This window comes from Pelodiscus sinensis, chromosome 3 (assembly GCF_052426305.1).
Source record: "Pelodiscus sinensis isolate ZL-2025 chromosome 3, ASM5242630v1, whole genome shotgun sequence".
Taxonomy (NCBI): domain Eukaryota; kingdom Metazoa; phylum Chordata; order Testudines; family Trionychidae; genus Pelodiscus; species Pelodiscus sinensis.
In genome coordinates, this window is record NC_143054.1 from 158,016,944 (window position 1) to 159,170,376 (window position 1,153,433).

The window sequence follows — 1,153,433 nt, forward strand, 5'->3', positions numbered from 1 at the left end:
AATAAACGTGTTAGCTTTGAATAGCTCTTCCTGGTTGTGAAACATAAATATGGATCTTAACCTGTGACCAGTGTACCCTGTAAGCTGACAATTTGGCCGCTCAGAAGAGATTCCAAAGGTGCCCAGCTGATTAGCAGAGCACCCACAAGTACATTTTGTTTCTAATGGTGCTGCACATTTGCACATGCCTTGGTCCACATAGAAAATGTTATTCCACACATAGATGGAAAAATGTGCACATAGATAGAAAAGATTACAGGGAACATTGCCTGTAACCCTTCTTCACATGAGGTTACCATATGAAAATACTGGTGTGAAGAAGATTTATTTGTGTAACAAAGTGCTGCAGAATTGGGTCTTAACTATGGTAGCACAAAAGCACAAATTAAGGGTTTGTCTATGAAGTGGGGTAATGCACATCATAGGGGTATGGTTAGCCCATTAGTGTGCTTGGCCCATGCAGACCCTGCAGGTTTATGCTAAAGTTTCCATTGTGCACTTTACTGTATAGTACAGCCCTTTTAAATATTTTGAAATAGTTCTTTCCTCCCCACACCACCATTTCAACCCTCCAGCTAGAGGTTCACCTAGTTGCCATCCTTGCAGCTGTTTAACACTTCAGCGCCTTTGGCCTTGTCCACTCTGGAGAGAGACATAGTAGCTGAATGACTCAGATTTCAGCTATCAGTGGCCAGATGCTGATGTAGATTCATTGGTGCAATCTCCCAAGTGTAGTCAGGCAGAGCAACAATTTGTTCTGGTGCAACCACTCTTCTTTTATGCAGGGGTGAGCTCCATTGGTGCAAAGTGCAGAAATTCTGCTTGTCTACACAAGGGCTACATCTAGATTGCATCCCTTTTTCATAAAAGGGATGCAAGTTAGACGTATCGCAATTGCTAATGAAGCGGGGATTTAAATCTCCCCCGCTTCATTAGGATAAAAATGGCTGCCGCTATTTTTTGGCACGGAGCTTTGCCAGAAAAAAGCGCCAGACTAGACGCGGGCTCTAGGACTATTTCACTGGCCTGTAAACTTCTGGGTTTGGGCTTCATTGGTCTGTCTTTCATTCCTCTTGTTCTTATGGTGAAACCCTCTATTAGCTTCCCCTTTTCCATCTTCCTCTCCGTATCAGAGGAAGACTACTCTGTGTCTTATCAGATCCCATGGTCTCAATGTCACATTACTTCTTCCCTTCCCACTTCCTCCCTCTCCCACTTCAAACAAAATAAAAATAAAACAGAGGGACCCGTGAATTTTTCATTTACAGAAACACACACTTAACCAAAAATCAATGTGGTTAGACTGGGTGTTTGAAGTAATATGCTTAGATTGTATCACTTTCTAACCTTTCCTTTCCCCTTCCCTTTAGGGGGACAGGTCTGACTATAACTGCTTTCATATTAGTTTCAAATATGTATCTAGCTGTTAAACCATATGATACATTCCTACTTCTGAATAATTTCCTGGTAAATGCATTTAGATGGATTTTTAAATGAGATCCTCTATCTAGTTCGTAAATCTCAGGGGGGAGGAGAAGAACCACCTCTTCCTTAGTATTTTGAACAGAGTTAAGTACACCGTAGGTGTTTCCATGCTATTATTTGTTAGAGTTAGGTGAATGGAAAGTAGTGGCTCTTAAGTCTTTCAAGATGCTGCATACGCTCTCACTCCCACTACAGCCTTCATTTCTGAGACAGTTCAGTGTAGAGTGGTTGCTAAACTACATTCTTAATTTGCAGTCTACTAAATTAGACTAAATTACTGACACACATAACCTAGATAACTGTCATTTCGTAACAAGCTATGAGTATTTGTAAATCAAGTATGCGTGACAGAAAAGACACTATTTACAAATGAAATCCTGTGGCAGAGGAGGCTACACCAGAATACCCCTGTAGGGCAAAGCGTTGTGCCACAGATACCCTTCCCCATCTCTCAATCCAGACATTTTGGCTGCTTGCTTGGCACAGGGAAGCCTACAATCTAAATTCAGCAACATTTTCTAAACACTTCAGTAACAAAATAACAAAACTCAGAATCTGGCTGTCTACATCTTTTAATAAAGAAACAAAGTTCAAAGGCAAGGACTAAATAGTAGTACTTGATGGCCGACACTTCAGGTTTGGGCTGACACAAGTACTTTCTCTTCAATCCTAGCCATAGGTGCTGGAAACAAGGATGCTAGAGATGCTGCTACACTCTCTGGCTACGTCTAGATTGCATCCCTTTTTCGTAAAAGGGATGCAAATTAGACGTATCGCAATTGCTAATGAAGCAGGGATTTAAATCTCTCCCGCTTCATTAGCATAAAAATGGCTGCCACTTTTTTTTTGGCACGGAGCTTTGCCAGAAAAATGTGCCAGTCTAGATGCGGATCTTTCGGAAAATAAAGTCTTTTCCGAAAGATGCCTTATCCCTTTTAAAATAAGGGATAAGGGATCTTTCGGAAAAGGCTTTATTTTCCAAAAGATCCGCGTCTAGACTGGCGCTTTTTTCCGGCAAAGCTCCGTGCCGAAAAAAAAGTGGCAGCCATTTTTATGCTAAAGAAGCGGGGGAGATTTAAATCCCCGCTTCATTAGCAATTGCGATACATCTAATTTGCATCCCTTTTACGAAAAAGGGATGCAATCTGGTCATAGCCCCTGGCTTGAAGTGTTCTCCAGCATATACAGGGTTTACAGTTTGGTTCAATGGCTCTCAGTGCCCCCACTGCACCAATTATTCCAGCACCACTGATCCCAACTTCACTCAGATCTGCTACCGAGAAGAGGAAGATATGTTTTCTTAACTGGTCTACTGGATTCTGATTGGTCAGTGTTTGCTCCTGGCCCTTCTGTGCCTCTGGAGGACTGTTTTGCAGGTAGCCCAGTCCAACTGGGTTTTCCTTGAGCAGGGGGTTTCAGGGTGCTCATAATTCCAAGGGCAGAGAAGGCCATTACAGACCCTTTTAGATCATGCCTGAAAGGCAAACACGTTTTTCTATCTTGTTCATGATCAGTGGTAATATAACACTGAAGTTTGAGACCACAGAAATGCTGGTTTATTGAAACCTACTATAAACCTAAACTAAATATTTCATAGGAATGCTTAATAAAAAGGAGCAAAGTGGTGACTAGGTATTTTTGCAAAACCTTAGTTATATTTTGGCGGGATAAAGCCTAGAGAAATGATGCTTTTGATCCAGACCCCATTTTATCTGAACTCCCAAAATTCATGGGAGACGATTGCTGAGAAATTGTTCCAGTTTGAAGCCATGTCTATTTAATATGCACAGAATTCTCAACTTCAGAATGATTTGCAAATTGCACTTGATTGTGCTGCAGCTGAAGCAATTTTCATGAAGCTGTTCAGTCATTGACTAGATCTGAAGTAAATTAGGTCCTTTTGTATTTGACTTTTTAATGAGCTGATGGTTAATAATAATGTAGTTTGAGTAATTCATAACACCAAACAATCCCAAAAAGGGGAAAGAAAGGAAGAACTTACTTTTGGGTTGATCCTGCTTTGGGCAGGGGGTTGGACTCGCTGACCTCCTGAGGCCTCTTCCAGTCCTAGGATTCTATGATTCTTATGAACCTGAACCACAGTGCAGAACGAGATTAAAAAACTAGGAATTGCAGGATTTTAGCTCAGATTCATTGCTAGAAACAGTTTCTATTTAACAGGATTTCCCTCAAAATCCTGAAGGGTAACAGTTCTATCCATTCACCACTCATTCCTTGCCCTGAAGGTTTCCCATGAGGGGGTGAGCCAATGGAGCTGCTACTCCCATCAGGTGAGGAACAAGTACAGTGAATTTTGTAGGGCATGCACCAGGAGAGCACAGCTTAATAGTCCCAATATAGAAAAGCCTAGGGATTCATACATTCATAGTTCTCATCTGTTGATTTCTCCATCTTTCCCCACCTCACACACATTACCAGAGCTCATGGGGCTATGGGTGGGAGAGGGCAGTTTAACCCTTTCCTTGCAAAATCCTGATGTGCTGTCAAAGTTAGCGATATGAACAATGTGGCTTAAACAATTTCCAAATTTTCATTAGCGGACTCTTTATCTGGCACAGTTTCCCAGCAGGAGTTACAGAGCCAATAACCTACTTATGGCAGAGCTTGACAAATGTATGAGTGGGATTGTGTGATGGACATGCTCACAGTGGTAGGGGACAGGCAGCTCAGATGGTCCCTTATGCTGTGTCTAGACTACATCCCTCTGTTGACAGAGGGATGTAAATGAGGCACTTTGAAAGTGCAAATGAAGCGGGGATTTAAATATCCTGCACTTCATTTGCATAATCGTGTCATGGCGCTCTTTCGAAAAAGTGCTATTTCAAAAGTAAAACTGCGGTCTAGATGTGGGTTTTTTGAAAACAGCAAGCTTTACAGGAAAACCTGGTTTACAGGATAAGAACATAAGAACATAAGAATGTCGGTACTGGGTCAAACTAAAGGTCCATCTAGCCCAGTAGTCTGTCTGCCAACGCCAGGTGCCCTGGAGGAGGTGGACCGAAGACAATGATCAAGCAATTTGTCTCGTGCCATCTGTCTCCAGCCTCTGACAAACAGAGGCCAGGGACACCATTCCTACCCCCTGGCTATCAGTCTTTTACGGACCTAACCTCCATGAATGTATCTAGCTTCTCTTTAAACTCTGTTATAGTTCTAGCTTTCACAACCTCCTCTGGCCAGGAGTTCCACAGGTTGACTACACGCTGTGTGAAGAAGAACTTTCACTTGTTAGTTTTAAATCTGCTACCCATTAATTTCATTTGGCGTCCTCTAGTCCTTATATTATGGGCCCACGAATGAATAACTTTTCTTTATTCACCCTCTCCACACCACTCATGATTTATATACCTCTATCATATCCCCCCTCAGTCTCCTCTTTTCTAAACTGAAAAGTCCCAGTCGCTTTAGCCTCTCCTCATATGGGACCTGTTCCAAACCCCTGATTATTTTAGTTGCCCTTTTCTGAACCCTTTCCAAGGTCAAAATATCTTTTTTGAGGTGAGTAGACCACATCTGTACACAGTACTCAAGATGTGGGCGTACCATAGTTTTATACAATGGCAGTAAGATATTCTATGTCTTATTTTCTATCCCTTTCTTAATAATTGCTAACATTCTGTTTGCCTTTTTCACCGCCTCAGCACACTGTGTGAATGTTTTCAGAGAACTATCCACGATAACTCCAAAATCTCTTTCCTGATTTGTCGTAGCCAAATTAGCCCCCATCATATTATATGTATAGTTGGGGTTGTTTTTTCCAATGTGCATTATTTTATAAAATACAGGACTATGTAGCACTTTAAAGACTAACAAGATGGTTTATTAGATGATGAGCTTTCGTCGGCCAGACCCACTTCCTCAGATCAAATAGTGGAAGAAAATAGTCACAGCCAAAGAATACAATTAAAAAAAATTAACACATATGAAAAGGACAAATCACATTACTTTATACTTATCCACATTAAACTTCATTTGCCATTTTGTTGTCCAATCACTCAGTTTTGTGAGATCTTTTTGAAGTTCTTTATAGTCTGCTTCTGTCTTGACTAAACAGTTTAGTATCATTTGCAAACTTTACTACCTCACTGCTTGCCCCTTTCTCTAGGTCATTTATGAATAAGTTGAATAGGATTGGTCCTAGGACTGACCCTCGGGGGACATCACTAGTTACCCTCTCCATTCTGAAAATTTACCATTTATTCCTACCCTTTGTTTCCTGTCTTTTAACCAGTTCTCAATCCACGAAAGGACCTTCCCTCTTATCCCATGACAATGTAATTTACACAAGAGCCTTTGGTGAGAGACTTTGTCAAAGGCTTTCTGAAAATCTAAGTACTGTAAAATCCTGACTATAATGCGCACCTATGCATAATGCACATTTACCTTTTAAACATGAGAATTCTGGCATAAACTGAACTCCTAGCTATAATGCCCACCCCGACTTTGCCGTATTTTGTCTTACCTTTTTGTGTTGCTGGGTAATCACGTGTGAGCGCACGAGTATACAGTGCACTGTGTTTCCATGCATACTTTGGGATGCCATGAGTTGTCTGTGATCTTACCTACTGCTGAAAAACTTAAAGTTGTTAGCTATGCTGAGGCTCATGGCAACAGAGCTGCCAGCCGTGAATTTGATGGCATAGCAGAGTCTAACATTTGCCTTTGGAGACGGCAGAAAGACTGCCTGCAAGCGCTGCCTCGGATGAAGATGGCTGAGCGAGGTAAAAGCGCTGCATATCCTGAGTTGAAGGCCAAGCTGGTTGAATGGATTGCTGAGCGTAGACCGCAAGGCGGTGGTGTTAGCATTGCAGAGGTTAGAATGAAGGCTTTGACCATTGCCAAAACATGCACTAACACAGCCGGGTTTAAAGCTTCGCATGGCTGGGGCGAAGTTGCCTCCTTATATTGTGTTCAAGCGCAAGACAATGCCAAAGAATGTTCATCGGTTCATGAATCGCCATGGCCTATCGGTCCAATGCTGAACCAGAATCGCACAGAAGCTACCCATGGACTCAGACACCAAGGTACTACAGTTCCAAAAGTTTATCATAAAACTACGCAAGCAGCACTGCTACAACCTTTCATTAATTGGTAACGCAGATCAGACACCATTAAATTTTGATAATCCCTACAACAGAACGCTTGAAGTAAAAGGTGCCAAGACCATCTCCATTGCTACCACAGGCCATGAAAAGTCTGGGTTTACCATAATGCTTGCTTGCATGGCTGACGGAATGAAGCTGCCTCCTTATATTGTGTTCAAGTGCAAGACAATGCCAAAGAATGTTATATATCTGAACACCGTTCATGTGTGTGTTCACCCTAAAGGCTGGATTGACAAAGCTTTAATGCTTGATTGGCTATAGACGGTTTGGGCGAAGCGGCCAGGTGGACTTATGAGAAAGCGGTTTCTAATAGTTTTGGATGCATTTTGGTGTCATCGTATACCATCCATCAAGAAAAGGCTTCAGCAGGACAAAACGACTTGGCAGTTATTCCTGGTGGAATGACCAAAATGTTGCAGCCGCTTGACATGACAGTTAACAAGCCAATGAAAGATGCACTACGCAGGAAATGGAACTCCTGGTTGTTGGAAGGTGAACATACATTTACTGCAGGTGGACATATGCAAACACCGATGCTGCAAAATGTTACCCAGTGGATAGGGAATGTCTGGGTTGAACTTGATCCTGCTATCATAAGGAAGAGGTTTCTGAAATGCAGCATCTCTAATGCTATGGATGGCAGTGAGGATGATGCCCTGTGGATGGATCTGAGCGACAATGAATCGTCTGAGGGCGAATTACCAGTATGCGAAGATGACGACGATTTGTATTACCTGAATGAAGATGTCAAGGGCTATACCCTGGAAGATATTGTTCGTCTGTTCGAGGAAGATTCTAACAAACGCGAATTCAAGGACTTCGAAGATGAGTAGATCAATTAACATATGGTATTTGCTTGTTTGCGCTGCAGTGTTGATTTCATTTGTTTAACTTACCTTTTTGAAACTGTGTATATAGTTGCTTGTCGATGCTAATAAAAATCAACTTAACCTCTGGTGTCCAGCGATTAATTAAGTGCCGTGGAACCGCCAAATGAAAATTTTGAAAAAAAAACTCCTATGGATAATGCGCACCTGACTTTGATGTTAAAAAAACGTTTAAAAAAGTGTGCACTATACTCGCGACTTTACAGTATACTATATCTTCTGGATCCCCCTTGTCCACATGTTTGTTAACCCCTTCAAAGAACTCTAATAGATTAGTAAGACATGATTTCCCTTTGCAGAAACCATGTTGACTTTTGCCCAACAAATTATGTTCTTCTACGTGCCTCACAATTTTATTCTTAAGTATTGTTTTAACTAATATGCCCGGTACTGATGTTAGACTTACTGGTCTGTAATTGCTGCGATCACCTCTAGAGCCCTTTTTAAATATTGGTGTCACGTTAGCTATCTTCCAGTCAGTAGGTACGGAAGCCGATTTAAGGGATAGATTACAAACCACAGTTAACAGTTCTGCAATTTCCCATTTGAGTTCTCTTAGAACCCTTGGGTGAATGCCATCCGGTCCCGGTGATTTGTTCACGTTAAGTTTTTCTATTTGTTCAAAACCTCCTCTAATGACACTTCCATCCAGGACAGTTCCTCAGATTAATCTCCCACAAAGGACGGTGCAGGTTTGGGAATCTCCCCAACATCCTCAGCCGTGAAGACTGATGCAAAGAAATCATTTAGCTTCTCCGCAATGGCTTTATCATCCTTGATTGCTCCTTTTGTATCTCGATTGTCTAGGGGACCCACTGGTTTTTTAGCAGGCTTCCTGCTTCTAATGTACTTTAAAACCATTTTGCTATTGTTTTTTGAGTTTTTAGCTAGCTGTTCCTCAAAATCTTTTTTTGCTTTTCTTATTACAGTTTTACACTTAATTTGACAGTGTTTATGTTCCTTTCTATTTATTTCACTGGGATTGGACCTCCATTTCTTGAAAGATGCTTTTTTGTCCCTCACTGCTTCTTTTACATGGTGGTTAAGCCACGGTGACTCTCTTACTATGTTTTTTAATTTGGGGTATACATTTAAGTTGGGCCTCTATAATGACCTCTTTAAGTTTCCATGCAGCTTGCAGAGATTTGGCTCTCATCACTGTGCCTTTTAATTTCTGTTTAACTAACATCCTCATTTTTGTGTAATTTCCCTTTTTGAAATTAAATGCCAGAGTGCTGGACTGTTAAGGTGTTCTTCTCACCACAGGAATGTTAAATGTTATTACGGTATATTATGGTCACTATTCCCAAGTGGTCCTGTAATAGTTACCTCCTGGACCTGATCCTGCGTTCCACTCAGGACTAAATCGAGAATTGCCTCTCCCCTTGTGGGTTCCTGTACTAGCTGCTCCAAGAAGCAGTCATTTAAAGTATTGAGAAATTGTATTTCTGCATCTCTTCCTGAGGTGACATGTACCCAGTCAATATGCGGATAATTGAAATCCCCCATTATTATAGAGTTTTTTATTTTGGTAGCCTCTCCAATCTCCCTTAATATTTCAATGTCATTATCACTGTCCTGGACAGATGATCGATAATATATCTTTACTGCTATATTCTTATTATTGGAGCATGGAATTACTATCCATAGTGATTCTATTGAACATATTGATTCATTTAAGATTTTTATTTCATTTGATTCTACATTATCTTTCACATATAATGACACTCCGCCACCCACATGGCCCGTTCTATCCTTCCGATATATTTTATATCCCAGTATGATTGTGTCCCACAGATTTTCCTCATTCCACCAAGTTTCTGTGTTGCCTATTATGTCAATCTCCTCCTTTAATACAAGGTATTCTAGTTCACCAATCTTATTAGTCAAACTTCTAGCATTTGTGTAGAAGCACTTTAAAAATTTGCCACTGTTTGCCCTTTCCTGATGTATTAGATTCCTTTGTATGTGGTGGTTTGTCTGCTCTGGCCCCTTGTTTGTCCTCTCCCCTTCTCTCTTTCTCACTACAGCCTAGAGAATCTCTATCAATGGATTCTCCACTAAGAGAAGTCTCCGTCCGATTTACGTGCTTCTCCGCACCAATCGGCTTTCCCCCATCTCCTATTTTAAAAACTGCTCTACGGCCTTTTTAATGTTCAGTGCCAGCAGTCTGGTTCCACCCTGGTTTAGGTGAATCCCATCCTTCCTGTATAGGCTCCCCCTCTCCCAAAAGTGTCCCCAGTTCCTAATAAATCTAAACCCCTCTTCCCTACACCATTGTGTCAAGTATCAGAGGGGTAGCCGTGTTAGTCTGAATCTGCAAAAGCGGCGAGGAGTCCTGTGGCACCTTATAGACTAACTGAAGTGTAGGAGCATAAGCTTTCGTGGGCAAAGACCCACTTCGTCAGATGCATGTAGTGGAAATTTCCAGAGGCAGATATAAATATGCAGGCCAGGATCAGTCTGGAGATGACGGGGTGGATCTAATCAAGGAGGATGAGGCCCACTTCTAGCAGCTGATCTGGAGGTGTGAATTCCAAGAGAACAGAAGCTGCTTTTGTAGTTAGCTAGCCATTCACAGTCTTTGTTTAATCCAGAGTTGATTGTGTCAAACTTGAAGATGAACTGTAGCTCAGCAGTTTCTCTTTGAAGTCTGGTCCTGAAGTTTTTTTGCTGCAAGATGGCTACCTTTAGATCTGCAATTGTGTGTCCAGGAAGATTGAAGTGTTCTCCTACAGGTTTTGTATGTTGCCATTCTGATATCTAGCCCTGCGCGCGGAACTGGAAGCATTTCTGAGAATCCCCCGCGGCATTTGCAATTCCGAAGTGTCTCATTAGCATCCCTTTTCCGGAAAGGGGTGCCAATGTAGACACAGCCCTCATGTATTTCCCTGCCATTGCAGGGGCCTCAGGCATTGGTTCACCTCACTTGCTCCTTTTCTTTGCATGTGGTATACTGTAGTTACAGCTGAGTGACTGGATGGGCTGGTGGCTTGTCTTATACAGAAGATCAGACAAGAAGATCTGGTGGTCCCTTCTGGCTTTTAGCTCTATGGTTTCTCTATTTTGGGAGTGCACACTCAGGCTTAGCCTCCTGCTCTTACCTAAATCTTGAGAAGCCTGTTTGAGGGTATGTCTACACTACCCTCCTAATTCGAACTAGGAGGGTAATGTAGGCATACCGCACTTGCAAATGAAGCCCGGGATTTGAATTTCCCGGGCTTCATTTGCATGAAGCCGACCGGCGCCATTTTTAAATGCCGGCAGTTCGAACCCCGTGCCGCGCGGCTACACGCGGCACGGAGTAGCTAGTTCGGATTATGCTTCCTAATCCGAACTAGCTGTACTCCTCGTGGAATGAGGAGTACAGCTAGTTCGGATTAGGAAGTCTAATCCGAACTAGCTACTCCGTGCCGCGTGTAGCCGCGCGGCACAGGGTTCGAACTGCCGGCATTTAAAAATGGCGCCGGCCGGCTTCATGCAAATGAAGCCCGGGAAATTCAAATCCCGGGCTTCATTTGCAAGTGCGGTATGCCTACATTACCCTCCTAGTTCGAATTAGGAGGGTAGTGTAGACATACCCTGAGAGAGCAAGGGGAGGGATGTTGGCAGAGAAGGAATGGAGAATGTCCAAAATTTGTTACATAAAATAATGGCTCTCTGCTTCACTGTTCAAGTCCAAAATATGGATAACCAACAAGGAATTTACCTTCTCTTGTAGGACGTGATCTAGTGCTCTTTTAAGTCAATGAAAGTCTGTCCTCTCTCCAGCCTATTATTTCCAATGGGAAACTAAACAGAGAGACTAAGACAGAAATAATTCCTTTACATGCAGTTCTCAGGGACAGGTGGTTCATGTCACAGATGGACACTGAACATGTCAGATTCATGACTTTCCCTGTCACCCAAGGACATGGTAGAGGTTAAAACCAAATGTTATCCTCTTTACAGACCCCCACCTCGGCTCCAAATCTCCTCTGTTTATTCCACCATTCAGCATCTCCCCAGCTGGACTTAATTATTAATTAGGCCTGGTCTAGCCTCCAGGGGCAAGAGGGTTGGCTGGCTGAGGTCTCTGACTGCCATTAACCTTTGGTCATCTGATCTGTCTGGGATAGACACCCTGTGCCAGTATTCAATGAAGTTGAAATTTGCTTTCTTCAAATATAATGAAATATTTGATATTTTCAGTCTCAGTGAATGTTCCTGTCGGTAAACTTATTTGCAAGGCTATCTGCAGAAAATAAGTACGGAAAGGGAGCAAAGGTATGCTGTCTCACTCTGCTGGTGGCTGGCCCACAGCTAGAGGTTGATGAGCCTGCTGCAGTGGTTAGCACAGCTGGATTTTTTTGCTCAGATAATAGAGGTCTGTGCATTTAAATCAAGAAGTCCAAGGTTCAGCCCCCAAACTGCCAGTGACTTACCCAAGAGCATGGCTTTACAAGTTGCCACTGAAATCTGGCTAATCATGGAGATACTATGGCAGCACATACAACTTACAAGGACAGGATCATTCTATGAAAGAATTGTGGCTGCAAAGACAGCAGGCTGCAGTAGTTAATGGAAGACAGGAATACAGACAGTTGGGTGAGCAGGTTCCTATTCCCTGAAAAGGCTGCCAGAGACTGCTGCCCAGCAATTAAATCAGGCAGGCATGTGGGACTCATTAAGAGCCAGACTGCAGCAGCTGGCTAGTGGGACATCAGTAGCCATTTAGGGCCTGCTGGTCCATTTTAAAAGTTTCACCTCAGTCAAGGAGCAGAGCTACAGGTTTTCCCCCAGATGCCAGGGAGACGGTATTGTGGGAGTGGTTGGGGAAGTAGCCCAGGGAGAGGCTGCTATATGGTGGTAATAAGGGCAAGAGGGCCCTGGGCTGGTACCCAGAGTAAGTGGATGGGACCAGGTTCCTCCCAACTCTCCCCATGCCTAGTGGGCCGCCACCAGGGAAAAGGGGACTTCTGGATCATGGAAGGGTTTTTTCCTCCAAGCTAATGACTGGCCTAGGATGAAAATGGCTCATTAAACAGGGAACCCTCACCTCTGAGAGAAACAAGAGGCTATGGAAGGGTCACTGCAAGCTTCTGAGACATCCTAAAATCTGCCAGAAAGTGCACGGGGTTCGAACTAGCCGGGATTTAAAAATGGCAGCGCCCGGCTTATGCAAATGAAGCCCGGGAAATTCAAATCCCGGGCTTCATTTGCAAGTGCGGTATGCCTACATTACCCTCCTAGTTCGAACTAGCAGGGTAGTGTAGACATACCCTCCGGGGGCACTACCAGAGCTTCACCACAGTATATGCAGAAAAATAGCTCTAAGTCAATATTGTTCTGAGGACTGATTAAAATGCAATCTAAAGCAGTCTCCTCTAATGCATGGTATGGGAAATACTCCAATCATATGCTGCTTTGTGCTATTTCATAGCTACATTTTAGTTCAATAATTTGAAGGCGCTAGCCCATAATAAATATACTGGGATGGATTCTGATATTACCCCTGTCTAAATCAAATACCTGCATTGATGTCAGCATTATATCAATGCAAAACTGGTATAGATTAGACAAGATTCTGGCTCAATGTTTCCTTTTAAAAGGACTAAATAATATTCTATTGCAAAATAGTATTTCTTTGTGCAGTTATCAGTGAAAATTGTTTTTGACATTCTTGTGAGTCATGGTATTTTGTTATTGACTGTTCAGCTATTTCAAGTTGACACGTGTCATTATTCTCATCCCAGGATATGATGAGTTAAGATCATATTTAGCTCTTCCATTTCTCCAGTAATCTCCTCACATTATATTTCATTGATCTTCCAGTCAACAATTGCTTCAGAGATCTGAGCGACAAGTAGCATGTCTCCAGGAAACAAAGTAAGATAGGTGCATTGGGAGAGAAGAGGATGAAACAGCTGACACTTATTATTGCTGAGCTTCTTGTGTCTCTCAAATGAAAGTGGGAACCATTCTAAAGCAAGCCATTAAACCTTGACTCTGCCGTTACTGATGAATACCTGGGATAACAGGAAAAAAATAGGAATGAAAAAAGAATGAGGAATGAAAATAAGACAGAACAAGGAAAGCACCAGAACATATATGAAATAGGATTTTTATTAAGGAAATACAAAGCTTACAGAGGGCACATTTTTTGATGCATCACAATAACTGTTTCTAGCCTTTCTTTGTAGTAATTAGTGTCCTGACACCCCAGAAAGAACCGAGGGGCTGACCCACTGTGGGGGGTTTCAGGGTGCGATCACCCCCTCTTGCCCCAAGAGGGGGGGTCAGCGAACCCTTGTGCCCCCTTTTTGTGCCCAGTTGGCCTCGGGGCCCCCAACGGGGAACTCCCGGTAATGGGTGCGATCACCCCCTCCCAGGAGGAAGGGGGGGTCTGCGAACCCGGCGACAGTCACCCGCCTATGCGGGGTGGGGCAGCCGGCCCCTAGTTCAGCGTTTCCCCTTGCGGGGTCGTGACTTACAACGGCTCGCCGCTCAAGCCGCGGGGAGTAGTATACTCCCTTCAGGGAGGGAGGGGGACCCGGTCCCGCCCTCTCTCCGGGTCCCAGCCCGGGGCCCTAGGCGCCGGGGCTTGCTAATGCCCCGACGCGGTGGACGAGGGAGCTAATCCCTCCAAAACTCGTCCACCCAAGGTCGCCAAAAGCGCCCTGCCCCGGACTCCTTCCTCCCCCCGGGCGGCGCCCGCCAATCGGGCCCGCCGCATTCACACCTACCCTGGTTCGGGGTCTCGTGGTGTCTCACTTCCTGATGTAGCCTCAGGGGATCACTCTGTGGCGCTGTTCTGCCTCCGTGCGTCCCGCTCCTGTTGGGCGCGACGCGGTGGGGTACGCCCCCCCGTCTGCCGAGGGGCTGAGGGACCGCCAGGGGCAGTGGCTGTCCCGAAGACCCCGGGCCCAGCGCCGGGCTGGCAGCCGTGGGGTATGCCGGCCGGGCTCCGTCCTGCCTCCGGCTCGGCTCCTGTGCTCCTGCCGGGAGCCTGTTCCCTTCTCCGCCGGCGGCCAGCCCTTTTGAGCTGGCCCGCCGTATCCGCCGCTCCCGGGGACCCTGCCCCTTCCGGGCACGCCGGCGTGCAGCGTCCCGCCGCCCAGCTGATCCGTCCCCCCCCCGCCCCCGCCGTCTGGGGACGCGGGGAAGGAGTCGGCACGGTGCAGCCGGCGCAGGCGTGGGGGGAGTTCCCCCGCCCGCCGCCGCCGCCCGCTCGAGCTGGGGGAACGCCGGAGAGCCGGTTCCCCGGCGTCAGTCTCCTGGGGACCGGGGTTCTGGCCGCCCCGCCCCCCGACCAGTGACAGGCTGTCACACCCACCAAGAATAAACAATTGAATCAACTGATTCTATACAGTATTTTGTAGTATAAAAGCGTATCAGGTAAGATCTTGTATGAAAGCTGGTGACACACTGGTGATTAATAACATTGTGGAATGTATGTATTAACACTATATAAGGAATTATGGATACTTACTGATAGTACACAAGACAGAACTATGTAGCACTTTAAAGACTAACAAGATGGTTTATTAGGTGATGAGCTTTTGTGGGCCAGACCCACTTCCTCAGATCAATTAGTACAGTATATGTTAAAGTCTACAACCAAACAAAGGAACAACATGACCTCCCTCTAAGCCTGATGGAGAGACCACTACATTCCTATTGATGGGAGGACCCATGCTGGCTTCTCCTCCTTTGCTAAAAGCAGAGGGGTGAGACAAGAAGGATAAGAGGTGGCCCTTCAGCTCAGTGAAGAGGGAGCCAGGTATGTCTAGCCTGCTGCAGAACTCTGGGCTTGCTGCCATGCAATATGGAGGAGACACTGTGGAGAGGACTTTCTGGGACTGCTCTTTACCATTTACCCAGAAGAGACTGAGACTCAGACTACGGAGGCATGCCAATGGAGAGTGGCAGGCGTTAGTCTAGGGGAACCAAATATTACTCCAGTTCTGCTGCCAAGATGTTAATCAGTATGTTTTTGGGATCCCTGCTGACCTGGTGGTGGGATCATCTGCCACTGTTAGGGCCTTGAGCTGAAACAGTAGGCTGGGCCCAAGATCTGTTGCTGCCAACCCCAACCTTGGGCTGGTGGCGGCCACTCATTGCAAGCTGGACTGGGCCTTGTTTGTAGCTTGCAGCAGACAAGAGGCAGTGGGGCCTGACTGTGTTTGCTGTCTGCTCCATCCCACAGGCTGAAGCTAGAGATGGTTTGTTGCTCTGCCCTGTCCAGAGGGTCCAAGCCTTCCGACTGTGTTTGCTGTCTGCCAGAGCCAAGAGTCTAGGGAAAAGTCTTTTTACTTGGTCACACCCAGAGGGCCAGGGCCTTTTGATGACTAGTTAAGGATGGTATTGCTGCCTGCCTAGGGTTGCCAGATGGTTCCAGAAAAAATACCCAACAGCAACAAAAAACCACACCAGGAAAAAGTTTGTTGAGAGTTGCTGTGTCCTCCCCACCCTCAAAAAAAAAAAACAAAAAAAAAACCAAACACCATGGCCCCTTTAAAAACTGCGTGTGAGGCTTTTTGGCCCTAAAAGGCTGCCAGTGGCCGCCCGCCATCTTGCCTCCCTGCGCCGGGCCGGACAGCTCCACTGTGGAACTTGGTGAGCACTATGGTTGCCAGAATGCCTCCGTATTGAGCTGGACAGCCTGGGATTTTCACCTCCTGCCCGGGAAAAATCAGAAAGTACCAGATATTGTAGGTGTCCGGTATTTTCTGAATTTTTTTTACCAGACGGGAGGAGAAAATACCAAACTGTCTGGTTCAATACCGTCCACCTGGAAACCCTATGCCTGACAGTTGCCTCTATCTGGGCCTGACTGGGAGACACCACTACACACTCAGACAGGGAAGAGGGTTCTGTCCTGCTGCCTACAGTTTAGTTAGTGGCTGACCCTCCTGTTATCTTGTAAGTGAAGAGGTGTGATGCCATGTGCCTGTAAAAGTCAACTCGCAGAGGTCACCGGATACTGAAACACTCGTGCCAACACACTGTCATACAATATGTCTCAAAGGTGTCATGTAAGGTATCATATGTGAACTGATGGCACACTCTTACTGAATACTGTGTGTTGTGTTTACAGTACAGAGTTATGTGTACTGGAAATACATTTGATTTGGAGGGCTGATTTAATAAATGAGTTTGGCTCAGACAAAGGAATATAGATTCACCTATCTGGGTCAAGCTTTATAAGCTAAAGGACAATGTTTATATATAAGGTAAACAAAGCCATCAAGTTAAACAAGCGGGGGGAATAGACAGTTTAAGGATCACTTGGGGGACAGAATATGCATCACAGAAAGCCTTCCTATTCTTGATTATACAATGGACTTTGATTAATGAAAGAAGAGCAGAAACTTTTTATTGGCTTGTCACTAAGGGGAGACAGGGCTTTCATGATCCTATGCAAGTTGGATCCTAGTTCAGTGGTTCTCAACCAAGGTCATGAGTACCCATGGTAATATGCAGAGGTCTTCCAGAGGATACATCTACTCATTCAGATATTTACCTAGTTCTACAGTAGGCTACATAAAAAGCACTAATAAGATTGGTACAAACAAATTAATTGTTTATATTGCTCTATATACAGTACCATACACTGAAATATAAGTACAGTACAATGTTTATATTCCATTTTTTATAATTATATAGTTAAAAATGAGTAAGCAATGTTTCATCAACAGCGTGCTAGGGCATTTCTGGACTTTTATGTCTGATTTTGTAAGCAACTAGCAAGGTGCAACTTGGAGGTGTACAATACAAATCAGACTCTTGAAAGGAGTATAGAAATCTGGAAAGATTGAGAGCCATTGCCATAGTCTGAAGGGCTGGGGATGCTGGTAACCTAATGTGAGTAGAAAATTGCTTAGGCCAAGATTTTTAACTTGCTTAAACCAAGTTTTTTAGTCACTAGACAGCATTTTGGTTTTATTTATAACTAGACCTTTAATCTTGTTTAGTGTCACTTCCATTTCTGTTCTTTTGTTAATAAAGTTATTCTTACTTTATTACAAAATCATATCAGTGCTGCATATTGGTTAAAGACTCACTCTTCACTTCATACTGATGTGTTCTGTCTCTTTGAAAACACACACTTTATTTCTACGACTGTCTAGTGAGAGAGGGTATGTCTACACTCCAGCGCTAATTTGAACTAACTTAGTTCGAATTAGTTAATTCGAACTAAGCTAATTCGAATTATTCATAGATTCATAGACTTTAAGGTCAGAAGGGACCATTATGATCATCTAGTCTGACCCCCTGCACAGTGCAGGCCACAGAATCTCAACCACCCCTCTTAGCGCAGCTACACTTAAAAACTAGTTCGAATTAGCGTTTTGCTAATTTGAACTAGCATGTCTACACAGAGTGGACCCTGAACAGAGGTTAAGGATGGCCGGAAGCAGTGCTGGCAGGGCATCAGATGAGGACTTAGAGCATGGAGCTGCTGTCTCAGGCTAGCCGAGGGCTGTGCTTAAAGGGACCCGACCCCCACCCCGGACAGACAGTTCTCAGGGTTCCCCGCTTGCAAAGCAGTCCTGGCTTGGAGTGCCCTGAGTGTCCACATGTGGAACATCACAGTACTCGGCCATCACCCCGGCTGCACTTGCCACAGGCTGCCATCCGGGGGGAGGGGACAATCGGGGGGCTGCAGGAGAGCTTCCACCCCGAGAAGCCCGCAGAGACAGCCCAGTCCTCCTCATCGGGGGCGCGTACCCCATTCCTCCCTCACCTCCTTCCACTTACCCTTCCCTAATCCCCCTTTCTGATGTACAAAATAAAGAAAACGTGTGTTCAAAAATAGAATCTTTCTTTATTGAACAAAACTGGGGGAGACTGGGAAAAAGAGGTGGGAGAGGGGAAGAGAGAGGCTGGGAGAGGGGAGGGCAACTAAAATGATCAGGGGTTTGGAACAGGTCCCATATGAAGAGAGGCTAAAGAGACTGGGACTTTTCAGCTTAGAGAAGAGGAGACGGAGGGGGGATATGATAGAGGTCTATAAAAGCAAGAGTGGTGTGGAGAGGGTGCATAAAGAAAAGTTATTCATTAGTTCCCATAATAGAAGGACTAGAGGACACCAAAGGAAAGGAATGGGTAGCAGGCTTCAAACTAGTAACAGAAAGTTGTTCTTCACAAAGCAAAGAGTCAACCTGTGGAACTCCTTGCTGCAGGAGGCTGTGAAGGCTAGAACTAGAACAGAGTTTAAAGAGAAGTTAGATCAAGTCATGGAGGTTGGGTACATGGAGTGGTATTAGCCAGGGGGTAGAAATGGTGTCCCTGCCCAAAGTTTGTGGAAGGCTGGAGATGGATGGAACGAGACAAATGGCTTGGTCACTGTCTTTGGTCCATCCCCTCCAGGGTACCTAGGGGTGGCTGCTGTCGGCAGACAGGCTACTGGACTAGATGGACCTTTGGTCTGACCCAGTACGGCCATTCTAAGCTCAGGGCTCAGGGTCGGGGGTCTCAGTGGACCACCCTGATTTTCATGCAAACCTGCTCCTGGGTGGCCAGGCTGGCAACTCTCCTGCCCTAGACGGCCTCTTTCCTGTGCCTAGTGTGGAGTTCCACGATGTCTGCACTAGACCAGGCGTGTGCCCGCCTCTTGCGGTCCTGGCCAGGCTCCCGAGAGCCGCCAGCCTGGTCCCGGGAAGAGGCGGAGGGCTGGAGGGCATCGGGTGGCTGGCTCATGGCGTGCCAGGTGCAGGGTCTGCTGGCTGGGTGCTGGCAGGCTTGCACCTGGCACGGACACCGTAGCCAGCCCGTGCCCCTTTAAGGGCTCCGGGGCCGGGAGGGGGGCATACAAGTTTCCCTGGTGGTGCCCAGAGTGGCCACCAGGGAAATCTGGGGAGGGCTAGCCTCCCACTAGTTCGAACTAAGGGGCTACACAGCCCTTAATTCGAACTAGTAAGTTCGAACTAGGCTTAGTCCTCGTGAGATGAGGTTTACCTAGTTCGAACTAAGCGCTCCGCTAGTTCGAATTAAGTTCAAACTAGCGGAGCGCTAGTGTAGCGCCTATGAAAGTTAATTCGAACTAATGTCCGTTAGTTCGAATTAACTTTGTAGTGTAGACATACCGAGACTGACTTCCAGAGACAGCTCTGGGAAACTAGGAAACTGGAAAAAGGCAAATGTAGTGCCCATCTTCAAAAAAGGGAAGAAGGATGATCCAGGGAACTATAGGCCGGTCAGTCTTACCTCGGTTCCTGGAAAAATCATGGAAGGGATCCTTAAGGAATCCATATTGAGGCACTTGGATGAGAGGAAAGTGATTAGGAATAGTCAGCATGGATTCACAAAGGGCAAGTCGTGCCTGACCAATCTTATTAGCTTCTATGATGAGGTAACTGGCTCGGTGGACATGGGGAAGACAGTGGATTTTATATACCTTGACTTTAGCAAGGCTTTTGATACGGGCTCCCACAATATTCTTGCCAGCAAGTTAAGGGATTGTGGATTGGATAAATGGACGGTAAGATGGCTAGAAGGCCGGGCACAGCGGGTAGTGATCAATGGCTCGATGTCAGGATGGCGGTCGGTTTCTAGCGGAGTGCCCCAAGGTTCAGTTCTAGGACCGGTTTTGTTCAATATCTTTATTAATGATCTGGATGAGGGGATGAATTGCACCCTCAGCAAGTTTGCGGATGACACTAAGCTGGGGGGAGAGGTAGATACGCTTAAGGGCAGAGACAGGGTACAGAATGACTTAGACAAATTGGAGGATTGGGCCACGAGAAATCTGATGAGGTTCAACAAGGACAAGTGTAGAGTCCTGCACTTGGGACGGAAGAATCCCAAGCATAGTTACAAGCTGGGGACCAACCGGTTAAGTAGTAGTTCTGCAGAAAAGGACCTGGGGGTTACAGTGAATGAGAAGCTGGATATGAGTCAGCAGTGTGCCCTTGTACCCAAGAAGGCTAATGGCATATTAGGTTGCATTGAGAGGAGCATTGCCAGCAGATCCAGAGATGTCATCATTCCCCTTTATTCGGCTTTGGTGAGGCCGCATCTGGAGTATTGTGTCCAGTTCTGGGCCCCCCACTACAAAAAGGATGTGGACGCATTGGAGAGGGTCCAGCGGAGGGCAACCAAAATGATTAGGGGGCTGGAGCATATGACTTATGAGGAGAGGCTGAGGGACTTGGGTCTGTTTAGTCTACAGAAGCGAAGAGTGAGGGGGGATTTGATAGCAGCCTTCAACTTCCTGAAGGGAGGTTCCAAAGAGGCTGGAGAGAGGCTGTTCTCAGTAGTGACAGATGGCAGAACAAGGAGCAATGGTCTCAAGTTGTGGTGGGAGAGGTCCAGGTTGGATATTAGGAAAAACTATTTCACTAGGAGGGTAGTGAAGCACTGAAATGGGTTACCTAGGGAACTAGTGGAGTCTCCATCCCTAGAGGTGTTTAAGTCTCGGCTTGACAAAGCCCTGGCCGGGTTGATTTAGTTGGAATTGGTCCTGCCTAGAGCAGGAGGCTGGACTTGATGACCTTCTGAGGTCTCTTCCAGTTCTATGATTCTATGAGTCTATGATAGTTACTTGCAAAGCAAATTTACACTGGCAATCTTGAAGGGTATGTCTACACTACAGCACTATTTTGAATTAACTTAATTCTAATTATGCTAATTCAAAATAACACATCTACACACAAAAACTACTTCAAAATAGCATTTTGCTATTTCAAAATAGCGTGTCCACACTGAGGGGACTCTGAATCGGAGTTAAAGCTGGCCGGAACCAGTTCCGGCAGGGCACCAGGTCAGGACCTGCTGTGTGGGGCTGCTGCCTGTGGCTATCTGAGGTCCGTGCTTAAAGGGACCCTACCTCCCCTCCCTCCCCCGGGCAACCAGTTTTCCGGTGTATCTACTTGCTTGTCTTCCTTGATGAGGGACAGCAAAGCATTTGTGTCTCGGAGTGCTCTGATTGCCCTCACTCGGGACACCCTACCACTCTGCAACATAGAGACAGAGCTACCCTTGGCACTCTGGTGCATCTTGTGGATGCGCTGCCATCAGCCTGGCTGCACTTTCTGCAGGCTGCCATCCGGGAGGTCCATTGGGGGGCTGTCAGTATCCAGGGGGCCCTGCGGGACAGTGTCCGCACTCAGGAGCACTAACAGTCTCTGTGGTCTGCCCCACTTGGGGCTTGTGCCTCATTCTTTCCTCACGTCTTTCCACTTACCCCTCCCTAGCCCCCCTTCCTGATGTCAAATAAAATACACGTATTTTCAAAAATAAAAACTCTGTTTATTTAACACAACTCGAGTGGGGGAGGATGAACCTCTGGGGCGACTGGGGAAAGGAGGTGGGAGAGGGCAGGAGAGAGGGTGGGAGGGGGGAGGGGGGAGGGAGAAAACTGGGAGGAGGGAGCTGGAAGGGGGAAGCAAGAGGAAGAAAGGGAGGGGAAGCTCAAAGGTCAGGGGTGGGGGTCTCGCTGGGCCACATGTCTCTCTGCACGGTAGGTGCGGGGGCCTCGGCGTCCCCGGGGGGATGGGGAGGAGGGTGTGGAGGTTGAGGTGGGGGGTATGGAGATTGAGGAGGAGGGTGAGGAGGTTGAGGAGGGAGAGGTGGGAGAGCGAAAAGGAGTGGGAGGAGGAGCAGGAGCTGGGGAGGCAGCAGGCACGGGAGCGGCACAAGGCAGCACGCTCTGCACCAGGGTCTGCAGATGGGCACAGATGGCACGACCCTGGGCAAGCAGCTCCCACCAGAACTCCTATTCTTCCTGCGCCTGCTGCTCCATGATCTGGTTCTGGTCTCGCAGGTCCACCAGGTGCTGCTCGTGGTACCCCTGCAGTGTTGCGGTGGTCCTGCAGAGCTCTCAGGTGTGGGAGCATGTCCCGGGTGGGGTGGTGCACTGCCAGCCAGGTGGCGATCGGTGTGTCCAGGTTGTGGGGCGATTCTGCCCCATCACACGGGGGTGTGTGAAGGGCGGGCTTCCTGTTGTGTCCCGCCCCGGGGTCAGGAGCATGTCAGGTCTCTTCACACACATGTGTACCTATCAGGCCACGGCCTCTGGGTGTCGCAGCTGGAGCCACTTGCCCAAGGGTGGCATGGCACGTGCTCTCATGGCATGTGCTCACTGCCCCCTATAGTGGTGTGGGCTGTCCTGCCCCCCAGGATGTGGTTGAGGGCAGGGAAGTAGGGGCAGGTGTCAACCCTTGCTGCGGCACCACCCCTGGTGTATGCCTGCCACAGCTCCTTCACTTCAAGGCGCACCTGCTCCTGTGTGCGCCTGTGGCCCTTTCTGGCCATGGTGGCTACTATGCAGCCATAAACAGCCACGTTCCTCCACCTAGTGTGGAGATCATGGAACATTGGGGGCCTCCCCCCAAACCTCAAGGAGGTCCACAATCTCTGCACTAGTCCATGAGGGCGCGCGCTGTCTACGGCCCCTGGCTGGCCCCTGAGTGCTGGCGGACTGGGCAGGGGACGGCTGGCTGCCACTGGCTGCCATTGTGCAGCCACTGGGTGAGGGGCTGCAGCTGCTGGCAGGCCTGGCTCTGGCACGTGCTCAGTGGCCAAAGTCTACTCCTTTAAGGGCCCCGGGGCTGGGGGAGAGGGGAGGAGTTTTCTTGGTTGTGCCCAGAGTGGCAACCAGGAGAAACTGGGAAGGGCTGGAGGCCAGCTAATTCGAATTAAGTGTCTACACAGCACTTATTTTGAATTAGCTACCTCGAATTTGGCGTTACTCCTCGTAGAATGAAGTTTACAAATTCAAAATAAGAAGCAATAATAAAGGAAAAAAAGTCCTTATTTGTCTTACAGCAATGCCTAGAAACTCTTATGTAGATTGTGTCCCCATTGTGCTACCATGGTTGCAACAAGCAGAGTAAACTACGGAAATCATTACAGACCTTCTGCAATCAGCTCAGACCTTTTCAGAAATATTTTCTAAAGTATTATGAAAGAGTTACTAGTATATCAAGGATCTACATTTAAAATATGAGTTATGTACTAGCATGGCCATTTTCATAAGACTATTTTAAAAATAATAGTTCAAAATGCTGCATCTTATAATAATGGTTTTTTATATGGGATTTTGGCCGCACTAAATTAGGGCTTAGGTTAGGGTGCATGATTGAATCTGCAAACTGGAATTTTAGGGTGTTTGTATTCCAAAGTGTTCCAAATTGAGATTTTTATTGCTTGTTGGAACAAAGAAAAGAATAGCCAGTTTCATTAGTTTCTGTTAATTTGGGCACTCTTGAATTAAATGCAGAGTAGCAGATTTACACAAATCCTATTTTTTGGCAGATGACCTTTAAACAAAGATTACTAAAACTGTGTGCAAGCTGCAAAACACACATTCTGAATAAGCATATTCGTAATGTAATGTGTTCTTATGTTTTGATGCTAAAAACTTCTAAAAAAATCATTAATTCTTTCAGAATGCTCAGGCCAGCATGCTAGTCACTACTGTTCTATATTATCACACCAGAGATCCAGGTTTGATTTATTGCACCAATTTGCTGTTCATTGGTCAGCCATCGGGAGTGCAGTTGTGATAACACTTTATATCCAACGAGAGAGTAAAAGAGGAAGTACTGTTCACTCAGTAGCCTCCTCTCCATCTGATTAGGGGAACTGATGAAGAACAGCATAATCAGCTTTGCTCAGTCATCTCTGGCAGGAAGTATGGTGCCTTTGGTCACAGTTAGGGCTCTACCAAATTCACATCTACTTTTGGTCAAGTTCATTGTCAGGATTTTAAAAATAATAAACTTCATGATTTAAATCTGAAATTTCATGGCACTGTAATTGCAGGGATCCTAACCCATAAAGGAGTTTGAGGGAGGGGTTATGCTGCTGCTACCATAACTTTTCTCCTGCTGGTGGTGGCAGTGCTCCCTTCAGAGCTGGGCAGCTGGAGTGCAGAAGCTCCTGGCTGTGGCCTAGCTCTGAAGGCAGAGCTGTCACCAGTAGCAGCACAGAAGGATGATGGCATTGTATGGTATTGCCACACTTCTGCAGAGCTGGGCCCTCAGTCATTAGCTGCCACTCTCCAGCCACCTAGCTCTGAATGCATCAGCACAGAAGTAAGGGTGACACGGGTATGGGATTGACACCTGTACTTCTGTGCTGCTGCTGGCAGGGTGCTGCCTTCAGAGCTGAGTGCCTGGCCAACAGCTCTTGCCAGAGCTATCCTGGGGGTGGGGGGGGGGGGGAGGGTGGAACTTTGGGCAACCCCCATGAGTGCACCAGCTATAGAGCCTGGGGCAATCCCACCCACTACAGGCCCCTGCCACCCCATCCTCAAGCCCCATCTCTGCCACCAAGATATGCAGGGCAGTGATTATGGGAGCCTGGCATGGGACAGCAACAGGGGTTCTCCCCCACCACTCACCATGGCAGCAAAAACCGAAGCAACCTGGCAGCCTGCTCTGTTCTGCCCCACTGCACCTCCCTCCCAGCCTTCTGCACATGGCTTCTCCCAAACAGTGGGAAGCGGAGCACCCTGGAGCTGAGACACTCTGCTTCCTGCTGCCACTGAGAAGCTGCAGTCCAGGAGAGGACATCAGGGTGGAGTGGAGCAGGATGCAGGGCCACTCCGGTTCCCGCCACCATGATGAGTGCAGGGGTGGGAGTGAACCCTGCTGCTGCTATGCCAGGCCTCTGCCCCCAGGTAATCCTGCTGGTCATATCCATAGGATAGTTAGGGGGCTGCTGCAGGTCCTCCAAAAGAGTAAGTCCTGGGGAAGCTGCTCCAAACCAGCCTATGGATGGGATGGTTCTGGCTGCTGTTCTCCAACTATCCAGCTCAGAAGGCAATGCAGAACTAAGAGCAGCAATACCATGAGCACTCTACAATAACCTTGTGACCTCCTGTAGTTCCCTTCTGGGTTAGGATGCCCAATTTGGGAAACTCTGGTCTCCCCTGTATAGGATAAAAGCACACAAGACCAGATTTCATGGTCCATGATGCATTTTTCATGGCCATTAATTTGGTTATGATCCTAGCATTGGCATCTGGTAGCCTAGGTGGGGGAAGGAATTACCTTTCCAAACCACCAAGCATGGCTCTGCCCCCAGAATGTCTAAGGTAGGTGTAGTGGGGGCAGAGTGTTGCTGCCTCCAGGGCCCACCCTCCTGGTGGGCTGGAGCTGTGCCACTTGCCCTCATCCCTTGCCCCATACTCTGGGGCTGGAGAGGCTGGGGCTGTGTGGTGCACCCTCCTCCTTCCCCTAGTGCTCCAGTGCTGGACCACGCAGCACACTGTCCTCCCTCCCCCAGTGCTCTGGGGCTGGAGAAGTTGGGGCCATGCAGTGCACCCTCCTCCCTCCCCTGGTGCTTTGGGACTGGAGAGGATGGGCCATGCAGCACACCCTCCTTCCTATCCTTATGCTCCAGGGCTGGGGAGAACACGTGCCCATCTACTCTCCTCCCTTCCCTATGGTTGGGGGGTGGGGTGCACTGCCCTGCTTCCCCGAACAGAGGCAGGGAAGGGGTGGGGTCATAGCAGAAGGAGTGGGGCTAGAGGTGGCCATGGGCCCTAGTCATGGTTTAGGGCACAGGCTTTCTAAGGGGCATGGTTATTAGAGATTTTAGAGTTGGAAGACAATTCAGAGGGAGGGGAAAAAACCACAATACCATTAAAATCTGCTGAAGTCTTTTTTTTAATGCTGAACTTGGCCCAGAGCCTTCATTTCAAAGTTTAGACAAATTAGTATCTCAAGCAAGTTACCTTATTAGTATGGCTAGAACAGCAGGATTTGTAATGGCTGTCTGGGGAAAAAAACCTTCTCTTGTGTTACTTATACAGATAGTCCCCACAGAAGGTTAATTATTTTGTCACTGTGTTAAAGCTCCAAGAATATTTATTACTGGTCTGGACTTTATTCTGCTTGCATTTGATAAATGTGATCAAGTTTCGATCACTTGTACCTAAGCTACCATTAATTTTTAGAATTGGACTGGAAGCCATTGGAAGGGCCAGAGTACTTGCTTGACATGCGTTGTTTAGGTCACTGTGTACAAGGGGTGGGCAGCCATATTTTTTGAGCATCTGAAGTCTTTATATTAATTCCACTTCAGATATAATGAATTTCAGTAGTGCCATTTGGCAACGACAAATGAATGGCTCCCTGATGCCAGGTTCTGATCTGTGAGAGGTGTGGAGAGTCCTAGGGAGATGGAGATAAGAAAGATATTTTTAATCCTTGATTCTCCTGTTTGACTGATCGCCGAGTTTGGATGAACAGGCCTCCAGAGCTGTATAACACTTTGAACGGGGCTGTATGCCTTGAGTGGAAAGTGGGAAACAACTGATTTTTGACAGCAGTGGGAAATAACCAACCATGGACCACATGCGATTTCACAAGGTTAGCCCTTGGCACCTGTACCTTTGGAAGTAAAGGTAAATAAAGCTGTGGCGACCCACCAGGGGCTAACCCTGGTGAACCGCTGTCTTATTGCACACCGCTGTTCTTGACAGTGTTTCTCCCCCACTGCTGACAAAAATTATTTTGGCCTGGCCCATGTCAGCTAACCATAAATCTCAGGACCAGTTCTAGGGGGCAGTTAAGTAGGGCAGTCACCCTGGCTACTGACTTTAAGTGGGAACTATATCGCTATGCCATTTAGCTTCTTCTCTGCCCTCTTTTTTCCACATGGCCAACTAACGTGCAATATATATATTTGAGATGACTAACAGGAAAAACATTATTACTGGAGGTATATGACTGTGGTGTAGTCTCCAAAGAGAAGTGGTGGAAACCTTATTGCTTTGGTCATGGGCCCTGAGCAAATAAATGATGATGGTGGTAATAATAAGTTTGACAATATACTAGAATACATACTGTGGGGAACAATCTTGCAGTTACAGGGAGCCTGAATGAGATCTAATATCTTGTATGGTTCTTTGTCACAGTAATGTATGTATTTGCAGAATTGCTTCAGAAAAAAATGTTTTCCCTAGGTTTTCTATGAGGCATCAGCTGTTCGTTAATCAGTGCTAAAGTGGATGATAAATATTCAGGTGTTGGAGGAAACGTGACACAATACAAAGTATGAGGGTTTCTTTTAAACAAAGACCTATTGTTCTGTAATCTATTTACAGCCTCTGTTCAAAATGTGGTGTTATTAATAAACCCTTTAATTTCTAAAGACTGCTACATTTCAGGGGGAAATGGCTTTCAGATACAAAAGGATGAAAAGGTCAAAGTATTGCAATGCAAAATTTTACTGCAGCCCAGCATAATTGTAAAGCCCATTATCATTTCCAGAGACTTGCCCTACTTAATGAAATCATCAAATCACAAGTACTTTGCTGAGATTCTGTATTCTAAAACATTGCTTCTAGCTAGCCATTTTTGGCTTGTCTATTAATTACTGGCCTTGGCATTCTAGTAAGTACTGTTCCTATGAGTCAAAAGTGTACATTGGTTAAAAATAAAACCTCCTCATTTTGAAGAATGGAAATTATATATCTGTAAATACTTGACAGAGAGGGAAGTCTACATTTAGCTTGGTTTTAACGTAATTTTGCCCTCTGTGCACTGGGGATGAATTTTTGGTTTCTGCCAGGTGACCCCGGGCAAATGACTAAACAGCTCAATTACTTAGGCCTTGTCTACACTAACGCCCATCATCAAATAGCATAGCTGAAGTTAACATACTTACCATAGCGTCCTGTGTGTGTTAAGGTTGGTGGGGACTGGTCTCTGCTCGAGGCTGGCTATTCTTCTCATCCTCATGGAAGTACCTGCATCAACAGGAGAACACCTGGCAGATAGATGCAATTTAAAAAAATCTAAGCCGACATGATAAATTAATGGCTGGTGGATTAATTTCTGCAATTCCATCCTTGGAGTAGTGGAGGCACACTACACCCCAGTTTCCTTTTCTGTAAATGGATGGATGCAGTGTTAGGAACAGTAGTTTTCTCAGGTTCTCTAAGATGCATTGGATTTGTATAGCACCTTTCTGCCTTGTATTTCAAAGTACTTTTAAAACAAGCTCTTCTCAGAGGATCCAGGGTATCTTCTCTAGAAAAAGTTTTGATACTACCTGCCATTTATACAAAACTGATCCTTTCCAAAGTGAGGGAAATGCTCTTGAAGCACCTTTGAAAAATGAGAGAATTGTGGCAGGGATGGCTCAGTGGTAGTACCCCAAGAAGGGATAATATTTCATAAGGTTGAGAGAAGCAAAGATTGAGCCAGAGACAGTAGAACTTCATAATCAGGAACACCATAGTTACGCTTTGACCATCAACTACCCACCTTATTTGGAACTGGAAGTATGGAATAAGTCAGTAGCAGAGATTAAAAAATAAACAAGAAAACCCCCAGCAACTATAGTACAGATCTGTCCTAAACATACACTACTGAAAAAAGAAAAGCAACATCCTTTCTTCTTCAGAGTAAAGATTCAAAGCTGTATTAAGTCAGTGGTCAGATGTAAACTGTTGAAAAAGCCATAACCTCTTGTTCAGAGTTATGAACATTTCAAAGTTATCAACATCCCCCATTCCCTGAAGTTGAGCTTCCACTATGTTATCCAGACTCCAAAATGTGGTTAACTAGTTACCAGATAAGAAGTACTCTGCCAGATGGCAATTAGGATGCTTGCTTTTTACATATTGATTAAAGAAAATATCCATTTCAGCTATAAAATATAGCTAGAGCTGCAACTCCTTCCCAATAGCCATATGCTAAGCTATCACCCTCTCCACATTTAAATAGCTCCTAAAAACAACTTCTGTTATCTTGCCTATAAGAAATGTTCTCCCCCCCCCCATTAAAAACCTATTTGCCAGAACTGAGTAATTCCATGATCTTCTTAATGTCACCTAACTCTACCACCCTTCTTGTTTGTTACCCTTACTCATTGTATTGGGCTAGGTCCTAAATCAATTCTTTCTGCTTTATTCCACCCCTTATAAAGAAGCTCACTTTGAGTTAGACTACTGGTTAATTGAGGCTCAGATCCTGGGTCAGATTTTGAAACACAGCAAAGTGTCTCAGGAGCAGTATTAGATCATGTCTACATTAGGAAAGTATTTTGAAATTACTAAATTCGACAACTCCCAATTTAACAAATTCGAAATACCATGTTCACATTGGCTACGTCTACACTGGCCCCTTTTCCGGAAGGGGCATGTTAATTTCAGCTATCGTAATAGGGAAATCCGCGGGGGATTTAAATATCCCCCGCGGCATTTAAATAAAAATGTCTGCCGCTTTTTTCCGGCTTTTAGAAAAGCCGGAAAAGAGCGTCTACACTGGCCCCGATCCTCCGGAAAAAGCGCCCTTTTCCAGAGGATCTTATTCCTACTTCAAAGATTCCTACTTCAAAGTAGGAATAAGATCCTCCGGAAAAGGGAACTTTTTCCGTAGGATCGGGGCCAGTGTAGACGCTCTTTTCCGGCTTTTCTAAAAGCCGGAAAAAAGCGGCGGACATTTTTATTTAAATGCCGCGGGGGATATTTAAATCCCCCGCGGATTTCCCTATTACGATAGCTGAAATTAACATGCCCCTTCCGGAAAAGGGGCCAGTGTAGACGTAGCCATTATGAGGAAGTCCCAAAATTAGTCTGAAGCACTCGCTGTTAGTGTGGAGATGCTACCTCTGACTCAGAGCTCCAGGAATCACTGGGGAGTAATTAGTTCAAATAACTCTGGGGAGTAATTCTTTTGAAATAGCCGCACTGGAGCATCCACACTGTTATTTCAAAATAACTATTTTGGAATTAGTGTTACTCCTGATGAAAAGCAGGAGTACAGATTTTGAATCCCATGGCCCCTTATTTTGAAATAACAGGCATGGTAGTATGGCCGCTCCACTTACAAATGTAACCTGGTGGTGGGTTAGTTTGAAATAAAGTCCTAGTTTGAACCGGGGTTTAATGGCAATGGGGAGAGAGGGACTTATCTCCGCAAACATTCATCTCCTCTTAGAACAAAACTTAGACCTGGGCCTTGCAAAGGCTGTTGCAAGTCCTTAAACAGAAGCATGTGCATTTATGCAAGATGGGGACCTTTAACATGATCTGCATAGGCATATTCTTCTTCCACTTGCCTCACAAACAATTCACATCAGAAATACTCAGGAGGCAGAGGTGACAGAAAATGTTACAGCTTTCCATCATGCTTTATTATTATAATTTATCCTCACTGGATTATTTATCCCTCCTTATTTCAGGATCGTCTTTGCAATCCTCTTATCTAGGAGGGAATGAACCTTGTTTTGGGGGATCATTTTAAAGCAGTTTTTAAAATAACTCCTGCGGGGCTGGTGGATTTTGCTGCGTGTGTAAGGGAGACATTTAAAGCCTCACTTACGGTTTGGTTTTATTAACATTCCTCAGGCAGCAATGAGATTGCCACGGCCTGAGCTAGCCCTGAAGTGGGGAGACACACGGGGCGGGATGTGTGCGTGGGCAGATAAGGGGCTAGAGGAGCAGCAGTGAAGGGGGCAGGATCCGCAATTCGCACGTGGCTCCCTGTGGATTTATGAGAACTCCAGAGCGCTGCACCAGGTGGCGGGGATGTTTGTGGCCATGATGCGAGTCCAGGGCCCCCTCTCGGCTCGTGCTGCTGCCGGGTGCGAGGAGCAGGGCTGCGGAGGAGGGGAGGAGATCCCAGGATTCTCGCATCGCCTCCTCAGCCAGTAGCAGGTGGAGGGTTTCATTCAAAGCTGCCGCTGCGGAGCGAGTGCTGGGCTTCGCCTGCTCCTGCTGCGCCTCCAGGCTGGGATGATAACGGGACCTGGGGGGGTTCAGAGCAAAGCTGCGGAGCGGGAGGCGAAGGCAGCGCCAGGGGCATCGCTCGCACGCCGGATCGGGGAGAGCAGAGGATCCCACACTGATCGGCGGCTTCTTCACCCACCTTCCATCACTTGACTCTGGGCTCCGGGTCCGCTCTACGCCTTTGGTGCTCCCCTGGGGGTCCCGCCAGATCGCTGAGCGGTTCCGCCTTTTAGGAAGGGCCCGAAATTGGGGACGGGGGACGGGCGGGGAGAAGGGGAACTCTCCACTCCCCGCCTGCTTTGGCTCCCGCTTACTTTCCCGAGGTCCGATCCCCGCTCTCCCAAGCCGGGCGCCGCCTGTGTTTAGCAGGACGGAGAGTCTCCCCTTTCTGCTGTTTCTCCGGGGAGAACCTTTCCCGTCTCGGTACCAGGGTCTCTTCTAGGCAGCGGAGCGGGGGTCTCTCCTCATAGGTGTTGTCAGATAGCGAAGAGTCACCCTCGCCTTCAATTTCGAGGGCTGCCTCTCCCGTGGGGCGCTGGGGTCCTCTCTGTCTGATTGGGGGGGTGGGGCTAGGCAGGGGGTCTCCCCTCATCATGGCCTTCACCTTCGCTGCCTTTTGCTACATGCTGTCCCTGGTGCTGTGCGCGGCCCTCATCTTCTTCGCCATCTGGCACGTGAGTATCCCACAGGCCCTTCCCCGCCGGCAGCTGCCCCGGGCCCCAAAGCCCTTTCACCTACTCCGCCCCTGGAGATCGGACACGTCCAAGAGGCAGGCCTGCCTCAGCTGCTGGCTGGGAGCGCGGGAAACGGTTCCGACCCACAGCTCCGGTCACCCCGCTGCGATTAGTCACGTAGCTACAACCAGAGAAACTCGGCGGGGACGGCTGGAAATGAGTCCAGACGAAAGGACAGAGGCAAGGGATGCGCGCGGGTGTGGTGGGTGGGAGGCAGGGGGCTGTGACTTGGCTGTAGGTAGAGGGTCAGTCAGCGGGACCCTCGGGCTGAGGAACGCGGGGATTTACAGTGCCCCCTGCTCCCCTTCTGGTGTCCGGGAACTTTGTTGCTTTGCGCGCGGGGCACTGGCGTGACTTAGCCTCCGGAAGCGCTGGGAGTTGCGGAGGCTGCAAAACAGCAGCAGGGTGGCTGACGGTGACTAGCGCATACTTTGCGGAGCAGGGAAGTTAAATCTCGGGTCTGGTCTGCACTCGCTGCCCCCCAGCCGCCCCTGCCCTTCACTGTACAGGGTGGGAGTAAGTGGGACCCTCTGGCTGAAGCTAAGGGTCAATTATAAAGAACACCGGATTTTGTGCCAGAGCAGGTGTGTGAACCGTTGCTTCTTATCCACATTCCCACATGGCTAAAGGGGCAACCGCAGGAAAAAGTTGCTCCTCTCGCTGTGTTTGTATAAAACAAGCTCTTAGGAAGCCAAAGGCTAATGAAAATATCCTCAAGATTTTTAAAAAATAAATTACAATCTCAGACCTTTGGCAAGCATGTTCACTGCACACTTGGCCCCATCCTGTAAAGTGCTGAGCACTCTCCGGGTACATCTACACTGCAGGACTTAACTCCAAATAAACTAGCAAATTCAGCTACCTCAGTTGGGTATCTTATTTTGAAATTGAAATTGGAAGCATCTACCCAGCGCTTATTTTGAAATAGAGCACTCTTCCTCCCTCTTCCCTTACTCCTGGTACAATGACGGTTACAGGAGTCCAAGTAAGAAGCCCTCCAGCTTGACAGTATTTTGACACTATTTGGAAATAACTGCCTGCTGTATAGATGTGAACCAAGTTATTTCAGAATAGTGCTAGTTGTTTTGAAATAGTGTGTCAGTGTAGACTTACCTTCCATGCCCGTTGACTTTTATGGAAATCAAGTGCACTCAATGCCTCTGTGTGTGCTTGGGTGGGCTCCCCCTGATCCTGCAAATACTCGAGAACTCTGAAGTATTAATTGCTGTCATTGTCCAGATTCCAGAAATAGGGGGGAAGCATAATTAATGAAGAGTAAATTAGATTGTTTTGATTTTTTAAACTTTTAATAACCTAATATGTCTCTAGCTACGCAGAAGAGGAAATATGTTAAATTTTTAAAATTTAATTTGAGATTGCCCCTTACTCTTACTTTAGTTTTCCCACAGTTATGGATATGGAACCCCATTTCCTGTTCTGTGTAGTTGTGATAAATAGATGGGGGCAGGTTGAAGGAAATATGCACCTTTGCTATGTGTGAATTGTCCCTATATATAATTTACCAATCAATTTAAAATCGTTACATGTTTAAGAATCCTTTGGAATGAAGATGTGTTTTATTAATAGTTTCCTTAATGACATAAAAAGAACTATACTGGGACCAGATAGCATAAAGCAAAACTACTTAAAAAAAGCGAGAAAGCACTATACAGAGCTTGTAAAACAGATGGAGCAGGATAAAGGGACTTAGGATTTATTATTAATGAAACATGGGAAGGAGAAAGCTGTTAATGTAGGTCTCCATAAGTGTTCCAGAAATATTAAGTGACAAGAGAAACACTTCTGTATAGTGAAACAATTTTTAAAACCTAATTGTTTTAGGCTAATAAAGATGCAGTAACCAGATATTTGTGTGTTAATGCAATTGTAAAAGTTTTATGATAAGTACTATTTCTATAGAGACATAGAACACCTTCTGGGTCAAATTATTCTGATGAACTGGTGTAAATCAGTGGAACCACTCAATTTTCTCTAGTGTAATAGAACTGAAATTGACCCAGTCTTTTCCTGTAGAATGATAATAAATTAATACTACATAACTAAGCAGTTGATGAACAATAGAAAAATAGATTAAATCCCACACCAACTTTTAAATGTGCCTTCAGTATATGCATAAAGCCCCCAACTGTTCTTTTATTATTCTCATAGGCTACGTCTAGACTGGCATGATTTTCCGGAAATGCTTTTAATGGAAAAGTTTTCTGTTAAAAGCATTTTTGGAACAGAGCGTCTAGATTGGCACGGACGCTTTTCCGCAAAAGCACTTTTTATGGAAAAGTATCCGTGCCAATCTAGACGCGCTTTTCCGCAAAAAAGCCCCGATAGCCATTTTCGTGATCGGGGCTTTTTTGCAGAAAACAAATCTGGGCTGTCTACACTGGCCCTTTTGCGCAAAAGTTTCGCGCAAAAGGACTTTTGCCCGAACAGGAGCAGCATAGTATTTCCACAAGAACACTGATAATCTTACATGAGATCGTCAGTGCTTTTGCGGAAATTCAAGCGTAGACAGCTGGCAAGTTTTTCCGGAAAAGTGGCTGATTTTCCGGAAAAACTGGCCAGTCTAGACACAGCCATAGCGAAAACAGTAATACTCAATTTCCCATGAGATTTCACTGGAAGATGAAGATATATACAGTAATTCCTCATTTAACACAGTAGATACGTTTCAGAAAACGATCGTGCTAAGTGAAAACGTGTTATGCGGGGTCAATTTTCCCATTGAAAATAATGGAAAAGGTGGGGGTTATATTTCAAGTGCATGTGCGCTTGTAGCTCCAGCCTGCATTTGTTAGCAGCTGGGACCGGGACATAAGGTTGGGGGAGAAAGGGGACTGTTTTATAGTAGGAAGGGGAGGTTTTTGGCTCTGGGGAAGGGAAGGACAGGGGTGAGGCTTGCAGCCGTCAGCTGAGTTTCCCCAGCTGTCCGGTCACCGGCAGCTGTGCGGGGCTTAACCTGCCTCTGGAGGTTCACCGCTCGCCGCGCCATTCCCTGGCGACCCCCTCTGGCTGGATGCCTCGCTCCCTCTCCTCTGCCCCCCGCTTGCAGCTGGTGGCTGGGATTCCCCAGCTCGCTGGTCACCGGCAGCTGCGCGGGGCTTCGTCTGCCTCCTTACAAAGTGGCAGAGGTTTGCCGCTCGCCGCGCAGTTCCCTGGTGACCCCCTCTAGCCGGGGAACGGTGTGACGAGCGGAGAACCTTCGGAGTCCGGGTAAGCCCCACGCAGCTGCCGGTGACCGGCCAGCTGGGGAAACCCAGCCGCCAGCTGCAAGTGGGGAGCGGAGGAGAGGGAGCAAAGCATCTGGCCAGAGGGGGTTGCCGGCAAACAGCACGGTGAGTGGAGAACCTCTGCCACTTTGCAGGGAAAGCCTCGTGTAGCTGCCGGCCACCGGCCGGCCCTAGGGAAAATCGTGTTATTGCGGGGACAGGTCGTGTTGTTTGAAAAATGTTCCCCCCCAAAAATTGTGCTATCGCGAAAACGTGTTAAGTAGGCCCGTGTTAAGCGAGGAATTACTGTACTCAATATATTTAATCTTTTATTCTAAATATTTCGGTGCAGAAACCTTTTCATTCTTTGGACGTGTCTACACAGCACCCTTACCTTGAAATAAGCTACGCAATTTGCGCTACGCAAATTGTGTAGCTTATTTTGAGGTAATTTCAAAATAAAGCACTGTTCTAAAATGTCCCTTAATTCTCGTGCAATGCGGCTTACAAGGATGTCGGAATAGTGAGCCTATTTTGATATAACGGGCTTGTTCTTAAGATGGGGAATAGTTATTTTGGGATATCTCCAGTGTAGATGTAGCCTCTGACCAGAAATGGACTTTGGTTCTTATATCAGAATGTTCATTGTTGATAAATGCAGAGTAATACTCACTGGAAAACATAATCCCGACTATGCATATAAAACGATGGGTTCTAAATTAGCTTTTACCACCCAAGAAAGATCTTGGAGTCACTGTTGATCATGCTCTGAAAACATCCATTTAATGTGCAGCAACAGTAAAAAAAAAGCAAACAGAATGTGAGAATATATGAATCCATGGTACGTCCACATCTTGCGTGCAGATGTGGTTTCCTCATCTCAAAAAATATATATTGGAATTGGAAAAGGTTCAGAAAAGGGCAACAAAATGATTAGGGATGTAGAACAGCTTCACTATGAGAAAAAATTGATAAGACTTGGACTTTTCAGCTTCGAAAAGAGACAACTAAGGGGGGATATGATAGAGATCTATGGAATTAAGACTAGTGTGGAATAAGTAAACAAAGAAGCGTTATTTACTTCTTCTAACACAAGAACTAGGAGTCACCAAATGAAATTAATGAGCAGCAGGTTTAAAACAAAAGGAAGTATTTATACACACGTTGCATAGTCAACCTGTGGAACTCTTTGCCAGAAGATGTTGTGAAGGCCAAGACTATAACAGGATTCAAAAAAGAATTCAATAAATTCATGGAGGATAGATCCATCAATGGCTATTAATCAAGATGGGCATAGATGATGTCCATAGCCACTGTTTGCCAGATTATTTTGCTTATTCCCTCTGAGGCACCTGGCATTGTTAAGAGGAAGGATACTGGGCTAGATGGTCTGACCCATTATGACTATTCTTATGTTTGCTTGTTATATTTATAAGGGAGAGATAATGTATTCCAAATGGATTCTCAACAGAGGATCTGTTTAACCATTAAAATGACTTGATTGTGAGTCTCCATATGCAATTTGGCTACTATGACTAAACTGAAGATTGATCCAATACTCAAATACTCAATAACTTTTGAAAGATTTTGGGAGACTTACATTATTTTAAGGAGCCAGAACAAAATCCCATATTCAAACTTGGTGGTGCTCAGAGCCAGAAATGAAATTTTAGGCTTCAGCAAGTTTCTAGAATGAATCCATAATGACTAAGAATAAACGAACACTTCTCATGTTCATCTTGTACTTCATGCTAAAAAAATTGGAACTGCTATAATTGCCTAATGATTATTATAGTTTGAACCTCTAAATATTAATCTGGGCCTCTCTGATCCGGCAATATTTGAGGTCTGGCAGGACTACGGATATTGCTGGACTAAGAGCCCCCAGCTGGCCAGGTTCAGGAGCACAGGCTGGATCAGCAGTGTGGAGAGCAGGCCGGGCTGGGGCTGGCGGCAGTGGGACTAGTACAGTGGGTAATGCAGCCCCAGCCAGGACTGGCAGCACAGCCTAGTGGCAGGGGCTGGCATCAGGGAGCAGGGCTGACAGCTGGGAGGGGAGCCTTGACCTCCCCAGTCCGGCAAACTCTGTGGGTAAGGGCAATTCTGAGGGTGCCAGACCAGGGAGGACCAATCTGTAACTAAAAGTTCTGTGGAAACATTAATACTTGCAGCATCCTAGTGAAGGGAAATCTTAAAGTTATATAACATTTAAAATACATTATTTAAAGCACGTGTAAATCAAAATCTAGATGCAATGTAGATTTCAGGAACTCTTAATTGTCTGGAAGGGTCAATACTATCAGACCTTATGTAGGAAAGAGTGCAGTGTCCCTACAATACTCCCAATACCTGCTGGCCTAGTTAAATGACCCATTCATTCAAACAAATCTTGTGTACAATTTACAGTAGTGATACTGTTGTTTATCACTTTTAGAATTTCACTGATGCTAAATTAGTGATAGGAAATTACTGAAAAATTACAGTGTCTATGCATTCCATAATGCTAAGACTTAATTCCAGGCGTCGATTGCATGGCACTGCCTATCACCACACCTGTCAGAATTATTTTTATATTGAATAACACAGCACTAAAGCATTCTTTATTATGGACACTCTGTCCTACTCTGATGGAAAAGTACCAGAAAAGGTGAAAGAGGATGATGACTTCTTTATACATTGTTTCAACCATTTTATAGAATTTAATACAAAATTCCTACTATAGGATGGTTAAATATAGTGTATAGCAGTGGTCCCCAACTTTTTGGGGCTGCCGGGTGCCCAGGGGCAGGGTCGCCCATATGCCGCATGCCCAGGGCTGGAACAGCCCATGAGCTGCATGCCCAGACCCAGCGCTGCTCCTGTGCCACGCGTCCAGGAGCCAGCAGCGCCCATGCGCCATGCGCCTGGGCCCAGCGCTGCTCTTGTGCCGTGTGCCCAGGGGAGGGGAAGTCTATACGCTGTGCTCCCGGGGCCCGCACAGCCCATTCACCGTGCACCTGGAGGCGGGGCTGCCCATGTGCTGCACGTCCGGGGCTGGTGCCGCCACTGTGCCGCGCTCCTGGGGGTGGGGGCGGGGCCGGCCCCGATCAGTCGGTGGGTGCACAGAAATGGCCCAGTGGGCGCCATGGCGCCCGTGGGCACTGTGCTGGGGACCACTGGAAAGGTTAGCATTTTCTATGAAGGTCTGTTGATATTTTGAGTAAGTTTTACAGACCCCCTAGTGGCTTAGTCCTTTTCAAATTCTGTATGTCTTTTTCATAGGGTTAACCTACCTAAGTCCTAAGGCATTTCCAAAAGCTTTTAAAGATCTCTTATTGGGCCAGACTGTGGTCCATTTGCTTACATTTTGTTGTACCTTACACTTTTGAATAGTTACTTTGAATTCAGTGGGACTTCACATGGAGAAAGTACTGCTCAGTGTGATTAAGGGTATGGAAATTAGTTCCATAGCTAATAAAAGTCAGATGTAACAAATTACAAAAATAATTCTAAATATTAAAATATGATAAGCTGATATGTCTACACTGACTCTGAAAGGGTATGTCAAGTTAGCACAATTGTGTTAGCCTGCACCTTCATAGGATTTTTTCAATTATGTTATCATGTATAAAGCCATGTTAGTTGGCTGTTTTAGAATACGTCTAGACTTCAAGGCTATTTCGGGATACCAGAGGTATCATGAAATAGCTACCCCACGTCCAAGGGACGCATCCGCTATTTCTAAATAGTTTTCAAAATAACGGACTCGCTATTTCGGCAACCCTTTAAACCTCATTCCACAAGGAATGTCTCGAAATAGTGCTTTATTTTGAAATTTGGTACTGTGTAGATGTGACAAATTTTGAAATAGCCTATTTCAAAATAAAATTGAATTAGGATCTGCAATTTGCATAGCGCAAATTGCACATCTTATTTCAATTTTAGAGTACAGTCTAGATGTACCTTTAGTCAGGAGTTAGCCTGCATTTTAATGGGGCTTTTCAGTCATGTTAACCCTAATTTGATTGCGATAACTCAACTGAAAATCTCACTAATGCCCATCAAGGTATACTCCATGCGATTGTAAAACATTGCAAAAATGTAGCAAGTGAGAATATATCCCTCTATTTTGAATTACTAGCTGAAATAGCCTCTGTATGTAGATAGTTGGCCAAATTCTTCTCTCAGCTGCACTCTTGCAACTCAGCTGACTTCAGTAGACTTGTATGGTGTAACTGAAATGAGAATTTGGTCCGTTTGCTGTATAATTCTGTAGATTTATCTGATTTTTGTCATTAACCCAAGAAAAGAACAAGATCATCCTATTCATTCAAAAATCAAAGCTCACTCTATGTCCTCCTTCTCAGCTCTCATTGCTGCTCCTTTTAAGCAGCTTTCCAACTCTCCAAATCAGAATTTCTCTTGGTCCTTACACTACTACCCTGAACTAGGATTCTGCTGGAAGGTTAGTATTTATCTAAACTATGTTAAGTCTTTCTGAGTTTCCACCAGGACTTGAGGCACTACATTCATTCCTGATGTAACTCCATTGATTTCAAAGTGAAGTTACAGCTGGACTAAATATGAACCAAGGTGCCTAAATTGATATTTATTCCCAGTCATTGGAAATGCGACTCCCTTATTAAAAAGTCCTAGAGTCTTAACACTCACGCAGATTACCTGTAAACACCATACTTGGACATCCTGAAGTGAAGCCATTCCTTTTCATATGTTTTAAGATGAGAGTCCATGCTTATGCTTTTAGGTTTGTCACATTAAAAGCTGAGGGTATGTCTACACTACAAAGTTAATTCAAACTAACGGATGTTAGTTTGAATTAACTGTGATAGGTGCTACACTAGCGCTCCGCTAGTTGGAACTTAATTCGAACTAGCGGAGGGCTTAGTTCGAACTAGGTAAACCTCATTGTACGAGGACTAAGCCTAGTTCGAACTTACTAGTTCGAATTAAGGGGTGTGTAGCCCCTTAATTCGAACTAGTGGGAGGCTAGCCCTCCCCAGCTTTCCCTGGTGGCCACTTTGGCCAACACCAGGGAAACTCTATTGCCCCCCTCCCGGCCCCGGAGCCCTTAAAGGGACACGGGCTGGCTACGATGCCCGTGCCAGGTGCAAGCCTGCCAGCACCCAGCCAGCAGACCCTGCACCTGGCACGGCTCAAGCCAGCCATCCGATGCCCCCCAGCCCTCCCCCTCTTCCCGGGACCAGGCTGGTGTCTCACGGGAGCTTGCCCAGGACCGCAAGAGGCGGGCTGGTCCAGTGCAGACATCGTGGACCTCGTCCACAACCTCCACACTAAGCACAGGAAAGTGGTCATCTAGGGCAGGAGAGCTGCCAGCCTGGCCACCCAGGAGCAGATTTGCATGAAAATCAAGGTGGTCCACTGAGACCCCCGACCCTGAGCCCTGAGCTTACAATGGCCGTCCTGGGTCAGACCAAAGGTCCATCTAGCCCAGTAGCCTGTCTGCCGACAGCGGCCAACCCTAGATACCCTGGAGGGGATGGACTAAAGACAGTGACCAAGCCATTTGTCTCGTGCCATCCATCTCCAGCCTTCCACAAACTTCGGGCAGGGATACCACTCTTACCCCCTGGCTAATAGCACTCCATGGACCCAACCTCCATGACTTGATCTCACTTCTCTTTAAACTCTGTTCTAGTTGTAGCCTTCACAGCCTCCTGCAGCAAGGAGTTCCACAGGTTGACTCTTTGCTTTGTGAAGAAGAACTTTCTGTTATTAGTTTGAAGGCTGCTACCCATTCCTTTCCTTTGGTGTCCTCTAGTCCTTCTATTATGGGAACTACTGAAGAACTTTTCTGTATGCACCCTCTCCACCCCACTCATGCTTTTATAGACCTCTATCATATCCCCCCTCCATCTCCTCTTTTCTAAGCTGAAAAGTCCCAGTCTCTTTAGCCTCTCTTCATATGGGACCTGTTCCAAACCCCTCATCATTGTAGTTGCCCTCCCCTCTCCAACCCTCTCTTTTCCCCTCTCCCACCTCCTTTTCCCAGTCTCCCCCAGTTTTGTTCAATAAAGAGAGATTCTATTTTTGAACACAATTGTCCTTTATTTTGTACATCAGGAAGGGGGGCTAGGGAGGAGTAAGTGGAAGGAGGTGAGGGAGGAATGGGGTACGAGCCCCCGATGGGGAGGACTGGGCTGGCTCTGCGGGCTTCTGGGGGTGGAACCTCTCCTGCAGCCCCCCAATTGCCCCCTCGCCCCAGATGGCAGCCTACAGCAAGTGCAGCCGGTCTGATCGCCGAGTGCTGTGATGTGCCCAGTGTGGGTACTCTGGGCAATCCAAGCCAGGACTGCTTTGCAAGCAGGGCACCCCTGAGGACTGTCTGTTCGGGGTGGGGGTCGGGTCCCTTTAAGCACAGCCCTCGGCTAGTCTGAGACAGCAGCTCCACGCTCTAAGTCCTCATCTGATGCCCTGCCAGCACTGCTTCCGGCCATCCTTAACCCCGGTTCAGGGTCCACTCTGTGTGGACATGCTAGTTCGAATTAGCAAAACGCTAATTTGAACTAGTTTTTTAGTCTGGATGCGTTAGTTCGAATTAGCTTAGTTCGAATTAACTAATTCGAACTAAGTTGGTTTGAATTAGCGCTGTAGTGTAGACATACCCTATGTTATCAATGTAGAGAATGGCTCTTCCTAAATGTCTGATTTTGTTTATAGTATGACTTAGTAACAATTCATAAATACAGAGTACTGTACTATTAAAATTAATTGCATACAATTTTGAGATCACAAAACTATGTTTCTTTGAAGTTAATGGAATGTGTCCTGTGAATGCATAACAGTATTTCACAGCTCTCAGTAATAAATAAGAATATATTAGGAATACAATTTTAATGGTCAGAACCATTTTTTCATAATGTGGGATACACAGGTATAAAGCGAGCAGGGTTTGTATAAAGAATGACACATAATCACCTAAACTTATGTAGTATTTTGCTACAATCTTAGGTGGAAACAGGCCTTTGCTCAGTTCTCTGGCATGGCAAAAGTAACAAATCAACGGCAGTTACCTACTGTAGCATGGAGTAGGAGAATAAGACTCCAGAGCAAGATAATCCACGTAAATAGAGGGTGAAAATTCCATTCACATTTTTATTAGTCTGACTTAACTGCAAATTTATATTTGGTTTTATATTTGTGATTTATCCTCCTGCCCCCATTGTGCCCAGAGATTGTTGGGGAGGAGGAGTGATTAATCTTGGCACAGTGATATGGGCTAAAGGTGGCATTTCAGTTTTAACTGATGATAGGGAGAGTTAATAACAAAGAGGTATAATGAGGATTCATGTATTCCTTGCCTAACTCTTGTGGTGTCTCACTGTGTGATTACCGGGCAGGTCATTTATACCTTTATATGTCTCCAATTCCTATCTGCAAAATGTGGATAATGTTATTAAATTGTCAGTAGTGTTGTGTGTGGTCTTGGCCAATTTATATCTCCAAAATGCTTTGAGATCTTCTATAGAAAGGGGCTCTATACATATAATTTTTGTTTATGAATTACTGTAATTGCTTGCTGCTATAGATTTAATTTTATTGGAATTCAATTTTTAGTGGTTTATACTGGGTTTGACAAAGGCATGTGAGTGTTAGCTGCTCAGTTTTCATTGAACTCAATGGCTTTTAGACATCTCTCTTAAACTCCTTTAAAAATGACAGCCTTAATTTCCTCAACCTGCATAAGCTTAATTTTGGAGATGAATGAAAAGAGCGTAACAGGATCTCTTTGGGTGTGTCTACACAGCAGGGCTAAAGTTGAATTAAGCTATGCAACTTCAGCTACGTCAATTGCGTATCTTAAGTCAAAATAGCTTAATTTGGCTTTTGGCACTGTCTACATAGCAGGAAGTTGAAGGAAGAACACTCTTCCTTCAGCCGCCCTTAAAACTTCCCTTACTCCTCGTAAAATGAGGATTACCATGAGTTGGACGTTATTTCGAAATAAAGGCTTGCTGTGTGGATGTGCACTCTGTTATTTCGGAATAACACTGCTGTGTAGATATACCCTTAAATTTCTGTGCTGAAGGGCAAGTCAGTAGTTCATTGCCGGTAATCAACGTACTTTAATACCAGGCCATATAGGGCAAGCCAGTATTTTTAACATGTAATGCCTCACCGATTTCCATAGCCATGGCTTGGAGGGTAGATGTTTTAACTGGAAACTTCCAAAATGACTTGTGAACACACTTGGCCCTGAGTCTCTGCTGTGTTGAGGTTGCCAGTCATCTTGATTCAAATTATTTGCAATGCCTTAGAGTATGTGTTAGAATGAAAGTAATTTTCTTAAGGGCTAGTCTTGAATTTACCTCCAATTACATACGGTTAATAACATCCCTTAATGATTGATCTGAATATACTTTATGATTATTTGGAGTTAAGGCAGGGTCAAGACAGGGTTGAGACCTATGTACAGAAAAGTCATGCTGCCACTGCCTGTTTTGTGTCCGTTTGAAGATTCCCCCCCCTCCCCTTCAGTGGCTGAGCTTCTTGCTCCCTGCTGATTTCCTAAACTCTCCAGTTCCAGGAATGAGCCTGAGATTGAAAACAGAATTCCACCTTCTGCCATGGTTCTATAAAGGCAGATTCCCACCAGGCTGACCATGTTGCATTTTAATAATCAGCTAATAACGACCTTTGCAAAAGTTTGTCCTATTAATGCTGACTTTAGCAGCCACAACAATGTCAGTGTAATAGACAAATGAATTTTGTATCCTGAAACATTTATTTACTTTATCTGAAATTATCTGACTTGTTTCAAAATTAAAAATAGTAAAATATTGTGTTGGATCCAGAAAAAAAGCCAATATGTATATTTGAACTGTGCACATCAAGATTATTGTGGGGAGAGATTCTAAATTGTGAGTGGGTGACCATCTTGAGTTCATATATAGATCCAGATGCTTCCCAAGACACAGCCATTTCATCATCAATGAGCCATGAATTATTGTGTGGAGTCTTATGTGCATTTTTATGGGAGTCGCATAGAACTGTTACAATGTAATTTGAGCACTGGCCAATACTGTATGTGAACTTATGTTGGCTTTAGCAAGAAAATCTGCTTATTGCTGGTATTTTTTCCCCTTAATTGGTTTAATATTTTTTTAAAAAGCACAAACAATATGCTTATTATTACAGTGTTTCCTAATAAGCAGGGCAATAAAACTGCCATGTTTTATTGGGCCATTAACACACACCTCAGATGGGATGGAAAGAATGAAGTTATAGGCACCTATTTGTATAAATGTATATCTTTAGTCACACAAGATATATGTTAATCCACCACTAGATTGTCTCAGTTCAATTGTAACATGGATCTCTTGTTTGACAGTTGATTTTTCTCTTAAATTTAAAGATTCTTTTTATCAGATATCTTTCTAATGGGGAAACTGCCATTGTTGTGCCTGTTCAATGGACAATGAATATTTATGCCCTAAGGAGCATGAGAGTCTGCGGAGAGTCTTGATCATAGTCCACTAGATATAGGGTTGTCCATTTTCCTGAATGGATGGCTGGGACACCATTTGTGGCAATGATTCCTGGTCCATCCATTTGGGAAAGTTGCAAACTTGTACTGGGGCATCCACAAGGATTGTCAATTCCTTGCTCCTCTTCCTTCCCCAACTTTTCTGACAGCACAGCTCATTTATGAGCAACATTGCCACTGACAACCAGCATGATCTCCATCTTTTCCAGACTGACCTTCAGCCAGGTCATTCTTATTCAAGTCTCTTGTCTTGGCCAGCAGTGCTATGCAGGTTTGTGGAAAAGAGGATATACCTTGTACAGCTTCAGAGTTAGAGCTAGCCTGGAATTTTGTGACTAAATGGGGGGAGAGAGAAAGAGAAGCCAGCTATATTTCAGCCGTTATGTGCCACACCTGATCATAGTGATACTAAAGATGTATTTATGGCTTTCCCTTTGGCTTCCCTGCCCTGTCTCATGTATTTATAATACCACAAAGGCAGTTGTTCATTCAGCACTTTTACAGTATGGTTACCCAGAAAGGCTAGCTCCTTTCTAATATTTTATGAATTACAGTGCCCTTTTAATAGAAGAACTTTTATCAGTTACATCCCTAAAGCACAGTCCTGCTTCATGTAGTACAGTTCAAATGAGTTTATACTATTAGAAATGAATATTATAAACTGCCTCCCACCCACATTTTGGTTTGATGTTTTACATTTGGATTTTCTATACACACACTGAAACAATGGGCAACAAAGAGGCTGCCTTTGTTCTGGTAGAGCAGCATACAGCTCAGGAGATCAGCATCTCATTTTACTGTAATCCCTGGTAATTTTGTATTAACTTCTGTTGATGTGGCAATGGAGTGTTTTTTAAGGGTTAATTAATAGCAGCAGCAAACAGAAAATGGTAGTCATCCCACTGAAAAAGGTGCATGACACTCCTGTTAACAGTATAATTGTTGGGAATCTAATAATTTTTACTGAATAGGAAAATATTAGACAGCAGGCAGTGTTATCTTGTGGCTAAACAGGGAACCAGGATGCCTGGGTTTTGTTTTAAACTCCCCCACTGATTCTCCTCTGTTACCTGAGTGGATCACTTAATCTCTGGGTGCCTTTTTCTATAATGAATATCATACTTATCTACTGCTGCCAGATTTGCCCAATACTCTGGGGTACGCTCATTTATTAGGGTTACTCTTATGGGGCTGGGAGGGGGGAGGTTAATAATTCTATCAGTATGCTGCTTGTGCTTACTTGTGGTCTCATATAGAGCTGAATTCTCCCTGCTGCCAATTCCCCCTCCCACTGGAGCTCTTCTGCAGGAACTATGTTCCTCAGGATGGGGTTAATCCCACCTTAGAAACACATGGACACTCACACCCACTAACAGAGCACATCTGAGAGGACTGAGTAATCTGCACTCACAAGCTGACCCCTCATGTGTCCCTGGACTAAGCAGGCTGGGTTTAACATCAGTGCCACATTGCACCCTCATATGCCATTGGACTCAGTGGGCTGGATGGCACTTTAAGCTGCCATCCTCATATGTCCCCAGGTTGAGCACCTCCCTATCCCTATCCCCACTTTCACACCACAATCATTCGCTGGTAAACCACATAATGAGCAAACCCCACAGGTTTTTCACTACAGGGATCTTTAGCTTGGGTACAAGAAGCATTGCAGAGTGAATGGAGAAGCTAAAACCTGAAGAAGGATGAGCGAGCAAAAGGAAAAGAGAGAAGCAACCATCTTAACAATGAAAGCTATTTATTTCTGTGTAGTGAATATATATATATATATATATATGGGGAGCCAAACACAAAAAACAGTTACAATATTAAATCTAACAGTTACAATATTAAATCTAAATTGAAACTGATTACAAATGTTAGAGCTAGCTAACCATATAACAGTTTACATAGGGCAGGGTCAGGAGACTATGCTTAGAGAGAGGTGGGTGGGGAGAGAAAGACTGCACCACTCCATGGAGCTTGTACTGATCCGTGTTCCCAGATGGTGATGGGAGCCAGGGGTCCAGAGGGCAGGAGACAAGTAGAGGAGAGCCTGCAGCATGATCAGACAGGAGATGAAGTCTCAGTGGAACTAATGCAGTTTAAATCCAGGTATCAGAACAGTTTTTCTTGGGCAAGGGTAGGAGTTTTTGTAGGGATAGGACAATGGTTCCAGGAGAACGCTGGATTTTTTTTTATCGGTAAACAGAGGTGAGACAATAGAGACTGATCACACCTGGCTATTGATGATGTTCCTTGAACAGCTCACAATGCAACTAGGCAGTTTCAGTATTTTGGAGGTCAATAGGATCCATTACTAGAATTGGTCTGATAATGGCTAATTTGGGTGTGAGCAGGCCTGGGTTCATTAGCATCTGGAGCAGAGATTTCCCATCAGGCAGTGCTTCTCTGCTTTCGGTATCCCATAGTTCAGTCTGGTTCCTGCTTTGGAAGAGCTAGTCTCTATTCTGTATGCTAATGGAGATATCTCTGTATTCTATCTTCCATGCAGATGAAGCTGGGGTGTTTCTTTAATTCTATCTCCTTTCTCTGGAGGAGTTTAGGTGGGTCTTCTCCAGCCTTTTCATTGCTTTGTCTTTACATAAGAACATAAGAACATAAGAACGGCCGTACTGGGTCAGACCAAAGGTCCTTCTAGCCCAGTATCCTGTCTACCGACAGTGGCCAGCACCAGGTGCCCCAGAGAGGGTGGACCGAAGACAGTGATTGAGCGATTTGTCTCCTTCCATCTGTCTCCAGCCTCTGAAAAACAGAGGCCAAAGACACCATTTTATCCCCTGGCTAATAGCCTTTTATGGACCTAACCTCCATGAAATTATCTAGCTTCTCTTTAAACTCTATTATAGTCCTAGCCTTCACAGCCTCCTCTGGCAAGGAGTTCCACAGGTTGACTACACGCTGTGTGAAGAAGAACTTTCTTTTATTCGTTTTAAATCTGCTACCCATTAATTTCATTTGGTGTCCTCTAGTTCTTCTATTTAGGGAACTAATAAATAACTTTTCTTTATCGGCCCTCTCCACACCACTCATGATTTTATATACCTCTATCATATCCCCCCTCAGTCTCCTCTTTTCTAAACTGAAAAGTTCCAGTCGCTTTAACCTCTCCTCATATGGGACCCGTTCCAAACCCCTAATAATTTTAGTTGCCCTTTTCTGAACCCTTTCCAAGGCCAAAATATCTTTTCTGAGGTAAGGAGACCACATCTGTACACAGTATTCAAGATGTGGGCGTACCATAGTTTTATACAGAGGCAGTAAGATATTCTGTGTCTTATTTTCTATCCCTTTCCTAATAATTCCTAGCAACCTATTTGCCTTTTTGACTGCTGCTGCACACTGAGTGGAAGTTTTCAGAGAACTGTCCACGATAACTCCAAGATCCCTTTCCTGATTTGTCATAGCCAAATTAGCCCCCATCATACTGTACATATAGTTGGGGTTATTTTTCCCAATGTGCATTACTTTACACTTATCCACATTAAATTTCATTTGCCATTTTGCTGCCCAATCACTGAGTTTGGTGAGATCTTCTTGGAGTCCCTCACAGTCTGCTTCTGTCTTGACTATCCTAAACAGTTTGGTATCATCCGCAAACTTTACTACCTCACTGCTTACCCCTTTCTCCAGATCATTTATGAATAAGTTGAAAAGGATTGGTCCCAGGACTGACCCTTGGGGTACACCACTAGTTACCCCTCTCCAATCTGAAAATTTACCATTTATTCCTACCCTTTGTTTCCTGTCTTTTAACCAGTTCGCAATCCAAGAAAGGACCTTCCCTCTTATCCCATGGCCATGTAATTTACACAAGAGACTTTGGTGAGGGACCTTGTCAAAGGCTTTCTGAAAATCCAAGTATACTATATCTACTGGATCCCCCTTATCCGTATGCTTGTTAACCCCTTCAAAGAACTCTAATAGATTAGTAAGACAGGATTCAAGCAGAGGCCCCCGAGGGAGGGGATTGGTTTTCCATGAGTGTCAGTCCCTGGCTCCCCAAGAGCACAGGGCTGACAGGTGGCTATGGTCTGGTTCCTTAAGAACACAGAGCTGGTAGGTAACACTATTTCACATGGGGATCTGAGGGCTTCTGAATATTTTGCAGCATTGGCAATCCCAAGCATTCAAACATAATGACTCAGCCCCCCAAAATCATAACTGGATTTCAAAAAAATCATTACAAAATAAAGTTAGGAAGTTATTTGCTTCTGTTTTTGGAGATTTTAGGTTACTCTCTGGTCCCATTTTCAAGCTTTATTTTGCAATGGGTAGGGCTAGAAACTTACTTTATGAAAAAAAGAAACCAAACTGAAAATCTCACCTAATCAGCTGAATCCAGGATCCGGCTCTTTAAGAAAAATACTAAATATTGTGAGACTTGTGACAACTTGGAAAGAAATGGAGACAATTGGCAACACTAAGTTTGCACAGTCCTTTTTTATTCTTTAATGTTAGATACTCTGTAAATGTCAAGTATTGCTATATGGGCCAGCTGTTTAAATGCTGTAAAGTTCAATTTCCTATCGATTTAAATGCCAACCATCTTCATGCTGTGAGTCACTCTTTAAGTGTATGAATGTTTAAAGTCAATGTTCTGTCTTGCTATTATGTTTTCAAATTAATAGTTCTGGCTCAGTAGTGTAGGTTCATAGCTAATGTCATCATTCATGATATTTTCCCTCCATTTAATAAAATATTAAAGAAAACATATTGGTCACAAATTGACAACCCAGAAGACTAAAGCCCTTCTATACATTCATAGAATGAGTAGAAATAGACAGAAATGTTGAAAATTCTACCAAGATCATGTACTTCAATTTTCTATTTGCCATTAGTAACTCAGTTATTAACATATCCTCAGAGATGCCATTTCTGTTTAGATATGAGTTCAAGGCCAATCTCATTCCTTAACCTAAACCAGTGGTCTCCAACCTTTTTAACTGCAAGATCACTTTTTCAATTTAAGTACAATGTAAGATCTACCTCAAACCCAAACACGCTTCCCCACTTCCTTCCTGCCCTTTCTTTGAAGCCCTGCCCTGCTTCACCCCTTCTCTGAGGCCTCACCCTGCTCATTCCACCCCTCTTCCTCTCCCATCCTCACTTTCACCAGGCTGGGGTAGGGGGTTGGGGTGCAGGCTCTGGTCTTGGGCCACAGTGTTTGGAATGTAGGAGGGGCTCTGGGCTTAGCCCAGGGTGGGAGATAGGTCCAAGAGGGGTGTCAGGGTGCAAGCTCTGGGAAAGAGTTTGGGTGCAAGGGGTCTCACATCTGGGGCAGGAGGTTTGGTGCAGGGGGGTATTCAGGACAGGGACAGGGACAGGGAGGGGTTCAGGAAGCAGGCTCAGGCTGGGCACTGTTTAACAGAGACAGCTTCTGGGTGGTGAAGCAGTGGGATTAAGGCAGGCTTACTCCTGCCTAGACCCTACTCCAAGCCTGAATGCAGCTGGCATGTACAGCAATGGCTCCATGTGCTGCCCCTCATCTACAGGCACTGAGCCCTCAGATTCTACTGGTCATGGTTCCCCAATGCTGATTAATGGGAGCTGTAGGAGCAGTGTCTGCAGGCAAGGACAGCAAGTGGAAACCCCCTGCTCTTCCTTTCTCAGGGGCTGCAGGGACATGCCAGCCACTTTCAGGAGCAGCAGTTACCACAGGGCTAATTACTCCAGCCATGACAGGTTAGGTATTTGAGAACTCTCTACTCAAAGACTTAAATTTAAGTGAAAGAGAGAAATGAAAATTATGAAATGCACAGACCAGTCAAACCCCAAAATAACCCACTTTGCAAGCGGTAAAAATAGTAACATCAACAACCCACTTATGTGTTGGGTCGGGAGAGGAGAGTGAAGGACAGTGTGTGTTTGTGAGAATGACAGAGACACACTCAATGTGTGAGAGTGACAGAGATTTGCATTGCCAAACTCCCTCCACCCCCTTCTCTCTGTGTGGAGATCAGGTGCAGAAGTGAGGGAGTAGGGATACCTTGACATCAGCACCCTCCCCCTTTTCTCCATCCCACACCTTGCACAGCAAGCAGGAGCCTCCAACAAGAGGCAGCTCCAAGGCAGAGGACAGGAGCAGCATGACAGTGGGTGGAAGGGCATGTCAGGTGCCAGTGCTTGATAGCTTCCTGGCCAAACCAGTCAGAATCACCTATTAGAGGCTCCAAAATCTACCAGTAGATCTCGAAATCTGTTTCATAAAAACATAAGAGCCTGGAGGAATAGAATAGGAAGATGCTTTTAAGACCAGTATACCTGCCACTTCTGAGGTTAACTTTACTTTATCGTCTTTTTTTACCACCTAATCCATTTCTTCTTATTTACATGTACGCTTTGCTTTGACTTCCCTTCTCCCAAAACCACAGATGCAACCACTGCTGGAGCAAACATGTGTTTTCCTTCTTTTGGTGATATCTACACCCAACTCTGCCTGCCATGTGGATGGAGAGGAAAAAAATGGAAAGATCTTGGAACTTTCCCCTGAATTGCCACTTTCCTGCTACTCATCTCTATTTAAAGTCCCTGGAGTAAACCATTCTCTGTCTTTCTTACCCTGGCTCCTGCTGGGGTCCATTGGCTCCTGCTGTACTGCAAATGGCAGAGCCTACAGGGGGAGGAAAAAGCACAGATGCTCCAGCACTTCCTTCTGGGGCCCCACAACAGGTTCTTTTCCTCCACTTTGGGAGGATTACAAAGCACCAGAAGGTTGAATGGGGTGTGTGGAAGAGAGCACCTGGGCAGGAAGGAATCTGGGAATAGAGGAAGTGTGAGGGGGAAACATTTATTTTCTGCTCTGTTTATACAGAATGAGACTTTAATTTGTAAAACTCCCCAGTTCAGAGTTTTTTTCAATTACTCAGAAGTGTTGACATTTCAATTTCTCCTCAGCTCTGTGCCAAGGAGAGTAAAGGGAAAAGATCTCTCTATTCAGCAATTGTTCTTGGTTCTGGCTCTGCTAGCCTCCCACTCTCTCTACCCTGTACTCCTCTCCCGTGCCTCTTACATTTACTATGTTAATGAGCCAATTTGCTCATTACTCCTCCCCAGTCCATTCTAATCCACTACTTAGGACCCATCATGTTTACCCAGCACCCTTCAGGGGAATTAATAGGTATTTAAATGTCCAGGGTGCATAGTAGCCCTTAGCAAGGAGGGGAGAGCAGGCATATATGTGCATGAGCAAGTGAGAGGGAAAGGAGGAGGGGATAGTAAGCATCAACATTCTTGCTGTTGGAGATGGGAATAGAAGAGGTGAAGGTGGAGAAGAGGAGGCTGCATGAATCTGAATTTATGTGAATTCTCTTGGGGGAAGCTTTTGTAATGAGTCCTGTGTGGCTAGGGTAGGGGAACCTGCCTGAATGTGTGAATGGATGTGTGGTTGGGGGAGGCAGCCCACGAGAGTGAGTGGATTCCTGCCCACTTTGAGGTGCTTGTGTATTTTGCTGGAATTTAGTGGCAGGCAATAGCAGATGTGTGAGACAGTGGGAATGGGAGCACAAGGCAGAGGAAAGGAGTGGAAAGAGAGCAAAGCCAGTCTCAGGGAAAATGGCACCCTGGGTGGACTTGTATTTTTGTGACACCTTGCTTCCACTGCCTCCCCAACCATTGTTCCCTTGCTTCTCTCCTTCTCTTCCATCAGTTGTCCTGAGCTCCCTCATGTCCACCCTGCTCCATGCCTCTTTACCACAGCTCTCCCTAGAAGACTATCGGGCCCTGAGCAGTCGCCCACCTATAAGGAGCAGCCATGGGAGCAAGATGGAAATGTTAAGGGATGGAGGAAAAGAACTCAGCACAAGAAAACATGAGGAAGGGATGTGTGGGAGGAGAGAGAACAATTTTCATAATATAGAAATAGTATTGAGGAAATAATAGACTGAAAAGACAGGCACAAGATAAGGGAACAAAAAAAGTGAAGGAAAAGATAAATGCAAGGAAAACAAAGTCCCTTTAAAGTGTTCACTTAATAGAAAATATAAACATCAAAACAAAATCAGTAACAAAACAAAAGAAGCTTTTTAAAAAGAAAATGGATGGGATAAAATGGGCTGTGAGGGTGAGATTAGAAAGGATCAGCAATGACTAACTGACTGTCTCTTTCCCATGATTTTTGTCTTTCTTATCTTCTGGTCTCTCTCCTCCCTCCCAGTTGTTCCTGTAAATATTTTTTTTGGTTGTACCTAGGTCAGTATCTTATTCCATTTGTTTACCCTTTGCTTGAAGTGATTCTGTAGAAGATTCCCATTTACTCTTAGCTTTGGGATTATTATGTTTCTTGGCTTTTGAACCCTTTTATAGAAAATGTTCCATTTTTTTCTAAGGAAGAAAAGACAGCATGGACTTTATGGATTTGTTTTTTCCCCTTGATGTAATTGATATATACTGTGTGACAGAAAAAAAGAAACAAAAAAAAGTTATGGTGTAACCCATACACCTAGGCTATATCTACACTGGCGGCTTCTTGAGCAAGAACATCTTGCACAAGGGTTCTTGTGCAAGAAAACGTCCACACTGCCATGTGCGAGCTGTGCTTTTGCGCAAGAGTGCCCATGGCAGTGTGAACGCTCTCTTGCGCAAGAAAGCTCAGATGGCCATTTTAGCCATAGGGCTTTCTTGCGCAAGTAATCCCTGCCGCGCGTCCACACTGCCCTCTTGTGCAAGAGCTCCTGCACAAGAGGGCTTATGCCTGTTAAAAAAGAGCGTAGCTCTTGCGCAAGAAGCCCTCTCTTACCACGCCGTACTGTAAATTTCCTTGAGCAAGAGTGGGCGGGCAGGGTGGACATGCGGCAGATTCTTGCACAAGAACTGTCTACACTTGTGCAAGAAGCTGCAAGTGTAGACATAGCCGTAGTGAGCAATGCAAGTGGTACATAGACCACAGCAACAGTTAAGACCAAGAGACCTCTACAGTATTGGGTGGGAGCCAGCTGGCTTTTTAGCTCAGAGGGTAGAGGCTCCTGTACTCAGCTCCAAAGGTCTTAGGTTCAAATCTGCCTGGTGGCGGTTACAATGGCATTGCACAGGAGCATATTGCCCAAATAAACAGTTCATGATCTTGAATGTAGAGAGAAAACAGAGGCAGAAGAACATTTCCTTTCATGACTGAAGATAGGCCAGTTACAGGGTTTTCACTCAGAATGAAACTGAGAACCATGTGGCTGGTGGTATGAACACTTGGAATATGTGCACTTTGGGAAAATTTCCTTCTTGTCTCAGAAAAATGGAAAAGCCTGATTTCCACTGAAATGTGGATGGCAGAGTACCTATTTAGTGCTATAGGCAGAGGAAGCCCTCCACTGTTGCTTACACTTGTCACAGCTGTACTTGCTGGAGGATGGCTCACCTCATTGCTTATGTACGCTGAGCTGTTAGCCCAGCTAGGCCCTTGCCCCAAGCTCTGGCCAGCTCTGATAACACACAGCTCCGTCTACATGAGCAACACAGTATGCAGTCCTAGTATAAACCTATGCTCAGAAATGTGAGTAATAAATTTCAGTTTATTTCCTGGCTGCAACCTCATGATCTGGGCTTGAGGTGTAAAACAAGGAATAACAGAGGGCATTGCAGCTCCCTCTCTTACAGTAAAAACAAACAGGAGCCTTCCTTCTCTGCTTGTCTTGCTATCTTGGATAAATAGCAGTTCCCTGCAGCTCCGTCCTGTCCTTAGTTGGGGTGGGGACAGCTCTCCCTTCTGGGCCAAGTTAATGGACCCACTGCATGGGTAATGCTCAGAAAAGTTAATACTGCTACCACGTGACAGTGGTCAGTGTTCTTTGATACCAGTGGCTTCTCTCAGATGCCAGAGCTGCAAAGTTCTAATCTAAATTTTTCTAGACGTTGGGGTTGTTGGGTTCTGGTTTTCTGGTATGGTCCACTATAGAAATTAGAGCCAGCTTCAAAGTTTGGAGTTTGATTTGAACTTCCCATAATTCAAATGATTAGAAGTATGGGTATTTGGTTCAGGCCCATCTTTATTATGGGCTTCTCATGCAGGAGGAGAGAAGAGAAACTAGTTGGAGAAATCATTGTTGAATAACACAAGAACAAGTTCTCTGTTCACTGAGCATAAGACAGTCACTGGGAATTCAACATAGCATATATTGTGGCATTCAAACATCAGAATGAACAAGTCATGGCTTTCCTGATGTGTAATGTTAGTGTGCTGTCACATGCCCACTCAATAGCTGCCTATGAACCCTTTAAAAAAAGTTGTCACATTAGGGAGGTGTTTGACTCGTGGTACAATGTGACTTTCTACAACAAACTAATGACTCTCCTTTACTGCATGTAGTTATGAGGGTTATTAATAACAGCAACAATAATAATAACTGTGACAATATGATGAAGCCCCTCCAGGAAAGAAAAATCAGACAGTTTGGGCTTCAGAAATCCCTCCTCTGCTTGAGATTTGTTTTTAAATGTATTCTGACTGTAGCTATAACAAGTAAAATCATCAGCCTGTTTAGGAACAAGCTCAGACAACCGCATTAGTAACATCTTTTCAACACAGCTTGCTTGTTTTAATCTCCATAATGAACGCCAGTTTATCAGAGCATAGCTGATTTCCCCAGCTGAATTTCACTTGGTACTGTGTGAAAGTTCATGAGTGAATTTAAAGCTATGGTGGTAGCATAAAGAATTTCTGAACCTCTCTGTTTGATTTTGGTGAATAGCTGGATCCTCTTTCTCCCCTTCTCTAGAAGAGAAGGTTGAAATCTTCCAATATTGACAGCCATCTGGGTAAACAAGGAACATATTTCAATGACTGGGGCTGAGGAGGTGGCATGTATATGTCAATCCCATATCTGCCAGTGAAACCTCTTCTTTTAATGTCATTGGAGAAAGATGATTTTTAAAAATCCTTTTCACAACAGTTGCAAAAATCTGTCAACTGTTGCTTGTCAAGTCAGCCATCTGGCAACATCATGTTCTCAACCATCTTGTGACGCTGGAAAGCTCCCAATGGCTTGGTCACAACCAATGACAGGAAGTGCATATGGATTCCTTTAACTCCCAGAATGTGTTTGCTTTTTCCAGGCATTGCTGGCAGTGTTACAATAATAATATTTAATAACTTACATTGAGACATGGTCCTTCCAGGTAACAGTTGTTATCTTGAAGGATACTACTGCATTCCTTAAAATAAACATCCTTAGACATTTCCAAGACTTGGATTATCAACCCTAACCCTAAACCTAACCCTAAGCCTGAATTCTTCATTCTCAGATTTATAGATGGATTCTTTGAAGTGACTGCTACATAATTAGCCTTAGGCGTTTGCTTGTCCACTTGCTTGGAAATCTGACTCTGTTGTAGTGGAGGCTGCTTGTCATATACTTATATTACCATGCAAACATGTCTGCATGGAGAAATTTGCCATGATAACAATACCACTGTTATAATGGCATGGCTTTCTGAGAGGGCACTCTTATTCCAGGATACAGGATGGTGTATAAATACCACCAAATTCTCCCGAGTAGACAAGCTGTTAAAATCATATTTGCAGGGTCAAGACTGTATTGCGAGTATGTGTCTTTAATTAGTCATACTGTGATACCATGTAAAAGACATACATTAGATTAAATCACTGAGAAAGTAAAATGAGATTTTCGTGCCTGTTGAGTTAGCTAAAGTTAGCACTAGTTGGTGCCTAAGAGGCTAAAATCATGTTTGGCAGTAGGACTAAATCTGATACTCTCCTTTCCTTAATACAACCAGACAACAAACCTAGAATTTAATTCCAAGGAAAAGATTAAGTGGCTAGGTTTAGATTGGATCCAACAGATATTGTGCGTTCTTATACCATGGATGCATTTGACCTTCTGTTCAGAAAGATGTTTTTAAGTGGTGGCAGATGCATTAGGAAGTTCAACTCAGATGGAGCAAGAAAGTGCCATACACTTATTGATGTAAAATCTGACAAACAGCTTAAAGAACCTAAGATTTAAAATAGCCATTTCTCACTCTTATGGCATTGCGTAGAATATACAACTAACATTCATGTTAGCTATGGAGGTTGTACTTTATTGCATTTTATTGTAGTCCATTACTATTAGTCTCTTCTGCAGTGTAGTGTTCTGCAGGCATTAGTCTGCTTTAGGCATAGATGTTCTTATTCCTCAAACATTTTTACATTTCTATAAAAACAAGTAGTCCTGTGGCACTTTAGAGACTAACAAATATATATATATATATATATATATATATATATAGTATCATGAGCTCTTGTGGGTAAAACACACGAAAGCTCATAGTACTGTATATTTTTGTTAGTTTCTAAAGTGCCACAGGGCTATTCATTGTTTTTAAAGTTACAAACTAACACAGCTACCCCTCTTACTTTTCTACGTACTTCCAGGCTCATTCTCTTGCCCTTGCCCTCCCCCAATAATCTATAGGTTACTGCTATGCTTTTCCCCACTAATATTCTATGAGTCACTTATACTCAGCACCAAATGCATTAACCAATTTAGATGTGTGGCCAGGATGCTATGAGAAGAGATATACCCCACAAACACATAAAATACACACATTTCCAGAGGAACAGCTTTTAAATGATCCAGTCTAGAGTTGGGCCAAAATTGAAACTGTTAATCTATAGTCCTTTGACTTTCTAGATACGGAGGTTCAGATTCAAATCCCTCGATCTGAGGTTTCTGTAAAATCTTGGTCTTCAGTCAAAGTTGGAAGGAAGTCTCTCTTTTCTGTTTGTTTGAGATCCAAATATAGTTTCCAAGTGTTTTGGCAAAATTTCCACTCAAGATCACACAAATTCCGCAAGATCAGTTGATCTCATGAGAAAAGATTGTGAGACTTCTGTGCCATTACTACCTACATCGAACTCTGTCTTCACTGACAAAAAAGATGTGTTTTTTACTGTGGGATAGCTAATCCATATTAGTTACAGCTATCAAACTGTAAAATCCTAGTGAGAGCAAACACTTGCAGTTCTTACTGGGAGGCAGCTAGGTGAGATTAGCTCTATACTCCTCCCCCCTCCTCCCCGCCCCCTGTCAAACTGGTGCTTGACAGTACTTAGTTTATAATTCTGTTTTTCCACTGGGATTTTAATGCACTTTAGCTATTCCACAAAAATGTACTTTTTTGGGGGTAGAGATGAAAACCCTGAATCTGAACTTTGAACTACAGCTTATGTCTGATTCTGATTAGGATCTTCACACTATCTCTGTGGCCCAGGTACAATTCTGACTAGAGCTTGTTGGCTTTGTTTGAGTTTCAAAAGTAAAAGAATTTGGAAATTTTACTAATTTTTCTCTCTCCTGCTTTTTGATCATCTCTGGACTCATCATTGAACTCTATCAAATAAAAAATTTAAATGTTGAAATATGTGTACTGCTAATTCTATTACATTAGTGCCTATTTTTGGATCATAGCCCCCTTGTGAGAGGCATTGCACAAAACAAAATAAGATGAAACAGGGGGTGAATAAGTACAACAAACATAATTGGTCAGCATGACAGGCTGCAGTCATTGCATACCTGCTGCCTAACAGGAAAATAAAAAAGAAATCTGCTCTAGTTTTGATTAGCATCTTGAACTCTGTGCACTAACTTCTTTAACCCTCCAATCCTAAAAAAAAAATGGGGAAAAATACATTGTGCATTTAAGAAGCTTATCGTAAGTTAATTTAAAAGTGAAAAAATCCCTCTTTTTAAAATCAAGTCAGATTATAGTTGATAATAATTTGTACTTGCATTTGATAGAGTCTTCCATCTGAGGATCTCAGAACACTTTAAAAGTTACATTAATTAAGTCTCACTTTAACCTCCTATGAATGCATTAAGTACTATGCCCATTTGACAGGTAAGTAAACAGAAACACAGAGACGGAGAATCCTTAACATTCAGCAAAGTCAGAGTTGAAGTCAAACAGAATATCAGGTTACTTGTTCAAATCCCTAAAGAGGGATTGGCAAAGCTGAGATGAGTCTTCACTCCCAGGGCACTTGTCTAGCTCTAGATTACATAGTGAAGCATGTAGTCATAGAGAGATGTGATTTAGTTGTTAAACATGGGGCTACGCCTGAAGAGGCCCGAATTCTGTTTCCTCTTCTGCCAATGATTTGGATCACTCAGCAAATAATGCGATTTCACTGTGTCTTGTTTTCCCCAAGGAATGTGGGACCAATACTTTCTCCTCCTTTGCAAAGAACCTTGGTGAAAGGTGATGTTTAACTGCAACACATTGTTTTTATTATTATTGAAGAAATAAAGATCACATGGTCTTGACTTCCTATAGGACTGAGACATCTATAAAACAGTGCTAGGAATATAGGGCAAGGCTATATTTTGACTCCTTTGTGGCAGTGAGTTCATAGCCACAAAATTTTATATCTTGCAGCATCCACAAAGCCTGCATAATAACATGTTATTCATTTTGAGGTCTCTTGAAATCTAGACACACTTAGTATGTGACAGATCTTATGCATTAATCTGACATGCACATAGAGCTGGTTCGATCGTTCTTTAGTGCTATCCCAGAAAGGACTTACCAAGTTTCACATTTCTATTTGTACCTGGAGATTGACAAATCAATGTCCAGTAGCATTTTGACAACATTCATTGTATTAATAAAAACCTTCAAGTGGTGTTCATTATGAGTCATCTTGACTCAGACATTTTTTATGAATAGGTCCAAAGAATTTAGGGATAATGTGAGACAGAAGTTTGACATTTAAAGATCACCAGGAAAGATATGTGAAAAGGTAAAAATGAGGAGAGGCTATGTCTGAACATTTGTGGGCACAATGTGGGTTACCACTATCACCCACCCACCCACTTTAAGTAATAACTCTAGCTCCGCTATATTTGACTACTGAATATTGTACTTCAGTCAAGATGGGCAGCTCCCATACCAAACATCTGGATGCACAGTTTAACACCATGATTAGATTTGAAACAGGAACATTAAAATCAATGTCTGTTCAGTGGTTGCCTACTCTGGCACATATACATCCTTTCTCCAAAATCTTGAAAGACACTCATAAGAATGGTCATAGTAGGTCTATCTAGCCCAGTATCCTGTCTTGGGATGGTGGCCAGTGCCAACAACCCCAGAGGGAATGAATGGAATAGGTAATTATCAAGTGATCCATCCCTTGTCACCCATTCCCAGCTTCTGATAAACCAAAGCTAGGGACAGTATTCCTGCCCATCCTGGCTAATAGCCATTGATGAACCTAACCTCCATTAATTTTTCTAATTCCTTTTTGAACCCTGTAATAGTCCTGACCTTCACAACATCCTCTGGCAAAGAGTTCCACAGGTTGACTGTGCATTGTATGAAGCAATACTTCCTTTAATTTGTTTAAAACCTGCTGCCTATTAATTTCATTTGGTGATGCCTAGTTCTTATGTTATGAAGAGTAAATAGCACTTCCTTATCTACTTTCTCTATAGCACTAATGATTTTATATATCGCTATCATATTCCCCCATTAGTTGTCTCATTTCCAAGCAGAAAAGCCCCAGTTTTATTAATCTTTCCTCATAGGGAAGCCATTCCATACTCCTAATAGTTTTTGTTGCCCTTTTCTGAATCTTCTCCATTCCAATACAGGCAGTCCCCGAGTTACGCGGATCCGACTTACGTCAGATCCGCAGATACGAACGGGGATTTTCCGCCCCGGAGGACTGGAGCGGCGGGACGCCTGGTCCTGCCACCCGCCTCCTCCAGGGCGAGAAAAGCTGTTCCCCGTCTCCCTAGTCTGCTGCGGGAGCCAGCAGACCAGGGAGACGGGGACCAAAGCGGCGCAGGACCCGGGGCCGGACCCGCGGCCGCTTCCAGATCAGCTGGAAGCGCCGCGGGTCCGGCCCCGGGTCCTGCGCCGCTTTGCTCAGCGTCTCTCTGGTCTGCAGACCAGGGAGACGCTGAACAAAGCCGCGCAGGACCCGGGGCCGGACCCCCGGCGCTTCCAGCTGATCTGGAAGCGCTGCGGGTCCGGCCCGGGTCCTGCGCCGCTTTGCTCAGCGTCTCTCTGGTCTGCAGACCAGGGAGACGCTGAACAAAGCCGCGCAGGACCCGGGGCCGGACCCCCGGTGCTTCCAGCTGATCTGGAAGCGCTGCGGGTCCGGCCCCGGGTCCTGCGCCGCTTTGCTCAGCGTCTCTCTGGTCTGCAGACCAGGGAGACGCTGAGCAAAGCCGCGCAGGACCCGGCCGGACCCATGGCGCTTCCAGCTGATCTGGAAGCTGCCGCGGGTCTGGCCCCGGATCCTCCGCCGCTTTGCTCCACGTCTCTCTGGTCTGCTGGGGGGATGCAGCTAGTGCCCCCCTCAGCAGACCAGGGAGATGTGGAGCAAAGCCCGGGGCCTGTGGTAGAGCAGGTGGGGCGCTGCCGGTTGGTCCCACAGCACCGCTCCTTGGCGCTACTGGACCAACCCAGCAGCACCCCAGCTACTCTGCCCCAGGCGTCCTGATTCAGCCACTGCTGATCAGTTTCAGCAGTGGCTGAATCAGGATGCCTGGGGCAGAGCAGCTGGGGTGCTGCTGGGTTGGTCCAGTAGCGCCGAGGAGCGGCCGTGCTACTGGACCAACCCAGCAGCACCCGAGCTGCTCTGCCCCAGGCGTCCCCAAGTTAGTCGCTGCTGAAACTGACCAGCGGCTGACTACAGAAAGCCCGAGGCAGAGTTGCTCTGCCCCAGGCTTCCTGGAATCAGCTGCTGATCAGTTTCAGCAGCAGCTGACTTGGGGACGCCTGGGGTTCTTAAGTTGAATCTGTATGTAAGTCAGAACTGGTGTCCAGATTCAGCGGCTGAATCTGGATGCCAGTTCCGACTTACATACAGATTCAACTTAAGAACAAACCTACAGTCCCTATCTTGTACGTAACCCGGGGACTGCCTGTATATCTTTTTTGGGATGGGGAAACCACATCTGCACATAGTATTAAAGATATGAGCATACCATGGACTTATATAGTGGGGGTTGAGGTTGGCGGGAGAGGCTTTGCTCAGCGTTCCTTCACTTATGGAGATAAGGTTGAAATATATGCGGAGTAGGGCCTTCTCAGCCTTTGCCCCTAGGCTATGAAATTCTCTCCCCTGGGACATTCACCTGGCACCAAGGTTTTGACACCAGGCAAAGGCCATCCTTTTTACCTGTGCTTTTATTGGTGTTTAGCTGTGTGTGTGTGTGTCCCTCCTCTTGAGGTCTTTTAGCAGGTTTTATGCCCTCCCCTTTGGAGTCCTATACTTTACTTTATATAATATTTATTTATTGTGTTTTTTAAAGTTTTGTAAGATGCCTCGAATATTTTTAAATAGAGAGGCGGGGTAAAAATATTTTAAATAAATAAAAAAATAAATTACATAGAGGTAGTATGATACTTTCTAACTTATTATCTGTCAATTTTTTAATGAGTCCCAACATTCTGTTTACTTTTTTGACTGTCACTGCAGCTTGAGTGGATGTTTTCAGCAAACTATCCACAATGACTCCAAGATCTCTTTCTTGAGTGGTAATAGCTACTTTAGTCCCCATCATTCTATATGTGTATTTGGGATTATGTTTTCCAATGGGCACTACATGGCATTTATCAACATTAAATTTAATCTGCCATTTTGTTGCTCAGTCATTCAGTTTTGAGAGATCCTTTAGTAGCTTTTCACAATCCGCCCAGGACTTAACTATCTTGAGTTGTTTTGTACCATCTGCAAATTTTGCATCATCTGCAAATTTTGCCACCTCATTTTTTACCTCTTTTTCTAGATAATTTATTAATATGTTAACTAGCACTGGTCCCAGAGACTCCTGGGGGACACCGCTATTTACCTCTTTCCATTCTGAAAACTGACTATTCATTCCTACCTTTTGTTTCCTATCTTTTAACCAGATACCAGTCCATGAGAAAAGCTATCCTCTCATCCTATGGCAGCTTACTATGCTTAAGAGCCTTTAGTGAGGGTATTGTCAAAGCTTTCTGGATCCCCCTTGTCCACGTGTTTGTTGACTCCCCCTCAAAGAATTCTAATAAATTGGTGAGGCATGATTTCCCTGTACAGAAACCATGTTGATTCTTCTCCAATAAATTCGGTTCATCTGACAATTCTGTTCTTTACTATAGTTTCAACCAATTTGCTCAGTACTGAAGTCAGACTTACCTGTCTGCAATTGCAAGGATCACTTCTGGAGCCCTTTTTAAAAATTGATGTCACATCAGCTATCTTCCAGTCATTTGATACAGAAGCTAATTTAAATGCTGTCTTACAGACTACAGTTAGTAGTTCTGTACTTTCACATTTGAGTTCTCTTAGAACTTTTGGGTGAATGCCATTTTGTTGCTCAGTCATTCAGTTTTGAGAGATCCTTTTGTAGCTTTACAAGGCATAAGGGATCTATCAGAAAAGGCTTTCTTTAGCGAAAGATCAGCTTCTAGACTGTTGCTTTTCTCCGAAAAAGCTCTGTGCCAAAAAAAAGTGGTGGCCATTTTATGCTAATGAAGCGTGAGATATTTAAAAAGAATGTGTTTGATCTCCTTTCCCTTCCTGCATTTTAGTTGGCTGTTCATCAAAGCAAACATTTTAGATTATAGTTGCTTGGGGAACCTAGGAGTTACACAAGAGGATATTTCTTAAAAATAAGATTTTTCTTTCTTTTTTTTAAACTTGAAATGTTTAATGAAAAGGATTTTGGTATGGAATAAAGATAAAGAAATATTTAAGCATGAAACTCTCTAGCATGAGAGGCAGACTCCTGAAAATTTTGAATGATCAACTCCAGGAAACAGCTGCCTGTCATTTACTAATGGAAGAAAGAAAAGCTTTTCATAATAACAGGAAGTCAAGAGGGCTTATTTCCAGTGAAATCATACTTGCCACCACAAAGATTGTCCTGAATTATTTTGCTTTATGTCCTGTACTTGCTTCAGTGATCATGCAAGTCCAATTTCCAAAGGGGGTCTAAGACTCACTTAAATATTATTGAGATGCAAATGTACCCTGCTATAGTAACTTTGAACAGTAGGCAAGTTGTAGCTGAGACTGTAAAGAGAAAAACAAGGAACTAAGCTGCTTGAGATTATACTGAGAAGTTGGTTAGTATTCCCATCTGGCAAATGGGGAAATGCTGTTACAACACAGCAGTAGCTTTATATTGGTAAAGGCTGGCAGTTAAAAAGAACCAAATTAGGGAATATTTTTAAAGATTAAGGCTTGATTTTTTTGGATGGCCTGATAATATAATGCAAATGGCGTTGCATACTTCAACCACCAGAACAAAATGCACAGCAAACACATATATATATTTTGGTGAGCTTTGAAATGAATAGTCTAACTTGATGCCTGCAACTTCATCCAAAAGAGTTACACTAAGCATGAATTTTGCCTGTCTTCGTACATGTTTTGAAATGAATCCAATGTGCTACAGAAAGACCCATGAATCATGTACATCCCAGTGCTTCAGCTCTAAAACCACAGGTTTCTACCACTTTATCCAAGGAAGTGATAGCCTTGAGGTGCTAGTGATCTGCTCCTTAACTGACACACATGATTACACCATGCCTGCACAAACAGGGCCTGGTTTGGGTCTTTTAGATTTTGTACTACCATTCCTTTGAATCTGAATTTTGGTGTTAAAATAAGATGTCAGGTTTCTGTTTAACAAGAGAAAAGAAATCACAGATACCAAATGCCATGCAGATATTTCTGTATGATTGTCCATGAATGTACAGCTTTTATGCCATCTCTGTGAGATAAATTAAATGTGGGAAGTTAATAGTCACTCCAGAAGCATTTATGAAGACACGACAGCTATTCAGAGAATTAAGCTTCATACCTGCCATTTGTAAATTCTGGCAGCATGACTTTGATGTGAGAGAAGAGATTAAAGCTATGTCAAATCTCACAGCTCAAACAGCCTCTAATCAAATGGGAGCCTCCGAGAATCAATGAAGTTGGTAGCTTATGAGCAGCTTTACTTATCTCTCAGGCTCCAGCTTGGTTCATAGCAGCTCATTTCCCTGCCTTCTGAAGAGCCTGAAGATGAAATTCCTGCTTCGTTTTCTTGCCAGGGACTCTTGTTGTTTTTCAGGACTCAGTAGCAAATGTAGAACTGAACAAACTCCCTTTGGAGCCAGTAACTTAGTAAGTCATCATCAGCCCTATGTCTCCCTCCCACGCCTCTCTTGAAGTGATATTCAAGAGAAATCAAAGTATATAGGCCATACATTCAGGATAAATATTTTATCCTAGGAAGCGATAACGCTGAGAGGGTTAGGCGTCGTCATGGATAATCTGCTGGATTTGAGTTCTCAATGAGACCATGTGGCCAAAAGGACTAATGTGATCCTTGGATGAATTAACAGGGAAATCTTGAGAAGGAGTAGGGAGGATATATTATCTCTTATTTGGCATAGATCTGACCACTGCTGGAATTTTGCATCCACTTCTGGTCCCTACAGCTCAGAAAGGATGGCATTCAGAGAAATAAATTGGAAAGGCTTCTGAGAATGATTAGAGAAGTGGAAAACATGCCTTATTGGTGGGACACTCAAGGAGTTCATTCTGTTTAGTTTTAACAAAGATAAGATTAAGGAGTGATTGGACCCCTGCACCTACATGGGAAACAAATATTTGATAATTGCCTTGCAATAGCAGACAAAAGTAGGAGAAGATCCAATGGCTAGAAGTTGATGCTAGTCAAATTAAGACTGAAAATAAAGGTTTTTTTTTTAACAGCAAGGGTAATTTACAATTGGAATAATTTACCCAGGGTCATGATGGATTCTCCATTGCTGATAACTTTTAACCCCAGTATGGATGTTTTTCTAACAGATATGCTCTAGTTCAAGAATGAATTATTTTGGTAAGTCCTATGACCTTTGTTACTCTGGAGATCAGATGAGAGGATCACTGTGATCCTTTCTGGCCTTAAAAGCTTATGAAATATTTATCTGATTTTTCTCCTCTTTTTACCTAAGTTACATTTATTACTATGTGCCACAGCACTAGTGTCTTTGGTTCTATCATGAAGGTCTTCTCTGTTGTCCCTAAATCTTGGTGGGGTAAGATTAATAATGACATGACAAAGTCGATGCATGAGATTAGTGCAGCAGAATTTGATAGAGAGGTGAGGAATTTAAGGTTTGATTGGTTTTGTTTTTTTTAAAAGGAGGCTGATTTGCTTTTGTTTTCATTGGTAGGCAGTGATGCTGGCTGACATGGTTCCAGCTCATGCCAAGGCCCCAAGCCTCAGCAGACATTGACAAAGGCTTAGCTGGAAACCATTCTGGTTCACTTGTGTGTTAGCATTGTTAAAATAGGTTGTTGGAGTTATAAGAATGTGCTTAATGTTTTGGCATTATGGAATGTTGATAGGATGATGCATGTGTTAATCCTACTAATTGTATCTGTATCTCATGTTGTAACTCATGTAGGGTTTAAATGTTTGCTTTGTAACTATAAACATATTTGCTAAGAATGTACATTGCCTACAGTTGGGAGAAGCATTGTCAAATATGAAATGCTAATTTACCGTAAGAGGAGTTTTCTCCTGCCCAGCAAAGGAAGGTTTACAGATATCAGACAAGCTACTGTGGTCAAAAGACTTTGCTGATTGCTTTCTGCACACATTGGAAGAGGATAAATGCAAAAGCCCTTGTTCCATCAAAGCTTGAATGTTGCAGGAAGGGTAAAAAAAAATCCTGTTAAGGAGAAACTGTTATCCCTATGCTGCTTGAACTCTGAAGGCCAAAGATTTCTAAGCATAAGTTATGAATCTCCAGCTGTTTAGCTTGGGTTAGATCTGAAGGACACACAGGCCGTGTCCAGATTCAGGGTTTTTTTCGGGAAAAGTAGCCTTTTCCCGAAAAAACTTCCCCTGTGTCCAGACTCAAGCCGCGTTCTTTCGAAATTATTTCGAAAGAACGCGGCTTTTCTTTCGATGGCGGTAAACCTCATTTCACGAGGAAGAACGCCTTCTTTCGAAAGTTCCTCTTTCGAAAGAAGGCGTTCTTCAATGTAAAGAGGCCGTCTTCGAAAGAGAGCATCCAGACTCGCTGGGTGCTCTCTTTCGAAAAAGCGGATTTCTCTTTTGAAAGATCCGCCTGCAGTCTAGACGCGATCTTTTGAAAGAGGATCTTTCGAAAGATGCTTTCGAAAGAGCCTCTTTCGAAAGAAGCCTGCAGTCTAGACATAGCCACAGAGCTTGCATATTATTGCAGCTACTCTTCTCTTTCAGAGCTTAAGATTGTATCTCATATGTGTGTGTATGTTTTCCTGCTTCAAACTTGTCACTAGCTCTCATTTCTCTTTCCTAGTTAGCCAATCGTTTAACAAAGTACAGATTAATTAAAAGTGTTATCTTTAGAGCCTGGTGTGGATACAAGATTGTAATCAATAAAAATGATCTGCAGATATAGAGCAGATATTAGCAAATTTGCAGGGGTCTAGTTGTCTTTAGTTTGTGAAATGAATATAGTTGACCTGGGGTAAATGACGGGGTCTTTGAGACCAGGAGTAATCTGAATATTGTGATTTTTGGTATAAGTGACCATCTGTGAGAGGCAGGCTTACCGAAGTGGCAAGATACACTGAAGTACCCAAGGGGACTCTCTGCTTCTCCCTTTTAAGGTTGTTACAATGCCTGAGGAGTTTACACTTGTTAGTTGGTTGTAGTAAGTACCCAGGGTCATAATTAAGGCTGAGAATCTGTCACAGAAGTTGTGGAACTCACAGATGTTGTGACTTCTGCAATGGCCTATGTAGGTGATCCTAGGGCTGCCTGACCAGTGGGGGTGAGTAAAGTGGCCTAAGGGACTGGGGGTGGCCGGAGGCAATCAGCCCCCACTACAAGAGCAGAGACCAGCCATGGGCACCCAGGACCTCCCAAGCAGCAGTGCCCTAAAAACTCCTGACAGCAGCACCCTAGGAGCAGCTAAGATTTAGTCAGAAGTATTTATAGTAAAAGTCACAGACAAGTTGGGGCCATGATTTTTTTTTTTATTGTTCGTGACCTGTCTGTGACTTTTACTAAAAATACCAGTGGCTAAATCTTAGCCTTACTCATGAGCCAATCCAGGCTGCGTGACCGTAGCTTTCAGAAGAGAAAGCCAATGGAACCTACCTTGAAACACCAAGAGTTAATTCTTTTATGAAATAAAGTTTGAAGTGGAGATTTAGTTCTAGCACTGCGTGGGCCTGTTATTAATCCTCACTCTCATGCAGTGATGTTAACGCACTGGCTTTGTGTGTGGGAATGTTGATGTCTAGTGCCTGGCTCACAGAGAAAATGCACTTACTGCTAGCATTAGTTAAGGGATTATTGCCAGTGGTTGCTAGGGGTTGCTGCTGCTGCTGGATACTGTTATCTTTTTGTGCGAGTCATAAAACTAAAGGTTAGACCACTTGAGGTCATTAAGAAATCTCATGGGATGTATGGGGTTTTGATTTTGTGTTTTGGTCAAATTGAAAATCTGGTAATTTTACAATCTGCCAACCTAAATCCTTCACTCCCTGTGGTTTCAATTGGATAGGCTATTCTTCACTTCCTGCTGTAAACTGTTTACACACTGTGTCTATTTGCTGCTAGACAGCTGCTGTGTCCCACCCGAAAGATAGGGAACATTACTGATCCATACTGTAAAGCACTTCGGGTTCCCCACTGAGGTGCAACTGCATGCAGAATTTGGCACACATTGCATAGATTAAAGACCATCACTTTACGACAGTGTGTACAACTCTGATGCCCAGGAAGATAGAAATCTGGGTAAAAACTGCCCTCAATTGTTGTTCTGTTATCTTGGAATGCAACATAACCCAGGGACTTGAGCAGCAGGCTAGAAGTCAGGCGCACCTGTGTTCTAATAGTGGCTCTGGTATGGATTTCTTGTGTAGTGTGGGCAAGTCACTGAATTTCTCTGAGTCCCCTCCCCATTCCCCATAAAGTGGTTATCTCAGAGAGCTGCTATGAGGATTAACTAATGTCTGTAAAGTGCTTCTAATTTATAAAGTGCAGTAGTATAGGTAGGTAAATCAACATAATTTAATACCAGACTTCCAGTACAATTGAAAGCTTGATTCTAAGTTTGCTGTATTTAGGAGTGTAACCTTTGTAAACAGTTTTCTGCTGTTCCGTTGTGTCATAGAATTAGATTCGTGAAGCTGAAAATGGAATTGCACTGCAGTTTGTAGCAAAACAATCCTGAAATCTTATCAGCCCCAGACTGAAAACTAGATTCCCATAATAAGCGCTAGGAAAGGAAGTGACTACAATCCTGGATGCCTGCCTAATGTTCAGAGAAGATAGAGGAACAATTTCCTCTTTAGGGAGTGATACTTGCAGAGTTTTACTGGTCTAATTATTTTCAGAAATGGGCAAAAGTTCAGATCTAGAGTTAAACTTTGTTGCTTGGGCCTCCTTCTGCATATTTTGTGACCCTCTCCAATAATACTCTCGGTTTTTAGTGTATTTTTTTTTCTTTTAAATGTCTCCTAAACAGTAGCAGCTAACTTTGGCCCGTGGCCTGGAGAAACTTGATGATTTGAGAATTGATGCTGACGAGATAGCCTCTGTCCAGCTCTGGGTATCTGGAACAGTGAGTCAGCCAGTATCTTCAAGCCTGTCTGGCTGTGCTTCAGGAAGTGACTTTTGTTATATAATTGTTATGATCTTGTTTTCTCTAAACTGCAATTTAAAATTTCTAAGGAATTTCTAAGCAGCTTGTGGTACAGCTGCTCTTTGTGAGGGGGTGTGGATCTGTGTTTTGGAGTAGAAGGATCTGAGTTCTATTACCTAGAAGCTCTTAGTGGTTGCAGTATGCAGCACATTGAGAACAAAGATTCTAGAAGGTCATGAATTGGTTACAATATAATTAATCCCCTTTTGTTTTCAGTTTAAAGTGTTTTTTCTGGAAAATTTTTTTTTAAATTTAAAAATAACTTGTTTTATTAAGAAAATACAATACATGGCATGATAATGCATTGATCTGTGTGTATATGCAAAGTTGCCTGTAGAAGTAAATCTAGAAGATACACACAGTAAAGAAACAGGCATGCACACAAGCTCTGAAGAACATGCACATAAGAACATACTGATGAATTGCATGCTTATCACATACATTTCAAGCTGTTAGTGGGTAACAGTTTTTAAAGAGCTGAAACACTAAAATGGGAAGAAAACAAAAATCTGTATCAGAATACACTTCAGACCACAAGGAAGTATTCAAAAGTTAAAAAATACAAAAACAAGAAAAAAGGATGAAGTTGAGTATGTACACTGCAAATGTTGTGGCCCAATTATTAAATGTAAATATTTATAAACTAATAGTTGTGAATTGTTTATTAAAATGAAAAGTTTATTTGGCGATTAGGGATGTATTGTTTTTTTAAACTCAGAGGGCTGCGTCTAGACTGGCAAGTTTTTGCGGAAAATCATGCCAGTCTAGACGTAGCCAGAGGTGTTTTGAGTTCTGTTGAGTTTTGCAGCAAACCATATTGAATTCCATTTAATCAAAGCACTAATCTACTAAATATTTTTTTCCTGTCCTTCTGTCCACCAAAAGAAACCTTTATATTTATCAAGAAAAATTATTAGTATTTTCCACCAGTTTTCACCTGTTTTTGTTGTAATAAACACTAATAAATTTCCAGGAAAAATTAACCAACCAACATGGAGGGCCTTAAATATCATTTGAAACAAGAGCTAAAAACTAGTTCTTCCTATATTTACCAGTCAGCTTCTGAGTTCAGGCTCACTAGATACCAAACATTTAGCAATATTGCTAAAGATATTAGCAATGTTATGAGGCAGTTGAAAAAGAGACAGTGAAACCTAAACTCGTGTTGCTGGGCAAAACATTTTTTTCAGTTTACATCCCAGCTGCAGCTCATCTCTTGCCTGCACCTGCAATTAGTTATCAAACATCTTTGGGAGAAACTACACTGAGATACACACATGAATCTCTGAGTAGAGACTTAAATGGAAGTTGTTAGCATTCAGTGGAAGAGAGTTTATATCAAGAACTTTTTTTGGCCAGTATCAATGTTATGCCATTGTAAACTTTCTGCCAGGCTGAGTAAATACTAGACCGGGTGGGTGTGTCTATGCAAATTGAGGTCAGCCCCTGAAGTCTCTTTGCACCACTTGCCACAGTTCACCACCAGATGTCAGGGTAGAGTTTACACCATTTTAAAACTACATTGTTAGGTCAGTTCAGGTTTGCAACAAAATATACTGGCCTCTTAAGTCTAGAGAGGGACTAGTGAACCCTGTGCAGGAATACTGGTATGAACAAAGGGTCAAGAAATGGCCAAAGTCAGAGATGAGGAAGCATTCCAAGGCATTAGTAGTGGGTGGAGAAAAAAACCCGCAGGAGACTGTCCCAATAAGGGTCTGTAATGAAGGAGACTGGATAGGCTTCCTTTTTCTGCTAGCCAGTGAGGAAGAGCGCTTTGAAGGAAGGCAATATATTTGCCGTCTTCTCTCTCAGAATAGGGAAGATCCAGAGGTGAGTATGAACTTTGGTGGTGTGGTGATGGACTTTATTTTGAGGACCTCATGGACAGTTCTGTTATTTAACGAGCCCCACATGGGGGGATAGGGTGGGGTGGATAGGAAGTGTGTTAGCCATGAGAGAGAGTGTGGAGATCTTAAAGTATCCTAAAGATGGAAACTAGAGGCAGATTGTTGTGGAGACCTCACTGGTTGGACAACTGCCTTGGTTCAGGGTCCCACATTGTAGTTTGATGAGAGCTGAGTTCAAGCCTTACATGCAGCTAAATGTCCCCTCCTCATCTCAAGTCTTTCATCATCTCACATCTCAGTTACTGCAACATCCTTTTCTCTGGCCTTGATGAATGCAATCTTGTCCCACTCGTTTCTGTGCCCAGTGCTGCTGCAAATATTATCTTCCTAGCTTTTCACTTTGACTCTTTCACTATTGAGATGTCAACACCTGCCGCTGATTGGCTAGTGATACCTGGCTCCATCACCACTTGTTAAGTTTTCAAATGAGTACCTTTTATGTTTTCTCCCATCCTGGCCCTCACATTAGTGAGGCATTCCCCATAAAGGTCCACAAAGCTATCTTTATGTCCTCCAGATGACTCCTTAAAACTCTTATTTACCATGGCACTTACAAAAAACTGGACATCAGTGAGGCTGCTGGTGACCATTACCTGTTCTGCGTTGTTCTCAAAATAGTTCAGCATGGACAGATGTTCACCACGTTATTTAGCGCTAATTTGGCACTAACACTAATTAGGTCAGGGCTGTGGCACATTGGGATCACCCAGAAGTACACATCGCTGCTATCTACTGTCCCTGGTCTGTGGATTAATAGATTTGTCATCTCAGTGTTTTATTTTTAGACTTTTCTAAGGTGCCTTTGAATTATAACCTTCAAGCCCAAGAGTTATCAATGCAGCACCTTTCACCAGCAACAAATTCACCTTAAAGAACATTCTCAACAGATGTCCTACTCAGAAATTAGTCATGCTCAGTTTAATAACGAAAAGGCAAATGCCTGCCCTCAAGTCAAACATATGCTTGTGAGGGTTCAGTGGTCAAAAATTAGAATGGCTTCCCTAAAACACAAGAGATCTGGATTCCTTCCTGCTGCTGCCAGGTGACATTTTCAGTTAGATTGATGTCTAAAGAAATAGATGAAGAATGAAAATCAGCGAATGCTTCTGTGTATTCAAAGCTGTCATTGTCTGGAGAAATGTGCATGTGGGTGGTGGTGGGAATTCAGGCACATCTATAAATATCTTCCAAATTGTTGCTTCTCTGAAACAGGTAATGCCAGCACAGAATCTGTAAACTATGCAGCATTAGAATATTTAAATTGGGGAAAATTCTGTCCTGACTTACAGTTGGTGTTAAAGACCTTACATGGAGAGAAAGTCATCACAGAGTGTGGCTAGTATATTTATAAATCAAGGGAACTTTTATTCTATTTTGTTAGCTGCATAGTTTAGAATGAGGTCATAAACACAAAGAGCCATGCTTTAAGCAGCAATTAAAGAATCCCCTAACCAGGAAGTTCCTACCTTTATTAAGCTTCTTCCTGCAACAAGTTGTGGTCCTGTCAAGTAACTGTGGAGAATGAGGACCTCTATAAACACTCCGTAGGTAGTACCAATACTTACCTTTTCTTTTATCCACAGAGCAAGTACAGGATGGGCAATGACAGTACGGGCTTCCTGCCATGCTGTGCCCAACCAATATTACTCAATTCAGACCTTGAAGATCTCTTTTAGGAGTGAGAGGATAGTTTAGTTTTCGTGCCTATTCACTCTCATCGTAGGCTATGTCTATACTGCTGAGAAAAATCAGAAAATGATATCTTTTTCCACTTTTTTTCTGAAAGAGGCTTTTCTGAAATTTGGCCCATCTACATAGGGCCAAACTTTGGAAAAACCTCCTGTTTTGGAACTTCCCTTATTCCTCTCACCAAGAGGAATACAGGGATGCTGAAAGAACATGTCCACTTTTTGGGTAACTGTTCTGAAAAAGCAGACGTGTTCCTTAGACGTGGCAGAGCTTTTCCAGGATACCTATGGTATCCCGGAAAAGCTCTACAGTTTAGACATAGCCCTAGTGAAAGGATTTAAATATTACCGACTATGAGGGGGGTTAGGAGCTTTTGTTTTGTGATGTGGACACCAATCAACTAGTAACTACACCTCTAGCTTATTTCACAGAAGTCACTGAACAAATATCCAACGGTTTTTATTCTCTGTCTATCAAGCTGTGCACAGAATTCATATTTATCAGTGTGCAGAAATTGCTCATCCATGGAAGATCAAACTACATTTTCAGAACCTCTCCAGGGATTTAGCTTAGTGACTAGTGATTTCTGAAAAAAAAGATTATTTTAGGTCCTTAGATGAGGTGGAGGAGATAATTCTATAAGTATCGATGGCACTGCGTATTACACTTTTAGAGAGACAAGATGGGTGAGAATGGGCAGTGGGTAAACTTCTGCCTGAGGCCCTGCCCCTTCCATGTCCACCAGAGCCCAGCCCCATGTGGCTGCTAACCCCTGCCTGAGGCTAGTGCCCCCCTGAGTGTCAGAAGGGTAGGCAACACAGCCCCAGCACCTCCCTGGTCATGAAGTGCTGGTCAGTATGGCCCCAGCACCTCGGTCCTGATGCACTGGGGAGCTAGTCATTGTGGTGCCAGAACCCCTGCCCCTGGAATGCTGGGGGCACTGAGCAGTGCAGCCCCAGCCTTTCCAATCCTGGAGCATGAGGAAGATGGGCAACATGGTCCCAGCCTTCCTGGCCCTGGAGTGGAAGGAGGCCTGGCAGCAATAGGAGGGAACCTGGGGCAGAATGTGGGCAGGCCTCACTAGGCTTTTTTGGGGGGGCTCAGCTTCCCTGTGCCTCTGAGACCTGCTACACATGTGTTTGAGGTAATATCTGTTTCTGGACCAATATCTGGGGGTGAGAGGAACATGTTTTTGTGCTTACATATTGTTCTTCAGGTGTGGGAAATAAGGATGTTAAGAGGTAGGTAGCTGACTAATTGTGTAGTCACAGGGGCGGCCCTGGGTGCCACCTTTGACGGCGCCCAATGATGATATCACAGAGCGCGCGAGGTGCCCGATGCTGATGTCACCTCACTGACGGCCCATTGACGGCTGTGCAGGTGGGGGTGCTGATCGCGCGTTCCGCCTGGGGCACCAGCTGCCATAGCCTGTCTCGGGCCGCTCCTGTGTAGTCAATACAATTTGTATTCCTACTTTGAAGTAGGAATAAGAGCCTCCGGAAAAGGGCACTTTTTCCGGAGGATCGGGGCCAGTGTAGACGCTCTTTTCCGGCTTTTTTAAAAGCCGGAAAAAAGCGGCGGACATTTTTATTTAAATGCCGCGGGGGATATTTAAATCCCCCGCGGATTTCCCTACGACGACTGGTGAAATTTACATGCCCCTTCCGGAAAAGGGGCCAGTGTAGACGTAGCCCGTGAGTTTTGGAAAATGGTGTTGTATTAAAATAAGGAAAAGTCTAAAGGCATCTTGATTTAATTGGGATTAGGGGATTATTTCACTAATTTGAACATTAAGGAGTTAACCATGAAATCAAATTAGAAATGAAAAAGACCTGTTAAGTCACTTAAATCATATACCCACACATCTCACTTTAGCCAGAAAAAGTTTGATCCATAAAGGAAGGATTCTCAAATTTTAATGCAGTATAGACTAGACTAGGTCAACATTTTTCCATTATTTTCTTTATTTAGTTTCCTTACAGCTTTTTCAAATAATAGGAATATTTTAATGAATAAAGAGTTTTGTTCACAATTTTCCATTTTTTATATAAAAAGTGTTCATTCTGAATTTTAAAAACTGGTTTAGTTTTCAAAAATAGATAGTTTTGTTTGCCTACCACCTTTCTTTCTCCTCTCCCCTATCTTTTATTTACCACTAGACAAGTGGAATATAGGAGAAAGGTAGGAACCAAACAATGTCCTCCTCATCCCTCGGAAGACAAAAATTGAAAATGGTAATTGTTTTTATTTTTGAAAACTGAAATAAAACATTTTTATTCACTGAAAAGTCTATGAAAATATTTGAAAAAAACAAACACTTTGTTTCCTAAATTTTTCAGGGAATATATACTTTTTTAAAAACAGCTTCAGGGTAGCCCCTACTTTGCTGAGAGACTGGCTCACTTTCCACCTAGTCACAAAGGTTCAGAACCAAGCAAGTCACAGAGTCCCAAAGTCTAGAAGTCCAGGGTCTTGGTGTGGATGGCCTTTTGCCTGCAATGACACTACCAGGAAGAATGAAAACCTGCATGTCAGCACCTTTGAAACACAAGCCTAGGAATTTAAACTCATAACTTTGTTAGACACTAAAAATCATGGACTTAATAAAGAAACTGGGTTTATAATTATAATAACCTATAAGCCATTACATCTCATGTGTCCTAAGTTTGCAAAAGCGTTACATGCCCATTTCACCTAAAGTGGTCTCTTACAAAATCTTAGGCTAAACAATTAGTTCCACCTTGTGTTTAGCTGCGACCCCATGAGTACCTTTCCCACTAGGGATGTAAGCGACTAGTCGAGTACTCAACTACCTGATAAGGCTAAGTTTATTGGGTAGTCGAGTTGAGTACTCGGCCCCTCATTTGTCCCTCCACTTGCAGCCTCTCTATGAGAGGCAGCAATGGGTGGGGAGGAAACAGGAGCCGGTGCTGGGGGAAGTCGGCTTAAAAGCCGGTTCCCCCCAGCACTGTCTCCAGGGTGCTGCTTGCCCACACCCCTCCCCCATGCTGTCACCTCTATTAGAGGCAGCAGTGGGAGCGAAGGGGAGGGGAGGCTGCTCCAGCAGCAGCCCCTGTTTGCAGCAACTTGGGCTGGCTGTGGATGGGGCAGCTACCGAGCAGCCTCTGCCCACTGCCAGCCTGGGCCACCGCGAACAGGGGCTGCTGGACCCAGCATGAGCTGGGGCCAAACAATCCCAGCTTGCACTGATCCAGTACTGATCAAAGTAGGAATAAGAGCCTCCGGAAAAGGGCACTTTTTCCGGAGGATCGGGGCCAGTGTAGACGCTCTTTTCCGGCTTTTTTAAAAGCCGGAAAAAAGCGGCGGACATTTTTATTTAAATGCCGCGGGGGATATTTAAATCCCCCGCGGATTTCCCTACGACGACTGGTGAAATTTACATGCCCCTTCCGGAAAAGGGGCCAGTGTAGACGTAGCCTCAATGTTAGGATTCTGATTGATTTGCATTTGTCTCTGGAGAAATGAATTAATTTCAATACCAATGTCCTGTTATATCATGATTTATCACTGTACAGAGATTTATGTGGCTTAAATAACTTTGGGTACATCTACATTGTGGCAATATTTTGGGATACTTCTAGTATCCCAAAATAGCTATTCTGTGTCTTTTAAACAAGCCTATTATTTCGAAATAGCTTTCCTAGTTTGCCTGCCAGTCGCTCCCACCAGCCGCCCTCCTGGCCCCCCACCGGTCACTCCTGCCGATCACAATGGGTCTGGCTCCAGGCCAAACTAGTGACTTCAGCTCTTAGCTACCACCACCTAGGCTGGCCAAAAGATTCCAGCTTCTACTGGAATAACAAAGAGACTCCTTATGGAATCTGTTTTAGGTCTATCCTTAGAACAGGTGGGAAAGGAGATAGGTTAAACCAGTTTTACAGCTCATACCTGGAGGGTATGTAGCTGGCTGGCTCAAGTTCCCCCCCAACTCAGTCCACTTGAATCTGGAAGGGGGAGGCTTGTCCATCTGAGACTCTTTGGAATGACAGTGACTCTCCTGAAAGCACTGGTGATCATATTTTAAAATTCCTACATTTAGGGTTAACATGGTTTGTGACCCTACTACAGCAAAATTAGTTACTATACACAACATTCCATTCCAACAATTGACCATCCATCAAGCCTATAGCACTGGCTCAACTGAATTTACATAACCACACCCCTGATTCCTTCCCCATTCCAGCATGAGTTGTATTTACATATCAACAGTTAATTATCTTGCAGGGCTAAACAATTGAGTGAGCATAACCACACCCAGGGCTGCTCTCCCCCTTCAGCTGGCTGCATTGAAAACAGTGGTTTCAGACCCTGCTTACATATATAAAACATAAAAGGCCAAAATCATTAGTTAGATTTGGCATGAATTTAACTAAAGTTAGTAAAACTAAATATTATAACTACTAATAAAGAAAAAAGCCTGGATTCATTGCTGTCATTATAATGTTTGAAAAAATTCTTTTGCAGATAATCGCCTTTGATGAGCTAAGGACAGACTTCAAGAGCCCAATAGACCAGTGCAATCCAGTTCATGCAGTGAGTACAGCCCTGAAGTTTGCCAACCATTAGATATTGAATGGAAGATGTGCTGATCTGTCAATGGAAAATATGCAAATGTAGTTAGGAATCCCTTATGGATGTAGTTGTAGTCTGTGAGGCTATGTCTACACTATGCGCTTATTTGAAATAATAACTCCTGAAATAGCTATTTCAAAATAGCACATCCACATTAAAAATCCCCATCGAAATAGCACAGATTTATATTGAAATAGTGCATCCACACTGATTGGAGGCTGAATCACATTTAGAGCCCCTGAGAAGCACTCCTGGCAGGGCATCAGGATAGCAGTCATTTCCTGTAGCTGCTTCCTGAGGCTATCTGAGATTCGTGCTTAAAGGGGCTCCCTTGTACACCTGTGTCTCCAACTCTTCTCTATTGCCTACCTCCTCAAGGGACAGCAAACTCTCACCATGTGTTCTGGTTGCCCTTGTGGATGCCACAACTCTCTCACCATGGAGCCAGACCCGCTGCAAAGCACTCACCGGCTGTTAGACTTCATGCTGCAACTCCTGCTGCATTCTATGCAGGCTGCCCTCATGGCACTACAGGACCACAACAACCAGCTCAGAATGGGGCACCTCCTCGCTCTAGCCCAGGTGCTCCTTGTGCCCCACAGTCCCTTCCAGCCTCCTCTGTACATTGTGCACTGCCACTTCTGATGCCGGGGCACCAGTTCCAACTGGTGGGACCACATTGTCATGGAGTGGTGGGACAACCAGAAATGGCTCCAGATTTTCCACTTGCAGAAGGACACCTTCCTGGAGCTCTGTGAGTGTCTCGCCCTGCCCTCCGGTGACAGGACACCTGAATGCAATGTGCCATCCCCCTCCAAAAGTGTGTTGCCATCACCCTCTGGAAGCTTGCTATAGCAGAGAGCTACCACTCTGTGGGGAACCAGTTTAGTGTGGGGGGATGGACCGTCAGGGCCATGCTTTGCAAGTGTGACTCTCTTGCTATTGTCCTAGGAGGATGGTGAACTACTGGAATGGAGTGTCTAGGGACGGGGGTGGAATCTCCATTCCCAAAGGTTTTTCAGTCCCGGCTTCACAAAGCTCTATTGGGGATGGGGTAGTTGGGGTTGCTCCTGCTGCAGGAAGGGGGTTTGGGTTTTAGGAATTCCCGAGGGCTCTGGCAACCCTGTGATTCTGTTTCTATGATTTCTATGATTCTACAGGTGGTGAAGGCCATCAACACCATTCTGCTGTTCAGGGTCATCACTGTGGGCAACATGGAGCTCGTCATCACTGGCTTTGCTGCCATGGGCTTCCCCAACTGTGCAGGGGAGCGGAGGGGGAGAGGCGGGGGGGGGGGGCGCGGAATTGACAGCATCCACATCCCCATCTTTGCCCTGACCACTGTTCCTCAGACTATCAATAGAAAGAGGGTACTTTTCCACGGTGCTGCTGGCCCTCATGGACCACCAGGGCCAGTTCACAGACATTTACATTGGCTGGTCGGGGAAGGAGCACAACGTTTGCATGTTCAGGAACTCCAGCCTGTTCCAAAAGATGCACGCCAGCACATTTTTCCCTGACCACACCATCAGGGTCGGGGAGTTGGACATGTCTATCTGCATTGTGGGCGATGCAGCTTATCTCTTGCTCCCCTGGCTAATGAAGCCCTACATGGGATGCCTGGACCCCACGAAAAAATGCTTCAGCACCAGGCTCTGCAGGTGCTGCATCATTGTGAAGGGTGCTTTCAGCCAACTTAAGGGGAAGTTCCGGAGCCTCCTCACCCACCTGGACCTCAATAACTGGAATATCTCCCAGGTGGTAGCGATCTGCTGTATGCTCCACAACCTCTGTGAAAATAAGGGGGAAACTTTCCTGCCAGGTTGGGGGGCAAAGGCTGAGTGACTCGCCAGGGCTTTGAGCAGCCACATGCCGCTTCCATCCGGCAAGCCCATCACGGGGCTGTGCTCATCCAAGAGGCCCTGAGGGAGAGTTTCAGCCAAGGCCAGCCATGGGACTCTCCCCAGGCCTCTGCATTGCCCCGTGTACCTTTCTTTCCCTATCCCTCCTGTCCTCCCCTTCCAGGTAAAATAAACCAAAGTTTTTGTTTGAAAGAATAAACTCAGTAATTTTTATTTGGGGAATATATAACTGGGGAGGGACTAGTGAAAGAACCTAGGAGGGGATCAGGGATGGGACTGGGAGTGGTCCCTGCCTTAGGTGTGTTGAGACACCTTGGCTGCCCAAGAGGTCCCACCACGTTGTGTGCATGGCCCTCAGCAGCCCCGGGTGGGGAGGAGGGCTAGGAGAAGCCAGGGGTGTGGGTACTGGAGGGATTGGAAAGGAGTGGGTTCTGGGAGTTGGGGGGAGCATGTGTGGAGGGAGGGCGGGCTGCTGGACCACTCAATTTCCAATGCTTAGTAATTTCAAAATAACACACTTGCTGTGTGGACGCTCACCTTGTTATTTCAAAATAACATGAGTTATTTGAAAATAACTCTGTAGTGTACACATGCCCTAAGAGCAGCTGCTATTCACTCTTGATTTAGCAATTCATCTTAGTCTGATGCTCTCAGGGTGGATCTTTATTGAGGTAGTTCCCTTTCTAGCAGAAGTGGCATGAGAGCATTTAGAGATGCAGAAAAAAGCTGAAATGTGATTCATTTTGAAGCACACTTTTCCCCTTTAAAATCCTTTTCTTTCTCTGCAACCCCATTTTCCTCAGAATTTGCATCAGTGTAGTTGTAGTGGTGTCAGCTCCAGGATTTTAGGCAGACAAGATGGGTGAAGTAGTATCTTTTATTAGACCAAATGCTGTTGGTGAGAGCTCTAAAGTTTGTTGGCTCACTCACTAACAGGAGGGCGTCAGTCAGGGATGCAACTATCATCTTTCTGCCTATAGGCAGCAACTTAAATTCTGTCCTACACTAAGGCAGAATAACCTACGGAAGTCAATGAGGTTCCACCTGTTTACAATGGGGGGTGGGGGGGGGCGGAGAGAGAGAAAAGGGGGCAATTGCCTTGGGGCCTGGAAATTCTAGAGGGGACAGTGCCCCTGGCTGATATTACTGCAGAAGCCAGAGCCCCAGGCCCTTTAAATCACTGCCAGAGCACAGAGTGGTGCACTCTGGGCAGCTCTAAGGGTTGGGGGGCCCACTGTGACATGCCCCCAGCGGCAATGAGAGCTGTCTTCCCTTGCCAGGCCCTTTCCACCTGAGGCCCTGCCCTTTCTGGAAGCTTGGAGCCACACCCCCCCACACATACACCTTGCCCAGGGGCCCAGCATGGCCATCTTGCTTCCCTGCTTACAGTAAAGGATAATTTGACTCAGAGGCTGCATGCTCTGCTATACTCCATCAGTCAAGTATAGAGGAACCTGGGCCAAATTAAACTTAAATGTAGATTGGAAGAAAGGGGTACATCTTCTTTGAAAGTGTGTGTGATAAAGTCGATAGGGACAGAAACAGTTGTATAGATTACATACTGGATCAATGGCAAAAATTTGGCACTTCTGTGACTGCAAAACAAGTGTAACTTAAAAGCAATGGCATGTATCAGGAGTAAGGGACAGCTTCCTTCTCCCCTTATTTTAACATATTCCTGACCTATTTCCAACATTCCTGGTGCCAAATTCCATCTGGCGTAGGCAGGTGGAAATTCTGCTCTCAGCTGAGCCAGTGTTAAACAGAGTGATTCCATTTGAAAAAACAATTGGGTTCAGTGAAGTTAACTTATGACACCTGTTATACCATCATTGAATATGGAGTCTCCTAAGAAGCTTTGTACCACAGAATCATCAAGCCAGTCTTAAGTTAATATATATGTTTATGTAAGTATTTGTAGCTGTTAATCTACTAAAATAAATCCACCCCAATAGTAACTGGAAATGATAGGAAACGATCTCAAGTATCTTGCAGCTTTTCCTATAAAGGTTACATGTAGACCTATTTATCCATGTATCTTAATTCTCCTCATCTTGTGATACAAGCACACTTTCTGTGCCTATCTCTGCATCGTGTTTCAGTAATTTGTTTTGTTTCTGAGCTCGTATGGTGCCCTAGAGAGACAAATTGCTTTTGGTTTAGAATGCTAATGTAATTGGCTTCCAGGATAAGAAAGTCAATGTCTGTCCCTGTTAGTGATTCAATTAATTAATTAATCAATCCCAGAATGATCAGTAGTTTTCATTTACCCTGAACAAACATGCCACAGAAAACTGTACATTATTCTGTAATCAGTAGCATCATTTTGACTTTCATCTAGCAGGCTTTCTGCAATACTTCAAACAATATTCTCATGGTACTTTCTTCTGTTCAGAGTAGATGTTAATGGGCATTATGGTAGCACACACAGAGAGATTTTTATGAGACTAGTCATTTGCTCTTCTGTCATACACCTGATGTTTTTCCTTCTTCCCCTATTGGGTATCAGTTGGTACCCACATTTCCATCTATCTAACTGTATGGACTCCAGAATCAGACTGTTTTAATGTCTTGTACTAATCTGTTTAGTCTCACAGCACAGGTAAGGAAGTATTTATTATCATTCCCATTTTACAGAAAGGAAGCTGAGAGACAGAGAGGTTAATCAGGAAGACTATTGGTAGAGCTGAGACTTGAACTCAGGTCACCCCAACTTCCATTGTAATGTCTATACCACTACCTCTTCCAGAAGACCAGGCATGTTAACTCCAGTCTTTCAATAAGAACTATGTTGGCAGAACCTTACCTCCACAGGGACCTCCCATTGAAGTCAATGATGCTCTGTGCAGGTGTAAGAGTACACCCACATGGGCCTCATAGCACCACAGTCTAAGAAGCTTCTTGTCATGAAGGTGCCATGCAGAGGGAAAATATTACTTTTGTACCTTACATTATCTCCCCAGTTTGAAACCTTTTTTTTAGGAGAAATATAATCCTCACAAAATGGAATCAGTTTAAAATAGTTTGAAAAACACAGAAGGGCCTAGAGAATTGGCTTCACACATTGGTTCATCTCATTATTTGTTTCAGAAAGGTGACTGTCCATAGTAGCTTTTGTAATGTCTAGAGAAAAAAGCTTAACACCCCTCCGAAGAACATAAGGTACACACCAATCTACTTCTCTAATCTATTGTAAGAAGAGGCGTAAAACTTAATTTGCTTTTGAATTGCTCACATCATTTGGCAGAGTGCAACAGGTTCTGTCTTGTGCTAACCTCAGTAAATATAGAATAATTCCATTGATTGCCATGGTGTAACTGTGGGTGTAGCCCTGGTTGTAACCAAGAGCAAAATCTTGCTCTGTGGCTCAAGTAACGTGTCTATGCAGAGTGGAACTTGCTAGTTAAATTCTCATCTATGATCCATTTAACAGAAAGCCTGCTGAAGCTTTTGTTTTGATTTTCCTAGCATCGGCTGAGCCTGCAATGTCCTTGATCCTCAAGTGTCTCAAGAGGCAGTGTCTCTCAGTTCATGCACATATGTCTTCTATTTTAAAAGAATATTTCTAGCATATTACAAATACACTGCAGTAACCCGAACTATAAAAGCTTCACATTGATAGAGCGTCTTGGTACTTCTGTCATTGCCTGTATAACACATGTTCTCAATTTGGAACTGCTACTGAAGTGAGTGGGAATTGGAAAGTGTGTACCTCAGCTTCTCTGGACCAGTTCAGCATTACTGTAAGAAGGCACTGGCTTCAGAATTGTTGCCCTGCTAACTTTAAGGCTCAGTTCTGTCTCTGGTTTGTTTTCTCATATGTTATTGGAATAATAATTATCTGCCTCACAATGGTGTTAAGATAACTGAGTGATACTACCATTTTAAAGTAATATATATATAGAAATATTATTAGGCCAAATTCATCCCTGATGTAATTCTGATATCTGAATGTAAGCCAGGGATGATTTGGGCTCATTATATTTGTGATATACTTTCTTTAATTCATGACACAATATAACCTTTTTTTCTCACCTCTTTTTGACAGCGAGAGAGACTAAGAAACATTGAGCGCATCTGCTTTCTTCTGAGAAAGGTGAGCATAAACCAACACAGAAGCTATGATGTTGATGGGAATTAACTCTCAGGTGGATGCTCTGGTATGTCCATTTATTCATCTGACTGAACCTACCATCTTCACCCATGAAATCTGAGACTCCAATGCAGAAATTGGAATCCACATTGCTTCCAACTCTGGGGGTGCTCCAGGGCTGCAGCACCCATGGAAAAAAAAAATAGTGGGTGCTAAGCTCCCACTAGTGGGTCTCTCCTTCCCCCTAAATATCCCCCGGCAGGAGTGGGCCCTGCTGATCAGCTCAACCACGTTTTCCCCCACACACATTAAAAGCAGCTCCCTCCTGCTCCTGCCCACCAGGACAGTGACAGAATGTGCCACAGGGAGGGGCTGGCACAGCAGGAGGACAAACCACAGGTACCATGGAGTGGGGAGAGCGTGGTAGCCCCAGAGCTGAGTACGGAGGTCATGGAACCTGCCCTTTAGATTGTGTCCCCTCACTATGGGGAAGCATTAGTTAAATTAGGGAACCCTGGGGAAAGGGGCAGGGCAAAGGTCTGAGTGGGGGGGGGGGTCAGGTACTCTTCAGAAAATCTAGAAGTCAGTGCCTACGGGAATCAGTGTTACCTTTAACAAACAAAGTGAAGGTAACAAGAAGGGGCTCCCATCAGCCAGGATTTTCTGACAAGAACTGAACATTTCCAAACACTGTCAGGTTCAGATTTAATAGCTTGCTTGTTGACAGTGATGAATGGTTTCTGGAGGTGTGACTTGTGACAGTTATGGCCACACGCCCTGTGCTGCAATCGAGATCTGAGGTTTGTAACAATTGCTGGGCAGTCATTTACTCATTGTTTGATAAATGGAGTGTTTTATTTGTATGAGTTCAACCTTCTGAGTTTCTTACAGGCTGACTCAGAATTATGAGATGATAGAGGCTGGCCCCCTGATGGCACGGAGTAGAGGGTACTCTTCTCTTTGCAGTACTTGCACAATAGTGGGTTGCACATTCCAGTGTAATTTGAGTGGAATTTTTAAAGCACTGAATGTCGGCCTGATTCTGCTCCCATCAAAGTCAAATCCATTCATTTCATTGGATGCAAAATTAGGCCAACACTGAACATGTTTGGTCCCCTTAGGCTGGGCTTTTCAGTGTAAGCTATGCTCATCTTGGGAATAGCACCAGTGACCATTAGGACCAAAATCACAAAGCCCCAACACCTGTGGTAAAGGAACAAGACCACAGGGCTTTTAACATTGAAGCAGACTAGACGCTAGCTTAGACATCATGACATGCCTTTAGTCAATATATGCAAGCTGCTTACATCTTGTCTTTAAAAGCTCTTCTGCCTCTCAACAGACCAAGGAAGAAGATCTGGCCTTGCAAAAACGGTTTTAATAAGTGTGCCTATGCACTTCGTTATAGAATTGAATGCAGCAGCATGACAATTAGCAAAACATTCCAGCCCTTAGATGATATCAGAATGGCCAGACTGGAAAGTATTTGTTGCTGCATTGTATCCATCCTTAATAGTTTATCAACAGTGTTTAAATACAATGGGCCAAATTTATTCTGTGCTGCAACTTCAGTGATGTCAGTAGCATTAGACTGGGGGGAATTTGGCTCAGTGGCCAAATTCTGTCATGAGATACATTCTTACAACTATTGACTTCATTGTGAGTTAGATGTGTTTGGAGAGCAGACTGTGGCACGGTTTCCCAGGATATTGCAGATAGGAACTGAGCTCAGAGGACAGATTAGTAGAAGGGAAATGTGGTGGGACTTAACTCAAGCTGCAGCTACAATCCCAAGCTATTCTACTCTAACATAGTCAGGTCCCTGTAAATTGCTCTCTTTACCATTGTATCTGAGCTCCTAATACTGCCTGTAATTGCCGAGAAGGTGGATGTTTCTGCTACAGTGATCATCATAAAATAGCTAATGCTATAGACTACACATGGCTATGTTCAGAGCAGCTGGAAACTCCATTTTAGTATGTGATATTGGCAGTGCTAAGTGCTGGCTCAACCTGATCCCAGGGCCTGAGTATGTTATAAATGAATGTATTTGCAATAGGTAGGGAGCCTACTTTATAAAAACTTTTGTTGAAAAACTTAATTTATACCAGTTTAGACTGATCATGGAGCAATTGAGAGCACATTGCTAACAGAAACCATGCATAATCACTTGCATTAGGCATCTGACAAGGAGAGAAAATATTAATCCATACTAGCTAACCAACATAAAAAATCAGTACTTTTCCAGAAGCCATTTTGCTGATTCAGCAGTCAGCTAATTTTTCAGCTGTGTCCCAGTTTCTCTGACAGCAAACAACAAGTGGGTGGCAAATATATTAATATATGAGAGTCCCCAGGGGAGTCCTTGCCCATAGGAAAGTTTAATTTTTATTGAGCTTCATTGCTAACAGCAAAGATGATGCCTTTTGGCTAATTACTGATACTGCATACACAAGGGATCAGACTTCTAACTCACTTAAATTGTTTGTTAATGCTGCTTCTTCTCCTTGTTCTTTGGGGATATATTTGTTTTAATTGGGAGATGCAATATAGGAAGAGGAAGGAGGAGTAACTACAGAGATGTGCAGTCTTTTCAAGTCCAATATTCACTAACAATAGCTTTTGTGTACATAGCAGTTTTGGAGCATTCAGGGCTAATGGCACAGATTTGGAGAAGTAATTAAAATACTGAGTGTTTTATGGACATAGGAAAAGGTAAGGGAATACCTTACCATGATTACCATAATGTTGCTCTCCCTGTGGCTGTGGGTAATCTCTCTGTGCTTGTTTCCCTTTCTATAAACTGGGGAAATACAGTGTTGGGGTAGGCTAACATTTTCAAAGCACTATACAAACATAGAACTAGGAGTCTTATTGTTAATGCCACTAGAATTGAATTCTTGATTTTTGGCTATAAACCTCTGTTTTAAAGGGATTTATAAGTGAGCATATAAGTTGCATATATTGAGCCCCAATGGATGAATTGGATGGCTGGTTTGTCAGAATTATCTTAGAAATTCTTATTTTTAAGGTAGTGATGATCATTAGCAGAGTTTGAACATAGCTTGTATGTTTGGGTTTGGGTATACTGGAGGATGTGATATAATGTGTCTGAGTTTTCAAGCAGGGTGGGGTTGATAAGCAGGGATGTCACTACAACCAGCACATTCACAGACATCACTATCTGATGTTAATTACTTGTGGAAAATATTTTCATACCATGAAAACAGTATCTTCATCAGGGAGTATGGAAAAGCAGATGGCATGTATGTGATGTTCTGGCTTGCATATATGTGTATCACTGCCCTCTGCTGGATATACCAAGACCTGCTCAATTTTTCTGCAAGACAATAAGGCTTTGATTACAAAGAGGCTGTGAGCTTTGTTCAGTTTTGAGTGTTCTCTTGCATCACAATGTAAATGCCTTAAGTATATTATTTCCTGAATCCAATTTTAAAACAGGGTTCCCAGTGCAATATTGAAATTCTTCTTTATCTCAGAGGCCTATTTTTGGAGCTCTATAATATGGTCTTCCAGTTATGTGTGGTTTAGCTGGAAATCATACACTCTTGTGTATGTGCATGTCCATAGATGTATTCCACAAGCTGATATGCTTTAAGTATGTGCTAGTGATGTTGATTGCCATGGAGGCTGGTTATGCTACGCTATGCTAGATCCTCTCCCCCAGCCTCCCCAATTTGTCACCAATTTTGCAGTTCTGTTGGCAATGCCCGATGGTGTTTTAACCATCTTTTTTTGCAGTGGTGGTGTTATCATGTTGGTCCCAGGATATTAAAGAGAGTGCCTTTTTCAGCTCTGAACAGCTCTGCGTAGCTCAAAAGCGTATCTCTTTTCACCAGCAGAATTGGGAGCAGTAAAAGATATTACCTTACACACGACGTCTCATGGCCCATTTGCTATTGGTGCCATGGATGGAGCTGAAACGGTGTTAGCAATACTGGGAAATTGTCAATGAAAATGCCTAGTGAGACACAGCCACAGTCCTAGCAATAGACAGAAGAGCTGGGTAGTTTTCCTTAGCAATCTGGGTGCAGAGTAGTGCTTGGAAGCATGTGTCAGACTTGAAGCAAGCTATTCTATATTACTGTGGCATGTCAAGAACTTAGTCTTGCATCATCCCTGGGAAGGTGGAAGAAACAGGAATTGAACTGCCAGAAGACACAGCAGACAGGGTGTCCCTAGCAGTTTTGGTGCCCTGTGCAATCCAAGCACCTGCACGTACACCCCACTCTCAGCTGTGGGGCCATGGAAGGAGGAGCCGTGGGGGGCAGGCCCAGAGCTGACAGGGGCAGAGCAAGAAGGCAGCAGGGGCTAGGTTTGCCTCCTTACTCACTGGTGGTAGTGGGAAGTGGAGTGCTTTGGCCCAGGCCGCTCTGCTCCCTTGGATCCCAGTCACATGACTTGGAGAAGAGGGGGGGTGGGGGAACGGTGGAACGATCACCCTCCCTCACCAGCAGCAGGAAGGGCATGGGGCCAGGTCGCTCTGCTTCCTACTGCCGCTGGTAAGTGCAGGGGTGGGCCTACAGTGGCACAGCTGCAGCTACATGGCTGTAGTGTGGATACTTCCTACGCTGATGATTTTTCCATTGATGTAGTTAATCCACATCGCAAAGAGGCAGTATCTACCTCAACAGAAGAATTCGTCCATCAGTCTAGGGGTGTCTTTGCTGCAGGTAACCACAACACTCAGGACATATCATTTTTCTCAGCCCTGGGGACATACAGTAGTTGTTAGAAATATTTTTAAAGTGTAGAACAGCTTTAGTTGCAAAGCTGGGAATAGAAACTGTACCCCTACCTTTAGTAGCACTATAAATCATTTTCAGCACTGATTAAAGTTGAATCGTTCCTAATTTAGACAAGGATTAATGGGGAAAGTAAACATTGCATTGCATACTGTAAAGATAGGTCTGCTTTAGAGACAGAATTTTGCATTGCCTTCACTGCCAGGTTTGTAAGACCAGGTGCTATCTCCTGCTCTAGCAAATAGTAAACATTTCCTTCTTGCAGCTTAGGTGCCTCTGTTATCACAAAGGGAGACTGAACTGTTGACCAGTGAAAATCAGGTAAATTGAGTCTGTGACAGTAGCAGAATTTGCTGTTGTACAGTATTTCACAAAGCAGCATAGGATGCATTTTGCATTTTGATAAATTGTTCCTATGATAAAGACCATAATGTGAATCACTTCCATTGATAGAGAGTATAACAAAGATGGAGATATGCACTTTGTCCATTCTTGTTCGAGTCCAAAGACTGCATCCTTATTAGTGGCTTCTTGATGACTGCTATATTTCTTGGCATGGCTAATGCTTTTCTCTTTCATACCTCATGAATATCATGACACCGCTGAGTCTGATTCACCATCTGGGCAGCGGGAAACCATGCAGGAGGCTTCTCCTGATGTGTGATTGGTAGCAGAAACTCACATCAAGAGGCAATGTAAATGAGTTATGAAGAATAACCAATGCTTGCATAAACTGTGCTGGAGATATTTGGGCAATCATTCCATTCACATTTTAATAGCTTAAGGATCCTTAAAAGGCAATACAGGTAGAAGCTTCTGTTCTAGCAGACACTGCGGCATATAACATGATATAAATCAGCATTATAATTTAAATTTTTTAAAATATTTATCATCTCATATTATTTTCCTGGGTATCATTTGCCTCTAACTTTGCAATACAGTTGTAAGATGGTTCTAGTTAAAGATGCTCATGAATTACAAAACCTGATCTGAATAGCTATGGACACAGGGAAATGTGGATTCATTTTGGAAATCCGTGCCCACCTTCTTTCTCTAGGAGTGCATCTACACTGCACCGTTATTTTGAGATAACTAGTGTTATTTCAAAATAACAATGCAAGCGTCTACACAGCCATTCTGTTACTTCAAAATAACAGATGGCTTATTCCGAAATCTGTAAGCCTCATTCTATGAGGAAAAACACCTTTTCTGAAATAGCTATTTCAAAATAAGGCATGCGTAGCCACGCCGCTTCTGCTATTTCGAAATAGCTCCTCACCAGGGCCATTCTAAGTTATTCTTCCCCAGTGCCTCCTGGGGCTCTAAATTGAAATAGCACATCTACATTAGGGAAGCCTGCCTCGGACTAATTTTGAGGCTTCCCTGCAGTGTAGACGTGCTATTTCAAAATAAGCTATTTCGGAATCACTGTTCCACAATTGCTTATTTTGAAATAAGTGTGCAGTGTAGATGTACCCTATGATGTAGCATGCTGACAGTCACTCCAAAATTTCGGGTAACTTTGAATCCCTCTCTGAACTTGATAGCCTGGACCCATCTCTGTTTATTGTGCTGATTTGAGAGAAATGTTCACATTGAACTCCAAAACCATGAATATGCCTGCTTTAAGATTTTGTAACAAACTTGAAGCTCAGATCTATTAAGGGATCTTTCTATTTATGATTTTGGTTCAGGCCATTGTTTGAAGGAGGTTTCAGTCATAAAACTTCTGTAAAGTTCAGGCTGTGTTTGGATCTGATTTCAGCATCATCTCTACTTTTTAATGAGAATTAGTCCTAGAAATGGTTTTATACCATTTTAAACCTCAGTAATCCTGATTCCTTTACAGGCTTGGATTGGTCTTAAATATATACCCTATTACTGAGACCACAAAGACTTTTTTATTTGATTACCTGAAAAAATATCCCAATAAAATTGATTGAGAGGTATGTGTATGTGTGGAGAGTCTTATTCACTGAGTTGCTCACTTGAGCATTTAGTTACCAACCCTGGGTTGATTGAAGGAATAACAGAATCTTCTACCTATCTTGCAGCCTATAAAAATGCTGGGTAAATATACTGTAGGGCAGTGGTTACCAACCTTTTTTATACTATAGACTGGCAAACCCATTCTAGGGATGTAAGCAACTAGTCGACTATCCACTAAACATAAGTTTATCAAATAGTCAAGTAGTGACTCAATTAGTAACCCCCCCCCCCCCCTTGTTGCTTCTATCAGAGGCAACAAGGCAGGGGAGCAGGAGCTGGTGCTTTGGCAAGCTAGCTTAAAAGCGGGTTCCCCCCAGCACTGTCTCCATGGCGGGGCAGGGGAGGCAGAGGCATAGTGGGGGCCTGGACGTGAGCCAGGAATCAGGTGAGCTGCCAGGATCTTAATACATTTAAAAAGCAGAAGCACAGTGGGGAGAAGCTGGGAATCAGCGTTCTCAACTCACTCCCGGTATCCCCCACTGCACTTCAGCCTTTTAGATGTATTAAAGCTCTTAATATGTTTAAAAGGTAGAGTCACAATGAGGTTAGCTCCAGGGCCAGGAGCTAACCCCGCTGAAGCTCTGCAGTTTCCCTCCTTATCAACTAGTCAATGGAAATTCCATTGACTAGTCGATTAGTTGATTAAACACAATTTAACATCTCTAACCCATTCATAAACTTGGGGCGGAGTGATTGCTCATGTCCATTCCATGTAGGTGTGTGCCCACTGTGTCACTGAAAGTTTTTCCCTTAGCAGCACTTATTGGGCCTGCAGGGGAACCCCCCTGGAGCGGGGCTGCTATATCAGCTCATATAATACCCCTGCTGGCCCTCCAATCAGTCAGTTCCTTCTTATCGCCTATTGGAAAGGCCTTGCTCTTGCTCTTGCAAGTGCAACTTAGCAGTTCTCACCTGTTGTGTTGTTAATTAGTTTCTGGTTAATCATTCTTATCCCCTGTAAATAGTTCTTCGTTAGTGAAGATAATTGGCTTTTGGCTGGGGGCTTTGCATCCCCAGCGCTGGCAGTGGCACATGCCTGGGTCCCAAGCCTTCAAGCCCTGTGTTAAGTGCCAGAAACCTATGCCCTGTGGGGAAACCCACAAAGCCTGCCTGAAGTGCCTCGGTGAGGCTCACCTGTTTGATTGCTGTAAAATTTGCAGGGGGTTCAAGTTGTGCACCAGGCGTGAGTGGGAGTCCCACCTGAAGATTTTCCTTATGGAGGCAGCTCTCCATCTGGCACCACTGTATGACCTGGCACCAGCAACCCAGAGCACCCTGGCTTCCGTGTGTGAGGCACTCAGCCATTCATGTGCTTCTCCAGCACTACGGAGACCTCAGCACCAGTCTCGGTCTCTGGTGCTGAGGCAGGTCTCTGTTGAGGCACTTGCCGGTAGTGCGCCCTCAGTCGGGGCACATGGCACCATCAAGGCACCTGGACCCTCTAGGTTGGGTTGGCACTAGCCTAGCCAATGCCAGGATCCCAGCCCGGAGGGGGAGCTTCTGGAGCTCTTAACACTGAACACCTCTGAGGCTGCCAAAAACCTTATTGAACTGGTCTCGTGTCTGGCCTCAGCCTCTGGCGTGGCGAGGGACCAGGACTCCAGATGGTCCTGTACCAACACCCCAGCACTGGGTAATTCAGTGCATGGAGTCCCAGCACTGGGCCAAGAGTTATGAAGGTGTGACTGAGGACAGCATACTGGTTACCACTTGTCTTTTCCTGAACCGCTTACCCCCTTTCTGTCGTGCCTGGGGTCCATTACATTGGATAGTTAGGTCCTAAGGATGGTAGGAAGTGGTTACGCCGTCCCATACTCTTCACCTCCCTCTTCCCACTCCCCTGCTCCATCCGTCTTCAGGGACCCCTCTTACAAGACTCTCCAACAGGAGGAGGTGCAGCAGCTCCTAAATCTCGAAGCAGTCAAAGTGGTCCCCTTGGAGTTCGGGGACAAGGGCTTGTACTCCTGGTATTTCCTGGCCCCCAAGGGGAAGGGTGGTTTTTGGCCCATCTTGGACCTCAGGGACCTCAATGCCTTCATCACCAAAACCAAGTTCAATATGGTGATGCTGACATCGATCATTCCCTCTGTCAGCCTCGGAGACTGGACACTGCTCTTGATTTAAATGACATAATTCCATATATTTGTTTCCCGTCACCACAGGAGGTTCCTGCATTTTACTAAGGGCTGGGACCATCCCCAGTTTATGGCCCTCCCCTTCGGTCTCTCCACAGCCCCCCTCTGGAAGTGCGATGTCCAAGTATTTCCATACTTGGACAATTGGCTAGCACAGGGCTCATCCCCAGACCAGGTGCTGTCTCATATTTCTTTGGTCCAGAACCTGTTTTTAAACCTAGGCCTCCTCCTGAATGTGGCCAAGTCCACCCTAATGCTCATGCAGGTAATAAAGTTTGTGGGCGCCTGCCTGGACTCAACACTTGCCACAGTCTCTCTGCCTAGGTCCTGGCTTCTGACAATGAGAAGAGAGTCTGTCCTAGCCTTGTGGGTGTCTCCCATGACCACGGCCAGAAACTATATGCACCTTCTAGCACTTATGGCCACCTGCACATACGTGGTGCAGCACATCAGACTTCGCCTCTGTCTACTGCAGCTGTAGTTGGACCAGGTGCAGAACCCATCATTCTACATTTGGGACAGAGTGATGACAGTCCTTCCCAGCATCCTCTGCTCCTTGGACTGGTGGCTTCAGGAGGAGGTGGTCTGTGCAGGAGTCCCATTCTCCCGGCCTCCGCCATCCCTCTGGTTGGTGATGGACACATCCATGGAGAGCCCATGTCGGCAACATGAGGATGCGAGGCATGTGGTCTTGGGAGGAACTCTCCCTTCATATCAACATCAGGGAGTTGTGGGCAGACCGCCCTGTGTGCCAGCTGTTTCTCCCCTGCCTCAGGGGCAGGATGGTTCTCATCCTGTTGGACAATACAATGAGGGTATTCTCCATAAACCAGCAGGGGGTACTCATTCCCCTCCCCTGTGTCTAGAAGCCTTCCGGTTCTGGGATCTGTGTATCAACGAGGGTATATACCCGATAGCCTCCTACTTTCCTGGGACCCAGAACGCTGGTGGACCAGTTGAACCAGGCCTTCACAAGCCACAAATGGACTTTTAGGGTACATTGAGACTACAGGCTTTTGTTGACAGAGGCTTTGTTGACAAAGAGAGTTTAGACTACATGCAGTTTTATCAACAAAGCAAGCCACTTTGTCGACATGAGAATGTAGATGCAAAGGACAGTGTAGCTGCAATAACACCTTCTGTCGACAAAAGGCATTATTCCTCATAGAATGAGGTTTACCGCCGTCGACAAAACTGCCGAGTTCTGTCGACATTATGTCGACAGAACTTGGCAGTAGTGTAGACACAGGTATAGTTTTGTCTATAGTCTAGACACACCCTGTAGTCTAGACACACTCTTAGGGTGGATGCGACCCTCCAAATTTTCTGCAAGTGGGAGTTTCCTCACCTGGACCTGTTTGCAACCCAGCAGAACAGAAAATGTCCATGGTTCCACTCCTTCACAGGGCTCATTTGCGAGTGTCGGGGGTGCCCTCCTCACCCTTTGGCCCGAGGGTCTGTTGTACACATTCTCCCCATTTCCCCTGGAGGCCAATTGCCCTCCCTCTGTATCCAGACATGATAACACAGGATTTCCCCACCCGAACCTGCAGTCACTGCACCTCATGGCCTGGAAGCTCCATAGCTGATGATATTGGAGCTGCAATGTTCAGAACGTGTGCAGGAGATTGTACTAGAGAGTAGGAAGCCTTCCACTAGAACCACCCACTTGGCCAAATGGCGTTTGGCCAAATGGAATCTGGGCTACTCAGAAGTGGATTTCTCCCATGGATGCCCAGGTCCCGTTGGTTCTGGACTATCTCTGCATCCAGGAGCTGTCCTCCTCATCCACCTGGCAGCTATCTCCGTTTTTCACCCGGGCTTCCAGGATAAGATGCTTTTTACAGACCCCCATGGTCCACCAATTTTTGAAGGGGCTGGACAGGCTTTTATCTGTTTCACTGTGGGACCTTTACTTGGTTCTGACCAAGCTTATTGGGCCCCCTTTCAAACCTTTGGCAACATGTTCTCTACTACACCTGTTCTGAAAGGTGTCATTCCGGGTGGCTATCATGTCGGCCAGGTATATGTTAGAGCTCAGGGCACTTACTTCAGACCCTCCTTACACAGGTTTTTTTTTTTTCAGGATAAAGTCGAGCTACCCTCACCTGCCTTTTTGCATAAGCTAGTGTCTCAGATCCATGTCTCAGGACATTTTTCTCCTAGGGTATGTCTATTCTAGCCAATCTAGTTTGGACTAGGTTGTCTAATGTAGTCATTTGAACTTGCAAACGAAGCCTGGGATTTAAATATCCCGGACTTCATTTGCATGTTCCCGGGCGCCGCCGTTTTTAAATGCCCGGTAGTTCAAACTACCTGCCCGTGGCTACACGTGTCACGGGCTAGGTAGTTCGAACTAAAGCTCCTAATTCGAACTACCATTACTTCTCCTGCAATGACTACCATTACTTCTCCTGCACAGGGAGTGTTATGAGCTGTCTGGGGTGCCAGCCCCTTCTTTGACGGCCCATTACAAGAGAGGATCACACCTCCAGATCAGCTGCTAGAAGTGGGCCTCACCCTCCCTGACTGAATTAACCTCGTTATCTCTAGCCTTATTCTGGCCTGGAATATTTCCACTACATGCATCTGACGAAGTGGGTCTTTGCCCACGAAAGCTTATTCTCCAATACATCTGTTAGTCTATAAGGTACCACAGGACTCTTTGTTGCTTTTGCAGATCCAGACTAACACGGCTACCCCTCTGATCTTTGAGATGTGTTGCTCATGTCCATTTCAATTCCTGTGCACCTCCCCTTCATCGGAGTACTCTGGTAAGACAGAACCAAGAGGTTGGAGGGCCAGCAGTGGTATATATATGCTGACATAGCGGTGCCACTCCAGGGATCTCCCCAGCTGGCCCAGAGGGTATGTTTAAAGGAAAAACTACCAACAATGCATGCATGCACATCCATCTGGAATGGACATGAGCAGGGCTCAACAAATCATGTAATCTACTCACCCGTAGCGAGTAGATTACAAGCTGGCACAGCCGGTACCGTGCGATCTACGTATGCGCAGCTCGCAGAACCATGCAGCTGGCGAGCGGGGCTCACCGCCACTTAGTGAGCCCTGGACATGAGCAACACATCTTGAAGAACCAGTTTTGGAAGGTAAGTGACTGTTTTTTCCCTTCCATTTTTACTTCCATTATTTATGTACATATGGTAAGGACCACTGATTGTTGGGAAGGGGACAAAGGGAGCCAAAAGAACCAATGGGGATAGAGTATTGAAATGTGAATTGTATAAGATACCTTGCCTGTTTTCTTTGTGTGGGAGAATTAAACCAGGAGTTAGGAGACAAAGAGTGATCTAAATCCATGCAGGATTACCGTGCCTCCAAGGAATTCAGGGCATGGAAGTGGACTGAACCAGGAAAGGATTGTGAGTAAATAAAGGGGAAAGTGTATCCAGTTGTGATCAGGGTATTTTTCTTTATTTTTGTGGTTTGGTTTCAACTGCTCTGTGTGAATCTATGCCTCCCCTCCCCCAATCACTATCTCAGAGTTGTTCTCAGAGATTTTTTTAAAATTTGTTTCTTAGTTGCTCAGTGTCAGGGGTTGACCACTCCCCTTCCTCTTAGCCCCACAGGATTGTGGGGCAGGGCTGGTCCGCGTTAAGTTTACGGAGGGACCCTCCCCGACCCTCTGGCCGTTTGCTCTAGGCCTAAAGGGTGTAGTAGGGTAACTAAGCTAATTCGAACTAACGCATCTAGAACTAAAAACTAGTTCGAATTAGCGTTTGGCTAATTTGAACTAGCATGTCCACATTAAGTGGACCCTGAACCGGGGTTAAGGATGGCAGGGCATCAGATGAGGACTTAGAGCGTGGAGCTGCTGTCTCAGGCTAGCCGAGGGCTGTGCTTAAAGGGACCCGACCCCCACCCCGGACAGACAGTTCTCAGGGGTGCCCCGCTTGCAAAGCAGTCCTGGCTTGGAGTGCCCTGAGTGCCCACACTGGGCACATCACAGCACTCGGCCATCAGACTGGCTGCACTTGCCGCAGGCTGCCATCTGAGGAGAGGGGACAATTGGGGGGCTGCAGGAGAGCTTCCAACCCCAGAAGCCTGCAGAGCCAGCCCAGTCCTCCCCATCAGGGGCTCATACCTGATTCCTCCCTCACCTCATTCCACTTACCCTTCCCTAGCCCCCCTTCCTGATGTACAAAATAAAGAAAACGTGTGGTCAACAATAGACTCTCTCTTTATTGAACAAAACTGGGGGAGACTGGGAAAAGGAGGTGGGAGAGGGAAAGAGAGAGGGTGGGAGAGGGGAGGGCAACTAAAATGATCAGAGGTTTGGAACAGGTCCCATATGAAGAGAGGCTAAAGAGACTGGGACTTTTCAGTTTAGAAAAGAGGAGACTGAGGGGGGATAGGATAGAGGTCTATAAAAGCAGGAGTGGGGTGGAGAGGGTGCATAAAGAAAAGTTCTTCATTAGTTCCCATAATAGAAGGACTAGAGGACACCAAAGGAAAGGAATGGGTAGCAGGCTTCAAACTAGTAACAGAAAGTTGTTCTTCACAAAGCAAAGAGTCAACCTGTGGAACTCCTTGCTGCAGGAGGTTGTGAAGACTAGAACTAGAACAGAGTTTAAAGAGAAGTGAGATAAAGTGATGGAGGTTGGGTCCATGGAGTGGTATTAGCCTGGGGGTAGGAGTGGTGTCCCTGCCTAAAGTTTGTGGAAGGCTGGAGAGGGATTGCACGAGACAAATGGCTTGGTCACTGTCTTTAGTCCATCCCCTCCAGGGTCCCTAGGTTTGGCCGCTGTCGGCAGACAGGCTACTGGACTAGATGGACCTTTGGTCTGACCCAGTACGGCCATTGTAAGCTCAGGGCTCAGGGTCGAGGGTCTCAGTGGACCACCTTGATTTTCATGCAGACCTGCTCCTGGGTGGCCAGGCTGGCAGCTCTCCTGCCCTAGATGGCCGCTTTCCTGTGCCTAGTGTGGAGGTCGTGGACAAGGTCCACGATGTCCGCACTAGACCAGGCGGGTGCCCGCCTCTTGCGGTCCCGGGCAAGCTCCCGGGAGCCGCCAGCCTGGTCCCGGGAAGAGGCGGAGGGCTGGAGGGCATCGGGTGGCTGGCTCGAGCCGTGCCAGGTGCAGGGTCTGCTAGCTGGCTGCTGGCAGGCTTGCACCTGGCACGGGCATCGTAGCCAGCCCGTACCCCTTTAAGGAGTCTGGGGCCAGGATGGGGGCAATAGAGTTTCCCTGGTTTTGGCCAGAGTGGCCACCAGGGAAAGCTGGGGAGGACTAGCCTCCCACTAGTTCGAATTAAGGAGCTACACACCCCTTAATTCAAACTAGTAAGTTCGAACTAGGCGTTAGTCCTCGTAGAATGAGGTTTACCTAGTTCGAACTAAGCGCTCCGCTAGTTCGAATTAAGTTTGAACTAGCGGAGTGCTAGTGTAGCGCCTATCAAAGTTAATTCGAACTAACATCTGTTAGTTCGAATTAACTTTGTAGTGTAGACATACTCGTAGCGTTCTCCTATATCGGGGTGGCCCCGGTATGACCAAAAACCTCCTGCTTATGCCCTGGGGCCAGCCAAGTTCCCAGTCCCTGTTCCCCCAAAGTCTAGCTCCCACCAGTCTGAGAGTCCTGCCATGGTCGGATCATCTCCCGCTACCCGGGCATGATGGAGGGATGTCTGGGACCTCCTGTACTCCCAGGCATCTTCACTTCCCCAGGGTCAGAGGGTCACACCTTCCAGGCCCCTCCCTTATAGGCTGCTTCGGCTCCGTGGGATCCCCTTTGGCTCCGCGGGGCTAGTCGCCGTCACAGCCCGGCACCCTGCTAGGGAAAGGGGGCTAGATACCTCCTCCAGTCATGGGGTTTCTCCGGACTTCAGGCAGCTTCCGCTTGCTTCCTGGCTGGTATCTCTTTGCCAAGCCTCTGCGGCCCGGAGCCCCGCCAGTCCAGGCTCAGGGCTCCCTGCCACCGCTTCCCGCTTGCCCCCTGCTGCCTTGGGGATGGAGGGAGACGCTCCTCGGCTCAACCGCCGTGAGCCCCTTTCCGTGGTCTGGCGGCGTCCTCTTTGGCCTCCCGCTCCGCCCCTCCGCGTCCTCTGCCTCGCTCTCCACCCTTCGGGTGTGCTGGTGCTGTGCTTAAAAGTGACCGCTGGCTTGCCGCGCATGCGCGGCAGCACAGTCGGCGCTCACCTGGCTCCCTGCTTGCAGCGCAAGCTGTTAGCGTGCCTGGACCCGGCACGGGTGACGGGCTTGGCTCGTCACACACCTTCCCCTCTAAGTCTCGGTTTAGGTTTCATTTCCCTCTCCTTCCATTGTCCTAGAAAAGAAATCAGCATTGTTATGATTTCTACCTGGTCGGTGAGCTACCTCAAATTCATAAGGTTGCAAGGCTAGATACCATCGCATTATTTGGGGGTTCGTTTCTTTCATTGAGTTCCACCATCTCAATGGGGCGTGGTCCGTAACTAGAAGGAAGGGAGCTCCCAGGAGGTAATATCGTTGCGCTTCGACTGCCCATCTCACGGCTAGAGCTTCTTTTTCAATAGTCGCATATTGGCGTTCTCTAGGAAACAACTTATGGCTTAAATAAAGTATGGGTGTTCTACCCTTTGTTCTTCCTGCGACAGGACTGCGCCAAGGCCCACCTCCGAGGCATCAGTCTGTAAAATAAAGGGTTTAGAAAAATCGGGTTGTGCTAATACCGGAGGCTGGGAGAGTCGGAGTTTAAGCATCTCAAATGCTCGTTCGCAGGGTTCGGACCAACTGACTTTTCGTGGTTGGTTATTTCTTGTCAGATCCGTTAGCAGGGCTGCTATCGTTGCAAAATGGGGGACAAATCTCCTGTAATAGCTAGCTAGCCCTAGAAATTGGCGGACTTGCTTCTTCGTAGAAGGGGCTTTGTATTCTTGTAAGGCCTGTACCTTTCCAACTAGAGGTTTTACTCCCCCCACCCACTGTGTACCCTAGGTAAGTTACCTTGTTTTGCTCTATTGGCCGTCAAACCCGGATTGGCCGTCAAACCCGCTTTTCCTAGCTCCCCTAGTACTGCTTCTACCTGTCGCAAATGATCGGCCCAAGAGCAACTATAGATAATATCATCAATATAAGCAGCTGCATACTCCTGGTGATTTTGCAGCACTTTGTCCATTATCTTTGAAAAGTGGCTGCGGCCCCATGCAATCCAAAAGGCATCGTGATAAACTGAAAGAGGCCAAAGGGAGTCGAAAAAGCTGTTTTTTCGCGGGATGCTGGAGTGAGCGGGATTTGCCAGTACCCTTTAGTGAGGTCTAAAGTAGATAGATACCTGGCTTGCCCTAGCCGTTCCAACAGGGTATCTACTCGCGGCATTGGGTACGCGTCAAACCTCGAGATCACATTGATTTTGCGGAAGTCTATACAAAAGCAGAGCGTTCCATTGGGTTTAGGCACCAGGACTATGAGACTCTGCCATTCACTCTTGGACTCTTCTACGATGCCTAGTTTTAACATGGCTTGGAGCTCTTGCTTAACGGGATCCCACATCTTGTAGGGTAAGGGTCGGGCCCTTTCTGGCCTGATCTGGTGGCTATATGGTGGCTCGTTAATGTCGTCCTCCCCGGTAGGGATGACAGAACATGAGCGTAACGTCTCACCAACTGCTGAACTTCTGTTCTTTGTTTATTGTTTAAATTGGCGCCCATAACCACGGTATCATTTCCCCCCGCCCCTCCAGGGTCTGGCCCTAATTCTATTTGGTGAGTCGGAGGCATAATCAATAAGGCCTCCCATGGATGCCATTTTTAAAATAAATTTACATGATATACCATGGTATCCTTCCTTCGTCCCGACAGTCTAACTTTGTAGTCTACGGGGCCTATCCCCTTTACCACCTCATATGGACCCTGCCAGCGTGCAAATAACTTTGACTCTCTTATGGGGAGCAGGAGGAGTACCCTGTCACCGGGGTTAAACTCGCGCATCTTTGCTGTTTGATTATAATGTTGCACTTGTCTGGCCTGGGCTTCCAGTAGGTTAGCTTTAGCGAACTCTCCGAGTTGCTGCAACTTCTCGCGCAGCTCTATAATACAGGCTACAGACCCAAGGGCATTGGATCCCTGGTCTTCCCAGGTTTCCTTGAGCAGGTCCAAGATCCCCCGGGGTCTCCTACCTTATAATAGTTCAAACGGTGCAAACCCTGTGGAAGCTTGGGACACCTTGCAGACTGTGAATAGCAGGGCGGGTAACAGGCGATCCCATTCCTATGGTTTTTCAGCCACGAATCGCCTCAACATCGCCTTCAGTGTCTGGTTGAATTGTTCTACCAACCCATCAGTCTGAGGGTGGTAGATGGATGTGTGCAGCGCGGTTACTTTGAACAGCCTGCACAGCTCCTTCATCAAATTCGAGGTCAGGTTGGTCCCCTGATCGGTTAAAATTTCCGAAGGAATCCCTACCCTCAAAAATATTTTGACTAGCTTTTCAGCCAGCGTGGAGGCTAAAGTATTCTTTAGTGGTACCGTCTCTGGGTAGCGGGTGGCGTAATCAACCACTACCATAATATACTGGGCACCCCTCTTTGATCTCTCAAATGGTCTGACTAAATCTAGCCCTATGCATGAGAAAGGGACCTCCACAACGGGTATGGGCACCACAGGCACCTTAGGGGCCGGCCGTAGGTTGGCGCGCTGACAGTCAGGGCAGGATTCACAAAACTCCCAAACCTCCCGGTAGATTCCTGGCCAAAAGAATCTCTGGGTAATCCGCTGCTCCATTTTTTCCCGGCTTAAGTGCCCGGCCCACGGATTGGAGTGCGCCAGATCTAAGACCTTCTGTCGATAGCTACGGGGTACCAGTAGTTGCCTCCTCTGCCCCTCTCCTTCAATGCCCTCAACTACCCGATACAGGAGGTCATTTCCTACCTCAAAATATGGTCCTTGGGGTCCCCTTGGATCAAGGGCCCGGTCCTCCGGTGGCCCGAGGGCTTGCTCCCAGGCCCGACTGAGCGTGGGATCCTCCCGCTGCTCCTGTAAGAAATCTTTCCCTCCTAATTCTTCTAACCCTGGGGCAGGCTTGCTTATTGCCTTGCCCTAGGCCCCGACCTGTGGGGCCTCCTTTGCTGTCCCCTCTTTCACGCTGTGCTCCTCGGGTTGGCTCCACTCTTTCAGTATCCGGCGGAACCGGGCCAGTCCCTCCCCAATATGGCGGGGTACACTAGGTCCGGAACTAAGGCCACTCGGCAGTAACTCTCTCCCTGTTGGTTCCGCACCCGCACCCTGGTCGTGGGGTAGGACCTAACATCCCCATGAATACACTGCATTTGTACCGGGGGCCCATCCACCCGGGCCTTGGGAACCAAACTGGCCCGGAGCAGCGTCTGGCTGCATGCCGAATCGACCAGCGCAATAACCTCTACGCCATTGAGCACAATCATGGCTGTAATGCGTCGGGGCCTCGGGGGGTCTTCGCCCGGCCCTTCTGCCAGCACCTCTCCATATGAACAGTCCATAAAGGGGCAATCTGTTCTAAAATGGCCCTCCTGGCCACACTCAAAGCAAATGTTCCGGGGGGGAGTTGGAGCCTTCTGGTTCTGTTCTTCGCCCCTTTGCTCTCTTTGTTCGTCCCCATTCCCAGGGCGGGGGAGCCAACCCTTGGCCTAAGCTGGCCCTCCGGCTAGGTATGGGCCGAAACGGGGAGCTGCTTCTCTGCTCGCCCCTACCCCGGGGCTGCGGAGCCCTCGGCTCTCTTTCAGGTCCGTCCCTCGCTGCCCTCCCCCCTGGCTCTTTTTCTCCAGGGCCCTCCACGGCCACATAGTCTTCCATTAGGGTTACCGCATCTGCCAGGGCTTTGGGGCGGTGGTGCCGGACCCATCTTTGCGTCCTCACAGGGAGGATTTTCAAGAACTGTTCTAGTACTATTACCTCCGCTACGTGGGCCCCCGAGCGCTTGTCTGGCTCAAGCCACCGCCATCCCAGGTTCCTCAGCTTCTGGTCCACGGTTTTGGGGCGGGCCCCTGGTGGGAATTGTTCCACCCTAAACCGCTGGCGATACGTCTCGGGGTTAATACCCATCTGGTCAAGAATGGCTTCCTTAACTTTATAATAATTAAGTGCTTCTCGGTCTGGAAGCCCCCGATAAGCCGCCTGGGCCGGGCCAGTGAGCTATGGGGCCAGCAGCGTGGCCCAATGCTCCTCTGGCCAGCGGGCCGCCGTGGCCACGCGCTCGAACATGAGTAAAAAAGCTTCAGGGTCATCCCCGGGCTCCATCTTGGCCAGCCTCATGGGCAGCTGTGGGAAATCGGTCTCCTCCTCCGGCCCGCCCGTGGCCATGGGACCTCCTAGGTTTTCTCGGGCGACCCACTTCTGGAACCACCGGTCCTGCTGGGCCTGGTGGTGTTCCATTAACTTTCTGACTACCTTGCCGTTGTTGTTCTTGCTACTGCGTTGCTAATTGCTGCAGCATTTGAGTCTGTTGCTGATGGTTTTGGCGTTGCTGCTCCGCCAACCACTCTAACAACTGTTTTGCCTCCATTTCTCCTTTATCACTATCTATTACTCATGCTCCCCTCTGCCGGGGTGTGGGTCTGTGCCTACATTCTCCACCATCTGTCAAGGGTCGACCACCACGCTCCCTCTTAGCCCCGCAGGACTGTGGGGCAGGGCGGGCCCACGTTAAGTTCACGGAGGGGCCCTCCCCGACCATCTGGCCGTTTGCTCTAGGCCTAAAGGGCATAGTAGGGTTCTCCTATATTGGGGTGGCCTCGGTATGACCAGAACCCTCCTGCTTATGCCCTGGGGCCAGCCAAGTTCCCAGTCCCCGTTCCCCCAAAGTCTAGCTCCCTCCAGTCCGAGAGTCCTGTCGCGGTTGGATCATCTCCCACCCCCCCGGGCGTGATGGAGGGATGTCTAGGACCTCCCGTACTCCCGGGCGTCTTCACTTCCCCAGGGTCAGAGGGTCACACCGTCCGGGCCCCTCCCTTATAGGCTGCTTCGGCGCCGTGGGATCCCCTTTGGCTCCGCGGAGCTAGTCGCCGTCACGGCCCGGCACCCTGCTAGGGAAAGGGGGCTAGATACCTCCTCCAGTCATGGGGTTTCTCCGGACTTCAGGCGGCTTCTGCTTGCTTCCTGGCTGGTATCTCTTTGCCGAGCCTTTGCGGCCTGGAGCCCTGCCGGTCCGGGCTCGGGCTCCCTGCCACTGCTTCCCGCTTGCCCCCTGCTGCCGTGGGGACGGAGGGAGATGCTCTTTGGCTCGACCGCCGTGAGCCATCTGCTGTGATCCAGCGGCATCCTCTTCGGCCTCCTGCTCCGCCCCTCCGTGTCTTCTGCCTCGCTTTCCACCCTTCGGGTGTGCCCGCCCCCAGGTGTGCCGGTACCGTGCTTAAAAGCGGCCGCCGGCTAGCTGCGTATGCGCGGCAGCACAGCTGGCGCTCACCCGGCTCCCTGCTTGTGGCGCGAGCTGTTAGCGTGCCTGGACCCAGCACGGGTGACAAGCTCGGCCCATCACACTCTGTAACACCTAGCAATCAAGTATGCTTTATCAAGTATATAGTTTGTTTTGTTAATAAAAATCACTTTTTTACGGTAATGATTTGATTCCGGTGTCCTGGAAAGAAACAGGAGGTCTATCTGTGTGCATGCCTCAGACTAAGAGGTCAGCCACTAGAGACTGTAGTTGTTTTCTCTTTGTTTTCAAGCTCTCTTGTGATAATGGAGCTTGGGGGTACCTCTCTGGAAGTAGTCCAAGTGCTTTCTTCCTTGGTTCAAGAAGAAAGGTTTTTTTTTTTTTTTTTATTTCACTTGGTGGTGGCAGCTTTTTGTTTATTTCTCAGAGCCAGTGTATCTGTGACTCTGTGGGGTTTTGTAAGCAGATCTAGAGGCAAGGTATTTAAGGCCTTTGCAGGACCCCACCTTCTGCACTCAGAGTGCTAGAGTGGGGAACAGTCCTGACAGTTCCCAATGCAATGGCAGGCAGAGATAGGCCCTTTAAAATGCAATCCACACAACCCAGCACACTAGGCAGGTGCCCACCTAAGCTAGCTAATGGGAGATGCTGGGAAGAGTGGTGTATTCAAAGCTCTACCCCACGTGTGGGGGTAGGCACATAAGGCCAGATGAACAGAGGTACCTAGCTCTGCTAGTGATCAGTGAGCAGGGAACGTTATGTGTTCTTCTGCCTGCTGCACGTGCAGGCCTGATCTGGCAGGCATGCTTGGAAGCTGCCTGTCTCCAAACAAAACAGCCATACAAGAGACCCTGCCTGTAGCTTACTAGTTTGGGTATTTGCCCAGGATGTGTGATACCTCAGCTTCGTTTCTTCTCTGCCCTGAGGGACAGAAAGGATTAAACAGAGCTCTCGGGTGAGTGCTCTAACCACTGCACTTTGGGATAATGTGATGTGGGACTCTCTGTATTGAAATTGTTCCATTTGAATTAAATAAAGGAGCCAGAGAGAGTGCCAGACTAACAATACAGCCCAATGATAAGATCACTCCCCTGAGAGGTGGCAGAGCAGTGTTGAAATTCATTCTCATTAGGGCTGTCAGTCTTGATGAGACATATTCTTGGAGGTTTCATCACATAATACAATCTTTTATTAAAGATTCACCTCTAGTTCCTGGAGATTCCAGGGCAATCTAAGAAAGTTGGAGACCCTGATTCTCATCAGAGGGAAGAGGAACTTGAACTGTGTGTCTCCCACATCCCTAACCACTGGGCTTATGAGTATACAAAAGGGCCTTCCTTTCTTATGTGGAGTTTGGTGGCCTCCAAGCACAACTACTAGATCAGGTCCCAAAAGCAAGTTAGACAGAGAAACAGTCCCAGTCCAGGCAAGTGACACCCATCTGGGTTCTTAGGGTGAGGTAGCTGTGCATGTCCTCCGAGGCAGAAACATAGGCAGCAGATGAGTTTCAGCACCTACAGGATTAGGTACAGCTAAGCAGGAGATTTGTGGATAACTGTGTTATCTAAAAAATGAACATAGGCACCCAAGTAGAGCCAGATGAAACTGATTGGGCAACAAAACGGCAAATGAAATTTAATGTTGATAAGTGTAAAGTAATGCCCATTGGAAAAAATAATCCCAACCTTACATACAAAATGATGGGGTCTAATTTAGCTTGAGGTATACAGGATCTATCGGAAAAGGCTTTCTTTAGCGAAAGATCAGCCTCTAGACTGTCGCTTTTCTCTGACAAAGTTCCATGCTAAAAAAAAGCGATGGCCATTTTTATGCTAATGAAGCGCAGGATATTTAAATATCCGCTTCGTTAGCAATTTTGACCTGCCTAATCTGCATCCCTCTGCCGGCAGAGGGGTGCAGTCTAGACATACCCAAGGGCTGTCTATGTGTGCTGTAAAAAGACTGTTTCTGGAGAATGCTGTATCCTGAGCTGCTATGGTACTTGGTAATTAGATCATGATTGTCCATGATTGGAAATTTCATCATTGATCACCAGTATAATTCTAAACTGATTTTTAAAACATTTGTGCTTTTGTAAATTTCTTAATGATAGCCTGCCAGATCTCTCTGAGATGCTTTCTTTTTATTTTCTCAGCAATTTTGAGCTTTCAGTTTACTGATTTTTCTGAAATCATGGAAAAATTTGGGGCAAGAACTTTCCATTTATGTGCCTTATGATTATATCAGCTTTCTGTTACCATGCAGAAAGCTGCATCCTTTTTAGTTTATAAAGCCCAACTACAAATGTTTGCTTCTTTTTGGGGATTTAATAACTCAGGGATAGGATAATGGAGTATGGAGCTTCTCATCTTCAGTACACCCATTTAATTCCAACCTAGCATTCTACTGACTTAAAATTATTACAGTCTGATTGATGGCTCGTGGGTGTGAAATTACGTGGTTGTTTTCAGTGTTTAGATACTTTGATGATGTGTGCTAAACAACCCCCCTGGACTATGAATGTGTGAGAGATCTCATCCAAGTTTTAGTGATCAGGATTCCACAAAACCACCACCACCACCATTAGTCCTTTTGTGGACTGAATCAGCAGACTCTAAGGTCTGAATGTAGGCACAGAAAGTACAGTATCCTCTTGCCCCTAGCAGTATTGGTCAGCTGTTCAGCAGATCAACAGGGCAGTGTCAAGAAGCTTGCGGTTCCACTATGCATACTCTGCATGTTCTGTCAAAAAAGCATTTCTGTCTCCAGGGCTGGCAATCCAGTCTCTTTACTTACACCGTAAAACCAGTATTTCTCTAGGCCTCAAGGATAGTTCTAATACAATTTTAAAAATACTTATAATGGGGTATAACTTTGTTATTCATACACCATTGAATATAGGATTTCAAGTAGGTTAAAAATATGATTGTAGAAAAGTTGGAGGTAGTTCACGGAAATGATGTCTTATGCCTAATTTATTTTTAGACTGTTTCTGTAGAGAAGCTCTTGTTATTCAGAGAATAAATGGTATAATTTGCAGTTTACATAAACAGCAGGCCTGTCACCAATTTGCACAACTTGGGAAAAGAGGTTTCCTACCTCTGGAGGGAGCATTATCTCCCTGAGATATCTGGAAAGTATTTTGGACTCTGCAGGTTTATGCATCTACATAAACTCCATTTTCATTATAGTGCTCTTTGTGTAATCCATATTTCTGGCCAAATCTTTCGGAGTGGAAGCCGCAATATTGGTATACTCCATAGTGTAAATTCAAGGTTGATCTAGGGTATGATCCAGATCCAACCTGTCCTGTAGTTCATGGGCAGTGAGAGGATTGTTTTCAGAGAGGATTGTTTTGCTGTGGGTCAATATTGAGAGAGGGACAGTTTCCACACTTGGGAATTAAGATTAATCAAATTCATGAGCAATGGGAAAACTTGTTCCAGAACCACTTCCCATACATATGGGCCAAATCTAGAATTGGCATAAGCTGTTGTAGCTGAGTTGAAGTCAGTGGACCTGAATTAGCTTCCAAGAGGTCTGATTTTTGACTCTTTATATTTATAGTTTGACACTGGCATGATTATGTGCTCTTTCTTTGTATTTCAGATTGTAACTATGCCCTTTACTCATCTCTGCACAGCAAGCCAGGGTGTGAAAGAGCACTGCACCAGCTTGCCATGCAATAACTCATTGTGTGGATAGATTTACAGCACAGTGCAAGAGAGGTAGCTGTGTTAGTCTGATCTTGGTAAAATGAAAAAAGCAGTCATATAGCACTTTAAAGACTAACAAGATGGTTTATTAGGTGGTGAGCTTTCGTGGGGCAGATTTAAAGATCTGAAGAAGTGGATCTGCCCCACGAAAGCTCACCACCTAATAAACCATCTTGTTAGTCTTTAAAATGCTACATGACTGCTTTTTTTTTGTTTTAGCACAGTGCAAGTCCCAGAATACGACTTAATGTACAGTGCTTTCAAGCACCAATACGCTAAGACTGTATGCAGCATCTTTCCTGTGCTGTAACAGTGTCCACACAGTAAGTTCTACACAGCAAGCTGGGGCACCATACCATCATCCCTCGGCTTGCTGTGCAGTAATTTGCCATGCAGACAAACCCTCCATCTCTTAGCTATATAGCTCTTACAGCTGTCACTGACTACTAGTGGCAGGTTTAGGGGATGGCGCACCTAATGACTAAAGTAAGTTCATAGACTTTTTGGAAGCTGGTCTTTACATATTTTTTTTCTGAATACCAAATAATGTAAACAAGTCCGTCAAACTAAAATTAATTGAAACTGCAGCAGTTCTTGTCAACTCTTTCTTAGCCTGTATACTGCATTTGCGTTGTACTGAACAGCATTGGAATGGGAGAAGTGAAAAAGACATAAGGATGCATTGATTGAAAAAAGAAAGGGATGAGTGTAAAGGAAGAGCTCTAACTGATAAAACAGAGAGAAAGTGCATCCTCCCATTTTATATCGGCGGTTTGTCTTTGCTACTTAACTCCACTGCAGAAGAGGGAGACATGGGAGATGAGGAACAAGGAGTATCTTTCTATTTCTTTTTAGGTATTTATGTGGTCTCATTACTATAGTATCTCTGCAGTTCAGTCTTTAATGCATTTTTTTCTTACAACATCTTTGTGAGCTAGGGCGGCACCATTGTCCCCACTTTGTAGATGGAAAACTGAGGCAGAGATTAACATAAGAATTGCCATACTGGATCAGGTCTCTGATCAGTTCAGTTCACATCTTGTCACCAACAATCTGTGCATTCTCCATGAAGGTCTCATCCTTTATTCTCTAATAAAGTGTTTCAGCTCTGGCTGAGCAACTCTTTGTGGTCAGAAACCAGGTTGTTGTATTGGGTACTGTGGCTTTTAACCCCCTGAATAATGTCTAGACACTGTGGCCGTGTCCAGACTCAGGGTTTTTTTCGGGAAAAGTAGCCTTTTCCCGAAAAAACTTCCCCTGCGTCCAGACTCAAGCCGCGTTTTTTCGAAATTATTTCGAAAGAACGCAGCTTTTCTTTCGATGGCGGTAAACCTCATTTCACGAGGAAGAACGCCTTCTTTCGAAAGTTCCTCTTTCGAAAGAAGGCGTTCTTCAATGTAAAGAGGCCGTCTTCGAAAGAGAGCATCCAGACTCGCTGGGTGCTCTCTTTCGAAAAAGCGGATTTTTCTTTCGAAAGATCCGCCTGCAGTCTAGACACGATCTTTCGAAAGAGGCTCTTTCGAAAGATGCTTTCGAAAGAGCCTCTTTCGAAAGAAGCCTGCAGTCTAGACATAGCCCGTTTCTTAGACTAGCAATTCAGGAACATTCCCAGGGAACATCCTTGTCTAGCATCTCTCTATCGGGGAATTGGGATCCAATGTTGCAACTACCATAGACCCCAACAACAGTTTGGACCCCCTCAAATCTCTCTGGCAGCCTAAATAGTTTGAAATTCTGCTCCCCATTGACTTAAATGGGGCCAGGATTTCACTCTGTGTGTTGGTTCACATTTTTGCAAACTCTCTGAAGACTCTTCCCTTCGAAAGAAGCTCTGACCAATTGAGCTGGTGAAACTGACAGCAGGTGCGGTGAATGCATATGCAATCCGATGGTGTGTCCCCATTCAAGTCTATCACATTTTGATACCTGGTCTTCTCTCCAGATTTTCCAAGGGGCTTTCTCCCTCTTCAGCATGTAAAGTGAAATCCACTAGGTGGCAAGGAAGGAGCAGGAAAGAGATTGGTGTAGAGAAAAAGTAGGAATCTTTTTCTGTCACCTGCCTGTGCCCATCTCCTTGATGCCTAACATCACTGGAGTGTCTTCAAGCCACTTCAGCACGTCTTGACTTTTCAATTGGAAAAACTTGGTCTGCCTAGTCCAAACACTCTTATTTAAAGTGAAGTAATATTTGTCATAGCACAACTTTACTCTGATCATCAGTGCACAATAGAGGAAACCACACCCCCTCTATTGCAGCTTCACCAACACCAAGACACAGTAAATGTGCCATAGTTGGCAATTGACAGAGAGGCAAGATAGACGGAATTCCACCATCTCTGAAACCAACCTCCAGTGCTACATAGCAGCTTCCTCTGGAAAACAACAGAACCAGGTGCTGTAAACTAGAATCATAGAATTATAGGACTGGAAGGGACCTCGAGAGGTCATCGAGTCCAGCCCCTTGCCCTCAAGGCAGGACCAAGCTCCGTCTACACCATCCCTGACAGATGTCTATCTAACCTGTTCTTAAATATCTCCAGAGAGGGAGATTCCACCACCTCCCTTGGCAATTGATTCCAATATTTGACCACCCTGACAGTTAGGAATTTTTTCCTAATGTCCAATCTAAACCTCCCTTGCTGCACTTTAAGCCCATTACTCCTTGTCCTGTCCTCAGAAACCAAGAGGAACAAATTTTCTCCTTCCTCCTTGTGACACCCTTTTAGATATTTGAAAACCGCTATCATGTCCCCCCTTAATCTTCTTTTTTCCAAACTAAACAAGCCCAGTTCATGAAGCCTGGCTTCATAGGTCATGTTCTCTAGACCTTTAATCATTCTTGTCACTCTTCTCTGTACCCTTTCCAATTTCTCCACATCTTTCTTGAAATGTGGCGCCCAGAACTGGACACAGTACTCCAGCTGAGGCCTAACTAGTGCAGAGTAGAGCGGCAGAATGACTTCACGAGTTTTGCTGACAACACACCTGTTGATACAACCTAGAATCATATTTGCTTTTTTTGCAACAGCATCACACTGTTGACTCATATTCAACTTGTGGTCCACTATGACCCCTAGATCCCTTTCCGCCATGCTCCTTCCTAGACAGTCGCTTCCCATCTTGTATGTATGGAACTGATTGTTTCTTCCTAAGTGGAGCACTTTGCATTTCTCTTTATTAAACTTCATCCTGTTTACCTCTGACCATTTCTCTAACTTGCTAAGGTCATTTTGAATTATGTCCCTATCCTCCAAAGAAGTTGCAACTCCACCCAGTTTGGTATCATCTGCAAACTTAATAAGCGTACTCTCTATCCCAATATCTACATCATTGATGAAGATATTGAACAGTACGGGTCCCAAAACAGACCCTTGCAGAACTCCACTTGTTATCCCTTTCCAGCAGGATTTAGCACCGTTAACAACAACTCTCTGACTATGGTTATCCAGCCAATTATGCACCCACCTTATCGTGGCCCTATCTAGTTATATTTGCCTAGTTTATCAATAAGAATATTATGCGAGACCGTATCAAATGCCTTACTAAAGTCTAGGTATATGACATCCACCGCTTCTCCCTTATCCACAAGGCTCATTATCCTATCAAAGAAAGCTATCAGATTAGTTTGGCATGACTTGTTCTTCACAAACCCATGCTGGCTATTCCCTATCACTTTATTACCTTCCAAGTGTTTGCATATGATTTCCTTAATTACCTGCTCCATTATCTTCCCTGGGACAGACGTTAAACTGACCGGTCTGTAGTTTCCTGGGTTGTTCTTATTCCCCTTTTTTATTTGCCCTTTTCCAGTCTTCTGGAATCTCCCCTGTCTTCCATGATTTTTCAGAGATCATAGCTAAAGGCTCAGATACCTCCTCTATCAGCTCCTTGAGTATCCTGGGATGCATTTCATCAGGACCTGGTGACCTGCTGACATCTAACTTTCCTAAGTGATTTTTAACTTGTTCTTTGTGTATCCTATCTTCTAAACTTACCCTCTCTCTGCTTGTATTCACTACGTTAGGCACACCTCCAGACTTCTCGGTGAATACCGAAACAAAGAAGTCATTAAGCATCTCCGCCATTTCCAAGTTTCCTGTTACTGCTTCTCCCTCCTCACTAAGCAGTGGGCCTACCCACCCTGTCCTTGGTCTTCCTCTTGCTTTTAATGTATTTATAAAAGGTCTTCTTGTTTTCCCTTTATGCCTGTAGCTAGTTTGATCTCATTTTGTGCCTTTGCCTTTCTAATCTTGCCCCTGCATTCCCGTGTTGCTTGCCTATATTCATCCTTTGTTAGTTGTCCTAGTTTCCATTTTTTATATGACTCCTTTTTTATTTTGAGATCATGCAAGATCTCCTTGTTAAGCCAAGCTGGTCTTTTGCCATATTTTCTATCTTTCCTACACAGCGGAATTGTTTGCTTTTGGGCCCTTAACAACGTCCCTTTGAAATACTTCCAACTCTCCTCAGTTGTTTTTCCCTTCAGTCTTGCTTCCCATGGGACCTTACCTACAAGTTCTCTGAGTTTATCAAAATCTGCCTTCCTGAAATCAATTACCTCAATTGTGCTGGTCTCCCTTCTACCTTTCCTTAAGATCATGAACTCTATTATTTCATGATCACTGTCCCCCATACTGTCTTCCACTTTCAAGTTCTCAACTAGTTCCTCCCTATTTGTTAAAATCAAATCCAGAACAGCTTCTCTTCTGGTAGCTTTTTCAACCTTCTGAAACAGAAAGTTGTCTCCAATGCAGTCCAGAAACTTATTGGATAGCCTGTGCCCCACTGTGTTAGTTTCCCAACATATGTCTGGATAACTAGATAGGTCCATCTGCCAGAAACACCCTAGTGGTCCATAACTGTGGCTACAATGTGGGTGGTGGACTTAGAGGAGAAGTTGCATGGTACCTTCAGGGCAGAGGAGGATTTTAGCTTTCCCACTCCTGTACATGTCCCACAGGTGAAGCCTATTCTCTCATAATTGCCCCACCCCACTTACAAGGAAGGTCTTGCCCCATCACAGGACTGGTAATTTACATAGTGTGGGTGTGACGGACCTGGACGGGTCTGAGCACCGCCGAGGGCATCTGCTTAGGGTAAATTGCTCAAAACCAGGGCTAACTTACAGCCCTTGACTGGAGCCCTTTCCCAAATAGGCCACAAACCAGTCACCCAGAGTGCTTCAGCTGCCAATCTGGCCAGCAGGAAGCCTCACGAGCAAAATCCCTCAGACACTCCAGCTCTCCTTGTGCCACAATCGGCCCCGGGCCTACACACAGGTGTGGGGTTATAGAATCCAATCTCATCAACCCCAAACAGATCCTCCCAGTCCCAAAGAACCAGCCACAGTTCCTGGTCAGTTTATATTTTGGATCTTACCCACAAGAGCATGCTAGGCCAGTCCTTTAGAATCTAAAATCTAAAGGTTTATTAATAAAAGAAAGAAAAGGTTGAGAGTAAGGTTGTTAAGGCGAATACATTACATATATCAGTCACTAAGTTCTTGATGTAGGCTCTTAGCAGAGATGTTACAAACTGCTAGTTTAAAAATCTTGTGTGGACATCCTATGTCAGGATGGGTCAGCAATCCTTCCCGGCTCTCTGTCATAGCAAGGCTGCATCTGGGACCAGTAGCAAGGTTGAAGACAAGATGGAGACCACCTCATAGCATTTTATATTCATTCCTGGTGTCTCCCAAGCTGGAGTGGGTCACATGGTTAAGTGATCTGTCTGTGTTTCACATGCCAGCAGCCATTATGCCCTGGCTGGTTTTCAGGTTTCCAGACTCCTGGTGTGTATTGGCCACCCTGAGAGCCATTGTTCCTGGAGCTGTGCTAATTAGCATAGCGATTCACTGGACATTCCTTCCTCATGACAGGCCGTCCAGGCCTATTGCTCGATCTCAGGCAGAGAACATTCACAGTACCAGCACAGAGTCCATATTCACAACTCCCCATATAAACATCATACAAATATGTGGGTAATATATATAGAATCTGTAGAGCATAAGCTTTCATTTGACACCTCGCATGGCCCACTTTGTACTGAATTTGGGGCAAACACTCCCCCTCCGTGGGCTCAGCAGTGATCTGGCTGCTCACTTTAACGTCAAATAACATGACAGTGGGACACTGATGCCATCCAGGAATATCCTTCTCTGCCTCTGTAAATGGTATCCCTGTGTCTGAGTTAACTGCAACCAGTTCACTTGTGTTTTGAAGCATTTTTATAAAGACAATGGGAACAAAAAAATCTGCCTCATTGTAACATTTATTTCAGGTAAGACAGAAAAAAAACCCTAAATCTAAGGGTATGTCTAAACTACAGGCTTTTGTCGACAAAACCCTCAGTCGAAAAAGAGCGTCTAGACTACAGCCAGTTCTGTCGACAAAGCAAGCTGCTTTTTTGACAGAGTCTAGATGCTCTCTCTTGAAAAAGCACAGTGTGGATGCAATAGTGCCTTTTTTCAACATAACCTTGTCGAAAAAAGGTGTTATTCCTCATAGAATGAGGTTTACCGCCGTTGACAAAACTGCCGCGTTCGGCGGTAGTGTAGACACAGGTATAGTTTTGTCGACAAAAGTCCACTTTTGTCGACAAAACCCTGTAGTCTAGACACACCCTAAATGATTAATCTGTTTGAAGCGGAAGTGTCAGAGGCTTTGAAGGAAGGTACTTTTGAGACTAACTCTAAAGTTTTTAAATAACAGTTAGCTTCAATACATGAAAAATATTTTTTCTTTTTTTCCTGTCCATTGGACAGAAGTCATTGCTTGACTGAAACGAAGGAAGAAATAAATAGGCCAGTTTTGTAAAATTGTATTTTGTCATATATTGTAGGTCAAATCAAATGGATAAGTGGTCTATTATCTGTTGTGAGCTCAAGTTAAAATAGTCAAGTGATCACCAGAACTTTAAACGAATGGGTAGGACGTGCCTCTCCTTATCTGGGAAAGTGACCCTCAGATGGGATAGAGTTTAAAAGTGCAGAAAGAACATATAGCACATAGATACACAGAGAAAGCCCAGCCCTTTTTTGCAGGCAATACATTCATCACTGAAATTGATTTATGCATGCACCTTGCCAGCACAAATCAAACCATTTTCAGTGAAATGTTGCAAGTTGCTGAGTTCTGCATTTTCTAAAGGTTTTAGAAAATAATGATTTTTATTTTTAGGCATTGTTACCTTAGGGCATCTGAGTGCTTAACAAAATATAATGAAAAGCTACATCCTGCTTGTGCCTGCATAGGTGTACAAGGAAGAGAGAGATCACAAAAGGCTAGGTTATGGGGGTCTTGGGGCTCTGGCTGTGGGGACAGCAGAGCAGAGGATCTTGGAAATCTGGCCAAAGGGGGAGTGGGTGGAAAGGGCGGCACTGTGGCTAGCCTCCCCAAAGCAGGACTTCACCTGCCACCCATGGTAATTACCACAAACCTTAATAAGGAGCAGCCCACAACTGTGAGACTCAGTCACAATTCTGCTTCAGTTTCCCCCTTGCTTCTGGGAGGAAGCTGTACCAGTTGTATACCTAGACTGACTTACTTGCCCCTCCACTCTGGTTCAGCTGTGCTGTCTGGCATGCTGGGGTTGGGAATGGAAAGGAAGCCAAAGTTTGGCCCATTCCCTGTCCACTTGTGCAGGAGAGGAGTGGCAATCCCACAACTACTGCTCTCACCAGGCACACAGATCAGTGCAGGTTGGAGGGGGAGAGAAGGAGAGATGACTCATGTTTCCTTGGTCCTCTTCAGACACATTAGGCAGCTCATAAGTGAGCCCCAAGTCATTGTGGAGGCAGTAGTGATCATGATGCAGATATTTTAAAAGCTAGGTGCTTTGAAAACACTTTCCCTCTTAGAATCAAATGCATTTTATAGACACTAATGATTTCAGACTCACAATAGATTTTGAGTAGGAGAGAAGTAACTCTATTTTGCAGTTGGGGAAGTTGAGGCATAGAGAAGTTTAGTAGTTTGCTTATGATCACACAGGAAACTAGTTGCTGACACAGGAATATAATCCAAATCGCCTGGGTCTTAACCATAAAATCATGTTTTCTGCTTATGAGCTGGGAGAGATGAAATTCTTTCATGTCTTGTATGGATCCAGGGACAGGTGTGTATTGTTAACATGGCAAGATGGCCAATATGGCATGTTCTGTAAAGATCACCTATTAAACAATTCTGTTTGGCTTTTCTTCATCCTTGTTCTTTAAATGTATGTTGCAAGAATAAAGGTGCTAAACAAAATACAGATCTTAATAGAGTCTGAGACCTGTAATTCCATCCCCATCCAGATGGGAGGCATCTCCAGGTAGAAGGGCAGGGCAGCAGATACCAGGTTGGGAAGATAATCAGTTAAGATCACATAATTTGTCCCTTTTTGGAAGGATGGAGGTTAACAATTATTTTATTAATAAACACCTATTTTATACTCATGCTTTATAGGTATAATAAAGTAAATGTTATATTCCTCAAAAATTGAGGCTTACAGGGTTTTGCAAAAGAGGGTTTTTTTCCAAGACGGGGCCAAATAGCAGCAAAACCTCTTCTGCAAAAAGAATTGGAAGAAGCTACGCAAATCATATGCTCGTCTTTGCATATCTTCTTCCGAAAAAACCTAGCAGTGTAGCTGTAGCGCCAGTGACCTACACACCAGCACTTCATTTATAATGAAAGTGGTGCCTAGGTTCAAGCAATTTTTTTTCTTTAACAACTGCTCAGCCCTGGCAATTTTTGGCACAAGTTTAAGCACTGCTGCACATCCCTGCTCTACCATGTCCCATCAGTGCCTCAACTTGTCATCTGCATACTTACTTCATGCCTCTGTTGTGACTTGAAGGGAGTCGTCAGTGTCTGGCTCAAATGTGCAATTCATAGATGTGATGTAGTGTTGGTACCTTGCTGATTGCTAGGCTTGGGCTGTGGGTGACCCCCACTGGCTGCTGTCTGTACCACGGCCCAGCAGAATAGCTGATGGGACAGGGAGGTAACCTGTTTGACCAGTTACCTCCCAGGGAGAGGAACAAAGGAAGGAAGGCGGGATGCAGCCCCTGGCTGGGGGACAAGGCTGGAAGTTGGGCAGTTTCTGCCTGGAATCATGGAGGGAGCAAGCTGAGCAAGGGGGCTGGGATTTAAGGGCTCAGTCTCCCCCATCTCAAGGGGGGTTGAGGCATCACAGGCCTAGCCTTGTAACCAGATTACATCTATGCTGTGCTGTATCCTGGAAAAGCAATAAACTCTCTCTATTCTACTGGCTGGTGGAGTCTGTTCGTGCCACAACTGAGGTGCAGGAGGTGGGGGAACCCCGACGCGTCGCCACAATATAATTTGGATGAGCATCCAGATCTAGAGCCACTTGTTTTCTCTTTTGTCATCTGGCACTGTGAAAAGCTTTACCTCTTCACGTGTTCTTCATTTCTAATTCAAGATAATATTAATCACTCCACTGCTAATGTCTGTAGGTCCTTCAAACTATGGCTTTAGTGTCTGCTTCCTTTCATACTCATCATACAGCAAGTCACAGTGGAGCCTTTTAAATATGTCTCCATGCAGTGTCAAAATATCAGTGATAACAGAGCAATATAGGAACAAAATTACAACAAAAATGTTAGCAACCACGCTGCTTCTAATGGCCTCCTGAGAACAGATTCCTAAACAGTTCTCAGAAACATAATTACACACCTCATTCTCTGATGAGCTGCATACAAATTACTGACAAACTCTGAATCACTAACCTAGCCTATCCGTTTTATTTTGGGCAAGAAAATAAGTTTACATGTTATCAAAAAAAAAATTTAGATTTTCTTCCCATTGAGATCAAAGGTAATTTAAGTGGAGTGAGGATCAGGCTTTTAATCCCTCAAAGTAGAGGCTCTATGCAACTGTGTGAAATAAGTAAAATAGGTAAAGTGGACTGAGTTAACATCTCTTCCTGTTAAATGTAGTGGAAAGCTGTTACAGATCCTGCTTAAAGTTTCCATTGGGCTTTTGCTCCATTGGGCTTTTGCTCCATCAGATTCACTGCATTTGATGCATGTTGGTGCCTTTCTTGTGAGCACATTACTTGATGTTCATCAAACTGATAACCTCAGGCATTTCCCTGGGATGTGGCCTGAAGGCCCTTCCAGTTCTTTGCAGGTGTCTGAACTTTGTTTTACTGATCCCGGAGGTCCTTCATCAGTAGGAACTTGTCTATGAAATGAGATGATGGTTTCCCAAATCCTAATGAATGGATGTGGTACTATTTGTCACTCTCGCTGCCAATCTCAGATGTAAATCCTGACATGGGCTCAATATGGACTTTGTAAGCATGCAACACAGATACCCCAGTCAAACCTGTTCCTAGAGCCATCCACTGTTTGATCTGGCCTTGTGCCCTACTATCTCTCCAGGGCTGTGTCTAGACTGGCCACTTTTTCCGGAAAAGCAACTGCTTTTCCGGAAAAACTTGTCAGCTGTCTATACTGGACGCTTGAATTTCCGCAAAAGCACTGACTATCTCATGTAAGGTTGTCAGTGCTTTTGCGGAAATACTATGCTGCTTCCGTTCGGGCAAAAGTCTTTTTCTGAAAAACTTTTGCGCAAAAGGGCCACTGTAGACAGCAGAGATTTGTTTTCCGCAAAAAAGCCCCGATTGCGAAAATGGCGATCAGGGCTTTTTTGCAGAAAAGTGCGTCTAGATTGGCCACGGAGGCTTTTCCGCAAAAAGTGCTTTTGCGGAAAATCGTCCTGCCAATCTAGACGCTCTTTTCCGAAAAAGCTTTTAACGGAAAACTTTTCCGTTAAAAGCATTTCCGGAAAATCATGCCAGTCTAGACATAGTCCAGGTGGAGAGGAGCTTGTAGCAACAATGTACTCTCATTTACACAAGTATCCTCTTTCATTTGTTGTCCTTACATATACAGCCTTGCCCGTATATACTCCTCTCCAGTTCATCTGATGAAATGGTTATTACTTATGAAAGATTATGCCTTAATAAATCTGGACTCCTCATTGTTTTTGCAGATACTGACTGACATGGCTACCCCTCTGAAACTTATGTACTCCTGTAGCCTTCCCTGACAGACTTTCAACAGACTTCAATAGTAGAAATTATTGTAAACAGTGGGGAGAACTAAGCCTATAACAGCCTAGTTCTGCCACATGACTCATGCTGAATATTGTTATTTATTATGTGTATTGTGGTAGTGCCTAAAGTCTCCAGTCATAGACTAGGGCTACATTGTGTGGCATTGTATTAACACTTAACAACAATACAGTCCCTGCCTCAAGGAGTTTACTACTCTAACAGTTCCACTGAAATAAATGACACATAAACACTATCCCCATTTTATAGATGGGAAAACTGAGGCAAAGAGAAATTAAAAGACTTGCCCAACAACAGTCAGTTCTAAATACTAGATCTGGTACTTTGTTACATATGGAGCCAGAATACATTACGGCTGTGTCTACGCTGCACCCCTTTTCCGGAAAAGGGATGCAGATGAGACAAGTCGGAATTGCAAATGAAGCGGGGGATTTAAATATCCCCCGCTTCATTTGTATAAACATGGCTGTCGCTTTTTTCCGGCTCGGGGCTTTGCCGGAGAAAAGCGCCAGTCTAGACGGGATCTTTCGGAAAATAAAGCCTTTTCCGAAAGATCCCTTATTCCTCTTAAAATCAGGAATAAGGGATCTTTCGGAAAAGGCTTTATTTTCCGAAAGATCCCATCTAGACTGGCGCTTTTCTCCGGCAAAGCCCCGAGCTGGAAAAAAGCGGCAGCCATGTTTATACAAATGAAGCGGCGGATATTAAATCCCCCGCTTCATTTGCAATTCCGACTTGTCTCATCTGCATCCCTTTTCCGGAAAAGGGGTGCAGTGTAGACACAGCCTATAAGAAGATCTGTTATGTTTTTAGTATCCTTCATTCCATTGCTTAATATTTGTGTTGTGCAATGTCCTGTGTTTCCATATGACCCAGAAATGAAATTCCCCTTGCAATGTATTAACTCAGATGCCTCTATGTGACAGCACAGAGAGTTTCTTGAAGCATAGCCTTATGCTTCTTGTCCTCATTACTAGCTACAGCTAGAGACATTGGAGTGAGAAAATGTTATCTGTCATAATTTACTTATGTATATGAATTCTGCACATATATCATAATATAGACTAGTTTGCAATTCATGTATGAATGCATCATTGCTCTCTACTGGATAAACTGTAAGACTTCCCATATGTATAGGTAGGTTCTGTACTCGATACTGGAGTTCGCCAGATGAGGGTTGTTCTTTTGGGAGCCAAAAGATCAATTTTCCATGCCACATTTTAGCTGATAACCATATATGCCTGTTTATTATCACAAATACGATAATATATGTCTAGATCCTTGAGGAAAAATAGTTCTGAATTACATAAAAGGTTTTGTTCTTGATTTTAATAACATCCTAGGCTTTTCTCAAATGCACATTGTGTGAAATAAACAGCATATTGAGATACAGTCTTGTGTCATAGCAGGGCTTACTATGCCACTGAGTTTCTGAGAGATGCTTATTAAATGCCAGAGGGTAGAGCTTTGGAGATACAACAGGCTTGGGGTTTAACAGAGGGGAAATGGAATGAAATGAAGCAAATGAAAATTCAGACTGAAGAGCAGGAACGTGCTCCTAATGATGAGATCTTATTAGGCTATGGAGCAGCCTCCTAACTAAAGTGGTAGAAGCTGTGCCTCTTAGCTCATTTACAGTGAGTAGGAGAGACACTGACAGATGTGAGTGTCTGAGGAGAGGAATTTGCACTTGAATAAAATATTTGATACTGTTGCAAATGCTAAAATGTAATGTGTGTGTACAGTGTGGTGTGTTTATACACAATTCATCTAGTATCTTGATGCCCGTGACAGAGTGAGCAAGCAATTCCAGATGTGTGCCCATTACAGGTCAACATGCACACTTCAAGTGCTTCTATTTTTCTGAATAATCCAGTTCATTTTCTTGCATTAGTTTGCATTGAATTCTTCCAGCTCAGTCTGTAGCTTGCAATTAGCACAATTTAATAGCTGTTAAATAGGGTAATCACTTGTTGTTGTTCTCTCAAAGGTTTTAATCTGGCAGCTGAGCTTTCTCAATAAACCCATGCTCACAATGAGTGAGCGCTAGTAAGATGGACTGTAAAGCAAAATTAAATAAACTCTTGGTGCTGAAAACCATGGATTCCTCTTCCCCTCCCTCCGTCCATTGTCATGAATGCAGACAAATTCCACCACTCCACTTTAGTACCCCAGCCAATGGGTGCTGCAGTTACCCACACCTGCAGACGCACAGGTAAATAAAGCAGCAGTGGCCTACCAAGAGTTAGCCCTGGCATACCAGATCCGCCTGCGGGCTGGTATTTGTCCACCGCTGTTTTAGATTTTACCTGCCACTCTGTGGGGCTGCATATCTGTGCCTGAATGCAGAATGTAGCTGTTAGGTTGTTGCACAGCTACTGTCCATAACTCTATCATCTTGGCACCTGGAATTTTCCTAGAATTGCATATGGTATTGTCTATATAAGAGTCACAGAGATTTGAGACTGACTCAGGGACTAGATTATTCAAGACCAATTAGCGATGGAATAAGGAGGCTTCCTTCCCGAGGTCGCTAGTTTAGATTAGCAGCAAATCAGTTGTACCCTAATGTGATTACAGGTGACCCCCACATTAACGACCTAATTGGTTCCTGGAGAACCGTTGGTAAGTCGAGCCATCATAAGTTGAACCCTTATTTCCCATAGGCGCAATGTTATAAATGGTGGTTCCGTTCCTGGAAATCCATTTCATACCCTAAAAATACCAAAATTCACTACGGAAATGGAGGAAAAGTAAACTAAATAGTTCAAATAATGCACAAAAATAACTAAAAAGTGAAGACAGATGTGGTGGAGATGTGTGCAGTTCAAGCAGACTGGTGAGTCTGACTGACTTTATACATTTCCTGTGTTGGGATGATGCGTGAAGTCTGCGTTGTACACTGTCATAAGTGTGAACTGCGGACATAAATTGAGGTTTTTTTAGGAGTTATCTCGCATGAAAAAAATGGTTGTAAATGTGTGGGGTTGTAAGTTGGGGGTCTCCTGTATCTTTGGACAGCTGCTGTGTGTGTGGTTCTTTAGCACTCTCAGCCTAATCCTAAAGAACAGGTCACCCGTATCAAAAAATGACCACCATAATTGGCTGTCTCAGCAGAGATGGGAAGGATTGCATGGGCTTGGATTTTGAACCAACCTTTTTCTTTCAGGAGCCCAGTACAGTGGCCACTAAAGTTGAAAGTCTACATTCAGATAATTGGATATTGGCCTAGACCCTAGGATGGTTCCTCCAGGTTAGTGCTGAATCACTGTTATGGTTCAGCACCATCTGTACCTTTGACCTATTTTTCCATTTCCCTCTGGGCACCCTATCAATGCACCTTCACTCCTCTTGGGACAGAATCGCCTGACTCAGTTGTACACTGGTTCTCCAGGCTATAGCAGACTGTGTACCTAACATGATTAGGCTGCAGGCCTGACTGTTTGCACACTTCCATGGATCTCCTAAGGGAGCTGTGACCAGTATGTGATCCAATGACTCAGATCAGCTTCTTTAAAACAAAATATTATTGATATACATCAAAAAGAATGTAGCATTTAGAGAAAAGGTTAAAACAACAAACAGCGTACATGCCTTTGTTTTACCTAAAGGTTAGGCATGTCTAACTTTTCCAAAACTCTGCAGTCTCAGGCTAGGTCTACATTGCAAAGAGAAGTCAAAAAAAGATACCAAATTGCAACATGCGTGTTTTTTTCTGTTTTTCTTTCAAGAGAGGCTTTTCCAAAATTTGGCCCATCTACATGGTGCCAAATTTCGGAAAAACCTCCTCTTAAGGCACATACCTTCTTCCTTGTAGAATGAGGATTACAGGGATGGCGAAACAACGCATCCACTTTTTTGGAAATTCTTCTGAAAAAGTGGACGCATTCCTTGGATGAGGCATAGCTTTTCCAGGATACCTCTGGAATCCCGGAAAAGATCTACACTCTAGACATAGCCTCAGGTAGCAATGTTCTCCCTCTTCCCTTCCTATCCCCCTACTAGGGACACCAACCAGCCTATTGATTAGAGCAGTGTTTCTCAACCTTTTTTTATTAAGTATCCCTTTTTTTAAAAAATTATAAGTATCTCTTATATAATATAAGTACTCCCAGTACCTACAGTTTTCAGACACACAATTTTTTTTCCTACCATTACAACACATTTGTTTAAACAACTTAATTGTAGCTAGGTGGGTGATGAAATTTTTGAATATAAAAAGTTACAAAAATAATAAAGCACTGTAAAACTTGAAACAAAAATTCAGTTTTCTCCAAATTTCAGTTGTGTTGACATACCCCCCAGACATCTCTCAAGTACCCCTGAGGGTACTCGTACTCTGGTTGAGAATCACTGGATTAGAGCACCGTGAACGTCAAACTTCAAAGGAATTCATACCTGCTGTATTTATGTATTACTCAGTGGGTTATCTACAGCCATTATGTGCCTTGCTGTGGGTGGGCTTCTGACGTAGAGTTAACCTTTTGGAACTGGGGAGCAAAGAACAATTAACTATACAGAGGTACCCATAATAATAATTCAAATAATACAGATATCTCCCACGTTCTTCACAGACACATTCTCTAAGAAGTGATGATGGGGAATTTACCCTGTTCTAGCCCTGGCAATCCTGATCTCTAGATAAAAAGAGGACTTTGATATCCAGTGGCCAAACCCTGGCCCTGCCTTATGCTCGTGTGGTCAGTTTCCATCCAGATCTACCAGTTATGTACATTTTACTGATAGTGAACCACTTAATAAGACTAACCCCTCCCCCTCCCCCAAATTTATTAGGAATAGGTGTATAGGAATAGATTCTTAAGTCACCCACTTTAAAAGCTGGAGTGTTTAGACAGCTATATGTCCTCCGTTACATACTTTTTATCTACAATTTGTGACAGTGATAAATTTTCCTTGGTGGAAGGGTTACAGCTATACTATATATCAAATTCTAGAGGGAGGAAAAAAAGAAGAAATGATAAATAACCCGAGTCTGGAATCAAACTGTATAGTTGTGCCATGATTTGTCATCTGCCCGGGATAGAGAGCTTTGAGGGTACTATAATTGAAGCTACTGGCACCAGATATCTCTAAGAGCACATCTACTCAGCAGAGCTAAAGCCAAAATAAGCTATGCAACTTGAGCTATGTCAGTTGTGTAGCTTAAGTCAAAATAGTTTATTTCTGCTTTTTGCGCAGCAAGAAGCCCAAGAAAGAGCACTCTTCCTCCAACTTTCCTTACTCCTTGTAAAATGAGGGTTACAAGAGTCAGTGGAAGAAGTCCTTCAGCTCGACATTATTTTGATAGTGCATTGAAATAATTGCTTGTGTGTAGACATGGAGTATGTTATTTCAGAGTAACAGCAGTTATTCTGAAATAATTCTGCTGTGTAGACATAGCCCAAATGTGTTATATCTTATGGCAGAAGAACCAAAGATAAATAAGATTTTTGTGACTGTGACAGTAAGGGTATGTCTAAACTACATGGCTCCGTTGACGGAGCCATGTAGATTAGTTTACACAAAAAAGGGAAATGAAGCTGCGATTTAAATAAATGCCGCTTCATTTAAATCAAAATGGCTGCCGGGCTGTGCCGATCAGCTGATTTTCGGCACAGCGCAGCAGTCTAGATGGGGATCTGCCAGCCACAAAACCCTTTGTCAGCAGATCCTGTAAGCCTTGTTTCACGAGGCATAAAGGATCTGCCGACGAAAGGTTCTGGGGTTGGCAGATCCCCGTCTAGACTGCCGCACTGTGCCGACAATCAGCTGATCGGCACAGCCCGGCAGCCATTTTGATTTAAATGAAGCGGCGATTATTTAAATTGCAGCTTCATTTCCCTTTGCTGTCCTGCCTAATCTACATGGCTCTGTCGACAGAGCCATGTAGTCTAGACACACCCTCTAAGATTTTTTAAAAAAAGGTAAGGATCCCTTATTATACAGTGATGTAGCTAAAAAGAAGAGTCTCTGTGGCAGTTGATAGATTATACTGAACTAGTACCAACAAAACTCAAAATGCCTTTTTGTGGTGCAGCCTGACCTTAACTGAGGTGGCTCCATGACACTGCAAGATGAAGCCAAAATGACTACAAAGTTTTTGGTCTGGTGAGAAATGATTGCTGTTGACAAATTTTTATGGCTGTAAAAAAGAGCACCTGAGAAAATGAGAGAAAAAGACCAGCTGAGAAGGGGGGAAAGCAGTAAAAATAATGGCATGACTCTATGGTCTTGGCTACAGTAGCATTTCTTACCATTTGATTTTCCTGTTGCTATTATTCAATTCCACCAGTATGGATGGCAGGAGCATTTCTAATGTCCACTCAGGTTGTGTCTCATGAGAAATGACCCACTTCTTGGGACCAAAGTAAGGTTCTTTCTAAGCTTCATGGCAGCCCTGAGCCGTTGGGTGGGGCTCATTAAACAGCTGCAGGGTTGTGCTACTGCGCAGCTTAGAGGGAACCTTGTTCCAAAGAGCACTGGCACTTGGAGCCATGTTGTTAGGAGATAATTTTCAAGGTTCTCGTCTCACAAGAATCTGCTTTCTAATATGTGCACGAGTATCCTAGGGTATGTCTACACTACAGCACTAATTCGAACTAACTTAATACGAATTAGTTATTTGAACTAAGCTAATTCGAAATAGTGCATCTAGACCTAAAAACTAGTTTGAATAACATTTTGCTAATTCGAACTAGCATGTCCACATTGAGTGGACCCTGAACCGAGGTTAAGGATGGCCGGAAGCAGTGCCGGCAGGGCATCAGATTAGGAGCTGCTGTCTCAGGCTAGCTGAGAGCTGTGCTTAAAGGGACCCGACCCCCATCCCGGACAGACAGTTCTCAGGGGTTCCCCGCTTGCAAAGCAGTCCTGTCTTGGATTCCCCTGAGTGCCCACACTCGGCACATCACAACACTCGGCCATCAGCCCGGCTGCACTTGCCGCAGGCTGCCATCCAGGGTGGGGGGGCATCAATCGGGGGGCTGCAGGAGAGCTTCCACCCTGAGGAGCCCGCAGAGCCACCCCAGTCCTTCCCATCGGGTGCTCTACACCATTCCTCCCTCACCTCCTTCCACTTACCCTTCCCTAGCCCCCCTTCCTGATGTACAAAATGAAGGACATGTGTGTTCAAAAATAGAAACTCTCTTTATTGAACAAAACTCTGGGAGACTGGGAAAAGGAGGTGGGAGAGGGGAAGAGAGAGGGTGGGAGAGGGGAGGGCAACTAAAATGATCAGAGGTTTGGAACAGGTCCCATATGAAGAGAGGCTAAAGAGACTGGGTCGTTTCAGCTTAGAAAAGAGGAGACTGAGGGGGGATATGATAGAGGTCTGTAAAAGCACGAATGGTGTGGAGAGGGTGCATAAAGAAAAGTTCTTCATTAGTTCCCATAATAGAAGGACTAGAGGACACCAAATAAAATGAATGGGTAGCAGGCTTCAAACTAATAACAGAAAGTTCTTCTTCACAAAGCAAATAGTCAACCTGTGGAACTCCTTGCTGCAGGAGGCTGTGAAGGCTAGAACTAGAACAGAGTTTAAAGAGAAGTTAGATAAATTCATGGTGGCTGGGTCCATGGAGTGCTATTAACCAGGGGATAGAAATGGTGTCCCTGGCTTCTGTTTTGGAAGGCTGGAGATGGATGGCACGAGACAAATGGCTTGGTCATTGTCTTCAGTCCATCCCCTCCGGGGTAGCTGGTGTTGGCCGCTGTTGGCAGACAGGCTACTGGGCTAGATGGACCTTTGGTCTGACCCAGTATGGCCATTCTCAGCTCAGGGCTGAGGGTTGGGGGTCTCACTGGACCACCTTGATTTTCATGCACACGTGCTCCTGGGTGGCCAGGCTGGCAGCTCTCCTGCCCTAGACGGCCACTTTCCTGTGCCTAGTGCGGAGGTCGTGGATGAGGTCCATGATGTCCGCACTAGACCAGGCGGGCGCCCACCTCTTGCGGCCCCGGGCAGGCTCCTGGGAGCCGCCAGCCTGGTCCCGGGAAGAGGTGGAGGGCTGAGTGGCAGCGGGTGGCTGGCTCATGTCGTGTCAGGTGCAGGGTCTGGTGGCTGGGTGCTGGCAGGCTTGTACCTGGCACGGGCACCGTAGCCAGACCGTGCCCCTTTAAGGGCTCCGGGGCCAGGAGGGGGGCAGACAAGTTTCCCTGGTGGTGCCCAGAGTGGCCACCAGGGAAAGCTGGGGAGGGCTAGCCTCCCACTAGTTCGAATTAAGTGGCTACACAGCCCTTAATTCGAACTACTTAATTCGTACTAGGCGTTAGTCCTCGTAGAATGAGGTTTACCTAGTTCGAATTAAGCGCTCCGCTAGTTCGAATTAAGTTCGAACTAGCGGTTTGCCTGTGTAGCACCTATCAAAGTTAATTCGAACTAATGTCTGTTAGTTCGAATTATTTTGTAGTGTAGACATACCCCAAATGATTTAATCCTATTATAATGTGTATAGAAAATCAAAAGAGTTGAAAACACTCTTCTGTTTTTTTCAAAAGCACTCAAAATTCCAAACAAAAGTGAAACTTCAGTACTAGATCGCCACATAATTTGACCCAATTAATTTGCTAATCTTTATGGTGCCACAGAGCTCCTCCTTGTTTTTCCTCTCGGTTTTTCCATGGTCAGATTTGTAGATGTGTTTGATTTCCTGTAAAGCTGTTTTAAACTATAAATATCACACAGGTGCTTTTCTGATACACCTGTTCTTTTCTGCTTTTTTTCCCTTTAGCTAGTGCTGCCTGAGTATTCTATCCATAGCCTTTTCTGCATCATGTTCTTGTGTGCTCAGCAATGGCTAACCCTGGGGCTGAATGTTCCTCTGGTTTTCTATCACTTTTGGAGGTAAGGCTGTCTTCTGTGTACCAAACTACTGTCTCATTTGCCCAATCAACATGCATTCATATGGCACCAGATAATGAGAACACAGCAGTAATGGAAAAGATGGATTTCTTTCTCCAGTCTCCCTTTCTGTACCAATAGTTGCATTGGAAGATGAAACTCAGTTCTGCCGTGGTTTCATACTTTTAAGCTTGAAAGGACCTCATACTTTAAGGCTTTGTCTACACTGCAGGGTTTTTGCGCAAGAAACTTTTTATGGAAGAGATCTTCCGTAAAAACTACTTGTGCAAAAACACGACCACACCTCAAAAGCGGATCGCAAAAGCTATGTGTTTTTGCACATGAGATTGTCCACACTTCATGGACGCTCTTGCACAAGAAAGCTCTGATTGCCAGTAACAGAATCACCATCAGTGCACCTGTACTTTTTCTGATAGACTCTTTTTGTGGAAGAAACCCCCTGCGGAAGGTACACACCTGTATTTTGTGCAAGAGCTGTAGTGCAAAAAGGAGTTATTCCTCATGGGGAGAAGAATAACTCTACCGGCAACAGCCCTCTGTCCTGTCAATTTACTGTATTTTTTTTGCACAAAAACGTACTTGAGATGTGCACGCTCTGCCGGTTTTTGCACAAAAATGGCCATTTTTGCACAAAAATCTTGTAGTGTAGACATAGCCTAACAGTCAGTCTAGAGAAAGAAGAAAACATGAGGCATTCAGGTTCCAGTGAAGAGGATGGAATGGATATAAAAGTTTCTACAAACCTGAATATTAAAACAAATATTCTGGCACTTTAGAGGGCAAAAAGGAATATAGTTTTTGAAATCTTAATTAAGTTAGCTGGCTAACAAGGTATGAGAATTTGGAAATGAAACCGATGAGAATCTGAAAGTGAATCTGACACTAGGCACCGTATAGACACAAAGCAAGCTCTTTAAAATCAGGATTGCCATCTAGAGGTATTGAATGGGCATAGAGATAGAACTACCCTTTTAATTCTTCTGTCAGGGTTCTGGATCATTGATGGGCAGCATCTGAGGGGTGTTTCCTCTTCCACTATCTGTACAATAGGCCAGATTCTTTGATCTACATTTTGAGCTGTTTTAGCTTTGCACAGTGGCTGGATTCTGGCTCTAGGTGTCTTCGGGTGCACTTTCTGTTGGTGTAGAGCTGGTAGAGGCAGCCTCCTCCACTTCATCACAGTGGGAAGGAGGGAGCATTTCAGGAGTGAGACTACACATCACCCTTACCTTGAAATAAAGTGCTATTCCGACAAGTCCCTTAACCCTCTTGGGACAAGAGTTACAGGGACACCGAAATAGCACACCCATTATTTTGAAATATATTTTGAAATAATGGTCTCATTTAAATATGCAGAATTGCTATTTCGGGATACTTCCGGTATCCCGAAATAGCCCCGCTGTGTAGACATAGCCCAGGAGTCAGACATGATGGAGTGGAGCTGCTCTATGCCTGATCTTCCATGGGTAAGGTCACTGAGCAACATTAAGAGTCAGTTACTTCAAGTAAAGCTTATCTTCAGCAGCTGTAATTTATGCTAAAGCCAGACAATGTAATGATCAGGGAACTGCAGCCAGCTCTCTGGTAGCCAAGTCCACAGTGCATCCTAGCAAAGAATCAGCCCTCCAGCTATCCTGAAAATAACTAAGAGACTTCAATTTCCATTGCAGTCAGTATGGCACCTTTCACTAGGACTACATTCCATACAATTTTTAAAAGACATACATGATTTTTATCTTGTCAGGGTCTCTTTATGTCTGTAAGGCTACAGAATGTAGCAGAGACCCACCGCAGTGTAGTAGTGCGCAAAGCAATGTTATGATGAAGAAGATAATTAGGAGTATCTTGGCTTGGAGCTAAAGAGCAGTAGCTCTCTTGTGGTATTTTCTACAAAAGCTCAGTAGTAATGACGAGTGGAGTGGCGCAGTGTATTATTCCTCCTGAGCTTACAGTGACAATCTAATTCTCAGAAAGCTTGTAGTTGTGAATGTGCTTTCTCTGAAGTGAGGTCTAACTACATGAAAGCTAATAGTATTTCTAACACCGTTTTCACAGTGAGGAACACTGAAGTGTCACAAAAACAGGTGTCTGACAAGTGCAAAAAATATATTTAATGTGCAAGGCTAAAGTGTTTGTGGATGGCGAATGTTTACAGCCATGTTTGAGGGGAAGTGCAGTAGAACTTCAGAGATGTGCATGTGTGCTATTACTTATATATTAAGCCTACAGTAAGGATCAGGTCCCATTATGCTCATCCAGTACATAAACATAGGAAAACATAAGCCCAATGAAGTCAATGGAGCCGGAATTTCACCTGTGGTCCCTTATGAAGAATGTACAGTCTAAATAAAGATGAGTGAGTGTGACAAATGCTAGAAGGGAAGGAGGGAGAGAGGACTTATTGAGAAGTTAAACATCTGGTTCAGCAGACTTCTATGTATGAGTTTTGCATCATTTAAAAGGGTGGGTGTATTGGTTTTTAGATAAACACGTAAATATAATCAATTTCTGAGCTCATCAATATCTATATAATAACTATTTATCTATATTTTAACATTAATAATCTACTTCATCTAAGGATTTCAGAGCATTTAACTAGAATTGATCAGGTACCAGACTATTTGTTGTTTTTTAACTAATTTTTAGTGACCTAAGGGTATGTCTACACTACAGCGTTATTTCGAAATATCTTATTTCAAAATAACACGTCTAGACACAAAATGCATTTTGAAATAACTTTTTGCTATTTTGAAATAGGGCATCCACTCTGATTGGATGCTGAATCCCATTTAAGGCCAGCCGGAACTGGTTCTGGCAGGGCATCAGGTCAGATGTTACCTTGTGGCCAGGATGGCCAGCAGGGCACCCTAGGAAGGACTGGAGGCCCCCTATCTCAAAATAGCAATTTCAAAATTGGCGCTATTCCTCGTGGAATGAGGTTTACCAATTTTGAAATAAGCCCTCCACTATTTAATTTCGATTTAATTTCGAAATAGCAGTTGGTTTCTGTAGACATTAGGAAAGTTATTTTGAAATAATAGCTGTTATTTCAAAATAACTTTGCTATGTAGTCTATACTGCATCCTTCTGTCAGCAGAGGGATGCAGATTAGGCAGGTCGCAATTGCAAAAGAGGCAGGAACTTAAATATCTGTGCCTAATTTGCATAAAAATGTCTGCCGCGTTTTGCCGACTCAGCACTTTGTCAGCAAAAAGCGGCAGTCTAAAGGGGGATCTGTTGAGAAAGAAAGCCTTTTTTAACAGATCCTGTGAACCTCCTTGCAGGAGGCATAAGGGATCTGTCGGAAAAGACTTTCTATCTCGACAGATTCCCCTCTAGACTGCCGCTTTTTGTCGATAAAGTGCTGAGTCCGCAAAACGCGGTGGACATTTTTATGCAAATTAGGCACGGGATATTTAAATCCATGCCTCATTTGCAATGTCGACCTGCCTAATCTGCATCTCTCTGCTGACAGAGGGATGCAGTCTAGATATACCCTAAGGGTGTGTCTAGACTACATGCCTCCGTCGACGGAGGCATGTAGATTAGCCAGATCGGAAGAGGGAAATGAAGCCGCGATTAAAATAATCGCGGCTTCATTTAAATTTAAATGGCTGCCCCAATCTGCCGATCAGCTGTTTGTCGGCAGATCGGGGCAGTCTGGACGCGATGCGCCGACAAAGAAGCCTTTCTTGATCGACACAGGTATGCCTCGTGAAACCAGGTTTACCTGTGTCGATCAAGAAAGGCTTCTTTGTCGGCGCATCGCGTCCAGACTGCCCCGATCTGCCGACAAACAGCTGATCGGCAGATCGGGGCAGCCATTTAAATTTAAATGAAGCCGCGATTATTTTAATCGCGGCTTCATTTCCCTCTTCCGATCTGGCTAATCTACATGCCTCCATCGACGGAGGCATGTAGTCTAGACACACCCTAAGAGTGCAGCCACCAACTCTTACTGGTGGCTGCTCTGACAATTTTTCCTAAATATTTAATTAATTTTAGGAAAAACAAATGAAAATACACACACACACACACACACACACACACACACACACGTCAAAATCATTGTAATTTATTTATGTAGAGTTTTTTGCAGACTCAGTAATAAAAATAACATACAGTTGTCTCTATTCTTTGTGGACCTAAAGAGAATATAAACATAAAAGGTACTTTGCATGTTCTTATCCTTTTTGTTGTTTCAGGGTTTTTTTTGTTTGTTTTTTGTGTTTTTTTAGATTTGCTAGTTAGGAAGTCCTTCTGTGAGAAATGATATTTTATGTATGTTAATATCATTTTTTCATAGCAACAAACTTGCTCACTAGCTGGGAGGCAGCAAAAATTATATTAATCAAAATAAACATCACTTTTTGCAACAGAGTTATTCAGCCGTGGCAAGCTAAGGAGCACAAACCAAGGCCTGGATGGGGAGGTGGGGTATGGAGAGATGAGGGGATGGATATGGGGCTGAGCAAGGTAGTGGGGCTCAGATGCAGTGCAGACCATGGGTGAGGGGCCAGGGCTGGCAGTGGGGTGCCAGGAGAGAGGGGGTAGTGGTGAGCTTGCAGCTAAAGCCCTGCAATCAGAACTTTGCAGCTGCTGATTGGACAATGTGGGGACCAGGAACAAAATAAGTATGGGGTGGTAGGCACAGGGGAAGCATCCACTCCTGCAGGACTGGGGCTGGAGCCCATGGCCCTGCTACTAGAGCCTGAAACCATGCAGCCAGAGGATGGATCCCACTGCCCACCATCCCAGGGCAGAAACCTGAGACTTATTGCCTCCCAGGAAAGTGATAAACTCACACTGGCTGCCTGCTACTACTGCATTTGTGGTTCCAGAGAGGGACAGGGTCCAGCCCCTGCTGACAGCCCGAGGGGAGGAGTCGCTACTCCAGGGGTGGCCAACCCGTTAGAGACAAAGAGCCAAAATAGCTATGGATAGAGTGCAAAGAGCCACGTATTACATATTTTTATGTATCTAGATAGATAGCTAGATATAGTACACAAAATGTAGTGATAAAAATAACATTACAGGACATTTCGGACAAAAACAATAAAAAAGTCTCTAGTTGCTTAAAAAATTCACAGCCAGTCCATAGATCTTCAGAGGACTTAACAAGAAACAAACATCAAATAAAAAAAAACCCTTTTAAAAATACAGTAATATTTTCACACTAAAAAAAGTATCTCCACCATGTATTTTATATTTAACACTACTGTCCTACTAAGTCCTGTGAATTTTTTAAAATTAAAATGAACTGAGAAGTAAATTAGCACATTTTGAAGTGCCTGATTCACTCCAGCTTATTGATCTCTGGTATGGTTTCCTCATTTTTTTTACTTATGAAGATTATGGCTTTTTTATAGTTCTAAAAATTCAGGTCTGTCCCAGACTGCAAATATGAGAGGTTCAAAAACGATAAGGGAGAGACTCATATCTCAGAATAATTGCTTCAGCCTGGCAAACAATAGCCTTTGAATTTTCTTTAAAGAAACACAGTGGCTACATCTACACTGGCCCCTTTTTCGGAAGGGGCATGCTAATTTTGAATGTGGGAATAGGGAAATCCGCGGGGGATTTAAATATCCCCCGCGGATTTAAATAAACATGTCCGCCGCTTTTTGAATAAGGAATAAGAGATCCTCCGGAATAGGGCTTTATTCCAGAGGATCGGGCCAGTCTAGATGCTTTTTATCCGGCTTTTCCCCAAGCCGGAAAAAAAGCGGCGGACATGTTTATTTAAATCCGCGGGGATATTTAAATCCCCCGCGGATTTTCCTATTCCCACTTTCAAAATTAGCATGCCCCTTCCGAAAAAGGGGCCTGTGTAGACGTAGCCAGTGTGAACCAGGTACATGCTGATTCTTTTTTTGCTCTGGAATTTAAATGACATTTGCATTGGCTGCCTTATTCTGTATCCACAAAGACTTTGAGTTTAAGGTGCTTCAGTTCCCTCCACTCCCTCAGAGCCAGGCACCCCCCCATCTAACCCAATCCCCCTTTGTCCCCCCCAACCCTCCCTCCGTTTTAACCTAAGGCCTGGGGCTCACTTGCCAGGGTCTCACTGCCGCTGCCACCATGCTCTTCTCCCTCCAGGCTGTGGGGCGCGTGCGCAGAGTGGCCGGCCATGAGCAGTCCGGGCATGCAGCTCAGAGCTAGCAAAAGCCGCATTTCCTTGAGCAAAGAGCCACATGCGGCTCAAGAGCCATGGGTTGGCCACCTCTGCGCTACTCCATCCCTCCCAACCACTACCCAAGAGACTGTGGGTGCACAATAATCTCCTGATGCATGCAATTGGAAAAACATTGCACCAGACAATACTGCCACTCATAACATATTCGTATTGGAGAGCAAGTCACATAAAGAGGATGGAATGTATTGTTCTAAAGTTAATAGGACATAGGAAGTCCACAAGAATTAATTGCTACATATGCCCATGTCATAAGTTTCAAAGGAAGATCTAAGATCTCAATACTGAACTTAACAGTGCATTCTGATGTCATGGAAAGTGATGGGTTTTTTTCTAGGTTCTGGCTGATGATCTGGAGTACAAGGACCTGCGATATGTAAAAAATTGATCTAAAATATTAGTGTCACTCCAGATGTTTTCTCTTGCTCTTTCAGGTATTTCCATTGCCCAGCAGATAGTTCAGAGCTCGCATATGATCCACCTGCAGTCATGAATGCGGACACCCTCAGTTACTGTCAGAAAGAAGCATGGTGTAAACTAGCTTTTTATCTCCTTTCCTTCTTCTACTATCTTTATTGGTAAGCGTGACCATTCCCATATAGAAGTGGCATAGAGCTGTTTTTCATGTAAACATTAAGCTTGTGCTACGGAGCAACAAGAACAGGCCTCATTCCCATTGCCTTGAGTAACCATTTTAATCCATGAATCAGGACAACATCTGTTCAGAACAGCACTTAGGCATGTGTTTAAAACCCATTGAGATGATAGGGCTTAAAGTTAAGCATGTACTTAAATGCTTTCCTGAAGGGGGTTCCAATGCATCCCCAAAATTTCCAAGACAATTTCATTCAGCCTTGAGTTAAAGAGCTACCTCTGTTAGGAAATTTTTATTCTTTTATCTTTTGGATAGTCTCTTTAGATGGGTGTTACTTTATATTGGTATCATAGCAAATGAGTTACCTCAGTTGTTAATAATATACAATATTAGGGTCAAATCTGCCCTGTGGTGTATAAGTTGATTTTTACCTAACACTCAAAAGATCACTAGAAAGAGGGTCTACTTGCAGCTCATTAATCTGAAATTAATGCCCATTCACTAGAGCAGCTGACCAGTTAGCATGCATGTTGTGGTTTGCAGCAGTTACTGCTGCCCTGTGGCCTATCCTGAGCCAGCTTACCTTGCATTTTACAGATAGTTCTACTGCTAACCATACAAGGTCTCAGCCAAAAGTCTCTGTAAATCAAGGGAAAGACTCCTGGTCTATAGAAAGCTTCACCCCATAAGTCCCTCTCTACACTGTCACATTTACTAAGGGCAGAGATGGACAGACAAATGGATAGATGCACATTTTAAAAATATATAGATAGATATTTCATTGCATGAAGATTTTTTCTCTTAAGAAACTGTTTTCTCTTCAGGGACTGGCTGGCAGAAATTTCCAAAAACAAATACGCTAGTAGAGTAGTGATAGAAATATATCCGTGTTCATCTGGTGTAGCTGAAACAAAAAACAGGACTATGTAGCACTTTAAAGACTAACAAGATGGTTTATTAGGTGATGATCTTTTGTGGGCCAGACCCACTTCCTCAGATCAAATAGTGGAAGAAAATTGTCACAACCATATATACCAAAGGATACAATTTAAAAAATGAACACATATGAAAAGGACAAATCAAATTTCAGAACAGAAGGGCGATGGGGGGGGGGGAGGTAAATGTCTGTGAGCTAATGATATTAGAGGTGATAATTGGGGAAGCTATCTTTGTAATGGATAAGATAATTAGAGTCTTTATTCAAACTTAGGTGTAAAGTGTCGAATTTAAGCATGAATGACAGTTCAGAGGATTCTCTTTCAAGTGTAGTCTTAAAAGACCTTTGAAGCAGGATGCAGGTAATCAAGTCGTTGAGATAATGTCCTTTCTGGTTGAAATGGCAAGAAACTGTTTTTTCTTTGTGATCCTGTCTAATATCTGTTTTGTGGGCATTGATCCTTTGGTGAAGTGTCTGAGACGTTTGTCCAATGTACATAGCTGACAGACACTTTCGGCACATGGTAGCATAAATTATATTTCTGGATGCGCAGGAATATGTGTTCTTGATCTTCTAACTCACTTTATACCTAAGTTTGAATAAAGAGTCTAATTATCTTACCCATTACAAAAATAGCTTCCCTAATTATCACCTCTAATATCATTAGCTCACAGACATTTACCTCCCCCCCCATTCCCCTTCTGTTCTGAAATGTGATTTGTCCTTTTCATATGTGTTCATTTTTTTAATTGTATCCTTTGGTATATATGGTTGTGACAATTTTCTTTCACTATTTGATCTGATGAAGTGGGTCCGGCCCACGAAAGCTCATCACCTAATAAACCATCTTGTTAGTCTTTAAAGTGCTACAAAGTTTTGTTTCAGCTAGTAGAGTAGTTTTGTTTTCTTAACTTTACAGACTCAGACATCAGAATATACATTATTAAACTTATATACAGCTTGTGGGATGATGGAAACTAATTAATGAATTCATAGCATCTCAAGAACTTTCTGATACTAATCTTGAATCCGCCATAATTCAGTTGCTATAGAAAGGTGGAAGGAATGTGAGGCAGTCTAGCAGCAAAAGAAGATGTAGGCCATTAGAGTCAGATATTGGGAATGGAGGGTAAAGATTATAAAAATCAAAGTGCTCTCTGCATACTTCAAAAGGACCCTTTCATGTTGTCTTTCTCTTTTTCGTTCAGCATGATCTACACTTTAGTGAGCTCTTAACTCAAAAATCATCATTAAGGACTGGGAACAACAAAGGATGGTGAGCAGTGACAAGTCAGCCTACAGTGATGCTTGATGAAAAGAATAGCAAGGAGAAGAAAGCTTTGAACCCAAGCACTAATACAGTGTATGAAAGAGATACAGTCAGAATAATGACCAACTGTGGATCTGGAGTACCATGGAGACTAGGCTGAGTAAACAATGTTTATCTTCTGTTTCTCTGTATACCTTGATCTATGGCTTTAAACAGGCAAAAAAATTATCACACATAGAGGCAAAGTCAAAGAACTATGATGGGAGATGCTGCTTAGTGAATCTGGTTCATCACAAACTGCTAGTTCACAAGGAACAAAGTGTCTCGACTGTTTTGTACTGAAGCAGTGAAGGGGGAGAATCATCATCCTCAGAATGGTGGCTAAGGATGCTGCTCAGACACATGTTAAATATACCGCTTTCTGAGCATGAACTTTGGTCAGAATCAAGGTGGGATTGATGTCCGTTATCCATGGGTGTTCATGTGACTCTAAGGAAAAAGACTTATTGTATCTGCCAATTAAGTGATTTTAATACTTTTTTCCACCTGTGACAAAGAAATTAATAACTTGCACCAGCAGTGCAATCATTTCAAAAATCCTGTGCCTGTGGTTGAATAGCCAGTGGTATATATTTTTATAGTCCTTCTGTGATGCTACAGTTTATGGTACAGTTTTATCTAAAAATGCATTAAGTTATGACCTAATTCTGTCAACCATTCATTAGCATAGTATTCCTCTTACTGGGGAAAAATTGTTGAAAATTACAATATTATGGAATGGTGTAACATGAATATTCTACACACCAGAATGTTGTATGCAAAATATTGTACCTGTAAAAGACCAGGTTATTTTAGTCTGTAATTTTGTCATGCTATTTCATGTGTGTTGTCCAGTTTAATCTGAAATTAATGGGCTATTTAATGCTTGGTTTCCCACATATTGGACAAGTGTTGTGAAAAATTGTCAATACTTTTAAAAATTATTTAATGCAAAGATTTTTTACTTAATCTTAGAATACAGGTTGATATAGATGGACTGTGTATGCTTATGAATAACTAAATATATGTGTGCGTGCACACAATCCACCTATATATGTTGAATATAATATAAAGGTAACTTTACAACCTATGAGTAAGGTGCTGGGCTTCTGGAAAGTGTTTTATACACTGACTACTGTATTAAAAAACAAAAAGTAATGTAAACAGTAATTTAATTTCTCATCTCATTGAGAAGTCCAGTCTTGTACTTCTTAAATGCAAACTGCAATATAATACAGATATATTCTAACTGCACAATTCCAAAGAGTATGTTGCAATAAAGAAAATTAATTGGCACAAATAGTATTTGGCCAAATCCTGTTGGCTTTACTCACACCTAACCCTTACTCTCACAAGGAGTCCCCTTAACTTTAGCAGGGTTGCAGGATAGGCCATTTGTCTTTACTCAAGGTGCAAAACTTTCACTGAAGTCAAAGGGTGAATTGTTTGACTATGGGACCAGGGTCTGTCCTTCACTAAATTTGCTTTGAACTGTTCCAGAAATGCAAAGCATACTTAAAGCTGGCTTAAGTAGCTAGCTGAGGTTTTCCTTAATAGCAGGGGAAATTGAGTGGCATAGGACTGGTTACATCAGCCTTGCGCCACCCTGCTTGTAGCCATAAGCATAAGAGTTTTAAGGTGGAAGGTGTGAGGTCAGTGGGATTTGAGGAAAGATCCCTCAGGCTCACAGCATCTTTAGGATCAGCCTCCAAAGAAGCAAGAACCACATGGCAGCAAACCATCCCCATTTATTAACTAGTGATGCTGAAATAGTGGCAGGTGATATTCTTACCTCTTCAAATGTATACTAGATCTTCGTGATTTTCTTGTCAGGGTGATTTTGAACCCATAGAGTTTATCAAATGGTACAGTAAGTAGAAGAGATTGTTTTGTTTTTAAAGTAAAATAACTTTGTTTTATGTCTTGTTACTGTAAACAGTCCAGAAACTTAATCTGAATTCCTTTGTATTGTGACTGGGTGACCTAACATCAGAACCAATGTAACCAGAGCTGGGGGCTGTCTCATAAAGGGTAAAGAACAAAAAAAATGTTTTGCAAAACTTATTATCTTTTCTTATGTCTGTATTTGCCAGCTTTACTTGAAGAGGGCAATCATGAGTGGAGCAAGAGACAAGAGAGCTGTGTTCTGTCCTTAACTCTGCAATTGACTTGCTGTGAGCCCTGGTCAATACCTTTGATAGCCTGGAATCAAATCCGAGTAAGGGGAATGTGCAGCAGGCCTGATTAGGAAGCAACTGTGATTCAGAATCACAATCTGGTTCCTGCTGCTTCTTTGCTTCAAGAGGGCATTAATCTGGGCCAGCCTTTTGCTGTCTCATCATGGGGGGGCAGGGCATAAACTCTGACTACTCTCTGGCCACCTTTACCTCTGCTTACCCTCTCTGCCCAGCTGCATGGAAAGGTAAATAACTGAATACTGGCTTCCCTCCCATTGCACTCACTCTGGTGATGAAGGTGGCCCACTTAGGGTATGTCTACACAGCAGGGTTAAAGTCAAATCAAGCTACGCAACTTCAGCTAAGTCAATGGCATAGCTTAAGTCAAAATACCTTAAGTCGGCTTTCGACACCATCTATACATCAGGAAGTCGAAGGAAGAACACTCCTCCGACTTCTCTTACTCCTCGTAAAATGAGGGTTACCATGAGTTGGAGCTTAACATTGTTTCGAAGTAAAGGCTTGTAGTATAGACATGCACTATGTTATTTCGGAATAATGTCAGTTATGCTGAAATAACGCTGCTGTGCAGATGTGCCATAAGGGAAACAAAAGATTTTTCTTATGCCCCTTTATTCTTCTGAATGGGTATATAGATCAACACATGATTGAACCATTAATATTTCAGTGCCTCTGCGTCACTATCTGTAAATTGGGAATAGCTATCTTATGACAGCGCTTAGAGCTTTTTGGATGAAAGATGCTTTAGAAGCAGAAGGTTCAGACATAATTTGTTATTTGTTTATGGGACATGAATATTTCTATAGGGGGGAAGTAGGTGATGGAAATGAACTAATTATGATGAAAACAAACCTGAAGGAGGTGCCTGTCCATGGAGTCTACCTAGATAATTTGAACTCACTGAGATCTCCAAGTAGTGGGCTCACTAGAATGGTCATATAGTACCCTGGTCTTATGGCTGCTTTTTCATGCACCCATGTTTAGTTGAAAAGGCAGCTCTTGGGAAGGAATTTTCTAGTCTCCAGCCTTACACTATTCTATTTTTAATCATAGTAATAGCAATGATGTTGAATAAAATTGTCACTGTCCTCACTGTTTTGGTCTCAAATACAAGAAATTAATGCTGATAGCAAAGTGCAATGACTCCAACTAATCAACTGTCATTACTTATGTCTATTTTGTCCATTTCCTTGGGCCTAACCTGCTCATACAAAGCCTATGTAGCTGGAAAAGGAATTCTCCAGGCTCCCAAAGTCACACAGAAACTATACTAACCCTGAGGCTGCCATAAACCAGCACCAATACTGGAGACAGGAATGACTACTAGTGAATCAGCATAGCCAGTAACAAACCATTACTCCTGCTTCCTTCTCCTCCTTTGCATTTTAATGCAGGAATGTGAGACTAGAATCCAATATACAGAGATGTGCACTTCCTTCACAGAGCCCAGAAATCTTACTTCCACTCTCTGGCCACATCTGGTTTCTCCACTTCTAGGGACCATTTCCTTTTTTGCCCAGAATACCTAATCTAAAATCCATTGAAGTCAATGGAGGTTTTTCCTTTGCCTTTAGTGGACTTAGTGCATAGATGGCTGTAGAACTGCGGGAGTATCCCCACTTCAAAGCTCTTCCTGTGTTACTGTGTCCTACCTGTGGAGGACTGAACTTTGCATCAGTGATCTGACCCATATTACTGCTCTGGTGAGTTACTCAGTCACTTGTTATTTGTGAAAATGTTTGTATGTATTATAGTTTGTGTTCCACAACTAAACACCAAGAATACTTTAGAATATTCATACACTGCAAGTACATGTCGAACCTCTCTAATCCAGCACCCTTGGGACCTGAGCGGTGCCTAACCAGAGAAGTTGCTGAACCATGGGAGGTTGATATTGTCTAGGAGCATTATTAACACTTCCACTGCTTAGTGGCTCTTCAAAGACATTTAGGGGTAAATTAGAGCTAAATAACAGCACAGAACATTGAGAGCCACTCTAACTAGCTGTAAACAGACTTTATGGGTGTCACAGAGTGTGGGGGAATCACTGGGTCTTGCACCTCCTTCCGCAGCCAGACTTGACTTTCAGCCAGCAAGTAGAACAGAAGGTTTATTCATTGACAGGGACACAGTATAGCACAGACTAGTTAACACAGGAACCAGGAGCAGCCAGTACAATCCAATTTGGGGAGAAGGGACCCCACAGTCAGCACCCTGGGCCCCCTCTCTGCATCCTCTGCCTGCCAAGAGTAACTCACACACCCAGCAACAGGTCCCAGCCCTGCAGGCAGCCCTACCCCTTCCTTTGTTCAGATTCCCTGACAAGGTGTCACCTGGTTGCTCCCCCCACCTAGGCTCAGATTACAAGACAGCCCCAGCTACTGTGTACATGCTAAGATAGGGCAGCCCGGGACAGCTTCCCCTCAGTGAAAGCCACACCCAACATTCACATCCACAACTGGGTACCAGTGCAGTGTCCAGGGAAACTGAGGCACACACACAGGGTTACAACAAAGCAGTACAGACAATAGGAATCACATTCAGTATAACAAAGCAAACACAGCGAACACAATCCCCACTCTGTCACAATGGGACCACAGGAAATTTGGCCATGCTCCTGGTAAGGGAACATCCAGCTAACTAAAATCATGTGGAACCACAGATGCTGCCGGACTAGAGAGAGCTGGACTACAGAGGTTCTACCTGTAGTAGATTGGAGTTTTTTTTACAGTTAAACTGCAGGTGGGTGGGTAATTAAGTTTTCTCCAAATATTATGCACAGATAGCCTGATCCTGTGAGCTGCTGGGCATCCTCAACTATCAATGAATTCTTTAGGGAGATGGGGTGTTTGGCATTTTTTTAGGATTAGGCCTACTATCCATAGCTACTTTAGGAAGGCAGAGGAAGAGACAGAGGGGGTCTCAGAGTACTGTGGCATTAGGATGTATTTTCTGTTAGTTGGAAGGCAACAGCAAATGGAATATGGTCAACTAATAAGAGATAAAAAAGCTAATACATTAGTTTAAAAAACCCAACTGTTTAAAGGTATTTTACTTCTGTGCATTGAAACTAATGTAAACATTTGTAGTAACACCATATACATCAGGGGTGGGCAAAAGGGCCTCCACGGGCTGGATTCGGCCTGCCAAACGGGTTGATCCGGCCCATGGAGGCCCTGCTGCTTCCTCGCCCTCTGGCCAATTAGGGCCTGGGGATGGGGGAAGCGCAAGAAGTTTCCTCTGCCCTGCCAGAAGCACGTAGCACTTTAAAGTGCTGTGCGCTCCTGGCAGAGTGGGAGGAGACTTCACACGCTTTCCTGCCCCCAAGCCCTGATTGGCCTGGGAGCAGGAGAAGAGGTACTTCAATGTGCCGCATGCAGGGCTGGAGGAGGCTTCGCACGCTCCCCCGCCCCCAGGCCAATCAAAGCTTGGGGACGGGAGAGCACATGAAGCTTCCTCCGCCCTGCCCCACCCTGCACTCCTCTCGCCTTGCCAGGAGCACGTGGCACTTCAAAGTGCTACGTTCTTTTGTGAGGGCGGAGGAAAGTTTTTGTGCTTCTCCTACCCCTAGACCCTAATTGGCCTCAGGGTGGGTGGGCGTGCAAAGCCTCTTCCTGCCCTGCCAGGGGCATGAGTGCTGAGTGGGAAGTGGGGGAGGAGAGGCTCCTCCACCTCTAGACAAATCATGGTCTGGGGGTGGGGAAGCCCAGAAGCATCCTGGCCCTGCCCCTGCTGTTTTAGGCCCTGTCCAAAAATTATTACCCACCACCCCTGATATACATTCTTGAATCAGCTAGTTAAACATCTTATGGGTAAGGTAGGGCCAAATTCTGATATCCTGTATAAGGCCAGGGTTAACAGAGTTTTCTGCAGGAGAAGAGATACTGGCATCATGGTAAGAGGAACAACCCCATCTGGATAACAATATTTTGAGTTGTGGCTTTAATCTGGTTAAGTATAAATGTACAGCTATTAATCCACGGATGCATAAGAGTAACATCATGACTTTAATACATGGCTCTCACAAAATCCATTATGATTTCTGGGAATGCTGCTTCAAAAATGTATCCCGATTATACAATAGAGAGACAGTGGAGTAATTCATACACCAGTGCAAAATGTATGTAAAATGCTACCAAGCTAACATTTTCCACTCTCTCCTGAAATAAAGTTTGAACACCACTTTTCACAGATGTAAAGAAATCTACACAAAGTAAAAGTTTGGTTAAAAGTAAGCTGCATTGGTTAAAAACTCCGCAGTGCAGATCAGAGAGAAGCATTTTGACTATAGTTGTCTATTATTGTACAATATAATTTCTGTTTCTTTTGCAGTGTTATTGAAAACTCCACAGAGGATGGGGGGAAATGTGGAGTTAAAAGTAAACATTCACTTTAAAAATACAATGTTAATTTATTGAAATGAGTATTTAAAACTCATCTAGTTACTTTAAAATATATGTCCAATATATTTTTACATAAACCTTAACTGGTTCTTTGATTGCGAGTTAGACAATCCAGCAAATGGAACAGATGCTTTTACAAAGCACTATGGAAGATGCTTTCCAATTGTGGCATTTCCATTTGGCATTGCTGGTCTCCCAGCCTGACAGAGCCCAACGTAATAATGCCCTTGCCCTGCATATCTATAATAACAGTGCCCCAGTGACATGAGAAAAGACAAGTGTGGTTGTGCCTTCCTAGCTGCCAAGCAACATCTTGACATATACTCCTGAACAAATTATATCCACTTAGTCACTTTGAATCACTTGCTCTTTCAGAGGGGACTTCATATACAAGAACTTGTAGTAGCCATGTGCAGCTTATGATGTTAAATTATCCTGACTTTATAACTCCTCCCTGATCATCATACTGAAGCGAATCCTATGCCAAAGGCAATTTTCACTGGCCTACTTATTCTTGTATTTCTTGGGCTGGAAAGGAGATTTGTTTCTTCCTCAATCAACCTCAATACATTATGTTCAAAGTCTCCATCTCCCTCCCCATGCCTTGTAAATTTTAGTACACATTAAAGTGACCGATAGCACTAAATACAGTTCTCTGAAAATACTCAATTTGGACCTTCAGTGTCCCTGAAATTTCTGTCCTAAATGGACTTATGAGGCAGTTAGAGGGGTACTAATGAATGATGAAGTTATATAAAATAACCAAAATCCAGAATGAGTTAACTCAAAGTTGCTTTTTCAGTTATTTCATCTTCTACGCTGAGAGTGATATTTTCAAAACACCTAAGTAATATAGTAGCCTAATTTCCAATTTCAAAAGACTTGTACATATAGTTGCCTAAGTTACATGGAAAGTCACTTTTGAAATTTTACCCTGAAATTGTGGCGAGGAGTCCTGTGGTACCTTATAGACTAACTGAAGTGTTGGAGCATAAGCTTTCGTGGGCAAAGACCCACTTCGTCAGATGCATGCATCTGATGAAGTGGGTCTTTGCCCACAGAAGCTTATGCTCCAACACTTCAGTTAGTCTATAAGGTCCACAGGACTCCTCGCCGCTTTTGCAGAGTCAGACTAACACAGCTACCCCTTTGATACTTAATACCCTGAAATTAGTGTACATATTTATTTAGGGTGACCATATTTCCCCATGCCAAATATGGGACACCAAGTGGGGAGGGCTGCTGGTGCTTGGGTCTTCAGCCCTGCAGCGGGGATGGCAGAATGCAGGGCTTCAGCCCTTCTGTGGGGGGTAAGGGGAGTGCTTGGGGCTCTGGATGAGCACTCACAAAATCTGAGTTCAGTTCCTGTCTGTGCACAAGTTTCCTGTTTGACCTTGGTCAGGTCACTTAGTCCTCCATTTTACAGATTGTGAATTGAGACATTAATACTTTTCTCCCACCTTTGTCTGTCTTGTAACTTTATATTATAAGGACTTCTGGGCTATGATTGTATTTTACCATGTTTTTTAATAGTGTCTAGCATAGTGGGTCCCATAGTGTGAAAGGGTTAGCTGAATGTTTCTGTAATAAAAATCATTCAGAATATTTTTCCATAGGTGGGAACAATCTGAATTCAATGGAGTTAGTCATGATTTACTCACAGCAATGTGACTGAGATCAGCTAATCAACTTTTTGGGTTGCTGTTATATGAAGCCAGAGCAGCAAATTTAAAGATGACAGATGGTGGTGTAATTTACTGATTCAGGGTCATGCTCTAATGTAGCAGAAAAAGCACCTAACAAAAAGAGTAAGAATAAATAGAGAGCGATTATATTATCCTACACCCTCTTATACCCTTCTGTTGCCTTTTTTCTTAATCCTTTATCTACCTTCTAAAATCATGTAATTACACTTAAACTAACATTCCAATATTAAAGTTAGGGCTGGGCTACACACAGACTCACACTGAAATACTTGCTGCAGAGATGTATTTATGAAAGACTGATTTGGAGACGCTCCCTCATCATGGATAGCACTGTAAGCCTACATTGCAACAGCAAGCCTGTTATTTTGGGCTTGCTAGTCCGACGTCCCTGTAACCTCATTCCATTCAGAATAACGGGTTGTTTTGAAATTTGGCGTTGTGTAAATAGTGCCAAATTACAAAATAAGCTATTTTGAAATAAGATTGAAATAAGACACACAAACTGAGGATACGTCTAGACGACAGGCTTTTGTTGACAGAAGTTTTGTCGACATATACTGTCGACAAAGCTTCTGTCGACAAAGAGCGTCTAGACTACATCCAGTTCTGTCGACAAAGCAAGCTGCTTTGTCGACATGGCAGTGTAGACGCAAAGGACAGTTTAGATGCAGTAATGCCTTCTGTCGACAGAACTCTGTCGACAAAAGGCGTTATTCCTCGTAAAATGAGGTTTACCAGTGTCGACAAAACTACTGAGTTCTGTTGACGTTATGTCGACAGAACTCAGCGGTAGTGTAGATGCAAGTTTAGTTTTGTCGACAAAAGTCCCCTTTTGTCGACAAAACCTTGTAGTTTAGACACACCCAGAGGGTATGTCTACACTACCCCGCTAGTTTGAACTAGCGGGGTAATGTAGGCATACCGCACTTGCAAATGAAGCCCGGGATTTGAATTTCCCGGGCTTCATTTGCATAAGCGGGGAGCCGCCATTTTTAAAACCCCGCTGGTTCGAACCCCGTGCAGCGCAGCTACACGGGGCACGAACTAGGTAGTTCGAACTAGGCTTCCTAGTTCGAACTACCGTTACTCCTCGTTACTACCTAGTTCGTGCCCCGTGTAGCCGCGCTGCACGGCGTTCGAACCAGCGGGGTTTTAAAAATGGCGGCTCCCCGCTTATGCAAATGAAGCCCGGGAAATTCAAATCCCGGGCTTCATTTGCAAGTGCGGTATGCCTACATTACCCTCCTAGTTCGAACTAGGAGGGTAGTGTAGACATACCCAGAGTGTCTTATTTCAACCTATGGTGCAATGTAGACGCACCTTGCTTGTGGGAGTTTGGAGATGTGCTAAGCAGGGGTTGGGAACTGCACATGACTGTGTGGCAGCAGCACATTCTAGACGTTTTCCAGTTTTCTTTTATTAAAGTTTTATTCTTTTCTAATTCATTGGTTTGTTATTTAATTAACCCCCTGATCACTACATGGTGCCAGAAGTGCTGAATGAGAAGGAAAGGGCAATTTTGCTGAAGTTAACTCCTCTATTTCCAACTAAAAGCTGAGACAAAGAGGCATTGGAGAAGTACATGGAGTACCAGGCACAGAGGCTTTTCCTAGTATTTGGTGAGCACAATGCTAGCTTGACTAACTTAAGGGGGAAAGGGGCCAAAAATGGATGTGGTACATTCTCCTTCCACGCTGCATTTGACAGGCAATGTTGCAGGAAACTGGAAAACATTCTGACAGAGATTTGATTGTATGTAGCAGTCATAGACCCACCATAGGAACATAAAGGAATGAGACCCTTAGAGACAATTTTGTATAGGCATACAAAAGAATGATAACCCCATACAACCGTGTCACAGAATTAAGGAAACCTAGTAAAACCGCTGTCTCTCGTGAGTTGACATTGTTTTAGCAAGAGTGATGGAAACTCTCTAAAAGTGGGGGGAGGGCACCGACACCCAAACTGTGGCCCTGCTCCCTTATCCCATTCTTTCTCTTTCCTCTAAAGCCCCCCCTCCAGCCCATACCTCGTTCCCCATTCCTGTGCCTCCTCTTTTAAAAATGATGTGGCCTTGCCTCCTTAAGCTGCCCTGTTCTGGCATCTCTGGTTTGTGATCAAAGACAGAATCATTTGTGGCATTAAAAATGATGTGTTGAGAGAGACTATTCCATGAAGATTTAATTTTAGAAATCTTTCCAAACATGCAAGGCAACAGGAACTGTGAAAACATAAGCCAAAGAGCTGAATTTGCCAGAGGTGATCTATGTACTAAGTACTAAAAATATAGCCAGAATAGGTCAAATCAGAATGTGAAACCACTGCTAGGGGGAAAACTGGGTACAGAAAGTTATGTTAAAGGTGCTGATCACAGCAAGGCACCAAATAATGTGTTGCCTTTGGGAAACACTGCCATAAATGTAGGGAAGAGATCATTTTGCAAAATGCTGCAGAACCCAAATGCAGAAAAGGCAAGTGCATTTAGTTAAAGACAGTCTGGTTGAGAAAGCGGCGAGGAGTCCTATGGCACCTTATACTAACCGAAGTGTTGGAGCATAAGCTTTCGTGGGCAAAGAGAAAGTGGACAAAGATGAAATGCATCTGACAAAGTGGGTCTTTGCCCATGAAAACTTATGCTCCAACATTTTGGTTAGTCTATAAGGAGCCAAATGACTCCTTGCTGCTTTTGCAGATTCAGACTACCATGGCTACCCCTCTGGTTGAGAAGTTTTTCATAGATATACTGAGATCTAGCAAGCCTGATTAGAAGGACTGGATTCTGCCTATGACAATGAATGGAACCATTATCGCTCTGAAACTGGACACAGGTGCTCAGGTGAATATTCTGTCTGAACAAGATTATGAGAAGCTGAAAACAAGTCCAAAAGTGGACCAACAAAACCAAAAGTAAATGGGTTACTGTGGAACAAATGAAGGGAAGGTGCACTTGTTTGTGCCAACCAACTACAGGCCATTCCAGTGCTCAAGGAGGTGACACCAATTTTAGGTCTTGTTGCATGTGAGTAACTCAGTCTGGTAAAATGGGTGCTCTCGCTGCAAGATCATACTGAACCTGGCTATAAGGCACTCTTGGGACTATCATGACCTGTTTCAAAGGTTGGGTTGCTTGCAGGATGAACATACAATCCAGATAAACAAGCAGGGCCCTCCACTTATCCATCCACGTAACAGGTGTAATTTGTACTGCATGACAAACTCAAGGCTGAGCTTACAAGGATGGAAGCAATGCAAGTACAGTATTAGAAAAAATTGAGGCATCAACAGAATGAGAGAGCTCCCTAATAATCTTAGGGAACAATAAAGGCCAGATATACAAATGCTTAGATCCCAGAGACCTCTTTGGGCTTTAAAAAGAACATTTCAAACTACCAATCAAATAAGAGATTATGACACAATTTGCAAAATGCTCAGTATTTCAGTAAATTGGATGCATCCTCAGGGTTTTGGCAGCTAAAATTAACTGAAGAAAGCTCAAAGCTATGCATATTCAATCCCCCATTTGGAAGATACAGATTTGTACGCTTACCCTTCAGCATAGCTTCAGCACCAAAAGTGTATGAAAAAAGCAGACAGCAGATCTATGAACATATTAATGGTGTTGACACCTCAGTAGTTATCATCTGTGGCTCAACAAGAGAGCAGCATGATCATAGACTTCAGGAGGTCATGGATGCAACTAGAGCTGCAAGCCTCAAACCAAATAGGGAGAAAGATGATTTTGGGCAGGTATGGGCAATAATTTTTGGTGGGGGGCTACTCCAAGATGTTGGAAAGTGGTCAAGGGCTGCACTTTTCTGTGGAGGAGATGCAGGGTCTAGGGTGGAGGTTAGATGCAGAAGGGTGCACGGAGGAAGGGACTGGGGTGCAGGAGGGAGTTTGGGTAAAAGAGGGGGTTGTGACCTGGGTCAGGGAATTGGGGTGTAGGGTCAGGGAAGGAGTATGGGTGCAGAAGAGGATTCTGGCCTGGGGGAGGAGTGTAGAAAGGGGTACAGGGTCTGGGAGGGAGTTGTGACCTGGGGCAGGGAGTTGCAGAGGGTTTGGATGGTGATGTGAGGGAGGGAGTTGTGATGCGGGAGGGGCAGGGGTGTGTGATGGGGCACCTCAGTCCGCACTATAGAAGAGACTGTGGGCTGGGCCCAGCTGGCTGAAAGAGCCCCTCCCCCACAGCCCGGCCAAGCATGCTCACAGGTGAGCTTGAGAATAAAAGGCCCTGAGGCAGCTCAGTTGGGGCTGATAGCATAAGGGGAAGAACCTGCCAAGAGAGCGCCAGAGCTGGAGGAGCAGATACAGCCTGTCCCTATGCAGTAGCTGCAGCGACAGCCACGGCCCATGAGGCAGTCTGGCGGTACGGCGAAGGGGAGATGCTGGGGTGATAGGAAGTGGCCCAGAGTGGGGAATTGCCCCTGAGCACTCAGCGTGTTGCGGTGGGGTTGTCTGCTGAGCAAGCAGTGGACTGAGCCACTGCCAACAGGGCCCCTGGGCTGGGACTCGGTGGAAGGGGCCTGGGTCCCCCAACCTCCTCCCCTCGGCAGCGCTCCTGGGCAGAGGTAGTGTCCCCTAGACCTGTGGACTAGGCCTCAGGGCTGTATTTACCCTGGTAGAGGGGAGTGTTACAAGGACTCGGGCTGCTGAGCAGTTTTTACCCCTGTAGAGGGGAGTGCTATAAGGACCATATTTACTACTTTAGAGGGGAACTGGTATTTGGCCTCAGGCTGCGGAGTGTATTAACCCCTATAGAGCAGACCATTATTTGGGACTTTGGCAGTTGGCCAGTATACATCCTGGTAAAGGGGAACTGAGCCTTGGGCTCTGGCCATTGGGCCATATGGACTCTGATAAATGGGCCTGTGGGGAAGGCTTTGACCATGCTATCCTGCTCGAGGGGAGTGCACCCCTCAACAGGGTGATAGAGGCAGGCTCTGGCTGGTGGTTGCTTACCTTAGCCAGCAGCCCTACAGCACCCCCAAGGAAGCTGGGCTCCCTGGGTATGTCTACACTACAGCACTAATTCGAACTAACTTAATTCGAATTTGTTAATTCGAACTAAGCTAATTCGAACTAGTGCATCTAGACCTAAAAACTAGTTCAAATTAGTGTTTTGCTAATTCAAAATAGCATGTCCACATTGAGTGGACCCTGAACCGAGGTTAAGGATGGCCGGAAGCTGTGCCGACAGGGCATCAGATTAGGACTTAGAGCGTGGAGCTGCTGTCTCAGGCTAGCCGAGGGCTGTGATTAAAGGGTCCCGACCTCCACCCCAGACAGACAGTACTCAGGGGTTCCTTGCTCGCTTGTCTAACTCGATGAGGGACAGCAAAGCAGTCCTGGCTTGGAGTGCCCTGAATGCCCACACTCGGCACATCACAGCATTCGGCCATCAGCCCAGCTGCACTTGCCGCAGGCTGCCATCTGGGGGGGGGTCAATCGAGGGGCTGCAGGAGAGCTTCCACCCTGAGGAGCCCACAGAGCCACCCCAGTCCTCCCCATCGGGGGCTCGTACTCCATTCCTCCCTCACCTCCTTCCCCTTACTCCTCCCTAGCCCCCCTTCCTGATGTACAAAATAAAGGACATGTGTGCTCAAAAATAGAAACTCTCTTTATTGAACAAAACTCTGGGAGACTGGGAAAAGGAGGTGGGAGAGGGGAAGAGAGAGGGTGGGAGAGGGGAGGGCAACTAAAATGATCAGGGGTTTGGAACAGGTCCCGTATGAAGAGAGGCTAAAGAGACGGGGACTTTTCAGCTTAGATAAGAGGAGATGGAGGGGGCATATGATAGAGGTCTATAAAAGCATGAGTGGGGTAGAGAGGGTGCATAAAGAAAAGTTCTTCATTAGTTCCCATAATAGAAGGACTAGAGGACACCAAATGAAATGAAAGGATAGCATGCTTCAAACTAATAACAGAAAGTTCTTCTTCACAAAGTAAATAGTCAACCGGTGGAACTCCTTGCTGCAGGAGGCTGTGAAGGCTAGAACTAGAACAGAGTTTAAAGAGAAGTTAGATAAATTCATGGAGGCTGGGTCCATGGAGTGCTATTAGCCAGGGGATAGAAATGGTGTCCCTGGCCTCTGTTTTGGAAGGCTGGAGGTGGATGGCACGAGACAAATGTCTTGGTCACTGTCTTCGGTCCATCCCCTCCAGGATCCCTAGGGTTGGCCGCTGTCGGCAGACAGGCTACTGGGCTAGATGGACCTTTGGTCTGACCCAGTATGGCCTTTCTAAGATCAGGGCTGAGGGTCGGGGGGTCTCACTGGACCACCTTGATTTTCATGCACACCTGCTCCTGGGTGGCCAGGCTGGCAGCTACCTGCCCTAGATGGCTACTTTCCTGTGCCTAGTGCGGAGGTCGTGGATGAGGTCCACGATGTCCGCACTAGACCAGGCGGGTGCCCGCCTCTTGCGGCCCCGGGCAGGCTCCTGGGAGCCGCCAGCCTTGTCCCGGGAAGAGGTGGAGGGCTGGGTGGAAGCGGGTGGCTGGCTCGTGCCGTGTCAGGTGCAGGGTCTGCTGGCTGGGTGCTGGCAGGCTTGCACCTGGCACGGGCATCACAGCCAGACCGTGCCCCTTTAAGGGCTCCGGGGCCAGGAGGGGGGCAGACGAGTTTCCTTGGTGGTGCCCAGAGTGGTCACCAGGGAAAGCTGGGGAGGGCTAGCCTCCCACTAGTTCGAATTAAGTGACTACACAGCCCTTAATTCGAACTACTTAATTCGAACTAGGCGTTAGTCCTCGTAGAATGAGGTTTACCTAGTTCGAATTAAGCGCTCCGCTAGTTCGAATTAAGTTCGAACTAGCGGTTTGTATGTGTAGCGCCTATCAAAGTTAATTCGAACTAATGACTGTTAGTTCGAATTAACTTTGTAGTGTAGACATACCCCCAGCCTGCTGCAGCCCCAGATCACTTTAAACTGCAGGCTTGTTCCCTCCATCTGGCTCTCTGCTTGGAAAGGGAAAGAGGCTTGTACTACCCTCAACTCCCAGGCCAATCTCAGTTTCTATTGGTTGTCTGGTTCCAGCCTATGGGAGTGGAGGATTGGGCTGGGGGAGAGGGAATCATACAAGCCTCCTCCTGCCTGCAGAGCAGAGAGATGCACTGACTACGCTTTAAACAACAGCAATTGTGTGCCTGAGGGTCCTGGCATGGTGGTCCACAGGCTGGATCATGTGGCTTGGTGGGCTGCATCCAGCCCCCAGGCCATATTTTGACCAGCCCTGTTTTAGGGGTTACAGGACTGACTGTTGTTAGCACCATTATTTCCAATGGAGGTGTAAAACTGGAGGTGCAGAAGTTTTCAACCATTGAAATGATGCCATGTCCCCAGGCAAAGACAGATGCTTATCTGTTCCTGGGAATGGATAATTGTTTGGAAAATTCATACCTAATCTACCACTTGTGGTGTTTGGAGTACAGACAGGAGGAATCATGGGAAAGTTTAAAACAACTGATAGAATTTCTACACTGATTCTTCTGTGCCTCAAAGGTCTATTACAATTTCAGCAGCTGCTTCACAATCTGGTTTAGGAACAATGATTTTTACATAAATATGAGGATTATTGGCAACAGTGGCATGTGTAGCCAAATCAGTAAGTGAGGCAGAAACCAGTTATACACAGATGGAGAAGGAGCTTTTAGGACTATTGTTTTCCTGTGAGATTCAATCAGTGTAGGCATGATAGAGCACTTAGCTAAATAATGCAATTGTAAGTGATCTAACTACTGACTGATTGTACATTAAGGAATTATGATAAATCTGTGAAAGCAGGATGTGGTTGTAACCAACATGCCTGATAAATTCATGTGCTCTACAGATGCACTTTCCAAAACAGTAGCTCACATGAAAGTAGAGAAGATCTCGAGACAGAGATGCAAGCCTATGTAGATTTGATTGTAAAATCAATTCCCAGTGCTACCAGGAAACTGCAACAAATGAGGAAACAGAAAGAGAAGAATTACTGTGGATCCTTGAAGTGGTACTTAAAGGGTGACCTGAAGAAATAAGCAGTTACTATCTAAGTGTAAGGGTGCATCTACACTGCAGTGATTGCTCGAAATAAGCTTCTCAATTTGGTGCAAAATTTGGTGCTGTTTACGCAGTGCCAAATTTCAAAATAGACTGCTATTCTGACAAGTCCCTTAATCCTTGTGGAATGAGGTTATCGGGACGTCAAATAGCACACCCATTATTTTGATTGCATTTTGAAATAACAGGCATCTTGTAAAGACACAGAGAATGTTATTTTGGGATACTGGGTGTATCCTGAAATAGCACCACAGTCTAGACGTACCCTAAGAGACTATTGGGTCTAAAGACATGAACTTACTGTGATAGATGGGATGATTTTCAAGGGAAGTTATGTTGTAATTCTAATGAGCCTCCAAAAAGAAATGCTGCATAAGACACATTAGGGTCATTTAGGAATTGAGAAATGCGAATGACAAACACAAGAAGGGTGCTGTATTGGCAATCACAACATTGCTAATGTAGTAAGAAACTGCTTTTTCTGCTTGAAATATGAACCATGCCAACAGGCAGAACCACTGAGCCCTCATTCAGTTTGACAAATAAGAAGGTAGGCAGTGATTTTATATATCTGGAAATCAGGATTATTTAAGAGACCATTATTCTGTGCTTCCAGCAATTTGCACATTGCACAGTATTAAGTCAGTGATAGCCAGAACGAAAAGAATCTTCTCTAGGCATGGAATTCCAGATGAAGTCTTCAGCAATTATGGGCCTAAATTTTCTAATGCTGATTTTAGGCAATTTGCCATAGATGGGGATTTTCATCACAACATCAAGCCCAAATTACCCCCCCCCCCCAGTCAAATGGACATGTGGAAAGGTCTAGATGGACAGTAGAGGCTTTTTTTTGACACTGGTGATTTGTATGAGGCTTTATTGGTTTACTAAAGTACATCTCTGTAAAAGGGGTTTTTCTCCAGATCAGCTGTTAATAAAGGTCAGATCTAATATACCAATTACTGATATCCTGCAGAAATCTCAACAGTGCAATCATATGGAACAAAAAATCAGAAATGGAAGTAGAAATATTATTTTGGCAAAAGAACCCATGATTTCCAGTCTCTTAACCCAGGTGATGGAGTACCTGAGGAATCACACCACCAATATTTGGAAGGATAGACACCGACTCTGTGGGTGCTCCAAGAGTGAAGCACACACTGGAAAAATGGGTGAAGTGGAACTTCATTTCAAAATGGCAAATGAAATTTAATGTGGTTAAGTGTAAAGTAATGCACAGTGGGAAAAATAACCCCAACAATGCGTACAGTATGATAGGGGCTAATTTGGCTATAACAAATCAGGAAAGATCTTGGAGTTATCGTGGATAGTTTTCTGAAAACGTCCACACAGTGTGAAGCGGTGGTCAAAAGGAAAATAGGATGTTAGGAATTAAGAAAGGGATATAAAATAAGACAAAGAATATCTTACTGCCCCTGTATAAAGCTATGGTACGCCCACATCTTGAATACTGTGTACAGATGTGGTCTCCTCACCTCAAAAGATGTGTTGGCTTTGGAAAGGGTTCAGAAAAGGGCAACTAAAATGATTAGGAGTTTGGAAGGGGTCCCATATGAAGAGCGGTTAAAACGACTGCGACTTTTCACTTCAGAAAAGAGGAGACTGAGGGGGGAATATGATAGAGGTCTATAAAATCATGAGTGGTGTGGAGAGGTTGAATAAAGAAAAGTTATTTATTAGTTCCCATAATAGAAGAACTAGAGGACACCAAATGAAGTTAATGGGTAGCAGGTTTAAAACTAATAAAAGAAAGTTCTTCTTCACACAGTGTGTTGTCAACCTGTGGAACTCCTTTCCAAGAGGAGGCTGTGAAGGCTAGGATTATCTCAAAGTATAAAGAGAAGCTAGATAATTTCATGGAGGTTAGGTTCATAAAAGGCTATTAGCTAGGGGATAGAAATGGTGTCCCTGGCCTCTGTCTGTCAGAGGCTGGAGATGGATGGCAGGAGACAAATCGCTTGATCATTGTCTTCGGTCCACCCTCTCTGGGGCACCTGGTGCTGGCCACTGTTGGCAGACAGGATACTGGGCTAGAGGGACCTTTGGTCTGACCCAGTGCGGCTGTTCTTATGTTCTTAACTGGGACTGAGCCAGGAGTGGAGTTGCAGGAGGGGCAAGGAGTTATGCCAAGGTGGAGGGACAGAGTGCAGCTAAGCAGTGCTCCCTCCCCACTCTTGGGAGGGAGGAGCGGACCTAGGTTCTACCATACATCACAAAAAGTCCCTCCATGTCTCCTGGGGGGCACAGTTTGGGAATCAGCGCTGTAGGCAGTGGGATCTGTTGGGACCCAGTGCCCTGATGATCACCCACTAACTGCCTCATCTACTCCAGAGTTCTCTGCAAGAAGTGATGTGAGTAATACCAAGAGATGGATTTTCTGTGACTGCTCTTTCTCTTTTGCTATATTACAGTGATTTGTGATTCAGTTTGTTTTGCTAATCCTCTTTATAGTATAACTGGTCAGAGAAGATGTAGTGGATTGTGTGCTCCTTGGGGTCCTTGTTTTAATGCCGATGTCACCACTGCAGCTGATTAAGAGGCAGAACCCCCTCAGACCACTGCACAGTAGATAAAATCCCCTGACAGATCAGGCTGAACTTCACTGTTAATTTCCATGCTTCTAAATAATAATGTTCCTTGGTATGCATAGATGGGTGCACATGCACAGAGTACCCACCTTGAAGTTTTATAAATGTGTTGCCTGTTTCTACAACAAATAGATGGCAATGACTCTTCTAGCATCTCCATGCAGCTGCCACTTATATGCAACAAGCCCCCAAGCCATGGAATTATTTATGAAATTATCGTCTGAGAGAAGAAACTGGTGTTCAGGCACAGCAGTGGCTTTCTAACAGGTTCATTTGAAATCTGCTTTTGGGAAGCATCACTGGAGGGTCCTTGGAAAGCTGCTGCTCAGTTATTACCAGCTCCTACCACCTGCTACTGTTTGAGTCTTTTTCCTGAAAGCTGAAGGGTCTGCTCTAAAGGATGCTCTTTTTCTGATTGCTTGGTGTTTAAGAGCTAAACCCAGGGTAGTGGTGTCTGCAGGAAATGAAACATTTCATCTGATCAATCAACTCTTGCATCTAATGTAATAACCTTAAATCATTACTAAAAATGCACCCTGTGGGTTTGTGAAAGAGTCTGATGCTCCAGGGTATCTGCTTTGTGCTTGCCTTCCCAGGGAAGCTGAAAGGCCTTTACCTTGGATACTTCGCTTTAATGCAAGCTTTTAATATGCCAATAAACTGTTCCAAGAATGCAAAATGAATTTTCTAATACCTGTTGCCCTTAAACAGAAACAAAATCTACACTTCAAGCACATAAGGGGTGCTGGATTTTAATGGGCCTCTTTTCAATTAGGGTGGAAAACCAGTAACAATGATTTTTCTAATCTTCAAGGGATTTCTTTCCATTTCAAACTCCCTTCTGATGCACAATGACACTTAGCTTGACCTCAAGAAAACTCAGAATGTCTCCTCGGGGGTCCTTACTTTTCTTCCTTAGAAGTGAGCTACTCTTGTTATACTCAGCACAGTGCTCTGATACATCAGATAATTAGACTTCCCAATGTTTTAAGTGTAAATTGAATATTATACATATAAAATAGGAGCAGAATTTCCAAAGAAACATGTTTGAATCCTGGGAAATGCAGTAAAATATTATCAGACTATACAAGCCCCTATAGCATCCCATTTTATTGTAGGTCCAGATCTTACAGGCTAGTCATGGGCTTTCACTTTGTACCCCCTTTCCTCTGAAAGGGGGTACAAAGCTAAGAACCTGTGATGTATCTTATTTTCTCTGTATAGCATTTTACCACAAGTTCATTACCGATGCAATCTGGCAGCCATTTTGTTCTCCAAGCATAATACAGATTTTCCTGGGACCCAGATATTGTGCTCTCTAACAGGTACTTCTCTTTAGTTCTTGTCTTTGTGTTCTTTAAGGGGATGTCTACACTACAAGAGTATTTTGAAATAAGTTGTTTTGGAATAATAACTCCCAAAATATCTTTCAAAATAGCACAACCACACTACAAGGAAGCCTTGAAATTAGTCCAAGGCAGCCTCCCCTAATGTGTATGTGCAACCTCAGTTTGGAGCCCCAGGAAGCACTGGGGAAAAATTACTTTGCATGGCAGGAGGAGCTATTTTGAAATAGCAGCAGTGGAGCTATTTCTAGCTACGCTACTGCCATTTTGAAATAGCAGTTTCAAAATAAGTATTATTCTTCATGAAATGATGGTTTATTTTGAAATAAGCCCATTATTTTAAAATTTCAAAATAAATGTGCTTGCTGTGTGGACAGTTGGCATGTCTACACTACAGTGTTATGACCTAAGGATCCTACCTTGATTGTGCTCTGCAGTGTTCCCTTTAATTTGTTCGGGGTGGTAAGCTTCCAGATGGTGATAGAACCCACTTTTCCAGGGGAATGGCGGGCTGCAGATGGGTGTTGCGTCCCAGGAGGGCAGTGGTAAACCAGGCACATAGCTCCAAAAAGGTGGCTTTTCACATGTGGAAGTTTTGGAGCCACTGCTGGTAATCCCACCATTCCATGACCAGCTGGTCCCACCAATCAGAACTGGTGTCCAGCCTCCAGAGATGCCTCTCCACTGGGCGGTGTGGTTGCCAGAGTGGAGCAGCTGCAGCTATGGAGAGGGTCCCCAGAATTAGCTCAGGATATAGGTACTGCAGGACCAGGAAAGCAGCTGGCAAAAACTGCAGCATAGCCCTGTGAGGCCATTGCATACCCAGGGGCAGCTCTGGCTCCATGGCGCAAAGGAAAAAGTTGCATCCAAAAAAACAGGGCAACCACAGCAGGCACTGAGAACTTTGCTGTCCCTCAAAGGTAGCAGGTATGCAACAGAAGCAGAGAAATGGCTGTCTGGGGAGGGTCCCTTTATGCATGTGTCTCTGCAAGGCTCAGAATCAACTAGTGACCAAAAGCCCTAGTCTGGGTGGCCTGTTACATGAGAGTCCAATGAGTCTGCTCACTTTTGAAAAAGCACATCACTTTTCAATGAGCTTTTGCATGTGGGCGTGCTCTTTTGCAAGAAGTGTTTTCAGAAGATCCCTTCTGAAAAAAAGCTTCTTGTGAAAGAAGCCTGTAGTCTAGACATAGCCTCAGTGAAGGTTTAACCAGCAGGCTGCATCTGGTAAAGCATAGTTGCCTAGAAAGATGATAGTACTGTAACAAGAAAAATATGTCTGTAGCAATACCAGATACAACCTGTTGATATGGGATGATGTGATTAAAACCTGAACCCTTAATCAGCAGCCACTACACTCTGGCCACCCACATCTGAAGGCAGTAGTGCAGAAGTAAGGGAGGCTTAGTATGATGTGCTGCTGCTGGTGGGCACAACTTTCAGAGGGTATGTCTACACTACAGCACTAATTCGAACTAACTTAATTCGAATTAGTTAATTCGAACTAAGTTAATTCGAGCTAGTGCATCTAGACCTAAAAACTAGTTCGAATTAGCATTTTGCTAATTCGAACTAGCATGTCCACATTGAGTGGACCCTGAACCGGGGTTAAGGATGGCCGGAAGCAGTGCCGGCAGGGCATCAGATTAAGACTTAGAGCGTGGAGCTGCTGTCTCAGGCTAGCCGAGGGCTGTGCTTAAAGGGACCCAACCCCCACCCTGGACAGACAATTCTCAGGGGTTCCCCGCTTGCAAAGCAGTCCTGGCTTGGCGTGCCCTGGGTGCTCACACTGGGCACATCGCAGCACTCGGCCATCAGCCCGACTGCACTTGCTGCAGGCTGCCATCCGGGGGGGGGGCAATCTGGAGGCTGCAGGAGATCTTCCACCCTGAGGAGCCCGCAGAGTCACCCCAGTCCTCCCCATAGGGGGCTCGTACCCCATTTCTCCCTCACTTCCTTCCACTTACCCCTCACTAGCCCCCCTTCCTGATGTACAAAATAATGGACACGTGTGTTCAAAAATAGAAACTCTCTTTATTGAACAAAACTCGGGGAGACTGGGAAAAGGAGGTGGGAGAAAGGAAGAGAGAGGAGGGCAACTAAAATGATCAGGGGTTTGGAACAGGTCCCATATGAAGAGAGGCTAAAGAGACTGGGACTTTTCAGCTTAGAAAAGAGGAGACTGAGGGAGGATAGGATAGAGGTCTATAAAAGCTCGAGTGGTGTGGAGAAGGTGCATAAAGAAAAGTTCTTCATTAGTTCCCATAATAGAAGGACTAGAGGACACCAAATGAAATGAATGGGTAGCAGGCTTCAAACTAATAACAGAAAGTTCTTCTTCACAAAGCAAATAGTCAACCTGTGGAACTCCTTGCTGCTGGAGGCTGTGAAGGCTAGAAATAGAACAGAGTTTAAAGAGAAGTTAGATAAAGTCATGGAGGTTGGGTCCATGGAGCGGTATTAGCCAGGGGATAGAAATGGTGTCCCTGGTCTCTGTTTTGGAAGGCTGGAGATGGATGGCACGAGTCAAATGTCTTGGTCATTGTCTTTGGTCCATCCCCTCCGGGGTAGCTGATGTTGGCTACTGTCAGCAGACAGGCTACTGGGCTAGATGGATCTTTGGTCTTACCCAGTACGGCCGTTCTTATGTTTTTCTGTTCTAAGCTCAGGGCTCAGGGTCGGGGGTCTCACTGGACCACCTTGATTTTCATGCAAACCTGCTTCTGGGTGGCCAGGCTGGCAGCTATCCTGCCCTAGACGGCCACTTTCCTGTGCCTAGTGCGGAGGTCGTGGATGTTGGAGGCTTCCCTCCAAACCTGGATGAGGTCCACGATGTCCGCACTAAACCAGGCGGGTGCCCGCCTTTTGTGGCCCCGGGCAGGCTCCTGGGAGCCGCCAGCCTGGTCCCGGGAAGAGGCGGAGGGCTGGGTGGCAGCGGGTGGCTGGCTTGTGCTGTGCCAGGTGCAGGGTGTGCTGGCTGGGTGCTGGCAGGCTTGCACCTGGCATGGGCACCGTAGCCAGACCTTGCCCCTTTAAGGACTCCGGGGCCAGGAGGGGGGCAGAAGAGTTTCCCTGGTGGTGCCCAGAGTGGCCACCAGGGAAAGCTGGGGAGGGCTAGCCTCCCACTAGTTCGAATTAAGTGGCTACACACCCCTTAATTCGAACTACTTAATTCGAACTAGGCATTAGTCCTCATAGAATGAGGTTTACCTAGTTCGAATTAAGTGCTCCACTAATTCGAATTAAGTTCAAACTAGCGGTTTGCCTGTGTAGCGCATATGAAAGTTAATTCGAACTAACGGCTGTTAGTTCGAATTAACTTTGTAGTGTAGACATACCCAGAGCTAGTTAACAAGCAGTATCTGCTTTCCAACCACCCTGCTCTAAAGTCACCACAGAAGAAAGGGCAGTGATACTGCAACACATCCCACCCCTCAGCAACTCTCTTGTACCAGGACCCCCAATTTGATAAAAGCTGGTTTCTCCCATAAAATCTCTAGTGTCGACTAAAAACACACAATTCCAAACTTCAAGTGTGGGGAGAGACCAGATTTCACTGTACGTTTTTTGTATGGCCATTAACTTGGTAGGGCCCCATCTATAAGATGGTCCAGGGAGCTGCACTAGTTGACTAAGCTAATTAAATTAAGCTACTGGTGCAAGTTAGCATTTAGTCCAAACTGCAGGCCTGGTCTGCACACAAAGTTGCACCTGTTTAACTAAAAGAGTGTTTTTAAACGGTAATAAGGGCTACTCCAGATTTTGTTGGAATAGTAATTAGTCACACAGTAGTTGTCTACACAGCATCAAATTTCTAAATAACCCGCTATTCTGAAACATCCCTTACTCTTTGTGGAATGAGGTTTACAGGGACATCAGAATAATGAGCCCATTATATTTCGAAACAACAGGCTATCTGTGAAGATGTGGGATAGCTATTTTGGGATATTGTGATATCCTGAAAGTGGTGTAGTGTAGATATATCCTGTGTGACCTTGATGAGTTACTTCAGCTCTGAGTGTCTCAGTTTTCTCCTTGTAAAATTGGGATGCTAATAACAAGATAACCTTTTTTTAGGTGTGTCACCCGTTCTCCCAAAGTTCACCCCGAGTTCAGGTGGGAAGTCGTCCCGTATTGGGGGATTCCCCTTTCAAACTGGACGGTCTCCGCGTATAGCTCGTTTGCTAGGCGTATTCGAGCGCACCTATATCCAAGGGGCCGGGAAGGGGGCTCGGGCCCTCCCTCTCTCCAAGCCCTGACCCATGGCCCTAAGACGGGGACTCTTATCCCTCGTCAGTGGAGAGGGCTGAGACCCCCAAACCCTCCACTCGCAGGGTCCTCGGCCCTGTCCTGGGTCCCTTCTTCCTGGCCGACTCTCAGTCCGCTCCCCAGCGTGGGGATAAACTCACCCCAGGTTGCCCCTTGCGGGGAATGTAGGGCAGCGAGGGTCTCCCTGCGTCCTGCCTCCTTGGCCGGGTGGTGGGTCCCTCCGGTGTCTTGGCACTCTCCCCCCTCCATCCGGGGTCGCGGCCCTTTTGAATGTGCTGTGGGTCGGCGTCCCCAGCCGGCACCGCCCGCATGCACTCGGCCCCTCCCTCCTGGGAGTCCCGGCCGGTGCTTCCGCTGACGTCACTGGGAGGCGCCGGCCCAGGTCGTGGATCGCCCGCCGCGGCGGTGCTTGGCACGCTTCCGGAGCTCTCGGCGGCGGGTCGGCTGCCCCCTGATGCTCTCTCCGGCCGTCCAACCTCCCCCTTGGCGTTCACCCCAGTGCGGGGCAGGGCGAGTGAGCCGCCTGCCCCGTCACAAGGTGCTATTAAATTGTCAGAAGAAAACTTAATATAAAAATTCACATACTGGACAGATTAAAAATAAGGGATTTTTATGTCCTTGTATGAAAGTTCTTTTGGTAGCAAAAGCCTCTGAAATGGTGGTATGTAACTACTTTGTTTTAAGGAATTTTAAATTCTCATATGCATGAAAGTACTCCCTACAAAGTCTGTTAAACTTTCCTTCTGTTTGAAGGAAATCTAATGTGTTTTGTTAGCAATCAAAGCAGTTCATAGACCTATAGGATCTCATAGACTGTGACATGTTGTGTAGGAGTATTTCAGGTCTGACTGAGTGATAATTATCAGGAATGAGCAGGAGTTGAAAGGCAACTATGGAAATTATCTAGTTTTATTTAAATTCACAATGTGAAGAAAAAAAAGCTAAGTTCAGTTTGTCTATAGAATGACTGTGTACCCATAATTCTCTGATTTAGGCCAACAAAGTTAATACTGCTGAGAATCTATTTGAAGATGAAACCTTGCATAACTAATGTGGTGTTTGACAAGCTATATCACAAAGTACCATAAAGCAATTTGTGTAGGCAAAGTAACACAGTGGGTTGATTTCTGACTGAGGAACAATTTGTAACAGTAGATCAGAAATGCATTCATTTCCATGTGTAGATTAATTAGTAATATTTTATTCTAGACAAGTTGGTAACACAGTGATATATTAATTCTGTTAAAGATATGCATCCCAAGAGATGAATGTAGAAAGCAAAACCATAAAGAAGTTCAGCTACTAAAAATGAGGAGGAAACCAAAGTAGTAATAGATTATCATTTTTTGGCTTCTAAATATCTTATTTTTATTAAACACTAAAATGTTTACATATACAACTTTGCAAGGTGAAAAAAGAGATGCAATCTATTTGACTGATGGCGTTTCTATTTAAACTGCTGTTGTCAGTCAGGTGGGGTTATCTCGATGGGTTCCTGCTTCATCATTGATAACCAGAAGGCTGCTTGTGTGTGTGCTGATGTATGCCATATTGACTTATTCAGCAGATCCTGATAGAGCTCTCAAAGACCACAATTCAGATAAGGATCGAAGGTGTCTGGCCAGGTTTTCGTGTTTAGCGGAGTTCAGAAATAGTGTCAGACACTACACACATGTACTCGTAACAATGGCCTCAGCTCAACCAGTGGGAAACTCCCACTGCCCCCTGGCTGGACAAAGACTTCTCTGCAAGACACCCCTTTATATACAGGTACTACAAATTGCACATCACTCCTAATGTGTCAAGTTGCCACCCTCTGATATTTATTACATACCACCTGTCACCCTGTACCTCATGGCTTGCTTAGATCATCTCTATCCTTCATGCTGTCATTTTAGACCCTTTCCTGAACCTGGGTCTGTATCTATGGGGAGTGTGGGTACCAAGGTCTTTTTTTAATGAACTGATGGTACCGTGTGCTTTCAACTTATGCCCAGTACCAATTACTGTTCTATACCCAGGCCTATTACCAATTAGTGTTTTGCACTCAGTCCTGTTTGTGCCAAGTTCTGTGAGCAGGGGCCTGCCTCTTCCTCACAGCTTAACTTTGCTTGATATTAGCCAAGTGTTGTCCATTGTTTGCTAGGCCTCAGGCTTCAAACCAGGCCTATTGCTACATAGGCTTACATTTCAGGCCCTCATCTTACTACATTCCCCCACTTTGTTTTTCATGGAGGATGTTTATCCATCATCCCATAAATGCATAATACATGGGCTGAAGGTGACTCAGTGGGCTAAACACTATTATGTGGGCACCTTACTTTACCGTTCACACATTCATGCCCCATCTGTCTACACTGCACTGTTATTTTGCGGTATCAGCATTATTTCAAAATAAGGCTAATGCGAGCCTCTACACAGCCATTCCTTTATTTCAAAATAACAGATGGCTTATTCTGAAATCTATAAACCTCATTCTATGAGGAATAATACCTATTCTAAAATAGCTATTTCAAAATAAGGCATGTGTAGATGCTCCACTGCTGCTATTTCAAAAAAAACCCTCACCAGAGCCATTCTAAGTTATTCTTCCCCAGGATCTCCTGGGGCTCTAAATTGAAATAGCACCTCTGCATTAGGGAAGCCTGCCTCAGACTAATTTTGAGACTTCCCTGCAGTGTAGTGTAGATGTGCTATTTCAGAATAACTATTCCAGAATAGCTTATTTTGAAATAAGCATGCAGTGTAGATGTACCCATACTCTGCACGTTCCCTTGTACGACTGGACAGTTTTTATTGGCCTGTTGTATTTAGTCCCTTATGGTTGACCTGGAAATGTTAGTCCCAGGACAATGATTGAGGAATGTATTTTTATGATAGAGCCTTAAAAGCAATCCAAAATAATATCTACGAATGGATATAAAATATATTTGTAGCCTGTATGGGTATATAGTATATATGCATACATGACACACCATTATGAAAACTCATTTTCCAATTTGGCTTTTGTGATTTGGCTCTTGTTGTACTGCAGATAGCAATTACTACCTGTATCATTATTGGTAGTGGGGGTGAGTGTTTTGGAATACTGGGATAGAATTTGTTACGGTGTGTCCCACCAGATTATGTATATAAAAGTCAAACAAATTTGGAGTACTGACATGACAAATGAGGCCCCAATATATAATTGTCTTTAATTTACTTCTCAGTCCATTCATGTTATAGGTTACACTCACTGCTGATTGTCACTCTCTGGGATATGCTTTACTGGGCAGGAAACAAGAATGGTTAGCATCTCTGTTACACTGGTTGCAGTGCTTTTTGATACACTGGTAGTTGACATAGAGCCAGTTGTTTCTTATGGATGCTGTCTTTCAGGCAACGTAATGAATGGACGTAATCAATTTATAAATTATTGCTGTGTCAGGATTTAGCATTGGTATCCAGACACTGAACGAAATTGTTTTGAAGGACACGTACCTCAGTTAGGTTGCAGTGTCACTGACCCAAATAATGACTGGTTCTAATTAGGGATGTTAAAGACTAGTTGACTACCCAACAAGCAAATGCTTATAGGATAGTCTTTTGACTAGTTGATTTCCCCCCCACCCCCACCCTTGCTGCCTCTGGGGGTGTGCGTGCGTGCATGTGTGTGTGTGTGAAGGAGTATTTCAAAGTGGCAGTACCGCACAACTGTGTGGCACTGCTGCTTTGAAATCCCAAGGCAGCATTTCAAAGGGGCACAGCCTATCTGTGGATCAGCTGTGCGGCAGCTGCCCCTTTAAAATGCCACCTCCACATGTTTCAAAGGGGCAGCCATGGAGCCTGAGGCCAGCTGGGGACTCCGCAGCTGATCCCAGACTTTGCACAGCATTTACCCAGAACCCGGGGGCAGTTGGGGAGTCCCCAGCTGACCGGATTCTGCTGCCACCAGAGGCAGAGTTTTAAAGGGGCAGCCACCGTGGAGCCTGGGGTTAGCTCTGTATGCACAGATGACCCTGGGCTTCCCGCAGCATTTCCCAGAGCCCAGGCTGCATTTCCCAGAACCTGAGTGGGTTCCGGGCGGGTTCCAGGCAGTGCCGCATGGAGTCCGGGGTCAGCTGACCCCAGGCTCCAAGTGGCATGCAGCATAGCATGGAGCCGGGGGTCAGCAGGGGACTCTGACTCCCCTGCTGACCCTGGGCTCCATGGCTTTGATATGCACAAGATTCCCTGCTGGGGACTCTACACATTTCAAAGCAGGCACCCACATGCAGCCCAGAGTCAGCAGGACTTTCTGCTGACCCTGGGCTGTACATAGTTCTGCATTTCTCCTTTGAAATGTACAAGTGCCTATCGACTAGTCAACTGGTCGATGGAAACTCCATCGACCAGTCAATTAACCATATTTTAACATCATTAGTTCTAACAGAAAATTAGAGAATTTGTTTACCAATTTGTAGTTACCTAGTAACTTAATTTTTTTTAAACAATTCGTTGTCCTCTTTTCCATGTTGCATTTTGCTATCTAATTGGTGGTGGGTTTTTTACCTGTGTGGTAGTTAAACAGTTTAGCAAAGTTATGCACATGGTATACTACAATAATGCAATACAGTAATACAGTTGGCTTTACACAGTAGCTAAGCTTAAGTTAACGAACAGTAATTTCTAGCTGACCACCAACTTAATTGTCCATATATGGTAGACTGAGGTCTATTTGACCAGTCTTGCATATAAAGCAGTGGTCAGCAACCAGTAGATCGGGATCTATCGGTAGATCTTGGAGCCTCTGACAGGTGATCTTGACTATCAAGTGCTGGCACTCCAGCTGTCCCTCCTCTTCCTGCTACACATCTCCTGCCCTTTGCCTTGGAGCTGCCTCCCTCCACTCATAGGAGTAGGGTTACTTGCAGATTCAGACTAACACGGCTAACCCTCTGATACTTGCCATGCATTATATTGGCAGTCTTCAATGTGAAGAGTGGTTTTTTCTTTTCTTGGCAAATTCTTTTTATATTTAGTTTAATACTGGAAGGTTGGATTCGCATATCTGGTGTGGCATTCAGTCAACTTCTGTACTTTGTTGCTGCGTAATTCGAGAACCCAGTTTCTCACAAGTAAATGCTAGCGAAGGGTAACAACTGACGAATTACACGTCTTGATAAAGTTGAATATTTTTTACATAAGCCTCCCCAAAATGTAATCAGAGAAACTTCTTTAAATTTTTGTATTAATTGGCCATCTGAAGTGATATCAATCAGGTTTTCATAATCTTGCAGGTGATTGCACCACCGAGTGACTGCGCTTGCAGCGCTGAGTAGTGACCTCATCGTCCCCACTCTCTGGCTAAGCTGGCATTACACAGGGACACTTATTGTGGCAAACACAAATGAAAATTGTTCAATTAAATGCTTAAATTAATTTAAAAAATGTTATTGTAATGGAATTCTCACCGAACCCCTATTTTCACTTTGTAGAACCCTGAGTTCCACAGAACACCATTTGGGAAACACCAAATTAGACCAAAATAAATGTTTAAATACAGGTCTGCACAAATTCTTTGAGGATCTTAAACTTTCATAATGCTTTGTTGTGCTTAGCAGTCCAAAGTGGAAACCTGTCAAAATTGTTTGGTTAACTTTATGAATAAATGGTTTTTTGAATATTATTGCTATGCCACTTCTAAAATTATACGTAAGTAATATAGCTTATAAAAACCTAAAGAAGAAATTAACATTTTGTTAATATTACCTTAACCTTAATAGTTAGGTTTTCCTTACATTTTTAATTTAAAAATGCAAAACAAAACTGTGGTTAGAAAATACTACTTGTTTGCAATTGCATTATTTGTTTAGGCAGAATAGATGTACATATCTAAATCCTGCTGGAAAGGGATAACAAGTGGAGTTCCTCAAGGGTCTGTTTTGGGACCCGTACTGTTCACTATCTTCATCAATGATGTAGATATTGGGATAGAGAGTACGCTTATTAAGTTTGCAGATGATACCAAACTGGGTGGGGTTGCAACTTCTTTGGAGGATAGGGACATAATTCAAAATGACCTTAGCAAGTTAGAGAAATGGTCAGAGGTAAACAGGATGAGGTTTAATAAAGAGAAATGCAAAGTGCTCCACTTAGGAAGGAACAATCAGTTCCATACATACAAGATGGGAAGCGACTGTCTAGGAAGGAGCATGGCAGAAAGGGATCTAGGGGTCATAGTGGACCACAAGTTGAATATGAGTCAACAGTGTGATGCTGTTGCAAAAAAAGCAAACATGATTCTAGGTTGTATCAACAGGTGTGTTGTAAGCAAAACTCCTGAAGTCATTCTGCCGCTCTACTCTGCACTAGTTAGGCCTCAGCTGGAGTACTGTGTCCAGTTCTGGGCGCCACATTTCAAGAAAGATGTGAAGAAATTGGAAAGGGTACAGAGAAGAGCGACAAGAATGATTAAAGGTTTAGAGAACATGACCTATGAAGCCAGGCTTCATGAACTGGGCTTGTTTAGTTTGGAAAAAAGAAGATTAAGGGGGGACATGATAGTGGTTTTCAAATATCTAAAAGGGTGTCACAAGGAGGAAGGAGAAAATTTGTTCCTCTTGGTTTCTGAGGACAGGACAAGGAGTAATGGGCTTAAAGTGCAGCAGGGGAGGTTTAGATTGGACATTAGGAAAAAATTCCTAACTGTCAGGGTGGTCAAATATTGGAATAAATTGCCAAGGGAGGTGGTGGAATCTCCCTCTCTGGAGATATTTAAGAACAGGTTAGCTAGACATCTGTCAGGGATGGTGTAGACGGAGCTTGGTCCTGCCTTGAGGGCAGGGGGCTGGACTCGATGACCTCTTGAGGTTCCTTCCAGTATTCTATGATTCTATTCTATGATTCTATGAAATAATGCTGAAATTCTCACTTTCTTAAAAAGCAGGACATTGAAAGAAATGTTAGTTTTTTCTTCCTTAATTGTAACTGATTTTTGAATTGTTTTTAATCCTCTAATTTCCTTAAATATTGGAGCATTGTGACATCAGTGATTCCATTCAACTTATATTTCTTGTGTTCAACATGCTCCCGCTCCTGTCTATAATTGAAGGTAAATTCTGTTCAGTTGTCCTTTTTATTACCTGCTGTACAATCAAAGAGGACCCAGGTTTTATGTAACTGTGATGGGGCATCCTCGCCCCGTCCCTTATCCGCGGCCGGGAGGCTCGCCCATGCGCCGCCTGCTCCCACACCGCGCAGGCGTCGCTCCGGGCTGATGTCAACAAGGGTGACGTCAGGGAGGCCCCGGGGTGAGTGGAGGGGGCGACCAACGGCCCCACCTCCGGGGAAGGAGGCGGGGTGCGCAATGTCCTGGGATGGGACGCGGGGCACCAGCGTTGGGCAGGGCCAGAGCAAGTCCTTGAGTCGACCCCAGCCCATGATAGGCTGGTCAGAGCGGCGGCGGCCATTTAAAAAGAGCACGCTGGTCCAGACCGGGAGAGATTTGTCCGACCCTGGTAGGAGGGCCCGGGCAGGAGCGGAAGCCCCAAACCAGAGAAGAAACAAGCTGCACTTGCCAGGAGCCGTTGCGGCTCCCCTAGCAATCTGCTCCGCAAAGGGGAAGGTAGGCGCCCGGGCGGAAGAGCTTTCTCGGGGGAAGGGAAGTAGCCCAGGGCAGAACCCGGTGTGGTTGGCGGGTCAGTGTGTTTAGGCTACTCGCCCCACTGACCGGACTGGATCCTCACAGGGATCCGAGTCCTTAGGGCCCTGGGCTGTGGCCCGTAAGTGAGGGCGGGTCCGGGCCCCCCCTTCTCCCTTCCGCGGTACCCCTCTTGCCGTACCGAGAGGACCGCAGTGGTGCTAAAACCAGGGTTTTGGAGGGCAAGACTGACGTAGGAAAGGGGGATGGTATGGCCGGTGATGAGCACCCGAGACGGACTGTAGGCGGCCCCGTGTGGGACGGAGTGAAGACAGTCGAATAGGGGCACTGAGGCATGGTGCGGGGGAGGCGGTGACAGGGATGCCTCATGACAGAAACATTTCTCCATCCCCGCCCCCCATATCTCAAAGAACACTAGGGTGGTTTAACATCCTCAGAAAAGTTTATTGGGCAGAAAGTTAAGTTGTGCTAAGTGTGATCTATGGTGATGGTAATAGTCACAGACTGCTATAATGTGGATTAGTGCTTTCTTAAACATTAATGGAAGATATTTTGAGGAAAGTTGGTGGTGGTCACAGCTGAGTCCTTCTGACTACTATCATAGCGTCAGCTTCAGATTTAATACTGGCATGATGGTGTTTTATTTTATTCTGATACGATACAAAAGCCATTTTTAAGGCTTAGGCAAGATAATGTCCAAGGCAAGCAATCATTTAAAAAAAATTGTCAGTAAAGTTTGAGATCTGTCAAAATCTTGTCTTGTTTAAAACTAAAAAAAAAAAAAGTTAGAAACATTTGCTAACAAAAAAAATGTGGATTTGTGTTTGCCAATATTTCCAAAGGCAGGCAAGGCTGTATTATACAGCATATCTCTCCCACATCTTGTTTTTCTGAAAGTGCCATTCAAAGTTATAATTCTGTGGGTTTCTTCAGCATGAGCAAAAATACTTTGTTGAAAGTTAGCCCATTTTACCATAAAAGTATGTTGAAAATGGGGCTGATTTTGAGTCCTTTGATGGAAAGGGGCATCATTTGAACACTAGACTGGGTGCCAGAATACTGTATCATGAACTATAATCTCGTAGGGTACGTCTACACTACAACATTAATTCGAACTAAGCTAATTCGAACTAACGGATCTAGATTAAAAAACTAGTTCGAATTAGCGTTTTGCTAATTCGAACTAGCATGTCCACATTAAGTGGACCCTGAACCAGGCTTAAGGATGGCCGGAAGCAGTGCCAGCAGGGCATCAGATGAGGACTTAGAGCGTGGAGATGCTGTCTCAGGCTAGCCGAGGGCTGCGCTTAAAGGGTCCCGACCCCCACCCCGGACAGACAGTTCTCAGGGGTGCCCCGCTTGCAAAGCAGTCCTGGCTTGGAGTGCCCGGAGTACCCACACTGGGCACATCACACCACTCGGCCATCAGCCCGGCTGCACTTGCCGCAGGCTGCTATCTGGGGAGAGAGGGCAATCGGGGGGCTGAAGGAGAGGTTCCAACCCAAAAGACCGCAGAGCCAGCCCAGTCCTCCCCATCGAGGGCTCGTGCCCCATTCCTCCCTCACCTCCTTCCACTTACCCTGCCCTAGCCCCTTTTCTTGATGTACAAAATAAAGGACAATTGTGTTCAAAAATGGAATCTGTCTTTATTGAACAAAACTGGGGGAGACTGGGAAAAGGAGGTGGGAGAGAGGAAGAGAGAGGCTGGGAGAGGGGAGGGCAACTAAAATGATCAGGGGTTGGGAACAGGTCCCATATGAAGAGAGGCTAAAGAGACTGGGACTTTTCAGCTTAGAAAAGAGGAGACGGAGGGGGGACAGGATAGAGGTCTCTAAAAGCAGGAGTTGGGTGGAGAGGGGCACACCAGAGACTTTAGTCCTCTGTGTGGAAGCTCTCCTGCAGGGCCTCCTGGATACGGACAGCCCTCTGATGGGCCTCCCAGCTGGCAGCCGTGTGGGGCTGCGTGTACAGGCCGGCCAAGTGCTTGGCCTTTGCCATCCAGACTGGCAGAATGGTGGGCTTCATGTGCATGTCCCGTTGCTGCAGAGCCGGGACAAGCCACTCACAGAGCTCCATGAAGGTATCTATCTTCATCCTAAAGTTCTGGGTCCATTGTTGGTCTCCCCAGCTCCAGGATGATGTGGTGACACCAGCAGCGACTGGTGGGCAGATGCAGCAGGGCATGCTGGCATCCAGGAGCTGCAGCTACTCCTCCACATATCCCAGGAGGTTCCGGATGATGGCCTGGAGGTTGGGCTGCAGCAGATGCTACGAGCCAGCCTCCAGAAAGTGCTGCCAGGATTTCAGCAACACATCCAAAAGAAGCACCAGAGTTTCCAGAGGCAGCTCCAGCTCCATGATGCAGAGTGCTGTGGTGTCCCAAGTGAGGGCAACCAGAGCATACAGAGAAAAAAATGCTTTGCTGTCCCTCAGGAAGGTAGGCAAGCAAGCAGGGATACCTGAGAAATGGCTGTCCAGGGTGGTCCCTTTAAGCACAGGCCTCAGCCTTACGCAGCAGCCACACAAAGTAACTCTGACCTGATGCCCTGCCAGAACCGGTTTCAGCTGGCCTTAAATGCAATTCAGTGTCCAATCAGTATGGACACACTATTTCAAAATGCATTTTGTGTGTAGATGTGTTATTTTGAAATAAGATTTCAAAATTAGATACAGTAATTCTTCATTTAACACGTGCCTGCTTAACATGTTTTCACGATAGCATGATTTTTTTAGGGAACGTTTTTTGAATTATATGACCATCCCCGGAATAACATGATTTCCCCAGTTGGCCCATCACCAGCGGCTGCGCGGGGCTTCCCCTGCCTCCCTGCAAAGCGGTGGAGGGTTTGCTGCTCGCTGCGCCGTTCCCCGCTGACTCCCCCTCGCCAGATGCCTTGTCCCCTCTCCTCTGCTCCTGCTTGCAGGCTGGCAGCTAGGTTTCTCCAGCTGTCCCATAGCTGGCAGCTGTGCGGGGCTTTCCCCGCCTCCCTGCAAAGCGGCAGAGGGTTCGCAGCTCACCGCATCATTCACCGCCGAACCCACCATCGCCGGACGCAGTGCAGGTCCTGGCAGACATTATAGGGGCATACTCCCAACCCAATCCCCTTTCCCTTCCCCACTCCTCCCCTTTTCCGGAGCCAAACACCCCTGCTCCTTGCTGTAACTCTTTCTCCCCCAACCTTATGTCCCGGTCCCAACAGACACCACCGCTTGAAACGCAATCCCCACCTTTTCCATTATTTTCAATGGGAAAATTGACCTTGCATAACACGTTTTCACTTAACATGATCATTTTCTGAAACATATCTATAGGCTGTGTCTACACTGGGCCACTTATTCCGGAAAATCAGCCGCTTTTCCGGAATAAGCTGCGAGCTGTCTACACTGGCCCTTGAATTTCCGGAAAAGCAACGATGCTCTACTGTACAAAATCAGCCGCTATTCCGGAAAAACTATTCTGCTCCCGCTCGTGCATAAGTCCTTATTCCGGAACACTGTTCCGGAAAAGGGCCAGTGTAGACAGCCCAGTAGTTTTTTCCGGAAAAAAGCCCCGCTCGCGAAAATGACGATCGGGGCTCTTTTCCGGAAAAGTGCGTCTACATTGGCCACAGATGCTTTTCTGGAAAAAGGGCTTTTCCGGAAAAGCAGCCTGCCAATGTAGACGCTCCTTTTCCGGAAAAACTTAAAACAGAATAGTATTCCGTTTTAAGCAGTTCCGGAAATTCATGCCAGTGTAGACACAGCCATAGTGTTAAATGAGGAATTACTGTACAGGCAGTCCCCGGGTTACGTACAAGATAGGGTCTGTAGGTTTGTTCTTAAGTTGAATCTGTATGTAAGTTGGAGCTGGCATCCAGATTCAGCCACTGCTGAAACTGACCAGCAGCTGACTACAGGAAGCCAGAGGCAGAGTTGCTCTGCCCCGGGCTTCTTGGAATCAGCCGCTGATCAGTTTCAACAGGCTGAATCTGGACGCCAGTTCTTACATACAGATTCAACTTAAGAACCCCAGGTGTCCCCAAGTCAGCTGCTGCTGAAACTGATCAGCGGCTGATTCCAGGAAGCCTGGGGCAGAGCAACTCTGCCTCGGGCTTTCTGTAGTCAGCGCTGGTCAGTTTCAGCAGCGGCTGACTTGGGGACGCCTGGGGCAGAGCAGCTTGGGTGCTGCTGGGTTGCTCCAGTAGCGCCCAGAGCGGCACTACGGGACCAACCGGCAGCACCCCAGCTGCTGTACCACAGGCGTCCGGAGCAAAGCCGCGGGGCATGGGAGCAGCTGGACAGCCCAGACGCGCTGCGGCTGTCCTGCTGCCCGCGTGCTCCGCGGCTTTGCTCCCCGTCTCCCTGGTCTGCTGGTCTCCAGCAGACCAGGGAGATGGGGAGCAAAGCCGCGGAACACGCCGGCAGCGGGACAGCCGCGGCGCGTCTGGGCTGTCTGCTGCCCGCGTGCTCCCCGGCTTTGCTCCCCGTCTCCCTGGTCTGGGGAGATGGGGAGCAAAGCCGTGGAGCACGCGGGCAGCGGACAGCCCAGACGCGCCGCGGCTGTCCCGCTGCCGGTGTCCTCACAGGCTTTGCTTCCTGTCTCCCTGGTCTGCTGGTCTCCAGCAGACCAGGGAGACGGGCAGCAAACCCTATTCATAACTGCGGATCCGACATAAGTCGGATCCGCGTAACTCGGGGACTGCCTGTATTTCAAAATAGTAATAGAGATGTAACCATGTTAGTCTAGTCTTGCTGAAACAAGACAGGACTATGCAGCACTTTAAAGACTAACAGGATGGTTTATTAGGTCATTCCAATTTTCTTCCACAATTTGATCTGAGGAAGTGGGTCTGGCCTACGAAAGCTCATCATCTAATAAACCATCTTGTTAGTCTTTAAAGTGCGGCATAGTCCTGTCCTGTATTTCAAAATATCGCTGTAGTGTAGATGTACCCATAGATAACAAAGAGTCTCTACCCAAAAGAGCATACAATAGAATTGTTTGACTGTGTATGATCATAAAACCAATGTGTTTTCCCACAAGCATTGGATGGTGCTTTTTGAAATGTAATAATGGGGTGAAATTAGTATTTACAAAAGTGAGAGACTGATAGACGGTGGTCCAATTGCAGGACTGTGCTCTGGGGAGGAAGCTTGCACAACAGCCTAATCACTCATCGTAATAGTCCAGTGCTGAGCTTTTTTCTGTGGTGAGGCTGTCATTCATGTTATGTTTTTCATGTAAATAAGCAGCCACTTAAATTATCAAACTCACATGCACTTGTAGCCTCCTCTTAAAGCCCTTTACTGAACATATCTTCAGAAATAAAAAGCTAGTGCCTTCTTCTGCTGTGCTAACAGGGATAGATATAAATTAAACACATAGCAATAAGGTACTATTTCTGATGAGTGATATAATGGTTCTCAAATTGTTGTTCATGATCCACTTAAAGGTGGCTGGAGCTGCTTTATTTACAATGATGAAATAAATCTACAAGTGATAGGTGCCAGTGGTACTCATTCTCACATTATTTAGAGGATCGAGATGCTCTTTCTTTATGATTAAAGTAAATAATACAGGCTCTCCTTAGCATGGTATATCGCAGCTTTATGTCTTTCTTTGTCAAGAGTTTCCTTAGTTATATTAAACTGGGACTCAAACTTGTACACTCACACATACTGGCGAGCTAGCAAATGTACAGGATGACAGAACTAAGCTGCAATATGACCCAGAGAGACTGGAGGAGTGATTTACAAACACATAAATATCAGTTAGGCAGCTAACTGCTCTTTGTGCCTTCAAAAATTTCCCTATAGAGCAGCAGGGGTTGAAAAGAAAAGACAACACAGAAAGGTTCTGAATTAATAAAATATGAATTTTTACACCCAGAGGCAGGAAATAAATAGCAGAGATTGAAAATGGGAGGCCATAACCAAGCAGCCAGATCCATCATATTAAATCAATATTATATTCTTATTGTGGCCTCATTTAAATTATTGCTATTCCATGTAACCAAGCAAATCATTGCTCCCATGAAGCAGTGTGATCGGGAGCTGAGGGTGAGGAAAAAATCTACCAAATCTACCAATCTCTGCTTTAAGAAGTGAAGATCAGTGTAAAAGGATTTATTTGAGTGCCAATGATAAAGCAACTGCATTCTATCCATGAACAAGGAATTTCAATAACCTGGTCAAACATCCCCAAAATAAGCAGCAGTCCTTTTTTTGATCACTTGCATGATGTAAGTTTTTCCAAACTGTACTAGTTATAGAATCGGACAATCATAGCCTGGCACTTGTTTTGTGACAATCTCTATAAATAAGAACCACAAATGCAGTTTTGATTTCATGTTGTCGTCTTTCCTGTGCTTGCCTTGTTCCAAGTAGCTGTGTCTAACTTTTTGACTCTATGGAACTGGCTGCAAAGTAGTGTCTCATATGCTATAATTCTTTGTCCTGTCAAAATCAAGTAAACTCCTTTGGTGTCTCCAGGTACTAACAGCTTGCCATGTAGGATTTAGGCGGGGAAACAAAACTGGCATATTGTTTCCCTTTTGTGAAATGTGAGGCTATTTTTAAAATATTTGTTAAACTCCACTGCTGATTAAAAGTGTAGGATTTATTGCCCTGGAAACTGAAATCCTCTGCCTAGCCACAGAAAAGATTGTGGCTGCTTAAGCATGTTTTGTATGGAACTTACCATCTGTACTCCCATTCAGTCCAGACTGTCTCTTCTGAAACTGCCAATAAAATAACAGATAGAGGAGAGAGGTATTCTTTTTTGCTTCTCCTTCCTCCCCCACCACATACACGCACACACTAAATTCCACTTGGTAGTAAAATTTAATCTCAGAATAAACTCAGTCAGTATTTCTTGGTTTACAGATGATTCACGAGCAGTTTATTGTATGTAAACCATTTCTATTTGAAGTTTAAATGACTTGGCTTAGCTTTGCTTGTACAGAGTCCGGTAGCATTCTGTTCTTTGGTTGCATGGCTGTTGTCAGAAACAAGTATTCAGTACAAATGCTACTATTTTGAACTGCATGTTCCAAACTTGCTTTACATGTGTGTTCTCTAACGGTATGTCTAGACTACATTCTTTTTGTCGACAGAGAGATGTAGATTAGGCACATTAAAATTGCTAATGAAGCCGGGATTTAAATATCCCGTGCTTCATTAGCATAAACATGCCCGCCACTTTTTGAAATGGAGTTTTTTTTTTAAAAAAAGGCAGTCTAGACACGGATCTGTTGAAAATAAACCTTTTTTCGACAGATCCTCTATTCCTCAAAAAATGAGGTTTACAGAATCTGTCAAAAAAGGGTTTATTTTTGACAGATCCATGTCTAGATTGCCATCTTTTTTTTAAAAAAAACCCTCTGTTTTGGAAAAAGGCGGCATCCATGTTTATGCTAATGATGTGGGGGATATTTGAATCCCAGCTTCATTAGCAATTTCGATGTGCCTAATCTACATCTCTCTGTCGACAGAGGGATGAAGTCTAGACATAGCCTAAGGGCTTTTCTATATTTGAAAATATACTGAAATAGCCATTTGGGAATAATTCTCTGGTATATCTCCCAGAGATGTGAAAGGTGTTGCTTAACAGGTGATGCTTACCACTTCTGGTTAACCACTGGGGGCTGGAGCCATGCCCTGCCTGCCACAGGCAGGTGGCTGCTTCAGCCCTGCAGGTGCTCTCTGTGGGCAAGGGCTGCTCCAGACAGCAAGCCTGAGTGCTGCAGACAGGGTGGAGCATCCCCATCCATGGTGGCATAGGCATGATTTTTGGGTGAGACCTGACTTGTATATTAACCAGGGGGCGTGGCTGAAACTTTTGGACTGGAGGAATCTATTTGATGAGACTGTAAGGAACCACTTATCTCTGAAACTAATGTTTTTGATGGTGCTATGAGACTGGAGTAACCCAGAAAGCTTTCTTATGATTTCTTTTTAGCCAGTGTTGCAAGACAGAAGTTATTTTTATGACTGGTTTGGCATAGTTTATGGGTAATAACTATCAGCATTTTGGGATAGATTTGCACACTCCAGCCTGGCCACAGCGGGTGGGGTATGTGTGTCCTTAACCGGTTAACCAATTTTGGCTTTTATTTTGGCATAAGAATTTCCATGTGGGGTTTATACCAAAATAACTATTCTGGCATGGCTATTTTGGTAAATTTTCTAGTGTAGGCATGTCAGAAAACATTCATTGAATGAGTGACTGTCATAGGAAGTAGATCCATTAGCAATAATAGCCCAGATTAAATGAAAAAGTAAAATATAGCTCAAATTCTTCTGTACGTAGGGTTTTCTGAAATCCTGACTAGAAGGACCTTATTTTAAGATGAGTGCCTTTTGAAAATAAACTTACCATCACAGAGCTCTGAAGTTCATGGCTTTTCACGTGTCTATAAATAAATATATAAGTAAATATTACATGGAAACAACAGATGTATGCTCTAATAAGTTTTAGCTCTGCGTTACAATGTTATGATCAGGCACTAAAGCAAAATTATAAACATCTCTAATTTAGTATTCAATATTAATGACTAAGTCCAACCTGTGAGACAGATGAGACAGTTCAAGTTTATATTTATGTTCCTATAAAATTATATTGAGTTTCCAATGATATTATTTGCTCTGAAAGAGGGTATTATTATTTCACAAGTTTGTACCTAAACTCTTGATTGGGATTAATTTCCAAGTGCTTTTAACCCTTTGAAAAGATAAAGGTTTGTAAATAGTCTTAAGAAAATTAAAGTATTAATTTACTTTTAATACTACTTCTGTGAATAATATTTGATAAGAAAACGATATTTGAAAACACTTCACCACATCAATAACCACTCAGTTTTTATTTTCCTATGCAGTATCTTGGGCAGAGTTGGAGGGGAAATATGCTGGTTTGACTCCATAATTTGTTAATTAATGACAGTCCTGGTGTAGCAAAGGGAAAGATTGGCTTCCCTGCTGCTTTTAGTGCTGCTCAGGAACACCCTGCAGTTTATTTCATACTGAGTCTCCAGCACAGTGTTGTTGTATCTGACCTAATCACTGAATTGTAGCATCTAAATCTTTACACCTTCCATTCTTCCAAAACAAAACTGCCTGAGGAAACAGCCATTAAAATACTACTAGAAATAGCAGGTGATAGGTTCTGAGACTTGTGAACTGCTCTGAGACGGAAAGATGACAGAGTTTTACTTGAGTTTTCTATTTGATTTTATTAACAAACGTATGTGTCTACCAACCAAAGTAACAGTGATTCTATTTTGAAAATATAACTTTTTTAGGGGAAAAGGGTTGACTAAAGAAACTTTTCAACTGCGTACTCTAGATGTGGGCTTTCTGGTTCAAATATTCTCAAACTTTGTGGTTTTGAAATCTCAACATACATTTTATATTTGATCCTATTTTTTGTTTGTTCTGATTGATATTATGTGTTGGGCATACAAAGCCACTCATTCATTTAATTATTTTTTTCTATCAGACATGCCAGCGGCTGCATCTAGACTGGCATGATTTTGCGCAAATACTTTTAACGGAAAAGTTTTTCCGTTAAAAGTATTTGCACAAGAGTGCGTCTACACTGGCACAAATGCTTTTGCGCAAAAGACATCTTTTGTGCAAAAGCATCTGTGCCAGTGTAGACCCTCTCTTGCGCAAGAAAGCTCCGATGGCCATTTTAGCCATCGGGCTTTCTTGCACAAGAAAGCTCCGATGGCCATTTTAGCCATCGGGCTTTCTTGTGCAAAAAATCAATTTGTCTGTCTACACTGGCCCTCTTGCACAAGAATACTTTGGCCTCAAACTTTGTTCCACAAATTTTAAACTAAGCCCCTGAAATAATATTTAAGGATGTAAATTAATGGCTGGACTTTCATTGACTTCAATTGCAGATTATAAGTGCTCAAAATCTGAGAGAATTTGGCCACTTATTATAGTGGCTATCATATATCAAGCACCTAGTCCAATATTCTGACTACCCAATCCACTCACTGGTCTAGCCATGAGACCTATCTCTGAAATAACTGATTCTAAAATTAAAAGCTAGATTTAAAATATGATTACATCCTTTAATTCTTATTTTTATAATTGATTTATTTTAATATTTTATCCTTTAATAATCAATTAACATTGTGAAGAATAGTTGCTTTTTATATGGTAAACTGTTTGTTACAGTGAGACTGTTTTTCAGGATAAAATATGATGTGATCTTGTTTTAATTATTTTTAATCTGTCTTCTTCCTTTCATTATTTATCACTCTATCAATCTGAGCTCTGTGTTGCCATGGACTTTAATCTACATCTCCCTAGGATAGTTAAACCACCTGAGACAATAGCAATGCACACAGTGAATACTAATGCAGATACAGTACTTCATATTCCAGATTAAATGACTACAGTTCCAGCAGGGGGACTGGAAGAAAACATTTAAATGTTGCATGAGCTTGACAGCTCTTATAAACTGCAAATCAAATCAAAAGAAACATGTTCACAAAATGTGAGGGTTTTTTGCATAACTAGGAAATGCTCAACAAAAGGGAAAGCTTCATAGTGCCCAGAACTCACTCCCTACTGGGAGCACTGGGCTGAGTGGAGCAGGACAAGCCTGGGTGCCCTGACGAGCAGTAAGTCGGACGGAGCAAGGTAAACCCTCACCTAACTCCCTCAACTGGCGGAGCGGGGCAAATGATGACCCAACTCCCCACTGGGAGCACCAGCCAGGAAGGGGCAAGCCCCCCACACCTTGAACCCACTCAGAACACTGGGGCAGGAGGCAAGCAGAGAATGCTCCTATTCTGCCAAACCTGCATCCTGTTGGGAGCACTGGTGGGCAGGGCAGGGCAAGCCCCCGATCCCTCTTACCAGTGGTGGCAAGCCCAAGTGCTGGGCGGGGAGTGTGAGACATAGATATTTATCTATCTCTCTCTTCCCCATGGCCAGCTGGAGCAGGGGAAGAGGTAGCCTTATCAGTGCCCACCCATCTGAAGTCAGGGCCCACTCACTTGTCCCATCCTGGCTATACCACTGTTTGATGGTGGCTTGTGTTACCAGAAAATGCATTTCTAACTATATAGGCTAGGGCATAACAGCAAATTCATCCTGAGAAGCAGGCAATTATTCAGCTCATGGAAGTGAAATAATCATATCAGGTACACTTCAGATTGCTGGCCCTGCTCACGTCAGCTTCTAATTAGACCTGTTCTGTGGTACAGAATAAATTATAATTACAAGCACTGCAGTAGCTTGTTGCTATCACAACTGAAGTCAGATCACTATGCATCCACTATTTCATTAAAAATGCACATACAACTCAGATTAAAATAACATTATGGCTGAGAAGCAAACCTACAGGAGATGCTGTTTTCCAGTTGGTTCTCTTGTACATTTATCTCACTCTAGTTTTATTAGGATAGTGCAGCAGGGTTGGCCCATCTTATTTAGAAGTTGGGCAGTATTAGAATATATTCAGCTGATTCTCTGCAGAAATACTTTTCTGTTGGACTAGAATGGGCAGGGCTACCCACCAACTTGCTCTGGACAAAAGGGTAAGCAGTGAGGTGCCCAGTTTGCAGAGGATACAAACTTACTCAAGATAAATCCAAAGCAGACTGAGGGTATGTCTACACTACAAAGTTAATTCGAACTAACGGACGTTAGTTCGACTTAAGTTTGATAGGCGCTACACTAGAGCTCCGCTAGTTCGAACTTAATTCGAACTAGCGGAGCGCTTAGTTCGAACTAGGTAAACCTCATTCCACGAGGATTAAGCCTAGTTCAAACTTACTAGTTCGAATTAAGGGCTGTGTAGCCCCTTAATTCGAACTAGTGTGAGGCTAGCCCTCCCCAGCTTTCCCTGGTGGCCACTCTGGCCAACACCAGGGAAACTCTATTGCCCCCCTCCTGGCCCCGGACCCCTTAAAAGGGCACGGTCTGGCTACGATACCCGTGCCAGGTGCAAGCCTGCCAGCACCCAGCCAGCAGACCCTGCACCTGGCACGGCTTGAGCCAGCCATCCGATGCCCCCCAGCCCTCCCCCTCTTCCCAGGACCAGGCTGGCGGCTCCCGGGAGTTTGCCCAGGACCGCAAGAGGCAGGCACCCGCCTGTTCCAGTGCAGACATCGTGGACCTTGTCCACGATCTCCGCACTAGGCACAGGAAAGTAGCCCTCTAGGGCAGGAGAGCTGCCAGCCTGGCCACCCAGGAGCAGGTTTGCATGAAAATCAAGGTGGTCCACTGAGACCCCCGACCCTGAGCCCTGAGCTTACAATGGCCGTACTGGGTAAGATCAAAGGTAGGGTAAGACCTTTAAAGTAGGAATAAGAGATCCTCCGGAAAAGGGCTTTTTTCCGGAGAATCGGGGCCAGTGTAGACGCTCTTTTCCGGCTTTTCTACAAGCCGGAAAAAAGCGGCGGACATTTTTATTTAAATGCCGCGGGGGATATTTAAATCCCCCGCGGATTTCCCTATTACGACCTGGAAAATTAGCATGCCCCTTTCGGAAAAGGGGCCAGTGTAGACGTAGCCAATTAGTTTAAGGCAGACTTCCCTAATATGGATGTGCTACCTGGATTTAGAGCCCTAGGAGGCACTGGTGAGAAATTAGTTTGCATGGCCCTGAGGAGGAGCTATTCTGAAATAGCAGCAGTGGAGAGTCCATACTACTGCAATTTCAAAATAGCTATTTTGGAATAGACATTATTCCTCGTGGAATGAGGTTTACAGAAGTCAGAATAAACTGTCGGTTATTCTGAATTTATTTCGAAATAATGGAAATGCTGTATAGGCACTCGCATTGTTAGTTCAGAATAATTGCCATTATTCCGAAACAATTCTGCTGTGTAAATGCACCCTAAAGGTATATGTCCTCTTGGCAAAGGTGATTTAGGTAATAATATATCTGGTCTTTATCATCTCTAATTATTGTGATCAAACAAGTTGTCATTCTGCATCTTATTCTAGCACCATGTTCTCTCTGCCTTTTCAGTCCTATAGAGCCAACTTTAAATTATGACTTAAGTCACAAATGGAATTGCAAGTCCCTTATTTTTTTCTCCACATAATCAGTAACTTTTCTTCAAGATGATTCCAGCCATGAAATATTGGAAATGTTTGTTGCGGGCCAGTAGATAGAAGTGATTATGAGAGTACAGAAAGCTTGCAAGGTGCTTACCTGTACTAAATGTGCCAGGGTCTAGTAAGAGTTACTGTAATACAGTTAATAATAGTTGTGAGTTTCTTATCCATAGACACTGACATGTACATTTCTCTTCAGATTACTGTTAGCAGAGCTAAATAACATAAATGGGCAAACTGAAACTCCCAGTTAACTGAAGTTTGGTTGTGGCTGTACTGAGCTAGCAATCTCTTTCCATATAATCCAGCCAGTGCTCCTACATTCCCAAACCCTGAAAGCAACCCCTTCCATATCCAGTGTTAGAAAGCAAGTTAGCATTCTCTGTTCATCTTAACATGCAGCTAGTTTCACCAGCTCTAGTAAGTCTGGTTCTGTGAAGGTTTTGAGCAAAAGGGCCAGTATAGACAGCTCAGATTTGTTTTCCGCAAAAAAGCCCCGATTGTGAAAATGGCGATCGTAGCTTTTTTGCGGAAAAGCGCGTCTAGATTGGCACGGACACTTTTCTGCAAAAAGTGCTTTTGCGGAAAAGCGTCCGTGCCAATTTAGATGCTCTGTTCCGAAAATGCTTTTAACGGAAAACTTTTCTGTTAAAAGCATTTCCGGAAAATCATGCCAATCTAGACGCAGCCTCAGTTGTTTGATTGACTCCATGAAATTGGTAGTTTTAGTTAGCCCAACCTACGCTACCGGGCCAGTAGCATAGCTAAGAATAGAATCCTGGTCTCTTGAGTCTCTCCATTAGGCAACACAGCTGCAGCACAAAATAGCATCTTAACTAGCTAGCTGTTATTGGTATCCTCAGCAGAGAGTAAGTACGGAATGACCATGGGGACGGAAGCTTCCTTCAATCTTGATGTGTAAGATTCCTTACTACCATCACCCACCTACTGTGTGCCTATGTTAATGACTCACACTACACCTGTTTTGTGTGTAACATCTTTGGGGTTTAGAGAGCATGGCTTCTTTACATATTTGTCCTAAAGTTGAGGAAATGCTGATTATCCCAGAAAGAGAAAGTGATATTTGGTGTTGAGGTGTGAAGAGAGTGAGTGACAGAGGCTATATGCCTGGAATTTACTGTAGAAAGAAGGGCTACAGTAAGCAGGCCCTCACATAGCAAATGGGTGAGAACCTATCAGAGGCAAAGGAAAGACAGAAGGGCTGATGGGGTATCCCAGGACAGGAACCAGGAGGAGCACTGTGCCCAAGAGGAACCCCCAAAAAGGGCAGACAAATAAGAGCTAGGCCCAGTATCACTGATGTTCAGAACTGTATAGGGCCATGAAAACTGAAGCTTGAAATTTTGCATTGGAAATAAAGAGGCAGGCTATAGCTAGTTGTGACAGGCTATTTGCCCTGCACTGGCCCTTTATGGGCAAGACCCCAGCCCTGAGTGAGGGCTGAGACCAAAGTCCCAGCTGAGCCAGTTCTGGGTAATGAGGGCCCAGCTGGGGCTATATAAAGGACTCCTGGAGGGAGAATTACTGCTGCTCTGGAGAGAAAGCAGTAGAGACCTGGCTGCCAGGTAAGCAGGAAGTTTCCTGGAGGTAGAGCAGGGCTGGGGAAGCTCTGGCCAAGCAAGCTTCCAGGCTGCGGGGCCTGAAACAGCTAAGTTAGGCAAAGGCAGCAGGTCCACACTCCTTTGCCAGTGACGAGTAGCCATTACAGACTGTAGTTTGCCCCTGAGGCAGGGGCTAGATGAATGAAGACTGACAGTGGGTCACTGAGGCAACGTGAGTACAGAGGAACTGGGTTTTTCCCTGGGAGAAGAATTGGGTGCCCCTTGAGAAGGGAGGACCCTGGAGTATGCAGTTGGATAAACAATACCTCCCTATCCCAGAAGGGGATGCAGAGAGACTGGAGTGGGCACTGCCGGAGGGCAGTATCCTGAAGACGACGCTGTGGTCGAAGAGGAACATGGGGAGACACCAGTTAGAGGGAGGCATCCAGCAAGTCAACAAGCTAATTCCCAGAGCAACCAGCTGGAGGAGCCATGGTGGTAAGTCTGCCCTGTTACACTAGTTCAGAGTGGCAACCTCCCAACTTTGTGGGCTTGCAGAGTGGCAGAAGAGGACACCAGATGAGTTTGCTAGGTAAAGGTGACTGGCACTGAAGAGGACCAGGAACACACAAAACTTACCACCAGATTGAAACTTTGCCTGGGATTCCTGAACTCTGAGTGAAGATGCATTGCTACATTCTTCCCTTTCAGATTGGGGTACTCTTCCCCTTGTTTTTCTCCATGTATCCCTCTGACTAAATAGCACCATGTCCTATATTCAATGCAGTATTCCAGTGTATGTTCACTTGGGGTATTTTGAACAGGTGCTACTAAGTGGAAGAGGTTTTCACAGCTGCTTTCCTTCATATGCCTTTTCTTGGGCACAGATGCCTGCAGAGCAGATTCCATTTTTGGTCATGAGGGCATTAAGGGTACATATGGATAAATGGAGGACTTCAGTCTGTAGTGGTGATATTTCACGAGAGCCTGAATTCACATTGTCAACTTGAAGACTAAAAAAATTACTACTATGAATACAATTTATGGGATTAGATTAGAGTTGACTGCTACAGAATAAGAAGGATGCAGTTCATATGAGCTTGAAGGAGTGATCAACTGCCACATACCTCATGAACAGGATTAAAACTGTCTGAGATCAAGAAGGTGTGTGTGAGAACTTATTTCAAAAACTTGTCAAAAATACAAGGATGTCTAGTGTTTCTTGCAGTGGTAAGACCACTCTCTATGGGTATGTCTACACTACCCCGCTAGTTCGAACTAGCAGGGTAATGTAGGCATACCGCACTTGCAAATGAAGCCCGGGATTTGAATTTCCCGGGCTTCATTTGCATAAGCCGGGCGCCGCCATTTTTAAATCCCGGCTAGTTCGAACCCCGTACCGCGCGGCTACACGCGGCACGGAGTAGCTAGTTCGGATTAGGCTTCTAATCCGAACTAGCTGTACTCCTCGTGGAATGAGGAGTACAGCTAGTTCGGAATAGAAGCCTAATCCGAACTAGCTACTCCGTGCCGCGTGTAGCCGCGCGGCACGGGGTTCGAACTAGCCGGGATTTAAAAATGGCGGCGCCCGGCTTATGCAAATAAAGCCCGGGAAATTCAAATCCCGGGCTTCATTTACAAGTGCGGTATGCCTACATTACCCTCCTAGTTCGAATTAGGAGGGTAGTGTAGACATACCCTAGCTAGCTGTTTAAGATAGCGAAGGGGAGAAATTAATCTTTTCACTGCCAGAGGAACTTCAGAATTCGGATTGTTTCTCTACTCAAAGCCTTACTACATTTATACCATAAATGAGTTGTCCAGACATTAAGGTGATGGATTATAAAATATGAATAGATAAATGCCTTTTTAAGGGCAAAGGGACATTAAGATCATCTCAACTAAATTTTTCAAAAAGCTAAGTGCCATTTTCAAAAGTCACTGATATCCTGTCTAACACAAAATATGACAGACATATAATTGATATTTAATAGATTCCAAGGTCAAAAGGACCTTTGTGATCAAAAGGTGAGATTAGATGTATAAAATAGGCTATACAACATCTCCAAAATAATTCAGAAACTACAGCTTTTAGAAAAATATCCAGTCTTGGTTAAAAAAATATCTCCAGTCTGGAGAATCATCCTCCATTACCCTTGGTAAATTGCTCCCAATTAGAAATTATTCACTGCTTTAAACATACACCTCATTTCCACTCTGAATTTTCCAGATTCAACTCTGTCACTGGTTTGTATTAGATCTTTTTCTCCTAGGTTAAACAGCTCATTATCAAATATTTGTTCCTCATCTAGGTGATGGAGATTTTATGTTCTCTTCCAGGTCACTAATAATGTTAAATAGCATCATGCCAAGCACTGATCCCTGCAGGATCTCTCTAGAAACACACCAACCTGTTCAGTGATGTCTCCCCATTTACTGGCAATGTTTTTAGACCGATCGGTCAAACAGGTTTTAATCCCATAAATACATCATGTTAATTGGATATCATTCTAGTTTAATTAAAATGGGGTGTTGTATCAAGTCCAATGCTTTACAGAACCCATATCTACTATATCACTCTCTATTGCCTTTATAAACCATAATTGTTGCATGAAAAAAATCAATTTAAACAGGATTTAATTTTCCATAAATCCTGCTATCATCAATTATATTACTTTCCTTTAGTTCTTTATTAATTGAGTGCTGTATCATTATTTTGTCTGGGATTGATGTCTATAATCTTGGTCAACCCTTTCCCCTTTTAAAAATATTGATACAAGAGTAGTTTTCTTCTGGAACTTCCCCAATATTCTAGAGTTATTGAGTGTCAACATTAATGTTCCAGCAAATTCCTCAGCCAGCTTTTCTAAAATTCTTGGATGGAAGTTATCTGGATCTGCTGTGTAATAATTGTAATTCACAATGCTTGAAGCCCAGACCTCATCTATGAGCTGAGAGCAGCTGTTCTCAGTTCTGTTGCAGGCAATGTACTTGGAACCAGGTCATGTGCCTCTGACCACTGGGCTTAGATGTCCCCAGGACTGGGGCTGCCCCAAGACTGTGGGCATGCCCCTGTGCCATGTGCAGGACTGCTGAGTGTGTGGGGATGTCCCCTGCCTCCTTCTAGAGGTGGCTAGTGTACACCCAGGAGCATGGCGGGCCTCTCTAGACACCCTGTGGCCAATAGCACAAGGGTCCTCTGTCACAGCCTGCTGAGGCCATGTGCCCAGGAGTGGCATGGCACATGTTCCCATATGCACAGGTTGTTGTATGATCTGCGCCCAGCAAGGGCCAAGTGTGGAGTGCCTAGCTCTCCCCCAATCCGGCCATCCCTTCCCCCTGCCACATGAAGGGAAAGTGATAGCACTCACGTGATGATCCTTCTGTGGCCTCAGATGACACCTAGAACACATCCACAGGGAGGCTTTGGGGCTCCTGGGTCAGCTGTGTGCTGAGGCTGGCTTGGTCACGGTCCTCCTTCTCATTGCTGCCAACCCACAGCGAAGATGATGTTGGGCGTCTCCACCCCGAAGTCTATAACTGGGGCGAGGGAAGGGACTGTCCTGCCCCTAGGATGCAGTTAAGCTCCTTAAAATAAGGGCAGGAGTGAGGCTCCCCAACTTGGCCCTGGCGTACTCTTGTTGGAGCTCCTTAACCTTCATCTGCACCTGTTCTTGGATGTCGATGTGGCCTTTGAATGTCAGGTTGTCTGCCATCCAGCCATACACGTCCACATTCCTGTGTCTGGTGCAGAGATCCTGGAGGTTTGTCTTGTCTCTCTTCCCCTCCCCACCCCAAACCTCAATAAGGTCCAGGACCTCTGCACCAGACCAGGAAAGCGCACATTACTTGTGGCCCCCAGCAGGCTCCTGGGAGCTGTCTGAATGCTCCTGGGAAACAGTGGAGGGCTGGGTGGCACCAGCAGTCTGGCTCATCGCAGCCTAAATGCAGTCAGGGAAGCTGCAGGGTGGTTCTGGGATGTCAGGCCTGCAGCAAGCCACAAACCCTGTCTGCAGCTTTAAGGGCTCCAGGGAAGGGGCGAGGGATAGAGTTTTTCTGTGTGTGGACAGAGTGACCAGCAGGGCACCTGGGAAGGGCTGGAGGCCCCTGATTTCGAAATAGCCCCTATTCCCTATCTACACAGCCCCTATTCCAAAATAGCTATTATGGAATAGGCACTATTCCTCGTCGAATGAGATTTACAGAACTCAAAATAAGGTGGCCATAATTTTGAAATTATTTCAAAATTGCAGTTTTGTTGTGTAGACACTTGTAAAGTTATTTTGAAATAATGGCCGTTTGAATTTCCGCAAGAACACTGACAATCTCATGTAAGATCGTCAGTGTTTTTGCGGAAATACTGTGCTGCTCCCGTTCAGGCAAAAGCCCTCTTGCGCAAATCATTTGCGCAAGAGGGCCAGTGTAAACAGCACAGTACTGTTTTCCACAAAAAAGCCCCGATTGCGAAAATGGCGATCGGGGCTTTTTTGCAGAAAACCGCGTCTAGATTGGCAACAGACGCTTTTCCGCAAAAAGTGCTTTTGCGGAAAAGCATCCTGCCAATCTAGACGTGCTTTTCTGAAAATGCTTTTAACGGAAAACTTTTCAGTTAAAAGCATTTTCGGAAAATCATGCCAGTGTAGACATAGCCCCAGGTGAGTTGGTCAGCACGGCAAAATAACTGTATATTAGAGTTATGAGACTTGCTTCTAGGAATACACTGATCGAGCTTATAGAAGGCTGTGAGACAAATAAACCCTAAGGACACACTGTGGTCCCAGATGGGCAGCATCCTAGCAAAGACAGTGGTATGCATCATGGCTCTAGGCTGAGTCACGCAGCTGTTTTAGGAGGACAGATGAATAGGTCTACAAACAGTTAAAAAATTACTTAAATCCTGCAAAATTGGGTTGAATGCCCATGTAGAAGATGATTAAACACCTACTAAACTAGTGTCTGATTGGCAGGTCAAAACTGGAAGGCGTTTTAGGAATAGTAAATGAGGTCCAGACATTTTGGCTGGATTCAGAGGCATACTGTTCATACTGTTTTTTGCAATTTCAGGTGTTGTTGGATTATATTATCTATAACAGCCTGGACTGGAATTTCTGTATAGTCTTTGGCACATCTAAATTCTCATGCTGGGGCTCTTGATGTATAGCTGGATCGGGGTGGCCAACCCAAGGCTCTCAAACTGTATGCAGCTCTTTGATTAAGAACATGCGGCTCCTGCAGCTTCTGAGCCATGCCCCAGCGCCTGCTCTTGGCTGGCTGCTTTGCGCGCAGTGCCCCAGTGCCTGGAGGGAGAAATGTGTGGCAGCGGCAGCAGCTCTGGGACCCAGGCATTAGGTTAGAGTGGGGGGGGTGTGTGTGTGCACCTGGCTTGGAATGGGAAGGGGGAGAGATTGGGTTAGAGCGGGGGAGGAGGGGAGCTGAAGCACCTTAAACTCAAAGTCTTTGTGGATGCAGAATAAGGCAGCCAACACAAATGTCATTTAAATTCCAGGGCAAAAAAAGAATCAGCATGTACCTGGTTTACACTGTTTCTTTACAGAAAATTCAAAGGCTATTGTTTGCCAGGCTGAAGCAATTACTCTGATATGAGTCTCTCCCTTCTTGTTTTTGAACCTCTCATATTTGCAGTCTGGGAGAGACCTGAATTTTTAGAACTATAAAAAAGTCATAATCTTCATAAGGTTTAAAAAAAAATGAGGAAACCATACCAGAGATCAACAAGCTGGAGTGAAACAGTCACTTCAAATTGTGCTAATTTACTACTCCGTTCAGTTTAATTTTAAAAAAACTCACAGTACATAATAGGGCAGTAGTGTTAAATTTAAAATACATGGTGGGGATGCTTTTTTAATGTGAAAATATTACTATATTTTTAAAGGGTTTTTTTTAGATTTGATTGTTCCTTGTCAAGTCCTCTGAAGATCTGTGGACTGGCTATGAATGTTTTAAGTGACTAGAGACTTTTTTTATTGTTTTTGTCCAAAATGTCCTGTAAAGTTGTTATCACTACATTTTGTGTACTACATCCATTGGGGTTTTTTTGTGACGGTACTGCCCGGTACGCAGTATTGGCACCTCCAGTCAGAGCTCAGCAGCTTTTCACCTGGAGTACCTGAACCTTTTTTTTTACAAAAAAAGCACTGACTATGTCTATCTTTCTATATATGGATATATAAAAATGAATATATAATACGTGGCTCTTTGCACTCTATCCACCTCTATTTTAGCTCTACATTTCTAAGGGTATGTGTACACTACCCCGCTAGTTCGAACTAGTGGGGTAGTGTAGACATACCCTAACTGATTGGCCACTCCTAAGCTAGATGTTTGCTAATATAGAAAGCCAATAGAGGTGTTGATTTTAACGTTCCCATGGTGATTCTCAGAGGGTGATTCAGCTGCCAGTCCTCAAATTGGATACAGCAGTTTCTTGTCCACTCCAAAGCACAGTTCTCTGAAACTGAGTACAGTAAGGCCAAGACCAATGTTCATAGTTCCAGGTAAGTTTATCTCCAGCTTATTCCCTCTAACTTTGAATAATGTTGACACAAACCTTCACTTTCAAGACTATTTTCTTGAGGTGGTCATGAAAGTGAAAGGTCAGTGTGAAGTCAAGAGTGACACCAAGATGTTATCTTTGCGTCCTAATGCATAGTTGCACCACAAAACTCAACAGTTACTGTCTTGTGCATTCTATTGTCATGGTGGAAAACAGACTACTTCTTGGGTCAGATTTGGGTTTACTCTTTAGTTATAGTCTATGCATGATACTGAAAGATCTTTCTCAAACTCCCTCTTCTGGCCTTCAAACAAACTCCCAACATTCCCAAGGTCTCCATGAGAAGCAAGCTTCCTTGTGGTAAGCTTCTCCAGGGCTTGTCTATACTATGGAGAAGATTGACACTGCTTTAGTCAATCTTCTGGGGTTCAAATTAGAGGAACTAATGAAGACCCACTAATTTGAACCGAGAGGTGGTTCCCGTTGGCGCTGGTAGTCCCGCTCCTCACGAGGAGTAAGGGAAGTCAACGGGAGATACATCAACTCCTACTACGTAATTAAGGTAGCTGGAGTTGTATATCTTAAGTCAACTTTCCCCTTAGTGTAGACCAGGCATCACAGACAAGGACCTACCAGCGTAAAGTGACATCTGAACCTCCCATAATAGATGAGAAACATGCAGACATATTTCCAATGATACAATGATTTAATATCCTGAAAAAAAAAATCTTTGAAGATCCATGAGTCCTAAACTTGTCTAGCACAACAGTGATATAGCTTAGCCAGGACACTAAGTGCACTAATAACTATTTGGGCAAAATGAGACCATAATTATGCTCTTGAATGAACATGCACATAAAAGATAAACACCGTATTGTTCATGTGTGAACATGTTTCTCCCCATATCTGACCTCTCAGTCTTCATCCGCAAAGGAAACCTGAGCAACATTTTCAAAAGATGATGCTTGGAGATAAAATTCATAACTTTTCTAGACACTAAAAATGATGGCTCTAATAAAGGTACTAAATGCAGAGTTCATTATAACAATCTTAATTCAAATTTGGGCATGTCTACACAGCATGTATTTTGAAATAAAACACTATTCCTCTGACTTCCCTTATTCCTAATGCAATGAGGTTTACAGAAGTTGGAGTAAGAAGCCCGTTATTTCAAATTGATTTGAAACTTATTGCTCTGTGTAGACGTGCAATATGTTATTTCCGAATAACTGATATTATTCCCAAATAACACTGCTGTATAGACATACCCCTCCCTTTTTTTCTCTCTTGTGACTGCAGAGGTATTAACTGGCCACATCACTTAGACTGGTCCCTTGAAATATGTGTTAACTACTTATGCTAAACTTTCTGTTCCACCTTTTTATTTAATTATGATATTCTGAATAAATTTCTTGGGCTTGAAGAAGAGTTCTGTGTAGTTTGAAAGCTTGTCTCTTTCACCAATAGAAGTTGGTCCAATGAAAAAGATTACCTCACCCTTCTTGTCTCTCTAAACACAAAACATTCTTTTAAAAAAAATGTATCATCCCCTTTAGGTCTTAGATTCAACCACTACTAGGCATAAATAATCAACGTTACATATTTTTGTCAACTCATCATTCTTATAATGAAAAGGGAAAACAGCCATAGGCAAATAGATTTTTTTTTTATGGGTGCTGTAGTTTTAACTGGCATTTATGAGATGTTTTTACAAACTGAATTCCTGTACATTAGCTTGAAGCCTTTCTTAGCATTACATGTAATTTATAATTAAGTAATGATGACAGATGTGAAGGGCATTTCCTGGAAGTTAATGACTGACTAGAGGAGCCAAAGGCTATAGACAAGGAACCAATGGGCAAGCAGCAATACTTCACTGTTGATTTAAAAGAAAAAATCTTTTACTAACAATATATATTAGGTCCCAGTCCATTACAAGTTCCTTTTTACCAATTATATTCTTCTTCCACTCATCATATTCCTTAAGCTTTGTGTTTATTCTTTCTTGATGATCCAAGAGCAACTCCGGCAGTATTTTAAAATGAAAGCTGTAGGTTTTATTCGGGTCACTTTTAAATCAACAAAGGGTATGTCTACAATAGAGATTTTTTTTTGTTTTTTGTTTTTGAAAAATAGCCATTTTTCTGAAAAACCTGCAATTACATCCACACTGCAATCGCGTTTTCGAAAGAAAATCAAAAGAACAGAGGGGTTTTTCTACAAGGAAGAAGCCTTTTTCCAAAAGTTCTTTCAGAAAAAGATGTATGTGGATGGGGAAGAGTGTTTTCTTTCGAATGAAGAGGCCTCCAGGAAATAACACAGGTGCCCTGGTGGATACTCCATTCAAAGTAATCACAACTTTATAGTTCCTGTCTCTTGGCCCCTCTTAAAGCTGCAGGCCTCCTGGACAAGCCTTGTGGCAGGAAGCTGGCCTGGGAGCAGCACCCTGATAGTGTGGCTCTCCCTGCCACTGGCATTGCCAACATATCCCAGCTTCAAGCCCTCAGACCCTCCTGGCCCTCATAGGGAGCAGCCCCAAAGCTCCCAGGACCCACCTAGGGGGACCAAGAGGCAGGCACCCTCCTGGTCCAGAGCAGAGATCTTGCTCCTCCTTGAGCTGTGGGGCAAGGAGGAGACACTCCAGGATCTCTGCTCCAAGTGGCGGAATGCCAACATTTATGGCTGGATGGCCGAGTCCCTGGTGGAGCGCGAAAACCCACCCCGGACCTTGGAACAGATCCAGAGTAAGGTCAAATAGCTCTGCCAGGAATACATGAGGGCCAGAGAGCACAGCTCGTGATCCAGGGCAGGATCCCACACCTGCCTATACTACCAGGAGCTGCACCAAATCCTGGGGGTAGGGAAGCAGCTTCCCCAACCATTGTGGTGGACTCTGGCCTAGACACGCCCATCGTCACCCGGCTGGAGGTCACTGCAGAGGAGGAGGACCAGGGACAGCAGGAGGAGGAGGAGGCAGATGACAGGGCCACCATCACACTCTCCTTAGAGCTGGTTCCCATGAGCCTGGATGTCTCACAGGTCGCCTCTGATGCTGGGGAAGTATCTTCAGGTGAGTGCTCTCAGTTTGTCACACAAACATAGGGTGGTGGAGGCAGGTGCAGATGGGGAGGGGTGCGAGCATTGCTTGAACTGGACATTGTGCTGCAGTCCATTCACATGGAACCACGGGCAGCGGACTCAGCAGGCAGCCCCTGAGCATGCCCGGGATCCTGGTCCCAGGGTCAGGGGAGGCCACATACATGTCTGACCCTGGGGGTGTGGATGTGGGACACAACATGCCCTTTCAACACCTGCCATGGCTGGAAGTAGGCTAACTACAAGGATGCAGACACGACCCCAGACACATGGAGGGGTGCTGCACACAGCACACGGACATGCCTGCATATGCAAGGCACCACCCACTCCCCCGGGCAGCTCTGCAAAGTGCAGGTGTGTGTGGGCTCCAGGGAGGGCCAGGATGCTCCCGTCTCCTTTGCTGCCTATGGGGGGATCCCACTGTGGCTGGACACTTCCCTTGCCTGTTTGTCTGTGGGCTGGTGTGTGTGTGTGTGGGGGGGGGGGGGGGAAGTAGCCAGCATGGTCCCCTGGGCAACTTAGGGTCCCTATGAGACAGGGCTTGTTGTGCAGGCTACACATGGCCTTACTCCTGGGACATCCCCCTCCTCTGGCCTGACGATGGTTGGTCACTGCTCACAGAGGAGGGCACGGCCTCAGGGACAGTGTCTGCATGGATGACTGACCACCTCTCCCTCTTTGAGTTCTCCATAGATGGACCATTTGGGACTGAGAGTGAGCCACACCAACCAAGCCAGCTGCCAGAGCCCAGGGGACCCAAAAGCATGCTAGAGTCAATGAAGACCCGATGCAGCAGCATGTCAGTGTACTAAGCAACATGCAGAAGACCCTAGTGCAGATCTGAGAGGACGCAGTGTGGTGGAACTGTGTGTGGGACCAGTGTGATAGCATGTGTGTCATCATGAGGGAAATGATGGCGCACACGGCTGCTGTCGCTGCTCCTGCCTACTATCCTCATGCCCTCCCTGCTATGACCTTTTCTGCCATAGCCCCTCCCTGCTATGCCCATGAGCACCTCAGCCTGATGGGCCTGTCAGATGGCAGCTGTCCATGGCTGCTCAAAAAGTCTCCTGTTGCAACAGGCGTCTGCCCCCATACTCTGGGAGGAAATACTCCTCCTTCCTCTCCACAACATTGTGGAGAACACAACATGCTGACACCACCTGGGGGATGTTGTGCTCCCCCACGTCCAGGCAGGTCAGGGGTCCAGGTGGCCGGTATAAGGCTTCATTAGCCACGGCATTGGGGGTAGGCCACTTCCCTCATGATACAAAATGGCATCTGCACATCCCCAACTGCAAAGTCCTGGTGGGGGAAGAATGTGCTTGTCTCCAGATTCTCATAGAGGCTGGAGTTCCGAAAAAGCCAGGCATAGTGTACCCTACCTGACCACCTGACAAAAATGTCTCTGAACTGTCCATGGTGGTTGACCAGGGCCTGCAGCACCTTAGAAAAGTAGCCCTTGTGGTTGATGTATTGGGCCGCTCTATGTTGAGGTGCACGGACCAGGATGTAGGTCCCATCAATTTCTCCACTGCAGTTCAGGAACCCCAAGGCAACAAATCTGTCCATGATCAGGTCCATGTCTCCAAGGTGGATGACCCTCCACAGCAGGATGGAGTTGATGGCCCTCACAACCTGCAGAAAGAGAGAAATTCACAAAACACAGAGGCTACGTCTACACTACATCCCTTTTTCATAAAAGGGATGTAAATTAGATGTATCGCAATTGCTAATGAAGCGAGGATTTAAATCTCCCCCGCGTCATTAGCATAAAAATGGCTGCCACTTTTTTCCGGCACGGAGCTTTGCTGGAAAAAAGCACCAGTCTAGATGCTGATCTTGCGGAAAATAAAGCCTTTTCCGAAAGATCCCTTATTTCAAAGAGGGATAAGGGATTTTAAAGTGTCGAACTTTAGCATGAATAACAGTTCAGAGGATTCTCTTTCAACTGCACTTGAAAGAGAATCCTCTGAACTGTTATTCATACTAAAATTCGACACTTTACGCCAGGGTCTCAACAAAGACTCTAGTTATCTTACCCATTACAAAGATAGCTTCCCCAATTATCACCTCTAATATCATTAGCTCACAGACATTTACCTTCCCCTCCTCCCCCCGCATCTCCCTTCTGTTCTGAAATTTGATTTGTCCTTTTCATATGTGTTCATTTTTTTAATTGTATCCTTTGGTATATATGGTTGTGACTATTTTCTTCCACTATTTGATCTGAGGAAGTGAGTCTGGCCCACGAAAGCTCATCATCTTATAAACCATCTTGTTAGTCTTTAAAGTGCTACATAGTCCTGTATTTTGTTCCATACCTAAAGTAATTCCTGCACATGGCAAGGTCAGCAATAGCCTTGTCAGTTTATTTTAGCAGAATCTGATTTTTTTTTTTGCTTTGGAACTTGGGGCAAAATGTCATCTTGAATAAGGTAGGAACTTTTAATGTAGGAATAAGTGATGTTTGAAAATCATAGGGATCCTCTGTGCATGGCAGTTTTACTGACAGTTGCCATATTTAGTGGTGATTTTTTTTGCTGTACAGCATGTGTTATATTTTGTCTATTTTCCAAATTCTAATAGGAAATGGCCTCTCTGCTGAACTGCTAATATAGTTGGCAATCAGTGCTATTCTAGTAGTAATTTTTGATGATGTGGACAACTGTGAACTGGCTCAGGAGCCAACAAGTCAGTTTTACACTTGTGAGAACACAGGTCAATGAAGTATCACTAAAGCATAATTACAAGAAATTCATTGCTATGGAAAGCTGTGCAAAATAGAACCATTAATGTTTATCTAGTCACAGATTTCGTTCTCAGAAAATGAGCAGAGTTTTAATAACATAGTGGTGATTGCTCAGTTACATCTGTCATATGTGAGTGTTTGGAGAATTAAGAGACCTGAAATTCTGTGTTGCATTTTATTAGTACTTTGTTTTATGTCTCATAAACTATTTCAATATGTTATCCTATTTTTTAACTTTGTTCTGTTCAAAATTACAAGCTTTTTTATATGAAGGAGGCTGTGGAATTTTTATATGTGAGATTTGTTTATTGAAAAAGATCCTTAATATTTAATTAATTAATATTTAATTCTGCTCTTGTAATATGGCAACTAAACTGGCAGTTGTTAGAAGGGAAGCGAATATCCTTTTTAGACAATTCACACCGGGGGCTTATATGGGATGTAAGTGGCATTTATGCCTTGTGTTGGCCCCTCTGTGCAGGGATGAATTTCACCTTATGCTATCTGGGAGTTAGAGAAATGACCTACTCTCTAGTTATTTGCTGTGTCCCTCCTGTTGAGGGTGGGATGTGGAGGAATCGCCAGTGGTTGGAATAGGAAAAATATCTTGCAACAAAGCTATTGAGCAGTCTCAATTCAATTGATAGTTGCTATTCAATATAAAGTATTTTCTATACTGAAAAGGCATTGTTTTGTTTTTCTCCAGGGAAAAATAAATCACTTACTGTAGTTCAAAATACCATAGTTTTCATTTTTTCTGTTTCTGCAAAAGTGGTGAGGAGTCCTGTTTCTGGATGGTGCAGTTATTTTTTCTTTGACACAGATGATAGACTGTGGCTATGTGACATACATGATGTGACTGAAACACTATCATTGGCAGATAATTCTGAAACTATAGAAAATGATGGTGATCTTGAAGGTGGATAGTCTTCAGAATCCTGTAAATTGAGGATGGATTCTCTTACAAAATAAGTCAATGCAGTTATTTAATTATTTACCATACTGCTCATTTAGTATTACTCATTGCATTCAGTGACATTCAGTACTACTTTAAAGGTGAAATTGTAAAAGGAAGATCTGCCTATTGCATCTATTTTTTTTATCATAACTGCATCAGAAATGATAGTACAATACAGCAGTGTTTCTCAAAGTGGTCCATGAAACCATTTTGAGAAACCTGTTAACTGGCCACACTGGTTTGTTTACTTACTGGCACAGTGGCCACAGAGCCTCAAGACTCCTATTGGCTCCGGTTCACTGTCTGCAGCCACAAGATGCAGCGGCCCAGCCAACACTGCTTCCTGTGGCTCCCCTTAGCTGCAAATGATGAATCAGAGCCAATAGGAGCTGAGGGGCTCCATGGCTGCAACGCCAATAAGAAACAAACCAGCACGGCCAGTTAACAGTTTCTCAAAGTGGTTTCTTGGACCACTTTGAGAAACACTGTCATAGAGTAACAACTATATTTTTTGCTCAATTATGAGAACTCAAGAATAGTCCAGAAGGAAGACAGACAGTCCTTAAGAAAGAACTATGAAATAAAAAAATTACCGAACTGAAGATCCTGCATGTTTAGACATATTTCTTTTATTATCTTCAATGCAACTTTCTCCTGATAAGGAACACTTCTCATGACGTTGTTTCATTTGGGCAACTTCATTGCATTTCTTTGTTGCACTGTTTGCATTTTACACACATGCCTGTCTTAACCATAGGTAGAAGAATTTCATTAAAATATTCCCGAACTGGGTCTCTTTTACGGCTTGTTGTCATTATAGATTTTCCCTTTTAATGAGAGAATGGTATGGTAGATCTCAAATCAATGAAGGCTACACTAAGACCAACCTCAAGACTTCTGGAATATGCTGCTCAATTTCACTTTTGTTTCTATTGCCTGTCCCTCCCTTTTCACATTTATCTCCAGACTTCTTCTTCTTGTCCAGATCTATTCCACCCCCAACAAATCTTCTATTCACTGAACCTTTTGAAACTTCGCACTTTTAGAGAGTGGTAAGGAATTTACTATACATGCAAATTTGCAGAGACAATAGTGTTGAGATTATTTTCTCTATTATCTATTTATTTCAAAACTATTTTACTGTCACAAATACAGAGTTTGAGAACTGCAAAACTAAGCATCTGTGACGGTATCTTCTAGACCATTGGCTAGATAGAAAGGTTAACTTAAATAATCTATACAGAAGCCTCTGGGGTCCCTAATCCATGAGCTTTGTCCCCACCTCCCACATCGGCAACCCTGGGCATATCTGTTTGCTCTGGTTAATAGTAATCTCACGGGCTCAGTCACCAAAATACTGTAGTAACATTTAATTTTCCTTAGGGCTCATCTAGACTACATTCCTCATTACTTGCAATTTTCAAAAAGAGGCTTGATAGCTATCTGTCTTGGATGGTTTAGACAGAACAAATCTGACATTTTAGGGGTTAGATTAGATGGTTCTTATGGTCCCTTTTAATGCTATGGTTCTTTGATTCTATGTTGCACAAATGTCCAGGGATGCTGAATATCCCCACTGTTCAGTGCCTCAGATTTTCATCTTATCCAAAAGATAGTAGTCACAAAATCACAGGCCCATTGATACTATGCTGTGACACTTGTTCAATACCAATTTGTGGGGCAGCAGTGAATCACTAACTCCACCTCCTGCTCCAAAATGTTCTTGGCAGTACATTGTACTGACTAAGCTATCTATTCTGTGTCCAAGAAGAGGGTGCTATGGTTTTAGGCAGAATGCTTTATTTCAACTGTATTGTTAGAACTTTTGGAGAACATCTATGCTGTGTTTTAAAACCTGCAGCAGTAAGTCTCAGAGTCTGGGTCTAATGACATTTGGCTCTGAAGCTCACCTCCCTTCCCTGGACTTCAGAGCTTGACCTCCAGATTGGGGTGCAAAGTATACACAGCTGGGTTTAGGACTGTAGTGGGAACCGCATAAGCATTAGTCTGTTGACCCAAGCTCTCAGACTTGGCCTGCAGGTTTTAAAACGCAGCGTAGACATACCCTTATTAAGCTCCTCAGAATTAGTCCTTTCATACTGTTCACATACACACTATACACACACACACACACATCTTTGGAAGCTCTGGAATCTGGAAAATGGAAATGAGTTCCCACTTCCTTAATGTGACATTTGTTCTTGATTTCATCCAGTCAGACCTGTTTTTAATATGAATGTCTCTGCAAACTTAATATTTTATTTGGATTAAGCATTTCAGATTAACAAATCAAAGATTAGTCACTATTAAAATCTTTGGGATACCCACATGAGGATAAACCAAGTATGGATTAACTAGATCTGAGCTGACTTATTTTCTTTCAGGTTTTCAGCAGTCTGGAAGTTTAGATAAGATATTCTTAAAATATACAGTTTTAGTTCTTTTTTAATTATGAAAGAAGTCTGCAGTTAATGAGCCACTACTCAGAGGATATAAACTGTATTCTAAGGTGACCAAGATAGCTTTTAACCAGAATAACTTGAACATATTGGTTAGGAATTCAGTTTTTTAAATAATAAATAGTATTGATATCTTAACATTCCCTGGTTGAAGTGCAATGAATATATCTGGCTACAGTATATTGTAAGCAATTTGCCTTCATGTCTTTTGAAACTTCCAATGAAATCACACAAGCCTTATTAACAGTGTGCCTTACAATTTCTAATCCTGGCTCATTCGCTGAAACTGTTTAGAACTTTTAAAATGTCCTCCTGTGGCAACTAGGCAGAAAGTAATATATAAAAGTTGGTTCAAGATGTAACTCTAGTTCATCCTCTAAGTAAAAATGACTACACTATAATCAAATTCAAGATAATTGTGGGAGAGATTTTACCAAAAGTCATTCAGGAGTTCCAGAGAAACTTAAGAACAAAGTGCTGAGCTGCTACCAAAATTAGATGGCCATTTTAATATAGGGTACAAAATGTGGATATTCTTTTCAAAAAGGTGCTATAAGTGATTCTTAGAATTCAACAACAAGCTTCAACAGAGAAACTGGCAGAAATGATATAGAAAAACACACATTAACATGTTGGGCACAAACCAGCACAGCTTTTGTAAAGGAAAGTCCCTTCTCTCTATTGGGTATTTCATTATGTAAATACAAGAGAGCACCTTGGCCCCTCTGCCTAGGAACCAGACATGCTGGTCAGTTCTGGGGGCTGCCTGAAATAAGCACTGCCTGGCTGGTGCCTGAATCCCCTACCCCCTCTTGCACCAGGTAAGAACCTGCTTCCACACTCCAAACCCTTCAGTCCAAGCCCAGAATCTCTTCCCACACCCCAGGGTCCCCTGCCCCAGCCTCAGCCTGAAGTCCTCTCCTGCAACCTGAACCCTTCATTTCTAGCCTTAGCCTGGAGCCCCAGCTAGATGACTTACCCCTTCCTATACCCCTGCCCAAACCCTTTGAAAGTGAGTGAGGATGGTGGCGAGTGCACTATTGAAGAGGCCTCAGAAAAGGAGTGGGGAAGGGGGGGGGGCCCTTCTTTGAGATTACAAAGTTAGCAACACTTTTCCATTTAGGGGTTTCCCATAGTGTCAGGTGTACTACACTTAGGAGAATCCCATCTGCTACAAGTTTAGAAACTGATCTGGTGCTGTCATGGAAAGGAAGTAGTCAAAGGGCAAGAGTTAAGCACAATTTATTAGAAACTGGTTTATAGGCATAAAAGGAGGCACCAGGTTAAGAGTGGGGTGCCCGGAGTGGTGCGTGGCAATGGAAGCTGGGGGAGCCAATGTCCTCAGGAGAAAGGGGCCAAACTGCCATGACCTGGGGAAGGATGGGATAGCAGAAGTGGAATGGGACGGTATGGTGGGCACAACTGACAGCATGAAAGCTGCCAGCCTCACCCCCTTTTGGGACTATCCTATGCAGGCTCCCTGGGGAAGAGGACAGCTGGGGGTGGAGCCGCAGCATAGGCGCCGCACTGTCCCCTGGCAGCCGCAGTGAGACTCTGTGGCGGGGATGCGACGCACGCGCCCGATTGAGATTGGCGCGAGGGCTGGGCGTTCGTTGGGTTAACGGACGCACCTGCTGCGCCGTTCTGTAGGAGGGAGCCGGAGGGGAACTTGGTGAGCTCGTCGGGCGATGCCGCTGCAGTTGGGGGAGGTTGAAGCCACCCCCCCGGAGGACTGGTGAGGACCAGGGAGAGACCACCTCCGCCCTCCCCCCATCCCTCGCCGGAATGGCGACCCGGGGGAGGTGTTTGCGCGGAGAAACTCTTCTGTAGCCAGGGGTGGGGACAGCTGGGCGAGCTCCTCTCTCTCTCGGCCTGGGGCCGCGGGAACAGCAGGCGCTCTCGCGGCAGGAGAAAGCGGGGAAACGCCGCAGGCATGCTATGAAGGTGCACGGGGGGCCGCAGTTACAGCAAAGCGGGGCCCGCTGAAGGCGCTCGTTTGAGAAGCGGAGATTGGAGCCTCGGCCCTCTGCGGGGCGGAGGGCGACGGGCTGTAGCCGCTCTCGCGTGTGAGCCCGACGAGCTCGCTGGCCCAGACACCTACCCAATAAACTCCAGGATTTCTGAATTGCAGCTTGTTAGTCAGAGGGAACTTCCCTCCAGTGCAGTCAGCGAGTCAGCTTGGGTCAACTCTTGGCTTTATTCGGTTAAGCTGTAAGTGTCCACAGTAGCACAGGGGCTATGAAACGGAGATGAGTTGAGAGAGATTGAAACTGGGCTCCCTGAAAACATTTGTGGGCAAATCTTTTTAAACCTAGTGATTATTTTATTGGGGTTAGGAGACACTTTTTTTCAAGTGAAAAGTCCTTAACAATTCATCAAACATTGAAGATGCCTCGCCTTGTAATTGCTCAGACAGATCTGCAAGAGATGTATCCTAGCCCCTGTCTGATCTTCATACAGATTTGCTCTGTTTTAATGAAAAAGGAATGATTCTTATGGGAATTCTGTGAAATTGTTGTAAGTTTGAGTACACAACAGAATAACCCTTAGGAGTAGGTGGAATTTTGTTCCGCTTGTGGAGCATTTTCTCCAGATGAGTACTGGACTCTCATCTGATCTCTTAGATGTGATTAGGGGTGGCAGGTTTGCAAAAAAATTGGTAGTGCCCAGAATGCCTAGAGACCTCATCTGTCCCCTCCACTCAAGTTTCCCTGCCCATCTGCCTAAGCCTGTAAGGCATTTTGGTTGGGGAAGAGTGCAGGCCCTGGGAGGAGTTTGGGTGCTGGGTAATGGACTGGGCTCTGGACTGGAGCAGGCGGTTGGGGGACAGGAAGGGTGGCAGGCTCTGGGAGGGAGTTTGGGGGCGGGAGGGAGTTTGGAGACAGTAAAAGGGAGGTATAGTGGTGGGCGGGGAGACTGCAGGGACACATGCTGGCAAGTGGGTGAAAGCTGCTTTAATTCTGCTGTGCTTACCGCAGACCCACCCAGAGCGGTAGGTTGGGCTGGAGGACATACAGGGATTTGTGCACAGGGTGGCATGGAGCGCAGGCAGGCAGCGGCAAGTTTTGGTGGAGCCCACACATGGGCCAGGAAATAGGGCTGCCTAAGGACACAATGCTTACATACCGGAACTCTGTCATGTGGCTAAGAATCTAGTTTAGTGTGCCTGCAAGGCTGGGTCAGAGCAAATTGAGAACTACTCCCAAATGCTGCATGATTTTACCATTATTGTTAGAGAGAGACAACATTAACTAATGCTCAGAGTAGTGGTAGAAATGTAGCCGTGTTAGTCTGGTGCAGCTGAAACAAAAAACAGGACTGTGTAGCACTTTAAAGACTAACAAGATGGTTTAATAGGTGATGAGCTTTCGTGGGCCAGACCCACTTCCTCAGATCAAATAGTGGAAGAAAATTGTCACAACCATATATACCAAAGGATACAATTTAAAAAAATGAACACCTATGAAAAGGACAAATCAAATTTCAGAACAGAAGGGGGATGGAGGGGGGCGAAGGGGGGAACGTAAATGTCTGTGAGCTAATGATATTAGAGGTGATAATTGGGGAAGCTATCTTTGTAATGGGTAAGAAAATTAGCGTCTTTATACAAATTTGCGTGTAAAGAGTCGAATTTAAGCATGAATGACAGTTCAGAGGATTCTCTTTGAAGTGAAGTCTTAAAAGGTATTTGAAGCAGGATGCAGGTAATCAAGTCGTTGAGACAATGTCCTTTCTGGTTGAAATGGCAAGAAACTGTTTTTTCTTTGTGATCCTGTCTGATATATGTTTTATGGGCATTGATCCTGTGGCGAAGTGTCTGAGACATTTGTCCAATGTACATAGTGGATGGACACTTTTGGCACATGATTGCATAAATTATATTTCTGGATGCGCAGGAATATGTGTTCTTGATCTTATAACTCACTTGGTTGGGTCCAATAATGGTATCAGCAGAGTGAATATGTGGACAAAGCTCTATACACCAACATCCCACATGAAGACGGATTACAAGCAATTAGAAACACTATGCCAGAGGACACCACTGCCAATCTGAGAGCAGACCTATGTAACTGTTCTCACCCACAATTATTTCCAGTTTGAGAACAACTTATTCCTCCAGATCAGCGGCACAGCCATGGGTACATGCATGGCCCCACAGTATGCTAATATCTTTATGGCTGACCTAAAACGTTTCCTCAACTCCCATCCTCTTTTACCCCTTCTCTACTTATGCTACATCGATGACATCTTTAGGATCAATGCCCACAAAACATATATCAGACAGGATCACAAAGAAAAAACAGTTTCTTGCCATTTCAACCAGAAAGGACATTGTCTCAACGACTTGATTACCTGCATCCTGCTTCAAATACCTTTTAAGACTTCACTTCAAAGAGAATCCTCTGAACTGTCATTCATGCTTAAATTCGACACTTGACACACAAATTTGAATAAAGACACTAATTATCTTACCCATTACAAAGATAGCTTCCCCAATTATCACCTCTAATATCATTAGCTCCCAAACATTTACCTCCCCCCCTTCGCCCCCTTCATCCCCCTTCTGTTCTGAAATGATTTGTTTTTTTCATATGTGTTCATTTTTTTTAATTGTATCCTTTGGTATATATGGTTGTGACAATTTTCTTCCACTATTTGATCTGAGGAAGTGGGTCTGGCCCACGAAAACTCATCACATATTAAACCATCTTGTTAGTCTTTAAAGTGCTACACAGTCCTGTTTTTTGTTAATGCTCAGAGGTTATGGGAGTTTAAGAAATTTGAATAAGGCTCTGTGTCTGTTTCAGAGGTCATGGGAGTCATAGATTCCATGACTTTCCATGACTTCTGTGGTGCTTGGTGCAGCTGGCTCCAGGGATGCCTGAGCAGATTAGTAACCCCAGTTCCAGCTTCACTGGTCACTGCTGGGGCAGTTTGGGTGTGGAAGGGGACTCAGGACTGGGTCAGAGGTTTGGTGTGTGGGATAATGCTTACCTTGGGAGAGGACTCCCCGGAAACAACTGGCATGTCCTTGTAGCTCTTAGGGGGAGGGAGGGCTGGGAGCTTCTCCATGCGCTACTCCTGATGTGAACTCCTCCCCTACAGCTCCCATTGTGGTTTCCTGGCAAATAGGAGCTGTGAAGCTGGATCTTGTGGCAGCCAGCTTGTGTGGAGGAGCTCCCTTGACTTTCCCTTCTCTAGAAACTGCAGTGACATGCCAGCCAATTCCAGGGAACTGCACAGAGCTGGGTAGGGAGTAGGGTTGTTAACATGCATTTGTGTAAATATGTAATTCTCACTTTTTTTTAGCAGTTACATGTTTACACATGGGGGAGCAGGTGGGAGCTGGTGCTCATTGAGAGCTTGCTTTTAAGCCAACTTATGCCTGATAAAGAGGCAGCAGTGTGGGGAGCTGGCTTGAAAGCTGCTTACAGCATGTACCAGCTCTCACCTGCCTCCCCCACCCCCAATGCTGCTGCTTCTGTCGGAGCACCAGCTTCCTGCTGTTGTTTCTGTGGAAGCTGGGGGAAAGTGGGCAGATGGCCCTGTGGAAGCTGGCATGTGTGAGGAGCTGGCTTGAAAGCTGCTTTCTGCATGTACAGTCTTCTGCCTGCCCCTCCACGCACTACTGCCTCTCTGTCAGGCATTAGCACAGGGGACAGGTGGCTCCATGGGAGCTGGTGCTTATGGGGCATTGGCTTTTAAGCTGTCTTACCCCCCGGACACTGGCTCCTCCTTGCCCTCCCCACTCATGCTGCTGCCTCTGTGGGAAGCAGCAAAGGTGGGGAGGGAGGGGGACAGGCAGCTCCTCAGAGCTGGCACATGTAGAGAGCTGGCTTAAAAGCTGGCTCTTTGCCTGAATTGGCTCCTGCCTGTCTCCCCACTCTACTAATACCTCTGTATCAGTGTAGCTGGGGGGGAGGGGGAGAGCAGGCAGCTCCACAGGAGCTGAGCTGGTATGCGCAGGGAACCATTCCTGGCTTATTGGTTAATAATGTAAACAACAACATGCTAACATCCCTAGTTGGGAGCCCTTTCCCGCTAGTACTCCAGCACTCGAGCACCAGTGGGGGTTCTTGGCTCTGAGCTGCTGCCTGGCCACCCAGCAGTCGGAGTCCTTGACACCCCCCCCTTCTAGAGTACCCATTGACCTCCTGATCTAAGTTTATTTATAGGTATATAGTATAGGTTAGTGTTTCTTAATCTTTTTTTTATAAAGTGCCCCTTTAAAATTTTGTGTGTGTGTAAAAAGTACAAAAATAATAAAGCACTGTAAAACTGAAAGCAAAAATTCAGTTTTCTCCAAATTTCAGTTGTGTTAACATACCCCCCAGACTTCTCTCAAGTACCCCCGAGGGTATTCGTACGACTGGTTGAGAAACACTGGAATAGGTCATGGGCTATGAATTTTTGTTTACTTCCTGTGACCTATTTGTGACTAATTTTTTAGTAAAAATACCCATGAATAAAAATTGTAGACTTACTTTTGAGTTGGACCTTGCATGGATACAAAATTTACATCAGCATCTATATCTGCAAAACTGAGGCATGGATATTTGCATTGATACCCACAAATTTGCAGGGTTTTAGTTACAAAATTGTATTTGTAGACACTAGGGTTGTAAAACTGTGTTTAAAAAGCTAACTGTGTAACAGATAAAAATAAGCTTTATATTGCAGAGCCTGCGATGAAGCCTCCCCACTGCAACTGGCTTTTAAGCTGGCTCCCCCCAGCACCATCTCCAATAGCAAAGGGGCGTGGCAGCAGCCCCTTTCTAGGGGTGGAGGCCTGAGCTCCCGGACCCAGTGCAAGCCAGAACTGAGCTGGGCTGCCTGTCTGCCTGGCTCCTAGTACACTTTAAATGCAGAGCTGAAGCAGGGGTAGGCCCCGGACCTGGCATGAGCCAAGACTGAGCTGGGCTGCTGGCCAGCCTGATAAAAAATTTACTGGAAAGTGCATGGGGGTGGGGAAGTGTGCAGTCTATGGCATTAATTGACTACCCTGTTACATCCTGGCTAAGTCTACACTGGCATGATCTTGCACAAGAACTCTTTTGCGGAAGAGTTCTTGTTCAAAAACTCTTCCAGAAGAGAGCCTCTACACTGTCATGTGTGTTTGCACAAGAGATGTGCTTTTGCGCAAGAGCATCCATGCCTTTTTTAAACGTAACTTTTATAATAATCTATATTCCAGACATTTAAAAAGAAGCCTAGTTTATAATTAAACTTATTCATAAGAAAAATGGAGACAGAAGCCCAGCAGCAGAGTGGGGGCTATCCTGTTTATTGTGTCATGTGTAACATGTATGATTACCTGCCCTGTGGGCGGGTGGCGTATGTGTGCACCTGTTGCAAGGAGCTCCTGACCCTCAGAGACCGAGTTCGGGCTTTGGAGGCCAGGGTGGCTGAACTGGAGGAGCTAAGGGAGGCAGAGAGCTATGTTGATGAGACTTTCTGGGACACTGTGTTACTGTCCCACTTCCAGTCTGAGAGCCCCAGCTCTTCACAGCTGAGGATGTTAGGGCGATTCCCAAATCTGCACCGTTCTTTGTGGGTGATGAATCTGAGGAGCTGTCCTGGATTGAAGTGTCATTAGAGGAGGTTTTGGAACAAATAGAAAAACTTAATGTTAAAAAATCACCGGGACCAGATGGCATTCATCCAAGGGTTCTAAAAGAACTCAAATGGGAAATTGCTGAACTATTATCTGTGGTTTGTAATCTATCCCTTAAATCAGCTTCTGTACCTAATGACTGGAAGGTAGCCAACATGACACCAATATTTAAAAAGGGCTCTAGGGGTGATCCTGGCAATTTTATTCTTTACTATTGTTTCGACTAATTTGCCCGGTACTGAAGTTAGACTTACCAGTCTGTAATTGTCAGGCACATAGAAGAACATGTTGACTTTTGTCCAACAAATTATTGTTTCTCTAAAGGGAAATCATGTCTTACTAATGTATTAGAGTTCTTTGAAGGGGTTAACAAACATGCAGATAAGGGGGATCCAGTAGATATAGTATACTTAAATTTTCAGAAAGCCTTTGACAAGGTCCCTCACCAAAGGCTCTTGTGTAAGTTACATTGTCATGGGATAAGAGGGAAGGTCCTTGCTTGGATTGAGAACTGGTTAAAAGACAGGAAACAAAGGGTAGGAATAAATGGAAAATTTTCAGAATGGAGAGGGGCAACTAGTGGTGTCCCCCAAGGGTCAGTCCTGGGACCAATCCTGTTCAACTTATTAATAAATGATTTATAGAAAGGGGTAAGCAGCGAGGTGGTAAAGTTTGCGGATGATACTAAACTGTTTAAGATAGTCAAGACAGAAGCAGACTGTGAAGAACTTCAAAAAGATCTCACCAAACTGAGTGATTGGGCAACAAAATGGTAAATTAAATTTAATGTGGATAAGTGTAAAGTAATTCACATTGGAAAAAATAACCCCAACTATACGTACAGTATGATGGGGGCTAATTTGGCTACAACAAATCAGGAAAGAGATCTTGGAGTTATCGTGGATAGTTCTCTGAAAACTTCCACACAGTGTGCAGCGGCGGTCAAAAAGGCAAATAGGATGTTAGGAATTATTAAGAAAGGGATAGAAAATAAGACACAGAATATCTTACTGCCCCTGTATAAAACTATGGTACGCCCACATCTTGAATACTGTGTATGGATGTGGTCTCCTCACCTCAAAAAAGATATTTTGGCCTTGGAAAGGGTTCAGAAAAGGGCAACTAAAATGATTAGGGGTTTGGAATGGGTTCCATATGAAGAGAGGTTAAAGCGACTGGGACTTTTCACTTTAGAAAAGAGGAGACTAAGGGGGGATATGATAGAGGTATATAAAATCATGAGTGGTGTGGAGAGGGTGAATAAAGAAAAGTTATTTATTAGTTCCCATAATAGAAGAACTAGAGGACACCAAATGAAATTAATGGGTAGCAGGTTTAAAACTAATAAAAGAAAGTTCTTCTTCACACGGTGTGTAGTCAACCTGTGGAACTTCTTGTCAGAGGAGGCTGGGAAGGCTAGGACTATAACAGAGTTTAAAGAGAAGCTAGATAATTTCATGGAGGTCAGGTCCATAAAAGGCTATTAGCCAGGGGATAGAAATGGTGTCCCTGGCTTCTGTTTGTCAGAGCCTGGAGAAGGATGGCAGGAGACAAATCACTTGAACATTGTCTTCGGTCCACCCTCTCTGGGGCACCTGGTGTTGGCCACTGTCGGCAGACAGGCTACTGGGCTAGATGGACCTTTGGTCTGACCCAGTAATGGCCATTCTTATGTTCTTGTGTTATGCCGGTGTAGACGCTCTCTTGTGCAAGAAAGCTCTGATGGCCATTTTAACCATAGGGCTTTCTTGCACAAGAAATTCATGTTGCCTGTCTACACTGGCCTCTTGTGCAAGAACAGTTGCACAAGATGGCTTATTCCTGAGTGGAAGCATCAGAGTTCTTGCGCAAAAAGCACTGATTTCATACATTAGAACGTCAGTGTACTTGTGTAAGAACTCGCGGCTAGTGCAGACAGGATCACACCAATGTAGACACAGCCCCCTAGTGTACAGAGTGGTTTAGTTTAACCAAAGTTAAAAAAAAAAAGAAAAGAACCTAATAGCATCTAACCAAACATTCCCTATTGCACTTTCATTTCTTTTGTTCCAAAGTTTACGTTTTCTTTTCTTAAACATGGATATTTCTGGGAAATCTATGCCTTACTTCTGTTCAGGCTATTTCTCTCCCAGCTGTTGCTCTGACTCTCACACAAAGGAAAACTGAAACAGGCAAAACTTGTTTAATTAAAAACAAATCTACTCACTTCCCATTGGCTCTCCTGGATCCCTGCCAACCCTTTCTGGATACCCACTGCTTTGGGTTTAACCCTTTAGTTACTTAATGCTAGGATGTTTAGAAAAGGGTAGTATCCCTTCCATCCATCACAGTAACTAAAGTCATTCTGCACGTGGATATAAAACATTAGAGGGAACACTGTTGTTAATCCAGAGTAATTCTATGCTGATTTAAATGTGGTCTGGTATGAGTTGTGTGGTCAGTACTGACTCCAAAGTTGCAAAATGCTAAGCAACATCTAAAGGTGGTGAATACCCACAACTTCCACTGAAATCAATGGGATTTGAGGATGCTGAACCTCTTGATCAGATCAGATAATGTCATTGTTCCTGAAGAGATTCTTTTTATGGGTTTGTAGTTTTGAGGCATTAGTTGGGGGAGGAGGGGAAGAAATGGAGAAGAGGCTTGTCTAAAAGGCAGAGACGTGGCAATATTCTAGTGTGATGTTCGACAATTTAAGAGTGAAATTTGCTTTTACTCCAGAGTGAATAGGATTTGTGCTTCTATGTACCTGGGTTTAAAGACTTAATTTACTGTTTTTATGGTTAAAAAGGAGAATGATTGATTTGTGTATGAAGATATTTTAGCTGGTTATTTAGTGCTGAATTCAGTAAAAAATGTTTTCAAAGTTTCTCAACCTTGAAGTAATGCATATGCTGCACATGATACATAAATACATGGCTATTAATTATACATTTTTTGTCATAGATTTATTTTCCCTTAAATATTCCTGCAATAATTTTTATTTAGTTTTACTGCTACCTATATTATTATTATTAATGGATTAAATGTATACTCATTTATTTATTGTAAATAAATGACTAACATAGTAGAAAAGAGTTTAATTGCTTCATATTAGTTCCAGTAAAAGGCCTGAAGACCATTCAAAACTGTTTTTAAGCTGCCATTGGGAAACTGGACTATCTGTTCCAACGTTTTAATAAATTAGGGCAAAAAACTTGTGACTGACTTCTAATTTTTAAGCCCATACTCTGATAATATTTGTTTTCCCTTTATATATAATAGGACAACTCCATTATGAAATCAAAATAGAGGCCTAATCACAGTTCAGTGATTCATATCAGGTAACTGTTTTTCATCATTAGGACCAAAGATACTTAACCCAGATGGATGATCAGAGCAGGTTGGCAAAAACAAAATTGGTGTCTCGTCTCCAGCTGCGACCAGAGAAGACAGAAGTACCACATATGGTTGAAGGAAAGTACATTATGTGTGACCAAGCTGCCAACATTGAAGATGATAACAGTTTACTGGTGAGAAATCAGTGTTTTCTGTAGTCTCCTGATTTTGCTTTTGGGCCTGTGATTCTGCCATTAAGGTGAAGATAAATGTGAAGGAGAATTGGTAGCATCCCTCCATCAGCCCCAAAGTTAACACAGCCTGAAACTATTACATTTTGCACTTTCCACTCAGCAGAAGCTTCATTCTTTAGGGCAGTGGTTCTCAAACTTTTTGGCCCGTGGCCCATCCCACTCAACATAGACTTTTCCATGGACCACCAGCCAACTGCTGTGACCCTGTATCTCTCCCCCCTCCCCGGCCCTTTAAGAGGTTAAAACCCAGTCCTGGGTGAGGGCCGGAGCCATGGAGCAAAGAGCTGCAGCAGATAGCTGCCAATTAGGGCCCAGGTGAAGGCAGTATAAATACAGACTCCTGTAGAGGAGAGAGACTTACTCTTGCTCTGGCTCAGAAACAGGAAGGACCTAAATGCTAGGGAAGCTAGAAGCTTCCTGATTTAGAGCAGGGCTGGGGAAAGTCAGGCAGAGCTGGGAATCTCTGGCCAGGCAAGCTCCCAGTCTGCAGGGCCTGAAGCAAGTCCTCAGGGTACTAGTGCTCCAGGGAGGTGTTGTGTGATTCATTTTTAGATCCAAGGGAAATCAGGACACTCCAGAGAGACTTAACCACTTATTTTTTTATTGCAAGCTTTAGCAGTTAACACAGTTTTTTAAATTTTACAAGCCTTAAAAACAATTACTATACAATGTAAACCTTATATACTATACATTCTAAAGAAATTAATACAGCACAAAGCAATGCAAAAACAATGAATAGAAGATTATTATAAAACAATAATTAAGTCTAGGGTACTTACACTTCACCCGTATGCTGCTTACAGTACCAGGCAGAAGATCATGGTTCCTTTGATTCCCACCCGTTGGAATACCATGCACTGGGGTTGCTGGTGTAAAGGGTCTATTACTTCTAGTCACAATGGGCAGGACCTGTGGGTCAGTCCTGCTCTCTCCCTCCCATCGATTCTTCTTACTAAGTCCATTTTATAGCAAAGTGAGACTTGGTCATTCTAATGATATCTACCAATCAACTGCATATTGTGTAAAATACCTATTATGTCCATATTTGGGATACATCCTGCTATTCAGGGCTGTTGCCAAAAACTATATACTTGATTGACAGTTCTATGGCTGTGTCTGTGGTTTTTGCTCATCAGAAATAATATGTACTAGTACCAAGTTTCTCCCAATGTTCTTGGTGTGGTTTCACTATACCATACTCCCTACACATGATTGTTTAAAGCATTCCTGGCTCTCGAAGCTTCCCCCCTCGGTCTGGCCTGTGTGTGTATTAAGAATATTGACTAACGAGTAATTTACTAGTTGAGCAGTTGATGGAATTTCCTTTGACTACTCAACTAGTTGATAGGCACTTCCACATTCCTCCTTTGAAATGTATAAAAGACCCCATTGGGGCTCTTGTACATTTCACAGGAGCAATGTGGAACTCTGCGTGCAGTCCGGGGCCAGCAAGAAGTCCAGCTGACTCCGGGCTCCATGAGGGGGCTTACCCTTTGAAATGCACAAGAGCTCTTGTGCATTTGTGGAGTCCAGAGTCAGTGGGACTTCTCGCTGGACCCAGGCTCCATGTGGCGTGCCAACTTTGAAATGTACAAGAGTCCCCAGTGGGGGATCTTGTGCATTTCAAAGTGGAAGCGCCCTCATGGAGCCCGGAGTCAGCAGGGGACTCCCCCGCTAACTCCAGGCTCCATGCTGTGCTGCTGCTTTGAAATGCCGCACTGGAGCCCAGGATCAGGTAGAGAGTCCCCAGCTGATCCTGGGCTCTGCTTGACATTTCAAAATGGCAACGCCAAATGGAGCCTGGGATCAGGTGGGGACTCCCCAGCTGACTCTGGGTTTCATAGAAATGTTGCAGGGAGCCTGGGGTCATCTAGGGAGTCCCCAGCCTACTCCAGGCTCCATGTGGCACTGCTGCTTTGAAACGCAATGGTGGCGTTTCAAAGAGGCAGTGCCACACAGAGCCCATGATCAGCTATGTAACGCTGCCCCTTTTTGAAATGCTGCCATGGAGTTTAAAAGTGGCATCGCCGCATGGAGCCCGGATACAGGCTCCATGCAATGCCGCCACTTTGAAGTTTCCTTTCTTTTCCCCCCTTTGCTGCCTCCATCTGAGTATGTCTACACTACAGCTTTATTTCAAAATAGTTAATTTAAAATAAGTTATTTCAAAATAACACGTCTACACACAAAACGCATTTCAAAATAGTGAGTCCACACTGAGTGGACACTGAATCGCATTTAAGGCTGGCTGGAACCAGCTCAGTCAGGGCATCAGGTCAGGAGTGTCTTTGTGTGGCTGCTGCCTGAGGCTATCTGAGGCTTGTGCATAAAGGGACCCTCTCTCCCCCATGGGCAGCCTGTTCTCAGGTTTCCCTGCCTACCTCACTGAGGGACAGCAAAGCATTTGGTCTCTGTGTGCTCTGGTTGCCCTCACTCAGAACACCATAGCACTCTGCAACATGGAGCAAGAGCTGCCCCTGGGCACTCTGGTGTTTCTTGTGGATGCGTTGCTACTAGCCTGGCTGCACTTTCTCGGGCTACCATCCGGGAGGTCCATTGGGGGGCTGTCAGTATCCAGGAGGACCTGCGGGAGAGCTTCCACCCTGAGGAGCACTAAGAGTCTCTCTGGTCTGCCCCACTGGGGGCTTGTGCCTTATTCCTTCCTCATGACCTCCCACTTACTCCCCCTCCCTCCAACCCCCCTTCCTAATGTAAAATAAAAAACACGTTTTTTCATAAATACAAACTCTCTTTATTTAACTAAACTGGGGGAGGGGATGAAACTCTGGGGAAACTGGGGAAAGGAGGTGGGAGAGGGGAGGGGGAAACCTGGGAGGAGGGAGCTGGAAGGGGAAAGCAAGGGGAAGAAGGGGGAGGGGAAGCTCAGTGGTGGGAGTCTCACCGGGCCAACTGTCTCCCAGTACAGTGGATGCGGGGGCCTCGGCGTCCTCGGGGGGATGGGGAAGAGGGTGTGGTGGTTGAGGAGGGTATGGCGGGTGAAGTGGGAGGAGGAGTGGTAGCTGGGGAGGCAGTAGGTGCTGGAGTGGCAGGAGGTAGCACGTTCTGCACCAGGGCCTGCAGGTGTTGGCAGATGGCACGGCACTGGGTAAGCTGCTCCCGCCGGAGCTCCAGGTCTTCTTGCACCCAGTTCTGGAGGGTGTGGTGCAGGGTTCGCGGCACCCCCAGGTGCTACTGTCGGTACCCCTGCACTGTTAGGGTGGTCCTGCGGAGTCCTCGAGTGCGGTACCATGTCCTGGACGGGGTGGTGCACCCTGCACGCACAGCTGGTGTGGCTGTGGAGGAACAAGAGAAGTGGTCAGTTATCCCTGGGGGGACAGTGGGTGAAGCCCAGCCCCCCTCTGCAAGGTGAGGATGACCATGCCCTGCACCATCAGAGCCGATGTGCTTGCACAGAGGCTATGATCGGAATGTCCAGCTATCCCCGAGAGTGGGAACTGCCCCGAGACTGCATCCATGCCCCTGTGCTGTGTATAGTGCGGCTGAGGTGGGGGGAGATGTCCCCTGCCTCTGTGTAGAATGGCCTTGTGGAGGGAAGACCTGCTTTGTCCCACCCCAAGATCAGGAGCATGTCGTGTCTCTTCACACATGCGTGTGGCTAACAGGCCAACACCCCTGTGTGGCAGCCAGTTGGAGCCACCTGCCCAGAGGTGGCAGAGCACGTGCTTGCACGTGCACAGGTTGCTGTGTGATCCATGGTGAGCAAGGCCCACATGCGCAGTCCCTGGTCTCCCTCCCTGCCCCGCCCCCCCAGTTAGGGGACAGTGATGGCACTCAGATGTTGTTGCCTCCCCAGATTACCCTGGTGACTCGGCTGCTGGGACGACTTGGGAGTCCTAGCGGCATGGCATGCTCCATCTCAGCTCCTGCAGCTCCTGGCACTCCTCCTCCATGTCCTGGTCAGGGCCCTCTGCTCCCTGATTGCTGCCCCCCAGGGTGGCAAGGACCATTCCGCCCCCCAGGATGTGGTCCAGGGCATCAAAATAGGGACAGGTGTCTGTCCCTGTTGGGGAGCTGCCATGTGTGTCCCTGGCTTATGTCTGCTGTAGTTCTTTTATTTTCATGCGCACCTGCTCTTGGGTGTGCATGTGGCCTTTTGTTAGACATCTGCACTTTGGGCAAGACAGCCATCGTTAATCCGGTCAAGGCAGGGCTGGACAATGCAAAAATTATTATTCTGGTCAAGATGGGGTTGTCCAGGCTCCCCTATAGGAGGCAGCCAGGATAGGCAAAAGCAGCAGGTCCACAACCCCTTGCCAGTGATGAGTGGCCACTTGAGACTGCAGTTTGCCCTTGTGGCAGGGGCTAGATGAAGACTGACAGTGGGTCAGTGAGGCAAGGTGGGTATAGGGGGATTGAGAGCCTCCAGAGGGGGAGGAGTCCAGAGTGTGGGGGCACTGCAGTTGGGCAGTATCCAGGTAAGAGGGTGCCATAGTCTGTGAGAGTTGTGGACCCTGATTTAGGGTGGTGGAGAATAACAGTAACAGTGGGTGAGACACCAGCCAGAAGGCGGTACTCCAGTGCCAAAAATGCTAATTCTTTGACCAGCAGGAGTTGCACTTGGTGGTGAGTCTGCTCTATGACACTGCCCATGATGAAAAAATGGGTGCTGGAGAGGGTGCGGGTGTGGGGTCTTGCTGGAAGGTAGGGTGGAGGAGCAGTCTGGGTTAGGGATCTGGCTGGATGGTTGGGTGCAGGATAGATGTAAAATTCTGTTTATTTGGTTAACCAGTTAAACATTATGTATAAGTGGTTAACTGATTAAAGGGGGGGCACTCCAGATGAGCTGGGCTGGAGTGCCCTCTCTGCCCTCACCACAGTTACATGTAAGCTCCCCCACCCCTGTGCACTCTGCCTCTATATCAGAGGTAGCAGTGCAGGGGGGCAGGCAGAAACTGGTGTTCATGGGAAGGTGGAGCCTCCTGACCCTACCACACTGCTGTCTCTGTATCAGTAGTGCGGATGGGCGGCTGGTGAGGGGGAAAGGAGGCTTCATAGGAGCTGGTACGCAGCAGCTTATAAGCTGGCTCTCCATGTGCACTGGCTCCCATGGAGCTGTCTCCCCTTTCTTCTCTCCATTGCTCAGGCCAACGATGGTTGAGAAAGAACTGGAGGGTTCAGACCATGCATACATGGTTCTGACCGGCATGGCATGCTCTGAAAATTTCAGCAGTTACACATTTACAAAAAACTCATTTTAACATCCCTAATTGAAGCATTGATGATTCTTTTGATTTAATGAACTTTGCTGTCTTTTTAAGTTTTGGTAATCAATACAATAATGTTGGAAATTTGTATCTTGATTTTTGACAAAATTTTTGTTACAGCAGAACCTTTGAGGCAAATCTTTACCCCTTATTATCGCCATTGTTTGTTAAATTATTACTTTTATAGACTATTCTACAGATAGTTTTATTCCCATACTATGAAAAATAATGAACACTGAACTTCATTTGTCAAATACCTTTCCATGAAGAAACAGTCTCCCACAATATCTTCAACAGCACAGATGTTTTCACGAGTTAGCATGAGATACCTCTGGCACCGTACAGATTGTGGCCTTGTCCAGCACGTCCTTTGGCCCTGAGACGAAAGGGTCCAGGCCACATACTAAGTTGGTACAGTTGAAGACTTTGGCATTCACAGCACCGTTGAACACATCAGCACCAGTGGCTATGCTGAGGACTTACAGCACCGACAAAGACTTCGGCACAATAGCTCCATTGAGGGTGTAGGCACTAATGGCTCCATAGAGGACATGGGCATTGATGGTAACCTTGGTGCTATCAACTTACCAGTGGCCATTGGCATTGGTACCGACCGTTCTAGCAGCAGCACTGCACATCCCCATCCTCAGCACTCCGGCACTGATTCCTTTGGCACTGATGATGTTTATGCACCATGCTGATCTTGTGATAACTTAAGTCACCATGAATAGCCCCACCCATGCCATATCCTGGCCATTGTCCCTACTGGAGTCAATGGAGCTCTTACATAACGCAACACAGCATTCAGTTCAGCTCTCATAAACAAGGCAGCTGTTACACTCCTTGCACAGCTTTGCCCATATGCCAGCCAGAAGTAGTTGAGGAGCAGCTGTTGGGAATAATTCTTGGACACACTGGGTGCAGGTGAAAACAAGCAGAAGATTTATTGAACACACAGCGCTGGTGGAGTGTGGACCAGGGGGTTAGCTGGAGAGCACTAACTTAACCAAAACATACATTAGATTATATAGGTAGCAGATGGACGGAAGAGAAGTGATTTGATAGGTTTAGCAGCGCAAGTGAGATATGCACATAAGCCAGTGGTCTACAACAGTTACACAGCATCTCCGCCCATTGCCAATTTAACATGTTATTACTAATACAGGTAGTTATTCCTAACAAGCTAAATAAGCCAACATAAACAAAGGCGTGTTGATGGTCATTTTGTTGGCTGGAAATATAATGCGTCTCCTGTGGGGGGCGGTATTGCCTTGGCGCGATCTTTGGGATCCAAGCTTATTTTCTAGGAACAAAGCAGATAATGAAAAACAATCCCATGCAGTTGTTTGGTTGTTTGGTACTGGCTTTATCAAAGTGAGGCCCTTTTGGAATGTGGTTGGCAGGGGAACGAGGGTCACTGCTGTACTGTATGCTTCTCAGGCTTGGCCTGATACTTTCAGATTTGAGATTGTCAGTTCTCAGCAAGATACCATGGGCTGCCTCAATTTACCCTACACAGTTTTCGGAGGAACCGGCCCCGGACACCTCTCCCCAAAACAATTCCCCATCCTTGCTGGATGTAGCAGTTATGCCACCACCACTATCAGTGGCTGATGATTTTACCCACTTCTCTGAGCTGTTCAGGTGAGTAGCAGTGGAACTTAAATTGCCACTGAAGAAGTATTTGAGCTTCATTATGAAGTAATGGACATCCTGCAGGCTACACCCTCTGCCAAGGTAGCACTTCCCATCAACTAAGCTTTTATGGATCTGGCCAATACAGTCTGGCAGACCCTTGAATCTGTACCTCCCACCTGCAAGGGGGCTAACAGGAAATATTACATTCCAGTGAAGGGCTCTGAGTTTCTCTCTTCTCAACTTACACCTAATTCACTCGTGGTGGAAGTCGGACTCGCACTCAGCATGCAAAACAGCAGCATTTCTGCACTACTTCAGTTGACAAGGACAGTAAGAAGCTAGAACTCTTTGGCCGAAAAGCCTATACCTTGTTCATTCTGCAATTAGGTTTTCAAACTATTCAGCCTGGTTGGCCAAATACTATTTTAGAAACTATATCAAAGCTAATGGAATTTGTGAACAACATACTGGAGGCAGAGGCCACAGTTCAGAGCTATAGTCTCTGAGGGACAGGTGTGATGTAGTGGGGGTACTTGCTGGGATGTGGTGACCCCTGCTGTCTGGAGCAAGACCCAGCAGGGAAAGCCTCACTAGGCAGAGGTAATGCCAAACTTGTTGAACCAGTGGCCAGACACCCCCCATGGAGAGGAACAAAGGAAGGTGGAATGCTGCCCTGGCTGGGGGGGGGGGGGGGGGCAGGGCTGGAAGAGGGTTAGTGAGTTCCTGGCTGGAAGGCAGGGAATAAGGAGCTGGGGAGGGGGCTGGGACTCCCCTATCTCAAGGGGGGGCACTGAGGCCTCTTAGCCCCAGTTCCTGTAACCAGATTACATCTGTGCTGCCTGTGCTGGAGGAGCAATAAACCACCCTCAATTCTACTGGCTGGTGCAGTCTGTTTGTGCCATTTCGGGGTGCAGGAGACGGGGAACCCCCAACGCGCCGTCACAACAGGTCATCTCCTATACTGCCTTACAGCAGCACGATCAACTCTGAAACCACAGTTGTTATGCGATGCACCTCCTGATTTTAACCAACTATCTTTCCATGCAACATCAAGTCCATGGTGGAGGACTTGCCATCTGATGGCAAAAAATTGTTTGCCGATAAGACAAATGGGGTGCTTAACACAATGAAGCGTTCATACTCCACATTACACACTCTTGGCACCCACACACCAGCTAGTAGAAGATACTAATACGATTGTCAGCCTTACCAGTGACCCTGTTATCTGTTGTATATTCAACAAAGAGCTGATGATAACCAGCCCAGAAATAGCTTTTACCCTTGTAGAAGAAAATGAGCCTTCACTCTGTGTTGTGTTTAAGCAACAAGTAGCCAGAGGCAGTTTATTCGAGCTATATTGCAAGGGAAGACATCCATAAGCGGATCTTCAAATACAAAACAATTAAAAGCCAATATATATATCTTTCTGTTACATATAACATTAAACAATTACTTCCCTGCCCATTCAGTTCCCATCGGACACTGTCTTATCTCAAGGTTCTCACTGAGGTAAGCATTCCACTCTTATCAATGTGAGAGAGACAGAAAGGCGAACACAGCGTCTCTTCTGGCTCTCGCGTTAGCAGGAGTCAGAGTGACCCAGACTCTTGCTCTGCTACTGACAAACCCTGAAATGGCCACCCAAATCCCCTTTCCCTTAGTCCTGCTTCCACACCCTCAACGCCAGTGCAAACCATCAGGATTGGTGCTTCAACAACCTGCACTGAACAAGCACATTTCAAGGCTTGGTCAAGGGCTTCAAACACCCCAAAGGTTCTAGTGCCAGTCTTGACTGACCACATTTTCAAAGACTCTCCGCCCATATTACCACCATTGGGTGGCTATTGCCTCGGATAGATGGGTTCTAGACATCATCCTGTCTCGTTACACTATCTCTTTCTTCTCCTGACTACCTACCCAGCCTCCCCCCATCCTTTCTCAGGGACCTTTCCCATGAGAGACAATTTCACTCCACCTGCTTGATCAGGAAGCCATCGAACTGGTCCTATTCCAACACAGGGGAAAAGGGTCCTGCTCCTGCTATTTTCCAACTCAAAAGAAATTAGGAGATTGGAGTCCCATACTTGATCTGCACAGACTGAACAGATTTGTCAAGTTGAAGCATTTCTGCATGGTCACACTCTCCATTATTCTCGCATTGCCACAAGGGGACTGGTTGGCAGCCTTCGACCTTCAGGGTCACTATTTTCATGTCCTAATCCAACTTTCCCAGAGGAGATTCCTGAGATTTGCACTAGGCATACCACAGGATTATAGTGAAGGATATGGAAATGCCCATAGTAATCCTGGGAGACCCAGTTTACCCCTTACAGCTCTGGCTCATGAGACCTTATACTGGCACCCAGACAGCAGTAAGGAACATTTTAACAGGCTGAGCTCATGCTGCATGGTAGTGAAGTGTGCCTTTGGTAGACTGAAGGAGAGATAGAGGCATCTCTATGGCAGACTAGAATTTATAGAAGAGAATATTTCCATGGTTATAGCAATGCACTGCATTTTGTGTAATTTGTGTGAATCTAAGGGTGAAATGTTTCCTCAAGATGGAGCACTGAGGCACAATGCTTGGCTGCAGTGTTTGAGCAGCCAGACATTCAAGCTGTCAGAGGAGCCCACAGGACTGCTTTTACCATCATGAAGGATTTGAGGAAGCACTTAGATTTCAGTGCCCCTCATTGTCAAACTCTTCCACCACAGCATCTGCTTGGGGCATTATAGGCAACTTCTTGGAGGCCAATAAATGTGGAAAATAAGTCTCACAGTGACCACAGTACGTTTTTATTGACAGTAAAGGAGGGGGAAAAAAAACATCCCCCATGGAGGTGGAAATTGTAGCTAAAATGGAGTGTTTTTTGTGACTTTTGTCATGTTGCAGTGTGTTCTCTATCGCAGTTTTGTCACCAAAAGGCAGTTTTTGGCGACAAAACTTGGTTATTATCCACAAATATATGGACTATACTAATATAGTGGACTGGAGTTCCTAAGATGCGGGCACCAGCAGCAGTCTTATGCATCCCTTTTCTGCCGACAAACTCCATGACCTAACCACGAGGCTATCCTGCCACCAAGGAGACCTGGCCACAATTATTTTTAAAAGTTTTCATATGCATAAGCATCTTGCTTTCGCAAAAGTTTTTAATAGAGGTAGTTAGGTCATCAGTTCGAATAATAGAACACTAAAACTGGAAGGGATCTTAGGAAGGCATCGAGTCCAGTCCCCTGCCCTTACGGTAGGACCAAGCACCATCTAGACCATCCCTGATAGATGTCTGTTGAACCTGCTCTTAAATATCTCCGGAGATAGAGATTCCACAGCCTCCCTAGGCAATTTATTCCAGTGTTTAACTAGCCTGACTGAAAGTTTTTCCTAATGCTCAACCTAAACCTCCCTCGCTGCAGTGTAAGCCCACTGCTTCTTGTCCTATCCTCAGAGGCCAAGAAAACAATTTGTCTCCCTCCTCCTTGTGACACCCTTTTAGATACTTAAAAACTGCTTTCATGTCCCCTCTGTCTTCTCCTTTCAAACTAAACAAGCCCAATTTTTCCAGTCTTCACTCATAGCTCATGTTCTCTAGACCTTTAATTATTCTTGTTGCTCTTCGCTGGACTTTCTCAAATTTCTCCACATCTTTCTTTAAATGTGGTGCCCAGAACTGGACACAATATTCTGCACTGATTAGGCCTCAATTAGAATAAAGCGGAAGAATGACTTCTCGTGTCTTGCTCACAATGCTCCTGTTAATGCATCCCAGAATCAGGTTTGCTTTTTTTTTTGCAACAGCGTCACACTGTTGACTCATATTTAGCTTGTAGTCCACTATGACCCCTAGCTCCCTTTCTGCAGTATTCCTTCCTAGACAGTCACTTCCCATTCTGTATGTGTGAAACTGATTGAAGTACTTTGCATTTGTCCTTATTAAACTTAATCCTATTTATCTAATAAAGTTTCTCCAGTTTGTCCAGATAATTTTGAATTATGACCCTATTCTCCAAAGCAGTTGTAACCCCTCCCAGTTTGGTATTATCCGTAAACTTAATAAGCGTATTGTCTATGCCGATATCTAAATCGTTGATGAAGATATTGAACGGACCCGGTCCCAAAAGAGACCCCTGCGGAACCCCACAATCCTTCCAGCAGGATTGACAACTGTTAATAACTACTCTCTGAGAACAATTATCCAGCCACTTATGCACCCACCTTATCGTAGCCCCATCTAAGTTGTATTTACCTAGTTTATTTTATTGATAAGATAAGAATTAGTACTTTTGAAAATCATCTCTTAAGTGATTTCTTCAGTTGACTTCAGAAATATTATTTGGCAATCAATATGTACTAACATTAATGTATTTCTGCTTTCTTTTTCTTCCTCAGCCATCTTCAGTAGATAAGAGTCCTACAGCACTCCGTACGGCAGTTTACAGAGGAGACAAAGAAAGGAAATGTAAAGCAATAATAAAGCAAGGAAATATGGGTATTGAATACATGTATGTAAGATTTTTTTTTCATTCTGTACTTCCTGTTTCTTAATTTGAAGCAGAGATGGCCCCCAGTAGAATACCAAATCTGGAAAGTGTGTGTTTACATTCAGATTTAAGTTTCACAACTCAGGCCCACCTCTACAATAAGGAGACACTGTAATTTACAGTGATGTAAATCCAGAGGAACTCTATTGAAGTCAACAGTTATTCTGGATTTACAGTACTGCAGAAGATCAAAATCTGGCCTACAGAATATCTGGGAAGGTAGAGAAAGAAGAAAGTCTGTGGTCATGTCTACACTGCAAACAACCCCTGTGGTATGGGGTTAGCTGGCTTATGCTGTGGGGCTAAAATTAGCAGTGTGGATGTTCAGGCTTGGACTGGAGCACAGTCTTCGAGACCCATGCTTCACCCAAAAATCTTCATTGCAATTTCATAGTCCACAAGCTCAAGTCAGCTGACTCAGGCCAGCAACACCCATACTGTAGGTCTCTTATTTCAGGTCTGTTAGATATATTATGTGTGAGAGAACAGTCCTTCACACCCGATTCTGAGATGTGTTTAAAGCCTTGGCTAAGATTAATTTTTTACATTTGTTTTTCGCGTATAACTTGCTTAGATTTATGACTTAAATGATTCGCTCCTGATACAAGGAACTTGCTATTTACTACTCTGTCTTTTTCTTCCTTTTATGTGAATTAGAACATATTTCATACTGCTCTTAAAAACACCTTTACACTTATGCTGGTTTGCAGAAGGATCCTCTCCAAAGTTTAGCATACTGTGGGTACTACTGGAAACAAATGACATTTTCCCCCCAAGAGTCAGTGTTTAGTTTAATTTACCGGTTTTTATATCAGAAGTTTAATTCTTAGAGCTCAGTGACTTAGTAATACTAAATTGTTTAATGTGAGTTTATATATTTTACCTAATATATAGATGCTCACTGTTTCTAAAGGGTTAAAGGATTGATGTTTCTTGTTTGATTTCCTCTTTCCCTGCTACTTTAAATGTCACATTCTTCTTTGGTGGTGTCCCTGTGGGTGCTCCACTTGAGGTGTCAGGCTCATCCCGGCGCGCAGGTCAGAGAGTCGTCAGCTGTGGTCCAGCTGGTCTGCTCATGTGTGGGGCGAGTGCTGCTCACGCTGTTTGCTAGTTTGCGCTGAGTCTGGCTTCCCACCAGTTCCTCCTTACCGTTCAACGGTCTCAGGTGGAGCAACTCCCTTCTCCTCAACTGTTAACCAAGATCTCTGTATCTCTGTAAATAGTTAGTTAGTCAGCCATTACTAATTAGGTATTTAGTTAGTTAGTTAGAGTTCTCTGAATATTTCTCCGTTTAAAAAAAAAAAAAACCCCAAAACCGCTTTTCGTCAGTTTCAAAATACCAGCTTCCTCCGGCTTCAAGAAGTGCTCTGAGTGCCATGATGCCATGACAGCGTCTGATGGGCACTCACTCTGTATCAAATATCTGGGCGAGGGACATGTACCCCACAAATGCCCATACTGCCAAAAACTGACTAGCAGAGCCAGACAGGACCACGAGTTGCGGCTGAAGCTGCTTCTCTACAGCAAGGCACTTCAGCCGCAAGACGGGCAATCACAACTAATTAACCCACCGACCCTAAAGACCCCGACTGTGCCATCTAAGAGTAGGGACAAGAAATCGACCGGGCACCATCATCAAAAACAGTGACATGCAAAGAGCCGTAGTATCTCTGAGCCCAGCCCCACCTCTAGCAGGGAGTCGGGTTGGGCAATGACGGTGCCACTAAGATCTGAATCGGCACCGGTGCTGACTGTCCGGCACCTTCACATACCTGCTGTAGTGGGTACTTCAGACCAGGCGTTCCTGACATCAGCACCAGCAGCAGTGGCACCGGCTTTTGCAATGTTGGCCCCGAGCTCTTCGGTGCCAGCTGTTGCAGCACTGTCCCAGACCATGCCAGCTCCATCTGCTGCCATGCTGGCTATTGTGGTGCCACAGATCCCGGCACTGTAGACTTCAGCACCGGTCACCTCAGTGCCAGCTGCTACAGCACCGAGCACAGCACCGATTGCTTTGGGGCAAGCTCAGTGCCCCTTCACCCCGGCACTGTCACCGGTGCTGAGCTCCTTCTCAACAAGCTCTTTGCCAGCACACAGCATTTGAAATTAACAAGCACAGGAGCGGTAGTGTCTCAGCTCCCAGGGCTGCACCGTGCCGGCTCCCAGATTACTCACTGGCACCGCAGCAACTCACATCAATTAATGCTGTATGCAGGAGCTGACCATTCAGCAGGCACAGGGTTTCAGTTTTCACCAAGCCCTGAGCAATTAGCTCCCTATTCACACAGATCACCTTCTTCTGCTTTCTCTGAGCCACATAGACATGATACTCATGCTGTCAATATTTCGAGAAGATGCTACCAACGATACTCACCATCGCCGCGTCACTACCGCAGACGTTGTCAATCACCTTCGTACACCAGACGCAGATATTGCTTACATGCGCATCTTCATCCTGATATCATCACAAGTACAGACGACGACACTCACCAAGATATTCATCATCTTATTATTATCGTGATCATCAGTGCCACCATAGTGACTATCATAATGAGCGACGATACTCTTTTGGACATTCTTCTTCCCGATCTCCACGGCGCTACCAGTATCGTTCTCACAACAGCTGCAAGGTCCCTACGCCACCAGGCATTTCTACTCAACCCACGACACCATCTGGAAATGTGCCTCTCCCTCAAGTGCACCCAAAACCAGCACAACTAGTGATACCAGAACAGCTGCAAGTGCAGGAACAATCCCCAGTGGACCACTCTGTTGCTTCTTCCTCTCTGGATGATGCAGTGTTCCCTGGCGATTCCTCTCCATTAGATGACGCTCGTCAGTTTCAAGAGCTTTTTAAAAGGGTGGCAGAATCACAGGACCTACAGGTAGCACAGGTTCAACAAAAACAACGCAAGCTGTTGAAGAACCTTCAAAAATCTCAAAAATCTAAAATGGCATTGCCTTTTGATGATGCAATCCTAGAAATTGCCAATGATATATGGCAGACATTGGCTTCTTCTCAGCCCACTCATAAGAAGGCGGACAAGAAATATTTCGTTTCCCCAAAGGGTATAGAATTTTTGTTCATGCACCCTCAACCGAACTCGTTAGTCATGGAGGCAGCCCAGCAAAAATCAAAGACACCACAACATAGGAATGCTGCTGCTGATAAAAAATCTAAGCGTTTAGATCTTTTTGGATGTAAAGTTTATTCTTCAGTCACACTTATACTGAGAATGGCAAACTATATTGCTCACCTGTCTAACCATGGTTTTGATAATTATGCAAAGATGATAGCAGTCTTAGAGAACTTGCCTGACAAAAACCAGCAGCTCTTAAAATCCGTTATCCAGGAAGGCTATACGGCCTCAACAACGGCATTACAAATTGCCCTGGATATCACCGATGCAGCAGCAAGGGCCGCAGCTACAGCAGTGGTTATGAGGTGGTCTTTGTGGCTACAAATGGCATCTGTACCGAAAGATTTACAATCTAAGGTGGAAGACCTGCCTTTTGATAGACAGAGTCTATTTGCAGAGAAAACAGACCAAGTTCTGCACTCGGGCAAGGATTCTAGAGCTACCCTGAAAACGTTAGGGATGTATATGCCTCCATATCGTCGCAAACGGTATACACCCTACTTTAGGCAGAGACCCTGCTGGCATGGTGCGCCCAGGTTCAGACAACAGGACCACCCACAACAGCAACAACAATGCCCCAGATCACTTCAACAAAAACGAAGACTGCAGACCGGATGAAACCCTAATACCCGAAAAACAGACAGCAAGTTTGATGGGCTGATCAAGGGACTGAGAACCATCCCTTTAACATACGACCCGGGAACACAGAAATTATTCCATCATCGATTGAGACCATACCAGCACAGATGGTTTACTATCACCACAGACCACTGGGTCCAGGAGATAGTAACATCAGGATACTCCATCCCTTTTTCTTTCCCATCCCCCCCCCCCACACCTCCAACCACGTCCCTTTTCAGGGACCCATCTCACGAGAATCTCCTAATGCAGGAGGTTCTCCGTCTCATAGAGATTGGTGCGGTGGAAGCAGTACCCCATCAGTTTTGGGGTAAGGGGGATTCTACTCCCGTTATTTTCTTACCGAGAAATATTTCCTGGACCGTCGCAATCTCAGTTGGTATCTCAGGAAGCAGAAATTCAAGATGGTAACTCTAACTTCTATATTTCCAGCTCTGAACAAAGACAACTCGTTCACGTCACTCGATCTGTAAGATGCGTATTTCCATGTGACGATACACCCTGTGGAAGAAAACATTGTCCTTACTGTGCGTTTGTAAGCAACAAGTAGCCAGAGGCAGTTTTATTACGAGCTGCAGCAAGGGAAAAACTGGTTCGGATGGGGGGAAGGGAGCCCCCCCCTCCAAGGCAGATCTTCGAATACAAACAAGCAATTATAAAGCAGTTTATATACTATCCATTAGATATAATAACAATAACAATTAGTCTCCTTCCCATTACAAACACCAATGGCTAATAGTTAATTTAGTTCTACCCAGATGCTCCTTATTTCAAGGTCCCTTCTAGAGTCAGCATTTTATCCTTATCTCCATATGGAGGCGAGAGGCAAAGACAGCGTCTAATTACAGATCTCGCGTTGTCAGGCCACAGACTTAGGTTGACTCTTGCTCTCTTGTTAACAAGACCAAGATGGCTGCACACATTTCCTTATTTCCTTTTCCTGCCTCCACAGTCCCCCCTTTTGTGCTTACAGCACAACTTCCTTTCTAAACCTTTATTTTTATTAAACATTACATAATTAGTACAAACATAAAAGCTATTTCTATTACTACCTCTTTTACAACAACAATTAAATATGAAACTTTTAATAAGCAAAAGCAATATAATCATTAATATCCTTAATATAATTTTATAATGGGGCTGTTTTATAATTTTAGTAACATAACACAAGGTATCATAATTAGTACACTAGAGAGAATGTGCTATGGATTAAATGGATATTTAGAGATTTCTTTGAACCTCTGGTAAGAGTGAAAGCAGATTTTGGAATCGGTCGGGTACTAAGGTAATCCAATTAAAGGGTATTTGGAATTTAAGGGTTAATTGCATCTAAAAACCAATTAGGGAGGGCAGTACATGCTGATGGTACCCGTCCGTAAGCACAGAGTCCAGATCAAAGGGAGAAACCCAAACCACTCCCACAAGTTTCTCCTTGGCAATATACAATACTTCGCTTCTTTCACCAAGGTCAGTTCTTAATGTCCTTTTGTAGTCAGAAATCTTTGGGCTTTGGCGGTGTCAGAGGAGCGGACTTTTCCTCTTTTTTTTTTCTTGAAACAGTCGTGGTTCAGCATTATGCAGGGGAGAGGTTACCAGCACATTACCCTGAAATATTTTGGTTCTTCTGGTGTCCAGCAGGTGGGAAAGCAGGACCAGAAGGAGAGAGAGGCTTATCAGCAGTTGGGGTAGGATTATTTCGAGATGGAGCGATCTTTTTGCAGTGAGAAGCATTGACCAAAAGTCAGTTCTTGCCACTTCACAGCGGTGTTGGTGGTTAGCAAAACTTGGTAAAGGTCTTTTTAGAGTGGTCTTTCGCTGATGGACATAAGAGTCTCTATTCTCTGAGCTAAAAGCCAGCTGGCTCCTTTGGAACTAAGATTATTTCCTAGGAATAAAGCAAACCGTAAAAACAATCCCGCACGGTTGTTTGGTTGTTTGGTACTGGCCTTATCAAAGTGAGGCCCTTTGGAATGTGGTTGCCAGGGGAACCAGAGTTACAGTAACTGCTGTAGTGTATGCTTCTTAGGCTGGCCTAATGATTTGAGATTTGAGTTTGTCAGTTCTCAGCAAGATACCATGGACTGCCTTAGTTTCCTTTATAGTTCCTTTCTCTTGACTTTGGGGTTCTCCTTAACCCGCCAGGTTAAATACAATAGATTCAGGGGTTTTAATTTACTCTGGAAGAGCCGGTACAGCACCAGCACTATTATGAATGTTATAATCGAAACTTCCCACATAATTTGGCAAACACTATTCAACTCCATCCCTAAGGGTATGTCTACACTACAAAGTTAGTTCGAACTAACGGACGTTAGTTCAAACTAACTTTCATAGGCACTACACTAGCGCTCTGTTAGTTCGAATTTAATTAAGGATTAAGCCTAGTTCGAACTAGCTAGTTCGAATTAAGGGGTGTGTAGCCCCTTAATTCGAACTAGTGGGAGGCTAGCCCTCCCCAGGTTTCCCTGGTGGCCACTCTGGCCAACACCAGGGAAACTCTACTGCCCCCCTCCCGGCCCCGGAGCTAAATATTTCATTTGTGTGGCCATTAAAGCAAAACCAATCTGGGGGGGGAGGGAGCTGATACCCGTCTTCCATCCTTTTGTTCACGTGATGCACTCCTTGCTTTCTTCCAGTTCCTTTTTTGTTCACCTGTGGAGACATTGTTAACATTCTCCTAGCCTAAACAATTACCAAACTATTATCCTTTTACTAAATTTTTAAGTTGCCAATTGACTAAGTTTAGAGTTGCCAATTGATTGGGCCTAATTATTAATTGTGTTGGTTTAAATTCATGCTTCTGCTTTACTTAAATTATCCTTCATTAAAAAACTATTTTTATACACAACAACATTTGCATTACATATTACAATTAAGACACACAAGACAAACTTGGACAGAAGAAAAATTTATTATGTCATGACACAGAACCATGGTTGTTTGTTGTTGTTGTTGTTTTTCTTCAGCTGGCACCAACACTTTCTGATGATTTGAAAGACAAGAAAACATTTCTACCCCTGTTGGGGTGGTACATTATAACTTAAAATACTTTTTTTTTTACAGATGTTCTTTGTTAATTTGATCAGCCTGTTGTTACCTAATGGTATGCTTTTATTTTTCACACCAACTTCAGAGGGTTTGAGTGAATTACTTGTTTAATTATTAAGTTAAAGGTGGCATGCCTTGATTTCCTTCTTGTACCATAGATCAGGCTTAATGTGTGAAGCTATAATGCTTTTCCTTAGCACAGGATGTTGGTTGGCCAGTTACCGTTCCAGCAAGCAAAAAGCTTTTATTTTCCTGAAAAGAATTATATTCAATGTTACAGGCTCATTCAAAGGGGTGGGACAGCAGGCCCTACACGCCTCCTGAGCAGACAGGCAGTCTGCACCCACACACAATGTTGGATCTGAAAGCAAGCCAAAAGTGTTATCAACTCAGCCTTGAACAGAGACACAATGAAGTTTCATGGCTTGGATTCTTAAAACAATGATTTGTTTTCTTAAAGAGTAAATTTAACCTTAAGGATTGAATGTATAAATTTCATTTTTTTATACAGTTAACCAGTTAAGTGTCAATAGAATTTCTTATTTTCCTTTAGCAGATTTAACACAGTGTCTGTAGCCAGATGTTTACATTTGATTGTTTCTTTGCCTAGATGGTTTGCGCGCTGCTTAAGAAAGAGGCTACAAAGAAACGAGGTGTCATTTTTAAAGCAATAGAAATGTAGCCGTGTTAGTCTGGTGTAGCTGAAGCAAAATGCAGGACTATGTAGCACTTTAAAGACTAACAAGATGGTTTATTAGATGATGAGCTTTCGTGGGCCAGACCCACTTCCTCAGATCAAATAGTGAAAGAAAATAGTCACAACCATATATACCAAAGGATACAATTAAAAAAAAGAGTGAACACATGGGCTACGTCTAGACTGGCCCCTTCTTCGGAAGAGGCATGCTAATTTCTAACTTTGGAATAGGGAAATCCGCGGGGGATTTAAATATCCCCCGCGGGATTTAAATAAACATGGCCGCCGCTTTTTTTCCGGCTTGGGGAAGAGCTGGAAAAGAGCATCCAGACTGGCGCGATCCTCCGGAATAAAGCCCTTTTCCGGAGGATCTCTTATTCCTACTTGTAAGCAGTTGATCTATGCTGCTGACTCTGGGGTGGGTCACTTGCCCATGCTCTGTAAGGAGATTTATGTTGCAGAATGTGTCTCCTTGTTAGGGCAGATTTAGCTTCTAGTGATTACATCTTCAAATTCAATTTCTACCGGTAGACTTTAGGGTGGCTTTTAGGTTACCTCCTCCCATGCCCTCAAGCCAGTTATAACAGCTTGTGAGGGAAAGGTTTTAACTGGTTTTTTTTTTCTGGATGGCCCCCACTTGTGCATTGTGAAACATCCTTGGGTTGCCTGCGATTCCAGCCGGAGAGGCTGTAGTTATCTATTTGCTAACAAGGGCTTGAGAATCTCCTGAAGTTGCTTGGCAGCCCTTTCCTGCTGCTGCGTTTTGTTCTGTGTATATGTTTCCAACCAAAATGCCTAGGGCCAATATGGCTTGATGGTCAGCAGGCATTCCTTCCTTGAGAATTTGGAGGAATACTTCCCATAAGCTGTTAATTCTATTTCAAAACTCGGTGTTTTGCTTTGGATGGGGCAGATTTGTTACTAGAGCCCGTTTTTCCATAGGGAAGAGCTGATCCTTTTAAGTTATCTTTCGTGCCTCCTCTCTATCTATAATGATGTATAGCCCATATGGGGCTGGGCATAGAGAGGAGTAGAGGAGTGATGTTGGGCCAAATTCCCCCCGAAATTTGGGAGAGGTGGCACAGTTGATACGGGTGCGCCAGCTGAGAAATCCTTTCCTCTCACTCCTAGTGCATTCTTTTGGCACAGAGGCACTGCTGCTTGTAAGTTACATTTCTAACTGTTGGGAGGATTTTTGCTCTTCTGAGCTTCAATCTCATTCCTCAGGGCTTTAATTTCTTTCTTTGACAATTTGTCAAATGCTTACAGGTCTTTGGACCATGATGCACGTACATGTAGTATGCAGGGGTGCCTTTCGGCGGTGTGGGGGTATGCTTAGTTAGACTGATCCCTATCCATTTTAGTCATTCAGGGGTGTATCCTGTCCATTCTCCGTCTGTTCAGTGGCTTATAGGAAACTAAATCTACACACTTCAAAGAAGGGGTCTGCTGGGTCTAGAGTGTCAGACCTTATCAGCAGCTCATGAAATAAGGGGAGTTGTCACTCCCTCACATATCCGCTCGGTTTTGAGGTTCGTCTGACCCCCCTTGCATTCAGAACTCCCTTGTAGGAGAGCCCTGGTGCGGCTGGAATCAGCATACTTCTCAGAGACCTGGGCAGCGGCATTCACACTCCGCTCATTACATTCACACTCAGCGTGCTTTTCACACAAAAATTTTCCCACTTGTAGATGCATTTCTCTTTATGGACTTCGTCCATATTTGGGGTGGCAAACAACACATTTCCCCCCAGAACCTCAGCAGTTCCCAGCACTGCATAAACCTAGGTGCCTTATGTCCATACGCAATACAATTTTCTTCCCATTCCCGGGGCGGCATAACAACTAACCATAACAACGAACTCTACTCGGGGGTAACAAAACAACCTCCCCAGAATCGCTTTGCATCTGACCTTGTTGCAGATTCAAGAAGTTCAGATGGCGTGAGCCCACAAGAAGCAGACGACCTTACAGGCAGTCCTCTTCTACTCCCCAGTAGAGATTTCAAAAGGTCTTTTACCTCTCGTTTGGTGCCCTGGGAGTGAAGGGGGATGGTCTGCAGCTGCTATCACTGTCTTCAATCGGGCATTGCCATCCGAGTCACGGCACCAAATTGTGGAAGAAAACATTGTCCTTATTCTGTGTTTGTAAGCAAAAGGTAGCCAGAGGCAGTTTTATTACGAGCTGCAGCAAGGGAAAAACTGGTTCGGGGGGGGGGGGGGGGGGGGGGGGCGGCGGGAGGTGGAGGTCCCCCCCCAGGCAGATCTTCGAATACAAGCAATTATGAAGCAGTTTATATACTATCCATTAGATATAATGTTGTTGTTGTTGTTCGTCCATCGTATTCGAAGAGGACCTTGACATCTAACGGGTTATGGACTGTTCATGGTGTGTCCGCAAATGGCTGATAAGGCCGATACGGGCACGGAATGTTCTACCACATGTCGGGCAGACATGTGTGGGCACCACTGTTGCAGCTTTTGCAACTCTGGCTTTACGGAGTGCTCGCTTCTCTTGTGCTATGGTTGTCCTTCTGGCTTCAGATGTTTGACAGCCTTGGTAGATCAGCGTGTGCCATGTTGATCGGTCTTGTGCCAGGGTCTCCCAGGAGGTCGTGTCAATATCCAGGGACTTGAGAGAGGCTTTAAGCGTATCTTTGTATCGCTTCTTTTGTCCCCCGTGCGATCGCTTCCCTTGAAACAGCTCACCATAGAATCATAGAATCATAGAATAATAGGACTGGAAGGGACCTCGAGAGGTCATCGAGTCCAGCCCCCCGCCCTCAAGGCAGGATCAAGCTCCGTCTACACCATCCCTGACAGATGTCTATCTAACCTGTTCTTAAATATCTCCAGAGAGGGAGATTCCACCACCTCCCTTGGCAATTTATTCCAATATTTGACCACCCTGACAGTTAGGAATTTTTTCCTAATGTCCAATCTAAACCTCCCCTGCTGCACTTTAAGCCCATTACTCCTTGTCCTGTCCTCAGAAACCAAGAGGAACAAATTTTTGCCTTCCTCCTTGTGACACCCTTTTAGATATTTGAAAACCGCTATCATGTCCCCCCTTAATCTTCTTTTTTCCAAACTAAACAAGCCCAGTTCGTGAAGCCTGGCTTCATAGGTCATGTTCTCTAAACCTTTAATCATTCTTGTCGCTCTTCTCTGTACCCTTTCCAATTTCTCCACATCTTTCTTGAAATGTGGCGCCCAGAACTGGACACAGTACTCCAGCTGAGGCCTAACTAGTGCAGAGTAGAGCGGCAGAATGACTTCACGAGTTTTGCTTACAACACACCATAGAAGAGCTGTTTAGGGATGCGATGATCTGGCATCCTTGCAACATGGCCTGCCCAGCGTGTCTGAGCTTTCATCAGCAGGGTGTAAACTGATGGCAGACCTACTCTAGAAAGGACTTCTGTGTCTGGCACCTTATCCTGCCACCGGATCCTCAGAAGTCTACGGAGGCAAATCGTGTGGAAGTGGTTCAGTTGCCTAGCGTGCCTCCTGTATACAGTCCAAGTCTCACTGGCGTACATCAGGGTAGTTAATACTACTGCTCGATAGACTTTAAGCTTTGTAGCAAGGCTTATTCCACGGCGGTCCCACACTTTGGTCAACAGTCTGCCGAATGCAGAGCTTGCCTTGGCGACTCTGCAGTTGACCTCGATGTCAATTGTCACTGAGCGGGAGAGGGTGCTGCCAAGATATGTAAATTGGTCCACTGCTTGCAGCTTTTGTCCCTTCACTATGATGGTGGGCACTTGATGCTGAGCTTTTGGAGCTGGCTGGTGCATCACTTCGGTTTTCTTTGTGTTGATGAGAAGGCCGAAGTTGTCGCATGCTGCTGCAAATTTGTCCATGCTGGCTTGCATTTCCTGCTCTGATCCAGCATTCAGGGCGCAGTCATCAGCAAAAAGGAGATCTCGTAACACAGTCTCCTTTATCTTGGTGACAGCCTGGAGTCTTCGCAGGTTAAACAGTTTCCCATCGGTCCTGTATCTCAGTCTGATTCCCAGGGAACTGTTCTGAAAGGCGTCTGACAGCATGGCTGAAAACATTATGCTGAACAGGGTCGGTGCCAGCACACACCCTTGCTTGACGCCGTTTGTGACGGGAAAGGCCTCTGAAGCTTCTCCATCATCCAAAACACGAGCCGTCATGCCATCGTGGAACTGACGTACCATCAAGATGAATCTGTCAGGGCACCCAAACTTCGACATGATGCGCCACAGACCTTCGCGACTGACAGTGCCAAAAGCCTTGGTGAGATCCACGAAGGTGGTGTACAGTTCACGATTCTGCTCTTGACACTTCTCTTGAAGCTGTCGGGCTGCGAAGATCATATCCACCGTGCCACGCTCTTTGCAGAAGCCGCACTGTGTCTCGGGTAATAAACCCTGTTCCAGGTGGTTAATCAGACGATTCAGCAACACTCGTGCAAGGATCTTACCTGCGATGGAAAGCAGTGATATTCCTCTATGATTATCGCAAACTTGTCGATTTCCTTTCCTCTTGTAGAGGTGTACGATAGATGCGTCTTTCAGTTCCTGAGGAATAGATCCTTGATTCCAGAAGGACTGGAACAGCTGAGTGAGTTTGTTGACAAGCACTGCACCACCACCCTTATAGACTTCCGCTGGAATCGCATCAGATCCTGGGGCCTTGCCACTGGACAGCTGGCTAATGGCCTGTAAGGTTTCAGTCTCTGATGGTGAGACATCCTGGCTGTGGTTGATATCCACCTGGGGCATTCTATCTATCGCCTCGTTATTGATGGAAGATGGGCGGTTCAGTACGGATTGGAAGTGCTCAGCCCAACGCTGTAAAATCAGAGCCTTCTCAGTAATGAGAGTTGCACCATCTGAGTCCAGTAGAGGGGAACTCCCTGAGGGCTGAGGTCCATACAAGGATCTAAGGGCTTCATAGAACCGTTTGGCATCGTTTCTATCAGAAAACTTCTGGATTTCATCTGCTTTGGCACTCAACCAGGAGTCCTGCATATTACGAAGCTTGTTCTGTACGATCCTGCGAATGTTGTTGAAGGCATTTTTCTTAGCTGTTGACGATGGGCCATTCTGGTGAGCACGGTGAAGGCGATGCTTTTCAGCAAGTATGGCCTTGATCTCTTCATCGTTTTCATCAAACCAGTCCTGCTGTTTCCTGTGTGAGGGTCCAAGAACCTTTAGTGCAGAAGAGTGCACAATATCCCGGAAGCGTTCCCAGTCCTTCTCAGCATTTTCCTCTAATTGCAGCTCTAAAAGTTGGTTGCCAAGATCTTCTGCTAGTAAAGTTGCTGTGTTGGGGTTCTTCAGTCTACTGACATTGATCTTTTTCATCACAGCTTTGTTTCCCTGCGGATGTTTCTTTGGCTTGATGTGAAAGCTTAATTTGGAGATGATAAGTCTGTGGTCAGTCCAACAGTCAGCACTCGGCATGGCCTTGGTCACCCTTACATCCTGTCTGTCTTTCCTCCGCACAATGACATAATCAATGAGATGCCAGTGCTTAGAGCGTGGGTGCATCCAGGACGTCTTTTTGCGAGTGGGCAGGCGGAAGATGGTATTGGTGATGATCAAATCATGAGCCGCACATGTCTTCAGTAATAGTAGGCCATTGCTGTTACATTTACCGATTCCATTTTTTCCAATGACGCCATCCCAGGCAGTGTGATCAGATCCTACTCTCGCGTTGAAATCGCCAAGTAGAATCAGCCTGTCAGTGCGCTTCACGGATGAGAGTAGGGCATCGAGATCTTCATAAAACTTGTCCTTTACTTCATCCGGATTCGTCATTGTGGGCGCGTAAGCGCTGATCAGTGTGGCTTGCTTTCCTCTCGGTAGTGGAAGATGCAGTGTCATGAGTCGGTCATTCACGCCCTTGGGAAGACTGGCAAGTTTGCGGACGAGATGATTCTTAACCGCAAAGCCAACTCCAGATTCACGACGTTCGTCACTGCTGCATCCACGCCAGAAGAATGTGTAACCACCTCCTGTTTCCATGAGCTGACCTTCATTTGCTAGACGAGTTTCACACAGTGCCGCAATATCGATGTTAAATCTTGTGAGCTCTCTGGCGACCAGGGCTGTTCTTCTTTCTGGTCGGTCTGCTGAAGGGTTGTCCTGAAGCGTGCGTACGTTCCATGTGCCAATAGTGAGTGGTGTCACCTTGCATTTTGTTCGAAATTTTATTGTTCGACCGCATGAGATGGGATCCCCTCCAGCCGCGGTAAGCTGGCCAGGGTTCTATGAAGCAAACAATGTTTAGGGCACCTTTTCTAGCCCCTTCCTCTTACTACGGAGGTGAGCAGTGCAATCCTAAAGAGGGCTGCTCAGTCACTCAGGTAGACGCCGAATCCAGCTGTTGCTTCCACCAGCAAGAAGACGACCATTAGACCTGAGCCGCCTGTGTGCAGGTCCGCGGCTACAGCTCCCAGTGTATCCACACCTGCTGCTTCGTCGCTCGCCCGTCGCCACAGGACTTAGGAGATGTCGAGATGTCAAGACTTGCGCGTGAATTGGATTAAAGTGAGGGAGAGGTGCACATAGTCAGCCTCACTCTCTCTTCCCAGATTCCATCTTACTCCAATGGCAGGACTAATGTCGAGACGGTTGGAGATGGGCTGGGCGCAGTGGTTGACCAGGGCATCTTTCATGTCTTTGGGGTGTATGGGGTGTTCAGGGAGGGGTAGCACCTCCGATGTACGGGCATGTCGTGTCCTTTTAGGGCAGCTCGTCCACCTTTGGTCCCCACTTGTCACTCAACTCTCACCTGTGGCTCCTAGTAGCTGTAGCATGTGCAGCGGCCACACCCCGGGCAACAGCTTCGACAGGCTGGCTAAACCAGGTTGAGAGTAGCCGTCGGGTCATCGACCTTCGGTGAGATAGTGACTTGTCTATCCCGAGCATGTGAAGACAGACTCCGGCGGATCGAGCGGATGAGACCTACTAGAATAGGACCAACGGTCATGAAGGTGGTTTCTGCAAGCGATGTGGTATGCTAAGATATAATGTAAGCAGGGGCTGAACTGCTGCTTGCTGTCAGCCAGCTAAAAGGAGGGGTGGGTGTGCCCACTACAGTTGTTTAGCTCTGCAAGGTAATTAACTGTTAACTGTTGACATGTAAATACTGCTCAGGAGAGAATCTGAGGTGTGGCTATGTAAAAATCCCATTCAGCCAGGGCTGATGGAAGGTCAGTGTTGGAATGGAATGTGGAGAATTCTATATAATTTGGGACTGTTGTGGGGGTAATTAATCATGCTACCCCTAAATGTGGGAACTGTAAAACATGCCATCAGTGCTTGCAGGAGAGACACCACCATCATGGTAAGAGGTCTCAGAAGAACAAGCCTCCCCCCTTCCAGAGTTGAGTGAACAGAGCTGGGGGAAAGGGTTAAAAGGTTTGAGTCAGCCTGCTTCACACCTGCCAGGTGTGAGCTATAAGACTGGCCCAGCCTGTACCTTTCCCCCTTTGTTTTAAGGACAGACCTTAAGCAGACTCCCTGAAGAGTCTTTTCTTTTGCTAGTCCAGTGAAAGCTGGATTCATTTGCTAGTCCAGCTGGTGGCTAATGAGTTGGAATCACTGAGAGCTGAAATCACTGGTTTGGCTGAGTGCTAGACCTATTGCAGCCAGTGAAGTGGTGGCAACCAGCGGTGTGGTGTGGAGCGGCGACAGGTGATGAGCGGTGACCAGTGGCGTGGAGTGGCGGCAGGTGAGGGGTGGCCATCAGCGGCGTGGTGTGGAGCAGTGGCAGGTGAGAAGCGGCCATCAGCGGCGTGGCGTGGAGTGGCGGCAGGCGAGGAGCAGTGACCAGCGGCGTGGCGTGGAGCAGTGGCAGGCGAGGAGCGGCCATCAGCAGCGTGGCGTGGAGCGGTGGCAGGTGTCCAGCGGAGTGTCCAGAGGTGTGGAATGAGACAGCTGGTGGAGCGTGGTGGAGTTTCGTATAAGGTGCCCCCTATCTATCCCCCCACCCCCATTTCTACCCAGGTTGGGAGGTGAAACCCTGCGGTGAACTTTGGGACTCTGGGTGGCATGGACCAGGGACAGAGACTTTTGGGGTGTCGGACTGTTTTGGACTTCAGGCGATTCTTGGCTGGGGTGGGGGTTTGGCTCATGTTTGGGGTTATGAACTGTTTGTGGTGTTTTCCCCAAGTTAATGCCGTATGACTTCTTTTTCTGTTTCATTAAATGTTTCTTTCCTACACTCAGACTCAGTGATTGCGAGTGGGGAAGCATTGCCTCTCAGAGGCGCCCAGGGGTGTGTGAATTTCCCAGATTACTGGGTGGGGGCTTGAGCCAGTTCTATGTATGATGGCCCCAAGATATTGAACCTAGCCCTGGTTACTGCCAGGCCTACCCGGCAGAACGGTTACAATAATAACAATAACAATTAGTCTCCTTCCCATTACAACCACCAATGGCTAACAGTTATTTTAGTTCTACCCAGATGCTCCTTATTTCAAGGTCCCTGCTAGAGTCAGCATTTTATCCTTATTTCCATATGGAGGCGAGAGGCAAAGACAGCGTCTAATTACAGATCTCGCGTTGTCAGGCCACAGACTTAGCTTGGCTCTTGCTCTCTTGTTAACAAGACCAAGATGACTGCACACAAATTTCCTTATTTCCTTTTCCTGCCTCCACAACCCGGCACACAAACGTTTCCTGAGGTTTGTCGTAGGCACACAGCATTTTCAGTACAAAGTCTTTCCGTTTGGCCTCTCCTCCGCACCCAGAGTTTTCTCAAAGACCCTCGCGGTGGTGGCGGCATATCTTCATCATTAAGGCATTATGATCTTCCCATATCTAGACAATTGCCTTATCAAGGCTCAAGTCACGAGACACTTATTCATGGACCTGGGCCTTGTATTGAATGTTCTGAAGTCCTCGCTCGTACTTCAAAGATCCCTCATGTTCATTGGGGCATGATTAGATTCTGCAACGGCCCAGGCCTATCTTCCTCCAGAAAGGTTTCACAGAATTCAGGACCTCACACAGACTCTGTCCCTCAGCCCAAGAGTGTCAATACTTACCTGCCTCCAACTCTTGGGACACTTGGCAGTGACAACGTATGTAGTACAGCACGCCAGACTACGCCTCAGGTGTCTGCAGCATTGGCTGCTCTCCATATATTGTCTGGGCAATTGAGACATACACAGGTTAGTAACATTGCCATAGACAATTAAATGATCCCTGGCAAGGTGGAATTCTCCAACCAACATGCTCTCCGAGGTTCCTTTCCACCGTCTGCATCCCACTGTCCAGGTTACTTCAGACGCTTCCCTCCTAGGATGGGGAGTCCATTGCGAGGGTGAATTCGCTCAAGGCCAATGGAATGCTGTGGAAGCCCTGCAGCACATCAATCTACTAGAACTCAGGGCAGTGTTCAATGCATGCAAGACATTCCTTCCCAGGATCTGTTATCAGATGGTTCAGGTCTTCTCCGATCAAGGGACCCAATCAAGATCCCTATGTGCAGAAGCCACAAAGCTATGGAATTGGAGTGTCAGTCACAAAATCACTCTCATAGCAACGTACCTACCGGGCAAAGACAATTCCATTGCAGATGCCTTGAGCAGATACATGTTTTCCCAGCATGAGTGGGAACTCAACCACAAAGTGTTTTTTCCATATTCCAACTCTGGGGACACCCCAGTATAGACTTATTTGCCACACATCACAACGCCAAATGTCCCAGATACTGTTCCAGAGCCAGTCTGGGCCAGTCTGCATCTCTGGGGGATGCATTCCTGATAAGCTGGACTCATCATCATCTTCTCTATGCCTTCCCTCCTGTTGCATTTCTCCCGAGAGTACTGGAGAAGATAATCGACGAAAAGGCCACGGTGAGACTAATAGCCCAGTTCTGGCCCAGACAGACCTGGCTCACTCTTCTGCTGCAAATGTCTCGACAACCACCATACCCGTTACCCAAACGACCAGATTTGCTCATGCAGCCAGGGATGTTCATGACCGAATGCACCTCATGGCATGGTTCCTAGCTAGTTCCATAGCACAGAAGCACTTTGCTCACAAGACATGAAACAAATATTTACTTTATAGCAGACATGACTCCACACGAAAGACTTACCTTTACAAGTGGCATCCATTCCATTCCTGGTGTATGGCCAATGGTTTTGATGTGATGTCCACTCCAATTCACTGCATTCTGGATTATGCCCTTCATCTACACCGCTCTAAACTGGGTCTTTCATCTATTAAAGTCCACCTTTCAGCGATTTCTGCATTTAGACAATCAATTGAAGGCTTTTCAATTATTTTCACCTGATGACTTACCGTTTCCTTAAGAGTTTAATGAACTTACACCCTCTGCACAGGAAACTGCCTATTTTGTGGGATCTAGAGTTTGTTTTGGACACACTTATATATCCACCCTTGAGTCTCTAGCCACATGTGACATTCAGAGTCTCACTATGAAAGTGGTATTCCTTCTAGCCATAATGTCGGATAGACGAGTTGGAGAATTGGCAGCTCTTTTGGCCACTCCTCCATATACCCTGTTCACCAACCAAGGGGTAATACTACGGGCTCACCCAAAATTTCTGCTGAAAGTGAATTCGGAATTCCATATCAATTAACCGATAATACTCTCCATTTTCTCTCCCAAACCACATGCAACGGCACATGAAGCCCGTATATATACCTTAAACACACGCAGGGTGCTCGCTTTTTATCTGGATCGGACTCGATCATTTCGACGATCCCAGTAGCTTTTCCTGTGCTCTGACGGAAGATGCAAAGGCCAACCGTTGTCTTTGCAGCAAATATGTAAAATAATCATAAAGGCTGTGTCTACATTGGCACCCTTTTCCGGAAAAGGGATGCTAATGAGACCAGTCGGAATTGCAAATGCCGCGGGGGATTTAAATATCCCCCGCGGCATTTGCATGAACATGGCTGCCGCTTTTTTCTGGCTCGGGGTTTTGCCGGAGAAAAGCGCCAGTCTAGACAGGATCTTGTGGAAAATAAACCCTTTTCCGCAAGATCCCTTATTCCCTTGAAAGTAGGAATAAGGGATCTTGCGGAAAAGGGTTTATTTTCCGCAAGATCCTGTCTAGACTGGCGCTTTTCTCCGGCAAAACCCCGAGCTGGAAAAAGCGGCAGTCATGTTCATGCAAATGCCGCGGGGGATATTTAAATCCCCCGCGGCATTTGCAATTCCAACTGGTCTCATTAGCATCCCTTTTCCGGAAAAGGGTGCCAACGTAGACACATCCAAAATGTATTACCACTTGCTATACTTTACGGAATAAGTCCATACCAACACCTATTATGGCTCATTCCACTAAAGCAGCGGTCACTTCTCTAGCCTTTCTCAAAGGAGTCTCAATCCAAGACATTCGCTGTACGGCGACATGGTCTTCGGACATGACTTTTGCTAAGCATTATGCCAACAACACGATTGCTCGAGAATCAGCACTGGCCTCTGCGGTGCTGTCCACAGCAGACAGATCTTAATTCCGATCCTTCCTCCGCAGATGAGGCTACTGCTCTGTACTCACCGCAAGTGGAGCACGCACAGGGACACCACCAAAGAAGAAGAGGAAGTTACTCACCCTGTGCAATAAAGACGTTTCTTCAAGGTGTATGTCCCCGTGGGTGCTCCACGACCCGCCCTACTCCCCTCTTTGGAGTTTATCTATGTGTTTTTCAGAAGTGATCCGGTTCGGAGGAACTGGTGGGAAGCCGGACTCAGCGCAAGCTAGTAAACAGCATGAGCAGCACGTGCCCCATGCATGCACGGTCAGGCTGGATCATGTCTCATGACTCTCTGACCTGCGGTGCTGGGATGAGCCCGACACCTCAAGTGGAGCACCCACGGGGACATACACCTCGAAGAAACGTCGTTACTGCACAGGGTGAGTAACTTCCTCTTCCCTTCATAGAGAATTACCTTTTAATTTCATGCTAGGAGGAGTTGAGCCTTAATTATAAATGTGAAAAATTGCATAAATGTTTTCTTCTTGTTAACTATTCTTTTCTCTATTTAAATATTAAAATATTTATTTAGAAAAGTTTTCTTCAGTTCTAGACTCTCAAGAAAAGAAAGGGAGAGTCCTGAAATGTCTCAGTGTGAGAGAATTATATTCTCAGAGTTGAAGCGTGACCCTGGAAAAAAACTTTCTATGATTCTTGTTCATGAAGGAGTTCAGCATGTTACTGGCATATCAGCTTCTTTTACCATAGATAGAGAAGGTAAGTATGATAAAATTAAGCTTAAAATGTGCTTTGTATAATTACTATGGTGAAAATAAAAAATTGCCTCCTGTGCATTTGTGACAAGAGGGCTACAAATCACGGGTACTTCTATTTCAAGTGCAGTCACATTCGAACTTGCTCTATTATTAAATTTAAGCTATTTAAGTCTGGATGTGCTGTTAGTATTTGGCATAATATATTGGTTGTAAAGCACTTGTCCTGTATACAAGGAGTGAAATATTAATATTCATTCTGCCTCTGCACAAATTTTTGTAATGGAATTGGATTAAGTTTTTACTTATTTATTAGGAGTATGATACATCTTGGAATTATCAAGTAATGGACCTATTTCTTTGAGTGTTTGCGTATGTGTATTCTTCTTCGAGTGGCCCCATGGGTGCTCCACTCCAGGTGTCGGGTCCCATCCCGGCGCCGCGAATCGGAGAGCTATCAGAGCTGTGGTCCGCCGGACCGCGCATGAGTGGCTGCCCGAGGCAGTGTTCATGCCTTTGAAGTATTGCACGCGGTCCGGCTTGCTCAGTTCCTCTCAGCCGCTCTCGGTCGTGGACGAGAGCTCCTGCTTGTCAGTTTCACTTCACAACGGCTTTTTCAAAGAAGCCTTCATATTTGTAAATAGTTCAGAGCCTGATTAGTTATTTAGTTCTTGTTGGTTTCTAGTTTAAAAAAAAAGAGAAAACAGAAGAAGAAAGAAGGAAAGTTTCCCTCAGACTGCGACTATCTGTTTAAAAAAAAAAAAAAAAAAGAGGGGAAACGGACTGGATCTCACAGCCAGTTAAAGAGACAAGCGGAGGAGAGACTACTCAATTTCTCCCTCCTCCTTAATTCACCATGCCGGGATCCCCCGGTTTTAAAAAATGCTCCGTCTGCTGGGACCTTATGCCGGTATCGGACGGTCATGATTCTTGTGTGAGGTGCCTGGGTGAGACGCATGTCCCCCAGAAGTGCACTCACTGCAGCAAGTTAACGGCGAGGGCTCATAGGGATCGAGACTTGCACCTCAAACTCATCCTTTATGGCAAGGTGCTGGAGTCCGATGCCGTACCTGCCTCTGGCATAGCAGCTCAGAAACAGCAGGCAACGTCTCCTGGGACGACCATTAGTAAAAAATCTAAGCCATTCCCAGCGCAATCCCTCCCTGCCACCACCAAAGTCAAATGCCCTGACAAATCATCAGGGGTACCTGCCCCAGGGCATCAACGGGCTCCTAGGATGAGGAGATCGCCTGAGCCAGGACTGCAAGTGACAGCGGCACCGGCTCTGGCAATAGTGCATAAGCCGACATCAGCGGGAGCGCGCAAGCCGGCACCGCCAACGGTTGCGCTAGCTGGCCCCCCGGTGCCGAGCCAGCAAACGTCCCAAGTGGCACCGCAGGCATGCTCTGATCTGCCGGCACCGGGCTTATCCTCGGCACCGCCAACACTGCCCCCATGTGGCTCTCCATCGGCACCACAGCCAGGTTCAGCACCGAGCTCTCCACCAGCAGCTGAAATTGACAAGGCTTCTTTGCCTTGTAAAGCTGCAGGGAAAGAAATCTACAGGGCTTTGTCACCATCGCCTACCTTCTCCCTGGGACCGTCTCCTTCTCCACCCAGATACCGATGGCACCGGGACTATAGCCTCTCGCCTTCTTACCAGCTACTTAAAAGACCCTCACGGGGGGACACAGTTTATATAGAATCAAGACGCTCTCTATCGCGTTCTCGCTCCCCCAGGAGGTCACCAAGGCACAGATCACCGAGACGGTCACCATGTCGGGTCTACTACATCCGCAGTTCAAGATCTTCCAGATATTCTTTGCCAGTGCGGTCAGACCACTGCTATGGCTGCTACTGCAGGGATGATTATGACCGCCCCCACCCTGGCCATGCTACCCTATCCTATAGAGGCTCTTCATGTACTTGTCCATTACCCAATGCGCACTTACCTGACCATCCACAACAATTGTTTTCTTCGCCTCCTTCAGAAAACTTAACCATCCATCAGGATCATTCGGAACCAGAAGAGGGCCAATTGTCCGATGCAGAAGATCCTCAACCACACATTCCCCCAGCCGACTGTTCCTCCTCTTCTCCAGATGAGGCAGTGATTCCAGAAGATGCCCCTCCCTTGGATGACCTGAAGCAGTTCCAGGATCTGTTCAAGAGAGTCGCGAACACACAGGAGAGACAATTAATGGATGTACCAGTAAAGAAACATTGTCTTTTAAAAAATCTACGGCAACAACAGTGGGCAAAGATCGCCCTTCCTATTGATGAGGCCATCATGGAAGTGGCAAACGAAATATGGCAGACCCCTACATCGGCTGCCCCGACTAGTAAGAGAGTTGATAGAAAATATTTTGTACCTGCTAAAGGACTAGATTTCCTTTTCAACCATCCTCAACCCAATTCCCTTGTTGTTGATGTGGTACAACGTAGAGCTTAAAGCTCCCCAATATAAAAATACATTCCAAGACAAGGATAATAAAAAATTGGACGTTTTTGGAAGAAAGGTTTACTCCTCGGCTACGTTATTGTTACGAATCGCAAACTATATGGCCCACCTTTCTAATCACAATTTTGATAATTACTCGAAATTTACAGAGCTACTACAATATCTCCCTGATGCCAAGAAACCCTTGCTAAAGGCCATAGTCCAAGAGGGATATATAGCCCGTAATACTACTTTGCAGATGGCCATGGATGTGGCCGACACAGCTGCACAGGCCACGGCTACGGGGGTCGCAATGAGACGGTCTTCCTGGTTATCATCTGCAGGAGCCCCACGGGAGCTTCAAAATAAAGTTGAAGACCTACCCTTTGATAAGCAAAAGCTCTTTGCTAGTAACACCGACGAAGTTCTCAATTCTGACAAAGACTCACGTACCACTTTACGTACCTTGGGAATGTACACACCTCCTTATAAGCGTAAGCGCTACTATCCTTACCAACGAAGATACGATTATGCGTTCAATAAGAATCAACCGCGTACCCAAGACAATCAGCGTTTCTGACAGCGTCCTCAATGTAAGAGATCTCAACCGAACCATTCGTCCAGTCAACCTGCTCAAAAGCAGCAGATTTGACTTTTCTGTCGAGGATGCAAGCACGACTCCCACGTTCAACGTACCACAAAATTCTTTACATCTGTTTCACCATCGCTTAAAACAGTACCATCTTCACTGGTCCAATATCACCGCGGACAAGTGGGTACTGGAAGTGGTACAATCTGGTCTCTCCATCCCCTTTCTATCCATTCCCCCTACCACCCCTCCTACCCCCTCTCACAAGCATTTGCTGAAGCAAGAAGTTCAGCACCTTCTGAATATCAGCGCAATAGAGAGGGTACCAAGTCAGTTTCGGGGGAAAGGATTTTATTCCCGGTACTTCCTTAGCCCGAAGAAGACAGGAGGATGGAGACCCATTTTGGACCTATGCAGGTTAAACCACTATCTCAGGAAATACTGTTTCAAGATGGTGACCCTAAATGCCATCATCCCATCGTTGAACAAGGGGGACTGGTTTGCAGTCCTCGACCTGCAAGATGCCTACTTCCACATAGCAATCCATGTGGCACACAGGCGTTTTCTCCGTTTCCAGCTAGGCTGAGAACATTTCCAATACAGAGTACTATCTTTCGGTTTGGCATGCACACCCAGAGTTTTCACGAAAACCTTAGTGGTAGTGGCTGCCCACTTGTGCAGACTGGGAGTGACAATTTTCCCATACTTGGATGATTGCCTCATAAGAGGCCTAACGTATTCAGAAGCCGAACACATGGTGACAACAGCCTCTTGGGTCTTTCACTCTCTGAGTCTCCTCATAAACATGCAGAAATCCTCGCCAGAACCGACACAAGATCTGATTTTCATAGGGGCAAGGCTCGACTCGAAAACAGCGCGTGCTTGCTTACCTGCTGAACGTTTTGCCACCATTCGAGATCTTATTCACACGTTGACACATGCCCCAACGATTCTAGTCAGAGTGTCGTTACAACTACTAGGACACATGGCTGCCTTGACAACTGTTGTCCAAAACGCAAGGTTACATTTTCGCTGCCTCCAACACTGGCTGGCTACAGTATATACTCCAGTAAGAGACAGCATTCACAAGGTGGTGGTGATACCACCACATGTACGACAATCCCTGCAATGATGGACCAAGCCGACCAATCTTACGGTGGGCATTCCCTTTCACTGCCCACAACCGTCGAAGCAAATAACAACGGATGCGTCCCTTACTGGCTGGGGAGCGCATATGGACGACATGACGGTTCAAGTTCGCTGGTCTACGCAGGAAATGCTCTTACACATCAACATTCTTGAGTTAAGAGCAGTGCGTCACGCATGTCAGCATTTTCAGTCCCATACAAGGAATACGACCATCAGAATCCTTACGGACAATATTGCCACCATGTACTATGTGAACAGACAGGGAGGAGCTCGATCCCGATCCCTCTGTATAGAGGCGATGCGCTTGTGGAAATGGTGTATCCGTATCAATACCATCCTGACAACCACCTACTTGCCAGGTGTCCAGAATACTGTTGCGGACTCACTCAGCAGGCTGTTTCCCCACGACCATGAATGGGAACTTCGCACGGACATTCTGCATTATATTTTCACCCAATGGGGGTTCCCCTCGATAGACCTGTTTGCTACGGCGGCCAACGCCAAGTGCCCCAATTATTGCTCCAGGGCAGGGATCGGACGTCACTCCTTAGGAGATGCTTTTCTTCGCAATTGGGGAATGTCATTACTATACGCCTTTCCCCCGATTGTCCTAGTTCCCAAAATCCTGGAAAAGATCATTATGGAAAGGGCTCGAGTAATCCTCATAGCTCCAACTTGGCCACGGCAGCCTTGGTATTCAATACTCCACCAGATGTCCATCAGGACACCGTACACCCTTCCTCTGCTTCCAAACCTCTTGACTCAAGACAACGGCTCCCTTTGTCATCAGAAACCCAAGACCTTACATCTCACAGCATGGATGCTCGCTGGTTCAACCCGGTCGAATGCTCATGCTCACAGATAGTCAAACAAGTATTAGTACACAGCAGAAAAGAGTCTACTCGAAGGACCTACCTCGCCAACTGGACCAGATTTGAAGCGTGGTGTGGCAGTGATGTCAGGGACGCTCATGTGACAAAAATATCCCAGATACTTGATTACATTTTGCACCTCCACGACATGGGTCTTGCAATAGCCTCGCTGTGAGTGCATCTAGCAGCAATTAGTGCTTTTCATCAGGGTTAGGATGGGTTTTCTGTATTTGCTCATCCCATCACAAGGAGGTTCCTAAAAGGACTTACAAACCTCAACCCATCACGGCGACCACCACCACCTTCCTGGAATTTAGACTTTGTTCTGGATTCCCTGACACGCTCCCCCTTTGAAGCCTTAGCTACGATACCATTACAGCTTCTGACCACAAAATTGCTTTTTCTGCTTGCCATTATATCAACCCGCAGAGTGAGTGAAATAGCTGCGTTCATGTCGTCACCTCCTTACACGATTTTTACTAAGGAGTCAGTGACTTTGAGATCTCATCCAGCATTTGTTCCAAAAGTTTGTTCGGATTTCCACATAAACGAGCCAGTTGTTCTTCCCTGTTTCTATCCCAAGCCTCATGCTTCAAGGGAAGACGCAGTGCTGCACACACTCGATGTGAGGAGGGCATTAGCTTTTTATATTGAAAGAACCTGACACTTTAGGAAATCGGACCGTCTAATAGTGTCGTTAGCGGATCAAACCAAGGGACAACCCATCACTTCCCAACGGATTGCGAGATTAATAGTCTCGTGTATTACAACCTGCTACTCCATACGTAACAAACCTCTTGTGTGCTCTCCTAAGGCCCATTCTATGAGAGCAGTAGCCACGACTACAGCTTTTCTTAGAGGTGTTCCATTTCGAGACATTTGTCGAGCAGCAACATGATCCTCTCATTCTACCTTTATGAGGCATTATGGTGTAGTAAACCAATTTGCTACCGATTCCTTTGTGGCTACGGCAGTTCTTTCGCATATCCAAAAACATTAATTCCGGAGTGCTCAAGTGTTCGAGTACTGCTCCGAAGTCACCTGGAGTGGAGCATCCACGGGGCCACTCTAAGAAGAAGAAGTTACTCACCCTGTGAAGTAACGATTGTTCTTCGAGATGTGCCCCATGGGTGCTCCACGACCTGCCCTTGCTCCCCGCTCTGGAATTTTTCATTCTTCTTGTTTCAGGGAGCGGCTGAGAGGAATTGAGCAAGCCGGACTGCACGCAACACTTCAAAGGCGCGAACGCCGCCTCGGGCAGCCACGCATGCATGGTCCGGCGGACCACGGCTCTGATACCTGGAGTGGAGCACCCATGGGGCACATCTCGAAGAACAATCGTTACTTCACAGGGTGAGTAACTTCTTCTTTCGCTTCAGGAGTGTATGCCCCTATTGTACTTAACAGAGCGTTCTGTAGAGCATGTGCCCTGTACCTTCTGGCAAGTATTTGAAGGGTGGAGCAGCCACAGCCCTCTTTAATTCTTTCTCATTGTCAGTGACTATAAATTAGTTTTCCTCTGTCCTGTCATAGTCTTTTTCTCTCATCTTGAGAAGTTTGTTTGTAAATAAGTAGTAGTATCATTTTTAGCAATACCCCTCTTGCGGGGTATCTGTCTCTAACACTGACTGCTGCACCTTCTGCTTATTGTGGTTGTGGGAAGTTCGCTTTAGGAGAAAGATTTGACATTTGTTGTGCCTTTAAAAAGAGGACAATAAGACCATCTTCTGATTCAAGACTTCCTGATATATAGTAAGATTTCAAACAGCTCCTTCCAAAAGTGCTCACCTTCATTCATGCTCTCAAAAACATGAGAAAGTGGGAACTATTTGTCATGAGAGACTGGAAGTGCTATCCATCTCTGGGTTCTTTCACAAATAACTAACACCTGAAAGTTGCTCTAAACCAAAAAGCCGCTTTTTGTGTCTTAAGCAAAGACAATAGCCTAAAAATCTTCTTCAGGCTCTACTCAATACGAAGGGTAGTGTGACATCTTTGGTCTGATACTTTCTAGTACCATCTCAGATCTTAGTATCATCAGCACTGGTACTAACCACCACCCGTCAGTTGAGTCTGGCACTGTCTGACCTCTCACAGACTTATGATCCAGCAACTCTCCATGGCTCCTGGATTGTTAAGCACTGACTACAGCTGAGGCTTATGCGGTTGCTGGAGATGTTTGTCCCATTTCTTTGGTGCCTGGTCCCAAGTTACTTTGTACCATTAGGTCTTACACAGTGGTTGTTGGATGGATCTTTCCATTTGTTTCTTTCTCCTCTTTCCCATTATCCTCCCCTCTTCAGGGACCATTCTCACAAGGAGCTCCTTCTCCAGGAGGCTCAATTTATCATGCAGGTGGGAATTATAGAAGAGTTTGCTCAATATCAAAGAGGAATGGAATTCCATTCCTACAATTTTTTAATTCTGAAAGCACGGGGAGATTTCAGAACAATTTTAGACCTGCATCATCTCAAATGATATCTAAAATAGATAGTTTTGTGGGGCCGCACTGGCTTTCATTATCTCTTCTCTGGAAACTGATATTCCACCTTAAACTTAAAGGTGGTGAGATTCCAAGGCGACAGAAGAAATTTCAGGTTCCCATTGTCTTATTACCCGTTCTTAGGGCTGCTCTTTGCCTTGTCAACAGTGCCTGGCTTTTTTTTTTTTTTACACAGAATGTTTTATGGTGGTAGTTGCATTCCTGAGAAGGTTAGGAATCCAAGTCTCTCTGTGCCTGGGTGACTGACTTGTTTGAAGCCATTTCAGGATTCAGTTATTATCCCGTGTAACTTTCATCCATTCAGCTTTCAAGGCACTGGGTCTGTTGATCAGAAAAAGTATTTCCTCTCACCTTTAAAGAGGATAGAATTTATTGGGGTAGTGTTAGAGTCTAGCCAAGGTGCTGCTTTCCTTCATAAGAATATCAGAATGACCACACTGGGTCAGACTATAGGTCTTTCTAGCCTTGTACCCTGTCTTTTAACAGTGGTGCCCCAGAGGGAATGAACAGAACAGATAATTTTCAAGTGATCAGTCCCCTAGTGCCCATTCCCAGCCCTGACGAATAGAGGCTAGGGACAACATTCATGCCCATCCTGGCTTATAGCATTAATGGACCTGTCTTCCATGAATTTTTCTAGTTCTTTTTGAACCCTGTTATAGTTTTGGTCTTCACAGTATCCTGTCAGTGAATTCTACAGATCGTGCATTGTATGAAGAAGTGCTTCCTTTTATTTGTTTTAAACCTACTACCTATTAATTTCATTTGCTGACCTCTAGTTCTTGTGTTATGGGGGGGAGTAAATAACTTTTCCCTACTTTTCTCTGCACCAGTTGTGATTTTTATGGATCTGTCATCTCCCCTTAGTTGTGTCTCTCTTCTAAGCTGAAAAGTCCCAGTCTTATTAATTTCTCCTCATATGGTAGTTGTTCCATATCCCTAATAATTTTTGTTGCCCATTTCTGAACTTTTCCCAATGCCAAGATATCCTTTTTGAGATGAGGCAACCATATCTGCACACAGAATTTCAATTGTAGGTGTATGTGAACGAGTTCGTCCCTCAGAGTCAACTATGAACTAATCTTATCACAGAGAGTTAAGCATGAGCAGCCACCACCAAGGCCGGTGGCCCTTTTATTACGCACGTTCGTGCTTACACCCGAGCCGGATCTGGCGGTCGGCGGAGTAGGGGGGTTCGGGCCCGCCCCCTCTCCGAACCCCGGCCCAGGGCCCTAAAGGCAGGGACCCACGGTCCCTCCCTAGCGGATGGGGGAATGCCCCAAAACACACCCGCTCACGGGCTCCACGACCCCGCCCTGGGCCGCTTCCTACTCCACCAGGCCTCCCGGCCCGTCTCCCTTGACATCTCTTGCCTCACCTCTCCCTCCTTCTCTCCTCCTCCAGCTCCGTCCACCGCGCTCCCCTTCACCGTGCCGACCCCGGGTTTAAATCCCCCGCCGGCTCCGTTCCCCCTCCGCGTCACTTCCCCGGCGACGCCTCCCAGCCACCCTTCCCCCGTGACATCATCCCCCTGCGCCTCACCGGCCCCTCCCTCTTGGGCCCTGCCGGTCAGCACCTTCTGCCTCCCGACGCTCCCCGCGCCGGCTGCCGGCGCGTTCCTGCAGCCCGCCGCGGCGGGCTGGGCCGTGCTCTCCACCCCCCGGTGTGTCCGCCCGGCGCCTCCCAGCGCACTCTCAGTGCGGGGCGGGAGTGCCCCGTCACAGTGTACCATGAATTTATATAGAGGTTGAGTATTTTTTTCTTATTATGTATCCCTTTTTGAGTGATTCCCCGTATTGTTTGCTTTTATGACTGCTTCTGCATATTAGTCAGAGAACTATCCACAATGACCCCAATATCTCTCTCTTGAGTGGTAACTGCTAATTTAGAACCCATCATTCTTCTTTGAGTGATATCCCCATGGGTGCTTCACTTTTGTGTTGGGTTGTCCCAGGGCCACAGATCAGAGTTTTTCATAGATGTAGCTAGGTGGGCCACGCATGCATGGTAGGCACCTTATGGTGTTTGCACCTGGCCCGACCCTCCTCAGTTATTTCACTATCACCCTTGTTCACAGATGGAGCTCAGCTTCCCTCTTCAGTGTTACCTCCAATGGCCCACTGGTTGTTTTCAGGCTTCCTGCTTCTGATACACTTAATTCTTCTTCAAGTGCTTGCTAATGTCCATTCCACTCTAAGTGTGCACACGCCACATGCGCGGATTGCCAGCGAGTTTTCCCTCAGTGGTACCCGTTGGGTCAGCTGGGGAGCCCCCTGGAGTGGTGCCACTATAGCGGTGCATATATATCCCCACTGGTCCTCCACCCCCTCACTTCCTTCTTATTTCCCATGACGGTTGTTGGAGCTCTCCTCTAACTTGTCCACAAGCGATCCAGTGGTATCTGCAATTCTTGTAGAATAGTTTGCACCTAGTTGTTTCCCTTTGTTTTTTTTCTCTCCAAGTTGTTGTTCCTGTTAGATAGTTAGATAACTCATTGGGTAGGGGCTTGCCTGTTGTATCCCCTTCCCCTCCTGTTAGCAGGGCATGCCAGGGCATTATGGCTTCAAGCCCTGAGCTGACTGTTTGAAGCCTATGCCCTGTGGTGACCTTCACAAGTTGTGTTTAAAGAGCTTGTGTGAGGCCCACCTTCCTGCCAACTGCAGAATTTGTTGCAATTTTAAGCCCCCGATTCAGTGCAAATGAGACTCGTGCTTGAAGATACTCCTCATGGAGTCCACGCTCTGCCTGGCACTGGCAGAAAACGCAGCACCGGAGTCCGATAGCACACCACCGTCGGCGCTGGAGGCACCAACTTTGTCAGGGGCATTGTCTGCCTTGAGATGTCCGGCGGCGCAGCACCGGTTGCAGTCACTAGTACCCCGCAAGAAGAAGAGGGTGGAGAGGGGCAGATCCCGGCCCGTGCCCACGATGTGCCCCAGTTAGGGCACCATGTTGCGCCCGCTCTGGCCAGGAGGGCTGATACTCCTGGGCCTGAACGTGGCCAGTCGAGCGCCCCCAAGGCCGGTCTCACTGTGGGGGAGGCCATACTGATGGACAGGCCCTCCATGTCTGACACCTTCGACGTAGTGCGGGACCTTATTGAGCTCACAGCAGACTCAGAACCATCACCACAAGAGTGTAGGGTTCGCTTGAGGGTGTACACCCATCTCCCAGCAATGGACTGGGACAGACTGGTGTTACACCCTGCACCGACATCCCACCCAGTGGCAGCCTCCTTGGTGCTTACCTCAACACTGGCACCACTGGGGTTATCAGCACACATGATCCCTTGCTTTAAAGCGTTGAGGGAAAGTTCGGCGTCTTGTGCCCTGATTCCCGTGGGCCAACCCTCAGTAACAGGCCACTTGATGCTGCCTTTTCCGGTGTGACACCGGGGTAAACCAGCGTCCATGTCCAGACCAGTGTCCATGGCCAGGCATGTGGTGGGTTGCCATTCCCTGGGCTCATTTTCTGCCCCTCCCTGGTCAGGATCCGACTACTCTTCAGGCTCTGAGGTGGAGTCTGTGCGGTCCAGAATGCCCTTCTCCCACTGTGGTTCACAGCGCCGCTCCGACTGCTGGCGCCAGTTTTATTCCGGCACCATGACCCTCAGGACAGCCTCCTGGGCATATTGCAGTCTTGGCCACCACAGTGGCAGCCCTTGGAATAGTGGCTGTTTTGGACCCCATGGGCATACCATCAGGCCCAGGGGAGTGCCCCCTCCACGGCGGGCTTGTCGTGCCTGGGCATTGGGGCTCCACCAGTGGGCAATGCCTCTGTCCAGTGTCCAGGAACCGCAGGCTTCCGTGGTGTGGAGCAATTCCTCCCAGCCTCATCACTGGGGGGGGGGGGGAACCATTGGCCCCCAGCTCAATCTTCTCCATCTTTGGCATTGGAGCAGCCTATCGAGCAGGAGGACCTGACCATCTGGGGATACTCATCTTTCTCCCCAGATGAGGTGCTTGGCCTTTCCTCTTTCTTGATGCCAGCCATGGACTCCTGTGTCCACCAGGAGCTCCTGCGGAGGCTGGCCCAGAGTTTGGGCATCCAGCTTGAACAGGTCTCGGAAGACTCTGATCCAACAGTGGACATCCTCAATGCTGAACCCCCATCCCAGGTGGTCCTGTCTTTGAACAAAGTGGTGGACAAGGTGACTAAAATCCTTTGGCAAGCCCCAGCATCAATTCCTCCTATGGACAAAAGAGCGGAGAGGAGGTATTTTGTCCCACAGGCGGGACACGAGCACCTGTTCTCACACCGTCCTCCGGGGTCCATAGTGGTGCAGGTGGCAAACCACCGGGAGGACAGGGTCAGCCAGCCCTGACCCCCAAGAACAAAGAGGCCAAGTGATCCGACCTGCTGGGTCGTAAGGCCTACGTGTCTGGTGGTCTCCTGGTCAGGATTGCCAACCAGTACATTCTCCTGAGCAGGTATGCTTTTAATACAAGTTCGGGGAACTGCTTCCTCAGGATTTGAGACAGGAATTCAAGGCCCTTTCTGAGGAAGGAAAGGTGGTGTCCCGAGCTGTGCTGCAGGTGGCCCTGGATTCGGCTGATGATGCGGCTCGTACCATGGCGACAGGCTTGATGCTGCACAGAGGAGCCTGGATTCAGGTTTCTGGCATCCCACTGGAGGTCCAGACCACCATCCAAGACCTCCCTTTCAAAGTGGGGGAGGGGGCTGTTTTTGGACCATACGAACACAAGCCTTCATGGTCTAAAGGACACCAGGGCAACCCTTAAGTCCCTAGGTATACACGCCCCTGCACTCCAGAGGCACTCCATCCTAGGACCCCACCTTGCCTCTTCCAGCAGGGTAGGTAGGACTTCTCCAGATGGAGGGGCCATTATAGTAATAATTGCAACAGAGGTGGCCACAGGGCCCGAGGCAGAACCTTTGAAGGTGCAATTGAGGACAGTGCCCCAGTCTCAGACAGCAGTCCATTCACTGATTGGCTCTTCCCCTTCAACTGTGCCTGGTCCCATCTTACCACAGACCGTTGGGTTCTGTACATGGTGAGGAGGGGATATCTCATCACCTTCCAGTCCTTCCCCCATTCCAATTCCCCTCCCCTGTCTCTCTTCAGGGACCCCTCTCACAAGCATCTTCTCAGATTGAAGGTGCAAAAGCTCCAGAATTTGGGAGCAGTGGAGGAGGTACCTGCGGACCTCAGGAGCAGAAATTTTTATTTCTGCTACTTCTTGGTCCTGAAAGCCAGGGGCAACTTTCATCTTATCCAGGACCTAAGAGACTTGAATACCTTCATCGTGAAGTTGAAATTCAAGATGGTTACCCTAGCCTCCATTATCTCTTCCCTAGATACGTGAGACTGGTACGCTGCCCCCAATCTCAAGGACGCTTATTTTTACATTTCTATCACTCCTGTACACAGGCGCTTCCTGTGTGGCTGGGATTGCTATCAATTCATGGCACTTCATTTTGGTCTTTCCACTGCCTCCAGGGTTTTCACAAAGTATATGGCAGTGGGTGGTCGCTTTCCTCAGGAAGCGGTGGGTTCGGGTCTACCTGTACCTGGACGACTGGCTCGTAAGAGGCTCATCCCGGTTCCAAGTGTCCAACCATATTGCCTTAGGGAAATGTTCCTCACGCTGGGCCTCATGTTGAACAAGGCAAAGTCCACCCTAGTTCCCACTCAGGTGATAGAGTTTGTGGGGGTGCTGTTGGATGTGACAAAGGGCAGAGCCTCCCTGTCCCTGGCTCGCTTCGTGACCTTGAGGGATGCCATTCTGAGGCTGCAGTTGTTCCCCACCATGATGGCCTACTGTTGCATGAGGCTGTTGGGCCTGATGGCGGCCTGTACCAATGTGGGGAGGCATGCCAGGTTTAGGATGAGACCCTTTCAACTGTGGCTGCACTGGGTCCACAACCCAGCCTTCCAGCATATGGACCCAGTGGTGACAGTGCCCGCAGACATGCTTAAATCCCTCGACTAGAGGCTGTACGAGGGCGTGGTTCAAGAGGGGATACCATTTCTCACCCCCTCCACATCCATTCAGCTGGTGACAGATGCCTGGGATATGTGTGGAGACACTCACCTTGGGAAGTTCCAAACACAAGGTATGTAAGGCCCTGAGGATTTTGCTTTTCACCTCAATGTCAGAGAGTTGAGGGCTATATGCTTAGCTTGCGGCATTTTTCTACCACAGCTTGGAAACAGGTGCGTTTCGGTTCTGACCGACAACACAGCTGTGATGTTTTATATAAACAGACAGAGTGGTGCTCACTCCTATCCCCCTGTGCAGGCAGGCTCTCCTCTTCTGGGGCTACGTTTACGCTGGCAGCTTCTTGCACAAGAACTTTTTTTTCGGAAGAGTTCTTCTGCAAAAACTCTTCCAGAAGAGAACGTCTACACTGGAATGTGCTTTTGCGCAAAAGATGTGTTTTTGCGCAAGAGCATCCATGCCAGTGTAGACGCTCTCTTGCACAAGAAAGCTCTGATGGCCATTTTAACCATAGGGCTTTCTTGCGCAAGAAATTCATGTTGCCTGTCTACACTGGCCTCTTGCGCAAGAACAGTTGCGCAAGAGGGCTTATTCCTGAGCGGGAGCATCATAGTTCTTGTGCAAGAAGCCCTGATTTCATACAGTAGAACAACAGTTTACTTGCACAAGAACACACGGCCAGTGTAGACAGGCAGCAAGTTTTTGTGCAAGAGCAGCCGCTTTGGCGCAAGATCGCGCCAGTGTAGATACAGCCTGGGAGTTTTGCGTAACTCACAAAATTCTCCTGGTGGCCCCCTATCTCCCGGGGACTCAGAATAAGTTGGCAGACTGCCTCAGCAGGTCCTTCCAGGGTCACAAATGGTCTCTGAGAACAGTAGATGTTACCCTCTCCAGCTGGGGCTTTCCCCACCTGTACCTGTTCACTTCCCGCACCATCAGGAAATGTCCCCGGTTCTGCTCTGTGTTCGCCCATGGCCAGGGGTCTCTAGGGGATGCATTGTCGAATCCCTGGCCTCGGGGCCTACTATACACCTTTCCCCCTTTTCCATTGATCCCCAGAGTGATCTGCAGGATCCAAGAATTCCTGGCATTGGTGATCCTGATAGCCCTGGCCTGGCTGCAGCAGCATTGGTTCCTGGACCTCCTTGCCCTGTTGGTGAAACGGCCCTTGGCCCTCCCCTTGTTGCTGGACCTAATCTCACAGGAGTTTGGCAGGCTCAGGCACCTGAACCTCAGCTCCCTGCACCTCAAGGCCTGGAAGCTCGATGGCTGACGGCCTTTGAGAGACAGTGCTTGGAGCAGGTTCAGGCTCCTCTTGGAAAGCCGGAACCTTCAACCACATCTTCCTACCTAGCAAAGTGGAAGCAGTTTGCGATCTGGTCAGGTGGTAAGGGATTCCCTCCTACGGAAGCACCAGTCCCAGTTATCCTGGATCACTTCCTGGGGCTTAGGCTTCAGGGCTTGGCTCCCTCCTTGGTGCGCATGCACCTAGAAGCCATCTCGACTTTCCACTCTGGCTCAGGAGGAGGGACTCTCTTCTCGGACCCCATGGTACATTGCTTCCTCAGGGGTCTGGACAGGGTTTTTCACCAGGTATGAGAGCTAGTGCCCCCCTGGAACCAGAACTTGGTGCTATTGAAGTTCATGGGCCCCCCATTTTAGCTGCTAGTTACGTGCTCCCTCCTACACCTCTCCTGGAAGGCCTTCCTGGTGGCCATTACCTCAGCCAGGTGAATATCAGAACTTAGAGCCCCAGTTGTAGACCCCCCATATTTTTTCAGGATAAGGTCGGACTGTGCCCCCACCTGGCATTTTTGCCTAAGGTGGTGTCTTACTTCCATGTTCACCAGGATATATTTCTCCTGGTGTTTTATCCCAAACCTCATAACTCAGGGAGAGACCAGGCTGTTCACACACTGCATGTGAGGCGTGCATTAACTTTTTATTTAGAATGGACCAAACCCTTCGTTAAATCCCCCCAGTTGTTTGTAGCATTAACGGATAGGATAGAGGGCCAACCAGTGTTCTGGATTTCAGAACCATCTTGTTCTGGATTTCAGACTGTATTAAGGAGTGCTACCAGATGGCGAGGGTTCCAGCCCCGCCCATTACGGAGCACTCCACAAGGACGCAGGCCTCCTTCACAGCATTTGTGGCCCAGGTGCCCATTGTGGAAATCTTGCTTCCTGGTCCTCAGAGCTTGCTTCCTGGTCCTCAGTCCATACGTTTGCAGACCACTGCACTATTGCACAGCATGCCAGGGAAGATGCTGCTGTAGGTAGGGCTGTGCTTCAGTCAGCTATTAGGTAGGCTTCACCTTCGCTTCCGGGAGGGGCTAGTTTTGGAGTCACCTAAGTGGAATAGACATGAGCAAGCACTCGAAGAAGAAAAAATGGTTACTTACCTCGTAACTGTTGTTCTTTAAGATGTGTTGCTCATGTCCATTCTGCATCCCACCCACCTCCCCTGCATCTGAGTGTTCCGGCAAGAAGGAACTGAGGGTGTTATATGTGGCGCCACTATAGCAGGGCATATGCCAGCGGGCTCCCCGGCTGGCCCAACAAGTACCATGGAAGGAAAACTCTCCAGTAATCCATGCACACGATGTGCGCACACCTAAGTGGACTGGACATGACCGATACATCTCAAAGAACAACAGTTATGAGGTAAATAACCATTTTATATATTTTTTGCTGTTCTTGAATTTTGGTTAGCTGTTTTTCAAATTCTTCTTTGACCTTCTTCCTAATTGTGTTTTTACACTTTGACAGAGTTTATGCTCCTTTCTATTTTCCTCACTAGGATTAACTTGAATTTTTTTTAACAATGCTGTGAGGGAGTGAGAGCAGAACCTGGCAGTACAGGGGCTAAACAAGGCCTTTTTGCCCAATTAGCCACTCCCTGTTTTACTTGCAGCCAATGCCAGACCTGGAGGGAGAATAAAAGGAGGGAACCTAGCTCAGTTAGGGGCTGACCAGCAAGAGGCAGGAGCTGGTTCTGCCATCCGCAGGACCTGAGCCAGAGCTATCTGCTGAGTCGGCTGCAGGACGCAAACCTCCAACCCCTCCTCCTGGCATGAAGGAAACCTCCATTGAGGAGGGGGAAATTAGCCTCTTTGGGCCATGCCCCAAACTAAAGGAACAGACTCTGGTAAGCGGCCGGAAGTCCTACACCCCGGATCCCCAGCTAACACCAGGACCTAACCTCTAGGACACCCCGCTGCCCGGGAGACCCGGCCACAAATGCTTATTTGCCTCTCGCTGCTTCTTTTACTTTGTTTTTAGCCACAGTGTCACTTTTTTGGTTCTTTTACTATATATTGTTTGATTTGGAGAATACATTTAAGTTGAGCCTATGTTATAGTGTCTTTAAAAATCCATGCAGTTTACAGGAAATCACTTTTGGCACTATGTCGTTTGAACTGTTTTTTTAACATGCTCATTTGTGTGTAGTCCTTCTTTCTGAAATTAAATGCTAGAATCACAGAATATTTGAACTGGAAGGGACCTCAAGAGATCAAGTCCAGTCCCTACCCTCATGGCAAGATGAAACATGGTTTATATCATCCATGATAGATATCTGTCTAACTTGCTCTTAAATATCTCCGGTGATGGATATTTCACATCCTCCCTAGGCAGTTTAATCCAGCGTTTAGCCACCCAGACAGGAGTTTTTCCTAATGTCCAACCTAAACCTCCTTTGCTTCAGTTTAAGCCCATTGCTTCTTGGCCTATCATCAGAGGCTATAGAGAACAATTTTCTCCCTTCTTCCCTGTGACACCCTTTTAGATACCTGAAAACCACTATCATGTCCTCTGTCGGTCTTCTATTTTCCAAGCTAAACAAGCCCAATTCCTTCAGCCTGGCCTCATAGCTCATATTTTCTAGACTTTTAATCATTTTTGTTGCTCTTCATGACCTTCTCCAATTTTTCAGGGATTTAAGGACTGGTAAAAGCCAGCTGAAAGGAAGGGCAGTATGGCAGACTTTTTTTGTAAGCAAAATGCATGGAAATTGTGAGTGTTAAGCATCTTGCCGAATTGCGCCTCTGGTAACGGTATGCTATGATTCTGTGTTTCAGCAAGGCACTGAAGCACGTTTTATTTTAAACATGCTTACATCTGATTAGATGTGCTAAAAGTCTTTGCTTTTAGGGATACACTTAAGCATATGTTGAAGTGGTTTGCTGAATGTGGTGCCTAAAGAAGGAGGTGCTGAGTTCCTTTTCTCTGAAATTGAAAGTTTATCCTTAAAGGCCCATTCATGTTCTTTTAAAGTCACAGCTCTCATTGATTACAACTAGAATCAAACCTGAAAGAAAGTTAAAACAAAGAGCAAAATATAAAAGACAAGTAACACTCATATTTTACCTTCCATAGTTTTGAACAAAAAAAATGTTCAGACACTTTAATACTGACTGATCCATTGTAACATCAAAAGAAATGTAATGTGGATTTCCACTGCATTCATAGCATGAAGTAGAAGAGTATTTATTATGTTTCCTTTTTAAAATCTTTTTTTGACTGTGAACTTGTTACAGATATAATGTATTTTATATGTACAAAAATCTAAGTCATTAGAATGTTCTTTGAAAAATATTGCTTAATTGTTGCAAATGGGAATGTATATTAACTGTACAATTGTAAATTTTATTCAGGAAAACAAGTGAAGCTTCATGATCTTCTGTCATCTGCATAATACTTGTTACTATTTGTTTGTTATAGATGATGATAAAGAGACTGAAATCCAAACAGTTGCTTCAGAACCAAGTTGCCATACTAAGATCTGTAAACAGAAAGTTGGAACATCACATAATAAACCTATTAGGGCAAAGGCTTGCTCTTATGATACAGTAGGTATGTAAATCTTAGTATCACAGAGAAATTAAGTTCTTAGTTAAGCCATTGAAGACAATGGTGTTACTCCAGATGCAAACTGATGTAACTGAGAAATATTTGTGTCAGTGTCTTTTTGCAAGCAGCTATATATTTTGGTTAAAAACTCTGTGGGATAATTCTAGTCAAGATGTCATTTTAATTCTGAAAGACATCAGAGTCTTATAGCTTTTCCTGCAAATTTCCTTTGTTTTCCTTTTTTCACACTTTGTCTCACACTGGAAGTGAATTTGCACATAGGGTTAAAAATTTTTGAGTTCCCAGATATTAAAAACATTATTCAGATGACTGTCTAGGTTTTTATGCTGGTTTTTAGCATCCTGACAACTCAGATTTAAAACTTCAGTTGAGGCATGTATTGGAGTCTTCATTGCAGTGATCTACTCCAGTCCCATCTGGATTAGCAGTTTTCAGCTGAGAGTCTGTGTGTCTTTCAGGGAGCTGCAGAGCCCTGTTGCTGATATCTGGTGCTCTGAGCTCTGACATCCTCCCTGTGAGGATCAATCAGGGAGTGGTGTGGGGACTGAAGTCCCAAGCCCTGATGCCCCCTTGTCAGGCTGAAGCTGGGAGTGGTGCAGGACTGAAGTTACAAGCTCACACCCTGTGCAGCCCAGAGGTGAAGCCCTGAGCTCCCTGCCCCGAAGCCAGGAGCATCAGGGCTGAAACCCAGATGGAGGCAGGAATCTTGAACCCATGGCAGAGTTGAAGGGGCACAAGAGAGTTGTTCCCCCCCAACTGTAGTGCTTTTCCCAGAGTGTAGCAGACCTGGAACAGTTCTATTCTCCATCTCTTCTTCCTCCCAGCCATCCTCAATGGAGATGGGGATAGAATGAAAGTTTATGCTATATCACACATTAATGACCTCCAAATTCTATCTGTGAGGTAATGAGACAGGAAGAAAGCTGGACTGACAATTCTGAAAGAGGGGTTGGAAAGAATCACACAGCACAGCACTGGGAAGGATAGGCAGCTTGAGGTGCTCAGATGTGACACTGTTTCTTAGAAGGAGGTGCAAGTGATGCTGCTGTGGAAGAGTGAGGTCCCTTCTTTTGAATCCTTGATCTCCTTTGAATGTCAGAAGCTTATGAGGGGTTGTATTGGAACAGCCTAAGTCACAATCATGTAAGAAACCCAATAAACTATCTTGTTGCAAGGATGTAAATTCCTAGTGACTATTGTGTAGCTGTCAATATCCTCAGAGAGTAGAAGGAGGAATCTGTTTCATAACTGAATAGTTTGGGTCCTTCAAAAGTAAGATCTTTTATATATTCTGCACCTCTCTTGGGAGACCAAATGAGCTCAGAGTGATCATGGCCGTGGCTAGGTATCTAGAAACTGTATTTATGGCATCTAAGGAAGTTTGGAGAAAGGATCATAGCTGTCAGCTGACCCTCTGAAATGAGACCCTGAAAGCATTCCTGATGATGCAGTAGCAAATTGTAGAGAGTGAACTTAGAATGTGTTGTAGTCAAGGTTTGCCAATAAGAACTGGGACAGGGGGCACATGGTTTAGCTTTTCCTGTCTACAATATCTAACCACTTGGATTCCTCATAGGCAGAAGAAGAAATGGTAATGTTTATTCATTTGCCACATTCGCAACCGAAGAATTGTGGGATGCAACACAAAAAGGCCCATATCCTTAGAGAGGAAATGCTACTTTTTATCTTGCTTAGAGATGGGTTCAACAGTGCTAGGTATTTGCCAGACTTTACTGAGACATGATATCAGGGCCTGAAGGGTGAGTCAAAGAGACTCAAATGTAGGTCCAATTAGAGCTGGGAGGGGTTGAAACTGCTTTGGAAGGATAGCGTCATAATTCAAAAAGACTGGGACAAAATGGAGAAATGGTCTAAAGCAGGGGTGGCCAACCTATTTAACAAAGAGAGTCAAAACAGTGGTAGAAAAAATGTGAAGAGCTGCACCAGAATTGTCAAGCTCCTCAGAACAGAAAGAAAACAGAATTGTCAAGCAAAAACAACAACAAAAATGTTTTTAAAGGAAGTTGCCCATTTAAGATGGCTGCCATCTTGGGCGCCATTTTTAAAATCCCACAGCTCTGACCCAGTAAGCACAGGGAATCTGGAGGCCGGGATGGATGGGGGGAGCCGACGGGGGGTGGAGGCCATTGGGGGGGCGCAGGAGCGGCTTCGAGAGTTGCACTTTTGGGGGGCAAGAGCCACATGCGGTTTGCGAGCTGTGGGTTGGCCACAGTTGGTCTAAAGTAAATAGGATAGAGTTTAATAAGGACAAATGCAAAGTACTCGTCTTAGGAAGGAACAATCCGTTTGACACACACAGAATGGGAAGTGACTGTCTAGGAAGGAGTGCTGCAGAAAGGGATGTGGGGGTCATAGCAGCACTTCTTTGGTTCTCTTACTATTTATTTTTTAATTTGAAGAATACATTTAAATTGAGCCTATATTATAGTGTCTTTAAACATCCATGCAGCTTAGAGGAAATCACTTTTGGCAGTGTGTCTTTTAACTTCTGTTTAAAGAACTTGCTCATTTTTGTGTAGTCCTCCTTTCTGAAATTTAATACTAGAATCATAGAATACTTGAACTGGAAGGGACCACAAGAGATCATCAAGTCCAGTTCTCTGCCCTCAGGGCAGGACCAAGCACAGTCTATATCATCCTTGATAGATGTCTGTCTAACCTGCTCTTAAATATCTCCAGAGATGGAAAGTCCACAACCTCTCTAGGCAGATTGTTCCAGTGTTTAACCACCTGAACAGTTAGGAAGTATTTCCTAATATCCAACCTATGCCTCTCGTATCTTGCTCTCTCACTCCTGTTAATGCATCCCAGAAGCATGTTTGCTTTTTTTTGCAACAGCACCACACTGTTAATTCATATTTAGCTTGTGGTCCACTATGACCCCTAATTCCCTTGCAGCAGTATTCCTTCCTAGACAATCAGTTCCCATTCTATGTGTGTGAAACTGATTGTTCCTTCCTAAGTGGAGTACTTTGCATTTGTCTTTATTAAACTTGATCTTGTTTATCTCAGACAAGTTCTCTAGTTTGTCCAGATCATTTTGAATTATGACCCTATCCTCCAAAGCACTTGCAACCCCTCCCAGCTTGGTATCATCCACAAATTTAATAATCATACTCTCTATGCTGTCATCTAAGCCATTGATGTAGATATTCAACAGAACTGGTCTCAAACAGACCCCTGTGGAACCCCACTTGTTATGCCCTTACAGCATGATTGTGACAGTTAATAACTACTCCCTGAGGGTATGTCCACACTAGTTTGTTAATTCAAGCTAGGTAGGCAAATCAGGCAACTCCTCATGGAATGAGGTGTAACAGTTAATCCGAACTAAGGACTTAGTTTGGATTAACTTTAAACTGCCGTGTGTAGCTGCGGGCAGTTCGTTCGAACTAAGGGGGATTTAAAAATGGCAGCCAGACGGGAACATGCAAATAAAGCCTGGGGTATTTAAATCCCAGGCTTCATTTGCAACTCCGGTTGCCTGATTTGCCTACCTAGCTCAAATTAATGAGCTATTATAGACATACCCTGAGACTGGTTATCCAGCCAGCTATCACACGCCTTACAGTAGCCCCATCTAAGCTGTATTTCCATAAGTTTATTGATAAAGTCATGCTAGACTTATGTCAAATGCCTTACTAAAGTCTAGGTATACTATGCCTACCGCTTCTCCCTTATCTGTAAGGCTTGATATCCTATCAAAGAAAACGATCAGATTGGCTTGAAGATTTGTTCTTTACAAATCCATGTTGGCTGTTACCCATTTTCAGTGTCCTCGAGCTCTGTACAGTAAGGAGAGCATGCAAGTACTTTCTTCCCCCAATTCTGGGCAAGTCAGTGTGCGTACTCACAGACAATACTGTTTGCATGTTTTACATAAACCACCAAGATGGGGTCAAGTCATATCATCTATGCAAAGAAGCTGTGGCCCTGTGGTACTGGTGCATTTACCATCATGTCACCATATGAGCCGTATATCTCCCAGGCAAGCAAAATGCCATCGTAGATCAATTAAGATGAATATTTTTTCAGAAATACAAGTGGGAGATATATCCCCAAGCCCTACATTCCATTTTCCAGAAGTGGGGCTTTGTGGAAATAGATTTATTCACTACATTCCACAATGCAAAGGACCCCAAATATTGCTCCAGAGTGGGACTAGGCAAGAGTTGCATGGGAGATGCCATGATGATCAGCTGGTCTCATAGTCTGTTATATGCCTTCCTGCCCTTTCCCCCTTCTCCACAAAGTCATACAAAAAACAAAACAGGACAGGGCCAGGGTCATGCTGATAGCACCCACATGGCTCAGGCAGACCTGGTTTCCTTACCGATCTCAGTTGTCAGGTGCTCTTCCGATTCCTCTTCCCGGGGTGCCAGACATACTGTCTCAGGTTCAGGGTCTCATTCTTCATCCCGATGTCCACAAACTCCATCTCAAGGCTTGGCTCCTCCAAGAGTGATTACATAGGACCTCACATCTTTGGACGAAGTTCGTACTCTAATCATGAACTGTTGTAAGGAAAGTACAAGGAATATCTATTTGCAGAAATAGCACTGTTTCCCTAAGGGGGCTGCCCACAGAGCACTTCAGCCTTGTACAACACAGCTGCTCACTGTCTTGGAATATCTTCTCTCCTTGAAGAAACAAAATTTATCAAATTCATTGATAAAGGTCCACTTAGCAGCTATTTCTAGTGAGCATGATAATGTTGAGGTCACACTATTTATTTCTTTTCATCTGACCACCAAAAATTCTTCAAGGGTCTCAAGGTTTCCCCTCCCCCCAATAAAGCTCATAAAGTGCCATTTTGGGATCTCAACCTTGTCCTTAACACCTTAACCTGCTCTCCATTTGAGACCATGGCAGCACCTTCACACCTTTCCATAAAAGTTGCCTTCCTGATCGCCATTACAACAGTCAGAAGGGTCAGTGAGTTGGCCTCCCTCATGGCTGATCTGCCGTTTATGATTTTTCACAACGACAAAGTTGTGCTAAGACCACATCTGAAATTTCTACCAAAGATAGTTTCAGAGTTCCACCTCAATTAATCCATATACTTACCTGTTTTCCCCCAGAAACCTCATCCTGACACCAATGCTGCCTGACTCCACTCCTTGAATGTACGGTGAGCAATTGCGTTTCACCTAGACAGAGCAAAACAATTTACATGTTCTTCTAGGCTGATCATTTCTATAGTGGATGTCTCCATAGGTCAGGTGATTTTGAAACAGAGGCTTTCAAAATGGCTAAATAAATTGTATTAAAACTTATGACATCTGTAAGGTATCAAGCTCTCCAAACTTTGACTCTAAAGCCCACCTACTCTGTGGACACTGCTTTGTAGTTACTTATAGTGAAGCATCCCCAGGGATAGCACTTGAAGAAGAAAAGGAAGTTACCCTGTGCAGTAATGATGTTTTTTCAAGATGTGTCCCCTTGTAGGTGCTCCATGACCCACCCTCCTCCCCTCTTGTCCTGAATATCTATTTACTCAGGCATAGAGAAGGAACTCAGGAGGGTTGGGCCGTGCATGTAAGGCACACCATGATGCACCTACTGTGCATGCGCAACCCAACAGACTACTACTGTTGAAATCTCAGATCTGCAGCACTGGGATGACCCGAAACTTACAGTAGAGTATCCACAGGGGGACACATCTTGAAGAACTTTTGTACTGTACTTTCTTTTTCTTGGGCATCCTCAATACACCTATCTTCTCTAAATCATCTTTACTTTGTTCTTATCTTATTTTGGCCTGTGTTTGTGCACTTCATTGTTAATATCAATTGTATTGAATTATCTGGCCACCATTAACCTTTTTAGTGAAGATTGGAAGAAACTATAGCATTACATACTGCAGTACTTTTGAGGTAATCAGTTGTTAGATCTTTTTCATTAAGTAGTAAACATGTATTTCCCTTTTTTTGATCCTAGTATGTTTGAAAACCCTCCTCTTATTTCTACATGCGTATGCTGTTTTGTTTCCTTTTTGCAATTTGTCTGTTTTCATTTTTTGTAAGATATCTTTTTGATTTCCAGTCAATTAAAAGGCTCTTGATGGAGTCCTGGCATCTTCTGGTGTGTCTAAACTACACTCCTCTGCCGACAGAGGAATGTAGATTAGGCACATCGCTACTGCAAATGAAGTAGGGATTTAAATATCCCATGCTTAATTTGAATAAAAATGGATGCTGCTTTTTGCCGCTGCGGCACTTTGCCAGCAAAAAGCGGCAGTCTAGACGGGGATTGGTTGACACTGATCCCTTATGCCTTGTGCAATTAGGCTTACAGGATCGGTTGGAAAAGACTTTCCTTGTCGACCGATCCCCCATCTAGACTTCTGCTTTTTGCCAGCAAAGTGCTGCGTTGGCAAAAAGCGGCAGCCATTTTTATTCAAATGAAGCACGGGATATTTAAATCCCTGCTTCATTTGCAATAGCGACATGTCTAATCTACATCCCTCTGTCAGCAGAGGGGTGTAGTTTAGACACACCCTTCCTGTCCTTCCTTGGCATCAGGATAGTTTTGATTTGTGCCTTTAATACTTTCTCCTTGATAAACTGCCAACTCTCCTGAACTCCTTTGTCCCTTGGATTTTCTTCTTATGGGACCTCACCTCCCAGTTCTCCAAGTTATAGTCTGTTTTGAAATCCATTTTCTTTATTCTATTCTTACTCTTTCTCTTTATAGAATAAAAATTCTATGACCTCATGATCATTTCACCCAAATTTTGACTTCCAACTTCATATTCACTATCAATTACTCTATTCTGATCAAAATCAAGTCTAAAATTACTGTCCCACCAGGTTACTTCCTCCATTTTCTGAAACAAAAAGTTGTCCACTGTACATTCCAGATATTTGGAAATGATTTTGTGTTGTCATACTACTTTTCCAACAAATATCTGGGTAGGTAAAATTACCCATTACTACCAAACCTTGGGTTTTGGATATTTTTTTGTTCTAGAAATGCCTCATCCAGTTCCTCGTCCTGATTTATTGGTGTATGGCTGACACCTGCCATGAAACCACCTGTATTTTTTTACCCTTACATTTCTGACAGACACATTCATCTACCATTCTACATCCAATGAGGATAGGGTTACCAATTTTGATTAGGCATATTTCTAGAGGTTTTATCAGATGACATAATCTTTAATTAAAGATTATTTTCAGGGCCTCCAAGATCAGGATATGGCTCAGGCAACAGAGGTACATGGAGTGCCTTAACAGTGGGGAAAGTTACTCCATTTATGACAATATCATTTGGTTAGAATAGCATTCTGCCCAGGAAGGTAAACTCTCAATCAGCTGGAAATCCTGATGCCACAAACTTTTCCAGTGCAACCCATACTGGAATTTATAATTTGGCCTCAATGGTTGAAAAGAATCTGAGTAACAGTGGAGTAATGCCAATTTGCAGTTTATGTACTTTTATACTCTTGAAGAGGACAAACTAAGGGCATGTGAATCCCATCATAATCCAAGGCACATTTAGTGAACTCTGTCTCCAAGTCAGCAACTACTTAGGGACATTGTTCATGCACAGTACCTTTGGGAAGATCACATACCTGATTGCCTCGGAAATCTGGGCATCCCCCCTTCCCCCCAACAGTCAACTTGCCAACATCAAATTGGTAATCAAAGGCAATGTCAGGAGTGGCCAGCTTCTAGAGCAAACCACTTCTGGACCAGTCTGACTGTCTTCATGTGTGTGTCATGATGCTTGAAATTAAGGATAGTCTACTCACAGAGGTCTAGAAATGTTGATTCTTCATAGGAAATATTTGGTGCATGGCAATGTAATCTAGGGAAGTTAAAATGACTGTTTGGTTAAATCATAGAATCATAGGACTGGAAGGGACCTCGAGAGGTCATCGAGTCCAGCCCCCCGCCCCCAAGGCAGGACCAAGCTCCGTCTACACCATCCCTAACAGATGTCTATCTAACCTGTTCTTAAATATCTCCAGAGAGGGAGATTCCACCACCTCCCTTGGCAATTTATTCCAATATTTGACCACCCTGACAGTTAGGAATTTTTTCCTAATGTCCAATCTAAACCTCCCTTGCTGCACTTTAAGCCCATTACTCCTTGTCCTGTCCTCAGAAACCAAGAGGAACAAATTTTTTCCTTCCTCCTTGTGACACCCTTTTAGATATATGAAAACTGCTATCATGTCCCCCCTTAATCTTCTCTTTTCCAAACTAAACAAGCCCAGTTCATGAAGCCTGGCTTCATAGGTCATGTTCTCTAGACCTTTAATCATTCTTGTCGCTCTTCTCTGTACCCTTTCCAATTTCTCCACATCTTTCTTGAAATGTGGCGCCCAGAACTGGACACAGCTGAGGCCTAACTAGTGCAGAGTAGAGCGGCAGAATGACTTCACGAGTTTTGCTTACAACACACCTGTTGATACAACCTGGAATCATGTTTGCTTTTTTTGCAACAGCATCACATTGTTGACTCATATTCAACTTGTGGTCCACTATGACCCCTAGATCCCTTTCCGCCATGCTCCTTCCTAGACAGTCGCTTCCCATCTTGTATGTATGGAACTGATTGTTCCTTCCTAAGTGGAGCACTTTGCATTTCTCTTTATTAAACTTCATCCTGTTTACCTCTGACCATTTCTCTAACTTGCTAAGGTCATTTTGAATTATGTCCCTATCCTCCAAAGAAGTCGCAACCCCACCCAGTTTGGTATCATCTGCAAACTTAATAAGCGTACTCTCTATCCCAATATCTACATCATTGATGAAGATATTGAACAGTACGGCTCCCAAAACAGACCCTTGCGGAACTCCACTTGTTATCCCTTTCCAGCAGGATTTAGTACCGTTAACAACAACTCTCTGACTATGGTTATCCAGCCAATTATGCACCCACCTTATCGTGGCCCTATCTAAGTTATATTTGCCTAGTTTATCAATAAGAATATCATGCGAGACCATATCAAATGCCTTACTAAAGTCTAGGTATATGACATCCACCGCTTCTCCTTTATCCACAAGGCTCGTTATCCTATCAAAGAAAGCTATCAGATTAGTTTGGCATGACTTGTTTTTCACAAACCCATGCTGGCTATTCCCTATCACTTTATTACCTTCCAAGCGTTTGCATATGATTTCCTTAATTACCTGCTCCATTATCTTCCCTGGGACAGACGTTAAACTGACCGGTCTGTAGTTTCCTGGGTTGTTCTTATTCCCCTTTTTATAGATGAGCGTAATATTTGCCCTTTTCCAGTCTTCTGGAATCTCCCCTGTCTTCCGTGATTTTTCAAAGATCATAGCTAAAGGCTCAGATACCTCCTCTATCAGCTCCTTGAGTATCCTGGGATGCATTTCATCAGGACCTGGTGACTTGCTGACATCTAACTTTCCTAAGTGATTTTTAACTTGTTCTTTGTGTATCTTATCTTCTAAACTTACCCTCTCTCTGCTTGTATTCACTACGTTAGGCACACCTCCAGACTTCTCGGTGAATACCGAAACAAAGAAGTCATTGAGCATCTCCGCCATTTCCAAGTTTCCTGTTACTGCTTCTCCCTCCTCACTGAGCAGTGGGCCTACCCTGTCCTTGGTCTTCCTCTTGCTTTTAATGTATTTATAAAAGGTCTTCTTGTTTCCCTTAATGCCTGTAGCTAGTTTGATCTCATTTTGTGCCTTTGCCTTTCTAATCTTGCCCCTGCATTCCCGTGTTGCTTGCCTATATTCATCCTTTGTTATTTATCCTAGTTTCCATTTTTTTATATGACTCCTTTTTTATTTTGAGATCATGCAAGATCTCCTTGTTAAGCCAAGCTGGTCTTTTGCCATATTTTCTATCTTTCCTACACAGCGGAATTGTTTGCTTTTGGGCCCTTAACAACGTCCCTTTGAGATACTTCCAACTCTCCTCAGTTGTTTTTCCCTTCAGTCTTGCTTCCCATGGGACCTTACCTACAAGTTCTCTGAGCTTATCAAAATCTGCCTTCCTGAAATCCATTACCTCAATTGTGCTGGTCTCCCTTCTACCTTTCCTTAAGATCATGAACTCTATTATTTCATGATCACTGTCCCTCATACTGTCTTCCACTTTCAAGTTCTCAACTAGTTCCTCCCTATTTGTTAAAATCAAATCCAGAACAGCTTCTCCTCTGGTAGCTTTTTCAACTTTCTGAAACAGAAAGTTGCTTCCAATGCAGTCCAGAAACTTATTGGATAGCCTGTGCCCCGCTGTGTTAGTTTCCCAACATATGTCTGGATAGTTGAAGTCCCCCATCACCACCAAATCTTGGGCTTTGGATAGTTTTGTTAATTGTTTAAAAAAGGCCTCATCCACCTCTTCCACTGGCTAGGTGGCCTGTAGTAGACTCCTAGCATGACATCACCCTCATTTTTTACTCCTTTTAGCTTAACCCAGAGACTCTCTACACAGCTATCTCCTACGTTCATATCCACTTCAGTCCAATTGTGTACATTTTTAATATACAAGGCAACCCCTCCTCCCTTTTTTCCCTGTCTGTCCTTCCTGAGCAAGCCGTACCCTTCCATACCAACATTCCAATCATGCGTCCCATCCCACCAGGTTTCTGTAATACCAATGATATCATAGTTGTATGTATTTGTTAGCAATTCCAGTTCTTCCTGCTTATTACCCATACTTCTTGCATTTGATAATGCTTAGTCAGTTAGCCATCTTGACTCAAGTCCTACTGCTAAGCTTGCCACCCAGCCCCACTGCAGGATCCTACCATGGGGTCCTGATGCATTAGGAGTCCTGCTGCCTAGTCTGTCTGGGGCTGCTCTAGCCTGGCACAGCTGACTACTGCCAGAGTTCACTATCAAGTGCCAGTTAACTAGTAAGCATAGAGGTAAGCCTCATGCTTACTAGTTGCTATCCCTAATGTGATTTCAACAGTTTGTGCTTGTAGCCCTGCTCCAGAAGCACCAGTTTGCGTAGAGGCATCAGCAGCTATCCTGTGAGTTGTGAGCAGCATCAGGCAGTTGTAGTCTGCTGCCTCTTCCTTAACTTTCGGTTGGTTAGATGCCTTTGGTTGCTCAGAAAATGCTGCCAAAATGTTCACCAGCATCTCATAGATGCTCTGCTCATTTCCTGACACAATAGTGAAACTGCAAGTAGAACAAGTTCTTCAAATAGTAACTCCTCCTATGTGGCTGGCTCTCATTGTCAAAGAGAATGCAGACTCAAAAGTCATTTCAGTTGGATGTGTTAGTGGGCTGTGTCAAATTCCTATCAAGTACGATGGGATAAATAATCAAGCTTTCCCACAATGCACCACAAACAAGGGACTAGAGTGACGACAACAAAGATAGTCACTTGGCAACATAGGATCATCTGTTTGTCTCAGGTCTGCATAGTGCATTATGAAGACACAATTGTGAAGTCCTTATTTAGAAAGCTTAGGGTGAATATTGAGTGTAGATTGTCAAGCATGAGCTTACAGATACCAAGCCTGTGTGCTTTAGTCCCACAGAACTGTGTTTATTACAGTGTGGACATAGCCTAAGAAACCTCTTCCCACTTGGATCCTCACCTCTTCCAGGCTGGCGGCCTGGCAGGAATAAGCCATACTGTTCTTGGGGCACCTCTGGTATTTTCACCATGGGAATTAAAAAACAAAAGTATAGTCGGAATAGGAAAATGTGGACTTCAGCACTCCTCCTCTATCTTCTTTTTCTTCTTTCCCCACCTTTGTTTTACTTCTGTAGGCTCTACACTTTAGTTAAAGATGGCAGCTGTTGTCTTATATGTGGAAATAGATGAGCCTGAGCTCTGACCTTTTTGCCCTTCTAATGATGCTTAGACTGGGGTGGAGCTGAGGTTGGCTTGTCCTAGTCAACAGGAAGGAAGACTAACTCCCCACAAAGTGGGCTCATATCCATTGAGAAGAAGGGAGTGAGGAGGCAGGTTGTTTTTTTTCTAAGTCTTTCTGCACTGCTCAAGTCTCAATTGCAATTTCCTTTCACTACCCCAGGTAGTGTCAGCTGAGCTGAGCACCACAATGACAGTAAATTTAGTCTTTCTTAACTTTCATGGGCTATATATTAACATTAGTTTATTCAGCTTTGAGAATAATAACTAAAGACTGAGTAACAGGTTGACCAAGACAATGAAAAGCTACACATTAATTTGAAATATGTACCTTGCTTGGGTATGTCTTAAAAATTGATATTTTCATTCTTTAAACACCAGAACCAATTGATGATGATGTGATTAAGCATATTTTGAGGCTGAGGGGCAAACTTGGCTGGCAAACCATATTACCACCACATGGATTCAGAGCTGAAGAGATGAAGGCAACTAAAATTCAGAAGATTGCGCTAGAGGTAATTTTTCTTTATTTTTCTATTGAATTTTGCCTTGTGTGAATGAGGATTGAATATAATTTGGTTAAAATAGTTCTTCAAGTGATTGCTTATGTCCATTCCATGTAGGTGTATGCACCCTGCATGCATATGTCATTGGAAGTTTTTTCCTTAGCAGTACCTGTTGGGCCAGCAGGGGAGCCCCTTGAAGTGGCACCACTATATTGGCTAATATATTCCCCTGCTGGCCCTCCACCACCTCAGTTCCTTCTTAGTGCTTGTGACAGTTATTGAAACATGTTTTTGCTCTTGCTCTGCAAGCGCCTTTTAGCAGTTTTCTCTTTTCATTCAGTTAGTTAAAGTTTCACAGTTAATTGTTCTTATCTAGTTGTTAATAGTTGTTAAACATACTATGTCTGGTTGAGGTTCTTACTATTCAAGAAGGTTGTTGGTAAATTGGAGAGGTTTCAGAGAGGAGCCATGAAAATTATTATAGGCTTAGTAAACTTTCTTATGGTGCTAGACTCAAGGAGCTTAATCTACTTAGCTTTGCAAAGAGAAGAGTAAGAGGTGACTTTAATACAATATATCAGTATCTACATGGGGAACAAATATTTGAAAATAGGCTGTTCAATCTTGCAGAAAAAGATAAAACATGATCCAGTGGTTGGAAGTTGAATCTTGACATATGTGACGAGGAAATAAAGTGTAAATTTTTAACAGTGTTAGTAATTACCCATTGGTACAATCTTCTGAGAACTGTATTGGATTCTCCATCATTGACAATTTTAAAATCAAGATTGGATGTTTTTCTGAAAGCTGTCCTCTAAAAAATATTTTGAGGAACTTCTATGGCCTGTGTTATACAGGAACATAAGTTAGACTTTCAAAATGGTCCCTGGCTTTGGAATCTGTGAACATTTAAAATTCTCTTGTGATGGAATAGAAGAATAATTGGATGTGATGCAATAATATGTTATTTTCCAGCTAATTCTGATGCCGTTATTTACCATTCTATTTTTAGTCAGTCTGTTTGAATTTCTCTAGGTATGGTAAGCTACATAATCAGTTTGTAATTATGAAAAATAAATGGTGCAGTAATTGTATGTGTCCTTTGCTAACAGAGACCTTTAATACTGAAAGATAGTGGAGAATATGTATATTGTCTCCGGAGAAACAGGAACAACCCTAAGGCTCCCTATAATCCGTATGATCTTCAAGTTGTCTCTGCAAATACGGCTAGACATAATAAAGAATATTGGACTGTTACTGCTTCATTTGTGTCCAAGGTACCTATATAATAATTTCAGAATTTACATTCATAGCAGTATTTGTAACTCTGGATTTCTCAAACTTTTCTGTAGCATGTGTCCACTTTGCCTCCCATTTTTGATCTGACAACATCCTATTGGCAATTACAGTATTTGTGTATGTAAATCACACTTTGTGGCACTAGGAAGTCTCCAATGACTTGGCCACTCATAGAGATTGATGGATTTGCTATTGGCTGCAAGTTAACAGAGCTGGGTCATTTTTCTCAGGCAGAAGAGACTTCTGCTTTTAGATAGTGTTCTGGGGTTTGGTCCATGCTGTTGTGTCAACCCATTGAAGGGCTTCACATTACACTTACATGAAAAAGTAGTATTGAGGCAGTGTTTAGGATGAATTTTTCAAAATTGATCAGCATTTGCCTGTATCTGCTCCCCTTGAAGTGTGTGATAAAGCTCCCATTGATTTCGGTGGAAGCAGAATTAAGCAAACACTGAGCATTTTAAAAAAATCTCACTGAATATATTTTTAGTAGCCTTTTAGTGTGACTTACTGCTGGAAATAAAGAGGGGAGCCCATTGCCGTGTGTTCAGTTAGATATCCGTCCATGTTTGGCTAAACCCTATAAGAAAAAGAACACTTCAATAATTGATGAGTCTATTTCCATAGTGCTGAACTTGTGGGGAAACCTGGGTTGTTCTCCATTAGCTTGAAAGGTTTCCTGTAGCACAAATACTGGAATCTTGTAGTTTGGAAAGATTAAACTGAATGACCTAATAGGTACAACTACATTTTAGTCATAAGTATTTTTAGTAAAAGTCATGCATGAGTCATGGACAATAAACAAAAATTCACACCCCGTGACCTATACATGACTTCTTCTATATTCCATTGATTAAATATTATGTGGGGGCATGGCCCAAGAGGGTGATGGGTGATGGGGTGGTGGCAGGCAGGTGTGTGTGCTCAAGGACCCACTTGGATGCTGGTGATGTAGGTTGGCAGGACTGGCAGGCTCCTTACTTGGCACCAAGTCTCTCTGGAAGCTACAACATTCCCCTTGCTCAGCTCCTAGGTAGAGGTGTGGTCAGGTGCGCTGCACTTTTCCTCCACCCCGAGCACCAGGTCTGCAGCTCCCATTGGCTAGAACTATGGCCAGTGGGAACTGAAGTGTGTCACTGCTTCTGGGGAGCCCCCTGAAGTAAGCACTGCTCAGACCCATCTCACCCTATCCCACCCCAACTTCCTGGCCCCTTTCATACCCAAATTCCTGCTACTACTTGGAGAGAGGTGCATGGTAGCCTAAGACTGCCACAGCAGCAGCCAATGTAACTGGCCCAGAGGAAAGTCAAGGAATCTGTGCCCTCTCTGACAAACTTGCAGGTTTACTAATAGATTAAGCTGTCCCTATATGTGCTCCACTTTAGGTGTATGCATGTCCTTTTTCTTTCAATGAGAGGTTCTTGTCAACAGTATATATCTGTCTGTGCCCTACACATTCTCTTTCTTTGGTACAAGAATATACAGGGTGGTAGATCTGCCATTTGTCCTGACTTGATCCTTGACATCTATGGCTCTTTCACTGGACATAAGAGATATTGCCTCAGATATTCCATCCAGGTTACACCATCTTCCCATTCAACCTTCCTCTTCTGAGGAATTTCTCAATGAAAGGTTCCAGGAAACCAGTGAATCTTGACAGGAATGTCATTAGTGCACTACTCCTTTCCCTTATGCCTTACAGCATTAGTCTTTTTTCACCCCATGTACTCCTTATGGTGGCCATAAGGTGCCCTCATGCAAGAGAACTTACCAAGATCCATAGTCATTGGCACCTCAGGATTCTCTTCCCATGTGAAATTTCTCTAGGGAAGCAGGAGTTAAAACACCTTCATATAACACGTCATCTTCCCCTCCAGCAAGAGGATTATGTCTACTCCTCCGTCCTCTGTGGATGGCTCAAGGCCTTACAAAAATTAAGGAGAAGAATCACAGAAGCCATGTGGATCCCCAGTAGGAAATAATAGCACCCCCGATGGATATTTTGCACATCTCCCCTCTGAGCAAGATTGCCTTGGTTGTTAGTGGTGCTTTACTGCCACCAGCTTGTTTGACATGAGTAACACTGGGGACCATTCCAGCCACATACAGATTTGATTTGAAGTACTATCTATTGGGCATGGATTCAGAGTATCTTTTCTCCCGTACCATCCCTAACTTTTTGGTAGTTGAAGCTCTTAGTGAAAGGAATAAGGTGTTTTTCTTTGAGTGATGTCCCCATGGGTGCTCCACTGTAGGTGCTGGGCTTGCCCCGGTGCCGCAGATTGGAGATTTTTCCAGTGGTAGTCAGCCCAATTGCACATGTGTGGAGCGTCCCACGGCATTCGCGCTCTTTTGTACACCCGTGCAATCTGGATCCTGCCAGTTTCTCTCAACCTCCCTCAGATTGCAGATGGAGTGAACCGCTCTCCCTGAGTTATGTCGTGAGATAATTCTAGTTTCGTTATTTTGTACAGTTGTTCTTTTTCTTCCTCCATATTTAATTCTTAATAGTTCTCAACTTGTTCTAGTTAAAAAAAAGAGAATAATATAGTTATACATATTTCTCCTCAGATTACTACCCTTTTCCCCTTTCCATTGTTAATATACATTCATATCTATTCCCTGTGTGTGTATAGTTCATATCCCTAAAAAAAAAAAGAAGAACCAGATCAACGAACGATTCTAAAATGCCTGGTTCCCCAGGTTTTAAAAAGTGTGAGATGTGTCATGAGACCATGCCAGCCTCAGATGGACATTCCATCTGTTTACTCTCCTTAGGGGAAGCTCATTGTCTCCTTAAGAGTCTGCAAACTTCTCATTCTTCAAAACTAGCCATTCCACTTGATGAAGCTATACTGGAAGTAGCAGATGAGATTTGGCAAACTCCGGCAGCTGCCTTACCTACCAACAAGAGGGTGGATAAAAAGTATTTTGTGCCACCCAATGGGGTCTGAGTTTTTATTCAGTCACCCTCAGCCAAATTCCTTGGTAGTGTTCCTTTGTACAACAAAGAGCAAAAATGCCACATTATAGGAACTACACAGTGGACAAAGATACCAAAAGACTGGATTTATTTGGCAGGAAAGTTTACACATCATCCACACTCCTCCTTAGAATAGCAAATTATTTAGCGCATCTGTCAAACCACAATTTTGACAATTACACTAAATTAACAATGTTAATGGAGACGCCCCCTGCATCCAAGAGACCTACCTTAAAGGTGGTTGTACAAGAGGGATACGCCCCCTGTAGAGCTGGCTTGCAAATAGCAATGGACATCGCAGATACAGCAGCAAGGACAATAGCTACTGTCATAGCGATGAGATGGGCATCTTATCTTCAGTCTGCTGGAGTTCCTAAAGACCTATAAAACAAAGTAGAGAATTTACCCTTTGATAAAGATAAACTATTCGTGGAAAATACAAACACTGTCTTCCACTCCAGCAAAGACTCTAGAACGATACTGCGTACCTTGGGAATATATACCCCACCGTTCAGGAGAAGGCAGTACACCCCCTTCCAGTGAAGATATGACTACAACACAGTAGACATCAGTGGCATCAACCCCAGCGTACCTTCGATCAATCATGCTCACGTCAGAGACCCCAGGCATCGAAATCAAACCAACCGTCCCCAGGGTCAGCCTAATAATAAACAGCAAGTTGACTCCTCTGTCAAGGGCACGCAAACAGTAGCACACACTTGTCCATCCAAGTGTCCCACCCACTTGTTCCATCACTGCCTGTGCCCATTCTACCAACACTGGGCTGCCGTTACTACCGACAAGTGGGTATTGGAAATAATATAACACGGATATATGATCCCTTTCTCTCCCCCCCCCAACTCCTCCAACTCTGTCTCTCTTCAGGGACCCCTCTCATGAAACCTTGCTACCCATCTAAGGCAACCACCTCCTTTCTATAGGTGCAGTTGAGAGTGCGCCGCAAGAGTTCAGAGGGAGAGGATTTTACTCTCATTATTTCCTATGTGACAGAGCAGGTTAAAGGACTTGGTAGAAGGGGAAAGAGGCCACTCTGGCAGAGGGAACAGCAGCAATCCTGGCTAATTAGGGGCAGCTGAGATAGGGTGGCTGCAAATCAATTAAGGGTCAGGTGAAGCTGATTGGAGCTGCCACAGGGCCTCTTTAAAAACCCTCCCTGTGGGGGAGGGAGGGAGAGAGAGGAGCATGGAGAGGAGTAAACAACCCAATGTTAAGTAGATTCAGAGTGGAGGAGCAGACGGAACCACCAGCCTTGCTAAAGGCTACAGGGGGAGGTGAGGAGTCGAGCAGGGAGTGTTGGAGGGCTCCCTTACCCCCATCTCCTGGGGCAAGAAGAGGGCTTCCTGGTCAGCTGTGACTGGCCCAGGGCTTCAGCCCAATACACCCTCCTTTATGCTAAGGGACAGGAAGGCCCAGGGACAAAAACTCTGCAGGTGATGGCTCTGCTGCAGCCTCCAAAGGGTGAGAGAGTGGACAGAACAGTGGTCAGGGTCTCAGGAGGGAGATTTACCCTGCCACACCTTGTACAAAAGAAGACGGGAGGATGGAGACCCATATTGGATCTCAGAAAACTAAACAAATATGTCCGAAAACAAAAATTCGGGATGGTAATCTTAGCGTCCATAATACCTGCCTTGGATCTAGACCACTGATTTGCTGCCTTTGACCTCCAAGATGCATATTTTCATGTCACCATCCATCCTGCACACAGGAGATTTCTCTGATTTACAATTGGCGCAGATCACTTCCAATTCTGAGTCCTACTGCTCCCAGGGTGTTTACAAAAACACTGGCAGTAGTCACTGCTCATTTGCGAAGGAAAGGGGTGATAATATTCCCTTATTTCGACGACTGTCTCATAAAGGGCTGATCATCAGCAGAGGTTTCATGGATGTTGGGCATCACCATACAAACACTTCAAATGCTGGGAATCCTCATCAACGAACAAAAGTCAACATTCCAACCCACTCAAGAGTTGGAATTCATAAGAGCCCACCTCGATGCTGCTACTGCAAAGGTTTATTTGCCCCTTTACAGGTTTCAGGCAATGCATAAGTTAATACTCTTCTTTACGAACCCACAGTTCAGATTATTACATGCCTCAAGTTGATGAGCCATGTGGCAGCCATGACGTATGTGGTTCCTCATGCCAGACTGCATTTCCATACTCTCCAACACTAACTACAAACAGTTTACAACTTTCAGAAACACGATGTACACAGATCAGTGACACGACTGATGCGAGTCAGAACCTCTCTCGAGTGGTGGACCAGAGAAAAGAACATCTTCTCAGAAGTCCCCTTTTACCAGCTGCAACCAGTACACCATATTACTACCGATGCCTCCCTCATCGGCTGGAGGGCACATATGGGTACCACATCCATTCAGGGGCGATGGTCACCCCAGGAGGCATTACTTCATATAAAACTTCTAGAATTAAGGGCAGTTGCCAATGCTTGCAAATATTTTCATGATTGCATGCACAACACTACAGTGAAGATTCTTACACACATTGTAGCAACTTTGTACTAGATAAACCACCAAAGAGGCACACGCTCCCTATCTCTATGCACAGGAGCAACCAGACTGTGGGACTGGTGCATCACCAATGGCACCACTCTTGTGGCATCCTACTTACCTGGCGTCACCAACACTGTGGCGGATTCCCTCAGCAGGAATTTCACACCAGATCATGAGTAGGAACTTCACTGCGCAGTCCTCTGATCCCTATTTCGCTGATGGGGGACATCACTCATAAACCTCTTTGCCACCAACAGCAAATGCTGCCACTACTGCTCCAGAGTAGGATTAGGTCAACGCTCCCTGGGAGATGCATTTCTCCACAACTGGACACTTTTCCACCCACACCCCTCATCTTAAGGATCCTCCAGAAAATCAAGACAGACAGGGCCATGGTAATACTGGTGGTACCGGTGTGGGCACATCAACACTGATTTCCCCTCCTTCCCCGACTGTCGCCTTACCAACCTTACCCACTTCTGTTGCTTCCTGACCTACTCACATAGGACCAAGGCTCCCTCCTTCACCCGCAAATGCACACTTTGCAGTTAACAGCGTGGTACTTAGTTGGCTCAATGAATCCGAAAACCTCTGCTCTGCACAGATCAGGGATGTATTGATTTACAGCAGAAAACAGACTACACGCACTACTTACCTGGCCAAATGGCGTAGATTTGTCTTATGGTATTCGGATTATTGTATGGACCTACAGATGGTTCCTCTCCACAGCATTCTAGAATATGCGATGCACCTGAAACAAGCAGCGCTAACTTTAGCTTCCATTAAAGTACACCTTGCAGCAATTGCCACCTTCTGAAGGCTCATTGACAGTGTGTCAGTGTTCACACATCCTCTTACAAAAGAGATTTATAAAAGATCTCTCAAACTTGAATCCTCTTATCTGACCCCTCCCCCACCATGGAGTTTGGACTTAGTACTGACAACTATGACTGCGTCTCCCTTTGAACCATTAGCTACAATCTCTTTAAAAATGCTAACGATGAAATTGCTTTTTCTCATCGCTATTATATCAGCACGCAGAACCAGTGAGATATTGGCACTAATGACCATGCCTCCCTACATCATTTTCAACAAAGATAATGTTGTCCTCAGACACCACCCAGCCTTCATTCCTAAAGTGCATTCGGACTTCCATATTAATGAGCCGATAGTTTTACCATCCTTTTACCCTAAACCGCACACCTCATCACGCAAAGCAGTGCTCCATACGCTGGATGTCCGGAGGGCCCTTGCATTCTACATAGAACGTATAAAACCATTTAGAAAAACTGACCAGCTTATAATTTCCCTTGCTGAGAGATCTAAGGGTCTCCACACGCAACGTGCTCCTTCCAGAATGACCTACAGCTAACTCTACAAGAGCCATGGCAGCTTCAACAGGGTTTCTCAGAGGAGTCCCCTTCAATGACATTTGCAGAGCAATCACACATCACACATTTGTAAAGCATTATGCAATTTAGCGTAGATGGTTGGCAGACACTTCAGTGGTGACTGCAGTACTTTCAACTGTAGACAAATAGGGGCTCCCACCTTCCTTTATACTTGAGGGTACTGCTACTCAGTCACCTACAGTGGAGCACCCATGGGGACACCACTCGAAGAAGAAAGCGAAGTTACTCACTGTCGTTCTTTGAGATGTGTGTTCCTGTGTGTGCTCCTCTACCCACCCTCCTCCCCGCTTCAGAGTCTCTGCTTATATTTTCCAGATTCCGAGGAAGATTTGAGGAACTGGCAGGAGCTGGATAGCGCACGTGTGCAAAAGAGTGCGAACTCCGCGGGACGCCTCCGCACATGTGCGATCCAGCTGACTACCTCTGGAAAAATCTCTGATCTGTGGCACCAGGGCAAGCCCAGCACCTACAGTGGAGCACCCACAGGGACACACATGTCAAAGAATGACAGTTACTGCACCAAGGTGAGTAACTTCACTTTATTGGTCCAGCTCAGTTCCCTCCAATAGAGAACTTGCATCCAGGTGCCTGAACTCTATCAGCCACAAAAGCTATTCTTCAACAGTTCTATAATTGAGTTTCCAGCTATCATATCATGATGGTGAATGGCAGCTAATTCTCACATTTTATTGATCTGCATCAAGATCAGAAGGAAGTTTTAAACTCCCATTATTGAAGGCCTGATGATTACCCTATAGGCTTTTCTTGATATGGCAGACACAATCCTGTGAGACTGCCTTTCCTGATTCCTGTTTTCCTGGAAACTCATGGTTTTCTCCTATACTAAGATGACTTTGTCCCTATCCTCATTTTCTATCTAACCTTTCAACAGATGTTCATGCCAGTAAGGACATTTATTAGTATGTTTTACCCCAAACCTCATTCTGTGAGAGAGAAATCCAGTCTTCATATTCTGGATGCAAGAAGTGTCTTGCCATCTATATCAAACAAACCATTAGGGCTTCACACAGACTCCATCTCTTTCACAGAGGGAATGAAGGGATGCCTGATATTTCTCCCAAATACTAACAAAATGGGCTTCTGGATACATTTTGGCATGTTATAAAGCTTCTAGAGTGCATTCCTTATCTAGGGTGTCTACCCATTCCACTGGGGTTCAATCCACCTATATAGCCCTATTTAAGAACATTTATAGAGCTGCTACGTGGGGGTCTGTGCACTTGGTTCCTTAGCACTACACTATCATGCATAATTCCAGACCATTCAGGCTTTGGCGAGACTTTTCTCCAATATTTACTGAATTGGCCTCCTTGGCACCTTTCTCTGTAATTGAAGTGTACTGTTCAGGATTCATCTGAAGAAGTTACTCTAACAGGGATATAACTTAAAAAAGGAGACGTTATTGATCTCTACAGTAACTAGAGGTCTTTGAGATTATTTTCCTATGTGTTATCCTCTACGTGCCCTTATTCCCCTCTGCTTCAGGGTCCTTGCCTTAGGACTTTGCGATTGAGAAGAAACTCTGGATCATCTTTTCCCTGTTTATCTTTGTAACAGAGCATGAGGCTGTGTATAGTTTGATCCCCAGTACATTCAAATACATAAAATTGGTAGAATTAATTTTTATTTTTATAATTTTGGAAGATAATATTTATTTTAAGCCTTTTTATTTTTATCAATTTAGTCACACAAAATTATGTATTTTGAACTTTTTTCAATTTATATTTAATTAAATTTTCACAGTTGCAGGAAATTGAGATCAAACAATTATTTATTGACAGTAAAAGATGAGATTTAAAAAATTAAAGCTTTAAAACAATTAAAACACAAATTGACAACATCATATGTCAAAGTGTACTGATTAAGAGTTGGATTTTTGGATATTTAAAGTTCTCAAGTAGCTCTGACAACATCAAAGGATTGATTCTGACAACATCAGAGAATTATTCTAGGAGGGGTGGGTGAGATTCTGTGGCCTGCACTGTGCAGGGGGTCAGACTAGATTATCATAATGGTCCCTTCTGATCTTGAAGTCTATGAGTCTATGAGCTTTTGTCTTTCTTTGCCTATTTGTAAGTTTTGATTGTTATTGATGGAAATGTTTTCCCTTGGTTTGTGTGTATATGGTGAAATTGACATGCTTACTGACAACTAAATACCTCCAAGCCTTAAGATAAAGTAGGAGACAAGTTAACTCCTACCCTTCTGTTAGCTATCAGCACTACAGCCATCTCATCATCCACCAGTTGGGAAATGCCTGAAACGTTTGTAAGTTTACGTTCAAGACATTTGGGAATCTACATGCATGAGCCTCTTTCTGCTGCTACAGAAGTTTACTTAAGAGTTAATTGCATTTAATGTTGTGGAGTTACAATGGTATTAAGGTGGTGTAAGTGACTTCAGAGTCACTATATTTTAAATTTGAATTCTGCACAATTTTTTTCTTTTTATTAATTAGTGGAACTGGCTGTTGTCAGTTGGATAGCTGAATATATCTCTAAAAATTCCTACACATTTACTGTTTTTTATTAGCATTTCTGTTAACCTTTTATTCATCAAACAGCCCTATATGTATTTTTCTTATCTTTTCCTAATGGAGAATGATTGGGGAGAACCAGTTTAAATGATTTATTGTTCAAACTGTCAAATATACTAGTTTTCATAGGGTCAATGTGATGCCTCAATCTAAATTCGGAACTCCTCTGTTTGGACTTGTCTAATATAGCTGTTGTTCCTTTCCATGGTAGATATGTCGTTTGTCTAATGTAGTCATTTTGTTCATTTTATATCAGATTAAGATATATGTAGCAATATCTTTGCAATGGTAGAATTGGTAATTATTTCATTATTATTCAACTGTCCTTTGTGATTAAATTATTTTTCTACAGAATTATACAAAAGCTACTATAGGTAGATGGATTTTCACTTCAAATCTGCCTTTGATTCTTGCTGTTGAAACATTAATTAATCTCTTTTCCAAAGGTAAAGTTGGTGAAGTAAACCAATAATTAACCTGGAATGACAATGTGGATCTCTTTTAACTCTAACTGTCCTATGGTTCTAAAGCTTTGTTAGAATAAAAAAGGAACCAAGAACATTTACAGGTAAAAGTGCTAATAATCATCTATTCCAAAGCCTAATTTGGTATATCTTTAAGACACAATATTTCATCTGCTGAAGATGATGAAGGCCAGCCCAACTGAATACTTTGAGCCCTGTTGTCCCTGTGGGTTGGAAAACAACATATGCTTCCATCTTAATTCTAAACTCCCTCAATTTTCGTTGCTAGAAATATAACATATACTCATACTTCTTCGAGGAGTGTCCCTGTGGGTGCTTCACCTTAGGTATCTGGGGTGCTGCTGTGCCTCTATTTGGAAAATTTAGATAGCAGTGCCCTCAGTAGACTGCGTATGCGGGGCAGCCGACACACTCTAGTGCTATTACTCTGCATGCACAGCCAATCATTCCTCCAGTTTCTTCTCTGCCACCACTGACTTCTGTTGGAACTGATAGCTGCCCTCCTGATATTTTTCTTCAAACTTCTTATATTAGACTTAGATAGTGTTGCTAGTAGTAGTTATAGTTAGTTATAGATTAGTGCTATAGAGGGTTTTACTTAATTAGTTTAAAAATTCTTTTTCTTATGTTGGGGTATGTAAAAATGAATAGAGGTCTGGGATGACTATACATCAGTGGGTAAGAGGTCTATCCAGAATAGGCATTGCCATTGCCCTTTAAAAATGTTTTTCTCCTTTGTCCTGGCAGCCTTGGAAGATGGTTGCACTCAACAGTGTCTTGTTTTGTCTTTGCACATGTCTGTAAAAATATTTTCAGGATCAAAGTGCTTTCCTTCTCCCTATAAGTTGCTGATAAAGACAGTATGTAATGCTGATTCAACTAAAAACCAGTAAACAACAAACAAGCGGGTATAATTGTATTAATCACCTACTTATTAATATTCATTGTGTAGGAGTTAACATTACTAAATAAGGTTTTAGAGAAAGTAGTGACAGATGAGTGAATTAACATACTAAAATAGATAAAAGGGTTTAATTGTTGCCAGTTTGTTGCCACTTGGATGTTGGGTTGAATGTCTGAGGTAAACGTGCTTGGGAAATAAAGCAATTCTGTTTACCTCATCCACTCCTTGGTCACCTGTTCCTTCTATAACAACTTAGTTCTTTGGACCTTTTTCCATTTGGCCTTTTTTTCTTCCCTTTTATGCCTGGTTCCCCAGGTTTCAAATGGTGCCTGTCCTGCAGGCTTTCCATTCTAGTCTCTATTGGCCACTTGCAGTACATCTGGTTCCTGGGTCAGGCACACTCCACAAGTCAGTGTGAGCACTGCTAGCAGCTCATGGCATGCACCATAAAAGCCAGGGAGCTCCAACTGAAGTTGCTTCTGCTGTAAAATACTGTGCAACTAGCCTTGGATCCTGAGCGCTCCACACCACTCAGGCAGCCATCCCCAACAGTGATGTTGGAAAAGACAACTCCCTCAGGGTGAAGCACTAGGGACTCTGCTTTGGATGATCAAGCCAAGAAGAGAGCCCACTCCTTGTCCAGAGGTGACTTCCCCTCAAAAAGGTGGGCATCACTTCAGAAAATGCCCTCGGCAGTGGTGGCACTGGAATGGGAGGAACTGAGACCATCAGGTTCTGAGATGTCCCAAGAGGCTAAGAACTCTGCAAGTTCCAGCTGTAAACTGGCACTGCCAATGAATCCAGCCCTGATGAATCCAGCCAAGTCAATTTGGCAAACCCTGGCCACCATTCCCCCAGTTTGTAAAAGGTTTGACAGAAAATATTATGTCTATAAGGTTGGATCCACAAGGAGCTGATTTTCTGTTTTCTCACTCTCCTCAAATTCCCTAGTGATTTAGGTGGTGAACCAAAGGGGAAACCAAAGTTCAGCTGGTACCACTCCCTCTGACAGGGACTGTAAGTGCTTAGACCTCTATGGCAGAAAAGCATATCATCCACATTATAGTTCTGGATCACCCATTACACTGCCTTCCAATCAAAATATACACACAACATATTCGAACAGATGCCACAATGTATTGACAGTTTTCCAGACAACAAGAGAGAGTAATTTAGGGCCAACATAAAAGAGGGTGCCCTTATCTCATGCACCTCACTACCAGCTGCCCTGGACTCTCCTGATATGGCAGCCCAGTCAGTTTTCACAGTGGTGGTTATGAGATGGCATCCTGGCTCCGTTTGTCTGGGCTCCCACAGGAAGTGCAATCAACAGTGGAGGGACCTGCCTTTTGAGGGCTTGAAGTTGTTCACAACATCCACAGATGCATCGCTGTACACTCTCAAGGACTTCCATTCAACATTAAAACACTCGACATTCAAGTTACTATATCCAGAAGAAAGGGTGAATATTTTAAACAAAGATACAAGATGACACTGTTTAACCAACTGCAAAGGCAGTATGAGGCTAGGCGCAGACAGAGCACAGACCAGCATTCAACATCCCAGCCTTCAATATCTGGGCAAATGTTTTGAAGGTCTGATCAAAGGTATGATAGCCCTGACATCTCTAAGGCACTTGGATGACATGGCAACATTCGACAATCACTTGGCACTCTTCTATCTGGTCTGGAAGTCCATCACCACAGACATCGCTGCCATAGAGAAAGGAGATTGGTTATTGATCCTTGACCTGCAAGATACATATTTTCACATGTCAGTACATCCAGCGCACAGAACATACCTTTGGTTTGCCTATTCACAGCACCATGGGAGTTTTCCAAAGTCCTTGCTGTGGTGGCAGCATACCTCAACAGGTTGGGAGCCACCATCTTCTGACTCAGAACCACGGTCAGATACAATATCCCTGTGTTCAGACACTGCGCTTACAGGCATGGTATCTGACTAGCTCACCTTAGTAGAAGCAGCCTGTTCAGCACCTGGGCTGGACATTCTCCTGAACTGTCTCAGACCAACTACTAGAGCCTATATAAATGGCACATATTTTCCATGTGGTGTCATGAAAAATAAGTAGTGCTCATATCTGTTTCGCTTCCTTTCGTACTGAAATACCTGCTATCTCTGAAGATTTCAGGGCTATTCTTTAGTTCTTTGAAAGTTCGCCTAGCAGCAATAACTGCATTTCACTTCCCAATACGAGAGAAGTTGGTGCTCACTCATCCTATCACTAAAGGGCATCGAAAATACTTATCCGCCCATGAAGACCCCAGTCCCACCCTGGGATTTCAGCTTAGTACTTTGGGTGCTAAAGTCCTTTGAACCTCTCCATGCTGCCTCTCTCTGTGAAGATGGCCTTCCTAATTATGATCACCTCTGTGAGGCAAGTAAGGGAGTTGGGAGTTCTTATGGTGGGCCCACCCTTTACCTTATTTCACAAGGACAAAGTCATTCTCCGTCCACACTCCAAATTACTTTCTAATCTCCCCACTCCATTCCATTGAAATGAACCAATCTACCTACCTGTTTTTTTCCATGCGAAATCCCATGCAGATAACATGGAGGCAGTTTTGCACATGCTAGATATCCGCAGAGCGGTCACATTTTACTTGGGAAGAACTAGACAGATATGTAAATCACCAAACTTATGCCCCTGTACTTTTCAGTGGTTGATATAAATGACAGTTTCCAAACAGAAGCTGTCCAAGTAGATCTTGGGCTATATAAAACTGGCTTATTGTACCTTTGGACAGGACCCTCTGTTACAGCTGTGTGCCCATTCCACAAAAGCAGTGGTGACCTCTACAGCACATCTAAACAACATACCTTTGATGGACATATGTAGAGTGGCCACCTGGTCCTCCACAAATACGTTTACCAAGCACTATGCACTTGGAACTTAACTTGTCGTATGGCACACACTTTGGCCAGATGGTTCTATTTGCGATGCATAAGGACGACCAACTGAAGCTCCCTCTTCCAAGCATGAGTGCTGCTTTCATAGTCACCTAAGGTGGAGCACCCACAGGGACACTCCTTGAAGAAGAATACAGAATTACTCACCTTGTGCAGTAAGTGAGGTTCTTCAAGATGTTTGTTCCTGTGAGTGCTCCCCACCTACCCTTTCTCCCTTCTGCTTCGGAACCATTTACTTTTGGGGCAGAGAAGGAACTGAAGGGATGGTTGGCTGTGCATGTGGAGTAGCCGCACAGGCACGTGTTGGCTGCCCCATCTGTGCAGCCTACCAAGGGCATTGTTACTTAAATTCTCCAACTAGAGGTGCAGTGGCACCCCTAACATATAAGATAGAGCACCCACAGGGACAACCATCTCAAAGAACCTCTGTTACTGCACAAGGTGAGTAACTCTCTTGCACGTGGGTGGGACAAGCAACCCCAAACTGTCCTTTAGTTCCTTCTAATGACCTGTGACTATCTGATGGAACTTTCAATGTTCATGCTTTCTTGCTCACTCTGAAATTTACCCATTGTTTTGCAAATAGGTACTAATAATTAACTAACCACTAGTTTAGTCTTTTGACTTCTAGAAGAAATTTGGTTTGTGTTTATCTGACTGTTTTCCCAGTATCTAGATTAGTCATATTTATTAAATACAAATTCATAGGCTTTAAAAATTACCCTTTGTGCAAGGTTGTAATGCCTGTTTATGATGGACATACCAAATGATTACTGTAGCTGGGAGAGGTATACATAATGGAGAGATGTGCCATCTGTTAACCACTTCCTCAGGGAAGCCAAGGACCTAAGGCAGTGTTTCTCAAAGTGGTTTGCAAAACCACTTTGAGAAACATGTTAACTGGCTACTCCAGGGCGTTTACTTACAAGTGCCACGGCCATGGAGCCTAGTGGCTCTCATTGGCTCTGGTTTGCCACCATTGGCTCTGGTTTGCCACTTTCCATGGCTCCTCTTGGCTGCAAATGGTGAATCAGAGCCAGTGAGAGCTACAAAGCTCTATGGCCATGGCACCAGTAAGTAAATGCACCAGAATGGCCAGTAAACAGGTTTCTCAAGGTGGTTTGCAGATCACTTTGAGAAACACTGACCTAAGGCATTTCCCCTGAAAATACTTCTGATGGGGAGATCAATGCATGCCTCTTTAGATCCCAGGATGCCTGTGGCAGAAACTCTTGAACACTCCTCTTTCAAAAATCTTTCTGCCAGCTTCTCTAATTTTGCAGTTGATCTAGCGTCTTCTAAAAATCCATTCTTTTTGTCTGGTAAAATCTCAAAGAACTGATGGAGGAAAGTAATAGAAATGTAGCCGTGTTAGTCTGGTGTAGCTGAAGTCTTGTTAGTCTTTAAGGTGCTACATAGTCCTGCATTTTACTGATGGAGGAAAGAGCATCATGTCTACAAAATGAAGAAATCTAGGTCTCCTTCACCAGGCCCTTTCTGGAGGAGCCACACATCCTCTTGAGCCTTAGTTGAAAAAAGAAGCACAAGGCTTGAAAGGAATCACTCTGGCACCAGCAGGAACCATCACTGTTACTAGACAGTCTACCTTGGCATTACAAATATCTCTTGGTTTCAGCCCATTGGCCACAGTTCTTGGTACAGATATCCTTAGTATCGGTTGCTCTGGTACCAGTGTCATCCTCTTGAACACTGCAAAGTCCTATCTGGTGTCAAAAGACCTCCTTGTTTTCTTAGTACTGGATTAACCACTATTGTCCTGTCATCATGAAATTGGTGGGAAGACCCTTTGAAAATCTGCAAGGGAGTATCCTTCTTTCCAATATTACCACCAATACACTAGGCCAGTATATAGTAGAAATTAAACCAAATAAGGACTGAAAAATTGAATGCTTGTGAAAATAGGTAATGGTATAAATAAAGAATCTTTGGGGTTCTTCTGGAAAATAGACTGTGACCTTATTTCATTTGCAGTGAATAACTGTGCACCTGTCCACTGGCCATAATCTTAATCCTTCCCAATCAGATTTCAGTCAGGGATATAGAATGGAAATTATGCTGATGGATGAACTTCACGGACACAGAACAGTTATCTGATCTCTTGAGTTTGACTCAGAGATTAATAGGATGTTGCTATCTCATCTGAAAAGTAGGGTAGAAGTCAAAGGAAACATTTTAAATAGCTGGAATCTTTTTTGTTTGCAACTTCACACGAACGGTGGTTGTGAATAACTGTCTATCTCCTATCAGAATCCTCACCTGTGGAGTGTACTGCTAGGTTCACTTATTTTGCCTCTCTTATTCAATAGCCACACAGCCACTGGAAGAAATTGATACTGCATGTGCTCAGTTACTAACGAATTTGCAGATAACAGCTCTGTTTATCCTTCACATAGACCCTGGTTTAGACAACCATCCATATATAGGGATGGTATTAAAACTCACTGAAGTAAATTGGGCTTAAGATTTTTTTTTCCTATATAGAGAGAGTCTTAAGAACATAAACATAAGTAACTTCTTGTATTGTGGCCATCACAGGCTGGAGGGAGGTCAAGCTGCCTCACTACTCTGAGAACAGACCAGGCAGTAGTCCAATAAAGCCCTGCTTCAGGGCTGGCCTATACTCAGGTCACATGGTACTCCATCTGCCCTGACCCTAGCCCAGTAGAGTGTCCTGGGGTTCAGGCCAATGCTCTGGCCAAGCAGCAGTCAATTTGCCCTGGTCCTAGCTCAGAGCAGATAATGAAGAGTCTTGGGGCTCAGTCTAATGCTCTGGCCGAGTGGCATTTCACAGGCTCAGCTCTTGTGGTGGGTAGGCAACAAACAGTTTGAGACTCAGGACTGTCTGCAGGCAGAACAGCAGTTCAAAGGCTTGGCCCTTATTCAGGGCAAGGCAACAAACATTCTTCTTCGAGTAGTGTCCCCGTGGGTGCTCCACTGTAGGTGAAGGGTTGCCCTGAGCCGCAGATCAGAGTTTTGTATAGCAGTTTCCCCTGTTGAGCCACGCATGCCCAGGAGGCGTCTTGAGTCCTTCCCGCCTCCTGAGGAGCGTGACTTAACCCCCTCCCTTTCAGTTCCTCTTTAACCGCCCTCGTCAGCGTACGGAGCAGCCAGGAGCTCCCTGTCAGACTATCTGACTACTTTCCCCTTAGTTATTTAGGCATAGTTAGCTTCCCCTGTTTTATCCTAGTTACTCTTTCCTTGTTTCTTTATTAAAAAAAAAAAAAACTAGAAATAGAAAAAATAGACTTAATTAAATCCCCCCCTCAGGGGGCTTGAACTTACCTCAGACCGGGACTCCGGTGAACCGGCTTTCTCCCACCTGTCAAAACAAGAAACACATAAAGACTTAAAAAAAAAAAGAAGAAGAAGAAGCAAAACCACATAAACTATAACAATATAGAAGATAAATATAATAATTTCAAGAGGGAGAGAGCCCACAATGTCCGGCTCCTCACTCAAACTGCATACGGTGTTTGGGGAAGACCCACTCTCCCCACAACTGTACCCACTGCAATTCCCTGACGGAAAGAGCCAGAAAAGACCGTGAGCTCCGCTTCAGGATGATTTGATTTGAAAAAGCTTTACAGCCTGCGGGAGAACAATCTGCACCACGGCAAGAGCCTCCGCCACCTTCCAGAAATGCCCCGAGAACGAGACCCTCTCCATCCCACTCTCTTCCAGCCTCTTCCTCTCCCAAACACAGAGGAAAGGCACACCAGCCTGGGAAGTCCCCTGCCACTACGGCTTCGGCGCGATCCTCCCACTCTGCGCCGGTATCGGGGTGCTCAACAGCTGAGTGGCCCCGGGAGCGCTCTAAGCAGCCGGCACGGCATGAAAAGCCGGTGCTGCTTCAAACCACGGTGCCGCTTCAGAGCGTGGCACTGCTTCCAGCCCCGGTGCCACTTCAAGCCTCTGCAGCACCTAAAGCTACACCACGGCTTAAAGCTGCGGTGCCTCTTAAAGTCACGGCACCGCAGCAAAAGGATGGGCAGCCTCCGAAGCCACTGACACCAACTGATGCTCCGCTGGTCCTCCCACAGCCAGACAAGCAGCCAGATGAGGCTCCTAGGGATCAGCCCCAACAAGAGACTGATCCATACAGCAGGCATCATTATCTGTGCCTGCCCTCTACTTCTTACTCTCCTGAGGGGTCTCCATCAAGGCAATCCCCTCCCAGGTTGATATCACCGTTGTCTCTTCACAACGCTCCCCTTCCTGATGATGACCACCACACGGTCTATTCCTCGCGACATCCATCACCTGGGAAGGCTCGCTTCCACCATTATAGGGCTCTGCCACAACATGGCCCATGGCACCCATACTGGCCTTACCCACCTCCACCGTATCCACCGCAATGGGGACCGTGGGAACAATGGGAGCCATATGGACACTGCTCCCCACCTCGTTCCACTGCATCCCGGAGAAGTTTGCCTCGGCCACAACCCCTACCTCCAGGAAGTTTTTCGGAGGACGAGGTGGGACAAATCTCAGACAATGACTCAGATACTCAGTCAGTAAACGTCACACACTCTGATGCCCTTGATGCACAACCAGAGGACGCCGTAGTACCATCAGACACTGGAACGATTGACGATCTAAAACAGTTTCAAGAACTATTTTAGGGTATGTCTACACTACCCCGCTAGTGCGAACTAGCGGGGTAATGTATGCATACCGAACGTGCAAATGAAGCCCTGGATTTGAATTTCCCGGGCTTTATTTGCATAAGCCGGCCGGCACCATTTTTAAATGCCGGCTTGTTCGAACCCCGTGCCGCGCGGCTACACGCGGCACGGGGTTCGAACAAGCCGGCATTTAAAAATGGTGCCGGCCGGCTTATGCAAATAAAGCCCGGGAAATTCAAATCCAGGGCTTCATTTGCACGTTCGGTATGCATACATTACCCCGCTAGTTCGCACTAGCGGGGTAGTGTAGACATACCCCAAGAGAGTAGTGACAAGCCAGAATGTCTCCCTGCAAGAGGTGCAGAAGAAACAATACCAATTGTTAAAGAATCTACATCCGACACTACAGGGCAAGATTGCCCTACCCATAGAGGAGGCAATCAGGAGACCTCAGAAGATCTGTGGAAGACGCCTGCATCCATCCAACCAACTAACAGGAAAATTGACAGAAAGTACTTTGTCCCCTCAAAAGACAACGATTTTCTCTTCACTCACCCACAACCTAACTCACTAGTCGTGGACTCAGCACAACAACGTATAGGACGGGCAATGCAGATAAGGACCACAAAAAGTTGGACTCCTTTGGCAAGAAAGTATACTCCTCTTCAACCCTACAACTCAGAATATCAAATTACTCTGTTCTCTTAGCAAATCACAACTTTGACAACTACTCAAAACTGGGAGAACTAATGGCGCATCTCCCCGACTCCAAAAGACCCATCTTAAAATCAATAGTTCATGAGGTCCATATGATCGCCCGCACCGCTCTCCAAATGGCAATGGATGTAGCTGACACTGCAGCCCGAGTTACAGCTACAGCGGTGGTGATGCATAGAGCTTCTTGGCTCCAGTTTTCTGGAGTTCCCCGCGAACTCCAGCCCAAAGTGGAGGACTTGCCATTTGACAAACAAAAGCTATTTGCAGCCACTACGGACGAAATGCTCCACAACAGCAAAAATTCTAAGTCCACACTTCGCACGCTAGGTATGTGCACGCCACCCTATAAACCTAGGCGATACACCCCATATAATTCATATAATCAATATCGGTATGGACAATACAATTGACCACAGAGGCCTTATGAAGACAACAGACCAAGACAGCGAGGTCCCAGAAGGCGACCCAACCAAGCTCGCCTGCTAGCTAACCAACCATCGAAGCAGCAAATTTGAACATTTGGTCGAGGGTCTGCAAGACCTCCCGTTCGATCTCGCACCTTAACATGGCCATCTATTCAACCACCGTTTGCACACTTTCCTCCCACAATGGGAATCCATAACATCGGACCGCTGGGTCCTAGAGATAATTCGAGTGGGCTATACCATCCCTTTTATTTCTATCCCCCCTACCCTTCTCCCTACCCCGTCCCTTTTCAAGGACCACTCTCACGAAACCCTTCTAAAACAAGAAGTCAATTGGCTCCTTGTCATTGGGGCTATAGAAAGGGTACCCCGAGAGTTCCACGGGAGAGGGTTTTACTCGAACTATTTCCTGACCGAGAAAAGAACAAGGGGTTGGAGACCTATATTGGATCTCCACAAACTGAACAAATTTCTCAAGAGACAACGTTTCAAGATGGTCACTCTTTCCGCTATCATTCCTGCGCTAGATCAAGGGGACTGGTTCGCAGCCCTCGACCTCCAAGATGCCTATTTCCATGTAACCATCCACCCCTCCCACAGACGCTACCTACGCTTCACGTTGGGAGTGGACCATTTCCAGTACAAGGTTCTTCCCTTCAGTCTCTCATCAGCTCCGAGGGTATTTTCGAAGGTACTGGCGGTCGTAACTGCGTATCTCAGATGGCAGAATGTCATCATATTTCCCTATCTAGATGACTGCCTTCTAAAGGGATCCTCATACGCCAAAACCACCTCTATGATACATACGACCACGGCCCTCCTCAGTCGTCTAGGCCTTCTAATCAACCAAGACAAATCAATTCTGCACCCGGTTCAAGATACAGAGTTCATTGGCGCACTCCTGGACTCAGTTACAGCCCAGGCATACCTACCTCAGCAACGCTTTGCAACCATGCAAGAAATTATAAACGGGATGCTCACAGTTCCTACCACCACAGTACTTACATGCCTCCGACTAATGGGACACATGGCTTCCACTACCTACGTAGTCCACCATGCTCGTCTGCACTTTTGATGTTTTCAGCTCTGGATTGCAACCATTTATATCCCGTCACGACACCCTTGAAACAAAACGGTTACGATCCCACCAGACGTGATCGCATCCTTATAATGGTGGACAGTGCCAAACAATCTTCTGGCGGGGGTTCCGTTCCAACAAATAGAACCACTATTCAAATCACCACAGATGCTTCCCTGCTCGGCTGGGGGGCACATATGGACGGTCACAAAGTTCAAGCAGGTGGTCCCCAAACGAGACACTCTTACATATCAATCTCCTCGAATTGAGGGCAGTAAGAAATGCCTGTGCACACTTTGCCTCCGACATCGCCAATCACACAGTCCGCATCCTAACGGACAACATCTGCGCGATGTTCTACATAAACAGACAGGGTGGAGCCCACTCCCGCTCTTTATGTGCAGAGGCTATTCGCCTGTGGAACGCATGCATCCACAACCAAGTCACTCTTATAGCATCCTACCTGCCCGGAGTGAACAATACCAAAGCGGACTCCCTCAGCCGAAACTTCACCGCAGACCATGAATTGGAGTTACATACGGAGGAGGCTAACTCAATTTTCCACCTGTGGGGATGGCCATTGATAGACCTCTTTGCTTCTACCCAGAACACCAAATGTCCCCAATTCTGCTCACGTGTGGGACTTGGCAAACACTCTCTGGGGGATGCCTTCCTAACCAAATGGACAACCCCCCTACACTATGCCTTTCCTCCCATACCGCTCATCCCAAGAGTTCTGCGCAAGATCCTGAGAGACAAAGCCCTAGTCATCCTGATTGCGCCATCATGGTCTCGCCAAACCTGGTACCCATACCTTCATAGGCTAGCGGTCCAGCCTCCCCACCCACTACCATACCGGATAGACCTACTATCTCAGGATGACGGCAGGATACTGCATCCACAACTCAATATCCTGCATCTTCATGCATGGCTTCTCTCTGGTTCTCGGAGGTAGAAGAGCACTGTTCCCAGCGAGTAAAAGACGTCCTCCTCCATAGCAGGAGACAGTCTACTCGGAAAAGTTACCAACAGAAATGGACACGTTTCTGTCACGGGTGTCAGCGAGCCAAAGTGAAGCCCCATGCCTCACCACTAAATACCATCCTAGACTACATTCTGGACCTTAAAGCATCAGGACTGTCAATCTCTTCTCTAAGAATACCTCTCTGCAATAGCAGCATTTCATACCTCAATAGACGGCTTCTCCATTTTTAACCATCCTATTACGAAGAGATTCCTCAAGGGACTCCAGAATGTGTACCCACCACATAAGGCCCCACCCCCTTTGTGGGACCTAAATCTTGTTTTGAACTGCTCACCAGACCTCCCTTTCAGCCACTGGCAACAGTACCACTTCCCTTCCTTTTTATGAAAGTCTGTTTCCTCTTAGCCATTACCTCCGTCAGGAGGGTGAGTGAACTCGGAGCATTAATGTCAGAACCTCCTTACACAGTTTTCACAAAGGATAGGGTCATACTGAGACCCCACCCCACGTTTTTGCCAAAGGTCTGTACAGAATTCCATCTCAACGAACCGATCGGATTACCTACCTTTTTCCCAAAACCGCATTCTTCGCAGACAGACGCCAGCCTGCACACTCTGGACATCCGGAGGGCTCTGGCCTTCTTCCTAGAAAGAACAAAACCATTTTGTAAATCTGAAAGACTTTTTATCTCCATTGCTGAATGTTCCAAAGGGACACTAATATCATCTCAACGAATCTCAAAGTGGATATTGACATGTATAATCAAATGCCACTCTCTGGGCAATAGACCGCTACAACGCCCACCACGAGCGCATTCTACTCGAGCCACGGCTGCTTCTACAGCCTTTCTGGGCAATGTCCCCTTAAGAGACATTTACCGGGCAGCAACATGGTCTTCAGACCATACTTTTGCTAAACACTACGCTATCCTTCCACAACTCAAGAGTGATTCAGCAGTTGCCACAGCAGTACTCTCTACCACTGCTAAACAATGACTCCGGCTCCCTCCAGCCTTACATTGAATACTGGTTTGTAGTCACCTACAGTGGCGCACCCACGGGGACACTACTCAAAGAAGAAAAGGGAGTTACTCACCTCGTGACAAGTGTTCTTCGAGATGTGTGTCCCCATGGGTGCTCCACGACCCTCCCTACCTCCCCTCTGCCCGGAGTCAAAATTCTCGGGCGGAGACGAGGAACTGAAAGGGACGGGGTTGAGTCACGCTCCTCAGGAGGTGGGAAGGGCTCGAGACGCCTCCTGGGCATGCGTGGCTCAACAGGGGAAACTGCTATACAAAGCTCTGATCTGCGGCTCAGGGCAACCCTTCACCTACAGTGGAGCACCCACGGGGGGACACATCTCGAAGAACACTCGTTACTGCATGAGGTGAGTAACACCCTTTTACAAATAAACAGGTTAGGACCTCAGGCCTGTTTTCAGGCTGAGCAGAAGTTTATATGCCTAAGACCTTGTTTACTGCAGGGCAGTAAACAGTTTAAAGGCTCAGACCTGCTTTCAGGCTGAGCAGAGGTCAGTTCTTCTTGCTTTGATGGAGAGCTGACAAGCGTAGGGGTTTTGCCTGGAACAGGGAAAACTTGCCACCCAAGATGTGGAGTGCTGGGGGAGGTGCAGGCCCACCCGTTGTGGCCCAGCCCAGGGCCCTGGGTTAGTGGGGATATTTCCCATGACAAACTGCCCAATTTGCTTCCATCTCCTCAGCTGGTAACGAGTCAGTTACCTGTGGGCTGCTTCCCAGTTCTCTCTATGGGCCTACTTGACTTAGTCCGTGCATCTCTGGGTCCACTGGGAACAATGGTGCTGGCAGTATCCATTAGCTCAGGGTCGGGGTCAAGTAATGGCCCTGGTGGCCCAGGCCAGTTCTTCTGTCTACAGTGGTATGGCTAAGCCTTCCCCCTTGGGAGCTTAGGCAGAGTGTTTGGCTTCCTCTGTGGCTGGGGCCCAATTGAGCTCTTAGCTCCAGCCTTTATACTTCCAGTCCTGCCCTCCTGGGGGTGGGGCCGCGTTAGTCTGGCCCACCCACCAGCAGGTCTTAGTTCTGCTCTAATGTTCCCTCTAAGTTTTTCCATCCATGTGCAGAATACATTTTGTTATGTGCACCAAGGCATGTGCAGATATGCACCATCAATAGAAACACATGCTGCTGGCTGTGGTCAACTGTGGGCGCTCTTCCAATCAGATGTGTGGCATTTGAATCTCTCCTGGGTGGCCGCCCAAGCAGTAGCCTCCCCAGGAATTGAAATTAGGGGTGTGTGTTTGAATTTACAGGGGGGTGTATCAGGGCCATTGAGGGGTGAGACCGTGAGGGTTAAGGTGGGCTGTATGGCATCATAGTTCACAAAACTGGGGGGGGGGGGTGTTGGGGAAATTCAAGGGGGTATACACCCCCATGGGTGGTGTAGGGAAATCTCTGTGCCCAAGTGAACATAGTTTTTAGCAGGGCTCACCAAGCCGCAGCAAGCCCCGCTCGCCAGCCACGCTGTCTGATGATCTGCGCATGTGCAGATCGTTCTGCGCATGCACAGATCGCCTGAACCCAGCTCTTCTGGGTTGTAATCTACTTGCCACAAGCAAGTAGATTACATAGATTGTCGAGCTCTGGTTTTTAGGGAGTCCTTCCTCTTCTGAGTCAGAGGGAGGCCAAGCTGCCTCACTACAATGCACATAATAGTCACACAGATATCCCCAGGTTTGAATAAGTTAAACAAAGGTAAAGTGAAGATTATGAATTATGATATATTGTCAGGCATTCCCAGTTGACATCACCACTAGTTAGCGTGTATCCCCAAATAATCTGAATTCTAGATGTCTTTATGAACTCCTCATGCTGAAGTCAATACCAGCATTTTGAGACAGTTCTGCAATTCAGCACCTAGGAGACTATATCAAACAAGTGTGAGTACACAGAGGTAACTAGCAAAGAGCAACAATTATTAAGTAACGTATTTCTTAGAAGAGGTGCTACTGAAATAATGATTACATCAGTTTTCTGAGTTCCTACAGTTAATTTATAACCCTAGATAGGTTACCTGAAATTGTTACTTCAACCATGCATTACTTTTACATGTTGAACTTAGTCTGCTCTCATGTTGTTCATTCATCTAATTTGGTTAAATCCTTTTGAAGTTCCTCACAGTCTATGGATTTGACTAACCTAAGTAACACTATTATCTGCAATAACACTATTATTTTTGCTATGCCACTGTTTGCCCCGTTTCCAGATAATTGGTATAGGTATTAAGCAGCACCAGAACTCATATACAACCTTTTATTCAGGGACATTATACAGGACCTTTTAAAAAGCTTAATAAATTATGTCGATCCAGTTCTACTCAATCCTGATGCTAATTTTTTTTTTTATTCATGTCACATTTTTCCTTTGCAAATAGTTCTGGTAAACCTTATCACATCTGCCTCTTTCAAGTGTTTTAGTCTATTTTTTTTGTTATTCCTTTAATGGCCTTATAATACAGCCCTCACTCTGATTGAAAAAAAAAAAAGCAGTCATGTAGCACTTTAAAGACTAACAAGATGGTTTATTAGGTGATGAGCTTTCGTGGGGCAGACCCACTTCTTCAGATCATATTCTGAAAGTGAATTGGCATGACCATTATATAACAGAGAGATACAATGAAGAAGTAAACAAATTACACAGTATTGAATCAGCTGCATATAACAGAAGATGGTGGATAGGGAACAAGGAAGAGACAAGGAAGGAGGAAATTGCTTATTGTAAGAGTCAATTAAGTGGGTATTCTGGATTTACTAAGAATATCAAAAGGTGGGGAGGCTGTCTTTGTAATGTGTAAGGTAATTATCATCTAAATTAAGGCCCATTCGCAACCTGTCGAATTTTAGCATAAATAAAAGTTCTGAAATCTCCCTCTGTAATCTGGTGTTAAAGTCTCTTCCTAGTAAGACGCATGTTCTCAGATCTTTAAGGGAATGGCCAGTTTGATTAAAAAGTGGGCTGACAGGTTTCTCTGTGTGGAGATGTCTGATGTCTGATTTGTGAGCATTGATTCTCTGGCAAAGTGACAGACCAGTTTGTACAATGTACATTGCAGAGGATTATTGCCGGCACCTTCTGTTCTATGTAGCTGATTCGTTACTGTGTAATTTGTTTACTTCTTCATTGTATCCCTCTGTTATATAATAGTCATGCCAATTCACTTTCAGAATATGATCTAAAGCAGCATTTCCCAAACAATGGGCCGCGGCCCAGTACCGGGCTGTGGGAAAAATATACCAGGCCTCAGCATGGCTGCCAGGAGCAGAGCGGGGCGGGCTGGGAGGAGATTGGGGAGGAGGGAACTGGCTGCTGGGAAGCAGTGTTGGGGCAGCAGGGCTGTTCCGCAGAGATCCGGGCAGGCAGGTGGGCAGCCGGCAAAAGCAGGGATGTGGACAGTGGGGCTGTCCCATGGAGATCTATGCAGGCGAGCGGGCGGCAAAAGCAGGGCTGGGGGCAGTGGGCTTGTAGCATGGAGATCCGGGCAGGCGGGCGGGAGGCGGGGCTGTCCCGCAGAGATGTGTGTGGGGGGGAAGGGGTGCAGGCAGCAGAAGCAGAGTTGCAGATAGCAGGGCTGTCCGGCAGAGGAGATTGGAGAGGTCAGACGGCAGAACCTGGGCTGGACAGGAGCCAGGGGGGCTGGTCCGGGGAGATCAGGAGGAGGAGGATGGGAGAATCAGCTGCCGGAAGCAGAGCTGGACAGGGGAAGCAGGGCTGGACGGGGGAGATTGGGAATAGAAGGGGGGGGGAGCGGGACTGAACTGGGCACATGCAGACCCTGCAGACCCTGGCAGACGAGTGAGTCTGGCCGGGGATTCCATTTTGCCCTCCCCCCCAACATACCCTCTCTTGAGTAGTTGTGAACTGCCTGGCAGGTAGACGCACTCAGGCAGCGTGAGCACATCTACCAGCCAGGCAGTTCACAGCTAAGGTCTGATACACCTAATTAGAAGATACCAGGCATTTTATGTCTGGTAATTTCTCAATTTCTTTCCCGAACAAAACCTTCAACTACCGGACTGTCCGGTACAAAACCGGACACCTGGCAATCCTACCCTTCCTTGCACCCTCCCTCTTAGCCAGATAACCTACCCCCAATCTGCTCCTGCTCCCGCCTCCTGAAGTGCTAATGCGGCGCTAGGTCCCCCAAGCCCTGATCCAGGCTGGGAGGAGGATGCAGTCGGGTGAAACACTGAAAATTTATTCATTTTTCATTCTTTTTTTTTTTATATGCGTTTATTTTTTTGGGCTGCAAAAGACAGTACTGAAAAAAAAAAGGGTTCCAACTAAAGTAAAAATTTGGGAAACCCTGATCTAGCCAGCTTTCTATCCATCTTACAGTCCATTTATCCAATCCATATTCCCTTAACTTGCTAGCAAGAATATCGTGGGTGACTGTATCAAAAGCTTTGCTAATGCTGGCACTGGGGGTTTTGGGAGGACCAGAAACAATGTATTTGCATATTCATCATTTGCTTACTGATATGCAAATATGCAAATGAATGTTACCTGTCCTCCAAAAGCTTGTGAATGGATTTACTGGTCCCCGTGTCAAAAAGTTTGGGAACCCTTGATCTAAAGAAGTGGATCTGCCCACGAAAGCTCATTGCCTAATAAACCATCTTGGTAGTCTTTAAAGTGCTACGTGACTGCTTTTTTTGTTTTACCAAGATCAGACTAATATGGCTATCTATCTGAACATTGTCAAGTTTAAGCTATTGGTCCTTCAATATTCTGGGATAGAATACCTAAAAGACCTCTTTCAGGACTCAGAGCTTCCTGAAGTTCAATCCTTATGTGAAATCTTTAAACTACAGGAAGCCCTGTGCTTTTACTGTTTGGACCCAGCTGAAAGAAGGCATAATTTGCTGATTAATGATTGATGCAGAACAATTACCTGCTTTATTTGATCTCTTGAGTTGATCATAGGAGCTGCTATCTTCTCTGAAAGATCAGAGAGAAATCTACAGAAAGCATAGTAACTCTTTCAGCTGCTGTGCTACTATTACTAACCAGATTTTGTTTATTAGAGCAATTTGTTAATAAAATGTCAGAATCACTGTGTAGCTGATAAATTACGTATTGCAATTGTGAAAACTACATAATGGTTCTTGAACTCCTGTTTAAGATAAAGTAATGACTATTTCTTATTTCAATTTTCTAGTTTTCTGTAGTACACAAAGCAGAAGAAATGGAAATAATTCCTGTAATAGAATGGCTGTGTGAAAGACAATTTTATTACGCAATATGTAATTTGAATATATTTTCCAGTGTCAGGTAAGAGAGAGAGAGAAAAAATAATATTTTAAAATATTATAGAATCATAGAATAATAGGACTGGAAGGGACCTCGGGAGGTCATCGAGTCCAGCCCCCCGCCCTCAAGGCAGGATCAAGCTCTGTCTACACCATCCCTGACAGATGTCTATCTAACCTGTTCTTAAATATCTCCAGAGAGGGAGATTCCACCACCTCCCTTGGCAATTTATTCCAATATTTGACCACCCTGACAGTTAGGAATTTTTTCCTAATGTCCAATCTAAACCTCCCCTGCTTCACTTTAAGCCCATTACTCCTTGTCCTGTCCTCAGAAACCAAGAGGAACAAATTTTCGCCTTCCTCCTTGTGACACCCTTTTAGATATTTGAAAACCGCTATCATGTCCCCCCTTAATCTTCTTTTTTCCAAACTAAACAAGCCCAGTTCATGAAGCCTGGCTTCATAGGTCATGTTCTCAAAACCTTTAATCATTCTTGTCGCTCTTCTCTGCACCCTTTCCAATTTCTCCACATCTTTCTTGAAATGTGGCGCCCAGAACTGGACACAGTACTCCAGCTGAGGCCTAACTAGTGCAGAGTAGAGCGGCAGAATGACTTCACGAGTTTTGCTTACAACACACCTGTTGATACAACCTAGAATCATATTTGCTTTTTTTGCAACAGCATCACACTGTTGACTCATATTCAACTTGTGGTCCACTATGACCCCTAGATCCCTTTCCGCCATGCTCCTTCCTAGACAGTCGCTTCCCATCTTGTATGTATGGAACTGATTGTTCCTTCCTAAGTGGAGCACTTTGCATTTCTCTTAATTAAACCTCATCCTGTTTACCTCTGACCATTTCTCTAACTTGCTAAGGTCATTTTGAATTATGTCCCTATCCTCCAAAGAAGTCGCAACCCCACCCAGTTTGGTATCATCTGCAAACTTAATAAGCGTACTCTCTATCCCAATATCTACATCATTGATGAAGATATTGAACAGTACGGGTCCCAAAACAGACCCTTGAGGAACTCCACTTGTTATCCCTTTCCAGCAGGATTTAGCACCGTTAACAACAACTCTCTGACTACGGTTATCCAGCCAATTATGCACCCACCTTATCGTGGCCCTATCTAAGTTATATTTGCCTAGTTTATCAATAAGAATATCATGCGAGACCGTATCAAATGCCTTACTAAAGTCTAGGTATATGACATCCACCGCTTCTCCCTTATCCACAAGGCTTGTTATCTTATCAAAGAAAGCAATCAGATTAGTTTGGCATGACTTGTTCTTCACAAACCCATGCTGGCTATTCCCTATCACTTTATTACCTTCCAAGTGTTTGCATATGATTTCCTTAATTACCTGCTCCATTATCTTCCCTGGGACAGACGTTAAACTGACCGGTCTGTAGTTTCCTGGGTTGTTCTTATTCCCCTTTTTATAGATGGGCACAATATTTGCCCTTTTCCAGTCTTCTGGAATCTCCCCTGTCTGCCATGATTTTTCAAAGATCATAGCTAAAGGCTCAGATACCTCCTCTATCAGCTCCTTGAGTATCCTGGGATGCATTTCATCAGGACCTGGTGACTTGCTGACATCTAACTTTCCTAAGTGATTTTTAACTTGTTCTTTGTGTATCCTATCTTCTAAACTTACCCTCTCTCTGCTTGTATTCACTACGTTAGGCACACCTCCAGACTTCTCGGTGAAGACCGAAACAAAGAAGTCATTGAGCATCTCCGCCATTTCCAAGTTCCCTGTTACTGCTTCTCCCTCCTCACTAAGCAGTGGGCCTACCCTGTCCTTGGTCTTCCTCTTGCTTTTAATGTATTTATAAAAGGTCTTCTTGTTTCCCTTTATGCCTGTAGCTAGTTTGATCTCATTTTGTCCCTTTGCCTTTCTAATGTTGCCCCTGCATTCCTGTGTTGCTTGCCTATATTCATCCTTTGTTAGTTGTCCTAGTTTCCATTTTTTATATGACTCCTTTTTTATTTTGAGATCATGCAAGATCTCCTTGTTAAGCTAAGCTGGTCTTTTGCCATATTTTCTATCTTTCCTACACAGCGGAATTGTTTGCTTTTGGGCCCTTAACAACGTCCCTTTGAAATACTTCCAACTCTCCTCAGTTGTTTTTCCCTTCAGTCTTGCTTCCCATGGGACCTTACCTACAAGTTCTCTGAGCTTATCAAAATCTGCCTTCCTGAAATCCATTACCTCAATTGTGCTGGTCTCCCTTCTACCTTTCCTTAAGATCATGAACTCTATTATTTCGTGATCACTGTCCCCTATACTGTCTTCCACTTTCAAGTTCTCAACTAGTTCCTCCCTATTTGTTAAAACCAAATCCAGAACAGCTTCTCCTCTGGTAGCTTTTTCAACCTTCTGAAACAGAAAGTTGTCTCCAATGCAGTCCAGAAACTTATTGGATAGCCTGTGCCTCGCTGTGTTAGTTTCCCAACATATGTCTGGATAGTTGAAGTCCCCCATCACCACCAAATCTTGGGCTTTGGATAGTTTTGTTAATTGTTTAAAAAAGGCCTCATCCACCTCTTCCACCTGGCTAGGTGGCCTGTAGTAGACTCCTAGCATGATATCACCCTCGTTTTTTACCCCTTTTAGCTTAACCCAGAGACTCTCTACACAGCTATCTCCTACGTTCATCTCCACTTCAGTCCAAGTGTGTACATTTTTAATATACAAGGCAACCCCTCCTCCCTTTTTCCCTGTCTGTCCTTCCTGAGCAAGCCGTACCCTTCCATACCAATATTCCAATCGTGCGTCCCATCCCACCAGGTTTCTGTAATACCAATGATATCATAGTTGTATTTATTGGTTAGCAATTCCAGTTCTTCCTGCTTATTACCCATACTTCTCGCATTTGTATATAGGCATCTAAGATACTGATTTGATCTTGCCTCCCTGTTGTGCCCTGACCCTCCTTTCTCCTTGCCATTATAGGCCGTAGTCCCCCCCATTTCCAACCCATCTCCCAGTCCCACACATTCAGCACTTACCTGTGGGCTTTGCTCACCTGCCCCCGACAAACCTAGTTTAAAGCCCTCCTCACAAGGTTAGCCAGTCTGTGTTTTAATGTGTTTTAATCTGATAACTTGACAATACCTTTTAAAATAATTTGTTAGTTTTATAAATGGATCTTCTTTCTAAAGTTATATTTAAGGATGATCAAAAAATAAAAAAAGTACTTTCTTTAGGTTCTTGGGAGACAGAGATTCCTTTTTTAAAAAAGGCTTTTTGTTTCTTTATTTTAACCTTAGTCTATCAGGTATGCCAAACCATTTTTATTTTTGCTTTTTGTCAGAAGACTTTGAATAGTGTACATTTGATTTTGAGAAGTGCTTTTCATCCTTCTTTCATAGTAAAGAACACATGAATTGATTGCCACTACTCGACCTACAGGTAGAATGCTGTAGAGCCCCAAGTTCCCTGCAGACAGAGGCTGCTCCAACATCCATGGAGCAGCCTCTTTCCGTGGTGATCTTGAGCCCACTGTGTACAGAGGCGACTCTGTGGCAGTTCTATCAGAGGCGGCAGCGCAAGGCAGCAGGTGGCTCCCCTGTGTGCTCTTCCTTTAAAACTCAGACGAGCAGGCTGGTCCAAGTTTTAAATGTAGAGCACATCGTATGTTTGTGTGTGGATTTTGCAGTTAACCAGGACCGTTAACCAATAAGCATTCCTATTGCCAACCCCAGATATATATTGTCAGTTTCTGAATTTACTACGTTAGTCTACAGGGACTTAGTTTAAAATTTGCCTTAAAATATTTCATTAGTGTGTTGCTGAAGAGTATAAAATCACATCTCTAAAAAACCTTCATCCCCTCCCTTTGGCTACCATTGGGCTCTGGGGGAGGGGAGGAGCATTGGGTTAGAGCAAGTGGGCTGGGAGTGCCTGGCTCTGTGGGAGAGACATTGGGTTGGAGTGAGTGGGGGCTGGGGTGCCTGGCTCTGGGGTAGGGGCATTGGGTTGGAGCGGGGGAGGGGGTGCATTGGGTTAGAGAGGGGGCTGGAGGTGCCTGTCTCTTGAGGAGGGGAATTGGGTTAGAGCAGGGGCTGACGGTGCCTGGCTCTGGAGGAGGGGCATTAGGTTGGAGTGGGGGGGGCCGGAGTGCTTAGCTCTGGGGGAGGGATGGGTGTATTGGGTTAGAGTGGTGGGCTGGGGATGCCTGGCTCTGAGGGAGGGTGTGTGCATTGGGGATACTTATAATTTGTTTTTTGAAAAAGGGGTACTTTATAAAAAAAAAAGTTTGAGAAACACTGCTGTAAAACATTCCTTTGGCTTCCCTGTTTCCTTTCTCCTTTGGCGAGTTGGGCAGGAAGCAGTTTTAAAAAAATATATTAGGGTACGTCTAGACTACCGCGTTTTGTCGACGGAAGTTTTGTCGACAGATACTGTCGACAAAACTTCCGTCGACAAAGAGCGTCCAGACACATTGAGTTCTGTTGACAAAGCAAGCTGCTTTGTCGACAGACCTCCGTAGTCTGGACGCAATGTTACAGGCAATAACACCTTCTGTCGACAGAGTTCTGTCGACAGAAGGTGTTATGCCTCGTAAAATGAGGTATACCAGCGTCGACAAAACTGCTGAGTTCTGTCGACGTTATGTCGACAGAACTCAGCGGTAGTGTAGACGCTGGTATAGTTTTGTCGACAAAAGTCCACTTTTGTCGACAAAACTAGGTAGTCTAGACACACCCTTAGACATGTGCACACAGTGCCCACTCTACCTTAGCTGGTGCTGGATAACCAAGACCTCAATTCTAAAGGAGGCATTACTGAGGTGATTGATCCCCCCATGTTTTGTTGTGGATTTTCCAAAGAAAATGCTGGTGTTTTCTATAGGTCACCTACATCTCCCAGTCATAGCAGAGACTTGGGATTAACATGGCTTTCTCAACGAAAAGTCTTATATGTATTCTGATGATGTGATTGTGAACACCTGGCAAGGCAATCTACCAAAGGCAAGGCTGGCCTTGAATCTTGAAATCTATGGCTTCAGTTGAATGGCTTGTGTGAAATTTGAAAAAGCAGCTCAGAGAGACCATCTCCTTTACTTAAGGATAGAATCTCATGGCAGCCTGAAGGAAAAAGTCCTCATGGCAGACAGAAAGCCACACTTGCAGTGTAACCTCAGCCTTAGGCTACTTATTACTTCAAGTGCCTTCAAAAAGTGAGGGCAATTCTCTTGTTGTGTGTTAGTTTTATTTAAAAGTTTTCACTTGTTCTTATTCTTTCCTTCGTTATTCATCCAAATTCATCTTCCCACAAAAAACAAAACAAAACCCTGTTATCCAAGTTGTTTTCCCTTTTGCTTCAGACTTACCCTAGTTGGACAAGAAATGCCTGGATCCCCAGGTTTTAAATGCTGCTCCACCTGCAATGATGTGATGCCCGTCAGACAGACACTCCAAATGCATAAAATGCTTAGGTGAAAACCATGTGCAGCAGGATTGCCACCACTGTGCTAAACTTAAGGCACATACATGCAGGGATAGAAAACTCTATCTTAAGATGTTAAGGCTTGAAAAGGACCAACACTCACCCAAGTGCCTGAAAAACAGAGATCCAATAAAGGGAAGAAATCCTCACGAAAGTGAGCCCTCCTCCTTACCTCAGAAACCACAGTTGTCTAAGCAGTATGCCACTGGGAGTTGAGACTGCACCACGCCTCAGCACTTATGTTGTGTCAGGGATCTCTGGCACCATCAAGCAGAGTGTACAAAAACTCAGCACTGAGGCCACAGGCCATACATGCCTGCCTCAACAACCTCGGTGCCCATTGCAACACCGGAAAAAAAACAGTAATCAGTACCAATAATATAGCATTTGGCACCACAGCTCCTAGTGGCACTGGATCCCAGTACTATCAGTACAACCGCTGGTGCCATGACTGTCATGGTACCACAACAGCTATTGGTACTGACAGATGCTCAACTAACATCAGTACCGTCTGCCACACCATCACTAATGGCACCGTTTACACCAGCACCAAGGTGCCTTCAGAGCAAGGACTTTGCCATTTCTTCTACCTTTAACTCTCCTTTCCTTGGTACCAATACATCGTCAGCTACAGCAGCATTGAGGCATGTTTCCTATCCCATGCTACTATCTAGCAATGAGGATAACAGAGCGGAGTTACCTTTCTCACCTCAACTTTCACCCAAGGCTTCTGTATTGACCTTGCATCCCAATTTCAGACACTCAATGGGGCCCACAATCCCCCCCGTGGTCCACACCTTTGGTGCCACCACACATGCCATACAGCACACAGTGGCAGTACTGGAGCCCATGGGGATATGGTTTTAAGAGAAAACACACTAAGACAACAAACAAGCAGCCCGTGACCCCTGCCCAGTGTCCATCCCTTCAGAGAATTCAGGAGGAACCATTGGATCAGCAAAACAGTGAATCAGGACCAGATACCTCACCTGACACTTCATCATCATTACCAGATGAAGCAGGAATGCCATCATCTCCCACGGCAGCTGATGGCTTCATGTTTTTTCAGGACCTTTTCAAAAGGGTGGCAGCACATCTCAACATAGCCATGAAGGTGGTCTCTGAGACCCAACATGAACTTACCAGCATACTTCATGCAGTTATTCAGGCAGCCGTTCAGCAATGCAGTTAGTTAGCAGAAGCCAGGATTCACTGTCTCAATGTCCTCATGCGTCTCTGACTCCGTTGATGATGATAACCAGAAGGATGCTTGTGTATGTGCTCAGTGATGTGTGCTGTGTAGACTTGTGCACTTAGTCTTCACAGCAGACCCCAAGAGAGCCCCCAAAGACCACAAATCAGATAAGGATCACAGGTGCCAGGCCAGGTTTATTGTTAAGCAAAGAACATTAATAGTTGTCAATAGACTCTACTGAACCACTACGCATTTGTACCCCATAAACAATGAAATGACTCAAAACAATGGAACACTTCCATTGCACTCCGAGGCCATTCAAAGACTGTCCCCCCTCTCCCCCTAGACACCACCTTATATACAGGTAGAAACACATTACTGCTGAAGTGTGAGTTTGCCACCCTCTGAAATTGCCACCAATCACCTTGTGCCTCATGATCTGATTAGACCATCTCCATCCATGATGTATCAGTCTCGACCTTTTCCTGAACCTGAGTTAGAGGTTTGTGGGGAGTAAACATCTATCAGGCTGTTATCTTAGACCCTTCCCTGCACCTGAGTTGGTACTTATGGGGAGTGGGTACCATGGTCTTTTTCAATGAGCTGTGTGTTTACAACTCATGATAAGTCCCAATTACCAATTAGTCTCGGCCCTGTTCATGCCAAGGTCTGTGAGCAGGGGTTTGCTTTTGCTCACAGCTTGGTTTGCTTTATGTTCACTGTGTTTTGTCCATTGTTAGCTAGGCCTCAGGCCACAGATCAAGCCTGTGCTATATGGGCTTATGTCTCATTCCCTCATTTTATTACACTTCAGGCCACTCCTGCCTCAAAGATTGTGCTCCCCATAAACTCTGCAGTTATGGACCCAGCATACGAATTGGCAGACTCCTGCAACCTTACTGCCCATTTGTAAAAGGGAAGATAGAAAATATTATGTCCTCCCTCCCAAGGGATCTGAATTTTTATTTACCCACCAACCGCCTAACTCTCTGGTAGTCAAAGTTGCACACCAGAGAAATAAACCAACACCAGGCATGATCCTCCCCAACTGACAGAGACAACAGATGTCTTGAACTCTTTGGTAGAAAGGTCTACACATCTTCCACCCTTCACTTTAGAATTGACAGTTATGCCACAGTACTTAGAAAATATGACTTCAATAACTACTCAAAATTCAATACCTTTATTGATGGTAAAACAGAGGTAAAGAAAAGCAGTGATTGCAGAGGGGAATGTGATTTCATGCACAGTCCTGCAAGCTCCCCTTGATGCCGCTGACATAGCTACTAGCACAACAGCCACAGCGGTTGTTATGAAGTGAGCCTCCTGGTTTAACTCCTCAGCATTTCCCAGGGAAATACAGTCCACTGTGGAAGACCTCCCAATTGAGGTTGAGAAGCTCTTCTCAACAAAAACCAACAAGGTCCTCCATTCCATGAAAGATTCACAGGTGACCCTGCATTCCCTGGGTATTCATACACCTGCAACCAGAAGACAACAATTTAGGTACCAGCCATACCCAAGACCCACATAATGCCCCCCCCCCCCCCCACCATATACCTACTATCAACATAGAAAGAACCAGTTGTCTCAGCAACAACATGGTTGGAGTAGGCAGCAGCACAGATGTAACCAGATCAGTGCTGCAAATCAGCCACCCCAGCCAAACAAGCAAATTTGAGGCCTCGGTCGAGAGACCAAAAACAATTTCCCTTGCTCCAGAGCTGCTAACTTTTGAAAAAAATTTAACCATCATCTTCTGCCATTTTACATAACATAGCAGTCCATAACAACTGATAAATGGGTGCTGTAATTCATCTGTACTGGATACACTATTCCTTTTATCTCTATTGCCCCTTCCCACACACCTATCCCATCCCTCTTCAGGGACCATTTTCACAAAGATATCCTACAATGCGAAGTTATCATCTCCTTGGATTGGGCGCTATAGCATTGGTCCCACAGAGGAATGAGGGGATGGGATTCTAGTTACACTGTTTCCTTGCTCAAAAGAAGAATGGTGGATGGTGAACCACTTTAGACCTTAGAGCCCTTAACAAATTCATAAGGAAGCAGAAGTTCAAGATGGTAACGCTAACCACTATTTATTCCCTCTCTGAAGCTCAGTGACTGGTTTTCGCGTCTCAACTTTCAGCACGCCTATTTCCATGTGCATATTCATCCTGCCCACAGGTGCTCCCTCTGCTTTGTCCAAGGTACGCACCATTACCAATATACAGTCCTGCCATTTGGACTCTCTGTGGCACTGAAAGTTTTCTCCAAGATCCTTGTAGTAGTTGCTGCCTACCTAAGGAAACTTGACATCATCATTTTTCCTTACCTAGACAACTACCTAATCAAGTCCAGATCAGAGGCACAGTCCTGCAACAACATCCACACCATCACGACTTGCTTCTAGTCCTTAGGTCTATTAGTAAATGTAAGAAAGTCAGTACTCACATCGGTACAGACCATATAGTTCATAGGGATTCAACGGTGGCCCACCAAAAGATTTTAAAAGATCAGGGACCTGGTCTACAAGCTACACGTAGTCTCATAGACTCATAGACTTTAAGGTCAGAAGGGACCATTATGATCATCTAGTCTGACCCCCTACACAGTGCAGACCACAGAATCTCACCCATCCCTCCTAGAATAATCCTCTCACCTATATCTCAGATATTGAAGCCTTCAAATACTTTGAAGACCCCAAGATGCAGAGACTCCTCCAGCTGTGATCTGTACCGCATGCTACAGAGGAAGGCGAAAAACTTCCAGGGCCTCTGCCAATCTACCCTGGAGGAAAATTCCTTCCCGACCCCAAATATATGGCGATCAGCTAAACCCTGAGCATGTGGGCAAGACTCATCAGCCAGACACCCAGAAAGTTCTCTCTAGTAACTCCTATCATCCCTCCATTGACCTATTTCCCACTGATAATGAATGGTCAATTAGTTACCAAGATCATGTTATCTCATCAAACCATCCCCTTCATAAACCCATCTAGTTTAATCTTGAAACTAGATAGATCTTTTGCCCCCACTACTTCCCTTGGAAGGCCGTTCCAGAACCTCACTCCTCTAATGGTTATAAACCTTCATCTAATCTCAAGTCTAAACTTCCTACTAGCCAGCTTATATCCATTTGTTCTTGTGTCCACATTGGTATTAAGCTTAAATAATTCCTCTCCCTCCCTGGTATTTATCCCTCTAATATATTTAAAGAGTGCAATCATGTCCCCCCTCAGCCTTCTTTTGGTTAAGGTAAACAAGCCAAGCTCCTTGAGTCTCCTTTCATAAGACAGGTTTTCCATTCCTTGGATCATCCTAGTGGCCCTTCTTTGTACCTGTTCCAGTTTGAATTCATCCTTCTTAAATATGGGAGACCAGAACTGCACACAGTATTCCAAATGGGGTCTCACCAATGCCTTATATAATGGCACTAACACCTCCTTATCCCTACTGGAAATACCTCACCTAATACATCCCAAGACCGTATTAGCCTTTTTCACGGCCATGTCACAATGGCGGCTCATAGTCATTCTATAATCAACTAGGACTCCGAGGTCCTTCTTCTCCTCCGTTACTTCCAACTGATGTGTCCCCAGCTTATAACTAAAATTCTTGTTATTAATCCTTAAATGCATAACCTTACACTTCTCACTATTAAATTTCATCCTATTGCTATCACTTCAATTTACAAGATCATCCAGATCTTCCTGTATGATATCCCAATCCTTTTCTGAATTGGCAATAGTTCCCAACTTTGTGTCATCCACAAATTTTATCAGGACACTTCCACTTTTGGTGCCAAGGTCAGCGATAAAAAGATTAAATAAAATTGGCCCTAAAGCTGATCCCTGAGGAACTCCGCTAGTAACCTTCCTCCAACCTGACAGTTCACCTTTCAATATGACCCGCTGTAGTCTCCCCTTTAATCAGTTGCTTATTCACCTCTCAACTTTTATATTAATCCCTATCTTTTCCAATTTAACCAATAATTCCCCATGTGGTACTGTATCAAATGCCTTACTAAAGTCGAGGTAGATTAGATCCACTGCATTTCCTTTATCTAAAAAATCTGTTACTTTCTCAAAAAAGGATCTACCTTTTGTAAAACCATGTTGTAATTTGTCCCAATTGCCATTAGCCTCAATGTCTCTAACTACTTTCTCCTTCAAAACTTTTTCCAGAATCTTACATATTACAGATGTCAAACTAACAGGCCTATAGTTACCCGGGTTGCTTTTTTTCCCTTTCTTAAAAATAGGAACTATATTAGCAATTCTCCAGTCAAATGGTACAACCCCTGAGTTTAGAGATTTATTAAAAATTTTTGCTAATGGACTTGCAAGTTCATGTGCCAGTTCCTTTAATCTTCTTGGATGAAGATTATCTGGGCCCCCTGATTTACTCCCATTAAGCTGTTCAAGTTTGGCTTTTACCTCGGATATGGTAATATCTGCCTCCATATCTTTTTTATGTTACCATTATTCCTAAGCTCTTCAATAGCCTCATTAAAGACTGAAGCAAAATATTTGTTTAAATACTGGGCCATTCCTAGATTATCCTTAACCTCCACTCCATCCTTAGTAATTAGCGGTCCTACTTCTTCTTTTTTTGTTTTTTTCCTATTTATATGGCTATAAAACCTTTTACTATTGGTTTTAATTCCCTTTGCAAGGTCCAACTCTACCTGACTTTTAGCCTTTCTCACTTTGTCCCTACATGCTCTAACCTCAATAAGGTAGCTTGATGCCACAGGCCATAGCACATGATTGCCTTCAGCTGCATGGTCACATGCAGCGTGCAAACCAGTGGTCCCCAATGCACTTCTATTCATGAGATGCCTTCAAGTCTGGCTCAGTATGGTCTACAGACCACACTACCATTCCATCACCAGGTCTCTCTCCATCCCGATCATGGTAAAAAATGCACTACTGTGGTAGACAAAGGCACAGAACCTATGTACAGGAATTCCGTTCCAACCAACAGAGCCCTTTACCACCAATAAAACAGTTGCCTCCTTCACAGGCTGGGGGGCACACATGGGAAGCTTAACAACACAGGGCCTCTGGACACCAAGGCTACGTCTAGACTGGCATGATTTTCCGGAAATGCTTTTAACGGAAAAGTTTTCCGTTAAAAGCATTTTCGGAAAAGAGCATCTAGATTGGCACGGATGCTTTTCCACAAAAGCACTTTTTGCGGAAAAGCGTCCCTGGCCAATCTAGACGTGCTTTTGCGCAAAAAAGCCCCGAACACCATTTTCGCGATCGGGGCTTTTTTGCGGAAAACAAATCTCAGCTGTCTACACTGGCCCTTTTGCGCAAAAGATACTTTTGCCTGAACGGGAGCAGCATAGTATTCCTGCAAAAAGCACTGATTTCTTACAGTAGGAAGTCAGTGCTTTTGCGGAAATTCAAGCGGACAGTGTAAACAGCTGAGAAGTTTTTCCGGAAAAGCGGCTGATTTTCCGGAAAAACTGGCCAGTCTAGACACAGCCCAAAAGAAAAGTCACTCCACATAAACGTAGTGGAACAAAGAGCCTTACGACTAACCTGTCTACAATTCCTTCTGGCAATTGCACACAAGCACATCAAGATATTCACTGACAATGTCCCCAGTATATTTTACATAAACAGACAAAGGGGCGCCCATTCCCATACTCTGTGTACAGAAGCTATTACCTTGCGGAATTGATGCTTTTCCCACAACATCACCCTCGTGCTTGTTATCTACCAGGTGAACTGAACACCATGGCCATTGCATTAAACTGATCACTGCCCCAAAAGGATGATTGGCAGATTGATTGCGATGTTCTAGACACAATCTTCTCACACTGGGATCACCCTCTAATAGACCTTTTTGCAACCAGTACCAACAAGAAATGCCCCCATACTGCTCAAGGGCAGGCATAGGCAAAGGAACAACAACTCTTTTATACCTTCCCTCCCATTCCTCTCCTTCTCTGCATAATACTCAAGCTAAGAAGGGACAAAGCCAGACTCATTGTAATAGTCCCATGCAGGCCCAGACAGCCCTGGTTTCCCTGGGTATGTCTACACTACCACCCTAGTTTGAACTAGGGTGGTAATGTAGGCAACCGGAGTTGCAAATGAAGCCCAGGATTTGAATTTCCCGGGCTTCATTTGCATCTCGCTGGGCGCCGCCATTTTTAAATGTCCGCACTAGCGGACATTTAAAAATGGCGGCGCCCAGCGAGATGCAAATGAAGCCCGGGAAATTCAAATCCTGGGCTTCATTTGCAACTCCGGTTGCCTACATTACCACCCTAGTTCAAACTAGGGTGGTAGTGTAGACATACCCCGTTATTCAGCATGCAGCTCCAGGCTGATATACCAACTGGGTGCACAAGCTGAACGCCCATGGTTCACCAAACCGTCTTCAGGGCAGTCATACATGAAGGACACACCATTGCCTGCACTGCATTCTCTCAGCAATTGACGTGGCTGACACGGCAGCAAGGGCAACTGCTACAGCTGTGGTCATGAGGAGGGCATCATGTCTACATGCTGTAGGGATCCCTAAAGAACTCCAAAGCAAGGTGGAGGACCTCCCATTCAACAAGCATGAGATCCTTGCAGCCAAAACTGATGAGATCCAACCCAGCAGTAAGAACTCACATACCACTCTGCGCACATTAGGCATGTACATGTCACCATACAGACAGAAGCGCTACTGCCCCTATAATAGGAGCAAGGACATACATTACAATCATCCTCAAAACAAACCATATAAATACAATCATTCAAGACAATGCAAACATAGGAAGCACCCACAATACTCATGGTCCTCTGGTATCCAAATTTGAAACATTGGTCGAGCGTCTGCCCGATCTCCCTGATTCTCCAGTGCAATAAAACCAGACACATCTATTTGATCCCTTCCTCCCTCATTGGGATTCAATAACATCCAGCCAGAGGGTTATGGAAACCATCCGTATGGCATACACAATCCTGTTAATTTCCCTTCCCCCATCTTCTCCTCTTCCCAGTACCTCTCCAGGGACCCCTCTCACCAGATACCTCACAAGCAAGAGATCAATCGGCTCCTTCAGCTAGGAGCTATAGAGGAGGTCCCTGAGCTGTACCAGGAAGAGGGTTTTATTCAAATTACTTCCTAACTCAGAAGCACACAGGGAGCTGGAGGCCAATTCTAGGCTTCTGCAAACTAAACAAGTTCCTGCGAAAACAGTGCTTCAAGATGGTCACACTAGTTTCAATCATTCCTGCACTAGAGAAAGGGGACTGTTTCACAGCCCTTGACCTGTAGGATTCATATTTCAACATCCTGCCCTCAGATGCTACCTAAGATTCACCATGTGGGATAATCATTTCCAATACAAGGTCCTCCCCGTCAGCCTATCCTCCACTCTGTGGGTCTTCTCAAAAGCCCTAGCAGACACCGCAACCTACCTTTGGCATCAAGGGGTTATGATCTTCCCATATCTAGACAATTGCCTAATAAAGGGGTGCATGAGAACAGACTCAGCAGAAATGGTATCAAAGACCAAGTGACTCTTCAACTCCTCAAGGCTCCTCATAAATAAGCAGAAGTTGACTCTTAATCCCATACAGGACTTGGAGTTCATAGAGGTACCCCTCAACTCCATATCAGCCAGAGCATATCTACTGCAGCAAAGATTTGATATGCTATGCAACCTAGCCGCCACTCTACTTACAACCCCCCCTACGACTTTCCATACCTGCTTCCAGCTGATGGGCCACATGGTGGTCCAGTATGCACGCCTACATTTCCATGCCTTCCAGCATTGACTGGCATTGCTATATACACCATTGCAACATCCATTGCACAAGCCTGTAGTTGTGCCCAAGCCAGTGCTGGACTCCCTCAAATGGTGGTCATTCCCCCACAGTCTCCTTTCCGGGGTTCCCTTTCTCCAACCAGACCCATCACTACAGATCACAATGGATAGGGTGGGGCCCACACCTGCACCACCAGATGATACAGGGCAAATGGTTACCCCACAAGGCCATACTGCACATCAATCTACTCGAGCTCAGAATGGCCAGGAATGCATGCAGACACTTTCTTGGCCATTACCAATTGTACCATCTGCATACTTACAGACAATACTGCCAGCATGTTTTACATAAACAGACAGGGTGGAGCTTGTTCCCAATCCCTCTGTGCAGAGACTATCCGGCTCTTGGAACTGGTGTATCCAGCACGGGATCTTTTTAAAAGCAGCATACTTACCAGGGGTCAATAGAGTCATGGTGGATGCTGTCAGCTGCAATTTTGCCTTAGATCATGAGTGGGAACTTCACCCAGCAGTGATAGCCCTATCTGCAGAAAATGGAGTGTATCTGATGACGGATCTCTTCACAACCAAGAGCAACACCAAATGCCCTCATTTCTGTTTCCAGGAGGGAATGGGCAAAGGATCCAGGGGAGATGTGTTCCTAATTACATGGGGTATGAACCAATTCACTATGCTTTCCCTCCAGTACCATTGATCCCCAGAAACCTGCACAAGATTCACTCAGATGGAGCTCAAGTCATCCTAGTGGCCCCATCCTGTTCCAGACAGACCTGGTTCCCATACCTTCAGCGCATATCCATCGAATTACCGTATCCTTTCCCACACAGATGCAATCTCTCCCAGAATGTGGGCAAACTACTTCGCCCTCAACCTCGTTCCTATGCCTGGCTCTTGTCTGGTTCTGTGGCACTGAATCGGGTTGCTCTGAGCAAATAAAAACTGTCTTCCTTCATAGCATGAGGCAATCTACTAGAACAACTTACCTGTAAAAATGAAAGCGCATCTCAGTGTCATCAGACACACGCTGATCCTAGCAGAGCCCCACTCCATGTGGTTCTCTACTATCTATATGGCTTGAAGAGTGGTGGCCTATCAAATTCTTCCACTAAAGTACACCTGGCAGCCATTACGGCCTTCCATGACTACATTGTGAAGGGTCATCAGTATTTGCGCATCTGGTGACTAGACGATTTCTCAAAGGACTCCAAAACCTCTACCCTCCTTGCAGGGCCCCATCACCCTCATGGGACCTAAACCTGGTTCTTGAGTCCCTTATGAGACCTCCCTTCAAACCTATGGCCACTTGTCCTTTCCTATTCCTCACAATAAAGGTACTTTTTCTGGTAGCCATCACCTCTGCAAGGAGGGTTAGCGAGATAGGAGCCCTAATGACGGGCCCACCATACACTTTAGTATTTGCTAAAGACAAAGTGACTCTGAGACCAGGAGTGGCCAGAGGCCGGCTGCGGCAGCTGGCGCCCCAGGCGGAAGGCGCGATCGGCGCCCCCGCTTGCATGGCCATCAATGGTTGTGACGGAATCATCGGGCGCCTGGGCGCCCCATGATGTCATCATCGGGAGCCCCATGCCGGCGGCACCCTAGGCGACTGCCGAGACTGCCTATGCTCACAGGCCACCCCTGTCTGAGACTACATCTTGCTTTTCTGCCTAAAGTCAGCACTTGTTTTCACATCAATGAGCTCATAGTTCTGCCTAAGTTTTTTTCAAAGCCACACATATGTCCCAGACACACTATGCTCCATACCCTGGATGTCAGAAGGGCTTTGGCTTTCTATATTGACAGAGGCATTATACAAGTCCCCCACGTCTGTTTGTCTCTGCGGCAAATTATTCCAGGAGCAACTCAATTTCTACATATTGTATTTCCAAACTATCAGCTTGCATACTCCAGTGCCATTCCCTTCGCAACAAACTGCTAATGACGCTGCTGAGAGCACACTCCACTCATGCTACAGCAGCATCCATGGTGTTCCTGAGCAGTGTGCCCCTCAAAAACATTTACTGGGCAGCTACCTGATCATCTGACCACACTTTCTCTATGTATATGCCATCATATCTCGGCTGATGGCAGATACAGCAGTGGCTATAGCAGCTCTATCTGCCACTATTAAACAGTGACTCCAATTCCCGCCATCCATAGTAAGTACTGCTTTGTAGTCACACCTTATGTGGCACTCACAAAGACATCACTCGAAGAAGAAAAGGAAGTTACTCACCTCTTGCAGTAATGACTGTTCTTTGAGGTATGTGTCCCCATGGTGCTCCATGACCCTCCCTCTCTCCCTGCTATTCAAAGTCAAATTGTTCTTTGGAAGATGAGGAACTGAAGGGGGGAGTTGGGCCACATATGAAATGTCCAACCTCCAGCAGTGCAAGCCACCTGCTACAAATCCGTGGCCCGACTGCTAACTGCCATGAAAAAGCTCTGATTCTGTGGCTCCAGGGATGACCTGTCACCTTACATGGAGCAGCCACAGGGACATACACCTTGAAGAACAGCTGTTACTGCACAGGGCAAGTAACTTCCTTTTGCTGTACAAGGTGAGTAAAACTTCCTTATAATTGTGGGAGATGCTGCTATCAGGAATGAAATTATTAGGTACCATTTTATGAAATGATAAAAATTTGCCATTTGTATTTTTCTAGAATGAAGAAATATTTTTTCACTTGGAAAATCAATGTTCGAAAAGCTAAGACAACCAAGAGCAAGTAAGTTAGAATACAAAATATTTTTGTGAGAAAAATTAAAAGAAAACTGAATGTTCTGAAATATACCTGTTGAATAAAGTGCAAATTAGTCTTTCATTCTTGTTATATCAGCAGGAAACAATTACAGAAAATGTGTTACGGCATCTTTATTGTATTGATACCTGCATGACAAAAATTATTGCAATGAAAGTTCAGCAGTATATACATATTACTGTTAATCATAATATCACAGGGTATGTCTACACTGCAGGGCTAAGATTGAACTGAGCTTCACAACATCAGCTACATCAGTTGCTTAGCTTAAATCAAAATTGCATAATTCAGCTTTTGGAGCTGTCTACACAGCAGGAAATTGAAGAAAGAACACTTTTCCTTCAACTTCCCTTACTCCTTGTGAAATGAGGGCTACCATGAATCAGAGTAAAAAGTCCTTCAGCTCAACATTATTTCAAAATACAGGTTTGTAGTGTAGATGTGCACTATGTTATTTTGGATTAACATCACTTATTCCAAAATAACACTGCTGTGTAGATCTACCCACAAAGGACAATCTTTTTGTAGTACAGAGCCTAGCACAATGAGGTAATGGACATGATTAGGGATTATACATTCTTTTAATAGATTCTAAGGCTTATTACTATGTTAATAATAGAGTATGAGTGAGTCTCATCAGTTATTTGTATACATGGATACACATTCACATCCCTAAAAGGAATTTTGAATATTCACCTGCATAAAGTTGCTCACAGGTATAAATATTTTCAGGATCTTGACCCAAGATGAATTAGGCCATGTTAGTTCTTGGATAGGAAACCTCTGAAGAACATCAAGATACTACGTTTGGTGGCATTCTTCCCTCATAGTTGGAGTTTGAGAACTTTATTTAGTTTGGAAGATACTGTAGAAGTTCAAATATTTCTGGTCATTATTGATTATAAACATTACATTTCTTACAGATCTAGGGATTGATCCAAACCTCTTTGGAGTCAATGGGAATCTCTCCATTGGTTTTATAAAGAGCTTTGAATCAGTCTTTTATGATGGCACTTGTCTTTAATTTATTAGGATATTTGGTTTAGAAGTAACAAAATTTAATTTAGTCAATAATAGGAAAAGAATTATATGCATCACAAAAAAATTACATGATTTTTAAGTTCAGTAATGTCTTCATTGCTAAACTAAAGAATTAAAAGGGGGGAATAGTATAGAGTTTCAATTACTATATATTTCTGAAGTGTCTATTTAACATTTACCACACACACACACACACACACACACACACACACACACACACACACACAAAAGAGAGAGCGAGAAGCATTTGATTAATTTTACACCTCAAGATGCTCTTCTTGTTTCCAGAACAATGATGTACGAACAGCTTTTTTTGGCTGATGAATTATTTCTGAGCTGCTTGCTTTATATCCAAGGACTATGTGAAGATGCATGTAATATTAATAGATGCAAAGGATTAGAAGATCATGCCATTTATTTGATAAAGGTGAGCAAAGCAACTATATTTTAAGTGTAAATACACAAAAAAATTAATTGATATATCACAGTTCAGTAATTATTAGTGATTACATTAAAAAGATATATTAAGATGTTCTTGGATAATTTTGGAAAAGGGCAATAAAGGCATTTCAGGAATGGGTCATGTGAGCATATGACTGGTTACGGAGTTTTCATTTCCAGCGAAACAGGTGAATGGAGGAATTCAGTGTCAGCTTGCCAACTGATAATAGGAACCAATTTGAAGTATAGGTTGGGCATCCCTGGTCCGGCACCTTCAGGATCTGACTGGTCCAGGATGAGGAATTTTTCTGGCCTAGGAAAGGTCATTTCTTGCCCCGCTGCCATCAGCCCCACAGTCCTGGTACAGCCATTAGCATCCCAGCTGCCAGCCTTCTGGCAGCCAGCTGATGGCCCTCTGCCACTGGCCCTGATACCGTGTGCTAATCTCATAGCCCCGCCAGATAGCCATACAGCTGAACACTGGACACACAGCCCCACCAGCCCTCCACCAGGACTCTCTGGTCCTGGAACAACTGGGGTTTTGCTGAATCACAGATTTTACCAGACCAGAGCATCCCAGTTTAGAGAAGTTCAACCTGTATCATTTAAGAATTGATATGCGTGGTTTAAAGTATATGAATTGTACAGTGTGTCACCACCACAATGCAGTATGTTAATGTGTATTGTGATGTTAATTCATTTGCCCTAAAATAGTCCTCCAAAAGCTGAAAATCTATCTCACAGGTGGTTTGGAGCATGTCATTTATCTGTACTTCCCATCTTATCTATAAAATGGGGATAATGATACTAATATTTTTTGTAAAGCACTTTGATATTTATGAATGAAAAGTACAATTTAAAAGTTAGGTTTTATCACCTGTGGTTTTTTCATCATATGTGTATTCTCGATCCTTGATTGGGGGCCCTAGGTGCCATCTACCACAATACAGATGACAAACTACATGAATACTGATGGAGTCTGCCATAAAGTAACAAGGTGATCTGAAAAGCAGTTTTCCCCCCTGTTTTTAACCATTTGTAAAGTTGTATGCATTGTTGTGAGGGTACTGGCCCTTTAAGGGTAAAAGCCAGCCCTGGGAGAGGGCTGAGAGAGCTAAGCCCCATATCTGAGGTAGGTACTAGCTAATTAGGATCCAGCTGAGGAGAATATAAATAAAGGGTCCTGGAGGGGAGAAGAGTCAGATTCACTCTTTCTCTAGCTGGGGAGCAGCAGGGACTTAGCTGCCAGGGAACCTAGAGGCTTTCTGACCAAGGGTACGTCTAGACTGGTGACAGAGGCATGTAGATTAGGCTACCAGACATAGGAAAATGAAGCGGCGATTTAAATAATCACTGCTTCATTTAAATTTACATGGCTGCCGCGTTGAGCCGACAGACAGCTGATCAGCTGTTTGTCAGCTCAGCGCGATAGTCTGGATGCGTGGGTGTCGACACTTCTACGAGGTGTACAGCTAGTTTGGATTAGAAGCCTAATCCTAACTAGCTAGTCCGTGCTGCGTGTAGCCGCGCGGCACGGGGTCCGACCCAGCCGGCATTTAAAAATGGCGCCGGCCGGCTTCATGCAAATGAAGCCCGGGAAATTCAAATCCCGGGCTTCATTTGCAACTGCGGATGACTACATTACCCCCGCTAGTTCGAACTAGTGGGGTAGTGTAGACATACCCAGGCTGAATCAGATTAGTCTGTCTCCATTATTCCTTCTAGAATTGTTTCTGTTAAAAGATCTTTGGTGGAAAGGGGCACATTTATTTCTCCAAATCATTTCAAGAGAAAGATCAGATTCAAGCTACTGCTTTTTGAGGGACTTGAAGGCATAGATAAGTACTCTCTGAAGCATGTCCCCCAAGGCTGACTCTTGCACCACCCATATCGCCAGCCCCCTGCCCTGAGCCCCTCCTCACCCCAAGCTCCTACCCTGACTCCTGCTTACCCCCATACCTCTCCCTGCCCTGAGCACCCCATACTTACATTTCTTACAGGTATTGTTGTTGTATTGTACCCTCCCATCCCCCTGACCTAAGCCCCTCTCAGGGAGGTGCAACACAACAGTACCTGTAAGAAACTGAAGTTACTTTCACCCCTGCGTTGTCACTACTTACCAGGATAGAATCTTTTATCTTGAATACATGGCCTACATTTTTTGTCCCTAGACTCTTGTATTTACATTTAGCAGTGTTAAAACACACATAGTTTGTGCACAGCTTACAAGGTAAATTATATGGCTCTGTATCAGTGACCTCTCTTTCATTACTACTTCCCCGTTTTTTGTGTGTAATCTCAAAAGATGTTATACTGTCAAATCTAGTGACTTAAGCCATTGAACACATTTACAATTCTGAGGAACTGACATTTTCAGCCCAATCCCCACTCCCTGAAAGAGGCACCACACTTTTCTCAGCTCCGTGTCTTCTACCAATGCCACAGTTTCCAGCTCTTCAGATAGTAGAATTGAATTTTATCACATATACTTAAATATTACTCCAGACAAGCAGAAATTCAGTGTTACAATCATAGAATCATAGAATGCTAGAACTGGAAGGACCTCGAAAGGTTATCAAGTCCAGTCCCCTACCCTCACCAGAGGACCCTCACCAGAGGACCAAACACCATCTAGATCATCACTGACAGATGTATGACTAACCTGCTCTTAAATACGTTCAATGGTGGTGATTCCACAACATCCCTAGGCAATTTATTCCAGTATTTAACCACCCCAACAGAAAGTTTTTCCTAATGTTCAGCCTACATGCTGCAATTTAAGCCTATTGGTTCTTGTCCTATCATCAGAGGTTAAGAAGAATAATTTTTCTTCCTCTTCCTCTTCTTCATCACACTCTTTTCCATTAACCGACTCTCAGGCAAAAAGGTGGGGGGAGAATGCAGTGCCTCTTATACCATGTCATGGAAACACTCCCTTTTAGGTGCTATCAGGGGAAAAATATCTGACACTGGTACACATGACAAGCTTGTCCACTCCACAATAGGTGTGCATGAGCAACACATCTTGAATAACATAAGTTATAGAACAAGTAACAGGTCTTTTTCTCCATTTTATTGCCCAGATTCATTGCATTAATGTAGAAGCATTTCAGTTGTTTTCCTTGATCTGCACCCAGTTTTCTAGTTGGATTGGATATAGTCCTTTCACTGAGTGTAACACCTGCCTGAGTACTATTCCAGTCAACATTTCCATTCCTCTTCCCCCCTTCATTCTCACACTTTTAACTTGTAATGTTCCATTATCCCTTACTGCATTTTCATTTAGTTAATTTTCTTCTATGGATTGAAGCCAGGTATGGAGATTTCATGAGTTTCTCCCAACCTTCTAGCATAAAGACCTTTTTATCAATCGTTCTAGTCTTGATCTGAGAAGATTCAAACCCCACATACTCAAGAGGATTCCATCAGTTGAAGAATCTTTTTCTGTGAACTCATTATCTCCCTCAAACCTTCCTCACAGCACTAATCCTTGACATTATATAGTTTGTCTCTGCAGTTCTCCAATGAGTCATGTCTGTTCATTACTAGTTAGAGCTTTCTCAGGCTTGCAAAGGCCTTCCATTTATGCTTCCCCAATCAAATTCTAATGATGATACTTCCATCCTGGGTTGGGTTGCTAACATCCAAATATCATCAGACGTGAACATTGTGGCATCAGAAAGATACTCTTCTACATACATATGGTGTTGAATGAAGCTTTGAATAATTCATTTAGTATGTATAAACTTTCTTCATTTGATTCAGATAAAAAAGTATTGGATGTGTTACTTACCCTCCAATTCCACTGATTCTGCAACTTTTAGTGAAGTTCAAGCAAGATTCAGCTTCCATGAGTCTCACTGCACTAGCATGTCCCAGACCATACTGGCTTCTGGATGGTTATTAATACCCTCATAGATCAAACTTTTTCAGAATAATGGGACAGTTCTTTACATGAAGGTGTCATCCTTAGTTTTGGTAGCCTGGAAGTTAACTTCTTGAATCACATTTAGAAATTCTTTTCTTAAATATTTTAGGATATTTTATTAAATAGTAAAAGCTTTCCACTTGAACAGCTTGGAAAAGATTTGATGGTTAACCCCAGAGTCTTAATATTTCACCTTTTTAATGTGATGTACCTTCCATTTTAGATTACTTTCTGTACTTAAAATTCTCAGGATTGTTGATTAGTTCCATTAAAGTGAATCTAGATTCACTAGCATTTGCTTATCATCCTAAGAATGATGGTTTTAATATATTTTTATCCTTTTAAAAGTATTCTTATGTATTTCAGCTAAAAAGGATCCATATGCTCCATTAATTCTGAATGTTGTGTGGTCTAGTTTAATGAAAACCCTGTTTGAACCTTTAGGTAATTGTCCATTAAATCTTCTGTCCTTGAAAATAGTTTTTTAGTAGCAGTATCCTCTGCATAATGTGTGGGTGAAAACTTAGAGGTCTGGTCCTGCCTAAATATTTTTTCTGAAGGATAGGACTTTAGTAAAGCCTTGACCAAGTTTCTTGCCTAAATTTTGTCCAAAAATTCACAATAATAGAGGGGAAAGGTAAAGTTCAGACTGTACCTGGGAAATGTACCTCCAGGTACAGTCTGAACTTTAGCCTTTTGCCTGAATATAAATCTTTTAGGCTTTCTTTAATTATTTGTGGCATCAAAAGTATTAAACAGATTTTCCCTCCTCTGTTTCAAATTGGATTTCAAGATATATTAGATTGAGCTGTCCATTTGCAATTTGGGATCCCCTGTTGGTAGTTAGGGCCCATTTTACAAGAGCCTAAGGTGCATCTGCTGCTTTTTAATGTCTCGGTTTTAGAAATTTGTAAGGCACATGGGCATCTGTCCATACCCCCATGAACAGGCAACTAGAGAAGATGTAGCCTTTGATAAAGTAGTGCCTAGATCTGTCTTTATGCAAAACTTTGAAAAACAGTTCACAAATGGAGGTGCCTATCAATATCCATAAGCAGGAGATGTATGTGGACAAATTAGGTCACTCACTTTATAGTAACTGATGAGTTGTCTATATGTAATAAAAAGTAGTTATTAATGGTTCACAATCATGCTGAAAGGGTATGTAGTCCCCTTTCTAAAGGTGCCTCTGACTTTTTCTGGGAGACTCCTGTGTGCTGCAATCTAGCCCTAAAGACTACAACTCCCATGAGTCCTTGAGGAAACTAGGGGAAGCAGGGCTTGTCCAGTCTGAGGCTCTCCATTTTTGGGAGTGGGGAGCCAGGCTGCTGTGGAGGAGCCTTATATCCTGTCCAGGACCTGTTGTGTTGCAGCTACAGCCTCGGATTGAAAGCCTGCAGTGCTTAGATCTAGCAGGCTGCTGCAGAGGCTATTGATTGCCCTAGAGGGGAAAGACACTGCCTGTGGCTGAAAAGGACTACACAAAAACCAGCACACAGAAGGAGACTGTAAGTAAATGGGCTCTTTGGGAAAGAGCTGCCTGGGACAGCCCTCAGAGATATAGACTGACTCTGGGTCCAAAGAGGCAATGTGTCCACCCCAGTGAACCAGAGCTGCTGGCATTTGGTGGAGCCTGCTCCAGTGGCAGAGGGATTTTGTAGCTGGCTGCTCAGCTTGGACCAACACACACACAACCTGCACAGTGCTGTATCCACACAAGCTGCATACCTTGAAGCGCGCCTACACAAGCGAGTGTCTGGGACTCTGAATCCAGAGTAGTGCACATTCTGGGGTGGGATAAATGGTGGCAGTGCAAATGCCAGCTAGATAAGTTCCTATTACTTCTGTGTACTTTAATCGCATTTATTCAGTGTTAATCTGTTAAACCCTGCTTCTTTAAGTTAAGTAAAGGTGTGTTCATTCTAATGTAATCTATTAGGTGTATGTTATTTATATTTGTTGTCCTGGAGTTAGATCCAGATTATTGCTGGAATAATTTTATTCCTGGAGGCTCCTAAAGCACACCATTAAGTGTGTACAGGGCCAGCCAGATGGAGGCACTGCCATTGTATATTCTTTATGAGCAAGGGACTGCAGCAAGAGGGTGGACAGTGAATCCCCAACTAAACAACATTACTACTGGGGGACTCAGGAGCTCCTTTTTATGTTAAAACCATCAGGTGCCGAGACACATCTGTGAGTGTGACTTGCCCCCGAGTAACCCAGGGATGAAAAAGAGGATTACAGGTATAACAAATGCGATTCCACAAGGGTCTGTTTTGGGACTGGTTCTGTTCAATATCTTCGTCAACAGTTTAGGTATTGGCATAGAGAGTATGGTTATTAAGTTCGCAGATGATACCAAGATGGGATGGGTTTCAAGTGCTCTGGAGAATAGGGTCAAAATTCAAATGATATGGACAAACTAGAGAAATGGTCTGAGGTAAACAGGATAAAATTTAATAAGGAGAATGGCAAAGTACTCTACTTAGGAAGGAACCATCAGTTTCACGCACACAGAATGAGAAATGATTGTCCAGGAAGGAGTACTGCAGAAAAGGATCTAGGGGTCCTAGTGGACCACAAGTTAAACATGAGTCAACAGTGTGTCACTGTTGCAAAAAACCAAACCTGATTCTGGGATGCATTAACAGGAATGTTGTGAGCAAGACATGAGAAGTCATTCTTCTGCTCTACTCTGCACTGATTAGGCCTCAATTGGGGTATTGTGTCCAGATCTGGGCACCACAATTCAAGAAAGACATGGATAAATTGGAGAAGGTCCAGAGAAGAGCAACAAAAATGATTAAAGATCTAGAAAACATGACCTATGAGGGAAGATTGAAAGAACTGGGCTTGTTTAATTTGGAAAAGAGAAAACTGAGAAGGGATAAGATAGGGTATTACAAGAAGGAAGGAGAAAAATTGTTCTCCTTGGACTCTGATGATTCTCCTTGGACTCTGACAAAAAGCAATGGGCTTAAATTGCAGTTAGGGAGGTTTAGGTTGGAGATTGGGAAAAACTTCCTAACTGTCAGGGTGGTTAAACATTGGAATAAATTGCCTAGGGGAATTGTGGAATCTCCATCACATATCTAAGAGCAGGTTGGATAGACATCTATTGAGGATGATATAGACAGTGTTTGGTCCTGCCGTGAAGGCAGAGGACTAGACTTGATGACCTCTTGAGGTCCCTTCCAGTTCTAGGATTCTATGATGCTGTGTATTCCATGACCTGTCCTCCTTTCCCACAATTCAAAGTCCATATAAAATTTTGGCTGGTGAAGGATCTCAGTGGCAGTTGGTCTATCCTGTCCCTTTGTCAGGGGTGGAGAACCCCCATTCCTTGCCTTAGCTTGCCTGGATCTGGTCCCCGAGGCTCGAAGCTATCCTACCAGCATTGGGGAGCCCACACTGGTGCTCCAGTCCCGCAGTCTCCCTGTGGTCCAACTCACAGGGTTGGAGCACTAGCACTAGGTGTTTGCTTCAGGGTGGGAGAAGCTCTGAGCCTCACAGGCTAGAGTCATACAAGCTGGGGAAGTATCCAACTCATGGGCTTTTCCTGGCGGGGAGGAGAATGTGGCTCTACATGCGGGCCCCCCCCGGGCTATAATCACAGCCAATAGGAGAAGCAGGGGGCAATGCCTGTGAACAGCGGGGGACAGAAAGCCATATATGTCTCTGGGGAGCTGCACCAGATAAGCACAGCCTGCTCCTGCAAGGCTGGCCTTAAGCCGATTTGACTGAATCAGGCCCCATGCCCCTGAACCCAGAAGTGCTGGCAAGTTACAGAGCCGGGGGCCCTGCTCCAGCAATATGTGGAGCTGGGTCTCTCACCCGGTTCTGCATGGAGCAGGCCCTGGACCCCCCGCCTCTCCCACCGGTCTCCCCATGCGTCCTCCCACCCCACCCCCACAGCGTCTTCCTTGGCCCCAGACCATCCCTGCTGTGCGCAGCTCAGCGCGGCTCCCCCTAGCTGGCTGCTGCTGCTGCCATGTGCATTACAGGTGGGCGGGGAGGACGCCCGGGCATGACGTGAAGTCATGGCCCAGGATTTTAAAACTCCTCGGAGGCACATTGCAGGGCTGCCTCCAGGTTTGGACTCCAGGGCCTGAGCACAGACTCCAGCCCCACAACATGGAAGGCAGAAGGTAGGGAAGGGGCGGGGGAGGAGGGGTAGGGGGAGCAAAAGAAGGGGGGGAAGGGGCTTTGGCAGAAGGAAAGAGGGAGGGAGAGGGGAAGATGCTTGGGCAGAGGGGCTTGGGGGGAGGGGGAAGAAAGGAGAAGGCATCAAGAGACAGATTGGAGGAGAGACAAATGCCAGGGGGCCAAGTGCAGGAAAAGGGCAGGAGGGGAAGTGTCAGTGGGAGGGGGGACAGGGTGATGCTGGGAAAGGAGAGGAGAGGGGAAGGGCATTGGGGGCTACAGGGGAAGGGGGAGGTGCTGGGAGAAGGCTTGAAAGAAGGGGTGGGCTTGAAAAGGTGGGGATGGAACAAGTCATGTGTGAGGGCACAGAGGGGCAGGAGGGGAACAGGGCAGAGAGTGGTGAGGGGGTGGGCATCAGGAAAAAGAGGGCAAAGGGGGCAGGGGCAGTAAGGGAAGGGGGAGGTACCAGGAGGGTGCAGGGCTAAGGGAAGGTGCAGGTGCCAGGGGATTCTGCGATGAAGCAGAAGGGCAAACATCTGCAGGGGAGGGACCAGCACCAGAGGAGAGAGGCAAGGTGTGTAGAGGGAGGTGTTAGAAGAAGGGATGAGGAGGGGTAGATCACATGATCAGAATGGGGCTACTGGAGGAGTGGGTACGGGGGGCAAGAATGGCTGGTGGAGGGGGGCAGGTCTCAGGAGGGCTGAGGGCAGTGAGAAGGGCAGGAGTCAGGACAGCAGAGGAGGGTGAGGAGTTGGGAGGCAGCAGGCACCAGGGGAGATAAAAGGTAAAGGTTTATAAAATGTTTATTAATAACTTGGTATGCTGCCCACGGCCAGTTTGTTTGCGCCCAGCAGTGCAGTTTGGGTTTATGTGGGGATCAACACGTGGCCAGCAAATGGGAGCCAAAACAAAAAAGTAGTCAGTGTAATGATCTTCTGTTGATATGTGTTTTAGTAGTTACATTCTTGGACTGTCATTGCTCATGAAAAGTGCTGTCACATGAGTAGAAATTGGGTAAATATTGCATTTTATTAATATCAGCAGAACTGACTTAAATGGGGCCTGTGTGTTGTGTAGTCTTGCCTTAATCTTTGTATTCATGCCTGTCAGTGTGAGAGAAGCTATTTGTATGTATTTACTTGCGTATGGAACCACACTAAAGTTGAGGCCCTCAGCATGTTCTGTAACTATCAGTGTGGCCTCTGGGGCTTCCAAGGTTGAGTTGCCCTAGCTCATCCCTGACAGGTGTCTGTCTAACCTGGTCTTAAATATCTCCAGTGATGGAGATTCCACAATCTCCCTAGGCAATTTATTTCAGTGTTGAACCACCCTGATAGGCAGGAAGTTTTTCCTAATGTCCAACCTAAACCTCCCTTGCAGGAGGAATAACGGTAGTTTGATTTAGGAGCTTTAATTCGAACTATCTAGTCCATGCTGTGTGTAGCCGCGGGCAGGTAGTTCGAACTACAGGACATTTAAAAATGGCAGCGCCCGGGAACATGCAAATAAAGCCTGGGATATTTAAATCCCAGGCTTCATTTGCAAGTTTGAATGCCTACATTAACCACCCTAGTTCAAACTAGGGTGGCAGTGTAGACATACCCTTAGATACTTGAAAGCTGCTCTCATGTCCATTTTCGGTCTTCTCTTTTCCAAGGTAAACAAGGCCAATTTCTTCAGGCTTGCCTCATGTCTCATGTTCTCTAGACCTTTCATCATTTGTGTTGATCTTCTCTGGACTTTCTCCAGTTTTTCCACGTTTCCTGAAATGTGGCGCCCAGAACTGGACATGATACTCTAGCTGGGGCCTAGGATAGATGGCTCATTCCCTGCCTAGGGTATGTGAGACTGGGCGGGTTAATTTCCAATCCTCCTGTTTATTCTTTTCCTAAGCCAGGAGGGCACAGTAGTTCTGATGGAGGCTCTGCAGGAAGGCAGCCCACACTGCCCCCTGCCTGAAACCTTGTGCATGTGTTAAACAGATGTCCAGCCCACCCTAGAGGTGACTGCATTTCAGCATGCCTGAAGCAACACTGCACCAGCAATGGACAGGAGAATGGCTCCCGGGCATGGCTTGCTCATGACTGCTTCAGTCCCGTTGATGGGCCTCAGCCTCTTTTCTTCCACTCCTCCACTTTGCAATGGGGCTGTAGACTCTAGGGGAGAGGGGTAGAGGCAGGCAGAAGTGTCTCCCTGCAGCAGATATAGACATGTCTCTGTATTAATCATTCTCTCATTGAAGTTTTTAGCTTTGTAGTAAGTCCTTTTACGTGGAAACTTTGTATTATGTCTTGGTAGAATGGTCCCTAGGACAAGTGAGGCAGAGACTGTCCCTGTGGGGTGAATAAGGTGGGAATGGATAAGGCGGAAGGTGAGCACCTCTGGGCAGTTGCAAAGGTTGGAGAGGGGATGGAAGCCAGATCCAAGATCAATGAGCCCTGGGAAGTGGGCCCATTGAAAGGAGACTGGACCTGTGGATGCCTTGGGGGTCTGAAGCATGGGCCTGCTTTGGGAAGCCCCCTCTTTGAAGGTGAATGTGGCAGCATTGAGACATTACCCAGAAGCAGGCGCCACAGACACTAACTGCAGATTCATGGGACGGCTCTCACAAATCTTGCACATGCATAAGATGATATATCTGCGGGGGGGGGGGGGGGTGGACAGTGGTATATTGAGGGGACCGGAGGGGTCCGTTGCCCCTGGGAGAAAAATAATATAAAATTTAGTTAAAAATAGATGTCACTTTTTAAAAGGAATACCATATCTCCTGCATTTTGTCTATTTTTGTCTCTTTAGGCCCCCAGTTAACATTTTCAAAAGCACTTGAGTGACTAAAGTCATTTTTGAAAATTGGACTTCGAAATCTAAGCTCAGATTTTCAGAGGTAATTAAGCTCCTAAAGAGACAGTTGCCAACTCGGATCTTCAAAGATATCTATCTGATCTTTACACACCTTTGAAAATCTGGTCATAAGTGTCCTAGTCAGTTCTGAACGTGAGATGTAGGAGCCCAGTCCTAATTCCTTCAGGCTTTTTTTTTTTTTTTTTTTTTTTTAATTTGAACATTATCTACACTAATTCCCCTCCTTTCTCTTTCACTATCCAATAAATGCATGGATCAAAATTATAGGTACTTTGTGAATATGCTGACTGACTTGAGAGTGGAAAGATTTCATATTGTCATGTATGATTCCTGGTAACCCATCTAAAATATGAAAAACTAGGTTGATACCTGTTCATATCAGGAGCTGTTGAATTCAGTTCACCATTTGCAGTATCTCATTAGGATGTTTAGTGGAGAAGATATATTTTTTTTAAATTTATACTGTGGGCAAAGCATGGGTTCACAAGAATTCCTCCATTGTTTTACTATGAGTCTCAAAACTTTTGGTGTTTTTCTAAAAGCCTGGAGTCAATTGATTATGTAGGAATCTCAGCTTTCATTTAAAAAAGTTCTCTATACTTCTGGGCCTTATAGCTAAGGAGGAAAGCTTTAAAATGTGAACCCTAAATACTCAAGAAACAAAAGGCCAATAAAAATCCAACATGTTTTATTTTTAAAAAAATCTTATGATTTGTAGACCATTCTCATAACTTTGTGTAGGTGTTCCTTGTGATTTTTGGGTTGGCAATACTGCTCCTTGATTGGTGAATTTAGAGGTCTTTCCCTTCAGGTTCCCTTTCCACCCTCCTTTTTTGTCACAGGTCCTCAGAGAATCATAGAGACAATGGAGAGTAGGGTGAGTCCATGACTATGGTTAATGACTGATCAGGGTGACTAACTATTATCAGGCTGTGGTCTGAATGAGCTATCTACTGCAATCTGTTAATCAACTGTAGGAAAAGGCTTCACCAGCAGATCTTATTTATATAGACAACCTACTTTGCCACAGAGATCAGTAGACACACTTGCTGTGTCAAGGTGATCAATTTTGGCTCTTTTGGGTTGAAATTCACTTAAGACTTAGAGCCGGGAGAATGAAATGTTGTTATCCATATTGTATGATTAAAAGGTAAAAGACCTAAACTTAATATGACCTGTCTTAGGGTCTACCATAACTTGAACACTAAGCAGACGATAGTGTGTCACAGCTAACTGAAAGTCACAGAAGATGGAAATAGGTTTTATTTCTGGTGGTGTAGAGTCTATTTGGGAGTCCTGAATTATATCTGATGCTTTACATCTAGTACTTAAAGGCAGAGCTGACTAGAATCAGTTGAGAGTCCTTGTCTCAGTGATCGCTTAAGCAAAAATCATTGATAAAATCTTGTGTAGACTGGATCACTAAGGACTGGAATTTGACCACACAACTGACACTTTCTTAACAAAGACTCCATTTTTTCTATTTAAAAAGTAAATCAATGTAACAGAAAACTGCAATACGCTCTGGTAACTTTTTAAAAATCAAACTTTAAACTTTATTGAAAAAATTGGATAGTTTGCAATTGAAAATATTTGACCTACGCTTTAGGCAACTCATTTAATTTTGTGTAAAATTTTGCATGATAAAGGATCTTTTTTTTTAAATGTTCAACTATATTGATATACATTTTGATCAGATCTACTTCTGATGTGATATTTGTGTGTGGGTGTGGTTTGTTGTGTGGGTGGGTTTTTTTTGTTTGTTTTTGTTCACCAAAAAATCCTGGGTGGTGGGGCCCTGCCAAAACGGTTTGAATTGGGCCCCGCACTTCCTAAAGCCGGCTCTGCGCTCCTGCACATAACTTCCCACCCGACCCACTACCCCAACCTCCTCCTGCACCTTACCTCCCACTCCTGAACTCATCCCCCAAGTCCCTCTGCACTTTTGACCCCTTTCCCCACTTCTGACCCCCCTCCCCATCCCCAGTACACTCCTGCACCCTACCTCCCACCCAGACTCCCTACCTTCCTCCAGATCCCCCACCCCAGCACAGTCCTGCACCCCTAGACCATGTATTCCCACTTCGCTCCTGACCCCCCTTCCTCAATTCCCCTTCTGACCCTCTTCCCCAATTTCCATCCCTTTCTGCCCAGCTCTCCCCCTCCTGCTCCTATACCCTACCACCCTCTGATAGTCCTCAATCACCAACTCCCTCCTGCATCCTCCCTCCCGCCCAGACCTTACACTCCAAGCCTGCTTCTTAGCAGCTCCCTCCCATACACTGAACTCATTTTTTGCTGTACCCCAGAGTCTAGGGGACACCACCAAATCTATTAGGCTAGGTCCTAGGGTTTGGCACAGAGGGCTTCTGAATTGGGGGCCACACTGGTGAGAGTGTTGGTTGGTTTGTTTTGTTTTTGTGCATCTCACTTTTGTGCATCTGACTGATTTTCCTTTGGACCCGAGAAAGATTCCCCACCCCTGCTTTATGTCCTCTGGGAAGGTGAGGCAGGATGGGTGTATTCAGTGAGCATGTGTGGACTGTAGCAAATTTCTAGGAAGAAAAAAATACCATGAATGTCATAGGTATTGAAAGCACAGCTTGAACAACATCAGTTACTATCAGTTAACTTCTTTTTTTCTTCCATTTTGCTCTAACCATTATATGTTTCTGTCACACACAAATTCACTCCCTGTTTAAATTTCTTTACTGATTATGGATTTCTTGTATTCAACTCACTGTCCTCACAGCCCTGCATTGAATTTAAATTCATTGTCTTCACATTTCATGCTTTATGTAACTCTACCCTTGTCTACATTGCACTTTTCTGTCATCTCGAACTATTCTTCCATGTAGGGGCTTGCACTCTGAGGGTATGTCTAGATTACAGGCTTTTGTCGACAGAAGTTCTGTCGACAAATACTGTTGACAAAGCTTCTGTCGACAAAGAGCATCTAGACTACATCCAGTTCTGTCGACAAAGCAAGTTGCTTTGTCGACATGACAGTGTAGACGAAAAGGACAGTGTAGATTCAATAATCATAGAATCATAGAATAATAGGACTGGAAGGGACCTCGAGAGGTCATCGAGTCCAGTCCCCCGCCCTCAAGGCAGGACCAAGCTCCATCTACACCATCCCTGACAGATGTCTATCTAACCTGTTCTTAAATATCTCCAGAGAGGGAGATTCCACCACCTCCCTTGGCAATTTATTCCAATATTTGACCATCCTGACAGTTAGGAATTTTTTCCTAATGTCCAATCTAAACCTCCCCTGCTGCAGTTTAAGCCCATTACTCCTTGTCCTGTCCTCAGAAACCAAGAGGAACAAATTTTCTCCTTCCTCCTTGTGACACCCTTTTAGATATTTGAAAACCGCTATCATGTCCCCCCTTAATCTTCTTTTTTCCAAACTAAACAAGCCCAGTTCATGAAGCCTGGCTTCATAGGTCATGTTCTCTAGACCTTTAATCATTCTTGTCGCTCTTCTCTGTACCCTTTCCAATTTCTCCACATCTTTCTTGAAATGTGGCGCCCAGAACTGGACACAGTACTCCAGCTGAGGCCTAACTAGTGCAGAGTAGAGCGGCAGAATGACTTCATGAGTTTTGCTTACAACACACCTGTTGATACAACCTAGAATCATATTTGCTTTTTTTGCAACAGCATCACACTGTTGACTCATATTCAACTTGTGGTCCACTATGACCCCTAGATCCCTTTCTGCCATGCTCCTTCCTAGACAGTAGCTTCCCATCTTGTATGTATGGAACTGATTGTTCCTTCCTAAGTGGAGCACTTTGCATTTCTCTTTATTAAACCTCATCCTGTTTACCTCTGACCATTTCTCTAACTTGCTAAGGTCATTTTGAATTATGTCCCTATCCTCCAAAGAAGTCGCAACCCCACCCAGTTTGGTATCATCTGCAAACTTAATAAGCGTACTCTCTATCCCAATATCTACATCATTGATGAAGACATTGAACAGTACGGGTCCCAAAACAGACCCTTGAGGAACTCCACTTGTTATCCCTTTCCAGCAGGATTTAGAACCGTTAACAACAACTCTCTGACTACGGTTATCCAGCCAATTATGCACCCACCTTATCGTGGCCCTATCTAAGTTATATTTGCCTAGTTTATCAATAAGAATATCATGCGAGACCGTATCAAATGCCTTACTAAAGTCTAGGTATATGACATCCACCGCTTCTCCCTTATCCACAAGGCTCGTTATCTTATCAAAGAAAGCTATCAGATTAGTTTGGCATGACTTGTTCTTCACAAACCCATGCTGGCTATTCCCTATCACTTTATTACCTTCCAAGTGTTTGCATATGATTTCCTTAATTACCTGCTCCATTATCTTCCCTGGGACAGACGTTAAACTGACCGGTCTATAGTTTCCTGGGTTGTTCTTATTCCCCTTTTTATAGATGGGCACAATATTTGCCCTTTTCCAGTCTTCTGGAATCTCCCCTGTCTGCCATGATTTTTCAAAGATCATAGCTAAAGGCTCAGGTACCTCCTCTATCAGCTCCTTGAGTATCCTGGGATACATTTCATCAGGACCTGGTGACTTGCTGACATCTAACTTTCCTAAGTGATTTTTAACTTGTTCTTTGTGTATCCTATCTTCTAAACTTACCCTCTCTCTGCTTGTATTCACTACGTTAGGCACACCTCCAGACTTCTCGGTGAATACCGAAACAAAGAAGTCATTGAGCATCTCCGCCATTTCCAAGTTTCCTGTTACTGCTTCTCCCTCCTCACTAAGCAGTGGGCCTACCCTGTCCTTGGTCTTCCTCTTGCTTTTAATGTATTTATAAAAGGTCTTCTTGTTTCCCTTTATGCCTGTAGCTAGTTTGATCTCATTTTGTCCCTTTGCCTTTCTAATCTTGCCCCTGCATTCCCGTGTTGCTTGCCTATATTCATCCTTTGTTAGTTGTCCTAGTTTCCATTTTTTATATGACTCCTTTTTTTATTTTGAGACCGTGCAAGATCTCCTTGTTAAGCCAAGCTGGTCTTTTGCCATATTTTCTATCTTTCCTACACAGCGGAATTGTTTGCTTTTGGGCCCTTAACAACGTCCCTTTGAAATACTTCCAACTCTCCTCAGTTGTTTTTCCCTTCAGTCTTGCTTCCCATGGGACCTTACCTACAAGTTCTCTGAGCTTATCAAAATCTGCCTTCCTGAAATCCATTACCTCAATTGTGCTGGTCTCCCTTCTACCTTTCCTTAAGATCATGAACTCTATTATTTCGTGATCACTGTCCCCTATACTGTCTTCCACTTTCAAGTTCTCAACTAGTTCCTCCCTATTTGTTAAAACCAAATCCAGAACAGCTTCTCCTCTGGTAGCTTTTTCAACCTTCTGAAACAGAAAGTTGTCTCCAATGCAGTCCAGAAACTTATTGGATAGCCTGTGCCTCGCTGTGTTAGTTTCCCAACATATGTCTGGATAGTTGAAGTCCCCCATCACCACCAAATCTTGGGCTTTGGATAGTTTTGTTAATTGTTTAAAAAAGGCCTCATCCACCTCTTCCACCTGGCTAGGTGGCCTGTAGTAGACTCCTAGCATGATATCACCCTCGTTTTTTACCCCTTTTAGCTTAACCCAGAGACTCTCTACACAGCTATCTCCTACGTTCATCTCCACTTCAGTCCAAGTGTGTACATTTTTAATATACAAAGCAACCCCTCCTCCCTTTTTTCCCTGTCTGTCCTTCCTGAGCAAGCCGTACCCTTCCATACCAACATTCCAATCATGCGTCCCATCCCACCAGGTTTCTGTAATACCAATGATATCATAGTTGTATTTATTGGTTAGCAATTCCAGTTCTTCCTGCTTATTACCCATACTTCTCGCATTTGTATATAGGCATCTAAGATACTGATTTGATCTTGCCTCCCTGTTGTGCCCTGACCCTCCTTTCTCCTTGCCATTATAGGCCGTAGTCCCCCCCATTTCCCACCCATCTCCCAGTCCCGCACATGCAGCACTTACCTGTGGGCTTTGCTCACCTGCCCCCGACAAACCTAGTTTAAAGCCCTCCTCACAAGGTTAGCCAGTCTGTGTCCAAACAAGGCCTTCCCGCTCATGGAAAGGTGAACTCCATCTCCGCCTAGCAGTCTTTCCTGGAAGAGCACCCCGTGATCAAGGAAGCCGAATCCCTCCTGGCGACACCATCGTCGCAGCCAGGCATTCACCTCCAGGATGCACCTCTCTCTGCCCGGGCCCCTACCTTTGACAGGAAGGATAGAAGAGAATACCACCTGCGCTCCAAACTCCTTCACCAGTACTCCCAAAGCCCTGTAGTCACACTTGATCCGCTCAGTGTCACACCTGGCAGTATCATTTGTGCCCACGTGGATGAGTAGCATGGGGTAGTAGTCAGAGGGCCGGATAATCCTCGACAATGCCTCCGTAAATCTCGGATACGGGCCCCTGGCAGACAGCATACCTCTCGAGATGAGCTGTCAGGGCGACAGATGGGTGCCTCCGTTCCCCTCAGAAGAGAGTCTCCAACCACCACTACCCTACGTTTCCTCCTCGCAGTGGTGTCAGGAGACTGCTCAACCTTGGTGGTGCAAGGCCTGTTCTCCTCCACTGTGGGGGGTGACTCCTTGTCTCCTGCTGAAAGTAAAGTGTAACGGTTATGTAACACAGTGGGAGGGTTAGGAGCAGGGGTGGAACACTGCCTGCTGCCGGAAGTAACCAGCTGCCAGTGCTCACCCTCCACCACTGCCTCCTCCATAAGTGGCTGGTCAACAGTCCCACATCCTAGGACAGCGACCTCCGTGGACTCCACAGGAATACTGTCCAGGAATTCCTCATGGCTTCGAATGCTCCTCAGCCTGGCCACCTCCTCCTGTAGCTCTCCCACCTGCTGCCTGAGAGATTCCACCAGCAGGCACCTTTCACAACGGTTGTCTCCCCCAGCCTGGAGATCACTCAGTGGGAATTGCAAGCCACAAATACAGCAAGACCACACCAGGACCTGAACTCAGCGGCAGAACTCAGCGGCAATGTAGACGCAGGTATAGTTTTGTCGACAAAACTGTAGTCTGTAGTCTAGACACACCCTGACAGTTGTTCTTTCTCTTGTATTCCTTTTTCATTTGGGGGCTTAGTGTTCTCTTGGAGGATGGGTTAGAGTGACAAATGAGCTCGTGTCTAACTGCTAGGTTCTCTTTCACTGCTCATGATATTCATTCGTTACTTTAGGTGGACAGATCTCGCACATATTCTTTGGATGAGTTTTGTGAGGAGCAGTATCAACAGAATAAAGAAGCACTTCATCAGCTACAGGCTTTCAGAGAGAAAGTCATTAAGGCCATTCAAAGTACTTTTTTAAAGGTAATAACTGAAGATCTTTTGCTATTTTTACTTTTCTGGTTTTATCCTGATTTTTTTCCTATTCAATTTCTATTAAAAAACTATTAGGCATGTGCAATATTAGAAGAGAAGGTACCTCTGTATGCAAACAAAAAATTAAACAGAAGCGTTACTTAAAAATGCAGAAAAATAGTTTAAAAAAGTGGACTGTTACAAAATGTGATGAATGTGATATAGAAGGGATTTAAAGCATACTTGTCTGAATTTATTTTTACTAACATTACAGGTGGCAGAAATGAAGGGAGCTCAAAGTCTTTTTCAGTCTGTGCCAACTCACAAGGAAGAAAATCCAAAATATGCTAAGATAAGTGAATGGCGTCAAATGATGAAACGCTTTTCAAAATTTCTTCAGCTAGTGGACAAGATCTTCCAAGAACTGCTCCGTAAACTAGTGCACAATGCTGTTCAATTGCTATTAGAGTTATTTAAGGGTTCCAACGATGTGACCAATCCAGATGAAAAGAAGAATGAAAACCTTATAAGGTTGTTTCTTTTACTATTAGTTTTGAGAACTGATCTAAATCATTTTAATTTCATTGTATTTTCTGAAAGTAATGTAATTTTTTATTTTGTTCCACTTTTATATGGTGTTTGTGGACCATCAATTTCATCTACATAGCTTTCAGGGCCTCTGCACACATGATTTGCTTATGTGTGGATACTGAGATTTGACTCTTAATATTATTATTAATGGAGACATCAGTATAGTAAGTGGCAGATCCATGAGTCTTAGACCCAGGCCTGGGAAGGAGCTCAAGAGCTCCAGCGAGAGTAGGCTGCCAGATTTGGAGGTTGTGCAGTATGCCCCTCTTGGTTCCAATGCTCTGCTCTTTACCTGTCCTTGGATTTCTTCTCTATTTAGGGCCCAGATATAAATTCTCACAGCACTGTGGCTTTTTTTGAGTAAAGTTGATTGCTAATTTGACTCCTGAAATGCTGAGAATAAGTATCACCGATCTAACATAAGTTTACCTGAAAAATAGATATTTACTTAAAAAAATGTTACAAATATTTTAATGAGGATGCTTTAGTATTGAAAGATAATAAATAATTGTTTTCTGCTTAATCTGTAAAAAACAATTTAGTTTTCTTTGATTCATTTTGCTAATCCAGAATTTATAAGAACATTCTTATGAGACCATCTGGACTGTTTGATGCAGAATACAATTTTGTAGGAGCAGATAAAGAATTAATTGGAGATTTTGAGAGAGCATCTGAAGAACCATCTTGCCATTCAAGGGTGGACAGGCTTTTAAAACCTGAAATATTTACTGTAGCTGACATTGACAAGGTAAATGGACAAGCCTCCAAAAATAGGAATTTTCTTTGAGTGCTTGACATACATATTCCACTGTAAATATGTGTGCTTCTGAGTGCACTTGAGCTGGAGGATTCTATTGATCAATACCCATCAAGGTGGTGCACGCTCCATGAGTGACCTCATTCATCTAACAGTGGACATAAAGGACAGGGTTATCCCATCTATCTTGTATTTCCGTCTGACCACCTGTTGCTAAAAATGTGAGCTTCAAATGACACCTTGTGCTCACTGTTTTCCTGTGCTCATCAGTAGCTTTTCTTGTGTACATACTTGTTAGTGTAGTCGTTAGTACAGTAATTACTCGTTTAACACGTGCCTGCTTAACACATTTTCGCAATAGCACCATTTTTTTTCAGGGAACGTTTTTCAAATAAAACGACTGTACCCGAAATAACACCAAAATAATCAAGTGGCGAACTACTTGGCGTGGAGGTATAAGTTGGTAAAAACAGTAGTAATACGCATGAGCGGATGAATACATGTGGTCACAGCGCTCCTCCACTCACGTGTTTCTTTGTTTTTTAACAAACCATGGCAACTTGTGTTGCTAGTTATCTTGTGTTGCTAGATATCTAATGTTGACGTTGACGACCCAGCACTAACAAAAAATTGGCTTTGCCACCACCATCTTAAATTCAACCCTCACCTTTTCCATTATTTTGAATGGGAAAATTGACCCCCACATAGCACGTTTTCGCTTAGCACAGACATTTTCAGAAATGCATCTATAAATGAGGAATTACAGTATATATTATTTCGTTTGATGTCTTTTAATAGAAGATTTGTTATTTTGTTTCTAAAGTGGTACTCCAGTATTGACTTAGCCATGTTAAAACTTGGGGACTTACACAACTACTAGTCATGCAAGGTAGTTATACCTACTAATGATGGGCATATTAGATGCCTGATCTAATAATGGCTTAGGTGAAGGTCCTGTTAGGGACATGTGCTTGTTGTACATGCTTCTCTAGATAATGCAAAACCCAGGGAGGCTTGTCTGAGAGGACAGTGTATGGAGAGTCACATACATCCAGTCTAATGATCCCAGCCAGCCTGAAACGGATCAAGTGAAGCACAACATCTTTTGAAGTACTTCAGCAGCTACAGTTTCATATGTTCACTGAGGTACTTGTCCTCTGGCAGATAGACCTTCAGATGACTGGAGAAAAGTAGCACTGTTCCCTTGCCTGGGTACATCATTGAAAACTCCTAGGACTTTGAGCTCAGTAGAAAACAGTGGACCCAAAAAGGGCTCTTGGAGCACTTGTGGCTCTGATCCATCTTACTCTCAGGGAAGAAAGTACCTTGTACGTTGACTAGTACTGAGCTGGTACCATTCATATCAAAGTATTTGGTACTAGAACTATTGATTCCACTTGGTTATCAATGAAGCTTCTACTCTTCCCCCACATTGCTCCTTTGGTAGTTATAACCTAAGTTCCCTGTTAGCTGTATGGCAGGGTGACCATACAGTTGGTAATTGAGCCCTGCCCAGAGGTTTAGGGCTGCTGTACAGGGAGCTTCCTCGTGCCCTCTGCATCAGAATCTCTCTGCTCCAGACAATGAGCTTGCTGGTAGGGGAGAGGACATAAGGAGGAGGGAGTAAGTACATGTCTGGGATAGGAGGGGCCAGAGGGGAGGGGAGTTAGGAGTGTGCAGTAAGTGCATGTCTGTGAGAGGAGAGGTTTGATTAGAGTTGTGATTACAGCAGCTGGGTTTGTCTGCAGCTTCCTGTGAGGAAACCCAGCATGCTCCTTTAGTTTCTTGGTCTGGGAGAGAGGGAGCAGATTGTGCAGGTGTAGGTGGGGGAAATACGGGGTGGGTTAGTGCTGGCATCTGTGCAATGAGGTGGAGACAGAGGGCAGTTTGTTTGGAGTGTCTTAACTTGCTTCCATCTGGGCTTCAGGCAGCAAGAATTAAACCCTGTCTGTCTCAGCATAGCAGCCCTAGTTGGGCTGCAGACATAGGAACCTCTCCTGGGCTGGGGTAGGTTGTTTTCGTGGTGCCAAAATTTCAGCTTGGTTAAAAGCTTTTAGTCTTCTTTTGAATACTGGAACAAAAGGCCTAGCTCATGACTTATGCATGATTAAATTTCAGACAAAGTTTACATAGGTGTTAATGGCTTAAGATAAGAAAGGAAAGGATTCTTTTAACAGTGGTTTTTTTAAGTGTTATAGATATCTGCAAACTCCTATCTTAATGATTTTTTAAAAATTCTGTGTCACTAGTTAATATATAGTAAATGGGTTAAAAGTGGAAGAACTTTGCCGTGGTTTCTGTTTAATTTATTTGGCCTTCAGTTGGATTCTGGACAAGTTCTCTCGCTCATTGTTTTACAGATCTCTGTTTCATTTGCATGTCATGGATCCTAAACATTCCCCAGAGAAAGTGTATATGCCTTTTACTCTCCTTTCCAGTGCCAGTAAATATTATATTACTATTTTCAAGGAGAGTGTGACTATTTCTAGTTGACTTATAGATTCAGTTAGCATCTTAAAGCTGTGCATCTTTTTTAGACTTTTATTTAATGGCCATGTCTCTGATTTATTTATATAGCTATTTGCCGTATGCCCCTTTTTGGTATGTTTACCAGCTTGAGTTGTTAGAATGGTAATACATGTACTCTAAAGGTAGTGTTACTTTTCTTTATTTAATTTCATATGAAATAAACATCTTAAGCATCTGAGGTTCTAAACAGACCCATAAAAGTGGATAAGTACTACCATTATAAATTTAAGAAACAAATTAGGCTCAGAAAGTGACTTGTTCAAATCAAGGACAGAATTGGTAATAAAATTCACATCTGATAGCTAGTCCTTATGTGTAATGGTTAATCATTTCATCCTATCATCTCCATATCGGAAGTGCTGTCTCTGTTTGTATCTGGTATAATTATTTCTAATGTTCATACACCTGCTTTTTAATTAACACTTTTACACTGATGATAATCAGTAATCTCCTTCGGCTCTTGGTTTTAGGATCAGAGTTTTATTTTCTTTCCACTGTATAGTATGTTCACACAACTGATATTTATAATTTATGCTGTTTAGTGTGTGATATGTGATTTTATTTTGTTTTGGTATACAGTTGGCAAGTAAAATGTTATAGTAAATATTTTTAATTTGGCTTTGTAGTTTAATAATTTTTTTAATCTATTTAGGTGCTGGAAGATGTAAAAAAGCAACTGGAAGGAGAGCAACAATACGCACCAGTATTTGAAGTAAATATAGGTCTAAGAATTCCTTTAGAAAATTTTAATGATAGGGGCAGCCATCAGGAGGATGATCTGGAGTCCTGTGAGATGGAAGATGATTATTATTTTTCACTGACCTCGATAGAACTTCTGAAGCAAAGGCTGAAAGACAATGATAATGACAATTTGAAAAATTGGACCCAGAGTAACAGTAAATGGGCATGTGAGGAGTTATCAGAAAATACAAAGAAACGAGAGACATTTAAATTCAGTCAAGGAAAAACTGCCCTTTTTGGTAAGATAAAGAGTCCTTTAGCAGGAAAGAGAAGTTACATATAAACCATTAGTGAAATAAGATTTAGAATATATCCAGTAGCACAGCAGTGATTGAATATTATGTAAACGTTAGTGTTTTTACAAGTAGTAATAACATATTAATTTAAAGATTACTGTATTTTCTGGTCTACTAGTGACTAATGAAGTGCATTTAATCTCTAAGTAACTTTTTATTTTAAAAAATCATTTCCATCTGTTAAGTACTGTGTGTGAGAGAGAATCTAAGAGCTAATCCACTGGTTTTTTTAAGTCACTGCTATAAGACATCTCATAATTGGTTATGACTCCACATAACACCAATGGAAACATGGGGAATAAAAAATGACGTTTTTGTGAAGAGGATGAGCAATCTGTTGATTAAGCTTAATTTTTATAGTGGGATAGCATCTTCTGGAAATGTTAGATTCTCCGTTGGGAACTTTCTAGAAGCTAAAACTATGCCTTTCACAAACTTCTTACCACATGGATTGTGGAAAATAACTGGCTAGTCAATAATACGGGGCAGACTGCTCCTGGATGTTCCTCATGTGCATCTGTCTCTTGAGAATGTTTGCTGTCTTTTTCTAAGTGTCAGGTTTGGCAAGAATTAAATAATTCATAAAGACAGGCACATGCTAATGATTCTAAAAGTTCCTCAGATACTTCAACCAGCATCTGAAGATGTGGCTTTGAGAATATTGACAGACAGCTGAAACTGGATGAGTTAGTCAGATTCATCTTAAAGTTCTTCATCAGTCAGAATTCAATTTGCTTTGATACAGAGGGGGAACTCCCCAAAAAGGCCTAATGTCTTTCTAGACAGTGGAATAAGTCCTTGTTCTGAAGCAAGTCATTGGCAACTTTCTGCTCTGGAGCACAATCCCACCTAGTACAAGGACTGGACTGAAATTGTAAAGGACAAAATTATGGCACCTTCGAATAGAGGTACTGCTTCTCTGGCACTAAATCCTCATTGCTACTGCTCGATCCACCATCTTCTGCTTCAACAACTTGAGTTAAATAAATGACTCCATCTCTCTGTTTGGTTCTAAAAAACCTTCCTCTGCTTTCAGCACCAGAATTACTTCTTTCCAGACTTCAATACTTTGTACCAGGACTTCATTTGCTTTTGATATCACTATGGAACCCCCTTTTTCCCCCCATTTCTAGTAAGGGTTTAGCCAGATTGGCTCTGGTACAGTCACTGAGTAGAAAGGCAGGTCATCACATTCTTCTCCAATATAAGAGGTCCCCTGCTTGGGGATCTGGGATAAGAATCCTTAGGGTTGGAAAAGGACTATGAGAGAGAAACTTTCTGCCTGAGCAAAATATCAGGAGTCTCCAGGATTTCTTGCCATTTCTATATGAGAGACTATTCCCCTATGCTCACTGGTGCTCTGCCTCTTGAGGATCAGTATAGAGCAATATGCGATCTCACAGTGGCAATACTGGACCCCAAAAGATCTGTAGCATTATCACTCTATTACCCACCTCACAGCACAAAGGATCAAAGCAGATCTACTATACTCAAATGGTGGCAGAGAAGCTTTTTCAGTCTTCTTAGAAATCATAGCTCCAGCAGTATGCAGATGATGATAAATGAGAGCAGGAATTGTCTACACCTGTGTAATTTTCTTCTTTACTGGATGATGTGGTCATTCTAGTTTCCCTACCTTGAGGCCCTCCAGAATTTACTAAAGAGAGTGGTAGAATCACTTCTGTTTCCCTGAAAGTTGTCTAGGAAGAACCACACAAACTGTTGGTCATTTTGTGTAAGGTTAGTCCTCAGAAGAGTGGTGCTTTTTTTTTTAAAAAAAAATGAGGACATTCTCAAATCTTCCAGGCGTCTCTGGCAAACTCATGCCATGATCCCACCAGTCTACAGTTGGTCTCAGAAAAGATAGTTAATTCCTGTGAAGGGGTTAGAATACTCAATTTTTCACCTACCTCCCAACTCATTGATGGGATCTTATAGACATCAAGAATAGCTGACAGAAATGACTTTTGTGTGTCAATGTTTTAAATATCCATTTGCTGAATTTAAAGTCTCATATACTAATGTACTTATTTAAAAAGTCTTAACAGAGTGAGAGGATTATTCTAAGAGGGGTGGGCGAGATTCTGTGGCCTGCACTGTGCAGGGGGTCAGACTAGATGATCATAATGGTCCCTTCTGACCTTAAAGTCTATGAGTCTATGAGTCTATGAACATTCTTCAAAGTCTGAATCAGCCTCCAATTCACCAAATAGTTAATTAAACTTGTCTTCAGTTATGGCTGCTTCTGCATTGTCATTGTAGATGTCAGCAGTATCGTCTTCAGACATAGATTTTTTATTATCCGCCTCCCTTGAATCAACAGCAAATATGGTGTCATCTTCTGATCCATCAACCACATTGCTGATCTAGAAAAAATCATTTAGGAAATGCTGTAATTTCTGAGGGGATGAACTCTCATGCCACCTTGACCAGATTAAATTTCTGGCTTCTTCAGATTCCTGCCTTTGTCAACTTCACCATGCTGGAGCATATCCAGACCGACCACATTTTGTATGGCCTGTCCTTAGAGGGTTTGTTTGGGCAGATATCAAGTGGTTATATAACAGAAGTTAAGCCTCCAGCTACTGCACCCAAAGTAATTTAATTTTTTTTTGTTTCATCTTATCCCTCTTTTGTGCCCTGAACATGTCTCAAAGGATCATAACAGGTTTCTGAGAAGTGCTCCTGGTCTCTTATTCCACATTTTTTTCCAGTCATTCAGTAGTTCCACTTTCATCCATCCATCCCTTTTCCTACGTGCATCCAATGACACCCACAGGAAATTTCAGGTTTTCAGGCAAGGTTTTACTTTTAATAATAACAGGAGAGAGCTTTGATCCATTGGCCAAATGTGATAAAACCACTGTAAAATAGATTTTTCATGACCAGTGGTTTAAAGTAAAACTTTATTCACCAATACCAGTTACTGTTTGTTGCTCAGGAGATCAAATATCATTAGTGTTTCATCCACATTTCCTATTTGTGACAGCTCAAATGCATATCCCTTTTGATGTCTTATAATAACCCTTTGGAAAGATTTGATTTTTTTTTCCTTCCACATCTCTCGGCAGCTTTTGTGTTATCTTTGTTTGCTGATGAAGACAGACACACCATGATGGTTCATGAAATGAGTATACCAATCTGCTGATGCCACGAACATTGATGGCTTTGACTTCTATTTGTCATCTTTTGACATTTGCAAAGAACGCAGATGAATTCCAGTTCTAGTGACTCATTTTGTCGACATTCAGCACCGAGATCTTTCTCCAGCCCAGGAAATAAAGCACACTTCGTTGGATGGTTTTTCTTGCTTCTTGCCGAGTGTCTTAGTGTTGTGTTGTTTTTTCCATCATTCTCTTATCTGCTTCCCATTGATACAGAATTCATGAACAGCAATGCAAATGTCATTTACCTCTGCACATTCAACAACTTTCAGTTTGAACGCTGTATTAAATGCTATAAACAGTTGGTTTTCTTTTGAGTTCACTATGGTTCATTTCCAATGCTAGTATGAAAATCTTACAAAATCTGTCATTAAGTTATTTTTTATTACTTTATTTAGGAATGTCAACTGCTTTATTACTGTCAAATTGTTATTGTTCTTTGTTTTTTTTCAAAGCAGCCCTGTAGATTGACATGCCTGTGACTATAAAGGCTATTTAAATGTCATTGTAGATTCTATTTTCACATTGGCTTAAGACAGGTGGGCCAGTGGTCGACATGCATGAAGAAGTCAAATTACACAGTAGCAGACTGACACCAGCACCAAAGCACTATCATTCACTGTATTTTTCTGATTGGTTTGTAAGGTCTAGTATTTTTTAAATGGATGGGTCAAATTCAGTGCAGATCTGCATTATCACTACTTTAGCATAGAATCATAGAATACTAGGACAGGAAGGGACCTCAAGAGGTCGAGTCCAGTCCCCTGCCCTCATGGCAGGACCAAATACTGTCTACCATCCCTGATAGACATTTATCTTAGGGTATGTCTACACTACAAAGTTAATTCAAACTAACGGACGTTAGTTCAAATTAACTTTGATAGGCGCTACACAAGCGCTCCGCTAGTTCGAACTGAGCGCTTAGTTCGAACTAGGTAAACCTCATTCTACAAGGACTAAGCCTAGTTCGAACTTACTAGTTCGAATTAAGGGGTGTGTAGCCCCTTAATTCGAACTAGTGGGAGGCTAGCCCTTCCCAGCTTTCCCTGGTGGCCACTCTGGCCAACACCAGGGAAACTCTATTGCCCCCCTCCCGGCCCCGGACCCCTTAAAGGGGCACGGGCAGGCTACGGTGCCCATGCCAGGTGCAAGCCTGCCAGCACCCAGCCAGCAGACCCTGCACCTGGCACGGCTTGAGCCAGCCACCCGATGCCCCCCAGCCCTCCCCCTCTTCCCGGGACCAGGCTGGCAGCTCCCAGGAGCTTGCCCGAGACCGCAAGAGGCGGGCACCCGCCTGGGCTAGTGCAGACATCGTGGACCTCGTCCACGACCTCCGCACTAGGCACAGGAAAGTGGCCGTCTAGGGCAGGAGAGCTGCCAGCCTGGCCACCCAGGAGCAGGTGTGCATGAAAATCAAGGCGGTCCACTGAGACCCCCGACCCTGAGCCCTGAGCTTACAATGGCCGTACTGGGTCAGACCACAGGTCCATCTAGCCCAGTAGCCTGTCTGCCGACAGCGGCCAACCCTAGGGACCGTGGAGGGGATGGACCGAAGACAGTGACCAAGCCATCTGTCTCGTGCCATCCCTCTCCAGCCTTCCACAAACTTCGGGCAGGGACACCACTCCTACCCCCTGGCTAATACCACTCCATGGACCCAACCTCCATGAATTGATCTCACTTCTCTTTAAACTCTGTTCTAGTTGTAGCCTTCACAGCCTCCTGCAGCAAGGAGTTCCACAGGTTGACTCTTTGCTTTGTGAAGAACAACTTTCTGTTACTAGTTTGAAGCCTGCTACCCATTCATTTCATTTGGTGTCCTCTAATCCTTCTATTATGGGAACTAATGAAGAACTTTTCTGTATGCACCCTCTCTACCCCACTCATGCTTTTATAGACCTCTACCATATCCCCCCTCCATCTCCTCTTTTCTAAGCTGAAAAGTCCTAGTCTCTTTAGCCTCTCTTCATATGGGACCTGTTCCAAACCCCTCATCATTGTAGTTGCCTTCCCCTCTCCCACCTCCTTTTCCTAGTCTCCCCCAGTTTTGTTTAATAGAGAGATTCTGTTTTTGAACACAATTGTCCTTTATTTTGTACTTCAGGAAGGGGGGCTAGGGAGGGGTGAGTGGAAGGAGGTGAGGGAGAAATGGGGTACGAGCCCCCGATGTGGAGGACTGGGCTGGCTCTGCGGGCTTCTGGGGGTGGAACCTCTCCTGCAGCCCCCCAATTGCCCCCTCTCCCCAGATGGCAGCGTGCGGCAAGTGCAGCCGGGCTGATGGCCGAGTGCTATGATGTGCCCAGTGTGGGTACTCCGGGCAATCCAAGCCAGGACTGCTTTGCAAGCGGGGCACCCCTGAGAACTGTCTGTCCGGGGTGGGGGTCGGGTCCCTTTAAGCACAGCCCTCGGCTTGCCTGAGACAGCAGCTCCACGCTCTCAGTCCTCATCTGATGCCCTGCCGGCACTGCTTCTGGCCATCCTTAACCCCGGCTAAGGGTCCACTTAATGTGGACATGCTAGTTCGAATTAGCAAAACTCTAATTCGAACTAGTTTTTTAGTCTGGATGCGTTAGTTCGAATTAGCTTAGTTCGAATTAACTAATTTGAACTAAGTTAGTTCGAATTAGCGCTGTAGTGTAGACATACCCTAACTTACTCTTAAATATCTCCAGAGATGGAGATTCCACAACCTCCCTGGGCAATTTATTCCAGTGTTTGACTACCCTGACAGTTAGGAACTTTTTCCTAATGTCCAACCTAAACCTCCCTTGCTGCAGTTTAAGCCCATTGCTTCTTGTTCTATCCTGAGAGGCCAAGATGAACAAGTTTCTTCCCTCCTCCTCTTGACACCCTTTTAGATACCTGAAAACGGCTATCATGTCCCCCCTCAGTCTTCTCTTTTCTAAACTAAACAAACCCAATTCTTTCAGCCTTCCTTCATAGGTCATGTACTCTAGAGGTTTATCATTTTTGTTGCTCTTCTCTGGACCCTCTCCAATTTCTCCATATCTTTCTTGAAATGCGGTGCCCAAAACTGGACACAATACTCCAACTGAGGCCTAACTAGTGCAGAGTAGAGCGGAAGAATGACTTCTCGTGTCTTGCTCACAACACACCTGTTAATGTATCCCAGAATCATGTTTGCTTTTTTTGCAACAGCATCACACTGCTGACTCATATTCAGCTTGTGGTCCACTATAACCCCTAAATCCCTTTCTGCTATACTCCTTTCTAGACAGTCGCTTCCCATTCTGTATGTGTGAAACTGATTCTTCCTTCTTAAGTGGAGCACTTTACATTTGTCTTTATTAAACTTCATCCTCTTTACCTCAGAACATTTCTCCAATTTTCTAGATCATTTTGAATTATGACCCTATCCTCCAGATTAGTTGCAACCCCTCCCAGCTTGGTATAATCTGCAAACTTAATAAGCATACTTTCTATGCCAATATCTAAATTGTTGATGAAGATATTGAAGGGAGCCGGTCCCAAAACAGACCCTTGAGCAACCCCACTTGTTATACCTTTCCAGCAGAAGTGTGAACCATTATAACTACTCTCTGAGTGTGGTTATCCAGCCAGTTATGCACCCACCTTATAGTAGCCCCATCTGAGTTGTATTTGCCTAATTTATTGATAAGAATATCATGCGAGACCGTATGAAACGCCTTACTAAAGTCTAAGTATACAACATCCACTGCTTCTCCCTTATCCGCAAGACTCGTTAACCTATCAAAGAAAGCTATCAGATTGGTTTGACATGATTTATTCTTTACAAATCCATGCTGGCTGTTCCCTATCACCTTGTCACCTTCTAAGTGTTTACAGATGATTTCCTTAATTACTTGCTCCATTATCTTCCCTGGCACAGAAGTTAAACTAACTGGTCTATAGTTTTCTGGGTTGTTCTTATTTCCCTTTTTATAAATGGGCACTTATATTTGCCCTTTTCCAGTCTTCTGGAGTCTCTCCTGTCACCCATGATTTTCCAAAGATGATAGCTAAAGGCTCATTTAAACCAATGTACTCCACTAAACAAAGCCTTTGCAAATTTAAATGGCTGCAGTATTGATGTTAATAAATTAAGTTGTAATCATTATAAGTATGTGATAATGTGACATGATTACACACTGTCATGGAAGGGTATCAACTGTTCAGGAAGAACAGGTGGGGAAGAAGAGGAGGAGTTGCATTGTATGTAAGAGAGCAGTATGATTGCTCAGAGCTCCAATATTTAGATGGAGAATAGACTGTTGAGTGTCTATGGGTTAAGTTTAGAGGTGAAAGCAACAGGGGTGATGATGTGGTTGGTGTCTATTATAGACTGCTGGATCAGGTGAATGAGGTTTTCCTCAGACAACTGAGAGAAGCTTCCGGATCACAGGCTCTGGTTCTCGTGGGGGACTTCAATCACCCTGACATCTGTTGGGAGATCAACACAGCAGTACACAGACAATCTAGGACGTTTTTGGAGAATGTTGGGGATAACTTCTTGGTACAAGTGCTGAAGGAACCGACCAGGGGCCATGCACAGCTTGACCTGCTGCTCACAAACAGGGAGGAACTTATAGGGGAAGTAGAGGTGGGTGACAACCTGGGAAGCAGTGATCATGAGATGGTAGATTTCAGGATCCTGACCAAAGGTAGAAAGGAGAGTAGTAAAATACACAAGCTGGACTTCAGAAGAGCAGACTTTGATTCCTTCAGAGAACTGATGGGCAGGACTCCCTGGGATGTTTACATGAAGGGGAAAGGAGTCCAGGAGAGCTGGCAGTATTTTAAAGAAGCCTTATTAAAGGCACAGGAAGAAACCATCCCAATGCGCAGCAAGAAAAGCAAATATGGTAGGTGATAAGATTGGCTTACCGGGGATATCCTTGGTGAGCTTAAACACAAAAAGGAAGATTACAAGAAGTGGAAACTTGGACGGATGACTAGGGCGGAGTATAATTATATTGCTTGAGAATGCAGGGGAGTTAAAGAAGGCAAAAGCACAATTGGAATTGCAGCTAGCAAGGGATGTGAAGGATAACAAGAATGGTTACTACACGCATGTTAGCAATAAGAGGGTGATCAGAGAAGATGTGGGGCCCTTCCTGGATGAGGGAGGTAACCTAGTGACAGGTGATGTGGGAAAAGCTGAAGTACACAATGCTTTCTTTGCCTCTGTCTTCACAGACAAGGTCAGTTCCCAGACAAATGCACTAGGCAACACAGTATGGGATGGAGGTGGACAGCCCTTGGTGGGGAAAGAACAAGTTAGGAACTATTTAGGAAACCTAAACATACACAATCCATGGGCCCGGATTTAATGCATCCGAGGGTACTGAGGGAGTTGTCAAATGTCATTGCGGAGCCTTTGGCCATTATCTTTGAAGACTCGTGGCAATTGGGAGAGATCCTGGATGATTGGAAGAAGGCAAATGTAGTGCCCATCTTTAAAAAAGGGAAGAAGGACAATCCAGGGAACTACAGACCAGTCAGCCTTACCTCAGTCCCCAGAAAAATCATGGAGGGGGATCTTCAAGGAATCCATTTTGAAGCACTTGGAAGAAGGGTAGTGATCAGGAATAGTCAACATGGATTCACAAAGGGCAAGTCGTGCCTGACCAATCTGATTAGCTTCTATGATGAGGTAACTGGCTCTATAGATATGGGAAAGTCAGTGGATATGGTATACCTTGACTTTAGCAAAGCTTTTGATATGGTCTCCCACAATATTCTTGCCAGCAAGTTAAGGGAATATGGATAGGATAAATGGACTATAAGATGGATGGAAAGCTGGCTAGATTGTTGGGCCCAATGGGCAGGGCTCGATCAATAATGTAATCTGCTCATCCATGGTGAGTAGATTACAACCCGGAAGAGCCAGCACAGAGCAATCTGTGCATGCGCAGTACGATCTGTGCATGCCCAGAGCGTGAAACCGCGCGGTTGGCGAGCGGGGCATTCCGCCACTTGGCGAGCCCTGCCAATGGGTAATGTTCAACGGCTCAATGTCAGGTTGGTGATCGGTATCTAGCGGAGTGCCCCAAGGATCTTTTCTAGGCCCAGTTTTGTTCAACATCTTTATTAATGACCTGGATGAGGCGATGGATTGCACCCTCAGCAAGTTTGCAGATGACACTAAGCTAGGGGGAGAGGTAGATACACTGGAGGGCAGAGAGCGGGTCCAGAGTGAGCTGGACATATTAGAGCATTGAGCCAAAATAAATCTGATGAGGTTCAGCAAGGACACGTGTAGAGTCCTGCATTTGGATGGAAGAATCTCAAGCATTGTTACAGGCTGGGGACTGAATGGCTAAGTAGCAGTTCTTCAGAAAAGGATCTGGGGATTATAGTGGATGACAAGCTGGATATGAGTCAACAATGTGTCCTTGTAGCCAAGAAGGCGAATGGCATATTAGGTTGCATTAGGAGGAGCATTGCCAATAGATCCAGAGAAGTGATTATGCCCCTTTATTTGGCTCTGGTGAGGCCACAACTGGTGTATTGTGTCCAGTTCTGGGCCCCCCACTATAGAAAGGATATGGACACATTGGAGAGGGTCCAGCGGAGGGTGACCAAAATGATTAGGGGTTGGAGTGCATGACCTATGAGGAGAGACTGACAGATTTGGGTTTGTTTAGTCTGCAGAAGAGAAGAGTGAGGGGGTGTGGTGGGGTGCCTAGCCCCGCACACTTTGGCCCTGGGGTCGAGCCTTTAGCCACTGGCCCCGAGGCCTAGTCCTTTTCCAGACCTGGGCCTGGAAGCCTGGTCCTTCACACACAGGCCCTGAGGTCTAGTCCATTATGCACCCAGGCCCTGAGGCCTAGTCTAGGCTCTGGGAGGATGGAGTAGAGGGGCCTGGGCCCTCCCTCTCCACTGGGCCCCAACCCAGGGCCCTATCAGTGGTGGGTGGTTCCCACCACTGGCTCGGTGAGGAGTTCTCTCCAAAACGCACCAAGCCCACCAAGGCTTTTCCTGTCCCCTGCCCTGGGTTGTTTCCTACCCCAGTCCCCTGGCCAACGGTGATCCCACCTTCAGGTGCTGGGCTGGCAGTGGCAATGACGTTGGCTGGCCCGATGTCTGGGGCAGCAGCAACGGAGGTGTCAGTGGCTGGGTGGGCTGCCCACCGTAGTTGGTGTTGCGGTCAAGCTTGGCCTGGGGACAGTAGCGGTGGAGGCAGCTGGTCTGGTGGCTCTCGCTACGGCAACAGGTCCAGCTGGGGCTTCAGAGGCTGGGCAGGAGTTCCTCCCTCCCCGGAGGCCAGCCTTAACTGAGCTGTCTCCCTGGCCTTTATACCTGGCCCACAGTTGGAGCATGCCCCAGACTGCTGCAGGGACAGGGCCTGTCCAGCCCAGCAGGCCAGTTTGCTCCTCCCTAGGCCAGTGCGGGGCTAGACTGTCCCATCACAGGGGAGATTTGATAGCAGAGTTCAACTTCCTGAAGGGAGGTTCCAAAGAGGACGGAGAAAATCTGTTGACATTAGTGACGGATAGTAGAACAAGGAACAATGGTCTCAAGTTACAGTGGGAGAGGTCTAGGTTGGATATTAGGATCAACTATTTCACTAGGAGGATGGTGAAGTACTGGAATGGGTTACCTAGCGAGATGGTGGAATCTCTATCCATAGGGGTTTCTAAGTCTCAGCTTGACAAAACCCTGGCTGGGTTGATGTAGTTGGAATTGGTCCTGCCTTGGGCAGGGGGCTGGACTTGATGACCTGCTGAGGTCTCTTCCAGCTCTGATTCTATGGATAGTGGGTGAAGATAAGGCTGGAGGCATCAAGACACTAGCTACGCCCCTTCTGCCCATGCCCTGCCCCCATGGGAGCCAACCTCCCCCCTTCTGGAGCACCGCAAGGTGGTGGGGTGATGTGAGGCTCGAGGCTCCAGGCTGCCTGGCCTGAAGCCTGGGGAAGGTGGACACTTGGTGGCACCAACACTCTGCCCCCAATGCTACAGTACACATTCTGGAGGCAGAGTATGGCTGCGACCAGGCTGTCAGTTTGTGTATTATACCCACTGCCTCTGCTCTGGACACTGCCAAAGACAAGATCTTTGGTTCTGGAAACATGGAGCATATTCACAGTTTGTGCAGTACACAGGGTTAACACATCTCAAAGAAATCAAGTTACTAAAAGGTATGTAACCCGTCTGTTCTGTAAGTGCCATTCCACTCAATTTGAAAAACCTTGCTGGATCAGGATTTTGTCTGAATTACTTGTCTTTTATGAATTGTAATTGTATTTGTTAGATTTTGTTTTTATTGCTCAGGAATTCTTATAGTAAGTGTATGTAGGCCTCTAGCACCTTTCACTTTTTTTCCCTCTTTCCACCTATTGGTAGAAGTTACAACCACTGTTTGGACTGATTAAGCATATTAAGGGATATAAAACAATTTTGTTTAGCACTTATTCTTTCTTTCCTGTAGCAGGCACTGGAGTCAACCCTGAATCAGATAATAAAGTGGAATTAAGAAGCATATGGTAAGTGTAATGTTAAAAACATATTTATAACACGGTATTCAGAGAATAGCAGCTGATGGTAATGGGGTTAAAATGTTTTTTTTTAAGTTGAAACCTTAATTATAATATACAAATATTTTAAAATATATTATCAGTATTCAGAACATTGATTATTTTCTTTCCTAGTTCTTCATTCTGTGCAGATATCTTTTTAATCCCAAATAGAAGACAGTTTTCTAAAAAATTACAAGGAATTGTGGATGGTCTAGAAAATACTACTGGTATGTATGATTGCTAGTATCACTTCATAAAGCAAATACTGATGAATTAGTAATAGCAGAAAGCACCAAGCAAAAAATGAAATTAGCAAATGCTATGGAGTGGATGGGGGAGAGATACTTAGGGATATGAACAAAGGATAACAGAAGAAAGGAAAAAATAGAAGGCAAAAAGAAAAGGAGACAAATACAAACGAGAGGGAGAGAGGATAACATTAGTGGTGGTCCAACTCCTGCTTTATTTAAAATGTTGATTTGTCATATACGTTTTGTATTGGGATTTTAAGACCAACCACAGCTACAATTCTCTCTCAACCCCATCTGGCATGTCATGGTGTGTCATTGTGTCCACATAGCTAGCTTTTCAGTTAGTTGTGTTTATATATACAGTAAAACTCCAATAGTCCAGTATCCAATTGTCTGGCACTCCCGATAGTCCGGCATCAAAATGGCAAGAGCCTAGTGCAGGGGTGGCCAACCTGAGGCTCCTGATGGAAAAAAATTGCAGCTCCTGATGGAACTGGGATAGAACCCGGAACCGCTCAGGTCTGCCACTCTCACGGCCGGGCTGCTGTGAGCCGCATGCACGCTCATGGCCCGCGATGTTCCACTCATGGGCCCCAGCGCACTGCGTCATACCCTGCATGCACATGCTGGGTTGTGCACAGCGTCCCAGCCTGTACGTGCTAGCAGCTGGCCACTGAGCACAGGCAGCTACTTCAGGACCCAGACATAAGGCTGGGGGGGAGAGATGCCTGGCTCTGGAGAAGGGGAGGCAGATCGGGGGGGGAGTGCGCATGGCTCTGGCTCCGGCTCCGGGACCTGAGCATAAAGTTGTGGGAAGGGGGAATTGGGTTACAGCAGGGAGGAGAGGTGTTTGGCTCTGGGGAAGTTGGAGGGGAGGGGAATTGGGTTGTGTCGGCCCCAGCTCAAAGCCGGCCACTCAATGCATGTGCCCCAGTGCCTGGAGGGAGACGCGTGGCTGTAGCGGCAGCTCTGGGACCCAAGAATTAGACTAGAGTGGGGGAAGGGGATTGGGTTGGGAGTATGCCCCCTTATAGTACCTCCTGATAGTCCGTCATAGTCAATAATCTGGCACCACCTAGGTCCCAAAGGTGCCAGATTATCGGAAATCTACTGTAGTAAGATAAATTGGTCTAGTTAAGATATATTCTAATTAGGACTGGAAGTGCTAATAAATAAGTACAATTATGACATTGTTGGCATCACAGAAACTTGGTGGGATAATACACATGATTGGAGTGTTTGTATAGAAGGGTACAGCTTACTCAGGAAGGATAGACAGGGAAAAAAGGGAGGTGTTGCCTTATATATTAAAAATGAACATACTTGGAGTGAGGTGGAGATGGACATAAGAGACAGAAGTGTTGAGAGTCTCTGGTTAGGCTAAAAGGGATTAAAAATAAGGGTGATGTCATGCTAGGAGTCTACTACAGTCCATCTACCCCGGTGGAAGTGGATGAGGCTTCTTTTACTACTAACAATATCATCCAAACCCCAAGATTTGGTGATGGGGGACTTCAACTATCCAGATATATCTTAGGAAAATAACACAGCGGGGCACAGACTATCCAATAAGTTCTTGGACTGCATTGGAGACAACTTTTTATTTCAGAAGGTTGAAAAAGCTACCGGGGGGAAGCTGTTCTAGATTTGATCCTAACAAATAGGGAGGAACTGGTTGAAAATTTGAAAGTGGAAGGCAGTTTGGGTGAAAGTGATCATGAAATCATAGAGTCCACAATTCTAAGGAAGGGTAAAAGAGAGAACAGCAAAATAGAGACAATGGATTTCAGCAAGGATTTTGGTAAGCTCAGAGAGCTTATAGGTAAGGTCCCATGGGAATCAAGACTGAGGAGGGAAAACAGCTGAGGAGAGTTAGCAGTTTTTCAAAGGGACATTAAGGGCCCCAAAACAAGCTATTCCGCTGTGTCGGAAAGATGGAAAATATGCAAAAGACCACCTTGGCTTAACCATGAGATTTTGCATGATCTAAAAATAAAAAAGGAGTCCTATAAAAAAATAGAAACTAGGACAAATTACAAAGGATGAATATAGGCAAACACAGGAATGCAGGGGCAAGATTAAAAAGGCAAAGGCACAAAATGAGCTCAAACTAGCTATGGGAGTAAAGGGAAACAAAAATACTTTTTACAAATACATTAGAAGCAAGAGGAAGACCAAGGATAGGGTAGGTAGGCCCACTGATCAGTGAGGAGGGAGAAACAGTAACAGGAAACTTGGAAATGGCAGAGATGCTTAATGACTTCTTTGTTTTGGTTTTCACTGAGAAATCTGAAGGAATGCCTAACATAGTGGATGCTAGGGAGTAAAAAAAAGAATAAGTTAAAAATCACCTAGAAAAGTTAGATGCCTGCAAGTCACCAGGGCCTGATGAAATGCATCCTAGAATACTCAAGGAGCTGATAGAGGAGGTATCTTAGCCTCTAGCTATCATCTTTGAAAAATTCAGGGGTGACAGGAGAGATTCCAGAAGACTCGAAAAGGACAAATATAGTGCCCATTTATAAAAAGGGAAGTAACAACAACCCAGGAAACTACAGAGCAGTTAGTTTAACTTCTGTGCCAGGGAAGATAATGGAGCAAGTAATTAAGGAAATCATCTGTAAACACTTGGAAGGTGGCAAGGTGATAGGGAACAGCCAGCATGGATTTGTAAAGAATAAATCAAGTCAAACCAATCTGATAGCTTTCTTTGATAGGATAACGAGTCTTGTGGATAAGGGAGACACGGTGGATGTTGTATACCTAGACTTTAGTAAGGCGTTTGATACGGTCTCACATGATATTCTAATCAATAAACTAGGCAAATACAACTCAGATGGGGCTACTATAAGGTGGGTGCATAACTGGCTGGATAACCATACTCAGGGTATGTCTACACTACAGCGCTAATGCGAACTTTCTTGGATTGAGAACTGGCTAAAAGACAGGAAACAAAGGGTAGGAATAAATGGTAAATTTTCAGATTAGAGAGGGGTAACTAGTGGTGTACCCCAAGGGTCAGTCCTGGGACCAATCCTTTTCAACTTATTCATAAATGATCTGGAGAAAGGGGTAAGCAGTGACGTAGTAAAGTTTGCAGATGATACCAAACTGTTTAGGATAGTCAAGACAGAAGCAGACTGTGAGGGACTCCAAGAAGATCTCACCAAACTGAGTGATTGGGCAACAAAATGGCAAATGAAATTTAATGTGGATAAGTGTAAAGTAATGCACATCGGGGAAAAATAACCCCAACTATACGTACAGTATGATGGGGGCTAATTTGGCTACGACAAATCAGGAAAGAGATCTCGGAGTTATCGTGGACAGTTCTCTGAAAACTTCCACACAGTGTGCAGCGGTGGTCAAAAAGGCAAATAGGATGCTAGGAATTATTAGGAAAGGGATAGAAAATAAGACCCAGAACATCTTACTGCCCCTGTATAAAACTATGGTACGGCCACATCTTGAATACTGTGTACAGATGTGGTCTCCTCACCTCAAAAAAGATATTTTGGCCTTGGAAAGGGTTCAGAAAAGGGCAACTAAAATGATTAGGGGTTTGGAACGGGTCCCATATGAGGAGAGGCTAAAGAGACTGGGACTTTTCAGTTTAGAAAAGAGGAGACTGAGGGGGGATATGATAGAGCTTTATAAAATCATGAGTGGTGTGGAGAGGGCTGATAAAGAAAAGTTATTTATTAGTTCCCATAATAGAAGAACTAGAGGACACCAAATGAAATTAATGGGTATCAGGTTTAAAACTAATAAAAGGAAGTTCTGCTTCACACAGCGTGTTGTCAACCTGTGGAACTCCTTGCCAGAGGAGGCGGTGAAGGCTAGGACTATAATAGAGTTTAAAGAGAAGCTGGATAAATTCATGGAAGTTAGGTCCATAAAAGGCTATTAGCCAGGGGATAAAATGGTGTCCTTGACCTCTGTTTGTCAGAGGCTGGAGAGCGATGGCAGGAGACAAATCGCTTGATCATTGTCTTCGGTCAACCCTCTCTGGGGTACCTGGTGCTGGCCACTGTCGGTAGACAGGATACTGGGCTAGATGGACCTTTGGTCTGACCCAGTACGGCCGTTCTTATGTTCTTATGTTCTTATGAACTAACTTAGTTCAAATTAGTTAATTTGAACTAAGTTAATTCGAACTAAAGCATCCAGACAAAAAACTAGTTCGAATTAGCGTTTTCCTAATTCGAACTAGCTTGTCCACATTGAGTGAACCCTGAACCGGGGTTAAGGATGGCCGGAAGCAGTGCCGGCAGAGCATCAGATGAGGACTTAAAGCGTGGAGTTGCTGCCTCAGGCTAGCAGAGGGCTGTGCTTAAAGAGACCCGACCCCCACCCCGGACAGACAGTTCTCAGGGGTGCCCCGCTTGCAAAGCAGTCCTGGCTTGGATTGCCAGGAGTACCCACACTGTGCACATCACATCACTCTGCCATCAGACCGGCTGTACTTGCCGCAGGCTGCCATCTGGAGAGAGGGGGCAATTGGGGGGCTGCAGGAGAGGTTCCACCCCCAGAAGCCCGCAGAGCCACCACAGTCCTCCCCATCGGGGGCTCGTACCCCATTCCTCCCTCACCTCCTTCCACTTACCCTTCCCTAGCCCCCCTTCCTGATGTACAAAATAAAGGACAATTGTGTTCAAAAATAGAATCTCTCTTTATTGAACAAAACTGGGGGAGACTGGGAAAAGGAGGTGGGAGAGGGGAGGGCAACTACAATGATGAGGGGTTTGGAACAGGTCCCATATGAAGAGAGGCTAAAGAGACTCGGACTTTTCAGTTTAAAAAAGAGGGGACTGAGGGGGGATCTGATAGAGGTCTATAAAAGCACGAGTGGGGTGGAGAGGGTGCATTCAGAAAAGTTCTTCATTAGTTCCCATAATAGAAGGACTAGAGGACACCAAAGGAAAGGAATGGGTAGCAGGCTTCAAACTAGTAACAGAAAGTTGTTCTTCACAAAGCAAAGAGTCAACCTGTGGAACTCCTTGCTGCAGGAGGCTGTGAAGGCTACAACTAGGACAGAGTTTAAAGAGAAGTGAGATCAATTCATGGAGGTTGGGTCCATGGAGTGATATTAGCCAGGGGGTCCCTGCCTGAAGTTTGTGGAAGGCTGGAGAGGGATGGCACGAGACAAATGGCTTGGTCACTGTCTTCGGTCCATCCCCTCCAGGGTCCCTAGTGTTGGCCACTGTCAGCAGACAGGCTACTGGGCTAGATGGACCTTTGGTCTGACCCAGTACGGCCATTGTAAGCTCAGGGCTCAAGGTCGGGGGTCTCAGTGGACCACCTTGATTTTCATGCACACCTGCTCCTGGGTGGCCAAGCTGGCAGCTCTCCTGCCGTAGACAGCCACTTTCCTGTGCCTAGTGCGGAGGTCGTAGACGAGGTCCACGATGTCCGCACTAGACCAGGCGGGTGCCCGCCTCTTGCGGTCCCGGGCAAACAGGATGAAGTTTAATAAAGACAAATGTAAAGTGCTCCACTTAGGAAGGAAGGATCAGTTTCACACATACAAAATGGGAAGCAACTGTCTAGAAAGGAGTACAGCAGAAAGGGATCTAGGGGTTATAGTGGACCACAAGCTGAATATGAGTCAGCAGTGTGATGCTGTTGCAAAAAAAGCAAACATGATTCTGGGATACATTAACAGGTGTGTTGTGAGCAAGACACGAGAAGTCATTCTTCCACTCTACTCTGCGCTAGTTAGGCCTCAGTTGGAGTATTGTGTCCAGTTTTGGGCACCGCATTTCAAGAAAGATATGGAGAAATTGGAGAGGGTCCAGAGAAGAACAACAAAAATGATTAAAGGTCTAGAGTACATGACCTATGAAGGAAGGCTGAAAGAATTGGGTTTGTTTAGTTTAGAAAAGAGAAGACTGAGGGGGGACATGATAGCGGTTTTCAGGTATCTAAAAGGGTGTCAAGAGGAGGAGGGAGAAAACTTGTTCATCTTGGCCTCTGAGGATAGAACAAGAAGCAATGGACTTAAACTGCAGCAAGGGAGGTTTAAGTTGGACATTAGGAAAAAGTTCCTAACTGTCAGGGTAGTCAAACACTGGAATAAATTGCCCAGGGAGGTTGTGGAATCTCCATCTGTGGAGATATTTAAGAGTAAGGGTATGTCTACACTACCCTCCTAGTTCGAACTAGGAGGGTAATGTAGGCATACCGCACTTGCAAATGAAGCCCGGGATTTGAATTTCCCGGGCTTCATTTGCATAAGTGGGGAGCTGCCATTTTTAAATCCCCGCTGCTTCGAACCCCGTGTAGCGCGGCTACACGGGGCTCGAACTAGGTAGTTTGGACTAGGATTCCTATTCCGAACTACCGGTACACCTTGTTCCACGAGGTGTACCGGTAGTTCAGAATAGGGAACCTAGTCCAAACTACCTAGTTCGAGCCCCGTGTAGCCGCGCTACACGGGGTTCGAAGCAGCGGAGATTTAAAAATGGCGGCTCCCCGCTTATGCAAATGAAGCCCTGGAAATTCAAATCCCGGGCTTCATTTGCAAGTGCGGTATGCCTACATTACCCCGCTAGTTCGAACTAGCGGGGTAGTGTAGACATACCCTAGGTTAGATAAATGTCTATCAGGGATGGTCTAGACAGTATTTGGTCCTGCCATGAGGGCAGGGGACTGGACTCAACCTCTTGAGGTCCCTTCCAGTCCTAGTATTCTATGATTTTAGGGCTTGCTATACATTTTCTAGGAGAAAAATCTTTAAGGAGCCAATTATGAAGAAGATTTTCCCTAAGACTCTCACCTGTGTGTTTTCAGTTCTCTCCCTTATTCTTATAGATTTCTTCTACTGGGATTGTCCCTAAACAGGTTTATTCAATACCTAACTAGGATGAAAATCCACATTACCACTCTCAAATGCTCTGATACCAGCCTCTTTTGTCCTCCCTCTTTTGCACATAAGCACATCACAATAGCCTTTTTGGAACATGTGGGACCCTTATGGTGATAGATACATGAAGGTGCCCAAGCATTCCAATGAGAAGACTTCTGGAAGACAACTAGAGTTGTCATAGTCTCCTCCTCTCCACTCTCTTCAGAATGGAGACATATAAGGCTGTGTCTACACTGGGCCACTTATAAGCTGCGAGCTGTCTACACACTGGCCGCTTGCTTTTCCAGAAAAGCAATGACGATCTACTGTACGAAATCGGCCGCTTTTCCGGAAAAGCTATGCTGCTCCTGCTCGGGCAAAAGTCCTTTTTCTGGAAAAGCTTTTCCGGAAAAGGGCCAGTATAGACAGCTTTTCCGGAAAAGTAGAAGAAACGGAAAAAAGCGGTTTGGACGGCTGGAGACCCCGTAGGAGCCCTGTACTTCCTGGTAACTCAAGCTCTTAAAGAGCTCGCAGGCTGCTGGGCGCCTGTGGCAGGAGCGTGCTGCAGACCCTGCAGCCTGAGCTCTGCCACATGCCCCTGTACTGCCCAGCCACCCATCTCCCCGCGCCATGGCAGCTCCAGCCGGTGAGCCCCCTGCACTCCCAGCAGAGGTGGCCCCCAGGGGCCGCAAACGGTGGGCCCCATCCTGGACCCCCAGGGAGCTGGAGACCCTCCTGGACCTCTGGCAGGAGGAGGAGGGTCTCCTCGACCTAAGGTCCCGGCGCCGCAATGTGGACTTTTACACACGGCTGGCCGAGAATGTGGGCCAGCAGGGACACCCCGCCTGGAATTGTGAGCAGGTCCGGGCGAAGGTTAAAGAACTGAGGCTGGGGTACGTACGGGCCAGTGAGGGCACGGGGGCAGGACCAGATGCCTGCCCCTACTATGACGCTTCAATGCCTTTCTGGGCCAGCCAGCTCCGCAAGTGCCAGTGGACACCTGCCAGCGGCCCCCCGTCGTCCGACCCACCGAGGTGGGGGAGGGAGAGGACAGAGGCAGCGCATCTGCTAGAGAGGAGGCCAGTGTTGCCACCACCCAGCAGGCCCCCTCCAGCGGCTCCTCTGAGGCCGAGGCCAAGGAAGAAGCCACTGGTGAGTCTTTGCAGTTTGCACTACCGGAGGGCGGGGGGAGGAGCGGGAGAGCATGTCACTCAGGCCACGTGAGCTACATGCTGCGTAGCATTAGGCAGCAAGCAGCACGTGCAACCATGTGCAGCCTGGTGACCGAGCAGCACGTGGCCGCAGCAGGCAGCTGCAGGGCATTCCTGGGACCGTGCTGCTCTCACACATTCAGCGGGACTAGGGGGAAGGGTGGATGCCGGCTAGAACCAGCCAGGGCCCCAGGGACTCCACCCAGAGCCCGCACCTCCGCCAAGGCTGCAGCACAGAGAACGGCACACTGTCCCATGCCTGGCTGTGAGGCACAGCCAGCTGCTCTTGGGTTCGCTGCAGCGTCTTGGTCCTGTGACTGTGGCCCCCACCGAGCCCCTCGCCTGCTCCCAGTGCCTTGGCTGGTTCCCCAAGGGAAGTCCCCACTGTGGCCACACATGTCCCTGGGCTACCGGGCTTGCGGGAGGGATAGCGGGAGGGAGAAGGGCCCCTGAGTTTTGCTGCAAGGATGGGACACCCCTCCACCCAGTCACTCTTCTGGTTCCGTTCAGGAGATATCCCACACGAGGGGATCTGAGAACCCAGACCGCCTCTGCCAGATGTGCTCCCAGGCACTGTGTGGGGATGCATCTCACTCCCTGTCAAACACCAGTGATTAGCCCAAAGCTTTTCACAGTCTCCACCGGCAGGGAGTTCCACAGGTGAACACAGCACAAGCACCCTCCCGCCCTCCATGGGGCCAGGATACAGAGTGGTGCTTACAATACTGGAGGGAGGACCCTACTTCAGGGGCAGTCCTCCTTGCACATACAACATGGGGGCAGGAGGGGAACAGAGTGGGCCCAAGCCACACAACTGTGGAGTCACCTGGGCTCAGGGCATGAGGTGTGGGGACAGTGGACAGCCTGCCTGACTGACCCATCCTTTCTTCTCTTTCCTGCAGCGGGATCGAGCACCAGACCCTCCACTCCGGCAGCAGCGGCACCCCCAGCTGGCCAACCCCGGAGGCGCAGGCTGCGACAGAGGAACCAGCTTCTTCGCCGCCATGTCATCGCTGTGGAGGCAATCCAGGCCTCCATTGGCGAGCGGGTGCAGGCGGACCTGCAGTGGCGGCAGGGGGGCTGGGTTGCCTTCCTGACAGAGTGCCGAGGGATGCGCAACTCCATGGACATCCTTATGGTACATTTAGTGCACGCCATCCATTATGGCATGGCCGTACCCCATGCCCCCGCCATCCCTCCTGTAGCACAGCCCATGCCCCCTCCTGCCCCTGCCCACCTCCCCATGCAGCCTGCCCCGATGCGGGCTGCTCCGCATGTGCAGGTCTGCCCCCAAAGGAGCGCTCGCAGGAGTCACCTGTCCCAGTAGCTGCCCCCCCTCCCCGTCCCAGTTGACGGTCCCCACCCCTCCCCCTTGTAAATAAAAAGTTCTATTTTTCAGTTGATTCTTGTGTTGGTTATTGTGTTACTCTAGTAACTGTAAGAAATGATGGGAGATGCCAATTAAATTTAAAAGGGTTACAAACTGTGGACAACAAATTATTTAATCTATCACGGGGGGGGAGGGGCTTTAAGTGGTCATTGGTTTGTGGCGCATAAAGAGACTGAGACTTTTCAGTAAAATTTAAACCACAAACTATATTAACATAGCTAACAAACAAGCAAGAATGGTTAAAAGATGCACACTATGTTTCATAATCTTTAGTCTAGGCACAGTGAGGACAATTGGGTAGTGTTGCTGGCAACCTCAATCCTTTGGTCCTTCCGGGCCTCAGGAGAGGAACAGCCAGGAGATCCCTTGAAGATGACTGGAATCAGGTATGCTGACTTGAGCCTTCCGCACGAACCCCGAATCCTCTTCCCTGTTCTTCGGGCCTCTCTGATGTGCACCGCATCCTGGCGCGCCTGGCGGACGGCACCTGTGTCGGGCTGTTCGAATGTCTGTGCCTCAGCTGCCATCCATGCAGGGAGGAAGGCCTCCCCACTGCACTCCACAGTGTTGTGGAGCACGCAGCACGCGGCCAGTACCTCCGTTGCATTCTGCTCACCCATCTCGAGCAAACAACGGAAGCGGGCTTTTAAACGTCCAAAGGCGAGCACCACTGGGTTTCGGGCCCGGTTGAGGCGGTCGTTGAACCGGGCCCGGTTCTGGTCCGGCTGCCCCGTGTAGGGCCGCATTAGCGAGGCCATCAGGGGGTAGGCCGCGTCTCCGATGACGCAGATGGGCATAGGCACATCCCCGACAGTCAAGTCCCGCCAGGGGAAGTAGGTGCCCACCTCCAACCTGCGAAAGAGTCCAGAGGATGCGGGCGTCGTGTGCCCGGCCGGACCAGCCCCCGTAGTTGTCCAGGAAGCAGCCCCAGTGGTCCACGAGGGCCTGCAGAACAATGGAGCAGTACCCCTGCCGGTTCATGAAATGGGCTGCTCGATGCTCCGGGGCCCGGATGGGGATGTGGGTGGCGTCCAGGGCTCCCCCGCAGTTGGGGAACCCGAGGGCAGCGAAGCCGGCCATGGTATCATCCACGTCGTGCAGGCTGTTGACTCTCGGGAGCAGGACGTCGTTGATGGCCTGGACGACCTGCAGAAGGGTGCAGAGAAACACAAGGGAACACATCACATACGGCAGGGGTGAGTGTGCGCTCCCTTGGGCCCCCCCCCTTGATTCCCTCTCTCTTGGGCCCCCCCCCCTTGATTCCCTCTGTCCACACACACACACACACGGGCCCCCCCTTGCCCCACGGCCCCCCCTCCACCACCGGGCCTGTGCAAGGGAGGGACGGCCCCTGGGCGACCCAGCCTGGAGTCTTGGCTGTCCCTGGGCCTGGAGTGCAGCACCCTCCCCCCATCCCACTCCCCCTAGGACTTACCTCCATGACGATCACACCGACGGTTGATCTTCCCACCCCGAATTGCTGTGCCACCGAGCAGTAGCTGTCTGGTGTGGCCAGCTTCCACAGTGCAATGGAGACCCTCTTCTTGATGGGGATGGGTGCCTGCAGCCGGGTGGTGGCTCTCTGCAGCGCGGGGGTGAGCCAGGTGCACAGCTGCAGGAAGGTCCGCTTTCTCATCCGGAAATTCCGGATCCATTGCTGGTCGTCCCATAGTCTGAGGACCACCCGGTCCCACCAGTCGGTGCTGGTATTCAAACTCCAGACTGGCCTCTCCACAGTGGGGTGCTGATGCCACACGACCGCCAGGGCCTCCCTGGTGAGGGAGTCCAATGCGATCTCTGCCTCCTGGTCCATGAGCAGCAGGGCACCGGCCTGCAGCACGAGCTGCAGGCACTTGTACAGCTGCAATAGGGGCCCGAGCAGGCACATGGCCACCCACGGGTCCGTGGCAGACAGGGCAGGGCAGAAAAAACAAACTGCAGGGAAAAGCAGTTGGGGGCCAACGGGTGGTGTCCCCAAAAGGCAGAGGGCAACCACCAAACCTGCTAAGGATGTCAGTCCTTGGCAGAGGTCCCAAGGCACGGGAGCAGGAGACCAATGTCTGTCCGGTGAGACCCCTTTAAGCACATGTCTGAACGGAGCTCCGGCCCCGCCCCCTTTGCCCTCTTCAAAATGGTTCCGGGCTTCTGCTTTTCTGGAAAAGCGCACCGCCAATGTAGACGCGCTTTTCTGGAAAAGTGCATCATTATAACGGTAACTCCAGGACCAATGTAGACGCTTTTTTTCCGGAAATATTTATAATGGAAAACTGTTCCATTTGAAGCATTTCCGGAAAAAGGTGCCAGTGTAGACACAGCCATAATGTCAGGAAGTGCAATAGCTAAAGGAAGAATCCTCTCTTTCTGGAAGCATCACAGTGTCCTTGCATGATGAGGCTATCATGCCTTCACCTCCATCTTGTGTGGATGTTTTGAAACTATTTCAAGAACCAAGGAGAATAATTGCTTATGCTTTACAATTCAAATTACTTGGTATAGTTCAGTCATCTTTCAGTAGGTGACATTTCTAATCAACATATCTTTATCTGTGCCAGCAAAAACTGTTTGGCTGTGTCAGCCACCATTCCAGCTACAAGAAATTATATTTATATATCAAGGACTCAGAGTTCCAATTTTCTGTTCCTGTTTATTAGTGGATACTGTTGATGAAAGGAAAAGCATGGCGGTAGATCACCCTTGCCTGACAGGGACCAAAAAATATTTGAATTTATTTTGAAGAAAAAAATTAAGACTGCCACCCTTCAGTTTAGCTAAAGTAATTGTGCTTTGCCGTCAATGCTCAAATTCAAGTAAATATAACACGTTTTCATAAGTTTGCCATACTATCAGAAAACTCAGTTCCAGTTATTGATAGCTGGAGGTCAGACAATATCCGAAGGTGGTTAAACTGTAGCTGAAGGTCATTTCAGACTGCTTTTAGTGTCACTGGCAACACACACAATGGCTACGGATGGCATGGCTACTGGGGTCTGGAATTCTCAAAGAGGCCCAGAGCACAGTGAAAAAATTCAGAAGTGACCTTCCTTTTTGCAGGAGTAGAACGGTGCTCATGTGGGAAACAGCAATTTTGCTCAGAAGGTTAAGTGCTGCTAACTACTTCTCATTTCAGATCTAATAAGTCATCCTTCTTTGCCTACCCCTTCAGTCAGAACTCCTATTTTTCTTTTCTGGAGAGTTGATTTTTGAACTGGCAACCTTTAGCTATGCAATCTTCTTGAGTTATCTCTGCCCTATCCCCATACACAGGTGAAAGGACACCCCATTTAATATATTTTGAGAAGTGGATTTTCATAGAAATAAGGCCTCTCAAATTACATTATAGAGAAGTCTACTCAGGGCACTTTCTAATCTCCCCAGAAGGAGAGGTAGAGACCCATTCTAGATCTAAGAAGATTAAACACCTTTATCCAGTATTCAAGATGGTTATATGGGTTTTATTATTCCATCAGAGCTAGGAGACTGGTTTGCAGCCCACTACCTTGAAGATGCATATTTTCATACAGCTATGGATATGGCTCACAAAAATCTGCAATGATTCACAATAGATAAAGATCATTACAAGCACAGTGTGTTCCCATTGGGACTTTGTTTACTCTGCAGTGCCACCACTGTAGTACTTAATGAAGACACTATCTACACTGAAGGAAGGACTTCCTCCATCAGCATAGTTCCACCTTCCTGAGAAGCAATAATTATGTTGACAAGAGAAGCCCTCTTGTCAACTTGCACGGTTTACAGAAGGTGTTAGTTTAGTATATTGTGAGTACATTGCTTAGGGATGTGGATTTTCTACACCTCTGAGTGACAATTATACTGACAATTTCCTAGCCTTGACCAAGACTATGTAGTTGCAGCCTGTGTGTGGCAGCAAGGAACCATGATTTTTCTGGTTTCTGGAAGTTTGGCTCCTCAATTTTTGCCCTCCCAGTGAAGTTCTAAAGTTAATGGACTAAAGCAGTTTTGTTTCAGGAGTTGGAGATCTGAAGTTAAATGCAAAAAAGTCTGCATCTCCTCAATCCAAAGCATAGAATTTATAGTTGTAATGCTTGATTCAACCATAGCAAGAATATAACTTAGATTCAGAATTTCATTTTTAGTTTCCAGATCATGCCACAAACGCCAGTAGGATATTGTCTGACTTTTAGGGGTGTGTATGTGTGTGATGTCATGCCAAACTACATCTCCACTGTTTTCAGGGCTGTCTGTGGAGTTTATATCCCCAACAAACATTGGATGCATATACCGGTTTCAATTCTACAATCAGTACTGTTATCATTTGGTACAAGCACCTCAACACAGGTTGTATGGGGATGACCTTTACTTCACCTATTATGTCAAATTACATTTTACTCATCTCTGATTGCATGAGGAACATATCTGGATGAACATGTGATGATGTAGAACAGATGGCATTTAAAAAAAAAATCTACCCAACATGTCAATATTTTGGTACTGAGAGCAGTAAGAAATGCATGCTTACATGTCCTACCATTATCATGAGGTTCATAAGAATGACTGACAACAAAGCCAGGGTGTGTACATAAAGTTAACAAGCAAATTCTCAATCATTTTGCTTATGAAAAGAGGTGATATCTTTGCAGAGCTGATGCATGAAACATCACCAGCATAACCAAGGTGTATTTACCAGGTCTACCGAATACATCGCTAGACAAATTAATCACACATTTCTCAGCAAACTGCAAATGGGAGTGTAACAGGGTCCACCCTTCATGCAAGTGCCCTTTTGTGGCATAGAGGATTCTTACAGTCTCTACTTGCCTGTCTGTAGGCAAAGAAATATCTATTAAGTGGCTGGAGATCAGGCCTCTTCTTTTACCTCCCGAGGTGCAGTTTGCAGTGGGTGTGGTGGTGGTGGGGGGGGGGAATGAGAAACCCAAGCCCACCCACTCCTCTGGGTCCTGGGCCAGGGACCCTATATTAGCTGTTGCCTGTTGAGTTTCAAGTGATAAGTTGCTGTCACATCTCTGGGCCACTTCCCAGGGATGCTGTTCCATCCAGCCCTTCTCTAGGGCCTTGTGGTTGAGTTCCCCTTCTCCGGGTTCTGCAGGGTTGTCTGGCATCTTGGCTAGCCTTCAGCTGCAGGACCTGGCTCCAACCAGGTACAATGCCCACCTCCCACTCAGAGCTGTCCAGAGTGTTGCTGTTCCCCAGTCAGCCCTGAGGTCTGCCTGGGTCAAGCTCCAGGAATGAACTGACAGGCCCTGGCCTAGCAGCTCCTTTTATATCAGCTTGCTGCACCCTGATTGGCTGCAGTGGAGGCTGCCACTCTGTTCTGCTCAGAGGACCTCTTTACTGCTCCCGTTGCTGGCCAGGGTGCTGACATTACATATCATTACATATGCATTAACAGTTTTGCATTCCTAACACAGATGGATGGATGTGTTCCTGTATACCTGTTGTTCAAGGAAGGTGGGGGGATACACTTACCTCTATATTTGTTGAAATAGCTATTATATTTATATTTGCATAGATTTAATGTTATAGCATGTTTAGATATCAAAGGCCAAATCCATCCCTGTTATCAAAGGCAGCCACTTCTGTTAACTTCAGAAGAGTTGCTGCTGCTTATACCAGTTGTGAATTTGGTTTTATTGTGTAGCTTTTTATTTATCATGACATCAAAAATTAGTAAACATATATGTGCAGTTATGCTTGCCATGTTAATAGCACTTGTTCCTACCACTAACACATACTAGCTTTTGGGGACAGTGGTCATATGAGTCATATATGTGTATGTACACAAATCTTCAACTACAGGGGGTTAAAACTGGGGTCATAGTAAATACATTTTAGCCTCAGTTACACTGGAACAAATGCAGTGGCTTCAGGATTTGGCCCCCTTGAGTTTAGACAGTAACATTTTCTATCATTAGAATATCTTAATAGCTTTTAAAATACTTTGCATTGCTGTTGTGTGATTAATTAAATTCTGCAATATATTTTCCTCGTGTTCTGTTGTTTCACCTCCTGTGCATAATATGTGGTGCACCAAATCAATATTTTTCTCATTTCTAAGTGACAAATAGATCTTTGGAGGCTTAGAACTCTTCATATGTAAGTATAGCGTGTTAATAGAAAAAAAGATGCTAGCACTCCAAGTTTTTGTATGTGAAATGTGACAAATTGCAGTGAAATAATGATAAATTATAAAATAAATAGAAAAAGGAAACTGTAGACATTTTCATTTTTAATTCAATATATTCTGTTCATTGCGGTGATTTCTACATTATGTATCATTGTGGTAGATTGTATGGGGAAGTACAATATTAGTGTGATATTTGGAGAGTAGATAATATGCATGCTGTTTATGATCGTTGTTTATGTGTTGTAAATTTGAGTTCTGAGATTTGTCTCAAAAATAACTTTTTGAATTATCTTTTTAGCTCAGGTTATTCCATTTTGTCGTGATACTCATCTGTCAATCTTCATCACTCAGTCTTTACATAAAATAATGCAGTCACCTAAACATTGTACTGAATTGTGGGAAAAAGATTATCTACCACCATGGCCCAACTGGGAGCTACTTCTAGGAACAGATTCATGCTATCAAAACAAAGTATGTGATGCAATTTTTTTTTAATTATCTAAATAACATAGAATCTGATTGTAAAAGTATATTTTAAAATCTGTTCTATGGTGAATGCTAACCTTGTACACAACACAAAATAACACACTCCCTGCCCTGAAGAGTTAGCATTCTAATAGGCACATAAGGATGTCCTGGGAGACCCAGGGTGGCAATATTAAAAAACAACAACACTTACTTCTTCCTCAAGTGGTGTCCCTGTGGGTGCTCCACTCAGGTCTCAGTGCATCCTCGCACTGCTGATCAGAGGTTTTTGGTGACCAGTGCCCCTCACGCTTCACCTACGCACCCAGTGTCTCGTGTTCCTGCCGTTTGCCAAGTGCACGCATGGCGCAAGCCCCCTTAGTTTCTTTTCTACCTTCCTCGGATGAAGACGGAATCAGCGCAGTGCTCTTCTTTCTGACAGGAAAAACAAAGGAATACTATAGTTAATGTAGAGTTTCTTTATAGTTTAATCAGTTAATGACAGTTTTCAACGTTTGCGATTTGAGAGAGAGGGAGAGGGAGAGAGAAGAGCGCTGCGTCGGCGGGTTTTCCTTCAACATGCCGGGTTCCCCCGGCTTTAAAAGATGCAACTGATGTTGGGACTCAATGCCTATTTCTGATGGCCATGCCTCCTGCATTAAATGCCTGGGAGAGACTCGAACAGCACATAAGTGCCCGCACTGTCAGAACGTGACAGCCAGAGCCAGAAAAGACCATGACATGTGGCTCAAAAACCTCCTCTGGGAGAAGTCCCTACAACCTCCACAGGACAAACCTGAGGAGACATGGACAGTAAAAGCCCATTGACAGGGTTGCTTCACCACCCCACAAAGGCTCAGAAGCTTTGCGGCCTTCCCCAGCATGCTCATTACCAGTGCTGCCCAGACCCTCTTGTTTCCCGGTGCTGTCAGTCTCCGGCACTGTGGAGAAGTGCAAGTCTGCACCAGACAGGAGAGCTGAGTCAGAACCTAAGCATGCCGCACCAGACGGTGCAGCTAAGGCAGCAGCACCCACAGGTACCTCTGCAGTGCCTGAACAAGTCATCCTTGGTTAGACCAAACTCAACTGCGCTCTGGCACTGCAGTATGAAAAAGCGCTGTGCCAGACATGGCATTTACAAAAATCTCCACAACTAGGCACACCACTCAGATCAGGAGCCTGCTCACCATGCTTCTCATTGGTGTCTCACGCCCAGGGGCACATTCATATTCCAGAAAGGGCTCCCCACTCTCCTACGCTGCTCTCACCAAGAACTGACTATGGCAGGGGACAGAGGAGTGGATTTTCATCATGTCGTTCCTCCCTGTTGGGATAAGTGGCTTCCTGACATTTATATAGGGATCATTTCCTACAGCAACATCCCCTGTGGCCCTACCAGACATCATTGTATCCTTCACAGGAATTTCAACCTCAGTGGCCTCCTTGGTAACCATGGAAGAGGTACCGGCCACGTTCCTCCCATGCTTAGCACATGCAGCTTCTACATTACCACAGCACATGAGGAATGCGCTCCCTGACCATATCTGTGCCTCAGTAATAACAGAATCTGGCTCCAATGACAATGATAACTTACCTCACTTGGACTCGGAGAGTTCCTCGCATGACCCCAGATCCTCTAGACCAGATGAGGCAGTTTTCCAGGTATTGCTCTCTCCACCGGCAGAAGATCTAAAACAAGTTCAAGAATTATTTAAACAGGTAGCTTAATCACATGACATTACAGTCCAAGAGGTACAAGACAAGCAATACATATTCCTGACAATACTACAACCCTTGGCATCCTCAAAAATAGCCTTACCCATTAATGAAGCTATCTTGGAGCCATCAGCGGTGCTTTGGCAAACTCCAGCCTTTATTTCCCCTCTCCCCCCACAAATCACAGGGTGGACAAAATATTTTGTCCCAGCAAAAGACATGGACTTCCTCTTTGTACATCCTCAGCTGAATTCACTGGTTGTAGACTTGGTTAATCACAAGTCTAAAAACCCACAACTTAAGTCTACACCCCGAGACAAAGAGCATAAGCAGCTGGATACCTTTGGCCGCATGGTATACTCTTCTGTCACCTTCCAGTTCTGCATATCGAATTATACAGCCCTCCTGCCTAACTATGATCATGCAAATTGCTAAACTACTAAACTACCTGCTACAGGACCTTCCTGAGAATAAGAGACCACACCTCCAGTCCATCATTAAGGAGGGTTTATATATAGCAAAAATTGACCTTCAAGCTTCAATGGATGTCGCTGACATGGTGACCAGGGCCACAGCTACAGCAATTGTTCTGTGTAGGGCCTCATGGCTGCAGTCATCAGGGGTCCTAAAAAAATTGCAATCTAAGGTGGAGGACTTCTTTGATAGAAATCACCTGTTTGCCACAAAGACAGATGAAGTTCTACATTCAATGAAAGACTCTTGTACCACACTCTTCATTCTGGGGATGTACACTCCACCTAACAAGAGACGCAAATATGCCCCCTATCAAAGGCCAAGGGACTATAGTTATTACAGACAACAGCAGAGGCTATATGACAGCTGGCCCAAGCAATGTTCCAACCGAAGGAGGATGCAGCAAAACCAGTCCTCCAACACTCAATCGACTTCTCACAAACAACAAGTTTGAACTCTTGGTCAGATGTCTGAGCGACCTCCCCATAGATCCAATGCATTCCAATGTCACTTTCCATCACTGCCTGAGACCCTTCTACCAACACTGGGCCCCAATCGCTACAGACAGTGGGTCCTGGAAATTATCAAATCAGGTTACACAATCCCCTTCACATCCATGCCCCCTACCCAACTCCCTACCCTGTCCCTCTTTAAGGACCCATCTCATGAGCCCCTATTACAAGAAGAGGTACAAAATTTACTATTGCAACCTGTTCCCACAGAATGTAGAGGAAGAGGTTTCTACTCCAACTGTTTCCTAACAGCCAAAAAAACAGGGGGGTGGAGACCAATCTTGGATCTCAGGAAACAACAAGTTCTTCTTCAAGTGGTGTCCCTGTGGGTGCTCCACTGTAGGTGTCGGGCTGGTCCCAGCGCCGCAGATCAGAGACTTGTCAGCAGTCATCCGCTGAACCCTGCATGCTCCTTGGGCACCTTGTGCTATTTGCACCATTTCTGTAGTGCACGGTTCGACTCCTGCCAGTTCCTTCTAACCATCCTCGGTTGAAGATGGAGTGAGCTCCCTCTCTCGCATCTCAGTTCCTGTCAGAAGAGAAATAGTGTAGTTAGTTTTTTCTTGTAAATAGTTCCTAATCTTAGTTAATATTTACTTACTGTTCATTCAAATGTTATTAAAAATAATAAAAATGAAGTAGTGAAGACCAGAACAAATGGCTATTATGTCCGGTTCACTGGGGTACAAGAAATGTGGCGCCTCTCGTGACCCAATGCCTGCCTCGGGACAAATACTATAGAAATGCCCCCATTGCTTGAAGCTGACCACTCGAGCATGAAGGGACTGAGAAATGAGGGTCCAAATGCTTCTGTTTGACAAGGCACTCCAGCCCTCACAAGTGGAGCTCTCTCCTCCAAGATCGGACTCTGCTACCCTTGATAAGCGGTCTTCATTGGGCGCTTGAAAAAGAAACTGTCCCTGGCTAGATCACTACCACCAACCCGAGTCAGATAAGCCAGGCACTTCTGGAACAGCTTTTACAAGCAGTTCAAACAAGGCTAAGCCTGGTCGTAGAACGTCGACACCTCAGCCTAGCCCGGCACCGAGATTACCGGAATGAGATCATGCTGCACTGACAACATCGTAGGCACTGCCAATGGCTCAGCCGGCACCAGTAGCATACCCAGCACCGACAAATTATTGCTGCAGTCGTCAGGGGTCCTAAAAGATCAGTGCCAATACACTTTGTGGCCCTGGTTAGAACCTCCCCTTCACAGCCTTCAGCTGATGTGTCGGTTCCTACCAAGGCTCAATGCAAATCGCACAGGGTTATTATTCCTTCTCCTAGCCTGGAGTCAATCACCTTTTCCCCTGGATCTGTCTCTCCCTCACCTGGGCCTCAGGAGAGGTCAGGATACTGTACCTCAAGGGAATATTACAGCCCAACAGCACATCACTCCCTTTCTCCTCCACCTATCTCCGGCTTCCTACAGGTCTAGATCACCCAGATCGCCCACATTATTGGGGTATACTTTCTACCAAAGCCACTATCAGGGCAATCATGGGACTATCTACTCTTCTAGGCACTCATCACCTATCAGTCGTTATTACGGTCAACAGTGCAGCTATAGTCATTATGACCATCACTGTCCGATATACTCAGTTTCATCACATCGGTCCTGTCCCTGCTCATCCGGCTACCACCAATCAGATATTCCACAGTGCCATGCACCATCCCTTACCCCAGTGGACACACAAGTTCAGACCTTTGCACAAATTCCAACGCAGCCTCAACTCTCTGATCTGGAGGACGGTGAACTCTCTGATCATGATCAGCAACAAGGGGTTTCTCCTGCAGATCCCTCATCATCTTCTCCTGACAATGCAGTCATTCCTGGCCACTCGTCTCCAATTGATGACCTCCGTCAGTTCAGCTCAATCCGCATCCATTTAGTGGTGGCCACAGCATTCCATGAACCTGTGGACGACTTCTCTCTCTTTACACATCTTATGGTGAAGCGATTCCTCACCGGCCTGCAGAAAACGTGCCCAAACCTGCACTCCCCCCGATGCCATCATTGGATTTGAACTTGGTTCTAGACATGCTCACAAGCCACCCTTTGAACCACTAGCCTATACATCACCACAATACCTGTCCATGAAGGTATCCTTCATAGTGACAATAACATCAGATGGATTTATAGTCAAAATTGCAGCCCTCATGGCCAACCCACCTTTCACTATCTTTACCAAAGATAAAGTTATACTCAGGCCTCACCCAAAATTCCTCCCAAAGATCATATCCGACTTCCAGCTAAATAAACCCATTTACTTACCTGCATATTTTCCTAAACCTCATACCTCCTCCAAGGAGGCCATCTTGCACACATTAGATGCGAGATGAGGGATTGCATTCTAGCTGGATAGAACTAGGGGAATCAGAAAATCGGATAGACTCTTTGTTACATGGTCTGGGCCACATATAGGAACAGCTGTCTTGGCACAACATCTATCCAAATGGATTGCCAGCTGCATATATACAGCTTATGAGCTTCATGGGAAGCCGACATCATGGATTATTAGGGCTCATTCCACGTGTGCGATAGCCACAACAGCAGCCTTCCTAAGTAACGTACCATTGGTGGACATTTGTAGAGCAGCTATATGGTCCTCCCATCACGCTTTTGCACAACGTGACATACTACAGAAAGGGCTAATACTCTCCACATCTCTGACAGATGCGGTCCTTCCTTCCTCTACATAAATGTTTTCAATGCCCACCACCATCTGGTGAGTAGTACTACTGAGTCACCTGAGTGGAGAACCCACAGGGACACCACTTGATGAAGAATAAGAAGTTACCCTGTGTAGTAACAATGGCTCTTTGAGATGTGTGTCCTTGTGGATGCTCCACTACCCCCACTTCTTGCCCTCTGCTTGGAGGCTTTAAGGGACTTCAGGTAGAAAAGGAACAGAGAGGGCTTGTGCTGTGTGAACACTTGGCAAATGGCAGGAGTGCGAGACGCTGGGTGCGCAGGTTCGGTGCGAGGGGTACTGCACACCAAAAACCTCCAATAAGAGGCACGAGGATACACCAAAACCTGAGTGGAGCACCCACAGGGACAAACATCTCAAGAACAATCATTACTGCACAGGATGAGTAACTTCTTCTTTTGTTAGTCTATAAAGTGCTTACCAGACCATTTGTTGTTTTTTTCTGTAACAAACAAACTCAGCTACCCCCTGAAGTTTCTTCTTTCTGTGGGCATTATATTAGAAGTGAGTCTTTAGGAAGGGCTTTTTGGAGGTAAACTAAAATATGTAAACTGAATATCAATTAGAAGTGTACGCGACTAGTTGAGTAGTGGACTACACATATGTTTATTGGGTAGTCGAGTCACTACTTGACTAGTCACTTCCCCCCCTTGCTGCCTCCATCAGAGGCAGTAAGCGGGGAGCAGGAGCTGGTGCTGGAGGGAGCTGGATTAAAAGGTGGTTCCCTCAAGCACCATCTCTGCGGGGGTAAGGTGGGAGGCAGGGCAGGGCAGGCAGAGGTGCAGCATGGGACTCGGTGTGAGCCGGGAATCAGCTGACTCCTGGCTCACACTGGGTCCCAGGCTGAGCCTCTGCCTTTTAAATGGAATAAGAGCTTCCCGTTTCTTACTCAATTTAAAAGTCAGAGCTGCAGTGGGGTTAGCTCCCAGCCCTAGCCCCGGGAGCTAGCCACTCTGCGGCTCTGCAGTTTCCCCCCTTATTGACTAATTGAGTAGTTGATGGAAATTCCATCAACTATTCAATTAATTGATTAAACACAATTTAACATCCCTAATATGAATATACCAAACTGAATTTATGTAAGAAAGTATAGGTCCTGTGTTTTTTAGTAGAAGTTCAACTTATCTATTTTGACAACTACTTTTTTGAAACTTTAATTTACAAAAGTTGCCCGTAGACATCTTAACTGTTTTTAACAGAAAAAATGTAATTAGACCTACCTTTTGTCAAAATGAAATTTGTAACTATTTCTTATATTAAATCTACAGATTGTGACTCTTCTGTCTGTTCTTAGTAGTTCAATGGCACAAGTTGAATCATATAGCAGAAACTTTATGCGTTACTGTGCCATAGTGGATGATGTGAAAACCATGAATATGGAAATCTTAGCACTACCAAGGGAATTATCACCACATGATTTCAGAAGCATCTTAAATAAGTATACAGATAATATAAAAGAGATTATATCCATGACAGTTGAAAAACGCATTCATATGATTAAGGTCAGAAGTGTTAACTATCAGATGGACTGCCTGCCATTTTTTGAAACCTTGATTAATATGATACGTTCATCTTTGTATGCAATCGTTGAGGCAAGGAACTTACATCTCTTAGAAGTAAGTGACTTGATCATTTTTATTTCACACACATCTAATGTTAATAAATGAAAATGTTATAGAATATTGTATGGTATTATTCCACATATTTATTAATCCACAACCTAATGAAATCAAATAACTGCTTACTTGCTATGATGTCATAAAAAGATTATGTAATCAAAATTGCTATTTTTATACTTTCAAAGGGAAACCATAAATTATGGTTCTTTTAAAAAGTTACTCTAACTATGTTATAAAGGTTTCAACATATTTTATTTCTCTGTTTACCACAGCAGATTTTCTGACTTCCCAAGAACATTTATTTTCTAGTTCCACATCCATCCATCCATTGGATCAGTTGCCTTTTATTATCCTAACATCTGCCCTGGAAACTAAGTTCTGTATAGTGAGATACATATTGGACTTGCACTCTTCACACTTACCACTCTAGGAAGCTATACTTGGGGCATATATGTCATCTTCAAAATTGTTTCTTATAAAATATGCTTCCAATGCTTCTTCAAGTGGTTGTCCACATGTACTCCATTTATGTTGTGCAGCACGAGGCAAATATCTTTGAATAGGAGTTGCCTCAGGTGTGCAGAGTTTTAGGCATAAATTATGGGGTGGGCAAAATTGCTCTTAAGTTCCTTGTTGCCACCTGTAGCCGTAAATGGAACATCTATAGTATGTTTGCTCATTGTACAACTTAATTCTCATAGTTAGCTGTAGTTAGTTATGTAGTTAGTTTCATTCTTTCTCACCCCCCAAAAACTTTTAGCTTGATTGTCAAGTCCATGTGCTGCCTCTTTGTACCAGACCCTTGGGGATGGGGGAGTCCAAGACCCTGGGGTTTAAGATCTGGTCTCCTTGTGAGGAAACCATTTCTATCAACAATAGACAGTGTAAAAGCCTCATCTTCTTTGAGTAGTGTCCCCATGGGTGCTCCCCTGTAGGTGTTGGGTCGTGCCCAGAGCCACAGATCAGAGTTCTCACAAGCAGTGGTCAACCAGACTGCACGTGCACGGCACGTGCCTCACACTGTTTGCGCTTTTTGATCTCTCACATGGTTGCAGACGGAGCAAGACCGTTGTCCTCAATGACTCTAGTCAGAGAAGGAATTTTGCTTTACATTTGTTTTCTATACATAGTTCAGTTAGTTTTTTATTGTTAGTCATAGTATAGTTCTAGTTACTTCGTTATATATATAAAAAAAAACAGGTTTTTCCATGTTAAATGTTCTTTAAAAAAAAAGAGAAGAGAACACAAGAAAAGTAAGTTAGAGTCTGGTTATCCACTATCAAGACAGCTGCAACTAGCTTCTTAACCATTCTGGGTTTGCCTGGTTTTAAAAAGTGTGTCACATGCCAGTATCCAGTGGCCATGCAGACTGTATCAAATGTCTGGGTAAATCTCATGTGCCTCAAAAATACACACACTGCGCAGAACTTACAGTGAGAGCGTGGTGTGATAAAGAAATGAGGCTCAGGATGTTCTTAGTTGATAAAGCCCTGGAGCCCTCCGATTCAGATTCTCAGAGAAAAGAGAAATGGAGAGCTTCTCCTACAGCTGCTCCCGCTCCTAAGAGAACTTCACTAGCCTGCTTTCTACCACCGGCCTCCACAAGTAGAATAAGTACTGAGGAGAAGCCGGGGACATCTGACACTGAGAAATCGCAGCTTTAAATGGCCTCAGAGCCAAAAACTCAGCACAGAACATCTGTGGCACTGGTAGCTATGGCACTGGCAAGACAATCGGCACCACGGGCTGCAATACCGTCTTCATCATTAACTTCGGGACTACACGTAACAACCCAGTCAGCACCGGGTCAATCCGCGCAGACATTGGCACTGACCCATGCAATACAAAAAGTGGCATTGACTATGGAGCAGACATCGGCACTGACTCAACTGATGCAGACACTGGCAACAACGCATTCAGCACTGATATTGACACATGTCTTGGAACTTTCGGCATCAGAAGAGGCTGGTAGCCCCCTGGCACCAAAGAAGACAACTCATAAATCTCACAGAGCACAGGATCTGAACCCGAAACCACTTACTTTTTCACCTGCTCCTCACCTTCACTTTATTCACCGCTGATGTAAACAATCAATCTCTCTCATGTGACACAACAGTCATACACTTCCTTATCACCTCCTCCATCTTCAAGAGGTTCTTTTAGATCACTCCATTCTCCCACTCCTTCTCCTCATACTTACCATCTTGAACGTGGATTGAGTACTGGTTCACTATGATACCACTCTCCTGATAGACTGGAGTACCGACACCATAGCCATTCACACCACTACAGCTACTCCTCACATTGGTCACCGGGGGTATGTCTACACTGCCACCCTAGTTCGACCTAGGGTGGCTAATGTAGGCATTCGAAGTTGCAAATGAAGCCCGGGATTTAAATATCCCAGGCTTCATTTGCAACTTCGAATGCCTACATTAGCCACCCTTGTTCGAACTAGGGTGGCAGTGTAGACATACCCCATGATATTACCACTGAAGACATGGGTACCATCCATCCTGCTGCCAGGAGCACCTGCCCATACGAGCATACTCACCTTCTCTTGCACCACATGGACCGGAGCTTATAATGTCCTGTTTGAAACCCCAACCAGTACACCAGTATTCTGAACCCAAAGAGGGACAGATTTCTGAGACGGAGGAACAACAGCCAGACATGCTGCCAACAAACCAATCCTCCTCATCTCCAGATGAGGCAGTTATCCCCAGTGACCAATCGCCATCAGACAACCTCAAACAATTTCAGGAGCTTTTTAAAAGGGTGGCTGCCAACCAAATCCTACAGGTCACTGAGGTCCAAGAGAAACACCATTGCATTTTTAAAAATCTCCAGCCCTATCAGCATTCAAAAATAGCCATACCTGTAGATGAGGCTATTATGGAGGCTGCTGGCAAGATATGGCAGACCCCAGCATCAATAACCCCAATGAACAAACAGGCAGATAAAAAGCATTTTGACCCCCCAAAGATGCAGAATTTCTCTTCTCCAAATTCTTGCTTCCGCAATATAAAAATAATTTGGCAGATAAGGAGAGCAAATGCCTTGACATCTTCGGTCAAAAGATGTACTCCTAATCCTCCCTGCTCCTTAGAATAGCTAATTATGCAGCATTACTCCTCCACGGGGGTCCCCCCATTATATATTTTTCCTCCAACACCACTTGTTTCCAGGGTTCTTGAGAAGATCAACAGAGATGGCACAACAGTGATTCTCATAGCCCCATTTTGAGCACGACAGACTTGGTTCCCATAACTTTATCGGATGTCTCCTCAGTCATTTTAGCACATTCCTATGCATTCCAATGTCCTAATCCAGAACAAGGGTACTATAATTCATCCTCAACCCCATACGTTACAGTTGACAACCTGGCTCATAATTGGTTCCAAGAAGACAAACTCCAATGTTCAGATAACGTAAGAAATGTTTTATTGCATAGTAGAAAGCCACTCAATCTGCTTACCTTCAAAAGCGGTACAGATTTTTATCATAGGGTGTGTCTAAACTACATGCCTCCGTCGACGGAGGCATGTAGATTAGCCAGATCGGCAGAGGGAAATGAAGCCGCGATTAAAATAATCGCGGCTTAATTTAAATTTAAATGGCTGCCCCGCTCTGCCGATCAGCTGTTTGTCGGCAGATCGGGGCAGTCTGGATGCGACGCGCCGACAACCACCTCAAAGAACTCACTTCACCAGGTGAGTAACCTTCCCTTGGAAAGAACCATAATCCTCATTACTTAGTACCAGAACCTTGGAACTGAGCATATCCTGGCACTTGGACTTTTCCTAAGCATCAGGTTATATACCACCACAAATACCCTGGTCAGCATCACCCTTACTCAGTGGCAAGGAGGTATTCAGTTTCTTGTTCTCTCTGGCCTGCTGCTACACTATAAGGGTTCTTCTGAATTCCATTGAGACAATCCTTGATCTTACTATGTCCCTCCCAGGGCAATCTCACTACCAGAATCCTCCTCACCAATGGTGGTATTGGAAACTTTGGGTGACTTAAATATTGCAGCCATCCAGTATCTCTCAGAAAGAGTCCACCAGACAATTTCCTACAGCCTCACTGTCAGAGACACCAATCTGGGGAGGAGAAACCTTTTGCACAAAAGAAAGAAGGACTCAAAGGGGAAGCTTCTCTTCCAGCAAACTTCTCTCCATCTCTACCAGATGTGGCTGAAATGCACTCCCCTCACTAGATTTTAAGAGAGCTGACAACAATACCATGTTCTTCTCAAAGAGGCAGACTTTTTATTTCAACATCCAGAACCCAACTCAATCATAGTGGATGTGGTTTATGAATGAGACAAGCAACATCATGCCAAGCTGACTTCATATACTCAGGATTGGAAAAGACTAGAACTCTTTGCATGGAAGGCAAATACATCTGGAACATTGTAGTTTACAGTCATGAACTACCAAGCTGACATGGCCAAATATGATTTTATTTAATTATGGGAAACTCAGTACATTTCTGGAACATTTTCTAGAAACACAAAAGGAATTGTTTCCCGCCATTATCAGACAGGGTCAGCTAGTAGCAAAAATGGTGTTACAGATGGCACTGGCTCCAATTAATATAAGGCTCTTGGCAATAGCTTTCCTGGTTGCCCTAAGAGCTACAGACAATGGTGAAAGGTTTGCTGTTTGAAGGACCAAAGCTCTTTGCACTCTTCTCTCCACATCTTGAAATATTCCCAGGCTACATTACAGATGCCTAGGAATCTACTATGTGAGACAGAAGGGAAGATATAGCTCTCAGCCACATCACGGGTCATAACCTCCTTAATACCCACTCTCAGGGCTATTATGGCTGTCATGTAAGAGGCCCAGAGTTCAGAAGTAGTCAGCATCTCAACCAGTGACCTCTCAGACAGCTTCTTCTAAGCGCTTTTGATGGGTTGGTTGAGGGTTTGTGCAACTATACCTTACAACATGAGCTGCCATATACACTATCACCCTCCTTCAGAAATCATCTGGCCCTCTTTCACAGCACTTGGGAGATCATCTGACAGATTGGTCTTGGAGATTATTTCAAAGGATTACACCATTCAGTTCACAATCCTCATCTATCTCCACCCCCTATTGAGGGATGCTTCTGATGAAAACCTGTTTCACTAGGAAACAGATCATCTCTTATTTTCAGGGGCCACAGAACCAGTCCCAGTACAACTTATGGGCAAGGGGGCTTTACTCCCATTTTTTCCCTTTGTAAAGCAAAGGAAGGTTGGGGGGGGCCAATTTTTTATCTAAACACATTAAACAAATATGTGAAGGTACAAAAGTTCTAGATGATTGTGCTAGGAGCCATTATTCAAGCTCTAGAGCAAGGATATTAGTTCTCAGCCTATAAGTCCATGTCTTGATATGACCGTCATACAGGAGATTCCTACGGTTTATCTTTGGGCAGGACCATTATCAGTATAGGATGCTCCCTTTTTGCTATTCATTTACACATAGGATATTCCCCAAAGTTCTCTCCATCATAGGGTGCACCTGTAAATATTGGGCCTTGTGATCTATCCATACTTAGTCAATTGCCTCCTCAGTCTCCCTCATTTCAGAATGCTATACAAACAACCTAGATGACCATTTGCACAGATGAGTCTACAGCTCCATTTACAGAAATAAACATTGACCTCATTACAATGACTGGAGTTTATCATTGCCGGCCTTGATGCATTGCAGCAAGAGCATTCCTCCCACTATGTAGACTCACCACCCTTTTAAGTCTCATAGTATGTCTACACTACAAAGTTAATTCGAACTAACAGATGTTAGTTCGAATTAACTTTGATAAACGCTACACATGCAAACCGCTAGTTCAAACTTAATTCAAACTAGCGGAGCGCTTAATTCGAACTAGGTAAACCTCATTTTACGAGGACTAACGCCTAGTTCGAATTAGCTAGTTCGAATTAAGGGCTGTGTAGCCACTTAATTCAAACTAGTGGGAGGCTAGCCCTCCCCAGCTTTCCCTGGTGGCCACTCTGGGCACCACCAGGGAAACTCTTCTGCCCCCCTCCCGGCCCCGGAGCCCTTAAAGGGGCACGGGCTGGCTACGGTGCCCGTGCCAGGTGCAAGCCTGCCAGCACCCAGCCAGCAGACCCTGCACCTGGCACGGCTCGAGCCAGCCACCCGCTGCCACCCAGCCCTCCGCCTCTTCCCGGGACCAGGCTGGCGGCTCCCGGGAGCCTGCCCAGGTCCGCAAGAGGCGGGCGCCCGCCTGGTCTAGTGCGGAGACCGTGGACCTCATCCACAACCTCCACACTAGGCACAGGAAAGTGGCCGTCTAGGGCAGGATAGCTGCCAGCCTGGCCACCCGGGAGCAGGTGTGCATGAAAATCAAGGTGGTCCACTGAGACCCCTGACCCTGAGCCCTGAGCCCTGAGCTTAGAATGGCCATACTGGGTCAGACCAAAGGTCCATCTAGCCCAGTAGCCTATCTGTCAACAGCGGCCAACACTAGGGACCCTGGAGGGGATGGACCGAAGACAATGACCAAGCCATTTGTCTCGTGCCATCCATCTCCAGCCTTCCACAAACAGAGGCCAGGGACACCAATTCTACCCCCCGGCTAATACCACTTCATGGACCCAACCTCCATGACTTTATCTCACTTCTCTTTAAACTCTGTTCTAGTTGTAGCCTTCACAGCCTCCTGCAGCAAGGAGTTCCACAGGTTGACTATTCGCTTTGTGCAGAACAACTTTCTGTTATTAGTTTGAAGCCTGCTACCCATTCATTACATTTGGTGTCCTCTAGTACTTCTATTATGGGAACTAATGAAGAACTTTTCTTTATGCACCCTCTCCACACCACTCATGCTTTTATAGACCTCTATCATATCCCCCCTCAGTCTCCTCTTTTCTAAGCTGAAAAGTCCCAGTCTCTTTAGCCTCTCTTCATATGGGACCTGTTCCAAACCCCTGATCATTTTAGTTGCCCTCCCCTCTCCCACCCTCTCTCTTCCCCTCTCCCACCTCCTTTTCCCAGTCTCCCAGAGTTTTGTTCAATAAAGAGAGTTTCTATTTTTGAACACACGTGTCCTTTATTTTGTACATCAGGAAGGGGGCCTAGGGAGGGGTAAGTGGAAGGAGGTGAGGGAGGAATGGGGTACGAGCCCCCAATGGGGAGGACTGGGGTGGCTCTGCAGGCTTCTCAGGGTGGAAGCTCTCCTGAAGCCCCTTGATTGACCCCCTCCCCCTTCCCGTATGGCAGCCTGTGGAAAGCGCAGCCAGGTTGATGGCCGAGTGCTGTGATGTGCCGAGTGTGGGCACTCAGGGCACTCCAAGCCAGGACTGCTTTGCAAGTGGGGAACCCCTGAGAACTGTCTGTCTGGGGTGGGGGTCGGGTCCCTTTAAGCACAGCCCTCAGCTAGCCTGAGGCAGCAGCTCCATGCTCTAATTCCTAATCTGATGCCCTGCCGGCACTGCTTCCAGCCATCCTTAACCTCAGTTCAGAGTCCACTCAGTGTGGACATGCTAGTTCGAATTAGCAAAACGCTAATTCGAACTAATTTTTTAGTCTAGATGCACTAGTTCGAATTAGCTTAGTTCGAATTAACTAATTCGAATTAAGTTAGTTCGAATTAGCGCTGTAGTGCAGACATACCCATAGCGACAGGATAGGCCAGCCCTCAAACATTGATCAGAAACTGCCTTTAGTTTCTAGGTCACATGGTAGCATGCACCTTCGACACCCCAAACACCAGAATATTCATTAGGGCTCTGTCTACACTGGCATCCCTTCCAGAAAAGGGATGCTAATGTAGCACGTTGGAATAGGCAAATCTAGACATTATTCTCCGGAAAATAACGCCTTTTCCAGAGGATTTCTTATTCTTGAAAGTAGGAATAAGAAATCCCCCAGAAAAGGCTTTATTTTCGGGACAATAACATCTAGACTGGCACTTTTCTCCGGCTTTTCCCCAAGCCGGAAAAAAGCGGCAGCCATGTTAATGCAAATGCCGTGGGGGATATTTAAATCCCCCACGGATTTGCCTATTCCAAAGTCTACATTAGCATCCCTTTTCCGGAAAGGGGTGCCAATGTAGACACAGCTTAGGTGTTTTCAAATGTAATAAGGGTCGTGACCTAATGCCTCTGTGTGGGATCCGTACACAGTGTACAAGGTCAATTGCTACTTTCGTTGCATTCCTTAAAGATTTCCCTATCTCAGAAATCTGCAGAGCAGTGACTTGGATCCCTGTCTACACTTTTGCAGAACATTAGAAGATTACTGGAGATTCAGCTTTTGGCAACATCTTTGGCTCCTCAGTACTTTCTGTAATAACAAACACCACTCTGAAGTCCTCACCCTCCATGGGGGATACTGCTATGAAGTCACCTATAGTGGAGAACCAAAGAAGAAGAGGAAGTTAACACGTATAGTAATAATAGTTCTGGGTATGTCTACACTACCCCGCTAGTTCGAACTAGCGGGGTAATGTATGCATACCGAACTTGCTAATGAAGCCCGGGATTTGAATTTCCCGGGCTTCATTAGCATAAAGCCGGCGCCGCCATTTTTAAAAGCCGGCTAGTGCGAACCCCGTGCCGCGCGGCTACACGCGGCACGGGCTAGATAGTTCGAACTAGCTAGCTATTCCGAACTATCTGTACACCTCGTTCCACTATACGTTCCACGAGGCGTACAGATAGTTCGGAATAGCTAGCTAGTTCGAACTATCTAGCCCGTGCCGCGTGTAGCCGCGCGGCACGGGGTTCGCACTAGCCGGCTTTTAAAAATGGCGGCGCCGGCTTTATGCTAATGAAGCCCGGGAAATTCAAATCCCGGGCTTCATTAGCAAGTTCGGTATGCATACATTACCCCGCTAGTTCGAACTAGCGGGGTAGTGTAGACATACACTCTTTTAGATGTTTGCCCCATGGATACTCCACAACCTGCCCTTCTCCCCTCTACTTTGAAATTCTCTATAACAGGCTCTGCAGTAGAGAAGGAACTGAGGGGTTTTTACCTGTGCACTGCTAGATAACCTTGAGGCAGCCTACAAGGGAGAGTGGGCTCCTGTGCTGGCTGATGGACTCTGTTGCTGAAGTTCTCCAATCAGTAGTGCAGGGATGCAAGTATACCTACAGCTGAGCACCATTGTTACTGTAGGAGGTGGATAATTTCATCTTTGTACTACCTGTCTATGAAGACTTGCCTTTTATAGTGGTATTACCTGTATATACTTCACAAGGACAAAGTGACTGAGACGTCACACATTGTTTTTAATTAATGTGGTTTGTGATTTGCCTCTGAATCAGATGAATCATCTACCTCTTTTCTTCCCTGAGTCTTCCATTACTCAGTGGGATGCCAAAATTAATACCTTTGCTATTTTCAGGTATTTCTATTTATAGAGCTATTCATGGAATCTTGACTACTTCTTGCATTTGCCGACATAGCAAACTTATGTCTGGGAAAGGTCTAGGCTGGATGTTAGGGAAAACTATTTTACTAGGAGGGTGGTGAAGCACTGGAATGGGTTACGCTAAGGAGGTGGTAGAATTTCCATCCCTACAAGTTTTTAAGTCCCGGCTGGGGTGATTTAATTAGGGTTGGTCCTGCTTTGAGCAGGGGGTTGGATTTGATGACCTCCCGAAGTCACTTCCAACCCTATGATTCTATGCTTAAAGACTGTCAAAATGAATCTTGGACTACATTAGTGCTATAAGTTTGTCTGTGTCAGAGCTGCTTGAGAAAGTTGAAGCTCATTTAATCAGAGCCCAGTCTGCCTCTGCTGCATCTATTTTACATGTAAAGTTTCAGAGATTTGTAAACTCATACCTGGAGTTTAGTTTATACCTTCATGCATCATGATTCCTTGGAAAGGGGCTCTAGAGGTGTAATAGAACTTTCCTGTAATCATCTAGAATTCTGAGCATCCAACTCAGGACATAAGTTATTCTTGTGAGTCAGTAGAAGTGGAGTACATGTGGACATTCACTGAGAGGAAAGGGCAGTCAGTTACTTACCCTATAATAAGAAGTAACTTGTTGTTTGATATGGTTTCTCTGCCTCTGTTCTACACTTTACCCTCTTTCCCCACTATTGAAGAGTTCTTGCTAATTTGGAGATTCTATTAGTGAAAAAAACTGGGGAGTGATTATGGATGCCATACACTTTAAGCCTTTGGCTATGGAGCATTGCAGAGAGTGTAGGGTGTAGCTGCAGTCTCCAAAGGATACTATTGTTGAAAAGACTCTGGTCTTTTATGCATGGAGTCTGTGCACAGCATAAGTAGAATACCTGGTTACAACACATCTCAAATAACTAGTTACCAGCAGCGTAAATAACTGCTCTTTTTAGTGGCAATATTTTATAAAAAGAAGTGTCTAGTGATAGAGTAGGTCACTTTACACTGTTGAAAAAGTACAAGAGTCTTAGGCTACATTTACACTATGAGCAAGGGCTGGGATTCCCAGATTGTGAATACATGCTTGCATTAACTCTCATCTGCACTATCACACTCAAAATGGTGTGTCTGTAGTAGTATGGGCTATGGCAGCAATGGCCTAGACTTGCTACAGTTTCTGTGCTACAGTCTGTATACTACTATACTGAGTATGCTAGCTCAGATAAGAGCATATGTGAGCTGGCAATCAGACCCATAAACAAGGCTTTTGTGTGAATAAAAATACATTCCTTTATCTCCATCTCTCTCACTTCATTTTGTTTTTTTAACTGCATTGTTTCTAACATCTTTCTGATAATTTTGATAAAACAGATAAAAATATAACAATAGAAATAATTTAAAAGTGTGTTTGTTTGTGATATTATTGAACAACAAAATGACTGTTTCATTTCATTTAGGTTATCCATTCAGCCCTCAGAAAACTGGACAAAGATCTCACAACAGTGGAAGAATTTATTGAGCACTTGACTTTCCTGAGCCAAATTTCTTCAGAGTTGCCAATGCTAGAGACTCAATATAACACACTTTCTCAATTGTATTCTATTGCAAGAACCTATGGCTTTTTTATTCCTGTTGAACAATTTGCCATATATCAGACCCTTACGCGCAGTCTGCATGATCTCAAATCAAGTATCTTTATTAGTGAAAAAGGAAAAAATGACAATATTATAAAATTTAGTGCAGATTTGGATGGCTATTTTGGCAACCTGCAATTTGAACTTAGGAAATTTAAGAACAAAGTAAGTTACTTGTCTGTTAAGAAAACACTTTTTTTGTCTTTAGAGGTTTAGTCCAATGGTTTTCAAACTTTTTTCTTCTCATGACCTGATTAAAGGCTTGTGACCCAAGATCATTTGACTAAAGTCTGTGTTCTGGGGTGGGGCTGAGGATGAGGGCTTCAGCTTTGGGGGTCGGACAGGGCTGGGGCAGGAGGGGTTACCTCAAGTGGCTCCCAGTCAGTGATGCAGTGGCCTACTAAGGCAGGCTTCCTGTCACTCCTAGCATTGCAGACCATACTGTCCTCCTGAAGCAGCTAGCAGCAGGTTCTAGCCAATGGGCGGGTGGAGCTAATGCTCAGGGCAGGAGCAGTAAACAGACCCTGTGTGCTCTTTTGGCCCCCTCTCCTCCCCCCAGCAGCCGGCCTGATGCTGGCCACTTCTGGGGCACAGCTCAGTCTGTGATGCCAGGAGAAGCAGGAAGCCTGCCTTATCTCCCCCACTGATCACCCTGCAACAACAATACCCAGTGCCTGATGTTCTGTGACCCAGTACTAGATCATGACCCATGGTTTGAAAACCACTGGTCTAGTCTAATGGATTGAAAATGAATTTAAGAATGAGGAGCTCAAGCATTCTGATCCTAATGATCATTCTGTCTCATATTGTGGCCTTGGGCAAATTCCCTGGAGTATATCTACGCTTGCACCCTCTTGCAAATGAAGACATTCGAAATTACAAATGAAGTTGGGATATAAATATCCTGCTCTTTATTTGCATATTCACATTGTGGAGCTATTTCAAAATAGCGCTATTTCAAAATAATAGATGCGGTGTAGTAGCAGTTATTTCGAGAGAAAACCCTTCTCTCGAAATAACCCGTATTCTTCATACAATGAGGTTTACCAGTTATTTTGAGAGAAGGGTTTTCTCTCGAAATAACCACATCTTAACAGTGTATGTTATTTTGAAATAGAGCTATTTTGAAATAGCACCACAACGCGAATATGCAAATGAAGAGCGGGATATTTAAATCCAAGCATCATTTGCAATTTTGAACATCTTCATTTGCATCCCTCTCTCGAAAGAGGGTGCAAGTGTAGACATACCCTTGGATACACATAGCTATAATGCTATGTGCTATATACTTAGTATATGCTTAATTACCACTTACTGCAATACAAATAAAGTATCACCCAGAGGCCAGATTGTGCTATGTGCTGGATAAACAACAAAACTGTTCTTGACCAAAAGAACATATACAATCTGTATTTAAGACAGACTACATGGTACAACAGTTAGTGGCAGAGCAAGGTGACAATGAAATGATGGTTATCAGAATGTTAAACTGTCATAGCACATTAGTTGCCTAAGTATAGTCAAATATGTTGTGGGAGTCGAAGCATAAGTGGATATTACTGCACATTAAGTGGAGTTTTAATGTCTTTAAGTGCTTTGTGGGTTCAGGTTGCACTTAAAATGTGCTTAAAGTCAAGCGCATACTTAAGTGTTTTGCTGAATTGGGGTCAAAATATTATAGATTATATAGAGATATAATTAATGTATTCAGTTATTGTCACCAGCTTCATTTTTGGAAAATGGAGCCCTCTCCTGAAAAATAAACAAGTTAATTAATATTCAGTATGTAGATGTACACCATACAAGCACTTAAAGTGATAATGAAGTTTGCACAAGAAATGCTAGTTCAAATTTGTATATATAATCAAATTTACTCAAATGTTTACTTTCTGAGCACTACATACTGGTTGAATTGCCACTGCAGCTGTGTCTAGACTGGCATGATTTTCTGGAAATGCTTTTAACGGAAAAATTTTCCGTTAAAAGCATTTTCGGAACAGAGCGTCTAGATTGACACGGACGCTTTTCCGCAAAAGCACTTTTTGCGGAAAAGCATCCGTGCCAATCTAGACGCGCTTTTCCGCAAAAAAGCCCCGATCGCCATTTTTGCGATCGGGGCTTTTTTGCAGAAAACAAATCTGAGCTGTCTACACTGGCCCTTTTGCTCAAAAGTTTTGCGCAAAAGGACTTTTTCCCAAATGGGAGCAGCATAGTATTTCCGCAAGAACACTGACAATCTTACATGAGATTGTCAGTGCTTTTGTGGAAATTCAAGCAGACAGTGTAGACAGCTAGCAAGCTTTTCCGCAAAAGCGGCTGATTTTCTGGAAAAACTGGCCAGTCTAGACACAGCCTGCAAGTGAAATACTCATACCCAAAAAGTCATTAATAATGGTGAATGGAATCCCAGAGAGGTGCTACTGAGATTGCTCAATTAGGACAAGCTGCTAAGAATGGGGCAGACAGTCTCCCAAATTGTTGGTTATTTTAATACATCTGGTCCCCATAACTCAATCTGTTCATAAGTCGGATTACATTCACTTAAGTTCGGCCGCGCTGTTCGTAAGTGAAGATTTCATTCATAACTCGGGGACCGGCTGTATAGGAGGTTGGTCGTAAAGACTAACGGTCGTAAGTCGATGCGTTCATAACTCGGGGACCGGCTGTACTTAGATTCGCCAAGCTAGAAAAACAGTTTCTACAATACCTTCCTGGTTACCCAGAAACAAAAACACAGTTCCCTTGAAGCAGGGGTGGGCAATAATTTTTTTCCGGGGGCCACTTCAGGAAGTGGCGGGGCCTCAAATGGAAGAAGCCGGGCTGGGGTACTTCCATGTTCCCCACCCCAGACCATAATTGGTCTGGGGGTGGGGGAGAATCTATGCCCACACGCCCTCCCAGGTGCCCATGCCCCTGGCTGCAAGAAGTCCTCCCATGATCCCCTGCTCTCAGGCCAATCAGGGCCTGGGGATGGTGGAGCTCGTGAAGTCTTCTCCCACACTGCCAGGAGTGTGCAGCACGTCTAAGTGGTGCATGCTCCTCACAGGGCGGGGACAAGGTGGAGGAAACTTCGCATGCTCCTCTGCCCCCAGGGCCTGAGTGGCCTGTGGGCAGGGGAGTGCGTGAAGCCTCCACCAACCTTGTCAGGAATGCATGGTACTTTTAAGCCCACATGCTTCTTGCAGGGTGGAGACAGAGCAGAGGAAACTTTTCACACTCCCCCACCCCCAGGTACTGATTGGCCTGGGGGTGGGAGAGTGCATGAAGGTTCCTCCAGCCCCGTCAGGAGTGCCTGGCACTTCCAAGCGCCACGTGCTCCTGGAAGGGTGAAGGAAACTTTCGCATGCTCATTCCGACCCCAGGCCCTAATTGGCCTTGGGGCAGGGGAGCGGCAAGGCCTCCGCAGGCTGGATTCATCCGCTTGGTGGGCCGGATCCTGCCCGTGGAGGCCCTTTTGCCCACCCCTTCCTTAAAGCATCACATCTTTAAGCTTTCATCTTGACAACGAAGTCAAATATGATTACTAAAAGTCTCTTTCATCATATAAAAAATTCTACAAGTCCTAAAGGTTCAGACACATTACCCATCAGGTCAATGACTCTCATACAAATACATGCTTTACAGCCCATTTTTATTAACTTAACTAAAATGTATTAGAAAAGAGAGTGAGTATTGGTTAAAACATCATTACACATACACATATGAGCAGAGTTCTTATACCAGTTACATAGTACAGTGAGCTCTAGAGATGCAAAGAGTTCTTTCAGAATTAGTTTATAGTGGGGATGGGCAATAAAACAGCAGTGGTTCACCATAGGTAGCCCCTGCTGGGTCACTGTCATATTGACCTACACCTACTCAGGTACTGGTGCCCACAGCTCCCACTAGATGGGAACTACGATGTATGATCAATTGGAGCTATGATCCCCTGTACCTGTGGAGGCTCATGTAAATATGGTGGTGTGGGGGCCTGCCAGGATCTACCTGGGGAGACTGGATCCTGCCCATGGGTTATATAGAGTCCAGTGGCCAATATCAGTGATACAAAGGAGATTGAAGACCTCAGTCTTGTGACTCAGATGTCCTCTGATGAAGCTTAAGCAGAGCTGAGATGACAGGATCAGGGCTGCAAAGTTCTTTTTATAGTTGTCCAGCAGCCTCTTGACAGCATGCAGTCCTTGGGTGAATAATAGGCAGTTACTGTAGTTTTGAAATAGACCTTCTATGCCCAAAGCATCACTGGTAATTAGCTTCCTAGATTAATATAAGACAGCTGCCCCCTCTAGCTATTTACAAGTCATTCACTATATATTTCAAAGATAAATTAGGCAAGTGATATTATTACATTGATAGTTCATCTAAATGTTAGCATATTTTGATCTCTGAATTAACAGAATGCAGCCATAATAAAAATAATTTTAAGACTTGTATATACCTCTTTCTTCTTCTGGTAAGTGTAGATTTTTGTTAAATTGCATGTGCATGCAGCAGAATAGACAATAACAACGCAGTGAAAGGTTAGAAATTCATAAAGAATTGAGAATTTTTTCAAATATTTAACTATGCACATATTTTAAAAGTTATATATGGATACTGTAATTAATTGCTTACTAATAGTAGGTTCCAGATCTAGACATTCTTAGAACACATTTTGACATTTTTTGTTACATAGGTAAGAAATCCAATTCTTCTGCTTAGCAAAACATTGCTTAAGACAGCTAAAGAGATGATCCAAAGTCTTGTGGAAGAAGCTGCAGTTATTTCTAACAAATCCAGAAGTTATGCAAAATACCAGGATCTCTTTGACAGTTCCATTGCTGACATGAGATCACTTTCATTGGAAAAGATGCCGCAGACGAGTCAAGTTGGAGATTCAAGTTCTCAAAGACTGAATAAAGAGCTCTCTGAAGTTGAAAGTGAATTAGCTTTACTAAAACTCTTGTGGGACTCACTGGAGGAATGGGGGAAGCTTTCTCATAAATGGAAATATACATTTTTTGAGAACCTTGATGTAGATTTAATACAAAAGAATGTTAGCAGACTTATGCAGATAGCACAGATGCTAGAAAAAGGTAAAACTATTAAGATCACTAGTTTGAGACTTATAGCCATTCATCAGTGTATTGAGGGAAACAAAATATTTAGAAACTATGGGCTAGATCCTCAGCTGGTTAAATTAGAATAATTCCAGTTACTAGGTATTCACTGATTTTCATCACTGTTTTCTTATTCTACAAAATAAAAGTGTGAGATGCAAAGATGTTGCTTTGGTGGTGTGTTCATAGACGCTTTGAAACTTAAAGAAACTGTCTTTTTCCTCTTCTTCTGAAGGGGCTAATTGTGTATGGGCTTGTTCAAATTATAGAATGTGAAAATACTGATGTCCAAATTATTCAAAAAGCCATTTGAATAAAATTAGTATTGTATTTTAATATGTTCTTGTAAATGATGGCAATGAGAGCAAATTGATATGATAATGCAGCACAGATAGCAGGATGTTAAAGAAAACTTTGTTAAAGAACTTTGTTAAAGAAAAAATTGTTACATATACTTATATATATGTAGTATCTGCTTACACAAACTGAAATGAAAGTCTGATATACTTCAAACATTTTATATTTTCCAAGGTTTACCAGAAAATAATATTGTAATAGATCTGAAGCAGTCACTGATGGATTTTAAAGAAGGCTTATCTGTGATTGTGTCTTTAAGAAGTCCTTGTCTTCAACCAAGGCATTGGGAAGCTATACAAGATATTATTGGAAAATCCATTTCTTGGGATAAAAAGTTGACTCTGGATGAAGTTCTGCAACTCAATGTAAATTTATATTGCATTATTTATTTCTGACTCAGGAACTGATTTAATATTTGTGTGTTGTAAAATGTGGATATAATTAATTACAATTTTTATATCTTAAGCAGCTGAATTTTATTAAAGTTTTACAGTTAGTTTTTAAGTACATAATCCAGTCTACTATTACTGCTCCACTTCTGGAACTTTAATAGGGACACTGTTAGAAGGCAGCATTTTATCCCGCAAGCACGGCAGGCGGAAGAGCCAGAGAGGGCAGTACAGGACCAGGAAGAGAACTGGCAGCATGTAACTTCTAGAAGGGGAAAAAGGTCAGCACGGGAATCCCCCAATGCTATAGAGGTAAGTAATCGCTTTCAGGATCTCTCCGCAGGCTCTGCAGTGGTGAATGCTTTGGAAGAGACCTCACAAGGAAGAAACCGCAAGGGAACACCATCTACTGGAAGGCATGGGATGCATAGCCCTAGGGATAGATGTTCCACGACCACCACCCCCAAAAGAAGACGATGGGTGGTGGTGGTCGGGGACTCCCTCCTAAGAAGGACTGAGCCATCCATCTGCCATCCGGACCTGGAATCTCGAGAGGTGTGCTGCTTACCGGGAGCTCAAATTCAGGATGTGACTGAGAGGCTTGCCAAACTGATCAAACCTTTGGATCGCTACCCCTTCCTGCTTCTCCATGTGGGAACTAACGATACGGCCAAGAATGACCTTGAGTGGGTTACTGAGGATTATACAGCGCTGGGAAGAAGGATCCAAGAATTTGGAGCGCAAGTGGTATTCTCATCCATCCTCCCTGTTGAAGCGAAAGGACTGTGCAGGGATCGTCGAATTGAGGAAGTAAATGCGTGGTTGCGCAGGTGGTATTGCAGAGAGGGCTTCAGTTTCTTCGACCATGGGACTCTGTTCTGGGCACAAGGTTTGTTAGGAAGAGATGGGATCTAACAAAGAGAGGAAGGAGCATCTTTGCGGGCAGGCTTGCAAACCTAGTGAGGAGGGCTTTAAACTAGGTTTGTTGGGGGACAGTGACCAAAACCCTGAGGGGAGTGGGAAAGTTGGATACCAGGAAGAAATGCAAAGATGAACGAGCAAGAAAGGAGGACGCCTGATTCAAATGGAGAAGATAGGACAATCAACTGGTTATCTGAGGTGTTTGTACACTAATACAACAAGCCTGGGCAACAAACAGGGAGAACTGGAGGCCCTGGCCCAGTCCAAGAAATATGATTTAATCGGGATAGCAGAGACTTGGTGGGATGACTCGCATGACTGGAGCGCAGTCAAGGAAGGGTATATACTGTTCAGGAAGAACAGGCAGGGGAGAAAAAGAGGAGGAGTTGCATTATACGTAAGAGAGCGCTATGATTGCTCTGAACTCCAGTATATAGAGAGTGAAAAACCTGTTGAGAGTCTATGGGTTAAGTTTAGAGGTACAAACAACAGCAGTGATGTTGTGGTTGGTGTCTACTTCAGGCCACAGAATCAGGTGAATGAGGTAGATGAGGCTTTCTTCAGACAACTGAGAGAAGCATCCGGATCGCAGGCCCTGGTTCTCGTGGGGGACTTCAATCACCCTGACATCTGTTGGGAAACCAATACGGCAGTACACAGGCAATCCAGGAAGTTTTTGGAGAATGTTGGGAATAACTTCTTGGTACAAGTGCAGAAGGATCCGACCAGGGGCCGTGCGCAGCTTGACCTTCTGCTCACAAACAGGGAGGAACTAATAGGGGAAGCAGAAGTGGGTGACAGCCTGGGAAGCAGTGATCATGAGATGGTAGATTTCAGGTTCCTGACCAAAGGAAGAAAAGAGAGTAGTAAAATACACACCTTGGACTTCAGAAAAGCAGATTTTGACTCCCTCAGACACCTGATGGGCAGAATCCCCTGGGATGCTAACATGAAGATGAAGCGACGAGGAGTCCTGTGGCACCTTATAGACTAACTGAAGTGTAGGAGCATAAGCTTTCATGGGCAAAGACCCACTTCGTCAGATGCATGTAGTGGAAATTTCCAGAGGCAGGAATAAATATGCAGGCCAGAATCAGGCTGGAGATGACCAGGTGGATCCAATCAAGGAGGATGAGGCCCACTTCTAGCAGCTGATCTGGAGGTGTGAATTCCAAGAGAGCAGAAGCTGCTTTTGTAGTTAGCAAGCCATTCACAGTCTTTGTTTAATCCAGAGTTGATTGTGTCAAACTTAAAGATGAACTGTAGCTCAGCAGTTTCTCTTTGAAGTCTGGTCTGTTTAGTCTGCAGAAGCGAAGAATGAGGGGGGATTTGATAACAGCCTTCAACTTCCTGAAGGGAAGTTCCAAAGAGGGTGGAGAAAGGCTGTTCTCAGTAGTGACAGATGGCAGAACAAGGAGCAATGGTCTCAAGTTGTGGTGGAAGAGGTCCAGGTTGGATATTAGGAAAAACTATTTCACTAGGAGAGTGGTGAATGGGTTACCTAGGGAAGTAGTGGAGTCTTCATCCCTAGCCGCATTCAAGTCTCAGCTTGACAAAGCCCTGGATGGGTTGATTTAGTTGGGATTGGTCCTGCCTAGAACAGGGGCTGGACTTGATGACCTTCTGAGGTCTTTTCCAACTCTATGGTTCTATGATGATTGTATGACTGTATATGTTGCAGGAACTTATACTCCAGTTATTTAGTAAAATATCTGTATTATATCTTGTTCAACCCTGAGTAATACATTTTTCCACTTCAGTTGTTTCAGTACAAGAAAGAAATAAATGATGTATCAGTAATAGCAACCAATGAAGCCATCCTGGAAGTAATGCTTAATAAGATAATTAACCTTTGGAATAAAACTAATTTCCATTTGTCTCTTCACCGCTCTGAAACGTCAACTGTCATGATTATTTCATCTCCTGAAGATATTATGGCTCAGTTAGAAGAATCTCAAATAACAATTTCAACAATTAAGGGTTCTTGCTATGTTGGGCCAATTAAGGTAAAGATTACACATTTTCTGTTTGTTTTTAAGGAGTCTTAATTGTTTATATACCTGTGCACAATTTATTGTTTTGAGACTCAGCCCAGATTGCAACTGTAAATGGACTTATTTTATAGCTCCTAGAACCGATTTACTATTATTAAAAAGATGCTGCTGGGGATTGCAGCTGTATCAGTATATTAAAAGTAAACCAGATATAGCAGCTAGATCTTCTGAGGATCCCTTTTGAAATTTCTGCTTGCCCTTTGTTTAAAGCAAATGTAGATAAGTGTATTTTTGTTAAAAAGTATGTAGAAATAGGTTCACAGAATTTATTATTTAAATAGTATAAAACAAACTTATGGCATATCTTAGTAAGAGTTTTGTTTTTTTTTTCAAATACAAGCAGTTAGCTCCTAATGACACAGGATTTTTGTCGCATTATGTGACACGTGTAGAAATTTTGTATGTACTGTTATGCTATAGTCTGCTCAAAACTCCATCAAAATTTTGTTTGGGAGTCCTTCAATAAAATACCTTGCAGAAGTAAGACTTTCTAATAAATTTACGTTTTATATTATAATATTTTATATGGTAGAATCTTGTGGATGCATGGGACCGTAAGTTAAACCTCTTCTCTCGCACCCTGGAGGTATGGTTGACTTGCCAAAGGAATTGGATTTACCTAGAACCAATCTTTCACGCTCCAGAAATACAAAGGTATGTATGAATCATGTTGTATCAGGGCAAAATGATCTTAGAAGACAATTGAACCTGAATTATGTTCAAGTATTTAAGAAACAGGGACCAGTTTTTAAGGAAGGATACCTTGGTGATGAATGAGACACAAACAAAGGTGTGGATTTCTAGATTGTGATCTGATGAAGTTTGTCATCCTATGATGGGACCCAATGCTGAGAATTCAGTAATACTGTGAAACTATGTAGCACTTTAAAGACTAACAAGATGGTTTAATAGGTGATGAGCTTTTGTGGGCCAGATCCACTTTGCCCACGAAAGCTCATCACCTATTAAACCATCTTGTTAGTTTTTAAAGTGCTACACATAGTTTTTCCTTTTGTTTTAGCAAGATCAGACTAACATGGCTACCTCTCTATTATTATTCAGTAATACTGTGACAGTGTTTGTCAGGAGGCTTTGTTTTACAAAATCAACCAAGATATACATAGCATGAAAAGAAAACTTAAAACATTTTGGCCTTTTCTGTATATAGAATTATATTAATTAAAAAAAAAGGATTTTGAACTGATTCAATAAAGCTTACAGCAAACCTTTTGTACTGATTCTTTTAATTAGCTTAATTGGATATCAAAGTGAACTAAATTGACATAAACAAGGTTGAAATTGAAAAAGAGTGCCCACTTATGGTTTTACACCAGTTTAACTCAGCTTTTAACACTGCACTTTTATAGATAACACTTAAGAGACTAGCTAAAATTTCCACTTCACTAAAATAATACAGCAGTATGTTTTAACAGAAGCCTTTATCTTGTCTTTTTTGTATAGGATTTTTTAAAATTATTCTTAGCTAACTTCCAACCAGGGGGATGAATGACACAGTTACATGGAGAGAAAAAACTAGGTTACATCCTGTTTACTGGAGTTTTCTGAATACTTTTTCTCCCAAGATCACATTCATCTTTCTCTCCATTGTATCTTTTCTTATATTGGTCAGGAACTCAGGGGATTTGTTAGATATGCATTTTATTATAGAGGTTTTGGCAGTGATAAATGCACGTTCTGGCACTCATAAACTATGGTATGAGAGAAATAAATAGACTGACTAGCCTGTGTTGAAGAAACCACCCTGTGAAAGGTATAATTGCTTTTCAATTGATCTGACTCTGTGGCTCAACATACAAGTCCAAAATGTGTGTTTAGGGAAGTAATACAAAGAGTATAGGGAAAATAAATTGACAAAATGTGAAATTATGTATATTTGAATGTTGCATTCTATAAATTGATTTCTAATAATGTATGTTATTTAAATAGGCAGCTTCCAGCAGAAGCAAGTCTTTTCTCTCAGGTCAATAACAAATGGAAAGAGATAATGGAGTGTACAGAGGATGATCCAAATGCTCTTAGGGCAGCTACAGCTGCTGGAGTCCTGGAGATGCTGCAGACCAACAATGCACATCTTGAAAAAATACAGAAGTCTCTTGAGGTAAGATGACACTAGATCTTCTTACTTCCAGCCCTGCTCCTTATCCACTAGACCATGCTGGAAATCAGTGCTTCTTCAGCAAGTAGTATCCCTGTGGGTGCTCCAATCAGGTCTCAGTATGTGCCTGCACCAGGGATCAGAGATTTTTGTGAGCAGTGCCCCAGGCGCCATGCTTGCACACTTAGCACCCTCCCTCCCCCGAGCTTGTGGAGTGTGCATGCAGCGCGAGTCCTGCCAGTTCCTTTTCAACTGTCCCTGGCTGAAGACACCTACAAAAATCTCCGCTGTCTGATTTAAGAGGAGTAACTGGCTCACTACGCTGCATGGTGCAGGGGAACACTAACTCTTCACAGAGTGGCTCCCACTCACCTACACCACTATCCCCAAGATCTGATTACAGTAGCAGGCATAGGAGCACGCTCTCATCAGGCCACTCTCCTTCTCTGTCATTAACTTCCTGGCATTCATACAGGGATCACTCCCTTCAACAATATCCCATTTGGTCCAGCCAACCGTGGATGTATCCTCCACATCAGCTCCCGCTTCAGTGGAGCTCCTGAGATACATGGCAAGGATACCGGCTGCAGTCCTCCCATACCTATCATTTGAGGCACACAGCCTCTACATCCCAGCAACACCGCACCTCTAGGCACTCACCCACAATCTCTGTATGTTCCTCACCTGCTCACCCACCCTCAGTAATTTCTCAAGTGGGTTCCAGTGAGCATGACAACTTACCTCAGTCAGATTCAGAGACCCTCACATGAACCCAGATCCAGGCAGGAGGAAGCAGTATTCTAGATCTCACCTTCTCCTCTGGCAGATGACCTGAAACATTTTCAGGAACTTTTCAAACAGATAGCCCAATTGCAAGACATCACATTACAAGACGTTACAAACAATTACATTACACATTACAAACAATACAAATTACTCACTATATTACAACCCTCAGCATCCTCAAAAATAGTTTTACCCATCAACAAAGCTATCCTTGAACCTTCGGATGCTTTGTGGCAAAATTTAGCCTCTGTTCAACCCACAAACCGCGGGGTGGACAGAAAGGACATGGACTTTTTATTTGCCCACTCACAGCCAAATTCCCTGGTGGTGGACTTGGTGAATCACAAGGCTAAGAATCCACAATTTAAATCTACACCCAGTGACAAAGAACACAAACAGCTAGACGCTTTGGGCCACAAAGTGTACTCTTTGGCCACTTTCCAGTTCTGTATATCTAATTACACAGCATTGTTAGCTAATTACAATCATGCCAATTATGTCAAATTACAAGACTTGCTACAGGACCTCACCTCCAATCCGTCATTAAGGATGGGTTTGTCAATAGCTAAAACAGCTCTTCAGGCTGCTATGGATGTCGCAGACACCGCAGCTAGAGCCACAGCCATAGTAATGCACAGGGCCTCGTGGCTGCAGTCATCAGGGGTCCCAAGGGAACTACATGCAAGGGTGGAGGATCTCCCCTTTGACAGGAAACAATTGTTTGCTAAAAATGCAGATAAGGTCCTAAACTCTATGAAGGACTCTCGTATGACACTACACACCTTGGGCTTGTACACCAGCCCCAATAAGAAGCGTAAATACACTCCCTACCAAAAACCGAGGGATTATAATTACAACTATTACAGGCAGCAGCAGAGGCAATAGGATAACAGGCCCAAGCAATGCCCTAATAGGAGGAGGAATCAGCAAAACCAGTCCTCCACAAATCAGGCCACTTCTAATAAGCAGCAAATTTGACGTTTTGGTTGGGGGTCTGAGCGACGACTCCACAAGTCCAGTGCAGTCCAGTGTCACCTTCAGTCACCCACCTGAGACCTTTCTAACAACAGTGGGCCCAAATCACCACAGACAAATGGGTCCTAGAAATTATCAAATTGGATTATACTATCCCCTTTACTTCCATGCCCCTTACCCAACCTCTTACCCCGTCCCTTTTCAGGGACCCCTCTCATGAGCTCCTGTTATGGGCAGAGGTGCAAAAGCTACTTACCTTAGGAGCAATAGAACCCATCCCCAAGAAACATTGGGGAAAGGGGTTTTACTCCAATTATATCCTCACAGTCAAAAAAATAGGGTGATGGAGACTGATCCTCAATCTCAGGAAACTCAACAAGTTCATTCTCAATACAAAATTCAGAATGGTGACCTTAGCAACAATCATACCTGCACTGAACAAGGGTGAGTGGTTCTCAGCCCATGACCTAGAAGATGCATATTTCCATGTGACTATCCATCTGTCCCACAGAAGATTCCTCAGATTCGTCGTAGGACAAGTTCATTATCACTACAGAGTCCTCCCCTTTGGCTTCTCTATGGCCCCTTGAGTATTTTTGAAAACCCTAACCATAGTCACAGCCTTTCTCAGAAAACAAAATGTCAGTATCTTCCTTTATATAGACAATTGTCTAATCAAAGGCCCTACCTATCAGTAAACTATCATCATGACAACTATTACCAGGTAATGTTTTTCCTGATGTGGCCTACTTATCAACATGCAACAATCCACCGTCCACCAAAAATCCAGTCCACACAAAAGATAGAGTTCACTGGGGCATTGTTAGACTCAGTCACAGCAAAAGCCTGCCCCCTACCACAAAGATTCAGAGTGATCTGTGATGTCATTCGACAGGTTAGACAGGCCCCCTTCTCTACAGTCCGCACGTGCCTTCAATTACTAGAGCACATGGCGGCCCCGACATTTGTGGTCTTGCTTGTAAGGCTGCACATGCGTTGCCTACAACATTGGCTCTCAATCAACTATATACCAACCTGACCCAGCCTTGCAACTCACCTCTCGCTTCCTCCACCAGTGCTGCAGTCTCTCAAATGGTGGACATCTCCAAACAACCTCCTTGTTGGTATATCCTTCAGTTACTATAAGAACAGATGCAACACTTATGGGCTGGGGAGCCACTGTGGCGCAGCGTCAATACAGGATACATGGGCCCAACATGAGAGACACTTTCACATCCATATCTTAGAGCTCAGGGTCATTTGCAGGGCTTGCGCCCATTTCCTTCCCTTGATAAAGAGCAGAACTATCCGTGACCACATGGACAACACGCTGTCTATGTTTTATGTCAACCGGCATGGGGGTGCCCAATCACACTCTGATTGGGATCTGGTGCATCAGAAACCAGATAACCCCAACGGCCATGTACATACCAGGACAACAGAATGTGAGACCTGACAAGCTGAGCAGACATTTCTCAGATCAGCATGAGTGGGGGTATGTCTACACTACCCCCCTAGTTCGAACTAGGGGGGTAATGTATGCATACCGAACTTGCTAATGAAGCCCGGGATTTGAATTTCCCGGGCTTCATTAGCATAAAGCCGGCGCCGCCATTTTTAAAAGCCGGCTAGTGCGAACCCCGTGCCGCGCGGCTACACGCGGCACGGACTAGATAGTTCGGATTAGGCTTCTAATCCGAACTATCTGTACGCCTCGTGGAACGAGGTGTACAGATAGTTCGGATTAGGAAGCCTAATCCGAACTATCTAGTCCGTGCCGCGTGTAGCCGCGCGGCACGGGGTTCGCACTAGCCGGCTTTTAAAAATGGCGGCGCGGCTTTATGCTAATGAAGCCCGGGAAATTCAAATCCCGGGCTTCATTAGCAAGTTCGGTATGCATACATTACCCCCCTAGTTCGAACTAGGGGGGTAGTGTAGACATACCCTGGGAGATCAATACTAATGTCATCCTTTCAATCTTCCGCAAATGGGGCTTTCCAGGTATAAACCTCTTTGCAACACCTCACAACTGCAAATGCCACAGATTCTGCTCTCGGGCAGGACTAGGCAAGTGATCAGAAGGGAATGCCTTCACCATCCGCTGGACAGCTCCCCTACTTTATACTTTTCCACCAATTCCGCTTATTGCCAGAGTGATCAACCAGATCTGATCCGATTGAACCACGGTAATTTTAATAGCCCCAGCCGGGCCAAGACCGCCCTGGTTTCCTTACCTACACTACCGGTCGATAGATCAACCTATCCTTTTCCTGGTGGTGCTGAATCTCTTCACACAGTACCACGCATTATATGTCACCTCAATATCAAAACCATGAAACTCATGGAGTGATTTCTTCATGGGTCCAGAATGAAGAACTCACCTGTTTGGACAGTGTCAAACAAGTTCATCTAAACAGTCGGCGCCCCTCCACGAGAAGCACCTATCAAAACAAATGGACATGTTTTCAACAATGGTGCGCGATGCACAATTTGCATCCCACTACAGTCCCTATACCTATCTTACTCAACTACCTTTTGGATCTTAGCAATGCGGGCCTCTCCATCAGCTCTGTCCGAGTCCATCTGGTGGCAATCACGGCCTTCCATGAGCCGATAAACAGCTTCTCTCTCTTCGCACATCCCATGGTGAAGCATTTTCTCACAGGCTTACAGAAAATGCGTCCAAACCTCCGACGCTGGTGCACCATGCAACCTGAATTTGGTCCTTGACATGCTAACCAGCAAGAAGGGTAGAAGAAATCTTAGCCCTCATGGCAGACTCTCCTTTCACTACATTTACCAGGGATAAAGTCATACTCACACCTCATCCCAAGTTCCTCCCTAAGGTTATATCTGACTTCCACGTAAATGAACCCATCTACTTACCTGCCTATTTCCCTAAACCTCATGCCTCCCCCAAGGAGGCTATATTACATACACTGGATGCGAGGAGGGAAATTGCATTCTACCTTGATAGAACTAGAGCAACCAGAAAATTGGACAGGCTCTTTGTGGCATGGTCAGGACCATGCACAGGAACAGCAGTGTCAGCACAGCACCTAACCAAGTGGATTCCAGACTGCATACGTGTCGTTTATGAACTTAGGGGCAGATAGCCACCACAGCCCATCAGAGCTCATTCCACACATGTGAAGGCCACTACTACGGCCTTTCTGAACAATGTACTGTTGGCGGACATTTGTAGAGCAGCCACATGGTTCTCACACCATACTTTTACACAGCACTAAGCCCTATACAAGGGGCCAATACCCTCCATATCACTAGCAGATGTGATCCTTCCTTTTTCCACGTAGACTCCAATGCCCACCTCTATCGGGTGGGCACTGCTACGGAGTCACCTGAGTGGAACACCCACAGGGACACCATTTGATGAAAAAGAAGAAGTTACTCACTCTGTGCAGTAAGGATAGTTCTTCGAGATGTGTGTCCCTGTGGGTGCCTCCTGTCCTCCCCTCTGCTTGGAGTCTACAGGGACGTCAGGTAGAAAAGAAACTGATGGGACTCATGCCATTCATGCACTCCACAGGCCTGGGAGCGGTGGGCTGGGGGTGCTGAGAGCGCAGGTAGGAAAGATCCCTTTTACTTGAAAGTAGGAATAAGGGATCTTCCGGAAAAGGGTTTATTTTCCGCAAGATCCCGTCTAGACTGGCGCTTTTCTCCGGCAAAACCCCGAGCCGGAAAAAAGCGGCAGCCATGTTCATGCAAATGCCGCGGGAGATATTTAAATCCCCCACGGAATTTGCAATTCCGAAGTGTCTCATTAGCATCCCTTTTATGGAAAAGGGTGCCAATGTAGACACAGCCAATGAGATTTTGGGCAATCTGTCTATGACTGTGTAGTAATAAAGAAAAAAATCAGTATTACTTGTAACTGAATTCTTTTGTGCACCAGTTGGCAGAGAACGTGTCTTATGTTGGCTTCTCTCATTTGGTATGTTATTCAGAAACTGTTTTGAAAATGGTACAGGAAGGGAATACAACACTACCTCTTGTCCTCAGGTCTACCCATCCTTAATGGGGCAGATCTGAGATTTGAGTGCATTGTATGTTGTATGGTAATTGTTCCAGTAGTAAGGTATCTGACTCTTGGAAGGGTGAAGGTATGTAATTTTAGGTAACTGAACTTTGCATTTCCTCACTTATGTGGTTTTGTGTGTGGAATTTTATGTACATAGCAACCTTAGCTGTATTTTGAGCATCAGTGATGAGGGAAAATCTGTGCCTTGACAATAAAACTTAGATAGATCTGCTCCTTGAAAAAGGGTTGGGTTTCACTGTCTGCATGATGAGAAGGCAGGGAGAGAGCAAAGGACAGAAGATCCATCTCTGCATGACTCTCCAGCCTGTTGCAAGGACAAATAAGGCGTGTTCAACCCAGCCCTCTACCAGGTGAGTTTACTGTTGTCATGAGGCTATGGCCTGATAGGCATGATAGCTACATGTTTTATGTTGTCTCTGTGAATTGGGTGAATGATGTAAAGCCATGACATTTTGGCATAAATGACATTGATCAAGATTATATAACACCTGAAGGAGCTGGACTTGCAATTCATAAGAAATAATTGATGACCCAAGTACATATTTTTATTTACATACTTTTTTAAACTAAATGACTAATAGTAGAATAATAAAATCCCAGGATTAGAAGGAAGTGCAAAGGTCATCTTGGCTGACCTCCTGCCAAGATTCAGGGTTTGTTGTGTTTAAATCATCCAGGAGAGATGATGCTCCAGTCTCCTTTTGAAAACTTCCAGTGAAAAAGCTTCCATAGCCCCCCAAAGCAAACATTTCCATTATCCTACTGTTCTTAGAGTTTATGCTATGCTGTAGTTTGAATCCATTTTCTCTTGTTCTGCCTTTATGGTAAAACAGAAGAACTTTTCTCCATCTTTTTTTATGGAAGCTTTTCAGGTAACTAAAGTCCACTACCATATCCTCTCTTAACTTTCTCTTTTCTAAACTAAGCCTATCCAGTTCCTTCATCCTTTGTTCATATGGCTTGCATTTCATTCCTTTGATCATCTTTGTCACTTAGCTCTGGATCCTTTCTGGTATCTATATCCTTGCTACATATTGATCACCAAAAATTGGACATAGTGCTTCAGGTGCTACATTGTCTGGGAGAGACATATATCTCAGATAAGTGCAGAATCTGTAGTTTTTTTTCACCCCAAGACAATAAAGGGTAGAGGTATACATTTAAAAGCTCTGTTGATGGACCAGTACTTAGACTCAGTGCTGAGCACTTCAGTGCAGAACGCTCCCCTGGCACTGTCATCATCGTCCCTGGCTCTGGCTAAGAGGACTAAGATGTCAGCAAGGGTCAGTCCCCCTGTTCTCAAAAGGACAAGGGATGATTGGATGGGAGGCTGCCCTCAGGAAAAAGCCCTGTGCAGGCCGACCATAGCAGTCCTGTCCATTCCTCACTTCCCATCACTTCCATGCCAGAGGCTTTCCAGGAATCACAGGATATCTTGACCATGCTGGTACTGCCTCCTCTGGCATCGGTTGGATCCCTTGCATAGGTGGAAGCCACCGTTTGCCCCTCAGTTGGCGAATGCCTGATATTCTCCCTTTACTGCTTGATCAGACAGGAGAGCTCCTCATAGTTCCACTTGATTGGTGAGAGAGACACTGGCACTGGATGCTGAATCTTAAGTGTTGCCGGAGTCCAGGCATAGACTTATGGAGGCATGTGTCCTGCCCCCCACTTCCCCACAACAGTGGCATCATAGGGAGAGTTACTCCCCATATGAGTTTCACCGCTCTAAGAGTAATTCCCCATGACCATGGCACTGCTTGCCATAATGCCGATACTCAGCAGCACCAAGCTACATTAGGCATGGGGGCATAGCCTATAGAATCCTGCTCAACATCCCAGCCCTAGCAGTCATACTCTCAGCACCAGTCACTGCCAACAAGGAGCAGATCCAAAGATCAATGTAGCTCTGGGGGCCACCAGTCCAGGCATAGCACTTGGTCACTGAGATCACTGTCACCACCAGGTTTTCGGTACTGGAGAGAGTGCAGCACATGTTCCCATTTGTGGGCTTTAGCCAGCATCTGCTCAGCAAGTGCTGCATCAGACTGTCTCCTTGCTCCCAGAGCAATCTTTGGCACTGCACCTGAGGCCATTCCAGCTGGTACTGCAGATGGCCTTTCAGGGTATACTGTGACCTCAGGCTCAGTGGCCAACACAATGGTGCCCATGGACCACCTGGGTTTTCAGGTTCAGCCCCAGGCTACCCATTAGGTGGCTGGAGCATCAGAGGCCCCTTTGGTGCCCCCCCACTGGCCATGTACAGGTACTGGAAGTTGCCAGACCAGTTACTCAGTTGAAAAAGGGACTGGACAATCAGCCTACATCACTTGAAGAGGACCATCTGGACCAAGTCTCTTCCTCATTGCCAGACTAAGCCATAGTGGCACCCCCTCCGGAGGTCCCACCTGATGATATGAAGGCCCATCAGGACTTTTTGAAGAGGGTGACAATCAGCCTGGATCTCCAGGTGGAGGAAGTCTAGGAGACCTTGGATTCCCTCTTTGTTTTCCTTAGCCGGATTGTACCAGATAGAGTGGCCTTGCCATTGCATGAAGCAATAGCCAAGGTTGCTAAGTTTATGTGGCAGACTCCTTCATCCATCCTGCCTATCTCCAAGAGGGTGGAGAGAAAGTACTTTGTGCCCACCAAGGACCATGAGTATTTGTATACTCACCCTGCAAGTAACTCACTGGTGGTGGAGTCGGTCAACCACAGGGAGCATAAGGGCCAGCATGCCCCTACCCCAAAGAGTAAAGACTCCAGTGGTTGGATCTCTTTGGATGTAAGCTTTATTCCTTAGCCAGCTTTCAGCTACAGATGGGAACAATTAGGCCCTTTTTGCTCACTACAACCTCAATACATGGCAGGCAGTGTCCAAATTCGAAGCCTTACTTCTCGAAGCGTCTAGGAAAAAGTTCAGTGCTATTGCAGAGGAGTGAGCTTCTATGACCAGGATGGCTCTGTAGGCAGCTTCTGATGTGGTGGACTCGGCAGCGTATTCCATAGCTTCTGTCATGTTGATGCAAAGGGCAGCTTGGTTGCTTCTGCCCTGCCTGTCTCTGGAGGCCAAGAGCTCAATGCAGGACCTCCCGTTTGATGGCATGTCTGTATTTCCAAGCAAATGGACACAAAATTACATGGGCTTAAAGACTCCTGTACGACTCTAAAAGCCTTGGGAGTATACATCCCAGGGCCTGAGCAGAAGTTTAAGCCCCAGCCACCCCAGTCAAAAGGGCCTTATTCCTGCAAAGACTTGGCCTAATGGTGTCTGAAGCCCTTCCTTTGGAGGCAGGGGCATCAATCCCAGTCTGCCTCCCAAGTGTTCTCTAGCCAGGCCAAATTTGGAAAATACACCTTTTGAGGGTGTGCCCAATGGCAGCATGGCCACACTATATCCTCCCCATTTCTTTCCTTCCATCCCTTCCTCCTAGCCTGGAGAGAGATCAGAGCGGACTGTTGGGTCTTGGCTACCATACAGCACACTTTGGCTGTCCTCTACCCCCCATTCTTACTCATCCACCCTGTCTCTATTTAGGGATCTGTCTTGCAAGGAACTTCTCAAGCAGGAGATTATGGAGTTGCTCCAATTGGGAGCAGTGGAAAGGATGCCTACTAGGTTCCCCATCCAGCGATTTTACTCCTGATATTTCTTAATCCCCCAAACTAGAAGAATCCTGTGGCCCATCTTGAACCTGCAAGTCCTGAACAGTTACCTGGTTTGCCTCAAGTTTTGCATGGTCTCCCTGGCCATGATTAATTCTGTCCTGGATCTGGGAGACAGGTATGACACCCTTGACCTCAAAGATGTGTATTTTCACATTGTGATCTTCAAGGGACTTGGGCGATATCTGTGGTTCAAGGTAGGCCAAAACGATTACCAATTTGCATTGCTTCCCTTAGGCCTAGCAACAGCTCCCAGGGTATTCACAAAGTGTATGTCAGTGGTAACGGCTTACCTGAGGTGCCATGGCAGCCAGGTTTATCCTTATCTAGACGACTGGCTGGTCAAAGGTCATGCTGAAATCAGAGTTCATCGCTCTTCTCCTCAGCATGTGCTGACACTCAGTCTCCTGATAAATGACAAAAAGTTGTTAGTTCTGGTGCAAATGATCGAGTTCCTTGGTACAGTGCTCAACTCCACTACAGACACAATATTTCTTCCTCAATACTGTTCAACCCTCTATGGGCCTTATTTGGCAGCTATCTCTGGCACTTCTGACCACTGTACAAGCTTGCCTTCTTCTTCGGATAGTATCCTTGTAGGTGCTCCACTGTGGGTGTCGGGCTAGTCCAGGCACCACAGATCGGAGATCTTTTAGCCATTGTCTGCCAGACTGCACATGCGCGGTGGCCATCTTACGGCTTTTCGTGCCGTTTTCAGTCGTGTGGTCCTGCTCCGCCAGTTCCTCCTAACTGTTTTCGGGCGCAGACAGAGAAACAACTTGCTCTCGCATCAATCCTGACAGGATCTAAAAGGAGAGAGAAAAAAGTTGTATTTAGTTAGTTAGTTGTTATTTTACATATTGTTCTAGTTAGTTCATTAGTGCGTTAAAAAAATTAATTAGTAGAATTCGTTAAGATGTCTGGATCCCCAGGGTTTAAGAAGTGCTCAACTTGCAAAGAGTCCATGCCCGCTTCAACAGATGGGCACTCATCTTGTATAAGATGCCTTAGTGAGGGACACATTCCCCAAAAGTGTTCCCACTGCTCGAAGTTGACGGCATGGGCACGTTGAGACCATGAAATGCTGCTCAAAATATTACTCTTCAACAAAGCCCTTCAGCCGCAGCCGGACCCTTCGACCATGCCGCCATGTCACACTTCTCTGAAGGTGACGCATAAAAAGAAGACCTTGTCCCCATCCCGCTCTCTACCACTACCCAGTGTGAGTACAGGGGACAAGCCAGGCACCTCAGGACTGACGATGATCCGTAGACCAGACAAGGACAAACAGGTGTGTAGCACTTCAGCACCAAGGCCAATAGTGCATGCTGCACCTCGACCAAAGTTGGCACCGATGCCATCGGCACCCTCAGCACCGACGTCCTCAGCACCAATTCCGGCCACAACATCGGCACTGGACTCTGTTCTGGCACCAAGCGCACCAACAACAAACATGTCAGCACCCGCTTCATCAGCACTGACAGCGCCGATGCCGATTGTCTCAGCACTGAGCCACTCCAAAACCGCTCTGTTGGCACCGATGCACTCCTCTCTGGAACCTACCTACTCGCGAGTCTTAACAACCCCTAGATCGATGCCTCCTATATCTCCAGTATACTACTCACCAGCACTGATCAGGCGAAGAAAGAAGACACACAGGCTTCCTACTTCATCTCCTAGCCCTGAGACAGAGCCGTTCTCTCCAGAACCACCATCTTCATCTCTGGTATGGCCATCCCATTCAACTCATCATTCCTCCAGACCACAGTATTTGCAGCACAACGTATCTCCGCACTCAAGATATCACCGATATCACAGTCACTATTTCCCATCACCACCTTATTCATGGGGACGCTCAAGATCACCTCAATCCCCCTCATACTACAGAATTTCTAGGTATAGGGAGGACTATAGATATGCACACAGGTATTCGCCATACCATGATGATCGATGGCTCAGACATTGCAGTCACCAGGAGCATTCGCCCTGCTCACCTGCCCACTTAAGAGGCATATCACTTTCATCTGCTCCTTCATATACTACCCCAGACAAGAGCAGATCTGTTTCACCATTTACACACAAACGACCTACACCTACTGGCGACCAACCGCCAACGGTCCAGCATGTCACGGAGCGGAGCACGCACTTATCAGACATGGAGGAATCTCAACAACAATCCCCCATAGATGTGGCGTCCTCCTCTCTGGACAATGCAGTATTCCAGGGAGATACCTCACCCGTGGACGATATGAAAGACTTCCAGAAACTGTTTAGAAGGGTCGCTGAGAGTCAAAATGTCCAACTGGGAGAGGTTCAGCAGAAGCAACACCATCTGCTGCGGAATCTACACCCATCCCAGTCATCCAAGGTGGCCCTCCTATCGGACGAGGCCATACTTGAGGTAGCCAGTGACATCTGGCAAACTCCAGCTTCCGTTCTGCCTACCAACAGAAGAACGGACAAGAAGTACTTCGTCCCAGCCAAAGGAATGGAGTTTCTCTTTAACCATCCTCAACCCAATTCCTTGGTCATGGACGCGGCTCAGCAAAGAGCCAAAGCGCTGCATTATAAGAATGCCACCGCAGATAAGGACAGCAAGAAACTTGACCTACTAGGCAGGAAAGTATATTCATCGGCAACATTAACACTCCGCATGGTGAATTACTCTGCCTTATTGGCCAATCATAATTTTGATAATTATGCCAAACTTGTCCCTGTCCTTGAACATCTTCCGGAGGGTAAACGTCAAGTCCTGAAAGTTATAATTCAGGAAGGATATGTGTCGTCCTGTTCCACACTACACATCGCACTGGACATGGCCGATGCAGCAGCCCGCACCATAGCCACATCCATAGTCATGTGCAGGGCTTCATGGCTACATATGGCGGCAGTTCCCAAAGAGCTCCAGAGTAAGGTGGAGGACTTACCTTTTGATAGGCAAATGCTGTTTGCGATAAGACTGACCAAGTCCTCCACTCTGGCCAAGACTCACACACAACATTAAGAACCTTGGGTATGTATACACCACCATACCACCAGAAGCGAAACACACCTTATCAAAGGCAGAGACCATTATCCTTCGCACCATCTTGGCCACACCACTATGATCCTCAAAGACCAAGGCAGCATCTCCAGAGGCGACGTCCACAAGTCGCTAGGCCAACCCACCAGCAGTCAACCAAGCAGCAGGTTTGACATGAGCATCGAGGGATTGCTAACCATCCAATTGTTGCACAGTCACAACGTCACCAACGCACTTTTCCATCATCTCTTGAGGCCCTTTCTCCATCGCTAGGCTACAATAACGTCAGATGGATGGATCATTCAGCTTATAACGTCAGGCTACGTGATCCCATTTGCGTGCCCCCCCTCCCACTCCTTCCCCTCCCTCCCTCTTCAGGGACCCATCTCACGAACCTCCTCTCAAGCAGGAGGTAGTGCATCTACTCAACACAGGAACAATAGAGAGGGTACCGGAGGCATTTGAAGGGAGGGGTTTTTACTCCCACTATTTCCTAACAGAGAAAAAATCTTGGGGTTGGAGACCCATACTCGACCTTTGGCGGCTAAACCAACACCTCCACAAGCAGCACTTTAAGATGGTGACGCTAGCAACAATCATACCTGCACTGGAACATGGCGACTGGTTTGCATCCCTTGAGTTACAGGACGCCTACTTTCATATTACCATTCACCCAGCTCACAGACGATTCCTCCACTTCATAGTAGGCACCAACCACTATCAGTACAAAGTTCTTTCATTCAGACTATCGTTAGTCCCCAGGGTTTTCTCCAAAACATTGGCTGTGGTGGCGACATTCCTTCATCAACTAGGGATCATTATTTTTCCATATCTGGACAACTGCCTCCTCAGGGCCTCTGTTGGACTGTTCCCCACAACAAGTTGGCTGGTATTCCATTCCACCGACTTCAACCCATGGTCCAAATTACAACGGATGCATCCCTTCTTGGCTGGGGAGCTCACATGAGAAACAGTCAAGTCCAAGGTCACTGGTCTCCCGAGGAATCCCTCCTCCATATAAACCTACTCGAGCTCCGAACTGTACCCAATGCCTGCAAACATTTCCTACCGCTTATTCGCAACCGAGTGGTGAGGATACTTACAGACAATATCACAACAATTTATTATATAAACAGGCAGGGAGGAGCTCGCTCCCATTCCCTCTGCATAGAAGCTTTCCATCTATGGAACTTCTGCAACCGGCACAACATTTCTCTCGCAGCAGCCTACCTTCCAGAGGAGGACAATATTACAGTGGATGCGCTCAGCAGGCAATTCGCCCATCAACACAAGTGGGAACTACACCTACATGTCCTTTGTACAATATTAGAATGGTGGGGCCACCCATCTGCAGACTCTTCACCACACAGTACAACACAAAGTGCGTATAATATTGCTCAAGGGCAGGCATTGGCCAAGCATACAAAGGTAATGCTTTCCTCTACAACTGGGGCCATCGTCTCCTATATGTATTCCCTCCCATTCCTGTAATCCCCAGGGTCCTGGAGAAGATAATCATGGAGAAGGCAAAGGTGATTTTAATAGCACCATTCTGGCTTTGCCAGACTTGGTTTCCTTACCTGTTTCGAATGTCTCCTCATTCTCCGTACCATCTTCCCAGTTGACCTGATCTACTGACACAAGACCATGGGCAAATACTACATCCACAACCGGATCACCTCGCTCTGTCCGCATGATTCCTAATTGGTTCAGACAGAGAGAGATGAGTTGTTCCTATGAGGTCAAAGATGTGCTGTTACATAGCAGAAAATTCTCAACTCGTAGTACCTACCTCCATAAATGGCAAAGATTCCAAGAATGGTGCTCGGCCAGAAACCTAGACCTTGTCGAATCACCATTACACTACATCTTAAATTATGTCTTACACCTCACACACCTTGGATTGGCCCTCTCATTGTTCAAGGTGCATCTGGCTGCTATTACAGCATTCCATCAGCCTATTGATGGATACACTGCCTTCTCCCATCCGACTATGAAAAGATTTATTAAAAGCCTCACCAACCTTTTCCCTGAGCACAGACAACCTCCGGACCCCTGGAATTTGGAATTGGTCTTAGACACTTTAATGTGTCTACCATTTGAACCATTGGCCATATGTGATTTCTGTACCTTAACTATGAAAGTCCTATTCCTTCTAGCAATTACATCAGCTTGTAGAGTGGCGGAATTAGCGGCTCTCTCGGCTACTCCCCCTTACACCATCTTTACAGCACAGGGAGTAATGTTACGTCCCCCACCATCATTTTTACTCAAAGTTAACTCTTCTTTTCGCATAAATGAATCAAGTATTCTCCCCATATTCTATCCCAAACTACATATTTCGGAACATCACTTGAGACTACATTCCCTTGACATTCGTAAAGCCTTAGCCTTTTACATAGAAAGAGCTCATGATTTCTGGAAGTCCCAGAATTGCGTTGGATGACTGTTCCAGGGGCCACCCACTGTTGGCACAGAGAATTTCCAAAATAATCATTTCTTGCATTATGCACTGCTATGAATTAAGGGACGTTCCAATTCCATGAACCATAATGGCTCACTCTGCTAGAGCAATGGCCTCCTCAGCAGCTTTGCTCAAGGGGGTTCCCCTAAAAGATATTTGCCAAGTGGCTACCTCGTCGTCCAGCCACACTTTCGCAAAACATTACATGCTACAAAACATTCTCATGATGGACGCAGTGGTAGCCACTGCAGTACTTTCCTCAGTGGTAACTAATTGACTCTGAACCCACCGCCTTTAGTCTGGCTACTGCTGTGGAGTCACCCACAGTGGAGCACCCACGGGGACACTACCCGAAGAAAAAGAAGTTACTCTCCCTATGCAGTAATGATGGTTCTTTGAGGTGTGTGTCCCCATGGGTGCTCCACAACCCACCCTCCTCCCCTCTTTGGAGTCTGTTGTTTATGTCTTCCAGGCTTCGATGATCAGGAAGAACTGGCGGAGCCAAACCACGCAACTGAAAATGGCGCAAAAAGCCGCAAGTTGTCTGCTGTGCATGCGTGGTCTGGCAGACAACAGCTAAATGATTTCTGATCTGCAGCACCGGGACAAGCCCAACACCCACAGTGGAGCACCCAAGAGGACACACACCTCGAAGAGCCATCGTTACTGCACAGGGTGAGTAACTTCTTCTCATTCTCAGCCACATGGATGCGTGCAGTTATGTAATGCGCCTTTCCAGACTCAAAATGCACCCATTTCAGCTATGGTTAGCATCAGTGTATTCCCCAGTTTGACATTGTCAGGCGGTCATGGTGCTGACATACATCATTGAGACCCTTACAGGGTGGACAGGGCAGGAAAATCTTATGTCCGGTGTTCTCTTTCAGTAGTCTCTGCACTCAAGGGAACTGGTATCCAACACCTCATACCAGATTTGGTGCTCCCTTGTGATCATTCTGAGATATAACTGTCCTCCATGCTTGCTGCCTCTCTGTGATCATATGTGAGTATAACTGTGCCTGTTATCAAACACCCCTTTTTCTTTGAAGGGAAACAGTCACATTGCACACACATCCCATTGTGCTGGCATAACCAAACCCTAATCTTGCTTTAAGTTATCATAAGAGGAAGCTGCATATCAAATTTGGTAGTCCTAGCTCTTACAGTTTAGTTCTTTAACAAATGGACTCACAGTTGGACACATAGACAGATGCACAAACTCTCTGAAAAATATAGTAGATATCAATAAATATGGAATGTTATCCTGTGGCATTTTAAAATTGTCTTTATGCTGTAAGGGTTTCAACAAAAATAAGCATGATAAACAGAATTATTATTTTATAAATATGCATAGGGAAATACAAAAAAAGTAAGACCATACATCACTGCCACAAAGCGTTTCTAGTTTAACACAGACAAAAGCAAACCAGAGGACAAGAATTCAGTCTCAGGAAGACAAAGACACTGTATTAGATTGATTAGATGAATGCAAAAAGAGGACTTTCTGGAGAGGATTGGGGGTGAGGAAGGGTACTTAGCAGATTTGGAAGGAGGCTAGTGCAACTACAGTGGGGAGCATAAAAAAGGACAGAAAGCCAATCACGAGGAAGAGTAAAGAATAGAGAGAAGAATAGGGTGAATGTAGCATGTGAGGGAAAAGAATGAAGTTAAGAGGGGTATATGTGTGTGCAATGTAAGGTTATGAATGTAAGGATAAGGAGTTTGGGATCATATTTCTGTATTCTAGTTTCAATGTATCTTTAACATTATTTTTAAATTTTTGTTTGTTTGTTTGGAACAGGACTATCTTGAGATTAAACGAATGGTTTTTCCAAGATTTTATTTTCTCAGCAATGCTGAACTTCTTGATATTTTAGCTGAAAGCAAAAATCCTGAAGCTGTTCAGGTAACATTTTGGAATGCCATTCTAGGAACATTCTTTTTGTTACACATAGTGAAAGACTGTTCATATTTTATTCTGCTATTTTCTTTTATGTCTCTTCCTCAGCCTCATCTTGTGAAATGTTTTGCGAATACCAGGAAGTTACATATACTCAGATATGACCAGAGCTCTCCAGTGGTGGTGATGATCAGTTCTGCTGAAGAAGAGACTCTTTTAGTGCCAAAGTATGGTATATATACATGTCATTATTATAATTAACACAATGATATTTTAAAAAATATCTGCTGATTTTTTTTAGATGGCTCTTTATAGTAAAAGTCTATAACTTTGGATGGATTCCTTGATACAGATAGTGTTGGTATAAAATTACTGAAACTTGTGCCAGGTTGCTTCAACAGCATCAAAGCTTCTTTATGCCTCATCATAAACATGGCAGATGCCATCGATGGTGCTGCTTCAAGAGAGATGTCCCCGTGACTGCTTCATATCTGGTCTTGGTGCTGTCCCTGCACCTGGGTTGGAGATTTTGAAACAGTCCCTGCGCGGGCTGCACATATGTGGAGCCAATGGTGTACGCAGTGCTGCTCAGAACTGTGCATGCACACCCAGAGCACTCCAGTTCCTTCTCAACCAACCCCAGCCTGAGACGGAGCTCTGCAGTTCTCTGTATTCTTCTAAGCTTTTTCTACTTAAGCATAGTTTATTAGCCAGTTAGTGTTGTCATATAGTTGTTATTCATAGTATAAACTTGTTTTCTTTATCAAAATGCCAAGTTCCCTGGGCTTCAAGTGCTGCATTTCCTGCATGGACACAATGCCTGTTTCCGAGGGACATTCACAATGCATCAGATGCCTCAGTGAAGATCACCCACCTCAGTACTGCCCTGACTATGCCAAGCTTAAGGCCAAGATTTACAGGGATATAGATCTCTGCCGTAAAGTGATTCTTCTGGAGAAGAATCTTCACCCTGCTTCGGACTCAGGATCACAAGCTAGGGTAGTATGATAACCCTCAGATTCTCCTAATGGCACATCATTTTCTTCCCCATTTTTTGCAAACCATTTGTCTCATTTCCATTGTAGATGGGGCCACATCACAACACACAAGTGGGTTCTAAACCTGGTGGAAGTGGGATATACACTTCAATTTATTTCTTACTCTCCTGCCTACCCTCCCTGTCAGTGATACTCCTATTACTCACACCAAGCAGAGCATCAACAATTTAATGAATATTACCAACAATGCCAGACCCCAGGGCCCAAAGACATTGCTCTCCACCTTCTGGGGTGAACCAACCTGCAGCCTTCAATAAGCAAATTTAAGGCATCAGTCAAGAGCATTGAAAACAATTGAATCTCCCCAGTTCTTACAGAGAACAATCCATCCTTCACCTTCTGTTTATAATCATTCTTCCACAACTGGGAAGCTATCACCTCAGACCATTGGGTCTTAGAGATCTTTCAGTCAGGATATACCATCTCATTCACATCCCCATTCCCCAACCATCACCCTTTTCCATCCTTCTTCAGGGACCCTTTTCATGTGCTATTACTTTGTTCAGAGGTGCAACACCTTATCCACCTTGGAGCCATAGAGCCAGGGTCTACTCAGCACAGGGGGAAACGTTTTATTCACATTACTTCTTGACATAAAAGAAAAATGGGGGAATGCAACCCATTCCAGACCTCTATGGTTTGAACAAATATATACAAAAACAAAAATTCCGGATGGTCACTCTTTCCACAATAATCCCAGCACTGGTGTAGGGAGATTGGTTTTCAGCTCTCGACCTCCAAGATGTATATTTTCATGTTACTATCCACCTGGCACATAGGCGCTTACTCAGATTTACACTTGAGAACCACTATTATCAATACATTGTCTTTCCTTTTGGTCTCTCCACAGCACCATCAATGTTTTTAAAACACAAGTCAACATTAACACCTACCCAATAAATCCACTTTATAGGGGCTTTTCTCAACTCCACTATTCACTATTGGTCGAGACTCACTGCCACAGGAAAGATTCAGAGCAATCTGCAATCTCGTACACACCATTTCCATCAGCCTATAGGTCATGGCTTGTGACTGCCTCCAGCTACTATGACACATGGTAGCCTCTACCTTTATCATCTCCAGTGCCCGACTGCATGAGATGCCTTCAAATTTGGGTAGCTTCGGTATGCAAACCAAAATGGCACAAACTCCTCAAGTACCTTACAATGCCTTCTGCAGTCAAAGACTCACTACTGTGGTGGACCATCCCACTACACATATGCAAAAGGGCTCCATTCCAACAAGAACCCCACACAATCACCATCACAACAGATGCATCCCTCACAAGATGGGAAGCATACATCGGACAAACCACAATGCAGACTATGGTCCATTTTCAGAACCACTCTCCATGTCAACCTCCTCAAGCTCAGAGCTATACACCACGCCTGCTTCCATTTCCTCCTTGTCATCAGTGGCTGCAATATAAGGATCATGACAGACAACATAGCATGTATGTTCTATGTGAACAGGTAGGGTGGAGCTCGTTTCCACTCCCTTTGCACAGAGGCCATCAAACTCTGGAACTGGTGCTTCAAACACATCACCACCATAACTACCACATACCTATCCAGCATCCAGAATGCCACCATTGACAAACTTAGTAGTTGCTTCCCTGTACAACATGTGTGGGAGTTGGATAGTTCTGTCCTAAACACCATTTTTGAATGCTGGGGGTTTCTCCAACTCAAATTATTCACAACAGCCCAGAACAAAAAATGCCCAAAGTTATGTTCTAGAGCAGGTCTGGAATCCTACTCCAGGGCATATGCTTTTTCGCTCCCATGGACTGACATTTTTTTTTATAACCTTCCTACCCATACCCATATCCATACCAGTACCCAACAGGGTAATACAGAAGATCAGAACAGACAATTCACAAGTAATCTTAATAGCACCAGCATGGCCCAGGCAACTGTGGTATCCCTTCCTGACGGGACTGTCAGCCAATATCCCCATCCCCCTTCCACTCTGGCTCAATCTTTGATCTCTATGCAATGGCCAGATTATTCACCCAACATAGACCCTCTGCATCACAGAGCCTGGCTACTCAATGGTTCTCTCATGAAGAGCTAGTGTGCACAGAACCAGTATGCACACTCCTCCTACACAGCTGGACTCTAGCCACATGCACTACCTGCCTCCAAAAATAGAAGAGGTATGCTGCTTAGTGCACTCAGAAATATACCTCCCTAACCTCTGCACCTCTTCACTCAATCCTTGAATATTTACAGGAACTTAAATTGACAGGTCTCTCTACTAACTCCATCAAGGTCTGTCACGGTTAAATTCTCCAACCTGGCACTTCTAGTGGTGGTAATGGGAGCCAGCTAGCAGAATAAACTCTGTAAGAACCTGTTTCTGTAACTTCCAGAGACAAACTTGTCCGGTCTCAGTTTCCCTGAGATCTCCCCCTCCCCCTGCACACAAAAGGTAGCTGCTACCACCAAGTGTCATTTTGAATTAAAAACTAAAGAAAATAAATAAACCTTTTTACAGGGAAGAAACCACTTGGAATTCCTTCCCTGTGGCAAAGCTCTTCCTCCCCCCCAACCTCCGTTCTGCTAGGAGTAGGGGGAAACAAACATAGATAATCTGCAGAGATAATGGGGCTCTGTTTCTCCCAGGTTATGTGAGTTCACTTAGGCAGTAGGTTTAAGGACACAAAAATCAACCAATACTGGTTAACAAAACAAAAAGAAAACACTTTTATTATTAAAATAAGACTATTGTTGCAAGCTTAGTCAATGACTAGGTGCTAAAAGCCATGGATTGAAATAGACTCAGGGATTCTCCCTGGGCTGTAATTCTTAGTTACAAAAAGAGAAAAGAAAAACAATTAACCATCTCAGGCATGATTTCCAAACCTACAAACAAGGAAACCAATAAAACCTGATCTTGATTGAAATTCCTTATCTGCATTTCATGTTAGAAATCATTACAAAAGGAATAGAGCATAAGACAAAGAATATCTTATTGCCTCAGTATGAAACCATGGGACACCCACATCTTGAATGCTGCGTACAGATATGGTCGCCTCATCTCAAATAAGATATATTAGCATTGGAAAAGATTCAGAAAAGGGCAACAAAATTGATCGGGGTTTGGAATGGGTCCCATATGAAGAGAGATTAAAAAGACCTGGACTTTTCAGCTTACAAAAGAGGAGACTAAGGAAGGATATGATAGAGGTGTATAAAATCATGACTGGTGTGGAAAAAGTGAAAAAGGAAAAGTTATTTACTTGTTCCTGTAATATAAGAACTAGGGGTCACCAAATGAAATTAATAGGCAGCAGGTTTAAAACAAACAAAAGGAAGTATTTCTTCATTCAGCTTACAATCAACCTGTGGAATTCCTTGCCACAGGATGTTATGAAGACTAGGACTTTAACATGGTTTAAAAAAGAGCTAGATAAATTCATGGATGTTAGGTTCATCAATGGCTATTACCCAGGATGGGTAGGAATGGTGTCCCTAGCCTCTGTTTGTCTGGAAATGGATGACAGGAGAGGGATCACATGATGATTACCTGTTGTTTTCATTCCATCTGGGGCATCTTGCATTGGCCATTGTTGGCAGACAGGATACTGGGCTAGATGGACCTTTGGTCTGACCCAGTATGGCCATTCTTATGCTCTTAGGGCTAACAAGCACCACCGGTTCCTGGAATCTATCCTCTTGAAAGCAAAACAGATTTGGCAATGCCATATTTTTGACTTGATGATGAACTGCACAAAAAAGGGTGTTGAATGAAAGAGAATATAAAACAAATGCCGTCACCAGCTGACTGATGACTGAATTGATGTTATAAATAACTCTCTGGTTGTTACACAGAAGGGAATTATGAAACACATGGGTTTGTCACACCAGGAAAGACACAAGGGTTTGTCACACATGGGTTTTTGCTCCAAAAATAGGTAAGGCCCTACCAAATTCATGTCCATGAAAAACACATCACAGACCATGAAATCTAGTTTCCTCATATGAATTCTGGTCTTCTGCATGCTTTTCTCCTATGCTATAAAGATTTCACAGGGGACACCAGCATTTTTAAAATTGGGGGCGCTGACCCAGAATGGTCACAATACTACCAACTTTACTTCTTTCTGCTCTGCCTTCAGCGCTGAGTGGACAGAGCTGCTTAATGAGGGCCCAGCACTTCAGACAGGAGCACAGACGTAAGGGAAGCAATACCATACCATGTCCTTTCTCTGTTGTTGCTGGAAGTGACTCTGCCTTAAAGCTGGGATCCCTGGTAACAGTTGTCACTCTCTAGCTGCCTATCTCTGAAGGCAGTGTTGTCACCAGCAGCAGCTCAGAAATAAAGATAACAGTACAACTTCCCCTGCACTAACCTTATGATCCCCCGCCACAATACTTTTTTGAGTCAGTAACCCTACAATTACAACTGTGACTTTTCAGATTTAAATAGCTGAAATAATGAATATATTATTTTTAAATTCCTATGACTGTTGACCAAAATGGATTGAATTTGGTAGGGACCTAAATATAGGAAAAATGAGAAAATTAATAAGCTTTGATATATGCTGTGCAGTCCATCATGGGCATGGACAAGTCCTGCAAGCCCCTGGGCAAAGTGTGTGTGGGCTGGTCACTGCTGCTTCTGAAAGGAGTTGGGCCAGAGGCAGCCAGCCTGAGCATTTCCTGGAGTGTACCACACCACTCCCAAGCAGCCCCTGCATAACCCAGAGTTCAGTGTGCATCCCTGCAATTGCCCTTTGCCTGAACACCTGCCTCCTTTCCCCTCCCCAGTCAGAGTGCCTATATCCAGTGAGCTGGCTACCTATGTGCACACAATTTTTATTGAAAATTTGTTCCAAAATGGATTCTCACAGAGATAGATTGTACTTTAAGTTAAATTTTTGCTGTCCAATTGGTTCACTAAAAAGATATCCTATTAAATTGACTGAGGAATGACTTCCATACTTCTAAGTCGACTTTCATAGCTCTGATAACCCAGATAACTTAAGGAGGCTCTCTGACCCCAGTTGTGGAGGATGCAAGCCAGGCACAGAAGGCCCTCCCTGGGAGTGTCCCTTAGGACAAGTGTCCTAAGATCCTCTGAAACTACCTGAGTGTAGTCTTTGTAGCACCCTGCCATTAACAGAGGAGCCTCAGAGTTTAAACAAAATTATGAGCATCTCTGTATTCTCCAGACAGCAAAAACTAACAGAGACGGCATTTGTCCTTTTGACTTCTACTTTCTCCTGCATATTTGTTTGAGCTATATATTCAAATCCTTCAATGGATTTTAAATTTGTTGCTTGTACATGATATCTCTCCCCTTCATATGGGCTCCGAGAGCCAAATAAAAAACCATTACAAATATAATCAGCATATTTTTTGCTAGGATAGTCCAATTAATGGCCCTTAATACTTCTAATTTATTTGGAGATGGTGCTTTTTGTCTCCACTGTTACCTTCTTGACTGTTCTGTTGGAAGTCCCAGGCCTTTGATGACTGCTGCTTCTTTTCTCAAATTGAAAAGGGACTACATTACTCTGGGCTGACTTCATATATCACACTTCTGGATATATAAGAAAATCCAGGGTCTGATTATCTGTGATTTTTCCCCCCAACCATTGCTTCTTAGAAATCTTATTCTTTTTTCCCCTTCCTATTATCCTTGTAATCATTTCTAAATAGGAGAATGAACATTCTAACACATTCCCCTCTCCAAATCTTATCTTTAGCTGCCTTAGGCTAAAGATAATGTGCTCCCAGTGGTTTAGCATGGAGCGAGTGGTATCACTATAAACTGTCCTTGTACTTCAGGGTTCTGCCTCAGGACCTTGCACATGCCCCTGTGCTCTTGTGTCTCATGTGAGATTACTTGCTCCAGACATAGTTCATAAGCTTTCAGCCATGAATGAAGCCAGAGAGACAACTACTCTTCCAACCCATCCTACAGCTGTATATCCTATTCCTTTGGCATGCATATTGCTGGCGCTACTCCTGCCATGATTCCACAAGCCTCCCTTCCAGCCACTCTCATTGTGTTTCCAATCCTGTATTGGAAGGTGTATGGTCTATGTGCATGATCTTGCAGAGAGCCATCCCTTGGCTCAGACTAAACCTTAGTGTTTGGGTCCCATATTTCTTGGTAATGTGATCCAAGGCTGAACTTTCTATGGATTTCTCCTTCCCTCTGCCCTTAAGGGTTTGCTTTATAACATTTGCTGGCACACCTTAACTCATGCTTTGGATGTCAGTCACTGACTTGCCATCTGAAGTTGGGATATTATTCCTGGGCACCCTGTGGTTGTTAGCTGGCCTTTTCTTTCCAGTACTTGCTAGCTGATCCTCACCTGTATCCTTGAACATGGTTTGGTATACAAAGTTCTCTTGCAAATTCTGATGGTCAGAGCTCTCTTGGAAAGAATTGTCTATGTACCCATCTGCCGGTCTGTGGAAATAAAAACTATGACCCCTCCAAACTTGCTTGTCTGAAGCCACTGTTTTGGAAGATGTTTCAGAAATGTAAAAACTTACCATGAAATTGTGTTTTATAGCCCCTTGTCTTTCAATACATGCGTTAACCAACTTTTAGGGTGCAGACATGATCCCACTAAAAAATTCGATCTGGTGTGTGTGGGTACATGTACACTGAGGGTTCATATAGACTATGCGGAATGGTCGAAAGAGGATATGCAAATTCTCTGAGAATTTGCATATCTTCTTCTGATCGCACTTTCGAGAACTTTTGAAAGTGAAAGTAGTTTAGATGCGGCTTTTTTGGCGAACCTCCTCCTTGTCAACAAGCCGCTCTTCCTCAAAAAATAAGGTTTACATGGCTTTTCGACAAGGGGCGGGGGATTCGCCAAAAAAGCAGCGTCTAAAGTATTTTCACTTTCGAAAGCTCCGCTTTCAAAAGAGTGATACGAAGAAGATATGCAAATTCTCTCAAAAATTGCATATCTTCTTTTGATCATTCCGCATAGTCTAGATGAGCCCCAAGTGTGAAATAAATACGGACTATAAATCACAAAGAACTAGAATTACTTTACATAACCATTCTTTCCTGGATGTGATCCTCTATGCAATACCCAAGGAGTCTAATCACACAATGGCAAAATTTCCACTGATTTATTTGGGAGTTGTGCACATGAATGAGCAGCATAATCAGGACCTAAGAATTCTGTAGTCACTGGAAAAAGACAGTGATACCAAAGGAGAGGAAATATTTTCTCTGTGTCTGGATTAAGACCCAGTGGATAGCATTAAGAAAGAAGAGATGCAGTAGAATTCCTTATGTCTGCAATTCAAATAAAGTTTTAAGAATATGAAATTAAAACATTCAGTTGTTTTTCAGTAAATGTTGATTTTTCAAATTCAACATTGCAGGAATATTCGTGTTAGAGGCCCAGTTGAGCAGTGGTTAGGAAATGTAGAGAGCAGCATGTTTGATATGGTAAAAAAGTAAGTATATATTTTCCATTGAATACAAAATTATAACAATAATTTGTGTTTATATATTTATATGTATTTGTGGGACAAAGATAGGGTATGTCTAGACTACAAGCCTCTGTCATCAGAGGCAAGTAGATTAGGCTACCCAGCTTAGAGAAATGAAGCTGCGATTTAAATAATCGCGGCTTCATTTAAATTTAAATTGCTGCCGCGCTCTGCCGACCAGCTGATGATCAGCTGTTTGTTGGCATATTGGGGCAGTCTAGACGAGCGGTGGTCGACAAGGAAGCCTTTGTCAACCTGCGCCAGTCAACAAAGGCTTCCTTGTCGACTGCGGCGCGTCTAGACTGCCCCGATCTGCCAACAAACAGCTGATCATCAGCTGGTTGGCAGAGCGTGGCAGCCCTTTAAATTTATTTAAATTCATTTCCCTATGCAGGGTAGCCTAATCTACATGCCTCTGGTGACAGAGGCATGTAGTCTAGACATACCCTGAGTCTCTACCCCTCAAAAAGCTTACACTTGAAAAAGACACTTACAGTCATTTAAAAAAAAAAAAACGCCCCAACCAAGTGCATACCATAAATTCTCTTGTCTGGAGTTAAATGAAAACTGACAATGTGTAGAATTTCAGGCTTATGTTTGATAGCATTGGCATTCAGGAGTGTTTAGAAATTATTTGAGATGATGAGACTACTTCTTTCAAGACATCAGAGCATTATTTCAACAATATTGCATTGCTGATTCCTGGTGAAGTTGTGATTTATCATAGCCCCCAGATGTTTTTCAGCAGTGCTGCTGCCAAGCAAGTTTTCCCCCATTCTGTATTTGTTCATTTGTTTTTAATTCCCTAAGTGTATCCCATTACACTTTGTAGAATTTCATTTTGTTGCCTATAGCCCAGTTCTCCCATTTATCAGGATCCCTCTGAATTTTAGCCCTATCCTTTGAAATGTTGGCAACCCATGTAGTTTTGTGTCATCTGAAAACTTGATCAGTACGTTATCTCACATTTCTCTAGCTCACTTATCAGATTTCAGCAAGGCTTTTGACAAAGTATAATTTGTCCGCCACGTTCCTCCATCCACCAAATCAGCTACCATGTCAAAGAAGGAAATTAAACTAGTTTGGCGTGATTTATTCTTGGAAAATCTATTCTGGTTTATAATGATTACTCCTTAGTTCTTCACATACTCACAAATTGAAAGTTTTATACATTGCTTTAGTATCGTCCAAGGTATCAAAGTAGGCTGGCTGGTCTGTAGCTTCCCGGCTTTCTTTACCACTTTTTCAAAATGGAAACTGTTTGCCGTTTTCTAATCTTCCGGGATCTCTTCTGTCATCAATGACTTTGTAAATGTTATTGCAATGGCTCTGAGGTTTATTAAACTAAGTCCTTCAGTATCCTCAAGTGAATAGCATCCAGCTTTGCTGGTCTGAATTAATTCAACTTGGTCAGAAGATTTGTAATGTGTTCTTGACTAATCCCAATCTACATTCCTTTCTCTTCATTGTCTATGGTAACATTGCTAGTTGTCCAGTCCCATGTTATTTGATGTGAGAGTCAGCATCTAGTCATCTTCTGTTATCAGCTCACCCTCTCCATTGAGCAGCAGGTCTATACTATTCTTGATCTTTCTTTTTTGTTGGACGTATATGAAGAACCCCTTCTTGTTTCTAACATATCTTGCCAGCTGTAATTTATTCTTTGCTTTGGGTTCCCATATATGCTTCCTTGGTGACATGTCCCTCCTTCATTTTCTTGTATGTGTTTTGTTTTTATCTTTTGTTTTTTACATAGCTAAAAACTCCTTTTGCAGCCACATTGGCCTCCTGTGGCTCTACTTATCTTTCTTTTGTTTTGGAATAGCCTGATGTTGAGCCTCTAGCTAGCCCCTTTGACTCTTTTTCTTTCTAATTGGTCTTTTCTTGGGACCTTGCTTACTATTTCTCTGAGTCCATTGAAATCTGTCTTTTTGAAGCCCAATATTCATAGAATCATAGAATAATAGGACTGGAAGGGACCTCAAGAGGTCATCGAGTCCAGCCCCCCGCCCTCAAGGCGGGACCAAGCTCCGTCTACACCATCCCTGACAGATGTCTATCTAACCTGTTCTTAAATATCTCCAGAGAGGGAGATTCCACCACCTCCCTTGGCAATTTATTCCAATATTTGACCACCCTGACAGTTAGGAATTTTTTCCTAATGTCCAATCTAAACCTCCCCTGCTGCACTTTAAGCCCATTACTCCTTGTCCTGTCCTCAGAAACCAAGAGGAACAAATTTTCTCCTTCCTCCTTGTGACACCCTTTTAGATATTTGAAAACCGCTATCATGTCCCCCCTTAATCTTCTTTTTTCCAAACTAAACAAGCCCAGTTCATGAAGCCTGGCTTCATAGGTCATGTTCTCTAAACCTTTAATCATTCTTGTCGCTCTTCTCTGCACCCTTTCCAATTTCTCCACATCTTTCTTGAAATGTGGCGCCCAGAACTGGACACAGTACTCCAGCTGAGGCCTAACTAGTGCAGAGTAGAGCGGCAGAATGACTTCACGAGTTTTGCTTACAACACACCTGTTGATACAACCTAGAATCATATTTGCTTTTTTTGCAACAGCATCACACTGTTGACTCATATTCAACTTGTGGTCCACTATGACCCCTAGATCCCTTTCCGCCATGCTCCTTCCTAGACAGTCGCTTCCCATCTTGTATGTATGGAACTGATTGTTCCTTCCTAAGTGGAGCACTTTGCATTTCTCTTTATTAAACCTCATCCTGTTTACCTCTGACCATTTCTCTAACTTGCTAAGGTCATTTTGAATTATGTTCCTATCCTCCAAAGAAGTTGCAACCCCACCCAGTTTGGTATCATCTGCAAACTTAATAAGCGTACTCTCTATCCCAATATCTACATCATTGATGAAGATATTGAACAGTACGGGTCCCAAAACAGACCCTTGCGGAACTCCACTTGTTATCCCTTTCCAGCAGGATTTAGCACCGTTAACAACAACTCTCTGTATTCATGTTTTATTGTTCTCATGCCCTCTTATGTAAAAGATCTTGAATTATATCATATCATATCAAGTCACCGACCATCTTCATATTTGCAACCAAGTCATCCATATTGGTCAAAGCCAAATCCAAAATGTCTGGCCTGCTAGTTGTTTCCTCAATTTTTTGAGTCAGAAAGTTGTCCCCTACACATGCTAAGAATTTGCACAATGTGTTATGTTTCCTGGAATTGTCTTCAAACAGATATCAGGGAAATTTAAATCCCTCATTACATCTTGTTACCTGCTTTTAGAATGACTCATTCATTTCCTCTTTTTGATTTGATGATCTGTAATGGACTACCATCATAACATCTCTACCATTCTTTTGCTGTGTTATCTTTACCCAGAGATTCTTAGCAGATCTGTCACTCATTTCCTCTTAAACACCAGAGTAAGTGTAACATTCTTGATGTTCAGCACAACAGCTCCTTCCCCCCTCCCTCATATATATCCTTTTGGAGCAAGATATTTTCCTTGGTACTGGTACTCCAAACATGGAAGTTGTCCCACCTAGTCTCTGTAGGTATGTCTACACAGCAGGTATTTGGAAATAACAGCCGTTATTTCGAAATTACTTTACTAGCATCTACACAGCCAAACCGCCATTTCAAAATTAATTCAAAATAGCGAAGCGCTTATTACAAATTTGATAAATCTCATTCCATGAGGAATAACACCTAATTCAAAATAGCTATTTCAAAATAAGTGCTGTGTAGACACTTACATCAAAATAGGGGGCCTCCAGCCTTCCCAGGGTGCTCTGATGGCCACTCCAGCCTCAACCAAGAACACGCCTCTCCCTCTCCACTCCCTGGAGCCCTTAAAGGAGTTGTGCTCCAAGCCTGCCAGCCCAGAGCCAGCAGTCACTGCCCCTGACCCAGTGGCCCCAAAACATGAGCCAGCAAGCCACTGGCAGCCAGCCCTCCACTGCTCCCCAGGAGCAGTCTGCCAGCTAATAGGAGCCTGCCAGGGCCTGGAGAAGGCAGGCGCCTTCCTGGTCTAGGGTAGAGATCATGGACTTTATTCAGGTTTGGGGGGGATGCCCCCAATGTCCATGATCTCCGCACTAGATGGAGGAACGTGACCGTCTATGGCAGGATAGCTGCCAGCCTGGCCACCAAAGGTCACATGAGAACCCAGGAGCAGGTTTGCATGAAAATCAAGTTGGTCCGGCAAGACCCCCAACCCTGAGCCCTGAGCTTCCTCTCCCCCTTCTTCCACTTGCTTCCCCTTTCCAGCTCCCTACTTCCAGGTTTCCCCCTCCCCTCTCCCACCCTCTCCTGCCTCCTTTCCCCAGTCTCACCTGAGTTTCATTCCCCCTCCTCAGTTTTGTTAAATAAAGAGAGTTTGTGTTCATGAAAATACATGCATTTTATTTGACATCAGGAAGAAGGGTTTGGGAGAGGTAAGTGGAAGGATGTGAGGGAAGAATGAGGCACAAGCCCCCAGTGGGGCAGACCAGGGAGGCTCTTAGTGCTCCTCAGGATGGAAGCTTTCCCACAGGGCCTCGTGGATACTGACAGTTCCCGATGGACCTTCCGGATGGTAGCCTGAAGAAAGTGCAGCCAGGCTCACAGCAACATATCTACAAGAAGCATACCCAGGGGCAGCTCTGGCTCCATATTGCAGAATGCTGTGGTATCCCAAGTGAGGGCAACCAGAGCACTCAGAGGGTATGTCTACACTACCCCGCTAGTTCGAACTAGCGGGGTAATGTATGCATACCGAACGTGCAAATGAAGCCCGGGATTTGAATTTCCCGGGCTTCATTTGCATAAGCCAGCCGGCGCCATTTTTAAATGCCGGCTTGTTCGAACCCCGTGCCGCGCGGCTACACGCGGCACGGGCTAGATAGTTCGAACTAGCAAGCCATTCCGAACTATCTGTACGCCTCGTGGAATGTGGAACGAGGCGTACAGATAGTTCGGAATGGCTTGCTAGTTCGAACTATCTAGCCCATGCCACGTGTAGCCGCGCGGCACGGGGTTCGAACAAGCCGGCATTTAAAAATGGCGCCGGCCGGCTTATGCAAATGAAGCCCGGGAAATTCAAATCCCGGGCTTCATTTGCACGTTCGGTATGCATACATTACCCCGCTAGTTCGAACTAGCGGGGTAGTGTAGGCATACCCAGAGAGAAAATGCTTTGCTGTCCCTCATCGAGGTAGGCAAGCAAGCAGGGAAAGCTGGGAACCAACTGTCTAGGGGAGCCCCTTTAAGCACAGGCTTCAGATAGCCTCAAGCAGCAGCCACACAAAGTAACTCCTGACCTGATGCCCTGTCGGACCTGGTTCCGGCCAGCCTTAAATGTGACTTAGCGTTCACTCAGTGAGGACACGCTATTTTGAAATAGCAAAACGCTATTTCAAAATGCATTTTATGTGTAGAAGCGTTATTTCGAAATAACTTATTTCAAATTAACTATTTCAAAATAAGATATTTTGAAATAACCCTGTAGTGTAGACATAATTTTCTTCTTTTGGGATCCCCACCAGAGTGATCTTTAATACATATTGCTTAGAAGTGGATTCTTATTAACACAGTGTTATTCTTGCTAGCACATTGTTGCTCCTGCTGATGTGATGTCATTGTCACAGTTTTCAAGGGACCTACACCTTCAGTTTCAACTTGGCTCTGCTCAAGAAATGCTTACTCAGATCTCAGGCCCCTACCCTACATCTGTCTCTGGGCATGGATCCATATTATGTTGCCTTCTGACCAGGGCTTTTAGGCTGTATATCCCTGCTCTTTACTGTGATTGTCCCCAGGAGATCAGACAAACATCTAGTCCTTGTTCATGGATTTCCCTGAGGACAGTAATAGTTCTTATCAGAGAAGAGAGCATTTATAAGCAGAGTATCTTTCTTCAGGAATGAAGTACATATAAAGAAAACATATAACAATAAAATAGTTATCTTGATGCATATTAAAGTTTATAAAAGGTCAATCCAACTTCAGCATAGTACCCTTGTATTAATCTTTCAAACCTCTTAATTGGGTTTTCACTCTTGATTATAAATGCGTGTCTGGTTTCTGCTAAAAGACAATCCAGGGACAGCTCAGCTATGTCCTCACATGATTTGGTCTTCGGTCTCTGCCTTTCCGAAACATGAAACACTAGTTATTGCCCATCATCTTTGGAGGCAAAGCCTCAAAGCCCAGATGTCTTTGGTGTAATCCATGTAGTAAAATTTACATTAACTACAAGCAAAAATTACACAGGAAATTCATTCAGTAATCCAGGACACTAAAAACACATTCAACTCTTACTATCCAAAAGCAATGTCTCTCTGGCCCATTTCAATCATTGTAAAGAATTATGATGGCAATTAAAATGTCTTGGAATCCCATTTATTTTATACATCTTTTACTATGGACCAAGCTTTTAGTCTGCACATCCCTGCTCTTTACTCAGATCTGTTGTTATTCCCTGCAGATTTGACAAACATCTTAGATAAGTGGCTTTATTTGAAAGAGGAGTTGTTTGGCTTTTGTAAAGTTTTTTAGGTATTGGATTGCTCTGATATGGCATCAGTAAGTTGATTACTGAAGCAGCAGTAGGATTTGTTTCTGTAGTCTGAGTTATTTTTTTTTAGAAAGAATTTTTTGAAACTGATATACACAGAATGTTAGTTCTTGTAGGGCCTATTCTACAAGATGTAAAGCAGTTAATGCAAGGTTCTGAGCACCTCAAATGACACTGACAGTGATGAGGACTTTGCATCCTTGGATCTCGGTGGCTTCAGGGGGTGGCCGAGTTAGTCTGTTAGGATATGTCTATACTACAGTGTTATTTCGAAATATAGTATTTTGAAATAGTTATTTCGAAATAACGAGTCTAGACACAAAATGCATTTCGAAATAGTGTTTTGCTATTTCAAAATAGCACGTCCACACTGATAGGACATTGAATCGCATTTAAGACTGTCTGGAACCGGTTCTGGCAGGGCATCAGGTCAGGAGTTACTTTGTGTGTCTGCTGCCTGAGACTATCTGAGACCTGTGCTTAAAGGCCCCCCTCCCCACCAAGACAGCTAGTTCTAAGGTTTCCCTGCTTGCTTGGCTACCTCAATGAGGGATGGCAAAGCATTTTTTTCTCTGCGTGCTCAGGTTGCCCTCACTCTGGAACACCACAACAGTCTGTGGCATGGAGCCGGAGCCACCCCTGGTCACTCTGGTGTTTCTCCTGGATGTGTTGCTGCGAGCCTGGCAGCACATTCTGCAGGCAGTAACAGTCTCCCTGGTGTGCCCCACTGGGGGCTTGTGCCTCATTCCTCTCTCACGTCCTTCCACTTACCCCTCCCTAACTCTCCTTCTTGCTGTACAATAAAAGACACATGTATTCATTACAACAAAGCCTCTTTATTGAACAAAACTGGGGGTAGGGGGAGATGAATCTGAGGTGAGACTGGCGAAAGAAGGTGGGAGAGGGGAGGGGGAAACCTGGGAGGAGGAAGCTGGCAGGGGGACGAAAGGGGAGGAGAAGCTCAGAGCTCAGTGTTGGGGGTCTCACTGGCCCAACTGTCTCCCAGCACTGCGGCTGCGGGGGCCTCGGTGTCCTTCGGGTGTGGGGAGGATGGGGAGGAAGAAGCGGGTGGGGGAGAAGGAGTGGGAGGAGGAGTGGTAGCTGGGGAGGCAGCAGAGGGTGGAGCAGCAAGAAGCAGCAAGCTCTGCCCCACGGTCGATGACCACCTGGGGGGCACGAACCATCCTGCCCTCCAGGATGCAGTCCACAGCATCAAAATAGGGGCAAGGGTCTGTGTCTACCCCTGGTTGGGAGCTGTCCCCTGTGGCCCTGGCATACTCCTGCCGCAGCTCCTTTATTTTCATTGGAACTTGCTCCTAGGTTCGCATGTGGCCTTTGGTAGCCAGGCTGGCAGCTATCCACCTTGTAGATGGTTGTGTTCCTCCATTTAGTGCAGAGATCATGGAGGTTGGAGGCATCCCCCCCAAACCTGAATTAGATCCCTAATCTCCACACTGGATCAGGCAGGCGCCTGCCTTTTCCAGTCCCTGGCAGGCTTCTGGGAACTGGCAGACTGGTCCTGGGGAGTGGTGGAGGGCTGGCTGGCATTGGCTGCCTGGCTCATGCTGAGGCCACTGGGTCAGGTGCAGTGACTGCTGGCTCTGGGCTGGCAGGCTTGGAGCTGGCACAGGCACTGTGGCCAGAGTCTACCCCTTTAAGGGTTCTGCGGAGTGGGGGAGGGAGAGGAATTTTCTTGGTTGTGCCCAGAGTGGCCACCAGGGCACCCTAGGAAGGGCTGGAGGCCCCCTATTTCAAAATAAGCATCTACACAGTGCTTATTTCGAAATTGCAATTTTGAAATTGGCGCTATTCCTCGTGGAATGAGGTTTACCAAGTTTGAAATAAGCCCTCCGCTATTTAGATTTAATTTTGAAATAGTGGTTTGGCTGTGTAAACACTGGTAAAGTTATTTTGAAATAACTTTGCTGTGTAGACATATCCTTATAGAAAAAAACAACTCCGGTCATCTGAAGAAGTTTGCTGTACCCACGAAAGCTCATACCACCATCTATATGTTTTGTTAGTCTATAAAGTGCTACCAGACCATTTGTTGTTTTCTTTCTAGACCTTGGTGGTTTGCTGTAGCATCCAAAAATTATCCAGAAGAGCAAGACCTGATTTGTCAAAATGCTCTCTCTCTTAGCTAGTGATTCTTTTTTGCGTGGTCCCCGGGGGTGCTCCACTCATGGTGTCAGGCTCATTCCAACCCTGCAGCGCGGAGGCTTTGCATAGCTGTATTCAGCCAGCTCACGCATGCGCGGTGTGTAGCATGACCCATTGATGCTCTTTGATCTTCGCGGGCACTCGGCGTACCTGTCAGTTCCTCTCAACCATCCCTGGCCTCAGACTGAGCTTTGAGGTGTACAGCTAGTTCAGATTAGAAACCTAATCCGAACTAGCTAATCCGTGCCGCATGTAGCCGCGCGGCACGGGGTCCGAACTAGCCGGCATTTAAAAATGGCGCCGGCCGGCTTCATGCAAATGAAGCCCGGGAAATTCAAGTCCCGGGCTTCATTTGCAACTGCGGATGACTACATTACCCCCGCTAGTTCGAACTAGCAGGGTAGTGTAGACATACACTTATAAAATGACAGCTTGCACCCACCAAAACAGAGAAATGCGCCTAAAAATCTTGCTGCTGGACAAGGCGCTGGACCTCAATAGAGTGGCTACTGCTGGGAAGACCCAGAAAAGAAGGGTCTCTTCCCCTGAGCCACCGGCAGGAAAGAAAAAGAAAGCTTCTCCCACCAGGTCACTCCCGTCTGAGAGGACCGCGGGAGATAAGACAGTGTCCTCTGCCTCTGTCCCATGACCCTCAGTACCTGGCTCGGGGACAAGAGTGAGAAAAGCTGTGGTGACCTATAGAGTTTCTTTGGTGCTTACAGCAGCTTTGGTGCTGACAAGCAGCACCCGTGCTACAAAGGCGCCGGCACCACTGTGCTTGACTACACAAGCAATGCTAGAGCAGTGATCACCCGCGCGGACAGCAGCGGCACCGAATGAAGCTCTCCTGGCACCAGCAACACAGCAGCCACCATTGTTGGCACTGCAGAGCAGTTCCACAGCTCAAACAGCTGCGGCACCGGCAAGCACAGCGGTGCCGCGGCTTGATGGAACACCAGCACAGGAGTAGGAACCGGAGCTGGCACAGAAGCAGTCAGAGCCACCAGTGAAAACACCTTACAAAACACGGAGACAAAGGGCTTCCCACTCCCCTTCTCTGAGATTTTCACCGGGTCCTTCTCCTTCTCCATCAATGTATCAGTCGCCTCTGCAGTATGCCTACTGGCAGCGCACCCCAAGACAGCACTTCTATCACAGGCGCTATTCCCCATATGGACACCCACCCTACAGTGAATACTACAGGCACCGATCCTACTCTCCACTATACAGATGGACACCACACTATAATTATTCTCCACAAGCAGATCATCCTGGTGCTCATCGACTCACCCATTGGATCATTATTATGATCTCCGCCTTGATTCTCTGTATTCGTCGAGTTCACGGCTTCACCACCGTGCCCAACAACAACCTTTGCATGCCAGCCCACCGCCAGCAGAGCACACGCTGCCACAGCAACACTATAGTCGTCAGCTTACCTCCTCAGCACACAGGATGGGCGCCTCATCACACTGCTCGGACCTGGAGGAGGGACAATTGTCAGAAGCGGAGGACCAGCAGCCTGAAATTCCAATCCCTGACTGCTCTTCCTCTTCACCAGACGAGGCGGTTTTCCCAGTGGACACGTCTCCACCAGATGATTTTAAACAGTTCCAGGACCTCTTCAAGCAAGCGGCCCAGACCCAGGAAATCCAACTAACAGAGGTGCAAACGAAACAGTATAGCTTATTAAAAATCTTGCATCTGAGGCAGAGCGTGAAGGTGTCCATTCCTATTGATGAAGCCATTATGGAGGCGACCGATAACATCTGGCAGACACCAGCATCGGTGCCACCGACCTGCAGGAGAGCAGACAAATATTTTGTCCCATCCAAGAACCTCTTTAACCACCCTCAACTGAACTCACTGGTGGTAGATGCAGCTTAACAGCAGGCCAGTATAAGGCACCACCAGTTGTCAAAAAGCTGAACATATTCAGAAAAGTATACTCCTCGGCAACCCTGCTCCTACGCATTTCTAATTACGCTGCCTTGTTGTCCAATCACAACTTTGACAATTATGAAAAGATAGTGCAGCTTCTTTGATACCTGCCAGAAAATAAGCGTCCTCTCTTAAAGTCTCTTGTGCAAGAGGGTTTTGCAGTGGCATGAGCGAGTCTGCAAATCTCGCTGGATGTGGTGGACACAGCACCTGGCACCACCGCAACTGCAATAGCCATGAGGCGTTCCTCTTGGCTTACTTCTGCAGCAGTTCCAAAGGAGCTTCACACAAAAGTGGAAGATCTCCCATTTGACAAAAACAAGTTACTCGCAAAAAAGATGGATGAGGTCCTTCCTTCTGGGAAAGATTCCCAGTCTACGCTCCGCACCCTGGGGATGCACACACACTCCTTTCAGCGCAAGAGATACTATCCATACCAGTGGAGGTATGACTACCCCATCAGAGACAATAGCAGCAGCAGCAATCTATAGACCAAGACAATGCCCACAGTGTAGACAACCCCAACCAACCCGTACAGGCAATCAACAAAGTGCCAAGTAGCAAGTTTGATGGTTTGATTAAGGGCACGCAACAAGTCCTTATGGTGACAGAACAACAGGTCACCCACCATCGACTTCGACCTTTTCAAGATCAATGGGCAGTGATTACATCGGACCACTCGGTATTACAACTTGTGGTACCTGGGCTCACCATCCCCTTTACCATCATACCACCCACAAATCCACCAGCCCCTTCCCTCTTCAGGGACCCATCTCATGAGATCCTGTTGAAGGAAAAGTCCCAGCGTCTGTTCTCCATAGGAGCCATAGAGCCCGTTCCTCCTCAGTTCAGAGGAAGAGGGTTCTATTCACGGTATTTTCTCACAGAGAAAAAGACCGGAGGATGGAGGCCTATCCTCGACCTCAGGAAGCTGAACAAACACCTCCGCCATCAAAGGTTCAAGATGGTGACCCTTTCCAAAATAATACCATCACTTGAGAAGGACGATTGGTTTGCAGCCCTCGACTTGCAAGACACGTATTTTCACATAGCAATACATCCAGCTTTCAGACGTTTTACTGATTTACCATCAGGAACAATCATTTCCAATACCAAGTGCTACTGTTTGGATTCGCATCAGCTCCAGGGTGTTTTCAAAAACCCTAGCGGTAGTAGCTGCTCACCTATGTTGCAGAGACGTGATCATATTTCCGTATCTAAATGACTGCCTTATAAAAAGCAGGTTGAGATAAGATGTACTACACATGGTGACAGTAACCAGGCAAACATTTCTGTTGCTTGGGCTCATAATCAACGAATAGAAGTCATCTACAGATCCTACGCAGAGTATAAATTTCGTAGGTGCACATCTAGATTCCACCACAGGACGTGCGTAGTTATCTCAAGAGCATTTTTGGATTATACATGAGCTGGCCACAGTAATCATCCATGCCCCTACAGTCACCGTACTTACCTGTCTCTGCCTCATGGGGCATATGGCGGCCACCAGCTTCGTAGTTCAACATACGAGACTTCACTTTCGCTATCTGCAGCATTGACTGTCATCGGTGTATACTCCAATGAAGTATTCCATGCACAAGGTGATAAACCCAACTGCTTTAGTTCGCAGATCCCTGGGTTGGTGGCTGAACCCCAAAAATCTGCTAGCAGGGGTCCCATTTAAACACCAACAGCCATCAGCCCAGCTGATTATGGATGCCTCCTTCTTGGGCTGGGGTGCACACATCGATGGCATGTCCGGGCAAGGTAGATGGTCTGCAGCGGACCCATATCCACCTCCTAGAACTAAAAGCGGTATTCCTTGCGTGCAAGCATTTTCACATGCACATTATTAGTACGACCATCCAAGTGCTTGCGGACAACATAGCAACTATATGTTATATCAATCATCAAGGAGGAACACGATCCCAGCTACTCTGCGCACAGGCAGTCCGCTTATGGAACTGGTGTGTATGAAACCACATCACTCTGGTAGCGTCCTACTTACCAGGCATGAGCAACGTCATGGCGGATGCTCTCAGCAGATTTTTCCCTCAGGATCATGAGTGGGAAATCCGCCCTGATGTCCTGGACAACATCTTTCGAACTTGGGGTCGCCACAAATAGATCTCTTTGTGACCTTCGGGAACAAGAAATGTCACTTTACTGCTCCAGAGCAGGCATGGGAAATAGCTCCCTTGGAGATGCACTGTTAATCCGTTGGGAAGTGCCTCTGCTCTATGCATTCTCACCAACGGTACTTATTCCAAGAGTAATCCAGAAAATCAAAGAAGACTCAGCCCGGGTCATACTTCTAGCACCAGCCTGGGCAAGACGACCGTGGTACTCATTCCTTCACAGGATGTCCCTGTTCCCACCACGTCCCTTGCCACTCCTCACAGACCTTCTATCCCAGAACTAGGGGTCCCTGTTACACCCCAGACCAGCGAACTAGCAGCATTAATGGCAACACCACCTTTCATGGTTTTCAACAAGGACTTAGTCACGTTGCATACCCATCCAGCCTTCATAACCCCTTCATAAACCCTTGTTACTTCAAAGTAGGAATAAGATCCTCCGGAAAAGGGCGCTTTTTCCGGAGGATCGGGGCCAGTGTAGGCGCTCTTTTCCGGCTTTTCTAAAAGCCGGAAAAAAGCGGCGGACATTTTTATTTAAATGCCGCGGGGGATATTTAAATCCCCCGCGGATTTCCCTATTACGATCTCTGAAATTAACATGCCCCTTCCGGAAAAGGGGCCAGTGTAGACGAGCCCTTTGATGTATGTCGAGCTATAGCATTTTATATAGACGGAACACAGACTTAGCGCAGAACCGACCATCTAATAGTATCCATGGTGGACCACTCCAAGAGTAACCCACTGTTTTCCCAGCGTCTTTCCAGGATCATAGTCTCTTGCATCACCAAGTGTCACTCAATCCATAACAAGCCCCTTCAGACTCTACCTAGGGCACACTCCACCAGGGCAGGTGCAACATCCACGGTGTTTATTAGAGGAGTTTCACTGCCAGAAATCTTCAAGGCAGCCACATGGTCCTCAAGCTTGACTTTTATGAACCACTACGCGATAGCGTGGTGGTGGATGCCGAGTTCTCGGTGACCTCAGCAGTCATTGACAAACCTGAATTCCAGGAATGCAACGCAAGTACTGCTACGAAATCACCATGAGTGGAGCATCCACAGGGACCATTCGAAGAAGAAATAGTTACTGACCTTCAGGCAGTAAGGGTGGTTCTTCGAGATGGGTCCCCATGGGTGCTCCACGTCCCACTCTTCCTCCCCGTTCTGGAGTTGTTTCTTTTTGTATCCTTACAGATACCAAACAGTGAGAGGAACTTACAGGTAAGCTGGGTGTGCGCAAAGATCAAAGAGCGTGAACGGCACATGCTGCACACCGTGCATGTTCAACCGGGCTGAATAGAGCTATGCAAAGCCTCCGAGATGCGGTGCCAGGACAAGCCGTGCACCATGAGTGGAGCACACCCATGGGGACCCATCTCAAAGACCCATCATTACTGCATGAAGGTGAGTAACGTCTTCTTATGAAGTCAGCTACAAAAATCTGCTTAGTATATAGCAACATCAGAGACAACCCATGCCTCTAGATTGGGTGAGTGGAAGTGACGAGGCAGTGAGAGAGGGCAGTGGCTTCAGCCTTGTTACTGAGCATGCTTAGTTTGGGTGAGCCTGATCACTTCAAGCCAAGCAACAAGTCTGTGGGGGACATGAATTTGGATTACCCCCCCCCCCCCCATGTGTTGCCTCTGGGCAGCATAATAATTGACTAATAGTATTTCTATGATGATCATGTAAACTTAATTTAGTGGAATGTGTTTGTAGAATGTGTTTGTTTACTGATACATGTTTGTAGATTTGTGAAGATTGGAGTGATAGAGTGGAATCAAATGGAATTTAAGCAATGGTTTCTGAATCATCCAGGACAAGTGGTGCTTCTTGTGGTAAGTATCATTGATAACTCATTCAGATCAGAAAAATGCCTCTGCCACTTGTATTTGGATATCTGTTGCAGTGAGAAACTTCTTTTAAATATCCAAATCCTGTGTAAATAATGCTATATGGCTGCAGGATTCTAAATTTCAGTACAAAATGTTTGACTACTTGATGATAAGATGATTCTTTTACATAAACTATATTTTTTTTACAATTTTTTCAGTTTTAATCCTGCTTCTTTACTCTAGTTCTCTGATTATTGAAGATGGTTGGAGAAATTTAAAGGGTTCCTAATGGTGTATTTTGTATTGGAAAAAGTGACAAAACAATAGTCTTGACAATAGAGTTAAAATAGAGCAATAGTGGTAGGAGAGTAATTTTAAGGACTGTAACAGAAGCTTACAGAAAAAAATAGTTATATGCTAATTATATTTAAGAACATAAGAACGGCCATACCGAGTCTGACCAAAGGTCCATCTACTCCAGTATCCTGTCTTCTGACAGTGGACAATGCCAAGTGCCTCAGAAGGAATTAACAAAACAGGTAATTATTGAGCAGGGCAGGAGTGATGTCCCTAGCCCCTGTCACCCATTCCCAGCTGCTGACAAACAGGAGCTAGGGACACCATTCCTGCTTATCCTGGCTAATAGCCATTGAGGGTGCTATCCTCCATGAATTTATCTTGCTCTTCTTTGAACCCTATTATAGTCCTGACCTTCACAATATCCTCTGATAAGGAGTTCCAAAGGTTGACTGTATTGTGTGAAGAAATACTTTATTTTGTTTCTTTTAAATCTGCTATCTATTAATTTCATGTGATGACCTGTAGTTCTTGTGTTATGGGAACAAGTAAATAGTTTTTCCTTATTTACTCCACATCAGTCATGATTTTATAGATTTCTATCATATATATCCCCGCTTAGTTATCTCTTTTCTAAACTGAAAAATCCCAGTCTTATTAAAATTTCCTCCCATGGCAGCCGTTCTAGACCCCTAATAATTGTTGTTGCCCTTTTCTGAATGTTTTCCAATGCCAAGATATCTTTTTGAGATGAGGGGACCAAAGCTACATGCAGTATTCAAGATGTGGGTGTACCATAGCTTTATACAATTTTCTGTATCTTATTCTCTATCTCTTTCTTAATTATTTCTAAAATTCTGCTCGCTTTTTTGACTGCTGCTGCACACTGAATGTATGCTTTCAGAGAACTTTCCATAATGACTTCAAGATCTCTCTTTAATGGTAACAGCTAATTTAATCCCTATAATTTTATATGAATAGCTGGAATTATGTTTTCCAGCGTTAAAATTAATCTACCATTTATTAGTAACCTGAAGTAAAATACAGAAAAATACAGAAAAATGTGATCATTTTTGAATAAGGTTAAGTGTGAAAAATTTGCATAATTTTTTTCTCTGCGTTAAGAAGGGAAAAATCAAATAAGCATGGGGTTCAACTACCATTATTCATCATAAACAGCTCTTATCATCATTGGGACTATTTGTGAGTAAAGCACTGATCAATATGAGGATGTCAGAATCTGCCCCCGAGTTACTAAACCAATCCATGTGCTTGTGCAACATGTACTTTTGAATTCAAAGAAATCAAAATTGTAGTTAATGCTGCCAAAATAATATTTGCCTTTTTAGAGCCAAATTATGTTCAGCAAGGATTGTACAAGAATTTTCCAGAGTTCTGATCCAAAAATGGGATTGACAAGAGTCCATGATGAATTAGTCCATCATCTAGAGCAGCTTGCAGAGATGGCATCGGACATTATTCAACTTCACAAGCAAACCACACTAGAAGCACTGCTTACTTTGTACATCCACAGTAGGGACATACTTTCCAGTCTGATAGATAAACAAATCTTCAAAATGGAGGATTTTGAATGGACAAGGTACAAGGTTTTTAAATTATAGATGAGTGTAATAGCGATACTTAATTGCTTCCCATTACACGTTGTTTTCAGTTGCTTATAACTTTATCAACATTTAAGTACTAAGGCTGAAGTTTTCTATACTGAGCATCTACTTTAGGCTTAGGAATTGTTTTTTGGTGGTTTTTTTAAAATGTTGGCTAAAAAATTGGACTGTTTCTAGGAACAAACCTTGGGGAAAATGCTTGCTTTTCTATGTTAAAAATTTGTGGTTACCTATACTTTGAGAAGCTATATCAACCCATACTTTGCAGCATGGATTTGGATTTGGCAGGACAGTATCCTTTGGGTCAGAAATGTACCTTTTGCCAGTTCTGTCAAAATCTGCCCAAATTTGGCCTAGTTATATGCATTTGAAAAAATCACAATTTGCACATGCCCAGTAGAGACTTGCTAGAGCAGAGAGGGGTAAACTATAGCCTGTGGGCCACATCTGGCCCTAGATGGGAACTCAGAGGCTGAACCCTTCTGTCCAGCCTCCGAGATTCTGCCTGGGGTGGCTAGCCTTCAGCTTTTTCCCTTTTTTCTCCCCACCCTTGCAGCCTCAGCTCCCCCATTGCCCAGGCAGTGTACTCATTGCACCATCAGCTCTTCAGGCAGTGCAGTCAAGGGGTAGGAATCAGCAGAGTCCTGGAGTTGGGTGGGGCACAGGAGGAATTGGGTAGGAGGACCTGGGGAGGTAGCAGCAGGGGTTGGATAGGAGGCAGTTATAGGGAGCAGGGAGTGTTGGATAGGGGATGAGGGTTCCTGGGGAATAGTCAGAGGGTGGGGAGCAGAAGGTTAGATAGGGGATAGGTCATCCATGCCTTTTTTATCCAGCCCTCTATACAATTTTTGAACCTCATTGTGGCCCTTAAGCCAAAAAGTTTTCCGCTCCTGTGCTAGAGCCTTTCAGCCCAATTTCCCAAATACTCTGTCCATATTGGGTATGTTCTAGCTTGGAGCTTAGCAGGACTTCTTGGCAGATATAGCTCTGGATTGCCGCTGGAGAGCACAGGGCCAGGCATCAAAACTGTAAGCAAAAAGTCAACGTCTCCTGTGCTGTCAATGACCTCCTATTCCCACTGGGCCAAGAGGGCATGTAGAAAAAATCTGTCTGGCTCTAATGTAAAAAGAACAGTACCTGGACGGGGGGGGGGGGGGGGGGGGGGGGGATGAAATCTAAGAGGAAAATGGTTGAGGGACTGACTTGAAAGCACATGAGGAGTCAGGACAAAGGTGGAGACTGGAACTGGCTAAGCAAAGTGTTTGGGATAAGAAGCCATTGTGGAGCCAATACTGAGACTGAATGACAATCCCAGTGTTTCAAACAGTATGTTGAAGTGCCCTACAAAACTTTTATTGTGTGGTAGCAGGATCCACAAAACCCAATAGTGCCTGACAAGCTAGTGTGCCATATGTTAAAAACCTACCTTGCTGCCCTCCAATTTAGTGGTATTTTTACTCATAATCAGTATTGCATATCATTATGATAAAATGAATGCTTTATTTTCAGTCTATAATGGAGTTAACTTCGCTTTCTAAATTTTCTCCTATTTACGATTATTCTTTTTTGTTTGATTCTTTCTGCACCTTGAACTCTGTCTAATTTATCCATGTATTTAAACAATCCATGCATTTTTCACAAAGTGAACACGTGATGTTAATTCCTTTGTCATTAATTTTACCAGATTCTGATTCACAAATATCATTTCAGGCAGTTGCGTTATGAATGGAATGAAATGAATAGCACCTGTAGGATAGTTCAAGGTAATGCCTCCTTTGTTTATGGCTACGAGTACTTGGGCTGTTCCTCTCGATTGGTTATTACACCGCTCACTGACCGGTGCTGGTTAACCCTTACTGGAGCACTACACTTGAATCTAGGAGGCTGCCCTGCTGGTCCAGCTGGTACAGGAAAAACTGAGACTGTCAAAGACCTGTCAAAAGTAAGTACAATGTCTTGATATGACAAAATAAATCTAGAGTATTTATGACAGTTCCTTTTAGAGAATAGATAGCCAGTAGTTTTTCTGCTACTCAGCTTGTGTCTGAATTCATCACTAATGGTAAACACATTTCACTTGTAGTCAAGTATCAGAGGGGTAGCCATGTTAGTCTGAATCTGCAAAAGCGATGAGGATTTGCAAAAATTGCAAAGAACAAGCAACATCAGCCGAGAACCACTTTAGTTTTCACCAACTCCATCATCACTGTCATCTACGATACATTCTCCTATGGTACAGACTTCTACCATCAGCCACGACAGACACTATGGACTAGTTTCCAATCTTTTCCATGTACCCCAACAACCTTACCAGAGATACACTTCTTTGTCACCTCCCCCATCCTCAAGGGGATCTCTCGGATTGATACATTCTCCAGTACTCTCTCCTCATACATACCATCATATGCACTGCATGAACGTATCTCCATCACGGTTTCATTCCCCAACATATGGAACTATCGGCAGCACCACCATTCAGATTATTATGATTATTCTGACCATTGGTCAACTCACCACTATCGTCAAAAGTGAATATATCAACCACTGTGCAGTCGGGAACATCCACCCAGGCAAAATATTCATCTTCTTCTACAATATACAGTCCGGAACCTACAACTTCTCCCTCCAAGATACACCATCAATCCGAACCCGAGGAGGGACAAATGTCTGAGACAGAGGAACAGCAGCCAGACATTTCGCCGACTGACCAATCATCCTCCTCTCCCAATGAGTCAGTTATCACCTGACAACCTGAAACAATTTCAGGAACTTTTTTAAAGGGTAGCTGCCAGCCAAGAGATCCAGCTGACTGAGGTCCAAGAAAAACAACACCAGCTTCTCAAAAATCTTCAACTGTCACAGCACGCAAAAAACGCCATTCCTATAGATGAGGATATTATGGAGGCTGCCAATGAGATCTGGCAGACTCCGTCGTCAATACCTCCAACCAATAAGCAGGTAGATAAAAAGTACTTTGTCTTGCCTAAAGGCACAGAATTTCTATTTTCCCCCCCTCAACCTATCTCCTTAGTTGTGGATGCAGCTCAGCAAAGGGCTAAATTTCTGCAATATAAAAATAATTTTGCAGACAAAGAAAATAAGCGTCTGTACATCTTTGGGTACCAGATGTACTCATCGGCAACTTTACTTCTCTGAATAGCAAATTATGCAGGATTGCTCTTTAACCAAAATTTTGACAATTGTACTAAGCTTATTTCCCTCATTGAGCATTTACCAGACTCAAAAAGACCGATACTGAAATCTATCATGCAAGAGAGAACTTCATGCTTCATCACAAACCTCTCTACAGATAGCCCTGGACATAGCTGATACAGCAGCTCGAGCTACTGTGACATTAGTAGTCATGCTGGCCTCAGACGGACATTCCGCCTGTATACGCTGCTCAGGGGAAGCTCATGTGCCGCAAAAATGCCCCCATTGCAGAAAGCTAACGGCCTGGCCCGTCGGGACAGAGAGATGAGGCTTCGCATGATTTTATTTGACAAGGCCCTCCAGCCTGATGGATCAGCCTCTCCTACTCCTCAACAGATCCAAAACCGATGAGCCTCTTCTCCGACCCCGGCTCCAATGCACAAAAAGAAACCCTCTCTGGTGAGGTCTCTCCCGCTGTACCCTGTAGCAGAGTGAGCATGGGCAGGAAGCCAGGCACATCTGGGATACCCGTTTCCCATTCTATCTCAGCAGTGGTTTCCATATCAAAGAAGTTGACGACAATGGCACCGACCGCATGACCAGCACCGGTGCCAGCAGTCCCGGCACCAAAGCCATCAGCACTGGCATCTGCACCGGTGCCACATTTACAGCCGGCACCGTTAAGTGCCATGCCACAATTACCAGCACCGACTTCAGCACCTGCAGTACCAAGAAGGGCAATGGCAAAGACTCATCGGCGCCGAAGCCCTTCTCCACACTCTCCATCACTGACTTTCTCACTGGCACCAGCACCCTCACCACCACTGGCGGTACTGGCATCCCCTTCACTTCCGACCAGTTGAGACAATCGGCAGCGCTTTTCACACAGACTACCATCTCTGTTCCTCACTCCACCTAGAGAGCCTACTCATTACTCCCAAAGACAATTCTCAGCCTCTTCATCACATCCTCCAAGGAGATCTTACACTCCCTCCCTCTCTCCATGATCACCAAGATCCCCTTACTAGAGGGAATACTGGAGACCTCACACATACAGGCATTCTTCCACATATAGCAATTATTACTACCATGATGACTGCCACCACCACTGCAACTGACAGACATCATTCGCCATACAGATACTTCTCTCATTACAAATCCAGATCTCGTCCACAGTCAACATATGAGAGTGTATCTGGACATTCGCCTGCTCCACCCTCATCTGGTTTAGAACAGAACCCAGTGTCTCCTCAACCTCCTCGTTTTGACCAGGAGCAGCCTACTGCAGTAGAGGTACAACCACCTGATATATCTCCTACAGATAAGTCCTCTTTGTCATCTGACAAAGTAGTTATCCCTGGAGATGCCTCACCTCCTGACGATTTAAAACAATTTCAAGAGTTGTTCAAGAGGGTGGCAGTTAGTCAAGAATCAGTGGGGTAGCCGTGTTACTCTGGATCTGCAAAAGTGACAAGGAGTCCTTTGGCACCTTATAGACTAACAGATGTATTGGAGCATAAGCTTTCATGGGCAAAGACCCACTTAGTGAGATGCATGTCGAAGTGGGTCTTTGCCCACAAAAGCTTATGCTCCAATACATCTGTTAGTCTATAATGTGCCACAGGACTCCTTTTCACAGTTAGTCAAGAGATACAGTTGTCAGAGATTAAAGAGAAACATCATCGCCTCCTTAAGAATCTGCAAACTTCCCAATCTTCAAAGATGGCCATCCTGCTTGATGAAGCCATGTTGGAAGTTGCAGTCGACATCTGTCAAACTCCAGCAGCCACCTTATCTACCAACAAAGGGGCGGATAAAAAGTATTTTGTGTCACCCAAGGGGGTCTGAGTTTTTATTTCAATCACCTTCAGCCAAATTCCTTGGTAGTAGATGTGGCACAACAAAGGGCTAAAACACCACAATATAGGAACTACACATTAGACAAAGATTCTAAAAGACTGGATTTATTTGACAGGAAAGTTTACACGTCATCAACGCTCCTCCTCAAATCATCCCTTTGTTAATCATCTTATCTCACTTCCACTAGTCGTGGTCACAGATCACTTCAAACTGCTGTGTCTCAGACATGGTAGCCCTCACTTTCCCATGGCTTCCTTCCCTGTCCTCTTTCAGGGATCCCTTTCACAAGAATTTTCTCAACCAGGAGGTGCTGTCATTTCTTGCACTAGGAGCAGTAGAGGAGTTTCCTCCAGAGTGCAGGGGCAAAGGGTTTTATTCCTGATATTTCCTAATCCGGAAAGCCAAAGGCAGTCTTTGTTCAATATTGGACCTCAGAGATCTCAATGCCTTTATAAAAATACAAGGTTCAGGATGGTGATTCCTGCTTCCATTATCTCTTCCCTCGATTTAGGGAACTGGCACACTGCTGTCAATCAGAAAGATAAATACTTCCATATCGTGGTCGTTCCAGCTAAGTCGTTTCTTTGTTTTACAGTTGGTCATTCCCATTACCAGTTTGTAGTGCTTCCTTTTTGGACTTTCCACAGCCCTCAGGGTGTTCATGAAATGCATGGCAGTTGTGGTTGCTTTCCTCAGAAATCAGCTGTTCATGGCTGTTCAAGCTCTCTGAGGGAGGAGGAGGGATAGGGATTGGGTATGAATCAGGCACTTTGTGGCACTCCAAAAGTGCTTGAAGGGAGCTGAAGGAATAGGAAATGCGGCGCTGCAGTGCGCAAGAGATGCGTGTGAGAGGATGACAGTCAGAGGGTCCATAAGCCCTGGTGGAACCCCAGTGGGCCACGGGCTGCTGCAGTCCACTGAGATGGAGGACCATTCATGCAGCCCACTCACTATTCTTGGTTATCTAAGGTTGGTATAGATTGTTCCTGTTCTCTCTTCCACAAGCTATTGGGGAAGAAAAGGTATGGAAAATGTTTGCGTTAAATGTATGTCTACACTGCCAAAGAAAACGTGTGCAAAAACACTAAAACATTGGTTTTAGCTCAGGTTAGTAAATTAAATTAAGGTTTGTAGGGCATCCTTGGATTGAAATTGAGCTTCTAAAAGTTTAGTTGGTGTGTCTTCACTGTTATTTTAAAGCTGCATTAGCTAACCTGAGTTAGGAACTTTTGTGGTTTTGCTTTTGTTTTGCAGTGTAGGCAAAGGCCTAAGATAAGGAGGCGAAGTAGGGCATGCTCGTAGTGGAACATAATTTGTATAGTTTTCCTGAAGGCGGCTCAGCTTTCAAAAGTTTGGGAATAGTGCCCCAATTGTAAATATTAAGAGTTATGATTTAAATGATTTAGAAATATAAAAGGTGCATCAGATCTAAGGTGAGGTTGCTTGTCTCCTTTTAGAATCACATATTTAAAATTTGTCTATCAAAAATAATTCTTCAAAAATATTATTTCAACAGTTTTTATGTCTATGGGGATGACCTTATTAATGTGCTATTATTTTAATGTTTTAATAACACATTATGTCTGCTCTAAAACAGTATTTTTCCCCTTAGGCCATGGGAAGATTCTGTGTGGTTTTTAATTGTTTTGAGAGCATGGATTACCAGGTAAGGCATGTAATGTTCTTTATCTTGAATATTTTAACAGGATAGTACTGCAAAGCAGAATCAATGCAATTCCCCTCCAAACGATAATACAGTAACAAGGCTCATCCACTACCTATTGCCGCTATAAAGATTAGACTGCCATTTGCTCTTGGGGTTTTTAATGAATTAATTGCATGATGTTATAAATAGCTAAGAAACATATCTAAATAGCATTTTAGTGCTTCTCTTTTGATATCTGATTTTTAAGAGTGTTTCTCATCTATTATAACTCAGCTTTCAAAAGGAAAAATAATGTATGTTATTCCTCTTAGTTCTATCCTACAAATATTTCTTCTTTGAGGAGTGTCCCTGTGGGAGCTCCACCTTAGGTGTCCTAGGCGCCGCTGCGCGCCTAGTCAGAAATTTTTGGAAGCCATGCATGTGGGGCAGACAACTCACACGGTGCCTCCACCACACATGTGTGGCAACCGTCCCTTCAGTTTCTTCACTGCTGCTGCCAGTGTCAGTTGGAACCGCTCTCTTCTCCAACTTAGTTTTTCCCTTTCTTAGCTAGGATAGTTACTTACTTGTTCAATTCTCCAGTTAAATCATTCAAGTTTTGCTGTTAGTGTTAGTTGTAGTTTAAATTTTGTTTAATTTTATTAGTTCTTACATTACCTAGGATTAGATTTCTTTCACCAAACCTATGAATATTCTACCTGGGATGCTGGGTTTCCCAGGTTTTAAACAGTGCCTAACCTGTAGGCTTTCAATTCCTATATCTGACGGGCACTCTCAGTACATTCAGTGCCTTGGCCAAAAGCATGTCACAGCACATGAGCATGTAAACAGTTCAGAGCCTACACGCAGAAGGTGATGGAGTTTCAATTGAAGTTAATCTCCCTGGAAAACGCTGTAAGACCAGCCTCCAATCCAGAGCACTCACCAGTGGCCATGTCAGAGAAGGTGTTCCTATCTGCCACGTCTTCTCAAGAATCTTCTTCAGACTTCTAGGAAGAGTTCCCACATGGTGGGCACAGGTGACTCCCCCTCAAAAAAGCAGGAGACAGCACCTAAAATACCCCCTGCACTGACCCATTCAAGGGTTTGGGACAGGGAGGTGCCAGGACCATTGTCAGAACATGGGTCCCGAGGATGTAAGGACCTATCAAGGCCATCAAACAGGGCACCGAGTAAGCCCAAGTTGAAATTGGCACCAGTTGCACTGACATCTACTGACTCGGCATCCAAGAAGGCCATGTCAAAGACACATCATGGACCGACACCATCAGCACCGCAGCCTGTCAAGGTACCTGCACCCACAGTACTTCCCATAGTACCAAAAATACAGAAGCATGCCTTATCTTAGGCGCCATGAGAACTGCAGATTGCAACAGTACTGCCGTCCTCCGCACCATCAGTGTTGCCTGCATCAGTTGCCCCTCCATTAACGATGGTCGAGGAACTCTGGGTTACGTTGATACCGACCACGCTGCTATTCAGCACCGATGGTACACCTGCATCCAGCAGATTTGGGTTATCCACTCCAACCCGTTCAGCACTGCCTGTCTAGCGATGAGGACAATGAACCCATCAGTGGAAGCCATACTCCAAGGCACTCTTCACCTAAGCATCCATACCAACAGATGCACCCACCAGTGCGTCTGTGGCAGATGCCTCAGTGACTCCCATCACCTCCACCCATGCCACCAAATTGGCCATATTGGAACCCTTGGGCTCCCTACAGGAGCAAGCAACCACAGACTGCGCAGCCTCAAACAGCGTAGCTCTGCCACCAAGCGTGGGCACTATGCCATCGATGGACACCTCCTGGTATCAAGAAGATGCTGATCCCCCCTCAACTGATGATGAGTGTACAGCTTATCCACCAGTGCATATTTCTTCTTCCTCTCCTGACGATACTCTTGTACCCCTCCCCCTGTGGAGGACGACTTCAGGTCCTTTCAAGAGCTGTACAGGAGGGTAGCGGACACCCTAGAAGTGTCTCTGGTTAGCCTCCCAGAGCTCAGCACAAATTAACAAGTATTTTGCATGCCTTCCCTGCAGCTAAGGTGGCCTTCCGTAAGGACCCAGCTCTTTTGGATCTGGCCAAAGTCCTCTGGCAGACCCCAGCTACCATGTAACCTGTCTGCAATAGATCAGACTGGAAATATTATATCGCACTGTCTTCTTATTCATCCATCCCACCCCAAATTCTATCATGGTAGATACGGTGAGCCATAGAGGAAAACAAGCTGCCACGAGGAACATGCCATACGACAGAGAATGGAAATGACTCGACCTGATGGGAAGAAAGGCATTCTCCTCAGCCTCATTGCAACTGTGCATCTCTAATTATACAGCGATGCTTGCCAAGTACACGCACCATGTTTTTGAAAGTATGGTGAAATTTATTAAGGATTTACCCAAGGACAAAAGAGAGCCATTCAGGGCCAACATTAATGAGGACATGCTGATAACATACATGGCCCTTTAAGCTTCACTGGACTCTTCTGATGCTGCCTCCAGGTCACTAGTGACTCCTATGGCAATGAGATCGTCTTGGCTACATCCTTCATGCTTCCCATGAGAGGTCCAAGCAACAGTCATAGACCTCCCCTTTCAGGGGTCAAAACTCTTCACAGACACCACGGATGCCTCTCACTCTCTCAAGGACTCCCGTACTACCTTGAAAACTCTGGGCAGCCACGTACCTGCAGTAAAGCGTAAGCAGAACAGAAACTTCAATCAAAGATATAGATCAACTGCTTTCTCCCAGCCTCCGAGATAGTTTGACAATAGGAGAAGACGACAGACTAGTAGGAGACAAAACTCAGACCAACTCACCACCTCTCAACCGATTACATCAAGACAAACCTTTTGAACCGTATGTTGAGAGTCCAATATCACCTTCTTGTTCAAGGCAGCTGAAACCTTTCCGCCTATTCTGGCAACATCTCGCACCCTTCTTTCAACAATGGTCAACCATCACCACCGACAGATGGGTCCTGGACATTATAAGGAATGGGTACTATATCTCTTTCTCTTCTACTTCCCCTCCCCTTACCCACCCACCTTCCCCATCCCTCTTCAGGGACCCATCTCACGAGACAATCCTCATACAAGAGGTCGAACACTTACTCCATCTTGGGGCAGTAGAACAAGGACTACAATACAAGGGAAAGAGATTTTACTCCCATTACTTCCTAACCAAAAAGAAGTCGGGGGATGGAGACCTATTCTCGATCTCAGGAGACTAAACAAACATGTAGATTCTCAGTGATTCAGAATGGTCACCCTATCCACAATAATTCCTGCCCTGAACAAAGACAATTGATTATTGACTCTTGACCTTCATGACACCTATTTTCACATCTCCATGCATCTGGCACATGGCAAATATCTCAGGTTCACAGTCACCAGAAAACACTACCAGTACACTGTCTTCCTCTTTGGGCTTTCTACAGCCCCCGAGGGTATTCTCAAAGGTACCAGCAGTTGTGGCTGCTTAACTGAGCAGACAAGGAGTCTCCATATTCCCATATCTGGATGACTGCCTCATAAGAGCAACTGCAAGCTCAGCTACACAGGAAGCCGTCTCCCTCACCAGATTCCTTTTTCTCACAATGTGGCTTCAGATCAACTTTGAAAAATGCAAACTCCAACCATCACAAATGATCAAATTAATTTGACTGCATGATGTCCATAGCCTCCTTACCCCTCAACAGATTTCATGCTATCAGGGACCTCATAATGATGATACAGAACTTGCCAAACACAACGGTGAGAACTTGTTTACAGCTAAAGGGCCATATGGCCGCAGCCACATCGGTGGTCTTGCATGCAAGACTGCGCATGAGATCACTGCAACATTGGCTCCAGACAGTGTACCGGCCACGATAGAGCTCCATCTCTATGATAGTGTCTGTCCCAACCAGGGTCAAGCGCTCCCTCCACTGGTGGACAGACCAAAGAAATGTGTGCGCTGGTGTCCCTTTTTGCAAATGTACCCCGTCTAAGACAATTAAGATGGATGCATCCTTCCTTGGGTGGGGAGCTCATCTAGGCCGCCTTACCAGGGTCAATGATCGGACCAGGAATCCAGCCTCCACACATCCTGAGTTCTGGAGCTCAGGGCAGTATTCTACACGTGTCAAAACTTCCTACATCAAATAAAAAATTGTACAGTTCAGATTTTCACAGACAATCAAGCAACGACTTTTTACATAAACAGGCAAGGGGGCTCCAGATCTTTCCCATTATTCAGAGAAGCTGTCCGCCTCTGGGCATGGTTCATAGCACATAACATATACTTACAAGCTTCATAACTCCTGGGCAGAGACAATCTGATGGCTGACAGCCTCAGCAGGAACTTCAAATCCAACCACGAATAGGAACTGGATTCATTGATTCTACATTGCCTCTTCACACGCTGGGGGTTTCCCAATGTGGACCTGTTTGCAACCAGTGCCAACAAGAAGTGTCCACGTTACTGTTCACGTGCAGGCATTGGCAGGCACTCCCTTGGGGATGCGCTTGCAATACGATGGAATGTAATGCTCTCATATGCCTACCCATCCCCCTCATACACCATGCCATCCCCCTCATAAACCGAGTGGTCAGCAAAATAAGACTAGAATTACCTACAGTGATCCTTATCACCCCTGACTGGCCGAGACAGATGTGGTACACCTACCTTACTCAAATGTCCATGAAACAGCCATGGCGTCTCTCCCTTCTTTCTCACTTCCTAACACAGGAGAGGGGCACCTTGTACCATCCCAACCTCCAGTCACTCCAGCTTCATGCTTGGTTTCTCAATGGCTTACCTTGTTAGAGTGAACATGTTAGATGCAAGTAGAACAAATCTTACTCAACTGTCACAGAATATCAACCAGAAAATCCTACCTTTACAAATGGCATAGGGTCCTCACATGGACAGAATGTAGAAACTTGATACCAACCACAGCGCCTCTCAGCGTCATCCTGCAATATATGTTAGAGCTGAAAGACTCTGGTCTATTGCTCAGTTCTCTTAAGGTTCATCTCACCACCATAGCAGCACATCATGAACCTATCAATAATAAATAAATTTTTGCTTACCCTACCACCAAACAATTTCTGAGAGGCATACAGAATACTTACCCATCTCACAGGCCCCCTACGCTGGCCAGGGACTTAAACCTGGCCTTATGGGCCCTCACTATGAAGCCATTTGAACTTCTGGCAACAAGTTCCATGATTCATCTCTCCATGAAAGTGGCCTTGATCATAGCACTGACATTGCCCAGGAGAATCAGTGAAACTGGCACGCTCATGTCAAACCTGCCGTTCACCATATTTCATAAAGACAAAGTGGTGTTGCAAATTCTCACCCGAAATTTCTCCCAGTGGTTTCCTCACACTTTCACTGTAACAAACCCCTAATCTTACCTGTACTTTCCCCAAACCCTCACAAAAGTGCCAGGGAGGCTGTATTGCACTCACTTGATGCGAGACATGTGATTTCCTTCTACTTGGACAGAACTAAGCAATTTCACAGAACAAACAGACTGTTCGTTTCCACCACGGAGAGATTGCTCAGCATGTCTGTCTCCACTCAGAGGATATCTTGGTGGATAGTGGAATGTATTAGTTTAGCTTACACTACTAGTGGTCAGTAAACCCTATCGCACATCAAGGCCCATTCAACCAAGCCTACCTCCACTACCATGCCCTACATGCGTGGCATTCCCCTCGTGGACATTTGTAGGGTAGGCACGTGGTCCTCTGCCCACACATTTGCAAGGCACTATGCCCTCTAGGGGTACCCTTTTTGGCCACACTGCCCTCCTTACAGTACAAGATGCTCCCTAACTGAAGCACCCACCTCCTTCATGGGTACGGCTCATAGTTATCTAAGGTGGAGCACCCACAGAAACACTCCTCGAAGAAGAGTGTTACTCCCCTTGTGCAGTAACGGAGGTTCTTCTTCAAGTAGTGTCCCTGTGGGTGCTCCACTGTAGGTCTGTTTGACTCTTCCTGGTGCCGTAGATCAGAGATTTGAAGAGTAGTAGTCAGCCGGACCATGCATGTGCAGTTAGTATGTCGTGCCATTCGCACCATTCTCTTCACACGCGCAGTCTAGCTCCCGCTGGTTCCTTTGTTGCTGCCCTCGGTCGCAGAAGGAGCAAGCTCCTCTCCTCATCCTGTTTAGTCAGGAAACCAAAATTGTAGTTAGTGTTAATTTGTAGTTTTAGTCACAGTTAGTCTTATAGTTAGTTATTAAATCTTAGTTTTTTTTTTTTAAAAAAGGACTGTTGTACTTTCGTTGACTGTTTAAAAAGAAAAAAAAGAAGAAAGAACAAGAAGAAGCAAGCAAAAGAGACCCCTTCCTTTTCTGTCTTTTTTGAGAGGGACACAGGTTTTTTCCCCCTCATACAACGTCGGCATCACCAGGCTTTAAGAAATGTGACTTCTGATGGGATCCTATGCTGGCATCGGATGGAAACTCCTCATGCATAAGGTGATTGAGAGAGGCACATGTGCCACAAAATGCCTGCATTGATCGAAGCTCCCTGCCAGAGCCCGCTGAGATAGAGAGATGCAACTTCGCATGCTCCTGTTTGACAAAGTGCTTCAGCAGCCAGACTCCGCATCATCCGTGGCTTCCTCTGACCCTCCTCGGCCCCAAAAATGAAGGGCCTCATTCCCAACTCCATGGCCTTGGTCAAAAAAGTGCACATCTCCGGCACACTCTCTACCATCAGTGCCTATAACTAGGGTCAGCACGGCGGACAAACCTGGTACGTCCAGCACCACCCCCACTAGACCAAAGGTACACTCAGACCCTAAGTCACATTCCACCCACACCATCAGCACTGGGACTGGTATCCGACTCACAGCGCCCAGCTCTGAAGTCATCACTGGCACTGGCAGCCGTACCGCCGAAGACACCGGCACTGACATCGGCACTGCAGTCCTTGGCACCAACACTTCCAACTGCATCGGCGCAGACTCTGCTTCCCTGCCCAGCACCGGATCTCCCAGTACTGAGGAAAGTGCATGCAAAGTCGGACAGGCTCGGTAGTCCTCTTTCTCCATTGCCAACTTTCTCGCCGGCACCATCCCCTTCACCACCGGCATGGAGGTTACCACCAATGTAACAAAAGTCTCCAGCCCGATTCCCTCAACACCAAGACAGGCTTTCCATTGGTGATCAAGGCAAATATCTTCTTCTCCCTCCCACCCCCTTCCAGAGGGTCAGTGATCCTCCACCATTCTCTGTTGTCGGTTGGGGAAGGCACACCAAGGATATTAGAAGCCCTTACTCATCTCCAAGGTGTTCGTACCATGATCATCACAGGTACAAGCATGATCATCCATGCTATTGCTTAACCTACCGTCATCATCATCATCTCTCATACTATCAAAGCTGGTGGTCGCCCTGCTGTTACAGAACCTCTCATACACAATGATATGAACCATCTCCTTCGCCTACTCCTAGACATTGCAGTCCGTCCAGTATTCCCCCCTCTCCACCACACCATTCAAAACTGGAAGAGGGTCAATTATCAGAACCCGATGACCAACAGTCTGACACCTCTGATACTGACCATTCCTCGTCATCTCCAGACAAGGCTGTGACTCCAAGGGGCACAAACCCCCCTTGACGATCTCAAACAGTTCCAGGAGCTGTTTAAAAGGGTAGCAAACAGCTAGGAAGTACCGTTGACGGAATTCCAACAAAAACAGTACCGCCTTCTTAAGAACCTCCAGCCCTCACAACGGGCAAGAATAGCATTGCCCATACATGAAGCTATTATGGAGTCGGATGAAGAGATCTGGCAGACTCCAGCTTCTGCTCCATCCACTAACAAGAAATTGGACCAAAAATACTTTGTTCTGAACAAGGGTATGGAATTTCTGTTCGCACACCCGCAACCCAACTTCTTGGTCGTGGATGCAGCCCAACATAGATCAAAGACTGTACAGTAGAAGAACGTGGTAACGGAGAAAGAGAGTAAACGTTTAGACCTGTTTGGAAAATTATATACTCTTCAGCAACGCTATTGTTACGCATTGCCAGTTATGTGGCGTTGTTGTCAAAGCACAATTTTGACAACTATTCTAAACGTACAGCTCTCATGGAACACCTGCCAGACACCAAGAAACCCATCCTAAAATCAATAGTACAGGAGGGTTATACAGCGGCTAGAATGGGGATCACAATGGATGAGAAGCTGGATATGAGTCAACAGTGTGCCCTTGTAGCCAAGAAGGCTAATGGCATATTGGACTGCATTAGGAGGAGCATTGCCAGCAGAACTATAGAAGTGAGTTGTTCCCCTTATTCGGTTCTGGTGTGGCCACATCTGGAGAATTGTGTCCAGTTCTGGGCCCCTCACTATAGAAAGGATGTGAACGCATTGGAGAGGGTCCAGCGGAAGGCAACCAAAATGATTAGGGGACTGGAGCACATGACCTATGAGGAGAGACTGAAGGATTTGGGTTTGTTTAGTCTGCAGAAGAGAAGAGAGAGGGTATGTCTACACTACAGCGCTAATTCGAACTAACTTAGTTCGAATTAGTTAATTCGAACTAAGCTAATTCGAACTAACGCATCTAGAACTAAAAACTAGTTTGAATTAGCGTTTTGCTAATTCGAACTAGTGCGTCCACACTGATTGGACGCAGGGGCGCATTTAAGGGCGGCTGAAACCAGTTCCGGCAGGCCATCAGGTCATTAGTTGCGTTGTGTGGCTGCTGTCTGAGGCTATCTGAGGCTCGTGCTTAAAGGGACCCCCCCGGACAGCCGGTTCTCAGCTTTTCCTGCTTGCTTGCCAACCTCGCCGAGGGACAGCAAAGCGTTGGTCTCTGTGCCCGTCTGTGTCGGTGCTTCCCTTCGGGGATGCCACCGCAGGTGGCAACATGGAGCCAGAGCACCTTCTGTTGCACTTTCTGGACTTGCTGCTGCAAGCCTGCCAGCAATGGCTCGAGGCTGCCTGGCACCACCTGGTGCACGTCAGCCCCCTGCCTCTCCACCTGGCCGCCCTGGGGGCCGTGGAGGATCCGCGGCGGCGCCCCGGCACCGGCGTGCCCCGCCGCATCTGGCGTCTGGACACCAGCAGCGACTGGTGGGACCGCATCGTCCTGGAGCGCTGGGAAGACCCACAGTGGACCCAGAACTTCAGGATGAGGAGGGACACCTTCCTGGAGCTCTGCGAGTGGCTCGCCTCTGCTCTGCGCAGAAGGGACACTCGCATGAGGCCTGCCATTCCCCTCCAGAAGCGGGTGGCCATCGCCCTCTGGAAGCTCTCCACGCCGGACAGCTACCGATCCGTCGGGAACCAGTTAGGCGTGGGGAGATCCACCGTCGGAGCGGTGCTCATGCAGGTATGGCACTCGTCGGCCACTGCGCCAGGGGGGAGGGGGGCTGCAAGGAGGGGATGGGCCGCCCCAGGGACAAAGGGGGGGTGGGAGGAGGCGAAAGCACACCGGAGGGGTTGGTCTGTCTCGGCCGTACTACACGCCGCCAGGGGGGTTCCTTCTGGGAGTGGGGCGCGGGGCACTGCCAGGGCACGAATGCTCCCAGCCACCCGGGCGCCCCACTGATTGGCGCTTTGCTGTGTCTCTCTCCGCAGGTGGTCAAGGCCATGAACCGGGTTCTGCTCCGCAGGGTGGTCCGCCTCGCCAACCCGGATGCCGTCATCCGGGGATTCGGCGCCCTCGGCTTCCCCAACTGCGGGGGGGCCATCGACGGGACGCACATCCCCATCCATGCCCCGGAACACCAGGCGTCCTGTTACGTGAACCGCAAGGGGTACTTCTCCATCCTCCTGAAGGCCGTGTGTGACCGCTGGGGACAGTTCACGGATATTAATGTGGGCTGGTCCGGCAAAGCACACGACGCCCAGGTGTACCGCAACTCCTCCGTGTGACAGCGGCTGCAGGACGGGACCTTCTTCCCCAACCGCCACATCAGGCTCGGGGACGTGGACATGCCCGTGTGCCTGGTGGGGGATGCCGCCTACCCACTGCAGCCGTGGCTGATGAAGCCCTACACGGGGCACCTCAATCCCTCCCGCCAGGCCTTCAATGCCAGGCTGACCATGGCCCGCATCATGGTGGAGGGGGCCTTCGGGCGACTGAAAGCCCGCTTTCGATGCCTCCTCACCCGTCTGGACCTGGCCGAGCACAACATCCCTCCTGTGGTGGCAGCATGTTGTGTGCTCCACAATTTATGTGAGAGAAAGGGGGAGGCTTTCCTGCCAGCCTGGATGGCTGAGGCTGACCGCATGGCTGGCCACTACGGTCAGTCCCGCAACGCCGCTGTCCGGGAAGCCCAGCGGGGGGCCGTCCGGATCCGGGAAGCCCTGCGGGAGAGCTTCCTGGTGGAGGAGGAGGACTGACCTCTCCCTTGCATGCCCCACTGGGGCCTTCTTCCTCCCTTCCCCTTTCCCCTCCCTACCTACTGTCAAATAAAGACACCTGTTTTTCAAACAAAAACATCTTTTTATTTAACATAACTGGGTTGGGGGAGGAAGGAAGGAGGGTGGGAGAGGGGAGGGGGAAACCTGGGATGAGGGAGCTGGAAGGGGAGGGAAGGGAGGAAGGGAAAGGAAAGCTCAGGGGTGGGGGTCCGGCTGCCTCTCCTGTCTCGCAACACTGCGGGTCTGGGGGCGTTGGTGGGGAATGGTTGTGGAGGGTGGGGCAGGAGGGACTGGGGGGTGTGGAGGAAGCAGGAGCAGGAGGGGGAGCCGGAGCAGGAGGAATTGGGAAGCGGTCGAGCAGGCTCTGGAGGTGGCCTCACAGGGCACGGCCCTGCTCCTCCAGTGCCTCCAAGCTCCTCCGGCACAGCCTCAGGTCCTCCTGGACCCAGTGGTCCTGGATGCGGAGTTGGTGCTCCAGGAACCGGAGGTGCCGCCTCTGGTAGTCCTCTTGGTTCCTGGCTCTCCTGCTGGCCCGGGCGCGGGCGGCTGCTGGCCCGGGCTGCAGGCGGGGTGGTGCGCCCTGCAGTCCCAGGTGCTGCGGCTGTGGTGAAACAAGAACAGCGGTCAATTACCCCAGGGGCCCAGGTGTGTGAAACCTAGCTCCCCTCTGCAAGGCCAGGGCCCCTGCAGGATCCCCAGCTGCTGCTCCGTGGTGGGCAAGGCCCAGGGGCACGGTCCCTGGGCTCCCTCTCGCCCCAGCCCCCCGTACACATAAGGGGAGCATGATGGTACTCACATGTGGACGCCTCCCCGGCTTCGGACGACACAGGCGAGCAGCTCTGTGGGGTGCCTCGGGGGTCCTGGGTCCTGGGCAGGCTGCCGGCAGGCTCCTGGCTCTTGGAGCCCTCCTCCTCCTCCTCTGTGTCTGGGAGCGGTCCCTCTGCCCCGGGGTCTATCACCTCCTGGGGGGCGGGGACGGCATGAGCCCCCAGGATGCAGTCCAGAGCCTGGAAGTGGGGGCACGCCTCCGGGTCGGCCCCTGGCAGGCAGGCCCGGGAGTCGGACTGCCGCAGATCTTTAATCTTGCAGCACACCTGCTCCCGGCTGCGCTGGTGGCCCCTGGCGGCCAGGCTGGCAGCCATGCGGCCGTAGACTGCCGCGTTCCTGTGGCTAGTGTGGAGACTGTGGACATTGGAGGCTTCCCCCCAAACCTCGATGAGGTCCACGATCTCCGCACTAGACCACGCGGGCACCCGCCTCTTGTGGCCCCGGGCAGGCTCCTGGGAGCCGCCAGGCTGGTCCCAGGAGGAGGGGGACGGGTGCGGGGCATCGGGTCGCTGGCTCATGGGGTGTCAGCTGCTGGGTGTGCTGGCACGGGTGCTGGCAGCCTTGCAACTGGCACAAACCCCGTAGCCAGCCCATGGCCCTTTAATGGCTCCGGGGCTGGGAGGGGGGCAGTAGAGTTTCCCTGGTGTTGGCCAGAATGGCCACCAGGGAAAGCTGGGAAGGGCTAGCCTCCCACTAGTTCGAATTAAGTGGCTACACAGCCCTTAATTCGAACTAGTAAGTTTGAACTAGGCTTAATTCTCGTGGAATGAGGTTTACCTAGTTCGAACTAAGCGCTCTGTTAGTTCGAATTAAATTCGAACTAACAGAGTGCTAGTGTAGCGCCTATGAAAGTTAGTTCGAACTAATGTCTGTTAGTTCGAACTAACTTTGTAGTGTAGACATACCCTGAGGGGGGATTTGATAGCAGCCTTCAACTTCCTGAAGGGAGGTTCCAAAGAGGATGGAGAGATGCTGTTCACAGTAGTGATGGATAGCAGAATGAGGAGCAATGATCTCAAGTTACAGTGTGGGAGGTCTAGGTTGGATATTAGGAAAAACTATTTCACTATGAGGGTGGTGAAGTACTGGAATGGGTTACCTATGGACAGGGCTTGACAAGCGGCAGCGAGCCCCACTCGCCAGCTGCGTAGTTTGGCACACTGTGCATGCGCAGACTGCGCTGCGCATGCGCTGATTGCACTGCAGCACCGTGCCAGGCTAAAATCTACTTGCCACGGGCGAGTAGATTACCCTGACTGTCGAACCCTGCCTATGGAGGTAGTGAAATCTCCATCCCTAGAGGTATTTAAATCTTGGCTTGACAAAGCCCTGGATGGGTTGATTTAGTTGGGATTGGTCTTGCCTTTGGCAGGGGGCTGGACTTGACCTCCTGAGGTCTCTTCCAGCTCTATGAATCTATTATTCTAATGGGGCTTCAGGTCGCCCTAGATGTGGCGGACTCAGCGGTTCGCACCACAGCTACTGCAATAGTTATGAGGAGATCCTTATGGCTACAGACTGTGGCATTTCCACGGGAACTGCAGAATAAAATAGAGGATTTACCGTTCGACAAACAGAAGTTATTTGTGGAGAAGACGGACAAGGTCCTCCATTCCAGCAAAGATTCAAGAGCCACTCTTCGCACCTTGGGGATGTATACACCCCCATACTGTAGCAAGAGATGCACGCCTTTCCAAAGGCGCTATGACTTCACACATCCCAGATACCAGCAACGTCCATTCGACCAACAATTTTTTGGACGAGGCAAAAACCTCAAAAAAGGCGTAACCAGAATAACTGAGTGCCTGCTCAACAAGCAGCACGTTTGATGGCGTGGTTGAAGGTTCGCAAACCCCCCTCACAATGCTTCCACTCAACACTACAGTTCCCATTTTTCAACACCAACTCAGACCATTTTACCAACAATGGTCTGACATCACAATGGACCATTGGGTCCTAGAGATCGTGTCAGCCAGTTACACCATTCCCTTTACCACACTCCCTCTACCCTCCTCACCTTCCCAGTCCCTCTTCAGGGACCACTCTCACAAGGACTTATTACAAGAAGTCTAACAACTCCTTGCCATAGAAGCCATGGAGAGAGTGCCAACCCAATTCAGGGACAGAGGATTTTATTCCAATTATTTCCTCGCCCAAAAGAAGACTGGAGTCTGGAGACCTATACTCGATCTCAGAAAACTCAACCATTACTTGAGAAAAACAATGGTTCAAAATCTTAACTTTAGCTATGATAATTCCAGCATTGGGCCACAGGGACTGGTTCACAGCCCTTGACTTTTAGGATGTGTACTTCCACATCACCATCCACCCAGCTCACAGGAGAGTCCTATGCTTCATGCAAAAAACAGGATTATGTAGGACTTTAAAGACTAACAAGATGGTTTATTAGGTGATGAGCTTTCATGGGCCTGACCCACTTCCTCAGATCAAATAGTGGAAGAAAATTACTTGCAAATGAATACAGTTAATTCTAGAGATGGTGTCTGGGAGTTGTGTGCAGATCCGGATCCAGAATAAGATTAGATTAGTATCAGAGAATACTTCTTGAATGGTTTTTTGCTCCCTTGAGTAAATACAAATATTTTTATTTTTTTCTCTTACTCGCTTGTGCTTACAGGACAATGCAGTTTTTCAGGAATCAGTATTACAAAAATCATCCAAAGCTTCAGCTATTAATATACATATCTGGGTTTTTTTCTTTCTTTTTTTAAGATGATGGGGAAATTCTTCAGTGGATTAGTTCAGACTGGAACATGGTGTTGTTTTGATGAGTTTAATCGCATAGATATAGAAGTTCTGTCTGTAATTGCTTCACAGATTCAGACAATCAAGGCAGCAAAAGATAGCCATGTTGTCAGGTACGTTGTTTTGATTTCCTTAGTTCTTTTGCAAGTAATAAAGCCTTACAGAACTGGCTATTTATTGCTTTTGATCCAGAAAGGCATTTGAATTTCATACACCTGTTCTACGCTATGATTGATCCTTCCCTTATGATATCCACATTTAAATATTCCTGAAGAGTTAGAATGGTTTCTCCTGAGCAATGTAGGCAAGGTTTGTTTTATTGGTTTGATAAGAAACTAGCAAGAAACACAAAAAACCTAAATATCTGTTTGGCTTTCCCATGGTCTAAAAAGGAAACAGAACGTTAAACATGGTCTTATCTTTTATGTAGCTAAATAAGGCCCTAAATGCACTTAAATCACTAGGTTATGCTAAATGTGGGTGGGAAAGAGGAAACAGTGGAGGGATTGCACAAGAGAGGGATACTGCACCCTCACTATAGTAGTACTGGGAAACATCTCTCTGGAACAGTGTGAAGGGGGGATGATTGAGGCAGGTGGGTAAAGAGAGAATTGGGGCTGCGTCTAGATTACATCCCTTTTCTGAGAAAAGGGATGTAAATTAGACACTTCAAAATTGCAAATGAGGTGTGGGAAATTTAAATCCTGGCTTCATTTGCAATTTTGAAGTGTCTAATTTACATCCCTTTTTTGAGAAAAGGGATATAGTCTAGACAAAGCTGGGAAGTGGATAATAAGAGGCAAGGGAAGGCACTACCTCTTTTGGGTCTTATAGCCCAACCACTTGCTTCTTCCTATCCCTATTCTGACCCTTGCTGTGGGCTTCCACAACAGACTATTGTAGCCTGGGAGGTTTTCTCTAGAAGGGAAAAGTGAAAATTCTCTATGAAAGACCCATTTACTTGGGCTTTGCCCTTTGTTCTAGGTTGTTCCAGATTCATTTATTTTTGTTTTTCTTTCCATTCTCCCTCATAATTTTACTTTGTTCTTAAGCATTTTAAGATTCCTATGTCTTTTAGTATTGGTGTTTACACACATTCTGTTGTTATCCAATTTAAATTTTCAGAAAACATTTTTCTTTTTTCCTTCTCTTCTGTTTTGGTAAATGATTAATAATATGTTTTATAACATAGATTTATGCTAGAAGGGAAAGAGATCCGTATCAATACATCCTGTGGAATCTTTATTACAATGAATCCTGGGTAAGTGACAATAATAGTTTAACGTTTTGAGAATGCTGAAGCATAAGCTTCAGTATTCCTCTTGATTTCCACATAATGATTAAGCACTAGACTATTTTTGACAATAGTTTATCTTCTAGATTAGTTAGAATATTTATCCATTTGGTAACTAAAGAATTACTCTATTTTTTCTGTAACTTGTTCCAGAATCCAAAAAGGAATAATGAGACTGTTTTTCCTAATTTGTGGTCATCATCTGTTGTTGCTTTTTAATGTATTTGTTCAAAAATAGGAGATCAAATTATTTTTTTCTATTAAATAGTGCACCGTATTTTTCCTCTTTTTCTCAAAATATTTTGTACATTCAAGGTCATACATTGTGATCATTTCTTTTCTCCCCATTTCCCTCTCATTCTTTCAAGTGATAACAGTTGCTTCTTATTCCCTGTAAAAGGAGATTGGAACTGTAGAATAGTATATGCCTCCTCTGTCTTCCTCTCATATCTGGCTGTTGGTAAGTCATGTGATTCTTCCTTTGTAAAATTTCTGAAAATGTGCTTTTTCTTCTTCATCCTTAAACACTAATATATGCTTTGGTAACACCTGTCTGAGCCCCTGCAGTAGTCAGTAGGCATACTGTGGGCCAAATCTGGACTACCAAATGTTTTTTAATGGAACCTGACATTTTTATTTATTTATTATCACAATTGTTATTTTTATTATTTTCTCTGAAATCTGGACCTTGACTATACCTTGACCATAAAAACTGAACTTTGACAAAAAGTAATAGCTTTACCCGTTTACCCCATGATCTCCCCGGCTTGTCCCCTTGCATTCCTGAAATCTATTCAGGACATTGCTGCCACAATTGTCTTTTTCACTTGCCACTATTGTTGACACTTCTATGTTTAAATTCCTTTATATTGGGATCCAGTTACTTAGCACCTCAAATCTCTGCTGCTTATCCTCCATTTTCTACCACTAGCTACGACCCTATTATCACCAATCGGTCTCAATTACATCGGACAAGTGGATATTGGAAGTCATAAAGGCCAGCTTCACCATCCCCTTTACTTTCATTCCCCCCACCACCCCACTTTCCCCGTTCCTTTTCAGGGAACCATCTCACGAGGACCTCCTACAACAAGAAGCCTATCATATCCTCTCCATCGGAGCGATAGAGAGGGTCCCAGATCAGTTCCAGGGAAAAGGGTTATATTCGCATTACTTTCTGACACAGAAGAAAATGGGGACTGGAGGCCCATTCTCAATCTATGCCACCTAAATCGTCATCTTCGAAAGCAGCGCTTCAAAATGGTAACCCTAAATTCGATAATTCCATCTCTTGAAAACAACGATTGATTTGCTGCCCTCGACTTACAGGACACTTACTTCCACATAACCATACATCCCATGCACAGGCGTTTCCTCTGCTTTGTGATAGGTAACTATCATTTTCAGTACCGAGTTCCACCTTTCGGTTTGGCTTCAGCTCCCAGCACTTTTTCAAAGACCCTTGCCGTAGTTGCGACCCACCTACGTCGGTCATGAGTTGTCATATTCCTGTACCTCGATGATTGCTTGATAAAAGATTCGACAGAACAAGAAACTAAACAGATGGTGACGGTGGTCAAACAAATGTTCAACTCCCTCAGACTTCTACTGAATGAACAAAAATCAACACTGACCCCAACACAGGTTATAAAGTTCATAGGAGCAAATCTAGGTTCCCTAACAGCAAGGGCATATTTACCGCTGGAGAGGTTCCAAGCAATCAAAGACCTCATCACCATACTCAACGGGAATGCAACTATCTCCATTCACATTTGCCTCCGTCTGCTGGGGCACATGACTGCTGCCATGGTCGTGGTTTCCCATGCACGCCTCTATCTAAGGAACCTCCAGCACTGGTTGGTGATGGTGTATGTCCCTGCAAAGCATGACAGTCACAAAACGGTTTTGCTACCCACGCATGTTCGGGAGTCTCTACGTTGGTGGACAAGACCTCAAAACCTTTTGTTGGGAGTTCTATTCCTCCGACAACAACCATCAGTCCAAATAACAATGGATGCCTCTCTCATCGACTGGGACACTCACATGGCTGACAAACAAATTCAAGGAAGATGGTCACCCATCGAGAGGCATCTTCACATCAATCGTCTAGCGCTCCGAGCAATTTTCTATGCATGCAAACATTATCTCTTGGACATACAGGGTCTGACAGTGAGAATTCTGACGGACAATATAGCGGTGATGTATTATGTGAACAGGCAGGGAGGAGCTAGATCATGCTCCCTATGCGCCGAAGCGGTATGGTGCTGGAATTGGTGCTTACAGAACAACATCACCATAACAGCATTGTACTTACCTGGCACCGCCAATGTGATTGCCAACTCTCTCAGCAGGCGCTTTCCCACGGATCACGAATGGGAAATAAGAACAGACGTGCTTTCGGCAATATTTTGAAAGTGGGGAATGCTTCTGGTAGATCTTTTCACGACGACCTACAACAAGAAGTGTTGCCTCTTTTGCTCCAGAGTGGGGATTGGCAAGGGTTGCCTCGGCGATGCACTTCTGATCAGCTGGAAGAGGACACTTCTTTACGCTTTTCCGCCCATGGCCCTCATCTCCAGGATGCTGGAAAAAATCAAGGTGGAAGCGGCGACTGTCATCTTACTAGCACTGGCCTGGCCCAGACAAGCCTGGTATCAGTTTTTGCACAAAATATCAATACAGCCGCCGTACCCCCTCCCTCTTCACCAAGATCTCCTTTCACAGGATCAAGGCTCCCTTTTACATCCCAGACTCAAGTCGTTACATCTGATGGCATGGCTGTTGACTGACTAAGAAGGGAGGAAAACCTTTGTTCTGATCAGGTCAAAAGAATACTGCTACATAGTAGAAAAGAATCTACACGAAACACTTACCTGGCAAAGTGGCATAAATACTCTAAGCAGTGTTTCCAGAATAACATGCAACCCCTTCTTTCTCCCATACGCCATGTCCTCGATTACATCCTTCATCTATGGAACTTGGGACTCGCATTGTCATCCTTAAAGGTACATTTAGCAGCGATTAGTGCTTTCCACCACCCAAGAGAAGGTTCCTCGCTGTTCTCTCATCACACCACAAAGAGGTTCCAGAAAGGCCTGATGAACTTATACCCACCGCGAAGGGCACCTCCCCGTTCTTGGAATCTCAACCTACTGCTGGACGCTATTATGTATCCTCCTTTCAAGCCACTAGCGTCAGTTTCCCTACAGATGTTAACCATGAAAACGATTTTTCTACTCGCAATTACATCAGCACAAAGAGTCAGTGAGCTGGGGGCATTGATGGCTACCCCCCTTTACCTCTTTTTCCGAAGGTGCGGTGACATTATGACTACACCCGGCCTTTATTCCCAAAGTCTGCTCCCTGTTTCACATTAATGAGCCTGTCATTGTCACAACGTTTTATCCTAAGCCTCTCTCCTCAAGTAAGGATGCCTTACTCCACACACTGGATGTGCGGTGCACACTGTCTTTTTACATAGACAGGACCCGCCAATGGTGGCGAATGGATAGACTGTTCGTGTCAACGGCTCAGAGATCCAAGGGTAATGTGCTTTCCACCCAACGCATTGTTAAACTGATTACACTGTGTATTACCACTTATCATTCTATCCGCAGTAAGCCCCTTCCTTCTGTGCCTCGGGCACATGCTACACTAGCAGTCTCAATTTCCACAGCATTTGCCAGGGGGGTCCCCCTCAGCGATATTTGCCGCGCTGCCACCTGGACTTCTAGTGTAACTTTCGCACATCATAATGCCATAATGAGGTCGTGGGCTGTGGATGCCGCAGTAGCATCTGCAGTTTTGTCAGTGGTAGAGAATAACTGACTCGGAGCGTGTCCTGGGTTACTGCTTTGGAGTCACCTTGAGTGGAGCACACATGAGGACCACTCGAAGAAGAAGAAGAAGAGGTTATAGTAATGATGGTTCTTCAAGATGTGTCTCCGTGGGTGCTCCATGTCCCACCCTCCTCCCCGCTCAGGGTCCTCACTTGTTTTCTCTTTCAGAGACCAAGCGGTGAGAGGAACTGGCGGGGGGGGGGGCCAGATCGCAGATGTTGAAAAGAGTGCGAACGCCGCGTGCTGCTCTCGTGCATGCATGGTCTGGCCGGCTACGGCTCTGGAAATCTCCGACTAGTGGCGCCGGGATGGACCCAACACCTTGAGTGGAGCACCCGCGGGGACACATCTCAAAGAACCATCGTTACTACATCAAGGTGAGTAACCTCTTCATCTCGTGACTTGCTCACAACACTCCTGTTAATGCATCCCAGAATCACGTTTGCTTTTTTTGCAACAGCATCACACTGTTGGCTCATATTTATCTTGTGGTCCACTATGACCCGTAGATACCTTTCTGCAGTACTCCTTCCTAGACAGTCCCTTCCCATTCTGTATGTGTGAAACTGATGGCTCCTGCCTAAGTGGAGTACTTTGCATTTGTCCTTATTAAACTTCATCCTATTTACCTCAGATCATTTCTCCAGTTTGTCCAGATCATTTTGAATTATGACCCTATCCCTTAAAGCAGTTGCAACACCTCCCAGCTTTGTATTATATGCAAACTTAATAAGCGTATACTTTATACCAATATCTAAATCGTTGATGAAGATATTGAACAGACCCAGTCCCAAAACAGACCCCTGTGACACCCCACTTCCTGCTGAAAGGGCATGAACCTTTAATAATTGCTCTCTGATAATTGGTATCCAGCCAGTTATGCACCCACCTTATTTTAGCCCCATCTAAACTGTATTTGCCTAGTTTATTGATAAGAAGATCATGCAAGACCATATCAAATGCCCTACTAAAGTCTAGGTATACCACATCCACTGCATCTCCCTTAGCCACAAGATTCGTTATTCTATCAAAGAAAGTTATCAGATTGGTCTGACATGATTTGTTCTTTACAAATCCATACTGGCTGTTACTTATCACCGTCTTATCTTCCAAGTGTTTGCAGATGAATTCCTTTATTACTTGCTCCATTATCTTTCCCGGCACAGAAGTTAAACTGACTGGTCTGTAGTTTCCTGGGTTGTTGTTACTTCCCTTTTTATAGATGGGCACTATATTTGCCCTTTTCCAGTCTTCTGGAATCTCTCTTGTCTTCCATGATTTTTCAAAGATGATAGCTAAAGGCTCAGATACCTCCTCTATTAGCTCCTTTAGTATTCTAGGATGCATTTCATCAGGCCCTGGTGACTTGCAGACATCTAACTTTTCTAAGTGATTTTCAACTTGTTATTTTTTATTTTAGCTTCTAAACCTACCCCATTCCCCCTAGCATTAACTATGTTAGGGATTCCTTCATCAGACTTCTTGGTGAAGACTGAAACAAAGAAGTTATTAAGCACTTCTGCCATTTCCAATTTTCTTGTTATTGTTTTTCCCAGCTTACTGAACAATGGACCTACTCTGTCCTTGGTCTTCTTTTTGTTTCTAGTATATTTATAGAAAGTCTTCTTGTTTCCCTTTATGTTCATAGCTAGTTTGAGCTCATTTTGTGCCTTTGCCTTTCTAATCTTACCCCTGCATACCTGTATTGTTTGCTTATATTAATCCTTTGTAATTTGTCCTAGTTTCCACTTTTTATATGACTCCTTTCTTTTTGATTTTTAGATCTTGCAAGATCTCCTGGTTAAGCCAAGGTGGTCTTTTGTCATAGTTTCTATCTTTCCTAAGCAGTGGAATCACTTGCTTTTTGGGCCCTTAATAATTTACCTTTGAAAAACTGCCAACTCTCTTCAGTTGTTTTTCCCCTTAGTCTTGTTTCCTATAGGATCTTACCTGACAGCATACCAAACTCTGCCTTCCTGAAATCCATTATCTCTATTTTGCTGTTGTCTCTTCTATCATTCCTCAGAATCATGAACCTCTATGATTTCATGATCACTTTCACCCAAGCTGCCTTCCAGTTTCAAATTCTCAACCAGTTCCTCCCTATTTGTTAAAATCAAATCTAGAACAATTTCCCCCAGTAGCGCCTCCAACCTTCTGAAATAAAAAATTGTCTTCAATGCAGTCCAAGAACTTTATTATATAGTCTGTGCCCCACTGTGTTAGTTTCCCAACATATGTCTGGATAGTTGAAGTCCCCCATCACCACCAAATCCTGTGCTTTGGATAATTTTTTTAGTTGTTTAAAAAAAGCCTCATCCACCTCTTCTACCTGGATAGGTGGTCCATAGTAGTCCCCTAGCATGACATCACTCTTGTTTTTTACACCTTTTAACCTAACCCAGAGACTCTCGACACATCTGTCTCTTACGCCCATCTCCACCACAGTCCAAGTGTATATATTTTTAATATATAAGGCAACACCTCCTTCCTTTTTCCCGCATCTATCCTTCCTGATTAAGCTGTATCCTTCTATACCAATATTCCAATTGTGAATATTATCCCACAAGTCTCTGTGATATAAACAATGTCATAGTTGTGTTTGTTTATTAGCACTTCAAGTTCTTCCTGCTTGTTACCCTTACTTCTTGCATGTGTATATAGGCATCTAAGATACTGATTTGATCTTGCCTCCCATTTCTGCCTTGTCCCTCCTTTTTCTCTGCTATTATAGACCATGCTCTTTCCCATTTCCGACCCATCTCCCAGGTCTCCATGTTCATCACTTATCTATGGGCTTTAGTCACCTGTCCCCATCTAACCTAGTTTAAAGCCATCCTCACTAGGGCTATGTCTAGACTGCAGGCTTCTTTCGAAAGAGGCTCTTTCAAAAGCATCTTTCGAAAGAGCCTCTTTCGAAAGATCGCGTCTAGACTGCAGGCGGATCTTTCGATAGAGGAAATCCGCTTTTTCGAAAGAGAGCACCCAGCGAGTCTGGATGCTCTCTTTCGAAGACGGCCTCTTTACATTGAAGAACGCCTTCCTTCGAAAGAGGAACTTTCGAAGGAAGGCGTTCTTCCTCGTGAAACGAGGTTTACCGCCATCGAAAGAAAAGCCGCGTTCTTTCGAAATAATTTCGAAAGAACGCGGCTTGAGTCTGGACGCAGGGGAAGTTTTTTCGGGAAAAGACTACTTTTCCCGAAAAAACCCCTGAGTCTGGACACGGCCTAGGTTAGCCAGTCTGCATCCAAATACAGTCTTCCCCTTCCTCAAAAGGTGAACCCCATCCTTGAAAGTTTTGATTAATTTTATCATTTATTTTAAAACACGTGTCAGTAAATACATCTATAACAATACAGAAAACAAAAATGCAGAATTTTTTTTGACAAATAGTTTTCTTACTAATCATATTAGTACTCTGAATAATTTCAACTACAATGTAGAACCATATCTCCTTAACCCCTCAGAAGCTGTGCAAAGGCTTTTGGGGGGGTGAATCAGGGTAATAGAGGAGCTGAGGTAGAGGGCAGTAATTGCTGGGAAGGAGCCTGGGTATGAACTTGGAGGGTTGTTGGGTATGAGTGGGAAAACTATGGAACAAGGTGTTTGCGGGGGAAGAGGAGGCAGAGAGAGACTTTTAGCAAGCTTCCTCCATGCAGACTCTGAGTGACCTATAGTGCCTCCCATTTAGTCAGGCACATCTGCTATATCCCCATGTGTCTTTGCATCTTCTGCCCACATGTCTTCCTCCACCCCCACTCAGCCTCACCCATTCCCTTGTAGTTTTACTCATCTACCACAGGTGCTGACTTTCCAAAGTGCTAGAGAATGCTTGATCCCCAGCTCTGCCCCACATCCTACCCCTATTCCATTTCTTCCCTCAAGTTCCCACCTATGCCCCCACCTCTTCCTGCCCAGTTTCACCCCTTCTCCTGAGCATGCTGTGTCTTGCTCCTTCCTCCTCCTTCCCTCCCCTGTCTTCACACCATGAAACAACTGATTGTTGTGGATGGGAGGCACAGATAGGGAGGGTGAGTTATTGATTGGCAGGGCCTTAGGCAGCAAGGGAGGCACTGAAGGAAGTAGAGGGAGTTGTTAGGTCAGTTGCCAGTGAATGCTCAGTACCCACTTTTTTTTGCATGTGGGTTCTACAGCTTGGGAGCACCCATGGAGTCTGCACCTTTGACCCATCACTTCTGCCCATATGGTTCCTCCCTGTGACCCTGTGTCTCTACTCCCATTCAGCCACTTTTCCTGTCTGTCCTCTCCCATTTGTCCTTACAAGTCCTGTCTGACCTCCCAGAAGCCCTACTCTGGTAGTCTCCCTATAAACCCCTGTCTTGTCAGGAATTGTGAAGAAGGTTCTGTGGGCTCTTTCTCTTCTGTAGCTGGCTGGGAACAGCTGCTCTGTTCTAGCACCTCTCATGGACAAATGATGGGACTGCAGCAACAGTCCAGCAGATACTTTTTTGAGTAAAAAATTTAAAAATAAGCATGGCTTATTAATTATGCACATGTGCAGTGGTGCAGAATTCTCCTATGAGTAATAATTTCTCTTTACTTAATAACATAAGAAATTTAATTATTTTATAAAAATCTGTCTAACACCTGTACACATATTCCTGCCTCATACTCCTCTTCCATTGAAGAATTCTTTGGGTTTGGTTAGAAACCCACTGCCAGTGTTTGTGCTCTGAGCACTCCCTCCTCCCCAAAAGCATAGCCATGGGTGATTGCTGAAAGGTTAAAGGACTTTTCCTGGCATTGTTAAAACCAGAGCCCAAATAGGACTATAGATCACAGAACTCATAGAAGCAGTTTGTACACATCCTTCTACTGGTAGATGGAGACTGGGTTTGAAGACATTGACTAGAAGCCCTAGAAGATGCAACATGTTTTATGGAGGACTACATGGTTCCTCAAGCCATCAAGGGGCCCTCTCCTACAGAAGCAATCACTAGATACATACCAGAGAAGGAAATGAATTGAGCATCCAATGTGGAGGTGGCCAATATTGGGTGAAGCCCAAAGAAGCCTTGACACTTAATTCAGAGGTAAGCAATAATTTTTGCAGGGGGAGCCACTCCACAAATTTTGATAAGTCATCACAAGCCAGCTCTGGGCCCCTGCAAGGGGCATAGCTTTGTGTGGAAGGGTTGGGGCTGGGGATTAGAGATAGTTTGTGTATTAGCAAGAGTGACAGTCTGTGTGAGTATGAGAGACATAGACTGCGACACAGACTGGGAGAGTGTATGTGGCACAGGGTGTGTGACAGTGATGGAGGTGGGTGTGACACTGAGTGTGTGTGTGTGACAGACTGGGTGTATGACACAGAATGTGTGTATGCTGCCTGCTGCTGGGTAAGTTTCTGAGAGAGGCCATGTGTCATGATTATGAGGGTTAGCCAGCAGCCTGGGGATTAAAGAGTTAACTACACCTGGCCAGGTGGAGTGACCAGTAGGAATGTAGGTGGGACTTTCAAACTGGGACAAAGGAATTTGGGTTTTTTCCTTTTCTCCTTTTCTCTCTCGGTGTGAGTCCTCTGAAGCTACAGGGAGGGACAAGCATGTCTCTCTCTCTCTCTCCAAGAAACAATTCTTCACTTTCTGTAAGTAGGGTAACGTTTAGGTAGTTTCGTTAAGCTTTATTGTTTTAAGGGTTGGATATGGGATCTGAGATCTGGCACTGTTTAAAAGATGTTTTGGCTTTTCTTTGTAACTAAGTTCTAGGCCCATGGAGTTTCTCCATGGCTGTGTCTAGTCTGCATCCCTTTTCCGTAAAAGGGATGCAAATTAGACACATCGCAATTGCAAATGAAGTGGGGATTTAAATCCCCCCGCTTCATTTGCATAAACATGGCTGCCGCTTTTTTCCGGCTCAGAGCTTTTCCGGAAAAAAGCACCAGTCTAGACGCGGATCTTTTGGAAAATAAAGCCTTTTCCGAAAGATCCCTTATTCCTTATTTTAAGAGGAATAAGGGATATTTCGGAAAAAGGCTTTATTTTCCAAAAGATCCACGTCTAGACTGGCGATTTTTTCCGGCAAAGCTCCGAGCCAGAAAAAAGTAGCAGCCATGTTTATGCAAATGAAGCGGGGGGATTTAAATCCCCGCTTCATTTGCAATTGCGAAGTGTCTAATTTGCATCCCTTTTACGGAAAAGGGATGCAGTCTAGACACAGCCCATGAGTATGTTTTGTTACCTTCCCATCTAGTCATTATGTTTGCAACAGGAATATTGTTGTAATAATAAAAGTTCTTTCTTTTCTTTTTATTAACCTGGCATTGGTTAATTTGTGTGCCCTGATTTTTATTTTAGGGGTGAGATTTCCCAAATGATCTTTCCCCTGATTTCTTTATCAACATTTGGGTGGTGGCATTGGAAGTTTTATTCCCAAGATCTAGGGTTTTAAGATTTTGGGGGGAGTTTTATACCAAAGCCTGGTAGATAAGGCTTTGGGGTACACTTGCCTGCCCCCACTTCTGCATTTATCATGCCAAAGTGGGGAAGGAGCCATGACACCATACACTGTCTTTTTAAGACAAGGAAAGCTGTCCTACTATGTTGTCTCCCCTCTTCCCTGTTCTGCCGAGATAGAGTATATGTAGGGGGAAGAATGTGTATGTGTCAGACTAAACTGGCTGCTGGAGAAATCTTAACATAAGAACATACGAATGGCCATAATGTGTCAGACCAACAGTCCATCTAGCCCAGTCTCCTGTCTGCTGACAGTGGCCAATACCAGATGCCCCCTAGAGGGAGGGGAACACAACAGGTAATCCTCACATGATCCCTCTCCTGTCATCCACCTCCAGAGAAAGAGAGGCTAGGGACACCATTTCTACCCATCCTGGCTAATAGCCATTGATGGACCTAAACTCCATGAATCTGTCTAGCTCTTTTTTGAACCCTGTTAGAGTCCTAGATTTCACCACATCCTCTGGCAAGGAGTTCCGCAGGTTGACTGTGCTCTGAGTGAAGAAAAATTTCCTTTTGTTTGTTTTAAACCTGCTGTCTATTAATTTCATTTGACGATCCCCTAGTTCTTCCATTGTTTTTTTCCTTATTCGCTTTTTCCACACTAGTCATGATTTTGTAAAACTCTATCATAGCCCCCCTTAGTCTCCTCCTTTGTAAGCTGAAAAGTCCAAGTCTTTTTAATCTCTCCTCATATGGTACCCGTTCCAAACCCCTAATAATTTTTGTTGCCCTTTTCTGAACCTTTTCCAATGCTAATATATCTTTTTTGAGATGAGGCGACTGCATCTGTACACAGTGTTCAAGATCTGGACGTACCATGGTTTTATATAGAAGCAATAAGTTATTTTCTGTCTTGTTCTTTATTCCTTTTTTAATGATTCCTAATATTCTATTTAAGTTTTTGACTGCTGCTGCACAGTGAGTGGATGTTTTCAGAGAACAATCCACAATGATTCCAAGATCTCTCTCTTGAGTAGTTGTAGCCAAATTAGTCCCCATCATATTGTATGTAGAGTTGCGATTATTTTTTCCAATGTGCATTATTTTACATTTATCAACATTAAATTTCATTTGCCATTTTGTTGCCCAATCACTTAGTTTGGTGAAACCTTTTTAAAGCTCTTCACAGTCTGCTTTGGTCTTAACTATTTTGAGCAGTTTGGTATCATCTGCAAATTTTGCCATGATACTGTTTACCCCTTTCTCTAGATCATTTATAAACAAGTTGAATAGGATTGCTCCAAGGACAGACTCTTGGGGGACCTCTCTCCACTCTGAAAATTTACCATTTATTCCTACCCTTTGTTTCCTCTCTTTTAACCAATTATCAATCCATGACAACTTACTTTACTTAAGAGCCTTTGGTGAGGGACTTTGTCAAAGGCTTTCTGGAAATCTAAGTATAATATATCCACTGGATCCCCCTTGTCCACATGTTTGTTGACCCCCTCAAAGAACTAGTAGATTAGTAAGGCATGACTTCCTTTCACAGAAACTATGTTGACTTTTCCCCCAACAAATTATCTTAGAAACAGTGTACTGCCTCATAAGACTGGCACTCATCTTATGCACTCACCATCCATACTTCAGACAGGAGTATCTTTGCTATGTGTATCTCTCTCCCTGACCCCTGTTCTTCAGGGTTGGAGATACAAGAGGAGGGGAACACTGACTTCATTGCTCTCCTCTCTCCCCTTCCCATCCACTTTGCACAGCTAGTAGGAGAAGCAATAGTCTGCTACTCCTATGGACACCAGTGACACAGATTTTTGTGATTTCCCATACATGGAGGCTGTGTCTAGGCCGTAAAAGGGATGCAAATTAGACACATCACATTTGCAAATGAAGCGGGGATTTAAATCCCCCCACTTCATTTGAATAAACATGGCTGCCGCTTTTTTCCGGATTGGAGCTTTGCCGGAAAAAAGCACCAGTCTAGACGCGGATCTTTTGGAAAATAAAGCCTTTTCCGAAAGATCCCTTATTCCTCTTAAAATAAGGAATAAGGGATATTTCGGAAAAGGCTTTATTTTCCGAAAGATCCGCGTTTAGACTGGCACTTATTTCCGGCAAAGCTCCAATCCGGAAAAAAGCGGCAGCCATGTTTATGCAAATGAAGTGGGGGGATTTAAATCCCCGCTTCATTTGCAAATGTGATGTGTCTAATTTGCATACCTTTTACGGAAAAGGGATGCAATCTAGACACAGCCGGAGTGTAACTTTATGCATATGTGGAAAAGAGACTATGGCACAGGAAAAAGTCTTGAGAAAACTCACAATTTCAGAAGAAGTAAATGGCCAAGAAACACTGGCTTGTAACACTTGAGGCGGATCATTTTTTTTTTTCTGTAAGTAGATATTGGAAACAGTAGGGAATTTAGTAGGAAGAGTTAGGAGTCCCCATTATACATCCATGGTGAAATTTTACAGTAACCCAGTATGGCTATGTCTACACTACCAAGTTATTTCAAAATAAGTTATTTTGAAACAATAACTCCCGAATTTGCCTTAATTTGAAATAACAGGCCTGGTTGCTCTGCTTGTTATTTCGAAATAACTCCAGTGTAGACATGCCCCATGGCAGTAAAATTGGCTCCTGTTGGGAACTAGAACGAGATGAAGGTTTGTGTGTTATCATCTCCCTTACACTGTGGTACTGGGCTGAAACTAGACATGCATTCCAGAACTCTGATAGAAACTTTCTGTAATAGGATCGAGTAGGGCAGCCTCTGGGATTGTGGGACCACTGTGATCCCTTAACTCTCCAGTCTAGCCTTTCACTCACAATACTTTGCTAGTGACAAGCAGCAAACCCCTTCATGTGCTATTATAACTAAGCATAGCCACATATAGAGCCCTGAACGCAGCTTGATTGCACGAAAGTTCCCAAAGCCATTCATGAAATCACACAGGGTATGTCTACACTACAAAGTTAATTCGAACTAACAGCCATTAGTTCGAATTAACTTTAATAGGCACTACACATACAAACCGCTAGTTTGAACTTAATTCGAACTAGCGGAGCGCTTAATTCGAACTAGGTAAACCTCATTCTACGAGGACTAACGCCTAGTTCGAATTAAATAGTTTGAATTAAGGGCTGTGTAGCCACTTAATTCGAACTAGTGGGAAGCTAGCCCTTCTCAGCTTGCCCTGGTGGCCACTCTGGGCACAACCAGGCAAATTCTTCTGCCCCCCTCCCGGCCCCGGAGCCCTTAAAGGGGCACGGTCTGGCTACGGTGCCCGTGCCAGGTGCAAGCCTGCCAGCACCCAGCCAGCAGACCCTGCACCTGGCACGACACGAGCCAGCCACCCGCTGCCACCCAGCCCTCCGCCTCTTCCCGGGACCAGGCTGGCAGCTCCCAGGAGCCTGCCCGGGGCCGCAAGAGGCGGGCGCCCACCTGGTCTAGTGCGGAGATCATGGACCTCATCCAGGTTTGAGGAGAGGCCTCCAACGTCCACGACATCCGCACTAGGCACAGAAAACTGGCCGTCTTGGGCAGGATAGCTGCCAGCCTGACCACCAAAGGCCACATGCAAACCCAGGAGCAGGTTTGCATGAAAATCAAGGTGGTCCAGTGAGACCCCCGACCGTGAGCTCTGAGCTTAGGACATAAGAACATAAGAATGGCAGTACTGGGTCAGACCAAAGGTCCATCTAGCCCAGTAGCCTGTCTGCCAACAGCGGCCAACACTAGGTACCCTGGAGGGGATGGACCAAAGACAATGACCAAGCCATTTGTCTCATGCCATCAATCTCCAGCCTTCCACAAACAGAGGCCAGGGACACCATTTCTACCCCCTGGATAATACCACTTCATGGACCCAACCTCCATGACTTTATCTATCTTCTCTTTAAACTCTGTTATAGTTCTAGCCTTCACAGCCTACTCTGGCAAGGAGTTCCACAGGTTGACTATTTGCTTTGTGAAGAAGAACTTTCTTTTATTAGTTTGAAGCCTGCTACCCATTCATTTCATTTGGTGTCCTCTAGTCCTTCTATTATGGGAACTAATGAAGAACTTTTCTTTATGCATCCTCTCCACACCACTCATGATTTTATAGACCTCAGTCTCCTTTTTTCTAAGCTGAAAAGTCCCAGTCTCTTTAGCCTCTCTTCATATGGGACCTGTTCCAAACCCCTAATCATTTTAGTTGCCCTTTTTGGAACCCTTTCCAAGGCCAAAACATCTTTTCTGGGGTGAGGAGATCACAGCTGTACACAGTACTGAAGATATGGCGTACCATAGTTTGATACTTCCCCTCCTCCTTCTTCCCCTGGCTTCCTCCTTCCAGCTCCCTCCTCCCAGGTTTCCCCCTTCCCTCTCCCACCCTCTCTCTTCCCCTCTCCCACCTCCTTTTCCCAGTCTCCCCAGAGGTTAATTCCCCTCCCCCCAGTTTTGTTAAATAAAAAGAGTTTCTATTTTTGAACACACATGTCCTTTATTTTGTACATCAGGAACGAGGGTTAGGGAGGGTTAAGTGGAAGGAGGTGAGGGAGGAATGGGGTACTAGCCCCTGATGGGGAGGACTGGGGTGGCTCTGTGGGCTCCTTGGGGTGGAAGCTCTCCTGCAGCCCCCCGATTGACCCCTCCAGGATGGCAGCCTGCGGCAAGTGTAGCCGGGCTGATGGCCGAGTGCTGTGATGTGCCGAGTGTGGGCACTCAGGGCACTCCAAGTCAGGACTGCTTTGCTGTCCCTCATTGAGGTAGACAAGCAAGCGGGGAACCATGAGAACTGTCTGCCTGGGGTGGGGGTCGGGTCCCTTTAAGCACAGCCCTCGGCTAGCCTGAGACAGCAGCTCCACGCTCTAAGTCCTAACCTGATGCCCTGCTAGCACTGCTTCCAGCCAGCCTTAACTTCGGTTCAGGGTCCACTCAATGTGGACATGCTAGTTCAAATTAGCAAAACGCTAATTCGAACTAGTTTTTAGATCTAGATGCAATAGTTCGAATTAGCTTAGTTCGAATTAACTAATTCGAATTAAGTTAGTTCGAATTAGTGCTGTAGTGTAGACAAACCCACAGAGAAGAGCACTAGCCAAATGCTCCCCGTCTTGTTCCTGAAGAATATACCTTCTGACACAGTTCAAGATCCTCTCTTGACAAATGTAAGTATATTAACTACTTCAGCACATCATCAATGGAAAGTGGGTATACACCAGTCTTTGCAAAACTGAGCTGTTTCACCAAGCACTTCAGGCAAACTATAAACAGTAAAACAAGTTTACTGATTACAAAAGATAAATTTCAAGTTATTATAACTGATATATAAGAAGTCAGAGTAGTTATCAAAAGAAAATTAAATATAAGCCTACAGTCTAAACCTTAACTCTTATGTAGTGGGGCAGAGTGGCTGCCCACTGACCCCAAAGGGGAGGCACCCCTCCCTGAGCCTTGATGGGCAGGACCTGGCCTTAACAACCCACCTGGCCAGAAACCAGAGGGTAGGGCCAGAGATATAAAAGGTCAGGCAGCTAAAGGAGCGAGATGCCTCCCCTGTGCACTCAGTGGAGAAGCTGGACCCAGGAAAAGCTGAAGGCTGGCCTGGGCCGCTAGGCCCAAAACTCCCGGACTTCCTGAATGGACTGCTTACTGCATCAGAGCTTCCGGAGCGATGGAGCCCTGAGGAGTGGCCCTGGACCCTGGTACCATACAAGGAGGAGTTTGGAAAGAGCCCAGGGAAAGCCGACTGCCTGTTGGCTGAACTAGGTGAGTATGTTGCAGAGCAGATCCCCTCTGACCTAAAAGAAGACTTCTCTGATGCTACCAGGGCCCTGGGATGGGATGTAGTGGAGTGGGTGGACCTGCAGTTCTGGTCTGCATCACTGGAAAGTGACTGTCTAGGAAGGAGTACTGCAGAGAGGGATCTAGGGGTCATAATGATAAATTTGAATCAACATTGTGACACTATTGCAAAAAAAGCAAACGTGAATCTGAGATGCATTAACAGGAGTGTTGTGAGCACGTCATGAGAAGAAGAGGTTACTCACCTCGGTGTAGTAATAATGGTTCTTCGAGATGTGTCCCCGTGGGTGCTAAACTCAAGGTGTTAGGTCCGTCCCAAGAAGTAATTCTTCTGTTGTATTCTGTGCTGATTAGGCCTCGTCCGGAGTATTTTGTCCAGTTCTGGGCACCAAGTTTTAAGAAAGATGTGGAGAAATTGGAGAAGATCCAAAGAAGAGCAACAAGAATGATTAAAGGTCTAGAAAACATGACCTATGAGGGAAGACTGAAAGAATTGGGCTTCAGTTTAGAAAAGAAAAGACAGAGGGAACAAGATAGTAGTTTTCAAATATCTAAAAGGATGTTACGAAGAGGAGGGAGGAAAAATTTTCTTCCTGGCTTCTGATAGGACAAGAAGCAACGGGATTAAATTGCAGCAAGGAAGGTTTAAGTTGGACATATTTTACTGTTTATCTTTACCAGTGAGTTTGCTTGAAGTATTTACTAAATTTGCTTTAGGGCTTTATAAAGACTGGTGTGTACCCTCTTTCCATTGGTGAACCAATTAATAAATTAGATATGAGATACAATGGCTGGAGCTGGAGGGATTTGGCTTATGCTTTCCTCTGTGTGATTTGTAAGTAGCTATGGGAGCATTGATGCAATGTAGCTGGGGTCTCCACATATGGTTGTGCTGAGTGATAACAGCACCTGGAGGAGCTGCTATTGGTTGTTAGTGATGCATTGTGAGAGACAGCCTAGGGTGGAGAGAGTTTAGGGGCCACAGCAGTTCAGCATTCCCAGGCTGCACTCTGTGGAGTGGCAGTTTTGGACCACCCAAGTCAGCAACAATGGTATTGGTCCCAGGCTGGTCCCCTCCCCCCCAGCCAGCAGAGCCAACAGCTGCCATGGGACCCTGAATCCTGGACCTGCCCCATGCTCCCAGAAGGCTGCTAGCTCAGTGCTGCCCAGAATGTGGCACACCCCACTCCTCTAATTGTCAGCGCTGCCTAAAGCAGAGCATGCAACTCCCTCCCTCTGCCCTTAGCACTGGTCTGAGCATGCAGCATGGTGCTTTGACAGGATTTAAAGAGGGCTAGGGCTCAAGCCACCACTAATACAGCTGTGGCCAGAGGCTTGGGCCCCTTTGAATTACTGGGCCCCAGGGCAATTGACCCTTTTGCCTGCCCCCAGCAGTGGCTATCCAGTACATCTGGGTATGTCTACACTACAAAGTTAATTTGAACTAACGGACGTTAGTTCGAACTAACTTTCATAGGCGCTACACTAGCGCTCCGCTAGCTCGAACTTAATTCGAACTAGCGGAGCACTTAGTTCGAACTAGGTAAACCTCATTGCACGAGGACTAAGCCTAGTTCGAACTTACTAGTTCGAATTAAGGGCTGTGTAGCCCCTTAATTCGAACTAGTGGGAGGCTAGCCCTCCCCAGCTTTCCCTGGTGGCCACTCTGGGCACCACCAGGGAAACTCATATGCCCCCCTCCCGGCCCCAGAGCCCTTAAAGGGGCACGGGCTGGCTACAGTGCCCGTGCCAGGTGCAAGCCTGCCAGCACCCAGCCAGCAGACTCTGCACCTGGCATGCCATGAGCCAGCCACCTGATGCCCCCCAGCCCTCCGCCTCTTCCCGGGACCAGGCTGGCGGCTCTCAGGAGCATGACCAGGACCGCAAGAGGCGGGCACCCGCCTGGTCTAGTGCAGACATCGTGGACCTCATCCACGAACTCCGCACTAGGCACAGGACAGTGGCCATCTAGGGCAGGAGAGCTGCCAGCCTGGCCACCCAGGAGCAGGTTTGCATGAAAATCAGGGTGGTCCACTGAGACCCCCGACCCTGAGCCCTAAGCTTAGAATGGCCGTACTGGGTCAGACCAAAGATCCATCTAGTCCAGTAGCCTGTCTGCCGACAGCAGCCAACCCTAGGTACCCTGGAGGGGATGGACCAAAGACAGTGACTAAGCCATTTGTCTCGTGCCATCCATCTCCAGCCTTCCACAAACTTTGGGCAGGGACACCATTTCTACCCCTGGCTAATACCACTCCATGGACCCAACCTCCATGACTTGATCTAACTTCTCTTTAAACTCTGTTCTAGTTCTAGCCTTCACAGCCTCCTGCAGCAAAGAGTTCCACAGATTGACTCTTTGCTTTGTGAAGAAGAACTTTCTGTTACTAGTTTGAAGCCTGCTACCCATTCCTTTCCTTTGGTGTCCTCTAGTCCTTCTATTATGGGAACTAATGAATAACTTTTCTTTATGCACCCTCTCCACACCACTCTTGCTTTTATAGACCTCTATCATATCCCCCCTCCGTCTCCTCTTCTCTATGCTGAAAAGTCCCAGTCTCTTTAGCCTCTCTTCATATGGGACCTGTTCCAAATCCCTGATCATTTTAGTTGCCCTCCCCTCTCCCAGCCTCTCTCTTCCCCTCTCCTACCTCTTTTTCCCAGTCTCCCCCAGTTTTGTTCAATAAAGAGAGATTCTATTTTTGAGCACACGTTTTCTTTATTTTGAACGTCGGGAAGGGGGGCTAGGGAGGGGTAAGTGGAAGGAGGTGAGGGAGGAATGGGGTACGCGCCCCCGAGGGGGAGGACTGGGCTGGCTCTGCGGGCTTCTCAGGGAGGAAGTTCTCCTGCAGCCCCCCGAATGCCCCCTCCCCCCGGATGGCAGCCTTTGGCAAGTGCAGCCGAGGTGATGGCCGAGTGCTGTGATGTTCCGCGTGTGGGCACTCAGGGCACTCCAAGCCAGGACTGCTTTGCAAGCAGGGCATCCCTGAAACTGTCTGTCCGGGGTGGGGGTCGGGTCCCTTTAAGCACAGCCCTCGGCTAGCCTGAGACAGCAGCTCCATGCTCTAAGTCCTAATCTGATGCCCTGCCGGCACTGCTTCCGGCCATCCTTAACCTCTGTTCAGGGTCCACTCAATGTGGACATTCTAGTTCGAATTAGCAAAACGCTAATTCAAACTAGTTTTTTAGTCTGGATGCGTTAGTTCGAATTAGCTTAGTTCGAATTAACTAATTCGAACTAAGTTAGTTCGAATTAGCGCTGTAGTGTAGACATACCCTCTCTTGGAGTACCGCTGAACATCAGTAGATGCTCCAAAGCCTCACAGAACCAGTGAAGGCCCTGGTGCCCCCATTACCAGCAAGAGACATAGAGCTCTCCCCTCCCTCAGCATCAGTGAGCTCCTTGAAGCCACCCCAGTACCAACAGTAGTACCCTTAGAGCCCCCTCATCCAGAACACTCAAGGTTTAGTCATGGGTATATAGTGCAAGTCATGGACAGGTCATGGTGTTGTGTATTTTTGTTTATTGCCTGTGACCTGTCCATGACTTTAACTAAAAATACTCATGACTATAGCTTAGTCTTACTGATGGTAAATGGTGTGCTCCTTAGATAAAGAGAGAAGTAGACTTATGTCTGCACCTTTAAAACTTGGGTGAACGGACTGAAAAAGACTGGTAATGAGAGAAATGTACTTCTCTCTAATTCCTATACAAAAGTATTTTTATTTTCATTTTTTGAATTATTAATTGTCACTGAAAATTGATCCAGAGTTAGAGTATGTTTTGTGTTATATAGGTTTAATTGGACCTGTGTTCTGTTGCCAGTGCTATTTCTCTTTACAACAACACTCCATGGGTGAGTCTAGACTGGCAAGATTTTGCGCAAAAGCAATTGCTTTTGCCCAAAAATTTGCCAGCTGTCTACACTGGCTGCTTGAATTTGCGCAAGAGCACTGACGTTCTAATGTAAGAATTCAGTGCTTCTTGCGCAAATACTTTGATGCTTCCACTCAGGGCTAAGCCCTCTTGCGCAAGAATACTTGCGCAAGAGGGCCAGTGTAGATAGGCACTTTAATTTTTCGCACAAGAAAACCTGATGGCTAAAATGACCATCGGAGCTTTCTTGCGCAAAAGCGTGTCTATACTGTGCACGGATGCTTTTGTGCAAAAGCACTTTTTGCACAAAAGCATCCGTGCCAATCTAGATGCTCTTTTGCGGAAATACTTTTAACGGAAAAGTTTTTCCCTTAAAAGTATTTCCGCAAAATCATGCCAGTCTAGATGCAGCCCTTGGTTTTTATTGTTAATTCATAGGCATAATAAAAGAGAAAATGTTGAAGTTTACCATATATTCATGCGCGATGATTCGCTGATCCATAAAATAAGTTTAGGGATGTGTGTGGATATAAGATTTATGAATATAGATCCTATATGCAGTAATAAGAATTTTGTCTCAAATCCTGATGTCCGAATCTTTATAAATCTACACTCCTCTCCTAAAAGAATAGGAAGCATATCTACAGATAATTAATTATCTTCTGCCTGTTTTCATACCAAAACAAATGATTATGCATGTATGTGTTGTATTTATCCAAAACATCTTAACTCGAGGGAAATTATAATACCTCTGGCAATCCCAAAATAAATTATCTTCTGTAGATTAATTAAAATGTGGTGATGTAAGCAACAAAACTTCACTGTATAATTTCATTAAGATAATGCCAAAATATTTTATTTAATTACAATATTTGAGTAAGTGCCTATACTGTAAACTTTTGTGTTTCCGAAATGATTTTTTAGTTTCTTGCTCTTCTAATGCCAAAATAATTAATACAAATGTAACTTTTGAAGGCTTGAGTTATTTTCTTCTTCTTCACCAGGTACAAAGGCCGTGTAGAACTCCCAGACAATTTAAAATCACTATTTCGACCTGTCTCAATGATGGTACCAGATTATCAACTCATTGCTGAAGTAATGTTATTTTCAGAAGGTTTCAAATCAGCAAAGTCACTGTCTGGAAAATTGGTCAATCTTTACCAGTTGGCTTGCAATCAGCTGTCACAACAGGTAAAGTATCATTTTCAGAATTAAATAAGATGAATGAGGTAATATCTTTCATTAGCCAACTTCTGTTGGTGAGAGAGATACGCTTTTTATACAGAACTATTCAGATTTGGGAAATGAACTCAGAATGTCACCGCTAAATACAAGATAGACTGGGTTGTTTAGCATAAGTAATCAACATGTATTTCAAGGGACTATTTGTTGTAGAGTGCCCATTAATACCCTTCAGTTCTAGGGGGGAAAAAGGGATGGGGAAAGGCACCTGGGGAGCATCGTTAGTGGGTTATAGATTGTTGTAATAAGCCATAAATCCAGTGGGTTCATTGAGTCCATGAATTTTAGTATTGGCACTAGGGATATTAAAGACTAGTCGACTATCTGATAAGCAAATGCTTATTGGATAGTCGACAGGATAGTTGACTAGTAACTCCCTCTATCCCCCTCCCCATCCTGCTGCCTCGATCAGAGGCAGCAAGAGAGGGCGTAGAAGGGGCTACTTCAAAGTGGCAGCACCGCACAGTTGATCCCAGGCTCTGTGCAGCTCTGCCACTTGGAAATGCTGCCACATGTTTCAGTGTGTCACCACTGAGTGAAGCCCGAGTCAGCTGTGCAGCGTTGTCCCTTTGAAATGCCGCGCATTTCAAAGGGGCAGCGCTGCCTATTAGTGAATTAAATGATACTTAATATCCTTAATTGGCACAGTAATAAATTTAAGCACCCAGGTTCATCTTTGAAGTCTTCTGCAGGTTTTCTTTTGAGACTGAAAATTGATAAGTCAGATGTAGAGTGAATGCTTCATGAAAATTATTCATCCACAAGTGATGTGGAAATGTTATCTTATTTCCCGGTGGGAGTTCATTCAAGAATGTAGTGATTGTCTGGATTTACCTATGTAGTTTTTGAAGCATTTGTTGCATAACTTTGCTAGACACTAAAAATCAGGACTGGATAAGAATACAGGCAGTCCCCGAGTTACGCGGATCCGACTTATGTCGGATCCGCAGTTACGAACGGGGTTTGCTGCCCGTCTCCCTGGTCTGCTGGAGACCAGCAGACCAGGGAGACGGGAAGCAAAGCCTCTGAGGACGCCGGCAGCGGGACAGCCGCGGCGTGTCTGGGCTGTCCGCTGCCCGCGTGCTCCACGGCTTTGCTCCACGGCTTTGCTCCACGTCTCCCCAGACCAGGGAGATGGGGAGCAAAGCCGGGGAGCATGCGGGCAGCGGACAGCCCAGACACGCCGCAGCTGTCCCGCTGCCGGCGTATTCCGCGGCTTTGCTCCCCATCTTCCTGGTCTGCTGGAGACCAACAGACCAGGGAGATGGGGAGCAAAGCCGGGGAGCACGCGGGCAGCGGATAGCCCAGATGCGCCGCGGCTGTCCCGCTGCCGGCATGCTCTGCGGCTTTGCTCCCCATCTCCCTGGTCTGCTGGTCTCGGTCCCCCGCCCGCGTCTCCCTGGTCTGCTGGGGGGGGGGGGGCGCGCAGCTAGTAGGCCTCCCCCCCCCCCAGCAGTCCAGGCTTTTCTCCTGAGGCCTGTGGTAGAGCAGCTGGGACACTGCCGGTTGGTCCCGCAGCGCCGCTCTGGGCGCTACTGCCCCAGGCGTCCTGATTCAGCCGCTGTATGAAGAACTTTCTTTTATTAGTTTTAAACCTGCTACCCATTAATTTCATTTGGTGTCCTCTAGTTCTTCTATTTAGGGAACTAATAAATAACTTTTCTTTATCGGCCCTCTCCACACCACTCATGATTTTATAGACCTCTATCATATCCTCCCTCAGTCTCCTCTTTTCTAAACTGAAAAGTCCCAGTCACTTTAACCTCTCCTCATGTGGGACCCATTCCAAACCCCTAATCATTTTAGTTGCCCTTTTCTGAACCCTTTCCAAGGCCAAAAATATCTTTTTTGAGGCGAGGAGACCACATCTGTACACAATATTCAAGATGTGGGCGTACCATAGTTTTATACAGAGGCAGTAAGATATTCTGTGTCTTATTTTCTATCCCTTTCCTAATAATTCCTAGCATCCTATTTGCCTTTTTGACCGCCGCTGCACACTGTGTGGAAGTTTTCAGAGAACTGTCCACGATAACTCCAAGATCTCTTTCCTGATCTGTCGTAGCCAAATTAGCCCCCATCATACTGTACGTATAGTTAGGGTTATTTTTCCCAATGTGCATTACTTTATACTTATCCACATTAAATTTCATTTGTCATTTTGTTGCCCAATCACTCAGTTTGGTGAGATCTTCTTGGAGTCCCTCACAGTCTGCTTCTGTCTTGACTATCCTAAACAGTTTTGTATCATCTGCAAAGTTTACTACGTCACTGCTTACCCCTTTCTCCAGATCATTTATGAATAAGTTGAAAAGGATTGGTCCCAGGACTGACCCTTGGGGTACAGCACTAGTTACCCCTCTCCAATCTGAAAATTTACCATTTATTCCTACCCTTTGTTTCCTGTCTTTTAACCAGTTCTCAATCCAAGAAAGGACCTTCCCTCTTATCCCATGGCCATGTAATTTACACAAGAGCCTTTGGTGAGGGACCTTGTCAAAGGCTTTCTGAAAATCCAAGTATACTATATCTACTGGATCCCCCTTGTCCGCATGTTTGTTAACCCCTTCAAAGAACTCTAATAGATTAGTAAGGCAGGATTTCCCTTTACAGAAACCATGTTGACTTTTGTCCAACAAATTATGTTCTTCTACATGCTTCACAATTTTATTCTTTACTATTGTTTCGACTAATTTTCCCGGTACTGAAGTTAGACTTACCAGTCTGTAATTGCCACGATCGCCTCTAGAGCCATTTTTAAATATTGGTGTCATGTTGGCTACCTTCCAGTCATTAGGTACGGAAGCCAATTTAAAGGATAGGTTACAAACCACAGATAATAGCTCAGCAATTTCCCATTTGAGTTCTTTTAGAACCGTTGGATGAATGCCGTCTGGTCCCGGAGATTTGTTAACATTAAGTTTTTCTATTTGTTCCAAAACCTCCTCTGACGACACTTCAATCCGGGACAGTTCCTCAGATTCATCACCCAGAAAGGACGGTGCAGATTCGGGAATCTCCCCAACGTCCTCAGCCGTGATGACTGAAGCAAAGGAATCATTTAGTTTCTCCGCAATGGCTTTATCGTCCTTGATTGCTCCTTTTATAGCTCGATCATCTAGGGGACCCACAGGTTTTTTAGCAGGCTTCCTGCTTCTAATGTACTTAAAAAACATTTTGTTATTTCTTTTTGATTTTTTGGCTAGCTGTTCCTCAAAATCTTTTTTTGCTTTTCTTATTACATCTTTACACTTGATTTCACAGTGTTTAAGTTCCTTTCTATTTATCTCACTAGGATTGGACTTCCACTTCTTGAAAGATACCTTTTTGTCCCTCACTGCTTCTTTTACATGGTGGTTAAGCCACGGTGACACTTTTTTAGGTCTCTTGCTATGTTTTTTAATTTGGGGTATACATTTAAGTTGGGCCTCTATTATGGTGTCTTTAAAAAGTTTCCATGCAGCTTTCAGGGATTTGGTTCTAGTCACTGTGCCTTTTAATTTCTGTTTAACTAACCTCCTCATTTTTGTGTAATTCCCCTTTTTGAAATTAAATACCAGGGTGCTGGACTGCTGAGGTGTTCTTCCCACCACAGGAATGTTGAATGTTGTTATATTATGGTCACTATTCCCAAGCAGTCCTGTAACGGTTTCACTTAAATTTGTCACTTAGACATGAAATGTTAAGTGAACAGGATAGCCTTACCTTTCATTTTCTTTTTGAACTCTCGTTGTTTGGTTTCACACATTTCTTACCTAAACTGTGATAGGGTCAGGTCAGAGGGCTACAGGAGAGTGATAGATGGAAAATATATTTAGCTCTAGATTAAATAGGTTCTTGTTCCCAGGGTAGATCAGCAAGGGCTATTCCAGGACCAGCAGAAACCTGCTAGACTCAATCAGGGAAATCAGGCCAATTAAAACACCTGGAGCCAATTAGGAGGCTTTCAGATCCACAGGAGCCAGGATAATCAGGACACCTTGGGGCCATGAATCAGTTGAGACTGGTTTAATAAGGCTTCCCTTCTATTAGCTCAGTGAGCATGCAAGGAACTAAGAGAAGGGCTGTGGAGGATCTGGGAGGAATAAGTGCAATCAGGTACCAGAAGTAAGAGCTTGTGGTAAGGAGTGTGCAGGGGAAGGCCATGGGGAAGTTGCCCAGGACATTGTAGCTGTCATACAGCTGTTGGAGACATTTTCAGGCAGCTCCTTTCATAAGGTCCCTGGCTGGGACTTGGAGTAGAAGGTGGGCCTGGGTTCCCACCACCACCCACTTCCCATTTCAGCACCAGAAAAGGGCTGGCTTCTGGAAAAGGGATTTGTCCTGCATTGTACCACTTGGAGTCACAGAGACTATATGGAGTCCAGTTTCCCTATTTTCTCCATGCTGGCCAATGCTGAAAATAGTTCAACAAACGACCAGCTGGTGCCCTAGAGAAAGTGTTTAAACTGAGGACTGCTGTGAGCCTCTAAAAGAAGAAAAACCATTTGAAAGCATGGGATGTACTAAAGTTAAGGAGCTTTATCACAAGACACATTTTCCTATAGTTGAAGGATAAAATTTTGCCTTTGTCTGCATCTAAGCTATTCCACAGAATTTTCTTGTTCTCAAGTGCATATTTTCAATTTATGGCTGATACTGTTAATGAAGCTTCTGGGGGTAGCTGAGTTAGTCTGTACAGAAAAAACAACAAATGGTCTGGTAGCACTTTATAGACTAACAAAACATGTAGATGGTATCATGAGCTTTTGTGGGCATAGCCCACTTCCTCAGATGACCGGAGTTCTGAATTTAGGATGTGCACACCCAAAACAAAGAGGGGGGGGGGGAGGAAAAAAAGGAGGGAGGTGGGAGACAGGGAGCAGAAGGTATAAAAAATCAGAAAGGTAGAGGGGATCAGTAAGTATCTGAAGCTTGGGTAGTGAAAACGAAGCAGATAAGAATAAAAATCAATTGATAGTATCGTTCCTGACATAAGAATCTACATGAAGAGCTGTTTGCACCTTCATTGACTGTTAGGTAGATAGTGTCTCAACCATCCTTCATCACGATTGAGTCCATTCACATGAGAATTGAATTTGCGGATGAACTTTTAAAAAAACTATTATATTCTTTGAGCTTTGCTAAATATATTTAATGTTTTCTAGGATCATTATGATTTTGGCATGAGAGCAATAAAGACAGTGTTATTGAGGGCTGGACAAAAGAAAAAAGAATTAAAAAAACAGTGAGTAAGATTCTAAATCACTCCCCCACTGTACTACTAAAATGTAGGTCATTATTATGGTGCCTTGCTAAGTAAAATAATACTCAATATGGTGCCTTGCTAAGTAAAATAATACTAAAATATTGGTAGCAGAGAACTTTTACCAAGAATATTTGACTTACACACTGACATTATCAGTGTGTGCAGCATCTTATAATTTGGGGCTTGTAAAACGAATGTTATGCATTTCTGCCCAGGAAGAGAAAGCAGATCTCCAGAAGCAGACATTATCTGTTGTTTCACTTACATTCACTTGTTCAAACTTACACCAGGGAGGTAAACAGCCAAATTCATTCATGTATAGCTTCACTGCAAATAATGAGGATATTCCATGGATGAATCTGGTCCAAAGAGTTTTGCTGCTGTTCTTATACACATCTGGGAATTTACATATATATAAAAATAGTACAGAAGGACCCATTTCTTGTATGGCTTGTGATCTGATGTAAGTTGTATAGAAAATATATTTCCAGACTTTTCTAGGTTTCACTCCCTCAGTTTGCAACCGGTATTTTTATTCCCTGGTTCAAATTGGACGATATTTTCCCTCTCCCAACTGCTAACTTCTCATCTCATCCAAAGCTTTTGGCTATATCCATTCTTCCAATTATGGCTCTTGGTAGTTCAAACTTTCCCCTATGTTTTCTACTCCCAGCTGCTTTCTTCCATTCCTGGCCAAATCTTTATAATCACCTTCCGCCTAAAATGCTCCAATAACACCTGCTATCTCCCCTACAGAAGCTCTCTCAGGGTATGTCTACACTACAATGTTAGTTCAAACTAACGGACGTTAGATCGAACTAACATTCATAGGCGCTACACTAGCGCTCCGCTAGTTCGAATTTAAATCGAACTAGCGGAGCGCTTAGTTCGAACTAGGAAAACCTCATTTTACGAGGATTAAGCCTAGTTCGAACTTACTAGTTTGAATTAAGGGGTGTATAGCCCCTTAATTCGAACTAGTGGGAGGCTAGTCCTCCCCAGCTTTCCCTGGTGGCCACTCTGGCCAACACCAGGGAAACTCTATTGCCCCCCTCCCGGCCCCGGACCCCTTAAAGGGGTACGGGCTGGCTACGGTGCCGGTGCCAGGTGCAAGCCTGCCAGCACCCAGCCAGCAGACCCTGCACCTGGCACGGCACAGAGCCACCCACCCGATGTCCCCCAGCCCACCCCCTCTTCCCGGGACCAGGCTGGCGGCTCCCGGGAGCTTGCCCGGGACCGCAAGAGGCGGGCACCTTCCTGGGCTAGTGCAGACATCGTGGACCTCGTCCACGATCTCCGCACTAGGCACAGGAAAGTGGCCATCTAGGGCAGGAGAGCTGCCAGCCTGACCACCCAGGAGCAGGTGTGCATGAAAATCAAGGGGGTCCACTGAGACCCCCGACCCTGAGCTTACAATGGCCATCCTGGGTCAGACCAAAGGTCCATCTAGCCCAGTAGCCTGTCTGCCGACAGCGGCCAACCCTAGGGACCCTGGAGGGGATGGACCGAAGACAGTGACCAAGCCATTTGTCTCGTGCCATCCCTCTCCAGCCTTCCACAAACCTTGGGCAGGGACACCACTCCTACCCCCTGGCTAAGACTACTCCATGGACCCAACCTCCATGACTTGATCTCACTTCCCGTTAAACTCTGTTCTAGTTGTAGCCTTCACAGCCTCCTGCAGCAAGGAGTTCCACAGGTTAACTATTTGCTTTGTCAAGAACAACTTTCTCTTACTAGTTTGAAGCCTGCTACCCATTCCTTTCCTTTGGTGTCCTCTAGTCCTTCTTTATGGGAACTCACGAAGAACTTTTCTGAATGCACCCTCTCCACCCAACCCCTGCTTTTAGAGACCTCTATCCTGTCCCCGCTCCATCTCCTCTTGTCTAAGCTGAACAGTCCCAGTCTCTGTAGCCTCTCTTCATCTGGGACCTGTTCCCAACCTCTGATTATTGTAGTTGCCCTCCCCTCTCCCAGCCTTTCTCTTCCCCTCTCCCATCTCCTTTTCCCAGTCTCCCCCCGTTTTGTTCAATAAAGAGAGAGTCAATGTTGGAAGAAACGTTATCTTTATTTTGTACATCAGGAAGGGGGGCTAGGGAAGGGTAAGTGGAAGGAGGTGAGGGAGCAATGGGGTACGAGCCCCCGATGGGGAGGATTGGGCTGGCTCTGCGGGCTTCTGGGGGTGGAAGCTCTCCTGCAGCCCCCCAATTACCCCCTCTCCCAAGATGGAGCCTGCGGCAAGTGCAGCCGGTCTGATGGCCGAGTGCTGTGATGTGCCCAGTGTGGGCACTCAGGGCACTCCAAGCCAGGACTGGTTTGCAAGCGGGGCACCCCTGAGAACTGTCTGTCCGGGGTGGGGGTCGGGTCCCTTTAAGCGCAGCCCTCGGCTAGCCTGAGACAGCATCTCCACGCTCTAAGTCCTCCTCTGATGCCCTGCCGGCACTGCTTCCGGCCATCCTTAAGCCCTGTTCAGGGTCCACTCAATGTGGACTTGCTAGTTCGAATTAGCAAAACGCTAATTCGAACTAGTTTTTAGTTCTAGACGCGTTAGTTCAAATTAGCTTAGTTCGAATTAACTAATTCGAACTAAGTTAGTTCGAACTAACTCTGTAGTGTAGACATACCCGGAGGGTTTAAGACAGACAACCATATGAACGAGAAGATTTACCTGGCATTGCTCTGGTCCTTAACTCAATTAATTTGTTTTTCTTCATTTAAATCATTGCTTTGGGGTAGTATTAGGGATGTGGGAGTTCAGTATGCATGCTGCCCCAAGGAGAGAGAATTCCCTAGCCCTCTTTCATCACAGCATCATGGGGTCAGGTGAGAAGCACCTCTCCATGGCTCTTGCAGCTTCAAAGGACACTGCCAGGGGAAGGGTGCATGTTCCCTGGCTAAGGCAGGTCCAGGTTCATCTGCTCCCTGTGCTTCCAGGCCAAATTGAAGAATGGAGCTAACAGTGCACTTTGCCCTCCATGATGAAGGGGAACAGCCAGCAAATTTCCCATACAAATGGGGGAAGAGGAGCTGCAGCCTCGTCCTCTCTAAGATGTGTCTGTGAGATGGTTGGCTCAGGGCTGGGGCAGTACTCGACAGGAAGGGTCATGCCCCCATCCATTTGTTTTCATCTGGTCCCCGTTTGCCTGCTGTTCCCCCTGCCCTCGTACAACCGAACCCTTAACTTGCTTTGAGTTATGGTAAGAGGAAACTGTATACCAAATGTTATGGTCTAGAAGGAATTATTTTATGTGTCCCTGTAAAAATGGGGGAGTTTTAGCTTCCTGCAAAATCAAATGCTTACCTTGCTTTGAGTTATGAGGAAGCTGTATACCAAATTTGGTGGTCCTAGCTCTGACTATTTAGGAGAAGCTTCAGGGAATAGCCAAGTTAGTCTGTACAGAAAAAAAATGGTCTGATAGCACTTTATAGACTAGCAAAACATGTAGATGGTATCATGAGCTTTCATGGGCACAGTCCACTTCCCAGATGAGAGGTCATCTGAAGAAGTGGGCTGTGCCCACCGAAGCTCACGATAACATCTACTTGTTCTGTTAGTCTATAAAGTGCTACCAGACCATTTGACGTTTAGGAGGAGTTCTTGAACTAACAGATGGATGGACAGAATCGCTCAGACAAACAAACACTCTCAAATATATAGTAGAAAATAGGTTGACATTCTTTTTATAATTTTTCTAGAAATGATGATACTAGAGTAGAAGAAGAAACTCTCATTATAATCAACTCATTAAAAGAAGATAATTTACCCAAGTTTCTTGCAGAAGATGTTCCTCTGTTTGAGAACATTATGGCAGATCTTTTCCCAGGAATTACTGTTCCAAGAGCAAGCACCGTCAAAGTAGAGGTAATAAAATGAATAGGCCTTTTCTGGGATAGTGATTGGCAATTTAAATGTGTCTGTTTTGTTTTTAGTTTAAAAAGGGGGGAGGAGAAGGGAAATAGCATCTTACGTCTCTGAACCCTACGCCATGGAGTCACTCTGCAGTTCCTGAAGATTGAAGCCTGACTCATTTCACACAGATACATTTGAGTCATAGATCTCCAGTATCAGATCTGCTTACTTATCCTATTCCTTTCACATCCCCATAAAGACTAGGGATTGGAGCCCTCCTGTACAAGTTCCCCTCATGTGGGATCTGTGCAGTGGAACTGCATATGTTCCACAGTTATTGGGCCCTATGTGTCTCCAGAAGAAAGATGGGAAAACCCTGCTTCCTAACACATTTTTGTCTATAGTCCAGTAATTTCAGTTGTATAAAGAACAGAAGTTTAAAAGTAAGTCAAATTTACTTTAGTCTTTTGTGTTAATTTCAAATGTTGATATAAAATAGCATGGGATTTTTGTTAAAGATGGAATTTCTAGTTTCTTCTAGAGACTTTGAGAGAGACCTGTTCTTCATTTCTTGAAATTTGCCCAAAGATCTAAATTCTATGGAATATTTAGATCTTTTCTAGGAAGGAGTAGTGCAGAAAGGGATCTAGGGGTGATAATGGACCACAAGCTAAATATGAGTCAACAGCATGACACTTGCAAAAAAAAAAAAAGCAAACATGATTCTGGGATGCATTAACAGGAGTGTTATGAGCAAGATACAAGAAAAGGAAGTTACTCACCCTGTGTAGTAATGCCTGTTCTTCAGTTCAGAGCTTTTTCCTAGTAGTTGCCATTTGGGCTGCACACGTGCAGGAGGCGCTTTGTGCTGCTAACTGTTTGGCACCTCATGCAGCAGCCCACCACCCCATCTCCCCAGTTCCTCGTCTATGCCTGAATTACTAAAACTACAAGTAGAGGGGAGGAAGGGAGGGTCGTAGAGCACCCACATGGAACACACACCTCAAAGAATAGTCTTTACTGAACTGGGTGAGTAACTTCCTTTTCTTCTATGGATGTTGTCCCTGTGGGTGCTCCACTTATGGTGACTACAAAGCTGTATTCTGTGAGGAAGTTACTCAGAGTTACTGCTTAGCGGCAGAAGATAGCACCGCTGTAGCCACTGCTGCATCATTTGTTAGTTGAAGCATAATGGCATACTGCCTGGCAAAGGAATAGTCAGATGACCATGTGGCTGCCCTGTCTATGTCCTTCACGGGGATACTGTTCAGGATGGTGGTGAATGTTGCAGCAGCACGAGTGGAATGTGCTCTAGGTGGAGCTGGTAAGAGTTTATTCCGAAGAGCATAACAATGCCGTATACATGCTACTATCAATTTGGAAATATGCTGCGTGGAAATCAGAATGTCCTTGGAGTGTTTTGCAGTTGACAAGAAGAGAGGTGGGGATTTGCAGAGCTGTTGTGTTCTGTCAATCTAAAAGGTTAGAGTACATCTAAGTTGTGGAGCGTTGCCTCTCTATGGAATGCATGAAGCTTCAGATAGAACATAGGCAGGACTATGGCCTCATTAATATGGAAGTAGGTGCTGACCTTGGGCACAAATGATGGGTGCGGTCTTAAAGTCACTTTGTCCTTAGTAAATATAGCGAATGGTGGGCCCGCCATTATGGCCCCTATCTCACTAACTCTCCTCGCTGAAGTAATGATTACCAAAAACAGCACTTTCATAGTTAAGAGTTGGAGTAAACAGGTGGCCATAGGTTCAAAGAGAGGCCTCATGAAGCAGTCCAGGACTAGATTTAGATTCCAGGAAAGTGCTAGGGTCCTGCAAGGGGGATAGAGGAGGCCTTTGAGGAATCTCTACTGATCAGGTGGGCAAACACAGATGATCCATTGACGTGCTCATGGAACGCCATGATTGCTGCTAAATGCCCTTTGATTGATGAGATGGATAGGCCCTCATTCTTCAGATAGCATAGGTAGTCTAGGATCAAATGGAAAGGACCCCCTTGGGTCGATTTGTGTCTGTTGGTACCAGGACATGAACCGTTTCTATTTGTGCAGGTAAGTCTTTCTGGTGAATGGCCTCCTGCAATGAAGGAGGATGTTTCTCACTTGTTCTGATCAAGGAGATTCCATACTTTGGAGCCATAGTGAAGCCAGGCATGAAGGTTGAGGTTGCATGGTTGGGGATGAAGTAGTTTGTCCCCATCTTGAGAGAGAAGGTAAAGCCGATATGGTAGTGGTAGAGCTGTGTCTGATCGAATTTTCCACAAAATCCTGGTGATCATTGGAACTGGGGGAAATCTGTACTGCAAAGTTTTGTTCCAGGCGATTAGAAATGTATCACCCATGGATCCCTCGCCCAGTCCTCAAATGTGAAATTGGATACACTTGGAGTTGTTCTTGGTTGCAAAGAGATCTCTTGCTGGGTAGCCCAACTTGCAGAGGATGGATTCCGTAACCATTGGATGCAGCTCCCTCTTGTGGTCGGTGGGTGCTACAACTCAGAATATCCGCCATGACATTATTGACTCCGGATAGGTATGATGCCTTGAGGATAACTCCATACTAGATTCACCAGTTCCAGAGGCGGATAGCCTCTGCACAAAGGGATCAAGAATGAGCACCACCCTGCCTGTTTATGTAGAATGTGGTTGTTGTATTGTCCGTTAGGACCCGAATTGTGCGGTTGGTAATAAAGGGAGCAAAGTGTCTGCATGCATTCCTGACTGCTCTGAGCTCGAGAAGGTTGATATGCAATAGAGCCTTGTACGGTAGCCCCTTTCCCTGCACTGTGTGGTGTTGCATGTGTGCTCTCCATCCTATTAGTGAGGTATCTGTAGTTATCTGTACTGATGGTTTTGGTTGAAGGAAGGAGACCCCCGTGAGGTGAAATGCACCATTTGAGAGAGTCTAGTATGTGTGTCAGGATGATGACTCATTGCCCAAGAGAGTGACAAGATGGTTTGTAGACTGAATTTAGCCAATGCTGTATAGCGCGGAAATGGAGTTGTACATATTGGACAACATACGTAGCAGCTGCCATATGGCCCAGCAATTGTAGGCAGGTATGAATGATAGGCATCTGGTTCATGGACAGAGTAGTCACTACATCCCAGAGTGCACTGAACCATTGGTCTGGTAGGTAGGCCCGGGCTGATATAGAATCAAGGCGAGCCCCGATGAATTTGATGTCTTGTACTGGATCTGGAGTTGACTTCTGCTTATTTATGATGAGTCTGTGATAATCAAAGAGGCATCTGGTCTTGGAGACCATCTCTGATGTCTCTGCCCATGATCCGCCTTCGAGGCAATCATCGAGATACAGGAAAATTATGACCTCCTGTTGCCAAAAATAAGCTGCTGCTACTGCGATTACCTTTGAAAAGACACAGGGGGGAAGGGGCAAGGAAAGACCAACGGGGAGAACCATGTATTGAAAATGATCATCTCCCAATGTGAAACAGAGATAACGTCTGTGGGAAGGATGTATTAGAGGTCAAGGGCTGTGAACCAGTCCCCCTTGTCCAGTGCTGGACTTACTGAAGCCAGTGTGACCATTTGAAGCACTGTTTGTGTAGGAATTTGTTTAGCTTGCGAAGATCCAGAATTGGCCTCCAACCCCCCATTCGCTTTTGGATGAGAAAGTAGGTTGAATAGAACCCTCTTCCCTTGTAGAGTTCAGGTACCCTCTATATCACCCCTATTTAAAGAAGGCGATCCATCTCTTGTCTGAGAAGGGTCTCGTGAGAGGGGTCCTTGAAGAGGGACGGGGAAGGAGAGGAGGTAGTGGGAAACAATGTGAAGAGTATGGAATATCCCACAGAGATGATCTCTAGTGCCCACTGAAGTTATCAAGCCCCATGGAGGAGAAAGGGGAGTAATCTGTGGGTGAACAGGTATTTCTGGTTGATTGTCACTGTGTGGTTGGGGAGGTCAGGCAGACCCTGGACCAATTTTTCAAGTTTTCTGTTTGGCGGTCTGGGAGCTGGAGGAGCATGATTGAGGTGAACGCTTCCTTTGGGGCTGCTGCCTGGACCAGTTATACTGTCCAGGCAGTTATACTGTGGACGGTTGTAATAGCTGTCCTTGTTTCTGTTTTAAGGGGTGTATCTCTTTCTCCTATATGGTGGCATGTACACGCAAAGGGTCCGAGAGTCTTTTCTGTTATGCAGTATCTCATCTGTTAGCTGCAAACAGTTTCTGTTTGTCAAAAGGGAGAGCCTCCACTTTCATCTGCAGATCCCTGAACACTCTTGCTCAACTCATCACCACAGCTGTAGCAGTTGCTCTAGCCACTGTGTCAGCCACATCTATAACTGCTAGTAGAGCTGTACAACAATGGTGTGTCCCTTGTGAATGATTGCTCTGAGAATGGGCCTCTTGGAGTTGGGTAGGTGTTCCATGAGTTCAGCCAGCTTGGAATAATTATCAAAATCATGATTTGCCAACAGCACAGAGTGGTTTGCTATTCTAAGTTGCAAAGTGGCTGATGAATAGGTCTTTTTACCGAAGAGGTCAAGTTTCTTGTGCTCCTTCTCATTGTTTACAGATTTGAGCGGGGGAGCTTTGGAGAGTTGATTTGCTGCATTCACCACCGGTGAGTTTGGCTGGGGGTGTCAAAAAAAGAAAGTCCAAGTGCCTGGGAGGGACGAAGTACTTCTTGTCAGTTTTTTTTCAGGTTGGTTGTCTGGAGGTGGGTGTCCGCCAAAAGTTGTCTGATACTTCCATTATTGCCTCATCAATCGGTAGTGCAATCCTTCCTTGAGAAGACTGATGAATATTCTTTACGAGGTGATGTTGTTTCTCTTTAACCTCTTGGAGTTAGACCTCTTAGCTGGTGGCTACTCTTTTAAAAAGCTCTTGAAACTATTTCAAGTCGTCAGTTGAATTTGATATCTCAAGGGCTATGGCTTCATTGAGAGATGTAGATGGATTATCTTCAAAGGCCTGATGTGGTTTTGTGATGCTATCCTCGTTAGGAATTTGACTGTCTTCCTCCTCTTCCAAATCTGCTGAAGCTGTTATGGTGTGAGATTGAGAGGCTGCTGGAAGCCTTCTCAGTGATGCAGATGTGCTCCTGGGGTGGCATCTGCGGGGCTTCCAATAGTCCCATAGCGCCCACTGGGGAGGGTAGTATGGAGGAGGATGTTGCCAGTCTAAGTACCAATGTAGGTAATGAGGTCTTGCATTGTAATGTTGAAATTGACGAGATGTAACTGGAGATGAGTGGTGCGAGGAAAAAACACTCCTCTGTTCATAATGGGCCACTGCAGCACTTCCCTACATTATTGGAGGTCCAGTGCAACATGGCGATGTTCCTGGGGAACAAACTGACGGAGGACGATGCCCCCACTGAAGGAGGGGAATTTGTCTAAGTGTTCTGGGTTTCAGCAGTTAGTGTGCAGTTGTCTTCCATTTGTACTGAATAATTGGTGTGCTCTGCCTGTGTTTCAGCCTTCGGTGGGGGGAGCCTCTTTGTAGGTGTCGATTCCGCCCAAGATGGTGCCACAGACTTGCAAGGCCTTTTAGAAGGCAGTTCCACACTCCTTCCCGGCACCAAGTGTTGTGGTCTGTCAGCATGGTGTTTCAGGTGCCGCTGGGTGAGCACGCTGAGATCATGCAGGCTGCGCTATGGCAGTGACTGATAAAGGTCTCACTGCCCGCTTTGCTGCTGCATCCACCTTGTCCCCTATAGCCATTCTGAGGGATGGCTTCACTGGTAAGGATCTTGCTGGAGATGCTTTTGCCCTTCTGTGTTGTGGGGCAAGGGAGAGACACAGATCTCTGCTTCAGGTCTCCCTGAGTCAAAGCAAGTTGGGGCTCTTCAGAAGGCTGCAGTGCCCATTTAAATAATATCATTTGGAGCCACATTTCCCGGTCCTTCCTGGCTCTGGCCATAAAGCTCCTGCAGTGGTCGAATTTGGGGGGGCTTGTGTCTCCCCCCAAACATCTTATACAAGAATCATGTCCATGCGAAACTGGCTTGGGCTGATTACATTTCAGACACTTCTTAAAGCCCTGAGAACTGGGCATATTAGTGTCTTACTGAATGTCAGACTGTAGGGTTTTGGGTTATTTTTATTGAAAGGTTAGGGTAATAAAGTGAGGCGTGAGGGAGATCAGAGCTGCAGCAGTCCATCCAGACCAGGTTTGGAATGAAAAAGCCTCTTCTCCTTTTTTTTAAAAAAAAATAAAGTTGTAACAAAGAGCTAATAAGAGCTTTGAAATGGTAACAAGAAGAAAAAAACAGTTCAGTAACTGTGTGAAGTAAAGTGAGTGCCTGAGGTGGGAGATATCAGAGTTCCATCTGTGACCAAGGGTAGTTAGAGAGGAACTGGGGTGGGGGGGTCAGACTGCTGTGCAAGGTGCCAAACTGTCAGCGGCTCAAAGCGCTTCCTGCATGTGGGAAAAACTATCAACTTATAGGAAAAAGTTCTGAACTGCGGCTCCAGGGGTCACCTGTCACCATCAGTGGAGCATCAATGGGGACATCACCTGAAGAAGAAGTAATTCTTCACCTCTGCACTGATTAGGCATCCGTAGGAGTATTGTGTCCAGTTCTGGGCACCATATTTCAAGAAAAATGTGGAGAAATTGGAGAAGGTCCAGAGAGGAGCAACAAAAATGATTAAAGGTTTAGAAAATATGACCTATGAGGAAAGACTGAAATAATTGGTTTGTTTAGTTTGGAAATGAGACTACTGAGAGGGGATATGATAGCCGTTTTCAAGTGCCTGATAGGGTATTACAGGAAGGAGGGAGAAAAATTGTACTGCTTGACCTCTGATAGGACAAAAAGCAATGGGTTTATATTGCAGCAAGGGAGGTTTAGGTTGGACATTAAGAAAAACTTCCTAACTCTCAGGGGGTATGTCTACACTACCCTGCTAGTTCGAACTAGCGGGGGTAATGTAGTCATCCGCAATTGCAAATGAAGCCCGGGATTTGAATTTCCCGGGCTTCATTTGCATGAAGCCGGCCGGTGCCATTTTTAAATGCCGGCTAGTTCGAACCCCGTGCCGCGCGGTTACACGCGGCACGGAGTAGCTAGTTCGGATTAGGCTTCCTAATCCGAACTAGCTGTACTCTTCATTCCACGAGGAGTACAGCTAGTTCGGATTAGAAGCCTAATCTGAACTAGCTACTCAGTGCCGCATGTAGTCGCGCGGCACGGGGTTCGAACTAGCCAGCATTTAAAAATGGCGCCGGCCGGCTTTATGCAAATGAAGCCCGGGAATTTCAAATCCCGGGCTTCATATGCAATTGCGAATGACTACATTACCCCTGCTAGTTCAAACTAGCGGGGTAGTGTAGACATACCCAGGGTGGTTAAACACTGGAATAATTGCCTAGGGAGGTTGTGGGATCTTCATCACTGGAGATATTTAATAGCAGATTAGGTAGACATCTATCAGGGATGACTAGACAGTGCTTGGTCCTGCCATGAGGGCAGGGGACTGGACTTGATGATCTGTCAAGATCCCTTCCAGTTCTAGTATTCTATGTCTATTATTAGCCCCAGGTATTAAGGAAATCATCTACTTTTTTAATTTCTTCTGTTGCTGATATTGCTGCTTTCCTGAAAAAAAAAATTCAGAAAAATGCATTTACTTCAGAAGCAGTTACTTTACTTTTTAATTTCTTCTACATACTATTACTGTGCTAACCGCATAATTTTTATTTTTTAATCTTAGAAAGCGATAGCTGTTGCAATACAACAATTATATTTGCAGCCTTGGGCAACTCAGATAGAAAAAGTCTTACAGTTTCACAATCAAATTTTGGTAAGTGCTACAGAACATTTGATGATATGGTAAATGCCTTGAATTTGAGATAAAAATCCAAAAGATTTTTTGAAGAAATGTGATCATATCCAAAAGATCATAATATAATCACAATTCTGTTGAGAACTACAAAATTGATATTGTAGTAGAAAGAAAAATTTCAGAAACAATATTGGATTCATACAAAAATTCTAGATTTGTGGAAACTAAATCATTCTCATTTTTTCTAATAGTTTATCATTTTAGCAATAAGCTTCAGTGCCACATAGAAATTAGCTGATCTTTGCAAATATATTTTCAGGCTCGCGTTGGTGTGATGTTAGTAGGCCCTACAGGTGGAGGGAAGACAACTATTAGAACAATCTTAGAAAAAGCCTTGGTAATTTTACCAACTGTGTGTTTGGAAAAAATTTCAAAAAATGTTAATGTTTTGCAGGTAAGATATTCAAATATTTACTCTTGTATGTTTAAGCTACTGGTTTTCATTTAATTTTTAATAGTTAAAGAAAGCATTTATTTTAAAGCCTGATTCATAATTCTTGACAGGTCATAATTTTATGTTCTATATTGGTTTCTTTTTAAAAATTGGGTGCTTTAATATCTGTGTATACTGGAGATATAAAATTTGATGCCCAACTCCCACTGAACATCAGTAGGAGTTGGGTGCCCATGTCTATTAGGCACTTTTGAAAATTGCTCTTACAAGTGTGGGGTTGGGAAAAACAAATTTCTATGCCAGTTTCTTTGCTACACTCAATCTTTGTGCCTGAGCCCTGAACTGGGAAAACCACCTCTGGCTGAGAGGTAATTTGTTCTTCATGCCTATTCATTCAGACCTTGGCCTTTCTAGTGACTGCCACTAAGTGTGTTCATATAAATCAGTGATACAGGCATCTGTCTACCAGGAAGTGGACTGAGACAACTTTTTTTTTAGTCATTACAAACCATTGCTTAATTTGAACCAGTAATGAAACACCTTGTCTCGTTACCAATTCCTTGAATCACTTAGTACCCTATTTATTGTTTAGTATCAATTAATCAGACATACTTGTCAGCTAAAAAACCTGAAAAAGATCGATTTAGATTTCAAAAACATTATATTACACTCTCATGTTTTATTAATGAAAGTCAATATCTTGTGATCAAATTTAATTTGTTTAATTAGCCTTTTACAGCAGGATGACAAATAAGAGGCTTACAGTGCAAATCATTTTAGATAAGTTGTAACCCAGTAATAATTTTGCAATTCAGAATTTATTGCATGATACTGAACCACAAAAAAAGTTTATATATGTTACAGCACAACTTAGCAATGACAAATCTAGAGGGCAGTGCCACAAGATATACGTAAAGAAGTATAAAGCGTAAATCATTCTTCCTTTTTTTATACAAATATTTAACAACAAATGGTCTGATAGCATTTTATAGTCTAACATCATCTGAAGAAGTGCGCTGTGCGCATGAAAGCTCATGATACCATCTATATGTTTTGTTAGTCTGTACAGAAAAACCAACAAATGGTCTGGTAGCACTTTATAGACTAACTCGGCTACCTCCTAAATATTTAACAGTTAGTTAAACTGGTAGCTAATTAACATGAGATATTCCAGTCATTTGAATAAGTTTTCATTTTTAAAATTGGCCAAAAATGTGCTGCTACTTTGAATGCTTCTTTATCTTCGTGTGTGTGTGCTCACCACATGCACTGGTGCCAGAAGTTTTTCCCTCAGTGCTAGCCATAGAGGATTGGATCTGGCGTGGTACATATATGTGCCACTATAAGGGGCACTACTGCTAGCCCCCTGCTTTAGTTCCTTCTTACTGCCTGTTATGATGCTGGAATGTTCCCTTTGCTTGGCAAGTTTTTTATTCTTTGTGTGTGGGGGGGGGGTTAGTATTTTTTTACTGTATGTAATTGAGAGTAATTTCTAGTGTAGTTCTTAGTAATTCTCTTAGTTTAATTACAGGTGTAGAAGAAGTTAGTACCCTACGGGACTTGGCCCTGGGATGGGACATGCTGTGACCCTTGGGCTTCAAGTCTTGTGAACACAGTAAAAAAATCTGGTCTCCTCAGCATCCCCAGCAAAGCTGTCTGGGGTGCTTGGGGAAAACTCACATAAGCAACAAGTGTCACATTTGCAAAAGTTTTAAGCTGCATACCAAAAAGTGGGAGTAGGATATTGGCTTTTTGGTGCTCTTTATGAAGCCAGACCTCACAACAGCCAAAGTCATCCAGTAGCATTGGGATATGCTCCAGGACTGTCAGAAAGCATGTGGGTGCAGGGACGGTGGTCAATTCCACGGAAGTTTTGGAACCCTCAGATATTGCAATATCTGAAAAGTGATCAGCAGCAATCTCTCATCCACCCCCAGACTCAGAAAAGGAGCTGGAAAGGTACCCCTGGGCAGCCAGCCTCAACCAAATCTCTGGCAGGGGAAATGGAGTTTGTTGACTCATCTATGCCTACCTCCCCCAGGTGAAAGTGAGCTTGTGCAGCACTTCAGTAAGAACCAGTCGCTTGCCTGGCCTGCACATGGCCAACTTTTTGCTTCCACATATTAGTGGCCCTGTCAGAAGGGTCCAGCAGCATTGTTGTGACAGTGGTTCGTTGTCCCTTTTGCCTGGGAAGCAATGGGGCAGTGAAGTTAAAGTGCTACAGGACCCCACTGTTAGAGTGTTTAAACACTGGAATAAATTGTATAGGGAAATTGTGGAATGTCCATCATCATTAGGTTTTAAGACCAGGTTAGATAAACATCTGTCAGGGATGATCTAGATCAGGGGTGGGCAATTAAAAAAAAAGGGCAGCCCTCAGGGTTAGTCCCTGGTGGGCCACTGCTGCTATGTTTATCTGCACCTCAGCAAGTATTGGATGATTGTAGCTCTGTTTGGCTGCAAATCGCTGTTTATGGCCAATACGAGTGTTGGGAAGTGTTGCAGACCAGGACACTGCTTCCCACCCCTCATATTGGCCACACACAGCAATTCATGGCCAACCAGCGCTGTGATCCTCTGATACCTGCAGAGGCACAGCTAAACATGGAGGTAGGGGCCTGCCAGAGACTAACCCTGTGGACCCGATCCAGCCCGTGAGCCAGAATTTGCCCACCCCTTCTCTAGATGGAGCTTGGTCCTGCCATGAGTGCAAGGGACTGGAATTGATGACCTCTCGGGTCCCTTTCAGTTTTAGGATTCTGTATTTGGTACGCATCTTCACAATGCACTATGCCATCATCCAACAGGCCAGAGACAACATTGGCTTTGGCAGAGTTGTGTTGTAATTGACATTCCATGGACTCTGTGCATCTTTGGAAGTACTGCTTGGGAGTCACCTACATGGAATGGATATGAACAAGTACCCTATCATGACCATGAGGGTTAGCCAGCAGCCTGGGGACTAAGAGGTTAACTATGTCCCTTACCTAACCAGGTAGCTGGCAGCCGATAGAAATGTAGGTAGGAATTTCAAACTGGGACAAAGGAATTTTTGGTATTTCCTTCATTGTTCCAGGGCAGTTTCTCTCCAGCTACTGACGGGGACAGACAAAATGTCTCTCTCCAAGAAAAGACTCTTCATTACAGTATGTGTAAGTAGGGTAAAGTTTAGATAAGTCCATTAGGTTTTATTGTTTTATGGTTTGGGAATGGGGATCTGATGTCTGTGCATTTAAAAAAAAATTTTCTCTCCTTTGTTACTAAGTTTTGGCCCATGGTGGAATTCCCCCATGAGTTTATTAATTGGTGACTTTTCCAGCTAGTCATTATGCTTGTAACAGAAGTATTGTGGTGATAATAAAAGTTCTTTCTCTTTCCTTTTTATTAACCTGGTATTGGTTAATTTTTGTGTCCTGGTTTTACTTAGGGGGTGAGATTTCCCAAATGATCTCTCCCCTGGTTTTCTTATCATTACTTGGGTGGTGGCAGCGGATTTTTATCCCCAAAATCTAGGTTAAGATTTTGGGGGGAAGTTTTATACCAAAGCCTGGAGTATAAGGTTTTTAGGTACTTTTGCGGGCCCCCACTTCTGCATTTATCATGCCAGAGTGGGGAACAAATCATGACATGGTGGAATAGCGATGGGATCATTTTGAGAACCCAGGATTTTTAAAAGGACACGTTTTTCTTTTGAGTTGCAAGTTTTGCAGGTTTTTTTCTCTTGTTTTTTTTTCTTTTGTTTTCTGTGCTGCCTTGGAGAGACACAGACAGAAGGTTAATCTTAAGCCAGAGACAGATCATCCTACCCAAACAGTTTGTTTTGTTCTAGCTTTCGGGACAACTGGATAGCGAGGTAGTTAAGGCATGATGTCCAGCTCTAGGACAGATTAATACCCAAGGAGAGGAGACAAGAGTAGGTCCCTGTGAGTCCAGGGGGGGAATAACCTTGAGAGGGCAAGGTATAGCAGCCCTGCTCTCCCCTCATCAATGCCTTCTATGTGGGATTATGCCTTAAAGGCAGGCAAACCTCTAACTGAGAAAAAGATTGAGTTTTTCATAAACATGGAGCGCCTACAACAAAAGGTGAAGCTAGCAGCAATAGAAGCAGAGATAAGGTGAATGGTAGTGGAAATGGAGGCAAGGATAGCAGAAATAAAGGCAGGGAGGAGGCAAACAGGAGCAGAAGCATCAACTTCACCAACTAACCACCCTGCTCCCACAAATGCTGCAGTCACTGTTCAACATCCCAAGGAACTCCAGACCCAGAGAATAGAAGAACAACAGAGACTGTATCTTCCCAGGAGTTCAGTGTATAACTGTGTGGGCATGAGGTGTGATTATGGCAGGGCTAATATGTGTAATTGGGCTGGTACCTTAACCCAGCCCCAGAACATGTATGAGTGTAAATCTTCTGTGTTGCCTGTAGTTAACAGGAAGGTTTGTGAAAGAGGTGAGTGTGATTCTAAGAAGTTGTCTGTGACTAGTCAACCCTACTAGGAACAAGGTAAAAGTTTCTTTCAATGTTTACCTGAGGGAGAGAGCTGTGTGGCTGTGAGTAAGGTTCCTGCTGGTCTGCTTGAAGCCTCAGAGGTGAGGCTGGAATCAGAAACAGGGCAAGGAGAGCCCAGAAATCAGGGAAGTGTTTCTCTGGAACAGTCTGGAGTGGCTGGCCAGAGTGAAGTTTTAGTTGAAGAAAAAGATAAAACTCTGGAGGGTGATGAGTTGTTGGCTGGTGAAGTTTGTAAAATTGAACTTGCACAAGCTAACAGTAGTTTGTGTGAAGGTGCTCAGTGTGAGCCTGGTATGGCTGTCAGCCTGGTATGGCTGAGGAGAGTGCTGTGGATCCAGATTTAGTTCTGGGGACAGCAGAAGCCCAGAAAGGGGAGGACCCTAGGTTTGTGTCTACTGGGGAGAGTGGTGCTGTAATTTAGGTGGATCCAGTAAGTATCATGTCAGGATCCCAGGGATCAGACAAGTCTGGTGCTTGTGTGTTACCTGTTGCTGGTGTGTTGCTGAGAGGGAGGAGAGTGACTCTGTGTGATCAGAGTACTACCCTAGCCAGGTCACCCAGGGAGCAGCAGGGTGGGGTAAGTGTAGTACCTACAGACAGTATGGAAGTGTGTAGCAGTCTAGAAAGCTTCAAGGGGGAGGGAGAGGTCTCTGACCTCTTACCAGGGAAATCTCTTTGTTTTCCTGAAGGGGGGTTGTGTGTAGACCTACCTGTTCAGGGGATATAGGAAACTCAGGAGGAGTTGGTGGTGGCTCAGCAGGGTGATATTACTGTAGGGCCGGGGGAAGGTGAGCTTTTGCTTACAGAAGGTCATAGGGAAGAGGATCCTTATAGTGATGTTGGCCAGGAGTTTGCTGTGCCTGAAGGGGGTGAAGATGACTTGCATTTGGAAAGAACTAATGTGGACAAGGGTGAGGAAGTTGCAGAGGGACAGGAGGTTGTTTCAGGTGGAGTAGAAGCAGCCAGGGAGATGAAACAGCCCTCTGGTGACCAAGTGACTGTGTTTGACTAGCTTGCTGAGAAGTGTATGTTGCTGAAACATGAATGGTTCCAGTCTGGTTCTGTGAGTGGACAAGGAATCTGTAAGTCTACCAGGCCAGTTCACGTAGGCCCTCTCTCTGTGAGGCAGTGGCCCACTTGGAAAACTAGATTGAAAGCAGGGTGCCAGGTTAGTGTCTGGACTGCTTGCTTCCTGATTAGCTGTGGAGAGAAGGAAAATGCCATGGCCATTGTGAGCAAGGGAGACACACCCAGCCAGCCCTTTGTCTTTGGGATAGGGAGTTCTGAATTTGAACACATGGGGGAAGGGAAAGATTTGTGTTTGCCCAGGAAAGCTGCAGCTTTTTAAATCAGAGCCCAAAATTGTCAGGGTATACTTGCTATGGGTTTGTTCCTATTCCCTCCTTTGTCCCAGTGTGAAATTCCAACCTACATTTCTATTGGCTGCCGGCTACCTGGTTAGGTAAGGGACAAAGTTAACCCCTTAGACCTCAGGCTGCTGGCTAATCCTCATGGTCATGACATACCCATAGAAGAAAACATGGTTATTCCCTTTTCGTAACTATTATTCAAGATGTGTTACTCATGTCCATTCCATTAACCACCCTCTTTTGGAGTTTCATTAAGAAGGAATTGAAGGGCGGGGCCTGGTGATGTACCTTATACTGGCACATGTGTGCCATTCCAGAAATTGCCAGAGCCATTCCCCTACAGATACTACTGAGAGACAAACTTCCAGCACCAGTGCATCTGGAAAGTGCACTCACCTACAATGGAATGGATGTGAGCAGCACATGTCAAAGACCAACAGTTATGAAAGGTAAGTGATTGGAGAGAGGAGGTAGTGTTATATTCTTCCATTAAAAAACACATTTTTCTTTTTTTTTTAATTTCCATGAATGTTAGGGTCTCCCAGTCTTGAAATATTAACGTATCAGCAATGGTTGTGCAAGCTTTCCTACACATTCTCGTTTGTCTGCAACTGGTCTAGTTTTTTTCAGTTTTAGGCTACTAAAATTGTGTGGTGGTCATACTTATTTTCACTTAAGACACATAAAAAGTTATAAATCAGGCCTCTGCAGTCTATGACGAGTACATTAACTCATTGGGCTACCTAGCTCTAGTTTTGAATAAGAAAACAAATATAAATTCTAATAAACATACCGAGTATGAAAATAAATATCATACTTGGTTGTCTAGTATTATGTTATTTTGAAGCCTTACTATCATGAAGGTTACAATATTTTATGCTCACATTTCCACCACATCAAAAAGAGCTGGTCCTAAATTGATCCTCAGTAGAAAAACTTGTATTGGTAATATGGCTTTTCTAGTATCAAGACTTAGAGTTTAAAAACTCTATAAAGCTTCTTTATACTATTCACATCTAAATGAAACACACTTGTGGTGCATTTCATACCTATTTGCCAAGGTCCTGAAGTCTCTTGTGAAACTAATGGAAGATTTGACTGAGGCCTGGTCTTCATTGAAAAGTTAGGTAAACCCAGCTATATCACTTAAGGGTGTAAAAGAAAATTGGCACTCCTAAGCAATGTAGTTAAGCTGATGTAACCTCCATTAAACAGTGCACGGTCAAGAATTCTTTTTTTTTTTTTTTACCTAGCTACTGCTTCTGAAGAAAGTCAATTACCTATACCAACAGGATAACATCCCCACCCCCCTCCTCGTTCCACTGTATGGAATATCTACACTGAAACATTACAGTGGTGCAGTTGTGAAGCTGTGCTGCTGTAACAACTCAGGGCTAAATTCAACAAGTTCTTTTATGTATATATGTTAGTCCATTGAAATCAGTGTGTACATGCACAAATACCTTATTGACTCATGGCCTAAGGATTGCTGGAGTCGACCCTTTGTGGTATATAAATGATGTTGCAAAGCATGCTCTCGTTCATCATTAACTTTAAAGATCTTATAACTGAAGTAGAATTAAGCTTAATAGAATACAAATTCTGCTATTTTAAAAAAAAGTCTTTACCTCAGAATGCACCAAAGAAAGGAAAAGTGGATACTTTTGTGTTAAACCCAAAGTGTGTCAGTGTTAGCGAGCTGTATGGAGAGACTGATCCTAATACTATGGAGTGGGCTGATGGACTGTTGGCATCAGCAGTTCGAACATTTGCAAAACATTCAACCAAAAAATCTAAGAAAAAGGAAGCAAACACTGATGCAACTACAAGAATCCAGGACTCTTACACTGTGAGTTTAATAATTATAAGGAATATGTTATTGTTTTGTATGACATAATGTTAACTTATAAAGTGGGTCAGCTGTAAGGTTTTGAGAGACTGGACAGGTGGCTATTTGGACTTTCTAACCTTTTCCTTTAGCTACAGTCATCCTTTTCTTTCTTCCTTATTCTTTCCCACCAACAGGAATAGCTAGCAAAATGTCAATTGATGCTCTTTGACCAAATTTTATTCCCACAGAAATCAGTGAGTTTTGCCTTGATAATGAGATCAATATTTGGCCATCAAAGAGCTTCAGATCCTAATAACATGTAAAATCTGAGACTGCCCCACATATTTGGAAATTTCCAAAAAATCAGTGAGCCTATTTTATTTGCAAGCATTGTTGTTCAAAAAGTAGCTCTGCTTTTAAATAATAAAGCTGCTATGTTAAATTATATTTAATAGTTAAGGTGTGCTACAGAACTGCCAACCCAGGGGCAGTAAACCTAAGGTGGCTTGAAGACTGGAGTGGCCCTTGACTAAGTTATGGCTGCCTTTTCTATAGGCTATTGCACTACCCAGAATCTTGGCAGTACCCTTTACTGTGGCTCTGTCCCTAACATGCTGCTACATCAAAACTTATCGAGGGGGTTTTTGAAAGGAAATGTTAAAGCTTGTTCCTTAATTCTTGCCCTAAAGGAATCTTTGCACAGCCTGAACTAGGACTTTTTAAGCCCGTTTAGTCATCTTTGGCCGTTTAATTCTGAAGAGAGAGGATGGTGCTACAGTACATTGCTGTGGTTGAGAATCCTACCCAATATACTTATTGCCCAATCCTACAGGCAAAATACTTTGTGGCTTATTATTGTGCTCAGAAAAATTACCATAGAGAGTAGAAAATCTTGAACTAAAGGAGCAAATACTGAATGCAATGGAGAAGTCAGAAAAGCATTTATATATCTGGTATTATATGAGGTGCATGTTTCTTGCATGTGCTGTTTTTTGCTCCATTCAGGAACCATTGATATTGAGATAATAATAAGGTTTTGGTAGCTGGGCATAGGAATCTTGCTTACATTTAACATTTTTAGCAGTTGTCATCTTTTTCATTTGAAAACTAAATGCAAGAAATGTAAATTAATAAATCTAGAGGTAGAAATGTAAGTTACTCCACCTCACTCCAAATTTAAAATTTGAAATAATTTTGCTACCTCACTGTTGAGATTGAACCATCGGGGAGCCAGCAATTGCACTCTAACCATCCCTGATGCCCCACCACGGGGCTGGAGCACACAACATCTACTAGGCTGAGCCCCTCTAAGCTCTGGTGTGCAAGGGGAATGTGGGGAGTGTCTTTCTCCTTCTCAGTCAGGGGTCACATCAGTGAGGTGGTTTTGGAGGGGAAGTTGATCCTGTTTTGTGTGTGGCCCCTGACTGACTTTTCTGTAGGCCAGTGGTCCCTGACCCCCCCCCCCCAAAAAATTCCACCCCGGATCAGAGGGAATGGATGGCCTCCCACATTTATGTATGTTACTTTCCTGAACTGAGTGCTATTATATACCTATATGTAGATTTATACATGCTACAAATATGTTTTATCTCCTGTCAGAAGAAACTGTAAAAGGCCAATTTCTCCTTGTCTGACAGTGAATAAATTGGTAGGATTGAATGGCTGAACACCAGCAAGCTTTGGAATCTAGCAAAATATTTTCTCCTTCGAGTAGTCCCCGTGGGTGCTCCACTCTGGGTGCTGTGTCCTCGCACCGGCGGCTGGAGACTTTTTCCAGAAATTTCTGCCACACCGCACAGGCGCCGTAGCACCCTCTAATGCCATTGGAATCGTTGGGCAGCTGCACGGCGCAGCTCCTCCATTCCTTCTCTACCATCCTCGGCAGCAGACAGAGCCAACTGTTCTCCTTATTCCTGTTTAAAAATAGACAAAAACCAAGTTTTAATCTATAGTTTCCTCATAGTCCAAGATTTTTAGCCCTCCTCTCCTCCCCTGTCAGTTTAAAAAAAAAAAATTTTTTTTCCTTGTTGCGCTTGCCGCTTTTCCCTGACACCTCATGCTCGGTTCCCCGGGCTTCAAGAGATGCGAGTCATGTCGGGATGCCATGCCCTCCTCAGACGGGCACTCCAAATGTATTAAGTGCCTTGGGGAGGCACATCAAACTCAAAAGTGCCCCACTGCTCGAAACTAACAGCACAGGCACGATGAGACCGAGCCAACAGATTGAAGACCTTGCTTTATGAGAAGTCTCATCGCCCATCTTCGGAGGACTCTCATACGGTTTCAACAGTAGCTCATTCGAGCAAGGGTATGGAGAAAAATCCTCCCTCTACCCACTCTGGGCCAGCGACCTCAAAAACGGGTTTAACCCCGAGCCTATCACGACCCTCGGCGCCGTCGGTTGCATGGGTTAGTACCGAACCTAGGCCAGGAACTTTGGGAATGGCGCCGCCTAAACCATTGGCACTGCATAAGAGAGCTCACTCTGAGCCGACACAGCTACAGACTGTTTCGGCACCGGAGATACCATCGGTGCCGACTGTACTGACAGGCGGCCACAAGGACCGGCCAAAGCACCATGCAAGGCCGACACCAGGACCAGCACTGAAGAAGGGTCACACTGACATGCCACTGCCCGGTACTTCAGCACCTGATCGGGCCTCGGCACCGTCATCTCCACCATTATTGGGGCAGACCGGGAGGCATGAACGGCACCGATCTCTGACCCGGAGCCTCACGTCCTCAGCACTGCCTTCCCCGGGATCTTCCATTCATTCAGGGAGGTCCCACCACTCTTCGGTCGTCTCTCAATCCCCCAGTGAGATCGGCACCGAAACAAGAAGCAGATTCTCCTTGCAGCACTCTAGCCCAGAGCACAGACCTCCCTCCTGGCAGCCTGCGGTGGTTCAGTATGCATACCCTCCTTCTCCACACACATGGTATGTCCAACAATACACTTACACACCACCGCCATACGTCACCCCATGGCAACCCTACGAACCACGTTCAAAAAAGGGCCACCATCGAGCGCCTTCGACCATTTCTAGGCCTCCTCCTCCCAACATGCCTTCTGCTCCCGCGCTTTCTGCCACTGAGCCAAACTCTCTAGCCCCCTTGGAAGCACATGATTCTCTCTCTGAGGGAGAAATTAGATCACCGCTTGACATCTCATCCTCATCTCCGAACGAAGCCGTCATACCAGAAGCTGCACCATCTGGGGACGACATTAAGAAATTTCAGGGCCTTTTTAAAAGGGTGGCTATAGCTCAACAAAGGGATCTCCAGGAGGTACAGGAGAAACAATATTTCCTTCTCTGCACACTACAACCTACAACTACCTCCAGATTAGCACTCTCCATGGACAAGACTATTATGGACCCAGCCGACAACATCTGGCAAACTCCAGCGTCCATCACTCCAACAAACAGAAGGGCAGATCGTAAATACTTTATTGCTCCTAAAAATATGGACTTCCTCTTTACGCACCCACCTCCGAATTCCCTGGTGGTGGATTCGGTTCGACACCAGAGCAAACAACCCAATCTCAGGTTCACCCCACAGGATAAAGACCATAAAAAAGTGGACATTATGGGGCGTAAAGTCTACTCATCAGTCACGCTACACTTGAGAGTTGAGAATTACACAGCTATGCTAGCAGACTACTATTCGAAATTACAGGATCTTCTCCAACACCTACCGGAGCACAAGAGGCCAACCTGGCTTAATATCATGCAAGAGGGCCATAACATTGCTCGTACAGCCCTACAGTCTTCCATGGACGTAGCAGACACTGCAGCTTGTGTGACGGCCTCCGCTGTGGTCCTCTGCAGAGCATCCTGGCTACAGGCATCTGGCATACCCAGGGATCTGCAGCAAAAGGTTGAGGATCTACCTTTCGATCAAGCCAACCTTTTCGTGGCAAAAACGGATGAAGTGCTCCATTCAATGAAGGACTTTCGTACGACTCTCAGGACACTGGGAATGTACACTCCCCCATTCAAGAGAACCAGATATCAGCCATACCAACGCCAGAGAAACACCTTCAGACAGCAACCCAGAACCGACTTTCACCCGAGACAAAGACCACAGAGGCGTAGACCCCAACAGCAACACCAACAACACCCCACAATCCACCCGTCAGCAACCAAACAGCAGGTTTGAAGGTCAAGTCAAGAACCGCATAGCCAATCCACCATTATCGCCAGCTGACACCACTCAGTTCCACCAACCCCTCCGGGCCTTTTTTCACCAATGGTCTCTCATCACTTCAGACAAGTGGGTTTTGGAACTGATCCAGTATGGTTATTCTATCCCATTTACCTCCACTACCCACCCTCCTTCCCTGTCCCTTTTCAGGGACCCATCTCACGAGGCAGTTCTCCAACAGGAGGTTGCATGTCTTCTTCAACTCGGTGCAGTGGAACAGGTACCTCCTCAATTCCACAGCCGGGGCTTTTATTCAACCTACTTCTTAACCCAAAAGAAGACGGGAGGATGGTGACCCATCTTAGACCTCAGGCACCTCAACAAGCACGTGGCGTACCACCGCTTCAAGATGGTTACTCTAGCAACAATTCCCGCTCTCGATCAAGGAGATTGACTATTGGCTCTCGACCTCCAGGATGCCTACTTTCACATTATAGTTCATCCTGTTCACAGATGTTTCTTACATCTTACGGTGGGTAATCAACACTACCAATATCAGGTGCTCCCGTTCGGCCTATCGACTGCCCCCAGAGTGTTTTCCAAGACCTTAGCAGTTGTAATGGCATCACTGCGCCGATGAGGGACCATAATATTCCCATACCTGGACGACCGCCTTATAAAAGGCGTGTATTTCCATGAAACCAAAACCATGACAGACAATATAGTAGCCCTTCTACTCAGCCTCGGCTTTCACATAAACTATGCAAAATCCACCTTACTCTCTACTCAGAGGCTAGAATTTATAGGTGCTCTCATCGACACAACTACGGCAAGAGCTACGCTTCCCGACCACAGGTTTGCTACCATTCGTGACTTGATCTCGTCGGTGTGATTAACTCCGACTGTGACAGTCAGATATTGTCTCAAGATCCTTGGACATATAGCTTCAACGACCTGCGTTGTCAGCTTAGCCAGTCTCCACATGAGAGCTCTTCAGTCATGGCTCGCAACGGTTTACAAACCCTCCAGAGACCAGCTTCCCACTCTCATTGCTATCCCACCACGCATCCTCCGCTCCTTGCTTTGGTGGACAATTCCACACAACATGCTGCAGGGCGTTCCCTTTCAGCGTCCTCCTCCTATAATCACAGTTGTAACAGACGCCTCACTTATGGGTTGGAGATCCCATTTAGGAAAAAACACAGGCCAAGGGAAATGGTCTTTCACGGAGCAAACCTTCCATATCAACCTCCTCGAATTACGAGTGGTCAGATATGCGTGCCAACACTTCAAACAGTACATAATGCACAAGTCCATTACCATCATGACAGACAACACTATGTGTATGTACTATATAAACCGACAAGGGGGGGCTTACTTATACAAGTGGAAGCTATTTTCCCATTGGTATAGTCGGCTACATGCATCTCCTCCACAGTCTGCCTCTGTACCTGTATTGCTGGACTATCTGTTATCCCTCAAGCAGTCAGGCCTTGCACTCAGCAGTGTCAAGGTCCATGTTGCCGCTATAGTGGCTTTTCATCATCCTACGGATGGTGCATCTTTCCTCGCTAATCCATTGACCAAACACTTCTTTAAAGGCTTACAAAACATATTCCTGCTGGTCCGTCCACCGGCCCCTGTCTGGGATTTGAATCACATTCTAAAAACTTTGACAAAAAGCCACCATTCGAGCCGATGGCCACCTGTTCTTGCTCTCTCTTATCCATGAAGGTATCCTCTCTCGTCGCAATTACCTCCAGCAGGAGGGTGAGCGAACTGGCAGCCTTAATGGCTGACCCACCATATACCGTATTTACAAAGGACAGGGTAATACTCCAACTCCACCCAAAATTTATCTCCAAAGTTCCTTCACCCTTCCATGTGAATGAACCCATACACTTACCTGCCTTCTTTCCGAAGCCTCATGTTGACCCAATCCAGGCAGCATGGCACACTTTAGACGTTCGACATGCTCTGGCTTTTATGTTGACCACACAAAGCTGTGGCGAGCCTCATCTAGGCTTTTCATCTCCTATGCCGAAAGATCTAGGGGACAAGCGATCTCGTCTCAGAGAATCTCGAATTGGATTACTTCTTGCATTCGAACTTGTTATACCTTATACGATAAGCAGTTACCTGGCAACATCACAGCTCATTCCACCAAAGCCGTGGCTTCCACAACTGCCTTCCTTCAGAATGTTCTACTCCAAGATATCTGTAACGCCGCCACCTGGTCATCCGACCACACCTTTGCACAGCATTACACACTCTCTTCTTCTATAGCATCGTCCATGGCGGTGGGACACGCAGTATTGTCCACAGTGACTACTAGACGGCTCCAAACCCACCTCTGCGAGCCAACAACTGCTCTGTAGTCACCCAGAGGGGAGCATCCACGGGGACCACTCGAAGGAGAAGAAAGAGTTACTCCCCTTGGTGCAGTAACAGTGCTTCTTTGAGATGGGTCCCTGTGGGTGCTCTACTACCCTCCCTTCTTCCCCTGCTTTGGAGCCTTTTACTCTAACAGGTAGAGAAGGAACGGAGGAGCCATGCCGTGCAGGCGCCCAAGAATTCCAATGGCACTAGAGGGTGCCAAGGTGGCTGCGCGGCGCAGCAGAAACTGCTGGAAAAAGTCTCCGGTCGCTGGCGCAAGGACGCACCAGCACCCAGAGTGGAGCACCCATGGGGACCCATCTTGAAGAAGCACCATTACTGCACCAAGGTGAGTAACTCTTTCTTCTGTTTTGTTTTGTTTTTTGCCTTAAACTACCCACCTCCAACAGAAGCCATAGTTCTTGAAGTAACGTCTCTTTGTGTGCTTAACTTCAGATACACTTGTGCCCTAAGCCTTTGATTGGAGACTTTGGCTAATAGTGCCCATTCTGCCTCTTGTGTGCCCCCACAAACTCATGCTCTGCTCTGAAATTATATAGGAAAATTTACTCTCAGTTCTTTCTCAACTGCCTTTGACCGGAGACAGAGTCTGCACTTCCTTCAAGGGTTATGTTCCTCTCCAAAAAAGAGAAATTAAGTTTAAACATCTGTCTCTAAGCAGAAGGCTTTATGCAAATGAAGCCCAGGAAATTCAAATCCCGGGCTTCATTTGCAACTCCGTATGACTACATTACCCCCCCTAGTTCGAACTAGGGGGGTAGTGTAGACATACCCATAGTTAGTGTCTCTTTGTTTTCTTCTCCACCTTCGGGGGTGAGGAATGCCAGGGCCAAAAGGCTTTAAGGCGTGCGCTGTCTGCGCAAAGTTTATGCCCAGAGGAGACCCTCATGACAGTTGTCTGAAGTATCTGGGTGAGGGCCACCTTACAGACGCCTGTAAAATCTGCAAGTCGTTTAAGCCGCGCGCTAAGAGGGAGAGAGAGGTTCTGTGCCTCTGAGACCTGTGCATAGAGCACGACATAGTTTTGCAGGCAGAGTACCTGCCAGGGTGCAAAAACTTGCTGGCCGATGCTCTGAGCAAGTCCTTCGGAACCCACGAATGGTCTCTCAAGGATTCGGCACTTTGTCAGATCTTCCGCAGGTGGGGTTCTCCCTTACTAGACCTGTTTGCCTTGGCGCGCAACATCAAGTGCTGGAGCTACTGCTCCCTGTTGGGGTTTGGGGAACACTCCAGGGGGGATGCCATGACTGTCTCGTGGCCGGCGGGCATCCTTTATGCTTTCCCTCAGTTTCCCCTAATTCCCAGGGTTCTGACCAGGGTCAAGACCTTCAGGTCCACAGTCATCCTGATAGCCCCTTTGTGGCCCAGGCAGTTCTGGTTCCCTATCCTGGTGGATATGCTCAGCAAGGAGCCTGTAATGCTCCCGCCAGTTCGGGATCGCCTGGGACGGGGGGACCATGGTTCACCCGAATCTCAGCTCTCTCCACCTGACAATCTGGTTTATCCATGGCTGACCCAACCAAAAAGGAATGTTCCCAGGAGGTACAGATGGTGCTCCTAAGTATTAGGAAACTGTCTACCAGGTGGTCATACGCAGCCAAGTGGCGGCGCTTCTCGTCTTGGGCGTCCAGAAGGGGAGTGCACCCGTCCCGTGCACCTGTCCTGTCCATTCTTGACTACCTTTTTGAACTTAGGTCCAGTGGCCTCTCTACCTCCTCTATCAAAGTCCATGTGGCATCTCTCTCTGCCTTCCATATTGGTTCGGCAGAAGTTTCTCTGTTTTCTGACCCTGTGGTCAAAAGGTTCCTTAAGGGTTTGGATAAGTTGTATCCCTCAGTTAGACCCCCTCTTCCCACTTGGGAACTTAACCTCAGGTTGTCTAGAGTTGTGTCGCCCCCCCTTTGAGCCGCTGGCCACGTGTTCTTTGAAGCACCTCTCTATGAAGGTTGTGTTCATAGTGGCCATTACGTCAGCTCGCAGGGTTTGCAAGCTCAGGGCGTTAACAGTAAACCCACCCTACTTAGTGTTTACTGACAATAATGTGAGGCTCTTCCCTCATCCGGCTTTTCTCCCCAAGGTGGTGTCACCGTTTCATTTGTCCCAAGAAATTTACCTCCCGGTTTTCTTTCCAAAGCCCCATGCCTCCCCTAAGGAGCAAGTGCTCCATTCCCTGGAGGCTAGATGTGCACTAGTTTTATATATTGGTAGGACTAAGCCCTTTCGCAAATCCACACAATTGTTTATTGCTGTCGCTGACAGAATGAAAGGGCTCCCATATCGACCCAGAGGTTGTCCAATTGGGTCACAGGGTGTATCAGGGAGTGGAATGCCTTGTCCGGGAAGGTCCCACCCCGGGTTACAGCACATTCCACCAGGGCGCAGGCGTCCTCTGTAGCTTTTGGGGCACAGGTTCCAATCACTGAAATCTGTAGGCTGGCCATGTGGTTGTCACTCCATACCTTTACGGCACACTATGCGCTGGCACAGCAGGCTAGGGAGGATACAGGGTTGGGCTTTGCGGTCCTCAGCTCTGTATTGTAAATATGTTTGTTTTATCTGTGCCACATTGCACTTTCTACAGTTTTTCTGTGTTCGCTTAGTTGAATAAATTTGTTTGGATTGTTCAACTTTCGTGGACTTCTCTTCCTGAATGCTCTGACCCCTCCTCCTTGAAGTGGGGTTGGCTTGGAAGTCACCTAATTCGAATGGACATGAGCAACCACTCGAAGAAAAGAATGGTTACTTACCTGTAACTGTTTTTCTTTGAGATGTGTTGCTCATGTCCATTCGATTCCCTCCCTACCTCTCCTTCGTCAGAGTGTCCGGCAAGAAGGAACATGGCAGTGCCACACCAGGGGACGCCCTGCCAGCGCTACAGGTACTGCTAGGGAAAATGCTCCGGAAGACACGGTGCACACGGTGCGCACACCTAATTCAAATGGACATGAGCAACACATCTCGAAGAACAACAGTCACAGGTAAGTAACCGTTCTTTTCTCTCTTATTGTACTTTGCTTGGAACTTTTTACCAATTTAATAGGAGTTACCTGCTCAGGAGTCACCTGAAGTGGAGCACCTACAGGAACACTACTTGGAGAGTTTACTCACCTTGTGCAGTAACTGGATTTCTTTGAGATGCATGTCCCTGTTGGTGCTCCACTACCTGCTGGCCTTCCACCCTGATTTGGAGTCTCCCGAGTGGGCCTTTGTCATGGAGAAGGAACTGAGAACTGTTTGGCCAAGCAACCTAATATAGCTTCAGTGCAGAGCACAAGGACGTGTCAGGCACAACCATGGGCCTATTAGGAATTGCTATAAAAATAATTTCTGATCAAAAGTGCAAGGATGCAAGCACACCTGAAGTGGAGCACCCATAGTGATACTATCTCACCAAACTCCAATTACTGCTCAAGGTAAAAATAACCTCTGTAACAGGGCAGGCCTCACTGTCACAGGTGCCACCTGCTGGACACTTTGAGAATTAGCTTTTTAGCTCTGGAGCACCCCCTTTCAGCTGATCTCTCACCTGCTTTTACCTATTTTCCCTCCACCTCTGCATTCAGACCCACGTCCCTCCTGGACCTCTCCTCTGGGTATTGCCCTGCTGCAGTGCCCCCACTTTCTGGCCCTCTGGGAACCCCCAATTTCCTATGCCCACCTTGCCTCAGTGAAAGTAAGAGATCCTCTGGAAAAGGGCTTTATTCCGGAGGATCGCGCCAATCTAGACGCTTTTTTCCGGCTTTTCCCCAAGCCGGAAAAAAAGCGGCGGACATGTTTATTTAAATCCCGCGGGGGATATTTAAATCCCCCCACGGATTTCCCTATTCTGACTTACCTGCTTTGCATGACTTTTCCGGAATTAGGGGCCAGTCTAGACGTAGCCCTATGGTTTAACAAGCAGTACCAATGACTTGTGTTCAAAGAAAATGAAACATCCAGAATGCCTGACCTTCTTGTTTGTTTTGTTAGTAATATTTGGATAACCTGACTTTTACACACGAGTCAGATGTTCTCCATAATTCAGTCAGACAAGCTTTTAAATAATAGTATGGAAGGGAAGGAAGTGTATTTCTTTTAAGTATTCCTCTGTTATATAACTGGCATGAGTAGGGCTGCATATTTTTCACAGAGGTAAAAACATAATGGACACTATGGCTGTGTCTACACTGGCATGAATTTCCGGAACTGCTTAAAACGGAATACTATTCCGTTTTCAGTTTTTCCAGAAAAGGAGCATCTACATTGGCAAGCTGCTTTTCCAGAAAAGCTCTTTTTCCGGAAAAGTGTCTGTGGCCAATGTAGACGCGCTTTTCCGGAAAAGACTACTGGGCTGTCTACACTGGCCCTTTTCCGGAACAGTGTTCCGGAATAAGGACTTATGCCCGAGCGGGAGCAGAATAGTTTTTCCGGAATAGCGGCTGATTTTGTACAGTAGAGCATCGTTGCTTTTCCGGAAATTCAAGGGCCAGCGTAGACAGCTCGCAGCTTATTCCGGAAAAGCGGCTGATTTTCCGGAATAAGTGGCCCAGTGTAGACACAGCCTATGATTTTTCTGTTTGTCTATGACTTTTCTTTGTCACTTTAATAAAGAAATGGTTTCCAAATAGTGGGTTGTGAACCACTGGTCACATGGGAGAAAGGTTCTAGTTTTATTGCCCTATAGAAGGGAAAGGGGAAGCTGGAGAGCTCATTCTGCAGTGGTAACTCCTGTCCAGTGGAGTTGGTTGGGTCTGGCTTGGAATCATAGTACTACTCACTCAAATTTGGCTCAACCCTTTCTCTGTGACTATGGAGAAGTGGTTAGGCCAATCCTGAGTAGCGCTGTGACTCCCCAAAAGAGGTACTGGGCCCAATCCTGTACGACAGGTCTACAGGCACACTCACTCTCCAGCAGTCTCCTAGAGCCTCTCCTCCTCCTCAAGTTAGATTAATATTACTGTGCTGGGGCAGAACATGTTACTGCAGGTGGTAGGTGCCACCTCAGTGGGTCAAAAAGGAGGCAGAAGAAGGATTTCTGTACATTATAGTTAAAGAAGTACTATTAAATTTCCATACCATGACTTTATGCACCTTTCCCCTCCCCCATCCCATGACTTTTACTAAATTTACTTTGAAGGCTCTGTGATTTTTTTATTTAAAAATATCCCTGACAAATCTTCAGCTCTAGGCAAGAGGATCTAACTTTTATGTTATCCAGTAATGTATACTGTAAATATTACCATTTGTTTTAGTTGTATGGAATGGATCTAACTGATGGTGCTGTGTCTGCAGAAAACCAACAAGTAACAGAATCTTCAGACTCTCGCAGTAAGTGCTATGACTGTATAAACAGAACAAATGTCAAACATTTAACAAACAAAATTCCTTTCTCTGAAGTCTAGCTTATTACTATTTCTATCTCGAAGACTGATGGTTTTATAATTGAAGTACAATTAAGCTGATACACTTGAGTCTCATTAATGCAGCAACCCTTGAAAAGATGGTATGGCAAATTAAAGAATTTGCTGGGTCAGGGAGGACACTGTGGGGGCTGAGCATGAGGGGGATGGATGTGGGGCACTTAACCTAGCTCCTCACTCCTAGGATCATACATAGCTCTGCACTCCCAGGTACTACCCCCTGTCACTATGGGAGTGGTTGAGAAAACCTCTTGGGAAGCACATCACTGTGCTTCCATTTCCCCAGCTGGGAGGGAGGGAGAGAGATATCTTGCAGAGCTGCTTCCTTCTCTGCCTCCTAGGGTCCTTACCATGAGTGTTCCTAGATTAGGGACACCTAGAGTATGGAGGTTCATGTGTAATAGAATATAAATTCTGCAATTAAAAAAATTGTCTTTACCTCAAAGTGCCCCCAAGGAAAGGAAGAATAGGCATGCAACTTTTACTCACTTAAACAGAATTTTCTTAAGTATCCCCAGTTAAACAATTGCAGCTATTTATGAGCCAGGTTGTAATAGCTTTACAGTGAGTAATATCTTGTTCCATATATAGATTCATTGACTTCAGTGGGATTAGTCCTTCTGTAAGATATTGTTATTAAGGGTTAAAATCTTGGTTAAAATCTCAATGGAGTTGATGAGCATAACAGCCAGTTTTTACTTAGAATAAATGAAGAAACAATTAAATGTCCCTTTGTTTAGAGAAATGAAATAATAGGAGCTGCTACCTAAAATATAGACCACGTGTAAGACCACTCAATCTGAGCTGTAGGTGAAGGGGTTTCATGATAGCCTAAACCTAAACACAGGCATGGGGGGTGGGGCGTTGATTTGACTGCTGTTTTTGTCTGTATGTGTAAGATAAGGAACAAAAACACCACAAAAGTAGAGAAAGAGGAGAGAAGCCCTGGTACTGTGACCCTGAGAAAAAGCCAAGAGAGAGCTTTGGGGCTTAGTACATACTGGCTGGAAAGGGGTTTTGCAGCTGAGAGCATGGAAACTGTCTTCTGTTGTTGAAATCCTAAAGTGTACAAGCAAACAGAACTTTGTATACATTCTTTGTAAATAAACAAGATTGCATCAAAGAAATGCCTGGCTCCATCACCAATTTCTTCAAATGGAGACAAATCACAAGAATTAATTTTGGCTAACCATGCAGTTCAAAGGGGGTAACAGTACAACATGAGCTAGGATACAAGAATTTCACCCAGCAGGAATAAAGTTACAGGTAACTTATTAGTTGGCTTGTAACTGTTTTTAACAAACTTTCTAGCTATGCTCCATGGCATTTATCTGTCAGTGCTATATTTTTGTATCAAATTCTCATATTGTCTTATCCTTTATTAATGTCGAGACTTTGTAACCACAAAAGTTGCTGATCATCTTTGATAAGTAGATTATCTGAAAATCTTAAACTGAATTGTAAACTAAGTAGTGATGTATGCTTTCAAGTTTTTTCTTCACTGCAACAGTTAGCTTAAGTGAGTTAATACTCAAATTACTACTCAGAAGCTTTAATGAAACAAGAATGATTACATTGCGAAACACTTCAGTTATACAGAATGGTTTGATTAGTGGCATAGAATGATTGGACGAACAGTTAATTAGTTCTTGTTACTAAAGTTACTGCATCTCAATTCATTACAGTAATTACTTGTTTAACACGTTCCCGCGTAACACGTTTTTGCAATAGCACGATTTTTTTTAGGGAACATTTTTCAAATAACATGACTGTCCCCGAAATAACACAAAAATAATCAAGTGGTGGACTATTTCAAGTGGTGGTATAAGTTGGTGAAAACAGTGGCAATAGGTATGAGCGGATGAATATACATGGTCACAGCGCTCCTCCTCTCACTCACGTGTTTATCTTTGTGTTTTAACAAACCATGGCAACTTGTCTTGCTAGATATCTAATGTTGACATTGATGACCGAGCACAAACAAAAAATTGACTTTGCCACCACCGTCTGAAACGCAACCCCCACCTTTTCCATTATTTTTAATGGGAAATTTTACCCCGCATAGCATGTTTTTGCTTAGTACGGACATTTTCAGAAACGCATCTATAGTGTTAAATGAGGAATTACTGTACTACTTTGAGTTTTAGCAGCACCTCCTGATGTTCCAACTAGCTCAAGCTAATAGAGACACCAAACTGAAGCTAGAGATTTTTGTTCATGGACTTGTTTGAGTAGTGTCCCTATGAGTACTCCATTTCAGGTACACCTGCACCTTTCATTGGAGACTTTTGGGTATCTGTGCCTGTTCAGTCCAGGCATGCATGCCACACATCCTTGTATCCCACACTGAGACTATAAGAGGCTGCATGGGTGAACTGACCTCAGTTCTCTCAGCTGCCTTTTGCCTGGGATGGAGTCTTCTGTGTGCCTGTTTTTGTTATTAGTCAATTTAGCAATATTTCATATTGTTTTCCTTTTTCCTTAAAAAAATTAAAAAGCTATGTTAGATAAATATAGATATCTAGATTTTAATATCTTTCCTCATAGAAAGGTGAGCTCAGGAATATCAGGTTCCCAGGGATTTAGTTGCCTCTTGTGTCATGAGGCTGGCTATCAGTGCCTCTGCTGTTTGGGAGATGTGAAAATTCTGAGTAAATGCAAGATCTACATTTCCCTCATGTGTAGATCCCAATGGACGAAGCCTTAAGACTGGTTTTGAATCTGGGTCGGAGGGCTCCACTGTATATAGATATCCTAGTACAGCTAGTGCCCTGTGCACCTCAATATCTCTGTCATGGAATATTGCTAGAGTTATAGGATATAGCAGTACCATTTGTGTCTAGGAGTCTGAAATTCTTGAAAGGTAGTTTTGATGTCTTGCTCTATTCAAAAAGAGGTAAAGAGTAAATATCCTAAGAAGTTTGTCACCACTGCATAATAGGGTTATGGAGACCTCAGATCCCAAGAGAAATTCCATGCAGTTCTACGTGATCATGATACCAATAAAAAATAGTTTCAAAAAGTCATTCATCAAAGACTGAATTGGTACCACGCTGGAGTGCCTGCCGTACCCAGAGTTGCAGACTTTCTGAGAAGAATTCTAAGCTTGTTCCTGAGCAACTGTCAGTGTCAGCAAGACAGAAGACTGGTCAACTGTCTATGGTACTGATGGAATGAGAGTCAATTCTTTCATGCCAGGTACTTAGGACCAGCTATGTTGGAACTAATGCCACCCTTCATTGGATCTTGCTTAGACTTGTCTTTGATGGCATCAGTACCACAGGGATTTAGATATTCTTAGGATTTTTTACTATCTTTGAAGCTGATGTCCCCTTTGTTAATGGGTACTGAGGGTTTATCCATGCCAACACTTATTACGATCTGCTATCAGACTTTTTATCATCTACTGTACCACACTCGCCCTCATTTACTTTACAAGCTGAACACTTATCCTACTCTTTGGAGAATAGTGAAGAGGACTCCTCCTCAACTCTCAGATATTGGAACATGATTCTCTTGTTTACTGTAGAACACATCACTTCCTTTCCTACATTGGAATATTGCAGGAGGTTAGACCTCAAATGGCAGCCTGGTGTCAAGAAGACAGATTGATGCATCCATCTCTACCATATGGCCACCCAAATGGTCTTGTTTGGACTTGGGAAGATTCTGTCGTCAATAGTTTGCATCAGTCTTTGCACCACTAAAACAATCAGAGAAAGGCCTATTCCCCTCAACCATCTCTGCCATCAGAGAGAGACCTGATCTCTCACTATCAAAGCCAGTATAGTAATCCATTAGTCAATACCAACACCCTATATCCATGAAAGAACTATTACCCAAGCAGAGGAGAAAATCTTGAGCAGAAGCTTCCAAGAAAACCTAGATAAGATTGCAGCCTGTGGCAGGCTAGCCGAGGGCTGTGCTTAAAGGGACCCGACACCCACCCCAGACAGACAGTTCTCAGGGGTGCCCCGCTTGCAAAGCAGTCCTGGCTTGGATTGCCCGGAGTACCCACACTGGGCACATCACAGCACTCGGCCATCAGACCGGCTGCACTTGCCACAGGCTGCAATCTGGGGAGAGGGGGCAATTCGGGGGGCTGCAGGAGAGCTTCCACCCCCAGAAGCCCGCAGAGCCAGCCCAGTCCTCCCCATCAGGGGCTCGTACCCCATTCTTCCCTCACCTCCTTCCACTTACCCTTCCCTAGCCCCCCTTCCTGATGTACAAAATAAAGAAAACGTCTGGTCAAAAATAGAATCTCTCTTTATTGAACAAAGCTGGGGGAGACTGGGAAAAGGAGGTGGGAGAGGGGAAGAGAGAGGGTGGGAGAGGGGAGGGCAACTAAAATGTTCAGAGGTTTGGAACAGGTCCCATATGAAGAGAGGCTAAAGAGACTGGGATTTTTCAGATTAGAAAAGACGAGACTGAGGAGAGATAGGATAGAGGTCTATAAAAGCATGAGTGGGGTGGAGAGGGTGCATACAGAAAAGTTCTTCATTAGTTCCCATAATAAAAGGACTAGAGGACACCAAAGGAAAGGAATGGGTAGCAGGCTTCAAACTAGTAACAGAAAGTTGTTCTTCACAAAGCAAAGAGTCAACCTGTGGAACTCCTTGCTGCAGGAGGCTGTGAAGGCTACAACTAGAACAGAGTTTAAAGGGAAGTGAGATCAATTCATGGAGATTGGGTCCATGGAGTGCTATTAGCCAGGGGGTAGGAGTGGTGTCCCTGCTCAAAGTTTGTGGAAGGCTGGAGAGGGATGGCACGAGACAAATGGCTTGGTAACTGTCTTTGGTCCATCCACTCCAGAGGCTCTGGGGTTGGCCACTGTCGGCAGACAGGCTACTGGGCTAGATGGACCTTTGGTCTGACCCAGGACGGCCATTGTAAGCTCAGGGCTCAGGGTTGGGGGTCTCAGTGGACCACCTTGATTTTCACGCACACCTGTTCCTGGGTGGCTAGGCTGGCAGCTCTCCTGCCCTAGATGGCCACTTTCCTGTGCCTAGTGCGGAGGTCGTGGACGAGGTCCATGATGTCCGCACTAGACCAGGTGGGCGCCCGCCTCTTGCGGTCCCGGGCAAGCTCCCAGGAGCCGCCAGCCTGGTCCCGGGAAGAGGGGGAGGGCTGGGGGGCATCGGGTGGCTGTCTCGAGCCGTGCCAGGTGCAGGGTCTGCGAGCTGGGTGCTGGCAGGCTTGCACCTGGCACGGGCACCGTAGCCAGCCCGTGCCCCTTTAAGGGGTCCGGGGCCGGGAGGGGGGCAGTAGAGTTTCCCTGGTGTTGGCCAGAGTGGCCATCAGGGAAAGCTGGGGAGGGCTAGCCTCCCACTAGTTCGAATTAAGGGGCTACACACCCCTTAATTCGAACTAGTAAGTTTGAACTAGGCTTAGTCCTCTTAGAATGAGGTTTACCTAGTTCGAACTAAGCGCTCCGCTAGTTCGAATTATGTTCTAACTAGCGGAGCGCTAGTGTAGCGCCTATCAAAGTTAATTCGAACTAATGTCCGTAGTGTAGACATACCCATAGTGAGCAGCTATGGTGCTAATAGGGAAGTCTTCTCTGCCCTCCTATTAGAGGTTATCTTCTGATTGAAGTGTGAGTGTTTATATACCTTATCAAACCAAGGGGAAACAGAGACTGAAGCTTCTCTGAAGCATTGTAGTGTTGTCTTAGTCAAAGAAGAATCTGCTATCTTTCAAGACAGTTCACATAAAGGATATTAAAAAGAGGTAAAGGTAGAGTTGAAGTATTTTAGTGGCCCCGAAGGCACTTTTGATATACTATGTAGCCAGTGAACCTACTTTGCACACGCAAAAAAGACCAGGACTCTTGAAGTAGAGATTCTTCTTCGAGTGGCCCCGTGGGTGCTCCACTCCAGGTGTCGGGTCCATCCCGGCGCCACTGATCGGAAGATTTCATAGCTATACCGGGCTGGGCCGCGCATGCTCCCAGCACCGCTGGTTGTTCATGCCCTTTCTAACGTGCGTGGCTCACCTCCCCCCCCCCCCCCCCGCCCCGCCAGTTCCTCTCAACCATCCTCAGTTGCTGATGGAAACTGCGATCTCTCGTCGGTTGCTTGCCTTTCTCTGAAAAAAAAAAGAAACTAGTTGTGTAAATAGTTGACCTTTACTGTTAGTTAGTTAGTTATTAGCCTTTGTTTAGTTATTTTTTTAAAAAAAAGAAGAAGACTAAAGAAGATCACTTTAGTCAGTTACGTGCAGGAGCGCTTTCCTTGTCAGTTTCACCGCCATGTCCGGATCACCCAGCTTTAAGCGGTGCGGGCAATGTAAAGATGCAATGCCTGCTTCTGATGGGCATACTCTATGTATTCATTGCCTAGGGGAGTCTCATGTCACAAGCAAATGTGCCCACTGCTCTAAACTGATTCCGAGGGCAAGATGAGACAGAGACCTCCACCTCAAACTCCTGCTTTGTGATAAGGCTCTTCAGCCATCAAACCCTCTGCAGCAGGAGTCCCCTCAAGCCCTGAAAAGAAGGGCATTATCCCCTGCAGCAGCCGGAGCTAAAAAGAAAAAAGCCTCCCCTGCCCGCTCCCTGCCAGCGGTCCCTCTCCCTCCGGTGAATCAGGGAGACCGGGGATCGGACAACAGCCGCTCTGCGGCTAAGTCAATTTCGCAGCTGCGATCCTCGAAACCGGGCAAGCAACGCACTGCTTCTGCCCCACAGCCAGCCTCCCCTCTCCATAGGGAGCACGAGCGGGCTCCGACCCCTTCGGGGAGCAAGTGGCCCCGGCTAACGGCGCCACTGGAGAAATCATCGTCCCCGGAACGGCGGGACATGCAGGGGTTGGCACTGGAGTCGGCTGTCCAAGCGGTCACGGAAGCGGTGCCACTTATGGCTCCGCGAGACCGGGCACCTTCGGCACCAAACAGACGGCACCGGGAGAGCCCGGCACCGCAAAGCGAGGACCCGGCACTGTCAATGCAGCCGGTGCCGGCAGCTATCAGCTGTTCCGCAGCACACCCAGTGCCGCGAGAATTACCTGCATCGGCACCGAGAAAGTCTTCGCAATCTGCTCAGCAGCCTATGTCCCGACTGCAAACAGGCTCTCCCTCCTCCCATGAATCAGGCTCCCCATCTGCCAAAGAGATTTATCGCAGCACAGCAGGGCACTCTTCAAGTGTTAAAGGGCACTCATCATCATCCCATACAAAGGCATCTGGGAAATCGATCCCTAGGGATCATTCATTGTCTCCCTCTACTGTGCTTTCAACATACCCTACCCCACCCCATTATTCGGGAAAGGAACCTTACTATCCAAGGCATAGGTCTTCGCATTCCCCGCAACGAAGATCTCGCCATTATTACAGACACACATCTCGCTCTCCGAGTTACTCTCCTCCAAGATCTCACCATACTAGCATGGCAGTAGATATGCATCCAGAAGACCATCTCCTGATTCGGACTACCGTTACCAGAGGAGTTATTACACGGGGAGGCAGGGCAGATCACCGTCCCACTCGTATTCGTGTTGTTGCCGTCAGTCATCTTACAGATGCCACTCGCCAGCGGTCTCTGATCATCGACTGTTGCAGTCACCCAGACCACCTCCTAGTGCCCCCTCAATTTCGGTCCTGTCGGAGCCTGAAGAGGGCCAGATATCGGACACAGATGAATGGGCACCACAAGCTTCCCCACAGGATGCTCAATCATCTTCCCCTGATGACGCAGTTTTTGCAATGGGCTCCTCACCACCAGATGACACCAGAGAATTTCAAGACCTCTCTAAGAGGTTAGCACAATTACAGGAGGTTCAGTTAGCGGAGGTGAAAGCGAAGCAATATAAGTTACTGAAGAATTTACACCCTAGACAGCAATCTATGGTGGCTCTACTGCTGGATGAGGCGATCCTGGAGGAGCCAGCCACAGAAATTTGGAATACGCCGGCTTCCACTACTCCATCATGCAAGCGAGCAGAGAAGAGATACTTTATATCTTCAAAGGGTGCTGAGTTCCTTTTTACTCACCCTCAGCCAAACTCGTTGGTTGTGGATGCAGCTCTGCAAAGAGCAAAGAACCCACAAGTAAAAAACTCGGCAGCAGACAAGGACGCAAAGAGACTGGACATATTCAGGAGGAAAGTGTACTCCTCTTCAACACTTCTCCTCCAAATCGCAAATTACTCAGCGTTGCTTTCCAATCATAGTTTTGACAACATTGCGAAATTATCGGAAATTGCTCAGAGAATTTCCGAAACCGACAAAGTACTTCTCTGATCTATACTGCAGGAGGGCTATGCATGTGCCAGAGCAGGTTTGCAAATCGCCATGGATGTGGCAGACACAGCAGCTCGAACAATTGCAACAGCAGTTTCCATGAGAAGAGCTTCATGGCTTGCGACCGCTGCCGTACCGAAAGAGTTGCAATCTAAGGTCGAGGATCTTCCATTCGACAGAATCAAGTTGTTTGTGGAGAAGACGGACGAGGTGCTCCACACGGGTAAAGATTCCTGGGCTACCTTACATACCCTCGGGATGTATGTTCCACCTTTCCGTCGTACGCGTTATTTCCAATTCCAAAGACGTTACGATTACCAGTTTCACAGACAACAAAACCGTCCATATGATCAGAACCGGTCCAAGCAAAGTACACAGCGCAGACGCCCTCAGACATCTAGGGCGAATAACGCAGTAGCACCCAAGCAGCAAGTTTGACTTTCAGGTCGAGGGCACGCCGGACATTCAGTCAGAGACACCACTCCCATTTTCAAACATCGGTTGCGACCCTACTACCATCAGTGGGTGGCCATATCATCGGACAGATGGGTGTTGGAAGTGATAAAATCCGGACTCACCATTCCATTCACATCCCTTCCTCCCCCTACCTCTCCCACCCCGTCCCTTTTCAGGGACCCTTCTCACGATACCCTCCTAAAACAGGAGGCCTATCGCCTGTTGGAAATCGGAGCGATAGAAAGGGTCCCAGACTGCTTCAGGGGGAAAGGATTTTATTCAAGGTACTTCCTGACTCAAAAGAAAACAGGGGGTTGGAGACCCATACTCGATCTAAGGGAGTTAAACCGTTATCTGCGAAAGCAGCGGTTCAAGATGGTGACTCTGACTACAATAATCCCTTCTCTCGACACCGACGACTGGTTCGCGGCCCTCGACCTCCAAGATGCCTACTTTCATGTGGCTCTACATCCGGCGCACAGACGTTTCCTGCGATTTGTTATAAATAACGAGCACTTTCAATATTGCGTCCTTCCGTTCGGGCTGGCTTCAGCTCCAAGAGTTTTTTCAAAGACCCTTGCCATTGTCGCCGCCCACCTTCGTCGTCTCGGAGTCATCATATTCCCTTATCTAGATGACTGTCTCATAAAGGGAATGGACTGGACAGGAGACGACTCGGATGCTTTCAACAGTCAGAGAGACTTTCAACTCACTCGGGCTGATAGTAAACAAACAAAAGTCCACGTTAATTCCAACACAAAACATAAAGTTCATAGGAGCGGTTCTCGACTCCTGTACGGTGAGAGCATATCTGCTCACGGACAGATTCCAGGCAATAAAAGACCTGGTCAAATTTCTCCAAAAAACCACAACAATCTCAGCACGTACTTGCCTGCGATTGCTCGGCCACATGGCGGCGGCCACCTTTGTTGTCCCGCACGCACATCTCCATTTAAGAAATTTACAGCACTGGCTGTTAACGGTGTATGTCCCCATGAGACACGACATACACAAGTTCGTTACTCCTCCATCCCATGTGCACAGGTCCCTCCGATGGTGGACGAACCCATTAAACATTCTCACGGGAGTACCGTTTCACCAGCCTCAGCCATCAGTTCAATTAACATCAGATGCTTCACTCATCGGATGGGGTGCTCACATGGGTGGGGAGCACATCCAGGGACGATGGTCTCCCACCGAGAGATGCCTTCACATCAACCAGCTAGAGTTGCGAGCGATCTTTCTAGCATGCAAACACTTCCTCCCCAGTCTGAGAGGCAAAACAGTCAGGGTGTTGACAGACAATGTAGCGGCGATGTATTATATAAACAGCCAGGAAGGAGCAAGATCACGCTACCTATGTGCCGAAGCGGTACGGTACTGGAATTGGTGCATACAGAACAACATAATCATAACAGCATCGTACTTACCTGGCATAGCCAATGTCATTGCCGATTCCCTCAGCAGACGCTTCCCCACGGACCACGAGTGGGAGGTAAGGCTGGACGTACTTCAGAGGATCTTCCGCAGATGGGGAACGGCCCAGTAGACCTCTTTGCGACGTCCATCAACAAAAAGTGCCGCCTTTTTTGCTCCAGAGCAGGGATCGGCAAAGGATCTCTCGGCGATGCACTCCTGACCAATTGGAAAAAGTCGCTACTGTACGCTTTTCCACCAACAGTCCTCATTCCCAGAATAAGAGAGAAAATCAGGACGGAGACAGCGACAGTAATTTTAATAGCACCAGCTTGGCCGAGGCAAGCATGGTACCCGTTCTTACACAAGATGTCACTTCGACCACCATGGCCTCTGCCCTTGTATCGAGATCTCCTCTCTCAAAACCGAGGGTCTCTCCTTCACCCCAAACTAGAAGCATTGCACTTGACAGCGTGGCTCCTGACTGGCTTACACTAGATGAAAAGCTTTGTTTCACGTCAGGTCAGGTCCATATTGATACATAGTAGAAAGAAGTCTATGCGAAATACTTACCTTGCTAAATGGCGCAGATACTTCTGCTGGTGCCTCCATAATAATATTCAACCATTGACTTCTCCTCCACACCACATTCTCGATTACATTCTTCATCTGCGAAATGCGAAGCTTTCTCTGGCATCCTTCAGAGTTCACCTGGCAGCCATCAGTGCCTTCCATTACCCAATACAGGATTATTCGGTGTTCTCTCACCCAATGTTGAAGCGATTCCTGAAAGGTCTGACCAATATGAGCCCACCTCGAAGGCTGCCTCCTCTGTCATGGAACCTCGACCTGGTACTCGATACAATTATGCATCCTCCATTCGAGCCTCTAGCATCTGTACCTTTACAGATGATAACCATGAAAACCGTCTTCTTGCTCGCAATTACATCAGCTCATAGAGTTAGCTATTTAGGGGCGATAATGGCAAACTTACTTCTTTCTCGAAGGACTTGGTAACGTTATGATTACACCCAGTGTTCATACCCAAAGTATCTTCATCATTTCATATCAATGAACCGATCATCCTTCCTTCCTTTTACCCTAAGCCACACTCCTCAATGAGGGAGGCCCTGCTACATACGCTGGACGTTAGGCGGGCTCTTTCCTTTTATATAGACAGAACCCGCCAGTGGAGACGAACAGATAGACTTCTGATATCGACAGCGAACCGATCTAAGGGTGCTGCACTCCCCACTCAGCGCATTGCCAAGCTTATCACCTTATGCATTACCACATGCCATTCCATTCGGGATAGACCCTTGTCTTCTCAGCCGCGAGCACACTCGACTAGAGCAGTGGCGACATCTACCGCCTTTGCCAGAGGAGTTCCTTTAGCCGATATTTGCAGGGCAGCCACTTGGGCTTCTACATTTATGAAGCATTACGCTATAGTGCAGAAGTGGGAGGCGGACCATTCAGTGGCTTCTGCAGTCCTTTCGACAGTAAAACCTAATTAACCCGGAGCGCTCTTTGTTCCGACTACTGCTATATAGCCACCTGGAGTGGAGCACCCACAGGGCCACTCGAAGAAGAAGGGGAAGTTACTCACCTTGTGTAATAACGATGGTTCTTCGAGATGTGCCCGGTGGGTGCTCCATGTCCCGCCCTCCTCCCCGCTCTGGGTTGTTTTCTTTCTTTCTCTACCAGAGACCGAGCGGTGAGAGGAACTGGCGGGGGGGCCGAGCCGCGCACGTTAGAAAGGGCGCGAACGACCAGCGGCGCAGGGAGCATGAGCGTCCCGGCCCGGTATGGCTATGAAATCTTCCGATCAGTGGCGCCGGGACGGACCCGACACCTGGAGTGGAGCACTCACAGGGCACATCTCAAAGAACCATCGTTACTACACAATGTGAGTAACTTCCCCTTCCTTAATCTGGACCAGAAATACCTACAGTTAATAGCCTGGTAATTGGAATAGAAAGATAGTTCAGCATGGATTTTACCATTAGCCTCTGATGCATTATGGTATCCAGTCTGAACTCAACCAGGAAAAGTCATTCATCACTCTTGAAAAATTTATATTTTCTGATGTGAAAGGAAGCAGAAAGCTTTTCTGGGCAGGAGTTTCTTATTCTCTGTACAGTGCCCAACACAATGGGACCCTGACCACTAGATGTTACTGTAATACAAATTTTGTAATCACAAAGTTCTGGAGTACCTGTCTACGTTAGTATTTCTCCAGAATGGTTGATTTGTGTTCTAAAAACACACACTAACATTTTAGTACTAGTCCTTCTGGTGCACAGTAGTTGCAACATCCAACTCTCTATTTTCATAACATCAGATTATAGAAGCTTTATCTTTTCTAGTTGTCATTACCACTGATTAGCGCCCTGTCTATGCAAGAATTGCACAACTGTTTCCATAACAAAGGGTATGTCTACACTACCCCGCTAGTTCGAACTAGCGGGGTAATGGTGGCATACCGCACTTGCAAATGAAGCCCGGGATTTGAATTTCCCGGGCTTCATTTGCATAAGCGGGGAGCCGCCATTTTTAAAACCCTGCTGGTTCGAACCCCGTGCAGCGCGGCTACACAGGGCATGAACTAGGTAGTTCGAACTAGGCTTCCTAGTCATTCCACGAGGAGTACATTACCCCGCTAGTTTGAACTAGCGGGGTAGTGTAGACATACCCAAAGTGGTTATTCAGATAACTCTAGATATCTTTTTGCTCAAGATAAATTACCCTTTCCACAATTCCTGAGAAATAGTTCTTGAATCAATGTAATCTAACCTGGAGCATTTCTTTAGAAGGTTATGACATGTGAATATTTGTAGCATTTTAAATATAAACTTTAAAGCATATGGAACATAAATACAAGTTGTAATCAGTTCATCTTCTATCAAAAATGCCAGATCCTTAAAGTCACAAACAAGATGTTAAAATCCTGCACTAGTTCTCATCTGGGAAGCTATTCGCAGACATCCAGGAGCATTTGGGAAAAATATGTATGAGCCTCGTTTGAGGAGGATTTGAGAAGTAAAGCCTTCACTGCCAAATAGGTGTATTTTTTTTACCTCAGGATAGCTTACTGTGTATTATATATTCCAAAATAAAGCACAGTGAAAAGAAGGCTCTGCAATGTAATTAATTTTACTGTAATGTAAACTAGGCAAGTTCAACACCATTCCCCTTGAAGTAAAACTAAAGTGGCTTGCCTTCACTATGGTTTTTACTGTGGGATCTCTTGTGTATTAGTTACTCAAAGGTAAAATGTACATCCTTTTAAGCAGTGAAGATAAGGCTTAATCTGCCATTTTTCTGCAAGAAGCATCCTAATACTTAAAACTCTGTTTATCGCCTAACCCTGCCACTTCTATGATTCACTATTTGCTGTTTTTCATTAGTGATGAATGAGAAGTGGTGCAGCAGAATGAGAAAATTCTAGCTTGATAATTTTCTTTGAATTAGCAGTTTCTTTCTTCATTCAACCCATGTTGTTAGTCTAGTACATGAACAGAGTACAAATTGAAGATTCACTCCAGAGGGGACAAGACCTATATTTGTCTTAAGCTAGGATAAAACATGATATCAAGTTATCTTACTACTAATAATTCATTGCTGGACAGCTTTAGAAGGTTCTTCCAGTGTTCTGAGCTGTAAGGTAGAGCTAAGTCCAGGAGCCTCCATTGGATTGCCTCCAATTTCCACAGGTGGGAGGTATTAACCCATTAGTGAAGAATGAAGAAAGACATTACTAACAGAAAAAAATAATTGGGTAAGAAATTTCTCTTTTTTTTCTCCCAGGGAAGAAAGAATAGACTGCGAGAGGAAGGAAAATAAAATAGTCAGGGCCCAAATATATTCACAAAATAATTATTAAATAAGTAATTATTTTAAAAAATGATTTCTCCATAGTTAAAGCCCTGTGTGTGTATCTTTTCTTTCACATAAATATTTAAATTTCTCATTCCATTAAAGTTCTTTCAAAGTGCCATATTCTTACTGTGGCGGGTTTTAAGGGTGCGAGCTCCACACCCCGGATCCCGCGGGCTGGGCCGGCGGGGTGGGGTGGGGCTCCGCGAACCCACCGCCTTCGGAACGCCCAGTCACCCTGCCCTCCGGGGGTCGCGGACGAGTCCGGGCCCGGGTGCGATCACCCCTGGCCCGGAGTAGGGCCGAGGGGGCTCGGCGGACCCGGGCCGGTAACTTCCCGGGCGGCCCCCGGCCGGGGTCCCGACCGGGGCTCTTGAGCCGTCCCTCTAGTCTTGCCCCCTTGTCTCGCTGTCCCTCTCCGCGGGGAAGGGGAGGGGTGGTGTGTGCGGCCGTTGCCGCCTTGTAGACCTACACTGAGGTCGGGACGTGGGGGAGTGGGGGACCCGGGCCCGCCCTCACCACCGGGTCCCAGCCCGAGGCCCTAAGTGGGATGGGTGCTTTAAGGCGCTCCCCCCACGGCAGGCGGGGCAGCCGCCCGAAACTCGCCTGCCCACGGGCGCCAAAATGGTCCTGCCTCGGGCTCCTTCCACTCCCGCTGCGCCGGTCCCCTGGGCCGGCGCAGAGTCAAGTCACTTACCCCGTCGCAGACGCCGGGCCCGTCCCAGGGCGAGTCTCCAGCTGCCGGGGTCGTCTCCCTTTGTTGCCCGGAAGGCCGGGTGCTTGGGGTACCGGGAAGCCAGGGTGGCTGCCCGCTCGCTCCCCCCCTCCTGGGCGTCTCGGCCGCCCTGTTATGGGCGCGGGCAGGTGACGTCAGGGGAGTAAGCCCCGCCCCCTCCGGGGTGTTCCAGCCCGGCTCCCACCGGAGCGTGCCCGCGGCTCCGTCCCCGGGCGCAAACCGGGGCGCCCTCGCCGGACGTCTCCCGGGCGCCCGGGGCTTCCCCCGTTTCCCCCGGTGTGCACCCGCCTCTGCCTTTTGCCGCGGCGGAGCCGCGCCGAGCGGCTTCTGGCCGCCGCTTCCCGCTGGGGAGGGGGGGCCTCCCCCGCTCCTAGTGCGGACCCTGCTGGGTCCGTCACACTTACATTTACCAGAGAGCTGACTGTCAAACAAGAATGGTGTGTGTGTATATATATATCTTTGGAATAATCTAATACAGCATAAATATTCCTGACAGTTTTCAGAACTATGAGTGTAGTTTGAGCTTTAAGTAGTTATGCAGTTCCTTAGGACTGGATCACCTGCAGGTGATTTGCTAAGTGCTATTTGTATACTTGTAAAACCTTCTAAAGACACATCCATACAATTAAACTTTCCAAAATGATTACTCCTGTGGAGAGGCTAATAGGCTCTAGATCCTAGTTTTATGCTGAGTACAAGGAACCTGATGGTCCCTTGTCTCAATTAGTGGTTGTTATAGTCTGTATCTCTATATTCACTCTTTTTACAATGCGTGGCAATGCTGTGATTTTGCCTCACAGGGTCCTATGCTTCTAGGTGGTCAGTGTGAGCCTCAAAGGCTTACTGTGGCTCTCACCCTTTACTATAGGCAAGGATCACAGACTAATGAGCCACCTTCATCACAGGCCAATCAATGGGTCAGGGTGAAACCCCTCTGTAGTCCCATTTTCCCCTCTCTGGGATAGGTTCTGTAGTGGCGTAGGGAGAGTTGATAAGAACCTGAGCCCACCCACTATTCTGGGTTCCAGACCAGGCACCCTAAGGCAGAGGCAATAAGCTGTGTTTCCTCCATTCCCAGGGTTACAGCTTTTTCCCTGAGCCACGTCCCCCAAACAATCCCTCCCAGTACCTTCTTCCTGGTACCTAAGCAATTCCTTCCTTCCTTCCTTCCTTCTCTTCCACAGCACACTTTCTCACTCCCAGTCCTTAGCTCTCCCTACCCTCTCTGAAGAGAAGCCTTTGAAACCAGCCAGAATAGCTCCTTAATGGGCTGCAGATATTCTGATTAGTCTGCTACTTCTGGCAGGCTCTTAACTGGCCCCAGATTCTTTCCTGATTGTGCTTTAGCAGCCCCTGCCCTGGTTACTTGGGGAAGAGAAAACAGTACATCTAGAGACCAGCTTATTTACCTTCCATAAGACTGTGACAGCCAACTGGTCCAGCTCTGTCACACAAAGCTATGATTTCACACAAAGGATGCTTTGTGAGGTGTCATGAGAGAACTCATAATGTACTGATCTTTATTGTCCTGGTAAAATATGTGTGATAACATTATATGTAAATTTATAACATTCTGTTATATGACATGACTAAGGCATGTTCCAAGTTTAGAAAAACTAGTTTCTCAGAGAAAAGATCACGGGAGAGATGATCAAATATGGCAAAGAAAGTATGATTCAGGAAATACACCGACTGTATAATATAGCATGGAAAAAAGGAAAGGCACCTAAAGAATGGACAAGATCTGTGCTAGTGACAATACAAAAGAAAGGAAGCACGTTGGAGTGCAAGAACTACAGAATGATTGCCTTAATGAGTCATCTAGGCAAGGTGCTGATGATGATACTGATGGAGAGATTGAGATTGCAGATAGAAGAACATCTAGAGGATGAGCAAGTGGGATTCAGGAAAGATAGAAGTACCAGACAGCAGATATTGGCACTAAGTTTGATAGCAGAGAAAGCTCAGCGAAAAAACAAGAACATCAATAATTGCTTTATCGATTTTCAGAAAGCATTTGACTGTATTGATCAGAAAGTGACTTGGGCGGTGTTGAAGTCATATGGAGTGGATAGCAGACTGATACGGTTGTTGAAGGATATCAACGATAATGAGGAGGCAGTGGTGAGAACATGCGGAGAATTGGGAAGTTGGTTTAGAATGAGTAGAAGTATGAGGCAAGGAGAGCCGATATCGCTGAGTATCTTCATCATGCACTTAGAGAGAGCAATGGACAAGATCAAAGAAGAGATAGAAGGGAGATCAGTGCACAGGATGAGAATTAACAACTTCAGGTTTGCGGATGAAATAGTTATCATCAAGGAAGATAAAGAGAAGCTAGCGAGAATGGTGCAGGTGCTAAATGAGGAAGGGAAGCGGTATGGACTGATTATGAATATTGATAAAATGAAGACAATGGTTTTTGGAGATAAGGAAATAGGAAGGAAGATCAGTGTAGATGGGATCGAACTAGAGAACGTAGAGAAGTTCACGTATTTAGGGAGCAACATGACTTATGTTCTAGACCAGTCTTTCTCAAATTGTGCTCTGAGGAGCCTCAGGGCTCCACAACACATCTCCAGGGTCTCCGTGAGGTTGATAAACTGGAAAGCCTTCAAAAGCATAATTGAGAATTGCCTCGAACTGACGCAATTAACACACACTGCTGGGGCTCCGCATAAATTTTTACTCATGTAAAGGGCTCTGGAGCCCAAAAAGTTTGAGAACCACTGTTCTAGACTGTAAGAAAGGAAATAGCAACTAGAATAGCGAAAGCAAGAGTGAGTTTGAAGGCGATGGATAAGATCTGGAAAAGTAAAGCTATTAGTTTAGGAACGAAGCTGAGCATCTTGAAAACGTATATTTAGCAGCATGTTGTATGGATGTGAGACAAGGGTGGTAACGAAAGAGAAGGATATTGGTGTTCAAGAGGAGTTGTTATAGAAAGATCCTGAGAATAGAATGGATACAGAAGGTCACCAATGAGGAATTATATAGGAAGTTACAGCCGAAATAGAACCTACTGCAGAAGGTTATACAATGGAAGTTACAGCTATTCGGGCATATCTGCAGAATGAACGAGTGAAAATTTAAGACCCTGGTATATGGCATAATGGATGGTCCGAATAGGAGAGGCAGACCCCATGGAGAATGGGTAGATGATATAGTAGATTGGTGCGGAACTAGTCTACAGAAACTAATCCACTCCACATTGGACAGGGAAAGATAGAAGGAAATAGTGAGCCATGGCTGATGGTGATGATGATGTCTCAACCAGTTATCAACAAAATCAAACGTATTATCATCTGGTTATGTGGCCATTCTTTGGCAGGACCAAGGGTGTGAGTAAGAAATTTACAGATGACGGTTCCCATCTCCCTAGACTTTATCTTCTGATCCCCAGATAGAGATGATTTTCAAAGAAAAGGACATGGATAAAAAATGAGGAACAGAGTCATTAAGATTGCTGAAACATGTGATGAGAAACTTTTGCTTTGAATTCACTTAGCTTGTTGAGTTAGATATTAGTTGTGTTATCTTTTACATCTTTGAAACCAATTCTGACTTTTATGTCTCATTATTTTTAATCACTTGGTTTCTTTCTATAGTTAATCAACTTGTTTTATTGTTTTATCTAAATCAATGTATTTTTGGCTTGAAGTGTTTGGAGAATTCCATTCAATACAATAGTATTTGTGCATATCATTTTCTGTTAATTAAATGGTATACTTTACATGAGCCTGTGTTGTCTAGGAGAGTACTGGACAGTACAAGACACAGTACAATCTGGGAGTGGGATCTTGCTGGCATTGCTATGCAGTGTAATTTGTGGCTGCATAGCTATAGCACTCAGACATTATAGCTGGGAGTGATTTATGTGTTGAAAGCCATTTATGGATATTCCAGGACTGGTTGCTCTGACAGTGAAACAGTATAAAAGGCACCTCAGCTTGGAGAATTGATGGGATGCAGCTGTCCATCAGTCCAAATTGTAACCTTGGGAATTTCACAATGGTTCAATAGACTCTCTTTGTGCCTTCTTCCTGAGTTTTGTACATGTAAAAAAAAAGGTCAGACACAGTCTAGTCTTATCCTTCACTATAATGAACCTGTTCAAACTTTAAAATGTGAGGGTTTTGGAGCAAGGACTCTGTTTAATGCGTTATATATCACTGTATACTGTTTAAATAACAAAAACAGTACTACTATTAGAAGGAAACTGTCATTAATTAATGTGTTAAATGTTTGCAAATTTTGGGTTCAGTAATCTTTTAGGGTATGTCTACACTACCCTCCTAGTTCGCACTAGGAGGGTAATGTAGGCATACCGCACTTGCAAATGAAGCCCGGGATTTGAATTTCCCGGGCTTCATTTGCATAAGCGGGGAGCCGCCATTTTTAAAACCCCGCTGGTTCGAACCCCGTGCAGCGCGGCTACACGGGGCATGAACTAGGTAGTTCGAACTAGGCTTCCTAGTTCGAACTACCGTTACTCCTCATTTCACGAAAACACACCCAAGTGAGCTGGTGCAAAGGTTTGCTCTGCGATATCAGGAATGAGGTATTGCAGGAGGGGTTGGGGAAGTGGCCCAGGGAGGGGCTGATGCTCAAGGGGCAAGGGCCAAGCTACGCAGCCTACTCAGGGCTGCTCCTGCTATAGGGCCCTGGGCTGGAACCTGGAGCAAGTGGGTGGGACTGGGTTCCCCCCAACCCTCCTCTCTGGCTGGAAGGTCCAGCAGAGACTGGAAAAAGAAAGATATTGGACTGGCCAATGATGAAAGAGGCTCTGGAAGCAAAGTACCCTTGCCTTCATGGCAGTAATTAGGGACACTGCGAGCCTCTGAGGCCCATAAGAACCCTCCAGGAAGTGCAGGACCCACAGGACTTAGCCCAGACTTTGCGACACTAACAATAAGTAGTTCCTTACTGTTAGATGAGTTTTTTCTCTGGTTTTTTTCTTCCCCGGTTCTAAAAAAATAAAATTAAACTGAACATCTTCAACCTTTTGTTCTCCCCATAGTTACTTATTATTCCTGGCTTACCAAATTTTAAGCTCTGCACAGCTTGCAAAGATGTTAACCCCATATTGAACGGACATTCCCAATGTCTCTGATGCCTGAGAGAAGCCCACCTTCCCCAAAAATGCATCCATTGAGCAAGCTGAAGGCAAGGACACAAAAAGATGTACTTAAGACTTAAATTGATCCTGCTGGAAAAGTCCCTCTGCCCTGCATCAGATCCAGGCCCTGAACTCTCCATGGCCCAATCTACCCCTCAGTATTCGACCCACAAGAAGACTTCAAAAAAGCACACAGTTTCTTTGCTTCACAGGGCTCCCCTGAGAGTTAGGCACCCTTCAGCTATTTTGGTGTCCATTGCCCCAACAGCACCAAACTTAAACACCTGTGAGACACTGGAAGTTTCCTGCACCACCCACACCTCAAAATATACCCGTGCAAACTGCCCAGGTGCTGAGGTAATAGGCTTGAAGTTGCCTGCCTCCTTCTTGCCAGCACCATCCGGTACTGACAGTGCCAAGTCAGTGACACTGTTGCTGACCCCAACGCCATCTGCCACCATGGCTCTGCCAGATTCCAGCTCTGCCATCTTTATTGGCACTGATTGTGACATCTGTGCCACCTGCTATGCCAGCACTGCAGACCATAGCACCATTTAAACCAGCACTGCTATTTGTGCACCATAGCAACCGTATTGTTTTGCCAACACTGAACTCACTACTCGTCAGCACCAATATTTCTCAGCATATCATAATGGAGCATTGGCACCATATCATAATTTATCTCCAAGTACTCTTTCCAATGAGCATGAGGAAGACTTGCAGATAGAGTTTTCATCTCATCATTCTCCTCCTATTCCTCCATCCCATCAATCCCATCATGTACCAGGTCATCCTACCGCAGAGATTTTTTCTACATAGTATGGTCCCCTAGGGATGAGAATGAGACTGACTATGTCTTACCCTGGCCACTGTCAGTACTGCAAAACTTTACTATACTAAAACTTGTGGCAGTTCACCCCCACTACCACCGTACCCGCATATGACAAAGGAACAGGAAGAACCCGTACCACCTCAAGCCCCTGCCTCAGATGTCTCGCCAGACACCACTTCATCCTTCACCTTTTTCATCAGATGAGTCCATTATACCCCTTTCCTTCTACATCAATGGATCATTTCACCAAATTTTAGGAGCTCTTCAAGAGGATAGCCACATCACTCTTTGAAGAAGTAGCAGAAAACCAACACAAGCTTACTGATATTCTTCAATTGGCATTCTCCTCTAAGGCTGTGTCCAGACTCAGGGGTTTTTTCGAAAAAAGTAGCCTTTTTTCGAAAAAACCTCACCTGCGTCCAGACTCAAGCCGCGTTCTTTTGAAATTAAATCGAAAGAACGCTGCTTTTCTTTCGATGGCGGTAAACCTCATTTCACGAGGAAGAACGCCTTCTTTCGAAAGTTCCTCTTTCGAAAGAAGGCGTTCTTCAATATAAATAGGGCTTCTTCGAAAGAGAGCATCCAGACTCACTGGATGCTTTCTTTCGAAAAAGCAAGCCGCTTTTTCGAAAGTTCAACGTGCAGTCTAGACGCTCTCTTTCGAAAGAGGCTTGCAGTCTAGACATAGCCTAAGAGTGCACCTTCTATCAACCTTGCTGCAATGGACCTTGCCCAAACTATCTGGGAGATCCCAGCTACCATAACTCCCACCTATAAAAGAGCAGATAGGAAATACTATGTTCCTCTCAAAGGTTCAGCATTCCCCTTTACACATCCAGCTCTGAATTTGCTGGTGGTAAAAGCTGCTCAACAAAAGAACAAGCAATAGCATATCCATTCTACCCCTTTGGGCTGAGACAATAAAAGATTAGATCTCTTCAGTCATAAAGTGTATGCCTCTGCCAGAGAATCCAATTATGCAGGCCTCCTAAGTAAATACAACTACAAGAATTATTCTAAGTTCAATGAATTTATTAACTATATTCAAGAAGCAAAGAAACAACAATTCAGGGCAGTGATAGTAGATGGTCACACCATCTCCCTTACTGCGCTCCAGGCTGCACTCAATATTGCAGATACAGTTGTCAGGTCCACAGCTACTGCAGTAGTTATACGATGGGCCTCTTGGTTTAACTCTTCGTCTTTCCTGTGGGAGATCCAGTCCATTATCGAGGACCTTCCATTTGATGGACAAAAACTGTTCACGACTAAGACCAACAACATCCTATATACTATGACGGACTGTAGGGCTACTCTCTCATCTGTAGGCATCCACACACTGGCACCTAGAAGATGTCAATATAGATATCAATCAAACCTGAGACCATGCTATCTGACTTTTTCCTCAATAACACCCTAGGCCTTTCGCCATTAACCTCAACACAACAGACCCAGGTCTCAGTGCCGTTGACCTCTGATATCTACCATGCCTCATCCCTCCCAGCCCAATAAGCAGATTTGAGGCGGTGGTTGAGGTCTTGGAAAACCTCTCTCCTTCTCCATTTATTAAACACTTTCCAAAATATTTGGTCATTGTCTCCTTCTGTTCTGTAACAACTAGAATGCCATCACTACGGACCAAAGGTTTTTGCAAACTATTACATTTTATTTCAATACCCTCTAACCACCCCCCATCCTGTCTCTCTTCAGGGACTATTCTAACAAGCAATTGCTCCTCCTGGAGGAACAACATCTCCTCTGCCTAGAAACCATTGAACCCATACCTCTCCAATACAAAGGAAAGGGATTCTATTCCCATTATTTTCTCACTGAGAAGAAAAATGGGGGATGGCACCCTATTTGGATCTTAGTGCTCTGAATAAATATTTAAAAATCAGAGATTCAAAATGGTGATCCTATCAATCATTATTCCAGTAATGGAGCCGGGGCCTGATTTTCATCCCTTGACCATCAGGATGTATATTTTCATGTGACTATATGCCCAACTCACAGACTTTTTCTCCGGTTTGTCCTAAGTCACAATTACTACCAGTACAAAGTTTTACCCTTTGGCCTCTCCACAGCACACTGAATCCTTTACAAAATTCTGAGAGTTGTTACTGTTCATCTTAGAAAGAAAAGCATTATTATTATTTTCCCATACCTGGACAGCTGCTTCCTTTAAGGCATCTTACCTGCAAGACTCTCAATGAAGTACTTTTGTAACCATCTGCTCTTTCCAGGACTTAGGCCTGCAACTCAACAAAAACAAATCCACACTCATTCCCACTCAAAGGCAAAAGTTCATAAGAGCTCAGTTAGACACAACAATAGCAACCGCCTTTCTTCCATGAGACAAAGTCAACAACATCAAGTTACTGGTAAATAAGTTGCAGGGCAGTCTGCAGGTCACCGCTCATGACTGTCTCCAACTGTGTGGACACATGGCCACCTGAAACCTAGTCATCAAGAATATTCACCTCTTCATGCAGGGATTTCAGGGATGATTAAGTACTATATACAGACCAAACATTCATTCCCTCTCCATCTCTCTTGTAATAAAGCATTCCCTTACTTGGAGGACAATACCACACTTTACAACAGATGCCTCCCTCACATGATGGGGAGCACACTTCATGGACCACGCCACTCAGAGCCTATGGTCTGCCATGGAGAGATCACTCCACATAAACATGATACTGGAGCTCTGGGCTGTCAGATATGACTGCCTTCAATTTCTGACCTTCATTGAGGAAAAACAGGTCAGAATCTACACTGACAAAGAAGCTTCTATAATATTCATAAACAGACAAGGAGGCACTCAATCCGACACACTTTGCAGGGAGTCCATGACCTTCTGGAACTGGTGTCTCCCACACAATATAACAATCTCTGCCTCTTACCTACCTGGGGTCATCAACACCATTGCAGATGCACTCAGAAGATCCCTCCCTCAAGAACATGAATGGGAGAGAAACCCCAAAATCATCAATCGAATCTTAGAGGTCTGGGGCCACGCCACAGTCAATTTGTTTCTCCACTTTTCTTTCCACAACAAACAAACTGTTCTTCTCCCTACTTTCTTCCCGTAACCACATGTCAACACTATCCAATCCACTATGCACATGCTAGTTATCCTTTTAACTGGATAGAACTGAACTCTTCAGATCATCATCCAAGCTCTTTGTATCTATAGTTGACTGCAATAAGGGCAAAGCCATCTCTTCCCAGAGATATCACATTGGATATCAGAGTGTATCAGATTATGGTATTGACAAAACAATATGACTGCTCCTACCTCTCTTCAAGCACACTTCACCAGAGCAGTCTCTACATCTGTGGCATACCTACAAAAAGTTCCAATCGCAGACATTTTCAGGGCTGCCACATGGGCCTCCAAACATAGTTTTGCAAAACATTACTCACTTTCCTGCTTGGGCTTTGGTGACAGCAGTGCTAGCCACAGTCTTCCTGAGGGATCCAAAGTCCCCACCTCCTTAAATATCTAATGCTTTATAGCCACCTACATTGGAGCACCCCCAGTGACATCTCTCAAAGAAGAAGAGGAAGTTACTTACCTGTTTAATAACTCAAGTTCTTTGAGGTGAGTGTCTCGGGGGGTGCTCTAATACCCACTCTCCTCACTTCTACTTAGGTTTTTTTCTGGTGCGGTCTTCATGGTAAAGAAGGAACTGGGGGGGGAGGGATATATGTGTGATGTCAAGGCACCAACAGCTCAAGATACAGCCACAGTTGCATGTGTGGCCTGCAAGAATGCTGCTCTAAAAGACTTCCATTAATGGCTCAAGGTGCACCAACACCTACAGTGGAGCACTCTTAGGGTACGTCTAAACTACCTGGCTCCGTCGACGGAGCCATGTAGATTTGTTGTTTTGGCAAAGGGAAATGAAGCGGCTATTTGAATAATCACCGCTTCATTTAAATTTACATGGCTGCCGCACTGAGCCGATAAACAGCTGATCAGCTGTTTGTCCGCTCAGCGCGCTAGTCTGGACGCTCCCCTGCCTACATCAAAGCCCTTTGTCGGCAGCCCTGGTAAACCTCATCCCACGAGGAATAACGGGGCTGCCGACAAAGGGCTTTGATGTCGGTAGGGGAGCGTCCAGACTAGCGCGCTGAGCGGACAAACAGCTGATCAGCTGTTTGTCGGCTCAGCGCGGCAGCCATGTAAATTTAAATGAAGCGGCGATTACTTAAATCGGCGCTTCATTTCCTTTTGCCTATAACCCTAATCTACATGGCTCCGTCCACGGAGCCATGTAGTTTAGACACAGACATAGGGACACTCATCTCAAAGAATGTCACTTACTGCACAAGGGAGTAATCTCCTCTTCTATTTCTACCACATGTAGTAAAACAATATTATATTACCTCTAAAGATTATCTTATCAAGTAGAAAATCTAAAACAAGAGTTTTTTATATATGTGACAGAATATAAAATGAATGCTTATTTGTAGGTGATGCTATTACTGATTGGCAGTGGATAATCTTGGATGGACCCGTGGACACAGTTTGGATAGAAAACTTAAATACTGTGCTAGATGATACAAGAACTCTGTGTCTTGCAAATAATGAAAGAATCTATTTGCCATCAGGAATCAGAATGATATTTGAAACGGACAGTCTTTCTCAGGCCAGTCCTGCTACTGTCAGTCGATGTGCAATGGTTTTTGTGGTAAGCTTGTAAGAAACTGTATGATTATTTTAAATGTATAGATTATTTCTGATAATTGTTTCTCTTAATGATTTATTTGACAAAATGGGCAAATTAATATTTAGTACATTGTTAAATTACCATTGTTATCCTGTCAGTGATTTTAGGGGGGAACAGTATGCATGCACTGAAGGCTACATATTTAGGGATTCTCATCAGTACTAGCCTCCATTTTTGTGATCACAATTTTAAAGTCACAAACTTTGCACTCCAGAGCTAAACTGTTACTTTTGGCGCAGCCATGAGTAAAGGATGTTGCATAAATTGCACCACTCTATAAGTAACACCAGGAGACACCATGATTCAGGGATACAGCTATGAATTGCAAATGAGCAGCAACTCTCTGCACCAAGCACCCTCAATGTCAGTTTAGCTACATTACACAGTAGTGTGGTTGGAGCCAAGTTTTGCATGGTCCCTGTCCTTTCTGACCACTTGCTCTGGGATGGAGGGAGTAAGTAGGAATACAATTATTATAATTAGTTAGTGGTCTGATTCCTTGTGTGTGTCCCATCTTTTCATTTTGAAGCCAGTGGCAAAAATAACCTTCCATCTTTATAGTCTGAATAGAGCTTTCTCAAGATCTCATATAACTCATTTGATTTAATTAACAGGATCCAACTAATCTGGGATGGGAACCTTATGTAAAAACATGGCTATTAAAAGTTTCCAGAATAATTACACAAAGTGGTTTGGAGTATCTTGAAAGTTTATTTGAAAAAAGTATGAAAAAAGGACTACATTTTTTAGATACATACAAGAAAATGCTGCCATTTCCCGTGCAGCAGATGCAAATTGTAATGAATCTCTGCAGAATCCTTGGTGCTTTTATCGATATGATGAGCAAAAAAGAAGGCTTCTTCCAAAGTGAGTAAATAATTAATTTATAATTAATTTAAAATTATTTCTCATTTTACTGTAGTTTTATTTTTTTTATGTTGAACATATAATTACTCATTTAATTAGTTTGTATTCACACACTTGTTTCCTTGAGAATGGACAAAACTAAAATGACTCAGCCGCTTACATGTATAGACTCTGAAAATGTTTTCCATTGTTTGCATTACTCTCTTAAACTATTTGAAAATACAGTACCATTTATGCCACTTTTGAGTCTTGTGCCTCCACATTGAATCATGCAGAAAAATCCCTTAGCCTTTAAGCTTTTTGGCCCTCTGACATGCCTTCAGGATGGTTCTGAAGTAGATTTATCTCCTCACCAAGACATTCTGTGCTATGGGTGATCTAATAACACAGGCCATCCTCAGACCTTGGACTAGAGTCCGTATTTGGCCACATAGCCCCATGCATGAATATTACATAATTTGCTAGTCTCTGTCTCCATTGCCTACAAACCTGGTGAGTCCATCCACTCACTTAGAAAGATCACTTCAGTTATATCACAAGTCTTCTGGAAATCCATCGTGACAGGGTCATCCTTGTCAAAACCAGCTGGCTAAGGTAGTTCTGGTTCTCAGTCCAGCTGAGAATATCAACCCATCAACTTTCAGCCATTTACAGATCTGTTAAAGTAACATAACAGCACCATTGGACATCCTAGCTCAGGGCCACAAGAACTCTAGGGTTGGCATTTGGATGGTCCTCATATGCTGAGTACTCATGTTCAATGGTGGTTCAATCAAAATAGGAGGAATTCTATCAGGTGATGCTGTTCAGACAAGTGGAAATGTTCTCCTTTTGGTCAAAATATCTATAGAATCCAGGGTGCTTTTTTCAGCTCTCTACAGGTTCATCTGTCAACTATCAGTTCTTTTCATTTTCCTACCAAGGACCAAACTATTTTCATTCATCCTACTATGACTAAAATCTTGAAGGGACTTATTAGGTTCTTTCCACCATGATGAAGGACCTCAGTCTCATTCTTTGACTCTCACCAAACCTTTTGAATCATTAGCCATATATTGTGTGTCCTATCTCTCAGCAGAAGTTTTAAGAAAGGTGATCAAGCTGGGAGCACTCATGGCAAATCCATCATATATTACCTTCCATAAAAAGACCTTTCTTCACCGATATCTGAAATTATTGTAGGGATTAATTTTGGTTTCTAAAAAGTCAAAACATCCACTTACCAATATTATTTTCCAGAATCACATGGCTCTGATGAGACAAGGAAACTTCGCGCTCTAAATATCTGATGAGCACTAGCCTTTGTCTACAGAGAACAAAAGCAAGTAGAAAGACCCCTATCCTTTTTGCTGCCATAGCAAAGAATTCAAGAGATCGGAGAGATTCTAAATGTATGTTGGGTTTCAACATCGTTACCAATCAGCTCTTACTTCTTTGATGATAGGATGAAGAAGGACATTCCATCAGGGCACATCTAGACTTGCTTTCAATTTTGAAAGAAGGTATGCAAATTCATCGTGAATTTGCATAACTTCTTCCAATCATTTTTTTGAAAGAGGTTCTTTTGAAAAAGAAAGTAGTCTGTATGCAGTTCATTCAAGAAAGAACCTTGTCAACCTGATTTTTTTTTAGGAAGAACGGTTTTTTCGAAAAGGGTTTTTTTCTCGAAAGAACCGTATCTAGACTACTTTCTTTTTCGAAAGAACCTCTTTTGAAAAAGCAATCAGAAGAAGATAAGCAAATTTGTGCCAAATTTGCATACTATCTTTCGAAAGTGAAAGCAAGTCTAGATGTGCTCTCAGAGTGCAAGTAATCTCTAAAGCATTTTTGCATGACTTGCCTTTATTATAAATCTATATTACAGCTATCTGGAGCTTCTTACACACACCTTTGCAAGGTTTTATGTTTTAGCCCAGTCTTTTACTACCCATAAAATGTTAGGGACAACAATATTACAGACAATCATAACATCTGCTTTTTTTTCATCCGCCTCCTGTTTGACCATGCTTACTAATTTCTCACATATAGAATTTACATAGGGACCATCACTTGAAGAACAAATGGAGATTCCTTACCTGTTACTAGTGGAGGTTCTTCAAGATGTATTCCACTACCCTCCTTCCATTCCCAATGCTGTGGATCATAGCTAGATTTGTTATAGAAGAAGGAACTTGAGAGGCATTGATCTGCATGGCCCTTGTACTCCTGGTTCAGAGCATGAGGAGAATTACAGTGCATATGCAGACCACTGGAAACTGCTTACTAAAAATCTCTGGACTAAGGTGCAGATGTACATGCAAACCAATGTGTGGAATATAGATAGGGACCACATATCTCAAAGAACCTCCAATAGTAAGAGATAAGTTAGTATCCATAATTGTGTAATTTATGGTCTGATTTCACCATCTTTTATCCTGTTGAATTATATATCACTCATGAAAATTAGACAGAAATCAGTGCAACTATTTATGTGGTAAAGTTTTTTTCAGATTAAGAATAGGTGACAGAATTGGGAACATATTTCACTTTCCTGAGTTTCAAAGTATTTTCTTCCCAAATTTATTTGAAATAAACTGTAAATATTTCACATTCTTCCATTTTAGTTTGGGTAAAAAATTAAAATATAAATAAAATTAAAATATAAATACTTTTAAAATTATGCTTAGATCGATGTATATACAAAACACATGTTGTACTTGAATTGATATAGAATTTTTTATTCTATTATCTTTTTGAAAACCAAAGATTAGGTTTTTATATTATTTAAAATACGTCATTCAATTCTAACATATATGTAATTGATAAATAATACAAGTTTAGTGCAACATACAGTGTGTTTGGTATTACAGTCCCTAGGAAATACAGACCATAATACTAGTATATTTCATAGTTTTATAAAATTTAAAGCAAGAAGGGGCTATCAGCCTATCTAGTCACAGGCCACCATATTACACTGATACATTCTTTTATTAAGCCCAAAGCCTTTGGTTTCCCAAGGGCTGATGAGCTTCAGTCTAAATTAACTGATATGTGCCATAGTCAAAGAGCAGGAAAAACCAAGGTGCCAGAAATGCTTGAGGTTCCTGCAGTGGCAGGGAAACAATTAGGTAAAATATATCAATATATCCCAGCAGGCATACCAATGAAAAAGTGATTTTGAGAAAGAATTCCTGATTGCCATGTGCTACAGAGGAAGGTAGAAGAAAATCAAGGCCCTTGAAAATCGAATCTGGAAGAAAATTCCTTCCCAATCCCAAATCTGGTAATCAGTATTGGTCCTAAGCACTTTGTATGTCTAGATTACATCCCGCTGTCGCCAGAGGGATGTAAATTAGAGATACCAAAATTGCTAATGAAGCCGGATTTAAATATCCCGTGCTTCATTAGAATAAAAATGGCCTTCGCTTTTTGCCGCCATGGCAATTTGCCAGCAAAAAGCAGCAGTCTAGATGAGGATCAGTTGACAAGGATAGCCTTTTCCGACCGATCCTGTAAACCTTGTTGCACGAGGCATAAGAGAGCGGTCGGAAAAAGCTTTCCTTGTTGACTGATCCCTGTCTAGACTGCCGCTTTTTGCTGGCAAATTGTCATGGTGGCAAAAAGCAGTGGCCATTTTTATTCTAATGAAGCGCGGGATATTTAAATCCCCACTTCATTAGCAATTTTGGTATGTCTAATTTACATCCCTCTGGTGACAGAGGGATGTCATCTAGACATACCCTTTATGAACACACACCAGAAAGTCATTTAGAATGAGAATTAATTACCATTTCAGAACACTGCTCCACTTCCTCCAGAGCACTGTCTTCTGCTGTGGCCAATCTCTGATGACTTGGAAGGAAGTAGGGACAGAATATATCTTGCCAGTTGTGCCTTGGGGAAAAATGAAACTCTGATGCTTAAGATTTGATTATCACCATTATCTTAATGCAGAACTGCAAGTATATTGAACCATGTTAAGGGAAGTGCAAGCATTCCTATTCTCCCTATAGCCCATGAAAGAAAGGAATTAATAGGTTGATAGATTCCAAAGCCAGAATGGACCCTTTCACCATACATCCTAATATCTGCATGTACAGGTCTTAGAATTTGTCCCAGAAGCTTAAATAAAACATATATTTTTAAGCATAACTTACAGATAAATCTATTTTCATTTAAAATGCACCAAGTGATAACAAATAGACCATCTTACTTCACATGATGAAAGTGTATATGGAGCTGGCACAGAGCCATATGCATGCAGGGAGTTCCCCTAGTTCTACTAACAAAAATGTAGATTGTATCATAGAGAGGGTCCAGAGAAGAGCAACAAGAATGATTAAAGCTCTAGAGAACATGACCTATGAGGGAAGACTGAAGGAATTGGGTTTGTTTAGTTTAGAAAAGAGAAGATTGAGGGGGGACATGATAGCAGTTTTCAGATATTTAAAAGGGTGTCATGAAGAGGAGGGAGAAAATTTGTTCATCTTGGCCTCTGGGGATAGAACAAGAAGCAATAGGCTTAAACTGCAGCAAGGGAGGTTTAGGTTGACATTAGGAAACAGTCCCTAACTGTCAGGGTAGTCAGACACTGGAATAAATTGCCCAGGGAGGTTGTGGAATCTCCATCTCTGGAGATATTTAAGAGTAGGTTAGATAAATATCTATCAGGGATGGAACAGTATTTGGTCCTGCCATGAGGGCAGAGTACTGGACTCGATGACCTCTCGAGGTCCCTTCCAGTTGTAGTATTCTATGATTCTATGAACTTTTGTGGGCACAACCCACTTCTTCAGATGAATAGAGCAAGGGGTCCAGAGGTATAAATAAATAGCAGAAAAAAAAGGGATGGGGAGGGAAAGAAGGGGAAAAAATCTTGTCAATTAGGGTATGTCTACACTACAGCGTTAATTCGAACTAACTCAGTTCGAATTAGTTAATTCGAACTAAGCTAATTCGAACTAACGCATCCAGACTAAAAAACTAGTTTGAATTAGCGTTTTGCTAATTCGAACTAGCATGTCCACATTAAGTGGACCCTGAATGGGGTTAAGCATGGCCGGAAGCAGTGCCGGCAGGGCATCAGATGAGGACTTAGAGCGTGGAGCTGCTGTCTCAGGCTAGCTGAGGGCTGTGCTTAAAGGGACCCGACCCCCACCCCGGACAGACAGTTCTCAGGGGTGCCCCGCTTGCAAAGCAGTCCTGGCTTGGATTGCCCGGAGTACCCACACTGGGCACATCACAGCATTCGGCCATCAGACCGGCTGCACTTGCTGTAGGCTGCCATCTGGAGGGGAGGTCAATCAAGGGGCTGCAGGAGAGTTTCCACCCCGAGGAGCCCGCAGAGCCAGCCCAGTCCTCCCCATCGGGTGCTCGTACCCCATTCTTCTCTCACCTCCTTCCACTTACCCCACCCTAGACCCCTTTCCTGATGTACAAAATAAAGGACAATTGTGTTCAAAAATAGAATCTCTCTTTATTGAACAAAACTGGGGGAGACTGGGAAAAGGAGGTGGGAGAGGAGAAGAGAGAGGGTGAGATAGGGGAGGGCAACTACAATGATGAGGGGTTTGGAACACGTCCCATATAAAGAGAAGCTAAAGAGACTGGGACTTTTCAGCTTAGAAAAGATGAGACTGAGGGGGGATATGATAGAGGTCTATAAAAGCACGAGTGGGGTGGAGAGGGTGCATACAGAAAAGTTCTTCATTAGTTCCCATAATAGAAGGACTAGAGGACACCAAAGGAAAGGAATGGGTAGCAGGCTTCAAACTAACAACAGAAAGTTGTTCTTCACAAAGCAAATAGTCAACCTGTGGAACTCCTTGCTGCAGGAGGCTGTGAAGGCTAGAACTAGGACAGAGTTTAAAGAGAAGTGAGATCAATTTATGGAGGTTGGGTCCATGCAGTGGTATTAGCCAGGGGGTAGGAGTGGTGTCCCTGCCCGAAGTTTGTGGAAGGCTGGAGAGGGATGGCACGAGACAAATGGCTTGGTCACTGTCTTTGGTCCATCCCCTCCAGGGTCTCTGGGGTTGGCCGCTGTCGGCAGACAGGCTACTGGGCCAGATGGACCTTTGGTCTGACCCAGTACAGCCATTCTAAATTCAGGGCTCAGGGTTGGGGGTCTCAGTGGACCACCTTGATTTTCATGCACACCTGCTCCTGGGTGGCCAGGCTGGCAGCTCTCCTGCCCTAGACTGCCACTGTCCTGTGCCTAGTGCGGAGGTCGTGGATGAGATCCACGTTGTCCACACTAGACCAGGCGGGCGCCCGCCTCTTGCAGAAATGGGCAGGCTCCCAGGAGCTGCCAGCCTGGTCCCGAGAAGAGGCGGAGGGCTGGGTGGCAGCGGGTAGCTGGCTCGAGCCGTGCCAGGTGCAGGGTCTGCTGGCTGGGTGCTGGCAGGCTTGCACCTGGCATAGGCACCGTAGCCAGCCCGTGCCCCTTTAAGGGGTCCGGGGCCGGGAGGGGGGCAGACGAGTTTCCCTGGTGTTGGCCAGAGTGGCCACCAGGGCAAGCTGGGGAGGGCTAGCCTCCCACTAGTTCGAATTAAGTGGCTACACAGCCCTTAATTCGAACTAACTAATTCGAACTAGGCGTTAGTCCTCGTAAAATGAGGTTTACCTAGGTCGAATTAAGTGCTCTACTAGTTCAAATTAAGTTCGAACTAGCGGAGCGCTAGTGTAGCACCTATCAAAGTTAATTCGAACTAACATTTGTTAGTTCGAATTAACTTTGTAGTGTAGACATACCCTAAGGCTCTACTGGAACATTTAAAAAAAAAATCAGTTACAGGCTAACATGGCTTCCGCTCTGAGATCATCAGTCACGTAGTACGATTCTTTTCTTTTCCTGTGTTGGTAGAAGCCAAAAGGGCTTTTAACTAGAGTATATTAGGAATAAGTCATAAAAACATTTTGGCAAAATGTAGTCCCAATGTCAATTCAATGTTTTCAAAGTAGTTGTCTTTTGAAATTCCATAAAATTCGTAATGCAAATGAGATGTTTCAAAGTTGATTATCTAGTAAACTAAAATTGGTATGACTGTGGTTTGTGTAATCTTAGATATTTATTTCATACGTATGTTAAATGCTGTCTCTTGACATTTTTGTAGGTGTTGAAAGTCATCACTATGTTCCAGGTACTTCAAAAGTACTCCAGGCCCAGTACCTCAGCTCCCAACTAACAGTTGAAGCCAAAGCAGTGATTGCAAAGGCCTCAGTAGCAAAGAAAAGGTCAGGCAATGACTTTAGATTTGTTAACAATGAGCTATTATTCTTTCAAAAAAAGGGAAATGCCTTGATAAAGAGTATATTAATCAAATTGGATAATTAGGAGCTTGTCTATAAAATTAGTCTTTTTTGCATTTTAAAGAACAGGCTACCTCAAAGTTCTATGTTGGCCCTAACTTTTAGTATCTGCATGTCCAGTCTTTTCCAAACTACATCCTCAACATGTGTATATGCTAGTGATATCTGCCTCACTGCAAAATTGAGATGTTGAATAAAACTAACTAGTTGTTTGTTCAGATTTCTTTAGTTAAAGAACAATCTGACCTTTTTATCTGAGCCCCAGTAAAGTTGGTTTGTGGTGCATTCCTCCAGAATAATTATTTAGTTCACATCATGTGATCGTGTTCTTTGACCCTCAACATATTCATGACCACCAGCCAATACTATCTTGGAATTATGTTAGACCATATTCTCACATTTAAACAGCACCTCATAGTGCACTAGCAAAAATTGAGTAATGCTCTTAACATATCCTGTCTTATTAGGACTTTTTGAGAAGTCTTGGCAGTATTACTACAGAATTATTTACCATCTGATACTCAACAGGTGTATAATATATTGCAAGCCACTTGGCTATTAGTAACTATTTTGAAAATATCTCCCTACCAGTTCTTATGTTTATAAACCTACTGGGTGCATATTAACAATTTGCAATATATAAGTTAATTACTTGCAATGAAGCACTTGAATACAATAATAATAGCCTGTTATACCACTGAACTTTATTTCTTTTTCATTCATTCCAGGGAAGATCAGAAATCATTTTTGGAAAAGTATCCTGACAAATTGCCATCATTGTTAGGGAAACTCTATGTCTTTGCATTTACTTGGGCAGTTGGAGGAGTTTTAAGACGAGAAACTGATTATGAGGAGGAATCCCTGATTGGCATAAATACCACAGATGAGTCTCTTGTAAATGTAACACGTGGTTTCAGTAACTTTGTTCGTGATATATTTGAAGGAGAACCACCTATTGGTATGTTGTGCTACATGTAGTATGTTATATAGCATTCATTAATTTTACAGTGTTTCTATTATAATTGGATTGAAAGTTTTTTATTTTTTAGAATAAAATCCTATAAATAAAAAATCTTCGTGTAAGGACTTAAAAGCTATCTGTTATATATGGCTTTGTACACTTTTTAAAATGTATATTACTTAAAAACTAAATGGGTTTCCAACATGGAATTCTCAGATTTTCTCCAAACAATAATTTTTATTCATCATATTCAGACAAAATCACAGTTATTAATACTACTGTGAAGTTGTCAGGGTAGGCCAGCCATGGTTTCCACTTCAGCTGATTGCTAAAAAAAATCTGTTTATAAAGCAACAGTAAATACATGTAATTCCAGAGTTGCTATTTACTTTACATTTAGAAGTTTTACTCATTTGTCGAATGTCTACAATGCAAAGAAACACTTGTAGCAGAGTATATCTACACAGGAATTAGACCTTCACAGATGGCCTGTGCTAGCTGGCTTGGGCTTGGACTAAGGGGCTATTTAATGGCAGAATAGACATTTGGGCTCGAGCTACAACCCAGTCTCTGGGACCTTCCCTCCTCACAAGAACATAGAGCCTGGGCTCTAGCCTGAGCCTGAATGTCCACACCACAACTAAATAGCCCCTTAGTCTGATCTCTGTGAATGCAAATCAGCTGGCAAGGGCCCACCACAGGTTTTTAATTGCAGTATCAAGATTCCCTCAGAAACCTAGTCTGATGACTATGGGGCTAAAAATAACGCTGTAGAGGTGCCCACTTGAGCTAAAGCCCAGGCTCTGAGCCTCATCTCCCTTGTCAGGTTTCAGAGTGCAGGCTCCAGCTAGAGCAATTATTTTTACACTGCTATTTTAGTCCCATAGTGTGAGCCTGAGACAGTTGATAAGGCTTTGAAACACACTCACATGGGGCGAAGGGGTTTCAGTGTAGCATACACTTTCAGATAATCAACATGTATTTTTGACCTTAAAATGAAAGGTAAGAAGGATAGATGGTTGGCATATTTCTAAAAATCTAGAAATATATATATGCATATTTAATTTCTTTGAGAAACAAATTATATTGACTACTGAAAAAAATTTATGTTCAGTTGTTTAGCTTTACATCACAAAACTTAGAGGCAATTGAAAACTATGAAATCTCTAATTCCTGTTTGACATCAAATTCTAATGTGTACCAGCTGAGGATTTGTCCTTCTGCTTCACTATCTGTTTCTAACTTTACAGGTATTCAGTTCCCAGCTGGAAACAGGTTTATCTTTGAGTATTTTGTGGATTTACAAACATGTGACTTTGTACCATGGACAGACTTAGTTCCTACCACACAGTTTCTAATTCAGCAAGGTAAAATTCCTTGTGAAAATCCTTAGTAATGTATGTCTACTTTATTATCTCAGGGTGACTTTTTTCCCTTTAAATGTAGTGCTTACATAAATGAAAGATTCACACCACTATAGATTGGAGTCCTCCATTTATTCTCAGAATAAATACAGCATTTCCGGTCATGGTGTAAACTGTCCCCTTGGTGTTCATCAAGTATATCTCAAATTTGATTGGAGAACATCATCTGCATGGGTGGGAGGATATTTCAGTTTGTAATCATCCATTTCTTAATGTCTGTACTGAAACAGCCAATAATGTTCTCCTTCAGGTGCTGGTTTTTCTGTGTATTCACTCAAGGTGCACATGTGCTCCATATGCCTGAGACCTGAAAATTGTTCACTAGCAGAGTACATTACTCTGTGCCTGTGCTTTCTCTTCCTTGTTTTCCTAGCCAATGATATAAGAGCTGGCATAGATCAACAACCCTTGTTTCCTTTCTACTACCTATGGTCTGAGGCAGAATTGTATTGTATCCACAGCTTTAGGTAGCCTTTTTTATTTTGGTGTAATCAGTCATAAATAGTTTAGCCTGCTCTTTTATAAGTTTATTTTAGGGTTGGAGACACATTTAGGAGCAAGAGGTCTTAAATATCTCTTACCTTTCAGACTCTCATGTACAGAGTGCCTAGTATACTCAAGATCCCAAGGTTCAAGATCTGTGCGATATGCCCCCAGATTTTCCTGATCACTGACAAACCCCTCAGTTTTGGCTTGGGGATGCTCACATCCCTTCTATGTATAATATATGCTGTTCCTTCCCTCACTGAACCCATCAATCTCATAAATTCAGAATTAGAAGATTCCTGATAGATGATGTCGAAGCAAAAGCCTCACTCAGTTTACTCGGCTATACAGACAGTTTTATTGGCCAATAAAAGCAAAGTGAGCCAAACGTGGTCCCAGCAGAGCCGGGCCCAGTGAGGCTGGCTAATACAATTAATCCTAGTATTTTATACCTTTAACCAAACAAGTCTGATGTCAGGGCAAGAAATCAAAGCGAACTTCAAAGAGAAATTATCAGCAGAGAAAGAAACAAGTTCAGAGGGAGTTCGAGCTTCAGCTCAAAATAGTTCATTAAGACATTTCAAGAGCACATCCTTCTGGCCTCTCCCCACCTCGGTGAAGGCCAGTTCACTCCCTCTAGTATACGTGCAGACACAAGAAACTGAAATGGCTTTTGTTATACAGAATGGCTGTGTCTACATTGGCACCCTTTTCCGGAAAAGGGATGCTAATGAGACCAGTCGGAATTGCAAATGCCGCGGGGGATTTAAATATCCCCCGTGGCATTTGCATGAACATGGCTGCTGCTTTTTTCTGGCTCGGGGCTTTGCCGGAGAAAAGCACCAGTCTAGACGGGACCTTTCGGAAAAAAAAAAAGCCTTTTCCAGAAGATCCCTTAGGGTATGTCTACACTACAGCGCTAATTCGAACTAACTTAGTGCATCCCGTCGATGGCTCCCCCGCAGTTGGGGAAGCCGAGGGCGCCGAACCCCCGGATGACGGCGAGGCAGACCACCCTGCGGAGCAGCACCCGGTTGATGGCCTTGACCACCTGCAGAGAGACACAGCAAAGCGCTAATCACTGGGGCGCCCGGGTGGCTGGAAGTGTTCGTGCCCTGGCAGTGCCCCGCGCCCCACTCCCGGAAGCAACGCCCCCGGGCGGCGTGTAGTACGGCTGGGACAGACCGACCCCTCCGGTGCGGGGCACTTTCGCCTCCTCCCCCCTACTCTCCCCATTTTCCCTGGGACGGCCCATCCCCTCCTTGCAACCCCCCTCCCTCCCGTCCCAGTGGCCGGCGAGTGCCGTACCTGCATGAGCACCACTGCGATGGTGGATCTCCCCACGCTGAACTGGTTCCCGACGGATTGGTAGCTGTCCGGCGTGGAGAGCTTCCAGAGGGCGATGGCCACACGCTTCTCGAGGGGGATGGCGGGCCTCATGCGAGTGTCCCTTCTCCCCAGAGCAGGGGCGAGCCACTTGCTGAGTTCCAGGAAGGTGTCCCTCTTCATCCTGAAGTTCTGGGTCCACTGCCTGTTTCCCCAGCTCTCCAGGACGATGCGGTCCCACCAGTCGGTGCTGGTGTCCAGACGCCAGATGCGGCGGCGCACGCCGGCATCCGGGCGCCGCTGCGGCTCCTCCACGGCCCCCAGGGAGGCCAGGCGGAGAGGCAGGGGGCTGACGTGCACCAGGTGGTGCCAGGCAGCCTCCAGCCATTGCTGGCAGGCTTGCAGCAGCAAGGCCACAAACTGCACTAGAAACTGCAGGGCGAGCTCTGGCTCCATGTTGCCACCTGCGGCGGTGTCCCCGAAGGGAACCACCGACACAGACGGGCGCAGAGAAAAACGCTTTGCTGTCCCTCAGCGAGGTTGGCAAGCAAGCGGAAAAGCTGAGAACCGGCTGTCCAGGAGGGTCCCTTTAAGCATGAGCCTCAGATAGCCTCAGACAGCAGCCACACAAAGCAACTACTGACCTGATGCCCTGCCAGAACCGGTTTCAGCCGCCCTTAAATGCGCCCCTGCGTCCAATCAGTGTGGATGCGCTAGTTCGAATTAGCAAAACACAAATTTGAACTAGTTTTTAAGTCTGGATGCGCTAATTCGAATTAGCTGTTCGAATTAGCGCTGTAGTGTAGACATACCCATACCAACTTGCATGGAGGAGGAGCTGTTGTTACTAACAACTGTCGTTCACCAAAACAGGCACTGCCAAGGAACTGTTCTGTTTGTCCCCCAGCAATAAAGGTCAGATACACAATCCCAGGGGACCCTACAATCTATGCATACTTGGAGGTGCCAATATGGTCAGATCTGGTCTTTGCCCACACCATTGGTTCATCATTCACTTGTGTCATCTAACAGCTATGCCATATTAAGATCACCAGCAGTATTAAAGGTTCTGCCCAACCATAGAGTGGATCTGGACTCCTTTCAATGAGACTGGGGCTATGTCTAGACTACAGGCTTCTTTTGGAAGAAGCTTTCTTCAGTGAGTGGTGTCCCTGTGGGTGCTCCACGCAGGTCTCAGTGCATGCCTGTGCCGGGGATTGGAGATTTTTGGTAGCAGTGCCCCTCGCACCGTGCCTGCACACTCAGTGCATCCTCCCTCCCAAATCCTCGGAGGCCGTGGAACACACGCATGGCGCAAATCCTGTCAGTTCCTTTTCAACCATCACTGGCTGAAGATGGAGTTCACAGCAGTGCTCTTCTTCCTGACAGGAAAAATTGAAATCCTCTATTATTTCTAGCTTTTTACTTCATAGTTTTATTTAATTTGACCTTTTTCAATATTGACTTTGCCAAAAGAAGAAGAAAAAAAGCAGCAGCCACTGTGGCAGCTTTACTTATCTGCTACAATGCCAGGTTCTCACAGCTTCAAAAAATATGATTCCTGCAGAGACTCAATGCTTTCCTCAGATGGCCATGCTTCATGTGTCAAATTCCTAGGGGAGTCTCATGTGGCACAGAAATGCCCTCATTGCCTGAATATGACGGCAAGGGCAAGAAAAGACCGAGAAATGTGACTGAAGACTATTCTCTGGGAAAAGTCTCTTCATTCACCAAGGGACAAATCAGAGGAGGTGAGGGTACAGCAAAAGCCCTCACGTAGGGCAGCTTCATCACCCTGCAAAGGCTCTCAAGCCACAAGAGCTTCCCCAGCATGTTCCCTGTCCGAGTTGCTTAGAGCCTCTCATTCCCCGGTGCCATTAGTTTCTGGTACCACGGAGAAATGCAAATCAATGCCAGCCAGGAGAGCTGAGGCACAAATTAAGCCCGCCACATCAACTTGCGCTATTGAGACAGCAGCCATCTATGCTCCCACTCCAAAAATGAATGGAAAAGAAGTATTTTGTACCTTCTAAAGGGGCATAATATTGTTTCTCACACCCTGCTCCAGACTCTCTAGTGGTGCAGGCTGTCACCAAAAAGGAACAAGCAACACCAACACAGATCTGCACTCACAGATAGGAAGACCAAACATTGAGGCCTCTTTAGGAAAAAGAGAACTTAATTTCTGACCATTTTCAGTTCTGCACAGCAAACTACCAGGCTTTAATGGCAAACTGCTTTTACTAGTTATAATAAGGGCTCTGAATTCATCAACGAGCTGGCTCCAGAACACAAACTTTAGTTTCAAATAGCCATAGAAGAGGGTATACTGATACCCAGGTCTGCCCTCTAGGCTTTAGTAGATGCCACTGATACAGCCATCTGCTTGATGGCAACATCTGTAGTTATTATATAGGCTTTGAGGCTCTGAGCCTCTGGATTTCTCAAAAAGTCCAGTTAACTGTGGAGGATTTGTCCTTCAAAGAAATTCTCTGGGTGCTTATACTCCTGCACCACAGATAAGCCCTAAGCCTCAATCCTAAGCCTAGGCCCTAAGCCTCAGTCTTAGGGTATGTCTACACTACCACCCTAGTTTGAACTACCTAGTCCGTGCCACGTGTAGCCGTGTGGCACGGAGTCCACACTAGCGGACATTTAAAAATGGCGGCGCCCGGCTTTATGCAAATGAAGCCCGGGAAATTCAAATCCTGGGCTTCATTTGCAACTCCGGTTGCCTACATTACCACCCTAGTTCGAACTAGGGTGGTAGTGTAGACATACCCTTACTGACAACAGCAGCTACTCACCTCTGTTACCAACAGAAAGCATATGAGCTTCTTAGAAAATACCAAAGAATACAGCACATTCCCCCTTGTTCTCCTTCCAGGCCCAGTCTCCTACTGAGTAAGCCTTTTGACAGCACTGTCAAGAGATGTAAACCACTCGTCCTGGCAAATCTATTTGGACTGGTTTCCCATGCCCCCTTTAACAGCCGCTTTATTCTTAGCATGATACCATGAAACATCAGGCAAATAGGTTCTGAAAACCACCACCACTAGCTAAACAATAATTCCCCTTCAAAGCTCTGTCCTATCCGTCTCTAGAGACTCCTATCACAGAGTTGCTTAGATAGGAAGAAGACTCTTTTTTCCCATCTGTGAGTCAATACCACTCCAGCAAAACAGGAAAGGATTTTACTCAAGGTATTTATTTATCTCCAAAAAGGAGGAGGCCAGAAGCCAATACTAAATTTCAGACAAATAAATGTCTTCATCTTTCCCTGAGATTTAGAATAATCACTCTGGTCTTTATAATCTGCTCACGAAACTGCTTATTTTCACATAGATATCCACCATGCACATAGGAAGTTCCTGTGACTTACAATCAGCCTAGACCATTGCCATTAGAAAGTACTTCACTTCCAACTCTTGACATTGCAGCAAGTCTTACAGTCATAGAATTCTGGAATTGGAAGGGGCCTTGAGAGGTCATCAAGTCCAGTCCCTTGCCTTTACAGGAGGAACAAGTACTCATCCCTGACAGATGTCTATCTAACCTGCTCTTAAATACTTCCAGTGATGGAGATTCCACATCCTCCCAAGGCATTTTATTCCAATGTTTATCCACCCTGACAGTTGGGAAGTTTTTCCTAATGTCCAACTTAACCCACTGCAATTTAAGCCCATTGCCTCTTGTCCTATCATCAGAGGTCCAGGAAAACAATTTTTCTCCCTCCTCCTTGTAACATACTCTTAGGTACTTGAAAACTGTTATTATGGCCCCTCTCAGTTTTCTCTTTTCTAAACTGAACAAATCCAATCCCTTCAGTCTTCCCTCAGGTCATGTTTTCTAGAACATTAATAATTTTTGTTGCTCTTCTCTGGACATTCTCCAGTTTTTCCACGTATTTCTTGAAATGTGGTGCCCGGAACTGGACACAATACTCCAATTAGTGCAGCATAGATCGGAAGAATTACTTCTCATCTTGAGTGCAGCACTCCTGTTAATGCCTCCCAGAATGATTTTAGCTTTTTTTTTTTGGATCAGTGTCACACCGTTGACTCATGTTTGGGTTTATGGTCCGCTATGATCCCTAGATCTCTTTTTGCAGTACTCCTTCCTAAAGAGTCACTTTCCATTCTGTATGCATGGAACTGACTGTTCCTTTCTAAGTGGAGTACTTTGCATTTGTCCTTATTAAACTTCATCCTGTTTACCTAGGACCATTTCTCCAGTTTTGTCCAGATCATTTTGAATTATGACCCTATCCTGAAAAACACCAGCTTGGTATCACCTGCAAACTTAATAAGCATACTGTCTATGCCCTTATGTAAATAGTGGATGAAGATATTGAACAGAACCAGTCCCAAAACTGACCCCTGCAATACCCCACTTGTTATGCCCTTCCAGTATGACTGTGAACCGTTGATAATTTCTCTCTGAGAATGGTTATATAACCAGTTATGCATCAACCGTATAGTAGCCCCATCTAAGCTATATTTCTCTAGTTTATTGATAAGGACATGTGAGACTGTATCAAATACTTTAGTAAAGTCTAGGTAGACCACATCCATCACTTCCTCTTAGCTGCAAGACTTCTTATACTATCAAAGAAAGCTATCAGATTGGTTTGACATGACTTGTTATTTACAAATCCATGCTGGATGTTACCTATCACCTTATTGTTTTCCAGATGTTTGCAGAGGAATTCCTTAATTATTTGCTCCATTATCTTTCCTGGGACAGAAGTTAAGATGACTGGTCTGAAGTTTCTTGAGTTGCTCTTATTTCCCTTTTTATAAAAATGCACTATATTTGCCCTTTTCCCATCTTCGGGAATTGCTCCCAACTTCCATGACTTTTCAAAGATGATAGCTAGTGACTCAGATACCTTCTCTATTAGCTCTTTGAGCATTCTAGGATGCATTTCATCACATCTGGTGACTTGAAGATATCTAACTTCTCTAAGAAATTTTTAACTTGTTCTTTTCCTATTTCAAATTCTAAACCTACTCTATCTCCTCTAGTACTCACTATGTTAGGCATCCAGTCACCACCAGCCTTAGTGAAAACTGAAACAAAGAAGTGATTAAGCACCTCTACCATTTCCAAGTTTTCATAAAATCATAGAATACTAGCACTGGAAGGGACCTTGAGAGGTCATCGAGTCGAGTCACCTTCCCCCATGGCAGGACCAAATACTGTCTAGACCATCCTTGATAAACATTTATCTAATCTACTCTCAAATATCTCCAGAGATGGGGATTCCACAACCTCCCTGGGCATTTTATTCCAGTGTTTGACTACCCTGACAGTTAGGAACTTTTTCCTAATGTCCAACCTAAACCTCCCTTGCTGCAATTTAAGCCCATTGCTTCTTGTTCTATCCTCAGAGGCCAAGATGAACAAGTTTTCTCCCTCCTCCTTATGATAGCCTTTTAGATACCTGAAAACAGCTATCACGTCCCCCCTCAGTCTTCCCTTTTCTAAACTAAACAAACCCAATTCTTTCAGCCTTCCTTCATAGGTCATGTTCTCTAGACCTTTAATCATTCTTGTTGCTCTTCTCTGGACCCTCTCCAATTTCTCCACATCTTTCTTGAAATGCGATGCCCAGAACTGGACACAATACTCCAAATGAGGCCTAACCAGCGCAGAGTAGTGCAGAAGAATGACTCTCATGTCTTGCTCACAACACACCTGTTAATGCATCCCAGAATCATGTCTGCTTTTTTTGCAACAGCATCACACTGCTGACTCATATTCAGCTTGTGGTCCACTATAACCTCTAGATCCCTTTCTGCCGTACTCCTTTCTAGACAGCCGCTTCCCATTCTGTATGTGTGAAACTGATTCTTCCTTCCTAAGTGGAGCACTTTACATTTGTCTTTATTAAACTTCATCCTGTTTACCTTAGACCATTTCTCCAATTTGTCCAGATCATTTTGAATTATGACCCTATCCTCCAGAGCAGTTGCAACCCCTCCCAGCTTGGTATCATCTGCAAATTTAATAAACGTACTTTCTATACCTATATCTAAATAGTTGATGAAGATATTGAAGAGAGAGGGTCCCAAAACAGACCCCTGCGGAACCCCACTAGTTATACCTTTCCAGCAGGATTGTGAACCATTAATGATTACTCTCTGAGTATGGTTATCCAGCCAGTTATGCACCCACCTTATAGTAGCCCCATCTAAGTTATATTTGCCTAGTTTATTGATAAGAATATCACGAGAGACCGTATCAAACACCTTACTAAAGTCTAGGTATACCACATCCACCACTTCTCCCTTATCCACAAGACTCGTTATCCTATCGAAGAAAGCTATCAGATTGGTTTGACATGATTTATTCTTTACAAATCCATTTTCTATTATTATTTTTTCCTCTTCATTGAGCAATGGGTCTACCCTGTCCTTAGTCTTCCTCTTGCTTCTAATATATTTGTAGAAAGTTTTCTTGTTACCCTTTATGTCTGTAGCTAGATTGTGCTCGTTACGTGCACTTATCTTTCTAATCTTGTCCTTACATACTTTATTTATGTATATTCATATGTAATTTGACCTAGTTTCCACTTTTATACAACTCTTTTTTTATTTTTGATATCGTGTAAGATCTCATGGTTAAGCCAAAATGGTCTCTTTCTATACTACTTAGCTTTCCTATGAAGTGGAATAGTTTACTTTTAGGCCCTTTATAACGTTCCTTTGAAAAACTGCCAGTGGTCTTCAGTTGTTTTTTCTCTTTCTCTTGCTTTCCATGGGATCTTACCTACCAGCTTTCTGAGATTATGAATGTCTGCCTTCCTGAAAGTCTTTATTTTTCTATTCTCCCTTCTACCATGTCTTCAAATCATAAACTCTGATTTCATGATCACTTTCACCCAGGAAATTCAAAAAGGAATTGTGTATACAAAGGCAGTGTATCTCTGTCATCAGGATACATCAGTGTTCCTATACCTAGAAGACTGACTGGTTTTGAGAAAGTCATGCCTGGAAGTGTGAGTAGAAACTCTTTTCCTAATCTTACCCCTAAAAATGTAGGAGTGAAAGCAGAAATGTAATAAGTATAAAGGTCCACTTTAGCTTCCACACAGACTATAGACTTTATTGGAGTGATCTTGGATTCACATATATATCGTAGGACCTGTTTCAAGCTATGAAGGACCTTATCTATCAAGTTTGAGCCCACAGATGATAGTATAATCCTTTCTTGTCCTCATAGGCCCCATGGCCTCCTTAGTGACTCCTGTGTGATATTTCGTCTGTGATGTCTGCAACCATGTATGCAGACAATTTATTTTCCAAGCAAACACAATCTAGAAATCTGTTGGTTCTCCACAGGCTTTGACAGCACTCAGCTGGGTGGGAAAATATTAAGATAGTGTGCATAGTGGTTCTCTTCATCATCCAACATCCACAAAATGGTTAATGAGAGATCCCTGCCTTTTATGCTGTGCAAAGTCTGCAATGGTTCTATCCATCCATTCACACCCTGCATAGTTAGGTTATGTTGGTCAACAAACAAGAAGGAGAAAGGTCCATCCTTCCTTACATAGAAGTTTCAATCTATGGAGTTGGTGCATCTGGCTTAGGGTACCATCATAAGAACATAAGGACGGCCGTACTGGGTCAGACCAAAGGTCCATCTAGCCCAGTATCGTGTCTACCGACAGTGGCCAACACCAGGTGCCCCTGAGAGGGTGGACCGAAGACAATGATCAAGCAATTTGTCTCCTGCCATCCCTCTCCAGCCAAGGACACCATTTTATCCCCTGGCTAATAGCCTTTTATGGACCTAACCTCCATGAAATTATCTAGCTTCTCTTTAAACTCTATTATAGTCCTAGCCTTCACAGCCTCCTCTGGCAAGGAGTTCCACAGGTTGACTACACACTGTGTGAAGAAGAACTTTCTTTAATTCGTTTTAAACCTGCTACCCATTAATTTCATTTGGTGTCCTCTAGTTCTTCTATTTAGGGAACTAATAAATAACTTTTCTTTATCGGCCCTCTCCACACCACTCATGATTTTATAAACCTCTATCATATCCCCCCTCAGTCTCCTCTTTTCTAAACTGAAAAGTCCCAGTCGCTTTAACCTCTCCTCATATGGGACCCGTTCCAAACCCCAAATCATTTTAGTTGCCCTTTTCTGAACCCTTTCCAAGGCCAAAATATCTTTTTTGAGGTGAGGAGACCACATCTGTACACAGTATTCAAGATGTGGGCGTACTATAGTTTTATACAGGGGCAGTAAGATATTCTGGGTCTTATTTTCTATCCCTTTCCTAATAATTCCTAGCATCCTATTTGCCTTTTTGACCGCCGCTGCACACTGTGTGGAAGTTTTCAGAGAACTGTCCACGATAACTCCAAGATCTCTTTCCTGATTTGTCGTAGCTAAATTTGCCCCCATCATACTGTACGTGTAGTTGGGGTTATTTTTCCTGATGTGAATTACTTTACACTTATCCACATTAAATTTCATTTTCCATTTTGTTGCCCAATCACTCAGTTTGGTGAGATCTTCTTGGAGTCCCTCACAGTCTGCTTCTGTCTTGACTATCCTAAACAGTTTTGCATCTGCAAACTTTACTACCTCACTGCTTACCCCTTTCTCCAGATCATTTATGAATAAGTTGAAAAGGATTGGTCCCAGGACTGACCCTTGGGGTACACCACTAGTTACAACTCTCCAATCTGAAAGTTTACCATTTAGTCCTACCCTTTGTTTCCTGTCTTTTAACCAGTTCTCAGTCCAGGAAAGGACCTTCCCTCTTATCCCATGGCCATGTAATTTACACAAGAGCCTTTGGTGAGGGACCTTGTCAAAGGCTTTCTGAAAATCCAAGTATACTATATCTACTGGATCCCCCTTGTCCACATGTTTGTTAACCCCTTCAAAGAACTCTAACAGATTAGTAAGGCAGGATTTCCCTTTACAGAAACCATGTTGACTTTTGTCCAACAAATTATGTTCTTCTACATGCTTCACAATTTTATTCTTTACTATTGTTTCGACTAATTTTCCCGGTACTGAAATTAGACTTACCGGTCTGCAATTGCCAGGATCACCTCTAGAGCCCTTTTTAAATATTGGTGTCACGTTGGCTACCTTCCATTCATTAGGTACGGAAGCCGATTTAAAGGATAGGTTACAAACCACAGATAATAACTCAGCAATTTCCCATTTGAGTTCTTTTAGAACCCTTGGATGAATGCCATCCGGTCCTGGAGATTTGTTAACATTAAGTTTTTCTATTTGTTCCAAAACCTCCTCTAATGACAATTCAATCCGGGACAGTTCCTCAGATTCATCACCCACAAAGGACGGTGCAGATTCAGGAATCTCCCCAGTGTCCTCAGCCGTGAAGACTGAAGCAAAGAAATCATTTAGTTTCTCCGCAATGGCTTTATCATCCTTGATTGCTCCTTTTATAGCTCGATCATCTAGGGGTCCCACAGGTTTTTTAGCAGGCTTCCTGCTTCTAATGTACTTAAAAAACATTTTGTTATTTCTTTTTGAGTTTGTGGCTAGCTGTTCCTCAAAATCTTTTTTTGCTTTTCTTATTACATTTTTATACTTGATTTGACAGTGTTTATGTTCCTTTCTATTTATCTCACTAGGATTGGACTTCCACTTCTTAAAAGATACCTTTTTGTCCCTCACTGCTTCTTTTACATGGTGGTTAAGCCACGGTGACTCTTTTTTAGGTCTCTTGCTATGTTTTTTAATTTGGGGTATACATTTAAGTTGGGCCTCTATTATGGTTTCTTTAAAAAGTTTCCATGCCGCTTTCAGGGATTTGGCTCTAGTCACTGTGCCTTTTAATTTCTGTTTAACTAACCTCCTCATTTTTGTGTAATTCCCCTTTTTGAAATTAAATGCCAGGGTGCTGGACTGCTGAGGTGTTCTTCCCACCACAGGAATGTTGAATGTTATTATATTATGGTCACTATTCTCAAGCGGTCCTGTAATAGTTACCTCCTGGACCTGATCCTGCACTCAGGACTAAATCGAGAATTGCCTCTCCCCTTGTCGGTTCCTGCACCAGCTGCTCCAAGAAGCAGTCATTTAAGCCATTGAGAAATTTTATCTCCGCTTCTCTTCCTGAGGTGACATGTATCCAGTCAATATGGGGGTAATTAAAATCCCCCATTATTATAGAGTTCTTTATTTTGGTAGCCTCTCTAATCTCCCTTAGCATTTCAATGTCAGTATCGCTGCCCTGGTCAGGTGGTCAGTAATATATCCCTACAGATAATTTCTTATTATTGGAGCATCGAATTACTATCCATAGCGATTCTATTGAACATGTTGATTCACTTAATATTTTTATTTCGTTTGATTCTACATTATCTTTCACATACAGTGCCACTCCGCCACCCACCCGGCCTGCTCTGTCCTTTCTATATATTTTATATCCCGGTATGATTGTGTCCCACAGATTTTCCTTATTCCACCAGGTTTCAGTGATGCCTATTATGTCAGTCTCTTCATTTAATACGAGGTACTCTAGTTCACCCATCTTCTTAGTCAGACTCCTAGCATTTGTGTACAAGCACTTTAAAAATTTGCCACTGCTTATTTGTCTGCCCTTCCCTGGTGCATTGGATTCCTTTGTATGCGGTTGTGTGTTTGCTCAGGCCCATGGTTTGCCCTCTCCCCTCCTCTCTTTCTGACTACAGCTTAGAGAATCTCTATCAATGGATTCTCCTCTAAGAGAGGTCTCCCTCCGATTTACGTGCATCTCCGCACTAATCGGCTTTCCCCCATCTCTTAGTTTAAAAACTGCTCTACGGCCTTTTTAATGTTTAGTGCCAGCAGTCTGGTTCCACCCTGGTTTAGGTGGAGCCCATCCTTCCTGTATAGGCTCTCCCTCTCCCAAAAGTGTCCCCAGTTCCTAATAAATCTAAACCCCTCTTCCCTACACCATCGTCTCATCCACGCATTGAGACTCTGAAGCTCCGCCTGCCTACCTGGCCCTGTGCGTGGAACTGGAAGCATTTCCGAGAATGCCACCATAGAGGTCCTGGATTTCAGTCTGTTTCCTAGCAGCCTAAATTTGGCTGCCAGGACATCTCTCCTACCCTTCCCTACGTCATTGGTACCTACATGTACCACGAACACCAGCTCCTCCCCAGCACTACACATAAGTCTGTCTAGATGCCTCGAGAGATCCGCAACCTTCGCACCAGGCAGGCAAGTGACCATACAGTTCTCCCGGTCATCACAAACCCAATTATCTATAGTAATAGAAATGTAGCCGTGTTAGTCTGGTGTAGCTGAAGCAAAATACAGGACTATGTAGCACTTTAAAGACTAACAAGATGGTTTATTAGATGATGAGCTTTCGTGGGCCAGACCCACTTCCTCAGATCAAGTAGTGGAAGAAAATAGTCACAACCATATATACCAAAGGATACAATTAAAAAAAATGAACACATATGAAAAGGACAAATCACATTTCAGAACAGGAGGGGAATGCGGGGGGGGGGGGGGGGAAGGAAGGAAGGAAGGTAAATGTCTGTGAATTAATTATGTTAGAGGTGGGGAGAGTTAGATGTCTGTGAGCTAATGGTATTAGAGGTGATAATTGGGGAAGCTATCTTGGTAATGGTTAAGATAGTTAGAGTCTTTGTTCATTCCTTCTCGGAGAGTGTCGAATTTTAACATGAATGACAGTTCAGAGGATTCCCTTTCAAGTGCAGATGTAAATGGTCTTTGTAGCAGAATGCAGGTGGTTAAGTCATTGAGAGAGTGTCCTTTCTGGTTGAAAAGGCAAGAAACTGTTTTTTCTTTGTGATCTTGTCTGATATCTGTTTTGTGGGCATTAATCCTTTGGCAAAGTGTCTGAGTAACTATCTTACCCATTACCAAGATAGCTTCCTGAAAGTAGGAATAAGAGTGTAGACGTAGCCCTGGAGTATAGATTATTCTAAGAGTTATGTTTTAAAGAAGGTCAGAAGTCACTAGTGCCCTCTAACCTCCCCCTCTAAACTCCCTCTCCAAACTCTCCTGTTTGCTGTTCCTGTTCGCGTTCTCCCTGGTCACTGAGTCACCGGCTTATATATCTCTGCTAGCCCCTCCCCCTGACTGAGGCTCAGCCAATTAACAGAGGCTTCTAGATTTCAAACCTTTTAGAAGCTCCTTCAAACAAACAAACAAACCAAACAGACAAACACAAGCTCAGCACACTGCAAATAACTCCCCCCCACACAAACACACACTCCAGACAGCCACTTACCACAAGGGTCCCGTTTTTACTCCTCTTTTACCTGGAGAACTCCCTCTCCAAACTCTCCTGTTTGCTGTTCCTGTTTGCGCTCTTGGCAGTGCACCTTCCAGAGACACAAATTCAGCAGACCTTTTTCCAAAGACAATGAGTGGGAAGTATGCAACTCAGCAATTTGTATCTATTCCTACCATGAGTTCTCTTTGCATTTCACATGAGCAAGAAATGTCCAGCCTACTACTCCTAAACCACCTGGAACCAAAACTCCAGAAAGGATTCATTTCTAGTACAGTGGTTGGAACCACTAATTTATATATTTCTGCCTACATCTCTCTTCATAATAAAGATCAAACAAGACAAAGTATTACTGGCTTCTGTATGGCCGAGACAGTTCAGGTTCACCAGCATTCTCCAGAAGGCATTGATCCAGGTCAGAGGCAAGATCACCCCTCCCAGTGCAGCCTTTCTTACCATCCAGTGATTTGATGTTTGGGTGGGTGACAAATTTAGAGATGTCATACTTGGAGGCTAGACAATCTACCCTTAGAATAGCAGTCTCAAGAGGGCAGCTGTGTTAATCTGTAATTTTAAAAACAACAAGTAGTCATGTGGCACCTTAGAGTATATCTATACTGTGGGTCAAAATTGAGTTAAGATATGCAACTTCAACTACGTTAACTGCGTAGCTGAAGTCAAAATAGCTTAACTCGATTTTTGGTGCTGTCTACACAGCAGGAAGTCGAAGGAAGAACATTCTTCCTTCTAATTTCTTTACTCCTTTAAAATGCGGGTTACAGAAGTCATAGTAAGAAGCCCATTATTTCAAAATTATTTTGAAATAGTGGGCTTGCCTTGTAGACTTGCACTCTGTTATTTCAAAATAAATGTGTAGTGTAGACATAGCCTCAGGGTACGTCTACACTACAACGTTAATTCTAACTAACTTAGTTCGAATTAGTTAGTTCGAATTAGCTTAGTTCGAATTAACGGATCCAGACTAAAAAACTAGTTCGAATTAGCGTTTTGCTAATTCAAACTAGCATGTTCACATTAAGTGGACCCTGAACCAGGCTTAAGGATGGCCGGAAGCAGTGCCGGCAGGGCATCAGAGGAGGACTTAGAGCGTGGAGATGCTGTGTCAGGCTAGCCGAGGGCTGTGCTTAAAGGGTCCCGACCCCCACCCTGGACAGACAGTTCTCAGGGGTGTCCCGCTTGCAAAGCAGTCCTGGCTTGGATTGCCCGGAGTACCCACACTGGGCACATCACAGCACTCGGCCATCAGACCGGCTGCACTTGCTGCAGGCTGCCATCTGGGGAAAGGAAGCAATTGGGGGGCTGCAGGAGAGCTTCCACCCCCAGAAGCCCGCAAAGCCAGCCAAGTCCTCTCCATCGGGGGCGCGTACCCCATTCCTCCCTCACCTCCTTCCACTTACCCTTCCCTAACCCCTCTTCTTGATGTACAAAATAAAGGACAATTGTGTTCAAAAATGGAATCTGTCTTTATTAAACAAAACTGGGGGAGACTGGGACAAGGAGGTGGGAGAGGGGAAGAGAGAGGGTGGGAGAGGGGAGGGCAACTAAAATGATCAGGGGTTTGGAACAGGTCCCATATGAAGAGAGGCTAAAGAGACTGGGACTTTTCAGCTTAGAAAAGAGGCGACGGAGGGGGGACAGGATAGAGGTCTCTAAAAGCAGGAGTTGGGTGGAGAGGGTGCATACAGAAAAGTTCTTCATTAGTTCCCATAAAGAAGGACTAGAGGACACCAAAGGAAAGGAATGGGTAGCAGGCTTCAAACTAGTAACAGAAAGTTGTTCTTCACAAAGCAAAGAGTCAACCTGTGGAACTCCTTGCTGCAGGAGGCTGTGAAGGCTACAACTAGAACAGAGTATAAAGGGAAGTGAGATCAAGTCATGGAGGTTGGGTCCATGGAGTGCTATTAGCCAGGAGGTAGGAGTGGTGTCCCTGCCCAAGGTTTGTGGAAAGCTGGAGATGGATGGCACGAGACAGATGGCTTGGTCACTGTCTTCGGTCCATCCCCTCCAGGGTCCCCAGGGTTAGCCACTGTCGGCAGACAGGCTACTGGGCTAGATGGACCTTTGGTCTGATCCAGTACGGCCATTGTAAACTCAGGGCTCAGGGTCGGGGGTCTCAGTGGACCACCTTGATTTTCATGCACACCTGCTCCTGGGTGGCCAGGCTGGCAGCTCTCCTGCCCTAGCCAGCCACTTTCCTGTGCCTAGTGTGTAGGTCGTGGATGAGGTCCACGATGTCCGCACTAGCCCAGGCAGGTGCCCGCCTCTTGCGATCCTGGGCAAGCTCCCGCGAGCCGCCAGCCTGGTCCCAGGAAGAGGGGGAGAGCTGGGGGGCATTGGGTGGGTGGCTCGATCCGTGCCAGGTGCAGGGTCTGCTGGCTGGGTGCTGGCAGGCTTGCACCTGGCACGGGCACCGTAGCCAGCCCGTGCCCCTTTAAGGGGTCCGGGGCCGGGAGCGGGGGCAGACGAGTTTCCCTGGTGTTGGCCAGAGTGGCCACCAGGGAAACCTAGGGAGGTCTAACCTCGCACTAGTTCGAATTAAGGGGCTACACACTCCTTAATTCGAACTAGCTAGTTCGAACTAGGCTTAATCCTTGTAAAATGAGGTTTTCCTAGTTCGAACTAAGCGCTCCGCTAGTTCGAATTAAATTGGAACTAGCGGAGCACTAGTGTAGCGCCTATTAAAGTTAGTTCGAACTAACGTCCGTTAGTTCGAACTAAGTTTGTAGTGTAGACATACCCTCAGAGACTAACAAATATATATATATATATATATATATATATATATATAGTTTCATCAGCTTTTGTGGGCAAAAGCCACTTCAGATTGCAGAAAAGCCTCCATGAGAAGATGCTATAAAGGAAAATGGAACAGAGAAAGTGTCAGCATCCTAGGCTATCCCAGACAGTTCTGGATCCCTATTATTCTGCTCTCTAGAAAACATTGGGGTTGACTCTTAGCTCCTTGCATGAGCATATGGCAGCTATTAATGTCTTTTCTGTCATGCACTTCATAGTTCTCCAGGTAAAAGTATTATTTTATTTATTCCTGTACGCTGCCTATCAATGTGTTTGGCACTTCAGAGAAATACAGTATGTCATGGTCTTCCTCAGTAATTTGTATATACTGTGATTATCACTGTGATATCTCAGATCAGAATTTCTGAGTCTGCTTCTAGTTGTACTTTTATGGAACATGTAGACCTGCTTTTCCAATATGGTAACAAGATTACTAGTATGGATGTTTAGAATTAAACACACTGACATCCATAGAAAGGAATTTCTTCCAAAGACTAATTCATGTCAAGATACCAATTGGCTAGTCACGCAGAGTATTAAAAGAAAATGAGACAATGAGACAAAATTCCCTTGTCACTTACATGTATCTCTGAATAAGTGGTCCAACTATAATTCTCACAGGTAGAGCAAAAAGAAGCATAGTAGGCTTCAAGCTCAGGTGCTCCCTTTTCTCCCTCGCAGTTTGTGAAGTGTTTCCCCTCCTCCTCCCCCCCCCAAAGTAACCATCAGCTCTTGAGCAGCTCAGCTCCCTCCCGTAGAGGAGGCACGGCTGAGAACCTTTTAGGTGGTAGCAGCAATGGATCCCCTGCAGAGATGTAGAGCCCAGTATAAATTAATTCAGGACCAAAAACAGAGTAGAATTAATTGAATTATATTGAGAAGCAGTAATGGAAAGAATGTGTTCAATATAGAGGCAGCATACAGAATACAGCTTAGGTTTGAAAATTTCCTAATACAAAATTTAAAAATCAGAAATTAAAAGAAAACATTATATATTTTTTTTAATTCAGATACATCATTTTCTGATTCTCTGAAATCTGAGAGTAAAGAAGTAACCCCTGGAAGAAGAGATACTCTAACGTTTATTCCTAATATGGATACAACTTGCTATACTTTTCTAACAAGTCTTCTGTTGCTGAATAAACATCCAGTACTTATCACAGGTACTCTTAATTTCTAAAAACAAAGCAAATATAAACTTTGTTCAATAAATTATTTATGTCCAAATACTGTAGTTTTTAAATAAAATACAGACATAGGAATTCCTATCTCTCTATTGGTGAGTCTAACCCTAAGTGTCTGATTCTGTCACTCTTGTTTATGTTGGGTAGTACCTTACTCCACAAAATACCCACTAATCACAAAAGATATTACTTAATGTCAGTGATGGTGACAGCTTGTGCCCCATAGCTACATGATGTAGAATTTGAGAAATTCTTTTTAAAAAACAATCAGGATGTAGCAAAATGGTAGATGAATAGCAATCATTAATGGAATCTTGAAACAGCTTTCGATAAATTGAGTTCCAGAAAAAACTGGGAGGATGAGCCCTAAACTGATACCTGAATCTGCAGTATGTGCTGTTTCTTTCCCAGCTCCCTTTTCCCTATGTATAGCTACAGTGTAATCTAAAGCTTCCCTTTTATGTAATCTTCCACTTTCAGGTTTTAAGTTGTCTGTTGAGAGAGGTGAAAGCAGCTGTAGCTTGAGTAGGAGTACTGTCATGTACAGTATGAAAATATTCCAATTTGAACAGCACGGCCCCCTTGTGGCAGCATTTTGCAAAACAATATATTTATCATTTTTTCTCCTTTGTATATTTAAGAAAATACAGAAAGTTGAGAAAGTGGAAGAGAGGTGATATGTTGCAAACATTATTTCCCACTACATTCCTTCTATTGTCCATTTGCTATACCCAACTTCCCAGTAGTCTCCATTTCTCATATCAAAATCTTTTTGTCTACAAACACAGAATTGGATAGTGGATCTAATTTAACATGGGCAATAGCATTAATAGCATGCAGGTTATTAATTCATGTTTTGACACACCATTTTGCCATGAATATTACTTGAAATTTTAGTGTTAGTGTTTTAATTCTCTGTGTCTTTGGGCTTTTTAGGAGACTCCGGTATTGGGAAGACTGTCATGATTCAGAATATGCTTGAAAGACTTCAAAAACAAGGGGGATTATTCGTAAAAACAGGAACAATTTTAGGAGATGTCATCTTACATAATGAAGCTAAAAAAGCAAGGTTGTAGATGGGTTTCAAGTTTTACATTTTCCATCAGTATTTAATATTATAGAAAGTAATGCAATCAAATTTCCTTAAAATTAAAAATGAATAAAGAACAGATATTAATTATAGCATTGTGATAAATTATACTATACTTATAATATGTTTGAGGCAGCACTTTTATTTTTAAGTCCCAATTTTCAAGTGCTTTAACATTCTGGAATAAAAGTAATATTTTAGCCAAAATAACTCATGCCTGTTCTGAGTCCAAGGATGAATTTGTTTGAGTTTTGTGAAATTCCATTAGTTTATACTTTTAAAAGCCCTGTTTTTCATGTAATGAGAAATTTTCCAGATTTTGTATGTGCCCGGGTTGTAATGAATTTTAAAATTTAAATTAAACTTTTTTAAAAAGGAATAATACTCTTCACTAAAGGCAAACAATTTTTATTACCAAAAGGGGAAATACCTGGAAAAAGGTTGGCATAGTTCTAACAATGGCACTATGAAAATTAATGTATAAATTCTTCTTCGAGTGGCCCCGTGGGTGCTCCACTCTAGGTGTCGGGTCCCGTCCCGGCGCTGCAGCTCAGAGACTTTGCATAGCTGTGCTCCGCCGGCTCGCGCATGCATGGTTCACCAGGATAGCATTCGTGCCTTTGATCAGCTGCGTGCAAGCCGGCAACCATCAGTTCCTCTCAACCGCCTCAGGTTGCGGTCGGCGCTCCCTGATCTCTTTTTCAGTGATGGTTTTAGATAGTTCTCTATTGTAAATAGTTAAAGTTTAGTGTTAGTCGTGTTCTTGTTACTTGTTCTCCTATTTTAAAAAAAAAAGTTTTTTCTTTCAAACCGTTCATTGCGAAGCGCTGCAGCAAAGCGCTAAACTGGTGAAATTGACTACCCACAGTGGGGATTACACAGGCGTTCAGCTTCTTTAACTGTGCTGACAATGCCTGGATCAACTGGCTTTAAAAAATGCTCAGTGTGCCGTGAAGCCATGCCAACGGCTGACGGCCATGACACTTGTATCGGGTGCCTGGGGGAAACTCATGTCCCTGACAAGTGCACCCATTGTCGCAAACTAACCTCAAGAGCCCGGAGATGAAGACAAGAATGTTGATGTTTGGCAAGGCATTACAGCCTGATCCGATCCCTCCTGTAGCCACAAAAACCTCCGGGCATAAGAGGAGAGCGGCTTCTCCGGGACGGGCTATCTCCAAGACATCAAAGCCGTCCCCAACGCGCTCTCTCCCTGCGGCAGCCACAACATTGGCAGGGGCTTCCAAGGTGACCCCTGGGGGGTCTGGACAACTTGCTGGGGCTGGTATGAGAGAACCCCCACCATCCAGAGTGAGAGCGGCTTCAGCGCCGACATCGGGAGTGGCGCCGCAGCCGGCCAGCAAGTCTGTACCGGCTTCAGCTACACGCTCCCTGAAACTGACAGATGCACCGGTGCCGCAATTGACCAGCCTCTCAGCACCGGCTTCAGCGGCACCTAATGCAACGGTGCCTATCTCTCCCTCCCTGGCAGTGGCATCGGCACCATTCCTTCCAGCACCGGTATCCGAGGCAGAACATGTTAATGCCTCAGACTTGGCCCCATCGTTAACCCCGGCACCGGGCGTCCTACCGGCACCGGCATCAGCTCAGCAACAGCTGACTTCTCTGGCACTGCTTCATTTTCATTCAGTGCCTGGCTCCCCCGTGACTCTGGGGATGGATGGGACTTCTAGACCTAGGAAGGCATTGTCAAAGACCCATTATAGGGACAGTTCTCTTTCTCAAGCTGTTTCACCAGGAAGGTACGGTCGCTATCGTGGCTATGTTTCTCCCTCACGGATCATGTACAGCCAGCATAATTATAGGGATGCAGTGTACTTAGACGCACATCAGTCCCGTTCACGATCCCGTTCACCCTCCCGATTTTTGACGTATGGGTCTGTTAGACGCTCTCCAATTCGCGTCTATTATATCCAACATGGTAGTGCATGCTCCTCTCGACACTCCTCCCCGTTGCGGTCTCAGCGCTACTATGAGCACTATCATAGATCATATTACGATCGTCCCCAGCGTGACCATACACCATCATCACGTAGGGGATCTTCCTGCATCTGCCAACCACCAACAGTGGAATACTTACCTCACTGATCAAAGCCACTAGACTCACCATCTCCAGCTAAGAGTTCAACGATCCAGCTAGACCAATCCGAACCGGAAGAGGGACAGTTGTCTGAAGCAGAAGACCCTAAACCGGAAAATTCTCCAGCAGACTGCTCCTCGTCTTCCCCGGATGAGGCGATATGCCCAGCTGACATCTCCCCACCGGATGATCTGAAACACTTTCAGGATCTCTTCAAACGAGTGGCAGGCATGCAGGAAATACAGCTGGCGGATGTTCCGGTTAAAAGGCACCGCCTCTTGAAAAATCTCCATCCACAACAACGTGCAAGGTCACATTACCAATTGATGACGCGATAATGGAAGTGTCGGATGAGATATGGCAAACCCCAACATCGGTTACACCTACGAGTAAAAAGGTTGACAGAAAATATTTTGTTCCAGCGAAAGGATTGGACTTTTTATTCAATCACCCCCAACCTAACTCGTTGGTAGTAGATGCAGTGCAACGTAGGAGTAAGGCGCCACAGTACAGAAATACCCTTCCGGACAAGGACAATAAAAAATTGGATGTTTTTGGTAGGAAAGTCTACTCCTCAGCCACACTGCTACTACGAATTGCAAACTACTCAGCCCATCTATTGAACCTTAATTTCGATAATTATTCAAAACTAGCAGAGTTCCTGCACCATCTCCCAGACAGCAAGAAACCACTCCTGAAAGCAATAGTACAAGAAGGGTACGCATCATGTAGCACTGCACTGCAGATTGCCATGGATGTGGCTGACACAGCAGCTCGAGCCGCTGCTACAGGTATCGCCATGAGGAGATCATCTTGGCTTTCATCAGCAGGGGCTCCAAGGGAGTTGCAAAGCAAGGTTGAGGATCTACCGTTTGACAAACGTAAACTCTTTGCGGCAAACACTAATGAGGTCCTCCATTCAGGAAAAGACTCACGCACCACTCTACGTACACTTGGGATGTACACAACTTCCTTCAAATGGAGACGTTACTTCCCTTACCAACGGAGGTACGATTTCAATGTTTCTAGACAGCAAACACGTCCCTTCGACAACCAGCCTCCTAGGCAGCGCCCTCAGCGCAAGCGGCCACAACAGAGCCGTTCGGCTAATCAGTCATCGACTAAGCAGCAGATTTGACTTGATTGTCGAGGATGCAAGCCAACTGCCCATAATCAACACGGAAACGCTTCATCTTTTTCACCATCGTCTATGCTCATTTTATCACCAGTGGTCTGCAATCACCATGGACAGATGGGTGCTAGAAGCAGTTCAGTCCGGCCTCTCCATTCCCTTTCTCTCTATTCCCCCTACCACTCCCCCTACTCTGTCCCTCTTCAGGGACCCCTCTCATGAGAAACTGTTGAAGCAAGAAGTTCAACGCTTGCTCACCATTGGATCGATAGAGAGAGTTCCCAAACAGTTCTGGGGAAAAGGGTTTTATTCCCGATATTTTCTCACACCAAAGAAGTCGGGAGGCTGGAGACCCATTCTAGACCTTCGAAAGCTAAACCGGTACCTTCGAAAGCATCGTTTCAAGATGGTAACCTTATCAACCATTATTCCGTCGTTGAACAAAAAGGATTGGTTTGCAGTCCTTGACTTGCAGGACGCCTATTTCCACGTAGAGATTCACGTGGCGCACAGGCGTTTTCTTCATTTCCAATTCGGGAGCGAGCATTATCAGTACAGGGTTCTACCATTTGGTCTAGCACGTGCTCCCAGAGTTTTCACCAAAACATTAGCAGTGGTCGTGGCCCATCTACGCAGACTGGGGGTGGCAATATTCCCGTATTTAGATGATTGTCTCCCCAGGAGTATGACGTATATGGAAACATGTCATATGGTTCGGACAGTATCCGACGAATTTGCGGCTCTGGGCCTTCTCATAAACTTAAAGAAGTCATCACTAGTTCCATCCCAAAACCTCATGTTCATAGGTGCGTGACTCGATTCAACTATGGCGCGAGCATATTTACCAATGGAACGTTTTGTGGTAATCAAAGAATTGGTACACACCGTGGTACATGCTCCAACAATTCCCATACCTGTCTGTCTACAGCTGTTGGGGCATATGGCTGCTGCCACCATTGTAGTGCGCAACGCAAGGTTACGTTTTCGTTGCCTCCAGCACTGGTTAGCCACGGTTTACATCCCGGCAAAGCACAGTGTCCACAGGCCATTAGTGGTGCCACAGCATGTCCGGGACTCCCTACTGTGGTGGGTCAACCCGGCCAACCTGCTCATGGGCGTTCCATTTCATCGCCCACAACCCACAACGCAAATAACTACAGATGCCTCCCTCATGGGTTGCGGAGCTCACATGAGCACAGGGACGTTGGTCGACACAAGAAATGCTACTATATATCAATGTGCTCGTGTTGAGAGCGGTGCGGCATGCTTGCAAGCATTTCCAGTTGCACATTCAGAATACAACGACCAGGATTCTAACGGACAACATGGCAACTATGTTTTATATCAACAAACAAGGAGGTGCCCGATCCCGTTCTCTTTGCGCAGAGAGCATTCATTTATGGAATTGGTGTACCGCCAACAACACCGTTCTAACAGCATCCTATCTTCAGGTATCGACAACTTAATAGAGGACTCTCTCAGCAGGCGTTTTCCACACGACCACGAGTGGGAGGTTCGCACGGACGTGGTGACTCGTATCTTCGCTCGATGGAGATTTCCGACAATAGATTTATTCGCGACAGAACTCAATTTGAAATGTCCCACTTATTGTTCAAGAGCCGGAATAGGACGCCACTCACTGGGGGACACCTTTCTTCTCCACTGGGGGACGTCGTTACTGTACACCTTTCCCCCGGTAGTGTTAATTCCCAGGGTTCTTGAAAAGATCAACATAGACGAAGCCCGGATAATCCTCCTAGCGCTGACATGGGCTCGTCAGCCTTGGTTCTCAATGCTCCACCAGATGTCAGTGAGAGTGCCGTATCCTCTGCCTTCTCTTCCGAATCTGTTGACCCAGGACAACGGATCTCTCAGTCATCTGAGACCCGAAGTTCTACACCTCACTGCATGGATGCTTGCTGGTTTACCAACTCTGAGCAATCCTGTTCTCAACGAGTCAAGCAAGTGTTGATGCATAGTCGAAAACAATCTACACAAACCACTTATACAGCTAAGTGGTCAAAGTTCCAAGCATGGTGTACGGACAACAATGTGGACTCGCATTTCGCAACCCTACCTTGTATATTGGAATACCTCTTGCAGCTACACGACAATGGCCTGGCAGTTGCATCTCTACGAGTGCATTTGGCAGCAATTAATGCATTCTATCACAAGGATGACGATATTTCCTTGTTCACTCACCCTACTACAAAAAGATTTCTGAAGGGGCTCTCGAATCTCCATCCCCCGCGGAGGCCTCCTCCGCCCTTATGGAATTTGGATCTAATCCTACAAACTTTGACTCGCCCCCCCTTTGAGCCCTTGGCTACAGTAACATTACACTTACTTACTATCAAACTGGTATTCCTCCTAGCCCTCACTTCGGCTCGCAGAGTGAGTGAGATAGCAGCTTTTATGGCATAACCGCCCTATACAGTTTTTTCGAAAGAATCGGTGACACTGAGGACCCATCCAGCGTTTATTCCAAAGGTTTCGTCTGAATTCCACATAAATGAGCCGGTAGTTTTACCATATTTCTTTCCAAAACCCCATACCTCAACGCAAGCAGCACAGTTGCATACGTTGGATGTGAGAAGATCCTTAGCGTTTTAAATTGACAGAACACAGGGTTTTAGGAAAACAGACCGTTTGCTAGTATCATTAGCGCGCCGTTCAAAAGGACAGCCTCTAACTTCTCAGCATATTTCGAAACGGATAGTTTCATGTATATCCATGTGCCATTCGCTACGAGGGAAGCCTCTCCCTTCTCTTCCCAAAGATCATTCAACTAGGGCAGTTACTACTACTACGGCGTTTCTCAATGGAGTGTCCTTTCGTGACATTTGCAGAGCGGCAACATGGTCTTCTAATGCGACTTTTATGAAGCACTACGCTATAGTCGATCAGTTTGCTTGAGATTTTTCTGTGCTACAGCAGTACTGAATCGTGCTGGTAGTCTTGATTCCAGAGCGCTCTAACTCTATTCTGTGTACTGCTCCGGAGTCACCTAGAGTGGAGCACCCACGGGGCCACTCGAAGAAGAAAAGGAAGTTACTCACCCTGTGAAGTAATGATTGTTCTTCGAGATGTGCCCCGTGGGTGCTCCACGACCCGCCCTTCCTCCCCGCTCTGGAATTTTCTTCTTAATTTTTTCTTACAGATGAGTGGGTGAGAGGAACTGACGGTTGCTGGCTCGCGCGCGGCTGATCAAAGGTGCGAACGCTATCCTGGTGAACCACACATGCGCAAGCCGGCAGAGCACGGCTATGAAAAGTCTTCGAGCCGCAGCGCCGGGACAGGACCCGACACCTAGAGTGGAGCACCCACGGGGCACATCTCGAAGAACAATTGTTATTTCACAGGGTGAGTAACTTCCTTTTCTTCTTCGAGTGGCCCCGTGGGTGCTCCACTCTAGGTGTCGGGTCCCGTCCCGGCGCCGCAGCTCGGAGACTTTTCATAGCCATGCTCCCGCCGGCTCGCGCATGCGTGATTCACCAGGATAGCGTTCGCGCCTTTGATCAGCCGCGCGCGAGCCGGCAACCGTCAGTTCCTCTCAACCGCCTCAGGTCGCGGTCGGAGCTCCCTGATCTCTTATCTACTCATGTTTAGATAGTTGTCTACCTGTAAATAGTTAGAGTTCTTAGGGTTAGCTGTGTTCCTGTTTGCTTTACCTGTTCCCTTGTTTAAAAAAAAAAAAAAAAAAAAAGAGAAAGTAGTTCTTAAAACTGTTTTTACTCTGAAGCGCTGCGGCTAAGCGCAGCTGTGAAATTGACTAACTGCAGCGCGTTAAACCAGCTTCAATCTTTCCACAACTTGACTCAAAATGCCAGGATCAACTGGGTTCAAGAAATGTTCGACCTGCCGAGAAGCCATGCCAACGGCTGACGGCCATGATAGTTGTATTAGGTGCCTGGGAGACACTCATGTCCCCGACAAGTGCACCCATTGCCGCAAACTGACTTCGAGAGCCCGGAGGGAGCGGGAGATGAAACTCCGTATGTTCATGTTCGGCAAGGCATTGCAGCCTGATCCTACCCCTCCAGCAGCCACAAAAATCTCCCAGCACAAGCGGAGAGTGGCTTCTCCGGGACCGACTGACTCCCAAGCGGCAAAGCCGCCCCGGGCGCGATCCCTCCCTGTGGTAGCTTCAACCCCGGCAGCGGCATCTAAATTGACCCCCGGGGGGTCCACACGACTCCCGGGGAGCGGCACAAAGGAGCCCTCATCGTCTAGAGTCAGAGCGGCTTCAGCACCAACACCGGGAGCGGAGCCGCAATTGAAGAGCAAGCCGGCAGCGGCTTCAGTTTCCCGCGCCTTGAAACTGACAAGCGCGCCGGCACCGCAACTGACCAGCGTCCCGGCACCGGCTTCAGCGGCTTCAACGGCGCCCGGGGGATCGGCGCCTGTCTCCCCTGTCCCGGCGGTGACGTCGGCACCGTCTTCCCCAGCACCGAGACCTGAGGCAGAACATGCTAATGTCTCAGGCTCGGCACCTATGTCATCTCCGGCACCGGGCGTCCTGCTGGCACCGGCGTTAGATCAGCAGCAGCTGGCCTCTCCGGCACCGTCCCGACCTCAATCAGTGACTGGTTCCCCTATACCTCGGGGTAGAGATCAGACTCCAACACATAGGAAATCATTATCAAAGACCCATCACAGACACAGGTCTTTTTCCCCACCTGCTTCACCAAGAGGGCGGAGTCGCTATCACGACTATTTTTCCCCCACTCGGATGATGTACAGTCGGCATGGTTATAGGGATGCGGTGTATTTGGATGCACATCGATCCCGTTCACGATCCCGATCGCCCTCCCGTCTCTCGAGATACGGATCGGGGAGGCGCTCCCCCTGCCGCGTTTATTATATCCAGCATGATAGCGCACGTTCTTCTCGATACCCCTCTCCGTCACGCTCTGAACGTTGCTGTGACCGATATCATAGATCGTATGACGAACGCCTCTACCGTCATCGTTCACCTTTATCGCATAGAGGGTCTTCTCACATCTGCCAATCACCGTTAACGGACTACTCACACCACAAATCACAATCACTACACTCACCTTCTCCAGCCAAAAGCTCAACAATTCAATTAGACCAATCCGAACCAGAGGAGGGTCAACTATCAGAAACGGAGGACCCTAAACCGGAAACTTCCCCGGCGGACTGCCCATCGTCTTCCCCGGATGAAGCAATTTGCCCAGCTGAAATCTCCCCACCGGACGATCTGAAACATTTCCAGGACCTCTTCAAGCGAGTGGCAGACACACAAGACATCCAATTAGCAGATGTGCCTGTTAAGAGACATCGCCTTCTCAAGAATATACGCCCTCAACAACGTGCGAAAGTAGCGCTACCAATCGATGAGGCGATTATGGAAGTAGCGGACGACATATGGCAAACCCCAACATCAATTGCACCTACAAGTAAAAAGGCTGATAGAAAATATTTTGTTCCAGCGAAGGGGTTGGACTTTTTATTTAATCACCCCCAACCCAATTCACTAGTAGTGGACGCAGCGCAACGTAGGAGTAAGGCGCCACAGTACAGAAATCCCCTTTCAGACAAGGACAATAAAAAATTGGATATATTTGGGAGGAAAGTGTACTCGTCAGCTACACTCTTACTTCGCATTGCGAATTACTCAGCCCACCTATCAAACCATAATTTTGATAATTACTCCAAACTAGCGGATTTATTGCACCATCTCCCAGACACCAAGAAGCCACTCCTGAAAGCGATAGTGCAGGAAGGGTACACATCGTGTAGCGCTGCGCTCCAGATCGCTATGGATGTGGCTGACACAGCAGCTCGGGCCGCTGCCACTGGTATAGCCATGAGGAGATCATCTTGGCTTTTGTCCGCAGGGGCACCGAAGGAGTGGCAGAGCAAGGTTGAAGATTTGCCCTTTGACAAACTTAAACTTTTTGCGGCAAACACCGATGAGGTCCTCCATTCGGGAAAGGACTCACGCACCACTTTACGTACACTGGGGATGTATACACCTTCCTTCAAACGGAGGCGTTATTTCCCATACCAACGGAGGTATGACTTCAATTTCCCTAGACAACAATCACGGCCCTTCGACAACCAGCGTCCTAGACAGCGCCCCCAGCGCAAGCGTCCACAACAGAACCGTTCGGGCAATCAACAGTCTACCAAGCAACAGATTTGACTTGCTTGTCGAGGATACAAACCAATCTTCCATAGTCAATGCGGAATCGCACCATCTTTTTCACCATCGTTTACGCTCTTTTTACCACCATTGGTCTACGATCACCACAGACAGATGGGTGCTAGAGGTAGTTCAATCCGGCCTCTCCATCCCTTTTCTCTCTATTCCCCCTACCACTCCCCCCTCCCCGTCCCTCTTCAGGGACCCCTCTCACGAGAATCTATTGGAGCAAGAAGTTCAACGTTTGCTCAACATCGGGGCGATAGAGAGAGTTCCCAAGCAGTTTTGGGGGAAAGGCTTTTACTCCCGTTATTTCCTCACACCAAAGAAGTCGGGAGGATGGAGGCCCATCCTGGACCTTCGAAGACTAAACCGGCACCTTCGAAAGCAGCGCTTCAAGATGGTAGCATTATCGACCATTCTGCCGTCGTTGAACGAAAAAGATTGGTTTGCAGTCCTCGACTTGCAAGACGCTTATTTCCACGTAGAGATTCACGTGGCACACAGACGCTTCCTTCGGTTCCAACTGGGGAGCGAACATTACCAGTACAGGGTTCTTCCATTCGGCCTGGCATGTGCCCCCAGGGTCTTCACCAAGATGCTAGCAGTGGTCGCGGCCCACCTACGCAGGTTAGGGGTGACGATATTTCCCTACTTGGACGATTGCCTTCTAAAAGGCACGACCTACACGGAAACGTGTCATATGGTTCGGACAGTGTCCGACGAGTTTGCTACCCTGGGTCTTCTCATAAATCTGAAGAAGTCAACACTAGTTCCATCCCAAAATCTCATGTTCATAGGTGCACGCCTCGATTCAACCACGGCTCGCGCGTATTTACCGATGGAACGTTTTACAATCATCAAGGAATTGGTGCACACGGTGGTCCACGCTCCAACGATTCCCACACGTGTCTGTTTGCAACTGTTGGGGCATATGGCGGCTGCCACCATCGTCGTGCCCAACGCAAGGTTACGTTTTCGTTGCCTCCAACACTGGTTAGCCACGGTCTACATCCCGTTGAAACACGGTATCCACAGACCTCTAGTGGTGCCGCAGTATGTCCGGGAATCCCTCCAGTGGTGGGTCAACCCGACCAATCTCCTCATGGGCGTTCCATTTCATCGTCCCCAACCTACTGTACAAATAACGACAGATGCCTCCCTCATAGGCTGGGGAGCCCACATGGGCAATCTCACGGTCCAGGGACGATGGTCGACAAGAGAAATGCTTTTGCACATCAATGTGCTAGAATTGAGAGCGGTGCGACACGCGTGCAGGCATTTTCAGTCACGCATTCGAAATACAACCACAAGGATTTTAACAGACAACATGGCGACTATGTTTTATATAAACAAGCAAGGAGGGGCGCGATCCCGTTCTCTTTGCACGGAGAGCATCCGTTTATGGAATTGGTGTATTACCAACAACACTGTTCTAACAGCTTCCTACCTGCCGGGTACCGACAATGTAGTAGCGGATTCTCTCAGCAGGCGTTTTCCACACGACCACGAGTGGGAGATTCGCTCGGACATACTGAATCGCATCTTCGGTCGGTGGGGATTTCCAGCGATAGACCTGTTTGCGACAGAACTCAATTCGAAATGTCCCAATTATTGTTCAAGAGCCGGAATAGGACGTCATTCGCTGGGGGACGCCTTCCTGCTCCATTGGGGGACGTCGTTACTGTATGCTTTCCCACCAGTAGTGTTAATTCCCAGAGTTCTCGAAAAGATCAACGTAGACAAAGCTCGGGTAATTCTTCTCGCGCCAGCATGGGCTCGCCAGCCTTGGTTCTCAACGCTTCACCAGATGTCAGTGAGAGTCCCATATCCTCTACCTTCCCTTCCGAATCTGTTGACCCAGGACAACGGATTCCTCAGTCACCCACGACCGGAGATCCTACACCTCACTGCGTGGATGCTGACTGGTTTACCGATTCCGAGCAATCCTGCTCCCAACGAGTCAAGCAAGTGTTGATGCATAGCCGGAAACAATCTACTCGTATTGCTTACACAGCTAAGTGGGCAAAGTTCCAAACCTGGTGTGCAGACAATAAAGTGGACTCGCGTTCTGCCCCTTTACCTTGCGTACTGGACTATCTCTTGCAACTTCATGACAACGGTTTGACAATTGCATCGCTAAGGGTGCATCTGGCAGCAATTAATGCATTCCATCATAGGGTTGGTGATAGTTCGTTGTTTGCTCACCCCACTACGAAGAGATTTCTGAAGGGGCTCTTGAATCTCCATCCCCCGCGGAGACCTCCCCCCCCCGCATGGAATCTGGACCTGGTCCTACAGACTTTGACTCGTCCCCCTTTCGAGCCCTTAGCAACAGTAACACTACACTTACTTACGCTCAAACTGGTTTTTCTCCTAGCCCTCACCTCAGCTCGCAGAGTGAGTGAGATAGCAGCCTTCATGGCCTCTCCGCCATACACAGTTTTCTCGAAAGAAGCAGTAACCTTGAGGACCCACCCAGCTTTTATTCCGAAGGTGTCTTCTGAATTCCACATAAATGAACCGGTGGTCTTACCGTGCTTCTTTCCGAAACCTCATACCTCAACTCAAGCAGCGCTCTTACATACTCTAGACGTGAGAAGGGCATTGGCGTTCTACATCGACAGAACACGGGGCTTTAGGAAAACAGACCGTCTGTTGGTTGCGATAGCGGGCCACTCGAAAGGACAGCCCCTAACGTCTCAGCGCATTTCTAAGCTCATAGTCTTATGTATATCGATGTGTCATTCGCTGCGAGGGAAGCCTCTCCCCTCTCGCCCTAAAGCTCATTCAACTAGGGCAGTGGCTGCCACTACGGCCTTCCTCAGTGGAGTGTCATTTCGCGACATTTGTAGAGCAGCAACATGGTCTTCATATGAAACTTTTATAAAACATTACGCTATAGTAGAACACTTTGCTTCAGATTTCTCCGTGGCTACAGCAGTACTAAACCGTGCTAATAGCCTTGGTTCCGGAGCGCTGTGATTCTGCTCTATGTACTGCTCTGAAGTCACCTAGAGTGGAGCACCCACGGGGCCACTCGAAGAAGAAAGAGAAGTTACTCACCCTGTGAAGTAACGATTGTTCTTCGAGATGTGCCCCGTGGGTGCTCCACGACCCGCCCTTCCTCCCCGCTCCGGGAGAATTTCTCTTCTTGTTGTCTCTTTCAGATGAGCGGATGAGAGGAACGGACGGTTGCCGGCTCGCGCGCGGCTGATCAAAGGCGCGAACGCTATCCTGGTGAATCACGCATGCGCGAGCCGGCGGGAGCACGGCTATGAAAAGTCTCCGAGCTGCGGCGCCGGGACGGGACCCGACACCTAGAGTGGAGCACCCACGGGGCACATCTCGAAGAACAATCGTTACTTCACAGGGTGAGTAACTTCTCTTTCTCATCCTGAAGAAAAAAGATGTATTTAATTACTCTGATTGTATTATTATTGATGGCACTTAAAACTCAATTGATTTTTGTAATTTTTTTCTTACTCGTGTATCCATGGCCAGTATGTTAAAGAATTCCAGTTACTTAACAATTGATATGCTTCATGGTGTTCAGAAGAGAGTGTGGTCGACCACTGACGACTCAGGTAGGAGATGGCATTCATTTTTAAAATGTTTTAGGACCAGATTTTCAGGTAAGTTCTGCTTTTATAGGAGCAATGTTGCATTTATAATTAAACTTTTGAGCAAAATATTGGAGGCAGTTAACCAACATCTGATCTTGAACTGTGGGTATAAACTGTACTGCAAAGAAAAAGTCTGAAGTATTTGATAATCTAGTTCTCACATCTAAAAATGACTGTAAGGTTGTATTAATTCATAACAAATCTGTCCTAATGCTATACTTTTATTAAGAATAGACATTGGTAGCAGAACTGAAAATACAGGCATCAAAATTAGCTTAAGAACTCAAACCCTGATAAGCTTCATTAAGAATGACATCTAAATAAACCAAACTTTTCATCTCTCTTGTATTTCAATTTGATTGGAAGGACACAGCTTGTAAACTATGTGTGTGGTTGTTATGTTTTATTGGTGTGAAAGCCTACTTAAAAAATTCAAGTAGAGTTCAGCAAAGTCAGTTAGGTTTTGCATCTAAAAGCATCTATGGAGATATTTCCAAAATTTCCAATAAATATACAGCACATAAAATTTATTTATTTATTTAAAATTTATGTAGGTATGCAGTAATAGATTTAACCACAGGGATAAAATAAAGACCACAATCACTCATTCAGACAAAAGCCAGGATAAATAGATCAGCCAAACACCATCTCACTTGAAAGTCAATGAGTTTACTTTTCTCTAGAACCAACAAAGGAAGTAAAATCTAGCACTGAAATTTCTGTCTCTGTCCCTTAGGGTATGTCTACACATCAAAGTTAATTTGAAATAACAGCCATTATTTCGAATTAACTTTAATAACGTCTATACAGGCAAACCACTATTTCAAAATAAAATCGAAATAGCGAGGTGCTTAATTCAAATTAGTTAAACCTCATTCTACGAGGAATAACGCCAAATTCGAAATAGCTAATTCGAAATAAGCACTGTGTAGACACTTATTTCGAAATAGGGCGCCTCCAGCCCTTCCCAGTTTCCCCTGGTGGCCACTCTGGGCCAAATCAGGAAAACGCCTCTCCTCTCCTCTCTCCCAGCCCTGGAGCCCTTAAAGGGGTAGACTCTGGCCACACTGCACGTGCCAGATCCATGCCTGCCAGCAGTCACTGCCCTGACCCAGTGGCCCCAGGATGAGCTGGGCAGCCCCTCTCCCACCTCCTTTCCCCAGTCTTCCCAGAGTTTCATCCCACCCACCCCAGTTTTGTTAAATAAAGAGAGTTTATATTTTTGAAAATACGTGTATTTTATTTGATATCAGAAAGGGGGGTTAGGGAACGGTAAGTGGAAGGCAGGCAAGCAAACAGGGACACCTGAGAACTGGCTGCTTGAGGAGGGGGGTTGTCCCTTTAAGCACAGGCCTCAGATAGCCTCAGGCAACAGCCACACAAAGACACTCCTTACCTGATGCCCTAACCCTGACCTGGTTCCGGCTAGCCTTAACTCCGAATCAGTGTCCACTCAGTGTGGACATGGTATTTCGAAATAGCAAAAAGCTATTTCGAAATGCATTTTGTGTGTAGATGTGTTATTTCAAAATAACTTATTTCAAATTAACTATTTTGAAATAAGATATTTCGAAATAACACTAAAGGTAGACATACCCTTAGATATTCAAGTATATATGTGGAATGCCAGTGAGAGCATCCAAAGTTATCTCTGGTGTCATGAAAGACACAGGAGATGGAGATAGATAAGCAATAAATCTTATAGAGAACTGTACATCTTAAATTGCACCTAGAAGCGAACACAAAATTAGTGCAGTGTTTGGATAGTTAGCATGGTATTTTTCTTGTTCATTACACTGCTAAACATTGCTGCACCAGCTGTAACTTCCAAATGGTCATCAAGGTCTGAAATAGTCATCTCTTCATTGGAGAAATGGTCTGAGGTAAACAGGATGAAGTTTAATAAGGACAAATTCAAAGTACTCCACTTAGGAAGGAACAATCAGTTTCACACATACAGAATGGGAAGTGACTGTCTAGGAAGGAGTACGGCAGAAAGGGGATCTAGAGGTTATAGTGGATCACAAGCTAAATATGATACAACAGTTTGACACTGTTGCAAAAAAAGCAAATATGATGCTAGGATGCATTAACAGGTATGTTGTGAGTAAGACATGAGAAGTCATTTTTTCAACTCTACTCTGCACTGATTAGGCCTCAGTTGGAGTATTGTGTCCATTTCTGGGCTCCACGTTTCAAGAAAGATGTGGAGAAATTGGAGAAGGTCCAGAGAAGAGCAACAAGAATGATTAAAGGCCTAGAGAACATGAAGGAAGACTGAAAGAATTGGGCTTGTTTAGTTTGACAAAGAGAAGATTGAGAGGGGACATGATAGTGGTTTTCAGGTATCTAAAAGGGTGTTACAAGGAGGAGGGAGGAAAATTGTTCTCCATGGCCTCTGAGGATCAAACAAGAAGCAATGGGCACAAACTGCAGCAAGGGAGGTTTAGGTTGAACATTAGGAAAAACTTCCTAACTGCCAGGGTGGTTAAACACTGGAATAAGTTGCTTAGGGAGGTTGTGGAATCTCCATCTCTGGAGATATTAAGAGCAGGTTAGATAAATATCTATCAGGGATGGTCTAGACAGTATTAGATCCTGCCATGAGGGCAGAGGACTGGACTTGATGATCTCTCGAGGTCCCTTCCAGTCGTATTCTCTGATTCTAAGATCATGTGATGCACTGATTGCAATTTGCATGAGATTTCAAACTGCATGTTATCTTCATACTGATTGCAACACGGTGTAAATTGCTTCGCTCTCTGACCCTATGACTTCACATATATGTCAAAAGAAGAGATGACAGAAAATAATCCTGGGCAACCATGAATTAGAAAGCCCTACAGTTAAAGGAATAATTTCCAAACAACATGCTCTTGGACCACTGCAAAGGAACAAAAAAACATAAAAATGGAACCATATAAGGTGCAATTTCATTCATCCCAACATGATTCATAGACAAAAACTGTATGGCCAACTGTATTAAATGCTACTGAAAGATTTAAAAGAATCTGTATTTCTGTTGACCAATGCTAGAAGGAAATTATCAGCCAATAAGTTTGGTTCATTTTCTATACTGTTCTCTGGATACAAGAATTATTACAAACCAAATAAATCTGAAAACTCCAGATGACATAGGAGATGCTCCACTGCAACTTTCCCAATAACCTTATCTGAAATGGAAGGTAAGAGATGGTATGACTGCAGAATTCTGAGGCTGTATAATGCCACCACCTTAAAGGTGTGCATCACCAAGTGCAGCATTTGCAGTCACTCTTGTCCCTCAGTTTTAAAAGTAATGTTGCAGCACATTTTCTTGAGGTTCTTGGAATGTCTCTTGTACTGAATCTGCTACCTCTTTTGCAATTTCTTTGAGGTTGTCAGGTTCTAATTACAGAAATTTGCATGCCTGTCAACTGAAGCTAGGGTTACTATTCACAGGTTTTTATTCTTCATATACAACTGAAAAGACAATGTCATAAGTAATTCTCATAAGAGGACAATTAGCTGTTTTTTGTCATCTTCCTCAGTTAAGATTGTTTTATTTTTTATTTTATCTCTATATTTGAAAAAAAATATATGAATAAATAATGTATGTGTTTTACATAGTAACTTAATAGAAAACTTCCTTTATCATTTTCAGGATCAGAAAACATTTTAGCATATGTTTTTAATATGCTTTTTTAAGATATACCAGCAAAGAGATGCTTTTAATTCAAAACTATAAAATTACTGTTAAATCACAGAAGCATATTTGAATTGTAGAGGTAGAACTGTGCTCTCCTCTAGAATGCTTACAATGCTGGTAATTCTTAAAATGCCATATTAATATGAAGACAGCATGTCTTTGACTTGAATTACATTTTTAATGATATTAAAAGAAAATATTAGCTGTAATAACAACTAGTGCTTAACAGAATCTTAAAATGGTAGATGCTGTCGATCCACTGTTGATAAGCTATAATTCTGTGTCTTAATTTTGTATATGATCAGATCTGAAGTCAACCAAGGGGCCATATTTTGCAAATGATGACATTGATCCATCATCGGAAAAAATCAAGGGTATAATAGCCTCCACAATACAGTGTGGTGCCCACACCAGTGCTGCCCAAATGCAGGCATGGATTCGTCAGAAATTAATACTGAAAAGCAAAGATGCTCTTGGTGCGCCAAAATCCAAACAGGTAAAACAGTGCTCTACCGGTACCCATGCTTAAAAATGCTGGCAATGAATGCTTAAAAGAAACACTAACAAGATCAACAGAGCTTTCTGACTTATTTCAAGTGTGTCCATCTAACTACCGTTAAATACAGTATTGTAGCCATGTTGATCTCTCTCACCAACAGAAGTTGGCCCAATAAAAGATTCATCCGCCTTGTGTCTCTAACTACCCTTGTGTATTTTAGGCTGTTTGGATTATTCTTTTCAGGTACTAGTGTACTGTCTCACGTGTCATGGTAGGAATTCATGGATATGATGTTCTTAATAAGTAATGTATTGATAACACTATTTAGTCAACCTCATTCATTTATATAAACATTATAACAGTTGCAAAAATAAATACAAAGCTTCCAAAATGTTTCAGCCAGCTAGCCAGACTGCTCAATTAGCTGACTGTGCCAATGAATCTCTGACAATGAGCTGTTGCTGTTGCCATTCCTGACCATGATTCCTGGCCTCCACTGTGGACACAATACACAAGTCTAACATATTACAATAACTGCTTTTAAAAATCCAAATAGGAACTAACAAAATACTTAGTATTAATCTCTGCTCATGGTCTTCCATAGCTGTGAACTTCTCATTGCTTGTAAAATCAAATGTAGCTTGTCTGAGCTTGTGAAGTTGCGCAAGAAGAAATGACTTATTTTCCCAGACTGCTTCTTGAAGGCTTTATTGTGGAGGAGGAGGATTTCATTCAATATAACTACTTATTGAAGCATCTAGTCCTAGAACTCAAAAAGACATGTCTATGCTGGCAAGTTTTGTTGCCGAATACCCCTTTTTGGCAATAAAACTCCAATATCATTCATACTGCATTTACAACAAAAATAGCAAAATTCGATCAGTTTTGGCAACAAAAAACTTCCACCTCAACGAGGGACTTTTTTCTGTCCCTTTTCCATTGACAGTCATGAAGTGTGTACCACAGGAGGCTTTTTTCCCCCACCTTGATTGAACTCCAGGATATTTCCCACAATGCCCCAGTAGCTGCTCTGGGCAGCAGTTTGAACTCCACTGCTCTGCAGCCAGGTAAACAGTAATCCATCCCTCCCCCTTGCAAGCCCCAGGAACTTTAAATTCCATTTCATGCCCCCTGGCATGGAGTACTTTCATGACATCCTCTCAGCTGACTGTGGCTAGCTATCACTCCAAACTTACTCTTGCTTGGACCACCGTGGAGCTTTTTGATCACATCAGTGTGTGGGGAGATGATTCAGTGCAGTTGCAGCTACAAGTGACCTATAGGAACGGTAACACACATGGCCACATTTCTTGAGCCTTATGTGAGAAAGTTGCAATGCAGAATAAAGATAAAGACTCTGAGGCAGTCATACCATAAGGTGAGGGAGTCAAACCACTGTTATGGTGCTGCACCCAAGACAGTCCTAGGTAGTGACACAACCCTATGGATACTTCCGGAGGCCCTGAGTCAGCAAAAAGAGGACTTAACATGGAGGATGAAGTTGTAGATGAAGAGGTAGAGCTAGATGACAATGTGGAGCTCACAGCAGAGTCGCCCAATGTGGCAGGCAGCCAGGAACTGTTCTCAAGTTCAAGTCTCAGCAGCAACACAACATGGAAACAGGAAGAGACTCATGGTAAGTGGCTCTGCCTTGGGGAGTGTAGCAATGGGTGGGGCAAGACACAAAAACTGAAGGAGGATAGCTGTGTTTCTGCAAAGGTAGACATCATGTCCAACCAGGGTGTTGATGCACACCAATGCCAATTGAATCTCACAGACAGATGCTCTGGAAACTTTGCCTGAGGTACTTATTAATTTTCTCATTAAGATTCCATAGCAGTGCCACCATTTCCCCTTTCCCATGGTATGCTGCTACTCCCATACTATTCTTCAGTACTGCAGGAACCAAGGTGGTATAGAATTACAAGGCTGAATAAGGAGCGGGCGATCCTCACTAGCATTGAGAAGTGGAGCAAGGCCAGCCCGAGCCATTTGTGTGCCCCGGACCCGAGGAGTGCGGTGCTGCCCCCGGGAGTGCGATATATGTGAGACCCCGCCCCTGAGTGCACAGCGTCCCCCACCCCCGGGCGCGCAGCACATGCGCAGCCCTGCCCCGGGCGCACAGCGCACACATGGCCCCGTCCCCGGGCACCCGGTGCATGCGTGGCACCACCCCGGGCGCATGGAGCATGCATGGTGCCGCTCCTGCCCAGCCCGGCAGCCCCATGCAGCGCCGCCTACAATGGGGCACCCCGGACGGTAGCCCAGACAGCCCTTAGCTTGGGCCGGCTCTGAAGTGGAGCCCAGGTTTCCCTGATTAGTCTCAGGAGTGAGATATCAGCAAGATTGATGGAAGCTTGTGGACAAGTGGGATCATTAGAATTATTTCCATGCAAACCTGCTGCACAAGAGAGGACTGTACTTTTTTATGCCTCTATGCACATCCCTGATTCCCCTTGTCCTCTTCCCCCCAAACTCACCATGTTCACAATGCCTGCAAAGATGTGTGTTTTGCTTACTGATCAGTGAGTGGAAAAGTGGAAGCTTATGTTGCTAAAGGTGCTTTTCAGTGAAATGTTTCAACCTTGAACAGGAATTTTGTAATCACTGTTTTGCAACCTTCTATGTTGCAGAGGAGACTGTGACAACTTGAAAGACCTCTCCTGTTGACAGACTACAGCTACTGAGGAGAAGACAGAGGAAGAATAGAGAAGAGATTGTGAGGGAGGTCTTGCAACAATCATCAATGTAAACACACAGAAGAGAGAAGAGGTGGTACAGGGAGATGAAAAATGGAAAAGAACCACTGACCATATGATCAACATCATGGAGGAGCAAACAGAGATGCTGAAAGTGTTTAATCAAAATGCAGAATGAACAGAACTGGCATGGGTCTCCCTTGCAACAGATACAGCAACCAACCTCTTCACCTACACTCTCCTTTTCACTGTCTGAAGATGCTTATTTTCCACCACATTCCACATCCTGTGACAACTGTAACTATGATAGCTGAACCTACACGCAATTGTGAGGCTTTCCTCTGAACCCTAACCCTCCCTTACAAGCAAACGTTCATCCTAGGTATGTGACCGTGATTTGCAGTGATCAATAAAGGCAAACCTGTTGCACGGTATAATGACTTTATTTTCTATTCCACAACCCATACCAATTGTTCAGGCTCCAGCTGAAGAATGTCCCATCCCTTGCTTTCATGGGAAGGTGTTACTCAGGATGAATAGAAGGATGCCACAGAGAAGCAACCACAAAAAGGAGAAATTTTCATGCCCCTCATCCTCAAAGCCTCTCTGATGTTAACGGCCATGTTATAGGCTCCTTTGACGGCCCTCGTGTCTGACTTCTCAAACTGTGCACCCAAACACTGTGCCTCAGTGCTCCACCCATGAGCAAACACTTCACTCTTATTTTCACACAGCATATTGTTGAATTGCTCCTTATTGCTGTCCAGGTGCCCCAGAGTCAGGACTGCAAGGAGTAAGCTGAGTCACAGGACCACAATGGGCATTTCCACATCCTCCACTGTAATTTTGTGGTCTGGAAAGAAAGTCCCTGCCTGCAGCTTTCTGTACAGGCCAGTGTTTCTGAAGATGCATGTGTCATGCACCTTTCTAGACCACCCCCACATTTAAGTCTTTGAAAAGTCCACAAAGAACAACAAGCACCATGGAGAAATACCCCCTTCCTGTTGAAGTACTCTCTGGCAAGGTGGCCTGGTGCAAAAATTGGAATGTATGTGCCATCTATGGCTCCACCACAGTTAGGAAAGCCCAACTCTGGAAAGCCAGCCACTATGTTGTCCACATTTCCCAATCACAGTCCTCTGCAGCAAAATGATACTACATCATTAGTTTGTCATTATAGTCAACGGTATTTGAATATGAATATGTATAATTCAAAGACACTTTGTGCATGTAACATATCACTTTAAAAGTTGTAATTGGCTAAATCTCTGTATACTCTTTGGCTGTGTCTACATTGGCACCCCTTTCCGGGTAGGAATAAGGGATCTTCTGGAAAAGGGCTTATTTTCCGCAAGATCCCGTCTAGACTGGCGCTTTTCTCCGGCAAAACCCTGAGCCGGAAAAAAGCGGCAGCCATGTTCGTGCAAATGCCACGGGGGATATTTAAATCCCCTGCGGCATTTGCAATTCCGACTGGTCTCATTAGCATCCCTTTTCCGGAAAGGGGTGCCAATGTAGACACAGCCTTTTTGTGCAGATATAATTCTTGTATGTGAACTTCAGCAATATGAAATCTGAATCTGATTTTTAATTCTAAATGAGCTGAGGGGGGTCATTAGTGATACTTTGCCTCCCCACCCTAAGAAGATACACATGAAGAAACCTGAAAACAAATAACTCTAAAAACAGAGAGCTGTAGACATGGGCCAGAGAGTAAAGATCAATTCTGGTTTGCAGAGAATTGCATCTGAGATAAGGACTGGAGTGAAAATTATCTGTAACAATCTGGCTGTGTCTAGACTGGCAAGTTTTTCTGCAAAAACAGCTGCTTTTGCAGAAAAACTTGCCAGCTGTCTACACTGGCTGCTTGAATTTCCACAAGAACACTGACTTCCTACTGTCTGAAATCAGTGCTTCTTGCGGAAATACTATGCTGTTCCCGTTCAGGCAAAATCCTTTTGCGCAAAGCTTTTGCGCAAAAGGGCCAGTGTAGACAGCTCAGATTTGTTCTGCGCAAAAAAGCCCCGATTGCGAAAACAGTGATCGGGGCTTTTCTGCGGAAAAGAGCATCTAGATTGGCACAGACGCCTTTCCGCAAAAAGTGCTTTTGCGGAAAAGTGTCTGTGCCAATCTAGACGCTCTTTTCCGCAAATGCTTTTAACGGAAAACTTTTCCATTAAAAGCATTTGCGGAAAATCATGCCAGTCTAGACGTAGCCTCTTAGTGTATTAGGCTTAGCTGGTGGGCTTTGTTTATTTTGGCTTCGTAACTTATTTTGATCCATCTGTTTTCACTTGCAGTCACTTAAATCCTACTTTTTATATATCAGTTATATATTGACCACAAAAACTTTGAAATTAATAAACAATCTAAGTTATCATTTACTAACATAGTAAGACATAAGAATAGTGGAAAAAATAGAAGTTTACTAAGCAGTTAATCCAGATAGTTCAAACATATTCATATTCATCTTCGAAATAAGATAAATTCATAGGTGATAGGTCCATCAGTGGCTATTAGGAAGCTGGTCTGGGATGCAGTCCCATGCTCTGAGTGGCCCTAAACCTCTGACAGAAATTGAGACCCGACAGCAGGGGACAGATCACTTGATAAAGTGCCCTTTTCTGTTCATTCCTTCTGAAACATTGTCCACTGTTAGAAGACAGGATACTTTACTAGGTGGACTATTGGTCTGACTCAGCATGGTCTTACAATTCTTTGTTTCTTAATATTAAAGTATTGTCTTTTTTTCCATGTAGATGAGCTATAACAGCTTGCCCATATATATAGTTTACATCTTAGCTCATATAACAACATATACTAGGTCATTTGTTCAGGTACACTAATGTTTGTTTTAGTTAAAGAGAAATCTGATTCATAACTATATACATGAAACACAATCATTTTATGTTAATACTCTAATAATAAGTAAAGCTAAGCATAATACAACTCAGATATGGTTTTTAATGTGGTTATGTTTATTCACAGGTGATAGTGTTTATTGATGATGTGAATATGCCAATACCAGAGGAGTATGGTGCCCAGCCACCACTTGAATCAGTCAGACAATTTTTAGATTTAGGAGGTTTTTATGACACTAAGCAACTTGCATGGAAGGTACCATATAGATTTCAGATTGTTTCACAATTTTAATAACTTGCTCTTTGCAGAAGATTAAAGATAAATCTAAAGGCCACTAATCATTTAATATTAATATTATGATCATATTTGATAAATTACTGATAACAATAGAGTATGTATTTTTCCAGGAGAGATGGGAAGAGAGCCTTAAATGTGTCTTACTGGCTGTTCTAAAGGACAATAGAATTTTATTTTAATTCTGATTTGAGATGCAAGAAAAATTGTGAAAAGAATATTTTAACTACAATTTATTCCGAAAATATGATTTTATTGTATTCTAGTTAAATAAAGATCATGACATTTTATGAAGATACACAATTTTTTAAAATCTTTCATTCAGCACATATCTTGCTTCAGCTGGATACAGCTCCTCTCCCTTTATCCTTACAGAAAACCTTTTGCACTTGCCTTCTCTTCTGAGAATTTTTTTCTCTTTTCAGAAACTTGTTTCATCATCACTCTTATAGTTCTCCTTTCTATAATGTCAGGACATACACTTAGCATGCCATGCATTAACCTATAACTAGAAAACTCCCTGACCCATGAGGTCCTTCTCTTTATTAAGATTTCAGTGCAACACATCATGATCTATTCAGGAGCTATGCCAGGCCAGAAACCCCATAACCACTCCGCATTTCCCTTTCTTTATAATAAAAGATTAAAACATAATTCATGGTTAATTCATAGTTTACGTGTCTATTGCACAAGCATTCAAAATAAACATTAAATTTCTTAAAAATGGTTTGCATTAATATGCCCCTTATCGATTCTGTTTAAACCAGCAATATTCTAAAAATTAAAAAAAATAGTCTAGTAGCACCTTAAAGACTAACAAAACATGTAGATGGTATCATGAGCTTTCGTGGGCAAAACCCGCTTCTTCAGCCCATGAAAGCTCATGTTACCATCTACATGTTTTGTTAGACTATTGTTGGTTTTTAAGTTTTTCCTGTTACAGACTAACTCAAGTCCCTCAGGGGAGGTCTGGTCAATCTTTCTGATCAGTCTTCCAGCCCATGTAGGTGAAGTTATCTGTGAAGAGGAGGGCTCATATCCCAGGATATGTCTACACTAACTAAGCTAATTCAAACTAACGCATCCAGACTAAAAAACTAGTTTGAATTAGCGTTTTGCTAATTCGAACTAGCATGTCTACATTGAGTAGACCCTGAACTGAGGTTAAGGATGGCCGGAAGCAGTGCCAGCAGGGCATCAGATGAGGACTTAGAGCGTGGAGCTGCTGTCTCAGGCTAGCCGAGGGCTGTGCTTAAAGGGACCCGACCCCCACCCCGGACAGACAGTTCTCAGGGTTGCCCCGCTTGCAAAGCAGTCCTGGCTTGGATTGCCCGGAGTACCCACACTGGGCACATCACAGCACTCGGCCATCAGACCGGCTGCACTTGCCGCAGGCTGCCATCTGGGGAAAGGGGGCAATTGGGGGGCTGCAGGAGAGGTTCCACCCCCAGAAGCCCGCAGAGCCAGCCCAGTCCTCCCCATCGGGGGCTCGAACCCCATTCCTCCCTCACCTCCTTCCACTTACCCCTCCCTAGCCCCCCCTTCCTGATGTACAAAATAAAGGACAATTGTGTTCAAAAATAGAATCTCTCTTTATTGAACAAAACTGGGGGAGACTGGGAAAAGGAGATGGGAGAGGAGAAGAGAGAGAGTGGGAGAGGGTAGGGCAATTACAATGATGAGGGGTTTGGAACAGGTCCCATATGAAGAGAGGCTAAAGAGACTGGGACTTTTCAGCTTAGAAAAGAGGAGACGGAGGGGGGATATGATAGAGGTCTATAAAAGAATGAGTGGGGTGGAGAGGGTGCATACAGAAAAGTTCTTCCTTAGTTCCCATAATAAAAGGACTAGAGGACACCAAAGGAAAGGAATGGGTAGCAGGCTTCAAACTAATAACAGAAAGTTCTTCTTCACAAAGCAAATAGTCAACCTGTGGAACTCCTTGCTGCAGGAGGCTGTGAAGGCTAGAACTAGAACAGAGTTTAAAGAGAAGTGAGATCAATTCATGGAGATTGGGTCCATGAAGTGGTATTAGCCAGGGGGTAGGAGTGGTTTCGCTGCCCGAAGTTTGTGGAAGGCTGGAGAGGGATGGCATGAGACAAATGGCTTGGTCACTGTCTTTGGTCCATCCCCTCCAGGGTCCCTAGGGTTGGCCGCTGTCGGCAGACAGGCTACTGGGTTAGATGGACCTTTGGTCTGACCCAGTACGGCTATTCTAAGCTCAGGGCTCAGGGTCGGGGGTCTCAGTGGACCACCTTGATTTTCATGCAAACCTGCTCCTGGGTGGCCAGGCTGGCAGCTCTCCTGCCCTAGATGGCCGCTTTCCTGTGCCTAGTACGGAGGTCGTGGACGAGGTCCACGATGTCTGGACTGGACCAGGCGGGTGCCCGCCTCTTGCGGTCCCGGGCAAGCTCCCGGGAGTCGCCAGCCTGGTCCCGTGAAGAGGGGGAGGGCTGGGGGGCATCGGGTGGCTGGCTTGAGCCGTGTCAGGTACAGGGTCTGCTGGCAGGCTTGCACCTGGCACGGGCACCGTAGCCAGTCCATGACCCTTTAAGGGGTCCAGGGCCGGGAGGGGGGCAATAGAGTTTCCCTGGTGTTGGCCAGAGTGGCCACCAGGGAAATCTGGGGAGGGCTAGCCTCCCACTAGTTCGAATTAAGGGGCTACACAGCCCTTAATTCGAACTAGTAAGTTCGAACTAGGCTTAGTCCTCGTAAAATGAGGTTTACCTAGTTCGAACTAAGTGCTCCGCTAGTTCGAATTAAGTTCGAACTAGCGGAGCGCTAGTGTAGCGCCTATGAAAGTTAATTTGAACTAACGTTTGTTAGTTTGAATTAACTTTGTAGTGTAGACATACCCCCAGAGTCTCTGTTTGTTGTGCTGGGGAAGTATTGAAGATGAATTCAGGTCCCCCAGAGAAATCCTGTTGGAGTCTCCACTAGTTAGGATCTGCTATAATCTGAATGGTTGCAAATGTCTAATATCTTTTGATCCAAACTTTGTTCCCTGGCTTAGTTCAGACAGTGCTTTTGTTCCAAGCTGAACCTTGAAGTTTAGTTCTTGCCAGCTTATTTCATCATCCCAGTTTCAAAATCCCTTCAAACCTTGGAACTCAAGACCTCAAGAAATCATTAAATTCAGCCCCTTCCACTGACGCAGGAACAGGTAAAGCTGAACCATCCCTGACCAGGGCTCTTCCAGATCCACATGTTATGACCATTAAGAAGAACTTAAGGATTTGGTTAGATGAACTAAATTTTTGTAAGAATTTTCCAAAATGATGTGTCATGCCTTGGCATCATCTTACAGCAGAGTTACTGTTGAGTTCAGATTAGTCAAGCAATGCCTTCAATTTGTCTGAATTCCTTGGAATTCCCTGTTTGCTGACTTTGTGTAATACAAATCTTACCTACTCTTTTGAACATTAACATTTCTCTATGAGGGTATGTCTATAATACATCCCTCTGTCAAAAGAGGGATGTAAATTAGGCAAATCGAAAGTGCAAATAAAGCGGGATTTAAAAACCTTTTTCAAAAGATCCCATACTCATTTTTTGAGGAATAGGGGATCTTTCGAAAAAGGGGATTTTTTTCTGAAAGAACCACATCTAGACTGCGCTTTCACTTTCGAAAAACACTTTTTCGAAAAAGCGCTCGGACCCCTTTATGCAAATGAAGCATGGGATATTTAAATCCCCGCTTCATTTGCACTTTCGATTTGCCTAATTTACATCCCTCTTTCGACAGAGGGATGTAGTTTAGACATACCCAAAGTGAAGCCAATTTGTAAGTTGTTTGTCCCTGATAACAGCTCTTCTTTCAACAAGCTTCCTTCCCCTTTCCTAGGTTTGGAACTTGGACAATTCTCAGTGCTTGGCCACCAGCATCGCTCTTGCATCTGTCTGTCTCCTATCTCAAGGGAGCAATCAAAGAGAGTCACCTCCTACAACCTCAATCAATGTGTCTATTTCATGTTTCTTTTGTCTGCCTCCCCCACTCACTGCAGTTTTATTCCAGTCCTGATTCTAGTCATCCTTGGAACACATGGAATTAACTCAATATCTCCCATCCTCTTCTCTCTTTACTCCCCCATTTCTGTCTCTTTCGGAAACAGAGGTTGGAAGTAGGAGTGCTTCCTCCCCAAGAAACAATTGTCAGGAAAGAAGAACCCACCCAAAAGAGATGCTAAGAAAGCAGCTACAAATGGTGAAGAGGAAAGTATTGTATGGTATGGGAAGGCAAAAATGATTATGTCATTGATTAGGGGCACATATAGACATGGAATTTTACTAACAGCATGACATGTCACTTTAGTGGGCTCCTGGATTTTTACCTGAGTTGTGCACTTTTATAGGAATTTTGCAATCCTGTATTTAGACTGTAAATAGACAAATATCGACTAATTCTTATTAAGAATTTCTCTCACCTTTCTTCTCCTTTTCTCCACACACTGATGTTTTTCAGTTGTTCTATTTTCTGCTCCTTTCTATACCATGTTTTCATTTGATTTTTTTTCTCTGTTCCTCTTTGCATCATTTTTCACAATCCTGAGCAGAACACATACAATTAAATTCAAATCAGACTTTGAAATCCATGTTTTCTCTTGATTCTGAATTAGATAAAAGTTTTCTTATTCCTAAAAGTACCCAATAATTTTAAACAAAGTAAGAATTCTCTTCAGTGACAGTTTTGACTGGATGTTTCCAATTTATTATTTAATCTGAAAGTTATGCATCTTACATTGATTAAATTACTCATCCAAATGTAGAAATCTTCCAAAATATTTAAATAATGGTATTCTAATATTGTTTAACAGTGCAGTTAATCATGTGATTGTGATTAATGTTAATTACTTGACAGCTTTAACAAACATGTGTGCACACACAGCTATATATATATATATATATATATATATATATATATATATATATATATATATATATATAATTGTCATTTTGAGTAACTCTTTCCCACTACCATTGTTCAAATCACTGGATTTATATTGAAGATTAATTTGGCCCATTTTCTAACTACATTTATATTTGGAGTGAAATGGAGACCTTGAAGTAGAAATCCTTGCAATAGCACTGGAGTTTTAAAATTTCATTTTGTTTTGAAATTATGGTTCATTTGCAGCCTTTCATGTTTCTCCTATTCTGTTTCTTATAGAATATCCAGGATGTCTCATTGGTTGCAGACTGTGCTCCTCCAGGTGGTGGACGAAATGAGATTAGTCCACGTCTTCTCAAACACTTTTGCCTGTTGGTTCTGCCTCATCCTTCTTTACAATCCTTGGAACGTATTTTTCAGGTGAGAGATCAGATTGATTGGCAAAAATTATATCAGCAAGTAGAAGTTCTAAAAGAATGAATAGCCAATACATTTCATTTAAAATATCTCAATTTCTTTCATATTAATCACAAAATTGTATACAGTATAAGAAAAGAGATGGCTTTAGGCATCTGAGGCCAGGTCTACACTAGATCTGGAAGATTGGCTTAAGGTACGCAACTCCAGCTACGTAATATATGTAGCTGGATTCAGTTTACCTTAAGCTGAGCTTGGCCGTATCTCCACAGCGGGAGGCCAGTGGGAGCAAAGGGGTACAGGCACTGGTTGGTGTTGCTCTCCTTATTCGATTTATGGGTCTTAAATAGACCCGCTAAATCGAATACCAGAAGATCGATATCCAGCGTGGCTAGTGAAGACGTGCCCTAAGAAACCATCATTTATGTGGGAGCATCAGGTTCAAACCAAGTACGTCCCAAACAGATTTGATTTCACTACTTAGGAAACACGTAAAGTTTTATGCCCTTGAGTTAACTGAAATAGGGTATGTCTACACTACAAAGTTAATTCGAACTAACAGATGTTAGTTTGAATTAACTTTGATAGGCGCTACACTAGCGCTCCGCTAGTTCGAACTTAATTCGAACTAGCGGAGCGCTTAGTTCGAACTAGGTAAACCTCATTGTACGAGGACTAAGCCTAGTTCGAACTTACTAGTTCGAATTAAGGGCTGTGTAGCCCCTTAATTCGAACTAGTGGGAGGCTAGCCCTCCCCAGATTTCCCTGGTGGCCACTCTGGCCAGCACCAGGGAAACTCTATTGCCCCCCTCCCGGCCCCGGACCCCTTAAAAGGGGCACGGGCTGGCTACGGTGCCCGTGCCAAGTGCAAGCCTGCCAGCACCCAGCTAGCAGACCCTGCACCTGGCACGGATCGAGCCAGCCACCCGATGCCCCCCAGCCCTCCCCCTCTTCACGGGACCAGGCTGGCGGCTCCCGGGAGCTTGCCCAGGACCACAAGAGGCGGGCGCCCGCCTGGTCTAGTGCGGTCATCGTGGACCTCATCCACGACCTCCGCACTAGGCACAGGAAAGTGGCCATCTAGGGCAGGAGAGCTGCCAGCCTGGCCACCCAGGAGCAGGTTTGCATGAAAATCAAGGTGGTCCACTGAGACCCCCGACCCTGAGCCCTGAGCTTAGAATAGCCGTACTAGGTCAGACCAAAGGTCCATCTAGCCCAGTAACCTGTCTGCCGACAGCGGCCAACCCTAGGGACCCTGGAGGGGATGGACCAAAGACAGTGACCAAGCCATTTGTTTCATGCCATCCCTCTCCAGCCTTCCACAAACTTCGGGCAGGGACACCACTCCTACCCCCTGGCTAATACCACTCCATGGACCCAACCTCCATAAATTGATCTCACTTCCCTTTAAACTCTGTTCTAGTTCTAGCCTTCACAGCCTCCTGCTGCAAGGAGTTCCACAGGTTGACTCTTTGCTTTGTGAAGAAGAACTTTCTGTTATTAGTTTGAAGCCTGCTACCCATTCCTTTCCTTTGGTGTCCTCTAGTCCTTCTATTATGGGAACTAATGAAGAACTTTTCTGTATGCACCCTCTCCACCTTTATCATATCACCCCTCCATCTCCTCTTTTCTAAGCTGAAAAGTCCCAGTCTCTTTAGCCTCTCTTCATATGGAACCTGTTCCACACCCCTCATCATTGTAGTTGCCCTCTTCTCTTCCACCCTTTCTCTTCCCCTCTCCCACCTCCTTTTCCCAGTCTCCCCCAGTTTTGTTCAATAAAGAGAGATTCTATTTTTGAACACAATTGTCCTTTATTTTGTACATCAGGAAGGGGGGCTAGGGAGGGGTAAGTGGAAGGAGGTGAGGGAGGAATGGGGTACGAGCCCCCGATGGGGAGGACTGGGCTGGCTCTGCAGGCTCCTCGGGGAGTAAACTCTCCTGCAGCCCCCCAATTGCCCCCTCTCCCTAGATGGCAGCCTGTGGCAAGTGCAGCCGGTCTGATGGCCGAGTGCTGTGATGTGCCCAGTGTGGGTACTCCGGGCAATCCAAGCCAGGACTGCTTTGCAAGCGGGGCAACCCTGAGAACTGTCTGTCCGGGGTGGGGGTCAGGTCCCTTTAAGCACAGCCCTCGGCTAGCCTGAGACAGCAGCTCCACGCTCTAAGTCCTCATCTGATGCCGTGCCGGCACTGCTTCCAGCCATCCTTAACCCCAGTTCAGGGTCCACTTAATGTGGACATGCTAGTTCGAATTAGCAAAACACTAATTCGAACTAGTTTTTTAGTCTGGATGCGTTATTTCGAATTAGCGCTGTAGTGTAGACATACCCATAATGTTTAACACAGCCTTCCTGGAGAGATGCCATATGTCATGGTATTATAATTCACAGTTGTGAGATTTTGGTTAAATTAACCCAGCATGCACTGAGGTAGATTTTTAGTTTATATCAGTAAATTACATTTGAGGAACAACAAGAGATTAAGCTCATGCTCAGTTTTTCATCTTTCCTTCACCTACCTCTTCTGCCAAACAGGTGCGCCCAAATCTCCCATCAATTGCTGTACCCTTCTTTATCCTGATAAGAAAAAACACCTTGCTGTTGTTGTTGGGCTTGGGAAATTGAATCAGGAAGGTGTGTGTCATTTAAAGAAAATAGGGCAAGGACTGAGGAGGATTTCCTATCATTAGAATAGGAATCTTCATCAAAACCTGTTTATTTTTTAGATGCTTTGACACCTTTTCTGATCCTTGGACTATTACCATTTCTGCCCAATTGCTGGCAATCCTCCTTACAATAGTGCCCTTTGTCCCCAGTATTTGTGTTATAAGGTGTTGCCTTATGTATTAAAAATCAGAGGTGGAAAGTAAATAAGTAGAAATATTTCGTTATATTACTCAAGTACATTTTTTCGGTATTTGTACTTTACTCAAGTAATTTATTTTTGTGATAGTTCAATTTTTACTCAAGTGCTTTTTTTTTTAGAAAATATTGTACTTTTTACTCCACTACCATTTCCAGAAGCACTTAGTTACTCACTACTTTCAGAACCCCACTGACAATTGCAGAAGCCAGCATTCTGATTTGCTAAAGCACAGCTGCATGCGCAAAGCATCCAGTTGTCATGTAGTGACAATTTAAAAAAAAAAATCAACAAGCACCATGTCCCTGCCAACAAAAAAGCTTTATAATAGCCACATCAACACTGTTACAGCTGCCTTCAGATCCTTCCCAAGAGATACTAGTCCCAGGAGACCTCCAGGTACCAGCCAAGCTGCCCCTGCCTACTCTCCACTGGCCAGACATGCACCAGCACCGTGCCCCTGCCCCCTGTCCAGACACCTACCAGCATCCTGTTCCTGCCCCCTCCCTCCTGGCCAGACACCTATCCCCAGTTTGCTTCTGTACCCCACCCCACCCCTATCCTACTCACTGGCAGCCCAGTCCCCACACACTGGATCCCTCATTTTTGGCCTCACCCCAGAGCCTAGGAGAGCCCAAAAATCCACTAGCCCTGGAACCCCAGAAGAGTTAATCTGGCCTCAGGCCTTGAACCTCAGTCCTACCTACCCTCTTCCCCCACCATGGGGCTGGAGTGCCAGGGGAGTGAAGTGTCTCAGTTGGGGCCACATCAGTGAGGGTTGGGGTTTTTTGGAGGAGTTGGTTTTTTGCATATCACTTGCATTGTCCCTGACTGATTTTTCTGTGGGTCAGTGGCCTCCTGACCCAAAAAATGTTCCCCACCCCTCCCATGAATAAAGACAATGTCCCCATCTGACCGCAGTATCATAACACCCCTGCACCCCATATACCCCAACCCTGAGCCCATCATACACCTGAACCCCCTTCCCTGAGCCCCCCACCCCTCAAACTCCTACTGCCCCCATATTCCCAGTCTTGTGCAACAACATTCTTGCACCACCCACACACTGCAAACCTGTGCCCTGAGCCCCTCATACAGACCAACCCAGACTCCTGCACCCAGATATCCACAAGTCTGTGGCTTGCTGAGCACCCCAACCCTCTGCCTGACCCAAGCACTCTCCAGCATAGAGCCGCTTCCCCAAGCCAGCATCTCCTTATCCACCTCCTCCTGTATCCAAATTCCCTCCCAGAGCTTGTACCTCTCACCCCTTCCCTCCCCTAAATCCCTCATTCCCACCCCAAGGCCCACACCACCTGTCTCAACCCAATGAGAGTAAGGGCTAGGGACAGCAAGTGATGGAGAGGCGGGGAGTGGAGAGGGTAGAGCCTCAAAGAAAGGGTGAGGTCTTAGAGAAGGGATGGGATAGATCTTGGCTTGCTCTGACATTTAAAAAGTGATCTTGGGTGTAGAAAGGTTGGAGGCCACCATCCTAGCTTATGGGAACTAGGTTTTCTAAAGCTCCCCCCCACCCGTAAGAAAACAAATCCCTTTAATCCTGGCAGGTCTCATTATTCCATCTTCTCTATTTCACTTATTAACAAAGATAGCATTTTTATTGGCAATAGCATTAGCAAAGAGATGAGGGGAGTTATTGTACCTAATGGCAGGACATCTACAGTAAAAGCTGTTACCTATCATTCAGTTCACCAGAAACTTCTGTTAACCAGCATTTCTGGCATCTCCCAATACAAATCTTCACTTCAATAACCAGGACTAGCATACTGCCTAGCACATTATGTAATTGCATATTCTACATTCTACTTTTATGCAAAAGAGGCAGAAGGCAAGTAAGCAAGTTGAAATCAGCTTCCAGAGTGTGCTATAGGTTCATTACTGATTTAGAACAATTTCTGACACCTACAATGGTAATTGATGTTGATAATGATGACCCTGAGGCACTGTAAGATCTTGAAGTCCCTTTTGAATCAAAGTCTCAGTGGGGTAGCTGTGGTTAGTCTGTAATTTAAAACAGACAGACAGACAGATAGATAGATAGATAGAATCACAGGCTTTTGTGGGCACAATCCATTGCTTCAGTTTATCTATCTAGTTAGTTAGTTTCTAAGGTGCTACAGAACCACTCCTTATTTGTTTGTTTTTCTTAAGGTTTTTTTAATCAAAGAAAGATTAAATTATGATTAGTAAAGGTTTAGTGTTTATGTGTATTTTAAGTGATCTGGATGTAAGCAATACCCTGCCCATAGTAATATGTAGTGTCCTAAGATAACCTACTAAATAGAACATTTTACCTGTAAATACCTGAGGGTATGTCTACACTACCCCGCTAGTTCGAACTAGCAGGGTAATGTAGGCATACCGCACTTGCAAATGAAGCCCGGGATTTGAATTTCCTGGGCTTCATTTGCATAAGCGGGGCTCCGCCATTTTTAAATCCCCGCTCGTTCGAACCCTGTGCTGCGCGGCTACACGCGGCACGAACTAGGTAGTTCGAACTAGGCTTCCTGGAACGAGGAGTGGAATGAGGAGTAACGGTAGTTCGAACTAGGAAGCCTAGTTCGAACTACCTAGTTCGTGCCGCGTGTAGCCGCGCGGCACAGGGTTCGAACGAGCGGGGATTTAAAAATGGCTGAGCCCCGCTTATGCAAATGAAGCCCGGTAAATTCAAATCCCGGGCTTCTTTTGCAAGTGCGGTATGCCTACATTACCCTCCTAGTTCGAACTAGGAGGGTAGTGTAGACATACCCTAAGTGCTTCAAGAAACCAACCACTCTGCAGTGCAGTACTACTACTGGATTGGTGAGTACCTGTATACTATTTTATAATTTATTTAACTTATTGTAATCTAATTCTTTGGAAATTGTTATTAAGTTGGTGAAATGTAACTCACAGTTAACCAAATATTCAATTTACCGGCACCCTGCACTCCCACAACATGCCAGATAACAGAGCTTTTAACTGTATTATAGTGTTTTCCATAGATAATATCTCCTTAAAGATCCATTTCAGATTCTTATTGAAGGTGGTTTTTGATTTTCACTTGAATCAGGTCATTCATCTACTGATATTTTTTTCCTGAAACCTCAAACTCACAAAAGTAACAAGAGACTGCATTCTTTAGAGGTCTATAGGGCATTTTCCTTTCAAGTGGATGGGATGAAACAGTTCAGAATATTTCTCCAACTCTTGTATATGCAGAGATAATGAAGAGTTAGGCTGTTGTGGTTCACAGAATCTATAACTAGATCTCACTGTGCAACAAAATTTGTAACATACACACTAATGCAAGTCCATTACCTACGATTATTGCCTATTTACTAGTGCACAAGGTGCTTACTCTAAGTTATGTTCCTTTTTTGGACATCAGTAGGACATGTTCTACAATGGCATAATGCTGAGCAGATGTGTGGCTGGATTTACAGTTGATGTAATCTTTGGGAAACAAGTTCTTTAGGTCTTTGTTTTAAAAGATTTGTAGTTCTCACTTCCAAAATGTCTATTGCTTGTTGGAATGTGTATGTGGGCATGCACTCAAAAAAGAAAGTTACTTACCTGTACACATGCATGCCACAACATGCCCTACATCCCTGCAAATGCAGAGTCTATTTTTTTAAGGTTTCCAGTGATGAAGAAACTCAGGACCAGTTTTAGTGGTCCTATTTTTTATGCCCTCGGTTATGGAGGCATGAAGATACTCGGGGCACATGCCTTACCCAAGCAGGTATTCCTGACCTAAAGTCTCTTGTTAAAAAGCAGTAGGCACATAGATCAGAAGTGGACAACACATCTTGAAGGACTTGTTAGTCAGTAAAGAGTGTCTCTTCCTGATAAAATAATTATAAAAATAATAAATTGCTGCTTTTTATCCTATACATTTTGCTATATTTCAGCAGTTAGCAATATGTTTAACTCTTTCTTAAGCTGTAGTGATCAAATCATATACATTTTTCTTCTTTAGGTTCATCTGGGAACATACCTATATAACAACAGATTCTTATCTGAAGTTCAGAAATGCAATGACTTTCTAACTACCTCTTCCATAGCTGTATACTATAGAATGTGCCGCAGCATGCTCCCAACACCAGCTAAGTGCCACTATACATTTAATCTACGAGATCTTTTCAAGGTGTGTTCTACTGCACTAGACATTTTAGATTTCCATAAATGTATTCTTAGTTTTTATGCAGCATGAACAACCAAGAGCATATATAATTTTGTCTACTGAAGTTAGCCTGGTTCTCATAGGTACATTATTAAATTAGTCTTGCCATCTGGAGTCCTATGATAGTTTCAATTTGGATTGTGACGCACAAGGAAAATACATTTGGAAATTTCTGTATATAATCTAGTCTTTGCTTTCAGAATTGCCAAGATCACTGAGAAATAATTACTAATAAATCCTTTGAAGAAGAGGGTAAAATAGAGTATGATACCATCTACAAGTTTTGTTAGTTTTTAAGGTGCTGTTAGACTATTTGTTGTTTTTTAAGTTTTTCTTGAGACTACCAATTATTAATTTTAAAAGTATTTGTTGCTGGTTATCAAAGTGGCTATACCAAAAGCACTGTGTACTAACATATATCTCACTTGTGAATTGATCTATAATGTTGTATCTTACCTTTGTTTCCTACAAAAAAAAAGATGTGTTAACACGAGAAACAAATATTTAGGAACTAAATAATTTGGGCCATTTTCAGCCCTGCAACAAGTAGGCACAACTAAATTGTCTTCAGTGAAGTTGCGCTTCCAGTTATACCAGGGCACAATTAACCCTTTGATTATATTAATTTAAAGAAGAGATTAAAGTTTGAATTAAGGCTGAGCATATACATCAGTACCTGTTGTGCAAGATCTACAAATATAAAAATATTTTCATGTATATGCTGCCAGAGAAGATGGGGAAGGGAAAATTATTAGGTCAGGAGTTGCTTCTATCCCTAGTATGTATGGAAATTTGGATCATTTAAGCTCCGTGTCACAAACTGTCTGACATCTCAAAAAGTGCCCCAGCAGTCATGTGAATTGCTTAAGGTCATGCCTAAGGTTATGTTTCATTTGCAGGTATTTAGTAAAAGTCACAGGCAGTAAACAAAAATTAATGGCATGTGATCTGATCATGGCTTGCACTATATACCCTTAACTAAAACTTGGGCTGCAGAGCACATAAGTGCTCTAGGGAATAGGCAGCGAGTTACCTGGGCTCGTGGTGCCCATGCTCCAGAAATATTCAGAGCCGGGGGCCCTGCTCCACCAATATTTGGAGCTGTGTCTCTCCCCTGGCCCTGCCTGGAGTGGGCCCCGGCCCCCACCTGCCATCCCCTCAGTCTCTGTGCATCCTCCCCCCCAGCCCCAGAGCATTCCCCCCCATCCCTGGAGCACATGAGCGGTGTGCTGAAGTGCCGCACAACAGCTGAGAGGGGAGATGCCCGGGCGTGGCATGACATCATGGCCTGGGGCTTTAAAACAACGTGACCCAGCTCCAGGCCCGGCAAGTGGTCTGGAGCCCCAAAAGCACCTGGGGCCCGATCACAGACTCCAGCGCTGCAAACTGGAAGGAAGAAGGTAGGGTGACATGGGAGAAAAATAGGAAGAAGGGGTAAGAGAGGAAGGGGCTTGTGCTGAGGAGAAGGGGGCAGGTCAGGAGATGAAAGGGGAAGGTACCAAGGGACAGGGTGGAGGAGAGAGAAATGTCAGGCGTAGGGTTGCCAGGTGTCCGATATTCACCTGGACAGTCTGGTATTTTCGCTTCCTGTCCGTTTTCCCCATTTCCGCTCCTTGTACATAGTTGCGTCCTTTAAACAAAAAATAAAAACAAAAAAAAAAGAATAAGAAGGAAAAAAACAGAGAATTAGACGTCTTTTCTCTGTTGTTATAAAGAAGAACTGCTTTATACCTTACACACGGAACAAACCTTACTATCTTGGCAGCTACCAGTTTTAAAAAATGTGGCTCTTGCCAGGAGGCAATGCCAGCCTCCAATGGCCATTCTGACTGTATCAGATGTCTGGTCGAATCTTATGTTTCCCAGAAATGTGCTCATTGCACTAAACTTACCTCCAGGGCTAGAAAAGATAGAGAGAGGCGCCTCCGAATGCTCCTCTTTGATAAAGCCCTGCAACCGCAATATACCGTGACCGAGAAACAGCCCCCAAGCGATGGGCTTCATCCCCCACTACCGGCATACAGAAGAAACCTAGGCTCTCCCCTACCAGATCTCTGCCGACTGCCTTACATGACAGGGAGAGTCAGGGGGACAGACCGGGAACGTCCAGCACCACACAGCCACGTCCCGCAACCTCAATGGCACACAAGCCAAAGCGGCCACGGGAGTCTGCACAGACAGTGGCACTGCATGTAGCACTGGTTCCGCCTGCATCCGTGCCACGGCACCGACACGACCGACCACCATCACGGCACCCACTGCTGTGGTACCTGAGCTACCGACACAGGGCAGCACAGCACCGGCTAGTGCTTCGACTCATGCCTCTAGAGCAGGAGCAATTAGCCCCGCTCCTTCAATCTCACCGTGCCGGAGCTGCTCTCGCTCCCTTCTCTTATCCTCAGCACCGTCTCCTCCTACGGTGCCACGCTCTCCACACTGCTACGCTGGCCGCCTCAGGTCTCCGCGTGCTTCCTCCAGACTGCCATCCCCATTCCTGGCTGCTGGACCCTCTCATCGAAGACACCATTACAGAAAGCTCTCTGTCTCCTGCTTCTTCCAGGGCATCATACAACTGCTCCTGTTCACCTTACTCTCCACACCATTATCGGTATCGCTCACATTCTTACTATCCGGACAGACGCTCACTGCTGGACGGTCTATACCACCGCGGCAATCGCTACTCCTGAGACTCTCGCAGTAGGTATTCCTACCGATCACGGTCCGCCTATGACTATGTTTCACCCAGGCGCTCCCCAACTCCGGCTCCTCTTACTCCTCTGGAACATTTGGCTTCGCCATCTCAGCCTCCATCAGAACTGGAGCACACCTCCTTTGCGGACCAGCCAACGGGGGTCTCTCCAACAGATTCGTCAGATGAGGCAGTCATTCCAGGAGAGGGTTCTCCACCAGATGACCTCTGTCAGTTTCAGGAATTGTTCAAATGAGTAGCAACCACCCAGGAAATACCATTGCAGGAACTCAAGGACAAGCAACACAAACTCTACAGAAACCTCCAGCCGCAGCACAGGTCGCTTCTGGCCATTCCCCTCAATGAGGGCAACCTGGAAATTGCCAATGAAATATGGCATGCTCCGGCATCCACTCTACCGACGAACAAACGGGCCGACAGAAAATATTTCGAGCCCCCAAAGGACATGGAATTCCTCTTTGCCCATCCCCAACCAAATTCCTTAGTCGTCAATGCAGCCCAACAGAGGGCTAAGGCCCCACACTTTAAACAACAGGGCTCCGACAAAGAGATGAAGAGGCTAGACCTTCTAGGCAGTAAGGTCTACACATCAGCAACACTACTTCTTAGAATCGCCAATTACTCGGCACACCTGTCTAACCACACCTTTGACACTTTTTCACGCCTGACCCCTCTCATGGGCCACCTACTGGATTCAAAGAAATCTATTTTGAAATCAGTCATCCAAGAGGGCTATACGTCAGTGAGAACGTCCCTTCAAATGGTCATGGACGTCGCTGACACTGCCACACACTCCACCGCCACTGCCATCATTATGCAGAGAACCTCTTACCTTCAAGCGGCGGGAGTCCCAAAAGAGCTGCAGAGCAGGGTCGAGGACTTACCTTTCGACAAAGACAAGCTTTTTGCGGAAAACATGGTCACAATCTTACACTCCTCTAAGGACTCCCGAACAACCGTCCAAACACTGAGGATGTATACACCCTCCTTCAGGAGGCGTCAGTATACCCCTTACCAATACAGATACAACTGCTCCTACATTAGACACCAATGGCAGCAGCAACACCAGCAACAGAGGGGTTTTGATAACCAACACTCGCGCCAGAGGCCCCAGCAACGCTTCAATGCAAACGTCAGGACAAACATGGCTCTCAACAAAAAGCAACAGGTTTGATACTTTGGTCGGGGGCAAGCAAACAGTCACAGGCAGCACCACGGATCGTCCTACACAACTCTTTCATCACCAGTTGAGGCCCTTTTTCTACCAAAATCACCACAGACAGATGACTTCTGGAAATTGTTCAAACTGGCTACCCCATTCCCTTCACCTCCATTCCACCCATCATCACCCCTCCCACTCCGTCCCTTTTCAGGGACCCTTCTCACGAGGCCCTCCTTCGAGCAGAAGTTGACTGTCTTCTCTCCCTGGGTGCCATAGAGTCAGTCCTAAATGAGTCAAAAACAGGGGCTTCTACTCACATTATTTCCTCACCCAGAAAAGATCTGGAGGTTGGCGTCCCATCCTGGACCTCCACCATCTGAACAAATTCCTGTGGAAACAACGATTCAAAATGACCACCTTAGCTGCTGTAATTCCTACATTGGATCCACAAGACCGGTTTGCCGCCCTCGACCTCCAGGAAGCCTACTTTCACGTCCTTATCCATCTAGCCCACAGAAGGTTCTTATGGTTTGTCCTGGGAAAGGATCACTTCCAATACAAGGTCCTTCCCTTCGGGCTATCTTCAGCCCCCAAGGTATTTTGAAAGGTCATAGCGGTAGTTGCAACCTTCCTCCGACAACAAGGAGTAGTCATCTTTCCGTACCTGGACGATTGCCTACTCTAGGGTCCTTCTGTACTCGAGGTCTCTCATATGATTCAACTCACCAGACAAGTCTTCCAATCGCTCAGACTCCTCAATGAGCAAAAGTCCATTTTGCACCCTACCCAGAACCTTGAGTTCATAGGGGCCTGCCTGGACTCACTCGCCAGCAGAGCCAATCTGCAAAGATTTCAGTCCATCCAGGACCTCATCCATACCATTGCCGTCAGTCCCACCATTTCACTTATGACATGCCTGAGATTGATGGACCATATGGACGCCACAACATACGTGGTCAAGTACGCCAGACTGCACTTTTGCACCCTTCAATACTGGCTGACACTGGTCTACAACCACACCAGATACAATCTCCACAGGCCAGTAACACCTCCACCCTTCATTACCCGATCACTCCTATGGTGGACCAGCCGCAAGAATCTCCTATCAGGGGTACCTTTCCATCAACAGCAACCCCTCCACCAGATCACAACAGACGCTTCTCTGCTGGGCTGGGGAGCACACACGGGGTCTCTCTCAGCCCAGGACCAATGGTCCCCATGAAAAGCACGACTACATTTAAACCTCTTAGAACTATGCATCATCTTCAACGCCTGCAAATCCTTCCTCAACCACATCCAGAACACCACTGTGAGGATACTCATGGACAATGTCACAGCCATGTATTATGTGAATCGTCAGGGCGGCGCTCGCTCCCATTCCTTATGCACAGAAGCTATCCGCTTTTGTAATTGGTGCATTCACTACGGAATAACACCTACAGTATCTTACTTACCTGGCACCACAAACGTGACCTCAGACTTCCTAAGCAGGCACTTCAATGTGAAACATGAGTGGGAAATGCACAACGGAGTCCTACTTGAGCTCTTCCAATGCTGGGGAACTCCCTGAGTGGATCTCTTCGCAACCTCCCGCAATGCGAAATGCCACAAGCACTGTACCAGGGCGGGCCTCGGCCATGCTTCCCTGGGGGTCGCCTTTCTCATCAGCTGGCATGGACCCCTCCTCTACGCCTTTCCTCCCACACCGCTGATCCTGAGAGTTCTTCAGAAGCTTAGGGCAGACTGCAAGGCTCATCCTCATAGCACCGGATTGGCCGCGCCAGCACTGGTTCTCCTTCCTCCACCGTCTGTCTGCATGTGCACCAATCTGCCTACCAGTCCTTCTGAACCTGCTGACCCAGAACTGAGGACATCTGGAACACCCCCAGATACACACCCTGAACCTCACAGCATGGTTCCTAACTGGTTGACCCCATTTGAATCCCTCTGCTCAGCACCAGTCCAACGCGTCCTCTTATACAGTAAACAACAAGCCACGGGGAAAATGTACCTTCATAAGTGGCTCAGATTCACCTCCTGGTGTGCCACGAACCACCACGATCCGGAACGTCCATCTATTCCTCTGGTGCTCGACTATGTGATGCACCTAAAAGACACAGGACTTGCATTAGCTTCCATCAGGGTACACTTGGTGGCAATCTCAGCCTTTATACCACCGGTGGATGGCATTTCCATCTTCACCCACCCTACTATGAAGAGATTTCTCAAGGGCCTCGCCAACATGACCCCGCCACATGACCCAGTCCCACCGATGTGGAACCTGGATATAATCCTTGACGCCCTAATGAGACCACCGTTCGAGCCTCTGGCGACTGCATCTTTACATCTCCTCACTATGAAAACAATTTTCTTACTTGCCATAACATCGACACGCAGGGTGGGTGAGCTTTTGGCCACGATGGATACGCCACCAAATACAATCTTTCGAAATGATGGGGTAGTGTTGAGACTGCACCCAAAATTCATACCCAAAATCATCTCCCATTTTCATGTCAATGAACCAGTAATCTTACCAGTTTTTTCCCTGAAGCACCACACCACAGGAAGCGGCCCTACACTCCCTGGACATCCGGAGGGCCTTAGCCTTCTATATAGACCACACTAGACACTTTAGACGTACGGACCGCCTATTTGTCTCCCTGGCACATAGGTCGAAAGAACAGCCATTATCTTCCCAGAGGATTTCAAATCTTATAACCTCATGCATAACGTAATCTTACGCAGCAAAACACTTACCCCTACCCGCCCAACCACGCACCCACTCCACCAGGGCTATGGCGACCTCGACAGCCTTCCATAAAGGGGTATCCCTCAAGGATATTTGTAGGACAGCCACCTGGTCATCACATGAACCTTTGCCAAACACTATTCTATATCTCTGACAATTCGCTCTGATGGGGCAGTGGCAACTGCGGTGCTCTTCACAGCAGATAAATAGGGACTCTTCTGGCCCTCCTTCCATTCTGGCAACCACTGCTACACAGTCACCCATAGTGGAGCACCCGCGGGGACATCCTCGAAGAAGAAAGCCAAGTTACTCACCTTCAGTGCAGTAACTGTCCTTCTTTGAGATGGTATCCCCGCGGGTACTTCACTATCCGCCCTCCTCCCCGCTTCAGAGTCCTCTTTTCTCTTGTGTCTTACAGACTCTGAGGCGATCTCGAGGAACTGGCGGGAGGCCGGACTGCATGCCAAGGAAAAGAATGCAAAAGCCGTGAGCCCCACGGCACATGCATGGTCCAACTGAATAGTGTTTCTGACAAGCTTCCGTCTGCGGCGCTGGGGCAACCCCAGCTCCCATAGTGGAGCACCCGCAGGGAAACCATCTCAAAGAATGACAGTTACTGCACCGAAGGTGAGTAACTTCGTTTTCCCCTAGGTGTTAGTGCTCAACAACTTTAGTCCCCTGTCCCCCCCCCTTGTTTTCCCCTTCAACAGAATTTTTTCCCGGTGTTTTTTTTTTGGGGGGGGGAGGTGGTTTGGTATTTTTGTTTCAACCATCTGGCAACCCTAGCCAGGTGGCCAAGTGGAGACTGAGGAAAAGGACAGGAGGGAAGGTGTCAGTGGGAGGGGGGATAGGGTGATGCTGGGAGAGGAGAGGGTAAGGGCATTGGGGGCCAGAAGGGGGAGGGGAGATGCTGGGAGAAGACTTGGAAAGAAGGGGTGTGCATGAGGAAGGTGGGGATGGAACAAGTCATGTGTGAGGGCACAGGGGCATGAAGGGAATGGGGAGTATAGGATGGTGAGGGGGTGGGCATAGGGAAAAAGAGGGCAAAGGGGGCAGGGGCAGTCAGGGAAGAGGGGGCACCAGAAGGGTGCAGGGGTAAAGGAAGATGATTCTGGGGTGAAGCAGAAGGGCAGACACCTGCAGGGGAGGGACCAGCACCAGAGGAGAGAGGCAGTGCAGGTATGTAGAGGAAGGTTTTAGGAGAGAGGATGAGGAGGGGTGGCTCAATGATCAGAGTGGGGCTACTGGAGGAGTGGCACAGGGGGGAGAGAAGGGCTGGTGGAGGGGGGCAGGTCTGAGGGGGGGGCAGGGCTGAGGGCAGTGAGAAGGGCAGGAGTCTGAGTCAGGACAACAGAAGAGGGTGAGGGGTTGGGGGGCAGCAGGCACCAGGGGAGCTGAAGGAGCAAGGGGAGGAGACATGGCAGCAGAGGGAAAGGGTAGAGGTTTATAAGGTATTTATTAATAACTTGAATGCCACAGTGGCACATCCAAACAAGCCACATGAACTCAGTACTGGTGCACAACACAAAATTCATTCTGCTCATGGGAGGAAACTCTTAGGGTATGTCTACACTAGTCCCCTAGTTCGAGCTAAGGAGGCTAATGTAGGCATTCGAAGTTGCAAACGAAGTCTGGGATTTAAATATCCCGGGCTTTATTTGCATCTTCCCATCCAGGAGCCTTTTTAAACTCCTCCTACTCCGAACTAACTGCCCGCGGCTACACGCAGCAGTCAAACGTTAACTCGAACTAAGTCCTTAGTTCGAGTTAACCGTTACATCTTCGAGTTAACTGTAACACCTCAAGTTAACTGTTACATTCCATGAGGTGTAACAGTTAACTTGAACTAAGGACTTAGTTCGAGTTAACGTTTGACTGCTGCGTGTAGTCGTGGGCAGTTAGTTCAGACTAGGGGGTTTAAAAATGGTGCCCGACGGGAAGATGCAAATAAAGCCTGGGATATTTAAATCCCGGGCTTCATTTGCAACTTTGAATGCCTACATTAGCCTTCCTACTTCGAACTAGGGGGCTAGTGTAGACATACCCTTAGAGGGAACATTTCCCCCAGCCTCTCTGCCCCCGAGTTAATGTCACACACAGTGGGTTAATGCAATTGCAGGATAGTTGCAAGAGGGAGGGTTTGGTGGGGGCCAAACTAATCCCTATTGGTAGGAGGACGGTGGGAAAAGTCCTTAGAGAGGGGACTTTACTCCTGGTCATGTGTCCATCAGAGAAAACATTAAGAACATTCCCACTTCATCAGAACAGGTACAACAAAATATAATATAATATATTTGATGCACAATGGAATCCACAATGGGTTCGTTCCATGCTTATGCTACTATGGTGTCTGTGTGGATAACCCAGGAAAAAAGGGTGCAAATATAAAAAAAGGGTAATATATATATATTTTAATATATATTGAATATTCAATATATTCAATATAATATATTGAAGTGGGCGAATGCTGCTTCTGATTTTCCACTTTTACATTATTTAATAAAATATATATCGGCTTACGGGGGGGAAGTAGACCCATTCTGGGCACCACCAAAAATTATACAAACCTGCCACCCCTGCTCTAGGGAGGGGCCAGGCAGCAGCTCACTGCCTGGGACCCTTACTGGTCTTGCGGATGGGGCCAGGTGGCAGCATGCAGCATGGGATTCCTGCTGATGCTGGGGATGAGGAGTGGACAGTGGTGTGCTGTCTGGGACCCCCACTGCAGCTGTGGGGCTTGCAGACTGCCAGCTCCCTGGAAGCGGCCAGCATGTCCCTCCAGCTCCTAGGGGGAGGGAAAACCAGGGGGCTCCTCCACATGCTGCCCTTGCCACTATCTCTGCCACCAAAACTCCTTTGGCTTCAGTTGTTCCCAGCCAATGGGAGCTGTTTGTTTGGAACTTGTGGCTGGGGCAGCACGTGGAGGACCACTCCCATTTTCCTTCCTCTAGACACTGCAGGAATATGCCAGTCACTTCCAAGGAATCCCCCCCACTGAGATAAGCACTGCCCTGCACCCCAACCCTCTTCCCCAGCCCCAAATCTCTTTCCATACGCAAACTGCCTCAGCAGCAGCCTAGAGTCTGCACAAGCTGCTCAGGCAGCCCCAAAGCCAGGTGCACCATCCGGTGCAGAAGTCACAGAAAGTCATGGAATCTGTGACTTCCATGACAGATGTGCAGCCTTACTGATGGCTGCTCAAATATGGGTTGTCACCTGACTTATACCAACAGCCCTATGGGAGGGCCTGGATTGAGTTGAGCCAGCCCATTAGGACTCCTGGACTAATTGTGCCTCAGAGGCATAATATTTTTTGAACTTCCCTGATGCTCAGGGAAGATACACCTGCTGCTACATCCTATAGGGGATGCAACGTGCACTTTGTTTCATGTCCTCCCACCTTCCCTGGCTAGCATCATGTTGTAAGCATTGTCGAGGCCCAGGAACTGTCATGTTATCGCGCCCTGTATGGGAGGTGCAAGGTAGGAGGCTTCTTCTTTGAATGCATGTGCAGGAGAAGAAAATACAACCTTTAGTAAGAGATATTTGAATCTTTAGTTCTGATTAAACATATGATACTACTGTTGATAAACTACCATATACTGTAATAAGTTTTAAAAAATAAACATACCAGTATCTCTTTTAGTAATCCAATTAATTTAAAAGTTCATATAAACACTATATACTAAAATTGCTAACAGGTGCTCCAGGGATTGTTGCAAGCCCACAGATCTGTTATTGTCTCAAAAGAAACTGCAGCTCTTCTCTTTGTACATGAAACAACACGAGTATTCCATGATCGCCTGATTGAATCTGCTGAAAGAGAAGCATTTTATCAGTTTCTCTCAAATGAGCTATATAACTATTTTAAGGTAAATACGTACATTTCTGTAGATATTTTTAAAAAAGAAAATCTTTGTGGATTTGATTTAGGGTCTTTTGGAAAACTTCCTTAGTTATAAAAATAATAGTAATCATAGATGTATAAATTAAGGGCCATAATCTTCTCTCAGTTACAACAGGATAAATCCAGTATAACTAAGAACAGAATTTGACCATCGTTTAAAAAGTTAGCTTGGTCCTGTATTCCATGCAGAGAGGCTTGGAGGATTTGGCCCTTAAATATTAGATGACTGATTCTATCTGACCCTGTGTGAGTGAACAAAGAGAGGGGGACAGAGGGCTTTTGCCACTTTTCACCATAATTGGAAATAAGCAGAAGCAAGCATACTGGAATTTAATAGCACATAACACTTTCTGTTAATGAAGAAAAACTATTTCTTTACATCCAGGTGAGAAGATAGTTTGCAGCTGAAATTTATCTGGAAAAATAAGGAAACATCTCACCATACTTAACTTTAAGTGCTAAAAATTAAATCACGAAGCCAGGAATGATAATATACATTCTCCCATCCAGCTGGAGGCTACATACCTCCTGGGAATTCAGAACGTGCTCATGGACTGATCATGCCGTTTTTTCCACACCACAAGTAGTCCCTCAGAATATATGTAGCCCTAAGCATTTTCCACAGGTAGGGGTATCCCGACCTAGGCCTCTTTGCAACAAAGAGCAACAGGAAGTGTCAATGGTTTTGTTCTTTCCTAAACCACAGTTTGGGTTCCATGGGAAATGTGTTTCAGGTACTCTGGATGTCCTCCATGCTATACACCAGGGATGGCCAACCCATTTAACAAAGAGAGCCGAAACAGTGGCGGAAAAAATGCAAAGAATTGTCAAGCAAATAAAAAAAAAAGGAAAGTCCCCCAGAATTGTCAAGTAAAAAAAAAAGCCCCCCAGAATTGTCAAGCAAAGCAAAACAAAACAAAACAAAACAAAACAAAAAAAGGAGGCTGCCCCTTTAAGGAGCAAGCAAACTTAGGCTTTTTGGCCATATTAGGCTCCGGTTCATGGCCGCCATCTTGGGTGCCATTTTGAATCACCGACCCAGTAAGCACAGGGAAGCCGGGGGCCGGAGGGAGCTGGGGGCCATGTGAGGGGGCAGGAGCAGCTTTGTGAGCCGCACTTTTGGGGGGGGAAGAGCTGCGAGTTGGCCACAGCTGCTATATATCCTCCCTCCCTTCCTCCTCTGCCAAATTTGAATGGATTTTTAAAGTAACAAGAAAAAGGAAATTCAAGATATCACCTGCCAAATTTAAAATTCCTGCTACATAGCATGCAGGTGCTAGAATTTTGAGAAAAAAGGTCACTAATTTAACATGGCAAAAATAATGTACCTTTCCTAATTTCATTCTTAGAAATGGCTGAACATTTCTTGCTGATTGGAAAAAAAAAGGCATCATCAGACATATATCCATTATGGAAAATTTCAGTTCAAACAGTAAAATATGGCAAAGGTCTGAGCAACAGAAATGGTCTTATTATGAGAACTGTGAGGAAACAATAATAGGCAGAACAACCATTTGAGTTAAGAGCAGCATTGAGCATTGCTTTCTAACATATAAAATGGTGAGATTAATAGTCTGAACTGAATTTTATTAGATCATGTGGACCAAAGAAAAATTGATGGAGGAGTCTACCATATTTGTGGATTTTCTGGATAGGAACACATCTCTTGGAAGTAAAATCTATCGAAACATCACTAACTATAAAAAACTTGTTTCTGTCTTGGAAGAATTCCAAATAAAAGTGAATTCAACAAATACTAAGGTATAGTAAACAGATGGTTTGTTACCTGTCACTGTTAAACTAAAATTCTGAAAAGAACATTTTAGAAATATTTTGAGCATGCCAAGATATTATTTTTTGAATATAGGTATGTACATTGTGATTTTAAAACAATATACCTAGTTTACATTAGTACATACAACCCAGGCAGTTATGATAGTGCACAATTACTCAATATCTGTATGCAATTAGTATTTAAGCACATAAGGGTGAATTTTACAAACAGGGCAGGAGCACAGATGTATTTACTTCAAAATATAGTTCACAGAATCACAGAATCATAGAATACTAGAACTGGAAGGGACCTCGAGAGGTCATTGAGTCCAGTCCCCTGTCCTCATGGCAGGACCAAATACTGTCTAGACCATCCCTGATAGACATTTATCTAACCTACTCTTAAATATCTCCACAGATGGAGATTCCACAACCTCCCTGGACAATTTATTCCAGTGTTTGACTACCCTGACAGTTAGGAACTTTTTCCTAATGTCCAACCTAAACCTCCCTTTCTGCAGTTTAAGCCCATTGCTTCTTGTTCTATCCCCAGAGTCCAAGATCAGCAAGTTTTCTCCCTCCTCCTTATGACACCCTTTTAGATACCTGAAAACTGCTATCATGTCCCCCCTCGGTCTTCTCTTTTCTAAACTAAAGAAACCCAATTCCTTCAGCCTTCCCTCATAGGTCATGTTCTCTAGAACTTTAATCATTCTTGTTGCTCTTCTCTGGACCCTCTCCAATTTCTCCACATCTTTCTTGAAATGCGGTGCCCAGAACTGGACACAATACTCCAATTGAGGCCTAACCAGTGAAGAGTAGAGCAGAAGAATGACTTCTCGTGTCTTGCTCACAACACACCTGTTCATGCATCCCAGAATCATGTTTGCTTTCTTTGCAACAGCATCACACTGCTGACTCATAGTCAGCTTGTGGTCCACTATGACCCCTAGATCCCTTTCTGCCGTACTCCTTCCCAGATAGTCGCTTCCCATTCTGCATGTATGGAACTGATTGTTCCTTCCTAAGTGGAGCACTTTGCATTTCATGAGGGCTAGTTATTGATGTTTTATTATTGGTGTTTTATGAGTGTTTTATTCATTGGGATCATTGGTTTCAGTAAGCGTAGAAGGTTGATCTTACGGTTAATGCACTGCACTGAGACTCAGACTATCTGGGTTTTCTTTCTGGTTCTGGCACAAACTTCCATGATGACTTTGGAAAGGTCACTTATTCTCCCTGGTCTTAGTTCCCTTCTGGAACATGGCACAAGGATTCTGAACATATAATTCATTAAAGTTCATCTAAGCTGAGCTGCAGGGCGGCTGTCTAGCTGCTTATTGAGCCCCACCCAGGGGCTCAAGACTGCCACACACAGAGCAGTCTGCATGGGGGAAGGGCACTTCTCTCTCATCTCTAGAAACTCCCTGCTGGGGATGGAGAACATGGCCCTCTCAGCCAGTAGAGGCGGGACATAAAGAGAAAGGAGGGAGTAAGTGGTTTGGGGATAAGATGGGGAAGAGAGTTTGGGGCCTCTGATCTCCCAGCTGGACTGTGGCAGCCAGGAGAGGAGAGAGATTACTCTGATTACAGCAACTAGCTGCTTGTGAGAAACCCACAATTCCCTCCCAGCCCCCAAATAGTCTGGGGCAAGGGACTGGGAGGGGAGGGAAGCAGACTGCAAGTGGGTGCTGGTGTTGGTGAGTTGGGGATAAGGAGTTTGCAGTATAGTCTTTGACTCTCAGCTGGGTTACAGCTGCTGGTGTCTGCAACTTTGAGAGGTAGGATTCTCTCCTAGACTTTGCTTGGCTGGGGTTTGGGGAAACAGATTGCACAGGGGTGGGTATGGGAAAAAGGGAGTGGATGGGTGCTGTTGTCTGTGCAGTGAAATAGGGAGTGTTTGGGGTGTCCTGACTCTCTCCTATCTGTGTTGTAGAAAAGAGTCAGACCTTCTCTGTTTCAGCACAGCAATCCTAGTTGGGCTGCAGCCTCTGGGACAGAGGAGAGACACAAGACTCTCTTTTGGGGTGGGAGAAAGTGGGGGAAGCAGGCTGCATGGGGGATGCCAACATTTCAAATGGATTGTGCTGGCTTGCTGGGGCAGGGGAGACATGTGACTACATGGGGGTGGAGTGCTGCTGTAGAAACTCCATTGTCTCATCAATGCAACCAAGGGAGCTTAGTCCAAGAACATCTTTTCTTTTCTTTTCTTTTCTTTTCTTTTCTTTTCTTTTCTTTTCTTTTCTTTTCTTTTCTTTTCTTTTCTTTTCTTTTCTTTTCTTGTTGAGGCTAGAGTGTGGAGGAGTTCATATTAATTAGCAACTGACTGATGACATAATTACAAGGTATGAAATATTCCAGGAAAAATATGATGAGGGAAAGAATAATGTAGAATCTTGCTATTCTTCTTCGAGTGATGTCCCCATGGGTGCTCCACTATAGGTGTCAGGCTCGTCCCAATGCCGCAGATCAGAGTTTTGCATAGCAGTTGGCAGCCAGACCGCACATGTGCGGTCAGCACCTCGTGGTGTTCGTGCCCTTTTGCACACACGCACAGTTTGGTTGCCATCTATTCCTCTCAGATGCCCCTAGCTGCGGTTGGAGTGAACTCTCTTCGACTTAGTCTAGTCAGAAAATTTAAGTGTGTGTAAATTAGTTCTTATATTTGTTATATTTAATAGGTACAGGCAGTCCCCGGGTTATGTACAAGATAGGGACTGTAGGTTTGTTCTTAAGTTGAATCTGTATGTAAGTCGGAACTGGCGTCAGCCGCTGCTGAAACTGATCAGTTTCAACCGCGGCTGAATCTGGACGCCAGTTCTGACTTACATACAGATTCAACTTAAGAACCCCAGGCGTCCCCAAGACAGCTGCTGCTGAAACTGATCAGCGGCTGATTCCAGGAAGCCTGGGGAAGAGCAACTCTGCCTCGGGCTTCCTGTAGTCAGCCGCTGGTCAGTTTCAGCAGCGGCTGACTTGTGGACGCCTGGGACAGAGCAGCTGGGATGCTGCTGGGTTGCTCCAGTAGCGTGGCTCCTCGGCGCTACTGGAGCAACCCAGCAGCACCCCAGCTGCTCTGCCCCAGGCGTCCTGATTCAGCCGCTGCTGAAACTGACCAGCAGTGGCTGAATCAGGACGCCTGGGGCAGAGCAGCTGGGGTGCTGCCGGGTTGGTCCGGAGCAGCGCTGCGGGACCAACCCGGCAGCCCCCAGCTGCTCTACCCTAGGGGTAGGCAAGAAAAGCCTGGTCTGCTGGGGTGGGAGGCACTAGCTGCACCCCCCCCCCAGCAGACCAGGAAGACAGGGGTGGCAGGACCGCCCAAGTCCTCCACGGCTTTGCTCCGTCTCCCTGGTCTGCTGACCTGGGAGATGCGGAGCAAATCCGCAGAGCACACGGGCAGCGGGACAGTCCAGGCGCGCTACGGCTGTCCCACTGCTGGCGTGCTCCGCGGCTTTGCTCCCCATCTCCCTGGTCTGCTGGTCAGACCAGGGAGACGGGGAGCAAAGGCGCGGAGCACGCCCGCAGGGGGACAGCTCAAGCACGCCCAGGCTGTCCCGCTGCGGGCGTGCTCCGAGGCTTTGCTCCCTGTCTCCCTGCAGACCAGGGAGACGGGGAGCAAAGCCGCAGAGCACGCCCGCAGCGGGACAGCCCAGGCGTGCTTGAGCTGTCCCCCTGCGGGCGTGCTCCGCGGCTTTGCTCCCCGTCTCCCTGGTCTGCAGGGAGACGGGGAGCAAAGCTTCGGAGCACGCCCGCAGCAGGACAGCCCAGGCGCGCCGCGGCTGTCCCGCTGCGGGCGTGCTCCGAGGCTTTGCTCCTCATCTCCCTGGTCTGCTGGTTGGGAGACGGGGAGCAAAGCCATGGAGCACGCCCACAGGGGGACAGCTCAAGCGCGCCCGGGCTGTCCCACTGCGGGCGTGCTCCGAGGCTTTGCTCCCCATCTCCCTGCAGACCAGGGAGACGGGGAGCAGTTTTTCTCGCCCCAGAGCACGGGGGCGGCGGACCGCGGCCCATCTGGGCATCCCGCTGCTCCCGTCCTCCAGGGCAAGAAAAGCCCCGTTCGTATCTGCGGATCCGACATAAGTCGGATCCGCGTAACTCGGGGACTGCCTGTAGTTAGTTAGAGTTACTTTTATAGTTCGCAGTTGTTTATAAATAAATAAATAATGTTAGGAAAAGTTCTGCATTGTTACCGGCCCTCAGGCCTAAAAAAAGAGAAGAGGAAGAAAAGATTTATTCTGGACCTGAGATGCCCGGTTCTCCGGGTTTCAAGAAATGCGACACATGTTGTGAACCCATGCCCGTTTCAGACAGCCACTCCTGATGTCTCCATTGTCTGGGTGAGGCTCATGTACCACAAAGCACCCCAACTGTTCAAAATTAACAGTGCAGGCCTGGCGTGACAGGGAGATGCATCTCTGGGAACTCAGGGCAGTCTTCAATGCTTGCAAACATTTCCAGAGATATATTCAGGATGCCACGGTAAGAATACTTACAAACAATATCACCACAATGTATTATATCAATCACCATGGTGGTGCACAATCTCGTTCCCTTTGTGAAGAAACACTTCACCTTTGGAACTGGTGCATTTGAAACAACATCACGTTGATAGCATCTTACTTACCTGCTGTCAACAATGTTGCTGCAGACTCCCTGAGCAGACAGTTTGCACCGGATCACAATTGGGAACTTTGCAGAGATGTTCTCCGCCATATCTTCCACTGGAGGGGTTTCTCCCTTGTAGACCTCTTCGCTACCTACAAAACCAAGAATTGTTGTTACTTTGCTCCAGGGTGGGCATCAGTCCCGGATCCCTTTAAGATGCCTTTCTCCTCAATGGGGGGGGGGGAGTTCTCGATGCATTTTCCTCCATTGTACTGATACCCAGTGTCCTCAAGAAGATCACCATGGATGGAGCCAAATTGATCCTCATGGCACCTGTCTGGGCCCGTCAGCCTTGGTTCCCGTTTCTCTAATGAATGTCTCCGTATCCCCCATATGTCCTTCCCAACCTGAGGGACCTCCTGACCCAGGACCAGGGGTCCCTTCTGCACCCTCAGCCCTACACCCTATACCTGACAGCCTGGCTCCTAATTGGCTTAATATATCAGAAGACCTATACTCCCCACAGGCCAAAGAAATCCTGATTCATGGAAGAAGACACAACACACGAGCTACTTACATCTCAAACAGGTGAAGGTTCACATCATGGTGCTCTTCTAACCACATTGAACCATATGCAGCATCTCTTCATCGAATCCTTGACTACGTATTCCACCTGAAACAGACAAGTCTAGCCTTAGCTTCCTTAAAAGTACATCTCGTGGCAATCACTGCCTTCGGGCACTTTATAGATGGCACCTCAGTGTTCATACACCCGATTACTAAAAGGTTCCTTAAGGGGTTGACAAGCCTTAATCTCCATCGAAGACTCACTTTTCCACCATGGAATCTAGACTTAGTGCTGGACATGATCATTAAATCACCATTTAAATCTTTGGCTATTACATCACTCCAAATGTTGATGCTAAAAGTGGTCTTTTTACTCGCTATAACATCTGCCTGCAGAGTCAGTGAGATGACAGCAGTACCACCATACACAACCTTTAGCAGAGCTGGTTGTGATTTTAAGACCTCACCCAGTCTTTATCCACCATACACAACCTTTAGCAGAGCTGGTTGTGATTTTAAGACCACACCCAGTCTTTATTCCTAAAGTCTGTTCCGAGTTTCACATTCATGAACGAATTGTTCTTCTTCGAGTAGTGTCCCCGTGGGTGCTCCACTGTAGGTGAAGGGTTGCCCTGAGCCACAGATCGGAGCTTTGTATAGCAGTTTTCCCTGTTGAGCCACACATGCCCAGGAGGCGTCTCAAGCCCTTCCTGCCTCCTGAGGAGCGTAGCTCAACCCCCTTCCTTTCAGTTCCTCTTTAACCGCCATCATCAGCGGACGGAGCAGCCAGGAGCTCCCTGTCAGACTATCTGACTACTTTCCCCTTAGTTATTTAGGCATAGTTACCATCCCCTGTTTTATCCAAGTTAGTCTCTCCTTGTTCTCTTAAAAAAAAACTAGAAATAGTAAAAATAGACTTAATTAAAATCCCCCCTCAGGGGGCTTGAACTCACCTCAGACCGGGACTCTGGTGAACCAGCGTTCTCCCGCCTGTCAAAACAAGACACACACAAAGACGTTAACAAAAAAAAAAGAAGAAGCAAAACCACACAAACATATACTACTATAACAATATAGAAGATAAATATAATAATTTCAAGAAAGAGAGAGCCCGCCATGTCCGGCTCCTCAGGTTTTAAAAAGTGCGGTCAATGCCGGGACCCAATGCCGGCTTCAGATGGTCACTCGGACTGCATACGTTGTTTGGGGGAGACCCACTCTCCCCACAACTGTACCCACTGCAATTCCCTAACGGCGAGAGCCAGAAAAGACCGTGAGCTCCGCCTCAGGATGATTTTATTTGAAAAAGCTCTACAGCCTGCGGGGGAACAATCTACACCACGGCAAGAGCCTCTGCCGCCTTCCAAGAATACCCAGAGAATGAGAGCCTCTTCATCCCACTCCCTTCCAGCCTCTTCCTCTCCCAAATGTAGAGGAGAGGCACACCAGGTTGTGAAGTCCCCTGCCACTAAGACTTGAGGGCGATCCTCGCACTCCGCACCGGCATTGGGGCACACAACAGCTGAGCGGCCCCAGGAGCGCTCTAAACAGCCAGCATGGCTTGAAAAGCCAGCGCCATTTCAAACCGCAGTGCCGCTTGAAAGTGCGGCACTGCTTCCAACCCCGGTGCTGCTTCAACACTCTGCGGCGCCAAAAGCTGCAGCACGGCTTAAAGCTGTGGTGCCTATTAAAGTCACGGCACCACAGTAATAAAAGGATGGCCAGCCTCCAAAGTCACTGGCACCAGCTGATGCTCCGCTGGTCCTGCCACAGCCAGACAAGCAGCCAAATGAGGCTGCTGGGGATCAGCCCCAGCAAGAGACTGATTCACACAACAGGCATCAATATCCCTGCCTGCCCTCTACTTCTTACTCTCCTGGGAGGTCTCCATCAAGGCAATCCCCTCCCAGGTCGATATCACCGTTGTCTCTTCAGTACGCCCCCTTTCCTGATGATGACCACCGCACGGTCTATTCCTCGCGACACCCATCACCTGGGAAGGCTCGCTCCCACCATTATAGGGCTCTGCCACAACATAGCCCATGGCACCCATACTGGCCTTACCCACCTCCACCTTATCCACCGCAATGGGGACCGTGGGAACACTGGGAGCCATATGGACACCGTTCTCCACCTCGCTCCACCGCATCCCGGAGAAGCTTGCCTCGGCCACTACCCCTACCTCCAGCAAGTCTTTCGGAGGACGAGGCGGAACGAATCTCAGACAATGACTCAGATACTCAGTCAGTTAACGTAACACACTCTGATGCCCTTGATGCCCAAACAGAGGACGCCGTAGTACCATCAGACACTGGAACAATTGACGATCTAAAACAGTTCCAAGAACTATTCAAGAGAGTAGCGACAAGCCAGAATGTCTCCCTGCAGGAAGTGCAGAAGAAACAATACCAATTGCTAAAGAACCTACACCCGACACTACATAGCAAGATTGCCCTACCCATAGACGAGGCACTCATGGAGACCTCAGAGGACCTGTGGAAAATGCCTGCATCCATCCAACCAACTAACAGGAAAATTGACAGAAAGTACTTTGTCCCCTCAAAAGACAACGACTTTCTCTTCACTCACCCACGACCTAACTCACTAGTCGTGGACTCAGCACAACAACGAGCGAAGCTTCCACAATATAGGACGGGCAATGCAGACAAGGACTACAAAAAGTTGGACTCCTTTGGCAAGAAAGTATACTCCTCTTCCACTCTACAACTCAGAATATCAAATTACTCTGCTCTCTTAGCAAATCACAACTTTGACAACTACTCAAAACTGGGAGAACTAATGGCACACCTCCCCGACTCCAAAAGACCCATTTTAAAATCAATAGTTCATGAGGGCCATATGATCGCCCGCACCGCTCTCCAAACGGCAATGGATGTAGCTGACACTGCAGCCCGAGTTACAGCTACAGTGGTGGTAATGCGTAGAGCTTCTTGGCTCTAATCGTCTGGAGTTCCCCGCGAACTCCAGCCCAAAGTGGAAGACTTGCCATTTGACAAACAAAAGCTATTTCCAGCCACTACGGACGAAATGCTCCACAACAGCAAAAATTCTAAGTCCACACTTCGCATGTTAGGTATGTGCACGCCACCCTATAAAAGCAGGCGATACACCCCATATAATTCATATAATCGATGCTGGTATGGACAATACAATCTACCACAGAGGCCTTATGAAGACACCAGACCAAGACAGCGAGGTCCCTGAAGGCGACCCAACCAAGCCTGCCCGCTGGCTACCCAACCATCTAAGCAGCAAATTTGAACATTTGGTCGAGGGCCTGCAAGACCTCCCTCTCGATCTAGCACCACCTCAACATGGCCATCTATTCAACCACCGTTTGCGCGCCTTCCTCCCACAGTGGGAATCCATAACCATTGGGTCCTAGAGATAATTCGAGTGGGCTTTACTATCCCTTTTATTTCTATCCCCCCTACCCTTCCCCCTACCCTGTCCCTTTTCAGGGACCACTCTCACGAAACCCTTCTAAAACAAGAAATCAATCGGCTCCTCGTCATCGGAGCTATAGAAAGGGTACCCTGAGAGTTCCACGGGAGAGGGTTTTACTTGAACTATTTCTTGACTGAGAAAAGAACGGGGTTGGAGACCTGTATTGGATCTCTGCAAACTGAATAAATTTCTCAAGAACAGTGTTTCAAGATGGTCACTCTCTCCGCAGTCATTCCTGCACTAGATCGAGGGGACTGGTTCGCAGCCCTCGACCTCCAAGATGCCTATTTCCATATAACCATCCACCCCTCCCACAGATGCTACCTACGCTTTGCGCTCGGTCCATACCACTTCCAATACAATGTTCTTCCCTTCGGCCTCTCATCAGCTCCGAGAGTATTCTCGAAGGTACTAGCGGTTGTAGCTGCGTACCTCAGACAGCAGAACTTTATCATATTCCCCTACCTGGACAACTGCCTTCTAAAGGGATCCTCATACGCCGAAACCACCTCTATGATTCATACGACCGCAACCCTCCTCAATCATCAAGGCCTCCTGATGAACAAAGACAAATCAACGCTACACCCAGTCCAAGATATAGAGTTCATTGGTGCACGACTGGACTCCGTTACAGCCCGAGCATACCTACCTCGGCAACGTTTCGCAACGATACAGGAAATTATAACCGGGATGCTCACAATGCCTACTACCACAGTACTTACATGCCTCCGACTAATGGGACACATGGCTTCCACCACCTACGTAGTCCACCATGCTCGCCTACACTTTCGATGCTTCCAGCTCTGGATAGCGACCGTTTACACCCCATCGCGACATCCTCGAAGCAAGAGAATTACTATCCCACCAAACGTGCTTGCATCCCTACGATGGTGGACCGTGCCAAACAATCTTCTGGCAGGGGTCCCATTCCAGCAAACCAAACCCACTATCCAAATTACCACGGATGCTTCCCTCCTCGGCTGGGGTGCACATATGGACAGCCGCGAAGTTCAGGGCAGGTGGTCCCCAAACGAGACACTCCTGTACATCAACCTTCTCGAATTAAGAGCAGTAAGGAACGCTTGCGCACACTTTGTTTCCGACATCGCCAATCATACAGTTCGCATACTAACGGACAATATTTGCATGGTGTTCTACATAAACAGGCAGGGCAGAGCCCGCTCCCGATCCCTATGTGCGGAAGCTATTCACCTCTGGAACTCGTGCATCCGCAACCAGGTCGCCCTCATAGCATCCTAGCTGCCAGGGGTGAATAATACCAGAGCGGACTCCCTTAGTCGAAACTTCACCTTAGACCACGAATGGGAACTACATATGGAGGTCGCAAACTCAGTTTTCCACCAGTGGGGACAGCCATCTATAGACCTCTTCACTTCGGCCCAGAATACCAAATGTCCCCAATTCTGCTCACGTGCGGGACTTGGCAAGCACTCTCTGGGGGATGCCTTTCTAATCAAATGGGCAGGCCCCCTACATTATGCCTTTCCCCCCATACCTCTCATCCCAAGAGTCCTACGCAAAATCCTGAGAGACAAAGCCCTAGTCATCCTGATTGCCCCGTCATGGTCTCACCAAACCTGGTACCCATACCTTTAAAAGCTAGCGGTCCAGCCTCCCCAGCCTCTACCATACCGGATAGACCTATTATCTCAGGACAATGGCAGGATACTACATCCACAACTCCATACCCTGCATCTTCAGGCGTGGCTTCTTTCTGGTTCTCAGAGATAGAAGACCGCTGCTTGCAGAAAGTAAAAGACATCCTCCTCCATAGCAGGAGGCAATCCACGCGAAAAACCTACCAGCAGAAATGGGTACGTTTTTCTCACTAGTGTCAATGAGCCAAAGTGGAACCCCATGTTTCTCCACTGAATACCATCCTAGATTACATTATGGACCTTAAAACATCGGGACTGTCAATTTCCTCTCTAAGAGTACATCTCTCTGCAATAGCAGCATTTCATACCTCGGTGGACAGCTTCTCCATTTTTATCCATCCTATCACAAAGAGGTTCCTCAAGGGACTCCAAAATGTGTATCCACCATATAAAGCCCCACCCCCTTTGTGGGACTTAAATCTTGTTTTGGACTACCTAACCAGACCTCCCTTTGAACCATTGGCAACAATACCACTTCCCTTCCTTTTCATGAAAGTCTGCTTCCTCTTAGCCATCACCTCCATCAGAAGGGTGAGTGAACTTGCAGCACTAATGTCAGAACCCCCTTACGCAGTTTTCACAAAGGTTAGGGTCATACTTAGACCCCACCCAACGTTCCTGCCTAAGGTCTGTACGGAATTCCACGTCAACGAACCAATCGTATTACCGACCTTCTTCCTGAAACCACACTCTTCTCAGAGAGATGTCACCCTGCATATTCTGGACATCCGGAGGGCTCTGGCCTTCTTCCTATGAAGAACAAAACCATTTTGTAAATCTGAAAGACTTTTTATTTCCATCGCTGAACAATCAAAAGGGGCACCAATATCATCGTAACGAATCTCAAAATGGATCTTGACATGTATAATCAAGTGCCACTCTCTAGGCAATAGACGGCTACAGCGCCCACCACGAGCGCATTCCACACGAGCCACGGCTGCCTCTACAGCCTTTCTCGGCAATGTCCCCTTAAGAGACATTTACCGGGCAGCAACATGGTCTTCAGACCATACTTTTGCTAAACACTACGCTATCCTTCCACAACTCAAGAGTGATTCAGCAATTGCCACAGCAGTACTCTCTACCACTGCTAAACTATGACTCCGGCTCCCTCCAGCCTTACATTGAATACTGCTTTGTAGTCACTTGGGGTGTGTCTAGACTACATGCCTCCTTCGACGGAGGCATGTAGATTAGCCAGATCGGAAGAGGGATCGGGGCAGTCTGGACGCGATGCGCCGACAAAGTCAGCAGATCGGGGCAGTCTGGACGTGATGCGCCGACAAAGAAGCCTTTCTTCATCAGCACAGGTAAGCCTCGTGAAACCAGGTTTACCTGTGCCGATGAAGAAAGGCTTCTTTGTCGGCGCATCGCGTCCAGACTGCCCCGATCTGCTGACAAACAGCTGATCGGCAGATCGGGGCAGCCATTTAAATTTAAATGAAGCCGCGATTATTTTAATCGCGGCTTCATTTCCCTCTTCCGATCTGGCTAATCTACATGCCTCTGTCGAAGGAGGCATGTAGTCTAGACACACCCCTACAGTGGAGCACCCATGGGGACACTACTCGAAGAAGAAAAGGGAGTTACTCACCTCGTGCAGTAACGAGTGTTCTTCGAGATGTGTGTCCCCGTGGGTGCTCCACGACCCTCCCTACCTCTCCTCTGCTCAGAGTCAAAATTCTCGGGCGGAGACGAGGAACTGAAAGGGAGAGAGTTGAGCCGTGCTCCTCAGGAGGCGGGAAGGGCTCGAGACGCCTCCTGGGCATGCGTAGCTCAACAGGGGAAACTGCTATACAAAGCTCCGATCTGCGGCTCAGGGCAACCCTTCACCTACAGTGGCACACCCACGGGAACACACATCTCGAAGAACACTCGTTACTGCACAAGGTGAGTAACTCCCTTTTCTCCCCTCCTTGTATACTAAGTTGTACACCTCACCAAAGGAGGCGATGCTTCACTCTCCTACATTACTACCTGTTACTCTGTACGTCATGCACTGCTTCCAGCTCAGCCAAAGGCTCATTCTACAAGAACAGTAGCAACATCCAAAGCCTTTCTATGAGGGGTTCCCCTCCAGGACATTTGCCAAGCAGCCACATGGTCCTCCCATGATACTTTCATGAAGCTCTATGCAATCATGTACTGACTAGCTGCAGACACTTCACTAGCCTCAGCAGTTCTTTCATCATCAATTAAACGGTGCCTCGGGGAGCATCCTTCCAGGTATCTCAGAGTACTGCTATTCAGTCACCTATGGTGGAGCACCCATGGGAACATCACTCGAAGAGGAAGAGGAAATTACTCATCTTGGTGCAGTAACGACAGTTCTTCGAGATGTTTGTCCCCATGAGTGCTCCACTACCTGCCCTCCTCCTTGCTCCAGAGTATCTTATTATATCTTTCAGATACTGGGATGGATTTGAGGAACTGGCAGGAGCCGGACCACGTGCTTATGCAAAAGAGTGCAAATGCCGTGAGGCATTGACCACGCATGTGCAGTCCGGCTGAAGACTGCTACGCAAAACTCTGATCTGCGGTGCCGGGACAAACCGAACACCTACAGTGGAGCACCCACGGGGATATGCATCTCGAAGAACCATCATTACTGCACCAAGGAGATTAACTTCCTCTTTCCACTGTTAGGGTATGTCTACAGTGCCACCCTAGTTCAAACTAGGGTGGCTAATGTAGGCATTTGAACTTGCAAATGAAGCCCGGGATTTAAATATCCCAGACTTCATTTGCATGTTCCCGGGCGGGCGCCATTTTTAAATGCCCGTCGTTCAAACTACCTGCCCATGGCTACATGCGGCACAGACTAGGTAGTTCAAATTAAAGCTCCTAATTCGAACTACCTAGTCTGTGCTGCGTGTAACTGCGGGCAGGTAGTTTGAACTACGGGCATTTAAAAATGGCACCTGCCTGGGAACATGCAAATGAAGCCCGGGATATTTAAATCCCGGGCTTTATATGCAAGCTCGAATGCCTACATTAGCCACCCTAGTTCGAACTAGGGTGGCACTGTAGACATACCCTTAGACTTATAGAGCAAACACAAAATAGTGAACAAAATAGTGAATCCACTGCAGTTCTAGACCAAAGTATCAGGAGCAGGGATGTTTAAATGTGTTTATTTAGGTAAATGTGTAACCACTGAAAATTTCAGTGGTTACATGTTTACATGTATAGGGAAGGGGCAGCAGTGTTTGGGGGCAAGGAGGAACTTAGAGGGAACCTTGGTGCTCGTCACATAGTACCTGTGTGTGTCACATACCATATTTCAATGAATTATATGCACAGAATCCTTCTTCCATGTTCCCATGCAATGAGGTATCCCGGTTTGTGCTGCTTCCTGCAGCTCTCATTAACTGGGAATGGTGATCTGCAGCCAACAGGAACTGCAATTGCCCACACCTGCAGAAGTACAGGTAAATACAGCAGTGAACTGCTGCCATCTTAGGACATGTCTACCCTATGAGGTAAGGTCAGATCTAATAAGGTAAATTTCTTACCACCCGATTTTGAGAAGTCAAAGGTCTGTGTCCTCACTGTGGGGAAGAATCAACTGTTGTCCAAAGTTGTGTGTCCTTATGAGAGAGCCTGTGGTTGACTCAGAGAGTGATGCACCATGGGTAGATTTACAGTCTGGGCTATGCTTCTGGTGGCCACTAGGATCAAAACTGGGTGGCTGGTTATTAGGGACTCATGATGCCAGCATCCCATAATACACTCCTCCAGTCCCTTCCCTCTCACGTGAGAGAAAAGGGAGGCAGTGTGCTCACATCTTTTTGTGCCCGGTCACCTGCGCAGATGCCAGAGCACTGCAAGCATGGAGCCCAGTTTGTAGCAAACCACACTCATGCGCGTGTGTGTCGTGGTGCACCTCATGGCACAGTACTTTGAGAGGGTATGCATGGCGCTCTCCCAGGAGGAGGAGGAGGATGAAGCTCGGTGTGCCATGGAGGTGCTGCTCATGCAAAGCCTGGCGCTCATGCTAGCGCACCTGCCAATCAACCCTCTGGACACAGTGCAATGCTGGTTCTAGAATTGCGAGACAAGCTTAGACTGGTCGGACCACATTGTGGTGCAGATATGGGATGATTGGCAGTGACTACAGAGCTTCCACGTGTACAAAGACATGTTCCTGGATCTATGTGAATGGCTTTCCCCTGTGTTCTGGCACCTGGACACTCACATGAAGACCGCTCTGACCATGAAGTGCATGCCAATTGCCCTATGAAAGCTTGCCACACCAGACAGCTACCAGTCAGTCAGGAATCAATTTGGAGTGGGGATCTATAGTGGGGGCTGTTGTCATACAAGTAGCCAAAGCCATCAATACCCTTCTGTTACGGAGGATTGTGTATCTGGGGGAATGGACACCCTAGTAGATGGCTTTGCTGGGATGAGCTTCCCTTACTGCAGTGGGGCCATAGACAACACTCACTTCCCCATATTGGCTCCCAAACACCATGCCTCAGAGTATATCAACCAGAAAGGATACTTCTCCATGGTGTTTCAGGCACTCGTGGATCACAAGGGCTGTTTCATGACATCAACGAGGGATGGTTGGGAAAGGTGCATGACACACACATCTTTTGGAACTCCTGCCTCTTCCAGAAGATGTACGCTAGAACTTTTTTCCCAGACCAGAAAATCAGAGTCAGAGAGATAGAAATGCCTATTGTGATTCTTGGTGACCCAGCCTACCTTTTGCTCACATGGCTCATGAAGCCCAACATGGATAGCCTGGACCCCATCAAGGAAGAGATCAATAAGGGTATGTCTACACTACCCTCCTAGTTTGAACTAGGAGGGTAATGTAGGCATACCGCACTTGCAAATGAAGCCCGGGATTTGAATTTCCCGGGCTTCATTTGCATAAGCGGGGCTCCTCCATTTTTAAATCCCCGCTCGTTCGAACCCTGTGCCACGCGGCTACACGCGGCACGAACTAGATAGTTCAAACTAGGCTTCCTAGTTCGAACTACCGTTACTCCTCATTCCACGAGGAGTAACGGTAGTTCGAACTAGGAAGCCTAGTTCTAACTACCTAGTTCATACCCCGTGTAGCCGCGCTGCACGGGGTTCGAACCAGCGGGGTTTTAAAAATGGCGGCTCCCCGCTTATGCAAATGAAGCCCGGGAAATTCAAATCCCGGGCTTCATTTGCAACTGCGGTATGCCTACATTACCCCGCTAGTTCGAACTAGCGGGGTAGTGTAGACATACCCTCAGTCTGGGCCTCACAAAGGGTTAGAGAATTTAGTCCATTTGCCTTGTAATCGTAATGGGGCAAACCCTGATTGTTTGTGGACTACCAGACTCTTATACTTTGCCCTTATTACTGGGACTGCTTGAATGACTGTAAGAACCAGGGGAACTGCCTCCTTGAGATGTGTTGCTGAAAGAACATAAACTTGTGGCAGACTGGCTCTAGCGACTACTCACAATCAGGTAAATGCTTCTGGGACAAAAGAGGTGCCTCTTTTGCACTGATGCACAGCCTCTGACATCTCCATTGCACTCTGAATTTTGAGGTGGGAGGGCGGGTAGGAGTTAGAAAGTGAGCATGTGCAGCTGCTTCTTTATTAAACTGAGCTTGTTTTTGTTTTTTTTTCATTTCCCTAGACTTCAATGGTGTTCTTTAAGGAAGCTGTAGAACACATTACAAGGGCTGCTAGAGTCTTTCGACAACCAGGCGGCCACATGATGCTAGTAAGAATATCCATTTTTTAACATTTACATAATTTTAAATTTAAAATATTTAGAGATTTAGAAATGGGTTTTTATTCAGAAATTTCACTTGCTGTACTTTCTGAGAAGAAAAGCTTCAGAGGATAGCCGAGTTAGGGTATGTCTACACTACCCCGCTAGTTCAAACTAGCGGGGTAATGTAGGCATACCGCACTTGCAAATGAAGCCCGGGATTTGAATTTCCCAGGCTTCATTTGCATAAGCCGGGCACCGCCATTTTTAAATCCCGGCTGGTTCAAACCCCGTGCCGCACGACTACACGCGGCACGAACTAGGTAGTTCGAACTAGGCTTCCTAGTTCGAACTACCGTTACTCCTCATTCCATGATGTACAAAATACGATGTCCGCTGCCCGCGTGCCCCTTGGAACGCGTCTGGGCTGTCCGCTGCCCGCGTGTTCCGCGGCTTTGCTCCCCGTCCCCCTGGTCTGCAGACCAGGGAGACGGGGAACGAACCAGAGCACAGCCGCGGAGCCCGAGGGCAGCAGGACAGCCACGGCGCGTCTGGGCTGTCCCGCTGCCCCCGTACTCCACGGCTTTGCTCCGGACTCCTGTGGTACAGCAGCTGGGGTGCTGCCGGTTGGTCCCGTAGCGCCGCTCTGGGCACTACTGGACCAACCTGGCAGCACCCCAGCTGCTCTGCCCCAGGCGTCCTGATTCAGCCATTGCTGGTCAGTTTCAGCAGCGGCTGAATCAGGACGCCTGGGGCAGAGCAGCTTGGGTGCTGCTGGGTTGGTCCAGTAGCACCGAGGAGCGGCAGCGCTACTGGACCAACCCAGCAGCACCCCAGCTCCTGTGCCCCAGGCATCCCCAAGTCAGCCGCTGCTGAAACTGACCAGTGGCTGACTACAGAAAGCCCCTGCCCCAGGCTTCCTGGAATCAGCCGCTGATCAGTTTCAGCAGCAGCTGACTTGGGGATGCCTGGGGTTCTTAAGTTGAATCTGTATGTAAGTCAGAACTGGCATCCAGATTCAGCCGCTGTTGAAACTGATCAGTTTCAGCAGCGGCTGAATCTGGACGCCAGTTCCTACTTACATAGGGTATGTCTACACTACAAAGTTAGTTCGAACTAACGGATGTTAGTTCGAACTAACTTTCATAGGCGCTACACTAGTGCTCTGTTAGTTCGAATGTAATTCGAACTAACAGAGCGCTTAGTTCGAACTAGGTAATCCTCATTCCACGAGGATTAAGCCTAGTTCGAATTTACTAGTTTGAATTAAGGGCTGTGTAGACCCTTAATTCGAACTAGTGGGAGGCTAGCCCTCCCCAGGTTTCCCTGGTGGCCACTCTGGCCAACACCAGGGAAACTCTACTGCCCCCCTCCCGGCCCCGGACTCCTTAAAGGGGCATGGGCTGGCTACGGTGCCCGTGCCAGGTGCAAGCCTGCCAGCACCCAGCTAGCAGACCCTGTACCTGGCACGGATCGAGCCACCCACCCGATGTCCCCCAGCCCTCCCCCTCTTTCCAGGACTAGGCTGGCGGCTCCCGGGAGCTTGCCCGGGACCGCAAGAGGCGGGCACCCGCCTGGGCTAGTGCAGACATCGTGGACCTCGTCCACGACCTCCGCACTAGGCACAGGAAAGTGGCCGGCTAGGGCAGGAGAGCTGCCAGCCTGGCCACCCAGGAGCAGGTGTGCATGAAAATCAAGGTGGTCCACTGAGACCCCCGATCCTGTGCCCTGAGCTTACAATGGCCGTACTGGGTCAGACCAAAGGTCCATCTAGCCCAGTAGCCTGTCTGCCGACAGCGGCCAACCCTAGGGACCCTGGAGGGGATGGACCGAAGACAGTGACCAAGCCATTTGTCTCGTGCCATCCCTCTCCAGCCTTCCACAAACCTTGGGCAGGGACACCACTCCTACCCCCTGGCTAATAGCACTCCATGGACCCAACCTCCATGACTTGATCTCACTTCCCTTTAAACTCTGTTCTAGTTCTAGCCTTCACAGCCTCCTGCAGCAAGGAGTTCCACAGGTTGACTCTTTTCTTTGTGAAGAACAACTTTCTGTTACTAGTTTGAAGCCTGCTGCCCATTCCTTTCCTTTGGTGTCCTCTAGTCCTTCTTTATGGGAACTAATGAAGAACTTTTCTGTATGCACCCTCTCCACCCAACTCCTGCTTTTAGAGACCTCTATCCTGTCCCCCCTCCGTCTCCTCTTTTCTAAGCTGAAAAGTCCCAGTCCCTTTAGCCTCTCTTTATATGGGACCTGTTCCCAACCCCTGATCATTTTAGTTGCCCTCCCCTCTCCCAGCCTCTCTCTTCCCCTCTCCCACCTCCTTTTCCCAGTCTCCCCCAGTTTTGTTCAATAAAGACAGATTCCATTTTTGAACACAATTGTCCTTTATTTTGTACATCAAGAAGAGGGGCTAGGGAAGGGTAAGTGGAAGGAGGTGAGGGAGGAATGGGGTATGCGCCCCTGATGGGGAGGACTGGGCTTGCTCTGCGGGCTTTTGGGGTGGAAGCTCTCCTGCAGCCCCCCAATTGCCCCCTCTCCCCAGATGGCAGCCTGCGGCAAGTGCAGCCGGTCTGATGGCCAAGTGCTGTGATGTGCCCAGTGTGGGTACTCCGGGCAATCCAAGCCAGGACTGCTTTGCAAGCGGGGCACCCCTGAGAACTGTCTGTCTGGGATGGGGGTCGGGACCCTTTAAGCACAGCCCTCGGCTAGCCTGACACAGCATCTCCACGCTCTAAATCCTCCTCTGATGCCCTGCCGGCACTGCTTCTGGCCATCCTTAAGCCTGGTTCAGGGTCCACTTAATGTGGACATGCTAGTTCGAATTAGCAAAAAGCTAATTCAAACTAGTTTTTTAGTCTGGATCCATTAGTTCGAATTAGCTTAGTTCGAATTAACTAATTCAAACTAAGTTAGTTCAAATTAACGTTGTAGTGTAGACGTACCCATACAGATTCAACTTAAGAACAAACCTACAGTCCCTATCTTCTACGTAACCCGGGGACTGCCTGTAGTTTAAAAACTTCTTGTTGCTGGCCATAGATTTCTCTTTGTGGCCTTTTGCATCCCTTTTGCAATTCAGTTTATTTTCAACCAGTTGGATGAAACAGAGATATCAAAAAGCTCATGTAATTGCTTGCATTTGGTATGCTCACAAAACATCAATATTATAAGTTTTTTAGTTTTTTGTTCCACAAACAATTTAAGATCTATGCAACTGGGTCTGAACAATGTAACATTTAAAATGACTTCCTAACTTCTCAGAAGTCGAAGTGGGATGCCTCTGTCAGAATCTGCATAGGTGGAGCCCTTTCTATCTGGAGGCAGTGCAGGCTTGAAAGCCAAAGTGTTTGAAATTGTTCCACATAATATTGTGGACTCTTGTATGATACCTTGTGAATCTCAGGCAATGCAAAACACGGATGGGAACTTGTTCTGAATTCTGCTCTTAAAACCACCCTTCTCAAGGAACATCTCTTTGCAGTGCTTTGTAAAGAAATGGGAGTAGAGCACAATGTTTTGTTGTTTCCCATGGAATAAAGGTGGCTATCCAGAAGAAAAGTTTTCCAACACATTTATGAATTGAAAACTGAATTTCTACTTTTTCTATTGAATTTGAATTTCAACTATGCTCACATAGTTTTATTCCCACCGACTTGTGTTTATGTCTTACCTTAATGATATTTTTGATACATTGAATTTTCTAAATGTCTCATTCCAAGGATCAAAAAGTACTATTTTTGACCACCACAACACAATACAATAATTCCTCATTTAACGCTATAGATATGTTTCAGAAAATGATCGTGTTAAGTGAAAACGTGTTATGCAGGGTCAATTTTCCCATTGAAAATAATGGAAAAGGTGGGGGTTGCGTTTCAAGTGGTGGTGTCTGTTGGGACCGGGACATAAAGTTGGGGGAGAAAGGGGATTGGGTTACAGCATGGAGGGGAGGTGTTTGGCTCTGGGGGAGGAGAGGGGAGGGGAATTGGGTTGAGAGTATGCCCCTGTGACGAGTCTGTTGGGACCCGTCTGGCGAGGGGGGGGTTGCCGGGGAATGGCACGGTGAGCAGCGAACCCGCCACCACTTTGCAGGGGAAGCTCCACACATCCACCAGCAATGGGCTGGGTGGGGAAATCATGTTATTCTGGAGACGGTCATGTAATTCAAAAAACGTTCCCTAAAAAATAATCATGCTATTGCAAAAATGTGTTTAGCAGGCATGTGTTAAATGAGAAATTACTGTATCAGGATTCAAGAGAAAGTTCGCTCTCTGGAAAACAATTATTAAAACTTGTTTACACATTCCATTTCCATTGCTAACCACAATGAGCATTGAAACAGAATCTGGCTCCACAACACTCAGCGGTTCAATCGAGAATCACTGGACTTCTCTCAGAGCCAATTTGGATAATTATCTTCCCAAAGGAAATGCACCCCAAAATACTGAATTATTCAACCCTTTGTAGCTGAGTCAGTAACTTTGTACCATTTCTCAAATGACATTCAGAAGAAGATGATTGAATTTCAGATTGATATATCACTGCAAATTAATTTAAAAACAGTCTTTATTTTTTTAGTTGAAAGTTGAACATCCAGCTTTGTCAAAGTGTGCAATCAAAGCTCTTTTACTGTTTGGTTCATCAGATTATGTGCAGTCACTGTGGTAAAGACTGTTTGAGACTAGAAGTGGAGGACAACCTCAGAGTGTCAGTTTAAAAAAAATCTCCCCAGAAATTGATAAACTGGCTGCAAAGGGACAGGCCTTTACATCAATTAAATTGCCTTTGCCTGTAAATTTCAAATACAGATATTTAAAGTTCTATTAAGGTTTGTTTTAGGCTTATAAGTAGGATATCAAACATATTCTTCCATATATCTATTTTTGACTGGATGAGAAGGCAGTGACTAACCAAAAATTGGGGGCAAGGGTTGGTTCAGCTCAAAAAGTTTGAAAACAATTGTTGTAGAGGCTGCAAGAGACATCTGTCACCCGTATCAGTGTCTGCAACTTCCACAAATGAGGACAATATCTGTCATATTCTGCATGAAGGATTCCTTATGCATCCCCTTTCCAATTCTCTGGTGGTTTCTACTGTCTCATAAAAATAAGACTTCTAGTTCTCCTTTGTCAACACCAGATAAGAAACAAAGATGATACGTTCCTCTGCCATGTTGGTCATTGGGGCAGCAAACTATGGTTCTAAAATGTCTAGGTTAGATATCAGTTCTGATCATAAGAAAAATCTGGAAGTAAAATTGTGGATAAGAGAACACTGAATTTAGAATGTAGTCAATTTTTAAAAGACTTAACATCTTAGCATCAGTAGAATATACTTTTAGCAGAATTGAATTGCTTTGGCCAAAACTTAGATTATGTATTTTAAGAGTAATTAAATTGGGAAAAGTAATAAATATGTAAGGAGAGATGTAAAAGACTGGCAGGCCCAAGAAATTAGTAGATTCATTTATAGTGTAGCAACATTATTTGAGGGGAATGTTTTGAAACCAGGAGATTAGGAAATGGCATAGTTGCTTATCATTCATTACAGGAACCCAACTGAATGTTAAAAATATCTTAAAATACTAACACTAGAATACTAATAAAAACTTAATAAAAGTATTTAGTCTCCACCCTAAGCCTGTAGTTGTGGAGGTAGCAGGTCCACTCTTCTCCTTTCTGCCCTTCAGAGGCAGAAGCAGAAGGGTACTCACTGATTATATGCAGAAAAGCAGATGATTTAAAGCCAGGAATAATTTCTCATATCTGGCACTTGGAGGCACAAAATATCATGTGTGGAAGACATGTAGACAACCACTTAGGGTGTGTCTAGACTACATGCCTCCTTCGACGGAGGCATGTAGATTAGCCAGATCGGAAGAGGGAAATGAAGCCGCGATTAAAATAAACGCGGCTTCATTTAAATTTAAATGGCTGCCCCGATCTGCCGATCAGCTGTTTGTCAGCAGATCGGGGCAGTCTGGACGCGATGCGCCGACAAAGAAGCCTTTCTTCATCGGCACAGGTAAACCTGGTTTCACGAGGCATACCTGTGCCGATGAAGAAAGGCTTCTTTGTCGGCGCGTCGTGTCCAGACTGCCCCGATCTGCCGACAAACAGCTGATCGGCAGATCGGGGCAGCCATTTAAATTTAAATGAAGCCGCGATTATTTTAATCGCGGCTTCATTTCCCTCTTCCGATCTGGCTAATCTACATGCCTCCGTCGAAGGAGGCATGTAGTCTAGACACACCCTTAATGAAGAACCAAAAGCTTGAAATTATGTAAGGAAACCATAAGAATACAATAAATACATCTACTAACTTCTTGGGCCTGCCAGTCTTCATGTTCCTAAACAGTGTCATGTTTAAGACTCTTGCTTCAAAAGTTTAGGAGTCATGAGTCATGACTTCAGAAGTTTAGGAGTCATGAGTCATAAACACGTTTAGGAACATGACTCCTAAACTTCTGAAGAAAGAGGTTCTCAATCTCCTCCACACTGCAGCTATGGAATTAGTTCCCGCTCTGTACAGAGTAAGGGGATTCTATTACAAATACTGTCTGGTCCTCAGAAAAGGAGGACAGATGGAGATTGACCCTAGACCTCATAATGAGTACCTTTCTCAAGGTAAAGAAGTTCAAGACACTTGCAGCTAGCATACCCATCCCTAGATTCATGGTATTGATTCACAAATCTCAGCCTTTTAAGACATATATATTCATATCACAATACAACTCTCTCAAGAGGTTTCTACACTTTCTTGTTGATCAGAACCACTATCGGTATTGGATCCAGCTGTTTGGACACTCTGCCCTTTCCTGTGTGTTCACAGAAGTTATGGAAGTATTTGCCATGCAGCTTCGTCATTCAGGGAATGATCATCTTCTCTTTTCTTGATGATTGGTTTCTCAAGGAACATTTTTATACTGAAGTTTGAATTTGTGTAGAGACAGCTATGACTCTATTCAGTATGGTTGGCCTTCAGCACAAAACCAGAAAGTCATCCCTCTTACCTGTGCAATGGATAGAGTACATAGGGACCATTTTTGATGCTACGACATCCAGAGCTTACATTCCAGAGAGTGCCTCTCTTTGTCACATTTTAGCTGCTGAGTTGAATTGAGCTCTCAAGTGGCTGTCAGGCCATATCTACAATTCCTTGGCCACATGGCACATGCATCTTTGTCACTGTACACACTCACCTAGGGTGTGACCAGATAGCAAGTGTGAAAAATTGTGAAAGGAGTAATGGGAACCTTTATAAGAATCAGCCCTGAATATTGAGACTGTCCCTATAAAATCAGAACATCTGGTCACCCTACACTTACCTACATATCTGTTGCTTCCAAATCTCTCTCAGAACAGTTTATATCCCTAGCAGAAGTCTAAAAAAAAATCTTTCCATCCCATGTCTTATGTTACTTTCCCTCAAGTAGTGGAAGAATCCAGATAAGGTATTCTCAGGGTTATCATCAACCCTTTTGCCCACTATCACAGTAGTTTTGGACACTTCCCTCCTAGAATGAGGAGCTCATCTGCAATATCATGCTATCCAGGGCATCTGGACCATTCAGAAGTACATCCTTCATGCTGATATTTTAGAGCTCAGGGCCATAATTCTCCAGTCATGATACTGTGACATACATGAGGGTCAGTATGGGTTATATAAATTGTTATAGGCATACACTATAGGACAAATCAAATTTCAGAACAGAAGGGAGATGCAGAGGAGGGGGGTAAATGTCGGCTAATGATATTAGAGGTGATAATTGGGGAAGCTGTCTTTGTAATGGGTAAGATAACTAGAGTGTTTGTTGAGATCCACTTGTAAAGTGTCGAATTTTAGCATGAATGACAGTTCAGAGGATTCCCTTTCAAGTGCAGATTTAAAAGGTCTTTGGAGCAGGATGCAGGTAGTTAAGTCGTTGAGACAATGTACTTTCTGGTTGAAATGGCAAAAAACTGTTTTTTCTTTGTGATCCTGTCTAATATCTGTTTTGTGGGCATTGATCCTTTGGCGAAGTGTCTGAGACGTTTGTCCAATGTTCATAGCAGACGGACACTTTCGGCACATGATAGCATAAATTATAATTCTAGATGCGCAGGAATATGTGTTCTTGATCTTATAACTCACTTGGTTATAAAACACTCTAGTTATCTTACGCATTACAAAGACAGCTTCCCCAATTATCACCTCTAATATCATTAGCCCACAGACATTTACCGCCCCCCCCCCCCGCATCCCCCTTCTGTTCTGAAATTTGATTTGTCCTTTTCATATGTGTTCATTTTTTAAAATTGTAACTATTTTCTTACAATTGGAAGTGTCTGGCCCACGAAAGCTCATCATCTAATAAACCATCTTGTTAGTCTTTAAAGTGCTACATAGTCCTGTATTTTGCTTAAAGACTAAGAAATTGATTTGGGCATAAGCTTTTGCGTGCTGGAACCCATTTCATCAGGTGCCACAGGACTCCTAATTGTTTTTGTTCTAAGAGTGTTGAAATTTGTAAATAAATGCATATACAAGAGGCAAATGTTGTTAATAATGAATAAAATTTGACTCAAGTAAATGGAATCATATAAAGGTGTTTAAATATCTGTCATGGCCTGCTTCATAGCATTATGTCATCTTAGTGTACTGTACTCTAACGGAAGCTAATAAATTGGTGCACAGACAAAGTCCACTGAAAAAGTGGAAACATCTTAATACTGTCTTTCAAAGTTACACACTCAAGAGGAAGAACTGCTGCAGCAACATTCTGCTGACTTGATAGTCATATCTGTGGTTGTATGCAGTATTGTAGTCATATTGATTCAAGGAGTAGGACAGGGTAAGTGCAATAATATATTTTATTGGACTAACTTTTCTCTCCAGTGGAAGTTACCTCATTTTTCTAATATCTGTAGATGTACAACAAGTAGTCCTGTGGCACTTAAGAAACTAAGAAAAAATATATAGTATCATGAGCTTTTGTTGGCAAACCCCACTTCTTCAGATGAGCTGGAAGCTGAAATTGAAAAAAATGTAAACGTACAGTTATTTGGGGTTTTTTTTCTTCTTAATCTATTGAATAGTGAAGTGATTCTCAAATCATCTTTGGTATGTGTGCATGTGTGTAAATAATAATTGATATTTTTCTGCAGGTTGGCCTGGATGGAAATGGGAAAATAACCTGTGCGACCCTAGCCTGTTATTTATCAAACTGTAGTCTCTTTAGATTGTCTGTTACCCAAAGTTACAGCTACTCAGATTTCAGGGAGGACCTGAAAAAAGTCTATATACAAACAGGGCTGGAGGGCCAGAACACTGTTTTACTCATCACTGATTCAGATATAGTTCAGGTACATGCTTTTTTACATGATGTTTTTGCTGAAGTTAAGAGTATGTGCATTCATGGTTTTTTACAGTTGTACCATTGTGCAGATACAAACACATTCTGTATAAATGGAGACCATAGGGTGAAAATTAGGCTCTTTAAAAGTTTGATCTTGCTTCTTTTTTAAGTCAATAGCAAAACTCACATTGATGCAGTATTGGAGTTTGATTATATGCATATAGTGGCAAACCTATTTCCTAAACTGTATTCCTGTTTCACAAAAATGTGAAAAAATAAGCATCAATTTAAATAATTATAAAATGAAATATTTCATAAGAGCTATCTCACACTTCAATAAATTGATTAGTTGGCAAAATATATTCACAGTTCACCCATAGTTGAAAGAACTAGGTATTTGACCTTATACTTCAAAAAGTACTTGTGGCCGTAAGTTTCATGATGTACCTGCATGCATCATTATGTACATTTTTTGTATTTTTATATGAGTCCAAAGCCCACAGCTAAGGCATAAACATGGAGACCTAAGAGATGAGTTAGAAATTATGGGGAGTATGGGCTGTTTTAGCAGAGATAACGGAGAGACCAGATAAAATCAAATCAGTATTTTAGTTGCCTGTATACTAATGAGAAATATGGAGAATAAACAGGAAGAACTTGAAATGCCTGCTCCTGTACCCTACCTCCTGCCCAGATCCTGCACCCCCATCCCTATCCCACTCACTGGCAGCTCTATCCCACACATTGGACCCCCTCATTTTTGGCCCCACCCCAGAGCCCTAGGGAGGCCCACGAAATCCACCAACCCTGGAACCCCAGAAGAGTTAAATCTGGCCTGAGGCCTTGAACCTTAGTTCTCCCTGCCATGGGAGTGAAGTGTTGGGGTGGGGGGGCGGAATTTGGAGGAGTGGTGTGGTTTGGTTTGGTTTGGTTTCTTTGGGGGGAGGAGGGGGTTGCTTCTCACTTGTGTGGTTCCCACCCCTACCATAAAGACTATGTTGAAACCTTTTGTGTTGGACATAATATTTTACTTTATTTAAAATGAATTTTGATAAACTTACATGAGAAAGTAAAAGTGCCCAGCCCCCATCTGGCCACAGCATCCTGTTCCCAGCCCTGATCCTGGGACAGGCCCGGTAGTATGTCCCCCATTTGGCTGCAGGAAGGGCTGGTGGTGGCAGCCCCCTCTTGCTGCAGCATGTGCAGGAGGGGAGGCCACAAACCAGCAGTGGTGATCCTGGCCTGGCCCCATATCCAGCCACTGTTGCCCAGGTGCAGCAGCCCAGCCCCAGCCAGGTAAAGTAATCCGCCCCCCCCCCATACTCTACTTCCCACCCCCAGCACTATGCCCTGCCTCTTGCACCTCCCACACACTCCAGCCCCCTGTCCTGAGCCCCTCAAACACCCGAGCCCTGACTCCTGCACCCCCAGCAGTAGCAGAAGTCCCATTAAATAAAGTCTGTGTGTACAATGCTTCATTTATGCTATTATTATTCATCATGTCAGTTATCAATAATATTAAGTTGTATATTTTCATGCAAATGGGCATTCTTATATGGCTCTTTGCTGATTACTTGTTCTGAATTTTGATGTAGTTTGGCTCTTTGATTTGAAAAGGTTGCTGACCCCCATATTAATTAGTAACACAGGATTTTAAAAAATCATTAAGATCAGCTTTGTAGATATTTGCAATACTCCAAAAAAGCTGTTTTTTTCTTTGTTACCTTAAGCCATTAACACCTATGTAAACTTTGTTTGAAATGTAATCATGCAAATGTCCTGGCACATACCCTTTCCCCCTCCTACCTCTGTGCAATTTGCTTCCCAGTGGGGGCTGGGATAACATCCTGCTTCTCAAACTAGCAGGCACCAACAGTCTGTCCTGTCCTAACTCCCAGCTAAAGCACAAATAAATTATCCGCATCTCCCCCACCTCACAGCACAAACTTCCCCCCCCCCAGCACTCACCCATCCCCACTTTCCTTCACCTACCCCATGGAGTCATCCCCTTATCTCCCCCTTCCCAGGTAGCTTGAGAGTGTTGAGTTGCTGCCTCTCACTCCTTGCACAGACAGGACTCTCCAAACTCCCCTCCCCTCTGGCTCCCCCTCAGCCAATTACTCCGTCCCTCCTTCTTCTCCCCCAAGCCACTTATTCTCTCCTTATCTTCCTTCTTTACCTGTTCTGGGAGATGCTCAGTTCAAACCCAGAGCAGCTCCATTTAGCTGCTTGCTTAGTAAAATGATGCCCTGTCCCCCACTGGTCAACTGGGATCCTGCCTGTGTGGGAGCTTTGAACTTCTGAGCAGAGCTCGAAAAACAGCTGCATGGTCACATAGCTTACAGGGAACTTAGATGATGGGGGAGTCCAACTATCTAGCCAATTTTGGGGAAAGAAACAGCTGTGACAGCATCAGAACAGAAAGTGATAAAAAAGTAGTGGAGGGTGATCCCTGCTCCCAGAGTACTATGGAAGGGCTGGTTTAGAACCAGTAGGGGCAATCAGGGGTAGTGGAACACATTGGGCTAATTGACTAGGCCTGCAGAGTCAGACTAGCCTAACCCAATTAGGACACCTGGAGGTAATTAAGATAACCAGTTCAGACTGGCTATAAAAAAGCTGGTCTGCAGTTGTTGCGTGAGTGCAGCTGGGAAGAAGGAGGAAACCACCACTGGAAGTAGGAGGAAAGGAGATCACAACTAGGAGGACGAATCAGAGAGAAGGAAAGTACTGAGGAAGGTGTAGGGAAGTAGCCCAGGTATCTTGGAGTTATATTCTAGCAGGTGTCAGGGACTTTCATGAGCAGCTACTATCACAGGGCTCTAGGTTGGAACCTGGAGTAGAGGATGGGCCCAGGTTCCCCCCAACACCCACCTCCCCATTTCCACTCAGGGAAAAGGACTGTGGAGTTTATTCTCTGTTTTACCATACACTAGCCAATGTGGATTTCTTTTAATCAAACAGCAAATTAAAGCCCTGGGCGTAGTGCCTAAAACTGCGTGCTGCTGTGAATCTCGGAGGCAAGAAAATCCGCCAGGAAGTGCAGGACCCATCAAATTTTCATAGGAGCTTTTTCACACAGGGCATATATTATCCACCAAGGTCTCAGACTGTTTTGGAGACATTTTTTTTATTTCAGAACATGGAGAAAGTTTCTAAGAGGGGGGCTGTTCTAGAATTGATTTTAACAAATAGGGAGGAACTAGTTGAGAATTTGAAAATGGAAGGCAGCTTGGGTGAAAAAGATCATGAAATTATAGAATTCATTATTCTAAGGACTGGTAGAAGAGAGAACAGCAAAATATAGACAATGGATTTCAAGGAGGCAGACATTAGCAAATTCAGGGAATCGGTAGGAAAGTTCCCATGGGAAGCAAGGCTAAGAGGAAAAACAATTGAAGAAGTTGGCAGTTTTTGAAAGATACATTATTAAAGGCATAAGAGCAAAGTATTCCACTTCATAGAAAAGTATGGCAAGAGACCCCCTTGGCTTAACCAAGAAATTGATCTGAAAATCAAAAAGGAGTCCTACAAAAGTGGAAACTGGGTCAAATTACAAGGAGCAATCTAAATGAATAACACAAATATATAGGGGCAAAATTAGAAAGGCGAAGGCACAAAAGGAGCTCATACTAGCTAGAGATATAAAAGGTAACAAGAAAACATTCTACAAACAGGGTCGCATTATGACTTGTGTGGACCCTAGGCACTTTTGCCTTCATGGACCCCTTCCTCCAAAAAAAAAAATTAAAAATTATAGTTTACGACTGCGTTGGTATAAAGACGAATATAATCCAACGCAGTCGACGTATGTATCTTGCTTATTGCAAGAAATAAACTGCACTGAGGCTAAGTGAGCCTCCTATCTGCCATCATTCAGTTGGCGCCTATGGCCGAGGCCATATTGGCCATACAGTTTACAGGCACTAAGCTTCTTCTGATTTTAAAAGAAATTAAAACATTTTTGTGGGCCTCTAAAAGTATCGTGGGCTCTAGGCACTGTGCCTACTGTGCCTAATGGATAAGTCAGCCCTGTCTACAAATGTATTAGAAGTAAGATGAAGACCAAGAACAGGGTAGGACCATTACTTAATGAAGAAGGAAAAACAATAACAGAAAATATGGAAATGGCAGAGGGTGCTTTAAATCTAAACCTGGCCCAGCATTGAGGGGAAATACTGACCTTGGTCAGAGGAAGATGGAGTCTGTGCTGTACTCACCCTATAGTGTGGTTTTTGTCTCAAAGACCTGGGCCTAATTCACCAGACCAGGCATTGTGACCAGACCCACACAATCATAGCACCACTCAGGATTGTCATGGCCACTCCTCTGTCATGACAAAAATGTGGCTGAGCCATATGTGAGTGAGTAGTCCTGTGACCCTGACAATGCCGCTCAGACTTGGTTTGGCAGCCAAGTCAAATGTGAGCAGTACAGTAACTCTTTGCACCAGGTCACATCACTTGGAGATGGGATATAGTCCCAGCCTGTGGGAAAACATAGGTTAGACTCACTTTCTAACTCCTCCTAAGCCTCATTAGCACACCTAGCAAGTGACTCATTTAGAATTTCCTTGCAACCTACTGGTTTCCAATCCACTGTTTGGGAAACTCACCTTTATTAAAATCATAGGTGCAAAATCACAAACAAACAGAAAAATTACAGTATCTATGACAAATCTTCAGCAATAAAAATTGTTGTTATAATATATTAGTTTTGTAAAAAAAAAAAAGTAACAAGTTTTACAAGGATTACTAATTGCTTTTCTTTGCCCTAGGATTCTTTTTTAGAACATTTGAGCTGCATTATGAATTCTGGAGAAGTGTTTGATTTGTTCGATAAGGAAGAGTTGGAAGATATTGTTGTGAAGCTTACAGCTGTTGCTGAAAAGGCTAACTGCTCTAATAGCAGAGAAGATATTCTTTCATTCTTCCTGCAGGTACTATTTAAAATAATAAATTTTAGAGGATTTGAAACTTGTTTTTTATCAAAATGTCAAAGGGTTAGACCATGTTCTCATTAAACTATAGTTTTGCCATTTTGCGTGAGTAAGAGTAGATAGCTGTATATAAGACCTTTTCAAAAATACCTAAGTCTAAAGTTAGTGAGGCACTTAAATCATTTTTGAAAATGTAGCTTAATCACTTCAATGTTTTGAAAAAATTGCCACATGTCTATAATACTACATAGAATTTTTAAATAGTGGTAATTTTGAATGTTAAAATGTATGTTTTGCATGATATTTAACCCTTGTTTCTTCTTCGAGTAGTGTCCCCATAGGTGCTCCACTGTAGGGGTACATCTAGACTACAGGCTTTTGTCAACAGAGAGTGTCTAGACTACATCCAGTTCTGTCGACAAAGCAAGCCGTAGATGCAAAGGATAATGTAGATGCAATAATGCCTTCTGTCGACAGAACTCTGTCGACAAAAGGCGTTATTCCTCGTATAATGAGGTTTACTGCTGTCAACAAAACTGCCGAGTTCTGTCGACGTTATGTTATGGTAGTGTAGATGCAGGTATAGTTTTGTCAACAAAAGTCCACTTTTGTCGACAAAACTCTGTAGTTTAGATACACCCTCAGTGTCGGGCTCATCCCAGTGCCACAGATTAGAGATTTTCAAGAGCTATAGTCAGCCACACTGCGCATACGTGATTAACGTCTCATGCTGTTTGTGCCCTGTGCCTGTTGCACGTGGTCCGGCTCCTTCCAGTTCCTTTCAACCATCCTCAGTTGCAGATGGAGCTCTGCCTCTCTCCCATCCTGTCAGAAAGATTTAGTTATATAATTAGCTTTAGTTGTAGATTCCTGAAAATAGTTAGTTCTAGCTGTAGTCTTGTTAATACTTATTTCAAATCGTTCATTCTTTTAAAAAACAAACAAACAAAAAACCCCCACAGTTGGACTCCATTCATTGGCTTAGGCTGTTTAAAAAAAAAGGAGAAAGAAAAAGAACATCCAAAATGCCTGGCTCACTAGGCTTCAAAAAATGCAACATCTGCCATGAAGCAATGCTAGCCTCAGATGGGCATGCGTCATGTGTTCGCTGTTTGGGTGAGGCTCATGTGCCGCAGAAATGCATGCATTCCTCAAAACTCACGGCCAGGGCCTACAGAGACAGGGAAGCGTGCCTTAGGATAATCCTGTTTGATAAGGCACTTCAGCCCACAAATACCTCACCCGCAGCTCCCTCAGACCCAGCAGCACCTCAGAAACGGAGAGTCTCTTTTCCAGGGATAGCCCCAACGAAGAGGATAAGGGAGTCCCCAACATACTCCCTGCCAGCCACTCCAGTCAGCAGAGTGAGCACGGGCGACAAGCTAGGAACATCCGGCACCGTCTCCAGCACTACAAAGGCAGCTACAAGTGCCAAACAGAAAAAGGAACCAATCGTGGTACTGACGGGGAAGGCACCAACGGCACCCAGATCGGTATTGGCACCTGAGGCCTCAACTATATGTAACCCCATGCTGACATCAGCACTGACACAAGTGGCACTGCCGGCTTCAGAACCAGCACCAAGTCCATTGGCACTGAAGCACACCGACATGGTGGCAGCACCAAAGAAAGCAGCTGCAAAAACTGATACAAGCTGCTTTTCTTGTTCTCCCTCACCTACGGTCTTTCCAGCACCATCAGTAACACCCGCCACGCCATGCTTTCCGGTGCCAAGCGTGTATCTTGAGCACCAGATGGCATGCCCATATTCTCATCAACAGAGGTCTCCATCTCCATACCTCTCAACACCACAGAGAGACACAAATTATTATGGAAGGCAGTTCTCTCCTTCTCCACCACCATCATTGAGTTACTCTCATTCTCCGATGCTATCTCCATGGTCGATACATCACAGGCGATTCAGGATTGCAATGTCCTCTAGGCAGTCCTCACCGGCACAATTGGATCATTACTACTATCACTACTCTAGATCGTATTATTATCATCATCAGTCGTACTCGCGCAGGCAATCTACGTGCTGCCATCGATAGCCTAAATACCACTCTCTCCCAACCACAACATGGGAGCAACACTTTCCAGCCATGCCCCCTCAAAGCCCAACACAGCAGTCACACCAGTCAGAGCCTGAGGAAGGTCAGCTGTCGGAGGCAGAAGACTGCCAACCCGACACTTTTCCTACTGACCTCTTGTCTTCATCTCCTGATGATGCAGTAATCCCAGAGGATATGTCACCATTGGATGACCTCAAGCAATTCCAAGAATTGTTTAAACAGGTTGCAGGAGAGCCAAGAGGTTCAGTTGACAGAAGTACAGGGCAAACAATACCACCTTCTTAAAAATGTGCACCCTCAACATCGGGCAAGAACTGCGCTGCCAATCAATGAGGAAATCATGAAGTCTGTGGAAGAAATCTGGCAACCCCCGCTTCCACCCCACTGACCAGTAAACATTCTGACAAGAAATACTTTGTACCATCCAAGGGTCTGGAATTTGTATTTAAGCATCTGCAACCGAATTCCCTGGTCATGGATGCAGCACAACAGAGGGCCAAGATCCCGCGATATAGAAATACATCAGCCGACAGAGAGAGCAAGAAACTGGACATATTTGGTAGGAAGGTATACTCCTCAGCCACATTGCTACTTGGGATCTCAAACTATGCTGCTCTCTTGTCAAACCACAACTTTGACAATTATACAAAGCTGACAAACTTGATGCAACATCTCACAGAGTCCAAAAGGCCACTCTTAAAGGTGATCATACAAGAGGGTATTCCTCTGTGATAGCCGGTCTCCAGATGGCCCTCAACATCACAGACAGTGGCCCGGTCCATGGCCACAGCTATTGCCATGAGAAGGACATCATGGCTGGTGTCTGCTGGAGTCCCAAAAGAACTCCAGGGCAAAGTGGAAGACCTCCCGTCGAAAAGCAAAAGCTTCTTCACAGAGAAGACAGATGAGATTCTTCATTCGGGAAAGGACTCCTGAACCACATTGCACATGCTAGGGTATACACGTCCCCATATAGGCGCAAACGTTATACCCCACAGAGAAGATATGATCAACCATACTTCCAGCAACAACAACAACACCGTCCCTTTGATCAGCCATGTATGAAACAACGTTCGCAATGAAGACGCACTCAGACCACCCGCACCTCTCCTCAGACAGCTGCTAAGCAGTAAATTTGACTCCTTGGTTGAGGGCATGCAGACATTGCACATTTTTGACCCAGAACAGCAAGGGTCTCGTATCTTTCATCACCGCCTGAGGCCATTCTATCTCCATTGGGCCAATATTACCTCAGACCATTGGGTCTTGGAAATTGTGTCAACGGGCCTCACCATTCCCTTCCTCTCTCTTCCTCCACCTATCCCACCCACCCTGATCCTCTTCAGGGACCCTTCTCATGAGGATTTATTAAAACAAGAGGTCCATTGCCTCTTTTCCATCAGGGCCATAGAGAGGGTGCCAGCAGAGCTCACAGGAAGAGGGTTTTATTCTTATTATTTCCTCACCCAGAAGAAAACAGGAGGTTGGAGACCAACACTCGACCTCCTCAAGCTCAATTGACACCTCTGAAAACAACGGTTCAAGATGGTCACCTTAGCTACTATAATCCCTTCTTTAGACAACTGAGACTGGTTTATGGCCCTTGACCTTCAGAATGCTTATTTCCATATCGCCATTCATCCAGCACACAGATGATTCCTTCATTTCAGTCACCAACAAGCATTTGCAGTACCAGGTACTACCCTTTGGACTCGCATCCTCCCCTAAGATATTCTTGAAAACCCTGGTGGTAGTGGCAGCCCATCTGCATCGGAAGGGAGTTATAATTTTTCTGTACCTAGTCGATTGCCTCATAAAGGGACAATCGTACGAGGAAACGAGTCATATAGTCACAATAGCGAGGCAGACCTTCGACTCCCTTGGGTTGATCATAAACCAATAGAAGTCGACAATTGAACCATCTCAAAATTTGAACTTCATAGGTGCCCATCTATACTCTCCTTTAGCACGAGCCTACTTACCGGTAGAATGGTTTCAGATGACGCAAGACCTATTGGACATCCTACTCCATGCACCCACTGTTTCGGTACTCACCTGTTTACAGGTATTGGGTCATATGGCCGCTACTACCTTCATAGTCAGTCATGCGAGACTACATTTTCGCTGCCTCCAATACTGGATGGTGACAGTATAAGTCTCGATGAGACACAATGTCCACAAAGTAGTACCCCCTCACCTTCCCAGCCCACGTCCGTACATCTCTCATATGGTGGACCAAACCACACAACATCCTGGCAGGCGTACCATTCCACCAGCACCAGCCATCAAGGCAGATAACTATGGATGTCTCCCTTACTGGCTCGGGTGCCCATAAGGATGACATGATGGTTCAGGGCTAATGGTCCACAATAGAAGCGGCCCTTCATATAAACCTTCTTGAACTCAGAGCAGTCAGCAATGCTTGCACACTCTTCCAGGACTACATATCCAGTACAACCATCAGAATACTCACCGACAATACTGCAACTATGTATTACATAAATCGCCAAGGCGGTACACGGTCCCAATCACTCTACACAGAGGCTGTCCGTCTGTAGAGCTGGTGCATCTTCCATAAGGTCACATTAGTAGTGTCTTACTTACCTGACACCAACAAATTGATCATGGACTTGCTGAGCAGACATTTCCCACACAACTATGCGTGGGAGATACGTATCAATGCTCTCCAGTGCGTCTTCCAACATTGGGGATTCCCATTAATAGACCTAATAGACAGGCCTGTGCCTGTTCGCCACAGGCAAGAATGCAAAATGTCACTGCTACTGCTCCAGAGCCGGCATTGGACAGGGGTCTTTGGGGGATGCCTTTCTGCTCCAATGGGGGAATTCCCTACTCTATGCTTTCCTTCCAGTTGTACTAATAACCAGAGTCCTGGAGAAGAAAAATGCCAACGGAGCCCAAGTCATTCTCATAGCCATGGTACCCGTTCCTCCATCAAATGTCTCTGAAACCTCCATACATCTTTCCTCTTCTGCCAGGTCTACTCACTCAAGACAAGGGCTTTCTCTTCCACCTCATAGACTCATAGACTTTAAGGTCAGAAGGGACCATTATGATCATCTAGTCTGACCCCCTGCACAATGCAGGCCACAGAATCTCACCCATCCCTCCTAGAATAATCCTCTCACCTATATCTCAGATATTGAAGCCTTCAAATACTTTGAAGACCCCAAGATGCAGAGAATCATCCAGCTGTGATCTGTACCCCATGCTACAGAGGAAGGCGAAAAACCTCCAGGGCCTCTGCCAATATACCCTGGAGGAAAATTCCTTCCCGACCCCAAATATGGCAATCAGCTAAACCCTGAGCATGTGGGCAAGACTCATCAGCCAGACACCCAGAAAGTTCTCTCTAGTAACTCCTATCATCCCTCCATTGACCTATTTCCCACTGATAATGAATGGTCAATTAGTTACCAAGATCATGTTATCTCATCAAACCATCCCCTTCATAAACCCATCTAGTTTAATCTTGAAACTAGATAGATCTTTTGCCCCCACTACTTCCCTTGGAAGGCCGTTCCAGAACCTCACTCCTCTAATGGTTAGAAACCTTCGTCTAATCTCAAGTCTAAACTTCCTACTAGCCAACTTATAGCCATTTGTTCTTGTGTCCACATTGGTATTAAGGTTAAATAATTCCTCTCCCTCCCTGGTATTTATCCCTCTAATATATTTAAAGAGTGCAATTATGTCCCCCCTCGGCCTTCTTTTGGTTAAGGTAAACAAGCCACGCTCCTTGAGTCTCCTTTCATAAGACAGGTTTTCCATTCCTCGGATCATCCTAGTGGCCCTTCTTTGTACCTGTTGCAGTTTGAATTCATCCTTCTTAAACATGGGAGACCAGAACTGCACACAGTATTCCAAATGGGGTCTCACCATTGCCTTGTATAATGGCACTAACACCTCCTTATCCCTACTGGAAATACCTCGCCTAATACATCCCAAGACCGTATTAGCCTTTTTCACGGCCATGTCACAATGGCGGCTCATAGTCATTCTATAATCAACCAGGACTCCGAGGTCCATCAACCAGGACACCTGAGCTGCTACACCTGACTGCCTGGCTCCTAGCTGGTTTAACAACTCCAAGGACTTATGCTCGGACCAGGTCAAAGAGATACTGATTCACAGTAGAAGGAAAGCTACCTGAGCAACTTACATGGCAAAATGGTGCAGATTTGCTACCTAGTGCTCCAAGAACCATATTAACCCCTTTAGTTCATTGCTACACCAAATTTTCAATTACATTCTCTATCTGAAGCAAATGGGCCTGTCGATTGCGTCACTAAAAGTGCATCTAGCGACGATTACAGCCTTCCACCATTCTATAGACAGCACCTCAGTGTTTGCCCATCCAACCACAAAAAGGTTCCTAAAAGGTCTCTCAAACCCCCACCTCCACCCCCACTCTGGAACCTGGACTTGGTACTAGATACCCTGACACGTCTCCCCTTTGAACATTTGGCCACCATTCCACTCAACATGTTGACACTCAAGCTGATATTCTTACTAGCGGTAACATCAGCCCTCAGATTCAGTGAATTTGTTGCTCTTATGTCAACACCACTATATATAACCATCGCAATCTACTAGTTGATCACAGGGGCTCCATTAGTCAGCTCCCTTTGAAATGTTTATCTGTGCACAACAAATTTTACATCAGCACTCTTAATTTGCCGAGCAGCACCACAGGTCTGTAGTCCTCCCAATTAAAGAATAAAACACTGCATCACTTCCCAAGTACGGAAAGAATACTAGAAGAAATCAATGAGAAAGAAAAATGGTTCCACCCAGAAAACTTCTGTGCACACTTGAAGAAATAAGCAGAGGGATTCAACAGGTGATTTCAGGAATTAGATGTGATGGAACCAATTGTAATATTTGTCTCAAATCCATTCCTTCAAGTAGAAGACATTGGCAGCTTAGCTACCAAATTTCATCAGGTGTTTCGTTTACGAAGTAGTGGACTTGATACAGAGATAATTACTATGCAAAATGATATTGAGCTGAAAGTCAGAGCAAGGGACAGTGATTTTTGGAGACTTGTAAACTGAGAAAAGTGCCTACTTCTATCATCTTGTGCTTTCAAAGTGAAGGCTTACTTTGGCTCCACACACCTCTGTAAGACAGCATTCTCCCAAATGAAGATAATCAAGTCCAAGTATCGCACCCACCTCACAGATGCCCATCTGAATGACTGTATATGACTAGCAATCTCAAACTACAACCCAGACTTCAAGGCACTGGCAAATAATGTTCAATCACAGGTGTCACACTGAGACTTGGTGAATAGACGACAAAATATATCATTATAAATACTTGATTTTAGATTTACATAGCAGAGGACAAAATGTATAATTATAAATACTTCATTTTAGATTTAAATAGCATAAATTAAAAACAGACCACTTAATTTATAACTATAAACACGTGATTTTCATTTTATATATAGCATAATTTAAAAATAGACTGTTTATCTACAACATTATCTTAGAGTAGATCTTGGGTTGCCTGTAAATTCAAAAAGTGATCTTGGGCTGAAAAAGGTTGGTGACCACTGGTATACAAGCTTCACTGCAGACTCGGTGTCACTACGCCCTCATCCGGCATTTATATCTAAAATCTCCTTTGAGTTTCATATTAACAAGCCAATTATACTTCCCACCTTCTACCCCAAACCACATGCTTCACTCCAGGAGGCATCCCAACTTACCCTCAACGTGCGTCGAGCGTTTGCTTTTTACATCGATAGGACACAGGACTGGCGTAAAACCAACTGCCTGTTGATATCTCTCATAGAATGTTCTAAAGGCCAGGCGTTGTCTTCCCAATATCTTCATGTATCAACACCTCTCATTCCAGTAACAATCATACAATTAAAAAATCATAGTTTTACACACTGTATTGTTACACACATCTTAAGAGGACAATGATATTCAACAGATTAGAGCTTTCAAATGATACATCACAAGGCATACTTTATTCAAAATATAGCCATATTAAACTAATGAACATGGGGTATTGGATATAGCAGTAGGTGAACAAACTTCCACCACAATTGAGGTCTGATTCTACTGTCAATATGAATGTGTAACTCCTGTTTACTCTACGAACTACATGTGTAGGGAGTGCAAGATCAAGGAAGTTATGAGCTAGGAAATTCACTTTTCTTTAGGTACATTGTTATTTTAATATTTGTACTGTGATTTTAATATTTGTACTGTGATAGTCTTAAATGCATGACTTAAAAATGAATAGGTAAAAGTTTACATTGTTGATCATATATTAGTAGAGTGTATTGTCACTTAAGAGAGCATTATATTAGTGAAAATCTGGTAATCTGAAGATAATTTTTAATAAAATAATTCCAGCCAGCAAACTAGTTTGGGAAAAGAGACATGTAACTAATTCCCCATCCCAAAATTAAACCTTTATTTCAGAGAGTGCATAGCAAGCTTCATATTGTTTTGGCAACAAGTCCTGCAGGAATTAACTTCCGTCAACTTTGTCGGACATATCCTGCCATTGTTAATTGCTCTACAGTGGATTGGTATGACAGTTGGCCTGAAGAAGCTCTCCTTCATGTTGCAAAATGCTACTTCAGCGATGAGGACATTTTTAATAGTGAGGTAGTCTAATAATAGAATTTAACTTTTTTTAACTATAATTAATACTTTTTTTCACTTATTGTGCATTTGATACCAGATTCAGATCTGTTTGAGCAGTGGTTCCCAAACTTTTTGGAATCATGCCCCCTTTTTGATTTTTGAGAAACCCTCATGCCCCCCTCCCAATAGCAGCAAACTTGGGGTGGGATTGATCAGAGGGGAGGGAGGGAACTGGGTTGTCTAGTGCCCCCCTGGAATTTCTTCACACGCCCCCAGAGGGACATGGGGCATGCCCCCCAGTTTGGGAACACATGTGTTTGAGTATAAACAACATGGAAATTGCAGAGCCAAATTCATCAGAGATTTGAATGGTAATATAGGTTTGGTCCTGATTTTTTCACTTGCTATGTGAGTGTAAGTCAGGAATAACTTCTTTGATTCCAATAGGGTTATACTAGTGTAAAATCAGCATAACTGAGAAAAAGAATCAGGTTCAAAAAATATATGTCATAACGTTAAAACACTAATTTGATATAAAGAGAGATCTATATGCTGCAGTGCAAGAACTGGGTGCAATAGAAAAGCTAGGTGTCAGAATGTATAAAATAAAATTATTACTATATCGCAAAAATGAGTAACATTATTTTTTCCTGCTTCCTGTTGTACAAGTTTTAACTTGGCATATGGTGAATTTTACAAAAGCTGTTTTACTATAGAAAACCACTTTTCATTGAAGGAAATTTTTAACCAAAGTATAATTTTTGTGAAGTGAGTTTTAATTTTTTGTTACAACAATTACTAGGAAAATTTTTACGATTCTTGGTGATATATACGTATTTTTCCAGGCCTGATTATCAAACATGAAGGTTTAGAGTCTTTCCTCACTTACATTAGCTCAAATTTATTGGCTTCATTTTTATCATTATAAATTAAGACAGAATTTGATCATTTGTATAGCATCTTCATCTATAACAAAACTGTCCAGAATTTCACTTGTTAACAAGAGCAGCAATTGTTATTCAAGTGTCCTTTGTATATTCCCACTTATGGGATATGCCATCTGGTCTAGTGTAAATGGTGGAACCTTTTAATACCTCTGTCCCCTCATGCTATGCCTCCACTGCAATCCAAGGTGTGAGACCAGAATGGATAAACCTATTCTGGCTATTCTCCTCAACTGGTCTAATCAAAAAAATTAGTTAAGTAGTTTAGTTGTTTATAGCCAGTTTAGTGTTAAGAAGTTTGTTGTTCAGTTAAAAAAAAAAGCAAACAATGTGGCTACGGGCCGTTTTACGACTGCAGGTTGACAAAAAAGAGAGAAAAAAAGTGGGGGCAGACTGAGAAGAGCATCCCCTCATGATGACAGTTTCACTGGCTTCAAAAATATGCAACACTTGTCACAAGCCCAAGCCTGCTTCTGATAGGCACTCTTCTTGTATTAGGTGCTTCCGAAAGGCACGTGTACCTCAGAAATGCCCGCATTGCTGTAAGCTGACTGCAAGGGCACACTAAAATAAAGAGATGTAGCTCCGCCTGCTCTTATTTGACAAAGCTTCAGACATCAGTTTCTACACTGTCCACCACTCACTCAAAGTCTATCAGGGCTCAAAAGCGGAAAACCTCTTCCCCAAGTTCAGGGTCTTCGGCTAAGAAATGTGCCTCACCAGTGCATTCACTTCTGCCGGTTTTGACAAGTAGAGTCGGCACAGAGAACGAGCTGGTAACATCTGGCACTGCGCCTTCTTGATCTAAGGGCACGTCTAGACTCCTCACGGCTTTCGAAAGAAGATATGCAAATTTGTCACAAATTGGCATATATTCTTCTGATCCTGTTTTCGGAAGAGTTTTTTCAAAAAAAAAAGTAGTCTAGACATGGTTCTTTTGAAAACATAAGAATGGCCATACGGGGTCAGACCAAAGGTCCATCTAGCCCAGTAGCCTGTCTGCTGACAGTGGCCAGCACCAGGTGCCCTAGAAGAGGTAAACCGAAGACAATGATCAAGTGTTTTGTCTCCTACCATCCTTCTCCAGCCTCTGACAAACAGAGGCCAGAGACACCACTTCTACCCTCAGGCTAATAGCCTTTTATGGACCTAACCTCCATGAAATTATCTAGCTTCTCTTTAAACTCTGTTATAGTCCTAACCTTCACAGCCTCCTCTGGTAAGGAGTTCCACAGGTTGACTATGCGCTGTGTGAAGAAGAACTTCCTTTTATTTGTTTTAAACTTGCAACCCATTAACTTCATTTGGTGTCCTCTAGTTCTTCTATTATGGGAACTAATAAATAACTTTTCTTTATTCACCCTCTCCACACCACTCATGATTTTATATACCTCTATCATATCCCCCCTTAGTCTCCTCTTTTCTAAAGTGAAAAGTCCCAGTCACTTTAACCTCTCTTCATATGGGACCCATTCCAAACCCCTAATCATTTTAGTTGCCCTTTTCTGAACCCTTTCTAAGGCCAAAATATCTTTTTTGAGGTGTGGAGACCACATCTGTACACAGTATTCAAGATGTGGGCGTACCATAGTTTTATACAGGGGCAGTAAAATATTCTGTATCGTATTTTCTATCCCTTTCTTAAAAATTCCAAACATCCTATTTGCCTTTTTGACCGCCACTGCATACTGTGTGGAAGTTTTCAGAGGACTATCCACGATAACGCCAAGATCTCTTTCCTGATTTGTTGTAGCCAAATTAGCCCCCATCATACTGTACGTATAGTTGGGGTTATTTTTCCCGATGTGCATTACTTTAAACTTATCCACATTAAATTTATTTGCCATTTTGTTTCCCAATCACTCAGTTTGGTGAGATCTTTCTGAAGTTCTTCACAGTCTGCTTCTGTCTTGACTATCTTAAACAGTTTAGTATCATCCACAAACTTTACTATCTCACTGCTTACCCCTTTCTCTAGATCATTTATGAATAAGTTGAATAGAATTGGTCCCAGGACTGACCCTTGGGGGCAGGGCCAGCCTGAGGTATTCTGGCACCCCAGGCACGGGTGCGCAGCACCACCTCCGGGCGCACAGCACATGCATGGGCCTATCCGCGGGGAGCAGGCCCACCCCCCTAGGGTGTGCAGGCCTGCCCCCAGGGTGCACGGTGCATGCACGGCCTGGCTACGGCCACTGGCGCGCATCCCGGGGCTCGCCCCTCAGGCGCACGGTGCAAGCACAGCCCAGTCCGGCCTGGCTGTCGCTGCTGGTGCATGCGCTGGGCCGTGTAGGGCCTCGCGGCCGTGGGGGAAAGGGCGTTGCTGGCCGGCACCGCGGGAATGTGGGCGGACTAGTGCTGCGGGAGCTGGGCGCATGGCAGCTGTAAGGGACGCCGCGTGCCCCTTATAGCTGTCATCAGGTGTCCCCCATCAGTTGGCGCCCTGGGCAGCTGCCCGGCTCGCCCATGCCCCCATCCAGCCCTGCTTGGGGGACACCACTAGTTACCCCTCTCCATTCTGAAAATTTCCCATTTATTCCTACCCTTTGTTTCCTGTCTGTTAACCAGTTCTCAATCCATGAAACCCTTTGATTCCTGTCTGTTAACCAGTTCTCAATCCATGAAAAAAAACCACCCTTTTTTTTAAAGAACCATGTACACCTCATGTTTTTTAGGAAGAAGAATTATTTCAAAAAAGGGTGTTTTTTTTTTCAAAAGAATCATGTCTAGATTGGTTTTTTTTCCGAAGAAACTCTTCCAAAAACGGGATCAGAAGAAGATATGCAAATTTGCATCAAATTTGCATATCTTCTTTCAAAAGCCACGGGCAGTCTAGACATGCCGTAAGACTGCTCTGGATCCAAGAGCACGATACAAGGCACCATCGATGCTGACAGTGGAGGTGCGCTCTCATCAGCCAGCACTGACATCAGCTGCAGCACTGGCGCCTGCACCAGTATCAGCACCAGCATTAACAACCGTACCAATTTGGGATAGACAGCTGGAACCGACATCTCAGCTTCCTACTCCAGTGCCAGATGCATGCAGCAGACCACTGGCACCGGTGAAAGCCCTTACGAAATCCAATAAGCCCCGGAACCCTAGCCCGTAGTCCCTGACTTTCTCTCCGGCACCATCACCTTCGCCACCGACACCTGGGTCACCAGTCCCACAGTGTTCTGGAACCAGGAACAATTTCCCCTCATATAAGAGACACCATAGATCGGTGTCCCTTCTATCTCTAGCACCGGGGCAGGTATTCCCATGTGATGTTCATTCTAGACACATGGATCTGTCTCCTCCCCACTCTTTGAGGGGCTCAGTAACATTGTCTTGCTCTCCAACACTGTCGGTGCATGCAGCCTATAAGAGGATCATAGGAGTGTCTTCTTCTCAAGGCACTCATCCCCTAGATAGTCATTCTATGATCACTATATACATAAACACTACCACAACCGTTCACCTCCCTGGATGACTGGCGAACACTACCACCAGCCTTCCAAGGTGGTCACCTGGCTGCTATACGTCCTCTCCCAGACATCTGCCACTTCTTCTGCACTTGCTCACAGAAAACATACTCCACCACCTCGGAGTTCTTTCCCTCCACCTCATCATTCTGAACCTGAAGATGGTCAGTTATCAGAACCTGAGGAGCATCAGCCCAATACTTCCCCCACAGACCGATCCTCTTCATCTCCAGACGAAGCAATTATTCCTCATGCAAACCCTATCAGGAATAGAACAGGTAGTTGTTTAGTGTTTATAGTTAGTGTGACAGGGCAGGTTGATGGCTTGATCAGAAGAGGGAGAAAGGCAGCTCTGAAATAGCAACTGCCCTGGTTAATTAGGGGCAGCTGAGTCAGGGTGGCTCTAAAGGAAATAAGGACTAGCTGAGCTGACTTCAGCCAGCCATGGAACCTCTTTAAAAGCCTTCCCTGTGGTGGAGGGCGAGGAGGAGAGTGGAAGAGGAGCTTGGAGGGCAGTGGAGAGGAGTTACAACTGATTAGGTTAGTGTGAAAGATGCTGACAAAGAGAACGGCAGCATTGCCAAGGGAGGGGGAAGGTGAGGAGCTCCAACAGGGAGAGTTTGGTCTCCCTTCCCCAAGTAATCAGAGAGTCCAGCTGGTAACTGGGGAGAGCTGGTAACCCAGCACAAGCTAACTAGAAGCATCTGTCCTGACAGACATTTTGCCAAGGGACAGCCCTCCACAAAACATTGAAAGGGATAAGCAAAACCTGTGCTGCAATACCTAGACTTGATATTGTGGACTGAACACAGGTCTAGGACCCAGGAGTGGGACTGATCCTAAATACCAGACCATTTGTTGTTTTTTAAGGTTACATCAGTTATAGTTAGAGTTTGTATAGTTGTAGTTATTATAGTTCATTTAATAGTTCAAAAAAGAGAGAAAGTTTGTTATCTTCAGTTCGTTATATAACTCGCTATGCCAGGCTCTCCTGGTTTTAAGAAGTGCATCACATGCCATGACGCCCTGCCAGCATAGGACGGTCATGCCAAGTGTATCAAGTGCCTTGGAAAGACTCATGTTTCTCAGAAATGTGTCCATTGTGCCAACTTGACGGTTATGGTATGCAAGGACAGGGAGATGAGGCTAAACATGTTCTTATTCGACAAGGCGCTTCAGCCACCGGAGCATTCTCATGCGGTTTCCATTCCACAGTCTCCTAGGGTGGAGAAAAGAAAGGCCATTTCACCACTGTCAGCTCCAGCTTGAAAAAGCTTCGCCAGCTTGGTCTTTACTATCAGCACAACTAAGTGTCAGTGATAAGTCTGGCACATCTGGCTCAGTGGCACCCAAACATAAGTTACTCTCAGAACTAAAATCGTGACAAAAACCTACAACGGTGCCATCAACCGTCTTAACAGTCCACCAGTCGGCACCACCGGCAACAGCACAAGCTACAATGTCACCGGCAACATCAGCACCTTCTGCGTCAGAACCGTCCACACACATACTGACATCCTCGGCACCATCCACACACATGCCAATGACCTCAACACTAACCACTCATGCACCAATGAGCTCAGCACTGACGAACTTGGCACACACAGTGGCATGGGCATCTTTGGCACCATATGTCTTATCCAGCCCCCCGGTGCTGAAGAAAGCATCTATAAATCTACTTCAATGACTCCAGAACCACAAAAATTTTCCCAGCACCGTCTTCCACGCCACCTTCTCCATATTCTCCTCAATTAACAACAGATGTCAGGAGTTGAACCGCACATGAACAAATTAGGCACCATGTGCATAGGTACCATTTATCACCATCCCCTTGTACAAGATATGTACCTCACTCTTCTCTTCCTCCTTCAAGGGGATCACTGCACTCACCACGTTCTCTACACCTACCGGTACATCATCAGATGCATTACAGGAGCAGTCTTTCATCTCAGCACATTTCTCCAGTGTGGTTTTACCACAGATGACGCAGTCTAACATACTACCGGTATTATTCTTGGCATGACTCAATTTGCCATCACTATCACCACTCTGACTACAGCTATCCTTGCTGTCACAGTCACCCAATGTCCCATGCTCCCTCAGTTTCCCTGCGACCCTCAAATTGTCAGGGAATAGCAATGTCACCACCTAACACTTCCTTATGGCTCATCATTCAGATCCGGAAGGTTAACTATCTGAGGATGAAGAGCACCCACCAGACATATCAACAACTGATCAGTCATCATCAACCCCTGACCAAGCAGTCATACCTGGTGACCAGTTCCCTCCTGACGACCTGAGGCAGTTTGAGGAGCTTTTCAAAAGGGTGGCTGCATCTCTGGGCATTACGCTAATAGAGGAACTAGAGAAGCAACATAAGCTTCTCAAAAATCTCCAGCCATCACAACGGTAAAAAGTTGCAATTCCCATAGATGAGGCCGTCATGGAGGCTGCTGATGAAATATGTCAGACTCCAGCATCAGCGCCACCAACTAACAAATGAGCTAACAAGATATTTTGTCCTTCCAATGGGAGCTGATTTCTTATTTTCCCACCTTCAACCAAATTCATTAGTTGTCAACGCTGCCCAACACAGATCCAAACTTCCGCAATACAAAAACATGACAGATAAAGACAATAAGTGTATGGACCTGTTTGGGATAAAACTTTATTCTTCCACCACCCTACTCATGCATATAGCCAACTTTGCAGTGTTGCTTTCCAATCACAACTTTGATAACTACACAAAGCTGACTTCCCTCTTAGAGCACCTATCGGACTCCAAAAGACCCATATTAAAATCCGTAGTTCAGGGGGGCTATACTTCCTCCAGAACAGCCCTCCAAATAGTGCTTGACATAGCAGACACAACAGCCAGAGCTACTGCGACATCAGTAGTTATGAGGAGAGCCTCCTGGCTACAATTTGCGGGAGTCCCTCGTGAGTTACAGTCAAAGTTGAAGATCTTCCTTTCAACAAGCAAAAATTATTTGCTGAAAAGACAGATGAAGTGCTGCATTCCAGCAAAGACCCCAAAACAACACTGCGAACACTCAGGATGTATATTGCTCTATACCATTGGAAATGATGTACCCCATATCAAAAGCAGTGGGAATTCTCCTACTCCAGGTACCAACAACACACTTTTCATCATTCGAGGAGCAAGCAGCACCCTCAGCAGAGACATCCACAGACCACTCGTAATACCAGCAACCAGGCCAACAGCAGGTTTGACCTGTTGGTGAAAGGTCTGGAAAATCTCCCCATCTCGCCCGAAACATCACATTCTACCCTGGCCTTCCACCACCATCTGAGGCCTTTCTATCATCACTGGGCTGCCATCACATCGGACTGTTGGGTCCTCGAAATAATAACATCAGGCTACACCATCCCATTTACTACACTTCCTCTCACCTCCCTGTCCCTCTTCAGAGACACCTCTCCCGAAAACCTACTAAAACAGGAGGTACAGCAACTGCTCGTCCTAGGAGCAGTGGAAATAGTACCAGAGGACTTCAGAGACAAGGGGTTCTACTGCCATTATTTGCACAACAAAAGAAGACGGGAGGATGGAGGCCTATTTTGGACTTCCACAGATTGAATTGGTATCTTCAAAAGCAACAATTCAGAATAGTTACCCTAGCTTCAATAATCCCAGTGTTAGAGAAAGGAGACTGGTTTCCAGCCCTCGACCTTCAGGATGCCTATTTTCATATAACTGTTCACCCTGCGCACAGACGGTTCCTATATTTTGTGGTGTGCACAGGGTGAATACTTATGTGAAAATTATCAATACCAGATACTGCCATTCAGCCTTTCCTCGGCATCCAGAGTGTTTTCAAAGACACTGGCTGTTGTCACAGCCCATCTTCACAGACAAGCTGGGATTATTTTTCCATACCTTAATGATTGCTTGGTTAAAGGCCCATCATAAGTGGAGACACATCAAATGGTGGCAACAAACAAACATTCGATCTCTTGGGCCTTATACTCAATGCACAAAAGTCAATGCTACAACTTATACAAACTCTAGAATTCATTGGTGCCCAGCTAGATTCTGGCTGTGTCTTGACTACATCCCTTTTTTTCGAAAAAGGGATGTAAAATAGATACTTTTAAATTGCAAATGAAGCCAGAATTTAAATTTCCCGCATTTCATTTCCATAATGGTGGCTGCGTTTTTTTTTTTTTTTTTTTTTTTTTTTGAAACAGGGCTTTTTGATACAAAACCAGCAGTTTAGGCAGGGATCTTTTGAAAGTAAAACCCTTTTTCGAAAGATCCTGTACTCCAACAGGACTGCAAAGGATCTTTCGAAAAAAGGTTATATTTTCAAAAGATCCCCGTCTAAACTGCCAGGGAAGTGCCCGGTTCCATACCCTATGAACAGAAGCAGTCCGATTATGGAACTGATGCATACAAAACAACATCACCTTGTAGCTTCATACTTACAAGGAATAAACAATATAACAGCAAACACCCTCAGCAAACACTGTGCCCCTGACCACGAATGGAGCTGCACTCTCGGGTCCTCCAATCCATCTTCCAATGATGGGTTCTCCTGAAAATAGACCTGTTTGCTTCCTACAGAAACAAGAAGTGTTGCCATTACTGCTTGAGAGCCGGCATCGGACCAGGGTCTCTAGGAGATGCCTTTCTTCTCAGTTGAAAGGGCCCCCTCTCATACGCATTTCCTCCTATCCCACTCATTTCCAAGCTGCTGGAGAAGATCACCAGAAACACAGTTATTCTTATAGCACCATTTTGGGCACGACAGATATGGTTCCTTTATCTGTATCTGATGTCTCCTCAGTCTCCCTATCACCTTCTAGTTTGGCACGATCTTCTAACTCAGAACAGAGGAACCTTACTCCACCTGAAGCCACATCTTCTGTGCCTAACAGCATGGTTCATTGTTGGTTCTACCAGGAAGAATTATAATGTTCTGACCAAGTAAAAGAGGTTCTTTTGCATAGTGGAAATCAATCTACCTGGACCTCCTACCTCCAAAAGTGGCATAGATTCCTCTTCTGGTCCTCTAACAAGCATTTAGACCCAAGCACAGCGCCATTACATAGAATTGGACTGCATATTGTCCCTCAAGGACGCTGGATTAGCCCTCTCCTCTTTAAAGGTACATCTCTCGGCGATTACTGCCTTTCACCGAGCAGTAGAAGGGTGGTCAGTCTTCGCTCACTCCATCACAAAGAGCTTCATAAAGAGTCTTTCTAAACTATATCCTCCATGCAGGCTGCTACCACCACCATCATGGAATTTAGAAATGGTGCTAGACATTCTTAACCGTGCCCCTTTCGAACCTCTAGCTACCTGTCCATTGTTGATGATGACACTAAGGCTATGTCTACACTGCAAGCCTCTTTCGAAAGAGGCTCTTTCGAAAGATACTTTCGAAAGAGCCTCTTTCGAAAGAGAGCGTCTAGACTGCACGTTGAACTTTCGAAAAAGTGGCTTGCTTTTTTGAAAGAAAGCATCCAGTGAGTCTGGATGCTCTCTTTCGAAGAAGCCCTATTTACATTGAAGAACGCCTTCTTTCGAAAGAGGAACTTTCGAAAGAAGGCGTTCTTCCTCGTGAAATGAGGTTTACCGCCATCGAAAGAAAAGCCGTGTTCTTTCGATTTAATTTCGAAAGAACACGGCTTGAGTCTGGACGCAGGTGAGGTTTTTTCGAAAAAAAGCTACTTTTTTCGAAAAAACCCCTGAGTCTGGACACAGCCTTAAGGTAGTTTTTCTACTGGCAATCATTTCTGCCCGCAGAGTGAGTGAGTTAGCAACCTTGATGGCGGTTCCACGGTATACTATTTTTAATATACCGGGCTTCCTGGAATCAGCCGCTGATCAGTTTCAGCAGCAGCTGACTTGGGGATGCCTGGGGTTCTTAAGTTGAATCTGTATGTATGTCAGAACTGGCGTCCAGATTCACCCGCCGTTGAAACTGATCAGTTTCAGCAGCGGCTGAATCTGGACACCAGTTCCGACTCACATACAGATTCAACTTAAGAACAAACCTACAGTCCCTATCTTGTACGTAACCCGGGGACTGCCTGTACTTCTATCCCAAACCACATGCCTTACCTTGCAGGCAACTCTGCATTCCCTCAATGTGTGCAGAGCACTTGCTTTTTACATAGCAAGAACTCAATCTTTCCCCAAGTCTCAATGCTTGCTAGTTTCTCTAGTGGACTTCTGCAAGGGTGAACCACTTTCATCTCAGCGCATCTCTAGGCTCATAGTTTTGTGTATCACTAAGTGTTATGCCATCCAGAATAAGCCACTTCCAATAACATCCAAGGCTCATTCCACCAGAGCTGTAGAGGCATCCACGGCTTTCCTATAAGGGGCTCCTCTCTGAGACATCTGCCATGCAGCCACATGTTCTTCCAATGATACTTTTATGAAGCATTACACTATCTTACATCATTTAACTAATGACTCCTCAGTAGCCTCAGCAGTACTTTCAACAGCTGTTAAAATATGATTCCGAGACCCGCCTTCCATGTGTTCTTGAGTACCGCTAAAAAGTCACCAACAGTGGAGCACCCACAGGGTCATCACTCGAAGAGGAAGCTACCTTACGCTGTAACGATGGTTCTTCAAGTTGTGTGTCCCTCTGGGTGCTCCACTACCCACCCTCTGGGTGCTCCACTACCCACCCTCCTTTCAGAATCTCTGCCCTTAATTATGTTTTTTTCATATACTCAGATGGATGAGTGGAACTGGCGGGAGCTGGACCGTGCTCATGTACAAAAGGGCACAAAACTGAAAGATGCAAACCATGCACACACGGTCTGGCTGGCTACTGCTACAGAAAACTCTGATCTGCAGAACCGGGATGACCGACAGCAACAGTGGAGCACCCACAGGGACACACCTCTTAAAGAATTGTCATTACCGCACAAGGTGAGTAACTTCCTCTTACAGTTTATCATGGGTGTTTTTAGTAAAAATCATGGACAGGTCACAGACAATAAACAAAAATTCATGGCCTGTCACCTGTTGATGGCTTGTACTATAGATGCCAGCAACTAAATAGTAGCTGGGGGGCTGCTGTGGAGGGGATGGGGACAGCTCCAGTGTCAGTGACATCATCAGCCAGGTGCTTCCAAGAAGCAACTGCTCTAGCTACCCCCCAGGCTGCTCACTCCAGCTGCTCTGGAGCCATTCCAGCTACAGCCAGTGTGGCTGTCCCCAGGGCTACCAGAGTACCTGGCCATAGGACCAGCTGGTTGGGCAGCCCTGAGATCAGTCACATTGCAGCTGCAGAAGTCACAGAGGTCATGGAAAGTCACAGAATCCATTACTTCATCTTCACCTCAACACTAGTGATACTTTCTTTCATATTGCTTTTGGTTTTATTATGGTCTTGTGGTGGAAGCCAAATGTTCATGATTGATGTGAGTAAATAATTAATGTAAATCAATGTGAAAACACCCACACTGTGAACACTTTATCTTTTTCACAGTCATTGTCAGAGCCTGTGATCATATAGTTGTCCATATTACATGAGCCATGAGAGGTTCAGATGATTGCTAGACACATCATTGCTGAGGCTTGGATCAGAACAATGGCCACTATTTTTGTTCTTGTTGCTGAGACCTATAAGGCTGGTACAGAGAGTCCTGTACAACTGTTGTCTAGATCAGTGGTCCCCAACGCGGTGCCCGTGGGCACCATAGTGCCCTCTGGGGCATTTATGTGTGCCCGCTTAGTCGGAATCGTGATGCGGGATGGCTGGGGGAGGGCTGCACGCGCTGCGGGGCTGAACTTGCGCTGTGACGGGGCGTGGGGAGCGCGGCAGGGAAGCCGCAGGAGCAGGGCGGCCGGTCCGGAGTGGCGAAATGACCGTGGTGGAGGGGGGGTCTGGCACCAGTGCAGGCACACTTGGCACGGGGCCAGCCAGCCAGGTGACACAGCGGGATGTCATCACCCAGTGGTGCAGCGCCCGCCACACACAGAGGTTGGGGACCACTGGTCTATATATACTGTGTAGATCGGATGCTCTGTGTTGGGGCACTACTTCATTCTCTTTTCAGTTCCAACTCCAAGTCCCACCATCCATTCATAGGGTACTGTTTGCCAAATTATCCTGTATGTGGAAATGTTCAGAGGACACTCCAAGAAGGAAAGGAATTAATCTGTAACTCAAGTTCTTTGAGAGAGACTCATTAACATTCTCTGCCCATCTTGTTTTCTTTGAAGTCCAATAAATACTTGACTCTGGTGAAATGATGGAAGGAGCTGAGGTGGCAGAGTGTGATACTTCTTTTTATAGCTTCACCTTCAGAATATTGAGAAGTACTGAGGAGAGGAATAGAAGGAGTGCATGATCACTCTGAGACACCACTATAAAATTTCATTGTCTGAGCTGCACCAGGTATGGCATCTCCTGAGTTGGGGAGATGCAAAGTCCATCTCCAAAAATTCTGGTTACAGGTACATAACCTTAATTTTCTATTAACTTTGTAGGACAGTGTATGAAGCATTGTTTTAAATTATTTCCTGTGCATTTAACAGTTTTACATGAACCAAAATCTAAACAAACATGAATGTTGTAACTTCAGAAATAAGAATATTTTACTGTTTCATGCTTTTAAAAAATCATACTGCCTTCCAGAACTTAACAACCATGGTTGCCCAGGTATGTGTTGAAATCCACAAAAGTGCCACTTCAACAATTGAGAAATATTTGAAGGAAACTAAAAGGAACTACTACGTCACTCCTAATAGTTATTTGCAGTTCATAGGCACCTTTTCAAGCATATTAGAGAGGACAAAAAAGAAAAGTCTGTCTAACAGGTGAGAAATTAATAACATTTTCTCATTATACATTGCTGTAAAGTATAGTCACATGAAATATCCTATTTCAAATGAGCAAAATATGAAAACCAAACACAATGGGCCAGATTTTCAAAGGTGAACTCCTAAAACATCCCTGTAAAACCAATGAGCATGTATGCACTAACATTGTATAATAAAGTACAGATGCATAAGAGTGATTACATGCACAAATAAAAATTATGCATGATAAATGGGTATGTGTAGATTCCTGATCTTATCTATAAAGGTTCCAAAGTCAATATATACTAACTCATATTTTATTTAATTGTCACTTTGTATATTAGAGAATGTTTCACAATATTAAAAACCACCTAAAATGCATTTGGTACTTAAGAGGCACCCAAGCAGATGGAAGTATTTGTAAATTGTATGTTCCTGAACAAGCTAATGTCTTGTATGGACAACAACCCTGTGTCTATCCTGTTACACTGTCTTTACAATTAGGACCCCATAAGAACTCTGCCAGGTATGATTCTTCAGTGGACATGGTAAATCAGCTCACCTCTGGATGCCTTTCCCAGACCATCTCTCCATCTTATGCCACAAGTATTTGATCTGAGTTGGCCTTTTGTGGACTTTCATTGAAGAGGAGGTTATAGCGGTGTTGCACTGGTACAGCCTCTCTCTCCACACGTGCAATCAGATTTTTCCACATAATAAATGAGCATGGAAACATGATAAAACAAATAAAGAATACTAGATAATGCACATTGCAGCTTTATTTTTATTTTTTAGGGCTTGTTTTTACAATGGTCTGACCAAGCTCCTCGAAGCAACATCATTGGTCACAGAAATGCAAGAAGAGTTGTGTGTCCTTGGCCCTCAAATAGAGCAAAAATCAAAGGTAAGTCATAATTACAAATTAATTTCTGCAGTGGCTTTAAATATCTTCTGTAACCTACCATTCCACCACCAACTCTCCATAAAATTGAGATATAACCACCTGTTATATCGCCTCATCTCTGCAGCTTTGCTAGTGGTCTGCATTATACCCTTTCTTTTTCAAAACTTCCATGGCTAACAGGAGATTTTTGTCTACACTACAAGATAAGGTTGAATTTATTAAAGTGGATTTTTTTAGCACCTGATTTTGTAAAGTCAAAGTTGTATGTCCCTACTGTGTGCAAGAGTTCTACATAGTATGTCCCCAATAGGGTGGATACAGTTGAATTTGACATCAATTCACTGTGCACAGTTCCTGCTGCCCCTTTGCATTCTGGGTTAGGCTCCCAGGACATGATGGGACCAAAATAGTGCAGCAGGTAATTCTGTGTATATGCTGTCAACTGCTCATTCTGTGTATATGCACTCATCTGCTCGCTCTTTCCTGCTTGAAAACAACAGCAAACAATCTTTTCACATCCTTTTTTCCCTGGTTATCCATGCAGATGCCATAGCAAGGCAAGCATGGACCCCGTTCAGCAGCAAAGTGCCATGGCAATCATAACAACCACCTTGTGCCTTATTCTGCAATATGTCCAGAGCCTATCCTGGGCCTGCTGAAGTACGTAAGAATGTGATGAGACCATGAAGCACTTGAGTTGAGCAACTGGCAGAAGCAAGCAGCATCTGATCCTCTTTGACACAGTGGAACACAGGTTCTGGTGCCATGAGAGAAGCACAGACGGGTGGAAATGCATAGTTATGCAGTGTTAGAACGCACAGCAGTGGCTGCAAAAATTTTGCATGTGTAAAGCATGGAAGTTTGCATGAATGTTTGCAAATTGCTTTCTACTACCTTAAATTGCAGCAATACCAAAATGAGAATCGCTCTGATAGTTGAGGAGCAAGTGGCAAAAGCCCCGTGGAAGCTTGCAACACAAGACAGCTACTGGTCATTTGTGAATTAGTTTGGAGTGGGGAAATCTGCAGTCGAGGCTGTTGTGATCCAAGTAGCCAAAGCAATCAACACACTTCAGCTACAAAGGGTAGTAACTCTAGGAAATGTTTAGGACATAGTTGAGGGCTTTGCCATGATGGGGTTCCCTAACTGTGGTGGGGCAGTAGATAGAACGCAAATCTTTCACCCAACCATCTTGCCAAAGAATACATAAGTTGCAAGGGATATTTCTCGATGGTGTTGCAGGCACTGGTAGATCACAAGAATCAGTTCACTGACATCAACATGGGATGGTCATAAAAGATGCAAGATGCGCACATCTTTAGGACCTGCATTCTCTTCAGAAAGCTGCAAGATGGAACTTCCCACGCTGGAAAATTACTATCAGAGGCATTGAAATGCCAATAGTGATCCTTGGAAACACCTAGCCTTACCCCTTGTACCTATGGCTCAAGAAGATATACACGGGCAGCCTAGACTGCAGTAAGGAGCAGTTCATCTACAGATTGAGCAAGTGCAGAAAGGTAGCAGAATGTGCTTTTGGGTGTTTAAAGGGAAGGCTTTGCAGTTTATTAACTAGGTTAGACCTCAGCAAAAGCAAAATTCCCATTATTGTGGCAGCCAGCTGTGTGCTCCATAATATCTGTGAAAGTAAGGGGGAAAATGTTATGCTGGGGGGCGGGGAAAGGTGTCAAGGCACAGCACATAGTCACAAATTATGAGCAGCCAGACACTGGGCACTGCAAATCAGAGAGACTTTGACAAATAGGTTTTTGAATGGCCAAACAGCAATATAACAGTCATGCATGTTGCTCTTAACAAGGTGCCCCCAGCATTAAGTATGCTTTCTTATAAACCCGTTCCCTCCATGCAACACAAGCAATAAAGATCCTGTTAGGAACAAAAGGAAGCAGGGATAGAAAAGCAGTTCAGGGTGGAAACTTTGGGTTAGGGGGGGAAGGGAAAGCAGCATATTACAGTTCCCCTCTGCAACAATCAGGCAGATGTGTGAAGGATAGCCTTTTGTTCCAGGACATATCCCTATGGGTGGAGTGTGAGGCTGCCCTTGACTCTTCCCCCAACCCTGCATTCTAAGGCACCTGGGAAACGAAGCTATGGAAGTTGATGAGGAGAGAATGTGGGTCAGCATGGGCTGGAGAGAGTGTCTGTGCATCTGACTCTCCTGTGAGTCTACGAGACATGTCATCAGCTCTGCCATGATCCTCCAGATGTTCTCCTGTTTCTTCCCTGCACACTCTCCTGTCCTCATGCTCCTCTTCCATCTCCTGCAGCAGCATTTTCCTCCATTCATTTAATTGCACTCTGTCCAAGTGGGTGTATTCCATTTGCTCATTTAACATGTCATCCCAATTATGTTTTCGCCTTCTGATTTGTTCTAGCCAAACAGCTGGAGGAGCCAGGGAAGTGGGCAACAGGCTTGCTGTTGCAAGGGCAGACTTTCCAGGAGATAAATTGTGGAACATAAAACCTAAACCCTTTGCATAAAAGAAGTCTGTCCAAGACAATAGGCATGTGTTATGTACAAAACACCAAAATTATTCTTTTAAGCACCCACTATGTAGCAAGTACAACACAGAGATCTTAAGAGAGCAACTGGACTCTGTTGGGTAGCAGGCATAATAAGGGACAGCTCAGAGCTTGCTCTTTTGCTTCCACTTTGAAAGCATGTGTGACATAGTGCTTGCAAATAGCAGCTCCATCAGCTAGGCAATCATCTGCATTTGCAAAGGGGGGCCATGGTGAGTGTGGGGGCAGGGTCTCACACTGTAACCATGTGTTTGGCACCCCTTGTTTGCCAGGAGATTGCAACTTTCCTTTCACACAGGAACATGCAGTCGGGGTGGCCCGTGAGCCTAGGCAGACTAGGCGGTCACCTAGGGCGTCGCCAGCCCAGAGCGCCCAATGATGATGTCACAGGGCACCCGGGCGCCTGATGATTACGTCACGGCCATTGACAGCTGTGCAGGCAGGGGCGCTGATCACGCCTTCCGCCTGGGGCGCCAGCTGCCGCAGCCGGCCTCGGGCCACTCTTGCATGCAGGTAGTAAAGGGGTCTGCTGTAGTGACAGGGCAAGAGCTCACTCACATGGACACAGAGGAACCTGTGGGCAGAAGAGAGAGGGAGGGATCTAGGCATGGCAGCAGGGCAGGGGCTCACATAGTGATCGTGTGTTCGGCACCCCACATTTGCCAGGAGAGTGCAACTTTCCCTTCCCACAGGAGCCTGCAGGTGGGAGGAGTTCCAGGAATGGCAGAAGGGCAAGGGCTCAAATCATGCTGTGTTGGGGATGAACAAATGGAGATGTATGTTGGAAGAAGAAGGAGCAGGAGACTCAGGAGTGGATGGAGTAATTGGACCACTTTATTGCTCATGCACATTTACCTTGGATCCCTAACACACATTGCGAGTGCCAATGATTTGGCAGCAGTTATACTCCTTTATATGTTTTAATATGTAAATTCACACATTAATTACTACTTTCCATAAACCCTTATTTAGGAAGATTAACTCCCATATAATGAATATTAATAAGCAGGTGATAAATACAATTATATCCACCACTGTTTGTTGTTTACTGGTTTTTAGTTGAATTTACATACTGTCTTAATCAGTGGCTTACAGGGAGGGGGAAAGAAGCTATGGCCCTGATAAGTTTTGCAGCATGTAAGAACAAGCAAGAGATAGAATGAGGCACTGTTAACAATGGGTACATTTATCAAGTTGCAATTTAGAGCAACAATCTCAGCAGTGGCAAAGGAGGAGAAAACGGGCCTCACTTATCTTTCCTACAGGCAGCAAGGAGGTAGAAAGCGGGTCTCATGTAAAAGGAAAACTGGCCTATAATTTAGCAAGGAAAATGCCTGCCTTGGCCAGACCCTCACCAAGGTTGCGGGCCTTTCCAAACCCCAATTAACTTTGAAAAATCCCAACAGTGTACTGCAATAGTATCTGTTATATAGCTTTTCCTACATCCAGATTGCCATACTTGATATCAGTCTGCTCTAAATCACAGAGAATAAAAGGGAGTGGATGCTGACTGTATGTGGCCAGAAACTTGGACCTTATACTTCAGTGTTTTGTGCTGCAATGATGCCAGACTACTTACTACTGGCTCATCGTGGAAAGTTGTCCTACCATGGAGGACAGAATAAGGCAGGGCTTCCCAGAAATCTTGTCAGAAGGATGAAAGATAACCTCTATGAGAGCTTTATGGATATGTAGAGGAAGGATTCCCATTCTGTCTCCAGACACATTAACAAACTTTTCCGGGAACCCTCATTGTGCAGGTAGAGTGGTCACCACAGATCATGCCCAATTGCCTTAACCCACTTGCAGCATGATTAAAAATGTGAACACACCAGAAGTGCCCTCCTTGCCATCAGGGTCCAGCAGCGATATGTCCTGGGAGTAGGGGATTGTCTCCAAAGTTATAAAAAAAATCCTGGCTGTTTGTGAGATGGGATGCTCCACTTCCCTGCTGACCAGTTCTCCTCTTCCTCATCCACACTGTCCTCTGCGTTATCTCCCAAGGCTGTCTTGGGAGGAACCCATGAATTGGGTTCGGAAATTGGCCAAGTCCCCACTCGACTCCTATGAAGCTGCTCATAGAAGCAGCATGTTTGCAGCACTGATCCAGATTGTCTGTTTGCCTCCTTTGTCTTCTGATACAACTATGTGAGCTCCTTTATTTTCATGTGGTACTGCTGGGCATCCCTGGCGTATTCTTTTTCCTCCATGCTCTGTGCGATCTTGTCATAGATATCAGCATTTCTTTTGCTGCTTCATAGTTCTGCCTGAACAGATTCCACTCCCCACACAGCAAGCAGATCTAAGATTGCCTGAATTCTCCATGATGGAGCTCATTTTTTTACCCTGGGCATTCATGGTCAGGTATACTGCTGAGGCATGCTGCCTGCTCTGAGGTCTGCTCGCCATGCTGGCCTGCTCTGAGGTCTGCTTGCTATGCTGGAATTCAGGTTTTTCCAGGGCTTTTCCTGTGCACCTGCAGAGCAGCAAAATTATAAGTCCTAGCCAGAGCAGTCACATTGGGGCACTGTGGGACACCTCCCGGAGGCCAAGAACATCAATTTTCACAGCGCTACATCTGCACTACCCTAAAGTGGATCATGCAAGGTCAAATATACTGTTACTCCTCGTGAAGAGCAGGAGTACCAAAAATGACTTTAATAGCTCTGAAAGTCAGTGGCACATCTTTGGTGATGTGGACTTATTGTGTAGAAAATCGACCTAATGAAGCGAAGTTTGACCTAAACTCCTAGGGTGCATCTGTACTAGCAAGATTTTGCGCAAAAGCAGGCGCTTTTGTGCAAAAACTTGCCAGCTATCTATACTGGCCGCTTGAATTTGCGCAAGAGCACTGACTTTGTAATGTACAAAATCAGTGCTTCTTGCGCAAATACTTTCATGCTCCCGCTCAGGAAAAGTCCTCTTGTGCAAGAGGGCCAGTGTAGACAGGGAAGAACTGTTTTGCGCAAAAAAGCCCTGATGGCTAAAAGGCTAAAACACTTTTTGCGCAAAAGCATATGTGCCAGTCTAGACACACTTTTGCGGAAATAGTTTTAATGGAAAAACTTTTCCATTAAAAGTATTTCCGCAAAATCATGCCAATCTAGACTCAGCCCTAGTGTAGACCAGGTCCCAAACACAGAAAAGACAAGTCAACTTCCTGGTTAGCTCATGATTAAAAAAGAAAAACACAATTGGTTTCTGAAATGTTTGCCTTCTCACTACTCACTACTCAATCATCAAACCAAGCATATTTGAAATTCTGTAATCAAAATTTCAAAAGAAAACCTTTTATTTCCCCTTGTTAGGAGATAGAAGAACTTGTGGAAAAACTTCATAGAGACTCAATAGTAGTGGAGCAGGTTCGAACCCTTGTTAAACAGGATGAAGAAATAATGGCTGAAGAAACAAAAGTTGTAGAAGAATATGCCCAGGTACTGAGTCTCTTGTGGTCTCTTACTGTTTATGGTTACTGTTGGCCTAGATTTACAAAGCATTAAAACACTCTGGGCATTAGTAACCTTGCAAGATCCAGTTCTATTCATGATAATAATAAATAGTTCCAAGAACTGCATAAATTTTCATATGCCTCCAGCATATATATTGGTTTGTTAGGAATTTTCACAAAAATATAAAATTGGAAGTAGGAAAAAATGTTGGGTCTCTTTTAGATTTTTCAAGCATGATTTTGATTAGAAAAGCAATTGTGCAAATAGTAAAATTACCTTACTATTTTATAAATCATCTTTCTGTGTGTGTGACTTGCAAAACAAATGTTTTCCTACTGCAGTGTACAGAAAAATGTTTTTGGTCAAATACATACTGCCAAAGGAAAATGCCAACTCTAACCTTCTTATGTGGGTTGTAGAATTTTGTTTTTCTGTTTTATAACATAGAAAGCAACTGAAGAGCTAAATGCTGTAATGCCAGCTTTGGAAAAAGCCCTCACAGCTCTAGATTCATTGGACAAAGCTCACGTTGCAGAACTCAGGTACGTCTGTTTTGTTTTAAAACTTTGTGACTGTTCCAACTAATAGCAATCTTCAGTTCTGGAATAACAATGTTGAAAAATTACACAACCGAGCAAAGATTTCCACCTGAATTCCTTCCATACAGAGTATCCATAACTAAATAAAATTATTTTCAAAGTGCAAACAGTGCTGCACTTCACACTAAATCATTTTTTTATTCTTAATTCTTTATGCTTTCATGTGTCCAATTAGTTCTTATGGGTTACTTTATTCTCTTGCTAAATCAAGGCACAGACACACTCACTACCCCCATAATTGTTTTTCTACACTTTTATGCACAAACTTTTCTCAGGGAAAAGAGGTGAAGGATGATGTCATCAGATCTCAGTAGTTTTTCTCTATGATTATAGAAGTATGTGAATTCTATTTGTATAATCTCAGTGCTTTGTGCTATAGTTATATACTAATTAGTAAGAACACAGAAATTAGTATTAACTTAGTAGATGAGACTTTTGAACCATCTAATCCAGTAGCCTGTCTTTGAGGTGAGCCAATAGTGGATACTTTAAAAGAAGATACACCGCACAGTATTTTCTTTGTAAAAATGTTTTGTATGAAATTGCTGATTCTTGTTAATTTCTCAAATGTTTCATTTTTTTTAACAGAGTATATACTCATCCTCCTCCTCTTGTACTAACTGTTATGAATGCAGTTTGCATTCTTCTGCAAAAGAAACCTAGTTGGGCAACAGCAAAACTCCTCCTTGCTGATCCAGGATTCCTCAAAAAATTGGTTACTCTGGATAAAGATAATTTACCAGAAAAGGTAAATGGAAGGAATTAGTGCTTAATAACTCATCTTCAGTTCTTCCTCTAGGGTTTTTCAAAGGGTATTGGTTTTGTCTCAATAAAAGCCTGAAGTTTGTATATAATACTTTTAGACAAGATTCAGTTTGATATTGCAGTCACTGTGGCAGGATGAAGGAGTTGCAAAGAGGACAGAAGCAGAAACAACCTCTGCAATAAAATAAAGTCTATTATGGATAGACTTTCTCTTCCCAGTATAGACCTGAAATAATATCTTTATGCTGGATTCTGTGGCAGGTCTAGAAGTATGGACGATGTCAGAGGAAGGCTGTGAGGGTGAGGAAACAGAAAGTCCTGAGTACATTGTGCTGTGTGCCAGTGTAATGACCCATAGCGAACTATTGCAAACTGGCACAATTTAGATCAGGTCTTTGGCTGCTCTGAGTTCAGATGAAGGCTGAGGATAAAACGAAGTGCAGAGATAGTTGAGCTGGGAGGAGGTTCTTTTTCCACCCCTCAACTAGTTTAGTACTTAATTCAGAACTGGAGAAACACAGAATTTTCCCTTTTCTAACAGTATGTAGAAAAAAAATGAAAGTAATGCTTTTAGAAAAAAAATCAGACATTAGTTTCTTCTTTAAGTACTTGTTAGTATATCTGTTTGTTTTGGTGTACATGCTCTCCATGTTTCTTTTTTGTCAGCAGCATTTATTTTGAGGGCATCAAAGGTGGAGGGATCCAACTGTAACTCATTTCCTTCTCGCTGCCTATAGCTGTAAGACAGTGCTTCCTCGGATCCATGACACATCACTTTGTAGCTTATTATATTAGTTCTGCTGCACATTTTGGGGTTAGTTTAGGAAAATATAGGATTAATTGCCTATTGGCAAATTTAAGTTTTTGCTATTTAGGAAGCCTTTTAATCTCTCTTCCCTCACCAGAATTTTCTTCTTAATATTAAGGCATAGGGATGTTGTGATGGACATTAGGAAAAACTTCCTAACTGTCAGGATGATTAAACACTGGAATAAATTGCCTAGGGAGGTTGTTGAATCTCCATCATTGAAGATATTTAAGAGTAGGTTATATAGACATCTATCAGGGATGAACTAGATCCATGGTGTCCAACATGCTAGCCACATGTGGCTATTTGGCTGGTTGAGTGCGGCTAGTTCACTATAGCAGTAGCCACTACAGTGAATTTATCCATGAATTTATCTAGTTCTTTTTTGAACACTGTTAAAGTCCTGGTCTTCACGACATCCACAAATTGACTCTGTATGATCTTATCATGCTCCAACCCTGTTATTGATCCACTCCAGCCCTGCCTTCACTTCCTGACCCCTCAGACTGATTCCCACCCAGCTTCAATCTTTGGCCTACATCTAGACTCAAACTACAATCCTGATTTGGCTTGTCTATGAACTCTGACCTCAGTTCTGATCCATAGCCTATCCCTAACTCAGTTTCAGGGTTGCCCAAAACTATGGCCATCTTCAGCTTTATATCTCTTCTTAACCACATCTTTAACTACCAGACCTTCCTGTCTCAAACCCAGAGCCTGACAATTTGCACAGATTTTGTTCCAGGCACTGGTGTGGACTCAGCTGTAATATTGTGACTAAACTTTCAGAAGCATGTGGACAATTTGAAAAGCATCCAGATGAGAGTAGCAAAAATAATAATGGTTTTAGAAAACTTGACCTGTGAGGAAAGGTTAAAAAAACTGGATATATTTTGTCTTGAGCAAAGACTGAGAGAGGACCAGATACTTTTGTTCAAATATGCTGTGGGCTGTTATAAAGACAATGCTGACCTGATAAGACAAGAAGTAATCAACTTAATTTTCAACAAGGGAGATCTAAATTAGATATAAGTGAAAACTTTTTAATTATAAGGATAGTTAAATAATGGAATAGACTGCCAAGGGAATTTGTAGAATACCTATTATTGAATGTTTTTAAGAACAGGTGAGACAGACACATGTCAGGGATGGTTTAGGAATTCAGGGTCCAGTGTCAGTACAAGGAAATGGAATAGCTAATAAATAACCAATAAACTAATAACTACAGCTAATGATTAAAAATACCCAAAAAGATTTTCTGTGGTCTTCTCCTAAAGTAACAAAGAATCCTGTAATAACATTTCAAATCTGCGGGAACTTTTAAGTCATGTTCTAAAATTTAACCTGTTTGGTTTTTAGGTGTTTCTGCAATTGAAAAGATATGTAAAATCACCTGATTTTAGCCCATCGAAAGTGGGACTAGTTTCTATTGCCTGTTGCTCCATGTGTAACTGGATTATAGCTTTAGATCACTACCATGAAGTACAAAAGGTATCTGATTTAATAAAATTATCATTATTTGTGATTTTAAATAAAAGTTCCTATAATACATTTGGTAGATGACTTTCCGTTCTTAGAATATTATATTTCATATACAAATGCATTTCAACAATAGGTGAAATTAAGTGTTTAAGTTAGTAGAAACCTTCACACAGAACAGGTCTAGTGGAATACTGATTTGGCCCCATAGCCAAATACTTAGCCATAATAAAGCTCATGGGCCAAATTCTATTCTTAGTAATATCTGTTCAATCCATCTACAGCAGGGATGGGGAACCTCCCCTGGGGGCTAGATATGGTGACTGGCTTGCCTGGATATGGCTCCCAAGACTCAGGGCCTCCCCCAATACTGGAGAGCCTGCGCTGGTGCTCCAGCCCCCTACTGCCTCACCATGGAGCTGGAGCACACAAAATCTACTAGCCTGTACTCCCCTAGGTTCTGGTATGCAAGGGAAATGTGAGGGGTCACATCAGTGAGGGGTTTTGGAGGGGATTTTTTGCTTCTTACTTGTGTGCAGCTCCTGACTGATTTTTTGGTTGGTCAGTGGCCCCTGAGCCTAAAAAGGTTTCGTGGATGTGCAGTTAAATGAGCCTCTGATTTGGTGGCTGATGTGCTTGAGTCCAGTGATGAAAAAGTTTGTGTAGATTTGTGGGCAGAGTTGGCACTAGGGTTGATTTCAGGGATGGGTTCCTGAATGCTTATGATGTAGCTGTGCTGTGTGGTTACCAGAAATAATTTGTTTGAGGTTCTAGAGTTGTCTTTAAGTGAGAATTGACCTTTCTTTAGTACTCCATTCAGGTCCTCGCACCGGGGATCAGAGAGGTGTGCAGAGCAGTGTCCCTCACACCACATCTGCACACCTAGCATCTCACGTCCCTGCTGTTTGTGGAGTGTGCACGCTGCGCAAGTCCCACCAGTTCCTTTTCAACAATCCTTGGCTGAAGACAGAGTTCAGGGCAGCCCTCTTCTTCTTCACAGGGGAACAAGAAGTTTTTAATTAGTTTAGGCTTTACCTCACAATTTCATTAGTTATAGCTAGTTTCAACATTGGTTACATTTGAAAAAAAAAGCAGCAGCCGCTGCCACCGCATCTTCTCTTCAACATGCTAGGTTCCCCCAGCTTTAAAAGATGCAACTCATGCAGAAACTCGATGCCTACCTCTTACAGCCATGCTTCCTGTGTCAAATGCCTGGGGGAGTCCCAAGCAGCACATAAGAGCCCTCACTGCCTGAATAGAACGGGCAGAGCCAGAAAAGACCGCGAAATGCGGCTTAAAACCCTCCTCTGGGAAAAGTCTCTTCAATCTTCAGGGGACAAACCAGAGGAAGTGAGGGGACAGCAAAAGCCCTCTGATAGGGCAGCTTTATCACCCCACAAAGACTCTCAAGCCACAAGGGTTTCCCTAGCACATTCGTTATCAGCACAGCCTAGAGCCTCTTGTTACCCTGTGCCATCAGTCTCCAGCACCATGGAGAAATGCAAGTCTGCATCAGCCAGGAGAGCTGAGGCAGAATCTAAACTCGCCACACTGTCGGGCGCCACAGAGGCAGTGGCATCAGCGAAGCCACATATGCCTCCACCTGTGGCTGCTGTGAGCTCTCGCTCGATGTCCGAACAAACCGGGCAGACTGACCTTGACTGTCCCCTGGCACTGCAGCATAAAAAAGCACTGCACAAAACACGGCACTTACAAAAATCTCCTCACATGACATGGGGAGACAGCTTGCTTGCCACACTCCACAGTGCAAGGGCATGCTAAGATGCCACAGGTTGCCCCCCTACATCGCTATCCCCAAGATCTTATGGTAGCGGGCATAGGAGCAGGTTCTTGTCATTCCATTCCTCTCCTCCATCATTGGCTTCTTGGAATTCATACAAAGACCATTCCCTCCAGCAGTATCCTATGTGGTCCAACCAACTGTGGATGTACCCCCACATCAGTTCCAGCCTGAGTGGGCCCTCTGGGACACATGGCAAGGGTACCAATCACATTCCTCCTATGCCTGTCACTCAAGACACAGCCTCTACATCTGTACAACAGCACACTTCCAGACGCTAACCCACCATCTCTGCGTGCTTCTCACCTGCTCACCTGCCCTCAGTAATCTCTCAAGTGGGTTCTAATGAGCACGACAACTCACCTCACTCAGATCTGGAGAGCTCCTCACACAAACCTAGATCCAGACAAGACAAAGCAGTATTTCAGACCTCACCTTCTCCAATGGCACATGATCTGAAATAATTTCAGGAATTGTTTAAATGTGTAGCCCAATCCCAAGACATCACATTACAAGAGGTTCAAGATAAACAATACAAATTACTCACAATATTACAACCAACAGCATTCTCGAAGGTAGCTTTACCAATCAATTAAGTTGGCCTTAAACCTTCAGATGATCTGTGGAAAAATCCAGCCTCTGTTACGCCGACAAACCATAGAGCGGATAGAAAATATTTTGTCCCTGCAAAAGACATGGATTTTCTCTTTGCACACCCCCCACTGAACTCACTGGTGGTGGACTTAATCACAAGGCTAAGAACCCACAGTTTAAGTCTATGCCCCATGACTAAGAACACAAACAGCTAGACACCTTTGACCGCAAAGTGTACTCTTCTGCCACGTTCCAGTTCTATATATCAAATTATACAGCCTTTCTGGCCAATTATGATCACGCCAACTATGTCAAATTACAAAACCTGCTACAGGGCCTCCCTGACAATAAATAACCTCACATCCAATCCATTATTAAGGAGGATTTATCAATAGCAAAAACTGCTCTCCAGGCCGCTATGGATGTCACAGACTCCACCTCTTGAGCTACAGCCACTGCCATTGTAATGGGTAGTCTTCTGGCTACAATCATTGCAGTTCTCTTGGTACTCCAATCAAGGGTGGAGGATCTCCCCTTTGAAAGAAAACAGCTATTTGCTAACAACACAGATGAGAGCCTACATTCAATGAAGGACTCTCAAATGACACTCTGCACTCTGGGGATGTACACCCCACCTAATAAGAAATGTAAATATACCCTCTATCAAAGGGCTAGGGACTATAATTACAATTACTATAGACAACAGCAGAGACCATATGACAACAGGCCCAAGCAACGTCCTAACAGGAGGAGGATGCAGCAAAACTACTCCTCCACAACTCAATCCACCTCTCACAAACAACATCACAGCGATTCAAGCCTTACGACCAACACAAACAAAGGCAACGATGGCGCCAACAGCCTACCAAGACGCAGACCCAACAACAGTCTCGACAGCAGGTTTGACACACCTGTCAAAGGTCTGCACACCACTCCCCTTTTACAGGCCATCTCTCAAGTAACCAGATTATTCTATCACCGATTGAGACCCTACCACTGTCATTGGTTCACCATCACCACAGATCAATAGGTCAGAGAGATCATAACATCTGGTCTCTCTATTCTTTTCACTACCCTCCCCCCTTCCAGCCCTTCTTCCCCTTCCCTTTTCAGGAACCTCTCTCACGAACCCGTTGCGACAAGAGGTTGTGCGTCTACTTACCATCGGAGTGGTGGAGATGGTCCCACGTCAATTCAGAGGCAAAGGTTTCTATTCCCAATACTTCCTCAGACAGAAGTCCGGCGGATGGAGACTGATCCTCGACCTTCATGGGCTCAACCGTTATCTAAGAAAACAAAGATTCAAGATGGTTACTCTGGCCTCTATCATTCCAACTCTCAGCGAAGGGGATTGGTTTGTGTCCCTCAACCTTCAGGACATCTATTTTCATGTCGCCATCCACCCAGCCCACAGGAAATTTCTCTGATTTACCCTCGGCAACGACCACTATCAGTACACAGTGCTTCCCTTTGGGCTTTCGGCTGCTCCAAGGGTATTTTCAAAGACCCTGGCAGTCGTAGCCGCTTACCTCAGACATTCTGGGATCACAATTTTTCTGTACCTCGACGACTGCCTCATAAGAGCCTACTCGGCAGTCGAGGCACAGAAGGCAGTAGCTACTACCAGGGACATATTTGAGGCCCTCGGTCTCATCATCAACCTACCAAAGTCCTCCCTGGTTCCATCCCAGTCCATTGACTTTTTCAGAGCAAGGCTGGACTCTACGACCACTACTGCCTATCTACCAGTCGACAGATCTCAAACTATTCAGGAGCTATTAAACATTCTGCTCACCGCTCCCACGGTCTCCATACTTACTTGTCTCCAGTTGCTAGGCCACATGGCAGAAGCAACCTACGTCATTCCTCACACCCGGCTCCACATGAGGTGCCTTCAACACTGGCTCCTTCTAATCTACAAACTGGCCATAGACGATACCCACAAACTTACCTCTATCCCCAACTGGGTGAGGGACTCCCTCGCATGGTGGCTCGACTCGAATAACACATTAGTGGACGTTTCCTTCCATGTCCAAGCCCCATCCATCCAGATCACCATGGATGCATCCCTTATTGGCTAGGGAGCACATATGCAACATCATCAAGTCCAGGGTTTGTGGTCACCTCACGAGTCCCTACTTCATGTACATTTTTTAGAGCTTCGAGCAGTTTTCAACGCATGCCGCCAGTTCGTCCGATATTTGCGAGGGACCACTGTACAGATTCTTATGGACAATATATGCACAGTCTACTACATAAATCGACAAGGTGGTGCCAGATCCAAATTCCTGTGTGCAGAGGCCATGCGGCTATGGAATTGGGCAATTCGGCATGGTATTACACTCACAGCTGCTTACCTCCCCGGCAAGAGCAATACCATTGCAGATGCTCTGAGCAGGACCTTCCATCTGCAACACAAATGGGAACTGCTCGATGATGTAGTTCGCGATGTTTTTCAGTCTTGGGGATACCCAGACATAAATCTCTTTGTGACCCGGTGCAACAAAAAGTGTCGCCTTTACTGTTCAAGAGCCGGAATAGGAACTGACTCAAAGGGGGATACCTTTCTCCTCAATTGGAGAATGTACCGCCTGTCACATGCCTTCCCACCACTTCCCCTCATACCGAGAATGATAGGGAAGATACTGACGGATGACACAACGGTAATATTGATAGCACCGTTTTGGCCCCGTCAAACCTGGTTACCACAACTCATGCGGATGTCTTTATCTCAACCCAAATGATTTCCACATGTGAGCAATTTGCTCTCGCAGCAACACAGCATTCTCCTGCACCTGAGCATCAGCCGCCTTCACCTCATGGCGTGGTTCCTGAGTGGCTCCAGGGGTCGGAATTAGCTTGCTCCCAAGCAGTGAGAGACATCTTGATACAGAGCAGACGTCAAATTACCCAAAGGTCTTACCTTTATAAATGGCAATGCTTCCTGGCCTGGTGCTAGTCACAAGGCATGGACCCCTCGCGCGTACCCATTCAACAAATATTGGCCTACATTCTTTATCTACATTTTCAGAATTTGGCAGTCGCCTCACTGAAGGTTCATTTAGCTGCAGTCTCAGCCTTCCACCCGTCTGTAGAGGGTGTTTCGGTATTCGCTCATCCTATCTCTAAGGGTATGTCTATACTAGCCCCCTAGTTCGAACTAGGGAGGCTAATGTAGGCATTTGAAGTTGCAAATGAAGCCCAGGATTTAAATATCCCGGGTTTTATTTGCATCTTCCCATCCAGGCGCCCTTTTTAAATCCCCGTAGTCTGAACTAACTGCCCGTGGCTACACGCGGCAGTCAAATGTTAACTCAAACTAAGTCCTTAGTTTGAGTTAACTGATACACCTCATTCCATGAGGTAATAGTTGTTTCATACTTCAAAAAAAAAATCCTCTTTGTGGTTAAGGACTGCATAATTGAATTCACCATTATGCAGCAGTGATGCCGGGATTCCCCGGCTTCAAGAAATGTAGTACGTGTCGGGACCCGATGCCTGCCTCCGACAGGCATTCCCACTGTATCAAGTGTCTAGGTGACCGTCATATCCCTCAAAAATGCCCGCACTGTGCCAAGCTTACAGCACGAGCCAGGCGGGATCGCGAACTGAGGCTCAAAATGCTGCTCTTTAACAAAGTGCTACAGCCCACCAAGGCTGATCCTTTCCGGCCCGCGGACTCTTCAGCAACAGACAAACACCGGCCTGCTCCAAATGCACTTAAGAAAAAGTATTCTCCACTCCGCTATTCGACATCGAAGCGGGTTAGTGCAGGATATAAGCTGGGCACTTCAGGGACAACAATTAGCCGCTGTGCTGAAGGCACCGAGTCAGGCCCTTTTGAGGGAACTGGCACCAGTGACTCCTGCGGCACCCAGATCAGAGTTGGCAGCGGCAGCGGCAGCGGCACCAAGTATGCAGCCGCCACTGTCAGCACCACCAATGTAGGCACTGAGAAAAGGCCAGAACCGACTGGCACGTCGTCACCAACACAATCGTCAGCACTGACACCAACTGCGGCACCACTGGCATCAACACCACCAGTATTACATCGGGAGCCGAACATGGCTCTATGCTCTCGAGAGACCTCTCCGGCCCTGTCAAAGGCCCAGCGCAAGTCCAGAAGAGCTATTACTTCCTTTCCTAGCCTGGAGCCTATTCCCTTTTGCCCGGAGCCACCCTCTCCTGGCTTGGCTCATTCAATACGCTCCAGAAAAGCACTGCAATACAGCTCCACCAGGCAACACCACCGTTTGTCACCATGCTACTCCCCATCACTACAGCGTTACTATCGGCATCAATCGTCACGGTGTCCGAGATGCTCTCAAAGCAGATCACACTCACCTGAATCACCTACGCTTTTTTCTTACTCCCACTACCATAATACAAATAGGAGTAGATACTTTCCAAAATACTCCCCAAGGAGATACCACTACGGTCACCATTACTACGACCAACGCTGCTTTTATTCAGTGGAATGCAACTGCTCCAGTTCACCACACTACCACCAACTGCATGTCTCACATGACACCACCAATTTGCCACCCCATCTGGCACAAGACCACCCACCCCTCCTGGGGAGGTGCCTACCCTCACTCATTACCTTGACCTGGATGACAGTCAAATATCTGACTAAGAACAGCCGCAAGGGGTGTCCCCACCTGACCAGTCATCCTCTTCTCCAGATGATGCCATCTTTCTGGGAGACTCTTAACCTACGGATGATGCTTGACAATTTCAAGAGCTATTCAGATGTGTAGCTGAGACCCAAGAGGTACAACTTACTGAAATACAGCAAAAACAGCATCAACTGCTAAAGAATCTACAGCCCTTTCAGAAGTCTAGAATGGCACTACCTCTTGATGAAGCAGTCCTTGAAGTCATTGACGATATCTGGCAGTATCCTGCTTCTACCCTTGCAACCAACAAAAGGGCAGATAAAGTATTTCATCCCCTCCAAAGGGATGGAATTTCTATTTACACACCCACAGCCTAACTCGCTTGTGGTGGGTACAGCGCAACAGAGAGCTAAAGCCCCACAATATAGAAACACCATGAGTGACAAGAAGGGCAAACGACTGGATTTATTCGGCTGGAAAGTTTATTCCTCCGCCACACTGACTTTGAGGATGGGTAACTACATGGCCCTTCTCGCTAACTACAACTTTGATAATTACACCAAGTTAGTGGTGCTTTTAGAACAACTTCCTGACAATAAATGCCAAGTCCTAAGATCAGTAGTACAGGAGGGTTTTACTGCCTTCTGGGCAGCGCTACAGATTGCCCTAGACATCGCTGACATGGTTGCATGAACCACCGCCACTTCAGTGGTAATGTGTAGAGCATCCTGGCTGTAGTTCCAAGGGAATTACAGTCAAAGATAGAAGATTTACCCTTTAACAGACAAAGTCTATTTGCTGAGAAAATGGATCAAGTGCTCCATTCTGGCAAAGATTCCCGAACAATGCTTAGGACACTCGGTATGTATATGCCACCTTACCGCCATAAGCAATATACACCCTACAATCAGCAGAGTCCCTTCTCATATGCTGCATCCTGCTACAGACAGTATGACCAACAACGACCAAAGCAACGACTGCAAAAACGATGCCCACAAAATAACAAAGTGCCTAACCAACAAAATATCCGGCAGCCCATTTGATGTGCTGGTTGGGGGACTGCAAACCATTCCCGTAACATTTCAACTGCATGAGTCACCAAAACTATTTTACCATCAATTGAGAGCATATCAACACCGGTTGTCCGCCATCACCACCAATCGATGGGTCTGCGAGCTAATAACATCTGGCTATGCAGTTCCCTTTACTTCACCTCCCTCACCTTCCCCCCATCCCCATCCCTCTTCAGGGACCTTTCTCATAAGGCTCTTCTAAAACAAGAAGTCCTACGTCTCCTTGCAATTTGTGCAATAGAGAGAGTACCCAAGCAGTTCGTGGGCAAGGAATTTTATTCCCATTATTTCCTGACCCAGAAAAAAAATCAGGGAAGTGGAGACCAATTCTGGACCTTGAGCAACTCAGTCACTACTTTCGCAAGCACAGATTCAAGATGGTGACACTAGTTTCTATTATTTCAGCACTCGATACCGGGGATTGGTTCATGTCCCTCAACCTGCAGGATGCTTATTTTCATGTGACTATCCATCCGACTCTCAGACATTTCCTGAGATTCCTAGTAGGCCCGGAACATTTCCAGTACAGAGTTCTGCCCTTCGGTCTTTCATTGGCACCCAGGGTGTTCTCAAAAACTTTAGCAGTGGTAGTGACCAACCTTCATTGACACAGCATCATGATATTCCTGTATCTAGACGATTGTCTAATCAAGGCATCTTCTTTTGATGAGGCATCTCATGCTACCAACACAACGAGGACAGTATTCAAGTCCCTCGGTCTCAATCAATTTTATAAAATCTTTAATGATGCCGCAACAATCCCTTGAGTTCATTGGTGCACCACTGGATTCCACAACAGCCAGGGCGTACCTTCCTCTAAACAGATTTCATGCTATTCAGGACTTTATACAAATCCTCTCCACAAGTCCCAAGACCCCTGTACTTACCTGTTTACAACTCATGGGGCTCATGGCGGCTACCACATATGCCGTAGCACACGCAAGATTACACCTCAGATGCCTCCAAAACTGGATAGCCTCAATCTATCAGCCAGGCAATCACAATATGCACAAGACAGTCTCCATTCCTACTCTAGTACCAGACTTGTTAACATGGTGAAACTTCCCTACCAATATGCTCTCTGGCATCCCATTCCATTGGATGCAACCCACTATGCAGATTACAACAGATGCATCTTTACTGGGCTGGGGAGCTCATTTCCAAGACTACTGAGTTCAAGGGCGATTGACCGCTCAGGAGTCTCTCCAGCATATCAACTTCCTCGAGTTGAGAGTGGTATTCAATGCATGCAAGCATTTTCTAGCCAATATCCAAGGTCACACCATTCAAATTCTCACCGACGACATAACAGTTTACTACATCAACCGACAAGGGGGAGCTCTATCATGTTCTCTCTGTGTGGAGGCAACACGATTATTGAACTGGTGCATTTGCCATGTTATCACCATCATTGCAATGTACCTTCCGGGCAAGGACAATATTATTGCTGACGCTCTCAGCAGACATTTTATTCCCCAACACAAATGGTAACTAAACCATGAGGTGACACAAGACCTCTTCTGACAATGGGGGTACCCCACTATAGATCTGTGTGCAACATATCACAATGGCTGTGTCTAGACTACATGCCTCTGTCGGCAGAGGCGTGTAGATTAGACAGATCAGCAAAGGCAAATGAAGCCACGATTTAAATGATCGCGGCTTCATTTACATTTACATGGCTGCCGCGCTGAGCCGACAAACAGCTGATCAGCTGTTTGTCGGCTCGCGCGCTAGTCTGGACGTTCCCCCTGTCGACATCAAAGCCCTTTGTCGGCAGCCCCGTTATTCCTCATGGAATGAGGTTTACCAGGGCTGCCGACAAAGGGCTTTGATGTCGACAGGGGAAACGTCCAGACTAGCGCGCGAGCCAACAAACAGCTGATCAGCTGTTTGTCGGCTCAGCGCGGCAGCCATGTAAATGTAAATGGAGCCGCGATCATTTAAATCGTGGCTTCATTTGCCTTTGCTGAATAAACAAATCTACGTGCCTCTGCTGACAGAGGCATGTAGTTTAGACGTACCCAATGAGAAGTGTTGCTCTTATTGCCCCAGAGCGGGCCTTGTCCTGAGATCCCTCAGGGATGCTTTCCTACTTGACTGGAGCCATTACCTACTGTATGCCTTTTCTCAATTCCACCGATTCCAAAAGTTTTGGAGAAAATAATCAGTGACAACATCACAGTAATACTCAGAGCCCCCTTTTGGCACTCCACAAACAGCAGGAGTGCAAGATGTTAGGTGTGCAGGCTCGGCACAAGGGGCACTGCTCTGCAAAACTCTTCGATCCCCAGTGTGAGGATGCACCGAGACCTGAGTAGAGCACCCACAGGGACACACATTTCAAAGAACCATTGTTACTGCATCTGGTGCGTATCTTCTTTTTCCAAGGCCTGTGAGAATGAGGGGTCATTTTCCAGGATAAGTTGTAGATTTTTGGTAATGCGTTGGAGAGGTTTAAGTTGTGGACTATAGGTGAGGACAAGTGGAATTCTGTTGTTTTCTCTTTTGGGCCTGTCTTGAAGGAGTTCGTGTCTGGGTACTTTTTTGGCTCTGTCAATCTGTTTTTTCACTTCTCCAGGTGGGTATTTCAGTTTTAAGAATGATCTATAATACATTCTCTAGGTTTTTGTCTCTGTGGGATTGGAGCAAATCCAGTTGTATCTTAGATCTTGGCTGTATACCATAGATTGAGACATGTGTCTGGGATGGAAGCTAGAGGCATGAAGGTAAGTGGGTTTCCGGTAAACGGAGGTGGAAATTTGTCCATCATTTAATTGTACTGTAGCATCAAGGAAGTGGATTTCTTGTGTAGACTGATCCAGGCTGAGGTTGATGGTGGGCTGGAAGTTGTTGAAATCCTTGTGAAATTCTTCAAGGGACTTTTTCCCATGGGTCCATATGATGAAGATGTCATCGATGTAACGTAAATAGAGTAAAGGTATTAAGGGGTGAGAACTGAGGACATGGAGGAAATTCTATTATAGACATATGTGCCTAGTATGCAAAGAGACCTATGTGACCAATATAGTTACTAGAATTAAACATTTCAACAGTTATCCCATAAGGACCACACAATAATTGTGAGTATATTCAGTGTCTGTGTAATACATACATATTCAAATACATACACCGAAATACAGGTAGTTGGTTCCTGTCTTATCCCTGAACTGTGTAAGGATCCCCAATCCATTCTGAAGGCAGTTGCATTTCCCATTTCCACTGAACTCCATGAAAGACTATCCATCCAGAGATCTGCATGGCTTGAGGGGACTAACATTTTAGCAGGCCCAGTTCTGGAGAAGGTTGTGTGTTGTCTTGTTAATTTCACAGGAAGAGTAATATAGCCTTTAAATAAGGTCTCTGCATCTGCAACCAGGGAAATCCCTGACATTGCAACTCCAATGAGTCTATGCTCTCAAGAAATTGAGGGAAGACACATAGACTGCCTTCTGTCTATCCACTTCTGCAGTGAGATTCAGATATTTAAACCCTGTGCCTCCCAATGAAACCATCTGGGGGTACGTCTACACTGCATCCCTAGTTCGAACTAGAGATGCAAATGGAGACGACCGAAGTAGTTAATGAAGCGGGGATTTAAATATCCCGCGCTCCATTAACATGATCTCGCCGGCGCTCTAGTTCGAATCACGGCTGATTCGAACCAGGAAGTGCGCGCCGGGACGCGTTAGTTTGGACTAAAGCCCTTAGTCCGAACTAATGTTACTCCTCAAAAAATGAGGAGTAACATTAGTTCGGACTAAGGGCTTTAGTCCGAACTAACGCGTCCCGGCGCGCACTTCCTGGTTCGAATCAGCCGTGATTCGAACTAGAGCGCCGGCGAGATCATGTTAATGGAGCGCGGGATATTTAAATCCCCGCTTCATTAACTACTTCGGTCGTCTCCATTTGCATCCCTAGTTCGAACTAGGGATGCAGTGTAGACGTACCCTGGGAAGATCTTCATGAAGGAAAGTTTGTGAAATCTTCCTCTTGAGGAAAACATAATATTTTATTCCTTTTTCATTCTTCAATAGTGTAAGAAACCACCCTTTATTTAACCCTCTCATAAACTGATGTTCAGAAGATGGAATCTCATCAGATATTCTGTTTGAGATGTAGCTAGTGACTAGAGGCAGGGAGGCAGATGGAGTAGGAGGTGAAGCATAGAATCCAGACCCACAGGGATGTTTAAAGAGAGTGAACAGAAATGAGGTAAAAGAGTCAGGATGTAGGGAGGGTTAGGTGGAATAGACATGAGGGTTGAATGAGAGGTTAAGCCAGTCTGTGTAAGAAGAAAGTTATTTAGTAGGCACAACCTGGAGAACAGAAAAGGGTGAGATGGAGAAGTAAGAGAAGTGTATGGGTAGATTAGATTAGCCTAACTGGAAGAAAAAGGAGTAGAGTGGGAGCAATTGTGTCTAGGAAATTAAAGTTGGATAAGGCCCTAGGATTCACATACAGTTAGGGAATTGGGGAGAAGCTAAGCAGAGCATTAGATGTAGCTGAGTGGGATAGGTAGAAATAGCTGAGGAGACAATCACTGACAGGAACACTTACAAGCACTTTGCTTTCAGATCTTCAGTGTGGTGAAAGGGACATTGAAATGAAAACATTAATTAGGATGAATAAATTATAGTAAAACTAATACAAATGTATCACAACTACATTATCTTCTGACTTTGCTCAGAATTTGGCTTTGCAAATCCTTTTTCCTAAGTGTATGAAATGTTTTGTCTTTATTTTCTGCTAGAGAATTATACCTTATAGTTTCAAAAGCAAGTAAGTTAACTTTGGCCTGGGAGAACCAATGAATAAAAGATTTCTTGTTGCAATCAAGTGACCTTGGATTATTCTGCAAGATGATATCTTTAATAGTTGAGATAGAAAAATGTTAAATGAAGTTTAGTAGTTGACATCTGACAAGTAAAATTTGTTCCTACTTTAGTAAAAGTTGAATATATGTTTGAGAAGTTATCAAAAGTTTACCACCCCCTTTTCTCCTAACTCTTCATTCATTTTCTAAGTGTCCCTTTGATCTCACTGATATATGCCCCCATGAATCATTTGTTGTGATTCGGGGGATAGTGGGGCTTGATTCCTACACTGTCCTGAATGATTTCAAATTTACCGACATTCCAGAAAGGTCATTTTTGAGTTTGGCTTGGATAAAAACTGCCCCTTCTGATCTTTCCATCATTAAGTTCACACTCTTTGACCTCATGTAATTTAACATTATTCACCTCCTTGCTTCCCAGTCTTGCCATGTATACCTTCTCCGGTCTTCAATCCATCAATATCCCTGATTCCTTATAAATAATCAGCCCTGTCTCCTCTCTTTCCAAGATAAGCTAAATATGTCAGTATATAGCTGTATTATAAGAGCTGAAGTTTATCTTTTTTGGAGACTTTTTTAGTAATATTCACCAATGTTAATAAACATAGCCCTATGATGTCAATGTAGATATTTACTTATGTCTACAAGCCAAACCAAGAAGGTATGGTGAAGAACATAAGAATGGCCATACTGGGTCAGACCAAAGGTCCATCCAGCCCAGTACCCTGTCTGCAGATAGTGGCCAATGCCAGGTGTCCCAGAGGGAGTGAATCAAACAGGTAATGATCAAGCGATCTCTCTCCTGCCATCCATCACCACACTCTGACAAACAGAGGCTAGAGACACCATTCGTTACCCAAACTGGCTAATAGCCATTAATGGACTTAACCTCCATGAATTTATCTAGTTCTCTTTTAAACCCTGTTATAGTCCTAGCCTTCACAACCTCCTCAGGCAAGGAGTTCCACAGATTGACTATGTGCTGTGTGAAGAAGAACTTCCTTGTATTTGTTTTAAACCTGCTGACCATTAGTTTCATTTGGTGGCCCCTAGTTCTTATATTATGGGAACAAGTAAATAACTTTTCCTTATTCACTTTCTCCACACCACTCATGATTTTATATACCTCTATCATATCTTCCCTTAGTCTCCTCTTTTCCAAGATGAAAAGTCCCAGTCTCTTCAATCTCTCCTCATATGGAACCCATTCCAAACCCCTAATCATTTTAGTTGCCCTTCTCTGAACCTTTTCTAATGCCAGTATATTTTTTCAGATGAGGAGACCACATCTGAATGCAGTATAGAAATGGGAAATGTATTTATAGTTGTCTAGGTCTATAATAGAAAATAAAAGGGCCAGCAGATTTTTCTTCCATATCAATACATATATTAGCAACTAAAGTACAGTGTATCCATTAAACTAACATTGGACACTGTAGTCGGCTTGGCTGCACAGAGGGGTTCCTCCTCCTCCGTGTCAGTGGGCAGCCACTCTGCCCCACTACACTGTCCCTTTAAGCCAAGCCCATGGCACAAGTCCCTGCCCGTCCTTCCTTTAGGCAGGTGGCACACAACAAAGTCTGCTTATCTATAAAGGCCCATCACTGGTTCAGGGTGGGCAGAAGGTCCACAAAGTCCCTTTCTGGGGATAGCCCTGGTTCAGGGAGTGGCAACAGGCAAACACAGAGTCAGTTTTACAGTTACACCACGCCCTGGTTCAGGGCGTGGCAACAAACAAACCCTGTTAATTCAAGGATAGGCTGGGCCCGGATTCAGGGTGTGGCAGCAGGCAATCACAGAGTCAGTTTAAGGGGAGGCCAGGTCCTTGGCTCAGGGCATGTCATCAAACAAGTACATGCAGTCAGTTTCTAGGGAGTGGTCAGGCCCTGGTTCAGGGTATGGCACCAAACAATCCAACACAGCAGGTTTGGGGGCTCCTTGTTCAGGAGGGGTGCAGGCTAATTGCCTGTGGCAGTGGCGAGGGGGAGACTGCCACCTGGTAGGTGATGGCGGGGGGGAGGCACAGGTCCACCCACTCCGCTGCACCCCAGCCCAGGGCCCTAGGAGCAACAATGCAGGCTGCTATGGGCTCAGCGGGGACTTCAGCCCAAAACACACCAGCCTTAGGGCCTTTAACAGCCCCCACTAGTCCCTGGGCCACTTCTCACCTCCCCCTCAGCCAGTACCTGAGTTTCTGGCTGTATGATCAGGGAGTCCGGTGCAGGTTTGTCACACTGGGGTCCCGGTGGTCTGGTCCAGTCCTCTGCGACTTGCAGGTCTCCGGGTCTCATTGTCTCCAGGTGCAGGCTTGGTCTGGTGTCTAGGCCAGTCTGCAAGGTCAGGCTCTGTCGGGGTCTCGGGCCAAGCCTCTAGCCTTGGCAGCAGCAGCAGCTTCTCACAGTTCCAGGGCAAGGGCTCGGGCATGGAATCAGGCTGGTCTTCGTGGTCCTCTTCATGGTCTGCTAGGGTAGACAGGCCAGGCCAGGCCAGTCCTCAGCTTCCCAGGCAGGTAGCAGGTAGTCAGCCTCTGGCCCCAAGAAGGTGGGAAGCCCTGGCCAGGCCTCAGTCCCAGCCTCCCAGGCAGGGAGCCCTAAGAACATAAGAACGGCCATACTGGGTCAGACCAAAGGTCCATCTAGCCCAGTAGCCTGTCTGCGGACAGTGGCCAACACCAGGTGCCCCAGAGAGGGTGGACCGAAGACAATGATCAAGCGATTTGTCTCCTGCCATCCCTTTCCAGTCTCTGACAAACAGAGGCCAAGAACACCATTTTATCCCCTGGCTAATAGCCTTTTATGGACCTAACCTCCATGAAATTATCTAGCTTCTCTTTAAACTCTAGTATAGTCCTAGCCTTCACAGCCTCCTCTGGCAAGGAGTTCCACAGGTTGACTACACGCTGTGGCTATGTCTACGCTGGCCCCTTCTCCGGAAGAGGCATGCTAATTTCTAACTTTGGAATAGGGAAATCCGCGGGGGATTTAAATATCCCCCGCGGGATTTAAATAAACATGGCCGTTGCTTTTTTTCTGGCTTGGGGAAAAGCCGGAAAAGAGTGTCTAGACTGGCGCGATCCTCCGGAATAAAGCCCTTTTCCGGAGGATCTCTTATTCCTACTTGCAAATAGGCCGCTGCTGCACACTGTGTGGAAGTTTTCAGAGAACTGTCCACGATAAGTCCAAGATCTCTTTCCCAATTTGTCGTAGCTAAATTAGCCCCCATCATACTGTATGTATAGTTGGGGTTATTTTTCCCAATGTGCATTACTTTACACTTATCTACATTAAATTTAATTTGTCATTTTGTTGCCCAATCACTCAGTTTGATGAGATCTTCTTGGAGTCCCTCAAAGTCTGCTTCTGTCTTGACTATCCTAAACTGTTTGGTATCATCTGCAAACTTTACCACCTCACTGCTTACCCCTTTCTCCAGATCATTTATGAATAAATTGAAAAGGATTGGTCCCAGGACTGACCCTTGGGGGACACCACTAGTTACCCCTCTCCATTCTGAAAATTTACAATTTATTCCTACCCTTCGTTTCCTGTCTTTTAACCAGTTCTCAGTCCAAGAAAGGACCTTCCCTCTTATCCCATGGCCATGTAATTTACACAAGAGCCTTTGGTGAGGGACCTTGTCAAAGGCTTTCTGAAAATCTAAGTATACTATATCTACTGGATCTCCCTTGTCTGCATGTTTAACCCCCTCAAAGAACTCTAAGGCTGTGTCTAGACTGGCATGATTCTCCAGAAATGCTTTCAACAGAAGAGTTTTCTGTTAAAAGCAGAGTTTTCCTGTGCAAGCTTCTGGCCCCTCTGCAGGTTCAGCCTTGCCTGAGTTCACCAGTTGGGTTTTTATAGCTCTGGCCCCGCCCCCTGGCTTCCTGTCAGGTGGCTGGGCGGGGTCAGCCTCAGCCCAACATGGTTCCTCCTCTTCCATGTCAGTGGGTGGCCACTCCGCTTCACTACAACACTTACTAAATCCTTACCAAAAGGACTGGAGGAAAAAGGTGTGTATTGGGAGAGGTTATTTTTCAGGTTTCTGAATAACTTCATAAAGTGTTGATGGTATGTAACACATTGTACACATTTTCTTCATTCAAATTAAAGTGCAGCCTGTGATGTATATTTTTATCTAGTTGGTGGAGCCAAAAAAAATCCGGGTTACAGAAGCTCAGGAAGTACTAAGACTTGCCCATCAAAAACTCGATGAAAAACAAAAAAGTCTGGCCCTGGTGAGACATTTCTCATTATTATATATTTTTCCTTAGATACTGAAGCATGTAAATATTCATATTTTATAGATCCTGTCATGAATAGGAGCTGCAAGGGAGAGTTTGACTCACCTGGAGAGCGAGGAAAGGGTTACTCTAACTTGGAGCTATACCTGAGAGAGGGGGTTTTGAGTATTCAGCCAATGAAATTCAGATAAGGAATTTTAAATAGAGAGGGGGATTTTTTCCCTCTTGTTTGGGGCAAGCAGCCATTTTTCCCCATGGAGGAGGAGAGACAGAGTCTTCCAGGATCAGATTCCTTGAATTCATTGAATTGTATAAGTAGGGAAAAGTTTAGATAGTCCATCAGGTTTTATTGTTTTCCTTGTTTAGGGATTTGGAAATCATGTCTGAGCTGATTAATTGTTTTTTCTCTTTTGTAACTAAAGATTACAGCCCAGGGATTTTCCCTGAGTTTATTTCTGTTCATGACTTTTAACACCCAGTCATTTAGTATGCTTGCAACAGTAGTCTTGTTTTATAATGAAAGTGTTTTCTTTTTGTTTTGGTTAACTGATTTTTGTGTCATTAAATCTACATGCCTAAGTGAAACCACATTACCCAGGAGAAGCAGAGCCCCATTGTTCTCTGCAGATTATCTCTGTTTCTTTTCCCAACTACAAGCAAAACAGAGGTTAGGGCAGAAGGGAGAGCTTTGACTCAGGGAAGGGATTCCAAGTGATTTCTTCCCTGGAAAAGGGTTTATTTTATATTTTTAGATACACTTGGTGGTGGCAGCAATCAGTTTTCTTTCTTTTTGGATCTTAGGGAAACTGAGACTGGACAAGTTTGTGCCTGGCAGTTATGGAGACAGGTTCTTACAGAGTTTATTCTGCTAGCCAGCCCCCATATCTACCCTCTAAGTGCCAGTTTGGGGAATTAAGCCATGACAGATCCTATAAAAACTTGCAGAAGTTCTTTTTAAAACTTCAGAAGTAAGAAACTTTAATAGCGTAGAGGCCTGAGTCTACTATCTGAAGACTGTAGAACGCCTGTCTGATGTCTCATGTACTTAAATTGAAGCTTTACCTGCACTAGGACTGCAAAATCAGTCTTTTAATCAGATTTCAGAGAAGACTAGAGACAAGTGGTTTCTTCTGAGAAAAAGCTTCCGATGAATGCATCCTGATTAGTTTAATTCCCTTCAACAAACTACTACTCAAATTTGGGACACTGATCTTTACAGTGGGAGTAGGAAGAGGATTTATTAATGCTGCAAGTTTAAAACAATAGAAAATAATCAATATTAATAAATAATTCCAACAGAACAATTCCAGTACCTAGGGAAAATGTTGCTCCAAAATGTAGGAAAGGACCTCTTGAAAATTGACAGTAGAAATTTGTGTTGGGCCTGTACTTCAGAGATGGTAAAGGTGACTTAGCCTTAAAATTGCTATGATCATTTGACATTCATGGATTGTTGTATTATTGTCAGACAGTGCACAATGAGAAAGTTTTAGAGCAATGCAGTGTGAAACAACTGTCAGTCACTACTGTGTAAGCTCTTATTTTATAAAAATGAGTAGTCCTGTGGCACCTTCAAGACTAACAAAAATATATAGTATCATGAGCTTTCGTGGGCAAAACCCACTTCATCAGATGAGCTCATCTTATGAAATGGGTTTTGCCCACGAAAGCTCATGATACTATATATATTTGTTAGTCTCTAAGGTGCCACAGGATTAGTCATTTTTAAAGTTACAGACTAACATAACTCTCCCTCTGAGATGTATTATATAAGTTCAAGCCTATTACATCAATAGCACACATAGTAATTGAAATGGTGAACTAAATCTGATAAATGGCAGACTTAATCAAAATAGAAAATAAAAATCTTGATCTATAATTTGCCAATTGATTTTTAGATTGAAGAACATGAACAGAATTTAGAGGCAAGCTATCAAGAGAGCATAGCCCAGAAAGAAGTGTTAGCAACTCGAAAGCAAGTGGCAACTCAGCGTCTACACAGAGCATCTATATTAAGCACAGCTTTGGAGAATGAGATGGTATTGCCTTTCATTTCTTGTATTGTCTATTTTTTGGCCTCAGCATTCAAGCATGAGTATCATAGGAGTTTTATTTCATTTACATGTTTCAGGAATGGGAAGCTGACTCCCCTTTTCCAATAATGCTTCCCCTCTCCCACATTACCATCTGGCTTACCAATATGTTGTGGCCTTTTGTACTGGGCTGTCTAATTTAATAACTAGAATCTGGCCTTGAGCAGAAGAGAACTGCAAAGATTTGAAACACATTTTTCATTGACAATCCACAGTTCTTCTTCAAGTACTTGTTCATGTCAATTCCAATCCAGTGTATGCATGCATGCTCACGGCAGCCAAAAGGTTTTTCCCCTTGAATATACATTGGGTCTTTCTGCACAGACCCTGCAGTGGCGCCCTCATGGCATCCAGTGTAGAGCCCCACCATCCTCTTGGTTCCTTCTTATTGCCAGTGACGGTTAGGTGGAACTTCCCTGTGCTTTTGTCTCAGCAAGTAGCACTGAGGCCTGTGCAATAACATCTCCCTTTTGGACTTCCTGGGTTTTTTTATCAAAGTCAAGGTTGGAGCTGAGGGTCACATTTCAGGGAGGTATCGGTGGCCTTAGACACATTTGTTCCCACTTCAGCACCACTGGCATTGGTAGGATCAAGGATAGTCACATTGTCATCCAGCACCACCATCCCAACGCTGTCAGCACCAGCACAGCCTTCACCAATGAAGTCTTCACACAGTACACAATCAACCTGTGGAATTCCTTGCTAGAGGATGTTGTGAAGACCAGGACTTTAACAGGGTTAAAAAAAGAACTAGATAAAGTAATAGAGATTAGGTCCATTAATGGCTATTAGGATGGGTAGGAATGGTGTCCCTAGCTTCTATTTGTTAGAAGATGGAAATGGATAACAGGAGAGGGATCATGTGATGATTACCTGTTTTGTTCACTCTCTCTGGGGCATTTGGCATTGGTCACTGTTGGGAAGAAAGGATACTGGGCTAGATGGACCTTTGGTCTGACCCAGTATGGCCCTTTATATGTTTACTACTGACAGTGGTTCCAGCACTGACTGTGATTCCAGCATCAAATGATGGCCTCAACACCGATAATACTTTCAACGGCAGCAGTACTTGCATTGGTGTATGCAGCCCTGACATTGAGGGGCACAATGCCATCTGCATTGGCATCAGCCCAAGAAATCCAGGTGCACCCCTTGGTGCAAAAGGAAGGGAGCAGCCACCCCTTATGAGGTTCTGTTCCTCATCCTAACCAGACAAGGCACTGGCTGGCATGCATACAGCCTCAGCCTTGGAGGACAGCAGGGTTCTCCACCATTTGCTGTGGCAGGTTCCTCAGAGCTTGGTCATTTAGGTGGAGGACTCAAATCCAATGGTGAATATCCTCGCCCTCTCTTAGCCTCCACCTATTGCCATCCCTCTCATAAAGACCACCTCTAACACATAAAAACTTTGCAGAAGACCCCAGACTCATTGTCCCTGATGGCTAAGCACAATGAAAGGCACTACTCTGCTGTTCAGGGGCTATGAGCATTTGTACACCTATCTCCCTCCTGATTCTCTCATGGTTTATGCTGCCACCCAACATGAGTGCCAGGGCTTCCTAGACAGAGGTATCATATGAGATTTTGGTCAGGGGGAGAATGACCTGTGCTTGCCATGGTGAGATGGGGGAGAAGAGAGTGAGAGCATGAGGGGATGGACTGAGGACAGAGGCTTCAGCAGTGTTACTGCGCATGTCCAAATGTGGGGGGAACCAAGCCCAACCGCCCTACCCCAAAGACACATCATCTCTATCCAGGGACAACTAAGGCACTAGAAAACTCTCCTTTTTTGGCAGACAATTTAGCCATTAGCCACAAGAGACTATAGCTAATTCCTATATAAAAGAAAGACATTTCAATAATACCCACTCAGCTCTAATACTAGCATATTCTGACATCTTGTGGCAAGTCACTGAAAAGACACTGGTTAGCCTTAACATTTTAATATATATTCTTACTTTTTTACTAACTCTGTGGAGAGAGAGAGAGGCCCTATCAGGACTTCCAGGCTGTATTTCAGCTCTGGAAGGAGAGTGACATCTAGAGGTTTACAGCAGGGGCAGATACATTTCAGCTTTATGTAAGAACATCAGATTGGTCATATTGGGTCAGAACAATGGTCCTTCTAGTCCTGTATTCTGTCTTCCAACAGTGGCCAATGTCAGGTGCTTCAGAAGGAATAAACAAAAGAGGCAATCATCATGATCCATCCCTTGTCACCTATTTTGTTTGTTTTAAATCTGCTTCCTGTACATTTAATTAGGTCATCTTCTTGTGTTATGTTAGTGAAGGAATGACTAACATTTCCTTATTCTATTTTTCCACACTACTCATGATTTTCTAGATCTCTAACATATCTCCCCACCCTTTACTCATTTATTTTCCAAGCTGAAAAGTCCCAGTCTTGTTAATCTCTCCTCATATGGAAGCTGTTCCTTACCCCCTAATCATTTCTGTTGCCCTTTCAATACCTTTTCCAATCAATATGTCTTTGTTTAAGATGGGATGACCAGATCTGCATACGATATTCAAGATGTGGGCATACAATGACTTTATATAGATGCAATATGATATTTTGTCATCTTATCTATTCCTTTCCTGGTAATTCCCAATATTCTGTTAGGTTTTTAGTTTTTAGATTGCCACTGCACATTTAGCATTTGTTTTCAGGGAACTATCCACAAGGATTCCAAGATCTCTTTCTTGAGTGGCAACAGCTATTTTAGACCCCATCATTTTTGTATCTATAGTTAGGGTTATATTTTTTCATGTGCATTATAGTTGGGCTTCATTATCTCTTCTTTGGATGTAGGGAACAAGTATGCCACCCTCAATTTGAAGTACGCATACTTTTGTATAGCAATAACTCTGCCCCATAAGAAATACATGAGGTTTGTGGTCAGCAACATTCACTACCAGTTCATGGTCCTCCTGTTCAGTCTATTATCAGCCCCTTGAATATTTACCAAACTAGAAGACTTATCCAGCATTGCCTGGGCCCAGTTGGATGGGGGATACTGCACAGGCCTCCCGGCAGTACTGCCAGGGCTGACCCAGGACTGGAGAGGTGGGCCACTGGTGGGTCCTGTGGAGGGTGGACAGGGCTGCACTGCCCAGCCCTAGTGGTGCTCCCAAAGGGGAGAGGGGGAGAGAGGTGCAGTGGTGGGCTTGGGAGACTTTGCCCCCCCCCCATCTGGCTCATGGGCTGGCGGAGAGAGGTTTGAGGCCACTGACAGGCAAGATGGTGAGCCCCATCCCCAGCTGGCCACTCAGTAGTGGCTCTGGAGTAGTGGCTTCCCTGCACTCACTGCCTCCAGTGATAACTGTGAAGAGACACCTTTCTTCATACAGCACAGTTAACCTGTGGAATTCCTTGCCAGAGGATGTTGTGAAGACGAGTACTAGTGTTCTTTAACAGGGTTAAAAAAGAACTAGATACATTCATGGAGGTTAGGTTCATCAATACTTATTATCCAGGATGGGTAAGAATGGTGTGACTAACCTCTGTTTGTCAGAGGCTGGAAGTGGATGACAAGAGTGGGATCACTTGATGATTACCTGTTCTGTTCACTGCGTCTGAGGCATCTGGCATTGGCTACTGTTGGAAGACAGGATACTGAGCTAGATGGACATTTGGTGTTATCCAGTCTGACTGTTCTTATGTTCTTAAGAGAAAGGGATGGCTGAAGATTGGTAAGAAGACCCCTGCACACATTACTTGTGGGTCGAGCCATCACAGTAGGGAGTTGAGCACTGGGTGTGAAGAAACCGCTGTATGAAGAAAAAATTACTTTTGTTTGTTTTAAACCTACTATCTATTAATTTCATTTGGTGACCTCTAGTTCTTATGCTATGGAAACAAGTAAATAAATAAAGGCTTCTTGTGAAAGAAGCCTTAGACTTGGGCAGGGTGAGGGGCACATTTGAGAGACCTCAGAACACAGGGACTCTGATCTCAGGCAGACACCACTCTGCACAACAATGTCAGAGAGCTGAGAGCGGAATGCCTGGCTTTTTGGGCCCACCTGTCGAGGAGCTGTGAATCAGTGTTGAAGGACAACACAACAACTATGTTTTATATCAACAAACAGGGTTGTATATGCCTCTCCCCTGTGCCAGGAAACCCTCAAGCTATGGGACTTCAGTGTAAATCTCTTGATATGCCTAGTTTTATCATATTTTCTGGAAATACAGAATGAATTATTGGACTACCTCAGCAAGTTGTTCCACATCACAAGTGTTTCCTTACACCCAAATATCACAAACTTCTTTTTTCAATTTTGGTGTATTCCCCAAGTTGACCTCTTTGCCATGAGGTGCAACTGGAGGTATCAATAGTTTTGCTCCTTAATCACAGCCAGGGCTTCATCATGGACATGTTCCTCCTTCCATATAGAGGCCATCTCCTATACACCTTTCTGCCTATCCCTCTTGTTCACAAAGTTTTCCTCAAGATACATCAGGCATGAGCTTCAGTGATATTGATAGTCCCAGACTGGGCCCACCAACACTAGTACTCATCTCTCCTTGACATATCCCTGGAAGTCTGTCATCTTACAGCTCCTCCTAGACTTAATAACTCAGGATCACAGTGTTTCCAGCCTTTGCACCTCATGCTGTGGAAGCTCCATGGTTGAACCTGATGGAGCTCTCCTATTCAGATGTTAGAGCAGTCCTTGGCAGCAGGAAACCTTCCACCAAGGCTGCTCACGTCACCAAGTGGAAGAGAATTCCATTCTGATCAGCACAGTACTGTCCATCCCTAACACTCACCTCTATTCCAGTTATATTAGATGAATTTCTCTGTCTCAAGCAGCAAGGACTGTCTGTTTCATCAATAAGGGTTCATTTCACAACCATCTCTGCCTTCCATCCAGGTGCAGAGGGACAATCATTCTTTTCCACCCTTATGGTCATCTATTTCCTAAAGAGACTTAACCAACTTTATCCATGTGTCTGGCAATTGGTTCCAACCTGGGGGCTTAATCTGGTCCTTTGCAAATTAAGGAGGCCACCCTTTGAATTGCTGGCAGTTTGCTCTCTGCTTTACCTTTCATACAAGGAGATGTTTGTAGTGATAACATCAGCCAGGAAGTAATTGAACTCAAGGACCTAACATCAGAGCTTCCGTGCACCATGTTCTATAAGGACACGGTTAAGCTCAGGCCTCCTCCTGCTTTTCCTCCTGATGATTGATTCCCAATTTCATATCAACCAGATCATTTTCCCCGCAGTGTTCTGTCCTAAATTACACACAAGTGGCGGGGAGCAGAAGCTTCACTCAGATGTTCACTGAGCACTCACCTTTTACATTGAAAGAACAAAATAATTCCAGAAGTATACCCAACTGTTTTTGTCATAAAGGTAGACAGAATGAAGGGACTCCTGATCTCTTTCCAGTGGATTTTGATATGGATCACATCCTGCATCTGTGAGAGCTATACCCTGGCAGAGATGCCTGCTTATCTGCTCACTGCACATTCCACCACAGTGGAAATGGTGAGTTTCTCATTCAGGAAAGATACAAAGTGGCTACATGGTCCTCATTATGCACCTTTACATCACATTATGCTATCACCCAGCCGGCCACAGGTAATGCAGCCTTTGGTAGAGCTTTACTCCAATCAGTGGTCATGTGAATTCTGACCCAGCATCCAAAACTTTGACTTGGGAGTCACCAGGTTGGAGTTAACATGAAAGAAAAGAAGAAAAACTGGTTATTTATCTTCTTGTAACTGTTGTTCTTGAAGATGCATTGCTCTGCATTGCTCATGTCCATTCCATTACCCACCCTCCTACCCCTCTATTGGAGTAGCTAGCAAGAAGAAAAAGAGTGGGTGGCAGGTCAGCGGGGCCCTATATTGAGTGCCATAAGGGTGCCACTCCAGGAGGCATCTGGACTGACCCAACAGATATTAGTAGGGGGAAAACCTTCCAGCTGCCGTGCACGCATATGTTCATGTGCCTGGTTGGAATGGACATGAAGAACACTTCTCGAAGAACAACAATTATGAGAAGGTAAGTGAGCATTTTTTTCTTCATTTTACCTATTGCCTTTCTGAGGATTATTCTTGCTTGATAAAACAATCTTCCCACATTTCAACAACTGCACCTTAGTTCCCTCCCTCTCACATAATTGTAAACAATAAACTTTGAGACTACATTATTAAAAATGCATATTTACATATAGTTAAAGCTAGTTACATTTTTACCATAAATTATAATATTTCATTTGAATGTGTTAGGATCGATGGAAAGAATCCATTAAAAACCTGGATGAAAAGCTGCAATGTATTATGGGTGATGCCCTTGTTTCAGCAGCATGCATCATCTACAGTGGAGTATTATCAGCAGGATATCGACAGCAGCTAGTAAATGAATGCTTGAGATTGTGTAATAAGAACATCATTCCTGTGTCTCCAAATTACTCCCTAATAACAGCTATGACAGAAAAAAATGAGGTAATAGTATAAGCAGATAGTGAGAGGCATTCGTGGGGGTGGCTTAATGTTGAAGGCTTTAACAGCATGTCCCTTTTTTCCCCACATATTTTACTCAGATTATTTACAATCTAGATTAAATATTTTGTTGTATCACATTGTTTATATCTTTATATGTAGTGTGACAGGATCAGGCTACAGGAGAGTACTCGAAGGGAGGTATGTTAGCCCTAGATTAAGTAGATCTCTGTTTCCTGGGAAAATGGGCAGGGGCTGACATACAACCAACAGGAACTTTCCAGAATCAGTCTGGACAATCAGGCCAGTTAGAATACTTGGAGCCAGTTAGGAGCCTTCCTGAGCCAAGCGAGTCAGGCTAATCAGAACACGCTGGACCAATCAAGAACCAGTTGAGACTGGTTTAAAAGGGCTCTGCTTCTGTTAGTTCAGAGGCACATGAGGAAGAGGAAAGGAGTCAAATATCTGAGGGTATGTCTACACTACCCTCCTAGTTTGAACTAGGAGGGTAATGTAGGCATACCGCACTTGCAAATGAAGCCCAGGATTTGAATTTCCCGGGCTTCATTTGCATAAGCGGTACGAGGTGTACCGGTAGTTCGGAATAGGAATCCTAGTTTGAACTACCTAGTTCGAGCCCCGTGTAGCCGCGCTGCACGGGGTTCGAACCAGCGGGGTTTTAAAAATGGCGGCTCCCCGCTTATGCAAATGAAGCCCGGGAAATTCAAATCCCGGGCTTCATTTGCAAGTGCGGTACGCCTACATTACCCCGCTAGTTCGAACTAGCGGGGTAGTGTAGACATACCCTGAGAGTGAAGAGTGTCTGAGTGAGAACTGGGAACTACAAGTAAGGCAGAGTGTTGTGGAGGAGCAGGATAGACTGCTCAAGTACCAGAAGAAAGGTACTAGGAGGGATTGTTTGGGGAAGTGGCCCAGGGAAGTAGTTGCCAGCCTGGGAGCAGAACAAACCCTGTCTGTTGCTGGTGCCTTAGGGTCTCTGAGCTGGAACCCAGACTAGTCGGCAGGCCCAGGTTTTCCCCAACCCTTCCCACACCACTACAGAGTCTGTCCCTGGATACGGAGACCAGGATTATAAAGGGGTTTCAGTCCATACTATGGGCTAGCCTGTTATGAATATGGCTCAGTAGGCTGTGATCCTTGCCTCTAAAAAAAGAAGAGGCTGTGTGGAAGGTCACAATAAGCTGCTGAGGCTGAACACAATCTGTCAGAAGCACAGGACCCCCAGACACAGCAAGAGCTTTGCCACATTAGTTAATTGTTATCATTGTATCCATCAAATAACAGGGATAGTCAAAAATGTAAAAATATTGAAATATTGAAAATTAAAATTTTCTAGATCAGTAAATGGCAAAAGGAAGGTTTGCCTCTCGACCAGTACTCCATTGAGAATGCTATCCTTGTTAAGAATGGACAACGATGGCCTTTACTAATTGATCCACAGAAACAGGCTTTTAAATGGGTTTGTCAAATGGAAGGTAATGGGCTACGACAAATTCATGCTTCTGATTCCAGTTACTTAAGAACTTTAGAAAATGCCATGCGAATTGGAGACTCCATTCTGCTACAGGTAATTTGGTTTAATTTTGTGGAGTTCTGAGTTAAGAACAAGGGGGGGAAATCCCATTAGAAAGCTATGAATGTAAGAAGAATAGAGTGAATTTGAATGTTAACTACTCTTTTCAAAGATATAAAAGTAGGAGAATGATGGAAGAGAAGGAACTACTTAGTAGTTTTATTTACATTCCGTATTAAATATCTGTCTAAAACTCTAGAAACCTGATTCTCCTCCCTCACACTTATGTAAATTAGTAGTAGTTCCAGTGATGTCAATGATGTTACACTGCATTAAAACTAGTATAGAGAACAGTCCATAAGCACTGATACTTTCTCAATAAAACCACATACATACAAGAAATTCTCAGCTGCATGGATTCCTACAGAATCATAAGGACAAAGCCACCTGGGATGAGGACCTGTGCATCTGCACTAGTTCCGTGTCCTTCCTATCCCCATACTTCCATTCCTACACAGCCTGAGTCCAACGGAGTCTGACTGACAGGGCTTCTTCAATGTCTACTGTCCCTCAGTCCTTGTTTAGGGGAGTTCCCAGCTGGGTATAAGGGCTATGACTTTCTCTCCAGAAATTAAAATTAATGATAAAACCCAAGGTGTGTATTTGATTTTGAGCTTACAAAGCTAAAAGATCAAGTGTATTGTTCAAGTTTATTAATAAACCATCATGATTGAAATGTAGACAATATATTCATAGGATCTTGCTGAAACTGTGGATTCAAATTTAAAGTCAATCTTAAAAAGGGAACTCTACAATAGACAAGGTAAAGACTTCATCAGGATTGGAGATGCTGAAATTGAATACAACCACAACTTTAGGTAACTGTCCTTATCTATGACATTTTTCTATCTAATATTGTATTAGATTGTACTATAGATTTAATTACAGCCGCTAAATACATTTTAAGAACATTAAGGTAGCAAAGTAAGCCAGAAAATTCCAGAATTCAGCTTGCCTCTTCAGTCTTAATTCAACTCCACTATGTGCATATCTATTATGATACTATCTTCATTTATATAATCACATACTATTTTTCCTCAGGACTATGCTTCATTCAGTAAGAGCATGGAGAATGCTTACTTAATAAGCAGTTATTCAGTATTTGGATTTCTCTTTGTTGTTGAATGTGCTATTTGCTGTACACTAATCAAATTCTGCTCTGATATCAGAATTATAGGTTCTTCAAGTGATATCCCTGTAGATGTTCCATTATTGGGCTGCTGATCAGAGATCTTCTATAGCAGAGGCTGGTCAGGACATTCTTGCACAGTTGGTGTCTCATATTGGCATTAGGAGTCTGTTTGACATGTGTGCATCGCGACCCCCTAAGTTCCTTCTCAACCGTCCTCTGGCAAAGACAGAATTTGGAGCAGTGCTGCACCCCTTCCCTGTTAAGACAAAAAAATAACATAATGTAGATGAAAACTTCCAGGTTCTTTACCCTTCCTTTAGAAAAGTTCATTCTAGTTTGTTAGTTTTTAAAAAAATCTCCCATTTCACTCCTTTGGGAGCGACCCTGCAGGATGGTCTCACAATATGTCAGGATCCCCTGGTTTTAAAAAATGTGACACTTGCAAGGACTGCATGCCACGTTCAGACAGACATTCCCTTTGTGTCAAATGTCTTAGTCAGATGTACCTTCCTCCCAAATTTGCCCACTTGTCATGGCCAGGATTTGCTCTTAAAGATGATACTTATGGAGAAATTTCTCCAACTTGGCTGTCAGATGACCATACCTAAACCCTCTCCAGATACTCTCCATTGAGGTTAGAACTGACCAAGAGCATGGCTCCACTCTCCAATGAGAAGAGGAAGAAAGCCTCAACCTCTCCTCACAAGGATCTGAATAAAAAGAAATGGTCCCCAATGAGGACTTTATCAGCAGTGCTGACATCCTCATGAACACTGTAGCATATCAGGCACCAAGTGCTCAGGTTATAAACATAAGGAGTTGAGACCTACATGTGCACAGGTCTCTTCCTCAGCACCAATGGCACTAACAACTGCTCCAGAGTCAGCAGCGGCAACAACACTGGTGTCAGACCAATGACTACACCAGCACCGTGATGGGCTCATTGGCACGTGCCACTACTAAATACCAGTTATCCAGACTCACATCATCTACCCATAAAGCCATGGTGCTGCATCCCTCAGCACCGCAACAATTCTTGACCCCATTGCTCCCATACCTCATCTCTCCTTAAGACACAGATTCTGTCTCTTCCAGTATCTCCTAAAACTTTCACTTCCAGGACACCAGAGAATCCATGCAAGGAAACAGAGGAGGACCTTGCACCAGACAGTCACCTGAACATAACTCCTCTTCCTTCCATGATGAAGCTGTCATGCCATCCCCACCAGAGATGGCAGTTTACTTCAAGCAGTTTCAGGAGCTAATCAAAAGGGTAGCAATCAGCCAAGACATTCCTTTAGATGACATGCAGGAGACTCAGCATAAACTCCAGAAGATTCTTCGACCTTCAGCATTATCAAAGGTCATTTCCTCCATACACGAGGTTATACTAGATCTGGCCGACACTATATGGCAGATGTCTGCCTCTGTGCTACCAACATATAAGAGACTGGATCATAAATACTATCTTCCAGCTAACAGACCTTTTGTTTTCTCAGCCTCAACTGATCTCCTTGGTGGTCAAAGCTGCAAAGCACGGGACAAACTCCCCTCCCCCCCAACACCAATCCATGCCACCGGACAAGGATTCTAAATGTCTTGAGTCATGTCTATATTACATTACTCTAGAACTTAGAATCTACAGCTATGCTGCTCTTCTTGTCACTTATGATTTTGATAATTACACCAAATTCTTTGACTTTGCTTGTCCAATTTTGAGGACAGGTGGACAGACTTCAAATTGGTCCTTGTAAGAGGCTGGCTATTATCCACAACAGCTCTGCAGGCATCACTGGATATGACTGACACGGTGGCCCACACCATGGTCATTGCTGTAGTAATGCATGGAGCCTTGTGACTTTCTTCTTCAGAATTTCCTATAGAACTACAGGTCAAAGTGAAGGACCTACCCTTTGATAAAGAAAAGTTCTAACAAGACCAGTGAAGTTCTTTACACTATAAAAGACTCCAGGGCCAGTCTGCATACACTGGGAATATACCTTCCCTCTTCCAAGAGGAAGCCATACTGCCCCCACTAATAGTCTCACCCATAATACAACTGCCAGTAGCCTAGGCTTTATGATGCTGTGAGGAACTGCAACAGACTGAGTAGATGCTCACAAAACAACCAGTATCAATCAGCAGGAACCAAACCACAATTTTGAAAGCTTGGTTGAGGGTCTGGGTGACCACTCCTTAATAACAGTGCTTATGTGCCCTCTTGGCCACCGCTTCCAGGAATTCCTCCATGCTCAGCAACATATCATGCTAGACTGCTGGGCCCTGAAAATAGGGCAGTGTGGCCATTCCATCCTCTTTACTTCATGCCCTCATACTGGTTTCTGGATGGAGGGAGGCCAAGCTGCCTCACTACCTCATGGGTTGACCAGTTAAAAGGGCGAAGGAAGCCCTGCTCCCAGGCTAGCCCACCAGCTGTTAAGGCAGGGCAGCTGGCCTACAGTCTAGCTTAGGAGCAGTTTTAATGTCTGGGCCCTAGCTCAGGGAGAGGTGACAAACAGTTCAGGGGCTCAGGCCTGACTGCAGGCTGAGCCACAGTTATACCACCACACCCCTGGACAGGGCAGAGCAACTATGAGCAGTTCAAGAGCTCAGGTCTGGCTGCCTGCTTGAGCAATAGTTTATACAATCAAGCCCCGGGTCAGGGCAGGGCAACAACCACAGGTACAAAGTTTAGGTACGCTCAGGCCATAGGTCTGAGCCCTTATTCAGGGAAGGCCAGCAAACAATACCGCAGTTCAGGGAGGCACTGGCCTGGCTGCAGGCTAAGCAGCAGTTTGAGGGCCATGCCCTTGGTCAGGGCAGGGCCGCAACCAAATAGTTGCAGTCTACACAGTTAAGGGCTCTGGGCACTCAGCAGATGGAGCCAATAATTTATCAAGCCCAGCCCTTGGTCAGGGTCGAGCAACACAAAACAGTCACACAGTTTAAAGCTCGGGCCTGCCTGTCTGCAGGCTGAGAGGGGGTCAGGTCTCCTTGTTGGCAGAGAGCCGACAAGCGCAGGGTTTTTTATCCCAGGGGGAACCTGCCACACAACTGAGCTTGGAGCTCCTCCTTTTATACTTCCTGTCCTGCCTTTCTGCTTCCTGTGGGTGGGGCCAGGTTGCTCTGGCATTGCCCACCATGGGGCTTTGGGAGGGGTTCCTTTCCAGGTCAGCAGAAGGCCAAGCTGACTCACTACATATACTCCCTTCCCTTCTCCCCCATCCATGTTCAGGGACCCCTCTCACAAGTACCTGCTTTGATCAGAGGTAACTCACCTTCTACGGCTAGGTGTAGTGGAACTTGTTTCACCCCTATTTCCTGACCTAAAGGAAAAATGGAGAATTGCAACCCATACTAAATTTGCAACAACTTGACAAATTCACACATTCCCAAAGATTCAGGATGGTCACATTGGGCTCAACATTATCTGTACTAGAACAAGGGGACTGGTTCTTAGCCCTCGACCTCCAAGATGCATACTTCCGTATCTCAATATGTCCGGCACAAAGATGATTCCTCTGATTTGGAGTGGGGCACAATCACTTCCAATACAGAGAGCTCCTGTCTGGTCCCTCTACAGCACTGAATGTGTTTTTCAAGACTCTTGCAGTGGTTGTGGCCCATCTCTGCAAACAAGGGATCATATTCTTTCCATACCTTGAAGACTGCATTATCAAAAGCCAAACTTATGAAGAGATCTAATTGGCCACTCAAACTGCCATCACACTCTTTCATAGCCTAGGACTTCAAATAAACATTCAAAAGTTCACTCTCATTTGGATTCAACACATAGAAATCATTGGGGCTTACCTACACTCAACCCTTACCAGAGCCTCCCTCCCAAATGCCAGATTCTTCACCATCACATGCCTCATATCAACAATGTCTGTCCACCATACGACAGAAGCTAGAATGTGCCTACAACTTTTAGGCCATGTGGCAATCACCACTAAGTGATATGCTACCCCAGACTGTACATGAGGCATCTCCAGGGCTCTCTCACCTCAATATACAAACCTGCCAAGCACAGCCTCCATATGATAACTCCACCTGTGAATGTTTTGCTCTGGTGGACAAAAAGGGAGAATATATGCCTAGGTGTTCCCTTTTACCAAAACCCTCCAGTGATAATACTCATTACAGAGACTTCCTCATAGGTTGGGGATCATACTTAGACTGCTACATGACACACGGCATGTGATTCCCAACAGTGGCCCATTTACACATGAACTTCCTAAAACTCAGGGCAGTCAGCAGTGTTCCCTATAAGTTGTGTGCTTGTATGGCCACTCAGAAGAGAGTCAAATACTATCCAGCTGTTTAACAGTATGCCAATAATGAGGTCTTTTGTTTCTACTAATGGTGCACATTCATACATGCCTCAATGCACATGGGTGGAAAAGAGTAGAGGGAACATTGGCAGTCAGGTATGCATGTCCTCACTTTCTTCCACTGATAAGACACAAACCAATTTGAGTCTTGTCAGACAGTACAGCATGTATGTTCTACATCAACAAACAAGGGGGAGCTTGCTCACACTCCCTGTGCATAGAGGCCATGAAACTATGGAACTGGTGCATCCAACCTCACACAGACATCTAGACTTCCTACTCCCCCGATACCAGAATACAACTGCCAACATATTCAGCAGACACTTTTCACAAGAATATGAAAGGGATTTCAACCCTACAGTGGCATAGCACCTGTACTCTCTGTGGGTTTACCCATCTGTAGACTTATTTGCAACACCAAAGAATTGTAAATGCCACCTATTTTGTTCTAGGATGGGAACTAGGACTGCATCTCTAGGATCAAGACACTCATGTACACCTAGCCACTGATTCCACTTATACACAGAGTAATCTGCAAACTCAGAAATGACAACACCAGGGTCATACTCATTGCTTCAATATAGCACAGGTAGATGTGGTATCTTTACCTGCTATGCACATTGATCCACCCTTCAGTACATCTTCTGATGAGACTGAACCTCCTCTCCTCCCGGGGCAATGGTCACATCTTTCTTTCACAACTGGAGAAGCTCCATCTGAAAGCGTGGTTGTTCCAGGTACACAAGCTGACCTGTTCAGAGAAAGTCAGATATGTATTATTACACAGCAGACAAGACTCCAGTTGCAATTCTTAACTATATAAGTGGAAACAATTCTCCATGTGGTGCTCATGGTACCCCAAACCTCGCAATGCATCCCTCCCCAATATCCTACACTATATTTTAGACCTAAAGAATGATAGCCTGTCAGTTCCATCAGAGTTCATCTCACAGCCTTTCATGATAAATTGGACAACTTCCCCATTTTCACACACCCCACCATAAAACCCTTCTTACCAGACTCCAAAACCTCTATTGAGAAGTACAACCCCGCCCCCACCCACATGAGATTTGAACATAGCCTTTAGGTCCTTTATGAAAATCGCCCTGGAACCTCTAGTCACCTATTCCCTCCTACACATGTCCATGAAAGCAGCATTCCTTGTGGCTATCACATCAGCGAGAACTGTAGGAAAAGCCAGTATATTAATGGCCAACCCTCACTACACTATATTCTTCAAAGATGAGGTCGCTATGCGAGCCCATGCTAAATTTCTTCCAAAGGTGGAAGCTTTCCACCTCAATTAGTCTACCTACATTTTACCCCAAACCCCACAAAACCCCAGAGGAAGCAACACTATACACCCTTGACATCAGACAGGCAATTACCTTCTTCTTGGACTGAACTAAACCATTCCTCAAATTCTTTCCTGTCCACTGCTGACCAATCCAAAGGTGCAGCTGTTTCTAAGCAACAACTATGCAAGTGCCTATCAGATTGTATTAGGTCATATTATCAAAGCCAGAATTTTGAAGCCCCTAAGGGGCATCTGAACTCACTCCACTCGAGCTGTGTCTATATCCACAGCATTTCTCCATGAGGTACCTATTACTGATATATGTAAAGCTTCTAGATGGGCGTTGCACCATACACCATCATCTGAGACACCAGAACTGACACCTTACAAGGCCAGACTGCTGTCTGCTGCTACCAGTTACTCAAGTCCAAAGTCCCTTCAATTATAGGGGAACTGTTTTATAGTCACCTGAGTGGCACACCCATAGGGACATCACTTGAAGAGAAGGCTACTCACCTTGTTCAGTAAATAAAGTTCTTTGAGATATGTGCCCCCATCGGTGCTCCACTACCACCCTTCTCCCCTCTATTTTGGCGTTCTACTTAAATGGCTCTATGATAGAGAAGGAACTGAAGAGGTTGGGATGTGCAAGTGCCAAACAGACTCCAACACGGTGGCAAGATGCCAACTGCACGTGTACATCCCAATCAAGCACTGCTACTGAAGATCTCCAACACCTAGGCTACATCTACACTGGCACCTTTTTCCGGAAATGCTTAAAACGGAACAGTTTTCCGTTGTAAGTATTTCCGGAAAAAGAGCGTCTACATTGGCAGGATGCTTTTCCTGAAAAGCCCTTTTTCCGGAAAAGCGTCCGTGGTCAATGTAGACGCGCTTTTCCGGAAAAAAGTCCCGATCGTCATTTTAGCGATCGGGGCTTTTTTCCGGAAAACACTACTGTGCTGTCTACACTGGCCCTTTTCCGGAACAGTTTTCCGGAAAAACGACTTTTGCCCGAACGGGAGCAGCATAGTTTTTCTGGAAAAGCAGCTGATTTCTTACAGTAAATCGTCACTGCTTTTCTGGAAATTCAAGGGGCCAGTGTAGACAGCTCGCAGCTTATTCCTGAAAAGCTTTTCCGGAATAAGTGGCCCAGTGTAGACACAGCCCTAGAGTGGAGCACTCACATCTCAAAGAACTTAAGTTATTTCACACAGTGAGTAACCTTATCTTTCTTCATAGTCTTTTTTGGGTGCTTATAATTGTGGTATGCAATTGCTTCATAAATATTAAATAATTCATTTGCACAACATCTTGAAAGTGGGTGGTGTCATCCTACCTTTACAAAAGGGATACTGAGGCACACAAATATTGAGGTAAAAAATATCCACCAAGATTTGGAGCTCAGACTGAGCCACCTAAAACTTTATCTTTCAGTGTATTAAAAGCTGTTTAAAGCTTTACTTTAAGTGCTCTTAAAATGCATATGGTTAGGATTCCCATGAGGCACAGAGTTCTGAGAGTGATCCAATATTGGGGCCATTTGATCAAGTTGTTCCCAAGATACAACCCCCAGAAAACACATTCTGACACTTTTTGTTCACAAGTAGAGATCAAACAGGCCTCATATCATCACAACAGTATTATGCTCAAGAGTTTTCCCAACAGTACATGGAACTCATCAGCCTTTTGAGGGAAATCAAAATATTTTAATAGAGTTTGCTTTTCCAGTTAGGCATGTGCCAACCAGTTCTAAGGCTCATACACTTCTTCATGCTCCTAGCAGATCATAAAGTACATGTGCAGAGAAAGACACTGACTATACAATCTGGAAAATTACTTCTCTGTCACAAAACCTGTGTAGCTGTGAAGTCCTTGACTCTGAGCATTGCCTTTACCTTTACTACAATTAAATATCCAGAACTGTCCTGTGCCAGCTGACACAGGCTTGTGGGTTACATAGCTCGGACTAAGGGGATATTTAATTGCAGTATAAATGTATGGCCTTTGTAGAGGTGGACTACATCTTATGGGGCCTGAGCTCCAGCCAAAGTTAATCAGCCCCATATCCTGACCTCTGCAACTCCAAGTCAGCTGGTATGGACCTACCATAGGCAGGGCCGGCCTTAGGCCGATTCGTCCGATTCCCCCGAATTGGGCCCCACGCCTAAAGGGGCCCTGCGCCCTGAACCCGGAAGTGTGCCGAGCGCGCTGCAGGAGGGGGCGTCGGCCCCAGAGGAGTGCGGCGGCTCCCTGTGCCACAGGAGGTGTGAGTTGAGCGCAGGGTTATCCTGTGCGGCGGGAGGAGGGGGGGTTAGCTATGGCTCGACATCAGGATGGCAGTCAGTTTCTAGCAGAGTGCCCCAAGGTTTGGTTCTAGGACAGGTTTTGTTCAATATCTTTATTAATGACCTGGATGAGGGGATGGATTGCACCCTCAGCAAGTTTGCAGATGACACTAAGCTAGGGGGAGAGGTAGATACGCTTGAGGGCAGAGATAGGGTCCAGAGTGACTTAGACAAACTGGAGGATTGGGCCACAAGAAATCTGATGAGGTTCAACAAGGACAAGTGCAGAGTCCTGCACTTGGGACGGAAGAATCCCAAGCATTGTTACAGGCTGGGGACCAACCAACTAAGCCGTAGTTCTGCAGAAAAGGACCTGGGGGTTACAGTGGATGACAAGCTGGATATGAGTCAACAGTGTGCCCTTGTAGCCAAGAAGGCTAATGGCATATTAGGTTGCATTAAGAGGAGCATTGCCAGCAGATCCAGAGATGTCATTATTCCCCTTTATTCGGCTCTGGTGAGGCCACATCTGGAGTAGTGTGTCCAGTTCTGGGCCCCCCACTACAAAAGGACATGGATGCATTGGAGAGGGTCCAGCGGAGGGCAACCAAAATGATTAGGGGGCTGGAGAACATGACTTATGAGGAGAGGCTGAGGGACTTGGGTCTGTTTAGTCTGCAGAAGCAAAGCGTGAGGGGGGATTTGATAGCAGCCTTCAACTTCCTGAAGGGAGGTTCCAAAGAGGATGGAGAGAGGCTGTTCTCAGTAGTGACAGATGGCAGAACAAGGAGCAATGGTCTCAAGTTGTGGTGGGAGAGGTCCAGGTTGGATATTAGGAAAAACTATTTAACTAGGAGGGTAGTGAAGCACTGGAATGGGTTACCTAGGGAAGTAGTGGAGTATCCATCCCTAGAGGTGTTTAAGTCTCGGCTTGACAAAGCCCTGGCCGGGTTGATTTAGTTGAGATTGGTCCTGCCTAGAGCAGGTGGCTGGACTTGATGACCTTCTGTGGTCTCTTTCCAGCTCTATGGTTCTATGATTCTACCTTTGGGGCTTGGTGGGGAGGTAGCTGGGGGTTTTTTGTGTGCCGTTTTTTTTTTCTCAACCAAAATAGCTGCAGGGCCCCGTCGAACTTGTTCTAACTAAGCCAGCCCTGACCATAGGTTTTTAATTGCAGCATAGGCACACCCTGAGAGTTCAAATCCCCCTGGACAGCAATCTGGTATGAAAAAAGTAGGCATATTGCTCCAACTTGCTTGTGACAAGTTTGTTTGTTTGTTTTAACTTAGGGAAAATGCAATGTGATTTACAGTAAAATATTCAGAAGGTGCTAAAATTATTTTTGGAAAAAAAGAAACTACACAAGCAAATGCTTGTTGGGAGGAGAAGGTGATTGAAGGTGCAGGGTGTAACCCCTTTCTGTTTTGCTCTGGAGGAGACTTGCCTATGTGTGGAATAGGAGGTTCTGAGCTGTTCTCCCTACCCCTCCCATGTGATCTGGGATCTCAGATGCAGGTTCTGTCTGGGAGGTAGGCTGTAGGAGTGCACTGTCTGGGAGGTGCCTAAGTTGAGGGTAGGAGCAGGCTCAGAGTGAGGGTCTGGACAGGAGGTAGGGTGCAGGAGCAAAGTGAAGGTGGGATATCTGGGTGAGAGGTAGAGTGCAGGAGCAGGTGGAGGGGGGTCTGGCCAGAAGGTGGGAATGCAAGGTCTGGGCAGAAGGTGGGAGTGCAAGATCTGGTCAGGTGTTAGGGTGTGGGAGCAGGGTGGGGATGCATGGTCTTGGCATGAAGGGGATGCATCAGAGTGATTGTGGCACAAGGTCTGGGCATGAGGGGGATGAAGGGTCCTTACCTGTCTTGTGCCTCCTGCCGTTGCCAGGCATTGCTCCCATGGCTTCCATTGGCCATGATTCCAGCCAGTGGAAGCAACATGGAAAGCTTCCAGGTGGGCAGTTTCCTGTGCTGCCATTCACCCAGCCAGAGGAAGGGGGAGTGGCAGCACACAGAGTCACTTCCTTCTTCCTCAAGCTGGATACAGCCTGTGAAGCTTGCTCACTCCCCCTCCTCCACCCACAGCAGGAAGCTAGTGCTGGTGCTCCAACCTCACTGGGAGGGCTATGGGACTGGAGCACCAGTGCAAGTTCCGTGTTGTGAGGAACAGGGAGGTAAACCCCAAGCCCACAGCCCACCTGCATGATGGTTGTGGACCACACTTTGGCTACGTCTAGACTGCAAGCCTCTTTCGAAAGAGGCTTTTTCGAAAGTATCTTTTGAAAAAGCCTCTTTCGAAAAAGAGCATCTAGACTGCAACCAGCACTTTTGAAAAAGCAAGCCGCGTTTTCAAAATAAAGCACCCAGGCAGTCTGGATGCTCTCTTCCGAAAATGCCCTGTTTGCATTCAAGAATGCCTTTTTTCGAAAGAACACTTTCGAAAAAAGGCGTTCTTCCTCGTGAAATTAGGTTTACCACCGTCGAAAGAAAAGCCGTATTCTTTCTATTTAATTTCGAAAGAACGCGGCTGTAGTCTAGACGCAAGTGAAGGCTACTTTTTTCGAAAAAACCCTTGAGTCTGGACACAGCCTCTGAGAATCACTGTTCTAAAGGGATCTGAGACTCTCATCCTAACCCTCATATGTGAGCTAGTACCTGAGAACCCTACCCTTATGATGAGGAGCTTAGAACAGACATGTGGCTCAGACCAAAACACTGCTGACACTGGTATAAGAAGCAAATATCAAAAGCAGGGAAATTGCCGTTGTAGTGCGTTGACCAGTTGAGATCATTATTCAGGCCTAAGTTGATAGTATTGAACCTATAAATGAATTCCAGTTCAGCTGTCTCCTTTTGTAATCAGGAGATAACATTCTTTTGTAAAAGAATGACTACTTCTAAGTCTGTTATTGAATGTCCAGGGAGGTTAAAATGTTCCACCCTACAGGTTTTTATGTGTTACCATTCCTGATGTGTGATTTGTGTCCAAAGGCAATTTCCCTGCTTTTGATATTGGCATCACCACATCAAATGTTGTGAATGAGATACATCCACCCTGACTTAATTATCTTAATTAACACTGGTCCTACGATTGATACGTAACTTATTTTGCTGTTATATATGCCCTGGATTCTGTAATTTCCTCTTTAATTCATCTCATGAAGAGGGTATTACTCATGAAAGTTCATGATCTAATAAATTTGTTAGTCTCTGAGGTGTCCTCCACGTGCTCGCTATGCTTCATGTCAGTTTAGGGGTAAGGGTAACTATGCAAATGAAGGTCATTTCAACAAGACACAGCCTCCCAGGAGAAAAAAAGCATTTAAATTCAAATTCTAGTAACTTTGAAGTTTGAAATCCACCATGGGTAGAAATCTGAGAATGAGTTGTAAGCATTTGAGAAAAATCTGCATCTTTTGAGGTGTGTTTTTGTTTTATTTTTTTATTTTTGAGAAGTGCAATCTGAATACATAATATTCAGGAGGCACTGGAACTATTTTTTAAAAGAAAATAAATTACATGTGGATGGTAGGAGTGATTAAGGATGCAAAATCAGTGGTAATGGGGAGGAGCTGTTTGAGTCTGCCATGAAGGATGTGGGTATTCCTGAGAGGGGAATAAATAGGAATCAGAGGGATAGGAGACGGAAGAGAACCTTTGGGCTTCAGGTAAGGGGGGTAGGGTAAGGGTTAGAGAGGAAAAGGGTGGGGAGAAGATGGATTGGACAATGGAAAAATAACCAGAGGAAGTTGGAGTTGGTTTGGGGAGAATTCTGCCCTGAATTCTCTCCTTCTGTGTGTGTGCTAGAATCTGTAGTAGTCCAACCCTTGTGCAGGGGTGTGAGTCTCTCTTTCTTTCTGCTGTGTGTTCTGGGAGCTGGGGAACTTTGGGACTGTTTGAGCTTCTTGACCAAGGGAGGTGTAGGGCAGGACTAAAGATGACAGATTTAAACATCTGCAATCTAGAGAATGATTATTTAAGTTACACATCACTGCTATATGTGGCTAGAGTTGGTGACAGTGTATGGGTGAGGAGTCCAGTTTGGAGGAGGGGAAAACTAGATAGAATTGAGGCATGGTTGGGGAAGCCTGGCTGAAGTCTGCCAGAGTCCCATATGCAGATAGGTATCACTACATATTCCTTTGACATTTAAAATGCTTTGTGATTTCAGGTTATACATGACAACACAAAAAGCCAACCCACATTTCCTCCCTGCAGTTTGTAACATGGTCACAATGATCAACTTCACTGTAACATTCCAAGGTTTGCAAGATCAACTTTTGTCAGCTGTAGTAATTTATGAAACACCCCAGTTAGAGCAACAGCGTTACGAGTTATTGGAGAGTATCTCTGCTGACCAAATTACACTGCGAAAATTGGAACAAAAGTCACTTGAACTGCTTCAGAAAACAGAAGGTAAGCAAAAATGTTACAGAAATTGAGGACATACTTTCCTCAAGCAGATACACACTATAGAAGAAAATTGCTTAATATGCTATACGATAATATGATAGTGAACATGGTGAGAAGGGGCTCACCCTCTTGTGGTCACCCCTTCATGGCCACTGGTGTCTCTGATGCTTCTCTGACCCAACTGTCTTTGGGGTGAAGGTATCCCAGACAGTTTTCTGGTCAGTTGCCTGGACGAGGCTTCTTCTTTACCCCCTTGTGTAGCTGCTTAAGGTTGGGATGACCCAGGCCCACCCACTCCTCTGGGCCCCAGCCCAGGGACCCTGTAAATAGCAGTTACCTACTAAGTGTCTCTGCTGTCTGCTGCTACCTTGCTCCCTGTGCCACTTCCCCAAAACACTGAAACTCTGCTCTGTCCAGTCTCTCAGGGCTTTGGGGCCAGGCTTTCAATGCACCCTGTCCAGGGTTCTGTAAAGTTTTGTCATGGCTTGTCTTCAGCCACTGGACATGGGTATCCAACCAGGTCTAAAGTTCAGCTGCTACCCTCCCAGTCAGCCCTAGATCTGGCCCAGCAGCTTCTTTTATATTGCCGTGCTGAGCCCTCATTGGCTGCAGCAAAAGTAGCTACTCTAGTCTGCCTGCAGGACTTCTTTCTGCCCTTCTCCTTGAGGCAGGCCTCCGACCTGGCTTCAAGCCTAGTCCATCCCGTCACATATGGATAATATCTTAGGGTACATCTACTCGACAGTGTTATTTAGGAATAATGTCCGTTATTCCAAAATAACTATGTAAGCATCTACACTGCTAGCCTGTTATTTCAAAATAATTTCAAAATAATGGGAGGCTTATTTCAGCATTTGTAAACTGCATTCCATGAGGAATAATGTCTTTTCTGAAATAGCTATTTTGGAATAGCAGTAGCGTGGATGCTCCATTGTTGCTCCTCCCTCAGGCCATTCACAGTAATTACTCTGCAGTGCTTCCTGGGCCTCTAAATCGAGGTAGCACATCCACATTAGTGGAGCCTGCCTTGGACTAATTTTTAGACTTCCCTGTAGTGTAGATGTGCTATTTCAAAATAAGTTATTTGGGAGTATTTCTTCCAGAATAGCTTATTTTGAAATAATCATGTTGTGTAGATATAGTCTTAGTGTGCATTGCAAACAATAAACCTCTGCTTCAGATTCTTCCATTAATTATTGTGTGTGAAATTATCAGATAACTTTATATCACAGAATTATAGAACTCCAAGGAACCTCAAGAGGTCATTAAGTCCAGTACCTGCATTCATGACATGACCAAGCACCATCTTTAGACCATCCATGACAGGTGTTTGTTTAACCTGCTCTTAAAAATCTCCAATGAGGGAGATTCCACAACTGCCCTAGGCCATTTATTCCAGTGTTTAACAACCCTAGCGTGACATTTTTCCTAATGTTCAACCTAAAACTTCCTTGCTACAATGTAAGACCATTGCTTCTTGTCTTATCAGAGATTAAGGAGAAGAATTTTATTCCTTGTAACATTTTTAGATACTTGAAAGCTGTTATCGTATTCCCCTCATAGTCTTTTTTTCCAGACCAAACAATCCTAAATCTTTCAGTCTTCCCTTATAGGTCATGTTTTCTAGACTTTTAATCATTTGTATTGCTTTTCTCTGAATTTTTTCCAATTTGTCCACATCTTTCCTGAAATGACACATCCAGAACTGGACACAATATGCTAGTTGAGGCCTAATCAGCACAGAGTAAAGTGGAAAAATTACTTCTTGGCTGTGTCTACACTGGGCCACTTATTCCGGAAAATCAGCCGCTTTTCCGGAATAAGCTGCGAGCTGTCTACACTGGCCCTTGAATTTCCGGAAAAGCAACGATGCTCTACTGTACAAAATCAGCTGCTATTCCGGAAAAACTATTCTGCTCCCGCTCGGGCATAAGTCCTTATTCCCGAACACTGTTCCGGAAAAGGGCCAGTGTAGACAGCCCAGTAGACTTTTCTGGAAAAGCGCGTCTACATTGGCCACGGACACTTTTCCGGAAAAAGGGCTTTTCCGGAAAAGCAGCCTGCCAATGTAGACGCTCCTTTTCTGGAAATACTTATAATGAAAACTATTCTGTTTTAAGCATTTCCGGAAATTCATGCCAGTGTAGACACAGCCCTTGTGTCTTGCTTACAATACAGTAATTCCTCATTTAACTCTATAGATGCGTTAGCGAAAACGTGCTATGCGGAGTCAATTTTCCCATTAAAAATAATGGAAAAGGTGGAGTTTGCATTTCAGATGGTGGTGGCAAAGTCAATTTTTTGTTGGTGCTGGGTCATCAACGTCAACATTAGATATCTAGCAACACAAGATATCTAGCAACTTAAGTCGCTGCGGTGTGTTAAACACAAAGATAAATATGTGAGTGAGCGGAAGAGCGCTGTGAAAATGTGTATTCATTCGCTCATGCGTGTTACCACTGTTTTCACCAATTTATACTACCATGCGAAGTAGTCTGCCACTTGATTATTTTCATGTTATTTCAGGGATGGGCGTGTTATTCGAAAAACGTTCCCTAAAAAAATCGTGCTATTGCGAAAATGTGTTAAGCGGGCACATGTTAAACGAGTAATTACTGTACTCCTGTTAATATATCCCAGAATAATGTTTGGTTTTTTTACACAGTCGTGCACTTTTGACTCATATGTAGCTTGTGGACCACTATGATTCCTAGATCCCTTTCTACAGTACTCTTTCCTAAGTAGTCATTTCCCATTTTATATGTGTGCATTTCTGTACATTTATTGTCATTACTATTTATATAAAAGTGTGAATATAAAAATAAATTGTACAGCAAGACAAGAAATTCCGTTAAAAACACAAATAATGTAAAATATATTTTATACTAACATTAGTTAGATTTAGTGTGAAACTTTGTTGTTTTGGTGGGGGAGTTAAACTAAAAAATACAAATACAGAGGCATTTTAAGAAAGAACATTAATAAAATACAGCCTGGCTTAATTTTTTTAAAAATGTGTTCATTTGTCTGCTGCATTCTAGCTCATAAATTTTAAATTTGAATAAAACCTTTTTTACATTTTAGGACACTTATTAGATGACCAAGATCTCATTGACAACTTACAAAGAACAAAAGTTACTTCAAAAGAGATTTTTGAACGTATTGATGCATCAGCAAAAACAGAAGCCACGATTGAAAAAACACGTAAAAACTATCTCCCTATTGCAACTCGAGGTGCTGTGCTATATTTTGTAGTGGCAGATCTTATTAAGGTCAACTGTATGTATCAGTTTTCATTGGAGTGGTTCCATAAGATCTTTGTAGAATCTATGGATTCTGTGAATAAACTGCAAAGTCAGATTTCTCTGTCAGATTCAACTTCTTCTGTATGTGGAACAGTACGAGCCCTTAGCAGGCAGAGAAGAAGGCATTTCACCCAAGAGCACTGGGAAGAATCTGAGAATGAGACAGACAGCTTTAACAGTCATCTTAAAGATATAATTGATATGTTAATGAGTAATGTTTATAAGGTGAGGTGTTACCAAAATTCAATACAGTTACTTACATATGAATTTTAATTATTATAAGAAGCTTTGTGTCTGAAGCTATGTCTGTATTTTGAGCTGAGGTTTGATTACCATGCTTGTGGATGTATACTGGTAGCACAGTGTAAATAGCATTGTATCTTCAATAGCACGGGAAGCCACGATGGAAGCACTGCTCAATTGTGTGGTGTACAATCCCACCTGTATGTACTCTTTGCTACATGGTTCAGCTGTGTCTCCATTGCCTCTCCCACAGCTACTACTGTGACTACCCTGCTATTTATACTCATGTTAGCAATATTCAAACAAGAAAATCACACCCCTATTTTATAGAGTAGACATTGCCTTAAATATCTGCTTTGTGTGTTTTTTAAGTATAAGTAAGTATATTATATAATCAGTATTGACACACACCTTTCCCCCTCTACAGACAGTTTCTTCTGCCCTCTTCACTGAAAATCAACTCTGCTTCTCCTTCCTGCTTTGCACTAAGATCATGCAGAGTAACTATGGTGAAAATCAAGCCCTAGACAAACTTGGATTTCTACCTGAGAATGAGTGGAACTTCTTCCTGTACTCCAGCATGTTGGCAAATATTATGGATAAAAAGTCAGAATCGAAAAATAATGGTAAATAAAGCCCCTATCCTTCACTTATATTTATACAACCCCACTGAAATTAAAAGGGCTTCATGAGTGTAACTAAGAGAAGAATTAAGTATCTTTAAAGCGACACATATGAGGTGGTAAATATATATTTACATGCTTTTTGTGCTTCTTTTGCCAATCATACTTCCTGGACAAAATATGGCCTGCGGGCCAGATTCAACCTGCCAAACCACCAGATCTGGCCTGCAGATGCTGCGGGAACCTCCAGGCAGGCTGCCCGCTTCCCTTGTCCTACCCACATGCAGCTCAGAAATGCAGCTGTGGGGCAGTTTTTCGTTAAGAACTGTGAGTCTGGAGGGGAGAGAGGAAGCTTTAGGAGCTGCCCCTGCCTCCCGCACAATCCTATTGGCCGGTCAATGAGAGCTGCCTGTTTCAATAATAGGCAGCCATAAAGCACATGGTGCAATTTGGGTGGGGGTGGGCAGGCAGGGAGGCTGATTCAGGAACCACAGCTGGTCTACTAGCAGTGCCTACTAGTGACTCTGGCACCCCAGTCTTTCCCTAACCCTCTCCCCCCCACCCTAATCTGCCCACATACCTAAATCCTTTGCCCCCTTCCTGTAGCTATATCCCCTCCCAGATCCAGCACCTCAATCCTCTTCCCCAGATGACAGTCCCCTCTTGCCCTAGCTCACAACTCAAATCCCTGCACCCCCTTCTGTACCCCAATTCCCTGCCCTAAGTCACAATGCAACCCCCTCAACCCCAGTCCAGTGCCCCCGGTCACAACTGCCTCCTTCACCCAAACTCCTTCCCTTACCCCAAGCTCCCTTCTGCAACCAACCTTCAACCCAGACCCCGCACCTCCTCCATTAATATCATGGAAGAGTGCAGCCCTTAACAACTTTCCAAATTCTTAGAGTGGCACCCCCATCAAAAATTATTGCCCACTTCTGTTCTACCCTGTTACACTGAAGTCATTGGAATTTTTTCAGTTTTACACCATATAACTGAAAATCGAATTTGGCTCTTACAAAAGTAGCATTGAAAGTTTGAAAAATCTCATCAAATGTTAAATAGAGAGCCTGTTTGTTTTTGCTTCTTGAACTGTGTTTGACTGTAAATCTTGACTAATTTGCTTATACTGTATGCAGTTTCACTTTGATTCTCGCGAGTGGCATAATTCTGTTGTTTGTGAGATTGCAAATATTTCAAGAAAGTATTTAAATACAAAAAACGTACTTGCATTTTTGCCAATCATGAAAATATTTAATTAACATTATTTTGTAAAATGCAGCCTTTTATTATGTTTAATATAAAACCTAAAATTTGGGTCCAGTCAGCGTGACACAATACCATTTTAACAATTCTTTGAGTAGTTTTTCTAGGATGCCTCACTTCATGTACACATGTGCTCCATATGCCTTTAATCAGAGGTTTTTAGTAGTAGTGCCCATTCAGCCTGAGCTTGCACTTCTGATAGCCTCATGTTTTGTACCCAGGTTATATAGGTTTGTGTGGACAAACTGCCTTCATTTCCTTCTAATTTGCCCTTTACGCTGAAACAATGTCAACATGCTCATTTCTTTTTAGGCATAGGTTATTGTCTTTAGTCTAGCTCATAGTAATTAGTTTTTGTGGTTCTGTTGTTTTCCCCCTTTTTTCTTTTCCTGCTGCAAGGATTATTCTGGACATGGCACTTTTTAATATACCGGGATCCTCAGGTTTTAAATGTTGCCTCTCCTGCCAGGAAGCTATCCTAGTAATTGATGAGTCTCTTTCCACAGATTAAAGAACCCATCACGATATGGGATTTGAACTTTTTCCTCAATTTCTTTATAAAATGTTTATTTTGAGCTGAGGTGGGAAGCCTCTGGCCAGTGAGCAAGATCCAGCCCTGTGCTTAATATCATCCAACCACCATCAAGTCTCCATGCCACAAGTTTGAAGCCTTGGCTACCGCCGCCACCGCCGCCATCACCCCATGCTGGGCTGGAGCTGTGAATGACAATCAGGAAAGCTCTACATGGTGTCCACTCCTACGGGTGCCACACCCATAGTTCCCGTTGATCTGCAGCCAAAGGCAGCTGCAGGGGCAGCACCTGGAGCCATATCCTTCCCCTTCCACCCCTCCCCCATCCCTCCAAGGGGCCAGCCGCTTCCAGGAGTGGTATGGGGCTAGGGCAGGCGGGGAGCCTGCCTTAGCCCTGCTTTGCCACTGACCAGAAGCCAGCTGAGGTAAGTGCCCCCCCCCACCCCAGCCATACTCCAAGCCCAGAAACCCCCATATACTGCAACCCTGTCCTCCCCTGTCCCACCCCAGAGCCCAAAATCACTCACATCCCAACCCTCTATCATAGGACTGAGCCCCCTCCGACACCCAGACTCCTTCCCAGAGCCCACACTTCCACCCCAAACCTCTGACTCATGTCAGAAATCTCTCTTGCGCTCACTCCCTCACAGACGGTGGCATAGTCACGGCTGGGCTGTGGCCCACTCACTTTTCATCCAGTCCCACCCACCTATGCAGGCCAGGTATGGGGTCATCGTTGCTATGACTGGAGAGCAGAACTGATGTTCCAGGGCTCAGCCCACAACACCTACACTCTGGCCAGGGAGCGGAGCCAGGACAGGGGCCTTACCACTCCCACCATTGCCCACCCACTCTAAGTTGGGGTCAACCCAAGTGTGTTCGTCTGGCTATGCCACTACTCCCAGAGCCTGCACCTCCACCCCTTGCCTCAGCCCTGAGCCAACTCTAGTACCTTAACTCCTGCCCAGACACTGCACCCCCATCCATACCCCAATGCCTGCCCTGAGCCCACTCCTGCACTGCAAACCACTTGGCCCCCTCCTAGACCCTAAACCCATTATCTCCACCCCAGAACCCACATCCCCAGTTGAAACTCTCATCCCCTCTTCATTTTTGGTCCCAGGCTGGGGATGAGGGGTATTCCTGAGCCTCTGTGCCCCTTTCCTTCCCACAGGGCTGTGTATGGCCCATGACTGATTTTGGGAGGCTCAGTGGCCTTTGATAGGAAAAAGTTTCACCATCCCAATTTAATTAATAGGTTACATGCTCTTTACTTCACTTATCCTTTGAAACTGCATTCTTGATGGCTGATACTTCTTCCTGGAGGAACAGAGAAATGGGGGCATTAATGGCAGATTCTTCTTTGAGTGATGTCCCCGTAGGTGCTCCACTGTTGGTGCTGGGCTCATACTGTGCTGGAGTTCGGAGACTTTTTCTAGCAGTCTCTAGTTGGGCCACACATGCACAAAAGTGGCACAGGGTGTTCATGCCTTTGGAGTTTGAGCACATGGCCCTGATTCCCCTGAGTTCCTTCTTGACCTCCCTTGATTGCAGATGGAGCTTGAGTCCTCTCCTCTTCAGTTCCTGGTAGATAGAAGCTGAATTGTAATTAGTTAAAACTTTTTTTTTTCAATGTTATAGTTCTAAAAAAACCCACAAAAAATGTTTTTTTCTTCAGAGTTGTTGTAAATAGTTAAAGCGCAGCCCCTGGGGGGCAGCATACTGCCAGCCTCAAGGGCTATGGTCCTCAGATCTCTACTTACTTTTAAAAAAAAAACAAAAAGAGAAGAAGAAGAGAGAAAACCAAAAGAACAGGGAAGGCAAGCAGGACACTCTGACCATCCTTGAAAAACTCAGAGAATCAGATCCTCTGGCCACATAGCTACTAACAACAACAACAACAAAAAAAAAACCCACACACACACAAGAAGAGACAAAAACCAGGCTCCTCCAGTTTCAAAAAATGTGAAAAGTGCCATGACCCTATACCTGCTTCAGATCGCCCCAGGTGTTGTATTCATTGTCTGGGGGAAGCACACCTTGTCCACTGCTGTAGTTTTACAGCTGGAGCTCATATGGACAGGGAACTCAGACTATATGTTATTATTTGATAAGGCACTCGAGCCCCAGATAAACACCAAGGACACCAATCAGTCTGATTCTGGCACAAAGCAGAAGAAAACCTCAAGCTCACCATCACATAAGCTCTTGATCAAAAGAAGGGCCTCTCCAGCCTGCTCCTTGCCACTGAGGGTTAGTACAGCAGACAAACCAGGCACCTTGGGCACCGCACGCCCATATGCCGAGTTGGTGACAGACCTGAAAATGCAATCTGAGCAAACTGTGGCATTGACTACCACGGCACCGAAGAGACCCAGTGCAAGGATCAGAATAAGACTTCAGTGCCATTCAAGATCTTGGTGCCTATCAAATCCAGGTCAAAATCAGCAAGACTGGTGCCATACATGTTGAGTCCAGAGTCGGTGCCATCACCATCGGCATCGATGCCACCTCCATGGGCACCACATTTCTAAGCATCATAGGAACCTGCGCCTATCCATCATCACCCTGCTGCGCGTACGCAAGAATACAATCCACCTGTGCTGCATACAAAACTGAGATCTAGATCCTTGTATGCCCCTTCTTTTAGGCATGGCTCCTGATCCCCATTCTCAGTTCAGGGCTCTCCTCCCCCACTACGGTCACCAGTACTGTCACACAATAGTGACTACAAAGGGGATTGTCAGAGCATATTTTCATCCCAGCCCTCTTCTCCAACAAGAGAGCATTCACTCTATGAGGGTATGTCTAGACTGCATGCCTCTGATGACAGAGGCATGTAGATTAGGCTACCCGGCATAGGAAGATGAAGCAGTGATTTAAATAAACGCCTATGCGCTCAGGACAAGGATCATAAGCGCTTAGGTCTGTTTGGCAGGAAAATGTACTCTTCCTCAATGCTGCAGCTGTGGATAACCAACTATACAGCATTATTAGCCAATCACAAGTTTGATAATTATGCTAAACTGACAGAACTAATGCAATACCTTCCTGATGATAAAAAACCTGTACTAAAATCTATAGTACAGGCAGGCTACCCTACATCTTACACAGCCCTGCAGATGGCGCTCGGCTCCGCTGACACGTCTGTGAGAGCCATGGCATCATCTAATGTAATGAAATGCACATCGTGGTGACAAACAGCAGGGGTCCCCAAAGAGCTCCAGACCAAAATGGAGGACCTACCATTTGGCAAAGATAAGCTCTTTGCAGTGAAAATGGACAAAGTCCTTTACTCCAGCAAGGACTCACGGACCACCTTACATACTTTGGGGATGTATACAAACCCATATGGTAGGAAACGGTATACTCCCTACCAGAGACACAGAGGCTGTGTCTACACTGGGCCACTTATTCCGGAAAATCAGCCGCTTTTCCGGAATAAGCTGCGAGCTGTCTACACTGGCCCTTGAATTTCCGGAAAAGCAACAATGCTCTACTGTACAAAATCAGCCGCTATTCCGGAAAAACTATTCTGCTCCCGCTCGTGCATAAGTCCTTATTCCGGAACACTGTTCCAGAAAAGGGCCAGTGTAGACAGCCCAGTAGTCTTTTCCGGGAAAAAGCCCCGATCGCGAAAATGACAATTAGAGCTCTTTTCCGGAAAAGCGCGTCTACATTGGCCACAGATGCTTTTCCGGAAAAAGGGCTTTTCCGGAAAAGCAGCCTGCCAATGTAGACGCTCTTTTTCCGGAAATACTTATAACGAAAACTATTCTGTTTTAAGCATTTCCGGAAATTCATGCCAGTGTAGACACAGCCAGAGACCTCACATTTGACAGGCCATTTGACAACAATCAAAGGTCATTTGACAGCAATCACTCCAGGCCAAGAAACCAGCAATGACGAGCTATTAACACGCATTCGTCCAGCCATCAAGCCTCCAAGCAGTAGGTTTGATGCTTCTCTCAAGTGCCTGCACAACCTCTCCACTCCACCAGTGCCTTTCCAACACACTGTATTCCATCACTATGTAAGCTCTTTTTACAACCAGTGAGCAACAATTACCACAGATTGCTGGGTCCTAGAGATTATCAAGTGCGGATGCTCGGTCCCCTACTTTCAGTTCTCCCAACCTCCCCATACTTCTATAGGGACCCCTCTCACGAAAAACTGCTCTATCAAGAGGTACACCACCTTCTACACATAGGAGCTATAGAGAGGGTACCCGAGCAATACCAGGGCAAGGGATTTATTCAAATTACTTCCTCATGGAAAAAAGAATGGGTGGATGGAGACCCATCCTTGACCTCTGCCATCTAAACAAATACCTCTTTAAATAGTGATTCAAGATGGTCACACTCATGGTAATTATCCCAGCACTAGCCAAGGGAGACTGGTTCACATCACTCAACCTCCAAGATGTTTATTTTCATATAACCATACACTCAGCATGCACAGGTGCTTCCTCCAATTTATGGTGGCTTCAGCTCATTTCTAGTACAGAGTGTTGCCTTTCAGGCTTTCATCTGCCCCCAGAGTCTTCTCCAAGACCCTGGCTATAGCTTCATACCTTCATAGCCAAGGCATCATAATATTTCCATACCTAGACGATTGCCTCATTTGAGACCCTTCACATCAGGCCACAAGAGATATGTTCCTCTTCACCAAGAGGTTCTTAGAATCTCTCAGCCTTGTTATCAACGAGCAAAAATCTACCCTCTTCCTGACCCAATCCCTAGAATTCATAGGAGTGCGTCTTGATTCTACCACATCATGCACATTTCTGCCAAATCAACATTTTGAAGCAATAAAAAGCCTGGTTTCAACTATGTCCCCATGATCCCAATACTTACCGACCTTCGACTTATGGGACACATGGCTGCTGGGACATATGGCTGCTACAACATATGTCGTCTACCACACACATCTATACTTCCAATGCCTTCAGCACTGGCTTGCCTCAGCCTACACCCTGTCCAAACATTGGGTGCACAGACATGTTCAATTCTCCCAACTGTCCTTTCGTCATTATGATGATAGACCTATAAGGGAACCTCCTTGCTGGTGTACTGTTTCATCCTGCACAACCATCCAGCCACATTACCTCCTTGGCTAGGGCACCCATCCCCAGCATCGCTTTGCTCAGGGCAAATGGTCCACCCACAAATCCAGGCTCCACATCAGTCTCCTGGAGTTCCGAGCTGTGCACACCTACAAACACTTCTGCCAACACATTCAGGATTCCCTGATCTGCATCCTTATAGACAATGTCACTACAATGTTTTACATCAATCAACAGGGAGGTATACATTCCCACTATGTCTGTGCGGAGCTGGTATGCTTGTAGAACTGGCGTATCCACAATAATATCACCATCACGGCATCTTACCTACCTGGAGTCAAGAATGTTATTGTGGATATCCTCAGCCTCAAGTTTGCAGTAGAGCATGAGTGGGAAATCCATACCGGGATCCTGCACGACATCTTCCACCAATGGGTTTGGCCATTAAAAGACCTCTCTGTAACATGCCACAATACCAAGTGCCCTCGCTATTGCTCCATTGCAGGCATAGAACTCAGATCATTAGGAGATGCTTTTGTTATCCCATGGAATACCCACATTCTCTTCGCCTTTCCTCCCATCCCGCTCATCCCCAGAGTTCTCTGCAAGATAGTCACACAATGTCCTAGTCATCCTCATAGCCCCATTGTGGGCCAGGCAGATCTGGTTTCCCTATCGCTATCAGATGTCCCTCCAACCTCCCTACCCACTTCCAACCCACTCAGACCTTCTTTTTCAGAACAGAGGCACTTTTGCCACATGCAGCCGCAGACACTACATCTGAAGGCATGGCTCCTCGCTGGTTCTCAGAGGCAGAACAGAGGTGTTCATAGCAAGTAAGAAGCATCCTATTCCACAATAGATGTCAGATGACTCACAAAACTTACCTCCATAAGTGGAGGCAGTTTACTGTCTGGTGTGAGAGAAATGACATCCATCCCTTATGTGCACCTCCCCACACGATCCTTGACTACATTCTTTCTGCAACAACAAGGTTTATTAGTTTCATAATTCAGAGTGCATCTAAGCTGCACTTGCAGCATTCCACCCTTCAATCCAAGTTTCTCCATATTTGCTCATCCTATTCCTATGAGATTCCTCAAAGTGCTACATAATCTTATTCCACCACGTAGTCCTATTCTTCCCATGTGGGATCTAGAATTGGTACTCCATGCACTTTCCAGATCACCGTTTGAGCCCAAGGCCACCAAATGCTCGCTGTATCTCCTAACACTAAATACTTCTAACAGCCAACACATCGGCAAGGTGAGTTAGTGAGATTGCTGCTCTCACAGTATCCCCTCCCTACACCATATTCCACAAAGACATGGTGGTTCTGCACCTCCACCCTTTGTTCCTGCCTAAAGTTTGTTCTGATTTCTCCTATCGTCCTCCTGGCCTTCTGCCCAAAACCTCATGCTTCTCAAGAAGAGGCTATTCTACGCCCTGGATGTCCAGAAGGCATTATCATTCCATATAGACCTTACTTGGCCCTTCCATAATCACAGACCCTATTATTTCACTGGTGGAGCATCACAGAGGGTCTCAAAACTGGTGACAACCTGCATCATCCAATGTTACTTCCTCCAAGGGGCACCTCTTCTTATGCTCCCTAAGGCATGCGCCACTTGAGCAATGTCAACATCAACAGCCTTCCTGAAGGGAGCTCCACTCCAGAACATTTGCCATGCCACTACCTGGTCCTCTAACCATACTTTCATGAGGCACTATGCAATTTCCACACGAATGGTTACAAACTGTAGTAGCCAGTGCAGTCCTTTCATCTGAACAAAAAAACCTAGCCAAAGCCTGCCTTTCATCTTTGGGATACTGCTAGGTAGTCACCAACAGTGGAGCACCCACGCGGACATCACTTGAAGAAGAAAGGGAAGTTACTCACCTTGTGCAGCAACAACAGTTCTTCAAGATGCGTGTCCCCATGGATGCTCTACTACCCAACCCTCCTCCCCTCTTTTTTGGTTTGACAGTCACATAAGAGGGTGTTCATGAAGAAACTGAGGGGAGTCAGACCACGCGTGCAAACATCATGGGCGCAAATGGCATGTACCACTCTTGTGCATGCATGGCCTGACTAGATACTGCTAGAAAAAATCTCCAATCTGCAGCGCGGGGTGAGCCCAACACCAACCATGAAGCACCCCCGGGGACACACATCTCAAAGAATTGTCGTTAATGCACAAGGTGAGTAAGTTTCCTTTCTCCCTTCATCAAGTTTTTCAAGAGAAAAGTTTTGTTGTGACTGCATTCCAAATTTCTACCTCAAGCATCTTCTGAATTTAATATTCATCTTGCCATTCATCTCCCAGTTGTTTTCCAAAATCCACATCAGACCAGGGAGTAAGGTATCTTCCTACCTTGGATGTCAGAAGGCAATTAGTGGTAGTTCATTTGCACAGCCCTATGTGTCTAAGTAAAGGACTCATGGATGTCTGGAACATGTCTGTGGGCTGACTGGGCACTGCAACCAAAGGTCTCCAATCAAAGGCAAATGGGGTGCACTGCACCTAAAATGGGGAACCCTTAGAAGGACACATCTCAAACAACTCCAGATACTGCACAGAGTAAAAACCCTCTCATTCTAGTGAAACAGCATTAACATTGGTAGAATAGTGTAATGGTAATGTAACAAAGCTGTTTTAATACCCCAAAAGCATAAACTGTAATCTTCCTAAATAGTCTCCTTTTATATTTTCAGTTTATGATCAAACTTAAGTGAGCAGACCATAGTTACTTTACTCATGTGACATATGACTGAAACTCTAAGCAGCAAAGTATTCATATGTTCTAATCCTATAATTCTTGTTGTTGCTTAGATCCATATGTGTTTAATAAAACTCCTTGTCTCTGGATTACTGAATCCATGTGGAAGGAATGTCAGTACATGAGCACTCACATGCAACCTTTCAATTTCTTGTGTGAATCCCTTGCATCAAATTCTCAACAATGGAGTTCTTTCCTAAACAGTGATAACCCATATTATTTACTCAGTACATGTTACAGGCCAGCAGCATCACAGCAAGGTACAAGCTCATAATTTTATTTTTATTTTGTTTATAACTTTAATCTTGCATAAGGAGTACTATATCCTTAGTTGTGCCTAGTAAATCTATATGTAGTGTTGTAGCTGTGTCTGTACCAGGATATTTATAGAGACAAGATAGGTGAAGTAATATCTTTTACTGGACCAACCACTGTTGATAAGAGAGACAAGCTTTCAATCTTATACAGAGATCCCAGACCTGACAAGAGTTCCGTACAAGTTCAACAGCAGATCTTGATCTAATGAAAAATATTACCTCTACCGGCAAGTAAAGCTGCATGTTGATCATTTGTAGTGACTTTATGAACCAGGAGAGTAAAGCTTATAAGGCTCTGATTCAACAAGATACTTTGGGCTTATGTAAACACACATGTTGTATCACTTCATTTATACCAATATAATTAGTGATATAATCTTTGAAAAGATTAGTGGCTTAGTGCAGAGTGCCCAAACTTTTCACAGTCACACACACTGCCTACTTCTGCCAGGGCCAGGAGATGTGGAAAGGCATAATAGGCCAAGGCTAGGGCTGCAGCTGGGGGTAGAGCTAAGGTTGGGAATGAAGTTGCAGCTCAAATGGAACCTCAGCCAGGGAATCTTTGGCTGGGGAGCCACGGCTGGGCTTGGGTTGGGGCTGGGGGTGAGAGTAGAAGCCACTACTGGCTCGCAGTCAGGGGCTGAGGCTGGGAGTGGAGCATAGATGGCAGTGGGGTTAGGTGGTACTCTCTGTTCACTCACTGTGAGGACTAGCCTGAGACCCAACATGGCCCCTGAAAAGAGTTGGGTCTCAGGCTAGTCCACAGTTCTCCACAGAGTTGGGTCTCAGGCTAGTCAAACTGTGTTCTCCACAGTTTGGGATGACAGACCTCGTGGATGGCTTTCAGGAGGGGGTAAGCTCTAGCCATGATATATATGTTAATTTTAATTATGCCTTTGACATAGTGCCACATGACATTCTTATAAGTAAACAAAGGAAATGTGTTGGATGACATTGCTTGTAAGATAAATCAAAGCTAGCTGAAAGACTATTCTCAAAAAGTAGTTATCAATGGTTCACTTTCGAAATAGAAAGCCATATATTGTGAGACCCTGCAGAGGTTTTATCCTGGGTCTGGTACTAGTCAATATTTTCATTAAGATTTGGTTAATCAAGTGGAGAGTATGGTTATAAAATATGCAGATGACACCAAACAGGAGAGTTGCAAGCCCTAGGAAGACAGGATCAGAATGCAAAATGACCTTAACAATTTGGAGAATTGGTCTGAACTCAATAAGATGACATTAAAGAAAGATAAGTGCAAATTACTACACTTAGGAAGAACAAACCAACTGCACAACTACAAAATGGGGAATAACTGGAGAAGCAGTAGTTGCTGAACAAGGTATGGGGGTGTGACAGGGTGCACTCAAACCACGCTGGGTGAGAGGGTTACCCCTATACTGGGGGCTAACAAAGCCATACTCCTTCCTCCTTATTGTGCATGTTCCAGCTGCACAGGTATAAATATGGAGCAGCTCACTTATACTGATTGCTGGAGAGAGAAGGTGTGCACCACTTGCTCCAGGCAAGCCGCAGTGCAAACCTAGACACAGAAACACCACAACCCAGGCTGAAGGTGAGACACTCCTCAGAGGCTTCATGGAGTTCAGAGGCCTCAAGGATTGGACCAACCTAGAGCAGGGAGAGGAGACAAAGACCCATACCATAACCGTGGAGACAACAGAAGGAAGTAACCTAATGGAAGGTGATGGCTAACTGCTGAGTGAGCCAGCATCAGGAGTCAGAGTGTTTCAGTTGGAGCTTTTCCCCACTGACTCAGTGGCTGGAGCTCCAGATACTAATTGGGCTCTGGGCTGAGGTCCAGTAGAGAGGGAGGGCCTGGACCCCAGTGCTGGGGGATGTAACCCTCTCCCCTATCTCCTGTCTCTAACCAGGGAGGTACACTACCCTGGGAACTGGAGCAACTTACTGACTCTGTCTGTTGAGCCATACTGCCCTAGGAGTTTGAGTGAACTTAGTGACTCTGGCCACTGGGCCACACTGCCCTGCAGATCAGAGCGAGTTTAATGACTTTGGCCAATGAGCTACAGTGCCCTGTGGACAGGGATGAGTTTACTGACTCTGGCCAGTGGGCCACATTTCCTTGCAGATCAGGGTGAGTTTGACTGGGCCAGTGGGCCATGCTGCCCTGCAAACCAGAGTGAGTTTAATGACTTTGGCCAGTGGGCCACACTGTCCTGAAGATGGGGTGGATTTACAGACTTTAGCCACTGGACCACTGAGGCACACAGCTAAGTGCAGACCTGAAGACGTGTTGGGGAGAACAAACCAGGGAACTGCATAAATGCTTCACAAGGGAGATGGGCTTACTTGCCCTGCATTGGATGTGGTTGGAGAATATGGGCACTGCCCCAGAGGGCACTCTCTTCCTCCTGAGGAGAGGTCTAGACTAGGGAATCAAAGGGACGTTCAGACATTACTCAGGATTCCCCCTTTCATTTTGCACTAGTGAGGCATAGGCAAGCAACACTAGTATGGCATCAGACAAGGTCCTGAAATGGCTCATAGAAGGCTAGCATCAACAAGCTTGCCAACAGGAGCAGTACACACAACTGTTGCAACAGGTGACAAACCACTAACAGGAGATGATGAGGGCATTGGCTACCCAGCAGCAAGCCCAACAGGAAAGCCTAGTTCAGCAACTGGCAGTACTATGGAGGCCCCATAGCATACTATTCAATGCCCCAGGGGTTGCTGACCTGAGATCTCTCCCATGTGGACTCCCATGTTGCAAGGGGTTATAGTGCACCACGCATAAGCTAACAATCTGCTCCAGTTGCAAAAAAGGTTAATATCACTTTGGGATTTATAAATAGAGTTTCTTATGTATGACATGGGAGGTAATTATACCACTTTTCTTAGCACTGATGAGGCCTTAATTAGAGCACTGTGTCCAGTTCTGGGCATCAAGGAAAGATGTGAATAAATTTGAGAGAGCACAGAGGAGAGCAACAAAAAATTTAAAAGTTTAGAATTCCTGACCTATTAGGAAAGATTTTAAAAACTGCATGTGTAAAAGATGACTGAAGAGGGCACCTAATAACAGTCTTCAAATATGTTAACAATTGTTATGAAATGGACTGGTCAGTTGTCTCCCCTGTCCATTGACTGTAGGACAAGACGTAATTGGCTTAATCTGAAGCAAGGCATTTTTAGATTAGATATTAGAAATATCTTCCTAACTATCAGGATAGTTTTGCATATAATAAGGTTCCAAGATTGGATGTAGAATCCCTAGCCTTGGAGCTTTTTAAGAATCAGTTAGCGAAAGACCTGACAGGAATAGTCCAGGAATACTTGATTCTGCCTAGCATGGGGGTCTAAACTAGTTGACCTCTCAAGGTTCATGATTCTGTGATAACCACTTGCTCCCATATTAGAAGGTCTCAATAATACCACTATAAAGGTACTCTATCGTGATAGAGCTATTCCTGTATGAGAAGGGGAATAAACTATGCAGATATAGTGCATCTTTGTACCTATATAATTGGGTCCACATGAGGGACTATATCAGAATAACTATCACACAACTTTGTAAATCATCATAGATTCATTTTTGGGATTGTGTTGATATCTACAGACCTACAGGGTTTTTGTGTAAAGTTGGCTGCATAACATACTAAGTGCTGAAATGAACTGGTTACTATGCATGTCTACTGCTGCCTGCGATTGGAGAGAATCAGAACTTCCCCAGTGAGCTGCTAATAACTATAGATGTTTGTGCTTTTTGGAGCAGTTTGTCTACATGGGTTGTCCTTTCATGGATAGATAACTGTTTAAAACAAAGGGTAGGAATAAATAGTGAGTTTTCAGAATGGAGAGAAGTAACTAGTGGTGTCCCCCCAAGTGTGCATACTGGGACCAATCCTATTCCACATATTTATAAATGATCTGGAGAAAGGGGTAAACAATGAGGTGGCAAAATATGCAGATGGTATTAAACTCCTCCAAATAGTTAAGATCAAAGCAGACTGTGAAGAGCACAAAAGAATGTTACAAAACTAAGTGATTGTGCAAATGAATTTTAATGTTGTTAAATGCAAAGTAATGCACATTGGAAAAAATAATCCCATCTGGATATACAAAATTACAGGGACTAATTTAGCTATTACTACTCAAGGAAGATCTAGAATCATTGCAGGTAGTTCTCTGGAAGCATCCACTTAATTTGCAGCAGCAGTCATAAAAAGCAAACAGAATGTTAGGAATAATTTAAAAAGGGATTGAGAATAAGATAGAGAATATTTTATTGCTTCTATATAAATCCACAGTGCACCCACATCTTGAATACTGCATACAGCTGTGACTGCTTCATCTCAAAAAAGATATATTGGTATTGGAAAAGGTTAAGAAAAAGGCAATAAAATTATTAGGGGTTTGGAACAGGTACCATCTGAAGAGAGATAAAAAAGACTGGGACTTTTCAGCTTAGAAAAAAGGAGACTAAGGGGAAATATGATAGAAGTCTATAAAATCATGACAGATAGTGAATAAGGAAAAGTAATTTACTTGTTCCCATAACATAAGAACTAGGGGTCATCAGATGAAATTAATAGGTATTAGGTTTAAAACAAAAAAAAGTTTTTCTTCAAGCAGTGCACAGTCAACCTGTGGACCTCCTTGTCAGAGGATGTTGTGAAGACCAGGACTTTAACAGGGTTCAGAAAAGAACTAGATAAATTCATGGAGGTTACATCCATCAATACCTATTAGCAGGGCTCGCCGAACCGCGGCGAGCCCCACTCACCAGCCACGCTGTTTGGCGATCTGCGCGTGCGCACATCGTTCTGCATATGCGCAGATCGCCCGAACCCGGCTCTTCTGGGTTACAATCTACTCGTCACGGGTGAATAGATTGTATTATTTGTCGAGCCCTGCCTATTTGCCAGAATGGGTAGGAATCGTGTCCCTAATCTCTGATTGTCAGAGGCAGGAAATGGATGACAGGAGAGGGATCACTTGATGATTATATGTTCTGTTCACTCTGTCTGGGGCATCTGGGATTGGCCACTGACAGAAGACCAGATACTGGGCTAGGTGGACCTTTGGTGTGACCCAGTATGGCCATTTTTATTCTGTCACCATGAAGTTTGAGGTGGCCAGCATGTGCAGCATGGCTACAATCATAGCATCTTAGGGGGGCAGGGATTTGTTACAGCATTATTCAGATAGTGCCATTCTTGAAACTGATTCAGTTGACAAAAATCATGTGTTTAGCTTTAAAAAAAAACAAAAAGCCATCTTAAGTCTTTGGTCAATGGGTACATGTGGTAAGGGACTCCCCAGCTATTCCTGGGCTCCATGTGGCACTGCCCCTTTGAAACACTGCCACGGCACTGCACAGAGCAGCTGACCCCGGGCTCCATGCAGTGCTGCTGCTTTGAAGTACCCCTTTCTTCTCCCCCACTCGCTGCTTTTATCTGATAAAGGCAGCAAGGGGGTGGGGGGAAGCAACTAGTCAACTAGTCCTTAACATCCATAGTACTCACTGGAAAAAATAGTCTGTGTGTGCTGGTCTTTTTTATTATTGTTGTATAATTGCTTCTCTGAATTTATATTTTATAACAGATTCAGGCCTGCAATCAGAGACACTGAAAGAAAAAATTGGACTTGAGAGTGCTGTGGTAGATTTTCACTGGGAGAATCTTTCTTCATTTCAAAGAATTATATTGGTAAGAAAAGAAAATGAGGGAATATTTTTTACAAAATATTTGAGAGGTTGTTGACAATTTAAATTAGATATAGGTTTTAGTAGTCCTAAATTCCAAAATATTTGTCAATGGTGTAATGTTGAAGACGCAAGTTCTACAAAATTCCTGTCAAAAAAATAAAGGGGACAGGTTTCAGAGAAAGCTATTTATAATGCAATTGAAGCGTGGTTTTTTTCTGAATTAAATACATTGCTATTCATTTTGTGAAATAAAAAGAATTATATGAAGGCCCAAATTCTCATCTACATTCAGGCTGCTTTACACCAAACAAGTACAAAGCAACCTGAAAACCAACATAGTAGGTGTCTGCAGCCTATGGCTCGTAAGCCAAATATGGCTCACAAGGGTGTCAAATATGGTTCTTCTGGCAGCCACTAGTGGGCGCGGCCAGAGCTAAAGCTAGGCTGCGGTGCAGCTGCTCCAGGGGCTGGGACAGGGTGTACCCCAACCCCAGGAACAACCGTACCGCAGCCCAGCTCCAGCTTGGGCAGCTGCCTTGGGACCAGTGGATGCCCAGCTGCTCCCAGGGCAGGCTGCGTGGTGGCTGTCGGTGCTAGAGGCCAGGCTGCGGTGTGGCTGCTCCTGGGGCCAGGGCTGAAGTACACCCAAGATCAGCTGCACCATGGCCTTGGCTCCAGCCCTGGCACATGGTGCAGCTGCCCACCACACGGCCCTGGTCCCAGCTTCAATCCTTCCCCAGAACACGCAAGGGGGGGGGCACAAACCCCTACCCCCCAGGACATGCTGGGGGGCTGTAAACCGTGGCTCAGTGACCCCCACCCATCCCATGACATGCCAAGGGGCCACAAATCACAGCCTGGCAGGTCCCCGGCCCCAGGACAAACTGGGGGGCTGTGAATCACAGCTTGGCAGCCTCCCCACCTTCAAGAGATGCAGGGATGGGGCACATTGGCCCCCTCCCAATGCCAGGAGACATGGGAAGGGTCAACTGGGAAACACAGTGCAGCATCTCCCCACCCCAGGACACACCAGGGAAAGGCCAGAAACCACTGCCCCCCAGGGGAGATGCTGGGGGGGGGGCAGAAACTGTGCCCCCTTGGAGCAGCACCATCTTCACTGTCACAGGAAGTCATGGTAAGCCTCCCCCAGACCTCCCAGCCCTGAGCCCCCTGCCCTTAACCCTCCACCCTCTGCCCTGATTCCTACATCCCCTCGGCACTAAGCCCCACTACATATCCAACCCCCTATCCTGCACCCCCACCTCTTACCCTCAGCCCCCACATCTCCCAGGCCCGTCCTCTCACTTCTGCACCCCCACCCCCTGCTATGAGCCCCCCAAGTCTTCTCCTGACTCTTGCAGCCCCAGCGCATCCAATGCCCACACATCCAACCCCTTGCCCTAAGCCCCCCACCCCTGACCCAACTCTAGCACTGCCCACCCTCTTCCCCAAGCCCCACACACAGCCAAACCCCTCTCCTGACCCCTGCATTCTTATACAGCCCTTTGTTGACCACTTGTTCTGAATTTTGATGTAATTAGACTGTTTGGTTTGAAAAGGTGGCAACCCTTGATGTATAGTGAGAAGTATACAATGACCTCCAATTTTTTTTTATATTGGTCAAATAAAGCACAAATGTTGATATTTTGGAATCTTTTAGAACTGTACAGTACAAAACAACCTGACTTAATTTTTATCACAGGCATAATTATTATGCTAATATTAATTTAAAAGATTTGATAAATTTGTTCTCTCAACTTTCATATTTTATTGTTAGATTAAAATTCTCAGACCAGAAAGTTTAAATAGTGCAGTGCGAGAGTTTGTTACTGAGAAATTAGGAGCCAGATATCTTCAGATTGGAGGGATTAACTTGAAAGAAGTGTATGAAGACTCCAATGCCAGCACTCCATTAATACTTATTCATTCTCATGGTGAGATACTTATAAACTAAGAGGAAGCACAAAACACCGGGTTTATGAAGCATTATTTTTCAGATTCTAGCTTTGTTTTTTTACATTCAGTAGGTTGTCCCTGCTTCCTAGATTGTTCCAACTTTTGCATTCATGTTATCCTTGTTTCCTGTTAAACTGAGCAAAATCACAGGAAGATGGAGGATTGTGGGGGATGCTCCTTGTTACTCCACCAGTACCTCTGACCATGGAACTCTACTCAACCTTCAGATTTCCCTTTAACAGTGGGTTCCAAGGTAGCTGCTAGCAGGGGAAGACCTGTTCGTTGTCACTAATGAGAGAGTTAAGGAATCAGGAGGCAGCACAGAGTTACAAAGCCAGACCTTATATGGATTTTCCAGAGTTGTTGTCCTTCTAAACTGCCACTACTGGTTTTTCAAGAGGTCTGAGTGATCTGGCTCTATATTACTTGTGCAGGATTTGAAATAACACTAAATTAACTTAACCAAAGATAAGTAGTCATTATACTATTCAGTATCATTTGCTGTAATAGTTAACATTGTAAGAAATTCTTTAACTAATATAATCAAACTATCATTCTTATTCATCAGTGTGTCGATGCATTCCTCTGATAATTTAACATAACATAACCCGTTTTTCTTCACCCCATGATGCCCTTATAAAATGTATCCATATTTAGTACAGATATGGTAGTTAATTTATGGTCAAAATAATAACAGAGTACTGTTCCTATAAGTGAGGTAATTAAAGATATAACATGTTTTTAAATATGTAACTATAAAGATGTTTTGGCTGCATAAATAAATTCTATATTGTTAAACAGGAACAGACCCAGCAGCCCAGCTTCTGCGCCTTGCACAGGAAATAAAAGGAAGCACACAGCATGTGAAAATGGTTTCTTTGGGACGTGGTCAGGGAACCAAAGCTGAAGATTTGATACATAAAGCACAGTTATTTAGTGGACAATGGGTTTTCCTCCAAAATTGCCATCTTGCGACATCATTTATGCCCAGGCTTAGTGATATTGTAGATTCGTAAGTGTATTATTTGTATTCAAAATATAAATTAAGTTATAAGCTTAATCTAGTCAAATATGAAGTAATCAATATAAATGCAAATATCAGTCTTTTAACAGAATAAGTATGAATAAAGTATCAGAAGAGGAACTGGAAAAAGTCTTCTGTTACTATATTCTACTCTTGGCCAACAATATCCATTGGACAGTTCCAACAACTTGGCTACGTCTACACTGGCCCCTTTTCCGGAAGGGGCATGTAAATTTCGTGAGTCGTCGTAGGGAAATCCGCGGGGGATTTAAATATCCCCCGCGGCATTTAAATAAAAATGTCCGCCGCTTTTTTCCGGCTTTTAAAAAAGCCGGAAAAGAGCGTCTAGACTGGCCCCGATCCTCCGGAAAAAGCGCCCGCTAGGAATAAGAGCCTCCGGAAAAGGGCGCTTTTTCCGGAGGATCGGGGCCAGTCTAGACGCTCTTTTCCGGCTTTTTTAAAAGCCGGAAAAAAGCGGCGGACATTTTTATTTAAATGCCGCGGGGGATATTTAAATCCCCCGCGGATTTCCCTACGACGACTCATGAAATTTACATGCCCCTTCCGGAAAAGGGGCCAGTGTAGACGTAGCCCTTGTGTATCCTTATTTTCCCCTCCAGAAGACATAGAGGAGAGACAAACCAACCTCCCTTGGTTCCTTCATAACCCCCAGGGCTGAGAGACATAGCTGAAGATAGTCTTTGTGGCTTGCCCACTTGTGATTGTCAATACAATAATTTTGCATATAGTTACATTTAGTGTGGATATAGTAGTTAATTTATGATCATTAGGTTTCCATTCTGCATAGGTTTTTCTCTCTCTTTTAGTTACATGGTACCAGGCTGCAGATCTTACAGCTAAGCAAAAATCACCAGGTTTAGGATGCAGAAATAGATCAAAAAATCTGTTAGTTACATCTTCCTTTTTTAGGCTTCGTGTCCGGTGGCTATACCCTTCAATGACAGTCATATTAGATGTCTGTTTGTCTGAGTGAGTGATATCTTACCAACAAATGCTCTATTTGTTGGTCTTTTTCCAAAAGAACTCAAAAGTAAGGGAGGTTAGTTAAATAGGTGCCTACTAGACAAGCCAAATTCCTTGGTGGTGGAAGTGGCACATCAACGTGGCAGGCAACAACACTTCCAATCAACCCCTGTTGACAATGATAACAAAAGATTAGATCTTTTTCGATATAAAGTCTTTGCAGTTCAGATCTTTCTGGATGTAAAGTCTACGCACCATACTGTTCAGAATTTTAAATTATTCTGCACTGCTAGTCACATATGACCATAGAAACTATACCAAGCTCCTGGACTTTGCTGAGGACATATCTGTGGCCAAAAGACCACAGTATAAGGCTATAGTCTCTGAGGACAAGACTATCATCTTCACAGCCTTAGAGGCAATACTCAATGTGGTGGACACCATGGCCAGATCCATGGGAATTGTAGTAATAATGTGGAGAGCCTCTTGGTTTACATGTACTACATTCCCAAGAGAGATACTGTAGAGGATGTTCTGTCTGATGGGGGAAAACTGCAGGGAGGCAGGGCAGGCAGAGGCATAGCAAGAGAAACAGCTGTGAGTGTCACTGAGCACGGGCAGCTCTTGTACATTTCAAGATAGCAAACGCTCCTCTTATCAACTACTTGATTAGCTGATTAATTGAAATTTAACATCTCTAGTTCTTTCACTAAGTTGCGAATTCCTGACTAGAGATTTTAACCAAGTGGAGAAAGATTGATGGCAAGCATGGATCTTTATGGGCAATCCTGTCAAAGAATCAGTTATTAATGGTCAATATTGGGTTTTCACCTTCTAGAACTACCCATATAGTGTCACCAATTTTGCAATATTAACAAGCAGTTATTATCCTCCAGGAGCTGGGGCCAGGCAGTATGCATGAAAAGTGACTATGATGGCTCCCCTGGATTTGGCATTTGCAAGTGCATTATTCTTTTACATAAACAGGAAATGTTTATTCTTTCACTTTTCCCAGACACAGAATAGTCTTCAATCATAATTGTTGGTCTTACCAAGTCCAGAAAACCACATAGGTTTCTGATTTGTCAAAGATATTGGTGTCTGCACTGTTCCGCCATATTCTGAGCTCCGGGGCAAGGCCAGCCTTAGGGAGAACAGCACCCTGGACAAAGTTGTATTTTGGTGCCCCTTGAGCTCGAGTACGTAGTAGTGTTAGTAAAAATTTCAGAAATAAATCGGTAATCTTAAAAGTTTTCATTGACACAAAATTTGATTCAATTTTATTAAAATAATAAAGTATCAAAAACTAAGCATTAAACTAAACACTAAACTAATAAGAACAAATACAAATTTTCTTCATCAGAATGCCAAGATTCAGCAGGCAGCACTGTGTGCCTTTGCTGCTGCAAAGTGTGACATTGCTTGTGAAAGGCAAGACTTTCTCCATAGACGGGGGTAGAATTGGAGTCTCAGGCAATTAAGGGACAAGGCATGTCCTTGGGGAACAAGAAGGAAGCTGCTCAGTCTTTTGCTCCCCTCAGTGCAGGGCCTGCTATTGTCTCTGCCCCCGGCCAAGGGAAATATCATTGTCATTCCTTTGGCCAAGCACTTCCTTTAAGAGCTGCATGGGGAATGGATTAAATATTTACCCTAATACAGGAGGTACACAGGGTGGCTATTTGTGAATGGCATCAGATTGTGAAATGAAATTGTGGATGAAAAACCTGAGTTTGTCACTCACCCTTCAGTGGGGTTCTTCCTCCACAGTTTGAGCTGCTTTGCAGAAGCCCTGGCAGTGCACTTGACCCTTTTGCCTGGTGCTTGGCCTGCAGATCAAGGCAAGCTCTATGCTGACAGATGGGGGCTGCATCTTGTCTGGGCCCATGGCCCTCCTGCAGTCCTCTGGCCACTCCTGACTCACTAGGGATGCCGTTTCAGATTGTAGTGAGGAGGTGAGAGGCAACTTTAACTGTGATTCCAGAGCATACTTGGGCACCTGAAATCTCTAGCCACTGTAGTGGCTACTGCTATAGTGAACTTGCCACACTCATCTGGCTAAATAGCCACATTGTTCAAGCCAACTAGCCACATTCAACTGACCAAATACCTACATGGCTAGCATGTCCCATAGGAAAGCAACTGTTTCTTCCTCTCTTAACTAACCTCTTTCTACACAGCTAAAGCAGCAGCCTTCCATCCTCCCTACTATTCCAGTCTCAACTATTTGGTGCACATGCTACTTGTTTATTTCTTTTCTCCTGGCCCCAGGCTGCCTCCAGCAAACAGGAGAGGGAGGGGAAAAGAGCTGGGAAGGCAAACCCTGGCAGAAATCTGAGTGGGGGTAATGTGAGCAAGTGCAGTGCATGCCTTCACCCTCACCGCCCCCCCCCCCGGTGTGTCACCTCTCTGCATGGGATGGGATGGGATGGGATGGGATGGGATGGGAGCACAAATGTGCATGGGATGGGAGGACACCAGTCCTCCTGGCAGAGCCAAGGGAAAGCCCTTTCCTAGACAAGTGGGGCTCTTAGCGGGGAAGGGAAAGATAAGGTCGGGGGGGGTGGACCCAGACTTGCTCCACACTAACATACACACAGATCACAGGGCTGCTCCAAACCCCAGCCAGCCAGAACACAGAGAGAAGCTGCACATAAACACACTTCTTCAACCACTACCAACCTCAGCCACCCACTCCAAGGCACTTCCGGCACAGCCATCTCCACCCACTCCCCACATGGCTTCTACAGGGGGCATTCTGTCCCAGGGAGAATGGGGAGTCCCCTCAGGCACCCACCCTGCTGCTGCTCCCACTAGAGCAGAAGATTTACTTGACACAAGTGAGTGCCTCTTTCCTCCCTGACCCTGACTGAGCTGGCTGCTGGGTTTCCTCTCCTGTTTAGCCGGCTGGCCCCAAGTAAGGTCACATGAGGTTATTCACATGTGCCTCCATCAGCACACCGTCCTGGGCAGCCCCCTTGTTGCCCCTGTCTAGGGCCACCAGTGCTCAAGGGGAAGGTTATAAACCTTTGATTTTAGATAGCAGTTCCTGACCTCAATGAAATATAGTTTTCACTGCTATTGCTGCTACCAGTATCCTTATCCCTGAAGCAGGCCTGTGATGGGGGAGGGGGCAACAGGGGCAATTGCATTGGGGCCTGGTGATTGAAAGGGGCCTGAGGTTCTAGCTGCCACTGTAGCCAGCAAGCTGGACCCTTTAAATTGCCACCAGAGTGGAGCACTGGGCCATGCACTCTGAGCAGTGCTAAGAACTGGGAGGGTTCTGTGCTCCAGGCAGTACTGAGGGACAGCTGCCCTCAGCCCCACCCCTTCCACCTTCAGCCCCACCCCTTCCAGGAGTGCAGAACCAGTACCCCCACACATATTGCCCAGGGACCTGTGGAAGCTATTGCTTCCACTGCCCTATAGACACGAGAACTGTCCCCCATTACCACCCTAGAGAGCAGTCTGACCATGAGCAGATAGCTAAAAGTGCCATTCATTATCAGAAAAGAATTATTAGTCCACCTAAAATACCTGAAAAGGGGAGATCACCATCCAGTATATCTGTGCATAAAAATAAGGGCTGTGGAGTTTGCTGCCAGAGATTAGTGAAAGAGGATCCACCTTGCATCTATGAACCTGTTGGGCTGTTGAACCATCTCCTTTTACCCACTGCCACTCACTTGGAATGCAGCTGAGCTCTTTCTGACCCTAGCAACCCTCAGTACCCAATAACTAGATGCCAGGTAGGTATGACAATTCCCAGTCTTACAGTATGTCATTAGCAGTTCTAATGAGTAGACAGCATCATACTCCTGAACCGGATAATGATGTGAAGATTTAAATTCTCTTCTGCAACACTCCCTAGCTCTCTTTTTAAGCTTACTACTTTAAAGTGTAAAACAAAAGCTGAAGAAATCACATTATTTCTGACCAGGTTGTTTTACTTAACGTACTTGAGCAAATGGTAAAGGAATTTGATTATTAAAAGTTTGCATCTTGCCTTACTTATTAGCATTTGGTAGAATAATAATTATGTTACCAAACTATGTGTCTTTACAGATTTACTCAGCCAAACATAAACATGGATCCTCAATTTAGACTATGGTTAAGTTCCACACCTGATCCTTCTTTCCCCATATCTATCCTGCAAAAAGGTTTTAAGGTAAGGGTTGCTAAAACACCACAATCAGAAAGTTGTTGTGGCTTGGAATACTCAATCTGAAAATTTCAAATTTCTCATTCTAATATTATCTAAACAATAAACAGAGCCAAACCAAAACTCTACACTCCACCATCTAACCTTTATGAGGGAACCCAACTCAAGTTCCTCTAGTCTGTATACCTGAAGCCCAATCTAGGTGGCCGTGTTTCTCCATATAAAAAGGAGACATTTGTAAAGAGTACTTTGCTTAGAATAAATCTCTAACTAGTGAAGATTTATTTACCATTATCCCCATAAGTGAGCTCAATATTATTCTTGCAGTAACAAGAAAAAGTCAGAATTCAAATATCCTGGATGTATTTGTTTAATGTATTTTAAATTCAAGAGTTTGATACAATTATATGTTGTTGCAATTAAATAAAATGAATGTGCGCTAGAAGAAGATGGTATCATGAAAAAAACACTTCCATCTCTTGTTTCCCTGGAAGAGATAAATAGAAAGAAATTTTTTGTTGTCACAACTTTTGTTGGTGGATGAGTGCTCCGTTTTCCACACTTGTAATTGGAATAGTTTTCTGAGAATACTTCATTTTTATATATATGTGTGTGTATATATATATATACACACATACGCACACACACACACACACACACACTTTCTTCAAGGGTGCATCTACACAGCAGGGCTTAACTTGAAATAAGCTACGCAAATTGAGCTACATCAGTTGCATAGCTTTTTTCAAAATAGCTTATTTTGAAATTGGGAGCATCCACCCAGCACTTATTTTGAAATAGGTTGACTGGGTGGAGCTTATTAATTACCTGTGAAGCTGTGCTGCCTCACAGCTTAGAGGGAACACTAACTGGCACCAATGGATATTAGCCAGAAAATATAGTAAATGTAATACATTTGTCTTGTTTCCCTCTTTTTGTTTTAAAGATGGCAATAGAACCACCTCAGGGTCTGAAGGGAAAATTACTTCAGACATTTGGATATAGTGGCAGTGGAGTAGTAACAGAAATGATCTTCAACAAGGCCGAATGTGGCTTATCATGGAAGAAGCTGCTGTTCAGCCTGTGTTTCTTCAATGCTGTAGTCCATGAAAGAAAGAAATATGGAGCTTTGGGCTGGAATATCCCGTATGAATTTAACTCTTCCGATTTGGAAGTAAGTGCTTTGAAAAAAAACCCACTAAAGTTGTCTGGAACTCTGATTCCCAGATTCATGAATAATTATGCTAGAGATCCTGGAGAGACCCAGTGATCATTAAGTGTTCATTAGATATGCCTGAAAAAGAAAGGATAATAAGACCATCATGTATCATTTTTCCCCACAATAAAAGAAGGGTATCCTGTATGACTTCTAATTTCACTAGAGCAGGAGAGCATGAAAACTGCAGAGAAACAAAGACTCCATAATTCCTGAAGCAAACGGACAATTGTTCTTTAATCATTGCACATGTGGATCCCAGTCAAGGTGTGTTGGGCACCCCAACACAATAGTTTGGAACATTTTCACTAGCAAAGTGCTGTAGAAGTCACACACACACCATATGCCCTCCTGCTCCCCTTCCCAAGGACATAAAGAGCCTGAGACCCTAACTGCCACTCAGTTCTTTGCAGTCATCATAGGTAAAGCAGATAGAACTCAATCAAGCCTTATGATAAAGCTCACAAGTGCCTGGATCCATTTAGGAGAAGGTCATACTCCTGAGCCTCTTTTCAGAATTGCCAATTATGAGGCCTTCAAGGCAAAATAGAATTACATCAGCCACACCAAATTCACCTCCTTTGTTGACCACCTGCTGTCAGAACACAGGGACCAGTTTCAAATTATTGGGGCAGTGGCCTAGCTATTGGCCAGAACAATATTGCAAGCCTCCCTCAGTGCTGCTGACACCACTGCCTGTTCACTTGCCACAACAATGGTAATGAGAAGAGCAACCTGGCTGCAGCTCCCTGTTTTCCCTAAAGAGGTTCAGACCACAGTTGAGGACCTTCCTTTTGATGGTTCTAAATTGTTCACAGATTTGTTGTATAAGCCTCAGTGAATATTGAAGGATGTCAGCGTGACTTTGTGTTCTCTTGGCATTTACATCACTTCATATAAGACAAAACTCAGCAAGTTCCAAATGGCATAGAGATCCTGCTCAATATAGTTCATCTTCCACCCACCCCCGAGGGCATATGAACCATGCCAAAGAAGGCAGAGGTTTCAGAGGGGAAAAAAAATCCATTATTCAGACTTCCACTTCTCACCCATCAACTCCCAAGCAGTAATTTTGATGTTTTGGTTGAATGTGTGAACTACCACCCTCATCCTCTTCTGCTGCACCAGTTCACCAACCTTTCCTTTTTCACAAAACATGTTCACTGCTTCATGAGCCTAGAAGTTGACCACTACAGACAGTAAGTTTTGGAGATCGTCTCCATAAATTATTCAATTCACTTTACTTCCACCAGCGAATCACCTCCTTTCCCCATCCAGCTTCAGGGACCTCTTTTAATCAGAGTGCTTCACCAAGAAATAGATACTGTCATATTTGGAAGCTCTAGCTCCATGCGGCACAGAGGGAAGGAGCTTTATTTTAGATACTTCTTGGTACCAAAAGAGTAGAGATAAGATACCCATCCTAGATTTGAAACTATTCAATATCTATGTGAAGATGCCGAATTTCAAAATGGGGATGCTTGCAGTAATAATTCCTTCATTATAGCAAGGGGATTGGTTTTTAGCCCTTAACCTTCAAGACACTATTGGTTTAGTGTGATGGGGTGGACTAAGCCCTGAAGACTCTTGCTAGAGGCCTGGTGGCCATACTACACCCCACCCTCCAAAAAAGGCAGCTAACTTCCTAGAGCAGCTATGTGGAAAGCAGCCATTCGGGGCTCAGCAGGCTAGTATAAGAAGAGCTGAAGGGCCAGAGTGAATTCATTTCCTTAATAGAGCTGGAAGAACATGGACAGGGAGGAGCAAGAATTTGCCCTAAATTAGTTGCAGGGACTAGGTCCTGAGGTAAGGATGAAGACACCATAGGGAATTGACCCAGGGAATTAGAGCAGCAGCACAACTTAGATAAAAGGACATAGTGAGAGCTGCTATCTACAGACTTCCTAGGCTGGAAGCTGGAGTAGTGGGTGAGCACAAGTCCCCCCAGACTTCTCATTAGTCACTGGGGGAAGTGTCCTGGACTTTGAGGTACCCCAAAGGGGGAACTGAACTGTAGTTGCCCAGCTGAAGACCTGGTGCCAGAAAGGTCCTAAGAGTTGAAGACATTGCCTCCAAGGAAGGAGCCCTGGGCACCACTCTGTTCCACAGCAGGGACAAACTGAGAGAGAGATTACAGAGGACACCCACTCCATATCCACAACAGTTGTTTTGAGGAAGGCTTCCTCGCTTCACCTTTCTGGCCTTCCAAGTGAAGTCTGCTATGGAGGCATTTCATTTGAGGAATCAAAGTTATTTATGGAGAAAATGGATGAATCCCTCCATACACTACAAGATTGTAGGGCCACTTTGTGCTCACTGGCACTTTATACAGTTGCACAAAACACAGTTGCAAATACAGCTTAAAAAAACTTGTACCAATGCCTTTAGCAGTCAAAAACTCCTTTGCCTTGTAGAAAGACCCTCATGATGTCTGCTCATTCCTGCACCCTTAACGTTAGTTTTTACATCAGACACATCTCTGTTGGGATGGGGAGCCCAGCTGGATACCCAGAGAATTCAAGGCAAATAGTCCCAATCCACACTACATATCAAAATACTTAGAACTCAGAGCAGATAAGTATCCCTGTACACATTTCCTACCACTGACTGAGGCAAGCATATAAAAATTATGATGGACAATATCTACTCTTTGTGTTGAAGCTGTGAAATTCTGGAATTGGTGCATTTGCCGTGATATCAGCATCTCAACAGCTTAGCTCCTAGGCGTATAAAATACTACATTAGACACTGAGCAGCAAAAATTTGGCCAGGATCACAAATGGAAAAGACCCCTCTTTCCTCTGTGGCATAGTTTTACATCAGGGAGTACCAAAGATAGGCTTATTAGCCAAAACAAGAAGTGCTCTCACTTCTACTTCAGGGCTGGCCTAGGTCATCACTCTCTCAGGCTTTGTCTATACTTTCCTGGAAGGCCGAATTAAGATACTCAACTCGAGCTATGTTAATTGCCTTCATTTCTTACCTTACCTTACCTTAATTCAACCTTTAGCACCATCTCAACAGCGGGAGATCAACAGGAAAAATATTCAACTTCCCTTACTCTTCATGAGGAATAAGAGTTCCAGCATTGATGGGAGTGTCCTCAGCATTTGATTTAACATGTCTACTAGATCCACTAAATCAAACTCCAGAAGATCAACCACTGCAGCATCCATCTTCCTGGTAATAAAGCTGTGGTCTCAGAGACACCTTTTCTTACAATGGAACACAGATCTCTTGTATGCCTTTCCCCCCAATTCCTCTAATATCCAAACTCTTAATCAAGGTAAAAAAAGAGTGAGCCAGGGTTATATTTATAGCTTCTACATGGCCAAGATAAGCATTATTTCCATTAGAGATGTAAAATCCCATGTAATGGGTTAACTGGTTAAACGTACTGTTTAACTAGTTAACCAATTAAAAGAGATGGGGCTTTTCAGCCTGGTTGGCTGGAAAGGTCTCACCCCTGCCCACCACAGTTGGGCTGGGGTTCCCGCCCTCCCACTGCCGACGGGCTGCTCAGGCCAGGCTGGAGTGCCTTTGCCTACGGTAGGCCCCATGGGACTAGAACAGCTCTCTGCCTGCAGCATTCAGGGAGCTGCTCCAGCCCCCACCAATTAACCAGAACTGGTAAGACTCACCCATTAAGGGCAAGGGTTAACCAGTTAATCATTCACATCTCTAATTTCAGTATCTGCTCAACTGGTGACACCTATCAATCACTCTCCAACCTGTTTCTCATTTCCTCTTATCAAAACACTGGCCAGATGAATCATCCTAATCTTCAGCTCAAGGCATGGCTTATGATGGTTCCAATCCAAAGCTTGCAAATAGCCTGGTCAGAGGCTGCAATAGTGATGTTGTTACATAGCAGAAAGCAAACTACTTGTCACATGTATATTCCAAGGTGGAAGAGATTCCAACTCTAGTGACTTGAGATGCATTACTTCTAATTCTACATCCACTCGTCTACAACTTGTATGAGATTACATCCTAGAACTAAAAATGTCAGGATTATCTCTAAGCTCCATAAAGATGAGTCTTGTAGCCATCACCGTCTTCCATTGTAAGAAAGATGTCTTTTTGTGTTTGCTTATCTTTTCACAAGAAGGATTCTCAAGGGCGTGGGTAACCTCTTCCTACAAATCAAATGCTCTACAACAGCATGGGATCTCAGCCTTGTCTTCAGGTTCTATAAGGCCTCCCTTTGAACCCATGACCATCAGCTCAGTTCTCCTCTACATCTCTCTATGAAAATCACATTCATAGAGATAGAGGCTCTAATGGCGCACTCTTCATATACAATATTTTTCGAAGACAAGGTTACACTACAACCACACCCCAATTTCCTATCTAAATACCTTCAGATTTTCATATAAACTAGCTTATCCATTTCTGAGTTTTCTTTCCAAAACCAAAGTGGGAGAAAAGGGAGGGGGCATTACACATACATACACTAGCCTTCTGTTTGTATAGGGCTAAGTCCCTCAGGAAAGCTCTCAGACTTCTCCATTGTGGACAGATCTAAGTGATCCTCACTCACTAATCAAAAACTCTCTAAATGGGTATCAGACTGCATTACATTTTGCTAACATTCTCTTGACATTCAGCCTCCTCCTAGAGCATGAATGCACTCCATGAGATCTTTCTCCACTTCAATAGACTTCCTTCAAAACGTTCCAGTCACAGAAATGTGTAGAACAGTGACTTGGATGTCTGCTCTTCCATTTGCTTAATATTATGCAGACTTAGTGTCCAACACCATATTTGTTTCAACTGGCTTATCCTCAATTCTAGATTAGATTCTGAAGCCCCACTCCTCCATTGGGCTCTGCTGCAGAATCATCTGCAGTGGGGCACCCTATAGGGATACTACTCGAAGAGGAAGAAGGTTACCTTATGCAGTAATTGTAGTTCTTCAAGATGTATGTTCCTATGGGTGCTCCAATACCTGACCACCTTCCATCTGCTTTGGAGTTCTTACAATGAGCTCTGTGATACAGAAGGAACTGAGGATGGTTTACCTGCAAAGAGCTATGTAGCGTCAAGGCAGGGCATGAGATAGGGAGCACGCATGTACGTGTCAAATGGACACTGCTACTTAAAATCTCCAATCTGAGACACAGGAAGCATGAATATATCGACAGTGGAGCACCAACAGAAATACACATCTTGAAGAACCACCGCTAAAAAGTGAGTAACCTTTTCTTTGTCTCTGTTTGTATAGTTAGTATGCAGCTAGTAAGGTGCTCTTGAAGGATTCAAATATCTCATGAGGTTCTGATGATAATGTAACCACAAGAAGTAACAATACTAATACTTACCTTCAATCTTTTTCTCAATAGGTTTCCATACAGATGTTGGGGATGCTTCTGGCAAACCACAAAGAGATTCCTTGGCCAGCAATATGTTATATGACTGGAGAGGTAGCCTATGGAGGTCGTGTGACTGACCACTGGGACCGTCGTTGTTTGCTCAGCATTCTGAATAATTTCTATAATCCTGCTGTATTGCAGGAGGATTTCGTTTACACTATTGACGGGGTAGGAAAAATATTTTTTCTCTCACTATTCTCTGCATTTTGCTTCAGCTACCCCAGACTAACACGGCTACATTTCTATCACTATTCTGAAGTGTTGTAATAAGTTGTCCCTTTCTGCTGCATATTTACAATATTTTCAGCCTTATAAATTTGGATTTGGACACCACAAATGATGGGTGTCCACATCTAAATTTTGAATGTCAATTAATTTCTAAACTCTACTGTAACACAGAAGGCTCTTGTCATTCGGATTAAAATTGTATGCTTGCCACCCATATGTATTTTTTAAACAGATGGTGAAATATAGTATACTTAGCTGCATTGACCTGAATTACAGGGGCACACTATGATTACCTTTCTGATATGAGTTTTTGTAAATAAAATCAGAGTATAAGGTGTATCCTTATGGTCAAAATTCACCACTGCCATTTTTGTTTTTGCATGCTACTGACTTAGTGGCAAATGTCAGGAAATGGGCAACAGAAAGATTTATTTGCACATTGTTAGCTCCCTGTTCTTGCTTTGCTGTGGCATAAATAACAAATGACTCCCCTCGTTTTAAAAAAAATCATGTGGATTAGTATTTAACTACAAAGCAGTACTGAAAAATGGAAAACATGGTAATGAGATTACAACCATACTTTAAAATACATTATAATGTTTCCTTCTGGTAGTCAGATTCAGTAGGATATGAAATGGTCTTTGACACTTTAAGACCAGTGACATAATGAGGGGGATAGCGGGGCAGTTGCCCCCAGGTGCCATGCTAGAAGGGCACCAATTTAGCTGCCAGAAGTTATGTTGACAGCCATATAGTGGAGGGAAGGATGGCACTGGGACCCTGCGGGTGCCAGCCATTTCCGCACCTGCAGGAAATCAAAACTGAGCACAAAGCGCCTGATGGGGCAGTGCACAGGGCAGGGGTTCAGGCTGGGCATGCGCAGAATGCAGCTGGTGCACACGCCCCATCTGCAACTACCATCCCCATGATCCTCTTTGCTGAAAGTTGGTCCAAGGCGCCGCCCGTTGGGCCGCAGTGTCCGGGTCCTCACCTGTAGCCAGACCCAGCTACACATCTGCCAGGAGAGAACTTCCTTTCATTGCAACAACCTGTAGTCTTCCCCAAACACCACACAGATAATAAAGAGGCTGTGTGACACATGTTAGACATCTACAGAATGATTGCCTTCTATTTGGACAGGACTAAGCAAATACACGAATCACCAAGGTTATTCATATCTACTACCAAAAGATCCCCGGGAATGCCAATTTCTACTCAAAGGCTGTCCAGATGAATTGCGGATGGCACCAAACTGGCCTACTGCATCTTTAGGCAGGACTCTCCATTACAGCTACATGCACATTCTACAAGAGCAATGGTGGCATCTATAGCTTACCTGCACCACATACCTCTCGTGGACATTTATAGATCTGCCCATGATCCTCTGTCCATACATTTATGAAGCACTATGCACTTGAAACTTATCTGTCTCACAACACACAATTTGGCTAGACAATATTAGCTACTGTGCATAACAGTGACCAACTGAAGCTCTCTCCTTTGAGCACAAGTACTCAGTCACCTAAGGTGGAGCACCAACAGGGACACTTCTCAAAGAAGAAAAGAGGGTTGGTCACCTTGTACAGCAACAGAGCTTCTTCAAGATGGTCCTCCTTGTGGATGCTCCACCACCCACCCTACCTCTGCTTCGGAACCATCCATTTCTGGGACAGAGAAAGAACTGAAGGGACAGTTGGCTGCATATGCGGAGTAGCCACACTGGTGCATGCTGTCTACCCCACATGCACAGCCTACCAAGAGCACTACTACCTAAATTCTCTGACTAGAGGTGCAGAGGCATCCCAGACTCCTAAGTTGGAGCACCCACAGGGACAACCATCCCAAATAACCTCCATTACTGCACAAGGTGAGCAACTCTTTCTTACTATCAAGCCCAGTGTAAATAATTATCATTTGGGGGAGCAATCAGTGTGTATATCCTCCTTTCATTGTTAAAGGGGACTTACCTGAATGATTTATTTGGGGTTCTGATCCCATTTGGGGAGTGGTTTCCCTGGAAGCTGTGGCCAAAACTGCATTCTCCTCAGACCTTAAGAGACTCAGTGTCTGTATTGCTCTTTGGCAGGGAAGAGGGTGATCTCAGCTCTGTGCCTTGCCTGAGAGAGACCAGGAGATCTGTCCCAGCAGGACAGGGTGGTGAGAAGCCCCAGAAAGCAAGGAGGCGAGTGTCAGAGGCTTTGTCAGTACACCAGTAACATCCCAAAAGGGTCTTCTGTGACTGAGTCCCATCACAGCACTGAAAACTGTGTTGGGCTATGTCTAGGCTGCACGCCTTTTTCGAACGAGGCTTTTTCGAAAGATACTTTCAAAAAAGCCTCTTTCGAAAAAGAGTGTCAAGTCTACAATCAGTACTTTCAAAAAAGCAAGCTGCTTTTTCGAAAGAGAGCACTCAGGCAGTCTAGATGCTCTCTTTCGAAAAAGCACAGTTTGCATTACATAGCGCCTTTTTTCATGAGCATTTTTGAAAAAAGGCATTATTCCTCGTAAAACGAGGTTCTTCTTCAAATGGTCCCCGTGGGTGCTCCACTCTGGGGGTATGTCTACACTACCACCCTAGTTCAAACTAGGGTGGTAATGTAGTCAACCGGAGTTGCAAATGAAGCCCGAGATTTGAATTTCCCGGGCTTCATTTGCATGTTGCCGGGCGCCGCCATTTTTAAATGTCCGCTAGTTCGGACTCCGTGCCCGCGGCTACACGTGGCACGAACTAGGTAGTTCAGACTACTTTTTTCTAGTAGTTTCTGCCGCGCTGCACACGCGCCATGGTGCCATCTAGTGCCATTGGAGTTTGTTGGGCATGCGTGCGGTGCGGCCTCCTCAGTTTCTTCTCTACTGTCCTCGGCAGTAGATGGAGCCTTCAGTTCTCCTTGTTTTCTGTTTAAAAAATAGACAATTTCCCTGTTGATCCCTCAGCTTTCCTCACAATCCAAGTTTTTTAGCCCTCTTCTCTTACCCAGTTAGTTTAAAAAAAAAATTTTTCTTGTCGCAGTTCGCCGCTTTTTTTCCAAGTGCCTCATGCCCGGTTCACACAGCTTTAAGAGGTGCGAGTCATGCCGTGACGCGATGCCATGTCTGACGGGCACGCTAAGTGCATTAAGTGTCTGGGTGAGTCACACCAGACTCAAAAGTGCCCACATTGCTCCAGACTCACTGTGACAGCGCGTCGTGACCAAGCTAACAGGCTTAAAACGCTTCTGTACAAGAAGTCCCTTCGACCACCTTCTGACGACTCTCCAGCAACTTCAAAAATGGCATCGCAGAGCAAGAGTATGGAAAAAGATCATCCCTCTACCCTCTCTGGCTGCACGGCCTCAAAAACAGGCCTTTCTCCAACTCCCTTGCTACTCTCGGCACCGACAGCCACACAGGTCAGCACTGGGGATAAACCTGGGACTTCCAGCACGCCACCACATAAGTCAATGGGGGCGCATAAAAGAGCCCACTCAGAGCCGAGACAAAGATCGTCGGCAGCGCGATCTATGGCACCGGAGCCACCTGCGACTCCGTCCGTTCTGACTGCCCACGGATCTGACCACCCGGCACCAAAGCATCATAGTAAAGTGGCACCATCTAAGAAGCCATGCACTGATGCCCCCCCGATGGAACATTCGGCACCAACGCACATCATGGTACCATTTCTACCCGCAGCACCCACGTTTCCCATGGTACGACAATGCCTCCAGTTCCTAATATGCCCCCGCACCCACACCATTGCCAGCACCTGCATCAGTCTCGGCACCACAGAAACGGCACCGTTCAGCACCGAGAGACAACCGCAGACGTTACCGCTCCCCGGCGCGAAGCCATACTCCTTTGGCACCACCTACACCGGGTCCCTCTGTCCCGCTCTCCACATTTATGTGCGCTCTCCACATTCTTCTGTGGCTTGTCATTCTTCCAGTGATGCAGGCACCGGGTCAAGGAGCAGATTCTCATCTCAACACTCAAGCCTGGCGCCCAGGCCACCTTCCTGGCAGCCTACCATGTTACAATATGCATACCCTCCTCCTCCACCACCACAACAATATGCTTAGCCTCCTCCACCATATGCCACCCAATGGCAACCCTGGGAGCCACAGCCCAAGAGGAACCACCACCATGCGCTTTCCACAATTTTAAGGCCACCACCAGCCTCACCAACCACTACCGCTGCAGTCACTGAGCCAACTTCTCCGAATCACTCAGACATTCAGGACTACCTCTCCAAAGTGGAGGACAGATCCCCCTTATACAACTCATTGTCCTCCCTGGATGAGGCAATTGCGGCCGAAGTCCCACCTCTTGGCGATGACACTAGGATATTCCAGGACCTGTTTAAAAGAGTGGCCTTGGCACAGGAACGAGATCTCCAGGAGGTCCAAGTCAAACAGTATCAACTTCTCCATACATTGCAACCTCCAGTTGCCTCCAGAATAGCCATCCCCATGGATGAGGCTATCATGGACCCAGCCGATATCATCTGGCAGACTTCGGCCTCCATTGCGCCAATGAACAAAAGAGCAGACCGCAAATATTTTATTGCTCCCAGGAACATGGATTTTTTGTTTAACCGTCCCCCTCCGAATTCATTAGTGGTAGACTCTGTTTGTCATAAGGGTAAACAACCAAACTTCAGAAATACCCCACAGGACAGACTCCATAAGAAGGTAGATATCATGTGTTGTAAAGTTTATACGTCAGCTACTCTACTTCTCAGGGCATCTAACTACACTGCGATGCTTGCTGACTACAACCATGCCAACTACTCTAAATTACAGGACCTTCTTCCCCATCTTCCGGAACATAAGAGACCGACCTTACTCAGTGTTATGCAAGAAGGCCATAATAACGACCGTACAGCTTTATAGTCAGCTATGGACGTAGCAGACACCGTGGCTCGCATTACAGCGTCTGCCATCGTCCTCCGCAGGTTCCAATCATTGGGGGTTCCAAGAGATTTGCAACAAATGGTAGAGGATTTACCTTTTGATAAGGCTACCCTATTCTCTGATAAAACAGATGAAATTTTGCACTTTATGAAGGATTCCCGAAGCACTCTTAGAACTTTGGGTATGTACACTCCTCCCTTCAAGAGGACTAGGTACCAGTTTTACCAATGCCCCAGAGAGCCATTCAGACAACACCAATCCAGATACGACTTCCATCAGAGACCAAAGCCTCAACGCCGTAGGCCGCAACGCCAACAGTAACAGCACTCGTCTACCAACCAGCCTGCAAACAAGCAGCAAGTTTGAAAGACAGGTTAAGAGCCAGGAAGCCATTCTTCTGTCACCCAGGACCGATATGCTTCAATTCCACCACTCTCTGCAGGCCTTTCTTCATCAATGGGCCCTCATTACATCGAAGAAATGGGTTCTGGAATTGATCCAATATGGCTACGCTATCCCATTTACTTCCCGTCCTCCCACCCACCCTCCTACCTCGTCCCTCTTCAAGGACCCATCTCATGAAACCCTTCTCAATCAAGAGGTTTCTCATCTCCTGCAACTGGGTGCCATAGAACCAGTTCCACCACCATACCAGGGTCGGGGATTCTACTCAACTTACTTCCTAACCCAGAAGAAGAATGGAGGGTGGCATCCCATACTGGATTTGAGGCGGCTGAACAAATACATTGCCTACCACTGCTTCAAAATGGTAACTTTAGCAACGATCATCCCCACTCTCGACCAAGGGAGTCATGTCCTCACCCCACTCTTTCTTCAGTGGGGAGAACTGAACATAGATCTCCAGCTTTTGGCTCCCAACCTTCAGGATGCCTACTTTCATGTCACGATACATCCAGCTCACAGGCGTTTCCTACGTTTCACGGTGGGGACTCGGCATTATCAATACCGAGTGCTCCCCTTTGGCCTCTCGACTGCTCCAAGAGTGTTTTCCAAAACCCTGGCAGTTGTAATGGCTGCCCTCCGGCATCAAGGAGTCATGATATACCCATATTTGGACGATTGCCTCATAAAGGACTCTTCCTTCATAGAAGCCAAGGCCATGACCGATACTACGATATGCCTTCTGATGAACCTTGGCTTTCATATAAACTATGCAAAATCCTCTCTAATCCCTACTCAGAGGCTGGAATTTATAGGTGCCTACCTTAACACGGTAGCAGCAAGGCCCACCTTACCCGAGTACAGGTTCACCACCATTCGCAACCTGATCACTACCACATGCGCAGCTCCTACCATGCCAGTCCATCAATGTCTCAAGATTCTAGGCCATATGGCATCTACAATGTATGTAGTCAAACTAGCCAGACTTCACATGAGAGGCCTACAATCCTGGTTGGCAGCAGCTTACAAACCTTCCAGAGATCAACTCTCCAAAATGGTATCTATTCCACCTCTCATTCTCCACTCTCTCCATTGGTGGACGGTCCCACAAAACATGTTAGAAGGCATTCCCCTCCAGAGTCCTCCACCTATACTTACACTGACGTCAGATGCTTCCCTTTTGGGTTGGGGAGCCCATTTAGGGAATGTCACAACACAGGGCAAATGGTCGCTCATGGAACAGACTTTCCATATAAACTTCCTCGAGTTGCGAGCAGTCAGATATGCGTGCCAGCATTTCACAGAGCTCATAGCACACAAATCCATCACTATCATGGCAGACAACACCACCTGCATGTACTATATCAATTGCCAAGGCGGTGCCCGCTTGCCATCCCTGTGCACAGAAGACATTAGGTTCTGGAATTGGTGCCTAGCTCATCATGTCACCCCGGTGGCCTCCTATCTTCCAGGGGTGCTCAACATCACAGCAGACACCCTCAGCCGCACGTTCATGACCAACACGAATGGGAGATAGACAGCCATGTCCTCACCCCACTCTTTCTTCGGTGGGGACAACTGGACATAGATCTCTTCGCCACAAAGAACAACAGAAAGTGCCACCTCTATTGTTCCAGATCGGCCTTGGGGAAACACTCCCTCAGAGACGCGTTCTCCATTTTGTGGAGCGCTCATCTTCTTTATGCTTTTCCCCCATTCCCTCTATTGCACAGAGTCCTCAACAAGATGAGGGCAGATCAGGCTCGAGTTATACTAGTGGCACCTGTGTGACCCAGAGAGACGCGGTACCCTTACCTTCACAGGATGGCGGCGACGAATCCGTTTCCATTCCCGCTCCATCACGACCTCCTCTCACAGAACCATGGAACGACCTTCCATCCGAACCTTTGCAAACTTCACCTCCACACCTGGCTCCTCCATGGCTCCAGGATGCCAAGATTACCTGTTCGGAACTGGTGAAAGAGATACTGATTAATAGTAGAAGATTCTCCACCAGAAAATCTGACCTATATAAGTGGAATAGATTTGTTCACTGGTGTAACAACTTACACACAACATGTCCGGCTTCTGTCCCTATCCCTATTTTGGTGGATTACCTACTATCCCTCAAGCAATCGGGTCTTGCTCTTAGTATAGTCAGGGTACATGCAGCAGCCTTAGCGGCTTTTCGCCACCCTATCGATGGCACTTCCTTCCTCACTAACGCTTTGACTAGACGCTTCCTTAAAGGCTTGCAGAACACCTTCTTACCGGTCCGACCACCAGCTCCCATCTGGGTTCTAAACCACGTTCTTAAAAGCCTGACAAAACCACCATTCGAACCATTAACCACCCATGAGTGGTCTCACTTATCCATGAAAGTGTCCTTTCTGGTTACTATAACCTCCAGCAGGAGGGTGAGTGAACTTGCGGCCCTGATGGCTGATCCTCCTTACATGGTATTTACTAAGGATAGAGTAATACTTTGACCCCACCCGAAGTTCCTCCCCAAAGTACCTTCCCCCTTCCATGTTAATGAACCTATACACTTACCTGCCTTCTTTCCAAAATCACACACTGATCCAGTTCATGCCGCATGGCACACGCTCGATGTCCGCAGGGCACTGGCCTTTTACCTGGACCACACCAAGCCTTGGCATGCTTCACCTAGACTGTTCCTCTCCTACACTGAGTGGTCTAATGGACAGGCAGTCTCATCTCAAAGAATTTCAAAATAGATCACTTCCTGTATACGAACTTGTTACGAGTTACATGGTAAGTACCTATCTGAATCCATAACGGCTCATTCCACAAGAGCGATGTCCTCCACAACTGCCTTCCTTAACAATGTTCCTCTGTAAGACATCTGCAATGCCGCCACCTGGTCATCTGGCCACACGTTTGCATAACACTACGCACTTTCTTCTTCAGTTGCAACTTCTATGGTGGTGGGACACGCAGTTCTATCTACAGTGACTACCACACGGCTCCAAACCCACCTCCACGAGCCGACAACCACTCTGTAGTCACCCAGAGTGGAGCACCCACGGGGACCACTCGAAGAAGAAGAAAGAGTTACTCACCTTGTGCAGTCACGGTGGTTCTTCGAGATGTGTCCCCAAGGGTGCTCCACTACCCTCCCTCCTTCCCCTGCTTGGAGCCTAATACTCTAGCAGGTAAAGAAGGAACGGAGGGGGTCGCGCGTGCACGCCCAACGGACTCCAACGGCACCAGAGGGTGCCATGGCACGTGCGCGGCACGGCAGAAACTACTAGAAAAAGTCTCTGGTTACTGGAGCAAGGACGCACCAGCACTCAGAGTGGAGCATCCACGGGGATACATCTCGAAGAACCACCGTTACTGCACAAGGTAACTCTTTCTTTTCTGCAATCAACAAAACTGCCACGTTTTTTCAATTTACTGTCAACAGAACGCTGCAGCAGTCTAGACATAGGTAAAGATTTTTTTTTAAAAGGCCACTTTTTTCAAAAAATCCCTGTAGTCTAGACATACCTTTGGTGTTCTTAGAATAGACACTGACACTAAAAGCTGCCAGATCCCTGCATTGCAGAGAGATGTTTGTGAAAAGGTATAATTTAGAGAGGCTCCCTCATAAATGACAGCATTATGAATATGGGAATTTTGAGACATGCCCTGGAGGCAGAGGGGGAGCACAGGGTAGATGTCTATACAGCAGTGTACTGTGGACATTGTCTAGTTTTCTACTAAAAGTTTATGCCTTTGTCATTCACTGGCAGGGGAGCCAACAGCCTCTGCGGGCCCCTGGGCAAACGTGGAAGGGGGCTCTGTGCTCCTGGAAGGGGCAGGACCTCATGCAGAAAGGGTGGGGCTGAGGACAGACAGCTTTCCACGCTGCCTGACGTGTGCTGCACCCACCTCTCAGAGCCTGACAGAGCATACAGTACTCTGGTGGTAGTGATTTCAAGGGTCCGTGGTTCCGGCCACCACATCTGCCTCCTTTACTCCCCCATGTTGGTGGGCCTGTTTAATGACCTCCATCATGTCAGAAATGCCAAATGAGAAATATAGTGCAGTAATTTTTAGGTTAACCCTATGTTTGATACCGAAAACAGAGGAAAGTGGAACATGTAACAAAGGAAGAACAACAAAGGCTTTTGTACATATTTTATGAGAACAGTAGTACTTTGATACATTTAAGAAGGAAAGAAAGCCCAAAATAAATATGTTGCAAACTCTATACAGTTTGCAATTGTCAGGCAATGTTATAGAGAGCTGGAAAAAATTCCAAGAGGTTTGAATTGTATACAGGCAGGGGAGAAAATGGTAAAGTGCAATCATCTGTCTTTTTGCATATTGTTGGGGAGGAAGGGTTATATATAAATGTATAACAACTTTAAGTCTGAATAAGGTGAAAGCATGAAGTTAAATAATATATTAACTAAATGTGAGGACTATCTTAGAAAGAGAGAGAATATTTTTACTTGCACACACAAAATTGATGATACCACAGAGCAATGTGTCATAGAATTAAAGGGACTCAGTTAGACTTGTGATTTTGGTGAGCTGACAGAGACTGGTCAAAGATACATTAAAGACAGTGTTTTAAGAGAGAGAGTGCTCCATAAAGGAGATTTAACTTAAACAAAAAGCTTTCTATATATGCAAAGCAGCAGAAACTGGCAGCACAAGCCAATGCATTAGATTCACTGGAAGGGGTTTTGCACACACTAAATTCAAAAGACTTTAGCCAGAAAAGGTTAAATCAAAAGTGCAACCACCCATTATGAAAGCAACTTCTACATAGCTGGGTGGCTTGGAAAGCTACCTCTAGATCAGTGGTCCCCAACACATTGCCCGCGGGCGCCATGGTACCTGCTGGGGCATTTATATGCACTCGCTGAGTGACCAGGGTCGGCCCAAACCATTCTTGTGCCCCAGGTCCTGGGTGCCTGGCGCATGTGCGGCCCTTACCCCCGGACACCCAGCAGCCCCAAAAGGTTGGGGACCACTGCTCTAGATAGTTGGGTCGCTTGGTGGAATTATCATTCTTGATTCATCTTGATAATTGTATAATTTATAACAAACCAAATAATTTTTATCCCAGAGAGACAACAGCAGGGGTGCGAAGCAACGACTTTTCTTACCTTACTTCTGTTGATGAGAGAGACAAGCTTTCCAACTTACAGAGAGGTCTTCTGCAGGTCTGGGAAGCTTAGTGTCAAAGCTAAATACACTCCATCTTGAATTTAGCTTTGACTGGCTGAGTTAAGTTTTCCAGACCTGAGGAAGAGCTCTGTGTGTCTCAAAAGCATGTCTCTCTCAACAGAAGTTCATCCACTAAAAGATTTAACCTCACCCCTTTTTCCCCTTGTCTCTCTACTATCCCGCAACAGACCCAGCTATAACACTGTGATCTGCCAGACCATCCCAGTGCCAGTGGGAGTGCAGGGGAGCCTGGGACCAGAGAGTGCCTTGCTAAGCAGGAGCAACAGAGGGACAGTTGGTTGTAGACCTCTCGTTCAGGGGATTCTTCAGCAACTTGGAATCCCTGATGGAGCGTTTGGGGTTTGTTTGTTTTTCATGTGGCTGCAGCTAGCTCAGGGAGAGCTGTGCCCAGTGTGAATCCCACAGGGTTCAGGGTACAATACAGATGGGAATACTCACCCAGCTGGAAAGCCTGAATGTTTGATTTACCTGGTCAATAATACAGCTCTCCAGGCTAGAGTGGAGAAGTGCCTGCAGCTGTGACCTGAGTGGGGAGTGCAGCACCCCCAAGTGTGTCTTGTGGAGCTCTATAAGCTGCAGCCCCACTCAGGTCACAGCTCTGTGGGTGCCCCGCACCATTCCTACCCCAGCAATGGCTCATCAAGTCTCCATTCGCTCCTCCAAAACATTCAAGGAAGATTGGGGAGAGTCGCCATGGAAACAACTGAGCACTCCTCAGATCCTTCTGCCTCTGCCATCTCCCCGCATGTACTGTGTGCCCAGACCCCCATCTCCTTGGGCCTCCTGCTTCTCTTTCAGTATAATTCCATTCTTCTTCCAATTGTATATTCCCACTACTGAGTTTCAGGAATCTTTTAGAAAAGCATACCTTTTGGGACTATATAAGTAACCTTGAAGAAAGGTTATATACGTAAAACCTTTTTTGCAGTAAACAGCCATTCACTGAGTAGGGAAATAAAATATTGGTCATTTATTTTACAGATATATAGACCCGTGTCTGCCACAGATAGCTTACAAGACTGTAGAGCCTATTTAGAGTCTCTGCCAGACACTGATTCCCCAGAGCTATTTGGAATGCATACCTGTGCTGAAAGAGCATTTCTGGAATCTCAGGCACAAACCTTTATTGGTACCATTGTCAGTATGCAGCCAGGAATCAGCATGGACACAATCATCAGGTAAGTGTTTAAAAGGAGCTATTTTGATGACAAAACAAAGTAAAATCTATTACCTAAAGAGTTAGGCAGTTACTTGTCATGCTCACCTACCATTTTAAAGCAGATTTGCCAATACTTACTCTTGAAGATGTTCGGTAAATCAGAGTTAAGACAGACTGGGTGAGATAATATTTTAATTGGACCAATTTCTGTTGATAAGAGAGACCACGGAACTCTTCTTTATGTCTGGGACAGGTACACAGGACTTGTCAACCCATAAAACATTGCAGCAGCGTGCTGCAGCTGCACTGTTGTAGTGCTTCAGTGTGTAGACAACACTCTACACACAACTATGCCAAAGGGAGAGCTTCTCTTGTCTGAGAGGTGGTTGCAAGGTCAATGGGAGAATTCTTCTGTCAACCTAGCATTGTGTAAACTGAGGGTTAGGTTGGTTTTCATGCCTCACTCAGGAACGTGGATTTTTCACACCCCCTAAACAACAGTTATCCTATCTAAATTTCCTTATGTAGACGAAACCTTAGGGCATAGCTACACACTTAGATCAACCTATATTAGTTCAGCTTACAGCTGCCTCAGTATTTACTGCAATGGCTGATGGCCCATAATACCCTCCTTCTGTTGGTAGTGCATATCCTCACAGGAGTGCTTCCACCAACTGAAGAGGGGCAGTGGACATGGAGAACCAGGGCTCTCAACTGTGCATAGCTTCCCATGGGAAGCCCAGCTGCCTCCTAGGGCTTCTCACCTCTAGCAGGGAGAACTGAACTTGGACTGTGGTCAGCTGCCAAGCTCCCATTAGGGAACCAAGAGCCTGTGGGACAACTGGGCTCCCAGCAAGGAGATCTGCACCCAGAGTCTGGGTATCTGTCATGTTCCTAGCAGAAAGTGAGGAGCTGAGAACCCAAGGAGTCAGCAAGGCTCCCAGCCAAGACACAATGTCATCCTAACTATGCCAAAAATAAGTCCCTCACAGTATAAACATATTTAGTCTCTTCCTCTTAAAAAAACTCACTCTTGATCACATGTTATCTGTGCAGTTGTTGACTACTTTTCCTTTTCTCCATGTCAGAACTCACTGAAAGCTTCATCTGCAACTACTGTATAGATTTCTTCTCTTCCAGTTACACCCCTAGATCTTCTCCAGGATAGATTCTGACCTGTATACTTCACTGAAACTGGTCTCACCAAAGTCTCTCAGAGAGAGACTACTAGCTACATGGCACACACACACCCTCCCTGGGAAGGACTGGGACAACCCACCTTTGCCCCAAGACTTACCTTTCCTGCCTCTGCTCTGCCTCTCCCTGCCCCTGCTGTGTGTGCCCTATTTCTCTCCTCTTCACCACCTTTGCTCCACCCTCTCCTGCCTTTCCCCTACCCTTGCTCTGTCCCCAGTCTGCCTCTTTGCCCTCCCCCAAGCAATGTGGCCCATGAGACTAGTGGGGCTGGCGCCAGGAGTAGGGGTCTGTCTCTACCCCTGCACTCACCAACAGCAGCAGGGTAAGCGAAGCAATGGCCTCAGCTTGCTTTGATCCCCCGGCCGTATCATTCCACTTCCTAAGTGAGGCTTCATTTTAATCAGATTCCAACCCTTGACTGTTCTGTTTCTAATATATGGGTAAAGCAATCTGTTCTTTGTGCAAGTCAAATATATTGTAGCTCCCATCAAATAACCAGAAGGAAAATGTCCATGTAACTTTCTTGCGTAGGCCTTGTGTATCCAGCAAAATTTTATCCGCAAAAAGGCAGCTTTTTGTGGCAAAACAGTGGAGGTGTACATGCTGCAATGCCATTTTTTATGACAAAACTCTTCAGTTTAGTAACAAAAGAAAACCATTTTGATGAAAAACATAAGGCTTTTTGCAGCAAAGTTAAAATGATAAAGTATCAGTGTACATACTGCTATTCATTATATCACCAGAACTGGCCTCCCCCAGTATCCCACACTGCCTGCCACAACTGCTGTGCTCACTGTTTTAAACTTGGCTGCCTTGAAGGCATGCACACCTCCCTTTTCAAAGGTTTGTGAAGTTCTGACAGCTGCTCTCCTCCAGGAACAAAGAGCAACTCATCAATGTGGAATGCTCCTGCCCTTTCCAGGTCTAGGATATCAGAGGCAGGCAGGGGCAGTTGTGTGTGAGAGAGTGAGACTATTGTACTGTACAGATCCAGGATGGGAGTCAGGGGCTGATGTTGGGAGTGTCCCCCTCCCCCGACTTAAGGACTGGGGTATGTCTACACTACCCCGCTAGTTCGAACTAGCGGGGTAATGTAGGCATACCGCACTTGCAAATGAAGCCCGGGATTTGAATTTCCCGGGCTTCATTTGCATAAGCGGGGAGCCGCCATTTTTAAAACCCCGCTGGTTCGAACCCCGTGCAGCGCGGCTACACGGGGCACGAACTAGGTAGTTCGAACTAGGCTTCCTAGTTTGAACTACCATTACTCCTCGTGAAATGAGGGCCGCGGGCAGGAGCTGAGCAATGCAGAGCCAGGGAGGGGACCAAGCTCCTGACACTCTGAGGGTATATCTACACTTGCACCCTAGTTCAAACTAGGGATGCAAATGTAGGCATTTGAAATAGTCAATGAAGCGGGGGTTTAAATATCCTGTGCTTCATTAGCATAATCTCGCCAGCATGTTACTCCAAATGCCAGCTGTTTCGAAAGTGAAAGTGCACACCGGGACGAGTTAGTTCCAACCATACCCCTTGGTTCAAACTAACATTACTCTTCATTTCCCAGCCCTAGCTGCACTGATCATCCATGCCCGCAATACACTGCTTTGTGTGTTGATACAAGAGCTGATAATTGGATGCACTCTGCTGATACAAGGAGCATAGTGTGGCCATGCAACACTAGTTTAATTTAAATGCTTTAATTAAAATGGCATGTCTTTTGGTGACAAAACTCTGCAGTGTAGACATAGCCATAGTAAACCATCTAGTTACCTGTAATTCCTAGTTTAGGATATGTCTACATTTCACACCTTACAATGTCACAGTTCTGCCACTGCAGCTGTGCCCTTGTACGTTGTGTTTGTGGTCATTCTTTATTGCCAGGAGAGAGCTCTCCCAGCAACAAAATAAAACCACTTCCAGTGAAAAATGACATCTTGCTCACCAGCAGAATGGTTCCCAATGATAAAGCACTGTCTGTGGTGGTGGTTCTTGTTGCTAAATTTTTGTCATTTAAGAGGGTGTTTTTTCAAACCCCTGACTGGCAGAATTTTTAGTTGTGAAAATGCCAGTATAGACAAAGCCTTAAAATATTTTTACAGCTTTGGCAGGAATCTGCATCACTGCATAGATCATTGACTTTTCCCCACTATCATGTGGAAAAAAAATCTTTTGGAATATCCCGCATAACCTAACTCTTTGTACATATCTACTCATCTGATTACAGACACCTGCAAGAGATTGTCTAGAAATATATTAGAATATGCCCACAGACTACAAGTGGAAGTGGGGGTATTAGATACACTGACCATACGTCCTGGAAAATCCAGGAGAGTTTCTAATTTCAATCTCTTGTCCCGGTGCCCCCGTAAACACTGAAAATGTCCCAGAAACAGCAGTGCAGCTAGAAGCAGTGTTGCACTGCTGTTTCCCCTCCCCACTCTTTCTCCCAGGGGAACGCAAGTGTTGAGGGACCTTCCTGAAGATTTTTCCCGCTGCACTGGAACCCAGCCAATAGGAGCAGTGGGAAGTAGTGCATGACTTCTGGCCCTCTTCTCTGGTGGGCAGGTAGTCTGGGAGCTGTGCTGGTAAAGCAGCAGCATGCAAGTGGTCCCCTCCGCCCACACCCCCTCCACGAGACCCTACTGCTCTTCTCTCTTTTGAACTTAGTAAGAGCCACGCATGTTGTCTTAGATTTAAAAAGTAATGCCATGTGAGACTGCGCCCGCTGAGCTGGAAATCAGCTGATCCTGGTTTGTGCAGAGCGCTGGCTCTGCCTTTTAAATCTAAGAAGCCACATGGCGGCTCTTCTTAGATCAGTGGTTCTACAAGTATGGTCCGGTGGTCCACATCTCGAGCTCAGCTCCCCCGCTCCTGCCCACTGTAATAGAGGCAGCTGAAGTGGGGCTATTTTGGCTCTTGGAAGCTGGGACAGCACAAGTGTGAGGCAAGTTGTGGCTCTGAGCAGTGCTGTGGGCAGTGAGAGGCAGTATCCACCCCCTAGAAGGGGGCATTGCAGGCTGGGCACCCTCATCTTCCCGTGCAGGAAGCTAGTGGGCGCCAGCTCCCCAATGCGGTGGGAGCTGCTAGGGTTGTGTGGGCTGCCTGCGTGCAGGACTTGGCTGCTAGTTAGGGTTGCCAGGTGTCCGGGTTTGAACTGGACAGTCCAGTATTTGAGCTTTCTGTCCGGGAAACAAATTGAGAAAATAGAAATGTCCGGTATTTTATAATAAGATGTAATGTAGATTGTGATGTAATGTCAAGTGTGTCCGGTATTTTTGTTGAAACCCTCTGGCAACCCTACAGTTCCAGTGGGTTCTCATGGTGCCTTCTTTGGAGACCTTTGTCCCTGCAGTGGACAAATAAAGTTTTAGCCCAGCCCAGGCTGCAATGGCTGCGGTGTGGAACTCTTTGTGGCTGGACTGCTGCAGACTTGACATCAAAGCAGCACCTGGCATGTGAACAGGCTCCTCATAGGCACATGTGGGAGCCTGGCCTAGGTTCCAGCACAGTGTGTTTGCTCCATGCATGCGGTCATGCCAGGCACCTGCCCTTCCCCTCGCCAGGACCTGCCGGCTCATAGCATGGCTGAGATTGCAAATCACCGCTGACACCATGTGCCTTGCAGCAGTTTCCCTGTTCCTCCCTTAGCCTAATTCTGAGGCAATGGGATCTGGCATGATCACTGCAAGACCTGGGGTCATTTCTTACTGATGCTCACATGGAGCCACTTGCTCTGCCATTCTCTGCAAGCCAGTCTGGTGGGGAAGGTTGGGAAGCTGGAGCTGGAGCTGGTGCTTCAGCCAGAATGGGCTTTCCGCTGCACGCGGGAGGCAGTGGGGAGGGGGCTGAGTTCCCCACCTCCACCCCGCTGGGGAACGAAAGTGCAGTGATGCAGTACTTGCAGGCTTTCCCTGCTGCTGCCAACGGCCAGCCAATGACAGCATCGGGGGCGCAAAGCCAGGTAAGCATTCCCCCTCAAGCCTAGACCTCCACACCCCAATCCCCCTTTTGCCTCTCCCCTCCCCTGCAACACCTCCACATCTCCAGTTTCTGGCAAGACACCCTCCTCCAAACTCCCTCCTGCATCCTTCCTTGCTCCTGCACCTCACTCCTGGCCATACACCTACCCTCACCCTGCTCCTGCTTCCACCGTTGCTCCTGCACCCTCCCCACTCTCCCACCCCAGAGCATAAGGGGATCCACAAAATTCACTAACTCCGGAACCCCAGAAGAGTAAATCTGGCCTATGGGAAGCCCTGAACCTCAGCTTTCACTGTCCCCTCCCCTCGTCCTGTGGGGCTGGAGTGCCAAAGGTGTTGCAGTTGGAGGCCGTGAGGGTTGGGAGGCTTTGGAGTGTTTTTTTTTTTTTTTTTTGCTTCTCACTTGTGTGGTCCCCAACTGATTTTCCTGTGGGTCAGTGGTCCCCAACCCAAAAAAGTTTCCCAACCCCTGCCATATATAAAGAAAACATTGCAACCTTTTGTGATTATTTTATTTAAAATGAAGTTTGATAAACTAACAGGAGAGAGTTAAAATGCTTACTTTGTTTAATAATTTAAATTAAACCATTCTCCCTAGCTGCAGCACTAGAAAAATGGCTCAGGCATAATTATGTAATTAACAGTGAGGTTTCCATTAGCAGCTAGTGGTCCATGGAAAGGTTTGAATTGAGCAAGGTGGTCCATGGACCAAAAAGTTTGAGAACCACTCTCTTAGATTAAAATGGCAGAACTGCATTGGCACTGGGCACCAGCTGAGCTGGAAATCAGCTGATCCCTGGTTCCTTGCAGAGCACTGGTGGGAGGAGTTTTTAGAGGGGTCACACGACCCACTTCTGGACCGATCACCCTGCCCTGGAACTCCCCCTGATTGGTCACATCTGCTCTTGGGATGGTCCTATGGGGTCCAAATACATACCCCTATTGATAGAGGATGGTGGGAGAAGTTCTTAGAGGGATCACATGACACTCTTTACTTCCGGTCACGTGCCCATCTCTATCCTAGAAGTACTACCCCAAAGGGTGGGACTTCCGGTGGGAGGTGGGCATGACTAAAGAGGGTCAGGGGTGTAGCTAATGTGTCCCTATTTGGGTTCAGAAAATATGGTCACTGTACTATTAGATCATCTCCTAATGGAACTCACCTGCTCTAACAATTCCAGAATTAGATGTCTTAATCTTTTTTCCCCCCTGCAGTGGTGGAAAGAGCCAGGATGAATTAGTACTGGAAATGGCATCGGACATTCTAAGGCAGCTACCACTCACTGTAGAGGAACAAGATACAGAACTGACACCTGGAACTGAACATTCCTCCAAAATTAAAACAACACTGGGAAGCATAATGTCGGGACCCATTTGGGCTGCTCTTGCAAAAGATGCTAGAGGTCAGAACAATGGCTTACATAATGTTTAATCAGAACTTTTTATTTTCTCAGATTAATCTTTTCTTTTAAAAAAAATCCTTTTCTGCTTTTGACTTTCTACTGCACAGTTCCTCTCTTTATTCACAACATGCTTCTCACCTGTGGAATTGGGGCAGATAAGCCCTGCCCTTAAGCATGAACCACCAGAAGGTCTGCCTCTGGTGATGGAACAAGATAGTGATTCAATTTTTACTCATCATTTTGTTTTATAACTTTAATATTTATTTCTTTTCATGTAGTACCAACTTAATTGCTACTTCTGGCTTCTCTATTACTCAAACATTGAGACTTTAATCTTCTGGTTCCTCTGGGATAGCACCTATCAACTTGGTGCCCCACCACAACTGCGTCCCACACCATAGCAGTAGATAAGTTCTGCAAGATTAAAACCAAGTTCAAGAAATGATATAGGTAGCCTTTGAGTAGCTTCTGAGGGTGAGCTATGCTCTGCTGCTACAAACTGTCAACCATTGCTCTGCTAGGACATGCAGCTTAAGAGGGCAAACTATACCCTAAAGCCACAAGTTGTCAACCCCTCTCTCTGCCAGGATATAAAGGTTGGATGCAGCCCTCAGTTTGCCTAGATCTGGCCCCCTAGGCTCAGGGTCCCCTTCTCCCAACATTGGGGAGCCCGTGCTGGTGCTCCATCCCCCCTGCTGTCCCTTTGGGGGCTGCAGCGCACAAAATATATTAGGCTAGGCCCCCTAGGTTCTGGTGTGGAAGGGGTATGTGGGGAGTGTCTTTCTTCTCAGTCAGGGGCCACATTGAGGGGGTTTTTTCTACTTCTCACTTGCATGCGGCCCCAACTGATTTTTCTGTGGGTCAGTGGCCCCCAACCCCAAAAAGGTTCCCCACCCCTGTATGAGACAGACAGCTGTGCTGGAGCCATGACTCGCATCTTGAACCACAACTCCACAAGAGAAAACTTAATCAGTAACATGAGATCAGTAACCCCTCACAACCTATTTGGGGAATTCTTGCAAAAGCAAGAGCCCCCATATGTCAAACAGACACAAGTAAGCATACCTTTTCTTAAAGGAGCAGTTTATACTGTGAATGAGCAAACAAGCTAAAAATCAAAAATCACTTGATTGTGACAGCTACCCCCCAAAATCTGTGCATTTGTGATTCTGGGATAAGTTTTTGTACCTGTTTCTCCTCTACCTTCTCACCTCGAGGGAATGTTTACAGAGGACTTCATTCTCCTATTCAGAGACTCTCAGTGTTTGAAATCAGACTCACTAGCCCTACCCCCACTTTGCACTATGTCTGGGCATGAAGATAAATCTGTTATTTCTGTGATGCACTGCCTTAGCCTGCAGTGTAATGGGAATTGTGCCTGTCTGACTTTCAGTCCCCAAACCCTTGCTATGTCAGGAAAAGGGACTTAAAGTCTGATGATGGAAAGGTGTCTCTTTCTCTGCCCTTCCGCTGCTCCAAAGGCTGATGGATAGAAGGAGTGCTGACCAGCACATGGTGACTAAGGGTATGTCTACACTACCCCGCTAGTTCGAACTAGCGGGGTAATGTAGGCATACCGCAATTGCAAATGAAGCCCAGGATTTGAATTTCCCGGGCTTCATTTGCATAAGCGGGACGCCGCCATTTTTAAATCCCCGCTCGTTCGAACCCCGTGCCGCGCGGCTACACACGGCACGAACTAGGTAGTTCGAACTAGGCTTCCTAGTTCGAACTACCGTTACTCCTCGTGGAGTTCCAATGACAAACGCCAAAGGTATTGCTCCAGGCCAAGCCTCAACTCCCAATCCCTGGGGTATGTTCACAATAGAGTGGGATGCACCCTGTCACGGCTGTTCTCCACTCTGGCACTCCAAGTGCAGAAGGTGGGGGCCCACAAGAGACATTAAATACCTTGCCTCTACAAGATTCTGCTTAAAAATCTCCCTGGGGTTGCAGATTCCCTGGCCTTTGGAGATAAGCTGCTACCATCAAGTGTAAGAAAACCCTTTTGCTTAAACCCAGGAAGAAGTGTTTGAACTTCTTCCAGAGGGGTCCCCACCAAGTTCTTTTACAAGAGAGCTTGAAGGGAAAAAAATAGAGAGAGAAAACAAACTGCAAGTCTGAAGCTGACCTCTCCGTTTTAGGCATGCATATACAGACCTCCTGTTCCCTTCCAGGACACAAAAATCAAATAATCGCCTTAAAAGGGTGATTTGATTAAAAAACAAAAAGATAAACTTGAGAAAGCATACTTGGTTGCTAGGTGTTACAGAGCGACTGAGAAAAGAACAGATTTAAAACACAGAGAAAAATGGTATCTCTGAGTATAGCTTAGATATAGTAACTGGGGTGGGGGGTGCACGTGGACTTAGCACAGATAAGTTTAACCAAACAACAAAACAAATCTGTGTTTCAAGGTCCAGTCCATTTACATGCCTAGTATTCCTTGTAGGCATGGTAGTTCTGGTTCAATTAATCTTGTTTCCCCAAGCTCTTAGCCTAATGCTGTGAAAAAGTGTGAGTTGACACCCAGGTGGTGGCTCTGCAGATGTCATTTAGAAGTATGTTTTTAAGGAAGGCTATGGCTGCTCTATTGCTCTGGTGGAGTAGGCTCATACTGTTTTTGGAGACTCCCAATTGAATATGGTGTATATGAGATGGATGCATTCTGATATCCATTTGGATAGTCTCTCTTTAGAGATGGGCATGCCTTGAGATCTCTCTGTGGATGAAACAAAGCATGAATTGAGTATGCTTTCTCAAGTTTATCTTTTTGTTTTTTAATCAAATCACCCTTTTAAGGCGATTATTTGATTCTTGTGTCCTGGAAGGGAACAGGAGGTCTGTATATGCATGCCTAAAACGGAGAGGTCTCAGACACTCAATTCAGATATACCATATTATCTACAGTAAATGCAGATCTAGTGAATCTCCCTCTACTGAGCATGACTACTACTTCATAATCACCTAAGTTGGAACACCCAGAAACACTCCTCGAAGAAGAAAAGGTTACTCACCTTGTGCAGTAACTGAGGTTCGTCGAGATGGTTCTCCCCCATGGATGCTCCACCATCCACCCTTCTGCTTCAGAACTTCAGTTCTGCACAAGGTGAGTAACCTTCTCTGTTAGAATTAGTTCCACCATCTGTTTCGGTGACAATTAATAATAACTGGTTCTTCTACACAGCTTTACATCAGTAGATCTCTCAGTGCTTTACATAGGAGGTAAGCATCATTCTCTCCATTTTATAGAGGAACAACTGTAGTAAAAAATACTTGTTGGCATATTTAACAAGCTCATGAGTCCCCACTTATGTTTCAGTCCCAAAGTATTTCAAGTTTATCTGAGCTCCACCTTAGGCAATGATTTGTTTGAAAGAGTTTAACAAAATAGAAAATGTAACAATAAATAAATTCTAAATCTGATGCTGTTGGACTTATATCTGTGGGGTTTTTTTCCAATGAGAATAATAATTTTTTTAAAAGCCTGTCAAGGCTGTTCCCCTCTCAGGCACTTTGAGTGCCCACAAGAAACTTTACAATTCTTTATGACTATGGGCTTCTGTTTAAAAACTCACAAAGTCATAAATTCCCTGGTCTTGGATTGGTATTGCTGTCACCATCCAAATGCAAAATCCCCTTTGAGAATCCAGGAAAGCGCATTTAGGAATTCCTCCCTGTAGAGTACCCTCAAGCTCTTTAACCCTCCTCCTGGAGAGAGCTTAAATAAACTGTAGTTTTTTGTAATAGCTGACCTTGCAGTCCTAGGCAGATGTACACAGAACCTCCTGCCTTCTAGAATAGAGGAATCAGATCATGGTCTGATAAAAGTAATTTTTATTAACAAAACAAAGAAAACATACTTTGTGAAATATTATTTGGTTGCTAGGTGTTACACAGTAACTGAAAAAAAGCAAGATTAAAACAGAGAATTGCTTCTCTAAGATTCAGCTTGGAGAGTTATAGTGTAACAGAGGGAGTGCTTAGCACAGGGAAGTCCAACAAACCCAAAAATAAAGAAAATAACGTGATTGTGTCTAACTAAACATTCCAACATGTTCTACTCACATATTTGTTGTTCCAAGGTTTATTCCTTCCTTAGGCAGTGATGTCTCTCGATATTCCATGCCTTGCTCCCTGGCTCAATTCATGACTCCCAGCACTGCTCTAGTCACACCAAAGATTGGCACAGAAAGATCATTGCTTCCATTTAAAAAACACACACTCTGTTTTCATTGGCTTTTCTGGCTTCCTGCCAACTCACTTCCTGTTTCCCTAGCATTCCTGGAGACTGTCTAGAACCCTCCATCTATGGTTTTAATCCTTACAGGCAATTCAATTAAATGACTAGCTGGATGTCCAGAAAAGGATAGTACCCCTCCCATTCATCACAAATCCCAAACCTGAAGTCCACATTCACTAAATTAGGCAGACTTCCCAGTAATTTCAGTTGTAATATTGTCCAAGTAAAGATTAAGCAAGTGTTGAGCAAAGATTTCAGGATTTGCACTATTAATAGTTAAGAGAAATTAAAAAACATGAATTAAATCAAATTCCTCTCCTAGAATTATGCTGCTATATTTGAGAAAGTCTATACATTTGGAAATTGGCATATTTAACATTAACTACTTGGTCTAACATGTTGAGCATATTGGTCTCAGATAATTTTCCATGGTACTGTTTACTATGGAAGCCAAATTCACAAAAGTGAATACACCGGGAAATATTTTTTTTCCTTCTTTGCTGAAAAAGAGAAGTCAATTACCTTGCCTTGTTTAAGTGAGAAACACACAGCATTGAGACAAAAAATGACTCAGACATTCTGAGTGTCATTACTTCAAACCTGCCTTTGGCTGATAGAAGAAAGAGTTTTGATACAAAAATTAATGCCTTTAATTCTCTTCCACTACATTGTATGGAACAAAGTGGCTTTTCCCTAACTCAGTATAGAAACAAAATTAAGACAATATTTGCAAAAACCTGAATGTCATGATAATGAGCAGCTCCTCCTTACTTCTCATTGAGAGGAAAGCTCCAACTGATATTGCTGCTTTTTCCTTTATCAGGACATGATCCTTTTATCAATTCAGCTTTGCTAACTGTTCTTCGCCAGGAGATCGATCGATTTAATCATTTATTGTCTGTAATAACCATGTCACTGCATTCACTTCAACAAGCTATGAAGGGGGAGATTATCCTCACTACAGGGTTAGAAGAACTTCATAACTCAGTTTTGAAGTCCAAGGTGCCTGAATTCTGGCAGGTAAGATTAAATTCACTTAGTTTACATATGCAGATTTCCATCCATCCATCCAGCTAATTATAAGCACTGAGGGACTCTTCCATACAGGCTTTTAATAGAGGATGATTCAACTCAGGAAGCTCCCTGAAATTGTGCCTTTTTTTTAAATTTAAACGAAAGAATTTGTGTGAAAATTTTTCACTTTCTTCCTTTTTTCCACTGAATTAAATAAAATTACTTATGTCTAAGAGTCTCTTTATATTATGTTTGTGTTTGTTGTGTGAGGGTTGGTTTTGTCTTTGTTTTGTGATTGGGTTTTTTTTTTTTTTTTTGCTGATTTAACTATTTCAAACTTGGAAAAGTCACAAAGTGGCCGAAAAATGAAACTCTCTAGCTCTGCCACTGTAACTTTGCAACAGTTGGGGAAAGCTTTAAAAATTATATTTTCTAGAGTTACAGTTTCATTTTCTTTTTGTCGCTTTATAAGTTTGCCAGGGTTGAAGCAGCTTTGAAAAGGCAAAATGGAAAAAAAAAGTCAAATTAAAAATCCTGACATTTTTCATTTTATTGCACTCACTGGCATAAAAGAAAAAATGAGGAAAAGGGAATAAGAAATTGAAATTTGATAAACTGAAAAAAATTAAAAATTGTTCCACTTTTGAATCCTGGGAAATTTTAAAAAATTATAATTTTAGAATTTTTTGCAAAATTGTTCTGGTTTTTGAACCTTCAGTGACACAACTGATCTTTTCACATACGAGTCTAGAGCACAAAGTAAGCGTGGTGATATGCTCACAGTTCAAGTGCTTACACAGACTGATATAATGTGGCATTTTACTTTTTGAGGAAACGCATATCACAAGTACATGGAAATACTGGTAGATTTGTTATTGGTACATTTGTTTTTGTTTTCTTTTTGAGCATATGTTTTCTGAATGTTAGCACTTTGGAAGATTTTTGTCTCTTATTTAATTTGATATTTTGTAGTCTATGGAATGACATCCTTTAGTGGAGATTAAAGGGCATTTCATAGTGAGCACTATTAAAAATGTGTGGGTTGTTTCTGAGTGTTTTTTCAAAAAGGCTTGTAATCTACATTTTCTTCATTGCTACTTTTCAGGCAGTGACTCCCTTCTGTAGTGTAGTTCCAGTTTATAAACTGACTGTAGCAGTATTTGTTTTTTTCCCGAAAATGAAATTCTGCTTTTTCTGTCATTTGCGACAGCCATATTCCTATATGTCAGTTAAGTCTTTGGGATCATGGATCGATGACCTTATTGTACGAGTGAATTTCTTTGCAGTTTGGGCAAGCCAGGCCATCACCAGCATACAGTTAAGGTAAAGTGAAACATGACAAAATAAACAGTAAAAGTAAAGGGGAAAATAGTAATCACATTAAAATTCTAGATGGAACTCTAAACCAAATAGGGTATGTCTACACTACCCCCCTAGTTCGAACTAGGGGGGTAATGTATGCATACCGAACTTGCTAATGAAGCCCGGGATTTGAATTTCCCGGGCTTCATTAGCATAAAGCCGGTGCCGCCATTTTTAAAAGCCGGCTAGTGCGAACCCCGTGCCGCGCGGCTACACGCGGCACGGGCTAGATAGTTCGGATTAGGCTTCTAATCCGAACTATCTGTACGCTTCGTGGAACGAGGTGTACAGATAGTTCGGATTAGGAAGCCTAATCCGAACTATCTAGTCCGTGCCGCGTGTAGCCGCGCGGCACGGGGTTCGCACTAGCCGGCTTTTAAAAATGGCGGCGCCGGCTTTATGCTAATGAAGCCCGGGAAATTCAAATCCCGGGCTTCATTAGCAAGTTCGGTATGCATACATTACCCCCCTAGTTCGAACTAGGGGGGTAGTGTAGACATACCCATACTTAGGATGAGAGAAACCTCCCCCCCCCCACACACAGGCTCTCTTTCTGAGGATCCCCTAGCATAGGAAACATGGCTGGGGACATGAGCATATTCCTAAGTCCCTCCCCTATGCCCAAAGCCCCGACTCTGCCCTACATCCCCTTTCTTCCCCTCCCCTTCAATCCCTACTCTCCCACAAAAGCCCAGAGCATACCCAGTATGGAAGAGTGCTAGAGGCAATCAGGCAGCACAGCTGCAGCACCTTCAAAACTCTGCTGCTTCAGGTAATGCGGAGGCCATGCTCTCAGTCCTGATGCTCCAATCAGGCAGTGTGTCCACAGCATCCCCCTCCCCTGCTCCGATGCTCTGTGTGGCTGGGAGGCTCCGTCACCACACTCCCAGTCCTGGCTGCACCAGGCTGCATGGTCTGAGCACTGAATGGGCAGCACAGCTCTAATGCCAGCTGCTGAGTCCCTGCTGGAGGCTGGACAGTCAGCCTAGTAGACCAGCTAGGGTCAGAGCACTGCAGAACAGTAAGTGGGGATCTGGCCTGGGGTGGAGCATGAGCTGATCCATGGCAAGCCGTATGGAGAGGCACAGTCTTCCCTTGCTTACTATACCCATCTCCCAAGATGAGGAGTGTGTCAGGATTGGACCACAGTATGTAGTGCTATGCAGTTTCTAGTTAATGCTGCTGAGCCATAGGGCAGTGTGGGGAGGATGACATAATTTAGACAGCCCCCTCCCTCTCCCGGAGCAATCTGGATTCAGAAGGCCACAAAGGGTAGTTATGCTGTATTATTAATTTATTATTATTTGTATTATCATTGTGCCTAAGAGTCCCAGTCATGTGCCAGGATCCCATTGTGCTAGGTGCTGAACAAGCACAGAAAAAGGCAGTCCCTGCCCCAAAGAGCATATAGTCTAAGAGTCAAGACTGTAGGTAGATACAGAGACTGATAGGGAGTACAGGAAAAAAAGTTAGATAATATTGCTCAGCATGATAGGCCGTGGTCTCAGCACAACTGTTGTCATTTTTTTGTTGATCTCAAGGGAAAGAGAGTTATAAGTAGGGTTTAGAAGGAGGATAGGAGAATTAGAAAAACTTATAAAACAACAAAAGACAGGACTATGCAGCACTTTAAAGACTAACAAGATGGTTTATTAGGTGATGAGCTTTTGTGGGCCAGACCCACTTCTTCAGATCAAATTGTGGAAGAAAATTGGCATGACCATATATACCAAAGGGATACAATAAAAAAAAGTGAACACGTAAAACTGACAAATCAGATTTTAGAACGGTGGGGGGGAGGGGGAGAGGAGGTTAGTGTCTATGAGATAATGATATTAGGGGTGATCATTGGGGAAGCTATCTTTTTAATGGGTAAGATTACCCATTACAAAGATAGCTTCCTCAATGATCACCCCTAATATCATTATCTCATAGACACTAACCTCCCCCCTTTGTCCCCTCCACCCATTCATGCCAATTTTTTTCCACAATTTGATCTGAGGAAGTGGTTCTGGCCCACGAAAGCTCATCACCTAATAAACCATCTTGTTAGTCTTTAAAGTACTGCATAGTCCTGTCTTTTGTTTCAGCAAGACCAGACTAACACAGCTACATCTCTATTATAAAACAACAAATAGTCTTACCTACATACAATACATACATACATACGTGTTTTGTTAGTTTTTAAGGTGCTGCAAGACTATTAGTTGTTTTATAAGTTTTTCCAGTTGCAGACTAACTCGGCTACCCCTCTGAAGAGAATTAGTTTTGCAAATGTTTATGGGAGCTTTTCCCAAGAATGGGAGTCAGCATGAGAGAAAGAATGAAAGGTGTTTGTTTGAAAACTGAACCATTGAGTACCCTTACCTTGCTTGGAAGAGAGGATATGCATAAGAAATGTTGGTGGTCCTAGCTCTTAGAGGCATTCTTGAAAAGACTCACAGACAGATGGAGAAAAAAAGACACAAACTCTCTCACACATACAGTACATATGATTTGTTGCAGTCTTACTGCTCATGGTCAGCCATTCATTTGTTAATTTTATGTGTTTTATCTAACAGTGTTTAGAAAATTTGCTAGGGAATTTATATACCTTTAAGAATAATGACAAAGAAAGGTTTTGTTTTCATACAAGTGAGATAGTTTTGCTGCTTTTTGAGGGTGTGTTTAAAAAGCCTGCTTAAAGTATGAATTACACTTTTAAAAAACAGGTATAACAACATAATGATGCTTCAGAAACAAGCCAAACCAGCTGGGATCTCATTTTCATCACCAACTGGCGAGAAACCCAATATATCCACCAACAGCATTCAAGGACATCCCAGCCGCTTTTGGCTTTCAGGTTTTTTTTTCCCACAAGGTACACTAGTAAATAGTCATCAATAATGAATAGTGACTTGTAATTATTTCTTCTTCAATCTTCTGTTCTGTCTTGCAACTGTATTGTTGGTGGGAGGAGGAGGGTTGCCTAGAGGCAGAAAAAAGGTTCTCTCTTTTTGGGGCAATTTCTCTTCTGTTTTTGCAGAAAATCATATCAAAACTAGGACTGTTTCCCAATCTGTTTAGAAGTAACACTTGGTTTTTATTTAATTTATATCTTGATTTTTGGCTGACCACCTAGTTTCAATGCTACTTTCCTCGTTAATCAGAAGAACTTATTTTGCAAAAGATTGGTTAGTTGATGCTTCCTTAAATCTGCCTGGATTAGACTGTTACTTTTCAGCAAAGATTTTTTTTTAAGGCAGTCCAAGGTTTGTGAGTGTTTTATAGATCACAAAAATAAGACTGTGGATTATATAAAAAACTGGCTATCCATCATGATTCCCTTTTCGGGTATATGTTATATTTACATACTTCCAAAATGGTATTGCACAGTTTGGGCATATAACCTGGGGGCTGTGTCTAGACTGGCCAGTTCTTCCGGAAAATCAGCCGCTTTTCTGGAAAAACTTGCCAGCTGTCTACACTGGCCGCTTGAACTTCCGCAAAAGCACTAACTTCCTACTGTAAGAAATCAGTGCTTCTTGCGGAAATACTATGCTGCTCCCGTTCAGGCAAAAGTCCTTTTGTGCAAAATTTTTGCGCAAAAGTGACAGTATAGACAGCTCAGATTTGTTTTCCGCAAAAAAGCCCCGATTGTGAAAATGGCGATCGGGGCTTTTTTGCAGAGAAGCGTCCGTGCCAATCTAGACGCTCTTTTCCGAAAATGCTTTTAATGGAAAACTTTTCCGTTAAAAGCATTTTCGGAAAATCACGCCAGTCTAGACGTAGCCTTGTTGTTTTCATGTACTGATTAATTGTTAATCTCATAGTGGTACCCATCACTGAATTAACTGCTAACAAACATCAGGGCTACTCAGTTATTGAACCATGATATGGCATCAATAGCATTTCTCACTGCATACTGCACCTGCTCTCCTCATACAAATTGAAGTTTAAATTACTCGAAAAAATATTGACTGTGGGAGGAAGGCTTAGGGCAGGGGTGGCCAATCTGTGGCTCTTCTGGATTAATATGCTGCTCCTTGCTTAGGCACTGACTCGCGGGCTGCAGCTACCGGTGCCTACTTTCCAGTGCTCAACTTCTGGCTCCATCTCCTCCTCTAAGGCTACGGCTACACTGTAGCCTTCTTCTGGAAAAGCTTATGCAAACGAATCGTGGCATAGAAAATCGCCGTGCTTCATTTCCATAATTAATTAGCAGCCACTTTTGCGCAAAAAACCCTCTTGCACAAGAGCCATTCTTCATTTTTTCAGGAAGAACGGCTCTTGCGCAAGAGGGGGTTTTTGTGCAAAAAGGAGCTGTCTACACAGCTCCTTTTTGCGCAAAAGCAGCTGCTAATTAATTATACAAATGTAGCACAGTAATTTTCCATGCCACACTTCATTTGCATAAGCTTTCCAGAAGAAGGCTACCGTGTAGCCATAGCCCAAGTGAATTGCACCCTCGCTTCTTCCCCCCCACCACAGAACCTCCTGAGTGACATGAAACAGCTGATTGCAGTGGCCAAGAGGCAGGAGAAGGAACAGAAGGCACTGATCAGTGGAGGTGCTGGTGAGCAAAAGATACCAGGGACGGGAGAGGAGGCACCTGATGGGGACTGCTGACAAATTACTATAGCTCTTTGGTCATGTACACTGGTAAACTGTGGCTCCTTCTCAGGCTCAGATTGGCAACACTTGGCTTAGGGGGTTAGAATAAGCAACAGTTTCTTAAGATGAATAGGGGTAATACATTATTTGCCAAGGACAAATTATAAACCAAACTTGCAACTGCTCTGTGCTGATGTCTGTCATTTTAGACGGAGTATCCAGCATTATATGACTTCTATGCATGAGTACACTCACAAAAAATGGTCTGAGTTATGAGGATACCAGAGTGAACACATCTCTTTAAGTTATTTTATTTCTACTCAACAAACTGTGTTAATATAGGGCTAGATCTAAAAAGGGAGACTTAGCATCAGTGTTGCAATGCCTAATGTTTAGGTATCCTCTGCCACCTAGTGCTATCCACAGCCATCTGCATAAAGCAGCCAAGTACAATGTATGGAAATGTCTACAAATCTGTCACAGATTGTGTTATTTTTTATGAGCAATACCCAGCCTCTAAGTCAGGAGTGGGGAACCTCAGACCCAGGGTCCAGATGTGGCCCCCCCCAGCTTGCCTGGATCCAGGCACCAAGGCCCAGGGCTCCCTTCCAGCATTGGGAAGCCTGTGCTGGTACTCCAGCCCACTCCACTGTGGGGCTGGAACACACAAAATCTACAAGCCTGAGCCTCCGTAGGCTCTGGTGTGCAAGGGGAATGTCTTTCTCTGTCTCAGTCAGGGACTACTGAGGGTATGTCTAGATTACATGGCTCCATCGCCGGAGCCAAATAGATGAGGTTTCTAGACATAGGGAAATGAAGCGGCAATTTAAATAATCGCTGCTTTAGTTACATCAAAATGGCTGCCACGCTGTGCTGATCAGCTGTTTGGCAGCACAGTGCGGTAGTCTGGACACTCCACAGTCGACAAGGTAGAGGGAAGCCCTTGTCAACCGCCCCGTTATGCCTCACGGAATGAGGTTTACCAGGGCGGTCGACAAGGGCTTCCGTTGTCGCCCGCAGAGCATCCAGACTACCGCGCTGTGTTGCCAAACAGCTGATCGGCACAGTGCGGCAGCCATTTTGATGTAAATGAAGCAGCGATTATTTAAATCACTGCTTCATTTCCCTTTTTCGAGTACACTAATCTACATGGCTCCATCAACAGAGCTATGTAGTTTAGATGTACCCTAAGGGTGCTTTTTCTGATTTTACTGTGGGGCAGTAGCCCTGACCCAAAAAAGGTCCCCCACCCCTGTACAAAGACAGTGGGGCTCCAGCTTCAGTACTGATGTAATGAAAACTGCATAACAATGTACATTTCTGTAATTCATTGTTTATTGCCCATATCTTGGCCATGACTTTTATTAAAAGTATCCATGCCAAAAATTTTACCCTTATGCATTGATGCCTAATTTAAGATGGTGAAAGGCAACGAACTTGAACTTGGTGGTCGAATCATCCCTTTCAGGCAAAAGATGATGATGGAAATGGTGACACCAATGCCCATTACTCTAATGGGTAGGGGACTCATTCAGGATCTGGGAGACCTAAGATGATTCAGAGCAGTGATTTGAACTTAAGTGGCACTCTTAACACTAGATTACAAATAGGCATTGCTCTAACTCATCTGTCCTGTGTGGGAATTGATCTGAGGAGTCTCTGATTAGGCAGCATGGGAGGAAAGGGAAGGCCTTGACTGATGATCACATGAGGGTTTAGCTGCCAGCCAGCATTGCATTATCAGGATTTTAACAGCTTTGTTTATGCACACTAGCAGATATTTAGGTGCCAAAAGGACTTTACATGCCTATAGAGCTAGACAACAACTAAACAGGGGTTTTGAGGAGCTAAATGTCACTTTTAATTTGGCAGTTAGGTGTGCATAGTGCATTGTGGCTTTGTCACTAAGTAAAAAATGTGCTTAAGGTGCTGATCAGCTTAGTAAGTGGTTAGGGGTTACCTCCACAAAGGAATGAAGTACCTAACTGCCACTTTAGGCAACTACATCTAACTCTTAAGCACCACTGAAATCCTCAAAAAAAAATCAAAAGTTTTTGTCAGCAGTCCACACACCTAAAATTTGTGCTGATGGGCATGTCCTGTCTCTGCCAAAGTTGCTTATGCCCAAGCCTTTGTTGCATAAATTGCAAGGTTTCGTCCCCTTGGAGGCTAGTCTGATTTACCCCAAGAAGAGAGTCACACTTTCAGGCTGGGTCCAACTCAAGTTTATTGGTTGCAACCAAGGTACGGCTAAGGAACTCAATGTTCAAATCAGAGCCGACCCCCAACATCTCATAGGCAGGGGTTTTTATAGGGTTCACATCTTTCCTGGTTTAGGTGCCTTAACAGGATAGGTTACTTCATCTTTGACATTTAGCATTCCTATAGGTCAGGTTAATTTTCCAAATGAGGTTAAATACAGTGCCTACTTGCTGAACAATGGGCAAGCCATACTTCCCTTTTTCCTTTCCTGCTTGAGCCGGTCACAAGTTTAAAGGATGTGGAATCTATCCATATCTCTACTTAACAGAAGACTGGTTTCACTTCCCCTCGTCTCCTTATTATAAGTTATTACCTGTGACAGGCCTTGACCTTTGTCATGTCTTACTCCTATACAAATAGCAAATATATCTAAGCATTAGCAATGTATGTATATTGTACGTGCCCCTCATAGGGGAATCAATGGCTCTGGGGGATTTGACTTCCCTTATACACATCAATTCCCCCCTCAAGAGGCTTTCTCTTTCTTATACCTCATCAGTTTCTTCTTTGGCTAATCTTTGGTAATGTACAAGCATTTCACGGTTGACAGTAGTCAATACAGTGCGAGTATAGAGGCAATTATACAAGGTATAAAACAGGGCATTAAGCATAATATAATCACAACAAAACAAAACTAAACAGGAATGTGTACCAACATAGCACAACAAGAGTTTTCCTCTTTTTCTTTGAAACAGTCGTGGTTCAGCATCATGCAGGGGAGAGGTTATTAGCACATCACCCTGTAATATTTCGATTCTTCTGGTGTCCAACAGGTGGGAAAGCAGGACCAGAAGAGAGAGGCTTATCAGCAGTCGGGGTAGAATCATTTTGCAATGGGAAGCATTGGCTAACAGTCAGTTCTTGGCACTTCACAGCGCTGATGGACATAAGAGTCTTTATTCTCTGAGCCAAAAGCCAGCTAGCTCTTTTGGAACCAAGGTTATTTCCTAGGAATAAAGCAAACCATAAAAACAATCCCACGCGGTTGCTTGATACCGGCCTTATCAAAGTGAGGCCTTTTTGGCATGTGGTTGCCAGGGGAACCAGGGTCGCAGTTACTGCTGTAGCATATGCTTCTCAGGCTGACTTAATGATTTGAGTTTGTCAGTCCTTAGCAAGATACCATGGACTGCCTCAGTTTACTCCTATAGTTCTTTTCTCTTGACTTTGGGGTTCTTCTTAATCTACTAGGTTAAATACAACAATTTAAGGGATCTTAATTTACTCTGGAAGTGCTGGTACAGCACTATCATTATTATAAATGTTAAAATCTAAACTCTCTACATAATTTGGCAAACACTATTCAAATCCATCCCCAAGATATTCGTCGCCTTACTGGCACTGCCCATGATTATAGGTTTGACCTCTACTGCCTGGTTGAGTGCTGCAGAGATAGGTGTTTGGCATGGTCCACGGTGTTTCCCTATCTGTGTGTACCTCAGACGGCCAGCCCCGATATATCTTTGGGCATTGGCCACCAACTTCTTGATCTTTGCCTGCAGGGCCAGTAAACCCTCCTCTTGGTACTTACTTCCGCCATGCCACTCAGCATCTCATGTGTAGTTATCTCCACTACCAAAGTGCAATATGTCCACATTCTATTGACGGTTAGGCCGCTTGATGAGGGACCGTTATGCACACAGACGGATATACAGAGGGGCAGGATGGAGTGATCTGTCTGGGTAGTCAAACACCAGTAGGTACCGTTCATTTGGACCAGCTCGATGTTCATTTGTTTTTCTATGACAACCACATCAAGCCTAGGCAGATTCGTCATGATGTTAAATGGGCAGGTACATAAAATTTCCTTATCAAAGTGGGTGCAACAATCCCTGGGTATAGGGAGGCTCCCACACCTTCAGAATAAGCAATGCCTTCTATTCTATCTATATGCCCTTGCTTTGGTACAAGCAGGGAGGTTACCATTCTGATCTGATCTGAGTGAGGAATCCTCAGAGGGACCAAAAACAAATGGTTGTACTATGCCCTGTCCAGGTGGGCCTTTGGGTCCTCATGGATTCTCTCTTTCCCTACTCCCATGGGTAGGCACAGGGGAGATTGGGGACTCACCACCATAAGAACTAAGTGGTAGTGGCTAAAGCTTACCTTATTCTTCAATACTGGCCTTCTAATTTCTTTATTTTACTTCCAATCCAATTAGCTTCTGGTCCAAACATCAGGTTAGGTCTACAGAGCTGGACAGATCCTTCAAACTATTTAGGATCAATTGATTAGCTTGGCTGGTGTGTAGGCCTTTACGGGCACTGGATATTACTGCATTTACAAGTCTGGATTCTCATACAATTTCTGGGCTATGACATAAGTGTTGCTGATAGGGTTACCAGGCTCAAACCAATCTGCGATGGTATCTGCTAAGCCTTGTCATTGCCTAATCAGGCATTTGCCAATTTGATTAACCAGTCTAGCACACAGCTGGTCTGTACCAGTGTGGAACATCATCAAGGTAAGGATCAGTGACAGTTGTCCTTGTTCTGGAACAGGGGCCTGTTCAGGGCATGGTGCACAACTGGGAGGCTCCATTTTGTCCTTAAAGTCCTTGTTGATGATATCCAAATGAGGGCAAGTTAGCAATGGCCATTAAAACAAAACTAGTCTGGTGGGAAGGAGCTAGTACTGTCTCCCATCCTTCTGTTCACGTGATGTACTCCTTGCTTCCTTCCAGTTCTTTTTGTTCACCTGTGGAGACATTGTTAACATTCTCCTAGCCTAAACAATTTTCTATTCACAACATTTGCAATACGTATTACAATTAAGACACACAAGACAAACTTGGACAGAACACAAATACATGTCATGACACAGAACCATGGCATTTTGTTGTTGTTTTTCTTCAACTGGCGCCAGCGCTTTCTGATGATCTGAAAGACAAGAAAACATTTCTCCCCCCCCCCATCGGGGTGGCCTATTATAACTTAAAATACTGCCTAAGATCTGCTAGGGGAACAGGTTACAGCTAGTTCCTTACCATTTTCATGTGCGAGTGAGCTGCAACTTTCTGAGAACAAGAGCGCTTCATCGGTACTCGTGACCTTCCACTCCCTTGAATTACCTTAGAGTTGCTAGCCCTCCCCAACAGTGGCATGGTTCAGTTTCCCTCTCGTATTGCAGACCGGGCTCTTTTTTTTCCTCTTATGATCTGTCTTGATCCTGCTAAATTACTTTTCTTAATTACACAAATTTGTCTAGCATTAATTTGGCAAGGAGAGTGGGCTTTCTAATTAGCCCCCACACTTCCTAATTCTTTTCAGTATATGATGTTCATAACATCCAGGCTGCAGCAGTTGAGTTATGCTGCTGGCTCTGGGGTGAATCACTTGCTCATGTTCTGTAAGGAGATTTATGTTGCAGAATGTGTCTCCTTGTTAAGGCAGATTTAGTTTTTAGTGATTACATCTTCACATTCAATTTCTACTGGTTGACATCTGGGTGGCTTTTAAGTTACCTTCCCCCACGCCCTCAAGCCAATTATAATGGCGTGTGAGGGAAAGGTTTTAACTATTTGTTATGTTTTTTCTTCTGGATGTGGCCCCCACTCATATGTTGTGAAACATCTTTGCGTTGCCTGCGTTTCTAGCTGTAGAGGCTGTCATTATCTATTTGCTAAGAAGGGCTTGAGAATTTCCTGAAGTTGCTTGGATTCGATCCTTGCTCAAAGCCCGCATTCCCTTTTCAATCTCATAGCTTAGGAAGGTGCATATTTGAGCCTTCTCTTGTGAAACTTTATATCCCTTCTTCCCTAGGGCATTCAACAGGGGCTCCGTTGCCCTTTTTCCCTTTTGCATATCAGGACTGGTAATCAACAAATCATCAATATACTGGAGGAGAGCTACCTCAGGGTGCTGCCCCCTCCAGTCTTCTAAGTCTTTTTGCAATGTCGTCCCAAAAATATGGGGGGATGACACAAAACCCTGGGGCAACACAGTCCACAACAGCTGGGTTTTGTGATGGGTGTCCGGGTCTTCCCATTCAAAAGCAAATAATTTCCAACTATTTTTGTGTAAAGGTATAGAAAAGAAAGCATCTTTCAAGTCTAATACCATAAACACTGTTGTGTCTGCTGGAATTTGTGTTAAGATAGTGTGTGGGTTGGGGACCATAGGATGGTCTACAAGAACTTTCTTATTTATTGCCCGTAAGTCTTGCACGAGTCTATAAGAGACGCTATCCGGTTTTGGCATCCCTAAAATAGGGGTGTTGAAGGGAGAGGAACTTTCTACTACCTAGCCATATCTTTTGAATTGTTCGATTAATGGCTTTAAGCCTATCCAGGTGGCTCTTTTTTCTCTCAGGGGATATGGCTTTACACCCTTCTCCTTCAATGAGAGGAATTCTTACTGGAGTCACAAACTTTGCTCGGGCAGGGGTCTCATCTGCCCATACACATGGATTGACTCCTTCTAAGACTTCAGTCCCTTTTGTCTCTAACAGCATCTCAGCTGCACAGAGGGCCATCTGGTAATTTGAGCCCTGTTTCACAGGCAGCTGCACTACATTCTGATCACTACGGAAGAAAATTTTAGCTTGCAGCTTAATTAGCATATCTCGCTCTAGCAGGGCAACTGGACATGCAGATGAAACAACAAAGGCATGCTCTAGCATAATTTTTTTCTAATCTTCATGAGGAGGGGTCTACGTACGGGTAGCCTGCTGCTTCTTCTCTCATTCTACACTTCAGCAGCTATTTTGGTCGATCCTGGGCATGGAATAACTAACAATCAATATATGGGAACTGATCTTAGTGTCTATCCCGAGTCACAACTTCATATATTAAGGATACTAATTTCTTATCAAAAGACCCGGTGTCTGGCCATCCTACTCCAAAAGTTGGCCATTCATGTTGACAAAATTTAATTAACTCATCTTTTGCCATTTTTACTCTATAGTCACTTTTAAAATTACTAAAATTCTGTAACATGCATCCCAATGGGGTTGCGGAGTTTTCTATCCGGGAACTTCCCGAACCCATATCTATCTATTTATATATATTGCGCGCACACACACATACACAGTCAACAAGCTTTTATTGCGGCTCCGTGTGTCGATGGAATGACACCACACCAGCTTTTAGCGTCCGAACTCAGAGAGGGTCCAGCGCTTGGCTGCCTCACTAGAGACACCGGTGTGCCCTTGTGGAGCCGTGACACTTAAGACGGGCCTATCAAACAGTAACAAATATAGACAAACAGGGGGCTTAGAGACTCGCTGGGTCATGAGGTTCGGCTGACCCCCCTTGCAATCAAGAAATCCTGGTCATCGGGTTTCCCCTTGCAGGATTCTTGGGGCGGCTGGAGTCAGCTTAAGTCTCAGACCTGGTCAGCGACAGTCATGCTTACACACAAACCTGTGGTTTCACAATTTAGGTTTCCAACAAATCATTAAAACAAAGAACAAGAGTACTCCTACTAAAAACAAAAGCAATCCACTGGAGTTTTCCTAACTCCTCATAACTTCCCCACACAACTCACGGGTTCATGGTGTTCCTTCTGGGGCTTACAGAGGTTTCTACCATTTGGGAGCGACCCAATTCCACAATATTGTGTTCTTTCCAATTTTCAGACCTATGTGCTGAACGCAATGCCCCCGGGGGACAAACAAATACTCAGACCTATATGCTGAGTGCAAACTTACAGATCAATATCTGCTAGAACACAGGAATAGGTATACTCACTCCGTCTATACCCCGGCGCCTTCCTCTTTTCTTCGGACCTGACAGCCTCGTGTGACTCATTCAATAGAGACTCCTTTAACTTTCCAGATGTCCCGACTCACGCTTTCGGTGCCGTGACGGACTCAAACAGTCCGGTGCGCACTTCACGGTCACCTACGGCGAATCTTGTCGTCCGACTCCGGAGTAGTCCAAGGGAGGTCCCTTCGTGGTCGCCAATTTGTTGCATAAATTGCAAGGTTTCGTCCCCTTGGAGGCTAGTCTGATTTACCCCAAGAAGAGAGTCACACTTTCAGGCTGGGTCCAACTCAAGTTTATTGGTTGCAACCAAGGTACGGCTAAGGAACTCAATGTTCAAATCAGAGCCGACCCCCAACATCTCATAGGCAGGGGTTTTTATAGGGTTCACATCTTTCCTGGTTTAGGTGCCTTAACAGGATAGGTTACTTCATCTTTGACATTTAGCATTCCTATAGGTCAGGTTAATTTTCCAAATGAGGTTAAATACAGTGCCTACTTGCTGAACAATGGGCAAGCCATACTTCCCTTTTTCCTTTCCTGCTTGAGCCGGTCACAAGTTTAAAGGATGTGGAATCTATCCATATCTCTACTTAACAGAAGACTGGTTTCACTTCCCCTCGTCTCCTTATTATAAGTTATTACCTGTGACAGGCCTTGACCTTTGTCATGTCTTACTCCTATACAAATAGCAAATATATCTAAGCATTAGCAATGTATGTATATTGTACGTGCCCCTCATAGGGGAATCAATGGCTCCGGGGGATTTGACTTCCCTTTTACACATCACCTTGGCAGGATTCTCAAACTAGGCATTCTCCTCCCTGCTTAGATAAGGCCACAACAAAGTATTAGATGGACTGTGCATGTCTGTGTCCAGCTTGTTAGCATACTCACCCATGATAACATCCCCATCTGCCAGAATCAGCGTAGTGTTGAGAGTGGCACCTAAACCAGGCAATACTTAAATTCAGGCAAAGGTTCATGGCTCGGAAGGCCAAGTTGACACTGCATAAGTCCCAGTCCTCTGGTCAGCTAGCTTCCCTATGTTGTATAGAGCACCTGTCTGGCCACTTTGGAGTTGAGGATTACACACAGTGGCAGGGTACTTAAAAGTTAAGAATTATGATGCCTGACTTTCTTTCCGCATTTAACCCAAAAATAATATTCAAAATGTAATTTAATTCGTGCACAGAGCAAAGCCCTAGCACTGAGCTGGAAATGTATTAACTCATCGTTAAAATTCTTAATTTTTGATATGTGAACCAGGGGAAAAAACTTGACTTTCCAATTCCAGAATGTTAGGGTGGAAGAAGGGAGAGATTATACTTTTCACTACAGCATATTTACTTTACAGATTAGCTTTAATTTCAACATCATTGTGCGATGACAATCACGGGATGATGTGATACCCATTTTCAGAGCATTTAGTTTGGTAATGGCATAACAAATGTGAGCCTTAAAATAAATTTAGCTCTTGTCTTAAATACACTTCCTGTTTTGGTACTAGAATGTTGTGTATTTTATTCCTGCAGGGTTTCTTACTGCTGTGCTTCAGGACTATGCACGTCAAAATGGAATCTCAGTAGATTCTCTTACTTTTGGCCATAGCCTGCTTCCCACAAGTCATGAGGAGGAGAGCAAACTCATAGCAGTTAAAAGAAAACAAAATATAATACAGACTGCTTTTAAGGTAAGACTCCTAATAGCATCTAGAAAACAAACTGTAAATGTGGCAGAAACCAAGGTTAATGATAAAACAGAGGTTTGTCACTTGGTAACTAGTTTGTTCTGCTACAGTTTCGTTCTTTCCCACCCCCAATATTTAAGTTGACCTTTCTTGTTTTTATTTATATACCATAAAACTCATACACCATGAGGCTATGGACCTGAAACAAACTAGAAAACACCACTCAAACGTTGTCCCATTTAGGTGTTACAATTCATTGGCAGAAAATCAAAGGTAAAACCTTCATTTAATTCCCGCATATACAGAACATGCCAGTACCTTCTCTGCTAGAAGGGCCCTGTTAGACTCTCAAACTGAGGTCAGGGCAACTGGGAATGCATTTCTGACAGTAGACACCAACAAAATTTTAAGACAAGAAATGCAGCCATAAGGAACAGATGGGCGGGGGGGAGGAGAGGGGACAGAAATTCGTATTTAAGTGGGTAAGGAGCAATGTACTTTGCTACCTTTATGCAATTTACTGAAAACAAGTCCACTCAAAGGGTTAATGTATCTAATGCAGTAGTCTCTTAGTTCTACTGTCTTATTTACTAAACCCTAAATTGGCAGCTCTAGTTTGTGATAATAGCTTGGGGGCCCTATTGCGCTACTATAAAAACAGAAAGGCTACGTCTAGACTACATCCCTTTTTCGTAAAAGGGATGTAAATTAGATGTATCGCAATTGCTAATGAAGCGGGGATTTAAATCTCCCCTGCTTCATTAGCATAAAAATGGCTGCCGCTTTTTTTCCTGCACAGAGCTTTGTCGGAAAAAAGCGCCAGTCTAGACGCTGATTGTGCGGAAAATAAAGCATCTTTCAGAAAAGGCTTTATTTTCCGCACGATCAGCGTCTAGACTGGCGCTTTTTTCCGACAAAGCTCCGTGCCAAAAAAAGCGGCAGCCATTTTTATGCTAATGAAGCGGGGGAGATTTAAATCCCCGCTTCATTAGCAACTGCGACATGTCTAATTTACATCCCTTTTACGAAAAAGGGATGTAATCTAGATGTAGACAGACAGTCCACTCCCTGAAGACTTTACTGTCCCTTAAAACAAGAACAAGCGGCAACAGAAACGACTAGTACGTTATATAGAGTTATGTTTGGAACTACCTGCTCTCTTCCACCTTTGTAACCACCACCCAGGCGGATTTGAACCTGAGACCTTTGAAGCGGAGTATGGGAGCCTCTACCCTCTGAGCTAAAAGCCAGTTGGCTCCCAGCCCATGCTGTAGAGGTCTCTTGAGGTTAGCTGTTGCTGTGGGCTACGTACCACTTGCATTGCTCAGTAACCACACTAGGTGTGTGGGTTAGTTTCACACACTTTAAAGTAACCTTGGACTTACTTCCTACTTGAAGAAGGAAAACAAGTTCAAGCCAAACGATACCCCTCCTGGATTTGGCATTCCGCTTATATTTTATTTTTAAAGGAAACTGCTACTCCTGCTCTTTTGGAGTACACTATCCTCAGGCTATAGCCATCATGCAGCTAACAGGACCTGAAGGATTTTCATTCATAAGAGCCACATGTACAGAAAGGGGGATGAGGAAATTTGGAGGCAGTAGCATCTGTTACTTTATTCTTTACTCATCCCTTTAAAAATAAATTAGTTATGATATAGGTTGTTCTTTAGAGCAGCGGTTCCCAAACACCGGGCCATGGACTGGGGTTGGGCTGCAGCAGCTCTGGGGGTTGGAGCATGCCGCCCAGCACCTCCCTTCCCACCATGGCTGCTGGAAGAGGCATGTGTACTGCACTGCCTCTCAGCCAACCAGCACTGGGCAGGGGCAGGGTCATCTAACACAGAAGAGTCATTCGCTGATCAGTGGGAGGCCACACAGAACCCAGCTTAGAGCACCAAGCAGCAGCACTCAGCTGGGAGGCAAAAAGGCTAGGTGAGAGAGGCGGGGCAGGCACCAGGGGCTCTAGTACTGGGGAGCTCTATGAGGTGGAGCAAATATTGGTGACTGGCACAGGGAGGGGACTCGGGGGAGGAGGTTGGGTGCAGTAGGGCTCTGGAAACAGGAGGCTGGTATGGGGGGGGGGGTTGAGTGCTGGGGACTTGGGTCAGTGGCTGGGTTAGGAATGGCATTAGGAGGGGTTTGGAGCCAGGATGAACCCAGCTCCCAGAACTGTTGCAAACAGCTGGCTTCTGCTGCCTGCCATATGGCAACTGCCAGAGCTGATGCTGGCTGTTTGCTGTGGCTTTGGCAGACCAGTAACATTTTATTTGCATAATGAATATGCAAATATAATGTTACTGGTTCATCAAAAGTTTGTGAATGGGTTAGCCAGTCAGTGGTATAAAAAAGATTGGGAACTACTGCTTCAGAGTAAGACAGTACTTAAGACTCCTTTATAAGCAGGTGACATCTCATTAAATGATAGGCGCCTGAGTATTACGAATACATGTAAAAACACTTGACATACTTTAAAATGTCATCAGAATATTTAAGGTTTCTCTACTCCACAATATATAATCTACATATTTGTCTCTGTCTAATCTAGGGATCTCCCCCACCTGAACATGGTGTTGTAGTTTTTGGTTTATATATAGATGGTGCACGATGGAATCCTACTACATCTGTGCTAGAAGAACCCTTTCTTTCTGACCGATTTTATTCACTCCCTGAAATGGTGTTTTTACCACAACAGGTAAGAGCTAAGATTCTGATGTAGGTTTTGTTAGATTTGTTTGCAGATGCCATATATATATATGTTTTTATGATTTCATTTTGGGCAGCCTATGGAAAATACCAATAACCTCTTCCAGTAGTTCTTGCTCGGGTAAAATGTACTGTGCTCAGTGGAAATGTTGCATGACTAAAAACTGGAGATGATCCCTGACTCAGCTAAGAAAAAGGCAACACTTAGTACTAGTCTCACTACCTTAGAAACTAAGATCCCCTAACCAAACACATTTTCTTTTAACTACTTACCTGCTATTACTACTGTAATACACAGAAGGTATTTAACAATTCTGTTTTGTCTGGATTATAATTTTTAGGTTATTCAAGCAAGACACACATGTCTAGATGAAGAACAAAGAGAACTGATGCATTATGAATGTCCACTTTACCAGACTCCTCAAAGATCTGGAATCTTGTTAACTACAGGTCTGTCTACTAACTTTGTAACAACACTCAGTCTTCCAACCTTGAGAACTCCCAGTCATTGGGTTACAAGAGGGGTTGCAATGTTATGTCAACTGGATGACTGACTAAAATTAGAAAAAGAAATTAGTTATCCATTTCTTTCATGAAACCACCTTATCTGCTGTAGAACTAATATTGGGGAGTATAGTGGTTTCAAAAGTATTAGCACTATTTTCAGTCAACTATCTTCATCATATTTGTACAACACAACGTACTATCTTCAGCACACCTTGAATAAAATAAATCTTATTTAAAATTCAATAGTTTAATTTTGAAATGTAGAGCATGACATTTTCTTCCTGTTTTGGATACTGGAGTGCGTGTGTGAATGTGTAAAAACCAATGTATTCATCCAAATCTCAAACACACTATCGCTCTGGAGGGTAGACAGAAAAGTAGTACTGTCATTTAAGCTTAATATTTTAATTAAAGAACACAGTTGTTACCTGCTCCAATGAGAAGAGCTTTCACTAGTATTGACATGTATGCCTCACTTCCACCTATGGTAGGTAAAAGTGTTTTACCCAAGTGTGGTAGTTAATGTGCTTGTCGTCCGAAGTTATCAGAGCTTTCCATCAGCGACCACTTCAATAGAAGACTTTGCAAACAGAATTTAGTTCTATTGGTGATGCACAAGAGTAAACAAAACAAAAACCTTTTGTCCTAATATATCAAGAACACACACAAATTTAATTCTGTTTCCTCGTGCTTTGGAATTGGGAGCAGTGTTTGGTACCAGATTCTTCTTACGCAGTAGTACTCTGACTAATGTTCAAGGCTGGGCCTCTCTCCTTCTCTTGCAAGGATGTCTTACCCTTTCAGAGGACGTTAAAAGGCCCTATTTCATGGGCAACCTCCCCATCAATGTATTGCAAGGTTAGAAAAAATCTCATTCCCATGTAAAATAGCATTGTTTTCTTAAATATGCAATTAAATACATAAATAAGTGATCAAAATGTACATTCTACCACTTTTAAAACATTTTATTTTAGCTTACAGATCTGTATAAAAATTCTACTTAACTTTACATCAAAAATATAAGCATACAGAACAAGTTGCAGTTGGTATATATACCCATGTCTCTGAAGAACAGAAGCAGACTGTAAAAAGGTTGCTCTAGTTTATTTTTCAGTAGCATAATTTAACCTCATTAAAATTAGTGGTACTTGCAACAATATCTGTTTTTTCCAAGAATCAAAATATTTGGTGTTCAAATATTCTTCCGACAACAGCAACAACACAGATCTGGTGAAGCTGTCATGATCACGTTGAATGTTATGCTATATTCACTTCAAATGTAAATCGTCACTAAAATGGCTCAGACAAAATAGCGCTTTAAAAAAATACTAGCTTTCAGTTTATCACTATTTTTAAAATATTCAACTATTCAGTATTTTTTTTAATTGTAATTTAATAGGAACCCTGACTATGGAGTATTTCTTTTCCCTCCACAATGCAATTAATATTCAAAACCAGTAAATTTAGTAAGTCAAGTATCTGAATAAAGCTACCAACTGTAAAGACAAGAAGGACAATCCTAGTTCCCCAGGGTTCATTAATGCAAAATTACTTCACCACTCTCCTTGCCTTATTAAGATTAACCTACTTACAGTTAATGAAATAAAAATTTAATCTTAGCAGTGGGAAAAAATTCCATTCTTAGGATATAAAAACATAACTGAAGTAGCTAAAAATAGACACACTAGATTAAAAAAGTCAAATATATACAAAAATATATTAGAATGTGGCAAAGATTCATGTAAAAATTGATTTAAATAGAAATATTGAAAAAAGTTAGCTATCTGCAACAGTACAAAAGGCAAAACTTACATTTGAGGTAGCAATGCCAGATTCACAAACTTTGGACTGAATATATTTTCTACATTTTCATAGCATATTTGTCAACAATATTTAAATGAACACTTCAATTTATTTTTTAGACAAATCAATACATTACTTTACAAAACCCTTATGAACGTTTTAAAAAATAATACTGGAAATGGTTTTAGTTTCTTCTGGCTCCTAAAAAAAAGCGGTCGTATCTCACATTCTCAAACACTGTACAGCAAAAACATAAAGGTTTTATAATACAGTCAATGGATCCTATGGTACATTAAAAACTATTTTACACAAGACAGAGCAAATACACTGTAGCTATTTTATTTCTTAGTGTGTACTACACACCACAACTTATACCACCTTCCATTTATCACTGAATGCAGGACAATGGTTTTTGGCTCCTCAATGTTGGGAACCAGGTGATTGAGCTGGATGGAAATCATATTCCCTTAATGTAACAAAAACAAACTTTACATCACAGTACACAATTAAATGGATGTAAACTCAGATTAACTTGAAAAAGCTGGGCCTTCAGAAATTTAAAACCTCACAAAACCTTGTAATTTAGATTGGGTAGTAAGCCCGAAAGCCTTGCACCGTTTTGGGGGGCTAGGGGTGAGAGAGAGGGAGGGAGAGGGCACATTTTTCCAAGGATAATGCTCATATTCAATTAACTCTGTGAACTATTTGCTTAACATAACTTTGTTTTACTTATTCATACATCACAAGGTAATTGGTTTATTCTAATGACATTCACTGCATATCTTAAAATGAGTAGCTGGTAAGTATTTGGAGAAGGCTGTCTAATATGCATATTTGTTCGCTACAGTGTTTGATCACATCTTTAAGAAAAGCCTAAAAATTAAACAAATAACCCAAGTGCCAAGGGAAGGGGCAGGTGTTTTTATTTGCAAAGAAGCAGAAGTAATTTGCAATGCAAGTTCCTGGAGTACCTTAGTAGATGAAAGGAAATATACGGTATGGTACACGTTGACAGTACCTTTCCCATGCCAAGCCATATTTTTTCTTACATTGATGTTCATCACGAGCTTCTCGATGAATAAGCAAGCAGGTGAAATAAAGCACGTAGAAATATGGCAAAATATGATTAAAACCTGTTGAACATAATTAGAAAGTCACTGTACATAATAACAAAAAACTCAGAAAAACCATGCAGGTATTCACAGTAAGAGAAAAAACCTTAAAATACAAATCATAATACAGGTATCAGGCTCCAACTATTAGGTCAAACCTACAAAACACAATGTTTTATCTATACCATGTGTCTGCTCTGTATTGTAAGCACCTTCAGAGAGATTGCATCTATTTGTACTAGGGATAGCATCATGTAATAGAGTACACGATTAACCAATAAGCCTAGGTTTATCAGTTAATTTTGTCGACTATGTGCATTCCCCCCACCATTGCTGCCTCTGTGTCAGAGGCAGCAAGGGAGTGGAGGGAAGCTGGAGCCGGGGGGAGTTGGCTTTTAAACTAGCTCCTCACAAGCACCAGATCTGTGGAGCCATCTGCTCTTCCTCCAACCTCAGCGCGGCTGCCTCTGATAGAGAGGCGGCAGCCTGGAGGATGAGGGGGGCAGGCATAAGCCAGTACATGTGGGAAGCCAGCTTTTAAGCCAGTTCCCCATGTGTACTGGCTCACACGTGCCACTTCCCCCACCCCATGCTACTGCCTGGGGGGGGGGGGGGGGGGAGGTGCGCACAGGTGGGAGTCAATATGCATGTGGAACCAGCTTTTATGCCGGCTCTCCTCATGTGCCAACTCCATGGAGCTGCATGCCCTTCCTTTCCTCCCCCAAGCTGCTGCCTCTACCAGAGGCTGGAGGGAGGGGGAGGGGGGGGAAAGAGAGGAAAAAAGGAGGAGGAGGCTCACCATGGAGCAACCTCTACACTGGGCCCAGGCTCACCACGAACAGAGGTTGCTCCGTGGGATGCCAGCACAGTTTCTTTCTATGGGGAGCTCACTTCCCTCCAACCCCAGCAGCACAGACATAGGCGGCAGTACAAGGTGGCAGGGACTCGAAGCACACTGGCTGTCAGTCCTGCCCCCAAGGATTATCAAATAGTTATATAACCGATAATATGTTATGCAGTTACATGACTATTCAATGAATCACTATCCAACATCCCTAATTTGTACAGCACTTTTCCATACTCAATAATAGGTTATAGCAAGATTGCTATGACATAATCCATAGCATAGACCAACTGCCTGCAAAATAACAGTTTGTTTTTGGATTGGTATAAAGAGCGCCAGGAAGATGGTTATGTTTTAATTTGTATCCCCATCTTTTTTTAGATAGATGTGACACATTTTACAATGTTTAAAGCAAGTAATTTTGCTTCACAGCTCATAAATTCACACTTCCTGCAGACTAAAACAAAAGGGATATTCAAGAAAAATGCATTGAGAGAATGTCACAATATTGTGAGATGCATACAAAGGCAAATAAAAAAAAAGTAAAGCATCTTCCCAATATCTAGTTTAGGGATGTGAATGGTTAACTGGTAAACCTCACCCGCTTACCAGTTCCGATTAACTCATGGGCACTGGGGCAGCTCCCACCAGGCACAGGCAGGGGGGCACACTGGCTCAGTCAGAGCAGTTCTCATCAGCAGTCAGCCAGTGGGAGCAACCTCTGTGTATAGGGGGAGGGGATGGTGGTGCTCCAGTTTGGCTGGAGAGGCTCCTCAACCCACCTTCCCTTTATTCGGTTAACCAGTTAAACATTACATTTAACTGGTTAACTAATAAAACAGGATTTTACATCCATAAGCTAGATTTCCACATTTATGGATACCAAGAAAGACTGCTGACAGTGCTTTTTAAGTGAACTTCACTACAGGCAAAGTATTTAAAAGCTGAAATAATGAATGTTTGAACCTAAATGTTGAATTGACATTCTTTCTGAAGTTGGGATTTTTTTTAACTGAAACATTTTTAATAGTGGGGTTTTTTTCCTTAGTTTTACCTGTATCCTAATTTCAAGGCAAACTTTTTTTTTTTAAATCAAAAAGCAGCTCAGTAACAGGAGTTCAATACATGTGCATTCGCTCTCAAATCAATTAAGTAGGAATACAAGTAGGAATAAGGGATCTTCCAGACAAGGGTTTATTTTCCGCAAGATCCCGTCTAGACTGGCGCTTTTCTCTGGCAAAACCCCGAGCCGGAAAAAAGCGGCAGCCATGTTCATGCAAATGCCGCGGGGGATATTTAAATCCCCCACGGCATTTGCAATTCCGACTGGTCTCATTAGCATCCCTTTTCCGGAAAAGGGTGCCAATGTAGACACAGCCCATGTGTATGGGCTCCCATGGAGCTGCCTGCCACCTGAACTATCAGAAGCAGCAACGGGGAGGGAGAAAGAGGTGGCCAGCAAGAGCCGGTGCTTGGGGGGGGAGCCGGCTTTTAAGTTTAAAAGCTGGTTCCCCACAAGCAGCAGATCCTGCCTGTCCCCCTGCGTGTAAATGTGTAACCGCTAAAAAATTCAGCAATTACACATTTACACAAAAACACATACTTTAACATCCCTAGCCCATACTTGGCAAAGCATGTCCCTAAGCAGAGGGACACCCTGGCAATTAAATTAGTACTTCCTCTACTCCATTTGTAAACATCATAGCCCAGCTGGAAGCCCCAGAATGTATGAATGAAGAGGGGGCTCACCAATCGCCATCCACACAAGAGCATAGGTAGGGGTCTGGTTGAAAGCGGCTATCTTTTAGGAACCCAGGGTTATCCCACTGAATTTAACTTTCAGATAATTACAATCTAGCATCTAAAATAATCATTGGCACATTAGAAAGTGAAAGTCAGTTGCCAAAACACATGCACAAGTTTTTAATAGCAAGAACTTCAGTTTCAGCATCTTACCACATGGTAGGGACCAAGCCAGAGCCATAATAATATCACCTAGATAGTTAGGGTGACGAACCAAACCCCACCAGCCTGTAACTAGAAGACTTTTTCCAGCTGCAGTGGGAATACATTTCAAGTCTGTGTACAGAAAGAGTATAAAACAATGTTAAAAATGTGTATTTAAAGAATACATGAGAGATGTTGTACTGAAAACATAAAAAAACCCTGAACCTTAAATTAACCAAAAAGACACTTACGAGCCAATTTGGGATCCTTTGGATTCCTCCGAAATGCATTTTTCTGTGAGTTTGCACCACGGAAAATGTAATACCCAAATGCTAAAATAAAGATAAATCATTATTTTCATTTCATATCTGCAATATGTTTCAGTAAACTTGGCAAAATACCCTCTTGTACAATCACACAACTATTTCATTCGACATATAGTTATTATCCAGCTCTCAAAATTCATTCATTAATGGGACTGAAATATAACAACAAAACTTGGGGTTTCAAAATGTTAGTGTGTTTCATAGCATATAAGTAAGTGTAGGATTTTGGAGCATCTTTATCAAGTAGTATACCTTTTTATAAGTTTGTTTAATTGTTAACATGATGCTGGGTTTTAAATTTCTATTAAATAACCAATAAAAAGGTTCTCATATTCCTCAGCAGTGAGCCTATTTTGAGACAACACATACCCAATGCATGACTGCATACAATGTACCATTGCAACACACATCTAATGTATGTCCAAGAAACCACAACATCCATAGTTACTTCTTTGTTCATACTCTCCTCCTATATGTAGGTAAACCCTATAACACATAATAGGTCTAATCCAAAAACCACAGTAGTAACTGGGAGCCTCACAGTTTTTAGCTTAATGTGAAGAACTGAGAAATAAATGACTTCCCAAAATCATAAAGGAAGTCTGTGGCAGAGAAAGGAAGTGAACTCAGGGCTTCCTAAATGCCCTAACTACTGGACCAGCCTTCCTCTCAGGAGAAAAAAAATATTAGTTTTGTAATTGTAAAAAATGTTCATGACTTACTATTCAGAATAATAATTGCAGAAGCAGTAGGCCAAGAAATTTCATTAGGATGATTGACTAAATAGAAGGCTTGTAAACTGTAGACAAATGGAACCCATACCAAGTCTCCAAATGCTAGCATGAACCCAAACCCATCATGGGTAATGTCCATTGTAGTCAAGACAGCTTCCTAGAAAAATTAGGAAGGAAATTGACAAAAAAAAACCACACACATGAGTACATTAGTCTGTCACAATTTAACTAGCTATGCTAGCAAAAATTTAATATAGACTAAAGGGAATGTCAGTTACCTCATTCCAAAGAGCATCTACAACATAAAGAAGCTGGAAACTATTAACCAAGATCATTGACAAAGAGGGCACATTACGATCCTGTATCTTCATCTCAGCCAACAGCATCACCAAGTTAATAACAACCTAAAAAAAAAAAGAAGTCAGATTTTACTGGAAATTCTATACAAATTGAAAGGCACTTATTTCTACTGTGTTATCATTCATTTTTAAAAGCAGACTGGCGATTTAATGTCCCAAGATTTAGCTTACAGTAAAACAAAAATCTAAAATTTCATAAAAAGGTAACTCATTAGCAGGCATGATTCAAAAAAGTACAGCCTCTGCATATTCATTAATTTTAGAATGCTCAATACAAGCAATGTGATAGATCTGTAAAAACCAGTTTTGGGAGATCTGTCATGAGTTTTAATAATGTCTTTCAGTACACAACTGTTTTGCACATTTCCTCCTCTTTCAAGCATGTTATACTTTTTTACCACAATTAAAAGTTTTCATATTTCATAAGGTTCAAGCAAGAGAAACAAACTGGAAAGAAGTACTCATACTCACCCAGCCAATTAAGCCTGGACGCAACTCACAGAAATATTTGAGGTCAAAATGTCCAATGCGAGGGTTTAATTCACGTCCAATGAACAAGTCATAAACAAAGTTCCCTGCAAACAAAATGCACATGCTTCCAGTAATGGCGGTCTGTTCCCTTATTCAGACACTTTTAAAACAATTACTACTTTATCTGTGGTTAAAAAGTTGTGCCATAATCCTAAAATATGAATTTTTAAAGCTATAATGGAATTTTTCCTGTTTTTTCTCATATCGTAAAAACATATGCTAAGTCTGCCTAAAAATTTGCCCCTCAATACAGTCTGGTGTCAGGAGCTTGTGAACCTTCTTTATCTATGGCCCAGTGGCATCATAACTCCTATGTACAAGTTACATCACTAACTAAGCTTAGCTGTTCCTACTCTAAGATCTGCACCCAATCCCAATAGCAGCAATGTAACTTCAAACAAGAATGTGTACAAGTTTTAACCAAGAAAATGAAACAATGCATAAGAAAATTAAGTATGCTCTTTATTTTTTTATTTTTTGGGGGGAGGCGGGGGGGAATGGAAGTGTGAGAAGGGAGATAATAATACTATTTGCATATGCTACAGTTGAACCTTTCTAGTCCAGCACCTTTAGGATCTGACTGGTGCTTAACCATGGGATATCAATATTGTCTAGCAACATTACAAATACTTCCACTACTTCCTGGGCTCTTAGAAGACATCTAGGGGTACATTAGAGCTAAGTAACAGCACAGAACACTGAAAGCCAGAATTGGTAACTGTAAACAAACTTTATGGGACTGTGGGAAACGTAGCCACACCCATGATAAATGGACATGTGGCTAACTAAAATCATGACAGACCACAGATGTTGCCAATAGAGAGAGTGCCAGATTAGGGAGGTTCAATCTGTAGAAGGCAAAATCTTTGTTAACTTTTGAAGATGGACAAAAAAAAACACACAAAAGGCCTAGCTGTCAAGTAACAAAAGATTTTATATAGAAGATAGAATGCCACTTTTTAAAATACCATTTTAAAAAGTCACCTTTTTAACACTATAACCACACTTTTAAAAATACTATTATTGTGATAATTTCTCATATTCCTTCTGTTCATTCCCAAGCACCAGAAAAAGCCACTAAAAGCTCATATTTTTAATAATTTTCTTATTTCACTCATTCCTTTTGTCTGACAACTCCCTTAGTTAGTCATCGTACTGCCATTCCTTTAGAAGCGACACTGCAAGTTTAATTCATAGCATACACACATTTCTGCAACTAGTCAGCAAGAGCTGAAGTTTCCCTCCCATTTCCATACTGCCATAAATAAAAGCCAAACTTACTGCCCTCATAATTTTATGTTTAGGGCAAAAAAAATCTACTTTTATTTGTGCATTTGGAAAATTTAGGGATAGCCCATCTTTTATCCCAATTTACCACTGATCCTGCAAAAACCTGATATATATGTTTTAACTTTGCATAAATCAGTAGTCGTACTAGAGTCAAAACTTCCTTTCAAAAATTAAGTTAAACTAGTAGATTTCAAATAAGAAGGCAGCCAAATTAAAAAAAGGTTACTCACCGTGTGCAGTAACAGACGTTCTTCGAGATGGTTGACCCTGTGGGTGTTCCACCTTAGGGGTTTGAGTGCAGCTACATGCCTAATTGAGATCTTTGGTAGCAGTGCCCTCCGATGGGCTGTGCATGTGGAGCAGACAGCACACACGGTACCGCCACTATGCACATGCAGCAACCATACCCTCAATTCCTTCTCTGCCCCAGAAGGTGAAATCAACAAGTCCAAAGCAGAGGGGAGGAAGGGAGTGTGGTGGAGCACCCATAGGGACAACCATCTCAAAGAACCTCTGATACTGCACAAGGTGAGTAACCCTCTCTTCTTCGAGGAGTGTCCAGTGAATGCTCCACCTTAGATGATGACAAAGCAGTACCCATGATGAAGGTGGGCACTTCGGTTAGATATTACTATGCACAGCAGCTAGGACGGTGTGTCCAAAGTGGGTACCTCAGGAGGGATGACTGTCCAGAGCATAATGCCTAGCGAATGTGTGAAAAGAGGATCATGTTGCTGATCTGCATATGTCCATGAGCGGGATGCCGCATATGTAGGCTGTAGAGGCCACCATGGCCCTGGTTGAATGTGCCCATAGCTGAAATGGAGGTGGCTTGGCCAGAGGTGGAATAGACTAGTTTTATACAATCTACTATCCACCTAAATATTCTCTGGATAGAAACAGGCATGCACAGTGATCTCTCTGTGATGGAGACAAATAATCTGTTTGTCTTGTGAATTGGTTTAGTTCTATCCAAGTGAAAACCAATTGCCTGACAGATGTCGAGAATATGCAGTGCAGACTCTTTGCTATCAGCGTGAGGCTTTGAAAAGAAAACAGGTAAGATTATGGGCTTATTACAGTGGAATGGGTTGGGGACTTTTGTGGAACTTAGGATGAGGACAGAGAATGACCTTGTCTTTGTGGAATATCATAAAAGAAAGGTCTGCCATGAGAGCCGTGATCTCACTAATTCTCCTAGCAAATGTGATGGCTATTACTAAGACCACCTTCATAAAGAAGTGAAGCATGGAACATGTCACCATGGACTCAAATGGTTTACAAGAGAGCCTGGAGAACAAAGTTGAGGTCCCATGCTGGGACAGGAGGCTAGGTTGGTGGGTAAGTATTTTGTATGCCCCTCAGGAAACATTTGGTCATTGGATGGGTGAAGACTGATTTATTATCAATTGATTGATGAAGAGCCGTATTGGCTGCCAGATGAACCTTCAGGAAGCAGAACAATATCCCCAACTCTTTCAACTCTAGGATTTATCGTAGAATGGCAGGTAACGGTATTGTGGCTGGTTCTAAGCTTCTTTGTCCTGTCCACCATGAGAATCTTTGCCATTTGTAAAGGTAAGATTTTCTTGTGGCAGTTCAGTAAGATTTGTTTGACTTGACCAGAGCATGTTGTTTCTACTGAGGTGAGCCATTGCAGAACCATGCATGAAGGTGGAGTGCCTGTAGGTTCAGATGATGAAGACACCCGCCTTCCTGAGTCAAGAGATGAGGAAGCAGAGGGAGGAACCATGGTCGCCTTGTGGACATTTGGAGCAGGTAAGAGTACCTAGTCTTGTCTTGGCCACTCCAGTGTGAGAAGGATTACCGTGGCTGTCTCTGATCTGATTTTGTTGATTTTGATGAAGGTGTGGGATGGTAGGGAAGGCATAGAGAAGCATTGCATTCCAAATGCATCTCCCATGTAATGTGTTCCAATGTCCACACATGAACAGTTATGTGGACAGCTCTTGCTGGTTGCAAACAAGTCCACTTTGGGTAACCCCTATTGGGTGAACAGTTGGTGTAGGACTGTGGGGTCCATTTCCCATTCACAATTGAATTTGAAATTCCTGCTGAGGTCATCAGCAGTGAGGCTGTTCTAGCCCAATAGGTATGAGCTCTGCAGAGAGCGAAGAGAGACATCAGTGGTGTTGGCAAAAAGCATGGATCCCTGAAAGAGAAAATCTTCAATGGTGGCCTGGGCCTCATGTAGAAATTCAGACAAATGTAGCCATGACAACCTCATCACCATTGCCATCGCAACAGATCAGAAAGCAGCAGAAATGCATCTAGCATGGCTTGAAGGGCCATGCATGAGATCAGGGTGCTCTCATTAATATTTGCCCTGAATTGGTCTTTTGTCCTCTGCTAGCGCCTCAATAAAATATATCAACTGCTCGAAAATGTGATGCGTGTATCTGGCCACCATGGCTGTATAGTTCGATATGTGCAGTTGTAGAGATGCAAAAGAATATGCCTGCCTCCCCATGAAGTCGAGGCATTTCCAATCCTTTTCATACGGGGTGGTTATCCTCACTGCTTGCTTGCCCCTTTGGTTCACTGCATCAACCACTATGGAGATAGGGGCCAGACGCAAGAAGAAAAAGTCTGCGCCTTGGGTGGGGGCAACATAACATTTGCAGTCTGACCTTTTGCAGACCGGTGGCATTGTGGCTGGTTTTTGCTAGAGTGCCTTGGCGGCGTCCCAAGTGCCAGTTTGTTTGGTAGGGAGGCATGCAATATATTGGTTAATTTGTACTGAGTCTCCAGGAGGCTTATCAATGAGACCTCAAGAACATCAGCCACCCTTCTGTACAGTTATTGGAAGGATTTAAAGTCATTACCTGCTGTGGGAGGCAGAGGCATCAGAGTATCGTCAGGGGGTGGGCGTGAGGAGACTGTAGACTTCTTGTCACTTGAAGGGGCCTTGTCCTCCTCTTGGCACGGAAAGGTATCCAAGGATTGTATGGAGGCAGTCCTTGGTGGTAGAGGAGGGGTTGGTCAAAATTGCATCTGTTGTGGCTGCTGTTGTTCCTGTTGAGGTTGTTCAGGTGAAGAGTGCTTTGGTGTATAGGTACCGAAGAGAGGTTTGTCATCCTCATTGCTTGATAATAGTGGTGTCAAGCCCGCAGGAGAGGACAAGGTAAACCTTCTAGAAGCAGGTGTACCATCAGTGCCAAATAATGGGGTAGTTGGCACAGACAACAACCGCTGAGGAGCTCAGAGTGATAACAGGAGTGGCGCCAGCGTCAACAGTGCTGGTGGAACCGAAGATGGTGGTACCACAGCTACCAGCAGTGCCAACAGTACTGGCTGAACAACAGGCAGTGGTTGTTTCTGTTTTCTTGATACCAGAGGCGACATAGGTACCGATGGTGTAGCATGCAACTTAGGCTTTTTTGATGCTGAGAGAACATCTCTGTAAGGCGTTTTCAACTTAGCCTTCTGGAGTGCCAAGTCAGAGGCAGGTGGTGCTGACTTCAACTTAGGCTTGTCCAGTGCCTTGTCAATTACCCTTGTTAGGTACTTAGATCAATGGAACCATGAGATATTGATGGTCCCGGTACCTCCCTGTCCCGCGCCCTAGACTGGGTTGGTGCAGGGGGTATTTTAGGTGTTTGCCCCCCCTTTTTTTGAGGGGGAGTCACCCTTGCTCGCACAATGAGACCTCTTCCTGGACAGGTCTAGGGAAAAGTCTCTATCAGCAGAGGCCGATGGGGCCACCTTTTCAGCCACAGCCACTGGGGAGGGCTGCCAAGGTGGGGTGGAATGCTCTGGGTCGGAGGCTGGCCTTACTGTATTCTCCAGGGATATCAACTTCAGTTGTAGCTCCCTTGCCTTCCACCTCTAGGCCGTCAGCTGCTTGCAATTTTAGCACCGAGCAGTGAAGTGTGCCTGGCCCAGGCACCAGACGTACTGTGAATGCTCGTCTGAAACAGGAATGGAGAGGCTGCAGGACAGACAGCGTTTGAAACCTGGGGAACCTGGCATTCCAGGGAGGAGGGCTTGCTAAGGCAAAAATGTAGCCTTAACAAGCAAAAAGAGAAGAATTTCAAAAAACAAACACTAACTGTTTTAAACTATTTAACTATAATAACCATGACTAACAGATAACTATGCCACAATACACTACCAGAATACTGGGGGAAAAAAACACAATTATTGTTGGAGAGCACAGCGGTTCCAACCTACACCACCGGCGGCACAGAAGGAACTCAGGGGACAGTTGCTGAGTGTGCATTGTGGCAGCACCGCGTGTGCCATTTGCTCCGCATGTGCAGCCCACCGGAGGGCACTGCTACCAAAAAATCTCCAAGTAGGCGATCAGTGGCACCCAAACACCTAAGGTGGAGTACCCACAGGGACATTCCTCAAAGAACTTTGTGAAAATAATAGGTTGAAATCCACCTCTACCCCTGACTTTCCACTACCAGTGTTTGCAATTTTCTAAACATTTTCTCCCTGTTCTTCTCCTCAAGCTGTTGTTGGAAAGTTCCAACAACAGGGGAAAGCATGAAAGTGACTATACAAAAGACTACCAAATGCTGAAAACTGCAAGAGAAAAATTTTTCCCCATCTTTAAGGACATGGCTATATAAGGTACTTCAAATTAAGGATGTTAAGAAGTGTTACGTGTAAAAATTCACTAATGATGCAGTTGGTAAAAATGTTATCGACGACACGATTAGTCGATAAGGGAAGCACATGATACCAGCTCATGCCGGGTCCAGGAGCTACCCCTGCTGTGGTTCTGCAGTTTAAATGTAGTAAGAAACAGGATTGCCCCTGGTCCAGCAGTCCCTGTCCACAGGGGGGTCCCAGCAAGGCGCTGGAACCCCCTGCAGACAGGGGCTGCAACTAGAGCAGCCTCTGTCCACATACAGTCCAGGCTAACATGGACAAAGGCTGCTTTGTGGCAGCCTCACTTGCCCCTCTCCCACCCCGCACTATCAGAGGCAGCAGCGTGGGTGGGAGGAACGGGAGCATAGAGACAGTACTGGGGACAGCAAGGGGGGGAGGGGGAGGAGAGAGTAGTCGACTCAACTTCTTGCTTACATCCCTACTTCAAATAATGTTTAAGTTTATTATGCAAAGAGTCAACTAAATTTGAGATGCTATCCAGGACTGGTCTTTATAAAAAGCATTCAACTTGCAATATAAATATGGGAAGAGCAAAATGTTAAATATTAGTCATATTGTTATGGGAATTAAAATGTACTTAAGATTTGATTTAGCAAAGGTTTGTTCATACAATACAAGTCACAGTGGGAGAGGTCTAGGTTGGATATTAGGAAAAACTATTTCACTAGGAGGGTGGTGAAGCACTGGAATGGATTACCTAGGGAGGCGGTGGAATCTCCATCCCTAGAGGTTTTTAAGCAGGCATGTCCAAAGTCCGGCCCGCGGGCCAATTGCGGCCCGTGTTCTGGTTTAATACGGCCCCACAGGTAATTTGGCAATATCTATCTTTTATGGCCCCCAACGAATCCATATGTATTGAGATGAATACATTGTAAAATCTCAGTTAATGTCAATTGGTCTAAATCAGTTATAAATATATTTGGACACAACATGTATACTTGATGTTATGTTCCTGTTCATATTTTTTGAACTTAAAAGTTGACAGACAACCTTTATTACCAATAATATGTAATGTACTTTACAATGTTCCTGACATATATTTCAGCTTCCTGGATTTTTTTTTCATCTGGCCTTCAGATATGAAAGGCAGAGTGATTTAACACCTGTTTAGATGTGTCATCCATGTGACAAAATGAAAAGTATGCTGTTTGCAATAAACTTTGCATAAAATAGTTAATTTGCATTTAATTTTAATGGTTCAAAGAATGTCAGGCAAAATGGTCGGCCCTCACACATGTTCACTTCATCAAATCTGGCCCTTTTTGAAAAAAGTTTGGACACCCCTGTTTTTAAGTCTTGGCTTGATAGAGCCCCGACTGGGTTGATTTAGTTGGGATTGATCCTGCCTTGGGCAGGGGGCTGGACTTGATGACCTCCTGAGGTTTCTTCCAGCTCTATGATTCTAAAACAGAAGGGAAGAAAGGTTTGAAATATTTCTCATACACTTACCAGAATTTCCACCAGGTGACAGTTCTTCCTTAGGTGCTTTCAGGGACCGGACATAGAGATAAATGCTCAAAAACACAGAAAAAGTTGCAGCAGAGACTGCAAACTGCAGGAAATGGTCATATAAATAATGAAGCTCAATTTCAAAATATAAAGAAGTTCCTATTGCAGCAACAGTCAGGAGAAAAGCATAAAAACCTTTAAAAAAAAATAAAGTTAACATAAAAGCCAAGCCCCAAAGTAAAAAGAACATAACTTTTAGTACAAAGAGTCCCTCGTTATATTTATACACGCTTTTGTGAAATTTTGAAAAGATTTAAAGATACCTTTACAATGATATAATTATTTAATTTTTTAAAAGCTTCAGAGGGGTAGCCGAGTTAGTCTGTAACGGGAAAAACTTTAAAAAAAACAACCAAATAGTCTAGTAGCACCTTAAAGACTAACAAAACATGTAGATGGTATCATGAGCTTACGTAGGCAAAGCCCACTTCTTCAAATTATTTAATTTTTCAAATCATGTACACAAATAATGGGGTCCACTTCAGCATTTAGCAGAAAAGCAGGGCCTTGATGCATATGCATGGTGACATGCATATAACAGGCTAGGCATCTGGATATTTTTAGGAGTTTACAGCCATAGCCTCTTCAAGGCATGTGCAGCTTAGAACGGACTCCAGACTTATGTTAAGCTCTGAACATAGGCTCTATGAGCAATAAATTCTACCATCACATGTGTTGCTGGCTAGCATTACATGAAGACTTCATTTCAGCTACACACAACTAGACTATGGAAATACAGTCCATCTGGTCTACAATTAATACAAAATGCAGCAGCACACCTCTTCAGCAACACAGGTTAACCCTCATGCACATCAAACCTATCTATTCACTTCATTGGCTCACCACAGAATATTGCATTCAAGTTCAAGATCTCAGTACCTTTCTTCAAGACAAGCAATGATCTATGTGCAGGTTATTAAAAAGCTCCAGGATAAGGACCACTATCTACAGCTACGGTCCCCTGGCAGCATATCTGCCACAGTACTAAAACCTCAGTAGTAGCAGGAGAAACAACTCTTTTGGGAAATCCAGGAATGTGCCTCCCACAGCAACTAACTCAAACCACAGGCTTAGCTGCTCTCCATCCCAGGTGCACATGCATCGCTTCAATCTTACCCTCCTAATAAAAAAAATACATAGATCATTACACATACACCTGAATATAGGGATGTTAGATAATTAATTTAATAATAGTGTAACCACATCAAAATTTAGCAGATACATGATTATTCGCTGTTTCAACAGTCTCCTTGCACTGCGTGAAGAAAAACTTCCTTTTGTTTGTTTTAAACCTGCTACCTATTAATTTCATTTGGTGACCCCTAGTTCTTAAGTTATCGGAAAAAGTAAACAACTTTTCCTTATTCACTTTTTCCACGCCAGTCATGATTTTATAGACCTCTATCCTATTCCCCTTTAGTCTCCTCTTTTCTAAGCTGAAACGCCCCAGTCTTTTTAATACCTTTTCACCTGGGATCTATTCCAAACCCTTAATCATTTTTGTTGTCCTTTTCTGAACCTTACCATTTATCCTGTACTGTAGTCTTCTTCCATTCAAAAGTGGCAGCCCTTCTACAACCTTAGAGGAGAAAGGATTAAAGACTTGATTTTTTTAAATTCAATTCAAATATTTTCATTTGTCCACATGACAGAAGTTCAGTCATAACAGGCAATTAGAGAAACACTATCAACTTGAAAATCTTATTCCTTTCTAAAATTTGTGTATCTTCTCTAGTAACTAGCAACAACTGAGTCATTAACAACTGAAAGCTAGCATGTCCTTCCTCCTCATCACCTGATTAGTTTACTTTGTGTATTTGACAATACTTTTGTATAATGTTAGCTTCCCATTTGTTTTGGATTTTCCATACACTTCAGGGAGTTATTTAGAAAAGAACACAGGAAAATGTGGTTCATAAGGGGAGTCAGGAGCAGATTCAACACCTGAAATTACCTGCACTATTTTTATTTTAAATAGAGACAAGGTAAGTGAGGCAATATATTTTCCTGGACCAACTTCTATTCATGGAGAAGACAAACTTTTGAGCTATGCAGAACTCTTCTTCAGATCTGGGGAAGGTAACCAGAATTTGTATGCTAAATACAAGTTGGGACAGACTTAAGCAAAAAGGGTTTCGAATACATACAACCACAGAAATGTTGGGCCAAAAGGGACCTCAAGAAGCTAAGTCTAGCCCACACCACTGAGGAAATACTAAGGTTTAAGTAAACCTAAATCATCTTTGACATGTGTTTGTCTAAACAAGTTTTTAAAAATCTGCAATGATGGGATTTCTAAAAGCCCCCTGAGACTGGGGAATGCGAGAGGGAGGGAGAACTGCCCCACACTGGCCCTTTAAGGGTTAAAACCCAGCTCTGGGAGAGGGCTGGAGCAGTGAAACCAGCAACAGCCAATTAGGGCCCAGCTGGGACTGTATAAATAAAGGCTCATGGAGAGGTGGACACAGACTTACTTTTGCTCCAGTTGTGGAGCAGGAAGGACTTGGCTACCAGGGAAGCTAGAGGCTTCCTGATGTAGAGCAGAGCAGAACAGGGGAAGCTCTGGCCAGGCAAGCTCACAGGCTGCAGGGCCTGAAGCAAGGCATGAGAGAACTAGGGCTGCAGAGATGCAGTCAGGGTAGGCAGAGGCAGCAGGTCCACACCCCCTTGCCAATGATGAGTGGCCATTTCAGACTGCAGTTTGTCCTTTGGCAGGGGCTAGATGAAGACTGACAGTGGGTCACTGAGGCAAGATGGGCATACAGGGTTGGGGGTTCCCAGAAGGGAAGGATCCCAGAGTGTGGGGGGCACTGCAGCAGGGCAGTACCCAAAGGGAAGGGTGTCACAGTCTAGGAGGGACACAAGTCCTAACAGAGTGGCAGAGCCAGTAACAGCTAACTACAGGCATGACATCAGCCAAAAGGGGGCACTCCAGAACTGAAATGCTAATTCCAAGAGTGACCAGCAGGAGGCACTGCGGCAGTGAGTTACACCATGTAACACCCCCCTTAGAATCCTATTCCAGCACTTACTTACTCTTATAATGGTTACATTTTTCCTAATATTTAATGTAAATCTCCACTGCTGCAGATTAAGATGGTTATTTCTTATCCTACCTTCAGTGGACAAAGAGAACAGTTGATTACTGTCATCTTTATAGATGCCCTTAACATATTTGAAGACTTGCCAGTTTGACCCCTCAGTCTCTTCTCATGACTACATGCCCAAGGTTTTTTAAGTCTTTTCTTATGTCAGGTTTTCCAAACTTTTTATCATTTCCTCCACAGTTGTCTTCTTTTTCCACATTTTTCCTGAAGTAAGCCACCCAGAATTGGATGCGGTTCTTAAGGAGAGGCTTCACCAGTACTGGACAGAGTGGGATAATTACCTCTTATGGCTAATATATAACACTCCTGTTATTCTCGCTCAGAATAGTAACCTTCTTTTGCAACTGCATCACATATTCAATTTGTGATCCACTATATTCCCCAAATCCTTTTTAGTAGTACTACCGTATAGCCAGTTATTCCTCGATTTATAGTGGCGCATTATTTTTCCTTCCTAAATGAAGTACTTTAACACTCCTTTTAGTGAATTTCATCTCACTAATTTCAAACCAATTCTCTAATTTGTCATGATCCTTTTGCATTCTAATTCTGTCCTCCCAAATGATGGCTATTCCTTATCACCATATTATCCTCTCCTTACTTACAAAATTGATAGTTTAACAATTTTTCCAGTAACTTTTCAGGTATCAAATGTAGGCTGATTGGTCTATAATTTCCTGGGTCCTCTTTGTTTCCTTTTTAAAAAGGTATGTTTTATGTTGTCCATCTGCAGTCCTTGGGGACCTCATGTATTCCCCATTCAGTTCTCAAAAAGATGACTAATAGTTCCACTGCTTCAGCTAGTTCATTAAGTATTGCAAGATTAAATTAATCGGGTCCTACTTACTTGAAGACATCTCACTTGTGTAAATAGTCTTTAACCTGTGTTTTTACTTTTTTTGGCATGTATTCCTTCTTGTTGCTAATATTAATTGTGTTGAGTATTTGGTCAACATTAACATCGTTAGTGAAGACTGAAGCAAAATAGGCATTAAACATCTCAGGCATCTTGGTATCAGTTATTAGCAATCCTTCCCGCACTAAATTATGGCTCTATACTTCCTTTTGCCTCTTGTTCCTCATATATTTAGCAAAAGTCATAAAGGGTATTAAGTTCATTAGCTGTAACTCATTTTGCGCCTTAGCCTTTCTTTGTCCTTATTGTTTATGCCAGGGGTGGCCAACCTGTGGCTCTGGAGGCACCTGTGGCTCTTCTGCAGCTAATACATGGCTCTTGCTCAGGCCTGACTCTGGAGCTGCAGCTATAGGTGCCGACTTTTCAGTGCTCAACTTCTGGCTCCATATCCTCCTCCAAGCATATTGCACCCTCGCTCCTTCCCTACCCCACAGAGCCTCTTGAGGGCCATGAAACAGCTGATTGCAGTGGGCAGGAGGTGCAGGGAAGGAAGAGGCGGCACTGATTAATGAGGCTGCTGGTGGGTAAAAGATGCTGGAGACGGGAGAGGAAAGCACCTGTTGGGGACTGCTCACAAATTACTGTAGCTCTTTGGCAATGTACATTGGTAAATGGTGGCTCTCTCTCAGGCTCAGGTTGGCCACAACTGGTTTATGCTATTGTGTATAATGCCTGTGCTTTTTGCTCCTTAGCAATGTGTCCATGTTTCCATTTTTTTTGTGGGACTCCTTTTTTATTTTAAGATTACTGTCTACTTCAAAAAAACAGACAACAATACTGAAATCCTGTTTCCCTTCATTTTTCTTCCCCAGAACCGTATCTCTCTCTCTTTAAGTTTGCTAAAATCCGCTTTTTGAACTCAATTGTTCTACTGCTTTCACTCCTTCCTTTCCATAGGGTCATGAAATTTACAATTTCATTATCACTTTTATACAAAGTGCCTTCCATCTTCAGATTTGCTTTCAATTTCTCCCTAATGTTATTTCCTCCACTTCATGAAACAAAAAATTATTCCCAACACATTCCAAGTACTTATTGGAAACTGTTTTGCCATTCTACTTTCCAGACAAATTTCTGGCTAAAGTCTCTAATTAATACCATATCTTATGTCTTGCATTCTTCTCTTGATTTAGGAGCGCTGCATCCCATCTACCTCCTCTTCCTGTGCCCTCCCCCATGTAATAAGATGTTTTGGTCTTTTATAACTTTTCTTGTGTATGTTCCTTCAAGATCAGCAATTGTCAGATTTCACCCACATAGTTTTGGGGCATTTGATACACTGGATCTGAGAGGCATGTGTAGAAACGCAAAATCTGGAAAGGTGTGCTGTGGTAGTTATTTATCATTGTAGCACTACAGATATGTCTGCAGGTTTTGCTGTTGTTGTTCTGAAAAGGTCTGGTACTGTTTTGAGTTGCTCGGTCTTGGTCTGTGGGGAGCTTGTTTCTGACAAGTTTAGTAAAATGGGGGAATATTTGAAGGCCAGAAGTGGGGTGGGGGGTAATTTTTTTAATTGACTAGATTTCAAATACACCAAGTCCCTAGAAAGAACTCTTCAAATATTATTTTACGGGCAAGAAAAATAAACAAGAAAAGATGGACAGATATGCAAACATTAGCTATGTTTACATAAACTTTCAAGGAATTTCTATAAGAACAGGTGTCTGAAATTTCACTGAAATTTATGCTTAAAGTGGGAGGTGGCAATTTTAAGACAAGAATTACAAAGTCAGAAGCTTCTATTTCCCAGAGTGGCATCAATGAAGAGTCCAATAACAGATCTTCTCCAGTTTAAAACAGACAAATTAAGGAATTGTTGACTTGTACAGAAATTGCCATTTCAAACTAGACCATCTTTATTCCAGATGTGGGCAATATCTCATGTTTCAGAGAAAGGGAAAGAACAATATAATTTACTCGTCCAACTGTGATATATGTATGAATGTGACCGTTAGGAATGAATTCCTGAGTGAGCAACTTTGCAGCAATGAAGTAAATAATCTCCCTTCTACTTGATGTAGTAGTAGAATCAACAACAAAAGCCAGTAAAAATGTAATGCTCAAAACTTGTCATATGACATTTTTCCAAAACTCTATCAGTACACCAAATCCATCTGACTACTTAATTTCTTTAAAGTGTACTGTAGGTATGGGGATATATGATCAGGAATCACTTTTGGCAGCAAGTGTTTTCAAGCTGGCAGTTGTGTAATTTAAGCTTTCAACAAATCTGCAGTAGTTATATTCTAATGTAGTATTTAGTAATCGGCTTAATAATAATATTTCAAATAATAAAATCAAACCTTGTTTTAACCCAACCCACAAAACAGTAACCTCCCAGAACGTATTTATTATGAGAAGATTACCTTTCCAATTGGCAATAAGGAAAACAGAGCTTGAACAAAGAACCACAGAAGAACACCACCAAACACTCTGGTCTCCCACAAACTACCAAATACTGGCAAAGGAGCGAAGTTCATAACACTGGGATCTTCCTGTTTGCACATCAACAGCAAATAAAATACAGTGGCAGGCAGGAAAAATATCATGCAAAAGGCTCCTGTAAACAAAAACCACACAACGGTAAAAGATAAACTTCAAAGAATAGCATGTAGTGCTATCAAAGCTTACCAATGTGTTTGCAACAGTTGTGTTACTCACAAGTAGAAAAGTCATCCTAAACAAGTGACAGTTTGTACTATGCTATATAGATTACCTTAAAAAAAACACAGAAACAAAGCAGTCCCTCTAGAGTTGGAAACAAACTACTATTAACAAAGAATGTTGTTAATGATGCTGGGTCCAGGAGCCCCCCCCCCCCCACCCCCGTGGCTCTGCAGTTTAACTGTAGGAGGAGCCGGGCTGCCTGTATGTCTGGTTCTTGCTACATTTAAACTGCAGAGCCACAGCAGGGGGAGCTCCTTCTGAGCACCTTCCCTTATTGACTAAATCATGTAGTTGATACAAATTGTGTCAACTACCCAATTACCTTCCTCTTAACATCCTTACTACTCATAACTGTTATTTATGTCCATTCCAATCACATGTGTGCGCATACATATGCACAGAGGCGGGAAGATTTTTCCCAACTCAGATCCCCATAGGGTCAGTCTGGGCGTTGCTGCCTCCACAGTGCTTAACATAAGTCTATGTCAATCTGCCCCCTCCTCAGTTCCTTCTTTCCAGCTATTCTGACAGAAGGGAAGGGGCATGGATATTGGAATGGATATGAACGACATCTAGAAGAACAAGTTACAAGAAGGTAGATAACTTTTTTCTTCAAGTGCTTGTCCATGTGCATTCCAATCAGGTGACTCATTAGTCCAAGTTCAGATGGTGGGGTCAGAGTCTTGCACTGACTGAAGCACTGCTCGTCTCCAAGCAGCATCAACCCCAGCCTGATGGGTGATAGCATAGTATTCAGCAAAAGTTTGTATAAACAACCAGGTTGCCACTCTGCATGTTTCCTGAGTGGGGCAGGAAATCTGTGGATGAAGCCTGGGCCCTGCTGGAGAGAAGGCTGAGTGCAAGTGGAGGCAATTCTGTGAAATTGTAGCAGTCTCAAATACATGCTACTATTCATGATGAAATGTGTTGGGCTGATAATGGCTGACCTTTCATTCAGTCCACCACTGCTACAAATAACTGTACTTTCTGAATGATTTTGTCCTCTCGACATAAAAAGCTAGGGCCCTCCACACATCTAGAGAGTGTAGTCTCTGTCCCGGGCGCTAGAGTGCAGCTTGGGGTAGAATACCAGAAGAAACATGTCCTGGTTAACGTGGAATTGTGACATTATGTTAGGGAGGAACATCAGGTGTGGTTGGAAGTGTATTTTGTCCTTATAGAAAATCATACCAGAGGCTCTGATGTTAGGACCCTAAGTTCTGACATCCTCCTAGTGGAGATTATTGTCACCTTACAGGAGAGGTGGAACTGGTGGCCAGTGGTTCAAATGGCAAGCACATTAACCTGGAGAAGACTAAATTGAGGTCCCAGGGTGGCACTGGTTGTCCGACTGGAGAGTCTGTTAAGGCCTTTTAAGAATCAGATAACCAAAGGGCCTGTAAATACTGAGCAACCTTGTGCACCAGGATGGAAAACTGATGTAGTGGCTAGACCAGACCCTTACAGAGAAGGCTGAAAGCCCTTTCTGTTTGAGGTAGAAGAGATAGTCTTACCTCCTCTTAGTAGTGGCATTGACGTTAGCATTGGAAGATAGCCATGTTGTATCATCAACCAGATTGAAAATCTCTTCCACAGATGTGGCAAGTGATTCTTGTGGAAGGCTTCTTGTGCCAAGGAGAACTTGTCTGAGCATGAGAGCTCAAAGGGGTTTAGCCACGGAGCTTCCACATTGTGAAGTGGAGCAACTCGAAGTTTGGATGCTGAAGGCAACCATGGTCTTGTGTGAGCAAGTACCGGAACAGTGCAAGCAAGACCGAGGTCTTCATTGACTCATCCAGGAGGGAGATGTACCAGTGTTAGCGGGGCCAGGCTGGTGCTATTAAGATTGCCTGAGCTTGATCCCTCCAAATCTTGGAGTACCTTGTGGACAAGTAGTAGGAGTAAAAGGTGTATAGGAGATGTTTCTCATCCAAGGGGGAGACCATGTCCATGCTGGAGCCCAGGCTGTGGCTTTGGAAGAAGCAGAACTGCTGGCATTTCCTGCTATGTTATGTGGTGAATAGGTCTAACTTGGGAAAGACATTCACCTCTGGAAGACTGATTGTGCAACACCCAGGCAGAGAGAGAACCTGCTGTGGTGGTCCACTAGCTCATTCTGTACACCTAGGAAGTAAGAGGCATGCAGATGTATTGAATGTTCTAGACAGAAGACCCAGAGTCTGAGGGCTTCCTGACATAAGGGAGAAGAGTGTGCATCCCCATTTGTTGATATAGAATATTGTGTTTCTGTGATGACAGAGGGTCTGAAAGGTTTGGCATGCCAGGCACATTGCCCTCAGTTCTCTGATGTTTATGTGGAGACCCTGAGTTCTGCTAAATGGACCTTCCTCATCCTCTAAGTCCTGCACATCCATCACTAAAGTTTTCAAAAGTGTGGCACCAAGGGGACCCCTGAGCAAACCTCCTATTGGTTCAGGCACCACAGAAGGGAGTCTAGCACCAGGGAAGACAGTGTTATTGGTCTGTCTAGTTTGACCCGGGCTGGTCAATATTCAGGTGCCAGCCATGAATGAAGGAGTCAGAATGTCATATCACACATTTACATATCTTCATGTGACCCAACAATTTCTGGCAGTTCTGTTTAGTGATAGTGAGGAACTGCCTGAGACCCTGAATGATAGCAGTGATAGCCTGAATCCTCACTTCTGGGAGGTACGTTCTCGCGTAGGTCAAGTCCAGAACTGCCCCAATAAACTCTATTCTCCAGACACGGCCCAGAATGGATTTCACCTTATTGAGGAGACCAGCTAGGGTTGTGGAAGGTGGCTCTGATGACTTTCACATGAGCTTCTACCTGATTTCTGGAACAGCCCTTAATGAGCCAGCCTGTACCTGAGACATGTGCAGGAATGCAGCAATAACTGCCATGCACTTTGTGAATACCCAAAGTGCTGTAGGCAGGCCAAATGGAAGTATTGTAAACTGATAATGGGTTTGATTGACTCACAAATCTGAAGTATTTCCTGTGGGGCTGATAAATCGTGATGTGAAAGTATACATCCTTTAAGTCAAGGGTGGCATAACAGTCTGTTGGATCCAGATATAGAATGATGGAGGCAAGGCAGACCATGCAGAACTAGTGTTTCTTTACAAATTTGTTGAGTTCTGACTGGTCCAGAATGCGCCAAAGGCTACCATTGACTTTCAGCATTAGGGAGTAAAAAACCCCTGGGCTCCTCAGGATAGCTGACAGCTCTGGCGCGGATTGTGGATGCAGAAACAGCACAAACAATGGTGTAGACGTCGGTCCCAAGGGCACAGATGTTGATAATGATGCCTCAGATGGGACAAAGATGCCAACACCACAGATGCTGACCAAGTGCCTTGGCTCCTGCCATAGGCATGGGGTCTAAAAGGGCCACTGGGTGGGTTTCTGCTATTGCGGTACCCATTGTTCTAGTCAGAGCTCTTACTGCTCTGAGAGGAGGAGTGACTGCTCCAGCTGCACTCAGAGTGATAAGAGTCTGACTCTGATGCCTCTGAATATGAGGCCCAAGATGGAGCCATGCCCCTGGAAGTGAAACATTTGAGTCTCTCCATTTGCTCCTGTTCACGAAACTTGGTGAGGGGGAACAGCATAACATCATCACCAGTTTACAACAGAGTGCAACAGGGAGATGGCGGAAGTGCTGGTGCAGTCTAGCTTCTGGGTGGCAAGAACAGGGATGTAAGGGTGAGGATGTCCTCGGCCGGTGCCAAGGGGCAGAATGGTCCTGGCATGCACCAGGAAAGAGTTCAGACACCTTGGTGATGTCTTTCTTCAGCACATGATCCCTTGAAAAGAACATCAGCATGCTACACACTGTGAAAGAAGTGCTCAAGGGCAGTGCTACAGTGCTGGGGTCCAACTGGGGCTGGAGCTCAGCCTTTATTAAGAGGATTTTTAGGTGCTGTTCATGCTTTTTTAGAAAGTCCTTGGTCAGAATTCCTTGCAGTGGTCTTTCTGGTGACCCTTCACCCAGGGCTCTGGAGCAGGATGTGTGGGGGTCACTTTTTGGCATGCACTTTGCACAGTCCTTGCATGTCTTCAAACCCAGCAACCACAGCATACCATGGGAGCGGCAGGAAAGCTGGGGGAGGGGCAAACCCCCTTAACTGAAACTTAACACTGACTGCCAGACTAACAGCAACTCCAAGTATGAATTATATACACACAGAGAAATACTGGGTACTGCTACAGCAACTTGACAAAGCAAGACCAAGGGAAAATTCCAGTTACCATTACTAGCAGTAAGAAGGAACTGAGGAGGGAGTGGATTGGCACTAAATGGAACACCATGCAGGCACCACCCCAGGAGGCACCCAGATGGATCCTATAGGGAGCTGCTAGGGAAAAATCTTTTGGCTACTGTGCACGTGAACACAACCTGATTGCACATGAACAAGCACTTGAAAAATATACATAAATTACTTTAAAGACAGGTAATCTTAACTGGCAACTCAACCAGTTGTGAAGTTGGTCAGTGCAATTTAAAAAATTTAAACTAAGTTCAGTGTAATTAGATCAGTGTAATTTTAAGATCAAGTGTTTACATTTAGATCAGTAAACCTGAAGCCAAGATTACTAGTTCCACAGAGCACTCGGTCAGGAATAGGGTAGTCCTTGGTCCCCACTAGTGTAACGATAAGCTCCGTAGTCCTCATGCCAAGGACAGTCCCATAGACTCTAACTGTTAGGCCCCACCACTCTGAGGCCAAGGGCAGCTCCCTCATCTCCATCATCTAGGACTTGCCACTCTGCCCATGAGAAGCCACATTCACCAAAAGGGGGCATTCTCTCCCAACTGTATGAAACTCTACCATAGCACTATTATTCCTTCACAAATGTAATACTTAAAATTTGTCCTTGAATTTCATCCTGTTTATTTCAGACCATTTCTCCAGTTTGTCAATTTTGAATTCTAATCTTATTCTCCAAAATGCTTGCAACCCTACATATCTTGCTTTCATCCATAAACTTTGTAAATGGTACTCTTTATGCCATTATCAAAATCATTTGAAAAGATATTGAACAGAACCAACCTACGATAGATCCCTACAGGACCCCATTCAATATGCTCTTCCAGCGTGACTGAATTACTGATAATTACTCTCAGTATGATTTTCCAACAAGTTGTGCACCCATTTTTTAAGTTTGTCTAGGCGATTTTCCCCCTAGCTTATGAGATGGACATATGAGAGAGCATCAAAAGCCTTACTAAAGTTGAGATATTTAATCTACTTCTTCCTCCTGTTACAAATTATGCAATGATTGAATGATTATATAATGTATCATCATGCTTATATCAATGTATCATCTGTAACAATGAGCAGAATGTATAACTTAGATACAATGATGACAATTTAGACTATCATACATTGCTGTATCATGGTATGTCTTGTAATGTGTATCATCTTTATAACCTAAACTGTCAATCATCTTAAGAAACCATTGGTGTCTAGTCACCTGGCACATAGCAATACCTGACGGTTTAGTTTTGAAAACTCATGAATATGTAAAAGAATAGAATGTTGATATGAATATTCATGTGTTGTTGTTAAAGAACCAATCCTTTTACATTTATGGTAATGAGCATTATATTTTGTCCAATCATTTTAAAATAGAATATTCATGAATATGCATGAGTCTCACCGTTAGAAGTCTAGACCACGCCCATTGGGTTTGTTGCATTGGGCTAGATTTAGGGTTAGACTTAGTGCATGGGTGAGGACTGTGTATGAGGTCTAAGGTCTTGGTCCAAGGTTTAGCTAAAGGAACGAGAGAGGTCTAGAAATCTTTTGATGTGGAGGTAAACGGAAGGTTTACCCTCCCTTCATTTAGGTGTAGGATTAGGTTAGCTTAGTTTAGGTTTTAGTTAGTGTAGATCCTCGTCGTTGTGTATGTTTGTCGGCCGTCGTCGAGACTGTTCGTCGGGCGCGTTGGGATTAGTTAAGGTTTTATTTTAGGATAGGTTAAGCATAGGATAGAGAGTCTAGCATCAATCGCCAGTTCCAGCTGCATCCGAAGAGCAGGAAGAGACGACATGGACGGAGGCTTCACAGAAGGTGAACTGAACTCTATCGCTCTCGACCAGCCTCCGAGGGATCTCCTTGGCTGTTCCTCTCCTGCAGCTTCAAACTAGCCAAAGGATAGCAGGTCGCCAAGCATCGGCGTGGTCATCCATCGAGAGACTCCTGGCTGTTCCTCTCCCGAGGCCCGAAAGGACCAACGGATCGAGGTCGCCATCGCCACATCAATCGCCCCCGCACCACTAGACTCTGGTAGTATAGTAGTTTATCTTAAACGGGACTTCCCCCTATCTGTTATACTTGAGATTGGTATTTTAATATAGTCTTGTTGTTATAAAATCTATCTAAATTGTTAAGTTTTTATTTATGCACCACACCTTTGGGTAGAGGCAATTTAACCGGTGATCATATACGGTATTCGGAGTTGCACCTTTAAGATCATAATATTCCAATTAGGCTAATTAGGCATAGTTAGTTATAAGTGTTGTGGCCCCATAAGGGTTACACTCCCATCCATAAGACTTGTCCTGTCAAAGGATATTAGGTTGATTTGACATTTGCTCCTGACAAATCCAGTTAGCTGTTATTTTTAATCTTATCTTTTAAGTGCACACAACAATTTGTTCCATTAGCTTCCAAGTACCAAAGTTGGGATGTCTGGTTTATAATTCCCCTCTGATGTCGCCTATCTCCACAAGTTCTCAGTAATAATTGCTGATGGCTCAGAGATCTTTTCAGCCAGTTCCTTAAATATTCTAGGATGTGTTTCCTCAGTCCCTGCTGACTTAAAGCTATCTAATGTGTCTACGTTTTTAGATGTCTGTTAGAGACAAGGAAAGTGAGTTAATATCCTTTATTTGACCAACTTCTCTTGGTGAGGGAGATATACTTTTGAACCATACAGCGCTCCTTTTCAGCTCTAAGAAAAACACTTCCAAGCACCATAACAAAGTGCAAGGTGGAACTGTTTAACATAAACAGCACATACTGTAAACGAACCTTCAAGGTAGAATGGCCTGTTAACATCTCTGCAGTCATAAGAAAAAAAAAAGGGGGGGGGATTAGTGGACCACAGACTGTTGTAATAAACCATAAATCCAGTGTCTGTCCAGTCCATGATTTTTCCCAGGCTCATCTTTTCAAAAGTGTTGTATAGATTTCTTTTGAGGATTAGGACTAATAGGGCTCATTCAGAATGCTCAGTTGTAGAAGAGTGTTTATCCATATGTGACAGGTGTTTTTGTCTTATTTTCCTGTGAGGGTTCAACTCATTGTTTCTCTATTTTAGTTTTAAACTATACCCAGTTTACACTGATGTTCATTATGTTAATCATCTGATCATTGCTAACATTTTTGATCAAGACTGGAACAAAAAAAGGAAGCTTAACACTTTTGTCCATTGTTTTCTGATTTGTCTTTTCTGCTTCCTGAAGTAATAGGCCTATCTTATGTTTGGTCATCATCTTGCTTATAATGTATTTGTAAAATGTTTCATTGTTACCCTTTATGTCCCTAGATAGAGTTTAATCTTGTTTTGTGCCATTGAGCTTTTAATTTTGTCCTGACATGCTTGTGGTTTTGTTTTTTATATATAAATAAATAACAAATAAAATATGTTCATTCTCTATAATTTGACCAACTTAGTTTCAGTTTTTACAAGTTGAACCTCTCTAGTCCAGAACTCTCTTGTCTGGAAACATCCGTCGTCCAGCTGGATGTCCATTTTTCATAAGTGTAGCCAAGTTTCTCACAGCCCCATAAAGTTTGTTTACAGCCACAAGTGCTAGCTCTCAGTGTTCCATGCTGTTATTCAAGTCTAATTTACTCCTAAATGTCTTCTAACAGCACAGTAAAAGCAGTGGACATGTTTGTAATTCAGCTAGATATTACACACCTCCCGTGCTCCACAAAATTCTCACATTCAGAACCGGTCAGGCTTGAGGGTGCCAGACTAGAGAGATTCAACCTGTATTCAAATAACTCTTACCTAAATCAGGTAATTGAAGATCTCCTGATTAAGCCTTCAATTTAACATTGAAAACCTGGAGTTCCAAAGCAATGGTACTCGATTATTTCCCTTTGTAAACTAGTACAGATTTCAATCAAACAGTCAGAAATCTTTCCCATTCTATTATTCAGCCAAAATGTTTGCCTTATTTTTACAGAATTAAACCCAGTTACTTTCCAGGTTTTTTTAAAAAACATTAATTGATCATACCAATTTCACTGAAATATAAAGTATGTTTGGCTTTAATAGCTCTCCAAAAGGTGTAATATCTGAGGTTGAGGCCACTGACTTTTCAAATTATGAAATGTATAGACGTTTACTCTAGTAACTTCAAGGAGTATCCCGCCAGTAAGTAGAAAGATCATGATAATCACTGGATCATCTGCCTCACAACAGATCATGACAGAATCTAGTATGAGGTATCAATGTTACCAAAGGCAAACAAAATACAATCGCACCATATGAACGGCCCCAATTCGGGAGGAGGGAGTGAAATCTTTGAGAATGGTAATGTGGTATCAAGTAACAAAAACAAACAAACAAACAAACAAACCAACCACACCCCACCACACATCACTACTGTTAATGTACATACCAATTCTTCCACCAAACTCTAGCTCCTTTGTTTGTGTTGATACTTTTTCAGTAGTTTTTGCTGTCTCAAAAACTCTCTCTTCCAAAAATATTTCTTCTTTCTTCTTCTCTCTTCTTGGATGTAAGCTGTACTGGTCAAGCACATGCCCAATTTCTAGCTCTGATTCAACTTTTTGCTGGTAAAGAACAAAAGGGTTTCAAAAAAATTCTCTTATTCTACAAAGAGTGGCGTAATCAAGAGAACAATCAGATTTGAATATCGAAGTACAATGCATTTTTCCACATATAAAAGGTATTACAGGCAGTCCCTGAGTTACGCGGATCCGACTTATGTCAGATCCGCAGTTACAAACAGGGTTTTTCTCCGCCCTGAGGACGGGAGCGGCGGGACGCCCAGATGCGCCACAGTCCCGCCGCCCGCGTCCTCCGGGGCGAGAAAAGCTGCTCCGCATCTCCCTGGTCTGCTGGGGAGGGAGCCCCCCCCCCAGCAGACCAGGGAGATGAGGAGCAAAGCCTCGGAGGACGTCGGCAGCGGGACAGCCGCAGCACGTCTTGGCTGTCCCGCTGCCGGCATCCTCTGCGGCTTTGCTCCACTTCTCCCTGGTCTGCTGGGGGGGGCCAGCAGACCAGGGAGACGCGGAGCAAAGCCACGGAGGACTCGGGCGGCGGGACCGCGGTTCGTCTCGGTCCGCCACCCGCGTCTCCCTGGTCTGCTGGAGGGGGGGGGGGGGGGGGGGGAGCTACTGCGCCCCACACCCCCTCCCCAAGCAGACCAGGCTTTTCTCAGGACACCTGTGGTAGAGCAGCTGGGATGCTGCCGGTTGGTCCCGCAGCGCCGCTCTGGGCGCTACTGGACCAACCCAGCAGCACCCCAGCTGCTCTGCCCCAGGCGTCCTGATTCAGCCGCTGCTGAAACTGACCAGCGCTGACTACAGGAAGCCCGAGGCAGAGTTGCTCTGCCCCGGGCTTCCTGGAATCAGCCGCTGATCAGTTTCAGCAGCAGCTGACTTGGGGACGCCTGGAGTTCTTAAGTTGAATCTGTATGCAAGTCGGAACTGGCGTCCAGATTCAGCCTGTTGAAACTGATCAGCGGCTGATTTCAGGAAGCCCGGGGCAGAGCAACTCTGCCTCGGGCTTCCTGTAGTCAGCCGCTGGTCAGTTTCAGTAGCGGCTGAATCTCGACGCCAGTTCCGACTTACATACAGATTCAACTTAAGAACAAACCTACAGTCCCTATCTTGTACGTAACCCGGGGACTGCCTGCATTCAACTATATTAGCTGTGAGAGAAGACAGCTGAAAGGCATTCTGCTTAATAATATTCCCCCATATTCTGCTTTGTCTCCATCCTTTCCAATTATACAAACTCTACATCTTCCTTCAGATGAGTGTTAAACTAAATGACCACTTTTACCTGCCAGAAAAATATTTTTAATAAAAGCATAGTTAGTGCTAAGTTTCACTGCTGAATCTCTTCTTTGCTGTGTGTTGCATTCCAAAACCTCCCCTTAATTTATATATTGTCTTTTTATACCAATTTGTAAAATGCTTAATACACTGCACCGTAGTAATAAGAAACACTATTTCCTGATATTGCTGCAGATTTACTGTTTTCTTACCTGTAAGATTTTAAAGGAAGCATCATTTCTTTCTGTACTATCAGGCTCACCATTGAAACTTCTAGTGTTGTTCTCACTAAATTTCTAATTGGAAGAAGAAAATGAATTTTAAAATGTTACTAATGAATTAAAATTAGTATATAATGAACAATTAAAACGTATTTATCAACAGTCATGTTTGTAACAACAGCCAATTACTATAATTCAAATATTAGAGAAAGTTTTTTTGATCCATCCCCATTTTGTTTACTTTGTGCACCTGACAGCATTTTTTTTTAAGTGAGTAGATTCAATCTCCACTATTAGGGTGAGTCTTAAAGGAAAAAAGGAGAACTCCTTTAACAGTAGGAAAATCAACAGTAAAACAGAAAATCAGCAGGGAGAATTCAGCGGTAGATGCAGTTATCAAAACACTTTTAACTCAATGAACTGAAATGTCAATTACAAATAGTGTGTCCACTTAACAATTATGTTGTGCAAGCTAATTCACTGTCCCAAAATTCTGTCCTGCAAGATAACACAAAAAAGAAACAGACCTGCCAAGTCAAAAAGATGTCATGTAATATTATACTTTTCAGCAGTAAAAAGATAAGAGCCAAATATGTTCTGCAGACAAACCTGAATTCTGGCTACACACCTCCTTTTTTTTTTTTTTTTTTTTTTAAATCTCACTGATCAAATAATTTTTTTCTTTCTTCTCTGCTTCTGCTTCACAGCAGAGAGTTTCAGAGAAACCTGCCTACAGCTAAGGAGGAAGACAAAATTATGAATTCTTCAGGGACTGATTTGCTCCTATCATGTCTGTTCCCTAAGTTTAAACAAGTCAAAACCCCATAGTTTAGAATAGAAGGACCTTCATACACAGAAGGAGAATTGTGGAACACAAGTCACTAGAAACTAGGGATGCGAACGTATAACCATACAAACAGTTAACTAATAAGCCTGGGCTTGTCAATTAACATTCACACTCAGGCTTCCGAGGGAGCCGGCTGCCACCCTGCACTGCTGCTTCTGATACTGCTGTTTGCTGTACATGCCAGCTGCTTTTTGGAGTGGTGCAGGGCCAGGGCAGGAGTAAGCCTGCCTTAATCCCACTGCTCCATCACCCAGAAGCTGTCTCAGTTAAACAGTGCCCAGCCAAACCTGCTTCCTGAACCTCCTCCTACACCCAACCTCCTGCCCCAGACATGAATCATCCTGCACCCAAACTCCTTTCCAAACCCTGCACCTTGAAACTGCTCCTAGATCCCAATCCCCTGCCCTGGGCTAAATCCAGAGCCCCTCCCACACTCTAAACTCATTGGCCTAAGACCAGAGCATGCACTCCAAGCCTGCAGCCCAGCCTGGTGAAAGTGCACGAGGATGAAGGAGTTAGGGAGATGGAGTGAGCAGGTGAGGTGTTGGAGTGAGGGTGCAGCACGAGCAGAGCCTCTAAGAAGGGGCGGGAAATAAATGGGGCAAGAGTATTTAGGTTTTGAGGTAGATCTTAAATTGCACTTAAATTGAAAAAGTGATCTTGTGGTTAGAAAGGTTAGAGACCACTACTCTACAGCAAGCTAGTCCTAAATTCTTTATCAAAATACCAACTTCCTGCAACAGCTTCAGATAATTTTTTAATATACAGGTTTTTTAATGAACTAAATATCAAAATGAATGTAATCAATATTGTAGCACATGCCTGTTTTGATGCTAAATTTGACTTTATATTGTTGCTAAGTTTTCAGTGTGCCACAGATATTCATCTTTAGGTTTCAGTATTAGCAACCAGGAAGATATATTGCACTCTATCCACAGCTATTTTGGCTCTTAGTCTCTAAGGCTGTGTCCAGACTCAGCAGACCTGAGGCAGTGGCTGAATCAGGACGCCTGAGGCAGAGCAGCTGGGGTGCTGCCGGGTTGGTCCGGAGCAGCGCTGCGGGACCAACCTGGCAGCCTCCAGCTGCTCTACCCCAGGGGTAGGCAAGAAAAGCCTGGTCTGCTTGGGGGGGGCACTAGCTGCACCCCCCCTCCCCCCAGCAGACCAGGGAGATGGGGGTGGGGACGCCCAAGTCCTCCACGGCTTTGCTCCGTCTCCCTGGTCTGCTGACCTGGGAGACATGGAGCAAAGCCGCAGAGCACACGGGCAGCGGGACAGTCCAGGCACGCCGCGCTGTCCCACTGCTGGCGTGCTCCGAGGCTTTGCTCCCCATCTCCCTGGTCTGCTGGTCAAACCAGGGAGACGGGGAGCAAAGCCTCGGCACACGCCCGCAGCGGGACAGCCCGGGCGCGCTTGAGCTGTCCCCTTGCTGGCTTCCCCCGCGGCTTTGCTCCGCGACTTCCTGGTCTGCAGACCAGGGAGACGCGGAGCAGCTTTTCTTGCCCCAGAGTACACGGGCGGCGGGACCGCGAGGTCCTGCAGTCCGTGTCCTCCAGGGCGAGAAAAGCCGCGTTCGTAACTGCGGATCCGACATAAGTCGGGGACTGCCTGTATAAGCACAGTAATACTTATGGTCAGAACCTGAATGTAGAATTATTCTTAGGAAGCTCTAGCGCTGTTGCTACACTTCAAAGGCGGAGGTGCCCTATTGAATAATCGAATAGTTGTTGCAAACTGCATCAACTATTCAATTAGTCAATTAGTCAAAATTTAACATCCCTAATCCAAACCTTCAAATTTTTCACTCCACTAAAAATGTGTCATTTTAGACTACATATGTTTAAAAGACAGTATATATCAGTGCACATACACAGGATCTGAACAAATCTTAAATCAGAAATTAATTCAATACCAGAAAAGTTAAGTTAGCTTCCCGAACAGTTTTCTTTTTCTCATCTTTAGATTCTCTGCTTTGGGAGGAAGAACGACGTTTGCCTTTTGATGACCGACCAGGAGAACGAGATCTGGATCTGCTACTACTGCGTCTGGAAGGAGAACTTGAAGAAGAATTGCTTTTTCGAGGTTTAAATGATGACACAGACTGAAAGAAATAGGAAACATTAAACATGATTTGTAAAGCTTTAGTAAATGATGGAGTAAATTTAGTCAAAGATACAGTTATTTTAGCTATTTCTCAATGTACATTTGTACCATTGAAAACATCTAATACCTACAAAAATTTAAACATTTTTGTAGTAAATTTAGGACTCAAAGAACTCAATTGTCAGTTCTAGTAACCGAACAGGTAGAACAGAAACAATGGCAATGCAAAGCTTTCTTACTCAGCTAATACTCCACAAGACCAAGATGGAGGGACAATCTCATTAGTATTTAGTCCCTAGTCATTACTAGCTCATACTTAAGCTAGGGACGTGATAGTGTACACTAGGGGCAGGCAATAATTTTTGGTGGGAAGCCACTAAGATTTTGGTAAGTGATCAAGGGCTGCAGGTCTAGGATGTGAGGTCTAGGCTGGGTACAGAAGGGCACTGGGGTAAGGGACTGCAGTGTAGGAAACGGTGTGGGGTCTGAGAAGGTGTTTGGGTGAAGGAGTAGGCTGAGACTTGGGGCAGGGAAATGGGGTGCAAGGTCTGGGTGCAGGAGAGGATTCTGGCCTGTAGGAGGGAGTACAGAATCTGGGAGGGAGTTGTGACCTGGGGCAGAGGGATTGCAGAGGGTTTGGATGGTGATGTGAGGGAGAGAGTTGGGCCTATTTGAAACCCTAGGGGTGGGCAGGCATCAGCCTGCCCACTTCTAAAAGCCCCTCCCCCAGCCTTGCAGGAGGGATGACTGGACCTAGGGATCAACTGATTCCAGGGGACAAATAATGAAAAACACAGTCACGGGGTGCAGGACAGAGGTTCAAAACAATGGAGCCAGATGGGGACACTGAGCAGAGGACCTTGGACAACACCCACTGCTCCTCAAAGCTATTGATGGAGCCAGTGGACGCAGCCCAGAGGAACTCTGCCCAGATATGTGAAATTAGGCAGGAACGGAAATAGGCCCCACTGTCGCAGAGAACCCCCTCATCCAGCATCCTCCTGGTGTTATAGATAGCAGCTTTTGCCAGGGCCAGGAGGAAGTTGACGAGGAGGCCTCGAGACTTTGTGGGGCCACGGATGGGGTGTGCATAAATAAAAAGCTGTGGGGAAAAGTGCAGCCAGAACCTCAATAAGAGGTTCTGGAGGAGCTGGAATAGGGGCTTCAACCTGGTGCATTCTAGGTATCTCTACGTGCCAGGGTTTCCCTCGCCGCAGAAAGGACAGGTTGTCTGGGATAGTAGTGAACCGCGCCAGGTACATGCCCATGCTCACGGCTCCATGAAGGAGCCGCCAACTGATGCCCCCGATGGGCCGTGGGATCAAGGTGGAATACAAGCTGGCCCGCTGGGGTTCCCCACCCTCAACAGGTCTTAAATAGTCCTGCCATTTGGTGTCAGGGCAGGACACAAGGGTGAGGAAATGCAGTGTGTGGAGCACAAGCGTGTACAGATAGTCCATAGGCATGGTTCGAAAACAGACCAACTGCAGATCTGGCAGCTGGCTGGGGATCCAGGGGTGCGGAATCTGGGGGGGAAGGGGAGGGTCATGAAACGGGGCCCAAGAAATGGGGTCAGATGACTTGCAGTGAGGGAGGGAATTGGGACGAGTGAGGGGTAGGGGTGCCAGAAGCAGGCTTTGTCTGGGAGACACTTAATTAAGCATATCCGGGCTCACAGCACTCCCAAGGCAAGCTGAGTGCCCTTTCTGCTGCAGCTCCAGACCACCTGAAGATACAGGCTACTCCCTCTATGGATTGGGGAAGAGGCTTTCACTAGCCCCATCTGCCAGGTCAATCTCTCACACCTCTGATTGGCTTGACTTTTTCCAGCCAACAGGAACAAAAACATAAGAACTGCCATACTGGGTCAGACCAAAGGTCCATCCAGCCCAGTGCCCTGTCTGCTGACAGTGGCCAATGCCAGGTGTCCCAGAGGGAGTGAACTGAACAGGTAATGATCAAGCGATCTCTTTCCTGCTATCCATCACCGCCCTCTGACAAACAGAAGCTAAGGACACCATTCCTTAGCCATACTGGCTAATAGCCATTAATGGACTTAATCTCCAGGAATTTATCTAGTTGTCTTTTAAACCCTGTTACAGTCCTAGCCTTCACAACCTCCAAGGAGTTCCACAGGTTGACTATGTGCCGTGTGAAGAAGAACTTCCTTTTATTTGTTTTAAACCTGCTGCCCATTAATTTCATTTGGTGGCCCCTAGTTTTTATATTATGGGAACAAGTAAATAACTTTTCCTTATTCACTTTCTCCACACCACTTATGATTTCATATAATTCTTATCATATCCCCCCCCTTAGCCTCCTCTTTTCCACGGTGTCTCTTTAATCTCTCTTCAGATGGAACCCGTTCCAAACCCCAATCATTTTAATTGCCCTTCTCTGAACTTTTTCTAATACCAGTATATCTTTTTTGAGATGAAGAAACTACATCTGTACGCAGTATTCAAGATGTGGGCGTACCATGGATTTATATAAGGGCAATAAGATATTCTCCGTCTTATTATCTATTCCTTTTTTAATTATTCCTAACATCGTGTTTGCTTTTTTGACTGCCGCTGCACACTGCATGGACCTCTTCAAAGAACTATCCACAATGACGCCAAGATCTCTTTCCTGATTAGTTGTAGCTAATGTATAGTTGGGGTTATTTTTTCCAATGGGCATTACTTTACATTTATCCACACTAAATTTCATCTGCCATTTTGTTGCCCAATCACTTCATTTTCTGAGTTCTTCACAGTCTGCTTTGGTCTTAACTATCGTCTGCAATCTTTCCCACCTCACTGTTTACCCCTTTCTTCAGATCATTTATAAATAGGTTGAATAGGATTAGTCCCAGTATGGACCCTTGCAGGACACCACTAGTTACCTCCCTCCATTCTGAAAATTCACCATTTATTCCTACCCTTTGTTTCCTGTCTTTTAACCAGTTATCAATCCATGAGTGGACCTTCCCTCTGATTCCATGACAGTTTACTTTGCTTAAGAGATGTTGATGAGGGACCTTGTCAAAGGCTTTCTGGAAATCTAAATACACTAAATCTACTGGATCCCCCTTGTCCACATGTTTGTTGACCCCTTCAAATAACTGAGGGTACTTCTACAGTACAGAGCTAATTCGAACTAACTTAGTTCGAATTAGTTAATTTGAACTAAGCTAATTCGAACTAACACATCTAGAACTAAAAACTAGTTCGAATTAGCGTTTTGCCAATTCGAACTAGCGCGTCCACACTGATTGGACGCAGGGGGGCATATAAGGGCGGCTGAAACCGGTTCTGGCAGGGCATCAGGTCAGTAGTTGCTTTGTGTGGCTGCTGTCTGAGGCTCGTGCTTAAAGGGACCCCCCTCCCCCCCGGACAGCTGGTTCTCAGCTTTTCCTGCTTGCTTGCCAACCTCGCCGAGGGACAGCAAAGCATTGATCTCTGCGCCCGTGTGTGTCGGTGCTTCCCTTCAGGGACGCCGCCGCAGGTGGCAACATGGAGCCAGAGCTCGCCCTGCACCTTCTGGTGCACTTTCTGGACTTGCTGCTGCAAGCCTGCCAGCAATGGCTCGAGGCTGCCTGGCAACACCTGGTGCACGTCAACCCCCTGCCTCTCCGCCTGGCCGCCCTGGGGGCCGTGGAGGAGCCACGGCAGCGCCCCGGCGTGCCCCGCCGCGTCTGGCGTCTGGACACCAGCAGCGACTGGTGGGACCGCATCGTCCTGGAGCGCTGGGAAGACCGACAGTGGACCCAGAACTTCAGGATGAGGAGGGACACCTTCCTGGAGCTCTGCGAGTGGCTCGCCCCTGCTCTGTGCAGAAGGGACACTCGCATGAGGCCCGCCATCCCCCTCCAGAAGCGGGTGGCCATCGCCCTCTAGAAGCTCTCCACGCCGGACAGCTACCGATCCGTTGGGAACCAGTTCGGCGTGGGGAGATCCACCGTCGGAGTGGTGCTCATGCAGGTATGGCACTCGTCGGCCACTGCGCCGGGAGGAGAGGGGGGCTGCAAGGAGGGGATGGGCCGCCCCAGGGACAAAGGGGGGGGAGAGAGGAGGAGAAAGCACCCCGCACCGGAAGGGGTCGGTCTGTCCCGGCCGTACTACACGCCGCCAGGGGGGTTGCTTCCGGGAGTGGGGCACGGGGCACTGCCAGGGCACGAATGCTCCCAGCCACCCGGGTGCCCCACTGATTGGCGCTTTGCTGTCTCTCTCCCCGCATGTGGTCAAGGCCATCAACCGGGTGCTGCTCCGCAGGGTGGTCCGCTTTTCCGACCTGGACGCCGTCATCCGGGGATTCGGCACCCTCGGCTTCCCCAACTGAGGGGGGCCATCGACGGGACGCACATCCCCATCTGTGCCCCGGAACACCAGGCGTCCCGGTACGTCAACCGCAAGGGGTACTTCTCCATCCTCCTGCAGGCCGTGTGTGACCACCGGGGACAGTTCACGGACATTAATGTGGGCTGGTCCGGCAAAGCACACGACGCCCGGGTGTACCGCAACTCCTCCGTGTGCCAGCGGCTGCAGGACGGGACCTTCTTCCCCGACCGCCACATCAGGGTCGGGGACGTGGACATGCCCGTGTGCCTGGTGGGGGATGCCGCCTACCCACTGCAGCCGTGGCTGATGAAGCCCTACACGGGGCACCTCAATCCCTCCCGCCAGGCCTTCAATGCCAGGCTGACCAGGGCCCGCATCGTGGTGGAGGGGGCCTTCGGGTGACTGAAAGCCCGCTTTCGACGCCTCCTCACCCGTCTGGACCTGGCCGAGCACAACATCCCTCCCGTGGTGGCAGCATGTTGTGTGCTCCACAATTTATGTGAGCGAAAGGGAGAGGCTTTCCTGCCAGCCTGGATGGCTGAGGCTGACCGCATGGCTGCCCACTACGGTCAGCCTCGCGCCGCAGCCGTCCGGGAAGCCCAGCGGGGGGCCGTCCGGATCTGGGAAGCCCTGCGGGAGAGCTTCCAGGTGGAGGAGGAGGACTGACCTCTCCCTGCATGCCCCACTGGGGCCTTCCTTCCACCCTACCCCCTTCCGCTTTCCCCTCCCTACCTACTGTCAAATAAAGACACCTGTTTTTCAAACAAAAACGTCTTTTTATTTTACATAACTGGGGTGGGGGGAGGGAGGGAGGAAGGGAAAGGAAAGCTCAGGGGTGGGGGTCCGGCTGCCTCTCCTGTCTCGCAACACTGCGGGTCCGGGGGCGTTGGTGGGGAATGGTTGTGGAGGAAGCAGGAGCAGGAGGGGGAGCAGGAGGAGGAGCGGGGGGGGGGAGGAGCAGGAGGAATTGGGAAGCGGTTGAGCAGGCTCTGGAGATGGCCTTGCAGGGCACGGCCCTGCTCCTCCAGTGCCTCCAAGCTCGTCCGCGCAGCCTCAGGTCCTCCTGGACCCAGTGGTCCTGGAGACGGAGCTGTTGCTCCAGGAACCGGAGGTGCCGCCTCTGGTACTCCTCCTGGTTCCTGGCTCTCCTGCTTGCCCGGGCGCGGGCGGCTGCTGCAGGCGGGGTGGTGCGCCCTGTAGTCCCAGGTGCTGCGGCTGTGGTGAAACAAGAACAGCGGTCAATTACCCCAGGGGCCCAGGTGTGTGAAACCCAGCTCCCCTCTGCAAGGCCAGGGCCCCTGCAGGATCCCCAGCTGCTGCTCCGTGATGGGCAAGGCCCAGGCGCACGGTCCCGGGGCTCCCTCTCGCCCCAGCCTCCCGTACACATAATGGGAGCATGATGGTACTCACAGGTGGATGCCTCCCCGGCCTCGGACGACACAGGCGAGCGGCTCTGTGGGGTGCCTCGGGGGTCCTCGGTAGGCTGCCGGCAGGCTCCTGGCTCTCGGAGCCCTCCTCCTCCTCCATCTCTTGGAGCGGTCCCTCTGCCCCGGGGTCTATCACGTCCCGGGGGGCAGGGACGGCATGAGTCCCGAGGAGGCGGTCCAGAGCCTGGAAGTGGGGGCACGCCTCCGGGTCGGCCCCTGGCAGGCAGGCCCGGGAGTAGGACTGCCGCAGGTCCTTTATTTTGCAGTGCACCTGCTCCCAGCTGCGCTGGTGGCCCCTGGCGGCCAGGCTGGCAGCCATGCAGCCGTAGACTGCCGCGTTCCTGTGGCTAGTGCGGAGATCGTGGACATTGAAGGCTTCCCCCCAAACCTCGATGAGGTCCACGATCTCCGCACTAGACCACGCGGGCGCCCGCCTCTTGTGGCTCCGGGCAGGGTCCTGGGAGCCGCCAGGCTGGTCCCGGGAAGAGGGGGAGGGCTGGGTGGCATCGGGTGGCTGGCTCATGGATGTCAGCTGCTGGGTGTGCTGGCACGGGTGCTGGCAGCCTTGCAACTGGCACAAACTGTGTAGCCAGCCCGTGGCCCTTTAAGGGCTCCGGGGCCGGGAGGGGGGCAGTAGAGTTTGCCTGGTGTTGGCCAGAGTGGCCACCAGGGCAAGCCTCCCACTAGTTCGAATTAAGGGTATACACAGCCCTTAATTCGAACTAGTAAGTTCAAACTAGACTTAGTCCTCGTGGAATGAGGATTACCTAGTTCGAACTAAGCGCTCCGTTAGTTCGAATTTAATTCAAACTAACGGAGCGCTAGTGTAGTGCCTATGAAAGTTAGTTCGAACTAACGTCCGTTAGTTCGAACTAACTTTGTAGGGTAGACATACCCTAACAGATTAGTAAGACATGATTTCCCTTTACAGAAACCATGTTGACTTTTGCCCAACAATTATGTTCTTCTATATGTCTGACAATTGTATTCTTTACTATTGTTTCAACTAACTTGCCCAGTACTGACGTTAGTAATTGCCGGGATCACCTCTAGAGCCCTTTTTAAATACTCGAGTTACATTAGCTATCTTCCAGTCATTGGGTACAGAAGCTGATTTAAAGGATAGGTTACAAACCACAATTAATAGTTCTACAATTTCCCATTTGAGTTCTTTCAGAACTCTTGGGTGAATGCCATCTGGTCCTGGTGACTTGTCACTGTTATGTTTATCAATTAATTCCCAAAACCTCCTCTAATGACACTTCAATCTGTGACAAGTCCTCAGATTTTTCACCTACAAAGGACGGGTCAGGTTTGGGAATCTCCCTAACATCCTTAGCCGTGAAGACTGAAGCAAAGAATTCATTTAGTTTCTCCACAATAACTTTATTGTCTTTAAGTGCTTCTTTTGTATCCTGATCATCCAGGGGCCACGCTGGTTGTTTAGCAGGCTTCCTGCGTCTGATGTACTTAAAAAACATCTTGTTATTACCTTTTCAGTTTTTGGCTAGCTGTTCTTCAAACTCCTTTTCAGCTTTTCTTATTACATTTTTACACTTAATTTGGCAGTGTTTATGCTCCTGTCTATTTACGTTACTAGGATTTGACTTCCACTTTTTAAAAGATGCCTTTTTATCTCTTACTGCTTCTTTTACATGGTTGTTAAGCCACGGTGGCTCTTTTTTAGTTCTTCTCCTGTGTTTTTTACTTTGGGGTATACATTTAAATTGGGCCTCTATTATGGTGTCTTTGAAAAGTGTCCATGCAGCTTGCAGAGATTTTACTTTAGTCACTGTACCTTTTAATTTCTGTTAAATTTCCTCCTCATTTTTGTATAGTTCCCCTTTCTGAAATTAAATGCCACAGTATTGGGGTGCTGAGGTGTTCTTCCCACAACAGGAATGTTAAATGTTATTATATTGTGGTCACTATTTCCAAGCAGTACTGTTATAGTTACCTCTTGGACCAGATCCTGCGCTCTACTCAGGACTAAATCGAGAATTGCCTCTCCCCTTGTGGGTTCCTGTACAACTGCTCCAAGAAGCAGTCGTTTAAGGTATCAAGAAATTTTGCCTCTGCAATTCATCCTGAGGTGACATGTACCCAGTCGATATGGGGATAATTGAAATCCCCCACTATTAATGACTTCTTTATTCTGATAGCCTCTCTAATCTCCCTTAGCATTTCATAGTCATTATCACTGTTCTGGTCACGTGGTCGATAACAGATCCCTACTGTTATATTCTTATTAGAGCAGGGAATTACTATCCATAGAGATTCTCTGGAACATCTTGATTCATTTAAGATTTTTACTTCATTTGATTCTAAATTTTCTTTCACATATAGTGCCATTCCCCCACCTGCACGACCTGTTCTGTCGTTCCGATATATTTTGTACCCCAGAATTATTGTGTCCCATTGATTATTCTCCCTCCACCAGGTTTCTGTGATGCCTATTATATCATCCTCTCCTCCTGACTAAAACCTAGAGAATCTCTATTAATAGACTCTCCTCTAAGAGACGTCTCTGTCCAATCCGTGTGCTCCTCTGCACCAATCGGCTTTCCCCCATCTCTTAGTTTAAAAAGCCCTTTTTAATGTTAAATGCCAGCAGTCTGCATCCACTTTGGTTTAGATGGAGCCCATCCTTGCTGTATAGGCTCCCCCATCCCAAAAGTTTCCCCAGTTCCTTAGAAATCTAAACCCTTCCTTCCTTCACCATCATCTCATCCTCACATTGAGACTCTGAAGCTCTGCCTGCCTACCTGGTCCTACACATGGAACTGGAAGCATTTCTGAGAATGAAATCCAGGACCTCTATGGTGGCAGTCTCTTTCCTAGCAGACTAAATTTGGCCTCCAGGATGTCTCTGCTACCCTTCCCTATGTAATTGGTACCTACATGAGACTGGCTGAGGTCAGTTCTTATTGGCCAGTTGTTTCTGGCCAATAGGAGCAGAAGATTGGGCTGGGGGCAGGAAGATCACACAAAGCTTCCCTCCTCCCTACAAAGCAGAGATACATCAGGACTGCACTTTAAATCGCAGCAGCTGCATGCTTGAGGGAGGTCCGCAGGCTGGATCCAGTGGCTTGGCAAGCCAGATCTGGCTCCTGGGCCGTATTTTGCTCAGCCCTAGTGTACAGAGTTATATGCAAACAACCCTTCCCCCACCCATCCCCTGAAGCAACTCTGACAAGACAGGCTCAAATATCTGGATGCTTTAAATTTGGATGCAGATCTGAGTACAGCCTGGAGATTGCACTAACTACATTGTCCTTCTAGCAGCAGTAAAGATAAAGGTGTTCATGGCAGCTGCCTATACCACAGAAATGTTGCTGACTCTTCTAACAATCCCAGTAGGAATAAACAGGCTGTCTTCTGAGATCTTGTTGCAGATAGTGTACAAAACCCTAACTTCTATCTCTTATTGTTTGGTGTGTATGGAGGTTCTGGAGGAAGACTGAAATACAGTATTTTCAGTATGCAGATGCCCCCCAGCTCTATTTCACTATCACTGGTCCAACCAATTCTGTTGGATGGCTTCTCCCGGACAATGTAGTGGTTAGGGGAATGGATGAGGCTAGCTGTTGCACTTTAGCGAAAACACTACTCCACCAACAGGAGGGCTTCTCCTGTCAACCGAGGTATCACTTCTCATAGAGATGGAACAACATTTTGACAGAAGAAGCCTTTACGTCAACATAGCACCGTTTATACCAAAGTTAAGTTGGAATAACTACATTACTCAGCAGCATGTATTTTTCATATCCCTCAGTGACAGTTACATGCATGTAAGTTTACAGCGTAGACTTGGCCTTAGTCTAAAATAAAACTAAGGCAATTTGGGAGAAGCAACAATAAAATAAGATATGGAAACAATTATCTTCCCTTCAACATATGGTATTTGGCTACTTTTTATTAAAGTTTGTTTTGTGAGGTCTGATTGAATTCCCAGCTGCTGCTTATTATTAGCTGTGGTGAGAAAGACTCATCTATATTTGACCAGGAGATGTAAAGTACTTCATTTAGACATACACCTTGTTTTTTCAGCATTTTTTACCCCTAGATTAGATTACTGCAGTGTGCTTTGCACAATGCAACACACTTTAAATCAGCATGGAAACAGAGTACTATAGAATGTGGCAGCCCATTTCAAAAGTAGTTTTACTGACGAAGAGCACACAATACCAATGTTTCAGGATGTACAATGGTTTCTGGATATGACATTGTTTTTCCATATAAAGCTGCAAGGTTAAAATTTTCAAAAGTACCAAAGACTGAATCTTCACTAGGAAAAAAGTCTGTCAAACTCAAGTGATAAAACTGAGATAAAATCCTAGTGAAATCAAGGTAATCTATAGCTTTCACACTATTTAGCAAATTAAGTTGGGAACCTACTATAACTCAATTTGCAAACTACCTCTCTTTGATAATGATGACATGGCTACAGTAACTTAGAAGCCTACACCCTACTAACTTTCTATAAGAATTAAACATCTAAGTCATTTGGGAACTACAGGTTGGACCTTGCTGGTCCAGCACCCTCGGGACCTTACTGGTTCCAAATGAGGGGATTTTCCTGACCACAGAAGGTCCCTCCCCTCGTAGCCATGCAGCCATTGGGTAGGGCTCCAGCCTGCCTTCGTTCTGCCTCAGTCCCCAGGGACTCCCACCAGCCCCACTGCTGCCAGGGCCAGAGTGCTACGGCCAGAGCTCCGCAGCTGCCCGGGTGGGGCCAGAGATCTGCAGCTGGGGCAGAGGGAGACAGGGACGGAGCTCTGCAGCCTGGGCCAGAGCTTCCTGGCTGCCACTGGGGTCAGAGCTACTTGGCTGGGACTGGAGGTCCACAGCCACTACTAGGATAGAGCTCCCCGGCTGCTGCAGCCAGAGAGCTCCGCTGCAGCCAGAACTCCTCACCATTCCATCTGTCCCCCCCTCTCCCACACACACTCACTCTGGGCTCCAGGCTGAGTTCTCAGTGCCCCTTTCGGTGCTCCTGCCCCACTGCCAGAGCTCCCAGAGCTCCCTCTTCCTGTGCTCTGTGGTCCAGGAACATTTCTTGCCAGAGCAGGGAGTCCCGGTTAAGGGAGGTACAACCTGTATTTGGAAATTTTATCCCCAATGGCTTGGGGCCCTGCCTACTTGGGAAGGCACAGCCACTCCTCCCTGTGCTATGCTTCTGCAATTACAATAAGAGGTGCTCAAGTTGGAATGTACTAAGTATAAAAGACTGATGGTGGAACTTTTAGAGTGAGAGGTCGTCCCTTTTTAGATTTTTTGGTTTTGCTTCAATTTGTAAAATCAAACCCCCAACATTTGGGAGCAAAACTATTCAAACATATCCAAGGCCCTCTAACGGATGTCTGAAAAAATTTTCACTCAGTTCTATGATCATACAAATCATCTATATTTATACCAGGAAAGCAAAAGGACCAGCAATTCACCAATGTGCTGCTCTGTTGTGAGAAACAGATTAAGATTTTAGGTTAATTTAAACAATATACTGATTGTTACTATGTTTTCAAGATTATGTTGCCAGTGTTAGAGTGGTATTATAATGTTGATTTGTTTATAATGTAATGTAATTGTTGTAAATAGGATGTAGGTAACGTGCACACTTAAAGGAGCGGTTGATGCCATCAGTAAGTAAAAACAAAATGGAGTTTTGGAAAACAAAATGGTGTTTCTGGAAAGTCAGTTAAACTTTTCCCACCTTGAGTGTCCGCACTCAGTACCAAAATTGCACTAGGCACACAAGATCCTTTGCATCCAGCCCAGAATTGTGCACACCACCCTACACAAGTTTACAGTTTACCTGCCAAAGGTTCTAAAAGGAAAAAAAGCCCTGCACCCAGGTGTGGGTGGTCAGTGTTCCGGACTGTGTCTGTGAAGGCAGCACAGCACCACAGAGGGAAAAGGCAGAGGGATCATTCACAACTGCGGTGGGTTCCCACACCATGCTGTGGTGAAGGCTCAGCACTGGTGATCTGGGATACACCAAGCAGAGGTGTTTGATCTCTACCTGCCTCGGACCATCACATCGTCACCATCTCTGAAACACTCCATTGTGGTGAAGGCCCAACAAGAATCATCCCAGAACTGCGAGGGATCACTTGCGGTTCCTCCCTAAGGGCTAACCTGAGCTCAAAGGTTGAAGGTCGCAAGCAGCAGTACCACCATTGGCAACACAGAGACTGTTGTAACGTACAAATACCTTACCTGTATTGGGGTCTTTCTGTCTTCCTTCTGTTTTGGGGTGGGGGTTGGATTTATTGGTTGTTGGTTTTTTTGTTCTTGTTCATGCACTTGTCAAATTAAATGCTACAATATATTAGTGAACTCTAATCTGGACTCCAAGCGTGTTTTTTTTTGGGGGGGGGGGGGGAATCACCGGTGATCGGATACAGTGTCAAGGGCCTCCCTTTGGTAACCAGAGCATTTAACATCATCAATCAGATCCCTTATCCTAAATTCTAAATTAATTCAAAAGATTATGCTTGTTACTGAGACTCTGGGGTACCACCAGAGTCTCTAACATATAGTAGGGATGTTACATAACATGTAATTGAAAAGTCATATAAGTGCATCAAATTTTAGTGGTTACACGACTATTTGATAGTTCCCAGAGGCAGGGACAGCAGCCAGTGCATTCCTGAGGAGGCCCCTGCCATCCTATGCTACTGCCTCTCTATCATAGGCAGCAGTGCATGGTGGCAGCAACCCCAGTTGATGCGGGGGGGGGGGAGAGGGGGAAGCTCCCTACAGACAGAGGCTGCGCCAGCATCCACAGAGCAACCTCTGTCCAAGGCAAACCCACGCCTGCCACAGACAGAGGCAGCTCCGTGGCAGCCTTCCCCACCCCACCCCACCCCACTGCCTCTGATATTAGCAAAAGCATGGGGCAAGAGGGTGCACAGGTGGAGCCGATGCTTGTGGGGAGCCTCTAACAAAGGCAGCAGCATGGGATGGAGGGGGACAGGTGGTTCCATGGGATCCGGTGCTCATGGGTAGCTGGTTTAAAAGCTGACTTCTCACAGGCACTAGCTCCTGCTTCTGCCTCTCCCTCTCCCATGCCTCTGATACAGAAGCAGCAAGTGAGTGGGAGGGAGAATGCATGTAATTGACAGGATCAACCAAAAAACGCAGGCTTATCAGTTAATTGTGTAGGGGTCTACATGTTGACATCCCTAACATACAGCAAACCAACCAAACAAATCCTTTTAACATGCATTCAAATATACATAATGAACAGTTAAAACATTTTTAAAAAGAAGTAAACTTTGATTCTAATAGCCTCTCATTTCCCATTTGTATAGTCTTTTATACCTTTGCTGGGCAGCAATTCAGATTGTATAAAATACTCCTTAAGAAAGTTAAATCTTTCAGGTTTTGTTTCTCAAATTCAATCCAGCTTCTTCTTATGAAGATAGGTCATACACACAAAGGAGAGGCAAAAAATAAGCAAAAGGTTTTAAAACTAATCAAACACTGTATTTGTTGCTCAGTTTCTGGAAAAGAAAATCTCCTATACAGTATTTAGCAAAAAACTCAGATAACTCCTCTGGGGCAAGACAAACGTTCAAACATAAGTTTTACTTTTCCCCTGGCAAAGCAAAATACTGCAAAGTTATCTGTCATACCAATCTTATTAGACAAGACAAAAAATGATAAAGATTATGGGAAAAGTGACATTAGGAAGGGATTAATAGTAGAAAGCCTTAGATTCTCTTCTCAGGATTTGTTCAGGACATCGACATGGAAACGTTATTCTCTCTGATCCCTTTACTTTACCTGCTGTGAACATATTTCAGGATCAGAAAAGAAAGTCCAGAACAGATAGCAATCTTGCCCCTAACTGAAGTTTTCACTGGCCGTCATGCATGTTCCTATCATTTAAACATACTTATTTTTTTCTAAAAAGACTCTAAATCAGTGATCACCAACTAGTAGATCGGGCGGGATTTACTGGTAGATCCTGGAGCCTCTGACAGGTGATCCTGACTGATTGGGCCAGGAAGCTATTAGGCACTGGCACTTCAATTGCCCCCCCATCCACTGTCATGCTGCTCCTGCCCTCTGCCTTGGAGCTGCCCCCTTGGGAGCCTCCTACCAGCTGTGCAGAGTGTAGGAAAGAGAAGAAGGGGGGTGCTGATGTCAGGCCGTCCCTCCTCCCCACACTCCCCTGTATCCACACAAAGGGAAAGGGATGGAGGGAGTTTGGCAATGCAAATCTCTGTCACGCTCACACAGTGTGTGTGTGTCTGTCATTCTCACAAACACACACTGTCCTTCACTCTTCTCCTGACCAGACACATACGTGGGTGGTTGTTGTTAATCCTTTTAGTGCTTGCAAAGTTTGTTATTTTTGGTTTTTGACTGGTCTGTGCACTTCATAATTTTCATTTCTCTCTTATGCTCAAATTGAATTCTTTGAGTAGTGAGTTCTAAAATGCCTAACCTGTCGGAGCTGGGGTAATTATCTCTATGGTAATTGATGCTCCTGTACGTGGCTGACATGTCCCTGCAGCCCAAGAGAGGCAGAACAGATGCTATCCTTGCCAGCAGACACCACTCCTGCAGCTCCCATTGATCAATAACAGGGATCCCAGGTCAGTAGAAGCTGTGGGCTCAGTGCCTGTAGGTGAGGGGCAGCACATGGCACCATGAAGCCATTGCTGTAACATGCCAGCTGCTTTCAGGAGCGGTGCAGGGCCAGTGCAGGAGTAAGCCTGCCTTAACTCCACTGTTCCACCACCTGGAAGCCATCTCAGTTAAACAGTGCCCAGCCAGGGTCTGATTCCTGAACCCCAGTCCAAGCCCTGAACCTCCTCCTGCACCCTCCTACCACAGACATGAGTCCCCCTGCAGCCTAACTCCTTCCCAGAGCTGGACCCCAATTCCACAGCCCTGGGCTAAGTCTGAAGCCCCTCCCACACTCCAAATCCCTTGGCCCAAGACCAGACCCTGTACCCCAACCCACTACCCCAGCCTGGTGCAAGTGAATAAGGATGGGGGAGGAAGGAGGATGGAGTGAGCAGGGTAAGACCTTGGAGAAGCTGTGGAGCAGCAGCAGGGCCTCAAAGAAGGGGTGGGAAGGAAGGGGGCATGGGCATTTGGATTTGAGGTAGATTGTACATTTTGCACTTAAACTGAAAAAGTGATCTTGTGGTTAAAAATTTTGGAGACTACTGCTCTAAACCTTACGGGGAGCCTAGGAAACCCTAACACACACATTCACATTTAAACAAAAAGAATTCACATAATTCCTTGTACTTTTTGGCATTGAACAACAAGTTTAAATAACTTGCTTATAAATAAAAATGATCTTTCCTTCATCTTTCACTATTTTAGACTATTTAATGACTTCCTTAAAGAGTACAATTCAACATAATTCCACAAGCTGCCATTACATTCAAGGGAAACTAATATGTAGGCCCTAGAAAGTGGTAAACAACTGAACAAATTTAAGAGGCAAGAAGCAACTGAGACACAGTTAGGAGAGAGGGATGGGCATTAGAGATGTTAACCAGTTGACCAGTAAGCATACGGCTTAGCGGTATGCTTACTAGTTAACTGCCCATTGCCAGCTAACTCCAGTGATGTTCAGCCATGCCAGGCTGGAGCAGCCCCAACCTCCGCAGGACCCCATGAGCACAATCACAGTAGGGGTAGGAACAGCCAGCCACTTTGAGGGAAGCCTGCCTGAGAGTGCTGCTGGCCAGGAGCTGCTTAGCTTAGTGCCTTCTAGCCATCCTGCATCCCAACTCCCTCTCAGACCCTGCATCCCCCTCCAGGCCAGAGTCCTCTCCTGCATCCATATCCCCTGCAGGGCCCTGCACTCCAATCTCCTGCCCTAGGTCACCACCCAAACCTTCTCCACCCTCCTCCCCTCCCATACCAGGTCAAAACTCCCAGATTCTGCATCCACTCTTACAACCTTCTCCCAGCCCAGAATCCTCTCCTGCATCCATTCTTCCTCCCAGACCCTGCCCTCCAATTCCCTACCCCAGGTCACAACCCCCTCCACCCAAATTCACTCTCAGATCTCATACCCTCTCCTGCACCCTAGTCCCCAACCCCAAGCTCCCTTCTGCACCCAACTTATGTCCCAGACCATGCAAACCCTCCATAGAAAAGTGTTGCTCCTGACCACTTACCAAAATCTTGACATGCCCCCACTAGGGATGTAAGCCACTTGTCGACTATGTTTATCGGGTAGTCGAGAAAGTGACTCAATTAGTCGCTTCCCCCCCTGCTGCCTCTATCAGAGAAAGGCAGCAAACGGGGGGAGGAACAGAAGAGGAGCCAGTGATGGGGGGAGTTCAGTTCCCCCCAGCACTGTCTCCGCGGGAGGGCAGGGGAGGCAGAAGCACAGCAGGGAAATGGCGCAAGCGGGAACTGAAGCAGTCCTCTCATGCTGTCCCGACTGCTGCAGCTTTTCCTTTGAAATGTGCAAGAGCCACCTGAAGCTCTTGTAAATTTCAAAGGAAGAGGCACAGTAGTCAGACGCCATGTCAGCAGGGACTGCTTTGGTCCCCCCTTGCGTGGGTTCCCTGCTACGCCTCTGCCTTTTCAAAGGCAAAGGCACAGCGGGATAGCAAACATCTCTACCCCCCCATCTCAAAAAATGTATTGCTCATCCCTGCAGTAAGACCTATGTTAAAGCTGTAAACTGGTTGAGCGCTATTGTTTAATCAATTACTTGTTTTAACATCCCTAATGAGCATGTCCAAGTCATCACTGGACAAAAAGAGTAATTTTTTAAATTGCTCTGTACATACTATTTTTTTTAAAGAGTATTTTAATCACAGACTTAGATTTTGGTGGGGCATTTTTATTTGACATATGTTAGGGATCTGAACAGTTAATCAGTAAGCACCACCCTTACTATTATAGACAGTTTTAGCTCTGAGTGTGTCAATATGGATTCTAAATATGGTTAATTATACAGACAAACACTTACCCTTATATCACTTTCCTTCAACTCAAGCTCAGTTCCATCTTTGTACTTAACAGTGTAAAGGTGAGTGAGGTCATTATATCTAGTTACTTGTACTTCATAATAGAGGACACTTCCTGGCCAACGACCCATCACAATCTCATCATCAGCAAATCTTCTGCTTGGCATTTTTTTAAAAAAATCCTAAAAAAAAAAAGCACAACAGACACAAAATTTAAGCCACACTTTCTTCTCCAATCTTATTGTACAGAAGCATATATGTGATGGTTTAGGTTTGCAATGTAAAGCATTCCACATCTGTTGAATCTAAATGTGTTATGCATATATGCACACAAAAAAAACCCCACACTACAAGAACCCTATTTTAAAGTAACAAAGACTTCCAAGTCAAGCACTCAGTTTAGGAAATACAGAATTAAGGTTGCTTATGCAACTGTAATGCATGTCCCTCCCGGAGTATATATTATGATGCAGTCTTTAATTACATGATCAAAAACTATTTCTTCCACAAGATCCCTATCTCATTCAGTGCATAGGATGGATGGTACTCACTGAATGAGCAACTATATTATCCTCATTGAACGAGATACTGCCTTATACCTTATTTAATGCTCATGATAGAAGTTGCTCTGATGGGAGACTAAATTTCGTCATGGACTTTTCTATTGTGTACATCGTGACAATTGCTAAATGCTTCACAAACAATTTGCTTATATATTTTCATAATACTTATAAAATGAGGGGGTGGTATTACCCCCATTTCAGAAACAGGAAGCTGAAAGACAGACACAAAGATCGTAAGTATCCACTAATTTTGGGTGCTCAATTTGAAACTCCCAGAGCCTCATTTCCCCTCCAAGTACTTAGCATTATATAGCATGAGCATATTTATCAATATAAAGGCTGCAGCACAAAGTTGCGGGGGGCTCCCCAGGAGTGAGGCTAGAAGCACCGAGTAAATGTGTAACCGCAAAGAATTTTAGCAGTTACATGATTATTGATATACAGGCAGTCCCCGGGTTACGTACAAGATAGGGACTGTAGGTTTGTTCTTAAGTTGAATCTGTATGCAAGTCGGAGCTGGCGTCCAGATTCAGCCGCTGCTGAAACTGATCAGCGGCTGATTCCAGGAAGCCCAGGGCAGGGGCTTCCTGTAGTCAGCCACTGGTCAGTTTCAGCAGCGGCTGACTTGGGGACGCCTGGGGCAGAGCATCTGGGGTGCTGCTGGGTTGGGTCCAGTAGCGCCGCCGCTCCTCGGCGCTTCTGGACCAACCCAGCAGCACCCCAGCTGCTCTGCCCCAGGCCTCCTGATTCAGAGCGGCGCTACGGGACCAACCGGCAGCACCCCAGCTGCTGTACCACAGGCGTTTGGAGCAAAGCCGCGGAGCACAGGGGCAGCGGGACAGCCCAGACGCGCCGTGGCTGTCCTGCTGCCCTCGGGCTCCGCGGCTTTGCTCTGCTTTGCTCCCCGTCTCCCTGGTCTGCAGACCAGGGGGACGGGGAGCAAAGCGGAGGAACACCTGGGCTGTCCGCTGCCCGCGTGTTCCGCGGCTTTGCTCCCCGTCCCCCTGGTCTGCAGACCAGGGAGACGGGGAGCAAAGCAGAGCAAAGCCGCGTTAGCCGAATAAGTCGGATCCGCGTAACTCGGGGACTGCCTGTACACAATTTCCAACATCCCTACTGTATACTAAATTTGGTGGCCCTAGTTTTACCATTTAGGAAAACTTCTTGAACATATACACACACGCACTCAAATATATAGTAGATAGGGGTGGCCAAACTGTGGCTGAATTGCATGCAGTTCTTTTACAGTTAAAAGCAGAATTTCACACACACTTCCACCATTCTCCACCTACCAGACTTAGGAAGCAAAGGGAAGGTTTGGACTTCTGCCCCACAGCAGGCTTCTGACAAAACCAGCAGTCCCACATGAGGGGGACTCACAAGTTAAAAGCCCCCCCAAGAAGCTTGAGACATGGTCCCACTTCTCAAAGCACACACACCCTAGCCTCAGCAGCCAATCCCTGAGGCTCCCAGGAGTTAGCCCTGCAGACAAAAGCAACAGCAGGTAGCTGGGTAGGGACTGCTGCTTTAACTCCTGGGGGAAAAGCAACTGCTCTCCCTGCAGTTCCTAGATGTTTGCTGCTGCTTCTCCCCCTGGCCACAGCTCCCAGCTACTTGGCTCCAGCAAATGCAATGCAGGGAGTGGGCCCAGCAGCACCATAGGACCAAACAGTGCAGCAAACCTTGGCAGAATTCTGGCAGTGGGTACATGACACATGTCTCCTCTGGCTTCTGCCCAACAGAGCGGAATTCTCAGGACTTTGGCCCCATAACATGCACATGCTGGGGCTTAGGGCTTCAGTAGGAGTGGGGCTGTAGCCCCAAGTCCAAGCAGGCTGCTCCCATGGGGCTGAAGCTCCAATACATCATTCCCCAAACATTCCTACCATGAAGCACCAAGCAGTCAGCTCTTATACAGATGAACCCTGAGCCCATGCAGATGCACCTCCACTCAAACTTCTGAAGATTATCATATGCAGCTCAGAGGGTCAGTGACTTTGAACACCCAAATATAGCAGTTTATATGTTCAAAGGACAGCAATCATTTACTTAAGCTGCAGCTGCAAGTGATCAGTAGTTCTGCAAATCAGACCGCCACTACCCCCAAGTTCAGGGTTGGATGTCATGTTATTGGGTTGCAATAGGAAACTGCAGATCATTGTTGCACCCACGGTTATGGGTTTGGCCCATTTTGCACAGAATTTGGGGCAAGTGAGGTGTCTAATGAAAACTTATGCTCTGCTAGTTCTATGTATGCTACTCATATACTTGTATGATTTTATATGTAAAGTTATGAATACAGGCTCTGTACTGCTATTTTAAACATTCTCTGCCTAGGAGACAGCAATAGACGTGGACCACCAATTGTGAGGAGTGTTTATTCAGTGAATGGCTGTACTGAACAGCAATGCTGCATGGACAATGGCTCTCAAGATTACCAATAAACACCTGAGGAATGCAGCTGGGAACCTGCAAACCGGCAAGCATGCCTTGGCTGCTTGCCAAGGGGATATGGACAGGTCACTTGATCATGTGATCAGCTCCAGTTTGGGAGGTACCATCACGCAGGAGAACAATAGATTTCCCTCCACATGGGCAAAGTTATAAAAGTATCCTGAGGGCGCCTCCATCTTGTCTTCAATCCTGCTCTTGACTTCTGCTATGAACAGAGATCCAGAAAGGATCTGATAACCCTCCTAAAATAGGATGTACTCCAGAGGCTTTTAAGCTAGCAGTTTGTTACATCTCTGCTAAGATCCTGAATCAAGAAGTTAACGACTGATGTATGTATTGTGTTTTCTTTAACAATTCTACTGTCAACCTTTTCCTTCTTTTTTATTAATAAACCTTTAGAGTTTAGTTTCTAAAGCAGAGTGGTTCCCAATCTTTTTGATACCAGGGACTAGCAAACCCATTCATAAACTTTTGGTGGCTCGGTAACATTTGCATATTTGTGTATTTATTATTTACATAATAAATATGGAAATATTCAAATAAAATGCTACTGGGCCACCAAAAGCCCCAGCTTCCAGAGTCCCCCAATTCCAGCCCTAACACCTAGAGCTCCCCACCCCTCCACTACCCCCCAGCGCCAGCCACTGACCCCACAGTTCCCTGCACCCAACCCCCCCCAGTGCCATGCTCCTGTTTCCAGAGCCCCACTGCACCCAATCCCCTCAGATTCTTCCCCCAGTGCCAGCCCCAAGTACCCAATATTAACCCCATCCCCAAAGCCCCCCGTCCCAGCCCTGCCCACATAGCCAGCCCTGTACTAGCCCCACCCCCAGAACTACCCCATGCCTCCTCACCTAGTCCTGCACTGCCTCCCAGCTGTGCGCTGCTGCCTAGGTCACAGCTGCTCTAAGGCTGCCATGCCAGGCTTCGCATGGCCCTCCTGCTATGCAGCAAAGCGCTCTTCCACGACCAGGAAGAGACCCTGCTCCTGCCCTGCCTGACACATGCACGGGATCAGTGGTGTCTGTGGCACAAGCAACAGGGGTGGGCACACATTTCTGGTGGCTCCAGAGTTCCTCTGCAGGCCATTAACCGTCAGGGCCTAAAGGCGCATGGTCACTCAGCCCGTGTGAGTCTCAAGCTCACGGCACCCACCCAACAGCCAGGCAGTACTAGTTCCTCTGACACCCGCTGGTTTGAATCAGGGAACCCAGCTCCCGCTGCAGAACTCTGACCGGCACTACAGGTTCTGGCACCCCGGGACATCGGGAAGCAGCAATGTGGTGCAGGCCAGAGCCAGCAGGGGAGCCAGGCACTGCCGGAGGAGGGACAGTAATCGCAGACACCCAGAGCAGCTCCCCAGGACCTCTCACTTGATCCTCCATGAGACACTCATAGCCGCAAAGGCTCCGCTCCCTGGTCCCAAACACAGGAAAGGTCACAGAGCAGCCGACCACCACGCAGCCCTGCCTGCTGGGCGGCCACTACTGGTGCTAGAACTGGGGCTGTGGTGAGGCTTCCTCAGTAAGGACAGCCTCCACGCAGCCCGGCTCGAGCCATGGCTCACCAGAGCAGTCCGCAGCACCACTCACCATAGGAGAACTTTTAGTGCACTCACAAGCGTGCACCTTATAGGGCAGGGGTGGCCAACCAGTTAGAGATGAAGAGCCAAAATAGTGGTGGATAGAGTATGAATATATCTATATAAATAAGGAATAGCGCTCCCCAGCAGACAGGGCTCATTAGCAGCTGTGGGTGTGGTCTAGCAGAGTGCCACAGCCAGCACAGGCACTATGCGCTCTTTTGAGTACAATCTGAGGTATAAATTGACCCAGTACTGGTCCTTCGGGACTGGGAGAACCTGTTCAGAGTTGGTGAGATTAGTTTTATAGCCTCTCACCTACGTACGATGTGGTACTGGCTGTGGCACAGGTAAAGCTGGGATGTCTAAGGGATTGCTTATGAGACTTCTTGCTAGCTAGAGTGGCATCTGAAGTGCTCTGTGTGACTAGTTTAGTGCCTTATAAGGAAGGCTCCAGTCTTGGGCTGGAGTAATTCGCCCTGGTTAGACACACTCAGCAGTGCTCCAGACAACCTGTTATATCACAAGTGGCAATAATTTTTTATGTGGGGCCACTCCAAGATTTTGGTAAGTTGTCAAGAGCCACACTTTTCTAAGGAGGAGGTATGGGGTTTGGAATGGAGGCTGGGTGGAGAAAGGAGCTGGGGATAGGGGACGGAGTACAAGAGAAAGCGTGGGGTCTGAAAAGAAGTTTGGGTAAAGGAGGGGTTTGCTGCATACAAAACTTCCCCCTATCCCCAGCGCAGAGAAGAAGATAGAGCAGTCAGCTGCTTTGAGCCCTGAGGCTGCACCCAGCCTGTGAGTCGAGTGGGGTGGGCCACGAACCGGACTGAAAGGATTAGCAGGCTGGATCCAGCCCCCAGGCAGTATCTTGCCCACCCAGGCCCAATCTGGACACCCAGAAAATGACACAATCACAAAAAGCTCTGATACCATCTACATGTTTTGTTAGTGTATAAAGTGCTACCAGACCATTTGTTGTTTTTTTCCCCTGTAACAGACTAACTCAGATACCCCTGAAGAATATTAAACCAGACTTTCAAAGTAACCTATTATAACATACAGTGAGCCCTCGCTACTTCGCGGTTCGACCATCGCGGATTCACGACTTCGCGGACTTTTTTCTGTACATTAAAGGGTGGTTTGTTAACAGTACTACCGTATATTCCGGCTTTCAAAGCCTCGGGGGAAGCCGGCGGGGGGGCATCCCAGGCGCGCCTGGGCTGCTCCCCCGCCGGAGCCCCTCCGCGGCTTTCAAAGCCTACTTCGCGGATTTTCAGCTATCGCGGTCGGGTTTGGAACCTATCTTCCGCGATAAACGAGGGTTCACTGTACATACTCTATGTGGCAACAACATAGACAGAGTCCTGTTCTCTAGGGTGGTACTGAACTGCCTTAACCACAAGACTATCCTTCTGTCCCTGCAATCCCATGTCTCATTCACAATACACCTTCCAACTCACTCCATAATAAATAGAGCAGGGGAGTCAACAAGTCACAAGTCTCCATCATACAACCTCCAAAGCAGGAGTACTTTGTGCTATAAATGAAGTGAGCTTCTAGGGGAAGATACAGTATGTGAACATATAGTGTGTAAACATGTAATTAGAGATGGTCTTGCTTTTGCACCCACCCCCACATGCTGCTGCCTCGGATATAGTGGCAGCAGAGCAGGGATTGGTGGGGGGAGCTGGCCTGCATGCACAGGCTCATCAGTTAACCATGTACACTTTCACATTGCTATTCTACATCCCCACCTCTTCCCCCTGCCCTGAAGCCCCCACCCCCTGCCTTGAGCCCCACACATCTCTCAACCCTTTACCCTAAGCCTCCCACCCCTGCCTCTCCTTACCCTTAAAGCCACATTCCAGCCTTAATTTTCAAAAAATACAATCACTGAAATAAACCATGTACATTTTTCATTTATCATCAAAAAATTACTTCAGTTAAAGACCAGAGCAATGTCAGGTACATATGCTAGTATTCAATACCCCAGATCATCAGGCAATCATAAAAGAATGGTTAAACTAACTCCAATACTGTAAGTCCAATTTATTTGATGGCGTTGGATTTGTTTTCCCACCCCCACCCCTTTTCTGTGAGAGCTCAGGCTCAAAGGCTGATTGCCCAAAAGGAGTGAGTATCTTGAAGATTCCTTCAAATTGGAGAATAATCAGAAGAGCTGGTTAGGAAGCATTGCTTGCTACCTCTTGACCCATGCAAACAGTGATCCAGAGCAAAAAAAAATGAATATTCAGAGGCGACACATATTGGAGGCCTTCTGCCCCTCTTACTGACCTGGTCTTTGGACTAAGTATGGGTAGTCATACCTCACATCAGGAGAAAATTCTAGGTCAGGGCAGGACAAAAATACGGCCTCCTGCACCCCACATTACAACTGTCTCCTTCACTCCCTCCCAGATCCCATACCTCCTTTGGAGAATGCCATAAAGGAATGTACTATTCCACCATATTGAGAAGAAAAACTAGAACTGAATATTTGTGCATTATGATGTACACATTAGAAGGGAAAGCCAGGGTTTTTTTCAGAAGACAGGTGAAGAGATATTCTCCATACTGCGATTAGGAAAAATATGCCCATAGTCACATCTAATGGAACAGCTAGTGTCCACAAAGGAGAAGTTAGTTCATTCTCACAAAGTGTTTTAACATAAACAATGACAGAGAATTTTAGGACTGCCACTTCCACTGTTGTCTGGCCACTTGTCTTGCCTAAGTAACTACAGTTATCTATTACTATTTTAACCTTTGTGTAATCTAGAGATGTTAAAATCATGTTATAGGGCAGGGGTGGGGAACCTCAGGCCTGTGGGCCGGATGCTGCCCCCGACTCGCCTAGATACAGCCCCCAAGGCTAAGGGCCCCTCAAACATTGGGGAGCCCACACTGGCACTCCAGCCATCCTGCAAGCCTGAATATACAAAATCTACTAGGCTGCTGTGCGAGGGGAATGTGGGGAGTGTCTTTCTCCTTCTCGGTCGAGGGCTACATCAGTGAGTAGTTTGTTTGTTTTTTCTTTGCTTCTCACTTGTGTGCGGTCCCCAACTGATTTTTCTTGTAATAGGGTAACCGTGTAATTGCTAAAATTCTTAGCTGCAGGCTCTGTAGTGTAAAGCTTAACATTTTACTAGGGTTGTGAAAGTGTAACGACACATTGTTAACCGATGAGCATGGGCTCATCAGTTAAACAGGTTCCTGGTATGCGCAGGTTCCTGGTACACAGCTGCCTGCCGCCTCACACTGCTGCCTGTGATATAGAGGTAGCAGTCCAGGGCAACAAGCAGGAGTCAGTATGTGCCTCTGATACAGGAGCTGGTGTGGGCGGCAAGCCAGCTTTTAAGTCAGCTTCCCACATGTACTGGACCCTACCTGTTGCCCCACACTGTTGCCTAAGTATGAGAAGCAGCAGTGCGGGACAACAGGCAGCCCCCCCAGAAGCCATATGGCCGTTTGGGTAACCGCTTTATCAATTACCTGGTTAAACTGCTGCACCCTTACATCTCTACTTTATACTGCAGCCTGCAGTGAAGCCTCCCTGGGAGTTGGGCTGAGGAAGCTTCACTGCCCTGCCACAGCAAAACTGCCTCTCAGGGAGCTGGCTGAGTGTAACCGATAAGCACCAGCTTATTGGTTAAACCGTTTATCAGTTATATTCTAACATACCTAGGGTAATCTAGATCTAAGTAGGTGAATGATTAAGCTAGATCAGCAGCAGTCACTGACACCTTGTCCATATTACTGTTCCCACCATTGCTAACACTGGTGGACATTTTTAATGAACAGTGGCTATTTCTAACTTTAGGCCACAAGTCAGCAACCTATGGCTCTCTTGAAGCTCAAGCCCAGCCACTTATTCCTCGCACAGCTGGGTGCCCGTGCTGGCACTACAGCAGGCCTGGGCAAAACAATCCGGCCTGCGGACGCAGCAGGGAGTCACCAGGTAGACTCCCCTGCTTGCCTAACCCACACACACCACTCAGAAAAGTGGCTGCGGGCGGTTTGTTTTTCCACAAAGTCGGGTGGGAAGGGGGTAGTTTCTGGCCAATGGAAGCTGTCTGTTCCAAGAACAAGCAGCATGCGAACCACCAGTCCCCCCCCTCCTCCTCTCAGGCTCTTATTCACAGAGCACAAGGCCATGCAGCCTGTGGGGGAGGAGAGCAGGCTCCTGAGAAACTGTGCTGTGCTACTAGTCAGGAGTCTCACTAGTAAGTCTCCCAGCCAGAGCCTGCCTCTGGCACCCTTCCCTCCCCACCAGCCCTCTGCTCCCCGCACCCACCCCTCCCCCACTGCCCACCAAGCTCATACTCCCTCTCAGACCACAATCCCCTCTTGCCCTAGGTCACAATTAAAACCCCAGCCCTTCTTCTGCACCCCAGACTCCTGCCCTAGGTCACAATCCAAACTCCTGCACACCAATCCCGTGCCTCAGATCACAACTGCCTCCTTCACCCAAACTCAGTGGCCCCTGGCCCAAAAAAGGTTCCCCCTTCCCCCCGCCATAAATAAAGGCAATGTTGAAACCTTGTGTGTTGGACATAATATTTTACCTTATTTAAAAATTAAGCCTGGCCAACAAGCCCCCAATTGAGGCCCAATCCCCATCTGGCCACAGTATCATAACATCCTCACACCCCCTTACACACCAATCCTGACCCCATCAAACACCTGAACCCTCCTCCCTGAGCTCCTCATACCCCCACCTCAGACTCCTGCACCCCCACGTCTCTAGTCCCCTGCCATAAAACTCCTGCACCCCACACCTACCCCAACTATGTGTCCTGAGTCCATCACACACTGCTAACCTGAGCCCCTCATACTCCCAAACCCCAATACACCCCAACCTTGTGCTCTAAGCCCATCGTACACCTGAACCACCAGCCCTGAGCCCCTCATATCCTCACATCCCCAGTCCCCTGCCATAACATTCCTGCACCCCAACCCTGTGTCCTGAGCCCATCATATACCCAAACTCCCTGCCCTGAGCCCCTTACACTAGGGATGTTAAATATTGAGTAACTGACTAATCAAATAGATGATGCATTTTGCATCGACTAGTCAATAGGGTGTCTCTGCCTTTGAAGTGTTGCAACAGCCCTAGGGCTGTTGCTACACTTCAAAGGCGAAAGCACCAGGTGGAGCCCAGAGTCAGCTGAGGAGTCCCCAGTTGACCACGGACTCCATGCGGCACTGCCACTTTGAAACACCGTGGGGAGCCCGGAATCTGGCTCCTCGTGGAATTTCGAAGCGGTAGCGCCGGATCAGCCCATTGCTTCTTATCCTATCATCAGAGGCCAAGGAGAACAATTTTTCCTCTCTCCTCCTTATAACACCCTTTTAGATGCTTGAAAATTGCTACCATGTCCCCTCAGTCTTCTCTTTTCCAAACTAAACAAGCCCAATTCTTTCAGTCTTTCCTCATAGCTCATGTTTTCTAGAACTTTAACCATTTTTGTTGCTCTTCTTTGGACTTTCTCTAATCTCTCCACATCTATCTTGAAATGTGGTGCCCAGAAATGGATACAATACTCCAAGTGAAGCCTAATCAGCACAGGGTAGAGCTGAAGAATGACTTCTCGTCTTGCTCACACTACTCCTGTTAATGTATCCCAGAATCATGGGGTTTTTTATGCCAGTGTCGCACTCTAGACTCTTCCACTATGACCCCCAAATCCCTTTCAGTGATACTCCTTCCTAGATAATCACTTCCCATTCTGTATATGCGAAACTGATTGTTCCTTGCTAAGTGAAGTACTCGGCATTTGTCCTTATTAAACTTAATCCTATTTACCTCAGACCATTTCTCTAGTTCAGGGGTCTCCAACTACGGCCCACGGGCCGGATGCGGCCCGCGAGGCCCTCTCATCCGGCCCGTGGAGACTGTGACGGGGAAGAAACTCCCCGCACTAACAGCCCCTCCCCCGGAGAAGCGCCGAGCGGCGCAGCGCCGCGGAGCTGGGGCGGGGAAGAAACTCCCCGCACTAACAGCCCCTCCCCTGGAGAAGCGCCATGCGGCGCAGCGCAGCGGAGCCCAGGGGAAAGCCCACGGGGAGGGGAGCGAGGGCGCACAGCCGCAGGTGCGGCAGGCGAGGAAGGCGGCAGGACCCAGGAGGAGAAGGGGCAGGGACGCCAGGGTGAGCGGCACGCCCCGTGCGTGCCGGCTCAAAAGGGGGAGGGGCTGGAAGGACAGGGGCGGCCGGCACTCACTTTCTTTTGGGCAGGCAGCCAGGAGAGGGAAGCCGGAGGAGCCAGCGGGACGGAGGAGGGACTCTGGACCCGCGCAGCCCTTGCCCTGGGCAGCGAGACTCCCCGGCCGGGGCTGCGGGGGATCGGAGCCGCCAACGGACGGCCACACGCCCTGCGGACCGACGGCCGAGCCCGGGCTCTGCGCGTCCCTCACAGCAAGAGAGGTTGGGACTTGGCGTGGACAATTGCTCCCTATTGGCCAGTGCGTTCTTATCCTATTGGCTAGCTCTCTCATGAGGTCACTAGTGGGCTGGGCTCTATTTTGGCATCCAGGAAACAATTTCACCATTCACACTAATACAGGTGTTCATGTGTAGTGTATCAATGTGTTATTAAATAATAACTGAATAAAATAATATTAAATAAATAATTAAAAACAACATCCATGTTTTGATTGTTTTTTATTTGGACCTCAAGTGTGTAGTCGGCCCCCGAACTGCTGTTTGATAGTTAATGCGGCCCTCGGGCAGAAAAGTTTGGAGACCCCTGCTCTAGTTTGTCTAGATCATTTTGAATTTTGACCCTATCCTCCAAAGCACTTACAACCACTCCCAGCTAGATATCATCTGCAAACTTAATAATTGTACTCTCTATATGCCATCATCTAAATCCCAGATGAAGATATTGAACAGAACTAGAGCCCAAACAGACCACTGAGGAACCCCACTTGCTATGCCTTTCCAGCATGATTGTGAACTGTTAACAACAACCCTCTGGGAACAGTTACCTAGCCAGTTATGCACCTACCTTCTAGTAGCCCCATCTAAGTTGTATTTCCCTAGTTTATTGCTAAGATCTTGTGAGACCATGTCAAATGCATTACTGAAGTATAGGTATAACATGTCCATTGCTTCTCCCTTATCCACAACTTATTATCCTATCAACGAAAGCTATTAGATTGGTTTGGCATGATTTGTTCTTTACAAATTCATGGGGGCGGTTATCTATCACCTTATTATCTTCCAAATGTTTGCAGATTAAATCCTTAATTATTTACTCCAGGGGTTCTCAAACTTTGTGATACCACGGCCCCCTAAAATGCTCAATGAATTTGTCTGACCCCCCCATCCTCACTGCCCTGGGTTGCTTCCTCCCCCCTTCTCACCAGACTCCTTGCCCTCCTGGGGCTCCTTCAAAGTGTTTGCAGTCCTCAACTCCCTTCCCCCCTGCAGGCTCCTTCCCTCCCCTCCCCCCCACCTATATCTTTCTCCTCTGTGCCTCTTTTCTGTTCCATGTCCCTTTGGTTACTTCTCTCTCTCCTCCGTTCTCCACTCCTCTCCCCGTGTCTCTTCTGCCTCCTCCTCTGCCCCTCACTTGCCCTTATTTACCGCTGGGTCCTCTGCCCCAACCCAATCCCCCAGCCCATTGCCTGAGGGACCCGGCCCTCTCCTAGCTAGGGAAGCGTGCTCCAGCGCGGGCCTCACTCTCCCACCGCCTTGCCTCCTCCTGCAGCTGAGCCGTGCTCCTGGAGTCCCAAGGTCCCGGCCACACTGCACGGCTTGCTGGCAGCTGCATTCCGCCGCCCTGCCGCTCTTTGCGGCCCGGTAGAGAGGGGTCACAAGTGAAAAACTGAATCCAGCTGAGACCCCCTCTAAGTTGCTCGAACCCAGTTTGATTTACTGATTTACTCCATTATCTTCCCTGACACAGAAGTTAAGCTGACTGGTCTTATTACCCGTTTTATAGATGCTCTTTTCCAGTCTTCTGGAATCTCTCCTGACCGCCATGGTTTTTCAAAGATGATAGCTAAAGGCTCAGATACCACCTCTATTAGCTCCTTGAGTATTCTAGGATGCATTTTATCAGGCCTGAAGGACCTTGAAGACATTTTTAATTTGTTCCTTTTTATTTTAACTTCTAAACCTACTCCATTCCCACTAGCATTCATTATGTTAAGCATCCTGTAACCATCTATGTCTGTGGTCACCAACCAGTCGATCGCAAGGCATTCCGGGCCCCTCATTTCCCCCCCACTCCCTACCTCCAGTGACAATGGAGGTAGTGGCAGCTTCCCACAGTGTGGACGGAAATTCTGCAGCTGCACATCACTTCCAGTGGTTCCAGAAATGCGCCGGCTGCTTCCTTGCCCCAGGTCTGTGGCGTGCCAGGAACTTACCGGGTGAGTCCCAAGAGGCGCATGCTGGGACTACCCTTACCTGTGGGAGGGGGAGTCAAGCCCAGAGGGGGCACGTGACGGGAGCCTCCCTACTCCCCGGGAGGGGGGAGTTGGGCCCTTGCCCCGTGCCACAGAACCCTGTCTCCTGCCCTCCCAGCACCCTGTTCCCTCTCACCTGCCCCCCAGCCACAGAACCCTGCCCCCACTGGCACCCTGCCCCCTCCCCCAGCACCCATTAGCACCCTTCCCCAGTACCATGTCCCCTGCTCCCACCAGCACAGTTAGGGCCACATTAGTGAGGCTTGGAGGGAGAGGGGGGTTGGAGGAGTTTTTTGGGGGTTTTTTTGCATCTCACTTGTGTGACCGCAACTGGCTTTTCTGTGGGTCAGTGACTCCTGACTCAAAACAGGTTCCCTGCCCTTCTCAGAAATAAAGACAATGGAGAAACTTTTTGTGTTTGACATAGTATTTTATTTAAAAATGAAGCCTGGCCAACAAACCCCCAGTTTGGGCCAAGCCCCCATCTGGCCACATCATCATAACACTCCTGCACTCCTCCTTCCCCCAGACTCTAGATCTGAGCCTATCATACACTGGAACCCCCTGCCCTGAGCCCCTCACATACCCCAACCTAAATTCCTGAATACTAACATAAACAAGCCTGTGGCTTGCTTAGTGCCCCAACCCTACATCTGACCCCAACACTGCCCGGCCTGGAGCCCCCTCCCCAGCCCAGCGTCCCCTTCCCCACCTCCTCCTGCATCCAGATTTCCTCCCAGAGCTTGCACCTCTCACCCCTTCGCACATCAAAATCCCTCAATCCCATCCCAGAGCCTACACATCCTGTCTCAACCCAAAATGCAGGACTATGTAGCACTTTAAAGACTAACAAGATGGTTTATTAGATGATGAGCTTTCGTGGGCCAGACCTACTTCCTCAGATCAAGTTGTGGAAGAAAATAGTCACAACCATAATATACCAAAGGATACAATTTAAAAAAAATGAACACATATGAAAAGGTCTTTGTAGCAGAATGCAGGTAAAGTCAAGTCGTTGAGACAGTGTCCTTTCTGGTTGAAATGGCAAGATATTGTTTTTTCTTTGTGATCCTGTCTGATATCTGTTTTGTGGGCATTAATCCTTTGGCGAAGTGTCTGAGACGTTTGTCCAATGTACATAGCAGACGGACACTTCGGCACATGATAGCATAAATTATATTTCTGGATGCGCAGGAATATGTGTTCTTGATCTTATAACTCAGTATATATGGTTGTGACTATTTTCTTCCACTATTTAATCTGAGGAAGTAGGTCTGGCCCACGAAAGCTCATCATCTAATAAACCATCTTGTTAGTCTTTAAAGTGCTACATAGTCCTGCATTTTGCTTCAGCTACACCAGACTAACACGGCTACATTTCTATTACTAATGTCTCAACCCAGCGAGGATAAGGCTAGACTACAGGAGTTTTTCAGGATTCCGGAGATATCCCAGGAAAACTCTTCTGCATCCAGGGATGCATTTGTTCTTCCGCTTTTTTTAATGGAAGAGCAAACATGCCCTTTCGGTCACTCCTATAGTCCTCTTTCCACAAGGAATAAGGGAGCTTCCAAAAGAAGGGGTTTTTCTGATATTTGGTCCAGTCTAAACAGGCCAAATGTTGGAAAAACCTCTTCCTACAGAAAACTTGAAACAAAAAAAGCAGCAGTATAAGGGTTGGGGATAGCAAGCAATGGAGAGGAGAATAGAGAGGGAGAAGCTTCAAGGAAGGGGCAGCCAGTAGATCTTGGCTTGTTCTGTCATTTAAAAAGTGATCTTGGGTGTAAAAAGGTTGGAGACCACTGAGTCCTATGTCATCTGTCTTCCTATGGTCACGGTGTTCTTCAAATTGCTTTTTGCTTTTTATAGCCCATATTCTGGAAACTACTGTGAAACTATGCACTACTGTGTCTGTATAGTACTTAAATAATATTTAATCACTCTTTAGGAATAGCTCTCCACAATACTCACTAAGGTGCTGCTTTTGATGGAAGAAGTGTTCATAGTACAAACATTTAAACACATATACATCTTTTGTACAAATGGGACCTAGCAGATGATGTTTACTCTTATCCTCACTTATGGCACTTTCACATTAAATCAAGAAAATCTGAATATAAAAACTTCAGGCCAAATAATCACTACACTTACAATCTAGATTTGTAGTACTGATGTAGGAATTCAATTAGGAAAAATACAATCAGCAATACTATCTTAATACTATTTTTAAACGTAGTTTAATGCACTTGCATTTGGAAAATGTGTTAACAAGCAAACTTAAAATGGTTTAGTGCAAAAACAAAACTCTGACTTCATTAGCTACCCATATATATATATATACACACACACACACACACACACACACACACACACCAAAATAGTTCACTAACGAGGAGGGTGTCAAGTAAAAAAAAAAAATCAATTAGTGTGACTTACACAGAAGTTTTTCACACAGTATCTTTCACACTAGCCTTATCCAAAAATACTACTTAATTTCTTGCCAGTGTTGAGGGTTTGTAAAAGGAAGAAAAGACAGTAACACACTCCATCTCCCCCATTTTTGTTCAGTTTACATCTTAAATTGAAAAGCAATTGATAAAGAGCAGCACTAACCACTCTGCCCTGCAAGCTCATGATACGGGCTATATGTTTTGTTAGTCTTTAAGGTGCTACTAGACTATTCGTTGTTTTTAAGTTTTTCTAGTTACAGACTAACTCCGCTACCCTTTTGAAAGCGTCGGAACTCTATCTACCTATAGGAAAACAAATCAGGCAGCCTTTGCAAAGCAAATCTCCAAGACATTAGAGAAAAGGCTCATTCGTCTCCTTTAAATATACTTTCAACCAGAAGCATCCAAAATGGAGGGAAAACGTCATAATTTAAACGTTTCCCATTTATCCTGATAGAAACGCTTCAAGGATACGCGGTCTCAGCCCGACACAGAAATGTAACAGATATCCGGGTTGTTTTGTCCATTGGGAATCCTGCCCCAGCCCGCCAGGCGAGTGGAGAGAGAGGCCGGAGAAGAGGAACCGATCCCGTGACCACCCCCTCTCCCCCGGAAGCCCCGCTGCAGCGCGCGGTGTGAGGTCGCGCTCGTTTGTTTCGCTGTGCCCCGCGCTCCCCAGTCAGCAGGGCCACAACCCGCCCGCGCCTCGCTCCTTAGCCGGGAAGCGCAGAACTCGGCCGTGGTCCGGCTCTCCATAGGGGTGCAAGGGAGCCTATGTCCCTCCGCCCACAGCCTCAACCCACGGGGGAGCCGGCCAGTCTCCGCGCAGGGGAGGGCACCGCACGCCTGTTTACATGGACGCGTCAGCCCTGCCCCCGCCGCGCACGGGGGGGTTCGGGGAACCCGTCACCGCCGGCTCCCAGACGCTAAGGAGCGCAGCTAAGCGGCGGGTGAGAGCGGAGGGAAGGGAGCCGGGAACGGAAGGGGCCAATTCACACCAGCCCCCAGCAGGACAGAGAAAGAAACGTCTCGGTGTCGCGAGGCCCCGAGCGTGGGGGAGGGGAAGGAGGAAGCGACCGGTCGGTGCCCTCCTCCCCGGGAAAGTCTCTGAGTGAGGGGGTGTGTCCCGGCGTCCCTTAGTCCCGGGGCCTTACCTGGGCTGCCGCCCCCACCCAGCCAGCAGGAATCGCCTCTGCGACACCGCAGGAGCCGGGGCCGAGCGGACCGTAGAAGAGCCACGAAATCCAACACCCCGAGCGACGGTTACAGGCAGGGCGGCTGGCGCGAGGCTTCGGCTGCAGCCCCGCCCCTTCCTGCGAGGTGCTGGGCGCCAACCGCCACCATTGGCCAGGCCTCCGGTTTGAATCGCGATCGGGACAGGGAATTGGCTACGAGTGGGTGGCGCGTTCCACCCTTTTGTGCCCCCTCGGGCCCTTCCAGAGGAGCGTCCTAGCCGGGAGCTGCCGGTCCGAGGTTGTCCCTGCTCCCGCCTCTGGGACGGAAACCTCCCGCTGGCCCCTTCCCCAGGCCGGGCCGCAGGGGCGGGTGGAAGAGACAGATTCCCTCACACCGCCCCAGACCCTCCCCGCAACGCTCACCCTCATGAGAAGGGCCCGTCAGAGCCCCCCGCCCCCCCCGTCACCAACGGGCGGGGCTGGGGCAGCGCCTGGCCAGCTGAAAATGGTTTCCTTGGGGGGAAAGAGCCTCTGCCACCGAGTTAGCTTCCTCGCCTGAGAGGTGGGGGTAGGGGGTCTGTGCCCACTCCAGTCAGCACAGCGCCTCTGCGCCAGACGCGCTGCAAACACCTCTTCGGAGGAAGGGAGCCCAGCAGCCCCACCCCTTCCACCTGCCTCTCTTCCCAGGCTACCAGCTGGTCTCCAACCACTTGCCTAACCCAGGGGCCTCCAGCTGGCTGGCCAGCCCCAGGCCACCACTTGGTGGAAGCTGCCACAGTGGCCAGCTTGAGCTGAGTCTTCCCCCTCCTTTGGGGGGGGGGGGCAGTTTAGGGAAGGCTTAGCCCCTATGAGCTATGATACCTGTTTCTCATAACTATAAGACACAGCTATTCCTTTTCCTCAGAGACAGAAGTAAATCCGGACTTTTGCACAAAGGAAAAACCCCACACAAACAAATCAGAAATTATCACTAGCGTTATTCCAAGTACCATTTAGTGAGATCAATATTAGCTTTGACAATCTTTGACAGCAACAGGTTCATTTCTGTCTGCACGCAGAGGTTAGCCTATTCTCCACTAATATTCTAAATCAGAGGTTGGGAACCTGTGGCCCATGCCTTGCTTGGATCTAGCCCTACAGGCTCAGGACTCCCTCCCCCATGTTGTGCTCTAGCACCCCCTGGGCTGGAGTACACCAAATCTGTTAAGCTGTCACCCCCCCCAGGCTGAGGTGTGCAAGAGGAACATAGGGAGCATCTTTCTCCTCAGGTTGCCAGGGCAGAGGGGGTTTGCAGTTGGGTTTTTTTTTGGTTTGGGCCTCTCAATTGTGTGTAGCCCCTGACTGATTTTTCTGTGGATCAGCGGCCACTGACCCAAAAAAGGTGCCCCACCCCTGTTCTAAATCATAATATTGACAAGTATTTTACTAATTGATTTCATCTGATTATGGGCAAGATAAATTGATTGAGGGACAATTTCAGCAACAAAGACAAGCTAAAATAGTTTAGCTGAAGTTAAAACTTGTGGAAGAGTTCCAGAAAAGGAACACAGGGCTGGGACAGAATATTTTAGGGAAAACTTTGCTATTGTACCGTTTGAGACACTCATTTTGGTTCCATATCTAGCTGCATTGTGTACAGACTTTTTATTAATCATTTTTCTAAATACCGGCGAGGAGTCCCGTGGCACATTATAGACTAACTGAAGTGTTGGAGCATAAGCTTTCATGGGCAAAGACCCACTTCGTCAGCATCTGACAAAGTGGGTCTATGCCCATGAAAGCTTATGCTCCAACACTTCAGTTAGTCTATAACGTGCCACGGGACTCCTTGCCGCTTTTGCAGATTCAGACTAACACGGCTACGCCTCTGATACTTTTCTAAATACCATATCACAGCAGCAGTTGGAAGTACATTCAAAGTTCAAACTTATAGAACTAATTTTGAGGACTGCATAGATGTTCTAGGCCTTAATTCATCTAGGTTTTTAACCTAACACTCAGGTGGTATCTCCCTGAGGGGAGGTCTACATTTTTAAATCTAGTACCTCATAAAATCATATACAGGAAAGTATGCTTACGGGGCTGTATCTAACTGATTCTCATTTAATAATATTAATCTGGGAACTGCACTTATAATAAACTCATCAACTATCCTGAGAATTGGCAATACTGTCTAAAGCAGTGTTTCTTAAACTTTTTAAGACAAAGGAACACCAAACAATTTTTTTTATGGGGGGGAATACCAAGGATTTTTTTTTGTTGAGCGCAAAAAAAAAATAAGTTCGGGGGGAGGAGGAAGAGTTTTGAGAAAAAAGTTGCCAGCCCGTTTAAGGGTGGCCATTTTGAATTCTGTTCTCCACAGCACACAGGTGTACCATGGAACACAGTTTAAGAAACACTGGTCTAAAGTTCAAGTGAAGATAGAAGCTATATTGTAGAGCAGGATCAGGCACTTTACAATATCTAAAGATGGCAGTATTAGAGTGCTGTCTATATTACAATTACAGTGAAACTGCATGTGTGGTGAATTATAGCTACAGTTTTTAAATAACACAAATATCTTTGACAATGTGATTGCTCCATATCTGACTTCTCAGTCATCATCCTCAAAGGAGACTTGCACAACACTTCTGAATTCCCAAGCTTGTCTTTTGAAGCCATAACTATTGGCCCCTAAAAGTCACAGACTTAAGAGAAGCATTGGTTTTATGGTTCATTACAACAACTTGGAACACATGTGGCTGCATACTAACTCTCCATTGCTCTATAATTGTGTTGCCCACTTCATTTAAAGTGGTCCCCTACTACATGTCTTATGCTTAACAATCTGTCCTACCATGTGTTTAGCATGGACACTCTGGTTTCCTCCTCCAGACATGAAAAGCTTTGTCCAACAAGAAAGCAGTCCAATAAAAATACTACCTTACCACCACCCCTCCCTCCCGCCCTTATTTAACTTCACTGTTTGAAAGCCTGAAGATCAAGGAAGGGAGAGAACTGCATCATTTCCATCTGCAGGAATTGGGGTTTTTTTTAAATTAATATTATTGGAGGTAGGGGCTAAGTCAAAAATGTAATTTTTCTCTAAGTTGGCTGAGGTTTATAGTCATGCCAAGAGTTCCAGGTTCATGGGCATTTGATGCAAAAACTCTATCACTGAAGAACATAAGATTGATTTTTGGGATTGACAGCTCCATTAGCTGTCTTGGGAGATGACGATCTGTGCAAAAAGAGGATGTGTAAATCACACATTATTCCCTGCTTTTTTAAAAATGTTTCTTCTATCTTTCTTGGGTGACAAGAAGGGTTGTCATACTTGGGGATAACAAAGTAAGAATTATAATAAAACTAGGTCATATTTTACTTAAGACATCTGTGATTGGCTTAGCAACTTTTTCCAAAGATCTAGAAGTACTTCATATAACCTAAGATTTGCAATATCTCTGTGATGTTGAAAGGAAATACAGGATTCACTTCATCACTTCACCACCAGAAAGCAAAAATCTTTTGGATCAAACACAGTAGCCTATAACATTTTTGAATATCACAAACTATGAACAAAATAGTTATTTTTTATTGCCACCAAAAAGGCAAGTGATTTATCAATTTTAAACATGCTAATTTAAAAGCAATTTAATACTATACTGTATTTGAATTGAAACCCTCAAATTCCTCTCTGTCCATAAAATACTAAATAGTTAATGGCAAATGCAAGCTCCCCTTCTTCATTGTCCTGCCAAAGTGTTTCAACTCTGACACGGAGAATTGATATAACAGCGAGCTTATTTTTTGCCCAAATAATACTTCACCTATCCAGCAAGACTTCCAAAAACTCTAAAAATAAACTTGTTAATTTGTTTTTGTGATCTAAATAGTATCCACTAAAGGACTGACAACTCCACATTGTTAAAAACCATGAGTAAGGCCCCCAGAATTCACGTGACTTAGATTTCCAGAAAGCCCTTGACAAGGTCCCTCACCAAAGGCTCTTAAGTAAAGTAAGTTGTCATGGGATAAGAGCGAAGTCCTTTAATGGATTGGTAACTGGTTAAAATATAGGAAACAAAGGGTAGGAATAAATGGTCAGTTTTCAGAGTAAGGATGTTAAAATGTGGTTAATTAACAAGTCAACAGAATTTCAGTCAACTAGTCGCCAGGTATTTCCACATTCTTCCTTTGAAATGCGGAACTCCGAGTACATCCTGGGGCCAGCTGGACATCCCGCTGACTCCAGGCTGCACATAGATGCCTTCTTTGAAATGCACAAGAGTCCCCAGCAGGGGTTCTTGTGCATTTCAAAGCCATGGAGCCCAGGATCAGCGGGAGACTCAGAGTCCCCTGCTGACCCTGGGCTCCATACTATGCTGTATGCCACTAGGGGTCCGGAGTCAGCTGGGGACTTCACAGTTGATCCTGGGTTCCCCGCAGCTGATCCTCTGAATCGCACGAATGCCTGGTTTAAAGGGATAGCCGCCCCTTTAACACACTACCCCATGTGTTCTTTTAACACAATACCCCATGGCTGCGTCTAGACTGGCATGATTTTCCGCAAATGCTTTTAACGGAAAAGTTTTTCCATTAAAAGTATTTGTGGAAAAGAGCGTCTAGATTGGCACGGACGCTTTTGCGCAAAAGCACTTTTTGCAGAAAAGCGTCCATTCCAATCTAGACACAGTTTTGCGCAAGAAAGCCCCGATCGCCATTTTCACCATCGGGGCTTTTTTGCGCAAAACGGTTCTCAGCATTTGTGCAAGAGGGCTTTTTCCCGAACGGGAGAGTCATTATATTTGCGGAAGAACACTGACAATCTTACATTAGATCGTCAGTGTTCTTGCGCAAATTCAAAGCGGCCAGTGTAGACAGCTGGCAAGTTTTTTGCTTTTGCGGAAAAACTTGCCAGTCTAGACGCAGCCCATGTGTTCATGTTATTTTCCACTACGTAGTCTATTAAGAGGCTTCTGTATTAAATCAGGTACATCACTGATTTACCGGAATCAGTATCACAAAATCATGTTGGCAGACATGAAGCAATCCACTTAGTACAAATTTGTCCTTTAATCCTATTAAGACCTGTTTCTGTTTGATTGTCTGGCATTAGATAGATCTTACCACAAGGAGCAGAGCAAGTGAAGCACATTTCTGACCTCAAGTGGACAATTTGTTGGGTTCAGAACAGTAACCCAGTATTCCACAGTTTAAAGTAATCTATTAGAGTTTGTTTTCAAGTGGAGAGCGTGTATGTTTAAAAAAAAATCCAGTTCATGCTTACAGTGAGCCAACATTATTTTACTAGCAATACAGGCATATAATTAATGTGTGTAAATATGTAGGCTTTGAGCTGTAATCTCATTTGGAGAATAAATAGGCTTTCATAGTGAGAGTGTTTTTTGGAGTTGTTTGTCAAACCTGGTATAATTTGACAACAGAGTTTATTTACAGAATTCTGCCAATATACTTACTGGTATGGACGTTAAATTAAGCGGTCATCTTAATAATTAAAACATCACAAACTTGAAATCTATTAAATTAGAAAAGGCTAAAATACATTCCCTGAGCCCCCTGCAAACATATATGGCTTTACAATCATTTTTTTCTATTTTCCTTTCATGAGTAAAATCTCTCTCTCCTGTTGCATAACTTACCCAAACAGCATAGGTCAGTGGTCTCCAACCTTTTTACACCCAAAATCACTTTTTAAATGTCAGAAGAGGCAAAGATCTACCGCCCCGCCCCTTCCTTGAAGCCCCACCCTCTCTATTCTCCTCCTGTCCATCACTTGCTATTCCCAGCCCTTACTTACACACTCTGATAAACAGTTTATTTTTAAATTATGCAATACATACAATTAAAATCACGTGTTTATAGTTATGAAATAAATGGTCTGTTTTTTATTCATGCTATTTAAATCTAAAATGAAGCATTTATAATTATACATTTTGTGAGGACAGAGTTCTGCGGCTGGGGCAGGGGAGAGGGAACAGGGTGCTGGGAGGGCAGAGGACAGGGTTCTGCAGCAGGGGACAGAGTGCCAGTGGGGACAGGTTTCTGCAGCTGGGGACAGGGTGCCAGTGGGGACAGAGTTCGGGGAGTGGGGTCAGGGGAGTGGGGACAGAGTTCTGTGGCTGGAGACAGGGGAGTGGGGACAGCATTCTGTGGCTGGGGACAGGGGTGTGGGGGTACCAGTGGAGGCAGAGAGTCCCCTGCATCTGCCTCCTCCCAGGATTCTCCCCCCCCATCCTCCCCAGGGAAACCAACGCGTGCCTACCCCGGGGCCGACCCCACGTGGTGCAGGGAAGCCCCGCACACATGCCTGCCCCGGGGCCGATCCCCCTGCGTGCCTCCCCCGGGGCTGACTCACCCCTCCTGTGTGGTGCAGGGAGCCGATGCTCCCTCTGGCAGAGCAGCTAGCGCACTTCTGGAATCGCCGGAAGTGGCGCTAAGCTGCGGGACTTCTGTCCTTCCCTGGGATGCCGACACTTCCTCCATTTTCACTGGAGGTAAGTAGTGGGGCTTCTCGGGGGTGGGAGGGAAATGGGGGCGGGGCAGACAGGATGCCTCGCGAGCGACCAATAGATCGCGATTGACCTGTTGGTGACCACAGGCATAGGTGCTGGAACTGGGGATGCTACAGCACCCCTGGCTTGAAGTAGTTTTGATTATATAGAGGGTTTACAGTTTGGTTCAACGGCCCTCAGCACCCTCACTGTGGGTTTGTCTACACTGCTGAGTTTTTCTGGAAAAACGGATGTTTTTTTAAAAAAAAAACCCTTCACTTACGTCCATACTGCAATCGCGTTCTTTCCGAAAAAAAAATTGAAAGAATAGAGGGGCTTTTCTGACATTGGTAAACCTTTTTCTACAAGAAAGAAACCTTTTTCCGAAAGAACTCTTTTGGAAAAAGGCGTGTTTGGATGGGAAAGAGGGAGTTCTTTCAAAAGAAGAGGAAAGAGGAAAAAGCTCTGGTGCCCTGGTGGCCACTCCATCCACAGCTTAAATGCATGATAGCATCCATTCAGTGTGGATGCCTTCTTTCGAAAAAGCAGATCACTTTTTCTATGCACTTTTGTTGTGTGGACGCTCTTTCAGAAGAAGTTTTTTCAGAAGATCTCTTCCAGAAAAGCTTCTTCTGAAAGAAGCCTGTAGCCTAGACAAGCCTATAAAAATTGTTCCAGCATCCCTGCCAAATAGGGAGAAGTGGTAGACTATATACAACAGTGTTTCTTAAACTTTTCAAGACCGAGGAACACCAAACAAATTTTTTTGAATAAGGAACACCAAGGATTTTTTTGTTGAGAGGAAGAAAAAAAAAAAGGTCAGTGAGGGGAGAAGTTACTGAGAAAAAAGGGTCGGAGGAAAGTTATTGAGCGGCCATTTTGAATTCTGTTGTTCTCCACAGTAAATAAGCAGAAAAGTATTGTTTTTCCTCTCATCTCTTTCATTTTAGTAACTGCAGATAAATATTTTAACACAGATATGGGTTATTTAAAAGGACTATATCCCTTTAAGAATGTGAAACTGCAAAGTGCTTGAAGTTGCAAACCTGTGGATCTTTGGCAGGGGAATCTCAGCCTCTTCTTCCAAGGTGGCATAGCTCTGAGAAGCTTTGCCCATGATTGTTTCCTCTGGCTGTTTGTTGCCCCTTAACAGCCTGTCATCATTGTGGCAGAATCTACTTCAAATAATGTTGAAAAAAATAGGATTAGCTGAGGCAGAGACTTCCCACAAGGTCAAGGGGATGGAGAGAAAACAATGCTGGTGAGCAGAAGTATGACTGTCCCACTATCCTTCCCCCCCCCCCCCCCGCTCCCAGCCAAAAGATTCTAAATATTCAAGGGCAGTGCCTCTTCAGAAGAATGCTGTAAAAGGAAATAAACAATACCAATCTCCTTAGCAGAGGCAATTTCCAAAACCTTTGTCTGAGCTTAAGAGGAAATATAAAAATGAGGGACTATAGTAAGACTTTCATGTGGGCAGTTACATCTGTGCGCCATATGTTACACTATTCTCTAGCTCACTTCTATGTGTAATTTAAGATGCGAATTTAAATCTATAAAGTCCTACATCATGCCCAGAGTCCTGTTTTAGACTCTAATCCTGCAAACAACTCATTCCCCTGCTTACATTTTTACATGTGTAGTCCCGTTGAGTTCAGTTACAGTGAATATGTGCACAAAATTAAGCATGTGCAGGTTTGAATTACTAGGGCCTTACAGACTGCTTTTCATAAGAGTATGCACCCACCCAAGAGCAGAGTTCAGCTCACACATTAAACAGTCCCAAGATTTAGAACTCAAGAGGTTGAGGGCAATGCATTTCTGGTGAACAATTAATTCATTTCCCTCATCTGCCGGACACTGAATTTGATGACCTGCAGGAACCTCTAATTGTTTATTCATGCCCTGCCTGCATAAGAGTTTGAATGGGTGGTACTGTTTGTCTCATAACTGATTTGCCTTCAGACAAAAACGAAAAGAGGAAGTAGTTCATGCTTTGTTTACTGATCGTTTCTGTAGCACATGAGGGCTATCTGGTCTACACTAGAAAATTAGATTGACATAGCTAGGTCACCCGGACATGTCTACATCATATCAAAATAACTCATTTTGAAATAACTCCAGAAATAATAATTTCAAAATAGTGCATTCACACTACAAGGCAGCATCAAAATAGTTCAGAATTATTTTGAAATAGTGCATCCACACTGATTGCAGCCTGCATTGGATTTAAAGCTCTTGCAAGCACTCTGGGGAGGGCACCAGGAGGGCGGACACTTCCTGTGGCTGCTTGCTGAGGCTAACTGTGACACATGCTTACAGGGGCTCCTCTGTACAGCCGCGTCTCACATGCCACTCGTCCACTGCCTACCCCCTCCCGGGACACCAAACACACTGTGTGCTCTGGTTGCCTTTGCAGATGCTACAGCACTGACATCATGGAGCTGGAGCTGCTGCAAAGCAGTGCCAGGCTCACAGGCCTCATGCCACAGCTCATCCATACTGCCCACGTGCTGCTTCAGCACCATGACAACCAGCCCAAACCTCAGGACCCCTTCATCCAGGCCCTGGCACTCCTGCTGCAGCAAATGATCCTCGGTCCTCTGCACTCTGTGGAACACCGCTTCTTGCGGAGCGAAACCAGTTGAGACTGGTTGGACCATAATGTCCTGCAGCAATGGGGACCAGCAGTGCTCCAGAACTTCCACATGTGTAAGGCCACCTTTCTGGAGCTCTGTGACTGGCTTGCCTCTGCCTTCAGGCCACAGGACACCTGCATGAGATCAGCCATCCCCCGGCAGAAGCACACCTCTATCACGCTTGCCACGTCAGACAACTAGTGCTCCGTTGGGAACCAGTTTGGCACAGGGAAATTTACGGTCAGGGCCATGCTCTTACAGGTAGTCAAGGCCATCAGTAACATCTTGCAGTGCAGTGTCATCACGCTGGGGAAAGTGAACACCATTGTGGAGGACTTTGCTGCCCTGGGCTTCCCTTACTGCAGGGGGGCCATAGATGGCACTTATATCCCCATGCTGGCTCCCTAACCACCATGCCTCATGTATCAATAGGAAAAGGTACTTCTCTATGGTGCTCCAGGCCTTCATGGACCAGAAGGGACAGTTCACAGACATAAACGATGGCTGGTCAGGGAAGGCTCATGAAGCCCACATCTTCCAGAACTCCTGCCTGTTCCAGAAAATGCACACGGGCACTTTTTCTCCTGACTGCAGCATCAGGATCAGTGATGTGGAAGCCCGATCTGCATCCTGGGCAAAGCAGCCTACCCCAGCTGGTCCCCTCTTTCATCCCTGGCCATGGGCAGCCGAGGGTGCTGCGGCAGTGCTGGCAGCTGTGGGGGTCGGGGAAGGTTACAGAGGGCACTGGGGTCTGCAATGGCTCCTGGGATGGGTTCTGTGTGGCACAGGGCTGTGAAAGGTCCAAACGTGCCACAAGCCCTTTTCCTTCAGCCTACTGCTTTAAGCCCTGCAGGAGAAGGGGAGCAGTGAAGATGTCAGGTATAGCCAAAGTAGCCACAAGGGCAACTGAGAGGCCTCTGGAGGGCAATTATTTTGAAATAGCAACAGCTAAGCATCCACATACACACTATTTTGAAATAATTTTGAAATAAGCATTATTTCTCATGGAAAGCAGGAGTTATTTCGAAATAACCAGCCCATTATTTTGAAAGAGCGGACTTGGAAGTGTGGACGCTCCGCTTATTATTTCAAAATAACTCCCTAGTGTAGACCAGGGCTTAGGGATGTGAAAAATCCAGAGACATAGTAAAGCCAATTTAAACACCAGTGTTGAAGTGCTAGGTCATGTAACCCTGTAAGGCTCCAGGAGGGGATCCTCCCACTCTAGGTCAGTGGGCGGCCACTCCGCCCTGCTATACCCTGCTCAGTTTCTTCTGGGTAATCAGCTGAGGCTTTTGGCCCTAGGATAGTCCATAGCCCCAGATAGCAGTCCATAACAAATGGTTCTAAGCCCTTGACTTGGTTCAGGGTGGGCAGCAGTAACAGTCCTCAGGCCAGGCCCTGATTCAGGGCAAGGCAGCAAACAGTCACAAGTCCCATTTGAAAACAACCCAGTCAGATCCCCTTGCTCAGGTGGGGGGTCCAGAGGATGCAGGCTGCTGTTTGGGAACAGCTGAGGGTGGAGACTGCCACCCAGGAGTAGGGTAGCAGTGGGGATGCTGTCCCACCCACTCCACTGCATCCCAGCCCAGGGCCCTATCAACAGCAAGTAGTCTGCCGCTGGGTCATCGGGGATCCATACAACACCACGCTGACCCAGTTCTGGCTCCGCCAAACAGTGGTTGGCTGTCCTTGGGCTCGTTTCATTCTCCCCCTTGGCATGTACCTGGCTCCAGTGTAGGTCATCTCGGCTTTGTCGGACTAGAACCTCCGGCCTGGTAAGCAGCTCCTCCAGATAGTCGTCCAGTTGTGGGCCCAGCAGCCCAAGCAGGTCTCTGGGGCCTGACTGGCCTCTCAGGCAGTCCTTTTATATCCCTAGCCATGTCTCCTGGCTTCTGATCAGGTGGGGTGCTGGGGCCAGGTGCTGCCCACCAGGGCTCTGGGAAGGGCTCCTCCCCTTCTGGATCAATGGGCAGCTATTCCGTCCCACTGCTGGTTGATAGAAAAATTCTTTCATTGTCCTAGCTTATGCGTGTGGGAGAGACCACCTCACTTTAGCAATGGACAAACCCCTTCCGTCACTATGGCATGCTTTCTGAAATTTGATTTGTCCTTTTTATGTGTGTTCACTTTTTTGATTATATCCCTTTGGTGTATATGGTCATGCCTATTTTCTTCCACAATTTGATCTGAGGAAGTGGCTCTGGCCCAAAAGCTCATTACCTAATAAACCATCTTGTTAGACTTTAAAGTGCTACACAGTCCTGTTTTTTGTTATGGCATGCTTGGATTTTTGGGGTTTGTTTTTAAATAAGAAGATGATGGAAGGGGAGAGAAGAGTGGGCATCTGGGCTGGAGGCTAATTGTGGGAGCCCCCTGGTGGTGGGGGAGATGGCAGGGAATTAAAGAAACTGGCATTATTCCCTGATCGATTCTTTCATATCTGCTGAGAAAGAGATAGGGAGACAGACCAGAATTTCAAAGTGCCCTTCTGTTGAAGTGATTAAAGAAAATATTTGTGAGGTTGACAAATTGCAGTGTGTGGCCTTCCTCCTCTTTTTATTTTAATATTGAAGAGTTACCCCACCAGAAGTTTTCTTGCTGCAGTATCTTATTATAATCACCAGGTCAATGAGAACTGCACGAACTTCCCTTAGCCAACAATGGGCTGCATTTATAAATTCACACTGTATTATCATTATAATGCACAATATATTATAATACAAAGACATTTGTTACACGCATGCAAAGATCAAAATGTGAATGTAATTTTTCTGCCTTTCCTCTGCTGAGAATTTGAAAACACTTTGTATACACCATACCTCTTCTCTTTGCTATGTATTATTCTTGGGCACAAGCTAAAAAACATGCAGCAAAGTAAAAGTTGTTTATAACTCTGGCCAGTATTTTAAAGCTGCTTGTGAAGATAACATTTTGGAAAAGTTCCAGGATGCAAGTGCCCAATACACACTTGCTAAGAACTGTAGATTCATAGATTCCAAGGCCAGAAGGGAAAGTTGTGACAATCTAGTCTGACTTCTTGTATAACCCAGGCCATAGAACTTTCTCAAATTAATCCCTAGAGCAGAACTTTTAGAAAATCTTGACTTTTAAATTGCCTGTGATAGAGAATCTACCTCCACCGACACCCCCACTGGTAAATGCCAGTGCAGAGGTGGGCAATAATTTTCACGGGGGAGGGGGGGGGGTCACTTAATTAATTTTGGTACATGGTCTGGCTTTACCCCAGAAGGGACGGGGCCTGGAGTGGAAGGGGCGGGGCTGGGGGCTAGTCTCTCCCCACAGTTGTCTGGGGCTGGAGGCTTTGAATTAAAGACACAACAAAGAGCTCGTAGCTCTGGCCCCTGCTGGGGTAGCAGCGCAACCATGAGCCATTGAAATAGGATCCTGCTGCCGTAGCCGCTGCCTAGAAATTTGGTGACCAGGCCAAGATATAAATAGAAAGCGGCCAGATGCAGCCCACAGGCTGGATCAAAGTGTTAGGCAGGCCAGATCCGGCCCCCAGGCCACATTTTGCCCAGCCCTGTGCTAGTGTCTGAAAGTATTATATTCTCCCAAAAAAGATGCAATTGTAGGCTTCCAAATCATCTATTTTAAATTAAGATCTAATGGGAAATTTCTTCTAGATTCTAAAGGTGAAATCCTGGTCCCATTAAATCAGTAATATAACTTCCATTGACTTCCAATCTTTCCCCTTTTCAGCCTTCTCCCCGATTTTATCACTGAGAGATTAAAAGTAAAATGAGCATATCAATCTGCACAACTCTTAGGGCTCGTCTACACTGGCCCCTTTTCCGGAAGGGGCATGTTAATTTCACCTATCGTAGTAGGGAAATCCGCGGGGGAATTAAATATCCCCCGCGGCATTTAAATAAAAATGTCCGCCGCTTTTTTCCGGCTTTTAAAAAAGCCGGAAAAGAGCGTCTACACTGGCCCCGATCCTCCGGAAAAAGCACCCTTTTCCGGAGGCTCTTATTCCTACTTTGAAGTAGGAATAAGAGCCTCCGGAAAAGGGTGCTTTTTCCGGACGATCGGGGCCAGTGTAGACGCTCTTTTCCGGCTTTTTTAAAAGCCGGAAAAAAGCGGCGGACATTTTTATTTAAATGCCGCGGGGGATATTTAAATCCCCCGCGCATTTCCCTACTACGACTCATGAAATTTATATGCCCCTTCCGGAAAAGGGGCCAGTGTAGACGTAGCCTTATAGTTTGAGCACTTGACATTAATTAATTCTCATACCTTCCAATAGGGAAATATTATTCATATTTTACAAATGGAAAACTAGCAATGAGTTTAAATTGCAGCAAGGGAGATTTAGGTTGGACATTAGCAAAAACGTCCTAACTGTCAAAGTGGCTAACCACTGGAATAAATTGCCTAGGGAGGTAGTGGTGATATGCAAGAGCACGTTGGATAGGCATCTATGAGGGATAATCTAGATTCTGGAAGATGGTGTTGGGTTCTGCGTTGAGGGCAGGGGAGTGGACTTGACCTCTTGAGGTCCCTTCCAGTTCTAGTGTTCTATGGTTCTGAGACACAAGGACTAAATGGCTTGCCCAATATTCAGGAAGGAACTGAACCCTCTCTCCTGATCATGGCCTTAACTGGAAGACATCCATATGTGTGCATCCTAGTGGATGGAACTGGCTCTGCTAAACTGTGTGTCCTACATCCTTGTACTGATCGTGATAGAGGAAGTAGTACAGACATGCAGCAATGTCTTTTCATGATCTCTACCCAGCTCTTTGGAAAGGTCATTTCAGTTCCCATGGGTACAGCTCGGTGACAGTCCATCAATTGTCATTGAGCATAGCTAAATGCCTGGTCTATTGCATTTTACTATACCTGTTCTCAACAGTGACACTCTGCACTCCACTCTGCTGCCTGATCACTTCATTAGGGACTCCATCATAGATTGAGATTCTCAGAATTCTTTCCATCACCCTTCCCATGACAGACAGTTGCTACTCCAGAGGCACGTAGTCTAGACATACCCCTATTCTCCCTTGGTTGTTATATGGGCTTTTGACAACGCATCAGACCACATCAATTTAGTTTTGCAGCAGTTCATTTTCAGTCTGATGTGACTGCTTTGTGTGTTGAGTTCTCACAGCTTTTTCTGTAGTTCGATAGTATTTTTGGCTATCAACCCAATATCCTCTGCGAAACTGAAATGGTTTAACTGCTCTCCATTGCTATTGATTCCGCCTTCCACTTCATCGGCCTCATTACCATTTTGAGGCCAGCTGTGAAGAATTTTGATGAAAATGTGTCTCCTTGTTTCACATCTTTCTTATCTGGGATGCAAAGGCAAATACCAAATAAAGTTAAATCTGTAGTGCAGTATATCCTGATAACTTGACCCTGCCTGCCTCCTGAGTCTTGATTCACAGTTTGTGCTCTGGCCTGGCTTTTAACTCTGACCTCCTAGTATGTGACCTGGCCTGATTCCTGGTTTGACCAGTAGGTTAGACTGCTCAACTCCCAGCTGTGACATATTTGCAGAAGTGGCTTTAGGTATGTTCTTATATATGGGGCATACACTTCCAGGATACCAAAGTTAAACACACATGTATCAGTCAGAACACCATTTCCAGTGTCCCTGTACAACTGTTGATTCAGACTGGACTAGTATCATTATACAGGAAAGACAAAATTATCTAATATCTCTTTTCTCTAAGAAAGTTGCATTTTGACTTTTGTAACAATCAGTTTCCTTCATGATGCCTGCAAAGTCTAGACCAGGAGACTGTGTGGTGGCATTCGGCTGGGTTAATCTGGGAGGAGAAAGAAAGGTCCTGTTTTATCTAGCAGTTTCAATCAACCATCTCATTTATTTTCATTATAAAAATTATTCCTGTGTCTTTTCTACCACAAAAGACACTAGAGAGAATATTCTGTAGGCGGGGATGCTCTAAGATATTACAGAGATTCAACAAGATGGTATAATGGTTGCTGAAGAACTAAGAGGCAGAAAGGTGATAGGCAACAGATGACCACAGCATATTATCTCTGGAATACAGAAGTGAGGGGACATTTTTACAGGTAGGGAGAGAAGCAGATGTAGCCCTGCATACAGCACATTATATAGATCCACACAAAACCTAGGGCTGGATCTGATTAAAGCTCTTTTTAAGTTCTCTTGCTAATAATTGAAAAGAAACTCCCATCTGGCTACATAACTCAGGGACATCCCTATTTGCTTAAAGCAATTTAAGCGTGGAACACACAGTGAACGTGCCTCTTGTTTCGAGACACAACCCTGCATGTGGGGCCAAATTATTGTTTCAGAGACCAGGGAGCACAGGTCAATCAGTTCATAGAATGCTCCATATTCTTAACTGTTAAAGACCAGTTATTTATTTATGTAGAGTGCAGTCTGTCAGGGCATAACTTCATAGAGATTTATTCAGCCTAGAATTAGACTGTTGTACATTTTGGAGCTGGGATTTTTAAGGAGTGGGGGGATAATATCCTGTTGTAAAATGCAGCTTTATTTGGTTCTTTACCCACACAGGCATTGGGCAATTATATCCCTGAATAGCATGAAGCAAGGGTCTAGACCTGTGGTCTCTCTGCATATATCACATACCTATGATGAAAGGCGGGTTGACGGTGCACACTCAAACAATCATTATTTAAAAGCCCACGGAAGGATACTCTGAGGCAGCCTGATCTAAAATCACCTTCACAGCCAATCACTCTTGCATGAAAACAAAGATGTTTCCGGCTTATGATTAACACTAACCCTGCTCTCTTGTCTTAATACTTATCCTGCCCAACAGGCATTCTGGCTCAGAGTCTATTTGCCTTTATAGACTGATTATGACTTGGAGACAAAGAATAGACCTTCAGTTATTCATGTAGGCTGGAGCACTAGAGGTTTCATAGCACCCTTCTTGCTCAAAGCATCTTAAAATACTTTACAGTCGGGCAGACTGATGCTGAATTTTAAGAAATTGCTGTGGCCCCATCAGAGGTTAAGCAACATTCCATGTTCCCTTTTGTTTCCCTGCAATTTTGAGTGGCAATTGGAACCAATATACAAAAGTGATGAGTATGTCAGGAATACATATAACAAACAAATGGTACATTTATATACATAGCATTTCATTAGTGAAAGAGATTTTTCAAAAAGTATTCTCATGTGAATGTTTAAATTTAAATAAAAACCCTCTATAGGGCACCAGGTTACACACAGAGCCAATCAAGCCAAAGGCCTGTGGTTTACATTTGAAAGTGAGTGTTGCTTTCACATTCAGGGTTCGTATTTCCTCTTTCTGTACACAGCTGCCAGCAGACTTCTGAAGTTTCTCAAGTTCTACAGATTTCCTTTGTCAGAAGAACTGCATTGCTTCATTTAAAAATATTTCTGTTTGCTTCTCAGTGTTCCACTCCCACTCAACTCTTTTACCTAACTCAGGACTTTTCAAAGTTAAACAAAACCTTGATATTTCTGTTTGCATATTTGTGTCTCTCCACTCCCACTAGCCTTTGTGTTTTTATACACTTCATTGTTTTGTTTTTACTTACTGTTGGAGCCCAAGTGGGACTAAGCAAAGTGTGGACCCCACCCGCTCAGTTTCCTTATTTAAGACACACACAAACCCCCTGAAAGTTACTGAGCTCCAACCACTTGCACCTACTTCCTTTTGCAGGATGAGGGCCACAACATTCTCCAAAGACTTCCTTGAGGGGGTAGATTTGAGCTTTAAGGCGCAATAAAGTTACTATTTGAGACCTATGGCAGTTGATGCATCAATCCCTCTTTTCAATTAGGAAATACAGTATAAGTCAATATGATTGATAGATTTTGCCTAGAAGAGCATGAATAGAAGGACTAATGCTACATCAGGAGTAAATTGCACAGAAAGTTTTGGGTGGGATTGTGATGCATGAAATAGAAAAGCTGTTGTCAGGATAGCAAAGGTGTGTAGACAGAGTTGAGTGTAAAGGAAACCATCAAGACAGCTTGTGGAGAGCAGGGTGAGAAAAAGCCATGTTTGATCATGGTAGCATATTTGTAATCACATGTATTCCTCTGCATGTTCTAGTGAGGTAGCTTGTTACAGTTTGGAAAGAGTTTGCTAAGTACAATATTTTAGTATAAGTGTAGAAAGGAATAACAGCTCATAAGGACAAATGTAACAGCATTTCCCTCACTTATATAGCAGGATAAACAGATCAGATTCTCTCCTTGTAAGAATGCTTAAGTACTCTGACTGGCAGAACTGAAAAATGCAACATACTGAAACCAGAGACCAAACATTAACTATAGCAGGTGCATCTCAAGGCAGAACTCTTGCTGTCCAAAATTCCTTAGAACCTGACAAGTGGAGTTTTAGATTTCTGGATCGTAGAGTGACTTTCTTACTATATTTCAAATCTTTTCCTTAATTCAGCCACCTTTCATTTTAGCTTGCTCTTTTGCTCATGATCTAAGGCTAATGATGTTCAGTCCTTCAGAAGCTGTAACATCTGTGCCATGTCTGTGGACACAAACTGTTGTAATAAACACAGGACTACAAATCTACTGCAGGATAGCCAAGAATGAACCAGAAGAGGAGCAGAGCAGGGCTGTGGATCCATGTTCCACTTCTGACAGATCCTTCCTCTTCAAATATCAAGACTGAATATGCTTTGCTAGTATTTAATTAGGGCTAAACCTCCATTGTAAAAATGATTGGCTGGCCAATTGTAAGGAAGATGGAGAAGCAGTGTGTTAATCTCACTGCAGACTAGAAAATCACTGGAACAATATAACCCACAAAGCCTGATTAGACACATAGGCTCCCTATCACAAGAACTAGACCCAGAAAACCCAGCATGCTATGTGGGAAGCCATTCAAGCCAGCTAATAACACATACGAATCAAGTGGAGTGTGGCTTAAACCCTTCACCTCCCATGGGATTAGGCTCCACCCCAGTGGCACTTGAACAGTTTTTAGGGTGGGAATGCTGAGCTGTGTTCCACCCCCTACTTTATCCTGTCTGCTTCGCTTATTACACTAGGCTGGGGTCACAGCTGAGGGCAGCTGTGGAGCCCTGGGTGCAGGACTGATGATCAGGGCTCTGGGGGCTGCAGCAGAGCCCATAGGCCTGGCAGGCAGAATCCTGACCAGCAGCAGAGCCACTCAAGTGGCCAGGACCCCAGGGCAGACAGCAGATCCCACAGTGCTGTCCAGCTAGGACTCCCAGAGATAGAGGGGCCAGTGGCCAGGACCTTCTGGAGCTGGTGACTGGGACACCGAGCAGGGACCATGGGCATGGACTGGTGGTTGGGATTCAGTGTAGGATGCAAAATCTGGGGAGTGCTGCAGCCTCCCCCCAATCTCTACATCCCATTCCTATGCATCTCCCTGCAGCCTAGGCATATCCAGGAACTTCAGATACCTAAAGCTTTGTCTTGTGAGAATGAGTTAGGTGCCTACTGAATTCTACACAAAATGGGCAGAGGGTTGGGGGAACAAGGCCCCCTTTTATAACCTTTAGCAAAGTGGATAGGTGATTCAGCCAGAATGTGGGAAACCCTGTTTTGATTCTCCACCCCCATCAAGAAGAAGGGATTTGAATAGGGTTTCTATATAAGTGCCCAGATCACTAAGCCTGAGTGATCCTCTTTCTGTCCCCAGCCCATTTAACATTAAATTATTGTGAAATGGTTTCAAAAAGAGAGCCTGACATCAGACTATTCCACAGTCCAAAGGTTAGCCCACCTCAAATAGAGAACCCCTCTTCAAAGCCCTTCTCCACTGGCCAGTGGGGACTGTACCAGGATCTCCCACATCCTCCCTGAGCCCCTTAACCACTGGACTAATAGTAAAGAGAGCTTCTCTCTTTCTTCCAGCCATTTTGTGCAGCATTAAGCATACTCAGAGCGTGGCTACCAGATTGTATCCCACAGGGAAGATGGTGAAGCAGTTTCAGGATTGCACTGGGGATTAGGCACAGAGTTTGAAGCCAGAAGGGACAGCAGATCATCTAGCTGGACCTCTTGTACATCACAGGACATTACCACCACATGACAAGTGAAATTAGACCAAAGTATTACGACCTCTAGGAGACTAGACATATTCCACCTGCAGAGCTTGGGAGGAACTAGGTTGCATCAGTGCTTGAGGACTGGAGCAACAGAAGTCCCTAAAAGTTGGGGGGGTACACTGGTGCCCAAACCTGGTCCCCAACCACTGTGCCTCTCTTTTCCCCAAACCCTTGCTCTCATGCTGCTGCTCCTCCTCAAGTCCTCACTCTCACACTGCCCCTTCCCTCAGAGCTCCGGCCCCTGATGCCTCTTCCACCCAAGATACTGCAGGTCAGGTGCAAACACACTCTCCCATGGTCCTCCAAGCTGCCTCAGCTGAGCCTCATGCCAACTTCCAGACACTCCCCATCCCAGCTGAGCCACACACCAGCTTCTGCCTCTATGAGCCATGCACCTGTTCTTGTCACCCCCTCCCTACAGTCCAGCTCAGTCAAGCACTGGCTTCCTGCCCCCCTTGCAGCCCAGCTGAGATTCATGCCAGCTCCCTAGCCTCCCCTCCCAACCCAGATGAGCCACATGCCAACTCCTGGCCCCCCTCACAGTCCAAACCTGTTTGGCCCCCAAACCTAAAACAGGAGAGAAGGTTGATGTGAACCTAAAATCTATGAGGGTTATTTTTTCCAATATTTGAATCAAAATGTTTGAGTAAACCAAAATTAATTTTCTTCAAGTTATTTCCATTTTCTTCTAGGTGTTTTGGGTATGTTTCACATAGGCATGCAAGTATGTATTTTAATTTGGTCAAATTTCAATAAAGAAAACAAGCTCTGCTACACTCCAAACTCTTGCAGGGTCCACCCTTACTCAGTAGACTTCTTTTCATACTTGAAAAGTAATATTAACTTTGCTGTAGCAAATTATTTTAAAATAGCTTTGCAACCAGAGTGGAAGACATTTTAATGAGGAAAGCTGTAAGTTTCTCCCTAATATATTTTACGTCTTCATGATCTTCAGAATTCCTCTATGAAATGCTGCAGAATATTCATTTAAAAAATACTTATGGGGATAAAACCAGCATTGAGCTATGGAGATTCATGGTCTAATTCCTTATCTGGAGTCAAGATCAAATGGCCAAAAAGTCATTATGATCTGATGGTTGTTCAGTCACACACTCTTGTGGAATGAGATGGTGGTCTCAGTTCACTTCCCAGTGGACATGTCTACATCAAACATGCCAACTGTATATTTTCATCTTGCACACATCACTGGAAACACCACATGAACCTCCTCTCATGAGTCAGCGGGCTGTATTTAAGTGGTCTGCCTTTTACAAGAAACAGGCGTAGGAAAGTTTTCTTCCTGAATAGAGCTGATAGGTCAAAGAGTACTTTGTACCCTATGTCAGACAGTGCCAATTGGTCCCAGTTTGGAAGAAACTGATGAAGTGGGTTAGTAGTTTCCAATTGGCTGTGACCCTGCTTCCTCCAGAGAGGGTCTACTTAACTTAAAAGTGAAAAAGCCTGCCAGACCTTTCTTTTGCAAATAAAAGAAATTAAGAGTAATGAGCTTATGGAACTTCCACACTGATTATCCCACCCCAGAGCTCCAATCAGCTCTAAACACGGTCATGGAGAAACAAGCCACAATATCCTAAATTGGCAACTAATGTCACCAAGATAAAATAGTTAATCATGTATATACTAGTGACAAGCCATAATTTCACTACAAAAAGACTGGAATATTTTGGAATATTGCTTTTCACTTATGATATTACAGCAAGATCCCAGAAGATAATTTTTATAAAACTTTTATACTACATACATTTTTAGTATGATATAACAAAATCATTTTACCAATCACTGTTTCCACTCAAATTTTTCAGTAACCTCTCTTATGCACACTCATTGCATGACTATTTCAAACTCCTTTATATTTAAAAAAATTGCAGTCCACATTTACAAAAAAAGCACCCCTCACAGGCATACGGGCCTGCACTGTCCCCTGCTTCTTCCTTTCTGTCTCCCCCCCCCCCCCTCTTACTTGACCTAATATCCAGGAAAATGTGAAGGGAGCATGGCCTTCTGGTTCCCCCTGTTCTGGTCCCCCATCAGAGGGCTGGGCAAGGATATGATCAGGACTATCCTTAGGATTTATGGGTCCCTACGCAGTACTATTAAACTGGTGCTCCAGTGCTCAACATCAGCTCCTGACAGGAGAAATGACTTTTTAGAGATGTGATTATAATCTTCAGCAATATATTAATGAAATATTGTAAAGCAAATTTTAAACTAAGGTCCTGTAGACTAACACAGTAAATTCAGAAACTGACAACATATACCTGGGGTTGGCAAATGCCTGCTAAATGGCTTCATTAACCACTTGAATGTGTCTTTCACAATTTCAGTGATCAGCTAATAGGTCTGTCAGGCTTTTTCACTTTTAAGTTAAGTAGACCCTCTCTGGAGGAAGCAGGGTCACAGAACAAGGATAGGAAGGTGTGGGTGGACATTAAGACCCAATAGTACCCCAAAATTTCAGGTGACCAAAGTAGCTGCATATTCTTCATATGGGTAAAGACCTCTCTGGATATGATTAAATGAGATGTACCCAGATAATTCTGCCAAGTGACCTGTACCCCCATGCTGTAAGGGCAGACACCACCCCCCTCCCCCCCAAGTGAGATAAGTGACCAGACACCTAGAATGAAGCAGCATCTTAGAAGCCTACGGAGCTTTTACAATGGAAATTTAGGCACTGAGTGAGTTTAGGGTTTGGTGGCAGCAAAGCAGGAGTGTTATGGAGTGCAGTGGTGCCTAAAACTGGTCTTGGGAGCCTAAAAGATGGGGTTTAGGTATCTTAGTCCCTTTGTGTATCTATCCTGAAGTTGTTTTCTTCAAATGGACATGCTGGGGCAACTCCATTTACCACTGTGCTTGCTTTCTCCATAACCAGTATTTTCAATTACAGTAGTCTTTCCTGTACTAATTACATCTCTATGCATGTACAAATATTTAATAACGGGCTCTTCAATCTAGCTGAGAAAAAAAAACACAGTCCATTGACTGGAAGTTGAAGCTAGGCAATTCAGACTGGAAATAAGGTGCACATTTTTACCTGTGAGGTAATTAACCACAGTGGTCCCTTCCAGCCTTGTTTACTGGGTTTCAGAGACAACAGCTACTGCGATCAAGATTGTGCGTATACTTAACTTGGGGTCTTTGCCTTCTATTCTTTTGAAGCAAACCACAATTCAGAGTGAAAGGAATTAAGATGAATTATACTGTTGTCTTTGTAAAAATAAACTCAAAACGTCACTCTCACATGATAGTGATGCTGGTTTGAGAACTCAGAGTTTGACTTAAGCAGAGAACAAATAAGCATTGTTATGCCTTTGACATTTGCCTCCTAATTTAATGCATTACAAATGAAACACTTTTATTCAGGATCTATAATGCCTTGTATACAGAAACTGCTCTATAAACACTCCAGCTCTATCTTCTAATAAAAAATGACAGGAAGTTAAGAAGTGCTCTGTGGGCTAATTAATACACCTTACCCTACTCCACTATCCGTCAAGTAATTAAAAAAATAGGTAAATGTGTGTGGGATTCGTGTTAATTTCAATAACATCAGCAATGGCAAATGCCAAGCCACACAGTCTATTCCCTAGCCAATGGGAAATTAAACTCTCAAGCTCCATGGTCCCCAACACGGCGCCCGCGGGGGCATTTCCATGCACCCGCCAGGTGCTCGGGGCTGGCCTGGCACCGGGTGCATGGCGGGGAGAGCGCTGGCCCCGGGCGCGCGGCGCTGGGCAGGGGGAGCGCCGGCCCCGGGCGCGTGGCACTGGGTGGGGGGAGCGCCGGCCCCGGGTGCGTGACGCATGGCGGGGGGAGCGCCGGCCCCGGGCATGCAGCTATGGGGGGGGCCACCCCCGGGCATGCAGCTATGGGGGGGCCACCCCCGGGCATGCAGCTATGGGGGGGCCGCCCCCGGGGCGCAAGTGTCCCCGCCCCCTGGCGCCCGGCGGGCGAACGGCCACGCCCCCTGGCGCCTGACAACCTGGAAAGGTTGGGGACCACTGCTCTAGCTATCCTAGGAGCACTTCATCCAGTTTTAAATCACTAGGCTCCTACCACATCCTACTGAGTTCATTATTAAAGAAATAATTATCAGAGAGTCCAGATCTTCACACTAAAGTAGTGAGAATAGCCATTACATTTGCTATATTAAGAGGTAGACAATCACGAAACTATTATCTAAAATAAGACAAGGATAAAACATCATTCACTCTTTGTTGCTATGCTCCTGTAGACTAACACAGTAGTCCACTTTTCTCCATTAGTCCACTGTAGTTTATCTGTTTAGATGGCAAGTTCTTGAAGGAAGTCTGGTACCTATCTTTCCAATAATTTTTAGGGATTGGTACACTTTAGTGCTGGAATAAATAAATCTGTACAAGTTCTACCTAGGACCTAAAGTCCAGCAGTTTTCACTATGCAAGTGAACACTATTGACTTGAATTTATAGGGCTAGTTTATCATCACTCACTAATGATCTGTCCCAAAATCTGGATATAGAAGTAGGGAATATAGGGAGTACAATTTCTTGTACAAACCTTCAGGATATGTGGCAAGGACTCTTGACACAGAGATCAAAACCAAATTTTCAAGGTCATTACTAAAATAAATGAGTAATGAAAGCTATAAATCACAGAGCCACAAAAAAGTAACATAGATCCTGATGGTAACATCCCCTTTATAAAAAGCTACTTAAACTAGCACACTCTCACACTTCCTTGGAGATCTGTGAGTGGAGACAGAAGATCAGCCTTATCTCTGGCATGTCCAACGAGTTCAGTGGTCCAGACTCAATCTCAAGCTGATAGAGATCAAGTTTGAGTGTCAAATAGCTAATTATATTGCAGATGCTGAACTGATAGCTTAATAAAAGATAATTAAAAGAAGGACTGATGCATCCACATGGCGTTTTGCCCTTTTATAGGATCCTGTCACTGTCCTGACTATTCATATCAATGCCCAACCTTCCATGCCCAAATCTTATTTCCTCACTCAGATAACTCTTCGGGTACACTTGCTTTACGGGTTAGTATATTCTGACATATTAACACCATATTCATACGTATTAATATAAATTATTTTATCCTTGAAACTGTTAACTTTGGCCTAGCTCATTACTTCCATGTTCTGTGGGGTACCTTGTGGTTACTGTTGTTACAGAATTTTGGTGAATGCATTCAGTTCTCCATTTGGTTCTTCAGTTAGTTCTGGTTAGGGATGTTAAGGACTAGTCGAGTATTCAATAAGCAAATGCTTATCAGATACTAACTTGACTAGTTGATTTCCTTCCCTTGCTGCCTCTATCAGATAGAGGCAGCAAAGGGTGGGGGGGAAGAGGGGTACTTCAAAGGGGCAGCACCGCACAGCTGATCCCTGAATCAGCTGTGCGGCGCTGCCCTTTTGAATCCCTGCCTCAGTGTTTCTAAGTGGCAGCGCCGCACAGCTGAGCCCACATGGAGCTGTGCAGTGCTGTCCCACATGGAGCCTGGGGGAGCCAGGGACTCACCAGCTGATCCTGGGCTCCAGCGCAGCATTTCTATGGAACATGGGATGAGCTAGTAAGTCCCCAGCATACCCTGGGTTCTGGGGAAATGCCACGGAGAATCGCAGTCAGCTGGGAAGTTCCCAGCTGATCCTGGGTTCCTCTAAAATGCCACACAGAGCCAGGGAACAGCTAGGGAGTCCCCAGCTCATCCCGGCTCAGCGTGGCATTTCGAAGTGGTAGCGCGGCATGTACCCCGGGGGTCAGCGGGGAACTCTGAGTCCACCACTGACCCTGAGCTCCATGTTGTGCTGCTGTTTTGAAACGCGCAAGACCTCCCGCTGGGGATTCTTGTACATTTCAAAGCTTTCATGCCATGTGAAGCTTGAAGTCAGCGGAAGTTCTCTTGTACATTTCAGGAGGCTCTTATACATTTCAAAGGAGGAATGCGGAAGTAAGTGCCTATCAAGTAGTCGATAGAAATTCCATCAACTACTCGACTAGTAAAATAACCGATAATTAACATCCCTAGTTCTGGCAGGCCATTTATCTATGGCAAAGGATAAAAACACTCATGTTAACTTGCTCTAGCCAATCATACAGGATACAGGCCAGTAAGTTTCTTGCATTACAGCCAGCACTGTATAATGAAGTAATGTGTAGTGGAATTATTCAGTACAAATCAAATCAACAGAAGAATAAAGAAAACAGATTATATGATATTGTGAGCTAGCAGGTTAGCCCCAGGGACTACATCAACTTTTGCATCATGGAGCGATGCTGTTTGGCCGCTCTCTCTACTGGAACATGGCTGTGTTTTGAGAGCAAAGAAGAGATGGGATGTATCTGTGCAGACTTACTACATAATATGAGTACCAAATCTAATAGCTACAGCCATCTTCTGCCCAGTTGAGGATTCCATTTTGTCAGGCCTTGAATATCCCATCCACTCAGACTGGATGCAACTTGATAGACATTTGCTCCAACAATACCAACTATGTAATAAAAAACAGAATTTGAGGTTGCAATCACCTAGTCATCCTTCTCCTGCTCTCCCCACTCTCAAATCAATTTGAAATGCAACCTCTCTCTGAGTTATGAACAAGTTACGGACCAAGCACTTGGCTGTAACTCGATCTGTTCATAACTCGGACCCCATTGAGTTACATGCAACCGGGCTGTTCGTAAGCGTGGGTCGCGTTCGTAACTCAGGCACCGCCTTTATGACTGCTCTATGAGAGCTTTGGTCGTAAGTGCAAACGGTCGTAACTCGACCGTTCGCAACTCGGGGAGCGGCTGTAAATAACTGAATAAATCAACTATCTTGTCCTACTATTTTGTCCATGCATTTGTTGCCCATTTTCAGGTCTGTGCATGTTGTATTGTAAAATATTACTAGCAAAGGATAACAGAGTCCATGACAAGTACAGAATATTTACTCTAAAATATCATTTGTGCACAAACAGGGCAATGTTATTATTATAGCTCTATAAACTGAATTTCATGAATGGAAACATGAGAAGATTGTTTCTCTCCCTAAAACAGAGTTTCTCAAAGTGGGCCACGAAACCACTTTGAGAAACCTACTAACTGACCACTCCAGTGTGATTACTTGCCAGCTCTGTGGCCACAGAGCTTCGCAGCTTCCATTGGCCCCAGTTTGCCGTTTGCAGCCAAAGAGAGCAATGGGAGAAACACTGCTCTAAATGGGACCAGAGGATGGTCGGATAGCGGAAATGTCGGATAATACAGAATACTAATAAAAAACATGGGTACAAATATGTATAAACTCAATTTATTACTAATTCTAATGAAAAAATAAAATAGAATATTTCAACAAACCAATATAGAATTTACAACACTTTTGTGAATATAAAAAAGTTTATTTTTTAAAGAAATGAGTGATCAGGAGTTGTTTTTGGGTGTCCTTACTTTTCTTCGTGGCAAGATCATGCCAGCGACTGAACATCAGTAAATCTGTAGCGGTCGCTTCCCTCTGTTGCTCAGTGTAAATTAGTTCTGCATTGAAAGCCTTCACTCCCTCACCGTGACTCAATCTATCCACTTTCTCTAGTTCGATAATATCATCTTCCATATCGCCATTATCTTCCAATTGCCAACAGTAACGCACCCCACACCATAGTCTGTTGCCACTTTTTGCATAGTTTCACCTTTATCTAGTCTTTGTAAGGCTTCAAGTTTTTGTTCCATTGAAACAACTACTTTCTTTCTCTTTTCACTTGCCATGCTGATAAAGAAATTTCAATCTACTTTATAAGAATACAGTACTGGCATCATCAAACAAAAGCATGACTGCACTCATGTAATCACAGTTGCTAATAAAAGCACACTAGGTATGTAAATGTACACAACATAGGATTACGTGGTATGGGTGCACGGCGCTGATTGTGATTGGCTGTTGTACATGCTGTGTTCTTATTCGTCAATTCAGCATGTTGGATAAAACAGAATGGTTGCAGAGTTTGCAATTCACATGATGACACTGTTGCATAGAAAGGATTCATTTTGTGCTGGTGAAATGTGCTTTTGTGATTTGCTCCTAGTTTTGGAACATTGCACAAAGTTAAATAGATTTTTTCCCTCTGAAAATCAGAGGAACTGTACTAACAGGTTCCAGCCTTTCATCAGGAAGTGTCCTCTTAGTATAGCTGCAACCCTGTATCCTGGGCAAGTGGAAAAGGAAATTCTTCAGCTGGAGAGACTTCACAGAAATAACCTCTAGGGGCATTCAGGAAGCAGATTCTTTGGGTGCAAAACACAAGATAGAACAGTGGTCTCCAACCTTTTTACACCCAAGATCACTTTTTAAATCTCAGAACAGGTGAAGATCTACCGCCCCGCCCCTTCTTTGAAGCCCCACCTTCTCTATTCTCCTCCTGTCCATCACTTGCTATCCCCAGCCCTTACTTACACACTCTGATAAACAGTTTATTTTTAAATTATGCGATACATACAATTAAAATCACGTGTTTATAGTTATGAAATAAATGGTCTGTTTTTATTCATGCTATTTAAATCTAAAATGAAGCATTAATAATTATACATTTTGTGGGGACAGAGTACTGTGGCTGGGGGCAGGGGAGAGGGAACAGGGTGCTGGGAGGGCAAAGGACAGGATTCTGCAGCAGGGGACAGTGTGCCAGTGGGGACAGAGTTCGGGGAGTGGGGATGGGAGTGGGGACAGAGTTCAGGGAGTGGGGACGTGAACGGGAACAGAATTCGGGGAGTGGAGACGCAAATGGGGCCAGCATTCTGTAGTTGAGGACAGGGGAGTGGGGACAGGGGAGTGGGATGCCAGTGGAGGCAGAAAGTCCCCTGCATCTCCCTCCTCCCAGCATTTCCGCCCCCTCCCCCAGAAACCAGTGCATGCCTGCCCCGGGGCCGACCCCCAGGGAAGCCCTGCGCGCGCACCTGCCCCGGGGCCAACTCCCCCTCCACGCAGGGAAGCCCCGCGCGCACGCGCACCTGCCCCGGGGCCAACTCCCCCCCCCCCCCGTGCAGGAAAGCCTCGCGCACGCCTGCCCAGGGGGTTGACCCCTCCACCCGCGCCGGGAAGCCCCGGGGCCAAACCCCCGCATGCCGGAAGCCAACACTACCTCCGTTTTCTCTCGAGGTAAGTAGTGGGGCTTCTGGGGGGTGGGAGGGAAATGGGGGTGGGGCTGAAAGGATGCCTCGCGAGTGACTGGTCGAGGCCTCGAGATCGACCAGTAGCTCGCGAGCGACCGGTTGGTGACCACGGAGTTAGAAGTTACACAGTGTGGAAAAAAGGGGTGTGCTTTGGTGAAATTACATTCAAGACTTTAAGAAGCTAACAGAGGTAGTTATTATGCAACTGATACTAAGAGAACAGCAGTGATTAGTGTTTCTAAGAAACAGCCCTGAGAATGCTCTGACCTACATTGCTCTTATTGTAGCTATACAGTGCCTTCTGCTTAGTACAATAGAAGCTAAATCATGTAGTGATGAGTTTTTATAGAGTAACAGAATTAAATGTGGCATCATTAGCAATTATGGGTGCCTGCAGAGAAGTAATTATTCAAGTTATGAAATGGTAGTTATTGACCTGGCATTGGCAAGACTGGGATACAGTCTCAGAAGAAAACAGACCACCACATTGATTCTGGCCCTCTCTATGGACAAATGTATGTCTATTTATTTTAAAGAGCACTATCTTAATCCATAAAGAAAAGAAACACATCATTGGAGCACTGTTCAGGCAGCAGAAAGCTGAAAGTATAAACATGTAAACTGGACATTAGTCAGGGCTTTACTGAAATTCTGCCATAGGAAAAGACTTGCTGCAGATCCACATGTAGTGTGCTCAACAACATTTTCAAGCGCTTTCTGGCCTCATTCTCAATATACAACCTGACATGTCAGTGGCACACTAAATGTTTTCGAGCTGGAGCAAATGAATGCTCGATTGCACCTGCATACTGACAACTGCCTCAATGCTGTGGTTTTTGTACTTTAGATCATTTCCTGTTACAAGCTGCAGCCTGTTGATTTCCCTGCATTATCGCTAACGTGCCAACAGTGCAGCAGACATTTCTTTCAAAACAGGCAAATTGTTCAAGTTCATCCAATTTCTGTAAATCTTGTTTGGCACAAACTAGCTGAAATAGTTACTAGAACAAAGTCTAAAATAAAATATAATCAAATGTAGATATAAATTAAGCTTCTCTGCATCGTTAGTGTTTTTCCCCCGAGAGCTATCACTGTACTACTGAACATCAATAGGGTAAATAGACTGTATCAAAGAGTACTGGTGCTGCTGAGTTTTGATGAAGTCTCAAACACTTATGACCAATTATGCTCTCAGTTACATCAATGTCAGTGGAGTTAGTCTGGATTTACACTGGTGCAACAGAGCAAACTTGGACTCTTAAAAGTATAGTATCATTTATATAGTGCCAAGAGGTACACAGTAATTTTCAGACAGCTTGATGAGAAGTTATTGGCCATAAACAGTTTACAATCCAAGTAGCAATATTTATTGTGTCCATTATAACAGAATCCAAGTTTCATGGCTGAAGGGAAATAATAACTTCAGAAAGAGCATGGGCATCCATAAGAGAACATTGCATTACACATTGATCACAGGGGTTTTTTTGCTTCTATTTTTTTTTTTAAACAGCAAGGTCTATTCCTAGATGTCTGTCTAACCATTTATTACTACTATAATCAAATACAAGTATTTGCTGATAGTTATTGAAAGACTCTTCTAGAAATGCAGTCATGGCACAAAGATATTATTTCATAGCAGCATTAGGAGAAGAGTTCTTGGAATACACGTGTGTATTGCAACTTTTTCAACTAAAAATAATAACTACACCTCCCAATTTTAAATCTTTATGTAATTTTTCGAGAATTTTTCAAAACATAAGAGCACTCTGTACATACTAATGCATTTTTTCCTTGGAATATATACACTTTCTATAATCCAAGAGACAACTTGGTTCTTAAAAAGGATTCAATATCAGATAGTGGGTTCTGCACAGCATAACAGCAGCAGGTTATAGGAACACTTCAATAAGAAACACTTGATTCAGAAGCTTATCACAGAAGTGAAATATGAAGAGGCTTGTTGGATAAGCCTGTCTATCTCTCCGTGGTACTTTTTCTTAGAGTTTAGACACTAGATGCAAAAATTAATTTTAAACAGCCAAGTGTTGTTAAATAGGTGCATTTTACAGTACTTGAAAATGACAGATCATCTAAAAGCAGATTTTACAGACAGTTCCACAACCTGTAATATTCCCTTCTCGTTTAAAAAAAGAGAAAAGAAACAAATCACTATGCAATTCTGGATCTTAGGTCTGAAGTTCTGAATGATTCAACAGAAAACTTCTTTAGCATTTGGGATTCTCATACTGTTTGACCTATAAATAGAGATCAACGACAATAATGCAGTTGTAAACCTTGACACTAGGTGCCACTAACAGTAAACATCTAGTAAATAAAATAGCACAAACATGAAATGAGAGGTAACAGAAAGCCTTTTTTGCAGCAGGATAGTAGAATGATCTACATGGATTTCATTATTTGTTCTGTTGTCAAAGCATGTAGAGGTCCCATCCAGAATCAGGGCCCTGCTGTGCTAGTTTCCTTACATACGTAGACACAGTTCCTGCTCTGAAGTATTTACTACCTTTGGTTTTCAATCAAATAACTTCAAAAACAAACAACAGCACTTAATCTGTATCTCTGACTTCAGTGTCGCACGCCCACAGCAAAAAGCATACAAGATGACAAGGCAAGGGAGGCTTTCACTCATTCCAAGCATCAAAAACCACCTATGACAAAGCCAATGGAATTAACTGAGGTTTATAGAATCTAGTTCTCTTATCTTTTAGCCAGCCTGTCACTACAGAGTACCCATAACAATTTGGTATGCTAATGAGGACACTAAAAAGTAGCAGGTTCCTACCTTGGTATACAGCAGGTGGTCCCAAACTTTTTCTAATAGGCTGCACTGTCAATTTGCATGGATGTTAAGTGCTGCCACATTTAATTTTCAGACCAATTGAAACAATCTGTAGACACCTTCCTCTTCCACACACAAATACTGTATGGCCCATGGAGATACCAGTTCCAGCAGACATTGATTCATTTTTATGTGAGCAGCCCATATAAGTGCTTTATTCAGAAGCCTCAGGTCTTAGCTATCACAGCTTATAGCCACATGGTTGATTGTAACATCTGTAGGATGCTCTTTGGCAATGCCTCAGACACTTCTGCTTATAATCCAAAAGAATTGCTACGAGTTTCCTTCTACCTAAACAGAGAAAAGCAGAGTTCTCAGCAAACCAGCCAGACAGTACTTTTTTTTCTTGGAGACATTGAGAGAGAGGTAAAGGAGACAGTATTTCTTTGCCTACTCTGACTACAGAGACAAATACAAGGACCCCCTCCCCCCCACCAGCTGCATGAGCACTTCTAATAGTTGCCAGTAGCAGCTGCCTGACGTCTGATAAGGCACCAGAAGCCCAGCATCTGCAACTTATCCAAGGAGCAGCTCACTACTTTGGCAAGAAATGTGACTCAACACTGGCCTGCTATGGCTGCCTAAGAATATTTTGTATTGAATTTTGTTTCTAAAAAGGACTCAAGCAAAGATGGAGGAAAGGAACTCAAAGTAGCATAGTACAAAATAGCAAATGTCATGGAATCAGATATTTAAACCATAGAACATTAGTTAATATATGAGCACAACTGAAGACATAGTGGGTGAACACAGAAGCAAGAAAATACACAATAGAGTCAAATTACCCCCATGAAACATGGGAACAAGAATAAACACAAGTCTTAAATTCAGACAGTCTCTCGGCACCATTTTAACTCAAGTGAGATAGGTCAGCTCTGTTCTTAAAAGGACTGGGAGAACATTAAAATGTTGTAGGAAACAAGAAAACCACACTCAAGTACCTGATACAGCAGACTAAATGTGGAAAGACATTATGTAGGCGCTGGGGTTTCCAACAGCTGAGTCATCATGCTCATGCTATTCATGGAGTGGGGATTATACAAACCCCTCCACAAATTTACAGCTTGAATGTGTGTGGGTTTTCTTCATGAACGTCCCCATTTTATTACATTGTTCCAGAGATGTCCCTAGAACTGTTTGGAGGATATTAGGATAATTGAAACCAGTACTAGATAGTTGTGGAGAAGATTACAATGCAATCTTTAAGCAGAAGATGCAAAAACATCCTGCTCCCCCCCCACACACACACACCACAAATATGATAATCTCTATGATCACACTACATCTTTACCCAAAATCTCATGGAAATGCCAACAGATGAGAAGGCAGGAAAGCCATAGTGTCTGCTTCTCTTCTGGCAGAATAATGCTATTGAAGTATTCATGGTCTGAAGTATAGGTATATGTTGAGTGAACCTTTATTTGCATTGCTCTTACATGGCAGACAATAACTGGGCTTCTGTACAGTATCTTTAAGGTTAACTTGTCTGCATCAGAGAACCTAAACTGTATATTTTGCTCTTAGGGACTGACAAAGTTAAGAATATAAAAAGTTCAGTGCACTACTGACCCACACAATACAAGCTTAGAAGGCTCAATTCAATATCCATTCTTGCATGTCTGAATATTTATGTTTTCATGTATCAGATGTCTGCTCTGAAATGGCCAACGCACATTCATAGGATTAATATTCATATTGTGCTAGTGACCTGGGACTGCAAACAAGGCTTTGTGCACAAATATAATAAACAAGAATAACTCACATCACAAAGTTCAAGAGGTATCTGGATCCATGATTTTGGTTTGAGCCCATCTTCATGTATCGTGTCACAGAACTGAGTCATGTGATTTCCTGAAGGCTAATCTCATGTTACTGAAACACTGGGAAATTCATAGAATCAGAGGGCTAGAAAGAACTGAAAGGGACCTCTCGTCTAATCCTTCCAAGATGCAGGATTTGTTGTGTCTAAGCTATCCAAGACAGATACAACTTACCTGTACTGTCTCATTTTAATAGAATGAGAACTTGGCAACTCAGAGCAGCCCTCTAGGCTAAAATAAGAAAACACACACAAAGAGGAAGCTTAATTTAAATCTCTTAAATTTGTGTCTGTTTGGGCCTCCTGGCATTGGTGGCAGCAGGATCCGTAGCGTTCCCCTCATTAAAGAGGAGATAGTTACCCTCTTCAATTGTACTCAGGGGATGTTGGAACTGGCAACTCTCCCCCTTCCACTATTACTGGAGTCTTAGAAGGGGTATGTTTGTGCAGATCTGTGGCGAGCCCATTTGCTCTGCCCCAAGGCATCAAGTAACAGAAAGGCTCCCAACCATACAGGGCAGTTTTAAAAATGCCTTTAACTTCACTGCTAGTTATGCATATGGTCATTTGTCAGCATCAAGGTGCATTGTTTTGCCTGACATCCCACACAAACCCCTATTGGCCCCACTTCTGCTTACACCTCTCCCGCCTCTGTTGTATTCTTGCATTCAAGGTATGTAAATGAAAGTTGCCTGGGTAATTTTCTTTATTTCTAGTGAACAAGCTGGTGAGACTTGCCCTCGAGCAACCTTAACTCTGAGTAAATGCACTATTGCATTTTGGCTTTAAACCAGCAGCGTCTGTTTGCAGCACATGAATGTGTTACTTCACATCAGGAAAGAACACAACACAGACCACGTTAACCAAGATTTCCCTTTTCTTTTCTCTTTCCAATTTTAGCAGGTTGCTGTGTCTTTCAGATCAGATAACTGAAATGCAATGGTGTCAACAGCTTGCTAGTGTTTTCAGCAGCAAGTGGGATGCTTTTTCTGCCCTTATTCCTCTGCCCCACTCCATGTTTTCTTTTTATAAAATGGAACTATAACAGGATTTATCTGCAGAGGGAGCCAGAGACTGTAGGTTCCCCCTCCCACACACCACCTCCCTCAACCCAAGTGCTATACAGTGTGGCTGTATAGTAACTACCTGAGTTCCAAAGGCATGCCTGTCCAAGCAGTTCTGAAGCAATAACGACAATAGTAGCTACTTCTATAGCAAACTAGCCACACTCAACTGGCCAAATAGCCACACGTGGCTAGTGTGTTGGACATCACAGATCTAAAGCATTGCCTGCAGGCTGTAACCAAAGACTCCTCACTTATTTCTCTCTCACCCCTTCAATTTTTGCATTTGTGAAAATTTCACCTGAAGAAAAGCAAGGGTGAGAATATCACAGAATTAGAGTAATTAGAGAAATTAAAGCGTGAAAAAACAAGATTCACTTAAAAGAATGAATGTAATTAAGTAAAAATACCAGTGACTCTCACCAGCTGCATGATTTATAAAAGAAATTGAAAGCAACAGATGCAGAGTCCTCTATGTTGAGAATTTATAATTGGTGGGTATTTCATGGTTAGCACTGAAAGTGTGCCTCCTGTGATAGTATCTACTCTGAGAACACTGAACCTTTAGTTTTAAAGGCACATGCAGGAAAGCTTTATCCAGCAGACAGAGGGAAAGGATGTGAGTCTGGGTTCTAGTCCTGGCTCCCATGTAGTCTTGTGATTTCTGTGGTTCAGCTACATCGCTTTAAAAACAGGCTATAAGTTCACTTTTGGGAGGTTTTTGAGGTCTATGGATGGAAGTACAGGTTGAACCTCCCTCGTCCGACACCCTCGGCACCTCAGTGACCCCAAACTACAGAGTTTGCAGGACAAGGGGAGATCAAGGCTTCCTACTCAGCTGTAGGCTCTGCTTCCAGCTGCAGCTGCGATTCCTGCTGCCTCATCCAACCCCCATCCTTGCCAGCCCTGGCCAGGGCTGCGTCCCCCCACTATGCCAGCCCGGACAGAGGCCAGCCCCGCTGCCTCCAACCCTGTCCAGGGCTGCATCCCACATGATGCCAGCCCAGCTGACTCCAGTCCTGGTTGGGGCCAGTATTGCACTCGTGACTGCAGGCCCTGCTGCCTGCAACCCCACCCAGGGCTGCATCTTCCCCCCATCATGCCAGCCCCAACCAAGGCTGCTCCTCACTGCACCAGCCCTGACCAAGGCTGAGTTTTGCACTGTACCAGCCCCGGCCTGAGCTGCGCTCCCCACCTCGGCAGCCTCAGTGGGGCTGTGCTCCTGGCCACTGACCCTGCTGCCTCTAGCCCCGACTAGGGCTACACTCCCCACTGTGCCAGCCCCGCTGGGGGTACATGCCCCACCACCAACCTAGCTCGGCCTGCACTTCTGAAATTGGGCAGCTGGGACTCTCTGGATGAACATCTTCACAGCTGCTGCCAGACCAAAGAGTCCTGGATTTTAGAGGTTCAGCCTGTACATTGAGTAGAAAGTATTTTGATTATGACTTTAAATAAAAATGAAGACCTATTAGAAGACTTAAAGACTTCTAGTGCTTGTGCTCCGACACACACTTCTTGCTGGAAGCCACACAGATTTTGAATAAAGGACTTCCAAGTTCTGGGGCCCACCAACAGCTGCTGTCTTCACTAAAGCAGCAATTCCATTGAATGGGCATTTTGGATGAATGAGAACTGAGGGATCATTTCCTGTGTAAGATAATTAGTGCTGTTTACAATAACCTGCATGCTACTAGACAGTTTAGTTTGCAACTTGTATGGAAATTAAGCTTAGAGCTATGGACCAAAATTTCTTCAAGATGTTATTGAGTAATCAGTATTCATTTTGGTAATGCAGACTATGTTATTGACTCCAGCTGGTGTAGCTCTAAGGCAGGGGTGGAGAACCTCAGGCCAGCTGGCTGCATCGGGCCCTCAGTTTCCCTGGATCCAACTCTCGAGACTCAACCCCCCCAGCATTAGGAAGCCCACACTGGCACTCCAGCCCCCCCCTGCTTCCCCACTATGGAACTGGAGCACACAAAATCTACCAGGCTGTGCCTCCATAGGCTCTGGTATAGAAGGGGAATGTGGGGAGTGTCCTTCTTCTCATTCAGAGGCCACGGCAGTGAGGGTTGTTCTTTTTATTTATGTGCGGCCCCCCCCAACAGATTTTTTTCTGTAAGTCAGTGGACCCCAACCCCCAAAAAAGGTTCCTCAACCCTGCTCTAAAGCATCAGATATTAATGCACAATCAGACGCACATCATAAGGTAGTCAGTTGTGAAACTATGACAAGTTTTGGAGATCTTTCATTGTATAAATAGTGGCCTACAGTGGTGGATTAGTGACTGGGCCAATGAGGATGGAGTGGAGGTTAAGGATAATCTAGGCATGGCCCAATATCTAAACAAATACTTTGCTTCAGTCTTTAATGAGGCTAATAAAGAGCTTAGGGATAATGGCAACATGACAAATGGGACTAAGGATATGGAGGTAGATATTACCACATCCAAGGTAAAAGCCAAACTCAAACAGCTTAATGGGAGTAAATTGGGGGGCCCAGATAATCTTCATCCAAGAATATTAAAGGAACTAGCACATGAAATTGCAAGTCCATTAGCAAAATTTTTTAATAAATCTCTAAACTCAGGGGTTGTGCCATTTGACTGGAGAATTGCTAATATAGTTCCTATTTTTAAGAAAGGGATAAAAATGACCAGGGTAACTAGAGGCCTGTTAGTTTGACATCTGTAGTATGCAAGGTCTTGGTAAAAATTTTGAAGGAGAAAGTAGTTAGGGACATTGAGGTTAATAGCAATAGGGACAAATTACAACATGGTTTTACAAAAGGTAGATTGTGCCAAACCAACCTGATCTCCTTTTTTGAGAAAGTAACAGATTTTTTAGATAAAGGAAATGCAGTGGATCTAATCTACCTTGACTTTAGTAAGGCATTTGATACAGTACCACATGGGGAATTATTGGTTAAATTGGAAAAGATGGAGATCAGTATGAAAATTGAGAGATGGATAAGCAACTGGTTAAAGGGGAGACTACAGCGGGTCATACTGAAAGGTGAACTGTCAGGTTGGAGGGAGGTTGCTAGCGGAGTTCCTCAGGGATCAGTTTTGGGACCAATCTTATTTAATCTTTTTATTACTGACCTTGGCACCAAAAGTGGGAGTGTCCTAATAAAGTTTGCAGATGACACAAATTTGGGAGGTATTGCCAATTCAGAAAAGGATTGGGATATCATACAGGAAGATCTGGATAATCTTGTAAATTGGAGTTATAGCAATAGGATGAAATGTAATAGTGAGAAGTGTAAGGTTTAGGGATTAATAACAAGAATTTCAGTTATAAGCTGGGGACACATCAATTGGAAGTAACGGAAGAAGAGAAGGACCTCAGAGTCCTGGTTGATCATAGGATGACTATGAGCTGCCATTGTGACATGGCCGTGAAAAAGGCTATACGGTCTTGGGATGCATTAGGCAAGGTATTTCCAGTAGGGATAAGGATGTGTTAGTGCTGTGTGACAGGGGAGCTGTTCCCCGCACTCCCGGCCCCGACAGCTGGGGGGGCCGCTTCCGGCGCAGCGGGAGGACCAGCCGAGCTGGAATGGGCCCAGGCGGGTGGTGCGCAGGCGCAGGCTAACCAGGGCGGAACCCAGTGGGCGCTAGGACCCGGCAGCTGGGCAGCCACCCCAGCATGGGGAAATGTTAGGACGCCGAATGGAGAATTTAAGGAGGGGGGTTGCTGCTCTCAGTCAGCTCCGCAGGTGGACCCGACAAAGACGCCGGCGGAGATCCAGTCTCAGGAGGAGGCAGGTCGGAGCACGGAGCAGTCAGTAGCCGCCCAAGGTGGAGCTAGCGCCGAGGGGCTCGTGCCTGAGGCAACCTCTGGACCACAGCAGCGGGCGGGGAGCGGCAGGCAAACCGGACGGCGACCGCAGGAGCAGACCGGGAGGACAGGACCGCAGAAGGGCAAGCCCAGGACACAGACTGCAGGAGCGGAGGTTGAAAGACCGGGACTAGGGGTTAGTGGGGCATAAAGGGACTGCGAACAGGGGAACACAGTGCCCTTCCCAGGACCCCACGAAGTAAGCCGGTCATATGTCGTTATACAAGGCATTGGTGAGACCTCACTTGGAATACTGTGTGCAGTTCTGGTCTCCCATGTTGGGTTATTTCTGGGTCAGGAATGGAAAACCTGTCTCATGAAAGGAGACTCAAGGAGCTTGGCTTGTTTACCTTAACCAAAAGAAGGCTGAGGGCTAACATGATTGCACTCTTTAAATATATTAGAGGGATAAATACCAGGGAGGGAGAGGAATTATTGAAGCTCAATACCAATGTAGACACAAGAACAAATAGATATAAGCTGGCTATTAGGAAGTTTACACTTGAAATTAGATGAAGATTTCTAACCATTAGAGCAGTGAGGTTCTGGAACGGCCTTCCAAGGGAAGTCGTGGGGCAAAAGACCTATCTGGCTTCAAGATTAAGCTAGATGGGTTTATGAAAGGGATGGTTTGATAAGATAACATGATCTTGGTAACTAATTGACCTTTCACTATCAGTGGTAAATAAGCCAATGGTGGGATGATAGGAGTTACTAGAGAGAACTTTCCTGCATGTCTGGCTGGTGAGTCTTGCCCACATGCTCAGGGTTCAGCTCATTGCCATCTTTGGGGTCGGGAAGGAATTTTCCTCCAGGGTAGATTGGCAGAGGCCCTGGAGGTTTTTCGCCTTCCTCTGTAGTATGGGGCACGGGTCACTTGCGGGAGGATTCTCTGCATCTTGGGGTCTTTAAACCATTTGAAGACTTCAATATCTGAGATATAGGTGAGAGGATTATTCTAGGAGGGGTGGGTGAGATTCTGTGGCCTGCATTGTGCAGGGGGTCAGACTAGATTATCATAACGGTCCCTTCTGACCTTAAAGTCTATGGGTACATCTAGACTACATGCCTCTGGCGACAGAGGAATGTAGATTAGACTACCCGGCATAGGAAAATGAAGCGGCGATTTAAATAATCGCCGCTTCATTTAAATTTAAATGGCTGCCGCTCTGAGCCGATCAGCTGTTTGTCGGCTCAGCGCAGCAGTCTGGACTTTCCGCGGTCGACATCAAAGGCATTTGTCGACCTCCCAGGTATGCCTCATCCCATGAAAGGCATACCGGAGAGGTCAACAAATGCCTTTGATGTCGACCATGGAGCGTCCAGATTACCACACGGAGCCGACAAACAGCTAACTACACAACTATTTATAAAGTGAGAAATGGGAACCATTAACTTATCTAAGCCTAACAGCTACAGAGAGAGAGAGATGCTCCAATGACCGACACGGCGGTAAGAAGGAACTGAGGTGGGGCAGCGCTGGCAGGGGTACTTAAGCCCCGCCATGGCGGCGCCACTCCAAGGGGTGCCCCGCCAGCGCTACGGGTACCGCTAGGGAAAACGCTCCGGAAGACGTGGTGCACGCAGCGCGCACACCTACTTCGAATGGACATGAGCAACCACTCGAAGAAGAACATTAGATATTCAGTCACTCCTCACTCATCTTCCTCCAGTTGATTTTGCACATTTGGAGTAGGCATGTTAAAGACTAGTCAACTATCCGATAAGCATTTGCTTATCGGATAGTCTTTTGACTAGTCGATTTCTCCCCTGCCCCACCTTATGAGATAGTGGCAGAAAAGATTCAGGGGAAGGGGTACTTTAAAGTGCCAGCACTGCACAACTGTGCAGCACTGCCATTTTGAAACCCCAAAACAGCATTTCAAGGGGCAGCTGTCATGGAGCCCGGGGTCAGCTGGGGACTCCCAGCTGACCCCGGGCTCCCCACGGCATTTCCCTGGAACGCAGGATCAGCTGAGGAGCCTTCCATGCGTTTCAAAGGGGCAGTGGAGCCTGGGGTCAGTTGGGGACTCCCCAGCTGATCCCAGGCGCCATTTCCCCAGAATCTGGGGCGGATTCTGGGGAAGTGCCATGCAGAACCCAGGGTCAACTAGGGAGTCCTCAGTTGACCCTGGGCTCCTAGCGGCATGCAGTGTAGCAGAGTTCCCTGCTAACCCTGGGCTCCATAGCTTTGAAATGCACAAGAGCCTCTGCTGGGAACTCTTGTGCATTTCACAGCAGGCACCCGTGTGCAGCCGGGAGTCAGTGGGACTAGTATATTTCAAAGCCCGCTGGGGATCTTGTATATTTCAAAGGAGGAAAGTGGAAGTGCCCATCAACTAGTCGACAGAAATTGACTAGTCAGTCAATTAGTCAATTAACCGCATTTTAACACCCTTAATTTGGAATCACTATTACCCTGGCTGTGATGAAAATTGTTGCCTTGGATAACTGATTATCTCTGATGATTTCAAGAGACCCAGGATAAATTGCAATGAAAGCAGACTATTTTTGATATGCTCCTGCAGGTTTGTGCCCTGGTAGGGTACAGAGTTTGTTTTCAAAGGACAGTTATTACTTTCCTCCAAAATGGAAGCCTAAACCTAAGAAACAGAATTGCAACTCCTTTCCATGAATATTGTTCACTTGATTCTTACAAATTGGGAGCTATGACCTTCTGAATACTTAATTTTTGGAAAGGCAGATGAGTCTCTACTCAATTGTAGATGAGTCTTTACTCAATTTTCTGTTAAACAGTTTAAAAATTATTTAAATGTTGCAGTAAAACTGAAGACACATTAAAATATCTTTAAAAAATGCAGTTTAATTTAATTGTAATCATTTGGGTTACATGGAACTGAGTGAACTATGGCACTTCACAAAGAACTGTAACAAAATATTAAAGACAAAGGTGTAAAAGCGTTATTATTTAAATGGTATGCATAAAATTTTATTTTGATTATAAATGAAGGAAAATCATAAATAAAAAAAGCTTAAATCATTTTAGTTATGGTGGTGCTCAAACTTCTCATAAAAACAGGAAATACAAAGTTAAGGATTAAAAACTTGCAAAGCAAAACCCTCTCAAAGTAGGAAATACCAGAATTAACATTGCCTATGCAATCTTAATTGGCGCCTGTGTAGGGGTTGTCTCACCACTAGCACCCTCTTGTGGTCAGCCCTGGAATAGCAACACACTCACTCACCTCCTGCTAATGCTTGCATTCCATCCATGCTTGCAGTGGCCTGCCTCTTCTAATGAGATGGCTCGCCAGTTAGATCATTTAAAGTCTCTCCCCTCAGGGACAGTCAACAAACAAAACCAAGGGACATTATGGAGAGGATCCTCATGGAACCTATGTTGAAACACTTGGAAGAGAGGAAGATGATCAAGAACAGTCAACATGGATTCACCAAGGGTAAGTTATGCCTGACCAACCTGATTGTCCTCTATGATGAGATAACTGGCTCTGTGGATATGGGGAAAGTGGAGGATGAGCTAAACATAGACTGCAGCAAAGCTTCTAGTACAGTCTTGCACAGAATTAAAGTATAGATTGGATGAAGGAACTATAAGGTAGATAGAAAGTGGTCTACATTGTTGGGATCAGCAGGTAGCGATCGAGGGCTCAATGTCTAGGTGGCAGCCAATATCAAGCAGAGTATTCCAGGGATAGGCCCTGGGGCCAGTTTTGTTCAACACCTTCATTAATGATCTGAATGATGGGATGGCTTGCATCCTGAGCAAGTTCACAGATGACACTCAGGGATAGAGTCCAGAGTGACCTAGACAAATTGGAGAGTTGGGTCAAAAGAAATCTGATAAGCTTCACCAAGGACAAGTGCAGAGTTCTGCACGTAGGATAGAAGTATCCCCAAGCACTGCTGCTGGTAAGGGAACAACTGGCTAAGTAGCAGTTCTGTAGAAAAAAGATCTGGGGATTACAACAGTGGATGAGAAGTTGGATAGGAGTTAACAGTGTACCCTTGCTGCCAAAAAAGCTAATGGCATATTGGGTTGCATTAACTGAAGCATTGGTAGCAGATGGAGGGAAGTGATTATTACCCTCTATTTGGCACTGGTGAGGCCACATCTGGAGTATTGCATCCAATTTGAGGTACCCTGCTACAGAAAGAATGTGGAGCTTGGGGCACATGATTTATGAGGAGAGGCTGAGAGAACTGGTCTTATTTATTCTGAAGAAGAGACGAGTGGGGGGGGTGGGAATTGATAGCAGCCTTCAAATCTTTGGAAGGGAGGTTCCAAAGAGGATGGAGAGAGGCTGTTCTCAGCTGTGACACATGGCAGAACAAGGAGCAATGGTCTCAAGCTGCAATGGGGGACATCTAGTTGGATAGTAGGAAAAACTATTTCACTAGAGGAATGGTAAAGCACTGGAATGGGTGACCTAGAGGTTTTTATGGCCAGGCTTGACAAAGCCCTGGCTGGGATGATTTAGTTGGGATTGATCCTGCCTTGGGCAGGGGGCTGGACTCAATGACCTCCTGAGGTCTCTTCCAGCCCTATGAGTCTATTAATTAACAGATAATGGAAGGGAGTGACTCCTTCTCAAGGTGCCTCAGCAGCTGGCCCTCTCTTTCCTCAGAGAGGGGCTGTCAGTCAGCCCTTTCTTCAGGAGGTGGGTACTGAACATCTGCCATCAACTGAGGAGCTGGGGCTCTCACTCTTATGCTCCTACCAACCCTAACATTGCACAGGTGTGCCAGGGTGGAGCCAATTGAACTCATATTAGGTCATTAACCCCTCATTATCCACTGTGCGATCTGTTGTACCCCCCCAATAGTTCCCCCTTGCACGTATGCATCACGTGCAGGCACCTGACTTTAATTATATGTTAATATATTTTTGTATAGCGGATCCCAGGTTCATTCTGTGCACACGACAAATCTACTCATCTGGGGTTGAACTGGGGTTATGTTGTCTGCAGGACGTTTGCCTCATTTGTTGAAGAACTTGGAAGGTGTCTAGTGAATGAAACACGGTTACAACTAGAGAAAGGATGGTCTCAAGGGGTATGTCTACACTACCACCCTAGTTGGAACTAGGTGGTAATGTAGGCAACCGGAGTTGCAAATGAAGCCCGGGATTTGAATTTCCCAGGCTTTATTTGCATCTTGCTGGGCGCCGCCATTTTTAAATGTCCGCTAGTTCGGACTCCGTGCCCACGGCTACACGTGACATGGACTAGGTAGTTCGGACTACGTAGTTTGGACTAGGCTTCCTATTCTGAACTACTGTTACTCTTCGTGGAATTAACTTTTTATTCCTGCTTTTTATGGCTTCATTTATTGATTGAAGCTGCTTTAACTAATGTAAAATGAAGTTTTTCGTTTGTGTTTTATATTATATGCAATAGTGTATGCAGACCTCCCTATTTTACAAGAATGTGGATCAAAACTCAAGCATTCAGAAGTTAGGAATAGGGATGTTAGTGTGCAGACATTTACACAATTAACCGATAAACCTGATACAGAGGAGCAAAGGGGGAGAGCCATTGCCCGCATGGAGGCATCCTGTGCCCTGCCCCGCTGCCTCCTATGGATGAAGCGGTGGGTGAGGGGGGGCAGTAGGCAAAAGCCCTGAACATATTGGCTCTGCCCCCACTGTATCAGAGGCAGCAGCATTGGGGGGCCAGCAGAAGCCGATGTGCGCAGGGAGGCAGTTCAAGCTGGCTCCCCGCGCGTAACGGCTCCCACCGAGCTGCCTGTCCTGCTGCTGCCTCCCACGGAGGCTTTTAAGCTGGCTCTCCACACATGCTGACTTCCGCAAAACTGGCACTCCCCCCTCTCCTCCCCACAGAGGCAACATCAAGGGAGGAGGAGGGGATAGGAGGGAGCCAGTGCTTAAAAGCTGGCTCCCCATGAGCCACCTGTCCCCCAGCCACGCTGCTGCCTCTGATATCAGGCTTATCAATAGATAAGAGAGGCAGCAGCACAGAGGGTGGGGGCAGGCCAGAGTCAGAGCTCACGGGAAGCCAGCTTAAAAGCCAGCTCCACTCCACCCGTCCTCAAGTGTAAACGTGTAACCACTAAAATATCCAGCAGTTACATGTTTATAGAAATACACAATCGTGGTTAACATCCCCGGTTAGGAGTTGGCAATAAGAATTTAAGATCTTTAAATAAACGAATTGTATTAAGGAAATACCTAAACTCTGTCACTACAGCTCAGCCGAAGCAGGAGAAGCAAAAGCAGGAGAAACGAAAGCCTCAGCTTCTGCCTCTGCTCAGTAAAAGATGACAATAATATATATAACCATTCCGCCTGTAGTTATGTCTCTGACTCTGAATGCAAATAGATAGTAGGTGTATTGAATAAGCATTGCCATTTATTAAAAATATTCTCATCAGAGGATTCCACTCTTATATCTCAAGCTTCTTCCATGAACTAGGTAATGAATGCCTCTAGCCTATATACGTGTATATAGCCAGGTCTATACCAGAAGCTCGGCATAAGGTACGCAACCGCAGATACATAGAATACGTAGCTGGAGTCTGCTTATCTTAAACCGAGCTTGGCAGCATCCCCACAGCCGGGGGCCAATGGGAGTAAATGCTCCGGTTGGCTTCCCTTACTCCTCCCAAAAGCAGGAATGCCAGACACTAGTGGGGGCACTTTCTGAGTTCAATTCAGGGAGTCTTAACTAGACTTGCTAAATTATACTTTGGAAGATCAATTGCAGCAGTGAAGATGTGGCCTCTCTCTCCTTTGAGAGGAGGAAGACAGTGGCCTGGAGGTTGATATTACCCTCCTTCCTTCCACTGGTAATGTCATGCCAGTGCTCAGTCCCTGTGAACTTTGCTGTCATTCTCTGATGCTGCCTGCCCATGGTGGTTTCCCCCTTGCCCTCCTACCCCCAGCTGGAATTTACACTGCTAATTGCTTTGTTCAGCTTTTATTCTGAGTGAAATTTACTTGTTCTTCAAGAAAATGGACCAACTTATTTTGGAGCAATAAGGGCTGATCTGGAATAGCAGCAGCAGCCGGTGAGAAGCTGTGGTTCAGAGAATTGACAACAGAATATGGAATTTTTCTTTTCTAGTCTGCTGGATCAAATGAGAGCAAGTCAAATAAATGCTCATGCCTTTTCACACCTAAGCAGCAGCCTGAATGAAATGAGGTGGAGCTCTAGTGATTAAACATCCACAATACAATACCATCACAAATGGTACCATCACTGGCAGACTTAGTAGAGAGGCTAAAGATTTAATAGGACTAGAAAGTAAATTATCTCATCATTACAGATTCTGTGCCCCCAAACAGGGTTTGAGCACATTGAGAAAGTGTAGGGAGGAAGTGGACAGGGGAGAAAAGAATTCATACTACTCGATCTGCTAGAGACATGAAAACAGGATAAAAGTTTTAAAAGTTTAATACAAACTAGAACAATCTGTCATAGGAAACTGACTGGGCTTCTCAAATAGCTAACACTGCTAATGACAAATATGACCCATTAAATAACATTTTAACATGCTTTCTCTGTTAATCTAAAACTGGGGTTTAGAGTTTAACACCTGAATAAAGAAGATGCAAAATTTTTCCACCAGTGACTGAACTCATGTACTATCACAGTTGGACAGCATGCCCTCTGGGCTGTCCATATACTAAATATTGTTCTACAGCACTAGTGGGAACAAAGGCAATTTGTGAACCTTAGTTCCTCAGCGCTCTAGCACTCCTGTATCTCCCACTTCACCCAAATAATACTTCAAAGATCATCCAATGCCATATGGAAAAAATTAATTTAGGGACTAGACACTTTTTCCTGTTTATTAGAGATTTTGTATTTTCCTTGCTCCTTTCAGTTATTACTAGAAATATTTACATTAAAACAGCTTCTTTGTTGCTTATGAATTCATCTGCTCTTGTCACTGCTCTCACAGTTATAATCCTTTGTTTGTGATCTCACAAGCAGCAGATGGTAAATTCCTAAGGATCAACAATTCTATTTTCGTGCATATACCCTTAATAAGGCAATTAATATGAAGAACACACATAAAATAGTCTCAAAATAGGAGGTCTACACAGTTCTGAGGACTTGGGTCTTTTTACTTCAGTTGAATTTGGAGGTTTCAAAGTTTGAGGTTATGGGGCAAGGAATACTCCCTTAAGATAAAAACTTTTGCCAGCTCATTTTGCATCTTGTGGCCTTTGTCCACCTAGTGGCAGCATTTTTTAAAAGTGGTTTTCAATCTGTGGACTCCCTGGGTGGCCACAGACTGTGTCTCAGATTTCCAAAGAAGTCCATAATTTCATGTGAAAATGTTTATGGGTTCGCAAATGAAAAAAGTTTGAAGATCATTGCTTTAATAAACGGCATTACCAGACTCAAGGAAGTAGCCATGTTAGTCTGTACCTGAAAAAATGAGGAATCTTGTGATATCTTAAAGACTAACTGATTTATTTAGGTCGTAGGTAAAAACCACTTTGTCAGATGCCAGGTCTGATAAGTGCTTTTTACCTAAGAAAACCTATGTCCAAATAAATCTCATTACCAGAGGCAGTTACATGTTACAGAGGTAGGGTGATGGGTTGAAGTAAAATGTTACATTTATTTCTATGACTAATCTGTCAGTCTCCGTAGGTGGTCAATTTTAATGCAGTCCAGAAAATGTAATTTTTTGTCTAAATTTAATTTATGAATGTGATGTTTAAGGGAGTGAGATTTGATAAAATTGTCCAGTTTAATTTTCATCAGAACAAACAGTCCAACATGAGATATCTTGTCATTATAATTGTGACACTGCTGTCAATCACTGAAGCCCTACAAAGACAGACACACACAAATAACTCAAAAAATAATCTGCTACCCAAGATACACAAATCTGCAAATCCCAGACCACCCATCATCTCAAGCATTGGCACACTTACAACAGAATTATCTGGCTATATTCACTCTCTTCTCAGACTCTATGTTACCAGCACTGCTAGCTATCTTCAAGATACCATCGACTTCCTGAGGAAAAAACAGATCAGTAATCTTCCTGAATACACCATGCTGGCCAGCAAGGATGTAGAAGCTCTTTACACCAACATTCCACATGCAGACGGATTATGGGCTATCAGGAACATCATCCCTGATGATGTTGTCATGATTATGAGGGTTAGCCAGCAGCCTGGGGATTAAGGGGTTAACTACACCTAGCCAGGTGGAGTGACCAGTAGGAATGTAGGTGGGACTTTCAAACTGGGACAAAGGAATTTGGGTTTTTTTTTCTCCTTTTGTCTCTCTGGGTGAGTCCTCTGCAGCTACGGAGAGGGACAAGCATGTCTCTCTCTCTCTCTCTCTCTCTCTCTCCAAGACACTGTTCTTAATTTTCTGTAAGTAGGATAACGTTTAGGTAGTTTCATTAGGCTTTATTGTTTTAAGAGTTGGGTATGGGATCTGAGATCTGGCACTGTTTAAAAGATGTTTTGGCATTTCTTTGTAACTGAGTTCTAGGCCCATGGAGTTTCTCCATGAGTATATTTTGTTACCTTCCTATTTAGTCATTATGCTTACAACAGGAATATTGTTGTAATACAGGCAGTCCCCGGGTTACATACAAGATAGGGACTGTAGGTTTGTTCTTAAGTTGAATCTGTATGTAAGTCGGAACTGGCATCCAGATTCAGCCGCTGCTGAAACGGACCAGCGGCTGACTACAGGAAGCCCGAGGCAGAGTTGCTCTGCCCCGGGCTTCCTGGAATCAGCCGCTGATCAGTTTCAACAGGCTGAATCTGGACGCCAGTTCCGACTTACATATAGATTCAACTTAAGAACCCCAGGCGCCCCCAAGTCAGCTGCTGCTGAAACTGATCAGCGGCTGATTCCAGGAAGCCCAGGGCAGAGCAACTCTGCCTCGGGCTTCCTGTAGTCAGCCGCTGGTCAGTTTCATCAGCGGCTGACTTGGGGACGCCTGGGGCAGAGCAGCTGTGGTGCTGCTGGGTTGCTCCAGTAGCGCCCAGAGCGGCGCTGCGGGACCAACCAGCAGCGCCCCAGCTGCTCTACCACAGGCGCCCGGAGAAAAGCCTGGTCTGCTGGGGGGGGGGGTGCACTAGCTGCGCCCCCACTCCCCCAGCAGACCAGGGAGACGCGGAGCAAAGCCTCGGGGGACGCCGGCCGTGGGACAGCCACGGCGCATCTGGGCTGTCCCGCTGCCCGCGTGCTCCGCGGCTTTGCTCCGTGTCTCCCTGGTCTGCTGGTGGGGGTTACCCCCCCAGCAGACCAGGGAGATGCGGAGCAGCTTTTCTCGCCCCGGAGGATGCGGGCGGCGGGACCGCGGCGCATCTGGGCGTCCCGCCGCTCCTGTCCTCCGGGGCGAGAAAAGCCCCGTTCGTAACTGCGGATCCGACATAAGTCGGATCCGCGTAACTCGGGGACTGCCTATAATAAAAGTTATTTCTTTTCTTTTTATTGACTTGGCAGTGGTTAATTGTGTGCCCTGATTTTTATTTTAGGGGAGAGATTTCCCAAATGATCTTTCCCCTGGTTTCTTTATCAACATTTGGGTGGTGGCAGCGGAAGTTTTATTCCCAAGATCTAGGTTTTTTTTAAGATTTTGGGGGAAGTTTTATACCAAAGCCTGGTAGATAAGGCTTTGGGGTACACTTGCTGGCCTCCACTTCTGCATTTATCATGCCAGAGTGGGGAAGGAGCCATGACAGATGTCACTGTACACTTTGTTGCAGAACTCTGCGACTGTCCTCACCCACATCTATTTCTGATTTGGAGACAATTTATATCTTCAAGTCAGCAGTACAGCCATGGGTACCCGCATGGCCCCACAATATTCCAACATTTTTATGGCTCACCTTGAATGTTTCCTCAGCTCTTGCCCCCTAGCACTCTTACTCTACTTACACTATATTGATGACATCTTCATCATATGGATCCATGGGAAAGAGACCTTTGAAGAATTGCACAGGAATTTCAACAACTTCCACCCCACCGTCAACCTCAGCCTGGACCAGTCCACATGAGAAATCCACTTCCTTGACACTACAGTACTATTACATGATGGACACATTTGGACCACCTTATACTGGTAACTTACCAACCACTGCACTTATCTTCATGCCTCTAGCTTCCATCCAAGACACATTTCTCAATTAAATGGTTACTTACCTTGTGACTGTTGTTCTTCGAGATGTGTTGCTCATGTCTATTCCAATTACGTGTAAGCGTGCCACGTGCATGGATTCCAGAACATTTTCTCTTAGCGGTATCCGTTGGACCGGCCAGGGAGCCCCATGGAGTGGCGCCAGTGTATACATATATACATACGCACCCTTGCTGGCCCTCCACCCCCTTAGTTCCTTCTTGCCAGATACTTCCAACGAGGGGAGATGGGTGGGATGTGGAATGGACATGAGCAACATCTCGAAGAACAGTTAGTTATGAGGTAAGTAATCGTTTCTTCTTCTTCGAGTGCTTGCTCATGTCCATTCTAGTTAGGCGATTGCCAAGCAGCACCACAGGAAGTGAGGTCAGAAGCCTAATCTGCAATGGAATGCAACACAGCCCTACCGAGTGCTGCGTCATCCCTAGCCTGCTGGGTAATAGCATAGTGGGTTGTAAATGTGCGGATGGAGGACCACGTAGCTGCCCTTACAAATTTGACAACTGTCAGTGCGGTTGTCCTTTCCTAGCCACTTCAGACAGGAGTCATGTGGATCACCACAGGGCATAGGTTTGGAGCACCTCACATGCAGTTTAAAGCTGTGCGGCCCAGTCATCCTCCCCCTCCCCCCCCCAAGCAGGGAGAGATAAGCAGGGGAACTTCCCCCAGTCAGAACAATGAACTTTAACAACTATTTACACTTCTAACTAATCTAAACTAAGAACTGAAAACTGCATAACAGTAAGGGAGAGACTAGCTAAGTAGTCAAGGGCTCCAGCTACTCTCATGGGTGGTAAGAAGGAACTGAGAGGGTGGAGGGCCAACAGGGGTATATGCGCACCAACATGCCGGCACCACTGCAGGGGGCTCCCTAGCTGGCCTGATGGATACTGTTAAGGAAAAAGCTCTGGAATCCGTGCACACAATGCATGCACACTCAATTTCCACCCATATGACAGCACTTTTAATGAGCAATGACAGACCAGGAATTTAACTACTAAGACATACATCAACAGAAGACCATTATATTGACTTTTTTGTTTTGGCTCCCACCTGCAGGTCGTGTGTTGAGCCCTGTGTAAACCCAAATCACACCGTGGGCCACAAATGGGCTCTGGGCTGCATGCGGCTCACGAGCCATGTGTTCAGTAGCCCTGGTTTACAGCCAAGCTTTAAGATAAAACCGGATTTTCTCCAATCCCACAGACAGAGACAAACACCTACATGATTTATATGGAGCATTCTTAAAACTGAAATACCCACCTGGAGAAGTGAAAAAACAGCTCAAAAGAGCCAGAAGAGTACCCAGACATAGAATACTAGAACTGGAAGGGACCTCGAGAGATCATGTCCAGTCCCCTGCCCTCATGGCAGCACCAAGTACGGTCTGTATCATCCCTGACAGATGTACTATTCAGGTACATGAACTACTTCAAGACAGGACAAGAAAAGAAAACAACAAAACACCACTTATCACTTACAGCTCACAACTTAAACCCCTCCAACACATTCTCAGCAATCTATAACCTATCCTGGAAAATGATCCCTCATTCTGAGGCCTTGAGGGAAAGGCAATCCTCGCCTACAGACAATCCCCCAACCTCAAACAAATTCTTTCCAGTAACCACACAACACTCCTCCATCATAATCATCCAGGAACCTGTCATAGCTCCTTCCCCACTCTGGCATGATAAATGCAGAAGTGGGGGCCAGCAAGTGTATCCCAAAGCCTTATCTACCAGGCTTTGGTATAAAACTTCCCCCAAGATCTTAAAAACCTAGATCTTGGGAATAAAACTTCCGCTGCCACCACCCAAATGTTGCTAAAGAAACCAGGGGAAAGATCATTTGGGAAATCTCACCCCTGAAATAAAAATCAGGGCACACAATTAACCAATGCCAGGTTAATAAAAAGAAAAGAAAGAACTTTTATTATTACAACAATATTCCTGTTGCAAGCATAATGACTAGATAGGAAGGTAACAAAATATACTCATGGAGAAACTCCATGGGCCTAGAACTTAATTACAAAGAAAAGCCAAAACATCTTTTAAACAGTGCCAGATCTCAGATCCCATACCCAATCCTTAAAACAATAAAACCTAACGAAACTACCTAAACTTTACCCTACTTACAGAAAATGAAGAATGGTGTCTTGGAGAGAGAGAGACATGCTTGTCCCTCTCTGTAGCTGCAGAGAACTCTCACCCAGAGACAAAAGGGAGAAAAAAAAACCAAATTCCTTTGTCCCAGGTTGAAAATCCCACCTACATTCCTACTGGTCACTCCACCTGGCTAGGTGTAGTTAACCCCTTAATCCCCAGGCTGCTGGCTAACCCTCATAATCATGACCGAACCCATACCTGCAATGAACCCCGGTGCCAACTCTGCCCACACATCTATACAAGTGATATAATCATGGGACCTAACCACATAAACCACCAAATCAGAGGCTCATTTAACTGCACATCCATTAATGTGATCTGTGCCATCAAATGCCAGCAGTGCCCCTTTGCCATGTATATTGGCCAAATAGACAGTCTCTACAGGAAAGAATTAATGGCCACAAATCAGATATCTGAAAAGGCAACACACAGGAACATATTGGGGAACATTTTAACTTGCCCAGACACTCACTAATGGATCTCAAAGTCACGGTATTGTTTCAGGCCAATTCCACAAACTACACAGGAAACACTTAGAAATTAACTTCATTCACAGTTTTGATTCACAAAGGTATGAATAAAGACATTGGCTGGATGGCCCGCTACATTCCACATCCTAACTATATAAAAAACTAAACAATGGGTACTTAAGAACAATTTGCACCTTCTCTATCAGCTTCTTGTAGCATGCTAATTGGCTATTTCTCTTTCCCCTTTTTTTTCTTCTCTCTTTCTCTCCCGCCCCCCTCTCCCGCATTTATTTAGAAACTGGACCTTTAGTAACTCTATTCATCTGAAAAAGTGGGTTGTGCCCAGGAAAGCTCATAATGCCATCTACATGTTTTGTTAAGTCTTTAAGCTGCTGCAAGATTATTTGTTGTTTCTTAAGTTTTTCAAAAAAGAATGGAGAATATTTTTAATCTGTATTCCTTAGTGGGATTTATGTATTTTATATTAATATGGAAGAAATAATAGTAAAAGTCCTTTTCAAAAGTGTATTATTACTGTACATTTGCACTGAATCAGAGGCAGTGGCATCTCTGCCTTTTTTTGTTTTAATTGTCTATTATACTTCAGCTGAATGCAATGGCATGGCAAAATTCACCCTATTAGAAATGAGGTTCCAAGCTACTACAGACCCTATTTTTCTTCTTCATTGATTCCACTTATTTTACATGCTTCATGATATAGCATAATATGATGCATTATATTGGGGGTAGACCTTCACACAAACTCACTGCATTTTACAGGAGATTTCACATCTAATCTAATTAAGATACATCCATATGATTAATTCACTCTTTTGAACTGACTGTTTTCAGGGGCATGGCTCATAGTCGCTCTCATTTTAAAAATTGTGTTCTTGGGTTCTGGAGCAGATGTTGTACGTTTGGGTGGTTGTGTTCTATGGCTTGCTATGTTTCTTACTTTGATAACTATAACTATGCTGCTAGAAATGATACTTTGGGGGGCTCTTCCCTCACTGCCCTTTTATCTAATTATAGATTAATTTGTCTTTCCTCATCCCTTTACTTTAACTATAGTTTTCCCATTCTTGTTAGTTAGAAATCAGAGCTCACACAATAACTTGAGGTATAGTCTAGTACAGCAGAACTTTGGCTGATGCTTAGGGAGCCAAAATACTAGTAATTCTCCTAATTACTGATGAAATAATGAATTGTGTGATGTGTGCTTCTCTTAGTCCTGTTGCTTTCAATTTCAGTAATCCAGGTCAATCTAGTGCAAGATTGTAAAATACACATATTTACCAGCTCAGAAACACACTCTATTCATCTGTCCTTTACTTATCAATTGAAGGCTCCCAATTTTACCTACTCCGGATAAGCAGACCGTTTCCAGGATGCAGTTCAGTGAGATGTTACTTTTCAGTTAATTTCAGTGGTCTAAAAATATTTTAAGTGTTAAATCTAAGTCTGACAGGATAACAGAAATGAGACCCTTTAAAAATACTAGTGTTATAGTTGCATTTATAGAGTATAATGGACCCCATTGTGTTAAGAGCTGTATAAGCATATAGTATAGTAACACAGACTCTCTCTAACACAAAGAGATTGCAATATAGACAGACAAGAGACGAAAGATGAGAAAAAGGAAATATTATCCCTGTTTTAGAAGCAGAGTACTGAGGTACCAACACACTAAGGTCATAGAGAAAGGATATAACCAGAGCTCCTGCATCCCAGTCCAATACCCTAATCACAAGACCACGCTCTCTCTCTCTAATTCATTATACAGGTTGAACCTGTCTAGTATGGCACTCTCAGGACCTGACCAGTGCTGAACCAGATAATTTGCTGGACTGTGGGAGCTCAATATTGTTCAACAGCATTACCAACACTTCCAATGCTTACTGGGCTCTTAGAAGACATTTAAGGGAAAATTAGAGCTACATAACAGCACAGAACACTGTGATCCAGGACTGGCGGCCATAAACAAACTTTATGGGACTGTGGAAAACTTGGCCACCCCTTGGTAAGTGGACATCCAGCTAACTAAAATCATGCTGGACCATGGATATTGCCAGACCAGAGGGGTTCAACCTGTATATTATGAATTTATAAATGATCAGGCACCATGTTAATCAGTTGAATCACACAGATATTAAGACACTGGGAACTTTGGAAAAATATAAGGGGAGGTAGTGCAACCATCTATGGAAAATATAAACATGAATTTGAGCTGTTTACACAAAGTTTTCATCTCAGTATCATTTTTAATTCACAAATGATTCCCTTAAATAAGCATCTCTTTCTTAAGATTCAAGACAACCATACTTACATTGACTATCTTAAAATTGATCCTCTGCTCATTCGAATTGCACTTACCTTTAGCTTTTGTTGTTTCCACTTTAGGACTGACTATAGTTGAACAGACATTGATGTAATGTACAGTAGACTTCCGATAATCCGGCACCTTTGGGACCTAGGTGGTGCTGGATTATCGGATATGCTGAAGTATCGGGAGGTACTCCGGCGGGGGGCTGTGACGGGTCTGCCAGACCTGCACTGCATCTGGGGGCTGGGCGGGGAACGGCGTGGCAAGGGGAGAACCCTCCGTCGTTTGGCAGGAAGGCAAGGGAAGCCCCGTGCCGCCGCTGAGAGTTTCCAGAAGGGGAGGGGAGTGGGCAGAGTAAAGTAGATTCCAAATTTTAAACAGAAAATGCTTAGCTAATTCTAACACCTATTACAAACTTACCCTAAAACTGTTCTTATTCCAGCTAAACCGCCAAACCAGAGAGAATCTCTTTCTCTGTGGTCCCTGGTTCATTCTCTTGGGAGTATCATGCAAGCCAAAGACCCTGACCTGAAAACTTTGCATCTTAAATAGCCTCTGTTTCAGGCAGGAATTCTGTTTTACATTCTCCCCTTCCATGGAAAATTACCTGGTCAGCCCCCACCAGTTGGGATGGTCACATAACTTCCTAAGACCAACCACTGCTAAGACTTAAAGGACAAAAGGAGCTGTTTACAAGGATCACCCAGACATTGAGGGAAACACCTTTGATGGTTTTCATTTGCACATTTAAAAACAATCCATTCCATATTCCAGCGGTGGGCAATAATTTTTGACCTGGGTCACTTCAGAAATTTTTGAAAACTTCCGTGCTTCCCCACCCACAGATCTTGATTGGTCTGGGAGTGGGTGAGAGCATGAAGTCTTTGCCCCTGCCTTTACCCAGAGAGAACCACCATCTGGCGGTTCTCTCTAGGTGCCCGTGCCCTTTGCAGGGTGGGAGGAGACTTTGCATGCTTCCCCTGCCCCCAAACCCTGATTGGCCTGGGGGTGGGGAGGGATCATGCAAAGTCTCTCGGTCCTTGCCCTCCAGCCGCTTCACTTAAGAGTCAACCGCTCGCTCCCCCATCCCTAGGCCATGATTGGACTTGGGGCAGGGGAGTTTTGGGGCCTCCATGGGACAGATCAACCCACTTGGCGGGTCGCATCTGGGTCAGGTAGGCCCTTTTGCCCACCCCTACCATACATCAACTTTACACACAAGAATCATACGTACACCAAAATAAAGTATCAGATCCAGCAGGCTGTGACATTAAACTTGATAGGTTACATACGGTATTTTGTCCAACATATCTTCAAGTTCATTTATATTGGTATCCAAAAGTCAATTTCATGAAGCCTGGGGAGGGAGTGAAACATCACAATGCCACTACCATGTCACAGAGACAGAGTTATGAGCACAATTAAAATATTTTGTGAGACAGATTTTAAGAGAGAAATTTAAGAATAGAAGGTAGGAAAAGCCTAGCATATATCCATATGAAATTGGAATCACTCTTTTTTGTCTTTTTGCAGTGTATTTAAAACAGTATTTTCAGCTCCCATATAGAATTAACTAAAAGATTTGTTGCCAAAGAGCCATACTGTAATAACCACAACAATACATAGCTTCCTGTTCAGCAGAAATAATGCAGTTCTTACCCCAAACCATAACCTTATTTTACAATGCAATATTTAACTGGAATAGGGAGTCACATATAAAACCATCAGCAGCTTCACATTCTCAGATGACAAACTGAGCTGACAGTTCGGGGGGTAGGGAAGGGGAATGATGCTCAATACGCACTCCAGCTCCTTTATGCCAAGTGAAAAAGACAGAGCAGAGTATGGGGCCCTACAACTCTGGATCTGGCTTAAGAAGTTCTCTGCCACAGCACAGGCACTATGGGATACAGCCAAGAGGGTGCAGCTAGAAATCTCCCACTGTGCCTTTATGTAAGGAGTACTATCTGGAAAGCAAACCAATTCAATATTACATACTTTAAAACCCAGATGCTGGGGTTTTCAAAAGTGTTCTCAGTGACTCAGGACTAGTGTTCCCTCTAAGCTCCCTGCAAGGAGCTCTGAGCTGACTGGGTGGAGCTGATTAATTACCTGTGAAGCTGTTCTGCCATGCAGCTTAGAGGGAACATTGCTCAGGAGCACAAATCCCATAGAAGCATAAATCCTGTTGACATTCTAAGTCATTGGGTACTTCTGAAAATCTCACCCCAAGCAACATGTAAAAAGCAAGGAAATAATACACTAAAGACTTCTGTGTTAAAACTCATAAGCACCATGGAAAAGGGAATGATTCCCCTCTATAATATATATACACACACAAAAAAGTTCCACTAGTATAATGAAAAAAAGCCCTCCATTGAAAGGTCACTGGGGAATATTTCTATAAAAGATCCAGTGCAATAAGGATTGAAGAGATTGAAATATAGTAGATACTCATCTCAGCAGCCTGGGTTATTTTTTTCATTACAAGGGCCCATTTAAATAACTATATTTTATTAGACACACAGGGGCTTGATTCTGTTTTCCTTGTACACCCCAAAATACCCACCAGAGTCAGGTGGGAGTTCGGTGCAATGAGGAATGGAAGATTCAGTCTGAGTATTATAAAGAACCTCTTAAAAATAGGAGATGTTAGTGGATAATACAGATGTTTATTTGAACCTCGGTTTCTCAGATGATACTCAGTTTATTCCTGTTCTGCCATTTCATTGATTAACTGCAGAAAGTACATCAGCATTTTGCTTGGTTAACCCTGTGTCTTCTCTTCTTTCCACAGCTAGATATCCATCCCCTTTTTCTGTGTCCTAACATATAAGATCCAAAAGATCTTTCCAAAAATCTCAAAATCTTGTTTTCCAGGAGGCAGTGTCATGTACTCTCTTCATGCCCATAATTTACATTAAAAAGTGTAAAAGCCTCATTCTTTGCTGAGGAATGTCAAAGCAGCACAGCCATCTCTCCAGCCCTCCCTCTGCAGCAGCAGCCTGCCTGCAGCTGTGTTCCTAGTAGAGCAGAACAAGAAGCAGCATTCCAATGATTTGTTCTTAGTTTGTTCCCCATATGCTGTGTTCCTAGCAGGGCAGAACAGGAAGGAGAATTCCAATGGTTTGGTCTTCATATTTTTCCCCAAATGAGAAGTTCACTCTTTTGAAAGAGGAGGAACACATGCCAGCCAGACAGCAGAAATCATTAAATACTGAGCACAGCCATCAGGTCAGGCAGTGTAGGATACTGGTGGAAGCCAGTTCTCTCGACATAACAAACAGCAGAGTCCACAGTGGCTCTTTCTTGGCAATAAAGGCAGGGGAAAAGAATCTCTTGTAGGACTAGAAGTTTTTTTTGTTACCAAAACAGGATATTTTTATCCAATAAGTCAGATTATAGCATAAACTAGGGATGTACATGACTAGTCGAGTAGTCAACTACCCGATAAGCCTAGTTGAGTCACTACTTGACTACTTGCTTCCTCCCCTCTTGCTGCCTTCATATCAGAGGCAGCAAGCAGGGGAAGCAGAAGCCAATGCAGGGCGAGGGGAAGAGTCAAAGGGGTGGCAGAGGTACAGCAGGGGACCTGATGTGAGATGGGAATGTTTTAGTTCTGGCTTGTGCCGGGTCCCTGACCGCTGCGCCTCTACTTTTTAAACCTAAGAGCTGCCTGGCTCTTACTGCATTTAAAAGGTAGAGGCGCAGTGGTGCCAGAGCCAGTGTGAGCCTGGCTGCTCAGTCCTGGCTCACGCTGCCCCCAGGAGCTAATCCCGCTGCAGCTCTGCAGTTTAAATGTAGTAAGAGGCAGGCACAACTGGCTCAGGCTACATTTAAACTGCAGAGCTGCAGCGGGGATAGCGAGCGGCCCCCCCTTATCGACTAATCGAGTAGTCAATGGAAGTTCCATCAACTACTCAATTAGCTAAACGGTACTTTACATCCATAGTGTAAATGCACTCACCTCTTGGTCATCAAAAGGCGGTTTTTCGCGACAAAATGTGCCAGTGTAGACAAGGCCTTCTTTTAAGTTTTCTTTGCAATGGTATCAACCGAAGACTTTAAAGAGCTCTGAGATACTGAGGAATATGACAGTAGTTTGAGAGTGGAGCCAGTTCACCATGTACCATCCCAATCAGATTCCTGCTTTCTAGAACCTTGATGCAGTTAGTGAACTGTGTGTCGGGCCTGACCAGATGCAACTCTAAAGCAAGTTTCCAGAGTTTCTGTTCATTAATAATTTTGAATGTGTTGTGGTTGAATTGTTTGCAACTGTTACTTTTGTTAATAGATGTATTAGGTATGTTAATGAGAAAAATGGAAGGTGCTTAGAGAGACTCATCCAGAGCCTAAGGGAAAGTGTGCTGAACCGATATGTAATTCACACGACTTGTGGATCACAGTTCCTCTAGTGGCCTGATCACACAGACTCAGAATTTAAGGCCAGAAGGGAGCACTGGATCAGAATAATTCTTATAAAGTTGGGGGGAGGGGGGAGAAATATAAACTTCTGCCCAGAGATGTGTAAGCAGAGCAGCGCTCTATTCGAAGTCAATATGGAGCTGTGCAACTACATCTCAAGGCAGATTCATTCCTAATAATTTCATGTGAACACAACTTCAAACTGCACATATTTGACTGAATTTCATAACACTGTAAATGTTGGTGGTACTTGACAATTTCCTAATAAAGCTTCTATAGGGTCTCTTTGAAGTAAAATTAGTGCTTATTTACTGATCTTTCATTAGTCTAAGAAATAAAGCACCAATATTAAAAATAAGTTTGTGGGAAAAATTAAATTCATCTGGTTCTGCTTTCATTTTAGTGTGCATTGCTCTTTAACTCAAGAGGAAGAAACTTAAGTTTTTAGATCTAGAGATTGTAGTTTAATCTCTGGAGGTGATGGAACCAGAGACGACATCATGCTAACTACTAGATCAGCAATGAGCAACATAGGCGAGTGAGTGGATCACAAGTGGCCTTCCTTCATCGCAGTGGGCTGCAAGACTGTCGTACCCAAGCAAGTCTCCTGGGATAGGGTAGCTTTGCTAACTGCGCTTGAGTAACTAGAATTTGCAGGGCATGTTAATTGAACCATCGCACCGCTTTGATTGGATGTCACTTTAGTGAAACCAACAGTAAAAAAAAACCCAATGTAGATGAAAACCAGTGGAATCTGGCAACTCTGTGCGTGGGCAATGGTAAACAAGATGTCCATATAACACCAATGGGCCGCATGCAGCCAACAGGGCTGCAGGTTGCCCACCACTGGATTAAATCCTAGCCAGTTCCCAAGACCGAGGAACAGAATCCAGAAATCCTGATGCCCAGTATATTACTATTAAATCACAAAGAGTTGTGTAACTCAGCCTGTAATAAAGTCTCTGTTTCCATCTCACAATGGGCTAGTCCTTGTGGAGAATATCAGCAGAGTCTCTCCTTACCACAGAGGTCTGTGCTGTGCACCCGAAAGGTGAGGGTTCAAACCCAGTAAAAGAGACATAATGGACAGTGCATGTCACTTAGTAAAAGGGCTCTTAATAGTTAACATTATTTTGTATTGTAATAGGTTAGTGACATGAGTTCAGGCATTGAGCTAATATTTATTTTGTTTTACATTTGGTGTATGTAGTTTAAACTGGATCTATTCTTTTATGAGAATAGGATAGGGCATATAGTATAGAACCTCTCTGGTCTGGCACCTGGGGACCTGACTGATCCCAAACTAGGGAATTTGCCAGACCAGGGTAGATCAATGCCTGCTCCTCCACAGCTGTCAGCTGGTGGAGCTCCACTCCAGCAGCAGCAGAGGGGCAGTGCACTTGGGATAAGAGAGAGGGTGGCTGCAGAGCCCCACAGCTGGGGGCCAGGACCACAGCACTGTGGCTGGCAGCAAAACCCTGTGGCTGGCAGCAAAACCCTGTGGCTTTTGGACTGCACTTCTACCCCCATCACTGGCTGTGGGGCTCCAAGAGCTCTTTACCTCAGAGCTCCCCCAGTCTCTGCTCCTTCCCTTCCTCCCTCAGCTTCAACACTGCATATGAGTCTTTTGCCTTGAGATTACTCACATTAATCCAGACCAATTAACTAGAGATTAAAAATTGTTCCCCTTTAAGGAATGTCCAAGGGACTCAGGTGCCAACATCACAAACTCCTTCCCACATTTTGGACTACTGGGTGCAGCCAGAGAGGCTAAGAAATTATGGGCCACAAACTGATTTATATTACTGCAAGAAGACACTGTCTCCTCCCCTGCCTCTCCAGATGAAAATGGATGCAGGCAAGACATGTGAGAAACCTGCCCTGCTCTTGCTATGCAGCTGGCTGAGGGCTCCACACCTGCAACTGCAGAAAACTTGCTGGAGAAATTGTGAAGATTGAGAATGTGGGGGAAGAAGGCAGACTATGGTAGTGCAGGGAAATGTGGCTTTGCAAGAAGAGAACGTGATTAATTGGAAACAGAGGGGAAAAGGAAGGAAAGAGAGAAAGAAGGTGAATGTAAAGGGCAGTCAGGGCACAGAAAACTCAGGGAAACCTGGAGAAGCTGTGAGTGGGGCAATTTTCTATCTTGTACATAGAATAGATCCTGTTTGTGTGTATAGAGATTAGAGAGGCAGCTCTGATTCCACAGGGGCTAGAAGTGAGTAAGCAGCCCTTTCTCACTAGCAGACATGCAGAGTAGGGATGTTAAATTTAGAATAATTGGCTAATCCAATAGTTGATGCAATTTGCATTAACTATTCGATTAGTTGGGTGCCTCCACCTTTGAAGTGTAGCAATAGCTCCAGAGCTGCTGTTATACTTCACAGGCAAAAGCGCTATGGGGAGCACGGAGCCAGTGGGTGACTCGAGCAGTCCCCTGCTGGCCCCGTACTCCTTGCAGCGTTTCAAAGCAGCAGCGCCACATGGAGCCAGGGTCTGGCTCCAGGCAGCACGTGATGCTGCCTCTGAAGCATCTTCTCCTCTCCCCCACCTTGCAATCTCTTTCTGATAGAGGCATCAAGAGGGTGGGGAGCGACTAAGTCAACTAGTGTGACGACTATCCATTTGCTTATTGGATAGCTGACTAGTCATTTACATCCCTAATGCAGAGGTGCATTTTTGTGTCTATTTAAACTCTGAACCTGAAATTATTACACAAAATAAGCGATGGACAACTTCCCCCCAAATTGTAAGAAAAATCAAACATTTAACAAATGTTAAACATTTTGTTTAACAAAGCATGATTTTATGGATGCTTAGAATCGGCAATATTTCTGCGCTTGAATGCTAGATGTGGAATGGAAGGCAGGGCAGAGTTAAGGTTAGTGGTAGAACTGTAATTTCCTAATTGCTATTTAGCTTTTTTGAACTACTGGTACAACGATATTTTCTTCATTTGCAAATACTTCAAATTTCCTGGTTTTTTTTTTAAATAGTACCTATTTACAACATTAACTCAATTGAATTAAGCTTCAGATTCCTTAGTACAAAATTATACCACTTAGCAAAGGATAATTACAGGCTTTGGCCATTTTGGGGCTCAGACTCCAGAAAAAAAGCCAAAAATGACAATAAGGCTTCCTGGGTTGTATGCAAACAGAAAAAATGTGGACCGAGCTACAGCCAGAGAGTGCCAAGATTTCTTGTTGGAATCTATTAGGGAAGAAGAGAAAGGGATGGGGTGGCACATTGAAAGGAATATCCTGGTCCCCAGAAAAAAAATCTGAATTCAGCTTGGAAACAAAACTGGGGAGTGTTCTAAAGCTCTTATCCAAGTACAAATAATACAAGGACATTTTGAACAAAAGTCCGTTCCCATGTCCACCTGCTAGACAAGAAACTGCAATTAAGGACTCTCTCAAAATACAGAAAAATTAAGTCCACTGGTTGGCAAAATATAGGAAAGTGGGAGGACATTTTTCATAACATAAAACTGAGCTTCCAATTAGCAGCTATTTTGCTGGAATGGGCAGCCTCTTATCTAAAAAAAATTGTCAACAGAGGAAACGTATCCAAATGGCCCCCACATGAGGATGTCCAGTGCTTAGGACATAACAGTGCCCTAAACATTGGGCATCCTCATTTTAAAAGCCTATAAGAAATCCTTGTGACAGCTCCCTCTTCCAAAGGAAGCTGAAATATAGGCATCTCCGCAAACAAAAACTATGACCAAGGTACTAAGTGTAAGACATACTCCCCACCCTGCATATTTCTGTACAACCTAACATCTCCTCTCTCTCCTTTTTTATTCTGGTTTATTCTTTTAGATTTTCATTCTTATTTGCTCACCCTTTGCTCTTTTCTTCTTCCAATTCCTCCCTTCTTCTGGTCCCATCTCTCTTTTTCTAACCTATCCAAATAACTGTAAAATCATCCACAAGTAACTCACTAAACTGATGAGCAGGAACAAAATGCTGTAAAGATAGTGTTCCCTCTAAGCCAAGCACTTGGGCAGCCAATCAGGAGAAATTCAAATGCTGCCCAGCTGATTAGCAAAGTGCCAACAGCACCCATAGCTGGCAGCATGTATTTCTCTTGGTGGTGCACATCTGTACATGGCTCAGTGCACATAAAACTTTTTCTGCACCTGGATGAAAAAAATTAGAGGGTACATTAATAATGAATGTTTTTAAAATGTGTTTCATGGAAGTGGTAACTTTTTTAAAACATTGCTCTTTGGCAGCACTAGGGTTCTTCTCACCACAATGAGTCATTTAGAAATAGTTCCAACTAATAATCAAACATTTCTGGTTGAGAAGGTAGTTGAGTGTTTTAACTGCAGATTTTTCCACTGTACACATCAACACATCTGACATTCAAAATCCCCTTTATGGAGAAAAGCAAATAGTCAAAGGACTTGACAAGAAAAAACCAAGAACTAGAAACATGCATGCACTTTAATCATTTCCATAACATAGAAAAGGCATACAGTTCATTAAATACTGGAAAAGAACACACATCTTGCATTAATCTTAAATAGTTCAGCATTTATTTTGTAAGGAAAAGTGATACCAGGAGGTATAGAAATGAAGCATCTAGAAACCAACAAAGCAGAAACATGTGGGTGTAATGGGGGAAGGAGACAGGTAAGATAAGAAAAGCAGAGCAGACCTCAGTGATAAAACTGCTTAATGCAAACTTACTTAGTTATCCAAAGTTACATATAATTAATATCATGCACACACAAATTAAAATTAGTCATTACATAAAATCAGCATGCAATTAACACAATGATAGACCATTTTTAAGGCACTTTTTTTTGTGCAGAAAAACATACTTATTTCTGGTAAATTGCTTCTAAGCATTGTGCCTGGAAGCTTTTCTTTCTATTTTGTGAGCATTAGCCTTCGTATCATTGGCACAAGACTAAGAAGTCTCAGCTAACATGTTCCATTTTTTCAATGTTTTAAAATTTTAAAGCAGCTATGAAGTCATTTATGGGTTATTTTACAAATTAATGATACACACTATTTTAAATTAGTTACTTTCTTTCCTATTTAATCCCAATTTATCACTATTAGAATTCAGGTGCAGAATATGCAGCTTCTATAAAACAATGTTAATATTATACAATTTTGCTCTAACTTTCATCATTATTGCAACATTATCAATTCCTTATTAATAAACAAGTGACTCCATGCTAATAGTATTAAATCATTACTGTTTACTTCACATTTAGAATCTATATTTGTATTGGATTACCTGTTACTTTTATTTTTAAAGTGTTGTAATGAAAGAACCTTTAATGTTAAAACACAAATATTTTAGAGTTGCTATTTTCAATCATGTAAATATTATGAAATCAGTAACTTAAGACAACTTTAAAATACAGTGTAATGCTGTACAGGAAAAAAAACACATGTAGAAGGTATATATTATAATCAATTAAAAGAAACTATTTTGAACCATTTATCACACCTTGGAGGGTATTATAAACACTAGGCCCAACAGCCAGATACCAAGTGCAATAAGCCTGAAATTCTAGTTGGATTTATTGCTTATATGAAAAAGCATGTAAACATAAAAATAGGGGAAACAGTAGTATTTACGGGACATTACAGACATGACATTGCTATTAACTAAAGATGGAACTGTGATGTCCTGAAACATTGCAAACCATACAACAGTCTACCAAGATGGGTTGAATAAGTGGAGAAGTTGCTAATAGAAAAAAAATTATCAGGTAAGACATTTCTGATCTGTTGCACATCTTCTCTTCCCATTCATCACTTATGAGAAGCATGAAGCAGTGAAACAGAGAACTGGGGAAGAATAAACAGATTTTTATTGTTATAGCAGAATATTAAGTAGGAGAGGAACTTCCTCCCCATATAAAGCAATAGCTTAGTAAACTAAAGCAGGATTTTAACATCTTGCTGCAGCAGCTTGAGGCCATAAGGCCCAGGCCTTTCACATGGCATTACAGGAAGTGGACAGAATTGGTATCTGTACTCTATATGCATGAGATACTAGAGAAAATAACCTTTTCCCTCATGTGTTTCTGGTAGTCAGAGGAACGAATTCCAAATGCTGTTTAAGCCAGCCAGCCAATAGGGTTGACAAAGCTGTCATTCTGATTAATCTTCACACCTGATAATGCTCAGATGAAGAGTCTGATGTGCCCTCCTATGGAATGCCAGTAGCGCTGGTATTTATGTTTCTGTGATGCTTTATTGCAAGACTCCAATCAACCATTCTGGAGAAACTCTAGTGTAGCTGAGATCACTAGAACGTTATTATATTTTTATTACATAGCATCTAAAAGTCAGGATCCTCTGGCACTGTGCACCATAGAAAATGGACTGTCTTTGCTACAACTTACTTTGTGCCTGAAATATAATTCAAGCAGATTATATAATGAAATTTGCTGGTTAAGTTTCGTAGGCTAAGGGAGAATCCCACCTGAATTGCACTTCGCTTCAGAGTCCTGAGTTGTTTGGTAGGTCATCCAGATTTGTATGAAAAATTAGTCCCTGTTTCAGGAGTTCAAGTGTTTTCTGCAGATTAGAAAGCTGTGGGACTGCACTGCACAATTCTGAAATGCTTTCTGGGAGGAGTAGGAAGAAAATTTCAATTTTCTCTTTTCCTCTTTTCTGTATTCTCTGAACTGTCTTGAAAGGCTGCAGTTTCTTTTCTGCTCAGGGCATGATCTTCATTGTTGCAGAAGAGATTATATCTCTGTTTACTATTCCTCAGTTTTGGAAAGAATATAAACATTCATGCCTCAAACAAAGGACAACTGCAAGTGGTAGGTAGGAACCCCCCTCCCCCACACCCATCGTTGCCCAGTATGTGGCTTCCTGCCTCATCTTCGGAACCAGCTCATACTAACCACTATCACAGACAGGCACTAAACTCGATGAACCACTGGTCTGATCCCATAGGCCCGTTTGTATTTTTATTCAAAATTGGGGAGAAATAAAAGGATATATAGTTTGAGATTTATCTCCCAAAATACTCTGGGCAAGACTTGTATCCATGAGTACTGCGAGGATCTCAAGTGAAAACTGGGTTGGTTTTGTATTGGGTGCACTGTTTCCAGCCCTCAGAAGGAAGTTCTAAAAGTACATTTCAAGAAGCTCACTCAGGATGAAGCTGATGCATGGCATTAGCAATCCAAACCGCTGGAGATACTTGGCTACAGATGATCACTGCCAGGAAATAACTGATGCAATGAAGCTTTGGATTGCCAAATGTTTACCATGGTGGTCAAGTTATGGTCAAAAACCCATGTTGACCCCAGAGTGAACAATACTGTGTACTGGATTCAAAAGATTTCAGTTTTTGAGAATTGTAGCTATGAATCCTTTCTAATGGCGATCCACTTACGAATATGTATCTTTAGTGAGGGCACTAATTGGTATGATGGCTATACATGGACATGGAGTGTGAAAATTCCGGTCAAAAGATATTTAGCTCATATAAGCTCTTTCTTAAGACTTCAGGGGCAGCAGAGCACCTGGCATCCAACTGTTTGCCCATCTACACACTAACCATGCCGAGAGAACACAAAATCTATGGCAGGACGATACATACAGATCAGAAGTAAGAGACTTGTATGGGAACTATGAATACACTAATGTGTGTTTGTTGTCATGCTGAGAATTTTGTTGGTATATGAAGAAAATTTATTTAAGTTTCCTTGGAGACTTCTGCTCCAGACTTTCCCCTTTGCCAGGGTAATAATCCGGAGTTCCAAAGCTAGTGGATTTTATGGACCCCTTAGGCTCTGGGGTGGGGACAAAAATGTGGGGGGCAGTTTGTGGGATGGGGCTGCCAGTGAGTGGGATAGGAATGGAATACAGGACTAGGGAGGGAGGTGAGGCACAGAAAGGGGAGAGTTGTGAGGTCAGGGTGGGAGGTTGGATGCAGAAGCAGGCTGGGAGAAAGGTGTCTGGCCAGAGGGAGGGAGCAGGGGCAAGGGAGGGTGCAGTTTGTGTCCAGGAGGGAGGTTGCAGGAGCAGGGTTGCCAGGTGTCCAGTATTCACCCGGACAGTCTGGTATTTTCACCTCCTGTCCAGTAAAAAAATTCAGAATATACCGGACACCTGAGATGGCTGGTATTTTCTGAAGTTTTCCCTAGCCAGGAGGAAAAAATGCCGGGCACCTGGCAACCCTACAAACATTCAGCGTCCTGAGCCCCCCCAATACCCGGTTCCCCAAGACTGCTGGCACAAAATGGCTGCCAGCCAAAAGACCTAGGAGAAGCAATTCCCTGGGTCTTAGTGCTCAACCACTCCCCTGTTCCTATCCCTGCACTCACTCCTACAGGGGACAGGCTGTTTTATTTTAATTTATTTTTTGGCTTAAGTCCTTGGAGTTGCTCAACAACTTTGGTCCCTCCCTCCCCCCCCAACAGATTTATTTCCTGTTTTTTTTGGGGGGGGGGGGGAGAGGGAGGGTGTTCGATATTTTTGTTTCAACCATCTGGCAACCCTATGCAGGAGCGAAGGTGGATGTAGGAGCAGGGTATGAGTAGGTGTCTAGCCGGGGGGAAGGTGTTGGAGCAAGCTGAGGGTGTGTGGTCTTGGCGGGGGAGGAGAGTGAGAGGGGTTGGGGTGCAGGAATCTGGGCATGGGGTGGGATGCTTACCTGACTTCATGCCCCCTTGCAGTGGGGAAAGTGTCTGGAAAGTGTGCTGCTGTTCCCCTAGCAGGGTGGGGAGAAGGAAGCTCAGCCTCCCCTCCCCCAAGTAGCAGGGAGATTGCACAGCCATGAGGCTGCAGCACCAACTCCCCGCTGAGGGCACTTGGGGGAGGAGGAGAGGAGGTGAAGAAAGCCCCAACCTTCCCTACCAGACCCAGCTTGTGGAGAGTGGCAGAATGTGGGATGGGGAGGGACCGGGGGAGAGTGCACCTTGTCCTGCAGCGTCCCAGCCAGGCTCTGCATGGCCCTCTGCTGGGGTTCAGGCAACAGCTCTAAAGTGCAGAGGTCTGGGAACAACTTCACCAGCTTTTGCCTTAGACTCATCTTGGCCCGTCTTCCCTCCTATCCCTTCCACTTCCCCACCCTTGGCCAGTCTCCCAAAGGCCCAGGACCCTGCTGCTATTTGCAGCTTTTTCAGAGGGCCCAAGGGGGTTGGAAAACTCTCTCTCGTGCCCATGTCACACAGGCCACGGGTCGGAGCTCATTTGAAGCCGAACCCCTTGTTTAGCTTTGCCCTTGGGCAGGTATCCAACAGCAACTGTTCACAGCAGCGGCAGCTGTAACAAAGAACAAGCGGCCTGGAGATGGAGGAGGCGACACACAGCTGGACCAGGGGCTCCGTGCTCCAGAGGCAGTCCCACAGGGGGAGGGAGCAGGCCATGCAGCGCGTGGTGGTGGGGCTGGGGATGGCGGGCTTGCACTGTGCTGGAACTTGGGGAATTCTGTGGTGTGAGCAGTAGCAGGCAAAGAGGGGCTGTGGATGAGGGTGGGTTGCCACTGGGAGAGACAGCGTGTGCCCGGGTCAGGAGGGAGAGCGAGCCGCTAGGCCCTGGCCCACAGCGTGGTGGTTAGTGTGACGCCATTTTGGGGGCGTTCTTCCTGTGGACCACACTTTGAGAACCACTGATCTAAGATATCTCACTTTAAGAAAGAACTATACCCCTAGTCATGAGATACATGCTTGTCTCCAAGTAGGCTTTTCTTACCAAATACATGAAAAATCTTTGGTCTGCCTGGCACTAGTTGAGGCTTTGAAATTGCTCTGAAGCATGTTCTTGCTTTTATATTTACTTCGGTTGGTGAGAGAAACAAGCTGTGTGAAGCTTCCACAGGATTCTTTTTTAGGTCTGGGAAACATGCAGAATGTCACGGGGTGAATAAAAAGAGGAACAGGTTGCTCAGCATAAGTAGTTAACATGTATTTTAAGGGGCTACCAAAGGTGGAATGACCCATTCACACTCCTACTCATGAGGAGGGGGAATTGTTAGTGGGTTGTAACAAGGCTTAAATCCAATGTATCCATTTAGTCCATGATTGATATTATCTAGCAATGTTATGAATTTAAGGGCCCAGGCTTATCTTGTGAAAATGTTGTACAGATTTCCTTTGAAGATGAGGACAGATAGGTCTCAGAGTGACTGCTTTGGAACTTTTTAATTCTTCCCGTGTAACATTTGGTTTTAAGCACTACTCCACATTTAGATCTCCTTGTCACAGGAGACAGTATATGGGGAAACTTCCTAGTAAGGGCTGAAAGATTTTACTAATACAGGCAGTCCCCGGGTTACATGGATCCGACTTACATCGGATCCCTACTTACAAACTGGGTGAGGCCACCCCGCACTAGCTGCTTCCCCCCAGCAGACCAGGGAGACGCGGAGCGGCTTTTCTCAGCAGACACCTCAGCTTGAGAATAAATGACTGAGGGAAGTGAGGTGTGGGAGAATAAAACTGAGCTCTGGAGAAATGTTTGGCTAGAGTTTCCCCTACAATATGTACCAGTTCTGACTTACATACAAATTCAACTTAAGAACAAACCTACAGTCCCTATCTTGTATGTAACCCGGGGACTGCCTGTACTAGATTTCCCCAGTATTGCCCAGGGCTGTAACTCAGGAAATGGTTGATTAGGTTTTATTAGGAAGCAAGAGGAGCAGCAGCGTGGGGAGGGCATGGTCTGGCCTCATGAGCAGCCACATGGGAATGAGGGGTCCCAAGAGGAGCAGCGTGTGGGTGAGGAGGGTATTCTTAGGCCCCAAGAGGAGCCACATGGGGTGGGAGGAAGGAAACCCCCAGGCCATTGGTGAATTGAGTGGGGGGAGGTATTAGGGAAAGGAATCCCCAAGTCCCATGAGGTGGCAGGAGGGAGGGGGATTCCCCCCCTGCTGAGACTGTGAGGATTTTCCACACTGGTCTGTGTGGAACAGCAGGGGAGGGGGCAGTGTGCAAGCCCCTGTAGGTGGGGGGAATGGGAAATCCCCAGGTGCTGTGGCAGGGTGGTTGGGTGATGCCCAGGCCCTGTAGCTGCAAGGGGGGAAATCCTTAGCCAAGGATGTTGGCCTGGCCAGCCACGTACAGAACCTATTCCCAATGTATTCTCACATGTTCTGTGACAGACACCTCTCCTTTTATTACAGTTTAGATTAATCAGGGCATTGCAAGCCACCTATATACTTTCTTTAAAAAATCCTAACAGCTGTTGGTGGTTTGTTTTGGGTGGTACATGGTACTTCTGGGCTGTCAACAGGGGGAAGAGTACCACCCCATTCATTCTGGCCTGGGGAATTTCTTATTGAGGTGGTGCACTACTACCATGCCTTGACTGTGGAAGTAACTGGCTTGATGTTCCCAGGAGATTAAAAGGTTGCCTGTCTGCTCTCAAGCTGTTAACAACCAAGTACTGCAAGAGCAGCCGTTACTCAGGGCTTGACTCAGTAAACCAGGAGTCATTCTGACCATGGAAGGAGATTTCTCACTTACCGATCTGTCATCCCCACAAGGGAGCAGCTTTGTAGTCAGTGCGCCTCTGCCCTGGTCACAGTTTGCCTGAGGTGCTCCTTAGACTCACATTTGGAGCCAGTCTGTGGAGAGGGGGAGGGACGAGACCTCAGGCTCTGAGCACCTTTCCTTGACAGAGCAAACACATACAGGTGATGATCAGCAGGCACAGCTCGCATCTTGCAGCTGCCTGAAATCCAAGTTCCTTTCCCTGGGCAAACTGAGCATCCCAGGGCTAAGAGCCAGGCCAAATTCCTACTACGCTGCAGTCCAAGGGAGGGTTTCACAGGAGTGAGGTTTCTCTGCATGTCCAGGCAAAAGCTCCAGCAAACAATCCCTCCAAGGGGAGGCACAAGGGAGAAGGGGGTTAACTCACTTTTTATCACAATTATTACCAGTACTCATGGCTGTCTTGCAAATGCGATCGATGCTTGCTTGTGCCGATCTCAGACTGCAGTTTATAAGACCTCCCCTAAGCACCACAAGAAGCTCCCTGTTCATAGGGAGAGGAAAGGGAGACAGCTTCTTTCCTCAGGTACCTGGAGCAAAGGCAGACTTTGGCTCCTTTGGTGAGAACTTCCCCATTCCAGACAGTCTGTTTGAAGATGTATGCCCTGACATGGCCAGATAGCATCCTTCTTGTCACTAGACACTCCTCCGGAACAGCTCAGAAGCTCCTGATCCGGTTTCTCTGCTCTGAAGTCCTGGCTCCTCAGGATAGGGGAGACCCGACATGCCCTGGCAAGGTGAGGGTCAACTAGTTGTGAACTCTAGTCAGGCATAATTTGTCTTTTTTAGAGAGTGTAAATGCTGCCACACAGAGGGAACACCCGGTATTTGTAGTGCAGTGTTCCATGCCAGTATGCAGGCAGAGAAGTCCTAAAGAAGACTGCTGCCAGGAACAGATCCAGGGGGTTGAAACAATCATGTTGTCACATTCCTCATCCAGGTGAAGGAAAAATATTATATGTTGCTACTGCACAAAGAGTAATGCCATTGAAAACTGTCAGAAGAAATGTAATTGCCAACTTGTTCCACTCCTTGTGGGGGAGAAAAAAATCTGGTGATCTGAGCAGAAGTGCAGAGCTTAGCACTGGAGCCTCCAAATTTCACCAGTGGGGACATTAACCCTTTAGTGATGAATAAGAAGAGCAAGAAATTTGAGTATATTCCTACCAACTGCTCTGGAAGCCTTCCATCTTAATGGGATATTACGGCTTGTAAAGGTGAGACAGTGGCTACAACATTGGATTAACAGGACACCAAGCTCTACAAGAAACTGTCTCAGGAAAGTCATTTGATCACTACTGGAACTTCGCACTCCATTTATAAACTCAGAGATTTGCTTGGCAGGTCAAGCTCCTTGGTCTTCTGCACCATCCTACGGGCTGACAACATGAAAAACTGAAAATTTACAATTCTTCTTCCAGTGGTAAGTGATGTTGGTTGCCAATCTTAAAACTGTTACCAGATGACAGTTATAACTATACCTGACCAGTTTCAAAGTTTTGTTTTGCTGATCCTCAACTGCAGCCCTTAAAACTTTCATTAGATTATATAATCCTCATTATCACAAGCAATAACATTAATTAGTAAAAACAAATTGATCTAAACAGACTTTCTGACATAATTACATTTCAGTAACTTGTATTCTTCAAGTTTACTCCACCTTAAGAACTAAGGTGAGATATCAGGCTAGGAATCTAAATAGGTGAATTTTGATTTTAAACACAAATTAGTTGTTTTTATACAAGGTGATTTTTTCATCTTATATTTTCAAGCAGTATCTTAGCAGTGTAGCATCTTCATCCAAAATTTCCCATGGTATGCAAGTTCACTTAATCCTCATTATTTCTACATACAAAACCTTTTCCGTTAAAAGAAATAAATAGCTTGAGACAAATCAGTACCTAACTGAAAATCCTGACACTCGTTGCATGTCTAAGAATTGCTTTTGGAGATCTTCAGATAAAACTGTATAATACAGCTACTTGCATGCTTGTTATGTATATCTTATGCTCTTATACTTCCCTTACTGTGCATTTACCAGAAACTAGGAATACTCATCACATTCGAAGTTTATTAATACTTGCACCTCAACAGTACAGTGTTGAGTTTGCATTTTGATGTAAGCAGATGAAAGTAAGTTTTTAAGAAAGACAAGTTAAAGATTAAGTGATTGTGAAGTACTTTCTACAATATGAGACTTCACATGTACAATTCTTTGTATTTAAAAGGGACAAAGGTTTTCATTTTACTTTTTAAAATTGATTTAAATAACTGTTTTCCCCACAGATTTGCTCCCCAAACAAGTGGGCACTTAACTTAGGCCTAGTGTTTTACTTGCCTTAAAATTACTATCTGGTAGGAACATTTTTTATAACAATAGCATTAACGTACAAATAAAAATCTTAGCCACTGCTAAAAAAACTGTCATAGTTCATGTGTGATCAAAGGACATTTGTAGCCTGGTGTTTGAGAGGCAGTCAGCAGATTGATCAAACCTTTGTTTTCAGGACCACATAGAAGGTATTAAGGAGGTTTATGAAAACAAAGCAAGTAGGCAAGAAAGCCTGTTTTTCCGAAGCCTGTCTTTGTATCCCATGAGATACAAAAGGAGGAAGTGGAGAAAAATAAATCAGTGTTTCCTAAATGGAAAAAAATTGAGATTAGGGAAGTGTCAGTAGTCTCCAGGCTCTAATCCAACAAATAAGTAAACAAATTACTTGGAATATACTTGAAATTGGTTAAGTATAATTTTGCCTGCCTTCTGAACAGCAATAAGAATGTTTAAGGATTGGGATTTCTTTATTTCTAGTGTTTACATATTTTTTTTAACAGGGAAACACAGCATAGAAGTTGGGAAAATCCCATCTAGAAAATTCATAGCATTTTCTTTCTGCAAAAGCTTGTGCCAACTCAGACCAACAAAGGAGGTCAATATAAGCATGAGTGACTTACAACTGTCTTGAATTTAAGTATAATATTTTTCATACTCCCTTTAAATACATTCTTTGTAGAGCAAACATTTTTAAAAAGTCCCTTGTAATTTATAGACAGCAGTAATATGTAAGCCACCAAATGGTAAATTCATAAACTAAAAAGTGTTTTTGTATTTCAGTAAGACCCATTTGGAAATTACAATAGAATCTTCTAGATTTATCATTTATCAGGTTCCACAAATGAATGATGGCAACATATATATATATATATTGCAATTTTATTTCATTCGCTCAAACAAAACAAAGTTAGCATGTAAGAAATTTAAAATGACACAATATGGTAAAAATAGCAGAGAATGAACTGAAAAAAAACTAAAAAGGAGATAAACCTAATGCATGAAAATTCAACATTCATTAGTGTTTCATCTTCAGTTTTGATTGACACTTGATGCTTGAAAACTTTTTAAACAATGAACTTGAAATCATGACAACTATCTGAAGAGATTTCAGCACCAGCACTAAGATTTATACATTCAGTTTGTTTGCAACTGACTTGTTAGCCACTTGTGTATAGCACAGATTTATCACAGATCAGATCACAGTGTTGAGGAAAGCAATACCTTCCTGGAATTAGAAAGGATCTCCTAAACTGTACTCAGCTTAAGACATCCACTGTACAAAAGCACAGAACCATCATAATATGGTTTTTAAAGAACGTAGTTCAACAGTGAGCAAAATAATCTTAGCTTCTGTAGTTCATTTTAATTACTGAAATCTCTGGCAATGGCATAGCTGTCAGTATGACAGCAAATGTTTACAGTAAGCTTTAATTCAATCAGATTTTCTGGAAAGGACCAAATCAGCAATATGAGATTATGCAAAGTATGTATGTAGAAACAGCGCAAAAAAAACCAAACAAAAAAACAAAAAACCCGAACATCTGCTCTTCTTTCTTTTAAGCAGAAATCATGTTAATTTTAGACCAAGGCACAAACATTTAGTGCATAAATCAGGTTTCCATCCCCCCTTTCCCACCACAATCTGAAGTTTATTTTATTATTTCTTTGGACCACTTATATTTATTACATTTCTAGTAGGCTATTCTTCAACTTCCTTAAGAAAATCAAACATGATTTCTGATAAGAATAAACTTCCTTAATGTTAAAATGTTTGCAAAAACAAGTTATCAAAGATGAAAATGCCTCCTTTTATTTCAAGTTTGCTTAATGCCTTCTCTAATGCATGAAGAAAAATTATCGGTTTTTGGAAAAATAATTATACATTGATTTAGGCAATATTTCTACCATAGAAATATTTACATTTTGATAATTTTACAGTTTGACTCTCTACAGAAACAGGAACATGTTTAAACTGGAGAAAAATTCCTCATTCAAACCCACCAGAAGCAGAAAGTTCTGTTGATTTGCTTTGGTTTCCAGAACTTAGGAGCTTATGCTATTTAAAGCTTTTGTACTATGAATAGAGGTAAGTAAGCTGTAACACGCATGATGCCTCAAAAACCATAGGTATATTTTTGCTAATCAGCATAGACAGCAAAGCAAATATGGCACTACCACAAGCTCAGAAAAAAATCAAGATGCAATGGAAAAGGGCAGACTTTGATCCACAATATGTTCCAAAGCACCATGGATCTGACTTGCAGGATTTTTATTCCACTGAATTTTATTACTTTTAAAAGAGATTTGCATATGAGGTGTTCTAATAAATATTTATACCATGGGAAAAGGGAAAGAGTCATCTCTCCAGAAATGTTCTCACTTTGTTCACTAAAAGTAATGCTGTCCTCCCCTGCCAGCAACGTTCTTCTGCTTCCCTTTTTCTTCTCTGACCTAATGCTCCACCATAGCCACTACCCCTGTTTCCTCAGAGAGTCAAAAAGCAGCCTCAGACAATACAGGAGCAGGTAATTGTGCATCCTGTACTACCATAGGTGCATCACTAGTAATAGTTGATAAATGTAAATCAGCTTGGATTTTTACCAAGTTAAATTAAACAAAAAAGTGAAATGGGAGTTTTAGAATTTATTACTGAATCTGAAATACAAATAACTCAAGAAATGATACAAAAAGGATTAAGTACCTTGTTCTGTTAACATGGTTACTGATAAAAGTCACAGTATTTTCCTCATTATTACACATGCCTGTAATATGAGGAAAATCAGTGCAGACCTTTTTGTTAAATCAGAAGTGTCACCTTTCCCACCCATTACCCCAACTTTTTCCCTTGGCATTAATTAAGCCTTACAAATGAAAAAGGCTACTTAATATTTATGACATGCAATGTTTTTTGTTTAATTAAAAAGCTGATTGTGTTGTGTTACATTACAAAAATGTCCACATGCATAATCTTAACAAAAAAAAAAAAAACAAAAAAAAACTTGAAAATCTACTGTAATCTACAACATACTAATGATTTTACATTTGACCACTGGTTTGTATTATGTAGAAGTCTTAGATTTGGTAAAGCATTGTAATGATTTAGGAAGGCATCTACATCTTTAAATTCTGGACTGTTTGCTTTGTTAACAAAATTGCATGAAGGCTAACTAGAGAGGCTTCCTATAATAAAATTCCGAAAACATGATATGCCATCACTTTTTAGGTGATACTGCCCTTTTAAAGCATAGACTTCTAATTGCATGTGTTTTGAACTTACATGTCTGCTCTTTGACATTATTAATAGAAATATCAAATATGATAGGAAGACAAACCTGAGATACATTTGCAGTACAACAGTATAACTTGCTTAATCTTTCACTAATAAGAAAACCTCTCTGAAAAGCCTTCCCAAGCTTTTTTCCATTTTTGTATTAACAATGAATTCTGAACAATGTGCAATTTTATCCTGACATGAGAATATCTCAATGCACTGTGATCTTGTCTGAAAAATGTGGGAATTTCTGCATAATCAGTACAGTAACTTTTAAGACTCTTTTCCACCCTGCTGTAAAGGTCAGAAAAAAGCAGCAAACTAGGAAGGAAAAAGCATATCACCAGAGTGATGTGTCTGAAAGTTTTCAGAATGTCGTTTTCCCCTCCTTCCAAGTGTCTTACTCCATTTTCTTCTAACAGCTCACAAAATGTAGTCGACTTTATACCAAGTGAAAGAGTCACATTGGCTTAGTCCTAGTCTTTTTATGCAGTATTTGACTTGTTCAGTTCTTGCCTGATTGCTGATTAGGGAATAAAACAGATAAATTAACATTACATATCTTTAAAAAATACATTCCAGACTGCCTAAACTGACATGTCTGACCTTTGAACAAAGTTAATCCTACCAGAAACCACATTGTTGAAAATACAATATACTGGACTTTAAAGCTATTTGACACCACTAGAGAGAATTTAATTCTCACCCAGGTTTAATCTTTTTTTCCTAGTATAAAATATTCAGATATTTGATACTTTAGTCTGTTTGTCTGTCTCTCTACTCCCACTACTGCTTTTTTTACTGGAGGGAACCACAACCAGTTTGCATGTCAGGAAGAGGAGGATCTGGGTTCTAGACCTACTTCCGCCATATTGTTTAAGTGGTCACAGTATGTAACATAGTGACAAAGCAAGCAAAAACGGCAAAAAAATGGAGTAGGAGCTGCTACATTAATACACAAAATTATTCATCCCAGTATTGAAAAATTAGTGTGGGAGCATGAGCAATTCATGGAGCAAGTTCATTATAGGAAAAAAGGGAAGTGTTATTTGACTCAAATAGCTACAGAATCATAATTTCATCGTCTGCAGTATGGGGGGAGGAGGGGGTAAGGGTGGAGCAGGAGTCATTGACCCTCTACCACTAGTTTGGATTTCCAGTCCCTCTACTTTTTGGAAAGTTTGATAATACAAGTTGAACCTCTGAAATCTGGGACTCTCTGATCCAGCAAGGACCATGGGTATTACCAGACACGGTGGCAGCCGGGGCGGCGGGGGGGGGGGGGGGGGGGGGGGGGGCAGCTGCCAAGAGTCTGGCCAGGGATGGAAGTGCAACTAGGCTGTCAGCCAGGAGCCCAGTGTCCAGGGCTGGTGGCTAGGAGCGGGGCTGACAGCTGGGAGGGGAGCCTGGGAGTGGGGGCTGGAGATCAGGATGGGAGCACTGATCTCCCCAGTCCAGCAAACTCCTTGGCTAGACCAGGGTGGTTCAACCTGCAAAGTGACATTGGAAATGGGTTGAACTGGGTATCATTCAAAGCTCTTTTCTTCCACAAATGCCAGGGTACCAAACATGACAAACTTAGAACAATGATGTAGGCATATATTTAAGAGAATGTTTAAAAGTCAACTTTAAAAAAAGACAACTCATGCATGTCAAACTTGCAGCCCTGAGTAACTTACACTGTGGCCACTGACAGTACTGTGTTACCAGTTAATGCTCAGAACATGATTAAATTTTCCCCCAATGTTGCAGATAACTATACATGGAAGGAGTACTTCAAGTTGATTTGCCATCATCTGCAAAAGAGAAGTGATTCAGTGGTATTTGATTATCAGCTTTGTTTATTATGCCAAATGAATTGTAATGAAGTACTGGTTAGACATTAGCATCCAGCCAGAAATTATTGGAATCTGTTTGCAAATAGTACGCAGTTACATAACATATATTACATAATATAATTAATTACAATCTCTAAGTAATTTATTACAACTCCTTGCTTTTACTTTGGTGTTGATCATTTTTAGGTGTCAATGAGGAGATAAAAAAATACCACTAGTAGCTGGATATATAGAGCAGGGGTGCACAACCTGACGTACACAGAGGGAGTGGCAGGGGAGTGGACCGGCGCTTTAAATTAAAGGGGCCACAACAAAATGTTCCTGGCGCTTTTTTGAGGAAAGGAGGCCTCAACAAAATTTTTCCCGGCTCGGGAAAAAGTTTGAACACCACTGCTATAGAGAATAATACTACAGAATTCTTGGTTAAACACGTAATGCTCAGTGGCATCTTACATGCTATAAGAAGTGAACCTGTATCTTTACAGCAATAAGTGCAACTGGCGCCTGTGTTGATGGCACTTGCATTCCTGAGATGTCAGGTATTTTGCATGTTGGCGGTACTATGACTCAAACTGTGATACATGATAAAAGCACACACCTGAACACTTGTTGCCCTTAAAAATACTATATAGGTGTCTTCTTTGGAAAGCATAAAGATATGTTTGAAGTCATTTCCCAAAAGGTACAGGACTGACAAGATCTGATGCATGCATCCAATGTGCATCCCACTCTGAATGATCTATTGTGCACAAAGGAGAGCTTCAGTATTGCAGAATGGATCAGGTAATTTGATGAGAATAAATCAGCAACAGCGCCAACTTTTGGCATGGTGCAGTGATGCTTTAATATGGTTGAGTCTCTACTGCTCTTGATTCAGGACAGTTAATTGGAATCTGTCAGGACAGTTAATTGGAATTTACACCTTGCAGCACTAGGATTTTGTAAATTTTTTTTTTTATTTTGCTTTAGAATTATCCACCTATTTGACAACGAATGCTTGGCAACTTGCTGAAATAAGAGGTGTAGAACAGTCTCACTTTGATATATGAGAGGAATTTCTAAAAGGAAATGGGGTTGTTTCCTTCTGTTCAACTGGTCCAGACAATGGCTTAGCTCATGAAAAGAAAGCAGTGAAAGTCATTGGGGAAGTTGGTGTCATAACACAGCACCCAAATGCTCTTTCCCAGTTTTCTCCTATAGCCCCAGAACTCATTTGGCACATATGCAGAAGAATCATTAAAAACATTACCAGAGAGAAGATACTCAGTAGTATTGTGCCTGTCCAAATCAAAATAACTGCTAGACAAACATCTTCGAGGTCACAATTAAGTTTCTATCTCATATTTGCACAAATAAGCTAATGAAACACCTTGCAGGAGCACACTGCAGCACACTAAGAATTACACCGAGAATTTTGTCATTGCATGGTATAAGGAAGTTGCTGTTCTGTGCAGTTTCTTTGTAGTTCCCATAAGGGGGCTGACAACAGTTGTTTTGCATGCCATCAGTGCCACAAAAACAGGTGATATAAAACTCCAGAATTTTTGTACAAGACACAGGTATTCTAGTACACCTATGAGATGTTGTACAAGATTTCTGCAAGATTGTTTTAGTGCTTGGTGCTAGGAAATAGACTCACTTTTTATCCCTCAGCAATGTATTCCTATCACTTGGACTACATTACTAGGTTTCGACGCTCTTTCAGGATGTGACACTACTGCAAAGGCTTGCTGGAAAGACCAAATTATCTTACTAGAAAGCATTTGATTTAGCCTTTGAAAACTCTCTCACTCATTCTGAACATGCTCAGCACAGCTGAGACAATCAATGAAGAGGTCATAAATATACTAGGAGTCAGTATGTCAAATTTACCATTTGAAGCTCAACATTATAACCTTGTTAATCTACAATGGTGGCTATTTTCCAAGCAGACAAACGGAGAAAAATTGCCATCAACCAGGCTCCTGGTTATATCTGCTCCTGAATCAATCCTTCAGTTAATCAAATGCTGGCATACAAAGACCAGATGCTAACTGCCCTGCTAGTGACCTGCCAGCAGCCTGACTATTATGGAGCTGTATGAGTGTGGCAAAGACAAAGATCAGCACCATGTAGCTGTTGTGCCCCCTATAGAAACAACATTAACAGTAACTTTGATGAATAAATTATTTGAGTCCCACATGCCAAGGCCAACTTCCCTAGGATTCGCTAAGATCATTGTAATTTCTATGTAAGCAATACACCTTGTGTTAAAATATAATTAAAAAGGGGATTTTAAAATATTTTCTCAAGTATATAGCTACATATTTGTTCGAGGTTTGTCATGTTTTGTACCATTGTATTCGTGGAAAAAGGGCTTTTGAATGATACCCAGCTCAATCGATTCCCAATCACAGTATAATTATCAAAATTTCCATTAATTAGAAGACCTGGATCTAGGAGCTGAGGGATGGGAGTGTATCCCCCATACTACACCACAGGAAGTGACATCACTGAAATTATGACTATAGATTTTTATCAATCAGATGATACCTTCTATTACTACATTATGCTCCCAGACTAAATACCATTTCTCTATAATGTGAAAGTAGGCAAATATCACTCTGCTTAGTACTGATTAACCCATGACCAGACATTAGGCAAACACACAGATACTGCTTAGTTTAAAACTAAGCAAAATCCATGCATTACTCACCAAGTGATATGGATAGAAAAGGGTTAATTTATCCCTCTCCTGTCCAGTCAGTCAGTTATTAGCTCCTGCCACATGGAGTCTATTAACCTACTGTCTACCTCCCCAGGACAGCAAGCAGCCCCTCTCTCAGCTGGCTTCCCTGTCCAGCACCTAGATAAAGCCAGTATAGCTCCAGTTGCTCCAGGTACTAGCACAACAGCCAGCCCTATGATAACAAGGATGAGTATCAGTGCTGGCTACCCCATTTAGGCTATGCTTCTTTACCCCACCATCATTGTAGGAGGGTAGTGGAACAAAATTTGAATAAGCAATGTTGTTACCTGATGAACAGGGTCAACAGCACCACTCAGATTTTCTCCTCATTCTGATTCCCTGAACCGGGTCTTAGGCACATGTCTAAATTGCCTATAACTTAGTCTGGCTTTGAGTCTGCTGCTCTGATAATATTTATCATTAATCACTGTAATGTCATCAGTATTGCCAACCCCAAATTTAAAACAAAAACTATGCTCTCCTACAAGAAACCCCCCTGAGCCTGATTTTAAATTTGATATTAAAACAACATTATTGGAGTTATCTGACTTTTGGTTTTTTTGAGCCTTTAGGGGTCACGTTTTCAAACGCTCTCAAAACCATGAGGGCTAAAAATAATTTTTATACAATCCAAGTTGAGGTTCATGTAAAATCCCATTTCCTTGAATCAAATGATTAAGAAAAATACCAAATATCAAGAATTATGAAGCAACGTTGAAAGCAGTCATTGAATAACTGTCAGTAAATACTGATTCTTTGCTGTACGCACCTCAACTGCTCTGGTTTTATTTTAAGTAGTATATATTATTATATGATAGTCCCACCTTTCCTAAATTAAAGCAACATCATGTGATGGAAAACATCTACAAAGGATGATCTGGTTCAACTTCTGCACCTATACATCCACTTTTAAAGACAGACATTATTCAGCATCATTGCTCTACCCAAAATTCCTGCAAATAACATATAAAGTACTTGATTGTGCAGGAATAATCAAAAAAGTTAGGTTAGGTTAGTTTTTCTCTTGCAATAATGGGGTAATGAGAAAAGAAGTGGACATTAGAAAGAATAGTTCTATCATTAATTTGGTATTCTACAATCCTCAGAATTTAGATAGACTCTTGAAATTACATTACCATTTCTGCATCTTTTCAGTGTTAAGCTAATCCGTTCTTTTAAATATTTAGAAATCCAAAATACGTAGTGAATCACATCCATACTCACCATCAATGAGTTCTTCCTTTAATTTTGTTAATTCCTTTCTCATTTCATCTAAAATATCCTATGTATCAAAATACATGTAATAATTAGTGTGCTTTAAAACTTTTAGCTAAGAAAAATTGAACATCATTCTAATTTTTGTTCATTTTGAATAATCTCAAATTTATACTGCAGCCTTCACAGTTCACCTTTAAGCTTCCTTACTATTTAGAAAGTTATAAATATGCTATTTTAAAAATATGCTGCCAAAACCCTACATTTCTATGCAGCTTATCACCTGAGACAGGAGATACTTGAGTTACAAAGATTTGTCATATAAATTTCATGTTCTCTCAAAAAATGCTGACAATTTTTCTAAAACTAGCAGGTTTAGCTATAACTAAGCCTGACTTCCAGAGAAGATGTGAAATTCCAAAAAAAGAGAACCTAGACCAAGAAATTGTTCTGTTACATAGATAAAAGTAAGCTGAATCTGATAATAGTGCTATCATATATTTACCCTTCTCTCATCTCTATCTCCTTTCCTATTGCTGATTTGATATTTTAGATAATGATTTTCTGAAAATGCATTTAAATGCAGACAGTAAAGGGAGACAGTTCTTGTGAAAATGTACTTTTTAACTTGGTATCACTAATAATCATTGAGAACAACAAAGAGGCATCCAAAGAATTTCTGTTTTGCTAAAACTTTACTATTCTCCTCAGTTGTTGTTAAGATGGAACACTTGTTACAGATGAAAATATTAAGTCAAACACAATATTCATTATCAGTTAAAACAATATTGAGACTATATTCCTTATTTTGCTATATGTGACTAGGAAATTACAGCTAGTAGAAAGTTAACCTGGTTTTAAAAAAATCAAACTTAAATCCACGAAGGAACTAGGCAACGGTTAAGATTTCGTATTCAATGAAGAACTGTTGAAAATCTTTAAATGTTCTGCTACTACTTATTCTGAAAAGGCTTCCATTGAGGGTACTACATTACCTGCTTCAATCTGTCATAATCTAGCCCTTCTGACTGCACTCCATTGGCACTGGGTTGCCCAGATGGTGTAGATTTTGGTCTGTAGAACATAAAAAAGAAAAAGTGTATTCTAGGGTTGTAACTGCTGTTCTGCATGCAGGCTTATTACAAAGCAGACATTCCTCCTAAACAATTAATGTGTTTTAATACTATAGTTAATTTATTCCAAGATTGTGACAAAGAATTAGAATGAAGAGGATTTAATACAAAGATATAGGCAGCCCTACAAATACCAAAGCCCTACATATAGAACAGAAGCCTAATTTAAAAAGGGGCCTATAACACAACAACCATTCTCCTCTGACTAAAGAAGGAAGTATGCCGATCCTGTTCCACTGTCCTACATGGTATACCTCCAAAAAGAATGCTGGACTGATTTGTTCAAAACGTGCCTGAAAACTGTGTGAATCAGATGACTGCAACATTTACAGATATTACCACAGGCTCAACCACTCAAATCTAGAACACTGGTCCAGCAACATCCGTTTTCCAGCAACAACAGGTCCAGTGGGTGGAAATCCACAGGGTTGGGGATCTCCAACAGAGCCAGGGGCTGGGGATCCCCAGCCTGAGCCAGCAGCAGAAGGACCAGTGACAGCTGGGGATCTTGAGGGCCCCGCCAGTAATCCTTAGGGCTGGGAATCCCCGGCCACGTAGGCAGCAGCAGAGCTGGTGGCAATCTCCAGCAAGACCTGCGGCACCTTGGATCTCCAGGACCGGGAAGCCCCATCCGCCAGCAGAAGGAAGGAGCAGCAGGCTGGGAGGTTAACAGGAGGTGACCTTCCCTGGTCCAGCAAAATTCCCAATCAGGTCCTGAGGGTGCTGGAATCAGAGTATCTAACCTGTCATCTGAGACTTGTAACATTTCTAATACACAATCTTTTCCTTTAAGTCACCCACAACTTTTTGTTTGAAAACTACTTCACATTTTAAAACTTTTCTGCATGAAGAACAAACACTCTGAAGTAAACAAGCTACATATGTGGTTTTCAATAAACTCTCTTTGTTTTCTACCCTTTTCCATGCATGTAGTGTATACAACTCAGACTGGGAATATATATACTTCCTGCAGATATATCCATGTCTCAAGAAATATTTACCGGATGAGCTGGTGGAGTCTGTGCAAGGCATGAAGGTTTGAGAATAAAACCCAACCACCCTCCTTGAAAATTATGTGTTAACGTCTCTTGGATACTTTTGCAGCTGGATGGTAATTCCTGTGTAATAGCGTACTGCAAGAAGTTTGATCACTGAGCCTTGATTTAGGTAAGCTACTCCTGCCTTGGAGAGCTTAGGAATGGCATGAGAGGGAAGGAAGGAGAGGTAGATGCTTGGAGCTTCTACCTGTGCTGCTACCCAGAATGAGCCAGTCTTGTCTAATTTTCTTACTGAATATTTTAAATGAAATTGTAGCCTAGATTCCCGATGTTTGTGTCTATCCACATTTACCCCATGTGATTGAGCAACTCAAGCATTCATATTTAGTTTTGGTGAATTAATTACTTTTCAAATCCTTTCTTCTTCTAACACCTGACTTCTAAATAATTCTGTGGGGTTTTTTTTTTAAACCACACGCTTCTGTTTGCAGAGTGATTAAGTTTACAGTTGATTTCAAATTTTGTTTTTCTTAAGTTAGAATTAACCTACTGTTATGATAAAGAATCTTCCTAAAGAAGGAAGCAGGTTCTTTGTCTGTCAGTGCTGTGCTGCTTTTAACAGAAAAGGTAGAGCAAGGCTGCAGCTTTTGGCTTTGGAGTTTTTATCCTAGCTGTCATCCCCAGATGAAGCTTTATTTACTAGAACTAGGGACATCTATGGCTGGATGTAGAAGCTAGCATGGGGACACACCTCAGCAACAAATGTCCCCTACCATGCAGGATATATAACACGGCCTTGTTTTTTCTAACAGCTCCATAAACACGAAACAGAAAATTTAAGAGTGATTAAAAATATGTTGTTAGAGATTGAGGTTTGTATATCTCCCTCCTTTTAAGGTTGTCTATTTTTTTGCCTTGCTATCCCTTAACATTTAGCCAAAACCCAAGAAAGAGGCATATTCCCCGATTCATCTCTCCGAAAAACTAACATCATACAACTAATACAATGCTCGCAATCCACCATTATGTTCACATTGTAATCCTTTTCTCCACAGCCTAAACAGAAAAGAGTCAAAGGGCAAATTATTTGGGACATGGACTGTCTATTACACAATGGTTTTACAATGCTTGACACAATAGGCCCCATTCTTGGTTAACCTCTAAGTACAGTAAAACTCCGATGGTCCGGCATCTGATGGTCCGGCACTCCTGATGGCCCGGCACCATCAGGAACCCGGAAGTGGTCGGGCAGCCGGACCATTGGAGCTGCTTTGCCCCCAGCTTCCCCGATTCAGCCGCTGCTGAAACTGACCAGCGGCTGACTCCAGGAAGCCCGAGGCAGAGCTGCTCTGCCCCGGCTTCCTGGAGTCAGCCCCTGATCAGTTTCAGCAGCAGCTGACTTGGGTACACCTGGGACAGAGCAGCTGGGGTGCTGCCGGGTTGGTCCAGCAGCGCCGAGGAGCGGCGCTGCGGGACCAACCCGGCAGCCCCCCAGGTGCTCTGCCCCGCCCCAGGCGTCCTGATTCAGCCGCTGTTGAAACTGACCAGCGGCTGACTCCAGGAAGCCCGGGGCAGAGCAGCTCTGCCTCGGGCTTCCTGGAGTCAGCCACTGAGCAGTATCAGCAGCGGCTGACTTGGGGACACCTGGGGCAGAGCAGCTGGGGTGCTTCCGGGTTGGTCCAGTAGCACCGAGGAGCGGCGCTGCGGGACCAACCCGGCAGCACCCCAGCTGCTCTGCCCCAGGCGTCCCCAAGAGCAGCTGGGGTGCTGCCGGGTTGATCTCGCAGTGCCAAAGGTCAGCGCTACTGGACCAACCAGGCAGCACTCCAGCTGCTCTGCTGCAGGCATTCCCGATTCAGCCGCTGCTGAAACTGACCAGCAGCAGCTGAATCAGGGACGCCTGGGGCAGAGCCGGACTATCGGAAGGGGGGGGGGGGGCTATGAGGAGACTGGGGTGGCATCCCCCCCACCCCACCCCAGACCCCTCATAGCCCCCCCTTCCGATAGTCCGGCATATCTGACAATCAGGCACCCCCTGGGTCCTAAAGGTGCCGGATTATCGGAAGTTTACTGTACTACCTTTATAAGTTGACAAATCTCTTGAAAATATTTCCAAGGGAAGGAGAATGACTTTAACACTCCTTATCCCCTGTCCCAGCTTTTCAGTTGGACTAGTACTATACATTCAGATACTTTTTCTAGTATTCCAGAAACTTTTCTAACTTGTGTGATTCCATGCAGAATGTGGACTTTCCCTTGCACTATATTCTCGGCTTGTGGTGTGTGCAAAAGGGTATTAATTGAAAAAATGAATCTGAGATACAAGAGTAGAGATTTTTTTCCAATCAAATTTATACAGGCTATTTTTACCTAGTTCAGTGGTTTTCCAGCTAGGGGTCATGACCCAGTACTGGGTTGTGGAATGTCGGGCACTGGATCTCCTCGCTGCAGGGTGATCAGGTGATCAGTGGGGGTGCTGGCACCGCAGAATGTTCTGCACCTCAGAAGTGGCCAGAAGTAGGCCAGGCTCCTAGATGTGGTGGGGAAGAGCACACAGAGCTCCACACAATGCCCTGCCCTGAGCAGTAGCTCCTCACTCCCACTGGCTATGAATCTGCTGCTGGCAGCTTTTGGGGTGCAGCATGGTCTGCGATGTCAGGCAGGAAGCTGCCTTAGCACCCCCGTTGCACTACTGACCAGGAACTGCTGAAGGTAAGCTCCTCCTGCCCCAGCTCTGTACTATACTTTTTTCAGTGAAAATCCTCAATATATCCAAGGGGATGTCTATCCTAGAAATGCTACAGCAGCACAACTTCAGCAGCATTGCTGTAGCATTATTACAGTGATGGTAGGGGTTCTTTCATCATTGTAATACATACATCTCTCCAAGGGGCAGTACCTAGGTTGATGGAAAAAAATCTTCCATTGACCTATAGGTTTCTGTATCAGAGTTTAGATTGGTTTAACTACATTGCACAGGATATGAAATTTTTCACAACTCGAAGTGATGTAGTTGTAAACTGACCTAACTTTGCAGCATAGAACAGCCCTGAGGCAGTTAATCTTTCCTAAAAAACCCCAAAATCCTCAGTTCAGACTGAAGAATCCTACATTTTATTTTATTTTTGATGGATAATATGAAGGCAGCATACCTTCTCAAATTAGAACTAATTGAAATAAAAATTGATAAGGATTTAAAGTTAAACTGGGAGACAGTAAGATGTTAGAATATATGAAAAGTTAAATAATTGTACAGTAGAAGTAGCTGAAAACTACAGTTCATACTGCACCCCAATGAACAACTACACAGTTTGTGCTAAGGCTATGAAGCCAAGTCACAGTTTGCTGTATAATCCTAAAATACTGAACTCCATATTTCTAGATGAAGACGACACTTATGAAGTTAACTTTCCAGCAACTGCTGTTTCTCTGCAAATCTGTACATGTTGCTGAAAATGAACACAAAAGCTGGTAGCAAAATGTGTCCCTCAGACATTTTGTTAAGCAAATCTAAAGCATTAATTTTGTTTTCACACAGGCAGATTTCCATATACCAAGAATTCTTCAATACACTTCAGAGATGTACTCTGACCCATATACAAAGCTCTTTGGTTTCTGCAGATTTTCATCAAGTTTTATTTAACTGTTCTCACTTTATGTCTTGCTTTATTACTAAAAGCTCTGAGTGGGAAAATAGGAGTTACTCTTCCAGAGACCAACAGTGCAGTTACTGACGAATGATAATAGGAAAAAAGTTTACACATTGAATGGCAGAATTTTAGCCCTTACAAACAGGCTGCTTATAGTATAGGGCTTTAAAAAATATCACCACTGAAGGCATTCCTATTCACATTTCCCACTGACATTACAGTCATAATCTAACTAAGAATTGGATAGGAAAGGGCCTACAGAAAAACTAAATTCTACTAATCAGTGAGAAGACACATTAAAAAATGTATTAAAATGATATACAGGCAGTCCCCGGGTTACGTACAAGATAGGGACTGTAGGTTTGTTCTTAAGTTGAATTTGTATGTAAGTCGGAACTGGTACATATTGTAGGGGAAACTCTAGCCAAACATTTCTCCAGCTCAGTTTTATTCTCCCACACTTCACTTCCCTCAGTCCTTTATTCTCAAGCTGAGGTGTCTGCTGAGAAAAGCCGCTCCGCGTCTCCCTGGTCTGCTGGGGGGAAGCAGCTAGTGTGGGGTTGCCTCACCCCGTTTGTAAGTAGGGATCCAATGTAAGTCGGATCCATGTAACCCGGGGACTGCCTGTACATTTCCTTCACAGATGCCATGGTCTCTTGCAATAACGGTATTTTGTTCAATCAACCCCACCAACTATTAATTTCCCGTTGGAATGTGACATTCTTAAAAAATCTCAGTCAATTCTACGGTTTCCATTTACAGTATCTGATACTAGCGTTGCTAGGTGTCCAGTATTCACCCGGGCAGTCCGGTATTTTCACCTCCTGTCCAGTAAAAAATTTAGAAAATACCGGACACTTAAGATGTACAGTATTTTCTGATTTTTTTCCCCTGGCCAGGAGGCGAAAATTCCGGGCACCTGGAAACCGTACAAACACTCAGTGCCCGGCCTCCCCCCTGACACTCCTAGCCCCCCGACCCCATGCTTACCTGGTTCCGCAAGGCTGCCGACCCAAAATGGCTGCCAGCAGAAAGACCAAGGGGAAGCAATGACTGCCCTGGGTCTTAGTGCTCAACCGCTCCCCTGTTCCTATCCCTGCGCTCACTCTTAAAGGGGCATGCTGTTTTATTTTATTTTATTTTTTGCTTAATAAGTCTTGGAGTCCTTTTTTTTTTTTTGTTCAATAACTTTGGTCTTCCCCTCCCCCCTTTTTCCCCTTCAACAGAATTTATTCCCCTGTGTTTTTTTGAGGGGGGGGGGGGGGCGTTCGGTATTTTTGTTTCAACCATCTGGCAACCTTATCTGATACCAGACACTTATACCTGCACTTATAGTGGCTTGTGATGCTGCCAAGAGAAACTACCATCTATGAAAACACAGACTCCAAAATACCTCAATTGTCACGTCCCGAGATGGCTACTGAGCTCTCCCATATAGTGATTCATAGCATTACCTACTAAGACTATGAGCCAGAACTTGATTTAATCATGCAAGATAAAGATTTGACTCATGCTAACATGCAAAACACCACCACCAAAGATAATTAGCTAATGGGGGAACTTTTCATACAAAAGAAATGGTAGTCACCACAGTGTTTGCTTTCATGAAAAAGACATAAGCAAAAAACAATTTTAAAAGAAGTTAAGAAATGTATCAGTAATTTTCTAGATTGTACTATACTTTGAGTGAAAAGCATTTAACCCCAGCACTATTTTGTCCAGAAATATTTTAATAAAAGTTAAAGTACTTGCCTAGGGCACTTTCTTTAAAAACAATTTAAACCTTTGAACACTGGCATTTTAAAAACTACTAAATTAGTTGCTTTAGATGACAGATGTATAGGTTCACCCTCCCAAGGGTCTAAAATATACCTAATATTACTCAATTAAAATCCTGCAATTGTATTTGCAACAGAAACATGTTAATATGTTGAATAATCAGTTTATGCATTTAACATGCCCTTTCTTTAAATAAGGTTTTTTCAGACATTTATGTTAGGCAAAATTTGTTCAGTGAGCAGATAAGTTTTACCGTATGATGACCACCACCTATTATTTTAGTTGGGGGTAATAGCTGTGAAATACATTCTGGGGTGAAATACGTTCTCAGGAAGTTAAGCAGCTCGATGATTTTATGTGTCAGTCTTACTGCTATGAAAAACTATAGCTTCTTAGGCCAATACACTTCAATATGGATGCCCTTCAGAAGCTGCCACCAAGACATACATTGTAACCTGCATGTTTAATTACTGTATAAGTAAGATATTTTACATACGTGAAATTAAAAGTTGATGGCAGCAACTTTACAATGAGATCTATTTTACTATAGGACTAGTTTTTGGTCACTACTGATTAGATATTGAGTTATTTTAAATCCCATGTGAAAACATTGGGATTCTGCAATTGGGGATGAAAAGAAATTCTATAATACCCAAGCAGCATGCTACATATTTTAAGCACCTCATTTTGAATTGATGGCAGATAAACTACCTTACACAATTCTTTCCACTGGAATTTCCTATCTGTAAGGATTCTGAAGATGGATACAACTATAACTGAAGGAAAGTAATAAGTTACTAGGAGGAGATTTATATCATTTGTATTTGTGGTGATTACCAATTCATGTAGAAAAAGCTCAGCCTTGTACTGCTCAAGTTGGTTATTTAAAAAGAAGTTTCAAAACCTAACAGGATGATACCTGTTTAATGAATCATAGGATCTGTTTTCAGAAACAATCAGACTTTTCCATGGAGACTCCCGTCTATGAAGGGGGGAAAAACATATAACTTAGACCTAAGTTATATGCAGTTTTAGAAAATGAGTTGTATTACAGTTTAATGACTATACCAATTAAAACTTGAACACTAAATGAAAGGATACTTAAATAATTTAAAAATCTAAATTTAAATTATTTTATTTATTTTTCACATTTTCTAACAATACTAACCTCCCTGTTGAGTTTCCTTGCTTAGTAACTCTAAAGTGTTCACTGTCTACACTACAAGCGGTTATTTCAACAATATCAAAATAATGTCGAGCTGGAAGACTTCTTACTCTGACTCCTGTAACCCTCATTTTACAAGGTATAAAAGAGAAGTCGGAGGAAGAATGCTCTCTCTCGGGCTTCTTGTGTGTAGACAGTGATAAAAGTCAAAATAAGCTCTTTCGACTTAAGCTACGCAACTGATGTAGCGATTGATGTTCTTAAGACATTTGAGAGAGGTGTAAGAGAACAAAAGTTCAGACCCCCTCGCAGCACATAATGCCACTTTTCATCCCTTTTGTGAGTACATCTACATCCAGCCTACATGTGCCAAACTATCCTGATCAACTCAAATATAGTCAGAGATGGGTACTCTACTCTATTAGTGCTGATGAATGAAGGATGTCCAGGACCTGGGACTGGGTATCCTTATCTCCTCTGCTGGATGTGAAGCTCCCTTGCACTCTTCCTGAAACTAGCAGAATTCATCAGAGTGGGGTGGTAGTGAAAGGGATGCTGAAAGACAGTGCCACATCTGGGGAGGAGGACGGAAACCTGCTCTGTCAATAGTATCAGAACCAGGCTAAGAGGTTCTTCCTCTGTCACTGGTTCTGAGCATCTGCTGGAAGGCATGTGGGATAGGAAAACTACATAGGTTTCCTTTGTTGAACATATAGGTTCCGATGATGGGTATTATAGCTAAAGTTGCCAATATGGCCAGCATGACAGAGCTGTAGGGTGTTTTGAAGGATTCCAGGATGTGGAAAACCAATAGGTCTGAGGCAGCTACAGCCAAGGATAGTTCCAAAGCAGACAGCTTCTGTAGTAGTCATAGTGGTGATAAGAGATAGCATAGATCCTGATTCTCATCCGATTCATCTGAAGATGAGAACTCAGAGACAGCTTTTGCCCTGTGAGCTGCCAGGCACCAACACCAGCATCCCCAGGTCTGGAGCTGGTGGTTTGCCCTAGGGCTGTCCACCAGAGACAGGTTCCATAGGCAAAAGTATCTGGACCACCAGAGCAGGAGCTGAATGAAGATCCAAGTATGGTATGTCTATTGGGGAGATATACTCTCCCTAATCAGTGTAGGGTCTGGATAGGTGTGAAGCAGTTAGGTTTCCCAGTGCAAACATGTTCTGGGACTCTGGCGCCTTTCCCAAACTCCTAGGAGTTAAGGGCAATTTTTCCATACTCAGCACCAGTGCTGGAGTAGTGAACTTCCCCATAGTGAAAAGGATCCTTGGGGATGCTGATACTGTCAGAATCAATGGTTCTATTCCCAATACCAGTAAATCCATCCTCTTGTAAGACTTCTTCTCATGGTGGATCTTGTGTTGGATATCACAGTCCCACAAACACATGGCTTCCTGGCAAAGAGCCAACGAGTGCACTCCCCTTTGTCTGTTCATATAGAACATTAAGGCTATGTTTCCATTAAGACCTGCACCACTTGACTGGACAACTGAAGGAGGAAAACCCCCAAAGCTAGGTGGGTAGCCCAGAGTTTTGGTATTTATATATAGCGCACACTTCTCTGGAGACCAAGTTTCCTGGGTTTGCAAGGTCCCAAGATGTACCTCCCCAGCCAAAGTCCAAGGCATCCGAGAGCAGAGAGATCAATCATCATGGGTTGCGTATCTGCAAACGGCACTCCCTCCAGCACACACTTTGGGTCAGTCCACGACTTCAGGGAGGTAAGGATGCTCCACGGGATCACGACCACCTTTTCCAGGTGATCCCTGGACGGGGAAGAACTGTTGCCAGACACAGCTGAAGGGACCATATTTTGAGCCTTGCATGATGGCCCAAGTACTGAAGAAAAGAGAAAGGCAGCTGGAAAACAAAGGGAAGGAAGGATCCAGTTTGTAGACTGGAGCACTGACCCTGAGTATACCTTCAAAATGCCTACTTGTTTCCCAGGGGAAGCAGGATGAACTCATTGGGAGGCAGAATCCAACAGATGTCTCTGTTAGTCTTTGCAACCCTTGCCCTTCTTATAATAGGACTTCAGACTTGCCTGGCTGGCTGATCTAGGAGTCTGCTGTGGCTTGAACCTCCTTCTAGCATGGACCCAGCATGTAGCAGGACCCAGCATGTAGAGGCCAAGAGACCAAAGGGACCTGGAGTCCTTCAGCCCATGTAATTTAGTATCAATCAGTTCTGTAAACAGAGCCAGGGTATCAAAGCAGAGGTTCTGGAGCAACAGCTGAGCTTCCGTAGCCAGCCTGGAGAACATCAGCCCTGATGGCTAATTAATCGCCACTGCCATAGCCTTGGATCTCACAGCCAACTCAGCCAAATCTGACGTGGCCTGGAAGGAGGCCCTTGTCACTATTTTTCCCTTGTCAAGGATAGCCAAGAATTCGGGCCTGGACTTCTTGGGTAAAGAATTTGCAAATTCAAAGACTAATGTTTAGAAGCCTAAGTCATATTGCCTGAAGAAGACCAAGTGGTTAGCCACCTACAGTTTGAGACTGGTGAGTAAATAAATCTCTTTCTTGCCGTCCTTATTTTTGGGAGTTGTGTCTGGATGACCCCGTCCCTCTCTCTCTGACTGTGGAGACTACAAGAGAGTTAGAGACTGGATGGGAATATAAATATTCAAATCCCAGGGTGGGAAAACAGTACTTTCTTTTTGCCCGCTTATAAGTGGGTGGCAGGGAAGATGAGATTTGCTACAGGGCTTTTACAAGCTTTTCCAGTCCCTCGTATGTAGAAAGTGTCTTCTCCTGGAGAAGACCACTGCAGCCAAAATGTCAAACAGGCCATCAGAGGGTTCTGCCAACTGCTTCGTTTGCAAGCCCAGGTTTGCTTCTATCCTTTTTAGCAACTCCTGGTGTGCTGGGGCATCATCTGAGGTACCGATGGGGTGGACCACAAAGAGGTAGGCACCTTGCTTGGACTCCACATCTGGACCTGGGAGAGAGCAGACCACCTCCTCTCCACCACCCGAGACCAAGCATTGCATGAGGATTCCAGGTGCTTGTGGCAACCTGTATGTGATCCAGAACTGCTATGGGGTTGGCCATTGGTCTTGAGCTGTTCCATGTTCCGCTGAGAGTGACTGAGTCAAGGAACTCAATGCCTCTTTCTTTGAACAGGGTGAATGATGCCTTGGGGACCATCATGGTGCTAACAAGGTCTTTGAGACCTCTTCCTGTCAGCTGCCATGATGCTCATTGCACAGGACCAGTACTGGGGCTGCGAGTCTTGGGTACAGCTGCTCAGGAACTGTTGGTGGAGCTCAGCTTATTAACCAAGGGTATCCAGCAACTGTGGCCTAGAGCCCTGCAACTGATAGAGTGTCCAGTGAAAGGAGCAGGCTGGCAAACAGAAACACACAATTCAATGAATCTGGTCAGTCCCATGGTTCTGATGATCTCCTTGGTGCTGGGGATTGGCTACATCATGGGCTGCACCGGGAACATGTGGTCTAGGGAGTGGCATCTATTATCCAGAGACTGGCACCACACCAGAGACTGGTATGCCATGTCCCTGTTGCCATGTCAAAAGCACATCCCTGGAGATCAAAGCTTTGATGTCAATATTTTCAATGTTGGGGAGCAATCCCACATTGATAGGGACTGTAATGCAGGCCCCAGTGCTGGCTTCCCCTTGGAGACAACTCCTTCTGAGCAGGGTGTCAGGGGCACAGGTAAAGACATGATGTCTTTCGCTGCTTGGAAGGCCTCCAGGGTAGATGACTTCTAGGAGCTAGGGACCTTTACTACTACGCGGGGCAGATCTATTGAAGGTTTGGCCAGCGACAATCATGCATGACTGGACTCCAGAAACTCATTCCCCTTTGGAGTCTATGGCCCCCTGCAGCATCTTCCTTGTCACACAAGAGGTTGGGGAATGCCCTTTTCCCGGGCGCTTCTTAGTAACGGAAATTGGGACTAGCATCAGGAAGTTGGTGCCAGAGGCACACTCCACACAGTCTCTGCTGCACTCAGTGCCTAATCTGATTTTGGCTTCTCACAGACAAGAGCTGAGCCCATGAGCAGCAGTATTAGTCTTATGTCCCGCTCGAAGCTCTTGCAAATGTTACACTTATCTCTGATATGGCCTTCTCCCAAACACTTCAAGAAGCTCTGACAAGAGTCTCTTACTGGCATAGGCTCTCCTCTGCGATCACAAAGCTTAAAGCCCGAGACATGTCTTATACTTGGGCAAAGTCCCATCAGGGAACTACAGGCAGTCCCCGGGTTTCGTACAAGATAGGGACCGTAGGTTTGTTCTTAAGTTGAATTTGTATATAAGTCGGAACTGGCGTCCAGATTCAGCCACTGTTGAAACTGACCAGCAGCGGCTGAATCGGACACGCCTGGGCAGAGCAGCTGGAGTGCTGCTGGGTTGGTCTGGTAGCGCCAACCCTTGACGCGGCGGGACAAACCTGGCAGCACCTCAGCTGCTCTTGGGGACGCCTGGGGCAGAGCAGCAGGGGTGCTGCCGGGTTGGTCCCGCAGCACCGCTCCTCGGCGCTACTGGACCAACGCGGCAGCACCCCAGCTGCTCTGCCCCAGGTGTTCCCAAGTCATCCGCTGCTGAACCTGACCAGCGGCTGACTCCAGGAAGCCCGAGGCAGAGCTGCTCTGCCCGGGCTTCCTAGAATCAGCTGCTAATCAGTTTCAACAGCGGCTGAATCTGGACGCCTGGGACAGAGTAGCTGGGGCACTGCCGGGTAGGACCTTGCAGCACTGCACATTGGCGCTGCGGGGACCAACCCGGCAGCACCCCAGCTGCTCTACCCCAGGCGTCCCCAAGAGCAAGAGCAAGACATGGGGACGCCTGGGGCAGAGCAGCTGAGGTGCTGCTGGGTTGGTCCAGTAGCGCCGCACCTCGGCGCTGTGGGACCAACCCGGCAGCCCCCCAGCTGCTCTACCCCAGGCGTCGGCGAGAAAAGCCTGGTCTGCTGGGGGGGGCGGGGGGCGCACTAGCTGCGCCCCCCCCCCCCCCAGCAGACCAGGGAGACGCGGAGCAGCTTTTCTCGCCATGGAGGATGCGGGCGGCGGAATCGCCGAGACGTGCCGCGGTCCCGCTGCCCACGTCCTCCGCGGCGAGAAAAGCCTGGTCTGCTGGGGGGGCGCGGAGGACACGGGCGGCAGGACCGCAGCGCATCTCGGCAGTCCCGCCGCCTGCGTCCTCCACAGCGAGAAAATCCGCTCTGTGTCTCCCTGGTCTGCTGGGGGAGGGGGGCGCTAGCTCCGCGTCTCCCTGGTCTGCTGGGGGGAAGCACCCCCTGCGCTGCCGGAGCGGCGACAGTGGGGGAGGCACCCCGCACTAACTGCGCTCCCCCGTTCGTAATTAGGGGTCCGACTTAAGTCGGACTGACGTAACCCGGGAACTGCCTGTACCTATCTATCTATAGCTAACACAAACAGCTTGAGGCAGAAGAAAAAAATCCCACCTAGTAACAAGCACTTGAGGCAGAGAGACATTTTAGCACTGCCACTGAGGAGGAACTGAGGGTGTGGGGTAGAGGGGGGCCGCCAGCAGTGCCCCATACACCACTCCAGAGCCATGCATGCCACTCCAGAGAGCTCCAGAGCTGGTCCCCTATAGACACCTCTGAGAAAAAACTTCTGGCACCGATGCGTAGAGTTAGCGCACACACCTGTAATGGACATGAGCAAATAGTCCAGGATCATCTGATGTAGAAATTAATTCATTTTATGAATGTTTCCCCTTTCCTTCTGATTGCTCAAGAAATGGAAATTTGTCATTGGCTATGAAAGCATGTGTCCCAGAAACCCATTGCTTAAAACTTCAGACAGAAAAATCTGACAGAAAGCCTTCTGAATTCCAAAACAGAACTCCTGATGCCAAAAGCATCTAGTGATTAAAATCCCCCTCGCTTGCCAGGCTGGACAGACCTGGTGAAAAAGAGGTTTCTGTTGCAGCACATACTGCCTGATTTGGGAGATGAAGGCAAATAAGAGAGCCATATGACCAGGCTCGGTTAGTGTGGCATCATATGGCAGCACAGCACTTAACTTCAGATAGTTTGCATTAGAAGTGACAACAAAGCAATGGTCCTATAGTAGGAATATAGAAGTCAACTATTAAAGCCTGCCTAGTTCGTAGAAATTAGAAAAAAAAGATGCTAACAGGCTGATTATGCTTGTTGCTGCTTTTATTTTAAAGGATAAGATCTATCAGGACAACAATATTTTGCTAGTGACAGCAATGTGGCATTCAGCTACAGCATCTGTGTTTGTTATTTAGATCCTCACAATGTATTTCTCCGGGGAAAACATTATCCTTAGACTAACTATAAGAAGTTTCTCAAAGTTCCTAAGCACTTGTATGAAGGATATACAGTATCATAAACTGAATAATTCTTTATTTTTTACTTTATGGCCTAAGGTATTTGTTTTAGGATTTTTATGGGAGCATTGCTTAGGATTATCATGAGAATCAGATTTGGCTGAGATCAACAAGCTTTGACCTAAATATCTAGTTGGGTATGTATATTATCATACCATCATAATACAGAGGGACTAAGATACTAGGCAGATTAATTTGCTGTTGAGTGCATGAATGAAATTTCTTACCTTCCTTTAGTGAGATGACAAATTCATGTTTACGAAGTGAGGGACATGCATCTTGAATGGAAAATGAAATGTTTCCATAACCAAAGTTATATCACAATCAGCAGAGCTGTACTTTGGTATTTGTTAAAAAGATTTTACTTTGTTCTGTATTTGTTCATCAATCCTCCTCAAAACCCAGTATCAAAATTCTTACTCATAGTTGGACGGTATATTATTTTTATTCCAAAGATTTTTAGGCACAATGAATAATGACAATGCTGCACATCTGAAAAAGATAAGTACTGGTATAAAAAGCAATGTACCTGGAGATAACAGGTGACTTGCTTCCATTCACTGTGTTGGTTCTTTCCCAAGGCTTCCTTGTTAGTTCTTTAGAGATATAAATACATTTATTAGATATAACTAGCTTTCATATTCATTCATCACTCTAATAATGCATATGAAAAAAACAAGGCGTCCTGTGGCACTTCACAGACTAACAGATTTATTAGTCTCTAAGGGAGTGTCTACACTACATGACTCCGTCAACGGAGCCATGTAGATTAGGGCTGTAGACATAGCAAAATGAAGCGGCGATTTAAATAATCACTGCTTCATTTAAATTTAAATGGCTGCCGTGCTGGGCCAATCAGCTGTTTGTCGGCACAGCATGGTAGTCTGGACGCTCCGTGGTTGACAACAAAGCCCTTTGTCGACCGCCCTGGTAAACCTCATCACACGAGTAATAATGGGGCGGTTGACAAAGGGGTTTGATGTCAACCGTGGAGTGTCCAGACTACCGCGCTGTGCTGACAAACAGCTGATCGGCACAGCATGGCAGCCATTTAAGTTTAAATGAGGCAGCGATTATTTAAATCGCCACTTCATTTTACTGTGTCTACAGCCCTAATCTACATGGCTCAGTCGATGGAGTCATGTAGTGTAGACACACCCTAAGGGTACGTCTACACTACAGAGGAAGATCAAAGTTGCCACTGTTCCTCTTCTAGGGTTTGAATTAGCAATCTAGTTAAGACAGCTAATTCGAAGTGAGAGGGGAACGCCGGTTGATGCTGATAACCGTGCTTTACTGAGGAGTAAGGGAAGTCAAAGGAAGAATGTTCTTCCTTCAACTTCCTAAAATGTAGACAGCGCCAAAAGCCGAATTAAACTACTTCGACTTCAGCTAGGCAATTTATGTAGCCAAAGTTGCATATCTTAATTTGACTTTGTTCAGTAGTATAGACATACCCTAAAGTGCCAGAGCACTCATCGTTGTTTTTGCAGATACAGACTAACACAGCTGACCCTCTGAGATTTTTCACAATGCATATGAAGTAACTTCAGGTGGCTCTGGGCTTCATATACTTTACTTTTACCATCCTGCCATCGTCAAACATTTATCACCACCTGGAAAACTAGTATTTTTTTTTAATTAGTTACACTACTTGTATTGCAGGTAGCATCTGTCTTTCCTAATCACAAATAAGGGCCTACTGAGTTAGGTGCTGTAGAAACACACAGAAAGATGGTCCCTGCCACAAAGAGCTTAAAATCCATAGTTTAACTATTTCATTTCTTCTGATATGAATGATTTTAAAATTTTGGGATATCTGTGACCATAGGATATTAGATTTTTCAAGTTAGCAAAGTTCTCTTTTTTGAGCTGAGGATGTGCCATTCAGAAGCTGCTTATAATTAGTTAAAAAGAACAGGAGAAAGGATGGCATGGTTCCCTAGGGCTAGAGTATTTTGCATCAGTGAAAAAGCATTTTGCACTGCCTATTTTACTAAAAGGTATATACATTTCCCTTAATCTCTAACATTGATAATAGTGTATTGTTTTGTCTTTGATATGAAATGAAGTGAAACCTAAATAAGTGCAAGTCAAATTAACATGGCCCAGTAGACAGGGCATTAGATGGAATGGATTCAGGAGAGATGATTTCTATCCCTGGTTCTTCCACTGATGGGCTGTGTGATGTCATTTCACTTCTCTGTGTTTCTGTTCCCTATCACACTTTTTGTCTTATCTCTTTAGATTAAACTTTTTAGGACAAGCACTATTTTACTTTGTCTTTGTGCAAGAGGCCCCTCCCTCATCTTAGCTGGGACCTTCAAGTGTTGCTTCAACAATCACCTCTTTTTATCATATTAATGTTGAAAGCTAGACTCATATATACTCAAGTTCTGTGCTCCATCCAGTGGAGTGTGTTTTCAGTTCCATTAGAAAGTCTCATCAAGAAATTTTGGCTCACTACCTTGATTCACCTACAACAATCTAGAGACAAATAAGGGTGCATGATCATGGGCAATGAAATGCATTTCTATCCAGCTGTTAAAAATGACTGCATAAGTCCCTGGCAGTGAACAGCCAAGAATCTACTATCAGTGTTTAACTGCAACAAATAAAAGTCCAGTAACTCCTGTTGTAGAGGAGTAGTCATGCTACAGAGATATTAGCGGTATACACTTATATTAATATAAGTTTACAAAGGAGAACAAATACACTGTGTCATGGTACAGTAATATAACCTCCAATAGTCTAGGTCTGACCAAGACAGTCTATTTTTCCCCCATTGAACTCTTAGTCCAACCTGTGCCCTGTCATTGTTGTCAGGCAATTTGCTTGGTAACCTTCTTTTCTGTTCCCTGCCAGTTGCCTTCTGCCTCTTATGCCCAAACATTAAACTCATTAGGTCTCCAGCACTGAGCCGGGACTTCTAGGGCAAGTTCGTTTGTTGTATTTCACCTTCTCTCTTCAATGCATGAGATGCTTGTACTGCCTACTACTGAACAGCACAGAGAAACCATTCAAGGGCAGAATTCATGAGGTTTTGAAAGTTGTAGCTGTACATATCATGTGAAATTTTACATTTAGCTGTGTATGGTAAATAACAGAGAGCAAACTCATTTAAAAAAACCCACATGACTTTGTTCACCTCCACTGTGTTCAAAGAGCATGTGTTCTTTATATTAAGGCTATCAGTGAATTTATGGACAGTAACATAAGAGAAAATAAGCTAAGACTAACCATGAATGGGGACAACCTGACCTTTAGACAAATTACCAACAGAAAAAATTCAAGATTTATTTTCAACTATTGACCATACTAAGATAGTTATGTTATTTCACTTTCATGATAAAACAGTCAGGATTATGAATTCTGATACCATAATAAAACAGTTTTTAATAAATCATCAGCATTAACACTTAAAGGGGATTTTGAAAAGATACAATATGCACTTTACAGATTTGTACTACATACCAGGTGTGCTTGTTGAAGAAGGCTTAGAAGTTGAAGGCTCTGATTCTTCCTGATAATAAAATGAGTAAAAGTTTTAGAATCCTGCAATTCTGGTCATATTGATGTAAAGTTGTGAAATAGAATTGTTTAAATATGTATAGCCTAATATTTAACAGGCAGTTAATGGTTCTGTTCGTAGAAAAGAAAAATGGTCTGAACTAAACTGAATGTTTAAAAGAACCCCACTGTACTTGTATCCTTTGAAAAAGATGGAGGTTATAGTTCCCATTAAGGCAGAGGAGGGAAAAATATAGCCCATGGGCTGGATTCAGCCCATCAAACTGCTGGAACTGGGCTGCTACTCTCCCATGGCCTAGGAGAAACCTTGGGCAGGCTCCCTGCCTGCCCCCCTTCCTGAACCTCAATCCCCTTCCGCACCCAACCTCCATCTCAGATTAGGTATGTTAGCATATACTCATGTAAACGATTAACTGATAAGGCTGGGTTTATCGGTTAAACCAAACTATATGAACTCCTCCCACTGTTGCCTCTGATAAGCCAGCTCCTCATGGACTGGCTTCCGCCTGACACTCCACGCTGCTGCCTCTGGCACAGAGGCAGTAGCATGGGGTAGCAGGAGGCTCTCCAGGAGTGGAGCCAGGAGCACTAGCTGCTGACCCCGCCCCCAGGGGGCCCATTGAATAATTGTATAACTGCCAAGATTTGCTGCAGTTACACAATTATTAAATTAAATGATATCTAACATCCCTAGCCTAGATCCCATACCACCTACATTAATGTCATGGAAGAATGTGGCCTTTAACCACTTAGCAAATTCTTGGAGTGTGATTCCCCATCAAAAATTGAGTACCCCTGCATTAAAGAAAACTGCAAATTACCTATAATTTTAACCACTAGAGTAGCTTTCTCATATGGCCTTGTACTAAATAATACAGAGCAGACAAACTAAAATTATAAAATAATAAAATTTACAGGTTTATCCTCTTTCTGCTCTGGTTCTGTTGATCCCTTTTCAGCAATTCTTCTCCTACAAAACAAAAATATGAGTTAAGAACAAAAGATAGTTGCTATAGTTCTCACAGTTATAGCTCTCACCATTCTAACTACAAAATGGAAAATATTTATTTAGTATTGTTAAGGATTTCACACCTTGAAATCTAGAACAACTTAAAAACAGTGAAAAGCATTTTCAAATATAAACTTTCCACTGAGTCTTCTAGTCAATGTCTATGGTTTTTAGGATTACATTTTCCCATTTAAAAATGTTGGGTTTTGCTCCCACTCTGCTGAGCAAAAGGCACCCACAGAGTAAACCTGTTCCTTAACTGCACATGAATAAAAATAAAATTGACTACGCAAAGTGCTATGGAATGCACATAATTAACTGGATGAAAAAATATTTCTGTAATTTTTCAGTTGCAAATTATAATAGCAGGTACATTTTATGACAGAGGTATGACTTTGAAGTTCATAATATCCCTTAAGATTACTGTGAAACCATCATACTATCTACAACTGCATAAGAATATAATTATGTTTACCTCCTGGCCAGCAAGGCGCTCATTTCTTCCATTAATCCACTGCCACCCAAGGGAAGTGGCCCATTTCCACGAACACTGTCTGCTTTAGATAAAGCTCCTCCACAGGGACTAGAGGACTCTTCATTCTATGACAGTACACAAAAAATAGTATATTTGAGAACTGTTTGATACATTCGTGATTTTACATTCATGCAAAAAACGCTAATGTAACATATGTGAGAAAATCACCTGGGCATAAAACACAGCTTCAATGAATACATCTAACACCACTGCTTTAATTGGTCAGGCTGCTTTTTGGATAGACCTATTCCTGCTATTTAAATTATTAATATGTTAGTAGAAATTATTCCAAAGTTACCCTCATAGAATTAGAAGTGTAAGTCACAGACAAATCCAGATTTACATTTACCCGTGACACTTTCCTAAGTTTGGCTCCAGCGAGTGCAGCTGCTAGTCCAGTTAAAGGGCGACTGTCTTCAGACATCGATCCCATAGAAAATCCAGAGGCAGGAAGAGGAGGGGCAGGTGGTGGAGGAGGAACAGGAGGAGGAACTTGGCTAGGGAGAGGAGGTGGTGGTGGTGGCCCTGAGGGTGGAAGTGGAGGTGGTGGACCTGGGGGAGGTGGGATTGCTGTTAAAGACTGGGCTGGGCCAGGTGGTAGTGGAGGAGGGGGAGGAGGTGCAGGTGGTCCTTGGATGACACCTATTTGAAACAAAAACAACATTAAGAATTAAGACAAGCTGGATTTTATTTCCATTGAAATAAGAGCTTTTCTTTTTAGTGCATACTAAGAAAAAACAGTCTTCCTAAATTAATTAGAAAAATATTTTGTCTTATTTAAACAAAGGACAAATAATCCACGGGGGGGGGGGGGAGGGGGGAGGTTTAAATAAATTAATAGCCATTATATTGAACACAATACTGAAAAAAGGAAGAGATTAGTTTAAGAGAACCCTTAGCCATGCAACACAATGACATTAGTCAGTCTTTTCATGATAACAATCCTAAAATGGAATGTCACCTAGCAAGCAGGTGCTCCCACTCTACCCAAACATTTAAACAAACCTTTTAAAAGTTTGTTAAACTGAAAATTCTTGAGTTCTAGACTTACATAAATACATCTTAACTGTAATATTTCAGAACTTTCAACTTCATTACATACAAAATAAATTAGAAAGTTAGAGAATTGTTATTCTTGTAAGATAAAGTTTATAGGAAGAACTGTTTTTAATTTTGTGAAAAAAACACATTTCATATGCCTCCTTTAATTCAGTAAATTCAGAATGACATGCCGTATGTCTGGGAAAGAACACTGTAAGTATTACTACAAATGCAAAAAGAGCTTATTCCATGAGAACAAAAAAACCAACCATATATGAAATGGAACTTTAATTTTTGTTCACTTTTTCCTGATTGTCACAAAACAAATCTTAATAAATTATTGGCTAGCCCAGTGTATCTGAAAGTGTTCCACGAAATCACTTTCAGAAACATTAACTGGCCGCCCCAGTTTGTTTACTGGTGCCGCGGCCACAGAACCTCGTGGCTCCCATTGGCTCCGTTTCATCCTTTGCAGCCAAGGGGAGCCCAGCCCACTTCTTCCCACGGCTCCCGTTGGCTGCAAAGGATGAAATGGAGCCAATGGGAGCCGCGAAGCTCCATGGCCGCGGCGCCAGTAAATAAACCCGGGTGGCCAGTTAATGTGTTTCTGAAAGTGATTTCGCAGAACACTTTCAGAAACACTGGGCTTGCAGATCATCATCCCAAGTTAATGAATTTAAGAACTTTTCTTAACACAAAAGGTGCACCAGGGCAGCTAAAATTAGCATTTAAATAGAGTTAGTTTAACTGGCACAGATATATGCATAGATAAGTAAATATTTTAATCCTTGTTTATGTCGACTTAAAATCCATTGTTACTCCATGTGTAGGCCTCGTCTACCACATGTTATGTGTGTTCACAGTTTCACACAGTACAGATGTAGCTAAAAACTGAGCTACATCATAAGTATCAGTAAATGGTTCAGATTACTTTTCATTAAAATCAATTCACATGTTTCAAACTCCATTATATGCTCCTCTGTTTACACTGCAATTAGGAATTAACTATTACTGCCTAGTTTTAGGGAATTCTAAATAAACTAATGATGCAGAATTCATAGAATAATCACAAGAACCATTTGAGAATAAGACCCAACAATTCTAGATATGTATTTTGTATCTTTCATAAAGTATCTTACACCAGCTCTTATCTTCTGAGCTTTATAATATCTCCCATCATCCTTCAAAACTCTATTTTGTTGCAGCATTAAGATCACTGCAATTTTCAAAAGTTTTTTTTTTTTAATTAATTCAAGACATTTAAGGATTTTGATGCAACTTGTTTTTGGGTGCATTCAATATTAGTTGATTAGTAGCAATAACAGAAAACCTTACCCTGCTGGGTCGGAGGTTCAATCAGCTGAAAGGCTGCCTGCAAGACTGGCTCAGAAGCAGAGGAGTCTCCCAGCACAGAGTTTAGAGAGTTCTCAACAGAGGCAGGGGTAGCTGCAGAGGGAGAAGGGAGAACACTAGGCTTGGATGAGGGAGTTGAGGCATTAGGGGAGCTTGGAGAAGGTGAAGCTTGAGGTCCAGAGAGTGAGACAGGTGGAAAGGAAGGTAGTGGTGGTGGAGGAGGTGGCGGCGGCGTTGGACCCGAGGTAGAAGGTGAAGGAACTGGGTAAGTTACAGACTCAGGAAGCCCATTAGGAGGAGGAGAAGACTGGTGCATCTGGGACACTGAACTAGAAGCAGAAATTGGCAGGACAGGTTTTGGGCCAGCAGCTTTGCCTGGTGGGCTACTAATCATTACTGGAGGAGATGGAGGAAGTGGTGCAAAACTGGGAGCAGACCAGACAATGGACTTTGTATTTGGGGGCAAAGAAGCTGGGGCATTCACAGGAGAAGGTGGTCGAGAATTTTTGTTCAGAGGACGAGGAACTGTAGCATAATGGGGAAGAACAGGGTGGAAGGCTGAGCCTAAAGATGTAGCAAAACGTGATGCGGAATGCCTTAGTGGAGGTGTAGGGGGAGTGGAAGTCGCTTGTGCAGAAGTCACTACAGCATAATCCGGAGCGGAATCTGACCCTGCTGCTGATATTGCTTTTGCATATGATGGAGGAGGTGCTGAAGGAGGCTGGCAACTGGAGTATTCAGGAAGTGGTGTGCTATACAGGGAGTTGTCGAAAGATGAAGCTGGACAGAAGATGGAAAGCAGCAGCAAAGGCAGGATAAAAAAGGAGAGAGAGAAAAAGGGAGCTAATGAAGCAACATAATTAGCATTCAAACAAAATGTATAAATGTAGACCAGTTAGTACCAGAAGATTAGGCACAAGTGAAAATACTGTTAGGAAAGTTTTTACATAGTATAAACATCTGCTTTTAGTTTCATCAACTATTTTGTGCCAATATTTGATTTATAAGCACATTCTAGAAATTTAAAGAAATATGGCATAAGTTCTCAAATTCCATTAGTGAAGTGGATTAGGCAACAGGTTAATTAATTGGTCTTTCCACATAAACTTAATCTTTGTTTACAACTCAAGTGTAGTGATCTTAACATTCATTCTAATTTCATCAATAAAACTAACATCATATAAGTAAGTAAGTAAACCTGACTCTTCCCATCCCCAGAATAAGGAGATCACTCCATACAGGAGTGAAAATACTCAAAATGAAATACAAAGAAATCAGTACTTTCTTCGCAAGCAATTTGTTTTACATTACATGGATTGGTTTCACCAGCAGTTAATTTCTTACATGCATTAAGTAATTGATTAAGAAATGCTTAATTACATATCTCTCTATATTACAAAGCAAAGAGGTAAAGTTAGTTCCTGGTTTATCTTTGGCTTGCTAGATAGTTTACTATAAGTTATATATCCATTGACATCGTAATACAAATCATATTAATTGAAAAAGAAATAAGATGTCAGTGTTACCAAACTGGCTTATGCATATGGACACCTCTAGAGTTTACAGATTCTCTTAAGCCAATGGTGTCATTTTCAGAATACCTAAAAATGTTTGTGGTCCTGCTTAATTGATCAAAGTGTCTAAAAAACATTTAGAAAATTTAATCTTCAAATGGTCATGTCTTCAGGTGCCAACAAATTAAAAAACCTTTTGTGCAATTAGAAAATGCAATAAACAATAAGCATCAATTAAACATTTTATTCAATTATTGGAAACTATGACAATTTTAGAAAAAAAAATCTATCATGGCTCACCATCCAGAAAATAGTTAAAAAAAAAATGAAGCTAATCCTTACTGTCAACTCCTCCTCCCCACCCTACTCCATTGACCAAACACAACCAAGCCCGTGTCTGAATACCTTCAGTTTTGAAATTCTTACCAGCATTTGAAATTCTTCTCTCTCTCTCCCACTCCAGTTGCTCCCTTTCTAACTGTTCCTGCCGTTCTCTTTCTTGCCTTTCTCGTTCAAGTCGTTCAAGTCTCTCTCGATCTTGTCTCTCTCTTTCTTGTCTCTCCCTTTCTAGGCGTTCCTGCCGCTCCCTTTCTTGCCGCTCTCTCTCCAACTGCTCCTGTTCTAGTCGTTCCCTCTCAAGTCTTTCCCTTTCTAGTCTGTCTCTCTCCAGCCTCTCTCGTTCCATTCTCTCCCGATCCAGTCTCTCCCGTTCAAGCTCCTTCTGCCTTTGTTGCTCTTGCAACTGTCTGCAATAGAGAACGCAGGACAAAGGTTAAACCGAAGAAGAGAGGCATAAGTCCTATAAAGTAATAAATATTAAAGTTTTTTTAATATTAGAGTCATTCAAGTTTTTGTGAGCTCATTTTCTAAGGCTGCTGTTGTAAAGTCTTGACTTAGATAAAAAAAAAAGTGGTTTAGAACATGTTGGCTAAGGTGTGGCAAGACTATAGTAAGAGCTGACATTTTCAGGTCTCTAAAGTATAACAGTTTTTTTAAAAAGCAAATATTTCTCTGTCATGTATTAGCAGAAGTGTCATAAGCAAGACACAAAAAATAATTCCTCCACTCTATTCTGCAGTGATTAGACCTCAACTGGAGTATTGTGTCCAGTACCAGGCACCACATTTTAGGAAAGATGGGAACAAATTGGAGAAAGTCCAGAGAAGCACAACAAAAGTGATGAAAGGCCTAGAAAATATGATCTATGAGGCAAGAATGAAAAAACTGGTTTTGTTTATTCTGGAAGAAAGAAGACTAAGAGGGGCCACGTTTAACCATTTTCAAGTACATAAAAAATTCTTACAAGGAGGTGGGTGAAAAATTATTCTCCTTAACCTCTGAGGATAAGACAAGACGCAATGGGCTTAAATTGCAGCAAGGGAGGTTTAGGTTGGACATTAGGAAAAACTTCCTTTCTTTTAGTGAGAAGGTTGTTAAGTACTGGAATAAATTGCCTGTGGGGGTTGTGGAGTCTCCATCATTGTTTAACCTGCTCTTAAAAATCTCCAAACACCTGTCAGGAATGGTCTAGATCAGGGCTACTCAACTTTGGAAGCCCTGGGGGCCACAATGATACTCACAGAACATGCTGAGGGCCACAACATATGTGTAGTTGCATATACATGCAAATATATGCAAATAGCTTCTTTTACACAACGCCCCAGCACTCCTGGCACCTCCTCCCTGGGGACTAGAAACACGGACACCCTGTACCCATCACTTTCAGCCAGCCCATCTGCTTGCATCTTTCAGTGCTTACCCTGCCTAGAAGAAGCTTTGCCGTTGTGCAGCATGTTCCCATTGGAGGCCATGTTCAAAGGATCCCACCCGTGGGCCACATGTTGAGCCCCGCGTAAACCCAAACTGCACCATGAGCTGCAAACAGGCTGCAGGCCGCATGAGGCCCATGGGCTGCATTTTGAGTAGCCCTGGTCTAGATAAATACATCCTGATAGGAGTGGAGGAGACTGAACTAGATGACTTATTGAGGTCCCTTCCAGTCCTATTATTATAAGGATCGGAAAATATGCTTATGACTGTTTTTATAAATACACAAATTAATGAACATTTCCTGTTAAAGTCTAATAAGGCAGAAAATACTTTTAATATTACTGATTAAAATTACAATAGCACACCAAGACACACAAATAAGATGAATTATGATGTAACTAAAATTCTACACTATTACAATTAGAAGGCAGGGAGCGCATCAGGTTCCAGACTGAAATTGAATGAGGTTTAAAATCAATGACAAAACCAACTTTGGCGATGGTACCGTAATATATTAAGATGGCTGAGATTTTGCTGTTCTTTATTTGATCAGTCAGGATTGCTAATTGGAATTTGCATCTTGCAGAACTGGAAGACTTTCTAAAATACTTTTTTGCTCTCATTTGAGCCAACTCTGCTGCAATGACACCAGGGTACCTCACTGCAAAAAGAGAAGTCTGACCCTGATATACAGGAGGAATTTCAAAACAGAAATTGGATTGTTAAAAACGCCTTTTTATGCAGTTTGTACAGTTAAAGTCCTAGAATGTGAAAATAGAGCAATGAAATGTGAGAGAGAGAGATTTAGGGGGAACAGCAGCACATAGTTGTTCTCTCCTGACAACTTCAGAACTCCAATGAATTTCAAATTAAACTGGGATACTACTCCAGAAATAACCAAGCACAATGTAGGCTCATTAGGTGCTGTTAAATGCTAAGAAGGACCTTACTTGTACATATGATTGATGGAAACTCATTAATATAATGATAGCAGCAATCTTTACTGATATGCTAGCTAAAGAATGAATACTCTGGGTCATGACTTATGAAGCCTTTCAATCCTACAGAATTCTCCAGAGCTCTGTCAATCTCTGGGCTTCACTCATTGTTTGCTCATCTGCTGGTTATGTCCAGATCTCACAGTGATGTTAAGTTATGTGAGACTTTGGGAAAGTAATAGCATTTTGTGGCACCACAATTGATGTTTGAATGCAATGGAACAGTTCAAATGTGCCAGGCAAAAACACAAACCAATGCACAACCTTCAAGATCTTCCTATGCCAGCATCTACTGGCAACATGACCAGTACTTTATGGCTGCATAGGCCTTTCAACCTAGTAATCATAGATGATATGGATGTCAAATCAGAAACCATTAATACCTGCTGAGATATGGTTGAACACTTATGGGGCTTCAGATACAGTACTAATTCTACCCTGTGTTTGATATCTATGCAAAAGAACAGATTAAAAATATTACCAGAGAGTAGAGACTCAATGGTATTGTACTAGTCCAAACCAAAATAATTGGCCCCACAAATATCTCCATACTTGTCTCATACTTGCAGAGATCAAGTTAACCATGTATCTTACAGGAAAAATGCTACAACATTCAAGGGACTGCCTGAAGAACTGTTGTAGTTGCATGGAGTAATGAAGTTGCTGCCTTGAACTGTTCAGTGAAGTTGCTTCATCGTTTTTGTGAAGAGGCAGAAACTAAATTGCTTGCCAATGCCATCAATGCTACAGAGAGCTGCTCCGAAACTCTTGGATTTTTGCACAGAGATGATCTAGTGCCCTCTGTGACACTCTACCCAAGAATTCTCCAAGATTCTGTTTTTATGCCTGCAGCTGAGTCTCCTCCATATGCCTCTCAAAGATGCTTTCTATCACACAGATCATTAAAAGCCACTGCACTGGCAGGTTTCCATACTCTTTCTGGATGTGATACTACTGGAAGATTGAATGGAAAATCAAATTATCTCACTGGAAATAATTTGATTCAGCCTTTAAGGGGTGGCCAACCCGTTACAGAGGAAGAGCCAAAATAGTGGTGGATACAGTGCAAAGAGCCAAGGGAAAAAAGTTCTTGAGCAAAAGCAAAACAAACAAAAAAAACCCAAAAAACCACCACCAACAAACAACCCAGCTGCCGCGTTTGCTCGAGAAAGGAAAACAAAAAAAGGGCCCAGCTGCCACCCTTTTAAGAGCAGAGCAGGCATTGCCCTTTAAGGTGGCCATTTTGAAGTCCACACAGGACACTGCAACTCTGTCTCTTTCTCTCAGACAGAAACATGCTGCCCCTTTCAGAGCCATGAATGCCCAATTTTTTCTTTGAAGACCCGCATGTGGCTCATGAGTCATGGGTTGGCCACCCCTACTTTAAAGACTTTGTCCCTCAATCTGAAGAAGTCCAGAATGGCTGAGAGTGTCACTGATAAAGTCATAAATGCACTAGAGGAGTCAGTATCCCAAGTTTACCATATAAAGACCCACATTACAACACTTGCAGAGGATGTTTTCCAGGATGCTGACACATGGAGAAAAATTGCCATTGGTGAGAGGGCAAATTATCAAGCAAGGTAATGTGTCTGAGATAAGCGTGCACATCCAAAAACTATCCTCCTCCATCAGTCTTGGAGGATGGATTGATCACACAAGTTGTGTGTGAAACACTACCCACTCCAGAATCAATCCTTCAGCTAATCAAATGCTTGTGTGAAAAAACACCTGCAAATGATTGGCCAGCAGCCTGCCTTGTATGGAGATATGTGAGTACAGCTGTGATGAAGATCAGTATGACAGTGGTGCCCTAGCAGAGATGCAACTGATGACTGATGAATAAATGTTTTTAGCTATACATATGAAAGCTAATTTCCCCAGAATTAGCCAAAGTGGTTGTCATTTTTACGTAAGCAGTGCCTCTCAGTACTGAAGTGTAATTTTTAAAAGTTGATTTTAAAACATTTTTTCAAATATCTGTCTCCATAAACAACTTATCATGCTTGGTATCATTCTGTTCGTGGAAGAAAGGGCTTTTGAACAATCCCTAGCTTGATCTATTTCCAACAACATTACATTATCAAAATTTTCACCAGAGGAACTGAAGTTCAGCGTCAACGGTGTAAGGGAGCAGTGAGTCACCACCACCATGACACCATTGAAATTATTATCCTGTAGAATTTTTATTCATCAAATTATAACCCTCCCTTGTCCATGGAATAAGATTTTACTGTATTATGCTCCCAAACTATTTTTGTCACAGTTTTCTTTTCTGTGTCTAATGCAGTAGGCCTTCAGGCATACTCCTAAACATATTAGTTTTCCAATTTCACACAAACTACTGTAACAACTGGTGTTGTTCCTACCTACTTTCTTTCAACTAGGGGGAAATTCTAATCTACATTTCCAGGAAAGGAAGATTTGTGAAGTATTTTTTTCCTCTAATAATAATTCAGATCATTAATGTCACTATTAAATAACTACTGAATAATAATGTAATTATTCTCTCAGGACATCCTACTCTGATTAAATTGTTACAAAAATATTTAAACTGAGACAAAAATTCTATCTTACAAGCAAAAGTTAATTACACCATCAACAGGACAGAATTATTTTAATTACATTTTAAAATATGGGTTACTAGGAAACCTGTATCTCATTGACACTAAGAAGTCATGTAGGTGTACTGTAAAATGGAATGATCTGCATCACCAGGCTAGTAATATAGGTGTTTAGACATAAAAACAAGTTTAACCATTTCTAAATATCAAGACATGCCTACTGTACTCTGCAGTATATTTATGATAACTGTAGTCTTCAGATCTCAGTTCTATTAATTATTTAGCTTCAAGTTACAGAATGTCAGGGTGCTGAGACCTCTTCATAACCACCCTTGTATTTTACTGAAGTATTTTAAGAAAAATTACTTAATTTAAAATGAAGTTCATCACTCCCTTCTTGCCGGGCACTTGTTTAGTCAAATCAGAGGGTAACAAAGAGGCAGCATTTTAAACTCCCAAAAGACTAAGTAACTTGTTTTCTAGAAGATCAAGAATGGGTCACCATCCTCCCAAATTCTTCTCCGTGAGGAAGTAATGGAAGTAAAAATCCTTCCCCCTGTACTGAGAGGGGACTAACTCAATTGCCCCAGTTGTAACAGATGGTCAACCTCTTGTTGGAGAAGCTCCTCATGATAGTGGTCTTTGAAGAGGGACTGGGCAGATGGATGGGTAGGGGGTGTTGGCAAAGGGAATCGTATATCTAAGCTTGATTATTTGGAGAACCCATTATCAGATGTTATCCTTTTCCAGTTGTTAAGAAATGGTAAAAGATGGTGTTGGAATAGTTTACATGGTATGGTTGCTGTTGGAATTGGCAAAAGGTTTTCATGACCCTCAACTTACATCTCAAATTTGCTTGGTGGATTGCTGCAATTGCTGTGAGCTGTTAGATGATTGACATTGCCATTGACCCCGCCTCTATTGTGGTTTTGTTGGTGTTGATCCTATTATATTGCTGAATATATTGGGAGTATCTGAGCCTAGGGTATGGTTGATACTGTACTCTCATCTTGTTATTGCAGGATTATCAGTGCCAAGAGACCTGAGCATTGTCCTAGATTCTTTCATGGAATGCAACACTTCACTGGTGTTTGCTGCAAAGAGCTTCTGTGCATCGAATGGGAGATCCCTTACCAGGGACTGGATCTCTCTAGGGAAGACTGCAACATTGAACCATGAGTCTCTTCACATCATGACAGCCCAGTAGGTCCGTCCTTGAGATTGTATGACTCTTTGCAATTACATCTTTGAATTGTTGTTTCTTGGGCTCAGGAATGTCTGAAATAAAATCATTTTGTTTGGAATAATTTCAATGGTTGTGTTGGCTTAATAATGCTGTGTAATTTGCAACTCAGAATTGTAGCACGGACGACACGGACTTTTTGTCCAAAAAGATCAAAAGCCTTTTGTTGTCATGATCAGATGGAATGGATCTAAAATGCTGCCGCTTAGTCTTTTGGTGTGCTGCCTCCACAACCAGGGAATTAGGTGCAAGATGTGTAAAAAGAAATTCTGATCCTTTGGGGATAATGTAATATTTCTTGTCAGCCTGGCTGCATGTTGGGGTAGCAGTTGCTGGTGTTTGCCAGATCGTTTTTGCTGGTTCCATCTTGGCTGGGTTAATTGGTAGGGCTATCTTCAAAGTCATAGTGGTTAGTAAAATGTCAGTCAACTCATACTGATTCTCATACACTTTCTGTATAGGAATATTGAGTTCCGCAGACATACATTTCAAAAGATCTTGGAAGTATGAAAAATCATCTGCTGTAGTGGAAGGAAGAGGCATCATCACTTCATCTGGGGAGGATGATTCATTAGTGTCAGGTGAGGAGTCAGACTGGTCCCCTTGTATTGCACGTTACCATTGAGAGGATGGGGATTGTGGTGGAGGACAAAGTTGAGGCACTGAAATACATTTACATGATTGGAGATGTTTACAGTGAGGCTGCCGCAGACTCCAGTACTGCCATTGTGTGTAGGGCATGGGTGGTGGCACCCATTGATTGTTATACCAAGGTGGCATGTCCCTATGTCTGGAGTGTGAGGGATGGGTTCTGGCCGAGTACACAGAATAATCCATGGGAGGGGAATTGAGGTGAAAAGATGACATCCACCTCCTTGTCCAAGTTACTAAAAAAAACTTTCTAGCCATTCTCCTGGTACCTTGGCACCGAGACCGGATGTAATATTGGTGCCGAGAAAAGGTGACTTGAAAGTTGAGGAGACCAGGAGGTCTCTATGTTGCGTATACTGCTGTGCTGGCACAGACAGTGCCATGATTGGCTGCACCACTGCCACCTGTGGTGCCAAATGATGTCTCCGCACCAAGCAGCCAGGCGAAACAGTCAGTGTCTACAGCTATGCCCAGAGCTATGTGCACCACCAGAGGCAGATGCAATGCCAGCAATGAAACGCTGGTGCTGGTAGTTACGGTGACACTCTAGACATGCAACTTGAAGCCTGTGGCCTTGGAGCAGGGTTTTGCATTTCCTGCTTTCATGGTGATGCCGGATACATCTGGTGCATCATAAGTACTTAAGATGTGGTACCAGAATCACTCTTGGCACCGTGTACATGAGAGAAGAGCATTTAAGTGCTGGAACCTCCTGAGGTAACGAGGAGGTGGGTTTCTCTGAAGAGTTTTTGTCCTTTTGCGCCTGGGGCTTATCAGACTGTTGGCCCAGATCTGAGGCTAGTCTTAGCAATTTTTCCAGCTTGGGCATAAATCTTGTCACTCCACGCTGTAGCTTAGGGTATGTCTAAACTACATCCCTTTTTTGATAAAGGGATGTCAATTAGACATATCGAAATTGTAAATGAAGCCGGGATTTGAATTTCCCGTGCTTCATTTGCATAATGGCAGCCGCGGCTTTTTTTCAAAAAGCCGCTTTTTGGGGGGAAAAACACCGAGGTTTACAGGATCTTTCGAAACGGGGCATTTCTGTCAAAAGATCCCCGTCTTGACCACATTCCCCCCCCCCCCCCCCGAAAAGTGGCTTTTCAAAAAAAAAAAAAAGCTGAGGCCACCATTATGCAAATGAAGCATGGGAAATTCAAATCCCAGCTTCATTTACAATTTCAATACGTCTAATTCACATCCCTTTATCGAAAAGGGGATGTAGTTTAGACATATCCTTAAAGTTTAACACAGTGAGGGCAATTCTGTGAGATGTGAGCCTCATCTATCTATGGGAAGAAAAACTTATTTTTTGTTTTTAAGTAACAGCTAACAAGGGAAAAACTAACTACAAGTAAGAACTGGGGAAAAACTGTGTTTACTTATCTAAATGCAGAATCGGTTTGGGAACACTGCTGAGCTCTGTATGTGACCAAAGGCAGTAGAGAAAGAACTGAAGGGGGAGAGGCTTACACATGTGTGATGCATGTACAGTAGGAGCCGCAGCTCCAGGCACACTACTCTGAAGACTCTGGAGATAGGACTTGGCAGTGGCGGACCAACCTAATGTAAAGTACTGACCTAATGTGAAATATTGTAATAAGGAAGAAGGCAACAAACAGTATATGCATTCATTGTCTTGTCACAGGTAAAAAACCTAAGAGGAGTCTGGCAAGATGGCAAAAAAAAATTCAAAAGATATCCTATAGATAACTCTGCAAAACATTATTACCGGCTGTAGATTCATACTCAACACTGTGACTGTAGAAGCATCTAGAGAAATATTGTCAGTTGAAGCCACTAGTTTTCCTCTCTGACATAAATAGTTAAACGAGGGATTGTAAGGCATCCCACTGCCCCAGATGCTTTCCCCCACCTCTTCCAAGAAGCCGGAGGACTGCTAACAAGTGGGTGAAAAAGTTGAGTGTGTCAATTTTCAGCAGCAATATATTAGAACAACAACAGTTATGGGTAAGCAGAGCCAGAATTCACAAAAAAAAAAAAAAAAAAAAAAAAAAAAACCACATGATATTGCAGGTTCCCTCCCAGCCATTTGTGCAACTGACCCAGCTTTTATACCAAGCTGTGGGAGAGCTCTGCCAACAAAGAGCAGCTCAATAGCACAAGCAGCAACAGGAAACACAAAATGTCCAATACATTCTTGTAAATACTAAAGACAATTTGTTTTAATAAGTGGAGGAATTAACTAGGGGGTAAAACATTTTAGATTTGATTCTGAGTGACATGGAGAAATAGTTGCAGATCTGAAGGTGGAAGGCAATTTGTGTAAAGTGATCACAAAATGGTAGATTTGACTATTCTAAGGAAAGGAAGGAGCAAACAGCAGAATAAAGATAGTGGAATTTTAAAAGTAGAATAAAACTAAGAACTGGTAAAGTTAGGTCGCAAGGGTAGAAAATCTAAGGCTATGGTTCTCAACTTGTGGTCCATGGTGACTTTTTCGGTGGTCCACAGGAACATTGTCCAAAGTCACACAGTGTGGGCAGGCACCAAAAATCTGTTAGTAATAAATATATTTCAAACCAAAATGTTTGTTGTCTGCTCTTTTTTATCATGTCTCAAAAAGGAGGCGGTCCACAAAAATTTTTTGATTGACCTGGTGGTCCGTGGACTGAAACGAGTTGAGAACCACTGATCTAAGGGGAAAAAGGAGTTCAGGGGACTGGACAGTTTCTCAAGGAATCATCAAAGGCACAACTGTAAATTACTCTGATGTAAAGGAAAGATAAAACAACCAGGTTTCAGAGGGGCAGCCATGTTCTCATCTAGCATCTAAATAAATGAGTTGTATAACACAAAAGCTTATGTCCTAATAAATTTGTTAAGTCTTTAAAGTATCACTGGACTCATTTTTTATAGGAAGACCAGTAAGAGGTCACTATGGCTTCATCAGAAGATATTCAATTACTTGATAAATCAAAAAGGAATCCTACGGAAAGTAGATATGTGGACTAACTGCTAAGGATGAATAAAAAGAACAACAAGCATTTAGGGACAAATATCAAAAAGACAAATCCACTAAATGAGTTACACAAAAAGGCAATAAGAAGGGGGTCTTCAAATATATTGGATGCCAGAGAAAGACAATGTATAGCACAGAAGCGCTGTTTAGCAGAGAAGAATAGCTTATAATTGATTACATCAAAACCGCTGAGGTATTTAATGCCTATTTTGCTTCAGTCTTCACCAAAAAGGTTAATTATGACCACCTACTTCGCACAATCAATATTAACAGCAGGAGAGGAAAAAACAAGCCAAAATAGGGAAAGAAGGGGTTAAATATATCTAACTTATCTAAGTATTCTTTAAGTCAACAGGACCCAATGAAATTCAACCCAGAGTACTGGCCAAGGGAAGGAGGAGGAGAAATTGCAGAGGCATGCAAACTAGCTGAGAACTACATTTTTCTCAGTGTTATGAGGATAGCTACTAATTTCTCCTGTTTCAATCCAATTAGGACCCTGAGCAGTACAGGCAACAGGAGTTAAGACTACAGTTATACATGAAACCAAAAATGTTTTGGCTCCCCATTGAATTGTGGCCCTATCTAATAGGGTGGACTTTGCCTGGGGTTAACAGCATTCACAATGCTAGAATTAGGGGGCAGATGAGACAAAATAAATTCTGCATCATTAGGTGGGATGTAGTATTTTTATCAGCTCCCTCACAAGTGGTGCAAAGAGTTTGCCATAAAAGCTTGGAGGGATCCAAGAGAGCCTCACTGATATGGAAGAGGAGTACATAATGTTTATCAATTTACAGTGTAATACTTTTACATTCGTTAGAGGTAATTGCAGAGTGTGCCACTCTCAAGTTAGTTCTTGAAATAGCTTGAAAGCTTATTACAGATGGCAAAGAGAGCATCACTGCTTCATCTGCTGAAGAGTACAAGATATTGGCTGAGGCATGACCTCTTCATCCACGTTAGCCTCCTCTTCCTCCATCTATTCTGGAAATGCAAAGGCTCTTGATGCAGAGGCCAATGGGGTGGCTATTGATTTATGGTGGGCCACATTAGATATTCAGGAGGTGTGATGTATAAGTGCCATCCATGGATCCCAGTAAGATCACAGCATGGCAGGAAAGGTGCTGGTGGATAGTAAGGATGTTAAGGCCCTTATTGGTAATGGACATTATAAGATGCATGTAAAGAACAACAGGATTCAACCTCCTCCTGTTTTCTGATTCTCACTGGAGAACTGACATGTGTGGCATGATGCTTGTGGAGATTTTAGAGTTCAGGGCAGTCAGTACCAGAGCCCCAGTACTGGTCTTTTGAGTATCCAAATTCTTGAAGTGGAAGGCAGCATCAATGGTGACTGTCAGTCTCAAGATGATAGTATTGACATGGCCAAAGATGAAGGCTAGCTTCAAGGCTCCGATGTTGTTTGGCATACTATTGATTATATTGCTGAGCCAACGGAGGGACAGCTTATGTGCAGGGCCAAACAGATCAATCTATCAGAGTTCTCTGATGAGCAGCACAAGGACACAAACCTACATGCAGTGTGGCCCCTTAGGGACACTTCTCAAAGAAGAAAGGAGAAAGTTAAGTGAACCCCCAATATTAGGCTTTGGGAAAGACCATATTCTAGACCTGGAAGAGAAAAGCAGAGGAGCCAATGGCAAGACAAAACCATTACTTCATCCAAAGCAACCTCCAAATTACACAGGCACAAACCTAGCATGACAATGCATGACAAGCCTTCCCATACTGGAGACCCACTTATGAAACTTTTTGATTCGAGTTATATGCAGAGTTTTCCTTTGACTAGTCATATCCTCCTGTCCAAGGGCTGTGCTGCCAAATACTGATGATATTCCTTATCTGAGATATGGTTCTTCCATAACTTTTTGGGAAGAAAAAAAAGCAGCAGCAAAGTTTCAGAGAAAGATAGTGCTGTCTAATTTGAACTGAAGTCTTCTCTAGAAAATGGCATTGGCCATGTCACCTACCTATTGCTTAGAAAGTCAGAATGACCTGACTACTACAGAAAGAGCAGGAAGAGAAACCAGAGAGAGAATGTAGTAGAGTTTTTAAGACAAGGTATATTAGTAGATTACCACCCTCCCCCTCAACCTAAGCCTTTAGTCCCATTTTCCCACAAGTTCTCTTACCACTCAGGCAAGTTCAAAGTTTACTAAGGAAGCAGGCCTCAGCCTGTGACCAAACCTTTCCCAACTCAATACCTTTTTGAAGCCTGACATCTGTCAGTCTTATCAATAGCTTACCAATACACAAACAGTCATGGTGTAAATCTTATGTTTTGTACTAGAGGAACAAGGAGAGAAGAACCTGGGATAATACTTCTCAGGAAGTTAAAACAATGCAAGATACCTCTTATGACTAGACCACCACATGAAAAAAAGAAAAAAAATCTCTCAAACAAAATTATAATAATATGAAGAGCATCAGGAACACAGAGACAGCCCTCATGCCTATAGACTTATGTGGAAAAGAAGGGCATCCAAGACCCAGAGAAAAAAATAAAGGGGGATTCTCAGATTTGTACTGTTCACCCCACCCCACTGGTTATTGCTTTTTTCAGATTATTCATTGCATGCATCACATAACTAAAAAAATGTATTTTATTCTCAGAATTAAAATGAAGGTTGAATAACTTAAGGGTGAAAATATATCTTCAGATCGTGTAATATTTCCCCAAAATCAAGTTACTCACCTTATGCAGTAGTGAGTTCTTCGACATGTCTCCCCCTATGGGTGCTCCACTGTTGGTGTTGGGTCATCCCGGCTCCGCAGATTGGAGTTTTCCCTAGCAGTAGCTGGCCGGACCGCATGTGCGTGGTAGGTGCCTCACGCCATTCACGCACGCGATCCGGCTTCCGCCAATTCCTCATGTCCGCCTGAATATCTGAAAGATATAATTAGAGAACAGAAGCTCCGAAGAGGGGAGGAGGGCGGATAGTGGAGCACCCACGGAGACACACATCTCGAAGAACCGTCCTTACTGCACCAGGTGAGTAATTTCCTCCTCTTCTTCGAGTGATGTCCCCGTGGGTGCTCCACTGTTGGTGATTTTGTAGCAATATTCTAGACTAGAGGGCAGGCAGGTCTCAGAGTCACTTTTTGATGGCTGTGGATAGTACTGCCAAGGCTACTGATGTATTGTTAGTCAGGTGTTTAGAGATCGCATAATGCTTCATCAAAGTATGGTGCAAGGACCACATGGCTGCCCGGCAAATATCCCTTGTAGGAAAGAGGTAGATGTTGCTACGGCTCTTGTGGAGGGAGCCCTGGGTGTTCCAGGAAGTTGTTTGTTTTCAGCGCTGTAGCATTGGGTGATGCAAGATACTATGAGTCTGGATATGCATTGTGCTGAAACTGATACCCTTGGAGTGCTCCACTATGGAAACTATGAGACAGTGCGACTTACAAAAGGATTGGGTTTTGTCAATACAAAAGGCAAGTGCTTTGCACACATCAAGGGTGTGAAGAGTCGCCTCCCGCTGAGATGCGTGTGGCTTAGGGTAGAAAGATGGAAGAACAACTAGCTCACTGATGTGAAAATCTGAACACACTTTTGGAATGAAGGAAGGGTGGGCTCACAATATTGAATACGGTGTATGGTGGTGTTTTCATGAGGGCAGCCAGTTCACTAATTCTATGAGCGGATGTTATGGCTAGTAGGAAAACTACCTTGGTCATAAGCCCAGATAGTGGGCAGGTGGCTAGTGGTTTGAATGGAGGTCAGATAAGGGTATCTAGGACCATTTCTAGGTTCCAGATCGGTGGTGGTGTCCTATGCGGTGGGTTAAGATTGCACAAATCCTTGAATGTTTTAGTGTTTTCACACCCCCACTACAGAGAAACTGTCTATTGTATGACGGAAAGTGGTGATCACTGCCAAATGCACTCTGTATAGCTAGCTCAGATTGTTTTAGAGAGAGAATGTACCCCAAAATCTGGTGCAATGGGACCGAAAACGGTTCAAGTCGTCTACCTGTATACCATGAGACAAATCTGTGCCATTTCTGTAGGTAAGTAGAACCCATTGTATGTTTCCTGCTGTGCATCAAAACCTCTTTCACATGGTCTGAACATCTCACCTTGGATTCCTGGAACCAATGAAGAACCAGGCTATCAGGCATAGAACATGAGGCTGGGGATGCACCAGAGTGCCCTGTTTCTGAGTCAATAGATCGTTACATATGGAGAAGTAATAGGGTGGATAGAGAGACATTAATAAAGATAGGGAAATTACATTTGATGGACCCAGAATGGGGCTATGAGTATTACTATCGCCCTGTCCTTGTTGATCTTTGAGGACTCTTGGATTAGTGAGTAGGGTTGGAGGAAATGTGTAAAGTGGGGGGGGCCTTCCAATCTAGGAAAAAGGCATCCCCTAGTGATCCCGGTCCCATTCCCACCCAGGAACAGTACTGAGGGCATTTGGCATTCTTGCATGAGGTGAAAAGGTCTATTTGGGGAAATCCCCAATGACAGAATATAGGATAAAAATCCTGGTGATGTAGCTCCCACTTGTGGTCTTGTACAAAATGCTTGCTTAACACATCTTCTAAGACATTGGTAATGCCAGGTAGGTATGATGCACCAGTTCCATAGGCGTATGGCTTCAGCACAGAAGGACTGATCAGGCACCACCCTAAAGGTTTATGTAATATATTGTCGTCATATTGTTGGTAAGTGTCCTGACAATAGTATTGCAAATGTGTGTTGAAGTATTTGCATGCGTTGGCAACTGCTCTCAATTCCAATAGATTTATATGGAGTGATGTTTCTTTTGCAGACCATAGACCCTGGGCAAAATGACTGCCCAAGTGTGCTACCCATCTGAGTAAGGCTGCATCTGTAGTTATCTGTATGGTGGGTTGGTCCAGATGGAATGGAACACCCGTGAGCAAATTCTGTGCGTTAGTCCACTGAAGGAGTTGGTGACATTAGGTGGAATAAAGACATGTTTGTGGATATTGTGTCTGGATGGAACATATACGGAGGCCAGCCAGTGTTGCAGGCCTCAAAAGTTCAGACACGCACAAGAAACTACATATGTTGTCGCTGCCATATGCCCCACGAGCTGGAGGCAGGTAAACACTGGCACTGCAGGGCTCATGGTCAGAATTGTGATGAGGTCTTGTATTGCCTGGAACCTCAGACAGTAGGTATGCCCATGCTGTGGTGGAGTCCAAATGAGCTTCTATGAATTCCAGGGACTGAGCTGGGTGCAGTGTAGATTTCTGATTGTTGATAATAAGGCCTAGGGATTCAAATATTTCCCTCAATACATTTGTCATTGAGTGTTTCCGTAAAGGAAGAGCCTTTTATTAAACAATCATTGAGGTAAGGAAGTATTATGATGCCCTGTTGACGAAGGTAGGCCGCAACCACTGCAAGTGTTTTTGAGAAAACTCTGGGTGCGGAAGAAAGGCCATAAGGTAGAACACGGTACTGGAAATGTTCTGATGCTATTGCAACCCTGAGAAAACGTCTGTGAGTAGGATGGATAGTGATGTGGAAGTAGGCATCTTGTAGGTCAAGGGCTGCGAACCAGTCCCCCTTGTCCAGAGCTGGGATTATGGCTGCCAGGCTAACCATTTTGAACCGCTGTTTATGGAGGTACCTATTGAGTTTTCGAAGATCGACAATGAGCCTCCAACCGCCTGTATGCTTCTGGCTGAGGAAGTAGTGAGAGTAGAAGCCCTCGCCCCTGAACCGATGGAGAGAAGGCAATGGAACTCTTGCTTTAATGGGTCCTCGTAAGAAGGATCCCTGAAGAGGGATGGGGAAGGTGGATAGGTTCAGGGAAAGGGTGTAAACGGGATGGCGTAACCAAATGCAACGATTTTGAGAACCCAGCGGTTGGTTGTAATGGAGGTCCAGTGGCGGTAAAATGGTTTCAGATGATGTTGGAAGATAGGAAACTGGTCTTGGCACAGCCCTATGAGGGGGAGGTCTAGCATACCCCTGACTAATACCTCCAACCTGCTGGCTACTGTTCTACTGAGCAGCCATATGGTTATTTTGTGGGTGCTTTCTTAGAGGGTTCTGTCTGCTATGGGATTGACTGGATCCCCTTTGTTGGTATTTCAAGTATGCAAATTCACAGTGCTTTTGGTACAGCGTATACCGTTTTTGACGACCGGAGGAAGGGGGGGTACATGCCCAGTGTCCGCAGACTTGTTCTAGAGTCCTTGCTTGTGTGTTGTTTTCCACAAACAACTTGTGTTTGCTGAAGGGGAGGTCTTCTACTTTGGATTTTAGCTCCTTTAGGACAGCGGCCGACTGTAGGCAGGATGCTCTCTGTATCACGACTGAGGTTGTGGTGGAGTATGCTGCTGTATCCGCCATGTCAAGAGCCATTTGCAAAGCAGTTTGTGCAGTTGTATAACCCTCTTGAACAATCGCCTTTAAAAGTGACCATTTATTAACTGGTAAATGTTCCATGAGACCAGTGAGTTTTGAATAATTATCGAAGTCGTGCTGTTAGGAGAGCTAAATAGTTTGCAATGCGTAGTTGCAAGATAGATGAGGAATAGACCTTTCTACCGAAGAGGTCCATGCACTTACTCTTGTTTGCTGCAGTGTTCTTGTACTGTGGCATCTTAGCTCTCTGCTGGGCTGCATCAACTACCAAGGAGTTTGGTTGTGGGTGGGAGAAAAGAAAGTCCAAGCCCTTGGGAGGGACAAAATACTTTTTGTCAGCCCGTTTGTTAGTGGGTGGGATAGAGGTTGGGGACTGCCATATCTCATCAGCCACTTCCATAACAGCCTCATCAATGGGCAATGCAAATTTTGCCCCTTGGGAGCATTGGAGAGTCTTAAGGAGATGGTGCTGCTTCTGTCGTACATTAGACAACCGAACATCCTGACTGGCTGTCACTCTCTTAAACGAGTCCTGAAATTGTTTCAGGTCATCCGTAGGTGAGGTATCCTAAAGTAAAGGGGTGGGCAAAAGGGCCTCCACAGGCCGGATCCAGCTGGCCAAGTGGGTTGATCTGCCGCTCCCCCACCCCCGGGCCATTTAGGGTCTGGGTGGGGTAGCGTGTAAAGATTCCTCCCACCCAGTGAGCAGCACGTGGCACTTTGAAGCGCCACGTACTGCTCGCAGGGAGGAAGGAGACATTACGCACCTCCCCCCCCACCTCCAAGCCCTGATTGGCCTGGGGGCAGGGGAGCTGTGTGAAGTTTCCTCCCCCTTCCCCCCCACCCTGCAAGGAGCACACGGAACTTCAAAGTGCCGTACGTTCATGCACGGCAGGAGCAGGGCAAGGGAAGCTTCACACAGCTCACCCGCTGGGTGGGGGTAGGATGGGAGGAAGCTTTGCGCGCTCTCCCCACCACCAGGCCAATCAAGGCCTGGAGGCGGGGGAGCTGCGCAAAGCTTCCTTTGCCCTATCCCAGCCCTGCAAGGAGTGTGTGGCACTTCATAGTGCCGCACACTCCTCACACAGGGGGTGGAGTCTTCCCGCACTTCCCCTGCCCCCAGGCCAATCAGGGCCGAGGTCAGGGGATTGTGTGAAGCCTCTTCCCGCCCTACAAGAGGCATGGGTGCCTAGTGGGAAGGATGGGGCACGGGGGCTTCCCCATCCCCAGACCAATTATGGTCTGGAGGTGGGGAAGCCCAGAAGCATTCTGACCCCACCCCTTCAGTATTAGGCCCCGCCCCTTCTGGGCCAGCCCGGGGTCACTTCAATAATTTTTGAAGTGGCCCCCAGCCAAAAATTATTGCCCACTCCTGCTCAAGTATCACTTCCTTGTCCAGAGGGGAAGAGGACTGGTCTGTGGGTGAGGTGTCAGGTGGCTGTTCCGATTCAGACACAGCTCTGCTTCCTCAAGTTCAGGTCATTGGTGAGGAGCAGAGGTCCTTTAGGAGGTGAAGTAGCAGGGAGTTTACAAGCTGGGACAGAAGAAGGTGTAGAATGGCATCGATAACAGCATGGAGATAATGATATTGTGTAGTCCAACAGGGTTCTGTCTGCGTCTCTGGTACTCAGACTAAGACCTTGAGGAGGAAGAATGTCTAGAGGAGAAGATACTCCTGCAATCCTCATAATGGACTGCACATGCTGGTAATGTCGGAGACCTAGAGTATCTAACCAAATGTTTTGAGGAAGGAAGATAATCATAGGTGCTGATGGGGCACATCTCAAGTAGATACATAGTACGGCACTGGAGAGTAGGGGGAGACACATCTATAGTGTCTCTTATGGACAGGGCTCGACAAACTATACAATCTACTCACCCGTGGCGAGTAGATTTCAGCCGCGCGCCCCATTCATTCGCGGCACGCGCATGCACAATGTGGCTCTTGTGCATGCACAGTACGGGGCTGGCGAGTGGTTTTCGCCGCCGTTTGTCAAGCCCTGCCAATGGGCATGTGTGTCCTGATCAGTAGCATACATTGGTGCTGGTGAAGGAGGTGCACGTGAAGCTGGCACCAGAGAGCAAGTTATTGGTGCTGGGGTAAGAGACCTTGGTATCTCTTTATTAGTTTTGAATGAGCCTTAGAAGGTGCCGGCAGTTCACTTGGTGCAGGTGGTGCCATAGAAGGAGACTGGTCTTTGGCTCCCAGGATGGTTGGTGCTGTAGTTGGCGTTTGTGTAGATTTCAATGCCAGTGTGGCGGTCGTAATGGCCAGCGCCGGCGGTGCTGCATGCCGTGATTTTATTTGTGAGGCATCCTTAGAGCAGGAGGAACTGATGCTGGATGTGCCTGATTTATCACTGATGCTGACCCAGGTGGATGAATTTGGCGGTAAAGGCCGCTCCAGCAAGGCCCTTTCCTTAGCTAATGAGCCTGAATTAGGGGAAGTGGCTCTGCATTTCTCACCTGACACCCAACAAGGCGTAGAAGGCGCATCTGATGGTTGAAGGGCCTTTTTGAACAGGAGCATGTGGAGTCACATTTCCCTGTTTCGTCGCGCTGTAGTAGTCACTTTAGAGCAATGGGGGTACTTCTGTGCTATATGTGTTTCCCCTAGGCACCTGATAGATGAAGAGTGGCCATCTGACGCAGGCATGGGGTCACAACATGGATCGCATTTTTTAAAAATAGGTGAACCTGGCATGATATTTGTAGTGGCGATAGGATTTTGTCAACCAACAGTTCCATTTTCTTCTTCGTTTGTTTTTTTGGGGGGGATTGGGGTGGGGTTTTTTTTTGTGTGTGTGTGGCCTTTACAACAGCCGACAGCAGCGTGGTTTTTTTAAGCCAAACAGAGAAAGAAAAAGATATCTAATTACTAACTATAACCTTACTCTAATAGGATTTTAATTAACTAACTATGAACATTTCTTCTGACTAAATTCTGTGAAGTGAGGAGCTCGCTCCATCTGCGATCAAGAGTGGTAATGAACAAACTGGTGGGACCTGGACCGCGCGCACAAACACAAGGGCACGAACAGCATGAGGTGCCTACCACGCATGTGTGGTCTGGCCAGCTACTGCTAGGGAAAACTCCGATCTGCGGCGTTGGGACAACCCGACACCAACAGTGGAGCACCCACAGGGACATCACTCAAAGAAGATTACATTTAGAAGAATCTAAAGGGATTAAAATATGAAATGCTGTAAAGTCACTTAACATTACACTGTTTGTCAGATTAATTTAAAAATTATTTAAAATTTCTTATACAAACATTATTCAAGAAATCCAGAGAGAATGTTACCCTATCATATTTCTAGTTATTTGAAGATATGTGGTATCCACCTTAAATCCTTTTTAAAAAACAGAAATATACATAGAGGACAGATTCTACAATACCATGAAGCAGCAGAAAACAGCCAAAGAGTATTGATGAATCTGGCCCTTAACTTGTAATTGGTTTACCAATTTAAAAGATTATGTTGGACAAATTGGGAAGAGAGCTAAGATCCAGTATACTTTAAGGGCTCCCTCTAGGGATGTAACAGTTTAGACTGTTAAACGATAAGCAAAAGCTTATCAGTTAATGCTATTGACTACACACATTCCTCCTGCCCCCAAGTACATTTTTAGAGGGCTGCCAGCAGCATGGCTCAGTCTAAGCTCACACTGAGTCCCAAGAGCTACCCCCTCTGTGGCTCTGCAGAAAAAGTAATTTAGGAGCTGGATGGGCATGCAGGTGAAGAGAGGACCCAGTACAAGCTGAGACTGAGCTGGGCTGCCTGCCTGCCCAGCTTCTAAAATACTTTTAATGCAGAGCTGCACTGGGGGTAGCTCCCAGGACCACCACAAGCAAGGACTGAGCCGAGTTGCCTGCCTGGCTCCTAAATTACTTTTTTTCTGCAGAGCTGCAGCAGGGGGAGTTGCTCAACCGGCATGAGCCAGGACTGAGTGCTATCCCACATCGATAATTGTGTAGCTGACAAAATTTGTGTCGCCTACATGATTAATGAATTACATGCTTCTTAACATCCCTAGCTCCCTCTACATTCTTGCCTCAGTTCCCCAAGTAATACTGCCTCAATGTGTAGTGAAATATTGTAAAAATACAACATAGGGATTAAATATAAAAACTACATTTAACAGCTGTATAACAAATTTCCTTTTGTAATATGTTAGCATTATAAGTACCAATTCCATTGTTGATTTCCACATACCATCGCCTATTAATCCTACCAACCACACAAAGGAGTATCTTCTCTTATCCAGTTTCCTTTCCTACAGTCTCTTCCTTCATTTTTTTGCCCTCTCATTACCCATGTAGGTACTCTCTTCCACTATGCAGAAGCAGAAGCAGATTTAATTGGTAACAGGCTGTCTTAGGAGACCACTTCCACAAGCCTTGGGGGGGGGGGGTATGAGGAGGGCAGGGTCATTTCAAATGACACTGTGGTGCTTCAGCTGCTTAAGTTATGCCATGGGCAATTTTGGATCCACAGCAGCCCTGCATTGGAAAGGCACAAATGTGGCTTTCAGTACCTCTACGCCCCGTATACCTCCCCCAACTAGAGTGGGAGCTTCATTCCATTTTCCAGAAGGTACACAGGACATAACCTCAACGTTTTATAGCTTTGCTGATCACTACAAAATGTGAAAAAGGGCACATAATTTATATAACATCTTAATAGCATTCAGATCTTTTCAGTGATAACACAAGTGTACTTAGAATTACAGTTGAATTAAAGAACTTTCAACAATACTATTAAGCTTTAAGTTTAAAATAAAATATATGCCCTTCTAAATTTTCCAATCTATCTAAAACAAAAATGATCACCTCCCTATTACATGAGCCAATCTAGCACTGTCTACAAACTAAACACTTCCAAAACATTAGCAGAAGCATAAATCGAAGTCATTCTCTGTATACATACTACTCTGTACAGGAGTGTAAATAGACATGTGTTCAGCCTTTACTTCTGTCAGTAACTTAACTTGATAAAAATAGTAAACAAAAGCAATAGCAGAACTTTAAGACATTTAAAACCTAAGAACTCATCCAACATGCATACTGTTTCTTCTGAAAATGAAACACACTCAAGTACTTACGACAGGAGCCGGTCGATCCTTGGTCCATTACTTCTTTGGAGGACAAATGGAGGCCTATACACTTTCATTTACTCTAAAAGCTAGGCAATTATTCTCTTCTTATGGGGTTCTTGTCCTCTTTATAAATACTTGTATGCAGTGGTGATGATTTCCCAGCTATTTATAGACCTTAACTCAAAAGAGTTCCCTGCTGACATAAGATACTGCTCTCAGAGTCTGACTCAGAGGCCTCACAATATATTATTTATTGCAGCTAGACTAGAAGGTACAGTACTATAAACATGACATGACAAACATGAAAAGGATGATATGAACTAATGTTCTATATTAAAAAGGAAGTTTAATATGTATTAAATGACTTAAGAAAAATAAAGACATCCATTTAAGAAAGTTCATTCAATAGCGAACAACCAATACCACATGTAGTCAAGCTTTTACACATCTGTATTCTGTTCATTCCTCCCTATACCGATTACTATTCCTCCCATGACAAAATTCAAATTTGATCATTTGTAACTGTTTTTCTCAAAACAATCAGCTATAAATATGCTGGAAAAACAGGAGCACTAAATTTCCTTTTAATGATCCCATGCAAGTGAACACCGGGTAAGAATAATTGCACACTTTGCCTTCTGTTTTGCTTAGTCATCCTGCCTCATGTTAAGGGGCTCGATTTCATTTTTGTGTGCTAATGTTTTAGAAAATCATCAATAAATAAAAATAAGATAGCACTAGCAAATTAGAAGGGTAAGGTATCAAATGGCCAGACAAAAGTTTTTAAATATTGATTTGACCACATGATGTGTAACTAAGGTTTAGAAAAACAATAAGTAAAATGTTTTGAATTGCATGTCTGGTGCCAGTGACTTTATAGATTATTCCATCCTTCAATGTACAATAAATAATGTAGGAAATTAGGTCAGCAGTATCAAGTACACAGATCAAAATAATTTAAAAGCATTTGAGCGTTTATAAGAGAATAGGATTATAATCTCTTGAACAGCAGAGAAAATTTACGCTACACATATGTAATTAAAGCACTTGAATAATTTTTATTCTGTAGCTCATCCAAATGCTTTATATTATTGATATGTTTTCACCTTGAACAGTTTTAGTAATGGAACAGGTGGTCTCAATCACTGGTGGCTCAATCTCGTGAGCTGTTTAGCATCCTCGGTTATTTTGCGCTAAAATGTAATTGAAATACACAGGCTCCACAAGATCAAGAAAAACTGGAGATAATCAGATTATCCGATTAAGATGACTACGAATTTTTTTTAAATGCAAATTCTCACTAAAAGTTAACGCTAAGATTTTTTTCCCCACCAAAAAAACAAAAAAACCAAAAAAACATACTAATTACAGTCAAAACAGATACATTTGATGCAAGATTGTGAGAATCCAATGAGTTCTCTTGCAAATGCTAATTTTGCTCTTTCAAATCAATACAAAGAAAGGATGAAGAGCAGTTTGACTACAGATAACATCTTCACTAGTTCTGCTATAGAATTCAATAGATTAAATGTTGGTTGCTATAGTCCACTGTATTACAAAAGGCACCTTAATACACCTAACTGAAGTGAACAGCAGGTATTTCCAAGTATATCTATGATTAATAAATCTGGTTATACAATTTTTTTTATTGGAGTTTGAGAAAGCAACCTTCTCTTGTTATTTGTGAATGGGAAGTCCATCTGAGACATTTATATAGCTTTTGCCTGAAAATTCTTGAATATGCCATGTCTCTCCCTCAAATACACATAACTAATTTTCAGTGGAATTCAACTATCTCTGGGATACGGAGTTGCAGTAGCTCACAGCATCATTACGTAGCAGTTGAAGATCATTTGAATCATACTATAATGTAATGTAAAATGTAAATTCTAGGGTGAATTTAAATAGGCGATTTGATTATCCTAATTAGTCAGGCCACTGAGACTGGCACCTTTGTTCTTCTGTAAATTTATCATGGTCTCCTTAACGACCACAAGTGATAGAAAACCTTTATTAAACAGTCCATCCAAAATGTGGCCCTGTAGATTGGGAGGGAGATTTTAGAAAGGCTGAAAGTACTGGACATTTGTAAATCTGGTCTAAGCCTAAAAGTTTAGGTCAACCTAGCTATATCGCTCATTAGTGACATGTGTGATAAAAGCGGGCAGTAGAAATCCAGAAAAGCCCTGGGTGCGGACCAGCAGCTACACCACAAAGGGCTTTTTGTAAACTACTCGCCTCCCTCGCAGGTGAAGCCAAAGCAGAGGGAGCCTCGTGGGCAGCATGGTCTGCAGCTGCAAGACAGGGCAAGTTCCCCGCTCGCCCTGCTGGTAGCTTCCTCACTCCTGCCACTCCACCCAGCCTCCTCACTTGCCAGTTGCAGCTCAGCCTCCCCCCATAGCAGGGAGCCCGGGCTGTCACTCCAGCCTCTCCTCCTTCCCCCCAGACTGAAGCGCCAGTGGTGACTTCCTGCAGGGTAGAGTGGAGGGAAGAAATCCCTGAGGATCCCCATGAGCTGCTGCTTCCCTTCCCCCTCCCCTGACTGGGGGAACATCAGCGCAGGAACACTCTTCAAAGACGCTTTTCTGCTGCTTGGCAGGGCGGTGAGTGAGGGGGCAGGGCAGTGAGGTCTCAGCTTGGAGGGGAGCAAGGCTGGAATGCCAGTGCAGGCTCTCAGCCCGCTCACTCACCACCCTGCTGAGACACTGCACCCCAAGCCCCCCTCACACGCTGCCCTGCTGAGACCCCGCACCTCCAGCACCCTTACACACCCTCCTCTGCTAAGACCCTACACCCTCAGCCCCCTCACCAACACCCCTCTGCCAAGACCCCGCATCCTCAGCCACCTCACTCACCGCCCTGGCAAGACCCTACACCTCCAGCACCTCGTGGCACTCACCTACCCCCCCTGCACCCTGCTGAGACCCCATGCCCCCAACCCCTTCACACACCTACTCCACCAAAACCCCACACCCGCACAAACCTCCTTCACCGAGACCCCGCACCTCCAGCCCACTCATTCACCACCCTGTCAAGACCTTGCACCCCCAAGCCTATTACACAAGTCCTCCACACCAAGCCCCCTCACTCATCCCTTCCACTGAGACCCCGCACCTGCTGTCCTCTCCTGCCTCCTCGACCCTAGTCAGACACCTACCCACAGAGAAAGAAAGGTTGGCGAGCATAGCTGTCACGCTCTTTGACTGCGAAAGCCACCTGAGAGGGGGAGGGGGGGTAGGTGAGTGCCACGAGTAGGAGGCATAGCCCCCTAGTAAAGTAAAATTAAGATCTGCTCATCTCTCTCTCCATAGCCAAATATCAAAAGTAGAAAAATTTGCCATTAACGTACTCTTGTTCACTAAAAATCTTACCTTCTCTGGATTTCCAACTCTTCTTGTGATGGGCCATTTTGTACTTGGGGAGGGAGTTGTGAATTCTGCCGAGGCAATGTTGGACCTGTGAGTGAACAATGATTAGAAGTGAATGTAGCTTCAACTTTCAAATTATAAAAAGGCACAGTAAAGTAGGACAGTGAACACATGGAGTTACCTATTTTTTTTCTTTCTAGCAAAACAAAAACTCCATAACACAATACAGCAAATGAAAACTGCCACAAATTGTTATGTATTCTCAGAACAGATTTATTTGAAATGGATGAAATAGTTCAACGGGAATGCAAAAATAAAATTTTATATATGATGAGACTTGACATTAACCACATGTATTCAATAAGCTTTGAATAGCTTCCTAACTTGAGATTTTCTGAGACAATAAACAAACACTGTTGAGGAAAGGCAGAATTAAAAAACTCACCTAAATAGAACACTGGAAACAAAAACAGGAGAGAGAAAAATCAGAAGCGTATCACCATACTGACATCATGAAGATAAAAATATGTTCCGCAAGTTGCCCTGAAATTTATTTACAACATTTTAGCTTGTCATCTCGTAAATTCCTTGGCCTTTGAATGTAAATATTGGCTACTTATGTCTAACACATTTGTCTTAAACTTTGAATTTGTGGTAAGTGCTTAGAAATATCACTTTCAAGAGACAGACAACTTAAAGATACATTTTTTTCTTAAAACTTAATGTTAGAAGTAATACCTAAGATTACTGAATAAAATGATTAGTGAAAAAAAGTCAGTTTGCTTTGTACATTTGGCAAAACTTCATATACTGTATAGTAATTTTCATGGACTACTACTCTGTATAGTCAATGCATGTCCTCTTTTTTATGTGTGAGTCTCACATAGCAATAGAGGTAATTAGAATTTTCACAGTAGGAAAGTGTCATTGTAAAACCATAAAAGTTAGCAATACGATTCATATCTTAAACTATCCAGTTTCATTCTTAACTGACTAGTTGTCAAGTTACTTTGTCCGCTTAAATATGGTGCACTATAAAGCTAGTTTAACTCCGTGGTCTTAATTTTTCTAGGTTCTCTATCAAGAACAAAAAAATCTATGTAGAAGCTGATTTTGATTCACAACCTTCTTCAAACCAAGAGAAATGTCTTGAAAGACCTGTCTTAGAGTATTCACTATTTACACTATACATGTTCTTAGGTTATATTAAGTAGGTTATAAAAAATTAACAAATATGTAATATGTGGATGTTCACTGTATCACCTACTTCAGTAACAATGTAAAATTACATATTTAAATATGTAATGACCTTTAATATGTAATGATCTTAGGGACTGCTTGCTGTACTCCACATTGCGTTCCATCATAAATGAGATGACTGACCTATTTTTAAAAACAATGTTCCGTGTTTTCCCAAGCATCCTGAGATATTTCCTGTTTTGAGCTAACTAAAGAATTGTTTTGATTTTAGCTTGTCTAGACAGTGTTACTCCAAATACATGATTAAAAAAACATATTTGAATCATAAGCAGATACTTTTTGTGGCTAAAACTACAAAAAGTGCACAATATAATTCCTTAGACATGTCTTAAAGGACACAATGCATTGTTTAGCTGTTAGATAGCCAACTGAGTTTTTGCAATGTGACAGGCTAGGTATCATCCACAAGAAATAACATTTTGTATGAAATGTAAAAATAGCAAAGAGGTATTAGACTCTGTGGGTATGCTGTTCTTTAAAGTACCAATTAAGCTAGGAAAACAGATTGCCTAGGGCATTGAGGGAAAAAGGCTAACCTAGTCAGAGACAAGAAAAGCTATGTAAATGTTAATGACCATATTCAATAGGGAGGAAATACTTGTGCATGTTGTGGAAGGCAGCAGCAGACACTCCGATGCTATTTTATTGTATATTACACTTTAATGTGAGCAAACATCTTTTAATCTGGTCCACATGAAGAACATATTGAGGATCCAGAACCCGATGAAAATTACACATACATTAGCAATGGAAAAATACATAAAAAAAAGACAACGACGAGTAGCCCTATGGCACCTTAGAGACTAATACAATATATATCACAAGCTTTCATGGACAAAACCCACTTCTTCAAATGACCTTGAAGAAAAAAAATAGGGAGACCCTCAGAATTTATAACAGAAAAGGGGAGAGGAAGGGCGAAAAGTACCTGTCAATTGTAGTGCAGTGCTAATAAGGCTAACTGAATAGGTTGGAAATGTCCCATACTTAGCTTTGATGTCAGTTGAATATTGAATGTAAGGAAAGCAGGTTTTATAATGGGTCGTCCAGTTCAAGTCTTTGTTCAAGCCCCAGGATACAGTGTCAAATTTGCATATGAAAGTCAATTCTGCACTCTCTCTCTCTTTGTAGTTGGCTTGTGAAATTCCTTTGTAGAATGGCTACTTTTAAATCCACTGATGAGTGCTCAGGCAGGTTAAAATGTTCCCCTACATGTTTCTCTGTGTTACCATTTCTTATATCTGATTTATGTCCTTTAATCCTCTGTCAAGAGACTGTTCAGTTTGGCCAATATACATGGCAGAGGGCCATTGCTGGCACTTGATGGCATAACTCACGTTAAAGGATGTGCAGATTTATGAGCCTCTGATGTTGTGGTTTATGTGATTGGGTCCTGTGATGGTGTTGTTTGTGTAGATATGAGACAGAGTTGACAACAGGGTTTATTGTGGGGTGGATGGGTTCCTGAGTGAGTATGTTTGAGGTGTGATGTGTGGCTGCTGGAAAGAATGTGTTTCAGGTTAGGGGGTTGTCTGTAGGCAAGGAATGGCCTGTCTCGCAAGGCCTGTGAGAGTGAGGGATCATCCACGATAGGCTATAGTTATGGTGACCATATTTTCTGAACCAAAATTAGGGACATATTAGCCACACACCCTGACCTCTGTTAGCCATGCCTCTAGAGGTAACACTCTCAGGGTCAAGATGGATACATGACCAGAAGTAAAAGATGTCATGTGACCCCCTCTAAGAACTTTTCCCACCATCTTCCTACCAAAAGGGATGAGTTTGGCCCCCACCCAAAGCCCTCATACAACTATCCTGCAATTGCATTGACCCAATTTGTATCACATTAACTCGAGGGGAGGGGGGAGAGAAAGGCTGGGGGAAGTGTCCCCTCTAAGAATTTCCTCCCATGAGCGGGATGAATTTTGTGTTGTGAACCAGTACTGAGTTCATGTGGCTTGTTTGGATGTGCCACTGTAGCACTCAAGTTATTAATAAATATCTTCTAAACCTCTACCTTTTCCCTCTGCTGCCCTGTCTTCTCCCCTTACTCCACCAGCTCCCCAGTGCCTGCTGCTCCTGCACCCCTCACTCTCCTGGCCTGACTCTTGCCCTTCTAACTGCCCACTGCCCTCATGGGACCTGCCCCCCCGCACCAGCCCTTCTCTCCCCCCCATGCCCACTCCTCCAGTAGCTCCACTCTGATCATGTGAGCTACCCCTCCTCATCCCCTCTCCTAACATCTCCCTCTACCACCTGCCATGCCTCTCTCCCCTGTTTCAGGTCCCTCCCCTGCAGGTGTCTGCCCTTCTGCTTCACCCCCCCCCCCCAATCCCCTGGCACCTGCACCTTCCCTTACCCCCACACCCTCCTGGTGCCTCCCCCTTCCCTCACTGCCCCTGCTCCCCTTGCCCACTTTTTCCCTGATGCCTATTCCCTCACCACCCTCTATCCCAGGTTCTCTCATGCCCCTCTGTGCCCCCACACATGACTTGGTCCATCCCTGCCTTTTATGCCCACCCCTCCTTTCAACCCTTCTCCCAGCACCTCCCCCTACCCCTTCTTGCCCCCAATGCCCATCCCCTCTCCTTTCCCAGCATCACCCTGTGCCCTCCATCCTCCCATACCCCTCCCCTCCCTACTGCCCTTTTCCTCATTGTCTCCACTTGCCCCTCCGGCATTTGTCTCTCCTCCACCCTGTCTCTTAGTGTCTTCACCTTTTTTCTCCTGCACTTCCCCCCTCCCCTCAGCACAAGCCCCTTCCTCTCCAACCCCCCCCCCTTCCCTCTAGTTTTCCCCCCTGCCTCTCCCACACCTTCTGCCTTCCAGTTTGCAGGGATGGAGTCTGTGGTCAGGCTTCAGAAGTCCCCGCTGCCCCAGCCCCAGCTGCTTCCAGGGCAGGACCGCTTGCTGGGTCTGGAGTTGGGCCCCTCATGGTGCTAATTTTGCTACAGTCCTCACACCAGCTTTGGCTCACATTAGCAGGAGCATGGGGGGGAGCCCCCACCTTCCCCCAGATCCGGCTTGCAGGGCAAGGCTGTGTAAGCAGATCTGTGCACTGCCGCTCCCCCAGCAAAGTGGGAAGGGGTGGGGGGAGAAAGGGCCATGCAGAGAGCATACCGGCAGAGCCCGAGCGCTCCCTGCTCTGCAGCACTCCAGCCGGGCTCTGCCGGGACTCTGGCTGCAGCTCCCAAGAGTGGCTCATTGGCTCAGACCAGCGCCTCTCCCTCTCTGGCAGCGGTGGACGGTGGATGGAGGAGGCCGGGTTGGAGGCAGTCCCACAGTGTGGGGAGTGGAGTGTGCCAGACAGCAGCACAGGCTGCAGGGGAGCTTGGTGCTCCGGCCACTGCATGCCACCGGCAGCAGCCCTGGGTGCCTGCGCAAAGCAGCAAGGGAGCCACTTACGGGCTGGGTGGAGGCAGGGCGTTGCTGCTGTGCTGTGCTAGCACTGGGTGTCTGCAAGGGCAGTACCATTTGCAGCTGGATCCCAAAAGGTTTTCTGGGACATTTGTCGTGTTTATTGGGACACCAGGACAGAACCCTTAAATCCGGGACTGTCCCAGAAAAAAAGGGACATATGGTCACCATAGCTATAGTATAGATTGTCAAGGACATGCTGGGGGGTTGTAGGCGATGACGGGTGGTACTCTGTTATTTTCTTTGTTGAGCCTATCTTGAAGAAGCTGATGCGTGGGGACTCATCTGGTTCTGGCAAGCTGTTTCTTCAATTCCCCAGGTGGGTATTTAAGTTTTAAGAATGCCTGCTAAAGATCCTGTAGGTGTTTGATTATGTGATGTGTCCTGGATGGAAGCTAGAGGCACGTAAGTAAGTATAACTGTCAGTAGGTTTCCAGGATAGGGTGCTGGAAATGTGGTCATCATTTAATTATACTGTAGTGTCAAGGAAGTGGATCTCCTGTGGACAGGTCCAGGCTAAGGTTGATAGTGGGGTGGAAGTTGTTGACATCCCTGTGGAATTCTTCAAAGATCTCCTTCCAGTGGGTCCATATGATGAAGATGTCATCAGTGTAGATTAAGTATAAGAAAGGTGCTAGGGGATAAGAGTGGAGGAAACATTGTTCAAGGTTAGCCATAAAAATGTCGGCATATTGTGAGCAGGTATACTGTATTGGCGTATTGTGAGTTTGCAAGGTCTAAGGCGGGATGCTGACAATGGGGCCTAGCTGGTGAAGGCTCTAGTTTAGGTCAAACCCTGTTGAAGGGATACAGAGTTCAGCTCAGGCAGCACAAGTCACTCTCTGGGTATATTTCACAACACATTGGCTAGGACAGATTGTCTGCTGACCTGTGAGACTCTCCCCTCCAAACAGATAAAACACAATCTGTGGCAGACTGGGAGAAAGGCAAGAGGCTTGGGGTTGCATCCCGACTCAGTAGGACCAAACAGAGCCTAGAACTGTCAATACACATGCAGGCCAAACCAGCTCCCACAGCCTTGCCAAAGCAGCCAGGCTAGAGCCCAGATACCTGCAGGGCAAGGCAGGGGGACCCTGGCTGAGGCAGTGGCATGGTAGCGGCCTGCAAGACTGGCCAGGCAGGTACCTATGAATATCTACTGCACAAAGGTCAGTGAGATGAGCAGCAGTGGTTGGCCCACAGTGACCAGCTTGTGCAGTGCCAGCTCCAGCTACACCCCTTTGTACTTGGGCTTGGTGCAGCATGGGGCCCTGAAGGCGCAGGGCCTAAGGCAACTAACTGCCTTGCTTCCCTTGCCCTAACACTGAGCCTGATTGTAGGGCCATGTGGGAGCCCATAGCAGTGCTGCTGACTTGAAGGTATAAATTGTCCCCAAATTCAAAACAATTGTGGGCGAGGACAAAGTCATCACTCAGCCACCATGTGTGCTGTAACATCATTGGGGATAGTGTTCCTAACAGCAAATAGTCCATCATATGGAATGTTGGTGTAAAGTGCTCCAAGTTTCTAGCTGCATTGACCTTCCTATGCAAATTTTTCAGTTTGCCAGGTCTTGAACAAAGACTTGAACTGGATGGCCCACTATAAAACCTGCTTTCCTTACATTCAAAACCCAACTGACATCAAAAGTTAAGCATGGGACACTACCAGAACACTAAATTAGCCTTATTAGCACTAGTACTACAATTGACAGGTATTTTTTTCCTCTCCCTTTTTTTCCTGTAACAGTGCCCCCCTTCCTTCCTTCACTCAAGGTCATCTGAAGAATTGGGTTTTGTCCATGAAAGCTCATGACCCCATCTACAAGTTTTGTTAGTCTATAAAGTGCTACCAGACTATTTGTTGTTTAAGTTTATGTATTTTTTGTTAGTCTCTAAGGTGCCACAGGACTACACGTTGTTTTTAAATTACAGATTAACATGGCTACCCCTGAGACTTTTAATAAAAAAAGAAGGCAGAGTGAAGGCTTACTCAATTGTGTTGTGATTGAGAAAATATGGTTGTCCATATACTGATAGGCGATGACTTCCGGTCTAAAGTAGTAATCAAGGATGTTCACACCTAAACAAAGGGACCTAAAAAGTATAAACAAGAAGGGAACAAGCCAAAGGTGGGGGAAGAGGAGACTTTCAATGACTCAGACTGTGACTGAGCAGGGTTAGTTGATTTGATGCAAACACAAGCACCTGGCTCTACCATTGGGCTTACAGCACTTTCAGCAACTACAGTTTTGCTGAAAAATGGTCATAACACTTTTTAGAATAAAGAAATATCAGGTTGAGGAAAGCTCTGGGTGGCTAACGTAAGAAATTGTGGAGGGAGGAGGTCCTCCACTAAGAAGGCAATCATTGTAGACATCAAGTATCTGCTCTCGTGCATGAATAAAATGTATGTATGGGAAACATAGGGAAATTGAGAAATTAATTTTTATTTCATTTTTATATTAGGCTATTTTATGGATTTCAATTAAGAAAAAACTGAACATGCCATATTTGCTTAAAGAATTCATTTATCTGAAAAAACTCAAAAGGCATTTCAAATGCTGAACATCTGTTTTACATCCTGATCATTTTGAGACACATAAAAAAGGGAAAAAACATTAAGCTCTTACAATCTCTTTCAATCTCTATTTGAAAATAACCAGTGAAACATATATTCAAATTTGGAATGCAATATATTGTGATAAATAAAAGTGTTTCTTGAAAAAAGGATTTTGTAAGATATAGAAAATCAGATGCCTTTGAAGAGATCTACCATGGCATTAAAAGAAGAGGGCAATTGTTTAGATAGTATCAGTAACTAAAAACCACTGGAATAAAGCCTGTAGGACAAGAGAAGATAGTACAGAAACCCCATGTTGAAAGAATACAGTAACCAAATGTTTTTATTTCTTACTCTTGCTTTTAAAAAGTGTCATTTAATGTCTAGAATCTGGAAAGAGTAAGAGAAGGAAAGTTCCAGTGAGCTATATTAACTTTTATATTTTGATATTTTAAAAAGGTAAAAATTAAACCAAAAATGACTGAAATATCAAGACTGTCTGGTTACATTGAGGCAGCACAACAGGATATTAGTTGAACAACTGGTATAAACTTAACACTTTTGTTTAAAAAATGCACCTGACATGCAAGATGGAATATTTACACACTAAATAAAGCAGCAGGCTTGGTTCCATAGAAGTCAATTTAAAAACACTGTGGTAATAAACACCTTTTCAGATCCCCGAAAAACATTTTGCTCTAGCCTGAGGTTATTTAAAAAAAAAAAAGGTACCTGAAGCCATCTCTACCACCTCTACAGCAGAAAATCCAGTAGAACATTTATAGAGGAGAGTATTCCTGACCTTCCTGATTTAGTACCTTATGAATAGCGTAATATTAAAAAAACACCCTAAGTAACACCTCAGTAAATGAACTAGTGCAACTTCTGAATGTATTTACAGTTTTCTAACATAAGGTCATTTTTCATTGAACATTCATGTTTCATGTTGCTCTCCAGGGCATCCTGAAAAATTTGAGTTTATTTCCATACAATAGCTTATAATACATTCATTTGGGTTACTTGCAATATCTTCATTTCATCACCCCAACTTTCCAACTCATAATGTTAAAAGCACTGTTTTTTCTGAACAGCACTAATGGGATTTGTTTACACTAATAGAAAATATTGCCATCAGGTGACAACAGGTTCAACTGTGGCACATACAAGAAAATCATATCCAACTGTTGTCCATAAACCCAGTCCCATTCAAATAAATGTTGTTTTTTGGGGCTTGACACAAATTTTTTTTACAGTGCATCTAAGGCTTTTCCTTCTCATTCAGCCCTGTATTTCCTTCAAGAACTATTCCATGACAACCTTGATACAATGCAAAAGATAGCTCATTTTAAAGAGTGAAGTGACTTGAAGCCAAAGGTTGCCTGCCAGCCAAAAGCTGACTTTAAACCTAATTTCTAAGTGGAACTGCATGCTGTTTTTGCCAGTGCAAACTGGAAGGGGAAAAAAGAGGGAGAAAAATGTCACACACAAAACATAGGAACTAAATAATGCCTTTCCATTTTTCCCCTCCTGATACATAAACCCTTTCCACAGTCAATATTTCCTATACACAAACATTTATATAAAGAAACAAGACCAACCTGTGATGGATACCCCCCGCCCCCATGCTTTATAGAAGGGATTTATGGACACAAATATACTTAACTCAGATGCTTTGGACAAACTGCTTCATGTAACCTATCAATCTTAGGCTACGTATAGACATCAAGCCTCTTTCAAAAGAGGCTTTTTCGAAAGATACTTTTGAAAGAGAGTGTCTCTACTATAACCAGAATCTTTAAAACAATAGGAAACTAGGAGGTCTTTGTCTTTGGCTGGCTGGCATGGCATACCAAGGTGAATGAACCAAAGACCCCAGGGAGAGGGAATTCATGGTTTGAAGGCTCAGCTGCAAAAAACAGTTGTAGGGTGAGTTTGTAATGAGTTTTTAACGGAGGTTTTAGTGTTAGAACAACAGAAAATGCTTAGCTAAATTCTACATTTGTAATCTACTTTGCTCTACCTGTTCTCAATTATCACTTAAATCCTACTACTTGTACTTAATAAAATCACTTTTATTTACTAGCAATCCCAGTGTAAGTAATTGTTACCGGGGGAGAAACTAGTGTGAACATTCTCCCTTTCCCTTTGGAAGGGGGCTTTCTAAAATAATTCAGTTGGGGTTCTGATCCCATTTGGGGAGTGGTATTCTGGGAAGCTGAACTCAAGCATTCTCAGAAGGCTACTTGAGTTCTGGTGTAGTCAGCTTTAACAGGGGGTGGTATATCAGGTAGTTGGGAGCAATACAATGTATTATTGTCCCATTTAGAAAGACATTGGGACTAAGTGGCCTGACCTTTGGAGTGACTAGAACATAAACAGACATGGGGATGGTCCGAAAGATCCAATCCAGTATCAAAGAACCCTGAATATGGCCAAGGTGTGGAGTTTCTTCTCAGTCATCATAGAATGTGATGTTGAGAATTCACAAGAAAGTTGACTGATTCAAATGGAATTCCAAAACCACAAGAGAAAAATTTTGCATGAAGGATGAAACTATTACACTTTCACTGATACTCTGCAGGGGAGTAGATCAACCAAGCCAGAGCTCAAAGGCTCCAGGTGTCTCAAGCAAAGTCTGGCAAGCACCATCAAATATACGGCTTAACAACATAAGACAAGTCCATGCTGTCACCACCAGGTGTAAAGTCACTGTTCAGTAACAACCAGAAAGAAATCCTATGGGGGAATTTTTCCTGGCTCTTATGAACTCTATTGTCTGATGGGATGAGAGACTCAGACTCAGCCAGATTAACATGTGAAGGGTACAGATGAAGTCCATCAGTGCATTCTGATGTGATCTACCTCCCATTATCAAATCATTGAGATATGGGTAGCCTTATGCTCTGCTTCCTTTGGTGGGATGACCCTATGGTTAGGGATTTTATAAAAACTTTCAGTACTATGGAGAGTACAAAGGGCAATATCTTTGCACTGATAATGGCTTGGCCCCACTATAAATATTGTGTACGTCGTGTCAGTTGCACTATGGAATAATGTGTCCTATAAATCTGAGACACAAACCAATCCTGAGCTTAAAGGGAAAGTATTGCCATCCTGATCTGAGATGGCGCATGTTTTTTGTTTCTAAGGTCAAGGAGAGAACAAAGAATCCTTTTCTTCTTCAGAATAACTAAGAATCACAAGTCCACACCCCATCCTCTCTATGCCTTGAAACCTCTTCTACAGTTAATGAAGTAATGAGGCTACTTCCATTTGCAAGTATCAGAGCGGTAGCCAGGTTAGTCTGAATCTGCAAAAACAACAAGAAGTCCCGTGGCACCTTATAGACTAACAGATTTATTGGAGCATAAGCTTTCTTGGTCAAAGACCCGCTTCGTCAGATGCATGTAGTGGAAATTCTAGAGGCAGGTATAAATATACAGGCATAAGAAAAGAGTTCCAGTCAAGACTAAGGTTAGAGATATTGAGGTCAATTCAGTCAGGGAGGAGGAGGCCCCCTTCTACCAGCTCCAACCTCTCCAACACATCATCAATGATCTACAAGCCATCCTGGACAATGATCCCTCACTCACACACCCCTTTGGAGGTAGGCCAGTCCTCGCCCACAGACAACCTGCCAACCTGAAGCAAATTCTCACCAGCAACTATACACCACACCACAGTAACTCTCTCTCAGGAAGCAATCCCTGCAACAAACCTCGGTGCGAACTCTGCCCATATATCTACACCAGCAACACCATCGCAGGACCTAACCAGATCAGCCACACCATCACGGACTCATTGACCTGCACATCTACCAGTGTAATATATGCCATCATGTGCCAGCAGTGCCCCTCTGCCCTATACATTACATAGGCCAAACTGGACAGTCCCTACGTAAAAGAATAAATGGACAAATCGGATATCAGGAATGGTAATATACAAAAACCTGTAGGAGAACACTTCAATCTCCCTGGACACACAGTAGCAGATTTAAAAGTAGCCATCCTGCAACAACAACAACAAAACTTGAAAAATAGACTTCAAAGAGAAACTGCAGAGCTATAATTCAGCATCAAATTTGACACTATCATTTTAGGATTAAACAGACTGTGAATGGCTAGCCAACTACAAAAGCAGTTTCTCTTCCCTTGGTGTTCACACCTCCACATCAGCTGCTAGAAGGGGGCCTCATCCTCTCTGATTTAATTGATCTCATTATCTCTAACCTTACTCTTGACTGGAACTCTTTTCTTATGCCTGTATATTTATACTTGCCTCTGGAATTTCCACTACATGCATCTGACGAAGCGGGTCTTTGCCCTCGAAAGCTTATGCTCCAATAAATCTGTTAGTCTATAAGGTGTCACAGGACTTCTCATTTTTCCATTTGCAAAAGCTTCATGAGGAGAGTCTCTGAACAGGCATGGGAAAAGAAGGCCAGGATGGTGCAAGGAAGCAAACAGAATGGTGTGGCCATGGGCAATGATGCACATTACTCATTTATGAGCTGCAGCATGCATCCATGACTGATAGAAAGGAGCAAGATGATTTCTGGAGCTCCAAGGCGGTTTCATTGTAGCTCCTGATTCTCATATCAAACCTGCTGCCCCTCATATAGAAGCTTCAGGGAGTAGCCAAGTTAGTCTGTACAAGATAAACTTAAAAAAAATGGTCTGGTAGCACTTTATAGAGTGATAAAACATGTAGATGGTATCATGAGCTTTTGTGGGAACAGCCCACTTCAAATGTCTGGTCATCTGAAGAAGTGGGCTGTGCACACGAAAGCTCATGATACCATCTACATGCTGTTAGTCTATAAAGTGCTACCAGACCATTTGTTGTTTAAGTTTATCCTCATATAGAAGTTAGTGCATGATAGAAGAGGAAGCGGACAGGCTCCTACATAAACAGGGTCACTTTCTGCATTAATACTGAGGCAGATGACAGAAAGATGGCATACTCTGTCTCTGAGGTGGCATTGGAAAAGCTTATAGTATTGGGATATACATGCCCAAGGAATCTGACTGTCACTAGAATCTCTGAGAGAATGTAATGCCTCATCCATTAACATACTAAAGTCCTGTTTCAAAACCCCTGGACTGAATCTGGCAGTACTTTTCCACGTGAATTAAGGTCAATGGCAGCAAGACCAGGATGTGCCATGAAATATTTACTGGGTAAAAAATGCAATCATGAATTGGGAGAACGATTCTTGGGGGCACAGAGGAACTGGAAGATGTCAGATAATTTGGTGTTTTCTTGGATCACAATGTGTTCTCTCCTTGACAATAGCAGCTAGCAAAAACGAAATCATCAACAGCCAGGTGTCAGGGCCACAGTGATCGCTTCATTTGAGGATTAATAGGATTCGTTAGGCAAAAAGGGTCAATCTTTTCCTCATTACTACTTCTGCATCTTCAGGTGGTCCCTCTTAGTTCTGGTGCGGGTGCTCCATCCAATAACACCCATTGGTGACCATAATCTCCCTCCTCTTCACAAAGGTAAAAAAAGGAGTCTCTCTCTAGAATCTATGGGAAAATGGGCCTCAAAGCCAGTAAGGCCATAATGGTAGGATTAACTGGTGCAGTCCAGGACTGTGGGTGATCCATCTATTGTCAATTTTACACTGGGACTCAGTTCTACATGTCCTCAGAGTACCAATCTTGTGTCTCGGGTGATAGCTCCACAATCAAGGTAGGGAGAGGAAGAGTAGCCCAGTAAGAAGAAAAAAGAAAGCTCCCAAAAAATTGCATAGAATCATATAGTACTAGAATTGGAAGGGACCTTGAGAGGTCATCAGATCCACTCCCCTTGCCTCAGGAAAGGACCAAGCACTGTCTAGAACATCCCTGATAGATGTCTACCCAAACTGCTCTTAAACTACAAACTCCATAGGCAATTTATTTCAGTGTTTCACCACCCTAACGGTTGAGAAAATTTTCCTAATGTCCAACCTAAACCTTCCTTGCTGCAGTTTCAGCCCATCGCTGCTTTTCCTATCCGCAGAGGTAAAAGAGAAATTTTTTTCTCCCTCCTCGAAACACCCTTTTAGATACTTAAAAACTGCTGTCATGTTCCCTCTCAATCTTCTCTTTTCTAAACTAAACATGCCCAATTCTTTCAGTCTTCTCTCATAGCACATGTTTTCTAGGCCTTTAATCATTTATGTTTCTCTTCTCTGGACCTTCTCCATTTTTTCCACATCTTTCTTGAAATGTGGTGCCCAAAACTGGACACAATACTCCAACTGAGGTCTAATCAGGGCAGAGTAGAGCGGAAGAATGACTACTCGTGTCTTGCTCACAACACTCCTGTTAATGCATCTCAGAATCACATTTACTTCTTTTTGCAACAGTGTCACACTATTGACTTATATTTAGCTTGTGGTACACTATCACCCCTAGATCCCATTCTGCAGTACTCCTGCTTAGACAATCACTTCCCATTCTGTAGGTGTTAAACAGATTGTTCCTTCCTAAGTCGGGTACTTTGTATTTGGTCCTTATTAAGCTTTACCCTATTTACCTCAGTCCATTTCTCTAGTTTGTCCAGATCATTTTGAATCATGACCCTATCCTCCAAAGCACTTGCAACCACTCCCAGCTTGGTATCATCTGCAAACTTAATAATTGTACTCTCTATGCCATCAGCTAAATCACTGATGAAGATATTGAACAGAACCAGACCCAAAACAGACCCCTGCGAAACCTCACTTGTTATGCCCTTCCAGGATGACTATAAACCCATTAATAATTACCCTCTGAGAATGGTTATCTAGCCAGTAGAGCACCCGCCTTATAGTAGCCCCATCTAGGTTGTATTTCCCTAGTTTATTGATAAGATGATCATGCAAGACCATATCAAATGCTTTACTAAAGTCTAGGTATACCACATCCACCACTTCTCCCTTATCCACAAGGCTTGTTATCCTATCAAAGAAAGCTACCAGATTGGTTTGACATGATTTGTTCTTTACAAATCCATCCACTTATCACCTTATTATCTTCCAGTTTTTTGCAGATGAATTCCTTAATTACTTGCTCCATTATCTTTCTTGGCACAGAAGTTAAACTGACTGGTCTGTAGTTTCCTGGGTTGTTCTTATTTCCCTTTTTATAGATGGGCACTATATTTGTCCTTTTCCAGTCTTCCAAAATCTCTCCCGACTTCAATAACTTTTCAAAGATGATATCGGAAGAGTCAGATATTCCCCTCTAGCAGCTCCTTGACTATTTTAAGATGCATTTCATCAGGCCCTGGTGACTTGAAGACATCTAAATTTTCATAGTAGTTTTTAACTTGTTCTTTTTTTTTTAACTTCTAAACCTAACCCATTTTCACTAGCATTCACTACATAAGGCATCCCATCACCAATCTTCTTGACAAAAACCGAAACAAAGAAGTCATTAAGCAACTCTGCTGTTTCCATTTTCCTATTATTTTCTCCCTCTTCACTGAGAAATGGGCCTACCATATCCATGGTCTTTCTTTTGCTTCCAATATATTTGTAGAATGTCTTCTTGTTAACCTTTATGTCTCTAGCTAGATTGAGCTTTTGTGCCTTCACCTTTCTAATCTTGCCCCTGCATAGTTGCATTGCTTATATTCATCCTTTGTAATTTGACCTAGTTTCCTTTTTATACGACTCCTTTTTTATTTTTAGATCATGTAAGATATCCTGATTAAGCAAGGTGGTCTCTTGCCATACTTTTTATCTTTCCTATGCAGTGTAATAGTTTGCCTTTGGGCCCTTAATAATGTCCCTTTAAAAAATTGCTAACTGTCTTCAGTTTTTTCCTCTTAGTCTTGCTTCCCATGCCACCTTACCTACCAGCTCTCTGTGTGTACTAAAATTGGCCTTCCTCAAATCCATGGTCTCCATTTTGGTGTTCTCTCTTCTACCATTCTTTAGAATTATGAACTCTATGATTTCATGATCACTTTTACCCAAACTGCCTTCCACTTTCAAATTTTCTACCAGTTCCTCCTTATTTGTTATAATCAAATCTAGAATAGCTTCCCCCAGTAGCTCTCTCAACCTTCTGAAAAAAAAAAGTAATGGGTGTGGGTCTAGGGATGTAATAGTGAAGTTGATTAATCAATAAGCAAAAGATTATAAATTAATGCTATAGACTACACGCCTTCCGCCCCCCCCCCCCCTTTACATTTTTCAGCAGGCTGGCCCCAAGAGCCCGGCTCAGTCCTGGCTCACACTGGGTCCAGGAACTATCCCCAGTGTGGCTCTGCATTTAAAGTATATTAGGAGCCAGGCAGCCCAGCTAAGATCTGGCTCACGCCTGGTCCAGGAGCTCAGACTCCCACCCCCTGAACAGTGGCCGTTGCCACCCCACGTTGCTGGCTCTGTATCCAGTCCGCGAGAGGAGCTGGTTTTTAAAGCAGACTAGCTCCTGCCTGGCACCCCACGCTGCTGTTTCTGATACTGCCCGGCTGGGAGTCTTTTGCCACGCTTGGCTTCTGTGCTGCGTCTCTTACGGAGGCTGGGGCCAATTTCTCAGCTTGAGGGGGTTTTAGAACCACTTCCATCAGGACCTGGTGGAGCCTGTGCTCCCTGTCCTTTCTATTGTGGGGCTTAAAGCTTCGACAGATCTTGCATTTTTTGGTGCGGTATTCCTCACCCAGGTAGCATAGGCATGCATTGTGCAGGTCGCTGTTGGCCATATGGCGCTTACAATCTACACGTGCTTTAAAGCCTAGGCATTAGGCATGCCCCGGCACCCCAAGGGGCCGACATTTTGGGGCACTTGTCCACTGTCCTTTATTTGCTTGAAGTTCTTGATTACAGAGGAAAAAATAAGGCCAAGACAAAAAATAAGAGCTATCACTAGGGACTATGCACTTGCTAAGCAAGAGCTAGCTATATTTCCAACATCGCCATCAACAATAAGAAGGAACTGAGGGAGGGTAGGATCAGCTGTGGTATATATGCACTGATATAGCAGCGCCACTCCACAGCCCACCACATGGGAGCAGCAGGGGAAAAGTTCATGTGGCAAGTGTACACCTTAATTGGAATCAATGTAAACAATCACTCGAAGAACAACCTTTATGGCAGCCTTTCAAGTATGTGAAGACTAATCATATCATCCCTTCATTTCCTTTTCTCAGAACTAAACATTTCCAATTCCTTCCCAAGCCTTTGCTAATATGGCTTACATTCCAGTTTGTTTTTTGTTGCTCACTTCTGTATCTTTTCTAGTTTCTCTACATCTTTTCTGTACACTGGTGACAAAGTGGACATAGTACTCACGCTGAGGTCTAACCAGCACCACGTAGAGTGATATTATCCCCTCTTGTGACATGTATCCTAATGCCTCTGTTAATCCAACCTAAAACTGATTTTTTTTTTTTTGCAAAAGCATTGCATTGGTGATTCATTTTGAGGGTGTGATCCACCATACCTCCCAGATCTCTCTCAGCAGTGCTGTTATGAAGCCGGTTTCCCCCTTCTGTATTTATGCATTTAGTTTTTCTGCCCTAAGTGTAGTACTTCAAATGTCTGCTAAATTTTATTTCATCTACAGTTCAGTTCTGAAATTTATCAAGATCCCCCTGAATTTTAGCTTTATGCTCCAGAATATTGGCAACCCCATGTTTCTTTAATTTGCAAACTTGTTTTCACATTGCATTTGTTAAGCATTACAGAGACCGAATTTCCACAAAAGAAGTGCTGACATCATAAATTACTGCACTTGTTCTCCGGCCAACTCTCCTAGGCAAATGTGGGCTCTGAATGATCAATATTTACAGGATGTCAAGCTAGAGGTATCCATGACTGGCTGGGATGATTTAGTTAGGATTGGTCTTGCTTGAGCAGGGGGCTGGACTCGATGACCTCCTGAGGTCTCTTCCAGCCCTAGGATTCTATGATTCAACGACATAGGTCTATGGATTGGCTCAGTAATGGAGAAAGGAAAAACTGTGCAGTAGATTAGCAATCTTTAAATCATAACTGTTGAGAGGACAACAGATGTGTACTTGAGAGCTAGAATACATGCAAAATGGTAGTGCCACAAAAGATACTATAGCAAAGAAGGAATAAAGATTTAGAAAGCATTGTGCTACGTAACAAATACAAACTCTTATTCCACATTACAGAGCTCTCAAAATGCTTTGGAAACATTGAACTTCAAGCTCCTGTGAAACAGGTGTGAACTGGTAAACTAAAGTTTCAAATATTAAGTGATGTACCCAAAATATCATATTATGTAAGTGTCAGTAAGCATTAGAGTGAGGAATGCAGTCCGTGAGCATCATATCTTAGTCCCTGTGCAAGTCAATAATCTCTTCTCTTTAGCAAGAGACATTTGCCATAAGCAGGGCTCTACCAAATTCATGGCCATGAAAGATGTGTAATGGACCATGAATCCTGGTCCCCCTCCCCCCAATGAAATCTGTTTAGTGAAAGAGAATGGTGGGGATGGGAACTGCTACCAACCACCAGGCTGGGGAAGAATGGGACTCTTTCTCCCTAGAGAGGTTGCTCCCAAGCCAGGCTCAAACCCATTTCTAGGAACCTCCCCCTGCTGCAGGAAGCTCAGGTGTGAAAGCAGCACCACAGAAGTGAGCATGGAATGTGATGGTGTTGTCATTCTTACTTCTGTGCTTCTGCCAGTAGCAACACAAAAATGGAAGTGGCACTACCATTCAATGCCAGTCATACTGCTACTGCAAACAGCCTTGCCTTTAGACCTGGGCACCTAGTCAACAACTGCTCTTCTCCAGTTGCCCAGTTTCAAGGCAGCACTTCCACCAGCAGAAGTCCAGAAGTAAGGGTGGCAATACCATGACCCCTCCTACAACAGCCTTGTAGCTCCTTCCCGTTACCATAGTCACCTTATGGGTCATGACCTCCACAATTCCAACACTATGAAGTTTCAAATAATGTAAATAATTAAATATGTGAAACTATAAAATTTATGACTTAAAATCCTCTGATCATTAATTTAATCTAAATGGACTGTGAATTTGGTAGCCATAAAGCAAGGTGACTTGACCTGTGGCACACGTCAGTCAAATTCTGCTTTCATGTAGCACAGGGGTAGAGAACTTAAAGCCCAGGGGACCACATTCAGTCCCCAGCTTGCCTGGACCTGGTCCCTGAGACTCAGAGCTCCTCTCCAGTATAGGGGAGCCCATGCTGGTGCTCCAGCCCTCTCCCTGCCACCCCCTGTGGAGCTGGAGCACACAAAATGTACTAAGCCTGCATACTATACTAAGCAGCATAGTTTATAAATACACCTGGTAAAACAGACAGGCCACATTGCTGTGCTGTAGCTATACAGTATTATTTAGTAAGCATAATTTGATTATATTACAAATTTCAAAGACAAAATTCATGAGGCTGGTATTTTTCCAATGTAATGCCATATTATGACCTTCAACCAACCATCTAAAGAGCAAATGCAGTTTGCCATTTTGAAATGATTCTCTCTGGAAACTACACTATTATAGTAACAAAAGGACTTAAAAAATATGGCATCTGTTCCCAGGAAATAACGTTCGTTCAATCATTTTGATACTATTTTGCACAAAAAAAAACAGTGTCAGGATCACTGATCATAATCAACCGCAGAAGAAATTCTGGTTTGTTTACAAGATCCTTTTATTTTCACAAGTTTAATGAAGCAATGATAAATCACTAGATCTGGTAGTTCGTTCATTCTGCGAACTGATTTTACTGTCACCAGAAGAGCAGCCAAAATGTTCATCCTTTATATTTTTAAATTATCTAAATGCAAAAATGCTCTTGTAATTACTATAATTTTCTCACAAATATGTATCATTAAAGACATTTTGTAAGGCTCTCTTTCACCAAAAGAATAAAAGTTATTAAAAAGAATTCACTGTTACTGGAAACAGTACAGCTATAATTCAGTCAAGTAGGCAAGATCTACACAGCAATACTTTGGTTCAAGAAAGCAAGCTTTCTTTGGAAAAAGTGTTTTGAGATAGATGTATGAACATATTCACAATACAATTATTTAATATTTAAAATGGCTAAGGAGTCACAAGCTTAAAAAACACTAACATTAAACTAACCTAATACACACCAAAATAGGTTGTGTGGATTCTGTTATGTAATACACCTTTTCAAAGGAAAAATGGATTGAAGGTAAATGGTGAGTTAACTCATGGGAAAGTATGAATCTTAGAAAAGCAACAGTGGATTTTTTTCTTATTTCCAAGAAAGTTAAACAATTTTTTTAAACTGAAAACCTCCTCTCAAACATTTTCCTCCACTAAAACTAGGGATGAGAAGGTTTAATCAGTTAGGGACTGGAGCAGCTCCTTGCTTGCCACAGGCAGGGGGCTGCTTCTGCATCAGGGAAGGCCTACTGCGGACAGGGGCTACTGCAGTGCACCCCTACCAGGCCTGGGTACCCCGCAGGCAGAGACTGCTCTGAGTTCCAACCAGAGCACACACTGTCCACAATAAGCCAGAGCACCCCACAGGCAGGGACTACTCTGACTGGGCTGGAGCAGCTCTCCCTACAGCCAGGGACAGGAGATTCCAGCCCAGTGGTAGGCCTGCTCCAGCCAGGCTGGAGTGGCCCTCCCACTCTCTCCTCTTTGATTGGTCAATGAAATTGTTTAAACAAATGTGTTGCAATGGTAGAAAAAAAATTGTGTGTCTGAAAACTGTAGATAAAGAGGTACTTCATAAAAAAAAGGTTGAGAAACACTGGGTTAAACAATGTGTTTAACAGGTTAGCCAATCACATGTAATTTTACATCCCTAACTAAAAACTGGATTATTTTAAAGGGATAGGGAACTATTTGCCAGTGAAATTTGAATTTGAGCTAACAGGAGTGTCTGATGACCTGTTATTACAAGAACAATCAATCTCATTTTCTCCAAACTAGCTGTTCCATCTAGCTGATTTTATTTGCACAGAAGAGATTATTATCTCACCAAGATAATTTAGTGTGACATGCAAATGAAAACAAAGCATACACAACACAACAAAGTAACTTAATATTGATTATTAAAATCCATGTTGAAAGTAAATAATAGTAGCTCAAAAGCATTTATTAAACAAGGAGCATATGCAAAAATTTCAAAACCACAGTAAACATGGTTCAGTTAGACACACAGCTCCTTCCTAGAAACTAGTTACTCCTGTTGTAACAAATTAACTGCTAAATACCCATCAAAAGAGATGCAATTTAGCTGGAGCACTGACCTCCCTCTTTTTGTTCTGGATTTCTACAGCACCTTTCACAATAGTGTTCTGTATGCCATGATTAGAGCTTCCCAGTGCTACAGTAATATAAAAAGACAATATAGTATGCTAGTAAGGATCCATTTCTGACTACTGATACAAAGATAACGATATTTGCACTTACACAGACCCTTGTGTTTTCAAAGGGCTACATAAAAAACCATAAAAAACCTGTGACGTCATTGAATATATTAATTTTACACTGGGGAAAACATATGATAGTTAAGTGACTGGTCTCACCACTTAGCCAGGAGGAAAAAAAAAAAAAAAAAAAAAAGAGGAAAACAACTGAAATCAGACTTGTTTGTAAGCCTTTGGCATTTATGAACCTGTAAACAAAACCATGCTGTCTCAAAGATAAAGCAGGCATGAACAGGTGATAAAACCATCCAATAATCCATTTATCAACACCATTCAGAACTTCCAGATCTTCCCTTTATGGTTTCTTCCTACTTTAAAAATCTATTTCCTGCTATTTGTTCTCTAATGATGTAGATAAAGTGAACAATTTGGGAGAGACTGCAAGGACTGAGGAGGACAGGATCAGAATTCAAAGTGTCCTTGATAAACTGAAGAACAGGACTGCAAGAGCAAAGTATTACATTTCAGAAGAGAAAAATAAACTGCACAATTACAAAATGGGAAATAACTGGATAAGTAGTAATATGGCAAAGGCAAGCCAGGCCCCACCTCCGGCAGAAGCTGCTTTGCAGACTCACTGCTGGGGGATCCAGGTTTTAAGCCGGCTCCCCCCAACACCAGCTCCTGCTCCCCCCCCCCCCCCACACACACGTGCTGCCTTTGACACAGAGGCAGCAAAGGGGGAGGGGGAATGCGAGTAGTCAAGAAGATTAACCGGTAAGCCTAAGCTTATTGGTTAATTATCTCCTTGACTACTCATTCACATCTCTACTTCAGACACATTAAAGGCTGTTACAAAGAGGACAGTGATCAATTATTTTCCATGTTCTGTCTTCAATGGACAAGGAGTAACTGGCTTAATCTACAGCAAGGGAGATTTAGGATACATATTAACAACAACAAAAAACCTAACTACAAGTATAGTTGAACATGGCTGCAAAGTTAGTGTTGCCAGGAGGGCTTTGGATTCCTTGACTATGGGATGCTGTTCCAACAAAGAGGACTGCTAAGCAGAGATGGGCACTAGCTATCAAGGAAGTAGAACAGAGTACAGTAAAACTCCAATAGTCCGGCATCCAATAGTCCGGCACTCCTGATAGTCCGCCATCAAAATGGCAAGAGCCGAGTGAGCGAGCTTCGGCAAAAAATGAGTCACAAGGTAACAGCGGCAGCAGCTGAACTGAGCAAAAAGGGTAAAAAAAGGCTTAAAAACTAAAACATTACAGTATACTGAATACAGTATGTACAATAAAAAGAGTTAAAAACACTTTATATACAGAATATAATTTATACAGTATATATATAACCATCTTATAGTATCTCCTGATAGTCCGGCATATCTGATAATCCGGCACCACCTAGGTCCCATAGGTTCTGGATTATCGGAAGTCTACTGTATTTGGACACAAACTGGCTAACCTAGTGTGGAGGGCTGTAAACTAGATTCAAGAGATGCAGGTGACAAACCTACAGATAATTCAAGAAGATGGAGACCTGGGAGATGGCCAGAAATTGGAGAGAGGGGAAGGATGGGCTGTAATAGCAGGGATAAGAGAGAGAAGACTGAACTGGGGGACAAAATCAAATCAGCTCTGTATGCTAATACAATAAGTATGGAAAATAAGCAGGAACACCTTGAAACGCTATTAAATAAATGCAACTAAGACATAGTTGGCATCACAGAGACCTGGTGGGATAATACACAGAACTGGAATATTGGTATAGAAGGCTACAGCTTGCTCAGGAAGGATAGGCAGGGGAAAAGTTTTATTTCAGCCATCGCTTTGTTCTATCTTTAGAGATTGAAGAGGATGTTAATCTTTTTTTTAATACACACAGCATGCATATCTATACAAGGAGTGCATAATCTCTGATAGCATATCAAACCTGAGTTTTCAAGTGAAGGGTTTGTGAAGGCATAGCGTATAATGTAACAATAATCCAATAAACACTATTATCCAATAAAAATAATTGGACCAAACACCCCTAAATTTGAGTATAGTCTGATCTTTTATTTATACTAAGATCATAAACAAAGTAGTACTAGGGTACAAGAAAAATATCCCTTGTAAGTATCACAACTAATTGCATTAATGCTATGTAAGAGAATTTTATATTTTACTTTAATTCTACAGCTTTCATAAATATGAAGGCCATTATATGCTTAGAAGACAACTGTCCATCTTTACCTTTAGTACTAAGAAATGTGACAATGTGTTAAAATGAAATTAGCATAATGTCTCCAATGCTGTGCATAAAACTGTAAATGCACTACTTGGTTTTAAAAAAAATTGCTTTAAAACAATTGCAGCTTGTATTGGCTTTACTAAAGATCAATATTTCTAGCATCAAATGAAGTAAATTTAAACAAACAACATTTTACATATATTCAACTTTTATTCTCAAAATTAAAGATACATCCATGGTTGCTAAGTTAAGACAAATATAGTTTTAATGACATTCTTTGAATCCTATACCCAGACTTTGAATATTTCATGCAATACATTATTGCAATTTGGAAAACTACACACACAATAATACCACTTAGATATGGTTACAGGCAAATAGAACACTGCTAAACACTTAATGAGTCCCAACATTATATCACAAGTCAAAAGTAATACTTTTTACAATTATAAAGGAATATACTGTAAGACTAATTACAAAGTTCCTATTATTAAAACATTTCTTTTTGTGTAATCTTTTGACACATTGATAGGATAAACTTTCCAATTAATCCAAGTTGTTTTGTGTTTAATTTGCTCATGGAAACCCAATTTCACTAAAACAACAACAGCTATTACTATAGAATTTAGTTTTAAAAATTGAAGTCCAACAATCTTATTAATTTCTCTTTTCCTTTTAATCAACTTTACATTTAAACAAGAGGAAAATAAACTTACAAGCAAAAATGGAGATATTATCCCATTTCTGACAACACAGATACTGCCACATCCCATTGCTATTCCAGCAAGGAGAGATGACAATGCCCTCCAGAGAACTGTCAGAATGCAAGTAAACCACCATTATTGCAACTCAGCAGAATCAGCTTTTCCCCAAATATGTATTTTATAGATTTGTAACGCAATCTGAAGATTAGAATTCTTGAAGAGCATTTTTGAAGGTTTTCTCCCCCTCTTTAGCAGGTTCTTGATTTCATTCGGATAGCTTACTGTCACATTCTAATAAGGCTGTTTTGAGTTCTCACTGCATTTTCCCCAAGATACTAAATTATTCATTCCCTGATATGCATAATGATAACAGCACTACCACTAGCAGCACTGACTCTGTTAACTCTATCTTTGCTGCTTAAAAACTAAAGCATTTCTAAGAAACATACAATCACAGTAGTAATGTAATTTCAGACAAAGACTTAACCCTCAACCTGAAAATTGTATAGCTTCTCCCTCGTCCAGCGTATATTTGCTCCCCTCCCTCCTCTTGCAGTTTAAGAATGAGGTGCGTAGGGTTAACTACGAGTGTTAGGGGAGTTTGATTCTTTTAAGTTGTCCCGATACCCATCTTTATATCCAGAAAACCATCTGCTCATTTTTAAAAAAGACCTACGAAACAAACTGATAGTTAGAAAAATAATTATGCCAATAAAATCCAGAGGATTCTTTCCTAATGACAATTATTCTGAGATGGAAGCACAATAGTGTATGAAAGGAAAGCTTCATCTCCACTACACCATAGACACTATTGTATAAATATTTTCTCTCTGCCCTCATCCCCTTTCACTATTAATTCAATGCTATGTCTAATGGAAATAGCTAATTTGTTCTTCTCATACTCATTTGAAACCACTTATTTGGGCTAGTTTTTCTTTATATTCTAAAACAGATACACCACAATAGCAGTTGCTGTTCCTTCCAGTTCAGGTAAAATATTTTCTGAGGGCTCTATTACAAGTTGTTGTAGGGTAGGCACACTACTGCAGCACCTCCTGCTGGTTGCTCCTGGAAATTAGTTCTTTCACCAGTAGGGCGTCTCCTTTGGGCTGGTGTCTCCCCCATTCATGCTCCACACTCAGTCTGAACCCACATTGCTCCTCAATAGCAGCATCCTTTTCAGGACACTGCTCTCAGACAGTGCCCATTCCAATGGTCTCTCGCTCCCTTCCTGGGGTTGTATCAGCAGTCCTCAGTGTCTTCTGCCTCTGTAGCCAACTGTGGCCTCCAAGCCTAGCTCCTCTGTCTCAGGGACAAGCTACACACTGTATCAGCCACACCTTGGTGGCAAGGTGTGTTGCAAGGGGGAAGAGAGGAACACAGCCATACCCACTATTCTGGGTTCCAACCAAAGGACCCCTGGCAGCCAGAGGTAGCCTTGCCCTGCCCTCTTCCACTCCCCTTCACTGCACCACTTCCCGTGACCCTTTGCTCCCTCCTGGCCCTTACAACAGAAAGGCCAGAAGCCTGGAAGGTATCAGGCTGGAGCCTTCCTCTCTAGCCCCTCTGAGACTGCCCAGCACTGCTCTATCAAAGGTGTCTTCTCCAAGGGAACCAGTCCTGCACCCACTCTGTTCAGAACCCAATTGCCTACTCTTTGATGGACAGCTCCTTTTATACAAGGCTGCCCTAGCAAGCTATGCCCTGATTGGTTCTTTAAAAGCCTCTCCCTGATTGGCCAGGGCTCTGCTCAGGCTCCCTCCTGCCTGCTTTGAACTGTTCCAGCCAGTGTGGGGCAGTCGCCCCAACACACAGGTGAACAGATTGCGGTCCATACTGGACACTGAATATTATGTTGTTGCTTTTTTAAACAGGAATATTATATAGGCAACCCTGAATGGAGGCAAAAAAAAACATGTTTGAATAGCAATACATGTACCAACTCCTATTTATAGCTATTCTCTTAAAAGATTATTATAAGTAAAGGTTCTCAAATGATTCTCCTCATAGCTTCACTCCTTTAAAATTTGCCCTGTCATTTCACTATTCTCATATGTACTATATTAAATGATTTCCCCTCCTTACATCTGTAATACACAGTCCTTATGTTCTTAACAAAAAGAACTGTTGCCTTTGTTTTTGTAATCACAAATACCAATTTAAAAATATAATCTTTCGGGGCTAAATCAGATATTCCTTTCAACTGAACTTTCAACGAAAGTGCTAGCTATCTCTTAGGGTTTACAGATTAAGATCGAGACACTTTCTGACCCTCTTAGATGTAAGATTGCCAACTGTCTCACTTTTTAAAGCTTCTTAATAGTAATATTAAACATTTAAAAAAGTATAAAAGTAAATAAACTTCAAATTAAAGAGATTTTAGGCAAAATCTTATTTTTAAATTTACAATGATTCTGATGACCTCTGAAGAATATCAACACAAGATAGAGTTGCCAGGTGGTTTCAACAAAAATACTGGACATACTTGACATTACATCACACTCTACATTACATCTTATTTAGAAAATACCGGACATCTATTTATATTTTCTCAGTTTGTTTCCTGAACTGAAAACTCAAATACTGGACTGTCTGGTTCAAAACTCCCTACAAGCAAATATTAATTCATTGGTTTATTAATGACACTACAATTTGCATGAAGAATATACCAAGTAAAACGGACATTCCAAAAAATATTTTAGTGTTTTTTCCACAATGTAAGAAGAGATGCACTAACATATAACCAAACCAACTGCACCTAACACACTGGCAATAAGATTTCATTATTTTTCTTCTATGTTTTCTTAGCCTATATAATAAGCAATTCTTGCAGAATATGCTAGGTGTAAATTCAGTTTGAAGATTGTGAAGGATTTTAATATTGTTACACACAGATCTAGGTAAAGTAACTTTAAGAAAGATCATAGCAGGCAAAATATATCCTCTTGAAGATTATATTTTTAATCTACCTTTCTCAAATTTGTTTCACTGATCACTATTCCATCTGGGATTGAACACATTTGTAACTACTTTAATATATAGCACACAATTCAAAAGGATAAAAAAAATTAGATCAACACACCTAATAAGGAAAGTGCTCCTAAACACCGATATTCCCAGTGTAACATTTTTAAAAACTTTTACATACTTTTTATTTAGAAGGACTAAAAATCTATTATTAAAAGCTATTTAAGTGTGGGGCTGTTTCAGCTAGGGATGTTAGCATATAGTTGTTTAAATGATTAACTGATAAACCTGAGCTTATCAATTAATCCAAATGACTACACTCACCTCCTTGCTGCCCCCGTGTCAGAAAGGCAGGAGCCAGCTTTTAAGCTGGCTCCCCTTGTGTGCTGGTTCCCATGGAGCTGCCTACCTCCACCTGCTGCCTCTCATAGAGGCAGCAGTGTGGTGGGGTATAGGTGGGAGCTAGCTTAAAAGCTAGCTGCTCACAAGCACCGGATCCTGAGGAGCCCCCTATCAACCTCACCCATGTGCTGCAGCCTCTAATAGAGAGCTAGTAGCATCGAGGCTGGGGGGGGGGGGGGCGCGCAGCGGAAGCTGACATGCGTGGGGAGCCAGCTTTTAAACTGGCTCTCTGCACATGCCAGCTCCATGGAGCAACCTGCCCCTACCCCTTGCTGCCTCCCACAGAGGCAGCAGGGGAAGGAGAGGTGGGAGGTGGTGCTTGGGAAGAGCCAGCTTAAAAGCCATCTCCCAAAAGAACACTGGTTCTGTAGAGCTGCCTGCCCCCCTCACACTGCTGCTTCTGTACAAGAGGCAGCAGCACACAGGGGGAGAGGCGGGCCATAGGATGCCAGAGCAGCCTTTTTCTGCGGGGAGCTCGGGCCCCCTGCAGACAGAGACTGCTGCTCTGTATCAGAGCAGCAGCGAAGGGTGGCAGGCAGGAGCCAGTCTGTGTGGGGAGCCGATTTTTAAACCGGCTCCCCTCATGGACCAGCTCTTCCCACGAGCCTGTGTCAGGCAGAAGCACAGGGCATCATGGGCTCCCGGGAGCAGCACCAGGAGGACACTGGCTGATGGCCCTGACCCAGGGGGAGCATTTTAGTAACTGTAACCGCATAGGGTGACTACACGATTACTAAAATAACCAATACCTAATATCCCTAGTTTCAGCACATTTCCTAGCAACCAAAGTGCTGATAACATTTCAGCTGCTGAGCCAGTAATTAGTCCAGGTGAAAAATTTCCATGATGTAATAAGTACTAGAAAAAGGGATAGAGAAAAGCCCTGCACCTTAAAGCTGACGTTCTTTAGTACAGATAAATAGCTTTAACATATGTACATCTAAAAAATGTTTGTTTTCTGATATGGAGAAACAAGGTGAATTTAACTATTAGAACTATAAAAAGCTGGATGATGAGACAACCTGGGTTTCCTATTAAAACAGCAAGTGAGTTATACTTTCTTGCCTAATGATCAAATGCACAAGTCCCTTTCCATTGCCACAGCCAATTTAAAGTGCATTTTGAATCAGAACCTAAAAGAGTTTGGACACAGCAAATAAAGTTCTTTATTTGGATGAGAGTTAGCTATCCAAAGCTTAATCCTGTCATGACTTAAGTGATATTGATTAACAGAGGCAAGCAGCTAGAGATGCCAAGAATAATATCTGCCCCTTTAATTGGCGTTGTTTACCTTTAATTGGGTCAGGTTTATGATATGAAAATATGTTTGGACTCTCAGCTGCTACTAGGAAATCAAACAGCTGCAATAGAGATGTCTGGTTTTTACCATTAACAGCCAGCTAGTGGATTGTAACCATTCCTTTCAGATTAGGACTTTGCAACTAACATCCATGCCCTTGTCGTTTCAAGATTAGGCAAGTGCAAAGACATTTAGACAGAGTTGCACCTTAAAAAGCATTCAGAAACTGAAGCTTACACAGAATGCAGCACTCTGCTTGACAACTAGAGTACATCACTATCTACTACCAGAATGCCTTTATTCATGTCATGCCATCAAAGTTGAAAGCATCAGAGATACTAGAAGTGAATCCCCACTGAAGAACTGTCAGCAGGATATTCACTAGGGGAATGTCTACACACCAGTGTTATTTCGGAATAACTGACAATATTCTGAAGTAGCATAGTCCATGTCTACACTACAGGCAGTTATCTTGACATAATGTCAAAATAATGTCGAGCTGGAGGACTTCTTACGCCAAGTCCTGTAACCCTCATTTTACAAGACTTCCTGCTGTGTACACAGCACCAAAAGCTGAAATAAGCTATTTCAATTTAAGCTACACAACTGACATAGCTCAAGTTGCGTAGCTTATTTTGGCTTTAGCCCTGCTGTATAGACATGCCCTAAGAGAGCTCTGTAGCTTTGGAATTTTACTCACTTTGTCCAAAAGAATCAAAATGAAATGATTTAAGAATACTCTAAAAACTCTTCTTTTTCACCCTTTCTTCTCCCTCACCCTCCCAGCATTTGGGGAAATGCTTAGGAGACAGCAAGAGAAGGAAAATTAATTGAGTTGTTTCGTTTGTCATAATGATGCTAACAGGTAGACAACTACACGATTAACCGATAAGCCTGATATCTGTTAATCATTTCAACTACATGCATACCCACCTCTTGCTGCCTCTGTATCAGAGGCAGTGGAGCAGGGGAGTGGAAGCCAGTGTCCATGAGGAGCTGGCTTCAAAGCTGGCTCCCACAAGCACTGGATCCGCCTGTCCCCCACCTTGCCCTGCTGCCTCTTATAGAGAGAGATAGTGAGCAGGGTGGGGGAGCAGGTGGGAGCTGATGTGCACAGGAAGCCGGCTTTCAAGCTGGTTCCCCGTGTGTGCCAACTCCATGGACCTCTCCTCCCCCCATCTCTGAGGCAATTGGGGGAGGGAGGGATGGAGGGAGGAAGAGGGGAGAGCCAGTCGAGGAGGCTGACTTAAAAGCCACTTCCCCCCCAGTACCAGCTCTGTGGTGCCCCTTTCTCTCCCCCTCCCCGCTGCCTCTACCATAGGGAGCAGCATTGGGGTGGGGAGCCTGCTGCAAAGCAACCTATGTCTGTGGCAGCCCAGGCTTGCCACAGAATGAGGTTGCTCCATAGCAGCCGCTCCTGTCCATGGGCGGGCAGAAGCTTATCACGTTGTTAAGGAGACCCTGTCCTAATGGCACTCAAAAAGATAAAGAAACTGGTCTCAAGATGCTTAAAGACAACTTAGTTTGATAGCATTTACCACCAATTGTACACTCCATAACAGAAACACTAACCCAGGAACCAAACCCTTCAACAAATCCCATTGCCAACTCTGCCACACATCTATTCCAGTGTCACCATCATAGGACCTAACCGCATCAGGCATCCCATCAAAGGCTTGTTCACCTGTACATCTACTAATGTGATATATGCCATCACTTTAGCCTCCCCGGACACGCAGACTTGAAAGTTGCCTTTCTTAAGCAAAAAATTTCAAAAACAGACTGCAACATGAAACTGCTGAGCTGAAATTCATATACAAATTTGACACCATCAGAATGGGTCTGAACAGAGACTGGAAATGGCTCTCTCATAAGAAGTAATTTTTCCATTTAGGTAGTTTCACCTTATCACTATTGGAAGTAAGCCACGTCCACCCTGATTGAATTAGTACTGCTGTAACACTCCCATCTCTGTATCGCTACCATATGTTTCTTTCACTTCATGCATTTGATGATGTGAGTTGCAACTCATTTTTGCTGAAGCAGACTAACACGGCTACCTCTCTGAAATCTGTAATATGTTAAAAACCTGTTATATACACACATCTGATGACAATAGTCCTGTAATGTCTCCGGAAAAAAGTTCACTTATGATTATTTTGTTTCCAACAGTTAAAAGGCAATGATTTATAAACATGCCAATATTTCCTAAATTAACGGTATACAAAAATCTTAAGATAGATGGAAGGTGTATAAGTGACATAGCTAAGGATATTCAGAGCCTTTCTTGCAGAGGACAAAAAATAACTGAAGTATGAGTGCTATGCTGTAAGAGTTAAGCCATTGTATTTCATCCTTTAGTTCAGTGTATCAGAAACTAACAAATCAAGAACCTCCAAGCCTTCTGATGTTCAGGAAACGCTCTATTATGTATAACATTTAGATGGGTAATACTGATGTTTATTTTTAAACTTTTTAAAATTTATTTACTTTTTAAACTTGGGGGAAACTGGTGGGAGGTGAGAATATTATTAAATGACTGTAGAAACAGATTTTAAAAGTTAACATTTTGTACTCATTAAAAGATAAATGGTAAACATCTCATGTCAAAATATAAAAAGTAAATACCGTTAAATCAAACAGTTCTCAAGCAGTACTTTTCTTACTTTTCCTGTACGTAATTTTTGATTGTGGTGAATAGAAATACTTTTCCGCTGGTTTGTGTGTGCTGGGAAAGTGACACTTACCAATAAAAATCTGATCTTCCAGACTATTAGAATACCTAATACAGGGATGGGCAATAATTTTTGATGGGGGACCATTCTAAGGATTTAGTAAGTTGTCAAGGGCCACACTGTCCATGATGTTGGGTGCAGAAAAAAGCTTGGGGTAAGGGATTGGGGTAAAGGAGAGTGTGTGGGGTCTAGAAGGGAGTCTGGGTGAAGGAGACAATTGTGACCTTGGGCACTTGACTGGGGTGCAGGGGTTTGGGTTGTGACCTAGGGCAGGAGATTGGAGTATAGAAGGGAGTGCAGGGATTTGCGTTGTGACCTAGAGTAGGAGGGGATTGTCATCTGGGGCAGGAGATTTGGGTGCCAGGTCTGCGAGGAGATATGGGCAAAGGAGGGGAGCAGAAGGTTTCGGTATGTAGAGTAGGGGATGCAGGAACGGGGGGCAGAAAGTTGGGGAAAGGAAGAGCTGGGGTACCAGAGGGTACTCTGGCAAAGAGACTTACCTGGGTAACTCCCAGCCAGTAGCCCAGCAAAGTTTCTCAAGCAGCATGCCTGTCTGCCCTAACCCCACACAGGTTTCAGAGCCGTGTGCATGTGTGAACAGCTACGAGCCAGAGGGAAGGGGGTATGGTGCTTTATTGCTACCTGTTATTCAAACGGGCTGTTCCCATTGGCCCATTTCTGGCCAGAAACCGGCCAATGGGATTGTGCCGAGGGTGGAGGCAACACATGAAGCTTTCACATACCCCTTCCCCTCCAGGCTCACACTTTTGAAAGAGAATTAGCCTGGCAGACACATTTCTGAGCAGTGTGCGGGTGGGACGAGGCAAGCACGGAGCCTGCCTGGGACTCCCTGCTGAGTCTGCGGGTCAGATCTGGTGGCTTGGTGGGCTTGATCAGGCCTGCGTGCCGTATTTTGCCCAGGCCTGACCTAATACCTTGGTACCTCCACCCAGGCCTGTGTTCTGAATGGGGGCTTATAGGAATAAATGTTCCAGTCTAAATTAAGTGATCACATACAATTTCTACCCTCTCCCCCAAGAATTCCTGCCTCATTCAGTTCACAGGATGAACTAAATTTTGTTATCTGGAAATTCTGATCAATTAGAAATTCGGTAATGATGACAATCCTACAATACATGCAAGCCAGAAAAATATTATGCAAATGTCAAAACACAAGTTAAGATTATTAAAATACATTATATTCATCCAATGGTTATGTAACAGTATGCAATATTATGCCAGACAAAAGGTGTTTTATGATTTTCATTATTCACCAATATTGTCTAGGTTATCTATTCCTAAAACAATTTTAAGGCAGTTATCATTAAAGTAAAATGGTATACATTCGCATAGTGATTCTCCTAGTGCCTTATTTGAAGCCCATTGATGTTAATAGGCTTTGGTTCAGGCTCAAGTGATTTCATACTCAAATATATTCAGTTTGTAAGTAAAAAGATGATATTCCTCTAGCCTGGAAAACCCCAACACATTAAGCTTTGTTGTTATTGTTACCAGTGATGTAAGAAGATAAAAAACAAGTTATCCTCAATAGCAAACTATCTAATTCCAGTAGCATATTCATAAGAAGGCTGCTGTAAGGATTTAATTTTGTCATCTTTCACATTTTAGTAGTAGTTATTAAATGTGTTACACATGTTCAGAGTTCAATGCAAACTGACGGATCTTATTTAATTGTTAAAATATAGCAAAATATTTAGGTCAGACTGAATTTATACTACTTATTCTCACTTAACTTATTTAAGTAAAGAAATCACAAAAGACAGTTACCGTTTTTCATAACTGGTGTTCTTTGAGAGGTATCATTCACATACATTCTAGTCAGATATGTACGCACCCCGTGCATGAGCATCAGAAACTTATCCCCCTTGCAGCTCCCCTAGGGTTAGCAGCAGACACCTTTACAGTATCAGCCGTTATGTACCACTACAAACTCCGTTCCTCAGAGACTAACAAGATGGTTTATTAGATGATGAGCTTTCGTGGGCCAGACCCACTTCCTCAGATCAAATAGTGGAAGAAAGTAGTCACAACCATATATACCAAAGGATACAAGTGTCTGAGATGTTTGTCCAATGTACTAATACCAACCCTGGTACCTTCCCTTGCAACAAATCCCGTTGCCAGCTTTGTCCACATATTCATTCTGCTGATACCATTATTGGACCTAACCAAGTGAGTTATAAGATCAAGAACACATATTCCTGCGCATCCAGAAATATAATCTACGCTATCATGTGCCGAAAGTGTCCGTCTGCTATGTACATTGGACAAACATCTCAGACACTTCGCCAAAGGATTAATGCCCACAAAACAGATATCAGACAAGATCACAAAGAGAAAACAGTTTCTTGCCACTTTAACCAGAAAGGACACTCTCTAAATGACTTAGCCACCTGCATTCTGCTACAAAGACCTTTTACATCTGCACTTGAAAGGGAATCCTCTGAACTGTCATTCATGTTAAAATTCGACACTTACCAACAAGGACTTAACAAGTCTTTGAACTTTCTCACCCATTACCAAGACAGTTTCCCCAATTATCACCTGTAATACCATTAACTCACAAACATCCCACTCTCCCTACCTTTAATATCAGCAATTCACAGACACTTACCTTCCTTCCTCCCCCTTCCCACCCCCCCCGCATCCCCCTTCTGTTCTGCAATGTGATTTGTCCTTTTCATATTTGTTCATTTTTTTTAAATTGTATCCTTTGGTATATATGGTTGAGACTACTTTCTTCCACTATTTGATCTGAGGAAGTGGGTCTGGCCCACGAAAGCTCATCATCTAATAAACCATCTTGTTAGTCTTTAAAGTGCTACATTGTCCTGCATTTTGCTTCAACTACCCCAGACTAACACGGCTACATTTCTATCACTATCCGTTCCTCAGTTCCTTCTTGCTAGCTACTCCAACAGTAAAGGAATGTGGGTATTGGAAATGAACACCACATCCCAAAGAACACCAATTACAAAAAAAGCCTTTTCTTCAAGTGCTTACTCACAGATTCCAATCAGGTGACTCTCAAGCCACTCCACCCTGGAAGTGGGGTCAAAGTTAGGAATCACTGATTGGGGCATTCCCTTGCCAACAGTTGCATCCTTCCTAGAGAACTTATCAATGGCATAATATGCGGTGAATGCATGTATTGAAGACCATGTTGCCGCCCTGCATGTCTCTTGAATGGGACTTGCACCAGGAGCAGGCATGCGCCTTAGTGGAGTGTCCCATCACCAAAGGGAGCATAACCCCTGCTAAATTGTAGCAGGTGCATACACACCCATGGCCACTAACAGGTCAATTGCGAGGCCTCGACCAGTCGATCGCGAGGCATCCTGTCCGCCCCACCCCCATTTCCCTCCCACCCCTGAGAAGCCCCACTACCTACCTCAAGTGAAAATGGCGGTAGTGTCAGCTTCCCGGGGATGGACAGAAGTCCTGCAGCTTATCGCTACTTCCGGCGATTCCAGAAGTGCGCTAGCTGCTCTGCCGGGTGTACTGTGGGAGGGAGCATTGGCTCCCTGCACCATACAGGAGGGGTGAGTCAGCCCCGGGGGAGGCGCGCATGGGGTTTCCTGGTGCGCGCGTGGGGAGGGTCGGCCCCAGGGCAGGCGTGCGCATGGGCATTCCCTGCACGGGGGGAGGGGGGGGTGTGTGTGTGTTGGTGCCAGGGCAAGCGCGCGCACGGGTATTCCCTGCGTCGGGGAGGGGTCGGCCCCCTGGGCAGGCATGTGTGCGGGGCTGTCTGCTCCCTGGGCAGGCGCGTGCACAGGACTTCCCTGTGTGGGGGGGGGGGAGGGGAGGGGGAGTTGGCCCCAGCACAGGCACGTGGGGGGGGGGGGGAAGAATCCTGGGAAGAGGCAGATGCAGGGGACTCTCTGCCTCCACAGGCTCCCCAGACCCCACTCCCCAGCCACAGAAAGCTGTCCCCACTCCCCTGTCCCCATTTCCCAAACATTGTCCCCACTCCCGTCCCTAGTCACAGAATGCTGTCCCCGCTCCCCCGTTCCCAGCTACAAAACGCTGTCCCCACTCCCCAAGAGGGTGACCGTTTCTGTTCCGGGGAACTGAGACCACTATGTCTAGACTGTCCCCCCATTAGTCAGGTTAACCAACCTTGGAGAGGCCGGAGGTGGAGCCTCACGAACCTGATCACATGGAGGCACAATGCCATGTGCCTCAATTGTCACGGGAAGGTCCTCACTGTCACAGTGGGGCACTGTGTGGATGGAACTATAATGCCAGTTATCATTTGAAACAGGGAGTTGGGTAAGCTGACTCACTCCTGAATCAAGTCTAGAGTTGTTCCAGTGAACTCTATTCTTTTTACTGGAGTCAGTACAGGTTTTTCCTTGTTCAGGAGAAGACCCAATGACTGGAGTAACCTGAGAGTCAGGTGTACCTGTGATTGTAGCTGCTCTCTCAAGCATCCTTTCAGTAATGAGACAGGGAAAGAGCTGAATCCCTTTCTTGCAAAGAAAGGTGGCCACCACTGACATGCACTTGGTGAACAGCCATGGTGCAGTGGACAAACAAAATGGAAGCACCATGAACTGGTAGTGACCCTTTCACACTACAAATCTGAGGTAGTGCCTGTGCACCAGAAGAACCGCTATATGAAAGCGATGAAAAAATGTAATAGTGATTAATTGTGCGCGCCTCCCCCTTTGAAACACCGCTGCAGCGTTTCAACAGGGCAGCACTGCATAGAGCCAGGGATCAGCTAGAGTCCCCAGCTGACCCTGGGCTCCATGCAGTGCTACAACTTTGAAGCGCCGGGGCAGTGTTTCCAAAGGGCAGCGCAAGGCATTCGGTGCAGCATTTCAGTGGAACCCGGGGTCAGCTGGAGACTCCCCAGCTGATCCCAGGTTCTGGGGAAATGCTGTGGGGAGCCCAGGATCAGCTGGGTAGTCCTCAGCTGACCCGGGGCACCACAGAAGCTGCCCCTTTACAACGCCACCTTCACGCATTTCAAAGGGACAGTGGAGCCCAGGGTTAGCTGGGGAGTACCCAGCTGATCCCAGGGCTCCGCATTGCGCTGCCCCTTTGAAGCACCGGAGTGGCACTTCAAAGGGGCAGTAAAGCATTAACTCCTGCGATTAACGCTTTAAAAAAAAAATTAATGCATTAATCCTGCCCTGTGTAAATCACAGGAGTTAATGCATGTGAATTGACAGCCCTAGAAAATACACATCCTTCATGTTGAGGGTAGGATGCCAGTTGCCCAGATCTAGGGAGGGATAATGGAGCCTAGGGAGACCATGCAGAACTTTTGCTTTCGCGTGTGCGGATTGAGACCTTCCAAGTCCAGAATGGGCCTCAGCCCCCCTTTTTGCCTTCAGAATTAGGAAATATTAGGAGTAAATCCCCCTGCCCTTTACCATTGGGGGACCTCTTGAATTGTGCCCAGCACAAGGAGCAACCAGGGAGATGCTTGTGACAGGCATCCCTGATGAGGGTTTGGAAACGGAGATGATGGGGTGGGGGTGAGAAGCTGCAGGGAATATCCCACCCCAACCATGCGAAGGACTCTTTGGTCCAAAGTGATATGAGACCATACACAGTAGAAGTGGGAAAGCCTGCCTGAAAATAAAAAGGTGAGGATCTGGGGAAACCAGTACATTGTCCGCGAGTGAACCTTCAAAACTTTTGTTTGGGTCCTGAGGAAGATTTGGAGGCATTGTTGCTCTGGCCTGATGGCTGGTTGGGAGTCCTGCAATTGTTATTCCTACTCTACCAATGAGGTTGCTCCTGTCAATGTCTCGGAACGTACCTCTGCAGCAGAGGTTGAGGTCTGAATGGTCACCTCTGGGTTGCTGGAGTGTGCATAGCCAGCGACTTCATAGAAACCCTCAATCTTAAAAAAATGGAGCTTTGAGTCAGTCTGCTTCCAAAATATACTCCTTCCCTTGAAGGGAAGGTCCTGTATGATCAGTTGGACCTCCAGCAGCAACCCCAATGACTGGAGCCATGAAGACCAGCGCATTACTATCCTCATAGACAGGGTTTTCATCACTGAATCAGCTGAATCAAGAAATTCCTGCAGAGAGATTCTGGCTACTGTTCCACCCTCCTCTAAGTGCCAAGAACTCCTATCTGAAATCTGGATGAACGAGCTCTTTGAACTTGGCCACTACTTCTCATGTCTTGTAGGGAGTACCTGCTTAGGATAGCCTGTTGGTTTGCTATCTTCAACTAGACGCCTCCGGCTGAATGTATCCTTCTCCTGAAGAGGTCAAGTTTCTTGGCCTCCTTGGCCTTAGGCGCTGGCACTTGTTGACCTTGTCTCTCCTTTTCGTTAATGTCTGAGACCACCAGAGACGAGGGATGGAGATGTGAGAAAAGGAATTTGTAACCCTAGGAGGGCATAAAGTATCTCCTTCTCTATGCCCTTTGCTGTGGGTCCTACGGATGCTAGCGTTTACCACAGTGAATTATAATTAGCCTTGACGGTCTTTATAATTGGCAGCACCACCATCAAAGGACTTTGTGTTAAAATGTCCCCCATAGGATGTTCTGACTCTGGCGTCTTCCAGTGGAGGGAATACAAATCGCATATCACCTGTCTCAGGAGCTCCTGGTATGCCCTATGATCAACCAGTGGAGGCTCTGCCATCTTGGTCCCTGCCACTATCTCATCTGGGGAGGAGGATGAAGAGGCTGGAGGTGGCGCAGAATGCTTTTGATCTGTGCTTCTCCTACTTCCCTGCATGGGGAGGTCTCCAGCATAGGAGCAGGATCTGGGAACTCTGTGGGTGGGATGCCCTCTTGCATAAGTAAAGAGATCATTGCTAGGGAGATTCTCAAGGGTCACCTGACCCTTGGGAATCTGGAGGGTGGTGAGCAGATGCCACCGATCAAGAAACTTTGGACACACGTTGGACTTGATGGTACGCCAAAGGAGTCCAAAATGAATGCTAGATCGGAGGGAGCCATTGAGCCTGCCACAGCGCTGGAGGGTCTTTTCTATATCTCCTGTTACAACTTCTATGGGAGTACACAGTATTGCTTCCAACTTCAATCCTGATGGTGAAGACCATGGTGGTGCCAAAGAGCCCAGTGCTGGTGTCCTATGTAAGGAAGTCAGCAATGACAAGGAGCAGTGCTGTGAAGATTGTGAGGTTAAACTGTGCCAGTCATGACAGGACAAGGACCGGGCCCAGCGTGGGGCACTGGGGATGGCAGCTCTAGTCTCCGCGTACTGGTGTTGAAGCTCTAGCATTGGGGATTCATCTGGCCTCCACGGTGTTGGCAGAAGTACTGGTGCCTGCAGGGGTGAGCGCTCTGGAGATGAAGAAGCCAACCTGCAAAGGTGCCAATCTACAGACTGAGGGCACCTTACAATAGCTGGCTTGCCTCTAGATTGTAGTGTTCTTGGCAGTGCCAGCAGCTTGTCCTGCACCAAAGGTGCTCCAGTCTCTGAAATCTTAAGAGGTCCCTCACAGCCTCATGTGTGTCTGGTGTGGATGGAAAGTTCAGCATGTAGACAGGACTTCAGTCCCCGGTGACATGCTGCACATCAAACTCAACAGTGCTCACACCAGTGATGGAATCGACAGCATGTCCTGGTGAGCCTTGTGCACAGTTTTCTTGCCCTGCACTGGCTCCTGCTGGGGACAAGTCTTATGTGGAGAGCATCCTCTACTCTCCTTACAGTTGCGCGACACTGAAGATGTTGAATGGTGCCTAGTACAGATGGTTTCGGTACCAGTGGACTTCGGCACTGACAATCTTTAGCAATGCCTTTTTTCGGTGCAGTCTCACATACCAAGGCTGGTGCACTGCGGATTGAGCTTGCTCCTCATGCCAACCTGCCCGAACAATGCCAGTCTTGGCACCACTTTCATTAGGAGTTGCTGTCACTGATATTCTCAATCCTCCCTCCTATGAAGCTTGAACCCCTTGCTAATCTTGCACTTTTCTGCCTGGTGTTCTTCTCCCCGATACATGAGACAGGAACTGTGCAGATCACTGTTTGGGATAGGTCATATGCAAACAGTACAAGATTTAAACCCTGGTGCTGTCAGCATGCCCCAGTGCCCTGGAAGGGTAAAATGTTTGGGCACAGTCGTCCACTCCTAACTACTGTCTAACCAACCAGCTGCAACTTTAGAGAACTAAAGTAGAATGTGCGCTACAGACTAGAAGCTTGCCTAAGCAAGACAGCTAGAAGTTCCAATGACACCACAGATAGTAAGGAGGAACTAACTGAGGGAGGGGCAGGGGCAGCAGTGAGATATAAGGGCTGATATAGCAGCACCTCTGTAGGGGTCTCCAAAGCCAACGCTATGGGAGCTGCTAGGAAAAAAAAGTTTCCCATGCTTGTGTAAGTGGCTCACACGCACCTGACTGGAATTGATGTGAACAAGCATTCAAAGAACCACCTAATTTTATATTCAGCTAAGTCCAAGGAAAAAAGGGTATGAAGCTAAAAAGAGTACAAATTGACAAAATAAAGAACATGTATACAGGGAAACAGCGTAATAAAAGAACCCATCTTCTGTTTAGCATATTTACTTATCAATTTTTACATTTTTGTGCTCAAAATAATCTGATTCTTCTAGGCCATCACCCTTTTCAGACATCAAAAGTTCTATATAATCAAAGTTTCTCTAGCAATTTTGTTGATGTACGAGGCAGAAATTAGTCTTTGAAATGCTAGTAGTAGAAAGAATTTGTTTCGCTTGGCCAAATAAACTGGGTTTCACTCGAAGACACGTAGTATTTTTGTTGACTTAAAGAATCACGTTATCTGACTAGCCACTTTTTACAAAGGGCAAGCGTTCTATTTCAAACTGTTTGCACAGTTTACATGTTGCTATAATTTCTTTTTCTGTTTCACAAACAAAATATTTGCATTGAAATAAGAGCTCTCTCCTTAATGGCACAAATGTTACGTTTCACCACAGAATTAGGGATAAGTATGGCAGCAAGTAATTTTATATTTGCATGAATATTTGGTAGGGAAAATATAAAAAAAATCCTGGAAAAACACATTGTTATTACTGTGATTGAGCCTTGCAGAATTTACTATCACATGCAAAACATCAATTTGCTCATTCTCATAATGCTGATTAAGCAAATTTATTTGCTTATCCCCACCACCCCAAACCCCCAAAATACTTGCACCAAGTAAAAAGCTGAGCAAAATTTTGCATACCAGTTGTATATATTTCACTTTTCCCTCATACATTTAGAGCTTCCTCCATTTTCCCTACCTGGCAGCATACTTAATTTACTAATTAACAGCACACTAACTGAACACATTAAATAGCATCTTTATTCCTTATCTAGTTTCCCCCTAATGGAAAGGTTTAAATCAAGAAAAAAATTGCTCATTTTTTATTTAAATTAAGAATTCATGGAAAAGAATCAGATCAGCTATGAAATGCATACATTCTATACATCAGAGCAATGAATTTATGTTTCAGATTGGGGTTAAAAAAAAGTAGTTTCATTTAAGTATCCTACAATCTATATTTTACAAATTTATAAATTGGGAATCGAATCCAAAATTTCCATTTCACAGTCATTTGTAAATTACATTATACTTTATGTTTATTTTGATTGTTTTTATTACGTATAACTATCAATATAATCAATGAACCGAAGAATACCCAAGTGTCAAATAGAAAAGTAGTACAGATACTTTTCAACAGAATTTTCAACTGTTCTAAATTTGAAGTTTTCCTTAAAAACTGTTCGCTACATGAAGGTTTCAGACAGCAAACCTTCAAATTAGGCTTGAATTCTAAAGAATCCTTCAGAAAACCTTGCAGGCATAGCTCAAGAAGCCAGTACATTGTTATTTCTCTGTTACGAGTTGTTTCCTTAAAATTGAGACAAACTGGAATTAAGAAGGCAATGTGCCTACTAAGCTTCGGAACTAAAGCACTGAGTCAATGGAAAATAAACTCCCAGGACTGGGGAAGAGATGTTAGATTATCTTCATTTGATTTTCCCTTGTATTATATAATGTATTTCTTTTCATACTAAATTAAAACAAGTCAGTATAAAATGCACAATTTTTTTTCTAGAAAGGAAAGTCCTCAAAAACATCTTGAGGAAAGACAAATTAAGATATAATATTTAATTTATTTACAGATTTCTACAAGTAGTAAATGAACTGCTCTCAGCAATAGTACTTGTGTGAATGATAGTTAACCCATAGGCATTCATCAGCTGGAAGGAGAGCTTAGACACAAATAATTAACTGAGGTGCCTGGAGGCCCACTCATACTAAAGAAATAGTATTGTCATCCACCAAAAAACCCAGTGTGCATTAGGAATCTCAAAACTTGGCACTCAAAGGTCAAGAAATTCAGATTTCACTTTAAATTTTGCATCTTATATCTATCTATATTATGAGCAATCCGAAGTCAAAGAAAAAGTTTAAAAGCCTTACCAGCTTCCTGTGAATTCAACACTTCTAAGGCATGCATCATGGCACTTGCAAAGACATTGGCATCTTCTTTACTGCCAAAGTTAAGACCATACACCTGTCTAGCATCACGCCATTGGTGGAAGGTCTGTGTAGCTTGATTGTACTTCAATCCTTTCGGAATAGCGCAATTTATTACCACCTAAGATGACAAAGAAAATACTGATAAATTATAAGTATCAAATGCAAGCTGTTTCCTAAAACATTTAAGCTTTATTTAATTATATTCCTGTATCTATTTTTGGTTATTTAAATGTTTCATCCAGTTTCTAATAGTACAACAAAACTTAGTTGTTCATTAGGAGAATAGGTGAACTTCTTTGAAGCCAAGTCCCAACACTGCACAAAATCTATGGTGAAACCTGTGGGCTACCAATTTCTGCATAATTGTAAGCTTTAATTTTGTGTTTCTTTGAACTGTATGAACTTCCTGATGTGAGCCAAGACTGCATTTTCCTCTTAACTTTGAGAAGTATGTACTGTCCCCTTTTCTCTCAGTGGGGTGTTACTTTGCTGTTATTAACTTTTGGAATTCGGTGTCAACATTAACTGTTTTTCTGTGATCATTCCATCAGGAATAATGTAAACTGTGAATCTGTCTCAGCTGGGTAGCTGTGTTAGTCTGTAACTTTAAAAGATCTGAGAAAGTGGGTCTGCCCCCCCGAAAGTTCATCACCTAATAAACCATCTTGTTAGTCTTTAAAGTGCGACATAGTTCTGACTTTTGTTTCAGCTAGACCAGACTAACACGGCTGCATCTCTATCACTATTTAAAAGAATAAGTAATCCTGGGGCACTTTAGAGACTAATCAATTTATTAGGTCATGAGCTTTTGTGTGTAAATCCACTTCATCAGCACTTCAGGGTGTAAGAAATTGTTTACAGTTAGGGTTGCCAGATGGTTGAAACAAAAATACCAAACACCCTTCCCCTTCCCATCCCCCCCAAAAAAACCACACCGGAATAAACTCTGTTGAAGGAAAAAAAGGAGGGGGGACCAAAGTTGAGGGGGAAAAAAAAAAGACTCGAGACTTACTAAGCACAAAAACATTAAAATAAAACAGCATGTCCCCTTTAAGAGTGAGTGCAGGGATAGGAACAGGGGACTGGTTGAGCACTAAGACCCAGGGGAAGCATTATTAATTGTTTGCGATGAGTGAACCAGAAAAAACAAATTTCAGACACTAACTGTACATCTCGACAGGGATAAAAGAGCAGTAGCATATCCTCAGCTAGCCTGGGTGGCAGACCTATGCTTGTGGGACTAAGTCACTGTGTAGACCTTTGGGCTTAGGTTGGAGGCCCGAGTGTGGGACTCCCTGTGACACTGCAACTTTACAGTCATATTATTATATGGTTATAGCATAATGATGTATTTATACAAGGTAAATTCTGTGAGATGTCATTGGAAAAGGTATGATCTGCTGAGTCCTATTATCTTATTTGTATCCATGTATCTATTTTGTATCTGAAGTTATGACTATTGACTATGTATCTATATTTCAAATGTAGTTACACCTGAGTAATGCTGACAAGACAAGATGCTTTTAGTCTAAATAGCTGGTGGGAAAGAGCCTACTCAGGGAAAAGCACCATTGGCAAAAAACAATCAGTAGGAGACCTTTATCTCCCATCTAGAGAGCCTTCCTGTGAACGCTACAGCCTGTAAGAGATGGGTGCTAGGACTGTACAAGGACACATGAACAGGTCACATGATGCTTAACTTCCATTTTGGGGTGTCTCTTTTTTCCACAATCAGTCTGAATAAGTGTGTACACACAGCACTGATTTTTTTCCCAAAGTAAGTAATTAGTATTCTGCATAAGCATGCTTTGTCCTCATGCTGTCCCCTGTGTATTCTGGGAGCTCTCTTGTTCCATAACCTGGCATCATTTTTAAACCACTATTAGCCAGCATGGAGGGATCACTTCTGCATGCCATGATCCTGACAATTACTAATACACAGAGGATCCTGGACATGCATTTGATATTGTGCTCTCCAACAGATGGATGCTTTAGAGCAGTGTTTCTCAACCTTTTTTTATAAACTACCCCTTTAAAAACAATTAAGTACCTCCAGTTTTTAGATGCACACAATTTTTTCCTACCATTGCAACACATTTGTTTAAACAACTTAATCGTAGCCAGGCGGGTGATGAAATTTTTGGGTATAAAAAGTACAAAAATAATAAAGCTTTGTAAAATTTAATTTTTGTTTTAAGTTCTCTCCAAATTTCAGTTGTGCTGACGTACCCCCCCAGACTTCTCTCGAGTACCCGAGGGCACTCATACCACTGGTTGAGAAACACTGCTTTAGAGCAAAGATCGGCAACCTATCGCTCACGAGCCAAATGTACCTCACTAGAGAGCCAGCTATGGTTCTTCTGGAGCCCCAACTCAGCTCCCCCTCCCCGCCAGATCTGCCCACAGCAGGGAGCCAGCACTGACCCTACAGATGTAGGACCCCACACAAGATTGGAACACCAGCGCTGGCTTCCTGCAGGGGGAGAAAACCTTGAGCTTCCCCACCCAATCTGGCATGCAGGGAACAAGTGGAGCCAAATATGGCTCTGAGTGATGCCCTTTTCCTTCCCCCAGCATGCGGGGAACAAGCAGAAACAAAAATGGCTCCATGTGCTACCATTTTCCTTCCCCTGGGACACACTTCCTAGAGGCTTCGTTCTGGTAAATAGGAGCGGCAGGAGGCTGTTACATTGTGCCTGCAACGTGGCACGAAAACAAGTGCCCTCCCACCCACTGATGCCCAGACCCCACATCCCAACCTTGTGGCCAGACAGACTAACCCCATATTATCCATCTTATTTGCCTCTCTGAAGCACAGGACAGAGAAGGAGCAATAAAATCAGCATAGTCTATGCTGGCTCATCTGATCCTGAGAAGCTGAAACACAAATATGTGGATAGAGAGCAGCTAAGTCAATAAGCTGGCCTCAAGGCTGCGGCTGGCACCTATGTTGATTCGAACACACACAGTCCCTGGAAGGGGAATTTCCCACTGAGAAAACAATGTCCTGTACTTCAAAATTTAATCATCTCAAATCTCTCTTACAAGTGTAAATTAAGTTCACAACTTCCTTGTAAGAACTGGTCTCACAGCAGACAGACCAGCATCAATTGGCATTACAGAGAAGAGAAATACGTGACCCCATAAGTATATAAGATGGGCCCAGCACACACTCACTTTGAGTGTCATTCTACCCTCTACCTGCTGGTCGGGTTAGGTGTTTGACCACCCGAGGTTCTATGGGGACGCCCACCTCGTATTTTCGTCTTTCCTAGGAATTGAGGGACCGGCCCTGGCCTGACATGCTGGAGTCGAGAGGCACAGAAGGGGGTAAAAATGGGACCTGGATGTGGTCCTCTGTCTTAAGTGTACACATAGAAAGAGTAAGCTGTTACTTGGTACCATTATTTCTATTTTTCTATCTTTATCTTCTTTGTAACCATTTTTAAAACCTATATTTTGCTAATAGTTAACAAATAGAACAATAGCCATTGCAACCATATGATCTATAAGCTTCCTCAATAAACCTGTAACTGTTTAAGCTTTAACCTGACTCCTTCAGTTGCTGTAACAGAACCAAGCACAATTTAAAAGAACGTCAGCCGGTCTAAAGGGACAGTTATAGGAAGAGCTTGGGCGTTTGGATCTGTGTCACTCCCAGGTGACAGGATCCACTGGGGCATCTTTCAGTCTTTCCCCAAGGCTGCCCGCTGCGAAGGAATTATGAAATTCTAGCAGCTGAAATCTAAGATGTAATAAGCTCTTCCTATATAACGGGGCGTCTGTTGGCCTGCTGGCCACCCTCTGCGATGGGACCCCGGTCCTAGCAGTAAAGGCACGGACGTTAAACCTTTTCTCGGAAACACACACACACACACACACACACACACACACACACACACACACACACACACACTGCCCTGACCGTCGGCTGACAAACCTCCTCACTCACCTCCCCTGGCCAGACATCCTGCCCCCAGCCTGCTTCTGCCCCTTGACTAAGCAGACTGCCCCCCAGCCAGACACCCTACTCCGAGCCTGTTCCTACACCCTATCTCCCACCCAGATCCTGCACCCCATATCTATCTCACTCATTGGCAGCTGCCCCACACACTTAACCCTTCATTTTGGCCCTGCCCCAGAGCACTAGGGGGCCCCACAAAATCCACTAACTCTGGAAGTTCAGAAGAGTAAACCTGGCCTGAGGGCTTGAACCTCTGTACTCACTGCCTCTGGCCCCACCATGTGGCTGGAGCACCACTGGAGTGAGATGTTTCAATGAGGATGGGGGGGGGAGGGGTTGAGGGGTTTTTTGCTTCTCACTTGTGTGGTCCCAACTGATTTTTCTGGGGGTCAGTGGCCCCCCAGCCCAAAAAAGGTTCCCTACTTCAGCCATAAATAAAGACAACACCGAAACCTTTTGTGTTGGACAGAATATTGTATTTAAAAATGATTACGTAGCGCTAGGAAGAAGGATCCAAGAATGTGAAGTGCAAGTGTTATTCTCGTCCATCCTTCCGGATGAAGGAAAAGGGCCAGGTAGGGATCGTCAGACTGAGGAAGTAAATGCGTGGTTGTGCGGGTGGTGTTGGAGAGAGTGCTTTGATTTTTTTGACCATGGGACTCTATTCCAGGCACAAGGACTGTTAGGAAGAAATGGGATCCACCTAACCAAGAGAGGAAAGAGCATCTTCACAGGCAGGCTTGGAAACCTAGTGAGGAGGGCTTTAAATTAGGTTTGTTGGGGGATGGTAACCAAAGCCCTGAGGTAAGTGAGGAAGTCTGACACGGGAAATAAACACAAGGAGGAACAAGCAACAGAGGAGGACGGTAGGGTAATCAACTGGCTATCTAAGGTGTTTGTACACAAATGCAAGAAGACTGGGAAAAACAGGAAGAATTAGAAGCCCTGGCCCTGTCAAAGAATTAAGATTTGATTGGAATAACAGAGACTTGGTACAATGACTCGCATTACTGGAGCACTGTCATGGAAGGGTATAAACTGTTCAGGAAGAACAGGCAGGGGAGAAAAGGAGGAGAAGTTGCATTGTACATAAGACAGCAGTATGATTGCTCAGACCTCCAGTATTTAGAGGAGGAAAAGACTGTTGAGAGTCTATGGGTTAAGTTTAGAGGTGGAAACAACAGGGGTGATGTTGTGGTTGATGTCTGCTATAGACCGCTAGATCAGATGGATGAAGTAGACGATGCTTTCTTCGGACTACTGAGACATGCTTCCAGATCGCAGGCCTTGGTTCTCATGGGGGACTTTCATCACTATGACATCTGTTGGGAGACCAATACGGCAGTACTTAGACAATCCAGGAAGTTTTTGGGAGAACATTGGGGATAACTTCTTGGAACAAGTGCTGAAGGAACCGACCAGGGACCATACGCAGCTTGACCTGCTGCTCACAAACAGGGAGGAACTAGTAGGGGAAGTACAGGTGGGCGATAACCTGGGAAGCAGTAATCATGAGATGGTAGATTTCAGGATCCTGACCAAAGTACACACTCTGGACTTCAGAAAAGCAAACTCTGACTCCCTCAGAGAACTGATGGGCAGGATTCCCTGGGATGTTTATATGAAGGGGAAAGGAGTCCAGGAGAGCTGGCAGTATTTTAAAGAGCCTTATTAAAGGCACAGGAAGAAACCATCCCGATGCACAGCAAAGAAAGCAAATATGGTAGGCGACCAGATTGGCTTACCGGGGACATCCTTGGTGAGCTTAAGCATAAAAAGGAAGCTTATAAGAAGTGGAAACTTGGACAGATGACTAGGGAGGAGTATAAATATATTGCTCGAGAATGCAGGGGAGTTATCAGGAAAGAGAAAGGACAAGTAGAATTGCTGCTAGCAAGACATGAGAAGGATAACAAGAACGGTTTCTACAGGCATGTTAGCAATAAGAGGTTGATCAGAGAGGGCATGGGGCCCTTATTGGATGACGGAGGTAACCCAGGGTATGTCTACACTACAGCATTATTTCAAAATATCTTAATCGAAATAGTTAATTCGAAATAAGTTATTTCAAAATAATGCGTCTATACACAAAATGCAATTCAAAATAGCTTTTTGCTGAATAAAAATAGTGCGTCCACACTGATTGGACACAATCTCATTTAAGGGCAGCTGAAACCGGTTCTGGCAGAGCATCAGGTCAGTAGTTGCTTTGTGTGGCTGCTGTCTGAGGCTTGTGCTTAAAGGGACCCCCCTGGACAGCAGGTTCTCAGCTTTCCCTGCCTGATTGTCTACGTTGCTGAGTGACAGTAAAGCATTTTTCTCTCTGCCTGCTTGGTTGCCCTCACTTGGGACACCACAGCACTCGGCACCATGGAGCCAGAGCTGCCCCTAGACACACTGGTGTTTCTTTTGGATCTTTTGCTGCAAGCCTGGTAGCAAGTGCTGGGGACTCCCTGGCAACATCTGCAGCAGCCCAACACCGAGGTCCTCTTCCAGACCCCCCTGGGAGCCGTGGAGGAGCAGAGCTGCCCCTGGCGCCTGGACACCAGCAGCGACTAGTGGGGCCACATCATCTTAGAACACTGGGGAGACCAACAGTGGACCCAGAACTTCAGGATGAAGGAAGACACCTTCCTCGAACTCTGAGTGGCTCGCCCCTGCTCTGCGGTGATGGGGCATGCACATGAGGCCTGCCATTCCCCTCCACAAGAGTATGGCCATCACCCTATGGAAGCTCTCCACGCCGGATAGCTACCGATCCTTTGGCAACCAGTTCGGCGTAGGGAAATGCACCTTTGGAGCAGTGCTCATCCAGGTATGGCAGTCTCCGGGGGTGAGAGTGGATGGGCTGCACCAGGGAAAAGGTGGGGGAGGAGGTGCAATTCCCCTCCATGAGAGGGTTTGTTCTGTCTCAGCCGCAATTCGGACTGCCGCAGTGACCAGGATTACCGAGGGGGGAGGGGTGTTTGCTCCTGAGGAGTGGAGGTGCGGGGCAGTGGTGGGAAAGGAACGCTCTAGGCCACCCTGGCACCCCAATGACACTGTTTTGTGTCTCTCTGCAGGTGGTCAAGGCCATCAATAGAGTGCTGCTCCACATTTGTCCGCCTCATGGATTTGGACACGGTCATCGAGGGGCTTGGAGAGGGTCCAGCAGAGGGAGACCAAAATGATTAGGGGGCTGAATAGCATGACCTATGAGAAGAGACTGAGGGATTTGGGTTTGTTTAGTCTGCAGAAGAGTGAGGGGGGGACCGGATAGCATCCTTCAACTTCCTGAAGAGAGGTTCCAAAGGGGACGGAAAAAGGCTGTTCACAGTAGTGATGGATGGCAAAACAAGGAGCAATAGTCTCAAGTTACAGTGGGAGAGGTCTAGGTTGGATATTAGGAAAAACTATTTCACTAGGAGGGTAATGAAGCACTGGAATGCATTACTTAGGGAGGTAGTGGACTCTCCATCCCCAGAGGTTTTTAAGTCTCAGCTTGACAAAGCCCTGGCTAGGATGATTTAGTTTGGATTGGTCCTGCTTTGGGAAGGGGGCTGGACTTGATGACCTCCTGAGGTCTCTTCTAGCTCTATGATTCTATGAAGCCTGGCCAACAAGCCCCCAACTGGCCGCAGTGTCGTAACACTCCTAAATATCCACCACTCCAATCCTCAGCCCATCATACACCTAAACCCCCTGACCTGAGCCCCTCATACCTCCCCAGACTCCTGCACCCCCACATCCCCAGTCCACGGCCATAACTCCTGCATCCCCCCACGCTCCCAACCATCTGCCCGAAACCCCTGAACTCTCTGCCCTGAGCCCATCATACCCTAACATCCCCGAACTCTCATCCCAAATTTGAGGTGTATGAGGGCTCAGAATCTACAGTGTGACTGGAGTCTTTGGCACATCCCATGATGTACCAGGTGCTGGTAGTGGCCTCTTGAAGGGAAAAAAATGTCTAGTTTAGTACAGTAGAAACGGATAGCTGGATCATCTGCAGACGTTCTGTATTTGTGATAGGATTTTTATTTAATTTTTTTTTTAATTGTAAGTAATTCTGATGGAACTTTTGCTGCAGCACTTTGGCTGCAGCACTGACCAGTGATTGAACATTTTCTTATGTCAGTGGCTGATATTAAAACATGATTACACCATCTCCCCATACCAGATTGTTAAGAAATATATGACTTCAGGATTCTATGAGAATGCATGAGGTTGGCTGCTGTAACATTGCTAAAGTAATGAGAAAGATATATGGCTCAGGAGCACTTAATCCCAAATGGGGTGACCCTGGTTAAATAGGGATGTAACATTTGGTCAATATGACTCCAGGTCAGCGTTTCCCAAACTATGGGCAGCCCAGTACCAGTCCGCACCGGGGGGGGGAGGGGGGGGGTGACGGTATCAAAAGCTTTGCTAAAGCTGGCACTGGGGGCTTTGGGAGGACCAGAATCTGGTTGGGCTGCTGACTGGTAAGTCTCCTGGCCAGAGCCTGCCTCGGGCATCCCAGCCCCACACTTTCCCAACCCTCTGTCCCCCCCACTCAACATACCTAAAAACTTTGCCTTCTTCCTGTACCCATACCCCTTCCCAAATCTGACACCCAATCCCCCGCCCCAGATCACATTCCCCTCCTACCCTAGGTCACAACCCCAACTCCTGGACTGTTTCTTCCTAAGTGCACTACTTTGCATTTGTCCTTATTAACTTTATCCTATTTACCTCAGACCATTTCTCTAGTTTGTTCAGATCATTTTGAATTTTGACCCTATCCTTCAAAGTACTTGCAACCCCTCCCAGCTTGGTATCATCTGTAAACTTAATTGTACTCTCTATGCTGTCATCTAAATTGTTGAAGATATTGAACATAAGTGGACCCAAAACAGACCCCCTGTGGAATCCCTCGTTAAGCTCTTCCACCATGATTGTGAACAATTAATAACTACTCTCTGAGAACTGATATCCAGCCAGTTATGCACCCATCTTATAGTTGCCCCATCTAGGTTGTATTTCTCTAGTTTATTGCTATGGTCATGCAAGACCATGTCAAATGCCTTAGTAAAGTCTAGGCATACCACATCCACCACTTCTCCTTTCTCCATAAGGCTTGTTATCCTATCAAAGAAAGCTTATCAGATTGGTTTGACATAACTTGTTCTTTACAAATCCATGCTGGCTATTACCTATTATCTTCCACATGTTTGGTGATGAATTCCATAAATTACTTACTCCATTATCCTGCCTGGCATAAAAGTTAGGCTGACTGGTCTGTCGTTTCCTGGGTTGTTTTTATTTCCTTTTTTATAGATAGGCACTGTATTTGCCCTTTTCCAATCTTCTGGAATCTCTCTGCACCTCCATGATTTTTCTAAGCTGATAGCTACAGGCTCAGATACCTCCTTCATCAGCTACTTGAGTATTCTAGGATGCATTTCATCAGGCCCTGGTGACTTGAAGACATCTAACTAAGTAATTTTTAACTTGTGCTTTTTTAAAATTTTAACTTCTAAACCTACCTCATTTCCAGTAGCATTCACTATGTTAGGCGCCCAGTCACCACCAAACTTCTTGGTGAAAACCGAAACAAAGAAGTTATTAAGCACCTTTGCCATTTCCAAGTTTCTTGGTATTGTTTCTCCTTCACTGAGAAATGGGCCTACTCTGTCATTGATTTTCCTCTTTCTTCTAATATATTTGTAGAATGTCTTCTTGTTAACCTTTGTGTCTCTAGCTAGACTGAGCTTTTGTGCCTTTGCCTTTCTATATTGCCCCTGCATACCTCTGTTTGCTTATATTCATCCTTTGTAATTTGAGCTAGTTTCCACTTTTTAATAGGACTCCTTTTTGATTTTTGGATCATATCCAAGATCCCCTGGTTGATCCAACATGGTCTCCTGCCATATTTTCTATCTTTCCTACACAGTAGAATAGTTTGCTTTTAGGCCCTTAATAATGTGTGTCTAAAAAACTGCCAGGTTTTTTTTTCCCCCCTTCTTCTTGATTCCCATGGGACCTTACCTACCAGCTCTCTGAGCGTACTTAATCTGCCTCCCTGAAATCTATTGTCTCTATTTTGCTGTTCTCCTTTCTACCATTCCTTAGAACATAGTTTCCCAACTGGGGTACCGCGGACCATCATCAGAGGTTCCATGAGAAATCATGGAATAAATAACGCTGGGTGGGGCCTGGAGCATCTGTCACACCCATCGCCTCCCACCCTGGTGCTCGGCTAACTTCTGCACAGCTCAGCCAGGCCGCCACGTGGGAGCAAGCAGTCATTTGGGCTCCGCAAGTGAGAGGCAGGAGGGGGGAGGAGAAGAGAAAGAGAGAGCGAGAGGCAGGAAGGGGAGAATATTTGAAAAAAGAGATTAGATCATACAAAAAAAGACAGGAAAAATACTCTAATTTTTTTCTTACAATGTAAGCACACGCACACAGACCCCAGCTTTTCACAAATACATTTTCTTGAAAAAAAATTAGCAGTAATTGAATTGAGCTCCCCGCTGTCAACTTTTTCTGGTCAAGCCAACATTTTCACAGGTTCCTCGGTATGTGAAAAATTATTTTACGTGTTTCTCCATGGGGAAAAAGGTTGGGAATCACTGCCTTAGAATCACGAGCTCTATGACTTCATGATCACTTTCACCCAAGCTGCCTTTTACTTTCATATTTTCAGCCAGTTCCTCCCTATTTGTTAAAACCAAATCAAGAACAGTTCCTCACCCTCCCTCAGTAGCTTTCTCAACCTTCTGAAATAAAAAATTGTCTCCAGTGTAGTCCAGGAACTTATTGGATAATCTGTGCCCTGCTGTGTTAGTTTCCCAACATATGTTTGGATAGTTGAAATCCCCCAACACCACCAAGTCCTGCACTTTGGATGATTTTTTGTTAGTTGTTTAAAAAAAGCCTCATCCATGTCTTTCTCCTGAATAGGTGGTCTGTAATAGACTCCCACCATAACATCACCCTTGTTACTCCTTTTAAGCTAACCCAGAGACTCTCACCAAATCAATCTCATACATCCATCTCAACCTCAGTCCAAGTGTATACATTTTTAATATATAAACCACCTACTCCTTATTTCCCTGCTTATTTCCTTATTTCCCACCAAGTCTCTGATACCAATTATGTCAAAGTTATGTTTCTTAGCACTTCAGGTTCTTCCTCCTTATTCCCCATAGTTCTTGCATTTGTATATATACACCAGTATCTTTGATATGTGTTTGATGTTGCCCCCCTTCCCCAGTTCTGCCTTATCCCTCCTTTATCTCTGCTGTTACAGCCCATGCTCCCTCCCATTTCTGACCCCATCTCCCAAGTGTCCGTGTTTTTCACTTACCTTTACCTGTTGGCTTTGATCACCTGCCAGTCAAACCTACATTAAAGCCCTTCTCGCTAGGTTAGCAAGTCTCTTTCCAAACACTCTCTTCCCCTTCCTCGAAAGATGAACTCCGTCCTTGCTTAGCAGGCTTTCTTCTTACAACAGCATTCCATGGTCAAGGAAGCCAAAGCCCTTCTGGTGACACCATACTTGCAGCCAGGCATTCACCTGGCTCTGTCTGGGCCCTACTTTTGACAGGAAGGACTGAAGAGAATATCACCTGCACTCCAAACTCCCTCACACATACTCACTCTTGATCTGCTCAAGGTCATGCTTGCAGTATCATTTTTGCCCACATGGATCAGGAGCATGGGGTAGTAGTCAGAGGCCAGATAATCCTCCACAATGCCTCCGTAACGTTTCAGATGCAGGCCCCAGCAAGCAGCATACTTCGAGATAACATGTCAGGGCAACAGATGGGTGCCTCATCCCCCTCAGAAGAGAGTTTCCAATCAGCACTACCCTAAGCTTCCTCCTTGCAGCAGTGGCTGCAGACCTCCCAGCTTTGGGGGTCTGGCTTCTCCTCTTCTGCTTTAGGGGGTGATATTCCTTATCTCCCGTACCCAGAGCAGCATAACAGTTTTCCAGAGCCACAGTGGGAGGGTTGGGAGCAGGGATGGCACACTGCCTGCTGCCAAAAGTGACCAGCTGCCAGTGTTCCTCCTGTGTCAGAGCCATCTCCTCTTCCACCAGTGCTATGTCAAGAGTCTTTTGTAATGGGACCATTGAGGCTGAGGAAGCTGTCTCCACATGAATATTCTCAAGATATTCCTTGTGGATTTGGATGTTCCTCAGCCTAGCCACCTCCTCCTGTAGCTCTCCCACCTGCTTCCTGAGAGATTCCACCATTAGGCACCTTTCTAACTGGATGGTCTCCCCAGCCTGGATATCAGCAAGTGGGAATTGCAAGCCACAGTCCCTGCAAAACCACACCAATATCTGGGTAGAGGTCTCCATGGGCAGGTGCTCTGTCTGGCTACAGGGGTAAGCAGAGGAGACCGAAACAGTGCTAGCACAGGTGCTGAGAGTCCTCCTAACCATATTAGGACTCCCACTGTCAAACTCTCTTGTCTGCAGTCCCCTGATTGCTCTGCCCCTAGCTTTTAAAGCCTGCTCACCTAGATCAGGCCTACCCCCTCCTTAGCCACACAGGAGGAGGCTAAACCCAAGGCTGAGTGAGACTGATCAAAAAAGTAATCAACAGAACAAAAGATCACACACTCCAGTCACACAATCCCAACTGCCACAATAACTGAAATCACCTGCAACAGAACAGAAACAGAAACAAAAAATGCAAACAGGCAAGTTCACTCACTCACACCAAAGCTTGTACACTGTCCTGGCTGCATGTTCCGCAGTGGGATCTCTTTAGCTCCCTCTCAAACTCCCATGTCTCCAGCCCCCTGTCCACTGCCGAATTTATAATTTGTCACATGGTAATCTCATCAGCTCACAAAGCTTCACCCAACATTGCTTTCATGAAGGTTTTAAGGATTCCATTTCATATGGATAGAAAGAAGGTTATACAAAGAAATACATGGGGGTGGGAAAGGAAGAACTCAGAGGAGATTACTGGTGTAGCTGAGTCTGGAGATACTAAAGCTCAGAGAGAGACCTGGCTTTTAGGAGGGCTAGTAAAGTATGGAACTGCTGAGTAGGAAGAAATGTAGCGTTTGATTATGGCATGGATGTACAGAACAATAGAAAGTGGTAGTCAAAAATAATCTCCCCGGATTAGGTCTATGACTGGGAAGATGAGGATGTTGACAGAGAGAAGGAGGGAAATGAGAGTATCTTAGAAAATAAACTCTGTATTAGCCATATTAGAGAGATCACAGTTTACTGTGTCAAACTGCCTTGCATATAAAATGCTTCATGTTCTTTTCCTTCCATGAACCTCTGTCCAATTGTCCGTCTTTATAGCAATGACTTTTCCTTGAATGTCTGAAAAATATCTAATATATCCTGCATAATATCCTAGGCTAAATTTGTATTTTTATTACTGTGGATAGTCCCATTACTTTTCTAAACAGATTTCTTAAATGGAATCATTTTAATAATAAAAACTAAGTTCCCTTTGAAGATTTATTAAAGGTTCACTTACCTGATGATCTTGAATCTTCCTGCCCACTACTCTAAATGTATTGTTTCCTGTGTGATGATATATATGAACTCTACTGAATCCAGTCGACCCACCAGCTGGTACCCATTTCTTATTGGTATCATCATAGACCATAACTGCAGCTCGTGCTTGGCAGATACTCTGTTCACTATCAAGACAAGAAAACAGATTTTTTATGTTAAAAAGTAGCAGCACACGCAAAGGAAATGAAATTTATCATAAGCCCAAAAAATGGGGTTATTGAGCGAATTAAGATAACCTGACAGGAAATGTTACCTTACATCAACGTAGAATTGCTAGCACCACAGCACAGCAATTGAATAGTTCTGCTCACAAAAGGTATGAGAGAAGAGATCTTTATTTATGGTATACATGGACCAACAAAATTAGACCTACCAGACAAACATTTAACAGGTTTTTCTGCAGGAAAATTTAGCTACTCAATTGAATTTAAGTTATGAGCAATTTAAAGCCTGTTTAAAATTTGAAAAAAATACAGTAAGGCACTAGAGAGCCTAAGTCTCATTCACATTATGGCTTTACTTAGCTGCTATAAACAAACACTTTAATGGCTTAGTCCATGAGTTATATTTTTCTTCTAGCAGGTGGGAAGCAAGATTCATTCAAGGGTAGGAATACCCGCTCTGCAGTACATTCAATAGAAAAAACTAGACAATGAACACATCAATTTGAGTGTAAACTTCAATACATAAATAAGCTTGCTTTGTTTCTAAATATATTAAAATTTTCTTTACACGTATATTCTACATCATATGGTATCTAGAAATTTCAAATACAGCTATGACTCCTTGAGGAAAATGGTGCTCCTTTGATCATCTACTGTCCATGCTCCAATTTAACAGTTTGAGAAGAACAATCATGCTGAGAAAGTTACAGTCTAGAGCTGAGAACGAATTGTCTGAATACCCTTAGAAGTGGGACAAATTGTCTGAATACCAGGAGAAGTGGGACTATTTATTGAAAGTAAGCGAAATCACAGATTGTTTCTACTAGGAATGTCCAGACACTGGCAATAAAGACAAAAACAATTACTTGTCAGTAGGGATATCAACGTGCAGTCAACTACACGATTAACAGATAAGCCTGGTCTTATCAATTAATCTTGTCAACTACCCGCACTCCTCCCTCCCATCTGCCTCCATATCAGAAGCAGCAAGAGGAGGGGGAAGTGATCGAGAGCCAATGCTCATGAGAAGCAGGCTTTAAGCTGACTCCCCACGAACACTGGATCCGCCCCCCCCCCCCCACCCCGGTCCCATGCTGCTGCCTCTTTCAAGCAGGCTCCCTGTGAGTACTGGCTTCACAGACCCACCTGCCTGTTCAGAAAATGGCAATATGCTTATTTTTGTTACTAAGTTAACATTGAGGTTTTGAATTAACATAGATGCTTCTGCTTAATAGAAAAGGAGAAAACTATGTTAAGTAGTCATCAAAAAGTCTGTGTGCAGACAAAAGATTCATCAGCACAAAATACCAGACTTTTGTTCCACAAAATACCAGTTATCCAGCTGCAAGAGAAGAAAATTTTTGCATTACTCTGTGCATATACTACACTGCAACTATTTCCAGAAGGAGGATTATATGTAGTACATGTTAAACTATGGAGCTCCAGAAGGTAAATATTATATGACTAGATGTCAAGTATTTCCAACTTGAATTAAAAAGCATTTCTTATAGTGGTGCATTTTTCGCCACTAATGAAACCAAACAATTTAAACACTAATAATAAGATGCCAAACATTTCCAGTTGGCCTGTGAAAGCTTTGTGTACTAAGGATGTTGAAAAGCGGGTAATTCATGAATTGTGTAATTGATACAATTTGTATCAACTACATGATTAGTTGATAAGGGGAGGCGCTCGCTACCCTCACTGCGGCTTTGCAGTTTAAATGAAGGAGGAGCTGGGCACACAGACAGCCCAGCTCTTACTACATTTAAAACGCAGAGCCAGAGCAGGGGCAGCTCCCAGAGCCAGTGAGAGCCAGGACTGAGCAGTCCCAGCTCATGCCGGCCCCCGGACCGCCGTGGCTCTGCCTCCCCTGCCTGCTCTCCTCCAGTGCTAGGGGAAAACCAGCTTTCAAGTCAGCTCCCCCCCATCACCAGCTCCTACTTCCCCCTTTTTGCTGCCTCTGATATAGGAGTAGTCAGTCGAATACCTGATAAACCTAGGCTTATTGGGTAGTCAACTACTTGTGTAGTTGCTTACATCCCTATCGTGTACACCGTAATACTTGTTCTACTCAAACTTCATTCCGTTCTACAAATATTATGTGTGGACCCTAAATCACAAATTTAAATCTGTAAAATATACTAAACCCTTTCTACTTTCAAATGCCAAATTTAAATATAACAAAACAATATCCTGCTCTAAATTTTATTTCTAATACAAACTACCTTCTTTACCAAATTATGGTTACATATGGTACACAAGCCATAACATTTTTCTAAACTCAGTAAGCGTTAACTTGTACATGTCTTTCAATTTAGTTATGCAGTTTATAACCATGAAGTCAAGTTAAACAAAGTATTTCATTATCAGTGTTAGTTACTTCCACTCCCTTGCTCCCCACAGTAAACATATAGCTTAATTTGAATTTAAAAAAGAAATACCCGATAAAGCCCTGCAAATTCACAGATATCAGCTTCATCTCTGTGGATATCTATTATAAATTTTTGCAGATATTGGAGCAGATGCAGATATTACAAAAAGGGCTCTACAGGGGTGCTTGTCCCACTCCGCTATGTCTAGCGCTTACTGGGGGAAAAAAACCAAGCACCCTGTCACGACCCCTCTCCTCTGCAAGAGCCCCGATCTCACTTGCCAGTCGGAGCACCTGGAGGGGGCAAGGAGGGACAAGCATCCCTAGGGGGGGACACAGACGATGAGACTGTTTGCAGCTGCGGAGGAGCAGCTGCAAAAACTCTTAAAAAGCAAGGCCCAAATTTGCAGATCAGATGCACGTTGTTTCCCATGGATGTGGATCAGATGCAGATCCACATTTTTATACCTGCACAGGGCTCTACTAATACATTAAAAATCAGGTAAGTTAACAGGTTTGAACAGTTACACACAATGCACATATAATTCATCCTCAGAGAAAATACCACCAATCACATCCATCATCATTAATCTACTTGTGATTGATTTTGCTACATAATTTTCAACCTGTTCTACGGTTTCCCCTGCGTTCAATACTTCTCCCACTGCTAGCTGGACAGAAATATTAAATGCACAAATTACAGAGTCTTTCTAAGCCAGGGGTGGGAAATAGGGCCTCCACAGTCCGGATCCAGCCCACCAAGCGGGTTGATGTGGCCCGCTGAAGCCCTGCTGCCCCTCTGCCTCCAGGCCAATCAGAGCCTAAGGACTGGGGAGTGTGTGGCACTTAAGTCAACCATCAGGGTTGACTAAGTCCAGTGCGCCCAAGATAGGGAGCAAGAGACCTCACACTCTCCCCTGCCCGCAAGCCATTCAGGGCTTGAAGGCTGGGTGCGTATGCAAAGTCTTCCTCTCGTCCTGCTCCGAACCTGCAGGGAGCGCATGGCACTCTGTGCTCCTTGCAGGAACAGGGTAGGGTGGAAGGAGACTTTGTATGCTTCCATCTACCCCCAAGCCTCCTCCCACCACCAGGGGCACAGGTACCTAGAGGGAAATGCATTTGACAGGTGCAAACTTCTAGTGAGAAAAGCAAATATTCTACTTTGTTTTCTTCATAATTTAATCTCTTGTGAAAATATAACTCTCAGTGGGAAACTACAGCGTAATTTTAGCCTTTTACAGTCAAGTTTAAAACATTTATTTCTTGAATAATGAGAAACTTCCCCCCTTTCCTAATTTATCTTTTTTGGGAAAACTATCATTTTATTTATATATCAAGTTACAAGATGCCCAGTGCACCCTTCTGTACAGTTAGTCTCAAAACAGTCTGGAGACACGCCCTTTCTGTACTCATCTCATCTTTGAGAATTGGAGGTTTGTCAGAATTTCAAGATGGGCAGACTTCTTTCTGCTCTCTCTCTCCTGGCAACTCCTTGCAGAGACAATCAGCTCTCTGCATAGAGCACAACCTCACTTCTTAAATAGCAACCCTGTTTCAGATTTTGTGCTCCAACTAAGATGCCACAGATACCCCAATTATGCTTACCCCCTTCCTCCTTACGACTCTTGGATAGAAAACCCATTATTTCATGGGCGTGGGATAGCACTTATGGTGGTAATCAGAGTCACCACTTGGCAGTCAAGGATAAGATTGTTATAGCCACCACACAGTCCAATGTTAACTGAGGAAGACTGGCATAATGCCTAGCAAAAGTGTGGTCAGAGGACCACGTGGCAGCATGGCAAATGTCCTTGAGAGGGACATTGTTTAAAAAGGCCATAGAAGTGGCAGTAGCACAGAGGGAATGTGCTCATGGTGGAACTAATAAAGGTCTGTTGCAAATAGTATGACATATGAGTATGCAAGAGGATATCTAATTAGAAACACACTGGGACGAGATTGTTGTGCCTTTGGAATGTTCTACGATTTAGACAAAAAGGCGCCGGGACTTGCGGAAAGCTCATACCCTCTCTGAGAAGGTGGCAAATGCGCACTGAATATTTAACGTGTACAGGATCACGTCCAAGGGAGGAAGATGCATGAGGCTTTGGTTAAAAGGTGGGTAACACAATGGGTTCACTGATGTGGAATGAAGTACAGGCAGTCCCCGGGTTACATGGATCTGACTTACATTGGATCCCTACTTACAAACGGGGTGAGGCAACCCCACACTAGCTTCTTCCCCCCAGCAGACCAGGGAGACATGAAGCTAGCGCCCCCTCCCCCCCCCGCCCCAAGCAGACCAGGGAGACGCGGAGCGGCTTTTCTCAGCAGACACCTCAGCTTGAGAATAAAGGACTGAGGGAAGTGAGGTGTGGGAGAATAAAACTGAGCTCTGGAGAAATGTTTGGCTAGAGTTTCCCCTACAATATGTACCAGTTCTGACTTACATACAAATTCAACTTAAGAACAAACCTACAGTCCCTATCTTGTACGTAACCCGGGGACTGCCTGTACAGATCTTTGGTATAAAAGTAGGAAGAGGTCTCAAAGTGACTGTCCTTTGTAAAAACTGTATGGGGGTGGGGAGGGGGTCTGCCACGAGGGCTCCAATTTCTCCGACTCTCCCAAATGAAGTGATGAGATAGAAAGAAGACCTTCATAAAGAGGAAAGGAAGTGGAACAGTGGACAAAAGTTCTAAGGGGGAGAGGGGCCTCATCAAACAGCCTAAAATGAAATTCAAGTCCCATAAGGGCAGTGGGGCCCTATGAGGCAGGTAAAGGCTCTAAAGACCTTTAAGAAACCTTCTTGTGATCAGATGTGCAAACACCAAGAGTCCATCCAACATGATTGGGAAAGGTTGTTATGGCTGACAGATGGACTCTTAAGGATGAGATGGTTAATCCTGTCATCTTGAGCTCCAAGTGGCAAGGATGCTGTGGAATTGGTGACGTATGAAGATCAATTGACCATTAAGACCGGGAAGAAAAACATGTCCTTTTTTGTAGGTAAGTATTTCGTGTATACCCGTCTCCTGCTGTGGAGGAGAATATCCTTCTCTTGGAGGCCCACTATTCTGACCGACTCTTGGAAGCAGATAGGAGCCATGCGCTAAGGTGAAGAATGTGAGGCTGCAGGTGCAACAGGAGAGAAGATCATGCTGGCATGGCAATGGATATGGAGGCTGTTTCGACGAGCAGTGCAGGTATGGAAACCAAGTCTGTCTGGACCAAGATGGCGCTATTAGGAGACCGTGTGTCATCCAAGCAGATCTTGTGTAGAATTCTGGGAACAGGCAGAACTGGTGGAAATCTATAATGTAGTGGGACATTCCATTGAATTAGAAACTGGTCTCCAAGAGAACCTTTGCCAACACCCCAGCAGAAATGAAACTGCGGGCATTTGGCATTTCAGTGTGATGCAAACAGGTCTATGAATGGGTGGTCCCACTGGGAGAATACTGAAGCTAGGACCCCAGTATTCAGTTCCCATTCGTTCCATAGAAAAATTGCGGCTCAAGAGTCCACCTTGGTTTCTGAGGACAGGACAAGGAGTAATGGGCTTAAAGTGCAGCAGGGGAGGTTTAGATTGGACATTAGGAAAAAATTCCTAACTGTCAGGGTGGTCAAATATTGGAATAAATTGCCAAGGGAGGTGGTGGAATCTCCCTCTCTGGAGATACTTAAGAACAGGTTAGATAGACATCTGTCAGGGATGGTGTAGGTGGAGCTTGGTCCTGCCTTGAGGGCGGGGGGCTGGACTCGATGACCTCTTGAGGTCCCTTCCAGTCCTATTATTCTATGATTCTATGATTCTATAGATTGTTCACGCCAGGTAGGTATGATGCCACCAACGTCACGTGGTTGCAGATGCAACAGTTCTGCAAACAAATGGCCCCTGTGCACAGGGAACAAGAATGTGCACCCCCTTGTCTGTTTACATAAAACATTGTTGTAATATTGTCTATAAGTATTCAGATTGTGGGGTTAATTTTGGGTGTGAAGTGGATACAAGTGTTCCTTACAGCTCTGGGCTCTAGAAGGTTGATATGTAACAAGGTCTCATATGGAGACCACCTATCTTGAGCCACATGGTTGCGCAGGTGAGTGCTCCAGCACAATAAAGAAGTATCTATTATGATCTGCACCACAGGCTAGGGTTGATGAGAGGATTGTCAGTGGGATACCCACCATCATAAGGAAAGGAGGACATACGTGGCTACAGTAACTTTTTTGTGCGGTGGATGATGCGATGGGGTGTAGACGGATGCCAGCCAATGCAATAGGGAGCGCAAGTGTAGGCGAGCATGTTGGACAACACAGGTAGTTTGTCATATAGCCCATTAGCTGCAGGCAAGCATCATAGTAGAGGTGCTCATGGAAAGAATGGCTATGAGATCCTGAATGAATGTGAAACATTGTTAAGGTAAGTAGGCCCAAGCTGAGTCTAGGGTAGATTTTTGTTTGAAGATAAGATCACCAAGACAACCAAGGAGGTGTTTGGTCTTCCGTATCATGGAAGTGATTTCCTAGAAAGACCATCCTGTTATGAGGCAGTTGTCAAGGTACAGAATGATGATGATATCCTACTGTCGAAAATATGCTATCGCTACAGCCAGGACCTTTGAGAAAACTCGGGGCAGAAGAGAGGCCAGATGGCGAGACCTTGTACTGGTAGTGATCTGCGCCTAGTACAAAACAGAGAAAGTGTCTGTAAGATGGGTGTATAGCAATATGAAAGTAGGCATCCTGTAGGGCTGAGAACTAGTCTCACTCATCCAGTGCCAGAATAATTGCTGTTAACGTGACCATCTTGAAGCGCTGTTTGCGAAGAAATTTGTTCAGTTTGTGGAGAAATTTGTTCAGTTCATAGAGATCGAGGATCAGCCCAGTAGGTCTTACTGTATTTAAAATGAAGAGCCACAGAGTAGGCGGCTCCGGAGCCAGCACGAAAACAGGACTGCTCATTCCTGGCTGAAGTCGGCTCCTGAGCTACTCTCACAGCTGCTCTGCACAGCGTCGCTTATAAACCAATCGTATAAACAATACACATCGTAACAACTACATGATTAGCAAGATCATTGCATTTTAACATCCTTAATTTGCAGCTGCCAGGGCTGGCGACAGCAGCCCATTTGCAGGGAGGCCCAGCTTTTAAGCCAGCTCCCTCCAGCACCAGCTCCTGTTTCTTCCCCCACCCTTATTGCCCCTCATACAGAGGCAGCAGGGAAGCAGGGGAAAGCAAGTAGTTGAGTACTCCACTCGACTAGTCAATAAGCTTATGCTTATTGGATATTTGAGTAGATGACTACTCATTAACATCCCTAGTTTAATCCACTATCAAGAGGTGCATTTGTACAGGGTTAAAATTACGCACTGCTTTTAGGAACCCTGCTGCAGGTTGTTGAAACTTTAGGGCCAATTTTGCTACATCCCTTGACTCTTCCCTATACCAGTAGCATTGTCTGAGCTTCTTCGCTATGCAGGAAAACACACCTACTGCTGAGTTCTGGCATTCAGCTCAGCATTGTTGGAGTGATTTTTGTTTGACTACTTCAGCCCAGAACAGTACAGTCATTACTTTGTTATATGCTTGGTGGATTGTGACATGTCAAGATTCCAACCAAGCGATTAAGTCCATAAGTCCTGTAGCATTTTTGGCAATGAATTGAACTTCGTCATTCAGCTGAGCATCATTTAGAAGTGATGATAGTTCTATTAAAACCTGTGTTTTCAGTGTCAACTTTTCTGAGGAAATTAGAGAAATACTTCAGGTGAGCTACATGGTATCATACAACCCGAAAGCAGGAAATCTGAGCCATTACTGACTCAGAGGGATTGCAATTTTTTTGTTCCCCAATTTCAGTCATGTTTGCAATACATTGCCTGTATGAAAATTTGCAGCTAAGAAAGTGTTTAAAGATCTTATTTATGCAGCTGACCAATTTATCAACTTTAACAAATTCACAATGCCACAGCTCACTGACAAGAGACATTATATGTGCATTACCTGTGGACAACATTTGGCATTAGACCTTGGAGAACCAATTTGGAACATTTCATCATGTAAATTGCCCTGTTACTTATGAAAGCAAATACAGTACGAACTTCGACAAAGTATTTTGAAATGGTATTAATTATTGCATGAGAAACTGTAGTGTAGTTAATAGGATCCAAATAAATGTAGTTGGTGAGCATTGTTAGCTTTCCTGTATGTACATCTTTGGCCTTGTCAGAAATAAAATCATATTCAACATGAAGTACATAGTTGTCCTGTCATATTCATCTGTGGTCTCATCTGAAGTAATCGCAAAAGACTCTCACGTGTTAATACTTCATCTCCTCAAAATGTATAGCAAAAAACATTTCAAGGTAGTCCTATCATAGCTTATTTGTACTATATAAGCAGCTGACATTTTATAAATTCTATTGAACGACCTCACATAGCTTTGGGTGATCAAGTTTTTCCCAATCGTGTATTAGCACTTGCAAACGTGTCCCATTCTAAATGACAGGTCTCAGCTCTCTATCAACATCTTAATTTTTTTTTCATTTTCCGTTTATCAGCAATGCACGATTTATAGCCCTCTTTCTGCTACGATAGGTTTCCAAGCCTAAGTGGTGCTGAACTGTTGCCCAACGTGTGTAATACATGCAAAAAACAGCATCTTGTACAAAAAAAGCTTGTCACCAACAGCATGTAGAATTTGGCTTCCAAATTCTTCCACAGATCTGCTGCAGTACACCCTCAGGATCTGACAAGTCCCAGACAAGGGAGTTTGCCAGATACGGGGAGGTCAGGGTAAAAGGGGTGCCAGCCGCACCAAAAGGCTCCTCTCCTCAGCTAGTTGGGCTCCTCTTTGCAGCCTCCTCTCCCTAACCTCCAGGCCCTGCAAGCTGCAGTAACCCTCCCACCCCTCAGAGTTCCCATCAGCCCCACTAGCCTCCTTGGAGCCCTGCCACTCTACCAATACTCCTGGCAGCTCCTCTGGCCTTGCAACAGCCTTGCTGCCCTGCTGAAACTCCCAGCAGCCCCTACCAACAGTGGCCGAGAGCTCCTGCCTTCCCTGACCTGCCAGCTGTGGGCTCTGGTGCCTTGCAGTTCCAATACCCTGCTGGCCCAGCTAGGAGACTCAGAGTAGAGCCCCTAACCACCTCTGCCACTGGGGCTTTCTTGTCCCACAACATCTGTGGTCCTGCTGGACCACGGATGTTGTCGGACCAGAAAGTTCCAAACCACAGAGGTTCAACCTATAATAATTTGAGATTTTTGTATTTATTTTGCAGGCTCATTTTACAGCAATTATATGTGTCTTCTGGTAGGCAGTCAGTAGTGATTACTACACTACAAATCTCCCCAATACCCATACCTAGCAATCAATGTGTTAAGCATGATTTGCTGCTGATTTTGTCAAGCATCTCACCTTTCTTATTTTTATTGAAATAAGCTAATAATTGTACCTGGAAGCGGGGGCGGTACAATTGCAAAAAAGCACCAAAGAGAGGAGGACAGGAAGTAAGTGAAGGCTGAAAAGATACCCAAAAGCAGCTCTGTGGGAGAAAAGCAACTTCTATTTTATATCAGCCCTGCCTGAACTAGCAGCTAGGAGTCCCCAACAGCACAAGTGCAGGATGGACAAGTTCTTTCCCTCCTGAACCCAGTTGGAGGTACGAGTCCCTTTTGTTTGCTGGGGCACTCCCAGGAACAAGGGGGCATTAGAATTCAAGGGGAAGTGCATATTTCGTGGCCCATAATGCATTTTTCATTATTGTGAAAATGGTAGGGCCCTAGTTATAAAAGGTAGGCAACCATTTTTTTCTTTGAGTGCTTGCTAATGTCAACAGCATGTTTGGATACACACAAGCAGTAATGTTGGAACTGGGCTCAGAGTTCATTGTTATGCTGTTTGCAATACTGCTCTGCCAAAGCTGTCATTGTCCCAGGCCTGAATCATGGACCATGAAATAAGCCCTTATGTTACAGAACCTGTTAGACAATTTGAAATGAAAAAATATGCCTCCCTCAGTGTTATGGTTAACATTTACACAACTACTGTACGATTCTTACACAACTACTGTACGATTCTTTCTGAATCCCTTTTCCAGCCTTTAAGGAATCAAAAATTCTGCTCTAATATGAGGTGAGCCACAATTCTGGGGAAAGAACTAGCACGTGTCAGATGTAGATGAAATTTTAATTCCAATTTCTCTCACTTTCTTCAAATACGAGAGAAGAAAAAGTTACAGGGCATTCCCACTATAAGTCACCCCAGTATTAGGGATAATAAATTTAGATTAACTAATTGAATAGTTGATGAAATTTCCATTGACTATCCGATTAGTCTATAAGGGTGCCTCCGCCTTTGAACAGTAGCAAGAGTTCTGCAAGGCTCTTGCTACAGTTCAAAAGCAGAAGCCCTACAGAGAGCATTGGGCCAGCAGGGCACGCCTCAACCTTTGAAATGGGGCTCTTGTATGTTTCAAAAGCAGAAGCTCTGCATGGGATGGGGGGGGGAGGAGAGGGAGAACAGTGCTCCCTATAGGGCTTCTGCTTTTGAAATGCATAAGACCCTCACTGGGGCTCTTCAGTCCCCACTCACTCTGTTTCCCACTGTGCCTCTACCTCCCACGGAGACAGTGGGGGAGAGAACCGGCTTTTAAACTTTCCCCCCTCCCCCGCACCAGCTCCTGTTCCCCTGTCTTACTATCTCTCTCTCTGATAGAGGCAGCAAGGGGGGAAGCAACTAGTCCAGGGTGGCCAAACCACAGTTCTCCCCACCCCCACCGCAGAAGTGCGCTCCCAAAGCCGCCCCTGCATCCCCTTCCCCCCAAGGGTCCCTGGCTCCCTAGTGATGCCCCGAAGATGAACACCACACTGATGCTACCTCCAGAGACAGCTTCCTGCAGGGTGTGGGGCCCTGACTGACTTTTCTGTGGGTCTTCTGCCACAACACTCCTGCACCATCCACACACTGCAAATCTGTGTCCTGAGCCTATCATACTCCCAGCCTCCCTGCTCTGAGCCCCTCATGCACCCCAGACCAAACTCCTGCACCCTCACAGCCACAAGCCTGTGGCTTGCTCAGCACCCCAACCCTCCCCAGACCCCAACACTCTCCAGCCTGGAGGCCCCCTTCCTGAGCCAGTATCCTCTTCTCTACTTCCTCCTGCACCCAAATTCCCTCCCAGAGCTTGAACCTCTCACCCCTTCCCAGTGCTTTTTTTGTGATGGTATGCCCTGGGACAGTGTACCAGCACCTATTTTCTTCTAGCGCAGCTTTTTTTCCCCCCCTCCCTCTCCTCTAAACAACTCTCCCCCCGGTACGTAGCTCTTTGCACTCTATCCACCGCTATTTTGGCTCTTCATCTCTAACAGGTTGGCCACCCCTGAACTAGTCGCATCACTAATTGACTATCCAATAAGCTTATGCTTATCAGATAGTTGACTAGTCACTTACATCCCTACCCAGTATATTTCTGTTCTGCACTAAAGTCATTGACACTTGTAGGAAATGATGCATTATAAGTCCTCCCATTCCCTGCTCTTAAATCGCTCCAAAAAAATTGCGCAAATGGAAGTCAGCTGCAAGAAAAAAATTTCCTGCTTTAAGATATTTCGCTGTAAGTCCAAGTTTTTTTGACTGTATGTTGGACCTTTAGCAAGGACAGCCTGTACTGGAAAGGACAGCTGATGTGACAGTTATGTCCAACAAGAGGACTGGCTCACACAAGAAGCAAAAAAGGCAACTAACTAGCTCCAAGTCAATCAACAGAGACAACTAAAAGTGTTGCAGCTCTGTTGTAAATTGTTGTGTTGAGAGATTCAGAAAATCTAAAGCCATAAAAGAAAGCTAAATATGCTCTAAAATACTCTTTCCTTTAAACTGGGAAATTTTTTTGCATTAGGATGTTTGCAAGACATCTAGTGGGTTTCATTGGCAAGCATGCAGCTCTGTGAAAAAGTTAATCAGTGCCATTTTACATGTAGCCCTGGTTCTAGGATGTAATTTTTACTTTCAAATTCTAGCAACAATCCTTCACATTGTTCTTTAAGTATCATCAGACCACAAGCACAATTTCACTTATGCTATGAATGCACTCCTGTAGTAGATGAACAGCATATATACAGTCTGAAAGTTTAAAAATACCCCACAGAGTTGGACATAATAGCTGCCCATAATTTGGGAGTCCAAGAGCGGGGGATGTTGTCAGGATTATAAACATACCTTCCTTATTTCGACCCCTCTTGTATTTTTCTCCCCATCCCTTCAAACTCAGCACTGTCTAATATTTCTTCACACCCAGTACTGTGTCACCTGGCTGCCCTCATTGCCATATTAACAGCCTGCTCTATCAGCCCTGACCCATTAACCGATCTCACCCTTTCAACCTCATATTTTCAACTACTGACTATGGTCTGTAGACACAATCCATCAGCCCTTCCTCACACCTTGGACTGCTGACAATCATCCACCTCCTAATTTTATTGAAGTGTTCATTGGTAACAGCCCCTCCCTATCACTATCCTACTCACCACATCTCCATCATTGTCTAATTGTGTGCTGAAAACCACTAGTTCACTGCCAGCTGACACCTCTCTCATCTCAGACTGCTTTTTGATTCTCTGCCATTATTTTTTGTCATCCCCATTTATGGACTGCTCTTATATTCTACAAGTCACCTGCCACTTAAGGCTCTTGTAACACCCCTCTTTTGCATTAGGTATGTTAAATTGCATTTAATCAACTAATTGACTAGTCAATTAGTAGATAAGTGGGAGAAACTGCAGAGCTAACCCAGCTGCGGCTCTGCCTTTTAAATGTATCAAGAGCCAGCAGGCTCTTAATTTAAAAAGCAGAAGCACAGTGGGGAAGTGGCAGGAAGAAGGGGGATGGGGCCAGGTGGAAGCCAGGACAGCTGATTCCTGGACAGCTCTGAATTCATTTAAGAAGTACAGGTGCAGCATCTGGGACTGGGCACAAGCCAGGAATCCACTAATTCCCAGCTCACACCCAGGCCTCCGCTGGCCCCTGCACAGATGGTGCTGAGGAAACCGGCTTTTAAGCACAGGCTCCTGCTCCCCCTCCATTGCTGCCTGTCAGAGGGAGGGGGGAGGGAAAGCAACTAGTCTAGTCACTACTTGATTATCGGATAAGGTTATGCTTATTGGATAGTCAACTAGTCACTTACATCCCTGCATATTCTGCATCATATTCTGCATCATAGCATCTGCCATCCTCCTGTTTCCAACAGCCCCTATTCTCTTCCTACTGGCTCGAATTCTTCATCTTTGTTATAGTCACCCCTCCACAGTTCTTGGCTGCTCCTCTTCCGCTCTCCATCCTCCTCCCACCCACTCAAATCCAAATGCAACTCCAGAATTCTTAGTTATGGCCTTCTTTTCACCTCCAGTGACATCTGCATAAGCTCTGGCCTCATATTCCCTCACCTTCCTCTGCCCACCCCCAGCAGGTCCTATCCTCCCCTGGATTTAGATTTTACACCCAATCCTCCCTTTTGTCTCTGGAATGTCTGTTCGGTCTCTCAAACATGAACCATCCACAACAACCCCTCTTAGCTCTCAAAGAACCTCTCTAATAGCATGTCTACAGCCACCCTCTCTCTCACTCCTTGTCCCGAATCAAATGGTACGTAGGGTGCAAGGCTACTCCATCACTCTTGCTGCTCTCTTCTGACTTTCCATTCTTTTTTTGAAAAGCAATGCATCACTGGTTACCTTTCCCTATTCACCAAAATGATCACTCAGTTGACCTAGTTTTTTCATGCACTTCTGCCGATTATTAGGGCCCTACCAATTTCATAGTTCCGTTTGGTCAATTCCATACTCATAGGATTTTAAAAATTGTAAGTGTCATGATTTCAGCAATTTAAATCAAATATCTCAGGGTGTTGTGATTGTAGGGGAGAGGGTTGCAAGGCTACTATACAAGGGGTTGTGGTACTGCTACCCTTATTTCTGTACTGCTGCCTGGAGAATGGGGCAGTCAGCAGTCACCACTTTCCAGCAGCCCACCTCATAGGGCAGCAGCAGCACAGGAGTTGAAATGGCACAGTGTGTTACTGCCACCCTTCTACACTGCTGCTGGCAGGGCACTGCCTTCACAGTTGGATGCCCAGACAACAGCCACTGCTCTCTAGCTGCCCAGAAGTAAGGGTGACAATACTGCAACCCCTCCTAAAATAGCCTTGCCAACCAACCCCCAGCAACTCTCCTCTGGGTCAGTAACTCAATTTGAGGAAATCTGTATAGTATAGGGTAAAAGCACAGAGTCAGATTTCACAGGGGATGACCAGTGATCCCTCTAATGTTTTAGATCCATGTGCTAAACAAATTGTGTTATGTGCATCACTATGGAGGTGGCATGCAGCAGAGGTGAGGCAAAGGGTTTCATAGTATGGGAAGGGGCTCGGTCAGCATGTTTGGGATGCATGAGGCAATTCAGGGCTGGGACTAGATGGTTGGTATGGGGGGGAGGGGGGGGGGAAAGAGGACTGAACTCCAGCTAGAGGTGCATATCTTGGGGCAGGTCAGAGATGAAGGATTTGGGGTATGGGCTCCTTTGGGGCTGCAGGGGGTGAAAGGACTCCCATACCAGAGCTGGCCTTAGAGGAAAAATGGCACCTTGGGTGAACTTGCTTTTTGATGCTCCTGGTTCCCATGGGTGTGGTGTACCCCCCATAGCTCCCTCACCCATAGGCTCCCCACCCTTCCTTCTCCTCTAACCCCTGCACTGTGCCCCACTCACCCCAACACCTGTATCCTAACCCTTACACTGTGCCTCCTTTGCTCCTAATCCCTGAACTCCCCTCTTGTGACTAATCCCTGCACCACTTTCTCTGCCTGGGCTGCCTAAGCACAGGTGAGGAGAGCAGCAACTCCTGATGCTCACCTCAAAGCACAATCCAAGAAGGGAAGTGACCTGGATGCACCCAAAGCTTTGTTTAGAGTTAGACATAAGCAGCTACCACTGGACCCAGAGAAACAACAGCACCTACAGACTCCCCATCTCTAGCCCAGCTCAGTGGAGACTGGGTACATGGGCAAGGAGAAGACCAGATACAGGGGGAGAGAAGTGGACACTGATACCAGCCCCCACCCAGAAGACTGGAGAATGTTCCCAATCTGGACCAGCCAGAGGCTCTATGGAGGAATGGCTGGGGGCAGGAGTGAAACAGGAACAGTGGAAGCTGCACACAGCAATGGCGCAGGAGGGAGAAGGAGCACCCTACGCTGGAGAAGTCACTTGACTCAGCTAATACTCCAATTGCCCCCTCCAGCTCGAGACCCTTCATCTGCTCATCCATACACTGCTACTCCACCTACCTGCCATTTCCATCAGCCCAGCTGGCTCTCAGCAGGTCAGGTAGGAGTCAGGCAAACCCTCTACATGCCACCCCAGGCTACTGCCCAAATTGCCCATGCACCCACAGGGCCAACTCTGCCTCCCAACCCACTAACTCTGCATCACTTCGAGGCGAGGTGAGAAGTCTCTCTCCTCACTGGCCACAGCAGCTCCAAGAAGGTATATGGGGAGAGGAGGGACACTTCTCAACAGCCACAGTAGCTCCACCTCTACCTGCCTGCATGGCACTTGATAAAGCACACTGCATGGACACACAGTTTACAGGGAACTTAGAGGGATCCTAGATTTCACAATGTGTGACATTTTTCATGACCACATACATTTGGTAGGATACTAAGGATCATTGCTCAATTCTGCCTTTGATTACCAGCTGCTCTCTTAGCTTTGCCCATTTGCCTCCTTGTTCTCACCCTTATCACTTACTCTTTCAGCAACTTCCAACTGATCAGTGTTGACAGCTTCACTTCTGCTCTCAATCCTCTTCTTCCCTTCATTTATTGAGAAAGTATTTAATATTCCCTGCACCCTATGCTCCCTCCAACACCTTTGCCCTGGTCTCATATGGCAAAATCCTCCCTGGCAATTACTACAACATACACTTTCTTAGCTCTGGCAGTTGAACTTCTCTGGTAAAACGTCACAGACTAGGCCCAATTTCTTCCAGTACAAATTTACTCTCCTTCAGTTCTCTTTTCCTAACTATGCAGCTCCTCTTCTCCACCCTGATCAAATCTTACTACCTGCAATTCCTGTCACTTTTCTTTTTTGGGGGGCCATCTTCTACCTCTCCAGATATTCCTGCCATCTGCACTCACTCTCCCTTCATGCCAGAGGATGTTGTGAAGATAGGACTTTAACAAGAATCAAACAAAGAACCAAAGAAATTCATGGAGGTTAGGTTCATCAATACTTACTAGCCAGGATGGATAGAAATGGTGTCCCTCGCCTCTGATTGTCAGAGGCTGGAAATGGGCTACAGGAGAGGGATCACTTGATTTCCTGTTCTGTTCACTCCCTCTGAGGCATCTGGAATTGGCCACGGTCAGAAGACAGGATGCTGGGCTAAATGGACCTTCGGTCTGGCCCACTATGGCCATTCTTACGTTCTTCAAAGGGAAAAAATCAAGATCCAACACAACCTTGCTACACTCTTCCCAATACATACTCCTCCTCCTCTCACTAATGGGACAGTTTATCTGCTGAACTACTTATATCTTCCAATTCCACAAGCAGCCCCATCTCATCTCCTGATCACTCCTGGCCTTCCCTTATCCTCTTACTCTCCTGCTCTTCTCTCAGACCCCCACACACCCGCCCATCTCAATCATCCTTCTTCCATTCACCTCCAAATTCACTGACAGAACCATCTACAGCTGCTATATGGATTTCCACTCCTCTAATTCCATTCTAAACACCTCACCTCACATGTACACCTCTGAAACAGCTCTCACTAAAGTCTCTAAAGCTCTATCCCAGACCAGAATCCTGAGCCAGAACTTCATTCTGACCAAGCTTACATGCTTTCCCATACAACCCCTTAGACAAGAGAAGCTCCTTCTTAATATCTGTAAAGTCACCACACTAGCTTCCTTCAAATCCTTCCTCTGCTGCCTACAAACAACTTGACAAGTATGTGCGTGGTGACCGCTGCTTACCATAGGACAAGTGTTTCATAGTTACCTTATGCTCCTCTTGACTTCTACTCTCCTGTTTATTGTCTTATACCCTCATGAGTTCACCGTTTTAGTGTATCAACAATCCTTCTCTTATGCTTGTACAGCAATTTGTGAATTGGGCCCTGATCTATGACTGAGGCCCGAATGAGCTATTGTAATACAAGAGATAATTTTAGACATCCCAAAGGTTTATGAATGCTGGAGTTCCTCAAATCAAACTACAGATTACCAATGTGTAGGCTTCCATCTTAAATTCACATGTCCAACTAAAGCACTTTTGATCCAGTACTAGATGCTTCCCCCGCCCCTCCCATTGCTATTTAAAACTAAGCAAAACTGCCAGGATTCGGCCTACACTACAGTCTTTCATTGGTATAACTACACCACTCAGGGATGTAGATTTTCCACTCCTCTGAGCGATGCATTTATAAGGACCTAACCCCCAATGTACACAATGCTATGTTGATTTCACCACAGGGTGAATAAAAATCAATATTTTTAAATTAAAAAGGTGATTTTTGTATTTAAAATTTGATTTTATTTTTTAAAAATCAAATAAAATACTAAGTTTCTCATTTAAAAAACAGTTACAATTAAATCTTACCATAAACATGCTACACCCTACACTTACAGTCTCATATAAATGAATTAATGGCTCTACTCTATCCAACCTAACAACTAGGTCTTACTTCTTGAAAGAGTGGCTAGGACTGTTTTTGTTCCATACTTATGTGGTGGTGGCTCTGAGCCAAGCACGGCAGAGTTGTTTAAGATATTGTCTAAATACAGAGAGACAATATATAGAAAGGGACAGAGGCAGCAAAGAAAGGAACAGTGGAGTGGACTGAAAAGAAAAAGATGATATTATTCAACGCACACGGAGCTTTCTATATCCCCCCCCCCCACACACACTTTTTCCATAGAAAAAACTGTCGTGGCTTCTGGGTATAAAAAAAGACCCGATCTAGGAAAATTTTGAAGAAATGTGTTCTCGGAGTAAAAAAGTCAAATATAAGCAGTGCAAGATGATGATAGAGGGCCTAGCTCCAAAAATGAAACAGCATAAGGAAAACTGCTTATCCGGAAAAAAATTGTGTATGAAGATGTGGATATGTCTGTAGAACAATGTGGATCAACTTTGCAATACATCATTCTTCAAGATTTTCTCTATCTTTTAGCATAAATGTGATTTTAACAGGTAAATTCCCAAGCTGTTTCCTCTGTTGGATGTTACTAGAAAGAAAGGTTAGCTTAGCTAATCCTTAGGGCTTGTTTAATTAGTTAATTAGGTTTACAATCTATCACAAGTATACAATACAGAAAGCTGCAGTAAGAAAAATCTAGAGTTGCCTGTTGCCACAAAATCATTTTTTATTTTATATTGCACTAGAAGACCTACTCAGCGTTGCTTGGGTCTTTCAGAACGGGGGGCTGATGGTGTGGGGTGGGGGTGCAGGAGTCAGAGATTGAGGTGAGGAGGAGCAAAGTGGATGGGGGTGCAAGAGTCAAAGCAGAGGGGGGGGAGGGGCTCAGTGGAGGCCACCAGTTTCTCCCTTGGGTCCGGGCGCACCATGCTTCCCCCTGGGGAGAAACCATCCGGCTTCTCCCCAGAGTGAGGCCATGCAGAAGGGCTGCTGGCACCTTGCCCACTAGCTTTTCTCTGGGGCAAGGGAAGGGCCCTCCATGGTCATGTGTGAGTGTAACTGTCCCTGGTATCACACCCCTCCCTTTCTGTTTAAGACAATGTCATTTCACACACATCCCATTATCCTGGCACAACCAAACCCTGACCTTGCTTTAAGTTATGATAAGAGGAAGCTGCACACCAAATTGGGTGATCCTAGCTCTTACCACTTAGGAGATGTTCTTGAGCAAACCGATTCATTGACACACACACACACACACACACACACACACACACACACACACACACACACAAGATATATTGTAAGATAATACATACCCCTTATTCTGAAGCATCATGGTCGCAGACCATAATAATGATGCCATAAGTCTATTCCCTATTTTGCATTGGCATAAGTCCGCTTTTCCAAAGGAACCCCATCCTATACCTGTTTTCAATGGGGCTTATTCCAAAATTAAGTCAGTCTTAGCTTTTTTGCTAACATGAAATCTGATCTGCATCAAAATGACACTGGAGTGGGGAAATTGAGAGCTAGTTGAAGTTTTAAGGACACCATATATTTAGTGTTCTGGAGACTTATGTGTCGAGTTAAGAAGACTGCTGCAAGAGGTATGTAACATTTAAGATTTAATTTAATAAAATATAAGTGCTATTGTATTTGCATGTACAATTTATTTCTTCCCATTCCTAATGTAGTGCTGCTACATCCGCAGTTTGATACACATGATTATGTAGTATTTCTAAAATTAATAAAAATAAAGTCATCTAAAAATTACATAATGTATACCCTCTTAGATGTCTAAAATGCTGTCCTGAGGTGTAAACATATTTTAGTGATCAGACTTGCACTATTGTTTGAAGAAATGTGAAAAAGGTTCAAAAGGAAACGATTTAAATAAATTTTTCTCATGATTTAAGGCAATTTTAAATCATTGATTAAATCAATCCACCCTGCCTCTCAGGAAGGTAGAATACCTACAGTTATGGGAAAGACACTTTCATCAGCACAGATCGCATCTTCAGCGCTGCACTTCTGCAGTGCTGTATTTGTAGACAAGCCCTAAAAGGCATAACACCAGGAATTTCAAAGAGACAAGCAAGTGGATTGGAGAACTTAAGTTTCTTCCCATCATAAATCTGTGTTATAGAATTATAAGATAATACAAAGCCTGGATGCCTGTGCTGGCAAATGTATTATTTCCCAGAAGGTTACAAGACTGGTCAGAAAAAAAGCTACACAGCAAACAGAAATAATAGGTCTTTCCTTGAATATCTTCAGTCCTGAAACCACAATTTTGCACCCTGTAAACAAGTACAGCTACACAAACCATCTCATCATTTGCGGTGCCACAGATCATTGATTTAGTGGGTCTAGTTAAGACCTGCTAACTCAAATGCTGAGGATGGCTCCAGTCAGCACCAGTATCCCTCACAGTTGTAAGGAGTAAGGGAAGTCAATGGGAACATTCTCCCTCTGTGAAGAGGGTGCCAAGATCAGCTTAAGGTAAGCAGACTCCAGCTACATATTTTATATAGTGCGAGCTGCATACCTTAACCTGACCTTCCACATCTAGTGTGGACCTGGCCACAGGGAGCATAAATGGCAATACTGAGTTGACATGAAGCATGTATTGATAGAGCAAGTGAACAGTGTCACTAACATTGGATTCCCTAAAGAATCCTCCTTCAGTACCTATATCCATAGCTCCTGGAACTCCTGAAGGTATCTGGTAAATCTAGAAAGTGCATTCGGCAAGCTTGAGCTATTAGAGGGGGTGTTAACTCCTAAGTAGAAGCAGTCTTTTTTCTTCCTTTCAGAAAGATGTGAATATTTTCCTCAGAGGTTTCAGGATGCAAAACTATTTCAGAAATGACCATACCTCTCTGCCCTACCACCTGCTAATTAGGAGGGATGCATAAGAGCAAACTGTAACATCTACTTTGAAGGGAAGGTGCTGTTGCACTTTGAGTGGTATCACTCATGCTATCTTCCCAAAGAAAACTGTGCAGGTGCTAGGTAAATAGCAACGTTATTATCCTAAGAAACCTACACGAAGTCTTGACACATTCACCTCATACAATATGCTCTTCTCTGATTTCAGAATCACCTTTTAGGTTCCTTACGCAACCTTATGTCAGGATGACATAAGTCCACGCTTCTCTGCTCTACAGCAAACATGCACAGGACAACTCCACACTGTCAACATGCAAAGCTACAGTTTATACTTGCATTTCCTTCCTATTTTCTATTGTTTTCCTTTCAGAAAAGTAACACATTAGAAGCGTTGTGCTCCATTTTTTGCAACAGGTTTGCTAAGACAGCCCAAATGAAGCAGTAATGACTAAAGAGGACTGAAATTGAGACTAAAGCAAATAGACAGTGCTAACATCAGAAAAACTTTGAGTCCACTAGAATGACAGGAGACCCAGTATGCTTCCAGAAATAAACCAAAATTACAAATTCAATGGACTAACAGCCATGAAAGTGAAGACTTAGATGGTTACAACAGAGTTACTGAAGTATGTTCTAAATACTGGCACACGATACTAACAAAAAGAGTCAGAGAGTTATGAAAAACTGCAGAGCATGCAGGAAGAGATGAGCTGCACCTGTCTTGTCAGTCAGTACAGCTGTGAGATAGCGACAAGCATTGCTAATTACATCTCAATTAAATTAGCTATAATGAATTCAAAGTTATTACAAGACAGACATTTCAATTCAAAAATTCCTGAGATATTTTGCTCTAAAAACAATTACTATTGTATACTATATTAGAAGAGACAGAATGAAAAACAATGACGAAATCTTGACTAATATATTAGACGCTCCATTAAAGTTCTAATTGTAATATGTAGCTTATTACTACTTTAAAATGGGGTCCACCATCACAGTGATGTCAACAATAATGGAAGAAACGAGAGTTGTTTGGTGAGGCTGTGCCACTTGGGAATGTAAACTGATGCCAGCCATGTCTGTAGACAAGTGCACGTGGAGTCTCGCAAGGTGTGCCATGAAGGTGGTAGCCACCATGTGACCTAGGATCTGACGGCACGTGCAGATGGCTGTAAAAGGGTCATGAAGCACACTATTTATGATATTGCACAGGATTTGAAACCGATGTAGAGGTAGAGAGGCCCTGGCTGCCACAACATCTAAGGATGCTCTGATAAACTAATTTCTGTTCTGAGTAGGTTCCAGAGTGGATTTTGTATGTTTATAAGTAGGCCTAGTCAAGAAAAAAAATGCCTCTGATGGTGTGAGTCATTAAATAGTTTCTTGTTGTAAAGTACCTTTGATTAAACAATCGTCTAGGTAGGGGAATATCATGACTCCCTGCCTTCTGAGGAATGCAGCCACCACTGCCAGGGTCCTGGAAAAAACACAAGGTGCTGTGGACAGTCCCAAGGGAAAGTCTCCATAGAGCAGTGGTCTCCAACCTTTTTACACCCAAGATCACTTTTTAAATGACAGAACAAGCCAAGATCTACAACCCCCTCCCTTCCTCGCCATTCTCCTCCTCTCCATGACTTGCTATCCCCAACCCTTATACTGCTGCTTCCCCCCCCCCCCCCAATTTTTCTGTAGGAAGAGGTTTTTCCAACATTTGGCCTGTCTAGACTGGACCAAATGTCAGAAAAACCCCTTCTTTTGGAAGCCCCCTCCTCATGGAAAGAGGAACATAGGAGTTACCAAAAGAGCACGTTTGCTTTTCCACTAAAAAAAGCGGAGGAACAAACGCATCCCTGGATGCAGAAGAGCTTTTCTGGGATATCTCCGGAATCCTGAAAAAACTCTTGTAGTCTAGCCTTACCCTCCCTGGGTTGAGGCAGGATGTGTAGGCTCTGGAGTGGGAATGAGGGATTTAGATGTGGGAAGGGGTGAAAGGTGTAAGCCTGGATGCAGGAGGAGGTGGAGATGGGGACACAGGATCGGGAAGGGGGCTTTCAGGGTGGGCAGTGTTGGGGTTGGATGTAGGGTTAGGGTACTAAGCAAGCCACAGGCTTGTGGATATGAGGGTGCAGGAATTTGGGTTGGGGTATGTGAGGGGCTCAGGGTAGGGAAGTCCAGTGTATGATAGGTTCAGATCTAGGTTCTGGGGGAAGAGGGAGTGCAGGAGTGTTATGATGCTGTGGGCAGATGGGGGCTTGGCCCCAATTGGGGGTTTGTTGGCCAGGCTTCATTTTTAAATAAAATACTATGTCAAACAAACACAAAAAGTTTCTGCATTGTCTTTATTTATGAGAAGGGCAGGGAACTTTTTTTGAGTCAGGGGTCACTGACCCACAGGAAAGTCAGTTGGGGCCACACAAGTGAGATGCAAAATAAAAACTCCTCCAAAACCCCCATCAACCTCACTAATGATTGTCACCTATTGTGAACCTAAGAAACCTCCTGTGAGCAGAGTGGATAGTTATGTGAAAGTATGCGTCTTGAAGGCCAAGGGTTGATAACCAGCCATCCTCATCCAGTACAGGTACAATAGTTCCTAAGGTCACCATCTGTAGCCAGACAGGAATCCCCACCTGTAACATCCATCTTGCTTGCCTCTTGTGCATCTGGAGCACACAGAGCAGTAAAATCAGCATAGTCTTTGAAGCCTTGACAGGAGGCCCGGATATGCTAGCTCACAGTGACCCTGGACAACTGTACGCATAGATATGAGAGTGATCAAGCTAATCACTGACCAAGAGGCTGCAGAGGAGTGCCCTTGACTGAAACCCATATTGATACGAACACACACTCGTCCGGGGAGAGGAATCTCCCACCCAGTAAAGAATGTCCAGTACTCACAATTTAGTTCTCTCTCTTGCAAGTGTAAATTAAGTTAAAACTCCCTTGTAAGAACTGGCATCTCAAAGACAGACCAACACAATTTGGCATCTTAGATAAGAAAGAGGATACAGGCCCCTATGGGTATAAAGATGGGCCCAGCAGCACACTTACTCTGAGTGCCAATCCACCATGTATCTGCTGGTCGGGTTAGGTGATTGGCCTCCCGAGGTTCCACGGGGACGCCCACCTCTTATTCGTCTTTCCTAGGAATTGAGGGACCAGCCCTGGCCTGATACGCACAGAAGGGGGTAAAAATTGTACCTGGATGTTGTCCTTTGTCTTAAGTGTACACATAGACTTAGAGCTCTTTAAAGATTAAGCTGTCACTTGGTACCATTATTTCTATTTTCTATCTTTATTTTCCTTTGTAACCATTTTAAGATCTGTATTTGCTAGCAGTTAAGAAATAGAGCAATAGCCATTGTAACCAAATTATTTATAAGCTTCTTTAATAAACCTGTAACTGTTTAAGCTTTTAACCTGACTCCTTCAGTTACTGTAACAGAACCAAATACAATTTAAAAGAACTCCAGCCAGTCATAGGGGCAGACAAGCAGAGCTGGGCATTTTGGATCGTGTTGCCTCCAGGGGGCAGATCCGTAGGGGCATCCATCGGCATTCCCTAGGTTGCCCGCTGTGACAGGACCTCAGTCCGAGCAGCTAAAGACATGGGTGTAATAAGCTCTCCCCGCAAACTCTGGGGCGTCTGTCAGCCTGTTGGCTGCCCACCACGAAGGGACCTTGGTCCTAGCGGCTAAAGTCACAGACGAAAAACCTGTCGATGCGCCCGTCGGCCTCCCCTAAGGTCGCCCGCTGCGACAGGATCTAGTGTCCTAGCAGTTGAAGACTCAGGTGTAACACACACACACACACACACACACACACACACACACACACACTGCCCTGACCATTGGCTGACACCATCCTGAATTTCTGGTTGTGGACAAACTTGTTGAGTTTCCTGAGATCTAAAATGGGCCTCCAACTCCCTGCCTTTTTGGAGGTAAGAAAACAGTTTGAGTAAAACTCTCCCCCATGAAACAGACCCCAAACTGAGTAACTCTGCTTGTAGAAGGGACTCATGAGGGATCCCTGAAGAGGCACAGGAAGGGACCGGGCAGGAGGCATGGAAGTAAAAGGGGATTGTAAAGCCTGTTTTGATAATCTTGAGGACCCACTGATCTGTAGTAATGGGATCTCTGATGGTTAAAGGGCCTCAGGCGGTAGTGGAAAATGTAAGGAGTGTGCGCTGGTTCCATGGCAAGGTCACTCAGTCCCTCGACCACACCTTCAAATCTGCAGTTTTGCTGCCACTGGCTGAGAAGCAGATGACTGAGTATGCTGAGCCCTTCTCTGACCTATTAGGCCACTGTTTGGACCTGTGATCAAATGGCCTCTGTTGCGGTCTCTGATAGGAGCCATCTCTCTGTCTCTCACAGATAGCGTACCTTACTCTCTTATTAGGTGGTGTACACATTAGGAATGTAAGCGACAAGTCAATTATTCAATAAGCAAAATCAACACTAGTTGACTAGTCACTTCCCCCCTCCTCTGCCTCTATCACAAAGAAGCAGCGGGTGAAGGAAGAGAGGAGTGGGTGCTAGCGGGAGCCGGCTTAAAAGCCAGGTTCCCCCAGTTCCAGCTCCGTGGGAAGGGGCAGCTGCCACGAGGAGCCTGTGGCCAGGAGAGGACTCCCCACTGGCCCCAGGCTCCATGCGGTGTACCAACTTTGAAGTGTACAGAAGTTCCCAGTGGGGGCTCTTGTGCATTTCAAAAAGGAAGCGCAGCATGGAGCCTGGGGCCAGTGTGGGAGTCCCCTCCTGGCCCCAGACTCCATGCAGCACTTCTGCTTTGAAATGCACAAGAGCTCCCCTGGGGCTCTTCGACATTTCAAAGGCAGAATGCGGAAGTCCTTAACTAATCGAATAGTTGATGGGAAATCCTATCGACTATTCAATTAGTTAATTAATCAAAATTTAACATCTCTAGTACACATGCCTAATGTCTGAAGAGTTGTGCGAGACTCCTCTATTGAGTAAAGAACCCCATCCATTTTTGCAGGAAGAAAAAAAAAAAGCTGATGGCTGTTGAACAGAAGGTCCTCTACTTTTGTCTGTAGCTCACATGCGATGCCCAATGATTTAGCCACGACGCATAAAATGCTGCCACAATAGCCCTGGCTGCTGTGTCTTCTATGTCCATTGGCTGTCCATTACAAACTGGAGCTGCAGTCTCTTTAGCTCAAGGAGATCATTTACGAGCTCCTATAGCCTGGTGCAATTTGCATGATCTTAATTAGCAAGCCGGGTAGTTAGAAATTCGGAACTGCAGAGGCGTAAACTTTCCTTCCAAAAACATCCAGTCACTTATGCTCTTTGTCTTGGGGCATGGATTTAAATTGTGTCTGTGTAGAATGATGATTGACAGCATTTCCACCAATGAATTAGGCTGCAGATGAGAAGAGAAAATCCATCCCGTTAGCTGGGAGAAAATATTTCCTATCTGCCCTGCGACTGGTGGGGGTGGAGAGGGAATAGAGGCCAATGTCTGCTGCATGGTTTCAGGCAGTTCCATATTGACTGTTGAATAGTAAGGCTATTTTGGAAAGGTGGTGGGTTGTAAAATTGAGCAACTTAGGCTGTTTCTCTTGTACTTCCTATAGCACAATGTCTTGAGATTGTGCCACCCTTTTGAATAGATCCTGAAATTGTTTAAAAATTGTCAGCAGGGGGAGAGGAAGAAGTAAACACAGCTTCATGAAGAACTGAAGAAAACTGGGGAACTCAAGATTGGCTGTCAGAATCCAATTGAGGTAAGTCATAATCCTCATCTATGGGGTCTGCTTGAGTAGTTGCCGAGGATGAGCACGGAGGGTGACACAGCAAGGATTGTGTGGTGGCAAGAGGAGACCATGTTGCGCATGCTTGGGTCACTACTGTTGACTCTTGTAATCGGTGTTGGTGGGAGAAGTGGGTATGGTATTGGTTCCACAGTCCCCATGGTGGCCACTGGGGTTGAAATTGCTGTGGAGGATAAGGCCAAGGGTGGTTAAACCAGGGACACAGTGGAAGATGATGTGATAGTCGGTGCCTAGTTGAACACCATGCCGCCACTGAACCAGTTGGAGAGGAGTGCTGGGAGGAGAACCTGCTCCCATGACGGGTGGGAGGACCAGTACCCAGAGAAGATGGTGTAGGCGAGAAAGATGTTTTCTGAAGATCGTAGGTACAGGCTAGATTTCACAATTATGGGAGAGTTGAGAGGTGAATTGTCAATTGGCACCAGCGGTGCTGGTGCTGTGGTGTTTGGTACCACATCGCCATCCTTCTGGGATCTTGCCTTTGTCTCTGGTGCCAGTGTGTCTTTAGGTGCCAGCGTGTCTTTAGGTGCCAGCGTGCAGCAAGTTGGAAGACCGTGCAGGTGCCACAGTATCCATCGGCACTGGTGGGTGCAGCATGTCCTCCTTGGTTGGTGCCAGGTGAGAAGCTGTGTTGGACAGCGCGGAGGAGCCGGATTTCCTCTTTGGCACTGACTCTACCCTTTTCGTCGATACAGCTTTTTCCTTTTTCACCATGCTGGAGGTGGACGGCACTGGTAAAAGTGTGGCACAGGATGTTGAAGATACGGCTGGCAAGGACCATGCCACAGAAACCTGGGGCCTACGAAAGTCCCTTGGAAAGGATGAGTTGGCTCTTTTTGCTGAGTTGATGGTTCTGAAGGCCTCTGGCTTCGATTGAAGCTGAAAGGATTTCTCCCACAGCAAGATCTTAAGCCTCGTCTCCCGGTTCTCTCACACCCTTGTGGTCTCACACTGACAGTGTGGGCATTTCTGCATCACATGACCAACACTGAGGCATTTTATGCAAAAGGCGTGCCCATCACAAACAGGCATGGAGTTGCCACATGCAGATTTGGGGTACAAAGAACTTGGATGAAAGGGGGGGAAAAACAGGGAGGAACTGATTTTCAAAAAAAAAAAAAAAAAAAAAAAAAAAAGCTAACAACTGACTAAGAACTACTAAAAAGTACCAACGAAATAATTTTTCTCCAAAATTGTGTCTTCCTGTCAGTGAAAAATTTGTGGCTCTCTTTTTACCACTCCAACAAACTCAATCATGTTATTACAAGCCTTTGAAAAGTCTAAGCATGCATGAACTGCAAGACTAGACAGCGGTTGGCAGATAAATACTCTAAAGTAGTGGTCTCCAACCTTTTTAAGCACGAGATCACTTTTTGAATTTAAGTGCAATCCAGGATCTAACTCAAATCCCAATACCCTTGCCCCCACCTCCTTCCTGCTACTTCTCCAAGGCCCAGCCTCTATTCACTCCATCCTCCCCCACTTCTACCAGGCAGGGGCAGAGGGTTGGGACATAGGCTCTGGTCTTGGGCTAAGAGATCTGGAGTGTGAGTGGGGCTCTGAGCTAAGCCTGGGACAAGGAGTTGGGATGCGGGGAGAGGTGGGGTGTCAGGGTACAGGCTATGTAAGGGAGTTTGGGTCCAGGGGGTTCAGGGCTAGAATGGGGGTTTGGGGCGTCTGAGGGGATATATAACTGGGGCAGCAGTTTGGAACTGGCTCCAGTTGGACACTGCTTTTTTCAGGTGGTTCCTGGGTGGTGGTGCAGTGGGGCTGAGCCAGGCTCACGCCTGCCCTGGCCCTGCACCACTCCCAAAACCATCCAAAAAAATCCCTCCATCCCAAGCCCTGTTGCGCCCCCCATCCATTCTGTGGAGACAGACTACAGGGTGGGAGGGGGGGGCACCCTGACATCAGCACCCCCGCCTCTCCTTTCCCTGCCCTGCCCAGCGAGCAGGAGACTGGGAGGGGGGCAGAGGCAGCTCCAAGGCAAAGATCTAAAGATTACACCTCAGATGACCATGCTCCATCCCAAAGCTGAACAGAATTTTCCTTATAATTGTTGCTTCTGGAGGATTTGAGCTGCTACAGTGCCACTCACAGGAAATAAGAGCGGGCAGACATTCTATATTCTCAATGCTCCCCCTGCAGGCTCCCAGTCAGTGTGAAGGAAGCAGCCTGACTCAAATAGAGGGACAAGAATCAGATGAGGAAATAGATTAGGACAGGATCCGGGGGGGGGGGGGGGGGGGGGGGGGGGGGGGGGGGAGGATTAAGAGGAAAAACTGGCTGGGCAAGGATACTGGGAGCCAGTGTAAGGGTGAAAGATGCTAGGGGCAAGATAGGCAGAATGGGCCAGATGAGAATGCAACCACTACAGAGCATTATCCTACAAACTTGGACTGGACCCCTAGGTGTTCAGGGTCTCAACGTTCCTCATCTTTATCCATGAAAAGTACATCTCATTCTCGAGTAACAGATCCACATTAGAGATGTAAAGACCATAGGGATGTAATAGTGTAGTTGGTTAACTGACTAGCAAAAGCTTATAGGTTAATGCTATAGACTACATGAATTCCCAAAGTAAATTTTTTAGCAACCTGGCTCAGTCCTGGCTTGCAACGGGTTCAGGATCTACCTCCACTTTGGCTCTGCAATTAAAGTGTAGCAGGAGCTAGGCTGGCTGGCAGCCCAGCTCAGGTTTGGCTCATGCCAAAGTCCAGGAGCACAAACCCTGACTCCCCAGACAGAAGCTGCTGCCACCCCACGCTGCTGACTCTGATATAGAGGCAGCATCATGGGGCGCAAGGGAGCTGGTTTTTAAACTGGTTCCCCTCGCAGACCAGCTCACACCTGGCACCTCACACTGCTGCCTCTGATACAGAGGCAGCAGCAAGGAGTGGCAGGGGGCTCTTTGGAAGTAGGGCTAGTGTGCACTGGCTGCCAGCCTTACCCCGGGTACTATAGAGTAGTCAACTAACTGGTAAGAATTCATAAGGTTACTTGACTATTCAATTAACCAATATTTAACATCCCTAAAAGGGCTAAACAGTTACTCAGCAAGCACCAATCCCTACCAGCAGGCTTAGCCAGTGGCCCAGCTGGGCTGGAGCAGAGTTCCCTGCCCAATATGAATGGGGCAGGTGCTCCATCCTGCTATACTGCAGGCACAGGGTAGTGGTGATGGAAGAGACTGTGCTCCAATCAGGCAGGGCCCTGCTGTGCTGGGGGGAGGGGGGGGCACTAAAACCTGGCCAGGGGGGTGACCCCTGCCAGCAGGATCACAGTCAACTGGTTAAATGTAACATTTAACCAGTTAACTAACTATTTCATATCCTTAGTCCACATATAAGACGACAACCTGTTCTACCCTATCAGTTACACTATTAGCTCAAGTGACAGAGGTCTCTTACAAAACTAAAAGTTCCAACTTGGAAATTCACATGGGTTATCAGCCATGTGCCTCATCATTAGAGCCCTGCAAATCTGTGGATATCCACTTTATATCTGCAGATGTGATTGAATATCCACAGCTCATTTTTGCAGCTATAGATATAGATCCGTGCAGAGCTCTACTCGCAATGGAATTTGTTTTCAAGTTGGTTTTTTGAGGTTTTTAAGCTAGGAATTACATACAAAATGTGTCTTTATTTAGGTTGCAAATAACAAGCACTCAAGAGTTATGAAATGCCTAAACTTAAGTTTGCCTGTGCAACCTTAATTTGGCCCCCATGTGTATAGTCTTTAATTACATGTTCACGTTTTTCCCAAAGCATCCCTGCCTCATTCAGTGTGCTGGATAGACTATGCCAGGGTGAATTGATTTAAATCATTGATTGAAATCATGATTTAAATCAAGTTTCCCACTGATACTTCACACATTTCTCTAAACAATGGTGCGAATCTGATCACTAAGATATCTCAATTTACACCTCAGTACTAGGTAAGCATTATCTGTGCACATCCCGGGTAACCACTATCCAGGAGCCGTCTGCCAGATTGGGAGTTGGCAGCCTCATTGAGGTGGGGGGGGGGGCACAGAAGCAGCAGGGGGGCAGCGGGCTCCCAGCCTGCATGAGCTCCCCTTGCATGTGAGTTTGGCAACTTCCAGCACACTCAGGACAGGAGTCAGCAGCACAGCCCACAAGACAAGGCCACTCCAACCCAGCTGTGGCAGGCTGGAGCTTCCCCACTCCAGCCTACCCCGTTTAATTAATTAACTGGTTAAACTTAATGTTTAACCAGTTAACTAATTTAAACAGGATTTTAAATCACTACACAGTACAGCTTTTTACAACATCTTAAAGGGAATACTTTGTGTGATTTTTTTTTTTTTTTTTAGGAAATAGTACTTAATACTCATTACCTGTGTCAAGCTGCAGAAGCAACAGCAGTACATTAGGAATGGTAAGAACTAAATCACAACCATAATAGCATTTATATCTTACTAGATCTATAAAAAAGTTTTTCCTACAGGATGACAGAGCAACATCACATCACTCTGCATCCTGCAGCCCCTTTTCCCTTCACCTACCTGGCCTCTTTCCTGCTGCAAACCCCATAATGGGGTCTGCAACCTACAGCTCACTAGAGAGCTTAATATGGCTCTGACTCCTCAACAGCAACACTCCCCTTCCTTGCACCCTGAAGGCAGGCTGCTGCTGGGCTTGCAGGGGAAGGATTTGGGGGCTACAGGGAGGACCACATGGCAAGTGGGCAGACGGTGGTGAGACCTGTAGCAGGGGACTGGGACTGGAACACACCTTGGCCCTGAGCCACCACACAATAGCTGGCTGAAGCTCTGGCAGCCACCACATGGAGGGTGGCAGATGTTTTAAAAACAGCTGATCAGGGTGCCAGTGGCAGGATGCATGTGGGGATTAGGGAGCCACAGCGGGACCCAGGCCAGGGGGGTCAGGATTGGGATACACACCAGTCCCCTCAGCTGCCACACAATAGCTGGCCGAAGCTCCAGCAATCACCACGTGGCCACTGGCTGCCAGTGGTGGGACCCGCGCAGTGGGGTTGGGAAGGTAGAGAAAGTACCGGAATAGAAGGGAGGAGAGAGGGGGGGGGGGAAGAACCCTGGCTGGTGGAGTTGTGGAGTGCAGCGAGAATAGGGAGCAGCCCCTAGTTTTATTAAACTACATAAATCTTTCACATTTGCAATTGCAGCAGTATCCTGAGTTGCCAGCAGATGGCTGTCCTTAAAACTTTAATTTTCAAATTTTATTAACAGACAAGTCTTCAGAACACTAAATGTACAGTGTCCTTAAAACTTCTCCAACTAGCTCTCATCTTCCCCACTCCCAGTCATTTTGACACACATTAGATTGATTCCAAGTTACCAAAAAAAGGTAAGACTGGGTTTAGAGTTCACAACATTTTAGAATAAGCCCTCCTGACAACCATCATAGCTCGGCGCGCGCACACACACACACACACACACACACGAAATAGGGCACAGATTATGGCATCACCATTATGGTCTGTGGTCATGATATTCCAAAATAAGAGGCATGTATTATTGTAATCTAAAGTAAGAAAATGGGTGACAACTGGCAGCTCTATAGATTTTTCTTACTGCAGCTTTTTGCATTGTATACTTGGGTGACAGAGTAAACCTAATTAACTAATAAAGAGCCATAAGGATTAGCTAAAAAACTTTTCCTCCTCCCAGAAACATCAAACATAGGAAACAATTTGTGAATTCACTTGTGAAATCACACTTATACTAACAGGCATAGACAGAGTCTTGAAGAATGATGGATTGCAATGTTGATCCACATTTTTCTTCAGACATATCCACATCTTCATCCACATCATTTTCTCCCAATAAGCAATTTCTCATAATGTTTCATTTTTGCAGATAGGCCCTGCATCATCTTGTATTGTTCACATTTGACAATTTACCCAGGGAACAAGTTTCTTCAATATATTCTCAGATAAGGTCTCTTACACACCCAGAAGCCATGACAGATTTTTCTACGGAAAAAGTGGGGGGGGAATATAGTAAGCTGTGCGTACGGAATAAGATCTTTACTACTTCTTTCCAGTCCACTCCGCTGTTCCTTTCTTTGCTGCCTCCATCCTTTCCTATATACTCTCTCTTGTCTTTAGACAGTCTTAACTAACTCCACCATGCTTGGCCCAGAGCCACTACCGTATCAACACAGGAAAAACAATCCTATCCACCTTCTGCCTGCCAATGCAGGTGTTAACTTTCAGTTTGTTTCTCAGCAGACTAAGAACTTTCAAGAAGCAGGAGCTAACTTTAGGGTAGACAGATTAAAGGTACTGATTCATTTTCATGTGATTAAGTGCAGGTATAGCATATTTTTATGATAAGATTAATTATAACTTATTTTTAAATGCGAATTTTAGTATTAATAGGGTTGCCAATTGTCCGGTTCTCGCCCAGACAGTCCATTTTTTCTGGCCCCTGTCCAGTTCATAAATAAAACAAATAAATAAATGATAATACCGGCCATGTAAAATGTCCGGTATTTTCTGTTTTTCTTGGATGGAAGGCCGGCAGGGACATTTTTCCCCTGCTGCATCTGGTGGAACAAGGGGATTCTTAAAGGACAGCAACTCTTGTGTTCTCCTGGGGGTCCCCCCCCCCCCCAATAACTGATATTTTAGGGTTTTTTTTAATCTTTTATTTTTTTCCATTCTGGACTATGTTCTCAGATCAACCAGGGCTGTGTATTAAAGGAGGTTGATGTCTTTACTGCTGGAAGTTGGGTGCTGTGTGATACATGACATGCATGAGACAAGCGACTGCTGGAAGAGAAAGATAGTCTCACAACAGAGGAAACAGAATGATGTCCTTAGAAACTGGATTCTATACTTGACTCTACCCTTCAGTTTCTGTGTGATGTTGGGCAAAAACAAACTAAAATTTTCACAAGTGGTGACCAACAATGTTCCTTTCTGGGTGCGACTTGAGGCCACTGGGTCTGCTTGAAGTTTTGTTGAGCACTTAGAGCTGTATCTATAATCACTGGAACCTGTACTATTGACATATAAAGTCCTACATAATGCTGAGTACTTTGAAAAATCAGGTGTTTGGCATCTCAAATTGCATACTTCAAATGATACATACTTTTGACCACTCTGTCTCAGCTCTTCCATCTATAAAAGAGGGAATACACCACCCTCTAAAAATAAGGGTGTTATAAAAATTAATTCACTAATATTTGTAAAGCACTCAGAGTGATGTGCAGCATAGAAACACTCATGAAGAATTGTGTCTTCAGAACAGGATTTAAACAGTGTGCAGTAAATATGGCATTGAGCCCACATTCAACATTAAAAGCAAAGTATTAAATAGCTGCTCATTAAGTGCACTGAAAGCAAAAATAAGTATCTGATCATGAAATCAAAGACTACCATAATGCCTATGAACAGAGGGGACAAAGGAAGCTTACAGACAACCTTACTTGTGGTATTTGAATTTTTGCACGCTTGACTTTGCGACCTTAATGTTTTCTAGCAGTTGTGTGTAATATTTATAAGTAGGCATAAGTGATCCTCTAGGACATACTGGGTTGCGGTTGTCATTCATGTGCATGCACACACACATGTACATGCAAGCATTCTTTAACTGCTTTTCAGTAACTTTGCTAAATATTAAGCTTGCACTCTGCTTACAATAGTCCACTGTATTTTATTATTTTGCAATGAACGATGCTACACAACATTGAAATGCAATCATACTGATTTTGGACAAGACAACCCTAGAGCTGTTGCTATACTTCAAAGGCAGAGGTGCCCTTTTGACTAATCGAACAGTTGATGCAAAATGCATCAACTATTCGATTAGTCAATTATTCAATATTTAACATCCCTAACCAGAGCAGCACTGAAAAATCAAAAGTCTGAGTCAGCAGACTCAGGGTCTTAGAGCTCAGCATGTGGGGCTATAAAATTGCAGCATAGACATAAGGGCTCAGGCTAAAGCCTGGGCTTTGAGACCCTGAATTTGTATAGCTTCATAGCCAGATCATGGCAAATAGTGGTGTAAAAGTTAATTTAATCAGTTAACCCTTAGGTTTAACCATACTTGCTACTAATCTTTGAGGGATCCATCTGCCATAAAATTATCTTTTTTTAAAAACCTTGTTATCTTGACAGCCACATCATCTTGGGTATGTCTAGACTACAGGCTTTTGTCAACAGAAGTTTTGTCAACAGATACTGTAGACAAAGCTCTGTCAACAAAGAGTGTCTAGACTACATCCAATTCTGTCGACAAAGCAAGCCATTTCGTTGACATGACAGGGTAGACACAAAGGACAGTGTAGACGCAATAACTCCTGTCGACAGAATTCTGTCGAAAAAAGGCGTTATTCCTCATAGAATGAGGTTTACAGCCGTCGACAAAACTGCTGAGTTCTGTCCACATTATGTCGACTCAGCAGCAGTGTAGATGCAGGTATAGTTTTGTTGACAAAAGTCCACTTAGCCCATTTAACAATGTACAGAATAGGGATGTAAAATCTTGTTTAATTGGTTACATAAAGTGCTAACACTACATTTAATGGATCAAATAGGATGGGCAGGTGGGACACTCCAGCCACACTGGAACAGCCCCTTCCACTTGCAAGGGTCAGGATAGAGCAGCCTCCAATGCAGGCAGGGTCTGCTACAGCCCCATATGGGGGCTGCCATGGCTACCCCTGCCAACCCAAGGCTGGCAGGGGTAGCCATGGCAGTGCTGGAGCAGCACAGGTAACCATTTAACCGGTTACCCATTAATATCTCTAGTAAAGAATCACTTAAGATCCATTAACAAAAATTTCATAAACACACATTAATTCTGGAATGCATGTGAAAGCAGCACAAATTAATGCGCTGACGCAATATGGGACAAGATGGACAGCGTTTGGTGGGGAAAGAACAGGTTAGGAACTATTTAGAAAAGTTAAACGTACATAAATCCATGGGTCCGGACTTAATACATCCGAGAGTACTGAGGGAGTTGACAAGTGTCATTAAGGGAGCCTTTGGCCATTATCTTTGAAAACGCGTGGGGATCAGGAGAGATCCCAGATGATCGGAAAAAGGCAAACATAGTGCCCATCTTTAAGAAAGGGAAGGATGACGACCCAGGGAACTATAGGCCGGTCCGTGTTACCTCAGTCCCTGGAAAAATGATCGAGGGGATCCTCAAGGAATCCATTTTGAAGCACGTGGAAGAGGGGAAGGTGATCAAGAATAGTCAGCATGGATTCACGAAGGGCAAGTCACACCTGACCAATCTGATTAGCTTCTATGATGAGGTAACTGGCTCTGTAAATATGGGAAAGTTAGTGGATGTGATATACCTTGACTTTAGCAAGGCTTTTGATATGGTCTCCCACAATATTCTTGCCAGCAAGTTAAGGGAATGTGGATTGGATATATGGACGGTAAGATGGATAGAAAGCTCGCTGGATGGTCAGGCCCAGCGGGCAGTGATCAACGGCTCGATGTCAGTTTCTAGCAGAGTGCCCCAAGGTTCGGTTCTGGGACCAGTTTTGTTCAACATCTTTATTAATGACCTGGATATGAGTCAACAGTGTGCCCTTGTAGCCAAGAAGGCTAATGGTATATTAGGGTGCGTTAAGGAGGAGCATTGCCAGCAGATCCAGAGAAGTGATTATTCCCCTTTATTCGGCTCTGGTGAGGCCACATCTAGAGTATTGTGTCCAGTTCTGGGTCCCCTCCCCTACTATAGAAAGGATGTGGATGCATTGGAGAGAATCCAGCTGAGGGCGACCAAAACGATTAGGGGGCTAGAGCATATGACCTACGAGGAGAAGCTGAGGGAGTTGGGTCTATTTAGTCCACAGAAGAGAAGAGTGAGGGGGGATTTGATAGCAGCCTTCAACTCCCTGAAAAGAAGGTGGAGAAAGGCTGTTCACAGTAGTGATGGATGGCAGAATAAGGAACAATGGTCTCAAGTTGTGGTGGGAGAGGTCCAGTTTGGATATTAGGAAAAACTATTTCACTAGGAAGGTGGTGAAGCAGCGGAAGTAGCGAGGGAAGTAGTGGAGTCTCCATCCCTAGAGGTGTTTAAGTCTCAGCTTGACAAAGCCCTGGCTGGGTTGATTTAATTGGGATTGGTCCTGCCTTGGGCAGTGGGCTGGACTTGATGGCCTTCTAAGGTCTCTTCCAGCTCTATGATTCTATGATAAATTAACAAATATGTATTTGTAAGAAATAGATTTTTACATAGTAATATATAAACCACTTAAAATACATACACCTTGTTTCATATGCATGGCATGCTTTCCAGGCATTATGAAATAAAGATTAAATCAACAACCCACCAGTTCTTCCTTATATTAAACTTAGACATTGCTTGTGTCTCAGCAGTTTCATCAAGGTAGCAAAGTATTCATTGAAATACAAACTTGCACATTGAAAAATTAACTTAAGCAAAGCCTAATGAAACTTTTATCCTTCACTGTCTCACTACCAAATGTGATAGCGTCTTAGAGAAGAGACTTATTTTAGAGTTTATATTATTTTCTACCATTTTTGTCCCACTTCCACATCCCCTATGGAAGTCAAACTAGGCTACTAAACATTACATTTTCCGTTGTCACTTGTCCATTACGTAAGAATTTGTCTCATCCCACAGAGGAAGAAACCAATCTCACAAAAAACACTTCAATTATTCTAGAATCAAAAGACAGGCAGGCTGAAGAGTAAGATTTTTTTTTTAAAGTTCAAATTCAAAAGATAAGATTAGCTAGAAAAAGGCAAATTAAAGGTTTGGGCCCAAGATTTCATATTCCACTGAAACTGAATTATTGAGTTTTATACTTAAATGTTTTCAGGGTCTACAAAGTACTACTAAGTTTCTCCACACAAAAGTGTCTCCCTTTTTTGAAATCTTATGATGTTGTGTGGCAATATAACTCCGCCACCAGGAACACAACCAACACGTTTGTCTGTCTAGAAGTGTGAGCATATTGCACAGGTGTCCTTTACAGATAAAAAAATAAGAAGTGGCTAGGGAAGTACTTACATGTAACCAGAGTTACAGCAAGCATCTGAAGAAAAACGTAAATGTATACATCACATTAAATCGTCCATAAAAAGTCTGAATTATAGCCTCCTCTTGGAGTATGAACATACAGAGATATGTGCAGAGAATACAAATTTAATATAGCCTGTACTAAGTGACATTCTGTTTGTTGCATAGCAACAGGAATCTGCTGCAGAAAACAATATGGAATTTCCTTTCTTGATTTGCAAAGCTACAATTAACCTCAATCTTTCTGAAAAATAGAGCCCCAAAGTATACACAACTGAAAATATAACAAATATAACAAATGTAACAAACAAATAAGGTTGCTAGTCCCAACATTTAGCCTATTTTACATTTGTAGCATCCTGCTACTTGAGACGCTTTTTTAGAAATCAGTTTTCAGTTCTAATGAGCTTCATTCTTAACATACCCCGGTTCTGGATTACAACCTGAAACATACTAACAGAATACAGTCTTGGCAATTATGGTAATTTTAATGGCACAGAACAATGCTTCTACTGAATCTTTTCATGCCAAACACTGCTAACAGAATAATTCCCTATACCCTATAAAAAAAAATTAAAATATTTGAAAAATACTAGGAAGAACTCAAAACATGGATTAGTATTTGTGAACAGTTTTGATGTTTAAGGATTTTTGTAAACTTCATAACAAAACAGTGAAATTAAGCCTACATTACCTTAAAGTTTTAACTTATGACGATTTCAAAATTTCAGATGACATTCAGAGGTTCAAAAAAAATTCAACTATGCCCAAAAAAAGCCACGTGTTAGGAAACTGATGTTTTATATAGAACATTAAAAAGCTGAAACATTAAATTAGATTTGACTCCAATATCACTTGCCACTTCTCCTGACTCTCTCAAAAAACCTCAAAGTTTGAGTGTGTCAAAAGCCATGACCGAAGTACTCTGAAGATCAGTCGTCAGCTAACCGCTCACACTACAGGTTTTGCCTCCAAAAACCGGCATGCTCTGGTCTGGCAACAACCATGGTCTGGGAGGACTACGGATGCTCATGTACCAGAGTCTCATGGGAATCTAAAGGCAGGAGGACAAGCCTGGCGGGGCATCAGGATCCGCAGCCTGGCTGGAGGCAGCATGGGACTGGAGCCAGAGCCCCACAGCAGCCTTCAGCAGCCCCTGGGAGCGCAGGACTGAGGCCAGAGCCTCGGTACATCTTGTATCGGAACCTATACAGAGTCATGCTTAGACTATTTTTGATCTGTGGAATGCACTTAAAGACTTGGGTTCCTTTAACAGACAATCTGGAGTAGACTGATTTCAATCAAGGTGAATTAAAATTGATTTAAATCACAAGTTGGAAGGCCTCAATTTAAATAATCTATCCTAAATCAACTTCACTATTATACTTCAGTTATTTTCTTAAGGTGAATTCTCACGGATAGGCAACCATTAAAACACGCAGATTTACAACTAAATAGAATCCTTACCTTACATTTGACAGACCTGTTTGCTACTTAGATGAGCACAAGACAACGATCTACATTTATACCACAGATAGTTTTTCAGATTAACTGTACATTTTTAGTTTTTCAGATTAACTGTACATTTTTAGCATGTTAGAAAATAGTGAATGATACATTGACTTTTTAATTTCTGTTCATGTTTGTGCTAAGCTGCATTAGGATGGACACTAATTTAATAGAACATATACAATTATTTTTAAACAACCTTTACATGTTTTAGATACATAAACTTCTCATTAAAACATGTTTCGCTTTTACAATTAAATCATGTATTTAAGGAACAGAAGGATTAATTGCAGTCGGTGAATTAAATTGATTGTTTCAGGTCAGCCTGCAACATTTTTCAAATATGACAAAGTGAAAGTGACTGGAGCTTAAATTGTAACTTGCTAAGTCCCTTGAAAATGAGAGAGTCTCCTAAACTATTCATGCTACTCTTCAGACTTATAAACTAAGGATGTTAAATTGCGGTTGATTTACTAGTCAAGTAGTTGATGAAATTTTCATTGACTAGTTGATAGACACTTCCGTAATCCTGCTGGGGCTCTTCTACATTTCAAAGGAGGAATGTGGAACACTGCATGCAGTCTGGGGCCGGCGGGAAGTCCCGCTAACGTGGGCATGCCATCTTTGAAATATATAAGAGTCCCTGGTGGGGGCTCTTGTGCATTTCAAAGCGAAAGCGCCCTCATGGAGCCTGGGGTCAGCAGGGGACTCCGAGTCCCCCACTGACTCTGGGCTCCATGTTGTGCTGCCAATTTGAAATGCCATGTGGAGCCAGTGGAATCCAGGATCAGCTGGAAATTTAAAAAAAAACTGAAATAAGGGGAGGAAGGGAGATAGCAGCGTACACACTGGAACACTTATCTCAAAGACTGGTCAGTTACCACAAAAGGTGAGTAACCTCCCCCTCTTATTCAAGAGATGTCCTTGTGGGTGCTCCACAGTAGGCAATTGTAAAGCTATATGTATTAAGAAGGTAAGATCTTTGGATCCGGTAGACAGGCAGTGAATAGAATAGCCTTGACCACACTGAGATCAGATAGTGGAGTCTGTGTTAGTACATTATGATTGGAAAAGTCTGGTCTGAGGCCCATATAGCGGCCTAACAAATGTCTCAGATCAGGACCCTGCATAAAAAGTTCTATGAAAGCAGCTACAGCCCTGGTGAAATGAGCCTGAAGAGCTGTAGGAAGATTAGCATTGGCAGAGTTGTGGCCAAGGCGCATACAAACAGAAATCATGTGGGAAAGTCTCTGATGAGATGGCTTCATATTTTCTATGGTCTGCTACAGACATGAAGCAGCTTGTGGGAGGACCTAAATGGTTTCATCTGACATACATAGAAAGAGCACTTTGCATACGTCCAGTGTATGCACTGCTGACTCAAGTGAGCTAGCATGGGATTTGGGGGAAAAAAGTAGGAAGGTGTATGGTTTGATTCAAGCGCGAGGAAGGTAAGAATTCTTAGGTAAGAATTTTGGGTGGGTGTGGAGGATCACTGTCTTTGAAGAAAATTGTGTAGGGAAAGTCTGCCATGAGCACAGCAATCTCTCCCACTCATCTAGCTGATAACAGTGTTCCTTGTTGCCAATGTTTCATCAACAGGTATAACAGGGAGGAGGTAACCATTGGTTTGAAGGGCAGACATATGAGAGCATTTAAGACTAGGTGGAGATCCCAGGGTTCAGGTGGTGGTCTGATATCTGGGTAAAGTGCTTGGAAAGCTTGAAGAATCTTTCAGTATCTGGATGTGCAAATATTGGTGTATCATCTATCTCTAGATGGAACATGATTATTGCAGCAAGATGTACTTTAATGGAACTGAGTTCTGCCTGCTCGAGGTGTAATAAGTACTCAATGATCACAGGTAGGGTGCTGTAGTTGGAGGAACTTGTTTGTCCGAGCACCAGAGGGAAAACCTTTTCCATTTCTGTCTGGATATTTTACAAGTGTTCTGAGCACTGCTGAAGTAAAACTACCTGGACAGATTCTTACCATTCTAGCTTCTGGGGGGAGAACCACTGATGTAGCCATGCTTTGAGGTGCAGCATGTACAGAGTGGGGTTGTGTGTCTGCATCCCCAGTTGAAGCAAGAGCTCCTTTGTCAGTGGCAGGAAAGTTGGAGGAAAACCTAGCAATAGGGTTCAGAAGGGGTACCAGAGTTGCCTGGGCCACGACAATATGAAAACAGCTCTGTCCCTTCGTATTTTCTGTACCACATTGTTTAGGAAAGGAATAGGTGGGAATGCATATATAGGAGGTGGGAGCTCCACTTCGTTGGAAGGTCATCTCCTACAGATCCCTTTACCCATCCCTGCTCTGGATCTAAAAAGTTTACATTTTTGTTGGTGTGGATGGTGAAAAGATCTATTGTGGGGTTGTCCCATTGATCGAAAAATTGATGTGATGATATCATCATTTCTCTGTCATTCATTTCTCTGTCATTTGTGCTCTATGGGAAGTGCTCTCCTGAGAGCGTTGGCAGTGATATTGAGAGCACTGGAAGATGAAAGATAGTTATGGTTATTTTGTGTTTCAGGCACCAATTCCATGGGGTCATAGGCTCCATACAAAGTGCATGTTAATGGGCACTGGCTTGCCGGTTTATATAAAACATGGAGACTACATTGTCCATGTATGTTCTGACATGTCCTTTATCTGTTGCAGGAAAGAAAGGCAGCGGCTGTTACAAAATCTTGGTGGGCTCCTATTATCAGTATGATTTGCGCTGGGACTAGAGTAGATTTTGTTTGATAATTTGTAGGCGGAGGTACTTGAACAGCCGAATGTGACTGAGGTGCTGCACTGGGAGTCAAGTCCGGTGTGTGCTTTTAGAAGGAAATATAACATCCTGCTTTCAAATAGATTTTTGAGATTACTCTCAGGGCAGTAGACAGACCTAATGGTAGCACTCTGTATCGATAGTGGATGGAGTCAGTGTTCCCTTGCTGCGCAACAGCACAGCTTTACAAGTGATTAATCAGCCCTACACAGTCAGAGGCTCAGGGTGCTGTGCATGGAGCTGTCTGGGTGAGACTGATTAATCACCTGTGAAGCTGTGCTGCCATGCAGCTTAGAGGGCATGCTGGTTGGAATCTAAGACAAACTGAAGAAAGTGTCTAGGAGTTGGAGGAATGGAAATATGCATCCTGTAAGTCAAGGGATGAGAATCAGTCACCCTGCTCCAGCACTGAAATAGTAGTGTCACCATCTTACACCTCTGTTTCTTAATGTATTTGTTAAGGGCTCTCAGATGAAGGATTGAGCACCATCTCCCAGATTTCTCTATGAGAAAATATAGGGAAGGGATTCTATTCTCTCCATATTGGGAGGAAACTGTTCCTATAGCTCCCAGTTGGAGGAGATTTGAATTTCCTGTTGGAGCAATAGCTCATGAGAGTGTTCTCTGAAAAGGGACTGAGTACGACATTGGGGAGAGGGCATGGAGGTAAAAGGGATGGTATATATCCTGACTGGACTGTCTGGAGCATCCATCGGTCCGACGTGATGGACCACCGATTAAAATAGAACAGGAGAAGATCAAATTAGAAAAGCTTGGGAGAGGATGTTGATACTGGAAAGTGTGAATGATTTTCCAAACTCTCAACAATTCCCTCAAATTTACTTATTGGGCCTAGTGCATGTTGTTGGAGGGTAAGTGATGGTGTTGAAACCGTTTCAATTGCATTGACATTGTTGGTGGTCTTGCCTCTGGTAATGGCGACTATATTGAGGATATCGTGGGTCTGGCTGATACATAGGCATTGTTTCTTCCTAAGTGCTGGAGTATGGATTCCTAGTGATTGTAATGTGGCTCTGGAGTCCTTTATTGTGTGTAGGGGCTTTGTTGGTGTTCGCGGCAAACAATTTGTCAAAATGAAGATCTTCAACTGTGGATTGAACGTGGAAAAACAACAGAACTGAACCATGATGCATGCCTCACGAGGACTGCAGTGGCTGACTGGACATAGAACTGACATAGGCTGTATCAGCCTATAGGGCTGTTCGGGAGTTGGTATGACCTTCAGCAATAACAGCCTTGAAAATTATTGTTTCTTTGCTTCAGGCATGTCACTAATAAAGCAGCTGAATTTGGAATAGTTTCTATGGTCTTATTTGCTTAATAAGGCAGCGTAACTAGCCATGCAAAATTTGAGAGTGAAGACGTATATAGTTTACGACCAAAGAGGTCAAATCTTTTGCTATCACAGTCAAAGGGTGTGGTATGGAAAATGCTGCTATTTATCTTTCGGATGAGCAGCTTCCACAACCTAGAAGTTGGGAGGTGGGTGAGTAAATAAGAACTCCAAGCCCTTGCGTGAAACGTATTTCCTGTCTTAGGTGAAACATTTTCTTACAGGTAGGCGTGACCCTAGCAGGCATCTGCCAGATGGTCTTAAACAAGTTCATTACTGCCGAGTTGATTGGCAATGCTATCTTAAGAATGTCACTGACTGTAAGAGGCTGTTGAGCTCATATTGGTTTTCAGCAACTCCTTCCAACAGGATGCTGAACTCTGAGGATATCCGCTTGAAAAGATCCTGGAAGTGTGAGAAGTCAGCAGCAGCAGGAGGGGTGGCATGATGGCGTAATCAAGCGAGGAGGATGAATTAGCATCTGTGATGTATCAGGGGTTGGAGACTCTGGCTGAACCATGTCTATCTTACTGCAGGCATTGTGTTGGAGATTGAGATGGAAGGGATGGGTGCCAGGGTGTGGTACATGGCTTTAGATAGGTATCTACAGGCAGTCCGCAGGTTACGTACAATATAGGGACTGTAGGTTTGTTCTTAAGTTGAATTTGTATGTAAGTCGGAATGGTACATATTGTACCCCAGGTGTCCGATTCAGCCGCTGCTGAAACTGACCAGCGGCTGACTACAGGAAGCCTGAGGCAGAGCTGCTTTGCCCCGGGCTTCCTGGAATCAGCCGCTGATCAGTTTTAGCAGCAGCTGACTTGGGGACACCTGGGGTAGAGCAGCTGGGGTGCTGCCAGGTTGGTCCCCGCAGCACCGAGGTGCAGCGCTGTGGGAACCAACCCAGCAGCGCCCCAGCTGCTCTGTCCCAGGCGTCCAGATTCAGCCACTGCTGAAACTGACCAGTGGCGAGAAAAGCCTGGTCTGCTGGGGGGAGTGGGGAGTGTGCTGGGGGGGGGGGGAGGGGCGGGCGCACTAGCTGCACCGCCCCCCCCCCCCCCAGCAGACCAGGCTTTTCTCACCGCGGAGGACCGGGGCGGCGGGACCGCAGCGCGTCTCTGCGTTCCCGCCGCCCGCATCCTCCGTGGCGAGAAAAGCTGCTCCACGTCTCCCTGGTCTATTTATGAAAATATGCATGTGATATAAACGCAACATAACAGAGATGCTTTATGCACGAAAATACATGTAACGTATGACTGGAAAGGTGCCAGACGTGTCTGTATTTCATATTTGCTGCTTTGGGTCACTCCCATCACTGACACTTCAGGGACTACAATGGAAAAGCCAGACAAGGCTTGATGGCCCATCAGCTAGCACAATGGACTGTGAAAAGGCTTGCCCTTCCTGTGAATGTTCTATACAGGCAGTCCCCGGGTTACGGTGGTCCTGCCGCCCACATCCTCTGTGGCGAGAAAAGCTGCTCCGTGTCTCCCTGGTCTGAGAGACGCGGAGCGGCTTTTCTCGCCGTGGAGGACGCGGGCGGCAGGACCGCCGAGACGTGCTGCGGTCCCGCCACCCGCGTCCTCCGCGGCTTTGCTCTGCATCTCCCTAGTCTGCTGGGGGGAGTGCTAGCTTCACGTCTCCCTGGTCTGCTGGGGAGAAGCAGCTAGTGCGGGGTTGCCTCACCCCGTTTGTAAGTAGGGATCCGATGTAAGTCGGATCCATGTAACCTGGGGACTGCCTGTACTCTACTCCCAGCCTGCTCCTGCATCCTACATTGCACCCTCCCCACCCCCACCTCCAGCCCAGATCCTGCGCGCCATCCTTATCCCACTCACTGGCAGTCCAGTCCTGCACACTTAACCCCTTATTTTTGACCCCACCGCAGAGCTTAGGAGGGAGCCATAAAAATCCACTAACCCTGGAACCTCAGAAGAGTAATCTGGCCTGAGGCCTTGAACCTCAGTTCTCCCTGCTCCTCCCCCCTACCATGGGGCTGGTGAATGGAAGGGTGGTGGGTTTTTTGGGGGGGGGCTTCTCACTTGTGGGGTCTGACTGATTTTTCCCAACCCAAAAAAGGTTCCCCATCTCTGCCATAAATAAAGACAACATTGAAACCTTTTGTTTTGGACATTTTATTTTTATTGAAAAATGAAGGCTTCCCAACAAGCCTGCAATTGGGGCCCTACCCCCATCTGGTCACAGCATCATAACATTCCTACACCCCCTTTCTCACACACGCCCTGAGAGCCTCATAAAACCAAACCCAGACTCCTAGGGTTGCCACAAAAAATACTGAACGTGGCAAGGAAAAAAAAAAACTGGTTGAGAAAAAGAAAAAAAAAAACACCCACACGCCCCTGCTCCCTCCACCCACACAATGCGGCAGGGGAGGAATGTCCCAAGAGGCCTACCATCCAATATTTCTGTTTTTGGTTGTTTTTTTTTACTGGACAGAGGCAACAGATACCGGACACCTGGCAACCCTGCAGACTCATGCACTCCCACATTCCAGTCTCCCTTCCATACAATTGAGAGAGGACAGTCTGAGAGTGTGCATGAAGCTGGATTTGATTATTTAAGATGTAAATGTCATAGGATGTAAATCTCAAAGACGGTGCAAAAAGATGCAGCAGCAGAAGTCTCATTAAATAAAGTCCGTGAGTACAATATTTCACTTATGCTATTATTAATCATTATGTCAATTCTCAATAAGAAGTCGTATATTAATACAATGCAAATGGGCATTGTTACATGGCTTTTTGGTGACCACTTGTTCTGAATTTTGATGTAGTTTGGCTTTCGTTTGAAAAGGTGCCATCCCGTGTGTCAAGTTTTCCAAATTTCAGCAGTATCAGCAACAGCACAAATTTTTGATAGTCTAAGGCTCTGAAAAAATGCTGAATATATTGAAACCTATTTTCTACATTTCACTTTAGTCCAGTTTTGACTACTTTGGCTGTGATCGGTCCTATATTCTGTCAAGATTTCTTCACAAATTGACAAAGAATAGCCCAGCCCTTAATATTTAGTTGTGGTACCACCAGATGACTCTGAAAGTTGTAGATGGATGTTCATAAGCCCCTATTGTCTAAGATAGAGTAGCTTTTCCCTTTTTTATTTTTAAGGCCCATTACTCAATACACAGCTTTTTAAAAGTGAGAATGTAAATTAAAGGTTAATAAATTGTAAGTATTTAAATCTATTTAAATATTTCAGCAACATCTTGAAAGGAATTACATTTTAAAATTCATAAATGCCCAATAAAACTATTTTTAAATAGGAAATAGTCACTTAAGATGTATGATTATGATGAGCAATAAAAAATTATTTTTCAAGTCTGGTATTAAGAGTAGAAATATAACTGAAGTACACACAAATCATCATTCCAATTATATTTTGACCAAACATTTTGACATTCATAATCAAACACCACACAAATTTACAATAATTAAATTTATTATATACCAGCACAGTAAGACAGGGCAGACAGTCCATAAGTATGATGCAAAAAATAAATGTACTAACAATGTACTAACAAGTTTATCCAGATTGTTCAGACACCTTCACATTTTCATAATACAGGCACCTCCTCCCCCCCCCAGTTACAAACATCTGCACCACACAATCAAAAGCTCACCTGCAGCCTCAAAGGCATCCTTAGGATTTATGGAGCCCTACACAATACAATTAAATAGGGATGTAAGAGAACACACAGTTAACTAATGAGCCTGAGTCCATCTGTTAACCTTCACAGTTACACACAGAGCTCCCCCTCCCCCATCCCACACTGCTTCCTCTGTTTCGGACACAGGAGCACAGGTGGGCAGGTGGGAGCAGGTATATGCAGGGAGACAGCTTTTATACTATTTAGAGACAGAATGAAAGGCAGTTGAAAAAATTAAGGTATTTCTCTCTCAATATCTTTGTACACATGCAAGGAGAACGAGGCCGTTTACATGATGTGCCAAAGATCATGCAGAAGCAAGGGAAGGTAAGTATTTTTAACGTGCTAGAGAGTAAGTTTCCATGTTGAATGTAACCATAAATATTCATAATTTGAGAACTGACCCACTTAGAGCTCAGGTGCAGAGAAACTACAGAAGAGAATGAGCGCTTAGTGAACATAACGGCCAATCTTCCCACAATCACCAATGCCAGCTGCTTCAGAGGGAATGAACAGAACCGGTAATCAACTGATCCACCTCCATTTGCTCATTCCCAGCTTCTGTCAAACAGAAGTTAAGGACACCATTCCTGCTCTATAGCCATTGACAGATCTAAGCTACATGAACTTATAGAGTTATTTTTTGAAGCCTGTTACCATCTTGGCATTCATAGCATCTTCCAAAAAAGAGTTCCAACAGTTGACTGTGCATTGTATGAAGAAATAATTCCTTTTGGCTGTCTTAAACCTGCTGCCTATTAATTTTGATGGGTGACCCTTCATTTGCGTGTTTGAGTAAACAATACTTCCTTATTTACTTTTCCTGTACTAGAAATGATTTTATACACCTCTCATATCTCCCATTAAGTCATTGCTTTCCTAGCACAAAATACTAGTCATATTCATTTCTCCTAATCCAGACAGTTACATACCTCCTAATAATTTCAGTTGTACATTTTTATACCTTTTTCAATTACAGTACTACTTTTTTGAGATGAGGTATCCAGACCTGCATGCAATATTCAAGATATGGGCATACCATGGATTTATACAGAGGCAATATGATATTTTCTGTCTTATTGATCTCTTTCCTAATTATTTCCAACACTCAGCTTTGACTGCTGCTGCACACTGAATAGTAAGAATGATAAAAACTAGTCGATTCCCCTCTTCCCCCTGCCTTGCTCAGATAGGGGGGCGCGGGGTACTTGAAAGCAGCAGTGCCACAGAGCTGAGCCCAGGCGCTGTGCTTGTGGAGCCCAGGGTCAGTTAGGGACTCCCCAGCTGATCCCGGACTCCATAGATGATCCTGAGATCATCTGTGTAGCACTGTCCCTTTGAAACGTTGAGACAGCTTCCGCGGCATTTCAAAGGAGCAGCACTGCACAGCTGGTCCCGGGATCAGCTGTGTGGTGCTACGCATGTGAAGCCCGAGGTCAGCTGGGGAGTCCTCAGCCGATCCCAGGTTCTGCAGAAATGACACGCTGGAGCCCAGGATCAGCTCAGGAGTGCCCAGCTGACCCCAGGCTCCATGCTGCGCTACTGCTTTGAAATGCACAAGAGCCCTCGCTGAGGACACTTGTGCATTTCAAAACTGGCACCTGCATGCAGCCCAGAGTCAGGGGGACTTCCCGCTGGCCCCAGGCTGCATGCGGAGTTCCGGATTCCTCCTTTGAAATGCACAAGTGCCCCAGTGAGAGCAGAATGTGCAAAGGAAGAATGTGAAAGTACCTACTGACTAGTCGAGAAGTCCATGGAAATTCCATGGACTACTCAACTAGTCAATTAACTGCTAGTTAACATCCCTACTGAATAGAAGTTTTCAGAGAACTATCCCACAATTATTCTAAGATCTGAGTGGCAACAGCAAATTTAGACCTCATGATTGTATATGTATACATGGGATGTTTTCTAATGTGATTTTACATTTATCAGCATTGAATTTCATGGGCCATTTTGTTGTCCAGCAAGTCTAAAACAGACTGCAGAGTTAACTGAGAAGTTCTGTATCATCTGCAAAATTTGCAACCTCATTATTTACCCCTTTTTCCAGTTCATTTATGAGTTTGTTGGATAGCACTGATTTTAGTACAACCTCTGGGGAACACATTGTTCACACCTCTCTATATTCTGAAAACTTGCCATTTATTCTTGATCTTAATTGTGTCCCTCTGGAATCAAAAGAAGTTACTCACCTTCGTGCAGTGACAATGGTTCTTCAAGATGTCCCCCCATGGGTGCACCACTGCTGGTGTCGGGCTCATCTCGGCGCCGTAGATCCGAGACTTGCCATACTCACGCTCAGTCGGACCGAGCATGTGCAATCAGTGTCTCGTGCCATTCGTGCCCTTCATCCATCATGCATGGTCCGGCCTCCACCCAGTTCCTCTCACCCGCCCAATTATCTGTAACGAGAAAAAGAGAACCAAGGTTCCGGAGCGGGGAGGAGGACGGGGCATGGAGCACCCACAGGGACACATCTCGAAGAGCCTTCGCTACTGCATGAAAGTAACTACTTCGAGTGGTCCCTATGGGTGCTCCACGGCTGGTGACTTAGGAACAGTACCCCAGCCCAGGTGGTGTGCCCCAGAATCAAGGTTTCTGGCAGAGTGGGAGTATTGCTGTAGCCACCGAGGAGTCTGAGGCAAACTGATGTACAATCGCGTAACGCTTCATGAAGGTGACACTGGAGGACCATGTCGCTGCTCGGCAAATGTCACAATAGGATTCCTCTTATAAAAGCTATAAATGTAGCCACTGCTCTTGTCAAAAGAGCTTTAGGTTGAGATGGAAGCATCTTATAGGAGATGGAGTAACAGGTACACGAAACTATTAGCTTCACAATGCATTGGGAGGATAATGCCTGGCCTTTAGAGCAGTCAGCCAGCAATATAATAAGGCAGTCCAACTTGTAAAACTCCCGCGTCCTGTCGATGTAGAAAGCAAGATGTCGAGTACATTAAGAATTGCTTCACGCAAGTAAGTATGCGGCTTGGGAAAGAAGGAAGGACGGACGATGGGCTTGTTGATGTGAAATTCTGTACTGACTTTAGGAATAAACGCTGGATGAGATCTCAACATTACTGAGTCCTTAGCGAATATCGTAAATGGTGGAGTAGAAAAAGGAACTTGATTGTGAGTAAGTGTAGTGATGTCGTAGCCCTCTGTTCAAATGGGGGGACGTGTTAAGGTGTCCAGCACGATGTCAAGATTCCATGAGGGCGATGGGAACCTTCGTGGTGGGTTAAGATTTGAGAGCCCCTTCAAAACCCTTTTGGTGATGGAGTGGGAGAATAATTAGCCATCTTCTATGGTGTGGTGGAACGCATTGATTGCCGCTAGATGTATCCGCAAGGAGGCTATCGAGAGCCCTGCTCATTGCAGATGTAGGATATAATCAAGTATATATTGTAAAAGTGAAGTGTGTGGGTTTACATCGTTATTGTTATACTGTGCTTAAAATCTAGTCCACTTAGCCAAGTAAGTGGCTCATGTGGAGTCCTTCCTGCTGTGCATTAGTATGTGTTTAACTTGCTCGGAGCAAAGGTTTTCAGATGCCCAGAGCCAACTAGTAGCCAAGCAGCCAGGTGTAGAATTTCGGGTCTTGGGTGAAGCAGAGCCATTCTGTTGAGTGAGTAGGTCCGGTAGGGGGCGAAGGCAGTATGGTGTTCGCATGGCCATTTGGTGAAGTATCGGGTACCAACGTTGCCACACTCAAGTGGGGGCTATGAGAATCACCCAGGCTGCATCCATATTGATTTTTTCCAGGACACTGGGTACAAGGACAACTGGTGGAAAGTGTAAAGACGTTCCCCAATGAAGCAAAAAGGCGCCTCCCAAGGAGTGGCGGCAGATTTCCGTTTTGGAGCAATAATTTGGGCATTTTGCATTGATGTAAGTGGCAAATAGGTCTACTGAAGGAAACCCCCAACAACGGAAGATACGGTGAAGAATGTCGGTCCGGATCTCCCACTCGTGGTCATGAGGGAAAAATCTGCTGAGGGAATCCAGGTAAGTACAACCCTATGAGGACAATGTCATTGTGGATACACCAGTTCCATAAGCGAACCACCTCCGCACAGAGGGATAGAGATGGAGCCGCCCCCCCCCCCTTGCCTGTTGACTTAATACATTGTTGCAATGTTGTTCGTGAAAACCCTGGTTATGCCCATTAAGTGGGACTTGAAATGCCTGCAGGAGTGAAGCACTGCTTGAAACTTGAGTATGTTGATGTGGAGCAACATTTCTGCTTCGGACCAGCAGCCCTGAGCTGTTAACTTGCCCACGTGGGCACTCCAACCAGTGAGGGAGGCATCCATAGTTATCTGTTTTGACTGCTGAGGATGGTGGAAAGGGATACCAGCCATTTGGTTTTTTGGCTCTGTCCATCACAGAAGGGACTTTCTAATGTGTTGCAGTAGAGCTACAAGCTTGTGAACGCTGTGCTTCACAGGAATGTAAATGGAAGCCAGCCAATGTTGGAGACAGCGGAAGTGTAATCTCGCATGTTGAACCACGATGGCGATAGCTGCCATGTGATCCATTAATTGTAGGCAAATGCATACAGGAAGTGTTGACGAATGCATCGGGGTGTTTATTAGATCCTGGATTATCTGAAATCGTTCGACAGGTAAGTATGCACATGCCAAGATCAAATCGAGTTGTGCTCCTATGAAATTCAAAATTAGAGCTGGTTCTAGGGATGATTTTTGTACGTTTATAATGAATCCGAGGGAGTTGAATGTCTGGTTCTTAGTCACCACCATTTGGCATGTCTCTGTACAGGTGCGACCTCTGAGGAGGCAATCGTCTAGATACAGTTTTTCCCTAACACCTGTTCTGCGAAGGTAGGCTGCAACTACTGCTAGGGTTTTGGAAAACACCCAGGGGGCAGATGCAAGGTCGAAAGGAAGAACCTTGTAGTAGGAGACAAGCACTTCCAGTACAAGTCGAAGAAATCATCTGTGTGCCACATGTATTGCAATGTGGAAGTAAGCATCTTGTAAGACGAGGACTACGAACCAATCTCCGTTGTTCAGCAATGATATAATAGTGGTTAGGGTCAATATCTTGAAACGTTGTTTCCAAAGGTATCGATTTAGCTTTTGTAGATCCAGAATGGGTCTCCATCCCCCAGTCTTTTTGGCGGTGAGGAAATAACTAGAATAAATCCCTTTTCCTAGAACTCATTGGGTACTCTCTCTATTGCTCCAATGGCAAGCAGACTATGGACCTCTTGCTTCAATAGGGCCTCGTGAGAGAGGTCCCTGAAGAGGGATGGAGTAGGTGGAGTATTTGTGGGAATGGAGATGAATGGAATGGTGAGATTGGATGCTACGATTTCTAAGACCCATCTGTCCGAAGCGATGCTGGCCCACTGACGGTAATATGGTCTTAGTTGATGGCGAAAGAGGAGGGACACATTGCACTCTGTGCTGACAATGGGAGTTTTGTGCCTGTCCTTGACAAAGCAGTCAAATTTGCTGCTTCGCAGAAGGCTGGTTGAACGAGCGAGCAGGGTGGGGTCAGTTCCACTGTGGTCGTTGTCTGAAGTGCGGGTGTTCAAGAGTGCGGTATTGTTGTCTGTGGAATGTATAATTATATCTTTGTTGGTAGGTATAATACCTTTTACGCCTGTAGAGGGGCGTATACATCCCCAGCATGCAAATAGTGGTACGAGAGTCCTTCCCTGAATGAAGGACTTCATCTGTCTTAATGGCGAAAAATTTGTTGGTCAAACAGAAGGTCTTCGACTTTACTTTGGAGCTCTTTAGGAACTCCCACTGACAAGAGTTATGAAGATCTCCTCATGGCAATCCCTATAGCAGTGGCGCGCACAGCTGTATCTGCTACATCCAAGGCGATCTTGAAATCGGTGTTACGGGAGGGATATGCTTCATGCAGAGCTGCATTCAACAGTGGTCATTTCGCCTCCAGAAGGTGTCGCATGAGTTCTGCCAACTTCAAATAGTTATCAAAGTTATGGTCGGAAAGAGGGGCAGAATAATTTACAATACGCAGCAACAACGTGAATGATGAGTAACTTTTCTCCCGAAGAGGTCTAATTTTTTCATTTTTGTCAGAGAGGGTGTTCTTGTATTGTGGTGCTTTGTTTGTGTTGGGCCGCATCAACCACCAGCGCATTAGGTTGGGGGTGATTAAACAGGAACTCCAGTCCTTTCGAGAAAACAAAGTACTTTTTATCCGCCTTTTTACTCGGTGAGGCAGATGTTGGAGTTTGCCAGATTTCCTCTGCAGCCTCTATGATCGCCTCATCCATGGGAAGCATAATCCTACCCCGATGCTGAGGGTGTCAATTTTTCAGTAGACAATGTTGTTTTGTTTGAATCTGTCCTAACTGCACCTCTTGATTTTCCTCAACATCTGTAAAGAGATCCTGAAATTGTTTCAGGTTGTCTGGCGGAGAGACATTGCCCGGAATTATTGCCTCATCTGGTGAAGATGATGAGTGGTCCATCGGCGATGTATCCAGTGAGGATCTTCCGTTTCGGACAACTGCCCTTCTTCGGGGTCCGATTGTTCTGGTTGGATCATTGGACTTTTTGGAGGTGGTGGAGGTGAGTGTCATTGCATTTTGGGAGGTAAAAACACTGGGTAATGGACAACAGCAAGAAGACCTCCTGTAAGAATGTGATCTATGTTCATGATGAGGGAGATAGTGGTAGGATTTATGATAGTGCCCACAGTAATGTTCTGAGCACGCAGGGGACACGCGCTGGGAGCATAATACACTGCTATGTCATATATAATAGGCACGCCGCAGTGATCGTATTGGCGATTGTGGGTGATGTGGTGAATGCTTCGATGAGGGAGAGGGTGACAGTCTTCTTTTGCTGTAGCTAGTGTCCCTGTAGCAAGGTCAGCAGTATGGAAATGGTGGGCTGCGCTGAAGGGAACACACATGATCCCTGATGGGCGTTGGAGACTGCCGTGGTGGTGGGGATGGAGACAGTTCCGGCGAGAAAGTTGGGGAAGGAGACTGAGGGCTGAGACAGAAGTATGGTGCCGATTCTAATTCTACTGGTGCCAGCGAAGTCATGGGTGCCTGTGTAGCGGGCGGTGCCAACATCGGCATCGTTATCGGTGCCGAGAGTGTTAGTGCCAGCAGGAATGTTGTCGAAGCTGGTGCCGAGAATGTCAGTGCTACTGGCTACTGTTTTTGTTGATGGCTTTTCCGGTGCCAATGGCACTGGCGCTGATTGCGCCTTCAGTGCCGGGAGAGAGAATTTTCTGGGCTTAATGCCCAGAGTCTTCCGAGAGCCAAAGATGATTGTCCCAGACGTGCCAGGTCTATCACCCTAGCTCATTCTACTGATTGGAGCAGCTGTAGGGTCCAAGTTGGGGGCGCCCTTATTTTCTTTGAAACGACGGTCCCGGAAGAAGATGCCCTGCATTTTTGTTCAGTAGCAGAAGCAGGGACATCTGAAGGTTGAAGCGACTTGTCAAACAATCATTTTAAGGCGCATTTTTCAATCACTTCGAGCTCTGGCGGTCAGTTTACAACAGTGGGTGCATTCTTGAGGCACATGTGCCTCACCCAAGAACCTAATACATGCCACGTGCACATCTGAAGCTGGCATGGCTTCGCAGCAAACGCTACACTTTTTAAAACCTGGGGATCCAGGCATTTTAGCGGAGGGGGTTAAATCCTTCGCTTGCATTCTTTCTAGAGAATATATATATTTAATTTTTTTTTTTGAGGCAGTTACGCTCAACTACTTAACTGTTTTTTTTTAAACTAGAACATGAACTATAACAAGCATAGACTAAAATAAAAACTACTATTAACTTATTAACTATTTACAGATCCTTTTGAGGAATGCTGTGCGAAGTGGGAGCTCCGTCCGCAACCAAGGGTGCTTGAGAGGAACTGGGCGGGGGCCGAACCGCGCACAATGGATGAAAGGCATGAACGGCACAAGACGCTAATCGTGCATGCGCGGTCCAACTGAGCACAGCTACAGCAAGTCTCTGACCGATCCATGACACCGGGACGAGCCCGACACTAACAGTGGAGCACTCACAGGGACCACTCGAAGCAGCAGCTGGGTCCCAACAGCTATGATGACTTTGCCAGTCTCACACGCAGTAGTACAACCCATAGATACCCCCACAGGATCAAGCCCTTAATACACTACATGATCTACTGTTCCATATTTAAAAAGCTTGAACTCAAAAGTTAGAATCGGGGGGGAAAACCTCTTTCTTTGTACAGAAAAGCAGTCTAACACAAAGTTGTTTTTCTTGGTTTTGTATTTATATAACAGAGGAACAATCACAGGTTCAACATATTTACAGATTTTAAAATAATTTTAGGCCTGACCATATTGCAATATTAAATTCAGATTTCATTTTAAACAAGTTTCTTTTGAAACAAAAAAACTTTACCTTGACCTGCCAACCCAGTTTTGTTCCCCAGACTGTTCTGTGGCAAAAGGAAACACGGGTGCCAGTACTACTGTGATGAATGTGCTTACCTACTAAAGTCTGGTGTAAAAATAAATTGACCCAGAACTATTTTGTTTAAATTCAGTATTTATATATTAAAAACCTGATGTTTTGTGATGCAGATTCATTTTCAAATAGTTTATTTTTTTAATAAATTTTTATCCACCCTGGGATATACCCCTAATGCCCTATATCATGGAAGAAACCTTCAAATGTTTTTAAAAGGCAAAAAAAGTAAAAATGTCTTACTCTTCCTCTAGAAAGTATGAAAACTCAAAATAGGTAGTAATTTACTTTAGAACAGTGGTCACCAACCAGTAGATCGGGATCTACCAGTAGATCTTGGAGCCTCTGACAGGTGATCCTAACTCGTTTGGCCAAGAAGCTATCAAGCGCTGACACCTCAGTTGCCCCTCCACCGTCATGCTGCTCCTGCCCTCTGCTTTAGAGTTGCCCCCTTGGGAGCCTCTTGCTTGCTGTGCAAGGTGTGGAAGGAAGAAGGGGGCACTGATGTCAGGATGTGCCTACTCCCCCATTCCTGTACCTTATTTCCACACAGAGAGAAGGGGACGGAGGGAACTTGGCAATGCAAATCTGTCAGTCACGCAGTGTGTGTTTGTCACTCTCACTTTCACAAAATCCCTCACACATATCCCAACCCAACACATATGTGGGTTGTGTTTGTTACTTTCACTGCTTGCAAAGTGTGTTATTTTGGGGTTTTGTCTGGTTTGTGCATTTCATAATTTTCATTTCTCTCTTACGTTTAAATTTAATTATTTGAGTGGTGAGTTCTAAAACGCCCAACCTGGCGTGGCTGGAGTAATTATCCCTGTGGTAGTTGCCACTCCTGGAAGTGGCTGGCGTGTCCCTGAGAAAGGCAGAGCAGAGGGTCTCCACATACTGTCCTTGCCTGCAGCCACCACTCCTGAAACTCCCACTGATCAATAAGGGCCAGTTGAAGCTGTGGGCTTAGTGCCTTTAGATGAGGGACAGCACATACCACCTGGAGCCATTGCTGAACATGCCAGCTGCTTTCAGGAGTGGTGCAGGGCCAGGGTAGGAGTAAGCCTGCTTTAACCCCACTGTTCCACCACTCAGAAGTCATTTCAGTTAAATGGTTCCCAGCCAGAACATGATTCCTGAACCCATCCTGGCCCTGAACCACCTCCTACACCCAACCTCCTGCCCCAGATAGGAGTCCTCCTGAACCCAAACTCCCAGATCTTGCACCTTGAAAGCCAATCCCCCACCCTGGGCTAAGTCCGGAGCCCCTCCCACACTCCAAACTCCTTGGCCCAAAACCAGAGCCTGTACCCCTACCCAGCCTGGTAAAAGTGAGTGAGGATGGGGAGGAAGATGGGTTGAAGTGAATAGGGTGAGGCCTTGGAGAAGGGGTGGAGCAGGGGCAGGGCCTCAAAGAAGCGGGGGGAGAAGAAAGTGGGGGCAAGGGTATTTGAGTTTGAGGTAGATCTTATATTGCACTTAAATTGAAAAAAGTGAGTTAGTTATTAAAAAGGTTGGAGACCACTGCTTTAGGAGTTTTGATTCCTGATTTATTTTTTCCTCCTCACACTCTTCTGTAGCTCCGAAACGGCTCTGAATAAACGTGAACTCATCATAACTTGGTGGTTCTGAAGCCTCGAGGCAATCATTAAGTTGTTAGCTATTTAGCAGTTGCCTATTTCTGTACTTTTTTGAACCTGTAAATTCTAAATTTAAACAAGGTAGTTGAAAGTGTTATTGGAGGTATGTAGCCAGACAGCCCCCCCCCCCCAACTCATCCATCTTATTTGCCTCTCTGAGGTTCCTGAAGCATACAGGGCAGAGAAGGAGCAATAAAATCAGCAGAGTCTATGCTGGCTCATCTGATCCTGAGAAGCTGAAAACATAGATATGAGGAGAGAGCGATTAAGGCAATAAGCTGAGCTCGAGGCTGCGAGAAGTGCCTGGCTGGCACCCATGTTGATACGAACACACAGCCGTCCCTGGGAGAGGAATCCCCCACTGAGAAAAGAATCTCCAGTACTTCCAATTTAATCCTCTCAACTCTCTTACAAGTGTAAATTAAGTTCACAACTCCCTTGTAAGAACTGGTCTCACAAAAGGCAGACCAGCACTATTTGGCATCACAGATAAGAGAGAAATACGTGACCCCATGGGTATAAAGATGGGTACACAGCAGCACACTCATTTGAGTGTCAATCTACCCTCTACCTGCTGGTCGGGTTAGGTGTTTGACCTCCCGAGGTTCTATGGGAACGCCCATCTCGTATTTTCGTCTTTCCTAGGAATTGAGGGACCGGCCCTGGCCTGACACACTGGAGTCAAGAGGCACAGAAGGGGGTAAAAATTGTACCTGGATGTGGTCCTCTGTCTTAAGTGTACACAGACTTAGAGCTCTTTAAAGGTTAAGCTGTTACTTGGTACTATTATTTCTGTTTTTCCTATCTTTATCTTCTTTGTAACCATTTTTAAGATCTATATTTTGCTAGCAGTTAAGAAATAGAATAGCCATTGCAACCATATGATTTATAAGCTTCCTCAATAAACCTGTAACTGTTTAAGCTTTAACCTGACTCCTTCAGTTGCTGTAACAGAACCAGGCACAATTTAAAAGAATTTCAGCCGATCTTAAGGGACAGATATAGGGAGAGCTTGGGCGTTTGGATCTGTGTCACTCCCAGGTGGCAGATCCGTTGGGGGCACTTCTCAGCCTCCCCCAGGCTGCCCGCTGCGAAGGAATCAGATTCTAGCAGCTAAAACCTGAAGTGTAATAAGCTCTCCCTGCAAACTTATTGGGGCGCTCGTCAACCTCCTCCAGGTTGCCCACTGTTGTCTCAGCAGTTGAAGTTTTGGGTGTATAGCATACACACACACACACACACACACACACACACACACACACACCACTCACTGCCTTGACTGTCGGCTGACAAGGTAACAGTAAATATTAGAGCCATGTACAACTCAAAAAAAGCATCTGGGTGTGGAAGAAGACTCCATGAATAACACACATACAACAATTTAATCAATTACAAACATAAGAATTTCCAACTTGGCATGCATAGGGTATGTCAATAGAGGACATGGGCCTCTATGTGAGGTTACATATTTAGCCCAATTCTACAGAAGAGGGTAATTATTGGCTTGCACTTCCCACTGGTCAGGATTCAGGACCATGAGACTTGTCCATACAATAGCTAAAGTCAATGTAACTTACATCACTCACGGGTGTGAACACACACACACCACCCAAGCAACACAAGTTATTTTGTCGGAGTCTACATTGTGCTATGTCAGCTGGAGATGCTCTCCCGTCGACAAACCGTATCTTCATGGCGCAGCTGGATCAATGCAGCTCCAATAATCTCGTGCAGTAGTAAAGACAAGCTCATGATCTCATCTCACTAAGGCTTACTGAATGGCCATATGTTACTGAAGCAATAGCTCCCACACTTCTGCTCAGATTCTTTTCCCTGGGCTAACAATTAGGCTACAAGCCACACTTTTTATATATATATCCTGTATCTATCCTAAGGTAACAGCAGCCCAGTCTCCTGGGACCCAACACCCAGTCAACTTACACCAGTGGTCACCAACCAGTCGATCACAGCATAGTGTTCCCAGACCCCAGATGCTCCCCCCACCCCAACTAGGAGCCCACACTAGCACTACAGCCTCCCACAAAAAACTGTTGCGGGGAGAGGAGGAGCAGGTCTGTGGGAAGAGAAGGGAGAAGGGGAACACTTCCTCCCCCCCTCCCCTCTCCATGCCGTGGGAAGAGAAGGGAGAAGGGGAACACTTCCTCCCCCCCTCCCCTCTCCATGCCACAGGAAGGAAGGCAGGCAGCACAGGGAAGAAGATGCACACTCCTCCCCTCCCCACAACAGTACGAGCGCTTTCTTGTCTTCCCTTCCTTCTGCTTGCTCTGGGAAGGTGGGGCAGATGGTGGCACAGAATCCAGGGCAGCTAGATTTTTTTAAGGGATCTGCACGTTCACTTCTTCCAGTGCTGCCTGCAGATCCTGCCCTAGAGATCCTCATCCCTGAAGACCCTTAGGTACCCAGCTGAGCTGCTCCTGCCCCCTGTTCTCTGGCCAGACCCCCATCAGCACCCTGGCCCCAGGCCCTAGGCCACACACCCACCAGGACCCTGCAGTTGCCTCCTCCCTCCTGGCCAGAGACCTGCCCCCAGCTTGCTCCTGTACTCTTTTCTACCCAGATTCTGCACCCCCATTCCTATCCCACTCACTGGAAGTTCTGTCCTACACACTGAATGCCTCATTTTTGGCCCCACAAAATCCACTAATCCTGGAACCCCAGAAGAGTTAATCTGACCCGAGGCCTTAAACCTCAGCCCTACCTACCTTGGCACTCCCGCCCCATGTGGGGGCGTCAGGGGAGTAAGGCATCGCAGGTGGGGCTAGGGGAGTTTTGGAGGGGTTGTTTTTTGCATCTCACTTGTGTGGTGCCTGACTGATTTTTCTGTGGGTCAGTGGTCCCGACCCAAAACAGGTTCCCCACCCCTCTCATAAAGACAGACAATGCTGAAACATTGTGTTGGACATAGTATTTTATTTAAAAATGAAGCCTGGCCAATTGGGGTCAACCCACATCTGGCTGCGGCAGCATAACACTCCTGAAACTCCGATCCAATCAAACACATGAACCCCCTGCCCTGAGCCCCCCACATTCCCTAACTCCTGCCTCCCACATTCCAGTCTTCTGCCACAACACTCCTGCACCATCCACACTGCAAATCTGTGCCCTAAGCCCATCATATCCCAGCCTCCCTGCCATAAGCCCCTCATACGCCCTAACCCAAATCCCTACACCTCTATACCCTAACCTTCCCCCGACCCCAACACTCTCCAGCCTGAAGCCCCCTCCATGAGCCAGCATCTTAACTTGGGAAAAACTGGCTCCTGCTCCCCGCCTTTGGTGCTTCTGATACAGTGGCAGCAAGGGAGGGGAGCCACTAGTCGAGTAGTGACTCAACTATACCTGATAAACCTAGGTTTATTGGAGTCAACTAGTCACTTACATCCCCAGGACAAACTGGAGAAACAGGATGAAGAAACAGGTCTGAGAAACAGGATGAAGTCTAATACGGACAAATGCAAATACTCTACTTTGGAAAGAACAATCTGAAATCTCTCTCTACATTTACTACAAATTTATGGGCAGCACACTGATCACACTATGTCTATTTTTATGATCACTAATAAAGAGTTAAAATTTCCATCAGATGTCAGATTACAAGTGTTATACTCTAGTTTTCAACTATGAGCCAGTAGTTTATTGAATCGAGAACAGAAATTCAGAAACATTTTTCAAACTTCTTCCTTTATGAAAGAACTAGAAGGCTGCATCCACTGCTCACCAACCCCCCTCTCTCTGGGGACAGGTGTCTGGCTGGGGGGGAAGGGACAGAAGCAGACTGGGGGTGCAGGGTTTCAGAGGAAGGGCTATGGGGTGTGAGATCTTAGCTTCAGAGGGTATGGGTGATGGGGCTGGGTGCGGGGCAGTGGTCCCTCTAACATTTTCTATCCTTGTGTGGGTTGAAATTTCTTACGTGCATCACCAATATTGAGGTGGTGTGTGTTTGTATTGGAGATGCATATTCACAACACACAATTTTAAGCAGTCCACCTGTGTGAAAGAAAATATATTAAACAAGGTATATTTAGCATGAGCAATGCATATGCTATTTAATATGAAATTAAATTAAAAAGAAAATTAACACTGCCTTTGGAGTACCCGTATCAACTTTTCTAACAGAACAAGCTAGTACTTGCTACTTCTGACTCATAAGAGTCAGAACTCTACCAAACTGCAAAGATCTGGCCTTAATGCAACAATATACCAAGTACTAATTAGTAACAGATTTTTTTTTTTAAAATCATTAACTTCAGAATTTTAGATATCTGCAATACTACAAAAACATTCTGTTAAAATAATCATCTTCTTTCTTATCTCAAGCCATTAATACCTTATGCAAACTTTGTTTGAAATGCAATCATGCAAATGTCCTGTCACACACACTTCCCTTGCAGCCTGCTCCAAGCGCGCGCGCGCACACGCGCACCCAGTCAGACAGAAGATTGAAGCTAGTCAGAGACCCCAAACAAATTGCCCCCTGACTTCACCTCATTGCACAGATGCCAGCACCCACCCACTCTTTCTCCAACTTTCCCCATGCAGTCAGCCCCTTAATTCTCCCTTCCCAGGAGGCTTGAGTGCTGAGTTTCTGCCTCTGCTCTCCTGCAGAGGGGTGCTCTAAACTCCCCTCTGCTCTGACTCAGCCGCCAATTACTTACCCCCCCCCCCCCACTCACTCCGCATTCCCCCAGCCACCAATTGTGTCCTTTTCTCCCTTTTTACCAGCTCTCAGAGCTCCTTAATTCAAGCAGGCAGCGAGCTCTATTAGCTGCTTGCTCAGTGAGATGATGCTCCCTCCCCACAAATCAGCTGAGCTCCCTGCCTACGTGGGACATTTGAACTTCTGAGCAAAGCTCAGAAAACTGCTGCACGAGTGTACAACTTACAGGGAACCTTGGAGCAGGGTTTCAGCCTGGGGGGGTACAAATGAGAGGGGGGTTAGCTGAGTGAGGAAGCTCTGTGTGCAGGATCTCTGCAAAGGGAGTGAGTGAGCTGAGTGAGGGGTCTCAGCAGGGTAGTGAGGGAGGAGAAGGAGGGTACAGGGTCTCAGCTTATGGGGGTAGGGGCCACTTATTTGCTTTTGCACAGCTCCCAGCATCATAGCTCAGGCACCACCTAACACTGCTTTTTAAAATATAGCTAATTTGTTTTGCATTAATCACTTGAGTTAATGACAATTAATGGAGAACCTTAATTTTCATGCCATTCTGTAAGTTGAGAGTTTGCCCTCACTTGCCGTGCTGGCTGTGTTCGCTTTTGGCCACCCTACCTCCAAAAAGATGTAGCAGACATGGAGAGATTTGCAAGCCAGGCAGTGAAAATAATTAGAGACCCTTAAAGGTTGTATGTAAAGAGAGACTGAACAGATTGGGACTGCCTCATGCTGCCAACACTACACACACCAATGAATGAGCAGGCACACATTGGAGGCTTGGCTGGCAAAGGGGACCCAGCCCAGCAGCCCCTCCCCAGCAGCACAGCCCCCTGGGGTATGAAACGGGAGCAGAAGTAGGCCATGCCAAGAGGGGACACGCCAAAGCTGGCCACAGAAAGCAGCTGAGGGCGACATCATGTGGACACTGATGACGTGATGACATTGTCATTCCACAGGGGGAAAAAAATGTACAGAGATAAGATGGAGCAAGAAACTAACAAAAATCTCCCTTGGTATTGGTGAAAAAATAAAAAAACTGAATCACTGTCTATACATTACCGGTATTTTAAAATCCATGTTCAGACAAGTCAACACTATCAAAATATCTAGTAGTAATTAAAATATTTTTATAAATCCTATATACAATCAGCAACTAGAGCTACACATGCATATTTGAACCCTGAAACAGAACTGATATTTAAGTATTGTCCAGTCCCTTTTATGCCTGTTGCACTATTCTGATTTATGACCTCTGCCGTAATTAAGTTCATCAAGATTTTGGGGTTTTTTTTTTTTTTAAAAAAAAATACTGTTTGGTCATTAAGCAACTCCACTACATTTCAAACATTTAGACTGTTTGCTGTAACAGTAAAATTAGTTGAGCTTATTTCATAGCAGCTCAATGAAGTTTTACATAAACAAGTGCACATACCAAATGTTAAAACCAATATACAATTTATTCACAAGAATGGACTCCTTTCAATTTTAGAAGTTTAATTCTCAACTCTTGCTTATAAAATGTTGCTATTTCATTAATTCCCACCAAAAAAATGGGACTCTTAAGAGATTCACCACTAAGAAGTATGTAGATTTATTTACCACTGACTTCAATGAGAGTTGAACACAGAGGGCAGAAAATACAGTATCATGCCTATCTATGAGTGCATTACATTATTCAATTGTATTAGCATATTTAGTTAAAGTGATTGAAATGGAGTAGTCTAAAATACACAGAGAAACGTAAACAAAGTTAATAGGCTCTTTTAATGTTTTAATATTTTGCCTGTTTATGTAGTTAACTTGCCAACAGACTATGCTTGTGTTTCATCTGCTCACTACTCAGACCATCTACCAACAAGAAGACTTCACAACAAGCTTTTCTTTAAGCCGTGGTGGGCAAAAGGGCCTCCACGGGTCAAATCCGACCCACTAAGCAGGCTGATCCAGCCCTCAGAGGTCCTGCCACTGCCCCGGGCAGGGATAGGGCAGAGGAAACTTTGCATGCCCACCCCCTGCCCTCAGGCCCTGACTGGTCTGGAGGCAGGGGAGCACGTGAAACCTCCTCCCACTGCCAGAGGCATGGGTGCTTAGTGGGAAGGGAGGGGCAAAGGGGCTCCCCCACTCCTAGACCAATCATGATCTGGGAACACGGAAGCCCAGAAGCATCCTGGCCCCACCCCTTCTGACCCTGCACCTTCTGAAGAGGCCCGGGGCCACTTCAAAAATTTTTGCTCACCCCTGTTTTAAAACAGACATTAAATTGAAATTTCTATTCTGTGTAAAATAAAAGTTCAATGAAACATTTGCTATCTTAGAGAGATGAACTTTAGCATTTAAGAAATTTCATTGATTAGTTCTAAATTAAGCAGTTTGCATGCTTCTGTACTAAGGAAAAACCCACTGAAAATTACATTGCAAAGTTCCAGGACAAGGTATGCTCAGTTTGCAAACCAACGTGATTTCAGCACTGCAAAGTCAGCTAATAATTCTCTCTCTAAAAATTGCATGAGTGACTTTATAAAAATCTCAACAGTTGTCTACCTCTTCCAAACAAAAAAAAAAAAATAAGATCGCCTGCATTTAATCTTTCACTGACAGTTTTGTTGAAAATGCTGAACAAGAGAAATCAGATCACTCTTGCATTGGTGTGTTGGCTCTGCAAGGTTAATACTAAAAAACTGTTTGCCAATGCAAATAAATATGACAGACACAAAGTGAGGAGTTACATTGAAGAAAGGAGTAACATCTTTTATATCCACTTTTAACAAAAGTTGTCCATTATAACTTCAGTATACTAATTATCTAGAATATTTTAAAGGAAAAACGTGAACAATTTCAAGTACAGGAGGACTCTTTCTAGTCCAGTACCCTCAGGATCTGACTAATACCAGAGAATTTGCCAGACCATGGGAGGTCAGTATTGTCCAGCAGCATTACCAACATTTCCACTGTTTACTGGGCTCTTACAAGACATTTAGGTGTAAATCATAGCTAATAGCACAGAACACTGAGAGCCAGGATCACTGGCTATAAACAAACTTTATGAGACCCTAACTTGGCAGTACACCTGATTAGTTAGCCAGATGTTCACTTAAGTTATTCCAGACTATGGATATTGCCGGACCAGAGAGTGCCATATTAGAGAGATACTACATACATAAATTCTCACGAGAGGTGCAATCTAGGTATGTGAATGGTTAACTGGTAAGGATCACCTGTACCAGGTGATGTCTACTGGTTAGGGTTAACTGGCGGGGGCTAGAGCAGCACCACTTGGGCAGGGGATGCTCCAGACCAGCATGCTATGAACAGAGGCAGGCCCATCCTGGCCTGAGAAGTGTGCTACAGGTGGGGCCGCTCCAGCCTGAAGTAGTCCCTTCACCCACCCATATTTAAGCTGTTAACCAGTTAATTGATTAAACAGGATTTTACATTCCTAGTGCAATCCACAAAATCAACCTATTCATTTTCACTACTAATAAAAATGTCTTCACTCCAGTAGTGCTATAAAAAGACTATGTTAAATGAAAACACTGAACGTTCAAAGATTCTGGAAAAGAATTCATCATATAAAAACAATGTTAACATTAAACGATCTGACATCCTGCTGCTATCAGTTTGTTCAGATGTTTTGTTTAAAAAAAAGTTGACACTTCTATAAATTGAACGTTTTCCTAAGAGTTCCCTTCTATTTTTCCCCCAACTGCTGGGAAGTATGGGCTGTGAAAAGACAACCTGACCAATATGTACTAAATCCTAAAAGGAACATTTTGAGAAGTTATTCAATTTAATGTATGAACACCCAGAATTCTCAAAATTGGACAAGGCATTCAAAACTGTCTTTACCTTGAGGAACTTACAATCTAAATTTAGTTTTACGTGTACAGCTCCTTCTGTGATACGAGGTTAATGTGAGGAGTAAGATTTTATATTTTAGGAAAGAAAAGTAATACACCAGACCCTCTGAACACACAACAAAAAATACAGCCACTTCACATGGCTTAAAGTAGAATCCTCCAGATACTGTTCATGCTGCAAATCAGCTATAAACAAAACAAGTGAGCAGTTAAATTTACAGACTGATTTCTGACACCATACAGAAGTGCTACTTTGCTGGACTTGTATCTCGCAACAGGATACAATCAATTTCTATTTTTTGTCCCACATGCTATCATGTTTGAAGGCAAGTTTCTTGGCCACACTTTCTTAAATGGAAACTATTTGTCATTGTTGAAAGGATGTACTAATTTTAGACTAAATGGAGATGGCTCTTACTAATGTTTCCTTATATGTTCCAGCTTGGTCTAGCCAATTTCTAATGTAAACCATTATGAAAGGTAGATTTATTTTCTTTGAGCATGGATCTTTGCTTATAATTATTCTTTATTGTCCCCACTTCAATAGAAGGTAAGCAAAAATACACTCAGCCTCATTTAACTCCACAATTTAGATCCTGTATTGAATCTAAAATGAGTATTTATCAGTAACTATCAAGACTGCAATCAAAGAGAAAATTAGGTAGAAAGATTCATCTGAGAAAACATGAAATGCACAGCACTGCATAAAAAGTAAAAGTATGACCTTTTCCACCCCTTTCTAGAGGCAGCTTTTATTTATAAAATTTATTTGGTGGAAACCTAGAATGATATACAGGCAGTCCCCGACTTACGCGGATCCGACTTACGAGAAAGCCCCATTCTTAAGCTGCTCCGGTGCCCGTGGTCTGCTGGAGACCAGGGGCACCGGGCGGGTTCCCGCGCTTCTGAGGCTTTGCCAGAGCAAAGCCTCAGAGGCGCGGGGAACCGCCGCGGCTGCGGCTTCAGTCCGGGAGCCTGTGGTCTGCTGGGGACGGTCCCCAGCAGACCACAGGCACCCAGATTGAAGCGGCAGCAGCGGCGGTTCCTCGCGCCTCTGAGGCTTTGCTCTGGCAAAGCCTCAGAGGCGCGGGACCCCCCGTGGCTGCGGCTTCAGTCCGGGAGCCTGTGGTCTGCTGGGGACCGTCCCCAGCAGACCACAGGCTCCCGGACTGAAGCCGCAGCTGCGGTGGGGTCCCTCCCTCTGAGGCTTTGCCAGAGCAAAGCCTCAGAGGCTCTGCTCCCCGTGTCCCTGGTCTGCTGGGGAGGGGGGGGGCGCAGCTAGAGTGCTCCCCCCCCCAGCAGACCAGGCTTTTGTTTTGGACTCTGGGGCAGAGCAGCTGGGGCGCTGCCGATTGGTCCTGCAGCGCCCGCTCTGGGCACTACTGGACCAACCCGGCAGCACCCCAGCTGCTCTGCCCCAGGTCCTGATTCAGCCGCTGCTGGTCAGTTTCAGCAGCGGCTGAATCAGGACGCCTGGGGCAGAGCAGATGGGGTGCTGCTAGGTTGGTCCAGTAGCACCCAGGAGCGGCGCTACTGGAGCAACCCAGCAGCACCCCAGCTGCTCTGCCCCAGGCGTCCCCAAGTCAGCTTCTGCTGAAACTGACCAGCGCTGACTACAGGAAGCCCGAGGCAGAGTTGCTCTGCCCCGGGCTTCCTGGAATCAGCTGCTGATCAGTTTCAGCAGCAGCTGACTTGGGGACGCCTGGGGTTCTTAAGTTGATTCTGTATGCAAGTCAGAACTGGCAGTCAGTTTCAGCAGTGTCTGAATCTGGACGCCAGTTCCGACTTACATACAGATTCAACTTAAGAATAAACCTACAGTCCCTATCTTGTACGTAACCCGGGGACTGCCTGTACAAGTTACAAAAATGAACTCAAGTGTTAATTATGCAGGGAAGCCACTGCTAATATAACCCATGTTCAAAAACATCAAGTATACATAAAAACGGGGAGAGGGGATTAAGTTTCTCTCTCTGCTATGTACAATTCTGCTAATTTCCAAGTAGAGACCTGACTCTACCCAGGTGTTTAAATACAACTGGCACATATACAGGTTGAACCTCCCTAGTCCAGCAACACTCCTGATCTGGCATTGTTGGAGACCCAGTGAGTGATCTGGGCCTGGTGCAGTCACTGGGAAAAACCAGAAGGCAGGGACCAGGAGTGTTGTGGATGCAGGAAAGAGCAGAGCCTGGCAGGACAGAGGTCCAGTGCCGGACAAGTCCCAAGGCTGACAGACTAGGGAGATTCAACCTGTACTTCTAGATTGCTGAATAAAGCAGGTGTGAAGCATCAGGAATGATTTTAGATGAAAGGTCAAAGTTGAGAAAACACACAACCTGGGTCTAAAAATGGATTTGCCCAGTAGCAGGAGCAGCATGCAACTCTTTTTAGTGCTCTGTGCCTACACTAGTTATGCATGAAATGTGCAGGGAACCAAGTTCCATTATGACGTACTCCAAGTCCAGTGGTTCTCAAACTGCGGTCTACTGAACACTAGTTGTCCACAGCCACCTTCCAGGTGGTCAATGGAACAAGCTCAGCCACTCCCTTCACCTGCAGCAGGTAGAGCCTATGCTGGCTTCCCGCTACTGGGAGGGCGGGGGAAGCCCTGACCCTCCACGCCAGCTCCAGCTCCTGGGGAAGCAGACCTTGCCTGGGGCTGGGAAACAGCAGCGTGTGGATGCGCTGCCTGGAGGCTTTCCCTTCTGCTCCCATTGGCTGAAGCTGCGGCCAATGGGAGCAGCGAGAGGCCATGTCTGCAACACGAAGCCTAGGAGAGGCATTGGGTACCAAAGCAAGTAAGTGCCCTCCTGTCCCTTCCTCCCCAAACCCTACACCTCCACCCTGTTCTTGCACCCTTCCCCCAAACCTGCTCCTGCAACTTTCCCCTGAGCACACACTGAACCTTCCCTTGCTCTTCCCCCTTTCCTCTTGGCCAGATATCCTACTCCCAGCCTGCTTCTGCACCCTACCTCCCACCCAGACCTCATGCCCGCACTCCCTATCCCACTCACTGGCAGCCCTGTGTCACACACTTCACCGCTCATTTTTGGCCCCACCCCAGAACCTGAGGGGGAAAGGGAGTCCACAAAATTTACTAGCCTCAGAAGAGTTAATCCAGCCCATGGGAAGCCCTGAACCTCAGTCCTCCCTCCCCCCACCCCATGGGGGTGGAGCACCAGAAAAATGAGCTGTCTCAGTGGGGGGCCAAAATCAATGGGGGTTGGGGGGGTTTTTTTGCTTCTCACTTGTGGTCCCCAACTGATATTTGTGGGCCAGTGGCCCCCCAACCCCAAAAAGATTCCCCACCTCTGCCAAAATAAAACATTGAAATATTCTGTGGACAAAAATTAATATTTTACTTTATTTTAAAATGAAGTTTGATAAACTTCATGAGAAAGTTAAAATGCTTAATCTATTTAATAATTTAGTATTTCCTTTCTTACTGGTTAAATTGTTCTTTCCCTAGCTGCAGCACTAGCAAAATGGCTCAGGCATAATTAGCATTAGCAACTAAAGCAGTGTTCCGCAGACCCTCATCAGGGGTTCTGCAAGAAATCGTGGAATAAATGAAAAATTTTAGGGGTTCCTCCATGGGAAAAAGGTTGGGAATCACTGAACTAGAGGTTCACAAAACCTTTGCATTGAGCCAGGTGGACCACAGGCCAAAACGTCTGAGAACCACTATTCCAGTCTGCTGCATACATATGCTTAAGGCAGAAGTCCTGTCACAGATGCTCTGCCTTAAACCATGTCTACACTACAAACTTTGATCTAAATAAGAAAGTTAGTGTGTTCCACATTCATATTTGGCTGACTACAGCATCGCTACATATGCTCACTAGCAGTGCTTGCATCAATGCAAAGTGTAATGCACCATGGTAGGTATCCCAGTGTCACATGCCACCTATCCAGCACAATACTTTGAGATTTTTTCACAACTTGTTGTGGGATAGAAATGAGTCATGCAGGGATCTCAAGGGACTAGGCATCAAATTTCTAGCATGCAATTTTCTCTGTTCCATAATGAAATGCATATCCCATAATTTTCAGGTTTTTTCTTTTTTTAAAAATCCCACAAACCCACAGGACCCTTTTTGCTATCAACCTTCGCTGACAGAAGCATAGAACTTGCACTGCTGTGTTCTCATGAATGTTGCAAGTACAGGATATACAGACCTCCAATATTTCCAGAGCCATAGGAATAACCATAACAAATGGAGATGATATGATTCTCATAAACAGAAATGAGTCCAAAAAGTTACCTTACCAACCTTGTGTGTCTGATTTCTTCAAGGCCAGAGTGCTAAAGGAGATAATGGAACAATTCTAGGCTGTGGTGATATTCCAGAAGCAGCTACAAATAATGAAACTAGTTCTGGGCCCAAGAGTGTCGGGATCACATAGGAATGCAGATTTCGGATGATGAGTAGTAGCTACAGAACATTTGGGATGTGGTACGAATAGCATGCTTAGCAGGCTCAGCCTACTAGCTGGCACATCTGATTACCAGCTATTGCTTCCCTGACAGAGGTGCCTCACTCTTAAGGAGATATGGAAGGAAGATCTGGGCCCTGCCCTTTCCATCAGTTCTTAGTCCAGGGCTGGTGTGAAGCTATATGGGCACAATCCTCCCAGCAGTTTCTATATCTATTCCCCTTAGCTATTTCCCGCCTATCACAGGCTGCACCTGTCCCACCAGGACAGCCCCCTCTGTGGGACTTGTGCTATCCTGCAGTAGCCTAAGTGACCTTTGGGCAAGGAAGATGCAAGATTGGAGGGACATAACCCCACAGCATCTCTCTAGTTTGGTAACAATTCACTCACTGCTGGGTGCTGTTGGGCTTCCTCAACCTTGGTCATAGAAACTGTACTTCTTCCCTAGTAGCTGTCTCAGTTATCAGGCTCTTAACAATCCTTCCTTCACATAGGGAGGCCACAGTAACCTGAACTGAGCCAGGCTCTCTCTTTTTCTTCTCCTTCCAAGCCTGGCACTGGTTGCAGATATAGCAAGGCAGAGCTAGATGGGTCCACTGTCTCTCTCTAACCCTTTTTGTAGTAGTTTGAAGTATTTCAACTTTATCACAAAACACATTCCAGGACTGGTGTGCCATGTTTGCCCCAGACTTCCAGCACAGGGACACCAGAAAGAAATGCACTAACAAATTAAACAAGCAAGACTAGCACCCCGGAAGCCTGTAGCCACTGATTGTCACTGGTTAGTAGGAGAGCATTTTGGAGTTGGGAAATCCACTGTAAGGCCGGTAGTCATGCAAACATGTAGATCCAGTAGTCATGGCCTGCAACTCAGACATAGGGGATGGATCTGCAGCAGTGGGTCTCCCAAACTGTGATAGGGCAAAGGCTACACACAGATCCCTATTTTGGCACTATCCCACCTTATCAGAGCAGGGGTGACCAAACCTGCCAAGCTGCATATGACAGCCTTCAGACAGTTGAGAACTGGGGCTTGGGATTTCAGCCCCACTTTTGCTGAAGCCCCAAGCCCTGGGAGGTGCACCCCACAGGGCTGAAGCTCAGATACCCCTCTCCCAATGGGCAGAAGTCCCTATCCCATAATTCCACTGCAAGGCAGAGATCCTGAGCTTTCCCCACAAGCCTGGTAAGTAGAGAATGGAGGGGGAGAGAGAGAGGATTGTGAGTGGCACCGTGAGCCACACAATGCAAAAGAGTCACAGTGTGGCCACTCCTGCCATTGAGGACATCAACAGAAAAGGCTACCTTCCTACAATTACGCAAGCATTGGTAGATTGGAAAGGCTTCACTGAGAGTGTTCTTAAAGATGTGACCATCATGTATCTTCCCTGACCAGCCCACGCTGAACTCAGAACTGTTCACAGTGCTGCAAGAAACATTCTTTCAATTGGCAGATTACCACTGGTAATGCTGAAGTGCCAATAGTGACCCTAGGAGACCAAGCCTACTCCCTGCTTCCCTAGCTCATGAAGCCACACAGAGAGACACTTTGACAGAAAAAAGGTAAGATTCAACTACCAGCTTAGCAGGTGTAGATCAACAGTTGCTAGACTGGGAGAGATGCTGGTGGTGTTTACTCACAAGACTGGATCTTGGTAAGAAAAATATCCAGTGGTTTTAGCTGCCTGTTGTTCCCTCTTAATATCTGCAAGGCAGGGGAGGGTTTCCTGTAGACCAGTGGTTCTCAAACTGAGGGCACAGACCACTAGTGGTCCACAGCTCAAGCTCAGCCCCCATTTTCCCCCCACAGCGGGGAGCCCGTGTTCGTACTCCAGCCTCGCTCTCCCTTCCCTGCACAACTGTAGTGCCAGCTTCAGCTTCCTGTCCTGGGGGGAAAAGGGGAGAAGCCCCAAGACTCATTGCACAATCCATCTCAAGGGGAAGAAGCGCTCCCCCACCCTCTGCTGGGGGAACAGCAGCATGTAAGTGTGCTGCTTGGAGGCTTTCCCCTTTGCTCCTATTGGCCAGAATCCAGCCAACGGGAACAGCAAGAGGCAGTACCTGGGAACAGCATGGGGTTCAAGGCAAGTCAATGCTCCCCTCCCTCATACCCAGATCCCCACACCTCCAGCCCCCTCACGCACTACCCCTCACCGAGATCCCTCACTGAGACACCACACCCCCAGTCTGCTACTGCACCCTTCCCCCAGCCAGACACACTATCCACACCCAGCCTGCTCCTGCACCCTCCCCATTGGCCAGACACCTTACCCCAGCCCTCTCCTGCACCCTCCCTCCAGGCCACACACTGCACTTTCCCTTGCTCCTATACCCTCCCCCTGGCCAGACACCCTATTCCCAAGCCTGCTCCTGTACCCTACCTTCCACCCAGACCTTGCATCCTCACCCCCTCCTGCATCCCACCTCTTACCCAGATCCTGCACCCTCATTCCTCTTGCTGGCAGCTCTGTCCCACACACTGAACCCCCGATTTTTGTCCCAACCCCAGAGCCTTGGGGATCCACAAAATCCACCAAGCCCAGAATCCCAAAAGAGTTAATCTGGCCTATGAGCAGGGCTCGACAAATAATGTAATCTACTTGCCCGTGGCGGGTAGATTACAACCCGGAAGAGCATGCGCAGAGCAATCTGAGCATGCACAGAATGCAGAACCACGCAGCTGGCGAGCCCGGCCTATGAGAATCCCTGAACCTCAGTCCTCCCTCCCTGTCCCCCTCCACCAGTGGGGCTAGAGTGCCAGAGGAGTGAAGTGTCTCAGTTGGGGGCCACATCAATGAGGGTTGGGGATTTTTTGAGGGTTTTTCTTTTTTTTGTTTTCCCCTGCTTCTCATTTGTGTGGTCACCAACTGATTTTTCTGTGGGTTAGTGGCCCTTCACACAAAAAAGGTTCCCCACCCCTACCATAAACAAAGAAAACACAGGAACTTTGTGTGTTGGACATACATTAATATTTTACTTTATTTAAAATGAAATTTGATAAACATGAGAAAGTTAAAGTGCTTAGTCTGTTTAATAATTTAAATTAATATTTCCTTTCTTACTGGTTAAATTAAACCATTCTCCCTAGCTGCAGCACTAGCAAAATGGCTCTAGAATAATTATGGAATTAACGGTGAGTTTCCATTAGCAACTGGTGGTCCACAGAAAAGTTTGCATTGAGCCAGGTGGGCCATGGGCCAAAAAGTTTGAGACCCACTGCTTTAGAGATGGAGATGCTGTCGGCTAAGTTTGAATAGTGTGACAAAAGGGCCACTACAAAAGGAAAGTGGAACTGTGCAGATGCAAGATGCTGTGAAATAAAGCTTTAACAGTCAACCATATTAATGTGCTGTGGTGGACTGTGCTCTGGCCCTGAAGGTTTTGGGCTGTTAGAACTATGCAGTGCTTGGTACAGATTTATAAATGTTATACTGCATCTTTCAGTGTAGCTACAAATATTTGGGGTTGGGAAGGAATTTTCCTCCAGGGTAGATTGGCAGAGGCCCTGGAGGTTTTTCACCTTCCTCTGTAGCATGGGGCACAGGTCACTTGTGGGAGGATTCTCTGCATCTTGGGGTCTTCGAACCATCGTTTCAAGGACTTCAATATCTGAGACACAGGTGAGAGGATTATTCTAGCAGTGGGTGGGTGAGATTCTGTGGCCTGCATTGTGCAGGGGGTCAGACTAGATGATCATAATGGTCCCTTCTGATCTTAAAGTCTATGAGCTACAAATAAGCGGTACTTGTGTCAGTTTCATCAAGATTTCTGAGAAAGATACAAGGGACATCCCTATATACATAATCTGCTCCAGATGCCCTGTCCCCTGCCTAACCCTACAGGGAACAAAAAGCTAGCAGTACAAAAGGCAGTGGTAGAGTTCCCTCTGAATTTTTTATCTCATGCAAGAAAAGTCAATACCTTTGTCTTGGTAACTTGGGGGTGAGCTGGGAACCATCTTTACACTTTAAACCAGGGCTAGGCAAGATGAGGCCAAGGCACTGCATCCAGACACTTATTTATATCTTGCTGCCCATGCCACCAAATTTCCAGCTGGTGGCTCAGGCAGCAGGATCGTATTACATAGCTCATGGCTCCTGGTCACAGCACTACACCAGCAGGGACTGGAGCCACTAATCCTTTAAATTGCTATTTAAAATGCTTGCAGCTCCATGCCCCACCTAGGGATGTTAAATTTAGATTAATTGACTAATTAAATAGTCAATGCAATTTGCATCGACTATTCAATAGTCAATAAGAGCACCTTTGCCTTAGAAGTGTAGCAACAGCCCCAGGCTGTTGCTACACTTCAAAGGTGAAAGCACTGAGGGAAGCACATGGCCAGCAAGGGGCTCAAGCAGTTCCCCACTGGCCCAATTCTCCCCGAGGCATTTCAAAGCCACAGTGCCACATGGAGCCCAGGGTCAGTGGGGGAGTCCCCAGCTGGTCCCAAACTGCAGCATTTCAAAGTGGCAGCACTGCGTGGAGCCCAGGGCATGTCTGGCCCCAGACTCCACGTGGTGGTGCTGCTCTGAAGCACCCCTTCCTTCCCCCTGCCCCTCCCCCAACTGCCTCTTTCTGATAGAGGCAGCAAGGGAAGGGAGCAACTAGTGCATCGACTATCCAAAAAGCATTTGCTTGTCGAATAGTTGATTAGTCATTCATATCCCTAACCCCACCACTACCTCATTGCCTGGCAGCCGCCCAGGAATGCTGTGCCTATTTAAAAGGATTGTGGCTCCAGCCCCTGCTGGGGTAGTATCACAACCAGCAACCCTTTAAATAGCCACACTAACCCTGGGTAGCTGCCAGGCAATGTGTTACTGGTGAGGCTGGGAGGTGCAAACCCTTTGCTGTGTTTTTAATCCCAAGTTTCCAGCCCCAAACAACTCTGTGGGGAGGCTAGTCCCCAACCCCACGCCTTCCATGGGATGGGGGAAGAGAAGGAGCCAGGCTATGACCATGTACCAAAATTAATTAATGGCACCCCTGTAAAAATTACTGCCCACCCTTGTTTTAAACTCTGAGGGAAAATATGTGCTCATACCTACCTATGGTTCCTTCCACTTCATTGGGTTCATCTGTGCTCTACTTAAGGAACTAGCTATACTGTGTCAAAGTCACAAATAGGTCCTGACATAGCTGGACTCTTCCCAACACATCTCCCCCAATACCTTTTTCCTTACTTTTCTTGGCAGAAGTCTGTGTCTAAGGCTCCTTCAAGGTATATACAGGGTCTGAGGACGGTGGTACGGTCTTTGCCAAATATGGACTATAACTCATGGTAAGAATTCCAGATCTGCAACTTAGCACATCAATTGTTGGCCTCTCTGACCTTGCAGTATGTCTGACACAGTTTCTTCACTTTCACCTGACACTGCTACTGATCCCTGTCATACCTCTTCACCTGCATCTCCCGTGCAATCTTTTTGTAAATGTGAACTTCAACAGCTGGTCTGTAGCTGTGCTTTCAAAGCTTGTTCTCACCACAGACCCAAAAAATCCAATACCTCCAGCCTACTCCTAGCAGCAACACAATTAGTGAGTGGAACCAGCAGAGTTGGTTGTGCAGTTGAACAAGGGAGAGTTGCTACGTGTGTTCACCAATGTAGACAATCAGGAAAATGCATTTCCAAAAACAAGAGGGAGTGGCTTCCACTTTAAGACCCCTGGACAGTGGAATTCACAATTGTAACCAGCGGAAACTGCCAGGTATTTTGGGACAGTTGGAGAATCACCAGGGTTGACATAGTGCAGTACAAGTGTAGATACTGTTTGACCTGACTTCAGTAGGTCAACTATGGCTCAAGGCTATTCAAAAAGATGGTTTTACTGCCTCACCTTAACAGGGTACTTATGTTAGCTAAAGACAAATCTGACTATGCACCAACAGGGTCAACACAAATTAACTTATGTTGACCTAACTTTGTAGTGTAGACCAAATCTCCGTGTGTCATGTAGGTGACCAGTGAGTGTGTATGCTGAATGAATAGCTTCTTCCTATTCTGAGGGAGGTTAAAAAAGGACTATACAGTTCTTCATGCCCTACAGTTCAAAGTGGAAGAGAGAAGAGCAGAATCAGCTAAATTTGACTTGCTTAAAAATACAGTCTTTCATCAGAATCAGGAGGAAGCAGCTTGCATGTATGCATGCTTCCAGGCTAATGCTGAATTATAAATCACCTTCCTGGACCCCACCACCCCCAAGTCATTTGTAATTTTTAGAGCTCTGCAATATGGCCATCTTAGTATGTTACAAGCAACCATCTATGAAGAATAGGAATTCTAGGTGATGTGCATTTCATTTACTTATTCTTGTGAAATAAAGTCTTATAAACCTACTATCAAAATAATTCATAGACTATCCAGAGACTTTGAGGAAAGTAGTTGTCAGATTCCATATAAGACAAAGAAAAAAAGTGCAAGAACTATTGCAACTGTCACAAATGAAGCACTAGCTAACAAAGTCTGCAATAGCATCAGACAAATGACTGTTAAACTACATCTATGCTATAAGCTAGAGATGCAATTCCCCATCTCTCACGCACATATACCTGTGCTAGCTTGATGAGAACTAGCACAAATATAAATAGTAGTGTAAGCCACACCAAGCATGTACCCACAGGGTTCAAGCGGGTTTATACTCGGTATGATACTTCTGCTACTGCAGCAACATTGTTATTTACACTTGTACTGGCTTTCATGATGTGTGTACACAAGCTGGCAATCACACCCCAAGCTCGTTGTGAAGACACAGCCTCAGTCTACTTAGAGCAAGGAGAGTAACCTGAACTGAATTCTTGTGCCCACCTGAAAAATCTGCCTACACTTCCAATTTTACTCTAGAGAAATGAGCAATTTAGTGATCAGGAACATGTACAGCAATATCGCTAGATTTAACTGACTGCTCTTCACTTTAAATATTTTGTCAAATATTTCAAAACCATATCTCATTTTCCATTCCAAATATGTCATGTGTCATGCAGGTAGTAAAAACTACAACAAAAGCCCAATTCTGAAATTCTACCCCATACAGCAAAGCACGCTGCAAAACCCTTATTATTCTCTCATTCCTGAGTAACTGGCTCCTTCAGCTTGACAATAATAAACAATTTAGATTACCCTAACTTTATTACTTTCATGAGTAGTGTCACTTCTAGGCATAACTGAACATTAAGGAACTGTAGGACAACTGAGATTCCCCAAGAATTCTTTATCCCAATTAAGCTAGCTAGCTTTGCTACCACAGGCTTGGAACTAGGTTCTCTTACCATTTCATTAATAAAGTAGTGAATCTTAATCCAGCCTTTAAAATGCCAAGAAAAACTTATCTGCCCAGACCCAAAGTCTGATTCACTGATTTTTGATGACTACTTAGTTAGAAAGAAATCATATATATTTACTCAAAGTAGAAATTTTCAGAAGGTAGTTTTAAAGAAATCTAAAATCAAAATAAAGATTAAATTGGGAACGAGGAAACCATATCACTTACTAAGAAATAGACATTAGAAAAAAAATCAGATCAGCTACTTTTCCTATTTAGAAATTCAAATGCTATTAAAACTGAATAACCTATAAAGAGGGATATCAGACCCAGACATTTGTAAACAAAGAAAATATCATTAAACACTGAAATTTTGAATATTTTCTGGATTAATTGTACAAAGATGTCAGTCATTAACCCCTAAAAATGAGTAGTCCTGTGGCACCTTGGAGACTAACAAAAATATATAGAATCATGACTTTCGTGGGTAAAATGCACTTTATCGAATGAGTTGGAATGGAAAACTCATCTCGTGAAGTAGGTTTTATGCATGATTCTATATTTTTTTTGTTAATCTCTAAGAAAGGGGTCACAGGATTACTCATTTTAAAACTTAAGACTAACACGGCCCCTCAGACTTATCAACCCCTAAGATACAGATATTTTAACAGCCACTGTTTTTAGTATTCCAATTGCCAATGGAATCCCTAGTCACATCTAACTATTTCTGGACACCTATTATGAGATTAGTCCATTCACGTAACACTCGATTCAGAACACCACGTACTCTGTCAGTTACAATGCAAAAAGAGCAGACATGCAAAAATCATCTGTTTACCTATTCACCCTTAAAAAATAGTTTACTGAAGAGTTGGACTTCTGAAACAAAACTTTATACAGAAACTTGTCTATACTCCTGTGTAATTCAAGATTTAGAATTTAAATCCTGTGTTCAATAGCTAAGATCTAAATAGCTCTTCTATAATTTTCAAGCATCTACAAACAACTGTTGATATTTAAATACATATCATCATGTGCACTCTATTACATTGCACAGATTTTAGAATTCAGGTGACAGCAAGCTGTATTTGATAAAGTAAAAACTGGGAAACTATTTGTTAACTTTCAACCACCTAGCTACTCCAAATATTGGAGCAGCCATTCATCAGTCAGACCAGCATTACTTCAGAATTCGGATGGCAGGGAAAGAATTTTCTGACCACTTGGCTGTATACTCCCTTATTCCACGCCTGAAAGCGCAAGCATGTAAAATGAAGTTATAGTTCAGAGCAATTTTCTGTACAAGAGTACACTGAAAAGATTATACTCACCTATTTTTTTTAATCAAACAACAAATGGTCTGGTAGCACTTCATAGACTAACAAAACATGTAGATAGTATTATGAGCTTTCGTGGTATAGCCCACTTCTTCAGATGACGGGAGTTTTGAGTTTAGGATGTGCAGACCCCAAAAAAATAGGGGAGAAGGGGAAGGAAAAAAAAGGAAGGGGGTGGAAAACAAGGAGCAGAGGGTATGAAAATATCAAAGGGAAAAACAAGTAGGCAGTGTGTCAATTGTATACATTATCTCTGTTTATTATAAATTAAGCTGTAAGTGGAAGAACCTCTCTCAGAACTACACCTAATTTATGATAATTAATAACTAAATATCTGTCTAGACTAGAGAAGATATTTTAAAAGGTGTTAGCAAAAAAATTTTTAACACAGGCAAACTTCCAAAACTTGTTAGCTATTTGACAAATAGCACATTTGTCACATTGCAAGCATTGATTCTTCCTGGCCCCCCATTCAAAGGGTTTACCTTGACCAGAAAAGATACAAACTTGCTTGTCTGTAAGACTGTGTAAAGACCAATTAACTAATGCCTTTCAAAGAACATATTTTAAAAATACACCTTTTATGCTGACTTACACAAGCCCTAAGAGAATATGTTCACTGAAGCTTTGGCTACACATATTGTACTTAGTTAACTAAAGAGATTGAGAAATTGATTCTATTTAACACTGTCCAACACAAGGGGGAACTTGCTGATTTAGCTTGTTAATAAACCAATTTAGTTACAACTATACAATTTGCATGGTTGGGCAAGGCTTAGATTTATGCAATTCCTGAAGAATTCTTGAGGTTTCCTTAAATCAGCAAGCATTCGTAATGAACATTTAACTCCAGACAATTTCCTTTTAAAAACAGTTGCTACTTAGAATTTGAAGAGACATAGATTTATGAGATGTTTTGCTTATGCTTAGGCCCCGTGCGTACAAGTATACAGTTTAAAGTTCACTATACTATACAAACATTTAATATTAGACAGATTAAGGGGAGGTCTACATTAAACTTTTGTTGGTAATGCTGGAACTCTGGCAAAACTTAAACCAGCAAAAACTCTTAATGTGCATACATTTATACAAGCATAAAAGTGTTTTTGCTAGAACACAAAAGTCTCTTTTGCCAGAATAGCTTATTTCATGCATTGAATCAGTACATGCTATAATGGCAAAAGAGGTATGTTTGCTAGTATAAACTGCACCTACATTAGGAGGGCTAGTTGATACAACTGTACCAACAAACTTTTTTTGAACCAGAGACATGGCTTAAGTAAAATGATTGCCTCAAAACTACAAATTCACCTCTAAAATATGCAAATAAGATATAAAAATTAAACTTTTTAAATTATCAAAACAGTAGAAAGTGCTATATACAAAATATGCAATTACTATGAATTAATTGAGTGTTTTAAAGTGTTGAGAAGCTAGCCCTGTGAAAGAACACTGTATGAATAAGAGAAAAGTTATGATTTAATATTACAAAATAGCTTTAAAAAGCAAATTTAATGCATAAGTAACTACAAACAAAATAAAATAAAGCCATCCCAGGAACAGAATGCATGGGGAGGAGGGGAGGGAGAGAAGAGAACCCAGTTCTTCATATGCCAAGGCTCCATGGTTAACATTTGCCCTTGGGGGAAAAAACCCTAAAAAAACTAAATAAAAACTTTAAAATAGAAACGTCTCACATTTGTGAAGAATTCCTAGACTTGACACTGTCACAGCAAAGGAATGTGTAGATTATATCATGTAAAGCTTACTGGTGCGTTCTAAAGGACGTGGCAACTGCTGGCCATTAATCTTTAACACAAAGAAGATTCAAGTCTAACTACAAAGACAGACAATATCTTAGGTAATTTACAGTCCCCCACCCCCCGACACACACAGACAACTGTTTAACCTAATGGGCAGGCCTATGTGGATCATAGTAATGCGTCTCCAAATACATCACCATTCAGTCTACAAAGTCACATTTCTCACGAAGTCTTGCACCAATTCAGAGAGAGCTTATGGATACTGAACAGGCACGAAACGGCTGGAGCGGGTGGAAAAATAGTCGCCAAGCAAATACGATCACATAAAGGCTCAGTCTCAGACAAATGGACAAAGACTCCCCCCCCGAAAGGAATTAGCAACGTGCGGCTCGAGGTTTGCATCGGGACTAACACGCCCCAAGAACAATGTGTTCCCCGCTGCCGGGAGGGGCGGGGGGATGGAGGGTTGCCTCTATTGATTACACAGGGAAAAACCCAGCTGCTGCTGCAATGCAACACACACCGATAGAAGGGCAGCGCTTCTCCCTCCCCGCCTTGGACACGGGATCGCGAGCAGCCTCCAGCCCCGCAAAAAAAAAGACGCGCCAGGAGCTCACAAGCTGGCCCCACGCGCCGCCCAAATCACAGGGGCTCTCACGCCATGTACGGGCAGCCGCGCCCGGCCCGCTGGCTCCCCAAGGCGCCGGGCGGGCTGGCCATTATCCCCGCGGAGCCGGAGCCAGCCCTCCCCGCCCGGCGCCCGCACAACGGCCCCCAGGGCGCTTCCACAGAGCAACAAGCCAACGGCGCAGGCGGCAGAGAACCCGCCCCTCGAACAACGCCCCCCCCTTCCCCACAGACCCGCGCGCTTTCCCCGGCTACCTCCGCCTAGGCCCCCCCGCCGGGCCCTCCTCCCACCGGAGACCCCCACAGCGCCCCCCATGCGAACACCGCGGTGCGGAGGCCCCTCACCTCATGGTGCTGCCCGCGTCGGGGAGCCGCTCTCCCCCTTCCTCGCGAGCCGGTCCTTCAATGGGCAGCGAAGTCCCTGAGTGCGAGCGAGTTCTCCGTTCAGCCGCCGGGTCGGGCCAGACCCGACCACAGCGGGGGGTGAGGGGAACGAAGAGGAACAAACCAACTCCCGGAGTAGGGGGGAAGGGGCGGGAGCGCCTGCACCAGAGCGCGGGCGTCTCGAGACACCGGTTTGCTTGAGAGGGTGGGGGGCACGGCCGCACGCAGGGGACGCGGTGGGCGGAGCGGCGGGGCCACGCCCACTACTGGTCTGCATTCCGTGTGGATTCTGAAGTGGGGAGGAGCAGGGAATGAGCAGCAATTGTGGGAGAAATGAACCGAGGTTACTAGAAATGAACCGGGGTTACTAGGCTTTGGCGACCCCTGGCGGGGAGTGGTGGCCCCTCTGCACACTTGTGCAGGGCTGGGGTTCCTGTGCATAGAAGCAATGCATACAGTAATGGACCCTCCAGTGGTTTCTCTACCAAACATAAGTTCAGATATTGTAGGGGATTATTTAGCCTGTCTACTTATTGTTCAAACCCCAGGTGATATCTCTGCACAACGGCATTGCATAAACTGTTGAATGTTACAGTCTCCTGTACACAGCACTGCATTCATTATTGATGAGCAGTGCAGTGGTTTTTCTACATGTTTGTATTCCATGCACTGATTGCAGATGATACCAAGCTGGGAGAGGTTGCAAGTGCTTTGCAGGATAGGGTCATGATTCAAAATGATCTGAACAAACCAGAGAAATGGTCAGAGGTAAATAGGATGAAGTTTAATAAGGACAAATGAAAACTACTCCACTTAGGAAGGCACAATCAGTTTCACACATACAGACTGGGAAGTGACTGTCTAAGGAGGAGTACTGGAGAAAGGGCTCACCAGTCATAATGGACCACAAGCTAATTATAAGTCAACAGCATGACACTGTTGCAAAAAAGCAAACCTGATTCTGAGATGCATTAACCGGGTTGTTGTGAGAAAGACCTGAGACATAATTATTCCACTGTACTCTGCACTGGTTAGGCCTCATTTGGAGTATTGTGTCAAGTTCTGGGCACCACATTTGAAGAAAGATGTGGAAAAATTGGAGCGGATCCAGAAAAGAGCAATAAAAATGTTAAAGGTCTGGAAAATATGATGTATGAGGGAAGACTGAAAGAATTAGGTTTGTTTAGTTTGGAAAATAGAAAACAGAGGGGACACGATAGAAGTTTTCAAGTACCTAAAAGGGTGTTACAAGGAGGAAAAAAATATGTTCTCATTGACCTCTGATGATAGGACAAGAAGCAATGGTCTTAAATTGCAGCAAGGGAGGTTTAAGTTGGACATTAGGAAGTTGTTCCTAACTGTCAGGTTGGTTAAGCAATGGAATAAATTGCCTCAGGAGGTTGTAGAATCTCCATATTTAAGAGAAGGTTGGGACGGACATCTATTAGAGATAATCTAGACGGTGCTTGGTCCTGCAGTGAGGGCAGGAGCCTGGACTTGATGACCTCTCCAGGTCCCTTCAAGTTCTAGTATTCTATGATTCCTGTGGTTATTCCCTTGTACACGTGCCCTGCAATACAAATGATCCATGTTCCAATTTTTCTTACACACACACACACATTATAATTCATTATTCCATTGGTCCTTATGAATGTGCAGTATGCATCCACAGAATGTACCCCTGAATACTGATGAATTTTTTTTGGTGGGTTCTGGATACATTAAGCCCACTTTTCCTCTGTGGCCTCTTTATGACATCTTTGCTAAAGCAAAGCACCAATAAGATAAGTGAATCAGTAATCTGGTACGTTCCGGGATAATATAGAGCTCTCTAGCCGGATGTATCTCCTCTGGCAAAAAAACCCAAGTTAGAGGCACGGCAGGGTCATGAGTCAGGGGGAGCATTTAGCTATTCTCAATTGAGCCAATACCTGTTGTAGAATCATTACAGTTCAATGTAAATTAGAACAGCCCTCAGACAATGACTAGAGCAATCTTGGGATCTCTTCCATTTCTTCTGAGGTGCAATCAAGCTTAGCTCATCCACAACTAAGAATCAGAATAATTTCAATTCCCTATCCCCTGAAATCCATAGAATTGGGTTTTTTTGTTTGTTTGTTTTTTTCATATCCCAGCTGACATAAGGTCTTAGGAAAAATGGAGGGGAATAAATTACATTTAGTTAGTCTTCCCCTATGAGTCCCCTCGGTGGCAACCAAATTACTTTGCAAGCCCCCTTAGACTGGTTCAATGAAATCTGCAAAGTCTTGCATATATCACTAGTATTACACATGTCACTATTGGGGTTGCCAACCTGTGAAGACCTGAAGTCTCAAGCAACTAAAGATTAATCTTTAATTAAAGATATTCTTGGAAATTTCATCAAATTATATATCCAAAGTTGGAATCCTAGTCACTATGCACAATTCTATCCTCACTGTATCCACTTAGATCTTGATTCATCTACCTTTTCTTAAAACAAGTAATCCCTTACTCCACAAGGGTATGTCTACACTACCCTCCTAGTTCGAACTAGGAAGGTAATGTAGGCATACCGCACTTGCAAATGAAGTCCGGGATTTGAATTTCCCGGGCTTCATTTGCATAAACTGGGCGCCGCCATTTTTAAATCCCTGCTCGTTCGAACCCCGTGCCGCGCGGCTACACGTGACACGAACTAGGTAGTTCGGACTAGGCTTCCTAGTCCGAACTACCGTTACTCCTCATTCCACGAGGAGTAACGGTAGTTCGGACTAGGAAACCTAGTCCGAACTACCTAGTTCGTGCCGCGTGTAGCCGCGCGGCACGGGGTTCGAACGAGCAGGGATTTAAAAATGGCGGCGCCCAGTTTATGCAAATGAAGCCCGGGAAATTCAAATCCCGGGCTTCATTTGCAAGTGCGGTATGCCTACATTACCCCGCTAGTTCGTACTAGCGGGGTAGTGTAGACATACCCCAAGATACTTAGTCCCACATGCCATATAAGTAAAGTTGTTGAATTGGGCCCTTAATTTTTAGGCATGTATACAATCAGGGCAGTCTACTAAATTAGCTCTACAAAGTTAAATTACTCTGTGCTTTTGCAATTCTTCTAATTACCTTTCTATGTTCCCATGAGCATAAGGTACAGGACGTGATTTTAGAAAAAAAATAGGAATATTATTTCAACCACATGAACATTTGCTGTTACATCTTTCAGTAACCACATGTCCGTACTAAAAACAGATTTATATTTTGCTTTTAATTCTCCCACTGGATCAAAAACATGTTACACAGAACTTCAATCAATTTTTGTTCAGCCAATTTCTGTCAATCACTGAATACCTAGTCTCTCCTATCTCAAGTATCTACAGACATATTAATACCTTTACTGCTTTCCAGTCATAGGGGATGGGGATGGGGTTCCCTCCGCCTTCAAAAAGTATCATACCAGTTCCTCTAATTTTTACATTAGAAAAAATATAGAAGAAGCATTTATTTAAAAATTACAGATTCCACAGTTACTCTATGTATTTATGTTCTCATTTTCACATAATAAATATTTACTTTAATCCCCTTGAAAGCATTTAAAGTGCATTTATTTCACATTATACAGCCATCTCTTCACTGGACAGCACCATTTCTTAAACAGAAAATTCACATTCAAATAACTAATTCAGAGGTAGAGTAAGGAGGGAAAGTAAGAGGGAGATGTTTGTCTCCTTGATATATTGACCATCCAAGTATCAAATAATCCATCTTGACAGGCAGGTAACTTTGGCTACAATATACACAGATTGAAGAAAGGGACTAATATGAATCTGGCAAAGAAATCTGTTTATTGTTCATTGATTACTTTTCTAAAAGCATGTTGCTTTCAAAACTAACAAACACAAATTGTAGAATGACTATCACAGTTTGAAAAGCATGATATACTACAGGCTCTGATGGCTGATAATGGACCACCAATATTTAAATACATTATTTCAAGAATTCACTGTGATCTGAGATTAGCATATTATCACCAAAATATGTTCAGAGCAACAGGAAGGCTGAGAGAGCTATTCAGATAGGGTATGTCCAGATTACATTTTTTTCGAAAAAACTGCCCTTTTTCGAAAAACTTCACTGCATCCACACTACAATCGCGTTCTTTCAAAATTAAATTGAAAGTGGAGGGGGGTTCGACATTGGTAAACTTCAAATCAGGAGGAAGAACATCTTTTTCAAAAGATTTCTTTCAAAAATAAAAAGGCATGTGTGGATGCAGAACAGGGACGTTTTTCGAAAGAAAAGACAGTCGAAAAAAGCACAGGTACCCCAGTAGCCATTCTGTGAATAGCAATCAGGGCTTTCCTTTGAGAGAGCATCCATGCAGTCTGGACACTCTCTTTTGAAAAGGAGATCGCTTTTTCGATCCAATTTTGAGGTGTGGATCCTTTCTTTCTGGCACCCCAATACCTCCCTCCCCCAACTCACTGCACCCCCAACCTCACATAACCCAAACGTTCTGCTCTCTCTCCTGTACCCATACCTCCTCCCAGCCCTGTACCCCAATTCTCTGGTCACAACCTCCTCCTGTCCTTGGTCACAACCCAAACCCCTGTACTCCCTCCTGCACCCCAGTTCCTGCCCCCAAATCACAACCCCTTTCTGCCCAAGGTGACAGCCCAAACCCCTGCACCAGGTCACAACTGAAATCCATGTACCCCCTCTCAGACCCTACACCCCAATCCTCTGCCCCAGGTCACAATCCCCTCCTGTCCTAGATCACAACCCAAACCCCTGCACCCCAGTCTCCTATCCTAGGTCACAACTGCCTCCTTCACCCAAACACCCTCCTAGATCTCATGCCCCTTCATACACCCGATTCTCTCAAATTCCCTTCTGCACCTAACCTCCAGCCCAGACCCTGTACTTCCTCCATTAATATCATGAAAGAGAGCAGCCCTTGACCACTTTCCAAATTCTTGGAGTGATCCCCCCATAAAAAAATATTGCTCACCCCTGCTATAGGTTCTTCTGGACCATCTGCTTTACTAATATCCCCTGTGACTTGAAGAAAGTTGTTATCTTGCCTCTGTTCAAAAAGGGTATTAAGGCCAAATGCAGCACATATGGAAGTACTACAATATTATCAGTCCCAGGGAAAGTCTTTGTTCCAAGTCATTATCCTGCACCAACAATGCCCTTTGTGACAAAGACCAGGATACTCAGTGCAGTTTTAGACCTGGCCATTTCATGTCAACCAGATCTTTATGTTGAGAAGATGGTTGCATTTCATAAACCAGGAGCAGCACTTTTTATTGACTTCATCAGGCTTTTGATTCAGTTCAGCAAGCAAGTTTGTCATATCTGATGAAGTGACTCGGCATCCCTGGGAAGATCATGTCAATAGCAGAAGAGTTCTATAATGGGGGATAAAAAAACAACAGTGGTTGAGTCAATAGCAGATTCCTAGATTCCAAGGCCAACAGACTAAATCCGGATAAGACTAAACCAACAGCCTCCAGCTCCAGATTACAACCTGTTCAGTATTAACATGCCCAGACAGAATATTGAACAGTTAACCATGTCAGACGGTTCTGGAGGATGCTTGGAAGATGCATATACTCCTGCCATGTGTTGGGCCCTTTAGTTGTCTCTGTAAGTACATCATGCCAATGTTTTCTGTGGACCTATAGAACCACAGTTATACCAACTGTTGTACAGGAGCAAAACATGGGCATGAAGGAAAGCTGAAGAACACAACTGACCTTTTAAATTTCCATTGTCCAAATCAGTTGTTCCATATCAAATAGCAGGACAAGATCAGAAATGATGACATTCAAAGCTGAACCCAGCAACTGACTCCATCAGTGATGGTTTGATTTTGTTTCAGCAGCCTTACTGGTATAGATTCATTAGAATGGGAAGGCCAACAAATTAGAATATATACAAAGGAATACTGCTATAAATAGCTGGCAATCACATGGACATAATTTTCAGTGGCATGAAAGCATTACCAGAGATGGATGTTAACTGAATATCCAACCAGACCACTTTGCAAGAGATCAAGCTGGGTGGCATTAGATTTGCAAGACGGCCACATCCCTTTGGGATCTGTCATGATGATGAGGACGACATGTAAAGCTACTATTAAAAAGGATCATAGAATCATAGAATAATAGGACTGGAAGGGACCTCGAGAGGTCATCGAGTCCAGCCCCCCGCCCTCAAGGCAGGACCAAGCTCCATCTACACCATCCCTGACAGATGTCTAGCTAACCTGTTCGTAAATATCTCCAGAGAGGGAGATTCCACCACCTCCCTTGGCAATTTATTCCAATATTTGACCACCCTGAAAGGAATTTTTCCCTAGGAAAAAATCTAGGAAACCAGTCCAACTGAGAAGGGACGACAGCTGGAAGCCAGAAAAAGTTGTCATCATATAATACAGAATTTTAGAAATATCGACTTGAAAGGGTGGGACTAGATAACCTCTCAAAAGTGGGATCAGGTACACCTAGACCATCTGTAACAGACGTTTGACATACCTATTCTTAAACCTCCAATAACAAGGATCCCATAACCTCTCTTGGTAACCTAGTCTAGTGCTATCCTTAGAACATTTTTTTTCTCCTAACGGCTAACCTAAATCTCCCTTGTTGCAGTGCTGCCTCAGTCTTTTTTTCCCTCAAAACTAAGCATTCCTATTTTTTTAAACCTTTCATCATGGGGAAGGTTTTTTAAGTCTTATCATCCTTTTTATCACTTTTTCGTGTACTCTCTTGCTAATTTGACCACATCATTCCTAAAATGTGACACTCACAATGACATTGCACTCCAGCTGAGGCCACAGCAGTGCCAAACAGAGCAGGACAATTATCTGCCAGATCTTACATACAAGACTCTTGTTAACACACACCAGACTGATATTAGCCTTTTCTTCTTCAAGAAGTGTCCCCGTGGGTTCTCCACCTTAGGTGCTTCAGCACCGCTGAGCCCAGAGCCGGAGATTTGTGACAGCAGTATCCCTGGTTGGCCGCATATCCAAAGAGCTGGTGTGTGTTCTGAGGAGGCTAATGCATGTGCGCAGCCGCCCCTCCCTCCCAGTTCCTTCTCAACTGCCGTTGGCTATGGTCACAGATCAGCAGTCTCCCCTTCACCTCACTCAAGACTTACTTCTTTGTATATAGTTTATTTTAGATAAGTTCAGTTATAGTTTATATTCTTAGGGATAGTGATAGTTTATATTCTTAAACTTTTTCAAAAGAAAAAAGGAGTGAAGCGGAAATCGCTTCACTACACTAGCAGAGCATAACAGCTGTGCACTACTGCAGACCCTCTGGGATATGCCAGGTTCGCCCGGATTCAAGATGTGTACCACCTGCAAACTTTCTATTTCAATCTCCAATGGCCAGGATCAGAGCATCTCGGACAGCATCACGCATCAGACAACAGCCCGCATTGCCTGAAGTTAACCAACTGCTCTAGGAGAGTGAGGGAGCTTCAATTAAAAATGCTCCAAATAGAGAACAGCTCAAGACAGCCCACTGACCCTGATCAATCCACCCCTCACACACAAAGATAGCCTGGGATGGGGTCGGAAAAGCGGCTTACGCTGGGTCGAGCCCAAAGGAATGGGAGAAGAGTAACCTTAATAAAGATCCTACTCCTTCTCTGGGACTGAGTCACCATCAAGGAAGCAATCAGCCCATGCTAATGTTGTACCTCAATCCCAAGCAAAGGGGTCAGACAAGCAGCGATCTAAAGGGACTGGCAAACACAAGAGCCGAGATCCCAAGCACATGTACCGCGCATCAAAGTGTTGACAAGAGCGAAGAGCAAAGCCTCCTTGTCAGCACCAGCAGGTAAATGTGTGCCAACAGCTATGGGGCAATACAAACAGTGCTCGCACACAGCACCAAGCCGGAGCACATTACCTGACTCGGCACCACCAACACCGCTGAAACACGCGGCACCGACAACTCATTTAGTGCTGTCACTAATGCCTCCTGCCTTTGCCCTCTGTTACCACCTGACCCACCCCTCATGCCTCAGTTCACAATGAAAGCTGAACTGATGGTTCACTCGGTTCCGGGGATGCCCCTCTTTGGTACTGATGGAACTTGCCTGCGGGGCATTCTCTCAGCCACTCCAGCCAGCTCTATAGCAGCAAGAGTTAGTGACGATGAGGAGGAGATACATAAAACACTTCGAGCATCGAGGCATTATTCTCATAAGCATCTGCAACAGGCTTAGCAATGGCAGCCACCACAGTGGATGCCACCACTCATTATGCCTAACTGGCCACACTGGGACCTTTGGGCACTCTATACGCAACAATAGGTTACACAGCCTCCCAGGACACCACAGTCCCATTCATCAACCAGACAGCCCATAGAACATTACAGCTCTGACACAGAGGATCAGGACGGGGATACCATGGGGACAGATCACAGTTTACTACCTTCCCCACCTGCACATACTTCTGCCACGTCTAAGGATGACACATTAATGCCTCCACCATCAACAGTGGGGGAGGATATGAAATTGTTCCAGGAGCTTTTCAAGAGGGTGGTAGATGCCCTGGAGATCCCTCTCTCAGATGCTCCTCAGTTGCAGCATAAACTCTCAAACATTTTACACACAGCTCTTCAATCAAAATTAGCCATCCCCATGAATGAGGCCCTCATTGACACAGCCAAAAATGTATGGAACACCCCGGCCACAATTTCAACAACCTACAAAAGAGCTGACAAAATACTATATAGTGCCTAAAGGAGCAGAATTTCTGTTCTCCCACCCAGCACCAAACTCTTTGGTTGTGGAAGCAGTCAGTCAAAGAGGGAGGGAACAAAATACACACACAGCTCCCAATGATAAGGATTGGAAGAGGCTGGATACTGTGGGAAAAAGGCGTATTCGTCAGCAGGCCTGCAGATCAGAATAGCTAACTACATCACAGAATTAGCCAAATTCACCACATATTTGACCAAATTGCATCTTTTATTGAATCTACTGTTGACACAAAGAGAGAACAGTTCAGAGCAAATGTTAAGGAAGCTACGCGAGTAGCTCACACAGCCCTACAGGCTGCATTGGACTTCTCAGACACAACAGCCAAATCTTTGGCTTCAGCAGCGGTGATGAGGAGGGCATCATGGCTTCAGCTCTCCGGTTTTCTCAGAGAGGTCTAATGCACCATAGACGACCTCCCCTTTGAGGGCACAAAACTCTTCACAGAGGTTATGTCTACACTACAGTGTTATTTCGAAATAGTTTATTTCAAAATAACACGTCTACACACGAAATGCACTTCGAAATAGCATTTTGCTATTTCAAAATAGCACATCCAAACTGAGTGGATGCTGAATCACATTTAAGGCTGGCTGGCACCAGTTCCGTCAGGGCACCAGGTCAGGACTTACTGTAGGGGGCTGCTGCCTGAGGCTATCTGAGGTCTGTGCTTAAAGGGACCCCCCTGGAAAGCCAGTTCTCAGGTTTCCCTGCTTGCTTGTCTACCTCGATGAGGGACAGTAAAGCATTTTGTCTCTGCGTGCTCTGGTTGCCCTCACTCAGGACACCACTGCTGTCTATAACATGGAGCCAGAGCTGCCTCTGGGCACTCTGGTGCTTCTCTTGGACACGTTGCTGTAAGTCTGGCTGCACTTTCTGCAGGCTGCCATCCAGGAGGTCCCTCGGGGGGCTGTCTGTATCCAGGAGGCCCTGTGGGAGAACTTCCACCCTGAGGAGCACTAAGAGTCTCCCTGGTCTGCCCCACTGGGGGCTTGTGCCTCATTCCTCCTTCACGTCCTTCCACTTATCCCTCCCTAATCTCTCTTCCTGATGTAAAACAAAATACATGTATTTTCATGAACACAAACTCTCTCTATTTAACAAAACTGGGGGGAGGGAATGAAACTCTGGTGAGACTGGGGAAAGGAGGCGGGACGGAGAGAAGAGAGAGTGGGGGGGAATCTGGGAGGAGGGAGCTGGAAGGGGAAAGCAAGGGTAAGAAGAGGGAGGGGAAGCTCAGGGCTCAGGGTTGGGTGATCTCGCCGGACCAACTTGATTGTCATGCAAACCTGCTCCTGGGTTCGCATGTGGTCTTTGGTGGCCAGGATGGCACCTGTCCTGCCATAGATGCTGCGTTCCTCCATCTACTGCGGAGATCATGGACATTGGAGGCATCCTCCCCGCACCAACCTGAATAAGTTCCATGATCTCCACCCTGGACCAGAAAGGAGTCCGTCTTCTCTGAGCCCTGGCAGGCTCCTAGGAGCTGGCAGACTGCTCCTGGGAAGCAGTGGCTTGCTGGCTCATGTTTTGGGGCCACTGAATCAGAGGCAGTGATTGCTGGCTCTGAGCTGGCAGGCTTGGAGCTGGCACAGGCACTGTGGCCAGAGTCTACCCCTTTAAGGGCTCCCAGGGGTCAGGGGAGGGAGTGTTCTTGGTTGAGGCTGGAGTGGCCACTAGGGCACCCTGGGAAGGCTGGAGGCCCCCTGTTTCGAAATAAGTGTCTACACAGCACTTATTTCAAAATAACTATTTCGAATTTGGTGTTATTCCTCATAGAATGAGGTTTACCAAATCTGAAATAAGCGCTCCGCTATTTCGTAATAAATTCAAAATAGCGGTTGGCTGTGTAGACGCTAGTAAAGTTAGTTCAAAATAAGGGCTGTTATTTAGAAATAACTTTGCTGTGTAGACATACCCAGAATCCACAAACATGTCCCTCCATACCCTGAAGGACTCAAGGGCCATACTCAGGACATTGGGCATCCAGTTACCTGGTATAAAATGGAAACAAAATAGATTATTCCAATAAAGATACAGACCTTCATTGTTTAACCAACAACAACAGCAGTATGACATCAGACAACATCAGCGACAGACAAGACGTAGACTGACATTGGAACAATCATTCACACAGCAACCATTGACATCCAGACAACAGTTTTGAAGTTCTGGTCGAGGGTCAGACAACCCCGATATTTCTAAGGCAGCAGCCAGGATCATCAACACTATTTGGCAACAGACTAGCCAATTTTTATGTGGCCTGGTGAAACATGACCACCGACAAATGGGTGCTAGAAATCGTAAAAACCGGTTACTGCATCCCATTCACAATCATCTCCCCATACCATCCTCCCCACCCGTCCCTTTTCAGGGACCCCTCTCATGTAAGCCTACTTCTACAAGAGGCGGAGCACCTCCTTACTGTGGGAGCTATAGAAGAGGTGCTGAAACAACACAGGGGCAAGGGTTTCTATTCACATTATTTCCTTACCATCAAGAAGTCAGAGGTATGGAGATCTATACTGGATCTCCGCAAATTCAACTGCTACATCAAATACCAATGCTTCAAGATGCTTACCTTGGCTATGATTATACTTGCCCTGGGAAAAGGAGCATGGCTGTCAACCCTCGACCTCCAGGATACTTACTTTCCCATATCAATCCACCCTTCACACAGAATATTCCTCCATTTTATAATAAAGGACAGACACTTCCAATACAGAGTGCTACCTTTTGGACTGTTGACTACACCTCAAGTATTCTCAAAGGTACTCGCAGTGGTAATGGCATACCTATTTAAAAACCAAATTACAATATTTCCCTATCTAGACAACTGCCTAGTAACAAGTCAAAGACAATATACTGGTGGACAATCTAAGCAGTCAATTCCCACAAAACAACGAGTAGATAAACCAATCAATGCTAACTCACCTATTCAAGAAGTGGGGATTCCCGAAAGAGAAATGCTCGATGCCCACAGTACTGCTTCAGAGTGGGCATAGATCCCTGCTCCCTGGGGAATCCCTTGAGCATTCAGTGGATGGCACACGTGGCATATGCGTTCCCGCCATTTCCACTCAGAGTGATCCTCAAGATCAAACATGACAAGGCCAGAGTAATACTCATAGCACCCAACTGGCCCAGACAAACGTGGTACCCGTACCTGCTACAGATGACCATTTGGCCACCACATCTCTTTCCACCAGTCACATCCTTGTTGATGCAGCAGAACAGCCGAATTCCTCACCCAGCCATCCACAGGCTACATCTCCAAGCCTGGATGCTCACTGGTTAACCTGCACAGAAAGGACCTTTCCTGAAGCAATACAGCTTGTCCTCGCAAACTCCAGATGACCTGCAACAAGAAAGTTATACGGTCAAAAATTGAAAAGATTTGTGGCCTGGTGTACAACCCACAACTATGAACCACTCCACACCACAGTGCCTCACATCCTACAATACCTACAAAACCTACACAAGGCTAATCTCTCCATGAGCAAGGGTATACCTTGCTTCCATCTCTGCTCTACATGCCCCTCTACAGGGACATCTGATCTTCAC

At 44.7% G+C, this 1,153,433-nt stretch overlaps 5 protein-coding genes across 16 annotated transcripts; 2 read left to right on the top strand and 3 right to left on the bottom strand.

Annotated features, from left to right (window-relative positions):
• The first annotated feature begins 30,039 nt into the window (after positions 1-30,039).
• Positions 30,040-137,671, top strand: CNIH3 (cornichon family AMPA receptor auxiliary protein 3). Its single transcript, XM_006133411.5, has 6 exons — positions 30,040-31,849; positions 77,371-77,439; positions 83,389-83,436; positions 127,207-127,319; positions 133,965-134,108; positions 136,271-137,671. Exons 1-6 carry the CDS (start codon positions 31,769-31,771, stop codon positions 136,296-136,298), a joined length of 483 nt encoding a protein of 160 aa, XP_006133473.1. The 5' UTR covers positions 30,040-31,768; the 3' UTR covers positions 136,299-137,671.
• A 62,526-nt stretch (positions 137,672-200,197) lies between these two features.
• Positions 200,198-805,712, top strand: DNAH14 (dynein axonemal heavy chain 14). The gene is made up of 87 exons (XM_075925276.2): positions 200,198-200,701; positions 209,926-210,093; positions 221,407-221,519; positions 241,129-241,298; positions 259,535-259,666; positions 271,910-272,043; positions 273,147-273,311; positions 301,186-301,298; positions 318,416-318,478; positions 319,841-319,979; positions 338,162-338,293; positions 338,559-338,815; positions 339,446-339,623; positions 342,814-343,141; positions 354,778-354,832; positions 354,998-355,092; positions 370,987-371,159; positions 377,841-378,188; positions 389,036-389,377; positions 393,885-394,284; positions 394,840-395,030; positions 397,736-397,981; positions 398,562-398,683; positions 399,977-400,148; positions 416,920-417,024; positions 417,127-417,245; positions 425,444-425,518; positions 440,089-440,176; positions 441,820-442,070; positions 443,806-444,037; positions 448,721-448,774; positions 462,727-462,872; positions 463,952-464,020; positions 485,000-485,186; positions 490,385-490,464; positions 494,182-494,347; positions 502,037-502,126; positions 502,428-502,562; positions 510,076-510,291; positions 522,048-522,123; positions 547,371-547,588; positions 548,242-548,494; positions 555,586-555,706; positions 556,510-556,739; positions 557,993-558,109; positions 576,061-576,213; positions 577,171-577,303; positions 590,234-590,316; positions 594,349-594,539; positions 600,230-600,358; positions 605,565-605,705; positions 612,541-612,708; positions 623,067-623,237; positions 624,866-625,033; positions 640,998-641,084; positions 650,228-650,425; positions 655,196-655,357; positions 663,894-664,082; positions 677,103-677,284; positions 678,062-678,170; positions 684,023-684,148; positions 684,611-684,705; positions 685,351-685,510; positions 687,695-687,826; positions 704,877-704,972; positions 706,877-707,017; positions 713,317-713,532; positions 714,887-715,117; positions 715,820-715,941; positions 728,336-728,580; positions 731,662-732,107; positions 732,553-732,751; positions 742,443-742,649; positions 748,299-748,402; positions 750,179-750,335; positions 751,159-751,369; positions 756,428-756,530; positions 757,471-757,698; positions 763,086-763,283; positions 774,824-775,020; positions 781,397-781,584; positions 786,651-786,847; positions 788,052-788,164; positions 790,915-791,063; positions 802,298-802,455; positions 805,001-805,147; positions 805,500-805,712. Exons 2-87 carry the CDS (start codon positions 209,947-209,949, stop codon positions 805,710-805,712), a joined length of 14,286 nt encoding a protein of 4,761 aa, XP_075781391.2. The 5' UTR covers positions 200,198-200,701; positions 209,926-209,946.
• Positions 805,713-806,615: 903 nt separating this feature from the next.
• LBR (lamin B receptor) lies at positions 806,616-874,381 on the bottom strand. The gene is made up of 14 exons (XM_006118026.4): positions 873,996-874,381; positions 857,376-857,555; positions 840,473-840,661; positions 837,705-837,788; positions 836,088-836,262; positions 827,154-827,347; positions 822,289-822,343; positions 820,705-820,899; positions 813,262-813,365; positions 812,710-812,835; positions 812,420-812,588; positions 811,623-811,703; positions 811,381-811,503; positions 806,616-808,601 (listed from the first exon to the last, which is right to left on the bottom strand). The coding sequence occupies exons 2-14, from the start codon at positions 857,538-857,540 to the stop codon at positions 808,441-808,443; spliced, it is 1,821 nt and encodes a 606-aa protein (XP_006118088.3). The 5' UTR covers positions 857,541-857,555; positions 873,996-874,381; the 3' UTR covers positions 806,616-808,440.
• Positions 841,338-857,369, bottom strand: LOC142828031 (uncharacterized). The gene is made up of 2 exons (XM_075925281.2): positions 846,396-857,369; positions 841,338-846,200 (listed from the first exon to the last, which is right to left on the bottom strand). Exon 2 carries the CDS (start codon positions 844,950-844,952, stop codon positions 843,864-843,866), a length of 1,089 nt encoding a protein of 362 aa, XP_075781396.2. The 5' UTR covers positions 844,953-846,200; positions 846,396-857,369; the 3' UTR covers positions 841,338-843,863.
• Positions 874,382-940,903: 66,522 nt separating the features above from the next.
• ENAH (ENAH actin regulator) lies at positions 940,904-1,141,333 on the bottom strand. Of its 12 annotated transcripts, XM_089777469.1 has the most exons (17): positions 1,141,071-1,141,333; positions 1,059,335-1,059,500; positions 1,045,835-1,046,012; positions 1,011,153-1,011,242; positions 1,004,926-1,004,937; positions 1,004,484-1,004,568; positions 979,845-980,164; positions 977,887-978,684; positions 975,860-976,152; positions 975,451-975,575; positions 974,882-974,936; positions 973,910-973,958; positions 970,965-971,031; positions 963,818-963,880; positions 956,334-956,412; positions 955,348-955,405; positions 940,904-950,080 (listed from the first exon to the last, which is right to left on the bottom strand). In XM_089777469.1, the coding sequence occupies exons 1-17, from the start codon at positions 1,141,073-1,141,075 to the stop codon at positions 950,043-950,045; spliced, it is 2,481 nt and encodes an 826-aa protein (XP_089633595.1). In that variant the 5' UTR covers positions 1,141,076-1,141,333; the 3' UTR covers positions 940,904-950,042. The 12 variants fall into 12 exon arrangements, 11 of the variants coding, with proteins under 11 accessions (XP_089633595.1, XP_075781401.2, XP_006118090.3 ...); XR_016349264.1 differs by lacking the exons at positions 1,004,926-1,004,937; positions 1,011,153-1,011,242 and adding an exon at positions 951,237-951,353 and having other exon boundaries at positions 1,141,071-1,141,331; XM_075925286.2 differs by lacking the exons at positions 1,004,926-1,004,937; positions 1,011,153-1,011,242 and adding an exon at positions 1,108,847-1,109,056 and having other exon boundaries at positions 1,141,071-1,141,331.
• Between the last annotated feature and the right edge of the window lie 12,100 nt (positions 1,141,334-1,153,433).

Coding starts and splice junctions, on each gene's coding strand:
- CNIH3 (XM_006133411.5), top strand. CDS start 31,769: ATGGCCTTCACCTTCGCTGCCTTTTGCTACATGCTGTCCCTGGTGCTG. Junction 127,320..133,964: donor GTTTTCTATCACTTTTGGAG/GTAAGGCTGTCT, acceptor TTGCTCTTTCAG/GTATTTCCATTGCCCAGCAG. Junction 134,109..136,270: donor TTCTTCTACTATCTTTATTG/GTAAGCGTGACC, acceptor TTTTTCGTTCAG/CATGATCTACACTTTAGTGA.
- DNAH14 (XM_075925276.2), top strand. CDS start 209,947: ATGGATGATCAGAGCAGGTTGGCAAAAACAAAATTGGTGTCTCGTCTC. Junction 319,980..338,161: donor ATGCCATTTATTTGATAAAG/GTGAGCAAAGCA, acceptor TCGTTACTTTAG/GTGGACAGATCTCGCACATA. Junction 400,149..416,919: donor AAATACAGAAGTCTCTTGAG/GTAAGATGACAC, acceptor TGTTTGGAACAG/GACTATCTTGAGATTAAACG.
- LOC142828031 (XM_075925281.2), bottom strand. CDS start 844,952: ATGACGGCGTCCAGGTCGGAAAAGCGGACCACCCTGCGGAGCAGCACC.
- LBR (XM_006118026.4), bottom strand. CDS start 857,540: ATGCCAAGCAGAAGATTTGCTGATGATGAGATTGTGATGGGTCGTTGG. Junction 840,662..857,375: donor TGAAGGAAAGTGATATAAGG/GTAAGTGTTTGT, acceptor TATTTCTTTCAG/TCTGTGTCATCATTTAAACC. Junction 827,348..836,087: donor AGAGTTTGGTGGAAGAATTG/GTATGTACATTA, acceptor TTTTGTTTACAG/GAGCCTTTTGCATGATATTT.
- ENAH (XM_089777469.1), bottom strand. Junction 1,046,013..1,059,334: donor GGAAGATTCAAGATCATCAG/GTAAGTGAACCT, acceptor TTGTCATCTTAG/GTGGTAATAAATTGCGCTAT. Junction 955,406..956,333: donor ATTATGACAGATTGAAGCAG/GTAATGTAGTAC, acceptor TTTGATACATAG/GATATTTTAGATGAAATGAG.